General features: G+C 40.0%; 23 protein-coding genes and 1 pseudogene across 28 annotated transcripts; 9 read left to right on the forward strand and 15 right to left on the reverse strand.

Annotated features, from left to right (window-relative positions):
* The first annotated feature begins 147,864 nt into the window (after positions 1-147,864).
* SLO2 (slowpoke 2) lies at positions 147,865-714,327 on the forward strand. The gene is made up of 29 exons (XM_065236869.1): positions 147,865-148,135; positions 565,773-565,852; positions 566,492-566,591; positions 575,674-575,872; positions 582,625-582,699; positions 583,235-583,318; positions 600,234-600,328; positions 601,236-601,419; positions 613,576-613,839; positions 613,910-614,088; positions 614,165-614,305; positions 614,429-614,578; positions 623,180-623,379; positions 624,252-624,524; positions 640,966-641,193; positions 641,257-641,410; positions 656,561-656,704; positions 671,332-671,437; positions 671,502-671,717; positions 671,787-671,950; positions 672,018-672,129; positions 672,208-672,393; positions 672,456-672,668; positions 682,339-682,518; positions 696,519-696,724; positions 696,797-696,972; positions 697,036-697,085; positions 697,173-697,358; positions 712,681-714,327. Exons 1-29 carry the CDS (start codon positions 147,891-147,893, stop codon positions 712,993-712,995), a joined length of 4,905 nt encoding a protein of 1,634 aa, XP_065092941.1. The 5' UTR covers positions 147,865-147,890; the 3' UTR covers positions 712,996-714,327.
* On the reverse strand, positions 433,692-455,323 carry LOC135713690 (uncharacterized). 2 transcript variants are annotated; one of them, XM_065236873.1, is made up of 2 exons: positions 455,275-455,323; positions 433,692-437,257 (listed from the first exon to the last, which is right to left on the reverse strand). In XM_065236873.1, the coding sequence occupies exon 2, from the start codon at positions 437,248-437,250 to the stop codon at positions 433,807-433,809; it is 3,444 nt and encodes a 1,147-aa protein (XP_065092945.1). In that variant the 5' UTR covers positions 437,251-437,257; positions 455,275-455,323; the 3' UTR covers positions 433,692-433,806. The 2 variants fall into 2 exon arrangements, with proteins under 2 accessions (XP_065092945.1, XP_065092944.1); XM_065236872.1 differs by lacking the exon at positions 455,275-455,323 and adding an exon at positions 437,939-438,459 and having other exon boundaries at positions 433,692-437,875.
* LOC135713689 (uncharacterized) lies at positions 451,740-456,103 on the reverse strand. Its single transcript, XM_065236871.1, has 2 exons — positions 455,935-456,103; positions 451,740-455,857 (listed from the first exon to the last, which is right to left on the reverse strand). The coding sequence occupies exon 2, from the start codon at positions 455,849-455,851 to the stop codon at positions 451,754-451,756; it is 4,098 nt and encodes a 1,365-aa protein (XP_065092943.1). The 5' UTR covers positions 455,852-455,857; positions 455,935-456,103; the 3' UTR covers positions 451,740-451,753.
* On the forward strand, positions 481,014-517,304 carry LOC135713786 (uncharacterized; annotated as a pseudogene).
* Positions 714,328-722,185: 7,858 nt separating the features above from the next.
* LOC135713796 (uncharacterized) lies at positions 722,186-722,578 on the reverse strand. The gene has a single exon (XM_065237028.1). The coding sequence runs from the start codon at positions 722,576-722,578 to the stop codon at positions 722,186-722,188; it is 393 nt and encodes a 130-aa protein (XP_065093100.1).
* Positions 722,579-730,181: 7,603 nt separating this feature from the next.
* LOC135713711 (M-phase inducer phosphatase-like) lies at positions 730,182-806,910 on the reverse strand. Of its 2 annotated transcripts, none has more exons than XM_065236919.1 (6): positions 806,851-806,910; positions 764,936-765,192; positions 750,104-750,236; positions 731,722-732,551; positions 731,394-731,666; positions 730,182-731,335 (listed from the first exon to the last, which is right to left on the reverse strand). In XM_065236919.1, the coding sequence occupies exons 2-6, from the start codon at positions 764,971-764,973 to the stop codon at positions 730,957-730,959; spliced, it is 1,653 nt and encodes a 550-aa protein (XP_065092991.1). In that variant the 5' UTR covers positions 764,974-765,192; positions 806,851-806,910; the 3' UTR covers positions 730,182-730,956. The 2 variants fall into 2 exon arrangements, with proteins under 2 accessions (XP_065092991.1, XP_065092992.1); XM_065236920.1 differs by having other exon boundaries at positions 806,847-806,867.
* Positions 806,911-848,267: 41,357 nt separating this feature from the next.
* Positions 848,268-849,482, reverse strand: LOC135713770 (Golgi-associated plant pathogenesis-related protein 1-like). Its single transcript, XM_065237004.1, has 2 exons — positions 849,378-849,482; positions 848,268-849,322 (listed from the first exon to the last, which is right to left on the reverse strand). Exons 1-2 carry the CDS (start codon positions 849,461-849,463, stop codon positions 848,884-848,886), a joined length of 525 nt encoding a protein of 174 aa, XP_065093076.1. The 5' UTR covers positions 849,464-849,482; the 3' UTR covers positions 848,268-848,883.
* Positions 849,483-874,239: 24,757 nt separating this feature from the next.
* LOC135713787 (uncharacterized) lies at positions 874,240-876,474 on the reverse strand. Its single transcript, XM_065237020.1, has 4 exons — positions 876,467-876,474; positions 875,345-875,456; positions 874,396-874,634; positions 874,240-874,334 (listed from the first exon to the last, which is right to left on the reverse strand). The coding sequence occupies exons 1-4, from the start codon at positions 876,472-876,474 to the stop codon at positions 874,253-874,255; spliced, it is 441 nt and encodes a 146-aa protein (XP_065093092.1). The 3' UTR covers positions 874,240-874,252.
* A 19,701-nt stretch (positions 876,475-896,175) lies between these two features.
* LOC135713744 (Golgi-associated plant pathogenesis-related protein 1-like) lies at positions 896,176-897,701 on the reverse strand. Its single transcript, XM_065236975.1, has 4 exons — positions 897,624-897,701; positions 897,325-897,565; positions 896,369-896,607; positions 896,176-896,306 (listed from the first exon to the last, which is right to left on the reverse strand). Exons 1-4 carry the CDS (start codon positions 897,674-897,676, stop codon positions 896,225-896,227), a joined length of 615 nt encoding a protein of 204 aa, XP_065093047.1. The 5' UTR covers positions 897,677-897,701; the 3' UTR covers positions 896,176-896,224.
* A 12,365-nt stretch (positions 897,702-910,066) lies between these two features.
* On the reverse strand, positions 910,067-911,154 carry LOC135713749 (uncharacterized). The gene is made up of 3 exons (XM_065236980.1): positions 910,809-911,154; positions 910,390-910,628; positions 910,067-910,335 (listed from the first exon to the last, which is right to left on the reverse strand). The coding sequence occupies exons 1-3, from the start codon at positions 910,947-910,949 to the stop codon at positions 910,254-910,256; spliced, it is 462 nt and encodes a 153-aa protein (XP_065093052.1). The 5' UTR covers positions 910,950-911,154; the 3' UTR covers positions 910,067-910,253.
* A 15,749-nt stretch (positions 911,155-926,903) lies between these two features.
* Positions 926,904-931,785, reverse strand: mus312 (mutagen-sensitive 312). Its single transcript, XM_065236827.1, has 5 exons — positions 931,679-931,785; positions 930,068-931,557; positions 927,438-928,951; positions 927,226-927,378; positions 926,904-927,156 (listed from the first exon to the last, which is right to left on the reverse strand). Exons 1-5 carry the CDS (start codon positions 931,783-931,785, stop codon positions 927,031-927,033), a joined length of 3,390 nt encoding a protein of 1,129 aa, XP_065092899.1. The 3' UTR covers positions 926,904-927,030.
* On the reverse strand, positions 931,598-932,290 carry LOC135713665 (uncharacterized). The gene is made up of 2 exons (XM_065236828.1): positions 932,036-932,290; positions 931,598-931,971 (listed from the first exon to the last, which is right to left on the reverse strand). Exons 1-2 carry the CDS (start codon positions 932,158-932,160, stop codon positions 931,788-931,790), a joined length of 309 nt encoding a protein of 102 aa, XP_065092900.1. The 5' UTR covers positions 932,161-932,290; the 3' UTR covers positions 931,598-931,787.
* An 8,692-nt stretch (positions 932,291-940,982) lies between these two features.
* On the forward strand, positions 940,983-961,423 carry LOC135713713 (putative glycerol kinase 5). Its single transcript, XM_065236921.1, has 7 exons — positions 940,983-941,420; positions 941,526-941,619; positions 959,734-959,902; positions 959,970-960,300; positions 960,357-960,449; positions 960,511-960,849; positions 960,906-961,423. Exons 1-7 carry the CDS (start codon positions 941,298-941,300, stop codon positions 961,371-961,373), a joined length of 1,617 nt encoding a protein of 538 aa, XP_065092993.1. The 5' UTR covers positions 940,983-941,297; the 3' UTR covers positions 961,374-961,423.
* A 274-nt stretch (positions 961,424-961,697) lies between these two features.
* On the forward strand, positions 961,698-963,538 carry LOC135713788 (putative glycerol kinase 5). The gene is made up of 5 exons (XM_065237021.1): positions 961,698-961,820; positions 961,879-961,972; positions 962,025-962,524; positions 962,597-962,689; positions 962,747-963,538. The coding sequence occupies exons 1-5, from the start codon at positions 961,698-961,700 to the stop codon at positions 963,536-963,538; spliced, it is 1,602 nt and encodes a 533-aa protein (XP_065093093.1).
* Positions 963,539-972,371: 8,833 nt separating this feature from the next.
* Positions 972,372-973,249, forward strand: RpL18 (ribosomal protein L18). The gene is made up of 2 exons (XM_065236981.1): positions 972,372-972,495; positions 972,660-973,249. The coding sequence occupies exon 2, from the start codon at positions 972,726-972,728 to the stop codon at positions 973,134-973,136; it is 411 nt and encodes a 136-aa protein (XP_065093053.1). The 5' UTR covers positions 972,372-972,495; positions 972,660-972,725; the 3' UTR covers positions 973,137-973,249.
* Positions 972,987-984,292, reverse strand: BHD (Birt-Hogg-Dube). Its single transcript, XM_065236942.1, has 4 exons — positions 984,161-984,292; positions 973,621-974,772; positions 973,449-973,551; positions 972,987-973,379 (listed from the first exon to the last, which is right to left on the reverse strand). The coding sequence occupies exons 1-4, from the start codon at positions 984,201-984,203 to the stop codon at positions 973,262-973,264; spliced, it is 1,416 nt and encodes a 471-aa protein (XP_065093014.1). The 5' UTR covers positions 984,204-984,292; the 3' UTR covers positions 972,987-973,261.
* Positions 984,293-984,544: 252 nt separating this feature from the next.
* Bulli (bulli) lies at positions 984,545-986,815 on the forward strand. The gene is made up of 4 exons (XM_065236830.1): positions 984,545-984,695; positions 984,770-985,643; positions 985,708-986,577; positions 986,638-986,815. The coding sequence occupies exons 1-4, from the start codon at positions 984,582-984,584 to the stop codon at positions 986,697-986,699; spliced, it is 1,920 nt and encodes a 639-aa protein (XP_065092902.1). The 5' UTR covers positions 984,545-984,581; the 3' UTR covers positions 986,700-986,815.
* A 59-nt stretch (positions 986,816-986,874) lies between these two features.
* Positions 986,875-987,957, reverse strand: LOC135713668 (adenosine 5'-monophosphoramidase HINT3). Its single transcript, XM_065236832.1, has 3 exons — positions 987,696-987,957; positions 987,443-987,639; positions 986,875-987,376 (listed from the first exon to the last, which is right to left on the reverse strand). Exons 1-3 carry the CDS (start codon positions 987,895-987,897, stop codon positions 987,317-987,319), a joined length of 459 nt encoding a protein of 152 aa, XP_065092904.1. The 5' UTR covers positions 987,898-987,957; the 3' UTR covers positions 986,875-987,316.
* Positions 987,958-1,003,033: 15,076 nt separating this feature from the next.
* LOC135713762 (uncharacterized) lies at positions 1,003,034-1,004,675 on the forward strand. The gene is made up of 2 exons (XM_065236995.1): positions 1,003,034-1,003,400; positions 1,003,465-1,004,675. The coding sequence occupies exons 1-2, from the start codon at positions 1,003,377-1,003,379 to the stop codon at positions 1,004,377-1,004,379; spliced, it is 939 nt and encodes a 312-aa protein (XP_065093067.1). The 5' UTR covers positions 1,003,034-1,003,376; the 3' UTR covers positions 1,004,380-1,004,675.
* A 1,525-nt stretch (positions 1,004,676-1,006,200) lies between these two features.
* Vps8 (vacuolar protein sorting 8) lies at positions 1,006,201-1,010,947 on the reverse strand. The gene is made up of 4 exons (XM_065236985.1): positions 1,010,660-1,010,947; positions 1,009,068-1,010,584; positions 1,007,530-1,009,006; positions 1,006,201-1,007,390 (listed from the first exon to the last, which is right to left on the reverse strand). The coding sequence occupies exons 1-4, from the start codon at positions 1,010,762-1,010,764 to the stop codon at positions 1,006,716-1,006,718; spliced, it is 3,774 nt and encodes a 1,257-aa protein (XP_065093057.1). The 5' UTR covers positions 1,010,765-1,010,947; the 3' UTR covers positions 1,006,201-1,006,715.
* Positions 1,010,948-1,018,386: 7,439 nt separating this feature from the next.
* Positions 1,018,387-1,018,936, forward strand: LOC135713756 (protein PBDC1). Its single transcript, XM_065236988.1, has one exon. The coding sequence runs from the start codon at positions 1,018,439-1,018,441 to the stop codon at positions 1,018,892-1,018,894; it is 456 nt and encodes a 151-aa protein (XP_065093060.1). The 5' UTR covers positions 1,018,387-1,018,438; the 3' UTR covers positions 1,018,895-1,018,936.
* Positions 1,018,937-1,019,016: 80 nt separating this feature from the next.
* ND-B18 (NADH dehydrogenase (ubiquinone) B18 subunit) lies at positions 1,019,017-1,020,818 on the reverse strand. Its single transcript, XM_065236989.1, has 4 exons — positions 1,020,800-1,020,818; positions 1,020,566-1,020,719; positions 1,020,118-1,020,286; positions 1,019,017-1,019,279 (listed from the first exon to the last, which is right to left on the reverse strand). The coding sequence occupies exons 2-4, from the start codon at positions 1,020,675-1,020,677 to the stop codon at positions 1,019,183-1,019,185; spliced, it is 378 nt and encodes a 125-aa protein (XP_065093061.1). The 5' UTR covers positions 1,020,678-1,020,719; positions 1,020,800-1,020,818; the 3' UTR covers positions 1,019,017-1,019,182.
* Positions 1,020,819-1,027,030: 6,212 nt separating this feature from the next.
* Positions 1,027,031-1,084,597, forward strand: LOC135713680 (uncharacterized). 4 transcript variants are annotated; one of them, XM_065236846.1, is made up of 7 exons: positions 1,027,031-1,027,322; positions 1,050,360-1,050,896; positions 1,050,975-1,055,408; positions 1,070,471-1,071,147; positions 1,071,207-1,071,333; positions 1,071,398-1,073,281; positions 1,081,248-1,084,597. In XM_065236846.1, the coding sequence occupies exons 2-7, from the start codon at positions 1,050,422-1,050,424 to the stop codon at positions 1,082,036-1,082,038; spliced, it is 8,388 nt and encodes a 2,795-aa protein (XP_065092918.1). In that variant the 5' UTR covers positions 1,027,031-1,027,322; positions 1,050,360-1,050,421; the 3' UTR covers positions 1,082,039-1,084,597. The 4 variants fall into 4 exon arrangements, with proteins under 4 accessions (XP_065092918.1, XP_065092917.1, XP_065092919.1 ...); XM_065236845.1 differs by having other exon boundaries at positions 1,050,360-1,055,408; XM_065236847.1 differs by having other exon boundaries at positions 1,050,360-1,055,408; positions 1,081,397-1,081,675.
* Positions 1,066,250-1,069,582, reverse strand: LOC135713701 (uncharacterized). The gene is made up of 2 exons (XM_065236897.1): positions 1,069,225-1,069,582; positions 1,066,250-1,069,170 (listed from the first exon to the last, which is right to left on the reverse strand). Exon 2 carries the CDS (start codon positions 1,069,156-1,069,158, stop codon positions 1,066,843-1,066,845), a length of 2,316 nt encoding a protein of 771 aa, XP_065092969.1. The 5' UTR covers positions 1,069,159-1,069,170; positions 1,069,225-1,069,582; the 3' UTR covers positions 1,066,250-1,066,842.
* Positions 1,084,598-1,095,277: the final 10,680 nt, after the last annotated feature.

The raw sequence follows: 1,095,277 nt of genomic DNA on the forward strand, positions 1-1,095,277 counted from the left end.
AAGTCACATGCTTACTCACGAGAAAGGCACTTGCCACCTTTAGGTGTATTAATTAGGATTTTTGCATTGCATTGGTCAGTGATCTCAAATTTTTTGAGCGGTAGACTGATAGCGTGATTTGCTAAATTGCTATCACATCAACACATTGTGAGCATGTTTTTCCTGGCGCTCATCGATAATGTTATCTCAATTGATTTACAATTACACCTATCTCCGCTTTAATCGGTGACTACTGCCACCGTTTGACAATGCTTTCCCCGTGCTCCTACGTCGTCAGCTTACACTAGGGTGAGTCATTTTAAGAAAAGCGATTTATCTCATATAGGCCACCCTCTAGTTCGATTCAATAACCCAAAATTTGAGTCTATGCAAAAAATGATAAATTTTGATGAAGCTTTACGGGTCGTGCCGCCAATGGATTAAAGTTTGTATGGAGATTTCGATTGAGTTTCACTAACATTGCTCTAACTTTGGTTGTAGTTGTCCAAACGATTAAAAATTTTGATATGTAATTGTATCTCTCTTGATAATGTTGTAAAACTGATCGTTACAACAACAGTTATGGTCATAGAAACAACTTATTAATTTTTTTAAACCATTTGCGCGACCTCTAAACCTTCCTCCATATGTGCCATTTTTTGCACTGGCTCATATTATGGGGCTACGAATCGACCTGGAGGGTGGCCTATATGAAAATTAACACTTCATTCAAAATGAAGCACCCTAGCACCCACCTTGCAGATGATGTTGACCTATACCGTCGAATACCTTTAGGCTGCTACAACGGTCTAGTCTAGTCGCGTTTCTCACGCGATTAGATAAGTAAGTCACGCGTGAGCTGTTGTGTCAAACGGTAGCCTTATTTTCCCCACTCAGGCCATCCCTTATCATGTAAGTAAGGAGTAAGGTACAGATACTCCGATTGTTGCTATCGGTGCATTAAGGCATCGTAAAGGTTGTCAACATTCACGATGAATTGATTCGATTGTTTCCTTGATGATCGTTTTACTGCCGGGGGTAACAAACAAATCAATGCGGTTTTAAAAAGTTAGTCAGTTCGTGTTTTCGGTGATTCGAGTTTGAAGCGGTTCACTCGCGTGTGATAAGTGCAATATTATTACGTGGACGAAGAACCTAGAACCTCTGGAAGAGGTAAGATGGTGCACGACCATCATGATCACGACAGGTAGGGCAATCGATATAACTATTTAGGCATGTCTATCAGCCAGAAATGTTAGACGAGATGCGAATTAGTCGATATCGAATAAACCAAGGACCAGCATCCCTCGCACTCGAAAAGATAGGATTTTGATTGCCGGTGGCCTGTGACGATATCGAATTGCTCCCTTTAATTAATTACGTTTCTCAGATCGAAACGACGACAATGTTAGGTTAGTGTGTTGGAGTGCCTGTGTGTTCGCCCTACGGAAAACCGGAACTCCTAGGATTCACTTGGTGGGTGCTCTATCTTGATGGGAAAAAGTCGGTTCTTGTAGACGAACGACGACGGTTGTCGGGTATCGCCGTTGTGTGTAACTCAATAACTTGTTATTATATGACAATGGGATTCAATTAGAGCGGTAGCGCAGGCTTGAATACGAATCTGATGTACTCTTCCTGACGAGCAGTGAGCATCAGTCGTCTGGGTTGCTCGGATGGGCTTTCTTGGGTGATAGTTGGCAGGAGCAGTATTATAGTAGGCTTTGAGTAGCATCTCGGAGAATAGTAATTATTTTATTCTCACAGTGTTTACTTGGTTGCATAATTTGATTTACTTCTTGCATATTATGAGCTGTGTATTTTTCAATTCATAATCTAATAGTTGTATCGTTTGTAAGCTCATTTCAATACCAACATTTCAAAAGAGTAAAACTGACTAAAGGGCGAACATGAAATTATTGCGACACCGAAAATGTCATGCCAATTTTCTTATAATGTTTAGAATCAAACCAAAATTTTAGGGTAGTTTTATACATATATTTACTTCAAAAATCAAAAGAAAAGTTAATCGATGGAGCCTTGAGTGTAAAATTGAACGCATTTTCGTTTGATGCCCTCCATCAAAGTCTTTACAGTGTCATCCGGTACCAGTTCCTCAGTTTTTTTTTCCATTTTCTTAACATGTCCTTCTCATCTTTGACTGTCTTCTTGCTCTTCCGAAGTTCCCGCTTCATTATGGCCCAGTACTGCTCCACCGGGCGCAGCTCCGGACAGTTTGGCGGATTCATGTCCTTTGGAACAAAATGGACAGAATTGGCCTCATACCACTCCAGGACACTTTTAGAATAGTGGCATGATGCCAAATCTGGCCAAAATAGCGGAGCTTCGTCGTGCTGCTGCAAGAACGGCAAAAGGCGCTTCTCGAAGCACTCAGATTTGTAGATCTCGCGATTTACTGTGCCCTTTGTCACGAAAGGCTCACTCCTCAGTCCGCAAGAGCAGATGGCCTGCCAAATGAGATATTTGGAGGCGAACTTCGACATTTTCTTCTTCTTAAATTTGTCGTCCACATCGAACTTGCTCTTGCTGGTGAAAAACTCCAACCCCGGAATTTGCTTAAAATCGGCTTTTATATACGTTTCGTCGTCCATCACACAGCAGCCATATTTTGTCAGCATCTTTTCGTAGAGCTTCCGTGCCCGAGTTTTAGCCGTCGATTGTTGCCGCTCATCGCGGTTTGGGAAGTTCTGTACCTTGTATGTATGTAGTCCAGCTCTCTTCTTTGCATTCTGGACGTAGCTCTGCGACATGCCGATCTTTTTAGCCAAATCACGGCTTGAGACGTTGGGATTTGCTTTAAACATCCGCTTCACCTTTCCCTCCGTCTTTTTGTTCTCCGGTCCCGGTTTTCTTCCAGCTCCTTCGCCGTGGTCCAACGTCAACCGCTCCTGGAACCGCTTCAACACTCTGGAGACGGTTGAATGGTGAATGTTCAACATTTTTCCCAACTGCCGGTGCGACAGGTCAGGAAATTTCAGGTGTTTGGAAAGAATTTGTTCTCTCAACTCGTGTTGGTTCACCTCCATTTACGTTGAATCGAAAAACACGACTTCGAGTTTGACAGCATGTACACAATACACATCAATGAGAAAGTGTGCAAAATTTGGTTGATTTTTACCCAATGGTAAAAAAGCTATGCCCTGTTGAATGTGTCGCAATAATTTCGTGTTCGCCCTTTATTGTAAATAAACTTTTATGGAGATGAACAGCAAGGGATCCAATGCTATGTAAAATTTCATAATATTCCGCATAAAACATGTTTTGTCACCCTAAGTTAACATCAACGAAACGGTGTTACTGATTTTTTGTAGTACACTATATTGCATCCAGGTTTACATTGTGGCCTAATTTTTGTTTTCCGTGTTTATTGTTGGTTTTCATGCGAATATTACAGTGTTTTTTGTATAACATAGTCACGTCGCCATAGCGTTTACAACGGCGAAGAAAATCTCCCAGAGTACTGCCTATACTCGCATATCAGTCCCATATGGATATTCGTCAATTTTAAGATAATAACGATATCCACTATCAATTGGCATCTACTTTCATATCATGTGACAAAACTACGGACTTTGATAATGAAAAATGTGAAAACAATTTCAAGTCAGTTTGTCCAATCAAGCAAAGTAATCGCATCCCATCCTGAAATTCAATCGTCCAGATGTCAAGTTACAGTTCTGTTTTTTGAATCGCCATATTTTTCACTGATATAACAAATCATGCAGGCTTCATTGCAACTGATTTTAACTTGAAAAATATATCAAGTAAATTACTTTGATTTTTCAAATATTTACAAGGGAAATGTACTTCGTAACTTTAACTGCCATTTTCTCAATGCCTACTTTTTTCCACATGGGACTGATATGGGATTATAGGCAGTGCACCTACGGATTTCACTACATGCTTTCATTTGGCAACCACCACTCGAATGTAGCACCCGAGTTACAAGGAGGGAACGTAATCGTCTGCCGTTCGTGTGACCCGGATGGCACGTGGAAAATTGAGATGGAATGTTGTTATAATTGCACAGCTGTTGATCATTTAAAGCAAATATAACCTGTATATGCTAATGATTAAAACAAATCATATATTGATATTAAGATCGGAACACGAGAAACTGATTATTTTATATGTTTTGTAAAAAAGCATACATTTTCAAGGAAGAATTAAAAACATATTGCCCACAACAAACCATGAAAACCAGACAACAAACAATGTTCTTTCAGCACAAAAACCTTTTTTTATCATTATATTTTTTCAAAAAGTATTTTTAATTACCTTTCATTTGTTATTTAAAACTTTAAAATCGGCCCAGTGATTCAAGAGTAATGATTTTTTGAAAAAAGTCATTTTTGAAAGAATCGATTTTTTTGGACCACCCTAACATGGAAATGGTCACCCTAATGACAAAATAAAAAAAAAAATACGGGTTTAATATTTTGTGATAAGAAACAAAACTGCAATTTTTTACGAAATCCTTAGGCTGTGTTCCATTTGGAAAATTTTCTCTTAAATTTGACACTTCGAAAATAAATTAAGATGTTCGAAAATCCCTCTGTTGTTGATCGGCCGATTTTCGAGAAAGCGTCTGTCAAAGTTGATACCTTGTCTGTCAGAAATAAGTCTGCTGGGATAGCAGGTTTATTTGAAAATTTTCCATCTGTGAAATTTTAGTAAAAATTCACCAAATGGAACACAGCCTTGGAACCACTAAGGCTGTAAACCATTTGCCGAGTTAAATTTAACTCGTGGTTAAAATTGACATTTCGAAAGTTATTTTCTATGTTCGAAAATCCCCGTGCTGTCGATCGACCGGTTTTCAACCCACGGTTGTCAAAATTTAACTTCTTGTCTGTCAGAAATAACCATGCTCGGATAGCAGGGTTCATCGATAACTTTCCATCTGTCAAATTTTAACCAAAAGTTAAAATAATCCACCAAATGGTTCAGAGCCTAAATCGTTTTGCTATGGAATGGTTATAATATATGACATGTAATTTTCTAACCAACCGTAGGATACGACAGCACGTTGTTACCTTTGTTGCAAACTTTAACGCGCCATCTAACGCCGGTCCAAGTATGCTCCTTAGATACCTCTCCTGTTGTTGTTGATGCTGCACTTTACCAGATCAGCAATCCCGCTTTAGGGGAATACACCATTTCCCTCGTGACACTATCCTACCCCGACGATGACGAAGGACGATGACAAGTCTGATGATGTTATAACCACAGACAAACAGACGGAAACACTTCATTCTGGATCATCGTTCACGCATTTAACGATTGATTTGAATATTATCATTTATACGAATTACTCACCGCAGCGCTGGCATCGGATCGCTTTGACGTTTCTATATATTCTGTTTACCTTGCATACAACATTATTAGAGACATAGCAAGCAAGCTTGTTTTCCGCGAGAAGTTCGAGAGATGGCGTTACTGAGTTCCTATTTTTCGAGGTACAGTGTTTTCAAGAAAACTTATTCAAAGTGATACATTCGTTTGTCTGTGTTACAACTCTGCAAATTCCGGTCGAGGGGATGATGTTTTCCACTCGCATAACCCCGGAAAGATCAAACACAATTCGGCACCGGCTCACCCCTTGCTCATTAGTCGAAATATACACGGTAAGAAAAAAGTATCCAACTTTTACCTACTTTTGACTAGTTTGTCTCCTTATCTCCTTCTGATGTTGTCAAAAACGGTGGAGCAAAAACATCCAACAGGGGTAGTAAAGTGCGGGAACCCAACGTTGAGTATAATAATATTTATCTACTTCTGGGTACAACTAACTTACTGTTGGGTACACAGCGAAAAAAAAATATTTTGATATCACATCAAAGTGGATGTACTTCAATCATAGAGGTAACTCTAAGACTAGTAGCATAGAGGTAACTCTAAGACTAGTAGGTCCCGAACAAACGAGCTCTACTTTTTGGCTCAGCTCTGGTACTATCTTCGGTCCCAAGCTAGTCGATTCACCCCTCGAAACATAGGAAAATCCAATAACCCCTCATTTTATCTGTCAAACTTTCATAGCGAATCAAAACAAACATTGTGTAGTACTAGAATTTTGACAAGAATGGGGTCCGTTAAGGTGATACTCTAAGGAAGCCTTATCGTGAAACTTTAAAGGCACAAATGTCAGCTTCCACCAAACATACAAATTTGAAATTGCTACTCCTTGTTTGCTGTGCTACTACAAACAGAGAGTAGCAATTTCAAATTTGTATGTTTTGTGGAAGCTGACATGTGTGCCTTTGAAGTTTCACGCTAAGGCTTCCTTAGAGAATCACCTTAATCGATTTGCTTGGGACCAATAGGCTAGTCAAGTAGTGAGCGAATTTAAAATCGTTAGTTTCGTATTGATTGTTGCTAGTAGGCCCCAAAGAAACGTGCTCAACTTTTTGGCTCAGCTCTGGTACTCTCTTCGGTCCCAAGCTAATCGATTCACCCCTCGAAACATAGGAAAATCCATGAACCCCTCATTTCATCTATCAAACTTTCATAGCGAATCAAAACAAACATTGTGTAGTACTAGAACCTTGACTAGAATGGGGTACGTTAATTGATTTGCTTCGGACCAATAAGCTAGTCAAGTAGTGAGCCAATTAAAAATCGTTAGTTTCGTATTGATTGTTGCTTCAATCGTGTCAAAAATATGGTTTAATCACAGACAAACAGACGTAACTCTTTGAAAAACTTGTTCTTGAAAACATAGTATCTCAAAACATATAACCTTAGTAACGACATCTCTCTGGCTTCTCGCGGAAAACAAGCTTTCTCGCTAACTCGTAAACAATATTGCATAAAAGTTCTATAGAATGTATAGAAACGTCAAAGTGATCTGATGCCAGCGCTGCGGCGAGTAGTTCGCGGAACTGATAATATTCAAATCAACCGTTAAATGCATGAACGAAGATACAGAATGAAGAGTTACGTCTGTTTGTCTGTGGTTTAATATTACTTGTAAAAAAGGACAAAATTATCATGTTGTTGAGTACTTGGCACTGATGAAGTCTGCAAGTAGTAGACGAAAAACGCGTATCTGTCAAAATATAAGCAATTATAACGGAATTTAAAGGAAGTAATCCAACACACTCAAAGCTCTTCATAAAGAGATTCCTTTAAGAGGTTCGATGAATTTAAAAAGATTTACAAAATTATCATTAATACAGTGCATGAACTGACTACTTTTACCATGGACCCAAAGGTCAGGACCAATAGCGTGGAAGGAATTTATCGAAAAATCATGGTTCTCGGTAATAGAATGGAAGTGCACGCAGTAGTAGGTTTTTTAGATTTGTGGGTAGTTATATTTTTGAGTTCATGGGGGAATGCTGTCAACAATGCTGTCGGTTTGTTTACCAACAATAGCTGACGTTTTGTTTTAACCTAACTTTTTTCCTAACCTGAACTTCAGAACTAGGATTAATGTCATGGTTGATGTTGATCAAAATGGAATCAGTTTTATCACTTAATTGTTGGGGGTCCAACTAGAAATCATGCAAGGCGGACCCAGGTACGATCCTTGTGTAGCGAGGACCGAATGGACCAGATCCCGCCAGTCAGATGATTGTCCGCGGGAAGATTGTTCAAAGGAGGATTGTCCGCATGAGGATTGTTTGAAGGAGAATTTTCTGCTACCGACGAGTCAAGGAGTACGTGGAGGAAGAAGATTATCCGGAACTCTGAAGCTCTTTATATGTTCCAGGGGGAACGATACATTCGGATGCATCCTGTATCCCCATCAAATTTATCCATAAAATTCTGCTTATATATCCAGCACATCAGTCAGAACTTTTTTTCTTCCGACATCCTTATTCGATTTTTTGTCTATTTTTCAGTATATCCTGAATATCTCTGTTGTTCCTTCTGTCTATTCCGAAAATTCTTCCAATTCCGCTCGCATGCCGTCACAGTGTTGCCATATCTTTTTTGAAGCAACATGCATCAGGATGAGTGTCGTTCCCCAACGTTTTCCTTGATCGTCATTGATTGTCTCTGAAGATCTTTCCTGGAACTATCTTCCTGCGGACAATCGTCCAGTGGACAATCTTCCTCTGATCAATCTTCCTGCGGACCAGTGTTGGAAAAGTTCGCGATATTTCACGAAGTTCACCAAGGGAAAAGTTCGCGACTCATAGGGAACTTTGATGAACTTTTCCATCACTGCTGCGGACAATTCTCTTCCTCCAAATAATCTTCGTGCGGACAATCCTCTTTCGAACAATCCTTCTGCGGACAACCCTCTTTCGAACAATCTTCCTGTGGACAATCCTCCTACGGACAATCCTCTTCCGAACTATCCTCCTCCAAACAATCTTCCTGTCGACAATCTTCCTGCGGACAATTCTTCTGCGGACAATCCTTCTTCGAACAATCCTCTTTCGAACAATCCTCCCGCGGACAATCCTCTTCCTCCGGATAATCTTTCTCCTCGACTCGTCGGTAGCGGACAATATTCCTGCGGACAATCCTGCTGATAATCCTCCTCCGAACAATCTTCCTGCGGACAATTCTCCTTCGTACAACCTTCTCCCGAGCAAACTTCCTGTGGACAATCCTCCTTTGAACAATCTTCCTGGGTACAATCGTTCTTCGAACAATCCTCCTGCGGACAATCCTCCTGGGGACAATCCAAATATATGATGTTCAAGGGCCCTGGAGCTAATGAACTATTAGATTAGATAATTAACTATTTCAACTAGTTCCGCTTTTTTTTTCGTTAGCATGCATGCCTCTCACGCCAAAGTCACGAGTTCAAATCTCAAAATGGCGAAACAAAAAGAAACGTGCTAAAGGATATGACACACCTCAATCTGACTGCCACGGCAGCGGGTACCGCGCTTTTTTTTGCTGGCGCTTTTGCTGGCAGTTGTGCTGTCTGTGTCACTTTTGACACCTGTTCTGGTACAAATTGCTGTCTTTTGCTCTAGTACCGGGTGCACCAGGTACACTAAAAAAACAGCTAGGTGAACCAAAAAAAAAAATCGCGTGAAGGAGGTCCTTACCCTTTGGGTCCATGACTTTTACTGTTTATTTTTTTGCTGTAAAGAAAGCGAGTGGAAAATTCCATACGAATTGCACACAAGTAAATGAAAACTACTTTGACCCGCTTTATCTGCGTTTGGCTTCCTGCACTATCAGCGAATCCAAACAAATAAAGCGACCAACGATACAAGCAAAACTGTTGCTACGATTACCATGACAAACTCGCTGTGTAACATAGCTCGATCGGAGTGGTAGAAGGATAATGATATATTGCTTGCCTGCTTTGTTGCAATATGCACGGATGAGAACATAGCTTGATCTGAATCGAGAAAAGACATAAAGCTGGGTTTAGACAGTGCAAGTCAATTGATCAAGTCAGTTGAATTCAACTGACTTGAACGCGAATTGAACGTGTAAACCATGCCATTCAACTGACTTGATCAACTCACTTGAATTGAAAAAAGTTGAACTAGGCTCAACTTTTCAAGCCAATTGAATTCAACCAGCTGGGTGGCATCCCTATCTTGTTTGCCTTGCCTTGAAAATAGCTAACATCGCTGCGGGCCCGCGAGTCGTGGGCCCCACTGACAGCTCATAATTTGTAAACAAATAGAAGTTTCATGCCAGAATTTCAAAAAAGGCGTGACTGATATTTTAGTTATTCTTAATATTTTTGCTTGTATTTTGTGAAAAATAAACTTAGAACTCATAAAACATTGTTTTCTGATTTTCTACCACGAAGTCAACCATATATATAGCATGAAAGGGAAAATAATTTCATTTGATAAAAACAAGACAATGCAGTCACGCCATTTTTGCAGTTCACACTTGAATTGTGACGTTTCAGATGTTGGTTTCAATAACATGGCGGCATATCACCCAGCTGAATTCAACTGACTGGATCAATTGACTTGCCCTGTCTAAACCCAGCTTAACAAAAAAAATACAATTAACACACGTGTATCATCTTCGGCTTTACTTCGTGACGCAGCTTGGCAACAATTTTCTCGTTTCCTTCTGAGTGAGCTGTGTCGCACGGGCTGCTTGTCATGAAAAAGAAGGAAGAAGATTATATCATTATGGCTTTCCACTTCTGCCATAGCGTTGTCATTCGGTTCGTTGATCGCTTGTCATTTTGTCTTTTGGAGATATTTTTGATTCCTTGTGCACTATAGATGAGTGAAAAGAAAATACTTTTGGTGACCTTTTTCTTATTGTGTAGGATAAATAAATGAACTAAAAATGTGTGGAAAGGTGAAAGCTAAACAAACCATGAATTGTTTACGGGACGTTGCGTTGGTAGGCAACTACCGGGGAGCAGCGTTGCCAGGTAATTTTTAAGAAAATCTAGGCCAGTCATATTGATGTACCAATATCCCGAAAAAATGATTCAGTATAATCCGCTGGAATTTATTCAAAGTACCAGAATCTTCTTCACACTTGGAAATAATTACCGACCTCGGTAATTTTTTACCGAACTTTCAACAGCTGAGCTTTCGGTTAAACTATGACCCTCTATTTAAAAGCTGTTTCACTAAATTTTAATTTCAAAACACTATCATTCTTGTTTAAATAATCTAGTCTCTTAATAGTGATGAAATTTTCCTTGTTTTGAAATCTTAACACGAACGAATTAAGTTTAAATATACACATCAGTTTAAAGCAAAAAAGATTTTAGCATTGCAAACACCATGAAAAGGTTTCGAAAAGTATTGATACAATGAGTGCCAAAGAATAATTTTACTATGTAACTCAAATTGAAGTATGAACGCATATTTTTTTGTTTTGAAGTCTCAGGATCTTGAAATGATTCTAAATTCCTGTGCCCCAGATCATGAAAATTTTTGTTAGTCTGAATTTCCTTGGAACTCTTCACAGGATATCTTCGACCTTATTTGAAGAGTTACTTTTGCATCATGCTAGAATTTCATCATACTTCTGTTCTAAATTCGCCTCCAATAAACGTGATAATCTTCCAAATTTTTCAATAACCCTCAGCAGATCACTCTTAGTACGCATTGAGAATCTCTTAGAAATCATTCTACAATTTCATAACTCCCTGAAACTGGATCTAATTCCATAGAACTTGTTTAATTTTGCCTCAATTTTTATCCATAAAATTCTCTTTCAATATTCTGGATAATTTCCTTGGTGCACCATTCAGACTTATCTGATAATTCACATAAGTAAGGTCAGAATTATCTTGTAATTCTCTTTAGTATTTCATAAGTACTCCATCAAAATGGCCTTGAAATTCTCCCAGAAATTGCTAGATGTTTGATCGCGCACAGGCGGGATCCCTACGTTGTGTTTTGTGATACGGATTGATTAAATATAAAGAACACCGATTGCTTTGCCGTCCTGCCATTATTGCGGAGGCATACGAGACACTGTTGTATTGTTTATTTGTATTGCTCGTTACAGCGGGTAGGGTAGTTATGCATATAAATGACGTGCTGTTCTCGCAGAATTTCTTTTGAATTTCTTCAAATTTCACTAGAATGAATATCCACAGAAACATTCGCCAGAATTTCTTTGAAATCATCCTCAAGATTCCTTTATGGATTCTATTTTGTTACCGGTTTGGTTCATGTACCCTGCTTATCCACATCGAGCGAGATAAATCAGGAGATAGCGAGAGCGAGGAATAGGGTATAGGTGTATTCATAATGAATTTGATCATGCTCATGGGAGCTAAGCTTAGTATCTCAATTTCTTGTATGCAATATTGTCTTGTTTTTTTTTAATGTAAATTTTATTATATAGGGAAAACCCACTCCCACAATACCTGACGTGGAAGAGGCTATCGTTGACATGGAGACCGCAATCACTCACACACTTCCTATTCAATTACACGAGACAATTCCGAAGTTTAGAAGTTTAGGCCTAGATTTAGTATTCAGCAGCAGGACAAATCAGCTAATGTCACTGTTAGGATCAACAAAAGATTCAATAATTGTCTTAGGGAAAGCCGGAGTCTACAAAATCTCTTGTCCAGATTGCGATAAAATCTACATTGTTCAGACGAAAAGTACTTTGGAAACAAGGTTTAAGGAACACATCGCAGAGGTAGAAAAGTCTAACAAAGAGATGGATAAAGGACTTCATTATGAATTTAAATCCAAGGTTGCAGACATTTTAAGCTATTTTATCGATCTATCATAAATTCCATTTCAGTGCTACAATTTTTTTGAAAAATTTCAAGAATGCCATTTTGAAAATTTTACTACTTGGATCCAAATTGGCCGAATTTTAGCAAAACTGTTGCCTTATAACAAACGATACAAACATTTCGTTATTTTGCCTGGAACTGCACAGGGCATGTGAAGACATTTCGTCCATCTCGATGAGGATTTTTTTTCAAAATACACCTAGCATTCCCGGTGGAAGCTAAGCAAACCATGAATGGTTCACGGGGCGTTGCGTTGGTTGGCAACTAACTACCGGAGAGCATCGTTCATCGCCTACCGTGTGAATTCGTTCGCCGTCGTCAACGGACGCCCAAGGTGTGGTGCGGGCTTGATGGTGATGAGGGCAAGGGTTCTGTGCTGGATACGGACAGAGCTTAATTTGTTTGCTTTTTCACCTTTCTCCTGACATCGTACGATGCCAACCGGATCGTAAAAAAAAAATATGGCAAATGTTTACCTGTGGATATTTGATTCGCATGTTTATCGGGGGATGGAAAATTCTCATTTTCCGACATCGCCTACTACCGTCGGGATCGGTTGTAAAGGTGCCGCAGTCGACGAAGGATTGCCTCTTTCGAAGCAGGCAACCGTAAATCCGTGCGTGCGTGCGTTCTGTCTTGTGTTTGCCGGAAAATCGATAGCGTTTGAGGTTAGGGAAGAGAATATGGTTTGCATAAAAGTATTAATCCGGCTGCCGTGGATAAAAGGGAAACTTTTGCGGTAGGCCCTAAATCAATTATGGCTTCGCATAATTTTTCTATTATTTTTATCACAGCACAATGCATGGGACTGAATCAACGAAGCCCGATTCGATTGGGCTGGATTCTTTTTGTTGCGTTTCGAACAATGGAGATACGGAGAAAGCAGAATCCCATCAAGTATTGGTTTTTGAATGTGATGAACTGTCTTCTATTATACAATGGCTCTGAATAGAGGCTTGGAATATCAATTTTAGTAGGCCCTAAATGGAATTATGAATTGAACCTGATAAGCAAAGGTTGGACTATTGCTATACATTTTTTTCGCATAAAAAATGCAAAGATCTAACAATGCATATTTGAAAATGAAAGATTGAGTTTATTTTCTGAAGCAAGACGGATGCTCTTGGTGTTAATGTTATCAACCTTTTGTGGGGAATGCGTGATCCATTAGGGTGCTTCATTTTGAAAAAAAGTAGTTGCTCGAGGCCACTCTTTAGTTTGAAATAGAACACCAAAATTGAGCCTGTTAATTGCAAAGATTTATGGAAGAATCGGCCAAGAATCACGTATATAAAGTATACCCAGTCAACATTTTGGTCCGTATAGTTCCGGATATACACAGTGATATACTAACCAAACAAATCGTATAAGATGCGCAGATTTGCTATATACGTTCCAAAGTGGAGGCCATATACATACATACTGGCTTTCCCATAACGATTTTGCCGATTTCAATATAACAGAAATACGATCATCCATATAAAAAAAAACAAAAAAAGCTATTCCTACAGCTAGTCTCCATACCTCTACCTTTGTATCCAGAAACCAGAAATAAATCCACTACACCCTATAAGAACTTGTAAGTACAGAGGATTATATCAATGATAAATTATACACTTTAAAAAACCTACTTGGACTTGGAAAGATTTCGATGTTGATGAAAAGAATCACATTATGTTAACGATTGGATCTTGAGTTGGTTTAGATTTCACGGCACCTTCCTCCACATGCTATGAGAATCATATCTATTACTATACAAATAGTCGCATATGTTGATGACCCGCAATAGAGCGGTATAACCATTTACGGTCTTTTGATTTGATCGTATTAGTTTTGCGTTAATTTCGACTTGAATTGCAACAAGATGGAATGCTCTTATAGTCTTATTGGTCTTATCTTGAAGCAAACTCAAATGCGATCTAGTGTGCACATTCTTATGCTATCTTTGATTATGTGGGAAAGCGATATGCGAGTTAATTGACATTTAATTTTCACCAATTTGATTAAACATAATTTACGATCTAATCTGTAATAACAATTTCAGTTTCAATAACCTTACAACTTCATCCGAGCTTATTTGTGATACGGTATGATACAAACATGAATCATCGCCAATAGGTTGAAAGTTTGCATTCTTTACGACTGAACCTAAACATTAAACGATGCATCTTATTCTTGTATGCAATGTTGACTTTATTGTTTATTGTTTATCAGTCAACAGGTAAAATGTTTACCCAATGACACCTGTAGCAATTATCAGTAGCAATTGACGATTCTATTTGTACGCTGGTATATGACTTCTGGTTTTCTGGGTACACAATTAGAGGTCGCCCAAATAGTTTGAAGTTTGTATGGGAATTATTATGGAAGCATTTTTAATTTCAATTATATCGCTCTACACGATAACCGCAAAATAAAAAATAATGACTACAAAAGAGTCGATACTGACTACAAAGTATGCATTTTCGAGGGAGACTAGGACTAACCATTTACAAGAAAATTTTACTAATTTAATGGGTAGCCCTAGTTTCCCTCGGAAATATTTACTTTGTAGTCATTATTGGGTATTTTTTGGTTACCGTGTAGCAGTTCATAATGCAACGTGTTTGGACGATTTTGGACATTCACCACGAGGATTCCAGTATATTGCGATGGAGATTCCAGACACTCCCGATGTGATTCTTGACATTCCCGACGACGATTTCAGTAGTTTCCAATGGAGATTCCAGATGTTTCCGATGTTTTTTAGCCGATTCCGGTGGGGACGTTCCCACCGGAAATACCATACACAGCTTACATACGTTTTTGGTGGGAATTCCAGACGTTAGCGGAAGGAATTCTAGCATTTTCAATAGGATATACATGCCATTCCAGACGATCCCGATGGAGATTCCAGACGTTCCCGCCTTGGATTCCAGACGTTCCTAATGTGTTTTCAGATTTGCCCGACGAAGATTCCAGCAGTTTTCTATAGATATTCCAGACGGTCTCGACGATGAGTCCAGCAGTTTCCGCTGGAGTTTTCAAGCTTTCTCGATGGATACTTCAGATGTTCTCGACGTGATTTAGGACATTCACGAAGAGGATTTCAGCAGTTTACAATGGAGGTTCCAGACTCCTTAACATTCCGAACACAATGCCTCCAGTAGAATGTGTAACGAAAAATTAGAAATGTTTGAAAAATCACTGCTCAGCAATTTATCGATGGATTGTCCGAAGGAAGGCGTGGTCAGAGATGTTATGCCTCAGAACATCTCGGTGGTGCCGACTGGGATTGAACCCAGCTGGGGTGATAGGTAATCACGCTTACCACTACACCACCGGCGCCGCTAGGTTCCAGACTCTCCTAAAGTGGTTTCGAACATTCCAGTAGTTTTCAAAGGATATTTCAGACGGTTGCACCGCAAGTATTGCAATATTATGTGCAAAATTATTATTTATTTTCATTTCACTATATGTTTTCTTGAGTAAAAGTAAATCGAAAGTGAATGGTTTTTAACAATAATAAATGGCAGCTCTTTACTGTTAATGCAGCGAAATTTCACTGATTCTTTCAGCAAGTCCAAGTGAAACCCTTTTTGCTGTATAAAGGGTGGATTGGTCAAAAATTGGTCGACTCACATTTGGCGAATTTTTTTTAATCGTGCATTTAAAAACCTGAACACCCCTCATTTTGTTGGTCTGTGCGTACGGAATGTTACCTGTATTCAAGGGGTATTCAACTGTGCACACCTAAATCGATACCGAGTGATTGAGCTGTCACGAAAGCTGTGCTATGCGCTATGCCGAACATGTCTATCAAGGTGTCAATCAAAGTGTGCCTATCAAGGTGTCATTATTCCATAAGTTTGGCAACCCCGAAAGCTATGACTTTTGTGATTGTGTTTACATTTTCAATTTCTTTGATGGATCATGGCAAGCAGTCAGCTTCCCATCGGAGGGGTGGAATAGGAAGTGAAAGCCATAAAACCAGTACAGTGTTCAAGCAAATTGAACCCGTCCACCGGATTCCGGATCGATAAAGTGCTGATTCCTTGCGGTGTAGCCCAATCAATGATGGATAAAATTGCCACTTGCTGCCTATCAAATTCTTCCCGATCCTAGGAGTAACATCTTCGAGCCAGTTTTAATAAACCCTTGAATCACCGCCGATCGCACTGAGGTCCTTTGAGGACGTCGTTCAACAGAAGGATGGTGACAGAGATGCATCTGCAAAATAACCGAATCTGGTGAAGGGGATGTGCTTGATGGTGGACTCGTGAAATAGAATAGAATGTAACTACATTTCTAACTACAATGATCCATTCCTATAAAGCTTATACTATTGCGCTAAGGCAATCTTACACCGGTCCAGGTCTGATGAAACTTGTGGGGTTAATACGTATTGACATCCCACAGCAGTACTGGCACTTCTTTCAAAATTATATGGACAACCCTATAGCGTCTTATGGTTATCCCATCGAAGTCCATACCAAGGTGACTACATATAGGCGTTCTAATGTGTCAAATTCATGATTCAGCCATGTTGGATTTTTGAATGGGACAGCGACCGAGTTTATTTATAATTTGCTCTAAAACCGCACTTTTCCCCCTCGCGACCTCCTCGCCTATATAGTGTATAGCTGTATCATCATTTATATACCCACCATGGTCCATACCAATTGAGGCTGCCAAGAATAACCGAGAGAATTCGAGATCAGATACCCACGATAATATATAACATTTATCCAAAAATAAGAAGCGTTTTCTGGAATAAAGCCTCCAATAGCTGAGCTTTGGCATTGGCGTAGCTAATGGGGGTGCTAGGGGGACCAGGCCCCCATCCAGAATTATCTAGGCTCCCTCCAGATAAATTGTCTAGCTACGCCAATGAGCTTTGGTACAAGCATGTGGGCGAGAATACGAGGGTTCATCGAGGTTCATCTTTGGCATCAGTGTTGGGAAAATATCAAAAAATCAAATCTCACCAAAGAACAAGATCACGCTTGATTTTCGTAGACAAAAATCAACCAGCAAACAATGTTATTGAACTTGAGTGTAGTGAAGCTCGAATAGAAGCTCAGTGGATGAATACACGAGCCGCTGGAATTGTTGCTGTGAATCGGATGAGAAGGACTGAGTTTTGCTAGATTTGAAGGGATTCACGGTTCAGAGACTACTTACAGATTTAACGATCCTCGAAACCGGATTATTAGCGGCGCCGGTGGTGTAGTGGTAAGCGTGATTGCCGCTCACCCCAGAAGGCCTGGGTTCAATCCCAGTCAGTGCCGCCGGGATTTTCTGAGGTATATACAATCTCTGATCACGGGAAGTAAAGCTGTTGGTCCCCGGTCTATGAGTTGTTAGGTCGTGGGGCTGCCCGGCTGGCGTCGGTAGCATCATAGAAGACCAGAAGGTCCCGAAGAAACGAGCTCAACTTTTTGGCTCAGCTCTGGTACTATCTTCGGTCCCAAGCTAATCAATGCACCCCTCGAAACATAGGAAAATCCACGAATCCCTCATTTTATCTGTCAAATTTTCATAGCGAATCAAAACCAACATAGTGTAAAGGGCGAACACGAAATTATTGCGACACCGAAAATGTCATGCCAATTTTCTCATAATGTTTAGAATCAAACCAAAATTTTAGGGTAGTTTTATACATATATTTACTTCAAAAATCAAAAGAAAAGTTAATCGATGGAGCCTTGAGTGTAAAATTGAACGCATTTTCGCTTGATGCCCTCCATCAAAGTCTTTACAGTGTCATCCGGTACCAGTTTCTCAGTTTTTTTTTCCACTTTCTTAACATGTCCTTCTCATCTTTGACTGTCTTCTTGCTCTTCCGAAGTTCCCGCTTCATTATGGCCCAGTACTGCTCCACCGGGCGCAGCTCCGGACAGTTTGGCGGATTCATGTCCTTTGGAACAAAATGGACAGAATTGGCCTCATACCACTCCAGGACACTTTTAGAATAGTGGCATGATGCCAAATCTGGCCAAAATAGCGGAGCTTCGTCGTGCTGCTGCAAGAACGGCAAAAGGCGCTTCTCGAGGCACTCAGATTTGTAGATCTCGCCATTTACTGTGCCCTTTGTCACGAAAGGCTCACTCCTCAGTCCGCAAGAGCAGATGGCCTGCCAAATGAGATATTTGGAGGCGAACTTCGAAATTTTCTTCTTCTTAAATTTGTCGTCCACATCGAACTTGCTCTTGCCGGTGAAAAACGCCAACCCCGGAATTTGCTTAAAATCGGCTTTTATATACGTTTCGTCGTCCATCACACAGCAGCCATATTTTGTCAGCATCTTCTCATAGAGCTTCCGTGCCCGAGTTTTAGCCGTCGATTGTTGCCGCTCATCGCGGTTTGGGAAGTTCTGTACCTTGTATGTATGTAGTCCAGCTCTCTTCTTTGCATTCTGGACGTAGCTCTGCGACATGCCGATCTTTTTAGCCAAATCACGGCTTGAGACGTTGGGATTTGCTTTAATCATCCGCTTCACCTTTCCCTCCGTCTTTTTGTTCTCCGGTCCCGGTTTTCTTCCAGCTCCTTTGCCGTGGTCCAACGTCAACCGCTCCTGGAACCGCTTCAACACTCTGGAGACGGTTGAATGGTGAATGTTCAACATTTTTCCCAACTGCCGGTGCGACAGGTCAGGAAATTCCAGGTGTTTGGAAAGAATTTGTTCTCTCAACTCGCGTTGGTTCACCTCCATTTTCGTTGAATCGAAAAACACGACTTCGAGTTTGACAGCATGTACACAATACACATCAATGAGAAAGTGTGCAAAATTTGGTTGATTTTTACCCAATGGTAAAAAAGTTAGGCCCTGTTGAATGTGTCGCAATAATTTCGTGTTCGCCCTTTAGTACTGGAATTTATACTAGAATGGGTTGCGTTAATCGATTTGCTTAGGACCAATAGGCTAGTCAAGTAGTGAGCCAATTTAAAATCGTTAGTTTCGAATTGATTATTGGTAGCATTGGTACTCAGTACGGAAAACAAGATCGACGGAAAACAAATCAAGAAAAAAAAAAAGAAACCGGTTTATTGTTCTTAAATTCTTTATTGAATCGTTGTTTTACAACTTTTATGTTTGACAACAAATTCTCTCACTAGCTTCACTTTTGAGTAAGCAAAGTATTCAGCCGAGCAGTCAACGTTAGCAACGATTGACTAAACGTCAACACTCAGCAGTGATGCCGTCGATGCACCACTTGAAACATTGGAAAATTATCGAACCCCTCATTTTATCTGTCAAACTTTCATGGCGAATCAATACAAACATAGTGTAGTACTAGAATTTATACTATAATGGGGTACGTTCATCGATGTACTTGGGACCGATAAGCTAGTCCAGTGTGAGCCAATTTAAAATCGTTAGTTTCCACTAGAAATACTCAGAGGGAGAGATGGGCGGAGAAAACAAAATACAATTCGGCAGCAGGGATTTGTATCTAAAGTATCTTGCAACCCTTGCTAAAACTTAGCATTTCACATGACTTTTACTTTTGATTCGATTTACGCGTAAATTAATAATTGATTGCATCGCAATAATTTGCTCATTTTTTGGTGCCATTAATTAACCAATTAAGATCATTTAATCAATAGAACTAGAATATTGCTTTTGATTCAAAAAATTAGTTGAATGTGAGAAGCACACGAAACATAAAGGTGATTGAATTTCTGTTCGATTGGAATACTCTCAAATTTAATCTAGTAAGAATAAAGGCCGGCGCACAATACATACGTTTTTGGGTTTTTTGACAGATAATGCATGGGCTAACTGTCAAAAAACCTGAAAACGTATCTATTGTGCGCCGGCCTTAAGAATTCCTCGGAAAAAAAATGTAATGGGAATGTTCGTTTGGCTCAGATTTAGACAGTTCATTTGGCTCAAAACATTCTCTCCGCTCATCTCTACTTCTAGTAATTTCTAGTTTCCACCGGCTGCTAGTAGGCTAATAAATTAGGATTGGGCGATCTTGGATCGATCTTTGAGAGACCTTTTTCATCTCGATTTTCGATTTTTAGGATCGATTTTTTCGACCTTTTCGATCTTTTAGATCTTTAAGGAAACAAATGAACGTCATTTTTTCAGTGCGAATCGAAAAATCGATTTGTGTTCACACCAAATCATTTGGAAAATTTATTGAACATAACCCAAGGCATAACCTAAAAATCTGCATCACCATTGTCGCTCCTAATGGTATATAAAATAGGTGACAACAAAGACGAGTAGTTCCATGTTACCATGCTAATATTCCATGATATGGGGTTATGTGGACGTCCCTTCTTGACTTTCCTGGGTATAGAATATGATTGTACTTGCCACACAATATACAAATTCATGCTTTGGTAATGCCATCGAAAGATCTCAATTAATAACTGTGGAAGTGCATTTAGATAGAGCACTAAGTTGAGAGCACGCAATAAGCTAATATGCGATAAGCAATAATAAGCTTGAAATGCGAATAAGAAGAAGATGTCGATGGTCCCTTCATTTGCTATTTCAACCAAACAAAATTCCCAATCCTTCCATTCCATAGTACTGCATGCGATGTGATGTTCAAAACATTACCCACAAAATTCCATCTTATTCCAATTTGTGTGCAATCCTGTGCCAACCACAGCTTAGTACCTATACAGTGTCCTCCCGTTAATCGGACACTCGATAATCCAACGATGCGATAAATAGTCTGACAAATGTCAGATCAAAAAGTAAAAACACGCATTTGAATTTATTGTGCTGTAAGCTTTCGGATTTAAGCTATGGGCAATGCTGCCGTTTTGTTTTAATTTGTTAGTATGAATTTATCCGATAATCCGACCTGGATTTTCTAGGATTAGTGGGGCGACACTGTGCATGCAATAATTTACGCATCAATGCTTATTGCTCCGTCGTCGTTCGTCGCTCGATGCTGCTACACAAAACAGGGGTATGCATCAATGAGCCTTCCCGCTGTGCTTTTATGTGCTATGGAAAACCAGATTTTCCATCGAATTAAAATAACCATTCAGACTTGTAGTGCTTTTGACAGAACACATGGTGAATATTTAGATGGTATGCGACTTTGACTTGGCTGGAGTCCTTCGATTCGGTTGCTATGCTATTTTGCAGAAAACAGCAGGCGGTGTGGGACATTCGATGGAATTCAGCTTGCTGCGTTCACGATGAACTGGTAATGTAGGTTGGTAAGTGCAAGTGCAACGATATTGATGACGTTGGTTGGTAGCGGTACGCCAACCATGGAGCATACCACTCCGGCAACGAAATGTCCTGGTTAATTTACTGCTATGTTAATGGACCATGGGTTCTAGTCCTCGTCGATGACTGCCAGGTAAGACGACGCGATGATGAGAAGGATTCCGAGCGATAAATATTCATTACGCTATAATGGCTGTTATCGACGTCGCTGCCGCAGCTGGGGTGAATATGAAATTGAATGAAAAGCGAATTACAGGACTAATTCGTCGGTGGTAGAATTTGTTCAAGGGAACAAATTCTCGTTAGGGTTTTAAGTAACGGTTGGTTTACTTTCACGAATTTGTTAGACTACTGCAAGGCCGATAACTGCTGGTGCTTCGTCACCATTTTCACCTGACAGACGAAAAGCGGTCGCAAACAGAAACCGAATCACGTAATGCGTTCGAGTTTACATGAATTCTGGCATCATCGGGGACGACGGCGGCTACAAGGACAAGGAGCGGCGTATCTCTAGTGAATAGCTATCTAGGCCACCGGTTATAACCTCTTCGGCTCGAGCTGTCTGCTTTTGTGTGCACATTTCGGGGAAATTTATCGCATCGTCGTTCGCTGAAAATATCCCACTTTCTTCCACTGCGAAAATGGTGTTCCTTTTCGCTTCTTAAAGCTACCCTAAAGCATATTTGGAGTGCACAGATTCGTTCCGAGAGGACCGTCCCAAAAACCAAAATTTCCTACCATTAAATCACTCACACCTACCCGTCGTAAAATCGGACGAACATTTCCGGATGGCACATCTAATTTGGAACCCGGGTTCCCTTTCGATGCGAAGGATAATAAATTTCCTGGCTTGATGTGCTGAACGAACCACCACCAGCTCAGTTGCTCAGAATGTTGGCAACAGATGAAAAAAAAAAAATGCAATGCAATGTAGAATGTAGAATGTAGGGACCAACCGAAGCACGGTGGGACCAATCCGTGGTAGCTGCCATCGTAGAACAATAGAAACAGGAATTGCACGGCCCGGTGAGTGCGCGTGTCAAAGCACATAAATGTCGAGGGTTTCCGTTTGACGGTGGCACTGAATTGTTGTAGCACTTCGTTTGTCACTTTTGTGTCGCAGGGTTGTCGGTGGGTGTGCTGTGCTTTTGTCTTTTACATGAATTCTACATTACAGGCTGGTATTTTACCGCCTATTAATATTATTATCAATAGGTTGTGGAGCCATGTTCATCCGGATGCAGAAGGTACGCATTTCAGAGCTTCGCTTCATCATCCAGTACATCAAAATTGGAAGGTTTCAATGCAGTTGTCATCCGTTTGCCCCTACTTATCTTTGTCTTATAGCGAATTCGCTTATTATTCAGTTCCAACCTGGATCGGGTATCAAGATTGGGTCTGTTTGTTTTCTGACAAACGTTAGTTTGTTCGTTTGTTTTTAAAACCTAGCTCAGGTTGAGGTTCGCACTGACAAAAAGTTCGGTTTCGCACTGAGTTGGAACTGGTTCCATCCTCGATAATAAACGAATTCGCTATTAGATGATCTACAGTTCCTGGAGGTGCGACACATCTAAATATCGATTTAAGATGGTCGGAAATCTCACGGTAGTGTGTCTACGAAAAATCGTTTTTCAGCTCTTGCATCTAAATCAAAATCAAAATCTTCATCAATCCTCCTTCTATCTACTAAGCATGCGAGCATCTCACAACAGCAAAGAAATTTTTTCCTGCATCTTAGATAGAGTCGCCTCCTTCGTATAGTTGTAGCAAATCTGCGCATATCATTTTGAACAGGGATGCCAGGTAACCTCATATAAGTTCAGGTAACTGCGTAGAGGTTCAGAAATCTTTCAATAAGTGCAATGATTTTTTTAGAAGTTCTGCCAAAATTCGCAGAAATTCAGTGAACTTTGTAGAACTTCGTCGAAGTTTGTAGATACTTAGCAAACATTAGGGCAATTCAATGAATTTTGTTGAAAATCAGAGAGCTTCATCGAAGTTCAGGGATTTGTCTCTAACGCCAGAGAGCTTAGTACAACTTCAAGGGCGTAGGGGTTCGAGAAACATCGTAGAATGGAATGGAACTTCGTAGAGCGGAATTTTCTGTTTTTGGTCTGATAAATTCTTTTCGAAAATTTTCTCAGCTACAATTTTGCACAAGATCGTTTTTAAGCTGTTTGTGAGCAACACTGTATTGTGCAGTGTGACATAGTAGCCATGATTTGTGTGCTCTATTTTATTCGCCAGAAACACCAATGTTGCCTGTTGAGCAGTTGATTGAGCATTAGACTTATGCAAAATTTGAAATTTTCGCTCCGCAGTGCTCAAACGGTTTCAAATCAGGTCCTGATTAGCCTCGCGAAATTGAAACTCATTTGGTAAGAAACTGACTTGGCAATTACTATGGGAAAACCAAACTTTTTGTTCATTGTCTTCTACCCATTTTCCATATTGCTTTTTCGAAAAGTTCTATAACTATTCTTATTGAAATTTTTCTAAGCTACAACTTTTTTCAGCCAAATGTCAAATTAAATAGTTATTAATTGTTTAAGAGATTGATAATCTTATGGCATGATCGAGCAGCTGTTCTGTTAGCAACACTGTATTCTGCAGTGTGACTTAGTAGCCATGATATTTGTGCACTATTCTTCTCACCAGAAACACCAATGTTGCCTGCTGAACAGTTGAATGAGCATAATGATAAGACATCAGTGACTTGAATCATTAATAACTTTTGTTCCTTACATTTGATTGAAAAGTGGATTTCAACAAAAGTGTAGCTGGGAAAATTTTCTACAATCACTGCTATCATTTTTAAAAGCATAGTGAACTGGTGAATTGTTAGATACATTTGAACAAAAACATAAGTTTTCCCATAGTAATTCCCATATAAACTTGAAATGGTTTGTGCGAAGTCAGTTTCTTACTAAAGTAGTTCAAATTTTGGGAGGCTAAGCAGGACCCAATTTGGAACCGTTTAAGCACTTTGGAGCGAAAATTTCAAATTTTGCATCAGTCTATTGAGCATAATCATATGACCAGCAATATGATTCAATAATAACTTTTGTTCCTTGCATTGAATTGAAAAGTGGTCTTAAGCAAAGTTGAAGCAGAGAAAATTTTCTCGATCTTGCATCCCGTAACGTACCAAGAAAAGGTGATCTACCCACGTTGCGGGGCATTACGGACTTTGTCAAGTCTTAAGAGTCGCCTCCATTGATCGATTCCCTGGATCACCACTAGATTCAGATATCAACTTCAGCTAACTCAAGCGGCTTCATGGGTTAACTTTGAAAAATATATTAGTGAATTCCGCAGGACCTATAAGTGATCGAGTCAATTAAGCACATCATTCGAGTAGTTTTACATAAAGTTTCTATCCACACGAACTTCACCATTTTGAGATTGTTTCTTCTAAAACTCCGGGGAAAGATAGCTCGCAACCCAAACCAAGAGACTTTACAGATTGACTCCAGCGGCCTTATGTGGTAAGTCTTTTGATTCAACTCCAAAGGCCTTACGGGTTAAGGCCAATGGCTTTGTTTGTCAACTTTGGATACCTAAAGGACCTTAAAGGATTTTTTGGGTTAACTTCAGTCTTCTCGCTCTGAATTTTTGAAGGACTTGTGGGTTAAACATAGAGGGCTCATGAGTTAAACATCAAAAGTCTTATGAATCATATTATTCTGCTTCAGTGGCATTGCTCTTAAATCTTAATTAAATAGTATTATTGATAAAAATGGAATTCTATCGGTGTCATCTTAATAACTAGAGGATCCTACACCTGCAGCGTATAAGGGAAAGCGCCGACAAATTCCACAACCCGAATTTTCGGAGGTAATAACTCCTTTCGACGAGAAAGAGGAAACTAATAATAATGTTGATAATATTTTATCAATCGACGTACTTTAAAAAAAAAAATTTCACACGACGAATGAGAACGACCCAAATTTGAGTTTAGTTCACTCATAATCGCCAAAAGTGCAGGAACTCAGCGATGAGTAAATTTGTCTCATGATTTCCTGTGGAAAACCTAAAAAATCTGCCGGAAAATGAGGAAATTGACGAAAATTTTATTCAGTCTCGGAGTAGTACCAATAAACTGAGTGAATCCAATCTTTTCTTTTCTCAAATTCGAGAATTATTCCCTGGAAAATCTTGGAAAAACCTGGGAAAACATGAGACAAATTTTACTCATCGCTGAATTCCTGCACTTTTGGCGATTATGAGTGAACTAAACTCAAATTTGGGTTGTTCTCATTCGCCGTGTGCACATTTACAGAATGCGCCTGAAATGTTGATCTACTGTCAAAATTTCAATCGCATTAAAAGCCCAGCTTAAATGAAGGGCATCTATCCTAATTTTTTATGCTCATCCTTTTCGGCAATTCTGGCAACTGAAACAAGCTGGGATGAAAGCGTATAAAATGAAGAAATCTTTGGAAATACCTTTTAATGTATTCAGAGACGATTATTATTCCAAAGTGCTGAACAAATTCTATCTGAACTTCCTCCTGAGGCTAAAGTTCACATCTATCGAGACTTTAATCAACGCCATGTTGATTTCATTCTGGACTCTGGAAATGAAAGTATTTTACTCCCAGTCGTTGGGGATAATGAAACATTGCAGTTCATTTTTGACAAAACTGTTAATTTAGGACTGAACGAAATTAATCACATTTTTTTTTCAATATCATTTATTTGTCAAGGCTCAATTGTGTTAGCTTTCCGGTGCCGTAATTCAATGTATATTAACAATATTTCTTATGACTAAAGTTAGAAGAACGGGGACCGAATACTCGCGGCTTACTTGAAGTTAAAGACAACCATTTTTAAACAGGTTGGACGTGGACTTAGAATAAGGTACATGGGGGAAATTAATCACATTAATCACCAACAGAATTGCTATTTGGACTTTTTACTAACGGATATTTATGATGATTTCTGTGTGACCGAATCATTAAATCCATTGTGGACAAATTAAGCGTTTCGGTCATCGATTTAAAAAAACCACCCAACAATGATAAATATGACATCTACGGATCTATGGGCATACGCTGAAATGAACCGAGTAAACAATCAACAACTGATAAGAAAAACTGCACGAATTTTAATCGAACAGCTTCGCTCCAATTAGAAGGTAAGTTCATTTGACAATGAAAGACGACATGAACACGAGGCAAGCCAAAACAAACAGCATGAAAACTGATCGAAAGTGGTTCTGTTGATGTTGAAGGGGATCTGCTCGAAGAGAAGACAGAATGACTTCCAATTGGGTTCTTTAATTTTGAAAAATATATCCGTTTTTATATATCATCTGAAAGAGCTTCGTTTTCTGAGCACAGCGATATTTTTTTTCGAACCCACACACTTTCATCTCGATATTTAAATCAAGATTTAAAGCAAAATAATAACTTCACCGTTCGACACTAAACTGACAAACTGACAGCTCGCTCCCATACAAAGTGACACCGAGGGGTGTGAATAGGGTGTTTTATGAAAATGTAATCGTACTTATTTAAAATAGTTCCAGTGTACCAAAATTTATGAAATTTTGGGTTTAGGTTCCATTTTTAATGCAGATTACGAATATGCATTTACTTCAATACCCTTAACGAACCCAATTGAAAGTGATGGTTGACAGCTTAGTCGACAATTTTCGATTGAAAATGACTTTGTTGGACCATGCTCTTAAGCGGGATTTTGGAGGACGACCACTATGAATATGATGGGGACCGTATAATGTCTTTAAATCCGTTTAATTCTGTAGAAAACCGTATAACCATAGAGGTAACTCTAAGACCAGAAGGTCGCGAAGAAACGAGCTCAACTTTTTGGCTCAGCTCTGGTACTATCTTCGGTCCAAAGCTAATCGATGCACCCCTCGAAACATAGGAAAATCCACTAACCCCTCATTTTATCTGTCAAACTTTCATAGCGAATCAAAACAAACATTGTGTAGTACTATAATTTTGACTAGAATGGGGTACGTTAATCGTTTGCTTGGGACCAATAGGCTAGTCAAGTAGTGAGCCAATTTAAAATCGTTAGTTTCGTATTGATTGTTGGTATAACTCCATGAAAAAGGAAAACTTCTGCAAGTATTTCCACAAAAAAACGATCACTTTCGTACACGCTATTTCAAAACTACCCTAATTTGGGTAGAATCCACTCAGATCGGTCTAGGTCTAGAGGCCGTAAATCGATGACCGACGCTATTTTGAAATCCAAGATGGCGGCATCCAATTTCAGAACAAATGGGAAATACTGACGCCGACCCTTCAATATGGGTATTTTTGAAATCGGAGTGACGACCGAGGTGACGTCTATAGATCTAAAATCGATATGGGACGCCATTTTAAAATCCAAGATGGCGGTTTTTAGCTTAATTTTTTTTTGTGAAGCACTGTCAAATACCCATTAATACAGGTATTTTTTGCATCGGGATGACGTATAGAGGCTGAAAATCGATATCCGACACCATTTTGACATCTAAGATGGCGGCTTCCGATTTCAGAAAAGTGAAAAATACTGTTAAATACCCATTAAAAAGATATTTTTGGAATCGGGGTGACGTCTAGAGAATGAAAATCGATATCCCATGCCATTTTGAAAACCATGATGGCGGCTTGCGGTTTAAGAAAAGGTTAGAAATTTTATCAAATACCCATGCATAGGGTTTTTTTAGAATCAGGGTAACGTCTAGAAGCCGGAAATCGATATCCGGTTTTAGGAAAAGTGTTAAATACCCTTAAATATGGATATTTTCAGAACGGGGATGACTCGTAGAAGAAACCGATGTTTGACTCCATTTGAAAATCTGGGATGGTGGCTTTGGTTCAGAAAAAGTGTGAAATCCTGTCGAATACCGATCAATGTGGGTATTTTTGGAATCGGGGTGACATCTAGAGGCCAGAAATCGATGTCCGACATTCGTCCCTAGGCCGTACGCAATGCTGTTGTTTTTGATATGGGCTGTTTCAATTTTAAACTAGAACAGAAATGTACCCCTCGCAATGCTGAGTTACAGTTTCATTATTTTGCACAAGATTTGCAACTGCTCGACTATTCTGGTTTATTTCTGAGCGGGTTTGAAACACGAATGGAACTCTGTTTCAAATTTCTTTGGATGAATAGATGTTCGTGAAGAATAAAAAAAAACATTGATAAACTTTTAGGCCACAGAGGCGAAAAATTTGGATCGCCAGCAAAGCGAAAGAGTGTATCATATTGATAATATAATATATTTGATTTCATAGTTGTTGAGAGGGTTTAAAAGAAATTTGGGAATTTTTCACAAGTTTTGGGAACTTATGAGAAGATTGGAGATGTTTCATAGAAGTTCGGAGAACTTCATAAAAATACGAAGAGCTTCTCAAAAAATCGGAAAACTTGATAGAGAACAGTAAGCTTTATAGAATTTGTGTTTTAAAAATGTTTCAGGGAGTATCATTGAAGTGAGAGGTAATTTCATAGAAGTGAGAGGTATTTCATAAAAGATCGGGGAACATCACAGAAGTTCTGGGAATTTCATAGTATATTATAGAACTTCATTGGAAATACATGGATCTTCACAGATTTTCATGAAATCGCTTGCGTCTCATATGGTCCCAGGCTGCTCAGAAGTTATTCCAACGATCTCCAGGTGTTCTAAGATCTCTATTGATCTCTAAGATTATTTTACGGATTTCTGTAAAATTTTACCGAAATCTCAACAGCTGAACGTTCGGTAAACTATTTTACAGTTTTCCTGTAATTATTTACAGATATCTGTGAAAAATTCACATATATTTGTGAAAAATTATAGGAAATCTGCGAAACTGTTTACCGAACGTTCAGCTGTTGAGATTTCGGTAAAATTTTACAGATTTCTGTAAAAATTTCTAAGTGTGTATGAAGTCCTCTTGATATTGTTTCAAGACTTCACGTAGATCAAGTATTATTCTAAAGAGCTTCAACTACCCAACAATTCAAATCACGTTTATTAGATATTCTCTCGTGATACCAAGTTGCTCAGAAATTATTCCGAAGACCATCAGGTGATCAGAGATTCCCATGATAACCTCTGGTTACTTTTTCAAGACTTCAGGTTGATATGGTATCATTCTTAAAATATCTAATTATCCAACAAAACAAAGCATATCTCTAGGGTATTCTCTTGTAATTCCAGGTGACTCAGAAAATATTCCAAAGACCTTCATGTGTTTTAAGATTTCCATGAAGTTCTCTGAATACTTTTTCAAGACTTCAGGGTGATCAGGTACTATTCTGCAACCAACTAACAATTGAAATTACATCTACCAGATATTCTCTCATGATACCAGGTTAATATTCCAAAGACCTTCAGGTGATCAGAGATCTCCAAAAACTTCTTATGATACGTTTGCTAGACTGTCCAACAATTTAAATCACGTCGCTCAGATATTCACCCACGTTACCAGGTTGCTCAGAAATTGTTTCAAATACCATCAGGTGATCGGCGATCTCCATAAAATAATCTCCATAAATAATCAACAATCCAAATCACATGCCTATGACATTTTCTCATACCTAATCGAAGATACTAAGCGACTCATAAACTACTCAAGATATTTTTTCAAGTCTTCAAGTTGTTCAGATACTATTCTAAAGATCCCAAATTGTCCAACAATTAAAATAATGTCGCTCAGATATTCTCTCAGGATCCAAGTGACTTCTAATTTTCAGATGATCGGAGATCTCCATAAACTTCTCTGAATAGTTTTTCAATACTCCTGGTTGATAAATTATTCTGACGATCTTCTACCAACCGGTGGAAACTAACGATTTTAAATTGGCTCACAATTGACTAGCCCATTGGTCCCAAGCAAATCGATTAACGTACCCCATAATAGTCGAAACTCTAGTACTACACTATGATTGTTTTGTTTTGTTTGTGCACAAACGAAGTGACAGACGGAGCGGCTCGAAAACTTTGGTGACTAACCTGCTATTGCAAATTTTCAGTGTACCACATGGCAACACCACTACTACTGGATTGTACCACATGGCAACCTTACTACTGGATTGTACTAGAATTTTCACCAAATGTATTAGAATGTTTTGGTTCTATCTCTTTCACTCTACTCAAAACGGAAATGCATAAAAAAATGACAAAATGATACACTCTTTGCACACTGTCAAAGAATCATTGTACACAAAATCAACTTTGTGCAAAACCAAAACAAAAATACTATCCCATCTGGTGGATGATGGCACAAGCTTCTAAGAAAATTCCATTACAGCGAACCACATTATTTTAATTGATTTCTTCGCCAGTTAGTCGTCTGTCACTTCGTTTGTGGTTTGTGCTTCTATGCTTCTATCACAAACGAAGTGACAGACGACTAACTGGCGAAGAAATCCATTAAAATAATGTGGTTCACTGTAATAGAATTTTCTTGAAAGCTTGTGCCATCATCCACCAAAAATGAAAAATTGAAATAGCAGGTTAGTCACCAAAGTTTTCGAGCCTGTCACTTCGTTTGTGCTTCGTTTGTGCTTCTACTGTCCAACAATTCAAATCACGTCTCTCAGATATTCTCTTATGATAGCAGGTAGCTCAGAAATTATTCCAAATTCCATCAGGTGATCATATATCTCCATCAAATCCTCGGGATATGTGTTCAAGCCTTCAGATTAAATATGTACCATTCTGAAGGTATCCAACAATTCATTATGTCTCTCAGATATTCTCTTCTGAAACCACGTGACTCAGAAATTATTCCAAAGACCATCAGGTAATCAGATAGGGGAAATGACGGCTTCGGCATGACAGACTATTTTCGGTAACCCAAATTGAAACACTATTTTCACTGGATTTTCTTATGAAAACACTTCGCTGAATGGATGCAAACGATTCTTTATGCTTTCAGCTTCAATTTGACTATATTTTTACCACTGGGAAAAAGCAATCTAGCAGGGTTTTCTTGAAATGAAACACACGCACTACAAATTGTAGCTGATTTCGAGTTGCCGATAATAGAACAGCAGATTTACATGCAGTTCAAATGAAACGGTTGCCGAACAAAAACTGGTTGCCGACAATACTCGCTCTCACTTGAGAAGTTTGGAGCTTTGTAAAAGCGTTTCAAAACAGTTTTTGACAATTCTTTCGACTGAAATTGTTAGAGCAGCTAGCAGCAAAAGATTGTAAACAAACCAATACTGCATATGTGTGCGTTCCATGGAGAAAAAGGCTATAGAAAGAAGGTCGCTGCTTAGGTTGCCGAGAATACGTAAATTCCCCTACTAAACTTCTTTGAATATTTTTTTCAATGCTTCAGGATGATCAAGCTTTATTCAAATTATATCTGTGTTCCATATGGTGAATTTTCACTTAAATTTGACACTTCGAACATAAATTATAATGTTCGAAAGTCCCTCTGTTGATGATCGATCGATTTTCGAAAAGGTGTTTGTCAAAATCGATTCCCGGTCTTTCAAAAATAAGTCTGGTAGAATAGCAGGTTTAAAGCCCGATTCAAAGTAAATTTGGACGCATTCAAGTGATCATAACTCAAGAATTAAACAACATACACGGTTGATCGAAACGTCAAACAAAAGGGTATTTATTCAGCTTTCAAACAATATATAACAAGTTATTACATTTCACCGTTTCGAACGAACTGTCGCACTTTACTTGTGATCGATGCCATCATGATCTGCACAGTCGCTAGTGACACTGTATCGGCGAACTTATTCCACTTTAAACGCATTTGTTGTGTGTTTGTCACTTGTTTACCGCATCCTCGAAGTTTTCGCTTGACAAGTGCCCAATATTTTTCGATCGGTCCGAACTCAGATCAATTCGGAGGATTAATCTCTTTGGCGACGAAATGAACATTGTTTGCAGCATACCATTCTAGTACCTCCTTAGAGTAGTGGCAACAATTAATACGAAACTAACGATTTTAAATTGGCTCACTACTTGACTAGCCTATTGGTCCCAAGCAAACGATTAACGTACCCCATTCTAGTCGAAATTCTAGTACTACGCAATGTTTATTTTGATTCGCTATGAAAGTTTGACAGATAAAATGAGGGGTTATTTGTTTTTCTTATGTTTCGAGGGGTGAATCGATTAGCTTGGGACCGAAGAGAGTACCAGAGCTGAGCCAAAAAGTTGAGCACGTTATTTCGGGACCTTCTAGTCTTAGAGTTACCTCTATGGTAGTGGCAGCTGGCTAGATCCGGCCAAAACATAACGTTGGTCTTGTGTTGCCGAACAAAGGGTCAAATCCGCTTTTTCAGACACTCTTAAACGTAAACCTTCGACGTCATTGTGTGAGATGTGATGAAAACCTTGGTTTTAAGGCCACAATTGCAGATTCCCTGCCAAATCATTAATTTCCGAGCAAACTTATCAGTAAAAACAAATTTATACCTGGAAGGGACATCCCCACGACCTGGTAAAATTTTCGTTCGGGGATTTGTTTATAATCCATTTTGACATATGTTTCGTCGTCCATTAAAATACAGCCATCAAATTACGTCAAAACTCGTTCGTATAGTAATCGTGCTCGCTTTTTGGCCACTAAATTTTGTTTCAGGGAGCGATTCGGATGTTTACTGGCACAAAAAGACTTATATCACAAACGAAGTGACAGACGACTAACTGGCGAAGAAATCCATTTAAATAATGTGGTTCACTGTAATAGAATTTTCTTGGAAGCTTGCGCCATCATCCACCAGATGGGTTAGTTTTTTTGTTTTGATTTGAACTAAGTTGATTTTGTGTACAATGATTCTTTGACAGTGTGCAAAGAGTGCGTATCATTTTGTCATTTTTTTATGCATTTCAGTTTTGAGTAGAGTGAAAGAGATAGAACCAAAACATTCTAGTACAGTTGGTGAAAATGCTAGTTCAATCTAGTAGTAGTGTTGCCATGTGGTACAATCCAGTAGTAGTGGTGTTGCCATGTGGTACACTGAAAAATTGCAATAGCAGGTTAGTCACCAAAGTTTTCGAGCCGCTCCGTCTGTCACTTCGTTTGTGCTTATATCCTTCTCTTGAAAAGATGTTACGCACGATGGAATAATTGGAATCGTATTTCTTTGCCAAATCGCGTTGCTTTGCACGTACCTCAACACCTTTCCCCTCAGCTCTTTGTCCCTAGTGCCACAGAGTATCCTTGTAATGTTTGATTACAAGATTCACCGTTGACTTTGGGATTTTAACACTTTTGCTATTTTTGAGGCAGACCACGAAGGGTTCTCTAGATGTTTGTGCACAATTAATTTTCTTTTCTCAAGTTCCTTAATCCTTAATTTCGGGATGCGTCGATCAATTGAGAAAAACTTTTCACCAATTTCTTCGTCAATGAAACATCAACAAATGCCTGTGAAACGTTTTTTGTTCCAACGACCCCAGATTTACTTTGAATCGAGCTTTATTTGAAAATTTTCCATCTGTTAAATTTGAGTGAAAATTCACCAAATGGAACAAAATCTTAGTTTTATTTGCCGAATATCGGTAACTCCGGCATCGCCAAGTAGCTCGACAATAAGGTTTACTGGGAAAAGGATGTTCGATTGCCGCGTATCTGAAAATGTTAGCAAGCAAATGTCATTCATTTGCTGATATCTCAGTAAGAGTTTTAGCCGAGAGCACTGAACGAAAACATCCGCAATACTTCGCCTGATTATTGTATTATTGATTATTAACGTGAAACAAAAATTGGAGTTCATTAAAACAACGCGCTTGTTTTTTTCAACATCAAACCGCACTCATACTTTCTGGCGCACCTTATCATATGTCTGTAGATTCGGTGGATTCACGAAACGATTAGTCTTTTGTATTACTCTTTCCCCCTGCATTTGTGCAGACGAAATTGCTGACCTGTGGGTTCAAGTACCGAGAAGTTCTACAACGATACAGTGAAATTCACTCTGTTTACCCACCCTTATCATCCAAAATGATGCCATTGTTCTTCACATGGTGAATTTAATTTTCACCAGCGAGTTATTTTTTTTTTTGTTTCAATGCATGTGCATTATTCTTCCGTTTAGACCTCGATCTGCAACCACAAATCAACGTGTAGCTACTCGTTCGCAATCTCTGGGGTTGGTCGTTGGCTATCCTGTTGGGTCATTCCTTTCAGCCTGGTCCACTGCACTGTGCTGTGATGAAATAAGCTACACATCCACGGCAAACTCATTTAATCGTAAAACAAACATCCACCATTGTGCTGCAGACCAGACCAGACGACTTGTTTGTGCCACCTACCTATAGCTAAACTTGTACCGAACGGAAACGATGCTGCGTTGCCTTGGCGGGTGGGCGCGCGCTGCGAGAAAGTGGTTATAAAATATGGATAATCTGGGATCACGGTCGTGGATTATTAAACGCGTAGTGGCTTGTGGCGTTATCACGTTCTACAGCGGAGAAAATACGACGTCCCCAGAAGGGATTCGCATTTTTGAGGGGGAAATTTCATAGTTGAGTGCTTTGTTTTGAAATGGAAAATAAGGTACCCTCATAGTATCTCATAGAGAAAATCGAGATAAAATTAGGTTTTTAATAAATTTATTGTTTCGTCCATCAGCATTCATGGAAGCTCACTAGTGGCGAACTTGCATGTGTTTGTCGAGTTGACCGCTCTGGATGAAGGTTCGGTTGCACATCTTGCACCGGTATGGTCGTTCGCCGGTGTGTGTTCTTTCGTGATATAACAACCCAGCGCTTTGAGAGAATCGTTTATCGCAAAAATGACAGTGATATGGCCGCTCACCCGTATGGATGCGTCGATGAACGACCAGAGCTGCCTTTTGTTTGAAAGCTTTATCACATCCGTCGCACGTGAACGGACGATATTCTTGATCATGTTTCACATCTTTACTCAACTTTTCCTGCCTTACGCTTTCGGAGTTTTGGGATTCAACCTGAAATGTAGCAACAGAATATTATGCCCAAATGAGTTTCAATAAAACCGATCAAGCACACCTACTTTAAGTTTAATTTTGCTCCGGCGCCGTCGACGTTTTATCCTCGTTGTCGCTTTTTCAAATTCATCCTCCTCCACGCATGGAACTGGTTCGTCTTCCGGTTCCACTAAATCAATTACCTGCGGATCCAACAGGTGCCCACATTCCGGTTCCACCGGTTCGTCATCGGTCTTAATTTGTTTATTTTTGAGGATGTAGTTCGATGTTAGGCAGCGAGAGCGAAATCTGGCAGCACAGGTCAGATCATGCAAACAGTTTCCGCAAATGTTCTTCGAGTAACCGTCGAGTTCTGTAATCTGAGAAAGAGCCCTGAGTCCAATGACAACTTCTACTCGGAAATCAGCTAACTCACCAAAATTCCACCGCAATTGGCAATCAGCTCGCATATCTTCATATTAAACTCTTCCAGCGTAGCAAAAACGTTAAACAAATTGAACGATTCTACCAAACAACAACGACACGACTCCATCGCTGCCACTTACTCACTGTTGTGTACAATAATAAATTTTGAGGAATTTGTGTTGTGAAACGCTGTTTGCGTTTGTCGTTTTTGTCGCTCTCTGACTCTGACTGACAGAAGAGCCCGAATAATTCGACAGTGAGCATTCATAAGGGCCAATACCGCATAATGTTTAAACGGAGAAAAACGAGTTTGCAATTTCGATGTTTTTTTTTCAATTAAATAAATTAGTTTAGCAATGATTTACATATTTCCATTGATGGTTTCTAAATGATGTGATTCAAGTAAGAAATCACTATTATGTAAATTAAAATTACGCCTTAATTTTTTGACAGCTCTATTTTGCCTCATTTTCGCCTGTTTGTTTTCATCCTGTTCTTGCTACACCCAAATGCTTCGCATATTTTCCTTGAAACTTTGTCGTACCGTAGTTTGCTCACCAAAAAGCATCTAAATTTTTGAAAAATCCATTCGCTTTGCATCTTTTTTTGCGTTTGTTAACCAAAGAATGAGTATGCCTTTAATTGGTTTTAGACATTGGTCCACCGTTCCTGGGAAATTAAAAGGAAAAAAAGGTGTGACATGTGCCGTTTCGTTTTTTGATTGAAACAAGTTTTTACCATTATAAAGTAGCATTTGCATCAACCTATAGACGAGTGCACGGATGGATTTGAGTTCACTCGCTCGACAAAAAGTGACACAACAGCGGGGCCCTGTTTACTAAAAATGAACACATAGGGCCCCGCTGTTGTGTCACTTTTTGTCGAGTGAGTGAACTCAAATCCATACACTGAGGCAAATAGACTTAAGAATTTCATAAGACTCGACTAATGAACGACAAATATGAATTTCATAAGCGCGACTTATGAAAGATTTTCGTCTAACATAAGATAGCTCTTATACGCCTTTAGCCATTCCATTTTCTCAAGCGTTGAAAGACGAGTGGTCAACACACGAGCTCCGTTATCTCAGCGTCCATGGTTCGGTTCCAGTTTGCTCGGATTTAATATTTTTTTGTCAACATTATTTTTCTTAAGGCAAATCAATGAAATTCATACTGATTTCTTGTGGCTAAAATTCATAAGTGTTTCTTATGGAATTCTTACGTTCTTTTGCCTGCGTGTACGTGCACTCCCCGCAGAAACAATAACCATAAGAAGCGCCTAACAACCAATTCGGGATGTCATCCCAACTTTATGAGGTATGGTCGTACCATCTATGATATCGTTAGTGTATGGTGTCCGTTTATTAGGGTCGTCTATATCGTGGTAGCAATAGTTCAATTTATTTACATTTGCGGCATTGGCCCTTATGAACGAATACTGGCGAATTCTTTTGAAGCATATGTGCGCACGGAAATTTTCAGATACTCATCAATGATTAAAACTTAACCACTTTTTGCCTCTCCGTTTTCTTCTGCCTTAAAGATTAACCCGCATAAACAATAACCTTTAGAAGAGCCTAACCACCAATTCGGGATATCATCTCAACTTTATGTGGTATGGTCGTACCATCTATGATATTGTTAGTGTATGGTACCCGTTTATTAGGGAAACCACTAGAGGGTAGAAAATCATGTTAGAAGCAGTAGGACAAGGGTAGATTAGAGTCGGTGTATACTGAGTCACGCCAAGAGTGAATCCAAGTCTACCTATTGAACTGTCAAACCGGCTACCTATCGTGGAAAGTAACCAAACATTACGATGCTATGAAAGGTCCACGAAAGGTATTGCAATAAAATATAATCGAAGAAATGATCAAAACCATGCGGTGAGCTTTAAATCGAGGGGCACGCAATACAAAGAACCGGTGCGTTGAAGTTAAAATACAATCAAAAGTACTTAAAGTAATTAATGCGTATTGAAGTAGTACTGACGGTAATTAAAACTATCTATCCGTAATTCATGTAATTAAAAGTATTGAAAATGTAATTAATGTACTTTAATTACGAAATTTCGACTGTAATTAATGGAGTTAAAAAGTACTAAATGTTCTACATTGTGTAATTAATGTAATTAAAGAAGTAGTTAATGGAATTAATTTAATTAGAGCCGTTGCCTGCGTTGAAGTTAAAGGTTATTGCGTGCCCCTAACTTTAAATAGTCATGGTATACGTTTGGTTATGATCATAAATGAAAATTTCTACTATTTTTATAAGATAATTTGATAAAATCACTAATATTATGATTTACTACAGCCGCTATTTTTTTTCTCGCTACTGTGTTACCTGACTTATAACGAATATACGTTGTATACGAGTACCCCGAATACAACGTATGACTCGTCTAATTTTGCATAGCATTTGCAATGTAAAATTAGACGAACTATACGTTGTATTCGGGGTACTCGTATACAACGTATATTCGTTATAAGTCAGGTAACACAGTAGAAGTCATTTGAAGTTGATGTAGAAGTCCTCTGTTGTCAAGTGAAAGGAAAGGAAATCTTGCGAAAACCGTGATGCGTGTTCAACTGTTTTTCTCTTGGCATGACTCATTATACACCGGCTATAGGGCAGATGATAGCAATAGATCAGTGCACGGTCCCTAACCTCACTTTGTGCTCCCTATCATTTTGCTTCTGAGTAAAAGAGATAGCAACGAATGGGAGCCAAAACAAACCACCCAAAACTGTCAAAACTTACGGGTGAGAGAAGAGTGCGGCAAATCTTCGTGAACTGATCAATACCTGGGACGGGACTTGTCAATCGGGTAGCGATTTCGAGTCAATTTGCTGTCAAATCCGAGCCAGTCTCTGATTGGTCGATTTGACAGTAGCAATAGTGGAATAAAAAGAACATAAGGTATCGCTTGGTGATGCCGGAATCAATGTTGACGTCAATGGCGTTGTTAATTGTTTATATTCTCGAGAGGAACGTTGAAAAATTGAGTGCACTGCGTGTCTTAAGCGATGGATATTGTTGTTTGCTTGTGGTTGTTTTTATTGTGTTGAGCAAAAATGGTAGACTGCGGTAGAAACTCCGAATAAAATCCAAATTAAAATAGAAACAATATTTAACATTCCTGGTCAACTCCGTTAAACACCACGCACAACTCAGTGCTAACAATTGAAAACGGCGCAAAAGCCATTTGTAAACAAATGGTTTGTGGGCCCTTTACTCGCTACCCGAAGGACGCCCACGCAAACCAACAGCATCGTCAGGTAGGGGAAAATTTCCCCTACCCGATGTTGCTGTTGTGTCGCGTGGGTGTACTTCAAGTAGTGAGTAAAGGGCCCACAAACCATTTGTTTACAAATGGCTTTTGTGCCGTTTTCAAATGTTAGCACTGAACTTTCCGAAGGACATTCTTCAAGAACATTAAGAAGAGTGAGAAGCTCGATTGTCAAGTCCCGTCCCGGAGCAATACATCCCGCATAAAGGACAACCATAACTTGATCTTACCAATGGTTAAAAATGTGTGTATATCCCTGCTAAACTTTAACTGAAATGGCTATGGAACTTTACATGAACGTTTGTATGATAAAGTTTTAACCTTATGTATTGTGGTTTTTTGGAAGTGAACCTTACAAATAATGAGTTGTTATAAGAAACATTACCATTCAAAATTCTTGTTTTGTCCAAACATTTTCGAAATAAGAATTTGGAATGGTAATGGTTCTTAACAGAGGGGTCAAAATGCGAACATCCAGATAATGTCAAAAAGCACAGTGAAGGATACATTTATTCATATAAACAGGCCGCCATTACCGAGCATGGAAAGCTGGATAGCAATTAATTGGGATTTTCGGGAAAAAACATAATGGATGAGATTTTTTTTTTAATGTCGTCTTGGCAATAATAGAGCACACACTATTTCAAAACTGCCCAAATTTGGGTAGAATTCACCCTGATTGGGCAAAACTGAACATACTCAAAAATGAGTAAACTGTGTTGGGAGTGACAAGGTGACAAATGAACAACGTCGATCGGATTCATGTCAATGTTGTTCATTTGTCAACTTGTCACTCCCAACACAGTTTACTCATTTTTGGGTAGGTTCAGTTTTGACCGATCTGGGTGGATTGTATCCAAATTTGGGTAGTTTTTAAATAGCGTCCAGGAATAGAACAAATTGATGGGAATGGATCAATCAGAGTTCTTCTACTTCTTTCCTTTATTTAACGTCGGTCTCTGTTCCGCAATCTAGTGCCAATCACCGACGGACATCGATTGCCATCCATTGACGGCAATCGAATGTGCAGGAAGGCAGCTTCCACACCTGCGTAGGATATCGCACCCATTCAAACACACATGGGCCGAGACCAACGGCTTTACTTCCCTTCCGAAGGAAGACGTGACCAGAGATTTTTATGCCTCAGAAAATTCCCACCGACCTTGGCTGTGATTGAACCCAGACCTATTGGGGTGAGAAAGCAGTCACGCTTACCACTACACCACCGGCGCCGGTTGATCAATCAGAGTTGATAGTTGAGCTTTTTGACGTTTAATCGGTGCACACTACTGTACCATTTAAAGCGAAAGTGTGCGAGCAAGAGAGAAACAGATTAGTGGGAAAACAAACTGTCCATTAATCCATGTGTGCTAGATAGAGAAAGATGATTAAACGTCAAAAAGGTCGATCGAAGAGTTACGCAGACTGAAACCAAAATCTACCTATCGAACTGTCAAACAATCTACCTATCGAGCATAGTGCACGATAAGGAAAAAGACCCAACGGCCAGTTCACTTTTACCTAGTTTTAACTAGTTTTTCTCCTTTTCTCCTTCTAATGTTGTCAAAAACGAGTAGCAAAACCACCCAACAGGGGTAGGAAAGTGTGGCAACCCAACGTTAAGTATAATCATATTTACCTACCTTTGGACACAACTTACTTTTGGGTAGAAAGCTAGTGGAAAATTCCATTTGAATTGCACACAAGTAAATAAAAACTACTTTAACCCGATTTACCTACTTTTGGGCTCCTGCACTATAGTGTTGAGATGAGTGAAAAGAACTTACTTTTGGGTACTTTTTTCTTACCGTGTAGACAAACTAACTCTGTTGCGTGGGAAGTATTGTTATCGAAACTAGAGGAAACTTTCACAACCCAGGTGAAGTCATCCGAAGTGTAAGCAAACAAAGGTTGCCAAAATAAAAAAAAGCTGCCTATTGATCGACATCAGTGGTGCAAAATTCTCGCATCACTTTTCAAATAGACCAATGTAACATATCCATTATATTGAGACAATCGAAGTTGAAGTTCGACAGATTCTTATTTATACTGTTTAGAAACTATTCCAAAAACGATGTATGCAATACTATTTTTAATGTAGTCAGTGAATAATAACGTTGAAAATTCAGTAGAAACGGTAAAACTCACAATTTACTTTGAATTTCATGCTACAAAACCACATAGGACAATTTGACTAGTCAAGTTGTACATTGGACATGTCAAGGCCGGTGCACAATGGATAAGTTTTCAGGTTTTCTGACAGTTAGCCCATGCATTATCTGTCAAAAAACCCGGAAACTTATATATTGTGCGCCAACCTTTACATTGGACGATTTTCCTCAAAGACATAAGCAATTTGTGTTACATTGGACGTTTTGTTCTATATGATAGTTGATTCCCTTTCACAGATTTCAGAGTAGAGTACCTAACTTTTGATTGGCCCCACCTTTAGAAAATGAGCACCAATCATGTTAGGCAGTCCGAATGACCGAAGTAACAATCATATACCCATCATTTCAAACTATACATTGGACAATATTTAACGTATGATTATCTTAACTAAATGAAAGTAAATTTGGATAGGTGTCTTTGTATCACATACAATGATAGAAGAGCAACATTTTGTATCGCTTAACTCGATTTGTTTACATATGTTACTTAAGACCTTTTGAAAAATGACGCGTGAATTCACTTTTCGTAACTCCGGAGAACTTTGAGATTTGGGCGTAATTGCATTTGTAAACAAACATGTCAATCGCTGATTTCTCGCTAATAGAAGAACAATATCGTGAACAAACTATACCAAATGATAGAGGAACCATTCATCTACCTCCTTGTATTGTATTTTTTTTTAGATTGAGCTTTAATTCGCGAAAAATCGTCAACTGAAGTGTTTATTTACAAACGCAATTACGCCCTAATCTCGAAGTTCTCCGTAACTCTTCTATTAGGTTCTGCAGCGTGACGTCACAAATGAACTCAGTGTTAATATGCTGAACCTTTTTGACAGTTCAGTGGTACTGTTTACAAGCACTTAGTCGTTTTTTCGAAAAAAAAAATTCTAAGATTTCCGAATTTTAACTTGAAAATTGTCGAGGAACAGCGCGTTGCAAGGATTTTGCTCGTGAACATTGAAGAAATGTGGTTTACATCTCACTGCAGTCTGAAAAAATATCGAGAAAATCCACCCAAGAAAAAATCGACTAAGTCCACGTAAACAGTACCACTAAACTGTCATCAGATTGAGGTTAACCCCGACGGTGCAAAACCTAATTATCAACTCTGGGATCAATGAGGTACAGAGAGAGGTGAAGCAGATCGTGAAATATTGTTGTATTAGTAAACCAAAAAATCAACGTAAACGCAAGTAGTGACGTCACTAATTGCTTGTATCGTACAGGGATTTTACTCACACAACTTAACCGATTGCTTCACCTCTGTAATCCAGCTCATTGCTTTGGGATCAGTGAATGCAATTGATCAGTTCACGAAGATTTGCCGCACTCTTCTCTCACCCGTAAGTTTTGACAGTTTTGGGTGGTTTGTTTTGGCTCCCATTCGTTGCTATCTCTTTTACTCAGAAGAAAAATGATAGGGAGCAAAAAGTGAGGTTAGGGACCGTGCACTGATCTATGCATGCGAGGGGTGTTAAACATTTTCACAGGGATACGATTCTGAACGCGAAGAGGATAAGTCTGTAGTGCGGTTTGAATTGACGTTGACGGCGACTCTGTAGCTCTTTACTCCAATGTTAAAATCCATAAGCAAACGTCAGACTGTGCGTGAAACATGGTGGTCCTTGTCCTATCCTTTCACGTCACGGAAAATTCCCATAAGAAACTATAAATCTTTGCTAGAAGAGACGATTTTTCGGCGGTGCCGTCAAACGCGTAACGAACGTAAACAAATTAACATTTTGATGATACCAAACAGAGACTGAATTGGGTAAAGAGGCGACATCTTATCCATTTGACAGGTCTTCTGCTCGATTGGAATAACTTTTGCTATGGCTTTGACAGATAATCGATTGTTCCAATTTTGACATTTCGTCTCTTTATAAATTTAGCCTCTTTACCAAACACTACTCTGCTTACTCTTCCTAATGACAAAATTTGAGCCCGCTCTTATATATTTTTTAAAAATTTGTATGGACCGTGGACATTTGCCAACTCCTCTCCCCCATAAACTATCCACCAGCAGGCATGGCAAATCATTTACATTCATTTAGTGCATTCATTTACATTCATTTACCTTTAACTTTTTCCATCAACAGAATTCCGTTAACTACAACTTTTGTCAATAACTCATATCTGTACCTCTTATGCATGACGAACTAGAGCGGGCAGAACTTGTTACTATTTTTCAGTGAATGTAATTTACATTCACTGAAAAACATAGGTAAGTTCTGTTCGCCCCTGTTCATCATGCATAAGATATACAGATTTGAGTTTTTGAAAAACGTTGTAGCTAATATCAAAACCTACAAAAGCTTCATACATCATTTCATGGAATTCTGTTGATGAAAAAAGTTAGAGGCAAATGAATGTAAATGAATGCAAATGATTTGCCATGCCTGTACCACGAGGATTGGACGAGTGCACCGATGGATTTGAGTTCACTCACTCGAGAAAAAGTGACACAAGCTGCGGGCAATGTTTACTAATCATGAACACTAAATGTTCATGAATAATGAATAATGAACATTTAGTGTTCATGATAAGTAAACATTGCCCGCAGCTTGTGTCACTTTTTCTCGAGTGAGTGAACTCAAATTCATCGGTGCACTCGTCCATATCAACAGCTCCTAACTAAGTAGCCCACACATGATGAACAACGATGTGGATGTGCCCATTTGGGATAATGTGGTTTCAAATCCCACCGGTTGCCGGCTTTTTTTCGCACAATATTTCTCATGTGACACTTCCATATCGTTGTTCATCATGTGTGGGCTAGTTATAATCCTCTCCCAAAAAACTAAACACAAATTGATTTCAAGTCGTTAACTTTAACCCGTACTCATTTCAATTCTTTTGTATCCATTTCAGGTGAGTGCATTGAAGGTTGATGGAAAATTTCCCGCTGAATTTCTCTAGAACTAAAGCAACCGGTAAGTCCGATGGTCGAATCAAACACACAAATGTTGATCATCGCAAATTTCAACCTTCTGTGCCGTTCCAAAACAAGCTTACTAACAGTGATGGCACGAGTCCTGGAGTTTAACATTTTTTCCTTAACATTTGATACTTTTTGCGATAACCATTGTGACGACACACAAAAACAAACTGGCAAGCGGCAAAAATGTCATGACATTTCTAAACTGTTTTCTGCCAGCGACAGAACATTTTCGCACAAAGAAGCAGACAAGACCGGCGGCGCGCGCGACATAAATTTATGTCGTGTAGAATTTTGCTGATTTCTGGCTAATTACTGCATTTATTTGATGTTTATTGCATGGAATTAAAAGATAAGAATGAAGACTGACCACTCATAAGCATTGATGTTAAAATTATGCGTAAATAAGGGAGTTGGTAATTTACTGTCACACGCAAGCCTGCAGCTAAAATTTCATTACAATAAACTGTTTGGAAAAATCAGGCTGCGAGATTTTATTTATTCTCTATCTCCGCTGTTCGCTTGGAATGTAGTTATAAACGGCCGCCCGTGTGCTGGCTGTTTTGTTTCGCTCTGGACGATGGTTTTTCAAAAAATGTACTGTTGCCACCTCTGCTTACTAAGCACATAATAATAATAAAAAAGCAAAGCGCAGGTTACCTACTTTTGCTCGCGTGCACAACACAATTCTGAGGTGCCTACGTAGACAACATTTTTATTGACTCGTAAAAATCTCCATCAATGGACCGGCATCCATGCCATCAGTTCTTCAGGGGGGTGAAATGCTCCATAAATGTTTCGATTCGGCAAAACATGGGAAAACTTTCCATCTTTTTTTTCTGTTTGCCTGAAGTGTGGATGCACAACTCCGACTAACAGACGAAACTGAGAATCTCTCATTCATTCATGCAACACGTTTTTGGAGTAATTCTTCAAAAAGGTTTTCTCTTCCCTGACACCCTATTTTATCTACCTTACTTACTACTATTCCAAGTGTTCCAGTGGAAAAAATGCGATTCAAAGTCACGTAGCACCACTTTATGTGTATCCTTCTGCGGAGCATTGTGGGCAAGATGTTTGCTTTGGGGGGCACTCCCGGGCCAAGTTTTTCCATTCGCTTTAATTTCCGACGCAAAACGGAAACGGTAGCGGGTGAAGGGGAACATTTCTAATTCAATCCACTTGTTGTCAGTGTTTGTGGCTGACTGCAATCGTCAGTTCAGTCACCAGAAGAGGAATACAAAAAAAAAAACATGAAACGAACAAACATTGCCGTTGTTTTTACGTAATACGACCTGGCCTGACCTGGCGATGACTGAAAGAGCATTGGAATGAGAGCTATAGGGGAAATGGCTCTAATGTTGGCCTATGGATTCTAAAAATTGGGCCCATTGATAACGATCTCCCGTTCTTGAATTTTCCTTAAGTTAGCACTGTTTGACAAAACGTCAAGTATTTTGAAAATTTTGACGAATATATTTGACCAGGTATTGCTGTGGCAAATATTTGGTTTGTATCTGTCATTCCATTTATTTGGCAATTCGTCAAAAAGTGTTATGAAATTTTTGATGTTTTGCCAACCAACATAAAAATAATCGTCGCTTGCTGTGATCGTACTTGACCCCCAGAATATATGATTTATGTGATGTGACACATCAATTCAAATGCCTTTTTGACTGAAAAAGCAAACGATGTCGAACGCAGATCCTTTTGGGAGTACATATGGACTTTTTTGTTTATGTCCCGGACAAGTCCCTTCAGTATCGATTCTGGATCAAGTTCAGTAGAGAAATAATTGAAGCGATGCAGCATATTATTTCCTACGGATTTTATATGAGAAATAGAATTGTACATTAGCATACTATACTTGATAGTAGCATGCGCATGATAGGCACTCGGCTACTACGGAGCAAGCTCGCTACTCTCTGTACATGGATCATGTATAATCCTCAATGACAAGTCATAAGAACTCCCATATCCTCCCTATTAATGTGTTTCGTGCCGAGAGAATCATTAGGGTGGGTCAACTGGTGCTGGTTGGGATCCCCAGCAACTGTACCAAATTTGAATGAATTCGCTTACGATCTGCATTTGCGGGAAAGATTAAAATTTGTATGGGAAAATGTACGGGAAACGGAACAAAACTATTCATTTGCATGACAAATTTAAAAAAATTGGTTAATTTTCACCAAACCTGGGACTTAGGTTGAGAAAATTATACAGAACAACTTCATCGGAGTTGCCGGCGCCGGTGGTGTAGTGGTAAGCGTGACTGCTTTCTCACCCCAATGGGTCTGGGTTCAATCCCAGCCGAGGTCGGTGGGATTTTTCTGAGGCATAAAAATCTCTGGTCACGTCTTCCTTCGGAAGGGAAGTAAAGCAGTTGGTCCCGGTCCATGTATGTTTGAATGGGTGCGATATCCTACGCAGGTTTGGAAGCTGTCTTCCTGCACATTCGATTGCCGTCAATGGATAGCAATCGATGTCCGTGGGTGATTGGTACTAGATTGCGGAACAGAGACCGACGTTAAATAAAGGAAAGAAGAACTTTATCGAAGACCGCTAATCAATTCAATTTCCATGCTATATACCTAGAAGCTCATATGGTCCCCAGTAGGTATGCGCGGAATACACGGGCAAAAAAAAATAACTTTTGGTTGGTAGGTTTGGTAAAACAATTTGACAAGCAATTGTTTTGGACCGTTTTCCATACATTTTCCGATAAAAAATATAAAGCTCTCCTGCAAATCCAGATCGTAACCTAATTCGTTCAAAATTGGAGACATCAATACGAATCGAATGAGCAGTGGGGAACAGAGGGTTGGTAAGTTGACCAACCCTATTCATCTGACAGTAATTGTCTTAATGAATAAAACTTAGATAATACACAAAATAGCAACAGATAAACAGATTACAAAAATAATCACAATCTTCTCAATCGGTTTCGAAATTGGTTCGATGTTTCTCCGAATTCAAATGCTTCTTCCACAGCGGAGAATGCCCGAATCATCGCATTGGCTCATGGTATCCACGGTCCAGATCTGATGGAATCTTGGTTGTAGTAAGGATGATTGCCGCAACATCCTTTGAGGAACACGGAAGTTTAATTGTGAAAGCAGTTGTGGACAGTCCACATCGCCCTTTAAAAGTTTCGCTACAAATAAGCCCAACAAACAATTCAAAGCCACAAATAAGCATACGCGGTGGGATGAACAACTCCCAGAAGAATTAAAAGTCTGGTGGCAACATTATCGCGAACAATTGCCGGCACTGCATCAGCTCAAGGTACCTCGACGCGTTATCGCGAGCAAACCGTATTCAGTTCATTGTTTTGCGACGCATCTGAACGTGGCTATGTGTGTTGCGTGTATATAGTTTCTACTAACGAAAAGGGTGATCGACTAAGCAACTTATTAATAATCTAGAATCAAATTAGTTGAAACCAGGGGTTTCAACGGGGCCCTGTGTGTTGTATTGTAGTGAGTAAGTTTCTTTAAACGTGAATTAGTTTGAAATATGAAGATTTGCTATAAAATTTATTCATTTAACTGAAATCGATACTGGCTTGAAGCCATAGAATTATATCGCATGTTATATCCTCTTTTTATCAGTATTGCAATTCGTATAAATAGTCCAAAGGGGTACAATAAAATGCTTTTTTAGTATTACAACTCTACACCAGTGTGCATCGACGTAGTTGAAAGAAGGTCTTCCATTTTCGCTCGGTCATTTTCTATTTGTTCGGTTGTTCGCTTTTCGAGGTCACTCGTTCTGTAAAAAGTTAAATACTAAACAGCCTGCCCGAAGCGCACCGAGTACATCGAGATCCGGAAGAAAGCATCGATGAGAAACCAGCCTGGCTGCAAGAAGGTGCCGGAAATTAATTACCAGAACTTCCCACAGAAACCTCGACGACCTATTACAGTGCTGCCACGGCTGCCACTTGATCCCTGCAAGCTCAGGCCAAGAGACGACCGCTGCTCCAAAGCCGCAGGATCTCTCCACAGCCCCTGGGCTAAACTGGCGTCAGGATGGACCGTCCCTACCGCAGCCAGAAATCAACGATGGTTCGTGGTTAACCGCAGCGGAACTAATGATCATCTTCCTCAAGAATCAAGAGTCAAGATGCACGACATTGCCAACACCATCAAGAACAAATCCGACCAGCTCCAAGCTGTGGCTACCTTCATACTAAGCTATGGACCGTGAAACCATCAAGATCGTCAACTGGAACGCTTGCTCGCTCAAGAGCAAGATCATCGAGCTCGTTGACTTCCTCAACAAACAAAACATTGACATTGCCGTTATCGCCGAAACCCACCTGAAACCGGAGGTAAACATCTACCTTCCTGACTTCCGGCTTCTAAGACATGATCGAACCAGCTCCGGGGGAGGAGGAGTGGCCATTGCTGTAAGGAGAAACATCTGCTGTCGGCTTCTGCCGAGCTTCCAGCTAAAGCTTTAGGGGTAGAAGTCTCCACTCCTGTCGGCCCTATCACCATCATTGCGACCTACTGCCCCAAGCAAGTCACCATCGGGGACGGGTCGGCAGCAGACCTGCGGAGGGACATCATCAAACTAACTCGACGGCGCGAAAAGTACATCATCGCTGGTGACCTGAACACCAAACACCAAGCTTGGGGCAACAGTCGACGCAACCAAAACGGCACCATCCTGAACGACGACCTGCAAGAGGCTCGGACTGTCCCACCCGGTTGAGCCGGTCTGGCGTTTACTCCACGATAGACATCTTCATCAGCAACATGGGAGACAACATCTCGCTACCTGTGACCCATCAGGAGCTGAGTTCGGACCACTATCCGGTGGTGGCCGAAGTAGGCTCATCCGTCAACCGAATCCAAGCTTCCCGACGCAACTACCATCGTGTCAGCTGGGAGCAGTTCCAACACTGTGTCGACTCCACTGTCGACTACGGTGTCCTTCCGGAGACGCCCGAAGACGTTGACCGGTGTCTGCGTTCCATCGAGAAGGGCCAGGGAACAACACGTGCCAGTATCCAGACAGGTGAGCAATACTCTGAACCTTGATAGAATTACCAAAGATCTCATCAGACTCCGTAGCTCCATCCGAAGGCAATACCAGCGTTCTGGTTTACGTGTCTTGAAGACCCATTGCAATTGTCTTACAAAAACCATCCAAGCCAGGATGATGGACCTCAGAAATCAAGATTTTGCTAACAAGATCCGCTCTCTCCCAGATTGTGCAAAGCCCTTCTGGAAACTAACGAAAATCCTTAAAAATAAGCCAAGACCCATTCCTCCACTGACCCCACTGCATCGTCCCGGCGACCTAGTGGTTCATCTGATAACTCCTGAAGAGAAGGCTGCCGCGATAGGTCAACACTTCGTCAGCTCCCATAATCACGAACAAAACATCGTCAGCCCTCATGAATCTGAGGTTGCTGAAAATGCAACCAATCTTCATCAGATTCCTAATATTTTTCCAGAGGAATCTGAGATTACGGCTGACGAACTGTTGGCCTTTATCAAATCATCTAAAAACATGAAGACCCCAGGTTTCGACAACATCCTGAATCTGGAACTCAAACACTTGAGTTCCAGATTCTACAACCATCTTCAGGGATCTGGCACGTTAGGTTAAGTTAGGTTAAGTAGGTATAATAACAAATTAATACATTCAAACAACATACTTCACAAGAAGAAAATTGAAAAAACATTACACAGTTAAAAACAACATGCACAACACAATATCAAAAAGTTCACCAAAGAGGAAGAGCCATTCTGGCTAACCTCTTGCCCTGTATTAGCAATAACAAATCAAAATAAAGAAGAATTTTACTACTACTTTTCTTCGTCATTTGCTTTCGAGCAACGGACTGATAAGCGTCGGACACGACGTATGAGTGGAACAGCACGCATCGCACCAATACGAAGACGACGACGACGATGAAAAGACCCACATCGACCGGAGGAAAGGCTTCACGCAATAGGCAGCATGACTAGGCCACCGTCATCCGGTCGGCATCGACTTGCACTGGTGTGGCCACCATTTAAAAAACAACCGGCTCTTTTCAGGTCTACCAATTCAAAAACGGAAAGAGTTAAGAACTAAATGATCAACATATTTGTTTTGTCCACTAGCGGTCCTACGTCAAGCTTCCGTTCGTGCCCCTAGGTACAGACCCTTATTCTTTTTTATTTTTATTATTTATATCGAGAACTTCATAGTATGGCTTCATGGTTTGATTTGGGATGTTTTGGGAATTTTGTATCGCACAGATGTTTAGACAAATTCGTAGAACAGGTTCAAAGTCTTTCCTGAAGTTTGTAAAAGGTCATTGATAAGATCGTGGTTGAATTGAGAGAAATTTAAAAAATTAATAATCGAACTTGAAAGCAGCTGATGGAACTTTGTAGAAGCTAAGAAACAAGGATTAAGGAACTTTGTAGATGTTCAAGGAACATTTGAGCAATTTTCCCGCCCCTCAGGTGCTATAAACAATACATACCATATTCACCGTTCTAATTTAATATTAAACGTATGGTCACAGACAAACAGACATAAAACTCACAATCAGGAATGTGCTTGCATTTGTCATGGTGGCGCCACTGAAGCGTTAAGCAAGTCAGCACATTTCCAATTTATCAGTGGTGCCAGTTCGTTTTCAGGTCAATTTAATAGATGTCAGCTCTTGAAATAAGGAGGCAACGCAACAAATCGCCTTTCATTGTTTCTTGGGAAAGCATCCCACATACTAATCTGACGAATACAGAAAAACAAGTTATTGATGAAGATGATGATGGTCCTACCGCTTACCCCTACAAATATTTGAGCTGGAAGATTTATCTTTAAGATAATTAAGTATAACATTTGACAAATCATTTTAATAAGTGTAATATTGTATCCACTTTTACAATCAATGAGTTCAATACATCATCATGAATAACATTTTTTTTTTTTGTTCATTAATTTATTTGATTAGGCTCAACCGAATTAACTTTACAGAGCCGAGGATTCTTGGACAATATACAATACATCTTAAAACTATAGTCAAAAGGTACAACACAATAAACACTTTATCTTCCGCTATCCAAAAAGCCTCCTCCATCAGAACTGGAGCCGCTTCCAGTAGTTTTATTGTATGGCAAATTATTGTACGCCAACGAGGGTCAGAGCGCGTCCATTGCAGCAATGGACGCAAAACGTGGTCAGCACTCACACACTCATCACGAAACGGTTGCTTTCCAAAGTCGACGACGCATCGACTGAAAGAACTGCTGATGAAGAACAATGAGGAGAACCACACAATGGTTGCTGCCGAGAAAACAGACGATCGCGTGGCACACATCGAGAGTGGCCTGCTTTTGTCGACAGCCGAGTGAACACTGATGAATAACATTGATTGATACATATTATATTTGTTTACTGTGTACATATTAAAGTGATGGGCGGTGGTAGGAAGGTGATACATTATCACGATTAAAAGCTTGTTTTCAGCAAAATAAAAATCACGCAAAACATACAAAACGAATCCCTAAACATAGACTGAGCTTCTGTCCTACCGATCATTTCGGCTAAATTCAATCCCTTCGTAGAACCGGCATCACTGACTTGCATTTGTTTTGTTTTTATTCAACACAGCTGACCCGTTGACAGACCGAGGGAAAAGCAACTAGTGAAAAAAAGTAGAAAGGTCTGTGCCTAGGGGCACGAACGGAAGCTTGACGTAGGACCGCTAGTGAACGGAATAAATGTGAAGAGCATTTAGTTCTTTTAATTGATCAATTATCTATTATCTCAACTCTTTCCGTTTTTGAATTGTAGGCGTACCAAATTTGTAGTAATCTTTTTCAAAGAGAAAGTTGATTAAGAGAATCAATCACAATCACTTGCACCCCTGCTTCCAAGTTTGGTTACAAGTTTACAACTCTGGAGAGCATTTTGTGTGGTCCTGAATATGGACAAACAAGCACAGATAAACTCTATTCCAACTCTTTACAGATGTACACGGCGAATGAGAACGACCCAAATTTGAGTTTAGTTCACTCATAATCGCCAAAAGTGCAGGAACTCAGCGATGAGTAAATTTGTCTCATGTCCAGCCGTGGCGATTCAAAGTTGATCAAGGTTGATCAAAATAATTTGTACCCCTGCTTCCAGTTTGTTTACATGAGCATTTTGTGTGGTCGTTGGTTCTGAATATGGACAAACAGGCAGATGAATTCTATTCCTACTCTTTACTGTAATACGCTTGGTGGCCCTGAAAAGAGCCGTTTTGTTGCCAAAGTTTGTGATGATTTAACCTCCGAAACCAAACAGAGTGCGTCTCTGTCACTTCAAAACGTAGATGACATCCATGGCCGCTTACGCTTGGCGTGTTTAGTGTAGGTGACAGCATCACGGATCTCATTTTTCAGGAACACCTTCAGCACACCTCGTAAATCAGACCGGAGATACGTCAGACACCGCCACGGCGAGCCAGACGACGGATGGTGGTTATCTCGAAGAATTTGCGTTTGGTTCTAAATACGGCGATGAGTGTGCAAAATATTACGCAATTCCATCCTCCCTATTCGCACGCACCCGCACACTCTCTGACGACTGTGCTGGGGAAGCAGCATATGCATGTAGGTAATTGGTGGATTTGTTAGTTAATTCGACGCTTTTGGACAATGCTGGACATTTACCAGCTTTTCAGTAGTTTCTTGTTAAAAATCAACATTCGGAAGCAATGTTATCGGTGCGTAGCCATATTTCTGATCGATTGGTGATAAAATTATTGAAATTGGACCAGGGGCAGCTGAGTTATTAACGTTAAAAATCTTTCTTAATTTGTTACATGTTCCATTTTCGGTTTTCACAAAGTGTGATCAAAGACGTAGCCCTACGTCAAAATTGCATGGACGAGCGATGCTTCCCTTAATATCTATGAACTTATAGCTGACATTTTGGCAACAACTGTAAAGTTCTGGCGATCTTCCTGAAGTTAATGGAACTGCCCTGAAAGGCGGTCCTGAAAAGAACCTTTTTGTCGTAATGGTTGAGTAATGCTGAGCTATTAGGCTGTTAAACACGGATGAGTCTGGTGAGCTGTATGTTGTTTGGAACGAGGGTGACGCGCTTGGCATAGATGGCCCACAGCGGCTCACGACGAGCAACTGAAACCGATAAGTAGCGGTGTGACTTCTTCCTCCTTCTTTCGTGAATGGACGCTCATGTGGGCTGCAGTTCGCTGCTTGCGGGCAGTCATTCGTTGTGTACTGGAGAAAAATGTCCAATGCCACGCGCTGAAAGCACTGCTGATGACAACCGACTTGACAACACCATACACGGTGATTTCGCTTATTCGTTCGGCGAGACCGGATGGAATTCAATTTTGAAATCTGTGTTAGGGAAACCGCTTTTTGCAGGCAATCGGTGATAATTTTGATCACCATTTCAATAGTTGAACACTTGTGTTCAAAATTGATAATGTGTTCATTTTGGCAGATTTGTAGAAAAATTTCCAATCGATTGGCTTGTTTAGAAATAAAATCCATTCGCTATTGACAGATTTAAAATGGTCCAAACCTGACCACTTTTCGTAACGCAGGCCTACGTGAGCCTACGTCAAAAAACATAAATAGCGAAGGCATATACTTTATACCGGTACTGGGTGTAAATTAATTGTTTAATTTTTACGTTCTCGCCTTTGCTAACCAACCGTTCCCGGCCGTAAACACGCACTTCTAGCGTAGACATAGCCTGTCGTCGTTTCCGGGTAGCTGGTTTTGCTTCTCAACTGACTGGGAAATCACCATGCTTCTATTTTCAACCACCGTCGCTTGAAGAACTCGTGTCACGCGATCCTTTCTTTGGCCTTGAAGTTGCTTTCCTCCCGAACTAGACACCTTGACAAACACAGCTGTTAAATGGTGCTGGCCAATAAATTCCTATCGACTGCCCCTTGCCTGCTTCCAGGCAACTTTGTAACGCCTCTCTCGTCGAAAGGATTGGCTGGCATTTCATTCCCACCCACTCCGGGTTATCTTCTTCCCTGATAAACAGCTACGTGAGTGTATTATTATTACAGTTTAATTATTCAGCCGCCGCTGATGGTTGGCAGAAAGGATTATCTTTCCTGTTTTCCACCTCGCTTTTCCGCCGGTGGCTTCTGGAATTAATTGAATAATTGATGGACTTTCTGACGGTATGCCATCGGTGGTGATCAGCGGAGCGTGGCGAGTTATCTGCATTCGTGACGAGGCCACCGATGATCGTTCGCAGCGAATTACGAATGACGTTGAAATGTGTTTCGGTTCACTTGACGGGAACACATCGCTGTGTGATAGATAAGTCAGCTGCAAACGGTCCCAGTTGGAATGTGAAAGGTATAATCAATAAGCTTGAATCGTTAAATTGTCACGCATCATCGGAAATTGGCGGGAGGTTTCTGTTGGAAGGGGTGGTAGTAGATGATGCTAGTGAACGCTGGGAGGCGCTGGCGTTATTCTGGTCCCGTTATCCTGAAAAAAAAATATTTTGCGAAAAAGGAGAAAGAGAGCTTTCGAGCATGAGAAGCTTTATAGTGAATCGTTGGCAAAAGCTTCGTCGCACTAGCAGATGAATTTCATTCACATTTTGGTGAGCGACTTCTTCAAATGTTGAAATTGCACATTTTTGCTGAAATTGTAAATCAGAAATCCGAAATCTGAAAAAAATAAGTCTTGCACTCCAAGACTGAGATTGCCGTTTAACTGAACCTAAATATTAAAAATTTTATGTTGCATTGAAATTCAAAATTCATTCTTTAAAATTAAAATTCAAAATTCAAACTATTTTTGAATTGAAAATTGAAAACCGTGAATCTGTTGAAACACACCAAGTTACATAATCATTTTTCGAATTTATCATCTGCCTTTGTCCGACGAACAAATGCAAATGTATCATTTTTCAATCTCGGAAGTGGTGTTTACTCAATATTTCGCATCCCCGTAATAACCATTCGCATTTGGTTATATACTTAGACAACCAAGCTATGATTGGTTTGATTGATGGAAAGCGTAAGATGTCTGGGAAGCGAAGACGACGACGACGACGACGACGCATTTATATGAGCTTTGGCAGGGTTTGATTTTGGCGGCACAGTGATTTATTATGCTACTGATGATATGAGCAAAGCTGGTCGACAGACTCAGTGTCTTGCTTTAGGCTTCTTCTGAGGACATCCGACAACGGCTAATGGTGAGTGTTTGGTTTGTTTGGGTTACGTTTTCTTTGTAGAGGAAATTCTGCGCGGAATTCCGGGAGGCTAGATATCCTGGATAAGGGAGCTCAAATTTGCAGAAGCACGTGACTGAAAGTTTCTCGCCACGTTTGGTGGGATGGAATGAAAGGTAGATGGTAGCAGAATGCAACAGCGTTTGTTTACAGCCATTTACGAGAGAATGTATGTGCGTAAGAGAGCAATGTTCCGTCGTTTCTCTGAGTTCCATTAGTTCATGCCGATCCTTGACTACATTTCGTTTTGGAAGGCAGTTGGGTGTCAGTTACTCTCTTAATTTATGCTAGAGATCTAAGCTGTCACAAAATGATTGTACAGTTAGTGAGAGCCACAATCATGAATCATAAATTATTCTTTTTAGAGAATGTAGAAATTTTAAGTTTTAAAAGTTAGAATAACCTATTTTCATCATGGCGCAATATCATCTGGAACCTACGATTGTTCTTAGCTTAGAGTTATTTACTAATCAAGCTAATAACTGGGAACTTTCTCGATTCCCAAGATTTTGTTTCAATTTCGCGGAAAACAATTTAAGAAGCATTTTTGGGGGAAAGTTACAATCCAGAGGAGGCGTATGAGATTTCTAACGAAAAAGTCAGAAGAAATTTCTAGGAAAATCAGAAGACATTTCTGTGCGAAGCCAAACAGCCATATAACGATTAAATAGAAACTTCCAATGAAAGGTTTAAGAAACTTACTGAAGAAGTTGCATGAACCTCAATAAAGTTACTAGATCTAGATAATTTTGAAAACTTTATGTCCATAAACGATCCTTTAGCATCTGAAAAATTGCGGGAAATTTTAAGAAATTCTGAGAATTTAATGGAAATTCCAAAAATTGAAGGGAAGTTCGGAAAACTGAAGTTCTCTAAATTTTCCTGAAATCTATTGAAAGCTACCGGAACTTACCAGAACGGATCCTTAAACTGTTCTGGACGTTTTTGAAGATCTCGAAAATACCCTGAAACCTTCAAGAACATCCAGAACAGTTTAAGGATCAGTTCTGGTAAGTTCCGATAGCTTTCAATGGATTTCAGGAAAATTTCGAGAACTTACTTACAGTTACTGAGAAATGAGTTTGAGGACAGTTCCATTAACTCCAAGAAAATTTCAGGAACCTCACTGGAGATGCCAAAACTTCAGTTGAATTTAAAGACCTTAAGAGAAGTTACGTAACTTCGGGCAGTTCTGAGAACTCAGTGCAGGTACATGATAAGGAAAATTTCAGGAAGTTCATCGATGTTTCGACAACTTCATGTAAATGTTGAATATTTAAGGGCAGTTCAGAAAAAAATAGCGAGAATCTCCATGAAGTTCAACAAAATAGAGAGATTCTTGAGAACATCAGGGAAGTTTAGGGAGCTTAAGAAAAATGTCCGAAACATCACTTAAATTCTGAGTAATTCAAGAAACTACAGAAAAAGTGGGGAAGTTTGAAGATCTTACAGGAAGTTTCATTAATTCCATGTCAACTGTTCTAGGCAGTTCAGAGATATCCAGAGTACTCTAGGATAGTAAAGAAAACTTTGGAGAAGTCTAGAGAACAGTAGGAAAACTATTAAAACTTTAATCTCTTTATCTTCGTTAAGAAGCTCCAGGAATTTCAGGGATGTCCTGAGATTTCTTTTTGAAAACTATAGGCATATTTTGGGAACTTTACAGTTGGCAAGTTTAAAGGTTTTTAAAACCAATCTCAGAGCAGAGCTTCAGTGTAGCTTCATGAACATCAGGGAAGACCCGACAACTTCAGGGCAGTTCCTTTAACTTTAAGGGAATTGCAGGAACTTTACAGAAGTTTGAAGAAACTCAGGGAATTTCCGGAACTTCAGCAAAGTTCTGAGGTTTTCAGGGAAATCTACATAATTTCAGAGAAGATTTTATAGCAGATTAATTATTCACAGGGATGATCCGAGTGTTTCTAGTTAGATCATAGAACCTCAGAAGCCTATCGCAGGAACTTCTTGAAAATTTACGGGACTTCAGAAAAGGTTAGATAGTTCAAAAGAAGTTCGATGAACTTCAACGAAGTATCGAAAACTTCAGGAAATTTTTGGGAACTCTTGAAATTCAGGTCTCTTTAGGTCAGTTCCAATTACTTCAAGTAAGCACCGAAAACTTCACTAAAGTCTAGATTTTCGTTAAAATTTAATAATCTGGAATAATTAGTCAATTTGTTCCAGTTTCCATTTTTTAAGTTTTTAATTTTTTATTATTATTGACATTTTACATACATGTATGCATTCGTGTCATATTCATGTATTCATCGTGATAATTCATTTTAAATTTACTTATCTTGACATCCTGTTGACGGGGCTCCTTCATCTCCGTGTTTGCTGTATCGGCTGCTTCGTCCTCTTATATCTTCTTTACTTCTTCTGCTATCTGATCTTTTGTTGATTTCTGGTATTCTTCTTCATTCACTCTTTAATCTATCTTCTCTTTTCTTCTCTCCATACTTCTATTTATTTTTATTATTTCTTCATTCTTCTTTATTTCCATTACCTTGTTTTTCTCTTCTGCATCCTCACAATTTTTCCCATTTTCCATGGGTGTCGTCTTCATCATTTCGTTATTTCCGCTTTATCTTCTTGATCTTTTACGCGTCTTCCGCCTTCATCTGATGCTTCGTTTCATAAAACCTCTTCTCTTCTTCTTCTTCTTCTTCTACTACTACTACTACTACTACTACTACTACTACTACTACTACTACTACTACTACTACTACTGGCTACTGGCTACTGGCTACTGGCTACTAGCTAGCTACTGGCTACTGGCTACTGGCTACTGGCTACTGGCTACTGGCTACTGGCTACTGGCTACTGGCTACTGGCTACTGGCTACTGGCTACTGGCTACTGGCTACTGGCTACTGGCTACTGGCTACTGGCTACTGGCTACTGGCTACTGGCTACTGGCTACTGGCTACTGGCTACTGGCTACTGGCTACTGGCTACTGGCTACTGGCTACTGGCTACTGGCTACTGGCTACTGGCTACTGGCTACTGGCTACTGGCTACTGGCTACTGGCTACTGGCTACTGGCTACTGGCTACTGGCTACTGGCTACTGGCTACTGGCTACTGGCTACTGGCTACTGGCTACTGGCTACTGGCTACTGGCTACTGGCTACTGGCTACTGGCTACTGGCTACTGGCTACTGGCTACTGGCTACTGGCTACTGGCTACTGGCTACTGGCTACTGGCTACTGGCTACTGGCTACTGGCTACTGGCTACTGGCTACTGGCTACTGGCTACTGGCTACTGGCTACTGGCTACTGGCTACTGGCTACTGGCTACTGGCTACTGGCTACTGGCTACTGGCTACTGGCTACTGGCTACTGTTACTGCTAAAGAAGCCTAAAGAAGTTCAGGCAAGTTTAGAGATCTTTAGGAAAAAAATCGGAAACATCGCAGAAGTGGAAAATTTCTCGACTTCCCTGGGTAGAGAGTGTGATTGTACTTGCCACACAATTTTACTAGTGCAAAAATGGTACAGGCATCGAAAGCTCTCAACTCATATTTGTGGAAGCGAATCTAGAACACTAAATTGAGAGCACGCTATAAGCTAATATACGATAAGCAATAAGCTTGAAATGCGAAGAAGAAGAAGAAGATGAAGTTCTGCAAGGTACCAAAAACATCAGGGAAGCTTGTAGAACTTCAGAGCAGTCTAGCTTTTCGAAAATTTTACGAACATGATTGAAGCTACGATTGTTACGACCTGAATTCCGGGAATTTCAGATAAGTCACACCAACAGACTACTGGAAAACCAGAGAGGGTCAGTGCAATATTTCAGGAACTTCAGAAATTTTCAAAAAATTGGGGGTTTCATGAACTTCAAAGAAGATGCAGGAACTTTCGGGTAGTTCTGATAATTTCAATGATATCTGGAAAATCAAAAGGAAGTTCTGCCAACTTCTCAGAAGTCCGGAAAATTGTGGGAACATAAAAAAATTCACAGAGATAACTTTATGGCCCCTGAAGATAGCCCCCGAAGACCGAAACGTCGAACATAAAACATTGTTGATCCATCGTTCATAGCAGACAAGATGCCATAGTTTTAATTAGCGGAATCTAAATTGGGTGTACATTCCGAAATTACAAATTTTCCATTAGTTTTATAATTTATTTGATCAGGCTCAATCAAATTAACTTTACAGAGCCGAGGATTCTTGTTCACTATACAAAACTCCGTAAAACTTTAGTCAAAAGGCACAACACAATAAACACTTTATCTTCCGCTATCCAATAAGTCTCCTACGTGAGAACGGGACCCGCTTGAAGTGATTTAATTGTATGGCAGTACATATTGCCAACGGGGAGCAGAATGCTTCCACGCAAAACGTGGTCATCACTCACACACTCATCACGAAACGGTTGCTTTCCAAAGTCGACGACGCATCGACCAAAAGAACTGCTGATGAAGAACAATGGGGAGGACCACACAATGGTTGCTGCCAAGTAAACAGACAATCGCGTGGCTCACATCGAGAGTGGCCGCCTGCTTTTGGTAACAGCCGAGTGAACACTCGAAATTACAATTGGGTTCTTTAATTTTGAAAATTACATCAGTTACTATACATACTCTTAAAGGGCTTCGTTTAATGCAAAATAATCACTTCACTGTTTAACACAAAACTAACAAACTGACAGCTCGGGCTCATACAAAGTACCACCAACCCGCGGAAACTAACGATTTTAAATTGGCTCACTACTTGACTAGCCTATTGGTTCCAAGCAAATCGATTAACGTTTCCCATTCTAGTCGAAATTCTAGTACTACACTATGTTTGTTTTGATTCGCTATGAAAGTTTGACAGATAAAATGAGGGGTTCGGGGATTTTCCTATGTTTCGGGGGGTCCATCGATTAGCTTGAGACCGTAGATGGTACCAGAGCTGAGCTCAACTTTTTGGCTCAGCTCTGGTACTATCTTCGGTCCAAAGCTAATCGATGCACCCCTCGAACCATAGGAAAATCCACGAACCTCTCTTTTAACCTGTCAAACTTTCATAGCGAATCAAAACAAATATAGTGTAGTACTAGAATTTCGACTAGAATGGGAAACGTTAATCGATTTGCTTGGGACCTATAGGCTAGTCAAGTAGTGAGCCAAATTAAAATCGTTAGTTTCCACCGGTTGGTACCACCTAGGGGCGCTAAGATTGTTGTTAATGTAATCACACTTATTTAAAATAGTTCCAGTGATCCAAAATTGGGTTCTTTAAGGTTATTGAGGTAAATGCATATTCGTAATTTGCATTAAAAATGGAACCCAAACCCAAAATTTTATCAATTTTGGTACACAGGAACTATTTTAAATAAGAACGATTACATTTGCAAAAATCACCTTATTAGCGCCCCTCGGTGTCACTTTGTATGGGAGCGAGCTGTCAGTTTGTCAGTTTAGTGTCAAACAGTAAAGTTATTATTTTGCTTTAAATATTGATTTAAAAATCAGGATGAAAGTGTGTGGGTTCGAAAAAAATATCGCTGTGCTCAGAAAACGAAGCTCTTTCAGATGATATATAAAAACCGATATATTTTTCGAAATTAAAGAACCCAATTGACGATATTTTGGATTCCGGTTTCATTTGTTATGCAGATTACGAATATGCACCATTACCTCAATACACCTAAAGAACCTAATTTTGGGCTCTCCTAAAGCGGAAAACATCAGTGGGTAACCAGCTCTAAACTTACCACGACAGCACTGGTTTTTATTATCATTCTAAGTAGTACTAGCAGTTGGGCCGAACGCCTTCGTTTTACTCGATATTAGCATGAATACATTGCAGAAGGTTATGAAATTTGAGCAAATGTTGCAGCTATTTTGAAAATATCTCAAATTGATAGACAGTGGCACTTTGCTGCTTGGTGCATACCGCCCTTATCAGTAACTCATCAAAAGCGTCCCAAATGAACCCCCTGCTTCGGTGGTCTGCCCTGTGAGATCCTTGCTCGAAGCATCCTGGCAGCAGCAGCGGAAGACTCCCAATGCTCTCCAGCTCTCGCTTTGTCCAGTTACCAGTTGTGTGTGTTGTTTGCTGTGATGGGTCTCCCCAGTTGCTACCACGTAGGCTAGTATCCACCCCCCCCCCCCCCCCCAGGCAGGGGTCTTCTGGTGCTGCTGCGCGGGCTTTGTAACGAAACCATCAGCAAGCATCTCCCGAAATCCACCGTCCGCAGTCCCGCAGTCAAGTCAGTCGGTTACGGTACGGCTTCGAGTTTGGCGGTGCGTTTCGTTAGGTGCGTGTGTTCTAGGGTTTTCCCCGGTTCGATTAAGGTTCTTTGGGTGAGGCGAATCTTGGAATTTGCCGGAATTTCAGTTGAGCAGTGAGTAAAAAAAAAATAGATCAGTGATTGTGTTCCGATTATCACTGCCACGATGATGAGCAAATAGGATTACGCCTTTCGCTGACGGAGGCAATTCCCAGGATACTACGTAAAGTCGTACACACACACATCGTGACGGGAATGTGATTTTGATGGTGAAGAAAGTGGGGGAGAAATTTATCGGAAAAATGGGTGGTGATGATGGAATGTGGCTAAAGTGAAAAAGTGGATAATTGAGAGTGATAGTGATGGCGATATTTCCGGGGTCAACGCTGGGTGAGTGAGCCGTTGAGTGATGGGGGTCGTGTCTCAGGTCGCAGTGGTGGGATGGCCGACGGTGATGGAGTGACGGTGCGTAGGGAAACAAAGACCCTGGGCAGCTGTCCGATGGCGAAGGAATAAATGTGCTAATCGGAGCGGAACTAGAGTGTGGATTGATTGACCTTCTGCTGCGGAAGTACGCAGCGTTTCATCGTGGGAGATTATCGAAGCTTGTAAGGCAAATTAGGTTTTCAGCAGAAGGTAACCAGCGGAGCGGAATTTCATACATATTCAAGCTAATGTCTACGAAATTAAAATTGCTTAAAAATTTAAGCCAGTGAAATCATCCGACAAAGTGTTTCAAATTGAATTAATCTGCAGTCCCAAAGCTTGCGGTGATTGCCGGTGGCTAACAATCCCACAAGCAAAAAATCGCTAATGTTTATATAACCAGTCGAGATGGCCCCGGGCGGAGGATGAGAATTTCTCATTTTCCTTTGGGTCTATCGAGAACGACGACGACGACGACGACAACGAGGATGACAAGGATAGGATATGACGATTGCCGCCAGCTGTTCTGTGTGCCAGCGGGTACCAGCAATGGCAGTGGCAGTGTCGAGAATTGGCATTCGCAAAAAGGTGGAAGAAGCTGAGGATGAGATTCCAAGTTTTTGCAATTTTTATGATTTGGTACTCGGCAGTCGGTATCAACCAAGGGCCGGTGGATGAAACAATAGATGGGATGAACGACACCGTGAGAGAAGAACGAACAGGACGACAACGGACGCCAGCCTGTGCATATATGCCTTCATTTGAATGGGGACGCAATTTTTTGTCTTTATTCGTCCTTGCTGCCTGGCCTGGCTATAGGATGACTGCGACGACTTTGTTTGTTTTGTCGATACTTGGAAGAAGTGGTACCATCAGTATAAGCAGCAGTGAAATATGCATGCGTGGGAGTGAGTGTGGTGAGACTGCAGCGTTGAGAAAAAATGCCCAAAGCTTTTCAAGATATGGGTTGGGAACTGTATCATTATTTAGTTATCTGTATGAATGAACTCTTTAAGTGGCAGCATTTGGGACGAACATTCATTTCTTACTTTATTTAACACATTAAACTCTATATAACCTGAAAACCCCTGATTAATCCACCTATCGGTGACAATTGCCTTTCTCATATAATATTACAAAGCCTTGTTTTATATTCTGGTCATGCGCATGTTTGTTAGACACTGGTTTCCTAGGAGCATCCAAAGCATAGCTGGGTCTTAGGCTGCCCATTTGACTCAGAGTAAGTCCAAATTAAGTAACTTGAGTTCTTTAATTTTGAAAATATTATCGGTTTCTGAGCACAATGATTTTCTTTTTCGAACACACACTTTCTTCTCGATTTTTTAATCGGTATTTAAAGCAAAATAATAACTTCACTGATTGACACAAAACTAACAAAACCCATCGAGGGGCGCTAAAAGGGTTTATTTTACACTTTATTTGTTCCAAATTCAAAATAAATTACATTTCATTTTAACCTAGGTGCTACAATTACTACAGTAACTTACCAGCCTTAATTGTTATAATATATATCTAAGTGTTTTACATTGTTCCTGCCTTGGCAATTCAGTATTTTAAACAGGTTTTTTTAAACCTGCATGTCAGTAGAACAATTGAAATCTTAAAACTAAATCTTATCTAAGTACAAAGGAAATTAATCGTTGCAATTGAGGATTGCAACGATTTTTGTCTGAAATTATTAATTATTTTGTTGGACATTTGTTCTAACGTCTCAACATTCGAAATTCTAAATACTTCGGTAGTACTGTACAAGGGAGGCAACTATAAAATCATCTTCAGAACTTTGTTCTGAATCCTTTGAAGTGCTTTTTTTCTAGTAGTGCAACAACTAGACCATATTGGGACAGTATAAAGCGTAGCCATTCTAAAAATTTGTTTAAATATTAAAAGTTTATTCGTCAGGCAAAGTTTAGATTTCCTGTTTGTAAGAGAATGCAAACATTTTATATATTTATTACATTTGGCTTGAATGCCCTCAATGTGATCTTTAAAAGTTAATTTTTGGTCAAGTACTAATTCAAGATATTTCACTTCTTTCTCCACCTGGCTGAGTTGGAACTCCTCTGCAGCGGCGCGTCCCCTTGGATGCTTGCCCTGCAAGAGGTCAACAACGTTACGGTGGACCAGATGAACAGAACACTAAACGGCCAATATACCTGGTCCATCAAAAAAGGATCCAACCTCCGGAGATGCGTTGCTACAGGAGTCCACAAGGAAATCCCTCACCGAATCGTTGATCTGGATACCGACCTCCCAATCGTCGGCATTCAGATCGAGAATCCAATTAGGATCTCCATCGCCTGTGGCTATCCGCCCTGCGGAAGGCTGCCCAGCCTGGACAACCAGGTTCGCAGAATACTTGATCAGCTACCGGAACCTAAGATGTTTATAGGGGACCTGAACGGCCACCACCCGGCCTGGGGTTGTCCTCGAGCGGACCCTAGAGGCGTCACCCTCTGCGATATTTTCGAGCAGGAAGATCTGGTCATTTTAAATGATGGCGGCCCAAAGTTTTTCAACGGTTGGCACACCACCGTCATTGACGTGTCCATAGCCAGCCGTTCTCTGACGGGCAAAGTGCTCTGGTCGATTAACCCGGATCTGTGGGGCAGCGACCACTTTCCGGTACAGATTCGATTATCCGCCGCATCGCCCCCAGAGAACACCTGAAGACCGCGGTGGCGCTACGGGGAAGCTGATTGGGAGGGTTTTCAGCACACGTACCGAGCCCTCGCGCAGAACCAGGAACCCACGAACATCTCAAGCTCCGTGATGCATCTATAAAGCCACTAGCACCAGTGTGTGTGTGTATGTGTATTCAATCTAACCCCCACTGGCCGGCAGTGTTATCATGGAAGAACTCTCTCTACAATGTCGCATTTATGGTCATTGTAGATAGCTTTAGTCCGGGAGTTAGAAGGTGATAGCCCTATTGCAGATCCAGCAACCCATTTCAGAATGTCTGGAGAGTCACGCCCATTCCGAGGTTACTTTCACTTACAATAAGCCCCGCATATATGCATCACCGTTATCAAATTCAGTGTTACATAATTCCCTGTCGTGTAGAGCCAAAACTACCATGAGCGGACATAATCACAAACACTGAATAGCAAGTGCACCAACAAATCAAATAAACGCAAGAAAATCATCTTAACAGTCGTATATTCTTGCTCCCATTTTCCTGCGCTTCTCCTACTCCTCCTTCTCTCAACTATGAGACTCTCAAAGGTCTCCCTTCTACCTTTCTTTTCTACTCTACTGCTGATAATTTACATAAAGGTTTCACTACTCACTGATGCGCCCATCATTGTTGTTCGGCTGCTGCTGCTTATGGGTGCACCGGTGCTATCGATGTCGTTCGGAGGCATGCATTCTGTCGTCGGACGTGGAGGCGCATCGCATACTTGTCCCTTCATGCGAACACGCAATAACCCGACCGAGCGGAGCGCCCGTCCGGTGATCTTCAACAACCCGGGCGTATGCGCTCGAGTTTTCCGCCTACTGCTTCTGCTGTCGTTGGTAGCCGTTTCGACGTCTGATCCTCACTCAGATAGCACAGCCGGATTGCCTACGCCTATACACCGCTGCCTGCTTCGGCCGTCGCTGACCGCTCCTTGAGCTACTCTGTCGACCGGCCCGTCACCGCCTGACTTGGATGTCGAACGTATGGCGTCTCTCTTCGATCGTCAACCAGGACACTCGTATCGATCCCGACTGGCCGAAAGGTTGACCCTCGACTCCTGTCCTTGCTCGTATGCACAATCGTTTCAGCTCCTCCTTCCGTCACTGGTGTGCCAGCTTGTTTAGTGGGTGGTCGTATCGGTCTGAAGGTTTCCCCGATCCTCTCCCGGTCGGCTAGCAACTGCCCGGATGTTGACCGTGTCCGCAGACGGTCTCGCTCTGCTTTTCGTCCCTCGCGTCGCACACCGGACACCGCCGCACTAAACGGAAAGATGAAAATCAAGAAGAATCTACATACACGCTTCCAGGTTCGAAAATACCTGGCATGTATTTAGTTTAATTTTGATATTTTTTTTTAATAATTGGAAAGCTCTCACCATATTCTGCTCTTCCGCCATCGTTGATTACTTCTTTTGGAATCCCTTTGACTTTTTCTCTAACGCTTCGTATTTCATTTCGTGCTTCACCGGCAATTTCCTTCCGTAAATCGTCCTTGGTTGGTTCTAATATGATTCCGCCTTTTTGATCGGTTTCATTGAATTGAATTGAATTGCCATGGTGATCTGGGACGAAGCTCACGTCCAAAGGCGCTGTTCCACCGAGCGCTCCGTGTGCGAAAAGAGAATGAAAGAAATACGAATGGGATCAGTTTCAAGAAGTGACAGTTTCATCAGATTCTCCAACTAACCATAGTCAAGCAAAGTAAGAATAGATAAGCTATATTGCGACTATATGGTTACTTGGGTACTCATATGGCCGTCAGAATGGTTCATCGGTTGCGAAGTGAAATATTTCTGAAAGTGATGCGTTATATTTCTCAATATTTTGATTTTATCCTATAACCTCCATGTTATATCACAGACAAGCAGACACAACACATTGAACATTTATCATTGTAAACCATACCGCCATCTGTCGTATATACTTTGATGAGCAATACACTCAACAGATGGTTGTAGTGTGTAAACGTCAAACGCTAGGGAATTGATTATGTGACCCACTAGTGGCGGTACTACTAACTAAGAAACATTTAAATTGACCGTTAAAAACGATTTTGATGAAGGTTTCATGAGTGTGAAAGAGAGGTTAGAGGGGTGACACCCAAGAGAATAATTAATACCATATACCTGATCATATACCGTATGCGTAATAATGTTTGCACCATTGAGCAATGTCAAATTTAAAAAATTCTCAAATATTTCGTTTTCGAGTTTTTTTATTTATTCAAAGGGGGGATGTTTCTCAGAGTCTTAAACTACGTTAATCATCGATCGAGTTTCCACTTGCTGCAAATACTGCCTCGACACGCTTCCGGAATGCACGACTGGTTCTAATAATGTAGTCTGGATCCATTTCTCTCCAGGTACGGGTCATTGTTTGTCTGAGGCTTGCTGTACTCGGGTGGCGTTTAGAACAGGCCTTGGCCTTCATGACGCGCCATATTGAATAATCCAGCGGATCAAGATCGCGGCTGGATGGCGGCCACATATCCTTCACCCAGAGGTGTGGCACGGAGCCCCATCTTGTTGAAATACAACATTTGGCTTCGAACCGTACTGTTCTTTGATCCACGGAAGAACATACTTACTTAAAATCCCAATGTAGACCTCCGTGTTGACCTTGTCGCCTTCTGGAATGAACACCGGGTCCATTTTTTTGCCATCGGAAGCCACCAATCCAAACACCATAACGCTAGCAGGATGCTTGGTCAGATACACGTTCTTGAGCTCGTCGGCCACGTCTTTTACCGGAAGAGAACTAATATACCGGTCGGTTCTGGAATTTGATACGGGATCGACGGTAAACATGCTCTTGCCGGTGAACAGGATTACCGAATTTTTTTCGCTTAAGGAAGCTCAAGATTTTCTTGAATCGTTCGACTCATAGCTCCCGGATGCGGTTGGTAATCATGTGAGTTTTTTTTCCGTGCCCTCGACTTCGCCCCTTAATCTTCCTTTACGATCTTCGGTGCCGTAAAGTCACTGATCCCGTGTTCCTTTTTTCTTATTGAACGCACTGGATTCACCCGAATCTTCCTTTTGATAGCAGCGGTAACCCTCGGAACCCGAGCTGACCTCGGACGACCTGTGGCCACCTTCGCGGATAGTTGTCCTTTCTTTTCTTTTCTTTTCTAGGCCGACTAAAACCCTTTTGACGGTGAAATGTCTTTTTGCGATATTTGCGCGTGGGAAAAATCACGAATACGCTGCCACTTCGTCATGGTGCAACTGTCAAACTAAGTAAATCATTTTCTTTCATAGACAGCCTACTACGGTATCTATGTCAATCATACAAGGTCTGGAACAACAGGCAGCTTGCTGGTGTTAGAAGCAAAAATGTTGTAAACATTGCTGAAAAAGCGAATGACGATGTCACGGCAGCACAACATTCCATACTGCGAATGGCAGCCGTGTCGTTGTTTCTGGTAAAAAGATAAACATTGCGATGAAATACGAACACCACTAAACATTTCCACATTTCACTAATACCAATAAGCCGGTTGGGCCAGACCTTGTATAATTGACATCGCTACGGTATGAGCTATAGGTTAAGTGCATGCAAAGAAAACCAAGGCATTCTATGCACATGTGAAACGGAAACCTTATTTGTACGATGGTGCAAATATTATCACGCATACATATCCGTAAAACAGCAGTTTCAAAAGGTTGCGGGTCAATTCATATAAAAAATTTGAGTACATTTGGTGAAGAGTTACAGTTTGCTACACCCCGTGTCACAATTAGCTGATTTCTTGTTTTGTATTCAAATAAATGATGTTTTGGCTTGGTAAACTATATGTTTTATTTATGTTTTATTAAGGAAACAGTAATTTATGGCAAGTACTCATGTGCATTAGACTGATGCAAAATTTGACTTTTTCGCTCCACAGTGCTTAAATGGTTTCAAATCGGGTCCTGATTAGCCTCCCCAAGTTACAACTCATTTGGTTAGAAACAGACTTCGCACAAGCCATTTGAAGTTTACATGTAAATTACTATGGGAAATCGCAACTTTTTGTTCATTGCCTTCTAGTCTTTTTTCCATATTGAGCTGCGAAAAAGTTCGATAGCCATTCTTATAGAAAATCTCAGCTACAACTTTGCTGAAGATCGTTTCTATGTAAAACGAGACAGGAAAAAGTTATTAATTATTTAAGAGATTGGTAAACTTATGACATGATCAAGCAGCTGCTCTGTAGACAACACTGTATTTTTCAGTGTGACATAGTAGCCATGATTTGTGTGTTCTATTCAACGCCCCAGAAACACCAATGTTGTCTACTGAGCAGTTGATTGAGCATGATCATAAGACATCAGCGCATTGAACCATTGATAACTTTCGATCCTTGCATTTAATCAAACAGTGGTCTTGAGCAAAGTTGTAGCTGGAAAAATTTCCTACAAGTACAGTTGAATGCTTTGGAAGCAGACCGATATGGTGAATTATTAGATAGACATGAACAAAAATCTTGGTTTTACCATAGTAATTCCCATACAAACTTCAAATGGTTTGTGCCATCTCAGTTTCTCCCCAAATGGGTTCAATTTTGAGAGGTTAGTCAGGATCCGATTTGGAATCGTTTAAGTATTGTGGAGCGAAAAAGTCAAATTTTGCATCAGTTTTGGGGTGACACCCAAAAAATCCGCCCCGGGTGTCACCAGGACACGCTACGCCACTGCCCCTCCCCCTTTAGAGCGTGACGTACTTAATGGACTATGATTGACACTAAAACCATTAATGCCATTACGCGGACTTCATCTTCACAGCGATGTTACCTGTGCCAAGTCACATGCAAATTTCAATGATATTAAAAACATTGTGAAACAAACCTATTGAAACTGCCTATTTAAATTCAGAATCATTAGTCTACACTGCTGGATTTGTTGCTTTGAATGTTTATTGCATATCAAGAACAACATGTGAAAAGGGCACAAAGGCTTTTTGTAAACAAACATTCTTATGCCCTTTTTTCGCCACCCATATGACATCAACGCAAACCATCAACATCGCCGGATAGGGGAAGGTTTCCCCTTCCCGATGATGTTGTTAGTTTGCGTGGGCGATTCTCGGTTGGCGAGAAGAGGGCCTACAAAGGTTTGGTTACAAAAAGCTTGTATGCCCTTTTCACATGTGGCTCTTGATATCGTCTACTGGTACTCATTACTGGTACCACATGCCGACATCGGTCCATAAGTTACTGATTCACGGACATTCAATAATTAACTAAGCATCAGTACCGATTGGCAAGCTTTCAGAGGAAGGTCAAGAAAGTATGAATAAGGAGCTTCGGAGAAAGCGCAATGACAATGCCTTGAAAGGATCACGAGAAACAACGCTACGCGATGTATTTTGCAGATTGTTGGTAGTCTTAGATCCGATTGTCACCAGTTTTCGGCATGAAACAGCTAAAGCGTCGAGGAATTTGCCTGAAGAGGTGAAGTCGTTATTTATTTTTGATGAGACAAATTATAGTAAGCCTGAATACGAGGCCAGCGATGAGAGCGATGACAGTTGAAAGACGATGAATGAAGTACATCAATATGGTTTGAGAGTAAATAAACGTATTTGAGGATAATAAACCTATATTTTTTTACTAAGATATATCTGGTTTATCTTGAGGTAATACAAAATTTTCATCAGCAAAATATTAGCTCTATGAAAAGTGCACTAACAAAAATCAAAACGAACTACCATGCGTCTCCATTGTTTTTTTTAAATCGTCTCAAAAGTTTTTTTTTTTGAAAAATCATAACTTGGGGCAAAAAGGGGCGAAACAAGATGTACATTTCCAAAAAGTGCAATAATTTTCCATCATTGTGCAACGGGAACTCAGCCGGACCGGACGAAATCGGCTACCCGCTGCTAAAGCACCTTCCACCCGAAGGCAAAACAAAACTTCTCGACCTTTACAACCAACTCTGGACCGCTGAAGAATACTCGGAAAACTGGAGAGAAAGCCTTGTTATACCGTTATCGAAAACCAATGTCGGGACCAAGGACATCAGTGGGTTCCGTCCTATTGCACATGGCAAAAGTCCTGGATCGGATGGTCAACAGGAGGCTGAAGCAATATCTTGAGGCCTAGGGGCTGCTTGACCATCGGCAGCATGCCTTCAGAGAAGGGTATGGCACCTCCACCTACTTCGCCACTCTTGGGGAAGTCCTGAAGGAGGCAAAGGACCAAGGTCATCACGCGGAGATCGTCTCGCTGGACATCTCCAAAGCGTTCAATCGAACATGGACACCAGCTGTATTGAGGCCTGAAAGTTCACATCCTTTACTTCGTTCGGAACTTTCTGACCGACCGATCTTTTCGGGTTTTGTTCGGAAACGAGCAATCCGGAAGTTTCAGTGAGGAAACCGGAGTGCCACAGGGTTAGGTGATCGCGGTCACCCTCTTCCTGGTGGCCATGAATGGGGTCTTTGACCAGCTACCTAAGAACGTTTACACCTTCGTTTACGCGGATGACGTCCTCATTGTAACGGTGGGTCCCACCCTGCAGAGGACGAACCTGGAGCGCAAGCGGCAGTCTTTGTTGGTTTCCAGCTTTCCGCCGGCAAGAGCGTGCGCTGCCATATATGTACCACCAGGCATAGCAACAACAGACAGCCCATCATGATTAAACAACAAGCAATACCGACCAAAAACACCGTGAGGGTCTTAGGAGGGCTCCTCGATTTTATCCTTTGAGCCGCACTTCCAACAAGTAAAGAAGGACTGTAGCAGTCGGTACAACCTGATTAAGACCATCTCCCGCCCCCACCGATCCAACAATCGCGAGATCCACTTCCGCGTAGCTCGAGCCATCATCCACAGTCGTCTACTGTACGGTGTAGAGATTACATGCCTTGCCTGCCAAGATAGCTGTCCAGATTCTGGAACCGGTGTACAACGGCTACGTTGGAACAGTCTCCGGTCTCCTGCCCTCTACCCCGGCTGACGCTGCATGCGTTGAAGCGGGTATCCTACCCAGTCTTGTAAGCGGTCACATTTTCTGTGATAATCAACTGCCTTTGCCTCCGACACTTGCAAAACAAGCTATCATAGTACACTACCAAACTCAAATGTCATATGACAGGCTCTGTCATACGACACTGTCGCCGAAGACCGTCACAAATGTTTGTATTTTAGTTTTTCTCATAATAAGAGCTGCTGATGTTGTGCTTGTGTGAATTCTGAAAACGCAAGCAATGATGGCCTAGGAATAACATTTCTGATCAGAAATGGTTTAATTTACACCAAACTGAGGAATTAGAACGAAATCACTCATGTCATATGATAGTTATTTGATAATTTTCTTTTTGCTCGAATGTTATTCTACCGGTTGTGTTGTGTGAGAAAGACGACGGTAGAACATGAGAGTATGAATAAAAACAGACTGTCGCGCATGACAACGAAGCGAGTGTCGTTTTCACCGCAGCTACTGCTACCAAAGCCGCTGCCTTTCTCGCTAAAACGTCGGGAAACAACAGGATCGTTCTCCTCGACGAGGCGAACCGACTCCTCCGCACGGCCGCCAACGTTGATCTCCCTCCAGTGGCCAGGGTCCACTGGCACGGAGACAAAAGATGGCAATCGCACAAGAACAAAATTGACAGTCGAATCAAGGACCGCTTCAGGGCAGGAGACAACTCGCTGGCTTTACGCCGGACAGTTGTCGCAACTCTCGGGGCGCACTACCAAGTTTATGAAGTTAGGTACACCGATGGCTCTCTCTTCAGGAGCGGAGTGGGAATGGGGGTCTCCGGAGATGGTCTGCTTGTGAGCAGATCGTTCCCGACCCAATGCTCGGTGTTCTCAGCTGAGGCAGCGGCCATTTTCCACGCCGTTAAGTTACCGGTCAATCGGCCGATATCAGTTAGTCGTAACTGACTCACACAGCGTGATATTGGCCCTAACAACAGAAACACCGAAGCATCCGTGGATCCAAGGGACGGTAAAGCACGCGCCGCCCAACACTGTATTCATGTGGGTACCCGATCACTGCGGGATCCAAGGGAACGTAATAGCCGACCACCTCGCCGGCCTAGGCCACACTGGACCCAGGTCCACCGGCAATGTACCGCTTCAAGATGTCAAAAAGTGGATCAAGCGGACGGTTCGGAGAGCCTGGGACACCGAGTGGAGGAACAACAGGACACACCACCTTCGGAAGATCAAGGCGACCACCGGAACCTGGAAGGATCGACCAAGCCTAAGAGAACAACGAGTGATGTCAAGGCTACGCACCGGGCACAGCAGAGTCTCCCACAACTTCGGAGGAACACCGTTCCGGAGGACCTGCGAAGTACCAGCCACCGTGGAACACATCCTCGTGAACTGCGCGGGGCTGGAGGCCCTTCGGGCTGTACCACAATATCTGAGTGTTCCTTGTTTGTATTTCCAGTTTGTTGGCCCTTTTGGCTGTTTTCTACACCTTTTCATTCTAGCAAGATAAATGTACCACAGCCAAGATTGGGAATCTCCTTCTGAGAACCCAATTTTTTCTTTCTCCTATGTTTATACTATCTTAAGAGATAGTACAGGGGTTGTGAGAAATATAGGGTACTAGCAAAATGTTGTCCAACTTTGGACTATTGTAACTTCGTTGAATATTGTTCGATTTTTTAATCTTCAAGAAGCATTCAATTGGAAAACTAATCAAATTTTATGGTGGGGCAATGGAAGTGACCATAATTACCGGATACCGGAGATATTCCGGGTTTCCTGAGGGCATGTCTAAATTGCTAAATTTGTGATGAGTTTTTCTCAGGGTGTCCGTTACTAATCTGTGTTTTTTGTTCATACGCCAAAAATAGAACCATTTTCAAAGCAAATGACGCACCAAGAGCTAAAATCGGCTAAGAATCAACCGAGATATAGCCATTTCCCTGGAATCGGTCCTGAGGGAGGGTTCAGAGTGCGGTCAGTTCTTTCATTCACTCAAAACATGCCATGTGACATCTCTTTCTTCATGGTTTTTTTTTACCAATAGGCTTTCTATAGACTTTTAATGGATCATTGACCACATTGGCCAATTCCGGAGCCACCGGAGCGCCCCCGGGGGAACCTGTCGTAGAGTACAATTTCATTTTTACACCAAAACATGCCATGCGACACCTCTTTCTTTATGGTTTTTCATCAGCAGGCTTTCTATAGACTTTGACTGGATCATTGACTACATTGGCTACTTCCGGAACCACCGGAGTGCCCTCGGGGGAACCTGTAGTAGGCGACAAATTCATTTTACAAAAATCATACCGTGTGACACCTCTTTCTTCATGGTTTTTCATCAGTAGGATTTCTAATGACTTTAAATGGATTATTGACCATATTGGCCACTTTCGGAACCACCGAAGTACCCCCGGGGAAACTGAAGTATGGTACAATTTCATTTTTACACCAAAACATGCCATGCGACACCTCTTCACTTTACTTAATATTCAAATTTTACTTTTGTCTTCGTTCATGTGACTATGCAGCGTATGAGTAGTAAGATCAGATTGAAAAAGAGAAGAAGACAAAGATGCATATTCATTCTTTGCGATTCGTTATGAAAACTGTAAACAATGAACATTGCGACCATGATAATCATAAAAGGTAGCCTTGATGTTGACTTGCATCTGTATAAGTATTTCGAAAATCAGCTGATAACCTGTTTTCCTGTTGTTGTGATCCATTCAAAGTCTGTAGAAAGCCTACTGATGAAAAACCACGAAGAAAGAGGTGTTGTACGGCATGTTTTGGTGTAAAAATGAAATTTTACCCTACTGCAGGTTCCCCGGGGGTACTTCGGTGGTTCCGGAAGTGGTCAATGTGGTCAATAATCCATTTAAAGTCTTTAGAAATCCTACTGATGAAAAACCATGAAGAAAGCGGTGTCACACGGTATTATTTTTGTAAAAATGAATTTGTCCCCTACTACAGGTTCCCCCGAGGGCACTCTGGTGGTTCCGGAAGTGGCCAATGTAGTCAATGATCCATTTAAAATCTATAGAACGCCTATTGGTAAAAAACCATGAAGAAAGAGATGTCACATGGCATGTTTTGAGTGAATGAAAGAACTGACCGCACTCAGAACCCTCCCTCAGGACCGATTCCAGGGAAATGGCCATATCTCGGTTGATTCTTAGCCGATTTTAGCTCTTGGTGCGTCATTTGCTTTGCAAATGGTTCTATTTTTGGTGTATGAACAAAAAACACAGATTAGTAACGGACACCCTGAGAAAAACGCATAACAAATTTAGCAATTTAGACATGCCCTCAGGAAACCCGAAATATCTCCGGTATCCAGAAGTCATGGTCATTTCCATTTCCACACCATAAAATTTGATTAGTTTTTCAGTTGAATGCTTCTTGAAGATTAAAAAATCGAACAATATTCAACGAACTTACAACAGTCCAAAGTTGGACAAAATTTTGCTAGTACCCTATATTTCTCACAACTCCTGTATATAGCAGATAGCATATGGCTAAAAATCTCTATAATAAAGAAAAAAAAAAGATATCAAACCGTCATTACCATTTTCACCCACTCGCCATCTGTGAGTCAATAGTCATTTTGATTCTCCAATAAGCTAAAAAATAAAAAAAATAAAAAAATATTGAAATGGGTATTTTTTGTCACATAAGTTTTGAACACTTTTTTTGGATATTTTACCCCAAATTACTTAAATTTTAGTAGCGTGTACATTTTTCCTAAAAAGGAATTATACTTTGTCTCAAGCTAACATTTTACATACGTCATTTTGAAGTTTTGTGCATGATTCAAATGACCGAATTTTGGCTCAAATGTGAAACATTAATCATAACAAACAACTATGCAAAGTTTAATGCAAATCGGAGAAGGTCGAACATGAAATAATTTAATTGTAGCTATTTAGCCTGGAAAAATTTGGAAAACTATGAAATAAGTTGACCTTCAATCTTAGTAACAATCAACGAGTCTATTCGTTTTTAGACGAACGACCCTGAACGACGATTGAACGAGTATCAACTGAAACTGGATCCTCCGACAGGTTGTCTGTCATCCATGACCGCTTGCTCTTGCTCTTTCAACTTTACGAAACCCTGATACCAGTGGACCAAATCGGTTCAACCCCCACACCGATGAATGATATCGTCCTAATTAACCCATTGTAGCCCCCTTCAATCCTCCGATACCACTACAGCACGGTTGCTGCTACTTGAACAGTTCTGATATTCCTTCGATTAACTAAACGACCATCATCATGATGGTAGCAGGTCAATTTCTGGGGTTAACCTTGTCTCGTCTTCAAATTTCCCGGAAGGATTGCCTGAATTAAAGTTGCTCAGATGATCACTGTTACGATAAATTACCGTTTTGCTGCCGCTACCCCATGGAGGGAATCCCGAAAAAGGATTCCTTTTAATTAGAACATGATAAGAGGGACGTCCTTTATGGTCCTCTAAAGTAAATCATAGAAACACAGCGCTGCTGGCAGTGAATTGAAATCCTATAGAACAGAAGGTTTTCTTAATTACGAAGTAATTTACATGGTTGAACACTTTTCTGCTTCTAATTGCACCGAGTTCCAGATTTGGCGCCTGTATCTGCGAGAAGAAAAAGGGGGAAAAGTTTTTAATGAGATTGACGGTTTGAGGTCGTTTCTCGGATGGAACTCCGCCGCCTTCACTGATAGTGGCGTACCAAGTGATACTTTTACACCGCATGTGATAATCTGGATGCCTCTCTGTGCTGTGAACGGAGACACTTCAAGTTTAAATTCAATTTGAGTTTGTTCCGATGGTTAGTTCCATGGTAATTTATTAGCTAGATTTAACTTTGGCACTTCAGGTTAATGGGAAGTCATTTTGATAAAATAATAATACTTTGAACGGGATTGCACCTATTTTAGCAGCAGTATACTGGTCACTGACCGAATCTTGATTCGTTATCGCTCGAAATGGTCAACCACAGCAAGGCAAAGTAGAAACAGTTCCCGAGCCTACTTGCCCGGGTTCTATTTATGTGACAACAATTGAATTCTATAGAGCAGTAGGCTTTTACGCAACAACATCGACAGAGATTCGATAGGCTTCTCGGAGTTGTCTCCACTGGTCGGTCGTAGGGGGTTAAAACGGGGGGCTCGTGGCAAATTTTTAATCAAATAAATTTTCATGATTGTTAATTGCTTCCTTGCGCCAACAAACGAAAATGAAAATGAACGGAAGAGACAGACATAGAGTTGAGCGCTACTTCGTCGTAATACCCCATTTCCGTTCTATCGATCAGAAAAGATCCATAATATCAAAGATTTCACCGTGCAAAAATTAATAATAGGTTTGTCCCGATGCGTTAGTTCATTAGCTACAACATAAATCCTATTAGAGCGCATTGTATGAATATTTACGCTCATTATTCTCAAAACAAAAGAAGCGCTCCAAGCGATGCACGTACGCCATGGATTACAACAGAAATTGAAAGGGCGATTACCGTGAGAGACCTAGCACACGCACTCTACACGCGAAATCCCAACAGGAGAAGGAACGACAATCAGTGGAACGACTTCGTACGAAAACGCAGTAAGGCAGCATTGTTGATCTCAGCAGCAAAGAAGCGATACGGGGAAACGCATTTTGCACACAACCTCCCTGCAAAAAAGCTTTGGAGCAACCTCCGGCGTGAGGGTGTGCATAACAACGCCAAGAAGAACGTTGCCGCTGAACATGCTGATCCTGATGAGATGAACCGTTTCTTCTGCGAGGGACATCGACTGCTTGTGACTGACAATAGAGCAGTAGTTGAACCGGCGCACCATACCGCTACGGACCGTGGTGGGATGCAGTTCGAATTCCGAACGACTACAGCCAACGAAGTGTCACGCAAGATTATGGAAGTTCAAACCAATGCTGCAGGTTCAGATGGAATCCCTATCTCATTCGTTAAGATGTTGGTCCAGTTTGTACTGCCTGTACTGGTTCAGCTGTACAATGCGGTGATTGATGCCAGATCGTTCCCTGCCGTCTGGAAAAAAGGTCTCATCACGCCCATACCAAAGGTAACAAATCCGACTGAACCTAAACACTTTCGGCCAATTAGTGTTCTCCCTGCCATCTCCAAGATTCTCGAGAAGATCCTGCTCGACCAAATTGTTGGGCACGTGGAAGCGGACGATCGCAGGTTGCTTGCATCGAACCAATCAGGATACAGAAAGGGCCATAGCACAACAACAGCTTTGGCAAAAGTCACGCACGATATTTATGACCATTTCGACAACGAGCAGTGTACAGTTATGGTCCTGGTTGACTTTTCGTTGGCCTTCAACTGTGTTGATCATCGCAAATTGCAGAGAAAACTTCGAGAGGAATTTTCTTTCACCGACAATGCATGCGACCTTATCTCTTCTTTCCTCGATCATCGCACCCAGGCGGTACGGATAGGAAATGTGATGTCCTCCCAGAGATCAGTGATAGATGGTACACCCCAGGGCTCGTGCTTGAGCGCTTTGCTATTTAGCCTCTACATCAATAGCCTTCCCCGTGTACTGAGATGCAGTTATCAGCTCTACGCTGATGACCTACAGATCTACATTTCTGGTGCCATCCAAAACGTAGACCAACTCGTCGAAGCCATAAACAACGATCTGGAAAGCATAGAGCGATGGGACAAGGCAGAACTCTCTTTTCCCCAACCCGAAGAAGACGCAAGCAATTATTTTTTGCAAAGAAGGAGCGGTAGCACCAACCACTAACATCGTTTTCTGCGGAGAACACATTATTTTGTCTGACAACGTAGTGAATCTTGGTCTAAGGATGGATCGCAACCTGAAGTGGAATGGACATGTGAACGACATAACGGCCAAAGTTTTTGGAACGTTGCGGACACTCCGAAGATTCGCTCCAGTTTTGTCAGTTCAAACCCGAATAAAGCTGGTGCAAGCAGTGGTCGTGCCGTTTTTCACCTACTGTGACGTCACTTACTATCCTGGACTGTCATCAGCGCTCCGTGATCAACTAAACCGTTGTTTCAAGGCAGCAGTTCGCTTTGTCTATGGCCTCAGACGCAGAGAATCCACTGCTGCTGTAAGGAACTCTATTTTGGGACACGACCTGGACACAAATTACCGGAATAGAATCAGCTGTTTTATTCGCCAAGGGTACGCAGGAACTTTCCCACCTTATCTGCAGCAACACCTGAGAAGAGGACAGCTTGAGCGGGCCCGCTGCTTTGCGATTCCCCATCACACCACATCGAAGAAGAAGAGTGTGATGATCGCAGGTGCAATCATCTGGAACCAGCTCCCTCTAGCAACACGACGACAGACAACGATCAGCGCATTCAAGACAGCGCTCTCAACAGGATCTCAAACCTAGTTTAAGAATTACATACCTACTAAGAAAGCTACTTCCACTAATGACTTATTGTTCTCCTTTAGTTAAAAATCAAATGTTGTGTTTTCCTTGACCTGAGCAATGGTGTAACCGACAGGCTAACGTTACGATAATAAATTACAATTACAATTTTTCTACGTTAAAAGTTATGTTTTTTAAATGGAATGTTTGATCAACATTTAAAAATCCGTGTAATTCTGCAATCTGTTTGCAACTTGAAAATCTGTGATCTGTGAATACAGATTGTTGGTTATAAAGATCCTGAAAAATCTGCTTGGCAACCCTGATTTCGACGTCTATTTATTGCAAATTTGATTTATTTCATTATCTCCCAATTTTTGAAAACTCCATAAGCTGGTCTTTACGAAAAATACCTCTGTTTTTTCTCATTACTCCGATATCGTAAAACCGTGCACCCCTCCTTTCCAGAGCTCTGCTGATGCCAGTGGTCGACTCTTTTCGAATCTTGTTCGCTGCTTTGGATAGGGGCCAGCAAAAAAAAAAGAAGGCCTCTTTGCGATCGGTTGTCCTCTTCTATCGAGCAAGGAAACGAAGCTTATAATAATTCTCTTCCACAAAAGATAAATTTGGCGATTTTTTCCCGTTGTTTGACCGTTCTTCATTCCGCTGTTGGCACCGGTCTAGGACAATTCACTTCTTGGCTACTGTTCGACATTTTCCAATATCCCCGCATGCGGATTTGTGGATTCTCAAGGATATGGCCGCAACGACCGGGCACGAGCCGGGAGTTGAAGGCTGGATGTTTCTGCGGCAGGGTTCTTGCGCTCGTGTGTACTTGTGTAGGTGTGTGTGTGATAGAGTCGTTGTGAACAAGATAAGACAAATGTTTTTTTTTTTCTAAAAGAGCCATGCAATCAGCAGTGTTTGAATTTTCATCCCAGCTTGTTCAGGATGTTGCCATTGTAATTGTTTCACGTGTACCAGCAGGTGTAGTCCATTAAAAGACCATCCCAAGTCATCAGTTATGCGACCTTCAAAGAATCACTGCTTTCGAGTTAGTTGAATGAGATTATTTTCTTTGTTCATTTCAAAGTTCAACGAAAACAAGGGTTGTTTACCCTTAACTGGACCTATTCAGAGATGATTTTCCCGAAATTGGTCTATAAAGGATGAAAATTTCAAAAATTTAATGTTAGTTAATAAATTTAACATAGGGTTAGTGACCCTAATTTCAGCCCAAATTTCTCTAATATTGGGCCTCGAAATAATTTTCAAAGGAAAGTATTTATTACCAATTTTTCACTAGTAAACTAAAATATTCATTTGAATTATCCAGGTGACACTTTGTTATAAGGAAAAATTTAGAACAGAAGATTATTTATTTTGTCCCCATGACCAATCTAGAGTAATTCACCTTAGTTATATTTTCCCATCCGCCCTCGACGCATTATGAAAAAAAAAAGTAAACTCAAAAAGCAACCAAGTTTGATCATAAAAACTAACAGTTAGGGAAAAAGTCGGTCCTTTTCACAAAGCGGGAAAAAAATGTCCGCTTACAACAAGTGCTCACGAGGCATACGGAGGGAGGTAGTCATTTGCATGCCGTGTGTCCTTTTTCGAGTGGACGAAGACAATAAAAACAAGCTTGCTATTTTTTCGCTGATGCTGCACTGGTGGGACGTTTTAGCATTGTTTCTACTTCGTGCCATCGACAAGCTTCGTGAGGCCATTGTTTCGATTTGGACAGTCCGTCCGTTCCGTTAATGACACTTTGTTTCTTGTGAATATGCTGAATGCTGTTTCCTTATTTTCAACCTTTTCAACTTCATCTACACTGAAAAAAGTTTTCATATAGTTTCCATTGGGAACGCAAATGATATTTTTCCAATTACAAAATTAATGATTTCTCGATGAACATTTCAAATAGCCCTATCTGCTTTGATCGATTCTCTTCATCGACTTTCTCTTTTCATAACAACTGCGATGCAAACAGATTTCGCGCTAATTTTACCATATGGTTTGATAAAAGAGGTTCTTATCTATCGTCCAAAACGTCAAATGCAACAGAGAAAGGTTTTACAGTTGAGTTATTGACGAAAGAGAAAGTCGATGAAGAGAATCGATCAATGCAGATAGGACCTTTTGAAATGTTTATCTAGATTTCTATCTGAAATTCACATAACATTCAAATGATTACATGAATTCTATGTGATAAATCACATAAACTTCATTCGACACATAAGGTTCATATGATTTCATGGTGCGATTCCCAATTATGAGATCACATGAAAGTTATATGAAATTCTAATAGATATTTTCCATCGGAAATGTGATTTATTTTTTGAGTATACTATTATATGTACAACTCCCTAACACTAGTCGGGGGAGTTAGTGAATGTGCCGTGGAGGTGGTGGCGGGTTCGATATCCCGATCCGACTTACACACTTATTAACGTATTCTCGTTAGTCTAAGCAGCATCTGTGCTTTTATTATGTAATCGACATACTTACCCAAAACTGTTTTAAAACATTTTTACAACGCTCCAAACTACCCCGGTGAGTGTGACAATTGTCGGCGATCTCTTTTTCTTCGGCAACCTTTCCATTTGAACGGCGTGTTAACCTGCTGTTCTATTATCGGCAGCTCGAAATCATTGCGTATGTTTTTGTTTTAATACTTTATTTAGGAGATTTTTAGCCACGGGATCCAGTGCGTATGTTTAATTTCAAGAAAAATATGGCAAAATTCGTTTGCTAAGTCGTAAAAATCTAATCCACTTGATGCTAAAAGTCTAAGGAAACGTTGGTTTGGTTTAAAATGCATGCGTAAACCGCACACGCCTTGGCGAAGTGGTTATCGATTAACGTAGTTAACGTTAAGTAGTTAACGATTTTCAGAGTTGGTTGGAAATGCTAACATGAAGCTTTAGTGTGATGATTTATTAGCTAGAGAATGATCTTTAGACATAACTTAAAAACACTTTGAATGTAACAACTCAAGGCGGGAGTAGCCGTCAACAATGCTGATGATGGCACAGCACGCAACAACCACCCTCCTGCCTTCTCTCTGAGATGACCAAGTTGGTCATGACGAGAGGAGCAATACAATAGTTGGGTAAAGAAGAATTGCATTATAACACACCATCGACTGGAAATGCTCTCGCAACGTGGGGCTATAGGTAGTGATGAAAACGTCGCTAGAACTATTCCACAGCCGCAGTCAGTTCATGAGCAAAAGAAGGACGCACATTTTTTGCCTGTAGACTTGGAGACATACTTCAAGTCTCCGCGTACATCGTACGGGTTAGGCAAAAGATGTGCGTCTAACTTTAAAAACTGTCGCATTAATGGCCCTTCGCTCATTTTCAACTTCTATTCAATTTTCATACTGCCGTACTCTAACGGAACTATCCACCTACTCTCTTCTAAAGATCATTCTCTAGCTAATAAATTATCACACTAAAGTTTCATGTTAGCATTTCCAACTAACTCTAATTTTATTTATTTTTTGCTCCGGTGGTGGTTCATCTTCTGCAATCCAAACTGTTTTCAGACAGCCAATGGAATTGGCAATTGATCGGATCGTCAAATGGTTGCAGGGCTTTAACCGAAAGGATACTCAGACGAATTCTTAGTAAGACAACAATAGACCAAGGTTGAATGGCAAACTAATACCCACTTTTCAATAAAGGAATCCAAAAGCTGTCTTTAAACTTTGTATAGTTGCGAAAAAGTCCATCCTCAGAATTCCTTGAGGTTCCTTTTGAAATTTTTAGAACTCTTTTAAAATTCTTCTCAGAAATCCTCTGGAGTTATTTTTAGAACTCTTCTTGACTTTTACTCAGAACACCTTGGAACTGAAATTCCCTTAGAGTTTCAGAAGAACTTCCTCAGTATTATCCAGAAGTTATTCCCGGAATGAGCTAGAACTTATCGGTACTCCCTTGAAATTTGCCTCAAAATCCCTTCGGAATTTCACTCTGAAATTAATTTTCTCGGTATTCTTTTCTTAATTATTTTGAAACTATCTGCAGGATTCACTAGAAATTATTCGTTGAATTTTCTTGTAATATTCCTAACAAATCCTTTGGAACTGTCCTCAGAATGCAATATCCTTGACGTTCTTCTCGGATATTTGTAGAACTCTTTTAAGAGCTATTTTGAAATTCTTATCAGAAGTCCACTGGAATTGTACTTAGTACTCTTCATGTTTTTTTTTTCTCAAAACACCTTGCAACTGAAATTCCTTTAGAGTTTCAGAAATTTTTCCCGTAATGAGCTAGAAACTATCCGCAGACATTTTGCTTAAAAACCCCTTTGGAATTTCTCAGTATTCTTTTCAAAATTATCTTGGAACTATCTGCAGGTGGCACTAGAAATTATCCGCAGAATTTTCTTTGAATTCTCTCCAGAAATATTTTGGAACTGTCCAAAAAATTCAATATCCTTGGGGTTCTTCTCGGAATATTTCTGGACTTTTTTTTTTCTCAAAACACCTTGGAACTGAAATTCCCCTAAAGTTTCAGAAGAATTTCCTCTGTATTCTCCAGAAATTTCCAGAATGAGCTTGAAATTATCCTCGGAATTCCCTTGAAATTTTCCTTAACATCCCTTCGGACTTTCATTCAAAATTTGATTCTCTCGGTATTATTTTCGAAATTATCTGCAGGATTCACTAGAAATTATTCGCAGAATTTTCATGAAATCAATCTCAATTTTTTTTTCTTTTGGAACTTTCCTCAGAGTTCAATACCCTTGAGGTTCTTATCGGAAGGCAAGTTTAAGTTGTCCATTCATTTACCAAAACGTTGTAGTTTTTCTACCAGAAATGTTCAATAAAGCTTGCCCCTCCATTCACCAGAACTGTGCAATTTTTACATCAGGAATTTTCAATTCAGTTTGCCCCTCCATGCAGCAGATTGTTGCAAATCTTACACCAGAAATTTTCAATACAAACTTGTCCCCAGGTAATTCTACACCAGAAAATTTCAATTGACCAGAACTATGCAAATTTTCCACCGTTAATGATCAATCAAAATTGCTTATCCAATCTTCTGATTGGTGCAGATTTCCTTTTTCCAATTTCTACCAGACATTTTCAATATAGCTTGCTTCTCTTATCATCAGAATGTTGCAGTTTTTCCATCAAATAAAGCTTGCCTCTATTTTCAGATTTTTCATCGCACATTTTCAGTAGAGCAGCTTCCCTCCAATCATCAGAATGGTGCAGATTTTCCACCAGAAATCATTATTGAAATTTGTTTCTCTATTCAGCAGAAGGATGCAAATTAAATACCAAAAATTTCCAGAAAAGCTTTCTCATCCGTTCACCAGAACGGTGCAGATTTTCCACCAGAAATTTTCAATATAGCTTAATTTTAAATAAAGCCTGTGCCTTTATTTACCTGACCAGTGCAAGTTTTCCTCCAGACATTTTCTGTTCATTTCATTTATCAGAGCGATTCAAATTTTGCATCATAAATTGTCAGTAAAGCATGCTCCTCCATTCACCACAACGGTGCACCAAAAATTGTCAGTGAAGTTTGTTTCACCATGCACCTTTGTGGTGCAATTTTCAGACTTTGCCTCTTCATGCACCAGAATGGTGCTAATTTTCCACCATAAATTGTCAATGAAGCTTGCCTCCTCCCCTTGGCTAGTTTTTAACCTGGACGTTGGTGGGTGGGTTTAGGTCCGGCATCGTTGGCACATGCCGTGACAGAATAGCGTCATGAGCATGCGATGAGGATTACTGAGCTTCCCCTCTCTGATGAACCATTTCATAAGAGAACCAAAGTTCTAGCCTGAAGTGATAGTATCACACTTGTTACTCCTTTATTTGAAAGCCGCGTTGTAGTACGCTTACGTATAGGCACTGACGTTGGGTGCGATGCTGGCGGGTTTTGCCACAAATCACTCTTATTTTATTTATTTGGGTTTGCAAGGGAATTATACTTTTGAAATATTTCAGAAAGTGCCCAACGGTGCTCCTTCTATTTCCGTGACAAGCTTTCATTGTTGTTTTCATTGAAGCATTACTCAGGGAACAATATTAAACACCACCATGGTATTGTAACTAATCTTATATATGCTTCATTTTGGTTTGGGATAAGTGTTTGAACTATGGCTCGGGATTTCCACTGTAGCGTGCTTCTATTGTGACATATCCATACGTAATTTTGTGGGACGACATAGTGAAAACGTGTGAGTGTAGTTGGAGCATATACCTTATATAATTTAAAAATCAGCTAGGAAACTAATTTCAAAGTGAAGCATTTTAGTCACTTGAAGGTGTCACCTGAGTCGATCTAAGATATAATAAATATAGATCAAAGTCAAAATTACTTGAAACACGTTAAATTTTAGATTACATAGCAGTACTTAATAAAGCATGAGTTATGATTGATTAGGTAAATGAGATTTCAATTATTTATTAAATTAGACTAATGAGGTATCATAATCATCAAACGAACTTAAATAAGAAAATTTAGACAGCCTAATAACATTAAGTAGATTAACAAAAGAGTTAGGATGCGGGGGGTCCGCTTAGGGAGGCAACTAGCCTTTTCATATATTGTCTGTTTATTTTGATGGTTGCTTTAAATATCAATTTGGTATATATGTGAAAGGATGAATCAGTGGGAGATGGATTTTCGGTTTCTTTACATTTTGCAACACAAATCTAGTACTATGTGTCATTTCCTCAAAACCCTCCAATAACCGACCTCTTCAATCCCTTCCTTTTCCCATGGCGTTCAAGTGGTCCGCATAGACTATTCAGCCATTACCCTTCCTTTATCCTCGGCTTTGGATTGACTTGCGCTCCCATTGCTCCACCAAACGCTGCAAAATGAAAATGAAAATGAAATAAATTGTCAATGAAGCTTGCATTCATCAGAACGATGCAAATTGTGCACCAGAAAAATCGCTTCCGGTGGTGCAGAAACTCAAAGGAAGGGGGAACTACGTGACCTGGACCTTTGCGATGCGGATGGTGATGATCCGCGAGAGAACTTGGCGCGCAGTAGATTCCCCGGAAGGTGTTCAAGTCGCCTTAGTATTGAACCGTACAACTACAGCCTTGTCCAGCGGGCCAAGACTGCGAAGGAGGCCTGGAACAGTCGGAAAACGGCGTTTCAAGACTGCGGACGATACCGGAAGATAAGCTTGCTGAGAAAGTTGACCAGGCTAGAGCTGGAAGATTGTTCGTCCGTCGAGGATTACGTCGACGAAATCATGTCCACGAGCCAGAAGCTGGGAGAAATTGGTTTCGTGTTGGATGATGAATGATTGTCGCTGATCCTGCTCATGGGCCTCCCAAAGAACTACGAGCCCATGATCATGGGACTGGATGCCCCAGGTATCAAGCTCACGGCGGATATGGTGAAATCGAAAATTCTTCAAGACGTCGCCATGGATACCAATGTCAAGTCAAGCGGTGCTGCCGGAGCGCTAGCCACTCGTGAATGAAAGTTCCAGCAGAAGAGAGTGCCATATATCCAGCCTCGGTGGTGGAATGTGCTACGGTGGACGTAACCGGTAATGGAACGCTGTACGCTGCTGTATCCTTGAAAGTTCTGCTCGCAGTTGACCCGATACACCAGCTTGTAGTCCTTTGTACCTTTCAGGTACCGTAGAATTCGTTAGGCTGCCGTCCAGTGGGCTGCTTCAGGTTCATGGCTGAAGCTGCTGACGACACTCCCCGCGTGGCTGATATCTGGCCGAGTGCACTGCACCACAAACTGCAAACCACCGACGAGTTCCTTGAACGGAGTGCTTCTCATCTTCTCTTTCTCATCCACAAATTCGGGTTGCATAACTTTCGTCAACTTTTGGTTCACGTCCAGGGGTGAGGGAGTTGGATCCCTCCATCCGGAATTGCTGCAGAAGTTTGTCAATGTAATGCTCCTGGTCTATGGCTACCATGCCATCGGATCGGTTGAGGTTGAGGTTCTTCATTTGGAACTCTGAACACAGTTGTTGCTTGACTTCGTCCACCAGGGCTTGATTGTTGGAAAACAGTAGAAAGTCGTCCACATAGACAGAAATGATGATCACCTTTCCGTCGTCGAACCGGAAGTACACGCAGGAGTCATAGTTAGATCGCTGGAACCCAATCGCTTTGAGTTTCCGATCCACCTTCTGGTTCCAATTACGGCTCACCTGCTTCAACCCGTACAGGGCCTTCTTGAGTCGGCACACCTTCGTCGGTGCCCGCGCGTCCCGGAAACCTTCCAGTTGTTCCATGTGGATCTCCTATCCATGAAGTTTATACTGCAAGAATGCAGTCACCGCATCCATTTGGCACACCAGAAGATCGTATTTGGCCACCATTGCCAAGAGCTAGCGCACGGTTGCATACCGTACCACCGGAGAATACGTTACGTCGTAATCCTCGCCTTTGACTTGTGAATAACCTTTAATCACCAGTCGGGACTTATGTCGTTCGATGGAGCCATTCGGACCCGTCTTCAGCGCATACACCCACTTATTTTTGAGTGCGCTCCGTCCCGCCGGTAGATCGACAAGGTCCCATGTGTCGTTATCGCACAACGACCGATGCTCGGCCTCCATTGCGCCGATCCAGTCATCGCGGTGCGGTTGTTCCAATGCCTGCTGAAGCGTCTCGGGTTCGCTAGCAATCTGTGGAGTAGAGGATGACGGAAACATACCATTGCTTATTGAATTATTGCTCCACATGCCTCTGACTGGGCCCTCCCAGTCACTATGCCCAGAATCGTGTTGCGGTCCAACATCTTCTTCCTTTTCGTGTGACGCGAGCGCAGTGATGAACGTCGCTGGCCTCACTTGGCCATGATGGTCCTGTGGAAGGGCAAGATTCCGGCAATTTGCCTGGTAGTTTGCGCTATCTCGCGCTTCGCCTCGTGGTAGGTTGAGAAACGTTCCGAGTTGATTGCGGAGGGAACGCACTGAACTGCTGCAATGCAGCTGCATCGGAATCGTCTTCTTCATCATTGTCGGAGGCCAAAACTGGAGATGGCGTCCTTTCAACGTCTTTCTCTTCATCTGCCTGCTCTGGTTCCCCGGTCCGCTCCTTCTCCCTCTCTTCGCTCAGGATGATCACATCACGATTCACGAATACTTTCCTCGTTGTTGTTTCGTACACTTGAAACGATTTGAAACGTGACGGATGCCGCATACCTCCAAGAACTGCGCGAATTTATTTCCGACATACTCGGTTCCGTTGTCGGTCCGCAAACGCTTGATAGATTTGCCTGTCTGCTTCTCGACAAACGCTTTGAATTCCACGAACGCATCAAATGCCTCAGCTTTGGATTTCAGGTAGTAAGTGTGTGTCATCCGGCTGGCGTCGTCTATGAAGGTAATGAAATATTTACTTCCTCCTATCGATGTCTTCTCTATTGGTCCGCATAGCTCCGAATGGACCAGCTCCAGCAATTCAGTGGATCGCCTACTCACCGACTTGAACGGTTGCTTGTGGTGTTTACCTTCAGCACACTCGATGCACGATGGTATGTCCTGACCACGGACTTCAATCCCAGCAACCATTGACGGCAAACGCTTCACACTGTCCAGATTCAGGTGGCCGAACCGTCTATTGCCACAGCTCTAGATTCTCCCCGGGTTTTGCCACGAATGCCCTGGCTGGCTGGAACTGCTTCAGCTTGTATAGCCCATCCACCTCCGTACCGTAAAAAGTTCCTCGAGAAATTTATCCGGTACCCTTTCTTGCAAATACGGCTCACCGAGAGCAGGTTGACCGCTAGGTCTGGAACGAATAGAACATCAGTGATATCTAAAGTACTGCACATACTTTTTACATCGGCATCCAGTTTGACGCTGCCGACAGGAACTTCGTTTGAATTGGCCACAAAAATGCTCTCCGAGACTTCTTTCTTGTTGATAAGCGCTTGCTCGGATTTACACATGTGCCGTCCTGCTCCTGAATCCAAAATCCAGTCTTCCGTCTCCAGCTTCGATTTCATGCACACCATCAAAGCCGTTTGCTTTCCATGGAATCCTTTCTGGGGCTTCGACTTCAGCTTCACCTGGCACTCGGACGCGTAGTGCCCAAGGTTGTCGCATTTGAAACATTTTACACCGGACTTATCCTTCTTCTTCTGGAACTTTCTTTCACGGGTGGCTAGCGCTCCGGCAGCACCGCTTGACTTGACTCTGCGGGGGTCGAATCTAGATAGAGCTAGAATAAGCTGGAAAGTTTCGGTTATTTGCTATTTTTCTATATTGAAAAAAGTTTGGTCGAACACCACCACTTGAATAAACACCGTTTGGTGACACCAGATTGAATTCAACTTTGAAATCTGTATTAGAGAAATCGCTTTTCGCAGACAATCGGTGATAATTTTAATTATCATAGCAACAGTTGAACATTCGTACAATTTTCAATGATGAAATCTAAATATCAGCAGATGCGGATATTTCTGATCGATGGGTGATAAAATTATTGAAATTGCCCCAGGGGCAGCTGAGTTATTAACGTGCTAAATCTTTCATAATTTCGTTACATGTTCCATTTTCGGTTTTCACAAAGTGTACCCCCATATCATAATCACAGACGTAGTCCTACGTCAAAATCAAGTTACAATATTCATGGAATTATCCAACCCTGAGAATTTTCTTAAGTTTGAGATCCTTAAAATTTTTATGAGATCCGGACAATATGTAATTTCATTACAAAAAGCTTGAACAAACGATGATTGCTTGTTCAAAATCAGTATGCTTTTAAGGCTCCCTTAAGCGTGGTTATGAAATAAATACAATTAAATTTAATGTTTCACCATTAAAATAACAACAAGCTTCGCCGTGATGGATTGTATTATTGGACGAAGTGAAAATGTATCCAACAGAAAAGTAAAAAAAAAACAAATAGTCTTGACGCCTTTTGATTGAATGGCAGTTTCAGATTTCCTATTTAACCGTAGTAACAACAATCAATACGAAACTAACGATTTTAAATTGGCTCACTACTTGACTAGCCTATTGGTCCCAAGCAAACGATTAACGTATCCCATTCTAGTCAAAATTCTAGTACTACGTAATATTTGTTTTGATTCGCTATGAAAGTTTGACAGATAAAATGAGGGGTTATTGGTTTTTCCTATGTTTCGAGGGGTGAATCGATTAGCTTGGGACCGAAGAGAGTACCAGAGCTGAGCCAAAAAGATGAGCACGTTATTTCGGGACTTTCTAGTCTTAGAGTTACCTCTATGGTAGTAACGTAGTTAACAAAACAAAAAACTTCCACAGGCCCCTCTAGGCTCCCTCCAGTAAATTTTTTAGCTACGCCAATGGTAATAAAAATCGCCTGAAATCATATGTAAATGCCAACAATATTTAAATTGTTTTCATTCAGCACTTGTTCCATGAGTAACAATGATCGGTAAACGTCAGTGTCATGAATAAATGCTGCACAGTAATCAATGTGAAGTGTACAACAATTGGATGGGGTGCAACAATTGGATACTTACCCTAATTGTGAATATTCTTATTCACATTATTGATATTCGTGCATTTGAGGACGTGGATTTATTGTGCTCGATAAAATTCCTTTCGTTGGAAATTCAGCAGAGAGATTGCTCACTAATTGCATTGTCACTGACAGGTGACATGGCATTTTTAAACATCAGTTTCATTTCGTGATTGTGACGAAAGCTGTTATGCCAATACCATCGTGTACGTTCGAGATTTTGCAGCAGTACAGTGCTCACATTCTACTTTACCATGTCAATGTGTTTCATTAGGCAATTGACGAAGGTTTAGTTAAATCCAAATTGTTTAGCGAGATTAACACAGCTGTCGTGCAAATGACAAACTCTTTTAGTAATTGATTGATTGCATAAAAAGATTTCCATCATCATCATGACCACTCACACCGCTCACACCTCAAGATGAAATTTTTTGATAGGATTCGCCACAGGCGAGTTGTGAAACGGTAAGCCGCAAGATATTAGGGTACTTACCAAAAGAAGGAAGAGATAAGAGCTGTACTTGTAAATGAGACAAGGGTGTATCAGCCACCAACGGCTGAGTTTAACGGATTCCTGCATTGAGTTAAGTTCAATATAGTTTTTGAATTCAAAGTCTTTAGAGAATCGACGAATCATCATAGTATGTCATTAGCTCCAGAAAAAAAAAAAACTACAAGGGACAGCCCTATGGGGTTGTACGCAATGATGACGTAGGACTGCGTGGTCTTATGTAATAAATCTTATTTGTTAACTGCAGCAGGAGCTTGTATTTTGTGTAGGAATAGAAATTTGAGCGGGGTTCTCTCTGTTTTTACTTTTTAGTATGACGCGTTTGACATAGATGGCCCACAACAACTCACGAAGAGCTACTGATTCCGATCAATAGCGGTTTGGCTTCTTCCTCTTTCTATGGATGCTCATGTGGGCTGCAGCTCGCTGTTTGCAGGTAGCTTTTCGTTGTGTACTGGAGAACACCACCACTCACCACGCGGTGATTGAATAAACACCGTTTGGTGAGACCGGATGTAATTCAACTTTGAAATCTGTGATTGGGAAATTGCTTTTCGCAGGCAATCGGTGATAATTTAAATTATCATAGCAACAGTTGCACATTCGTTAAATTTTCAGTGGAAAAATTTTGAAAAATGATAAAGTCTTAAATTTAACAGACGCGTAAAAATATTTCTGATCGATTGGTGATAAAATTATTGAAAATGATCCAGGGGCAGCTGAGTTATTAACATGCAAAATCTTTCATAATTTCGTTACATGTTCCATTTTCGGTTTTCACTATGTTTACCCCCATTAGCCCTACGTCAAAAAAGTTGTAACAGTGTAGACAAATACGGTCAGAATATATGCATCGAGGAACTCATGTTGGCATAGGGCATCCATGTTACCAGTTTTTGCCTGCACTCATTTAAATCACATAGGCCTGGTACAAAACAGGGGAAAATTTCAAGTAGCGCCATAACTGGTGCACTTCCCCTACTACGATTGTAGATCGACAGAAACATGTAGGTGTTCGACAGACGCGCGTACTTGACATTTAATGATTTCACATTTTTTTTCATGTTACACAGCGGGGAAACTGGTGTTTCCATTCTGCTACTGCAGAGCTGAATTTGCATATTTATTGCATGCATGCTTTTAAGCTGGGTTTAAACAGGGCAAGTCAATTGATCAAGTCAGTTGAATTCAACTGACTTGAACGCGAATTGAACGTGTAAACCATGCCATTCAACTGACTTGATCAACTCACTTGAATTGAAAAAAGTTGAACCAGGCTCAACTTTGCAAGCCAATTGAATTCAACTGAGTTGATCATTTGACTTGCCTAGTCTAAACCCAGCATTACGGTTTCTCGAAACTTCAGTCATTGAAGAGGGAATGGAGACTCAATGGTAGGTATAGTTCAACTGCAACGAAACATCCCACAGCAACCGGAACTGAAGTTGGCTTTCCTGTGTTTTTATTCCTATGCAATATAGGTGCTTTATCGCAACGAACTAAATTCAGTCTGAAATGAATCTCGGAAATCACATGGAAGCATCACGAGGTTTGTGTAAACTGCTTGTTTCTGATGCACCTGTAAAATTACACTTCCACGCGTTCGCAAGTTGTATTATTTACCTCAGCAACCCTGAACACATCACAGGTAGCCAACTTAGCCAACATATGAAAAATTGTAACATATATTTTTAAGATCTGTAACCAACCGTGCGTGCTTCTTGTGGTACGTGCACGAGGGAAGAATAAATCAAGAATAACATGTAAAAAGGGCGCTTTTCTCGCCATCCTACGCCCGCGCACGCACACCAACAACATCATCGTTGATGTTGTTTGTTTTCCGTGGGCGACCGTGGTGAGAAAATGGCCTACAATGGTTTGTTAACAAAAAACTTGTATGCCCTTTTCACATGTTGTTCTTGAAATGTGGTATATGAACTCAGTAGACTGGAATGGCAGCTTCCACTATGTGTCGCTTTTACTTCTCCACACGAATGAAAGTCAGATGAATGAAACCCTAAGAAGATTATCCCTCTCCTCACCCCCCCTCTAAAAAGTAATAACTTTCATCAATGCTTATCCTTTGAATTTTGTTTACATCATTCTTTTCCCCCGAAAAGTTTACCCAACACTTTTCAAAGTAATCAATTGCTGTTAAAGCCAACAAACTTGTTTTGAATTTGTGCTAATACTTTTGCAGTTCAACCCGTGTCGGCTCCAAAAAAAGCGACAGACAGACAAAGCTGAAACATGAGACGAATAAAAGTTATTTCCCCACACCAGAAAGAAGGATTTTCAGAAAGTTTCCCCCATACTGGGTGATTTCTTTCGAGACGCGATACATTTTCTTCCAGGGATCGAATCATTCCAATCAAACTTGCATACATTCCCCTTGTTGAATGCATTCAATTTCGAGCTAAACTAATCAACAAACTGTTTCGATGCTGTTTCATTCGAGGAAAAAAAAATAGTTCAATTTCCGACGGAACGGAAATGCCATCGACATTGTTACCACTCAGAGCTTTTCTTTTCCAGCGAACAGAACTGGAAAAGATCGCGAATGAAAACTTTTAGGTACACTCGAATTTGTGTTTTTTTTTTGTTCTCGCTTGGCACTTCTGTTTTTCCGTTCATCGGAAAAGTTTCCATTCATATTTCCTGTTGGAACTTCGTGAAAAATGTTCAATAGTAAGGCACGGCAGCAGTACTTAGCGTGCGGGGGTGGATACAACAGAAGATGAAGAAGAAAAACTGCCAAAGGACACGGTTTTATTGTGGAGAGTTGTTCCCTACTTTATTCAATACTGTTTTTCTTTTTTTTCGTTCTGCAGCATTTCGCACGCGAAGCAGTAGCTTGTGTTGAAAAATTGTAATTCCGAGAGAAAAGTTGAAAACCTTTTTTTTTGTGTGCTGGGACGTAGGCTACTTTGTTTCGGTGAGTTTATTTTTTTCTCGCCTGAGTTCATGGCCAATTGGAGAAGCTCTGGAAAGTGCTAATAGGGGTAATAATGATTCGTTTGTTTCATTAAATAATGGGCTCCATTGTGCGATAAATATTTCTGCTTTGGAGATCGCTGTCAACTTGGACATCTATCATTCTCGTATTTATATAATTTGATCACCCCCAGGGCTATCGTGAAAGATTTTCATCCTGAGCGACAAGAAGTTTACAGAAAATAAGTTTGGCAAGGGGTAATCAACTCTGCACACTGTGCTGAAACACATCACGGCACACTGATCGGCACGTTAGGACAGACTTTGACAAGTAAGACACAACATATAATATACAACGCCATCACTGTTTTTGCTGATGTTTTTCCAATCGTTGCTAAGGTTTCGTACTTTGTTGACACTCGTCTATCTTCACTTCAGGATGAAATTAACAAATCCATCGTACTAGACGATCAGATTCCGGATTAGACGACAAACATATACTTTGCTCGAATCTGCTCAGCAGTCAGTACTTCGTCCAATTCCCTGTAAGAGTCGTTAAAGTATGGTGATAAATACCAGCGATAAGATCATCACCTGCAACAGCAATAACTAGGTCACTCTCCAAGGGGTGGTCACTCTACACACTTATTTTCAGCAACTTTTTTCTCGGTGTGCCTCACGTGTGCCGCAGCTGTGCCAGCAGTGCCGAGAATATGTTTGGCAACCCTGTTAATTTAACAGTTTTGAAAAACAAAACATCAAGCAGTGGAACCTGTCGTGTCTTTTCGGATATTTCGCATCTCTGAAGTAAACAACAACTCATTGATCTTGCTTCACTAAAGCCAATCACAAGACTGTATTTTATTTTTATTTCTCTGTTTCTCTCCTGTTATACAATCGTTCTCATCCCACCTTCCTCTCCCTCTATTACTTCTTTGTCGACTTCTCACTCTCTCTACTTCTCTCCCTCTTATTATTCAGTTATTTCAAAACCCTTTTCAATCCCGTTATGATTTTTCAGAGTTTTTCTCAGTAACCCTCTCATCTTTCTTTACGAGCTTCTCGAATTCCATCATATTTTTCTTGCTATCCCTCTTGATCCCTACATCTTCCCCTGCCTCTACTCTTCATTCAAAAATATTGTACAAATACATGTCAGTTAGTTTTGCTGGTTTTTTTACCTTTCTTTTTGGTCGTACGATATCACTCCCTGCCGCTGAAATCGAGTCGCTCGATTGTATTCCCGAAGTACCTTCACTCCTGGCATTCGTCGTAGCATCCGTTACCCTGTGAAATAAAAGGACATAAATTAACATAATGTTTCAGCTTCCGCGGAAGGGATATTGTAACTAACGATGGGGATATGGTTAACGAAGCCGAGTCGCCCGATTGTGATCGCGAAGCACCTTCATTCTTGGCATTTGTCTTTGAAGACAATAGACCTCCGTCGTCCTGTGCGTTGTCGTTTCCTGCATTTATTTCCTCACTGCACTCTACTTCCAATTCAAGTGGGATCCTTTTAACGTCTTGTACGTTGCGAGAAAGTTGTACTCCATCATTACCTCGAACAACCACCTTTGCTCCTTGCCTTGTCAGCACCGTGTATTTCTCACTGGAAAATGATGGATCTGTTTTTGTAAGTTGAGCGATGGCAACAACGACTTTGTCACCCACGGCAATGTCACTTTCCTTGGCCCCTCTATGTTTATCAGCGTACTGCTTGCTCACCAGCTTAGAGTAGGTGTCGTTCTCCTGTAGGTCGTTCCTATCTATTACAGTTTCGGAGTCCCACAGACTGGGAAACGTGCCACGGTATCGCCAACCCACCAGCAGCTCAAATGGCGTGACTCCCAGTCGCGAATGTTGTTTTCGTGTGTTGTGTACGTGTATGTAATTCTCTAACGCTGCTTTCCAGCTTGTCTTTTCTGCCTTCGCTGCAGCCAGAGCTTTGATCACGCCCTGGTTCTGCCGTTCAACTGCACCGTTTGATTGAGCACTGAGTGGAATTGCCTTATGTACTCGCACTCCTTTTGCCTCCCAATAATCTATGAATTCCGTACTCTGAAACGGCGGGCCGTTGTCACTTTGGAGTACTAAGGGAAGTCCCCAAACTGCAAAAATCTTACACAGAACCACATTTGTGTTCCTGGCATCCGTGTGTTTCATCTTTACAACGTGTAGGTATCGCGAATATGTATCAACGCACATCAGCAGATGGCCTGAGCCACAACCTTGGATGAATAAGAAATCGATTTGGAGGATTTCCCAAGGCCCGTCTGGAAGTAGGCGGTTACTCAGTGGCACCGGCGGGTTTTTTCTCGAAATCGATAGACATGTTTCACATCTCATCACGTAATTCTCAGCCTCCTTCGCCATGTTGGGCCACCAGAAGAACTCGCGAAGGATTCGTTTAGTCGCTCCACATCCTAGGTGTCCCTGGTGAGCTGCTTCCAAAGCCCGTCCTCTTAGACTCGTTGGTAAAACAATAAGATGATCTTTGAAAACCAGAGGATCCATTCTTCTCAGATAGGTACTTAGATTGAGATTCGTAACGCCGGAGTCTTCGGGGCCAACTTCCCGACTCGATTCCCATTCTCACATCGCAAAGATCGTCGTCGGTCTCTGATGCTTTCTGTATCTCTGACCATGAAATGCTCATGTTCCCTGCATCCAAAGCATACAACAAGTGCTTATCATTGTCTTCGTCGAAGGGATCATCCACCTGCGATTTGTTGATAAGACGAGACAAAGCGTCGGCTACGTTGAGATGTCCTGGAATCCTTTCTATTCGAAATTGGTAGGGCAGGAGCCGTAGTGCCCAAGCCTCGGCACGGGTAATTGCTCTCCTACTCATTCTGTGCTGTCCACCAAAGATAAACTCGTTAGCCTCCGAATCAGTTCTTATTGTGAACTGTTTGCTGGTGAGATAGTACATAAAGCGTTCCACTTCCCATACGATTGCTACACAGCAAAAAAATAATTTTGATATCACGTCAAAGTGGATGCACTACAATCATGTCAAAAATATGGTGTAATATTACTTGCTAAAAAGGACAAAATTATCGTTAATACAATGCATGAACTGACATTACGCTGCTTTTACTGCATTTGTTTATTTATGTGGTCATAAAAATTACATGAAATTTTCGACATGATTGTAGTGCATCCACTTTGATGTGATATCAAAATTATTTTTTTGCTGTGTAGAGCTTCCCTCTGGGTCTGTGGATACCTTTGCTTGGCTACAGTAAGGGCTTTGGATGCGCACGCTATTATACGCGGATCTCCTGAGCGACTGAATTGGACGAGAATCGCACCTATACCAACCGATGATGCATCTACATAAAGCTCTGTTTCTTCTCGATGGTCGAAATATCCCAGCTTAACGACTGATGCCAACGCTTCTTTCTTTAGATACGTAAACTCTTCTTCTTCCTCTTGCGTCCAATAGAACACCTCAGATTTTGTAAGTGATCTTAGTTTTTCGGTCTTCTCTGCTCTGTTCACAATGAATCGCTCCGTGAAGTTGATCAGGCCTAGGAAGCTTTTTACTTCCGGTCTACGGAAACTTTCAATGGTCTTCCGTTTTTCATCGTCTATGCTCCACCCATTATTGGATAATCGAAATCCAATAAACTTCACGCACTGCTTCCCGAACACGCATTTCGCTGTATTTAGCACCACGTTATGTTCGCGCAATCTACTAAGGACGATTTCTAGGTTTTTGTCGTGTTCCGCTTTGTCTTTCCCGAATACCAGAATATCTTCCAAGTAATTGACCACTCCTGGACAGTCTGCAAGGACTACAGTCTGCAAGATCTCTTGGAAAATGTCAGGTGAATTGCACAATCCAAAGGGAAGCCGTTTAAATCGGTAAGTTGCATCTCCCGCAAAGAAGTTAGTTAAGTGTCTACAATCGTTGTGCAATTCCACGTGAAAAAACGCGCTTGATAAATCGATCGTGGAGAACCATGTAGCTCCATGTAAAACCGATACTATAGCCTCTAGAGTAGGCATTTTGAAAGGCGATCTTATAATACATTTATTTGGACCTCTCAAGTCGACAACTAATCTTATATCGCATTTTCCTTTTGGTACAACCAAGAGGGATGAACAGAAGGACTTGTCCATGTCGCTTGAAATTCTTTCGATTATGTCGGAGGTTAGCAGCTCGCTGAGTCTACGGCTGGTTTCCTCCTTGAACGCTGGAGGTATGTTGGTGTAGACGTGTCTTGACGGAGGCATACTCTTATCGTACGCCAGCAACACTGGAGGTACGTTGAATTTGGGAAACCGCTCCGGTGTGCTGATACCGCACATATCGCCTAGCAGCTTGAGAGATTTGCCTTCAAAAGCAGGTTCCTCAATTGGTACGTTTAAGCCCATCTTTAGCAGGCTGTATCTTAACGCTGTACTTCTGCCTAGAAGAGGTTTAGCGTCTTGGATAACATAAAATTTTTCCAATAGTCTTGGACGGTCTGGGGTGACGAATAACTCTGCAACAAATGTAGCAGATACCGGAATCGCAACCGGAGATGCATATGCTTTTAAAAGTCTATCCGTTCCTTTATTAAAACTGAATATAGGGCTCTTAAGTGGGTCGTTATTCATTAACTCTTCAAGAACCTCCATACCAACCGTATTCACATCAGCCCCAGAATCTATCATAAACGTTACCCGTACTCCAGCAACATGACCAATTATGTTACCAGCACTGTTGTCCAACTTGCGATGAAAGTTCATTGAATTCATCATGAGCACGTCACGCACCCCACTTTCTGCAATGCCGGCCAGAGAACACCTGTAAAAGCTGGGGCGCTGTCGATTGTAGGAAAGCAAACACCGGTGAAGATTCTACCTCCGAACATGGTCCGAGTGATCATCGAAGTGGTGGAATCAAACATGGTAAACGACCACTCATAAAACTACTACTGGACGCCGATCCCCTTACGACCTTCTGTGTGGCTCGGATTCCATAATCAATTCGTAACTCATAGATTTCGAAAAACTGCGTTCGGATCAGTTCTACAAGGATTATTGCAAACATCGCGATGTTAAAATGCTTACCGAACTGCTCCAATCGCTGGAAAACACCGGTCACTTTACGCTTCGCCGGGACTTCTTCTCCGCCAAGTCTATACATATTCAATTTCAAGCGCTGGGTTACCAGGGTCGTGTCCGAGAGCTAAATCTATCCTTCAACCAACCCACCGATGTCGACTTTCAGGAGCTCACCTTCAACCCCTGACCAATCAACAACACCTCCTTCGGCTGTGAATTCAGTTCCGTCAAGAATCTCCCCACCCCAAATCGATTTACCAACGTCTTCAACGCCTTCACTTCCTTGTTCAGGGTCTTGCTGTCCCCACTAAACAACTCACTAATCACATTCCGGATCGGTATTATAACCAGTAGAAGCCACATTCATGGTCATCTTTTCAATCAGCTTCCGGAACGATGCCATCCCCTTCGCAATTTCGATCAAAATGTTCTAAAACACCAAAGCCTTCCGCACCAGATCCTTGAACAGTTCGATCGTCTTGAGTGGGGGTTCTCCGACATCGAAGTCTTCCGGTAGCCACTCCAGCACCATCCGGAAGGATTCCAGATTACAGTTGTACTTGGCAACGTTAATCGCCTTGATGACCTCGCTCATCCCGCAAGCATACCGCGTTTACTTTTGACCGGTTTTTAGCTAGTGTTTTGAAAATATGTGCGCTGTGAGGAATCTATGGCCAAACTTCGCCGGAAATTCACGGTTGAAGCTATGAAACCGAAAATTGGATTGTGTCAACAACAATGATTACCATTTTGACACATGCACAGAGCAGGCGCAGATGTAGTACAGTGTTGCCAGTAACAGTAAATAACATGAAAATTTCTAAGTATGGGTGCCAATGAATCTGCCCAGGTGTGCCCATCTGTATTTTTGGCACACTGTGCGGAGTGACCAACCCCTTGTCACCCACTTTTGCAACCAACACTTGCTTGGCGGTTCCGGTAGCGACAATATTTGTAATCACGGTTCCAATGGGTCAATGCCATAGGGTAGCCAGATATATAGAGTCATACAAATCAAGCGAGCGATTTCCTGAACCACCGGTCGCGCACCCTATTAAATAATCAGGATTGTTCCAATAAATATTATGATACCCTATTGTGCATTCTTTGACAATTTATTAGAAAGGCTTCCTATAAAAAATAAGTTTTGGATTTCACTTAACAATAGGTTAGAGAACTATTTCGGCCTAATCGAACATTTTGGGCCTATCGAGCAGGAAGCTTCAAATATATCCATGATTTCAGGGTTAACAAGTCAATTATGCATTTGGTACGATACTTTGGTTAATGAGCTACCGAATGAAGTCAATGAGAACGCGTGATATGAAGGTTTGCACCAATTATTCCCAAAAAACAAAAGAAGCGCTCCGACCTAATCAATTTTTATCTTCATCCGATAGACCGAAGTGAATTCATTGGCGTTTTAATGGCGTTTCAATACGTTAGGCCGAGTTTAGAAGCCGTAGGCCGAGTTTGGCGTCAAGAAGCACTGTTAGACTTTTGACAATATCTCAACGATTGGCTTCTCTTTATCAAATCTTACGGTACGTACGAAAAGGTAAATAAATTTGGAATCCATCAGTAATAATAACATTCCGTTTGGTGCCAAACTGCGATAGATTAAGAAAGACTAAGTGCGGGTTGTGCTTAATAGGTCGGAAATGGTGTAGTTAACCCTATACACTTTAACCTCAACCCTTTCCTTTGGCATACAATAGAATCGCATTCAACACCTCGTAATTGTTCGCCTCGAGTGAAATTCCCACTAATCTCTAGCTAGACTTCCTTCGCTTGCAGCCGATCAATCAATTGCACCGCCCCCTTATAATCATCACATGAACGAAGAACCACGACCAGCTTGCCGGAATCCAACAGAAACTCGAACTATGTCATAATGTACTCGTGGTTGACGCGCGTTTCCGGATTTATGAGGATCCGACGAAGTTGGGCTTTGAAACCGGCTTCCATCAGGGCTGTAATCAGTGTTTTGTTGGTGTTAAATGGTCCGAATCTTAGAACAGATTTGGTTTACTTTGCCCAGTTTGCTTATTCGGGTGGAATTTCCGTACTGCAGCAGTGATTTTAGGTTGAATACGTCAATTCATTACGCTCCTTTTTCTTGCACAATCACAAACAAACAATCACAAAAGTCATTGAAACTTCAGGGTTGCCAACCTCATGGGATACTTGATTGGCACGCTTTGGCACAGCGTTTGGCACAGCTTTCGGTACCAGTAAAACATTCGGCACAGATTGAGGTGTGCAGAATAGATTACCCCCTAAAGTTTAATCAATGTGGTGTCTTGAGAGAAGTTTTTAGTTGAAAAAAGGCGCATCAGATCAATTCCCTATTATCAATTCTAGATAGAAACGGTAGAATCGGTCTGCGACAAAAAAAAAGCAGTGGAACCCGAAAAAAGACGGTGATCCAGAGGCACCTTGGTTAAACTGATTCGACCGGAGGATCCCCTCGTGAAAGCGATAAAGTTTCGCTGAGCGCTGCAGATAATCGGCAAAACAGCATCGAAACGCCTCTGCTGGTATTCGAAATCTTCAGCCACTGGGGGAAATGTACTGCAATCATTGGAACGCTCTCACGCTATCAGCCACGGGAGAAGCTGTTATTGATCATTTTAGCGATTGCCGGTGTTGGTATCGGCGGTGGTCCGGATGTGTGAACGCTGGCTCAATCATTGGGATGCGTGCTAAGGGGAAGTCAATGACGGGTCTTATCGGACATTCACGGTAATGGGTTAAAAAGATGTCGACAATGATTAAATCAAATTTTAACACATGTGTACATGCGTATATATATTACAGTGTTGCCAGTAATTTTTAATAACATTAATATTTCAAACCATGGGTGCCAAACAGTGCCAATGAGTGTGCCCAATTAGTGCTTTGGCATACTGAACGGAGTGACTTACCCCTTGGGCCACATGCAAGTTTGCGGTAGTGACATTTTTGGAACTCGAGGACCTTTGGAAGCCGATAGCAAATCCTGATGGAATTTTCCGCCAATAGACGTACGGAAGGATAGGTTCGGGCTAAAATAATCCTTCTACTTGATCCAATCAATTATGTCCACGTGAAGGGTGCAAAAACGGCACGTGAGTGTTGAGCGAAACTGGAAGAGGCGTTTAAAGATACCGGTCCAACCCGGCGAGTAGGACTCTTGTGGAAGCTAATCACAACCACGTTACCTGCGTGCGACAAAGTAAGTTACCCAGATCATTACAATCGCTCACCAGCTTCGTGACGTAGGATTTGAAATTACGGAAGAATGGGTTGGAACGTTGCTATTAGCAGGACTTCCGGAGGAGTACAAACCCATGATAATGGCATTGGAAAGCTCCGGAACTGCGATTACTGGAGACAGCATCATCACCAAATTACTACAAGAAGTGCAAGCGACAACCGCCAGAACAGCGTTTTTTGGGAAAAGGTTCCCTCAACCGAGGAAGAAGCAAAGCGTATATGTCAGCACAGCAGCCTAAAGGACCCAAATGTAAGTTTGGACATATCGCAAAAGATTGCCAAGTTAACCGAGGATAAGCGTTTAATGCCGTGTTGTCTACGAACCATGGTGCGGATAGAGATGCTTGGTATTTTATAGCAGCAAACAAAGTGGCGATGAATGCCGTTGTGAGTGGCCTGGTCAAGCTGGATGCTAAGAATACGTGTTCTTATATAAACATCTTATTTGTTAACTGCAGCAGGAGTTTGTGTTTTGTGTAGGAATAGGAATTTGAGCGGAGTTATCTCTGTTTATACTCTTTAGTATGACGCGCTTGACATAGATGGCGCACAGCGACTCACGAAGAACTACTGATTCCGATCAATAGCTGTGAGGCTTCTTCCTCCTTCTATGGATGCTCATGTGGGCTGCATCTCGCTGCTTGCAGGCAGCCTTTCGTTGTGTACTGGAGAACACCAGCACTCACCACGCGGTGATTGAATAAACACCGTTTGGTGAGACCGGATTGAATTCAACTTTGAAATCTGTGTTAGGGAAATCGCTTTTAGCAGGCAATCGGTAATAATTTAAATTATCATAGCAACAGTTGCACATTCGAGAAAATTTTCAATAGCGAGATTTCGAAAATTAATATAGTCTTATATTCTGCAGATGCGTAGAAATATTTCTGATCGATTGGTGATAAAATTATTAAAATTGGTCCAGGGGCAGCTGAGTTATTGACGTTCAAAATCTCTCATAATTTTGTTACATGTTCCATTTTCGGTTTTCACAAACTCCTCATATAGAAATCACAGACGTAGTCCTACGTCAAAATGAAATATATCCCAACAAAAGTCAGCAGCAACGTCACTGGCATGCACGTCAAGCGGTATTGCAATGTGGCACAGGAGAATGGGTCACCTGAACATATTGGCAGTTTAAAGCAACCGAAGGAAGGGTGGTCTGGCTTCTAGGATCCAATTCGGTTAAACGACGTGCGAAAACTGTGTCATATGTGCGAATCCCGTCTACCCTTTCCTAAGAAGGGGCATCGTGCTGGTCAAGCGCTGGAGGTCGTACATTCAGACATTTGCGGTCCAATGGTGGAGACGTCTTTGGGCGAAAGTCGGTACTATGTGTCCTTTACCGACGACGTGACGAGGCGAATTTCCGTTTATTTTTTGGAGAACAAAACCGAGGCTGAAGTACTGTGAGCATTCAACTACCACCAAAGTCTGGCGAAGTCTGAAGATTCTTCGAACGGATAATGGTAAAGAATATATTAACAAGCCTTTTCAAAACTGCTTGAAGGAATTGGGCATCTGGCACAGGAAGTCAACGGAATACACCCCAGAGCAGAACGGTTTAGCCGAGCGGGTAAACCGTACCATTGTCGAGCGAGCTCTATGGAATTCTGGGCTGAAGCGGTAGCAGCAGCAACATCCCAAGTGACAATTTAAGCTGAACATTAAGAACAGAAGCTGATTACTGGTTGATTTAAGGTGTACAAATCTGATTAACATCAGGCTGAATGTATAGCTGATTAGTAGTGCATGAAGCGAATTGTATCCCCATAATCCAACTTCAATAAGTTAGCTGATCCAACGATTGAACAAGGCTTATTTAAGCTTAAAACAACTCCACAAATCAGCAATGCGTTACACATATTTTGACAGCTTGATTTGTTAAATGTCGTCAGTGTCTGTGTCACTCGTTGCATTTCCGGCATTTTAGTTCTACTAAATTCAATCTTTCTAATAACAAGCAGTGGCAGCAGTAGAGACAAGGAAAAGGAGATTTTTAGGAATAGCTACAGGTAGATGTGGGCTGTGACGATGATCTCCTTAGTAAAGAATTTAAAAAAAAATGTGACGACGTCGGAAGTATACATTTGTAATCCTGTGTTTTGTCTGTTATATTGCAGTGAAGTTTCAGACTGCATTCCAAAAAAAAAACTCAATTATGGCACTAAAATAGCATCCAAATGGCCATCGTAATCAATCACGCACTTGTGTCCACATTGTGGTAACTGCACTTGAAAATGAGAGGAAATTTTCACTGTTATTCAACTTAAATTTGACGTGCTTCAAGTTAATGCTCATACCTTTTGCCACACATATGCTTAAATGGTCCAGTAGGTATTGTAGACGCTTGTGAATCAGCGACTGCCGGTTCGAATCCCGAAATGCAAAGGTAATATTTAGACTTATATTAACAATACAAATATGTACATCCAATAAGTCAGCAACAAGTTAAAGCAGTTTCATATAAATGCATAAGATATGAAGCGGTCTTCCAATATTATTTTTGAAATAAAACTAGAGGGCTGAACAAGGGTTAAAAAAGACTGTTATTTAATGCCTTAAAAAGCTTAAAATGTTTATTACTTTTTGGCTGATTAAAATCACCAGATTTAGATGTTTAAAAGCTGAACAAAGGTTAACATAGTCTATATACAGCAATTATTCAATCTAAGGCTGAATTAAAATCGATTAAACAACACTTTTTAAGCATCAAATTGTTACCTGTGATACTTGGTCAACCGTTCCCCCGCCAAAAGGCACAAGCAAACGCCGGAGGAGGGTTGGAAAGGTCTTGAACCGGATTTATCCCACATCCGTGTGTTTGGTACTAAGGTCATGGCACATATTCCCAAACAAAAACGGCGTAAATGGGATGCAAGTCAAGGGAATCGATTCTTGTGGCTTTCGATGAGGACACAAAGGCATACCGCGTTACGATACCCTCACTAGGAAGATTTACAAGAGCCGAGATGTTATCTTAATCAGCAAACTATCCCACGAACCGTCTGCCCCAGTATCAGTGGCAGCTAAGAAGCCAACGCAGTTGCGTACTTTCGTGAGCTTGGACTTCGAAGAAGCACCGGCTGATGTCATCGTAGTTGATTCATTCGCCGGATCATCAAGAGGAGCATCCGATTACCTACTTCTCGCAAGCCGAAACTAGCAAAGGCGATGTTTTAGACGATGTAGCTGACCATCAATGCGCTCCACCCGCGATAATCTTTACATCCACCCGAGTCACAGGTGTTGAGGTGCAGCTGCAGAGAGCGCGTGTTACCAGGCAAGTACAACGATTATTCTCTTCCGGGAAAAGGCCTATCTTCCTGTAAATTGACATCGAACCGGAACAGCATCAATCGCATCAGGGCCTGACGATGAGCAAATGTCTCGCTAGCAAGGGAGCAAGTGACCCCGCAAAGAGGCATTGCAATCCGAAGACACCAACCTCTGGAAAACTGCTATGATCGAAGAATATCAAGCGTTAGTGAGGAACAATACGTGGGACTTCGTCGATTTGCCACCCGGGGCACGAAACAGGTTACGCATCGTGCGCTGCTAACCGTTGCCGCGCGTAATGATTGGACTGTGAAGCATGGGGATGTCAAGACAGCGTACCTAAACGGAGAGCTGGATGAAGTCATCTATATGCGCCAACCAGAGGGTTTCTAGGCCGGAAACGAGGGCACCATATGTCGGTTGAGAAGAAGCCTATACAGTCAGCGCAGGTGTGGAATAAAAAGGAAGACTCAGTCTTTAAAGCAATGTAGTTTGTCCAGATCCATGCCTGCACATACGGAAGACAGGAGGAGCATTCACGTACATTCTGATTTACGTAGATGACATGATCATCGTAGCGCAGCCCGAGGAAGAAATCCGCTCCATTCTGGAGAACCTGCAGCAGCAGTTCGCAGTTACCAACCTGGGAGATCTACGCCATTTCTCCGGAATGAAAGTCGAACGTGGTCAACATGAGTTCAAATTGAACCAGCAGGCATACATGAACAAGCTAGTCAAAAGGTTCAGCTAAGAAAATGCCAAACCAGCGAAAGTTCCCATCGATCCATGCTATTTACAGCTGAAGGAGGAAGAGGAGCAAGACCAGCTTTCGAATAACAGCTTTAATCGGAGGCTTACTTTACGGGGCCTTCCCACACGTCCGAATATTGCAGTCCAAACCAACAAGACTGGAATGAAGCTAAGCGGGTGTTAGGATATCTGGCAACTAGCAGTCACCACAAGTTGGCCATTGGATCCAACAGCGATGGTTTATCTAAAGGGTGATACGGTCAAAATTTGGTCAAGGGAAAACGCGTGTAAATCGGTGAAATCGTTTATTTAAAAAATCAAATTAAATTTCTTTTTCAAGTTCAATTAGTATAAAATTCAGGAAAAATATTCAGTTAGGCTTCCGCTTTTCCAAATCCGAATTGCCGGGCCTTACGCTTGACCCCTGCCATCAGATTTTGTACAGCCATCTTGTCCACCTTCTTCGCCGCAGAAAGCCAGTTTGCCTTGAACTGCTGCTCGCCCTTAGCAGTTTTTTTGGTCTTCTTTAGGTTCCGCTTGACAATAGCCCAGTATTTCTCAATTGGGCGGAGCTCTGGCGTGTTGGGAGGGTTCTTGTCCTTGGAAACCACCTGCACGTTGTTGGCGGCGTACCACTCCATGGCCTTTTTACCGTAATGGCAAGATGCCAAATCCGGCCAAAACAGTACGGAACAACCGTGTTTCTTCAGGAAAGGCAGCAGACGTTTATTCAAACACTCTTTCACGTAAATTTCTTGGTTGACAGTCCCGGAAGCTATGAAAATGCTGCTTTTCAAGCCACAGGTACAGATTGCTTGCCAAACCAGATATTTCTTTGTGAACTTTGACAGTTTCATGTGCTTGAAAACATCTGCTACCTTTCCCCTTCCTTTTGCCGTATAAAACTCCTGTCCCGGAAGCTGCTTGTAGTCGGCTTTGACGTAGGTTTCGTCGTCCATTACCACGCAGTCAAACTTCGTCAGCATCGTCGTGTACAGCCTCCGGGATCGCGCTTTGGCCGTCGTATTTTGTTTATCATCGCGATTTGGAGTCACTACCCTCTTGTAAGTCGATAGTCCGGCTCGTTTTTTGGCTCGATGCACGGTTGTAGACGATACACCCAGCTTATTTGCGGCATCTCGGAGAGAGAGGTTAGGGTTTCGCTTGAAACTACCGGCAACTCTCTTTTTCGTCTCAGCGGCTTCCGGTTTTCGATTTCCCCCCGATCCAGACTTCCTGGCTGTCGACAAACGTTCCCCAAACACTTTAATTACATTTGTAACGGTTGATTTGGCAACTTTTAGCGATTTTGCCAACTTTACGTCCGAGTAGCTCGGATTTTCGCGATGCGCGAGCAAAATTTTGATACGCTGCTCTTCTTGCTTGGACGGCATTTTGGCAACTGAAGAGTGAATTCCAAAATCAAAATAGGAGCAACATTCTACACACACACACCTTCAAAATGAGGGGTGTTCAGGTTTTTTAAATGCAAAATTGAAAGAAATACGTCAAGTTGATATTGACCAAATTTTGACCGTATCACCCTTTATGTACGCCGACGCGGATTGGGCAGGAGACCAGCGAGACCGGAAATCTAATAGCGAATTCGTTTATTATTCAGTTCCAACCTGGATCGGGTATCAAGATTGGGTCTGCTTGTTTTCTGACAAACGTCAGTTTGCTCGTTTGTTTTTTAAACCTAGCTCAGGTTGAGGTTAACACCTACAAAAAGTTCGGTTTCGCACTGGGTTGGAACTGGTGTTAACCCCGATAATAAACTAATTCGCTATAAATATGGCCATTCAATCCTGTTTGGAGGAGGCATAAACTAATTATGTCAAAAGGGATCCACCTGGATAGCTTTGCCCTAGTCTCAAAGCTCTAGTATGCATGGGTGAAGCGCTAAGATCTTTGTCCATCAAAAGTAGATTCTTTCCCAGTGTGCAGCGCAGTCAAATAGCTTTGAATGTTCAACAGATTTCGAAGGATCTGGTAAAACATTTTATGGCCGTGATCGAGATTATGAAGGTTACGTTAGTGACCGTGTGCACGCAAACAAGAGGGTTGCCTTTGAGCTATTTTCGTTGGAGTATCGAGTGTACATTCCCAGTCGCGACGTCGAAATCGAGGGTATTGTCACTCGTGATGATTTCATAAAAGGTGGGGTTGGTGTCTTCAAAAACCGTTGCCTCCTGGAAATTGCAATACTAGACTGCAGTCAAATACATTCAATCCGTCGGAACGAAGAAGACCTACTCGCTGTCGAACTCGTTTCGTGTGACCTTCGCCGGGTCCTTATTGTATGGAAACTCCGCATGCTCTCGCTGACTGTTCAAGGTACAAACGGCAGTGAGAAAAACTCCAGTGGCCTTTGAAGGCTCGGCAATACTCAGTGTTTCTTCGCTGAAATCCTACGATCTATTCCACATATGGGCCTAAATTTGTTGACTTTCTTTAACATATAGTATCATTGTGCCTGCCACATAATATACACATACAGTGCTAGTATAGTCTTAGAAAGCTCTCAAATAGCATCTGTTAAAATGCTCAAACAATTTTAGTACAAACGCAAACTTTTAGTTGCCACGTAAAAGCCACGTAGAAGAAAATCATCATAAAATTAATAGTCCGTATAAAACTTCCAACCTGATAAACACAATCTATTCCAAGCACCAACTAGTTGAACAAAAGAGTGCATTAATTCCACAATATCCACTCCGACCCCTGTATCATGGCAACTTGCTGGTCATGAATAATTCATTCGCGGAAAACTTTGCCAAACCCGAGGGCTTCTAGATTCGAGCGCACGCAAACTACCCCCACAATTTGCTCCTCTTATGGGGTGTTTACACTTATGCCATTTCACTAGCGCTAATGAGCCAGCTGCTAGCAAAAACAGGGCATCAGCGTCTACCAGCATGAGATTTCAGGAGCAACTGAAATTCGTGCTAGTTGGCTAGTACACTAGCGCTAGCAAATCCGCACAGATGTAAACACCCCATTAGCAACCACACCACCGCAAACGCTTGCTTCGACTACAAAAAAAAAAACAAAATGGAATGGAAAATAAAAACCGGAGCTAGTTCTTCATTTGGTCAGACTTGAATCAATCATTGAAATGATTTTCAACCATTCATCATTTCGGGCGTTCTTTCGCCAGCACAGTGAATGAAGCCAGATTCCGCAATCAATTTCGACACTTGAAACTTGGAAGGTTTCAATGGCTGTCGAAGGAGCAAAACGGTAATCTTTTGATCAGATTTATCGAAACCTGCCCTGGACGGTTAAAATTTCCCCGAATCACGGATCGCTTGGAACTTTAAATTGAGTTTCGTTGTGTCGCTTTAGAATGCGTATACTGCGGCTGTCCCAAGTTTGATACCTGCAAGTTGTGCAACTTTGATGGAACTTCATTATACTTTTCGAATTCAATTATTCACAAGTCGAAATCCGTCGTCAAGATGACAGGATCAAGCTGCGTGGATGGAAGTTGGGTTGTATTTGTTTGCGAAACAATGCCATCGATCGGTGTGTCAAGCAAATTCAATTTCAGATATGTAAATCTACCTGTTACAGTGACGGTTAAAACCGGCCATCTCGATTCGGATGGCTACGTCCCCCAGATGCCAGGGGGCATCATTTTGCAACTCTCGTAGTAAATTTTCGGTTCCATCTCAGTAGGCAGGGCGGTTGGACTATCTATGATGGTGATGTTGATGATGATTGCTATGATGACGGCGAAATGTGTGAGGTTTCGATGACAATCTGGATTTTGGCAGCTTGTTTGGCTGCTTGGATGGGATTGAACGCCGGATTGAGGGAATAAATGCGAAGAAGAAGCGGAGAACGATGGCACTTTTGTTCATGCATATTTAATCGAAATCGTTTGCAAGCCCTAACGGCAAAAGTGACTGTTGTTCGAGGATTGCTATCTACCACACGGAAGTTGAGCTCGACAAATATCATCTTGCTGAAATGCTTTCGGATTTTCTGCCATCCTATTCGCCAAACTCAATTTCTGCAACTTGTTATCCGATGATTACAAGTGTGAATGATATGACTGTTATGTGCTGCTCATTCACTAGCTCTATGCCTTGCCTTAGAAGTACCTACATGCTACTTCAAAACTACCCACATTTGAGTAGGATCCAACCAGTCAAAACTTAAGCTGCCCAAAAATGGGTAAACTAAGCTGGGAATGACAAGTTGACAAACAAACAAATCCGATCGGATTCAGTTCGATGTTGTCCATTTGTCAAGTTGACATTCTCAGCTTAGCATACCTTTTTTGTGTAGGTTCAGTTTTGACCAATCTGGGTGGATCCTTCTCAAATATGGGTAGTTTTGAAACAACGTGTACTGAAACTAAAACGGCAATTTCACCATCAGCATTAACATTCCTCTTCAATCGTTTTCGCCGGTTCGTTGTCACTAGAAGAGGATCAGTGTCGTCGACGACGTCGTCGTTGTTCTTGGCTCTTGGCACAATGTCAAAGGAAGAACTTTGGCGCTCATTTTTGTGCAAATTTGGCTGAAAGCTCGAAGCTAGAATGCAGTTGAAATTCGGTTGGGTGTGTGTATGCGTGTTTTTAGCTCATCTTGCCAAACTAGTAGAGCAGTAAACCTTTTTCGCCATTAAGACGAGAAAACGTGCACAAGCACGTTACTTATGCAATACTAAAATGACTGCTTGTAAAGACAATCTGTGTGAGAAAATTTCCAAATGTACTACGACGCTATATGTAAGACTTTCAAATCACTGATGGAAAACGTTAGACGCGAGTTGCTACAGTGTTCTGACATGCCAAGCAAAACTCGTAGTAATGAAATTCAAATATTGATCCAAATCTACTGCAAGTTTCAATTCCAACCAGAACAATAAATAACACCGAAGTTGCTCGGAACGGCTCCAAAATGACTCGCACTGTGCTCCCCATAACCGATTACATATAGTGAGACGCAACAAGAAACTTCTAATTTATTGCACCAGCTCGTGACGATCCAATGTGAACAACTTCCCAAACTTTCCCACGTGACAAAGACCTTCGTCCCATCTCATTGGGAAAGACACTCACGTACGGTCTTTGTCCGGCAGCAGTGCAGCGATGCAACGCAGATCTCTCTTTCTCCCTCCATGCAGTCACAGCTGGCCGTGGGAAAATGGGATGGTGAAATTTATGGCCTGCTTCGATGAAGCTTCCAATGACTGCTTTTCCAACTTACTGCCAGCAGCGCTACCAGATAATCTTTTCAAGAATGGAAAATACTCTCATTTAAAGCACGTTTGGCTCAAACTTAAGAACGGTGTAAATTTTCAGGAAAATTGATGTTAAAAGGGGCTTCCGTCGGGGGAAAGAAATGCGGCAACAAAGGGACACAGGAAGAAGGAATGAATAAAATATTCACTTGTCGGAGGTTGCGGTGGATGTTTCTTTGCCGAGTGTCAACCCATTCATGACGTCGGGGCTGCAAGGGAGCGGCAGTGCAGCGACTGGAGCCGTTTTTGTTGTGTGATAAATAGGACGGGGAAAATGTCTGCTGCACATGATTTCTAGATTAATATTTGAAAAGGGCGTAACTTCAAAATGCAAGCAAACCATATTTTACCACATATAGAGAGAACAGTTCACAACCTACTCGATAAACACGCAAAAGTAAAAGAAAATATCACTTCAAATCATCAAAAACGTTTCTTCTTACATGGCGTATTTCCAACTTTCAACTCTATGATGCATCTGGTTGTTACGCCTTGCACCAGAACTACGAATTATATTGTTTTAATATGCCAAACGTACTGATTCTGTAGTATCTAGTCACGCCCGATTCATTTGAAATGCATCCGATTGATATTTCACGTGTAAACAACGATCAAAAAGAAGACCAAACAATTTCCGGGCGTAATTCCACTCTCACAACATTTGCGAACGAATAACCAAGGTGGAACAACAAAAGAAAAATCCCGAGGGTGTATTTCCACGGCGTTTCACCAGTGTTGGCAGTTCAAAGGATGGAAGACCCATGTAAGAAATTATCAGGACTTATGATGTTTTATTCTGAATTTCACGACAAAGAAAACTGTTTTTTTAGTTTTTAGTGATGCATGATGATAGATTACACTATTAACTATAAGTCAAGCTTATAAAATCATCCAGAAAATGGAAAGTCGTGAAATAGGATTAATTTTTAGGTCATCAAAATTCGGAAGCGATTTTCTCGATATGGTCATTTTGGAGCTACGCTCTTTTCAAATGTTAGTCTAGCTTTCATGCCATCATCGGTGGATATGGAAGTGAAATGCTTGGCTGCGTTCTTTTGGATTCCGGTAAAGGAATTTCTACTTTTTCACAAAGACGAGTTCAGACAATGGCATAGTCGTCTACCATAACGTATTTGATAGACGATAGTTTCGCGAACATCGGAGAGTTCTAGTGAATGCAACGAAAAATTGACTCCGTTGATTAGTACAAACATAAATGATCAATTTGTTGTTTTAGTGTTGGACAATCGAATGATCTTTTACCGTCTGCTACTCAAATTTCACAGACAACCCGATTGCTGGCATATCCATAGTTGTTTCTGTTAACATACAGTGTATCAAAATCATAATCGCATAAATGACCCATATCTGATCAGTTAACAGTTTTTATAAAACAAATATAATCATCCAATTCTATGATGTGGTCGTCGGATGTCTTCAAATAATTCTCGCGTCACCTTTAAAATAAATCAATCTACATTGATTGATTCTCTTCATCGACTCTCTCTTTCGTTAATAACTCGGCTGCATTCATATTTCAGGCTATTTTTTTCTACATAGGCTGTTGAAAGAAAGTATTATTAAGCATATTGGATGGTAAGAACAGCTGAACATGTTTTTGGAGCTGAGTTATTAACGAAAGAGAGAGTCGATGAAGATAATCGAACAATGTCTATTTGAAAGGTGATGCGAGAATTGTGCGTTATTAATCTAGCTTATTTTATGCAGTACAAAGTACAATCCCGTCAACAGCATTTAACCTACAAAATTAGGTTGTGAAGGTTTTGCACGAATCTCTCTGATTCGTAATCTAGGTCCAATCACCGCTTGTTCAAAAAGAGCCCTTATTGGGCTATTAACGGGCCTGGTGGTTACTTGGGATGTGTGTGTGCAAACTCACCAAACTGTGTGCCTTACACCCGAACGAAACTTCCATAACGGCTGGCAGCAGGCCTTTCGTGTCTGCCATCGGTGAAGAGTAAAAAGAGATAGCAAACTATACTTTCTCGTTCTAAGAAAACGATGTGCAACGGAATCATTTTTGCGTCGAGTCAACTCTCAGCTTGATTTTTGCACGTTGTGAATAGTCTCGCAATATCAAAGGAGCTTGTAAAAGCAATATCAAGCATGATATTTTGTTCCAATATCACGCGTGATATTGAGAGCGTATGAGAGCGGAAAAATATCATTTGATTGATGATTTTGCCAACACTGTGTGTGTTTTTTTCGACAAATTTTCTAAGACGTGGTTTTAGGCAAATGAAAGGTTTCATGGTCCCATATTTTGCTTTCAAATATCTTTAAAATCGGTCAACTGGTTCCGGAGATATGCATGGAACAACATCCGAGAAACACGTATTTAGGGAACTAAGTCATGTTTCTCGACAACCACTGAACCAAATAGGACACAACAACCAAATGAAAGGCGCTAAGATTTTATAGAATGCATTTGAATATTTTTGGAATAGGTCAGCTGGTTTTGAAGATGCAGTTCGAATGGGCCATCAGAAAAAATCCATTCTAAACCGAATGAAACCCATCATGTGACACCTCAAATTAAATGAGTACACTGAAACCTCCATTTACGAAGTCTTTTTTTACGCAGTATTCAATTTACGTCCCTCTTTTTACGAAGTCAATCCCAAATAACGAGGTTTCGTTTTACGAATTAAATCCCAAATAACGAGTTTTCTTTTTACGAAGTAAATTCCAAATAACGAGTTTTTTTTTGCGATTATGGGAATCTGGGAAAAACTATGAAATATCCCACAATATGGGTATCTTTGGAATCGGAGTGAGATGTAGGAACCGGAAACCCATGTCTGACGCCATTTTGAAATCCAAGATGGCGACACCCGGTTCATGAAAAACTGGAAGATACTTTCAATACCCCACAATATGGGTATTTTTGGAATCAGGGTGACGTGTAGGAACTGGAAATCTATGTTTGACGTCATCTTGAAATCCAAGATGGTGGCTTCCGGTTACAGAAAAACTTGGAAATTCTGCCAAATACCCCACAATATGGGTATTTTTGGAATCAGGGTGATGTGCAGGGACCAGAAATCGATATCTGACGCCATTTTGAAATCCAAGATGGTGGCTTCCGGTTACATAAAAACTTGGAAATTCTGTCATATACCCCACAATATGGGTATTTTTGGAATCAGGGTGACGTGTAGGGACCGGAAATCGATATCTGACGCCATTTTGAAATCCAAGATGGCAACTTCCGGTTACAGAAAAACTTGGAAATTCTGTCAAATAGCCCACAATATGTGTATTTTTGGAATCGGAGTGACGTATAGGGAACGGAAATCAATGTCTGACGCCATTTTGAAATCCAAGATGGCGACTTCCGGTTACATAAAAACTTGGAAATTCTGCCAAATACCCCACAATATGGGTATTTTTGAAATCGAAGTGACGTTTAGGGACCGGAAATTGATGTCTGACGCCATTTTGAAATCCAAGATGGTGGCTTCCGGTTACAGAAAAATTTGGAAATTCTGTCATATACCCCACAATATGTGTATTTTTGGAATTAGAGTGACGTGTAAGAACCGGAAATCGATGTCTGACGTCATTTCGAAATCCAAGATGGCGGATTCCGGTTACAGAAAAATTGGCAAATACCACCACGTCACCCCGATTCTTAAGATACCCGTATTGTAGGTTATTTAACATTATTTTTGTGTAACCGGAAGTCACCATATTGAATTTCAAAATGGCGTCATACATGGGTTTTCAGTCCTAATAAGTCACCCCGATTCCAAAAAACCCATATTTTGGGGTATTTGACAGTATTTTCCAGTGTTTCTGTAACCGGATGTACCATCTTGGATTTCAAAATGGCGTCAGATATGGATTCTCGGTTCTCTCAGGTTACTCCGATTCCAAAAATATCCATATTGTTGTGTATTTAACGGTATTTTTCTGTTTTCCTGTAACTGGAAGCCGCTATCTTGGATTAAAAAGAGGCGTCACACATCGATTTCCGGTCCCTATACGTCACTTCGATTCCAAAAATACCCATATTATGGGCTATTTGACAGAATTTCCAAGTTTTTCTGTAACCGGAAGTCACCATCTTGGATTTCGAAATGGCGTCAGACATCGATATCCGGTCCCTACAGGTCACTCCGATTCCAAAAATACACATATTGTGGGGTATATGACAGAATTTCCAAGTTTTTATGTAACCGGAAGCCACCATCTTGGATTTAAAAATGGCGTCAGACATCGATATCTGGTCCCTACACGTCATTCCGATTCCAAAAATACTCATATTGTGGGGTATTTGGCAGAATTTCCAAGTTTTTATGTAACCGGAAGCCACCATCTTGGATTTCAAAATGGCGTCAGACATCGATTTTCGGTCCCTACACGTCACTCCGATTCCAAAAATACTCATATTGTGTGGTATTTGACAATATTCTTTTTACGAAGTAAATCCCAAATAACGAGTTTTCTTTTTACGAAGTAAATCCCAAATAACGAGGTTTTTTTTACGCACTAATTCGATTTACGAACCCCCGGTTTGGTTCGTAATGGAGGTTCCAGTGTATTCAAAATCCAATTCAACGGTAATCATAAAGTGCCCGGGACCACACTGGTCACATCTGGTCATGTTTTAGGAGCCCCCGAAAAGTGGTCTGTTTCTGACTTGGGTTAAAATCCATCATGCAAGACCTTAAATCGAGACCAATAATCGAAAAGGCCTCAACTCCATTTTGTAAACAAACCATGTAAGGTCATTTTGTCGCGAACCGAAGTCTACCAAAGCAAACCAACAAAATGAACAGTTTAGGGGAAATTCTTCTGTACTTGATATAGGTTTGCGAATGTAGGTTTCGGTTCGCTAGAAAATGGGCTTACAAGGATTGTTTTTCAAAATGGAGTTGAAGCCTTTGTAATGGTTTGTCTTGAAATCACATTGTTGATGCTTGTATGATTGGGTAGGCGTAAGATTGGAGCGGTTATAATCAAATTAAAGGCCTAATTGACAGGCTCACCAGGTGAGTTCCTGTCCAAAAATACGCATGCTTGGTTGGAAGGTGCTGCTCTTGTCGACTTTTCAGAACGTTTCCATATTTGGATTTCTCCATCTTGACGCCATCGATTCAAGTTTAGCGGTTCCGTGACTCTTGGTGGATATACTTCTTCGTCCACGCCATGGCGAAGAAACTCAAGACCCTATTACGCAGTAGGGGTAACGTTGCTGACTTTGTGGTCCACTTGGAAAGCTTTCTGAACAACACCGAGGAGTTCAACGTGCAACAAGCCAAGATACGTCTGGAGAAACTTGAAGCGAAGTGGACTGAATTCGAGGAGCTTCAGCAGCTGAGGGCAGAATTCGAGGACAAGTACTTTGAGGTGCGACTTGCTCAAATCAATCTACCTGAGTGCAATGGTAATTTCCAAAACTGGCTTCCATTCCACGATACGTTTGTTGTCTTGATCGATTCCTCTACAGAGTTGAACAACATACAGAAGTTCCCCTACTTGCTACTAAGGGTGATGCTTTGAAGCTGATTGATTCCTATTCGATGAGCGAGGCTAACTATAGGGTTGCTTGGGATGGTTTGGTCTCACAGTTCTCCAACACCTACCTTCTCAAGAACTGGCATTTGAATGCGTTGTTTGAGTGTCCAAGAATGAAGAAGGAATTCTGGACCAACTAGAAGAGAATTCGAACGGTTGGAGAGCGATGTTAGTTCACTTAATGGTCTCGAAGCTGGACGAGGTGACTCAGCAAACTCGTGTTTTGGCTGCAGTTTCTGTGGATCAACACATCTTCGCTCCCATTGGTACATCGTCCAACAATAGTTTCAAATCTCGTCCATCGAAGGTTTCGATGGAATGCAGCGATAAACATTGGATTACTCGTTGCCTAACTTTCGCTAAGCTTCTAATTGACAAAAGGCTGCAGCTTACCAACTCCAAGCGGCTCTGCAGTAACTGTCTAGGAAGAAATCATTTGGCTCGAGATTGCCCCTCCGAATTTCGGTGCAAGACTTGCTCAAAGAAACATCATTCACTGCTCCACCCTGGTTTTCCTGGTTCTGGTTCTGCTCCTACCCCAGCAGGGAATGACAACGAGGATTCACCTGTTCCATCAACATCGGGTAGTGCTTCGAACTCTGGTGGTTTGGTTACTAGTTCGGCGGCATCAATTGCAATTAATCTGGCGATGGGACAGCCCAAATCGCAAACGGTTCTGCTGAACGTCAAGGATATTTGGGGAAGGATTCATCTCACAAGGGCACTTCTGGATTCTGGATCGCAAGCTAACTTTATGCCTGAAAATCTCTGCAAGCTATTCCGGCTACCAAGGCGACACAGGAAAGTGAAAATTTCTGGTATTGGACGATCACGTAGTCACATAGCTTATGAAGTTTCCGCTACAATCGCTTCTCGGGTGCAAGATTTCTCAATGGCTCTGGATTGTCTGGTTATGGAGCATGTTACCGACGATCAGCCTTCCGTTGACTCAGTGGCAACCTCCTGCTAACATGGCACTAGCTGGTTTTGGGTGATCAGTACTTTTACGACTTCCTCGTGGCCGGCTTCAAGTTCGCAAATTCGACAGTACGCTTCCAGTATTTTTCAGTACGATGTTCGGATGGGTAGCAACAGACGAAACGAAATCCATGGATGAAGCGATGAACATCACTTGCCATGTAGCGAAGGTGGATTCGTTAGACAATGCTATTGAGAAATTCTGGACAGTGGAGGAGCTCGAGACTAAAAAACCACGCTCGCAAGAAGAAGAGAACTGTGAAGCACACTTCAAGAATACTGTACCGCGTGACGCTACTGGCAGGTACATCGTGCGTTACCCTAAACGCATGGAATTTCACAGCATGGTTGGAGAATCGATGCAAGCGGCTTTACGGCGATTTCTTCAAACAGAAACACGGCTGAACATGGATGGGCAAATTTGGAGGAATTTTTATTACTTTCAATGGTCGGATTTCACCATAGGTGGATTAATTTAGGTTATTTGGAGCGACGGATGAGCCATACCTGGACCTTACCTATCGACCCATCAACTCATGAACCGGGAATCAACGGCTTTACTTCCCTTCGGAAGGAAGGCGTGATCAGAGATGTTCTGCCTCAGAACATCCCGACGGCGACGACTGGGATTGAAGCCAGGCCTACTGGGGTGAGAGGTAATCACGCTTACCACTACACCACCGGCGCCGCTAACGAAATAATTCTGTAGTGGATTTATCTTCATGATAACATACTTTCTCATGCTTGAATTTTATTGTTTTAAGGTTCTGGAGCATGGCTAATTTATTGTGCAGATTTTAAACTAAAGACTGGAACGCGCAAAAATTGGTCGACAAAAAAAATTGTTTCTTTCAGTAAAAATTCATATCACAAAAATCTTCTTATTTTTCTTTTGGAAGTTCAGTTCATATATTTAAAGAAAAAAATGTTCGTTTATTCTTTTGGTTTGCCAAATCCGAACTTTCGTGCCTTACGCTTAACCCCTTCCATTAAATTTTGCACAGTGGTCTCATCGACCTTATTCGCCGCCGAACGCCCGTTAGATTTAAACTGCTACTCGTTTTCCATGGATTTATTAGTTTTTTTGAGATTCCGTTTGACCAAGGCCCAATACCGTTCGATAGGGCGGAGTTCTGGGCTGTTGGGAGGGTTGTAGTCTTTGGGTACCACAACCACATTGTTCGCATCGTACCACTCGATTGCCTTTTTCCCATAGTGGCAGCTGGCCGTAGATCTCTTGATTGGGGTTCCTGTAGTAATGAAATTGCCACTTTTTAGACCACACGTGCATGTGGCCTGCCAGACGAGATATTTTTTTGGGAACTTTGATAGTTTGATGGTTTCGAAAATTTCAGCAACCTTCCCTTTAACCTGATGTGGTATAAAACTCCTGTCCCGGAAGCTGCACATCCAGCAATTTTGCCAACTTGGCGGAATGTCGGATTCTCTTGCTGCGCGAGCAAAATTTTGACACACTGCTCCTCTGGCTTAGACGTCATTTTGAAAACTGGAGAGCAAACGGTGAAAACTCATCATAGTATATAAACTTAACTTCCAAATACGCATTTCAGTTTTTTTTATGCATTTTTAACAGAAATACACCAATTTGAAGTTGCCAAATTTTTGCGCGTTCCAGACTTTAAGACTATTTTTGAACTCTTGGACATAATTAAATCAAACTAGGAGACATTTTCATGATTCTGGAAGGAAAATAAATATTCAAGAATAGATTCCAAGAACCCACATTTACAATATATCAAGGGTTTTTTTTTAAAGTTGCAAAGCTTATGACTTTTAATAGTATTTTAGGATTTCCAATGATCTCTAGGAATAATTTCAAGGGAATTCAGATGAAAATTTCGAAAGGTGATTTTTTTGGAAAGTGGAATGTGAGGATTCCTTTCAAATTAGTTCTGAGGAACTCTAGACTTCAGGTGAACCGTAAGGAGAATTGCATGGTAGTTTTAAGTAGATTTCCAAGGAAATCCTGAGCATGAGTAGGGCTCTAAGTAAATTTACTTGATAGTTTTGTGGAGTATTCATAGGCGATTCCAAGGATAATTCAAAGATAAGAACTTTTGACAAAACTGAGGAGTAATTTTGAAGAGTATTTTTACGTGATTTGTAAGGAGAACTAAAAGTGAATTCTAAGGAGAACTCCAAAGTACTTGTATTTCCATAAAAAGAAGGAGAAAGGGCATTTTGAAAATAATGAATATTCTGAGGATCTGATAGATATTCTGATTCGAGCAATATACACTTAGAAATAACTAATTTCAATTAATGGATGTCATGTTACATTAAGTGCTCCGAAGCTGAAAAGTTCGTGACTTGACGAAAAGTACGTTTGATTGAGCGCAATTTCGCGGCTTTTATGAATCAATTTCATTCCAAAACTAACGCTTGTATGTGTCAGTCTCAGATCGCCTAAATTAACATGACTATTTCTAAGTGTATATTTCTAAGAACATTTGATGAAAGATTCAAGGAAATTTTCAACGAAGTTTTGAGGTGCATTTCAAAAGAATAGTATGGTCATAATCTTTTAAGAACTCAAAAATGAGATTCTAGGAAATTATTCAGACCATTTAAAGGAATTCACGATTTGAAATAAAATGTTGCTACAGAAACGTAGAAATTTTCCGTTGAAGTCCTGAAAAAATCTGAAAAACTTTTATTTATTTATTTATTTATTTAGCAAAACTAGTTGACACGCTGCGAAGGGAATCTCTATCCATTAAAGTTTCAACGGAATGATTAAGCGAATTATAATGTCGAGGATAGTTTCTTGCAAAATACGAGGAAGATTCCAAGAGACTTCTAAGGAGAATATATAAGAACTTCTGGAAACAGTTCAAGGATATTTTTGAAAAGAAGTTCACTGAAATGATTAAACATTTCCAAGAAGATTTCAACCGAATTTAGGCAGAATACTGAAGGAACAGTGACGTGTGATCCTAGATAATCAACAGATTTCTGGGCATTATGAAATTACAAAACACATTAAGCTTCTTCGAAATATTGGTGCAGTCTGTGGGCAGAACTTTTTGTTCTCAGCGTTCTAACCCTTCGCTGTAATGTATCTGTACTACATTTTCTCCCAGTGTTCACTCGGCTGTCGACAAAAGCAGACCACTCTTAATGTGTGTCACGCGATCTACTGTTTTCTCGGCAGCAACCGTGGGGTCCTCCTCATTGTTCTTCATCAGCAGTTCTTTCAGTCGACTTTGGAAAGCAACCGTTGCGTGATGAATGTGTGAGTGCTGACCACGTTTTGCGTCCATTGCTGCAATGGAAGCGCTCTGACCCACATTGGCAATACTGCCATACAATGAAACCACTGGAAGCGGCTCCCGTTCTGATGGAGGAAGCTTTTTGTATAGCGGAAGATAAAGTGTTTATTGTTTTGTACCTTTTCAGTATAGTTTTAAGATGTATTGTATAGTGACCAAGAATCCTCGGCTCTGTAAAGTTAATTCGATTGAGCCTGATCAAATAAATTAATAAACAACTACATTTTCTCAGCTGCAACTTTGCTGAAGACCACATTTGGATTGACCGTCAGGATTATTTATTGTTAATTAATTAGGAAGATGATATTCTTCTGACATGCTCCATTAACTGCTCAGCAGGAAACATTGGTGTGCGAAGAATAGGGCAAAGAATCCAGGCTACTATGTCATAGGTGCAAGATGCAGTGTTGCCCTGAAAGCAGTAGATTAATCACATCAGAAAGTTATCGTTAGTTAATAACTAATTTCCTTGAAATCCAATCAAAAAGTGGTCTAGAGCGAAGTTGTAGCTGACAACATTTTACACATGGGCATATAGCAAGCTTTTCCGTAAATTATTATGGGGAAGTTCTAGGACGCTGAGAAAATAAAGTTAACTTTTCCCATAGTATTTCTCATGTAAACTTCAAAGGGCCAGTGCTGCATGAGTTTGCATTTCAAATGCTGGGAGAATGATAAGGACCTGATTTAGAATCATTTGAGTTGATTGAGCGCGAGGTGGAGCAAAATAGATATTTTGAACCATTCTAATGAGTGTATGTAAGAAAATTAGATTTCAATAGGTCTTTAGGGGGAATGACACGAAATTCATATTGTCATGGATACAAATAACTAAGTAGAATAAAATGGTAAATACCTCTGTTTTGCTCCAGTTGAAGTTGTTCGTTGTCAGTTAAACATCTTCCATGACATTTTTTTCAAATTCTATCTTATCTGGGAATTTACGATCTCACCTGCATCAAGATTGAAAATTTACCTCTCAGCGGCTGTTAACATACAACATCAATACAAAGAAAACTAGTCAATAGGCCACTCTGGGGGCGGTTGATAACATAAATTGCTGGTTTGATGTGATATAAACGTTTCTACTGTAAGAGTATCCCTTCCAGATCCATTAATCCAATATACCAGAAGACCCACCAAGAGCCATACAACCTAACCTCAATTCTGAATCACGTGCACTGCAACTGGAGCAGACGTAATTCGCATACTTACCCTTCTGTGCTGTTCCATCATCAAAGTCGAGCGACCATCTGGGCAGGAAACACGGAACCGGAAGGACAAATAACTCGGCACATAACCTATAATGGTGTACGTACGTAGAATGCAGTGTTGCTCATGTCCCCGTTTACTCCTCGGTCGTTGTCGTGTCGCGTCCGTTATGGGGCTAATACACACTGCAATCTTGTTTTACAACCGCTATGGTATTATCAACAACGTATGAATGTACCGTACGGTATATGGTAAAACCATAGCGGTTGTACAGCCAGATTGCACTGTGTATTGGCCCCATAACGAATGCCATTTTCATTTGATGCCGTAACTGATCCGGAAGTCTTATGGTGTGGTTAGATTGGGTTGGTTGACACGAGGATTAAATCCAAATGGGTAAATTCGGTTGATTCAGCAAACTCACCCGAAGAAAGTTATAATGACGGATTGCACCGAGTCGTTTAATACAACTCCATCTTGGGATTTACTACGTCTGCCAAATTACGCTCCGTGCGTTGGGGCCTCCCTTAGCTCAGTCAGTAAAGGTCGAACTATAAAGCAAGACCGTGCTGGAGGCGGCTGGGTTCGATTCCCGGTCCGGTCTAGGAGTTTTTCGGGTAGACGATAAACAACAAATCAGACCGATAAAGTCGTATAGGGGTGAACTGGGAGGGTGAACAGCCCATAATGTACCGCTGGGGTAAAATGCCCACTTGTAGAAAAACATCGATAGCTTTTCCTCAGATGCTTTCCCGGGTAACGGATTGAACTTGTTTTAATCTGGAGGATTCACAAATAATTCCTGATCATGAAATCTCATATTGACATACTGATTGTACACATTAAGCTTTTAACAGCATAGGGGAAATGGCTCTAATGTTGGCCTATGGATCTAAGATTGGGCCCATCGCTAAAAGTCTGCTATTTATCCATTTTATCTAGATGAACGCGTCATTAGGACGGTACTAATGGATATTTTTGGTCGCTATTGAACATTTAGTCGATTTCTGAATTTATGTATGGGCCCAAATTAGGGACATGTAGGCCGACATTACCTACATTTCCCCTATATGGCAAAACGAATTATCAGTAATTGAGTTCGGCTCATAACGAATTATCATGAGCCGAACTCAATTACTCAAAATCAATTGACGATTTTGCATAAACGGTGCGTTTTGCACCATCCTACCCTACATGTATGCTTTACGATCGCAGTAGGTCATTGTTCGGTGTGTCATTGCCATTCAGTGTGAAGGACATTTTATGGCTGCTTTGATCCCGCTGACGCGTGCAGCTGTCCTGGGAGATTTATTGTCTGGTTAAAGAGCGGGGAGGATGCGTATCATATACCTCAACGTGATGTTACACCACAGAACATAATACAGTCGCGCCACATTGTTTGTCAGTCAGTGGCATGTGTCAGAGTACAAACAAATTTTCGACAATCTCTCACGTGAGATGACTTTAAATTAGTTTCTCTATTTTGGCCCACGTTCTGCTGCTGCTGCTTGTGACAGTTCGAATCGGTACGATGATAATAAAAGATGGTGGGTGGGAAAAGGTGGAGAGGAAATGTCCCACGCATCAATCGGAAGGCTACTTTGGAAAGGTGTGCTATGTTTGGAATACAAACTCGCGTGGAAAGCTTATTTGGAGGGAGCATAGGGGTGGAAAATGATTGTTCGACAGGAAACGAAGAGAATGAAGTATCCGGAAAGATACTTTCCTGGAACGATGTCTTGTAAGAAATATACTTGTCCTCAGTCGGGTCGGATAAGCGGAACATCAGGTTGGATCTTTATCGTTCGGCTCCGTCAAATTCATAAAGATTTTGAAGCGACAAGTGCGCATTGGGATACTTGAAGATTTTCATCGTATTTTCGAATTATCTCATAAATTGTCCCCAAATTGGAGGTGTAAAATGTATCATTTTTCACCAGAATAAATTAATCAGCTGTAAATTTATAGTCCTCATTGTTCTCATCTTTCAGCTTGAATTTCAAAATTGTAATCAATTTATGTGCTCACCGCGGCAATAACCGAGTGGTAATGCGTGGGAACATAAAACCTCATTCCTTCCCACCATTGACTAACGCATCCAAATTGCGTGGCCTTTGTGACCTTGCACGATTAAGGAGGCTTTCCCGCCTAAATACATCATTCCATTTTCTCCAAGGAAACATCGTAACATTTTCGCCGTGTAACCAAATCTACTTCCAGACGCCAGCGAATATGAGATCGTGGGGAAAAGCTTTTACCGAGTATTTTTTTTTTATGACATCGGAGACTCGTTTACCCATCTAAACACAACACTGCCAATATTTTGCGACTATACAGCTCGGAAAGAACTTTTTGTTTTGGCTGAGGGGATAATTCTAGCACGTTCTAGTTGACGCATGTTTGCTTTGCGATGGGGAAATTCTGAGCACGAAGTAAATTTCAGCCAAGGTTGCTGTGGCTTTTCAACTCTAGTGCTATGGTTACATCAGGATCCAGGTTCATTGTTTTCAACTGATTCTCAAAGGATTGCACGGTTTTCCGTGATTATCATGTCCTTTGAACACATCGATTAATTCCAGTAGAATAAATCTCTCGTTGGAAATTGAATTAGCACAAGCTTGAAGAAGATAAACGAAACAATACGATTACCTTCTCTCCGTTCTCCGGTGGGCAAACATCCCGCGAAGCGAATTCGCTGAACGGAATTTAGTAAGGTAGGTACGGGGCGGTTAATCTTCTAGGCAAATAAATATAGGATAACAAAGCAGTCTGTTTTCTTAGGGAACGCAATTCCGCAGAGCAGCATCAGCCTACTTGATGCTCTGCTTCTGAGTTGTGGCAGCAAGGTTGTCGGTACCCGGTTTGGAGTGATGGTGAAATTTTCAACATTTATTTTCGGCAATTACGCTTTACTGCATAAAAGTTTTAATGTGAAATTGTGTTGGTAAATTAAGAATATTCAATTTTTTTTTTAATCATAAGAGTAATTCAGTTGCTATATATTTGACGTAGGATAACGTCTTTCGGCAACAAATTGGGGGTGCAATTTCGAAAAATCAAAATCGATCACGTTACGAAACGTGGTCAGGTTTTGACCACTTATAACTCTGTCAATAGTGGATGGATTATAATTCTAAACAAGCCAATCGATTGGAAATTTTTCTACAAATCTGCTGAAATAAACGCTTTATAAATTTTCAATAAGCCACTATTGTAAATTATACAAATGTCCAACTGTTGCAATGATGATCAAAATTATCACCGATTGCCTGCAAAAAACGCTTTCCCTAACACAGATTTCAAAATAGAATTCCATCCGGTCTCGCCGAACGGTGCTTATCCAATCACCGTACATTGTTCTCCAGTAGACAATGGAATACCCACCGCAAGCAGCGAGCTGCAGCACACATGAGCGTCCATTCACCTAAGAAGGAAGAAGAAGCCGCACCACTACTGATCGGATTCAGTAGCTCTTCGTGAGTCGCTGTGGGCCATCTATGCCAAGCGCGTCACCCTGGTTCCAAACAACATACTAATAGCAACAATCAATACGAAACTAACGATTTTAAATTGGCTCACTACTTGACTAGCCTATTGGTCCCAAGCAAATCGATTAACGTGCCCCATTCTAGTCGAAATTCTAGTACTACACTATGTTTGTTTTGATTCGCTATGAAAGTTTGACAGATAAAATGAGGGGTTCGTGGATTTTCCTATGTTTCGAGGGGTACATCGATTAGCTTGGGACCGAAGAGAGTACCAGAGCTGAGCCAAAAAGTTGAGCACGTTTCTTCGGGACCTTCTGGTCTTAGAGTTACCTCTATGCTAATAGCTCAGCATTGCTCAACCATCACGACAAAACGGTTCTTTTCAGGACCACCATAATTTTGTTGAAGAGTATTTTTTTGACATTTGTCAAGGTCATCAATCGGACGTCAGCTCCCATAAGTTTAAATCTAACTTACCATGTCTTTTTGGGGGTGCAATTTCAAAAACCAAAGTCGGTCGCGGCATGAAAGTGGTCTGATTTTGATCCAGAGATGATGGATTTTAATTCTTAATACGACATAATAGGACATTTTTCTACGAATGTGTTTAAATTGAGACTTTTCAATTTTCAAAAGGTCACTTTTGAAAATTGCACGAATGTGCAACTGTTGCTATGATAATTAAAATTATCACCAATTTCCTGTGTAAGGCGATTTCCCTAACGCAGATTTTAAAATTGAATTCCATCCGGTCTCGCCGAACGGTGCTAATTCAATCACCGTGTGTAGTGGTGTCCGGTCGGTGGTCATCAGCAGCAGCAGAAGCAGTGCTTTCGGCACGTGGCGTTTAAAATTTTCCTCCAGTACACAACGAAAGGCTCCCCGCTAGCACCTAGCTATCAAGGCTGCCCTCAAGAGCCCTCGATTCACCGAAGAAGGAGGAAGAAGCCGCACCGCTACTGATCGGATTCAGTTGCTCGTCGTCAGTGCAACCTCGTTCCAAACTACATACAGCTCGCCAGCCTCAACCAAGTTGAACACGCTAATAGCTCAGCATCACTCATCCATCACGACAAAACGGTCCTTATCAGGACCACCATAAATTATTATTGTTTAAGAGCTAATTTTCATTGAACGTTCGCTCACCTTGCTGCCAGCCACATGACCCCCAAAGCTCTTTTATAATGTACCCAATAACCAAACGTTTGTGGTCAAATGCGCAATGACCTTATAACACATGACCTTGTCAATTATGTTATGCGATTATGGGCAGTTAAGGGCAGTTACACGAATGTTCGGGCAATTATGAGAACTTCAGAGTAGTTAATGAAAAATCATGAAAACTGCGGAGGCTTCAGGGAAGTTCTGAGTGGTTCAGATAAATCTCGAGAATTTTAAGGATGTTACATAAAATTTAGAAAAAAAATAAAAAGAGATGAACTAGCCTCAGGCTAAAAATCTCTAAAATAAAGATTTAAAAAAAAAAAAAAAAAAGAAAAAAATAAATAGCGAGAACCTTCTAGAAGCTTCATGTATTTAAGATAGTCCAGAGAGTAGCAGAGAGGCTCAGAGAACTTAATTATAAAAAAAATCAGAAACGTCAAGCTTCGACAAATCAGGCAAGTACAAAGATCAATTTTTTTTTTTAGGAACTTCCAAAATGTTCCGAGCATTTTGGAGATGCTTCATGAGCAGACTGCGGGATGATAGCAGAAGTTATGATAACTTCTTTGACAATTCAAACACTTCAGAGCATTTTACAGAACTTCAAGGCAGTTCCATGAGCTTGGGGGCAGGAACTTTTAAAAGGCCAAAGAACTTCCAGAATATCTATAGAACTTAAAGGAAGTCGGGAACCTCGGAGAAGCTACGTATTGAGATTTTCAGATAAGCTCAGAAACCTTAAGGGCAGTCCCAATAGCTTCTGCAAACCCGAGTCTTTTGGAGAAGTTTATAGAGGTGTAAAAGATTGAAAATTTTTTCAGTCAGCTCCATGCAATTCAGGAAAATTTCAAGACGACTCTCTGAGTAAGGCCGTTCGCAATGCTGTTGTATTATATAAGGACTGTTTCAATTTGAAACTACAACAGAAACGCACCTCTCGCAATGCTGAGTTGCAGTTTCATTTTTCGAGCACTATTTTGCACCAGATTTGCAACTGCTCGACTATTTTGTTTTAATTCTGAGCGAGTTTGAAACATGAATGGAACTCTGTTTCAAATTTCTTTGGATGTGTTTAAAGATGTTTCGAAGAGCTTCACAAACAAAAAACGGAGAACTTCATAGAGAACAGTAAAGTTTATGGAACTTGATGATGACAAACATCTTTTAGAACTGTGCGTTGCGCTGATCGTGTTGCAGTTTTATTTTTGACAGTTTCAAATTATAGAATTGACGAGTAGTTTAAAACAATTTTGAAACTCAGCATTGCGAACGGCCTAAGATTCGTTTCCAGTGTTTGTTATGTAGCACTTACAAAGTGGCGTACACGCTATTTCTAAACATCCCAAATTTGAGTTGGATGTACTCATATCCGTCAAAAGTAGGGCTTCCCGAAATTGAGTAAGAAAAGTTGGCATTGTCAAGATGACAAATGAACAACATCGATCAGAATCAGGTCGATTCGTCATCTTGCCTGTCCCAACTTTGTTTAACTAATTTTGAGTAGCACTATTGATGACGGATATGAGTAGATCGTACTCAAATTTGGGTTGCTTAGATATAGCGTGTTCACATCTCACTGCGTCCTAGCAAGAAGTACGGTCGACTTGTTTCGCGCTCCGTTGTTTTGGAAGTTTTCTCGGTATTCGCTTGATATAAATTATCAGTTTTTTCTCACTAAGTGACTCCTGGCATAGTTCCCGGTAAATTGATCGAAAAGTGAGTTTTTTTTTAAGTAGAAAGTGTCATTTTCGGAACGATTAATCCGTGCTATTGGTAATTCACAAACCAATTTGGGCATCATCGTTGCGTGGTCACGCATACGCGCTCACGCATACCCGCTCACGTATCATCATCATCGAGTGTGAGCACCCGTTTCTACATCTACATCGTTCATCAATCATCGTGCGCCTGTGTGCGCTGAGTACCGAGCCTCGATCAAGTGCACCACAACGAAGGTCATCCACGCAGCGCGTCTCTTCCAGCCATCTGTGTAAACGCCTACACATATAACGCTCGGTGGTAGAAGTATAGAATTATCAGATAAGTTTTTGTTTTTTTTTTTTTGTTTCTTTTCCTCCTCCATTAGTTAAATTTTCATTTTGTATTTCTGTGTTTGTAGTGTTTTCTGTGTATTGTGTCTGTGCGTTCAGCACAACAACAAAATGGATGTTTTGTCAGAAGACGACATGGATGACCATTCATCTCAGAATAATGATGATGTCATCCCTGGTTCGTCGTCTCAGTCTGTCAATGGGCAGGATGAGAAAAGCACCAGATTGCGGGCCTACCCGAATGACTCGACTGGCCCATGGGTTGTCTATTTTCAGCCCAAAAACAAACCCTTGAATGTTGTTCAGATATCTGATGATCTGACAAAGCGATTCTCTGCCGTGACCGAAATAACGAAGGTTAGGCACAACAAACTTCGTGTGACCGTCGCTAACCTGAAACAGGCCAATGAAATTGCTGTTTCCCAGTTTTTCACACTGGAATATAGGGTGTACATTCCAGCTTCTGATGTGGAGATCGAAGGCGTGGTCACTGAGGCGAGCCTGAACCCCGAGATACTGGAGAAGCAAGCGGTTGGCCGATTCAAGAACCCCTTGCTTCCTCCGGTAAAGATACTGGCCGTTCATAGAATGAAGTCAGTATCGCTCAGCGAGGGTAAAAAGAGTTTTACCCCCACAGACTCGTTTCGGGTGACCTTTTCTGGATCTGCCCTTCCTCAATACATCGAGCTGGGAAAACTTCGTCTTCCTGTGCGGTTGTTTGTACCTCGGGTCATGAACTGCCAGAATTGTAAGCGGTTGGGACATACGGCCTCCCACTGCGGCAACAAGGCACGCTGCTCCACATGCGGGGAGAAGCATGAGGATGGCGCCTGCGCAGCTACTGCACCAAAATGCGTGTACTGCAATGGAACTCCTCCTCATGCTCTCTCGTCGTGCCCGGCGTACAAACAGCTCGGGGACAAAATGAAACGCTCCCTTAAGGAACGTTCCAGGCGGTCTTTTGCAGAAATGCTTAAGACAGCCAAGCCATCGACCAACGAAACAAATCCCTTCGCTCTTTTGTCAGATGACGAGTCTGGCTCTGACTTGGCTGAGGAGGGAGTTTCTTTCAGTTTTCCGGAAGGTTCTGCCCGGAAACGAAAACGCATCCGTTCGCGGAAAGTTGCAGATCAAGAACCCCAAATCAGCTTGCCCAAATCAAGGAGTGATGGAAAAAAGGAGACTTCTACTCCTCCTGGATTCCGCAGAACTGATTATACCCAGGATTTTCCACCTCTTCCGGGGACATCCAAAACCCCTGATGCCCCAATTTTAAGAACAGAAACCCCTTCTTCATCTGGGCTGTTCTCATTTGATGACATTGTGGACGGTGTTCTCAAATACCTCAACATTTCTGATCCTCTGAAAAGCATTGTCCTCACATTGCTTCCGACTGTGAAATCCTTCTTGAAGCAATTGACTTCAAAATGGCCCCTTCTTGCAGCTATCATCTCCTTCGATGGATAATTTTCCAAACGAGGTCGGGGATTTGATCACTGTTCTACAGTGGAATTGTCGAAGTCTTATTCCGAAATTAGATTCGTTCAAGTATTTAGTCCATAACAATAATTGCGATGCATTTGCCCTCTGTGAAACATGGCTCTCTTCAGAAATTGATCTCCCTTTTTTTGATTTTAACATTATTCGATTGGATCGTGAGGATTCACGTGGAGGAGGGGTACTTTTGGGGATCAAAAAGTGCCATTCCTTCTATAGAGTGAATCTTCCCGAATTCCCCGGTATTGAAGTTGTCGCATGTCAGGCTACCATTAAAGGAAAGAGCCTTTGTATTGCTTCTGTATATATTGCTCCTAGAGTCTCTGTTAATCGCAAACAACTTTTCGACATATGTGCGGTACTTCTCGCTCCATGGTTGATCATGGGAGATTTTAACTCCCACGGTACAGGCTGGGGGGAGCTGTACGATGATAACCGTTCTACTTTGATTTATGATCTCTGCGACAACTTCAACATGACAATCCTTAACAATGGAGAAGTAACACGTTTGGCTGGTCCATCCTCGAATGGTAGCAGATTAGACCTCACCTTTTGCTCCAATTCACTATCGTTGGATTGCACTTGGCATGTAATCCAGGATCCGCACGGTAGTGATCATCTGCCGATCAAAATTTCGATTGCCAGTGGGTTCAACTCGTCAGAATCCGTTAACGTCGCGTATGATCTAACCCGTAACATCGATTGGACTAAGTTCCAATCCGCGATAGACGATACAGTATCGTCAGTGGAAGAGCTTCCGCCGTTGGAGGAATATAATTTCCTCTCTAATCTCATCGTCGACAGCGCACTTCAAGCTCAAACACGACCGGTGCCGCGATCGTCTATTCGTAAGAAAACACCATCGCTCTGGTGGGATCAACAATGCACGGAGGTTTACCGTAAAAAGTCCGACGCGTTTAAACTTTTTCGGAAACGCGGAACACGCGAGCATTTCGACGCATACACATCTCTTGAACGCGAACTCAAGAGCCTCATCAAGGCCAAAAAACGGGGTTACTGGCGGCAGTTTGTAGACGGATTGTCGCGCGAAACGTCTATGAATACGCTTTGGAGTACGGCGCGAAGAATGCGTAACTGGTCTACTAACAACGAAAGCGAGGAATGCTCGGATCAATGGATTCTTAAATTCGCGCGAAAAGTGTGTCCGGATTCCGTGCCGTCGCAGTTGATTCCTCGCGAAACCGCGAATTCGGTAGACGAAATCAGTCAGCCTTTTTCAATGGTGGAACTTTCACTCGCTCTCCTTTCGTGTGGCAATTCTGCCCCGGGATCTGATAGAATCAAGTTCAACTTGCTGAAAAACCTCCCAGACGTCGCTAAGAGGCGCATGTTGAACTTGTACAATCAGTTCTTGGAGCTCAATATTGTTCCCGACGATTGGAGACGAGTAAGGGTGATAGCCATTAAAAAGCCTGATAAACCCGCGTCGGATCACAATTCGTATCGGCCCATCGCGATGCTGTCGTGTATTCGGAAATTGATGGAGAAAATGATCCTTTTTCGCCTCGACAAATGGGTTGAGACGAACCACCTTCTTTCAGATACTCAATTTGGTTTCCGTAGGGGTAAGGGAACGAACGACTGTCTCGCGTTGCTTTCCTCGGAAATTCAGTTGGCTTTTGCTAAGAAAGAGCAAATGGCTTCTGTGTTCTTGGATATCAAGGGGGCTTTTGATTCAGTATCCGTTGAAGTTCTTTCAGAGAAACTCCACGTTTGTGGATTGTCTCCATTAATTAATATTTTTTTGTACAATTTGCTGTCAGAAAAACATATGAGCTTTTCTCATGGAAACTCTACAGCTTTTCGATTTAGCTACATGGGTCTCCCCCAAGGCTCATGTTTAAGCCCCCTTTTGTACAATTTCTACGTTAGAGAAATTGATGTCTGTCTTAGTGACAATTGCACGTTGAGACAACTTGCAGATGACGGCGTAGTGTCTATCACAGGGCCAAAAGAGGTTGACCTGCAAGGACCCAAGGGCTATTCATCTAGGTATCGAATTCTCCACGGAGAAAACTGAGTTGGTCGTTTTTTCTAGGAAGCATAGCCCAGCACAACCGAAGCTTCAACTTTTGGGTAAACCGATCACTCATTCCATGTCTTTTAAATATCTCGGGGTCTGGTTCGATTCCAAATGCACCTGGAGATCCCACATTGAGTATCTGAGACGGAAATGCCAACTAAGGATCAATTTCCTTCGATCAATTACCGGAACGTGGTGGGGAGCCCATCCACAAGATCTTCTGACGTTGTACCGGACAATGATTTTATCGGTTTTAGAGTACGGTAGTTTTTGCTTCCAGTCGGCAGCTAAAACGCACATCATCAAGCTGGAACGGATCCAGTATCGTTGTCTTCGTATCGCGTTAGGATTCATGCACTCGACTCATACTATGAGTCTCGAAGTGCTGGCGGGCATGTTTTTTTTATCTAGTTCGTTTATTTGTAAGGCTCAATCGCGTTAGCTTTACGGAGCCGATAATTCATTGTTCTTTGTTTGTAACAAAATTCACTTAATTCTATGTCTAGTAGGAGTTGGGCCGATTACTCGCGGCTTACTCGAGGTTAGAAGGGTACATTTTCGAAGGATAGGATCAGGGGAGGAGCTTGGGGTAGGGTTTCGTTGTCTCATCAGAGCGTTGTCGCCAGTATGAACGGTAGTGCTGTTCTAGCTTCGTCCGGAGTTCGACCGGCTATGGTGGGTGACCAGTGGGCGACGATGAGACTCATCGAGACGGGGGGACAAGACAAACAAAAACTAATAAAGAGAGACAAAAGACAAAAAGAATTAAATTCCTATACTAGACATTTGAAGAAAAACATAAACGGACTGCATATAGCAGAGATCACGGGTTGCCAACACGTCTCTGATAGGAACATAGGGTTGTCTTCCTTGGGCCTCGAGGGTATTCAAAAGTCGCTCTCTGGCGGCGGCATTATCCGTACATTGCCAAACTGCGTGTTCGATGTCATCGTAACCGTTTCCACACCGACATATGTTGCTGTCCACGAGGTTTATTCTATTGAGATGCGCATCTAGCGAGTAGTGGTTGGACATAAGTCTACTCATCACGCGAATAAAGTCACGACTTAAGCCCAAGCCTTTAAACCACGCTCTCGAAGAAACATTAGGAGTAATTGAATGTAACCACCGTCCAAGATTTCCATTGTCCCAATCGGTTTGCCAACTCGAAAGGGTACTCTGACGCACTAAATGGTAAAATTCATCGTGTGAAATTTGCCTGTCATAAAATTCGCCTTCCTGCGCGCCCACCTTTGCGAGAGAGTCCGCCTTCTCATTGCCTGGGATTGAGCAATGTGAGGGGACCCATACAAAGGTAATCATATATGATCTTTCGACCAGCACACTCATCTGCTCCCTTACCTTTGAAAGGAAATAAGATGAGTGCCTACTTGGTTTCATCGACCGAATAGCCTCAATAGAACTGAGACTATCCGAGAAGATGAAGTAATGGTCTGCGGGCATGTTGGAAATCATCCCCAAAGCGAAGTTGATTGCTGCCAGCTCAGCAACATAAACGGAACAAGGTTCCTGAAGTTTGAGGAAGGCGCTAGAGTTTTCATTGAAGACACCGAAGCCAGTGGATCCATTGAGACGGGACCCGTCTGTAAAATATCTGTTTACGCAATTGACGTGTTGGTATTTTTCAGTAAAAATACGTGGGATAATAATAGTTCGAAGTTGATCTGGAATCCCGTGAATCACTTGTTTCATGGATAGATCATATTCAATTGAGGAACTGCGATTGGTGAAGTGAGCACGGTCTGGAGTATAACAAGGAAGACACATATCCGAGGATATGTAGTGGTGGTAGATTCTCATAAATCGAGATTGTGTGTTCAGCTCAAAAATTTCTTCAAAATTTGCAATTATAAGTGTGTTCGTCACTCCGCATTTGATTAGTATTCTGAGAGAGAGCTCCCAGAAACGGTTCTGGAGGGGTTTTACTCCTGCCAGAACCTCGAGACTCATGTTATGCGTTGAATGCATACAGCCAAGAGCAATACGCAGACAACGATATTGAATTCGTTCCAATTTTATAAGGTGGCATTTTCTTGCCGAGAGAAAGCAGAAAGAGCCGTACTCTAGAACAGAGAGAATTGTTGTTTTATAAAGCGTTATGAGGTCTCCCGGATGAGCACCCCACCATGTGCCGCAAATTGAACGGAGAAAGTTGATCCTCTGCTGACATTTTTGCTTCAAATACGTAATATGGGTATTCCAAGTGCACTTTGAATCAAACCAGACCCCAAGGTACTTGAAAGACAATGATTGAGTAATGTTTCTGCCCAAAAGATTAAGTTGCATTTGGGCTGGGTACCGCTTTCGAGTAAACACTACCAGTTCAGTTTTCTGCGGCGAGAATTCGATCCCTAGATTCCTAGCCCAAGAAGACAAGTTATCTAAGGAACTTTGCAATGGTCCTTGCAAGTCCATGGCATGTGGACCTCTTACGGAAACCACACCGTCATCTGCAAGTTGTCTTAGCGTGCATTGTTCTGCCAAACAGTTGTCGATATCTTTGACATAAAAGTTATAAAGAAGAGGGCTGAGACATGAGCCTTGGGGTAGGCCCATGTAGCTAATTCTGGAAGTTGTCAGTTGTCCAAGGGAAAAGTTCATTTGCTTTTCTGACAACAAATTGTACAAGAAATTATTTAAAATTCCAGAAAGTCCACATCTGTGCAGATTGTCTGACAGAATTTCAATGGAAACTGAATCAAAAGCCCCCTTAATGTCCAAGAATACTGAAGCCAATTGCTCCTTGTGTGCAAAGGCCAGTTGAATATCTGTGGAAAGCAGCGCTAGACAATCGTTTGTTCCTTTGCTCTTGCGGAACCCAAACTGTGTATTTGATAGCAAGTTATTTGATTCGACCCAGCGATCGAGTCTCCGAAGGATCATTTTCTCCAACAATTTCCTAATGCACGAAAGCATAGCAATCGGACGGTATGAGTTATGGTCAGACGCTAGTTTGCCAGGTTTTCGAATGGCTATTACTTTGACCTGTCTCCATTCAGGCGGTATAATGTTGTTTTCTAGTAAGGAATTGAATAAGTCTAGCAAGCGTCTTTTAGCGATATCTGGGAGATTTTTCAGAAGATTGAATTTAATCGCTTCCCGGTGAGGAGTTGTTCGATGAAAGAAGAGCCATAGAGAATTCCAGCATTGTGAATGGTCTATCCAGAGAGCTGCCGCTCGGAGACGCTTCTCGAAGAATGTGTTGTGCTGGAGCTGAGTCCGGACAGACCTTTTTAGCGAAATCGAATATCCATCGGTTGGAGTATTCTTCACTCTCATTAGAAGATGAGCGGTTACGCATGTTCCGAGCCACCCTCCACAAGGTGTTCATTGAGGTTTCTCGTGAGAGTCCCTCGACGAAATTGCGCCAATAACCGCGTTTCTTTTCTTTGACTAATTGTTTCAGCTTTGTCTCAAGCTTTGAATATTCCTCGAAATATGTGGAAGTTTTGTGTCTACGAAAAGCTTTGAAAGCATCAGATTTTTCTACATACAATTTTGTGCATTCTTCGTCCCATCCAGGTGTGGCTGGTCTCCTTTTGAAGGGCGCACTTGGAACTTTTCTTTTTTGTGCTTCCAGTGAACTTTTGTATATCAAATCGGCGAGGAATCGATATTCTTCCAATGGTGGAAGCGTATCTATTGATTCGACACCGATTGTCACCGCCGTTGCATATTTATGCCAATCTATGTTCCTTGTAAGATCAAATGGAACTCGAGATGGTTCTGCAGAGTGAGGGGCACACTTAATTGAAATGATGATTGGCAAATGATCGCTACCATGGGGATCATTGATAACCTTCCACAGACAATCCAGTGATAGCGATCTTGAACACAAAGATAAGTCGAGTCGGCTTTCTCGAGCCGGAGGTTTTGCTATACGTGTCGCTTCACCAGTGTTCAAAATAGTCAAGTTGAAATCGTCGCATAAATCGTAAAAAATAGCCGCTCTATTGTCATCATATAGATCGCCCCACCCAGTACCATGGGAGTTCATATCACCCAGAAATAATACTGGGGATGGAAGAATCGAAACTAGATTCCAGAGTTGACTACGGCTAACGGAGGTTCTTGGTGGAACGTATACTGAAGCTATGCAAAGATCTTTGTTCTTCACATTTATTTGGCAAGCAACGATTTCGACGCCGGATAGAGCAGGAAGGGAAATTTTGTAGAAAGGGTAGCACTTTTTGATCCCTAAAAGTACTCCTCCATAAGAATCGTCTCTATCCAGGCGTATAATGTTAAAATCGTGGAAGTTGAGTTCTTTATCGGAAGAAAGCCATGTTTCACAGAGAGCAAATATATCACAATCAGAATTGTGAAGTAAAAATTTGAACGAGTCTAGCTTAGGCACTAGACTACGGCAGTTCCACTGTAGCACAGTGATCATATCTTCAACCTCGTTCGACGAATTATCCATCGAAAGATATGATTGATGCAAGGAGGGGCCATGAAACAGTCAATTGCTTAAGATATGATTCTAGTGTTGGAAGCAAGGCAGAAACTAAGCTTCTAAGAGGGTCTTGTATGTTGAACATATTTAATATGAATTCCACAATGTCCGAAAAAGCTAGCAAACCTCGTTTGGACTTGGATTTCTTTTGAGAAGTTTGAGGAGCAGCTTTTTTGTTTTTCTTATCTTTGTTGGGTAATGGCGGAAAATCCTTACTGCAGCCAGGAAGTGGGGCAGTAGGAGCCTTCGATTTAATTTTTTCATCCCCATTACCCTGGGAATTTTGCAATCCTCTGGGAGTGACTTTAGTTTTCTTACGGCGCACTTTCGGGGAGGAGCATTTTCGTTTTGAGGATCCGTTCGTTTTCAAAGGTGCGTGTACCACCGTAGAGTCACCCTCATCGGATGAGTCAGAGTCCGATTCTTCAGCTGACAAAATCGAAAATTGATTTTCATCTTGGACGGCTGATGCAGCCTTCACCATTTGTGCATATGACTGCTTGGAGCGTCCAGAGATTGAACGCTGCACTTTATCGGAGTGCTGCTTGTACATCGGGCACTCCTGCAAGGGGTGAGGATTCTCGCCACAATAAGCGCATTTTACTGATTCTTTGTGGCAAGAATCCTCTTTGTGGTTTTCACCACATTTGCCACAACGAGTTTTGTTGCCGCAATGGCTGGCCGAGTGTCCCAGCCTTTTGCAGTTGGTACAATTATATACCCTCTGTACAAACAACCGCACCGGAAAAAAAGCACCATCAACTTTAACAAAGTTTGGGAGAACTGAACCAGCGAAAGTCACCCGAAACGAGTCTGAATGCTGATAAACTTTCTTGCCATCTTGCAAAGATACTGAATGCAGTTGCCTGACATCCAGTATCTGTACCTGCTCTCCGATTTTCGAGTTTTTGAAGCAACCCGATGCTCGTTTTAAGTCCTCGACACTCAGACTCGCGTCGGAGACCACACCTTCTATCTCCACATCTCGAGAAGGGATGTAGATGTTGTACTCGACACTAAACAGCTCGTGTTCAGCAATTTTATTTGCCACATCATACGTCGGTGCTTCTACACGCAGTTTATTGAATCTCTCTTTATGTACCAAGATTCCCGGATACTTACGCAGCAAATCTCTCGAAATGTCGAGAGTTTTCAAAGGTTTATTTTTGGGCCGAAAAAAGACAACCCATGGTCCTTTTGAAGACGGCTGGTAGTACCTGGTTCGCGCAACGTAGACATCCGAAGACGCCATAAGTGTTGCGCAAAAGCGGTGCACAACCGCTTAAAAAGGAAAAAAAAATATATAAAAAAAAACCTTCACCAATTAATCTACTTAACCACTAGTTGTTAATATTTTGTTGCCCAGTGTATGAACAACCAAAAAAAAAAAAAAACAATAAAAAAATTATCAAAAAAAAAACCCAAACAAAAAAAAACTTTTTATTAGTTGCAAGAAGTTGCACCACTATAGCCCTCACAACCCTATCAGGGGAGAGGGCAAAGCCACGCGCAAAATTGAATAACAAAAGCGCGGCAATGGGCTAGAGAAGACTATTGTATAGTATACTTAACACCGTTTGCTGCTTTGTTGTTGTTGCTTGCTGCTTTGGAGTGGTGATGAGATGATGACGGTGAGATGATAGTCCACCTATAGCGTCGCTAAAGGTGGCTACTTCCTCTGCTGACTGCGGTTGCCTTGGGCACTGAACTTCGTCCACGGTAGGAATAACGCGCGATATAAAAAACCACTATGGTGGGAAAAAAAACTCCACCGGCTACGAAACCAATACCCGCAACGGAGACACGAACAAACTACGTCCGGCTACTTCAAGCTATCGGCGAGGAATGCCTGGCGGGCATGTTGCCACTATCCGTCCGTTTTTCAGAGTTATCTCTGAGGCTCCTCACCCGTTGCGAAGTACACTGGTGATCGAAAATTTTGAGAAGCTTCTGGAGCTAAATCCTCAAACATGTTTTATGACTTTGTACTACCTATATTTAACACAGGATGTCAGCCCTTCAAGAAATATTCCCAATCGTGTAGTCTTCTCCGATTTCGGCAATTCAGTGAATTTTGATTTATCTATGACGCAGGAAATCCGCGGAATTCCAGAGCATCATCGTCCTATGATTGCTCCGTCATTATACGCTGCAAAGTTTGGCCATGTTGATTCTGCAAGAACGTTTTTCACAGATGGATCTCTAATAGAGGAGTCCGCTGGTTTTGGTGTATTTAATGAATTTCATAGCGCCTCTCGAAAACTTGAAGCTCCTTGTTCTGTGTATGTGGCTTAACTGGCTGCAATTCACTACACTTTGGAAACTATTGCTTCACTTCTTCCAGGCCACTACTTTATTTTTACGGATAGTCTCAGTTCTGTCGAGGCTATCCGTTCCATTAGGCCGGTAAAGCACTTCTCGTATTTTCTCTTGAAAATACGAGAACTGCTTAGTGCTTTATCCGTGCGCTCTTTCATCATCACCTTCGCGTGGGTCCCTTCGCATTGCTCAATTTTGGGCAATGAGAAGGCGGATTCACTTGCGAAGGTGGGCGCTATGGAAGGCGACATTTATGATCGACAGATCGCCTATAGTGAATTTTTCTCTATTTATCGTCAGCAGTCGCTCGTTAGCTGGCAACATCAATGGAGTGAAGGGAGCTTGGGACGATGGCTACATTCAATTATCCCTAAGGTGTCGAAGTTTGCATGGTTCAAAGGGTTGGACTTGAGTCGAGACTTCATACGCGTGATGTCTCGTCTCATGTCCAATCACTATTGTCTAAACGCTCACTTGTTCCGTGTGGGGTTGGGAGACAGCAATCTCTGTGAATGTGGACAAGGTTACCAAGACGCTGATCACATCCTTTGGTCTTGTGCGGAGTATCGTGGAGTCAGATCACATTTTTATGATTCCCTTCGGGCTCGAGGTAGACAACCTAATGTTCCAGTTCGGGATATTTTGGCTAGACGCGATCTGGAGTTTATGAAACTCATATATGTTTACTTTATGGATATTAACCTTAGATTGTAAGTTTGATTAACCTTGTGCTTAGTTTGTATTTTGTACGTGTGGGTTTTTTTTTCAATGTTTGTTTTCAAGATGAATAGAAATAATTTCATGCATTAGGATTAATTAAATAGTTGTATCGTAAACCACATTTCAAACCTCCTTCTTGCCTTTTTCCATGCAAAAAATTGTAAATCTCCACTAACCTCGAGACAACCGCGAGTACTCGGTCCAGTTCCTTTAACTTTAAATTTAAGACAGTAATAATGTATAACGCAAAGGATAACTCGGCTCTGTAAAGTTTATTCGATTGAGCCTGTACAAATAAAGTAATTATAAAAAAAAAGATATAGCGTGTTCAAAAAAATGGTTCAAAATAAAACATAGAGTATCAGAAAGTAAAGGGCGAACACGAAATTATTGCGACACATTCAACAGGGCATAACTTTTTTACCATTGGGTAAAAATCAACCAAATTTTGCACACTTTCTCATTGATGTGTATTGTGTACATGCTGTCAAACTCGAAGTCGTGTTTTTCGATTCAACGAAAATGGTGGTGAACCAACGCGAGTTGAGAGAACAAATTCTTTCCAAACACCTGGAATTTCCTGACCTGTCGCACCGGCAGTTGGGAAAAATGTTGAACATTCACCATTCAACCGTCTCCAGAGTGTTGAAGCGGTTCCAGGAGTGGTTGACGTTGGAACACGGCAAAGGAGCTGGAAGAAAACCGAGACCGGAGAACAAAAAGACGGAGGGAAAGGTGAAGCGGATGATTAAAGCAAATCCCAACGTCTCAAGCCGTGATTTGGCTAAAAAGATCGGCATGTCGCAGAGCTACGTCCAGAATGCAAAGAAGAGAGCTGGACTACATACATACAAGGTACAGAACTTCCCAAACAGCGATGAGCGGCAACAATCGACGGCTAAAACTCGGGCACGGAAGCTCTACGAGAAGATGCTGACAAAATATGGCTGCTGTGTGATGGACGACGAAACGTATATAAAAGCCGATTTTAAGCAAATTCCGGGGTTGGAGTTTTTCACCGGCAAGAGCAAGTTTGATGTGGACGACAAATTTAAGAAGAAGAAAATGTCGAAGTTCGCCTCCAAATATCTCATTTGGCAGGCCATCTGCTCTTGCGGACTGAGGAGTGAGCCTTTCGTGACAAAGGGCACAGTAAATGGCGAGATCTACAAATCTGAGTGCCTCGAGAAGCGCCTTTTGCCTTTTGCTCCGCTATTTTGGCCAGATTTGGCATCATGCCACTATTCTAAAAGTGTCCTGGAGTGGTATGAGGCCAATTCTGTCCATTTTGATCCAAAGGACATGAATCCGCCAAACTGTCCGGAGCTGCGCCCGGTGAAGCAGTACTGGGCTATAATGAAGCGGGAACTTCGGAAGAGCAAGAATACAGTCAAAGACGAGAAGGACATGTTAAGAAAATGGAAAAAAAAAAAAACTGAGAAACTGGTACTGGATGACACTGTAAAGACTTTGATGGAGGGCATCAAGCGAAAATGCGTTCAATTTTACACTCAAGGCTCCATCGATTAACTCGACAGTGAGCATGCATAAGGGCCTATACGCGATGATCGATTCTCTTCGTCGATTTTCTCTTTTGTTAAAAACTTGCTAGATTTAACGTTTCTCGGTGCGTTTGCTATTGCTTTTGATAGCCAATACAACCTGTTACTACTCTGCATTGAACAAATTCAAGAAAATTGTTTCGCCTAGCTGTAGCAATGCAAAGAGAAAATCGATTAAGAGAATCGATCATCGCGTATTCGCCCTTATGAATGCTCACTGTCGAACTTTTCTTTTGATTTTTGAAGTAAATATATGTATAAAACTACCCTAAAATTTTGGCTTGATTCTAAACATTATAAGAAAATTGGCATGACATTTTCGGTGTCGCAATAATTTCGTGTTCGCCCTTTATGACGTAATTTAATGTGATGTGCTATAATGATTATTTAGCCTAGTGTTTATTATTAATAAGAAAAGAATTTATACATATTAGCACAAGAAGCAACCATTACAATCTGTGAAAGTATTCTCTAAAGCATTTGCGGCTTTAAAATGTAAATTTTCTATTGGCTCTGTATTTTTTTCCATTGTAATCCTAAATGATTTAAACTTCACAGCATAGTAGTCGGAGCAAAAGTGCCTGAAGCAATTTACGACCGCCCTCAAGGGACAGTTACCAAAAACAGTCACGTGAAATTGCACCATCAATCGTCGATGCAGACGTGATCGAAAAGCTCCCCGTATGTCACCGGACTACATGGTGCTATGCCTTTCGCCATTCTAGTGTCACGAAAACAAAAAAAAAACATCACTTCCATTCGCTTTACTGGTGCATATGCCACCAGTGCACTCGTTTGGAATGCATAAATAAAACCAAACGTCACTTTGGTGTGGCAGCGGGAAGAAGACAGCCGACGGTTAATATTGCCACACATTTATTTCCAATAGCCGAAACCAAACAAACCGACCATGCATTGTGGGCACGCATATGTCCGATTAAACTTTTGCACCATTTTTGTGATCTAATTTATGCGATCCTCTGTCCGTAGCACTCCACGCATTGCAGCGGGGTCGAAATGTTACGACGCCCTCTTGAGGCTCGTAAATATCAGAACGAGTGTTTAACAAAAAAATAAGAACAATCTAACGCAATCCTACCCCTGATTCGGAAGATAAAATCAATAGCGCTTTCCGCAACGTTCAACGCTCAATGACCCATGGAAATGGGGTGGAAAAAGCAGGAGGTGGATGGCTTCCACTCCACTCATCACAACCGTTTCCGTCCGGATTGCCGAATAGGCGACCTTAATGGGTCTAAGTCTAAGGCATGGAGCAAATTTCTGCCTACTGAGTTTCGGTCATGATGACCTACTCGGCAAGGCAAGTGAAAAATGAGAAAACCCAGCTTGGGAAAAAATCTACACATCAGAAGCCAAACTTTGGCCGCTCATTTATAATTTACTGTTCTGCTGCCACTTTACTCTCTATCGTTGCTTGTTGGTCTGTACGCCGTCGTCGGTTTGTGGCAGGCAGTTATCGCGGAAAACAGTTGAAGCGTAAAGGCTGACTAACAGTAATTTGGTACGCACAAAAAGGCCTGTAATTCGTGATTCAATAAGTTTAAAAAGTCCATTAATGGTTGCTTTACAGTACTTTTATTAAAACTTCGAAGTTACAGCATTAGATGGTTACATTTCTCCAGTACGAACGAAATGTTGAACCTTCCTCTTGATGGAGCCCATTTCTTCCATTTCGCCAGCATTTGCTGGATGTCCTTGACTGGCCCGCCGCTTCGTCGAAGGCGCTGCTCTGAAATTGCCCAGTATTTTTCGATTGTTCGAAATTCCGGGCAATTCGGAGGATTCATTAGCTTGGGGACAACATCGATCTTGTTGGCAGCATACCACTCCAGAACCACTTTGGAGTAGTAGCAGCTGGCCAAATTGGGCCAAAAGATGACTTTGCCCCTATGCTTGCGGATGAACGGCAATACACGCTTTTTCAGGCCACAACTGCAAATCGCTTGCCAAGTCATGGCCATCTTCGTGAACTTGTCGGCAAACACGAACTTGAGTTTTCCCGGCACATCCCCACGTCCAGTCGCGATGTAAAACTTTTGACCGGTAAGCTGCTTAAAATCGAGTTTGACGTATGTTCCGTCATCGATCAAAGTGCAGCCCTTGTGTTTCGTCAAAACACGGTCGTACAAGAGGCTTGCACGGTTTTTGGCCACGGAATTCTGCTTCATGTGCCGGTTCGGATGTTTACCGGCTTTGTACGACTTGTATCCTTCCCTGGCAAGGATGTTCTGTACCGTTTGAAAGTTGGCGTTGTACCTTCTGGCCACATCTCGGATCGAAAGACCGGGGTTGACTTTAACGCACCTCAACACCTTGCTGCGCAGCTGACGATCCCTGATTCCAGTTTTTTCGTAGGTCCGCTGATTTCTTTCCACACTCGGGGTTCCCTTGTAGGTTTTGAGCACAGGTATTTTTCAATTTTTGTAGTACACGCCACTGGCTGTCAGGAACTCGATTAGTGCTGCCTCCCTGGCCGGTTCGTTGCATAACAGGTCCCGCACGCTACCTTCCAGGCCATAGAGTAGTCTGTTTACACGATAGTTAGCGCGTGTTCTACCGTCAGCTGGACGGAGCACGAATCGCAGTCAGAGTGGAAGTTGCCCGTGCTTGTTAGGTTATACGTTAGACCAGTGTAGTCTGTACAATGCCTGGAGAAAACTCTCTGATCTCGCCAGCTCTTGACATCGACCCATTTGCCTGTATCTCCTTTTATTTTCCTCAGGAAAGTCCGTGTTTCTTGGTTCCATTCAATCCATCACGCGTTCCTTACTGCTCCGTTGACCCAGTTTTTAATGTCTGGTGCTCATCTGTCTGATTCGAGCGGACTGCTCGATAATTTTGTCAGATGCAATGTTCGGATGCGTTCACACTTTTTCGAAATGATGATTAGATTTGACGTTTGATTTGTTGAACGTAATAGGTTCGTGGTTAATTTTCATTCGACTCATTCAGCAAAATAGCCGCAAGTGAAATGAAAATATTGATTTTGACGTAGGACTACGTCTGTGATTTCTATATGGGGGTACACTTTGTGAAATCTGAAAATGGAACATGTAACGAAAATATGAAAGATTTTGAACGTTAATAACTCAGCTGCCCCTGGACCAATTTCAATCATTTTATCACCAATCGATCAGAAATATTTCTACGCATCTGTTAAAACAAGGACGTTATCATTTTTCAAAATGTCACTATTAAAAATTGCACGAATGTGCAACTGTTGCTATGATAATTAAAATTATCACCGATTTCCTGCCTCCGATGCAGTTAGAATGGTGCTGGTCAGCTCTTCAACTTTGATTGTTTCCCTGTTTCTGAGCTTGTCGTTGATGGTCATATCATGTGAGGCCCAATACTAGTTAATACCACCAACGAGGACGACGGGATGTCTCCGGTGCGACCACGAAATGACCGGACCACTCCAGATTTTCCAGGTCTTTGCACACAATATTTTTTTTTCTTTCGAGTTCGATTTGACGTTATTTCTGAACGCGACCGACTACTTTGATCAAGCTTGCACCAGTTGTTCTCTATAGAAGTGTAAACAAACCACTAGAGGCGTGCCAATTTACTTTTAGTCAGCCTTTAATGTACCGCGTGATTTGTAACCGTTTCCGCGGAATATCGCAAGTGGATGTTTTTCTTTCTCAGTCAACTTTGTGTTTGGATTTTCAATTCTACGACCTAATGGGAAAGGTTGATTTTGGTTCTCATACAGTTGTGCAAGCTTTGTGCGGATTGACGTTAAATACCCAATTTTCTAAATTACTGGCGGAGACAAGAGTTGCTATCTCATTAATTCACAACGAAAGTTATCGAACTGTGTCAAGACTAATTAGCCTATTTAAGAAGTAACAGTAAATATTTCAGCGATTTTTTTTTTCTGAAAAATGAAGAAACGAAAGCATCGTTGGGGCTGATACTCTTGCTGGTTGAGAGCTGAGTTGTCGATTATAGGGAATTGGCAATGAAAATGGAAGTGTCCGGTACGTAGAAGCTAAGAAACAATAATTACCTACCCACATGAAATGATAGTTTACAAATCAAAGCAAATAAAAAGATTTGACAATAGATTTAGTGGTTGCCATGACAATGATAAACAAGCCTGTTGTATTTACGTGAAAACAAATTGACGAAATAGGGTGAATTGATAGTTCCGGAGTGATTTGAGATTTGGGCGTAATTGCTTTTGTAAACAAACACATCAATCACTGATTTCTCGTGAATAAAAACTCAGCTTCGAAAACTAACAACTTAATCATGTAGAAGAATGATTCCTCTGTCATTTGGAATAGTTTGTTCGCGAGATTGAGCTTTTATTCGCAAGAAAATAGCGATTGACTTGTTTGTTTACAAAAGCAATTACGCCCAAATCTCGAAGTTCTCCGGAGTTGAATATATACAAGACAAAAACCTCGATTTCATCACAACAACAACACACTTGTTAGTCATTGTCATGGCAACTACCTACGTTTGGACAACCAGATCCAAAGTTAGAGCGATTTAAGTGAAATCCAATAATTTCCCATAGTAATTTACCAAAACCACCAAACCATTTGCGTGACCTCTAAACCTTCTTCAATCTTTACTATGTTTTACACACACTCAAATTTAGGGGGTATGAATCAAACTTGAGGGTGGCCCATAAGAAATCTAACACTTCTTTGACGTAGAACTACGTCTTTCTACGACTTGGGTTCAGCAACTCATGGCAACATAGTTCAACTCTAATCGATTGCAAACAGTAGATATGTACCTCCCATTGAAAGCGCACTAAAAGGCAAGTCACGAAGAGTTTTCCCATCACGCTAAAAGTTAGTTGCTGTGATTGTTTCGGATCAATGCGCGCTGAATCATTAAACGATTTCGATGCGACCGGAGGAACTTATTCTGTCTCCAATTTCAGGGCGAATCGGATTACACTCTCCAGCTTTCCAAGCCGTGCTTGCTCAAGCATGGTCGAAGAAATTCGTCACGAAGAAAGAGGATAAGATTCCGTTAGCAGTAATCAAATTTCGATCACCCACCAACTGTTCAGAATCAAGACGGATGCGCCTTGATGGGTTTTGAACAATCAGCCATTTATAGCTTTGCTTTCTTATGATTTCGATTGTTCGTTGGAGCAGATTGACTGTGTTGCAAAAATGTCTTCAAATACCGCTCAAATCTTTATGTTCTTTTAAGTTGTGTCGTATTTGGTGACCTCCCAGCTGCTTGATTGGAATTTACTACCTCAGCTTCCAACTTCTGAACGCAATAAACTAAACATCTTACTTTACGGCATCAACGGATCGAACCGACTGGATATGTATGAAATTTCACCGCTCCGCAGGGACCGAACCTGCACCGCACGTTCAAGCGCTGCATATTGCTAGAGGTCTGGCGACAGGCAAGTAGCACCAGCAGCACTTGACGCCCGTAAAAATATGTTATTGATTGAGTTCAATTTGAATATTTCTATTCCCCTTCTTTCGCGCACGCACTCGACTCGACTCGAGCAGACCAACGGCGGTAGCCTGGAGGAGCCGGTTCAAGCAATCGCAAGGAAAATGTCATCTGCATCGTCGACGTCGACATTGCCGGTGCAGTTAGTTGAGGTGTTATGAAAGAAATTCACGATGTTGTTGCGCTGTAGCTTCACCACCGGTGGGGGTGGCAGAGTCCATCCCCGCTGCCGGTTCTGCTGCCACCAAAGTGGGAGCCTTGCAGTCATACAAGCTGGATTAACGTACATCGAAATCAAACGACAATCATTAGTGCTGCTTCGCCGGTTTGGGCTCGTGTCGTCGCCGAGCGTCTCTGATTGAAAGTGTGTGCTAATTGATTCAAACAGCCGTGTCGTGCTGTAAAGGGGGTGTGTAACCGTAGTGATTAATTGTAGTGAATTCAAGTGAGTAATCCGTTACGAATCAGGTTGGCACATTCATGGAAGAAAGTGTGGAAATTTGCGGTGCGATCGAAGAGAAGGAAGCGGTGGTGAGGGTGGTGGGCAAGTGGAAGGGTAAAATGAGTAAATTCCGCATCAGCTACAGCGCTCTGGGTATGTCTGAGGAAGCGTCAAATTCTTCGCCGTCTGGCAGTTGGAAAGCGTTACGTAATGTCAATTTCCCCCTAGAAACGTACGATGGGACGACACCGAGCGGTGGCGGAGGAGGTGGAGGCAACGGAGGAAGCAGCTGTGGTGGAGGAGCTAATGGGTCCCGAAGGGGGTCCAAGTTCTTCCAACGGCCCCGCTCGATGTCCGCCTGGAGTGACATCAGTCGCAGTAGCATGCGGTTGGATGAAAGGTAATTGAGTATTCTTTTTCATGAAATCTGACTCCATTTTTCACATGACTGCACTTTCGAACAAACACAGCAGCCCCTCCCACCTATTTCTGATACAAGCCACAGTCAACACAAAAGACATCATTATCGATAATTTATTCGCTGCCGGCGCCACACTTTTCTCCTGCGATCATTGTCGGCAGTCACGCTCCGTCGAACCAGATTTGAAACAGAAGAGGCGCCCTCACCGCATTGTTATACACTTCCTAGAAAACAATTCCGTCCGTTTGCCGAAATGAGGACCATGTTATTATAATATTTTAAATTGTTCAACCATCGTAGTTCGAGCGTGATGGTTCGTTGGTCGCTTCGGAGAATTTAAATTGCAAATCTGCATCAACTTGTGAACCGTTAATCTAACTTTTCTCAATTTTCTTTTGTTTTTCTCTCGTTACAGGTAAGTGTGATTTGCGATGGCTTCTATAGGGCAGGGAAAAATGCCGGTGAAGCTGCCAGGTAAGGTTCGCGCCAATATGGGGTGGGATCGGAGGGATTATTGGAAGCACGCTTCAATGGCAACGGACAGCCTGTATGGCTGGGGTGGAATATCAATCGGGGACGGCTCGCTTCGGGAAGGGCACAACAAATAGAAATACGGAGAATGGGGCTGCAAGAGTAAAGAGAAAAGAAAAACAATAACTGGTAGTAGGAAACAGTAGACATATGCCGGTGGTTTGGTGAATTTTAATGAAATTGGGTAGCAATGTTGGCACTTACCTTCCACAAATTTCACTCATGGTATTACAGTCAACTCTCCACAACTCGATCTCCACGAACTCGATATCGAGTTATAGAGCGATATGGTAAAAATGCATTTCATGACTACTGTGATAGCGATTTTGTATGGAATTGTTATTCTATAACTCGATGGTCCCTTCAATATCGAGTTGCAGAGTTCACTATATGTTGTTTGATAAGCTATACCAAAAATTGTACGTGCTTTGCTTAGTGCAAAGTTAGTTTGCGTGGATATTTAGACATTTGGGAGAAATTTATGTTCAAAGTCAAATGCATCTTTGATCTGATTTAGGGATTTACCACATTTCAAGACAACCTTAAACAGACGTTCAGTTTTGGTGTCGTAAGTGAAAAATTTATGTAAGATACTTGAGAAGCTGTTTGAATCCATCCAAGGTTTCAGCAAATACATGGCATTCACTCCAACGGCCAATTTGAAGTGAAAACTTAGATTTAATTAAGTCCAAAAGTTCCGTGTGAAGAGCATGGAAATCGGAAGTGGTTATCACAATAGGGGAGACCTTTTGCTTCTTGGCACTAAGGCGGGAATGTTTAATGGAATTTTTCCTGGATAATGGGTCATTCTCATCATCTGTGAGCATATCAAATTGATTGCCCAAATATATTTCATCAGAAGAGGGATCAAGAGATTGCACCTTTCTTATCCATTTAGGTGCTCTGACGACAACACAAAGTTTATCCAAATCGACTTCAAAGCAGATTACTATAAGAATCTGGAGAATCGAAGTGAAATTTTCCAATACGATATCCAAGCAGGATTACCTCGGGGAGGGTCCAAACATGGATCGAAGAGAAATAAGAGTAGACAAAGGTAGAAAATTGGCACGTAATATTTAGCGCTGAGAAGTGCTGATTAAATTTGTTGTAGCTTGAGGTAGCAGTAACACTTCAGCAAAAAGCAAATAGATCCGCACGGCAAGAGAGCACGATGCGGATTGGTTTTTAATGGTTAAGTACAAATTAATTGGCAGTAGGTTCAATATCAATATTTTTTTGAACCTACTACACACTAAGATTATTTCACCGAAATCGGTGAAATTTTATCGAAATCTCAACAGCTGAACGTTCGGTAGACAGTTCGGTGATTTTTCACAGATTTCCTGTAATTTATCACAGATATTCGGTGATAAAATTACAGGAAATCTGTGAAAAATCACCGAACTGTTTACCGAACGTTCAGCTGTTGAGATATCGGTAAAATTTCACAGATTTCGGTAAAATAATCTAAGTGTGTACCAACTAATTTGTTTTGAACAATTAGAAATGTAAGGCTGAAGTACACTATGTCCTTCCCTCCTAACCCCTATAGATCAAACATACCTGTTTGCTCATTACCTTTGGAACGTAAACTGCAAGGTTTATTCCAGAAGTTCACCAAAACCGACAATTTTTCTTCGTTTTTGGATTATTAGTTCCGATAAGATGCAAGGTCTACGATGTTATTGCTGTTATCAATGTCAATTTGCCGTGGTTAAAAAAATGAAGATTTGTCAGATTTTGTATGATTATAGAAGGAGTATGTTTCAGTGTGGAACTAAAAATTATAATTACTTGTCACGAGGAGAATCGTGCAGGGTGTCCATCCAACCGGAAAAACCGGGAAATCCGGGAAAAAACAGGGAATTCGGATTTACCAGGAAAAAATCGGGAAAACCCAAATTGCACCGGAAAAGATCATATATACTCATCCCAAGTAAAATTTTTGATGTTATATTAGTTTTGTAGGCCATTATTTGGTCTTCAAGAATCCTTTAAACTTTTAAACTTGTAATGTTACTTGGAATCAATCAACATTATAACACATACTAGAGGTGGGCAAAACAGCTCATCTGGCTGAGTGGATAAAACCCATCCAGCTCACTAAATGGAGTCGATTCTTTTGAACAGCTCTTCAGCTCACATTGAAATTATAGAAATTATGACACAAATTCAAAATCGGAAAATTAATTAGTGGTTTTAGTGCTAAAATCGTAAAAGTAGTCTTATTGGTCTTATTGGTTATCCGTACCTTACAACATGGCTTTACTTTTCAATGGAAAACGCTACTAACGCAACAACTGATCAACCATCGCGTAAACCAAAATGCGCGCAAAATGTGCCAACAACGTAGCAGTAAAACAAAAAAATGTTTGCGAGAGAGCTACACCTATGTCACACGCGATGATATGATTCACATCGTGGCACACGATGTTATGCCTTTTCTCAAGCTATGCAATCCAGTCTAAATTCAAATTTTATTTCTGATGTTAATTCTCTAGCAGAATTTCTCCCACTATTCTCGGCATCAGCTCCAGATCATCAGCTCAGATATGGATCCGGAGCTGAATCGTGAAGAATGGAGAGAGAAAAAAAGATCCGAAGAGCTGGACGGGTCCGAAAGTTGTCATCCTAAACAGCTCCCAGTGAATCATTCGAGTCGATGATTCGGATCCGGAGCTGAGCTGATAAGCTGGAGAGCTGCATTTCGCTTTTCGGTTATTTGCTTTTGTGCGGATCTTCCGCTCCCCCAGAGAATGATGGCAGGAGAGGTGAGAGCACATATGCTGGAGGAATAACATCAGCAATAAGAGCCGGGTACATAAATACATTGAATAATATCAGTAGAAAATTAAGATCGTGTAGCACATGAGCATATTTCTCTCTCTCCCAAACAGCCGCTTGGAAGTTTGCTTTTACCGTTGGTGCTGTCGATCAGTAGGCACATGTTGTATTACGCGGTAACTGTTCAATGCGTAAGTGGAGTAATGTGTTCTTTTTTAAAAGTTCCGCTATGAGTGATGGAATGTATGGTTAAGACTTGTGATATCAGTGAGCTGATGAGCTGCGGTTCCTAAAAAATGAACCGCGGGTTATCAGCTCACTTTAGAGAATCGGGTATATAGATCAGCTCGGGAGCGGATCGCCCATCTCTAACACATACATCATTCGATTCTCTTGCTTACAACTTTCATATTATTCTTTTCTATTACTCCTGCTCCTAGTTGTTCCTACTACGATAGCTAAATTTATAGAATTTCATATGGTGTCATATGGTGTCATTGCTTGAATTCTATTGCTACAGTTTTCCTAGTGAAGTAGTTCTAGTTTAAAGGCTGAGCGAGACATATCCTGTTACGAAGCTACTTCAAGATAGAGAAGCAGATTCATTCCGTCTTAAACTCCTTGCAAACTCCGATCATGCTAAGTAGAATGGCCAGAGTGCATTTATTTCAAGTCCGTTATCTTCAAGAAAAATTAAAAAATTGAAAAATCAGTTCTTTTCCAAGTCCATTAAATTATATTTTATACAAGTCCGGAATCAACAAATTTCCAAACCCAGATTTTAGATAAATTCTATGTTTAAAATCATGAAATCTTTTCTATATTTTAAAAATATTTAATTTTTCTCGGACTGTGAACTTACATTCTAACGCATCGTAAATTATTCTACGCTTTCTTAATTTGTTTTAATTAAAGATCGCGATCTACTAAAAACCGGCATTAAACAAAAAAATGTACAATATCTCTAAAATGTATACCAGAATCTTACAACTTTTTTGAAGATCGAGATTTTTCGAGAAAATTTTCCTCATTCCAGAATAATGATAATTATTGATACGCTCCAGAACACTTGTCTAGGTTCCAGATATATGAAAATTTGACTATGTTTGAAGTTTTACAGAAGTTTCTATATTCGAGATCTTTAAAATTGCTTGTCTTAGAATTGACGTGGAACATTTTTCTCTGTACTTCATTTTTTTTTTCAATTTCAAGATTTCTTTTCACATCCCGAAATTCCCGAAACCAATTCGCGATATGAATCTAAATTCAACTTATTCAACGGTTGGTTTCCAAGAAAATCGTGGCAGAAAAATGAGGACTGTGTGAGGAAATGGAAGTTACACAATTAACGTATTGATTAGCCAATTAATACTGATGTTACGAGAACAAATTCATAAGATCATTTAACCATTTGTTTTATTAAAAAAAAAAAAGCTTGCTCATGGTGGTTTGGGATGTTGGGATACCTTCAATAATTCCGTGCAGTTCGTCCTTGAGCGACCTTGCCAAAGTCACTGCATCGCTTGACCAGTCGTTGATGAACCGTTTTACTCCGCAGGAAAAGGCAGAACTATCCTGGACCTCTTATAGTCACTTCGTGGACACTCTTATTTCACAAGGTAACACACATTTTACATTAAAAGGCTACACTTTATTTAAATGAACTACAATTTCTATATTAGACTAATCAAAACATTCAACATTTATTTTTAACTTCAACGTGCGGAGGTTTGCCCTCCGATGACCGATCGCGAGCTGTGGTAGATGCAGACTCGTGCTCTCTGTATTGATCTTTGTTGATCTGATGGTCTTCTCTTCTTCGTCAGTGGTATGTGTTGATTGCAGCGAAATCCTTCCAACGAATGAGTTACCGGTATGGTTCTCGCCCGACTCCGACACTGCTCCTCAATCAAACAGTTCGATTGCGTGGTGTGGCTGCATCCGTATGGACCAATCTCGTCATTCACAGACAGGGAAATTATAATATTTCTCAAAGTGGATCACATTCAACGACAGATTAGATTCATATCTTTAATATCTTTCCGATCAATTATTGTAGATATATGCTTATTGTAGAGGAATTCTGCTGACAAAATTTTATCATTGTCTCTAAAGGGTTATTTTTGAACGTTTGTTTTGAAAAAAAAAAAACTTTAAGGGACATCCCTATGGGGTTGTACGCAATGGTGACGTAGGACTAGGTGGTATTATATAATAAATCTTATTTGTTAACTGCAGCAGGAGCTTGTGCTTTGTGGAGGAATAGGAATTTGAGCAGGGTTCTCTCTGTTTATACTATTTAGTATGACGCGCTTGGCATAGATGGCACACAGCGACTTACGAAGAGCTACTGCTTCCGATCAATAGCGGTGCGGCTTCTTCCTTCTTCTATGGATGCTCATGTGGGTTGTAGCTCGCTTCTTTTCAGGCAACCTTTCGTTGTGTACTGGAGAACAATGTTCAACGACACGCGCCGAAAGCACTGCTGCTGCTGATGCCGACGACCAGACACAACCACACACGGTGATTGAAACTGACTCCGATCAGCGGTTGTGGGCAGCCTTTCGTTGTGTACTGGAGAACACCACCACTCATCACGCGGTGATTGAATAAACACCGTTTGGTGAGACCGGATGGAATTCAGCTTTGAAATCTGTGTTACGGAAATCGATTCCGCAGGCAATCGGTGATAATTTTTATTATCATAGCAACAGTTGAACATTCGTGCAATTTTTAATAGTGACATTTTTAAAAATGATAAAATCATTATTTTAACAGATGCGTAGAAATATTTTTGATCGATTGGTGATAAAATGATTGAAATTGGTCCAGGGGCAGCTGAGTTATTAACGTTCAAAATCTTTCATATTTTCGTTACATGTTCCATTTTTGGTTTTCACAAAGTGCACCCCCCTACAGACGTAGTCCTACGTCAAAAAAGTGTATTCTCCAAAGTTGTTCCGTACATAATTTTGGAAGTAGAAAGTGAGCAAAAGGACAATTTTGAGGAAGGTACAAATCGGTGCTTGATCCGAAAAGTCATTTATGAAAATGTATTTCATGAGCAGTTTTAGTTATAAAGAGATAATGCTAAACATATAATTTTTATGGTGCACCACAAATCTGAAAAATTGCTCTAAAATTAGAATGTTACGATACAAAAAATGGTTCTCAAGCAAAGTTGTTATAAATTGACTTAGCTACAATTTAGCTGAGAAACATATGTCACCTTTTTCAAAAATAAAGAAAATTTGTTTTAAAATATCAGTCATTTTGAGGACCACTCGAATGGTAACAATTACCAAACGAAAGGATTTTTTGAGATTCCCTATTCCAATTCAGGAAAATTGCTCTAAATTGGTCAATTAAAGACATTCAAAATGTTTTTTTTTTCTGTAGCTGAGCTACAATTTTGCCGAAGAATGTATACTTTTATTTCTGAAAATAAAAAAAGCTAAATTGTTAAGGGGCCGCCCTTAGCTCAGTCGTTTAAAGCGCAGCTACAAAGCAAGATCATGCTGGAGGTGGCTGGGTTCGATTCCCGGTCCGGCTTAGGGCTTTTTCCGGTTGGAAAATTTATTGACAACCCTGGAGTATGATTGTTCTTGCCACTAATGCAAAAAAGGTACAGGCATCGAAAGCTCTCAATTAATAAGTGTGGAAGTGCATCTATAGAACATTAACTTGAGAGCACGCAATAAGCTAATATGTGATAAGCAGTAAGCTTGACATGCAAAGAAGAAGAAGACATTTTGAAGTGGAGCGAAAATGCTATACTTATAACAACATAAGACTTTTAGTGCGATAACTGATTAGCTAGAGAAAGTTCTGAAGAGGATAGATTGATTGTTCCGTTAGAGTACGGCAGTGTAAACATTGAACAGAAGTTTAAATTGAGCGAAAGGTCATTGATGCGACAATACTAATCAAATGCTCACTTCTTTGCCTAGCTCACTTGAAGGGTGAGGGGATTTTGAGAAATTTTCTCAAATCCATAGGCAAACGAGTACACGTTTGACTTGCTCCTGCGACTTTTTTTTAGTTTCCCATGAAATCGAACTAGCTTCCCTAGACTAGGGAAACGTGAATTTCTAGGAAATAAAAAGGAAATACTGACGATTTCGGGGAAGTTTCATGAACAGACTGCGGGATAATAAGGTATGGTCTGAGAACTTCCATAACATGTTGGACACTTCCAGAGAAGCTTCCAGAATTTCAAGGCGGTTCCATTAGCTTCAAAGAAACTGCAGAAACTTTTTGGAAGTTCTAAGAACTCCAGGAAAGTTAAGAAAACTTTAGATTAGTCCAAACAACTCGAGGAAAACAGTGGATACTTTATAGAAATTCCAACAGCCACAGACAAGCTAGGTCTAGGGATCTTTAGTGAAGCTCATATATATATATGAATTAAGGGCAGCCCCAATTACTTCAGGACAGCTTCATGAATTCCAGAAAAATTTCGAAAATCAATAAGAGTTCTGGGCATTTCAGGTAAGTTCAGAGAAATCCTGAGAATTATAGAAAACTTCAAACATAGGGGTAATGGCTCTAATGTTGACATAAGGATTGGGCCTGTTGAAGAATTAGTTGGATAGTGAACCCTATTAAAATTATTCAGCTAGAATAGATTTTTCTCTTTTTCTCCCATGCAACACTTTCGTTGCTTATCAACCTTATCAGTTAGAGTAGGGATCGCAGATGAGCCAAAAGGCCTATTGAAATCGTGTTCTTTCGGTTCTCTACACACTCTCTCTGATACTGATCGTATAGATATATAAGATAGCCAGAAATCAAACAAGTAAGTAAAAAATATAGCTTCAAATCGAACGCATCTACCGTGTTATTCTTACAAAATAACAGGCGAGCAATAAAAAGTCAAGTGACCGGTTTCAAACCCCCCAGTTTCACCGCGTAGTGTTAGTCGCAAATCCGAACAGGGCCCATCGCTGAAAATCTGCTATTTATCAATTTTATCTAGGTGAACGCGTCATTGCGACGGTACTTATGGATATTTTTAGTTGCTATTGAAAATTTAGTCGATTGCTGAATTTATGTATGGGCCCAAATTAGGGGCATTTAGGCCGACATTACATCCATTTCCCCTATTTGAGTATTTTACAGTCCAGACATTTTAAGGGAAAAATCTTCAGGTGAAGAACTGCGTGATTGCGTGAACTTTCCAGCAGCTTCAAGAAGACCAGAGACGATTAGAGAACCTCAGTAAAGTTCAACTTACTGAACTAGACACTCAGAGATTTTTCGAAATCTTAAACAAAGTTCTGAGATACTCAGGGAAGTCCAAAGAACTTTAGAAATGTTTTCATGCACTTTCATTATTATCAGGGATGTTTCAAGATCTTGAAGGAGATGAACCAGCGTCAGGCTGAAAATCTCCTTAATAAAGACAACCAACCAACCAACCATGTTGAAGGATGATGAGAGAACTTTATAGCAGTACCATTTATTGAATGCAGGTGCTTTAAAGAAGTTTTGAGTAATTATTAAAAATTCCAAAAATCTCAGGAATGTCACAACAGTTGAGGGAATTTCCTTGAATATCAGGAATATTTATAGCACGCTTTGAGAACTTCTTGAAAATTTTGGAAATATTATCATGGAAGAACGAAAACTTTTGGCAAGTGCAGAGTAGTTCAGGGAATTTTTGAGATTTTAAGGGATGTCCCATGCCGTTCAAGGAAGTTTAAAAAACTTTAGTAACTCCTTCCCATGGTAGCACAGGTGATCCACAACTTTTCAGTCCGTCTCATGTTTGTAATCTGCCATAAAATAGCCAGGACTTATTTAAGCTTCTCCGTGTGCTCATTATTCTCCTACATATGTATTCTTGGGAATTCAACTGAGCAACTATTGAAAAACAATTAAAATACGATTGATTATAAACAAAAACTTGGTTTTACGGATTCTATAATCTTAGGCTGTGTGGAACATCTTTTGCATTTCAATAAAACGAAAAACCAACCTTGGAAGGAAAGGGTTTAAATGCAGGTGCATCTGAATAGATCAAATAATTTCAGGGCAGATCAACTAACGTCAGGAAAATTGCGGTAACTTTTAAAAAGTTCTGAGAAATTCAGGAAACTCTTGAGAACTTTACTGAATTTCATAGATCTTTAGGGCCGTACCAAAAACATCAAAGATGCATCTGGAACATCTGAAAAGTCTATAGACTTTTAAGGATCTTGAATATTGTTAGGGTTCAGGTTCCAGAGGTTGGGATCTTCATAAGGACTAGTTTTAGTTTTAGATCGTAAAGCTTTTCGCACTCAACGAAAGACGGTACTACTTTACATCCCATGAAGAAGGTCAAGTCCAAGTGCTGAAACGTCGGACGTAAAACATCATAGCGTTTTGATCCACTGTTAAACTGAAAATTCAATTCCCGAAAAACATGTATTTATGTGTTTTGCTGATTGCAGACAAGTTTTACCCGTACTCTAGTTTAGTGTGTACTGCCCTTAATTGCAATTATGGGAGCTCTCTTAAAGGGCACATGAACTTGTGGTGGGTCGGCTCTAAATTTACTATGACAAAACTGATTGTAGGAAACCGAACAGTTGGAAGTTAAAAAGTTGGCTTTTGAGCAGTTGGAAGCAGGGTTGCTTCCACTCACTTGCTATTTATTAAACAATGGTTTTCTAAATTATGAGATCATTCGATGATATAATGATATGCTGTACTTGTAAGTAACAATAAAAGGGTGTAAAGGATGTGTTTGACTCAAAACACCTGTCAATTTCGCTTTCAGAGCGTCACAATCGGCCATCTTATGATTCGCGAGCGTTCACTCTGAGTGAGCGTTCAAGAATCGTTAAAACGCTTATTGTGACGCACTAAAAGCAATATTGACAGGTTCAATGTGTCAAACACATACTTCACGACCTCTTCTTGTAACTTACAAGTACTAATTATCATTATCACATCTAATGTTTTCATAATTCGGAAACACAATTTTTTATAGCAAGTGAGTGGAAGTTACCCTGGTTGGAAGTTATTCAGTTTTAAATTCAACCAGGGTTGCACTTGCTATAAAAAAATATTTTTCGGAATTATGCAATCATTAGATGTTATAAAGATATGTTGTACTTGTAAGTAACAAGAAGAGGGTGTAAAGTATGTGTTTGATTTATAAAACCTGCCAATTTCGCTTTCAGAGCGTCACAATCAGCGATCTTATGATTCGTGAGCGTTCACTTAGAGTGAGCGCTCACGAGTCGTAAAATCGCTGATTGTGACGCACTGAAAGCAATATTGACAGATTTTATGTGTCAAATATATACTTCATGACCTTTTCTTGTAACTTACAAGTACTAATTAGCATTATACTATTTCATGATTTCATAATTCCGAAAAACATTTTTTTATAGCAAGTGAGTGGAAGTAACCCTGAATTTAACAGATAGAATCGAAATGATGGCAAAAATTAAAAATTTGACTGCTTGAAATTAACCAATTGGAAATTGATCATTAAGAAATTAAATTGTTGGAATTTGAACGGATGGACATTGAACAGTTTGAAATTATACAGACGAAAATTGCTAATTTGGATATTGAATGGTTGGCAATTAAACACTTTGAAATAGGACAGTATGAAATTTTGCGGCATTTATCGGTTGAATATCGCAAAGTTGGAGATTCAACAGTTTTAAATGTAGTAGTTGGATATTGAACAATCGAAAAATGGGCATTTGGATATTGGACAGTTTGAAGTTAGATCATTTAGAAATTGAACAGTTCGAAGTTGGATTGTGTGAAATTACACAGTTGGAAATTGAACAGTTTGAAATTGATCAATTGGAATTTGAACAGTATGGAATTTTACAGTTCAAAATTGGTCGGATGAAAATCGCAAAGTTGGGAATTCAACAGTTTTAAATTTAGTAGTTGGATATTGAACAATTGGAAAATGGGCATTTGGAAATTGGACAATTGAATTCAGATCATTTGGAAATTGAACAGTTTGAAATTGAACAGTTAGAAATTGAAAAGTATGAAATTTCACAATTGAAAATTGAACACTTGGAAATTGATCAATTGGAATGTGAACTGTATGGAGTTTGGAAATTGGACAATTGAATTTAGATCATTTGGAAACTGAACAGTTTAAATTGGAAAGTATGAAATTTCACAGTTGAAAATTGAACAGTTGAAAATTGATCAATTGGAATTTGAACAGTATGGAATTTCACAGTTCAAAATTGGTCGGATGGAAATCGCAAATTTAGGAATTCAACAGGTTTAAATTAAGTAGTTGGAAATTGAACAATTGGAAAATGGGCATTTGGAAATTGGACAATTGAATTTAGATCATTTGGAAATTGAACAGTTTGAAATTGAAAAGTTTGAAATTGAACAGTTTGAAATTGAACAGTAAAGTATGAAGTTGCAGAATAGGAAATTGATCAATTGGAATTTGAACAGTATGGAATTTTACAGTTAAAAATCGGTCGGATGAAAATCGCAAAGTTGGGAATTCAACAGTTTTAAATTTAGTAGTTGGATATTGAACAATTGGAAAATGGGTATTTGGAAATTGGACAATTGCATTCAGATCATTTGGAAATTGGACAGTTGAATTCAGATCATTTGGAAATTGAACAGTTTGAAATTGAACAGTTAGAAATTGGAAAGTATGAAGTTGCACAGTTGAAAATTGAACAGTTTGAAATTGATCAATTGGAATTTGAACAGTATGAAATTTTACAGTTCAAAATTGGTCGGATGGAAATCGCAAAGTTGGGAATTCAACAGTTTTAAATTTAGTAGTTGGATAATGAACAATTGGAAAATGGACATTTGGAAATTGGACAATTGAATTTAGATCATTTGGAAATTGAACAGTTTGAAATTGGAAAGTACAAAATTGATCAATTGGAATTTGAACAGTATGAAATTTTACAGTTCGAAATTGAACGGTTGGAAATCGCAAAGTTGGGAATTCAACAGTTATAAATTTTGTAGTTGGATATTGAACAATGGAAAATGGGCATTTGAATATTGGACAATAGTAATTAGACCAGTTAAAAATTGAACAGTTTGAAATTGAAAAGTATGAAGTTGCACAATTGGAAATTGAACAGTTGGAAATTGATCATTTGGAATTTGAACAGTATGAAATGTTTGAATTTGGAAAGTATGAAATCGCAAATTTCGGATTTCAACAGTTTTTTATTTAGTAGTTGGAAATTGAACATTTGGAAAATGGGCATTTGGAAATTGGACATCTAAGAATTGAATAGTTGGCCATTGAACAGTGTGAAATTGGACAGTTGGTTCTTGCTAATTTTTATTCAAAATGGCGTCTTCATTTGTCAGCAAACTGTAGCACGTTAACGTCACTTTTGATCGAAATGACGTCGGTCACAAAGTCATAGAGAAAATTAAGTCTTTCAGAGAAAAATATAAACGTTTTTTTTTAGTAAAAATTTCAAAAAAAAAAAATTGATAAAAGATTTGAATGAAACATTGCTTACATGTTCGCTCATACTAATGGTTGCATTTTGCATCTGAATATATATATTTTTTTCTCACGAGCAACTTTTGAAAAGGGCGTATTAAAAAAGTTTTTTTTTCAAAAAAACCCAACATGAAAATGCTTGATCTGCTAAAAATGACATCTGAGAAGAAGCTGTAGGTAAATAAATGTTTTTTTTTTGAGAAAAAAATACACTGAAAGTGAAAACTCAGTAGAACCTATAGTAAAAAAAGCATAGTAAAAAACATAATACGTTGATTTTATCAAAACACTCCTCCTTCGAATTCTTGGAACTCGAAAATAACATTGTTATATTCCAGTTTCAAACAAATTTGTGTAAAAATTTCCCTAATTCAATGTATGGTAATGAGTGGTAAAAATAAATAAACACTGTTTCTTATCTCACCAATACCAATCTTTCATTTGCAAACATCAACTTGTTTCTCTTCCGCTGTGACTAGATAAAAACGGGCAAGTCTGACAGCCATAGACATAGGGGAAATGACGGCTTCGGCATGACAGACTATTTTCGGCAACCCAAATTGAAACACTATTTTCACTGGATTTTCTTACGAAAACACTTCGCTGAATGCATGCAAACGATTCTTTATGCTTTCAGCTTCAATTTGACTATATTTTTTACCACTGAGAAAAAGCAATCCAGCAGGGTTTTCGTGAAATGAAACACACGCACTACAAATTGTAGCTGATTTCGAGTTGCCGATAATAGAACAGCAGATTTACATGCAGTTCAAATGGAACGGTTGCCGAAGAAAAACTGGTTGTCGACAATACTCGCTCTCACTAGAGAAGATTGGAGCTTTGTAAAAGCGTTTCAAAACAGTTTTTGACAATTCTTTCGACTGAAATTGTTAGAGCAACTGGCAGCAAAAGATTGTAAACAAACCAATACTGCATATGTGTGCGTTCCATAGAGAAAAAGGCTATAGAAAGAAGGTCGCTGCTTAGGTTGCCGAGAATACGTAAATTCCCTTATATGAGAATACATTGTTTGCTGTTTAATATACAATCATGGAAATGCATTTGAGAATGGTCTAAAATGTTGAAAATTCTGGACTGGAACTGGCTGGACATAGGAAAATGTTTATACGGTAAAATTTATCAAAAATTATGCGTAGAATCCAAATAAATTATTATTTTACCAATAAATATCATTATATTTTGACAATCAATCAAATCGAAATTATTGAATTGAAGCAAGTTACACTCTTCACCAAATTTTAGGGCATCACTTCAGCTTTCTTTAATAAAAAAAAACTACCAGGGACAGCCTTATGGGGTTGTACGCAATGGTGACGTAAGACTACATGGTCTTATATAATAAATGTTATTTGTTAACTGCAGCAGGAGCTTGTATGTCATGTAGGAATAGGAATTTGAGCGGCTTTATCTCTGTTTATACTCTTTAGTATGACTATGATTGCCTTGAAAAGAACTCTTTGATATTAATTTTAGTTGGACAGTTGGGGGCAGCCTTGATAGCTAGCTGCTTGGCGGGGAGCCTTTCGTTGTGTACTGGAGAACACCATCACTTACCACGCGGTGATTGAATAAACACCGTTCGATGAGACTGGATGTAATTCAACTTTGAAATCTGTGTTAGGTAAAGTGCTTTTCGCAGGCTATCGGTGATAATTTTAATTATCATAACAACAGTTGCACGTTCGTTTATTTTTCAATCGTGACCTTTTGAAAAATGATTAAATTTTAATTTTATATGATTTGTAGAAATATTTCTGATCGATTGGTGATAAAATTATTGAAATTGGTCCAGGGGTAGCTGAGTTATTAACGTTCAAAATCTTTCATAATTTCGTTACATGTACCATTTTTGGGTTTTACCCCCATTTAGGTTTACCCATATTTAGAAATCAAGTCAAAATATAAAAATCGAGAGGGATTTTTTGAGAAAATCCTCGACTACGAATTTACTGAGCTCTTTCTTTCAGTGTATTTTTTTTTGTTTTCGAGGAACATTTAATTATCTTCAACTTTTTCTCAGATTTTCAAAAGTTATTCTGGAGAAAAAATAATTTAATGAAAATTGCTAAGATTTTGCATTTTGGGCTGGAAATGCTCTATACATTTTTTTAAAAACAGCTCATGAAAAATGCATGGCATATTTAAAACCATGGACAAAAATCGTTGAACAAAAACCTTTGGCCGTAGAACAGAAAAGTTATTACCTAGACCGAATTGCTGGCTGCGCCATAATTGGTACGATCCTTTAGTTCGAAAGCTACAACCTAAAGTCTTAAAGAGCGGAAAGTATCAATGTTTACACCTTTCTTTCTCAAACACATAAGAAGCACTCAAAGCAAACACATTTTTCCATTCCATGTTTGCCTTCATCCGTAGGAGGAAGAAAAAACAATGCCGTTTCAATGCGATAAGACGGAATTGAAACTCGTAGGACGAATCAAGAAGCAGTGACTCTTTATCAAATCTTACGGTGTATTAAAATCCGGTCGAATAAAAGAAGTATGGGTTGTTCTTAAAAGGCCCAAATTTAGATTCAAACCCTATAATCCATCTGCGAAATTTGTTCACCAAGCGATTAAATTTCACACCTGGCGATTAAATCACAATCAATTTATTCGACAAAACACGCAACCATTTTCGAAAGGTAAAACATGCAGCATGGTTTTCATGTACGCGTCAAATACATCATTCAGCACCCCACTTGTGGTCCGTGTGGTTGGTGCGCTCCGTACAACCTGTCTGCATCGCCCACAACCACACAACCACCACCGTTGGTACTGGCTTTACAAGCTGTCCGTTTAAATTGACCTCCTACTGGACCTACTACATAGCAAGTGGTAAACAAACATCACCTTCACTATCTAGCCATAAAGAACATGGGGCGCAATCTGAAAGAAGCTCGTTAAATCTCGTTTGCCAAACAGCTGGTACCATAGAGCTTTCGACTCTCGTGACCAGTTACTAACTGCGACCAGCCGGTCACGTGGTCTGGTCCCAACTATGTCCGTCGATCCGGTGGGAGATGGCCGAGACAATGAACTTTCTTGACGTGAGTGCGACGCAACGAATGAGTGATTTCAGGACCTGCGCAGCACCGCCAACCAACGGTGAGTGATGAGTGGCTGAGGGGTTGATCAAAGCTTTGTGGAAAAGTGAATTTTGAATCTGGATGAACGGTGATGAATTTATGGGCGATGGATGAGCTTCAGGAAGCTTGTGGAAATTATGGCCCATTCGAGTGGGATTCGAGGGTTAGTAAAATTTGTCTCTATCCTATCTGGAACTGACTAGTTCAGCTACCGACCACTTGAAAAGAAATTTTTTAATCGGGAATGGGTTTCTTCACTTGTTTGTCTGTTGATTTCTGTCTTGTTTGTCAGTCATGTTAATAATTCATGAATCACGTCAGCTGGGTATGTTCCTAGTGATAATTATGGTCTTCAATTTCCTCATTAATCAAACTTAAATCGGTTGTGAAGAAGTTGCGTTTTCATGGGTGGCAATCGGTTAAAGCACCTCAATAAAGCTAATTAAATCACTGCTAATGGCAAACCTAATGATGCAATATGCGATGATGGGATACTGCTAGTCCAGAGGGGTCAAGTTCAGGTACGTTACCTGGTGTGGAGCAAAATAAACAGCGGCAGAATTGGGAGAATAAATAAACATTAAGATCGTTGGGAAGGTTGATGGTCATCGTCTGTTAATTGGGTGTTTATTTTATTGCCCCCCGTTGGAGTGCTCGTGATGAATGCTGTAATTTGGTGAAAGTTATTTTTGTTTGGTTGTTCGATGAAAGCATGATTTTGCTTAGAGGTTGCGGATCAGCATTATTTAAAAATAGGAGGAAGAAGGATTTGTTAAAAAAGCGCAAGGCCAGGCAATGAAAATAGAAAAACAAGAACTTGCAGAGGAATGAACGGAGTGGAAGCATAGTTGAAACACCCGTCCTGAAAAATTCAGAAATGTTCAGAAAAGTTTTTATCGTCTCCCCAAAAATTTGTTCGCCTTAATGAATAGAAATTCCTATATTCATGCTCAATTCGAATTAATGACAGAATTCCTAATACAAACGTTTATTTTTTAGATGGGAATTTTGACATAATCCTAAAAAGTTGAACTTTGGTAGACTTTAAACTTGCATACATGTCAAATCTTAAATCGTTCACTAGAGGATTGGTTCAGAGATGGGACTTTATATTTTGTATATTCCATCTAAGATTGCTCTCGAACAGGATACTACCCTTAACCCTCCAGCGCCCATAGACACCTGTTTTGTTTTGCCGGTCCAAAATCCAATTGTTATTCAAATTTGATGAAACTAGTTGCATTTTCTTTCTGTAAAACCCTAACGGGAAAAACAAAAATGGGTTGATTATTGTTTCATATGTATTTTTTAAATAAATATATACGAAAAAATAGTAGATAATTACTTTTGATAATAACAGTGAAAACATCAAATATCCAAATATCATAGTGTATTCCAATATTCTGAATTTAAATCAAATAAACATACATGACTTTTGTACCATTGGTACAGGGTCACAATGGGGTGGCTATTTTCATGCCACCATGTTTTATCACCAAAAATCCATTTAAGTCACTATTTTTTAACATTTAGCTACTACAGTCACTTTTTTATGAGAATTTTTCTTGATCAAATCATATCAAATCACAGCGTGATTTAGTTAAAAACATGTGTTAGAAAGATTAATTAAAAATCAGCATATAAAGTCTTACCAAAATCTTGCAGGATAAAGAGAAGTACAACCTGCTTGGTTGGTGGTCTAACAGTATCTAACATTTATTTTCGGAGAGAATACAAATTAATAATAGCATGGCTTGCTTCAATGTTGTTCTTGTTTCTACTTCCAACACTCCTTCTCAAGGACGATGTTCTGCAAGCCAATCTCCTCCCGTATCTTCTGCAGCTTAATTCGGCCTAGTGGTTTTGTCAGCGCATCCGCTAACATCTCCTCTGATGGACAATACACGATGTTGAGGACTCCTGATCCGTACAAATCCCGGACAAAGTTATACCTGGTATCGATGTGCTTTGTTCGTCTTGTCACTCCTTCGGCACTCAGCATACTGATACAGCTTTGGTTGTCTTCGTAGACGGTCACGGGTTGCTGAATATCCTCGCCTAGTCTTCGCATTAACTTGAGCAGCCAGAGAAGCTCTTTGGTGGCCTCCGCAAGTGCGACATATTCCGCTTCGGTTGAAGACAAGATCACGCACTCCTGCTTGCAAGCTGTCCAGCTAATTACTCTTCTTGAAAAAACTCTCCAGTGACCTGTTCTTGAACTCACCACCATTGCACAATCTTCGGCGGTCGGCCAACCGCCGTCTTCACTTCCATCACAAAATCTCTCAGCTTCTCCTCAGCATCCGATTTCTCCCGCAGGAAAAACACATTTGTGTAGCGAGAATAATCGTCGGTGACGGTGAGATAGTACCGACATCCTCCTGGTGTGACATTCTTCATCGGACCACACACGTCCACGTGGATGAGGTCCAAAGGCTCTTTCGATCGTTTCTTAGACTTCTTCGGAAACGGAAGTCTTGCCAATTTTTCTTTTTGGCAGCACTCGCAAACAGATCGTATACCAGTCTTCGATTTTCATTCCGGTTACTAGCTCCTTTTTCACCAGCTCCTGGACAGCATCGTTATCTCGGTGACCCATCTTCCTGTGCCACACGTGTTGGTAGTTTTGCGTGTGCGATTTCACCCCGGTCTACAAAGCGTTGTGGGCGTTTTTATGACGTACACTGGACACAGTTGCCACTGCTGCAACTTGCGCTCCTTTCATGATTCTGCAGTTTTTGGTGTCGAAAATCACCTTTCCGCCTTTTGCTACCAGCTTGCGCACCGAGATCAGATTCGTCTCTAGATTCTGTACAAACAGGGTATCTGAAAGCGTAATTGTTCGTTTGTTATCTTCCACATCGCAGCAGTCCACTTCGCACGTTCCTTTGCCCTTCGCAGCTGTCATTGTCCCGTCGGCTAACGTGACGTTTTCCTTTACTGCTTCGTCCAGCTCAAGGAAGGATTTCCTCTCGGCGCACATGTGCGATGTCGCCCCAGAGTTAACGATCCAGTTTCCGGTTTCACCAGTCCCTTTCGCCGTGAAAGCATAGTTGTCATTTTTCGCTTCTCACACCGCCTTCGCTTTGGATGGAATCTTCCGGAGCTTCTGCTTTCTCCTTCTTGATCGCTTGCTAGCTTCCGACAGTCCCGCTGCTTATGACCCAGCTTCTGGCAATAATGACAGACGATTACCTTCTTACCAGATCCAGCCTTCAGAATGGTCTCCGCGTTGTAGCTACCATGTTTCGTCACTTCGTCGACCAGCTTGGTTTTCACGAGCTCCAGCATCAATTCATCGTCCGCCCGTCTCTCCAACGCAGTCGTCAGCGTGTTGAACGATTTTGGTAGACTACTGAGCGCAAACGCAACCTGCAGCTTTTCGTCCAGCTTCAATCCTGACACGGAAAGACGTTCGAAAATTTCCTCCATTTCGTTCACGTGCTTCTCCATGTCCTCGCTTTCACAGTACCGTTTGGAAATCAAGTTCCGCAGATACGATACCTTCGATGTCAACGTCGGCTTCTCGAAATGGTCCTTCAGCTTGTCCCACCGAGCCGTTTTCGTCTGCTTGATGAGACCATGCTGGATTGTCTCCATCAAAAGACCGATTGTCACTCGTGCACGCTGGTCCCCAGAGTTCCAGGCTTCGATAGGGGCCGCATTTCCCGGGTCACGTTCCGTCGCAGCTCGTGCTTCTGGTCTTGCCCCGGTGACGTATTTCCATAGATCTTCACAAATCAGTAGCAGTTCGGTGCTGAACTTCCAGCTGCTGTAATTCCGTTCAACTTCGGGACTTGAATTTTCTCCATTTTACCTGGCTTCAATGAAAATTTTCTTCCGTTGTTGATTCGTTTCTTGGCAACCCAAGCGCTGGACCCATAACCTCTTGGAGGTTAAAGAGAAGTACAACCTGCTTGGTTGGTGGTCTAACAGTAACTAACATTTATTTTCTGAGAGAATACAAATTAATAATAGCATGGCTTGCTTCAAGGTCGTGCTTGTTTCTACTTCAACACAAAATAGTTGCAAACAGACGGGAACGTGAATTGTTCAGTTTATGTTGCCGGAATCACTAATAGTTTTTTCAACTCCTTGATCTTGACATTATTTCTTTGGAATTTATATATAGAAGTTTTTCCAATATTTCCTTAGAATTTGTACTGTCCCTATAATACATTTAAGGTCATTGTGACTCATTCGGGGATGAGATGACACTTAGCGTGAGAGTTACTTTAAGGATCCCCCTTAGTAATTTTACGAAACTCTGGTATTTCTAGAAAGTTTCTCCATAGCAGATTCGGAATTCAGTGCAAGTCACTGACGAGGATCGATTGGTAGGATCGAAGTGTGGGAGCTGCCTCCCTGGCGTCGGTAGCATTGGTACTCAGTACGGAAAACAAGATCGACGGAAAACAAATCAAGGGAAAAAATTAATGATAAGCGTTTTAGTACAATAGTTGTATACCTTATAACATTTTTTCCTTTTAATTCTACTACTTTTGTAGCACTTTCTTTTTCACTAAATCAATATTCACTTTCATATTTACTTTCACTATCTCTTAAAAAACTATAATAGATATTACTTGCATAGTCATAGATGTCTATGGTTAGACATTGAAGAAGTTTGCAAGTAGGCCTTGTTGTCCTCTGCTGTCTGAAGAAGTCGTCTCCACTCTACTCGATCCATGGTCACACTTAGCCAGCCTCGTAATCTACGAAGGGTCCGCATGTCGTCTTCTACTTGGTCGATCCACTTTGCACGCTGCGCGCCTCTTTTTGTTCCTGTTGGGTCGCTTTCTAGAACCATTTTCACTGGGTCATCGTGCGGCATTTTTACGACGTGCCCAGCCCACCGTAGTCGCCCAATTATTGCAATGTGGACGATGGATGGTTCTCCCAGCAGCTGGTGCAATTCGTGGTTCATTCGCCTCCTCCACGTTCCGTCATCTATCCGGAGTCCAAAGTAGACACGATTCCCTGCCATAAAGGGTGTCCACGATGAAATTGCCACACTATGAAATTGCTCTAACTTTTTAACCGTTGGGTAGAATTTAATGAAAATTTGGGTGGATTTAGTTCATAGTGCGTTATTTACATCCTGCAAGTTTTAAAGTCCTGTGATCAAAACTCGCGGAAATGGAGTCGAAAGAACAGCTCGTGCGTGATAAAATCTTGCGCATTCATCACGAGAACAAGGATCTCTCGCATCGTTCCATCGCTAAAACGTTGGGAATCGCGAATTCCACGGTGTCGCGAGTGATTAAGCGGTTCGAGGAACGGTTGACCACCGATCGGAAGCCCAGAAGTGAAGGAAAAAGTATTCCATACAACACCAAAAATCACAACCGCGTAGTTGGGGCCTTCAACCGAAATCCGAACGCCTCCGTTAGGGATGTGGCTAAGAAGCTGCACCTAAGCCGAAGTTTTGTCCAGAAGGCCAAAACTAAGGCTGGGCTTCGAACGTTCAAGGTACAAAAGGCCCCTAATCACGACGAGAAGCAGAACAAGTCCGCCAAAACCCGTGCCAGGAAGTTGTACCTCAACATGCTGACGAAAGTTGAATGCTGCATCATGGACGACGAAACATATGTGAAGGCCGACTTCAAACAGATCCCCGGCAACCTGTTTTTCACGGCCAAGGATAAGTTCAGCGTTCCGGAGCATGTCCGCACTCAGAAGATGTCCAAATTTGCGAAGAAATTCCTGGTTTGGCAAGCCATCTGCACGTCCGGGAAGCGGAGTGCACCTTTCGTGACCCAGGACACGATGAACGGACAGGTGTACATAAAAGAGTGCCTCCAGAAGCGGCTGCTTCCTCTCCTGAAGGCCCACAACGTCCCAACAATCTTCTGGCCGGATTTGGCCTCATGCCACTACTCCAAGGACGTGCTGAAGTGGTATGCGGACAATAAGGTCAATTTCGTGCCGAAAATGTTCAACCCTCCCAACACTCCGGAGCTCCGCCCCATCGAGAAGTACTGGGCGATTATGAAACAGCACCTTCTTAAACGACCTAAGGTAGTGAAGACAGTCGAGGAACTGAAGAAAGTATGGGTTTACATGCAAAAAACGGTTGATTCACAGGTTGTGCAGAATCTTATGGCCGGGGTTAAGGCCAAGGTGCGGGCATTTGCGTATGGACTGTAAATAAAATACGAGTAAAATGGTAAAATGAAGTTTAATAGTTATTTCTCAATCCCTGAAAATTTGATGGCAATCGGATGAAAACTCGAATTTTGCGAATCAATTTTGTGTGTGGCAATTTCATCGTGGACACCCTTTAATGCGTCTTTGAATTTCTCTGCTGGTATCATTTTCGGCGGTCATAAGTGAGCCCAAATACACGAACTCATTGACCACCTCGATTTCGTCACCGTCAATCTGAACTTGGGGTGGGAGGCTAACATTGTCTTTCCTAGAACCTCTTCCTTTCATGTATTGTGTCTGTGATGCGTTGATGGCAAGTCCAATCCGCCTAGCTTCAGCCTTCAGTCTGATGTACGCTTCCGCCATCGTCTCAAAGTTCCGTGCCATGATGTTGATGTAATCGGCGAAGCCAAGAAGCTGGACTTCCTGAAGATCGTGCCACTCGTGTCTATCCCAGCTCTTCTGATCACAACTTCTAACGCGATGTTGAATAGCAGACACGGAAGTCCATCACCCTGCCGTAACCCCCTTCGAGATTCAAAGGGACTCGAGAGTGTCCCCGATACTCGAACAACGCACATCACTCGATCCATCGTTGCCTTGACCAATCGAGTCAGTTTATCCGGAAATCCGTACTCGTGCATAATCTGCCATAGCTGTCATTTTCCTATGTTATTTTTGAACTTCCATAAAATCAGCTGGACTTTATTTTTTTAAAAATAAATTATTTATAAAATGATATACAGTTGATGTCTTTATAAAAAAAAGTGTCTCATAACGCTTCAAATGTCTCTCGAAGATGAGTTTCATGAGAAATCTTAATTAAAAAAGTAACACACACAATATGTTTTGCATAGGGCCACCCTTAATGCATATAAAAAAGCAACGTTCTAATACTTTTTTTTTAATATTTAGACTTTTGGTGTCGTCGGTGACGATTTTGTGCTTTATGGGGTGCTTACATACACGCTGGTTCACTAGCTCTACCAGCTCAACCAACTAGAACGAATTTCAGTTTCTCCTATAATCTTATGCTGGCAGATGCTGAGGCCCTGCTTTTGGTACAGTATTTGACTTGCTCATACTGTCGACTGCTGTGGAATATTTCTAGCGACGCTTATCACTACCTAAACGTTACCGAAAACATTTCCAAGTGATAGTGTGTTATAATGCAACATTTTTTCAACCTCTTCAACCCAGCTATTATTTGCTTCTCTCATCACGAAACCTCCCTGAATCTTGAAGATGTTCCTAAAACCAGGTTCATACAATTTTCTAAGCATGAACCCTAAAACAATCCAAACCTCAGAATTTCCATTTTTTTTGTATCTCGCAAACGATTGGATCAACATTCTTCAATTTTTGATATGTTATGAAGGGAGGTCTAAGCTATAAAGAACATTAAATACTATAAAGCCATTATGGCTTTGGTACAGTCACTTTTAATTAATGGAAGCGCATGGCAGTTTAGAAGCACGTAGATGAACGTGGATTAAAATCTCCTTAATAAAGATTAAAAGAAAAGAGTTAAGAAGTACATACTTGAAACTCCATATGTTATAAAATGTTTTAACTTGATCCATGCTGGATCTTGGTCCAGCCACCACGGAGATCGTGAAAAACGCGTATTTGTATTGTTTTTGCATATATGAACTTATTAGAACTTCAATTTATTTATTTTTCCCCTTTAATAACCCTTTACATTTGAAAAGCCCTTTAATAACCCTTAACATTTGAAATCGGCTCAGTGTTTAAACAGTTTTGAATTTTCATGAAGGGTATATAGGAAAACAAAAATGATTTAATCGACCACCCCAAAATTGTCAGAACAGAGCAGTTCCAGGTCAAATAGCGACCTTTTCCGATTTGTATGAAAATTTGCATATTTGTTTGTTATGGGCAATCATTCACATTTTTTCTAAAATTCTACCATTTTGGATCCTATTTTTTTCCAAATTGTGTTTTGAAATTTTGCTGTATCAATAAACGCAATCGTCACTTCTGATCGCAATGACGTATGAGACAAATTTGTTGAGAAACATTATGTCTTGTTGGAAAAAATTGACACTGTTATTTTTGTAGAGCAGTTTTTAGTAAAAATTCAAAAAGTGTTAACAACTGAAATATCTCAAGATGTCCTTGTTAAATTTTTGTAAAAATGTTTTGAAAGTAAAGCTCAGGAAAAATGCAAATTTTTGAAACGGTTTAAAACGACCTGTGGAAATAAATTACATAAAGAAGTTTACTTTTGAAAAGTTAAACGATGTGACCAAAAGTTCTTGTTCTACAATTTTTCAATAGTTTTAAAAACTCCAAAAGTTTGCATTTTTATGAGCTTTTTAAAAAATTAGAAATATGAAAAATTTAACATCATTCTAGTTTCTAACACTTTTTTTCGATTCTTTCTAAAAATTACAAAACAAATTAACCGTGTATATTTTTCCCAAAATACATTTTTTTTTCCCTTCTACTTTGTCTCAGACGTCATTTCGATTGAGGTGACGTTAACGTGTTACTATATATTGTAATATTTCAGAGATGCCATTTTGAAAATAATGACAAGATCCTGGATGGCTGAATTCTAGCAAAAATTTGATTTATTGCCTATAACAAACAACTATGCAAAGTTTCCAGTAAATCGGAGAAGTTCGAGTTTTTCCGATTTGTTATTTGGCGAGGACCTGCTCAAAAAGAACAAGCACACACATTTTGAACATAGTCGAAGCACATTTAAAAATGAGTAATACCTTTTCACGTGGAACCGCTGTTATTTCAGAATTCCCTTTGAATTTCTTCTAAAAATTCACTTGCAGTTCTCCTCAGAACTCTCTTGGAGTTCCTTTGAAATTCTCCTGGAATTATCCTCAGATTTTATTGAAATCCTTCTTTTAGTATACCCCATAATTATTCTTAGAAAATACCCTTAGAATTATTCTCTGGATTATTTAGTAGAAAGAAACATCTTGAAATTATCCTCAGAATTCCCATGAAATTCTCATAAGAATTGTTTTGAAGTTCTCTTCAGAATTATCGTGAAATAATCCCCAGAATTCCCTTCCTAATTTTCTCAAAATTTCTTAGGAATTAACCTCGGTAATTCCTATGCATTTCCAATAAAGTTTCCTTTGCATTCCATTCATTCCATGGAATTCTACTCAGAACTACCTTTGTAGTCTCCTTAGGTTTCACTTGGAATCTGGAGTTGCTCAGAACTACCAGCTATCAAAGATTCAACTTGACGTTTTTCTCACGTTCTTTCCAGAACTCCCTTGGAATGAGTTCCTTAGAAATTCGTATCAAATTTCATGAGCCTTGAACGTTTGGTCTTTGATTGGTTGATTTTGTTTTCAAATCTGTGATCTTGGTAATAACTGAGGAAAGTAGTCCCAAAAGAATATTGAAATAATTACGTTGATACTAGCTTAAATACAGAATTTCATTTGAAGATTTGTAGATAAATTTGACGAATTTTCCTGAAAAATTTGGATCACCCAATGAACCACATAGCCAAATAATCCTTCCCGCCTTAAACGTGCCTCTGCAGAACTTACAAACACTGGTATACTGCCTTGAATCGCATATCAGTCCCATTTGACTTTTCGTCGATTTTGAGATACGTGCAACAATTTTTTCCTGCTTGGCTGTTAATATCTTTCAGCTTTTAAAATCGTCACCGTGCACAAAGCTGCTATAATATAAATTAAAGCAGCCTTTCTTGACAACAAATCTTCTTTTTTTCTCGATGTATGGACGATGTATAGCTTGTTTAGCACGTACTGGGATACAGTGAAAACGTTAGGGAAGAAATGCGCCTCCAACCACAGCTGTAAAGTCTGGGTATGTCACCGGTGGGCTTCTTCTCATGGCACCTTCAACTGCGGCGTGGAAGCTGACTGCTGCCATGAAGGTGTGTCCTGATTCAAAAAATTTAAGAACCAACTCCTTCATCTCAAAATTTTTGGAATTTATATGAGGGACGCACAATTGTCCAGCCACAAAACAAGCGTTTCCACACCGCTAAATCTGGTGATAATCCTATGAAAACACCCAGCTAGGTTGTTCGACCATCGGCCGCTCACAGCTTCATTCACACATGCCAGAACCCCAGAACAGGAATTGTCTGCGTGTACTTCCGGACAGGATTGAAGGTTTCATTAAAGGCTACTGTCTTCAATCCATCTAGACGAGGCAGCTGAATGACCTATTTAAAGGGGAAACAATGGTTAGCGTTAGTTCACAATCAAAACCACCTATAATTATTCATCAGAAATACCTTTTGCAAATCAACCGCCAGTACAACATGCCCAGATTTGACGCCATCAACATCCTCACGGTACTCCGCATGGGATGCTTTGGCTAGCTGAAGGTGATCACTGTAGTGCTTACATGTGGCACAAGAGTCGTTTGATGGTGGAGCCTCGGTCGTATGTCCGGAGATTTTCTGATGTTGAAGTGCCGAAACACATAGTAATTGTGTTTGCAGAGTAATTTTGGTGCATGGCCGTTTTGGTTAAGTCCGATGGCAAATACAGCCGATTTGGAGAATGAGCACGTCGATAATGTGACATAGTCGATTTGTATTTATCGATATGTGCTCTGACTGAATCACGCTTTCCAGTGCTGCGAACATATTTTCCTCGCTTGGGAGCCTTCGATAGAGCATCGTCGTCGTCGGTAGATAATATTTCTGCAATAAGGTAAAAACAAACAATAGGTTTAGCGTATTAGTTCTATGATCAAAGAAAACTTACCCGCAGTGTTCCCCGTAGCCCAACGTATTGCGGAAGAACTTTCTACACACGGTCGGCGATTCGTCACTTGCCACAAGTCGAATGTGAAAATCATACGAGTGACGCTTCCTGAGCTTATCGTCGGTAAAACGATGTCGGGAACGTCTTTCCATGGCTTTACGCTGGACTCTTGCTCGTATGAAACATTTTTGCTCCGAAGCATCTAGTGTCCAAAAAAATTGGTTGGTGTCGATCCTGTCATCTCCGTTTCTCCACCATATCGAGCTTCCGGATTTCTGTTTTTGGTCCTTTTTCTCGGAGCGTAACTTGAGTCCTCGATATCTCCGTCCATCTCAAAAAAATACCGTTATCATGGACGTACTTCGTTGAACACCGGTTTTTTGACACTGAATCGTTGCTGGGGATCTTTTTTTCCCTCTCCACCAATGGAGAAGATTCGAAAAAAGACCGTTGCAAAGTCTCATGCTCGTAACGCGAAAACCGCTCACTGTTCCTAACTTTAAGATCGAATCCTGGACACTCTTCTTCGGAACTTTCACCGTACCCGTAAGTTTTTATCATTTCCAAAGTAGACATTGTGTAAGAACCCAAAAATAATTTCTTTTACACATAGAAGAACGCGCAGATTTTATTTTCGACCGTATTAAGGCTCTGTACCATTTGGTGGATTTTTTTAACTTTTGGTTAAAATTTGACAGATGGAAAGTTATTGATTAACCCTACTATCCGAGCGTGGTTATTTCTGACAGACAAGAAGTTAAATTTTGACAACCGTGGCTGAGTTCTTCTCGAAAACCGGTCGATCGAAGGCACAGGGATTTTCGAACATACAAAATAACTTTCGAAATGTCACTTTTAACCACGAGTTAAATTTAACTCGGCAAATGGTTCACAGCCTGAAACAACGAACGCCGACAGCAAACTAAAAGCGTCAAGGCATGCTGGGACTGATATGCGGTTACTTTGTGACATGATAGACAAAGTAACCGCATGTCAGTCCCATCGATATTTTTTCTCTACAATGGATTAAATTTTAAATTTATTTCACGTAATAGTATTAAAAACATTACTTCTCATAGTATAACGTAATAACATAATACAACAAACATGCGAAACAGGCTGTGAAACGATTAAAATTATTTCACCTTTCATCGCTGTTTTCTCGGTTTGTTAGTTTTTCACATGGGACTGATATGCGATTCAAGGCAGTATAGTCATTGCTCAGTTGTATGTACCCAAAAACGCGAAATAAATTGTCAATGGTTATTTTGAGTATTAGTAAGTGATCCAAGATATCAAATTACATCTTCGATTCGATAATTAGTAAAGCTACAACTTCTCAAGTCAGTATAGATTTAAAGACTTTCAGGTCCGTAAAGTTTTTTTTAAAGTTTGGAGTCTTGCCAAATAAACAGATTGAAAATGTAAAAATCGTGAAAAGGTCAGAAACTTGCATATTTGCTAGAAAACCACATTTTTATGAGTATCCACTTTTCGTCTAGATTTTTTGGGAGGATTATTAAAAAAAACTGTTAGAAACCCTGTTAATGGTACCGTAAACTGGTGCAAGATTGATAGTTTTTTAAAGTATATTCAACATGTTTTTTACAGCAATGAATGTTTTTCAAATTTTATTCATTATTATTTGTAGTTATTTATTTGTGCTGAGGATCCTAGAGTTAATTCGTTAGTAATATGTTGAATGGAAATGAAAGCATTTGCTCTATGTTTACGTTTTGTGACCAAACATCAGTTTTTTGATTTGGGGTAACTTTGATAATGTTCGATGAATGTAGAAAAATAAATGTGTGAAACTCAGACAATTTAGTTATTGAAATATGAAACTTTTTTTTTCCCTTTGGTTTGTTTTCCGTCGATCTTGTTTTCCGTGCTGAGCACCAATGCTACCGACGCCAGGAAGGCAGCTCCCACATCTGGACCCTACCTATCGACCCATCAACTAATGAACCGGGGACCAACGGCTTTATTTCCCATCTGAGGCGTGATCAGAGATGTTATGCCTCAGAAAATCCCTGCGGTGCCGACTGGGATTGAACCCAGGCCTGCTGGGGTGAGAGGTAATCACGCTTACCACTACACCACCGTTGATATTTGGTTATCGTAAAATTGAAATTGGCGAATGTTTCAGCTCAATTGATCATAAGTTAACAAAGTTACATCATGTCAAAGTTGACCATTTTGTATGAAAATCTACATGCACTGCTATTTTATCGAACACAACTGTAGGATATCAACGGAAATACCCTACCCAGAATTTAAGGCCCTACCCATTTAAATCACACATATGTCAAAAAAGGAGCAAATTTTAAGTAGTACCATATCTGGTGCACTCCCCTTACATCCCTTTATAAATAGAATGAATCGAGGAAAGCTTAGTTCTTATTCATAGTTAAACGATTCCTTAGCCTGTAAGCTTCAATATGGTTACATTTTTACGACTAAGCAAGCCTGTTATGCCAGGTTTTCCTTCATATGAAACATACGCACTACAACGTACGGCTGAATTCGAGTCGCCTATAATTAGAGTTACCATATGGTATCCTAAAGGAGGACATGTCCTCCTTTTTCAATGTTTTTTTTTCTACATCCACCTTTTGCCCGAAAATGTGGTACCAAAAGCAAATCTACGGTCAAATTAAATCACTGTGTCAGGTTGAGGATAATTCTGCCCGAATCTGAAACAGATGACGAATGAGGATACTCTCTATCTAACCACCAGCATATAAAACTCAACAGCATATTCACTATCTTTCGGAGAGTGCATCGCTAAGAATTTGGATCACAGCTCTTTCTGCATGATGAGTTTGAGATTTTCGCTCCATAGTGTTCGGACGGTCCCGGTTCGGGTCCTGATTGGCCTCCTGGGGTTTAGACTCGTTGAGTGGGGGACTGGCTTGGCGCAGGCTGTTGGAGGATTGTATGGGGTATCCGGACTTCTTGTTCATTGCCTTCTGGCCTTTTCCGTGTTGCACTGTTCATAAGTTCTGTAACTGTTCTTGTGGAGAATTTTCTCAGCTACAACTTTGCAGAATATAGGGATTGATAGTCTTGTGGCATGGGGCTGCTGTTTTGTGGGCGACACTGTGTTCTGCGGTGTGACATAGTAGCCATGATTTTGTGCTCTATTCTACGCGCCTGAAACACCAGTGTTGCCTGCTGGACAGTTGATTGAGCATAATCATACCCTTATTTGCTTGGATCATTAATAGCTTTTGATGCTTACATTCTATCGAAAAGTGGTCTTACACAGAGTTGCAGCTTCAGGCTCAGTTGTCGTTTTTGAAGCAGAGCGATAGGGTGAATTGATGGATGGATATGAGCAGAATGTTTGGTTTTCCGTCTTGCTCTTAATAGTTTTGAAATCGTACCACCTACGATATTGTGCAACTTGTTCGATGCTAATGCTAATGTTAATGCTAATGCTCTGTTTGCCCGAGAATATCCTCCTTTTAAGTCCTTGCATGTTTCACAGTAACATATAAAATTGTTTTCAAAGAGCGTTGTTGTAGGGCTTGTTTGTTTAATTATGTCGCAACCTCGTCTTATCTAGCAAATGCCATTCGATAGTGGGACCAACAGTATACTACAGCTGTCAACAGGTCTACATTTAGGCTTTGGCATATTTGGTGAATTTACACTTAAATTTGGCAGATGGAAAATTTTCAAATAAACTTCCCATTCTAGCAGACTTATTTCTGACACACTGGGAACAATTTTAACAAACTTTTTCTCGAAAATTGGACGATCCACAACGGAGAGATTTTCGAACATTATAATTTATTTTCGAAGAGCAAAATTTAAGTGAAAATTCATCAAATGGAACACAGCCTGTAATCCAAGTGGGGAATTTTCAATTAATTTTGAAATTTCGGAAATATCTTCTACTAATTGATTGGTCAATTTTCGCTAGACCAGGGTTATTTGAAAATGTCCAATCTTTAAAATGTAAGTGAAAATTCACCAAATGGAACACAGCCAAAAAATTGAAACCAACATGTGTTCGTTTTGGTTTAAATTCCTATGCTGAATGCATGGTTAAATTAATAAGTAGCTTAGAAGTTCCATTTTCATGTTGGTTTCAATCAGGAATGACGTGTATCCTGATTTCTGTACATGATAAAAGTTGGGATGGTTTTGAGGCTGTAAAGCTGTAGTTTACATGCAAAACATATAGACTGGATCATTTCCAAGTATCAACAATGAATTATGAAGGCTAGTTTGATGCATATTTCAAAAGTATAACGAGAATATGAATTGAATTAATAAAGACTACTACCTATTCAATCTCAATTGAACCTCTGAAAATCATGAATTTTGTGATAGCGCACATATTATCAACCCGTTTGATAAAAACTCATTGTCATCTTGTAATGTTAAGAAAAGGAAACATTATCCTCCTTTATCTCCAAACCTCAAATGAAATGTCCTCCTTTTCAAGTTTTTGATATGGTAACCTTACCTATAATAGACCAGCTGGTTAATACGCTTTTCGAATGGAATGGTTGCTGAAGAAAAAGGGGCTGCTGAAAATAGACACACTCACCCGAGAAGTTTCAACCCGTTTTGGACAATTCTGTAGATTGGAATGGATATAGCAGCAGATAAATGTATACGTAAATTTCCCTATCTAATGAATCCCAGTATTTTGGAGGTAATTTAGTGAATTATTTAGTAAATTATTTATGAAGATATAATGCAGGGTTCATACCGGGCTGCTTAAATCCACTGGTCACCCTGATCTTGCATTTCTCAGTTTAGAGCATTTTAAAGAAACTATTTTATCCTTGATACGAGAATTAGCATAATGGATCTAAAATAGCAAACAGAACCCTAAAATCTATCGCGACCTTTCCAGCAAAATTGCCTTTCGCGGAAAACCGGAGATATTAACAATAATTTCACAACTTAAGTACGTCTTATAGTGAATCATTAAACGGCATTGTTGCTTCCCACATGGCATCCAACACAATGTAATATACCTCGGAAAATGATCCAATTTGACATGTTATGGCTTCCCGGAAATCCAGCACTGCACTTTGCCGTTTGTTGATGTTCCCGCATAAATTATCCAACGATGCTGTGCTGAGCCATCTGTTGCAGGTCCTGCAGTGCAGAGTGTGCGCTTTTCCTGATTAATTACACCGTTTTCGTAATGGTTGATAAATGAGTCCGGTAATTCGACGTGGAACAAAAGTCAACAGATTAAATTAAATGTTAATGCATCGCAAAACGGACATTTTACGATATCGATTTCCCTCTCATTGTCGCATACAAACGAATAATTATCCCTCGAAGATCCCGACGTACAGCACTGTTGTTGACTTCAAAGAATAAAACTTTGTATGCCCGGGATAAACAAATCCCGCATTCGAAAGTTAATTTTCCCACCTTCTGCGGAGCACGATGTCATTGCCTTCGCAACGAGTCCCGTATCACTTATGCAACATACACCTTTTTCTACCGGTAATTAGTATCATCCTCCCAGACGACGATCCAGATACCTAGCCTGCAGGCGTTCCACAGTGCTCCATTCAAGTTCTCAACCCCATCCTTGTTTATCCAACAGAAAGAACCAAGCTTGCCAAAGCTTAATTTTCAGTACAAACATACCTTGGTTGCCGCCTGCACGGCCGATTAGACCAACTCCAATTTGAGTTTCGTTGTCTCAAATTCGCATAGACGTTGGTTATTCGTAGATTGAGTACAAATTTTTACGATTTTCCTGGAAATTTTTTTTTTGAATATAGGCGAAATCGAGAGAGGCTTCACTGAGTCTATTTAATTGTATACTCCTAGACTGAGCAAAGTTTCGAGACAAAGTGAGGAACATTTTACTCAGTCTATGAATAATAGGGTGGGTCATCTTTTCTTTTAACAAAGAAGTCGACTGGCTTTGAGGTCGAAGTTGTTCTGTATAATTTTCTCAATCCAAGTCTCAGTTTTGCTAAATTGAGTGATTTTGAAATTTTTGACAATCAATTGAGCAGTGTCGAGCCGTTTCCCATACATTTTTTCCATATAAATTATAAAGCTGTCACGCAAATCCAGACCGTAACCAAATTCGTCCAAATTCGGCACAGTTGCTGGGGGCCTTAATTCGAATCAAACGAGGTATGGGGAGTAAGGGCTTGTTAAGTTGACCCACCCTGATGAGCAATCTACGTTTTTGCGATTTTGAGATAAAAACAACCCAGTTTTGAGCCGATCTCCTCGGCCGTGTAGCTGTGCGTTGTTGTTTGCTTTTCCGACCTCTTCCATAATTTACACTCAATTTTCCTCACCGGCACATATCGGGGTCATTAAAATTTTCCACATAACATAACAAAAACAGCACCACTTCGCTTGAACTGGCTCTGAAGCAGGTAGACAGCCTATAGCTGTCGTCGTCGCTCTGACCCCCCCCTCCCCCCTCCAACCGGTTGATTTGTGTATCACCACGTGGCAGAGAAAAATGGCAAGCTTCTGATTTCCTTCCAACGGCATCATCATCATCACCGCCATCATCGCTTCGGCTTTCGACAACACGACGACGCTCATATCGACGACGATGGTTGATCCTTTGTTATTGTTATTATTAATAACGAAGCCAATAGGGTTTAGAAATGCTTAGCTCTGCTCGATTTAACCTGGCGACGACTCGGGAGAAGGAGGATTCAATCAATCGCGTTCTCATTTCTGCGGGTTGTTTACTTTGGGTAATAACAGCGAAGAGACGTTCCGTTCGGTGTGTCTGGAAGATATTAGGTAGGTAGGTGTCGGGAGGTGATTACGCGAAAGGGATTTCTAGTTTATTATCGTTAGGATTAATTAGGCAGGGCAGATATTACGTTTTATGGTGCAGATACTCAGTTATTGAAAATTGAAATCATTGTTTGGTCTTGGAAGATTTTTGATTTAGAATTCTTCGATCAATGGATGGAGCAAATGACTTCCCAAACTGACTTTTGGTCTTGGATTTGGTAATTCATAAATTCCTTTATAAATTTATGATTATTTTTTTAGCAGTACAAATTGAATCAAATTTTCGCCGAAAAGTTTTACTGAGCCTACAAGGTCATCAAAATTGACGTTGGTAACATCCACAGACATGCTTGTCTTGCACAGTTTCACACACCAACTGCTCATAGCTTTTCACTCAGTTATTGAAAATTTATTTTCGTAAAAGTAATTGATAGATATGGATCATAGCTTACTACAGATATGCAAAGAGTAGGTAAATCTTAACATTTGAATCAACAACAATGAATTTTTACACATTAAGTCCGAGATGTGCAACGAGCATTTCTCACTTGATTTTTACAACACAAAAACAAATACAGTTTATTACTAGAACTAAAATCTACTTTTCCTTACGTACCTATTACAAGCTCAAACTTTATTCTTTTATGGAACTCAATATAGTTCCACCAGCATGGAGACAGGTTAAAGCGATAGCTATTCAAAAACCTGGGAAAGCAGTGTCTGATCTCTATTATCCCTATGTGATCCTATTAAGACTTGACAATTGGGTTGAATCAAACAACCTGCTTTTAAATACGCAGTTTGGTTTCCGAAAGAGTAAAGGAACAAACGATTGTCTAGCGTTGCTGTCATCTGATATTCAACTGGCCTTTGCGCACAAGCAGCAATTGGCTTCAGTCTTTTTTAATATTCATTCATATCGCATTTGATTCAGTTTCCATAGACATACTGTCAGACAGTCAGCACAGTAGTGGTTTTCCCGGTATTTTAAATAATTTCTTGTAAAATTTGCTGGCAGAAAAATCAAATGACCTTCAATCTAGGTCAACTGACAACTTCTAGAATTAGCTACACGGGCTTACCCAAAGGTTCATGTTTAAGTCCCTTACTTTATAATTTCTTGCAAAGACCATTGCAAAATTCCCTAGATAATCTGTCCTTTTGAGCCAGAAATTTGGGAATCGAGTTTTCACCGCAAAAAACTGAATTGGTAGTGTTTACAAGGAAGCGGTTTCCAGCCCAACTGCTTCTAAATCTTTTGGGCAGAGACATTTCCCAATTTTTGACCTTCAAATACCTTGGAGTCTGGTTGGATTCAAAATGCACTTGGGGTACCACATTACGTATTTGAAACAAAAGAGTGAACAAAGGATCAACTTTCTACGATCAATTTCCGGGACATGGTAGGGTGCTCACCCGGAAGACCTCATTAAACTATATAAACGACTATTCTTTCAGTTCTTGAGTATGGCTCTTTTTGCTTGCTCTCGGCAAAAAAAAAGCCACCTAATCAAATTGGAACGTATTCAATATCGTTGTTTACGTATTTCCCTTGGCTGTATGCATTTAACACACAATATGAGCCTAGAGGTTCTAGCGGCCGTAAAACCCCTGCAGAACCGTTTCTGGGAGCTCGCATTAAGAGTATTGATCAAATGCAGTGTAAGTAACATGCTTGTGATTGAAAACTTCGACGCAATGCTCGAATGGAGCACCCCCCTCGTGAACGTTTTACTACCGTATGCGTGATAATGTTTGCACCATTGAGCAATGTCAAAATAAAAAAAAAATCTCAAAAATTTCGTTTTCGAGTTTTTTTTATTTATTTAAAGGGGGATGTTTCTCAGAGTCTTAAACTATGTTAATCATCAATCGAGTTTTCACTTGCTGCAATTACGGCCTCCACACGCTTCCGGAATGTACGGCAGGTTCTAATAATGTAGCCTGGATCCATTTCTCTACAGGTACGGGTCAATGTTTGTCTGAGGCTTGCTGTACTCGGTTGGCGTTTAAAACGGGCTTGGCCTTCATGACGCGCCATATTGAGTAATCCAGCGGATTAAGATCGGGGCTGGATGGCGGCCACATATCCTTTGCCCAAAACGGAAGATGTTCCTGCAACTACTTCTGAGTGTGATTCGAGGTGTGCCATGGAGCCCCATCTTGTTGAAATACAACATTTGGCTTTGGACCGTACTGTTTTTTGATCCACGGAAGAACATACTTTTTTTTTTCCTCTGTTCGGGACCTAACACTACTGCGACCAGTAAATTGATCTATTGTAGTATATCCCGTGTCCTTAGTTTAGTGCATGTCGTATTACTCCATCACTATTGAGAAATGATGAAGTATTCGATTTTTTTACAGTTGCCACTCTTGCATCCGACTCTAATTGAAAGGTCCCGCTATTTATACCCTTCGTAGTGTTGAAACACCCTCCAAAGGCGCGCCCCTTTGTCTGTCAAAATTGGATTTCTTAGCAACAAAATTAAGGTATGACACCGATAATGACCATGCATCAGAACCCTAGTCTTAACCACTTCAAACTAGGGAACAACGATTAGAAGATTAGGAATCACATAGATGAAGACAACTAACTCATTTTTTCCTTGTTTCAAGATCATCCTCGGTAGACAAAGCCGAGTCTTGTCACTATCAACAAGGCATAAAAAGTAACAAGGACTAAGATGTGTTCCTTGAATTACTGAAAAATCCTGTTCCCTTAGTTTGAAGTAGTCAGGACTAGAAATCGGTGGTAGATCTTACATCCCGTAACGTACCACGAAAAGGTGATCTACCCACGTTACGGGGCAAGAACATACTTACTTAAAATCCCGATGGAATGGAATGAACACCGGGTCCATTTTTTTTTGCCATCGGAAGCCACCAATCCAAACACCATAACGCTAGCAGGATGCTTGGTCAGATACACGTTCTTGAGCTCGTCGGCTACGTCTTTTACCGGAAGAGAACTAATATACCGGTCGGTTCTGGAATTTGATACGGGATCGACGGTATACATGCACTCGTCGGTGAACAGGATTACCGGATTTTTTCGCTTAAGAAAGTTCAAGATTTTCTTGCATCATTCGACTCGTAGCTCCCAGATGCGGTTGGTAATCATGTGAGTTTTCTTCCGTGCCGCCATGGTAAAAACACTGAACCCTCTTGCACGGTCGCCCCAAAGAAAATTCCTGCGAGCGGGCAAGCGTGTTTTCGGAAATCGAAAACACTCGGCTGCGGTGTTTGCCGAAGTCAGAAACACTCGGCTTTGGTGCTTGCCGAAGATCCATACACCGGTGCAAACAATTATGCACGGGCACCGGTACCGGTGCCTTGTTCGCTGCGTTTGGTGTTTTCTATCGAGCACTGGTACGGAGCGTACAACTCAATGCTCTTGGTGGTTTGTAAAAGAGGCAGTACGCAGTGTAGTGTTGCGTTTAGACATGCCTGCCTCGAAGTCACTGATCCCGTGTTCCTTTGCCATTTTCCTTATTGAACGCACTGGATTAACCCGAATCTTCCTTTTGATAGCAGCGATAACCCTCGGAACCCGAGCTGACCTCGGACGACCTGTGGCCATCTTCGCGGTCTAAAACCCTTTTGACGGTCCACCGGGACACTCCCACGGCGACTGAAATATCTTTTTGCGACATTTGCGCGTGGGACAAATCACGAATACGCTGCCACTTCGTCATGGTGCAACTGTCAAACTAAGTAAATCATTTTCTTTTATACACAGCCTACTACGGTATGAGCTATAGGTTACGTGCATGCATAGAAAACCAAGGCATTGTATGCACAGGTGAAACGGGAACCTTATTTGTACGATGGTGCAATCATTATCACTACAGTTCCCCATAGACTATGATCTCTCAATGAAACAGGCTATTCAAGGAGTTCTAGATCAACTTCGAACTATCTCAATTCCCCGTATTTTTGCTGAAAAGCACCAACAAGTCAATTTGCAATAGAAAATTTTTCATTGATGTATCTCGCATTGATGGATCCACTGGCTTCGGTGTCTTCAATGAATACTCAACCGCCTTTCGGAAACTTCAGGAGCCTTGCGCCGTTTATGTTGCTGAGCTAGCAGCAATCAACTTCACAATGGGGATGATTTCCGTCATGCCCACAGACCATTACTTCATCTTCTCGGATAGTCTCAGTTCGATTGAGGCTATTCGGTCGATGAAACCAGGTAGGCACTCATCTTATTTTCTTTCAAAGGCAAGGGAGCATGAGTTTGCTGATCGAAAGATCATATAGGATCACCTTTGTATGGGTCCCCTCACATTGCCCAATCCCAGGCAATGAGAAGGCAGACTGCCTCGCAAAGGTGGGCGCACAACAAGGTGAGATTTATGTTAGAAGAATTTCACATGATGAATTTTGCCATTAGTACGTCAGAGTTCTCTTCTAAGTTGGCAAAACGATTAGACAAGTAATTCTCTTCGGCGGTGGTTACATTCCATTACCCCAAATGTTTCCTCGAGAGCATGGTTCAAAGGTCTGGATGTAAGTCGGGGATTCATTCGAGTGATGTCAAGACTTATGTCCAACCACTACTCGCTAGACGCACATCTCTACAGAATAAACCTCGTTGATAGCAATATATGTAGGTGCAGAATCGGTTATGATGACATCGATCATGCAGTTTGGCATTTTCCGGGTAATGACGCCTCCAGAGCATGACTATTGGATACCCTAGTGGCCCAAGGTAGACAACCCTTCCGGGAAGTAAGAGATGTATTGGGAACCCGTGATCTACATGCAGGCGATCTACGAATTCCTTTGTTTGTCTGATGTTAGAGTTTGATGTGACCATCCCCTTTCCACACATTTTCCAGCCATTGTGTACCTGTTTTATTAATCACCTGTTTCTGTGCTACTTGCCCCTGCCCAGCCAGCATTTGATCAACCGTTCGAGAGTAGTATCTGAAGGAGGCTTCAGAAACCTGTTTCCTACCTAGCTCCTTCCAATCGAAATTGTTACCCATTAGCCTCGAGCCTGTCACGAGTAATTGGTACCCAATACTAACCTAGATTACTGCTGTTTAAAATGTTAATTCAAACATTACTGATTTTGGCTCCGCAAAGTGTCACACACAACTGAGCCTAGTAAATAAACGAACTAGTTAAAAAAATCCTGACATCTTGAAAAATATCCAGAGGCTCTCATTAAGATCTTTGACATCCTGAAGGTCTTTGGAATTATTTCTGAGCAAACTTGTGCCATCAAAGAAAATCACCGGACAATTCTAGATTTTCAAAATAATGCCTGATCATAACAAAAATCTTGAAAAAATATTCAGAAGATTTCTTTAAGATCTTTAAGATCCTTGAAATAATTTCTGAGTAACCTGGTGTCAGGAAAGATATATATGAGAAACGTAACTTGAATTGTTGGACAGTTCTAGATTTTCGGAATAATACCTGGTCGTCCTGACGTCTTGGAAACATATGCTGAGAACTTCCTTGAGATCTTTGATATCCTGATCCAGTTGGGAATAATTTCTGACCAACCTAGTATCATGCCATAGTATCATTTAAAGACGTTATTAGAATGGTTGCACAGTTCAAGATCTTCATAATAAAAACTGATCATACTGACGTCTTGGAAACATGCAGAGGACTTATTTGAGACCTTTGATCACTCACGGCCTGAACATTCCTACGTTGTGTAATAACTGATGAAAATAAAGCACGACCGATTATCTGGCCATCCTGGTGCAAGCATAAGAACTATTGCACTTTATTGATAGTTAATAGGGATTCAATACAATACAGAAGATGGAACATTGTTTCCACTACCAGGAGCACCTCCCAAGTAACATTTTAAGTTTTATGAAGTAATACAAAACTTCTATAAAACAACATTCATAAAACCCTGGTCAAGGCTACTTTGCCATTGATGCATCCACGAAAACCTCATTAAGACTAGAATCTGTCTAGTTGGCCCATCCTGGAGAAGGTTCCGTAGGGTATATTTTCGAAGCTCTTCAAGATTGATTTACTGTATGACGAAAGTATTGAGAACCATTTGAATCCCGTATTTAAGCTACAATAAAAGCTATTTGACAACAATAAAACCCCTTTAAAGCCATTTTCGCTAGCCACTTCCTGAATCTACTAGAAAAATCATCAATCAAGATAGAAAAGGATTCATAAATACCATCCGATATTAACAAAATAATGGAAATATAATCTGATCATATAAAAATCCTATTCAATTTTCAAAATTATTAAAATTGTTCTCTTAAAGTGGCTACAACTACGTGCCATATTAAATCTTGTGTGAAATGTACTTGAAAACATCGAAAAAAATAAGTACGCCCTCAGAAAACGTCGATTTTGCTTATTATTTTTAATTGAGAAAAAAATGTATTTATTCTTCAGATTAATCATTAAGCTCAGCCGAAATATTGTTTTATGATTATCGTATTTCAAATATCTCCTCATTGCTAATTTGACCAAAATAAAGTTATATCCAAGGAAATACACATTGAAAACGAAGATTGTAAAAATCAAACAAAATAATTGGAATATGGCGGTGACTTAAAATTTGGTTTTCATGGGCCATTTGTGAAAAAGTTGTTTTACTTTAATGAAATCCCTAACAAATTGACAAGGTTTTGAAATGGCTTTTATGAAGAAAACTTTCTGACTGAATTGTAATAAGATTATATAAAGCCATTTTGCATGATCCCAACCCGTTCAGATTTATGGCAGCATTTATGGACGCAAAGTTACCTGCAAAAAGTTAAACGTCAAAGTTTGTTTATCTTTCGATAGTTGCGTTGTTCGATCACAACAGGTTTACTCCAGCGTTCTTCCAGGCGATTTTATCACGTTGGATTGGAAGCAGTTACTAAGGAAGTGTGCGGAACTGGTTTGCAGCATTTCGCAATATTTCACATATATAATGGAACAGCTGGATGCTCAACTGTTCCCGTAAAAGATCCCCTTCTTCAAACGATGCAGTTTGAATTAAGTACAATTGAATGAAATTTCGAACCTTTCGCTGAATAAAATTACTGCTATGAATCGGAAACCAGCCAATCTCTACTTACTGACAGTTTCAGTGGTTTGCTGTAAGTACAAATGCAAATTATTCTGTTCGTCCGATCTGGAGAATGCTGGTCTGTTTTTGAACTATTTCATAAAGAATCAACACCGGTTTAAATTTGATGCAAACGCCAGCAGCTCAGTCATTGCTTAAATTGACTTCCCTTGGATAGTTAACATCGCTTGAATTTTTCATCCTACTTCGTCTACTCTTCGAGATTTCCTTGTCATAAATTTTGCTTTTATTCACTATGAGAATCCAACTTTTAAGTTGAATTTGGAAACAGAGTAATTGGGGATTTTATGATACACTTTAACAAGTCTAAACATCAACAATATATGCTCGAATGGTTTTATGGTTGCTTTTATAATGATAGAACAACTTTATAGAGTATTTTATCGAAGCATTAATAAACAATTGCTAATGAAGTTTATGATTGATTTACAGAACAGTTTTATGGAGGGATTGAGAGCTGCTTTAAATATATTTTTAAAACAAGAAAGATTTTGACTTTCTCGACAGACTATAAAAGGTTTTCAAAACAGCAATAAGCTGAATTATAAGCCAGGACTGTTTTACACTTTGAAATGCTATATTTAAACTAAATGGATTGTTTATTTCCTTTACAAAACCATCATAAATCAGAGTGGATGCCAAGTAGCTGCTGAATTGTTACTTGGGCTGTTTGTTGTTGTTCACACTTAGTTGACGCGTGCACAAACAATCTTTGATATCCTCGCATTTCAAGCTTATTGCTTATTGCATATTGGCTTATTGCGTGCTGTCAACTTAGTGTTTTAAATGCACTTCCATAATTATTAATTGAGAGCTTTCGATGCCTGTACCATTTTTTCATTAGTATATTTCTGTGGTAAGTACAACCATACCGGGAATCGAACCCAGCAACCTCCAGCATGGTCTTGCTTTGTAGCCGCGCCTTTACCGACTGAGCTAAGTCAGGTGAATTCCAGCAATATACGTTCAGAATAAAATAAATTAGTCAAATTCACCGCCATGCTGCACACAATACATTAACTTTGCTTTTCGAATAATCTGTATAAATAGTGATTATTTGATGGATGGGGAAAAGTAAAATAAACTCCTTTAAACTTTGCACTCAGCTATGCAGTAGAATAACGGCTGAGTAGAAGCGTCTCTACCCAAGCAACATTTGCGGTTGTGTAATGGACGTAAATTCCATTCTAAGCCGTATAAACTTCTTGAAAACCATGGTAAAAACCAAAATTGTTACCCATGGGACCAAAAGTAGCTACCTTAGTTCGCTAGATTTGCATGTATAAAGGATAAATAAAAGTTGCCACATATCATATAACGTTTCCCTCCAGCTTGAGGCAGTGTAAATTAAATTGAAAAATCGTTTATGTGTTCCTAAAGTCAAGAGCTCAAGGCACCAATAGATCACGAAGTAACAAAGTGTGAACAATTAAATTGAATGATCCAGCCCTGCTGATTAAACTCCATCGAGTCGATGGGCAGACGGTCTTGAACCTGACGTTTGCCCTTTCTGCACCGTGGATGTGAGGCGTGTGCGTTGCGAAGGTTCAATGCAGTTATCTACGTTGCTTGTTCACCGGAATAATGCCATCTTGCCAACAAACAACCCCCCTTTGGGGGCGAATTCTTCATATTCGTCGTTACACGAGGAGGCCATATGGGCTGTATGTAGCATTGCCGTGCCGTGTGAACAAAGACATATTTTAATTAAATTTTCAACGGCTCATTAGTAGGCGGTGGGGGCGTCTGTCGGGCTTTTCCCGTCCCGTTCATTGCATGGCCTGGGTTGATGCAGCGCACCGTTATCAGCCTTTCTTCGCTTGCCTGACTGGGGTGCTACTATTACTCGATGATGTGATTAGTATGTGCCAGGTTGCGTCTATGTTTACTCAAACCGAACCGAGGAAAAGCAGAGTATGTACTGTGTGTATCGATTGCAGCCAATGTATCTAGTTGTGAAACAGGAAATTTGAAAAAAAATGTTGTGATAACCGAGACCCGATTAAAACTTTTCATTCATATGATTCAGGACTTTGAAGTAGAAGTCCATTTTGGATAACATTATGTTAAATTTTACTCGCATACGCTTACGACGCTTCGGAATGAAAATTTGCATTCAATTTTTAATTCTGCTTACCTTGCAAATTTATTGCCCTCCATTCTGTTTTTTTGCAGTCACACCTCGCTAATGGCATTTGAACTATGCAGCACTTTATCACATCTCTTAACCCGGTTTTAGTTCTACCCTTACTTGTTTGTATATAAATAAAGCTTCCCTACGAAGGTAAACAGCCATTCTACCGTTTTCTCCGAATGTTGATTCTCTCACCCCCTACACTTGAAAAAAAAAATGTAAAGCTTTTCCACCGACGGCTACTGCAACGCGGAATGGCCAACGACCCAGTCCAAAAGTTTTCCCATTCCGTATCGGTGAGTCAAGGTTGTTACTTCGGTTCTCTTGCTGCTTGAAGCTTTCGCTCCCGAAAAGCTTGTGGCCAAAAGATGCCTAATCAGTTATCTCGCTCTCCCCCTAACGTAGGCCATCTCTTTCGCCGTTACGTACACTTTCCCTCATCATCGTTTTACATCATCCATCTGATTGCCACCGATCGGCAATCGTGCGTGGGTGGGTGGATCAGCTGTGCGGCACGCGGACTCGCTCTCTCTCTCTTTTTCTCACTCAGTTTTCCATGATTTTTCCGGAGACGAGAGATTTTCGATTTTCCCGCCATCCATTCCGGTCCCGTTTTCTACGCCGCCAACAAATTCCAGAGCACATTCCCGAACACTTCCAGCTGTGCGGACCGACCGACCGATGTGGCCTAGCAGGATGCTCTCCGGATTCAGTTGTAATCTTCACGCGGTCGCGTATGCAAGTGTTGCCCCTGTATTGTGCTGTTTCAACCAGGATAAGTAGTAGGCGACGAAGACAACGGTTGCTACGATCCTTCCCGACTTCCCGCCACACAAAGAAGAAGAAGAAGAAGCGGAAAGTTCTCAACAGTTTCGGATTGTTCGTCGAGAAGAATTAGAAGATTGCGCGCACACGATCCCGATTTGGATAAACGACGCCGAGGCAAAAACCGGAAGTTACAACAACAGATTCTCAATAGTGTTTTCGGGAAATTTTCGGCAAATGTTAAAGCCGAACGTGTGCGGTTTTCTGTATGATAGTGGAAATTTAATGCTGTGTTAGTCTATAAGTAGATTAAGGTGTGACCAAAACTAGGATTAGAAGGTAGCCACAAATCTACCGATCTGTAAAACTTCAACGCAACCGTGCTTTGGAATGAAGCTTTAACCGTACCGGAGAAGATACCCGATTCAATGGATTAGGACTTACCCTCTCGCCGTAACGGATATAACCCGTCGTTACAAACCTTATGATAGACCAGGTGAATGATTTATGTTTGTAATTGCTTTAAATCTTGAGGAAACGATCGTCAATTCACACGAGAACTGCTGCCCTGAACGCTTTCTACGACTGTCAATTCGGCTGTGCGCACTGCGCCAGTGTTGCCAGTAATTGTTTGAACAACACCAGTCAACTGAAACTGCCTGGTACCTACCGCAGAATCGATACATTTCCATTCGAAATCCTATCCTCGATGTTCGCGCGGGGGAGGGCAGCGATAAACAAAAGGAAGCCGCCATGAATTAATTTGCCCGTGCCCTTAAACTATATTGGTTGGAATTGTATAACTAATGTGGTTGCTAGCCTCGAAGATGTATTTGTTTAACCACCCAAATCCGTCCCTCACCCCTCCCGCATGCCGCTGATTGTTAGAGGAATAATAATTCACTTGGACCTCGGCTTCTGAACGGATGCAGAGAGAGACAGAGATATTGTGTGAGAGTGGGAGGGGTGTTATCGGCCATTTGCCTATCGATGGGAACGGTGAATGAATACTGGGGACTATTTTTAGTCGTTTACCGGTTGTGTACAGGTGTTTTGTTTTCTGGCTGCCGATGGCTTTTGTGGTGTTTGATTTGAGTTCGGAAGAAGTGAGCTCGGTGAAATACGAGGCTGCGTTTCCGTTGGATGGTGATGGGCTGAAGGATGAAAGGGGCTCCAGTTGAGCGATTTTGTGGTGGATTTTCAGAGGGGGGAGGTAGCACTCGGACTTCGGAATTGATTGGAAGCATTTCTGAATCTAATCAAAATTATAACACAATGATAATGCAATACCTTATTGGTGTAACCCTGCATCAGATGATGAAATTTCTGTCAAAACGGAATTAAACAAATCATCGTAGCCACCCTTTGGATTATTGAAACAACAATACTTTAATTTTTAGAATCTCCACCTTGTAAATCATACCTGGATTCGGGGATTTAGATAAATTAGTCGAACATGAGCGCATGTTCATTTTTTTCGATACCTACCGATAGAAGCATCCCAAATAACATTGCAAGTTTTATAATGGTTTTACAAGTCTTAATCATAGTCTTCAGAATTCTCATAAAAATCAAATTGTTACTTGGGATATTTGGCTGAGAAATTTGTAGTCTATGATTTTTCGTTGAGAATTTCTCTTTCTTTGCAACATGAGCAGCTCTTTCGACGTTGGAACATTACCGGAAAATCAAGATTCTGCAATTAGAAAACCCAAATACTGACTATGAAAAAAAAGCATGCCTACTATAATTTTCATCAGAAGACGTGTCTAACTTAAAATTTGTCTTTGTTGATTTTTCATTGTTTGAAATATGAGCAGTTCTTTCGAGATTCAAAAATTGTCACTTCAATATATGTCTAGTTTAAGATATATCCTTAATTTAATCATGAGTAGTTATATCGGGGAATATTGCGTCAATGATTTATAAACTGTTCGATAAACGGTTCAGACCGTACATTGAAAGCCGAACATTTATTTCATTTTTGACCTAATGAATGCCGCTTGGCTAAATACTTGAGAAGAATTAATCCATTTTCTGACAAACTAGCATGCTTGGCATGCACAGTTGTACACACCAACTGATCATTTGTTAATAAATTTTCACTCAGTTGTTGAAATTTGTTTTTCTTTATAGTAATTGATAGATTAGGATCATTGTTTACTATGGATATGCAAAGAATAGGTAAATCTTAACATTTGAATCAACACCAATGATTTTTTACATTTAGAATCCGAGATGTGCAGTGAGCATTTCTCACTTCATGTTAACAACTCAGAAACAAATACTGAAAAATCTATAATTTTTTTAGTTTTCAAAACAAGGCTAAACTCTATTCTATCGACTGTTTCACAAAGAACTATGTTTGGTCAACTGTGTGCAAAGCTATTAGCAAATAAGCAGTTCTTGGCCAAAACTGTGTATGCCAAGCATGCAAACTAGATTCCTGAAATTGAGAAATGGATAAACTTTTATGGATTAGCTTAGTGGATTTATACAGTTGAAATATGTACAGTTGAAAATTGGACAATTGATAATTGTACGATTGGAAATTGGACAATTGAAAATTGGTCAATTGAAAATTGGACAGTTGAAAATTGGACAATAGAAAATTGGACAATTAAAAATTGGACAATTGAAAATTGGACAATTGAAATTTGGACAATTGAAAACTGGACAATTGAAAATTGGACAATTGAAAATTGAACTATTGAAAATTTTACTATTGAAAATTGAACAACTGAGTATTGGACAGTTGAAAATTGGACAATTGAAAATTGACCAATTGAAAACTAGGCAATTGGAAAACGGACAATTGAAAAATGGACAATTTAAAATTGGACTATTGAATATTGGACAGTTGAAAATTGAACATTTTATAATTGGACAGTTGAAAATTCAACAATTGATAATTGGACATTTGAAAATTAGATAATTTAAAATTGAACTATTGAAAATTCACCAACTGGAAATGGGTCAATTCAAAATTGGACAATTGAAAATTGGACGATTGAAAATTGGACAATTGAAAATTGGACAATTGTTAATTGTGCAGTTGAAACCTGGAGAATTTAAAATTGAAAATTGGACAATTGAAAATTGGACAATTGAAAATTGGACAATTGAAAATTGGACGATTGAAAATTGGACAACTGGGTATTGGACAATTGAAAATTGGACAGTTGAAAATTGGACAATTGCAAATTGAACAATTGAAAATAAGGCAATTGGAAAACGGACAATTGAAAAATGGACAATTTAAAATTTTACTATTGAATATTGGACAGTTGAAAATTGGACAATTGAAAATTGGACAATTGAAAATTGGACAATTGAAAATTGGACAATTGAAAATTGGACAATTGAAAATTGGACAATTGAAAATTGGACAATTGAAAATTGGACAGTTGAAAATTGGACAATTGAAAATTGGACAGTTGAAAATTGGACGATTGAAAATTGGACAATTGAAAAATGGACAATTGAAAATTGGACAATTGGAAAATAGACAATTGGAAAACAGATAATTGAAAAATGGACAATTTAAAATTGGATGATAGAATATTTAACAATTGAAAATTGAACAATTGAAAATTGGACAGTTGAAAATTGGACAATAGAAAATTGGACAGTTAAAAATTGGACAATTGAAAATTGGACAATTGAAATTTGGACAATTGAAAACTGGACAATTGAAAATTGGACAATTGAAAATTGAACTATTGAAAATTTTACTATTGAAAATTGAACAACTGAGTATTGGGCAGTTGAAAATTGGACAATTGAAAATTGACCAATTGAAAACTAGGCAATTGGAAAACGGACAATTGAAAAATGAACAATTTAAAATTGGACTATTGAATATTGGACAGTTGAAAATTGAACATTTTATAATTGGACAGTTGAAAATTCAACAATTGATAATTGGACATTTGAAAATTAGATAATTTAAAATTGGACTGTTGAAAATTCACCAACTGGAAATGGGTGAATTCAAAATTCGACAATTGAAAATTTGGACAATTGGAAGTTGGGCAATTGAAAATTGGACAATTGAAAATTAGACAATTGTAAATTGGACAATTGTAAATTGTGCAGTTGAAAACTGAACAATTGAAAATTGGGCAGTTGAAAATTGGACAATTGAAAATTGGACAATTGAAAATTGGACAATTGAAAATTGGACAATTGAAAATTGGACAATTGAAAATTGGACAATTGAAAATTGGACAATTGAAAATTGGACAATTGAAAATTGGACAATTGAAAATTGGACAATTGAAAATTGGACAATTGAAAATTGGACAATTGAAAATTGGACAATTGAAAATTGGACAATTGAAAATTGGACAGTTGAAAATTGGACAATTGAAAATTGGACAGTTGAAAATTGGACGATTGAAAATTGGACAATTGAAAAATGGACAATTGAAAATTGGACAATTGGAAAATAGACAATTGGAAAACAGATAATTGAAAAATGGACAATTTAAAATTGGATGATAGAATATTTAACAATTGAAAATTGAACAATTGAAAATTGGACAGTTGAAAATTGGACAATAGAAAATTGGACAATTAAAAATTGGACAATTGAAAATTGGACAATTGAAAATTGGACAATTGAAATTTGGACAATTGAAAACTGGACAATTGAAAATTGGACAATTGAAAATTGAACTATTGAAAATTTTACTATTGAAAATTGAACAACTGAGTATTGGACAGTTGAAAATTGGACAATTGAAAATTGACCAATTGAAAACTAGGCAATTGGAAAACGGACAATTGAAAAATGAACAATTTAAAATTGGACTATTGAATATTGGACAGTTGAAAATTGAACATTTTATAATTGGACAGTTGAAAATTCAACAATTGATAATTGGACATTTGAAAATTAGATAATTTAAAATTGGACTGTTGAAAATTCACCAACTGGAAATGGGTGAATTCAAAATTCGACAATTGAAAATTTGGACAATTGGAAGTTGGGCAATTGAAAATTGGACAATTGAAAATTAGACAATTGTAAATTGGACAATTGTAAATTGTGCAGTTGAAAACTGAACAATTGAAAATTGGGCAGTTGAAAATTGGACAATTGAAAATTGGACAATTGAAAATTGGACAATTGAAAATTGGACAATTGAAAATTGGACAATTGAAAATTGGACAATTGAAAATTGGACAATTGAAAATTGGACAATTGAAAATTGGACAATTGAAAATTGGACAATTGAAAATTGGACAATTGAAAATTGGACAATTGAAAATTGGACAATTGAAAATTGGACAATTGAAAATTGGACAATTGAAAATTGGACAGTTGAAAATTGGACAATTGAAAATTGGACAATTGAAAATTGGACAATTGAAAATTGGACAATTGAAAATTGGACAATTGAAAATTGGACAGTTGAAAATTGGACAATTGAAAATTGGACAGTTGAAAATTGGACGATTGAAAATTGGACAATTGAAAAATGGACAATTGAAAATTGGACAATTGGAAAATAGACAATTGGAAAACAGATAATTGAAAAATGGACAATTTAAAATTGGATGATAGAATATTTAACAATTGAAAATTGGACATGTGATAATTGGAAAATTTAAAATTTAACAATTGATGATTGGATTTTTGAAAATTAGATAATTTAAAATTGGACTATTGAAAATTGAACAACTGGAAATGGGACAGTTGGAAATGGGACTATTGAAAATTGGACTTCTGGAAATGGGACAGTTGAAAATTGGACTTCTGGAAATAGGACAGTTGAAAATTGGACAATTGACACTTGAACAATTCAAAAAATTTCAATTGAAAATTGGACAATTTAGAACTGAACAATTGAAATTTGGACAGAGATTTTCCGGCCAGGATGCAACGCTACATTGTGTTTTGGTTTATGCTTTTCTCTCTTTGTCTCAAGGCTGAAGGCAGTGGCCATCATTTAAAAGGCGTTGTTTTCGGGCAACGTACTATTGCAAGATCCCCGACTTTTCGCGATTCTGAAGTTTTGCAGTCACTCCGTAGTCTGAAGTTTTACGGTCCACGCCATCATTTGGGAAATTCCGAATTTAAGTAAAGTTCTGTTAGCTAAAGCCCGCATTTTGGCACACTTCAAACTTTCCGTTCCAACAGTATCATCTGATTTTCTTGAGAAGTCCACCGTCTTCTTCTTCTGGTAGCGGACATTATTTTCCATTTCACCAGGAAATTCCTTCTGACTTCCAACGGAAGACTCTTCTGAATTCTTCTGAAAACCTCTTCCGGTTTCTCCAGAAGTCCCTGTGACTACCGTGTGTCTTCTAACTTCCGAAAAACTCTTTCAACTATCTCTGGAAGCCTTGTTGTCTAAGCTATTGATTTGATAGCTACCCAGAAGAATTGGAACTTTTTCTGACTTTGCGGGAAAGTTTCTCTTAACCTCTCCTGAAGATTTCTTAAAACTTTCCCTGGAAGATTCATCCATCTTTCTCCAGAAGTATCTTCCAACAACCCCAATAAGTCCTACTGGCTTCCTCTGTATCCTTATAATTTCCGAGGGACTCTTCTGACCTCTCCTGGAACTTTCTTCTGACTCAAGTCCTTTTGACTTTCTTTGGAAGTGTCTTCCACCTCCCCGGGATTTTTTTTAATAGTTAATCCGAAAATTCCTTCCGACTTTACCTGGAAATTTCCGTCGCCTTAATCCGGAATTTAACATCCATACCTCTCACGCCAAAGTCACGAGTTCAAATCTCATCCCCGGACATGTCACGAATCACCCAAGAGTGTTCTAGTGGATATAATAATAAAATAAAATAAAAAACTTCTTCTGACTTTGTACGAAAGTTTATTCCAACTTTCTTAGGTAGTTTCATCGAATTATATTCGGAAATTTCTTCCAACGTTCCTAGAAGAATCTTCCGGCCTCTGGACTCTGGATTTTATTTAGGATAGATTTTAATTAGGATTGGTTTTAATTCTAATTTCCCCAAGTAAGTCAAACAAACAATTTCCTGGGTGCTGTGATCTAGTTAAAAAATATGCTTAGGACTGTAAAAAAAAAGTTTCTCGCGAAACGGGAAATGTGTATTTTGGAAAATTTCCCGGAAAGGTTTCCTGGGATTTCCCCGGGATTGGAAACACTAAACGGAAGTTTCCTTGATCCATATTTTAAAATTTTCGGAGAGATCATTTATTTTATTTTATTATATTATTATTTATTTTATTAATTAATTTATTCGATAAGGCTCAATCGAATTAACTTTACAGAGCCTAAGATTCTTGTTCAATATACAAAACATCGTAAAACTATAGTCAAAAGGTACAACACAATAAACACTTTACCTTCATCTATCGAAAAAGTCTCCTCCATCAGAACGGGACCCACTTCCAGTGATTTCATTGTATGGCAGTATTGCCAACGGGGGTCAGAGCACTTCCATTGCAGCAATGGAAGCAAAACGTGGTCATCACTCACACACTCATCACGAAACGGTTGCTTCGACAAAGTCGACGACGCATCGACCGAAAGAATTGCTGATGAAGAACAATGATAAGAACCACACAATGGTTGCTGCCGAGTAAACAGACGATCGCGTGGCACACATCGAGAGTGGTCTGCTTCTGTCAGCAGCCGAGTGAACACTCTTAGGAGAAATTAGAATTCAACAATTTTAAAGGTTTTTCCTTCTATTAAGTTTTATATGATTGCAGATGTTTCATTCTTTGTCGAAGTAATTTTTTGAAAAAAGTCAATAATCAGCTTAATGGCATTTGGACAAGTGACTCATTTGGCCAAACGGCATTCGGAAAAGTGAGCCGGATCCAAAAAGTAATGCTATTTCTTAAGAAATCTGGCCGAAATTTAACAACGATATGGCAGTATTACGACGATCAGATAATACCAGTTGAATACAACAACTTTGTAACATTAATGTGCAGTAAATTGAATGGATTTTTCAATAAACAGTCTTGCCGATCAATTCAAATTCACGGTTCGATCGATAAAAATGATCCATTGGCTTCTGAATTTGTAGTACAATGTCCCGATATCCCAGATGAACATTTACAAGGGGAACAGTTTAAAGAGACGTTAATAGACGGAAGCACGGAAGCCAGATGAACAGCCAATTTGGTTTGGTTATTCCTCCATTTAACAATAACTCAACGAGTTGTTTGAGATAATCAATATTCAAACAAAGAATTCACACAAGAAAGCTATAAAGCCCGGTTTACATGGTATTCCACGGTCCACGTTCAACTAACTGATCGTTTTCGCAGTTCGATTTAGTTAATCGCCGACTACAACCGTCTCAACCGGACTTACATCAGTTCTCCCAACTTAATCTGTGAGACCCAAGATCTATTCCATTTCGATATTTTACTGCAGCCCATCTGTTTGGGTTAATTTATTTATTTACGAACTTTACAACCAGCTTTCCTCCGCCGACCGGTACATAAACACACAACCGGATTCACGCCTCTTCCGTGCCAGATACAAATGATGCCCAATACTCGACCAACAATTGAAAAGGGCCTATCTGCTTTTGTAAACAAACTCTGTAAGCCCTTTCCTCGCAAACCGAAGGCCGCTCACGCAAATCATTTGCATCACTGTGTAGGGGAAAACCGATAGGCCCTTTTCAATTGATGGCCGAGAATAGTAAACAAACAGTTAAATCTGTTTTGAACCATTAATTGCATCGGCTGCGGTCGGTCCGGGATCCCTCGCAGGTACGGAAGAGTTACGTTTCGTTCGGGAGGCATATAAAATTTAAATTTATTTACCCCCGAAAATGCAAATAATAGGCAGGAGGAGGCATTCAATCCGCCTGCGTGCGTCTGTCGTCGTGGCGCTTGGCAATAAATTCACTGCAAAATCCTCACGTTCCCGAAAAGGGGAACCGGTGCGTTGTTAGTTCGGGGCATGGTTGTCGCCGTGCCAAACCATAATAATAACCTACAATAACACCCAAAGCGGCGGAGAAATTCTATCCCGTCAGGGCAAGGTCGTCTCATAATGTATGACGCTGTTGTTCGTACTGTTATTCTTGTTGTTGCTATTGGTGGTGAAAAATTTCAATTCAATCCCGCTCGACCGTCAGCGTGGACACGGAACTTCATAACTGGAAATAATCTAACAATTTCGGTCATAAAAGCACTGTGTGAATCTGAGTAAACAGTAGGCCCTTCATTTATGCGGTGGGTGGTGCCATCTACCCACTGCAGTTTCTCGACTGTCAGCGAATTTGATGGAGGACAACCGAGCAATTGCGGTGGTTGGATGGCCCACCCACCGCGCAATTCGGGGGATTGCTGTAATACCATATGTGAGAGAGAGGGAGAGAGAGTATAAGCTGGAAAGTTTTTCATTAAGTGTGCCCCCAAAAGCCCCGATCGTATAATTCACAGCCGGGAATCGTTGTTGCGGGTTCGGTCCGGGTGTAAGGAATAATGGGGTACTGGAGAATTCAATTTAATAAATTTTCAATTAGTTTTTTGTGTCGATTGGTCAGCCAAGTAACTTTTTTGAGTGCTTAGTAGATTATTTAGGGATAAAGCTTGCTTCAGATAGAATTGGAACAAAAACAATTGCCTGTATTTCAGTTATTTATTATTGAATTCAAGATCTTTTTTTATACAAATGTAGCGTTTTCTTCATACTTTTAAGAAAAAATACGGATAAAATTATTCGTCACGGTTTCGAAGGAATTCTCGAATTTTTCCTGTAACACGGCTCATTAGGCGGCGCACATCTTCCTCGTCCATCGTTTTAGCTATCTTATTCCACCAGATCCACCGTTCGTCTGATTGATGTCTTTGACAACCTTTCCCTTTGCCTTGAGTCTCCTCTTCATGATTGCCCAGTATTTCTCAATAGGGCGGAACTGGGGGCAATTGGGTGGGTTAAGGTTTTTCGGAACAAACTGGACCCCTTTCTCTGCATACCATACTTGAACGACTTTGCTGTAATGACAGCTTGCCAAATCTGGCCAAAACATTACGGGATGGTCGTGGGATCGAATGAAAGGCAAAATTCGTTTTTGGAGACACTCTTTTTGGTATAGTTCCGACGTCATTGTCTTATTTGTAACGAAAACTTTCGTTTTTTTGCCACAGCTGCAAATGCCCTGCCAAATCATAAATTTTCGTGCAAATTTGTCGGCAAAAACAAATTTAAATTTGGCTGGAACATCCCCCCGAGCCGTTGCCAAGTAAAATTTTTGATCTGGGATTTGCCCGAAGTCAGCCTTGACATAGGTTTCATCGTCCATCAGAAGACACCCGTCGAACTTGGTCAGCACCTGGTCGTATAACTTCCGCGCACGGATTTTGGCCACACTATTCTGTTTTATGGTCCGATTTGGCTGTTTGCTAGCTCGATACGACTTGATTCCTTCCCGGAGTCGAGTTCTCCTCACGGTACTATGGGCAGCACCGAAATTTCTGGCCAAATCACGGTCCGACAGATTGGGATTCCTCTTAATCGTCTTCAAAATCTTACCACGCAGTTTCCGGTCGACAGTTCCACTCCGACGATTGGCTTGAGGCTTCCGAATTGTCGTCAATGTTTCCTTATACCGTTTGATAACGCGCCATACGGTATTTCTGGGCAATTGCAGCTGTTTAGCTAGCCTAGATGCAGACCACAATGGATTTTCCAAATAACTGTGCACAATTTTTTCCCTTCTTTCGGCTTCCATGTTGATTGTTTACAAAGTACAGTCGATTTGCGGAATGTCAAAAATACATACGTGAAGCTGACAAAATTCCCGACACGTGGCGCCAAGAACTTCCAAATACGTCCACCAGGAGCACCACAATATGAGCAAAAGTTTGTTCCAATTCTAAATGAAGCAAGCTTTATTGTAATTGGATGGTCATACACTTCTTCTTCTTCTTCTTCTTCACATTTCAAGCTTATTACTTATCGCATATGTATTGCGTGCTCTCAACTTAGTGTTCTATAGATGCACTTCCTCAGTTATTAATTGGGAGCTTTCGATGCCTGCCCCATTTTTGCATTAGTATAATTGTGTGGCAAGTACTATCATACTCTATGCTCAGGGAAGTCGAGAAATTTTCCAATCCAAAAAATTCCTAGACCTGACCGGGAATCGAACCCAGCTCCCTCCAGCATGGTGTTGCTTTGTAGCTGCGCCTTTACCGACTGAGCAAAGGGATGGTCATACACACCAAATTGAAATCGCTGGAAATCAGCAAAATTTTGAAATGATTTAGAATGTTTCAAACATTGTTTTCTGAGTATAAATTACATGAAAAATCGTTTGAACAATACGTTCATAAATTTTACCAAAAATTTTTGTTCTACGATTTTTGTTCTACGATTTTTGTTATTTTATAAGTGTCCATTATTTTAAATGTTAAAACAAATGCATTTTTCATAAGCATTAAAAAACAATCAAAAATCGAACAAGTGTAATTTTATATGTATTAAAGATTTTTTTTATTTTCATTAGACATTAATAATGATCTTTTTTGGGATTTATTTTTCCTAAAAAAAATTCTCTACAACTTTGTCTCATACATCATTTTGATCAGAAGTGCCGTATCCGAGCCACTGCTGAGATTTGTCATTGTCAGTGACAGACTTTCGCGCGATATTAATCAAATTGTTTTTCACATAGTCACTGACAGACTTGATCCTCAAAAAAAAAAACCTTCGTCAAAATCTCATTAATTTTTTCGTCAATGACAAAGAAGTGTGATTTCGTGCATTCTGTCACATTATTGTTATCCTAGCAGTGCAGGACGTAGATGCTTGTTTACTTTAACGGCCCCATGTAATTGTGTTGTTCAAGTCATTTAATTTCGTTACAAATTCAGTTAATAAAAAATTCTACCCATGTTCGTCACTGACAGCATTGTCATTGACAATTGACATGATTTGCCTTGACTATGACTGTTAGGTCAAATGAGTGACCAATGTTGGATTGTCAATATCATCGAGTATTGTCGAAATTTTGCAGTCCTGATCCGAGCTACACTTTGATGAAATTTGTAAAAGAAGTCATTTTTATAATTTTACAAGATCCAAAATGGCTGAAATTTTGCAAAAATGTGCCCATAACAAACAATTATATTATATTTCATGCAAATCGGAGAAGGTTAAGTTTTTCCGTTTCGTCATATGATGTGGAACAATGGCCATTTGTGGATTCTATCAACCTTGTCCTAAAGTCGCTTTAACACTTTTTTTTGCTGACTTGTCATGGGAGACATCTGGACTGGCATTGATGAACTCATAAGCAGTTCCAATTAATTAATTTATCTTTATTAGGGAGGCTTTCAGCCGTGGGCTGGTTCGCCTCCAACGTAGCAGTTCCAAGTCAAATAGCTAGAAATTAACAAATGTTTCATTTTACCTCTCAAAATTCCATTAAACTTCGCAACGAACCATGTTTGTGCTGGAATTAAGCCAATTTTTCGAAATAACCTTTTCGATATTTTTCAATAAATCATAGTACGACCACGGCTCATGTAATCGAAATGACGTCTGAGATTAAGTTGTAGGAAACTAGTTGGTCTTTTCAGAAAAAAATAAACACGCTGAAAAGAATGACATGCTGTTTAAAACTTCAATATCAAGAAGTACATTTTTAAGACTTTCAAACTTATGTTTATGATAAGCTCTCAAATCGAAAATAAAATATCAGTCTTAGAAATGAACACAATGGACCTTTCAATGCTGGCCAAAATTGCAAAACATAATCTTTTAGCTAAATGTTTGAATTTTTTTTTTCACTCAAAATTTATGTGCAGTCCCACGCAGTCTTGTAAGTGGTTACGGTAATCGACACATTTTCTGTGATAATCGACTGCCTTCCCGCATAAACGTGAACCATAAATTGACCTTACCTAAAATGGTTAAAAATTGTTTATAATCCCTGCTAAACTTTAACTGAAATGGTTATGGAACTTTACATGAACGTTTAATGATAAAGTTTAAACCTTATGTATCATGGTTTTTTGGAACTGGACCTTACAAATTATGGGTTGTTAAGAACCATTACCGTTCCAAATTCTTGTTTTCTCCATACATTTTCGGAAAGAGAACTATATTAGAACCTTTTAACTTATGGTTTGAGAACTTTAGTGGTAATGGTTATGGTAGTCAGTAAGGTCCACGAATAGTTTTGTAACATCGATCAACTTTATGTGGAATATATCGCGAATTGGTTGCCTGTAATTTACTGATTACCAATTCACGATATATTCCACGTAAAGTTGAGCAATAATACAAAACCATTAATGGACCTTACTGACTACCATAACCATTACCGCTAAAGTTCTCAAACCATAAGTTAAAAGGTTCTTATATAGTTCTCTTTCTGAAAATGTATGGAGAAAACAAGAATTTGAAATGGTAATGGTTCTTAACAACCCATTATTTGTAAGGTCCAGTTCCAAAAAACTATAATACATAAGGTTGAAACTTTATCATTAAACGTTCATGTAAAGTTCCATAACCATTTCAGTTAAAGTTTAGCAGGGATTATAAACAATTTTTAACCATTTTAGGTAAGGTCAATTTATGGTTCGCGTTTATGCGGGTTTGCCTCCGACATTCTCAAAACAAGCTATCATAGTACAGTACCAAACCAAAATGTCATATGACAGGCTCTGTCATACGACACTGCCGCCGAAGACCGTCACAAATGTATGTATTTTAGTTTTTCTCATAATAAGAGCTGCTGATGTTGTGCTTTTGTGAATTCTGAAAATAGAAAGCTATGATGTCCTAGTAATAACATTTTTGGTCATAAATAGTTTAATTTACACCAAATTGAGAAATTAGAACGAAATCATACATGTCATATGATAGATATTTGATAATTTCCTTTTTGATCGAATGTTGTTCTACCGTTTGTGTTTTGTTAGAGAGACGACGGTCGAGCATGAGTATACGAATACAAACAAACTGTCGCGCACGACAACGAAGCGAGTATAGTAAAAAAACGTCTACTGTTTCAAATGAAGCCATTCCAAATGAAGAATCGATCAGATGCAACCTTCTCCGATTTGCATGAAAATTTACACAATTGTTAGTTATGGGCTGACATTCACAGTTTGCATCTTGCAAAAAATAATCAAGATGGCTTATTCTTTATTTTTCAACAAACCATAACTCGAAAACTTCAATTCCAATAGAAATTATGCTTGCGACAAAGTTGTAGGAACAACTTACACTTGGTACACGGCAGTAAAATTCAAGTAATTTTGGGCATAAAATCCAAAAAAGTTTTTAAAAGCAATTATTGACGGCCATACAAATTTAAAAAAAATGTTTATTTACAGTTGTCTACGCAGGGGGAGGGGGGCATGAATCCCAGAAAACTGTCTACGTAGTTAATTAACAGCCCCTTATGACTTGTTCAGACTAAAGATGAACGATCCGGTCCAGAGCTGTTCAAAAGGCTGCGAAAAAAATCACTAAAGTGAGTTGATGAACCACGGTTCTTTTTTTTAAGAATCGCAGCTCATCTCACATCACAAGTCTAAGCCATTGAATGCGTCGTCAACAGTGTGACTCTTCTTTTCAAAGAAATACTTATGACGCCGGTGCCGCTGAAGTATTTTGAAACGCCACCGCGTAAAGCTATATGCGAATAATTAGCAGTATTGGGAAAATATAAAAAAATCAAATCTCGCCAATGCCCAAGATCACGCTTGATTTTCGTAGACAAAAATCAACGAGCAAACAACTGCGGTTGATTTTGCAAGCTGTGATATTGCAGCTCGGAATATCAAGCTAACAAAACTCACCAGCTGCAAATCTCACCAAATTGTGGTGAGATTGAGTTTAATGATTTTTGCTTTCCCCGAACGCAACCGAAGCTTCCACAAAGCTGGTTTTAGACGATTCAAGTCAATTGATCAACTCACTTGAATTCAATTGACTTGAAAATTTGAGCTTGGTCCAACTTTTTTCAATACAAGTGAGTTGATCAAGTCAGTTGAATGGCATGGTTTACACGTTAAATTCGCGTTCAAGTCAGTTGAATTCAACTGACTTGATCAATTGACTTGCTCTATCTAAACCCACCTTAAAGCTGGGTTTAGACTAGGCAAGTAAAATGATCAACTCAGTTGAATTCAATTGGCTTGAAAAGTTTAGCCTGGTTCAACTTTTTTCAATTCAAGTGAGTTGATCAAGTCAGTTGAATGGCATGGTTTACACGCTCAATTCGCGTTCAAGTCAGTTGAATTCAACTGACTTGATCAACTGACTTGTCCTGTCTAAACCCAGCTTAACGGCTGTCAGCAGTCAGTTCGTGTCTGCCACAGGTGAAAAGTAAAATGAGATAGCAAACTATACTTTCTCTTTCTAAGAAAACGATGCGCAACGGAATCATTTTTGTGTCGAGTCAACTATCAGCTTGATTTTTGCACGTTGTGAATAGTCTCGCAATATCAAAGGAGCTTGTTAAATCAATTTCAAGCATGATATTTTGTTCCAATATCACGCGTGATATTGAGAGCATATGAGAGCGCATTGATGATTTTGCCAACACTGATAATTTGTATACGTAAACTTCCAAACAGCAAGTAAACAGAGAACGGTCGTGAAAACCTACAGGGGAGAGAGACCCTACTCTACCCTACAATCCATACGTAACATTTATTGCTGATATTCTTCCTCCAGGATATGTGCTCTCATCACTCATAATAATAATAATTTTGACAAGTTGCACAAATTCGTAGGAGGTACAAGTCCTAGACCATTGTATGAGAGTATTGCAAACTCCGTCCGTTGCCGTATTGATCGATGTAATGGGATTGATCTCGACCTCTTAGATGTAAGTAGCACTACCTATCTCCAACAATTGAGAACTGTCCTGGCCACGTCCTTGCAACAGCTGGAGATGGGAGGAAAACTGACCTAAGAGAGATGCAGAGAACTCTACGACTTCTCATAAGAGTCACAGGAGTTTGAAGGTTTGTTGTTACTGGGGAGCGTAAAGCCATAGTTTGAACTCCCGACCTTCTGCTCAGTAACCAGAAACGATGACAGCATATGTGCTCTCACATCTCATCCACACAAAAGCAAACAATCGATGAATCGCTGCTCCCCAGATCTAGCTCAGCAGCTCAGCTCTGGAGCCGAATCGTTGACCCGAATGATTTACTGGGAACGGGACAAAGCGACTTTTTCAACTCAGGGGACCCATCCATTGGATCTCTTTTTTCCCTAGATTCTTCGTACAATTCGACTCTAGATCTGAGCTGATGAGCTGGGAGTTCGAGCTGCAATTGATTTTTCGTACGGGTCATCGGCAGTTTGCTTTTGCGTGGATATTCACCTCCCCAGATGATGGTAAGAGCAAATCCGCTGGATGGAAACCGCTCTCTGTTTACATGCCCCTTGGAAGGTTTTCCTTTTCTTTGTTGTGTCCTGTTGGAGGGCTGAGACCGCTCAGGGTCCATCTCGCCCCTTTGGAAGTTAGTCGTTACAAATGATGTTATCGATCCGTAGGTACATTTCGTATTGCGCGCACATTTTGGTTTATGTGGTGGCTGTTCAAAGCGTCAGTGGCGTCATCTAATCTTATCTAATCTAACACCAACATTGCCAGTTCTTGAAAGCATCCTGAAAAATGATATATATACCTACATCATTTTTCTTGTCAATTTTATATATATTTCACATCGAAGATGCGTCACACATATCAAAACGGCCAGGCCTACTGTGCAGCATTTAAGGGGCAAGATGGTTCAGAAAACATCGGACCTGTTTAAATCGAATTGTAAATTTGAGTTACTCATATTTACTCAAAAACAAACAAAGTAGTCTATTATTTTTCATCAAATAATGTTCAAACAATCCCCGTCTGACAGAATGTTTTGATTTCCAGATTTAATTTTCATTCATTAAAAGATCCAAGTTAGATGGCTCTTGTCCAGGTCAGGGGATGTTTAGGTCTCTTTTGCTTTCTAGGATGGATGGCTAAAGTGTAATGTCTTTGAAGTTTTTGGTGATGTGGTGATGCTAGTGTTTCCATATCTCAGCCATTTATAATTACCCGGGAATCTTAAATAGCTGAAGACTCTTCCCGGGAATCGGGAAATATTTTCGGTAGTTATTTATTGAAACTTGAACTTCGTCAGGATTTCCTCCGGAAGATTTTTCCGACAATTTCTGGAAGTTTCTTCCAACTTTCCCTTGAAGATTTCGACCAGCTTCTTCGGAAGGATTCTTTTGATTTCTCTGGGAGGTTTTGTCTGACTTTGCACGAAAGTTTCTTCCAACATCTCCTGGACGTTTTTTAAAACTTGCCCTGGATGAATCTTCCACCTTATCCCGCAAATTTCGTCCATTGTTCAACGGAAGTTTCATCATCTTTTCATTCCAACAGTATCAAATTACAATCAGAAGTTCTAGATTACAATCAGATGTCCTACCGCTGGAAATGGACACTATTTCCCTTTTCATCCGGACTTCCCACGGAAAAGTTTTCTGAATTATTCTGAAAGTTTCATCCGGCTGCCTAAATTTGCATGGAAGTCTCTTCTAACTTCGCCCGGGAATTTCTCACAGATTGTGTCAGAAGCGTCTACCGGTTCCGTTTGGAAGATTCTTCACCAGGAAGCTTTTCCGACTTCGCCCTAAAGATTCGTCAAACTTTCTCCAGAAATTTCTATCAATTTTCCCCATAAGTTGTGCGGTCATTTTTAATATAAAATATGTTTAATATGGTTTTCGTACAAAAAAAAAACAAAAACTGCTTCTCGGGAAGTCAAACTAGTTTCCTGGGAATCGGGAAATGATAATTCTGGTAAATTGCCCGGGCAAGACTTGGGAAGTAAGAAGATTAATTTAGCTCATGAAAATTAATACTCAATCTCACAAATTTGGATTTTTTGGAATCCCCCCTGGACAGTCATGAATCCCGCTCAATATTGAGTAAAATTCTTCCTGTGATTGTCCGGAATCCTCGCTGGGATAGTTCATATTCCTTCTTTGGATTTTCCGAAGTTACCTTTGATATTGTTGGGAAACCGAACTGGGATTGTCTGAAATTCCCCCTAGGCTTGTTCGGAATCTCTACTGAGACTGTCATAAATCCCCTTTGCGTTTGACTGGACCCCTTCTAGGGATTGTACGAAATCCCCCTGTAATAGAACGTCATCGGCATGGCAGTAAAGCAAGACAGCTCTGACTGTTCCGTAAGGTCACCATAAAAATCTTCCATCGATTTTGAGGGGGCAGCTTGTAGTTCCTTTCGTATACGTGCAATTGCCCTTTCATTGCTGAAAGATCTTCTCAGTTAAGCATTGCAAGCGCACCGTTTAAAATTTTGTTGCTATGTGTATTTTATGTTGAGCGAGTTACTAAGAGTTACTCAAAATTAACTCCGATTTTACTCATGATCATAAGCTACGTTTCGATTTTGGTAATTATATGACTGGTTGGTCGTTGGATGCATCAAAGTTAGAAAGGTTAAGTGATGTTCCATTTTGTTCTGACGGTTGGGACATGAGCACTAACTCTTGTCCTAGACTTTTATGGCTTATGGCTATAGCGCCATTACTCGCTTTCTGAAAAGAGAAGAGGGAAAAGAAAAGGAGAAGGACAAAGGGAAAAGGATTATGTGAAATCTATGAACATAAACAATATTTTTGATTTGAAATATACAATATAGAAATGCATAACGGCGCGGTGGTCACTACCCGTGTCTTGTCACTATTATCAAGTCATAAAAAGTAACAAGGACTAAAATGTTATCCTTTAATAACTGGAAAATCCTGATTCCCTAATTTGAAGTTGTCACGACTAGGGTTCGGTGGTAGATCTTATACCAGTAACGCACCACAAAAAGGAGATCACCCAAGGGGTAGGTCACTCCGCACACTAATCTTGGGTCATCTTTGTTGTTAGTGTGCCTCAAGTGTGGCGGTTGTGCCGGTCATAGAGCAAGTGGCGATTGGTTGTAAAATACCCATCCCGGCAACCCGGTATTTCTGACACCTTGCATGTTTTGGTTTGAAATTGCAATGAAAAATCGGATTGAGGATGACGCGGGAAGTGGCGGTTGTGTGAAATTTTGGTGTTTTGTGTTCTCAAAATAATAAAACTCCTGCGTTTTACGATTTTATAATGTCCTCAAAGGCAGATCGGAAACCAAGCCTTTCGTGATGCGAAAGCAACGGTCTATCAGCGGCCGGAATGAGTTGGAACCGGTGGAGAATATTGTTGAAAACCGACTTTAGAGGATGATGAATAGACTTCTGTGGATGGATTATAAAATAAACTGCTCAAAAATACGGCTCACGAGCTGAATGGGTCAGATCTGCCTAGTAAGATGAGTCATTTGGCCCAGCAGTAATTCATTTGCAACATTTTGCAATTGATATCCAGTGCTGCGTGCTGTCAACAATGTCCATTGACGTAAGATATTTGTCTAGAACTGAATTTCATTTCCGACACTGATATTCGTAGAAATAATTGCCCTTTACTTTCGATAGCTAGTACAAGTGTTCACCTTAATGATTCCTTTTGTCCTAATTAACAGTAAGCAATACGTTTTTTGTCTTGATGTATGTACATACTTGGAAAAATCGTCATGAAAACCTCAAAACGTAGCAAAACATTGAGGTACATTTTTTGAAAATTTATTAAACATCCCCTTGGATCCCGCTGTGAATTGTATATGAAATAGTAGGGTATAAGTTGCTGAATGAAATGATGTTGTCATTACCTGCTAATACCTGCTAACCTGCAAGGTACACCCCCTTAAAGATAATGTAAAAAAAATTGTAAAAACTGGTGGTCTATCTGCAGAAATGTGCATTTTTTAAGCACTTACAACTTTGTACAATATTAGAAAAACGAGACAATTCTAAGAAAAAAGTTATGGTGAAAAAATGCTTTTTAAGGTGGTATTACCGTTTGTACTCCATTTTTACCCTATAACTTCGTCCACTTGAGAGATAGAAAGTTTAAACCTTGTACAAAGTTGCTTGAAAAGACTTTATCTACAATGTTTCCATAGGTGTTCATCAACTTTAACAAGACATAAAAAAGTTATTTTTTTTGAGTGTATACCCTCCTTAACCAAAAATTTTCACTACTCAAATAAAGTAGTTTCATCGCAAATAGCCATGTCCCACTTTTTATGATTTCATCCCACTGTGATACGGTACTATTCATATGAATGAAAAGGGAAAGGTTGAAAATCTTACTTTTATCGCAATAAATCACTTTTTTTGTATTAGGGCTGCATTGTTTTAATAGTACTGATGAGTTTTCTAAGGGTCGGTACTCGATTAGGTGGCGTATATAAGAACAATTTGCGGCAGAACATTGAATATCAGCGGTCCCTTTACGATATCAATGTCATTTGAGCACTGATATTGAGGCGAATGATATTGATATTCTAACTGTGTGAACTGATACTGACATCAGGTGGCTAGTGAAATTGAGTATTCTTAGGTATTGATTTTGTTATTTTGCAGCACTGTTGATATCCTCGGAAAACCTCAACATTGTAACATGTTGTAGTACTTCAACCTGAACACACTTTAAAACGAAAAGGAAGATCATTATTATTAGGAAATTCCTAGTTTTTTTTTAGTTTCAAACCGAAATTCTGTAAATGAAAATGTGAATATGTAAATGAAAATGCTCCGGTAGGCCAGTAGGATGCAATGAACACATCCCAGATAACCAGAATGCACGTATATTCAAAGTTGTTTCTGTGATTTACAAACATATAAACAGACAAACAAATTGTATAGAATGCAAAAAATGGCTTATACGTACAAAAGTGGATACCATATACGTGCAAATTTAACTTTCTTTTTAAACGAGTTGATTTGACATTATATACGATTTAATCTGTAATAACAAATTCAATTTGAAAATTCTTACGATGTAATCCGATTTAATTTGTGATACAGTACGATGGAAAAATGATTCACCGTATATAAGTCGAGAATTTACGATACTGTCTGTACATTGTTATACGACTTCTGGTTGTCTGGGATGTTCATGAACGTATTTTTGGGTTTGATCGAAAAAAGTGATTTTGAATTTTTGAATATTTATGACGTCCCCTTTCACCTTAACAATCCGAAAGAGAGAAGAATTAGTAATGTCTATTCAATTTCACTACCTGATTTGCTTATCCTTGAAAGATACGCGTATTTCGTCTACTCAACTATCGCAGTGTTGGAAAAATATAAAAAAATCAAATCTCACCAATGCCCAAGATCACAAAAATCAACGAACAAACATCCGCTGTTGAATTGCAAGCTGTGTTATCGCAGCTCGGAATATCAAGCTAACAAAACTCACCAACTGCAAATCTCACCAAACTGTGGTGAGATTGAATTTAATGATTTTTGCTTTACACCCGAATGCAACTGAAACTTCCATAACGGCTTGCAGCAGTCCCTTCGCGTCTGCCATCGGTGAAGATTAAAAAGAGATAGCAAACTATGCTTTCTCTTTCTAAGAAAACGATGTGCAAAGGAATCATTTTTGTGTCGAGTCAACTCTCAGCTTGATTTTTGCATGTTGTGAATAGTCTCGCAATATCAAAGGAGCTTGTAAAATCAATATCAAGCATGATATTTTGATCCAATATCACGCGTGATATTGAGAGCGTATGAGAGCGGAAAATTATTATTTGATTGATGATTTTGCCAACACTGGTTGAACGGTCCTCCGGAAGATCCGAAACATCCGTAAAAGTGATCAATCCATGAAACTGATGCTGTTTTTTTCGAAATCACTTGGAACTGTGATATAAGAATGAAGCTCAAAGTTATTCTGATAATTCTTAGATACTTGACCAACCAGCAGCCAATATTCCGGAAAGCTTCATGTTAGTCACTCTTTGAACTTTTCAAGAGAATATAAAAAAAATACCAAGATGATACGCTTTTGTCCGGTACTGTACATACCTTCCCTCCGCAGCACAATTTGTCCCTTACTTTTTGGCGATGATAAGTGCTGTCTTGAGGGGAATCCACATTTTTTCGCTGAAGAATTCATATCCAATCATGCACATACATTGTGCAAATCCATCTCTCAAACTTGGGATACATTTCACCCGCAAATCCCCACATTCCCCTGCTATGTTTGCGGCGGTACGGCCCTTGTGTCACACAGGTCAACCATGTCAACCGTCCGTTCATCTGGCACCGCATCCATCTACGGTGGAGAGCAAATCGATAAGACAACTTTTCGCAGTCTACTAGCGAGGTTCCATGGAAAGCTAAGTGAAATTGGTAACCGGGCGGTGACGGGTGGCTGGCGGTGGTGGTAGCAGCGATGATGGTGATGGATCTGCTTTTTGGGGATGGAATTTCATTTATTAATGCCAGCCGGATGAAAGGAACCATGAACGTGAAACGTTGGTTCGTGCTGAAATGTGTCATGCGATGTGTGCTTTCCCCATGATTGAGAGGTCACTTGTTGAGGGGCGAGGAAAGTGCGAGGGTTGCCTATGAATATTTGGTTAGGGAAGTTGGCTTGCTGCTGTCGATGTAGGTGGAGAAACCAATTTTGTGTTTGCTAGCTAATCATTAGAAGCTGAACTTGAATAATTTGAATAACACATTTAATGGCATCTGGACTGAGTTGAAACTGTTGCATATCCTCACTGAGCTCGAGTTTATCTTACGACCATGCCTATCCAACGGGAAGACTTTATCTTTGAACGCCTTTCAATCTGCCGCATTTCTCGTTAAATGTTTCCTTTGTGTGTCTGCGTCGTCATCGTCATTGTCGTCGCCATCAGGAACATTTGCAGTCGAACTAGGACAACTAGGACGGACAGCTCCTTGTGAATCCAAATCCTTCTATTAAAAGGCCTTTCTTTCTCCCGTTCGTCTTGGGGTGCTTAAAGTGATGACTATCTCGAGTCTTTGTGTTGGACATTCTCCATGTGTGTTGCAAGGCGAATCGACCCTGCTGTGTAGGAGTGGTATGGGAGGATGATTGACACCAGTCGATGCGGAAGAGCTTTGGGACACATGCAAACAACAAAAGTATTCCTCGTTTTATTGGTGGAACTGGTGGGTTGAGAGTTCTGCATAAAGAAATCTGATAAATTCTTTGCATGTTTAATGATTTTCCCTATCACCTCGCATTTTCAACAGCGCGAGTTTCAGGATCCGCAAGACATAACCAACTGAAATTTTAACACGCTTCATATTGAACGTGAGCAAGCATCGAGTAGCATTTTCCGCTTTTAAAGATCTTCGGACGTTGAGATTTGTGTTGAATGATTTACATTTCCCAAGGCAGGTAGGATGAGTAGAAGCTGTGGGTGGATGAAGGTGGATAAATCGAATGGAATAGGCGCCAGGTGGGGGCCAAGTTGGTGACCACTCAACCAGTTTAATGATGAAATTTGACGATCGTTTCCCAGGTTTTAATTATTCTGAATTAAATTTTACTTCATTGGATAGCTGTTGCTGCTGCTGTTGCTGAACCATCGATGCTGTGCTGCTACTACTATGAGTCTAATCGTTATGGTATTTTATCCGAACGGAAGAAGATGAAATCGTTAAAAATTAATCATTTCTGTGGTTTTGAGTCCATATTAAAAACTGTGGTTGACCTCGTGGTCGGGGTATTTTGTTTTTGGTTGATCATTGTTGCCAATTCATTTGCGAAGTTCGACTCACTTTTACACGTTTATTTTTACCGAAACGGACGCTGCAATAAATCGTCGAAAAACGAACAAGTTTATCCCCATCCATGACAAGATGTCCATTTCCGGCGAACACACAAACTAGATGTGCCATATTTTTCGAGTGCTGCAACTCAGCAGTGAGCGCAAAGCTTGTTAATTCTACGGGTCTGGAAGGATGGTGAGGGGGAAGGGGGTTGACGAATATACCCACCGGTGGAATTTTATATCCGCCGCAGCGCAGCAATTCTTGTTCTTTCACTTACCGACCAGGGCCCGATGATGCTTCTACTGCTGCATTGGAAGGTTTATGTTGATGTTGAGATAGTGATTCCATCCTGCCGCTTTATCTCCAAGATGGCATATAGGTGTACATACTCAGCTGTCGTCTGCAAAATGTGGTTACGGTTACACGATGTCACCGGGACCGAATGGAGTCACAAAAACACAAGACAATGTTGGTCAGTTTTAGTTGGAGCGTTTTTTTTTTAGAAGCTTAAATAATCATACATTCAACCGCCTTTCAAAATAATAACTAAATTTTTAAATTCAATGATATTTAATCCATAAGGGGCTGTTCATAAACTGCTGTCCATCGATGATTTTGAAGTTTGTATGGATCTTAGACATGCACCAACCCCCAACTGATGAATTGATCTGATGCGACCTTCTCTGATTTGCATAATTGTTTTTTGTGGTCGATCATTCACATTTACTTGCAAAAATTTGTAAATTTTGAATCTCGTAACAAAGTGCAAAATGACGTATTCAAAATATTTCTACAAATCATTACTAGAAAACATCACTTCTAATCAAAATAACGCCTAATACAAAGTTGTAGGACAAAATAATTGCTTTTCATAAAAAAAAAAAAAAATATCCACGGTAAAAATAATCAGCAGTTTTGGGTAAAAAATACCAAAAAAAATGCAACAATTAATTACCCTCTTCAATATGTGTTGATTATTTTTCATAAAAAAGTTTCTAGCTTTTGGTGAAATTTTAAAACTTTTTGTTTATACCAATTTTTGTAAAATTTTGCGCGCAAAACCATTTTCCAGACTTTCAAAATTGTTTCCTGTGTCCAACTTAAAATTTTCACAGAAGAAAGCAATTTTCATAAGCCTTCAAATGAAAAACTTTCAAAACATATTGAAAAGAGTCCATTTTTGCTGTTTAAGTTCTAAACACTTTTTTTTTTGATAAAAAAGTAGTACCTCAAACAAGGGGTAAGTCACTCTGCACACCAGTCTTGGGTCAACATTTTTCTCAGTGTTCCGCAGGTGTGCCGATTGTGCCGGTCATAGAGCAAGCTGTGATTTTTTTTTTGTTAAATACGAATATTATGGTATCTTTGGCAACCCGGTATTTCTGACACCTTGAATGTTTTGGTTTGCATTCGCAACGGCCCCGAAAATGTCGAATATCGTGCTCAGTAAGCATTCCTTCTACCGACGAATAAAACGTCTCTACGCCAACTGGAAGGAACCAGAGTTTTCCCATGATGATTCACTGCAGAAGGTAGATTGCATTCTGACGGCGGTCGGCGTAGACGAGAAAACCATCTACAGCAAATCAACCTCGCTGCAGACCTGGCTGCTGGGATACGAGCTGCTCGATACGATTACGGTGCTGCGCGAAAAGTTCATTTTTTTCTGACCAGCAAGAAGATCGACTTCTGGAAGCAGATCGAGAAGGACGGTGAGGAGGGCATTTCGTCGGTGAAGCTGTTGGTTCGAGATAAAAACAATAAAGACAAGGCTAATTTTGAAAAGCTGTTGGAGGCAATCAAGAAATCCAAGGATGGCAAAACGTTGGGCGTCTTCTCCAAGGACAACTTCCAGGGTGAATTTTGTGAACCGTGGTGGGCCTTCGTCAAGGGTAAAAGATTCGACATGGTGGACATCAGCATCCCAATCGGGTACATCATGTGCTCCAAGGAGGACTCCGAGGTTATCACCATCAAGAAGGCCAGCCTGGTGACGGTAGACGTATTCAGCAAGTATCTCAAGGATCACATCATTTAGATAATCGATGCTGATAAGAAACTAAAACATGCTATGCTGTCGGAGGGTGTCGAGCAGTCTCTCACGGACAAATGGTACGTCTCCGGTGTGGATATCAACTTGTTGGATATGTGCTACCCCCTACGAGGATCCAAGCTAAGACATTCGGTTTTGCCATCGGGTTGGAGTTCCGGGAGATTTCGAGTAAGTTGTAAGTTAATTAGGTTGAGTGGAAGCAAGTGATTGTGCCGTGAAAAGTAGTTCGGCCTTGTAACGACTCTACTTTTCAGCAGCAAATTACCAGTACTTGGTCAAATGTTCCTCTAGTATGTTCAATTAGAGTATGTTTCTAGAACACACAGTCAAATAGCACGTAATATTGTGAACAACTTCAATGACAGCTGTCCAGCAGTGCTCCCATTTTATTTAATTAAAAATCCAATGCCTTCGAGATTGTGCCGAAGCTGTGCCGAATCTACTTTTGGTACACTGTGCTGAGTGACTTACCTTGACCTCAAACTACTTGAAATTCTTTACCGTGTATATTTTTTTTTCTGCAAAGCAATTACTTTTATCTAAAAAAATTGTCGAAGACGTCACTTCGATTGGGGATGACATTTTCGAATTATAATTTGTTGAAAAATATCAAATACGCCATTTTGGTGTTTTTTTACGATATTGGCCGAATGGTAGCTCACAATTTTGTAAAGTTTCATGCAAATCGCAGCAAGTCGAATTTTTTTGTTATTGGTAATGAAATGCACATTACCACCAGCCATTCCATAGCAAAACGATATAGTGGTTCTCAGAATTTCGTTAAAAAACGGTACTTTTGTTCCTTATCGTAAAATATTTGACCCTTTTTTATTTTGTCCTTAGGGTGACCATTTTCATGTTAGGATGGTCCAAAAATCGTTTTTTTTTTCAAAAAATGTTCTTTTTCTTCTAAATATAATAATATTTAAAAAATGCGATTTTGTGTTGAAAACATTATTTTTTATGGGTTTCATGGTTTGTGGAGAGAGGGCGCAATTTTTATATTTTTTCTTGAAATTTTAGGCTTTTTTACGCATCATATGAAAAAATCAGTGTTTTTTTTCGTTTTTGAGGTATATTTTTGTTGTAGAAATTATCATGTTTTGGGTTTTCACTCAATACTCCTGCGTCCATTGATTTATAGTAACTGCAATATTTCGTTTGATATTTTGATCTTTGAAATCGGCCCAGTGGTTCAAAACATATAAATTTTTGAAAAAAGTCATTTTTGAACAAAGAAAATCGATTTTTGTGGGACCACCAACATGTAAATGGTCACCCTAATGACAAAACATAAAAATACGGGTCTAGTATTTCGCAATAAGGAACAAAACTACAAATTTTAACGAAATGTTGAGAACCTACTATATCGTTTTGCTATGGAATGGCTGCATTAGAAAGCATTCGAACTTCATCCGATAGGCCGAAGTGAATTCATTGGTGTTTCAATGCGTTAGGCCGAGTTTAGAATCCGTAGGCCGAGTTTGGCATCAAGAAGCAGTGTTAGACTTTTGACAATATCTCAACGATTGGCTTCTCTTTATCAAATCTTACGGTACGTACGGAAAGGTTAATAAATTTGGAAGCCATCAGTAATCATAACATTCCGTTTGGTGCTAAACTGCGCTAGATTTAAAAAAAAAATTAAGAGCGGGTTGTGCTTAATAGTCCGGAAATGGGGTAGTTAACCCTAATAACGCTATCCAATATCAATTGGCATCTTCTTTCATATTGCGTGGTAAAACTAGGGACTGAAATTGGAATCCGCAATACTGAAATCTTAAAGATTTTAGAATTATAAAAAAATTCAAGATACTGAGGTTTGGATGCATATTGAATCAAGGACCTTTCATTATTCGGAAGAAAATCCTAATTGTGATAAGAATTCCATACAAGAGTTTATGGTCTTCTGATGAGAATTTATATGGTATTCTTGAGGAAATATATTTTCAATTATTAGGACAAATAAAATGGATACTTTGCTGATACATAAAAGAATCGAACACTGAAGAGAACTCTAAAGTATTTATGGAGAGTAAACACATTTTTATGAGTTTTTCAATGCATTTCAGGAGGCAATTTTAAGAAGCATTCTATGGGAATTCTAAGGATTCTTAAGAAATTCTTAAGCAATTCTGAGGAGAGATTCAAGGGAACTCCGAGAAGAGTTCCAAGAGAACTTGGATCAGCATTCTAAGAAAATCCTGAAGAGAATGTCATGGATTTTTGTCATATTTTCAGAAATTATATTGTTTTGAAGTGAATGGCATGTCAACACTAAGGGACGTGCAAATTTCAATGGTGTATGTTCTTATACAGAACTATGGAGAATAATTTTAATGGCTTCCTATCAGAATTATAGAGAGTTTGAAGAGACTTTTAGGATCAATACGAAGAATTGGAAATTAATTCGTAGGGTCCAAAAATTCTTTTTATAATAATTCACAGGGTATAATCCCAGAATTAGCTTGAATTTTAGAGTATAAATATCAAGCAACTTTTCGTAAGCTTACCAAAAACCTTGTAATTACCTTGGAATCATTTTTAGTAAACATTTAAACTATCCTGATATCTCGATTTCCTCTCTCCTCAGAAATAGTTTGGAATTCTTCTCAGAAATTCTCTGGAATTTTCCTCATAAATCATTAGAAGTTCTATTCAACTTTTCTCCATTATTTTTGACGTATACCTGACAATACGATTCCTTAAGTATTTTTCTCGAAATTTCCCTGAAGTTCTGAACACCCTTTAAACTCTGTTTGTAATGCTCTTTGAATTTTCATCACTACTCTCGGAATGTTCATTAAAATCGAAGACATCATATCAAGAAGACTGGCAATTTTGCCAGAACCCATGCGACAGATACAATAGCGCTGCACTTGAGTGAAGGTGGAAGCAACGCATTGAAAAATGAACAAAGACACAAACATGCGGCAGATGACGCTACTGTACCTGTCTCATAGCGTTCGTATGAGAAAATGGAAGAGTTGCCAGTCTAATAGATTTGTTGTCTTCGTTAAAATTAACCTGCTATTCATTTTCCTCACGATCCCCATACAATTCTTTTCAGATATAGCTATCAATAATTCTACTTGAAGTTCTCCTCCCAGCTCTCTTGGAATTCTTCTAATAACCATTGTACTCAAAAAATGGAACACTTTCTTTCGTGTATAACTGTTTATTGCATGTGTAAAAATTGATGAAATTTTGAGTAACACTAATTTAGAGTGTAATGTTAACATGTGCAACATCTCGTCACAATCTGTCAAGTGGTTATCGAGATGGCTTCCAAGCAAGAAGTTCTTCGACACAAAAATGATGGGAGCGGTCGTGGAAAATCCAGGCCAGTCCCACAGGTGGATCGCGAAACAGTTTGGAATCGACAATTCAACCGTGTCCCGTGTGGTAAAATCGTTCAAGGAGACCCAGACGACCCAGCGGCGAGCTGGCAGCGGAAGAAAAGAAAAAAACGACCGACCGATCGTGAACGCAAGGAAGGTGAGGGATTACTTCAAGGGAAATCCGAACCTTTCGGTTCGGGACGTGGCCAAGAAGGTAAATTCTTCCGCCTCGTTCGTCCTGCAGACAACGAAGCGGGCCGGACTTCATGTCTTCAAGGTAAGGAAGGTGCCTAACCGAACCGATAAACAGAATACGTTGGCCAAATCCCGCGCCAGGAAGCTGTACCGGGAGTGTTTGGTAATGGACGACGAGATGTACATTAAAGCGGACGCCAAGCAGATCCCCGGCCTGGAGTTTTTCGTTGGCAAGTCCCACCTGGATGTTCCGGAGAAGTTCCGGAAGAAGAAGGTTGACAAATTTGCCAAGAAGTACTTAGTGTGGGTGCGGCAAATTCAGCACCATCAACGGTCAAATATATAAAGAAGAATGCCTCCAGAAGCGCCTGCTGTCCTTCTTTCGGTCCCACGAAGGTGACACTCTTTTTTGTCCGGATGTGGTATCGTGCCATTACGTGAAATCGGTGATGGAGTGGTACTAAGCCAACGATGTCCAGAATTTCACCCAATAGAAAAATTCTGAGTGATTATGAAGGGCAAGCTCCGGAAAACAGGGACGGTCTTCAACAACCACAAGGTTTTGAAGAAAGAGTGGATGAAAGTGTGTAAGAAAGATGGCTAGCGTTAAGTCCAAGGTGCCTAGAAGAGAAGGTTGAATTAATCAACTTTGCAAAAACATAGCTAATATGTGTTTATTTATTCCCTGAGAGTTTCAAAAATATCCGACTTAAAAGAAATTTTCGGTGACAATTTTTGTCTGTTGTATTTTTTTCGAGTACAGCCTTTAATAACCTAAGAATTCAATTCGGAGCTTTCTTTCTTCTTCCTCAGAAATCCGTTGAAATTTACGTAAGAATTCCGTAGAACTTCATCTCATAATTTTCTAGGAATTCTGGTCAGAACTTCTTCAAATTTAGAATCCTCCATAACAATTTAATTGTTTTTTAATTCTCTTCAAAATTCCATTGGTTGGAGCATGGTTAATCTTGCACTCGTAAGCTTTTTCATATGTGCACTCTCCGCCCAGTTTAAATCCATGCACCCCCTATCAAGATCGACATATCAATTCTCATGAGAATTTAGCAATAAGATGGTTGGCTGGTATCTTAAATACAAATGGCATAAAAGGGATTCTGAAGAATTTCTTAAGTATTTTTAATTTTTCATAAGTTCGCAGAACTCCTCTATGGTTTTCCGCAGATCTTGGAATTTCTTGAAAGCTCTCGATTTTTGTTTTGTTTTAAATTTTGAGAACTGCCTTAAAGTTTTCTTATCTCACTGAAGTTTCCTCAAATTCGGATATTTTCGAAACTGCCATAAAGTTGTCGGAACTTCCCCTTAAAATGTTTTCGTATTTTCCGGACGTTGGTGGATCTTCCTTGAAGATTCTGCAATTCGCCTGGAACTCTCAGAACTTTGCTAAAATTTCCGGAAATTTCCCGACTTTCCCAAAACTTTCAGAAGTCCTATAATTTCATTGGAGTTAATTGAACTGTCCCGAGGTTCTCTGATCTTCTCTGATATGCTTGACATTTCCCTAGGTTCTCGTAATTCTCCTGAAGACCTTCTCTTAATCTCCGGGAGAAATGGAAATGTTCGGAAAACTATAATCAGCCCTGAATCTCTCAAGACTTCTATGAACTTCCTGAAACATTTCTCAAGTTTTCTAAACTTCTTTGTAGTTTTCTAGACTTCCCCGAAATATTTCTGAAATTCTTGGAACTGTCCTGAATGCTTCGGAACATGCCCTTTTTTCTTATTGAGTATATTCATCACTGCCACCATTACTTTGATGTGTTGTGATATATTCGTATATATTCGTATACAGTATGCCGTATCACTATTTCGTGAAGCGACCGACATAGACATAGACCGACCAAAAGCATTTTCCCAGCCAGGTATTACATTTTGAATGAAATGTACTACTTGGCTGGGACCTGCTTTCCAAAAATCAAAGGGTTCTGCCAGCCCTTTATCCACAAAAATACGCCTTTTATTGAAGATTGCTGTGCAAGAGAATCTGTGCTCAGAATCTTCCTTCTCTATGCAACATAATCTACACATATCCTCTTGAAGTTTTCCTATTAAGTTTAAATTATATTTTCATGGACAATGTCCTTTTATCAAACCAGTATTTCTTTGATAATTTGAAGAATTCTGCTAGTCATTGAAATGTTTGGAATTATGAACCGTTTCGACTGCCCAATAATGGAAGTGTTGTTCCAATTATTCTCCACTTGCATTTTTTCCCATTTTAAGAGAGAAACTGTTCTGGTCCGATGAATTGTTGAGATGATGAGGCTAGCCTTACAGATCATTAAACTTCCTATTCCAGACGGTATTGGAACTGCCCTTAAGATCTCTGAACCTAGCTTCCCAGAGCTGCTTGAAACTTATTTTAAGTTTTTACAATTTTCCTCTGGTTCTCGGGACATCTCCAAAGTTGTCTTGACCACTTGGAAGTTCTCTGAATATCCTTGAAGCTATCAGAACTTTGTATAAGTTGGTGAATCTAATGGGACTGCCTTAAAGCTCTTGAAGCTTCCTAGAAGGGGCCTCCCTTAGCTGCAAAACAAGACCATGCTGGAGGTGGCTGGGTTCGATTCCCGGTTTGGTCTAGGAATTTTTCGGGTTGGAAAATTTATCGACTACCCTTGGGCGTAGAGTATAGTACTTGCCAGACAATCATACTAATGCAAAAATGGCACAGGCATCGAAAGCTCTCAATTAACAACTGTGGGTTCATCTAGAACACTAGGTTCAGAGCACGCAATAAGCTAATATGCGATAAACACTAGCCTTGAAATACAAAGAAGAAGAAGAAGAAGCTTCCTAGAAAAGCCCAAAACTTATAAAGAAGTTCAGGTAACTTTCCTTATGTTCTCGCAGTCTGTTCAAGAACTCCTTCAAAATTCCTTAAATGTTCGGGAAGTAATTAGCTCTGCTCCAAAGTTCTCTATTCTTTTCTGATATTAGAACTTTCCTGAAGTTCTCACTATTCTTCCGATGATGTTCGTGGAATAGCCCAGATATTTATGATTATGTTGTAAATATCTTTGATATCTCTTTCTGATTTTTTTTTTTGGTTCCCGGTGTTTTTCTGAAATTAATGAAACTGTCCTAAAGATCTTGGAATTTTCCCGACAGCAATTTTTTTGATTTTCTTGGAACCATGCTGATGTTCTCAGAATTGCCCAAAATGTTACGTAACATTCCTAAAGATGACTAAACTTCCTTGGGGTTTTGGAAACTTCTAACAGTTTCTGAAATTTTGATAAAGTCAATGGAACTGCCTTGATGAAAGTCTCTAATCTTCAGAAAAGTTCTAGATTTTTTTTTCTTAAATCTTTGGAGGAGCTCATTCTTTAAGGACATGCATCTGCCTCAAAGCTCTGGATGATCTTAAATTTCTTGAAACTTCTCTGATGTTTTAGGAACTACCTTGAAGTTCATGGAACTTTCCAGAATCACTCCAAACGTTCCCAATAATTGTCCTGAAGTTTATTGAAAGTTGTCAGCGTTTTTTTTTATGTCTTGGAATTTCTCTAAAGTTCCTGGTGGTCGTGGAACTACCCTGAAGCTTCTGAAGAGACTGTTGTTAAACTGTTTGTATTTCATAGGTGCCTACAACATCTCTACGATGAATGCAAAAGTTGTTTGAATTTCACATTTGCAGATGGATATTTTTTTTTTCTCTAAATTTGTAATATTTTGATTCTGGATGAAGACAGCATACTTCTCGTGATGTTTATGCAATGCAATTTTGCTCATATATGTGGATCTGTATAGACATTTTAAAATTCCCTTCTGCATTTTCATGCACAGTTTTGAATTTCAAGGCCCACTTAGTTTGGATTTTAAATAAACAGTATTTGGAGTTAGTTACTCATGGAGTACCTATTAGTAACCGCCATGACAGGTCTGGTATGCTGTGGAATATTTTAAATTCCACCGATTTACGAATATGTGTGAGTGTATTCCCTCTAACCTCCTGGCCGGCAATGTTATTATCGAAGAACTCTCTCTACAATGTCGCATTTATGGTCATTGTAGACAGCTTTAGCCCGGGAGTTAGAAAGTGATAGCTCTATCGCAGATCCAGCAACCCATTTCAGAATGTCTGGAGAGTCACGCCCATTCCGAGGTTACTTTCATTTACAATAAGCCCCTCATGTATGCATCGCCGTTATCAAATGGATATTGGTATTAAATACTCGCTTCCAGGTTCGAAAACATTCTTTACAAACCTGGCACGCATTTAGTTATTTTTTTTTTTAATTTTAAAATGTATTTGGACTGGTCTCACTATGTTAATTTGATCCTCCAATCCAAGCGTTCCGTAATTTTGATTTTCTCTAAGCTTTGCATCTCCTTTCGTGATGCACCTTTGTTGTAATACTTCCTTCAACGAACACAAATTTTCTTGCATTGCCATGGTCATCTGGGAGGAGGTTTGCATCTAGTGCTTTCCCCAGGAACAGTTCGCGGCAACCAACTGCCACCCGTCCAGTCTTGGGCGTATCCAGCGAGGCATCTTTTCTATTGCTCGCAATCTCCGACACCGGAGAGAGACCAGCAGCCGAGCACTTTTGCTAGCGAAAAACTTGCTGATTAACGGCAGCGTCGGCCACCGAATCACCACCAAAACTCGCGACGGACATATTATCAACACGTTCCCGGGCTAATTCACCAACCGGACCGATCTCTCAAAGAACTACACGCCAAAAATGTAGCATCCGAACTCGGAGAACCGGGCTCCCGGGAGGCAATGAAAACCGACACCGAACAATAGAACTGAAGCTGCGTCGTATATTTTGGTCACTCAAGGCAAACACAGGCAAAACACAATATGCTAAAATTAAATGATAACTTTATGAACACTTGAAACAAAATTTCAGCACACAAATTAACAAATTTAAAGCAAACAATTTAAATTAATTCGCTGACGAAAAATACGCAGCAGAAGAAAAACACGTCAGCTTTCAAGCGCGGCCTACTGCGATCTATCTTCAACCGATTTACGAATGTAAGCACCCAAACTACTTTTGGTGAAGATAAACGTGAGGTAGATTAAAGTTGTATAATGTGCCACTTTGAGCATGGCGTGTGAGGATAGCAAATCGCATAGCATAGCATATACCAGGTTGCACAATGTCGTAGGTGGTACGAGCTCCAAACTGTTGTTAAGAAGGAGACCCACCTTCATCCGTTGCTGTTAGATAGTAATTTGTGAATAATTACTACCTCTTAGATAAAGGATGTGTCTCCCTCCAACAGACCAGAGCTGTCCTGGCCACGTCCTTGGAGGATAGGGGAGGAATGTTCGTCCGACACTTACTTAAGAGAGATGCAGAGACCACTAGGACCCCTCATAAGTGTCACGGGAAGGGTGGATTTTTGTTAGTAGGGAGGGTAAATGCCATAGGATACGCCCAGCCGGCGTTGCTGACAATCGTTATATCAAGCATTTAATAAATAGAAGTTTTAAGTAGTTTATCTGTCCGTTGTTGCTGCCGATTACCTAAACATATTATTCAAAACAGTCTTCAGATTTTGGAATTAAGAAACGTGGCGTGTGAGGGTAACAAATGTAGAAATATGATTTGTTCCAGCTCAATTCAATAGAAAAAAAATGGAAAGTCAAATAAGTTGCTACCCAAAAGGCATAAATTCAGTAAACTCGGTGTCCAGTTGCTCGATATCAAGTACAGAACCATAGTAAAAATACATTTCATGGCTACTGCGATAGAGATTTTGTATGGGATTGTTATTCTATAACTCGTTGGTCGCTTCAATATCCAGTTATAGAGAGTTCGCAGATTTTACAGATCATTGACTTAGGCACATTCCCCCGAACACCATCTGTTATACCATTCCCTTTAAAAAAAAACAGAGGTTACGCTAATCCCCGATATAATTGAATCAAAGCATCGTAATTTTTTGGGCAGTTTCCTCGACTAACCACCATCCTGATAATCGCTGCCATTTGATCACGTATGTCTGGAACGAAATCAATTATTCTCACCTGCTTCAACCATGCTCCTCCATCGCATGCTTTCCGTGCAATCAGTTCACCAATGGAACGTGCCTACGCACTATTTTCTTACGTCAGGGAAAGGGGGAACCATCTATCTTCATTGACCAATCGCTTTTCCCCTGCACTCTGTGGTCCACGGAGGACAACGAAAAGGAACCCGTGTCCGTCCCAAATCCAACGCGTCTTTTTGTTATTGCTCGTCCATCCCATCCCGGAAAATGGGTCCATGGGGAGTCTGCAAAGCTGGCAAGATACCACATTTATTAACAGCTTAGTTGCGTTACTTTGTTCACCGTCGTCTTCGTGCTCGTCCTAGGGTGCCATGTCCGACGACTGTTGTTTTCTTTGATCCGCATGGCTTACTGTGAGCAGGTTTTTTCTTTCTTTTCATCGCTCATTGTTCAAGTGGAACTCCCGGAATGGCTATTCAGAAAAGAAACTTTCAAGTGGTCGCCATCAGCTTTGAATGTTGCCAATTGAGGTATTTACCAGACACCAAGTGGAAGCAAATTGCAATATCCGATGGTTTTTTTTTGTCTATTTGTTTGTGGAGCATTCGCTTTCCTGAATTCTTGAGAGGTAAGATTCAGGATGGGTTTCATTCGAGAACTAATTAATATGCTGTCAAAGATGAGCTGCAACCGCTGGGAAACTGGTGACTGATGACGACAACGACGACGACGACGACGACGGCGATAGGAGCAATTCTAAAATTACTTTTCTCCAGTTTCTCGTTCCTGTTGTTGCCAAGTTGACGATGGATGAGGGGAGAATCCTCTTCATTAGGACACGTCCTAGAGACAGAATTTGATTTTATTCAAGTCATTCGAAGAACATCATGGACCCGAGAGCTGAAAATTAACGATAAATAAATCAAGATAATTGGAGTTTTATTCTTTTTCAGCGAGGGGACGGGTGAACATTTTATCACTTTCTCCACCTGCCGGCAGTGGGCCAGATGAAATCAATCAAATTGAAACCTTCATCAGTACGTTGCTATAAATTGCAAACCTGGAGTGGGAGGGAAAAGTTTTGTAAGATTGAATGACAGGCAGGAAAAGGCGGTCGCCTATGAAAATCGAGTTCCTACAGCAAATGGACTGAGTGATGGGATTGTAGCAAGTGCGTTAGGCCCCTGGCGTTTCGACAAACAATCGACACAATAATCACTCACGTTGAACATGATGGGCGTTACTCGGGGGCGGTCATCGGCCTTGGTTGGGTGGAAGTTTCTGATTGAACAATAATGGATTGCAGTCGTTGTTTCTGGGGATGATCCTTTGATATGTATGGATTGGTTAAAGGCTTAGTCGCATGGGCTAAGACTGGGATGCTAGTCGTGATAAATCATGTTTGATATAATTTAAAATTGATCAATTTCAATGAGTCAAGCGAGAACTGGGAGTTGGAAAAATTGGTCAGTGTAAACTTTTCGGCACACGGCATCAGCTTCATTTTTCCTTTCGACCTTCTTTCTTTCGACCTTCTGTTTTTCAACCTTCTTTATTTCGACCTTCTGTTTTTCGACCTTCTGTCTGTTAGAATTTCTGTATTTAGACCTTCTTTATTTCAACCGTCTGTCTTTCGAACTTCTGTCTTTCGACCTTCTTTATTTCGACCTTCTGTTTTTCGATCATGTGTCCCTTAACCGTTCATACATTTTAAAAAGTAAATACACATAAAGAAAATCCTGAAAATTGAACTTCTACTCGGCTGAAGCAACGAAAATCTGATGGATGTACTCTTACGCGACCTCTTCTGCACATTTGCGAAAACAATTCCTGTGTGAAAATTTCGCCTCCAGAACCGGGGCAACTTTCCTACATCCGCCAAATCGAATATTCATCGCGCTGCTTCGCTCTTGCATGGGTCCTTAAAAAATGCACGCTTCTCCTGGGAATTCCCGGCAGTGGTTCACCATCTATCGTTCGAAAGCTCTCGTTTCTGCATCTTCTGGGCGCTGTTCGTGGGACGAAACACAAAATAAAAACATGGAAAGTTGCCTGGGTGGGTTCGGGCGATAAATTTGCACGCCCCGTTGGCACTATTATTGCTATGCGCGCCCACTGCGCCACCAGAGGGGAAGTAGTTTCTGCCGGAGTGGAGTGGGGGCAAATAATCCGCAGCTGACAAGCAGCTGTGGATTCTATCTGCGAAATTTTGCGCAATTCACTCGCTTGTTAGTGTTGAAGCCGTTTGGAAATACGAGACACGACACCCCATTTCGGATCGCTTCACGACGAGGAGGTATGTGCAGTGCATCTTCAGCGCCATGTAATGACGTAGGTACCGTAATCCGGTGGCAAATCGGTCTCTTAAGGGGAAGCTGACCGACAAAAAAAAACTGTGATTTCTGTATAAACCAAAAATGGAACATGAAACGAAATTATGAAAGATTTTGAACGTCGATAATTCATCTGCCCCTGGACCATTTTCAATAAATTTATCACCAATCGATCAGAAATATTTCCACGCATCGATTGTTGATTTTTAATAAGAAACTATTGAAAAAGTCAAGCATTCTTCAAAAGTGTTGAAATAACTAGAGTCATCAGAGAGTCGTTCGAAGTGGCATTTGCCTCCGATCTTCGTGCGTTTGAGAATAGGAAGGAAGCAATTGCGTAACATTTTGCACACCCAAGTGCAAGTGATTTTGATCGATTCTCTTCATCGACTTTCTGTTTCAACTGTTTCGACGACAAACATATTCATTGGTACATTCGAGTTCTGGATGATAGAACAGAATAGCAGAAATAGTGCGAAATAGGTTAGTGAAGCCATGGTCATCAAAAGAGGAAATCGATAAAGAGAATTGACTTTCACCCCTCTGCTTCTAAGTTCTTTAGTCGACGTCATACCAAAAAACTAGCATCTCAAAGCTTTTGGTACTTGGGTTACACTTGCTGGTTGCAATTCTGCTGTTCGACATTTTCGAAGGACCACCAAGTTTTTTCCAGCTATTCGATTAAATATTTATTGAATTTTCTATTATTCGAGCGCGTAACCGACATATCTTCTTATTTCTACTCGATTGATTTAGCGCAGTTCAGAAAATAGTAATAATTTATCTGCAGGTATAGAGAAGAACCATGACGTGAAACAGGATCATAAATTCGCCGAAAAAAGTGTTAAGAGTCTTCCTGCTAAAGGCTAAGATTTACCAACCAACTTGTTGAGAGAAAGAGTTTAACGAGAAAAACTTAAAAGGGGAGGAGCTTTAGCTGAGTGGACACCAGTGTTGCCAGTATTCCAGATTTATTTGGTTTTTGCAGATTTTCAGTCGTCTTTCCAGATAGACAGACCACGTATATTTCCCGATTTTTAAAATATGTTCCAGATTTTCCCAGATTTTTTAAATAAATTGCTTTAAAAATATCGCTGCAATTGATTTATCCTCGAATCAAAAAATAAAAAGTTAAACTTGCTACACTTTAATTATTAAAGGCCATCAACGTTGGAAACTATTGCAACATCGTACATGGAATTGTTACAACATGTTTGCATGTTAATGGCTTGTAGAATCATGAAAATTGAGACATTTTCTAAAGTTTATTGTCTGAAAAAAAGCCTCAATTTTTGAAAAATATCGGGCCAGGATTCTTTTTCTTTGGAATTCTTGTTTTAATTTTTGCTGTAATTTATTTTTATCAATATTTTAATATGGAGGAATTTTCATAATTATGAAATTTAGAGAAATTGAAAACTGTTCAGGATTGAAAACAATAAATTGTGCATTGAAAAATTAGCAAGGCTTTTGAATCAAGACAGGGCTTTTTTTATCTAGTTCGTTTATTTGAAAGGCTCAATCGCGTTAGCTTTACGGAGCCAATAATTCATTGTTCACTGTGTGTAACAAAATTCACTTAATTCTATGTCTAGTAGGAGTTGGGGCGATTACTCGCGGCTTACTCGAGGTTAGAAGGGTACATTTTCGAAGGATAGGATCAGGGGAGGAGCTTGGGGTAGGGTTTCGTTGTCTCATCAGAGCGTTGTCGCCAGTATGAACGGTAGTGCTGTTCTAGCTTCGTCCGGAGTTCAACCGGCTATGGTGGGTGACCAGTGGGCGACGATGAGACTCATCGAGACGGGGGGACAAGACAAACAAAAACTAATAAAGAGAGACAAAAGACAAAAGGAATTAAATTCTTATACTAGACATTTGAAGAAAAACATAAACGGACTGCATATAGCAGAGATCACGGGTTGCCAACACGTCTCTGATAGGAACATAGGGTTGTCTTCCTTGGGCCTCGAGGGTATTCAAAAGTCATACCAGGGCTTTGAAGTATGTTCTTGAGATTTTTGAGGATTTAATTTTAGAATTTTAAAGGCATTTGATAACCCTTTTTGATGTACCTGTGAATATTGACTTACCTTAGCAGTCTGAATTACTTTAGAATTCTGAATTGCCCTAGAATTTCATAATTTTAGGTATAGTGTGAATTCCTTGTGAAATCATATGAGGATTTCAAGTTTGAGTTTGAATAGAGTTCCGTAACTCTGATGACAATTGCTTGGTGATTTTGTGAAGAAATTAAATGTAATTCGGAAGAGAAATCATAGAAAATCATAGATACTTAAGGAAAGTTGATGACAAATTCAAGGGAGCATTTGTAAGGAAATCTGGGAGGAATACAATGAGTATGCTGATGCGAATCGTGAGAGTAATTTCAATTGAATGGTGCCCAAGGTTTCTAGGGAGATTCATTTTAATTAAATTTCAAGAAATAGTGTGACGGTCATTCTGAAGAGTGAAATTTTATAGAGAAAATTGAGACAAAATAATTCGAACTGTTGGGAATTATTACCAGTTTGAGGGAATTACGGAATTGTAGAGTGATATCTAAGATATTACAAGAGATAATGCGTACCAAGAGAGTTTTTCTGAGAACTCCTAGAATGTTGCTGAAAAAGTTTGAAGATTATCAAGTTTATTTTAGGGGAATCCAGAAAAGAAGTATGATGGAATTCTAGGATGATTCAAAGGGAACTCTGAAAAAAATACGAAGATATACTGTGAGAACTTCCAAGTAAATTCAGACTAACAAAAAATTTCATGATCTGAGATCCAAAAAAAATATAAATTCCAGAATTTAGAATCATTTCAAGATCCTGAGACTTCAAAAATGACGCTTCCAGACTTTCATTTGAGTTATATTCTAAAATTATTCTTTGGCATAAAATTATTCGTAATGTTCATGGGAATAGTGGAGTTACCCGTAGTTTAGGTAAAATGTGTGTGAATCACGATGTGAGGCTTTGGTTTTCACTTCAGCCAGGTGAATTATTCATATAAATAAAATTGCCTGCATGTCTACTAGGTTTTGTGTGTTGTATAATGTCAAAAATTAAATTGTAAGTCTGAACAACCTCAGGGTAACATTAGAATTATTTAGAACTAATAAAAATGTTCAGACATATTCTGGTGCTGCATCAAATAGTAAGGGCTGCATCGACTATTATTAAAAAAAAATCCACCTCATCAAAGCTGCTTAATTTTTTACTTCTCATACTTTAAAAAAAGTTACAGTTAAAAAATATTTTCTGCAGTATTTTACTCAAAATTGAACTAAATTTTTAAATTCTGTTTAATAGATATTTAATTTTGTTGGGAACATTGTGCCAATACTTTTCCTAACTCTTTGATGCTAACAAGTTATTTGCTTTAAATGATTTATTTAAACATGTAATTCATAAACATTCTGGTACTATCAATAAATTCCCGATATTTACGGGAGATTCGCACATCAATTTGATTTAAATAGCATCATGTTAAAAACAGGATTTTTTAGAGCATTCCAGATTTTTCCAGATTTTAAATTTGAATTGGTCCTGATTTTTCTGAAAATGACCTGGCAACACTGGTGGACACTGATATTCTCCGGCCTTCCAACCTGTCGCAGACACCAGTTCAACTCCTGTCCACAGTAGCAGACGGGCCCCGAGACTCTTGCGAGTGCCCAATCAATTGAACCGAAGAATATGGGATTGTCCTGTCCGATTTGCTGATCCAGGTGCCTATACGTTATCATCATCTTCCAAATACTTTAAGCCTGTACTACCATCGGCCTTTTTCAGAGCCACCAAGATTTTCCAAAACAGTTAAATTTCTGAACATGTTCCAACTGAAATTCATATCAAAAGGTTCTTTTCAGGGCAACCCCGCTCAAATTCCTCTTCCTACACAAAACACAAGCTCCTGCTGCAGTTAACAAATAACATTTATTAAATAAGACCACGTAGTCCTACGTCACCCTAGCGTACACCCCCTTAGGGTTGTCCGTTGTAGTTTTTTTCAAAAACCTAAAAAATATTTTTTCGAACATACCTGAAAAAAAAATTGAACTCTAAACAAAACTGAACGGTCGATTTTTGTAGTTTTCCGAGACCAACTTTTTGTCATGATGACATAGAAGAAAAAAAATTAACACGTAAATTTTCTTTGGAAAAGTAGAAAGAATCGGATTTTTTTTTTATATTTTTGATATCTTTTTCCAATATTTTTAGAAAAATCGAAACGTTTTTTTTTCGGTTTACAATTTGAAGTGTTAATATAGAAATAATGTTCTACAGTAAACGAAATTGATAAACTAATGGTATTCAAATCAGTAACTTTGAGTTCTCTATCGTTTTGCATGGTGACTTATCAAACCAAGTGTTTGGTTTATTTTTAGTACAGTTTTGATGACTCAAAATTACGATAAGGGGTGAAATTGATCACCCCTCAAATTACGTTCGAGTGAATTTCTAGTAAAAGTTCTTAATAAATTTTGGTTCCATGAATCCAAATCAGTTGCTTATATCATTGTGAGAAGTGTATTTTCAGCAGAAATTACAAAACATATTTCTTAAGAGGCAACTTACTGTCGGCTTCAGAAGGTGTCATCAATGATGATTATCAAAAAGTGCGATTGAGGTAGTGAAAATAGCCACCAGCAACTTCCGAAGCTTTTGCCAGCAAAAACACAAGACATAGGGGAGATGGATTTAATGTCGGTCCAAATGCCCCCAATTTGGGCCCATACATTGTAGCTGGCATAAAGTCGGCCAGCCGAAATCGGTCTACTAGGGTGTTCCGTAGATTGGTTGTTAAACAAATGGCTTAAGCGCCACCTGCATAGACGACCACTTGTCGTTTCGGATGCCCGGCAAACTCAAAACCCCAGGGCGAATTAAGTCCAACGCAAAGGATTGAAACGCGCTAGTAGACAGTAAGTGCTTGGGATTCAAAAGAAAACACTAAATCCAACCGAATGAAAACTAATCAGAAACCGTCTTCCTACCGGAGCGAATGCACTGGGCGACCTGTTCTCATCACAGGTCAAGCTCTTCCCCAAACACAAAATCTACACGCTTCAGGACAGAAATGGTGGACTGAGATTCCCAAGCAGTCCGACTTGGAGTAAAACCAAACAACGAACGAAACGTGAGAAGCTTCTTCAGACCAGTGCACTCATTAAACGGGAAATCCTAACCTAACAATCAACACAATTATTTAGCAGAATTAAAAAAAAACATGTATTTAGAAAATAACTAATGGAACGAGAAATTTTTTAACGTTAACATGTTTATGCAGGAACCCTCATTCTTCTCTTTACTCTCTCGCTGAGCAATTAATTACACTTAAAGACACTTCTCACATTTTAAATACCTCTACAAACACACCGCGAAACTATTCACAAAAAGTTCACAGTCCTGCCTCTTCCACGGGTTGGATTAAAGTGGACGAGAAAGAAGTTGGGATTCCTCAGATAGGCCGCTAAAACAAATTCTTGGCCTTCGTTCCGGAAAACGAAAAACGATCTTATCAAAAGGCGATCTCCGATTACCTTCCTATTCGATCAGATATACTATATCTTTTCCTCCCAAGGATCCCACATCTGTCTAGCTTATTCCAATCTTTAACTTAAAGTGTTTTTCTTATTATTAAATTTCCGACGTCAAGTAATCCTACTGGGAGATTATACTCAATCCCACGGATCAAATTTCATGACACCTCAAATGAGAAAACTTACGCGTCTAGTGAGCGGAAATGAGTGAAATTTACTCTTGATATGAGTTCACCAGTTGCATACTAGTGAATTGGGATAGTGCGTGTCGTTTTGAATAGTAACAGTGAACATTTGTAGCATTTGAACTTCATGCTACATTTAATTTAATATCTATTCAGAACAGTGTTGGCAAAATCAGAAATCAATTGATATTTTTCCGCTCTCATGTGCTCGCAATATCACGCGTGATATTGGAACAAAATATCATGATTGATATTGATTTTACAAGCTCCTTTGATATTGCGAGACTATTCCCAACGTGCAAAAATCAAGCTGAGAGCTGACTCGACACAAAAATGATTCCATTGCACATCGTTTTCTTAGAAAGAGAAAGCATAGTTTGCTATCTCTTTTTAATCTTCACCGATGGCAGACGCGAAGGGACTGCTGCAAGCTGTTATGGAAGTTTCGGTTGCATTCGGGTGTAAAGCAAACATCATTAAACTCAATCTCACCACAGTCTGGTGAGATTTGCAGTTGGTGAGTTTTGTTAGCTTGATATTCCGAGCTGCGATATCACAGCTTGCAAAATCAACCGCAGTTGTTGGTTGTTGATTTTTGTCTACGAAAATCAAGCGTGATCTTGGGCGTTGGTGAGATTTGATTTTTTTTATATTTTCCCAACACTGATTCAAAATACCGCTAGGTACAACATAAATTCAGCAATCGACTAAATTTTCAATAGCAGCCAAAACTATCCATAAGTACCGTCCCAATGACGTGTTCATCTAGATAAAATTGATAAATAGCAGATTTTTAGCGATGGGCCCAATCTTAGATCAGTTGGCCAACACTAGAGCCATTTCCACTACTCAACAATTCGTATTTCACACAGCTTGTTCCGATTAATTATCTTTATAACCTCAACTTTTAATTCAAGCAGTATCTAATTTCATTCGGTAGAAAACTACTTTAGAAAAACATAGCATTTGTTTCGGCTTAGCACAAAAATTCATCACAATAAAAAAATCCATGTACCAAATCTAGCACCACTTATTTAAATAACTTCCTGAAGGGATACCGGATGTTAAATGTTCTTTCTATATCAGCACATAAATCAACTTTCACAATCTTAACAGTTGTGCTCGATTTATTCCGAAAACAGTTACTTCTTTAAAAATCACTGTAAATTTTACGGAAAATCATTGATTTCTCAATGTTGAAACCACTTTACCGTAATTTATTAAGAAGTACAGATTCACCGACACATAGTTTTTTGAAAAATATCCCAATTTAAAGTTCATGAACAACAACCGTTGCAATCCTGTGACCATTTGTTTGAATGTTATTGAACGTCAGTTTAATAAAACTGAGATTTATGCATTAAAACGTCAAAGCAATCATTGGAGTCTCATGGTGAAATGCAGTAAAGATTTCTCTTGAAATCTATCACCGCAAATTCTCTACGTGACTGCTAAAAACGCAACCCATCATGATCGATTTGCCCCCGCATTACGGTACTATTAGTACGATGACCGATGGTCGCATTTCTATGAACAAACTAAACACGTGTCGCTCTTTATGTGCCGTGATTCCGAGTAGTAAACAAAATTAGCACAACTATAGGGAGTCGTTTCTGTTGTTGTCGAATGATACAGCTGATGCTGGTGCTTTCCACGATCACTTTGGAATCAAATTTCGAACGTTGGGAAATTCCGCCGGTCGACTGTTGCAGCGACCCAAAGTGAGTTGTTTACATTTATTCTATCATCGCACATTCGGCCAGGTCTATCCCCGAGCTCAATGGCGACACACGTGCGTGTAATATTACCAGCATCATGTTCTTACACTGTACTAGCACGGTACGATCCCGAGGGGGTTAACATTTCGTCGAAAACCACTTTCCGTGTACTCAACTTCATTTCCTTTTACCTAGCCAGCCATCAGCATCTCTAGCGCCATACATATTCATATATTTTTAACGCAGTAGCAGAACGTGCCGCGTGATGAAGGAGCAAAATAAACATTTTTCGCGTTCGTCTCTTCCCCGTGCAGCGGAGTTGGTTGAAAGAAAAAATGAGCCAAAAAGCATGTAATCTGGTGATGGAATGTTTTTCTACGCGGGATTCCGGTAGTATTTCAGGGAATTTTGCTAAAGCCAGGGCTGTGGAGTTGGATGAAAATCGATCGACTTCAGCTCCAACTCCTCTGATTTGAAATTAACGGACTCCGCCGACTACGATTCAAACAAAATTTACAATTAGGGGAAAGTTGGGCAGTTTGGCCACCTTAAGAAAATCATCACTAATGATACCAAATTCAGTGGAAAATTCGAATGATTATTAACCAAATTGATAGTTTCAATCCCTGCTTATATCATGAATTCAAATTGAAATTAATTTGATTCAAATTGAAAAAATGATTTTTATTTTTTTAGTATTTTATTTGAGTGATGAAAATGTTTGATTAAGGGGTGTATACTCTCAGATAAAAAAAAAATAACTTTTTTATGTCTTGTTAAAACTGATAAACATCTATGGAAACATTGTAGATTAAGTCATTTTAAGAAACTTTGTAGAACACGACAATTTTCTATCTGGATGAAATTATAGAGTGGAATTAGAGTACAAACGGTAGTACCCCCTTAAAACCCGGTTTTAACCATAACTTTTTTTTTTTAATTTTCAATTTTTTTTTCTATATTCTACAAAGTTGTTAGTGCACTGAAAATGCACATTTTTGCTGGAACAAAACAAATCGCTATCTCTTCGTTTAAAGGATTTACATCCGTATTTATAATTTTTAGCTCTATCTTTAAGGGGGTTTATCTTGCAGGCTAGCAAGTATTAGCAGCTAAACTGAAAGTAATTTCATTCAGAAACTTATACCCTACTATTGCATATGCAATGCATAGAGAGATCCAAGGAGATGTTTAATGGATTTTTTAATAAATCACCTCACTGTTTCGAAGTCTAGGTTCGCAAAACAAGGCTCCTGCAGGACATCCAGCGCTGTATCAAGCAGACCATCCAAGCGGAATGTTCATACGAAAAACCAAAGGCACAATCAAGGCATGGACTGACCTCAGGAACCTTGCGAGAGCAAAGAGTTTTATCAAGACTCCGGACCGGGCATTCAAAAATTTATAACAATTTCGGAGGGGCTCCCTTCCGAAAAATCTGCGTCATGTGCCAGCAACAGTGGAGCACATTCAGTGCAGATGCCCGGATTTCCAGATCCTGAAGGACTCTGCATCAGGGACCTGCTTTTTTGTATCCTAGTTGGTTTTTTTTTTTAGTATTTTACATCAGTGCGTCTTAGTTTGTAAAAAGTGAATGGCTGCCCTACGTAGAGCCAGGTTTCTAAATAAATAGCTTTGTATTCGGGGATCTCCTTGTGAGGCCTTCTATTTTATTTTGAGATGAGCTAGCTAGTGGCTAAGAATCTCCTTAATAAAGCTTTAAAAAAATCCAAGTGTGTACATTAGGGTGGTTTGCAGCTTCGACAAAGTTGTTAGATATAGTATTCTCAATCTAAGTCCGAGTTTTGGTGAACCTTGAGCAATATTTGGATTTTTGGTAAGCAAATGACTAGGATCGTTCCGCTTCCCATATATTTTCCCGTACAAAATTTAAATCGATATTATAACCAATTTCGTTCAAATTTTGCCCAGTTGGTGGGTACCTACATAAGCATTGAAAGGGCAGTGAAGAACCCACCCTAATGCTAATACTTAACCCGTAAAGTACCAGGACGAACAATTTTTTTTCAACAAACTCGTTCTCACCAATGCCTCATCCGATTTTCATAAACTTGGATTTTTATTCAAGGGGAATAGTTGAACTAACTTTTACCCAGGTACCACCCCCCTTAGAACCCTCTTCGTTCTTGGGAGATGTAAATATGTCTGTGCTTTTTGTACTTTTTTAACCAATTCAACCAAATGTTTCAAATTTTCACGCGAATCGGTTGTCTGGTGCACCAAATGATATCAGATAGATGAAATATGATTAGTAAGACTGAATGTAGATATTTCCATAACGTATGGCTACGATAACATTGGTTCCGGGCTCCCGGAAATCGGTTATGTACGACATAGTAATATCTCAGGCAAAAAATATCTTGTGGCATGTCAGATCATGTCAAATTTCTGGATTTCTACCTATGTAAATCAAGTGAATGAAAATAATTTGAGATGATTTTGACCAGTTTTGCATGGGTTCCGAAACGTGGATCTGTGAATTCCGGAGAACGGTTTGTTGGAATATAATTACATTGAGGTTATGATATCGTTTTATTCCAAAACGACAAGCTATGATCAATACAATCAGGTTGTAGTGTACAGTGGGGGAAATTCGTTTAAACGCAATGTCATTTTTGCGTTTATTTTCAACACAAAAGATCGAGACAAAAAATCAAATATAGTTTGTCATAGCCCATCAGAAGTCTCGTATTTGAGAACACAATTTGATTGGAAGTTCATAATGACTTTTGAAAAAATCCCAAAAAAGGTGATTTTGGGGGGGAAATTCGTTTAAACGCACTTTTAGTTTTATTAATCAAATCGAGTTCACAGTTCAAAAATCAACAATAAACAATAGTTAATACTTCGTTTGCTTTCCGTTTTTCTGAATAGTTTCGAAAATTCTGTTCGGCATTGATTTCACCAGCTTCTGCAGAGTTGTATCAGGTATCAAGCTCCAGGCTTCTCTTACGGCTGACTCAAGTTCACGAACTGTTTTAAACTGCCTTCCGCCTTTGTAAACCTGTCGTGCCAGGATGCCCCACAAGTTCTCGATAGGATTTAGATCCGGACTACGAGCTGGCCAATCCAAAAGACTGATGTCTCGTTCAGAAAACCATTTCAAAGATTGCTTGCTGACATGAATTGCTGCATTATCCTGTTGAAATACGAAATTTTCCGGCATAACGTCTTCAGTAAACGGGATCAAAACATCTTCCAGAAGCTCCAAGTACTTTCCCGAATTCATCCTGGTTGAAATGGTGGCAATAGGGGTCTTTCCATGGATCGAAAAAGCGGCCCAACACATTAGAGTACCACCTCCAAAGTTCCTGCTCAACTTAACCTGCGGAGATTTCCTCAAATCGTGCCAATAATATGCGGTGCAGTCTGGGCCGTCCAAATTGAATTTCTTCTCGTCAGAAAAAATAACATTGTCCCATTCCGTAGTCCAAGACATGTATTTTTTAGCGAAATTCAATCTGGCGCTAATGTGGGCCGGTTGAAGATTGGGTTTTTTTGCTTTTTTGGTGTACTTTAAGTGGCCACTTCCATGTAGAATCTGCCGTACACGCCTCTTAGAAATGGAAAGCCCCATTTCTTGCTTGATTTGCGCAGCAGAGAAGTTTCCAGAGTCTCCCATTTGTATGATTTGGTTTCGGACACGGTTGGTGATCTTCGAATTTCCCTTTGTTTTCTTTTTTACGCCTTTTTTCAGCAGGTTCCTGATTGCTGCTTCCGATCTGTGGATCACACGTGCAATTTTGCGATTGCTCTCACCGCGACTTTTGAGTTCTCGAACCAGTATTTGCTCCGACTGGCTTAAATACTTTCCTTTACCCATTTTGCCGAAAACAAGCAACAACTACCGCGCAACGCAAATTTAAACTCGTGTTAATGGCGAACGAGGGCTATACAGTGTAAATATGACAGATGCGCAAGATAACAGGAGCATAGGTACGCTCAATGCGGCTTTACGTTAGTGTGCGTTTAAACGAATTTCCCCCCCAAAATCACCTTTTTTGGGATTTTTTCAAAAGTCATTATGAACTTCCAATCAAATTGTGTTCTCAAATACGAGACTTCTGATGGGCTATGACAAACTATATTTGATTTTTTGTCTCGATCTTTTGTGTTGAAAATAAACGCAAAAATGACATTGCGTTTAAACGAATTTCCCCCACTGTATCTGATGACATATGGTCACATTGGCATCGGCTCTGGGAAATCCTTGGAATCCGGTTTTATACCCCACAGTAACATTCGCGGTATAATAATCATGTTGCATATTACAGGCCTCTTCATGAGGGAGGGCATGCCAACCAATAGAGGGGCATCTAATATTCTAAACGGTATCGATGAGTGAAATAATGGACGTCGTCAATTTTGAGCTAGATAGTATTTATCAAAGGAGGATTTTGCAGAGATTTTTAAGCACCTGAAGATTTTTTAAATAATTTATGAGCAACATGATATTATGAGAGAGTATATGACAGATGAGATGAACCTGAAGTTTTGAACAAATAACCAGAAGACACAATGGAGAGTTTTGATCACCTTAAGATCTTTTAAAAATTTTCTGTCAACATGGCATTATGAGTGAATACCTATGAAATATTATTTGGAATGATGATCTATTGGAGATCTTCAGGAAAATACCTTATTAGTCTGCAACAATTTCTTTATTCGTCGTCAATTTTGAGCAAGATTGTTTAGTTAAACTAGTAAATTCATAGTAATAAAACATTTGATTACTTTAAGAAAAATGCACAGAGAGAATGTCAATTTTGAATATTGCGTCCCTCCTTTGAGAGGATGGGAGGGGGAGAGGCATCAACTTAAGTCGATTTTCAATTTTTTCACTTGGCCACTTCGCAATTGTTCAGTTTTCAGTTGGTCCTTTTTTTAATAGGTAAATATTCAAATAAATAATTTAAGATTGGTCAATTCTCAATTAGTAAACTATGAGTTGATTATTTTTCAATTGGTTTATTATCAGATGGTCAATTTTAGATTGGTTAATACTCAAGGGGTCAATTTTAAATTGGTCACTTTTCCATTCTTTATGCTTCACTTTTCTAGTGGGCACTTTGCAATTCTTCAATATTCAGTTGGTCGAATTTCAATCAGGAACTATGACTATTCATTAGGTCAATTATTAGGTGACCGGCCCTCGACTTCGAGCAGTACTTTAAGGCGATCAACTTGATCTGCACCATCTCCCGCCTCCACCGGTCTATCAATCGCGACACTCGTTTCCGGGTTGCAAGTGCCGTCATCGATAGTCGCCTACTGTTAGGTCTTTAGATGACGTGCATCGCCACAGAAAAGCTCGTGCAGATACTAGCACCAACTTTCAACACCTACGTTCGGATTGTCTCCGGTCTTCTTCCATCAATGCCCGCCGATGCCGCATGCATCGAAGCGGGTATTCTGCCTTTTTTCTATCGTATAACCGCAGCAATTTCAACGACAACCGCTGCCTTTACAGCAATAACCTCCGGAAATGACAGGATCTTTCTCCTCAATGAGGGGAACGGAGTCCTTCGCATTACTGCCAATTTGGAGCTCCCCGCAGTGGCCAAGGTCCACTGGCACGGAGACACAAGTTGGCGCATACCTCCACCAAAAATCGAGAGTCGCATATAGAGCAGGTTCAAGGCTGGAGATAACTCTGCAGCGCTGGGGAGAACAGTAGCCGAACTGCCCACACGGACGGATCGCTTTCCCGAGCCAGGGTCGGATTGGAGTAGCCGGAATTTCAGCACTGAAGCGTAGCAGCCTGCCGCCACAATGCTCGGTTTTCTCCGCCGAAGCTGCCGTTACAACACCCTCGGATCGGCTCATACTGGTGCTATCCAATTCGTACAGCGTTATACAAGCCCTAACATCTGAGACCCCGACTCACCCCTGGAGACAGGGTATCGTTGAGGCGACACCCCCGAACACGGTGTTCACCTGGATCCCTGGGCACTGCGGTATCCCAGGAAATAGCGAAGCCGACAGCCTGGCAGGGTCTGAACCAGCTGGCCCCCGTTACATCGACGAAGTGCCACTACAGGACATAAAGCGATGGATAGTCAGCAAAATGTGGGAAGCCCGGGAAGCAGAGTGGTGCCAATCCCAATTCCTCTTCATCCGACTCAAAGGAACGACGAGCAAGTGGACGGATATGTCGAAACAACGGGACCCGAAGGTGGTTTCTCGTCTTAGGACAGGCCATACAAGGATCTCACATAGTTTTGGTGGGACGCAGTTCCACAGAATGTGCTACGTTTGCGGAACCACTACATCGGTGGAACACATCCTATGCCTGTGTCCACAATACCAACATCTACGGAAGCAGTACGTACTTCCCAACAGCATTAGGGACATACTGGGCGGCGAACCTTTCACTTTAGCGACAGTTATTTATTTCCTCAAGGACGCTGGGCTATACAACAACATTTAGATCCTTTTAACTTTCTTTTGGCTGACGGGAAATCTCTGCCGGACGGGGGATTACCCCTCCTACGGTGGAGCTCCGATCTCTTTCAGAACCCTACATAACTTTGATGTACCAGATTGCTTTTTTTTCGTTGCCTGTATTGTTAGGCTTTTACTGGTATCTGCTTCTATTTGAGTACATGTGAACCAACTCCGTAACTATTTTATAGAGATGAACTAGCGAACGGCTAAAAATCTCTCTAATTACTCAATTGTAAATTGGGTGATTTTAAATTGGTCCATTTTCAGACGATCATTTTTCGGCTAGTTAATATTGAAGGGGTAAATTTTCAATTGGTCACTTTTCAATTCGTCAAGTTTCAATTTTTCATTCGTCAATTTTCGCTTGGCAATTTTTCAATTGGTAATTTTACAATTTTAAAAATTTCAATGATATTTTTAATTCGTAAATATTTAATTAGTCAATGATCGATTAGTGAATTGTTAAATGGTGGATTTACAATTGGTTCGTTTTCAGATGATCAATTATCGATTCGTTAATATTCAAGGGGAAAATATTTCAATTGTTAATTATCAATTGGCCACTTTTAAACTCGTCAAGTATCAGTCGGATAATTTTCAATTGGTCAATTTCCACTAGGCCAATGTTCAATTTAGATGACACTTTTTAATTAGCTACTTTTCAATTCTTCTATTTTCTGTTGGTCGATTTTTAATCGCTGAATATTCAATTGGTCAATTCTGTATTAGTCAATTATCAATAGGTCAATTTTCAATTGATCCATTTTCAGATCGTAAGTTTTCGATTGGTTAATATTGAGACGATAAATTTTAAATTGGTCACTTTTCAATAACCACGTTTCTATTCTTCATGTTTCAGTTGTATTAGTGTTTGGATTCATTCGGTAAATATTCAATAGGTCAATTGTCAATTGGACAATTAGCAATTGGTCAATTTTCGCTTGATTAATATTCCAGGGGTCACATTTCAATTGGTCATTTTCCAGTTGGTCAATTTTCAATGTAACCTAAATTTTAATTCGTCATGTTTCAATTGGATTATTTTCCAATGGTAAATCTTACTTGGCCAATTTTCAACTGGCCTCTTTTCAATCCTTAAATTGTCAGTTGGTAAATTTTCAATTCGTAAACATTCAATTGGCCAATTTCTAATAGGTAAATTCTCAATTAGTCAATTATATATTGCTTGCTTTTTAATTGGTCAATTTTCAATTGGTCCATTTGCAGATGGTTAATTTTCGGTTGGTTCAATTTTGAATTGTTTCATTTTAACTTGGTCAATTTTAAATTTTCCGCTTTTCAACTGTTTAATTCTTCATGTTTCAGTTGTTCGATATTTTATCCGTAAATATTCAAATTGTCAATTTATAATTGGTCAAATAAAAATTGATTGATTTTCTATTGGTCAGTTTTCAATTGGTCCATTTTCATATGATACATTTTTGATTGGTCATTTTCCACTTGGTAAATTTTCAATTGATCACATTTCAATTAATCAATTTTAAATTCGACAATTTTGCATTGGTCACTTTTCAATTAACCACTGTTCAATTTTTCAAGTTTGAGCTGATCGATTTTTAATCGGTAGATATTCAATTGGTCAAATATCAATTGGTTTGTTTTTCTATTGGTCAATTTTCAATTGGTCCATTTCAGGTGTTCAATTTTTGATTGGTTAATGTTCAAGGGGTAATTTTTCAATTGGACACTCTTCAGTTCGTCAAGTGTCGTCAATTGGTTAATTTCAGCTAGGCCAATTTTCAATTTTCTGTTGGTCAACTTTCAAACGGTAAATATTCAATTGGCCGATTTCTTATTGGTCAAATCTAAATTAGTCAATTTACAATTGGTTCATTTTCAGATGATCACTTTTCGATTCGGTTATAGTAAAGGAATTAATTTTCAATTGGTCAGTTTCCTCTTTTCCAGTTTTCAGTTGGTTACTTTTTTATTCGCCATGTTTCAATTGGAAAATTTTAAGCTGGTCAATTTCCACTTGGCCAATTAACAACTGGACATTTTTTAATTATTAATCGTCGAATTGTCGAATTGAAAGGTAAATATTTTATTGGTTATTTTTCAATTGCTCAATTATGAATAAGTCAATTTTCAGTTGGTCAGTTTGGATCACTTTCCGATGGCCATTTTTCGATTGGCCATTTTGCAATTAGTTAATGGTATCGATTTTGTTTCTTTTTAGGAACCTATATATTGCCTTCCTTAATTTAAAGCTTTTGGCCAATACATTACTACACTTACTGAACGTTAATACTATTTAAAGGCATGGGAAATATAGCATTATTCAGCCCTTATTTTAAATTTGACAACCAGCCACAGCCCAGGGATTTTCACCGCGCTGACGGTTTGTAATTGAATTAAACGTGACCAATTTGTTGCCACCGCACCATAACATACATAAATTCACCGTTGTGCCATTTTTAACCCACACTAATTATCTCCGGCATGGTTCCAGGCAAAAATTTCAATTACAAGACTCGTCGTTCGGCCATTTGGCTGTCGCAATTTATAAAGTTTTTGCACCGTCAACAATGTGACATTCATTTATGCTCGGAGCTTTGGCCAGCTAAAAAATGGAACTACCAAATCCCCGTTGTATTTTTCCCTTAACTGATTGATTGACATTTGTTCGTCGATAGCTTTTCGCTTGAGCGTTTGGTCAAATTTGCGACGACCACATTGCAGTTTTAATCCGCTTGATGGACGACGTCCGGTGGTAAATTATACGCTTAATTTGTCGATTCTGCTGGCCACGGAACCTCACTCACATTATGGCCGCGGGTAATTAAGCGTTTGTTAAGCTTGGGATTGAGATTTTCTGCAAATATTTGCCGCATCGATGGGCGACCACCACTAAGGGCAGACTTTGCGGGAAACGCAATTCACCGAATGGAGATCGTATTAATCTGTGTTAAGCTGCTCGATGGAGAGGAGTTTTGGATGAATTACTTTGACTTTATACTTTTTCGCTGAAACTTACCGAATATGAAGGGGAGGAACTTTTCGTGAATAATTCTAAAATTAGTGCTGCCATCAACGCCTCATTTTTGGGAAGAGTTTTTAAAATTTGTTAAGCATAGATGGCAGGCAAATATTTACATCGGTAATACAAATTAGTCGAGGCTCTCGAGCGAAGTGAAATATACCGAATTGAACAAAATCAAGCAAATCACAATTATTTACACAGATACGCTATGTAGTAAAACTTCCCAGTGTACGAAACAATTACATGCTGTGACGATTATTGAACGTCCCACCACGGGTATATTTACTTATTGCTTTGCTCATTTTCATCAGCCTTTGACTTACACAATCGCTTCGTCTTCCCACTTGGGAAATTTCCCGACTGATAGGCGTCTGCAATGGACGGCGAACTCAACGAACCTGAACTCTTTTCATTGATGAATTCACTGCCTATAAAGATCCCATGGGCACTTTTTGGGTGTCCACTCATCAATCCATCCCTGTTCCGGATGGACGAAGTGTAAATTGTCAGAAACTTCACGCTAGATTAAAACTGTGTTGTGTTCGCACTGGGCTTGATTTTCATCTCCAGCCCCATAACCATCATCATCATCATCGTCGCCACAGTCGGGATGATAGTTTACCAACAGCAGCCTGTCAATTTCACAAGGCTCCCTGCCAGGATACTAGGGATTCAGAGCATGGGTATCGGTCACTCGTTGCGAAAAATAACGCAGATTGATGAAGAGGGATATTTGTTCCACTTTGGTGCCTAGATTGACTGACAAATTTCTAAATGATGGACCGTGGACCGGCCATGTACTCTGTTGTGGTTTGGACACCCACGAGTGCGAGTTGATTCAATTGAAGTCCGAAAATAGATATTGAATTCGATGGTTGGGAATCCAGTTGAGCTCGGAATTACTTCCGGTCGACCGATTTGGGAAGGGATGGTTGAACGAGCCCGATGAGAGATGACGATTCGAAACGCAATGGAATTAAACGTTCAAGGTTCAATCAGAAAATCTGAAAATCAGGAAATCAGGAAATCATAAAATTAGAAAATCAGACAAAAATTAATTTATAAAATCTAAAATTCTGAAAAGCAGAAAATCAGAAAATCGAAATTCAGACAATCAGAAAACCAGATAATCAGAAATTAAGAAATTCATAATATCAGAAAACCAGACAATTAGAAAATAAGAAAATCAGATCATCAGAAATTCAGAAAATCAGAAAATCACTAAATCAGCAAATATGAAAATCATTAAATTTAAAATTCTGAAAATCAGAAAATATGGAAGCCAGAAAATAAGAGCATCAAAATTCAGTGAATCAGAAAGCGAGATAATCAGAAATCTAGAAATTTATAAAATCAGAAAATCTGATAATCAGACAAACCGAAAGTCAAATAAAATCATAATATCAGAAGATAAGAAAATTTGAACGGTAGGAAATCAGAAATCGGAAAAGGTAAAAAAAAACATCAGAAATTCAAATATTCAGCAGATCAGAAATGAGAAAATCAGAATATCTAAAAATCAGAAAGTAACAAAATCAAAAAATCTAAAACTCACCAAATTTGATAATGAGGACGTAAATAAAATCTGAAAGACAGTGAAACAGTAATTCGGGAAAACAGAAAAAAGGAAACTTTGTCAATCAGGAGATCAGGAAATCAGAGAATCTAGATTTTGGATATAAGATAATCTGAAAATCAGGAAATTAGATAATCAATAAATCAATTAATCACATAAACACATAATCACATATCACATAATCACACAAATCAGACAGTCAGAAAATCTGTAAATCAGGAAATGAGCTAATCAGAAAATCATTAAAACCTGACAATCTGAAAATCTATTTGTCTGAAAATCAGAAAATCTGAAAATCTGATTGTCATAAAATGAGAAAATTTAAAAAAAATTATCAGATAATCAGAAAATCTTTGAATCAGAAAATCTGAAAACCTAAATATCAAAAAAAAATAGTTATTCAACAAACCACTAAATCTGAAAAAAAAACATTAAAAAAATAATAATTAATTAATAAAAATTATAAAACCATTAAATTTTAAAAACAGAAACAGAAAATTCAAAATTTAAAAAAATCAGAAGATTAGAAAATCATAACACCACAATTCTGGAAAATCAGATATTCAGAAAATTGGAAATTTTGAAAAATCAGAATCCCAGAAAATCAGTTAATCAGAAAGTAATAAAATCACAAAATCAGGAATTCAGAAAATAACATTATTAGTTAATCACAAAATCAGGAAATAGAATTACAGACAATTTGTAAATCAAATAATAAGTTTACCAATAAATTAATTAAATACACAATCACATAGAGGAAATGTCGGCTTCGGCAATATCTTAACCTATTATCGTCAGGGGGTAAAAAAAAATCCTAGAGCACTCAAATTTGGACAATAGATGCTCTGAAACACAATGTATCCACATGCCAGAATTCAACTCTCAAGGACGTTGTTTACCCCCCTGACGATGATAATAGAATAAGGTATTATTGAAGCCATCATTTACCCTAATCATCTAATCCGGAAATCAGACAATCTGAAAATCTGAAAATCCGGAAATGAGTTGATCTGAGAAGATCTTAAAATCTGATAATCTGAAAATCTGTACATTTGAAAATCAGAAAAGGAGAAATTCAAAAAAATCATAAAATCTAACAACAGTGAATCAGAAAATTTTAAATTAAAAAAAAATGTATCTTTATTAAGAAATCAAAAAAAAAAACCAGAAGACCTTTAAATCAGAAAAGCTTTAAATCAGATATGCTGAAAATTTTAAAATCCTATGATCTGAAAATCTGGAAATCATAAAAGAAGTAAAATTCAAAAATCTTAAAATCGGAAAATCCAAAATTCAGAATATCAAAAAATCAGAAGGTCAGAAAATCAGAAAATCAGGAAATTAGAAAATCAGAAAAACAATCGTTATATCGTTTTAAATTAATACAAAATTCAGAAAATTCAAGATTGAAAATTGAAGATTCAAAATTGAAGATTGAAAATTGAAGATGAAAATTGAAGATTCAAAATTGAAGATTGAAAACTGAATATTGAAAATTGAAGATTCAAAATTGAAGATTAAAAATTGAAGATTGGAAATTGAAGATTGAAAATTGAAGATTGAAAATTGAAGATTGAAAATTGAAGATTGAAAATTGAAGATTGAAAATTGAAGATTGAAAATTGAAGATTGAAAATTGAAGATTGAAAATTGAAGATTGAAAATTGAATATTGAAAATTGAAGATTGAAAATTGAAGATTGAAAATTGAAGATTGAAAATTGAAGGTTGGAAATTTAACATTGAAAATTTACCTGGACGAAGAAGTAGAAAATCAGAAAATCTAACAACATTCAACAAAATTCAGAATATCAAAAAATCAGAAGGTCAGAAAATCAGAAAATCAGGAAATTATAAAATCAGAAAATCAGGAAATCAGAAAATCAGATAAACAATCGTTATATCGTTTTAAGTTAATACAAAAAAAATCAGAAAATTCAAGATTGAACATTGAAGATTGAAAATTGAAGATTGAAAATTGAAAATTGAAAATTGAAGATTGAAAATTGAAGGTTGAAAATTTAACATTGAAAATTTACCTGGACGAAGAAGTAGAAAATCAGAAAATCTAAACACCAGAAAATCTGAACACCCGAACATTAGAATATCAGCAAATCCGATGATCAGATCATCAGAAAATTAGAAAATCAGAAAATCAAGAGAAGAATCGAATAATTTGAAAATAGTTTTATCAGAAGTTTAAAAAAATCAGAATAGCAGAAAATCTCAAAATAAGAATATTAGAAAATCATAAAATCAGAAAATAAGGAGGGTAAGAAAATCATATAAATACAAAAATAGGGTAGTTAGAAAATTAAAAAAAAATCAGAAAATCATAGAACGAGAAAATCTGCATACAAGAAAATAAGGAAATCAGAACATCAGAAAACATAAATAAGCAAATCAGATGATCAGAAAATCAGAAAATAATTAAATCAGGAAGAAAATTTAGAAAATCAGAAGGTAAGAAAATCAGAAAATTAGAAAATCAGAAAATTAAACATTCAGAAAATTGAAATATCAGGAAATCAGAACATCTTAATGTGAAAAAATTAGAAAATCTTCAAAAAATTTGAGAATGAGAAAATCAATAAAATCTGATAAACAATGAACCATCAGGAATCAGGAACATAGAAAATCCGGAAAAAAGTAAAGCAAAAATTCAGAAAATTAGTTCATCAATAAATTGATTAATTACATAATCAGATTGTCACACAATCATAAAATCTGTAAATGTGGAGATGAGATAATCAGAAAATGTGAAATTTTGAAAATCTATTAATCTGAAAATCAGAAAATCTGAAATTCTTATATCATAAAATGAAAAAAAAAAAAATAATAAAAAAAACCTGAAGATCTGAAAATCAATGAATCAGAAAATCTTAAAATCAAAAAGTTAGGTTATCACCAAATCATTAAATTTGGAAAAGAGATATCAAAAAATCAGAAAAACTTAAAAAATGGAATACCAAAAATCAGAAATTCTGAAAATTAGGAAATCAGAAAATCGGAAACTCATAAAATAAATACAAAAAAAATGGGACATCTAAAAATCGGAAAATCTGAAAATCTGATGATCTAAAAATCTGGAAATCAGAAACTGATGAAATCTTAAAATAAATTATCAGAAAATCAAAAATTCTGAAAATCTGAAAGTCAAAACATCTGAATATCTAAAAATTTCATAATCAGTTTTGATAATGAGGAAATCCTTAAATTTGGTAAACAGTGAATCAGAAAATCAGAAAGTCATGAAATCATAAAATCAAAAAAACTACATAATCAGGAAATCATAAAATCAGATTATTATTTATTCAGAAAATCAAAAAATTAAAAAAATTAACTTCAGGAAATATATTTTCAAATAATCTGAAAATCTGAAAATCAGTTAATCAGAAAATCTGAAAATCAAAAAATAGGTTATCAACAAACCATTAAATTTGAAAAACAGATATCAAAAAATCAGAAAAACTTAAAAAAATGAATACCAGAAAACCAGAAAATCTGAAATTTAGGAAATCAGAAAATCAGACAAACAGAAATTGTTTAAATCAGAAACTCATAAAATAAAAAATAAAAAACTTTGGAATTTAAAAATCGGAAAATCTGAAAATCTGATGATCTATAAATCTGAAAATCAGGAACTGGTGAAATCTTAAAATAAATTATCAGAAAATTAGAAAATCTGAAAATATGAAAGTCAAAACATCTGAATATCTAAAAATCTTATAATCGGTTTTGATAATGAGGAAATCCATTAAATTTGGTAAACAGTGAATCAGAAAATCAGAAATTCATAAAATCATTAAAGTACATAATCACATAATCAGAAAATCAGACTATCAGAAAATCGGAAAATCAGAAAGTCAGAAAATCAGAAAACCTTAAAAATCAGAAAATCTGAAAATCAGAATTCATAAATGAAGAAAAATTGGATAATCAGAATATCAGAAATTCAGAATGTCGGCAAATCAGGAAATCTAAAAATCAGAAAATCCATCGTTTCAAATAAATCCGAAATTCAAAAGCTTTTAGATTCAGAACTGAAGATTGAAAATTTGAGATTGATAATTTGTCTTAATCAACTTTCTTTTACATAAAATCCAATCAAATCGATTCGTTTGATACGGTTCGGAAACGGTTGCCAATTTCTGGATTACTCATGATATTTATCTATATTCCGGACACCAGTTCCGGTGCTTACCGGGTGTTATTTTATGAGTCATATTAACCCCAACACTTAACGAAGGTCAAGGTCAGATCATATAAAATAGAAAAAAGCATTGAAATATAATTCCCAGCCTTGAAAACCAACTCGATTGAAACAAACCTCGTTTGAAGATGCTCTGATTATCTATGACACGTGATCGCCACATGCCAGAGCGTGACACGAACGACCCGGCACTAATTCTATCTTTCCGGTCGTATTTACATACCATTCGACCCGTTCTCGGTAAACATTTCCACCCATCGCAGCCTCTGTGTCTGCGAGTAAGGCCGACAGCGTGGGACCATCACAGGAGCAAGGAAGCACTCATAGGCAGTCCTGCTTGTTTGTATTCGCCCACCTCATCATTAACTGCTTGTATGTTCCGATGTAGAGATGATATCGAGTGTGTAATTTCCAACTGATTTGTCCTTTGCTAGTCGCCGCCGCCGCCATCACCATTGCCGTCGTCTTTCGGTTCTGCACTTGGTCGGGGCGGGTGGATAATGATGTGGTTCATTAGTTTGATTTAGCTTGACGCCAGCTGTCCGAATCGGGGATGCGTGTAATGGACTGTGCTGCATGATGTGTGTGTGTGTGTTGGTGGATTTCTTGGAGAATGGGAGTTGGGCAGTTTGTATTGAGTAGCGACATCCAGAAGCGAGTGACTGTATAATCTGGTGAAACGATGGACTGCTAGGAATGTATCCACTTCATGTATGGATGTGAAATAATTAAGGCTATCTCTTCCTTCACTTTATGCTGAAAACGATACCACTCATAAGATTTGACTATTGCAAGCTGTGCTTTGTTATTTTGTTGTGATCATATGGGGGATGCTCAAGGAAAGTTTGTTCAAAACGCTGGTCGCTAAGATTAATAATTTGCTGCCCGTTTAAAACCATAACAAAGCTCTTTTAAAACCACGCATCTGTTCATTTTCATGAGTACTTCTGAGGATCTTCAAAGCCAATTTGAATTATAATTAAGAATTATTAGTCCACAGTAAATCCCTTAACAAGCATTTAGCATTTTCCCCTATGTTTAAGGCGATTAAACTCGCCTGAATGTAACGGATACCGAAAAACTTTTCCAATTTCAACAAATTTCACCACCAACTAATCAGACATGGATATACAGACCACACGAACAAACCAACTAGGAGGAAAGTAATGAAAACGAACCCATTTCATAAGCGGAAATGGATATGGCTAAATTTGTAGATGAATATTTATCGAATATCACCGGTACTCTATTTAGCACTGCTGGTGAAACCGAAAAACTCCCTGTGGCACCTGTACTTGAAGCCGAAAACAACCGACCGACCATTGAATGACCGACCACTCGAAATTGTATGCTTCTACCAGAACTTTGGCCAGATGGAAAGCGAGAAGCATCAGGCAAAGTTCAGAAAGTCGTTCTCCGTTAGAGGGAACGAGTGAAGGGATTAGTTTTCAATTTTCGTTATTAGAAACTTCTCCATAGCGTTGTTGTTGGCGCCCTCAGAGCGCTTGCTTGAGATGGTTTTGGTTTGCGATGGCCTCCAGCTCGATTTAGGTTACAATGTCTGCAAGACTGCAAGGTATGGTCGAAAGGCGGCTCGGTATATATGTATCAAATGATGGTGGCTTTCGTTTTGCGTCGAGTGAGAACCTGTTTGGAGAGGCAGGAAATTCCAGTTAGTTATATTTGTGAGGGGGTGCGTTTGTATGAAAGGAAATTGCCCAACTTTTTCAAGACTTCTATTCGGTAATGGACACAAGTTTGCTGTTGGCAGCAGGAATGGATCGATCTTTTGGGACTTTTTCATTACTGTTTATGCTTGCGTTAAATTCAATTGCATTTTCAGTTAACCGATCTTGAAATAAATAGTTTGGTGCTATTTGAGCTATTTAGAGCCACACTCTGTGTGCTCACTGATGGTGCACTAGAGAGGACATTATTCCTTTGCATTTGACGTGGCGGCTATCTTCATCTGCACGTTATCGAAAATCCTCGAAATCCTTATTTTACTTGTTTTTCGCTTAAATACTTATTTGGGTAAACTCGCTACCTAGGCAAACCCTTGTTTTTTTCTCTTCCTATCTCCTTCTCTTCCGTAATATTGTTTATTTATTTATTTCGTCAACCAACGCAGACTAGTACAACTAATACAGTTTTGTTTTCTTAAATATATATTTATATAAAAAAAGTAGTGTCAGCTTTCTTGTCTTTTCTTTTATGAGTTGTTATTTCTTATGGAATAAAAATATTGCTTTAGTTTATGCCGAGACATTGTAAAGTCAATGGTTTCGCAGTGTTTATTGTTAGAGGCCATCATGCGGTTTAATGCCCCATATTTTGCATAATTTGTGCGATGATGTTTTATGACAAATAAATTTCGATTTCGGAGTTGCCGAGTGGGTGCATGGAAATTTAATTTTGATAAAAGTTCTGTTGAGTCAATTCGCTGCGAAACGATATCATTTACAAATGAAACCATTGCATATTCACGACGCTCTTTTAATGTTTGTATCTTTATAAGCATGCAGCGTGCTTCATATGATGGAAGAGGAAATGAAGTCCAACCTAATTTACGAAGAGCGTATAATAGAAATTGTTTTTGTACTGATTCTAATCTTTCTTCGTGCGTGATTGAAAATGGAGACCATACAATGCTGCAATATTCCAGTATTGACCTCACATAGGCAATATATAGTGTTTTAATTGTGTAAGGGTCCTGAAAGTTATAGCAAAAGCGCTTGATAAAGCCTAGCATGTTATTTTCCCTGTGAATAATTGTATTGTAATGGTCTATGAAAGTTAGCTTAGAGTCTAAGATAATTCCTAAATCCCTAACTCTTTCACATTTGTCTACAGTTTGATTTCCTAATGCACTTGAAATGTTTGAAGTTGTTCTTTTTCTACTAAATGATATTAAGTTACATTTTTTTACATTCAATTCTAGTAGACTTTTTTTGCACCATATGTAGAATATGTGTATTTCATTTCGGAATATATTGATGTCTTCTTCATTTCTTATTTCCAAAAAGAGCTTCATGTCGTCGGCATAAATAAGCAATTTAAATTTTTTGAGAATGAAAGAAATGTCGTTTACGTATAGAATAAAAAGAAGAGGTCCCAAATGAGAGCCTTGGGGGACGCCTGAAGTGACTTGAATTGGGCTCGATTTCTTTCCGTTGAATTTAATTATTTGTTGGCGGTTAGTTAAATATGATTCAAGCCATTTCAGGAGCCCTGACTTAATTCCAATTTTTTGCAGTTTAAAGAGTAACATTGGTATGTCAATGCGGTTAAATGCCTTGCTAAAGTCTGTATAGAGAGCTTCTACGTGCTTTCCATTATCCATTGCATTCAATGAATAGTCTATAAATTCAAGTAAGTTGGTCGAGGTCGAACGACCCTCGAAAAAGCCGTGTTGCATGTCAGTAATTCTATTTTTGATTTGGAGAAATAATTTTTCGTTGATAATTGACTCGAAAAGCTTAGGAATGCAAGAGATAATGGCTATACCACGATAATTACGTACGTCAGATTTTCGACCAGATTTAAAGATAGGTACTAGAAATGAGCTTTTCCAAATTTTAGGGAAGGTTCCGGATTCCAGGGACATATTAAAAAGCCAAAACAATGGAGCAGTGAGTTCCATTGCTAGACATTTAATAAATACTGGAGGAATTCCGTCAGGTCCAGGACCTTTTGAGGCATCTAAATTTTATAAAGCCTGCAAAATGTCCTGCACTTGAAGTTGATTGAGGCCAATGTCCCTTGAAAATTCTGGATAAAATGCAAAGTAATCGCGGTCACGATCTTCTTCAGAAAATGTCGTATAAATTTCTTGAAAAAATTTTGCGAATAGATTACAGTTTTTTTCCGAACTATCACCGACATTTTCGTCTAGATGCATTATTGAAGGAAAATTGTCAGATTTTAATTTCGTTTTTACGTAATTAAAGAAGTTCTTCGGACAGGACTTTATTTCACGTTCAGTTTTTGCATTATATTCTTCAAATGCAGTACTGATAGCTAAGTTCAGTTGATCGCATAGATCCAAATAAATTAATAAATTATTACTACTATTGTGTTTTTTATAAATTTTATGTGCTTTTTGCTTCCGATTTTTCAAGTTTTTTATTTGTCTGTTAAACCAGACTGGATTTTCTGTGTTTCTGTTACGTCTTTTTTCTTCAAAGGTATTTCTTCCGAAATTATTTCTGTTAAAATTTTGTAGAACACGTCTATACCAATTTCGACATTTCCTACATTCCTTAAAATTAATTGCCAATTGACACTGAATAATTTAAATTTTATTTTTTCGTAGTCTGCTAATTTGTATTCAAAGACTTCTTCGTATTCGCAGTCGTTGGGTCTTTGGTTTTCATGCATAAATAAAGAATATTCGATTGCTGTGTGAAACGCTTCATTTTTCCACAGTGGATTTAATGATTCGGTCACACAGAAATCTTCATAAATATTCGTTAGTAAAAAGTCCAAATAGCAATTTTGTTGGTTTTTGATGTGGTTAATTTGGTGCAGTCCTAAATTAGCAGTTTTGTCAAAAATGAACTGCAATGTTTCATTATCACCAACGACTGGGAGTAAGATACATTCATTTTCAGAGTCCAGAATGAAGTCAGCATGGCGTTGATTAAAGTCTCCATAGATATGAACTTTAACCTCAGGAGGAAGGTCACATAGAATTTGTTCAGCACTTTGGAAGAAGGCTTCATAAGTGCTTTCATGAGCATGGTCTGGTGGAAAATACACTGAGGCGAACACGTGCGTTTCACCCGCTATGTGTGATTTCACCCAAATATGCTCAAATTCTGTAAATTTTGGTGTAAAGATAATTTCTGAGTTAAAATTGGCCGAAAGAGCTATAAGAACTCCACCACCTGACTTCTTCTGTGTTGCATGAAAATTTCTGTCGTCTCTGAATACATTAAAGGCATTTCCAAAGATTTCTTCACTTTTTACGCTTTCGTCCCAGCTTGTTTCAGTTGCCAGAATGACCGAAAAGGATAAGCATAATAAATGTTGATAAATTTCCTTCATTTTAGCTGGGCTTCCCGACCAGAACGGTATAACAAAATTATATCATGATTATATCAACTTCTGTTATACATAACAACCGTTGATATAATCTTGTTTTAAGAGCTCTGTGGTGAAATGAGGAATAAAAAATCATCATGGTATGTGATATAAAATTGTTACACAATTTGTTATAATAAAATTTAAAACAACATTTTAACTAAGTTTGTTAGCATTAGTAGCACGAAAAATGAATCGGTTTGTTTTATTTTAATTTTTTTTTTTTTTAAGTCTCGAGCCGGTTGTAGAATTTAATTTTTTTTAGGGCTACGGAAAAGTTTTTCACATGGAATTGGGCTAATAGGGTTAATGTCCCTAATGTCAGCCTAAGTGTCCCTAATATTGGGCCCATAAATAAATTTCGAAGGCAAGCATTTTTTTTTTTTTTTTGATAATGATAAACTAAAAATCAACCATATTCATATGTATTGTCATTGTTCTACGAAAAATTTAAGAACGATCCATAGATCCATAGGCAAAAGCTAGTGCTTTTTCTTCTTTTTTTACAGCATTCTCTTCTGATTGGGATGCTAAAATATAATAAATTATTACAGTCAACTCTCCCTTACTCGATCTCTCCTTAACTTGATTTTCCCTAACTCGGAAATCCAGGGGCCTCATTTCGCAAGTCGAATCAAACTACCTATTCCAAAGTAGCCTATATATATTGATTCCGTAATACCTGAAAATGTTACGTTGGTGATTAAGAATGCACAACTAGCATTACAAAATTGAAATTGTCACTGCAAGACGCTTCTGATCAAAAGGCTTACCTAGATTTTAACTATCTAGGAGCGATTGCGCAATAATAGTGTAAACCAATGATATATTCGCTCATGAACGGAATCCAAAAACATAAATTATCAGTTCAGTTGGGTTCTTCGAATTTTGGCGTGCACCTTTTCAAATAAATATTTTGCAATTTGTGAAAGACAATATGTTTTTGATGATAAACAAATTAAAATAATCAATGGAAAATTGCAACACTAACCGTCGAACGTTAGCAATCAAAACTAACCTAGAATATATCTTTAATTTGCAATGGTGTGGGAGACAGATCTCAACGCATACCCAAACAAAATGTGCAACTAACACTGTATTAGAATTCAAATAGTGCATATGCAATCAATTAATCGCTTTCGTCTTATTTTTGTTTTGTTACATATACTTAAATTAATTACTTTCATATAGCTAAGTTGCTACTTAATACTTAGCATAATGCTTATGCTACTTTATAATCAGAAAAAAAAAAATAAAATTTCTTATCAGTGAGTGCAATGTAAACGGCAATATTTGAGAATTATAACAAACTTTGTTACAAATATATTTAGCCGTTTACGTCAGTGCAGCAAGAGTGCAGAGAGTGAGGGTGTTGGGAACACACGATTTATTTTTAACTCAGTTGCCGGCGCCAGCGATCTAAGAAGGCTCTGGCTGGCATACACTAAAGGTTAGCTTGCATCTACTCCTTCGTCAACAGTTCATTTAGACTAGATAGTTAACGCATCAGATTTCCCACAAGCCAAGATTGTTAAGCGTCTGGGTTCGAATCCCTGAGGCAGCTATGTAGACGCTTTTTGTGTTTGTAAAGCAGGCTAAAAGGAGAGAGAGAGGAGAGCAGATGAGAGAGGGGAGAGCAGATGGTTTTTTAAATATTTTAACAACAATCTAAAAATAGAAAACACTCAAAAATTGTGTTACCCAAAAACCGTGTTAAAAAGTCCAGTTCATACCCTTTTTAGTTTTTACCCTAATGGGTTATTTTGTAACAAGGTTTGTTAAAAAAATATGATATAACCCTAACAATACTTGTTATATTCTTGATAGTACGTAGAAGATTTCTTGTTATATGTTTTGTTATTTTAACTACAAACGGTACATGTTTTATAACAGACCATGTTACGAATAATTTTATATCTCAGTAACACAGTGTGTATTATTTCTGATACTTCCTTCTGGTCGGGTTTTCATGCGATTGAAATTTTGACAATAAATCAAAATTTCAGTCGCATTCTGTCTGTGTGAAGAAATTGTAAGTATGGTCATTGTTATTATTAGTTACCTCAGTCTCATGCCGAGCATCGTTAATAGTTTCCCCTTTTTCGAAATTAATGAAATTTAGTCCGCTTTCTTTGGGTGGCCGAGAAAATTGTATTCGTGCAGCAGCCAAAAGTTCTTTATCCAAAGGTAATGCAGTGCTGTTGTAGAGATGGCTGCTTCGGGTCCTGTTGTTGTTGTTGTTGTTGTTGTTGTTGTTGTTGTTGTTGTTGTTGTTGTTGTTGTTGTTGTTGTTGTTGTTGTTGTTGTTGTTGTTGTTGTTGTTGTTGTTGTTGTTGTTGTTGTTGTTGTTGTTGTTGTTGTTGTTGTTGTTGTTGTTGTTGTTGTTGTTGTTGTTGTTGTTGTTGTTGTTGTTGTTGTTGTTGTTGTTGTTGTTGTTGTTGTTGTTGTTGTTGTTGTTGTTGTTGTTGTTGTTGTTGTTGTTGTTGTTGTTGTTGTTGTTGTTGTTGTTGTTGTTGTTGTTGTTGTTGTTGTTGTTGTTGTTGTTGTTGTTGTTGTTGTTGTTGTTGTTGTTGTTGTTGTTGTTGTTGTTGTTGTTGTTGTTGTTGTTGTTGTTGTTGTTGTTGTTGTTGTTGTTGTTGTTGTTGTTGTTGTTGTTGTTGTTGTTGTTGTTGTTGTTGTTGTTGTTGTTGTTGTTGTTGTTGTTGTTGTTGTTGTTGTTGTTGTTGTTGTTGTTGTTGTTGTTGTTGTTGTTGTTGTTGTTGTTGTTGTTGTTGTTGTTGTTGTTGTTGTTGTTGTTGTTGTTGTTGTTGTTGTTGTTGTTGTTGTTGTTGTTGTTGTTGTTGTTGTTGTTGTTGTTGTTGTTGTTGTTGTTGTTGTTGTTGTTGTTGTTGTTGTTGTTGTTGTTGTTGTTGTTGTTGTTGTTGTTGTTGTTGTTGTTGTTGTTGTTGTTGTTGTTGTTGTTGTTGTTGTTGTTGTTGTTGTTGTTGTTGTTGTTGTTGTTGTTGTTGTTGTTGTTGTTGTTGTTGTTGTTGTTGTTGTTGTTGTTGTTGTTGTTGTTGTTGTTGTTGTTGTTGTTGTTGTTGTTGTTGTTGTTGTTGTTGTTGTTGTTGTTGTTGTTGTTGTTGTTGTTGTTGTTGTTGTTGTTGTTGTTGTTGTTGTTGTTGTTGTTGTTGTTGTTGTTGTTGTTGTTGTTGTTGTTGTTGTTGTTGTTGTTGTTGTTGTTGTTGTTGTTGTTGTTGTTGTTGTTGTTGTTGTTGTTGTTGTTGTTGTTGTTGTTGTTGTTGTTGTTGTTGTTGTTGTTGTTGTTGTTGTTGTTGTTGTTGTTGTTGTTGTTGTTGTTGTTGTTGTTGTTGTTGTTGTTGTTGTTGTTGTTGTTGTTGTTGTTGTTGTTGTTGTTGTTGTTGTTGTTGTTGTTGTTGTTGTTGTTGTTGTTGTTGTTGTTGTTGTTGTTGTTGTTGTTGTTGTTGCAATTGCCAATAGTGTAGTTGTTACTGCCGCTGTTTTTGTTGGTATTGTTGTGGGGGTTGTTACCTGGTTTCTTTTCACGTTTTTTGCGCCTAAGTCTGGCTTTTTCCTCGTTTTTTTCCTGGAGACGGCGGGAATGTTGCTTGGCGTCATATTCTGTCCAGTCACGCTTCCATACTTTTTTTATTTCCCAAGATTCGCCAGCTGGGGGCTGGTTCGTCAATTGTGTAATTCTTGGAAATGATGACGGCTGGTGTTGAAAGAGATTTTGCCATTTCTTCTATGTGAGATTTTATTTCACATGCTAGAGTACTTTGGGAGTCCGCTAACTCATTCTTGAGTGTGGAAATTATTGCAGGTAGTTGGTTAATTGAGTGCGTTGTTGTTGTTGTTGTTATTGCCGCTACTGCTGCTGTTGCCGCTGATTTGGCTGCCGATTTTACAGCTGTGCAGGTGTCCGCCGAAGGTGTGTCCAGAGTTGATGAAATTGCATTTTTCATTTCAACAGCAATAAGTTTGTTGCTGCTGGTGACGGTCGACATGCTACGCTTAATATTGTCAAGCATTTCTTCAATGTGTTCAAGCACTGCGTCATGCGTCGCACTGAGGTTTTTGAAGTTAGTAAGCAATTTGTGATTTGCTTCCAAAGTATTGCCAATGTTTTCTTTGATGCCATTCAATGTTGTAGACAGTTCCTTAAGATTAAGTTCATTTATGAACTTATCCTGGCAGTCTTGGCACAAAGGCAGCATGAAGGTCCGAAGAATGTCTCCATGATTTCGCTGTGCACCAACACAACCTGCGTGAAAGGTCCGGTTGCAGGTGCCATGGCAGCTCCATAGAAAGCGATTGTCTTTTTGCACGCAATTCACTCTTATTCTCATATTAACTCACGCTGCATATAGCACTGCAAGGATGTTGATTGCGATAAACCAATATGTAAGCGTAAGTCCAAATGCGAGAACATCGCTATGCCACATATCTCAAGAACGACTGAAGATATCGTAAAATGGACAACATTCTCGGCCTTCAAGGTCACAAAATCACGTATTTACTTATAGAAGCATATGTTTTATTTGAAAAAGTTCTTCGTTTGACATTTTGGACTTAGACCCGTTGTGCCAACTTATATGTTACTTAAATAGTTCCAGCAATCGTTTTCCACATGGGAAAACATATCCTTGAGTGTTTTTTAATAAGCCAACCCCCTCCACCCCCCCCCCTAATGTCACATAAAGACCACATTGACCAACATCTGGAGTTTCCAGACACCCTCTGGAAAGTTGCTCGAAATTTGATTTAGTAAGAAGGGTCAGATCTCAACATGGTTCTTGAACACCCCTTAAGATTATGGTCGAACTAGATCGAACTCACCAAATCAATCCATGATCGATGTCCAATGGTGATTGGATTCATACAATATCTGTACAGGCGACATGATACAAACGCGTTACGCTTATCTTTACATTCGAAAGCTAGATGCTCGGTACAGTTCAGATCGCCTTCCACGCCAACAAGACAAATCACCCCTCACGCTACAACGATCAGATTCGAGTTCAACAAGTGCATGAAACTCATTAAAACTGACAGCTTTAAATTGCTCGCCATATTTCAAGAAAATAAACAACCACATTTCACGACTTCCCAGCTCATTAAAGTCAACAAAACACCACTAAACTTCATCATCATTGCCGGCTGTCGGCTGACAGCAAACGTGCCGCTGATGGTATCGTTCCATCAAATTATGTACAGGTTCTATCGTTCAACCGGTCTTGGTCGGTTTCTTTTCCTTGAAGGGAAAAAAAAGTGAGCAAATTTTCTCTCGTCCAGTTTCGACGGTAGAAGTCAACGCATGTTATCTCACGATCAGCAATTTGCTAACGAAGCTTACCTGGATTTCAAAGGCGAAAAAGGACGGCGACATTTGCACACGTGAACCTTTTTCACTCCCGTATTTCACAGTTTCGCAGAAAAATAAAACCCCTTGAAGCCATTTTAAAATAGGCGAAAGTGCAAATCAAATACAGATTCCCCGTAAGGAAGGTCGGTGGGTTGCGGTTTTCCTACTGCTGCTCCAAATGGAAGCAAATGAACCGGCAAAGGAGTGCCGCTCACTTACAGGCTTTCCGCTCTCGATAGACGTTTCAATTATTTACATTGCCTTTTAGTCCAGGGCGGAACTGCTTTCTTTTTTTTTGCGGTTGTTCCATTACCGTCATCCTTCAGGATGGGGGGGGGGGGCTCATTCGTATGCAAAGTTGAAACTTAAATTGATTCATTAGCATGAGGAGATCCTGCTTCGTTCCATGTAGGTATTAGTCACAGGTGGCAACGAGCAGCACGCACCGGTGCTAATAAAAATGCGGAACACATTATTTTCACTGTCGAACGATGATGAGGGATCTCTTTTTTTTTTAAAGAACCGGAGACAAGAATTCAAAACCCTTTCCGCTCATTCAAAGTCACCTAACCGGAATAATAAGCTATCGATCGCACTTTTTTCCATGATGAGAGATTCGTCAACGATGGCGACGACGAGGATGATGTCATTGATAATGAGGATATCTTCAAAAATTTGAACATGGTCGCAGTGCGGGAAAGAGAGAGCGAGAGAGTGAAAGCAAAAGCAACGGGTAGCTGCACCAGCACCTGAGCGCGCACCGGCAAGAGCAATCCTGGGAAGTACCAAAATAAATAAAACGGAAAATATCCGACAACGGCGGAAACATTGGATTATCCGCTTGTGCCACCGCACACGGATGTTGCCCTCGGAACTGAGGAAAGCTGGTTTCGTTGGTTTCATGCTGTGAGTGTTTTTTTTTTTTTGTTATTCCAACCATCGAGGGATGCGTCTTCCGGAAGAGCGACGATGGTAAATAAGATAAGTTTATTAAATTCTGTAACGCTGAATTCGGGGCGTGGGGGAGGTTTGTTTATCGGATGAATATGGCAAATGGAACGGGATCCGAACTGGAACATTTTAACTTTACACTGTCAAAATTGTATTACTTTTTACAAATTGGGATATTCTTTGAAGCCAGTGCTCAACTGAGGTTGAACCGTTGATGACTTTTCTTGGGGGATAGGTGGGAGATTTGATTTTTGTATTTATGATTTAGGTATGAAATGTTTTCAGTAGGTTCAATTTCTGGTTATATGCTACAATAATGTCTGGACAAATTTATTATTTAAACATATTTTTTGACGTAGGACTACGTCTTTGATTTCTTTATGGGGGTACACTTTGTGAAAACTGAAAATACAACATGTAACAAATTATGAAAGATTTTGAACGTTAATAACTCAGCTGCCCCTGAACCAATTTCAATAATTTTATCACCAATCGATCAAGGCTACGCTTACGCATCGATATCAATGCTTTGGACTGTTTATGTTCAACAAGAAACTATTGAAAAAGTATTAAATGTCAAGCATTGTCCAAAAGCGTCGAAATAATTAACAAATCCACCAATTACGTACATGCATATGCTGCTTCCCCAGCACAGTCGTCAGAGAGTAGTAAGTAGACGAAACATGTCGATATAGCATTACGACGAGGTTCTGTAGTTCAGTGGTTACCGTTTCTGCTTACTGAGCAGAAGGTAGGGAGTTCAATCCACCCCCCCCCCATTGCAATTTTTCACTTTGCCTTATTCTATCCCCACTAGATTTAAATAAAGAACAAATTCTGCTTTAACCGATCGCATCACTTACCACTGTGAATCCTAATCTAAAAATAACCTACCTCACTTACACTACTATCCTTCCCGAGATAGGCGTGGAGATGTAGAGGTATTCTCGGTCTCTAGTAACAACCGGACGTCGAACTAATCATCCTTCCCTCCCCAAAAGACCGGCGCTGTGAATTGATCTATAGAATGAATTAATGTGCTTGTACATTGAAGATGGAAAGCTTATCCCATGCACCCATCTATGTAGTTCTCTGTGCAAGTGGATTAGTTGTGATCATTCACGGAGGAGCAACTCGACGGCAAACACATTCATTGATACGTTTATTGTTGTGGATGATAGAAGAGCATAGCAGAAATAGTGCGAAATAGGAAGCTATGGTCATCACAAAAGAGGAAATCGAAAAAGCGAATTGGCTTTCACCCTTCTGCTTCTAAGCCCCTTACAGTCATCGTCATAGCATCGCATCGCTTTTGGTTCTAGGCAAAGAAAGGAAGCTCATCTCTGCTTCGAAAAGTGAAAAAAAATCAATGTACTTTAGAAAGCCACCTAGCGGTGGAAAGTACGCTTTTTACACGGAAAATATAGTTAGCATTATACCAGTTTTAATGACAGGTATAAGTACAGCTTGACTGCTTTAAACCGATTTTATAACAAATGAAATATTTTTCTACCAATACAATTCATTCGTATAGTAACGTATACGGCAAAGTAGAAAACCGAAAATTCCAACACGGGCCAATTAACCACTTCATTCGAGCAGTTAAAATGACGTTTACTACCACTTGAACTTCGTAATCTATATATATAAAAATGAATTTCTGTCTGTCTGTCTGTCTGTCTGTCTGTCTGTCTGTTAGTTTGAGTGGTGGTAGTAAGAAGATATTTCTAATTAATAATAATAAATTGAAAAGTTAGCAAACGTCTTATAAAATGCTCTACAACCTAGTCTACAACATTAACTGAAGGGTGATTTTTCACAGCGATGAATGTGCTTATATGTATATTAAAAAATATCAAACGTCATTTCGACGAAACTCTCAGTACTCCCACGTAAACTAACACCACTTCTCTGATGGTGGTGTTGGTTTGCGTGGAAGGAAGTGGTGAGCGTTTCACCGAATTTTTGTTTGAGTTTTAGTTTAAAAAAGCGGTTTCGTCGTTTTGATGGAAAAGCATTCTTTGTATTCGAATCAATTTGAAATTGCTTTCAGTGTAGAACTGGTTTGACTTTTAAATTTTAAATTGTTTCCTGTGTAAAAAACGGTCGCAAAACGGTAAGTAATCCGGTAATCCGTTTGCGCAGGCAACATATTCATATTGCTTAACTGTTTTCTAGCAACATTGAAAATCGTGAAAAATGGCTGAAAATGGCAGAGCAGAAATCAGCGAATTGAATTTGTTTGTCTGCTCGGATCATTTCGCCGACGTTGATTTTGTCAATGCATCGATGAAATCACATGGGTAAGTGAAAATAATATAAAGTGAAAATACCACGGATTAATCAAAAGAAATTGCACGCACTATCGGAAACAACTTGATATGCCATAGAGATTGCTGACGTTTATCGTACACACACTAGGTAGCGTATACGTATACGAGAAATGTTTTCATCGGGAAAAAATCTTTCAGAGCTAAAAATTTTCCCGATGAAAACAAATTACTAACACAATCATACTTTAGCAATCTCTATGTTGATTTATTAGTGATGACAGGTGGAATCTGGTATAATTTATTTTATTCAAGATAAATACAGATCGTTCCGTTTATTCCGATCAAAGTGAAATCAATGTATGCTGTGCAGTGTGTGTGTTGAACACGCAGTTGTTAAACAATAAACATTAAAAGTTTATCTCATCCTCAACTTTATAAGGCGGCGTCCATTTATAACATAACGCTAAAAATAAAAATATTCTACCTCCTCCTCCTAGAAAATTAACATCGCTCATAAGATTCTTCAGTGGTCTTATTGCACCTAACCCGCATAAACGCATTAATTTACAGGCAACCTATTCAACCACGTAAAGTTGACCGACAATACAAAACCATCCATGGACCTTACTGACTACCATAACCATTACCATTAAAATTCTCAAACCATAAGTAAAAAGGTTCTAATATAGTTTTCTTTCAGAAAATGTATGGAGAAAACAAGAATTTAGAATGGTAATGGTTCTTAACAACCCATTATTTGTAAGGTTCACTTCCAAAAAACCATAATACATAAGGTTAAAACTTTATCACACAAACGTTCATGTAAAGTTCCATAACCATTTCAGTTAAAGTTTAGCAGGGATTATAAACAACTTGTAACCATTTTCGGTAAGGTCAAGATATGGTTCGCGTAAAGCACCGATCTCAACTTCCGAAAAACATACATTGACGAGATTGTAACTCTATGTTTGCTAGGAATTGGTTAACTGAAAGTGTTGAAAGTTGTATGAGCGGAAGAGCTGACAAAATCGGGTCATTAATGTAATTTTTCACAAATTCTTGAGTGCAGAAAACTAACAAATAAATTTACATTCAACATATTGCATAATTCGATTTTGTCAGCTCTCGTTGTCTTCACAATTTTTTTATATCGTTGCAAAAACATTCACTGTTGTGATTGTTATTATATGTGGTAGATATGTAATACATTACATCTTTTAGAGCCTCCCTTAGATGTATTCATACTATTTCTGCTACATAGTTTGATAAAGGAGCTTATGGAGAATAGCAACCGCATCAAGTAAAATGTTTGCCACTGAATTATTAACGAAAGACGAAGTCGATGAAGAGAATAAATCAAAATCACTTGCACCCCGTTGCCTCTAATCCCCTCATTTGAGAGCAAGCGTAAACTTCTAGTTGGGGCATAATAGCCAAAGAAGAAAAAGAAGAAGATTACATTTTTTTCTTTAAACCATTTGGCACAAATAGCATGAAGCATGTTTGCAAAACTGTGGTTACTCAATTAGAATATCGAATGAATCCTGAAATTAATAGATAAATGCAGACAGGACCTCTTGAAATGTTAATCTAGATATGGCCAGCATATGCATAAATACAAAAACTTGTTTGTACAAATTTTTGTGAGCTTTAAAACAACAGTTCGTATTAAGCAGGATGAACTGTTACGCTAACGGTCATTTCAAAACGTAGTCAGAAATTATACCGTTTTATGTCAGATTAAGCTGGCATAAACGAACACGCTAAATATAAAATGATTGAAGGAAGAAAAAATCGATGTTGATTTTTCAATCGTCAGAGTAAACACTTTCTGAATCAGCGTTTGTATGAAGTTGCTATTCCTTTCTTTGTTCTAGGGCACTTGCTGGTTGCAATTTTTAGATCAGGATTCACTGTGATGCGATCAGTTGTAAGCAGCAGAAATTTCCTTCCCAACTCTCTTGTGGAATCTTTTAGTGGCTCTGAAAAGGGCCGGTTTTGATAGATTTCGACGGAAAAATTAAGAGCGTTCACCACAAATACGAAGAGCCAGCTGAATGTCCTTTGGCATAATTGTGGCACGCTTGGAGTGAATGGTGAACAGACCGACCAGATAGGTCGGTTTATTCCAGTTTAGTTAGTTTTAGTTTAAATGATCTTTATTTTAGTTTAACTTGGACGATTACCATATAAATTTTTACTAAGTGATTTAATTGCTTTCTTCATCTTTAGGTATGGGCAAAATTCAAAATTAGTTTTACAGAATTAGTCCTAGACTTAGTACACGGTCGACCACCTTGGTGGGATTGGTTTGTTTTGTTTTTAGAATTTGAAGAGAAACTACTTAATACTACTATTTACAGCTTAAAACTAACCTACTCTACTATATACACTTAACCTACTATGTACAAATTGCTTATTAAAGCATGTTCAGAAAGATTGCATTTTTGAATAAATTTAGTTGTCATATCATCAATTTTGGAATCTACTTTGGGAATTTCTGCCTCTTGATGGAGGTCTGCTATTCTTGTGTCGAATGGACGATCTAGGATCATCCTCAACACTCTATTCTGTGCAACCTGGATTTTGTTCCTGTGGGTCTGAGCGCACGATTCCCACACCGGGGCGGCATAGAAGATCGCGGGGGCTATGATCTGTTTGTAAACAGCCAGTTTGTTTTGCCTTGAGAGGCGGGATCTGCGGCAAATGAGCGGATACAAACACCTAACCAAGGCGGAGCACTTAACTAGGGTTTTCTCTATGTGCGAGCGGAACAGGAGCTTCTCATCGAACAACATCCCGAGATAAGTACCATCAGTGGACCACTCGACCCTTGTACCATCCATTATTACGGTACAGGAGGGAGACGGTTTAAGTTTTAATGATTGTCTGTGAAGGAACATGATCGCTTGGGTTTTCGAGGCGTTGATTTTGATTTTCCACGTGGTGGCATAATCAGTAAAGGTGTCAAGGCATCGTTGGAGCTTGTTCGTAATTTCACGAGGCATCCTACCCTTGACAGCTATCGCGGTGTCATCTGCAAACAGAAAGAACACGCAACCGTCTCCTAGAGGAGGGATGTCCGACGTGTAGATGCTGTAAAGCAGTGGTCCCAGCAGACTCCCTTGCGGAACACCTGCTGGGATCGGAAATTGTCCCGAAAGGGAACTATTCAACGACACCCTGAACGACCTTTGCTGGAGATAGTTACGGGTGATTTTCACAAGGTATGGTGGAAAGTTGGAGTTACAAAGCTTGTATATAAGTCCGTCGTGCCAGACATTGTCAAACGCCTTTTCGACGTCTAACAAGGCCATGGCTGTGGACTTGGATACAGCTTTGTTACTCCGGATGTTATTCATCACCCGCACTAGCTGATGATTGGTGGAATGCCCCTTACGGAACCCGAACTGTTCCGGAAGAAGAATGTCATGTTCCTCCACAAACTTGTTTAGTCGGCTGAGGATCAATTTTTCGAACAGCTTGCTCAGCGCTGAGAGCAGGCTAATCGGTCTGTAGCTTGACGGTAGTGAAGGGTCTTTCCCAGGTTTGCGGATCGGGATGATTTTTGCCACCTTCCAGATGCTTGGAAAGTAGTGCAGCTCCAAGCATCTGTTGAAGGTGGCAGCTAGCAGCGAGTGCACCCTCGGGCTGAGATTTTTCAACGCTAGGTTGAATATTCCGTCAAACCCGGGAGCCTTCATGTTCTTACTGTATTTCAGCGCTGAGCAAATTTGTTCCTCTGTAATCCGTTCTTCTGGAGGGACGGCACAAGGGGAGGCATCTAACGTCAGGACGCACTGCGCAACCTGGTTCTCGAGTGGACTTGGGATTTTAGAGCCAAGCAAATGCGACTGGGCAATGTGCTCCCCAATCGCATTGGCCTTCTCTTCGTTGGTGATAAGCCGTTCGTCATTGACTCTAAGTGGTGGAATGGGCTTGGGGTGAGACTTCAGCCCCTTGGCAACCTTCCAGAATGGTCTGGAACGGTCGTCCAGGTTCTGAACGAGCCGCCCGAAACTCTCGTTCCGGATTGAGACCATTCTGGAAGCGATCTGCCGATTCAGATCGACCATTTCGTATTTACGCTGCAGATCCCCAGTCCGCTGAAACTGGCGTCTACGAACATTTCTGAGCCGAATCAAGAGTTTGGTGTGGGAATCAATTGCTTGAAACTTACCCCTCACAGGAACTCGTCGAACGCACTCTTCGTCAGCCACGGATATGGCTTGATGGAGACCCTCCAGGGCCCGGTCGATGTCATCCACTGTGTCGAGCGGTGGGTTGTCGTCGATGTGGCGGTCGACCACGCGTCGAAACTGGACCCAGTTGACTCGATGGTAGTCCTTCCGCTGGCACGGTGCAGGGGCCACGTTGTAGCCCAGCTCGGTCAGCACCGGTTGGTGGTCCGAACTCAGGTCGTTGACGGCAACCGGCTTGGCTAATCTGGTGTTTGCCAAGAACAGGTCCAGCGTCGATGGGTTGCCCGTCGGTGATGTGAAGGTTGGTTCGTCCGGAAACCAGACGGAATAGAGACCATGCTGGGAATGGTCGAATAGCAGGCGGCCGTTCTGGTTCTGCTGGTAGTTCCGCCAGGCCTCGTGCCGGGCGTTCAGGTCCCCTCCGATTACGAAGCGGGCATTGGTGCGGGTTATGATGGCAAGGTCGTTCTTGAACTGCTGTGCTGTACCATTGCTAACGGTACATTGCCGGGGACAGTAGGCGGCGATGAACCGGATGTTTCCGGTCGATGTTTCCACCTCTACGCCGACGGCCTCGATGATGGAAGTGCGGTAGTGGGGTAGGGTGCAGTACTTGATGCCTTTCTTGATGATGACCGCGACACCGCCCCCCCTGGAGCTGGTGCGATCAAGCCGGACAATGCTGTGGTCGGGCAGCCAGAAGCTGTCACCGGTCTTGAGGTGAGTCTCGGTGAGAAGGCCCACGTCGATGTCGTGCTTGCGGAGGAAGTCTGCAAGCTCAATGTTTTTCGCCCCTACGGAGCGAGCGTTCCAGTTGGCGATCTTTATGGGTTCACGGTCCATAATTAGCGACGAAGGAGATGATAGCTTGGAGCTGTTGTGTTCTTGTTGCGCAGGTGCGCTTGATGATGATGGCCTGGGCCAACAGTGTGACGATCTCATCCGTTGACAGCGGAGAATCGTCTGTAGCTTCACCGGTTGTACCGGCCAATCCCGGAGCAGGGGGATCCGTCGATGGGCCGGAGGCTTGACTGGGTACTGCAGCGGCAGCCGACTGGGCAGCAGCCAACTGTTGGTTGAGCGGGAGCGGCGCCAACACTGGAATTGGCCGTGGTTGGACCGGTGATAACGGAGGAAAGTTCTGCGCGTTGTTTTCCGGGACCTTCTTGCGACCGGGCTGGTTGTTGGACGAGGCCTTCTTCCGGATCTCGGCGTATTCGGCCCGCTTCGGACAGGCCTTACTCGTGGCCTTGTGGGCAGCACCGCAGTTGGCGCATGTGGGAGCGGCTTCCTCGATGCTGTCGCAGTCGTCGATCTTGTGGTTTTTGCCGCATTTGATGCAGCGGCTGGCCATGCGGCAGTTCCTGGTGCCGTGCCCGAACAATAGGCAGTTCGAGCACTGAGTGACGCCACGGTGGGTTGGCTTATACCGCTCCCACTTCACTACGATGTGGAACAGTGTGCGTGTCGTATGGAGATCCTTCACGGTTGTGGAGTTCTTCTGCAGATGGACCAAGTAGAGCTGGTCACGATACTTGATGGCCTTGCTGCGGGTCATCTTGTGGATTTCGACCGGCTTGAGGCCGTTCGCCTTAATCTCGTCCATTAAGGTGGTGGTGTCCATGTCGTGGAGCCCGCGCAGCACCACTTTCAGCGGCTTGGTGGCCTCGACGTCGTGGGAGAAGTACTCCAGCTTCATCCTGTCCAAGAGGGCCTGGACTGCGTTGTAGTGATTTTCGGCCGAGACCATCAGTTTGTAGCTTAATGTAGAAATCCAGCTGCTCCCATAGCCCGGGAGGGAAGCCCTTCACATAGAAGGGTGGCAACTTAACTTTTTTAGGCACCGTCTCAGGGTCCGACTGCGGCTGGGCTCCGTTCTGCAGGGCGGAGAACGGATTGTTGCTCAGCAGCTTTTTTGCTGCCGATGCGGTGGCGCTGATGTCTTCAGGTCTGGGTCGTTTAGTTCCGGGAGGCCCCGGCTGCGGGTCCGCAACGCCTGTCGGGACGGGCAATGGGGTTTTCTTCTGCTTCTTCTGAGCTGGCTCGGTGGTCGCGCCGTCTCCTGGGAGAGTCTGTTTTCCCGATAAGCCGGCACTCGCGTTACCGCGCGATTTCTTACCCATGGCTGGGTCAGCGAGAGCGTCACTATACAACGCGGAGCTAATTCGACTTGCGAACGAACGAACGAAACTAGAGAGAATTCAAATCGACTGAACTGCTCAACAGTCTGGCAGCGAATGATGACGGTTTATTCCACTCATCGAGGGTATACTTATACCTGCGTCGAGTAGCATATTATTAATACAGGGAGGGTACAATACATACAGTGGGAACCAAATACTGAAAAGGGGAGGAGTTTCGCTTCTTATGCTACAGGCACAAAACGAGACACCACCGTCGAAACGACTATCAGTTATTCTCTACCGAAGCGAACAGCTAATCTATGGCACCGAAAACCAGTGGAAAGGCCGCCAAGAAGTCCGGAAAGGCGCAGAAAGTCATCGTCAAGTGAGAGAAGAAGAAGAGGAGACAGCGCAGGAAAGAAAGCTATGCCATCTAAATCTACAAGATGTTGAAGCTGGTCCACCCGGACACCGGAGTCTCGTCGAAGGCCATGAGCATCATGAACAGCTTCGTCAATGACATCTTCGAACGCATTGCTGCTGAGTCGTCCCGTCTGGCTCAATACAACAAACGCTCGACGATCACCTCCCGCGAAATCCAAACTGCTGTCCGTCTGCTGCTGCCGGGTGAGTTGGCCAAGCAGGCTGTCTCTGAAGGAACCAAGGCCGCCACCAAGTACACTAGCTCCAAGTAAATTCGTACCATCCAAACAATCAATCGGCCCTTTTCAGGGCCACAAATCGATTTCCAACGTGAAAGAGGTTTTGATGATTTATTGAACTTTTAAATGTTCGAGAGCAGCGTTAGCAAAGTTCGCGATAAGAAATCAGTTGATTTGCCTTATGAAAATAATGTTGACAAAAAGAATAAGAGGTTGCATCCATGACACGACCGTACGGTTTTGACGTAGGACGTCTGTGATTTCTATATGGGGGTACACATTGTGCAAACCGAATATGGAACATGAATTAATTGTGACACGCTTGGCATGGAGTGCGAACAGACCGACCAGATAGGCCTCGCTGAATTCCTGTAGGGCCATTAACGGCCGAGCTCTGGAAGCACAGATCGGTCTTGAAGTCCTGGGCGATTTCACGGACCAGACGCTTGAAAGGCAACGTGCAGTCAGTAGCTCGGTCGATTTCTGGTAACGACGGATCTCACGCAGAGCGGCAGTTCCTGGCTGGTAGCGATGAGACTTCTTCACTCCTCCATCTGTTTGAGAGGAGCCTTTCCTCCGGTGGACTTACGAGCGGTCTGCTTGATGCGGCCATTATACGATGTGGATACGTTGAACGCAATCTGTTGAATAACAATTTTAATTACCCAGCACAATCATGGGCATTGGCTCCAAGCAATATTTCATCAGATTCAAGACAAATCAGTACGATAGTAAATAGAACAGAACACATTACCATTTATTATATAAGACCACGTAGTTTTACGTCACCATTGCGTACAGCCCCATTGGGCTGTCCCTTGTAGTTTTTTTGACGTAGGACTACGCCTTTCTTTACTGTACTGGGGGTCACATGAGTAAATCGAAAATGAGACTTGTAACGCAAATGAGGGGTGTTTTCAAAGACAAAATTCTCAAAGCCTTTAATGGGAAATATGTCATGCAATATGTCATTCGACGGAGAACTTATCCAGTAGTTTTGTGCAGTATAGTTCAGCAATTAAGAAATTTAACGAACAAAATGGGAATATTTCGCTAACTAATCAGACGAGCGGACGGATCTGATGAATCTATATTCTCTCGCACAGACATCACTTTCCAGATGGTGTGCAAATTTGCCTTACACAGCGCTTTTTGGCAAGACGGTCGATCTCATTGGAGCTCGCTGAAAACTGGTTACGCAAGAATAATGGAAGCGAAAGAGCAGCCGAAATGTTCATCTACAAAAGAGTCTACCGAATCACATTCACTCTGTGCATTTTGTTCTACGGATTTATTTACTACGGATCTACGGATCGACCACACAATTCTACGGAATTTCTAGATTTTTAGAGATTTTTTTAAAGTGTCGAAGAAATTCTTCCTGTTCTAAAAATTATTGGGGCCCGCTCATCACTCAAAAAAATATCTAAACCTAACAGTAGTAGTTATAAAAAAAAAACAGTCGTTTTGAGTGATCTACAAAGGTGTGTGCATCACGCGTGCATTACGGATAGAGGACTTAATTTAACATTTGATAAAAAAAAATGGATCATTGAACCTTCCCAAGTAACAATTTAGCAGCCTTTTGGCTTTCACACTGATTTATTGTTGTTTTATAATGGCAATAAGGCCGGAACAAATCACAAGTTTTTTTTTGTCACTCGATGCTCGCACTAATCGAGTGGGGAGGGGGGGGGGGATAAAAAATAAACCAAAAAATAAAAAATAAAACATTTAAATTTCGTTTTACATTATATCTAAACCATATATTTCAAACGCTAACATTTTTTTCTTAGCCTTCGCTTTAGCCTTATACTTCTTTAAAGCCGTGATTTTTGACACTAATGCCACAAATGTTGACTTTATTATGTGTAACACTCGAGTTATCAACAAGACATTTCGCGCATAAGTTTTTGTATCCTTTAAAGGAAGAACATTGGTAATAATGTAGATGAATAGGATCAAAGCAATTGATTTTTGGGTATTGATAAATTCCGGATAAACCATCAAGCGGAATACCACAAACGTAACAGTTTTATGAAAAAAACGTTCTGTTTTCGATATTTCCTCCAGATCCAAAAATAACTCAGTTTTCTCAACAATTGTTCGTGCTTCAAAAAATCTAACTAGACGTATGGATTCAGGAAGGTCTATTCAACCAAATCCAAGCGTAATATTCAAAGAAAGGAGCCAAAATCCATCTTAGCTGAACAAAACAAACAAATTTTAACAAAAATATGTAGTTTTGTCAATTTAAACCTGGCTTTGTGTGTGCTTAAAAAAATATTCATCACATATGAAAAAAATCTATAAAATCTAAGCTAAAATTTCAAAGGACAGTATCAAAATCCTACTTAGCAGAAAAGGAAAACCAAAAAAAAATCTTTTCGAATTACAAACCCTGTTCAACCTTCACGTATGGATTCAGCAAGGTCCATTCTAAAAAATACAAGCCTGTTTTTCAAAGATATGAGCCGAAATTCAACTTGGCTGAACAAGAAACCCAAATTTCTATAAAAATACGTAGTTTTGAGAATTCAAACCCAGTTTTCTAAAAAATTGTGCATGCTTCAGAAAATTTACCATCACGTTTGGATTCAGCAAAGTCCATTCTATAAAATTCAAGTCAAAAAAATTGAACCGAAATCCAACCTGGCTTCAAAAAATCTACCATCACGTATGAACTCACAAAGGTCTATTCCATAACATCCAAGCCTGTTTTTTCAAAGGACGGAGCCAAAATCCAACTTGGCTGATCGAGAAACCCAAATTTCTATAAAAAAAAACGTACTTTTGTGGATATAAACCCTGTTTTCTCAACAATTGTGCTTGCTTTAAAAAAAAAATCTATCATGAGGTATGAACACACGAAGGTCCATTCTTTAAAATCTCACATCAAAGGATGTGAATCTCACAAGAACGAGGAAGGGATCTAAGGGAGCGGAATCTACGTTAAAAGTTAGGTAAATCACTTCAGGAAAGCTCAGACTAACATTCAATATAATTCAATCACTCATCAGAAAAGTTTGGACTCCCTAAGGAAGGTTTTGAACCACTTCTGAAAAGGTTGGACACCATTTGGAAAATTTAAGTTAAAAAATATTGTCGATTCACTTCGGAAAATTTTCTACACTTTCACTAAGCAAGATTGTGTCCTTGTCAAATGCCAAAGCAGTTAACAAAAATCTGGAGCTCACTTGGGAAAATATCAAACCCGTTCTGACTAGTTTGGTTTCAGTTCGATAAAAAAGTTGAATCAATGCAGGAAACCTTGGATTCATTTAGGAAAAGGATTAATCAGCTTATGTTGCCTCACTTCAGAAAATGCGAAACCAAATCATTAAAAATTGGCTTTGGATTATGTTGAATTACTTCAGGAAAGTTTTGACAAATTTAAAAAAAGATTGAATAACATAACAGAAAAGTTTAGACTCAGTTAGAAAAATATTGATGACTTATTCGAAAGTTTAAACTCACTTCAAAAAAGTTCAGACTCAGTTTTGAATCTGTTTTGAAAAGTGTCACCTCAGCTAGGAATTTCCTGAATCGTTTCTGATTTGGTCTCACCGCTAAAAATTTTAAACCAATTTTGAAAAGATTGGATTTAGCTCGGAAATTGTTGAATCACTGTAGAAAAGAAGTGAATCATTAAGTATCATTGCAGAAGGTTTGTAAGTTAAGAAATGTAGATCGAATGCAAAAAATCTGGCGACTACGGTGGGCTGGGCACATCGTAATATTGTCGGATAACGACCCACTGAAAATGGTTCTTTGTAGTGATCCGACTGGGACAAGACGAAGATGTGCGCAACGAACAAGAGGGATCGATCAGATTGAAGGTGGCTTACCTAGTGAGTTGCCAAACAAGATTAGGAATGATGTTCGATAAAATTCGTTTTCAGCAACTGAAACCGGCTGATCCGATCATGCCGTACTGGACAAGTACCAATTTATGTGAAAATTCCTTAAAAGAACAAGGTGATACAACAACAACAACAACATAATAAAATCTAGCAAAGCGAGTATCGATACCCAAATGAATTTGCGAAAAATAAATATACACTGAAAGTTTTATTTTATTACCCCCTTGGTGATATTCCAAAATTTTGAAGGGGGGGGGGGGGGGGTTGACAAAAGAAAAACTTGAAATTTGTTCCGGCCTAACAAACTTTTTAGTTGAAATACAGCATTTAAAAGTGCAACACATTCTTGGTCAGTATTTCAGCATTTTGTTGTTTTAAAAAAAACTTTTAAAGTCCGACGATAAAGTTAAAACCAGTCTGGTTTTAAAAATGAATTTAATTCAGCACTCTATCCCTGTATAAAACTGTTCAGTTAGTCAGTCATAAACCTGTTCAGTATTTTTTATTATTGATTCCACGACAAAATACTCCATAAAGGTGTTTTATAATTATAAAAGCAAGTAAAAAACCGTTCGGTTTCAAACGGGAACAAAAAGCCTTTATTGCTGCTTTTTGGCGTCCATAAAGTGTATCACAAATCTAATCTAATCTAAAACCAACACAGCTAGTTCATGAAAGCATCCTGGAAAAAGGGTAGATATACCTCCATCACTTTTTTTTCTATTTGGTATAGGGTAGAGCGCTACTTCGTCGTAATCGCCCATTTCCGTTCTATCGATCAGAAATGATCAATAATATCAATGATTTTACCGTGCACAAATCAACAATAGGTTTATACCGATGCGTTAGTTCATTAGCTACAACAATAATGCTATTAGAGCGCATTGTCTGAATATGTACGCTCATTGTTCTCAAAACAAAAGAAACGCTCCTAGCGAATTCCCCTTTTCTCCGTTAATCCGTAGGACGAACAAAATCTAGTGGCGTTTCAATGCGTTAGGACGGAATTGAAACTCGTAGGACAAATTTAGAATCAAGAAACACGTATTAGATTTTGATCAATATCTCAACAATTTGTTACTCTTTATCAAATCAAAAGATATGAATGGAAAGGTGAATACATTTAGAAGTCATCTTTGAAAGAAATATTCCATTTTTTGTTCAAAACCCGGTCAACGCGGGTTGTGCTTAGTAGGACGGAAATTAGATCAAAAGCCCTATGTTGCACATCATAGATGCGCAAAATATATCAAAACGGCCAAGCCTACTGTGCATTTGAGGGGCAAGATGATTTAGAAACATCGGGCCTGTTTAAATCCAAGATTTAAACACGATGCTTCAGAATCCAATAAATGGATTTAACGTGGACTTCTCGTACCGTACGTTCCGTTGTATTTTTTTTATTTATAAATCATTTGTCCTTGGGAGCATCTAGTCTAAAAAGGTTAAGTGATGTTGCATTTTCTTCTAGGGATCGTCCATTAATTATGTCACACTTTTAGGGGGAGGGGGGTTTAGGAAACTGTGACGAGCCTTACAAAAAACAATTAAGGTCCATATAAAAAATGTTTCAAAGGGGGGGAGGGAGGTGTTTTGAAAATGGGCCAAATTTGCGTGACATAATTAATGGACCTTCCCCTAGCGGTTGGGACCTGAGCACCAACTCTTGTCCTAGCCCTATATGACATATGGTTATAGCGCCATTACTCGCTTTCTGAAAAGAGAAGAAGGGAAGGGAAGGAGAGGAAAAGGAAATGTGGAATTTCTTTCCTTATTAGTATTGGTATCGTCATGTTTTATAAAAACCATATAAATCATTTTGCCTTGAATAATATTGAATAAGATTGTCTTATCATTTGTAATTCAAAAATTAATGTTATAATGATCAACATAGCTTTGGATTATTCAATATAAATCGGCAACACTGTCCTGCAACCGATGATCTTTCTAATCCGAAAGCTAAAAGTTACGAAAAAGCACTTAGGCCTTCATTAAGTTCCACTTTCACGCGACGTTCAATGTTTCGGTTTGCTCTTTACGCATTGTTCAGGCTATCATAACAAGCTATGATCGACGTGACGATTGCCTAAGCTCTGGTTAAACAAGTTATTAAAATGAAATCACGTTCCCGAAAGCAATGTATCTCAAACCGGATAATGCGTGCGCCCTATTGTTCTAAACATTCCGACGCGTTCCGCCCAATACCTATCAATTACGATTTTCTACAATAGTAGCCTGGGATAAATCCTAATGATTTGAAGAAACTTGGTTCTTTCGCCATGGCGCCTAAGCGCAAAAGAAACGGGCAATCGCTTGATCCCCCTTCTGATGAAATTCAATTGAGCAATCAATTTGATATGCTTACGGATGATGACAATGATCCATCATCCATGCAAAATTAAATTAAACGTTCCCGGCTTAAAGCCAAAAAAGCATTGTTGTAACCACTTCCAATTTCCATGCTCTTCGCAAGGAACTTTTGAACAACGTTCAAGTTAATTCAAAGTGTTTTTATGTTACTTTATACGTGAAGTTTACAATTTTCAGAGTTGGTTGGAAATGCTAACTAACGTGAAGATTTAGTGTGATATTTTATTAGCTAGAGAATGGTCTGAAAAGGGTAGGTCGATAGTTCCACTACAGTACGGCAGTATGAAAATTGAATAGAAGTTGAAAATGAGCGAAGGGTCATGATGCGACAGTACTAGTCAAACGCACACTTCTTTACCTAACTCGTACAATGTACGAGGAGATTTGAAGTATTTCTTCGAATCTACAGGTCGTCTACCCACTTCAGATAATTGTCTAGGTAATAAATTATCACACTAAAGCTTCATGTTAGATAGCATTTCCAACCAACTCTGTTCAATTTAAGTTTTCACTTCAAATTGGCCGTCGAGGTGAATGCCGTGAATCAGCTGAAACCTTGGACGGATTAAAACGTCTTCTGAAGTACCTTACTGAGAAGCAACACACCAATACTGAACGTTAGGCCGTCCCTTATTTTCTGAAATTCGACCAATTTGTAAATTCAACCTTTTAAAATGTTCGTTTTGGTTAGAAAACAAACATATTAAAATTTGAAGTTCGTACGCTAACGTTTAGAGGTCGCTCATCGGCTCTAAATGAATGGTAGTGTAGGAGACCCCCCATGCCACGGCAAGCACGCTTCCGTAGTGTATGCGTTATAGGTAAAAATACATCGTTTGTGGGTATTCCTCAAACAGATCATAGAACGTCAGATTGATCTCATTTGGTGTAAGCAACTTTTTCAAAACATAGTGTATATGCATAATAATTATTTTTGTGTAGTTTTTAAGCGATATGTTTTCCATTTGATGTGTTTTGGTTCAATATAGTCTTTGACTATATGTTTAGTATTACTTCTGCGTGAAGTCAACGATTTACATAGTTGAAAATGCTAATTTCGAATAACTGACTGAAATGGTAATTTTTATACGATAGATGAGGAGGAGATGAAAGTATAGAATTGATAGTTCCGTTTAGATTACAGCAGTGTGAAAATTGGATTTAGAAGAGTAGACAGCGAGCTAGGACAACTTTTAAGGAAGGTACAAATCGGTTTTATCATCTCTCTTTACCAAACTTCCCCCTTTGGAGAGGGATGGTGAGGGGTGTGTCCCCCCCCCCCCAACACCGGCTTAAAAGTTGTCCTAGCCCGCTATCTAATCTTCTATTTGCAATTTTAACACTGCCGTAATCTAAACGGAACTATCAATTCTATACTTTCATCTCCTCCTCATCTATCGTACAAAAATTATCACTTCAGTCAGTTATTCGAAATTAGCATCTTCAACTAAATCAATGTAGTCGTTATTTCAAAAGTGGATTAAAGCAAAGTAATGAAGGCAATCCAATTAATTTATTTTAATTATTACCAAAGTTTTGTAGTGTTGTCTTTTGTTTATTTGGAAGTTTCTTCGGCAAATCTTCCACATTTAACAGCAGATTCTGGAAGTCTTTTTCTTTTTTTTGTCACATTTCTGTTATAATCCTGCATCAATTTGATTGCTCTCTCTGCGTTGTCGTTTACCACTTGAAGCCGAGTAACGATTTCTTCTCCTTTTTGGTATTCCTTATTAGTACTCCATTCACTTACTGGTTCATCGAATAAGCTGATATCAATCCCCAATACTCTAAAAAATTCCACAGTATTGGTAGTTGCCAGCTGGTCCAGCGAAATTGTACTCAACTCAGTGAAAAGAATATTCCGTTTCCTTGTCGGATCATCATTGCCTTGCCTTGTTCGAATGGTTTGGACAAGCTTCTCTCGTTCTTTTGAAGATAAGCCAGTGTCAAACACAGAGAGACCAATTAGTTCTTCACTTAGATACCAGAAATGGTGGCCTGAAAATTTTCTGGCAGCATCTGGATTGAAACTTTGGAACTCCTTAAGATCCGCTATAAACTTGAGATCACTGCGAGGAGCAGATGCAGCGAAGGGTGCGGAAAACCACGCTTCCACATACACTCCAACTATGAAAGCGCATACTACAAGCAATCCGGCCGGGTCTTTGTGGAGATGAAACTGCGCCCTGAAGCGCGCAATATGCACAGGTCCCGGTGCACGGAAATAAATTCCTCTTGGAGGAACTTTGCCCAAAAAAATGATTTTAAGTTCCAGAAACTCGCGGTAATCATCCCTCGGCTGTCCAAGCTACGAAATATCATTGAATTAATAACATTTTCTTGTCATATGAGTTATACCACTCAATGTGTCCTATAAAGAAGCTCGTGCTGACTCCGCGGAAGAAGCTTCTGATCTCTTCGCAAAATTCTTCAAGGATGTTTTTTCGACTACCCCTCCCGCTCATTCTCCGGATGATCGTCGTGACTGGATGGGCAGCATTACAACTTGCATTTGCCGCAGTTGGATGTATCTGTTGAAGAGGTGATGAAAGTTCTTTCATCTGTAGATCCTTCTAAAGGCCCTGGTCCAGACTGTTTGCCGCCATCATTCATTAAGAAATTTTCTGCATCTCTCGCTTCATCTGTGTCGATTATCTTCAATCGTTCGCTAGTTAGTGGTGTTTTCCCCACAATGTGGGAGGTTGCGTCCATCACACCTATTCACAAAGCTGGAAACATCCACAACGTTGAAAATTATCGCGAAATTTCGATTCTAAGCTGCCTCCCAAAAGCTCTGGAGAAGATCGTTTATGAGGTCGTATATCAAGCGGTTAGGCCAATAATTACCGAACATCAGCACGGCTTCGTGAGGAAACGCTCTGCAACAACCAATTTAATGGTGTTTGTCAACTCGCTGATCAACTCCATTGAAAAACGACGACAAGTTGATGCGATCTACGTGGACTTCAGTAAGACGTTCGATAGGGTTCCATATGTGCTTGCAGTGGACAAAATGAGGTGTATGGGATTACCTAATTGGGCCACAAAGTGGCTACAGTCTAATATATGATTTTAACATTAGTAAGTCTACTTACAGACATAGAATTCGACACCTAGCCTATAAAATATCAGTACAACACTATGTTGAAGATTTAATTGAATAAATAAATAAATAAATAAATAAATAAATAAATAAATAAATAAATAAATAAATAAATAAATAAATAAATAAATAAATAAATAAATAAATAAATAAATAAATAAATAAATAAATAAATAAATAAATAAATAAATAAATAAATAAATAAATAAATAAATAAATAAATAAATAAAATACTCACAATTATGTTGTGTTCCGCGAGTTATGCGATTTCTCAAAAAATGTGGTAATTCGGATGTCAGCGGAACTTCGTATTTTTCCTTATCTATTGACTTCCAGTGGCTTTGAAATTGCTTGAATATAATAATGTCGGGTCCGCTTGTCGGCCCCATGATGGTATGGAAGACACTTTCTAGGGGCTAGCTAGGGTAGCCATAGAAGGTTCGCCTCAAGTTGGCGCTCTATCCACGAAGCTGCACCGTTCTTCCAGCCTTAACCGTGTTTGAAAATCATTAAGTAGCAAAAAAGGAAAGTAACGACTTAAGCAACTGACCTAGTGTGGAAATAAAGTTAAAAAGATACCATAAATACCTGTATTGACACTGGTGGTGTCAAAGGACATAGCTTTAATTCGATCAGTTAAGTTCCAAGCTTTAATCAATTCCATAACAGCTTCTCCGATGGCTTTTCCTGTTCCTCTTTCAACAAATGGAACGCCAAGAAGCTGTGTCGTGCTTTTTCCTGTCACAAGTACTGCTTAGCGATCGACCAGTTCCTTCCCTATCAAGGAACTCACCACTTTACCGTCCCAGTGAACTGTAAGGATTTCATCGGGACTGAAATTCTCCATCAATTTCAAGAACGATTCAGACCGGTATTTCTCACGCAATCGATGCATAGTGGAACGGTTGATGTTAGTACATATTCCCTAGATCAACCCCAAACGATTTTGCAGCTGCTACCAGAATAACTGTGGCAGAATCTGTGCTGACTTTTGCTGGGATAATTCTGGGGTTACAACATTTTGAGTTCCAGCGCTTGTCTGCATCGTCAGGCTCATCATCGGATAGGTCGAGTTCTACGAAGTCGGCTATAATGAAATAAATTTACTGCACTGTAATCAAGCATGTGCACTGAATTGCCACCTTCTTCTGCATTTTGGTAGCAAGAACCCCATCGATGCCAGCAATGAAACCTACCCGTCGTTGGCCATCTTTCTGATCCTTCAGAAATGCTATGTCTTCGAGAATCACCTGTCTTACGCCAGGATCCGTTTCTTGCTGGGCGCTTCGTTCCATTTCCGGTATTGCCATGCTCTTTGCAATTGTCAAACAAGTCGTCAAGCTTGGTTTTAAAATGGGATTCGCGTTTTATGTGTGCTTTGCTCTTTGCCCGTTTCATATTTTTGCAAATTGCAAACAACTCGGTATGCAGTGTTTCAATTTTCTTAATACAGTGAATTTCCTGAACTACCGATATTTTTGATTTCTGCCAGAAGCACAACACCTGTTTAGCGGTATTTCTAGCACTCAATCTGACCAATCTGAAGACCGCAAGCCTTGCGGATCGATGCTGGTAGTAAAAGGTAACTAGCACTTGCCGTATTTTCGAAGCATATTTCACATTTGATTTAATCTGTCACCTTAAAAAAAGCCCACAAAATGAGAACTGCTTGGATAATTTTGCAAATTCTTTCACATTATATAAGGACCTTTAAGCAGATTTTTGAAAGATTCATTTTTTGAACAATGATTTTGGCAAGATCTGATGATATTTATGTATCCCTTTTTATCTTGATTCATGCTTTATTTTCAGTGCGGTTAGCAAGCGTCAAAGGCAAATGGCACAAGCATTGATGCCAAATGGCTTTTATTGTAGTTTTAATAAGGCTTTCAAATGGTTTTCAATGCTTTCGCCGTATAACCTTTTTGCAGTAAATCAAAGTTCCTCGAAAATACCCTCCCCTTGGCTAGTTTTTTAACCTGGACGTTGATGGGCGGGCCTAACCTTATGCTTCATAGTGGAGCGTTGGAGACGGTTGGTTTAGGTCCGGCATCGTTGGCTCATGCCGTGACAAAATAGCGTCATGAGCATGTGATGAGGATTACTGAGCTTCCCCTCTCTGATGAACCATTGCATAAGAGAACCAAAGTTCTAGCCTGAAGTGATAATATCACACTTGTTACTCTTTTATTTGAAAGCCGCGTTGTAGTACGCTTACGTATAGCCACTGGCGTTGGGTGCGATACTGGCGGGTTTTGCCGCAAATCACTCTTATTTTATTTATTTTTACGCAGATAGATTTATTTGGGTTTGCTAGGGAATTATACTATTGAAATATTTCAGAAAGTGCCACCATTTTTGTACATGGTATTGCAACTAATCTTATATATGCTTCATTTTGATTTGGGATAAGTGTTCGGGATTTCCACTGTGGCGTGCTTCTATTGTGACATAACCATACGTATTTTTGTGGTGCGACATAGTAGAAACGTGTGAGCGTAGTTGAAGCATATACCCTATGTAATTTAAAAATCAGCTAGGAAACTAATTTGTGAAGCATTTTAGTCACTTGAAGGTGTCACCTGGGACGAACTAATATATATTAAATATAGGTCAAAGTCAAAAACAACTTGAAACACGTTAAATTTTAGATTGATTTTCGGTTTCTTTACATTTAGCATCACTATGTGTCATTTCCTCAAAACCCCCCAATAACCGGCCTCTTCAATCCCTTCCTTTTCCCATGGCGTTCAAGTGGTCCGCATAGACTATTCAACAGACTCTGCTGTTTTCGATCTTTTTAAACGACATCGCTCTGTTGTTACCATCTGGATGTCGTCTTTTCTACGCAGATGACGCCAAAATCTACAAAATTATCAAAAGCCTCTCGGACTGTTGGGATCTCCAGCATATGCTATGTATTTTCGCTGACTGGTGCACGAGAAATTTGATGGGCCTGAGCATCGAAAAATGCAACGTCATCTCCTATCACCGTAAAAACGAACCAATTATGTTTGACTATGTGCTCTTTGGACGTTGCATTGCCCGTGTAGAACAAATAAAGGATCTCGGTGTTACTCTGGACTGCGGACTCACCTTCAAAATCCATTATAACGACATCATTTCCCGAGCCAATCGCCAACTGGGTTTTATTTTCAAAATTGCCGATGAGTTCCGGGACCCGTTATGCCTCAGATCACTTTACTGCTCACTTGTGCGGTCTATATTAGAATCAAGTGCAGTTGTATGGTGCCCTTTCCAAGCCACTTGGATCGTTAGAATCGAATCTGTTCAACGAAAGTTTGTGAGATATGCTCTTCGTGTCTTGAACTGGCGTGACTCATCGAACCTGCCACCGTACGAGGAGCGTTGCCGTCTTCTGGGCATCGAACCGCTAGTGGTGCGACGGACGGTCGCTCAAGCTATGTTTGCTGGAAAACTTCTCACGGGTGACATCGACTGTCCAACGTTGCTGGCCCAGCTAAATATGTATGCACCTGAGAGACCTCTTCGTCAACGCGAATTTCTGTTTTTGGAGCCACGAGGCAGAAATTATACGCAGAATTAGCCAATTCGTGCAATCAGCCGACAATTTAACTACTTTTATTGCGAATTTGACTTTAACGTATCAGCAAATGTGTTTCGTCACCGGTTACTTGACCGTTTTCGTTTCGTTGACCATAACTATTTAGATTAAGTTTTATTCATTAAGACATTAATTGTCAGTTGAATTATTAAATATACAAATAAACAAATAATAAACAATTACCCGTCCTTTATCCTCGGCTTTGGATTGACTTGCGCTCCCATTGCCCCACCAAACGCTGCAAAATGAAAATGAAAATGAAATCAAAGTGCCTCGAAAATATGCCCTTCAAAACCTTCTTCGGGGTGGGCCAACTAGACAGATTCTAGTCTTAAAGAGGTTTTGGTGGATGTAATATAGGCATAGCTGTCTTGACCAGGGTTTTATGAATGTTGTTTTATAGTAGCCTTGTAGTATTTCATAAAACGTAAAATTTGGTAGATACCTTGAATTAGCAGTTAGTTTTCTGGCTAAATGTCGGAGATTCGTGAGCATTCCTGACGTTGCTGAAAATTACGATAGCATCAGATGGCGGGGTTTTTAGTGTATTAGAAGGAGGTTTTGTTGATTATTCATGAACTCTTGATTGCTGGAAATGCTTGTAAATATTTGAGGAGGACAAAAAGGTGAATAAAGAGGTGAACACGTAAGCTTTTTTACATTTACATCGCTGTGAAGCAACTGAGAAGTGTTGACGGAATTTATATCTGAAACTGCGACCAGTCCGTCTTTATTTGCTAATCTGGTTAAGATGTTATACGTCCAGGCCAAACCTTTGTAGGGGTAACCAATGGGACCATTATCATCAATTGAAAAATATCCTGGACATTTTCTTTGGTAATATTTTTAAATTATCTGTTTGCCCTTAAGAAACACTTTGCAGGCCACATGATAAGTTCTATTAATACTGTTAATAATATTAAATGTTACCCACTGGCGTGCACAGGGTGGGGCATGGTGGGGCAATTGCCCCTCCTTTTATAAATAAGATTTTTATTTTCATATTTACAAAATTATAATACAAAATAACTTGATTTCTTGATAACTTGATTTGAAGATAAAATAACTTCATTTCATAAATAAGGCCACTAAAATCCTTTTATTGCGTCAATTTCTTTGAGAACTTCAATTAAATTTTTGGGTTAAAAAATTTCACCCTAGTGGTGCATACAAAAAAAAATCTGGTGCAATTTTTTTTCAGGTTGAAAAAAATTCACCTTCCTGGTGGTAAATCGAACAAAAATCTTTTTATTGAATATTTCTGGTGTAAAAATATCATCGAGGTGGGGCATGGAGGGACTAATCAAAATGAATAACTCTGGTGTAAAAATTGAATCACGCTAAAAATCTGGAGGTGCACATTCAACTGAAAATATCTGGTGGAAAGTTCGCAACACTGTGGTGAATGTAGAAGCAAAGTTGATTAATTTTTCTGGTGCATAATTTCCATCGTTCTGATGAATGTAAGCTTCATTGAAAATTTAAGGTTGGAAAATTTGCAGCATTCTGGTACATGAAGAGACAAAGCCTGAGAATTGCACCACAAAGGTGCATGGTGAAACAAACTTCACTGACAATTGGTGCACCGTTCTGGTGAATGGAGGAGCATGCTTTATTGAAAATTTCTGGTGCAAAAATTGCATTGCTCTGATAAATGAAATGAACGGAATATTTCTGGTGGAAACTTGCACTGGTCTGTGACATGAAGGCACAAGCTTTATTTAAAATTAATCTATATTGAAAATTTCTGGTGGAAAATCTGCACCGTTGTGGTGAACGGATGGGCAAGCTTTTTGGAAATTTTTTGTCCTTAAATTTGCATCCTACTACTGAATAGAGAAACAAACTTTAATAATAATTTCTGGTGTAAAATTTGCACCGTTCTGATGATTGGAGGAAAGCTGCGTTACTGACATTTTATGATGAAAAGTCTGAAAATAGGGGCAAGCTTTATTTGGTGGAAAACCTGCAACATTCTAATGATACGAGAAGCAAGCTATATTGAAAATGTCTGGTGGAAAATGGAAAAAGGAAATCTGCACCAATCAGAAGATTGGAGAAGCAATTGTTATTGAACATTAACGATGGAAAATTTGCATCGTTCTGATCAATTGAAATGTTCTGGTGTAAAATTTACTGGGGGCAAGTTTGTATTGAAAATTTCTAATGTAAGATTTGCAACAATCTGCTACATGGAGAGGCAAGCTGAATTGAAAATTCCTGATGTAAAAAATGCACAGATCTGGTGAAAGGAGGGGTAAGCTTTATAGAACATTTCTGGTAAAAAAAACAACAACGAATGGGCGGACAACTTAAACATGACTTCCGAAAAGAACCTCAAGGGTTTTGAATTCTGAGGACAGTTCTAAAAGAAAAGATTTCTGTGGAAGATTCCATGAAAATTCTGCGAATAATTTCTAGTGAATCCTGCAGATAGTTCCAAGATAAGAATAACGAGAGGATCAAATTTTGAATGAAATTCCAAAGGGATGTAGAAAAATTTCAAGGGAATTCCGCGGATAATTTCAAGCGCATTTTGGGAAGAATTTCTGGAGAATGCAGAGGAAATTCTTCTGAAAGTTTAGAGGAATTTCAGTTCCAAATTGTTCTGAAAAAAAGTTCTAAAATATTCTGAGAAGACCCTCAAGGATATTGAATTGTTATAACAGTTCCAAAATAATTCTGGGGAGAATTCAAAGAAAATTCTGCGGACGATTTTTAGTGCATCTTGCAGATAGTTTCAAGATTATTTCGAAAAGAATACCGGGAAAATCAAATTTTGAGTAAAATTTCAAAGGGATTTTAGGCAAAATTTCAAGCAAATTCCGAGGATAATTTCTAGCTCATTCAGTTCCAAGGTGTTCTGAGAAAAAATCATGAAAAGTTCTAAATTTAATTCCAGTGGACTTCTGAGAAGAATTTCAAAAGAGCTCTTAGGAGAGTTCTAAAAAAATCCGAGAAGAGCCTCAAGGATACTGAATTGTGAAGACAGTTCCAAAAGAATTGGGGGGAGGGTATTCCAAGAAAATTCTTCGTATAATTTCTAGTGAATCCAAAGGGATTTTGAAGAAAACTTCAAGGGAGCACCGATAATTTCTAGCTCTAGCCGGGAATAATTTTGTTGAAGAAATTCTTCTGAAACTCTAAGGGTATTTCAGTTGCAAGGTGTTCTGAGTAAAAGTCAAGAAGAGTTCTAAACATAATTCCAGAGGACTTCTGAGAAGAATTTCAAAAGACCTCACAGAGTTCTAAAAATTTCGAAAAGAACCTCACGGAATTCTGAGGATGGACTTTTTCGCAACTATACAAAGTTTAAAGACAGCTTTTGGATTCCCTAATTGAAAAGTGGGTATTAGTTTCCCATTGAACCTTGGTCTATTGTTGTCTTACTAAATATTCGTCTAAAATTCTTCTCTGAGAATTTCAAGTCATTTGTTACCGTGGTTAGAAAGTTTGTCCTTTATATCATCTTTAAAACATGTTGAATGTTCTGCATAATTTTCTGTCACCCCGACTGGCGGTACTTTGGGACGGTTCATCATCGACATCGTCGATGGGATTGAATTGCCAATTTCCATTGGCTGTCGGAAAGCAGTAAATAAAATTAGCTTAATTAAAGAGTAGGGAAACAGTGGTGGGTGAACAGCACCATCTCCCACGCACTTTGGAGTACTCCACATCTCCAGATTAAATGCACCATAGAAAAAATTGCCCCTCCTTAACAAGGTTCCAGTGCACGCTAGTACCCCTTGGTTTAAAGTTCTCAGCTACATCGATTTTTTCCTGAGAATTCTCTTGAAATTTATCTCAGCCTTACCATATTTGATTCAAGTTATTCTCTGATTTTTTTTTAATTCTCCTCGATATTCCCTTGGAGTTTCCCTTGAAATTTCTTTGAAAATCCTAAGAATTTCCCCATAAGTTCACAGAAAAAAAAAACTGAATTTATCCACCTATCTGACCCAAAGTGGTTCTGGGTTCCTAATATGACCATTAGACTGATACAAAATTTGAAATTTTCGCTCCACAATGTTCAAACGGTTTCAAATCGGGTTCTGATAAGCCTCCGAAAGTTTAAACTCATTTGATAAGAAACTGACTTGGCACAAACCATTTGAAGTTTATATGGAAATTACTATGGGAAAACAAAACTTTTTGTTTATTGTCTTCTAGCCTTTTTACATAGTACTTTTAACAAATTTTATTGCTATTCTTATGGGAATTTTTATCAGCTACAACTTTGCAGAAAATCGTTTTTTAGCCAAACGTCAAATTAAATAGTTATTAATTGTTTAAGAGATTGATAATCTTATGGTAAGATTAAGCAACTGTATTGTGGGCAACACTGTATTCTGCAGTGTGACATAGTAGCCATGATTGTTGTCCTCTATTCTACGCGCTATAAACACCAATGTTGCCTGCTGAACAGTTGATTGAGCATAATCATAAGACATCAGTGACTTGAACCATTAATAATTTTTGTTCCTTACATTTGATCGAAAAGTGGTGTTGAACAAAGTTGTAGCTGAGAAAATTTTCAACAAGCGCTGCTATCATTTTCTAAAGTAGAGTGAACTGGTGAATTTTGAGATTGATATGAACCGAAATTATGGTTTCCCCATAGTAATTCCCATATAAACTTCAAATGGTTTGTGCCAAGTCAGTTTCTCACTAAATGAGTTCAAATTTTGGGAGGCTAATCAGGGCCCAATTTGGAACAGTTTGAGCACTGTGGAGCAAAAATTTCAAATTTTGCATCAGTCTAATGACCATCGATGACCTTGTCTTAGAGTTCTTATTAAATTTAATGTGTCGCATGATGTGCGTTGACTCTAGCTTGAAACCAATGTAGTCTGGGGCACTCAATATATCCCATTTCGATCAGGATCTTGGTTTTAAATTCTAATGTAACCGGATGTGACGCATGATGGGTTTTGGTTCTAGTCAGGAACTGGACATTTCTACATTGTATCCGGAACATGACCAGAAGTGGTCAATATGGTTCTAGGCACTCAATTTGGCTTAAGTCGGTCTACGTAGTGTATGAACAGTCCCTTAGTGTGCGACAGTAGATTCAAAATAGACGAACGGAGTTACACGAATCCGTGCTAAAACTTAAAGATCGCACGCTGCACAATAGACTGATCCAAAATTTGAAATTTTCGCTCCACAGTCCTCAAACGGTTTCAAATCATGTCCTGATTAGCCTCCCAAAATTTAAACTCATTTGGTAAGAAACTGATTTGACACAAATCATTCGTAGTTTATATGGAAATTACTATTAGAAAACCAAACTTTTTGTTAATTGTCTTCTACCCAATTTCCATATTGCTTTTTCGAAAAGTTCTATAACTATAATAAGGGGAATTTTGTAAGCTACAACTTACAGAATATCGTTTTTCAGCCATGTCAAAGTAAATAGTTATTAATTGTATAAGAGATTGATAATCTTATGGCATGATCAAGCAGCTGTTCTGTTAGCAACACTGCATTCTGCAGTGTGACATAGTAGCCATGATATTTGTGCTCTATTATTCTCACCAGAAACACCAATGTTGCCTGCTGAACAGTTGATTGAGCATAATCATAAGACATCAGTGACTTTAATCATTAATAACTTTTGTTCCGTGTATTTGATCGAAAAGTGGTTTTCAACAAAGTTGTAGCTGAGAATTTGCTACAATCAATACTATCATTTTTAAAAGCACAGTGATGTGGTGAATTGTTAGATAGATATGAACAAAAACATTAGTTTTCTCATAGTAATTCTCATATAAACTTGAAATGGTTTGTGCCAAGTCAGTAGTTCAAATTTTGGGAGGCTAAGCAGGACCCAATTTGTAACCGTTTGAGCACTGTGGAGCGAAAATTTCAAATTTTGCATTAGTCTACTGCACAACCAGATATAGGGGCTAATTACGGATGTCACTTCACGGTGAAAACTTGTCACTTGTCGTCACGGTGAAGTGATTCCCATTTGATTTGTACGGTAATCACGGCTCTTATTCTGAGTATCACTTGCTTATCACCGTGTAGTGACACCCGTTATGAGGCCCATAGTAAACCCACGAGCGTTTATCAATCTGCCATTCTAATATTTAGCAATCAATTCATTCAATCAGAATGTCCTTAATATAGAAGGAGTTTCAAATATTGAATTTGAATTAATTCGCTTAGCCTTTCTTTTGATCGGCTCATGGTTTACAAGAAATGTTGATGTCACATAACAATGCGTAACAAGATAATGCCTTTTTTTCAAAGTTCTCTTTCACCCCCTTTCAAAGCCCCTTTCAAATCTGAGATACGCTAATTGCCTTTGCTTCCGATACTTATCGATAATTGATATTCCGGTATTGTTATGCCAACGTGTAATCGGTAATTCCTGATTGCCGCCAACAACACCATCCCAACAGCCGAAATTCCATTATGTACCAAATTGGAATGAATTCAAATTCCGAACGCCATGTTTCATCATGGCATTACAACCGGAGCCCATTAGTGGAAGCATCCATTACTGAAGTATTAGACGGATGTGAATGTAAATGTCCATCCTCAACACCATACCATGTGAGGTGTGAATCCGTGCGAAACACAAATTGGCAGTTTTGCACGAAACTGCTGTGATTCAAGCTTCAAGCCGTGATTATTGAGTGCCGTTGTTCCACCAGAGCCAGACTGTGTAATTTAGCCGAAATTTCACAAAAGACCAAGAAAGGGTATTTGTTCGCTTTCAAGGTCAGTCTAGGGAAAATCCTCTGCACACAGAATTGATCTCATCCCATTGATGCCGTTGGGACAGATTCGAAACAATCAAACCGATTTGCTTGGACTGCAAAAAGCCACCTCGCCGGGTGGGCTAAAGAAGAACAAAAATCGATTTCTTTTATGGAATTTATTTTTAACCATTTTCTAGATTTTCCTTTCATCGGTAATGTGATAAAGTGGCACATACCAAGGACAGCCGCACACGTGCTCTGAGCGGGGAACCAGTAGTGGAAGCTGGCTGCTTGACATGGCATCTAAGCAAGCGAGCAGCAAGCAAGCAAACAAGCAAGCTCGGGAAGCAGGATGAATGACTTCAGTTGTCGTGGGAGGAGAAGGTGACTCTGAGAAGGAAAACGTGATTGTAAAATACACACACGCTGAACAGGACAGAACTGAACAGAAGAAAAAAAATGTGTTGGACTATATCCTTCTCGGGCTGGTCTACTGGGAAAGTGTTTCTGAAGTTCTGAAAGTTACAAGGTAATCAACAGCAGCATCTGAAACTCAGAAGGGGTTGGTCCTGGGCTTTCTGGATAAAGTTAATTATGTTCTCCTTGTTTGGGTGGGTTTGGTAATCTGATCTTCAAGTTAAAAGGTGTGCTACACTGACTTTAAGTTAAACGGGTTATGTAATTATCTGAAAGGTTGATAAAGTTGTTGTCACTCGATTCGATTAGTTTTGGGATATCAGTTTACAATGAAGACAGAATTGGATTGGAAACTACGCGGTATGAGATAGGGTAAATTCCATTCTTTTCTATACCTTTATTTATGATCTTAAATGAAGTCCAAAAATGAAACTCAATAACATTCTATGCGTTGGGTTGACAAAGTTCTACAAATCATTCTAGAGTTAATATATATAGAAGTATCGAATGCTATTGCAATAGGGTTCAAATGTACTTTTGTTCCACGTCCGCTCTGGCAACACTGATGTGAATCTTTTCCGTTTGGGTAAAGATCCAGATAATCTAGACTGCCAATTCCCAGCGAACTTTGGAGGAATACTTTTCTAAATTCAAAATGCCGTACCAAGGGATTTCCGAAGAATTTTCCAAGCGAGTTATAAAGAAAATTTAGGAGAGAAATTAAAACAAATTCTGCCGAGAATTATAAGAAATTTAAAGATAAATGTGTATTGAATTTCAAAAAATTTCTGATGATATCCAGAAATCAGTTCCAAAGAAATAATTCAGTAAATTCAAACATTGAAATTTTTACAGAAATTCAAGATCCAGGATTTACAAAAAAAATTAATATTCTAAGACTTTGATTGAGACCAAATTTCCTGATCCTGGAAAAATGTAACAGAACAGTTTGTGAGATCCTCCCTAATCCTCTATACGCCCATACGACTCATTTCTTTGGAATTCCTTGGACTTTTTCTCTAACGCTTCGTATTTCATTCCGTGCTTAACTGGCAATTTCCTTCCGTAGATCGTCCTTGGTTGGTTGGTTCTAATACGATTCCGCCTTTTTGGTCGGTTTGATGTCGACCATATGTTATTGTATTGTCATGGTGATCTGAGACGAGGTAGAGTCGGTGTATAATAAGCCACGCCAAGAGTGAAGCCAAGTCTACCTATTGAACTGTCAAACCGGCTACCTATCGTGGAAAGTAAATAAATATTACGATGCTATAAAAGGTCCACGAAAGGTATTACAATAAAATATAAAATAAAATTGTAGAAATGATCATAAACACGCAGTGAGCATTAAATTGTCATTGGGATACGATTGCTAATGATTAGTAATGAGAATTTCTACTATTGTTTGATAAGATAATTTGACAAAATCACTGATATAATGATTCACTACAGCCGCACTTTTTTGTTCTCACTAGAAGTTATTTGAAGTTGATGTAGAAGTCCTCTGTTGCCAAGTGAAAAGAAAGGGAATCCTTCGAAAACCGTGATGCGAGTTCAACTGTTTTTCTCTTGGCTTGACTCATTATACACCGACTCTAGGACGAGGCTCACGTCCAAAGTCGCTGGTCCACCGAGCGCTCCGTGTGCGAAAGGAGAATGAAAGAAATACGAAAGGGATCAGTTTCAAGAAGTGACAGTTTCATCAGATTCCCCAACTAACCATACTCACACTGAGGCAAAAGAACGTAAGAATTCCATAAGAACCACTTATGAATTTTAGCCTCAAGAAATCGGCATGAGTTTCATTGATTTGTCTTATGAAAAATAATATCGACAAAAAAATAATAAAACTGAGCAGACTGGATCCGAACCATGGACGTTGAGATTACGAGTCCTGTGTCTGGACCACTCGTCTGTCAACGCTTGGGAAAATGAAATGGCTAATGGCGTACAAGAGCTACCTCATGTAAGACGAACATTTTTCGTAAGTGGTGCTTATGAAATTCATATGTGTCGTTCATAATTCGAGCCTTATGAAATTCTTAAGTCTATTTGCCTCAGTGCAAGCAAAGTAAGAATATACAAGCTATATTGCGACTATATGGTTACTTGGGTACTCATATGGCCGTCAGAACGGTTCATCGGTTGCGAAGTGAAGTATTTCTGAAAGTGATGCGTTATATTTCTCAATGTTTTGATTTTATCCTAACGTTACCTCAATGTTATATCACAGACAACAAGACACAACACATTGAACATTTATTATTGTAAACCCTACCGCCATCTGTCGTATACACTATGATGGGCAATACACTCAACAGATGGTTGTAGTGTGTAAACGTCAAACGATAGGGAATTGATTATGTGCACCACAAGTGGCAGTACTACCAACTAAGAAACATTTAAATTGACCGTTAAAAACGATTTTGAAAAACGCTGCTTGTTTGTGATCATACCTTCACTATCGCAACTTCGGGTAATCTGCGAAAGTACTTACATTTTTCTCATGCACTTTTGATCTAACTGCAATTACTCTCTCATACTCGAAATGTGCCACGACCAAATTGGCACATCGACGCCCTATACGCTCTCTGACCGAAGCGCAGGGCCCTCTCAATATCACGCGTGATATTGGAGCAAAATATAATGCTTGATATTGATTTTACAAGCTCCTTTGCGAGACTATTCACAACGTGTAATGTTGAAGCCTCGATTGATGCAGAGAGTTGAATCGACGCAAAAATGATTCTCGTTTTCTTGGAAAGAGAAGGTATAATAATGCTATCTCATTTTTATCTTCACGGATGGCAGACACGACGCGACTGCTGCTAGGAAGTTTCGGTTGCGTTCGGGTGTAAAGCAAAAATCAAGAAACTCAATCTCACCACAGTTTGGAGAGATTTGCAGCTGGTGAGTTTTGTTAGCTTGATATTCCGAGCTGTGACATCACAGCTTGCAATTGTGCTGTTGTGTGCTTGTTGATTTTTGACGTAGAACTACGTCTTTGTCGACTATACTGGGGTGCAAATCAAAAAATATGTGTGGCGAAATAGTGGTAGGTTTTAAACGCTTTGTCATTTATAGATGAAATTAAAATCCATATACGCCAATCGATAGGATATTAATTAACGGATCTGCTGAAATAAATACTTTTTCAATTTTTAATCAAAAAACTTTTGAAAAACGCGTAAATTATAATTTTATCACTGTTTTCATGAAATAAACGTTTTCCCCAAACCCAGTCATCATAAACGAGTACCACTTGGTTGCACATCATTCTGCTTGAACCTGGAAAGATATAAGACAGCGCTGCTTTCCTGCCACCCAACAAACAATGTCTGCTGATTAAAGGCTGAATAAGCAATTTTTAAGGTGAAGAAGCATATTTTTGCCTGAATAAGCTCTTATTCTGCTTCAAATGTTTGTTGGGACTGCTGAATACCGCTTCGGATGTCGTGGCACTAGGTCCTGCAGCAAGCAGGACCAAGTCAGCGGTTCACATATATGCGGATAGTGTACTAGCACTGTGCGTAGCCAGCCAGCATTATGTAAGCAGGGCATCAGAGTCTCCCAGCATGTGCTAGTTGGCTAGTACACTAGCACTAGCTAATCCACACAGATTTAAAGATTCTCTAGAGGCAATTATCCCATACCACTTAAAATTTTTTTGTATGGTCAATTGTCTACGCAGGGGATCGATCACCTTGACAACCAGCGATGTCGAAGGAAAGACGGTAACTATTATGAACAACGGAAATTATGTGCACAAACTCCCCCCCCCCCCTCTCCTCCCCACATAATGGCAACCTGAAAAAAGATATGATCTTTGACCATCACCTTTTTTCGATAAATTAATTAACAATTAAATTGAATTAATTCCATCCGCTTGTCCAGAAAAAAAATTGTTCCCCCAGGTCATTTTGATGATATTCGGTTTGTGATTTATCAACAACCGACAAAACATTTTTTTACATTAAATTTATTTTTATTCAGTTGTTTTGTTGTACATTGTAAGTGATCAACATTAGTTATTCATTCTTTCCTAAAATTACTGAAAGCCATTGGCTAATTTTTGCTAATTGGTATTTATCAGTTTACAGTTCACACTGTAAACTGATAAATACCAATTAGTAAAAATTAGCCAAATGCTTTCAGTCATTTTAGGAAAGAAATGTTCTATTTTAAATTTTTAAATTTTAAATTTCCTATCTAACTACATTAAATCATAACTAAACCTACGATTTTCAAAATTATGGGTAAAGATTTCTAATTTTTTCGTACTCTGAATTTAGAGTCAACTAGTTTGGTGCCAACTGGCGAGCGCAGTTATTCTCTGGTCGATTTGATCGAGATTTGCCCGCCGATGAACGTCGGCTATCCGTGTGCGCGGAGGCAGATTCAGAATCATCTTCAGGAACTTGTTCAGCAGGACTTGGAACTTCTTCCGATGTGTTTTAGCGCAACCCTTCCATACCGGAGACCCATACTCCAGCATTGGCCGTACAATCTGCCTGTAGACAGCCACGGTGTTGACGGTGGATGCTTTCGAGCGACGGTTGATGATCGGATACAGACGTTTCAGCATGATGGTGCCTTTTTTGACTCGGTCGTCGACGAGCGACCGGAAGAGGAGCTTACTGTCGAGAATCAGGCAAAGGTAGCGTACCTCGGGTGACCACTCAGTTTCAGCATTCAGAACCTTTATCTTTGATGACGGTTTGAGCCGGTCGGTGTTGCTATGCGGAAACACAATGGTTTGCGTTTTGGCCGCGTTCACACATATCTTCCAGTCGGTGAGATATATGGTGTGGGCATTCAATCCGTTTTGGAGCTTCGATACGAGAGTGCGCATTACTCGTCCCTTGTAGCTGATTGCCGAATCGTCAGCAAACAGCGACAGTGTTCCACCTTGCGGCAGTGTCGGTATGTCCGATGTGTAGATTGTACAATATGGGTTCCAGGATGCTTCCTTGAGGGACTCCAGCGGGTACATCATACGGTTCCGAGAGAGCACTGCGAGGTAGTCCGAGATGATCTTCAACAGGTAGCTGGGGAAACGAAATTGCAGAAGCTTGTGCACCAAGCCGTCGTGCCACACGTTATCGAATGCCTTTTCGATGTCCAGTATCGCCATGACCGTTGTCTTCAAGACCAACTTCGCCTGATTGATGAGGTTTGAGACCCGCTTGAGTTGGTTCACTGTCGAGTGACCTCGTCGGAATCCAAATTGGTCGTCCAGTAGGATGTCATTCGTGTCGGTGTGCTCGAGGAGTCTGGCGTAAATGAGTTTTTCGAACAACTTGCTAAGCGAGGAAAGCAAACTGATCGGACGGTAGCTTGACGGGTTGGTAGGATCCTTTCCCGGCTTCGGTATCGGTACCACCTTGGACCGTTTCCAGGGAAGTGTCCGAGCTCCAGGTAGCGATTGAAGACGTTCACCAGAAGAGTATGCGCTTTCGGTGCCAAATTCTTCAGGACAATGTTGAAGAGTCCGTCGAAACCCGGTGCCTTCATGTTCTTCGTCGACTTGATGGTGTTCACCAGCTCATCAAGTGTGATTTTTCGGTCCACTGGAAGCTTGCTAGGCTCAGTAGCTAGCTGGTAGACACTCTCAAGCACCGGACCCTCCATCGGGATGACAATATCTCGACCCAGATTATGCTAAGCCATAAAATGTTGAGAAATGGAGATCGCCTTTTCGACGGCTGTTATGTGAACCTCATTATCAACTCTAAGAGGCGGCATGGGCTTTGGTTTGTTTTTAAGCACTTTTGTTAAACGCCAGAAGGGCCTAGAGTAATTTGGTAAATTACTAAGGCCTTTTGGCAATAATTTTGTTTAATTTGTTATATAAAACTTTCCTACTAACGTTTTGCGTTCATTGGAACTGCCTCCTAACACATATTATACGCTTGGTCTCATCATCAAGGTTGGTAAACTTACATGTCACCGGGGTTTTCGGGATGAACCGTTGTCCCGCTTCGCCTATGTCATCGGAGAGCGCTTGCAGCACGCCGTCGATTTCTTCCGTCGTCGTTAACGCCGGATTTTCGACCACTCGATCCTCTGGAGTTGAGGCCAGTTCACTCGATGATAATTTCGCCTACGATGCTGCTGACGTTGGTTGATGGTTTGATTTAAAAACACTGGAATAAGAGACCAGCGGAGACACTGTTATGATTCCAATCGAACTGTCAAAAGCGGTTCCAATCTGCAATGTTTACAAATGGTTTGCTTCAATTAGGGAGGAGTATTAAAATCGTTTAACAATCACTCATGAACTCGATCGTCGGTGCATTGGCGAAGTCACTCGCAAGCAGTTACAAATGCAAGTGATTCCAGGATTGCTGTGATGTTTATCTTGTTGCCAAATTCATGTTTTTTGTCTCCGCTGGTCTCTTATTCCAGTGTTTCTAGTTTGATTCCTCTCGAAAACCACCGGTAGGTGGTCGGATGACAGCTCGGTAATGGCACGGGGCTCAGAGCAACCGTCCGCCATGTTGGTGAGAATGATGTCGAGGGTGGATCCGACACCGGATGGTGAGTAGAAGGTAGGCGTGTCCGGATGGTGGACCATGTAGGGAGGGGAGGAAGTTTTGGTGCGCGTCCTTCGGTTGGAGGAAGCGGTGGAAAATCAATTTCCAGATCGATTCCGGGTAGTTGCTTCTTTTTGTGCTGTCTCGGCTGGCTTGCTTTCTTCCGCAGTGCGATGAATTCGGCCCGCTTGGGACACGATCGAATAGTCGATGTGTGGGCATTCCCGCAGTTGACACAGTTTGGCTGCTTGTCATTCATGTCCACGATACATTGGGCAGTGACATGTTGTTGGCCGCATTTGGAGCAACGCGATTTCATATGGAAGTTGCGCGCGCCATGTCCGAAATTCAAGCAGCTGGTACACTGCGTCACTTCACGGTGGACGGGCTTGTACCGCTCCCACTCGACGCCGACACTGAGCAGCGTTCGGATGCTTTGAAGCTGCCTCATGTTTGTGGATCCGCCAACTAAATGCACCAGGTACAGTTGGTCGCAATACTTGATCGCCTCGTTGTGGCGTTTGATCACGAAAACCTTCACCGGTTGAAGGTTGTTGCGTTTCAGCTCTTCTTCCACAACCGAAACATCCAGCTCGTGCAGTCCGCGTAGAATGACCTTGAAGGGCTTCGTCGACGGCACGTCGTTGGTAAAATATTCCACCTTCCAGAGTTGCAGTGTCTCCGCCACGGATTTATAATGTTCCGCCGAAGGGATGGTGATTTTCACGCCATCAGCGCAGAGACGGAATTCGGCCCGTAGCCCTTTACGATTGTCAAGCAGCTCGCGCGGCTGTCCCTTGACATAGAAAGGAGGCAACTTCTCCTTTTTCTCAACGCTTTCACGCCTTTCGCCATCATCCTGCTGGAGCAGCGAGAACTGGTTGATGGCTAGCACCCGCTTCGTATGTCTGGCATCGGCATTGTTATCCGCCGACCGCTTGCCGCCTTGCTTCTGGCTACCCCTTGAGCCCGGTTTACCCATGCTTGCGTTGAACGAAAAAACTTGTGAAAACACGTGAGAAAAGAATACTTGCGTTGGACCACACTGACTAAAACATATCTGGTACCTCTTTTTATGCAATTATAGATTAACATCCGAAGTCCATCCTTTCTCACATATTCTGCACAAAAGATACTTTCTGACCCGCCCCAATCATTAAAAAACGGCGGGAAAAACTGTCGTGGCGGTTGCACATCGTTCTTCTTGAATATGAAAATATGTAAGAGAGCGCTGCTGTCGTGCCTCTGCTCATAACCGCTTCGGACGGCGTGGCGCTTGCTCCTGCAGCAAGCAGGAGCAAGTCAGCGGATAAAGCAGAATCACGGCGTGATCACCTTGACAACCTTGAGGCTTGAGGTGGGATGAGACTTGGGTCCCGTATGACTAATCGAAACTGGGAAAAGTTATACATGAAACCCCCCGTGAAACGTATTTTTGCGAATTCAAGAACAACATGTGAAAAGGGCATACAAGCTTTTTGTAAACAAACCTTCTTATGCCCTTTTCTCGCCACCCATATGACACCAACGCAAACCATCAACATCACCAGATAAGGGAAGCTTTCCCCTTCCCGATGATGTTATTAGTTTGCGTGGGCGACCCTCGGTTGGCGAGAAGAGGGCCTACAAAAGTTTGTTTACAAAAAGCTTGTATGCCCTTTTCACATGTGGCTCTTGAATTGTTTTATCCCACAGCATGCGTGGCGTTTTTGTGTATTATACTGAGTTGTAAATCAACAAAAAATGTGTTACGAAATAGTGTCAGTTCCTATTGTAGTCGATGTCGAATTTAGTGCACATTGATCACAGCAAAATAGATCAACATTGATCAACCCTATGTAGTTATGTAGGAAAAGCTCTGTCAATTCCTAACCATTACATCTCATGCGTAAGATGAACGGTGTTTGATTATGCTAACATGAATTGTCGCGAGTTTTGAGCCATAAATCAAGCATGATCTTGGGCTTTGGTAAGATTTGATTTTTGATATTTTTCCAACACTGAACTCATGAACTCGTCTTTTGAATAATTCCTAAATAATCCTTATGAAGGCGATGAGGTTTTCACTATGATTCCAGATCATCCTGATATGATGAGAACATATCGGTAGACGTTCTTTGAAGTTTTGATATGTTTTTTCACATTCGTTAAATTCAAAGACACAAGCATAAGTGCTTAGCGGAGCCGATGATTCTTTTTATGCATCATTACAAAATTTTGTTAAATGTACGTTTTTAGGTATTCAAGTTTCATCGAGTTTAAAAATAAACATCTATAGCGTTATTATCTCCATTTCTCCTTTTTTAAGCATGGGATCTTTTATTACTTAAAGGGTGATACGGTCAAAATTTGGTCAAGGGAAAACGCGTGTAAATCGGTGAAATCGTTTATTTAAAAAATCAAATTAAATTTCTTTTTCAAGTTCAATTAGTATAAAATTCAGGAAAAATATTCAGTTAGGCTTCCGCTTTTCCAAATCCGAATTGCCGGGCCTTACGCTTGACCCCTGCCATCAGATTTTGTACAGCCACCTTGTCCACCTTCTTCGCCGCAGAAAGCCAGTTTGCCTTGAACTGCTGCTCGCCCTTAGCAGTTTTTTTTGGTCTTCTTTAGGTTCCGCTTGACAATAGCCCAGTATTTCTCAACTGGGCGGAGCTCTGGCGTGTTGGGAGGGTTCTTGTCCTTGGGAACCACCTGCACGTTGTTGGCGGCGTTTATTCAAACACTCTTTCACGTAAATTTCTTGGTTGACAGTCGCGGAAGCTATGAAAATGCTGCTTTTCAAGCCACAGGTACAGATGGCTTGCCAAACCAGATATTTCTTTGCGAACTTTGACAGTTTCATGTGCTTGAAAACATCTGCTACCTTTCCCCTTCCTTTTGCCGTATAAAACTCCTGTCCCGGAAGCTGCTTGTAGTCGGCTTTGACGTAGGTTTCGTCGTCCATTACCACGCAGTCAAACTTCGTCAGCATCGTCGTGTACAGCCTCCGGGATCGCGCTTTGGCCGTCGTATTTTGTTTATCATCGCGATTTGGAGTCACTACCTTCTTGTAAGTCGATAGTCTGGCTCGTTTTTTGGCTCGATGCACGGTTGTAGACGATACACCCAGCTTATTTGCAGCATCTCGGAGAGAGAGGTTAGGGTTTCGCTTGAAACTACCGGCAACTCTCTTTGTCGTCTCAGCGGCTTCCGGTTTTCGATTTCCCCCCGATCCAGACTTCCTGGCTGTCGACAAACGTTCCCCAAACACTTTAATTACATTTGTAACGGTTGATTTGGCAACTTTTAGCGATTTTGCCAACTTTGCGTGCGAGTAGCTCGGATTTTCGCGATGCGCGAGCAAAATTTTGATACGCTGCTCTTCTTGCTTGGACGGCATTTTGACAACTGAAGAGTAAATTCCAAAATCAAAATAGGAGCAACATTCTACACACACACACCTTCAAAATGAGGGGTGTTCAGGTTTTTTAAATGCAAAATTGAAAAAAATACGTCAAGTTGATATTGACCAAATTTTGACCGTATCACCCTTTACTACCAATGAAACAGCAATATCTTTTTGACTTGACTAAATGGTTCATTATGCGAAGTTTCATGGAATTCTGAAATCTCAAATATATTTAATTTTTTAACTATTCGGTCTGAAACTACTCATGAAGTTCATAATATAGAGGAAATGGATGTAATGTCGGCCTGAATTCCCCTAATTTGGGCCCATACATAAATTCAACAATCGACTAACTTTTCAATAGCGACCAAAAATATCCATTAGTACCGTCCCAATGACGCGTTCATCTAGATAAAACTGATAAATAGAAGATTTTTAGCGATGGGCCCAATCTTAGATCCATAGGCCAACATTAGAGCCATTTCCCAAATATTTTAAATTACAAATATTGTTCTAAAGTGTTTGTTCATAGAATCATAGGATCCCATTTTCCTTTCCCCTTTCCATTTCTTAAGTAAGAGTTAGTGGAGAGTCTCAACCGTCAGAGGAAAATGGAGCATCACATAAACTTTTCATAACCTCCATTCATTTGATTCTGACGCATTGTGTTAAAATTTTCGATTTAAAACAGGTCCGATGGTTTCGGAATCATCTTGCCCCTTAAATAACGCACAGTTGGCCTGGTCGTTTTGGTATGGTAAATCCATAATTTTCCAGGATGCTTGCAAAACTCTCAGTGTTGGTGCTGGATTATATTAGACACAACTTTCGATAAAATATCCTTTCAGTATGAGGATCCAAACTCCAGAATAATTTAATCGTAAAAAGTTCCAAAAAGTCTTAACAAAAATTGTGACTAAAACGATGTTCACCGAAAGTTATTTTACCGAATAGTTCTTGAACCCTCAATTATGGCTCTCTGTGATTCACCAACGGAATAATCTCAAAATTCACAACTGAAGAGGCAACTCACATGGAAAATCATTTCTTTGCATATATTTATGCAAAGAAATGATTTTCCATGTGAGTTACCACTTCAATAGTGAATTCTGAGATTATTCCGTTGGTGAATCACAGAGAATGCATATTATTCATACTAACATCAAGATGGGTTTCTAATGTTGGAACTTTACCGGAATGAAAGTTTCAAGACACATAATGTTCCCATTATCTGTGTTAATTAGATACCTCCTCTCCCTACCCCTTCCGTCAACCCAGTTCAATATTCACCGGGAACCTTCTTGCTTCTTTCGACGAATTACCTACCATCCCTTTGTTCGGCTCCCTGTATGCCATCTTGAACTACCTTTATCCACCGAAAATCCGCAAGACGATGGATAAGGTACCTACACCCAACCGGAAAATGTAAGATTCTATTACAGATTTGCATGAAAAGTATGCAGAATTTGCAGTTTTTTGCGACTTGCCCAGATTCTATAATGCGGTCGCCGGAAAGGTTTTTAACATTTTGTTTTAATTTTTTGTTGACTTATTTTTCAACCACAGTTTGCTTTTCCTAATGCTCGTGAAGGTGTTATTTAAAAAATTTCTCTATTTGTTGTATGAAACATACAAGAGCACGTAATAAATCCAAGATGGATGTAAGTGAAATTTGTTCTGCGTGTACCTTCTTCTGTGGGTGGTTTAAAATTTTAATCATCGCATGGACCCAAAATCCACGTGCCTAAATATGTACTAGCAGCAGCACGTAGGACAAGGAGAAGCAGCCTCAGCAAATCTTTCTCCTCGGAGCAATTCGTGTGAAACTGACTTCGTTCAGGCTCACTGGTGATGGTGGTGGGTTTTTCGTTGTAGGAACTGAGTTATTAAAGTCCTAATCCAAGGTGATGTATGAGTATTTTAAAGACTTGAGTTTACCTTTGACTTTTCGACTGAATTTTATCTGAACAGCAGTAGCAGCAGTAGCAACAGCAGCAGCAGCTCTCGAATGACGAGGGTATTCTGTCGTTTAGTATAGTTCTTATCTCCGTTCAACTCTCTGACACGAACCTGGTGCTTGTTGTTTATATTGCAGGACCAAGTCGCAGGACCAAAGGCAACCCAAGACAAGAGAATCCTTTTTAGAGTACATCGTTTTAACTGTAGAGAAAATACCTATCGAGCATAGCTCGTCTGTTTTGGCTGCTAAGTAGAAAAGCTTTAACTCCATATCCTGGTTGCTGGTGTGAAAGCTCCGCAGCCACCTCACCGTCTACTGTTTCCTGTTGTGTGAAAGAAAAAGAAAACAAAACTGTCATCGCTGTCATCGATCAACCAACTGTGTGGAGTGTCATCCTTCGTGTTTCATCCTTCAATCACACAAACAAAGCAGAAAAATCCGTTTCGCCTTCTTAGTGAGTAGTGAGCCTTCGTAGCCAAGTAAGATTTACGTCAACAAATCCCAAGCAACAGTCAACGGAAAGTCAATTATCGCAAGTTCGCTAGAACGGATAGAGAGTTTCATATATCTTAGTCGATCGTATATACTAGTGAGTAGAAGATTAGAAAAGATTACGTCCATTCCCTTCAAAGTTTTGTACGAGAAGAAAACAATGCCAATCGCTATCGAGTGTCGGTGTGCAGTATTGGAAAAGTTTGCGACATAAGTGAAAGTCCTTGCCACTGAGTGAGAGGAAAAGTTCGAAGCAAACGAAAGTTCACGACGAAAACCAGGAAAATCACAGGTAGATCACATGGATCGATGTCGGTTTGATGTTTGTGGGAACAACCACGCAAATGTGTGCCAATTTAGTGTCTCGTTCTATGTAGTACTGTCAACCTCTTTTTAAGGAGAAACGTGCTTTGAGAAACCTAACGTTTGATGGTGTTTTGTGTTTCCCGGTGTTGTGTGCTGCTATATTCGAACCAAATAACAACCAACCACGTGTGCTTCAGAACGTTAGAGCGGTTTCACAGAGACTAAACTCGTGAGTGTGATAAGAAGATCTTCCTTCACTGAATCCTTCCTAATAGAGCCAATGTATACTATCTCCTGCAAGTAACCTATCTGTGATTAGCGCCCTTACGATACAATTTCTACATACACACAAGCGCGATTGTACAGAGCTAAATGTAAATGTCTGTGTTCCTGTGTGCATATTATGGAATTAACTGAACCGCACCAATGTCCCTAGAACACGAATCACCAGTCGTAAGTGTTTGATCTTTTCCGCTTATGGTTTTGCTCTCGCTTCACCATTAGTTGCATGATGCACTTCTTAGATGCTTTAGGTATTAGTAGTAAACTCTTTCCGTTCAAACGTAGTGAAACATCAGTAACAGTTCGGTGAGTTGATCAAGGACAGGACTGAACAACGATTCAATAAAGATTGCCCGTATCAATTATATTATAAATACATGTAAGCAACATGGCTCAAGGTTTTTTTGTTTGGCGTAGACTACATCTAACGGGAAGGTACAGGGGGTAAATCGAAAATCTAAAATTGCGACCATCACGAAGAGGTGTTAGGTTTTGAACGCTTATAACTTTGTCATTTATAGATGCAATTTAAGCCCAACTACAATAATCGACAGAAAATAACTCTACAAATCTGCCGAAATAAATACTTTACCAATTTTCCATAAAAAAACGATAATGTTGTCACTGAATTCATAAAAAATAAGCGTTTTTCCTAACTCAGTCGTCATAATCAAGTACCACTTGGTTGCGCATAATTCTGCTTGAAGCGATAAGCGGTGACCGGATCGCTGAAAGTACGCCAGTGGTAAATGGTGGAATGATTCCCTCCCTCGGCCGTCGTTCAGAAAAACTTCCTCGCAGCGGACGGGCGTCACCTTGACAACCAATTCATCGGTTTCATGCAAGACTGTCACTAGTCGATATTTTTAATTTTTGAGATTTTGATAGCAAATAATCTGGAGTTTCATCCCACTAAAACCAAGCTTAAAATTCGTGGAAAATCGAAAGCTACAGGTAGATATGCCTTTGCTACTTTTCAAAAATGCCAAAAATAAAGTAGCATCAATGCACAGTGGTCCCGAATGCAGATTTAGGTGGAAGGATATGTTTTGAGCCTGAAATTGAAACTTTAGACTTAAAGTCTCCTCTACAAAGTTGTTCCTTATAGTAAGGGTCTTAATTTTTACGACAATGAACTCTATGGTGGTTCTTAATATCATTGAAATCAAAAATATAACTGTATTGTTTGAAGAAATTAAGTTATAGAATTTTCAACTCAAGAAAATAGCTCTAAATTGGTCAATTTAAGAGATTCAAAAAATTTTTTTTAACTAAGTTGCTTGAAATTAGCTTAGTTATAACTTTGCCGAAAAATGTAAACCTTAAAATCTTCATAACCACCCTAGATTTCATTGTCATAAAAATTGAGGCCCTAACTTAAAGGAACAACTTTGTAGAGGAGGCTTTTAGTTTAAAGTTTAAATTTCAGACTCAAAACATATCCTTCCACGTAAATCTGCATTCTGGACCACTGTGCAGTGGCACATTTTGATTTGTGCTTATGTTGCCACTATAAATATGCAATATGGTCACAACTTATAAAAAAAACCCAGATTTGCATGACAAATGGGCACACCTCAATTTAAAAAGCAGTAAATATAGTTGGACTGTTTATTTTTTGATCTGATTTTTGATAAAATGAATAAAACACACTTGATTCAGTCCAATGGAAATGAAAAAAAAAAAATCATAAAATTAAAACTTAAGACAAAAATGCAGGGGGTTAAGGTTTTTGGGCCGGACTAGATTTTTTGTTTCGAAGGAATTTCGAGAAGATTTTAGATTTTTAAAAGAATTTCAGGGATAGCACCAAGAAAGAACTCTTAGAGATTTTGGGCTTTCACTGCAAGTCACTTGTGTAAGTTCAGATTCAGAATAGAATTTTTAAGTAGCTCGGTGGAAAATCCCAGATCGATTTTGAAGTTCTCAGGATCCGTAAAAAAAATACCAAGGGCATTGAATTTTTAGGATACAATTCCAAAAGGATTATGGAAATGGTTTTTAGGAAATTCCAAGTGCATCACGCAACAAATTTCTAGAGCATTTTAAGGAAACTTTAAAACAAAATTTTAGAAGAATTTACAGGAAAACTCCAAGATAATTCTGAACCAAATTTCAAGAAAAATCTGAGGTGAATTAGTTGAGATATCTAAAGCGAATTCAAGGGAATTTAAAATAGAATTATGGAAGAAAACTTCGACGAGAATCTCAAACTTATTTTAGAAACCTGAAATAATCTATATGAAAGGAAATTATTCCAAAGGAAATGCTTTAGAATATTCTAATAAAATCCTAAAAAGAGTTTTGAATAAATTTTCAAGGTACTTAAGGTTAGGCTTTCTTCAGAACGCTAAAAAAAAAGCAGACACAAGTTTTCACCTATTTTATACAAAATTTCGTAATTGATGGTGATTATCTCGCGATCAGAAAATTTAAGCTTTGAATCCATCCAATTAATTCTCATCTACCGATGGAGTGAATTTTTTTCACTAAATATTGTTTTTTTTTAAAGATTTCGCGCGATTTGTAAAACACACATCCATCATTTTGCACAAGAAAATGGAGTGTTTCTGTGGTGAGAAAAAAAAGTGATTTCCCTATCACAGATTACAGATTTCAGTACCAAGTACTGACATTTTCAGACTGTACCTCTATTTAAGCTTTTAGATTAGCATTGTATGTCTCTTCTACTTGGAGACTCACCTCGATTAAAATTTGCCAGATTTTTTGCTGATGGGGGCGGGGAATAGCAAGCCGTTCTATAGCATAGTTCTGCATGTAGGAGGGACTATATATTCTACATTCAATACGTTTTCGGAACTCCCCGAAGAAGCAGATATCGATCCAGTTGAGAAACGGGAAAAAGTGCCTCGACGAAGGAACTCGCGTTGCTCAGGAATGAACTGGCAAAAAATCAAACACATCCGCTGTTCAAGCTGTGCAGCACGGGGAACACAATCTTGTGCTCGACGCTGGCGGACTACAACGCTGGTGGCACTTTTCTTCAGCTGAACCGGTTTGAGTTTTACACTCATGATGTTCCTGGAAGCAAACCACTAAAAATAGTGATGCGCGGTCTTCCAAATCTCCCTGTTGCGGAGATTAGAGCGAAATTGGAGCACCTTCATCTGCAACCAATCAACATTTTTCCCATTGCGAGACGTGATGAAACCAGTGCACTCCGGGACCAGTTGTAACAGGTACACTTCGATAAGGACTCCACAGGTAGATTCCTACGCTGTTCAACATCATGATTCAGTGGGAGTAGTGTCGCCCTCGGCACCGTGACGTGACACAGTGCACTAATTGTCTGGCATTTGGGCATGGTATGAAGAATTGTCACATGAAGCCTCGTTGTGGAAAATGTGCTGGGGCTCACAATACTACCGCCTGTAAGACGGGAGAAGAAAATGAACCTAAGTGCGTGAACTGTGATTCCAACCATCTGGGCCGCGATAGGAGATGTCCCAAGCTCCTATTGTCAACATGGACACGTTTCCAGAACTTCAGGCTCGTCGTATGGTTCTGAACCTAGCACCGCTTCCACTAAACCAGCGCCCCCCGTTTCGAATCCAACATCAGATCAAGCGGGTTCCAGCCACCATTCAGTTCAGCATCGCCTTACTACCAGTCTGCTGTGTCAGGTGAGCCAGAAGACAATTCTCCACTCACAAGCGACGAACTAGTGATCCTCGTGACTGAGGTGATCATAATCTTGCGCACCACCAAGACACTACCTGAGCAGCTTCGTGCAGTTATGTCCTCGTGTATGGACTGTGAAGCCATCAAAATAGTCAACTGGAACGCTTTCTCGCTCAAGAGTAAAATCATTGAGCTCGTTGATTTCCTCAATGGACATAGCATTGACATCGCCGTCATCACCAGCCGGATATAAATGTTCACCTGCCCGATTTTCGGCTCGTAAGGCTAGACCGGACCAGCTCTTGCGGAGGAGGAGTGGCTATCGCATTAAGGAGAAATATTGGCTGTCGACTGTTACCGAGTTTCCAGCTGAAGATGATCGAAGCGGTGGGTGTGGGTGGAAGTCTCCACTCCTGTCGGCCCTATTACCATCATTGCGGCCTACTGTCCCAAACAAGTCACCATGAGGGACGGGTCCGCAGCTGAATTGCGGAGATACATCATCAGGCTTGGTCGACGCCACCAAAACGGCACAATCCTGAACGACGACCTGCAATAGGCTCACTACACCATAATAGCGCCGGACTCTCCCACCCGCGCGGTCTGGCGTACACACCATCATCGACATCTTCGTAAGCAACATGGGAGACAACATCTCGCAACCTGTGACCCACCGGGAGCTGAGTTCGGACCACTATCCGGTGTTGGCCGATGTGGGCTCATCCTTCAACAGATTCCAAGCTTCCCGACGCAACTACCATCGCGTCAGCTGAGATCAGTTCCAACACTGTGTCGACTCCACTGTCGACTACGGGGTCCTTCCGGAGACGCCCGAAGGCGTTGACCGGTGTCTGCGTTCCATCGAGGAGGTGATATCCCAGGCTAGGGAACAACAAGTGACAGTATCCAGACCGGTGAGCAATACTCTGAACCTTGATAGAATTACCAAAAATCTCATTCGCCTCCGTAACTCCGTTCGAAGGTAATAACAGCGTTCTGGATTGCCTGTCTTGAAGACCCACTGTAATCACCTAACAATAACCATCAAAGCCAGGATGGTGGTCCTCAGGAATCAGAACTTTGCTAACAGGATCCGCTCTCCGCCAGATTGTGCAAAACCCTTTTGGAAACTAACCGAAATCCTTAAAAATAAGCCAAAACCCATTCCACCACTGACCCCACTCGATAGTCCCGGCGACCGAGTGGATCATCTGATAACTCCTGAAGAGAAGGCTGCCGTGATAGGTCAACACTTCGTCAGCTCCCATAATCTCGGACAAAACATCGTCAGCCCTCACGAAGCTGAGGTTACTGAAATCACAACTAACCTCCATCAGGCTCCTAATATTTTTCCCGAGGAATCCGAAATTACGGGTGACGAACTGTTGGCCTATATCAAACCATCTAAAAACATGAAGGCCCCAGGTTTCGACAACATCCTGAATCTGGAACTCAAACACTTCAGTTCCAGATTCTACAACCATCTGGCACTTATTTTTAATCTGTGCCTCCGACTTGGCTACTTCCCCTCGTGCTCCATCGTGCCTTCGTGCCCATCCCCTCGTGCTCCAAAGATCCATCCTCTCCTTCAAGTTACTGACCCATCAGCCTTCTCTCGGGGTTATTCAAACTGTTCGAAAGAGCAGTCTACCATCGACTTCTGGCATCGGCCGAGGAAAACAACATATTGCTCGAGGAGCAGTTTGGCTTCCGTAAAGGTCGCTCGACTGTTCACCAGCTCACTCGAGTAACAAATAAAGGGTGATACGGTCAAAATTTGGTCAATATCAACTTGACGTATTTCTTTCAATTTTGCATTTCAATAACCTGAACACCCCTCATTTTGAAGGTGTGTGTGTGTGTAGAATGTTGCTCCTATTTTGATTTTGTAATTCACTCTTCAGTTGTCAAAATGCCGTCCAAGCAAGAAGAGCAGCGTATCAAAATTTTGCTCGCGCATCGCGAAAATCCGAGCTACTCGCACGCAAAGTTGGCAAAATCGCTAAAAGTTGCCAAATCAACCGTTACAAATGTAATTAAAGTGTTTGGGGAACGTTTGTCGACAGCCAGGAAGTCTGGATCGGGGGGAAATCGAATACCGGAAGCCGCTGAGACGACAAAGAGAGTTGCCGGTAGTTTCAAGCGAAACCCTAACCTCTCTCTCCGAAATGCCGCAAATAAGCTGGGTGTATCGTCTACAACCGTGCATCGAGCCAAAAAACGAGCCGGACTATCGACTTACAAGAAGGTAGTGACTCCAAATCGCGATGATAAACAAAATACGACGGCCAAAGCGCGATCCCGGAGGCTGTACACGACGATGCTAACGAAGTTTGACTGCGTGGTAATGGACGACGAAACCTACGTCAAAGCCGACTACAAGCAGCTTCCGGGACAGGAGTTTTATACGGCAAAAGGAAGGGGAAAGGTAGCAGATGTTTTCAAGCACATGAAACTGTCAAAGTTCGCAAAGAAATATCTGGTTTGGCAAGCCATCTGTACCTGTGACTTGAAAAGCAGCATTTTCATAGCTTCCGGGACTGTAAACCAAGAAATTTACGTGAAAGAGTGTTTGAATAAACGTCTGCTGCCTTTCCTGAAGAAACACGGTTGTTCCGTACTGTTTTGGCCGGATTTGGCATCTTGCCATGGAGTGGTACGCCGTCAACAACGTGCAGGTGGTTCCCAAGGACAAGAACCCTCCCAACACGCCAGAGCTCCGCCCAATTGAGAAATACTGGGCTATTGTCAAGCGGAACCTAAAGAAGACCAAAAAAACTGCTAAGGGCGAGCAGCAGTTCAAGGCAAACTGGCTTTCTGCGGCGAAGAAGGTGGACAAGGTGGCTGTACAAAATCTGATGGCAGGGGCAATTCGGATTTGGAAAAGCGGAAGCCTAACTGAATATTTTTCCTGAATTTTATACTAATTGAACTTGAAAAAGAAATTTAATTTGATTTTTTAAATAAACGATTTCACCGATTTACACGCGTTTTCCCTTGACCAAATTTTGACCGTATCACCCTTTATTCTCAGACGGAACAAGTCTGTATCTAAAACATCTTCCATGGCATCGTTGGACGTTGAAAAAGCGTTCGACAATGTTTGGCATGATGGCCTGGTCTACAAATTGCAGCGATCCGGTCTTCCAATCTGCCTTGTGAAGATAATTAAAAATTACCTTTCGGACATGAAATTCAGAGTCTCTCTCAATGGCATCACATCGGATGCTTTCCACATTGGTGCGGGTGTCCCTCCGGGAAGCATCCTTGGCCCCATCTTATTCAACCTGTTCACCTCCGATATGCCGGCTCTCCCTGAAGGTGGATCGCTGTCTCTGTTCGCAGATGACACATCCATCATCTTTAAAGGTAGAGAGGCCTAAATTTCCTGTCAGAATACTTCAACAGCTGGAAGATCCGTATCAACGCGGCAAAGACCCAGGTCATCATCTTTCCTCCTTCCAAATCACCCAGACTTGTTCCGTCTGAGAAAATCTTGGCCTTACACTCGACAGCAAGCTGCTTTTCAGGGAACACATTGACAAAACAAAAACCAAATGTAACATCCTGATGAGATCCTTATATTCACTCATCAATAGGCGATCCACTCTATCCCTGAAAAACAAGCTTGCTGTTTATGAGCAAATAATCCGTCCTGTAATAGAATACGGGGTGCCTATCTGGGAGAGTAGCGCAAATTCCCATCACCTCAAATTACAAAGGATCCAAAACAAGTTTTTGAGAATGATCCTCAACAGTCCTCCACGAATGAGGAACTCTGAGGTCCATCGCTGGAGTTCTCGGAGAACAGCTACCATCCAAAGGTTCAGAGATTGCTGTAGGCAATCCGATTAGCTGATCATTAGAAATCTGGCACGTTAGGTTAAGCCTTAGATTAAGTAGGTAGGTTATCCAATTTTTAAATTCAATCAAAACACAGTCGAAAACGTAAATTTAAATTAGAATAGCAAATGAAACAAAGATGAAGAGCCAGGTAGGCTACTCAATTGAAATGTTAAATCAACAGAACTAAACATAATTTTACTACTACTATTGGAGAACATGGGCGTTACTCCCCTTCTTCCATTACTTCGCTGGCATATAAACCAAAATTTTGTTCAATATTGAAAGTACCGTCTTCTGAGAAGGAAAATACAACTGTCTGTTGGGTTATCATAAAATGCAACCTACACTCTCTTCTTTACTTCAGAGACCTAATTTAAAACTATTGATGGAGCCAGGACTGTCATCTTATCACTCAATGCGCGCAATGTACTGATTATCTGAAATAAACAAAGTGAGAATCAAGCAAACACACAGTTTGCTTGCCTTTCACCCTGCACAAGTGTAAAGCAGCGGAGAAGAGAAGACAGACACACACCCAGACATAACGAAAGCTCAATGTGTAGCCATCGCTCCGACGGCTCCGACGCAAAGAGCGCCACTCACTGTAAGGTTGTGTAAAGAACGTGGTAAGCAAAGTCTGCAAAGAATTCAAAGAAGGCATTAGCGCTTGTTGTATTATATTTGCTCCCTGCGCCGCACGGAGTGTACCGCTCATTGTGTGGATCGCTTTCTCACAGATTAGGTGGAAAAGAGTGTGCCAAGTAAATGGGAGAACCACACACTCTTTGTCGAGTGTTGTGAGATGCATGCACAAAGTTGCTTTGCTAACGCACTGAGGTGCTTTCCAGGCCTGGATGGAGCTATCAAAACATATTAACGTGTTTTTTGAAAAGTGTATTATCTTACAACATCCATGGTGAAGAGGTTTACTTGTTTTAGAGAAACATTTTTTATTTAATATTTATTGACATTGGACTCAAACGCTTAACGGTTAATGAATATATTTTCGATTCTCAGCTCTGCGAAAAGCAGATTGAGTGAAGCGTTGCTTATCTTGCAGCTGAGCAAGAATGTCGATCTCTGTGTATCAAGTGTATTTGGAAAAACAAACTTCAGTGACTTCTTAGAAATTCAAAGAGAATCTAAGAGTGAATTTCATGGAGTGTTCTGCAGAGAATTTCTGGACTGATAAAATTCTCAAGAGATTCCCAGAGAGAAATTCAAATTTACTCCCATCTGAAATCAGAAAAGAACTCTGTGGTCGGCAATAATTCCAAATGAATGCTTGACAACATTCAAATAAATTCCTGTGCATAGCTATGAGCGAGTTTTCATGAAGACTTTTAACGCAGAACCGAATTCAATATCCAGGAAAAATGCTGCTGTCTTACCAATGACCCATTTAACCTAGTGATTTCTCCGGCTCAATCGCATTCGGTTTTATGGATAATTTATATATATATTCCATAGCAATTCCATAGAAAAAAGTTATAGTGGGTCTCAGAATTTCATGAAAATTGATATAGTTCTTCCTTATCAAAAAATATTAGACTTGTATTTTTTTTTATTGCGCCATTAGGGTGACCATTTCCGTGTTAGGGTGGTCCAAAAAATCATTTTTTTTTTCAAAAATGTCTTTTTTCAAAAATTTATAACTTCTGAACCTCTTGACCGAAAAATTATGAAACACTCAGAGATATTTGATTTTGTAGGAAAAAATATGTTACAAATGCTTTTTCTTGATTTTCACTGCGAGGGTCTTCAACAACTTCTTATTTTAGTATTTTTAATTGAAAGATCATTTAATTTTACATAACATATCAAAAAATTAGCGATGTCGAAGAAGCAGTTTTGGAGATACAATTTTCTTAAAATAAAAAAAAATATTGTTCCGCAATATATGCACCACACGTGCATGGAAACGATGAAGACGCAAGGTAGTTCACAATGCGTCTCCATCGAGTCACAGCAGCTGTGACTAATGAAATCTATGAGTAACTTACAAGCTGGGTGCAACATTCAGTTCAAGCTGCGGGCCGTCCATAAACCACGTAGACCAAGTTTTAAACATTGCAGATCCTACCTTTCCCTTCGTATACTCAAATTTTAAAGCGTTTCGTTTCAATACTCCTCCCATAGGGCCTTTTCCATGACAAGTTGCGAAAAAATGCCACACGGCAGCAATGCCAATTTTTTTTTTGCATGTTGCATCAGTACCTAAGAGTCCAAGCTGTACCTCATAGGTATATCACTCGTTCGTAGGCAATGACTTTTACATAAGCTCCAGCCCAATAGGCTTCGCGGTGTTAGTGACATTTGGAAATGTTTGGTGGTGTTTGTATTTATTCGCAATATTCATCTATTTACCTGAAACAGCTGTTTGAAGTGACGTCATTGCTTACGAACAGGTGATTCACCCGTGCTGTATACATATATATATATATAAATAATCAGGATTTGTGACGCCATCTTCATTGATATGTTTATTCCGATAGAAGTTGATGACTTCTGGCAGCGTTTGTAATTCACTCAATGCCACTGTGCTTGCCGATAGATTTAGTTGCTACCTCCAATCCTTGACTGATCGCTTTTCCAGATTCACAGCAAGAAAGTTTTTGCGAAAGAAAGTGTGGCTAGACAATATCTCTTGAATCCTAATTCCAAGTATCTCAGTCAGCGTTTTGTCCAAGACCTCCTTCCTCACTCAGTAGTAAAATTTACGTTTATTTTCTGTTTTTTATGTTTCAACATTTGGTTTAACATTTCAATTGATTAACCTTTGGCTCTTCATCTTTGTTCTAGTTAATTTGTTATTCTAATGTGATGATTGCGTTTAGCACTAATTTACAGAATACCCTTTATGGGATTGTTTTAGTTACCTCCTTCCTCAGTCTCACTGAGAACTTCTTCAGCAAAGTTTTGCCAGTCATCCTATCAAACAACGCTCCATTACAGAACATAATCAATCATCATACTCTGTCATACGGTCTTGGTTTACTCTCATCGGTCCAGTTGCCCGCTTATCTTTTTTCCAGCCAATTATTGCCAATCGAACTAATGACTAATCCAAGCGGAAACTAATACCGCACGCTCATTGATAAGCCGGGTGCCATCTGGTGTCGTATCTAGTCACCCGTGTTTGTGGAGAGGTAAAATCGACTTCTGCCATCTGCAATCCCATTAGGGTGGTTCAAATTTTCAATTCTCGTTTACTCTTTCAAAGGGACGTATCAGCTTTCATAAACGTCCATTTTTCGAAACTCTTAGTACCCCCACGGAAACTAGCGCCACCTTCAGCTAGTTCCAACAAGACGTTTGAATATTGGTAAATTTAAACGGTTGAGAGGTTTTTTTAAACTTATTATTTTAAAAATCTTGGGGATTAAATGTAAGCTGTTGACTTTTCCGTGAGAGGTATGCAATATCAATCAGCCACTTGACTTTTCGTCGATCTTACAAGTTTCGCGATATCGATAAGAGGTGTAAATTAATTCGCTCGACGTCGGAATTCACGAAATTACTTTTACCATCCCTGTCAATCTTGATTCTCCAGGCCCGTCTCCCACGCATCCCTGATAAATTCAGCAAAGCTCCTTTTATGTTTCCAATCGTTTGTTCTTCCGAAGTCGATGGTAATTGAATTTCTGGTTCCATTTTCCCATCGATCTCCGAAAATTCAAGTCCTCTGTAACGGTGTTAAATTTACATACGCATCAATTATTACCTCGCATTCAGCTTTTCCCATCCATGGTGTTTTTTTTCTCTCGTTCCGCTTATGTTGACTTTGTTGCTCCGTACTTTATGTTAGGAGGTAATATTTTATGGTTTGTTCATTAATGATTAAAGGTACGTGCTGAATGGTAGGTACTTTGGCACGAAATTGCAGGCTGGTGATGCGGTGGAGTAGTAGTAAAATAACGGAAATGGACTGTCGAAAGCTTCGTTTTATGTTCCACACAAACACACACACACACACACACACAGCTGGTTAGCTCGGTACCCACATGCAGGTGGATGAATGGTTCATGTCGATGAAAGCCCGTTTCGTTTGGTTTGGCTTGGCAATCAAAATAAGTAATTTAAGGTAAGCGCATTCCTCTTTCAGTTGAAGGTTAATTCTTCCGACAAGTGGGAATGTTATGGTAATCTTAGCAAGTTAAGGTCTAGATATTTTTAGCATATGGGTTCTTGGCAGGTAAAATTTTCAACTGCTAAAGATTAAAGGGAGTAGATATAAATATTTCTATAATATGAAGACTGTTTCCACCCTTAGTTATTCTCATCGTAGGCAATTTAAATCTTTCAAAGCCAACATTTTCACGCAGAGTTTATTCCAAACACGGATAAAATTTCATCCATTCACCCCAATAGATATCCCAGATTGAAGATTTCTTACAAACTTCACCCGCTTAAACAAATCGCATCATATTGGCTATAGAGCAGTTCCACGCCAAATGACGAATCGGAAAAACTCGACCTTCTCTGCTTTGCATTAAACTTGGCAAAATTGTTTGTTATGGGCACTGATACACATTTTTGCTGAAATTCGGCCATTATGGATCTTGTAAAATTTTCACAATGGTGTCTTTTATTTTTTCAAAGAATTGTAGCATGAAATGATCATAATGACGTCGGAGACAAAGTTTCAGCGACAAATAATGTTTTTTTTGAGCCAAATTGTTCAGTTCACAGAACCGTTCCTTGTAGAACCATTCCGCATAAAGAACTAGTTCTTTGGAACCGTTCTTCGCTCTTACAGATTTTTTTCGTTATTTGTTTATTTGAAAAAAAAAAATAGAAATGGCAAAAATAAATTTCAATCAATTTAATAATGTCCAAGCAACTTTTTCTTAAAGGTTATGATTAAGGAATAATTTTCGAAACGTTCGTGGCCTTCAATCTGCTCCTCCTTTCGTTGCATATCTGTCCTGTTTAAGAAAAAAATGCTTTGAGAAACTGGTTCAACCGGACGCATGGAAGCAACACATGTAGCAGCATTTCCACCCTCACTTGATGCAATTTGCGCGTTGTTCTCTCGAGAAATATTCGATTAGAAGCTCTGTTCGGATGTTGTCTCGGAAACATCGTCTTGGTTACTGGTGCTGCATAGGAATCGAAGGGTGTTCCCGAAAAATAATAACAACAAAAATACATTAAAAAACAATGTAACAATAAGACGAAAATTATTGTCTTAACAATGATTTATATTGTTACGTCTACAATAAATTTACCTTGATTTATGTTGTACAAAACAATAAATTTCATGGTAAATGGAAAATTTACAATAAAAAAGGGGGGTTGTTAAGTATCTTAACAATGAAATTTTCGTGATTTTCCCATATAATTTTTTTTCAATAACATTATATATTATTGTTATTTTACTGTTGGTTGGCGAATTTATTGATTAAAAAAAATCACAGTGTACTTTAGAGTGTATGTGTTGGCTTGACAGATCTACTTTATCGACTTTAAAAATAAATCGAAAAAATAAAACATTGCCCCGGGAAGGGAAGGGGGTGGTATGTCTGTTACGGGTGGTCCTTTTTTTACTGGTTATGGATCGAGATTCGATCCGGAACTTGTGAGAAATGCAGGCCAACTCCCCTGCGCTCGATATCCCTAGGTCACGTCTCCTTGGTGGTTGAGCGTTGTTGATAAGTTAATGCATTCGACTGGAGAGAATCGCCCATGAAATATGCTTCCACCTGAGAGTTCTTTCCTGACATCTTCAAGTGGTGGAATTTTTTATTATTATTGTATGATTATTGACTGCACGGAAAAGGTCTCCATTAAGCTTTAGAGAGGGTCTAGGAAAAGATATGAGCGGACGCGGACTGCCTGGTTTTGAGCCAAACGAACTGTCAAAGCCAGAGCCATACGAGCAGCGCCTATCTTAATTACATTGGCAGTGTTGCTGACCCTCTCATAGTCTGCATGCTTCAATCAGATTTATTTTTATTGTTCGTGAAGTAACCCACAATGAAAATACACCAATATTTAATGTAACAACAATTTTTATTGTAATAGAGTTGTTCATTATTGTTCATGATCGAATCATGTTAACAATAAAATAAATGAAAAATACGATAAAAATCATTGTAACAACATTTTATTATGTACATTCATTGTACATCTAGGTAGCAGTTTTGCCGTTTTCGCAAGAGTACAACATTATAACAATCATTTTTATTGTCGACAATAAATATTAATGTTAGAGCATTGTTTCCACTGAAAATTTCACTGTATTTTTTTTTTCGGGTTTGCTTCTCAAATGCCGGTTTAAATTAGAACCGGAAAACATTGCTATTGCAGTATGGCAATAACTTTCCTTTACCATCATCCAACTTCACAAAATGGTACCAGATGCCACTGGTAGCTCTTCCTCGACCAGCCATTGCAGATCTAAATACAATTGATTTATAATATTTGAATTTATTGTATCCGAATTCGTCACTTACTATCCAAAAATGACGATAAAATTGAGCACGGAATACACGGTATAGGTATGACTAAAGGGTGATACGGTCAAAATTTGGTCAATATCAACTTGACGTATTTCTTTCAATTTTGCATTTAAAAAACCTGAACACCCCTCATTTTGAAGGTGTGTGTGTGTAGAATGTTGCTCCTATTTTGATTTTGGAATTCACTCTTCAGTTGTCAAAATGCCGTCCAAGCAAGAAGAGCAGCGTATCAAAATTTTGCTCGCGCATCGCGAAAATCCGAGCTACTCGCACGCAAAGTTGGCAAAATCGCTAAAAGTTGCCAAATCAACCGTTACAAATGTAATTAAAGTGTTTGGGGAACGTTTGTCGACAGCCAGGAAGTCTGGATCGGGGGGAAATCAAAAACCGAAAGCCGCTGAGACGACAAAGAGAGTTGCCGGTAGTTTCAAGCGAAACCCTAACCTCTCTCTCCGAGATGCCGCAAATAAGCTGGATGTATCGTCTACAACCGTGCATCGAGCCAAAAAACGAGCCGGACTATCGACTTACAAGAAGGTAGTGACTCCAAATCGCGATGATAAACAAAATACGACGGCCAAAGCGCGATCCCGGAGGCTGTACACGACGATGCTGACGAAGTTTGACTGCGTGGTAATGGACGACGAAACCTACGTCAAAGCCGACTACAAGCAGCTTCCGGGACAGGAGTTTTATACGGCAAAAGGAAGGGGAAAGGTAGCAGATGTTTTCAAGCACATGAAACTGTCAAAGTTCGCAAAGAAATATCTGGTTTGGCAAGCCATCTGTACCTGTGGCTTGAAAAGCAGCATTTTCATAGCTTCCGGGACTGTCAACCAAGAAATTTACGTGAAAGAGTGTTTGAATAAACGTCTGCTGCCTTTCCTGAAGAAACACGGTTGTTCCGTACTGTTTTGGCCGGATTTGGCATCTTGCCATTACGGTGAAAAGGCCATGGAGTGGTACGCCGCCAACAACGTGCAGGTGGTTCCCAAGGACAAGAACCCTCCCAACACGCCAGAGCTCCGCCCAATTGAGAAATACTGGGCTATTGTCAAGCGGAACCTAAAGAAGACCAAAAAAACTGCTAAGGGCGAGCAGCAGTTCAAGGCAAACTGGCTTTCTGCGGCGAAGAAGTCGGACAAGGTGGCTGTACAAAATCTGATGGCAGGGGTCAAGCGTAAGGCCCGGCAATTCGGATTTGGAAAAGCGGAAGCCTAACTGAATATTTTTCCTGAATTTTATACTAATTGAACTTGAAAAAGAAATTTAATTTGATTTTTTAAATAAACGATTTCACCGATTTACACGCGTTTTCCCTTGACCAAATTTTGACCGTATCACCCTTTATTAAGTGATTTTTAATTCACACTACGTGAGAAAGAAGAATTCTGTATGTCAGCGAATGGTGTTCTTTTACAATGAATGACGTTTATTCTCACAGCTTCTTACTTCTGTTGAGCAAATTAATCAATAATTATTGACAGTGCATAAGCGTTTCGAAATGACGGGGATGCTCTATCTCTTTTCTCCTATAGGAGATTCGTGCGTGAAACATGGCAGTTTATTCCTTACTCTGTTGCTCCACTGAAGAAAAAAATCCATGAGTAACTATCACTCTGTGCGTGAAGAACAAATCAAGCTAAAAATTGCATTAGGCCCTTAGTAACATTGACAGATTCTCTTTGTCGACTTTCTCTTTGCATCCCCACGGCCATGTAAAGACATTCCCAGGTATTTTCAGCACACAGACCGATAAAAGAAACTTATCGACACACACAATAAGAAACGGTTATGTGCTCAAGTTATTAACGAAAGAGAAAGCCGACGAAGACAATCGATTAATGTTACTTAAGACCTAATGCAATGTTCAGCTTGAAATGCCCTCAACGTTAATTGAAAAAATAGAGATAAATGTTTATCCATTCACAACTTCATTATCTGCCGATCGAACAACGGGAGAACTTATTGTCACACTAGACGAGTGCACGGATGGCTTTGAGTTCACTCTCTCGACAAAAAGTGACACAACAGCGGGCCCTGTTTACTAAAAATGAACACATGAATAATAGGGTTAACTACCCCATTTCCGGCCTATTAAGGACAACCCGCACTTAGTCTTTCTTAATATAGCGCAGTTTAGCACCAAACGGAATGTTATTATTACTGATGGCTTTCAAATTTATTTATCATTCCGTACGTACCGTAAGAGTTGATAAAAAGAAACCAATCGTTGAGATATTGTCAAAAGTCTAACACTGCTTCTTGACGCCAAAATCGGCCTACGGATTCTAAACTCGGCCTTACGCAATGAAACGCCATTGAAACGCCAATGAATTCACTTCGGCCTATCGGGTGAAGAAAAAACATGATTCGGTCCGAGCGCTTCTTTTGTTTTTGGGAGTAATGGGTGCAAACCTTTATATCACCCGTTCTCATTGACTTCGTTCGGTAGCTTTTTAACTAAAGTATCGTACCAAACGCATAATTGACTTGTTTACTCTGAAATCATGGACTTATTTGAAGTTTCCTGCTCGATAGGCCCAAAATGGGCGATTAGGCCGAAGTAGTTCTCTACCCTACATGGCGTTTAATCATCTTTCTCTATCTAGCACATATGGATGAATGGACGGTTTGTTTTCCCACTAATCTGCTTCCCTCTTGCTCGCACTCGTTCGCTTTAAATGGTACAGTAGTGTGCGCCGATTAAACGTCAAAAAGCTCTATAGACGAGTGCATGGATGGGTTTGAGTTCACTCACAATTCATTTTATTTTTCAAATTACGGGACGGGACGAATTTTCGCGCCAAAGTGATGTTTTACCTCCTCCCACATACACGCTTATAAGATAAATAAACATCGTTAGAGTAAACATAGTCGCTAGAACCGCTAGAACCGATGGAAACTATTTTCTATAATATATTATCTTTACTCCAACAGTGTCCGTCATTTACGTGCATGCGAAAACAAGACCAAACAAAACAATTCTTTCTCTCACTATCTTGCATGAAATCGAGAACATACCTGAGCTATTGTTCGTTCGGCATACATGTCGTTCTCAGTCTTTTCAGTTCATTCTTTCTCGTTCTTGCTCTACGTTCGTTCTTTTTCGTTCATACCGGGAGCACTCACCACTCAGAACGAACGAGAGCGACATACACTCTTATTGTGAACTACCACTCTAATTCAGAACTACCGTTCTTTAAAAAAAGAACAACCGTTCTTTCGCTCACTGCCGGGACCTATGTAGTTCTTCTGAACCGTTCGAGAACAAAGCGCCCATCTCTAAAGGTTTTTTTTTTTTTTTTTTTTTTACATGGAATTAATAAAAACATTTGTTTTGTATATTATTTCCCGGAAAACATCACTTTTCTCTATACCTTCGTCTCAGACGTCATTTTGATCAGAAGTACCGTTTCCGTGGTTTAGTCTTATAAAAATTTGTACTAGATCCATAATAACCCAATTTTAGCAAAAATGTGGATCATTGTCCATAACAAACAATGAAGTGCAGTTTCAAACAAAATCGGAGAAGGTCGAGTTTTTCCGATTTGTCATTTGGCGTGGAACTGCTCTTCTAAAGGAAAATAACAAAAATGCTTTGCATGCTATGATTTTCCAACTCTTGCTTCTGTTAGCCCGCCGTATCCAATCTCAAGGTGATAATCGGAATCGCATTCTTCTCCTGTCTAGTTTGTACCCCGCCCGTGTGCTTTGGAATGAGACGAGCACACCGGTGTAAAATTTATAGTGGAAAACAAGAGATGCAAACTCCGTCCGATATTGGATGATGCTCATGAGGATTCCGTAACAGGATATGGATTTGTTTGGTCCGAGGGAGATGATTCAAACGACTGACGAGAATCGAGCAGACTTGACCGTTGATTGAAAAGATTGTTCGTGAATTCATTAATTGGAAAATTTGGAAAACACCATTTTGGAAAAAAAATAAACTGGAGTCGAAACGGCCGAATTCCAGCAAAAACTTTAACTATTTACCATCTAGTGAACAATTATGCAAAGTGAGTTGAAAATGGGAAAAAGTATAAAATTAGTTTTTTTTTTATTTATATATTTATTTATTTATTTATTTATTCATCTGATTTTTTGTCGTCTTAATGAATGTGATGGGGAAAAGCCATAACTGCCCTAAAAATCCCATATCTGTTCACAATACAGTACTAACATGACAAAAGAAGCACATCCGTGAACATAACATGACTTCAAATATCAACTGTAGTTAAAACATAAAAACTCACTCGATCCATTAATGCAATTCAGTCAGTCAACGCTTAAATGTTGCCACAGTAGAGTTGAAGTCGAAGAGGATGTAGACTTCCTTGAACCTAGCCGACATGGAGCGGACAGGATCACGAAGGCTGTACAAGGAGTTCCGGTGCTCAAGCAGCAAAAAGTTTCGTTGGCAAAGCAATCGTTCAGGATCGTAAAGGTTAAGTTGACCTAGTATCTCCGGTGCGTCCGTTTCTCCTGTAAGAATTTTAGCAACAAACACTGCTTGGGCAACATTCCGTCTCTGCCCAAGCGTCTGCAGTCCCAATAATCTGAATCGATCTCCATATTATGGTAAGTTTGATGGATCTCGCACACACATTTTCTCTGAATTGCTTCGATCCTACCAGTCCAGGTTGACTGGTACGGGCACCATACTACAGAGTTGGATTCCAGAATCGATCGCACCAGAGCGCAGTATAGAGATCGAAGGCAGAGAGGATCGGTAAATTCGCAGGATATTTTGAACATAAATCCCAGCTGTCGGATGGCTCTACAGATAATATCGTTATGGTGCGATCGGAAGGTCAGCGCTTAATCTAGGATGACGCCAAGATCACGAACTTGAAGAACACGCTCAAGGGACTGACTAATTGAATAATCGTAGCTACTGGGGGTGCCAAGGGGGCCAGGCCCCTTCCAGAATTATCTAGGTCTCCCCCAGAACGTTTGGTACTTTTTTTTTATTCACCGATATTTTGTCAAGGTTGTCAAGTTCGATGTTACTACTCATTTTTAAAGTCCTTTTTGTTGACTACTTTCTTACGTTCTGGACTAGAAGAAGCAATTTTGATAAATTTTATTATTTCGATATTGAGTCGACGGCATAATAAGGCTTCACAAATTGGTAATGAGCCCAGGGATTTTTCTTTGACTTCTGGGAACTTCGTAAGATTTCAAGAACTTCTAAGAAGTTCAGGGAACATCGTAGAAATTGAGGAAACTTATTAAAAAATCTGGGAATTTCATAGAACTACAGAAAATTCGTAGAAACAAAAAACTTGGAAAAGTTCTGAAAACTGCGTAGAAGTGGAAGCTTTATTAAAGTTTGAGACGCTTCGAACTGCAAAGATGTTCAGATATCTTCGTAGAATTAAAAGAGATGGACAAAATATGGAATTTGAAATAAATTCAGGGAACCTCGTAGATGTTGAGGAAATTTAGTAAAACTTAAGAGAGTTTTCTAGATGTTCAGGAAACATTGCATAAGTCACAGGATATTCTTCCAGATAATATTAAAAAGATCTCCATATAGACAAAAATATTAGTTAAATTTTCTGGATTTTTTTTCCAAAACTTGAGGTTGATTAAGTTCTGAGGATCTCTAACTGTTTAAAAAATCAACGTTCTTTCAAGACTGTAGGAAGTACAGGAAGTACCGTGAACCGGGGGAAAATTGTTCACCGGGGTGAAATTGATTATAATGCTTACTTACTTACTTAACGATCCTGCGCACCACCAGGGGTGAAAGATTTCCATCCTGGGCGATTACTAGCTTTGGGTGCCCAAAGCCCAGGTCAAGGGACCTGTGCCCAAGTCAACGTTCTTAATTTTACTGTTTAGGCTCCGCCGCCACGAGCCTCTGGGTTTGCCTCTGCTGCGATGTCCTGCTCGATTCCAGTACAGTGCTTGCTAGCAGATTTCGTTTCCGCTCCGTCGTAGTGTGTGGCCGACCCACCTTCACTTCCGTTCACAAATTTCTGTCTCTATCGGCTTCTGATGGCACAAACGATGAAGCTCGGAATTTGAGATCCAATTGTGGGGCCACCAGGCACGAATTATGCACTGCAGGCATCGGTTGGTAAACACCTGCAGCTTCTAAGTGTTCTCCGCTGATACACACCATGTTTCACTGGCGTATAACAGCACAGACTTCACGTTCAAGTTGAAAATTCGGATTTTGGTGCGTCGACTGATCTGATTTGCTCTCCATACATTTCGAAAACTGGCAAAAGCAGCCCTCGCCTTTTTAATCCGTGCACCTATGTCGCTCTTGGTGCCGCCGTCCGACGCTATCTGGCTGCCAAGATATTGGAAGCTTTCGACTTTCTCCACTGCCTGCCCAGCTACCGTGAAATTGGAACGGTTTTCCGTGTTGACACCCAACGATTTGGTCTTGATGACGGTAATGGTTACACCTGCTTCAGAGGAGCGTTTCACAAGGTCGTCGAGCTTACTCTGCATGTCAGAGTGCCGTTGTGTCAATAACGCAACATCATCAGCCAAATTGAAGTCGTTGAAATGGTCCATGGAAATAGGCTGCCACAGCAACCCACGGTTCGGTACACGGTCAACGGCTCCAACCATGATCTCGTCGATTACGTAGCGGTGATAATATACATCCATGCCTCACACCCGCGATCAGACAAAGCTCCGTTGTGCAACACTCTGCATGATAAAGCCTCGAACTGCGCTGCGATGAGGTTGACGATCATATCAGGGACTCCCTTGCGTCTCAGAGCGCCCCGCAAGTTTTCGTGGTTTAGTCGGTCGAAAGCATGTTTTCGTAGTCAATAAATACCAAGTACAGGGACTCTTGGAACTCATTGAGCTGCTCCAAGATGATGCGGAGCGTGACAATATGGTCCACACAGGATATTCCAGCTGTCGTCGGAGAGTCGCGTCGATCTTCTCCTGTATCCGATTGAGGATAACTTTACGCAGAACTCTGAGAACCTTACACAGTAACATGATGCCTCGCCTCTGCTGATATGCGATCGACCCCCGGGGCTTTGTTGGACTTCATACTTCGGATGGCTGCTTCTATCTCCTGCAATGATGTAGATTCAGTGTTGACACGAGTAACGCGCCTCACCCTTGATGGTTGGTTGACCGTTGAAACTTCGAGAAGTTGTTCAAAGTGCTCAAAACAACGTTTCAACTGGTCAGTGGGGTCGGTGAGCAACTGTCCAGTCGCGTCTTTCACAGGAATCCTTGGGTTCATCCTTGCCCCGCTCAGGGGTCGTGAAACATCATAGAGGAGGCGGATATTGCCAGTTGCTGCGGCCAGGGAGTCCACCCACTCTCGCTGGTCCCGTATACAGGAGCGCTTAACTTCCCTCGCTAGAGCCGAATACCGCTGACGGGCCTCGTTCTTGGCTCCTCGGGTCCTTGCTCGCTCTATCGCGGCTGATCCACTCCTTCCTATGAGTGCGCAGCTCACTCAGGTTGCTCTCGCTTGTTTCAATAAAGACATTCTTGGTGCTCGTCCACCGTTCTTCTACGCTGCCACCTTCCGGAATATTAGCTGCGCGAACCTCGAGTTCTTCGACGAACGATCTCTTCACTGCTGGGTCTTCCAGTCGTCGTGTGTTGAATCGCCGCCCGAGTCTCTCCTCCCGCCGTTGAACCCGCGCAATGCGTAGGCGTATCTCACCGACCAGGAGATGTCAGCGCTGCGTTTATTCCGAACATCAAGAAGGCTCCGCCTCCATTTTCGGCTGATGCAGATGTGGTCGATTTGGTTTTCTGTTTATCCTTAACGGGAGACCCATGTGACTTTATGCACTGGGCGATGGGGGAAGAGCGAACCCGTGTTGTTGCCACAAAACTCTGCAAGCATCTCGCCGTTCTCGCTCATATCTCCGAGACCATGGCGTCCCATAATGCGCTCATAGTCCGAGCTGTCGGAGCCGATCTTCGCATTGAAGTCGCCTGTGTAGATCTTGATATCACCTCTTGGAGTCTTATCCACGACAGCATTCAGTTGATTGTACAAGTTCTCTTTGTCGTGCTATTCGGCAGCATCGGTTGGCGCATAACATTGGATTATGGTAAGGTTTCGGACCCGTGTTCTGAATCTGGCAACGATTATTCTCTCATTGATAGGTTCCGACTTGATGAGCGCAGCCAGTGCTTGGGCACTGAGCAGAAAGCCAACTCCACGATGTCGCGGAGCGTTTTCACTTCGCATACCAGAATGTAAAAGTACCTGTCCCGAAGGCAGCTTGTGTTCTCCAAAGTTCGGCCAATGGACTTCACAAAGTCCCAGGATTTCTAGTTTCATACGGCGGGCCTCACTGGCGAGTTGTGCCAGTTTACCCTGTTGGGCTAGCGTCAGTACATTCCATGTTCCAATGCTTGTCCGTTGTTTAGCGCTAAAAGTCGCTGCGTTGGTTTCTGTAACAATTTGAAGGTTTCGGAGACAGTAGGTGGTTGTCCTAAGGTCTCCTATCCACCGTGATGGGACTGCCATCTTGGGTATAGCTTTCGTATTCAGCCGCTGGATGCCAGTTAGACGCTGTTTCAAATATGATACTGTTTATTGTTTATCAGTCAACAGGTAAAATGTTTACCCCAATGACACCTGTTCTACAACTAAATACAAAACTAACGAATAACATAAATTAACATAAAACTTGTTTAAAACTACGCTTGTTTGTTTCTCGTGACACGTTGAAATCGTACACATAATAACACCGGTTGAATACACGGGACATGCTTCGCAAAGGTTCGTGAAAGCCATAATTAGTTCTTGCCGGAGGGATAGTGATAAACGAGTGCGACCGAAGATTGCGACGACGTGTGTTGATGTCCAAGAAACTAAGAAGCGTAGGACTGTCAATGTTGCCTTGCAGAAGATCCCCAACAAAGCACGCTTTTGCCACGTTGCGTCTTGCTTCTAGTAATTCCAGATTTATAAGTAGACAACGGCTTTCATAACTGGGCAGGTTGAATGGATCTCTCCACCTAAGATGACGTAGAGCGAACCGGACGAATTTTCGCTGAACAGCTTCGATGCGTTGAGTTTCATTCTGGTAATAAGGAGACCAGACGATAGACGAATACTCCAAGATAGGGCGCACAATTGAGCAATATAAAGCTTTTAGGCAGTAAACGTCCTTGAACTTTTTTGCAAAGCGAAATAAAAATCCTAGTTGCGATGAGGCTTTAGACACAACGTACGCGACGTGATCCTTGAAGGTTAATTTTGTATCAACCAGAATCCCTAGGTCCTTGACTGTCGAATCACGTTGTAGATTCACGCCTCCCAAAGCATAGATAAAATGGAAGAGTGATTGCTTGCGGCCAAATGAAATAACCGAACATTTGGACACGTTCAGCGACATTCGATTAATATGACACCATTCAGCGAAGGCTTCAAGTTGTACTCTTGCTAGTGGTGTTGCAAGTGTATCCGCGCAGCATTTGAGGACAAGCGATGGAATCCCATCCGGACCACATCCCGTGGAGGATTTTAAATCCTTTCCGGCTGATATAACCATATCGTTCGTGATCACGAACTGTAGCCCAGAGGCCGAAAGTTGAGGAACATTTCTGGTGGCGACGGCTACATCCTGCGGGTCGATGTATTCATTAGTGAAAACATTGCTGAATTGAGAACGGAACAGGTCGGCGATGTCAGTGGTGGAATCAGCTTCGAACAATCCGTTGGTCATCGTAGAGGGCAGTCCGGATTCCATCCGTTGGTCATGGACGTAACGCCAAAAACTTCTGGGATTTGTCTTAAAGCGCCTTTGCAAATGGTCCTGATATGCGTTGTACAAACGATTATTAAGTTGGTTGTATTCAGTGCTCGCCGCCATATATCTCATTCTCGTGCAGTCCGTGCGATACTTGCTATGTCGTCTGAGAGCTGCCCGCTTCACAGTCCTAAGATGCTTGAGGTCAGCATTTGACCAGGCTGGCTTAGCCGGTTCGTGTCTAGACTTCACGGGAACGAACTGATCGATGGCATACTACAGGATACCAGATATGGTCGACGCAGCGAGGTTGGCATCACAATTTTGAAGCACCTCGTCGAGGAACTCGTTCATGCTGTTGAAGTCAGCCTTTCTGAAATCATAGGCGATGCTTTCAGAGGTATCTTGGAAGCGTTGCTGTGGACTTATCTTGAATTCCATCAGTACAGGAGGATGATGCCTGCAGATTTTAACGAGCGGTGATGGAGCTTGCATAACTGTGCTGTGCTCGCAAAGTTCCTCACTGACGAAGCATAGATCAAGCGTACGATTGTTTTCATTTGCAATTCCACTCATTTGTCTGAGTCCAGCGGTGCTATACGCATCAAGCAGCTTCCGTGATGCCAAGCTAATCGAGGATCGTGATGTAATCGGGTACAGGGAACCATGTGGACTACGCTGCCAAGAGATCGAGCTCAAGTTGAAATCGCCTAGGATGATAACGTTGTCTCTTGGTCCTAACTGCGAAACCACCCAGTCGATATGCTTTTCGATCAAAGATTCATCGTTTACTCGATCAGGGGGAATATACACAACGCATAGGTAGAGTGTTGCATCGACATTGGCAATTGCGATTCATATTTGTTCAACCGCCGAGCCATCAGGAGGGTCGAGCGTACGGGATTTAAAACTCGAGCGAACAGCCAGCAAAACACCACCTCCAGTGGTTTTGTTGCTATTCGAAGGCGACCGGTCTTGTCGATAAACGGAATATGATTCGCCAAACAACTGATTCGTTGAGGTATGTCCATTGAGCCAAGTTTCGGACAGTGCGTAAACATCATAGGAACCGTCGCTGAAGGCCAATTGGTACTCGGCGAGAGAGCTGTTGATCCCACCAACATTTTGGTAGTACATCAGGACATTCGAAGAAGCAGGTGCAGCATTACTTGCTAGAGGCGCAGACCTAGGGATTGAATATTCGTCAGAGCGGGGATTGCCGTTACTAATAGGATACTTGCCATGATAGGCAGCTTGGAAGACCCCATCGCCAGCGCTAGACTCAGGGCCGGCCTGTTTGAGCCACCCCTAACATGGAGAACAGACGCTCGGGTTTTGTAAGCCACATCCTCCGAAAAGGATGCAGCTTACCCTTCCCTGTCAGCATGCGACCAAAGTTCCCACCGGGGTTGCTTACCCGATCTTCCCTAAGGTTACTCATACCCCAGCCGGCGCCGCGGGGAGGAAGGGATAGGAGTTACTGGGCAAGAGGCTAAGGACCACTTTCACTTGCGTGACGGGTCTATTTAATAACCTTCAAGTGCGCGAAGTACCGGTGGTACGCATTATCCCAGTCATTTGATTATAATGCGTTGCACTTTTAATTGTCACGTATAACATGGTCGGTGATTGATATCAAGAGAAATCTTGAAAGGATTTCATCATGAGACTACAATGATTGCCATGCAAAAAAAAAAATGGTAGCATAAATTTAAATTTTATAGAGCTGACGTTAAGTAGCATATCAGCATCCAAACAAACGGTCATAGGACTGCAACTATTGATGTCGTTACCATTCAAGTATCACGTTTTACTAAACTACGTGTCAGCGAATCCGAATTATTTAATAAATTGCGGTATAATGTTTCAAATATCAAGAAATCTAGGGTTTTTCGCAAAATTACCTGTGAATTTAAATGAAATTGCCTACATTCAGGCGCAACTGTGCATTTAAGACATATTTTTTAGCGTTTATGCTGAAAACACTTTTTACACGATGGTTTAAGCATCTGAATCGGATTCAGGGCATCCACATTTAATAAGAACAATTACTAGAAATGCACTAGGAAGCCATTGATCAATTTCACTCCATATCGATATTTTCTAATTTCAGATTTCAAAGGTTTCCTAAAAATTAACAAAACATCCATGGAGCCCTCATAGGTTCTGATTTAAATAATATTAGATTTGCAATTTAGTTTATTGGAGAAATTTACGGTATTCAAAAGTTTTCCAGCTAATTGAATCTGATGGAATCTAGATCTATGGACATTTTTGTACATTCAGATTTAGCACTCCAGCAGTGGAATTTCGGGCATAAATTTTAACGAAGAGATGGAAATTTCTACGTTTATCTAATATGTAGGGTATACGTCCCTAACCTCGGTCTAATATGCAGCCATCGATTACGTTTTTAATCATAACTCATCAATGAATTTACCTGCAAACGATATTCTACTGCTAAATGGTATGCTTAGATATGCTTATCATGTCGTTTGCTATCAGAAACCACGAAAAGTTGAAAAACTTACTTTTTTTAAGACAATAACTCACGAGGGAAATGTATGTAATATGGGTCTATTGTCCCCAAATTGGGTCTATTTATGGATGCAACTTCGTCCTATCTTGTTTGATCCTCAAAAAAACGCTCTTGGTAACGTTTTCTGATGTATTTTTTTTTATCACTATCACTGTTAACTTAATGCTCTTCATTCCTCAAAACATTTCTTAGAGAAAATTTTACGAAAACTACATTAAATCACTCAATTTAAAAATTAAAAATTAAAAATTTCGCTTATCGTCTTTTGACCGCAGAATATCTAAATCAGAACATTGTGATGTTCATTATACAGGTTTGGCAGAAAAAATCTCCCTTCCTGTTCGTTCCTTATCATCCAAATGCAAAACAACATTGTTGACGTTACTCTTATTGCTATATGCTGTCAAATGAATTTCATGGGCCATAGTTAGGAACATAGAAAAGAAATGTGTCCCTAAAGTTGGGTCCATGTTTTACTTGTGAAAACGTTGTTAAACAATTAAAATAAACATAAAATATTCAAACAGCAACTGTAAGTTTTACGTCTAGTGTGTATTATCAGGTAATTCCAATCAATAAATGCCATAATCAGGCCATTTGATGATCGTCAGTCAACCTTCCCATCTTAACCTTATAAGTCATGGCGGCTAAAAACTCCGAACATTGTGATATTCTCAACCAGTTTTATTACTTACGAGAGCTGAAAATGTATTGAAATGTTGTGATATAAATTGATTTGTGTGTGGTACACATTTATCAACCATCAGTGATCAATATTTTCCTTATTTTTTGTGTAATATTCCTTAATTAATTATTTATTTGCGTGATAGGCCGAATGAAAGGACTAGACCCACATTACATACCGTAACCCTATAAATTTCTTTCTTTTCGATGAAATTTATGCACAGAATTCAGCTGCAGGATAGATAGAATGCCTTAGAACATAAAAGAAAATCCATGCTTTTTGTGTGTATTTTTTTATTAAATAAATCAAGAACACTAAAAAAGCTCGTATAAATAATTAATTTATTCCAAATGGGTTTTACCAAACCATACTTCATTTAAAATTAAAAAAAGATGCCAATGCTTTTGTAAAAATAAATTCAATTATTATCTAGTTATAAACAGAGATACAATCATTCAAGTTTCGAGTTCATTCCTTTCGATTAGTATTAAAGTTAAATCTTGATTGACTCCGAATGTTAGTTAGCCCGATGCATCAAAAAAAAAAAATTCTGAATAAATTACTTATTACTTTTTTTTATCTTCAAATGTCAGAATCATGATAAATTATAACCAGACTTTTCAATATTTTGTTTTCGAAATTTTTAAATCTGAATCTTGAACATGTTTAAGTCCTGAATGTATGAAACTTATTCTTTGTTTAATTAACCATGTTTCGAATTAAATTCCTAGAATTTAATTTTGGTTCCTATGTCTGAGATTAAACTGTTGATGAAATATTCAGAATCTAAAAAAAAAAGATAATAACAAAGTTCATGGTATTACCTAAGAGAGAGAGAGAATTTTCTTCAGTTTGAGATGCTTTAATTGATGTCATCCGGACGCTATGTGATTTCATAACAAAAAGCATGAGCAAAGAATCATTGCTTGTTGAAATTCAGTAAGCTTTTAAGACTCCCCCAATCGAGGTCCCAATCATTGCTATGAAATAAATATAATCAAATTTATTGTTTCACCATTAAAATTAAAATAAGCCTCAATGTCATATTATAAGTCACAGAAAAACTGTTCATTAGTTGATGGATCGATAGGTAGGGTCCAGGTGTGGGAGCTACCTCCCTGGCTTCGGTAGAATTCGTACTAAGTACGGAAAACAAGATCGACGGAAAATAAATCAAGGAAAAAAAAACCTTTCTTCCGGCTCTTCGTTCTTCTGAGATTCCATGTTTTCAATTCTCCTCATATTCAATTAACATCACAAATCAACAAATTGCCATCACTTATTGGCTGACAGTTTCGATTGACACTATTACACACTATTCTTCCACGCCAAGGAAAATGACCACAATTGCCATCATTTATCTTCATTTACACCTGTCGGGTGGATTAAACTAGAGTCCCTTTCCTCCCACCCCCTTAAGCATCGTCACGACAAAGGGCTTGAAATGAGTTATAAAACAGTTTTTTTTTTTCAAACAGAGGGTGAGGAATAATTTATCACCATTCAGTTCGATCCTCGACCGAGCCTCCCCTTGTTTGTCGTTGGGTTCGAAAGGTTGGCTGTGAGCCAACATCTGTAGGAATTTGAAATTTAATGACGAGTCACCTGGTGCTGGCAGGTGCATGAATAATATCATGGGACTTTCCGTCGGTCGCATTTTGTGTCAAGTATTTGGCCGCTGGAGATCATTATTTTTTGTCCTCCAGTCGGAGGAGAGGATGTGACAATCGTTCAATCGAATGAAACAAATGAGTTTAAATTATCTAAATATTTTTCCATCTAGTCAGCAGGTTGGCAACAATCTAATTTTCCATCATTATGGAAACAATAAAAAGTTACCATCCCCCATTTCCATCTCCAGGAATAGAAAGTCGGGAACCACTTGAACTCGTTCAAGTGAAAGGTATCTAGGCTCCAACCCGTCCCCTCGCCCGAAATGAGTTGTGCAAGGGAAGCAGAAGAGTCGGAATCACGCACAAACTCACTTCATTAAGCTTTCAATTTGCTGGTCTTTATGCTAATTTCCAGCGATTGTTTGGAAGGCGACCTTTTTCCCTAGCCACGTGCAGCGAAACCTCAACAAACCTGGATGGATGTCTGCGTTGGTTCGGAAATAGATATTTTTAGTACCTACCGTTGAGAGCCACTCGACTTGCTTCCACCGAAGAGTCAGTTGAAGGAAGACGCGAAAGTGGTGTTCTTGTGATTTATGCAAATGACGTACACAGGGAGGAGCAGAGTGGTGTACTTTACGGTAGAAGGTCAGTCCTCCGTGGCCCAATTAATCGATCATATTTTTTTCTGGGTCACAGACCGGTACCAGACGTTTACTGAACCAATTTGTTCCGAAGAATATTTTTGGTGATTTGTCTTCGCTCTAATTTTGTTTGGGCGGCAATCGCAGCCACTGACTGACTGGATTCAGTGCTTATTGAGAAAGGTTTCAGGTGATGTAAATTTATAAGGAAGCTCATTAGCAAGTTTATTGCTTCCTCGGTGTTTTATGGCGCTCCATTGTTGGCCTGTGGATTACGCCTAGGCGAGGTGAAATATTGAGGAAAATTCATTAGCTTCGAACGTGACATGAATGATGATGGCTCGTTGATGTATCGTTGAATATTTATCTTTGAGGTTAGATTTCAGCGTGCATGAGTGTTATCGAACCGGGAATCGTGGGAGTTTCTATGCTAATAATAGGTTTAGCTGACGACCAGGCAATATAAGTCTTTTTAAGAATAGAATAATCTTATTTCAATCTATGATTCCCAACCACCATCTGCACAACGGTTGCAATCTTTGATGTCTTTGAAATTGGGGCGGTTCCTTTTTTGGTTACTCAATTTTCATTGTAAGTTTGATCGAGGTTTTAAAGTATTCTACAAGTCTAAATCATGGTCCATAAAACCAAAGTTGATACTTGGGAAGTGAGTTCTAAATATCAACTTTTCGGTTATTTAAAATCGATCGGCAAAAGTGATCGACAAAGTTGTAGCACAATTTATCTGAACCAACTTTGCTCAAAGAACCAACATCTACTTCATCTTTCTTACTCTAACGGTTCACGGTAGTGTTTGCACTACCGAAATTTCTGATTCCCGGGAACATAATTTTCGTTGCCCGGGATTCCCGAATTTTCCGGGAAATTTTATATTTATTCAATTCAAAGATTACATTAGATTTAGCTATTTTTCTCCGCTGAAATGCATTATTAGTTTGAAGTATTGCTACCCCGTAACGTGGGTAGATCACCTTTTCATGGTACGTTACGGGATGTAAGATCTACCACCGATTCCTAGTCCTGACTACTTCAAACTAGGGGAACAGGATTTTTCAGCAATCCAAGGAACACATCTTAGTCCTTGTTACTTTGTATGCCTTGTTCATAGTGTCAAGACTCGGCATTGTCCACGGAAGATGATCTTGAAACAAGGAAAAAATGAGTTAGTTGTCTTCATCTATGTGATTCCTAATCTTCTATTCGTTGTTCCCTAGTTTGAAGTGGTTAAGACTAGGGCTCTGATGCATGGTCATTTTCGGTGTCATTTCTTAATTTTGTTGCTAAGGAATCTAATTTTGACTGACAAAGGGGCGCGCCTTTGGAGGGTGTTTCAACACTCCGAAGGGTATAAATAGTGGGACCTTTCAATTAGAGTCGGATCCTTGCGATAAATGTGACAACTGTAAAAGAATCGAATACTTCATCATTCCACAATAGTGATTGAGTAATACGACGTGCACTAAACTAAGGACACGGGATATAATACAATAGATCAAATTACTGGTCGCAGTGGTGTTAGGTCCCGAACAGAGGAAAAAAAGAAGTGTTGCTTGTGATTCGTATTCCTGATTCTTACATATTACACCCTACATAAAATCAGTTTTAGCAACACCTTCAAGCCCAGTTTTGATCGTCTAGAATTGATCATCTAGAAAGTTGATCAATATCCCACTCTTTTCTGTTTGTATAAAAGTAGACTACTAGATCGGTGATCACCGAAGTCGGTTAAATTTTATCGAGCTTTTGGACTCAGACTTCGTCTCACGGGAAAATCTAAAATTGCGATCGTCACGAAAAGGTGTTAGGTTTTGAACGCTTATAACTTTGTCATTTATAGATTAAATTTAAATCCAAGCACACCAATCGATAGTAAATAACTCTTCAAATCTGCGTTTCCTGTTCCCTGTTTTCCCTAACTTAGTCGTCATAATCGAATACCACTTGGTTGCGCATCAATCTGCTTGAACCTAAAAAGTTATAAAACAGCGCTGCTGCTGCGCCTTCGCTCAATATTTCGCATCAGTGAGCGGATCGCTCAAGGTACCAGCAGCAAGCACGCCAGCGGTAAAGTTGAATTTTTCACTATCGCTCTCTCTTTGCCGTCTTACAGAAAACTTTCCTCACTGCGGACGGGCGTGATGAGTGATTCACCTTGGTAACCAGCGAAGGGATGGAAGAAGTCTCACCTCGGCGGCAACGAGCTGTTTTTGCATTAAGCTCAATTCGCACCTACCCGATATCATCCGATTTGACTGGCGATTTTCTGTACATCATCGGTTTTATGTGATACTCAGCGTTGCCAGATTTTTTTAAAGTTTATCGGTATCAAAGGTTTAAAAAAATCGGTATTTATCGGTTTTCACTATTTTAAACTATTTAATTTTAATTTGAAAGCGAAAATTTTAACTTTTGTGCTATGATCGGAAAATTCTGAAAGATAACTCCGGGAAATGTTTGAATTAACTTCTGAAGGAACATCCAGACAAAAGAAGCTCTTCTGGACACCATTTTTTAAGTAAAATCAGAGAAATATCCGGGAACGACCAAAACAAGAATTGAGAAACTTCTAGTGAATATTTAAAGAAACCATCGGAAAAAATCGTCACATCCAAAGGAAGCCAGGAAATTTTCGGAAAATGGAAGTAAATTCCAGAAGTAGCCAGTTCTAGGGGAAGCCAGAAGAAGTTTAGAAAAACCTTCCAATAAAAGTCGAAAACCTATTTCTTATATGGACACACACTCCTGAAGAAGACGAAAGAAACTTTCTGAAGACGCTGGCAGACACTTTGAAGAAACTTCTGAAGAAATTCGGAAGCCAGAGCGCCTACGGAACAGTCGAAAGGAACAAGGACATACTTCCGCAAGAAAGAGATTTCTGGGGGATGTTCTAATGATCCAGCAAATTTTCCTGATATTCATAAAACATCCCTGAAGACCCCGCAATGCCCCTGAAGTTTTCGGAACATTCCTGAAATGCACTTAGGAATATTCCTTAAAAGTTCTTGTAATTTTCTTGAAGTTAATGGGGCTGTTGTTATCTGATCATCCTCTAAGTCCTCGGAACTTCCCTGATTATAATGAGGCTACCTGAATTTATATAATCATCTTTGAAGCTTTCAAGGACATTCTTGAAGAACTGTCTTAAGTGCTCTCACAATTTTCTTGAATTTATTTTATCATCTCTGATCTTCCCAATTTTCAAAATTTCACTTCTTGGCACTGCCATTAGAAAGCACGTAATTTCCCATAAAATTTTCTCACAATGTTCTAATGTTCGTGTAACTTCCCTTACGTTTCCTAAATTGGTGGAACATTGCCTGAGCTTCTCGGAAATCTTTTAAAATATCATCATTTCCTTGAAATTCAACACTGAAACAGTTGAAACTTTCCTGAAAAACATTAAATTTTCCTGAAGTTCTTTGAACTTGTGAAGTTTCCAAAATATTTTTGATGTTTTCGTAAGTTCACTGGAGTTTGCTGGACTTTCCTGAAATTTTCGGGTTTTGAAAGAAGCTTCCAAGGGAAGTTGAAATAAGTTTTCGGGAGGAATTGAAAATTAAGTTATGGTATAAGGTGGAAGAAAATTCCAGGCGAAAGTTGGAAGAAGTAAAAAATGAACAAAAACTTTAGGAAGTTAAAAAATGTTTAAAAAGTATTTCGAGATTCTCTAAGAATAACCGGAAAGAGCCATCAACAGTTTCTCGATTCATGGGTAGCCAAAAACGGTAAAGAAATGGAAACATTAGTCAAAAGACTATCAAGCATATGACATTTTCAAAGATGATTTTTTTAAAGAATTTTGAGAGTTAAAAAATTTGAGTTATTCAAAAAGATACAAGTCTCTCACAGTAATTTTCTCCAAAATTCGAGCACGGGTAGGCAATAATAATTTTGATCATTTAAAAAAATCGGTATACAATTTCAAAAATCGGTATTCTGAGAAATCTTATCTGTATATCGGTATCTAGTTCGGAAATCGGTATATCTGGCAACGCTGCTTCCACTTACACAAAAAACATGTATTTTTGTTCCCTTGATAAAATATATTCCCCTTTCGATTGAGGGAATGCAGCGAGGTGGGAATTTACTTTTCCGCATCTGTCGCGAACAACGCGAACATTGTAGACCAATATACATTTCACCTGACGAAAAACCCACAAAAATTATATTGCGCCACACATCACACAACAGCAGTACATTCCGTTCTCTACCAACGATGTAGGTGTACAACAACATCCCGTGCGATCACTCTCGATCACACAAACATCACAGATCACAAATATAAATAAAACACGCATCCCGGCCAAGTAAGCCAGTTCAATCCAAACTATTGCAACCTCTACACGTCCAAATATACAGTCGGTCAATGCGACGCAGTGAAGTGTTATTCATTGTCTGCCACCGAAACAGTCTTTTTCAACAGCATCCATGTATACACTACGTACACCAGTATACTTGTCGAAGCACAGCTCCGCTGGCAATTTTTCCCCAACGACATGCTTCACTTTACCGTTTTTCCCCAGCGCCAGGTCAGGAACTTCTGGCGTAAATTCATAAACTCGTACATATTGAACATAATCCCCCGCATGTGACATGCGTACCTTGACTGCCTTTCCATTCACATACTGTAAAATTAAACTTCAATGTATGGAGCATCGATTCTTCGGGTTTAAACTTTATGAAATGGGATTTCTTTTCGGCTATTCTGTACGTCGCTTCCATTTGAACGGGATCCGGTGCTTTTACGAAATTTGCAATTTCGCCTATGGTGGGTTTCGCACTTCCATTCTCGAAGGAAATCTTGACGGGACTCATTTTCCGGTATTCCCAACTTCAACGCCACTCATAATTAAACTGATTGCAAAGAACAAAAGCTCTCCGAAAAATCACTTGAACGAGTAAACAAACTGTTGTTTTTGATTGACACCGAGAGATACAGCAAGATTTCTCAGAATTCCGATTTTTTTAAATGATCAAAATTATTATTGCCTACCCGTGCTCGAATTTTGGAGAAAATTACTGTGGTCCCCGGTTCATGAGTTGATGGGTCGATAGGTAGGGTTCAGGTGTGGGAGCTGCCTCCCTGGCGTCGGTAGCATTGGTGCTCAGCACGGAAAACAAGATCGACGGAAAACAAACCAAGGAAAAAACACGGACTCGTAATCTCACAACCACTCCTGAGCAGAGCTGGTAAATATCACGGTCGTCATATGAGAATGAGAAAACAAGTCCTCTCACTATCACGAGACGAAACGACCGATCATTAGCTTTCTTGTCATTTTCCAATGATCGAGCACTCATGAGAATAATTCTTATGCAGTTTTGACATCAACATTTATGACTGATTTAGATGAATTTATGCAAGTAACCATATGCTATCGGTAGAGTGAATATATTTTTAAGATTTCCTTGGTACAAATAAATTGAATAGCAATACATGAGCTAGTAATCACGATGATAACAGTACTGTCACGTTCTGTCATGACAAAAAAATCGATGAGATTTTGAAGAAAATCTCTGTCATTGTTTTCTTATCCGATGATAGTGACAGAAGTATCTCTGTAAATATCGCGTGAGATCTTTCATTGAAAATGACATTTGCTAGCTCTGCACCTGAGTAATATTGCGCTAAGTGGAGATAGTAGAAAGAGTTTCTTTCTCTATTAAGCACCATATATGCATTTAGATTAACATCCAAAGTCCCTTATGTTTTACATATTCTGCCAAGGGGTATTCAACTCTGCACACCCTACCCTGTGCCGCGAAATTTAGCTGTGCCGAAAGCTATGCCAAGCACTCTGCCAAACGTGCCGAATTAGGCCAAAGTGTACCAATCAAGGTGTCAATATCTCATGAGTTTGGCAACCCTGAAATTATAATGACTTTGTGACTGTGCTTTCATTTTCAATTTTTTTATTGTTTTCTGGAAAAGGAACTAGATGCCATCCAACCTATACGGTATTCCAGCAAATTCGATCCGTCCAAAATAAACGTGTACAGAAACGAAGTAGTAACCTGATTGATGGTGGACGAAATTTACTCCAGGTGTCTGTTAAATTTTCCCCAACCAAATAAAAACCAGAACTCGAAACACGGACGAAAGTTCAATCCCACTCTAAAAACAACATCCTCGAACCAGGTCATCTTATCGACTTAGAAGTACGTGACCACGAAGACATCACCCAAGCCTACATGTCACTGATTATGATATCTTCCGCAATGTACTACCAATGAAACCCAATGGCCAATGTACCACCGATGAAAACCATCAAATACGGGGGGGTCCAGATCAACCATACTTCGGAAATTATTACTTATCATTAGTCCAGTGATGGAAATCAAGCGAGCATGATCAGATTTCCAGTTTGTCGTAAACTGTACAGATCGTGATCTGTACAAACTACGACCAACGATTAGTCCTCTTCCACCTTGAAAATACGTTATTGCGTAGGCAACTCACAGATAACAAATACATTGTTATACTGAGTCAAGCTCAGAGATGTGAGTTACCCTTTTCGCTCATTATATCCACAAATCGCAACATGTGCTTATTTCACAAGACGAGAGTGAGTGTCTCTCAGAGCAATAGCGAATTTGCTTATTCCCAGGTTGGTACCAGTTCCAACCCAGTACAAACCCGAACTTTTTGTCAGCGCGAAAATCGACCCGTGCCAGGTTATAAAAACATACGATCAAATGCGAATTTTATCTCAGGGGTGCGTTTTGAACCATCCTACCGTAACTTTTAACTCACGAAGGCTGAAACGGGGCGATGTGCGGTTTCTATAGGTGAGGAGGATGCAAACAAGTCGACTCTTTCGTTCTCTCGGCTTCGAATGCTGCAACAGACGTGACGTAACGTCTGTTGCTGTATTAGAACGCGATGAGAATGAAATAGTCGACTAGTTTCCTTGCACCTCACCTGTAAATAGCGCACATTTGGCTCGGTAGTTGACCGGATAGTTCTGTCAACACGGTGAACTATTCCTTTCTTTTTCACTCCACCGTCTTTCCTAATTCACAGACTAAAAAAAGCAAAATAAAAATCACGATCATTATGGCAATGATCATGATCTGATCATGGTTGTTCATCAGTTGTACATAATCCGAACAACTTCTTGTACTCAGCTGTACGCATTGAGATCTTTAGTTTGTAGCGTGCACTCACAACAAGCCTTGCGTAGTATAAGTAATGCATCGTGAGTGCACATAGCAATGATGTTGTTATCGTCTTGCTCTCTTGAGATCTTGGTAGGAACTCACTGTTCGAAATGCTCTCTGCGTATTAGTGTTAAGAGTCAAAGTTCATCGTTAGCTTATGATGATGCCAAAAAATCTTGTAGCAGGTGTGTTGAATACGCTAGAAGCTAGAAATGATTGTTTGACATCACTGTTTGTGATCCAGATCCAGGTAAGCTTCGCATCTGCAGATCTACTGCATGCAGGACCCTGCTGGTTGTTGTTGCTCATCGGCTCGCCCATTGGCTCTTGCCGAACAGCAAGTTATTTAGTGTCGTCATGCAGGAACCTTTGACCTCATCGAAACCCTCTGACCTTACAACAACTGATCGGTAGCGCATCGGGGTCTCTTTAGACAAACTAGTTCAACAGAACGATGATGACAAAGATGCATCTGCAAAATGACCGAATCGTTGATGATGGGTATGTGCTTTATTTCGGACTCAAGGAATGGAATGTAATTGCATTGATCTGTTCCTAGTGATCCTGAGATTGATCCTACACTATTGCGCTAAGGGAACTATACATAGGTTCAGATCTGATGGAATGTTTGAGATTAACGTATCGACATCCCCCAGTAGTACAGGGACTTCTATGGACATCCCTATAAAGTCCTGTGGATTTCCCATCGATGTCCATACCCAATTCAAACCAATGACTGGTAAGAATATCTGAGTAAACAGCGGAAAGCGGGAAAATTTCCATCCTGGAAGACCCATGGCAAGACTAGCTGGGAGTTTCGCTATGAATCGGATGGGATTTGCTGGCTTTGAGAAGATTCATGGTGCATAAAATACTTACAGATTCTTCCTCTGGAATTTTTCAAAATATGGCAAGGCTCGATCCTCGAACCCATTGTTAAGCCTACTGGAGTAATCACAGTAGTCAATCTTAGCAACGATTGGCAAAACGTAAACATTCCACAGTGATGCCGTTTTATACTTTAATGTTTGTCAACGTGTGCCCTAGCGTGCCGAACAGTTTGCCATGCTGTGCTTCGGCACAGTGTGCAGAGCTGATTACCCCTTTTATTCTGCACAAAAATACATCCGAAGGCATCTCTATATATGCATTTCGATTAACATCCGAAGTCCCTCCTTTTAAGCATACTCAACACAACAAAAGGGGCTTAGGAAGTATAGTTTGTATCGAGTATGCTTAGAAGCAGGGATTTCGGATGTTAATCTAAATGCATAAATAAGGGTTCCAACATATTTTTGTTTGGTGCCTGGTACTTTTTACCGAAGTATGTGAGAGAGACATCACAAAACGTATGTTATCAAAATATATGGCATGTTGAGAGATGGAGCTCGTGAGAGAGAGAATTGTGTGAGAGACAAAGTAGCATACGTTTGTGGTAGTAAGATAGAAAGTATAGTATATGGGAATCATCTGTTTTATTGATTTTACAGTTAACAGGCAAGTAAATTTGAAAGTCAAAATTCTAAAGAAGATATAAATTTACTAGCTCTATGTACTTGATTACTGCTTGTATTTATTGGAAATTATTGATTTTCTGAAAATAATTTAAACAATGCCTATCAAGGAAACAGCGCCTTCTGTGGGAAAGTTTTATAAAGGAACCAGTTAATTGAAAGTTCAACATGAAAGTTTTTAAATTAATAAACCAATGAAAATTTAAAATTTATTGATCAGCTCAGTCGGTAAAGGCGCAGCTACAAAGCAAGACCATGCTGGACTGGGTTCGATTCCTGGTCCGGTCTAGGAATTTTTAGAGTTGAAAATTTCTCAAATTCCATACAATTATATATATATATATATTGCCATACAATTATACCAATGCAAAAATGGTACAGGCATCCAAAGCTCTCTATTACTGAGCTAAGGAAGGCCCTATGATGATACATTTCTCGATTAATTTTTCAAAAGGACGTATCAGTTTTTGTACACAATGCATTTGATCGTCGATTCGGCGTAACTGGTAGCTCGCCCACGCATGTTAACACTACCATCAGATAGGGGAAATTTTCCCCTTCCTGCTAGTGTTGTTAGTAAGCGTGTGCGAGCTACCAGTTACGCCAAATTGACGATCAAATGCATTGTTTACAAAAGCTGATACGTCCCTTTGAAAAAGTAAAACGCATTCAGTGCTTTTTCCTAACAACTGAAAAGCCGAATCAAAATTATCCACGAAAATTTCCTAGCAAATTTCCTAGCACATCTCGATCAAATTCCGAACAGATGCACATTCAATACGTCACATCACTGATAGACCCTTTGTCAGCCCACGTTGAGCGTCCTCCATAAGTCGATTGTTCCGATCGTCCTAGACAAATTCCGCTTTCCATCCCAACATGGACGGCATTCCAAAGCATCACAGCTGGCATCCAAACACCTATACCATCTCGTTTCCATAGCACCAAGTTGGCAGGCAATCCAACTGTACTATCTACGTGTGGAAACTGCTAGTGTGACACATAGGATGTTCCTAGCATAGTTGCAAGATTTTCGATTCCGCTCGAACCGGTTTGCTGGATCCAATGAAGGTGGCACTTGTTCGTGTCAGTGTCTATCTTTCCTGCTACATACACTGGAATGGAACGTCGAGAGTGACAAAAACAACGTGCTTCTCAGCAATGGCAGTTGCTCTTGAAAAGTATGACAATCGTACCCGCATGATTCATATGTTCCCTTACTATCCACACTCGACATTAATCAACTGAATATAGCACTCGGGTGCAGAAGAACAGAAGAAGTACAGTTTTGCTCAAAAAATTCGATTACTCATTCGATTGAGCTTTTCTTTGTCCTTCCGGATTGCAGATTCAATTTCTCCGCTCTTATCGTAACGTTTCCTGTGAAAACTCACCTGCTCAGGGAAAAAACATGTCACAAATAAACTCTCCGCAACTGCGCTGGTGACCGACATTGTGAGGTTTCATTTTCAATGGAATTTCGATTTGGCTTCATGTATATAGTGTGATTCACGAGAGGAATGGTGTGGGTGTGGCTCCCCAAAAATGTCCACTCTATTGGATGACTTTATATGTATGTTGCAGAATGCATTAGAAGTCATACAATCTGCAGTATAGAGACAGGTCTTGCTGATGCGGGTTTTTGGGTTGGAAATTCAGCAGGGAATGAATGGTCGAAGCATATTTTGAGGAAATACTTTAAATTTAAATTGGGATTCAAGCGTGGATTGTAGATAAGCCACAGACAAACATAGACATAGCGAAGGGAATATTCCTCGTAATCAAAGACCATTCATAAAGACACTATCGCCATTTGTTTGTTACACCAACTCTAGCTTTTGCATAGCTTTGGTGGCATGATTGCTCATTAACTAATGAAAATGTATTTTGGAAAAAAAATGGGAAGATCCCACCATTTTGATTTACTTCATCCTTAAATTCAAAGTAATCAACGAGAGCTACTCGCTTGCATAAATCAATTCATTTTCGTCCTTTACCCGGGTTAAAAAAAAGATAGTTGCAGTGCACTTGGCATCTGGCAGAGCTGCGAGGATTCGGTACTTCACCAACCGCCGAACTAATTAGTGTCAGTCGTCGAGTGGCGAAAAAACGTCACTTGGAAGGGTATTTATGTATTAATTAAAATTATCCTTCGAGTCAAGTGCAAAATGTTGCTGTGCCTTTCATCGGAAAAGCGGCTTCCCGAAATTTACATTTTCCATTCCCTGTCGTATAACCTTCCCGACAACGCAGAGGGCGAATTTTTGATGAAATGTATGTTTACCGATTGCAAACAGAGTCGGATTAGCTTTTGCTCTTAGAAGAGTCTGTTCACAAATTACGAAACGCAATTGGAAGGTAGAGGGCAGTGTAGAAAGAGTTGCAATTTGTTTGGTGAGGTGGTGTTCGGTAGAGATGAAGCGAAGGAAAAGGAAATCCCTGAAAATGTCAGTCTGAAAGTTGCGTATGTGTGGGAAGCATCATGATTAGTTGGATTTGATATACAGGCAGAGTATTTGAATTCGAAGAATGGGTGCAGTCTGGAACTTGGTACCAATATTTAAATGAAGAGTGCGATACGTGCCATGTTCCAACATTTTTTGTAAATCGTAGAACGTACGGATCTTGACCATTCCCTACACGTTTAGGGGGGTTCAATCAGAAGATCATTGAATTGTGAATTAATCTAAGAAAAATCTTCTTTCATTTTCGTATCTAGTTCCTACCAGTGTCATGCTCCATCTTTTTGCAGGATACAAAATTATAAAGATTTTGTTATTTTCAACTACAAACTGGAGCAGGTATTGGAACATAAAATTACTCGTTTAACGATCAGTAATTCAATGAATTAAAGCACGTTCATGTTGATTAATATTGCTTTTCGTTGCAAATTCAATTAATAAAAACACAGATGCATGTAAACTTCAATGCAAATGAAAAGACTATTAAATACTTTCAGGTACACTTAAATTTGTATTGCTGTATGGTTCAACGGCAAACATACTTTTGAACATAAAAACCAATAAATGATCCATAAAATATTGGAAAACGTTCCATAAAAAACATCCAAATGTTCCATAAAACGGAGAAAATCCTTAAAAAAGTGTGAATGATCCATAAAAAACATCAATATGATCCATATTTAATGTAAAATTTAGCAACAAAATTGTAAAAATGTACCGCTAAATTTCTAAGGAATGAGCATTGAAATTGTACGAATTACCCATAAACATATTGCAATTGATCCATAATACATTCAGCAGTGAACCTTAAACTAAAGAAAGTGATCCATAGAAAATCATGTTTGCGCACTTAAAAATATAGCCATGTTCGTATTAATGAAATCAACTTCCTCAGAGCAGTCTCGTTTTGGACAGTTTGAAGCTGAAATAGGTTTTATTAAACTAATATAAAATCAAAACCAATCTTAATGCTTATAAGGTGGCAAAAGGAACCAAGAAGTCTGTCTCAAATAAACCACCTAGCAGAAATAATAGAGTGAGGAGTGATGCTGCAACCGAATCTGGAAAATGAAGTACCAATGTGGTCAGCCTGGAAGAATCCCTAGACCAGTTGCTGCAGGAGAAAAGCGCAAATAAGAAAGCGCTGGAGGAAGAGAAACTCCTCCATGAAAAGCGATAGGAGGCTGAGTGGGAGATTTTCAAACCGAGAGTTATCTTCCGTCACTCTTTCAACAAAGATTTGGCTAGATTTAGCATTTAGGGATTCAATTATTATTTTAGTTAAGCACGCAAACGATGTAGAATGAGCTACTTACTAGTTACATAGGGTAAATCATGTATATAGCGTTTAGAAACAAATTGTAGGTTACCAGATTTTAGGATCAAATTGTAGTATCTAGATTAAGCAAATATAGGGTTATTAAATTCAATATTTGCACGAATTCCACCTCCAACTAACCTACTTCAGTAGCTACATAGAGGTAACTTTAAGACCAGAAGGTCCCGAAGAAATGTGCTCAACTTTTTGGCTAAGCTCTGGTACTATCTTCGGTCCCAAGCTTATCGATGCACCCATATAAAACACGAGAAAATCCACGAACCCCTCATTGTACCTGTCAAACTTTCATAGCGAATCAAAACAAACATTGTGTAGTACTAGAATTTTGACTAGAATGGGGTACGTTAATCGATTTGCTTGGGACCAATAGGCAAGTCAAGTAGTGAGCCAATTTGAAATCGTTAGTTTCGTATTGATTGTTGGTAGCTAGTTCACTACAAATAACTACACTTTAATTAAACGATAGGTATATTAACAAATTTAGCAAATTGAAATAATTTAGCTGTAAAACGTTTTTTAAATGGTTTGGAATTGTATCTTCCTTTCCTCTTTTTTTCTCGTTCATACTCCGACCTATCTAAGGTCGACCTATCTGACGTCTGTCATTTCTGACAGCGACCGTTACCGTAGCTCTCTGAATCCCCCACAGGGTTGTCACTGGACTTGGCGGTACAGGGTTATCCCGATATTCCGAACAGCCATCCATAAATTAGACGTATATTATTCACGTTTTGGACACTGTATTAAAAATTTTGATCCATAAACCATGAAAAATTGCTCCATTACTGCTTAACTACTTAGATTTACTGTCCTGCCGTGTTTTTAGGTAGATGTGCGGAGCGATGGTCAAGCGTCTAGAATTAGCTTCCAAAAGAAGCTTCTATAATAATCTTCTTAAAAAAAAATGTCAATTTTATGGATCATACCTAGGGTAGGTGTTCCAGTTGTTGGTAGACGTGCTTATTTTGGTGTGTTCCAATTATAGTCTATATCTCGGTCTATATACATATGTTTTTTTAATTTGATCAATAAACCTTGGAAAATTGCTACATTACTGCGTAGCTACTCAGATTTACTGTTCTGCCCGTGTTTTTTTTTGTCAGAAGAGCAGAACGATGGGCGAGCGTCTAGAATAAGCTTCTTAAAAAGTTTCTTAATGAAGCTTCCATAGGAAACGTCTTAAGAATATTATTATAGAATCTTCTTTTGAAAGCTAATTCTAGACGCTTGCCCGTCGCTTCGCACATCTACCTTAAATACACGGGCAGGACAGTAAATTTAAGTAGATAAGCAGTGGAGCAATTTTTCAAGGTTTATGGATCAAAATTTTAAAAATAGTGTCCTAAACATGAATAATATACGTCTAATTTATGGATCATGCCTATATTTTTAAGTGTGCAAACTTGATTTTTTATGGATCACTTTCTTTAGTTTAAGGTTCATTGCTGAATGTTTTATGGATCAATTGCAATATGTTTATGGGTAATTCGTACAATTCCAATGCTCATTATTTAGAAATTTAGTGGTACATTTTTACAGTTGTGTTGCTGAATTTCACATAAAATATTGATAATATTGATATTTTTTATGGATCATCCATACTTTTTTAGGGATTTTCTCCGATGTTTTATGGATCATTTGGATGTTTTTAATGGAACGTTTTTCAATATTTTATGGATCGTTTTATCAATTCTAAAGGTGCAAACTTAGGGCTGCCATGGTTCAACTATGCCAAGAAAAGAAATCAATCTGTCAAATGTTAATTTACAAAATAATTGCTGTGTTCCTTCAAACTCTGCAACTAGGGGAAACAGCCACAGAACAGAAGGGGAAGTGCATACAAATCGGTGAATCAAAAAGTGGTTCGTTTTTCTGCTCAACAAGCGATGTGTTGTGGTAGCGTTCCACGCGGGCTTTCTATGTGCACTCACACTATCATAGCATGCTGCCTATCTTAACTGCAGGCAGAAGATGCCTTCTACCGCTAGGTGCGCTAGTGTTCGCAAATGACAAGTGGAGCCACTTTCTGATTCGCAGTTCCACTCCTGTGGGAAACAGCCCTATTGTTGCGGTACGTTAGCAGCGTTAGAAGCCTATTGTTGTGTATGGAGGTCTCCACACACAACAATAGGCTTCTAACGCTGCTAACGTACCGCAACAATAGGGCTGTTTCCCCTCCCTCCTTTCTATCTATCTATCTAAATGCTCTATTTTATATAGAGGGATAGTATTATGCATGTCACATACTTGCCGTACCGATTTCTTACACCACCGTAACACCATTTCCAGGGTTCCAACAAATTGAATTGAGAAGCTGTTTTAGACTTCTTTAGCATTAGCATTAGCATCGATCGAGTTGCACAATATCGTAGGTGGTACGAATTCAAAACTATTAAGGTGATTCCTTGTAGAGTCCATAAATGGCCGCTACATAGGCTATGCATGCATTTCCACTTCGAATTTTCAATTACACAAATCTCAGAAATCAGTGCCCCATTTCACCTGAAATTTCTACTTCATGTATGCTGCAGTGCAGTATACGAGGAGTAGCAATTTGAATGTTGCACGTATCTTGAAGCTGATATTTGTGCACTTAAAGTTTCAAAGTGGTTACGAGAATAAGGATGTTACAGCGAATCACCTTAAGAGGAAGACGGATATCTATCACTGGACAGATAGTAAATTGGAAATAATTACTATCTTCCAGATAAAGACATATCCCTCTCCAACAGTTAAGGATTGTCCTGGCCACGTCCTTGCAACTGGTTGGGATAGAAAAGGCATGTTAGTCCAATATTTACTTAAGAGCAATGCAGAGAACTCTATGACCCCTTATAAATATCTCGCGAATTTAGGAATTATGTTAGTAGGAGAGGTAAGCCATAGGATACACCCAGACAGTGTTGCTGGAAAATGTAGATTTTTGTTTTATAAATAGTGAAATTGATGTCCGCAGCGTCTGCTGGAAGATAATATCAATACATACTATCAATGATAAACCCAAGTAAAATTTCAAGTTTTTTAGAGGTTTCATAGAATTCTACAAGTCTTAATCACGGTCTACAGAACGCCCATAAAACCAAAATTGTTACTTGGGAAAAAATCTTTTTCTCGCTTCGCTCTCCGCGTCAGCATGTCATCGGCATTAGGCATTTAAACCTACTTTCTCATCCTTTCTTACAAACCGAAAACCACCGACACCATCCAAAAACACCATCGTATAGGGGAATGCTGCCATTTTATTAAAAAAGTCAAACGCTGTCAAAATCTAAATCTGGGAATGTAAACTCGTAGGCATTTGATTGTTGTAAATAAAATGGGAGCACTGCTGGTCACGGAAGTTGTTTACAACATTACGTGCTGTTTGGCTGTATATTCAGGAACATCTTTTAATTAAATATAGGGTTACGGTATGTAATGTGGGTCTAGTCCTTTCATTCGGCCTATCACGCAAATAAATAATTAATTAAGGAATATTACACAAAAAATAAGGAAAATATTGATCACTGATGGTTGATAAATGTGTACCACACACAAATCAATTTATATCACAACATTTCAATACATTTTCAGCTCTCGTAAGTAATAAAACTGGTTGAGAATATCACAATGTTCGGAGTTTTTAGCCGCCATGACTTATAAGGTTAAGATGGGAAGGTTGACTGACGATCATCAAATGGCCTGATTATGGCATTTATTGATTGGAATTACCTGATAATACACACTAGACGTAAAACTTACAGTTGCTGTTTGAATATTTTATGTTTATTTTAATTGTTTAACAACGTTTTCACAAGTAAAACATGGACCCAACTTTAGGGACACATTTCTTTTCTATGTTCCTAACTATGGCCCATGAAATTCATTTGACAGCATATAGCAATAAGAGTAACGTCAACAATGTTGTTTTGCATTTGGATGATAAGGAACGAACAGGAAGGGAGATTTTTTCTGCCAAACCTGTATAATGAACATCACAATGTTCTGATTTAGATATTCTGCGGTCAAAAGACGATAAGCGAAATTTTTAATTTTTAATTTTTAAATTGAGTGATTTAATGTAGTTTTCGTAAAATTTTCTCTAAGAAATGTTTTGAGGAATGAAGAGCATTAAGTTAACAGTGATAGTGATAAAAAAAAATACATCAGAAAACGTTACCAAGAGCGATTTTTGGGGATCAAACAAGATAGGACGAAGTTGCATCCATAAATAGACCCAATTTGGGGACAATAGACCCATATTACATACATTTCCCTCGTGAGTTATTGTCTTAAAAAAAGTAAGTTTTTCAACTTTTCGTGGTTTCTGATAGCAAACGACATGATAAGCATATCTAAGCATACCATTTAGCAGTAGAATATCGTTTGCAGGTAAATTCATTGATGAGTTATGATTAAAAACGTAATCGATGGCTGCATATTAGACCGAGGTTAGGGACGTATACTCTACCAGAGGAACTCAGAACAGCAGTTCACTTCTCGGTTCACTTATAGATTTAAATCCAAAATGCCGCTAGACCGATTCATCCTTGCGATTTCAAACCAAAACATTCAAGGTGTCAGAAATACCGGGTTGCCGGGTTGGGTATTTTACAAACAATCGCAGCTTGCTCTATGACCGGCACAATCGGCTCACCTGCGGCACATTGAAAAAAAAAGATGACCCAAGATTGGTGTGCGGAGTGACGTACCCCTTGGGATTTCCCATAGTAATTTCCGATTGAATTTACTTAAACACAACATACATGATAAATTAAGAAAAATAATAAAATAATAGAGGATAACCGGGGCAATTGCTCCCGTAATCCCCCCCCCCTTATATCCGGCCCTGACTATACCAACAATCGATAAATATTTTATGATCCAAAAATCTTTCGCTGGGAGAAGTTGTTTTAGACTTCTTGAACATAAAATAATAAGATCTAGAGCTGTTCCACGCCAAATGACGGTTTGGAGAAACTCGACCTTTTCAAATTTGTATGAAACTTTGCATAATGTTTTTCTATGGGACTTGATTCACAATTTTGTTAAATTTCGGCCATTTTCAATCTTGTAAAATTTTCAAAATGGCGTCTTAGAATGTTTACAATAAATTGTAGCACGGCAAAGGCACTTCTGAGCGAAATGACGTGTGACACGAAGTTGTAGAGAAAAATAATATTTTCTGGGAAACATATGGAAAAAATGTTTTAGTAATTTCAAGCAAAAAAAGTGTTAAAAACATAAATAGGGGAAATGCAGGTAATGTCGGCCTAAGTGTCCCTAATTTGGGCCCATACATAAATTCAGCAATCGACTAAATTTTCAACATCAACCAAAAATATCCGTTAGTAACGTCGCAATAACGCTAGATAAAATTGATAAATAGCATATTTTTAGCGATGGGCTTAATCTTAGATCCATAGGCCAACATTAGATACATTTCCCCTATCACATAATATTCTCGTCTGATTATTGTTTTTTTTTTTTTTTTTTTTTAAAGAAAGCTCATGAAAATGAAAACGTTTGATATGTTTAGAATTCTGGATACTTAAAAATTGACAAAAAATCGTAAAACAAGAACTCTTGGTCCAATTTATGAACGTTTTGTTCAAACGTTTTATCTTATATTTTATACTTAAAAAGCAATTAATCATTTTTTGTAAAACAATAAACAAAATCAAAAAAAATTTACCAAACGATATTGTTTTGTATTTTTTGTCTTTTTTCAAGTGTCCATGGTTTCGAACACTCCAAAGCTAGCATTTTTAAAACCTTTCTTTTATTTTTTTGTTATTAAATCGGACAAGGACATCTTGAGACTTTTTTGAATGTTTACGAAATAAAAACATAACATATTTTCTCCAGAAAGACATTATTTGTCTCTACAACTTAGTGTTAGACGTCACCTCGATCATAAATTATGTTTCCGTGCTACAATTTTTTTTTTAATTTCAAGGAAGCCATTTTGAATATTTAACAAAATCCAAAATGGCCACTTTTTTTTCTTGGTTTGTTTTCCGTCGGTCTTGTTTTCCATACTGACTACCAATGTTACCGACGCCAGAGAAGCAGCTCCCACACCTGGACCAAACCTATCGACTCATCAACTCATGGACCGGGGACCAACGGCTTTCCCTTCCGAAGAAAAGTGTGATCAGAAATTTTATGCCTCAGAAAATTCTGACGGTGCCGACTGGTATTGAACCCAAGCCCTTTGGTATGAGAGGCAAACACGCTTAACTCTGCACCACCGGCACTGCTAAGGGCCGAATTTTAGCAAACATGTGAATTTTACGAGCATCCGCATTATGAAAATATCCATATTGTAGGGTTTTTAAAAGTTTTTCCAAAACCGGAAGTTGCGATCTTGGTTTGCAAAAAGACTTTAAACATTGATTTCCATATATTTATTTTATTTATTTATGATGCTATATCACGTGATATCGCTGACACGTAACACATTAGGTTTGATGTCGTTGAGCGGTGATTCATAAAACCGTGCTGGCTGTTGGAGATGATCGGGGCAGTAACTCTGCAGAGAGCTGTGAGGATCAGTTTCTCCAACATCTTACTGAGAGTGCAAAGTATGGATATAGGGGAAATGGCTCTAATGTTGGCCTATGGATCTAAGATTGGGCCGATCGCTAAAAATCTGCTATTTATCAATTTTATCTAGATCAACGCGTCATTGGGACGGTACTAATGAATATTTTTGGTCGCTATTGAAAATTTAGTCGATTTCTGAATTTATGTATGGGCCCAAATTAGGGACATTTAGGCTGACATTACATCCATTTCCCCTACTACGATAGTTGCTGACACATTTTTTATTTCCAGACTTGTGGATCGATACTATGGATGCCGTTTTCCATGCATTTGGGAACGTTCTGTCTTGGAGCGATCGGTTGAAAATAGCAGCGATGGGCGATGGGCGATGCAAGCGTAGCGGAACAGTTTTTCAACAACACAGGAGGCAGGCTGTCCGTTCCGGGTCCTTTCGTTGAATCGAGATTTTCGAGGGTTTTCTGAACATCGTCTGGAGAAAACTGGATGCATTGTAGATTTATGTTATGAGACGGAATCTGCTCGAAGCCTGCTTGACGTTGAACGGGTGATGCTTTACTAAATACGCTCTCGAAGAAATCAGCAAAGAGATTAGCTGTCTCCGAGCATGAGCGAGAAGTGATTCCTTCGAAGTTCACCGATCCAGGGATGCCGTAGTCAGCTTTGCGTTTCTCAATGAAATCCCAAAAGCGCGAAGGATTTTCCTTGACGGTTGTCGGTATTGTGTGTTGTAGAAAGGGTGGCTTTGTACTCCAACTCAAGCTCAACGAGTCTAGCTTTATCGGACTCATTTTCGTTTGGAAAAACCTGTTGTGCAGCTTACGAAGCTTGTTACGAAGCGTACGTAGCTCTGCAGTCCACCACGGTTTGTTGAAAGCAGAAATCGGTGCTTGTCTCTTTCGAGGTACATGATTATTTATAACTTCAGAGGGAGATTCGTAGAAAGCTGATAACATCTGGTCTACTGAAGCATAACTTGATAATTGTTCCCACTCAATATTCATAAAAATAGAATTCAACAAGTCAAAGTCGCATGCCAAATAGTCAAATTTGAAACATTTGTCCTGATCGTCAAGTACGGATGGTACAACGTCAAGTAGTCAGTCGTCAAGTAGTCAGTCGTCAAGTAGTAAGATGATTGGTGTGTGATGATTATCAACAGTTAACAGCGATGCAGGTGCGGCAATCAGGTCAAGATACTCCGGGAGATTGGTGAACGCCAGTCTTTCGTTCGTGTTGACAATGTTATTAATATGCCTCAAGCCATTGGAAAATATAGCTTCTGTAAAGTTTCTCTCAGTATCAGTCAAGGCGTTTGAAGGAATAAAGCCATTAATGTCCTCGTCAAGATGCCATCGCAGATTAGGAAGATTAAAATCACCAATCGATAGGATTATTTCAGTCTCCGATAAACGATCTGCCACTTGTTGAACGGCCCTTGTATGAGCAATATAGAGCTCGGCACCCGAGTTAGGTGGAAAATAGATAGCCACTACATAAAGCGAATGAGATTGCAATTTTATGCAAACTGCAATTTGCTCAAGATTTTCACAGTTAGCTATCGAAATAGATTCACACTAAAGGTTGTTTTTGGCTGCAATCAGTACTCCACCGCCCCGCAAATGAGGACTGGTTAACTCATTGCGATCACAGCGGAAGAAAACGTAATCCGATGAATTTTCACTGTTGTCAATATCAGCACGGAGCCATGACAAGTACTTCATAGTCACAGCTGGACAAAAGCAGACGGAGCTGAGCAATTTTTGTGCGCAAACCTCTGACATTCTGATAATACACAGATAACATGCGATCGGTGGTACGGTTTGCTGCGGAGGGCGCAACGGGACTCGGCGGCATGCTTGAAGAGATGATGTCAGGTGCCGCAGTTACTGTGAGAGATGATTCAGCAGCTTCGATAGCGCTAACATCCGAGTGAAACCCGTTTGAAGTAGGGTATGTGACCGTTTTTCAAAAACCGAAACTAACCATCTTGGATTTCAGAATGACTCCAATTATCGATTTTCGGTCTGAACACATCAGCCACATTATGAAAATGCCCGTACTGTAGGGTATTCTAGATTTTTTCTAGAAGCCGTGATCTTGGACTCCAAAATGACTTCAAACAACGATTTCCGGTCCCTACACAACGTCCCTTTTCCGAAAATACCCATATTCTTAGGTTTGTGACAGTTTTTCTAAAACCGGAAGTCACCATATTGGATTCCAAAAGGACTTAAATGATCGATTTCCGGTCTGTACACATCATCCACATTATGAAAATACCCATATTGTAGGGTATTTGATAGTTTTTCCAAACCCGGAAGACTACATCTTGGATTTTAAATGACTTCAAACATCGATTTCCGGTCACTTCCACTGTTCCGAAAATACCCATTTGTTCCAAAACCGGAAGCCTCCACCTTGAATTCCAAAATGACTTCAAACATCGATTTCCGGCCACTGCCACTGTTCCGAAAATACCCATATTTCGGGGTATGTGAGTTTTTAAAAAACCAGAAGTAACCATCTTCAATTTCAAAATGTTTACAATCATCGATTTCCGGTCTCTAAACATCGTGCCCGTCCTGGAAATATCCATGTTGTTGAGTACTGGAAAGTTTTTTTTTCATAAACCGGTATTCAACATCATGGATTTCAAAATGGTATCAAACATCAATTTCCGGCCTCTACACGTTGTCACCGTTCCGAAAATAGTTGGATAGCCAACTCAATCAGCGACGCCTGGGAGATTGAGTGGTAGCAGTCTCGATCGTAGGCAGATGGAAATACCCTTCTAGTCGGGAGCAGAAGATAACGTGGTGGTTACGGACGGGACGCACCAAGGTGTCCCAAAACTATGGACACCCTTCCGCAGGGAGTGCGCGACATTTGCGGCGTTCTCTTGACAGTGGAGCACTTCCTCAATTCAACAACCTTCGGCGCATATATGGAATTACGGGCAACATCCAGGATACTCCATCTGCCCTGATGGTCTTCTTGCGGGACGCCGGGCTCTACCACCAAATTTAGGGTACATCTCTGCTGGGTGGAGATTCTCCCCCTTTTCTTTCCCATATTTTAATGAGATGAACTAGCCAAGTGCATAAAACCTCAAAAATTAAGTTATTAGAAAAAACAAAAACGGATTGTATATAACTAATAAAAGATGGATTCTTCAGTGGTGTTGAGTACTTGGCACTGATGAAGTCTGCAAGTAGTAGACGAAATACACGTATCTGTCAAAAGATAAGCAATTATAACGGAATTTAAAGGAAATAAACCAACACACTCAAAGCTCTTCATAAAAGGATTCCGTTAAGAGGTTCGACAAATTTAAAAGAGTAATGTAATCATAACAAAAAGGAGATCTAAAGGATATTAAAAAGATAAAAATAAAGTTTTCTTGATAGCGAATCCATGTATGCGTTTTGATATTAGTAATTTCGTTAATAATAAACAAAATAAGTATTCAATATGTTATTATAACTACGGAAGGAAAACAAAAAATAAACTAAGTTAGTTATTATTTTGATATCATAATATCAAATTTAGTAATCAGAATGTTTTGAAATCCATTGGTTGATATGAAGATTCAAAATTAACGGTGCCGGTGGTGTAGTGGTAAGCGTGATTACCTCTCTCACCCCAGCAGGCTTGGGTTCAATCCCAGTCGGCGCCGCCGGGATGTTCTGAGGCATAACATCTCTGATCACGCCTTCCTTCGGATGGGAAGTAAAGCCGTTGGTCCCCGGTTCATGAGTTGATGGGTCGATAGGTAGGGTCCAGGTGTGGGAGCTGCCTTCCTGGCACGTCGGTAGCATTGGTGCTCAGCACGGAAAACAAGATCGACGGAAAAAACAAACCAAAGGAAAAAAAAAAAAAAAGATTCAAAATCAAAAAATGTTGTCAATAAAGTGCGAATGGTGCCATATTAAAGTACAGAACTGGAAATAAACATCTAGTGGTACAAATTACAAGAAAGTATATAATGAATCGCTTTTGTCTTTATAGACAAATAACAAAAGTTAAAATATGACGAACGATTCAAGTTTATTAGATCCAATCGCATAGAAATAGACGATGTAAAGTTTTTAAATTTAGAGTTTCGTTTTCATGACAAATTCTTGTGGAATTATATTCAATATAGGAATAGGACAAACGAATCATGTAAAAAATAGTCTACGATGACTCTTATAGGGGAATTTACGTATTCTTGGCAACCTAAGCAGCGATCATCTTTCTATAGCCTTTTTCTCTATGGAACGCACACATATGCAATATTGGTTTGTGTACAATCTTTTGCTGCCAGCTGCTCTAACAATTTCAGTCGAAATAATTGTGCCAAAACTGTTTTGAAACGCTTTTACAAAGCTCCAATCTTCTCTAATGAGAGCGACTATTGTGGGTAACATCTTTTTATTCGGCAACCTTTCTATTTGAGCTGCGTGTTAAACAGCTGTGCTTTCATCGGCAACTCGAAATCAGCAGCATTTTGTAGTGCGTGTGTTTTATTTCAAGAAAAGCCTGCTAGATTGCTTTTTCTTAGTGATTAAAATATAATCAAATTGAAGCTGAAAGCCTAAAGAATCGTTTGAATGCATTCAGTGAAGTGTTTTCGTAAGAAAATCCAGTGAAATTAGCGTTTCAATTTGGGTTGCCGAAAATAGTCTGTCTCGCCGAAGCCGTCATTTCCCCTATTATTATGAATGATAAACAAACAAAAGGGAACATAACGCATCGAACATATTTTAACAGACATGAATGACGATATTTATTTAGTTGGGAGAGAACTGATAGTTAATGAGATTTATGACAACATGTTTAAGTATGAGCTAAGAAATCAACTAAACCTACGAAAGTTAAATTACAATATTCGACTATAAGAACAGTACGAAATCAATTTAATATCGATTTAAATAAGTGTAGATTTCAGTGATGAATGTGGATGCTCTCTTTATACAATATATATTTTTTTTAGAAATATCAAAATAATATCAAAATATGAATTGAACCGAAATTTAAAAAAATAGCATATCGAAATATGTTATCAACATGAATTTAAAAACAAAATTTGACATCATTTTGATAGTATTATGATATTCGACTTTGCTCGGGAAGGAAATTACTTTCAAAATCACTGCGTTCTCCATAATTGTTTTTTTTTTTCATAGTTGAAACAGGGTTCCTTCCATTCATTTTGGCTAAAAAAATGTTTTATAAAATTATGGAATAATAAGATATTATAATAATATTTTGTTTGTGTAAGCAACAAGAAAAGATTGTGGAGTTTGTGTTTGACACATAATACCAGCGAATGTTGCTGCATGAGAGTCGCAATAAGCGATTTTGTCTTTTATCTCACCCACTCTTCACTCTTCACTCTTCGCGAAGAGGCGATCAGAAAAAAGCCTATTGTGGCTCTGTCAAAGCTAAATTTGCAGGTTTTATGTGTCAAACACAAACTTTAAAAATTTGTCTTGTTCCTTACACGTACAAAATACCATCATAATATCGTATTATTCCATAATTTCCTAAAACATTTTTTTAGTCAAAATGAATGGAAGGCACCCTGGTTGAAGATGCTAATTTCAAACACATCGTCGGTACTTGAGCGGTCGGAGATCACTCTTTTTGCCAATGGTGACGGGGGTGGGGGGACACCCATCATCATCCCTCTCCAAAGAGGGAGTTTGGTAAAGAGAGATGATAAAACCGATTTGTACCTTCCAAAAAGTTGTCCTAGCTCGCTTTCTACTCTCTATATGCAATTTTCACACTGCCGTACTCTAACGGAACTATCAACTCTATACTTTCATCTCCTCATCTATCGTATAAAAATTACAATTTTAGTCTGTTATTTGAAATTAGCATCTTCAATTATGTAAATCGTTGACTTCACGCAGAAGTAATACTAAACATATAGTCAAAGTATTTTTTTCAACTGAATCAAATTCGACCACTAAACAAACGCACCAGGTCGAGCCGCTTGCTTCAAAACATGTCAAAATATCAAAACATGAAAAATCTAAAAAAAGAATTTATAATAAAAAACCATTTTTAAGGGGGTATTACCATAGAGGTAACTCTAAGACAAGAAGGTCCCGAAATAACGTGCTCAACTTTTTGGCTCAGCTCTGGTACTCTCTTCGGTCCCAAGCTAATCGAATCACCCCTCGAAACATGGGAAAATCCACTAACCCCTCATTTTATCTGTCAAACTTTCATAGCGAATCAAAACAAACATTGTGTAGTAGTAGAATTTCGACTAGAATGGGGTACGTAAATCGTTTGCTTGGGACCAATAGACTAGTCAAGTAGTGAGCCAATTTAAAATCGTTAGTTTCGTATTGATTGTTGGTATTACCGTTTGTGCTCCATTTACACCCTATAACTTCGTCCACTTGAGGGATAGAAAATTGTCGGCTTCCACAAAGTTTCTTAAAATGACTTCATCTACAATGTTTTCATAGATGCTCATCAATTTTAACAAGACATAAAGAAGTTATTTGTTTTAGCTGAGTGTATACCCTCCTCAATCAAAATTGTTCAATACTCAAATAAAGTACTCACAAAATGAAGAAAAATTCTAGAAGACATCAAAATGCTACACTCAATAGTTGCGTCGCAAATGGTCATGTCCAATTTTTTTTTTTATTTCGTCCCACTGTGCGATTACATGGGGAATATACTTTCCTTATTCGGAGAAAAACATCAAAATAACTCTAATAAAAAAATCGTATTACAACCGACCTGTGCAAGGGGGGAGGGGGTTGTATAAAACTGCAAGTTTTTGCATCACGTAATTTGCGAACAAACCCAAAAGGGAAGCCCTTCATCCAGCACACACTGGGAGATTTGGCCTTTAATCAGCTTTATTGATAGACACTCTGATGGAACGCTTGCTGCAGCCAATCGGGATGGGCCCGGAAAGCTCTGACGAAATCCGATTGATGCCCGGATTCGCCTGTTTTGTTTCCTACCGGCTGTGCCTGTTACAGCGTAAAACGGGGAAAATCCATTCGGAAAGCCGTTTGGTTACCTCCGGACGGATTAGAAGTGTGGAAGCACTCTCTTGGAGCGGGAGGACGGGGAGCACCGAGCACACATTCGTACAAGCGTGACATTTTCAAAAGATGAAATATTCACTCGGGTGGTTCCCTCTAGGTGACGTCCTGTCGGGTGTACCGGCGAGGATGGGTCGGGTCGGGTCGGCCATCGTTAGCTATTTTTAGACGACGAACAAAACTCGCAAACTCAGCCCCGGGAATTCTGTCTTCAAAAATTTAACATTCCTAGAGGGAAACACGGTTGTAAGTTTTCCCAAGCCATGGGGGCTTCCCAAGAAACTTTTCTCCGATTGTTTAATGTAACAACCATGTTTACCTTGGTTCTCTGGAATTTGGAAAGGAATTTTGATTGCATTGCATTAGCGAATTTTTCACTGATATACGATCACCTCACTTCCAGCGAATACAAATTCAATCACGAGGAAATCCTTGTCACAAATCCGGAAACAAATCCTCCATTAGCCGCCTAAGCCCCGGAGCGCTCGTTCTCTTAGCAGTCCATTACCGTCGTTGGCACCTTATTATCTACTCGAGGCATTATTCCGTCGCCGACCTAAACCAGACGACGAATGATTGATATCCTTATCCTTTTTTCTCGGTGCGGTGTGTCAGAGTTGAGTAGACAGGGTGATGCCATCGATGAGATTTACCTCGCTCCCCTTGATAATGATGATTTATTTCCATTCCGCTTCTTCCCTTACGCTCCCACACTACCTCGCTTGATTGAATTCCGAATACGACCCATCGACGGATCAACCGAACCGTCCACCGGAGGGGGGGATTAATTCCATAATCAAGATGGCAGGAAGTGTGTGATGGCGACGGGATTCAATTGAATCGGGTCAACTAACAGAAGGATGACATTACCTTAATCTGAGCACGATGCCGCCAGATACCTGTGCTTTTCGTGCCACTAGGATTTGACTCAGTAATGGAGTTGAGCGATTCGTTGAGTGTTTGGCTCTGGTTCCGAGAACACACGGGCTGATAATTCGACGATGGGTTTTTGCGTTCGATTCTGGAATTGATTTTTTGAGCATTAAAAATGTGGTGAAAAATTTGTCATTAACTAAGACAGCTGGGATATCAACAACAGCATCTGCCACTGTTGATGACAATCTCGGCCGGTTTTTCATGCTTGCGTTATTTTCAACCTACTCAGGGAAACATTCAACACAACAACAACCGGACCCAAACCAGCCGTCTGATGCCGTCTGTAATTGTGTTTGCTTGACTAGGGAAATTTGCGACTGAGTTGGTCGTCAGGCTGACTGTTGGAGTGTTACATTTGCATAGGAAAAAAAATTCCGGCCAATTTTACATGCCCATACATATTTTGGATACTGGGAAGTTTTCCGGCTGTGCACCGTGAAAAGAGATCCACTGAACTGATAAAATCCCGAAATTGTTGTTTACGACCCTTGCCAAGGGGTGTTGTCTTCAATGATCCGAGCTACGTGATGGTGAAATGTTAATGCTCGCTGGTCCAGCGTGCTTAAATGGGATTAAATTATTCGTTACTGCTGTTTCAGCAGTTCGAAAGTCTTGGAATTTTGCTGACGACGACGACGACGGAGGAAAGGATCTCAGACCATGTCGGGTAAGCTGTAATTGTACCTGATTTACGCTGACCTTCTTCGTTGCTGTGTCGGATGATTTATTCAAATGCCTTCGACCGGGACTTTGCCTGGATTTTTCTGGGTTTTTGTTGTTGTTTTTTTATTAAGGAGGCTTTGATTTTTATGGGTGTTTATTCAACCTTCCAAGCCCACGGGGAAGTTTTCCTCGCAAATTGTCAGTTGCTTAATAAAATCTTATATTTTTTTAATTATGGCTTCTTTGGTATAATTAGGCTGAAATGATGTTATTTTGGAGAAAGCCTTCTGAGAAAAATCAACAACCTCTGTGCCTTGATTCAAATTGAGATTTGAGATGAGATTAAGGTGCTACAGTGCGTCAGACTTTTACGCTTTTTCTCTCCTCTTTTATATGTGTCAGTGAATGGATTATCATTGATGCTGTAGTGGTGTGAGTGTACATTAAGCATTACTGCATTTTTGTAAACATAGCGGCTAATTGATTTGATTAGGTGAAGCTCTCATACATTTTAGGAAGTTTTCACATCTCTGATCTGCCCATAATCTCAAGTCAGTCCCATCTGTAAAAAACTGGAAATGAGAAAACGGCGTTCAAAGATTTTTTAAGTTTTCTGATTTGACACTTACTTTGGAGGGATAAATTTAAAAATAAACGTACAATGTGATAGAATGCATTTATGCTTACCCAAAAATATTGGAAAAATATCGTGAAATTTTTAATTTATGTACAAAATCTGAGTGTGACTGACTTGCGATTACTTTTAACGTCAATGCGAAAAATAACTGCAAGTCAATCACAATTCCATGACGATGCTGCATTAGTTTAGCACAGTATTGAACAGTAGAAAGATACCATGGTTGAATGTTTCTGGATTTGTTCCGTTGGTTCCAGAGCAATGGCCGGAACATATTCCGGTGAGTATGGGCCATGCGATAAATCAATTCACATAAGAATTCAAAAATATGATCAATAAGAGTCATGGTGAGTGACCAGCACCAAGTTGGCTACATCCGGACATGTTCCGGGTATCCTCGAGGAAGTGGTAAATCCTTTTTAAATCAAAATCCATCAAGCGATACATGAGAATGCAAAGCCAAATCCGATGGCGATCAAACTGAGTTTCGTAAGAACTATATTGGCCACATCCGGACATGTTCCAGATACCCTAGGGGAAGTGGACAAAATATGTCTTGACACAAATCTCATGATGCGATGTGTTGTCTAACATTTCTAACATATTTTTTTTTTCTAAAGGGACTGACTTGCGGTTACTTTTCGCTGTCGGACAATTTGACTTGGCATTGTTTTTCATTTTTCTAGAACAAACCATCTTTTTTCAAAAGCAAACATATAAAGATAAACTGAATAATGATGCTAATTCAAAATTTATTAAAATGCAGATGGGACTGACTTGCGATTACCGGTAGTGATGTTTTCAGGACTACTGTAACAGTAATTAACCGATTTTTACAAGCCCTCCTCGCATCAGACTTTTATTTTCAATTATTTCACATAACCGTATTTCCGAACCGTTCTCATTCATGTTCAAGTTGGATGTTTAAGAAAAATCGCTTGGGTTTCGTAGCACATTTGAAAATAATTTCGAAAATGGGGCTGACAAAATCGGGTTTTATTGGAGCATCTAAAAAATACCTAATTTTTTTTCTGAAATTATTGGAACTGTAATAATTATCCTTGAAGTTCCCATAACTCTCGAAACTTCCCTGCAGCTTTCGGAACTTCTTTTAAAATGATCCCGCATTTTCCTGATGTTCAAAAAATATTCTTGAAGTTTTTGGATCTCCGCTAAAATTTTCTGGACTTCTATGAACTTCCCGATGGTCTGATGTTCTTTGGATGGTTTTTTTTTACGTGGGACTACGTCTTTGATTTCTATATGGGAGTACACTTTGTGAAAACCAAAAATAGAAGATGTAACAAAATTATGAAATATCTTGAACGTTAATAACTCAGCTGCCCCTGGACTAATTTCAATAATTTTATCACCAATCGATCATAAATATTCCTACGCATCTGTTTAATTTGAGACTTTATCATTTTTAATTGTCACTATTGAAAAATTCATGGATGTCTAACTGTTGACTTCAAAGTTGAATTCCATCCGGTCTCACCAAACGGTGTTTATTTATTCATCACGTGATGACTGGTGGTGTTCTCCGGTACACAACGAAAGGCTCCCCGCAAGCTGCTAGCGATCAAGGCTGACCACAACCGCTGATCGAATTCAGTTCCAATTATCGTGTGTGGTGATGACCGGTCGTTGGCATCAGCAGCAGCAGCAGTAGCAGTGCTTTCGGCACGTGGCGTTGAAGATTGTTCTCCAGTACACAATGAAAAGCTGCCTGCAAGCAGCGAGCTGCAGCCCACATGACTTCGTGAGTTTCTGTGGGCCATCTATGTCAAGCGCGTCATACTAAAGAGTATAAACAGAGAGAACCCCGCTCAAGTCCCTATTCGTGCACAAAACACAAGCTCCTGCTTCAGTTAACAAATAAGATTTATAATATAAGACCACGTAGTCCTACGTTGCCATTGCGTACAACCCCATAGGGCTGTCCCTTGTAGTTTTTAAATTTAAAGAAATTATGTATGTAGTTCTTAGATTTTCAATTAAGTCAAGTGCCCATAAACTATTGAAACTAGTTCTCCAACATCTTAGAACTAGAAATTTCCTGAAAGTGCCAAGCTTCTTTGAAGCTCGTGTAACTTTCCCCTTATCTTCCCCGCATTTATCTGAACTTCCCTGAAGTTTTCGGTGCTTCCATAAAGTTCCGTATTTTTGGCTTGGTTCAGTAAGGGTTATGGCGCATTCTGCCAGGTTGGTCGAGGCAGATTTCATGTGTGAGTAAGTGGCGAACATTGTTATGTGCAATTCACTTTAAAAGGTGCGTTTCATATTTCATCACATGTAGTTCTAAAGAGTCTGAACGAAATGTGGTGCTTGCAAAGACCACTTGAAGATACGATATGACGGAACATTGATACCAATTGTATAAAACAGTATTAAATTCTTCAAGAAATTAGTCAAGATAATTGTTAGTCAACAAATAAAGACCAACAAATGAAATGGCCTTAACTCCATTTTGTAAACAAACCTTGTAAGGCCATTTTCTCGCGAACCGAAGTCCGCAAAGGCAAACCAACATAATGAACAGGTAGGGATTACCCGATTGTGGTTTAAGTTTGCGAATTGTTGGTCTTGAAATGTAATGTTGCATTGAAATAGTTTAAGTCGTGTTAAATTTAAATGTTCCATCATTTCATATGCGTTGACCCATTATGAACGGTCATCCCGTTGTGATCATTGTTAATAATGTATATAGGGGAAATGAATGCAATGTTGGCCTAAATGCCCCTAATGTGGGCCCATACATAAATTCAGCAATCGACTAAATTTTCAATGGCGACTCATCTAGATAAAATTGATAACTAGCAGATTTTTAGCGATGGGGCCAATCTTAGATCCACAGGCCAACATAAGAGCCATTTCTCCTATCTGTATCTTTTCCGGTACCACGGAGTCAACAAAGTAAAAGTGAAAGAAGAGCAGCAAAATGGAGCATATGCGATACGACAATGGAGTGATGCTCGTTAAGAAAATAACCGGAGGCACTGTCTACTTCCCGCACTGGTGTTACGGTTTTGTAAGACGCAACTAGGAACTCAAGATCAACATACACAGATAATGGACTCCCTCTCGGTAACATCTCGTGGAAAAAGTGCGGCATCTTCTCCACAATCATTGGGGTATCCTTCTGTCGAACGACTCGTTTTTCGACCAATTGTATGATCATGTGTCTTGAAGGAGATTCTCTACCATCCCGTGGAGGCGTATAGGTGAATTTACCTATCGATCCACCAAAATATGTTTTTGGCCCTTCATACAGTGACATGTTGAACATGCTTGATCAAATCAAACAGTGAGAAGCACCCACTGCTATCGGACTTAGTTTCCGTGCTACAATGAGTGTAAAGGGTGATACGGTCAAAATTTGGTCAAGGGAAAACGCGTGTAAATCGGTGAAATCGTTTATTTAAAAAATCAAATTAAATTTCTTTTTCAAGTTCAATTAGTATAAAATTCAGGAAAAATATTCAGTTAGGTTTCCGCTTTTCCAAATCCGAATTGCCGGGCCTTACGCTTGACCCCTGCCATCAGATTTTGTACAGCCACCTTGTCCACCTTCTTCGCCGCAGAAAGCCAGTTTGCCTTGAACTGCTGCTCGCCCTTAGCAGTTTTTTTGGTCTTCTTTAGGTTCCGCTTGACAATAGCCCAGTATTTCTCAATTGGGCGGAGCTCTGGCGTGTTGGGAGGGTTCTTGTCCTTGGGAACCACCTGCACGTTGTTGGCGGCTTTCCACTCCATGGCCTTTTTACCGTAATGGCAAGATGCCAAATCCGGCCAAAACAGTACGGAACAACCGTGTTTCTTCAGGAAAGGCAGCAGACGTTTATTCAAACACTCTTTCACGTAAATTTCTTGGTTGACAGTCCTGGAAGCTATGAAAATGCTGCTTTTCAAGCCACAGGTACAGATGGCTTGCCAAACCAGATATTTCTTTGCGAACTTTGACAGTTTCATGTGCTTGAAAACATCTGCTACCTTTCCCCTTCCTTTTGCCGTATAAAACTCCGTAGGTTTCGTCGTCCATTACCACGCAGTCAAACTTCGTCAGCATCGTCGTGTACAGCCTCCGGGATCGCGCTTTGGCCGTCGAATTTCGTTTATCATCGCGATTTGGAGTCACTACCTTCTTGTAAGTCGATAGTCCGGCTCGTTTTTTGGCTCGATGCACGGTTGTAGACGATACACCCAGCTTATTTGCGGCATCTCGGAGAGAGAGGTTAGGGTTTCGCTTGAAACTACCGGCAACTCTCTTTGTCGTCTCAGCGGCTTCCGGTTTTCGATTTCCCCCCGATCCAAACTTCCTGGCTGTCGACAAACGTTCCCCAAACACTTTAATTACATTTGTAACGGTTGATTTGGCAATTTTTAGCGATTTTGCCAACTTTGCGTGCGAGTAGCTCGGATTTTCGCGATGCGCGAGCAAAATTTTGATACGCTGCTCTTCTTGCTTGGACGGCATTTTGACAACTGAAGAGTGAATTCCAAAATCAAAATAGGAGCAACATTCTACACACACACACCTTCAAAATGAGGGGTGTTCAGGTTTTTTAAATGCAAAATTGAAAGAAATACGTCAAGTTGATATTGACCAAATTTTGACCGTATCACCCTTTACATCATACATCATGAAATTGTCGGAACGTCCCACAATTCCTCCGAACATCTTAAAAGTTTCTATATTCTTCCTAAAGAGCCTCCCTTAGCTCAGTCGGTAAAGGCGCAGCTACAAAGCAAGACCATGCTGGAGGCGGCTGGGTTCGAATCCCGGTCCGGTCTAGGAATTTTTCGGGTAGGAAAATTTCTCGACTTCCCTGGGCATAGAGTAAGATTGTACTTGCCACACAATTATACTAATGCAAAATGATACCTGGCATCGAAACCTCTCAATTAATAACTGTGAAAGTGCATCTAGAACACTAAGTTGAGAGCACGCAATAAGCTAATATGCGATAAGCAATAAGCTTGAAATGCGAAAAAGAAGAAGAAGATTATTCCTGAAATTAATGGAACTGCGCTGAAGTTCTCTGATAATCATCAAAGTACTCGAAACTTCCCTGAATATAATAAATCTACCCTGGATACTATCTATTATTTTTTCCCTTGATTTGTTTCCCGTTGATCTTGTTTTCCGTACGAAGGCATGGTCAGAGATTTTATGCCTCTCTGAAAATTCCGGCGGCGCCGACTAGGATTGAACCCCGTCCTTTTGGAGTGAGAGGCAATCACGTTTACCACCCCACCACCGGCGCCGCTCCTGGACACTACCTAAAAATCTCTGATCTACTTTTAATCACTCTAGACGCAGAGCTTCATAGAAATTCTCGAAATTTTCTTAAAATTAATGAAACTGTCTTGATGTTTTCTGATCTTCCCAGAAGTCCCCGATTTTTTTTTTAAGTACTCGAATCGGCCATTAAAAACACAGAGCTTCCCTTAAAATGTTTTCACATTCGCCTGATGTTGATGTAACTTCCCTAACGTTGCCAAAATTTTCAATTTGCTGAAGTTTTCCTTTAAAGTTCCAGTTATCTAATTGAAATTAGCGAACTGCCATTAGGTTCTCCGATCTATCCTGATTGCCAGCTGAAAAAAAGTTAATTTTGTTATTTATTAATTAATTTATTTGCAATCGAATTAAATTTGCAGAGCCGAGGATTCTTGCTCACTATATAAATCATCGTTAAACTTTAGTCAAAAGGTACAACGCAATAAACAGTTGATCTTCCGCTATCCAATACGCCTTCTACATGAGAACGGGATCCGCTTGAAGTGATTTCATTGTATGACAGTATCGCCAACGGGGGCAGAGCGCTTCCATTGCAGCAATGGACGCAAAACGTATTCATCACTCACACACTCATCGCGAAAAGGTTGCTTTCCAAACGAAAGAATTGCTGACGAAGAACAACAAGGCAAACCACACAATAGTTGCTGCCGAGTAAACAGACGATCGTGTGACACACATGGCCTGCTTCTGTCGACAGCCGAGTGAACACTGATCCGAAATGCTTGGTACTGTCTCCAAATAAACTGATCTTTCCTGAAAACCTTCAATCATTCCTGAAATTATCTTTTGATAAGTTCTCTATGGTTCGCTGAAGTTTCCTGAAATTCGCGGAACTTGAAATTTAACAGAAGTTAATGGAGTTGTATTGAATTTATCGGAACTTACCTTTACCAGTCTGGCTTATCCCTGAATTATTGGAACCACCCTTAAGATAGCTGCTCTGAGATAGTATTTAAAAGATTAATCATTTTTACTAATCATATTTGTATGACTCCATGCGTGAAATTAACGATTTACATATTTGGAGATTAACTTCAAATATCAGTCTTAAAGTGGTCATTTTATACGATGGATGAGGAGTAGACTGATGCAAAATTTGAAATTTTCGCTCCACATTGTTCAACCGGTTTCAAATCGTGTTCTGATTAGCCTCCGAAAGTTTAAACTCATTTGATAAGAAACTGACTTGGCACAAACCATTTGAAGTTTATATGGAAATTACTATTGGAAAACAAAACTGTTTGTTCATTGTCTTCTAGTCTTTTTCCATATTGTACTTTTAACAAGTTCTATTGCTATTCTGATGGGAATTTTTATCAGCTACAACTTTGCAGCAAATCTATTTTTCTGCCAAACGTCAAATTAAATAGTTATTAATTGTTTAAGAGATTGATAATCTTATGGCAAGATTAAGCAACTGTATTGTGGACAACACTGTATTCTGCAGTGTGACATAGAAGTCATGATTTTTTCCTCTATTCTACGCGCCAGAAACACCAATGTTGACTGCTGAACAGTTGATGGAGCATAATCATAAGACATCAGTGACTTGAATGATTCATAACTTCTGTTTTTTACATTTGATAGAAAAGTGGGTTTCAACAAAGTTGTAGCTGAGAAAATTTTCAACAAGCTCAGTTATCATTTTCTAAAGTGTAGTGAACTGGTGAATTTGTAGAAAGATATGAACCGAAATTATGGTTTCCCCATAGTAATTTCCATATACACTTCAAATGGTTTGTGCCAAGTCAGGTTCTTACTAAACGAGTTCAAATTTCGGGAGGATAAACAGGACCTAATTTGGAACCGTTTGAGCACTGTGGATAGAAAATTTCAAATTTTGCATTAGTCTAATGAGGAGATGATAGTTCCATTAGAGTACGACAGTGTGAAAATATAGAGGGAGCAGATAGCGAGCAAAGGTCAATTTTGAGGAAGGCACGAATCGGGTTGATCATGTTCTGTATCAAATTCCCCTGTTGGAGAGGGATGCTGAGGGGTATCTCCTCCCACAACTTTTTTAACTAAGATTAATCAATTTTCCTCAAGTTCTCTCTTTTTTTGATTTCCCTGAACTTCTCTGGATATCTCAGAACTTCTTAAAAGATCATGCAGTTCTACCGTAGCTAATGGAACCGCCTTTTTTTTCCTTGATTTGTTTTCCGTTTATCTTGTTTTCCGTGCTAAGCACCAATGCTATCGACGCCAGGGAGGCAGCTCCCACACCTGGACCCTACCTATCGACCCATCAACTCATGAACCGGGTACCAACGGCCTTACCCTGACTCAAAACATCCCGGCGGCGCCGACTGGGATTGAACCCGAATACGATGCCTCCGAAAAACGTGAAATGGCAAGTTTGCAATGGCATAACTTAGCCATTTCTTGATAAATTTAAAAATTTGTGAAACTTCTAGAATTCCTAGGGTCTGTAGATTATTTTGATTGTAGAAAAATTTAAAATAGGGTCGTCTACTTTATTCAAAAGCCAAAAACAAGTGTTTACTTGTTTTTTTTTTAAGGAGTGTTTATGGGTTTTGCAAGTGGCCTAAGATCCATAAATTAGATTAATGGGCACAAATCTAGATAGAGCTGGAATTAGGGCTTAACAGCTTTTGTAAACAATGACTTCTATCGATGATTTCTAGGAATTCAAGGCACGTCCACGCAGACCAACCTAGCCATCGGATAGGGAAAGTCTTTCCCTACCCGTTGAGGATGTTAGCCTTGAATTTCTAGAAATCATCCAGAGAAGTCATTGTTTACAAAAGCTGTTAGGCCCTAATTCCAGCTTTATCTAGAAATGTTCATAAAAACAGTCATGGTTCCTATATATGGATCCTGGAGACAACGGTACGGTCCTCCGGAAGATTCGGAACATCCGTATAATTGGTCAATCCACAAAACTGATCCTAGAGCTCCACGTTTTTTTTTAAACATTAGGAACTGTGATATACGAAATAATTTGGGTTAATGACATAAACACGGACCCAGATGGCCATGAGAGCGTGCTCAGGACGATCCAAAACATCTGTAAAAGTGGTCAGTCCATGAAACTGATCCTAGAGCTCCGTGGTTTTTTTCGAAAACACTTGATATAAAAAATAATTTGGGGTCATGACATAAACATGGTCCCAGATGACTATGGGGCTGTCCTCCGGATAATCCAAAACATCCGTTAAAGTGGTCTATTCATGAAACTGATCCTAGAGCTCCGCGATTTTTTCGAAAACACTTGGAACTGTGATATAAGAAAGAATTTTGGGTTGTGACCTGGATGGCTATGGGATCATCCTCCGGAAGATCCGGAACATCCGTAAAAATGATTCATCCGTGAAACTGTATCTAGAGCTCCGCGGTTTTTTTTTTTTTTCGAAAACACTAGTAACTGTGATATAAGAAATAATTTAGGGTCGTGAAATAAACATGGTCGCGGATGGCCATGAGTGGTAAAAGTGGTTCATTCATGAAACTGATCCAAGAGCTTCGCAGTTCTTTCGAAAACACGTGGAACTGTAATATAAGAAAGAATTTGCGGTCGTGACATAAATATGGACTCAGTTGGCTATGTAACCGTCCTTCGGAAGATTCGGAGCATCGGTGAAATTGGTTCATCCCTGAAACTGCTGAGCGGTTTTCTTTTAATCTCTTGGAACTGTGATATAAGAAAAGGTCGAGACGTAAACATGGACCTGGATGGGCATGATACCGTCCTCTGGAAGATCTGGAACATCCTTAAAAGTGGTAAATTCATGAAACTAATGCTAGAGCTCCGCAGTTTATTTGAAAAATATTAGGAACTGTGTTATAAGAATGAATTAGGGGTCGTGACATAAACATGAACCTGGATGGCCATTGGACCGTCAGTCGGAAGATCCAGAACATCCGTAAAAGTGTTTCATGCATGAAACTGTGAAAAAACCGTGATTTTTTTTCGATAACTTCAGTTCGAAGTGTTTTCGAGAAAACCGCGAAGCTCTAGAACCAGAATAATCGATGCACGACTTTTACGGATCTTCCGGAAGACGGTTTCATGGTCATTCGGGTTCATGTTTATGTTACGGCTCCAAATTATTTCTTATAGCACAGTTCCACGTGTTTTCGAAAAACCGTGGAACTCATTGATCAGTTTTATGAATTGACCATATTGCAGATGTTCCACTTCCATACGACGATCCCATGTCTATGCAGGTACATGTTTATGCCATGACTCCAAATTCTTTCTTATATCACAGTTCCTAATCAGTTTCATTGGTTGACCTCTTTTACGGATGTTCCTACAAGAGAATGACCCCATGGCTATCTTGATCCATTTTTATGTCATGATCCCAAATTATTTCTTATATCACGGATCCCGATGCTTTCGAAAAAACCGCGGATTTCTAGGAAGAGAAATAACACCAAACGTCGAGATTTGGTGTTATCTCGAAAAAAATTTTTTTTTTTTCAAAAATCGACTTTCTGGGACTTAGAATTTTTTTCATGAGTTCTATATGGAATATAGAAGATTGATGAGTCGGCTTCTAAAACTGTTCACAATTGTCTCCAACCTGCTTATATATCGAATTAAACCACCATTTAGGATCTAATACGAAATAATTCACTAGGGTGGTCCAATTATTCTTCATTAGGGTGGTCCAAAAATTCAAAAATATATGAAAAACCACAACTTTTCATCAGAAATTCCTAAAATCAATTGTAAAAATATCTTGAATTGCGTTAATCTGATTTTTTTTTGGGAATCATAAGTTTTACACAAGAGGAACATTTGCCTGAAAAAATGAAAAAATACTTGTTTTATACTTTGCCGCGTTTGCGCCACCCCTAAAAATCATGTCATGTTGAGCTCAAATTTTTCAATGGGTCATTTTACGAGGCAATAAACATTTTGTACATGGTTTGTTAGCGAAATTAAAAATTACAATTTTCGCTGGCAGTCTAATGTTTATGTCATGACCCCTAATTAATTTATGTTTGACAGTCCCAAGTGTTTTCGAAAAAAACCGTGGAGCTCTAGGTTTTTTTTTTTTTTTTTTAATTCTTTATTAAGGAGATTTTTAGCCTATGGCTAGTTCATCTCCGAAGAAAGGAGAGGGCTCAGAGTGAGTAACCTCTAGATACATGGTATATTAACATTTAGTTAATAACTTTGGTTGCTGGCTCTTCAACTTTTATGAAAAAATAACAATATATAAAATAATGAAACAGAAGAACAACAGAAAACAAAATGATTTAAGACAAGCTACAAACGATTAATCCAAACAAAACAGAGCTCAGCTGGCATGGGTCCAATAGGGGAAATCCATCCAGTTGAGATGTCCCGACGGCCGAAAGAAATTCCTGCTATACCGAGTGGTAGATTTTGGCTTTTTTTAAGAAGGTTACTAGTGCTGCCGAGGCCGAAGTGTCATTCCCGAGCAGATCGCTGATGCTGGAAGTTAGGCAGAGTGACTCCCGAAGATTTTGAAATTCCGGGCAGCTGCACAGGATGTGTTCGACGGTGTAGGGTACCCCACAGATGATGCAGCTTCTGCGGAACGGCAGGCCACCATAGTTATAGTAGAGTTTAGTGTGCCCGGTTCGAAGCCGCGAAATCACGCGTTGATCCCTCAGGTTGTCCAGTTCTCTCCATGGTTCAGTTGACCCTTTTACTTTGCGGATAAAGGCAGTTCTGTTGCGGAACCACTCAGCTTCCCATGTCGCTCGAATGGTCCGCATGATCCAACGTCTGACGTCCTGTAGGGGTACCTTGTTGGTGAGTCTGGGACCCGATGTCCCGGCTCCGGCAAGGTGATCAGCAGACTCGTTACCTGGTACTCCGCAGTGTCCGGGAATCCATGTGTACACGGTGTTCGGTGGGGCGTACTTGATAATCGCCTGGATCCATGGGTGTTTTGGTGCTTCCGAGGTGATCGCTTGAACGACGCTGTGTGAGTCGGTTAATATAAGTATCGGTTTGTTGGCTGGCGTCGTAGCGGCACGGAAGATCGCTGCAGCCTCGGCCGAGAAAACCGAGCATTGTGGAGGAAGACTGCTGCTTTCAGCAATACCGTCTCCAAAAATCCCGATACCTACTCCGTTTATCGATCGGGAGCCGTCGGTGTACCGATGTACGTGGTCGGCATAGTTGGAACCAAGTAACTCGGCGACCGATCTGCGCAAAATGATGGATGCATCCCCTGCTTTGAAGCGGTTCTTGATCCGATTGTCCAATTGGATTCGTGAAGAGTGCCAACTTTTCTCTCCATGCCAATGGACTTTGGCCACTGGGGGGAGGTCGATGTCGGCGGCCGTGCGAGGACTCTGTTCCCCTCGTCGAGGAGAAAGATCCTATTGTTTCCGGAGGTCTTGGCGGAAAAGGCGGCGGCTTTTGTGGCAATATTTGCTTTTAAGCAGAACCGGAAAGGAAGAAGACCCGCTTCGATGCATGCGGCGTCTGCTGGAGTGGATGGCAGGAGACCAGATATGATGCGGATGTAGCTGTTGTAGACTAGTGCTAGGGTTCTAATCAGCTTCTCGGAAGCGATGCAAGTAATTTCCGTCCCGTAAAGCAACCTACTGTCGATGATGGCTCGCGCCACCCGGAACCAAACATCGCGGTTGTTGGATCGGTGTGGCCGAGAGATCGTTTTAACGAGGTTGAGTCTACTGCGGCAGTCCTTTTCGACCTGTTGGAAATGCTGGTCGAAGGAGAGCGTTCAGTCGATCAGTACGCCGAGGACGCGAACTGTTTTCCTGTTTGGAATGGCTTGCTCGTGGATCGTAATTGGGGTGCTATTGCCTCGGTGCTGAGACGGACATACGTGGTATCGGATGCTCTTCCTGGCGGATAGCTGGAAACCCATCTAGTCGGTCCATTTGACGACGGCAGAGACTGCCGCTTGCGCTTGCCGTAGGGTTCGGATCTGTGTAGGACCGGAGGCAACAATCAGCACATCATCAGCGTAAACAAATATATAAATGCGCCCAGGTAGCCGGTCAAATACCCCGTTCATTGCCACCAGAAACAACGTGACTGCGATAACGGAGCCTTGAGGGACTCCAGTCTCCTCACTGAAACTTTTCGACCGCGTGTTCCCCACCAATACACGAAATGACCGGTCGGTCAAGAAGTTTCGTATGAAATACATCATATGCCCCTTCAAGCCCCAGTTTGTTAGTTTTTTCAGGACGGCTGGCGTCCACGTCCGGTTGAAATCCTTGGAGATGTCCAAAGAGATTATTTCAACGTGGTGTTCCTGGTCGTAAGCTTCCTTGAGCACGTCCCCCAGAGTGGCAAAGTACGTGGACGTACCGAAACCTTGTCGAAAGGCATGTTGTCGGTGGTCGAGCAAGCTGTTGGTTTCAAGGAACATCTTGAGTCGACGGTTCACCATACGTTCGAATACCTTGGCCATGCAGGATGTGAGAGCGATCGGTCGGAACTTAGATGTGCCCTTGTCTTTTTCGTTTGCCTTCGGGATGGGCACGACGAGACTCTCCTTCCACAGCGTCGGGTAGGTATCAGAGACCCAGAGTTGGTTGAGCATCTCAAGCATGCAACACTTGCCCTCAAGGGGCAGCTTTTTTAAAAGTGGATACCCGAGATCGTCAGGTCCCGCAGATTTGCCGTTGCTGCGGCTTACTGCGTGCTGGAGTTCCTCCCAGGAGAAAGGCTCGTTGATCTCGAGGTTGTCCGTGTCAGGCGGGATGCTGAACTCAGCGACTGATGTATGTACGGGTAGGCTTTGCCAACCGCTGAAAGTGGCTATCGTAACCGGAGATGGCCGAAATTTCGGCGAAATACCCTCCGAGTTCTTCGGCGACGGCTGCCGGTTCGGAGATGGTAACTCCGTTAGCTTGTACATGTAATGGCGTCGAGTGCCGTTTACCGCTGAGAGCATTAACCCTGCTCCAGAGATCAGCAGAGGACTGGGAGGCGTTAATGCTTTCAAGGAAACCAGACCAACTGTTTAGCTTCGCACTTCTCACTTCTTTTCTACATTGAATATGCAGTGCACGGTACCGGGTTAGTAGCTCTTCCCTGTTTGGGTCATCTCTCGGGGTTCGCCTGAGTTTCCGTAGAGCTTTCCGGCGGGCTTTAACGGCTTTTTTGGTGTCTTCGCTCCACCAACGGAGGGCTTTTCGTCCAGGTAGGCTACTGGTCTTTGGTATGGTAGCGGATGCAGCATCTAACACCAACTTAGAAAAATCCGGGATGGTTAGCGGATTGCGTTCGAGGATCAGCGATAGAATTGTCCCCTGATACCCATCCCAGTCAGCCTCGTCGTACCGCCAGCGAGGCCTTATCGTGACTTCTGGGGCCGTGGCTGACGAAAGCTGCATTTGGATGGGGTAATGATCACTTCCGTACAAATCTGCATTGGTGCACCACGTGACTTTTCCTGCTATGGAACGGCTGATCGAAGAGACGTCGATAGCCGTGGCGTGACATCCGTTGAAGAATGTTGGGTTTCCATGGTTGAGCACCGCCATGTCTTCCTGATCGAGTAGGTCCATTAGGATGCTTCCTCTAGGATCGGGACGAGGACAGCCCCAAGTTGGATGATGCCCATTGAGGTCTCCGACAAACATCCTTGGTTCGGGTAGCTTGCTGAAAACGCCGGTGATTTTATTTCACAGATTTTGTAGCAACGTTCTCCCACATGGCAGGTATGCACAGGCAATCGCAATGTTTGCCGGCTTCTCCAATTGAACAGCAACTATGGGAAGATCAGTTCCCAGGTCAATCTCGTTAAAAGGTATGCTCCTTAGAACACCAATAGCTACGGAGTGGCGAAAATTGCTGCCTCTTTTGAGGGTCCAGGCGTATTTTCCGGTAAGGGAACGATCCATCTGGTCTACCGTCACCTTGTTAACTTCTTGGAGAGCTATCACCCAGGGTGGATTGCTGTGGCAAAGCATCTCCAAGTCGCCGAGGTGGTTCAGGAAACCGTTCACGTTCCACTTTAGGATAAAGTTGATGGGTACTGGCAGAGCAGGAACGGGGTGTCTGCTGGTGGTAACGTCCTCGGAGGGACAGCTCAAGTCTTCCAACTCGCTGATATCAAACAAGTGGGAGGCTTGCGTCTGACTAGAGTTGCTGCTTGACAGTTCGCTGTGTCCAGAATAAGACAGAGCCCCACCAGGGGCAGGTGGAGGGGATCCGCCCACCCAGGACAGGGATGTCCCAACGGCGGCGTGATCAAAGATGGTGTTTTGCGTGTGGACGATGCTGGTTGGCCTCGGTAAGTTGTCAGAATTCGGTGTTGGATGAGACGTTGCCCCACCAGGGACAGGTGGAGGTGTTCCACCCATCCAAGGCAGGGATGACCCAGCAACGGAGGAAGAAATGCAAACAGGTTGCGCAAAAGCAATGCTATTTGCGTTCGACATGTTGTTTGGCGGCTTGAATCCCTCGAAGTCCTTCGGGGAATGGGTATGGCATCCCTTGTCCGTCCCGATATTTAGGTGAATCTTCATTGGCTCGTTTTCCATATCCATAGGGGAATAGATGTTTCCACCCTTGTCCGTCCCTCTTCCAGGTAAACCCTGGTGCCGGGGGGTTACCGTCAGTTCCGGTGTGGGAAGGGCGTCCGCACCGACGGGGCCCCAGCTGCCGGGGATTATCACTGGGTTTTTCTTTGGGTTTTTCGTCGACGAGCCACGGGGGTTGTCCAGCAGTTCCGGTGTAGGAGTAACATCCGCACTGCAGGTGCCCCGTGGAATGGCTGTATATTAAAAAAATAATAATAATAATACGAATAACAGGCCTTCGGAGCTGATTTCTCATGGAGTAACCATGAGTAACCACCATGACAGGGCTGGCTCTAAATGAATCAATTTTCCATTGCATTTTTGCCTTCGTCGGTATGACAAAGTAAGTCCAATGAAGTTCCTATGTGTTTGTACAAAATTGAAACCCGTAGGCCAAATTTGGAATTAAGATGTGTTGTATTTTTTTTCAAAATATAAACAATTTGTGACTCTTAATTCAACCTAATACCCCGTTCACATTACAGCCTATATCACGTAATATAGGCTATCTTGCAATGAGCTCTCATACATAGGATTTCCAGTGAAAACTAGAGGTATGAGTGCTCATTGCAAGACAGCGTATATCACGTGACATACGCTGTAATGTGAACGGGGTATAACTCTACATATGGAAACGTAAGTAAAGTTAGAACCTGGGGGCAAGACAGCTGTACTGAGTTACTCACATTTACTCAAAAATTAACAAAGTAGTCTCGATTTTCTAATCAAAGAAAATATCGTCTGACAGCAAATTTGGTTTTCAACACGAGTTTCAAACGATCAACAGGAATTATATAATCGTTAGGTTTTGTTGTAATGATCCACAAGATTCCATATTTCACACAAATTAGACGCTCTTGATTGTGGTATATTATGTAGCTGCTCATTTCAGGCCAGTTTAGGTCAGCTCTGGCCAGCTTCGTGGAGTTTGTTAACATTAAAAATCATGCCTTGGCCAACAACTAAATACAGTGCCGTCACCATCTGTTTATTGCCTAAATTTTTGGCCCATTTTGTTTGGGTAATATTTCATTAAATATCCAGCGTCTAAATAGTTCCTAAAGCATAGTCGAGTAACATTATAAATCGAATAGAGAATTCAAAATCATATGTTGCCAAAAATGGGAAGGCACTGTATTCTGATGTTGTTGAAAAACATACAGGAATGTATTCTATTATATTTATATATTTGTATAAATTACGTTTTCACCGAGTTTCTGGATGTATAAAAAATATAAATTGCTACTAACATTGCTCTAACGTTACACACAGAATGCATTTATTGAATTATTTTAGCTTAATTCGAACATATCGAACACAGAAATTCCAATATATACCAATGCTGCTCTGCTGAGTCGTCCAGGTCCGAGGTCCACGATGGTGGTTCTTCGTCGTTTTTGTTATATGTAGTGCTACGTGTTATCGATGGTGGCGATCGTCGATGTTGAGCTTATCTTGCTGTTTGGCATAATCGCCATAAAAATCTTCCGTCAACTTTGAAGGGGCAGCAGTGGTATACGGAAGCGCATTTGCAATTAACCATTTAATACGAGCAGTTGAAAATGATGTTTCCTACCACTCGAACTTCGAAATAACACAATATTTTGAAGGGTTTTCTTCTAGAACCACGAGAAAAATAGCCAAAAGTAGTGCGCTTCATAGTAAAATAGAAATTTGTTGGTTCAATTTTGTGAAATCGCTGGTAGAAAGTCACGGTAAAACTGCTCGACAAAATGGTCCATTCCTTCGCCGAAATGTCTTCCCGGGTGAGCATTGCTAGCGCACCGTTTGCTGCTAGCCCCTCCAGCTTCAGAATGTTTTTAAAGTGGTGGAGAACATTTCCAACGTCTCGTTGGATTTTTTCCCAAAAGTATTCCTGCGTAAGAGGAACGACAAATTAATCTTCTGCACTTTTGGAATATAATTCGCATAAATTACAAGTTTCCTTTTTAAATTAATACTTACATCGAGGCTCATCGATCAAAGCTGGAAAACACGTCAACTTACTTTGCTTGACAGCATCAGTTTCAACATTGTTTTCAATATTACATTCAGGTTGCTATGTGTATAATATATTGATCAACGTGAGTTGCTCAGAGTTACTCAAAATTAACTCCGATTTTACTCGTGATCGAAAGCTGTCTTGCTCCCAGGTTAGAACTCATATGCAGTAGAAACGTTCCTTAGTAGGCCGCAAATTAGATGAAAACCCAATTGTTCGAAATGACGTTTATGACGTTAACGTCGGTAACACTCCCATTGATGGCGTTAACGTTGACATTACCAGCGCTAACACCATGCAAAATTTCTATTCTGGCACGTATTTGCATACACTCCCTCAGTTCCGTGATAAAAACTCAAAACCATTCATCAGATGGCACCGGGTGTTTGTGTCGAACGTCCTTCCCAGAATCGAACAAATCGACTGTCAGCCGGCAGAATTCACGCACCCTCCCGTTACGGGTTATAATTTTCCTGATCATAGTAATAGCAATGATTGGGGGTTGAAGCTTTCCGGCTGCTGTTGACTTTCATGAGACTGTCATAACAGAGCCTCCGGGGTCACCGGTTGTTTGTTAAAGCCGCTGATAATACGATAATCGGATTAAGGTTCGATTTGAATCTGCGCTAGAATTCGCCCAGTATCGAATCCAACTAAAATGCTAACCAGTTTGCGGAGGCGATGAGCAAAAGTTTCCCATTGAATAATTTATTCACATTTTGACCTGATACTTTCCTCTTCGCATTCCCGGCCAGGCATGGTCCCGTGGGAAAATGTAAAAGTTTTCTCCTTACCTGACCGCAAGCTCCCCTTTGCTGAATCAATTCCTTATCTTCGGTACTCCAGCTAATTTCCAGCGCGGCAGCAAGTGGACGGTGGCCGGCGGACCGAGCCTTTCGATTATATCAGTTAATTGATTTTCCCATCTTTGTTCCGTTTGGCTTGGTTTCTCCAATCAGACAATGCCCAATGGTTCAGCCTTGGAAAGTTGTATACGGCGGCGGACTTCGATATCCTGTGCTTTATGGTTAGATTCTTTTCTGCGCATTCCACACCACACACCTGGAGGCCTTTGTTGCGGGGAAAGTTGTTTCACCGTTGGACAATTGGATTTCTTGCGGCTTGTGTTTTTTTTTTCCATGAAACTAACACGGCGAATGAGAACGACCCAAATTTGAGTTTAGTTCACTCATAATCGCCTCATTTACAATTTGCCTCATGTTTTCCCAGGTTTTTCCAGGATTTTCCAGGGAAAAATTCCCGAATTTGAGAAAAGTAAAGATTGGATTCACTCAATCTATTGGTACTACTCCGAGACTGAATAAAATTTTCGTCAATTTCCTCATTTTCCGGCAGATTTTTTAGGTTTTCCACAGGAAACCAAGAGACAAATTTACTCATCGCTGAGTTCCTGCACTGTTGGCGATTATGAGTGAACTAAACTCAAATTTGGGTTGTTCTCATTCGCCGTGGCAACTTCAGAGGATGAGGCATGCACGGTCGATTTTCAGAATGAGTTGAATTTTTCCGGAAAAAAGCCCTGGAAACCTGGAAAAACTTCTCGAAGATGAATATGAAGTGAAATATCTAAACATATCCTGTAGAAGCCCGGAAAATTCAACACACTTTTGACGATAAATGTTGGGTCGGTCGGATCGATCGTGTGGTAACAAATAAAACTTTAAATTAGTTTTGTGCCATTATGAAGCACCACGACGGGGTGGTTTATTTGTTCGAGCAACTAGGACCGCGGGGTCTTAATGTGTAAACTTGGGTGCTGAAAATAAGCTCATTCATGGCTGATGAGATTTCATGTATTGTCATTACTGCGCGATGTCGCCGACGACGGCGATGTCAACGACGACGATGACGGCTATACTACATGTTATTCTGGGTGGTAATTGAATATTAAATCAGACAATCAGCTAGATATAATGGGAAGATAGACGCACGCTTTCATGTGTACCGCGTTTGCTGGCTCAGTCGAGAAGTCACTAAAATAAGCAGCCACGGGTATTAGTCCATATGATACAGTGAATGAGACAATTATTTATTGAGTGGTTGTTGACCTTAGAAATCGTGAATCATTTTGCCTTAGGTTTGTGTTTTAAGAAAAATACCAACTTCTGTTTTCATTATTTCAAAATGATAAATTGATTCTCTGTCAGTTCCTGCCTAGCCATCCATTTCAACTACGTCTTCCTCTCGTTTTGTTGCACTCTTATCAGCTTCCATATGGCATTCATTCATTCCACCATTTTACATTATAATTAATAAATAGTATTTTTAAACTATACCTACTCTTCCCAGTTCACTCTGATGATGGCACCTCGAGCTGAGTTGTAATAATAATCAATCAAACAAACAAGCGACACGCTTTTTGTTTTAAGGTGATGCCCTGAAGGATCGACATCTCATAATATATTTAAAAAAAAATGCCTGCCAAATACACTTTTCCTCAGGATACAGGAAGTGATGATGGTCGTTCGTGTTGATATTTTCCTGCCCAGCAGCGACCGTATCAACAATGGCAGCAGCAGAAGTTGTCAGATGCAATTTTCCTCCCCTCCAATTGAGCTTAACTACACACACACACACACACAAGCTCCACGTATCTGCCGCCCAGCCAGCAGAGCATGAACGATGAAATGGAGAGCGAAGGAGCGCACAAGATGTCTCAATAATTACGGCTTTCATTATGACAGCTTATTGATTATTGATTTTTAATTAGTCGCACTATGATACTGCCAATAGCACACCAGAGCAGCATCCCAGGGCTCGCAGGCCATCCGGGAAGGGGGAATTTCTGCTGCTAATAGGTGTTGGGCTTCGGTTTTAATGAAATTTCAGCACCGTTAGCCTAACCAGATGGCTACTCAGAGGTTGGTCCCAGTTGATATGAGTAGAATTTTCTGTTTGACTCCGGTCGAATTCTGCCTACAGGATGCTTTCGGTGCATCTGATGACCCACTTTTCAGCTTGTTTTTGAGCTCATTATTTTCCTCGCAGTAATGCGCTCCTCCGGGAAAATGCATTATTTCTCCGCAAGTTTTTTTTTTTTGCGAATCATGACCCGGAAATGGTAGAAAATTACTTTGTCAATGTAGGTATATTATGTAAACATCAAGATAAAAGCTTTCGCTCATGGCTGCTCCGCTGAACTTCAAGCTCAATAAAAGTGTCTTCCTTTTTGTGTGGCGCAAAAAAAAAAACACTGCCATCCTGCACTACATCACGTTCGATGAACGTGAAGGAAATGCATGTGCCTTCCAAGAAGATTGCCTCTGAAAGGATGTTCACAGCGATGTTGAATTCTTATCGTGCTGATTTTTTTGGGTCAAATTTGATCATAGAAATACTAAACTAAGGTTACTAAGAGAGTTTTGTCTGGATCTATATAAGTTCATAATTTGCAATTCACTTAACAACACCTACACTGCCTATAATCGCATATGTGAACCTTTACTAAATATGCTCCTTTGCATACTTAGTTTTTCCAAAATTTATCTAGACTAACATTTGAGAAGGGCCAAACTTTTTCTGCCGATTTTTTTCAAAAAATTATTATAGAAAAATGAAAACTCCTACAAAAATGTGTTGTATGGATGACATTTAGGAAATTGTCCAAGTTATCGAAAGAAAAAAATACCGGAAAAAATTTCATGTGAGACCTACACTGAAAAAAATCGATTTTTAAAATTTAAAGTCGATTAAAAAAAAAGTAAAGGGTTGTGTCCTAGACACGACCGCAGTATGACGTAGAACCACACAAAATTGATGTTTTTCATGCATTTTTGACTATTATACTTTATCTTAAAATTTTCAAGTATTTCAATGTTTTGGTTATGGTTGACTCAAAACAATTAACACATTTTTCTTGACAAATATCCATGTGAAATTCCACATGATTTGACCACACATAAACAGAATCCACTCAGAAGTACACATGAAATTTACACGCAAATGAATAGTATGTGTGGTCACGCATGGTTTTTATATGTACATTCAAGAGCAAATTTTCATTACGTCGAATGTAACAAAGGTAAATAAAGTCGAGCTATCAGTGTCAATCGATGCTCCTGCTATTACACTATATACTGTCCGAATACAGGATCACATCCCATTTTTAAATTTATTTACCAGTCGAATTGCTTTTTGACGTAATCACCTTCCGATCAAAATAGTTTTCGATGTTACTTAAGTCACCCGATTTCTATGGAGATGCCGTTTGCCTTAAGTAACAGCACTGAGAAACCCGTGAAAAGTGTACTTTCGTCGTTTCGCTTTCTCATTATTAAAGTGAATAAATCGAACTGTTTGTTGCTAAGATGATTTCGGTGGTCCTAAAATGATGAATGGGCTACACGTAAGGAGACGTAATTGATAATTCTCCCGAAAATCCTGGTAAATACACTTTGACTTAAGTAACAATAGGGGCCACCAAACGACGTATAATAACTTTTGACTTAAAAACCAGTATTTCCTAGCATGAAAGCTAGCGATTTGCCTTTGTATGATTAAAACCCGGCTAAATATGTTAAACATTGCTATCACTATGAGATTACTGAGACAAAACTTTATTTTTCTCGGATCGGTGCGAATGTTACTTACGACATAATGAAAATTTGCTCTTGATATATTAAGTATGTGGCCGTCACATAGATATTGATTTGTTAGGAGCGGTATTTGAGTGGTGGGGGGGGGGGGGGGTTAGGAAAGGTTGTTGATGAGTGGGGGAGGGGTTAGGAAAGGTTGTTGATGAGTGGTGGTGGGGGGTTAGGAGAGGTTGTTGAGGGAGGGGAGAGATTGTTGTGAAGGAGGGAGGGGGAGACATTGTTGTGAAAGGGGGAGGGGGTTTACATCATTATTGTGGTCACGCCGTGATCCACCTTAAGCCGCTGATTTGGTCCAGCTTATTGCAGGACCAAGCGCCACGCCGTCCGAAGCGACAATGAGCAAAAGCAGTAAAGGGTGATACGGTCAAAATTTGGTCAAGGGAAAACGCGTGTAAATCGGTGAAATCGTTTATTTAAAAAATCAAATTAAATTTCTTTTTCAAGTTCAATTAGTATAAAATTCAGGGAAAATATTCAGTTAGGCTTCCGCTTTTTCAAATCCGAATTGCCGGGCCTTACGCTTGATCCCTGCCATCAGATTTTGTACAGCCACCTTGTCCACCTTCTTCGCCGCAGAAAGCCAGTTTGCCTTGAACTGCTGCTCGCCCTTAGCAGTTTTTTTGGTCTTCTTTAGGTTCCGCTTGACAATAGCCCAGTATTTCTCAATTGGGCGGAGCTCTGGCGTGTTGGGAGGGTTCTTGTCCTTGGGAACCACCTGCACGTTGTTGGCGGCGTACCACTCCATGGCCTTTTTACCGTAATGGCAAGATGCCAAATCCGGCCAAAACAGTACGGAACAACCGTGTTTCTTCAGGAAAGGCAGCAGACGTTTATTCAAACACTCTTTCACGTAAATTTCTTGGTTGACAGTCCCGGAAGCTATGAAAATGCTGCTTTTCAAGCCACAGGTACAGATGGCTTGCCAAACCAGATATTTCTTTGCGAACTTTGACAGTTTCATGTGCTTGAAAACATCTGCTACCTTTCCCCTTCCTTTTGCCGTATAAAACTCCTGTCCCGGAAGCTGCTTGTAGTCGGCTTTGACGTAGGTTTCGTCGTCCATTACCACGCAGTCAAACTTCGTCAGCATCGTCGTGTACAGCCTCCGGGATCGCGCTTTGGACGTCGTATTTTGTTTATCATCGCGATGTGGAGTCACTACCTTCTTGTAAGTCGATAGTCCGGCTCGTTTTTTGGCTCGATGCACGGTTGTAGACGATACACCCAGCTTATTTGCGGCATCTCGTAGAGAGAGGTTAGGGTTTCGCTTGAAACTACCGGCAACTCTCTTTGTCGTCTCAGCGGCTTCCGGTTTTCGATTTCCCCCCGATCCAGACTTCCTGGCTGTCGACAAACGTTCCCCAAACACTTTAATTACATTTGTAACGGTTGATTTGGCAACTTTTAGCGATTTTGCCAACTTTGCGTGCGAGTAGCTCGGATTTTCGCGATGCGCGAGCAAAATTTTGATACGCTGCTCTTCTTGCTTGGACGGCATTTTGACAACTGAAGAGTGAATTCCAAAATCAAAATAGGAGCAACATTCTACACACACACACCTTCAAAATGAGGGGTGTTCAGGTTTTTTAAATGCAAAATTGAAAGAAATACGTCAAGTTGATATTGACCAAATTTTGACCGTATCACCCTTTAGTAGTAAAATTTACGTTTATTTTCTGGGTTTTATGTTTCAACATTTGATTTAACATTTCAATTGGTTAGCCTTTGGCTCTTCATCTTTGTTCTAGTTAATTGGTTATTCTAATGTGATGATTGCGTTTAGCGCTAATTTACAGGATACCCTTTGTGGGATTGTTTTGGTTTGAATTTAAAAAATTGATAACCTACCTACTTGAGCACCTAACTACTTATACCAGGTTGCCAAATCACGAATGATCTGGTGGTTTGATCGCAGACAGGCGACTCTGAACCTTTCCAGCGTGGAAGTCTTTCGCTCCTCGAGTGTTTGAAGACCGGCCAGGTGGTGAATCTCAGAATTACGAGTTCGCGGTGGACTGTTAAGGATCATTCTGAGGATCTTGTTTTGGATCCTCTGAAGCTTTAAGTGGTGGCACTTAGCACAACTCTCCCAGATTGGCATACCATACTCAATAGCCGGCAGAATGATTTGCTTGTGGACAGCAAGCTTGTTTTTGAGGGACAGGGTGGATTTCCTGTTTATCAGAGGGTAGAGCGACCTGATCAAGATGTTACACTTGGTGGATGTCTTGTCCACATGGGATCGGAATAGCAATTTGCTATCGAGGGTGAGACCAAGGTAGACTACTTCACTCGACCATTCAATGGGAGTGCTATCAAGATGGACCTTGTTGTTAGCAGGTGGAACAAGCCGAGGTGAATTCGAGTGTGGGAACAGAATGGTTTGTGTTTTAGCTGCATTGATACAAATCTTCCAGCTCTTAAAATAGTCGGACAAAACATCCAGGCCTGATTGTAGTTTACTCGCCAGAGCACGGATCACTCGACCCTTATAGATGATGGAGGTGTCATCTGCGAACATTGACAGGATACCACCACCCGGCAGGGGAGGAACGTCTGACGTGAAAATGTTGAATAGGATAGGCCCAAGCAGGCTACCTTGAGGGACCCCTGCATCAACGTTGAACGTATCAGAGGAGACATTGTTCAAGTAGACCTGGAATGATCTGCCCGACAAGTAGTTTTTGATGATCTTCACGAGGTAGTTCGGAAAGTTGTATCGATGCAGCTTGTACACTAGACCATCATGCCAGACATTGTCGAACGCCTTCTCGACGTCCAACAATGCCATGGCAGATGTATTGGAAACGGACTTGTTCCGCTTGATGATGTTAGTAACCCGTGCGAGTTGGTGGATAGTAGAGTGGCCTTTCCTAAACCCGAATTGCTCTTTGAGAAAGATGTTATTATCATTTGAAAACACCAGCAGACGGCTGAGTATCAATTTTTCGAATAGCTTCGAGATGGAGGACAAGAGGCTGATGGGGCGATAGCTTTTGGCACTGGTAGGGTCTTTGCCAGGTTTGTGAATTGGAATAACTTTTTCTAACTTCCAGCATGCAGGAAAGTAGCCAAGCATTAAACACTTGTTGAAGACCACTGCAAGGTGCTTGAAGAAGTCAACACTCAAGTTTTTCAGCTCGAGGTTGACCACTCCATCGACACCAGCGGCCTTCATGTTCTTTGTTGATTTAATCGCTGCTATCACCTCATCAGCCCATATTCTACTTTCGTCAGGGACAACTACGGGGGTGGCAGCGACACTAGCCATTGCCTGTGATACTGCAGGCTCGTGGGGACTCACCATGGCGTGGCCAAGGTTATGTGAATTTTCAAAGTGTTGTCCAAGAGCATTGGCCTTTTCGAATGGGGTTATTAGTAAAGATGGGTCCGAATTTTGGTTAGGAGAGGAAAGGGGAGGAATGGGCCTCGGCTTATTTTTCAAAATCTTTGCCATTTTCCAGAATGGCTTAGCACAATCTGGGAGAGAGCAAATCTTGTTTGCAAAATCGATATTTCTGAGATCCACCATCCTGGCTTGGATGATTTTGTTCAAACGGTTGCAATTGGTCTTCAGGTTAGGCAGCCCAGTACGCTGGTACTGCCTACGGATCGTGTTGCGGAGTCTAATGAGGTCTTTAGTAGGCCTGTCAAGGTTCAGAGTGTTACTCACCTGTCTGGATACTGGCACATGTAGCTCCCTGGCCCGGGAAATTGCTTGATCGATGGAGCGCAGACACCGGTCAACATCTTCGGACGATTCCGGTTGGACATCGTAGTCTACAGCGGTGTCGACGCAATGTTGGAACTGACCCCAGTCAACACGATGATAGTTGCGCCGGAAAGTTTCAAATCGATTTACGGAGGATCCCACCTCAGTCACCACCGGGTAGTGGTCCGAGCTGAGTTCCTGATAGGTGATAGGTTGAGCGATGTTGTTGCCCATGTTGCTGATGAAGATATCGATGGTAGCGTGAACACCGGACCGACTCAACCGGGTGGGAGTTTCCGGACTCAAGATGTTGTACTGCGCTTCCTGCAGGTCGTTGTTCAGGATGGTGCCGTTTTGATTGCGCCGATTGTTGCCCCAAGCTTGATGTTTGGCGTTCAGGTCGGCAGCGATGATAAAGTTTTCCCGTCGTCGTGTTAGCTTGATAATATCTCGTCGCAGATCTGCTGCCGATCCGTCCCTGATGTTGACTTGTTTGGGGCAGTAAGCCGCGACGATGGTGATGGGGCCGATAGGAGTAGAAACTTCCACCCCTACGGCTTCGATGATCTTCAGCTGAAAGCTGGGCATCAGTCGACAGCAGATGTTTCTCCTTATTGCAATAGCCACTCCTCCTCCTCCAGAGTTGGTTCGATCTAGCCTCACGAGCCGGAAATCGGGAAGGTAGACGTTTGTTTCAGGCTTCAGGTGGGTTTCAGTTATGATGGCAATGTTGATGTTTCGTTCATTGAGAAACTCAACAAACTCGATGTTTTTGCTCTTCAAGGAGCAAGCGTTCCAATTTACGATCTTGATGGCTTCACGGTCCATACTTAGTGACAAGGGACAGGGCAGCATGAAGCTGTTCAGATCGAGTCTTGCAGGTGCGCAAGATGATGATGACCTCGGCCACGAGCGTCACAAGTTCCTCCGAGGTGAACGGAGAATGGTCGACACCAGCGTATGATAAACCAGGGGCGGTGGAGGGACCTGGCATTGGCTGGGCAGCAGCAGCAGCGAGACGATGCTGGACTGTTCGATTGTTAGGAATACTCACATGCTTGACTTGTTGGTTGTTGAGCGGAAGTGGTTCTAAGTTCGGAACATGTCGACGGGGCTGGAGAGCTGGGTACTGGACTTCCGTGCGTGCAGGAGGCGAACGATGATTACGGAGGCGACCGGGCTGATTATTGATCGTAGCCTTCCGACGGATATTGATGAACTCCACTCGCTTGGGACATCTGCGATTGGAGGCTTGGTGGTTACCACCGCAGTTGACACACGTTGGCTCGATGTCATCATCTTGCTCACAGGACGCAGTCGAGTGAGTTCCAGCACACTTGCCGCAGATAGTCTTCATATGGCAGTTTTTGGTGCCATGGCCGTAGGAGAGGCAGTTCATACACTGCGTAACATCACGATGTTGGGATTTGTAATGCTCCCAACTGATGATGACCTGAAACAGGTCCCGGATTTTGGATCTCAGAGCCGCTAGACTGGTGGATCCCTTCGTGAAGTGCACCAGGAACAACTGGTCACGAAAGCTGGTGTTGTGGTTGGAACGCCGGTTTATTGGGAACACCGCCTCAGGTTTGAGCCCAAGCCGCTCCAGCTCGGATTTAACCACAGCCGCCTCGAACGACGGTAATCCACGCAATACCAGCTTCAGTGGCTTGCTCGATGGCAGATCGTGCGTGAAGAAGTCAACGTTGTTTTCCTTTAGGAAACATCCTGTTTGATTGTACTCCTCCAGGCTGGAGCACATGATTTTGGTGCCGATGCTGCAAAGCTTGAAGCGAGGCAGCAGCTTGTGTTTTGCCAGTTCGGCACGCAGCTTGGCAACATCCTTCTTCGGCGTGAAAAGCGGGGGAATCCGCTCTCTTGCAGCGATGGGAACGACGTCACCATCGCCATTTTCTTCGGGGAGCACCGCAAACTGGTTGGCTTGCAGTACCCGTTTTCCGGCGTCATCCTGCGACGCGCTGTGCTGGATTACCACCTTCTTTGAAGGGCCCGCTGCTGAATCATTGGTACGTTTACGCACCATTTGTTTCGTGTTGGCAAGTTGCAGTAAACTTGCCAGAACGCGCGAAGGTGGCGACGCTTCCACGGCGCAACGCGACAGCACAAACCGAATCGAAGCGAGAACTCGAGCGAAAAAGAAAACGAACTGAACAGCTCAACAGTCGAGCAAAGAGTCATGACAGCAGTGGAATGCGAGCAGCGCTGATTTATATCTTTTCAGGTTCAAGCAGAATGATGTGCAACCAAGTGGTATTCGTTTATGATGACTGGGTTTGGGAAAAAGGCTTATTTCATGAAATCAGTGATAAAATTATCATTTGTACATTTTCAAAAGTTAAATTACAGAAAATTGGAAAAATATTTATTTCAACAGGTTCGTAATGTAATATCCTATCGATTGGCGTATTTGGATTTTAATTTCATCTATAAATGACAAAGTTACAAGCGTTCAAAACCTAACACTCCTTCACCACACATATTTTTTGACTTGCACCCCAGTATAGTCGACAAAGACGTAGTTCTACGTCAAAATGGTCATTTTTTATTTGGATGAAACTTTGCCTCAAGATAGGTAATTATGTTAACTACCAACCGTCCATACATCGCGAGATGGGCACTTTCAAGGAAAAAAAGTTTTTCTTGTAAAAACTTTTTCATGTCTGAACTGATTTTTTTTTGTTTTGCCATTTTCACACAAAACTAAACAATAGTTTCATCGTCTGGGACATCTCCACACTTCTCACAAGCAGATCAAACTGGTCGCATAGGCACATACAGGGTAGAACGTACTGTGCTTTCTATAGCCTGAAAATAGATGTACCTCTCCCATCCTACCCCACTTCCACCGCAACAGAAGCAGCAGCAGCAATAGAACAGTTCGATAGTTGACCGCCGAACCAAACGGTCCATCGTCTACACAGACGGACTCTATGTAGACCGCGCGCGCTCGCTCGCCTCGTTGGCACCCACCCCTTGCCCACAGATCGGGAATGGGTGTAGTAAAATAGCAATTAATGATTATTGCACCCCAGGCCCTGAGTATCGGCCAGTTCTATCTCGGCGTCAACACAGACCTTAATTAAAACCTCATAATTTAAAATTTTGTTTAGTCTCAGAATCTTACAAGTTTTTCTTAGTCCAAGATCTTAAACATTTGTCTTCTAATAGTTCTAATTAACATTTTTTTCAAGTCCAAAATACCTAAAAATCATATTCTCACTTTCACACCTGAACACCTGCCTGTAAATATTTTGAATCTGAAAACGTTGTATAATTTGTAATTTTCCGCTAGCCGCATTATGGACGCATCAATGTTACTCCACTTACTCTTAGGAGGAACGTACTTAATGTAAATATTTCTAGAATCCATTCCTGCCACGAACCTACCGTATTGCACGTGGAAGAGAAACCCTACCCAGAGCGTAAACCTTCTCTGATGATGATGAAATGTGCACCACCACTCACCACACTAAAAAATCCACTGCCCAATGCCGTACCCCAAAGGCTAAATTCAGTAAGCCACTGACAAAACTTTCCCTCGGCACTAAATATTTGCACACTGCACTTTTTACCTAGCCACCTTCCCGGACACAACCTCCCGTACAGAAACTGATGAATGTTTGCACGTTGCTTCATTAAAACACTAGATGTTGAGTAGCTCCCGAGAAATTGTGTAATGCTTGCTTGCTAGAAGTCGTCATAACAACAACTCTTCAGATCGGAAACCCACCAACTGTCCAATTTCTGCTTCTCACTTCCCCCACCTTCCACAAAGACCAGCAGAATGTCGTTATTCTTCTTCCGGCTGCACAACCTCCAGCGCGAGGAGGCCAACAAGAAGCGCAAGAAGCAACAGCAGCAGCAACAGCAGCGGCAGCGGCAACGGCGCGGTGCCAAAGTCTTCCGCGGGGTGTCCTGCAATTCCGGTTTCAGCCATCTCACCCTGGGACCGTCGCGCCTCTTCGAGAAGACGCCGATGAGCCCGTCCGACAGCTTGGACGAGATCGCCCTGCAGATTCCAAGGTAATTTTGCTTTTGTTGTACTATGTAGCCGCCTTGCATCCGAAATGAAATTTTCCCATTAAAAAGTTAGTCCTGGTTTGTTCCGTTCGGGCCGTCTGATTTGGATTTGATTAGGTTCGTACCCACCTGCTCCTGATTTAATGGAGTTTGCGTTGGAAGGAATTTTAATAGAATGGGCTTTGAAGTGACTCGTTGATCGAGATTGTTCAACAGCAGCACTCGCATAGTTTCGACAATCGGATGGGAAACCGGTGCTGTTAGGGATTTCTGCGCCAGGTTCGAATGTGACTTGAAATAAAACGAAACCCCTTGCCACTGCTCTAGCAACGATCAACATTTGAGTTGAAAGCGAGCAAAGGTCAATTTTGAAGAAGGCACGAATCGGGACGATAATCTCCTTTACCAAACTCCCCTGTTGGAGAGGGATGGTGAGGGGTATCTGAAAATGGTGTTTCAATTAAAAAAAAAAAAGACTAAAGTAGCCAATCCAACTAGGGTAAGTGAGCCACTTTCTGCCCTAGTGGACCTCTAATTTTAAATTTCAAACCGTTCCATCCTTTTCAAAATTTATTTCGTTACAAGGTTAAACATAAATGTTGCTATACATCCATTCCATAGCAAATCGATATAATGATTCTCAGAATTTCGTAAAAATTGGTAGTTTTGTTCCTTATTGTAAAATATTAGAGCATTTTTTTGTCATTGGTGTGACCATTTCCATGTCAGGGTGGTTCAAAAATCCTTTTTTTTTTCAAAATTGTCTTATTTAAAAAATTCACAACTTTTGAACCACTTGGCCATGTTACAGTCGCTATAAATCAATGGTAGTCTAGTCGCATAGGAGTACTTAGCGAAAACACAAAACTTGCTAACTTTAAAAAAATATAACTCAAAAACGAAAAAAAAAACACGTAGCTGATTTTTTTATAGTTGAGTAAAAAAACCTATTTTTCAAGGAAAGATATAAAAACATATTGCGCCCTCTGTCTACAAACCATGCAAACCATAAAAAACAAATACAACTCGATATTGAAGGGACCATCAAGTAATAGAAATATCGAGTTATAGAACAACAATCCCATGGGAAATCACCATCACAGTAGCCATGACATTTATTTTTGTTACGGTTCTATAACTCGATATCGAGTTATTGGACGTCAAGTTGTGGAGAGTTAACTGTACAACCAAAGTTGTTCAAAATCGATTTTTTTCAAATTATTATAATATGTTTTCTAAAAAGTATTTTTAACTACCTTTCATTTGATATTTTGATGTTTGAAATCGGTCGAGTGGTTTAAAAGTTATGAATTTTTGAAAAAAGCCATTTTTAAATTAAAAACACGATTTTTTGGACCACCGGAAATGGTCACCGTAATGACAAAATAACAAAATATGGGTCTAATATTTTGCGATAAGGAACAAAACTTCAATTTTTTATTAAATTCCGAGAACCATTATATCGTTTTGCTATGCAATGGATGGATATAGGGTTAAAGTCTGGTCCAAACATAAATTTGGATTTGACTTCAAGGAATTACGTACAACTCAAAAAAAAATTCGTACGAGGTATTTCGCGGAAAATCGTACCACTTTGAGAAGTAGCGTAAAATATGAAATTAATAATAAGTACAGGGAATTTTGTAGAAGTTCTAAAATTAGATCAGCACACTTCTCAGATCTTCAGGGATCGTCGCTTCCAAAGGGAACTTCGTAGCAGCAATGCATCATGAATCAAGATTTATCGATTCACCTTGAAACAAGATTCATCATGAATCAAGATTCATCATGAATCAAGATTCATCATGAATCAAGATTCATCATGAATCAAGATTCATCATGAATCAAGATTCATCATGAATCAAGATTCATCATGAATCAAGATTCATCATGAATCAAGATTCATCATGAATCAAGATTCATCATGAATCAAGATTCATCATGAATCAAGATTCATCATGAATCAAGATTCATCATGAATCAAGATTCATCATGAATCAAGATTCATCATGAATCAAGATTCATCATGAATCAAGATTCATCATGAATCAAGATTCATCATGAATCAAGATTCATCATGAATCAAGATTCATCATGAATCAAGATTCATCATGAATCAAGATTTATCATGAATCAAGATTCATCGTGAACCAAGATTCATCATGAATCAAGATTTGTCTAGAATCAAGATTCCTCATGAATCAAGATTCATCATGAATCAAGATTTGACTAGAATCAAGATTCATCATGAATTAAGATTCATCATGAATCAAGATACATCATGAATCAAGATTCACCATGAATCAAGATTAATCATGAACCAAAATTCATCATGTATCAAGATTCATCATGAATCAAGAATCATCATGAATCAAGATGCATCATGAATCAAGATGCATCATGAATCAAGATTCATCATGAATCAAGATTAATCATGAACCAAGATTCATCATGCATCAAGATGCATCATGAATCAAGATGCATCATGAATCAAGATTCATCATGAATCAAGATTCATAATGAATCAAGATTGTTTAATCCTTATTCATGATGAATCCTTATTCATGATGAAACTTTATTCATGATTAATCTTAATTTATGCGTGCTCTCAAATTGGTGTTCTAGTTGTACTCCTGATCAAAGTAAAATAACAACCTGAAATCATCTTGAAAACAAAACTTGTTATTTCAGATATCATTTTGTTTTCAGTTGTTATCGCATAACTAATTTAGATTTCAACCTCGTCTAATTTTGTTATCAAACATTATCAGCATGGTATGAAATAAAAAGCATCGCCAGCTATATATCAGCGTAAGGCTTTAGTACCAAATCGATAAAATTATTTGAAATTTGTTGACAAAATTTACATGGATCACAGGATTTGTTATCAAGATGTTTTCAATGATAACTAAATCAGTTAATTTGTGACACCCAAGGAGTATTCTTTTGTAATATTTTTTGTTATGTTGGCTGTTTATTCAACCACATTTATAACATGTTCAGTTATCAATTCTTGATAACCGGTATCAGAACTTGTTTTCAATTTGGTATAATCGTTTGCTCGGGCTTCCATACCATATTTGCATTGTGTGGCAAGTACCATCATACCTATGTCCAGGGAAGTCGAGAAATTTTCCAACTCGAAAAATTCCTAGACCGATCCGGGAATTGAACCCAGCCACCTCCAGCATAGTCTTGCTTTGTAGCTGCGCCTTTGCCAACTGAGCTAAGGGAGGTAACGTTTTCATTCCAATTCTATGTTTTTAATGAATTCTGATTGTTTACGAATCTTTATTCTTGATGAATCCTAATTCTTACTTTCTCTGGATTGATGATGAACTATGATGGATGACGCATTTAGGTTGTTGGTGAAACTTTGGGCTTGATTCTTGATGAATCTTGATAGTTGATGATTCTTGATAGTTGATGAATCTTGTTTGATGATGAATCATGATGCTTAATGAATAGTGATTCGTCATGATTCATAGTTCTTGGTGTATTTTTTTCTTTCTTGATGAATCTTGATAAATGGTGCTGGTTGATAAATTCTTATTGAATTCTTGGTTCTAGATATATATTTATCGACGAATCTCAATAAACCTTGATTCTGGCTGAGTCTTTTGATTTTAAATTAATCGTTACCAAAGTTCTTGACGAATCTTAATTATCGACGAATTCGCTATAAGCTATAATTCTTTTGATGAAACACGCATCATTATGAATTTTGATTATCTATGACTTTTAACGAATAAAGATTCTTGATGAATCTTGATTCATGATGAATTTTGGATCTGACAAATCTTGATTTGTGTTGTCTCTTGATTCTTGATCAATCTTTGATTCTTCATGCTTAGTGTACATTGATTCATGACGAATCGTGATTATAGCCGCATCTTGATTCAAGACGAATCTTGATTCTAGAAAAATCTTAGTTCCAGACGAATCTTGATGCTAGAAGAATCTTAGTTCAAGACGAACCTTGATGCTAGAAGAATCTTGATTCATGATGAATTTTCATTCATGATGAATCTTCATTCATGATGAATCTTCATTCATTATGAATCTTCATTCATGATGAATCTTCATTCATGATGAATCTTCATTCATGATGAATCTTCATTCATGATGAATCTTCATTCATGATGAATCTTCATTCATGATGAATCTTCATTCATGATGAATCTTCATTCATGATGAATCTTCATTCATGATGAATCTTCATTCATGATGAATATTGATTCATGATGAATCTTCATTCATGATGAATCTTCATTCATGATGAATCTTCATTCATGATGAATCTTCATTCATGATGAATCTTCATTCATGATGAATCTTCATTCATGATGAATCTTGATTCATGATGAATCTTCATTCATGATGAATCTTCATTCATGATGAATCTTCATTCATGATGAATCTTCATTCATGATGAATCTTCATTCATGATGAATCTTCATTCATGATGAATCTTTATTCATGATGAATCTTCATTCATGATGAATCTTCATTCATGGTGAATCTTCATTCATGGATTCTAAACGAATCGTGATTGTAGACGAATCTTGATTCTAGACAAATTTTCATTCTTGGTGAACTGTGATTTTAAACTAATCGTGATTCAAGACAAATCTTGTTTCAAGCTGAATCTTGATTCTAGACGAATCTTGATTTAAGACGAATTTTCATTCTTGGTGAACTGTGATTCTAAAACAATCGTGATTCTAGAGGAATCTTGATTCTAGAGGAATCTTGATTCTAGAGGAATCTTGATTCTAGAGGAATCTTGATTCTAGAGGAATCTTGATTCTAGATGAATCTTGATTCTAGACGAATCCTGATTCAAGCCGAATTTTTATTCTAGACGAATTTCAATTCTTGGCGAACCGTGATTCTAAACTAATCGTGATTCAAAACCAATCTTGATTCCAGACATACCTTGTTTCAAGCTGAATCGTGATTCTAAGAGAATCTTGATTTTAGACGAATTTTCATTCTTGGTGAACTGTGATTCTAAAACAATCATGATTCAAGACCAATCTTGATTCGAGCCGAATTTTTATTGCAGACGAATTTTGATTCTAGACGAATTTTAATTCTTGGCGAACCGTGATTCTAGCTGAATCTTGATTCTAGACGAATCTTGATTCTGGACGAATCTTGATTCTGGACGAATCTTGATTCTAGACGAATCTTGATTTTGGACGATTCTTGATTCTGGACGAATCTTGATTCTAGACGAATATTAATTCAAGACAAATTTTGATTTTAGACGAATTTTAATTCTTAGCGAACTGTGATTCTAAAATTATCGTGATTCAAGACCAATCTTGATTCTTGACGAATCGTGATTCTATACCAATCTTGTTTCTAAAGCCGAATATTGATTCAAGACGAATTTTGATTTTAGACGAATCTTGATTCTAATCGAATCTTGATTCTTGACGAATCGTGATTCTAGACGAATCGTGATTCTTGACGAATCGTGATTCTAGACGAATCGTGATTCCAGACGAATCGTGATTCTAGACGAATCGTGATTCTAGACGAATCGTGATTCTAGACGAAATTCTTGTTGAGCAGGGAATCAACAATATATTTATGATGAAAAAATGACGTACGATAAACGAGCCAAATCAAAGTATGATTCACGAAAAAGTAATGAGAAATTTTGTGCTATGTAATTCCACTGTTATGATCATGTTTCGTTGCAGAGAGAGTTTGTCATAAAAATCGTCCAATGTGACATTGTCTATTTTGTTACTCATGCTTCGATTTTGGATTCTCTGTTTAGATGTGTTTATGTACTTTTGATGAATTTTGATGCTTGGTAACTTTTGGTTTTATTCTATTTCATCGTGATTTTTCTCTTCTTAAAATCCAAATGCCTTATTCCTTACATAGTACACTTTTTACTAAATTTCTCTGTTCTCTTTTTATATATTTTAGTCGCTTTCTTTAATCATGATTATGATTTTTTGTTTGTTTGTTCAAATTCTTTGCTATCTATTCTTCCGGTATATTTATTTACTTATAATTTATTGATTTTCTTCATGTTGGTAGCTTTATATTGAATTCATTATAACTTAGAAAGTATCCTTGGAGTTTGAATTACCCACTGTGGTGTTTCAATACCTCATAGGATGTCAAATTATATAATTGTCCAATTCGACCAAATTTGACCAACCAACCAAAAGGCCCAAATCAACAATCTTGCACCGGTAGCCACCGGTGTCCGGGCTTATGATGCGTTTTAATTATTGTCTGGGGCGGTCATTAAAGCAAACTCATTCCCTCTTCTGTGCTCATCGTTAAATCGCAATAAAAACGTCCCTGCCTTACTGCACTTGGTTTCATCTGCTCCTAATGATCAAGGAACTAAGCTTCATTTGCTGCTGTAGGCACTACCTACTAGTGAGCAGTGGAAATGGTCGCCTTACGTTGGGAGTTAGCAAACTTTTCCATCCGAATGGATGCAATTAAATAAGTTTTAATTGTTCCCATTAATAGCATCATCCATGGCCATGTGTGTCCAATGTGCATGTTGTTGCTAGGTATATCGCTTCAATCAACCATTACAACTCTTTCTCGGATCCTGTGAATGTCCTTTTCCTTTACAAAGTTTCACAAATCATATCAATTATCGTTTTCTCCTTCCATGCTTGGAATATGCTCCGGTTCTGTGTGATACTAATCCATACAGAGAGGCAAAGAATGTCGGACGAAACCAAATCTGCTCGATTTAATTGTTTAATATTTTACTTCAGTTCCCATGCATTCAAAGGGTGTGTGAGGAGCGTGTATGGGCGGCAATTCTCTATCTCAGTTTGCATCTTAATTGAGCATCGTTATCCTCGCCGGGACCAGCAGCAGCCGGGAGTGGTTTCGAAATACAATGAACGCTGGGAAGTTTCTGCTCGAGAGCGAAATTTCATCCCGTAATCGTCGCCGTCGTCATAGTCCGTGGGTGCGGTGGTGGGTCGATTCTAGCCAGCCAGTCAGCCATAGCTCCATAGGTGCATAGCTGGTCAGAAAATGCAATTATGTGTCCCTGCAGGATTCGGTTTTGGTGACCACGCACAGCAGATTCCCACACACTCAGAATGAACCGCTGTCGCAGTTTTTACTTTAACAATGCGTTTGTAATTTTTGTGATATGATTTTTAAACTTTCGAAAAATGATTTTTTCTGTTCTTTTCCATCACCGGTTTTTTAACTTTAATTTTGTTTCGCTTTTGCTTTTGTTTGTTCGAATTTTTTTATTTACTTTTGTGATCCTATTTTTTTTTCTTAATTTATCTATTCCCTTTATTTATTTTTTATATTGTTCATCATCTTTAGAGTTTTTACTGATGACTTTTGTTTTCTTTTTACTATTCTTTACTAACTTATTTTATATACTTGTTACTTCATTCCTAAATTCGTATATTGTTCTTCAATTTTTTTTTATGAAAATAGTAGATGTCAGATCAAGCACACCATTTTGAGTGCAATTCTGCTGCCCGGCTTTTCCACATCATTGCATCGCATTAAAGGTACAAAACTGTAGCTGTAATTGCTGTTTCCTGGCCTTGCTGGCTATTTAGCGCAGTCTTGCTGGCGTGACGAGCGTTGCTACAGATTTTGTGAGGTGCAGATTGCAATTATAAATTCATTATCAGGTTACGCACATCTCGGTGAAATTTCAGCGCAATGTTCTCTTTGGGTTGCGGTTGGATGGTGGCAAATGAAGCTGATAGTACGGTCTCCGATTAACGATGACCAAGGGTCAAAGGTGAAAGTAGTATCAGAAATCAAGAATCAGGAATCAGAATAAGGAAATCGGAAATGCATAGGTCAACTTCATCCAAATTTCGGGTTCCGAATACAAAATTATCCAATTTAAAAAGGGAGAAATGTTAATTGAAAATTGGATGATAACTGAACATTTGAAAAGTTATCAAATGAAAAATAAATGCAAACTGTACAAATCTCGACTTCCCTGGGTGTATAGGGTAAATGGATGTAATGTCGGCCAAAATGCCCCTAATTTGGGCCCATACAGCAATCGACTAAATTTTCAATAGCGACCAAAAATATCCATTAGTACTGTCCCAATGACGCGTTCATCTAGATAAAATGGATAAATAGCAGATTTTTAGCGATGGGCCCAAACTTAGATCCATAGGCCAACATTAGAGCCATTTCCTCTAGTATATGATTGTAGTACACAATTATACTAATGCAAAAATGGTACAGGCATCGAAAGCTCTCAATTAATCTCTGTGGAACTCCATATAAAATACTAGCACGCATTAAGGTAATATTATTTATTATTTAATCACCATCTTCGACTACGTCGTACAGACTCATTACTTAAAACCTAATTTAATCTAAACCCCTTATTCTAGCACTAAACACATGTTTGGTCAAAATAAAATCAAACTCGCTACAAACATCATTAAAGGAACGCAAACAAGAATTAAAACAATTATTGAATCCAAAGTTCGTTCTGTGAAATGGAATTGCAAGTAACGGGGAATTACGGAATCGTCGAGGAGGAGTATTCCATGGAATCAGTTCCAAAAGTTCAGGACAGTCCACGTTTCCTGTTATGAGGTCAAAGATAAACAGTCGTTGCAATTTGAGACGCCTGGCAGAGAGGGATTCCAAATCAATCAGCTTGCATCGGTCGGGATAACTTGGAAGATTGACTGGATCATTCCAGGGGAGCTGACGCAATGCAAACCTTATAAAACTTTTCTGAATCCTTTCAACCGCAAGGATATGCGTAACGTAAAATGGAGACCAAACCGGGGAAGCATATTCTAAAATGCTGCGAACCAGCGAGCAGAATAGCGTCTTGAGACAATAAACATCGGTGAAACCAGAAGCATGACGACGAATAAAACCAAGCACAGTATATGCTTTAGCAGTTACGATGTTTATGTGTTCGTTAAACCTTAGCTTCGAATCGATCGTAATGCCTAGATCACAGATTGAAATTGCACGTTCTAGAGAATCCAGCCCCATGTAATATTGATGGTGAACAACGTTGTTGCAGCGAGTGAAGGATATTATTTTGCACTTTTTGCTGTTTACGCGCATGCCGTTGTCACCGCACCAGACACCGACACAGTCAGTGGGAGAAACAATCACACGGAAAAATTTTAGATCATCGGCAAAAGAAAGTTTGGATGATGAGAGCACGTCACACAGGTCATTAACATAAATGATAAAAATAAGAGGACCGAGAACACTGCCTTGTGGCACGCCAGATGGTATGTTGAAAGTCCTGGAGCGTGCGGAATTCACCATCACGAAAGCATTGCGATTAGACAGGTATGAATAGAGCCATTCAGTGATCCATGTCGGAAATCCAATGTGGTTCATTTTGGCAGCGATGAGATTGTGCGGTACTGTATCAAACGCTTTCGCAAAATCAACATAAACCGAATCCACTTGTTGCTTCGATTCTAAGCTACGGGATATCGCTGATACATAACACATTAAGTTCGATGTTGTTGAACGATGCTTCATAAAGCCGTGCTGACTGTTGGAGATGATCGGTGCAGCAGCTCTGTACAAAACGGTGTGGATCAGTTTCTCAAATACCTTACTGAGACTACAAAGTATGGATACACCTCGATAATTGGTGACACACTTGTAGCTTCCGGATTTATGGATCGGTACTATGGACGCCATTTTCCATGCATTTGGGAACGTTCTGTCTTGGAGCGAACGGTTGAAAACAGCAGCGATGGGCGTCGCCAGCGTAGCGGCGCAGTTCTTCAAAAACACAGGAGGCAAGCTGTCTGTTCCGGGTCCTTTCTTGGAATCAAGCTCATCGAGAACTTTCTGTACTTCGTCTGGAGAAAACTGTATACACGGTAGATTAATGTTATGGGACGGTATCTGTTCAAAACAGTTTTGACGTTGCACGGGTGATGCTTTACTAAACACGCTCTCGAAGAAAGTAGCAAAAAGATTGGCTGCTTCTGAGCTTGACCGAGAAGTAGTTCCATCGAAGTTGACTGAGCCAGGGATTCCATTTCCAGCTTTCCGTTTCTTGATGAAGTCCCAGAAGCGTGAAGGATTTTGCTTGACGGTTGACTGAATACTGAGCAAATAGTTTTCATGTGTTGCAGAAAGAATGACTTTGTACTCCAACTCAAGCTCACGGAGTCTAGCTTTGTCAGACCCAGTTTTTGTAAGGAAATATCGGTTGCGCATCTTACGTACATTGTTACGAAGGTTACGTAGCTCAGGAGTCCACCACGGTTGGTTGAAAACAGATATCGATTTTTGTCTTTTTCGAGGTACATGACGGTTGATAACTTCTGAGAGAGATTCGTAAAAAGCTGATAGCATCTGATCTACCGTACCATTATTCGATAATCGTTCCCACTCAATATCCATAAAAATAGAGTTCAACAAGTCAAAGTCGCATGCCGAATAGTCAAATTTGAAACAATGATCATGATCGTCAAGTAGTGTTGGTGCGTCACTCTCGTCAAGTAGTAAAATAACTGGTGTGTGATGGTTATCTATAGGCAACAGCGGAGAAGATGGTGCAATCAGGTCAAGATATTCCGGTAGATTGGTAAAAACAAGGTCCAGCAGTCTGCCATTTGTGTTGACGAAACTATTAATCTGTCTCAACCCGTTGGCAAACATTGCTTCTGTAAAGTTCAACTCAGTATCAGTAGATACATTCGAAGGAATGAATCCATTAATGTCCTCGTCAAGATGCCATCGCAAATTAGGAAGGTTGAAATCGCCAACCGATAAGATTATGTCAGACTCCGATAGACGATCTGCAACAAGTTGCACTGCATTAGCATGAGCAGTATATAACTCGGTACTCGAATTAGGTGGGAGATAGATAGCAACTACGTAAAGCGAACGAAGTTGTGACTTTATGCAAACTGCGATTTGTTCTAGTTCATTACAGTTAGCCATCGAAACAGATTCACACTCCAGTGTGTTCTTAACCGCAATCAGCACTCCACCACCCCGCAAATGGCAACTGGTCAATTCATTGCGATCACAACGGAAAAAAAAACGTAATCAGACGAGATTTCACAGCTATCAATATCTGCACGGAGCCATGTTTCCGTAAAGACAAGTACGTCATAATCACAACTGGACAACAGCAAACGCAGCTGAGCAATTTTTGTGCGCAAACCCCTGACATTCTGGTAGTACACAGAAAACATGCGATCTGAAACACGCTTCGTTGCGATGGGCACTTCGAGATGCGACGCTAGATGGTATGTTGGCATGCTGGGTGAAACGACGCTTGTTGCAACAGCTTCGGTCAGAGATGTTTCAACAATTTCAATAGCTTCGGTTGGAGTGTGGCAGCTAGAAGCGATGGACATTACTGGAGGAGAAGTATTCCAAATGTGTGTATACTTGCCTGCGATGACGGTTTGGAAGACCCCTGCTCCATTCTCATACACAGGACCGGGATGTCTGCTGAACGCTGGCAGGAGTGGCTCGACTGTGATGAGGGGATCAGGGGCTTCCATGAGGCTTACAGGCGTGCATCCCGGAGCCGGAACGGTTGATCCAGATGATGAGAGACGAGCGGGAAGTGATTGACTGGAAGCGTCGAACGTATCAGGTACAACATTTTCATTAATGAATGCGTACTTGCCTGTAGTAGCGGATTGGAAGACCCCTTCTCCACACCCAAATACAGGACCAGGACGACTGCTGAACGTTGGCAGGAATGGCTCGACTGTGATGAGGGGATCAGGGGCTTCCGAAATGCTCAAGCTAGTGCGTCCCGGGACGAAGCAAATTAACTCAAGTCCATTACAGGAGTGGCTGGAGAAGAAGTTTGAACTGGCAGCAACGGTGTTATTGGTTTCCGGTACTTCAAAGGAACCCGAAATTTTTGGGATCCGTAATCTTCAAACTCCAGGAATAACACACCCTCAGGCCAAGTTTCTGGATCCAAAGCCTTAGATTTCAACGATGGATCAAGACCAACTTTGAAATGACACAAATGAAAGAGTTGTGATATCCTTGTCTTTTGGAATCAGTTTTATCACAGCAGGATCACTGTTGACATTGAGATTGGCTTTGACCATAGCCGATACAGCTTCAACTCCAACATCTGGTCTAATTCTGGAGAGATACAACCAGAATTTCTGATCCTCGTTCTTAAAGACAGGTACCGACACGACATTATCTAACGGCTGCTTACTACCTACACGACAGTTTTCCGTGGGTCGTGCTCCTGTGCTAATCTCGAGTGATCTTTTGTTGGGCCTTCGTTGTGTTACTGTGGGCCAATTGACAGCTGGAGAAAAACCAACATTAGGCTTCGAGTGTACCTGCTTGATCTCAGCACGCAGCTCCGTAATTGCAGTGGTGAGTGAGTTTAGTGGTGATGTCTGGTCAGCTTTAGCCGAAATAGAACGGAAGTGTGAATTTTCAAACAGCTCAGCACACTTGTCGCACATCCAAAAGAGATTTTTCTTGTTTGTCGTGAAGTAGGATTGCAGTGCACGTGTCACACCTGAACACGTATTCATGTGGAAGATTGCACCACAATAACCGCGACAAACAACATAATCGATGCCGGTGATAGCATCAAACATATGACAAATGGAAATTGGACAGTTTGAAATAAAAAGGGGAGAATGGTAACATTTAAATTGAAGATTAAAACAAAACAAAATTTCACAGTTATCAGATTAGCAAACGAAAATAGGACAAAATTAAATTGTCAAATGAAAATTAGTTTTACGGAAATTGGTCCAATAAAAATTGTACAAACGAAAATTTGACTAATGAAAACGACTTCAACCGCAAATAGGACGAAGGTTATTTGACAAATGTTAATTGAAAAATTGATAATTGGACATTTGAAAATTGGACAATTGAAAATTGGACAATTGGAAATTGGACAGTTGAAAATGGGACAATTGAAAATTGGACAATTGAAAATTGGACAATTGAAAATTGGACAATTGAAAATTTGACAGCTGAAAATTGGACAATTGAAAATTGGACAATTGAAAATTGGACAATTGAAAATTGGACAATTGAAAATTGTACAATTGAAAATTGTACAATTGAAAATTGGACAATTGAAAATTTGACAGCTGAAAATTGGACAATTGAAAATTGGACAATTGAAAATTGGACAATTGAAAATTGTACAATTGAAAATTGGACAATTGAAAATTGGACAATTGAAAATTGGACAATTGAAAATTGGACAATTGAAAATTGGACAATTGAAAATTGGACAATTGAAAATTGAACAATTGAAAATTGGACCATTGAAAATTGGACAATTGAAAATTGGACCATTGAAAATTGGACAATTGAAAATTGAACAATTGAAAATTGGACAGCTGAAAATTGGAAATTGAAAATTGGACAATTGAAAATTTGACAATTGAAAATTGGACAATTTAAAATTGGACAATTGAAAATTGGACAATTGAAAATTGGACAATTGAAAATTGGACAGTTGAAAATTGGACAGTTGAAAATGGGACAGTTGAAAATGGGACAATTGAAAATTGGACATTTGAAAATTGGACAATTGAAAATTGGACAATTGGAAATTGGACAGTTGAAAATGGGACAATTGAAAATTGGACAATTGAAAATTGGACAATTGAAAATTGGACAATTGAAAATTGGACAATTGAAAATTTGACAGCTGAAAATTGGACAATTGAAAATTGGACAATTGAAAATTGGACAATTGAAAATTGGACAATTGAAAATTGTACAATTGAAAATTTGACAGCTGAAAATTGGACAATTGAAAATTGGACAATTGAAAATTGGACAATTGAAAATTGTACAATTGAAAATTGGACAATTGAAAATTGGACAATTGAAAATTGGACAATTGAAAATTGGACAATTGAAAATTGGACAATTGAAAATTGGACAATTGAAAATTGGACAATTGAAAATTTGACAGCTGAAAATTGGAAATTGAAAATTGTACAATTGAAAATTGGACTATTGAAAATTGGACAATTAAAAATTGGACAATTGAAAATGGGACAATTGAAAATTGGACAATTGAAAACTGGACAATTGAAAATTGGACAATTGAAAATTGGACAATTGAAAATTGGACAATTGAAAAAGGAACAGTTGAAAATTAGACAATTGAAAATTGGACAGTTGAAATTTAGACAGTTGAAAATTGGACAGTTGAAAATTAGACAAATGAAAATTGAACAACTGAAATTGAACTTTTAAAAGTTAAACAAATGAAAATTGGAAAAAAATAAATTTTGGCATAGGTCAAATAAAAACCTATGTCTTTTACTAGCTGAACTAATGAAAATTGGACAAATTACAATTGGACATATTAAAATTGCCAAATACTGACTGAAATTTAACAAATAAAAAATGCAATTGAAAACTCGCCAAAGATAATTGAACTAACGTCAATTGGACCAATGAAAATTGGACATATGTGAGTTTGCCATATGAAACTGGGCACATTTAAATTTGACAGTTACAAGTTGAACTAATGAAAATTGGACATCGATAACAGGACAAATCACAATAGGACACATTTGAATTGGCAACTGACAAGGTAAATACACAAATGTTAATTGGAAAAATGAAAACTACCCATATGAATATCGGCCATATGAAAATTTATCAAACGAAAATTGGAAAAATTAAATTTGGATAAATGAAAACTGGGCCCATTTACATTGATCAAATTAATATTGGTCACATTTATTTTGAAAAAAATAAAATTTGACATTTACAAGCTGTTATAATGAAAATTGAACAAATGATAAATGAACTCATATAGGGGAAATGTATGTAATGTCGGCCTAAGTGTCCCTAATTTGGACCCATACATAAATTCAGCAATCGACTAAATTTTCAATAGCAACCAAAAATATCCATTAGTACCGTCTCAATGATGCGTTCATCTAGATACAATTGATAAATTGCAGATTTTTAGCGATAGGCCCAATCTTAGATCCATAGGCCAACATTAGAGCCATTTCCCCTATATTGAGAAATGAAAATGTGGCTAATCAAAATTGAACAATAAAAATGGCAAATGAAAATTGGCCAAAGATAATTGGACATTGTTAATTGGACTCGTGAAAATTTGACACATAAAAAAGTGGTCAAACGACCAACGAAACTGGCTCATTTAAATTGCACAAATGTTAACTGGACATTCACAACAGGAACTAATGAAAATTGAACAAGGAAAGTTGTCAATTGTCATTTATCCCATTTTTATTTACCCAATTCTCATTAGCCCAATTTTGAATGGTTCAATTTAAATGTGCCCAATTTTAATTTGTTCAAATTTCATTTGATCAATTTTCAATTGTCCATTTATCATTTGTTCTATTATCTTTGGTTAATTTTCATTAACGATTTTTGATTGTTAAATTTTCATTAGCCTATTTTCATTTGCCAATTCAAATGTGTCCAATTACACTAGTTTACAAAAAAAAAGTAAAAGAAAAATTACTTCAATGTTCGACCTATGATCTTTACGTAAAATCGTGAGCTGAATCTAAAAATGTAGTCAGTAGGATAGTTTTCCAGATACAGCTAAACAACGATATTTCACTTTAAAAAGGCTTGTATTCTAAAATACTAATATCTCCGGCTGCAAATAGAGCTTTATCACTTGTTTTTAACTTCAAATTAAAGTTGGGAAAATTTGCTTTTCATGAGCAATGCATCAATTTATTTAGTTAGATTGTAAACTAATAGTATGTTCAGCAAAATAGGGTTATCTTCCATTTAATTCCACTTAATTAATTTTGGTATCCATGTCATGGATACCAAAATTAATTAAGTGGAATTAAATGGAAGATAACCCTATTTTGCTGTTTTATTAAAGCATTCCGCTAACAACCCAATTTCATTACTTCAGTATGTTCAATTTTTTTAAATTTTTAAAATTAATTTAATTCGGCATATTTGTGTTTTAGCAAACAAAGTTTCATCTTTTAGCTGTATCTAGAAAACTATCCTACTGAGAGTTTTTTCTGACTACATTTATGGAATCAGCACACGATTTTACATGGAAAATGATCACCAGCGTAAAAAAATTCAAATATGCTGTAAACTAGTGTTATCATTTGTCCAATTTAAATTTTTCAAATTTGCATTTGCCCACTTTTCATTGTATAACTTTCTTTGTCCAATCTTCATTAGTTCCATTTGTAAATGTACAATTTTCATTTGTCCAATTAACATTAGGTTAATTATCTTTGGCCAATTTTCATTTGCCATTTATCATTGTGCAATTTTGATTAGCCTCATATTCGTTTGCCAAATTAAATGTGTCCAACTATCATTTGTTCAATTTAAATTTGTCCAATTTTTTTTTATTAGTTCAACTTGTAAATGCCCTATTTTCAAATACCAATGGAAATGCAAATTAGAAAAACGTTAACCGGAAAAATGAAAGTTGAACATATGAAAATTGGTCAAATGTAATTTGGCCAAACAACATTGGGCACATTTAAATTTGACTATTGAAAATTGGAATTTTGCAAGATGAACAAAAGAAAATTTTATTAAGAAAATTGGACGAATTTAAATTGCACAAATGATAATTAAACACATTTAAATTGGAAAATGAAAACGGGGCTAATAAGAATTGAACTAACGAAAATGGCAAATGCAAATTGACCAAAGATAAAAGAGCAAATGGACAGGGCCAATTGGTCAAACAAAAATTGTTCAAATGGAAATTGGACACATTCAATTTGGAGAAATGTAAATTGGCCATTTTCTATTGGAACTTATACGAACATTGGACAGGGCAAAATTGAAAAATAACAAATTGGCAAAAGAAAATGAGATAAACAAAAATTTATCAGACAAAAATGGCAAAATATAGTTGAAAAAATGAAAACTAGACAAATGAAAGTTGGCCATACGAAAATTGGTCAAACGAAAATTCATCAAATGGAAATTGGAGTCACATAGACGAAGAAAATCGGAAAAATTGAAATGGCAAATGAAAATGGGACTAATAACAATTGAACAGATAAAACCCAAATTGATCCACCGGGCAGGTGTATAGAACCTTTGTTACTCAGTATAATCTCGTTTTTGATATTATCCATAGATATATGTACGAGCCCTAATGGATATTTTTTATTGGTCTCAGTTTCTGCACTGCTCAATTGCTGCAAACAAAACAGCAATTGCTAGTTTGAATTTGAGACCAAAACATAAATCATAGCCTAATGACTTTTTACTTAATCTGCTTTATTGTGCTCTACATACTTTAAGCACAATCTTATTATATACAATCTTATTATATTGCAACAATATTTAACGAACCAATAAAGCTAAATAATCAATCAGCCCGATTCTCTTCATTGATTTTCTCTTTCGCGAATAACCCGACTGCAAATGAATTTCCCATTCAGTGTGTTGATTCAGGCGCAAGCTAACTATAGTCGCTATATTTATAGTCTGGCGGATAGAATTTCGATCTATCTCAAAGAGCGGAACCAATTCAATATATTGTAGACCAACAATTTAAATGGTACTATCAAGTTTTATAAACAAAACTTTGATTATGCTTTCATCATCGGATAGGGGAAATTTGAGTTAGTTTGCGTAGGCGAGGCTTAAGGGGGTATTCCCGATCTTTTTTTCACGTTTTTTTGTACTTTAGACTATATACTTTCATCCCCCCAAGCCGTTTTCCGATCAGCGAATTCGGTGTCCAGGCATAGCTGACTAATGGTAAGAACCCCCAAATGGTTTTAACTAAAGTCAAAACTTTAAACGCGTTTTTCTCGAAACCACATTTTTTTACCGGGCGAAGATTTTTCTCAGAAACTATAAGAGATATTGACTTGAATCTTTGCGCATTTTGTTCCTTATTAAATTCTTTGGAGCTTCTCCCACTTTCAGCCAAAAATATTAACATTTAACATTGTTTGAAGCACCTTAAAGCTGCAAAAAAGCGGGCTTAAAATCGCCTGTTTTTTCATATGGCCGCCATTTTGTTAATTTGCAAGATTTTTTGCTGCCAACGGGAGAAGCTCCAGAGAATCTTATGCAGATTATTAATTTCATCACGAAATCTGTTTCAGATGAAGCCGTTCCAGAGAAAAGTCTTCGCCCGTCCAGGCGTTTGCGGTGAACAGGGGTCTGTTTGCCGCCATTTTGTGACGTCAATAATGTCTTTTTTTATGTCGGAAAAAATTTATTTGTAAAATTTAATGTTCAATAAACAAGAATCCCAAAGAGTTAGGCGCATTACTATTCATTTTCCTTGAAAAAAAATTAATTGAAAAACAGGCCGAAAAAAGGCAAAAGATTGGGAATACCCCCTTAAGTCACGAGAAAACGGCTTCCGGAAATTTTGTTCGTAATAGCTGATGTGCCTTTTTCTGTTGTTGGTCGTGAATTGACAGCTTAATTGGTCAAACGACTATTTGACAGCTCAATTGGTTCCCGAGATTCTCTCCGCCAGGTTTTGAATATAGCGACTATACAGCTAACATCATCTTATGTTGAACTGTCCTGTGAGCTTAGCGAGAAATTCGTTTATGTTGCCGTGGTAAATCAACGAGAGAGGCCGAGGATAGGCCCTTTTCAAATGTTCCGCAAGAATACAGAATAAAATTCAAAAACATGTTGCACCATAGCCTGCGGCACCTTCAACAGCTACGCTAACGGGACTGATCGGTCAGAGTTTCCAATTTTGTTTCACGATGTAGCTGTTCCAATAGCGATTTTTAAAAATGAGTGTGATGTATAGACCAAGGTTTAAAGCGCCAGTTACCCCCCAGGAAAAACTTGCTGCACACGGCCAACGAGATCAACCCAAATTTGATTTTACGTTACTCATAAATCACAAAAAGTTTTTTTTTCCAGAATACCAGAAAATGATAACACTATAGATTAGATTTTCTCGGTCTATTGGTACTACTACTAGACTGTGTAAAATTTTCGTAAATTTTCCTTATTTTCCAGCAGATTATTGAGGTTTTTATTTAGGTTGATCTCATCGGTCGTGCACAAATTTAAAGAGACAACATCTGACTGGTCTTATAGAGCTTCTCGACGTCTAATCGGCGGACACTACTGTACAATTTAAATCCAACGAGTGCGAACAAGAGGAAAACACATTAGTGGGAAAATACACCGTCGATTCATACATGTGTGATAGATAGAGAAAGACGATTCAGCATCGAAAAGGTCTATTGGAATACGTAGGGTAGGATGGTTCAAAACGCACCCCTGGCGTGAAATGGCCCTGCGCTGTTTTTCATAGTTTTCCGATTGTCAATTCGTGAATTTAAAAATCAACATTGCTAGTTCAGTGCTTGAACTAACATTCTGGCACATGATATTTCCAGAATTAGTAATGGATAAGCAACGAAAAACTGCACGGGGCCATTTTAACCCAGGGGTGCATTATGGGCTATTCTCCCCTACATTCCACGATTTTGCGTCCGATTTCTTCTTCTGATCATAACGCCCAAACTAAACATAAAGCCTTCTTCTGACTTCTAAAAAAAAAAAAAAAACAGAGGTTAACCGACATGCACGTATCAACCATATTCTTGATTTATTATTGCAGGTATAATACGATGTCGTAATCATTCTGGCCTATATATCTCCGAAACCGGAAGTCAGATCGAGAAAAAATTCAATAGCGATCAATGGCGCAATGGGGCCTATCAAACGAGATATCAACCATATTGATCGCATGAGCCATCATGAAAAAAGCTTGCCTAGATGAAACGCGTCCACAGACGCACATACAGACATCAGCAAATTTCACCTTGCTGGGTCAATTTTGCATATTCAATTTAATTCTACGATGTCGTAATCAAACTGTCGAGCCAGATCGCGCCGAGTTCTATCGATTGAGAATGTTTTATACAGGTGAGATAGCTTGTGTGGATGGCTATCGGGCGCAGACGGCAGGACGTGTGAAAATCGATTCTAATACCTATGTTACGCTAGTAACAAAGGTAATATGGTTAATGAATAATGGACATTTGCAAGAAAATTGGGAATACACATGTAAATGACAATGACACATATAAATTGGTAAATGGAAATGGGTCTTATGAAAATTGAACAAATGAAAATTGGCCAAAGATAATTGGGCAAATGAAAATTGGACACATGAAAGTTGGCCATATGAAATTTGGTCATCCGACAATTTAACAAATGAAATGGATAATGAACTAATGAAAATTGTACATCAACAATTGGAGAAAGAAATTGGACATATTTAATTTGGCAAATGAAAATGGGACTTATAACAATTGAACAAATAAACATCTTCGTCTTCTTCTTCTTCACATTTCAAGCTTATTGCTTATCACATATTAGCTTATTGCGTGCTCTCAACTTAGTGTTCTTGATGCACTTTCACAGTTATTAGTTAATAGCTTTCGATGCCAGTACCATTTTTGCATTAGTATAATTGTGTGGCAAGTACAATCATACTCTATGCCCAGGGAAGTCGAGAAATAACAAATTAATAAGGTAAATGAAAATGGGCCAAAGATAATTGAACAAATATTATTTGGACCAATGACAATTGGTCATATGAAAGATGGCCATATGGAAATTGGTCAAACGAAAATTTGTCAAAAGTAATTTGAACAAAAAAAAAATGAGCATTTTAAAATTTGAAAAATGAAAAATGGATAAAAGACGATTGGACATATTTGAATTGGCAAACGAAAATTGGACTAATGAGATTTGAACAAATAAAAATGGAGAATGAAAATTAGCCAAAGATAATTGGAAAATAGCAATTGGGAACAAATAAAATTGGCCAAATACATTTGAACAAATGTTAGTTATACAAATGAATGTTGGCCATATGAAAATTGGGCAAGTGAAAAATGGACAGATGAAAATTGAACATGTTCAAGTTCAACTGGTCAAAGACAATTTAACAAATTAAAAACGGATAAACTACAATCAACAAATGAAAATGGGACTAAGGGATGGTCCATTAATTATGTCACGCAAATTTGGCCCATTTTCAACCCCCCTCCCCCTTTGTCACATTTTTTGTATGAACCTTAATTTGTTAAACCTCGTCACAGTTTTCAAAACCTCTCTCCCCCTCTAAATGTGCGACATAATTAATGGACGACCCCTAATGGAAATTTGGTGGATAACAATGGGACAAACAATCTTTGAACAAATGGAAATTCGGTTTTTAACAACTCTTTCAAATTGAACAAACAAAAATTGTTATTGAAAGAATAAAAAAATCAATGTCTCATTAGAACTCGAACGCTGCGGCTCATATCAGACCATCGATTTTCCCATATTTTAAGCATATGATCTTAAGCCGCCCATCACGCGACGGCATGCAGACTGTGTTCCCAACTGGGAAGCGTTCCGAAAAAAAAAATCCTCTATTACGTGCGAGACATACGCCCATCTGAAATTGGTTGATTGACAGCTACAACCAAACACGGCACGGCAAGGTCGTCTCACATTTACACCCTTCCTATTCAGCTTGGACCGTGCATGCCTGGTTCACACATCCACCCCCACTGGACGGAGCAGTAAATTGAGATCTTTATGGCTTAGGCGAGAGAGTCCACACGGTGCGATGTTGGGAAGCCATCCGGCTCGGCCTTCCTCGAATATGGGCGAAAAAAAAATAGAAAAGGGAAAGTGCCTCCACTCACACATCGAGAGGAGGACGTAGCGGCGACACATTTGTCCTTTCTCAAGTTAAATATTTACAAACTGGCAAACGAGTTTCCAAATAGATTGCCCCAACGCCCTCCCACCCATTACCATTACTATTCACTGGCACTCAAATTCCAAACAATCTTTTGTTCGTGGCTTGCTTCCAGCTATTCGACATTTGACCGCGTCAGACCCCATAACAATAGTCGTATTATTTTCGGTTTTATGAGGGAAATGTAAATAATAAACTGAACGCAAACGACTAGAACCTTGAGGTAATAATATTACCAGGAATTCATGTTTCCCTTTTTTTTGAGGACAGCGTCCAGCTCGACGGGTAACGGAGTGCTAGTATATAGTCATAACAGTAACGAGAATGACGATGATTACGGCCATGCTTGAAGACCACAGTTTTGGCACCGTTTATTTGAAACATTAATCACGACAGGATCTGCACGTCTGCCACTATTGGTACCGGCGCTGGTATGAGCGAGAAAGTGTATCTTAAATATTTAAACACAAGCTTGCTCATGGCTGACGACGACGATGACAACTGGACCATTTATGTGATGGCTGATTGAAGCTTCGGGTGAATTCACCATGTCTGGTAGCATCGGAATCGATTGAAGAGGACAGCTTGCATTTTACGAAGAGACATTGGAAAACTTCCAAGCAGGTTTCAACTCCTTGAAACTTTAATAGCTTGTTGGAATTAGTCAATTTTAAATTTCTTCAAATTTTGGAGTGCCTTTTTCCTTCTGCATTCTTTTGAGGTTTTCACGCTTCTGAAAGCGTTTTGATGGCTCTCAACGTAGTGTTCTAGATGTACTGCCACAGTTACTAATTGAGAGCTAGAACCAATGGACGAATTTTTGCAATTAGACTCTATGGGAAGTCGAGAAAATTCCCTCGACCGGACCGGGGAATCGAACTTTACTGACTAGGCTATCTGAGGCTTCCAGAGGGTCTGCACGTGTCCAAAACAAAGCATCACTTGCTCGCTTTGTACCACCTCTTTAAGTTTACAACTTTAACCCTTTGGCTCATTCGCACTTGACACTTTCCCCCCCTGCCAGTCGCAATTCAACACTGACGACACTGAGGTGCAGAGGATGGCCGGAAACGGCAACGGAAACGGAGGAAAACAACACTGTGTATAATTTACAAATAGACAAACAAAACAAAGCAAATTAAAACAAAACCCACCCGGCACCCGACAACGCAAGTACATGAAAGTGGAGGCAAGAAATAACAATCGGTTCACGCCCGGTTTGCTTTGAAGACGCAATGGACGGCGACGATCTGTTTCTTTACAGTGGTTGCCTCATGGTGTTGAATTTCGATTTTAAATTTTCAACAGAAATTAAAAAAAAAACAAAGAAGGCTCTGTGCCTAGGGGCGCGAACGGAAGCTTGACGTAGGACCGCTAGTGGACTTAACAATATGTTGAGCCTTTTGTTCTTTTAATTGATCGATAATCTATTATCTTAACTCTTTCCGTTTTGACGTAGGACAACGTCAAATAGGGGTACATTTTGTGAAAACCGAAAATGGAACATGTAACAACATCATGAAAGATTTTGAACGTTAATAACTCAGCTGCCCCTGGATCAACAGGGTGTCTACTACCTGGAAAAACCTGGAAAACCGGGAATTTACAGGGAATTTTATTTTTTCTGGAAAAACTTGGAATATTCAGGGAATTTTCCAATTATCACCCCATTCGTAATTCAAAAGAAGTTTTTCGTTCAGTTTCTCGAAAAGTTTCTTAAGGACACTGGATTTGACAAGCATCTGACATCTAAGACAACGTGTGCGCTTCGCTGATTTGTATGTGAAGGATCAAAATCGTCGTAAAAAGGAAACAGCCGAAAAAGAGAGACTGGCAAAAGGAAGCATACGAAGCATGTATTGTATAAGAATAAGCATGCCAGACAGCAGGTCTGAGAGCCTACATAGATTTTTTTTTTTGTGCTTCAGAGAAGGTCGGAGATCTACTGAGAAATTTGTTGAGCTTCAGGGTAGTTCGTAGATCTTGAGAACAGAACTACAAACAAATTAAAAGTAATTAACAGAAATTCATAAAAACAACACCACAAGAGAGGTCGTAGATCTTCAGATAAATGTTCAAAGAAATATTCAAAACTTCAAGCAAGCAAAAATAATTTCAAATCAATTTGTAAAACTATAAGCGAAATTTTGCAAATCTTCAGGGAAATTTACATAACTTCAGACAAGTCCAAGAATCTACAGTGAAATATAAAGTATTTCACAGAAGTTTGGAGATCCTCGAAACATTATTCAACATCAGAAAAGTTCGTAGATCTTCAGAACAAAGTTACAGAACTTTGAAAAAAATTGCAGGATTTCTGAAAAAAATCACAAGAATCTCAGAAATGTTAATGGCTCTTCAGTAAAAATTGCAGAACTTCAGGGATTTACACGATTTCAGGAAAATTTTTAGATCTTTAGAGAGACATTTAAAACTTCAAAGAAGCTCAAATATTTTCAGATAAATATTGACAACTTGAGGTAATCATCAACGAAATTTTCAAATCTTCAGGGTAACCCGAGAGGAATTTACAAAACATCAGAGAAGTTTGCAGATCTACTGAGAAATTTATTGATCCTCAAGTTTTTATTTGTAGATCTTGGGAATAGAGCTACGGAGCTTAAGACAACTTTACAGAACTTTAAAGATATTTGCAGGAATTTGACAGGAAGTTCCACAGTTTCATACAAATGTGAGATCTTCAGAAAAATTCGTTAAATGTCAGAAAAGCACCTCAATTCCAAAAACAAATCGCAGCGAAGTACAAATGTACAATATTTTGCAGAACTCCATGGAAGTCGGAAATAGATACACACCAAAAAATTCTGAATTTTACTGGCGATGTAAACATCCATGCATGCAAACATTCATACATTTAAACTTCCTTTTCACGTAAACTAGCAACTTGCAAGAAATGTTGCAAACAAAAGTGGACAGTTGCATGCAATCTATGGGATATTACATGACATGTCTCATAAATTTACACGATCTATAATCTAAACTTGTATGATATATGACGCTCCATTTATGTGCATCATAGTAACGGAATTTACACTACTTTTTTTTTAGCTGTGTAGATCTAAAGACCTTCAGAGAAGTCCATAGACCTTAAGAGAAGTCTGTAGAACGTCAGAAAGTTCGTACGTTTTTAGAAAAATTTGCAAAACTTCAGCAAAACTCACAGATCTTCGGGAAAGTTCGCCGATCTTTAGTTCAAGAATCCACAAAGAAATTTAAAGAACTTTAGAAAAGTTCGGAGATTTACTGTGAATTTTATTGAACTTCAGGGCAGTTCGTAGATCTTTAGTGCAGAAATACAGTACTTCAGAAAACTTTACAGAATTTGAAATAAATTTTAGGATCTTCAGAAAAGTTCAGAGGATAGATCGTAAATCTACTGAAAAATTAGCAGATGTTTAAATAAATTTTCAGAATTTTACTGCGGTTCTTGGATTTTCAAAGACATTTACAGAACTTCAGGTAAGTTCGCTGATCTTTAGAGATATTTGCACAGCTTCAGAAAAATTAGAAAAACTTCAGAATACTTCCTAAAACTTCCGGAAAGCTCAAAAATTTCTAGATAATCTTTTAATTCTTTAGAAAATTGTATAGATGTTCAGAGATATTTGCAGATATTCATTGAATCATGAAAATCTGCAGAGAAAATTACAGAACTGTCAAGAAGTTTGTAGATTATTAGAAATTTTGTGAACATCAGAGATAATTGTTGACCTTCAAGGATCTTAAATCTTCAGGGATTCAGGAACTTTGTAGATTTTTAGGAAAATTTGCAGAACTTCTGAAGAACACACAGAGCTTCAAATAAATCTGTAGAACTACCGAGAAATTTACAGATTGTCAGGAAAGATTGTTGATCTTTAAAGAAATTTTACCGGAGAACAGAAACAAAACTTCAGGGACGTCAGAAGGTTTGAAGACCTTGCAGAATTGAGTTGTTAACAGAAATTTTCAGAACTCAAGGAATCATGCATATCTAGTGAGAACTTTTCCCACTAGCTTGTCTAAAGTTGGTATCGACATCCTGGCGAAGTTTTGAAATCCATTTTCATCTTCATATTGCAGCGCTTGATGGACAAGATGAGCCAGATCCCTGCCGGTGTTCCTCCTGAGCAACTATTTCCTACTCCACAAAGTTCACCTTCTCTTCCTCATTTTATTTAAAATAATAAAAGCAAATACGTCTGCCGAAACTAGAGCAATTTTCCGGTAATTCATGATGGAAGTATTTTCTTTTGATTCCTGATACAGTTTTGTTTTGAAATCTAAATTGGCAGTTCTTTCGACATGTGCAAGCAGTGTGAACACCAGCAGATTTTTCACTATGGCGGCGGTCAAAGTCAGACCAAGAAATCAGATAGTCTAAACGGACCTTAAGGGGGGAAGTACAATTAGAAGGCCTAAAATGAGGCCTATCTTTGAGAGTGGATTGCGAGTAGGGAAATAAATGAATGTTAGCGATTCTTTATGTATGTTATTAAGGATTTAATGAAAATTAATTATCAGTGACATTTTTTTTTAAATTTTGCAATTTAGCCCAATTATTATAAATAATGTGAAGTCAATTTTTTAAAGCAGCACTTCGCGCCGTGCAGTCCCTACGTCCATGATCACGCCTGAAACAAAAAAAAAACAGGACATTAAATTTGAAGGTACAGCGCACAACATGAATTAATTCGTATGAAAAAATAATGTTTTTTTCACAAAAAAATTTAAAGTTGAAAAAAAAATTAAAAAACCCTATTTTTTTGACTTTGTTTATAAAAAAAAACATGTTATAACAAACAAATCTAAAAAAATCTTTCTATTCATGTTGTGGAGAATTTAATTATGAACATAAAACAGAAAACCGGAATCGATTTGAATGAAAACTCTGACCTGTACATTGCACGGCGATTTTGAAAACACTACTTTTCAGTAGAAGCATTTAAAGTTCAACTTTGACATGTTCAGCCATTTGACATGCACTCACTGAATTGCGTATAACTTTTCAAATAAGTTCCGGACGGCTTTATGCTTTTAAAGGCTCATTCCCAGATACATATAGAGTAAATTAAGCCAACAAAATTTTTTTCGAAAAAAAAATTCTAATTGTACTTTCCCCCTTAAGAGATTTTAGACATGTGAAACAATGATTTATTCTGTGTTGATCTTCCAAACAGAGTTGAACTCAAACATATTATCAAAATGATATGTTGTTTTTGAAAGCATATTGTTATCAAATTTTGATATATCGTTTTATCGAAATAGTATAGAAAGGTTTCTTACTTATATTAATATTCTTGAATTAAAAAAGTACTACACAAATACCAAAAAAGAATGTAATATTGATTGACGTAATGCGTGCTACTGTATGAATAACTAATGTGATTGCAAAAACCAAATACAATATTACACCCTTGGATATAATTTCTTTTCGCAAATTATGTGTAGAATAAATGCACCAATAGTGGAGGTACTTAAGTGCAATGTGTTCCTATGGTGGCTTATAGAGTCTCCCTAAGCCGCTATAGAAGTACATTACGTTAGTACAATGTACTTCTATAAGGAGACTCTATAAGCCACCATAGGAACACATTGGACTAAAGTATCTCCACTATTGGTGCATTTACTAAACATAAATTGTACAAATTAATATTAAACAACCTATGTGCATCTGTTCTGCTGAAATATCCAATAACTTTTTTGCTGTGCCGACTTATAAGTACCAACGACCAAGTTTGAACAATCGAAAATAACATGAATCAATAAGTACATAAAAGGGATTCTAGATGGATAAATAGACAAAATAATAATGTGTATAATTTGTATGCACCTGGATTTTTTTTTCATCCGACCTGGAAAATCCTGGAAAAGTCAGGGAATTTGATTCCTTGGATTGAGTAGACACCCTGATCAATTACAATAGTTTTATCACCAAACGATCAGAAATATTTCTAAACATCTGATACGTTATCATTTTTTTCAAAATGTCACTACAGAAAACTGCACGAATGTGCAACTGTTGCTATGATAATTACAATTATCAGCGATTGTCTGCGGAAAGCGATTTCCCTAATACCTTGTACAGGCATACAAAGTTCACTGTTGTACTACCATTGTACTGCTTTAATCTAGTACCACAAATTGTACTTTTTGAGGTACTAGATTAAAGGAGTACAACGGTACTAATTTGTATGTCTGTATGTGGTACAACACAGATTTCAAAGTTGAATTTCATCCGGTCTCCCCACGGTGTTTATTCTCCAGTACACAACGAAAGGCTTCCCGCATGCAGCTAGTTATCAAGGCTGGCCTCAACTACTGATCGGATTCAGTTCCAATCACCGTGTGTGGTGGTGTCCAGTCGTTGGCATCAGCAGCAGTGCTTTTGGCGCGTGGCATTGAACATTGTTCTCTAGTACACAACGAAAAGCTGCCTGCAAGCAGCGAGCTGCAGCCCACATGAGCATTAGACTGATGTAAAATTTGAAATTTTCGCTCCACAGTGTTCAAACGGTATCAAATCGGGCCCTGATAAGCCTCCGAAAGTTTAAACTCATTTGATAAGAAACTGACTTGGCACAAACCATTTTAAGTTTATATGGAAATTACTATGGGAAAACAAAACTTTTTGTTCATTGTCTTCTAGCTTTTTTACATATTGTACAGTTAACAAATTCTATTGCTATTCTTATGGGAATTTTTATCAGCTACAACTTTGCAGAAAATCGTTTTTCAGCCAAACGTCAAATTAAATAGTTATTAATTGTTTAAGAGATTGATAATCTTATGGCAAGATTAAGCAACTGTATTGTGGGAAACACTGTATTCTGCAGTGAGACATAGTAGCCATGATTTTTGTCTTCTATTCTACGCGCAATAAACATCAATGTTGCCTGCTAAACAGTTGATTGTCCATAATCATAAGACATCAGTGACTTGAATCATTAATATCTTTTGTTCCTTACATTTGATCGAAAAATGGTCTTCAACAAAGTTGTAGCTCAGCTATCATTTTCTAAAGTAGAGTGAACTGGTGAATTTTGAGTTAGATATGAACCGAAATTATGGTTTCTCCATAGTAATTTCCATATAAACTTCAAATGGTTTGTGCCAAGTCAGTTTCTCACTAAATGAGTTCCAATTTTAAGAGCCTAATCAGGGCCCAATTTGGAACCGTTTGAGCACTATGGAGCAAAATTTCAAATTTTGCATCAGTCTAATGAGCATACATAGAAGGAGGAAGAAGCCGCAACGCTTTTGATCGGAATCAGTAGCTCTTCGGGAGTCGCTGTGGGCCATCTATGCCAGTCGCATTACCCTCATTATAAACAACATACAGCTCACCAACCTCATCTTTGTTTAACACCGTAATAGCTCAGCATTACTCAACCATCACGACAAAACGATCTTTTTCAGGACCAGCATAAATTTGTGAAAAAGTATTTTTCGTTCATTTTTCAAGGTCATCAATCGAATGTCAGTTCCCATATCAAGATAGAGCTGGAAGTAGGGCGTAACAGCTTTTGTATGATGACTTGAATGTCAATGCTCGCCCACGCAAATCAACATCACCATCAGGTAGGGTAAGACTTTCCCTACCCAACGGTAATGTTGGTTTGCGTGGGAGTGCCTTAAATTCCTAAAAATCATCGAGAGAAGTCATTGTTTACAAAATCTGTTACGCCTGATTCCAGCTCTATCCAGATATGTTTAAATCTAGCATACCATGTATTTTAAGCACAGAGAACAGACATCCAAGTCAAATTCCTAAAGTGTGTAAGAAATTGAACTGCTATTTTGAATAGACATTTGAAACTAGCAATATCGTGGTGGCGCTTGTGTCGTTGCCCATCGACGTCGATGACCGGCATACGTCATCTTAACATAAATGTAAAAATTGTTGTGGTCAAAACATTGTCTTTTTAAAACCGATCATGGGCCGCAAGTGCGAGTTTCATTGGTGCACAAATAAACAAGGTGTTACCAAGCGAAAATCTTTTCACAATTTTCCTAATGATGCTAAATTGGGTTCTTTAAGGGTATTGAGGTAAATACATATTCGTAATCTGCATTAAAAATGGAACCCAAACCCAAAATTTTATCAATTTGGGTACACTGGAACTATTTTAAATAAGTACGATTACATTTGCAAAAATCACCTTATTAGCGCCCCTCGGTGTCACTTTGTACGGGAGCGAGCTGTCAGTTTGTTAGCGCTTGCAACGAAAAATTTACACTTCCCCTGGAGGCTTTTCGAATTCCTGGATGAACGGATGCAGGGTAAGCAGTGTTCAAATCTTACCACATTTTTCTGAATTTAAATGAGGGCTAATTAGAGTTCACACCCCCACTGAATCATTTGAAGATACGCCGCCAGTGAACTAAAAAAAAGTCAGTTTTGCTCCTGACTACTATGCCCAGTTAAAATTGGAACCATAAGAGCACCCGCACCAATGCGTTGCTAAAGCTATTTTAGCAACCTCCACCATAACGCAGTAACCGCACTGGGGGTTGCTATTCAAGTGCGGGAAATAACAATCTGCCTCTCGGTGAACAGCGGGTCGACAAATATAGCAGCGTTGCTATCTATGAAATGTTTGTTTTATTTTTCATATGAACATTGTGATATATGAATGAATTTGTATGTGGGACAAAATGTGGACCCAAGGGACAGCAAAGCATTCCTCTGGAAGAACCGGAACATGTGGAAAATTAGTAAAAAAGAAACTAGATTTTTTAATCAACTTGTTGTTATGCTGCATGAATGAATTTGGATTTGAAACCAGTATGGGCACTCTGGTGGCCATGGAACGGTCCTTCGAAAGATCCAGAACATCCGTAAAGGGGGCCGATTCATAGAAAAGATCCTAGAGCTCTGTATTTTTTAAATCATTTATTTTGATGCTACATTAATGAATTTGGTTCTGGAACCAGCATGCGACCTCTGCTGCCCACAATTCGGTCTTTCGGGAGGTCCGGACCAAGCGTAAAATTGATCAATTCATAAAAAAAAAAGATTCAAGAGCTTCACGATTCACTTATTCTGAAGGTACATGTATGAATAAGGATCTAGGACTAGCATATGTATTCAGGTAGCGGTGTGGTTCTTTGGAAGATTTTGAACATCCACAATTCGCGTAAAAATCCTTGTTTTATTTGGACTTCCGGTTTTGTATCTTTCCTGAAGTTCATTAATTTTTTTATAGTTCCGGAAATTTTAATCTTATTTATAAAAATTTCCTGAAGACCACGCATTGTTTCTGAAGCATCACAAAATTCATGAAATTCTTTAAATATCCCATAATTCCTTTGTATTCCTTGAAATATCCTGCGATTTTCCTTAAATAAATGAAACTGATATGAAGATCTCTAATCATCTACGAAGTTCCAAGAACTTCCCAAAATATAATGAAACAACCAAAAAATCTATATACTTCTCTGAAAGTCTCTAGACGTTCTTGAAGATTTCTGAACATAATCTAATCGTCGCTGAAGTTCCTGCATTTTTTTTGCAGTTCTTTAAACTGCATTGAACACCATGGAACTCCCTTAAAATGAACTCACATTTTCCTGATGCTCATGTAACATCTCTTATGTTTCTGAAATTTAAATAAAGGTCTTGGTACTTTGATGAAGTTTCTGAAATTCCCTGAGTTTCTTGGAACTTCTTAAACATTCTTCAATTTCCTTGAAATTAGTTGAACTCTCTAATAAAAATAACCATAAAAGAGAGCTTAACGACGTGTTCGGGGTATCATCCAAACCATTTGTGGGATAGTTTACCCATCCGGGATACAGTTCATTTATGGTATTTGTTTATTATGGCTCTTCTTAGTTTCTCTGATCAGTCCTTCTGCTCTCGAAGCATTCCTGAAGTACTCTCATTTCTATTGAAGTTCTTGGTATTAACCTGAACTAAATAGAACTTTCAAAAAAAATTCTCGAAGTTTTTCTGAAGTTTATGGAGTTGACCGGAATTTATCGGACCTTACCCATACAAATATTCGAACTTCCCTGAAAGTCTGGAATTTCTTGGATTTCACGAAGTTATGAAGTTATTGGAAGTGCCGTTAACATCTCTGAAATTCCCTAAAGCCATCTAGTCTAACTTCTTTGAGGTACTTGGAATTTCTTTAAAATGTCAATTTTCCTCAAGTTAACTCTCCACATCTCAGAAATTATTTTGACTTCTCTACAGTTCGCTGGATATCCCTGAATTTCTCAAATTTTTTTAAAAGTTCCTGCAGTTTCCTGAAGTTTTTGGAACCACTTTGAAAATTCTGAAATTTGCCTGAAGTTCACCAAAATTTCCAGAAGTTTTCGGAACTTCCCTTTCGTTCCCGCAGTTTGCCTATAAAACTTCCTGAAGTTCTCAGTACTTCTTTTCATTCCTCAGACTCTCCTGAAGATCTCTATTGTTTCCTGGAGCTTACGAAACTTTCCTTATGTTCTCCTGATGATGTTCCTGGAATTGTTCAGAACCAAAAGATCTTTAAACTTCCCTTTAAACATAGATCTTCTGTGTAGCTTTCTTAATGTTTTTAAGTTCATTCCCTGAAGTTTTTTTTTAAAGAAGTTTCGAAGACTTAAGGATACTTAAATTTTCGGAACTTCTTGATGGTTTCCTTTATTTTACCGAAATAAATGGAACTGTCATAAAGTTCTAGAAACGAACCTTAAGTTTTAGGAACGTCCCTCAAGTTCTCACAGTTTTCCTGATATTCATGGAACTGCCCTAACATTTTCAGAACATACCTAAAGTTCACGTACCTTTCTCTTAGGTCATTAGGCCTTAATTTTCCTGATTTTAATGGAACTGCCCTGAAGCTCTTGACCTTCGCTGAAGTAAATTATGCTGAAATCTATTAGATTTCCCTGGAGCTGTCGAAATTTACTCTTGAAGATCTTTTAACTTCCCCACATTTCTATCAATCAGAACTTAAATCTTGAAATCTTGAAGGTTTCAATTTTTTCTGATGTTAACAGATCTACCGTATTAAATTCGACCAACCGAGCTTTATACATTCACAAGCGAAAATATTTAGTAATCCAGATGGGCATCCGAAAATGTCTTTATGCATACAAAGATCGATACTTCGATCATTTCTACCAATTGACCATTTTTATGGCTGTTCCGGATCTACCAGAGGACAGTTTCGTGACCATCAGTGTGCATATGCTGGTCCGAGATTCAAATTCATTCATGTAGCATCACAACAAGTGATTTAAAAAAATCGCCGTTCTATTCGTATTTTCCGGAGGACCGTTTCTTGAGTACCTGGATCTGTAGTTGGATCTTTACCTTCAATGTTCAGTCTTCGTGGTTAGGTATATCAATATTGTCGAAAAAAAAACAATCACGAAACTCTGTGATCAATTTCAGTTCGAAGTTCGTTGGCAACTATCGGTGCGAAAGCCGAAAACGTAAATTTACAATCGTGATGGCAACGACCGGTGCGTAAATAAGTTGCTAACTAAAATAGCAATGGCTAAAGTTGTCAAACTAGCAGCCCGAATAGCAACGCAACGGTTGTATATCTACAGTAGAAATACTCAGAGGGAGAGATGGGCGGAGAGAATGTTTTGAGCCAAATGAACTGTCATAATCTGAGCCAATCGAACATTCCAATTAGATTTTTTTCTTATTCTTACTAGAATAAATTTGACAGTATTGCAATCGAACAGAAATCCAATCACCTTTATGTTTTGTCTGCTTCTCAAATTCAACTAGTTTTTGGAATCAAAAACAATATTCTAACTCTATTGATTAATTGATCTTCGCCGGTTAACGAATGGCACCAAGAAATGTGCAAAATATTGCGATGCAATCAATTATTAGTTTGCACCTAAATCGAATAAAAAATACAAGTCATTTGAAATTTTAGCTTCTAGCAAGGGTTGCAAGATAATTTAGGAACAAATCCCTGCTGCCGAATTGTATTTTGTTTTCTCCGCCTATCTCTCCCTCTGAGTATTTCTAATCTACAGGAAACTGTAAAAGAGCTAAGTTTTTTATTTGAAAATAATGAATCCTTTAAATTTGTCGAACCTCTTAACGGAATCCTTTTATGAAGTGGTGTTGAGTACTTGGCACTGATGAAGTCTGCAAGTAGTACACGAAATACGCGTATCTGTCAAAAGATAAGCAATTATAATGGAATTTAAAGGAAATAAACCAACCCACTCAAAGCTCTTCATGAAAATAATGGTTCCGCAGAGACTCGATTGATTTCAAGCTGAACAGGGCATTAGGTCCTAAGTAACATTTAAAGATTCTCTTCGTCGACTTTCTCTTTGTATCCCCACGGCCATCTTAAGACATTCCCAGGTATTTTCAGCACACATATCGATTAAAGCAGCTTGCATCTGACATCCAATACGACAAACACAACAATAAAGGGTTATGTGCTCATGTTATTAACGAAAGAGAAAGTCGACGAAGAGAATCGATCAATGTTACTTAGGAACTAATGCTATGTTCAGCTTGATTTCCGTTGTTTTGTCTTGTTTGTTTTGAACTGATTTGACCAGGGGTTTGACATATAGCTGAATACACGTACTCAACATCAAAACAACAAAACATATCATGGTACCGCTGACAACGTTGCAGATGAAACAAACTTAAGCGATATGACAGCCATATCCATCTCCTGGATTTGACAGTTCATTTTGATCCACGGTCAATACGATCAACCCAAATTTTATTTCAGTTAATTAATTAATCGCAAAAAGTGATAACTCGAGTCGCAACATTCCTTATGGCGGCGCTAGTGTTTCTAACGTATTTTAATTTAAATTCTTACACATAATTTTTCGAAAAATTTGTTTAAGCTTCGATGTCTCTTCTCTGTGTTTTAAGGCAACATTGGGGTGCGATTTCAAAAACCATAGTCGTTCGCGGTATGAAAGTGGTCTGAGATGATGGATTTTATTTCTTAATACACCAATGGAAAGGATTTTTTTCTACGAATCTGTTATAATTAAAACTTTATCATTTTTCAAAATATCACTATTGAAAATTGCACGGATGTGCAACTGTTGCTATGATTATTAAAATTATCACCGATGGCCAGTGAAAAGCGATTTCCCTAACACAGATTTCAAAGTTGAATTCCATCCAGTCTCACCAAACGGTGTTTATTAAAATTATTGATTAGCTTCTGGTACGTTTACGTATCATTTGTTTCGTGTTTGCAAGTTCCAGTAAACTTGTCAGAACGCGAGAAGGTGGCGACACTTCCACGGCGCAACGCGACAGCACAAAACGAAACAAAATTGAATCGAGAACTCGAGCGAAAATACGAACTGAACAGCTCAACAGTCGAGCAAAGAATGAGTTGAGGCCAGGGCTGGCAAATTCCATTTTCAATGAAAGATCTCACGCGATATCTACTGAGATACTTCTGTCTCTATCATCGGATGAGAAAACGATGACAGAGATTTTCTTCAAAGTCTCATCGATTTTTTTGTCATGACAGAACGTGACAGTGCTGTGATCATCGTGATTACTAGCTCATGTATTGCTATTAAAGTTACTTGTACCAAGGAAATCTTAAAAATATATTCACTCTACCGATTACATATGGTTACTTGATTAAATTCATCTAAATCAGTTAGAAATTAGACCTGTGCGCCGCCACGCCACGCCGCCGCCGCCGATGATTTTCATACGCCGCCGCCGCCGATGAAATTGAACCGGCGCGCCGCCGCAGTAAAATTGTTCACGCCGCCGAATAAATTTATGTCACGCCGATGATAAATCCGCAACACCTCTTCGGTAAAATGCATCTTGAATGCGTTTCAATTAGAACGTGTGTGCACGCTCGTTCATTACTACTCAAAATTTAGTGAAAACTCACTCAATTTCATTACAACTGGGTCTACTCTAAATTTAGTAACATAGCCAGAACTAAATTTTGAGTAAAATGGTGAGGTACTTGTTGATGAGTTATTTCTACTCATTTTCATAGAATCCAAAATATAGGGAAATGAGTCATAAATACACAAATGAGCAAATATTTCGTGTATTTTCGTTTTTTCTTTAGGATTAATAAACCAAAAACTGAAAAACAGTTAAATCAAGCATCAAATAAAACAAAATGCAAAACAATTACCATTTATTATGCGGTACGATTCTGCATCCACGGCGGCTGCAATTTGCATCATTTTTGAATGAATTCTTTCGAGATTTTCAAATTTTCTTCTACGACGAAAAGGAAAACTTTATATTTTTACATTCTCACAATCAGGGCTGAAAAATTTCATTACAGCTAAAATGCTACTTTTAGAAATTATGAAGCTATGGGATATTGAAATAATAATTTTTATATTTAAGATACAAGAAGAGGAGGTAAAGCTTGTGTAGGACACATAAAACCTGACAATATCACTTCCAGAGTGTCGCAATTAGCTATTAGTTATAACGAAGGGTATTCACTCATTGAAATATTTCATTACAGCTAAAATAGCTAATTGTGACCCTGTGAATGCAAAATTGACAGGTTTTATGTGTCCTTTACAAACTTTACCTTCTCTCCTTGGATCTTACTTTAAAAAATATTATTATTATTATATCTCATAGTTTCATAATTTTGAAGAGTGGCGTTTTAGCTGTAATGAGATTTTTCAAGCCTGCTCACAATTCCAGTTTGTTTCTTTTTGAGTCAACAAATGTGCTGAAATCATAAAATTGAGATCCGCAATGTTGCTCATATTCAGAAATCCCAACTACTCATGCTTTGACGTTTCAAAAGAAGTTATGAAAATGAAAATGTCTGACTCATGTTTGAGTAACCTCAAACAAGCCTGTATGAGGCAACTTTTTAGCGTCATTTATAACTAATTCGTTTATTATCAGTGCGAAACCGAACTTTTTGGCAGAGCGAACCTCAACCGGAGCTGCGTTTTAAAAACAAACGAGCAAACTGACGTTTGTCAGAAAACAAGCAGACCCAATTTTGATACCCGATCCAGATTGGAACTGAATAATAAACGAATTCGCTATTAGTTTTTTGACGTTTGTTCGCACTTGCTCTATCTAGCACACAGGGATGAATCACTATTTGTCCTGCTGCTCGTACTTGTTCGAGATTGCGTTTTGGTGCGCTGATCAAACGTCAAAAATCTCAGTTCACTGGTTTCGTCTCGATCTACAGGTGAGGCAGAAGGAAACTAGCCGACTCTTTCTTTCTCTCGATCCGACGAGAACACCGGATGAATGAAACAGTCGACTTACGTTTCCTTCTGCCTCACCTATAGATCCTGCGCATCGGTCTCGTCTTTACGCATTTGATTTTTGGAGGTTTTGTTTCCATTCACGACGACTTCAGCGATGTCGAATTTGAATTTAAATAAAATTCCCTTGAATTTTCTGTCGATTGATACCTACTTCGAGAGGAAAAAACCTTTAAAGTGAAACGTGGAAAGAGTGACGTGAAAATACATATATTGAAGGAGAAAGTGATCTGCTTGTTATGCATGTCAGAGGCTAAGAAGAGGCCGGGTGATACCGAGGTCCGGAATTGTAAGTCGAAATGGATAAAATAAACAGACACATCTTAACCGATATCGAAGAATCTGGAGATTGACTTGATATGGATGAGCAAAACCCGTTATCTAGTATGGATGAGGAGCTAAATGTTCAACTTCCGAGTTTGTGTGAAATGAATGTCAATGTTCCGTCAAGGACCTAAATAAGCCCCAACACTTATAACAATCAGCGTAACACGTTAGCATTACTTACGTAAGATGATGAAAAGTCTCGAACTAAATAGAGCTGGCGTGAATGCTTTATTGAACCGTCTCACGATCTCATATTCACAGCACATGAGTGGGCGCTAGTTGAATACTTTCGAAACTTTCTTGAGCCGTTTGAGGTGAGTTTTTTTTTAAGTCGTGGTTCTGAAACTATAATTGTAAACTTTTGTTGCTATATCTCTAGCAACTAAGCCTACTAATAAGTTCCATCTGACCGATTGATGACCATATAGAGTTTGAAAATTAATATCCAACCAGTGCATTGAAGATCAGATGTTTGTTTACTGATACACTAGACATTCGATAGCTGAGAAAATAATGTTTTATTTTCACCTAACGAACGGAATTCACTAATTGAAATGCATTTAAAAAGCATCAGTGTTCATCCAGTTAGCCTTGACATTTTGAAATTGCATCATTTTGGCAGAAAATGTACTTCAACTGAAAAATTGTCTCAGTTAGCGGACAAGTTAAAAACGTGCCAGTTTAAAGTCGATCACGTAGCGAACGTCTAGTGTGAAAAGTTTCATTTTAGTTCCAATGTGATTTTACTCTAGTCTGTTTCTAAAACATGGTGACATAATGGTGGTGAAAAGATTGTAATAAAATTCCGTTTTGGTTTACAGATTATAGTAACCCTGTTGTCTGCTGAAAAGAATCCAACAGTTAACATTGGCATGCTCCTGCGATCTGAGATTGAAGCTTGTATCACTGAAAAAAAATGAGGACTTGCTTGCCATGACACACATGAATCTGGGGATGAAGGAGCATCTGAATCAAAAGTTTCCTGTTAAGGACCTAATTTTGATTTCGACTTTACTTGACCCTCGATTTATGAACCTGAAATGCATTAAAAGTGCTTTGGATGAACGCTCGATTACCAATTTCTTGTACGTACGTACGTACTAAATATATGATATGAATTTATTGTACGGACATCATTAACAACGAATATTCAAATGGGTTTCTAATCGGTAACTACATCAGATGAATGCGATGAACTTCCTTCTAAATCATCTTCCTCGTTGCTCAGTCTTGCTATGAAGCACTCAAACGTTGAAGATAGTGTGACCTCTGTCATCGAGAAAGAGTGCACCGCATATTTGGCTACGTCATACCCGAACAACGTTGTAGATGGAGATATTCTCTGCTTTTGGAAAATTAGAAAGCTTGGCAGCCTTGGTTCGCAAGGTCTCGCGAAAGGTTTTGTGTGTGCACACCAAGTGAACGAGTTTTTAACATAGCTGTGCCGACCGTATCTGCACGTCGGTCAGGCATCCACCATAAGAATGTGGATAAAACATTCTTAATTCATGACAATTACAGCATTTGCAAAAATAGAATTATGCAATAATCACTGGCTTACTGACGAGGATCGGATTTACATAATGGTGAATAAGGGACTATTATTAACAACACGCTGAAATTTGACCTTTTTTTTAATCTCTAACAGGTCCAAGTTGTGCGGGATTCTACGTATATCCGAAAGACTTCCTCTTCAATTACATAATTATATCATGTAATATAGGCTGTCTTGCAATGAGCACTCATACATCTAGTTTTTACTGGAAATCCTATGTATGAGTGCTCATTGCAAGACAGCATATATTACATGATATAAGCCATAGTCTGTCCAGGGTATAATGCTCAATAAATGATAAAAGATTACTTTTCAATATTATCCACCTCTACATAACGTACTTTTCTTATACTTAATAAAAAGGTTGCTAACACTTTGATATACGACTCCACCCCCTGCAAATATAAATAAGCACTTTATTTACTTTTCTAAACAAGTTCTGAATGCACGGCCAATGAAAACGACTCAAAATTGAGTAATAGTTACTCATATTTGAGTTCAGGTTACTCAAATTCGCGAAAACGTAGCTCACCCAGAGAATGAGTCAATTTTTCGACGCTTTTTCGAGGAAAACTTCTCGAATATGAGGAAAACTGAATGTGGTTGTAGTCGTTCCACTAGTGCACTTCTAAACGTGTGTAAAATTTTCTTAAATTTTCCACATATTCAAGAAGTTTTTCCCGGGAAAGTGTCGCAAAATTTATTCACACTATGAGTGACCTACGTTTTAGCGATTTTGAGTAATCTGAACTCAAATGTGGGTAGCATTTTTTGTACATGTGGGATTAGTTTGAAAGGTATTTTTTTTTCTAAATCATTAAAAATGAACTCACGCCGACCCACGCCGCCACGCCGCCGCCGCCGAAAGCAAACGGCGTGACGCCGCCACGCCGCCGCCGCCGGCAGAAAATAACATATCACGCCGCCGCCGAAAATATTTTGATCGGCGCACAGTAGAAATGTTGATGTCAAAACTGCATTAGAATTATTCTCATGAGTGCTTGATCATTGGAAAACTAATAATCGGTCGTTTCGTCTCTTGATAGTGAGAGGACCTGTTTTCTCATTGTCACATGACGGCCGTGATATTTACCAGCTCTGGTTGAGGCACATTAGCAGCCCTGTTTTATAACTTTTCAGATTCAAGCAGCACGATGTGCAACCAAATGGTACTCGATTATCACGACTGGGCTTGGGGAGAACGTTTATTTCATGAAAACAGTGATAAAATTATCATTTTTTATTTGTACATTTTTAAAACAGTTTTTTTATGGAAAAAATAAATAAAAAGCGTATATTGAAACAGCTTACGAGAGTTATTTCCCATCGATTGGTGTGTTTGGATTTTAATTTCATCTATAAATGACAAAGTTATAAGCGTTTAAAACCTTACACATTTTCGTGACGATCACAATTTTAGATTTTCAATTTACCACTAGTGCCTTCCCGTAAGACGTAGTCCACGTCAAAATCGTATCAAAATATGTTATCAACATGATTTCAAAAACATTATTCGATATCATTTTGATAGTAATTTGATGTCCGACTTTGCTCAGGATACGTCGGCACTGTAAAGTTTATTCGATTGTGCCTAGTAAAATAAAGTAATTATAATAATAATAATAATAATAATAAACTGGTTGGTAAACTCTCGAAAAAAAAAATTCCGAGCTATGATTCTTCAAACATTACAAGTTTGCCGTTGAACATTTTACAGAAGGCATCGTGTTCGGAGTGTTAAGGAAATCAAACAATGTACTCATATCACTCGCCTAGTGATCAATTTAAATTAGTAGCACGTCATTACAAACCATGTGACCTGCACTGTTCTTCACTCTGCCACCATCGCTCGTCCGTGGGTTAATCGTAAATGCTGGATTGTGGGGACGCAGGGTGTGCTACAAACAAAGCACTTAAGAAAAAGTGCACACTTGCACAGAAAGTAACCCCCTTCAGCCTTCACACCACTACCAACCACCGTTCAGAACGACCAAACAGTGGAATGCTGATGGTGGTTGGCACGTCATTGCTTTTGTTTTATTTTATTTTCGTACGCTCCTTCGGTGACCGAATCTCCAAATGGAGCCGTAGAATTCTTGCCGATAGTCATCATTAAAATGTGCTTGCACCCGAGAGATGTCGGTTGGGAAATTGCAGCGCAAGCACGATCTCCACCCATCTCCCCCACCCTCTGATGGAAGCTTTCGTGTGGCAAAGCTTACTGTGAACAATGCGTTTGGGTGGGAGAGAGCGAAAGTTTGGGAGAGATTGCGGAGAGCGTGCTCTGAGAGAATCAGTTGGTCTTTTATAAAATGATATTCCAGAAGAATTATGTCCCGGGTGCGTGTCTTTGCTGGGGAACATTGGTAGCACGCTAAGAGCTTTTTTTTTCCAGCGAATGGGGACGAAAGTGTTGCTAGTATTAAGATGGGTTAGTTTATTCTAACGACTACAATTAACGGATTTCTCTGTTTTCATTTTCAGGTGAGCAATTGTTCCTAATTTGAGAGAAAAACAAACGTGATTTTCCGTAACGGGTAAGTCGTGCTGTTTTATTTCTTTGATTGTCTACTGATGGATCACGCTTAATTTTAAATTTTCATGCAAGTGACCAGATTTTCTGAACATTTCTTAAGAATTAATGTAACTCCTTAAATTTTGCTACAAACCTGTATAAGCTTTTCATAATTTTCAGTCTGTAATTTAAAATGTGCTTTAATATCAAGAATGCATAGAGCTTCTCTCAATTTTACCAACATGTCGTAGGTAATTTTATGGGACTTAAATATAGTGTTTTCCTTCAACATAATGATTTCATAGCTGCCACCACTGTAGCTCCGCTCGGCTTGTCTCCTGATAAGGTCCTCCTCCACGAAGTCACTCGAAAAGAAGGTCTGAATCACGTGAACTTCTCGTTCCACCGGCTCATGTATTCCGGATTCCTCTGAGGTTTCGATCGCCAGCACAGCTACCTCATCGGTTGAAATTTCGTGCTCAGTGAGGTTCTCCCCATTTGACGCCGTTTCGATGGCTGTCACAATCATTCGTTTGAGCTGCGATGTAAATTCAATCCGGAATTGCCGCATCCTCAGCTTGTTCTCGAAGAAAACCAACACCGAGCAGTTTCTTTCAATGGCCGCGGTGATGCCGCCCATGATGGCAATCAACCACTCCAGTTGTGATGAAACTAACAAGAAGTTCTTCTTGGAATTGAACCTTGTTGGACAGAGATCTCCTGGAAGGAGCTCTTCAAACACGTGCATTTTGCTGGCAATTTTCATCATTGAGCTCTGGTATCGGTCCAAGGGCTCGCTTCCAAAGCTCAAAATCAACGGAAAACTGTTCAAAAGGTTTGCGTAGGGGAATGATAGAACATTCAACGATAAGTATCCGTAATTTTTGTGACCTCCTTCAATCTGCTGAAAGTTTGGCTGTTTCTGGTTCAGATAAGATGCCACATTGGTGTAATCAGCGAATGCGTTATCTGTTGAAGGCTGTGCCGTTTTAGGTCCATCGCTTGTAAGTTGCGAACGGCTGTGAATCATGGATTCCAAATGCCATTTCAAAAGGGTTTTGTTATAGAAGCCTTTGACCTGCATTGATGGCCCTACAGGTATTTTATAATATGTTGATGCATCTCGAAATGCCCGTAGCTTACACATTTCCGGAAGATCAGACAGATCGATGAATTTTTCGATTCGCTCCAAACTTATTTCCACGTCAGAGTTGAATATTTTCTCTTGTAGCAAGCCAAGCCCAGGAATGGTGGGGATCACGAACCGCTCGAATGCCTGTCCCAGTTTATTTTCCAAGAGCAAAACATCAATGTCATCGATGAGAAGAATTGATTCGTTATTTTGTTGCGGTTGCTGGTCTGAAGAGTTACTGTCCGCAGTTCCAAGTCCGAGACATTGGTTCATATGGTTGGTGTATTTTTCGAACAGTGCCTTGGAACATTCCCTAGCCATATCGTCCACCGATCCAAATGTCACCATGGAATCAAGGGTGAAGTTTTTTAATAGCTCCAGTAAAGTTGTTGCATTTCTTCTGGCTAAATTACTGTTGAAACAAACGATTTGAACCTTGTTTTTGAATAGAACGAGCAATGCAGCGGTTAATCCTAGCACCAGCTCCTTACCTTCTCGGGTGGACGTAATCAGCAGTCTATGTTTAAGATCATTTAGATCCAGTGAGAAAAGACGCAGTACACTATAAATGTGCTTGTAGCAGGGTTTGACTAAAGTGCTCCCATTTTTGGAAACAATGAGCGACCACACTGCGCTCAAACCAGCAAGAATTTTCGGCAACATATCTCGTTTGAACTTTTCTGTCCAGCCAGTTACAGGCCGTGGCATAGGACGAATAACATGCGAAACTATGTAATTGATTCTCGCTTCCCGTGTCAGTTCGTTAGTTTGCGTTATGTGCCTGTCGAATTCAGCTATATAATTCTTAAGCGCAGTTTCTAAGCATGTAGCTTCAGGACCCCCAATTTCGGAAATAAGCTTTAACGTCTCTTCATCATCGATTGAATTAATATCGAAATCCTTCAATTTCGAGTCGCTCACCTGCAACAATCTATTGCCAAAATCTTCCAGCGATCTACTCTTCTCAATTGCTTGGGCAAATGGTTCACCCATCTTCGTTAGAAATTCCTCGAAGCACGAAAAGTCCGGTTGTCCTCTGAGGTAGAGTATGGCGCTTCTGATGGAGTTGATCGAATAGGTCATGGCATCCAGCTGATCCTCAACGGATAGGCGGTGTCCTTCCGTCCAGCTTTGTTTCGATGCGAGTTCGTCTACGTATTGCAGCAACACCTGCACCACTTCGAGTTGATAGTGCCGGGGAATTTCATCGCCATCATGCAATGCTCGATAAACCTTAACGAATCCTTCCATATCCGCAACTTTCAAGCACTCATGTTCAGTGTCTTTCCATCGGTTGTCTACCGGAGCGATGAATTGGCCACGCAGCAACAGAGTACGTTTGTCCGACGGAGGAAGCTGTATGAGCCATTCGAACGGAAGGTCACTTATATCATCCAGAAGATGCTTGAAAGCCTTGAAAAACGTAGACGATTTATCCGATGAAACGTTTTTATTCGCTGCTTGAAAGATGATTTGCCGAAGTATAGCCTCAAGTTGATCGCAATCGATTCCAAAATGTTTCCGTGGGAGCTTTGCCAAACAACAGCTGATCATTTCATTGCACTCCAGCAAAACCGGCTCCACAGTGGTCCGATCGTGCTGAGACGATTTCATGTCTGCCAGCGATCTCAACGAATCGTGCGTGATTCTCCGGAGGCATTCCAATGTTTCGCTTTGAAAGTCCTCAGATGCAATGAAGCTCACGTAGGATTTAAAGAAACTCGAAAGCAACTCCATTTTGTCGAAATCGGCATCCACCAGGTCCTTCATGTAGTCATCCAAAAGGCACAGCCATATGCGAACTGATTCGGTGATCACGTCCATGTTCTGGAACAGTTTGAACTCATACGGGAAGCGGCTTGTGCGGAAAGGTCCGCCCGGTTCGAAGTGGTTTGCCAGCCTAGCTAGCATTTGAAGTTGTTGTCTGAGACATTTGCTGTATGGAGTTGGGTACTCTTCCTGTAAGTTGGTCACCTCCCAACCAAGTGCCTCGCTGTAGATGATTGCATTGTCAGTTTTGGTGTGTGCTCCAAGCTGCTCAGCTACTTCCTGCAAACTTTTGCACACGTAAAGGAAGATAGGATTGGACAATGGGTCGAGATTATTGAGTTGCTCGTCATTGATTTCTTTAGCTTTCGTCAGCAATTTGGAGAAGATCATTGGCAAGGCAGCTTCAAATATGACCTGGTTGAGCGTGGTCAACTCGTTAAACAGATTCACGTCCTCGGTGGAAACGTACAGAATGTGGTCGTCAAGCAGCTGGTTTAGTTTATCGTTCATGGTTGATGGACAAATGGCTGTAAGTTGAGCTCTATGGACGTTCAGTGCTTCCTGAATGGCATCATTGATGAACTCGTCTGACAATGAGGAATCGTTCAAATGACCAAGAATTTCATTCCGTTGGATCAATTTGAGAGTCATTGTGACATAGTTGTCAAGTGCCGACATTGTTTCACTTGATAGACGTGAACAGTGCAGTGAATAATCATGTTTTTTCAACAGAACGCGCAACAGCATCACATCTCGTTTGTGATCGATATTTGCCCCTGATGCTAGTTTATCAAGATTCACCTTCAGAACACCCTCTGCCTTTTTGCATTCCTCCAGCAGTTCATCCAGCAATACTTTCCCTACCTTCAAGTGGTTCAGAAGCATCCGCACTGCCTCCTCGAAATCGACAGCCCCGTCCAGGTCAACCGTTCCATCCATACTAACCTTAGCAATGTACCGTCTGTGCGACATCAGAAGACAATCTTCCCCGTTCAGCTTCCACAATTCATCACCCAGGTAAAACTCTCCCGAATACGGAAGACCACCATCGTCCAAATCTCGTCGCTCAATGAATTGCCGCCCGTCGTGGTGAACGATTGTAGCCATTTTGGAATGGAGGCTCACTTTTTGGAAATCCACCGAACTCACATCACTTCCTGCGATGCTGCTTCTGCCACCGGAATAGATTGACCACTCCAAATCCCGGGTATGCGAATCTCCGCCTTCGGATAGTATTTCAATCGAACCAATTGACGCATCGTCTTTTGCCGTTTCGTTGTCGTTCATGGTGTTTTGATGAAAACTGAAATCGTAAGTAAATCATTTTAATCCACTGCTGAAGTGCACTGATGATTAATTGTATTACTAGAGAAACTTCTGTGACAGGTTTCAGATCACTTTGCAGCTTTGCACTGTTGAAAACCAATCGTAGCATACAGAATTACTTGGTCTTGATTAGAAATACTCAGAGGGAGAGATGGGCGGAGAGAATGTTTTGAGCCAAATGAACTGTCATAATCTGAGCCAATCGAACATTCCAATTAGAATTTTTCTTATTCTTACTAGAATAAATTTGAGAGTATTGCAATCGAACAGAAATCCAATCACCTTTATGTTTTGTCTGCTTCTCAAATTCAACTAGTTTTTGGAATCAAAAACAATATTCTAACTCTATTGATTAATTGATCTTCGCCGGTTAACGAATGGCACCAAGAAATGTGCAAAATATTGCGATGCAATCAATTATTATTTTGCACCTATATCGAATAAAAAATACAAGTCATTTGAAATTTTAGCTTCTAGCAAGGGTTGCAAGATAATTTAGGAACAAATCCCTGCTGCCGAATTGTATTTTGTTTTCTCCGCCTATCTCTCCCTCTGAGCATTTCTAGTCTTGATACACTGTTATTGGCGCTGATGGATCCGTCGAAAAATTTGCTCTTCCAGTAAATATACACAGAAATTCAAAACAACCCAAAATTAAGTTCTTTTCACTCATCTCCCATGTTCCGTACGATAAGCCAAATTTGGGTAAACCTAAGAGAAAAGATGACAATACGGGGGCGAAAATGAACCACTTTTCTGTCAAACGTGAACCAGCTCCTGATTGGCTGATTTCATGTGTGTAAGATAGAGATAGAGATAGATAAAGATAGGGATAGAGATAGAAATAAAAGAGGAAGAAGCCAATTGTCACCTCTTCCTCTTAGGGGTAAACCGGCTCAAAGCAGTTTGCATTTAAGCACGGCAAAAAAAAATTTAAGAGCAAATTTTCATTATGTCGTAAGTAACATTCAAACCGATCCGAGAAAAATAAAGTTTTGTTTTGATGACCGAAATTTTTTTCCTATTTCCAATTAAACACATATAATCTCATAGTGATAGCAATGTTTAACATATTTAGCCGGGTTTTTAATCATACAAAGGCAAATCGCTAGCTTTCATGCTAAGAAATACTGGTTTTTGAGTCAAAAGTTATTATACGTCGTTTGGTGGCCCCTATTGTTACTTAAGTCAAAGTGTATTTACCAGGATATTCGGGAGAATTATTAATTACGTCTCCTTACGTGCAGCCCATTCATCATTTTAGGACCACCGAAATCATCTTAGCAACAAACAGTTCGATTTATTCACTTTAATAATGAGAAAGCGAAACGATGAAAGTACACTTTTCACGGGTTTCTCAGTGCTGTTACTTAAGGCAAACGGCATCTCCATAGAAATCGGTGACTTAAGTAACATCGAAAACTATTTTGATCGGAAGGTGATTACGTCAAAAAGCAATTTGACTGGTACATAAATTTAAAAATGGGATGTGATCCTATATTCGGACAGTAGGGTTACGGTATGTAATGTGGGTCTAGTCCTTTCATTCGGCCTATCACGCAAATAAATAATTAATTAAGGAATATTACACAAAAAATAAGGAAAATATTGATCACTGATGGTTGATAAATGTGTACCACACACAAATCAATTTATATCACAACATTTCAATACATTTTCAGCTCTCGTAAGTAATAAAACTGGTTGAGAATATCACAATGTTCGGAGTTTTTAGCCGCCATGACTTATAAGGTTAAGATGGGAAGGTTGACTGACGATCATCAAATGGCCTGATTATGGCATTTATTGATTGGAATTACCTGATAATACACACTAGACGTAAAACTTACAGTTGCTGTTTGAATATTTTATGTTTATTTTAATTGTTTAACAACGTTTTCACAAGTAAAACATGGACCCAACTTTAGGGACACATTTCTTTTCTATGTTCCTAACTATGGCCCATGAAATTCATTTGACAGCATATAGCAATAAGAGTAACGTCAACAATGTTGTTTTGCATTTGGATGATAAGGAACGAACAGGAAGGGAGATTTTTTCTGCCAAACCTGTATAATGAACATCACAATGTTCTGATTTAGATATTCTGCGGTCAAAAGACGATAAGCGAAATTTTTAATTTTTAATTTTTAAATTGAGTGATTTAATGTAGTTTTCGTAAAATTTTCTCTAAGAAATGTTTTGAGGAATGAAGAGCATTAAGTTAACAGTGATAGTGATAAAAAAAAATACATCAGAAAACGTTACCAAGAGCGTTTTTTTGAGGATCAAACAAGATAGGACGAAGTTGCATCCATAAATAGACCCAATTTGGGGACAATAGACCCATATTACATACATTTCCCTCGTGAGTTATTGTCTTAAAAAAAGTAAGTTTTTCAACTTTTCGTGGTTTCTGATAGCAAACGACATGATAAGCATATCTAAGCATACCATTTAGCAGTAGAATATCGTTTGCAGGTAAATTCATTGATGAGTTATGATTAAAAACGTAATCGATGGCTGCATATTAGACCGAGGTTAGGGACGTATACCCTATATAGTGTAATAGCAGGAGCATCGATTGACACTGATAGCTCGACTTTGTTTACCTTTGTTACATTCGACGTAATGAAAATTTGCTCTTGAATTACCCATCGCTAAGTTATTTTCAATTTTTTTTCTACCCAAAATTAAGTTCAATTAACTCAAATTTGGGTATATCGCATTTTACTCAATTTTGGCTTCTCGTACGGAACTAGACGGTTGAGTCGAATCTTTCGTTCTATTTTTGACAACAATAGCGAGAGAAAATGAAACGGGCAGAGGTCAAATAACTCAAATTTGAGTTCAAAAAACCCAAGCGGTGGGTAGTTTTGTTTTTCTGTGTAAGACAGTTTCTTATGGGAATTTTCCGAATTTTCGGTGGAGTGAAAGCCATGTTTCACGCACAGTCTGACGTTTGCTTATGGATTTTCTCATAGGAGTAAAGAGCTACAGAGTCGCCGTCAACGCCAATTGTTTTGATTTTACGGGTCGTACACTCAAAGGATTTTCAAATCTAAATAGATTAAAAGTTACGCTAAATTGCAACTCTCCTGACCGACGCATAGCTTGATATAAAGAGAGAGAATGCTTCAAGAGTCAAACTTCGTCAGCATCGTCGTGTACAGCCTCCGGGATCGCGCTTTGGCCGTCGTATTTTGTTTATCATCGCGATTTGGAGTCATTACCTTCTTGTAAGTCGATAGTCCGGCTCGTTTTTTGGCTCGATGCACGGTTGTAGACGATACACCCAGCTTATTTGCGGCATCTCGGAGAGAGAGGTTAGGGTTTCGCTTGAAACTACCGGCAACTCTCTTTGTCGTCTCAGCGGCTTCCGGTTTTCGATTTCCCCCCGATCCAGACTTCCTGGCTGTCGACAAACGTTCCCCAAACACTTTAATTACATTTGTAACGGTTGATTTGGCAACTTTTAGCGATTTTGCCAACTTTGCGTGCGAGTAGCTCGGATTTTCGCGATGCGCGAGCAAAATTTTGATACGCTGCTCTTCTTGCTTGGACGGCATTTTGACAACTGAAGAGTGAATTCCAAAATCAAAATAGGAGCAACATTCTACACACACACCTTCAAAATGAGGGGTGTTCAGGTTTTTTAAATGCAAAATTGAAAAAAAAAAGGTCAAGTTGATATTTACCAAATTTTGACCGTATTACCCTTAAGTATAAAAATGGTTTATACGTGACATAGCATTAAATAGAAATATACCTGAAATGCATACGTACGATTTATTTAGAATGCTTTTATGGCTTCTTTTTTAGTGCGTGATCTTAATTTTTGTTTACATATGAAATAAAAGCTAGTCATGAAGAATAGTTTATTCATAACATAACAGTTTCTTTAGAGGAAACCAATAAACTAATCAATCGCAGCTCCCAGCACAGATTGACGAATCTACGGAAATTCCCCCACGGCCTGGCCTGAACGCAGCTTGAGATCCTCGTTGAGATCGATACCAAGGGAAGATGTAAAGGATCTGACGTTGCTGCTGCTAGTTGACTTGTTTTGTTTTTTTTCTCTAATTTCGGACGAGTTTGGCACTTGGTATATACACTGAATAAATTCTCCATCTTTATTCGGACTTAGCATACTTTTGAAAGCAAATTTTAATCGGAATAATGTTTATATATTGGCTAATCGTAGAATGCTTAAAATTTAATCTTGTTTCGTTTTGTAATATTTTTTAGTGTAAATAGAAATCCTCTCCTCTGAGCAGAGATGCCAGGCTTAAAAAAATGTCTGGCGAAAATCTGGCACAGCAAATTAACATAGGAAGCTGTCAGTTTTCTCAAAAAATCTGTCTGGCAGAGTAAAAATTTCTCTGGCTGTGCCAGATAAATGTGGCAACCTGGCAACGCTGCCTCTGAGGAAGAGATGTGTATAGTCGCTATATTCATAGTCTGGCGGATAGAATCTCGGGGAATGAGGTACAGAGAGAGGTGAAGCAGATCGTGAAATATTGTTGTATTAGTAAACCAAAAAATCAACGTAAATGCAAGTAGTGACGTCACTAATTGCTTGTATCGTACAGGGGTTTTACTCACACAACTTAACCGATTGCTTCACCTCGGTAATCCAGCTCATTGAATCTCGGGAACCAATTGAGCTGTCAAATAGCGAAATAAATCGAGCAAATCACGACAAACAACAGAAAAGAGCACATCATCAATATATTGCAAACAAGATTCGCCTACGCAAATTAATACCATCTTTGGGTTTGGGAAAGTTTCCCCTATGCGATGATGCTGGTAATTTGCGTTCTTTTGGCGTGGAAAGAATAATCAACGAATTGTTTATAAAATTGATAGTACCTTTTCAATTGCTGGTCTACAATATATTGAATTTGTTTCGCTTTTTGATAAATCGAAATTCTATCCGCCAAACTATGAATTTAGCGACTATACACGGTAAGAAAAAAGTTGGAGGGTTGTGTACAAGACACAACCGCATTGTTGACATAGGACTACGAAGTTTTTTACGGTTCGGACGTTTTCGAAGATGTCACGCAGCAAGAGAATGCATACGATGAGGGTTTCTCAGTTAATGAAAGTGAAACGGAAAAAATGTTCCGCAATTGTATCCTCCCTATTCGTACACACCGGAAGATCGAAGGCGAATGTCACTTCGACTTGTTTCATCTAGGAACCATTCTCTGATGACTGTGTTGGGGAAGCAGCACATGCATGTACGTAATTGGTGGATTTGTTAGTTATTTAGAAGCTTTTGGACAATGCTTGACATTTACCACTTTTTCAATAGTTTCAATTTAAAAATCAACAGTCAAGAGCATTGTTATCGATGCGTAGAAATGTTTCTGATCGATTGGTTATAAAATAATTGAATTTGGTCCAGGGGCAGCTAAGTTATTAACGTTCAAAATCTTTCATAATTTCATTTTTCGCTTTACATAAATTGTATCCCCATCTTCCCGAAAGACGTAGTCCTACGTTAAAAGTACCCAACGGAAAGTTCACTTTTGCCTACTTTTGACTAGTTTGTCTCCTTTTCTCCTTCTAATGTTGTCAAAAACGGAGCAGCAAAACCACCCAACAGGGGTAGTAAAGTGTGGGAATCCAACGTTGAGTATAATCATATTTACCTACTGTTGGGTACAACTAACTTACTTTTAGTTAAAAAGCCTGTGGAAAATTCCATACGAACTGCACACAAGTAAGTGAAAATTACTTTGACCCGCTTTACCTACATTTGGGTTCCTGCCGAGATGAGTGAAAAGACCTTAATTTTGGGTACTTTTTTATAACCATGTATAGAGATGAGCGGAGATAATGGGCCGTATGAATAAAAAGAGTTTACTTTACTTTCCCGTGCTATTCTTACGGGAAAAGTAAAGTAAACGTTTTTATTCATACGACCTAATGTTCTGTAGGATTGGGCGATCTTGGATCAATCTTTGGAAGATCGATCTTTTTCATCCCGATATCCGATTTTTCGGATCGATTTCCGCATGAACGCGAACCATAACTTAACCTTACCGAAAATGGTTAAACATTGTTTATAATCCTTGCTAAACTTTAACTGAAATGGTTATGGAACTTTAACTGAACGTTTGTGTGATAAAGTTTTAACCTTATGCATTATGGTTCTTTGGAAGTGAACCTTACAAATAATAGGTTGTAAAGAACCACCCAACTAACATTTTCTACTTTGCAAGCCAACTTTTGCAGCGTTGTGCTGTAAAAAAGCTGAAAAAAAGCTGCAGATACAGCTACAAGCAGAAGCTAGCAAAATTGTTTTGTAGAGCGTTTACTCAACTTTTTCACAACCATTATTCAATTTACCAATCTCACTGAATAACAACAGCCAATAAACGCTAATGTAACTTTTATACATATCCTAATCAACTTTCAACTTGTAGCTGCAAAACCAAGCTAATAAAGTGAATATATTACTCATTTGATGGCTTCTACACAACCAACCACTCCTGCTGAATAACATAAACATCAAAAGTGTTTTTTCAACAACTAAACAACCTGTACTCAGCTAATCAACTGTGTTAGCCCTACTTTGGACGCATTTTTACAGGCAGCTAGGTTTATTTTTAGACATGTGCACTTTTACAGCTTCTACCACAAACGAAGTGACAGACGACTAACTGGCGAAGAAATCAATTAAAATAATGTGGTTCGCTGTAATAGAATTTTCATAGAAGCTTGTGCCATCATCCACCAGATGGGATAGTATTTTTGTTTTGGTTTTGCACGAAGTTGATTTTGTGTACAATGATTCTTTGACAGTGTGCAAAGAGTGTATATCATTTTGTCATTTTTTTATGCATTCCAGTTTTGAGTAGAGTGAAAGAGATAGAACCAAAACATTCTAGTACATTTGGTGAAAATGCTAGTTCAATCCAGTAGTAGTGTTGCCATGTGGTGCAATTCAGTAGTAGTGGTGTTGCCTGAAAAATTGCAATAGCAGGTTAGTCACCAAAGTTTTCGAGCCGTTCCGTCTGTCACTTCGTTTGTGATGCTACATTTGATGAAATTATATAGTGGGGAGTGGGCATCTTCAGCGGTGGTCCAAGTCCTGGTTTTGGTCTATTTTTTAGAACAAACACAAAAACACTGCTGCACCGGTGTTCCAAATTTTGTTTTATACCGGATCTAATCTGCATAATTTTGAATCTGGTATATGATTTGATCTATTTTCGTCACAATTTGGAACAAGAAAAATACTGTTCCAAATCACTCTACACGCTCGTTCGAGCTAACTCAAAATTGAGTAAAAATTCACAAAAAAGCTTCTACTCAGTTGAATAAGATCTAGTTTTGCCAATATTAATTTTCTCTTGAGTTAATGTTACTCAAATTCATAAATCACGATTACGCATACTATGACGTTTCAAAGCATGATATGAAATTGAGTAACTTGTACTCAATTTTGAGTTAGCTCGAACGAGCGTGTGTTGGGTTTTTTGACAGACGATGGGAAATAAACCAAAACAAATAGATTCTTCAGTCAGGTGCTTGTTCGTGGCAGTCTTTCGTTTTCTGTCGGTGATTTATTCGATTAATGATAAATTTGTTTGCTTTCTGTTCAGTTGAAGGTAAGTTGTAATCAAATTGAGCATCCTGGAAGTTGAACAACAAAGAAATTTTTCCTGTAGAATGTCACAGCCACATCCCAAGCGAGGTAGCAACTGGTTGGAGGAGGAAGACGAACAGTTATGTCGATCGTGGCTAGCTATTTCGAAGGATGCTGTCAAAGGAACAGACCAGCATAGGGGAGATTTTTGGAAGGCCGTGAAAGACCACGCACAGTCCCAAATTCCGTCTTTCGCCAGTCTGATGGAATACGGCAGCGATTCAGGATGCTGAGCCACCATGTGGCTAAATTTGTAGGTTGCTTCGCGTTCGTAAACAGGCAGTGGAACAACCAACGACGACCGCTTTCAGGAGGCAAGGAAAATTTTTCTCAAAGAAATGAAACTGAAAACATTTAAAATTCAGCATTGCTACGAAATTTTGAAAAACGAGCCAAAGTTCAAGGAGCTTCAAGATTCCCGGATTTTAATGAAGCCAAAACGGAAAGCTAACGTCTCAGCAACCAGTGGTAAGTTTGAAATCTGGTAACTGTTATTAGTTTAGAAATCATGGACATTTTAATTGCCGAGAGCGATTCTGTATGCCAGCCCTCAACATCGAAAAACAGTTCAACTCCACGACCGGTTGGACAGAAAAGAGCTTAAATGCTGCAACAAATCAAAGACTCTAAAGCCAATGTTTCGTGGGATGAAGTACTGCAGGAAATGAAAAAGAAAAACGAAATTCTTGAATTTCAAACCAAGGAAATCCAACGTGTATCAGATATAAAAATAATCACGACACCACTGGAAGGACTAGACGAGATGTCCAAGAATCTTCTACAACGACTGAAGGAAGATTTGATGGTTAAATTCAAATTTTCCTTCTTTTCCTTGGTATTGTCCTTTGAGTGCCACTGGACAGTTTCTCCATTTCCAATGCATGCAATCCAAGGATCCTACCATGCCAGGGAAACCTCGTTCTGCATTTTCAAGCATCAGGCTTCTTACCTCTTCCGGTGTAGGTGTGCGCAAGTATTGTGGGCCGTATATCTTAATGACAGCTTCGCAAAAATGTCTCAGAGTTAGTAGGCTGGTTGATTCTCCAATTCTCAAGTTCTCATCAAACGAGCTTGCCGAAGCCCCGTAAGCCAGTATCCTTAAGGCAGCAGTACATTTTTGCAGTGGACTAAGGCCAATTTTTCCAGCTGCATCGCATCGCAGCTTGAAAAAGTCATCAGATGACTCCAAATCTCGCATAATTTTAAGAAACCTGGTCCTCGGTACGCGGAAACGTCGAAGAAAATGTTTTTCATCATAGGTCGGCGTTTCGCTGAAGTAGTCATCAAACAATTTCTGATGACCGGAACGGAAATTACGATCCACATTAGGGCGTCTTCCAGGACGCGAGCCTTTCCGTTTTAGGTTATGATTTTCTGCTGCCAAATCACAAGAAATATATGATTATTATTAGGTATGATTCAATCAATGAATTTGCGGCTCACCTTCAGCCAAACGAAAAAGCAAATATTCTTCATTATCTTCCGATAGCGAGACACTGCTGGCAGTAAAGATTACTTGGTCAAACCAATCCATCTTTTGAAAACAAATATTTGAATCCGGATTCAAAAACTCTGCCCCACTCGAAAATGGTTGAATGTTTGACAGTTAAGAAAAAAAAATACATCACCGTTGCATAAACATCAATGCTGATCTATTTTGGCTGGTTCTACCGAGGGGGACGACTCTATCTACGATGCAAAAAAGATTGTGTTTTGCTGTGGCTAGCTGCGCGCACGCTGAGTAGATAGAAAGAAGATTGATGACGATTCTGAAGATTTCCTGCAAAAAATTGATGAGCGATGCAAGTAGATGCGACAAATGAAAGAAGATTGTTCGAAGATTGATTCGCTAGTGTGAGATTTGTTGAGCATCTAAACTTGAGATTTAGATGTGTCGCCCCCCTCGGGTTCTACTTAGTTTTCACTGTTCCAAATCCAGTATAAAGTTGGTCCAAAAATAGACCACCGCTGAAGACTCCCTAAATGATATTACGTCATTTTTAGGTTTTTTATTTGTTATTGTGGCCAAAATCGAGACCCAAAGGTATTCGATTTTGGCAACACGATTTTTTTTAGATAATCATAAATGGCTTTTTTCCAAAAATTTTCAACACTCCACTTAGGATTGATTCTTATTGTTAAGCCATTTTAGCACTCAATTGTGACATGTCAAAAAAATCTCAACTTTGACAACATAGATGAAACAGACTTGTTGCCAAAATCGAGATCCATCTGTACTCTGAGAACTTTCAAAACAGAATTTCAAGATCTTCTTGGTGACCTGAAACCCTCAGAACGCTTTTAAACTCCAAGAAATTCTAGAGCTCTATAACTGCAAGAATTTTCAGAACTGCCAGGATCTGCTGGAGCTCCAATGAATCTTAGAAGTCTTTGGAATATTCTAGAAGTTATAATATGTACTGTAAGATCTTTCAAAATTTAAATCACTACATGACTTATAGCAGCGTTTCTCAATCTATGGGTCGCGACCCACTGGTGGGTCGTGGGCTGTGATTTGGTGGGTCACAGAAACTCAGGAAACTTGGTCTTGTGTTTTCGAAATTGAGTTAATAAGCTAGAAAAAATGGCTTAAATTTCAAACTATTTAAATAAGAGAATTTTGCGACTTTTGGGCTATTTTGGCATTTTTAAGATTGTTTTAAAACTATCGCCGAAACAAAAATATTTGAGGTAAATTTAAACGTAAACTCAGTTTGTTCTGGCCACAAACATAATTTAGGTTGATTTCAAACGTATTCCATGTTTGAAGTTATGTGAAATCAATGTTTAAAATAAAAATAATGTTACGTTTATTTCAAAAATATTCGTGTTGAAAATAAACGTATTTATTTTTGTTTGGTTTGACAGCTATACGAACAATAATAAGTATGTTTATTTTAAACATGCTTTTCATGTTTAAAATAAACATACATATTTTTAAATTATTTTAATAGTTGAGTGCAGGGTAAAGCAAAATAAAACGATTTGCAAAGAAATGAAAATAAAAAGATCTTCGGGCAGAGCATCTTAATTCCTGCTCTTTTTCGGGTGCGATTAAGGGTGACCTGTGGGTATTGGGGATGAGTGGACTCGTCGGGGTGGGTGTCAGTTCAGTGGAAGCGGTGCAAATTTGTGTTATTAACGTCGTTTTGATAACGGCGCCGGTGGTGTAGTGGTAAGCGTGATTACCTCTCACCCCAGCAGGCCTGGGTTCAATCCCAGTCGGCGCCGCCGGGATGTTCTGAGGCATAACATTTCTGATCACGCCTTCCTTCGGATGGGAAGTAAAGCCGTTGGTCCCCGGTTCATGAGTTGATGGGTCGATAGATAGGGTCCAGGTGTGGGAGCTGCCTTCCTGGCACGGCGGTAGCATTGGTGCTCAGCACGGAAAACAAGATCGACGGAAAAAACAAACCAAAGGAAAAAAAAAAAAAAACGTCGTTTTGCCGTTTCTGCCTCGGTTTCTGCCACTGTTCCTCATACCGGTTCATTTCTATGTTCGGTGTCGGAGGAGGATCCAGAATGGATTCGGAATGGATGATAGTTTTCTGTTGAGGTTGAACAAGGCTGGGGAAACTTTTGCCGAATGTAACAAGAAGGAAATAAAAACGCCTGACACGCTAAAAACCGTTTACCCAAATCCTATATTGTTGAAATAAACATGCGTTTGAATTTAATTCAAACATAAATATTTTCGTTTTAAACATGCTTTCAATTTACTTTGAATTATTCAGATGTTTAAAGAGTAAACATTTATATTTTTGCAAAATTTGTATCCGTGTTTTAGGGTCGTTTTGCAAATTTAAACCGAGAAAGTGTTTTTTCGAAAAATTTGATGTGTTAAAATCATTTTCGCGTTGACCATTTTGCTCAACATCAACAATGACATCAATCCTAGCTCTGAAGCAGTGCTGTAAATTCTCAAAATCATTTGAACATTTTTGATGAAAATGAGAAAAGTAGCTATTCGCTATCAAAGGGGACCTCCTCCGAATGGGTGATATCAGTTGCTTAGTCATTTGACGAAGGCATGGATCATTCTCATTTGAGAAACGCTATATATCATTCGATTGAGTGTAACCTACACACAAACGGAGCTCTGGTCGACATTCCGGCGAAAATGCTAAGCCAACCCGACACCAACCTGACTTCTATCAAACCCCAACCCGATGTTGACCCGACATTGACCCGACATTGACCCGACATAAACCCAAACTTGACCCGACATTAACACGACATTGGGTCGACATCGACCTTAAATTAGCCTTACATTGATCCGACATCGGGTCGACTTGTCTGTTCGGGATCATTTTCCTGGATTTTTTCCATACTCCACTGTCGTATATCAAATGATACTGAGTGACTCAATTGACAGTGATAATGAGCTTCGAATGAGAAAGGGGCTCTTCAAATTATGGTCATGTGAGAATTCGTTTACACAGAATTGATTGAATGGTTGTAGTGGTTCATCTTCAATCGAATGATATGAAAATTTACAGCACTGCTCTGAAGTTCAGGTTAGGAAAAAAGTTAGGTTAAAACAAAACGTCAGCTATTGTTGGTAAACAAACCGACAGCATTGTTGATAGCATTCCCCCATGCACTCAAAAATATAACTACCCATAAATCTAAAAACCCTACTACTGCGTGCACTTCCATTCTATTACCGAGAACCATGATTTTTCGATAAATTCCTTCCACGCTATTGGTCCTGACCTTTCGGTCCATGCTGGAAAGACTAGCTATTCTCTCAATAACTGGTGCAATGAGCAGCACACCAAGTATGGCACTAGATGCTCTGCTTTATCTGCTTCCGTCGCATCAATTTATTCAATTAGAAGCCGAAAGGAGTGCATTAAGGATCCAACGGTCACAGCACTTCCTTGAAGGTGCTCTTAGAGGACATATGAGCATCCTAAAATGTTCAATATTGATTCTCTTGTGATTCTCTTGTGAAACAAAATGTACAATGTAGCAGATCCGGATCGCGAATTGTGGGAAAATGGGGGACCAAACACTCGTCCAAGATCAATTGTCTTTTATACAGACGGCTCTAGATTGGATAATCGTGAAGGAGCAGGGTAACAGGTCTAGGAATAAATATCTCAATATCTATGGGCTACTGGCCTACCGTGTTCTAACCAGAAGTCCAAGCAATTCTTGAATGTTCAAAAATTTGCTTGCGTAGAAATTATAGACATCCGAATATCTGCATTATGTCTGATAGCCAAGCAGCACTGAATGCTTTGAAATCAACAGCATGTAATTCTAAACTTGTACGGGAATGTGCAATGTCACTAAAAAAATTGGCCTGCCACCAAGTGAACCTATTTTGGGTTTCTGGTCACTGCGGAATTCAAAGGAATGAGAAAGCCGACACACTAGCTAGACTTGGATCATCTCAACAATTCATAGGACCAGAACCATTCTGTGGATTTTCGCTTGCTGTTTTAGAATGGAGTTCAAGAAATGGGAAAAAATGAAAGTGGAGACCAATTGGAACAACACTCTCATTGCTAGGCAGTCGAAACGGTTTATTAATCCGAGCATTTCAATGACTAGCAAAATTCTTGAACTATCAAGGAAAGGTCTCAGTATGTACACTGGTTTAATAACAGGACACTGTCCATGTAAATGTCATTTTTTTCGTGATTTGTTTTTCATCGATCTTGTTTTCCGTGCTGATGTGCTCAAAAGGTTCCCGAGATTATATCCACCAGACTATGAATAAGGCGACCGTATGAGACACAGGTAGGGGAGGTGCTACTACTGTACCTTTCGACCAATTACAGTAATTGATGGTAAGCTCCCTTCTAGAGTTATGTACTTTAACTATTTTGTTTGTATTACTTCTGCGTGAAGTTAACGACTTACATAGTTGAAGATGCTAATTTCAAATAACAGACTACAGTGGTCATTCTTATACAATATATGTTTATCTTTAAAAAGCTCTTTTTCTTTATAGTTATGACCTTTAAGAAGAAGTTTCTTAGAACATATGGACTAAATTAGCACTATTTAGTAACAATAGGTTCAACCAAAATACATTACTCTATTTTAATTTCTTGAATTCAGTGGACACCATGGAATATAAAAAAAAAACTCATCTGTACGTATGTTCTTCTCTTATTTATTAAATCATCAAATAAAATATGTTAAAAGTGAAATATACTTTTGATTACAATTGGTTGTTTAAAATGACTCAATAAGCTGTTCGATAAGTTCATATTTTTCCATGTGGCAAGTCAAAGAATTATTTGCCAGTCCAAAAGGTCGATGTGCTCTCAATGTTACCAGCAAGTCATAAGACAATGTATCTTTTTCATTTTCTTCTGCAATCGATAAGTGCTTCCTCAACACAATCAGCTCATAGCTTCCGCAGCCATGGCTCCGCTCGGCTTGTCTCCTTATTAGATCTTCCTCCTTGCTGTCACACGACCAGAAGGTCTGAATAACGTGAACCTCTCGATCTTCTGCAATTGGTGGATCTGTTTCAATTGCCAGCACAGTTACCTCGTCGACTGCAATTTCGTCCGCGGAGAGATTCTCTCCATTCGACGCCGTTTTGATGGCTGTCACACTCAGATGCTTGAGATGCAATGCGAATTTACTTTGAAATGTCTGCATCTCCAGGGCACTTTTGAAGAAAACCAACACCGAGCAGTTTCTATCGATGGCCGCATTGATTGCTACCATTATAGAAATCATCCAATCCCATTCATAATTTGAATCAACACAAAGGAAGCCCTTCTTGGAATCAAATTGCGTCGAAATCGTGTCCAATGGGTTTCGTTTGGCAATTTTGTGATGGATTTTGTAGTGATCGCGAAGAGTAATTTCCTCGTAGCCATCTAGCGGAGCACTTGCGAAACCAAATACCAACGGAAAGCTCTTTAGCAGATGTTCATAAGGGAAGGGAATACATCCCATTGTCAGGTATCCATAATTTTTGTAGCCATTAACGGTCTGCTGAAAGTCTGATTTTTTCAATTTAAAGTAATTGAAGCATCTTGCCTGCTGATTTTTAACATCAAATTTATTTTTTACCATCATCACTCCACCGCTAGAAATTCGCAAATTGTTATCGTTGCTTTGTTTGTAACGAAAATATCTAAAATGATCGTTGAGAAGAGATTGGTTTGTGTGTTGTGTTCCATGAAATTGTTTGTCTTCATATACTGTATAAGTCTGAGGTCTAGCCAACCATGCTTGTAATTTGACGATTTCCGGATCTCTTGAACGCATTATGGACCTATATATTTGATCCTCTTCATAGCGGCCCAAGGAGATCCTCTCCTCTTGTATCAGCCCTAATCCAGGAATGGTTGGCATGACAAATCGCTCAAACACCTGTCCCAAAGTACTTCTTCGAAGGAGGATATCAATATCATCAATTAGGAGAACGGATCGTTTATCATCAGGTGCATATTTCGGCCGATTATTTCCATTCATTTCCATACCGAGACACTCGTGTATATACGCGGCAAACTTGTCGTAAACTTTTTTGGATCGGTCCCTCGCCATATCGTCCACAGATCCGAAGGAAATGTCGGAGTGGATCGAAAAGCTCTTGAACACTTCAATTAAATGGATCGATTTTCTCCTGGCTAAATTGCTGTTATAACAAGCAATCAGGACCTTGTGTCCGTACAGAGCCAATAAGGCAGCGGTCAGCCCAAGAACACATTCTTTCCCCTGTTGGGTTGATATGTAGAGCAATCTATACAAATCATCATGGTTCGGATTTCGATCACCGAAAAGGCTGAGAATACAACTTATCTGCAGAGTGGAAGGTTTCACCAACTTCTCCGAACTGCTGCCGTTTTTGGAAACAATGAGAGACCATACTGCGCTCAATCCGGCGAGTACTTCTGGCAACTCGTGTTTGAACTTCGCTGTCCAACTCGTTGCCAGCTGTGGCCTTATTTTAAGCATCACATCCGAAACAATTTGTTCGATTCTGTTTTCACGTGGCAATTGGACAGTTTCCGTTATGAGCTTGTCGAATTGAGCGGAATATTTTTCGAAACCATTTGTCAAAAGCCCCTTCGATGTGCTGCCTTCGAAAAGATCGATCAATGGCTCTTTGGGCGTTTCCCCATGAGGAGGATCTATTGCTGCCGAGTCGTTCGTCGGTGACATTGGAATGCGATAATCTTCCAGTCTTCTCTCCTCGATCGCATGGGAAAATGATTCTCCAATCTTTTGCAAAAACTCTTCGAAACAGGAGTAGTCCGACTGTCTATTGAGGTAGAGGAGGGGATTTCTGATGGAGTCGATCATATTGATCATAGCACGCAGTTGATGCTTATCCGAAGGTAGCTTTCCTTCATAGCAACTTTGCTCTGCAGCTATTTTATCCAGCAACACTTGGATCGCTTTGAGTTGATAGTGCTTGGGAATCTCTTCGCCGTTATGCAACAGTTTGTACATCTTAACAAAACCTTCCGGATCCACAACTTTCAGGCACTCATGTTCGGTGTCTTTCCAACGGTTGTCTACCGGAACGACGAATTGGCCTCGAAGCAACGAATTCCTGCTTTCCGACGGAACAAGCTGTAGGTACCATTCAAGCGGAAGATCACTTAGGTCTTTCAGAAGTTGCTTAAACAGAATAGAAAATTCAGTCGATTCCTGCGATGTAACATTCTTATTCATGGCTTGACCGACGATTCGCTGAAGTGTGGCTTGAATTTGATCGCAATCGTTACCAAAATGTTCGCACAGGAACTTATCCAAGCAGCTGCTAATCATATCGTTGTACTCCAGTAAAACCGAAGCTACAGTGGTCCGATCGTGCTGAGACGATTTCATGTCTGCCAGCGATCTCAACGAATCGTGCGTGATTCTCCGGAGGCATTCCAATGTTTCGCTTTGAAAATCCTCAGATGCAATGAAGCTCACGTAGGATTTGAAGAAACACGAAAGCATTTGCAGTTTGTCGACATCAGCTTGTACCAGGTCCTTCATGCAGTCGTCCAAGAGGCACATCCATACGCGAACTGGTTCAGGAATCGCGTCCATGTTCTGGAACAGTTTGAATTCATACGGGAAGCGGCTTGTGCGGAAAGGTCCACCCGGTTCGAAATGATTTGCGAGCGCGGCAAGAATGTGGAGTTGCTGTCTGAGACATTCATTGTATGAATTATGGGACTCTTCCTGTAGGTTGGTTACCTCCCATCCAAGTGCCTCGCTATAGATGATTGCATTGTCAGCTTTGGTGTGCGCTCCAAGCTGCTCAGCAACTTCCTGCAAGCTCTTGCACATGTACAGGAAGATACGATTGGACAGTGGTTCGAAATCAGCAAGCTGCTCGTCATTGATGTCTCGTATTCTTGTCAGAAATTTGGAGAAGATCATCGGCACGGCAGCTTCAAATAGGGCATGGTTGAGTGTCGTCATATCAGAAAACATATTCATATCATCCGTGGAAACGTACAGAATGTGATCATCAGGTAGCTCTTTGAGTTTATCCAACAAGTTTGATGGACAAATGACTGCTAGCCGAGCTCGGTGGATAGTCAATGCTTTATGGATTGCAACATTAATGAACTCGTCTGATAATGAGGGATCGTTGATATGGTTAAGAAATGCATTCCGTTGGAGCAATTTGAGAGTCATTGTCACATAGTTGTCCAACGCTGACATGGTTTCCATTGATAAACGTGAAATATTAATCAAATCATGCTTAAAATTCATGTTCAGTGAATTACCATGCTTCTGTAACAGAATGCGCACGAGCATCACATCCCGTTTATGGTCAATGTATTTTCCTGATTCACCGGCAGGTTTATCAAGAATCATTTCCAGAACGCTCTTTGCCTTGTTGCATTCCTCCAGCTGTTCGTCCAGTAAAACTTTCACCACCTTCAAGTGCTTCAGAAGCATCCGCACTGCCTCCTCGAAATCGACAGCCCCGTCCAGGTCAACCGTTCCATCCATACTAACCTTAGCAATGTACCGTCTGTGCGACATCAGAAGACAATCTTCCCCGTTCAGCTTCCACAATTCATCACCCAGGTAAAACTCTCCCGAATACGGAAGACCACCATCGTCCAAATCTCGTCGCTCAATGAATTGCCGCCCGTCGTGATGAACGATTGTAGCCATTTTGGAATGGAGGCTCACTTTTTGGAAATCCACCGAACTCACATCACTTCCTGCGATGCTGCTTCTGTCAGCGGAATAGATTGACCACTCCGAATTTCTGTCGTCGGATAGTACTTCAATCGATATTTTGTCTTTCGGCATATCATCATCCGGCTCATCGAGCTGAAAGATGCTGTTCATTGCTGTCTGTTGGAATATGGAGAATTTAAATCATTGTTTTGAACGCTGCTTGGCACAAATAGAAAATTATCCACAATACTCACTGTGTGCAGTTTTCACTGGTACTAAATGGAGATGCTATGAACGTTCACTAAGGACGATAGCAATCAACTGCTACAAAAACTAATTTCAAATCTCGTGATAGGTACCTATTTTAGTTTCGCGTTTTGGTTGTTACTTTTTTCTACCCCAGAGCGCCTTGATGTGTACAGCACTCCAGAACTGAGTGGTGCGGAGAAACACGAAATGGTTGTCAAAAAGAATCCAACTGGTGCTGTCAAAAAGAATCCAACGATCTAGAGCTGCTAAAAGTGGTACTTTTCTTATACAATCCTCTTTGGCAGAGAAAGTATTGTGGTCAATGTTGAAAATATTGTCATTTCGGCATTTTTTTACTAATATTCTTCAACAAAAAACTTGCTCAAATACTCGGATGTAAACAATGTAACGAACGAACGAACCTGCACGAACTGCTGAAGGAAGAATGCAAACAAACTTTATAAGAGTCATGTGGGTAGGTGCACTCCCAACACCATGTACACGTTATTTATGGAGCAAATTGTGAACTTTCGACAGCATGTATATGCAAATTGTGAGCAGTGCATTAGCAAAACAATTTGTGATATCGGAAAATTTTCAAGTTGTTTCCTACTGACTTGCAAAACAAAAACGGCTATGTTCGCAGTACCCAGCTCCAGAAGAATAATTCGACAGTGAGCATGCATTAGGGCGTAAACGCGATGATCGATTCTCTTCGTCGATTTGCTGTTTTGTTAATAACTCAATAGAAATAACGTTTCTCGGTGCTTTTCATAGCCGCTTAACTGTAGCAATGCAACGGCACCGGTGGTGTAGTCACTCAAAAAAAAAATAGCACATATCTAATGGATGAAAACCATGTGAATTTCTCATAGTTTCCATGTGATCACATAGCTAAAAATCCCACCATAAAATCAATATGAGAATATTATGAGGCCGATGAAATTCATATGAAAAATCATGTAAACCTAACGTGATCGCATAAATGATATGTGAAATACAGAATTCTCAGAATTCCATTTATTTTGTGTATGGATGAAAATCATTTCGACAGTGAGCATGCATAAGCGCGTAAACGCGATGATCGATTCTCTTCGTCGCTTTTCTCTTTTGTTAATAACTCGCTAGATTTTACAACATGCTAACATGCATTTTGCTAACATGAAGCTTTAGTGTGATGATTTATTAACTAGAGAATGATCTTTAGAAGAGGGTAGGTGGATAGTTCCGTTAGAGTACGGCAGTATGAAAAATTGAATAGAAGTTGAAAATGAGCGAAGGGCCATTAATGCGACAGTTTTTGAAGATAGACGCACATTTTTGCCTAACCCGTACGATGTACGCGGGGACTTGAAGTATGTCTCCAAGTCCACAGGCCATACTTCAAGTCCCCGCGTACATCGTACGGGTTAGGCAAAAATTAATTATTTAACATTAAGAAAAAAAAATATATTCTTCAGATCGATCATTATGCATAGCTGAGATTTTTGTTTCTCATGGTTTTTGCATTCTAAATATTTTCTCATTGTTAAATTATCTAAAATAAAGTTATATCCAAGGATATATAGATTGAACATTGAAGATTATAAAAACAGAAACAAAATAATTGTAATATGGCGGAGGCATAAAAGTTGATTTTCATGGGCAATTTGTGAAAAAGTCATTTTGCTTTCAAGAAATCCTTAACAAATTCATAAGGTTTTGAAATGGCTTTTATATAGAAAACTTGTAGACTGAATTGTGTTTATCTAAAGGCATTTTGCTTGATCCTAACCCGTTCAGATTTATGGCAGCATTTATGGCGGCAATGTTGCCAACAAAATGTTAAACGTCAAAGTTTGTTTATTTTTCGATAGTTGCGCTGTGCGATTCAGTGTTCGTCCAGGCGATTCTCTCCCGATGGCTTGGAAGCAGTTACACCATAGAGGTAACTCTAAGACCAGAAGGTCCCGAAGATACGTGCTCAACTTTTTGGCTCAGCTCTGGTACTATCTTCGGTCCCAAGCTAATCGATTCACCCCTCGAAACATAGGAAAATCCACTAACCCCTCATTTTATCTGTCAAACTTTCAAAGAAAATCAAAACAAACATAGTGTAGTACTAGAATTTCGACTCGAATGGGATACGTTAATCGTTTGCTTGGGACCAATAGGCTAGTCAAGTAGTGAGCCAATTTAAAATCGTTAGTTTCGTATTGATTGTTGGTTACACCGAAAGTGATCACAACATTTCGCATTTCGCACAGCTGTAACCTCGATCATTCCCGAAAAGATCCCCTTCTTCCGGATGGTTCTGAAAGTGCACCATCAACCACTTTCACCGAATAAAATCGCGCAGCTATATATCGGAAACCAACTAGTGTCCGCTAACTGACAGTTTCTATGGGCGGAAAGAGATTTCGGATCGGAAAAAAGTCCGGTTCGGTTTTAGAGTTTGACAAAAAAAAAACGCGTGTTTATTGTTCGGACTTGTTGATACAATAATCTATAAAAAGGAAGAGGAAGTAGTATCTGACAGTTAGGTTGTCAGCAGTGTTCACGCGCCGAGGGATAAGTCAGTTGTAAAAATTACCTACACTAAACGTAAATTGCACCCTCATTACCCCTACTCAATTTATGTCTAATAGATTCAGTTTTTCTCTTAGTCGACGAAACTGACCCACAGGTAGCCCTTGGTCATTATGTCGGCTTCCTGTTGCTCCGTTGACACGTACCGTAAGTCAATCTGCCCCTGCTGAACCAAATCGCAGACGAACTGATGTTTAACATCGATGTGCTTAAGCCGACTTCTAGCCTTCGGCTCACAAACAATCCTTATTGTGCTTTGGTTATCCTCATAGTATGGAACAGCAGTGGTTATGTTGTACCCCAGCTCCTCCATCAGCCGCTTAAGCCACAATCCTTCGCATACAGCTGCACACAAGGCAACCAGTTCTGCCTCAGTCGACGACAATGATACTGATTGCTGCTTTCGCGTGCCCCAAACAACCGTACACCCAAACACCTTAAGAACATATCCGGTAACTGATCGTCGATCTACTACGTTGCTTGCCCAGTCAGCATCGCAGAATACTGCAAGCACAGGCGCCGCATTATCAGCTTCAAACTTCAGCCCTATATCCAACGAGCCCTTAACATACCGCAGTATGCGTTTCAAATGAGCCCAATGCTCATCGGTTGGACAGCTTTGAAATTGGCTGCAATAATTGACTGCCGCTAACAGATCAGGCCGAGTGGTAAGTGTAACATACATTAAAGGGTGATACGGTCAAAATTTGGTCAATATCAACTTGACGTATTTCTTTCAATTTTGCATTTAAAAAACCTGAACACCCCTCATTTTGAAGGTGTGTGTGTGTTCACTCTTCAGTTGTCAAAATGCCGTCCAAGCAAGAAGAGCAGCGTATCAAAATTTTGCTCGCGCATCGCGAAAATCCGAGCTACTCGCACGCAAAGTTGGCAAAATCGCTAAAAGTTGCCAAATCAACCGTTACAAATGTAATTAAAGTGTTTGGGGAACGTTTGTCGACAGCCAGGAAGTCTGGATCGGGGGGAAATCGAAAACCGGAAGCCGCTGAGACGACAAAGAGAGTTGCCGGTAGTTTCAAGCGAAACCCTAACCTCTCTCTCCGAGATGCCGCAAATAAGCTGGGTGTATCGTCTAAAACCGTGCATCGAGCCAAAAAACGAGCCGGACTATCGACTTACAAGAAGGTAGTGACTCCAAATCGCGATGATAAACAAAATACGACGGCCAAAGCGCGATCCCGGAGGCTGTACACGACGATGCTGACGAAGTTTGACTGCGTGGTAATGGACGACGAAACCTACGTCAAAGCCGACTACAAGCAGCTTCCGGGACAGGAGTTTTATACGGCAAAAGGAAGGGGAAAGGTAGCAGATGTTTTCAAGCACATGAAACTGTCAAAGTTCGCAAAGAAATATCTGGTTTGGCAAGCCATCTGTACCTGTGGCTTGAAAAGCAGCATTTTTATAGCTTCCGGGACTGTCAACCAAGAAATTTACGTGAAAGAGTGTTTGAATAAACGTCTGCTGCCTTTCCTGAAGAAACACGGTTGTTCCGTACTGTTTTGGCCGGATTTGGCATCTTGCCATTACGGTAAAAAGGCCATGGAGTGGTACGCCGCCAACAACGTGCAGGTGGTTCCCAAGGACAAGAACCCTCCCAACACGCCAGAGCTCCGCCCAATTGAGAAATACTGGGCTATTGTCAAGCGGAACCTAAAGAAGACCAAAAAACTGCTAAGGGCGAGCAGCAGTTCAAGGCAAACTGGCTTTCTGCGGCGAAGAAGGTGGACAAGGTGGCTGTACAAAATCTGATGGCAGGGGTCAAGCGTAAGGCCCGGCAATTCGGATTTGGAAAAGCGGAAGCCTAACTGAATATTTTTCCTGAATTTTATACTAATTGAACTTGAAAAAGAAATTTAATTTGATTTTTTAAATAAACGATTTCACCGATTTACACGCGTTTTCCCTTGACCAAATTTTGACCGTATCACCCTTTAAACAGCCCACCAACTCGCGGTACGGCTTGGAAGTACGCTTCAATTCATCACCTTTCTGCAGTCGAAGACGGCACTCCATCGGAACAGAAATCGGTTTGCACTCAGACATTTTGAAGCTTGCTAACAGGGTCTCCAAATATCTGCGCTGGCTGATTCGCATGATTCTCTGATCGATGTCCCTCTCAATTTTCATTCCGAGAAAACAGGATACCTCCTTCGAATCCGTCATTTGAAACTCCTTCGACAAACAGCTCTTGATGACCTTGATCTGCTTCAAGTCGTGACCGATAATCAATATGTCGTCTACATATAATAGCAAAAACACCATCTTGCTACCTTGGCTTCTGTAGTAGAGACACGAATCATTCTTGCTATGCTGGAAACCGAGTTTGGTGATGAAACTGTCAAACTTGTCATTCCAGACCTTTGAGGCCTGTTTGAGGCCATAAAGTGTCTTCCTCAAACGGCATACTAATCCTCCTCCTACTTCGTAGCCTTCGGGTTGCGACATATAGATTTCCTCTGCAAGATCTCCATTGAGGAAAGCCGATTGAACATCCATTTGATGGATATGCATCCGTTCTTTGTTCGCCACAGCTAACAAGGCTCTCAGTGTGTCTACTCTAGCACCCGGGGAATAAGTTTCAGTGTAGTCGTAACCGAGACGTTGGCTGAAACCGCGTGCAACCAGACGCGCCTTATACTTGTCTGGCTCATCTCCATTCCCGGGTTTAATCCTAAACACCTCGTTCCGCCCCTTGGGAAGTTTTACTAGATCCCATGTGCTGTTTCGCTTCAGAGCATCCAGCTCCGCCTGGATGGCCACCTGCCATCTTGGCCAGTCATGCCTCTTCTTCAGCTCTGCTATGGTACTCGGCAAGTTGTCGACGTACTCCATTGCTCCAAAAGCGAATCCCGCGAACATACAGGAGGCTTCCTGTTCCGGATTGCAGTTGTTGGTTCACCACTTGCATCACCACCATCAATCCGAGTTGCTTCATCGTTGTCCTCTTCGCGCGTGGTGTCATCACAGCTATCGAAACCCTCTTCTTCGGAGCCATCTTCATGATCCGACTTGCTATGACCGCCACCTTCGCTCTGCAACTCCTCCTGGGAACTCTCATTCGTAATCGATTCACTCGATACACGAATCATCGTTGTTATCGATTTCTCCTTCTCGATCGACTCCGCTTTGGCATTCTCGTCAATGATAACATCGCGAACTGTGACAATCCGTCGTTGTTTGGCATTCCATACACGATACCCGTTTGCACCGTAGCCCACGAAGATTCCCTTCCAGCTTTTCTCGTCCAGCTTCGTACGGGTTTCCTTCGGAATGTGGCAATAAGCCGGAAAGCCGAAAACTTTCAATTTCGAAACGTCCGGTCGCTTACCATTCCACATCTCCGCTGGTGTCACTTTCTGCCCAATCGCACAAGCAGGGCTCCTGTTCGCTAGAAACGCCGCCGTTTCAATCGCTTCTCCCCATAACGTTTTGCTTATGCCGAGCCTTCTCCACGAGCGTTCGATTCATCCGTTCGCTCACTCCGTTTTGTTCGGGGGAGTAAGGAACTGTGAACTCCATTTTGATTCCCTGCTGCTGGCAGAACGAACGCATCTGTTTGCCAACATACTCCCCACCGTTGTCTGAACGCAGGCGGGAAATCTTGGAACCAAACTTGGCAGGTGCTTGCGCCTCGTAGTCCTTAAAGCAGCTGGCAACCTCGTCTTTTGACTTGATCAAATACACCACCGTGAACCTCGACCAATCGTCAATGAAAGTGACGAAGTATTTCTCCTCACTTCAACTTGCCGGTGTCACCGGTCCGCAAACGTCGGAGTGCACCAGCTTCAACACTCGACTCGATCGCCGGTCCTGCCGCAACGCAAAAGGATTTCGCGTCTGCTTCGCCGCTACGCATGGTTCACAGATCGCCAGATGTTTCTCACCCTGCACCGCTTCCATCCCGTCGACCATCTCCCCATTCAGCAGGCTGGTCAGATTTCGCTCTCCCAGGTGGCCGAAACGCCGATGCCAGAGTTCATTCGCCTTATTTATTTGACCAGAAAATAATAGGGAATCGCACATACCTTTTGGGGTGTAGAAGTTGAGCTCATATAACTTATCTCGCCGAGTTCCAGTGGCCACCACCACCGAGTCTCGCAGAATCTCGACATGACCACCTTCAAACACCCCCCGCATTCCAGCAGATTCCACTGATTGCTGATGGAGAACAGGTTGGCCCTTGCCTCGGGGATGTACACTACATCTGACACTTTCGCCTCGATGGATTTATCTTCTAGCACTGAAATCACTATTATATCGCCGGCCAGCTTTGCAGTCACCCATTCACCACTTTTGACCACAGCAATGTCCATTGGCTGCGCCATCGGAACCAGTTTAACAAACAGTCGTTTATCGTTGCATATATGCTCGGTTGCACCCGAGTCAATGTACCACCGAATTTTGCATCGTTCGCCCAAATTCGTTTCGCCATCGCTCAAGAAAATCACTCCATCTTTTCGCTCACTCGCGACGTGCGCAGACGATTTGGGGAACGGCTTCACTTCACTCTTGTTCTTCTTCTCAGGGCAGTCCATCAGTTTGTGCCCTTGCTTTTGACAACCGAAGCATTTAAAGATTTTCTTTTTCTTCACTAGCTTCTTGCCGGCACCATAAAACGCGGCCGACTCAGTTTTCACACTACTAGCATCCGACACTGAACTTCTTCTTTTAATCTCCTCATCGAAGAGCCTACACTTCACAAAATCCATGGTGAGTTGTTCTTCCGGCTGCGACTCGATAGATGTCACCACTGCATCGTATTCCGTCCCCAACGAGAGGAGCAACCGACACACCACATCAATATTGTCCATCAAACCACCGGCACCACGGAAAAATCGAATCAAGCGATCAAACTTCACAAAGTGTTCTTGCAGGCTGCCACCCGTGTACCGCAGCTCGTGTAGCTGCCGGTTCAAATGCAGCCGCTTTGCAACACTCTTGCGCTCAAATATTTTTACTAGCGAATCCCACATTTGCTTAGGAGTACCTCTCCCTTGCAAGTGTTCCAATTGATCATCATGGATCCGGGACACTATCATCGTTTTACACTTTTTATTTTTCTTCTGCCTCTCCTTGAGGGCTTTTTCCTTCTGCTGCACGACAGCTGCCGCGTCTCCGGCTTCGACTTTCAACCCCGGCACATCATCTATTTCGGTCTCGACACATTCCACTAGATCATGCTCATCCATTAGTGTGAGCATCCGAAATTTCCACGCCGGAAAGTTCGCTCCGTCAAACAGCGCGACGCGGTAGCACTCCTCTTTCTCGCGTTCCCCCATCACTAGATTATTTCACGACACTACGACCGCAATTCACTAGATTCGACCGCTACGCGTCCAAGAAACGATCCTGGGTAAATTGCACTCTCATTAGTTTCAGTGGTTTGCTGTCGGTACTGACGCAAGTTATCCCGATCTTTATCTATTCGCAAGGTCTGGAGAAGGCTGGTCTGTTTTGACAATGTTTTATGAATTTGAGGACCACTCTCTCTTCACTCTTCTCCACCAGATGCTCAGTCGTTGATGGTACCCGTTCCACCGGACGTGCTGGTTCTTCTAAAGAACTTAATTTTACTGAAATAGAGGGGGAGGTAGCTCATCGATTCTTCCGGTTCGCCTCCTAGCATCGTGCTATAAGGTACCAGGCGATAACCAGGGTAGTTGATCGATAGCTCGATGACGTCATTTCGTTGGCGTCTGCAATGTGAAATTCTCATAGCAGGCGTTGACGATGGGACGTTGTCGAGTTGTTGAATAGCAACTATCGTGGTAACTCACCGATTACCTGTCGATCTGCCAAATTTAGAAAGACGTCTGCATTGAATTGTCTCATATAATAATATTCCGCCCACTATATCACAAGAAATTGCGAGTAGCTGAGTGGAATGGAGATAAGTTAAGCATTGGGTACAGGACCAAGTCTCCCCTGGGTGGTGCCAAAAGATGAGCGCAATAGAATCATCAAGTTGCCATAAGGCACGGAATGAGACTATTGCATGGCTGGGTAGTCAAAGTCTTCCATTCGTTAGTCATTTCAGGTGGATTAGAACGAGGATACTGTGGCAGTGTGTTTCACATGACGTGTTCCGGAGTGTCTCGTGCCCTGTCTGGTTACTTCACATCCCATCGGAAAAACCTCTTTTGGATGTGCGATAAATGTGCGGAACTTTTTGAGAATTCGCACCTCCGATCCATCACCAATTTGGCAGTTGAAAAATCACCGCTGCTTTCTCTCACGGAAGCTATCACGAATTTGCAGACGGAAATTAAATAGTTGTCATCAAAGCCTGTCCCGTCAATTCTGCCACCTGCTGTCAACCGATGGCCAACACTTGAAGCAACTCGACCATCAAAACGATTTCGTGGATCCGACTCTGTGGTGCCTAAAACATCTGAGTGTCAGTCTGGTTCAAAACTGTTGGGTCAGAACGTCATCTCTGTACCTACATGTGAAAAACCGGCGGCAAAATTCTGGCTCTACTTATCCCATATCCAACGTGATGTGAGCAACGAAGCAATCTCTGAAATGGTGAAAGCCAACCTGAAACTCGAAAATGAACCTGATGTTGTGAAATTGGTCGCCAAAGGAACCGACACCAGTAACATGACCTTTATTTCATTCAAAGTCGGTTTAGACCCAGCTTTGAAGAAGAGAGCTTTGGATCCGTCATCTTGGCCCGAAGGAGTTCTATTCCGTGAATTCGAAGATCACTTGGCTCAAAAATTTCGGAGACCATCTGGTGTGAATCTAACACCCACGCCAGTGACACCGCAGACGACGTTTGCAGCAAATCAACCGATGGATGGACCCCGGGACGCGCAAAAATAAGCATTTTGGAAGCCTCTTATCCACTCAGCACAGTCGCGCCGATAAATGGTGAATGCAGTCGAAGTCGTCCCGGCCCTGTGTCTGATGTGCGAGAAGAGGTCTTCCAGCTTGCTTGTCTAGGCAAGTATCAACATAATTTTCATAATTTCCTGCCTGAGTACCTCCAGCCAACATGGACAACGCCTTGAACGTCCCCTACCTATGTCGGGACGCGCCGAAAATTCCTACACGCCGGCATCTCGTGACAACAGTTGTGGAATTGCTGGTGACAACGATGTTTGGCTTTACTTCCAAAACGTACGTGGTCTAAGAACCAAAATTGACGACCTGGTTGTAGCGGTATGTGATTGCAATTACGATGTCATCATATTGATAGAAACGGGCCTTGACGACAGCATCAACTCACTGCAACCTTTTGGTACTGACTTTAATGTATTTCGCTGCGATCGCAGTGCTCGTAATAGCCAGAAAGCGAAGTTTGGAGGAGTGCTTATTGCCGTGGCCAGCGTTTACAAGTCTGTTGAGATAAAGACTATTAATGGTAGTAACCTGGAACAAGTAAGTGTGTCTGCCTGTATTCGCGGAAAGCGGTTCGTGCTTTGCGCTGTATATATTCCTCCAGATCGTAGTCGGGACGTAGGTGTTATCGATGCCCATTTAGCTACTCTTCGTGAATTACGTGATGCAACTCCAGATGGTGACCTTTTGCTTGCTTGTGGTGACTACAATCAACCACACATAGCATGGGATTGTCTTGATGATGGAATCTTAAACCTTGATCCTTCCACGACGTCTGCTGCCAGTGCTGCTCTGATGGATGGAACGAGCTTCCTGAATATCCGGCAATACAACTCTATTCGCAATCACCTGGGGCGCATCCTAGATTTGGTTTTCTGTGATTCCGATTGCAACATTGTAGTTAACGAAGCGGTGTCCCCATTGCTGGCTATTGATTTGCATCATCCACCGATTTTATTCTCCTTACCAACTCAATCCGATTGTGTTGACCGTGTGGAATCCCTTGATGCTGGTGAACATACGCTCGACTACTCAAAAATCGACTTCGTCATGCTCAACGAGTTCCTGATGAGCTGTGATTGGAGCAGTATTCTGGCAACAAATGACGTCAACGATATGGCAGCACAATTTTGCAACATAATTTGCAATTGGCTCACCGATAACACTCCAAGACGAAAACCTCCTATATCTCTTGCTTGGAGTTCACCTCTCCTGCGGCTTTTGAAACGCGATAAAAATTCCTGGCAGCGTAAACTTCGCCGACATCGAACTTCTGAAACGAAACGCAACTTTCATCGCGCTTGCAACGCCTATCGTAAGCTTAATTCAACCCTATACAAGTCATATGTCTTGCGTGTCCAGACCAATTTACGTAGAAATCCCAAGAGCTTCTGGAAGTTTGTGAACTCCAAGCGAAAATCGTCGAATGTTCCTTCATCCGTATTTTTTGGCGATTTGGAGTCTACTTCTATGCTCGAATCGTGTGATCTATTTTCCCGCCACTTCAGTTCTGTTTTTTTCGGATTCAGCCGCCAACGCAGATGAAGTAGAAAGAGCGGCTTGCAATGTTCCTGAGGGTCTCATCGATTTGCGTACATTTGTGGTTAGCAATATGTATGTCGTTAAAGCTGTTAGGAAGTTGAAGAAATCTGTTTCACCGGGTCCTGATGGTGTACCTGCAATCATTTTTTGCCGCTGTGTTGCTGTTTTAGCTGATCCCCTAGCTCGCATCTTTACCGCTTCGTTGCACCAAGGAGTTTTCCCCGAAATATGGAGACATTCCTTTATGTTCCCTGTCCATAAACGTGACGTGACAAATTATCGTGGCACAACAAGTCTATCAGCAGCTTTAAAATTATTCGAGATCATTGTGAACGATGCTATCTTCTTTCATGTCAAGAGCTACATTTCAGCAACGCAACACGGATTTATGCCAGGACGCTCAGTTACATCAAATTTGCTGGAGTTCACCTTAACATGTATAAATCACTTGGAAAATAGGGCTCAAGTAGATACCGTTTATACCGATCTGAAAGCGGCATTCGATTGCATCGATCATGGTATTCTTCTTCGGAAAATGTCTCGCCTGGGAATTTCGGATGGTTTGGTTGATTGGCTGAAATCATATCTTTCCAACAGAACACTTCGTGTCAAGCTGGGTTCGTGCACTTCATCACCATTTGCTGCAACCTCCGGTGTTCCCCAGGGCAGCAATTTAGGACCATTGCTGTTCACAATCTTCTTCAACGATGTGACGCTCCTCTTGCCGAGTGGTTGTGTGCTTATATACGCCGATGATCTCAAACTATACATTGTTGTCAAGAACGTCCAGGGTTGCACGCTATGTCTGAAGGCACTTTTTTTGCAACATTCATGTACCTCAGTGTTTTCTTCACAGGATGTTAGTATTGATCCTAACAAACAAATCTGTGATAGTTTTAAAATATTTCATCTTGGGTTTTTTGAGAAAGAGTGTTGAAGGCGTATATGGACTATTGACGCTACCAAACTATTAATCAAGGAGATAGTAAGTATCCGAAATTGTTGTGTCCCGTACTCAGTAGGTGGCGAATGTGGCGTTTGCAGTCCTGAGAGGTGGTAAATTTGCTTGGATTTTTAAAAATAAATAAAGATGTTTGACTCAACGGCGAGATCGAAAATAGATTCTGGCAACCATGAAAAATTTGTTTGAAAATCGTTTAACCGATAATGGCCATAATATAGGAATGAAACCCACACGAGGTTAGAAACTCTTGCCCAGTAAGTTTAGGTAGCCCTCATCTTGAATTACTAAAGAATTGGTAGAGATTTTTGCAGTACCCTTATTTTGTCTAAGAAAACTTTCAGGAAGGTTCAACGACTTTCTAGGAAATTCCACGAACTATAGGGAACTGTGGTGAATTTTAGGAAAGTTCTGCAGTTTTAGCGACTTTCAGAGAAGCTCATTGAACTTCAGGGAGGGAAGTTCTACAAACTTCAGGAAAATTATGCCCTATTCAGGGACATTTTGTGAGCTTCAGGCGAGTTTAATGTCCTCCTGGTAAGTTCTACGAAGATAAGACAGTTTTGTGAACTATAGCAACATTATAAGAATTATAATGATGCTCTGCAAAAAGTTCTTTAAACGCCAGGAAATTTTTGCAAACTTCAGGATGATTTGTGAACCACAGGAAAAATCTACAAACATTAGGAAAGTACTGTGAACTTTAAGAAATATTTGAAACATCCAGATAAAAAAATGACAAACTCAGAGACGTTCTGCGAACTTCAAAGAAGTTCTAAGATCATCAGGAAAGTTTAAAGAATTTCATCGAAGTTCAACGAAGTTCAACGAAATCAAGAGAAAATTTCTAAACAGGGATTTGAATTTGAATTTAACTTCTATAAGCTAACTTATCAGGTCGTTGATGGAACAACTTCCACTCCATGTCTTAGAAAACAGGTATGATAGAGAGAATTTGTTGCGATATATCTTTCCCTTTTACGCTTCCCTTATGAAATGTGATCAACGGCATGAGCAGGGTGGAAGACGTAAAAAATGGGAGTTCGCCACCTAAAAAAAAATACCGTGATTACGGCTCACGCATGTTACACACTTTAAAAAATCTACACGCGCCGTTCATGTGTTTCGCATTTGAATTGGCGCAATGTGGCAAACACATTAATTTCAAATGTATAACTTATGAAATCAGCCATACCTTACCTATGCTTCATTCGCTGACAGCACACATGAATTTCATGTGATTTAAACGTCATTTATAATCATGAAATGTGCAAATGAATATGTTGTACAAGACATGCTAAATTTATGCGTGATGCACATGAATTTGATGAAAGACATTGTAGCAATCTAATAGTATAACTATTGGATTTAGATTTTATTTGTTGCTTTGAAAATGATAACGGAGTTTCATTTGAGCAAATCGTAGTCATGCATACTACATTCAAATATTATCGTACAAACAGAAAAAACATATTATCCAATACCTTTGAAACTCAAAACATAACTACGGTCTACTTAAAAAAACTAATTATTGAACGGGTTATTTATAATTTCATATTGTGGATACAGTAGATTAATCGTAGTCGATAGCTTAACCTATCAAATCAAATATCGCTGTCTCCGTAAGTAAAGTTGTACTTTTTTTTCCTGTATACATAGTAGTAGTATACGTATACACACGTATACAAAAGAAAAATAATCGGATGTCCAAAAGAATTCATTTTCGTTCTAGAATTAAAATCATATGATCAGTCCTATCCACTTTCAAACATTCAAAGCCACTCCAGTTTAGACTCTGTACTCTGTACAGTCAAATTTAAACTGCACTCTTAGAAAAAAAATCATGTCAATTTAGGTGCTCTGAGCAAAAATTTGAGCCATAGCAGCAAGGTTGCAAAGACTCATTTCAGCTAAAACAATGTTTTTCTAAATTATTAAATAATTAGATGCCATGATCAAATTTTGAATTGGTAGGATACAAGAAGAGGTTGCAAAGAATGTGTTTGACATATTAAACCTGTTTATTTCACTTCATGAGAGTCACAATCAGAGATTTTTCACAAACTCACTAACTCACTCACTCACTCACTCAGCGATCCGAAAATCGCTGATTGTGACTCATAGAAAGCAAAATTTACAGGTTTTATGTTTCCAACGCATACTTTGTAACCTCTTCTTGTAAGTTACAAGTAAAACATGCCATCATACCATCTTTTGGTTTTATTATTCCGAAAAACATTATTTTAGCTGAAATGAGTCTTTGCAACCTTGCATAGCAGACGCGAAATATAGCTCAATCAAACGTACTTTTCGTCGAGCAACAAACTTTTCAGTCTCGGAGCACTAAACATTACAAGACATGTTTGTTTACGTCTCTTCTTTTATGTCAAAGACGAATTCCGTCACGTGTAAAATTAGTTATATCTCAGTGTGTATAGTAGGGTGCTTCATTCTGAAAAAAGTGATGAATTTCTGATGGGCCACCCTCCAGTTCGATTCATAGCCCCAAAATATGAACCTGTGCAAAAATTGGTAAAGATTGATGAAGGTTTAGAGGTCGCGCCAATGATTTGAAATTTGTATGGGAATTACTATGGAAGAATTTAAAAAATCGCTTATATCGCTATAACTTTGCTTCTACTTGTCCAAATGTCGAAAAAATTTAGTATGTTATTGCTATGGCAATAAACAAAAAGCCTACAGTTGCTACGCTCAGTTTTGCAGCGTATCAAGAATTATAAAAATGTGAAAAAATGGCAAAATAGAATAGAGCAATGTAAACGAAAATCAATAATTTCCCATACTAATTCACCAAAATCTCCATACAAAATCCAAATCATTGGCGCGACCTCTAAACCTTCATCAATCTTTACCATTTTTTGCACAGGTTCATATTTTGGGGCTATGAATCGAACTGGAGGGTGGCCTATCAAAAATTCATCACTTTTTTCAAAATGAAACACCCTAGTGTATAGTAATCCCTTCATTTAAACATATAATTTCCCACAAACAATACTCATGGTTAACAATTTCGATGATTTTGTTAGGAAACCACTAACAAGTCTTCTCTCTTCGCTGTTGCCTTCCATGTTTGTTTTGACTCTTTAGGTACTCTTCTCAGTAAAATCCCATGCAATTCATTTGTCATACACTTTAAATACACTAGTAGGAAACAGTAGCGCAGAAATATATGGGGATCTCTTTGATTTCGATAAGTTAGCACATGTAATCAATGTAGTATTGATTTTATAAGCAACAAAAACATATTATTTTTGTAATTAAATCTCATGACATCCGTGTGAAAAGAACATGGTGACAAGTGATTAACGGTCTTCACATTCCAAAACACATAAATGGAACGCGTCATTTTTTTATTTTTTTTTTTTTTTTGAGTGCATTGCCGTTTACTGGTATAAACAATCAGATCGAGGTTTACAAATATCCAGAAGAAAGATGTTAACAATAAGTTCAAACCATTTTGACTGTCGAATTGTGTGGCTGTGTAGAAATTTGCAAATCATGTCTGACGCAGTTTTCTCCTGGAAAACGTCATAGGGTTAACTACTCCATTTCCGGCCTATTAAGCACAACCCGCGCTTAGTCTTTCTTAATCTAGCGCAGTTTAGCATTAAACAGAATGTTATTATAACTGATGGCTTCCAAATTTATTTACCTTTCCGTATGTACCGTAAGATTTAATAAAGAGAAACCAATCATTGAGATATTGGCACAAGTCTAACACTGCGTCTTGACGCCAAACTCGGCCTACGGATTCTAAACTCGGCCTAACGCATTGAAACGCCATTGAAACGCCAATAAATTCACTTTGGCCTATCGGATGAAGATAAAAATTGATTCGGTCGGAGCGCTTCTTTTGTTTTTGGGAATAATGGGTGCAAACATTTATATCACGCGTTCTCATTGACTTCGTTCCGTAGCTTATTAACTAAAGTATCGTACCAAACGCATAATTTACTGGTTAACTCTGAAATCATGGATTTATTTGAAGTTTTCTGCTCGATAGGCCCAAAATGGGCGATTAAGCCGAAGTAGTTCTCTACCCTACATGTAGTGAAAACCAGAAACTTCAGAATCTCTCCGAACCGGCTGACGAAATTAAGGATCACTTTGTTGCCAAAAGCATTAGAGCAGCGTTTCTCAATCTATGAGTCGCGACCCATCAGTGGATACAGGCTACCCTAAGATAGTTCGCATAAATTCATTTTTTTTTTAACTTGCATGTAGAATAAATCTGATTTTAAAACTATGCAGGGGTAATCAATTGAAAAGCCGTTTTGGTATTATACAGCCAATTTGGAAAGTCTAGGCCATTTTGACTTATTTGGACCATTTTTGGGTATTTTAGGACCATTTTAACGTGTCATGATTATTATAGGAGTTGTCATTTTTAGACTGTTGATAAGATTTGTAGACCAATAGACCAATAGACGTTTATGATGCAATTCTAGGACGTTTTAATCTTTTTTAGCAATTGTGATGCCTTGTTGGTGTTTTGACGTTTCAAAGCCATTATAGTGTTTTGATGCCTTTTTCGCGCTTTAAAGCTTTTATTTTTTGGCTTTTTTATAATCATGGCGTAGGTTTTGACTCGGTTTTTTTTAACATCGTTATGAGGTGGTTTACTAAATACATTAAAATTTCTTTAGCTCGATATTCAAGGGATCATCGAATTATAGAATAACAATCCCATACAACATCGCTATTACAGCAACCATGAAATTAATGTTTACTATTCTACTCAAAATCGAGCTAGTGGACATCGAGTTGTGGAGAGTTGACTGTAGTTTTAATAATAGTTTTTTATGCTACTCATGCGATTAGACAGCTCTTTCAGAGTCTTCAGATAATGGTTGAACGGTTTTATCGATTTACCATAAATTTGTCGATTCTAACCATTTTATCTTGTTATGCATGTTTGGGGTGTTTTGGCGTTTCAAGCCGTTAAAAAATCACGGATTTTCAACATCATTTTGGCCTAACAACATCTCCATCTAATATTGGTGGGTCGCAAGCTTATACAATTCCTTAAAGTGGGTCGCAATCGAAAAAGGTCAAGAATGATCCCAATAATGCTTCAAATGGGGTGACTGCCGCAAATGCGACTGAAATATAGTATTTTGTTTGACTACTTTAATCTCTTTTGAATCATTTTCAGCAGAATTTGTTTCGATACGTAACAGTTGGGTATAGTCAATAGTCCATATACGCCTTCATAAACGGCTAAGTGTACTTCAAAACACTTTTTCTCAAAAAACCCAAGATGAAATATTTTAAAACCTTCACAGATTTGATTGTTAGGATCAATACTAAATTCCTGTGAAGAAAAAACTTAGGTACATAAAAGTTGTAAAAAAAGTGCTTTTAGACATAGCGTGGGTTGCCGTCAGCTCCAAGCAATGTTAGACCAATTTGTTGATTGGTGCCGCTTAAACAAGCTTTCCGTCAGTATATCAAAATGTGTGGTCATGACATTTAATCGCACAAGAACGCCAATCGTATTCGATTACTCAATTGATGGATTTGTACTAGAAAGAGTAGAACAAGTAAGCGACCTAGGTGTAATGCTGGACCCTAAACTTGCGTTTGACTTACACCGTTCAATGGTAATCACTAAGGCTAATCGTCAGCTTGGTTTTATATCAAGAATCTCAAGAGATTTTTCGGATCCGTACTGTTTAAAAGCACTGTACTGTTCACTCGTTCGTCCGATTATCGAGACTGCATCTGTTGTTTGGACTCCCTACCAACTTTCCTGGAACATCAGAATAGAACGTATCCAAAAAACATTCATTCGTCGAGCATTAAGACAACTTCCTTGGAGAGATCAACTAAACTTACCTCCGTATGCTGAGAGATGTCGCCTGCTAAGCATGGACACGTTACAACGACGGCGACAAATTCAACAGGCAACATTCGTCGCGAAGTTATTAAGTGGTGAAATTGACTCTACCCACTTACTCTCTTGCTTGAACTTTCGTGCGCCAAGCAGATTTCTACGCTCAACGTTCCTATTGCGTCAAGACTCACACCGCTCTTCTTTTGGACAACATGAACCTGTTACGAGTATGATTCGCACGTTTTCTACAGTTGAAGAGTTGTTCGAGTTTGGGGAACCTGCTGCTCAATACCAGAGACGTATTATTAACTCCAGATACATTTAGTATTTGTTATGGCTTCTGGTTCATTAAGACTTATTGTCAGATGGATGTATTAAATAAAAATAAAATTAAATAAAATAAAAATAAAACAAGACAGTTTTTGACTTCTCGCCAGACTGTAAAAGGTTTTTAAAACAGCGAAAAGGTGAGCTACTAAGCAGGAACGTTTTACACTGTGAAATGCTGTTTTTAAACTAAATGGATTATTCCCGTCATAAATCAGAGTGGATGCCAAATGATTGCAGAATTGTTACTGGGGTTCTCATCACTGAACCACTACACTACAGTCACTAAACGTTGTATTTCTGTAATTTATTGGGTCTCTCGTCGATCGGCCCTCGCGAAAGCCAGCTTGGTGCTAGCCACCGAACGACAAAGTGAACCTTCGAAATCATAAGCTTCCAAGCTTCGGCATCACTGCATCGCTCTCTCAAAAACTTCACCCGACTCTCATCATCGCAAGCTTCATTCGCTATCGAAAGCAACAACCAGCTGCTACCACAGGCTAAAGCTTTGCTACCACCATAGACTGCCATCGAGAGAAAGCTTCGACCATTCCGAGAGCAAGACAGAGAAGAGCACACTCTCTTCGCTCCCGTCCCATGTGCTTCGGAACGGGAAGTGCTTAGAACTTCCTCCCCAAAAATGTAGTAAATGTGCCCCTCACTTCAGCCCTCGGAGAGCAACACCGGCCGTCTTTCCGACCGACCGACCGACCGACCGGCTGGGTGGATGGAAATCGCGCGCGCGTTCTATTTGGGGTGGCGAAGATCCTCAGTCAACTCGAAACCGTTACCGTGACAGGACCAAAAAATCCAATGGCTTCTCAAGACCCGCAAGATAGTGCCGTACAATGCGGCACGTAGACGCACACCGGACGGAACGGGACGCGTGATGTTGTTGGTGAAGCTTTCAACCCAATTAGAAAAAAAGTGCCCACGGTTTTGTGATTTGTACGTTCGTCGCTAAGTTTGTTGTAAATAGTTGAGTCGCGTAGTAACTACTGCAATACGCAATTGTGATCTCCGATGCAATGTCAAAGCAATAGTCGTTCCCAAGTGGATCCTTCTGCTTCACGTGCAACCGGGTTAGCATCGAATGTTCGCTCATTTGTAGAACAACACGTGTGGCAAGTTTTCCAAATGAATGAACGCATCTTTTCCGCAGATTGCCATATCAGGTGTTTGACGGCTAAGCAAAACTAGTATCGATCCGGTGGATAGTGGTGCGGTTCGGTGGTATCCTATTATAATTCCACTAATGATGCTGATACTACTGGCTGGTGGCGCTGATGACCGAAGCCGTGAGGAGCGTAACCGGTGAAGTGGTGTTGAAGTTGATCGAACAGGTGTGACGGCAAGGATGGGAATAAATGTGACCACCACACACGCTGCTGCTACTAATCGATTCCAGTGTACCATTTATTGGTTGGCTTTCCGGCTGAATTATCTGTGCCAGTCGGTGCCGGAGTGAAGTGAAGTGAAGTGAAGTGAAGTGAAGAGTAAAGTGCTGGCCCACTGTCGTTTCCGAAACCTCCGAAAAGGTGCGACAAGGTCCGGTTAGCCGTGGGTGATAACAGGAAAATAAAATTAAAAAAAAAGTAGTGAACACAGTGCTAGAGAAAGGGTGTGCTTGCTCGCTTTCGCAGGATTATGGCCGCAACCAGTCGCTACTCATCCTACAATTGCTTGACCTCATGGGATTCATACGACAAAATACCAAGGTGCGGTGTATGAGTGATGTAAATTCTGAGAATGAATGAAAGTAAAGATATCGAATGGGATTTCAAGGGAAATGGGTTGACAATAGCTATGTTCCTAATTCTGTTTCGAAAGGATAGCTAATTTGAAATGTTAATGGAAGGTTAGAGGTTGTAATTTAATACTAGAAAAAACATGTGTGCTGTTCCCTGGCGTTCTAATCCATGGGAAGTGGTAGGCTACCAATCGTCAGCAGCTTCAGCACCACCTTCAATTGTAGGGCTACTAAATCAGGACAGGTGTTTATTTCCCTAAACACTTCAACTCAAACTTAACCCCGAAAACCAATTAAAAAATTAGCCTTTACTAAAACATCATAGGTATTTGTTCAATAACTAAAAAACTGAAAATTCGAACACTTTTCTGTGGAGACGCTTGGTCCTTCGTGAAGATTGAAGCAAGTTAATTGTAAAATATAAATTCAATTTTTTTTTTTTTTTTTTTTAACTCTTTATTTGTTCCAAATTCAAAATAAATTACATTTCATTTAAACCTAGGTGCTCCAGTTACTGCAGTAACGTACCAGCCTTAATTGTTATGATATATATCTAAGTGTTTTTACATTGTTCTTGTCTTGGCAACTCAGTATTTTAAACAGGTTTTTTAAACCTGCATGTCAGTACCTATAACAATTGATATCTTAAAACTAAAAACTAAAACTAAATCTTATCTAAATATAAAGGGAATTAATCGTTGCAATTGAGGATTGCAACGATTTTTGCCTGAAATTATTAATTATTTGTTGGACATTTGTTCTAAAGTCTCAACATTCGAAATTCTATGTACTTCGGTTGTACTGTACCAGGGAGGCAACTTCAAAATCATTTTCAGAACTTTGTTCTGGATCCTTTGAAGTGCTTTTTTCCTGGTAGTGCAACAACTAGACCATATTGGCACAGCGTAAAGCATGGCCGGTCTAAAAACTTGTTTAAATATTAGAAGTTTATTCGTCAGGCAAAGTTTGGATTTCCTGTTTATAAGAGGATACAAACATTTTATATATTTGTTACATTTGGCTTGAATGCCCTCAATGTGATCTTTAAAAGTTAATTTTTGGTCAAGTATTAATCCAAGATATTTCACTTGGTTTGACCAGGAAATTGGAACTCCTTTCATAGTGACTATGTGACTACTACTAGATTTCAAAAACGAAGCTCTAGGCTTATGTGGAAATATTATAAGTTGAGTTTTGGAAGCGTTGGGAGAAATCTTCCATTTTTGTAAATAAGAAGAGAAAATATCTAAACTTTTCTGCAGTCTGCTGCAAATAACACGAAGACTTCTTCCTTTAGCGGAAATGCCTGTGTCATCAGCGAACAAAGATTTGTGGCAACCCTGAGGCAAATCAGGGAGGTCCGAAGTGAAAATGTTATACAATATAGGCCCAAGAATGCTACCCTGAGGAACTCCTGCCCTAACAGGTAGTCGATTAGATTTGGAATTTTGATAATTTACTTGAAGAGTTCTGTCAGTTAAATAATTTTTAACTAATTTCATAATATAAAGTGGAAAATTAAACTTTTTCAATTTAGCAATCAAACCTTCATGCCAAACACTGTCGAATGCTTTTTCTATGTCTAGAAGAGCAACTCCAGTTGAGTGGCCTTCAGATTTGTTTGAACGAATTAAATTGTTAACTCTTAAGAGTTGATGAGTAGTTGAATGCCCATGGCGAAATCCAAACTGCTCATCTGCAAAAATTGAGTTCGTATTGATGTGAAGCATCATTCTATTCAAAATTATCTTTTCAAAAAGTTTACTTATTGAAGAAAGCAAACCTATTGGACGGTAGCTAGAAGCTTCAGCTGGATTTTTATCCGGCTTCAAAATTGGAACAACTTTTGCATTTTTCCATTTATCAGGAAAGTATGCCAAATGGAAACATCTGTTAAATAATTTTACCAAGAAAGACAAGGTACTCTCTGGGAGTTTTTTGATGAGGATAAAGAAAATTCCATCGTCACCTGGAGCTTTCATATTTTGAAACTTTTTAGTTATAGACCTTACTTCGTCCAAATCAGTCCCCCAGGAATCATCAAAAATATTTTCCCAAGAGAAAATATTCAGAAAATCTCGAGCAACCTGATTCTCAATAGGACTAGTAAGACCCAAACTGAAATTATGGGAACTCTCGAATTGCTTAGCAAGTTTCTGAGCTTTTCCAAATTTGTGATCAAAATTTTACCACCTTCTTTAAGCGCTGGAATAGGCTTTTGAGGTTTTTTCAAAATTTTTGTGAGTTTCCAAAAGGGTTTGGAACTCGGGTCTAATTTAGAAATATTATTTTCAAAAGTTTTGTTCCTCAGGGCAGAGAATCGCTTTTTAATTTGTTTTTGCAAATCCCGCCAGATAACTTTCATGGCAGGATCGCGTGTTCTTTGATATTGTCTCCTACGGACATTTTTAAGACGGATCAAGAGCTGAAGATCATCGTCTATTATAATTGAATCGAATTTAACCTCGCATTTTGGTACTGAGGCAGCTCTTGCTTCAACTATAGAAGTAGTCAGAGATTCAAGAGCATAATTAATTTCATCTTTGGTTTGCAAAGGAATGTTTGGATCGAAGTTATATTCCATAAATGTTCGATACTGCTCCCAATCAGCTCTATGGTAATTGAAAATAGAGCTGTTGGGATTACAAATTATTTCTTGGGATATTTCAAAAGTTACTGGAAGGTGATCAGAACCGAAGTCAGCATGGGTAACCAATTGGCTACAAAGTTGACATGAATCAGTTAAGACCAAATCAATAGTGGAGGGATTTCTTGCAGAAGAAAAGCATGTTGGGCTGTTTGGATATTGAATAGTGTAATAACCTGCAGAACAATCATCAAACAGAATATTACCATTGAAATTGCTTTGAGCATTATTCCATGAGCGGTGTTTTGCATTAAAATCACCAATAATGAAGAATTTAGACCTATGACGGGTAAGTTTCTGGAGGTCACCCTTGAGAAAATTCTTTTGCTGGCCTACGCATTGGAATGGCAAATAGGCAGCTATAAACGTAAGTTGTCCAAATTTTGTTTCAACAGAAACCCCCAAAGTTTCAAAAACTTTGGTTTCAAATGAAGAAAGAATTTTATGTTTGATTCGTCTATGAATAATGATGGCAACGCCACCACAGGGTCCATCAAGACGATCATTTCTATAAATCAAGTAATTTGCGTCCTTCTTAACCTTATGGTCAGGTTTAAGGAACGTTTCAGTTATAACGGCAATATGCACGTTATGAACTCTTAAAAAATTAAATAGCTCGTCTTCATTATCTTTAAGAGATCGAGCATTCCAATTTAAAATGTTCAAAGCTTTAAAATCCATTACTGAATTTTAAAGTCATGACAATATTATTAGCAAATTTTACTCCAGTTTGAATAGCATCAAACATGGAGTTAGATTTAAGCATATCAGAAATCATGTCAATTAATGAATTCTGTAAAAATTCCATTTTGGGGGCAGTAATGCTTCCTAAGTCAAAATTGTCAAAATTTCCATTAGAACGTTGGTTAGTATTTTGATTTCTACCCGCTGCAATAGCAGCATAGGTAGCTCCATTAACTCGCTGAACATTGTTAGCAGCGAGGGGAGTAGGTACAGATGAAACATTTGAAGCAGGGGTGATATTTGTACCTACGGGTACGAATGTAGAATTTGTTCCTCGCTGACCGTTGTTAACAGCAGAGGAATTTGTACCTGGTCGGAAACGTGGAGCGTTTCCTACCTGACGTTTAGAACGAGATTGTAGGATCGCTTTGCGAGTCTTACATTCCCAAAAATTGGATTTGTGGTTTTCACCACAATTTGAACATTTAAATTTCTTAGGATCTTCCTTCACAGGACAGTCGTCCTTTGCGTGAGAGGAATCACCACAATTCATGCATTTAGCTGGCATGTAGCAATTTTTAGTTCCGTGACCCCATCCCTGGCACTTACGGCACTGAGTGAGGTTTTGGAAATTTCCTCCAGTCTTCCTGAAGTGTTCCCACTTCACTCGAACATGGAGCATAAGGCTAGCTTTTTCTAAGGCCTTAAGGTTGTTTAGTTCACTAGACTTGAAGTGAACTAAATAAAAATCATTAGAAATCCCGTTGCGCGAATCGCCAGGACGGGATTTCATTTTCATTTTGATTACTTGGAGTGGCACAACTCCAAGTAATTTTGCCAGTTCATCTTTGATCTGATCCAGGGATTCACCACTGGGCAGTCCTTTCATGACAACCTTGAACACACGTTCAGTTTTGGTGTCGCAAGTAAAAAATTTGTGCTTCTTCTCATTCAGATACTTGAGAAGACATTTAAATCCGTCCAAGGGTTCAGCCAATACACGGCATTCACCCCGACGTCCAATTTGTAGTGAAAACTTAACTTTCACGAAATTCAAAAGTTCCATGCGAAGAGCATGGAAATCGGAAGTGGTTATCACAATAGGGGGAATCTTTTCCTTCTTGGCATTAAGCCGGGAAAGTTTACTAGAATTTTTCTTGTATGATGGATCATTCTCATCATCCGTGAGCAAATCAAATTGAATACTTAAATTAATTTCATCAGAAGGGGGGTCAAGAGTTTGCCCCTTTCTTTTGCGTTTAGGCGCCATGTCGGCAGTAAATTTTTATCCAAATCGACTTCCAAGCAGATTACTATAAGAATCTGAAGGATCGAAGAGGAATTTTCCAAATCGATATCCAAGAAGGATTACCTCGGGTAGGGTCCAAACAAGGATCGAAGAGGAATAAGAGTTGAACAAGGTAGAAAATTTTTACAGGTTGAGCACTGAAAAGTGCTGTTTAAATTTGTTGTAGCTTTAGGTAGTAGTAACACTTCCTGCAGCAAAAAGCAAATAGATCCGCACGGCAAGAGAGCACGATGCGGACTGAAATATAAATTCAATTCAAAACACTATGACGAAGTGAATCATTTCTGAGCCATTTCCCAAATAATTTCCTGCATTAGAGTGAGATTAGATTAGACCCCTTTGTATAGCTCACTCTATTGAGTTCGCACCACTAAACCATAGTCGCGACTTTGACCTGCGATGCGAAGTTTTCTTGCGAACCAACTGTCAGTTTCACTGTCAGTGCAGATTGTCGGGTGAGAATCGAAAAACAACTAAACAATGTCAATGTTTGGTTCGGTTTGAACGCTTTTACGTTTGGATTGTTTAAATTTATAAATATTTGAGTTTCTGACCATTTCTTTACAAACATGAATAACGTAATCTCCTGCAACGTTCGTCGAAAGCATGCAGCATCGAACACAGTTTATCACGCGTTGTACGGATATTATTTCCTGGGAATATCGAGAAAGGACTTATCTGTTATTTATAGAAAGGCCCTATCTACTATCTGTGAGTGGATTGCAAAGTACGAGAAAAACGGATATTTCTCCCGGAAGCAACGTGCTCAAGTATATAAGAAGTTTGGATCAGGCATGCGACAGTGGATCATCGTTTTATACCGAAAAGATCCCGTGCTGTTTCTGGATGAAGCCAAGCAGAAGTTCCAACTCCACTTTCATCAGTCAATCAGTGTTTCATCTATCTGTATCATTTTACACGAAGCAGGGTTTTCATGGAAAACCATAGAGCGTCGAGCGATACAGATACGCGACGATGAAATCATCCGTTTTTTGTAAGGAAATGCTAGCTACCATTGGATGTCTACAATCTGGTGTTCTTAGATGAGGTCGCGTTCGATAACCGTGACATGCTAAGAAAGAAAGGGTACGGAGTCATCGGAAAAAAAGTAATTTATCGTGGAGAATTTTGTCGGAGACCAAGTGTATCTTTTCTTTGCTTTTTGGGGTTGAACGGTATAGTTGAAAGCTTTTGGACGGATGGGACCTTCAATAGGGCTAAATTTTTTGATTGCTGCAAAAAAATTGCCTTAAGCAATCGTCTAGTACAACAGTATCTAGGATTCTATTCTGTATGGATCATGGATCGAGCTAGAATCAATTATGATCCTAATATCTTCCTCCCTATTGCCCCTTTTTCAACCCTATAGAAATTGTTTTTGGTTTGATGAAAATGTACTTGACAAGATGCCATTGGGAAAATGGTCCAATTTTGAGTGACGTTTGTACAACCGTTAATCATTTTAAACGATTTCCAACCAAAAAGATTTTTGAGCATTGTGGATATTTTTCTGGAGGGCCTTCCTTCCTGAAAAAGGTCTAAGCCAAGACCCAAAGAGCATGGATTTCAATATTTGTCCGGTTTAACGATGTGCATTGGAATCGATTTATTATCAATGTATTTTATTCTCTTTGTACTTTCAAATGGCTGATGAAAATAAACAAGGTAAAAACATTTAATAAAACAAGTTCACAGGTTATTTCTGTCAGTGATGAAATCGAATTCTCATGCATGGTCTACGTCGTCACAATTCAGTTCGGCTGGTTCTGGTTGCAGAGCCGATTCCATAGCATCGAATAATCCAGATCCAGCTGCTCCTTTCATTCTCATTGCGCTCAACCTGTTGGAAACACCTTGGAGAATGTTTAGAGCAAGTGTAACGTCCCTTTCAAGTTCTGCTGTTTCCTTTGTCCACCCATCGTTCACTACGTTTGCCACGACCATTCCGCGGTGCATGGTTTGCAGTCTTGCTGGCTCTGAGACAGCGGCCCATCTGAAGTACTTTGTCAGCTCTAGTGGAGGGGAACTAGCTTGTTTGAGCTGGTCTTGTTCGTGTGCTGGAGCAGAATTTATTAAGTTTATTAAGTGTGGAATGTGCTCCTGAGCGATCTGGATTTTGAGGGGAAATCAGGGTACGTTGTAGCTTTTGATGCTGTGCATTTGTCTCCACGTTCAATGAGTATCCGTAGATGAAAATCTTTATAGTCCTTCCACGCCATGTTCGAAGCACCCGTGGGGTGATACTGGATACCGAGTACAACTTCTTCTTGGTTTGATCCTGTAGCATTATAAACTGGTCGATGTCTTCAAACCCAGATTGCTCTTTTTCGCTCCACACTGGTGTTTCGTCATTTAAGACAACTTTGCGATAGACCTGATGTTTTGCTGTGTTCCATATCCACCGAATTACCAACGATATCTTTGGTACAGATCTGTCCGGGGCGTAGCTGACTCCGAAATAATTTTCGACAATATGTGCCCTTCATGCAAACCACGTAGTCGGTTGGAACACCATCCTTTATGAATGATTCTTCATCGGTATCTTTGTCCGCTGTTTGGGCAGCTGCTGACGCTCCCGGGTGATTTCCATTCTCCTCGATTTGGCTTTGGTTCTGATAGAATTGGCTCTCTTCCAGCACTTCAGGATCAAGCGAAAGATTACCCAAAGGATCAGGGCAACATTCGTCCAAGTATTCCTCGTTTGTGTATGACCTAAAAAATGATTTTTTATTAGTCTTTATATATTTTAACACCAAAATTTCAATATTACCCATCCATTCTACAATCACAGCAACAACAACCAGTACAGCAAAGGACAAAATTTTTTTTTATCGCACAGGACGAAAACAAGCCCACGAAATGTAAATAAACTCAACAACGAATAAAAACAACACGGCAAAAGTAGACCACCCATTTTTGAGAACATTGCAGGAGTTTATTTTTTTTATTTTTTTGTATTATTACAAAAAAAAAACTCAAAAAGAATTAATTTGTTTGTTTTTTTAACATATAATGCCAGTTTTCCATCAGAACGATGAAAAAAGTAAAAAGTTACTTAAGAATAATTAATTAAAAATGCTTAACTTATAAACGGGTAATAAAATTGCCAAAATGATTAAATTATTTTTTGTGTTGAAAACAGCGCAAGAGGAATGTCATACAAAACCAGTTGCGCTCGCATTTTGATTTTTATCTCAATGGGCAATATTGTCCTTCTGGTATTTGAGAACAAATTGGATTCTTAGTTTTCTTTTGTTAAAACCGCTGAATCTTGATTATCTGAAAAAAAAAAGGTTTCCGATTTTCCCATATTGATCGAGTACCTTGCTCGAGCTTTTGAAGTGCCCCTGAATTTAGATAAGATTATAGTCTACTACATTAAACTTTTAGTACCGTAAAACGGGGTAACATTGATAATTTTTCAAAGTACATTCTAAATATTTTTTTCAGCAATGAATATTTTTGCAAATTTTATATTTTTGAAACAAGTACAAGAGTTAATTCGTTAGTAGGGTAATTGATTCTGGTTGGACCTATCCAAAAACTGATGACCTATTTTTTCAATCGCTAGTTTAGTCAATATTCGCTAATTTTTTTTTTTAAAGATCACTTTACTATCATAAAAAACTCTTTTTCTTAATTTTGCATGGATGTTTGTGATGAGTTTCAATGTGTTTTCAAAACAGTTCACTTTCCATGCATTAGCTCGTCATCATGCCTTACTTTCAAACATACAAAAAAGGAATATTTTTTACATTCATTTTTATTTTCATGCAGTGAAATACTGCTAAAGGGTGTCCACGATGAAATTGCCACACACAAAATTGATTCGCAAAATTCGAGTTTTCATTCGATTGCCATCAAATTTTCAGGGATTGAGAAATAACTATTAAACTTCATTTTACCATTTTACTCGTATTTTATTTACAGTCCATACGCTAATGCCCGCACCTTGGCCTTAACCCCGGCCATAAGATTCTGCACAACCTGTGAATCAACCGTTTTTTTGCATGTAAACCCATACTTTCTTCAGTTCCTCGACTGTCTTCACTACCTTAGGTCGTTTAAGAAGGTGCTGCTTCATAATCGCCCAGTACTTCTCGATGGGGCGGAGCTCCGGAGTATTGGGAGGGTTGAACATTTTCGGCACGAAATTGACCTTATTGTCCGCATACCACTTCAGCACGTCCTTGGAGTAGTGGCATGAGGCCAAATCCGGCCAGAAGATTGTTGGGACGTTGTGGGCCTTCAGGAGAGGAAGCAGCCGCTTCTGGAGGCACTCTTTTATGTACACCTGTCCGTTCATCGTGTCCTGGGTCACGAAAGGTGCACTCCGCTTCCCGCACGTGCAGATGGCTTGCCAAACCAGGAATTTCTTCGCAAATTTGGACATCTTCTGAGTGCGGACATGCTCCGGAACGCTGAACTTATCCTTGGCCGTGAAAAACAGGTTGCCGGGGATCTGTTTGAAGTCGGCCTTCACATATGTTTCGTCGTCCATGATGCAGCATTCAACTTTCGTCAGCATGTTGAGGTACAACTTCCTGGCACGGGTTTTGGCGGACTTGTTCTGCTTCTCGTCGCGATTAGGGGCCTTTTGTACCTTGAATGTTCGAAGCCCAGCCTTAGTTTTGGCCTTCTGGACAAAACTTCGGCTTAGGTGCAGCTTCTTAGCCATATCCCTAACGGAGGCGTTCGGATTTCGGTTGAAGGCCCCAACTACGCGGTTGTGATTTTTGGTGTTGTACGGAATACTTTTTCCTTCACTTCTGGGCTTCCGATCGGTGGTCAACCGTTCCTCGAACCGCTTAATCACTCGCGACACCGTGGAATTCGTGATTCCCAACGTTTTAGCGATGGAACGATGCGAGAGATCCATGTTCTCGTGATGAATGCGCAAGATTTTATCACGCACGAGCTGTTCTTTCGACTCCATTTCCGCGAGTTTTGATCACAGAACTTTAAAACTTGCAGGATGTAAATAATGCACTATGAACTAAATCCACCCAAATTTTCATTAAATTCTACCCAACGGTTAAAAAGTTAGAGCAATTTCATAGTGTGGCAATTTCATCGTGGACACCCTTTATAAGGTGTAAACAACACGTTAGTACGCCATTTATCCATTGGTTTCACTAAAATGTTTGAATAATTGACGAAATTCGAGTAGATAAATATGATCATGGTTGGACCTACGCATGATGATGGTTGGACCTATGTGTTTCCTAAGACGGCCGATAGGTGCGTTTCGGTTTGTCTACATCCTACGCGCAGCTGATTTGAAATTCGATTTCGTTTTGGCCGAGTGATCAGTTTCTTTGATTAAAAAAATGGCTAAAGAAAAGAGTTATACTATCGAAAATCCTCAAGAGGCTGTTCTTTTAGCAAGAAATAAATCACTTACCGCGTCTCAGGCACAGAAAAAAGATACAATATTCCGAAAACGACACTTCACGCAAAAATTAAGGGAAGCCACGGCAAGCAATATAGAAGGGAAATAGTGTTGAGTGTTGATTTGGAGAACCAGCTAGGGGATTGGGTTTGTATGTGCGCTGCTTCTGGCAGTCCCAAGACGACCAAACAGATCTTGGAAGCTGCTAAAGACCTTGCGTCACTAGTTGGGCGTAAATTTAAAGGAGGAATCCCATCGTCAGGTTGGCTGAAAGCGAAGACTACAAACCAAGAAGACTGGCAACTCTGCCAAAAATCAGGAGCAAAAGTGGAACCAGTGTATGATGGTGTGTGTTAATTCACAAGTGCATTCACACACATAGGTAGAAATAAATAGCTGTGAATTATTGGTTTTGTTATGATTGTCGAAAAAATTGAAACGTTTCTTTCTTTGCTTTACGAGTAAAATTCCAGCTGAAATTGATCAGATGCGTAAGTAAATTTGTTTTGAAAATTAAAACTATGGCAATGATGCCATTCAAAATTATGGAGGGACCTTCCGCGATCATTAATTTGCTATCTCATCTTCCACTTTACCTAAACCCTTTAGTGATGCATTTATGGGCATTCGTATGGTGCATTAGTAAATTGCATGCACGTTCCGCACGGATTTGGCACCTGGCACCCAGTGGGGGGTTTAAGTTGTGTCGCTCGGCAACTTGGCACGGTACTCGCTGACCATTTGAATGTCACTGGCCAACCTGATACTGTTATCATTCTATGGAAGGGGTCGGTCGATTCTAAGAATTCGTTAAGGATACAGATTATCACTATCAAGAGGTTTCATGTTCTGACAACATCTAAAATCGAAATATATTCTTTATCAATGCGTACCGTTTGGGATTGTAGTTCTTCAACCTTTCATTTTCAGTTTTCTCCAACATTAGATCATGCTACGCCTCCCGTTGGATCGTGATGTTGGTACCGGATATTTCTTCTTTTTGAATCCTTGAATTTTCAGCAGCTTCCGAATGACGGTAGTTACCTCAATAGTAATGGAAGCTGCCAATTCCTTATAATTGATTGCTTCCAACAGGCAAGATAAACAATATTTCGGTTCGTCGTTCACAAGTAAAAGTTAGTTTCACTAGGTATCGATCCGAATTTCAATCCTCTACTTGATCCACCATGACAAGTTTTTCGGTTTGGAGTTGGAAAACCACCGGTTTGCTGGGATTCCCATAACATTGTGTAGAGAAAAACAAAAAGAACAACGAGTACCGTGTTATGATTATTCGTTTCGGGGACATTAGGTCACACACACAGTCACTGTTTATGAACAGTCTCACTAACACTTCTGCTTCAAAGTTCCACCTTTGATTGACAGAGGCGCTGTTATCAGTGAAGTTTGGCATTTGTATGGGAGAAGGGAACAGTTGCCAGTCTTCTTGATTTGTAGTCACCACCGGTTTCCGAACTACCACGAAAGCGCCGAAAGAATCTGTTAATATGAATTTACATTAAGCACTTCTCATACACCTTCTGTGTGTGAATTAATTTGAAATAAAATGTTAACAAACTAAAAATTGCTAACTGAAACTTATTGCCAAAAAAAAACTCCTAGGAGAAAAAAACTATAAAACCGGAATTAAGTTCTGATATTCTGTCATTTTAAGCCCCTCAATTCCCCAGGGGCACCCAGAACATGCCCGGAAGTGGCCAATGTGGTTCAAGGCACTCAATTCTGTTATTGATCTTGTTATCGAATTTGGAAGTAATGTAAAGGGTCGCATGATAGGTTTAAATTAGATCAATGTTTCATATACCCTGGAACTTGTTCCGGCCATATCTTCGGAACCATTTGACCGATTCCAAAATTATTGGATTGCTTTCAATGGGACCACAATACCTATAGTTTGACGTTAAAAATTTTCCAAATCGGGTCAATGATTTCCGAAAAAATGAGCCATGATGAATAGTTAATGCGTGGAAAGTGAACTTTTTTAAAAACGAAGTTAAACTCAAATTTCTTGATTTTTTAAATAGCAAATTCATAAAAACTTTTTATACAGTTTTTTCATGATACCAAAAAGCTCTAAACAAAGTTTTTGAACAAATATGTGCTTAACTAGCATTTGCAAAAATAGGTCCAACCATCATAATTTTTTAGGTCCAACCAACATCATAATTCTTTGCTGAATAAAAACGTTTTATAAAATCATTTGTTCATAATATTTACCTTTTTATGTTATTATTAGGAACAAGAAAGGTAGATCTTTCCCCTAATCACGCATTTTTCATAATTATATGTTGAATTCATAAAAAAATACGACATGAAGGTTGACGTCGTGTGAAACCGGCCTAAATAGGTCCAGCCATAATCAGTTACCCTAATTTGCATTCGCACTATTTTTTTAGTTTTGTTACCGAACATCAGTATTTTGATTTGGGGTTACTTTGATAATGCTCGATGAATGTAGAAAAAAATGCGAGAAACTCAAACATTTTAGTTCTTCAAATATGAAACTTTGAATGAGTATATAATCAGAAAACATAAGATTACAACATTGAATTTTTGATGGCTATATCGGAAATTCATTTCATAAGTGATGGTTTGAGTGCTTTTTTAAACAGGCGAAAAATATGAAATTTGTTTTTTAATATGTTTGTAAAATATGTGACACATACTATAAAAAAAAACTATATACGGAAATACCCTAAGCTACAATATAGAAAAAGCGCAGCGAGTAAATTTAATCTTTATATTATACTATCAAAGATACCCCGTTTTACGGTATCGTAATCCAGGGGGAAATTGATCGACATTGACAAACTAATGGTATTAAAATCAGTAGCCATGAGTTCCCTATAATTCTGCATGATTTCTAATGTGCTTGTTTGTTGAGTATTTGGTTTATTTTTCGGACATTTTTTAAATCTTAAATTTAAAATAATAATCGATGTGAAGAGAAATTGATCAACCCCTTAAATGAGTGCCGGGTAAATTTCTTATTTAATTTAGGTTCACTTTATCCCAAAAAGATGCTAAAACCAATGGGCGAATTGAATTTCCAGCAGATATTGCAAAAAAGGTTTCTTAAAATTGCATAATTGCACCTATTTTTTGTACATAGATGTAAACATTATTCGCCCTGGAGATGGAAGGTGATAGCACTACTGTACATTCAAACGACCCAGTTCAAGGAAGTATGTTGATACATACTTATAGTAAGTTCCGCATGAACACATCGATACATCAATTCGATACATGTAATGCATTCACACTTCCATAATAAAAATACGTTTTTTTATTCTGGCGCTTATTTAGCATAAGCAATTTTTGATTAAATATGAGCTATAATAAAAATTTAAAATTTAAAACGATATCACCAGCTTTCTCTGTTTCTTCACTCTTCTGTCCAGTTTTCGTGCCTATTTTTGAACTCTTTGTCCTTCTCTGCATCGCTGCTAGCCTCCCGAAAGTCTTCCATGTTATTTCTGATGTGTTCCACTACATTTCGATGTCCATATACATAAATGATAATGTCCATATATATGAGCTCCACCTTATAAAATCGTAACACCAGTGCGGAAAATAGACAGTGTCCATCATAACGAGCATCACTCCATTGTCGTATCGAATGTGCCCCATTTTGCTGCTCTTCTTTCACTTTTACTTTGTTGACTCCATGGTACCGGAAAAGATATAGATATGTATGTACATTATTAGCATTGTTGTGATATAACCACAGTGGGATGGCCGTTCACAATAGTTAAACGGATGTGAAATGAGGGAACATTTAAATTTCACACGATTTAAAGTACTTCAATGCAACATTCAATTTTTTTGACTAATAATAAACACATTGAAAGTTATCCTATCTAATTTAAGGAAGCATTTACTTGTGTTCTATACAAATCGTATCAATGTTCCGTCATATCGTATCTTCAAGTGATCTTCACCAGCGCCACATTTCATTCAGGCTCTTTGGAACTACATGTGGTGAAATATGAAACGCACCTTTTAAAATGAATTGCACATAACAATGACCAATGCCATCACATGAAATCTGCCTCGGCCAACCTGGCAGAACGCGCCCTAACCCTCGCTGAACCAAAAGGCAGGGTTTATTAAAAATAGCATAGTTGTGCCTAAATGTAGGCAATTAATGTAAAAACTCCCAGACAACCATTACCACTTTAAAATTTTAGTTCGCATCGTGCTCTCTTGCCGTGGTGATCTATTTGCGTTTTACCAAAGAAAAGCTACAACAAAATAAAATGGCACTACTCAGTGCTAAATTGATTTATGAGCGTTTTAGTAGTGTTGACACCACTGGGAAGCTGTACTCGCGGCCGGCCTGCCGTGAAGTGAGATGTGAGAAGCGAGATGTATGCGTCACCGGTCTACAGCGGTAGAACCGTCGTTGATTGTTTACATCGATTCGTGGAGAAGTAGAAGGGAGGATACGAAAAAAAAAACAAACCCAAGAGATAGTGGAGGAGCTCAGTTTTGTTTAACAAAGTTGTAAAATCACAAATAAATTAAAGTTTAAATTAGTTTTCTGTGGAGGTGGTAGTTTCTTAGTTTAGTGCTAAATGTTCCGGTTGACTTTCTTAATCGGATGATTACCTGCCAGAAGCTGAAGATACTATCAGAATAGTTCCGTAAACAAGTTAAATTAATTGATTGATTGACTAGTGTTGGAACTGAAAACAGCAGCATAACCAGTGTCGTAGCACGAGGGATTAGAGGGGACTATTTGTTTTGAGCTGCTTGAAAAGTTGCTGCAAAAATTAAGTCAAATTCTATAATTGATCCGAACAAGTAGAATAATTGTATACCTTATTACGCTGTTTTGCCTTTTAATTCTACTACTATTGTATCACTTTCACTATTCACTATTCCATTTCACTATTCACTTTCACTATTCACTTTCACTATTCACTTTCACTATTCACTTTCACTGTTCACTTTCACTATTCACTTTCACTTGCGATGCAATAGTTGTAGAATTAAAAGGAAAAACAGCGTAATAACGTATGCTAAATATACCTGCATATTTTCACCGTTTTTTTTTTTACTCATATCCCTCTTCAGTCCTTGTTAGGACCCTACCCGAGGTAATCCTGCTTGGACATCGACTTGGAAAATTCCTCTTCGATCATACCGATGACTACAGTAATCTGCTTGGAAGTCAATTTGGAGAAACGATTTTCTGCCGCCATGGCGCTCAAACGCAGAGGAAAAGGGCAATCTCTTGATCCCCCTCGTGTTGAAATTCATTTTGAACAATAATCCATCTGCCAGGAAAAATTCCACTAAATATTTCCGGCTTAATGCCAAGAAGGAAAAAGTCTCCCCTATTGTGGTGACCACTTCTTATTTGCATGCTGTTTCCACGGAACTTTTGAAGTTCGTTAAATTAAAGTTTTCACTTCAAATTGGCCGTCGGGGTGCATTTCGTGTATTGGCTGAAACCTTGGATGGATTCAAACTTCTTCTCAAGTATCTTACCAAAAAGCAACACACATTTTTCACTTACGCCACCAAGGTTGTCTTGAAAGGTCTGCTCAGTGGTGAATCCCTGGATCAGATCAAGGATGATTTGACAAAATTACTTGGAGTTGTGCAAGTCCAAGTAATCAAAATGAAATTAAAATTCCGTCCTAACGACTCGTGCAACTGGATTTCTAGTGATTTTTATTAACATCCCTTCAGTCTGTCTAATGAACTAAACAACCTTAAGGCCTTAGAAAAATCTAGCCTTATGCTCCATGTCCGAGTGAAGTGGGAACACTTCAGAAAGACTGGAGGAAATTTCCAAAACCTCACTCAGTACCGTAAGGGCCAGTGATGGGGTAATGAAAAAAAAAACAATGCTGGTGTTGAGTACTTGGCACTGATGAAGTCTGCAAGTAGTAGACGAAATACGCGTATCTGTCAAAAGATAAGCAATTATAGCGGAATTAAAAGGAAATAAATCAACACACTCATAAAGCTCTTTTTATTCTAGAGGCTTATTCTAGAGGCTTATTTTAGAGGCTTATTCTAAAGGTTTATTTTAGAGGCTTATTCTAAAGGCTTATTCTAGAGGCTTATTCTAAAGGCTTATTCGAAAGGCTTATGCTAGCGGCTTATTCTAGAAAATTATTCTAGAGGCTTATTCTAGAAGCTTATTCAAGAGGCTTATTCTAGACGCTTATTCTTGAGGCTCAATCTAGAGGCTTATTTTAGAGGCTTATTCTAGAGGCTTATTCTAGAGGCTTATTCTGGAGGCTTATTTTAGTAGCTTATTATAAATACTTAATGTAGAGACCTAATCTAAAGCTTTATTCTAGAGATTGATTCTAGAGGCTTATTCTTGAGGCTTTTTCTAAAGGCTTATTATAGAGGCTTATACTACATGTTTCTTCTAGAGGCTTATTCGAAAGGCTTATTTTAGCGGCTTACTCTAGAGACTTATTCTAGAGACTTATTCTAGAGACTTATTATAGATGCTTATTGCAAAGGCTTATTCTAGAAACTGATTGTAGAGATTTATTCTAAAAGCTTATTCTAGAGGCTTATCCTAGATGTTTATTCTAGAGGCTTATCCTAGATACATTTTCTAGAGGCTTATTCTAGAGGCTTAATCTAGAGGCGTATTCTAGAGACTTAATCTAAAGGTTTATTCTAGAGTCTTATTCTAGAAACTTATTCTAGAAGCTTATTATAGAAGCTTATTTTAGAAGCTTATTCAAGAGGTTTATTTTAGGGGCTCAATCTTTATTTTAGGGGCTACAAAATGGTGAGTGACAATCTGGAAGGAGCGATATACCTAGCTCCGGTCCTCACAAGTTCCTACCTCACGCCTCCACGAGTCATATGATCACAAAAGACTGCCAGCTGAAACATGGACACAGCTGGTTGGCGTAGCCTGGGCAATGTTGTCAATCCGACAATAGCAGAGTGAGGAGGTGCGACGCGAACACTGGCGCGGTAACCATAGCACGGTGATAGAGGAAATGCTTCGCCAACCCGAGCGTCTGTTCACCATGGAGGTGCGGCTCAAACAGCGTCTGACTGGCATTCAGCGGCTGAATAAGAAATGCTCTTCCCCGGAAGCTACACCTAAGATGGCAGCCCCATCACGGCGGATAGGAGACCTTAGGCCAACCACCTACTGTCTCTGAAACCTTTACAATTGTTGCAGAAACCAACAGAGAAAGACATCGAACTGATATAACGGCAACGACTTTTAGCGCAAAACAACGGACACGAATTGGATCATGGAATGTATTGACGTTAGCCCAGCAGGGTAAACTGGCACAACTCGCCAACGAGGCGCGACGCATGAAGCTAGAAATCCTGGGACTGAGTGAAGTTCGTTGGCCAAACTTTGGAGAACACAAACTGCCGTCGGGACAGGTACTACTATACTTTGGTATTCGAGGTGAAAACGCTCCCCGCCATCGTGGAGTTGGTCTCCTACTTAGCGTCCAGGCAAGTGCTGCGCTCTTCAAGTGGGAGCCTGTTAATGAGAGGATAATCGTTGCCAGTTTTAGAACACGGGTTCGTAACCTTACCATAATCCAATGTTATGCGCCAACCGATGCTGCCGAGCTACAGGACAAGGAGAATTTTTACAGTCAACTGAATGCCGTCGTGGATAAGGTTCCAAAGGGTGACCACAAGATCTACACTGGCGACTTCAATGCGAAGATCGGCTCCGACAACACGGACTATGAGCGTGTCATGGGACGCCATGGTCTCGGAGAAATGAGCGAGAACGGTGAGCAGTTTGCAGAATTTTGTGGCAATAACGACATGGTGATCGGGGGTTCGCTCTTCCCCCATCGGCCAGTGCACAAAGTCATGTGGGTTTCCCGTGATGGACATACCGAAAATCAGATCAACCACATCTGCATCAGCCGAAAATGGAGACGGAGCCTTCTTGATGTCCGGAATAAACGCAGCGCCGACATCGCGTCTGACCATCACCTTCTAATCGGCGAAATCCGCCTACGCATGGCGCGGATCCAGCGACGGGAGGAGAGCCTCGGGCGGCGGTTCAACACACGCCGACTTGAAGATCCAGCGGTAAAAAGGTCTTTTGTTGAAGAACTTGAGACTCGAGCTGCGGACGTTCCAGAAGGTGGCAACGTAGAAGAACAATGGACGGCCATCAAAAATGCCTTTATAGAAACAAGCGAGAACAACTTGGGTGATCTGCGCACCCAGAGGAAAGAGTGGATCACAGATGAAACCTGGCGTAAGATTGAGGAGCGTAGAGAAGCAAAAGCCGCGATAGAGCGGGCGAGAACCAGAGGAGCCAAGAACGAAGCCCGTCAACGGTACTCGGCTCTAGAGAAGGAAGTCAAGCGCTCTTGCAGACGGGACAAGCGAGCGTGGGTGAACTCCCTGGCCGACGAAGGGGAGAATGCCGCAAACACTGGCGATATACGTCTCCTCTACGATATCTCACGACGCCTGAGTGGAGCAAGGATGAACCCGAGGATGCCAGTGAAGGACACGACTGGACAATTGCTTACCAACCCCACTGACCAGCTGAAACGCTGGTTTGAGTACTTCGAACAACTTCTTCAAGTTTCGACGGCCAACCAGCCATCAACATCTCGGTATGATCCGCCTAGGGTGCGGCGCATCACTCGCGTCAATTCCGAGGCCCCATCACTGCAGGAGATTGCAGCAGCTATCCGAAGCATGAAATCCAACAAGGCTCCAGGGGTCGATCGCATATCAGCAGAGATGCTCAAAGCTGACCCCATGCTATCCGCACAAATTTGGCATCAACTATTCTGTAATATCTGGGACACCGCGACTTCTCCGGCTGACTGGATGCAGGGCATCTTAGTGAAGGTCCCAAAGAAGGGGGATCTGACTGTGTGCGACAATTGGCGAGGCATCATGTTACTGTGTATTGTTCTCAAAGTTCTGTGCAAAGTTATCCTGAATCGGATACAGGAGAAGATCGATGCGACTCTCCGACGGCAGCAGGCAGGATTCCGTGCCGGAAGATCTTGTGTGGACCATATTGTCACGCTCCGCATCATCCTGGAGCAGGTCAATGAATTCCAAGAGTCTCTTTATTTGGTATTCATTGACTACGAAAAAGCTTTCGACCGTCTCAATCAAGAGAATCTGTGGGGCGCTCTGAGACGCAAGGGAGTCCCGGATATAATCGTCAACCTCATCGAAGCGCAGTATGAGGCTTTCACGTGCAGAGTTCTGCATAACGGAGCCTTATCCGACCCTATCCGGGTAGTCGCTGGTGTAAGACAAAGATGTATACTATCACCGCTACTATTTCTCATCGTAATCGACGAGATCATGGTAGGTGCAATTGACCGTGTACCGAACCGTGGGCTGCTTTGGCAGCCTATCACCATGGAGCATCTCAACGACTTCAATTTGGCTGATGATGTTGCTCTACTAGCACAACGGCGCTCTGATATGCAGAGTAAGCTCAATGACCTACCCGAACGCTCCTCTGCGGCGGGTCTCACCATCAACGTCAACAAGACCAAATCGTTGGATATCAACACGGGTAACCCTTCCAACTTTACGGTAGCGGGGCAAGCAGTGGAGAAGGTCGAAAGTTTTCAATATCTTGGCAGCCAAATAGCGTCGGACGGCAGGACCAAGAGCGACATAGGTGCACGAATCAAGAAGGCTAGGGCTGCCTTTGCGAGTTTACGAAACGTATGGAGATCCAACCAGATAATTCAACGCACCAAAATCCGAATTTTCAACTCGAACGTGAAATCTGTGTTGTTATACGCCAGCGAGACGTGGTGTGTATCAGCGGAGAACACTCAAAAGCTGCAGGTCTTCATCAACAGATGCCTGCGGTATATAATTCGTGCCTGGTGGCCTCACAACTGGATCTCGAATGCCGAGCTCCATTGTCGATGTCATCAGAACCGATAGCAACAGAAATTCGAGAGCGAAAGTGGAGGTGGGTCGGCCACATACTTCGACGGGGCGGAAACGAAATCTGCAAGCAAGCGCTGGATTGGAATCCAGCAGGACATCGCAGCAGAGGCAGACCCATGGGCTCATGGCGGCGGAGCCTCAATAAGGAAATTAAGCAAGTCGATAGAAATCTGACCTAGGCCCAGGTCAAGGCAAAAACGAGCAGCCGCCCAGGATGGAAGTCTTTCACGTTGGCCCTTTGCACCGCTAGTGGTGCACAGGACCCTTAAGTAAGTAAGTAAGTAATCTAGAGGGTTATTCCAGAGGCTTATGCCAGAAACTTATTCTAGAAGCTTATTCCAGAAACTTATTCTAGAAGCTTATTCAATGGGCTTATTTGAAAGGCTCAATTTAGAGGCTCTTTTTAAAGGATTATTCTAGTCGCTTTTTCTAGAGGCTTACGCTAGATGATTACTCAAGAGGTTTATTTTAAAGGCTTTTTCTTGAGGCTTATTCTAGAGGCTTGTTCAAGAGGCTTATTCAAGGGACTTGCCCGTTACTCCGCTCGTCTGACCAACAAAAACACACACATAACAGTAATCAGTAATGGAGGAATTTTCTAAGGCTTATGGATCAAAAAAAAAAGTGTTCAAAATCTAAAAAAATGTGTCCAATTTATAGATCATACCTTTATTTTTAGATGTGCAAACTTGATTGTGGTAAGCGTGATTACCTCTCACCCCAGCAGGCCTGGGTTCAATCCCAGTCGGCGCCGCCGGGAAGTTCTGAGGCATAACATCTCTGATCACGGCTTCCTTCGGAAGAGAAGTAAAGCCGTTGGTCCCCAGTTCTTGAGTTGATTGGTCGCCCCTCTGGCGTCGGTAGCATTGGTGCTCAGCACGGAAAACAATATCGACGGAAAAACAAATCAAGGAAAAAAAATATTGATATTGTTTATGGATAATTCTAGAGTAACATTTGAAATGTCCAAAACGTAAACAAACCAGAAAATGAATTTTAAATTTTTCCGCTACTATTCAATTCATATTTAAGACAATTGAAGTATTTTAGGCATTTATATTGTTCACAATAACAATAGTAACTGTATCTCAGTATACAACAGCCAAAATATACGAAAAGCTTTCAAAAATATATGAAAATCGATAACAATTTAATTTCATAAATTAATAAGCCTTTTTGTGCATCTTTCAATGGATAGGCCCTTTTTGTTAAGCCGTTGTGCTTGTCATCAGAAATGGTACGCCTAAGCCTTTTCGCAACGTCAAATAAATTCAAAACCAATCATCGGCTCTGCCTCAAGCAGTAGGGCCTAGCTTCGGTTTGAAATGTTTCAATCATCGGCCCTCCTACGTCACTAGGCTTATCAACGAAATGAAATAAATGAATGGTTGGCCGTTTTAGCGGGCCCTATTAATGAATCGAAAAATTTCGTTGATCGGCCGTTTCGAAAATTGAGTTATTTTTAATGATTTTTCTGGATTATGCGGAATTTACCTACACGATTAGTAGCTATCAAGCGGGGCTAAAGAATGGTATCAAAACTCGATATGGTTACGTTTTGGGCATAGGCCCATTTGAAATGTTACTCGAGAATTCACACACCAGATTCACCAGATTTTTATCGATCATTTGGGTGTTTTTTTAAGGATTTTTTTTTAATTTGTTATGGATCGTTTCATCAACTCCAAAGGTGCATACTCAGGACTGTTGTTTTTATTTTTATTATACTTTTGAAAATCACCCTGATGTTTTGTTTTTGTTTGAGCATGTTGAAAGCACAATGCTGTTCAATATGATAGCAGCGCAAGTCGATTTTCAAAATTATGTAACTTTTTTTGTCTTATGATCAATTGAGCTGAAACCTTAGTCACAGATATACCAATATGTTCAATTTTACGTTTACAAAATACCAAAATTTTGGAAGCACCTGCCGGACATTGAGATTCTAGGTAAAATTATTCGAAATAATAGCATTTTTCAAGAGGTACTCAACTCTGCACACTGTGCCAAAACACAGCACGGCACACTTTTCGGCACGATAGGGCACACTTTGACTAAAAGCACACAAACGATATAATATAAAATGACATCACTGTTGAGTGTTGACGTTTTGCCAATCGTTGCTAAGGTTGACTACTCGGTTGAATACTTTATTTACTCAAAAGTGAAGCTAGTGAGAGAATTTATTTTCATATATAAAACTAGTAAAACAACGATTCAATCAAGAATTTAAGAACGATAAACCGGTTTCGAGGATCGCTCCGAAAAAATCTGTGAGTATTCTCTGAACCGTGAATCTCTTTAAATCTAGCAAAACTTAGTCCGTTTCATCCAATTCACAGCAAAAATTCCAGTGGCTCGTGATTTCATCCAGAACAGCTTCTATTCGGGATTGACTTCAATCGGTGACATCGGTAATAAGCATATCCCCTTCACCAGATCCGGTAATTTTGCTGATGTATCTCTGTCATCATCCTTCTGCAGAACTAGCTCGTATCAAGGGACCTCAGAACGATGGGTGGTCTACCGCTCGGTCAACTGTAAGGCCTTGCTCATGACTGAAAATTTTATTTGAGGCTTTGTTAAAACTGGCCCGAGGATGTTGCTCCTAGGGTGGGATGGAATTCTCGCCCGCTCAAATTCTGAGTTACTTTAGTCGGGAATAATTTGACAGGGGGCAGGTGGCAATTTCATCCATCATCCATCCGGTTAATTTCATTTATCTTCGTTTTTATACATCTGCAAGGAATCAGCAGCAGGGACATCGAGCCGGAATCTGGTGAACGGGTTGAACACCATACAGGTTTGAAAGCTTCCAATTCCTCTTTCACCTCCCGATCCGCAAACGTACTAATGAGAATGAAGGGAAGCCGAACGCTTGCCTTGATACATCTCAAGACCAACAATTGAAAAGGCCTCAACTCCATTTTGTAAACAATTCTTGTAAGGAAATTTTCTCGCGAACCGAAGTCCGCAAAGACAAACCAACATAATGAACACGTAGGGGAAATTCTCATCTACCTGATTGTGGCTTAGGTTTGCGAATGTAGGTTTCGGTTCGCGAGAAAATTTCCTTGCAAGGTTTGTTTACAAAATGGAGTTAAGGCCATTTCAATTGTTGGTCTTGAATCTGATAAATTGAGAATGTAAACACAATAAAAAAGTCATAACTCTCGGGGTTGCCAAACTCATTGAATATTAACATATTTGATAGGCACACTTTGATTGAAACTACGTTCGGCATAGCGCTTGGCACAGCTTTCGAAACAGCGCAATCACTCGGAACGGATTAAGGTGTGCAGAGTTGAATACCCTTTGGAATTTTTAATAATTTGCATTTCAGCTCAATTTTGAGATTTTGAATTTTACATTTCTCAAAATTCAAACAATCCCCACCCAATTAACAAATGTACATACTAGTTAAAAATGTTTAAAATATTTACAGTAAACTAATCTTCAAATAAAAAAAAAATGCAATTATTTCGAACAATTTTACCTAGCATCTCACTTTCTGAGAGTTGCTTCAAAAAATTGGGTGTTTTTAATCGTAAAATTGAACATATTCGTAGTTTTGTTGCGAACGTTACAGCTCAATTAATCTTTAGACAACAAAGCTACGACATGTCAAAGTTGTCAATTTTGTATGAAAATCGGCATGCGCTGCTAATATTTTGAACAACACTGTACCTGCATTTGTCAGTCAAACAGTCCCATTTTTGGTTTATTTAAGACTAAAACAATATATATAGTGTCGAAATATGTCCAAAAAGATAAGAAGTGTCTATGTTGATCATGCCATCGTATTTCCGTGTAAGCCAGATGTTCTAGGACTTCCAAAACGATATTTCGATACTACAGATATTATCCCTGTCCTTGTTGATCTAGTAGAACAAATCATCTTACAGGATTTGGAGAACCTAGAACATCTGGTATTCATGGAAATAAATCGTGTATTATCTACATAGACACTGTGAATCTGTTTGGACTGATTTGGATACTACAGACATTATTCCAGTCATATTTGATCTAGTAGATCACATTATCTAAACTCCAGGATGATTTGGAAAACCTAGAATATCTGTAATACTTGGAATTAGGTTGTGCATGATCCACAGAGATACTATGACTCTATATGGACATATTTAGATACTACATACATTATTCCAGTTTTGGTTGATCTAGTAAAACAAATCAACTGATGTCCTGGACGATTTGGAGATAGCTCTCAATTAAAATGTGGAAGTGCTTCAAAGAACACCAAGTTGAGAGCAGGCAAAAAGGTAATATGCTACAAGCAATAAGCTGTAGTAAATGCCATGTAGTATTTATTAATGCATATTTAATCAATGAAAACAGTTTTTATTTGTCGCGAATTTCTTTTGAGAACTCGCGGATTTCGCGGATCCAATTTTGAAAATCTTGTAACAGCCCTGCAAATAACAGATCACACAGTACATAGAACGATGAAACTGGAACTTCACGTTTGTTACAGTGCTACAGTGATCGACATTTGTGATCTAGAGAACAGAAATGAGGCTATGTCAACAAAGGTCTACTACCGTATGCGTGATAATGTTTGCACCATTGAGCAATATAAACTATGTTAATCATCGATCGAGTTTCCACTTGCTGCAATTACGGCCTCCACACGCTTCCGGAATGCACGGCAGGTTCTAATAATGTAGCCTGGATCCATTTCTCTCCAGGTACGGGTCAATGTTTGTCTGAAGCTTGCTGTACTCGGGTGGCGTTTAAAACGGGCCTTGGCCTTCATGACGCGCCGTATTGAGTAATCCAGCGGATTAAGATCGGGGCTGGATGGCGGCCACATATCCTTCACCCAGAACGGAAGATGTTTCTGCAACCAGTTCTGAGTGCGGTTCGAGGTGTGGCACGGAGCCCCATCTTGTTGAAATACAACATTTTGCTTCGGACCGTACAGTTCTTTGATCCACGGAAGAACATACTTACTTAAAATCACGATGTAGACCTCCGTGTTTACCTTGTCGCCTTCTGGATTGAAAACCGGGTCCATTTTTTTGCCATCGGAAGCCACCAATCCAAACACCATAACGCTAGCAGGATGCTTGGTCAGATACACGTTCTTGTGCACGTCTTTTACCGGAAGAGAACTAATATACCGGTCGGTTCTGGAATTTGATACGAGATCGACGGTAAACATGCTCTCGTCGGTGAACAGGTTTACCGGATTTTTTCGCTTAAGGAAGTTCAAGATTTTCTTGCATCGTTCGACTCGTAGCTCTCGGATGCGGTTGGTAATCATGTGTGTTTTTTTTCCGTGCCCTCGACTTCGCCCCGCAATCTTCCTTTACGATCTTCCGTGCCGTAAAGTCACTGATCCCGTGTTCCTTTGGCATTTTCCTTATTGAACGCGCTGGATTCACTCGAATCTTCCTTTTGATAGCAGCGATAACCCTCGGAACCCGAGCTGACCTCAGACGACCAGTGGCCACCTTCGCGGATAGTTGACATTTGCGCGTGGGACAAATCACGAATACGCTGCCACTTCATCATGGCGTAACTGTCAAACTAAGTAAATCATTTTCTTTTATACACAGCCTACTACGGTATGAGCTAAAGGTTACGTGTATGCAAAGAAAACAAAGGCATTGTATGCACAGGTGAAACGGGAACCTTATTTGTGCGATGGTGCAAACATTATCACGCATACGGTAGTTCTAAAAAACAATTAAGGAGTTCTTGATTAATAAATCCTCGCTCAGCTTGGTCCGCTTGCTCATGCTTTACTAAAACCTGTCCACTCGAAATGCCATGAAACAATAACAACCTCCATAAACATACGATATGGGACCCGTGGGGATTGCCCCGCCGTTGTTCCCGGACGAAAGTGTCTTTTCTTGTATCTTGTCTTGTACTGCTAGCAGAACCAATCTCATTTTCGTTCGAACCATTCCACTTCAAGGCTTCAAGGACGCTCACACCTCCTTCAATTAACCGCAGCATGACACCACCAAGGCAGACCGGTTTCCAAAAACAACCCCCTCGAATCGATACGAATTTTGACCTCACGCTTTCCCTGAAAAGGGAACACCGATGGGACGAACTTCTGGTGTTGTGTCTGTGTCCTACTTCTTATCTCTCTCTTTCTCTCTCTAATAGCTCGATTAGGTCGATCCTTCATCAGTACATGGTACCAGTCTGGGACTACAGCGCAAACATCAATCAATTATTTATCGATAGTAATTTCCCGGGAAAACCGACGGCGACGACCGGCGTATCAGCGTGGAACATTTCCACCTGCTGCCCCCTTAACGATCCCCGCCTGCGTCACTCAAAGCTCCCCACGGTCACATATTGGCGCGGTGGATTCTTCTGACACCATCCGATATGGCTCAATTTAATGAACTATGCCACGAAACGAGACAATGAACATGATGTTAGGCGTGTATGCTTCGCGCTAACACGGCATTATTTTTCATTAATTGAATGGAAGTCTACGTTCATAGGCACGGTGGCAAACGGAGTAGTTGACTGAATTAGTTCGTTCATATTTAATGGTGGTTTAGAACAATAGCATTGTTTTCTTGAATTGGTTCCAGAATCGAGCACGTGTCCAAGTCAGCCCTATGACTTGGTGGGCTTGAGCCCGGGTCGTGCTGCCTACCGTCACGAAAAGGTGTTAGGTTTTGAACGCCTTTAACTTTGTCATTTATAGATTAAATTAAAATCCAAACACACCATCGATAGGAAATAAGTTTATGAATATGCTGAAATAAATACTTTTCCAATTTTACATTGTATCACTGTTTTCGTGAAATAAACGTTTTCCATAACCGAGCTGGCATAATCGAGTACCATTTAGTTGCGCATCGTTCTGATTGAACCTGTAAAGCTATTAAAGAGCACTGCTGTCGCACTACCGCTCATTTTCTTAGAGGACGTGGTGGTGACCGGATTGCTTAAGATACCAGCGGCAAGCGATAGCAGGTGAAATTTTTCACCCTCTCTGTGCCGTCGTGCAGAAAAACTTCCTCGCAGCGGACGGCGTAATGAATGGATCACACCAGCGGTGGGGTGAAAGGAGACTAACCTCTTCAACGAGCTCAATCTGCGCCTACTCGAAATCATCCGATCCAACTAACGATTTTCTCTATATACATATATCTCGCTCTCTCTTTGGAGAGTCGATCGGATGATATCGAGCAGGGATGAGATTTAAGTTAAGAACGATGTCGTGGTACCGAAGCTATAATGCAACGATCTCATCAGCATCGATTGATCCAGTAATCGTAACAGCAGTCCCATTAAGAATGGTAATAACTAACTCCGATCCCCTTCTCGTTAACACCATGCAAGTTAGCTACAGCGTGAAGATTCCATCACAGCACATCAAACATAGCGTGGTGAGCAATGCTCCAACCGTGGCCCCTCCAATAAAATCCACCGCTACAGTTTCCGATATAGAACACATCTCCCCGGTGGGACAACAACCGATTAATACCCAATTCCAGCTTCGACGGCAACGCTACCAACCATTACCGCCGCGGACTGTTCAGCCAGAGCAGCCGCTGTCATTTCCGAAGCCGAACAGGAGGCGGACGTTGAAGTAACTGCTACCAATGTTTCCGGTGAGTGCGATCATTGTTCGGACATCAAATCCATCAACGATCAACCGGTCGAAATCGAAGTGGAAACCGGTCAGGAAGACGAAGAACAAATCAAGCTGACAGAGTATCTCCGTTCACCTTCTCTTTGCATTTCCACGGCAATGTTAAGACCAAGTACATGATCGTCATGAGACGTGATCAAGTTCACAAGATCGCTACCAATCACTCGATATCGTCAGCGTTGTTCATAAAACAGATGGAGACGACAACAAATTCTACACCTGATGGGCCGCTATGGACTTAGCCAACGTGAAACCGAAGAATACACTATGTAGTGATGTTCTACTTTAAAGGAGACTGCCGTCGACTGCCGCAACAAAATCACGGTGGTGCCGGTGCCGGCAGAAGCACCAAAAGAGGAGAAATGGATGTCCACCGCCAGTAGAACTACACAGTAATAATTCAGAGCTCGGTTCGCAGTTTCATCCAGCGGCAGTTTGCCAAGCCATGGGAACGGGATTGCTTCGACGAGTATTGTAGTACGTGCGGGGTACGTAATTTGTCGGATTTTGAGCATTGTAAATTCAGAGAAAAACTTAGAATTTGGCGGCAGATTATCAGCTTCAATAGCATGCTCTGGCTGTCAGTTGCGTCGAATTATTTTCCCTGAAACGGCAATATTTGGTCAGGCAGATCGAGTTTTTCCACCATATCAAGCCGGACAAGCATTCGCCCTTGGTAAGTGTAAGGCAGCTAGGCAGCCATAGGTTCCGTTCACGTTCAAGTTGGTAAGGGTTGAACGAAGGTTATTAAGCTGAGATGATGCAGGATAATCAAATCAATCAATTTAAGTGTCTCCGAGTTTCGCTGAGTTATTGAGTTCTGTAAACATTAGAGATGGGCAAAACAGTTCAGTTCACAGAACCGTTCCTTGTAGAACCATTCCGCATAAAGAACTAGTTCTTTGGAACCGTTCTTCGCTCTTACAGATTTTTTTCATTATTTGTTTAGAAATGGCAAAAATAAATTTTAATCAATTTACTAATTTCCAAGCAACCTTTTCTTCTAAATAAAACAACCTATATTTTTGAAATCATATTTGAGTCTTTGGATTGTGTTCTATGATTTATATTCGGTGTTCGTTTTTACAGATATATAATTCCTTACTCTATAAGGAATAAGTGCACCGAAGACAACCAAACGATTTGACGTAAACATGCATTTTTATCACACTTTTTAATAAGTGAAAACGCGCACATTTGTCCAGTTAGGTGGGAAATGCGTAGCAAATGTTTATCCATTCATAACTTCATTATCTACCGAGCGAACAACGGGAGAACTTATTGTCACAATAGACGAGTGCATGGATGGGTTTGAGTTCACTCACTATCAGCGAATCCAGACACATAAAGCAACCAACGATACAGACAAAACGGCTGCTACGACTACCATGACAAACTCGCTCTGTAACATAGCTCGATCCGAGTGGTAGAAGGATAATGATATATTGCTTGCCTGCTTTGTTGTAATATACACGGATGAGGACATAGCTTGATATGAATCGAGAAAAGACATAACAAAAAAATTCCCATTAACACACGTGTATGATGTTCGGCTTTACTTCGTGAAGCAGCTTGCCAACAATTTGCTCGTTTCCTTCTACCACCCCGAGTGAGTTGTGTCGCACGGGCTGCTTGTCATCAAAAAGAAGGAAGAAGATTATATCATTGTTGCTTTGCACTTATGACATAGCGTTATTATTCGGTTCGTTGATCGCTTGTCATTTTGTCATTTGGAGATATTTTTGATTCCTTGCTCACTATTCATTTTATTTTTCAAATGACGGACGGGACGAATTTTTGTGCAGAAGTGATGTTTTACCTCCTTCCACACGCACGCTTATAAGATAAATAAACATCGTTAGAGTAAACATAGTCGCTAGAACCGATGGAAACTGTTTTCTATATCTTTACTCCAATAGTGTCCGTCATGCGAAACAAGACCAAACAAAACAATTCTTTCTCTCACTATCTTACATGGAACCGAAAACATACCTGAGCCTGAGCTATCGTTCGTTCGGCATACATGTCGTTCTCAGTCTTTTCAGTTCATTCTTTCTCGTTCTTGCTCTTCGTTCGTTCTTTCTCGTTCATACCGAGAGTACTCACCACTCAGAACGAACGAGAGCGACATACACTCTTATTGTGAACTACCACTCTAATTCAGAACTACCGTTCTTTAAAAAAAGAACTACCGTTCTTTCACTCACTGTCGGTACCTAGTTCTTCTGAACCGTTCGAGAACGAAGCGCCCATCTCTAGTAAACATGTTTTTCTTTTTATTATTGTTTTAATTGACAGCAGCTTTTCGGCTTCGCATGAAGGTACACCTTCAAATGTTGCTGTGATGCGAAAAGTGAGAAAGCAAATGACAGTGATCTTGCTCACTACGCAAAGTGAGTTACTCGAGATGGCTCAAAAGCAACTCAGACATTGCTCATGATTAGGAGCTGTCTTGCCCCTTGGTCAATCGTTAGTTTCATCGTTTATGGAATTCATCAATGCTGACGAAAACGATTCTGACGATTATTGTATTACTAAACTCATTGTTTACATAAATGTATGCAATTGACGTTCAATAAAAACCAAGTTCAGTAATCAGTCATTTGCCCATTTTCTTGTTTTCTTTCGAACCGTATTTTCTGTACAAAAAAATAAATTTACAAATTTCAGATTAAATCCCGATAAAATATTATTAAAAATGGGTAATTTTAACCCAGTTACCGTACACAATCAATTTTTGAAATGGGTAAAAAGCTCTTCACCCATTAGTGAGTAAAGATGTTTTACCCATTTTATGGGTTAACCTACTTTGCCTCAAAATGGGCACTTTTTCATTCATTAATGGGTACTTTCCAGTCAGCGTTGCCAGATATACCGATTTCCAGAAGTTTTTATTCATTTTTAAACTTCCTGAAGCTTCATCCAACTTTCCCTGGAATTTTCTTCCACCTTACCTTGGAAGCTTCTTCAGCCTTCGCTCGAATGATTCTTTCATCTTTTTCCGCCAGTTTTTTCAACTTTCCCGGAACTTCAAGGATGCTATCAGATTCTTATTGCGGATCCACACTAGCTACAGGAACATTTAAGAAGTTCTGAAACTTCAGAGAAGTATAGAATTTTGTATAAGTTTCGATAAATTTAAGACAGTTTCATTAGCTTCTGCTAAAATTCGAAACCCCGGAACTCCAGTGAACTTAAGGAGACATCATACATATTTTGGAAACTTCACAAGTCCAAAGAGTTTCAGGGAAATTTAATGGTTTTCAGGAACTTTAATGAAGCTCAGAGAACTTCAGGACGGATCAATTAATTTCAATGAAATTGCGGAAATTATAAAGTTCCGAGAAACTCAGACAATGTCCTGAGTTGAAATTTTCGCTCCACAGTGTTCACACAGTTTCAAATCGGGTCCTGATTAGCCTCCGAAAGTTTAAACTCATTTGATAAGAAACTGACTTGGCACAAACCATTTGAAGTTTATATGGAAATTACTATGGGAAAACATAACTTTTTGTTCATTGTCTTCTGGCCTTTTTACATATTGTACTGTTAACAAATTCTATTGCTATTCTTATGGGAATTTTTATCACCTACAACTTTGCGGAATATTGTTTTTCAGCCAAACATCAAATTAAATAGTTATTAATTGTTTAAGAGATTGATAATCTTATGGCATGATCAAGCAACTGTTTTGTGGGCAACACTGTATTCTGCAGTGTGACATAGTAGCCATGATTTTTGTCCTCTATTCTACGCGCTATAAACACCAATGTTGCCTGCTGAACAGTTGATTGAGCATAATCATAAGACATTAGTGACTCGAATCATTACTTTTGTTCCTTACATTTGATCGAAAAGTGGTCTTCAACAAAGTTGTAGCTGAGAAAATTTTCAACAAGCTCAGCTATCATTTTTTAAAGTAGAATGAACTGGTGAATTTTGAGATCGATATGAACCAAAATTATGGTTTCTCCATAGTAATTCCCATATGAACTTCAAATGGTTTGTGCCAAGTCAGTTTCTCACTAAATGAGTTCAAATTTTGGGAGGCTAATCAGGGCCCAATTTGGAACAGTTTGAGCACTATGGAGCGAAAATTTCAAATTTTGCATCAGTCTATTATGCATATTTAGGAAACGTAAGGGAAGTTACATGAACATTAGAACATTGCGAGAACATTTTATGGGAAGTTCTATGCTTTTTTAATGGCAGTGCCGATAACTTTTAAAAATTAAAAAAATCGGGAAGATCAAAGAACTTCAATGCTGACGGTACAATAAATTCAAGAAAATTGTGATTAGAGATTTCGTAATCTTCAATAAAGTACAGAGGCCTTCTAAGATGATTAGAGATGTTCCGGTAGTCTCATTATAATCAGAGAAGTTCAGAGCGCTTCAAGAATGACCAGAGAACTCCAAAACAGTCTTTAATTTCAGGAAAATTACAAGAACTTTTAAGGAATTTCGAGGAATTATGGAATATTTCTAAGTGCATTTTAGGAATGTTCCGAAACCTTTAGGTTAAATTCGGAGTCTTCAGGGATGTTTTTTTATGAATATCAGGAAAATTTTCTAGATCATTAGAAAATCCCCCAGGAATTTCTTCCGGAATTATGTCCTAATTTCTTCCGGAATTATGTCCTTGTTTCTTTCGAATGTTCCGTAGCGCTCTGGCTTCCGATTTTCTTCAAATGTTTCTTCCAATCTACCTTAGGAAGTTTCTGCCAGCGTCTCCAGGAAGTTTTTTTTCTTCTCCAGGAAGTTCAATTAATTCTCCCAGAAATTTCTTTCGTCTTTTTCTGGAAGTTTGACCATAAGCCAAAGGTTTTGTTGTTCGACTTCTATTATAAGGTTTTTCCGAGCTTCTTCTGGCTTTCCCTGGAAATTGCTACTTCTGAAAATTGACTTCCGATTTCCGAAAATTTCCTTGCTTCCTTTGGATGTGACATCCGATTTTTTCCCGATAGTTGATTTGTCTTGGAAGTTTCTCGGATGTTTTTCCTACTTTTCTTAGAACTTTCCTCGAACTTCATCCAGGAGAGCTTCTTTCTTCTTTCTCTGGATGTTTTTTCAGCTTCGTTCAGAAGCTAAGTCAAACATTCTCCGGAGTTTTCTTCCGGAATTTTCCGATCATAGTTCAAAAGTTAAAATTTTGCTTTGATTAACGGCTTTCGCAGTCTTAAAACACTGCAACGACTACGATGTAACCTGCCCGACATTTCGGCCATGGGTTGTGGCCTTTTTCAAGGGAAAATATTGTTTGCCGATATTGTCAATAGTTTAGTCGTTGTTGTGGCTGATTTTCCATGTTTTGGTTTCATTTAAAGATATTTAATTGAAAAAACTACTTGGTCACAATTTTGATCACCACTTGAGGGCAACGATAATTTAAAAAAAAATTAAAAAAAAAAATCAAAGAGTGTTTTAAGACTTAGAAAACCGACAATGCAATTCTCCTCTATTCCCAGTCATCACCATTGTTAAAATGTTGCTTTCAAAAACGGCAAAAATATAAAATTTATTAAATAGTAAATACCGATAAATACCGATCTTTTAATACCTTCGATACCCATAAGCTTTAAAATAATCTGGCAACGCTGTTTCCAGTTACAGTGTGCGGCACACTGACAAAAACGATGACCTAAGATTGGTGCGTGGAGTGACCTTCTCCTTCGGCATAACAGGATTGCTCAGGCGTAAAAATGTAATCAGATTGATGGTGAAAAACTAAGGAACCATTTGAATACATTTAGCGAAGTGTTTGATGGATGATGGTTGCCGAAAACAGTCAAGATTTATGAAGTTCAAAGACCCGTATTGAAGCAAAAGTTGGCGAATCGCGTATTCTAGTTCATAATTGTATTCTTTGTTGAATCTCTATAACTCCGTTGTGATCTTCCCCGAACTTCTGCTGATTCAAGTTCACTAGATTCATCACCCAACCACCAAATTCCACTACCATAATATTTTATCAAGTTCCGCTCGAATGATTCCTGCTTTTCACCCTGCAGCGAAATCACACATGTTCAATCTCACACATTCGCTCAGCGAAGCATCACCACCTCCATGCACCAGCCACATATGTGGGTACCGTACCGCACCAGCATCGTAGCAGAAACCTACGTAAAGTGGCGAACTTTTCCGCACTGCAGAGCACAGGAAGTGCAAAACCGAAACTATCGAAAATGTCTTTTGCGAGAAAAAGTTGTTATCGACTGTGATTTTTCTCCTCGGTTTTCGGTGCTGCTGGAACAGCCAAAGTGACACTTTGCTCTTTCGGGAGAAAAAAAAAAGTTCAAGGTTTTCCTCCGGTTCTGCGGACAAAGAATGAGTTAACGAGCGTCACCAACTGCCGACAACAAGTCGAAGTTAAAGTGAGTGTAAAAGCTTACAAGTTTATGCTTTCGCTTTGGCGGCGGCGTTTGTTGGGTGTCATCAAAATGATTTATTGATTGCAGGACGGTGGTGGTCTCGTCACTCTTTGGATGTGATTTATACGGAAAATTACTTGGATGTGACCATCCAAGTTGCACTATGGGCCAGACATTGAAATTTCGCGGCAAAAATCAAACACACTTTTTTAAACCAAGCTGCACGGTTCTACCAACAATCAATACGAAACTAACGATTTTAAATTGGCTCACCACTTTAGTAGCCTATTGGTCCCAAGCAAACGATTAACGTACCCTATTCTAGTTGAAATTCTATTACTACATTATGTTTGTTTTGATTCGCTATGAAAGTTTGACAGATAACATCAGGGGTGTGTGGATTCATGCAGAACATGCAGGGGTGAGTGAAATAGCTTGGGACTGCTTGGGACCGTTGTTCTGGTACTGAGTGAGCCAAAAATAATAATGATTTTCTTCGGGACCCAGTGGTCTTAGAGTTACCTCTATGGTTCTACCAACAATCAATACGAAACTAACGATTTTAAATTGGCTCACCACTTCAGTAGCCTATTGGTCCCAAGCAAACGATTAACGTACCCTATTCTAGTTGAAATTCTAGTACTACGCAATGTTTGTTTTGATTCGCTATGAAAGTTTGACAGATAAAATGAGGGGTTATTGGTTTTTCCTATGTTTCGAGGGGTGATTCGACAAGCTTGGGACCGAAGATAGTACCAGAGGTGAGCCAAAAAGTTGAACACGTTTCTTTGGGACCTACTTGTCTTAGAGTTACCTCTATGGTTCTACCACTCAATAATTGTACATCTTCTTCTTCTTCTTCGAATTTCAAGCTTATTGCGTATCGCATATTAGCTTATGGCGTGCTCTCTCAACTTAGTGTTCTTGATGCACTTCCACAGTTATTAATTAAGAGCTTTCGATGCCTGTACCATTTTTGAATTGATATGATTGTGTGGCAAGTCTAATCATACTTCTATGCCCAGGGAAGTCGAGAAATTTTCCAACCCGAAAAATTCCTAGACCGGACCGGGAATCGAACCCAGCAACCTCCAGCATGGTCTTGCTTTGTAGCTGCGCCTTTACCGACTGAGCTAAGGGAGGCCCCCCAATAATTGTACATAATGTTCCCGATATTATTTAAGGAATTATTTAAAATTTAAGCGTGGTTGTTGACGGTGTTAAATATTTGACAACAGCATGTGCAGAATAATGTTACACTAGCGTTAATTTAGAAGTGTTTCGTAATTTTCTCGAAAAAGTGTGGTTAAATCTAGTTTGAACCTTTGTAAAAAAGTTTTGTATTTCGTGCATTTACTTCAAGAAAAATATAACCTTACATGGTTATAATGCAAATAACGAGGCATCAATTTTCCTACATTTCACCACTGTCTCAACCTATTTAATTGTTCTCCTAATTCGCGTTGACGGCACCGTCGAAAAATTTTCTCTTCCAGCAAATATAGAAAGTTTATTATGAGAATTTTCGGTGGAGTGAATGAATAGTACAAAGTTCGCCATGTTTCACGCACAGTCTGACGTTTGCTTATGGATTTTCTCATTGACGAGTGCACGGATGGATTTGAGTTCACTCACTCGACAAAAAGTGACACAACAGCGGGGCCCTGTTTACTAAAAATGAACACATATGTGTTCATTTTTAGTAAACAGGGCCCCGCTGTTGTGTCACTTTTTGTCGAGTGAGTGAACTAAAATCCATCCGTGCACTCGTCAATAGGAGTAAAGAGCTACAGAGTCGCCGTCAACGCCAATAACTCGAAAACAGTAGGCTGTGGAACTTTGACAGCTCCAGAAGAGCTGTACACGGAAAAACGAAACAACTCAAAATTAAGTCATTTGTACTCATCTTGACAGCTAAGTGCAACCACTCAAAATTGAGTTCTTTGCAAAGTATCCAATTTTAAGTATTTTGCATAGACATCGTTTTGAGTCAAATTCAACTGTTTCATTAAGAGTGAATGTTTGGTAAAATCTACTCAAAACCGGGTTTTCATTTTTATAAATTATACTGCAAATTTGATTCTTGAAATATTTATTTTGATTTCTTAAAATGAGCATTATAATCAACAAATTTATTATTATTATTCGTATGAAACAGTTTAACAATTTTGAAACTAATCAAACAATATTATTCTTCATTACTATTAAATGCGGCCGTCCCGAACTTGGCGAAGAGTATTCAGTTTTTGAGTTCTTCTCAGACAAGCATTCCGGTTTGAAACGGAACGCAACGACGTCCAATCACAACCGGTCAGCTGAATCTGTTATCAGTCCAACCTGCAACTGAACTTTAAATGCTGGCTATTCGTCTCCATGGCCTCGTTGGCTTGCTCGGTCGTCTTCTTGATGTTTTAGATTCTTAAAAGTTTTTAATTGAAGACATTTACAGGGTGTTTATATATGCATTATATATAAACATAACGGGTAGTGAAATCATGTTGCTGGCCAACAGCGACAGAATTTCTGATGAAAATGGTACCTTTATTTTGGAAAACTGATGATCCCATATCCTTATGAGACAACCCAAAGGACGTTGGAATCGTATTGATTTCCATCTGTTGGTCCCCATGTGCAGATGTCCGTTTTTGGCTCTCAGGATGGTCCTCCGCAGCGGAAAACTTCTATTCCCGAAACTGCTTATCTGAATATCATAGTCCGTGTCGGATCATGCCTAAAATAAATGAAAAAAATGTTCAATGCCTTCAAGTTCTCATGGATGACGCAAACTTATCACATCGAATAGTCCGTTGGTTCCGAGGTTGGTCCAATTGGTTTTTGGTTAGTCATCACCTCAAGAATTCTGAGACCATCCAGTGTATGGGAAATTCACAAAACTGTTGCTTCCAACAAACGACAAAGCCAGAATAAAATAAATATGGCGCAGGCTACGATTTTTCATTCAAAATTAAGTGCAATCGCAACCAGGGGGACCCTATCCCTGTCAACCACATATAGATGCACCATAGCTCACATGATCTTGACATTTTTGGAAAATCTGACACTTTTGGACATACTGACAGCGGTAAAACTGACGAAGGCACGACAGAACAAGACAGCTTACTTTTTCACACTTGCATTGCAGTGCTGAATGCTAGAAAGAGTAGTCTGTTGCAGTAATCCTCCTTACCCACTATATTTATTCGCTGAAATTCGTGATTGTTGCCCCCGTGATCGCAACACTTGATTTTGGATACTTTCATAGAGCGGAAGACAAAACAACTCAAAATCTAGATACAATGTACTCAAAAATAAGAACTCTCTCAAGACTACTGGTTGAGTACAATTCACAAAAAGTAAGAGTTTTGGTTGTACTTCAGGATTAACTTAAAAGTACTCATCAATGAGAACAAATTTTCATCCAAAACTGTGGTGATAACGGAGTACTGATTTTTAAGTACTTTATATCTCGGTTTTGAGTTGTTTCGTCCTTTCGTGTATGTTTTATCGAGATAAACAACTTTTCCGAAGATATCACTCTCCACAATGTCATAGTTATAGGTTAGATTTTGGCGTGCGGATGAGTCTCGTACTTACTATCTGTTTTCAATATAATGAGAAACTTCTTCGAAGACATCACACGTCGGAAATTCTTCGTTCCAGATTTATTAGTCAAGTCGCCTAAATTGCATTCCTGGCCCGCACTATGCGTTGGTTGAGTAGATGTTGGTTCAACTTTCAAACGCTTACTAAGCAGTTCCACGCCATATGACGAATGCACTACTCGATTGTGCTATACGCAAGTAACACCTGTGCAACCCAACTACTCTCGCTTAGATATTTTTTTTTATCTTTGATTTGTTTTCCGACGATTTTGTTTTCCGTGCTACCGACGCCAGAGAGGCAGCTCCCACACCTGGACTCTACCTATCGACCCATCAGCCGTCATGAACCGGGACCAACGGCTTTACTTCCCTTCCGAAGGAAGGCGTGATCAGAGATGTTATGCCTCAGAACATCCCGGCGGCGCCGACTGGGATTGAACCCAGGCCTGCTGGGGTGTCAGGTAATCACGCTTACCACTATACCACCGGCGACGCGGTCTCACTTAGGTATGAAATCTCTCTCTCCTTTGTCTCTTTCTCTTTCCAAATATAAGAGACGCGCTTCCGTATTTGAGAGTAGCACAAGTGTCTTTTGCACTAAAGAGCCTGAATTTATAAAGAGACGACATGTCAAAATTGGAACAATCGACTATCTGTCAAAGTCATACGAAAAGTCGTTCCTGTCGAAGACCTGTCAAATGGATAAGATTTCGTCTCTTTATAAATTCAGGCTCTTTATTTTGCATCACTCTGAGTTTTAAGCCGATCCCTACACAGAAAAAAAATACCCTAAATTTAAGTTAATTTTATTTAATTTTGGGTAATTTTGAGTTTTGTATCCCACTCTCTCTTTTTGTTGTAGTCAAAAACGGAACGAGAGATTTGACTTTCTCGTGACTATCGTTCAATAATGCTAAATAAAGGCAAGTCAAATGATCAACTCAGTTGAATTCAATTGGCTTGCAAAGTTGAGCCTGGTTCAACTTTTTCAATTCAAGTGAGTTGATCAAGTCAGTTGAATGGCATGGTTTACACGTTCAATTAGCGTTCAAGTCAGTTGAATTCAACTGATTTGATCAATTGACTTGCCCTGTTTAAACCCAGCTTAAGCGATAGCAATAGTGTGTATATGAGATATTCTCAAATTTGAACTTAATTTTGGGTAGAAAATACTCACGAGTAAGTAATTATCTTTGCCGTAGTCAAATGTAAACTACTATAAGCGGTTTACTGAAAATTAGATTATTGAACGGAACATGGGAGATGAGTGAAAAGAACTTAATTTTGGGCAATTTTTCGGTTCCTTGTATTAAATCAAGGCTCGAAGGATTCGGAGTAGGCCCTGCTGAGGTCGGTTGGCTTTTTATGAACTGTCACGTTTTTTTTCTATTTTTCTGCGAGTGTGATTATTCGATATACAAGGCATTAATGATAGTGAATCAGGAATGGACTTATCGGACGATAAACTATTTTTGGTGTATGTATTTAGTCGTTTGTTGCTTGTTTGGAAGAGAAAGTGAAGTTTTTTTTTGTGTTGGTGGGAAGGGAGTGTTGCCGAGTTCGCCTATATAGCAGCCATCCTGCAAGATTCTCAAAGAAATATTAGAGCTACGTCTCTGCTATTCACTGCTTAAGCAGTTTACAAAACGAAGTAAATCCTCCATTGAACCCACGATGTCTTGATCACACTGAAGAGCAAGTTGGAGTGATGAACCTGTCAAGAGAGCACTCGATTCAGGACATTTCACTCAAGTTTTACCAGACAGCCAGACTCGATGTTGATTCTCATCAAGCAATCGATTTGAACTACTGCGCTGGAACATTGCTTGGCAGCTTGATACAGATTCACTTGGTATCTATTTATATTTCACTTCAGTTTATCGTTTACCAAAACGAACCCTGCTGCAAAGCCAACCCTCTTTCCCAAAATCTCAGGTATTCCTCGTGGAAGTGCAGAGGATTTCTCGGCTTCCATCAAAGCGAGTGTCACGTCAACACATTCCTACCCATTCCTTTCTTGACTTGCGTTAGGGCGCGGCCGGCGCTGGTATTGCCTAGTTTGAGATCACCAGTTTTTACACATTGAGGATGATTGCTGGTCCCAAGCATCGGGATTTTTCAGCAATCAAAGGATCTAATTTTAGTCCTTGTTACTTTTTATGACTTGATAATAGTGACAAGACACGGGTAGTGACGACCGCATCGTTCTGCATTTCTATATTGTAGGGGAAATGGCTCTAATGTTGGCCTATGGATCTAGGATTGGGACCATCGCTAAAAATCTGCTCAATTTTATCTGGATGAACGCGTCATTGGGAGGGTACAAATGGATATATTTGGCTGCTATTGCAAATTTAGTCGATTGCTGAATTTATGTATGGGCCCAAATTAGGGGCATTTAGGCTAACATTACCATTTCCCTATATTTCAAATCAAAACTATTGTTTATGTTCATAGATTTCACATATGTAATCCTTTTCCCTTTGTCCTTCTCCTTTCCCTTTTCTCTTTTCAGAAAGCGAGTAATGGCGGCATATAGCCATAAGTCATAAAAGGCTAGGACAAGAGTTAGTGCTCATGTCCCAACCGTTAGAATAAAATGGAGCATCACTTAACCTTTCTAGTTTTGATGCTTCCAACGACCAACCGGTCATATAATTACCAAAACCGGAACGTACGGTACGAGATGTCCACGTTTCATCCATTTATTGGATTCTGAAGCATCGTGTTTAAATCTTCGATTTAAACAGGCCCGATGTTTTCTGAATCATCTTGCCCCTTAAATGCTGCACAGTAGACCTTACCGTTTTGATATGTGTGACGCATCTTCGATGTGAAACATATATCAAATTCATAAGAAAAATTATGTAGGTATATATATCATTTTCCAGGATACTGTCAAGAACTGGCTGTGTTGGTGTTAGATTAGATTAGATTAGATCCCTAAGAAAAAAAAAATACATTCTATGGGATATAACCACGAAATTGAAGAAACGATGAGCATTTGTGAGTCATGTCGTGGCCTGATATCTGATAATAGAAGTCCAGTTATGAAAAATGCCTATCGGACGAACCGTCAACTAGTGGGCAGCAGCAAAGTGATGATCCAGATCCATCAACGAGTGGCCATCAATCCGTATTCCGTATTGGAGTCTGAAATTCATTTATTTTTCGCCATTTGGCCTGAAAATTCACATCTTACAATGCATTACACGTGGGGCAGGGATTGTCTTATAATCGCTCAAAACCCCTTTCATAATTTATGGATGATCCCATACACCCAGCGTGGTGACCATAGTTCCACTTACAAGTTTCCTTGAAGGAAAACAAATTTGAAGTTGTCGCATGACAGCGTCGCTTCTTGATGGCGAGATCCATTTCGTTGAAAGACTGGTGATTTGTTGACTCGCACTGTAATTAGACGTACCTACTGATTGCACCCGACGAAATCATACGGTCTCAACAGGACGTTCAACGTCATCGTTGTCGTCGTCTTCGTCGGTAACAGTGCCACGCTTCCTTTCGCCTGAGAAGAAGATGGATTTTAATGTGATTCATTTCGCGCCGGAAATGGAAATTTCGTTTCGTTTACGGCGGAGTGTGATACCTTGTGCTCGTTTGCAGTTTCCACCGGGTGGGCGAAGGAATGGTGGTGGAATGGCATTTTCGAGGTTCATTACGGAAATAAAGTGAAACTAATGCTCTTAGAGCAAGGTTTCGCGGGGGGCAATGGGAATTCTGAATATGAAGGTACTGAAGTCTGTAGAAGAATACATGTTATGCTAATTAATTGCGAACAGCGAAACGTAATCTTAATTGTAATTTTAATTTTGGGCCGAATTCTAATGAACAATTTTCATTTCTCTTTGCAGGTACACCAGGGAAAGACGCTATGGTGCTCAATGAAACACAATCAGAACGTTGGTATATTTTGTTAAGGCAGATGATATTTAACGGATAAGTGGAGTGGGGTACAAGGGCCATTCCTTGTTTTATCGTTGTTTAAGGATAACACAATTATGTTCTCATCGATTCTATTCCATAGAAAACCATATCCTAAGATTTTTCCAGCACTTCTATAAACCGAAATCTGATTAATTCTATCGGAATTGAATTCGGGTCTGCCAACGGTTTGGTAAAACCGTCGGCAGCTTGTTGCTTAGTGTTCACGTACTTCAGTTCAATCATACCGTTATCCAGCGAATCGTGCAGAAAATGATACCGTATATCGACGTGCTTCGTTCGTGGATTGTACGATCCGTTTTTGGCAACGCAGATCGCAGATTGATTGTCACACAGGACATTCATTTCTTGCTTGCCGAAAATCTGCATGGTCTGGGACATCGCCATATACTTGGCCTCGCACGATAATAATGCAACCGTTGGTTGACGTTTCACGTTCCAGGAATAGCCCGTTGTTGATTTCCTTGTGTCTGCGTGTGGGCAGCCAGCTAAATCCGGACTTCCATTCTTCGTGTAGCGTAATCGATGGCCAGCAGTCCCTCGCTGTTATCGGAAAACTCGTTTGACCGCTTACATCCTGGATTGCTACAGCATTCACTGCGTAGCTGATGTCGGGTCTTATAACCTGTCACAAATACATACATCAAACTTCCGATGGCTTCTTTGTAGGGTACATTCTTCATTCCTTCGTTTTTGGACACATTGAATGGTCCAACCTTAGGCTTGGCTCGAACGGCGTAGCCACGGCATAACAATTCGCCATTTGAAACTTCTCCAGCACCGCTTCGACATAAATTTCTTGATCTAGTGACAACTCACCTTTGACTCGATCTCTTCTAATTTGCAGACCCAAGCAATGCTTCGATTTTCATCTCAAATCGACTGCACATGAACTTCTTCGATGCCTTATTCAGCTTCTTGTCGTTGATGAATATAAGAAAATCGTCAACGTACACAGTCAAAAACGAACGTTCTAGTCCAAATTCTCGAACGGCATCATCCAACTGCTGGTTCCATACACGACTGGACTGTTTTAAGCCGTACAGTGCTTTCTTTAGTCTGCAAACCTTCGTCGAGCTCGAGCTCACGCTGAATCCTTCATGTTGATCAATATTGATAACCTCGTCACCCAGTGTGCTGGAAAGCGGATACAGCGTTGATCTCCAAATCATGCGCAGCTGCCATTGCCATCAGGCATGCTTGGCATGCACAGTTGTACACACCAACTACTCATTTGTTAATAACTTATCACTCAGTTGTTTAAATGTCTTTTTCTTGAAGTAATTGATAGATTAGGATCATAGTTTACTATAGAATTGCAAAGAGTATGTAATTCTTAACATTTGAAATAACACCAATGCATTTTTACACTTGAAGTCCGAGATGTGCAGCGAACGATTCTCACTTCATTTTTACAACGCAAAAACAAATACAGTTTATTACTAGAATTAAAGTTTAATAACAAGCTTAAACTCTCTTCTATTTACTGCTTCAAAAAGAACTATATTTCGTCAACTGTGTGCAAAACAAGGGGTAAGTCACTCAGCACAGTGTGCCGAAAGTAGATTCGGCACAGCTTGGGCACATCCATCGGCACAATCTCATAGGCATTTGATTGTTCATTAAAAAAACTGGGAACATTGCTGGACAGCTGTCATTGAAGCTGTTAACAACATTCCGTGCTGTTTGACTGTGTATTTCAGAAACATACTCTGATTGAATATATTAGAGGAACTCAGACCAGCAATTCACTTCTCGGTTCACATTTAAATTCGAAATTTAGGCTTCCGAGGGCTGTCGATTTTTATCGATGCCGGTCACAAGTCTTTCAGCTACTACGCAAATGGAGTGTACTACGATGCCGGCATACAAGAACAATTTGGATGGATTGGTGGATACGGAAAACTAAAAGGAAAATAATACTGGCTAATCAAAAACTCTTGGTTCAACTATTGGGAAACGATAGATATGCTTCGATGGCGGTGAAGGGTAACAACTGCGGCCTTACCACCGATGCTATTTATGTAAATTTCAAGTGAGATTTCTGTTTAGAATTAAGGAAAGAGTAGTTTTACCAAACTCACTTGAACCATACCGAACTACTTTTCACGGCACAATCACACGGAATTTGTATTGCTTCTACTCTACCTTATTACTTCCAATATTTAAACCGAATTTCACTGGTTGAAGTACTACGATCGAATTCTCACGGAACTCCAACCCGACGGCAAAACCGAATATCTTAGCTTGGGATCCTCCTTCTTGGCATAATCCATTCCGAGCGCTTCTTGCCCAGAATCATCACGTTCAGCAGTCGGTCTTGTAACGCGCACCCGGAGCACAGGTGATAGATCCGAAGAGCAGATAGTTCTTGTCGCTGAATGCAGTGAACTTCAAGCTGTAATTGCCAACCGACTGCATAATCGCCGGGATCCCTTGATCGCCATCAGCAGCTTTTCAAAATTGTCCTTGTCTTTGTCGTTCTTATCCCGAACCGACGGAATGCCCTCCTCACCGTCCTTCTCGATCTGCTTCAAGAAATTGATCTTCTTCTTGCTGGTCAGGAAAAAGTTGGACTTTTCGCACAGCACCGTAATCGATGGTCGAGGGGCTGTCAACTTGAGTTTTTTCGATTCATCTACCCGACTTGAAAAGGTGTATTTTGTATTTTTTCGAATTTATGCATTTTTAATTTTTGTGTATTTTTGTATTAAAGTGTATTAAATTCATTATGATATTTATTTTTCGTGTACAAAGTATTTTCGAGGTATTTTTGAGTGTTTTTATTAGGGTATTTTAAGTTCAGCGTGTACGCATTCACGTTTTTTTTTGCAAGGGGCAAGACAACTGTAAAGGGCGAACACGAAATTATTGCGACACATTCAACAGGGCATAACTTTTTTACCATTGGGTAAAAATCAACCAAATTTTGCACACTTTCTCATTGATGTGTATTGTGTACATGCTGTCAAACTCGAAGTCGTGTTTTTCGTTTCAACGAAAATGGAGGTGAACCAACGCGAGTTGAGAGAACAAATTCTTTCCAAACACCTGGAATTTCCTGACCTGTCGCACCGGCAGTTGGGAAAAATGTTGAACATTCACCATTCAACCGTCTCCAGAGTGTTGAAGCGGTTTCAGGAGCGGTTGACGTTGGACCACGGCAAAGGAGCTGGAAGAAAAACCGGGACCGGAGAACAAAAAGACGGAGGGAAAGGTGAAGCGGATGATTAAAGCAAATCCCAACGTCTCAAGCCGTGATTTGGCTAAAAAGATCGGCATGTCGCAGAGCTACGTCCAGAATGCAAAGAAGAGAGCTGGACTACATACATACAAGGTACAGAACTTCCCAAACCGCGATGAGCGGCAACAATCGACGGCTAAAACTCGGGCACGGAAGCTCTACGAGAAGATGCTGACAAAATATGGCTGCTGTGTGACGGACGACGAAACGTATATAAAAGCCGATTTTAAGCAAATTCCGGGGTTGGAGTTTTTCACCGGCAAGAGCAAGTTCGATGTGGAAGACAAATTTAAGAAGAAGAAAATGTCGAAGTTCGCCTCCAAATATTTCATTTGGTAGGCCATCTGCTCTTGCGGACTGAGGAGTGAGCCTTTCGTGACAAAGGGCACAGTAAATGGCGAGATCTACAAATCTGAGTGCCTCGAGAAGCGCCTTTTGCCGTTCTTGCAGCAGCACGACGAAGCTCCGCTATTTTGGCTATTTATTCTAAAAGTGTCCTGGAGTGGTATGAGACCAATTCTGTCCATTTTGTTCCAAAGGACATGAATCCGCCAAACTGTCCGGAGCTGCACCCGGTGGAGCAGTACTGGGCAATAATGAAGCGAGAACTTCGGAAGAGCAAGAAGACAGTCAAAGACGAGAAGCACATGTTAAGAAAATGGAAAAAAAAAAATGAGAAACTGGTACCGGATGACACTGTAAAGACTTTGATGGAGGGCATCAAGCGAAAATGCGTTCAATTTTACACTCAAGGCTCCATCGATTAACTTTTCTTTTGATTTTTGAAGTAAATATATGTATAAAACTACCCTAAAATTTTGGTTTGATTCTAAACATTATAAGAAAATTGGCATGACATTTTCGGTGTCGCACAGTGTTTACACAGAGTAAATATATTTGCAGCGAGTAAATGCGAGTTACTCATATTTACTCAAAAATAAATTAAGTAGCCTCACCTTTTTCATCAAATGAAGTTCTGGAAACAACCGCCGTCAGACAGAATGATTAGTTTCATGCTTTAAAAGATCCAAGTTAGATTGCCTTGTCCACTCCAGGGGTTAGCAAGGCCTCTTCTGATTTCTTGGGATCGATGGCTAAACTGTAATGTCTTTGGAGTTTTTTTTTGTGATGTGGGTGTGATTTCAAGCCAAGAATTTGGCTATTTCTGAGAGGATTCTTTCTAGCTCATGAAAATTAACACTCAGTCTCACAATATTGGTCAAAAAGGCTTCTCATTTTGCTGAATTACATGCCTGAAATGAGGAAACTCGACATAAATAATAATTATTAATGAATAGCCAAATACATATATACAAGCTTCCAGAACGGAAGAGGGATGTAAATCCTTTATAATATTGAGCTAGAAAAAGTCAGAATAATGGTCAACTGTCACCAGAAACTTCCATTGTTTTCCCTGATACCCCTGGAAAGACATCAATAGACACGGTTTGAAATAATGTTGTTGTGATGATCTACATTTAGCACAAAAGGAACATTGTGGAATGCAGTTTTTTATTTAGCTGATTTTCCCAGGTCAAAATAGGTTAACTCTAGCCAACTTCATAGTAGATTCTATTCTGAATCCCCCTTTGGAGTAACTGAAATGCTCCCTGTGATTGTCCGAAATCTGTTCTGGGATTGTCCGGAATCTCTCCTGGGATAGTTCATAATCCCTCTTTGGATTCCCAGAAATCCCCTTTCATATTGCTGGGAAGCCATACTGGGATTGTCTTGTTCGGAATACCTTCTGAGGCTGTCATAAATCCTCTTTGCGATTGATTGGAATCCTCCCAGGGATTGTATGGAATCCTCCCTAGGTTTTTTTTTTCCAGAATCCCCCCTGGGACTGTCATGAATCCTCCTTGGGCGTGTCCATCAGAATGCGGGCTATGCGGTTGCTAATGTTTGCAGTACTCGAACGTCATATGCATGGCAGTAAAGCAAAACATCTCTGGCTGTTCCGTATGGTCATCATGAAAATTTTCCCTCGATTTTGAGGAGGCAGCAGCTTGTAGTTGCTTTCGTACGCGTGCTTTACAAAAGTGCAATTGCCCTTCCATTATTGCCGAAATATCTTCTCGGTTAAGCATTGCAAGCGCAATACGTAAAATTGCTTCGCTTGACAGTATCGGTTTAGGCACAACAATTAGGTTGCTATGTGTATATGATTTTGAGCAACGCGAGTTACTCAGAGTTACTCAAAATTAGCTCCGATTTTACTCATGATCAAAAGCTGTCTCGCCCCAAGATTTTTTGTGTATTTTCCGAAGTGTGCATTTACAATTCAGCTGATTTATGAAGTTGATCGCCCCTTGTCGGTGGTTTTCTCGTCTACGCCGACCACCGTCAGAATGCAATTCACCTTCTGCAACGAATCATCATAGGAAAACTCTGGTGCCTTCCAGTTGGCGTAGAGGCGTTTTATTCGTCGACAGAAGGAATTCTTATCGAGCACGATATTCGACATTTTCGGGGCCGTTCAAAATCGATGCGGGGACACTTCCGATGCTCTCCGGCTTTTTTTCTTTGTTGTGCCCTGTTGGACTGCTGAGACCGCTCACGGTCCATCTCACCAGCATTTCTCCTTGGTTGTCGCTATTCAAGCTGTCAGAAATACCGGGTTGCCAAATGTACCATAATATTTGTATTTAAAAAAATGCAGCTTGCTCTATGACCGGCACTGCCGTGGCACAATCGGCACACCTGCGGCACACTGAGAAATATTCTGACCCAAGATTGGTGTGTGGAGTGACCTACCCCTTGATGCAAAGTTATTAGCAAATGAGCAGTTCGTGACCAAAACTATGTATGCCAAGCATGCCATCAGGTAACGAATCGTTAAATACCGCACCACTGGAGCGTAAACTTCCTCGAAATCGATTCCTGGTCTCTGCGAACATCCCTTCACAACTAAAAAATCGATCTCCTGCTGCATAGCTTCTATTCATTGATCTCGGTCCGATCGCTTTAGTACCTCACTGTACGAAGTTGGATCGTTCATCTCTTGGACTCGCTCAGCTCAGGGTGAGTATACGTGCTATATGAAACGAAATTACTATAATTGCCTGGACGGCGGCGCTCCAGACTACTGCTCTGGACTCATGCTCTGAATTAGCTAGTTTTACTGATTGTGGTGGGAGCACAATTCCGTCGTCATCGTCGGCGTCCTCAAACTCGTTGTCAGATGAACTGCTTGGTTCCACCAGAACGGTTGTTCCTCCCAAAATCGGCACATTATTCGTTACCTCTGACACGGCTGGAATGCATTCTGGTACCCTCGCTGGTACCTCTTTGATCGATTCAAAAAATTCGTTTTCCACGAAATCGGCTGGATCCTTCTGGGCTCTGAATTCGCTGCGTTCTTCGTTGACAATGATAACGTCACGACTAGTGTTGGTGTTGTCCCTCTCCAGATCGTATACCCGAAAACCTTGCGTATCTTCAGCGTAACTTATGAAAACACACTTGATTGATTTCACATCCAGCTTTTTACGCTTCTGCTTTGGTTGTATACTATTGCCGTTGCACGAAAAATCTTCAAATCTCGATTCCTTTTCAAAGGGACGTATCAGCTTTTGCAAACAATGCATTTGATCGTCGATTTGGCGTAACTGGTAGCTTGCACACGCTTACTAACTCCACTAGCAGGTAGGGAAAAATTTCCTCTATCTGATGGTACTGTTAGCATGCGTCGGCGACCTACCAGTTATGCCAAATCGACGGTCAAATGCATTGTTTACAAAAGCTGATACGTCCCTTTGAACAAGTAATCGAGAAATGTCCCAAGTACGGTTTCTTACCTGTCCATGCTTCTTCAGGTGTCACTGCACCCGTCAACGCTCGTGTGGAACTGCAATTGATTAGATTAGATTGATTAGACAGCTGTGTTAACCGCCTCGGCCCAAAACCATACTTGCCTTGAATCTTGAATTCACGTACTCACGACCGTTGTCTCTAGGCAAGATTTTCAATTTCTTACTCGTTTGACGTTCCGCCATAGCTTTGAACTCTTTATATGTCTCCAGCGCTTCATCTTTGTTGTTGCTCACCACTGTAGAACGCTCCTTCATCGTAGCTGCTCTTCGGTCCCTGTTTTGGCTTCACGTCCTGCAGGATCTACGACTTGACTGCGTCTGCTGACAAAGCGACGCTTCCATGTCCATCACCATGGGAGCATAATATTTTGGTAGTCCCATCAACAGTAACGATGCCAACCAATTGTCACTAACAACAAAGTTCATCTCCGCCAGTTTGTGGCTCGATGAAACCATGGCATCCACGTACGTTTCGGTTGTTTGGAAATTTTCCAATCGAATCGAAGAAAGCTGCTGCAGCAAACTGATCCGCTTGTAGATTCCATCATTTTGAAAAGCTTTCTTCAGCTTGTCCCAAGCTTCTTTAGCATCCTTTGCGGTCAGCACGAAGCTGTAGCTGGTCTTCTCCAAACGGAGACAGATGGTGGCCAGCGCCCTCAGCTTCGTGTCTTCATCCACGATCTCGCCTTTCAGCTTCTCTACCGCCAAGGCGACGTGGCTCCCACCGGTCCGTACGACCCAGCGATCCAAAGCTGTTGCGTTTGATCTCAGTCCTGTTCCGCTTCAAGCTCCAGACCTAATCAACTGAATGAAACGCCCAGAATTATCCGTGTTAACCAAGGGATATGTCACTCTGCACACCAATCTTGGGTCATCTTTTTTGTCAGTGTTCCGCAAGTGATTGGGCAGGTCATAGAGCTAGCTGCGATTGTATGTTAAATACCCATCCCAGCAACTCGGTATTTCTGACATTTTGAATGTTTTGGTTTGAAATCGCAAGCATAAATCGGATTGAGGATTACGCGAGAAGTGGCAGGTGCACGAAATTTTGGTATTTTGTGTTCATAGGATAATAAAAGTCCTGTGTTTTAGGATTTTATAATGCCCTCAAAGGCAGACCAGAAACCAAATATTATAAATTAACAATATGGTTCACTTCCAGAATTCCCATATATTTCTGAAAAGACGCATAAGTAATACCCTCTCCCGGTGAAAAAGGTGACTAAAAACATTCATGGCCTTATTATTTAAGCGTGTAACAATTCATACGTTTAGTAAAATAAAAGGTGTGGCAAACAGTATTAGCTTCCTCATGCATGTTACACGCCTACCCTGACGTCATGACATTGTACTACGTTCAAACTATAGTTGATATTAATAACGTAATAGCGTTATCAAAAGTGCCTAAATAACGTGATATCTGCTATAGTTTGAATGTACAATAAGCTTAGAGGTAATCCAAACACATAAAAGAAAATGCAGATTATATCTGCCATCCCACATTGGCAACTGACAGGAGGAAAACTTTCAACACGTTAATAATCGTTAACCCAATTTTGGGTAAAAGATTAACAAACACGGTATGAAAAAAACACTAAAATACACTTGAGTTTAAGAAAAGCTCAAAAACCAAAAAAATAAAAATGAATTCGATTTTAAGTTAAAAGTACTCAACCGTCATGTTTTCACCACTGGGAAATTTTAACTTATTTTTGGATGAAAATCATAGCAACCTACGTGCTTCATCGCTTTCGTTCGTGCTCCATTTTTTGCGTTGACGGCACCATCGAAAAATGGTCTCTGCTAGAATTGATTGGCAGTTTCTTATGGGATTTTTCAGTGAAGTGAAAGGATAGTACCATAGAGGTAAAACTAAGACCAGAAGGTCCCGAAAAAATGTGCTCAACTTTTTGGCTCAGTTCTTTGGTCCCAAGCTGCACCCCTCGAAACATAGGAAAATCCACGAACCCCTCATTTTATCTGTCAAACTTCAATACATAATCAAAACAAACATAGTGTAGTACTAGAATTTCGACTAGAATAGGGTACTTTAATCGATTTGCTTGCGACCAATAGGCTATACAAGTAGTGAATCAATTTAAAATCGTTAGTTTCCACCGGTTGATAGTACGAAGTCCGCCATGTTTCACGCACAGTCTGAAGTTTACTTTTCGATTTTAACATAGGAGTAAGGAGCTACAGAGTCGCTGTCAACGCCAATTGCATTTAATTGATGGTTAGCTAATTTTCACTCAATGGATTAATGATGAGGATTTCTCAAAATCTAGTTTTCATAATTTATTTAATTTTACCTAGCCTCATGGAAGCCACATGATGAGTGAAAGTGAACTCAATTTTTAACTAACTTTAAAGTACCCATTATTGGGTAAAAATATAAATTTTAAAGATAAGTGAATCACCATTAAATTAGCAATGTTTACCCATTAATGAGTATCTGTTACCCATTAATGGATAACAGTTACTCATTAATGAGTAAAAAAACTACTAATACTAGTTTAGTCACTTTTCTTCAAAATTAACCTTTTTTTTTTTACTTATAAATGGGTACTTTCAAATTAGCGTGTTGGGTACCTCGTTCTCCATACACGCTATTTCAAAACTACCCAAATTTGAGTAGAATCCACCCAGATCCGTCAAAACTGAACCTAGCCAAAAATGGGTAAACTATGTTGGGAGTGACAAGTTGACAAATGAACAACATTGACATCAATCCGATCGACGTTTTTCATTTGTCAACTTGTCACTCCCAACACAGCTTACCCATTTTTGGGTAGGTTCAGTTTTGACGGATGTGGGTAGATTCTACCCAAATTTGGCTAGTTTTTAAATAGCGTGTATAGCAACATGTGCAAAAGCATACAAGCCAAATGTATGCAATGTTGTCCGTCAGTTGTTCCCGAATTGCAACATGCCCACTCAAACTAACTAGGGGAAAAGTTGGCTTCGGTTTTGTTTTGATTCTGCTTTCCATTTTACATTGTTTCATTCCGCTTTATTATTTATTACGCAATTACAGCGGAAGCGGAACGGCAGCGCGAAAAGCGGAAAAGCCCAATCTGAGTAAGCCTACTTGTCGGATTGAAAACTATTCAGAACAAAATTGACTCCGGCTAGGCATCTTGATGTCATTTGTGACAACTGCCAAACTGCTCATAAAGACGATAATGAATAAAAACTGAAAATGTTCATGCATTTCCAAATGGTTTCCTACCACTCTCATATATTCGAAAGTGACTGGCCCTCTGGATGTGGATGATGTCAAAAACAACAAAACATGATTAATTGAGTACATGGGACTTTACTTACTTTTGGCTTCCCACATAGTACCTAGTTGGGTGAGATAAACTTTTTTTCCTTGATTTGTTTTCCGTACTGAATACCAATGTTACCGACGCCCGAGAAGCAGCTTCCACACCCACCCTTCGTGATCAGAGATTTTGTACCTTAGAAAATCCCGGCGGCGCTTGAGATATAAACTTAATTTTGACTATTTTTTTCTTACCGTGTGGTTAAATTTTGCTCAACAGTGAGTTGTTTTTGATAGCCTTGTTACGCTCAATTTACAGTGTACTAGTCACCTTTCGCGTCACTAGAGCCGCTAGTGTCGGGAAAAATCATGTCTTGGGGATAATAGAAGAGTGAATCATATTGTTAATTTATAATATTTGCAGAAACCTAGCCTTTTGTGATGTGAAAAGCAACAGTCTATCAGCGGCCGGAAAGAGTTGGAACCGATGGGAAACATTGTAGTAGACCGACTATAGAGGATGATGAATAGACTTCTGTAGTTTGTTTTATGTGAGTTGCAGCAATTGGGAGATTGCCGCAAAAGCTCAACGCAGATGTCGCCACTGCATGATGATGATAATGTTGACAGACTGCATATAAAATTCGTTTTTTTTAACTAGTTCGTTTATTTGGGAGGCTCAATCGCGTTAGCTTTACGGAGCCGATAGTTCATTGTTCTTTGTTTGTAACAAAATTCACTTAATTCTATGTCTAGTAGGAGTTGGGCTGAATACTCGCGGCTTACTCGAGGTTAGAGAGGTACATTGTCGAAGGATAGGATCAGGGGAGGAGTTTGGGGGTAAGGTTTCGTTGTCTCATCAGAGCGTTGTCGCCAGTATGAATGGTAGTGCGGTTCTAGTTTCGTCTGGAGTTCGACCGGCTATGGTGACCAGTGGGCGACGATGAGACTCATCGAGACGGGGGGACAAGACAAACAAAAACTATTAAAGAGAGACAAAAGACAAAGGAATTAAATTCTTATACTAGACATTTGAAGAAACACATAAACCGACTGCATATAGCAGATATCGCGAGTTCCCAACACGTCTCTGATAGGAACATAGGGTTGTCTTCCTTGGGCCTCGAGGGTATTCAAAAGTCGCTCTCTGGCGGCGTTATTATCCGTACATTGCCAAACTGCGTGTTCGATGTCATCGTAACCGTTTCCACACCGACAGATGTTGCTGTCTACGAGGTTTATTCTATTGAGATGAGCATCTAGCGAGTAGTGGTTGGACATAAGTCTACTCATCACGCGAATGAAGTCACGACTTAAGTCCAAGCCACGCTCTCGAAGAAACATTAGGAATAATTGAATGTAACCACCGTCCAAGATTTCCATTGTCCCAATCGGTTTGCCAACTCGAAAGGGTACTCTGACGCACTAAATGGTAAAATTCATCGTGTGAAATTTGCCTGTCATAAAATTCGCCTCCCTGCGCGCCCACCTTTGCGAGAGAGTCCGCCTTCTCAATGCCTGGGATTGAGCAATGTGATGGGACCCATACAAAGGTAATCATGTATGATCTTTCGACCAGTACACTCATCTGCTCCCTTACCTTTGAAAGGAAATAAGATGAGTGCCTACTTGGTTTCATCGACCGAATAGCCTCAATCGAACTGAGACTATCCGAGAAGATGAAGTCAAGAGCAAATTTTCATTATGTCGTAAGTAACATTCGCACCGATCCGAGAAAAATAAAGTTTTGTTTTGATGACCGAAATTTTTTTCCTATTTCCAATTAAACACATATAATATCATAGTGATAGCAATGTTTAACATATTTAGCCGGGTTTTAATCATACAAAGGCAAATCGCTAACTTTCATGCTAAGAAATACTGGTTTTTGAGTCAAAAGTTATTATACGTCGTTTGGTGGCCCCTATTGTTACTTAAGTCAAAGTGTATTTACCAGGATATTCGGGAGAATTATTAATTACGTCTCCTTACGTGCAGCCCATTCATCATTTTAGGACCACCGAAATCATCTTAGCAACAAACAGTTCGATTTATTTACTTTAATAATGAGAAAGCGAAACGACGAAAGTACACTTTTCACGGGTTTCTCAGTGCTGTTACTTAAGTCAAACGGCATCTCCATAGAAATTGGGTGACTTAAGTAACATCGAAAACTATTTTGATCGGAAGGTGATTACGTCAAAAAACAATTCGACTGGTAAATAAATTTAAAAATGGGATGTGATCCTATATTCGGACAGTATATAGTGTAATAGCAGGAGCATCGATTGACACTGATAGCTCGACTTTGTTTACCTTTGTTACATTCGACGTAATGAAAATTTGCTCTTGAAGTAATGGTCTGCGGGCATGTTGGAAATCATCCCCAATGCGAAGTTGATTGCTGCCAGCTCAGCAACAAAAACGGAACAAGGTTCCTGGAGTTTGTGGAAGGCGCTAGAGTTTTCATTGAAGACACCGAAGCCAGTGGATCCACTGAGACGAGACCCGTCTGTAAAATATCTTTTAACGCAATTGACGTGTTGGTACTTTTCAGTAAAAATACACGGGATAATAATAGGTCGAAGTTGATCGGGAATCCCATGAGTTGCTTGTTTCATGGTCAGATCATATTCAATTGAGGAACTGCGATTGGTGAAGTGAGCACGGTCTGGAGTATAACAAGGAAGACACATATCCGACGATATGTAGTGGTGGTAGATTCTCATAAATCGAGATTGTGTGTTCAGCCCAAGAATTTCTTCAAAATTTGCAATTATAAGTGTGTTCGTCACTCCGCATTTGATTAGTATTCTGAGAGAGAGCTCCCAGAAACGGTTCTGGAGGGGTGTTACTCCTGCCAGAACCTCGAGACTCATGTTATGCGTTGAGTGCATACAGCCAAGAGCAATACGCAGACAACGATATTGAATTCGTTCCAATTTTATTAGGTGACATTTTCTTGCCGAGAGAAAGCAGAAAGAGCCGTACTCTAGAACAGAGGGAATAGTTGTTTTATAAAGCGTTATGAGGTCTCCCGGATGAGAACCCCACCATGTGCCGCAAATTGAACGGAGAAAGTTGATCCTCTGCTGACATTTTTGCTTCAAATACGTAATATGGGCATTCCAAGTGCACTTTGAATCAAACCAGACCCCAAGGTACTTGAAAGACAATGATTGAGTAATGTTTCTGCCCAAAAGATTAAGATGCATTTGGGCTGGGTACCGCTTTCGAGTAAACACTACCAGTTCAGTTTTCTGCGGCGAGAATTCGATCCCTAGATTCCTAGCCCAAGAAGACAAGTTATCTAAGGAACTTTGCAATGGTCCTTGCAAGTCCACGGCATGTGGACCTCTTATGGAAACCACACCGTCATCTGCAAGTTGTCTTAGCGTGCATTGTTCTGCCAAACAGTTGTCGATATCTTTGACATAAAAGTTATAAAGAAGAGGGCTGAGACATGAGCCTTGGGGCAGGCCCATGTAGCTAATTCTGGAAGTTGTCAGTTGTCCAAGGGAAAAGTTCATTTGCTTTTCTGACAACAAATTGTACAAGAAATTATTTAAAATTCCGGAAAGTCCACATCTGTGCAGATTGTCTGACAGAATTTCAATGGAAACTGAATCAAAAGCCCCCTTAATGTCCAAGAATACTGAAGCCAATTGCTCCTTGTGCGCAAAGGCCAGTTGAATATCTGTGGAAAGCAGCGCTAGACAATCGTTTGTTCCTTTGCTCTTGCGGAACCCAAACTGTGTATTTGATAGCAAGTTATTTGATTCGACCCAGTGATCGAGTCTCCGAAGGATCATTTTCTCCAACAATTTCCTAATGCACGAAAGCATTATTATTATTTAGCTTTATTAAGGAGGCTTTCAGCCTTGGGCTGGTTCGCCTCCATGCACGAAAACATCGCAATCGGGCGGTATGAGTTATGGTCAGACGCTGGTTTGCCAGGTTTTCGAATGGCTATTACTTTGACCTGTCTCCATTCAGGCGGTATAATGTTGTTTTCTAGTAAGGAATTGAATAAGTCTAGCAAGCGTCTTTTAGCGATATCTGGGAGATTTTTCAGAAGATTGTATAAAATTCGTGAAAATTAGCATTAAATCATAATTTTCAACAAGCCTGCGTAAAATCATTCCAAAATAACGCTCGAATTGAAGAAGAAAACGTTTTTACGATCAGACTGATGTGCATCTTTGACTTTTCCAGGTGAACTTTCATAAGATATATTAATTTCATTTCACGGCTCCATCAATGCTCAATTACCCAAAATAAAGATGATTTGTCATCTTGATATCACTTTATAAACCATCGAGCACCATTTTATAGTATGGTGCGTGTTGAGTAAATCAAGTTCCGTTGCGTTTTCTGTCGAAAATTGTGAATATCAATATGTTTACCTAAAAAAGGCCAAAATGAACATCTATTGAATTCTCTATTTACCACCAGTATAATACAACCTTTCCTAAGTAAATTCACTTAATTTCCACTTTCATCTTAGTGAAAACCGCAACTAATGGGGTCTGATTAACTGCCTCTTTCTCTTGAGCCCACTCTAAAACCTACATTTCGTATTTAGATCCATAAGTGAACTGCTGGTCTGAGATCCTCTGGTATATTCAATAAGAGGATATTCCTGAATATACGGTCAAACAGCTCGTAATGTTGTGAATAACTTCAATGACAGTTGTCCAACAGTGCTCCCATTTTATTTACAACAATCTAATACCTAAGAGATTGTGCCGATATATGTGCCCAAGCTGTGCCGAATTTAATTTCGACAAAATGTGCTAAGTGACTTATCCCTTGGTGTTAACATACAACTATATATATATATGTATATATAGTGAAAGTGATGGCCACGCAAAAGAATTTGGAATAAAATTCCTCAATTTTGACCAGAAAATATTTTTTTTATAACCCTACAGAAGCTTCAAGGGTATAATCAAGCATAATCTTATGCTTGATGAATAATCAAACAAACATGTTTAAACTCGATTAAAATTCAAATGAAAACTAATTTTTTTCAGGCACTACTTTCTACTAATGGAGTAAGATGGTCAATCAAATAGAGCAAATAGATCACCAGTATGATCGATCGTAGGCATAAATAGCCTTTTTGTCAAAAACAAAACAACTTCCGTAGAGTCCCTATTGAGCATTTCCACGCCTATTAGCAAACCAGTTGGACATGACTCTCTTCGATTTGAATTAAAATTTGCACATATGCTCATACATGGTTGCTACCCAAGATAACATTTTCCTCTAATAATTTATAAGAGCTAATTTTTTATAAGGGCTTCTCGGATTCCAAAATGCCGTGAATCATCGATTTCCGGCCTCTTCACGAAGACACTAACTCCCTAAAATGAATAGGAACGGAGTCACAGTAAATTTCTACTAAATTGCCTTTTCGGACCTGACCACAGTGCAATGTCCACTACGTCAGCGAAGCAGATGATCTGCCTGAATATATTGCCCCAAATGTTAAAAATTCCAATAAGTTCCCAGATAGTTCTTTAATTTTTCTTTTCCTTAGCAAATTCTATTTCAACGGGACCCGGTTGAGCTAAGAAAAATTAAATCCTATGGGATGAACATGAAAATCTTGTTGAGGCTCTAAAATGCGTTTTATTTTTCATAGTTTAATGTAACAGCTATACATTAGTAGATAGGGGAAATGGCTCTAATGTTGGCCTATGGATCTAAGATTGGGCCCATCGTTAAGAATCTGCTATTTATCATTTTTATATAGATGAACGCGTCATTGGGACGGTTCGCTATTGATAATTTAGTCGATTGCTGAATTTATGTATGGGCCCAACTTAGGGACACTTAGGCCGACATTACATACATTTCCCCTAGTTTGCTTATTGTGAGACCATTGTTTCAGTCTTCCTTCTTGCCATAGGCCATTACTCGAACTTTTCTTCGTTAACGGGCGTCATCTTTTGCACGAGCATTTCCGCTTGAAATCCTTCAGGTTAATTGCATTTCCACCCCTTTTCTTCAATACGTGCTTCACAATTGACCAGTATGCCTCAATTGGCCTTAGTTCCGGATTCATCTTTTTTGGAACAACTGTGACGCCATTTTCGCTGTACCACTGTTTGATGGAATTTGAGTAGCTTGCCAAGCCCGGCCAGAATAGGCAATCGCTTTCGGCCCACAACTTTTTGGGGAATTTCGACTGGTTTTTTATTTTAAATTCTTCTTCGAGTCATCCGAAATCTGCAGATAGACCGGGATTTTCGATTCGAGCGTGCAGGATCGAATCGCGACGTGCTTGGTCCGGTGAAGCCATGATGTAAACAAATGAACCTATCCTGACAACAAACGCCTACTGTGATTCTATAAACTCTTAGTATGATTCAGTGAAATTTTGAATGTGTCCGGATTTATTCATGTTCAACCCATAGCGCTTGCATCGTTGAAAAATTTCCCGTCATCTATCACCAGTAAACACGCGGATCGCTGGGCAGATTTGTTCTGACGGATTGTCCTGCCTTTAAAGCTCTGCTCCGGGCTCCGGATAAATCGAGTTTGGTGGTTCTACCAGCGAACGACACAGGGAGTAATTGCACCGCCACAGCCATTCGCATTAACTGACCTTTAGTCACTACACGTGAGACACGTGTGATGGTACCGTTAGTAAATTGATGTGCGTGAATATTCATACACAGATACATACATACGGTATGTGGTAGATGTCATTTTAGCAGCAGCGTACGTGTGTGGAAAAAAAAATCCTAGCGTGACAAACTGCGATTGTTGTTTGTGACATGGATTAGGCAGGGCATATTTGTCTCCTCCCGGGGGGGGTGTTCCGGAGTGTTTCGGGCAGGTTCATACGTACGTGAGATGCATGCGTGGCGGCGAGGTTTAATCGCGTGACTCGTATGAGAGGGTTAGAGAGAGAGAGAGAGAGAGAGAGAGACAGACAGACTATTGTGTGCTTGACAGGTGTGTTACTTGCTCCACCATACCATATCGCACCACCCACAGGATAGGATTATTAAATGATAGTCTGATGCGACAGTTATGATGGTAATGTTTGTTAATGTGGGATTACGATGGTGGGGGAGGGAATTAATCAATAATAGCCTCAACTGGAACAACGGCTTCCTGGAAAACTATGCTACCTAGGGTTGATCGATGGTTCCAGGAGATATGAATGATTTCATAAACATGAACCGTCATGCAGTATCACCCGCCGTCGCCAACGTATGAATAAACGTGTTTTCACTGAATTGGAAAAGCGAAGATAATCTTATTCATATATCCGCGTCACGTTGCAAGTCACGATCCCGAAAATCCCTGATTAAATATTGAAACGTGGCTCCGTTGGTCGGTGCATCAAATCGGTGACGTCACTCCCGTTTGCTGATGATACAACGACGTCATTGCCACAAAGGATCAATTAAGCTTGGGAGGAACTGCTGCCGTCCTGCAAGGGATGCTGATTCGCGATGTGAACGCTTGCGATGACGGGAAATGACGTACTTTCAATTTCGAGGAAGGTTCTGCGCCAGGATTCAGTTCCCATAATTTTGTTTTTGTTCTGTTCAATTTATTTTCGTTACATGTGAGGAGCTAAAAATACGACACGTTCGCAGGACTATGTTCTGTGCTTTGCTGCAAGTGAGCCAAATTTCGCTCGTTCATGGCGTGCTATTTCTATAAATAGGAAAGCTTTTGAGGCTGTGCTGTAATCTTCTTTGGCGGAACAATTGAAATGGTTGAATGAAAACTGGTTCCTTCTTGGATTCCACAACAGTAATCCATCTCCGTTTGGTTCGCTGTCGTAGGCAATTTCGGTGCAAATGAACAGTTGGAGAAGAAAGGAAGCACATGGGACCCGTTTTGAAACAATTGCGGTTCACCTGTGAGCGTTGGAATCCAACAGATACAAACGGCTTGTACACGTTGACGTTCGAGAAATGTTCTGAGTTCCATTTTACAAATGCTAATTATAAACCCGTGTTTCAAACGGTATGACAATCTGGAAGGTTGGGAGTTTCCCTACATTCGTGATTAATAATGCACAATTTGCATCTGCAATGATGCAGAACGAGGACGCTCACGTTTTGCGTCACTATCATCGAGACAGGTAATCTGTCGGTAATTGAAATTGAAAATTTCATTCGCTGAGCATGGACGGTCGTGGTCAACATTGCAATCTGTCAAAATCACGATCGTTAAATAGCTGATGGAAATAACGCTTGGTGCAATCCTATCATGCTAGTTGGAGAGAGAAGTAAAAAGGCAACTGGTGAATGTCACTTTCGGTGGTGAGCATCACTGATCCTGCCATTGCCGAGATTCACGACATTCAACTGTGCTCGTTTTGCCAGTTTTGTTTGTAACTCACACAATTGCCGAGTAGAACTTGGCATTGGTGTTAATTTTGCCGTTTCGCTTTTTCTCATCATCTTACTGTGGAAGTCTTTACTTTTTCCGTTGTGCTTTTCATCGTCAACAGTGTGGGTTACGTTTTGCCTGTTATTTGAGACTATCACTGGCAGTGTCTGATTTTATTATTTACCATCAGCACTTTGGCCCAGTCTAGATGAATTGCGTTTGTTTTGAAAATTGTTGCATACTCGGAAGTTACCCTCAAAAGCAAAAACAAAAATCAATTTAATTTCGGACAACATTATTATTTCGAATATTGATGATCCCAGAACCTAAAATTTCGTTACTATCATCAATTCTGCATGAAGCAATAATTTTCCATCAATCTAAGTGTGAAAAGCAACAAAAAACGTTCTACAGTGTTATGTTTATGTAAAATGAAAATAATCTAAATCATCCTCAAAAAGATAAGAATGATAATTAATACTGACAACAACACAGGCAATAATGAACATCCATCCACGAAAGAACAAAGTCAATTGTTGAGTTCGAAACTCAGCGGCAGCGTTGCCAGATTGTTTTAAAACTTATCGGTATCAAAGGTATTAAAAAATCGGTATTTATCGGTATTTACTATTTATTTAATTTTATATTTTTGCCGTTTTTTAAAGGGAAAATTTTAACGATGGTTACGACTGGGATTTAAGGGAAATTGCTTTGTTTGACGACTTTATCAGTCTTAGAATATCATTAAATGACACCAAAATATGGAAAATCAGTCACAACAACGCCTTAATTATTGACAATAACGGCAACAATATTTTCCCTTGAAAAAAGTCACAATCTATGGCCGAAATGTCGGGCAGTTTACATGGTAGTCGTTGCAGTGAGAAAGCCGTTAATCAAAGCCAAATTGTAGCTATAATCTACGTAACTGTGATCGGAAAATTCCGGAAGAAAACTCCGAGAAATGTTTGAATAAGACGAAAGACGAAAGAAGCTCTTCTGGATTAAGTTGTAAGAAAAGTAGGAAAAACATCCGAGAAACTTCCAAGACAAGAATTGAAAAAAAATTAATAAACTATCGGGAAAAAAAATCGGATGTCACATCCAAAGGAAGCAAGAAAAGTTTCGGAAATCGGAAGTAAATTTCCAGAAGTAGCCATTTCCAGGAAGAGCCAGAAGAAGCTCGGAAAAACCTTCCAATAGAAGTCGAACAAAAAAAACCTTTGGCTTATGGTCAAACTTTCCGAAGAAGACGAAAGAAATTTCTGGGAGAATTAATTGAACTTCCTTGAGAAGACGAAATAAACTTCCTGGAGACGCTGGCAGAAACTTCCTAAGGTAGATTGGAAGAAACATCTGAAGAAAATCGGAAGCCAGAGCGCTTACGGAACAGTCGAAAGAAAAAAGGACATAATTCCGGAAGAAAGAGATTCCTGGGGAATGTTCTAATGATCCAGAAAATTTTCCTGATATTCAAAAAAAAACATCCCTGAAGACTCCGAATTTTACCTGAAGGTTTCGGAACATTCCTAAAATGCACTTAGAAATATTCCATAATTCCTTGAAATTCCTTAAAAGTTCTTATAATTTTCCTGAAATTAAAGGCTGTTTTGGAGTTCTCTGGTCATCCTTTAAGCGCACTGAACTTCTTTGATTATAATAAGACTACCGGAACATCTCTAATCATCTAAGAAGGCCTCTGTACTTTCTTGAAGATTACGAAATCTCTAATCACAATTTTCTTGAATTTATTGTAGCGTCAGCATTGAAGTTCTTTGATCTTCCCGATTTTTTTAATTTTAAAAAGTTATCGGCACTGCCATTAAAAAAGCATAGACCTTCCCATAAAATGTTCTCGCAATGTTCTAATGTTCATGTAACTTTCCTTACGTTTCCTAAATTTGCATGGACATTGGTGAAGTTTTCGGAAATTGCCTGAGTTTCTCGGAACTCCTTTGTAATTTCAGCAATTTCATTGAAATTAATTGATCTGTCCTGATGTTCTCTGAGCTTCACTAAAGTTCCTGAAAACCATTAAATTTCCCTGAAGTTCTTTGGACTTGTGATGTTTCCAAAATATTAATGATGTCTCTTTCAGTTCACTGGAGTTCGCTGGACTTTTCTGAAATTTCCGGGTTTTTCGAATTTTAACAGAAGTTAATGAAACTGTCTTTAATTTATCGAAACTTACGCAAAATTCTGGACTTTTCTGAAGTTTCAGAACTTCTTAAATGTGCCTACAGCTAGTGTGGATCCGCAATAAAAATCTAGTAGCATCTTTGAAGTTTCGAGAAAGTTGAAAAAAACTGGCGGAAGAAGATGAAAGAATCATTTGAGCGAAGGCTGAAGAAGCTTCCAGGGAAAGTTGGATGAAACTTCAGGAAGTTTAAAAATGAATAAAAACTTCTGGAAGTTAAATAATTTTTAATATATATTACTCGATTCCCTAGAAATTACCGGAAAGAGACATCGACTATTTCTCGATTGATGAGTAGCCAAAAACGGTGAGGAAATGCAAACATTAATCGAAAGAGGATCAAGCATAAGGCATCCTTAGAGATGATTGTTTAGAATTTTAAAGGCTAAAAAAATATGAGGTATTGAAAAAGATACAAGTCTCTCACAAAAAATTTCTCCGAAATTCGAGCACAGGCAGGCAATAATAATTTTGATTATTAAAAGCACAGGCAGGCAATAATAATTTTGATTATTTAAAAAAAAAACGGAATAAATCGGTATGCAATCTTAAAAATCGGTATTCTGAGAAACCTTCGCAAGTAACATTTCAAGTTTTATCGTGGTTTTAAAGTGTTCTACAAGTCTAAATCATGGTTTTCAGAACCCTCATAAAACCTAAATTGCTACTTATGTTATCAGTATATCGGTATCTAGTTTGGAAATCGGTATAAATACCGATAAATCGGTACATCTGGCAACGCTTCTCAGCGGTTGCCTTGATCAAGAGAATGTTGCCACGTCAAAAATCAAATTCATGTAGGTAATTGGTTTATGCTTCAAGGTTACCTCGGTTTTCAGCTAATTTGAGTGTAGAAGAAATTTTTATCAGCACTGAACACCACTGGTTACATTCACTTGTCATGGTTCTACCTTTCACAGCGTGACAAAAAAAAACCTGGCACCGATAGTTAGTTGATGCGTCGACGACTCTCGTGTGAGTGTCGTGATATTTTGCATAATCTACTTTTTGGTTTTATTACGTCGAAAACACAAAATAAAATCATTTTGCTTGCTGCGCCATCTCGTAGTCAATCTGGCGGCAATTCATCACTAGGCGACTAAGGCTATGAACCATTTGCCGAGTTAAATTTAATTCGTGGTTAAAAGTGACATTTCGAAAGTTATTTCTTATGTTCGAAAATTCCTGTGATACCGATCGATCGGTTTTCGAGCAGAACTCAGCCACGGTTGTCAAAATTTAACTTCTTGTCTGTCAGAAATAACTACGGTCGGATAGTAGGGTTAATCGATAACTTGCCAGCTGTCAAATTCTAACTTACTGCGCTTGCTTGCAGATTTCGTTTCCGCCCCGTCGAAGTGTGTGGCCAACCCACCTCCACTTTCGTTCTCGAATTTCTGTTGCTATCGGCTTCTGATGACATCGACGATGGAGCTCGGCATTCGAGATCCAGTTGTGAGGCCACCAGGCACGAATTATATACCGCAGGCATCGGTTGCAGCTTTTGAGTGTTCTCCGCTGATACACACCACGTCTCGCTGGCGTATAACAACACAGATTTCACGTTCGAGTTGAAAATTCGGATTTTGGTGCGTTGACTTATCTGGTTGGATCTCCATACTTTTCGTAAACTCGCAAAGGCAGCCCTAGCCTTCTTGATTCGTGGACCTATGTCGCTCTTGGTCCCGCCGTCCGACGCTATTTGGCTGCCAAGATATTGAAAACTTTCGACCTTCTCCACTGCTTGCCCCGCTACCGTAAAGTTGGAAGGCGCCGTTGTGCTAGTAGAGCAACATCTTCGAAGTCGTTGAGATACCAAATCGAAGTCGTTGAGATGCTCCATGGTGATAGGCTGCCAAAGCAGCCCACAGTTCGGTACACGGTCAATTGCACCTACCATGATCTCGTCGATTACGATGAGAAACAGGAGCGGTGATAGTATACATCCTTTTCTCACACCAGCGACTATCCGGATAAGGTCGGACAAGGCTCCGTTATGCAGAACTCTGCACGTGAAAGCCTCATTCTGCGCTTCGATGAGGTTGACGATTTTATCCGGGACTCCCTTGCGTCTCAGGGCGCCCCACAGATTCTCGTGATTGAGACGGTCGAAATCTTTTTCGTAGTCAATGAATACCAAATAAAGAGACTCTTGGAATTCATTGACCTGCTCCAGGATGATGCGGAGCGTGACAATATGGTCCACACAAGATCTTCCGGCACGGAATCCTGCCTGCTGCCGTCGGAGAGTCGCGTCGATCTTCTCCTGTATCCGATTCAGGATAACTTTGCACAGAACTTTGAGAACAATACACAGTAACATGATGCCTCGCCAATTGTCGCACACAGTCAGATCCCGCATCTTTGGGACCTTCACTAAGATGCCCTGCATCCAGTCGGCCGGAAAAGTCGCGGTGTCCCAGATATTACAGAATAGTTGATGCAACATTTGTGCGGATAGCATGGGGTCAGCTTTGAGCATCTCCGCTGATATGCGATCGACCGCTGGAGCCTTGTTGGATTTCATGCTTCGGATAGCTGCTTCAATCTCGATGCCTCGGAATTGACGCGAGTGATGCGCCGCACCCTAGGCGGATCATGCCGAGATGTTGATGGCTGGTTGGCCGTCGAAACTTGAAGAAGTTGTTCGAAGTGCTCAAACCACCGTTTCAGCTGATCAGTGGGGTCGGTAAGCAATTGTCCAGTCGTGTCCTTCACTGGCATCCTCGGGTTCATCCTTGCTCCACTCAGGCGTCGTGATATATCGTAGAGGAGACGTATATCGCCAGTGTTTGCCGCTTTCTCCCCTTTGTCGGCCAGGGAGTTCAACCACGCTCGCTTGTCCCGTCTGCAAGAGCGCTTGACTTCCTTATCTAGAGTCGAGAACCGTTGACGGGCTTCGTTCTCTATCGCGGCTTTTGCTTCTCTACGCTCCTCAATCTTTCGCCAGGTTTCATCTGTGATCCACTCTTTCCTCTGGGTGCGCAGCTCACCCAAGTTGCTCTCGTTTGTTTCTATAAAGGCATTCTTGATGGCCGTCCATTGTTCTTCTACGCTGCCACCTTCTGGAACGTCCGCAGTTCGAGTCTCAAGTTCTTCAACAAAAGACCTTTTTACCACTGGATCTTCAAGTCGGCGTGTGTTGAACCACCGCCCAAGTCTCTCCTCCTGTCGCTGGATCCGCGCCATGCGTAGGCGGATTTCACCGATTAGAAGGTGATGGTCAGACGCGATGTCGGCGCTGCGTTTATTCCGAACATCAAGAAGGCTCCGTCTCCATTTTCGGGTGATGCAGATGTGGTCGATCTGATTTTCGGTATGTCCATCACGGGAAACCCACGTGACGTTGTGCACTGGCCGATGGGGGAAGAGCGAGCGCCCGATCACCATGTCGTTATTGCCACAAAATTCTGCAAACAGCTCACCGTTCTCGCTCATTTCGCCGAGACCATGGCGTCCCATGACACGCTCATAGTCCGTGTTGTCGGAGCCGATCTTCGCATTGAAGTCGCCAGTGTAGATCTTGATGTCACCCTTTGGAACCTTATCCACGACGGCATTCAGTTGACTGTAAACATTCTCCTTGTCCTGTAGCTCGGCAGCATTGGTTGGCGCATAACATTGGATTATGGTAAGGTTACGAACCCGTGTTCTAAATCTGGCAACGATTATCCTCTCATTAACAGGCTCCCACTTGATGAGCGCAGCACTTGCCTGGACGCTAAGTAGGAAACCAACTCCACGATGGCGGGGAGCGTTTTCACCTCGAATACCAGAGTATAGTAGTACCTGTCCCGACGGCAGTTTGTGTTCTCCAAAGTTTGGCCAACGAACTTCACTCAGTCCCAGGATTTCTAGCTTCATGCGTCGCGCCTCGTTGGTGAGTTGTGCCTGTTTACCCTGCTGGGCTAACGTCAATACATTCCCTGATCCAATTCGTGTCCGTTGTTTTGCGCTAAAAGTCGTTGCCGTTATATCAGTTCGATGTCTTTCTCTGTTGGTTTCTGTAACAATTGTAAAGGTTTCAGAGAGAGTAGGTGGTTGGCCTACCCAGACAACCAGAAGTCGTAAAACAATGCACAGACAGTATCGTAAATTGCTACAGTTTAAGTCAAAATCGCATATTAGAATGGCATACTTCGCATTATGTTTAAGTTAAATCGTATAGAATGCAAATTTCCGACTTATATGCGATGACTCATTTTTCCGTCGTACTGTATCACAAATTTAATCGGATTACATCGTAATACTTTTCAAAATGGATTTGTTATTACAGATCAAATTGCATATGATGTTAAATCAACTCGTTTAAAATTAAACGAAAATATGCACGTATATGGCCTCCACTTTTGTACGTATAAGCCATTTCTTTGCATTCTATACGACTTGTTTGTTTGTATATATGTTTGTATATCACGAAAACAACTTTGAATATACGTGCATTCTGGTTGTCTGGGTAAGGTCTCCTATCCGCCGTGATGGGGCTGCCAGCTTAGGTGTAGCTTCCGGGGAAGAGCATTTCTTATTCAGCCGCTGGATGCAAGTCAGACGCTGTTTGAGCCGCACCTCCATGGTGAACAGACGCTCGGGTTGGCGAAGCATTTCCTCTATCACCGTGCTATGGTTACCGCGCCAGTGTTCGCGTCGCACCTCCTCACTCTGCTATTATCGGATTGACAACATTGCCCAGGCTACGCCAACCAGCTGTGTCCATGTTTCAGCTGGCAGTCTTTTGTGATCATATGACTCGTGGAGGCGTGAGGTAGGAACTTGTGAGGACCGGAGCTAGGTATATCGCTCCTTTCAGATTGTCACTCACCATTTTGTAGCCCGTCAAATTTTAACCAAAAGTAAAAAAAAATCTGCCAATTGGTTCAGAGCTTAAGTTGTCTCTGTTTTCAATGCTATCAAAGGAGGATTCAACGGCGGCTAAAATCACACCCGAAATCATTCTAGAACTTCGTAAATGAGCAACGCAGGGAAGTCAACTTACCCTCTTCCATAATTTTTAATGGTGTAACTGCTGGAAATCAATAAGGCATTTGCAACCTGTTCTCAGCCAAATTTGCTAATGTGTTTGAAGACGAGCAACTCTCCGCTAATCTCATTACTTCCGTGGCATGTAATGTTCCATTGGTCAACCCAACGCTCAGCGTTGTTGACGCCACTACAGATACGATTTTTAGAGCAGCATCTAAACTTAAGACTTCAGTAAAGTTATAACCGATGGTGTTCTGTCGATTATTCTTTAACAAAAACATCAACTGTCATTTAGATCCACTACGCCGCATATTCCAGCGGCATCTTTCTTGCTGGAAGAATGCGGATATGTTTCCTGTTCATATAAAAGGAAGCAGCGGCGCCGGTGGTGTAGTGGTAAGCGTGATTGCCTCTCATCCCAGCAGGCCTAGGTTCAATCTCAGTCGGTGCAGCCGGGATGTTCTGGGGCATAACATCTCTGATTACACATTCCTTCGGATGGGAAGTAAAGCCGTTGGTCCCCGGTTCATGAGTTGATGGGTCGATAGGTAGGGTCCAGGTTTTTGAGCTGCCTCCCTGGCGTCGGTAGCATTGGTGCACAGCACGTAAAACAAAATCGACGGAAACAAAATCAAAGGAAAATAAAATAAAAAGAGAAGCAAACGCGACGTAGTAAACAACTACCGGGGAATCACGTCGTTATAGTTATAGTTATAGTCCTTATCACGTCGTCATAGAGTCCCTTATTGCGCATTGCAAGCAATATCTAAGTATAGATCAACACGAATTCATAAATGGGCATTCCACAACTGCGAACCTGCTGTGTCTAACGTCTTACATCACAGACAATTTGATTGCTTGGACCCAAACGGACGTTACTTACTCAGATCTTCGATAAGCTGAACCACGAAATTGCGATCGCTTGATAGGCTAGGGATCGGTGGAAGCGGAGCGCCAACTGACAGTTACTTTGGGTACTTGTCGCTCAGCAAGCTTCTGCGCAAAGTCCGGTATACCTCAGGGTAGCCATTTGGGACCATTATTGGTATTTCTCACTCGCCGACTGCCGTTCTTTCCAAAATCAGATTGATATCTTTGCTGACTGGTGTTGTCTAAACCAACTGGTGGTCACCCCAGCTAAGTGTACAATCATTACTTTCTCTTAGCGGCGCCACTGGTGTAGTGGTAAGCGTGATTACCTCTCACCCCAGCAGGCCTGGGTTCAATCTGACATACTCACTAAGAACTTTACAGACATTTACTGCTTGAAATCGTTCTACTGCTCTCTCGTACGATCTACGTTGGAATACTGCTCTGCAGTCTGCAGCCCGAACTAAATTAATAGGACCGATCGAATTGAATCTGTGCAACGACGTGTCGTTGGCCCATAGACAAAAATCGATTTTCACTTCGTTTCATTTGGGTAAACTAACTATTGAGAAGTGTAAATGTAAACAAGTATTGGTTAGCTTTAGAAAGCATCACAATCAGGCATGGAAAATTATTTACATTTATTTGATGCATTCATTTACATTCATTTGCCTCTAACTTTATTCATCAACAGAATTTCGCAAAATGGTGTTTAGAGTTTTAGTAGGTTTTGTTATTAGCTACAACTTTTGCTCATAACTCAAATCTGTATCTCTTATACATCACGAATTAGAGCGGGCAGAACTTGATACTATTTCTCAGTAAATGTAAAATACATTCACTGAAAAACAGTATGTAGTGGCTTCTATTCGCTCTGGTTCGTCATGCATAATTGAAACGGACTTAAGTTGTTGACAAAAGTTGGAGTTAATAACAAAACCTACAAAAGCTCCATACATCATTTTGCAGAGTTCTGTTGATGAAAACAGTTAGGGGCAAATTAATGTAAATGAATGCACGAAATGAATGCAAATGATTTTCCATGCCTGATCACAACTACTACATATTACAGCCATGTGAACTGTCAGTGTTCAGAGAGGAAAATAAACCCGAATATCGTCTAGAAATTTCACTGTTTTTCAACATGCTTGGAAAAGTTTTCTACTGCGTAAAATCAATTCCAGTAAAATTGGCAATAACAGTCAAAGTCAGTAGAGTGTGTTTCAATTACTCATTGGATTAATTTTGGTCTCAGTTCGGATAAACGGGAACAAATAGCTTGTGTAGAATTTGATCTTCTTAAAAACACTATTCAAACTTTGATTAACGATTCAAAAAAAGTTCCATCGAGTTTCACCCAAACTTTTCATAGAATTGTTGGTAAAAATGTCCTTTACAAGACCATGTATGATTTAGTTGCAACTTTTCGCAACTCTACCAGGTTTTGAACCTTTTGTAGGACAACGCCAATTAATCATTTTGTACAACCATTTTCCACAGAGATGGCGCTGTTCCGCTGGTAGGAAGTGATAAAAATTCCCATATAGAAATTGAGAGAAGTGGTAATAATTCGCTTTCGGTGCATATTCAGGTCAAAAAAGAGAACGACAACCTAAAAAAAAATGAATCAGGGACTTTGTCGTTCAGTTTTTTCCCGGAAATTATTGTTAAACAAGCTACAATTAAATAAAAATGATTTTTCCCCCTTCAGTTTTACCTGATTTACTACCAGCTCCATATGAGACTGCCATCCCTATCGGCAACCGATATTGTGCGGATTTGATGGCTGTGTCGTCAGGTCGTGATAAGTCGAATGAGCCCCGAATTGAAGTGAAAGTGGAGAAAAACGAAGGAAGCAGTTTTCGAGTAATTCATTGCGTCAATTGAAACAAGTCTTTGCTTCAAATGAAATGAACTGAAGCACTTGACGAACGAAACAAGTGATAGTCCAGTCATGTTTGAAAATAGAAATGTTCATCGTGACTCGATAACAAGAAACACGATGACTTACACGAAAATGATATTCCTCGAGATGACGCGATTCTGCGGAGAAATCATTTTCTTTTCTTTGTTTCGAAAATGCAGAACCCTGGTTGTGAGTCTCGACAACAACGAATATGAGAGGATTTACTTCTACCTGTCGAAACGATTCAGGCTCACGTGCCTGGGGGATGTCACCAACTACCTCGGCATACAGGTGGAGCAAACGTGTTTCTTGTTGAACCAATCAGCTTACATCCGGAAGATTGCAGAAAGGTTTGACATAGGCCAAGCGAAGCCATCGAAAATACCCATGAATCCTGGGTATCCAAACGTGAAGCAAAAGGAGGAGGAGTGTCTGGTCGGTGCTTTGCTATACGTTGCGGTGTGCACCAGATCCGATATTGCGATTGCTGCGTCTATTCTGGGACGAAAGGTGAGCCATCCTACCGAAGCGGATTCGTCCTTGGCGAAGAGGACTTTATGGTACCTCAACGCAACAGCTGACTTGAAGCTTGAGCTTGGCGGAACCGGCGGTCTCGAAGGATTTGTGGATGCAGACTTTGCTGGTGACAAATCGGATCGAAAATCAAATTCCGGGTTCGTTTTTAAGCTCGGAGGTGGTCCAATCAGCTGGGCCGCTAGGAAACAGCAATGTCGTTTACAGAAGCTGAGTACGTTGCGCTATCCGAGTCTAGTCAGGAGCTACTCTGGCTGTTGATGCTAATGGAAGACATAGGCGAGGTCGTCGATGGGCAACCAGAGCTGCATCGCCATGCTGTCCTCCGAAGGAGGGAGCCGACGAACCAAACACATTAATACACTTTTCAACTTTGTGCGAGAGCTGATGTCGACTGGCGTGATGGAAGTCAGGTATTGTCCAACGGAATCAATGGTCGCAGACATACTCACAAAGCCTTTGGCGAGAGTTAAGCTGGAGAAGTTCCGTACCATGATCGGTCTGAAGTTCTTCGACGTTGAGGAGAAGTGAAGCGGTGCATTTAGCAACGTGAAGAGCTGTAGGGTAGAAATAATATAGGTCTAAGTTAGCCATGATTTATTTGAATAAAATTAGCTTAGGGAGCGCTATTTACGGCTTGCAGCGAGTGTTCAACCGAGTAGCGTCGATGTTCGATTTCCACTTGACACGCCGAAGATTCTCTGCCTTTTTTGCTGACCGAAGGCGCTTGACGCCCAACAGCTAAGTGTAAAATTTTAGACTTATACATTTTTAGTAACTTGACAATGCTTTCCTTGCTATTTTCGTTTGTAACTGAGAATATGTAGTCTGTATAATCTGTACTTTTTTACAACACATCATTGAGACTATTTCTAGTCTGTTGATGCAAACATAACAAATAAACAAATAAAACGTCATTTCCAATCGAAATGACGTCTGATACAACGTTGCAGGAAAAAAATTCCTACTCAAGAAAAAATATACAGTGCTCAAATTTTTTGAATATTTTTCAATGAAAAGCTAAATTTCGTTTTCTGTGCATTTTCGAACATTTTCTCAAACGTTTCAAGTCACAAATTTTTATCAACACCTTTTTTTTGTTGAACTTCAAAGGAAAACTAAACTCAAGTCAACCTCAACTCAGGTGAAAACGAGCAAAAGTGTGCACCTTATCAACACAAGCTAGCTATTATATTAGCTAGGATAATTTATTCAGTGCCTCGTTGAACTTTCGTCTCGCAAACAGGTTGTCTCGCAATAATACCCCTTCAACGTTTGTGTGTGCGTAATTCCATCATAAATCCCCGCTCCCATGCGAAACATATCAATATCAATTTAACCCTCCTCGTTCTTGTTTAAACATATACTCAAACTGACAAATTGGCACAACCACCTCCTCCCTGAAATGCTCCTTCCGGTTTTTTTTTCCAACCTCCGAATTCAGCAATCTGGGGTGACGTACGGGGTGACGTCTTTTGTGTTCTGCTTGTTTTCCTCCTCCAGCAGCAACCAAGCTCGAGCCGAAACTTTTCCCCCGAAAAATAAGGAAAAACCTTTCGCGTCGAGGAAAAAATAAATATAAACCACGAAATAACCTCCGCCCTCCCGTCAGCGTCCCCACCGATGTGGTGTGGTTCAGACTTTGAAAAGAACAAGAAAATCTTCTCATTGTGTGTCTCCATACGTTCTCATTTTCAACCCACCTCCCAAGTAAACATATGGCTAAGCCCCCAACCGCTGCTGAGACATTCTCTCAAACACAGCAAAGCAAAATTCTGCACTGCGTCGTTCGTGTCCCTATACCTAGCGCTCCTAAGGACTAATTTGAAAACTTTTCGCCAGAGCTTTTCCTCCCGAGGGGGTGAGAGCAAGTCGTGTGTGAGCATTGAGTTGTTTCGCGCAATCAAAAGACTGCAATTGCCTGGAGAATTTCCCCAGAGTCGCATGAAATCACTTTCTGGCTCGGTTGTGTTTGGTTTTTCACGCAGATCAACAACAATCCTAAAGCTTCAAACTTAATGGACCGATCATAAACAATGCCATCGGGTAGAGCTTCCGGTCCGACGGTGATGCAAGATTTCCCTTAGGTCATATAGGGGTGGTGGGGGTTAAATGGGCACCCTAAGGAGATTGATGTTGTTTAGGGTGAAACTAAGTGTATGCTGGGTAGTGCTGAAATTTGTCATTGTCATCACATAGTCACTGATAGACTTGAACCTAAAAAAACCTTTGTCGAAATCTCATTCATTTTTTCGTCAAAGGTAACAAAAAGTGTAATTTCGTTTATTCTGAGTCACATTATTGTTACCCAAGCAGTTCAGAACGTAGATGCTTCTGCACTTTAACGGTTCCACGTAATTGTTTTGCTCAAGTCATTTAATTTCGTTACAATTTGTGCTACTTGAGAATTGACATGGTTTGCCTTGACGATGAATGTTAGCTCAAATGAGTGACCAACATGCTATTTCAAAACTGCCCAAATTTTGGTACAATCCACCCAGATTGGTCAAAACTGAACCTACAAAAAAATGGGTGAACTATGTTGGAAGTGACAAGTTGGCAAATGAAGAACATCGACATGAATCCAATCGACGTTGTTCATATGTCAACTTGTCACTCCCAACACAGGTTACCCATTTTTGTGAAGGTTCAGTTTTGACCGATCTGGGTGGATTCTACCCAAATTTGGGTAGTTTTGAAATAGCGTTAAAACAGAATTTTGAATATCGCCGTGTATTGTCGAGATTTTGCAGCACTGATGCTGGGTATCTTATTATCTAGAGGAAATGGCTCTAATGTTGGCCTATGGATCTAAGCTTTATTTATTGGACCCATCGCTAAAAATCTGCTATTTATCAATTGAACGCGTCATTGAGACAGTACCAATGGATATTTTTGGTCGCTATTGGAAATTTAGTCGATTGCTTAATTTATGTATGGGCCCAAATTAGGAGCATTTAGACCGACATTACATCCATTTCCCCTACATAGAAATAGCGACCAAAATTATCCATTACTACCGTCCAATGACTCGTTCATCTAAATAAAATTGATAATTAGCAGATTTTAGCGATGGGCCCAATCTTAGATCCATAGGCCAACATTAGAGCCATTTCCTCTATTACTCATGAATATCGTAAAATTTCAACTATGCCCGAATGATCACGAACGATACGTAAAAAAAACTTAACTTAAAAATAACAATTCATATTATTGTCTCCCTTTCATCGGTCAGCATATTTTAAAAATAATCGCAATGCCCATTTTACCCCGATCTCCCATACTACTAAAAACATACACATTCTTGGCACGATTTGGCTTCATGCACACTCATCATGGTGGTGCGTGGAGACGAGTCTTTGACAGCTTCCATTTGTTGCGGACGGAGACCTAGGTGCCCCCTATTGGAAGAACGCCAACGTGACAAATGGACGTGAGCAGCAATTACCGAATCGGATGGGTAGCTCCCAAAGGGGGAAATAGTACAACCATGGCACAATCGTCAACATGAAAGGGTGACATGAAGGTGAAGATTGCTGCATGCCAGTCATCGCGTGAGTACATTCTGAATCTAAATCCTGTGCCTTAATTCTGATTAGATGGTTACATTTCTCCAGTTCGAATGAAATCTCGAACCTTCCTCTTAATGGAGCACATCAGCGCCCGCATAGTGGAAACGGACACATTGACATAGACTGCACCACCGCTTCGTCGAAGTCGCTTTTTTGATTGGTCGAAATTCCGGACAATTCGGAGCATTCAGCTCTCAGCTTGGGGACAAAATCGATATTGTTGGCAGCATACCACTCCAGAACACTTTGCCCCTATGCTTGCGGATGAACGGCAATACATGCTTTTTCAGGCATTCTTCGAAACTTGGGATGTCATCGTAGAGGAGCCACAACTGCAAATCGCTTGCCAAATCATGGTCTTCTTCGCGAACTTGCCGGCAAATACCAACTTGAATCTTCCCGGCACATCCCGACGTCCAGTCGCGATGTAAAACTTTTGACCGGGAAGCTGCTTAAAATCGAGTTTGACGTATGTTTCGGCATCGATCAAAGTGCAGCCGTCAAAACACGGTCGTACAAGAGCATTGCACGCTTTTTGGCCACAGAATTCTGCTTCATGTGCCGGTTCGGATGTTTACTGGCTTTGTACGACTTGTATCCTTCCCTGGCAATGATGTTCCGCACCGTTTGAAAGTTAGCGTTGTATCTTCTGGTCACATCTCGGATCGAAAGACCGGGGTTGACTTTAACGCACCTCAACACCATGCTGCGCAGCTGACGATCCCTGGTTCCAGTTTTTTTTTTCTAAGGAGCGCTTTTTCTTTTCCACACTCCTTGTAGGTTTTGAGCACTCGACAAACTGTTGTTTTCGGCATCTTCAACCAGCTTGGAACAGGACCACTCCGGATTTTCCAGGTGTTTGTGTGCAATATTTTTTCTTCTTTCGAGTTCCATTTGACGTTATTTCTGAACGCGATCGACTACTTTTATCAAACTTGCACAAGTTAAAGTGTAAACAAACCACTGTCAAAGATTTTCGATTCCCAACACTAGAGGCGTGCTAGCGGTGCGCGAGAGGCGTACCAATTTACTTTTAGTCAGCCATTAAAATCTCTAATCACGTCTTCCTTCGGAAGGGAGGTAAAGCCGTTGGTACCCAGTTCATGAGTTGATGGGTCATTAAGTAGGGTCCAGGTGTGGGAGTGTCCATATTGATATATTTGCATAAAACAACTACAATATTGCATCCATGAATATTAATTTGATTGCAGATTCAGTATAAACCGTATAAAGTAAAACTATACAACTGATTGAATGACCTTTGTGCAGCTGGTTTAGAAGTAGAGGAAATGGTGGTAAAATGCCCATAGTGTTCAAATTGCGTAAAAGCCCTTGAAAATCTTTTATTTTCAAAAATTTGTTTCCCAAAGATGTAGTGGCGGATTTAATTTTATTTTTTAACATAATTCCGGTGAAAGGTTCCTGTATAGGTTTAACCCCTCCCTCTTTGTTATATTTAAAAAGATGTGTTGGCACGGGGGTGTTTTTTCCAATCTTTATCATATATCTTACCTATGATTGCGACAACATATTGATTTTTTCGTGGATCTTCCCAAATGATAGAGAACAATCATAAGACCCCTTGCATACCTTGTAATCAGTTCCGACTGTTCCGGATTATGGTTCCCTATGGTCAAATTCATTATCTATCATAGCCATATCAAGCGACATAATCACATCTACTTGATGAAATATGAACAATGACACTCAAAACAACAACCACGGAGCCAGTTCTAGATATTCCGGATCATGGTTCTACATGGTCGAATTTCATATCTCTCAAAACCATATTAAGTAACATATCAAATCACATCTACTCGAAGAAATATGATCAATGGCATGCAAAACGACAACCGCAGTGCCATATGGTCACTGTATAATCGGTTCCGGCTGTTTCGGATTATGGCTCCACATGGTCAAATTTGATAACTCCTATTATAACCATGTCAAACGACATATCCAATCATATCTACTCGACGAAATATGACCAATGTAACTAATAACGACAAGCATAGAGCCATATGGCCACCTTAGAACCGGTCCCGGATATTCCTGAGTATGGTATGGTAAAATGTGATATATATGATAACCATATAAAGCGACAAATCCAATCACATCTATTCGACGAAATATGACCAACGGCATCTAGGTTTTGAACGCATTGCGCAATCTAACCTTCGAGTGGACTTTGGATAGTCGAGCCAAGCAAATGCGATGATGCGACATGCTCGCCGATCGCATTTGCTTGCTCCTGTGGGGTGATTAAAAGCCGATCGTTATCATATTCGTCTCTGAGTGGTGGAACGGGTTTGGGATGAGTTCTCAAGGCCTTTGGCTACCTTCCAGAATGGTCTAGAGCGGTCGTCCAGATTCTGGACAACACGCTCGAAACTTTCTTTACGGAGTGAGTCTGTTCAGGAAGCAATCTGCCTGTTCAAATCGGCCATTTCACGTTTCAGATCTCCAGTCGTCTGAAACTGGCGTCTACGAACATTTCTCAAGCGAATCAGTAATTGGGTGTGGGAATCAATAGCAACAAACTTACCCCTCAAAGCAACTTATCGAGCGGTGGATTTTCTTCGATGTTGCTGTCCGCCATTCGTCCGTACTGCACCGAGTTGACATGGTGGTAGTCTTTAGACAGCCAGCTTCTGCAGGAACCACATTGACACCGATTTCAGCCACCACCGGTTCGTGGTCGGAGCTGAGATCGTTGTGCGCCTCCGGCTTGGATAGTCCGATGTTTGACGGGAAAAAGGCCAGGGTGGAGGGATTTCCCGCCGGAGAGATGATAGTTGGTTCGTCCGGAAACTGCACAGTGTACAGTCCATGTTGTGCGTGGTCGAACAAAAGACATCCGTTCCGGTTACGCTGGTAGTTCCGCCAAGCTTCATGGCTGGTCGGCTAGTACGAGTGATGGCGGTCAGGTAGGTCTTGAATTTGCTTGCAAATCCGTTGTTGGCGGCACACTGCCCAGGGCAGTAAACAGCGATAAACCTGACGTTTCCAGTTGGTGATTCCACCTCCACACTAATGGCTTCGATGATAGAAGTGCGGATGTGGGACACGGTGTAGACTTTTATTTTCTTCCTGACGATGACTGCTACATCACCCCCTGGCGTTGGTGCGATCAAGCCGGATAATGTTGTGGTCAGGCAACCAGAAGCTGTCGCCGGACTTTAGCTGGGTCTTGCGGAGGAATTTGGCAAGCTCAATCTATTTTCCTCTTGCAGATCAAGCGTCCCAGGTAGCGATTGTTAGCGGTGGATGATGAACTTACCGAGCACTTGGATATGTTCGGGCTTATTGCGGCACTTACGTAGAACACCGGTCATGTTGACGAAAATTTCCATCAGTTCATCCGCTGAGAATCCAGGGGGGATGGAGAGCTTTGTCCAGCAGATCCAGACGTTTCTTGAGGGGGAGCGGATCGCACCCGCGAATTCGCTTGTCCGTGAAGAGGTGGAAAGTCCTCCCCCCTGAAAGCTGGGACCTTATCCTTCATTCGTCCTGGTTGATTGTTGGTGGACGCCTGTTTTCGGATGCGGTTGAAATCCTCGCGTTTAGGGCACTGCTTGTCGGATGCTTGGAGAGCACCACGTTGGCACATTTGGCACAATTGCCGCAGCGTGGCTTAATGTTGCAGTTTCGGGTGCCGTGTCCAAAGTTCAGACACCGCAGGCACTGAGTCACATCGCGATGGCCGCCGCGATATGGCTCCCAGCGTATGATGATGGATTAATGGAGCGAATGGCTTTCAGCGCGTTGAGTGTCACCGTTCCCTTCTGGAAGTGTACCAGGAAAAGGCTATCCGGATACGCCTTCACATTCTCGTCTCTTCTTGTCATCCGATAGACGGCACTTGGGGCCAGCTTGTACCGGTCCCTGATTTCAGCTTCGATAAACTTCGGCTCAATCGGCGACTTTGAACGGTTTCTCACCGGGAATGTCGTGGGTGAAAAATTCCATCTTGGAAGTCCTGAGGTGGGCGACGACCAAGTCATACTCCGCTTTCGTACGGAGCACCACCTTGGAGCCGACTCTGCCCAACTTGAATTCGGCTTTGACGCCCAGTGACGCCAGATCCGCGATGAGCTCGTTAAGATGGGCATTTTTCACTACCAACGGAGGTAGCTTCACTTTTGCCGCGCTCATTTCGGCAGCATTTTCGGTTTCGGCAGTGTCACCGAAATCTCGCCGTTCGTCGCAGTGACATCGTCGCGACCAATCGTGCCATCGGACTGGCCCCGATTCTTCTTCCTCTTCTTGCTGCGCTTTTCAGTCACAGCTGGCTGAGTTTTCCCATAGATGGGAAGAACAGCTAGCCTGTTGGATGTAGGTACACCCAAAGTTCCTTCACCGGGCTTCGCGAGCGATGCTTTCCCATTTTGGAGCACACACACACACAGACAAACACCACGAAAGAGAGAACGCTATACTATCGCAACGAACTTTCCGAACAACTCGAGAGCACGAGCTAAAACCGAACTGAACTGCTTGACGGTCAACCAGAGAATGTGATGAGCAGAGGCACGAAAGCTGTGACGACTGGGTTCGGGGAAACCGTTTATTTAATTAAAACAGTGATAAAATTATCATTTGTACATTTTTCAAAAGTTTTTTTTTTTATGGAAAATTGGAAAAAGTATTTAATTAAACAGATTTGTAAAGTAATGTCCTATCGATTGGCGTATTTGGACTTTAATTTCATCAATAAATGACAAAGTTACAAGCGTTCAAAACCTAACACTATTTCACCACGCATTTTTTTATTAGCACCCCAGTATAGTCGAAAAAGACGCAGTTCTACGCCAAAAATGTGTATCCAATAGATGCAATGGCCGATTAAATTGATTTTTAACATTATTCCGGTGAAAGGTTTTACACCTTTTTAGGTGTAACGTTCTGAGGAATGACAAAAAATGACGACAATTTCACAGAAGTTTCATAAACAAGCTGCGAAAACTTATTTACCTTAGTTTCGAAAACTTTTGGAAAATGTTGAGAACTTCAGGGAAGCATCAAGAGTTCTAGGGCGGTTCCATTAGCTTCAGGAAAACTGCAGGATTGTCTAAAAATTTCTGAGAACTTCAGAGATAACCAAAGAACTTCAGGGAAATCAGGAGAACTTCGGAGATGAGAAATCTTGAGAAAATTTTGTGAAAGTTTAAATAAGTTCCAAGTAGAGAGAAGCTACACACTACGAAAAAGTCATGTAAATTTCGGTGCCCTGATACCGCGGCCTTTTGACGTAAGAATCCGTTGAAAAAGACGAGAAAATCAATTTAATCAAACACACTTTTCGTCGAGTTGCTTATGGTTTAGTTTTAGGACACTTAATTTACATGACATGTTTGTTTACGTTCCATGATTTACGTCAAAGACTAATTACGTCACGTGTTAAAATAGTTATTTCTAAGTGTGTAGGTCTTGAAACCTAAAGGGATTTCCAGTGATCCAGAAACATTAGGAAAGTTCATACTTTCTGATAACTTAAAAGATCTGTAAGGGTAAGTTCAGATACATTCAATACAGTTCCATGAACTTCTGTAACATTTAGAAAGAAGTTCCGGAAATTTCAGGAAGGTTCAGGGAAGTCTAGATTAGGATGCCAATTACATCTTAGGGAAAAAAGATTCCATCGAATTTTTTAAACGTCCTATACACAAAATGTTCATTGCCTCAAAAAACAGACCCTATGCAAAATGTGGCCTCATTCGGTTATGATTTAGAGTTGCCGCAAGGCGGTCAAAGTTTGAACATTTTTCATCTGAAAAATATCTATTGAGCTCAAATTTAGCATAGGAGCGTTTTGCGAGGCAATGGCATTTTTTATATGGTCTGTTTCATAAAGAAATTAGTTACTTAGTTAGATACTCTAAATAGATTAAAAAATATCAGAATGACTACGAAAACTTTACAGTAGTCCAGAGGAATTCAGGGATTTTTAAAGGATTTCAGAACATTTTAATTTATTTCAGGACAGTACCAAGAATTTCTGGGGCTTCAAATAGCTTAGTCAATAATGGCAAGCTGGAGGCGGTGGGTTCGATTCTCGGTCTGATCGAGGAAATATTTCGGGTTGAAAATGTTCTTGACTTCCCTGGGCATAGAGTATCATTGTGTTTGCCACACAGTATGCAAATTCATGTATTGGCTGGCATAGAATATTCCCAATTAATATCTGTGGAAGTGCATCTGGAAACAAAGTGAGAGCCTGCATAACGCTAGCTACAGAAGCGTAAAAACCCCAGAGGAAGATGAACCAATAGCTTAAGTAGATTTGAGAGAACTTCAGGGAAGCTCCGAGAATATCAGGACAGATTTGCGAACCTTAGAGCATCAATGGTTATCAGTGAAGCTTCATTTAATTTAACGGAAAACTTTAGCAAATTTCCGAGATGCTCATGTACATTTTGGAAACCTTAGGAAAGTTACATGAACAAAAGGAAAATATCGGAACATTTCCTTGTTCTAAATGACAGATTCGAGAACTTAAAAATTAGAAGGGTCTGTGCCTAGGGGCACGAATGGAAGCTTGACGTAGGACCGCTAGTGGACGGAATAAATGTGAAGAGCATTTAGTTCTTTTAATTGATCAATTATCTATTATCTCAACTCTTTCCGTTTTTGAATTGTAGGCGTACCAAATTTGTAGTAATCTTTTTCAAAGAGAAAGTTGATTAAGAGAATCAATCAAAATCACTTGCACCCCTGCTTCCAAGTTTGGTTACAAGATTACAACTTTGGAGAGCATTTTGTGTGGTCGTTGGGGAGTTGTGGTTCTTCAGATAAATTCTATTCAAACTCTTTACTGATGTAAGCTGATGACCCTGAAAAGGGCCGTTTTATTGAAGAGGACATCCATGGCCACTTACGCTTGGCGTGTTTAGTGTAGGTGACAGCATCACGGACCTCATTTTCCAGGAACACCTTCAGTAGACACCACCACGGCGAGCCAGACGACCTATGGCGGTTATCTCGAAGAACTTTGCGATGACGCTTGGTGCCTCCTTTACCAGACCTTTTTCTCCTTTGCCACGACCAGTCAATTGTTGCTTGTTAGGTGTGAAGGAGTGGACTAGCCACCACCTTCCTACTGCTGCTATTGCTGTTCACCACGCCGTCGAAGCGAAAATGAGCTAATGCCATACAGCAGGGCTTTTTTATATCTTTTCAGGTTAAAGCAGAATGATGTGCAATCAAGTGGTATAAAAGCTACAAATACTCCTCCCATTATGAGTAGTTTGCTATCAAGCAGCGACACTGGCTCCTTTCCTTTTGCATACACGGCGAATGAGAACAACCCAAATTTTAGTTTAGTTCACTCATAATCGCCAAAAGTGCAGGAACTCAGCGATGAGTAAATTTGTCTCATGGTTTCCTGTGAAAAACCTAAAAAATCTGCCAGAAAATGAGGAAATTGACGAACATTTTATTCAGTCTCGGAGTAGTACCAATAGACTGAGTGAATCCAATCTTTACTTTTCTCAAATTCGGGAATTTTTCCCTGGAAATTCCTGGGAAATCATGAGGCAAATTTACTCATCGCTGAGATCCTGCACTTTATTTCTTATTTCTGAGATAACTAAACTCAAACTTGGATCGTTCTCGTTCGCCGTGATATCACCTTGAAAGATATCGGCGCCGGTGGTTAGCGTGATTACCTCTCACCCCAGCAGGCCTGGGTCCAATCTCAGTCGGTGCCACTGGCATGTTCTAAGGCATAACATCTCTGATCACGCCTTCCTTCGTGAAGTAAAGCCGTTGGTCCCCGGTTCATGAGTTGATGGGTCGATTGGTAGGGTCCAGGTGTGGGAGCTGCCTCCCTGGCGTCGGTAGCATTGGAGCTCAGTACGGAAAACAAATCAGTACGGAAAACAAATTCTCTTCATCGACACTCTCTTTTGTAAATAACTCGGCTTCACAAATGTTTTCTGCCGCCTTCGTCGAATTAGATGCTAGATTGTTGCTTCTTCCATCGAAAATATCCGGCCGTGGCGATTCAAAGTTGATCAAGGTTGATCAAAATAATGTGTACCCCTGCTTGCAGTTTGATTACATGAGCATTTTGTGTGATCGTTGGTTCTGAAAATGGACAAACAGGCAGATGAATTCTATTCCTACTCTTTACTGTAATAAGCTTGGTGGCCCTGAAAAGAGCCGTTTTGTTGCCAAAGTTGGTGATGATTTAACCTCCGAAACCAAACAGAGTGCGTCTCTGTAAATTCAAAACGTAGATGACATCCATGGCCGCTTACGCTTGGCGTGTGTTAGCTGACAGCATCACGGATCTCAATTTTCAGGAACACCTTCAGCACACGTCGTAAATCAGACCGGAGATACGTCAGACACCGCCACGGCGAGCCAGACGACGGATGGTAGTTATATCGAAGAATTTGCGTTTGGTTCTGAATATGGCGATGAGAGCGCAAAATATTACGCAATTCCATCCTCCCTATTCGCACGCACCCGAGGATCGGAGGCGAATGCCACTTCGACTTGTTTCGTCTACTAACTACTCTCTGATGACTGTGCTAGGGAAGCAGCATATGCATGTAGGTAATTGGTGGATCTGTTAGTTAATTCGACGCTTTTGGACAATGCTGGACATTTACCAGTTTTTCAATAGTTTCTTGTTGAAAATCAACATTCAAAAGAATTGTTATCGATACGTAGCCATATTTCTGATCGATTGGTGATAGAATTATTGAAATTGGACCAGGGGCAGCTGAGTTATTAACGTTCAAAATCTTTCTTAATTTGTTACATGTTCCATTTTCGGTTTTCACAAAGTGTACCCCCATATAGAAATCAAAGACGTAGTCCTACGTCAAAAATAATGCAGGGACTTCAGCGACATCAGAGGCAGTTTCATTAATTTCAAGATAATTGCGAGAATTTTTAAGAAGTTCTGAAATCTTCGAAAGAAAGTGTAGAGTGAGATCAAAAAAAAAATTGTTTTGTAGTTTTATTATATTCAGGGAAGCTCCGAATACTTCGAGGATGATCAGAGAACTTCAGAGTAGTCCCATGAACTTCAGGTCAATTGGAAAATAAACTTTAATAAAGTTCTGAGGAATTATGGAATATTCTAGGAACTTCAGCAGTGCTGCAAAAACTTCAGGGAGGTTACATGAATATCTGGAAAATTTTCGGATCATTAGTAAATTTATGGAACTTCAGGGAACCACCGGAAGCTGCAGGGAAGTCTATAGAAGATCGGGGAATTCGGGGAGCTTCAACAAAGTTTTCAAAATTTCAAGAAAATTAAGGGAACTTCGAGGAATATCTAGGAACTTCATGACAATTCAATTGACCTCAGAAGAATAGTGGGAACTTTTATAAAATATTTCAACACTTATGGAAAGTCTAGAGAACTTTAAGGAAGTTCAGAGATCTTTCGGGCAATGCGAATAACATCAGAAAACCATTTTTTCTTTATTATCGAGATTTTCAGCCGCAGGCTGGTTCATCTCCCATCAGAAAAACTCGTTAAACATAATAAAAGTCTAGCCTTTAGGGGAATGGGCAGTTCCATGAATTTCAACATTTTAAAAGAAGTTGAGTAAGCCTCAGGTCAGTTTCTATAGATGGGGAAGTGCAGGGAAGATGATTGCAGTTTCATTAAGGTGATTCGCTGTGACCTCCTTATTCTTGGAACCGCTTTGAAACTTTAAGTGCACAAATATCAGGTTCAACGACACGTGCAACGTTCAAATTGTTACTCCACGTTTGCTGCATTGTAGTATACATGAAGTAGTAATTTCAAATGAAATGAATCACTGATTTCCGAGGTTTGTGTAATTTAAAATTCGAGGTGGAAGTGCATGTATAGCCTACGTGGCGGCCATTTGTGGACTCTACAAGGAATCGCCTTAATGCATGAAAATATCGGGAAATTTTGAAATGCTTCCAAATCTTCAAGTAGTCTTCATGAAATCTTTCATATCACCACCGAACGTCGCAGGTTATCAATGAAGCTTAGGGATTATTAGGACTGATCTATTAAGCTCTGGGCAATACCAAGAGCTTCAGAAGAATTTAAAAATTCTAAGGAAGATTCGAGAACTTCAGGGAAGATCAATAATCTTAGGACAGTTCCATTAGCTTCAGGGAAATACAGAAACGTTGAAGAAGTTCCGAGAACTTCTGAGAAATTGTTTAAACTTCAGGAACATTCTACAATTCCAGGAAAATTGTGGGAGCATTAGGAAGTCCATAGAAGCTCAGGAAACTCTAAATATGTTAAGGGAACTTTCGTGAGCATCCGGATAGTTTCGAAAACTTAAAAGCAGTTCCATTAATTTCAGGAAAATTTTACGAACTTTTAGAAGTTCTGAGAACTTCAGAAAAGCATAGCGAACTTCAAGGAAATCAAAAGAATCTCGACGAAGTCCACAGAACTTCGAGAAAGTCCAGAGAAATTCACGAAAAATTCCGAGAACTTCTGGAAAATTGCTTGATCTTGATGGATTTTGCCTTACATCTAATATCTGACTGTAGCAAATAAGAGTCAAGTTTCAAGTCAGTTGGAGGTTCTTATACTCGCAAAAAAAAAATATAAAAAATACTCTAAATAAATGATTTGTGCTCATAAACTTTAGTTGCTGCTGGAGCATCAGGGTATCTGAAGACTGGATGCTTGGAACGCTTGACTCCATGCACGAAATAGCAAGTTGGGAGAGTTTATGCGGCTGCTCGTGTGTATACATATGAGGGTCTGTTTCTGAAAAGTCGTCTAACCCAATTTTCCTTTGACAATCACTTCAATCGTTTAAATTTTGAATTAAGTTGGATAAATTCTGATTAGGCATTAACACAAGACCATCATAGAAATAAACTGCAAAGCCAGCGATTCTTCTGCCTCAAACAACCACTCAGTCAGCAGCAGCAGCGTACAGGTCAAAGCTCACCCATGGGGAAAACAGCTTGCCACGCCTTGCCATCATCGCCGTAGTCATCGACCGTGCCAAACAGAGTGCAAACACATTCGCATATTTAATTTATCACCCCACTGACTGCAGGCTGGCCACCGGATGACTGGGCACTGTGCCCAGTTCTCCACGGACGACCTTCTCATAGTGCCTAGTTCTGCTGGAAAGTTTTCACCACGCCACACTATGTACAAAGCGAGCGGCAAGAACACGTTTCATGTTTGGGCTATAGTTTTCCGCAGGGTTCCGTTCGGACGGGATGCATTGGCCGTAAAAAAAAACGGACCTAAAGTTGAGATTGCTTGACCTTCATTGGATCCGTTGGTGCCCTTCGGGAGGATAAAGGGACACTCTATACACGGCCGATGAGATTGACTCAAGATTGAGCGGTTGTTCACTCAAAATCGCAAAAATGTACATGGGTACGGGAGATTCACTTCTGCTAAGAGGTAGTGAGAATTTATAAAAACTGCAATTACTCAGCGGTGAGCACCTGCAATTTTTTTTATTTTTTTATTTCTCATACAACTAAGTAGAAGTGATTGTAAATCTAAATCTGCTCAAATATGAGGGAAATGGGTGAAAATTTTACTCAGTCTAGGCTTATACTCGAATTTAAAAAAAATCGAGTCCATGCGTAACCTTGGTTTTTGCGAATTTGAGTGAACGAAACTCAAATTTGAGTTGGTCTAATCGTCCGTGTTCGCTTTCCCGTGTGCTCACATAAATTTCCGCTATCGTTATTGAAAATTAAAAACAATTAATTACTCACCACCTCTCTCTCTGGTGGTGGTGCTCTACGCCTGAATGTATGCAACCTTTGCTGTTGGACATGAATTCAGCATGAGAGCACAGAACACAGTCACAGCGTGGAAAATCATTTTCAAAGCTGTTCCGTATGTCCAGCTACCCTCAAGTCAACCGACTGATATAGTGGAATGAATAATAAATTTCATTTATGATTATGCCATGAATTTGCATCTCGACCAACGTGGCGCTAGAACTTGGATGGGGGGCGGGGGCGGAGAGATGAAGCGGATTACTTTGTCCTTCTTCCTTTTCTCAATTGTTCCTACTATCGCATCGCTCGATCCTAGCTAGCTTTGAGTGCAACAGCAGCCCATTCACTGTGTATACTTTGATCTAAATGTTAATTGAGAAGTGGGATTGAAATGCAGATTGGAACCGGTCGAAGGCGGCTGGCTGGGGTTGGTGGGGCGACAGCGATTTCTACTGATTGGAATCAAGCTTTGTCATTCGAGATTGTTCTGTGGCTGTCCGGTTTAGAATCGTGGTGACTTTGGACAGATTGATTTCCCTTTACTTAAACGAAGATCAAATTCTTTCGGACGAAGAATGCATACATTCAACTGATTAAAGTACGCGCTGCCATCATGGAAGAAAATTGAACGAACATTCTTGAACCTCCTGGATGCCTGTCACAGCCGAGCTGGTGTCACTCACGTCCGAAATGGGCTACCGTATCTGTTTCTGTTTCTCTATCACCCCCCTCCCCCTAAACCCCCTCAACCACGTTTTTCCGACTCGTTTGTTAGGGATCTGTCTATCCATCTGTCCTGCCGTCCTGCCTGGCTGCTGTCAGTGTCTCGAATAACAAATCATCTTTCCGGGTAGAATTTTCCACGCCGTTCACAATTCCAGGATTTTTTTCGCAAGCAACTTCGACAAAATCCTTCCATCAAAGAGCTAATAAACGTAAATCTCTTTCCCATCAGCAGGTGTTCACTCTGACATATCCTCGGACAAATCCCATTCACGTGTCGTTCGGTTGAGAATGAGAGGGGTGGAAAAAACCGGCTTTCGGAGGATCTGTTTTAAAGCGCAACAGTTTTCCCACTCTGCTCCACCGTGCATGATAAGCTCAGTCGTAATTTATCCAATTTACTATCCAGGGGGGAGAATCCTATTTGCTACCCGGTTCTATGCCATTCACTTGGGTCGATTTGCTTGGAACGATGAGCAAAATCAGAGGAGCCACAAAATTGAAATTCATTTTCCATGCTTGGTTTCGTTTTTTTGCTGTTGAAAGAGAATGCTGCTTTTTGAAGGATGTACGTCAGTAATGTGAAAAGAAAGAAATACGCTTTGAATGTGCAGGGAAAAAAAATTAGACCAAGTAGGCTTGGTGATGGTTGTGAAGGTTGTTCCAGAAGGAGACTACTGTTTGTGATTAGATCAATGTCGAGTTGGTATTTTTTTTTCCATTGTATTTATTTGGTCGCCTCAATATCTTTTGGAGCGAAACGGAGTCGAGGGACCAACATTTTTTTACAATCATGGAGTTCTTGATTTTTTTTAATATTAATTTTTTTGCAAAACTAAAGTCATTGACTTCTAAAACAATCAATATCTAATCTAAATATCTGGTCAGTAAAGGCATGGTATTACCAAGCCGGAGGCGGTGGGTTTGATTCCCGGTCTGGTCAAGGACATCTTTCGGGTTGGAAATTTTGACGACTTCCCTGGGCATAGAGTATCATTGTGCTTGCCACACAATGTACAAATTCATTCATTGGTATTGGCATCGAAAGCTCTCAATTAATAACTGTAGAAGTGCATTTAGAACGCTAAGTTGAGAGCACACAATAAGCTAATATGCGATAAGCAATATGTTTGAAATGCGATGAAGAAGAAGATTTCTCTGATTAGCAATCCCAATATAAACTTAGAAGGACTAGTGTGTATGGAGGTTGTATCAAATGGGCTTAAATTTTAGAACTGCTTGCTAGCATCATTGATCTAGACCCAGATCAAGTTTCTAATGGCTTTCTGATTCAAAATGAGGTATTAACGGGATTCTTTGTAGCGCCTTTTTTCTCATTACACTTTAAATACTGTTTCTTCGACTATTATGTCGTATTGAGATTGCTTGACTTTCATCGTATCGGTTGGTGCACTTGGGGTAGATAAAGGAAAACAATAGACACTTACCCGTGTACTCACACAAATATCCGTTATCGTTCCGTTAAAATCATTTAATTACTCACCACCGCTCTGCGCCTGAATGTATGCAACTTTGCTGTTGGACATAAATTGAGCATGAGAGCGCAAAACACAGTCAGTGTGGAAAATCATTTTCAAAACTGTTCCGTTTGTTCAGCTCCACGCCAAACGACGGATCGATATGATGCGACCTTCTCCGATTTGCATGTAATTTTGCATAATTGTTTGTTATGGTGTGAACTAATATTCGGTCATTTTGAAACGGCGTTATCAAAGACGGGCTCAGTGGCTTAGTGGTAACCGTTTCTGCTTACTGAGTAAAAGGTTGGGAGTTCAATCCCCTTCCTTGCATTTTTTTTTTCTCTATGCCTTCTTATATCCCCGCTGTCAGCAACGTTTACCGAACGTATACTGTGGCTTTACCATCCCCACTAACAAACCTCCAAACTCTTGTGACACTTATGAGAGGAGAGGTCGTAGAGTTCTCTGCAAGTGTCTTAAGTAAGTGTCAACATAACAATCCTTCCCATCCCCAGCAGATGTAAGGACGTGGCCAGGACAGTTTTCGATTGTTGGAGATAATGCTACTTCCATCTAAGAGGGCGAGATCAATCCCACATCTCGGTAAATATGGTAACGGACGGAGGTGGCAATACTCTCAAGCAATGGTCAAGGACTTGTGCCGCCTACGAATTTGTGTAACTTGCTCAGCAAAAATGCTGGACAATTTCTCCTATCCCAGGCTGTCTTTATGCTTCAAGACAAGGCTTCTTTTGAGATTCACCATAACCCACCCATCCCAAATAGGGATATTTCCAAATTCATGAAATGATATGAATAACCGTTCAATGATCCATATGAACCAACGAAACATATTTTATTATTAATTCAAATACCATAAACTTCCAATGCCATTGACCAAGCAACCTTCAGCACACGCGACCAAGAAAGAACGCACTGTTTTCCTCATCTTCACACCAGATTCGACGATGATTACTTCATAAACAAACTTTTTTACGCACTTCTCCGACATATATTTTTGACATAAAAAAAACACCCCGGTCAGTGCAGTCAACCGAAACCCGTTTGTTGACTGCCGTAGTCCAAGTAAACACCATCGCAATAAACAGAAAAATTTCTCGACCACCTCGGTACTCGTAATAAAAGTAACTTTATCGATTCGACCGGAAAACCCATCTCCATTTTCTTTCGGTATTTGTTTATGAACAAAGTCGAAAAAGGCCACCACCCGTTTCCGTTCGAGTTGATGAATATTGAAAAGGCTGCTACCGACCGGCGTAAAACTCTCCGGTTAATCAGTTTACTTCAGTCGAATGAAACGATACGGTTCCAACAATACAAATACAAAACGAGCACAATGGAAAATGAAGTGCAACATTTACATAATCCCACCGCGCTGCCGCTACTGGTTGGAATTGAGAAAACGAGAATAAAAATGCGCCACTTCCCTTAGCAAGACTGCATCGCCATGGTGCAACCGGATAGCATGTACAAATCCACTTCCGATCTCACTTAACCCACATTCTCTGGAACGGAATGGGATAGGGATTTGCTTTAGCCGAGCTTCCTTCTTTGTGCCCCCTTTGAAAAGAATCCGTTTTTATTTGCTTGAAATTTACCTAAATCTAGGCGAATGCGCGATAAAACCACCTTAAAACCATTAAAGAACCCTTTTTGATCACGTAAAAGCTGATTGATGACTAATTTTGGAACTCGTCCTTTCTTTCTCTTTCCAGAGTACGGGTAGAATATTATGTAAATGAAAATACATTCAAAGAAAGACTGCAACTATATTTTATAAAGAATCAAAGATCAAGTAAGTATGCTTCTAGTTCACTCCTTTTGAAAATGACCATTTCTGAACTACCCCTTTCAGTTGTTAGGAACGTCCTTCAATTTCCGATTTAAAAATAGAACTCTTCCTATTTTTACACCCCTATAAAATCGACTGACAATTGACTTATATTTGGGTCACCATCATCAATACTTAACTTCAATGTCAAATGCCATCCCCTTACACCTAGTAATCATACGAAATTACAGACTTCAAACGTTACCGGCTACAAGCAAAGTGACATGCAGAGCCCAACGGGAATGCAATTTGGAAAACAACCAACACAACGCAGTTGTTGTTGTTTGAAACGAAAACATAAAAGGACTCCCATCCACAAGCCCCTTTTTCCACGAATCGTCAGAAATATCCTCACGTTCGTTGCGTGATAATCGGCCGTTTGAAGGCGATTGCTTGTTCGGTTCAATTTTCCATTCAACATCGTTTGAGTATCGTGACCCGTTGGTACAAAAGCAACAGTACGGGGACGGGATCCACTGGGAGCTTAAAGCTGTTCCTACATTGAATGGGGTTGCAATTCAGAAATGTCATCAATTCTCATAATTTTTACACGGTTCCATTTGATGACTTCTTTGCCTTTCTTTTTCACGCTTCTACCAACAGGTTTAAGGATACGAATTGCTAATTTACTGTTTAAGTTACTAACTTGCATTTTGTACATAATACGAGTAGTGTCGGATCTAGATCCAACGTTTGCAACTTGGTAAGTGATGCGGCTTTTGTTGGATGTTTTGTAACGAGGTGAGCAGAAGATTGATTACTTTCGCGGCGACAACTGATTTTTTTTGCAATGGTTTGATTTTGTCCTTCTTTTGGATTTTATGAATTTATGATTTTAAAATTTTTATTTATGATGAACTGACTATTTGATTTCTTAATTTTTTAATTCTCTGATGTCGTAATTTTTTATTTACTGATTTATTTGATTTTCCGTTTTTCTGATTTTATGATTCTCGGCTTTTCCGATTTTCCGGATTTTCTAATATTCCATTTTTTTTATTCTATTTATTATATTCTGATTTTCTAATTCATGCTGATTTTCTGTTTTTTTTTTTATTTTATTGATCTTTTTGCTTTTTGGATTCTTTCTCGTTTTCTGAATTTTGCAGATTTTCTGAATCTTTGTGATTTTCTGATTTTCTTATTTTCTGATTATCTAATTTTCTGATTTTCTGACTTTCTGCTTTACTGATTATCTGATTTCATTAACCTCTGATGTCCTGATTTTTGATTAACTGATTTTTTGATTTAATGTTTTTCTGATTTTCTGATTCTCTGATTTTTTTGGTTTTCTGTTTTTCTGATTTTCCTTTTTCCTGTTTTTCTTATTTTCAGCATTTTAGATTTTCCGATTTATCGGTTTTTCTAATATTATTAATATTATATATTTTGGGTTTTCTAATTTTCGGATTTTCTTCTACTTGCTGATTTTCTGCTTTTTTCTTATTTCCTTATTTTATTCTGATTTTAGGATTCTTTCTGATTATCTGATTTTTTTTCAGACTTTCTAAATAGGTTTGATTTCCTGATTTTCTAATAATTTTCTGATTTTCTGATGTTTCGCGATCCTGATTTTCTAATTTTCTGATCTCCTTACTTCTTTGTTTTCTGATTTTCTGATTTTCAGATTTTCTTATTTTTATATTTTCTGATTTTCTGATCCTTTCTTATCTGATTTCCAAATTTCCTGATTTTAAAATCAAATCATATCAAAACTCATTTTCTAAACTTAATGATTTCCTAATTTGAATTTTTTGATTTTCCGATTTTCTGGCATTCTGATTTTATGGATATTTGCTTTTCTGTTTATCTAATCTGCTGATTTCCTGATTTCATGATTTTCTATGTTTTTGATTTTCTGCTTTTCAAATTGCCTGATTTAATGTTTTTGTGAGTTTTTGATTTGCTGATTTTCTGATTTTCCCATTTTCTGATTTCCAGAATTTCTGATTTTTTGATTTTTTTGATTCTCTAACTTTCTGATTTCCTCATTTCTTGCTGATTTGCGATCTTTTGATTTTCTTAAATTCACTATTTTATGATTTTATGATTTCCTGCTCGGATTGTCTGATTTTCTTATTTTCTGATTTTCTGATTCAAAAAATTTGTTTGTTGTTTTGTTTTATTTTCTTATTTTCCGATTTTCCGATTGTCCGATTTTCTTATTTTTTGAATTTCTGATTTTCAAATATCTCGTTTTCTGATTTTCTGATATTGTAATAATCAGATTTTTTGATTTATTTGATTTTTTTTATTCTTGTTGATTTTTTGCTTCTTTCTGATTTCCTTAATCTTTCTAATTTTAGGATTCGTTCTGATTTTCTGATTTTTTCAGATTTTCTGATTTTCTGATGTTTTGCTTCTCTGCTTTTCTGATTTTCTAAATTCCTGACTTCCTTGTGTTCTAATTTTCTAATCTTCTGATTTTCTGATTTCCCGATTTTCAATTTTTATATTTTCTGATTTCTCACTATTTCTTAAATGATTTTCTAATTTCCTGTTTTTTAAATCAAAGCACATAAAACCTCATTTTCTAAACTTTCTGATTTCCTTATTTGCAGATTTTTGGTATTTTTTGATTTTCCGATGTTCTGGTATTCTGATGTTATGAATATCTGATTTTCTGTTTATCTAACCTTCTGATTAGCCGATTCTATGATTTTCTGAGTTTCTGATGGTCTATTTTTATGATTTTCTGATTTTTTATCATGATGTCATTAACCTGTGATGTCCTGATTTTTGATTAACTGATTTTTTTGATTTCATGGTTTTCTGATTTTCCTTTTTCCTGTTTTTCTTATTTTCAGCATTTTAGATTTTCAGATTTAATGGTTTTTCTAATATTATTAATATAATATATTTTGGGTTTTCAAATTTTCGGATTTTCTTCTACATGCTGATTTTCTGCTGTTTTCTGATTTTCTTATTCTATTCTGATTTTAGGATGCTTTCTGATTCTCTGATTTTTTCAGACTTTCTAAATAGGTTTGATTTTCTGATTTTCTGAGTTTTTTATCTAATAATTTTCTGATTTTCTGATGTTTCGCTTTTCTGATTTTCTAATATTCTGATCTCGTTACTTCCTTGTTTTCTGATTTTCTGATTTTCAGATTTTCTAATTTTTATATTTTCTGATTTTCTGATCCTTTCTTATCTGATTTTCGAATTTCCTGATTTTAAAATCAAATCATATCAAAACTCATTTTCTAAACTTAATGATTTGCAGGTTTTCAGATTTTTTTCGATTTTCCGATTTTCTGGCATTCTGATTTTATGGATATTTTTTTTCTGTTTATCTGATCTTCTGATTTCCTGATTTTATGATTTTCTGAGTGTTTGATTTTCTGGTTTTCAAATTGCCTGATTTTCTGAAATTCTGATTTTCTGATTTTCTGATTTTCTGATTTTCTGATTTTCTGATTTTCTGATTTTCTGATTTTCTGATTTTCTGATTTTCTGATTTTCTGATTTTCTGATTTTCTGATTTTCTGATTTTCTGATTTTCTGATTTTCTGATTTTCTGATTTTCTGATTTTCTGATTTTCTGATTTTCTGATTTTCTGATTTTCTGATTTTCTGATTTTCTGATTTTCAGATTTTCTGATTTTCCGATTGTCTGATTTTCTTATTTTCTGATTTTCTGATTTTCTGATTTTCTGATTTTCTGATTTTCTGATTTTCTGATTTTCTGATTTTCTGATTTTCTGATTTTCTGATTTTCTGATTTTCTGATTTTCCGATTGTCTGATTTTCTTATTTTCTGATTTTCTGATTTTCTGATTTTCTGATTTTCTGATTTTCTGATTTTCTGATTTTCTGATTTTCTGATTAAAAAATTTTGTTTTTCATCTCTTCTTTTGATTTTCTGGTATTAAAAAATACTGATTTTCTGATTTTTTTGATATTCATATTTTCTAATTTTGTGATTTTATGATTTTTTGATTTCCTGCTTTTCTGATTTTTTAAGTAATTTTCGTATTTTCCGACTGTTTGATTTTCTTATTTTTTTAATTTTAGATTCAAAATTTTTCTGATTTTCAAATATCTCGTTTTCTGATTTTCTGATATTGTAATATTCAGATTTTCCGATTATTTTGATTTTCTTATTCTTGTTGATTTTCTGCTTCTTTTTGATTCCCTTAATCTTTCTAATTTTAGGATTCGTTCTAATTTTCTGATTTTTTTCAGATTTTCTGATTTTCTGATGTTTTGCTTCCCTGCTTTTCTGATTTTCTGAATTCCTGACTTCCTTATTTTCTAATTTTCTAATTTTCTGATATCCCGATTTTCGAATTTTTATTTTTTCTGATTTTCTCACTATTTCTTATATGATTTTCTAATTTCCTGTTTTTTAAATCAAATCACATCAAACCTCATTTCCAAAAGTTCCTGATTTCCTTATTCGCATATTTTTGGATATTTTTGATTTGCCGATTTTCTGGTATTCTGATTTTATGAATATCTGATTTTCTGTTTATCTGACCTTCTGATTAGCCGATTCGATTCTATGAATTTCTTGTCTATTGTCTATTTTTATAATTTTCTGTTTTTTTTTTAATTTTCTTATTTTCTGATTATCTGATTTTCTGATTTCCAGAGTTTCTGATTTTTTTAATTTTCTGATTTTCTGATCTTTTGATTATCTGATTTTCTGTTCTCTATGATTTTCTAAATTTCTTATTTTATGATTTTATGATATCCTGCTTTTCTGATTTTCAAACTATATCGGTTTTTTGATTGTCTGATTTTATGATCTTGAGATTTTTTTGATTTTCGATTTTCTGATTTCCCGATTGTCTTATTTTCTTATTTTCTGATTTTCAAATATCTCGCTATCAGATTTTCTGATTTTCTGATATTCTAATTTTCTGATTTTTTGGATTTTCTGATTTTCTGATTAAATGATTTTCTGATAGTTCAAATATCTGTCTATGTTTATCTAATATTTAATTTATCTAATATTTGTCTAGCCTTCTGATTTTCTGATTCTCCAATGTTCAATTTTCTGATTTTCTGAATTCCTGAATTTCGATTGTTTAATTTTCTGATTTTCTGATTTTCTTACTTTTTAATTTTCTGAAAATTATTTTTATATTTCTTTGTTAAAAAATCCTACAATCAGATAATTAGAAAATTCTTTCCGATTTTCTATCCATCTCATTTTCTGATTATCTGATTTTAAGATTTTTTTTTATTGTTTGAATTTCTAATTTACTAATAACTGAACCAAAAAACATGCAAATCTGGAAATCTGAAAATCTTAAAATCAAAAATCCTGTAATGAGAATTAAAAAAAAAGAAAACAGAAAATCATAGAATCCAGAAAATAAAAAAAAATCAGGAAGTTAGAAAGCCATAAAATCAGAAAATCAGAAAATCAGAATGCCAGAAAATCGAAAAACCTTAAACCAGATAGGGGAAATGAAGGTAATGTCGGCCTACATGTCCCTAATTTGGGCCCATACATAAATTCAGCAATCGACTAAATTTTCAATAGCGGCCAAAAATATCCATTAGTACCGTCATAATGACGCGTACATCTAGATAAAATTAATAAATAGCAGACTTTTAGCGATGGGCCCAATTTTAGATCCATAGGCCAACATGAGAGCCATTTCCACTAATCAAAATATCTGAAAGTCAGAAAATCAGCTAATCTGAAAATGAAAAAAATTAGAATAAGAGAAAATCTGAAAATCTGAAAATCAGCATTTCACATAACAGACAATTTAAAAAATTGAAAACCAGCAAATCCGAAAATCAGGAAAATTAAATAAACGGATTTTCCGGCCTTCTGATTGTCTGATTTTCTGATTTTTTGATTTTCTGATTTTCTGACTTGCTAATTTAATAATTTTCTGTTTTTCTGATTATTTGAATTTCTTAGTGTTTGATTTTCCGATTTTAAGATTCTCTGATTCTCTGATGTTCGTTGTTTTAATTTTTCTCATTGTATGATTTTCATATTTTCAAATTTTCTGGCTTTAATATTTTGGATTTTTTGGTTTTCATTTTCTAAGAAATGTAAACATTGAAACGTTAAAACCAGAAAATCTTAACATCTGAACGACAGAAAATCAGATAATCAAAATATCAGAAACCAAGAAAAATAGAAAACCACAAAATCAGAAAATCTGAGAAAGAAAAACAGAAAATCAAAGAATCCAAAATTCAAGAAAATAAGAAAAACATATTTGCTGATTTTCTAATTATTAGATTTGATTTCTGATTGTCCTGATTTTCTAATTATTTATTTCGCAGATTAGAGGCTATTCATAAACAACGTAGACAGTTTTTTTGGATTTTGACCCCCCCCCCCCTCCCCCTGTGTAGACAATTGTCCATACAACTTTTTTTAATACTCCACCCCCACCCTTAACTGACTACGTAGTTTATGAGCTGCCCCTTATTAGATTTCTATTTGGTACCGGAGATGAACCAGCCCAGGGCTGAAAATCTCCTTAATAAAGATTAAAAAAAAAACTAATGGTTTCATTTTCCGATTTTCTGATTTTATGATTCTCTGATTTTCATTGTTTAAATTTTCTCATTATATGATTTTCATATTGTCAGATTTTCAGGTTTTAGTATTTCCGGACTGATTTGAGATTTGGGCGTAATTGCTTTTGTAAACAAAGACGTCAATTGCCAATTTCTCTTGAAATAAAGCTCAATTTAATAAACAAACTAAACCAAATGATAGAGGAATCATTCCTCTACCTCATAGCGCTATGAGTTTTCGAGATTGAGCTTGTATTCGTGAGAAATCGGTGATTGACGTGTTTGTTTACAAATGCAATTACGCCCAAATCTCAAATTACTCCGAATTTTAATTTTCTTATTTTCTGATTTTCTGATTTTCTGTTTTTCTGATTTTCTGATTTTCTGATTTTCTGATTTTCTGATTTTCTGATTTTCTGATTTTCTGATTTTCTGATTTTCTGATTTTCTGATTTTCTGATTTTCTGATTTTCTGATTTTCTGATTTTCTGATTTTCTGATTTTCTGATTTTCTGATTTTCTGATTTTCTGATTTTCTGATTTTCTGATTTTTTGATTTTCTGATTTTCTGATTTTCTGATTTTCTGATTTTCTGATTTTCTGATTTTCTGATTTTCTGATTTTCTGATTTTTTGATTTTCTGATTTTCTGATTTTCTGATTTTCTGATTTTCAGATATTCAGATATTAAGATTTTCCATTTTCCAGATTTTCTGTTTTACTGGAATTTGAGATTTTGTGATTTTCTGATCATTTGATTTGGTTTCTGATATTCTGCTTAGATGATTTTTATAATTTTTTAATTTTCAGTTTTTTCTGTTTTTCTGATTGTCGATTTTCTGTTTTTATGATTGTCTGATTTTCAATTTATTCATTTTGTCATTATATAATTTGTATGTTCAGGTTTTCCGAATTTATTTCGGAATTATTTTGTGATTTGCTGAAATTTCTGATTTTCTGACTTTCTGTTTTTCTGATTTAATGATTATACGAAATTCTGATTTTCTGATTTTCTGTTTTTCTAGTCTTCCGATTTTTTTGATTGTTTTGCTTGTATAATTTTCTGAACATATGATCTTAAGATTTTTTTTTAATATTTTGATTATCTGACTTTCCCATTTTCTGTTTTTGGGTTTACTGATTAGCAAAAATCCGAAAAGTATACAATCTGAAAATCGAAAATGAGATATTAAGAAAACTAAAACAAAAATCTCATAATCTGAAAATTCTAAAATCGGATAAACTCAAAAATTGAAAATCCAAATTTAAAGATCAGAAAATAATAAGATGTTGAACTCTAAAAACCTGAGAATTGGATAATCTTATAATGAGACAATCAGAAAATTAGAAAACAATAAAATCTGATGAATATCTAATTTTCTGATAATTTGATTGTCAGATTTTCTTATTTTCAATTTTCTGATCTTATTACTTTATGGTTTTATAGTTGTTTTAATTTATAATTTTATAATTTTTTATTTTATGATTGTATGATTTTGTGATTTTATGATCATGTGATTTTATGTTTTTATGATTTAAGATTTTATGGTTTTAAGATTTAATTATTTTATAATTTTATGATATTATGATACTATGATTTTATGATTTAACGATTTTCTGACTTTATGATTTATGGATTTAATGATTTTCTCATTTCCAGATTTTTTAATATTTTGATTTTCTGATGCTCTGAAAGAAAAGAATCAACACATCAGAAAATAAAAAATAAATCAAATAAGTAAATCTGAATATAAGAAAATCAGGTTATCAGAACGTCAAAAATCTGTTTAAAAAAAAACATTTCCGTTTCTGCTTATTTTTTATTTGACTTTCTTATTTCCCTATTTTTAGATTATCTTAATGTTATTTTAAAATTTTCTTATTTATTTTGTTTTCATTGTTTTTCTAATTTCCTGATTTTTTTTTTTCTGTTATATTCAGTTATTGTTAAAACAGTTATATTCAGTTTCATTTTTCAATTTTTTTTTTAATTTTATAATTTTAGCAAAATTAGCAAATCAGAAAATCTGAAGATCGGAAAACAAATAGAAAAGAAAATAAGAAAATCAATAAAAAAAAATAGAAAATCAGGATATCAGATGATAGGAAAATCTAAAAATCAGAAAATCTAATAAATAGAAAATCAGGAAATTAGAAAAAAAAAAAAGAAAATCTAAAAATCAGAAAGTCAGAAAGCCAGAAAATCAGAAAATCAGAAAAATAATTAAACCAGATAATCTGAAAGCCTTAAAATCAGATAAACAGAAAGAAGCTCAGAAAATCAGAGAATCATAAAATTAAAAATTCAGGAAATCACAAATACAGAAAATCAGAATATCAGGAAAATTGATTTTCCGATCTTCTGATTATCTGATTTTTAGTCAGTCCAGATCTTATTTTAATTCTTGTTTTCATTATAAGATTTCTATATCTGCAGATTTTCAGATTGTTGATTTTCTGCTTTAAATAATTTCTGATTTTCTGATTATCAGATTTTCCAATTTTCTGATTCTGAGATTTTTAGATTTTGTGCTTTTCTGATTATCTGATTCACTCAGTGAAACTTCCGTACGTATATTTTCATCATGAAAATAACTATCTGCTTGACCCAATTAGAAATCCCAAATAGCTGCAAGTTAACTCAGCTGCTATCTGCAGCACTCCAAACTCTCGCAGTTGAAAACAGACATGTAAGCAGAAGAGTATACAAACCTTAAATTATTAACCATGCTTTCCCATCGGTGGCTTGGCTGGCTTTTGAAGCCTCTGTGACCCATCATGTCCTTCCGAAAAAAACCGAATGAATAATTGATCCAAGTTGGATGCATATTTTATCAACAGCCGACCTTCCCAATTACACTCAGGACATTCGTCGTCGTAGCCTTGATGACGTGAAGACATCGCTCGACCTCCTCTTGCTCTGCCGGATCAATTTCTGAGGCAAAGATGTTTCGATTTTCCGAGAACTTTTTAATCCTGACCCACGTGATGCATCCGTCGTCATCACCGTCGTGCTTCACAAAAGCATCTGCGAACGGAACGGAAGCACGAAATTGAAAGGAAACCGTGACCCATCTGTTTACCTCCTGCGCTCAAACGCGAGAGTAATCAATTTATGCTGCTCGGCTGATGGTTTCCATCGAATTAATATTTTATGCGATTCCATCCGCCGTCCCGACTTCCCATGGGCTGTGCCCATTCATTTCGACGAAAGTAAATTAATTATCCGCTTCGTTCTTTCACCTTTTTTTTTTTTATTTACTTTTGTATTTTCGATCGAATCAGCTACGGGTGCAAGGTTGCCAACAAGACGGAATTTCTGGACTCGGCCAAACTGACGGAGGAGGAGTTCCAGGAGAATCCGATCATCAACTGGGACGCGATCCTCTGGGTGAACCGCTCGACGGAGCTGTGGGCGGTGCAACTGGTGCTGGCCCTCATTTCACTCACAGAGTCGCTGCTGATTGCCTATCTCGGGTACAAGGTGAGCTTGCGTGTTCACACGTTACAAGGCGTACTTACGTACATACATACATACATACATACACACACCTACAGATGCATACACACTAGGGTTGTTCGAAATATTGATTCTGCTTCACCAAGCTCAATCGATTTAAATCAAGTCCTGATAATTCTCCCAAAATTTAAGCTCGTTTGGATGGTAACTGATTGTGACATGTGCGTACCACATGTCATTGCTATTTTTCTATCATGCACTTTTAGCAGACCACACTTGTGAGAATATGCTGCGTAGCTAAATCACACCCAGCATTGAACCTTCAGTTCAATGCTTGTTCAAACCTACTCAGCATTTATGACGACAAATAAAGGTGTCGTATGACAAACTCTTGATACATGCTGTTACCACTAGCGTGCACAGGAATCTTGTTATGGAGGGGCAATTTTTTTTCTATGGTGCATTTAATCTGGGGATGAGGGGTACTGTTCATCCACCACTGTTTCTCTACTGTTCAATTTAGCTAATTTTGTTTATTTTTTGCTCCGGTGGTGGTTCATCTTCTTCAATGCAAACTGCTTTCAGACAGTCAATGGAATTGACAATTTAATCCCATCATTATCAATATACCTAATGACAATCACCAACTGCTCGTGGTGGCCACAATCGCTCGTCTCATCTACAATTATTGCCACTGGTGTTCCTCGCAAGGTTTTCGCAATGTTCTGCAACACTACATTGTCCAACAAAGTAATCATGTCATTTTGAATACGGCTAATTTTGTACTGGCTGTTTTTTGGTGGTCTAGTTCTTCGTCGTTACCCTTCCTGGTTTTGAAATTTTTCCACGCTTCCATACTTCCAACATGGGTATCACTGCGATTTCCCATCAACTCGGTAACTTTCTTCCAATTTCTGAACCCTGTAGGAATCGTTGTAATAATGTTTTGCGTCATGCTCTTCTTTACAGGTTAAAAATATGAACCAAAGAAAACATATTCTTCAAGGTACTGGCATCATCTTTTATTCAGTTACCTTTCTGAAATTTTGTGTAGTACATTTTTGTGTATTTTGAAGACATCATTACAGTTATTTTTGACTGTTTCAAGGTTTTATAAGCCCTTATATGCTGTTGTAGTTACACTTTACTATTACCGTTGCGAGTACGTTGAACTTGGTCATTTTCAGCGAAAATTTTAGTTCTATTTTTTTCAAATTTTGACCTAAATTCCAAGGCTAAAAGGATCATTTAAAAGGTTTAAAAAATATGTAACAATTGGAACAAAAGCACAAAAAACTATTTTGACAAGCGAGTACAGGATTGGTAACGGAATTACGACTTGTGCGAAGGATTGAGCATGTAAACCCTGTCCCAAAGTACCGCCAGTCGGGGTGACACGAAATGATGCCAAATATTCAACATGTTTTAAAGATGATACAAAGGACAATCCCGAATTTATTGCAACGCACATAAACAGCTGTAACTTTTTAACCACGGTAACAAATGACTTGAAATTTTCAGAGAAGATTCTTAGACGAATTCTTAAAAAGACAACAATAGACCAAGGTTCAATGGCAAACTAATAACTGTCTTTAAATTTTATACAGCTGCAAAAAAGTCCATCTTCAGATTTCCTTGAGGGAATACTCCCCAGATATCCTTTGGAACTGTCCTTGAGGTTCTTCTTGGATTTTTTTTAAGCTCTCCTAAGAGCTCTTTTGAAATTCATTTCAGAAGTCCACTGGAATTATACTCAGAACTCTTCATGATTTTTTTTTCTCAGAACACCTTGGAACTGAAATTCTTTTAGAGTTTCAGAAATTTTTCCCGGAATGAGCTAGAAATTATCCTCGGAATTCGCTTGAAATTTTGCTTAAAATCCCTTTGGAATTTCACTTAAAATTTTATTTTCTCGGTATTCTTTTCGGAATTATCTTGGAACTATCTGCAGGATTCACTAGAAATTATTCGCAGAATTTTCTTGGAATACTTCCCAGAAGTTCTTTGGAACTGTCCTCAGAATTCAATATCCTTGAGGTTCTTTTCGAATTCTTTAGAACTCTCCTAAGAGCTCGTTTGAAATTCATTTCAGAAGTCCACTGAAATTTTACTTAGAACTCTTCATGATTTTTTCTCGCAACACCTTGGAACTGAAATTCTTTTTGAGTTTCAGAATTTTTCCCGGAATGATCTTGAAATTATCCTCGGAATTCGCTTGAAATTTTTCTTAAGATCCTTTTGGAATTTCACTTAAAATCTGATTTTCTCGGAATTCTTTTCGAAATTATCTTGAAACTATCTGCAGGATTTACTAGAAATTATTTGCAGAATTTTGCAATACTCCCCAGAAATCCTTTGGAACTGTCCTCAGAATTCAATATCCTTGAGGTTCTTTTCGGATTCTTTAGAACTCTCCTAAGTCTTCTTTTGAAATTCATTTCAGAAGTCCACTGAAATTATACTTAGAACTCTTCATGATTTTTTTTTTTCTCAGAACACTTTGGAACTGAAATTCCTTTAGAGTTTCAGAATTTTTTTCCGGAATAAACTAGAAATTATCCTCGGAATTCGTTTGAAATTTTACTTGAAATCCCTTTGGAATTTCACTTTAAATTTGATTTTCTCGGTATTCTTTTCGAAATTATCTTGGAACTATCTGCAGGATGCACTAGAAATTATCCACAGAATTTTCTTTGAAAACTCCCCAGAAATTCTTTGGAACTGTCCTCAGTATTCAATATCCTTGAGGTTCTTCTCGGATGTCTTTAGAACTCTCCTAAGAGCTCTTTTGAAATTCATTTCAGAAGTCCACTGAAATTATACTTAGAACTCTTCATGATTTTTTCTCGGAACACCTTGAAACTGAAATGCCTTTAGAGTTTCAGAATTTTTCCCGGAATGAGCTTGAAATTATCCTCGGAATTCGCTTGAAATTTTTCCTAAAATCCTTTTGGAATTTCATTTAAAATTTGATTTTCTTGGAATTCTTTTCGAAATTATCTTGAAACTATCTGCAGGATTCACTAGAAATTATTTGCAGAATTTTGCAATACTCCCCAGAAATCCTTTGGAACTGTCCTCAGAATTCAATATCCTTGAGGTTCTTTTCGGATTCTTTAGAACTCTCCTAAGTCTTCTTTTGAAATTCATTTCAGAAGTCCACTGAAACTATACTTAGAAATCTTCAAGATTTTTTTTTTCTTAGAACACTTTAGAACTGAAATTCCTTGAGTGTCAGAAATTTTTTTCCGGAATGAGCTAGAAATTATCATCGGAATTTGTTTGAAATTTTGCTTGAAATCCCTTTGGAATTTCACTCTAAATTTGATTTTCTCGGTATTATTTTCGAAATTATCTTGGAACTATCTGCATTGAATTCTCCCCAGAAATATTTTGGAACTCTCTTAAGAATTCAATATCGTAGAGGTTCTTCTCGGAATATCTTAGAACTTTTTTTTTTCTCAGAACACCTTTGAACTGAAATTTCCCTAATGTTTCAGAAGAATTTCCTCTGTATTCTCCAGAAATTCTTCCGAGAATGAGCTTGAAATTATCCTCGGAATTCCCTTGAAATTTTCCTCAACATCCCTTTGGCATTTACTTCAAAATTTGATTATATCGGTATTCTTTTCGAAATTACCTTGGAACTATCTGCAGGATTAACTAGAAATTATTCGCAGAATAATCATGGAATCATCCCCAGAAATCTTTTCTTTTGGAATAGTCCTCAGAATTCAATACCCTTGAGGTTCTTCTCCGAAGTAAAGTTAAAGTTGTCCGTCCATTCACCAAAACGTTGTATTTTTTTTCAACCAGAAATGTTCAATATAGCTTGCCCTTACATTCACCAGCACTGTGCATACATCAGGAATTTTCAATTTAGCTTGCCCTTCCATGCAGCAGATTGTTGCAAATCTAACACCAGAAATTTTCAATTATTAAATTTAAACGGTAATTTTAAACCAGAAAATTTCAACTGATCAGAATGGTGTAAATTTTCCACCGTCCATGTTCAATAAAAATTGCTTCTCCAATCTTCTGATTCGTGCCGATTTTTCATTTATTACCAGAGATTTTCAATATAACTGGCTTCTCCTGTCATCAGAATGTTGCAAGTTTTCCACCAAATAAAGCTTGCCCATATTTTCGGATTTTTCATCATAAATTTTCAGTAAAGCAGTTTCCCACCAACCATCAGAATGGTGCAAATTTTACACCAGAAATCATTATTAAATTTGTTTCTCTATTCAGCAGAAGGATGCAAATTTAAGACCAAAATTTTTCCGATAAGCTTGCCCATCCGTTCACCAGAACGGTGCAGATTTTCCACCAGAAATTTTCAATATAGCTTAATTTAAATAAAGCTTATACCTTCATTTACCAGACCAGTGGAATTTTTCCACCAGAAATTTTCTGTTCATTTCATTTATCAGAGCAATGAAAATTTTTCAATAAAGCATGGTCCTCCATTCACCAGAACGGTGCACCAAAAATTGTCAGTGAAGTTTGTTTCACTATGCACCTTTGTGGTGCAATTTTCTGGTGGCAATTCAAGCATGCACCAGAATGGTGAAGATTTTCCACCATAAATTTTTAATGAAGCTTGCATTCATCAGAACGATGCAAATTATGCACCAGAAAAATGAATAAACCTTGCTTATACATTCACCACAGTGTTGCGAGCTTTCCACCAGAAATTTAAAATTAAATGTGCACCTCCAAATTTTTAGCGTGATTCAATTTTTCCACCAGAGTTATTAAGTTTAATTTGTCCCTCCACCTTGTTGATAATTTTACACAAGAAAAAATCAATAAACAGCTTTTTCTTCGATTTACCACCACAAAGGTAAATTTTGTCAACCTTAAATTTACCCTCTTCTTTTAACCCTCCATGAACAACCCTGAAAAAAAAATACCATTGAATTTCATTGAAGTTTGTCCCCTCATGCACCTTTGTGGTGCAATTTTCAGGGACCATCTCAAAGGAATTGACGCAATAAAAGGTTTTCAGTGCCCTTGTATTATGAAATGAAGTTATTTTCAAGTATCAAGTATCAAGTTATCAAGAAAGCAAGTTATTTTATATTCTAATTTTGTAAATGTGAAAATAAAAATCTTATTTATAAAAGAGGGGGCAATTGCCCCACCTTGCCCACCCTGTGCACGCCAGTGGCTGTTACCATGTGTACAGTCATGGATTTCGGATACTATTCCTTTCCCTTTTTAGCATGGACACTGATCACCATCAGTGTCCGAGTAAATAGCATTATATACTCGGTGCATCAAGTGTCTCCAACTTAGACTCTATATGAAAAATAGGAAACAGAATAAATTAATTACATTTCAACCTTCAAACGTGACGTGTCGTGGTTAGTAAAAGATATCACGGTCATGAGTCCGGGACCAGGACCCAACACTGATACTGCACTGGACTTTTGAAGTTTATATGGCAATTACTATGGGAAAAGTGTACGTTTTGTTTGCATCGTTCTAGCTTTTTACCGTAATGTTATACGGAAAAGATTGCTATCCGTAAGAATGTGAAATTTTCCCAGCAACAACTTTGCTGTTGACCACATTTGTTATTGATTAGGAAGATGATGTTCTTCTGGCATGCTCCATCAACTGCTCAGCTGGCAACATTGGTGTATTTGGCGCGAAGAACAGTCAAAAATCCAGCCTACTATCTTATAACAACAACATGCAGTGGTGCCCATAAAGCAGTTGATTAATCATTTCAGAAAGTTATTGGCTTCGAAATCAATTAATAACTAATTACCTTGAAGTGTAACAAGAAAGTGGTCTTGAGCAAAGTTGTAGTTTATAAAATTTTATATAAGAGCAAACTTACCCGTAAATTATTATGACGAAGGGCTAGGACGTTGAGGACAAAAGGATCACTTTTCCTATAGTAATTTCCATATAAACTTCAAAAGATCAGTGCAGTATCAGTTCGCATTCAAATGAGCTCAAATTATGGGAGAATGATCAGGACCGGATTTGGAATCGATTGAACTTGGTGTTGAACCACCCTAATACATACATGAGCAGCAGCGTATAATTATAAGTCGCCAGCAGCATGGGATGGAAATGTTGTGTATACTTTACAATGGCAAGGCCTGGCAGCTATTGGAAAGTTGGAAAACATTTTAATTAATTTTGAAGCTGTCTGGTTGGATTTGGCTTTCTTTACTAATTGAACTCGATTCAGTTGCTGATTCGTGCAAAATTGAGGTCAATGCTACTGTCTGCAACAGCGGCGCCGGTGGTGTAGTGGTAAGCGTGATTACCTCTCACCCCAGCAGGCCTGGATTCAATGCCAATCGGCGCCGCTGGGATATTCTGAGGCATAACATCTCTGATCATGCCTTCCTTCGGAAGGGAAGAAAAGCCGTTGGTCCCCGGTTCATTAGTTGATGGGTCGATAGGTAGGGTCCAGGTGTGGGAGCTCGGTGCTGCGTCGGTAGCATTGGTGCTCAGCACGGAAAACAAGATCGACGGAAAACAAATCAAGGAAAAAAAAATAGTGTACGGAGCTCTTCGGAGTTGTCTTAGAAAACGTGTCCTTGACATATTTAAAAAGGCATTAGTTGTACAAACTTGAAATACCTTTCAGCAAACGCGTTGTAAGCCATTTAATCTCCCATACACAAGCTAACTAAAATCATTTTGAACACCAAAATTCCATTTAACTATTCAGTTTCATCCAGCGCTTCCATAATAGAAAAAAAAAAACCACATTCCTAAAGCTCGTTTTCACTTCTTTCTCGTTCCAGGGCAATATATGGCAGCAAATTTTATCATTTCATTTTATTTTGGAACTTGTTACAACAATACCATTTACAATTACGGTAAGCATCTGACTTTCATTCTTGTCTCTGTTGGAGTTCTTTGTCCGTCCATTTAATCCCTCCCCCTTCCTCTCCTCTTCCGATCTCGAGTCCCGTCTAGAGCGCCGAAAAACGACGTCGTTTGGTCGTTTGTCGCCGGTGCGAATGTTTATATTCATGAACAAACAAAGTGACATTCCGTCCCACCATGGCACCAAATCGGAAATCCCTTTCCAAATAAAATCCAAGAGCGTCCGGCGTGGAGAAAGTCCTCAGCACAAACACAAAGAGCAGCATGACTTGGCCTCGTAAATTCCCTCAGCCCAAGATTATTCGCTGCTATTTGACTCCTATTCCGAGCCCCAGACCATCATCGTCATCTGCCAGTCGTTCAGTCACCAACGAAAACAATGACTGGGAACTCGTCTACGATGGACGGCTTTCGGGCCTTTGTGGCACGCTGTTGATTGTTCAATTATGAATTACGAATTAATGAAGAGTTTTCTCTTTTCTTCCTCATTCTGGCTGCTGCATCGACATCGACGACAACCGACAGATTTTATGGCCTCCGTTCAGGAACTTGTTCATACCGGTTTTTCTCAACTGCTGGCTCGCTAAGCGTTCGTTGGAAAATATGTTTGTAAGTATAAAGTAACCCTATTACCCTGCAATGGTCAAGTGCGACACTTTCTACAGTCATCATCGTCGGCTGTCGGATGAGATCACCAAAATTACAGCTACCTACTGAAGAAAAGACCAGCTGACACAGTCAGACAGACGCTGCTTGTGTTCTAAGATTCGATGAGAAAATGCGAAAAGCACACAAACCAGTAATGGGTGCTCATATTTGTGGTGCCATTTTTCCTATAACGGTCCATTCGGTTTTATTCGATCGTTCGAAGTATGAGATTTTTATGGGACCGTGTGTCCTTCTTGGTTGTGTTTTTACGATTGTCCTTTTGTGGGTTTCTTTGTTCGGGATTGAGTCTCACGTGAGGCTGCAGTCAAATCATTCATTCACAATTGGCGGCGATTGGGTCCTAAATATTAATGCAACGATTTGAAGGGGTTTTATAGGGTTTGGGAATGGCATGGTGATGGAATGGAAGCCAGCTTGAGCGAATGCAGTATTGACAATGCTCTGCATAGATTTTCGCCCAGTCTCACCGGTAGCTTTGTGTGGGTGATTTTTTATGATTGGAATTTATCGTTTCAACGTATTCGTCTCTTAGCATAAGTCAGTGGCTCAATTTAATTACTACACTAAAAATCGTATGTCGTCTGAGGATACATATGTAATTAAGAGCATTCCCAGCAGTAAGTACATTATGTTTGGCTCGAGGTCATATGGAACGTTTTGTTTTTCTCTCTCTGTCTAATTGTTCCTTTTCTGCTTATCAGATATCAGCAACGTACTGGTAATCCGCTATCATCATCGAATCAGATACAGATTCAACTACTCACCCCCATCGTGATTTGATCATCTAGCAGTGGTGATAAAAATCATTTCATCTACACTCAACTTAGCTGAAAATGAAGACAACCTTGAAATATAGACCAACTACCTTCACGAATTAGAATTTTGACATAAAAGCATTCTCTTGATCAAGGCAACCGCTGAGTATTGAAGACAACATTTGTTTTTCTTCATTCGTGGCTGGATGTTCATTATTGTCAATATTAATAGGGTAGAGTCAATTATGCGTTTGGTACGATACTTTAGTTAATAAGTTAACGAACGAAGTCAATGAGAACGCGTGATATGAAGGTCTGCTCCCATTATTCCCAAAAACAAAAGAAGCGCTCCGACCGAATCAATTTCTATCTTCATCCGATAGGCCGAAGTGAATTTATTGGCATTTCAATGGCGTTTCAATTCGTTAGGCTGAGTTTAGGATCCGTAGGCCGAGTTTCGCGTCAAGAAGCAGTGTTAGACTTTTGACAATATCTCAACGAGTGGTTTCTCTTTATCAAATCTTACGGTACGTACGGAAGGGTAAATAAATTTGGAAGTCATCAAAAATAGTATCATTCCGTTTGGTGCTAAACTGCACTAGATTAAGAAAGAATAAGTGCGGGTTGTGCTTAATAGGCCGGAAATGGGATAGTTAACCCTATTTCTCGATTACTTTTTCAAAGGGACGTATCAGCTTTTGTAAAAAATGCATTTGATCGTCAATTTGGCGTAACTGATAACTCTCCCACGCATACTAACAGCACTATCTAGTTAGCATGCGTGGGCGAGCTACAAGCTACGCCAAATCGACTAACAAATGCATTGCTTACAAAATCTGATACGTCCCTTCGAAAAAGTAATCGAGATTGGTCTTCATCTTGGTGGGGATGATTTTGAGAATCAAATCAAGGGGTGGTCACTCTACACACTTATTTTGCGCCAACTTTTTCCTCAGTGTACCTCAGTGTGCCGCAGCTGGCACGGTAGCAGGCTTCCAGTGCGCGCGCTTCCGTATGCGAGACGCAACACGAATAGTCTCATAGTCATAGTAGTCTCATGCGCAAGAGATTTGTAGCACTCTGCTACTCTCTCTTCAGTTTTGTCGCATCTCACATTCTCATAATGTCTGTGAGTCGCACTGTTTTGTAAGCACAGCGTATTTCCGGATGTATGCGTTTCATGAGAACGAGCATCATGCGACGTCGCGTGAGGCGAAGCTCATGCGCTTTTCTCAATGAGACGTAGCTAAGCGACGTCTCAATACGACACGAAATAACAAACTCAACTGGAAGACCAACTCGTGTTCTTGATGTGGGAAAAGTGTTGATTTGTTTTGAAAACGATGGAAAGCGACCTAGCTACTACACTCTTATCGAACATGGAGAAGAGGTGTCAGATGGCTATGACCAACAAAGTTTTTCTAGCGGCAATTTTCGTTGACTAAAGGATTAACTTGAAAAATAGCCCAATCATAACGAACGAAGGAATAGATGTGGCTTTGGTAAGCGAAATGTACAATCAAGTTGTGGTTTATTTGCTCGTTAATATGCTTTTTTTCAATGTCACCGAGGGTCCACGGTACTAACATTAGGACTTTTTGGAAATCTGTTGTCGCAAATTGATTGCTTCAGTTCAGCATCATGGTGGCTGGTATGAACTATCCTGTGAGCTCTAACACATCTGAAGAATTCAGATGCTGCCGTAATAAGTTTTGTTGATTGACAGGTATTCAATACAATTCCTGAAGCAAGAAGCTTAGTAACAATCCGTAATACAGATATGACACAACTTTTTCTTAAATTTATTACATTAACCTTAATACAGCATTTCGTACCTACACACTTAAAAAAAATCATGTAAATTTAGGTGCTCTGAGACTGACATATACGAGCGTCATTTTTGACATAAAATTGAGTCGTAAAAGACGCAAAACTCAGTTCAATCAAACGTACTTTTCGTCGAGTATCGAACTTTTCAGTCTCGGAGCACTTAATTTTACATGACATGTTTGTTTACGTCTCATCCTTTATGTCAAAGATGGATTCCGTCACGTGTAAAATTAGGTATTTCTAAGTGTGTACGTACACTGTGGTGCAAAATTGATCGGACAAAGGTCGTTTTCATACAAATTAGCCAAGTTTAACATGTTGTAAATGTGTTCTGTTACGATCAATTGAGCTGAAATTTTGACCCAAAACTACAAATATGTTGAATTTCACGTGTAAGAAATACCAATTTTTTTGAAGCACCTGCTGGAAGGTGACATTAAAATTAAAATTTGTACATAGCTGATTGGACAAAGGTCAATGGAAAAGCAAGTTTTTAGTCAAAATTTCAGCTCAATTGATCATAACAGAACAAATTTACAACATGTTAAACTTGGTTAATTTTTAAGTGTAGACTTGTGTGTATGTTATGAGAAATCACCACCAATGTTTTTGCAGCAATGTCCCCTTTTGCGTTGAAAATAATCCCTTAAAATAGTGTTCACTCAAGCCAGACAAAATGCAAATATTAATCTTCAGAGTTCTATCATTACTAGCGTGTTGCGAACTGTAACATTTTTTTTTTGATTTCGAGAAAAACGAATTTAAAGTTGGCTGTTCAATATTGTGTCTTATGTTATGGGACTAATCCTTTGACCGTTTTCTCTTGCTACTCTAATTTTTCAAATCTGGCTGAAACAGTGAACTGAGGGAATTCTTGATCTTATGATATCATTAACTCATTTTTTGTTTTTATTTTGCTACTTAGTCCCTTTTGACTAAACGCCTACCATTTGATCTTGTAAAGTAAAATATAGTGCTGTTTTACATTCAAAATCGTCCATTTATATTTTTACTGGTCTGAGGAAAAGTATTCTGAGGGATTTGTTTTAGCGCGGCAGTCTAATTCGGTGCCAATGCGCAATAACTTGTTTATTTTTCCACCAAATGGACTGAAAGCTTCAAAGGGTTCCAAAAAATGTATTTTTGAAGATTTGTTGGACTTTAGAAGGACTTGTTGAAGGACACATAGTTCTAGAGATATTCCGGTATTATTTGGGGTGCTAACATGCTAACGGTATCCCAACTACCGTAAGGTTGCCATCCACCGCTCACGTAGTCTTCCTTTACCTTCATTTAGCATCCTTTCGACAAGCAATTGCGTCTTCCTAGGAGCATGAGTGGTGATCTTACGGTGATTCCAGTATATCTCTGGAACCATGTGTAGAGTCTTGAATCTATACTAGAAGATATTTCTGTAACCACCTAAAAACTTCACCCCATTTCAAAAGCCACGTATGTGAAAAGGGCACACAAGTCTTCTGTGAACAAACCCTTGCAGTCTCTTCTCTCGTCACCCGACAACATCACATACGATGGGACCGCGAGAGTCAAGGCATGCGAAACAGCGCACGGCGATGGCGCCCTGAGAGAGCGCATTGAGATGTTTCTATGAAACAGTCGCATGTGATTGAATACATGCGTCGCATTGAGAGAGCAATGCGATGAGACAAAAAAAATCGAAACGCTTGAATTTGTTGAGAGCTTGTAGCTTGTCGCGCGCATCGTTCTGGTCTCTCTTTTGTACAATTATTGTAGCACACCATGGATTTGAGATGCGACGCTCCATCTCACAGCTCGCTGTCGCATTTGTGTACGCGTGAGATTTCCGGAAGCCTGCACGGCAGTGCCGCAGAAGTAATTGAACTGACTTTTGTTTGCTTGTGAATAATGAATTGTTTGGTAACCCGGTATTTTGACAACTCTTGATTTTGTTTTGTTTTACGAAACCAGAGAACTCATTTGAAGACGACGATTTTGGACTTTGTGCTACACACTTAGAAATACCTAATTTTACACGTGACGGAATTCATCTTTGACGTAAATGATGAGATGTAAACAAACATGTACTGTAAAATTAAGTGCTCCGAGACTGAAAAGTTCGTTACTCGATTAAAAGAACGCTTGATTGAGCTGAATTTTGCATCGGATTTTTCGGATTGATTCTTTGTCCACGAAAAGATCGAAAAAATCGATCTTGTCCAAAGGGTACGACAGCTCCTAATCATGAGCAAATTTAGAGTTGCTTTTGAGGCACCTCGAGTAACTCACATTACTCGGTGAGCAAGATCACTGTCATTTGCATTCTCACTTTTCACATCACAGCAACATATGAAGGTGCGAAACCGAAAAGCTGCTGTCAAGCAAAACAACAATAAACAACCGGCTTGATGTGGTAGAAGAGCCACCGACAAACCGACATGAATGACCATAGCACAAACAATAAAATGTCTGACCAAAGCACACTACTGACATCTGGCTCCGTGTTCGCGGGAAATATTTAGCTAAGCCATGAACCCGCATGCAAAAGTTATGAATTGGTTCGTGTCTGATCTATTCTGGACAAATTATTTTTATCTAGATCAATAAATTCTATGGATTCGGATCACTACACATTTAAATCGCCTGTTTCCGATTTTCGGGCATAAGTAAGAAGTACGTGTCATGTCGGTTTGTCGGTGGAAGAACTCGATCCGCCTGACCAAATACTCCAGATCCGGCAAATTACTCTACGGAAGTACCCCGCCGTCCTACGATACTCGTCGAAGTGATGCCGTTCCCATCGCTCAACAACCTGCCGTTTTCTGCGATATACCACCGAGATTCTGCTGCGGCCGTCGAAGGAAGTCTTCGTTAAAATTGAACATAACTTCTTTAAAAAAAAATTTTCAACCGGATGGAAAAAAGTTGTTTTTTTTTTTTGTTTCGTTCTTCGCTTTTTCGTCAGCCAAGAACCCTTTCCTTCCACTCTTTCTGAACCATCTGCAGTAGCTTGGAGCGAGCGCAGAACATTTGTTCTTCGTCTTCCTCACCGGTTTTCACTTCGATTTCGTCGGGTAGATCGATGATGGGTTTGAAGTCCGGATGAGGATCGTACTCACCGGAAATATTGGGAGCTGTATCTTCATCGTCCTTCTCCTCTTTGACTTCAGCAGTGTCGACTGTGTTGATACTCTGGTTGAACATTCGGGAAAGCGGTTGGCAGCGTTTCCTTCGGTGCTGGAATTGCGAATCGGATGTTAATCAGTTTTTATCCAACAGTATGCCAGTGATTTCCCACAACGATTTCACGTTCTCCTTGGTGGACATTTGAAAACGATTCCTGTGGTTATTTTACGGCCGGTGGTAAGCGTGACTGCTTTCTAACACCCCAATGGGTCTGGGTTCAATCCCAGCCGAGGTGGGTGCGAATTTTCTAAGGCATAAAAATCTCTGGTCACGTCTTCCTTCGGAAGGGAAGTAAACCCGTTGGTCCCGGCCCATGTGTGTTGAATGGGTGCGATATCCTACGCAGGTGTGGAAGCTGCCTTCCTGCACATTCGATTGCCGTCAATCACATGTGCGTCAATGGATGGCAATCGATGGCCGTCGGTGATTTGCACTAGATTGCGGAACAGAGACCGACGTTAAATAAGGGAAAGAAGAAAAGAAGGTTATTTTACGAGAACAAATCGCATATGTCCATTCACCTACAGGTAATTCCCATTCATCGTTTTGAAACGGAGGAATACGAACAGAAATCACTTTCAAAACAATAACAGTAGCAACAGCAGCCAATTGGCGCAGAGAAGCAGATAAAAGTCAAAGCTAATTCGCCCCCTTTCCAAGCTTTTCCAGCATCGTTCAAGCCATTTTCTGAACAAAATCTGGAATTCACATCGTTTCAATAGCCAAACAATTCTTTTTTGTTTACAAACAAGACTTACGTCTAATATGTGAACGGGATAAACGGAGTAAGCCAAGGAGTAACCAGGCAAAAACATCGATGAACGTCGACTAAATTTCGAGGTGCAGTGAGTTACTCGCGAGTTATTCGCTGTAAAAAAGCGACTCAGAGTATAAAGCTGTCTCTCCCCTTGATCTCTTCTTTCGATCATTTCGATCTTCAAAAAAAAATTATGTTAAATTTTTTTAAGTGTATTTAGGTCGAAAAAAGAATTTACTCTCACCCCAGATTGCGTAGTAAATTTAACGAACATAACGTCATTATCAGGATAGCTCCCTACAATGACGTTACTATTTGCGTTTCCGATATTTACGAATACAGCAACATTTTAAGGTTTCCCCAATAAATTTGTTATGGTTATTTTGCTTAACGACGTGTTTGGGGTATCATCCAAACCATTTGTGGAATTGTTCAATTATGTTGGTTATCATTTGTTTATGGTATTTTTATTAGGGTTGCTCCTTACCGTAACGACAACATTTAATTGAATATTAAAAAGGAAAAAAATCTTATGATACCAACGTAAACAAGAGTATTAAAATAACATCAAAAGATCGATCTACCAAAGATCGATTCTTTGGTACCGATTTAATCAGTGGATCGATTCTAGAGCCAAACCAAGGGGTGGTCACTCTACACACTTACTTTGCGCCAACATTTTTCTCAGTGTATTTCAGTGTGCCGCAGCTGTATCAGCAGTGCCATGAAGTAGAAGAAGTAATTGCACTGACTTTTGTTTGCTTGTGAATAATGCCTTCTTTGGCAACCCGGTATTTAACAGCTCTTGTTTTTGTTTTGATTTTCAATGTTTTCAAAAACATCCATCTTTGGCGGAAGGCCGACCCCGCACAACGAACGTCAATCATTAGTCAACCAGTCCTTCTGGGAGCCAGCGGAGGATTTGCACCGAATTTGTCACCGCCCGAGTATCATCCGTCGGAGAACTGGAAACCAACACCGGCCGGAACACACGTCGGACTGATGAAGGACGCACCGCTGACCCGAAACGGACCAGTCAACTTTATTCAACCCGCACAGCAATAGGGCGCAGTGATGATGGTCTACGGACTCGATAACAACACAGCTAACACCGATAAGCAGTTCAATCTGTCCTTCCTGTATGGACATGTTGTCAGAATAAAGTTCCTGAAGACCAAAGAGGGTGCCGCCATGGTCTAGATGGGAACGCCATCGCTGTCGAACCAGTCGAACGTACACCCTGCCGCACAATTCGATCAGCTTCAAGGTCTACAACGCCTCCAAGAACAATCACTTCCCAGGCCAGCAAAAATCGCATTCTCCACTTCTTCAATACCCCACCCGTATGCCGTCCGAGGATCTGCTGCTGATTGCATTCACCATCAAGGACTGCCACCCGTCGCAAGTGCGAATTTTCCAGCTGATATCGGAAATTTCCTCCTCCGGATTGCTGGAGTTCCCAAGCGCAGCCCTGGCGGTGAACGCCATCATGAAGTGCTGGTGGTGTAGTAGCGGTGACAATGGATGTATTCGAGCAGTTCGAATGGTCAGATGGTATAGTTTTTGTTTGGTTGAAACTCAAGCACCGCTTGTCGTGACCGGCCCGAGATTTCCAGCGTCTGCCAGGGCTACACGAATTAGCGATTCAGCTCCCACGGCTGCGGCTGCTTCCTATGCTGCTTCTGCTTTAGTTGCTGCTGCTGCTGTTCCTTCTGTTGGTCTGTCTCCTCTAAAATTCATAAAAAAAAATGACGGACCAGCAGCAGATTTGGAAGCAGCCGCAGCCGTGAGAGCTGCATCGCTAGTTCGTTTAGCCGTGGCCGGAAACCTCGGTCAGGTCAAGATACCGCTGTCATCTGTTCTTCGTCTGGGAGGAAATGTGGATGCGACTGCCGTCACGGGTGTAACGATTTTGAGAGTCCATGGCGAGCCTTGGTGGAGATTCACGGTTGTTTTGAAAATAATTTGATTATATTATGGCAACATCAATAACACATTTTGACACATGCACACTGAAGCGCAGAAAAAGTTCAGTGTTGCCAGTAACTTTAAATATCATAAAAATTGTAACCATGGGTGCCAAACAGCGTCAATGACGACGCCCGGGGGTGCCCAAGTTTGATTTTGGCACACTGTATACACAGAAAAAAAAGTTGTTGAATATTACATCCAAACTGCTGCAACCAGGTCAATCCATCGGTTGTGTAATATTACGTTGTACGATGTACATCGATTTTGCGAACAAAATTACATCCATTGATGTAATATTGTATCTGCTTTTTGCTATTACATCATTATTTCGTACATCAGCTTGAATTACATTGATCGATATTACATTTTTTTTTGCTGTGTAGAGTGACCAACCCCTTGAGCCAAACATAAGATCGATCCGTCAAAGAAGATCGCCCAATCCATTGGCTCTACGGCGGTGGGGGAGACTTTGTGCGATGGATCGACGGAGAACGGGTTCATGATACGATCTGGGTATTCTTCTCGAATCTTCGAGATCAGTATCGAGGAAGGTATTTTTGCAACTGAATTCCGCCAACGTTACAAAAGATTTAAAATTTACCTGAGCCAGTTTCACCGTCGAGCGAGTGCGTAAGCAGAAAGCCCTGCAGGCAATCGCAACCCTCGGATTCCTTACGGACAACATCCAGCACAGAATCCACCAGTTTGGCACCCTTGATGTAGTGTCGTTTGACCCAGTTGTTACCAGCACCGGACTGTCCGAAAACGAACTTATTCGGTCGGAACAGCTGTCCTAATGGTTCCGCTCGGACCATATCCATAGTTCCCGGCTCAAGGTTGACCAGAACCACTTGTGGGACGTGCATTTCTCTCTCTTTACACGGGAATCTGAGTAACGAAATTAATAACGGAGCTGAAGCTGGTAATGTTGAGATTGATTGAGTGATCTTGCTTTGCTATGCAAGCGATTGCCTTGATTTTTTCATGTACCTACTTCTTCGGAAAAGCAATAGGATGTGCGCTGACTGTACTTTGTGGAATTTAATTCGATTTTGGAGAATCACTAAAGGGACTTGATGGAGATTCACGGTTGTGGTTTGTAAAAATTGAATTGTATTGTGGCAACATCAATAACAAATTTTGACACATGCACACTGCACAGGCGCAGAAAAAGTTCAGTGTTGCCAGTAACTTACATTGTGAAATTGTAACCATGCGTGCCAAACAGAGCCAATGACTACGCCCGGGTGTGACCAAGTTTGATTTTGGCACATTGTGTAGAGTGACCAACCCCTTGGATCAAATCCAAAATGATTATTTTCTTTTTACACAAATATAGCTCTAAAAAACGTGTCATGTTGGTATGTCTAGCAATGGGCGATCTTGGGTCGAAACACAAAAGATCGATTCTATTGATTTGATTGATCGATTTTTTGAATCGATCTCAATCACGACAAAAATCGACTGGATCGATTTTTGTTTCGATCCAAAAAGAAAATTTCAGTGCATTTGCATTTGCAATTTAATATTGATTTTTTGCCTTCACCTTTGCACATCACTTGCCTTGAATATGAATTCTGACAATCAACCAGGGTGACAGTTCAGTAGGCAAGAACGAGAAAGAGAAAGTATGGGGCTCCAGAGATGATTATAGATCTTTTTGACTGAACTAGGTGTTAATTTGCACGATCTTTCCTATGATCCGTTATATTTGAAACATTTCTGTGGCATTTTGAAAAATGAATCGATTCAAAATGATTGATTAAATCGGTAAATCGATTAAAAAAAAAAAAAAAAAGAATCGTTTCACTAACATCGATTATTGCCTCAAGATCGCCCAATGCTAGTTTTTACACACAATCAAAATGAATTTAATTATTTTGCAATCAGTAGGGTAGATGTACCAGTTATGGCTATACGTTCCTATTATGGTGTGTTCCAATTATGGCCTATGGAATTCCATATGCCATAACTGGAACACACCATAATAGGAACGTATGGTCATAACTGGTACACCTACCCTACAATTTTTTTCGGTTAATATCAACTTTTTGCTTTCCGATTTCCAACAGATAACGTTGTTTGATTAGACAAATTGATTTTTCAGTTAATTTTCGTAAATTGGTCTTCTTTAGGCATAATACACAAACTATGTCCTGATTTTCTTCGTGATTTCTTGGTTTCATTTTTGCACTTTTATAACCGAGTGCGTGTGTATCGGATTGGATACCACAAGCCGATCCCGATTAAACTATTCAAATTCAAAAACAAAAACAAATACGTTAAATTGAAACCAATAAGGCTCAACCGAATTAACTTTACAGAGCCGAGGATTCTTGTTCACTATACAATACATCTTAAAACTATAGTCAAAAGGTCAAGGGGTAGGTCACTCCGCACACCAATCTTCGGTCATCTTTTTTGTCAGTGTGCCGCAGGTGTGCCGATTATGCCGGTCATAGAGCAAGCTGCGATTGTTTGTAAAATACTCATCGCGGCAACCCGGTATTTCTGACACCTTGAATATTTTGGTTTGAAATCGCAAGGATAAATCGGATTGAGGATGACGCGGGAAGTGGCGGGTTTAGGTATTTTATGTTCATAGGATGAAAAAAGTCCTGTGTTTTAGGGTTTTATAATGCCCTCAAAGGCAGACCAGAAACCTTTTTGTGGAAAAACAATGGTCTATCAGCGGCTGGAAAGATATGGAACCGGTGGGGAACATTGATGAAGACCGACTTTAGAGGATGATGAATAGACTTCTATAGTTTGTTTTGTGTGAGTTGCATCATTATTTGAATTAAGGGTGCTGATGGGGTCTGAATAACTGTCTCTTTCTCTTGAGCCCACTCCAGAACCTACATTTCGTATTCAGATCTATAAGTCTATACAGAGCTGAAAAAGGGCCTATCTGCTTTGATGACTTTCTCTTTCGATAATAACTCAGCTGTAACAACATTCCTTGTTACATTTGATGATTTGGACGATAGATGAAACCCTCCTTTATCATGCTATGTGGCAAAATAGCAGATAGGTCCTTTTCCAGCTCTGTATAGAAGTGAACTGCTGGTCTGAGTTCCTCTGGTTTATTCAATAAGAGAATGTTTCTGAATATACAGTCAAACAGCACGTAATGTTGTGAACAACTTCAATGACAGTTATTCAGCAGGGCTCCCATTTAATTTACAACAACCTAATGACTACTAGATTGTGCCGAAGGTATCCCGAAGGTGTGCCGATGGATGTGCCCAAGCTGTATCGAATCTAATGTCGGCACAATGTGCTGAGGGACTTACCTCTTGCAAAAGGTACACAACAATAAACATTTTTTCTTCCGCTATCCAATAAGCCTCCTCCACCAGAACGGGAGCCGCTTCCAGTGGTTTCCATGTATGGCAGATTCGCCAACGGGGCGCCAAGAGCGCTCCCATTGCAGCAATGGACGCAAAACGTGGTCAGCACTCACACATTCATCACGAAACGGTTGCTTTCCAAAGTCAACGACGCATCGACTGAAAGAACTGCTGATGAAGAACAATGAGGAGAACCACACAATGGTTGCTGCCGAGAAAACAGACGATCGCGTGAAACACATTAAGAGTGGTCTGCATCTTTCGACAGCCGAGTGAACACTCTAAAGCAGGCTTGTTGCTATATGTAATTTAGCAACAGGCCGGCTTTGTTTCAATTTACTGTTAGTTATTTACTGAAAATAAAAGATAATTAATAATAATATTTTGTAATATTTCAGCAGGAAAAGTCAACCTACTGACACCGCCCCCTGATCTCCCCTGCTACTTATTTTTCTTCCCTGTTTCCCACGACTAACCCCCTCTTTTCTAGTCCCTTACCTGTCTAATTTTAGTCGATAAATGTGTAGATACTACAAACTTCATTAATTCATGGCTATGATTTGAAGAAAAAAAAAACAATTTTTAAAAGAAAGTTGCGACCGATTTTTATCATTCAAAATGTCAACAGAATAAAATTATATTGACTTGATACTTCTTGGCTTTTAACGCTTCTAATGTGTTCTGGCTCTCAACTTAGTCTTACTTAGCGTTAAGAGCTTCCTAATCCAGCCAATGCATTAATCTACACACTTAGAAATACCTAACACGTGACGGAATTCATCTTTGACATAGAGGATGAGACGTAAACAAATGTGTAATGTAAAATTAAGTGCTCCGATACTGAAAAGTTTGAAAGTACGTTTGATTGAGCTGAATTTCGCGTCTATTATCACTTAATTTTATGTCAAAATTGACGCTTGTATATGGGTCATTCCAACTCAAGTGGGTACACTACCTGTGGTCGATGTCACCGATTTTAGCCAAAATTGGCCAAAACGCTTATTTTGGCATTATGAACAAATGCCTTTTTTATTTGGTTCTATAAGTGCCCAGATCCTTCTGGGCTACAACCCAGGATTTTCGAGATTTTTAAAAATTTAAGCTTTCAGAAGACATTACTCCACAACCAAATAAGCTATTCGTGATCTTCGAACGTCAATTTGAAAGTTTTTTAATGTGGATTCTTATAGGTGTACCCACATTTTATTATTATTATTATTATTTATTATTATTATTTGATATAATTCATCTGACACTTTTTTGTCTTAATGAATAACATAATGTAGGGTTCATACAAATATACATAGATAAAATTACACAAATTTAGTCAAGTATTACGAAAATGGTCAGTAAACCGTCGTTGCAGCGTGGACACCGGTACGTTGAAGTCGAATAAATGAAAAAGCTATGAGAACTACACCTCCTCGATTTTTTTACTGTTGAGTGGTTGGCGGTCAGTTCTAAAGACAGAAAAATTATTCCCGAATAGCTGCGATGAAAAGATGCACTCGTCAAGCCACGTTTCCGTCAAAACAATGACATCGTATTCTTTTTCGCCAACAGCCAGGTAGAAGTCGTCAATTTTTGTCCTTAGTCCACGCACGTTCTGGTAGTAGATTCGCAAGTTTTGGTGGAGATAATCAGAGTGGCGAGTTGCTGAGCTGGAACATGCAGGCACATCAGGCAATGGAACAGTTCTATTAAACGCATACTTGCCAGTGTCAGGAGGTTGGAAGACCCCGTCACCACTCTCAACCACAGGGCCAGAACGACTGAGGCGACTGGAACTAGCAAGCACGACTGGGTCAAGAGGGCTAGGGGCTTCCATAACGCAATAGGCAGTGCGTTCTGGTATCGGTGATAGGCCATTAGAGATGTCATCGATGCATGGAGTAGAACATTCACTAGGTTCGCCGTGTCTGCATCCAATTTCGTCAGGCGAAGGCAAGATGCAGTGTTCTTGCAATCCTTCTGAAGTGGAAGGTTGGAAGACCCCGTCACCAAGCTCAACTGCAGGGCCAGAACGTCTACGATGGCAGCAACCAGCAAGCGCGACTGAGTCGAGTGGATCAGGGGCTTCCATTAGGCAACAGGCCGTGCATTCTGGTTTGGAGAGTTTATTCGTGTGATGATAAGCTTTGATGAAATGGGAGAGGCGAAATGCTGTGCTGGAACACGAAAAGTCATCAGGCAATGGAATGATTCTATCGAACACATACTTGCCTGAAAAAGGAGGTTGGAAGCCCCCATCACCATTTTCGACCGCAGGTCCAGAACGGCTAAGATGACAGGAACCAGCAAGCGCGACTGGGTTGATAGGCTTAGGGGCTTCCATAAGGTGACAGGCAGTGCGTTCAGGATTGACAGGAACATTGAGTACGACGACGTCCGATGTGAGCAGCTTGTAAGTATTGGTACAGGTGTGTGCAGCGATAACACGTTGCTTGTCAATCAAGTGTTTCCTGATGATCGCGAGCTCGAGTAGTTTTTTTCACGAGATTCGAAGGTTCGGATTTCGACTCCTTCTGGCCAGTACCATGTATCCTCAACGACGGTTTGAGCGTTCCTTGGTACAGTGGCTTTGAAGGACACAAATGTTAGGTCACGCTGATCCTTACCCCTGGGAATTAGCTTTACTACTTTCACCATGGAGGGGTCGACGTTGGTAATATCACAGATGTGATCCCGAATAGCTACTTCGGTTTGATCTGGTGCGCAAGATGTCACGTAGTATGCAACTTGGTGTTCGTCAATTTTCAGCTGAGGCTCTTTTCGAGCAACCTTGAGTGAATTGAAGCCGGTTGATACGGATAATGATCCAGGTTGCCCAGTGGTTTGTTGCTGAGGTGTAATTGAAGTGGAGTTCATCAGGTTTGTTGTTTGGGAGGATTAGCAGATGTAACTGGTCTCGATTCAGCAGTGGCGTTAGCAGTGGCACCGGTGTCGGTGGACTTCAGATTTGATTGTTGAGACGAGGTGCTTTTGGAATTTCCACATACGATTTGCACACGTTTGTTACCAACGATGAATTTGTCAGCTGGTTGATGAATGGTACTGTTAATATCATCGAGAACCTCGAAGAAAGAGGTATCATCGCATGATCTGGAACGATCGAGAGGATCAACCGAATCATCAAGTGTGAGTTGATCGATTGTCCTGTGAAAGGCGGCTTGATCCAACGAAAGGTTGGATGCTCTTTTCTTCTGGTCAAAAAGAATTCCGTTAATGGTTCGAAGATTCTCTCCATAGTTTCCCAGTCTTGTGTCCATCGAATCCATCCTGATGAGAAGCTCACGTAATGCCTTCATGATGATCTTGTCACGGTCATAAACAGCAGGCTCGAAGTTCAGTCGACAAGCCTGACAGAACCATAGGAGTCCCACTTGAGCAGACCATGACGCAAGATGACTTCTGTTCACTCCTACACAGCTTGGATGGTATCGCCGGTTGCATGATCCACTGCAAACTATCAACTTGCTTGAGCTTAACGTTTTGTTGCATACGTTGCAATTCTCCATGACTTGAAGCTATGTTTGTCTGGTGTATGGTGTATGATGTGTTACGCCTTTGGCTATTCTTCACGGGCTTCACGAGTCGATGTAGTGGTACGTGTGGGTATGAATACTGCTATGAAAACGATTGTCCGCTACTCTCGCGGGCAGATGGCACTTTTCTCGGAAAAATCGACGTGGAGGTTAGATGAATGGCGCGTCGGAGGAATCAAACAATACACAAAGAACACTTCACTACGTTGGCACATAAAAAAGCCCAAAATCACTTCCAATCAAAAATTCACGACGAAAACTTCAGCTTTTATACACAACTACGACACTCCGTGATTGAAATCGGCACAGACGGATAATTAATTTGGTAAACAAACACAATTAAACGTGAAAAACTACTTCGTCTACAATGATGCGTGGCTCATAGTATTGACAGCTGTTGTTTGTATCACAATTGTTTTTGTTATAGTAACTACAGTAAACAGGCTGCTTACCGGCAGGTATCCAAATTGTCAAAAAATGGCATATTTTCACCATGGGCGGGGTTTTTTATTTCTTAACATTTTGGGCTCAAATTTTCACCACACTTTGGAAAACTTTTCTACTTTATGTGTTTCCAAGGGCAAATGATTTGGACAAATAGTTTTTGAGATATGGCCAGATGAGTGAGAGGTAGTTTTGAGCTCTTCTGGTGAAAAATCAATGCTATTTAATATATTTTTATTTTTTCTTGAATTCCTTCACGCTGATGGCACAATCATATTTTTATGTTATTTTTCACATCTATACAGAGCTGGAAAAAGGGCCTATCTGCTTTGATCGATTCTCTTCATAGACTTTCTCTTTCGTAATAACTCAGCTGCAACAACATTCCCTGTTGTATTTGACGATATGAACGATAGATAAAAACCTCCTTTGTCAATCTATGTGGCAAAATTAGCACGAAAACTGTTTGCATAGCCGTGGTTATCCAGTGAGATTAAGAGAATCGGTCAAAGCAGATAGGCCCTTTTTCCGGCCCTGTATAGACATGTTCTGGGCAGGATTCTCATTATATGAAATCATAACTAGCTCATTTATTTACTTCTGTCCATAATTTAATTGTGGTCCTAAAAGTGGCAACATATTGTTCTAGATGCACTTCCACAGTTATTAATTGAGAGCTTTCGATGAATGAGTTAACTGTTAACGCTGGAATGACTTGAGCTGGAATGACCCATATGTCAGTCTCAGAGCACCTAAATTTTCATCAATGTATGTGTGAGCCGAAAAAAATTCCAACCGCAAATCGATCTCGGCTTGGTAATACCTTGGCTTAACCGGTTAGACCATCGGATCAAAGCTAAATGGAACCACATTCATACAATCTGCCAAACCCATTAAATCGAGGTTCGTCGCTTGTAAATTGAACTCTCCACCGGCAGCGCGCATTCAATCATGGAGGCGCTTGATCATTCACCGAAATCTGCGACCACGTTCAATCCACCGGCATCACCTTTTATCTTTTTTTTTTCTCTTCAGAATGACCTCCACCGAGCGATGCAAAAGTCACAATCAGCCCTTTCCCAGCAGCTGACAATCCTGTCGGCGACCTTGCTGTGCTTAGTTTTCACCAGGTAAGTGGCGCGAAACACGATACTCTTCCTTCTCAAGCAAAGTTTTCAACCGCGCTCGCAAAGTCTTTGTCATTATAAAAGTTTTTGTCTTTCCTGCCACCCGAAACTCGTTTCTCAAGGTTCCCTCAGAAGAACAAAACCGATATAAACAAAAAAACCAATCTACAAGCCCGGAAAAGAGGCATGTCAAAACGGTGCACTAACCGCAAAACGAACTCCGGATGCCACCGTCGCCTTCCCCGTCGTCACAGTCTCAAGCTCGCATCCGCTTGCCGCCGCGCTGTTTCCCGTTTCAATGACGAGACATGAAAGCAGCACTCGGCGGGTGTCTCCTGCTCTGTTTTTCTCCGCTAGAATTACCATAAACGGCACAAGCATAGACGGATGTTTAACATAAAAATCGATACTTCGGGCTACTGAAACCTGAAATCTCCTTTCTGACAGAGTTCGTGTAAATCACAACCTACTCATTTCCGCCACCGCCACCTGTGCCATGGCTTGCTACAATTTTCAGGAAAATTTATTTAAATTCCCCTCCACCCGCCTTCCTGAGCGCAACCGTTTATGCAAATATGGTTCCCCAACCTGTTGCATCCACTCCTGAGAGGGCGAACACGGTCCCGTTGCAAAAGTGAATAATGTAGCTGAACTTCTGCTATAGCTCTATATTGTTCACTGGTTCTTTTGTTCATCGCTCACAGCCTGCCCATTTACATATGTTCAACAACCAACCTGAGCGAGCTTGCTCAAAATGGGGCCATTTGGTTTTGCGGAACTCTATCAGTTTGCAGTCGATTTCATGTGCACTTTGCCGAGCGAGCGTGGTTGAATGAACTAATTACCATCCGGGTTTGTCACGTGATGATTGGCCTGAACATGTAACTAATTCAACCCTTCCGGATTTCAGCGTATGTGGGATTCAGCACTTCCAGCGGGCCGGTCATCGACATCTGAATCTGTTCCAGAGCACCTACTACGTGGTGGTAACCTTTTCGACCGTCGGCTACGGAGACTTTGTGCCGGACATTTGGCCCTCGCAGCTGTACATGGTCATCATGATCTGCGTGGCGCTGATTGTGCTGCCGACGCAGGTGAGTTGTGTTGTTCGGAATGTTTTCGGTTTTTATGCGTATCGCTGCATATCTTACGCTGGGTTACAAACTTGCTTTGGTGGTGGGTCTTGTTTTATCTTATCCTTCTTGCTCTTATTGTGCTTTCTGGGCGGATTACAATTGAAGACATATTTTTGAATGTTCAGTTTGTTTAGTTAAATGTAGACTGAAGTTATAACATATTTGAAAATGATTTAATAACCAAATTGCCAATGACTTGATATTCATTGAGTCAAATTAATTTTCCGAAAAACAAAACTCGATGTGTTGAATATAAATTGATTCATTAAGATTTTATGTGGTGAACATACACTCTTAGCTTTATCTACTGAAACTCGGCATGTTTTTCCTAAGATTTACACACATTTTACTGGGATCTTTATCAAAGTGTTGTTTGCGTGATGAAATTCAGTGAAACATTTTCTGAGTCTCAACTGTGCAAATCTTGGAAAAATTCAAATCTCAGCTGTAGGGTTATGGTAAGTTAAAGCAAATGCTCCCATGCATGATGCAATGCTATACTCGTTGAATGGGTATTCGATATTAATAGTCAGTATCCCTTGGTGCAAAATACGAGGCAATGCTATAACAGAGCACAGCACGCCTGTCCCGTTGCCGAGAAGCGTGCGTGTGCACAGCCTTGCCACAAACTTTGCACCCTTGGGGTTCTGACTTTTCTTAAAGAATACTTGAAAGCATGTGGCATCCCTAGATGAAGCGGTAATACATTAGGAGATATTCAATCTAATGGGTTGAGAGGAAGCTAACCGAAAACTTTTTTTTCTGCCACTATTTGATTTTTTTCTAAAAATGTTGGAAGCAGAAGGAAATATTGGCTTCGGCAATACCTTAACCTATTATCGTCAGGGGGTAAACAACGTCCTTGAGAGCTCAATTTTGGCATGTGGATACATTGTGTTTTAGAGCATCTATTGGCCAAAGTTGAGTGCTGTAGGACTTTGTATACCCCCTGACAATAATAGGTTAAGGTATTGCCGAAGCTGACATTTCCCCTATAAAAAAATTCAATAAAATCATTTGTTTTCCTTAGATTCCTAAAAAAAATAACATGAACAAATTTTCACTCTATCTCATCATCCAAAAAATGTACTCTAAAAAACAAAATTGTCGACTGCGGCTTTTTGAGTCGAAATTTGTGCCACAATGGCTCAGGAAAATGTTTTTACACGTAAATTTTCTTGACAAAAATAGGAAAACACTACTTTTGAAATTCTGGATATCTTTTTCCAATATTTTTAGAAACATCAAAACATATTCAATCAAAGTGTTTTATTACTTCATTCGTGAAGTTAACGCTTTTAAGAGTTGGGAGGAAACGTTATACACTGAAACCTCCGTTTACGAAGTCTTTTTTTACGCAGTATTCAATTTACGTCCCTCTTTTTACGAAGTAAATCCCAAATAACGAGGTTTTTTTTACGAAGTAAATCCCAAATAACGAGTTTTCTTTTTACGAAGTAAATTCCAAATACCTAACGAGTTTTTTTGTGATTTTGGGAAACTGGGATATACTGTGAAATACCCCACAATATGGGTATTGTTGGAATCGGAGTGACGTGTAGGGACCGGAAATCAATGTCTGACGCCATTTTGAAATCCAAGATGGCGGCTTCCGGTAGCATAAAAACATGGAAATTCTGTCATATACCCCACAATATGGGTATTTTTGGAATCGGAGTGACGTGTAGGGACCGGAAATCAATGTCTGACGCCATTTTGAAATCCAAGATGGCGGCTTCCGGTAGCATAAAAACATGGAAATTATGTCATAAACCCCACAATATGGGTATTTTTGGAATCGGAGTGACGTGTAGGGACCGGAAATCAATATCTGACGCCATTTTGAAATCCAATATGGCGGCTTCCGGTAACATAATAATTTTGAAATTCTGTCAAATACCCCTCAATATGGGTATTTTTGGAATCGGAGTGATGTGTAGGGACCGGAAATCAATGTCTGACGCCATTTTGAAATCCAAGATGGCGGCTTCCGGTTACAGAAAAACTTGGACATTCTGCCAAATACCCCACAATATGGGTATTTTTGGAATCGGAGTGACGTGTAGGGACCGGAAATCGATGTCTGACGCCATTTTGAAATCCAAGATGGTGGCTTCACTCCGATTCCAAAAATACCCATATTGTGGGGTTATTTAACATTATTTTTCTGTTTTTATGTAACCGGAAGCCGCCATCTTGGTTTTCAAAATGGCGTCAGACATCGATTTCCGGTCCCTACACATCACTCCGATTCCAAAAATACCCATATTGTGGGTTATTTGACAATATTTTGAAAAACCTCTTTTTACGAAGTAAATCCCAAATAACGAGTTTTCTTTTTACGAAGTAAATCCCAAATAACGAGGTTTTTTTTTACGCACTAATTCGATTTACGAACCCCCGTTTTGGTTCGTAAATGGAGGTTTCAGTGTACTAATATCAACATCAAGTTTTAGTGCGATAACTTATTGGCTAGATAATTTTTCCTCTTCAGAACATTCTCTAGCTAATAAATTATCGCACAAAAGCTTCATAGCATTTCCTCCCGAATCATCAAAATTCCATTATTTCTTTTGGGGCAGTAAGCTTCTCCCTTCGGCCGTACTTTACCAGTTTAGGTCATCTAAATTCTAAAGTATCCTGACGTCATTATGAATGATCATTAGGCCAAATGATTTCTAGCTTACCCAGAGTTAAATTAATTTTCGACGACCTTCCGTACACCGTTATATTTTTTGATTTTAAAACACTTCGATATTTTTTTTTCATACTATTCGGACTTAATAAACTTTTTGGTAGAATTCAAATAGCCATTTTTATTTTTTTTAAAAGAAAAAAAACTAATGCACCATTTCATGCATTATCAAAGATTACAATTTGTCAAGCAGTTAAAATACGATGTTTTCAAGTATTTTTACATGAGCAGTTCTTTCGAGTTTTACTGGTTTTGTGATTATTGGCATACTTTTTTTTTTTTGAAAATACATGGGAAACGAAACTATCCTATTCGTTTGCTTAACAAAAATCTAAACATTGAGCAAATTTCCCCATCGATTTGATCTTTGTACAAAAAGTTATAAATCTTTCACCTTATACCAAGTGTTCCACAAGTAACTACAAGCTCATATATACGCCTGTAGGTATGCACGAAGCAATAGGTCTATGCTCTCTTGTCGTGCGGATCTATTTGCTTTTTGCTGAAGGAAAAGCTACAACACATTTAAACAGCACAGCTCAGTGCTAAATATTACCCGGAAATGTTCTACCTTATTTGACTCTTATTCCTCTTCGATCCTTGTTTGGACCCTACCCGAGGTAATCCTGCTTGGACATCGACTTGGAAAATTCCTCTTCGATCCTTTAGATTATTATAATAATATGTATGGAAGTCGATTTGGAGAAACGGTTTTCTGCCGCCATGGTGCCTAAACACAAAAGAAAAAGGGCAATCTCTTGATCCCCCCTTTGATCAAATTCATTTGAGCAATCAATTTTAAATGCTCACGGATGATGAGAATGCTCCATCATCCAGGAAAAATTATAATGAACTTTCCCGGCTTGATGCCATGAATGAAAAGGTCCCCTCTTTTGTGGTAACCACTTCCGATTTCCATGCTCTTCGCAGGGAACTTTCAAACTTCATTAAATTCAATTTTTACCTCAAATTGGACGTCGGGCAGAATGCCGTACATTGGCTGATTCAAACGTCTTCTCCAGTAACTTGCTGTCACCTGTACGCCTGGCATGTGAAGGAAGATCTTAAGAAATTTCTATGTTCCAATTGTGGTGAAAACCATAAATTAAATTGTTGGGAATGTAAGACTCGCAAAGAGACGTTCCCGACCAGGTACAAATTTCCCGTAGGTACAAACAGCTCACTAGCTTCAAATTCTTCAAAGCTGCTAACAAAGTTCAGCAAGTAAATGGAGTTCGTAGAAATTGAAATAAAAATTGTAGCCAACATAATTCTAACGGGAATTTGGATTATTTTGACTTAGGTACAGAAATCATAAGTCAAAATGATTTCTGATATGCTGAAAACTAACTCCAAGTTTGATGCTATTCAAACTTGAACTAAATTTGCTAACCACATAGTCATGACACTTAAACTCAGTAATGAATTTTAAGTCATTAAATATTTTGAATTGGAATGCTCGACCTCTTTAAGATAATGAAGACGAGCTATTTTACTTTTTGAGCGTTCATAACGTACATATCGCCGTTATAACTGAAATGTTCCTTAAAACTGAACATAAGGGCGTAGATTGTTTCATTTTTCGAAATGATCGTCTCGATGGAGCCTGTGGTGGCGTTCATTTCATTCATTGTTCATAGACGTATCAAACATCAAATTCTTTCATCATTTGAAACCAAACTTTTTGAAAGAATTTTCTCAAGGGTGACCTTCTGGAACATACACGTCAGGAGTACAGCTTTGATCCAAAAATTCCTTTGCAAACCAAAGATGATGTTAATTATGCTCATGAATCTCTGACTACTTCTATAGTTGAAGCAATAGCTGTCGCAACACCAAAATGCGAGGTATTCGATGCAATTATAATAGACGACGATCTTCAGCTCTTGGTCCGTCTGAAAAATGTCCGTAGGCAGCATTATCAAAGAACATGCGATCCTGTCATAAAAGTTATCTGGCGGAATTTGCAAAACTAAATTAAAAAGTGATTCTCTGCGCTGAGGATTTTTTTTTTTAAATTAAGTGTCGAAAAATGTGTGCATGAGTTATGAATTTTCAAAGTACAGATGTCCGTGATAATGCGAAACCACCCCGAAATTTTGGACTTTTTTCTTTCATATAATCATGTACTCTATCTGTGGGATAGATTTCATAAAATTATGAGACCCTTTTGCCCCAACCTGTACTAAGATTAAGTAATGAAATGACAATAATGAAAGAGCCTAATTTTTGGATCTCATGAAAACTTGCGACGTCTTGGACAGCCAAAGTATTGGGCTGCAGATGGTAGTTTTACCACAGTTTCTTGTTAGTTTCGGCAACTCGTCACTGTTCATGGAAGTATCGCTCCCTCACATCAACAGACGGTTCCGCTAGTTTTCATTCTGATGACAACAAAAACAGAATCGTTGTATCGAAAAGTATGGGAGGTATTACCATGCTCGAAACAGGTTTCTAGAGTTTCACAGCAGCAAGGTATATTATGCCTAACGTTCATTATGTCTAAAGACTTTATGCAATACGTCCAATATGCCTAACTTCCGTATGCCTAACATCCGTATGCCTAACATCCGTATGCCTAACGTATTTATGCTAATGGAGTGAATTCCCCTTATTTATCCCCCTATCATTTTTTTTTTCAAACCATCAGATGTTCTTCGCAAGTGTTAAGAAATTCAAAATTCGGCCTTATGCCCAGCATATAGTGTATCGTAAAGTTGAGCGTACACCCTAGTGAACCATTTTTTGAAACATTCTGAATGGATATATTTTTTCAAGTCTTGGCTGGTGGTTAAATGTTTATTGATTTATCCTTTTAGTTTCGAACTTTATTGAAGTCACCTTCCTACAGGTTAGATTTATTTTAGTAAAAGACACGATTTTAAACTTTTTATCTAGTGGACGAATTTTAGTAAATCTAGTGGAGTATGAATGATCTTTATTATGATTAAAAATTAGCAAAATTTCAAAAAGTTTCGTTCATTATATTTCAAGATATTAAGGTTTTTCAAGGAGCTCTTAGCTCTTACTTTTAATAAACGCAACCAAATAAGCCCAACACTGTACCAATAATTGATAAATTTATGATGATTCAGCAGCCAGAAATTCAGAAAACGTATCTCTTTAAATTGTGTTTTTAAAGCTGTTTTTTTCTAAAATTTAAGGGCATTTGAACGCTCAATTTTGAGATATACTGTAAATTTTACTACTTTTGCCAAAATTTACATGAATTTTTTTTCCAACGGTTTACAAGAACTCTGATGCAATGTCTTAAAAATTAAATGGCTGTTACTTTTTGATACAATGTAGGCTGATCACTACGACGTTGGATGGAAACAGAAACACACTTGAATGCATGGTTGTGTGCAGCTATTGTTAACGCCATTTAAATAAAGAACAGATGCAGCGACCGCGATCAAACATGCAGTGTATACATTTTGAAGTCTAGAGAGAAGCATCCCGTGTCGCGGTTTATTAAAAAGTACCATGTGGAAAATATGCAGTATTTTTTCACTACGCAAGAAGGACGATAATTGTAATCGAGAGCTTATCGATATATACCCAAGGTTTCAATCCTGCGTTTGTTTCTCAACAGCGTCCAATTGGAAATTTCTGCTCAAATCCTTACACAAAGATCAACCTCAATTAAAAAACGGGGAAAAATTGATCGAAATAACAAAGGCAATGTAAAAAAATGACGCAATTCGTATGGCAAAGGTCCCAGCTATCTGTTGCAAAGTTATCAGAAATGGCTTGAACTATTTTTTTTAAGTAAAACAATGAGCACTATTCTCAAGCAAAAGTAATCGTATGGCTGTATTATACTTAGTTTTCTCTTCTAGCTCATTTCGAAAACTGTTTACTTTTGTTATGCATCTACACGCCATCTGGAATGACTTCTCAGCTGTCGTTTTTCTGCTGATGTTCAATTTCCGGTAATTATCGTCATCATTGAAGCCACAGCCGAGATTGAACAATAATAACCACATCTACCTACCTACCTTAACCAATTTTGCGCAGTGGCGATATCGTGACCAATGAGGTGCGATTATTGCTACCTACTATTGACCTTTGCTCACTTGCTACTCTCTATATACAATTTCACACTGCTGTACTCTAACGGAACTATCAGCTCTATACTTTCATCTCCTCATCTATCGTATAAAGATTACCACTTTAAGTCTGATATTTGACGTTAAGCATCTCCAACTATGTAAATCGTTAACTTTACGGAATACATACATGATTAGTTAAAGAACATCAGCTTGTTTAGAAACCCAACTGTAATTGTTTTACATGTAATTAAAATAAGGTGGCTCGGTGGCCTAGTGGTGACCAATTTTGCTTACTGAGCATAAGAGCAGTGTTTCAATCCACTAGCTATTTCATTTTACGGGAAGACGGGTAAGGCCTTAACCCTAGAAAATAATATTTTTAGCTAGGAATGACCAAGAAATTTCTCTTTTTGCTACGCTAAATTCGAATCAGTGATTCACTGTAGTTTTTAAAATTTATTGGATTTATAGTGCTGCATATAGTTCATCCGGTTGAGCCTGATCAAATAAAGCAATTAGCATGAAGCTCACGGATCTTCCATTATAATCGCTAATTTTCCAGGAACTTCTCTGGATTTAGCAGAGGTTTCGTTTTTTTTTCTGAAGCACCCATTTTCTAATGTTCCGGCAATTTTCATCATATTCGTAAAATTCTATGAAGACCCCCCACTGTTCCTGAATTATCGGAAAATTTTTGAAATTCTCGGAATATCCCTTAATTCCTTCCTTAAATTATGGAATAACAATGATTGCGATTTTTGCTGAACTCCAAAAAAATGTTCTATCATTTTACTGATGCTCATGTAAACTCCTTAACGTTTCTGAAATTTTAATGAAGCTCTTCGAACTTCGATTAATTTTCGAAAATAACCTGATTTTTCGGAACTTCTTAAACGTTTATTCAATTTAATTGAAATCATCGTCGACTTCTCTAAATACTATTGAAGTTTTTGGTACTGCCTTGAAGTAAAAGGAACTGTCCTAAAAACATTTAAACTTCTCTTAAATCCTCCGGACTTCTGTGAAGTTCCCGAAATATTTCTAATAGTTTTTTTGTTCTCTGGACTTCCCTTAAATTCCCGGGACTTCTTAAGGGATCTTGAATTATAAATAATTTATTAATTTATTTGATAAGGCTCAACCGAATTAACTTTACAGAGCCGAGGATTCTTGGTCACTATACAATACATCTTAAAACTATAGTCAAAAGGTACAACACAATAAACACTTTATCTTCCGCTATGCAAAATGCCTCCTCCATCAGAACTGGAGCCGCTTCAAGTGGTTTGATTGTATGACAGTTACGCCAACGAGGGTCAGAGCGCTTCCATTGCAGCAATGGACGCAAAACGTGGTCAGCACTCACACATTCATCACGAAACGGTTGCTTTCCAAAGTCGACGACGCATCGACCGAAAGAACTGCTGATGAAGAACAATGAGGAGGACCACACAATGGATGCTGCCGAAAAAACAGACGATCGCGTGGCAAACATCGAGAGTGGACTGCTTTTGTCGACAGCCGAGTGAACACTCTAGGGATCTTGAAGTTTTTCATGAAGCTCATGGATGTGTCCTGAATTGATCTGAAGTTAAACTTACTGATTTTAAAACATCCCTAAATGTCTGGAGCTTTCTGAAGTTCTCGGAACTTCCCTGAAGTTATCTAGATCAGTACTGCGTGCTGTCAACAATGTCAATTGACGCAAGATATTGGCCTAGCACTGGATTTTATTTCCGATACTAAGTAAGCATAATATCACTAGGGTAAAGTTGAAAATCCCACTTTTATCTCAATATATGAACTTTTTTCTATTACTCTTGATTTTTTTAAATATTACTGATGAGTTTTCTAAAGAGCGGTACTGGCTTATAAGCTGGCGTATATAAGTAAAATTTGCAGCTGAACTTCGGCTGTGGCTGAATATTAGTGGTCCCTTTACGAGGTCAATGTGATTTGCGCACTGACATTGAGGCGAATGATATTGATATTCTAACTGTGTGAACTGATACTGACATCCGGTGGCTAGTGAAATTCAGTGTTTTTGTAGGTAAGGATGTTGATATTTTGCAGCACTTCTCTTGGCACTCGGAACTTCTTTACAGTTTCCACAATATTCCTTAATGTATCTTTCTGAGGTTCTCTTGACGTTCTTCTAAATCCTTGAAGATCCAATAAAAAAATCTCAGAAGTTTTCGGACTTCTGAGTAATTAATTTATTAATTTATTAATTTATCAATAAATTTATTAATTTAGTATTTTTTGATTTATTTATTTGTTTGTTTATTTATTTATTTATTTATTTATTTATTGATTTATTCATTTATTTATTTATTTATTTATTTATTCACTTATTATTTTATTTATTTATGTATTTATTCATGTATTTTTTTTTTTATTTTTTTTTTATCTAGGGAATGCATGCCCTTATTTGGGCCCATACATAAATTAAGAAATCGACTAAATTTTCAATAGCAACCAAAAATATCCATTAGTAACGTCCCAATAACGCGTTCATCTAGATAAAATTGATAAATAGCAGATTTTTAGCGACGGGCCCAGTATTAGATCCATAGGCCAACATTAGAGACGTTTCTTCTATTTAATAATTTATTTATTGATTTCTGAATGAATAAATTAATGAATTAATTAATTTATTTATTTATTTATTTATTTATTTATTTATTTATTTATTTATTTATTTATTTATTTATTTATTTGTTTTTTAAATTATTTATTTATTTATTTATTTTTTTATTTATTTATTTATATATTTATTTATTTATTTATTTATTTATTTATTTATTTATTTATTTATTTATTTATTAATTAATTAATTTATTTATTAATTAATTAATTTATTTATTTATTTATGTACAGAAAATATAGTCGTGCGTTGGCGGGAGGATCTATTAAGGAAATGTATTCAAAGTTTGTAAAAACCAATCTTACTCCGGGGTGCATCTCACCTCATCTTATCCTATTAATTGTGATAAAACCATTTGGTGGTGTAGTGGTAAGCGTGATTCCCTCTCACCCAGGCATGGAAAATCATTTACATTCATTTCATGCAATCATTTACATTCATTTGCCTCTAACTTTTTTCATCAACAGTATTCCGCAAAATGATGTACAGAGCTTTTGTAGGTTTTATTATTAGCTACAACTTTTGTCCATTACTCAAATCTGTATCTCTTATGCATCACGAATTAGAACGGGCAGAAGTTGTTACTGTTTTTCAATGAATGTAAAATACATTCACTGAAAAGCAGTAGTGGCTTCTGTTCGCTCTGGTTCGTCATACATAAGAGATACGGATTTGAGTTGTTAACAAAAGTTGTAGTTAATAATAAAACCTACTAAAGTTCCATAGTCTATTTTGCGGAATTCTGTTGATGAAAAAAGTTAGGGGCAAATGAATGTAAATGAATACACGAAATGAATGCAAATGATTTTCCATGCCTGCTCTCACCCCAAAAAGGCCTGGATTCAATCCCAGTCGGTGCCGCCGGGATTTTCTGAGACATAAAATCTCTGATCACGCCTTCCTTCAGAAGGGAAGTAAATCCGTTGGTCCCCGGTCTATGAGTTGATGAGTCGATAGGTAGGGTCGAGGTGTGGATGCTGCCTTCCTGGCGTTGGTACCATTGGTGCTCAGAACGGAAAAAAAAAAATCAAGGAAAAAAAATCGACGGGAAACACATCTAGAGAAAAATAACCATTCGGTGCTTTTAAAATTTTCTTCAATTTTTTTTTTAAAGATTGCTTTAATTGCTTTTTGACAGTATATCATTGTAAAATTATCTGAACCAGCTTAAAAAATTAAAAAAAAAACTAACTAAAACCATTTCATCATGCACGTGACTAAAGAGTGTCATCCTTTTTCCAGCACCAGCAACTGAATAACTCAAATCTTCAAAAAGCAAGTTGCCCTCAAGTATTATTAATTCCTATAACATTTCAGTGTTGTTCAAGGTTAATATTTTCCAACATTTTGGGAGTTTAATGCTTTCCACCTCTACTGTTGTGATTATGCAGTTTTGAAACATTCCAGCTTGTATGTTACTTCTTTTTTTTTCTCGAACTTAAGCTTTCGATTATCACTCATGATTTTGATTTGATTTAAAAAAAAATCTCAACAGTTAACAATTCAAGCATGCAATTGATTATTTTACATTTTAATTGTTCAACCAACATTTTTTATACTGAAAATTTCGTGACATTTTTTTAACTTTGTCAGTTTAAATTATTTTAAATTTTTGTATGAAATAAACCAGAGTAAATTTTAAATTGTTCCAAATTGCTTTAATGCTTTTCAAAATACAATTTACCGAGTCAAGGAAAATACGCTTGGATAACTCAAATGAATTGAAAGTGTGTTTTTGTTTTCTTAAAATTATCATGTGGTGAAGTTTCCTATTTTTAAAGATTTTTCCAATAGATATATTTATTTGCAATAATAATTCATGAATCTAAAGAATTTGCATTTTCAAATACTATAAAAGTGTTGATTGATTACTAACATTGAATCCTACTAAAATGGCGCCACAAAAGCTAAACGAAATCATTTAACTGATGTTCTACCATCTTTAAGTGAATCACAAACTGTCCGCCCTCACCACCAATCACATGGAGACACATTGCTCGTGATGATTGCAAATGCTTGCATCCTTCATCCGAAATCTAATCCCCATTTGGCCATTGTCCCTGCAATCACTTTTCCATTATTCTATCCCATTTACCTCCTACCGAATGGAGAGCGAGACACCATGCCACTTCCAGTTCCAGCCAAAGCAGAGGTAGTGCTCATTTCATTTTTGGCACTAATGCAATAATTTCAAACTCACTTTGCATACACAACTGCACACGTACTCACACTGCGGCAGTAGTTTAGAATTATCTCTTCGGGGAGATAAATGCAAACAATAAATGAATGAATGGATAAGCGAACGAACGGATGCAGCCACATTGTCGTCACTCGGCGGTGTCCTGGCATATGGACGTGGCATATGTCGTTCCACTGTACTGGCAATTCATTTAGTGTGTTTGCCTTAAAAGATCGGAATGGTGTTCCATTATCAAATTTTGCTTCGACATTTTCCGAAAAATCTGGCGAGTCACATTATGCTTTTACGACTGCCCGGCCCCACCACCACCACCGACAGTTAAAAGTTTCCCTCGGTCTGGGTCCCTTGAACAAGGAAAAAGAACCATATGATGTGTACTGAATATAATTAAATATAAACTCCATGCACCGCTACCCCCCCTTGCATTCCTGCTCCACACATTATGATATGCAGCGTTCGTTCCCGCAGAGGATACAGAGAGAACGGTTCCATAACGATTTTCCCATTTCCCGTGCAGTTCGAGCAGCTAGCCTTCACGTGGATGGAACGGCAGAAGCTGGGTGGCAGCTACTCGTCCCACCGGGCCCAGAGCGAGAAGCACGTGGTCGTCTGCTCCACGACGCTGCACGCCGACACCATCATGGACTTCCTGAACGAGTTCTACGCCCATCCCCTGCTGCAGGATTACTACGTGGTACTGCTCAGCCCGATGGAACTAGACACGACGATGCGGATGATACTGCAGGTACCGATCTGGGCCCAGCGAGTCATCTACATTCAGGTGAGATTTGCAATCAAAGCGAATCACTCCGTTTGCGCTCATTGTCCGCTTCTTTTTTTTCTTTTTACAGGGATCCTGCCTGAAGGACGGCGATCTGGCACGGGCCCGGATGGCTGAGGCGGAGGCGTGCTTCATCCTGGCGGCACGCAACTATGCAGACAAGACGGCCGCCGACGAACACACGATACTGCGTTCCTGGGCGGTCAAGGATTTCGCCCCCAATGTGCCACAGTACGTGCAGATCTTCCGGTAGGCATTCCAACTTCCTTCATTTGGACCAATTAGGGCGGCAGTGATGATAACCTTGCTCCTGGATTTTTTGCAGGCCCGAGAACAAGCTGCATGTGAAGTTTGCCGAGCACGTCGTTTGCGAGGACGAGTTCAAATACGCGTTATTAGCGAACAACTGTACATGTCCGGGGGCGAGTACGCTGGTGACACTCCTGCTGCACACGTCGAGGGGCCAGTAAGTATCGCATCCATTCGCCGAGCGCAAGAGCGGTCTATTTCTGTAGCATTAAAGTGTGTGTGTGACAATTACGCGAATGACATTCTAACCATTTGTTGTTTTGCTTTGACAACTTCGCAGGGAAGGTCAACAGTCGGCGGAGGAGTGGCACCGGTTGTACGGCAAGTGCTCCGGGAATGAAATTTACCATATCGTGCTCGGTGATAGTCGGTTCTTCGGCGAGTACGAGGGAAAGAGCTTCACCTACGCTAGCTTTCATTCGCATAGGAAGTAAGTACGGGGGCTGAATCGGTTGGGGTTTTTCTTTATCAATGATTAGCAACCAAGTGCCAGGAGGAATGAGAATCAATTTGATTTTTTTATATTTGTATATTGCAGGGTTGTTACGTCAGATTGTTGAGGAAAAACGTCCACTTTAAGTTTTATTAGCAGTAACTCATAGTGTAGAAATTGAAGCATTTGATCAGTTTAGTATTCCGGGATATAATGTTGCTGGCGATGCTGCTATTTATGTTAATGAATCAGTTCAATTCAACCTTCGTACCAACGCAGTTATTGATGGCAACTGGTTCTTGGACATTAAAGTTGTGCGTGGCATGAAGATGCGTGATTATGGTGTATCATTCTCTCACGTGACCACAACATTCTATCTAGTCGAGATGTCAAGCTATGGCAAACAATTAGAAGCGAAATACCACCACCTTGTGAGGAAATCCTCAACTGAACTATTAATTATTCAATAGGTCTTGTCCATCTGAACAACTTTGCTCGAAAATAACAACTATCTATTTGGTCCGATTGTTTATATTGAAACAAATCTACGGCATCTAATCACTATGAATCTAATGCTAACCGTTACATCCTTAGACGAACTGAAATAAACCGTACAGGGTTGGTCTTTTATAACATCGCTATCGGCTCGTCGCTCTCTGTTCTCTCTCGATTTCCATAGCAAGCAAGCACGTAATTGGTTGATTACGGCAAAAAGTTAGATCAATTTTTAATATTTTACTTATGATAAAAAACTAGTCATCTATAAATGGCCAAGTTATAAACGTTTAAAACCTAACCCTATTTCGTCACACAATTATTTGATTTTCACCCCACTAATACGTATTCCTACGTCAAAAACATGGATCAAAATACCAAGATTAGTTTTTGTTTTTTTACATTGTTGCCTAATTTAAAATTAATTGACTTCTAAGCTGTAAACCTGATTATGATCACGTCCAATGCTTCAAAATTATCCGAAAAATATTAAGTAGAGTTTGAGGTTTTTAATTGCAAAGCACAATCAGACCACCCAATTGTTGCACACTTCACATTGTTTAGTGTGCAGCATTTATCCATGGCCATGACGTTTACCGATCATTGATCAATTGCTGAATGATTATGAATGATTATTTTGATATTCAGTATTAGAAATGTTGTTATTAAACTTTTTTTAAATATTGGTGGCATTGTACATATGATTTCATGTCAATTCTTAGTTTTTCAGGTAATTTAAACAAGTATACCGAAAACATGATTGTCGCTATTCCCAGCCACGCCCATCTTTACCGTGACCCTAGGAAGGAAATGTTAATGTAGTACTTACTGAACGAGAGGCCACCGACTTAGCGACACCCTCGTAAGTACTACGGAGTTGGAGAATTGGGTAGGATGTTAGGTCAGGATTTGCCTCAAGCTGGCGATACGACCAAATGCATATGATTGTTTTTTTGGGGGAACTTGAGAATAAACCCACGATCTTCTGCGCAGTAAGCAAACCCGTCAGCTGAAGCTAACTTACTTAATTACTTAAGGGTCCTGTGCACCACTAGCGGTGCAAAGGGCCAACGTGAAAGACTTCCATCCTGGGCGGCTGCTCGCTTTTGCCTTGACCTGGGCCCAGGTCAGATTCCTATCGACTTGCTTACGCCGCCATAAGCCCCTGGGTCTGCCTCTGCTACGATGTCCTGCCGGATTCCAATCCAGCGCTTGCTTGCAGATTTCGTTTCCGCCCCGTCGAAGTGTGTGGCCAACCCACCTCCACTTTCGCTCTCTGTTATATCCGAAACCAAGGCAAACAAGTAAAACAAGCTGTTGTTAAGAGCTACTATTTATTACGTCTATCTTGGTTGGTGGTCGGATAAGGAAACAGTCTCTAACTTATGACAGTCAGGCAAGGCCTACTACATCTCCCCCTTTTAGAAAATGTCATAGGAAGAGAGCCATCTTAATTCTTGATTTTCGTACAGAACGTCGAATAAAGTCTCCAACTGCTTCAAATGACACGGGCTTTTGTGCGGACTGAAGTTCTCCATCTTGAACAGCAGGTTCATGATCGATTGTCGAAAAAGGATTTTCGCCAGACGTACTTGCCACTTGACCATCAGCTTCGAGTGATACGGAACCAACAGGAATAGGGACATCGTGATTGAATGGCACTTCTGGATCCAACGGTACAGCTTCATCTTGAATTTCATCAAGCAGGATTTCCCATGTTAGTTGCTGCGTCGCTTGCTCTGAATCATCAGAAGTGTGACGAGGGCGCATTTGGTTTACATGTGACCTCACCAGCTTCGGTCTCCCGTTCATGTCCAGTGCAGCGATATATTTGTTCCGTTCGATGACTCGACCAGGAATCCAGGACTTGGCGTTTCTGCGATGCTGTTCAACGTAGACCAAGTCTACTTTTTCAAACTCGCGCTTGACTGCTCCATGCCGCCAATTGAACTGTTCGTTTTGTTTGTGGTTCTTGACAGCTTCAGTTACAGGAACAGGTTTCTTCAGTAGGTCCAAAGTGGTGCGCACTGGTCTTCCGAGGAATGCTGGAGACGTCGACTGCGGTGTGTTTCGGTTTGGGATTGAACGATACACCGAAAGGAATGTCTGCAGGTGCTCCAGTGTGGGTGATCCTTCCCCCTTGGCTAGCTTCTTGAGGCCACGCTTGAGTGAATCAACGAATCGCTCCGCTTGGCCGTTGGACTGCGGGTGGTAGGGAGCAGTGCGGAGATGGGTGATACCATTTGCACGGCAATACTGTTGAAACTGCTCGCTGGTGAATTGCGTTCCGTTGTCTGAGACCAATGTGTCTGGGTTGCCGTAACGAGAAAACGTTTCACGCAGCATATTCAGGGTTGCAGTTGTGGTAATGGATTGAGTGCGAAAAATTTCGGGCCACTTAGAGAAAGCATCTACCATGACGAAATAGTAGTATCCATGGATCGGACCAGCAAAATCGATATGGAAACGTTGCCATGGCTTGTCCGGGAGAGACCATGACTCCAAGGTTGCTTTTGTCGGGGACTTCGCTGCTTCAGCACATGCAGTGCACTGGCGGACAAATTGCTCCACATCGTCGTCAACGTTAGGCCAGTAGATGTAACTTCGGGCCAGAGACTTCATTCGGTCCATTCCTGGGTGTCCACGATGCAGTTGACGAACGATCCGCTTTCGAAACTTTGATGGGACGACGATTCGATCGCCGAACATAACGCAGTTGTCGACAACTTGAAGTCCATCTCGTCTGGCGAAGAACTTCTTGACATCAGGATCAGCAACTTGCTTCGCAATTGCTGGCCAACCTTCGTTAAGGAAATTCACCACTTGCTGAAGAACTGGATCCTTTCGTATCTCAGCCACAATCATCTGGTGCGTGACTGGAAGGTTGCTGATGGTGTCGTCGAGAATTGCTTCTTGTGGAAACGGGTGACAGCGAATATCAGGGCCAATGCTTCCTTCTCCACTTGTCCGTAGTTCATCTCTGCTGGGGTCAGTGAGCGCGAGGCGTGCGCAATTGCCTTCACTTCACCGGTCGGGAATCGATGCATGATGACAGCGCCAAGGCCATACTTCGATGCATCTGCTGCAACAACGATTTCCTTGGACGGGTCGTAGTGTGTAAGCAGCAGGTCGGAAAGTAGAATGGCCTTGAGCTGCTCGAAAGACTTCTGGCAATCCTTGGTCCAGTTCCAGCGTGCATCTTTCTTGAGGAGGCTGTCCAGAGGAGCCCTGAGTTGCTTCATCTGCTTAACGAATCTACCATAGTAGTTGACAGCACCGAGGTAGGAACGGAGTTGCTGGACATCCTTCGGAGACTGCATCTTGGAAATGGCTTCTGTTTTTGAAGGGTCAGGCCGAATACCGTCCTTATCCACGATCTGTCCGAGAAACTTGATCTGGGAGAGTGCGAAACGACGTTTTTCGAGGGGTAGGTGAAAGCCATACTCACGGATCTGCTCGAGAACAGCGTAGAGACTGCGATCGTGTTCCTGCTTGGTGCGACCAGCGATGAGGATGTCGTCCAAATACGGCTTGACTCCAGGGATGCCGGCCACCATGCTGTCGATGATGCGCTGGATGATGACTCCGGGGAGTAGTCGGTTATACTGGAACAGTCCACGATGCGTGTTGCGTCACGATGCAGGACGTGCGTCAGGCTTGAGGTACAACTTCACTTGCGCTTTTGTGCATCTACCCAGCGTGCTTCGAAAAACTTCCGGAAACTGTTGCTTGAGTTGATTGGTGAACTGATCAGAACGTTGGTGTACGACGTTGACCAAGCTGCTTATCGGCACAGACCACAAATCGAACAGATCCATAGTCTCGATTCCTAGAACGTTGAGTTCAGCGCTGCTTGAGATGAAAATGCGACCAGTCTTGGTAATATTCTTGATGGTGATCTCGGTCTGGAACTCAGCGAGAAGGTTGAGATTGCCACCAGAAGCTGTAACTGCAGATTCTTCCGTCGGTTGAGTGGGTGGCTGTCCGACGCTGATCCATGTTTCTTCTGAGATTATGGTGATGTCGGACGCCGAGTCGTGTTGAAGTTTGACTGCTACACCATTGAGCTCGACCGGGATGAACTTCCGCTTGCTTCCGATGTTGCGAACCGTGTAGATGCTTTTTGTCTTCACGTTCTCTTTGGATTTGGCCTGTTTGAACGGTTTCGACGGCGCATTCTTGTTGCTGTTGCAATAACCTTCCTTGTGTCCTTGTTGCTTGCATCTGGAACAGGTGTGCGAAGCGAACGGACACTCACGAACATAGTGCTGGTCGCCACACTTCCAACATGGCGTTTTCGGCACTTTTTGGTTCTTTTTTTAGGCAGACCGCAGACCGAGAAAAGAAAGGACAGGTTGCCACAGGTCGTCCGAGGGTTATCGCTGCTATCAAAAGGAAGATTCGGGTGAATCCAGTGCGTTCAATAAGGAAAATGGCAAAGTAACGCGGGATCAGTGACTTTACGGCACGGAAGATCGTAAAGGAAGATCGTAAAGGAAGATTGCGGGGTGAAGTCGAGGGCACGGAAAAAAACTCACATGATTACCAACCGCATCCGGGAGCTACAAGTCGAACGATGCAAGAAAATCTTGAACTTCCTTAAACGAAAAAATCCGGTAATCTTGTTCACCGACGAGAGCATGTTTACCGTCGATCCCGTATTAAATTCTAGAACTGACCGGTATATTAGTTCTCTTGCGGTAAAAGACGTGGCCAACGAGCACAAGAACGTGTATCTGACAAAGCATCCTGCTAGCGTTATGGTGTTTGCATTGGTGGCTTCCGATGGCAAAACAAAAATGGACCCGGTGTTCATTCCAGAAGGCGACAAGGTCAACACGGAGGTCTACATCGGGATTTTAAGTAAGTATGTTCTTCCGTGGATCAAAGAACAGTACGGTCCGAACCGCACTCAGAAGTGGTAGCAGGAACATCTGCCGTTCTGCGCGAAGGATATGTGGCCGCCATCCAGCCCCGATCTTAATCCGCTGGATTACTCAATATGGCGCGTTATGAAGGCCAAGGCCTGTTCTAAACGCCACCCTGGAGAGAAATGGATCCAGACTACATTATTAGAACCTGCCGTGCATTCCGGAAGCGTGTGGAGGCCGTAATTGCAGCAAGTGGAAACTCGATCGATGATTAACATAGTTTAAGACTCGGAGAAACTGAATAAATAAAAAACTCGAAAACGAAATCTCTGAGATTTTTTTTAAATTTTGACATTGCTCAATGGTGCAAACATTATCACGCATACGGTATTCTTTGTTGACTTGATGGTGTACATCAACTCATTCAGTGTGATTCTTCAGTCATCTGGAAGCCCGCTAGGCGCAGTTGCAAACTGAAAGATTCTCTCGAACACCGAAGCCTCGACCCAAATTATGCGAGGCCATAAAATGATGATAAATAGAGTTAGCCTTCTCGACGGCTGTAATATGAACCTCGTTAGCTCCTCTAAGCGGCGGAATGGGCTTCGGTTTGTTTGTTTAGCACTTTAGCTAGACACCAGAAAGGCCTTCATTAATGTTCTTTAATTTTGTTTAGAGGATTTTCCTATTAAGATTCTGTGTTCTTTGGAACTGCCGACTAGCACAGTTTCTAAGGGAAATAATACGCTTGGCCATTATCATTAAACGCTCATCATCAAGGTTGGTAGACTTACATGTCGTTAGGGTTGTCGGTATGAACCATTGATCCGCCCCACCACCTCGTCGATGTCTTCCGTCGTCGTTATCGCAGAATTTTCAATCACTCGATCCTCCACGTACCGCTGGATCTGGGAGCAAGTTGCTCGATGATAGTTTCGCCGTAAATGCTGCTGACGTTGGTTTGATCCAGCTCTAAAGTCACCGCTAGGTGATTGGATGACAGTTCGGTAATGGCACAAGTGTTGAGCAACCGTCCACCATATTGGTGAGAGCGATATCGAGGGTGGACCCGACACCAGCTGGTGAGCAGAAGGTAGGTGATTCTGGATGAAGCACCACATAGTGTCCTGCCTGTTGGTCTCCGGCCAGTACTACTCCGTTCTTGTAGTTTCTTGTATTTCCACACAGCGAGTGGCACGCATTGAGATCGCCGGCGAGGATAAATTTAGCCTTCCGACGAGTAAGCTTCTGGATGTCGTTCTTAAGATGTTCAGTTGAGCCGTCCGAATCCTTGCGCTGAGCCGAACAATAGAAGGCGTTGATTGTGATGGGACCATCGGGTGATGCAAGCTCGATACCTATGGCTTTCACAAATAAAAGGCGACAGTCTAGCAGCATCCTGTACACTAGTCCTTTCTTGATGGCAATGGCTACCCCAGCGCCCTTCTGGGCTCGAATCCGGTCGTGTCTAATAATTGTGCTATCTGACTTGTTTGCTGCCCACTGAATGGGCGTTCCAATTAAGGACGTTGAGAGTGATTGTTGAAATTCGTCATGAAGTGCATAATTTTCACCATCATTTTTTGCATTTCAGTGACAAGAGTTGCCAGTTGATTAATAACCATCTGTTGGAGAAGACAGCGGCTTATTATTAGGTTGGCTTTCCTAGAATTCTGGAGGATTGTTGTTGGATCTAGATTGCGACAAATTTCCGTTGTTTTGGGGAGGAACACGATGGACTAGTCGATGTGTGGGCATTCCCGCAGGTTGATTGTTTGTCCTTCATGTCCATGCTATACTGTGCAGTCACATGTTGTTCACCGCATTTGGCACAGCGGGATTTCATATGGCAATTGCGAGTGCCATGTCAAAAATTTTGGTAGCTGGTACACTGCGTCACGTCACATTGAACGCTCGCATTGCACGATGAAACTGTGAGTAATTCTGATGTTCTGAATATTTTTCATTTTCATATCATATCAAATCGTGATCATAGTCTTCGTGGCCGGAAGTACGTCAATTACCGAAGTGATTAACGACCTTTTCAAACGACAAATCTCATCAACTACGATCTCGAGCCGATTGAACACTGTATCTCTTTCTCGCTCGTACCATTTGATTAAACTGTCTCGCTTCAATCTATGTATTTCTGGTTCGATTGATTTTTTTACGAGAGAGAATGTTCGGATTCGAACCTCGGACTTTACGACGAGTCTCGCAAACCAGTGAACGTTTCCAGTGACGGATCAAATGAATTTTGGAAGACAGCTTGTATGCACGCGTTTTGTTTTTATGCGGATTTACAATTCGTTTCATTTGTAATGGTGATTTCAATTTAATTTAAGTGAACATGTAGTTATTATGTAATGAATATAAATAATAAATAAATAACGTGAACGATAATTATTAATGGAATTCAAAAATAGATGGAAAAACAGAATATAAATTCAAATAAATAAGCGGCAATCCTTAAATTAGTTAAATTATATTCACATAAAAGTGACCATGCTACACGTTTGATCTTGGAAACCTTCAAGGGTTGAAGGTTGTTGCGTTTTTGCTCCGCTTTCACGTCAGAAACATCAAGTTCGTGGAGCGTAGGAAGATCTTGAAGGGTTTCTGCGATGGAACGTCATGGGTGAAGTATTCCACCTTCCAGACTGGTAATGATCCGCCGAAGGAACGGTGATTTTTACCCCGTCTGCACAGAGTTGAAATTCCGCCCGTAGACCTTTACGGACATGTTCGTTAAGTTTGGTGATCAGCTTCACGTAGAATGGGGGTAGCTTCTCTTTTTTCTCAACTTCTTCACGGTCGCCCTCCCCATGGAGCAGTGAAAACTTCGTTTTTCGCCATCGATGTTGTTGAACGAGAATGCATAAGACAGACGCGCGAAAGGAAACTTGCGAACACACGAGAGAGAAAACTTACGTCAGACCACACCAAGGGCTGATCGTAGAATGAATTATTGAGATTTTTTAACTAACAAAGACAAAAATAACGCATTTCCCTAAATTAAGACGCCATTAGGGTGTCTAAAACATGATCATCCCCCTCGCCATAATACTATGCAATCCGGAGGCTTTGTTCAAAATTTGAACCAAATCGGTACCCATTTGAAGCTATTTTTCATAGTTGAATTTTAAAATGTATAATTAAACACCATTTTCAAAGTAATGCTTATGGTCATTCAGGTTGTCCTCATCATCATTCTCCTTCCATTTTTTTTCAGATACGGCGTTGCCTTAGTTGGTGTTAGACCGGCCGAGTTACCTGAGTTCTACGAGGAGACGATTCTGCTAAATCCGGGCCCTCGACATATCATGAAGAAGGACGACACCTGCTACTACATGAGCATCACGAAAGAGGAAAATTCCGCCTTCGTGGTCAATCAGAACCAAACCCAAAGCCCCGACCAGCCTCCGAAGGAGGGTAAGTCAGAACATGTACCTCCCGCACCTAGCATTGGTAGTCTGTAGTAAGTTGTATGTTTGAGTTGGTCCCCGGGTTTGCTCCACCATCGTGTTTCTCTAGAAAACACACTGTTGTTCGTTGGGAACGAAACAAAACACTAACCTAACCGCTAGAGATTGCCCCACAAACATATGTGCTCCGGTGTGTTTGTTCTGTCCCCTCCACAAAAACCGGATTGAACCACACAAAAGGAAAACTTGACACTGAACTCGGAAAACCATCACAAACATTCACACCCTGCCTCCAAATTCACCTCGTTCGGTTAGCGTCGTTCCTGTATCAAACCCCGTACCCCCTTCTCATAGAAAAGTTTCAACAACCTACCACTCATCATCGACCGAAAACAAAACACAACAAATCACAAAAGAGTACCCCCTTCGCCCATCCCCAAGTTCCCAGTTTTACAAGCTATTGCTTTCAATGTGAGTTTTTATACGGTTAGCAACACGAGCAGAATTTCTTTCAGTAATCGAGAGCCACAACTCAGTACAAACCACAACAACAACAAGTACATTCAAGATCGATATGCGATGTTCCACCCTGCTGGCTGCTTCCAGGCTGTGTAATCTGTACATATGATGTTGGAGCTGAAAATGGTGTTTTCTTTTTGCTTTCTGTGACATACTTCTCACCTTACCTAGGACCAAGATTTTTTTTTTTGGGAATCGATCGATTTCCTACCATCAAACTTTACTGCACATGGTCCTTCATGCACTTCTTTTTATAAAATCATATTTTAACCCTCCCCTCAAAAGCCAGTTCCTACTACACATAAGCCATATTCGAAAACAATCAACCGTATTACTTTTTTTCCGTTGATTTTAAAACAGTTCCGCCAATCAACAACAACAACAACAACAACAGCAACAACAGCAACAACAATCACCACCACAGTACGATCGCTAGTAACAATCCACCGCACATGGCCCCAGTGCCTTCGGTCTGTGTTCGTGTGCCTCATAGTCCGAGCTTGAACTCGGCCAACTCAGACAGTCCCGGGTCGCCGCGGTGCACTACTAGTAGCAAACCATTCTTTCCTTTCGCTGCCGCCAGCATCGTGCTGGACAGTAGCAGCTGCTACGACGTCACGACACTGGCCGTGCGTGAGTGTGACACCCGACAGAAGCTGCATGGTTTCGGAAAAAAAATATCCAATCTCTCTTAATCTCTTTCCTTCTCTCTATCCTGTTTTTTTTTTTTATTCCTCCGTTTTTTTTATGCTCTGTACTTAAAACCCTTATATTCTTTCGAAACTCGCTTGGGGATAATTTCAATCTCATCTTATTCATATCACCTGCACCTGCTGACCCTTCAAAATCAGCGACGAATTCCATAGGGGAAATCGGGGTAAGACGGACACTTTAAGGATTGTTATTGTTTACATTTGGCTTATAATATCAGTAATCTTTAAGTTAAACTCATGCTTATGGAAACTACATCCATATACCGATTTAATTTAAATCATATGATTTTGTTGACGTAGTACTACGTCTATGATTTTTATATGGGGGTACACTTTGTGAAAACCAAAAATGGAACATGCAACAAAATTATGAAAGATTTTGAACGTTAATAACTCAGCTGCCCTGAAACAATTCCAATAATTGTATCACCAATCGATCAGAAATATTCCTACGCATCTGCCAAATTTAAGACTTTATCATTTAAAAAAAAAATAACTATTGAAAATTGCACGAATGTACAACTGTGGCTATCATAATTAAAATTATCACCGATTGCATGCGAAAAGCGATTTTCCTAACACAGTTTTCAAAGTTGAATTCCTACCGGTCTCACCAAACGATGTTTATTCAATCACCGCGTGCTGAATGGTGGTGTTCTACAGTACACAACGAAAGGCTGAAGAAGCTGCACCGCCATTGATCGGAATCAGTAGCTCTTCGTGCTTGTTGGTATTGGTGCATTTTGAATTTCGGTGTGGCTCGAACGGGTGTGGAGTCAGTATCAACGGAAAAGCATTAACTTTCACCTTAATCACAAATTTTCATCATTTCTCAGAAAGCAGACACAACTCTAATAAGCACCGGACACAAGTTTCCAAAGAAATTGATCGTGCTTATTTTTTAAAGTTACTGCTATAAATGAGATCGATCAATTTTTTTCGTCTAAATTGCAAACAACTTATGGGGGAATATAGAAGGAAATTTAGGAGTAACTTGAACTTCCCTGAAATTTTCGAAACTTTCCAAAGGTTCCCACTATTTTCCTAAAATAAGAACGAAACAATCAATGTAGTTCTTAGTGTTTTTAATGAAGTTCTCGAAATGTTTCAGAAAGTAATGGAACTGGTCTTAAATTATCAAAACTAATCTTCAACATCTTAAACTTCCCCAAAATTCTAGATTATCCTGATGTTTAATGTGCTTCCCCGATGTTATTAGAACTGCACAAATGATCCCTGAACTTCGCTAAGTCTGAATTTCTCGATATTTTAATTTAAGTTTCCACAGTTTTCCGTAATTTTCCTGACGTTTTGAAAACTTTTTTGAAACTCTTGGAACTAACCCTAGAATCTCTTATTTTACCTAAACTTTTTCTGAATTTCATTGCAGTTCTTGGTACTTCTTTGAAGTTCTGGCAAGTTCATTGATATTTATTCCTCGGGAATCTGCGGAAATAATTTTGAAAATTTGGAAACACATGCAAAGTTTCAGCAATTTCCTTGAAATTAATTGAACTGCCCTGATGTTTTCAGAACGTCCCTGAAGCTCTCTCAAAGATTCTTAGTACACACTTTCAGCAATCTATTTTGCTGAGTCTCAACAAAATTGTTTGCTCAGTAAAATTTCCGAGCTGACGAAAAAAACTAAGTGTGTATGGTCCTGAAATGAATGGAACCGTCCTAATAACCTTCCCTGAAGTTCTCTGGACATCTGTGACGTTTCCGAAATATTACTGATGTTTTCTTAAGCTTCTGGAGTTCATTCCTGAAATTCCCGGAACTTCTTAAGGGGTCTACCGGATACCGATTTTTAGCATCTACGCGGCATCCCCGTTCCGAAAATACCCTATTGTAGGGTATTTGACACTTTTTCTGAAATCCGATGGCCACCAATTTGGATTCCAAAATAACGTCGAATATCGATTTTCGGCACTTTCACGTCGTCCCCGTTCCGAAAATACCCGTATTGTAGGATATTTGAGACTTTTCCTGACCCCGATGGCTGCCATCTTGGACTCCAGAATGGCCTTGTTAATTTAATTCCCGTTTAATATAAAATAATATATTATTACAACATATAATCCGGATGCCATCCCTATCGGCAACCGGATACTGTATTTTGATGCCTGCGTCGTCAGGTCGTGACAAGACGAATGAGCCCCGAATTGAAGTGAAAGTTGAAAAAAACGAAGGAAGCAGTTTTCTAGTCATTCATTGCGTCAATTGAAACAAGTCTTTGCTTCAAATGAAATGAACTGAAGCACTTGAAGAACGAAACAAGTGATAGTCCAGTCATGTTTGAAAAAAGGAATGTTCATCGTGACGCGATGGCAAGAAACACGATGGCTTACACGAAAATGATATTGCTCGAAATTAAGCGATTCTGCGGAGAGTTCATTTTCTTTTCTTTGTTTCGAAAATGCAGAACCCTGATTTCCAGACACAAAAGTAGGATATCTTGGAATGCAATAAATATCGTAAATTAAGAGTAGATGTAACAAAAATCCTATTATTTAATAGTTAAACTATCAACCAATCAACGGTCCGTCTTGCCCCGCATAACCCTACTGTATCCGCAAAATTATTGCTATCGGTAACCGGTATTGGAGCTGATAAACCGCTTTACCGTTATTGAAGATATCAACTCCAAAAATGTGCAATAAATCAAACATAAATTTTCCATCTCCGTACGCAAGGCGTTCGTAATTAGAAATAGAAATACTGAACTTCGTAAATGAGCAAATCCACACTAAATAGCTAAAATATAAACGAATGTCAGATTTAACCCTCTCTGAATTCCATGAAACTTCGCATAACTGTGCGCAAGGGGCAATCAACCAAGTTTGTGCTGGAATTCGGCCGTTTTGACTTTCACCTAATTTTTCAAAATGGCTTATTTGATATTTTTTTAATAAATCATTGCTCGAATATGGCTCATCTAACCGTAATGACGTCTGAGACAAAGTTGTAGGAAACTGACCGAATACACTCTTAAAAAATGACAAGATTTTGTCAAAAACTAAATCAAAAGCTGTTAAAAACTTCCACTTTTAAACTTATAGTTATTTGAAAGCCATTCGAAAATGCTAACATTTCTGATGTTGGACACAATGGCCACTTTAAAGTTGACTAAAATCGTAAAACACCAACTTTTAGTTAAATGGTTGAACTTTTTTCACGCGATATTTGTGTAATTTTTTAGTAAAAAAATTCCTGGGTTTAAAACAAAATCTGGATCTCAAAAATCAATTAAAATTATATGTGAGAAATAAAAGTTCATTTTTTTTTTACTAAAGTGTTGATGTTCTACGATTTTGGTCAACTTTATAGTGTCCATTGTGTCCAGTAAAAGAAAAGTTAGATTTCTTGATCAGTTTTTAAATAAACATAACCTGAAAAATTAAAAAAAAATTAACTTTTTTGCTATGGAAGGTTTTAACGGATTAATTGTTAATTTCTGGCGATTTTTTTTGATTTTTATTCAGTGTGTATTTTTTTCCGAAAGGCAATCCATTTTCCTACAACTTTGTTTCAGACATCATGTCGATAAGATAAGCCATTTTCGTGCTATGCTTTATTGTAAAATATCTAATACGCCATTTTGAAAAATTATGCGTGAGTCAAAATAGCCGGATTCCTGCACAAACTCGGTTCATTTCCCCTAGTGAGTAATTATGCGAAGTTTCATGGCATTCAGAGAGGGTGAAATGAAATCGTTCGATCACTAAGCATAGACTAACTCAACTACGACGCCAGAATGCAGTCCTTACGTCAAACTGCAAGTTGTGAATCTGTCATTTAAATTACCAGAAAAACATTTAAAAAAATCATAGTTCAATGCAGCATGGAAATCGTCTGGTGCAAAAAAAAAATCTCCCATTCGACAATCTATCCGCTTGGTCTTCATCGCTTCAGAGAACTTCTCAACAATCTAAGCAACCGGTATAGAGCCGTTAGTTCGAGATCTCTTGAGCGATCACACAAACAAGCACAGAAGCTTTGCCTGCCGGTCTGCGGTCCATCCACCGAACTCTCTGTCTGTCTGCCTGTCTTTCCCCGCTGATCCTGGGCTGTCCCCAATGCCGCCCATTCCGAAAGTAGTTCGATTTCCATTGTATCCGCATATTTGTTCTCCACTTCCGTATTGCATGTTTTTTTTTAGAAGATTAGATTGCTTAGAGCAGTGTGTGCCCCGTAGCGTGTAGTTGAATCAATTAGCTTTCCCTCACCGAATGTATTCGTTCACACAGTCACAGTCACAAACACACTCAATGCTCGTTTCCCACACAAAAACAGACACACAATGGCCAATGATTCTTGAATCCGGAAGCAACAAAAAGTCACCTCCATTCGTAGCCTGCAGCTGCACCATCCATCACTTCCCTCATAATCCCCCCCACAGCCCTCGGTAGAACAGTTACTGTTGTTACGGTAGAACAGATCCCTTGAATACATATCTCCATATAGGAAAATTGTTCGATTCCGATGCGGATGCGTGAGTGCCGGTGATTTCATGTACCATTTTTTTGTTTTGTTTTGTTTCAGTGTATTGTACAAACGAATTGTGTCAATTTTCAATTAAACGTGCATTCTCTCTGGTATTGTCTCGATTTCGATGTTGTTTTCGGGAATCGTACTAACTGACAAGCGATCATCGGCTAGTTACTGTCGGAAAAAGGCGAGGTGGAGGAGTGATGCACATGGGATAAAATCCAGATAAATAAAATTATAACAACAAGAGTAGATAGGTCGAGTGCAATCGTGTGGAAAATCAATCAATTCCAACTGCTCAACGGGCAAAACGGATGATGCGTAGGCGGACGAGATGCACACGACCGATTAAACCAACTCAAATTCGCAAAAAACGTATATTACTCATAGACTGAGTTAAATTTTCCTCGATTTTCCATATGGTGGAAACGAACCAGCCAATGGCTGTCAGTCTCTAATAAAGTAACCTACACACTAAGATTTTGTTTCTGTGTTCGGTAAATTTTACCGAAATCAGAACAGCTGAACGTTCGGTAAAACTTTGACCTTCATTTTAAGGGCTATTGAATTTGAAAATAATTTCAAAACATGTTCAACCGTGGAGATTTAGTTTCAAAGTATCTGAAAAGCAATTGAATTGAATTGCAAAAAAAAATACCGAACAGTTCAGCTGTTCAGATTTCGGTAAAAATTACCGAAGTCGGCGATAATTTCTAAGTGTGTAACCTAACCATCGATTTGCCTCGAGCCGATTTTTGAGTAAAAGCGAAGAAATGAGTTACCTACGATCAGTGATTTCCAAATTTCAAAATCGATTTAAATACCACTCTTAATCTAAAAAGGCTTTTAAGCATATTTTTCTTTTAGAGTTTATCTTCAAATAACATTCATATAGCTGTAAAATCCAAAAGAGAATTTGTGAGTCCACTTCCAATTGAAAACTAGCATATAATCTGTGTGTGTATAATTTTAACTCATTCGAATATGAAGGAATCACTCTACGTAGAGGTAAAACCAATGTAGTATAATCCTAATACATTAAATACTTAAGTTTTGCCTGCGTTTCCTTCCTAAACATAAAAGATTGTAATTAAAAAAGTAGAAGGGTCTGTGCCTAGGGGCACGAACGGAAGCTTGACGTAGGACCGCTAGTGGACGCAATCAATGTGAAAAGCATTTAGTTCTTTTAATTGATCAATTATCTATTATCTCAACTCTTTCCGTTTTTGAATTGTAGACGTATCAAATTTGTAGTAATCTTTTTCAAAGAGAAAGTTGATTAAGAGAATCAATCAAAATCACTTACACCCCTGCTTCCAAGTTTGGTTACAAGATTACAACTCTGGAGAGCATTTTGTGTGGTCGTTGGGGGCTTGTGGTTCTGAATATGGACAAACAAGCACAGATAAATTCTATTCCAACTCTTTACCGATGTAAGCTTGATGGCCCTGAAAAGGGCCGTTTTATTGAAGAGGACATCCATGGCCACTTACGCTTGGCGTGTTTAGTGTAGGTGACAGCATCACGGACCTCATTTTTCAGGAACACCGTAGATCAGAGCGGAGATACGTTTGACACCACCACAGCGAGCCAGACGACCGATGGCGGTTATCTCGAAGAACTTTGCTGTTCACCACGCCGTCCGAAGTGAAAATGAGCTAATGCCATACAACAGCGCTCTTTTATATCTTTTCATGTTAAAGCAGAATGATGTGCAACCAAGTGGTATAAAAGCTACAAAGACTCCTCCCATTATGAGTAGTTTGATATCAAGTAGCGACACTGGCTCTTTTCCTTTTGCGTACACGGCAAATGAGAACGGCCCAAATTTGAGGTTAGTTCACTTATAATCGCCAAAAGTGCAGGAACTCAGCGATGAGTAAATTTGTCTCATGGTTTCCTGTGGAAAACCTAAAAAATCTGCAAGAAAAAATGAGGAAATTGACGAAAATTTTATTCAGTCTCGGAGTAGTACCAATAGACTGAGTGAATCCAATCTTTACTTTTCTCAAATTCGGGAATTTTTCCCTAGAAAATCCTGGAAAAACCTGGGAAAACATGAGGCAAATTTACTCATCGCTGAGTTCCTGCACTTTATTTCTTATTTCTGAGATACCTAAACTCAAATTTGGGTCGATCTCATTCACCGTGATATCACCTTGAAAGATATCGGCGCCGGTGGTTAGCGTGATTACCTCTCACCCCAGCAGGCCCGAGAGCAGGCCTGGGTCCAATCTCAGTCGGCACCACCGTCATGTTCTAAGGCATAACATCTCTGCCAACCATGGCCGCTTACGCTTGGCGTGTTTAGTGTAGGTGACAGCATCACGGATCTCATTTTTCAGGAACACCTTCAGCACAGCTCGTAAATCAGACCGGAGATACGGCAGACACCGTCACGGCGAGCCAGACGAGGGATGGTGGTTATCTCGAAGAATTTGCGTTTGGTTCTGAATATGGCGATGAGTGTGCAAAATATTACGCAATTTCATCCTCCTTATTTGCACGCGCCCGAGGATCGGAGGCGAATGCCACTTCGACTTGTTTCGTCTACTTACTACTCTCTGACGACTGTGCTGGGGAAGCAGCATATGCATGTAGGTAATTGGTGGATTTGTTATTTAATTCGACACTTTTGGACAATGCTAGATATTTAGCAAGTTTTCCAATAGTTTCTTGTTGAAAATCAACATTCAAAAGCATTGTTATCGATGCGTAGTCATATTTCTGAACGATTGGTGATAAAATTATTGCAATTGGACCAGGGGCAGCTGAGTTATTAACGTTCAAAATCTTTCTTAATTTGTTACATGTTCCATGTTCGGTTTTCACAAAGTGTACCCCCATATAGAAATCAAAGACGTAGTCCTACGTCAAAATATTTATAATTAAGAGACGAATCAGCTACAGGCTGAAAGTCTCTATAATAAAGCAAAAAAAAAAAACAAAACAAAAATATTCATAATTATGCAGCAGTTTCAGACAAATGGCGAAACAAACTGAATTTTTAATCGATTTGTACACGGCGAATGAGAACGAACCAAATTTGAGTTTAGTTCACTCATAATCTCCAAAAGTGCAGGAACTCAGCGATGAGTAAAATTGGTCTCATGGTTTCCTGTGGAAAACCTAAAAAATCTGCCGGAAAATGAGGAAATTGACGAAAATTTTATTCAGTCTCAGAGTAGTACCAATAGACTGAGTGAATCCAATCTTTACTTTTCTCAAATTCGGGAATTTTTCCCTGGAAAATCCTGGAAAAATCTGGGAAAACATGAGACAAATTTTACTCATCGCTGAGTTCCTGCACTTTTGGCGATTATGAGTAAACTAAACTCAAATTTGGGTCTTTCTCATTCGTCGTGTATGAAAGTTTGCGTGGTTACCAAAAGAGAATGTCGATGAACACGCTAACTCGAAAGTACCCATTAATGGTTGAAAAAGACCCATTTTGAAGAAAAGTGGCTTAACTCATTAAATGAGTAAATTTTTTACCCATTAATGAGTATCTGTTACCCATTAATGAGTAATTGTTAATCATTAATGGGTAACAGATACTCATTAATGGGTAAAATTGTTTAATCATTAATGAGTTAAGCCACTTTTCTTCAAAATGGGTCTTTTTTTACTCATTAATGAGTACTTTCAAGTTAGCGTGAAGAGAATAGCTCAAAGCAGAGAGGACCTTTGGAAATGTTTATCTAGAGCTTTACTCGACCTGAGCGTCCTTCAGAACTTTAATTAAACATGGTTTCCTGGTACAATGTATCTGCTTTAACTACAACAAGAATGTTGTAGTTGGATGCATTTGTGCAGTACAAATAAGCGCACCGGTTGATGGATTTTCCGAATAGCGACGTAATCCGGTAGTACTGACCCGGTGAAGATCACACTAAACGAGTCCGAAAGCGTGTAGATCTTTTTCGTTCCCAAGACGGACACTGAATGCATTGGAATGCAGTCTAGAATTGTAATTTTTGGCAGGTTAGGGTTCTTAAAGACACCAACCCCGCCTTTGAGGAAATCATCGCGAGTTGTAGTCGCTGCGGTTACAACTCTCTCAATTCCAACACCGGGACTAGTGTACTCCATCGAAAAAAAAAACCTTAAAGGGCCAAAAACGGAGGGGCGGACCCGTTAGTAGACACACTTACGCGAAACCCGCGGAATTTATGAGAATCTCCTTTCAAAGACAAGATCCTGCAAGACACTGCAAAACGAGCCATCGTACGAGAGGATGTCCCAATGATTGGGAAAGAAGAGCCCACCCTCAATCCACGAAATGCTTACGATAGGAAGTTGACAATTCCACTCTCCCTGTCCAAATTGATTCAATCCGATGATGGTCCCTCCCAACCCCCGTTATGCAATAAGCTAAGTTAAATGAATACCAAGTGAGGAGTATGCAGCTGTTGATTGTTCGTGTCTTAAAGATTCTTACATGTGTGCTGAAAGCCATCGTAAAATGAAAATAAATCAAACCATTCGTTTTGTTTTTGGTCAATCCCATTTGATTGACCATGATTTAAAACAATTATTCTGATGTAATTTTTGTATATTAAAATTGACATAAATTTTAAAATACACTGACATGCACATTATGTTGGTACTGTTGACATTTGCGTTATCTCTATTATAAATTTTATCTTGGATTACATGTGATTTTCAATGCTGAATACTCCTCTAATCCAATTTATTTCATCTTATCACATTGATGTATATTATTGATTAGTAAGAAAAAAAAAACAATCTCACCAAATGTGTTCCTTTTGAAACAGACGACAATCTGGCACTACTGTAGATTTCATTTGTCATTCATTCGCCCGAGCGATTTGCTTTATTTTCACTAGGCACACTTTGATTCGAAGATATTCCATCGAAACCAAACCACTAACACTTTCACAGCTCTGCAGCTCCTTTTGCAAATTGCTTCCCCACTTCACACATATAGTAAAGTGTGGCCCATTGAGAACTGGAACATAAACAATTGCGTATATTTCGGATATCCGGAGTGATTTGAGATTTGGGCGTAATTGTATTTGTAAACAAACACGTCAATCACCGATTTATCACGATACTAGCTTATGGAGATATTCCATTCTGTAAAGCTCTGAAAACCTTTGTCTTCCTACCACAGCTAAAGATGCCCTGCAAGACCATGTATTTGCGTGCAAACTTATCCGCAAATACCAATTTTAAATTGGGCAGGAACATCTCCCCAAGCCGTAGTCAAGTAAAGTTTTTGTCTCGGTCAAGGGGTTGGTCACTCTACACAGTGTGCCAAAATCAAACTTGGGCACACCCGGGTACAGTCATTGGCGTTGTTTGGCACCCATGGTTACAATTTTTATGATCTTTAAAGTTACTGGCAACACTGAACTTTTTCTGCACTTGCGCAGTGTGCATGTGTTAAAATTTGTTATATTATTTTCGTGAATCTCTAAGTCTCGCCATGGATTCTCAAAATCGTTACACCCGTGACGGCAGTCTCATCCACATTTCCTCCCAGACGAAGATCAGCCAATAGCGGTATCTTGACCTGACTGAGGTTTCCGGCCATGGCTACACGAACTAGCGATGCAGCTCCCACGGCTGCGGCTGCTTCCAATGCTGCTGCTGGTCCGTCTTTTTTATTACGAAAATCTCAAATAGTTCAACAAATCATTTTTACTCTCCTGCCTTTTTGCACTTCCAACTAACAGCTTAATAATGAACGGGAGTTTTGTGCATTTGTGATCGATCACACTGTGGTTGCACTTGCGACGGGTAGCAGTCCTTGGTGGTGAATGCAGTCAGCAGCAGATCCTCGGACGGCATACGGGTGTGGCATTGAAAAAGTGGAGAATGCGATTTTCGCTGGCCTGGGAAGCGATTTTTCTTGGAGGCGCTGTAGACCTTGAAGCTGATCGAATTGTCCGGCAGGGTGTACGGGTTGGTGGACTCTGACAAGTAGTTCTGCTTGGAAAATTAGCTGGTCCGTTTCGGGTCAGCGGTGCGTCCTTCATCAGTCCGACGTGTGTTCCGGCCGGTGTTGGTTTCCAGTTTTCCGATGGATGATACTCGAGCGGTGAAAAATTCGGTGCAAATCCGTTTCCTCCGCCGGCTCCCAGAAGGGTTGGTTGACTAATGATTGACGTTCGTTGTGCGGAGTCGGCCTTTCGCCGAAGATGGAAGGATCGTGTAGCAACGGAGCTCGTCCGTTGCAGACATCCTTGGAGACGGATGCATCCAGTGTGTAGTCCCAACTGGAGTCCGTGTCGGTTTTGAAAACATTGAAAAACAAAACAACAACAAGAGCTGTTAAAATACCGGGTTGCCAAACAAGGCATTATTCACAAGCAATCAAAAGTCAGTTCAATGACTTCTTGGCACTGCCGGTACAGCTGCGGCACACTGAGGTACACTGAGAAAAAAAAACTGAGAAAAAAGTTGGCGCAAAACAAGTGTATAGAGTGACCACCCCTTGGCCCCGGTAGCTGTTTGAAATCGGCCTTCACGTAGCTTTCATCATCGATGAGGAGACAGCCCTTTAATTTGATCAATACCTGATCATACAGCTATCTTGCACGGATTCTGGCCACATTGTTCTGCTTTTGGTCCCTATTTGGTTGTCAGCAGACACGGTATGAATTGAAACCTTACCGGAGACGAATACGTTGCACGGTACTGCGTGTGGAGTCGAACTTTTTGGCACAATCGCAGTTGATGGTTGACAGTAACCGCCCGACACTTGCTTTGTGGCTTGCAATCCGTCGAAACAGTTTCTCTGTACTTTTTCAGTACCCAGCACACGGTATTTCTGGGAGAACCTAACACTTTTGAAAGCTTAGGTCCAGACCACGAAGGGTTTTCCAAATGACTGCGCACAAATATTTTCCTTCTATCTTCTTCCATGTTGAATTTCAATGAAGCACTTTCGAACTGCACTGCGAAAAAAAAATCAACTGATGTTGTTATTGTTATAGAGAACACATCGACGCCAAAAGCTTCAAATTCTGACCACTAGGGTTGCTGTGCTCTCGACGGGTCCTTCGCCACACAGCAAACATCATTCTTGTTTTCCCAGTAATGTCAAAAAATCGCTTCTAGCGATCAATGAATACGCACACACCTGTCTAAGCGGGTAAGAGAGGTGAAACAGTCGGAAGAAGTGTTAGTTTGTTTACTAAAATGAACTATGTCCATTTCGTTATGGCAATATTATGGCTCGAAAGAAATGCTCCTCGTGTTTATTAGCGAAATTCACATCAAATGTTGATTAATTGCGTAGGATCAGTTTGGCACGGCATTTGTGACCAGCAAACACCTTCCGGTCATATGAAACAGGTCAAAAACCGTCCAAATTCGCCCAAAAAAAAAATTTTGTTTTGAATTTCTGTATGGCAAAGAACTTACCAATACTGGGTGACCATGAGTTCCTGCCCACCTGCCATTTTCCATCTCGCACACCTGCTACAAGAATTTTGGGCATCATCATAAGCTAACGATGAACTCTGACTCTTAACACTAATACGCAGAGAGCATTTCGAACAGTGAGTTACCAAGATCTCAAGAGAGCAAGACGATAACAACATCATTGCTGTGTGCTCTCACGATACATTACTTATACTACGCAAGGCTTGTTGTGAGTGCACTCTACAAACTACAGCTGAGTACAAGAAGTTGTTCGGATTATGTACAACTGATGAACAACCGTGATCATATCATGATCATTGCCATAATGATCGTGATTTTTTTTCGACGTAGGACTACGTCTGTGATTTCTATATAGGGGTACACTTTGTGAAAACTGAAAATGGAACATGTAACACAATTATGAAAGATTTTGAACGTTAATAACTCAGCTGCCTCTGGACCAATTTCAATTATTTCTATCACCAATCGATCAGAAATATGTCGACGCATATGTTAAATTTAAGACTTTAGCGTTTTTTGAAACGGCCCATTTGAAAATTGCACGATTGTGCAACTGTAGCTATGATAATTAAAATTATCGCCGATTGCCTGCGAAAAGCGATTTCCCTATCACAGATTTCAAAGTTGAATTCCATCCGGTCTCACCAAACGATTTTTATTAAATCACCGCGTGGTGAATGGTGGTGTTCTCCAATACACAACGAAAGGCTCCCCACAAGCAGCTAGTTATCAAGGCTGACCTCGACCGCTGATCGGATTCAGTTCCAATCACCGTGAGTGGTGGTGTCCGGTCGTTGGCATCAGCAGCAGCAGCATACTAAAAAGTATGAACTGAGAGAACCCCGCTATAATTCCTAATCCTACACAAAATACAAGCTCCTGTTGCAGTTAACAAATAAGATTTATTATAGAAGACCACGTAGTCCTACGTCATCATTGCGTACAACCTAATAGAGCTGTCCCTTGAAGTTTTTGCTTTTTTTCAGTCTGTGAATTGGGAAAGACGCATTTGTTTGCGTTGGCGGCATTGGTCCTTTCGGTGGAGTGAAAAAGAAAAGAACAGTTCACCGTGTTGACATACCGAGTCAAATGTGCGCTATTTACAGGTGAGGTGCGTCGACTCTTTCATTTTCGTCAAGTTCTAATACAGCCACAGACGTTACGTCACGTCTGTTGCTGCATTCGAAACCAAGAGAACGAAAGAGTCGACTTGTTTGCATCCTCCTCCCCTATAGAAGCCGCACATCGCCCCTTTTCAGCCTTCGTGTTAAAAGTTAGGGTAGGGTGGTTCAAAACGCACCCCTGGGGTAAAATGGCCCTGTGCTGTTTATCATAGCTATCCGATTGTCGATTCGTGAATTTAACAATCATCATTGCTTGAACTAACATTCTGGCACATGATATTTCCAGAATAAGTAATGGACTGTTCTCCCCTACCGATGGTCAGCACCTATCTGCTGATGCTTGCTTATAGCGAATTTGTTTATTATACCGTTCCAACCTGGATTGGGTATCAAGTTAGGGTCGGCTTGTTTTCTAGCAAACGTCAGTTTGATCGTTTGTTTTTATAACCTGGCACGGGTCGACTTTCGCGCTGAAAAAAAGTTCGGGTTTGCACTGGGTTGGAACTGGTACCAACCTGGGAATAAACAAATTCGCTATTGCTCTGTAATAGTACGTTCAGACTACAGAGTTATAACAACAATCAATACGAAACCAACGATTTTAAATTGGCTCACTACTTGACTAGCCTATTGGTCCCAAGCAAACGATTAACGTATCTCATTCTAGTTGAAATTCTAGTACTACGCAATGTTTGTTTTGATTCGCTATGAAAGTTTGACAGATAAAATGAGGGGTTAGTGGATTTTCCTATGTTTCGAGGGGTGCATTGAATAGCTTAGGACCGAAGATAGTACCAGAGCTGAGCCAAAAACTTGAGCACTTTTCTTCGGGAGCTACTAGTCTTAGAGTTACCTCTATGGTTATAACATGTTTCTCGCTATCTTGATGGCGGTTTCTGTGTTGCAATTATTTGACAACCGTTATAACATATTATAACTCTCCAATCTGGACAGCGTTTAACCCCAAACTGCCAAAGAATGCTACTCACAGAGAGACACTCACTCTCGTATCGTGAAATAAGCACATGTTCCGATTTGTGGATATAATGAGCGAAAAGGGTAACTCTTTTCTCTGAGCTTGACGCAGTCTAACAATGTATTTGTTATCTGTGAGATGCCTACGCGATAACGTATTTTCAAGGTGGAAGAGGACTAATCGTTGGTCGCAGTTTGTACAGATCACGATCATATTGGAAATCGGATCATGCTTGCTTGATTTCCATCACTGGTTTTCACCCTTCTGCTCTTCCTTAATCTGTACTTTTTAGTGTGCAAACTTGATTTTCTATGGATCAATGTCATTAGTTTATGGTTCATTGTTGAACGTTTTATGGATCATTTGGGTGTTTTTAAGGAGCGTTTTTCATTGTTTATGGATCGTTTTCTGATTTCTAAAAGTGCATAATTAGGACAATACATTGTCCCATTCAAGCTTTAAAATTCTTCCGCTAATCCGTATCGTACCCAAATTCGTTCAAATTTGGCACAGTTGTTGAGGATCTCAATACAGATCTAAAGAGCAGTGGGGAGCAAAGAGGATGTAATCCATCATACAACTTGATCTATCCTAATGTCCACAATTCTTACACTCATCGACAAAATTGGTGAAAACAGCCAAATTGTATATAGCTAGGATTTCGAGATGTCAATCCTGTATTTATAAAAAGTTTAGCAGAACACTAGAGCCACCTAGTGAGGTATTAGCCTCTTGAGCAATTGACCACTTTGTCAAGCAGTTTTGGCGTGACTTTCTACCAGCGATTTCACAAAACTGGTCCAACTAATTTCTATTGACGTAGAACTACGTCTTTGTCGACTATACTGGGGTGCAAATCAAAAAATATGTGTGGTGAAGTAGTGTTAGGTTTTGAACGCTTGTAACTTTGTCATTTATAGATGAAATTAAAATCCAAATACGCCAATCGATAGGATATTACATTACGAACCTGCTGAAATAAATATTTGTCCAATTTTTCTGTAATAAAACTTTTGAAAAATGTACAAATGATAATGTTACCACTTTTTTCATAAAATAAGCGTTTTTCCAAACCCAGTCATCATAATCGAGTACCGCTTGGTTGCAAATCGTTCTGAAAAGATATAAAACAGCACTGCTGTCGCGCTTCTTCTCATTACCGCTTCGGACGGCGTGGCGCTTTGTCCTGCAGTAAGCAGGAGCAAGTCAGTGGTTAAAGGTGACTTGGGTCCCGTTCAACTAAGGGGCTGTTCATTAAGTACGAGGGGGGGGGAGGGGGAAGATTCCCAAAGAATTTTAAACGTAGTTAATGAACAACCCCTAATACGAAACGTGGAAACGTTATTAATGCATAACCGAAACATTGAACTACTTTAAAATTTAAGATAAAGTTATATAATCAAAAATGCTTGACATACATCAATTTTGCGTAGTTCTACGTCATACTTCGGTCGTGTCTTGGACACAACCCTTAATTTTTTTTTTATGAAACGCACAAATGTTGGCTACTTTTCTCGGGGTTCTGGAAGAAAAAATCTCAAAATAATGTTCCATTTCAAAGTTCGAGTGGTAGTAAACGTCATTTTATTTGCTCGAATGAAGTGGTTAATTATTGTATTATAAGTGTATTGTAACATTCAGCATCAACGTTTCTTAGGCTTTAGTCGATTGCGGCTCGATCCTGATTTCAAATAAACAGTACAGTACAGATGATCAACAAATTGCTGCTCGCTCAATCTAAAAACTGCACAATTTCCATGCAATTTCATCCAATCGTGAGCACTGTGTCAGTCCACTCCAGTTGACATCCGATTATGGCCCATTAATAAATGAGCAAGCAGCAAATATTTGCCTTTCCCGTACCTATCTCGTTAGTCTACCGAATGTTACGTCGAACACGTGAAATGTTTCAATAATTGATTAACTGAGCTGCTGAAACAAACATAAAACTTTTCCCGTCCGTGCCGGGCATGATTGGACATTTCATGTTCGTTATTAACGATTTTTCCCCATGCGATCCTTCATCATGCCATTATTAATCACCATGCTGCACTACCTTCCCCCAGCACCAATCCGACGGTGGCTTTAGCGGATGGCATTAATAATAAATTTAAAAATAATAAACACGAGCCACGCCTGTCAGCAGATTTTTAATCCGTATCACCAACCCCGCACCGTTCGTAGGTTTTGACCGTAAGCTTACGCAGAACTGCAAAACCAAAATGATAATTTATTGGAATCGATCAATTTTCAATCGGAAAATAATCTGAAAACAAAACATTTATTTATTCCCAATTACCTCGCCGTCTGTCTAACCGGTCGTGATTTTCAATTTCCCATCACCTGCTCCGCAGCCACCTACACCGAGAGTGCAGCCCACCCTGCCAGTACGACGGGTTCCAACGCCAATGCCATCACGGTGTCCGACTCGAAAACGAACCTCAAGGAGGTGTCCATTCCGACGACGGCCACCACCCAGTCCACGCTGGGACCACCGGCCATCACGACGGCCAACCACCTGGAGATCCCGAGCAACAACAATCCCAACCTGCTCAGCCCGGACATCCTGAACCAGCGGAGAGGTGAGTGATGTTTGGTTTTCTTTTGGAAAAAGCAACTGCTAACGAGGTGGTTTTGGTTGTCAGGGAGTCGGAGGCCTTCGATCCTACCGGTGCCGGATATGTTCACGTCGTCTTCGTTCAGCATATCCGGTGAGGACGGAATCGACGGGGAGGATAACGAAAGCGACGACGAGCTGGACGATGACGTTCCGTGGAGGTCGCCCTCGGAGAAGATCGCGTAAGTATGATGATTGGGAACGGGGGTTCGTTTTTGGTGCTTGGTATGTGGGTGGGTGGGGTTTGACACTTTGGTGAAGGGTTGCAAAGCGTTTCTCACGACAAGTACATCAAGGGCGCTGGTGATGGATTTGTACTACATCATTCCGGATTCAAACATACTAATTAATCAGGCATTTCTCATTGCACTTAGGTTCACATGTTGTAAATATGACGTCATTTGATTGATATTCCATATTGACATTCTTCTTTGTGTTTGTACACTAAAAACTAATCGACTAATCCACACAAATTGAGATGAGTTATACTTAAACGGTATAGAAAAGTTATGAATTCTTAGAGTAGAACCTTGTGTGTAAGTGCATAGAGTGTCTTCAGTGTTTAGCAAATAGATGTCCTTTTAGGAGTTTAGTTAATGAGATTCAGCTTGGACACTGCAAGACCAACCATTGGAAAGGCCTCAACTCCTTTTTGTAAACAAACCTTGTAAGGCCATTTTGTCGCGAACCGAAGCCCGCCATCGCAAACCAACAAAACGAACAGGTAGGGGAAATTCTGCTCTACCCGATTGTGGTTTACGCTTGCGAATGTAGGTTTCGGTTCGTGAGAAAATGGCCTTGGTTTGTTTTCAAAATTGAGTTGAGGCCTTTTCAATTGTTGGCCTTGACTGTACATCTACGAATATATTTGTATAGTTGGTTAGGAAACAGTTGAAACATTGCATTGTGTGAATACTCATCACACCATTATTCTGGGTAGAGTAAATTTCCGTGCGGCTCCATCGGTCTATAAATAAACCAAATGTATTTTAGTGTACTCATGTTCCATTCCATGTTTCCAACCGGTAATTGATTTTTCGACCTTCAGTTTCCCAATACTTCAAAAGCAGCTGTCGCATTATGGCATAAAAAAACAAGCGCGCACTCGGCATGTAATTAATATGAATGACAACATTCAGCTAAATGTCAAGTGGGGTTCGCCCGCCAGGATGGGAAAATATGTAATATAATAAAAGCCCCCCAGCAGCATATCAACAGTCAAAATTCCAGCTCCGTAGGAATTTCATCATCTTTGATTATGAGACCCGAAGAAGTGAACGGTAACTAAGTGGACAAGCGAAGGTACACTTGTTTAAGAGATCCCATGTCCGCTTAAAGTCATCTCGTAAGGGTGCATTTCACTTGACCTGTCCCTTCTTCTCAGGCAACGAAGTCAATAAATCATCCCTTTCTCGAAGGATTATTGCATCCGAGCTGGGTCATTCATTTCAATAATTCAATTATAATCCTGCTGCATGATTAGCCCTCCAATGAAGAGGAAGACTCGTACTACTAAGCCGCCCCAAAGCCCTGATAAATTATCACCATATGTGGTGCAGCACTCCGTTATCTTTCGATTGGATCCACTTGGACGGATCTCAAGAGATTCACTCTATAAATAAACTCTCACATACTGCCGCTGCTTCCCTCGACAGATCGCTTCTGAAAGTGCATATGTGAATGTGTGCCACACAAAGAGGAGCTCCGAGACGACTCAAACTTATCCTGACGACAATCAGCCCAACCAACCGCAGTCAGCCACTTCCGGACGTCACATGGCAGCCAGTTTTCCTCTGCCGATGACGGGTGAAAGTGCAATTCGTACGAACCGAACAACTCAAACTTGGCAGTAAAGTGCAATCCTGCTTGTAACCTCACTTTTCCCGTACCATGTGCTAGTGGCCTGTAGATACGGATGAGAGAGGGACCGTCGGTGGACTGATTGCCTTTTGTTTCATTTTATCAATTAAGTGGAATGCTCCTGATAATAGCAAACTATATCCGTCGTCATCGTCGTCGTCGTTCCGTCTGGGACCAGCCGTTGCCGATGATGTAGCATAAATAAACTGATGACGTAGACTTGTTTGGATGAGCGGAAGAGATTTGTCTTCTTCGGTATGCGAATGAAAATACATGCTCAGCTCACAGCTGTGTGGCGAAGTGCCAACATTCAAGGAGGGAAAATGGAAATATTCAACGAAAATTTCTAAATATTAACGTAAATTGACAGATGCGTAATTTTACACAAATGAGCCACTTTCCAAGATTTGGCTCAAGTTGTTCACGTCCATTCCATTCTGTCTGTTGGATCGGTATATTGATCCTGAACAAGTTGAGAACGATCACTGTTTAGAGGATTTAATAGAATGTCTTTTCTGGTGCACAAACGTAAGGCAATTGCATTGGTAGTCAAGGATTTATCAGCACACGGAACATGGAACGCTTAACTTTCTGCAAGGTGTCAAAGAAGTTATCCAGTACCATACCATCCAGCAGGTACTAATTTCTAACATTCATCATAAATCAACGATTGCATACTTTACGGCGTAAATCAAGCAATTGCGCTAAATAAACATTCAAATCAAATGCATGCAGTATGCAAATGTCTTCTAAAGATAGGGTAGCGTGCTACTTCGTCATAATCGGCTATTTCATTTGATTTGATTTTACCGTGCACAAATCAATAATAGGTTTGTTCAGATGCGTTAGTTCATTAGCTACAACATAAATCCTGTTAGAGTGCATTGTACACTTATTGTTCTCAAAACAAAAGAAGCGCTCGTAGCGAATCCCCCTTTTCCGTATGACGAAGAAAATCTAACGGCATTTCAATGCGTTAGGAAATTGAAACTCGTAGAACGATTTTAGAATCAAGTTTGCAAATGCTCATTACAGCTAAAATGGTATTTTTCGGATTTATGAAGCTATGAGATATTTCAATGATAATTATTATTTACAAAATGCAAGAAAAGAAGGTAAAGTGTGTGTCTGACACATAAAACCTGTCAATTTAGCTTTCAGAGGGTCACAATAGCGATTAGTTGTAACGATGAGCAACGCGATGAGCGAGCAATCAGCGATCATAAAATCGCTAGTTGTGAGCTTCTGAAAGCAAAATTGACAAATTTTAAATGTCATACCCAAACTTTACCACCTCTTCTTGCATCTTACAAATCAAAATTATCATTATAGTATCCCATAGTTTCATAATTACGAAAAATAGCATATAAGTTGTAATGAGCAATTGCAAGCCTGTTTAGAATCAAGAAGCAGTATTAGATTTTAAACAATATCTCAACAATGTGTAGCTCGGAGCGGCACCGGTGGTGTAGTGGTAAACGTGATTGCCTCTCACTCCAGCAGGCCTGGGTTCAATCCCAGTCGGCGCCGCCGGGATGTTCTGAGGCATAACATCTCTGATCACGCCTTCCTTTGGAAGGGAAGTAAAGCCGTTGGTCCCTGGTTCATGAGTTGATGGGTTGATAGGTAGGTGTGGGAGCTGCCTTCCTGGCGTCGGTAGCATTTGTGCTCAGCACGGAAAACAAGATCGACGTAAAGAAAATCAAGAAAAAAAAATTGTAACCCTCTATCAAATCCATGTCAACGGTGAATAAATGTTGAAGTCATCTTTGACTTGAGAGAAATATTCCATTTCTTGTTTAAACTCGTTCAGGAAAGAGAGGTACAGCGCAGGTTGTGCTTAGTAGGCATTGGCGTAACTAATGGGGGTGCCAGGGGAGCCAGGCCCCCTCCAGAATTATCTAGGCCCCCTCCAGAATTGTTGGTGTTTGTTTTTGACTATCCGGTATTTTGTCAAGCTTGTTAAGTTCAATGCTACTATTTAACAGTGATTAATAAAATTGGACCACCAACAAAGAATTTTTAAAGTCCATAATGTTGATTACTTTTGTTATATTCTGGACTAGAAGAAACAATTTTGAATTATATTATATCAAATCGATGGCAATAAGACGTCTTCAGGCTCTACAAATTGGCCATGAGCCCAGGATTTTTTCTTTAACTTGTAGAAACTTCGTAAAAGATCGTAGAAATTAAGTAAACTTGGTAGAAATTCTGGGAAATTCATAGACCTTCAAAAAAATTCGTAGAAAAAAGGAACTTGGAAAAGTTCTGAAAACTGCGTATAAGTAGAGAATTCATTTAAATTTGAGGACCTTCGTAGAAGTTGAAGGAAAATTATTTTATTTTAGGGAAGCTCATTATTGATCGGGAACCTCTACATAATTTCATAATTTTTTTTAGCCTCATGGATTTGGAATAGTTATGGAAATTCAACAGCAAACTTTGTAGAAGATTTTCGAATTTCGTAGCATTTTTGCGGCAATCTATTTTGCTGAATCGCAGTGAAAAATCTGCCGAGATTCAGTTAAAAAACGGAAATTTTGCCGAGATCTCGTCTAACAAACATAAATTTTGCTGAGATCTCAGTAAAAATAAATGCCGAGCCTGCTCGGTGGTGCCAATCTCGGCAAAAAAATCTAAGTGTGTAAGTGTAAGGAATTTTAAAAAAAGTTCAAGGATTTTGTTTAAGAGATCTAGAAATAGTTTAATAAATTTCTAAGAACTTCAGGGATCTTCGCTTCAGTTTAGGGAACTTCGTTGCAGTTCATTAGAGATCTTACTCCAAAAAAGCTCCATGAACTTCTTGGAGGTTTTGGGAACTTTGCTAAACTCAAGGAACTTTCTAGGTGTTCAAGAATATTGGTAGATGTCTTAGGTGTCTTTCCAGAAGTGCAAAGATGTTCAGAGATCTTTGAAGAATTTAAAGAAATGGAAAAAAAAATATGGAATTTGGAATAAATTCAGGGAGCTTCGAAGAAGTTGAGGAAATTTTATTAAACCTAAGTTTTGTAGATGTTCAGGAAACGTTGCATAGGCTCAGAATCTAGGTAAGTTTCCTAAGATCTTGAATTACGAATTTTGAAGACCAGGAGATTAAAAACTTGTCTAAGCCTATGATATGAGCATATGATGATATGATATGATGATGATATGCTTGACATTTCCCATTTTTTTAAATAATTTTTTGTTTAAAATCAACAGCATTGCTATCGATGCGAAGAAATATTTCTGATCGATTGGTGATAAAATTATTGAAATTGGTCCAGGAGCAGCTGAGTTATTAACGTTCAAAATCTTTCATCATTTCGTTACATGTTCCAATTTCAGTTTTCACAAAGTGTACCCCCACATAGAAATCACCCACACAGCCCTACGTCAAAAAATTGTGCATCTTGAACATTTTTCTACGCCCTAAATGTATTAAATTTATTCTGTGTGCACTTTACCTTGAAACAGCCAGCATTTTATAAAATTATAAAATTTAAATTCCTACAATTTAATTTCGGTTCCTATGTCTGAGATTTGACTGATGGTGATATATTCAAAATCAAAAAAAAAACATCTAGTTACAAAATGCATGAAATTACCTAGCCCTGAGAATTTTCTTAAGTTTGAGATGCTTACATTTACAAGATCCGGACTGTGATTTTATTACAAAAACATGAACAAACGATCATTGCTTGTTCAAAATCAGTAAGCGTTTAAGGATCTCCCAATCGAGGTCTCAATCGTTGTTATGGAATAAATATAATCAAAATTAATTGTTTCACCATTAAAATAATAGTAACCCTCAATGTCATATTATTGGTCACAGAAAAAAAAATGTACCCAAAAATAAGTTACCTTGGACGCAATTTGAGAGAGTTTTTAATAAACCGTAGTTTTGCAAAATTAAAAAGAGCAGCAGGCCCCCCTTCGGCCCCCTCTAGATAAATTGTCTAGCTACGCCAATGTTAGTAGGACGGAAATTAGATAAAAATAACTCTACTACTGAACACTCTGGATAAATCTTTTTAGTTGTGTTTGGCTCAGTATTTAAATCCAGCAAGTATTTGTGAAAGAATACTACAATTTCTTTGAAAATCTCCTCTCTGAAGTAAAAAAAAGAACTATCAGACAATTTTAAAACAATTAGCTATGATGTCTTAATGTTTAAATGCCCTTTTTTGATATTCTGGAATAGTCTCGGTGAAGAACTGGATTGGTATTGCGATTGGTTTTCCCACCATGCTTCGTAAATTATATTTAATATCATTAATGGTTGAAAGCTTTGATTAGAATGTTTATTTAGCACAATTGCTCGATTTTCGCCGTGAAGTGTGCAATAGTTGATTTATGGTGCATGCTGGATGGTATGGTACTGGATAACTTTATTGACATGTCGGCAAGTACGGTTAACTGTTATACCTCGTACAGACTATGGCTTATATGATGTAATATAGGCTGTCTTGCAATGAGCACTCATACATCACTGGAAATCCTATGTATGAGTGCTCATTGCAAGACAGCCTATATTACATGATATAAGCCATAGTCTGTCCGGGGTATTAATTAAAGACTATTGGCAAATTGTATCGGATCCTGCTGGAGCTTTAACCGCCCTCTCTTTTTCCTTTTTTACTTTTTGTTAGTATTCACGTACTCTCGGCAACCTAAGCAGAGATCATCTTTCTATAGTCTTTTTCTCTAATACCCCGTTCACATTACAGTGTATATCACGTGATATACGCTGTCTTGCAATGAGCACTCATACACTCATACTCATAATGTGAACGGGGTATAAGGAACGCACACATATGCAGTATTGGTTCGTTTACAATCTTTTGCCGCCAGCTGCTCTAACTGTTTCAGTTGAAAGAATTGTCAACAACTGTTTTGAAACGCTTTTACAAAGCTCCAATCTTCTCTAGTGAGAGCGACTATTGTGGGCAACATCTTTTTATTCGGCAACCTTTCTATTTGAGCTATAATAGTACAAATACAATGAAATATTCGAATCTTTTTTATGATCTCTGTCATCCAAATTGTTCTGAAGTATCGACCATTATCTGTAAACGGTCGACAGAGACTCAAAGGAGATGTTATCCATAGATACGTGATCAAAAAACCTGGCAGAGCTGAATCCAGTGTCTATTTTTATCATTTACCATCGCACGCAAGGAGAAGGAGCAGCGCTTCAACCCAGTACATTTGTTTTGAAAATCTTCGCTGTAACGTACGAGCGAAATGAACAAATGAGTTCATTATGCATCAGTGAATACGCGTTTGTTGATATTCACAAGTGCTTGATTATCCAACCCAAAATTGCCATAATCAGAAGCGATCCTCAAAAGCAAAATAATCAAATTCATTTTGGTCAAAATGATTATTTTGAATGTTGTCGACCTCATAGTCTTAAACCTCGATATTATCAGCAACACAATAAGTTGTACAGCGCTATATTTGTGTAAAATGAAAATAATAATGCAATTGCAGTTCGAGCATAAGGGTCTAACTGCAATGATCAATTATTTTCATCGATTTTCTCTTTAAATTATTACAGCTAAGGGAAGCACTTTTCTGAAATCTGTCCAATACAGTGCTATGGCAGGTTTTATTGGCTATCAAAAGCAACAACAAACGCACCGGGAAATGTTAATCCAAGCGAGTTATTAACAAAATAGAAAATCGACGAAGAGAATCGATCATCACGGTTAAGCCCCTATGCCTGCTCACTGTCGAATTGATCCTCAAAATCATTAAATCATTCCCACCAAAATGAAGACGAATATTAATATTGCCAATCACGATTTCGATTGATTTATCCAGCCACGAATGGACAAACATTAATCAAGACCAACAATTGAAAAGGGCCTCAAATGTAAACATTTAGAAAAATGGATATTAGATTGAACGTTATATTTTCAAATCCAATTTAAAAAAATGCATAAGTTTGTCTTATTTTAATAGTGTAAGGTGTTGAAATAAGATGGATTGAGCATTATTCTGCTAAAGTAATTGACTTTTTATTTTCAGCAAAAAAAAAGAAAAATTATAATCCGCCCCTGTTTAGATAGAAAACATCATGCGCCCTTTTTGTTATGCCTCTCAGATGTCAACGGCTTTACTTCCCTTCCGAAGGAAGACGTGACCAGCGATTTTTATGCCTCAGAAAAATCCCACCGACCTCGGCTGGGATTAAAGCCAGACCCATTGGGGTGAGAAAGTAGTCACACTTACCACTACACCACCGGCGCCGGCTTGTGATGAGGCTTTACCAAAAAATAACAAAAGCCCTTTTCTATACGGCTGATTGTTGATATCGTTTTCTGTTGAGGCCGCTTTTTTTTCCAATACAATCAATAAAATTTTGTTTTCGTTCGGAGAAGGAGAGACCTAAATTTGCTTTAAGGCAAGTATCGGTGTGATGTTTGTGACAAGACGTGTGGTTCTAGCTTACTGCTGGTGTGACACAAACGGGAGTGTACGGATGAGAAGAATGTCTACGTTTGCTAGAAACGTTTCAGCAGGGCTTGCAAGCTGTTAACGACGAACGGTGACATTAATGCGAGGATTGCCATAGGAGTTTCCAGGACAGTGTGACGCTAAGATAGCATCAAGAACGGTTCCATATGGGCTGGACTTCGGCGTTGAAGGTTGATCGCTGTTAATTTATTTATTTATTTAACCACCATCTTTGACATTTTAGCCATACAGACTGTTTAAAGTGACTTAATCCTATTCTTAAAAACTGGTCTACTTATATTAAAATCAAAAACATCACACACAGTCTGCAACATCTATCGAGATGATTGTTATAACCGTAAGCAGTACGATGTCCGGGAGTCCACAGAAAGAAATTGATGTTCCCGAGCAAACAACTGCAGTCAATATGATTACTAATCATGTCAAATATGAACTTCCTCTGGAGAAAGACTCGGCAATTTGTTAGTGTTTGCAGTCCAATAAGCGCACATCTATGCTCGTACGGAGGTAAGCTAGCTGGATTTGTCCATGGCAGACGTCGTAATGCAAACTTTATAAACTGTTTCTGGATTCTCTCGATGCGCAGTACATGAACAGCATGATATGGAGCCCAAATTTGTACTCCATATTCAAGAACACTGCGGACCATAGAGCAGTACAGCGCTTTCAGGGCGTACACGTCGTCGAATTGTGCAGTATTGCGGCGCAAAAATCCTAGCATGGAGTTGGCCTTTGCAACTGTCATGGATATGTGCTCGTTAAACCGTAGTTTGCTGTCCAAGATGAGCCCAAGATCCTTAATGGTATTAACCCTTTCCAGCGGCGATTGATTCATAGAGTAATCAAAAATGATCGGAGAGTGAGAGCGGGTAAGGGTAATCACTTTGCATTTGGCAGCATTGGCTTGCATTCCATTCATCTGACACCAGGATGGCAATCGCTCTATATCAGCTTGTAGTGCGCAACAATGCACGGTCGATTTTATCACACGGTACAGCATAAGATCATCCGCATATAGCAACTTACAGGAACTTAGCATATCACACACATCGTTAATAAACAAAACGAAAATGAGAGGTCCTAGGTGACTCCCTTGTGGAACCCCCGATGGTATATGGAATACCTCGGATCTGGAATTACGTACCTTAACGAAAGCCTTCCTGGATGATAAGTATGATTTCAACCAACAAACGATCCACGGTGGAAGACTAAGGCGGTTTAGCTTCATAATGGCTAGGTCGTGAGAGACTTTGTCAAAAGCCTTAGAGAAGTCGATGTAAATGGAGTCCACTTGCTGACGCTTCTCGATGCTACCTATAAGAGTGTTCGTGAAAGTCATCAAATTAGATACTGTCGAGCGCTTTTTCATGAATCCATGCTGAAACTCTGAGATTATGGGTTGAACAGCTGGATACAACTTCTCATGCATAAGACTTTCGAGAACTTTGGCCAAGCAGTTCAGGATCGAGATAGGTCGGTAATTTTCCACTTTGTGCATGTTACCGGACTTAAAGATTGGTGTAATTGAGGCGAGGCATCCGGAAAAACGCCATCCTTAAGCGATTGATTGAAAATAGACATAGCGGGAGTGGCCAACGATGCTGCACAGTTCTTGACAAAAGACGGTGGAATACGGTCTGGGCCTGGACCTTTCGATGGATCGACTGAGCAAAGGGCTTTGAGAATAGCGTCTTGACTGAAGATGAGCTGCTGCAGATGAATGTCGTATCTTGGTAGCTGATCAATGTATTGCTGCGGTGGAGGAGTTTGATCGGGTTCGAAAACACTTCGGAAAAAGTCAGCGAAAAGGTCAGCAGAAGCGGTGTCGGTGGTGGAGCTCCTACTACCGTAGGTGACGTCCACGGGAATACCAGTTGATCTTTTCCAAGAGTTGTAGACCAGAACGACGATGGATTTTGCTTGAAACTCCTCTGGAGGTTGTCGACGTACTCACGAAAGCGAGGTTCCTGCAAACTATTATACTCTGCTTCTACTAGCTGCACCGTATACTTGTTTGCTGCGGTCCGGGAACGAAAATAACGTTTTCGAGCTTTACACAGATTACGCAATTGCGGCTTCCACCAAGGTGGAGACGGTGGCATCAATGGTGGGTTGGTCAAGTATTTGTACCCAATCCAAGGCGGCAATCCTCGTGTTAACAACATCGAAATCACTATGTGCAAAATTATACTCACTGCGGGCTGCTGGATACGGGAGCGGATGATTTCTCGAACGGGAGTCAACTTTTAGAACCAACGGCTTGTGGTGACAATCAACTTTCATAATTGCAGAGGGTGGTTCAAACAGCTCGATGCAATCGGAGTCACTGACGAGAACCAGGTCAAGAAGCTTACCATTCGTGTTCACCAGATCGTTGATTTGCTTCAATCCAGCAGACAGTATGGACTCCACTAAAGGGTGATACGGTCAAAATTTGGTCAATATCAACTTGACGTATTTCTTTCAATTTTGCATTTAAAAAACCTGAACACCCCTCATTTTGAAGGTGTGTGTGTGTGTAGAATGTTGCTCCTATTTTGATTTTGGAATTCACTCTTCAGTTGTCAAAATGCCGTCCAAGCAAGAAGAGCAGCGTATCAAAATTTTGCTCGCGCATCGCGAAAATCCGAGCTACTCGCACGCAAAGTTGGCAAAATCGCTAAAAGTTGCCAAATCAACCGTTACAAATGTGATTAAAGTGTTTGGGGAACGTTTGTCGACAGCCAGGAAGTCTGGACCTGGGGAAATCGAAAACCGGAAGCCGCTGAGATGACAAAGAGAGTTGCCGGTAGTTTCAAGCGAAACCCTAACCTCTCTCTCCGAGATGCCGCAAATAAGCTGGGTGTATCGTCTACAACCGTGCATCGAGCCAAAAAACGAGCCGGACTATCGACTTACAAGAAGGTAGTGACTCCAAATCGCGATGATAAACAAAATACGACGGCCAAAGCGCGATCCCGGAGGCTGTACATGACGATGCTGACGAAGTTTGACTGCGTGGTAATGGACGACGAAACCTACGTCAAAGCCGACTACAAGCGGCTTCCGGGACAGGAGTTTTATACGGCAAAAGGAAGGGGAAAGGTAGCAGATGTTTTCAAGCACATGAAACTGTCAAAGTTCGCAAAGAAATATCTGGTTTGGCAAGCCATCTGTACCTGTGGCTTGAAAAGCAGCATTTTCATAGCTTCCGGGACTGTCAACCAAGAAATTTACGTGAAAGAGTGTTTGAATAAACGTCTGCTGCCTTTCCTGAAGAAACACGGTTGTTCCGTACTGTTTTGGCCGGATTTGGCATCTTGCCATTACGGTAAAAAGGCCATGGAGTGGTACGCCGCCAACAACGTGCAGGTGGTTCCCAAGGACAAGAACCCTCCCAACACGCCAGAGCTCCGCCCAATTGAGAAATACTGAGCTATTGTCAAGCGGAACCTAAAGAAGACCAAAAAACTGCTAAGGGCGAGCAGCAGTTCAAGGCAAACTGGCTTTCTGCGGCGAAGAAGGTGGACAAGGTGGCTGTACAAAATCTGATGGCAGGGGTCAAGCGTAAGGCCCGGCAATTCGGATTTAGAAAAGCGGAAGCCTAACTGAATATTTTTCCTGAATTTTATATTAATTGAACTTGAAAAAAGAAATTTAATTTGATTTTTTAAATAAACGATTTCACCGATTTACACGCGTTTTCCCTTGACCAAATTTTGACCGTATCACCCTTTACAGCGAGTTCCTGTTCTGATGAAGCATTGAGAGGCAGAAATTCTCTGACGTCCTCATCGAAGTCCCAAGCTAGATTTGGCAGATTGTAATCGCCCCAACTATGGTTGTATCGTGAGGGTTCGCCATACCAAGGAGCTGTTGTACGGACTCAGCGTGTTTGGTGTAAATGTCGGGCTGACTGTTTGGTCGAATATAGATGCAGCACAGGAAGATCGATTGATGTTGTAAATCGCACAGCCTTACACTACAGCTCGGATTTCACGGCAATTAAGACGCCACCGCCACGTCGCAGTGCGCTGGTGCGAGAATTTCGGTCACAGCGGTAGATTGTGTAGTTGCATGCGAGTTCAGCATTCGTAATGTCGGTATGAAGCCAGGTTTCAGTGAATACCACCATGTCGAAATCACAAGAAAGCAGCGAATAGAGTAGAGTGTTAGTTTTAGTCCTCAAGCCTCAGACGTTTTGATAATATACGGTCTAATCTGTGCGAATGTTGGCAGGGTCACAAGACTCTAGGTTAGGCGAGGTGCTTGGTTCAGCTGACTCTAGGCGTTGCTCATAGGACCAGAATCTATGTGCAGTACAGGTTTCCAAAAATTCTGCGTTCTCCTTTCATCTTCAACGAACTCCCGAAATTCGATACCTTTTGGCCAAGACGAAGGATCCATCGCTTTTGTCTTCATTTCGAGATTGACTCCAACCTTGAATGAAACGAAGGACAGTGCTGGCAATGATGGCACATCGGTTTTAACTTAGGATAATATATAGAAAAAAAATCGATTAAATTGGAAAAAATAAGTCAATTTTGACAAGACAAATGCAGTTTTATTGAACAAATCGAATGAAGTACACTATGGAACCTCCTCTTCATCAACTTCCTGAACATCCAGATTGCCTTTGAAATGGCATTCGTTGCCGGATTGCTTTTTTCTTCCTCGCTTGGTAGGCACTAAGTTCTTCAAAATCGTCTCATAGTACGCCTTGTTGTTTATGTACGGTTGAAGGTTCTTTAAATCCTCTAGTTTTGCTTGTAGAAGAGGCAACATTGTCGTAGTGATTGGAGTGAGGTGCTTACCATTTGATTGAACATTTTCATCAGGTGCATCTTCATTGAATCCAATTATGGATTCGTTGCGGTATGGTTCAAAATATTCGTAGATAGAGAAGTCATTTATCATGGTAGCATCTCCAACTTACTATTCTGATTCAGAGCTATCAGAAGAAACAGAGTCACAATTTGAATTATTCGCCTGTCCTGTGCTTTGCTTGATGCATATGATTTCACTGCGAGTTAGATTAACCCTAGGAGGACCACTTCCATGAGCTTCGCCGACCAGGCCACTTTCTGTAGCATCAGAAGTGACTGAGATTGCAGGAGTTCTCGTTTAATTTTTAATGACATCGACTCGTTTTTCCACATTAAACGAGGGTTGGACTAATTGTCTATAAGAGATGTTCAGAGGATCGCATCGACTGCCGAACTGATCCACATTGCACGATTTTGCAACTGCCTCTGTGTTCTCGGGGTCGAATTTGTTGTTCTGTACCACAAGGTCTGGTAAATTTATTTTTAAATTTATAAGGCAGCCACGAGGTGGCCTGATAGCGCTTTCAATTGCTTTTGTAACCACAAGATCCAACGGTTCAGAGGACACATCCAAGTCACCGTCTCTCAACGAAAAATTTAAAGGTGACTCATTGTTGGTCATGGTACGAGATAAATCCAGAGCCACTGACCATTGTGGATCCGGAAAAGTTTTCATTGGCGTTGAAGAACGAATGTTGGCAAAGGAAACGTTGAAGCTTTGAGATGAGAAACTGCGATGGGATACCTCTTCGTATCGCGCAACTGACATATTTGCAGCGTCAGGCGTCTCCAAGTGCTCCTCATGTTCTTCCTCATCTAGTTCTTTAGCTGCAGCTTGAAAATAAATTGAAGAATGTCAATAGTTAAGCACATGATACATTACTGACTATACTTACCTAGAATTAATTCGATTCCTCGGGTGAACTCTATTGTCAAATATCACCAAAGTTTTGACTACAAACGTTCAATTTAAATTCGAAGAATCGAGATTCGAATGCCTGTTTCAATGGCAACAGTGTCAAACAGATAAAAAAACAGGTTAATTTTACATTTAAAAAGGCCCTAGAAAAATAAATAAATCCGTTTCCTCATAAGGCCTTTTTCTACCAAGGCCTTATCATGATATATGAATATGGTTTTTTCAATCTAATTATTTTCATACGTGATTTTAATTTTGTAGCAAAAGCTATTCATGGTCCATCGAATAAAGCTATAAAACCGATTTGTTTACATTTCGATCTTAGGTCCTTTTCAATTGTTGTTCTCGAATTTACACCACCTTTATAGTGAAACCGAACAATACAACACAACTCCTGACTACCCGTGAATAAACAATAACGAAAAACCCAACCACGACAGCAGAGACCTGTAATTATTGTTGTTCTTGGATCACTTCGTTGCCATGGCGCCCGGGAGGTATTTGTTATTGCCGTCGTCCCTATTCAAATATGGTAGACCTGGTGCCGATGGTGTGATTCAACACCCATTTATCGAGAACACAAAGGAAAATTCAAAAAAGACTTCGATAATTAAAACGACGAACCCCCATATCTACTGCGAAAAAATATTGCATTAAAGCTATTGAGCTGCATAAATCTTTGCAAAAATTCTATTGGCTGCATATTATTAACTATATTTATTTTAATTCTATTTAACCATTTAACGTTTTGCACAACATTTTGCTACAATTTTCTATCCTAACTTCATAATAAAATCTCATATAGCACACTTTTTCAAGTCATTACAACCACCAACAAAAGGGAATTTGAAGTTTGTTTGACAGCACTATAGACATACAAATCGCTCCCAACACCATTTGTTAGTGGTTAATATTTTTTCACTTTCACCTCTCACCTTTTCCTCCCTGTATCAGTTAAGTGTGCAGTGCATTCACATTTTAGAATAACCGGTCGCTTACTAACGAAACTCGCTTCCTTCTAGGTCCCTATCGATTTAACGAATACTAACCTCCAATAGAATTGCGAAAAAAAAAGGCATTTCCTCCAATAAGTGCCCTCATCTCTAATGTAGAATTGTTCACACTCACCGATCATTTATTTTCTTAACGTATCTATATATTTCTTATACCCCTCAAAACCCACCCACACCCACCCGCTCCCCACGTTTGCTTTCCCCGTTTCGAATGTTTCATCCCACCAACCCTTCTCTTTCCCTCTCTATCTCTGGCACCTGCTGTAGCGTCGGAAGCGCCGATTTTTCCCTCCTTCAAACGTACTCCCTAGCTCTGAGCTCGTCCGGCGAATCGAAATGTTGTAGTTCGACATCCGATAGCAAAGATACGACGACCCACACTCCCCCTGCATGGCAAACCGATTGTTCCCGGTAAGTGTGCTCCTTTGGACCCGAGTTCCGTTTCGAACAGCGCCCTCCCCGTCCGTGCTTTAGAGCGTTGGAGCTTCGTTCGAGTTTACCTGTATCTGTTCTGTATGTACATTAGGATTGTTCGTTCATTACAGCTTCGTTCGTTTGTATGTTTGTTCGTTTGTTCCTGAAAGGTTAGAATGGAGAAAGAAATGCTTGAGCGAAGCAGCGAGAAGGAGCTTACAAGTAGTCGCTTTTCCTCTAGTTTTAGCTATAATCTTTGCGTGCTTTTAGTTTTAGTACTTTTCCTTCCAGAGCTATCCTCTCGCGTGTTGCAGTAAGAAGAAGGTTTACCTACCATCCGAAACGAAGAGGTTCGATGCTTGTTGGGTGGGTTTTTATATCTGTACATAAAGGGGATTTTTTAAGACCCAGTAGCTAATTAGCCTTTTTTCCTGGAGATGAAGGAATTTTCTAATTAATTTCTACATAAATCGAATAGCAATCATATTATTTATAAGTGATGATAGTAGCAATTATAAGAAGAAGCCTGTGTTCCGCGGTGCGCTTGAAAGAAAAAAGGTCGAATGAAATTCAAAAGGACAACAGGTTGAAGGACAGAACGACGAATGGAATGTTCAAAATCTTTTATCTGTCAATGAACTGATCGTGTTATAAAGTCATCTTGAGAAAATTGAGAAATAATTGTCCAGTTGGAGCAGGAATAGATTACTCAAAGTCTACGTTTGATCTACTTGCATTTACTCAGCATGTTGCTTTTTCTTTCCTATGGTTAACAAAAAGTTATTCGACCTTTTGTCCATTCGACCTTTTACTCATTCGATCTTTGGTTGAGTCAACCATGTATCCTTTTAAATGTAATTCTAACTCTTCTTCATTCGACCTATTGTGCCCCTAAATTCATCTTTTTATCCACAGAGTAACCGTACGTCATCTGAAAAAAATTGACAGATACCCGTTAGAACATGATAATTGGCAATGCACCCATGTACTGAATGGGAATTGTGGGTTCGAATCCCACCGGTGCCCTTACATTTTTTTGCAAATTTTCTCACACACACGCGTCTCTTACCGATGATATGTGCTTACCTCTCAGTATGTTTAAACTTTCTTACAAACAGTTGAAGGCAACTTTGGTTTCACTACTTTGATGAAGCTTTCAAGCATCCCTCGCAATGTTTTTAGGTACATTAGCTGCCATTTTTTAACCAAGGGCGCTAATGTTGTCTGAAAGTCATGTCTCTGAGAAAACGGAAAAGTAGATCATATTGTCAATACAATATATTGTGCGGTTAAAAAGATTAATTCGAATGAGGTTGATTCGACCGCCGAGTTCGACCTTACTGGACTGCACTGAAAAAAAAATTATTTATGATTTGTATTTAAAATTATAAATTCTAAATAAATTATAACTATAATTTTGAGTGATAAATTGTACGTATGAACTTATATATTAAATTTTATACTTTAAAAAGTTAAGCATTAAATCAATTTCCATTTAGCATGTGTTGAACGTTTAATATGAAACATTTTAAATTGAATTTTCAGTATGAAAATTTAACATTACCGATAAAATATTAAACGTTTCGTAGTTATTGAACATATTCAATTTAATATTTTGCATTTATCATGTAGCATTTTACATTCAAAATTTAACCTAAAATATTTTTTTAAAAAAGGCACATTTTACATCCATCATATAACGTTGGACATATGACATTTTCACTTAAAATTTAAAATTTATTATTCAAAATTCAACATTCAACAAGAAAATTTTTAAATTCAACATAAAAAGTTAAAATTATAAAGTTTAAAAATTTAAATTTCAAATGTAAAATTTACAATTGATCTTCAACATTTCAAAATTAAAATTATGCACTTAAAAATAAAAATTCAAAATTTAGGCATTTCAAATTAAACTTTATAACACTTAAAACATTAACGTTTTTTAATTTGAAATTTAAAATTTTATCTTTTTAATTTTAACATTTAAATTCAATATTTAACAATCTACATTTAACATTATTTCAAGGGGTTAGTCACTCTACACAGTGTGCCAAAATCAAACTTGGGCACACCCGGGCGTCGTCATTGACGCTTTTTGGCACCCATGGTTACAATTTTTATGATCTTTAAAGTTACTGGCAACACTGACCTTTTTTGAGCTTACGCAGTGTGCATGTGTCAAAATTTGTTATTGATGTTGCCATAATATAATCAAATTATTTTTAAAGCAACCGTGAATCTCCACCAAGTCTCGTCATGGATTCTCAAAATCGTTACACCCGTGACGGCAGTCGCATCCACATTTCCTCCCAGACGAAGAACAGCTGACAGCGATATCTTGACCTGACCGAGGTTTCCGGCCATGGCTACACGAACTAGCGATGCAGCTCCCACGGCTGCGGCTGCTTGCAATGCTGCTGCTGGTCCGTCTTTTTTTTATGAATTTTAGAGGAGACGGACCAGCAGAAGCAGCAGCAGCATTGGAAGCAGCCGCAGCCGTGGGAGCTGCATCGCTAATTCGTGTAGCCGTGGCCGACGCTGGAAATCTCGAGTCGGTCACGACAAGCAGTGCTTGAGTGTTAATCGGAAAGTCAACAACCAAACAAAAACCATACCATTCGAACTGCTCGAATACATCCATGGCGGTTACTGCTACACCAACCGTTTCATCGTCCAACATATAATGTTGGAGGACCATCTTGGAAAAACCGGCACCGGTCATCTTCTTGGAGGAGGAAAAGCACAGCTTCATAATAAACGGAAATTTTGTCCATTTGTGATCGATCGCGCTGTGGTTGTACTTCATGATGGCGTTCACCACCAGGGCTACGCTCGGGTACTCGACCAATCCGGAGGAGGAACTTTCCGATTTCAGCGGGAACATTCGCACTTGCGACGGGTGGCAGTCCTTGGTGGTGAATGCAATCAGCAGCAGATCCTCGGACGGCATACGGGTGGGGTATTGAATAAGTGGAGAATGCGATTTTTGCTGGCCTGGGAAGTGATTGTCCGGCAGGGTGTACGTTCGTCTGCGATGGCGTCTCCCATCTAGACGCCAGTCTTCAGAAACTTTATTCTGACATTTCCATACAGGCAGAACAATTTGGCTGTGTTGTTATCGAGTCCGTAGACCATCATCACTGCGCCCTGTTGCTGTGCAGGTTGAATGAAGTTGGCTGGTCCGTTTCGGGTCAGCGGTGCGTCCTTCATCAGTCCGACGTGTATTCCGGCCGGTGTTGGTTTCCAGTTTTCCGACTAATGATGCTTGGGCGGTTTCCTCCGCCGGCTCCCAAAAGGGCTGGTTGATTAATGATTAGGTACAATATGCTCGTTGTGAGGGGTCGGCCTTCCGCCGAAGATGCATGTTTTTGAAAACATTGAAAATCAAAACAAAAACAAGAGCTGTTCAAATACCGGGTTGCCAAGCAAGGCATTATTCACAAGCAAACAAAAGTCAGTTCAATGACTTCTTGGCACTGCCGATACAGTTGCGGCACACTTAGGCTGCGTTCCATTTGGTGAATTTTCACTTAAATTTGACAGATGGAAAATTTTCAAATAAACCTGCTATTGTACCAGACTTATTTCTGACAGACCAGGAATCAATTTTGACAAACACCTTCTCGAAAATAGGAAGATCAACAACAGAGGGATTTTCGAACATCTTAATTTATTTTCGAAGTGTCAAATTTAAGTGAAAATTCGCCAAATGGAACACAGCCTTAGGCTCTGAACCATTTGGTGGATTATTTTAACTTTTGGTTAAAATTTGACAGATGAAAAGTTATCGATTAACCCTGCTATCCGAGCGTGGTTACTTCTGACAGACAAGAAGTTAAATTTTGACGACCGTGGCTCGAAAACCGGTCGATCGACAGCACGGGGATTTTCGAACATAAGAAATAACTTTCGAAATGTCACTTTTAACCACGAGTTAAATTTAACTCGGCAAATGGTTCACAGCCTTAGAAAAATGTTGGCGCAAAATAAGTGTGTAGAGTGACCACCCCTTGCATTATTTATAGTTTAAGTTCGATTTTTCTTAGAGATTTGTTACTAATGATTTAATACTAATACAGTAGTTTGACAGCTGCGATTCTTACTTTTCTTTTTCCTTTTTTCTCCGCCAAATGAGAAGTTTTGTGTGTTCCAGCAATATCATTTGGTAATATTTTCATATAGATTACTGATTTCAAAGTACTTGAAAAAAGGTTAATATTGCCCCGCTAACGTGTATTACACATAGTTCCCCTGCCCACTAGAATGGGTATCCGGAATATCAGTATACACTGAAAAAAGTTTCCACATATTTCCCAACACCAAGGGGTAGGTTATTCCGCACACCAATCTTGGGTAATCTTTTTTGTTAGTGTACCGCAAGTGTGCCGCAGGTTTGCCGATTGTGCCGGTCATAAAGCAAGCTGCGATTGTTTGTAAAATACCCATTCCGGCAACCCGGTATTTCTGAATGTTTTGGTTTGAAATCGCAAGGATAAATCGGATCGATGATGACGCGGGAAGTGGCAATGTGTGAAATTATGGTGTTTTGTGTTCATAGGATAATAAAAGTCCTGTGTCTTAGGGTTTTATAATGCCCTCAAAGCCAGATCAGATACCTAGCGTTTCGTGGTTTTAAAGGCACTGATCTATCAGCGGCCGGAAAAAGTTGGAACCGGTGGGGAGCACTGTTGAGGACGGACTACAGAGGATGATGAATAGACTTCTTTAGTTTGTTTTATGTGATTTGCAGTTTTAAGGGTACTACAAGGGTTTGATTAACTGCCTCTTTCTCTTGAGCCCACTCTAGAACCTACATTTCGTATTTAGATCTATAAGTGAACTGCTGGTATGAGTTTCTCTGGTATATTTAATTAGAGGATGTTCCTGAAAATACAGTCAAACAGCACGTAATGTTTTGAACAACTTCAATGGCAGTTGTCCAGCAGTGCTCCCATTTTATTTACAACAATCCATTGCCTACGATATTGTGCCGAAAATGTGCCGATGGATGTGCCCAAGCTGTGCCGAATCTAATTTCGGCACAATATGCTGAGTGACTTACCCCTTGCCCAACACACATAATTTTTTTCCAATAACAAAATTAATGAATTTTATCTATGTTATATCACATTTTCTATGTGAGTAATCATATAAATTTCATATGATACCAGCACCGTACTCAGCTAGTGGCGACGGTGGCATTTGGCACCAAAAACATCATGAGGGGCTGAAATATTGATTGGATGTTACAAAACTTGAAATGCGAGTTGAGAGAACTTTCGGATAGTTCTGCAAACTCGCTGTGACTTAGCCTTACTTCTGATTAATATCATTTACACCTCGCAATTTCAGGAGCACAAATATCAGGCTTCATGATACAATACAGCAAGGAAATTTAAAGTCATAGAGCATGACGAACATATTTGGGCTCTTCAAGAAATCACCTTAAAGACGTTCTGCAAACTTCGACGCAGTTTTATGAACTTCAGAGAAGATTTTCAAAGTTTAAAATCTGCGAGCTTCAGGGATAAAGGGTGTCCACGATGAAATTGCCACACACAAAATTGATTCGCAAAATTCGAGTTTTCATCCGATTGCCATCAAATTTTCAGGGATTGAGAAATAACTATTAAACTTCATTTTACCATTTTACTCGTATTTTATTTACAGTCCATACGCAAATGCCCGCACCTTGGCTTTAACCCCGACCATAAGATTCTGCACAACCTGTGAATCAACCGTTTTTTGCATGTAAACCCATACTTTCTTCAGTTCCTCGACTGTCTTCACTACCTTAGGTCGTTTAAGAAGGTGCTGCTTCATAATCGCCTAGTACTTCTCGATGGGGCGGAGCTCCGGAGTGTTGGGAGGGTTGAACATTTTCGGCACGAAATTGACCTTATTGTTCGCATACCACTTCAGCACGTCCTTGGAGTAGTGGCATGAGGCCAAATCCGGCCAGAAGATTGTTGGGACGTTGTGGGCCTTCAGGAGAGGAAGCAGCCGCTTCTGGAGGCACTCTTTTATGTACACCTGTCCGTTCATCGTGTCCTGGGTCACGAAAGGTGCACTCCGCTTCCCGCACGTGCAGATGGCTTGCCAAACCAGGAATTTCTTCGCAAATTTGGACATATTCTGAGTGCGAACATGCTCCGGAACGCTGAACTTATCCTTGGCCGTGAAAAACAGGTTGCCGGGGATCTGTTTGAAGTCGGCCTTCACATATGTTTCGTCGTCCATAATGCAGCATTCAACTTTCGTCAGCATGATGAGGTACAACTTCCTGGCACGGGTTTTGGCGGACTTGTTCTGCTTCTTGTCGCGATTAGGGGCCTTTTGTACCTTGAACGTTCGAAGCCCAGCCTTAGTTTTGGCCTTCTGGACAAAACTTCGGCTTAGGTGCAGCTTCTTAGCCACATCCCTAACGGATTTCGGTTGAAGGCCCCAACTACGCGGTTGTGATTTTTGGTGTTGTACGGAATACTTTTTCCTTCACTTCTGGGCTTCCGATCAGTGGTCAACCGTTCCTCGAACCGCTTAATCACTCGCGACACCCGGGAATTCGCGATTCCGAACGTTTTAGCGATGGAACGATGCGAGAGATCCTTGTTCTCGTGATGAATGCGCAAGATTTTATCACGCACGAGCTGTTCTTTCGACTCCATTTCCGCGAGTTTTGATCACAGGACTTTAAAACTTGCAGGATGTAAATAATGCACTATGAACTAAATCCACCCAAATTTTCATTAAATTCTACCCAACGGTTAAAAAGTTAGAGCAATTTCATAGTGTGGCAATTTCATCGAGGACACCCTTTATTATACAAATACCCGGACAGTTCTACGAACTTTAGGACAACTCTACGAACTTCAATGAAGTTATGTGAACTCCTGGGTCGGTAACATTGGTACGGAAAACAGATCCCACCTATTCGACCTATTGTCCCCCTAAATCCAACTGTTTATCCACAGAGTAACCGTACGTCAACTGAAAAAAGCATGTTGATAAAATTTGTAGACACCCGTTGGAACTAAAGCCCTCAAGTCAAAGTATGGACGACTGTCACCACAAAACTGGAAAAAGCTGTTCTAATCGAGCAAAGCGGTGCATTTTAACGGTTCGATTGGAACAACTTTTGACAGACATCCATACTTTTACTGTAGGGTTTTAGTTGGAACAAGATAATATGTAATGTTGAAGACAACTTTGGTTTCACTGCTTTGATGAAGCTTTCAAGCATCGCTCGCAATGTTTTTGGATACATTAACTGCCATTTTGTGACGCAAGGGCGCTAGTGTTTTCTGAAAGTCATGTCTCTGGGAAAACGAAAGAGTGGACCATATTGTCAATACAATATAGTTGCGGCTGATCTATTGCGGTTAAAAAGAAAACTTCGAATGAGGTTGATTCGACCGCCGAGTTCAACCGTACTGGACTGCACTGAAAAAAAAAATATTTTAATTTAAGATTTGTATTTAAACTTATAAATTCTAAATAAATTAAAATTATATTGTGATAAGTTTAACGTATGTACTTTGATATTACATTTTATACTTTTTAAAGATTACCATATGATATTTTCACTTAAAATTTAAATTTTTTTATTCAACATTTATTATTTAATAAGAAAATTTAAAAATTTAACATAAAAAAGCCTTATTAATTAAAAAAATTAAATTTCAAATGTAAAATGTATCCTTATAACTTCAAAATTTAAATTATGCATTTAAAATTTAAGCATGTCAAATTAAAAATTTAACACTTAAAACATTTAAATTTTAAAATGTGAAATTTAAAATTAAACGTTTCAAATTTGATCTTTGATCTGATAGCTGCGATACTGACTCTTCTTCTTCTTTTTTACTCCGCCAAATGAGAAGTTGTCTGTGTACCAGCAATATCATTTGGTAATATTTTCATATAGATTACTGCTTTAAAAGATCTTGAAAAAAGATTGATATTACCCCGCTAACGCGTATTACACCCAGTTCTCCTGCCTTGAGATTGTGCTCACCAGAATGGGTATCCGAAATATAAGTATACACTGAAAAAAGTTTTCACATAGTTTCTGTTGGGAACACAAGGAATATCAAAATGAATGATTTCTATCTGAATATCACATAACATTTAAAAATCTATGTTAATAATCATATAGATTTCATTGGACACCAGCACCGTACTCAGCTAGTGGCGAAGGTGGCATTTGCCAGTAAAAAAAACCCGAGGAGCGGAAAAATTGCTTGAAATTCGAGCTGAGCGAATTTCAGCGAACTGCAGTGAACTTTCGGAAAGTTCTGCAAACTTTAAGGTGAATCGCTGTGGAAGCCTTTACATTTACCCCTCCCAATTTCAGGAGCATCAGCTTTCTCGATACATACAACAAGGATATTGGAACTTACCGTTTACTGCAGTGTGACAAACAAAGAATTCCAATATCATGAACAGTTTCGCAACAGCGTCCAACATTTGTGTTCTAAACAACTCGAAAGCAAATATCAGTCATCATGACGGCCATCTTTGGACTTTTAAAGGAATCACCGTAAAGACGTTCTGCAAACTAATATTTTTTATTACTTTATTATTGCGATTTTTAGAAATTGGCTAGTTCATCTCATATTTGAGAACTTCAGTGAAGATTTTCAAACTTTAAAATCTGCAAGCCTCAAGCCTTATACAAATATCCGTACAGTTTTACGAGTTTCAGGAAAACTACAATGAAGTTTTGTGAACTTCAAGGAGATTCTCAGAATTTAAGGGAGCTGTTTCAAACGTTGGGGATTTTCTGCTTTTTTTTCAGCAAGCTATTTGAACTTCAGCGAAATTTTAAACTTTAGTACAGTTCTGCAAGCTTTAGGGGCGGTCTGTGAAGTTCAGGGTATTTATTTTTTTCGAACTTCAAGGAAGTTCTTCTTGAGAGAACATCAGGAAAGCTCTACGAACTTCATTGAAGATCTTCGACTTTAGGAAAATAAAGTTCTGAAAATTCTTGCAAACACCATAGAAACAAAGAAGTTCAACAACATTCAGAGAAGTTCATTGAACTTAAGCAAAAAATTTAAAAACTTCAGCAAAATTTATTTTAAACCTTAAAGACGTGCTTCAAACTTCATAAAAGTTTTTCAAACTATAACGAAAGTACTGCAAACTTTAGGAAAATTCTGCCAATTTTTGGAATGTTTTGCGTGCTTCAGGAAAGTTCAATGCCCTCATGATAAGTTCTTAACACTTCAAGAAAGTTCTCTTCCTAGATAAATTTTGCTGCATGGTAAATCAACTGGCTCATATTTGAGTCCCGTTCTCTCAAATTCGGAAAAACGTAGGTCACTCATATATGAGTAAATGTCAGTTATATATGAGTAAATGTCACTCACCTATGCATTTCTTTAACGCCAGAAAAGTCTATAGAGGCTAGTGACTTTTAACGCATGCACAGCGGGTACATCGCCGAGTAAAGTTGTTAATTATTTTCCTCTGGCAAACCTAAAAAATGATTTTTTTTTCTTTATTTAGGAGATTTTTAGCCGTAGGCTAGTTCATCTCCGGTAAACTTGAAATTGAATGAAATTAAAATTGAAATTAGATCGGTCATAATTAGTTAATCAGCGATTTGTTATGTATTTTCCTCAGATTTCCACTAAAACGCTTTCACATATCGCCCCAACACAACCGGACGTTAAAATCTCTCCTGAAAATCATTGCAGCTTTGCCCAGGGCGAATGAGAACGCCCCAATTTGAGTTTAGCTTTCTCATAAATCACATAAAATGCAGGAATTCACCGATGAGCAAATTTGCCACAACTTTTGTGATTATGAGTGAACTTAACTCAAATTTGGGTTGTTTTCATTGGCCGTGTGCTATCCGCTAGAAAAATGTATTAACATTACGAAATATCTACGAATTTCAGGAAAAAAATTGTCAAATTGTGAGACGTTTTGCGAACTTCCAAGTAGTTCTAAGAACACTAGGATAGTTTGAAATACTTCCATTTGAATGAACTTCTATGAGCTGTCTTGTCGGGTCGTCGGTGGAGCAACTCTATGTCAGAGAAAAGAGGTACACACCAAATTTCTTGAATTGTGTTCGGTGCATTTTTTGCTGAACGTGTTTTGTAAAATAAGATTTTTACCGAGAGTTATCAAGTAGAAGTATGTGTTTCAACTCATGTTGGTATTAGTGATAATATTCGAGAGCAACAACTGCCCATGTGCAACACACAAACCCTAACTAGAGTCGATGTATACTAGACTGATGCAAAATTTGAAATTTTCGCTCCACAGTGCTCAAACGGTTCCAAATTGGGCCCTGATTAGCCTCCCGAAATTTGAAGTCATTTAGTGAGAAATTGACTTGGCACAAACCTTTTGTAGTTTATATGGGAATGACTATGGAGAAACCATAATTTCGGTTCATATGTATCTCAAAATTCACCAGTTCACTCTACTTTAGAAAAATGATAGCTGAACTTCTTGAATTCTTGAAATTTTCTCAGCTACAACTTTGTTAAAGACCACTTTTCGATCAAATATAAGGAACAAAAGTTGAGTGTTCACTCGGCTGTCGACAAAAGCAGGCCACTCTCGATGTGTGCTACGCGATCGTCTGTTTTCTCGGCAGCAACCATTGTGTTGTCCTCCTCATTGTTCTTCATCAGCAGTTCTTTCGGTCGATGCGTCGTCGACTTTGGAAAGCAACCGTTTCGTGATGAGTGTGTGAGTGCTGACCACGTTTTGCGTCCATTGTTGCAATGGACGCGCTCTGACCCTCGTTGGCGTACAACAATTTGCCATACAATGAAACTACTGGAAGCGGCTCCAGTTCTGATGGAAGAGGCTTTTTGGATAGCGGAAGATAAAGTGTTTATTGTGTTGTACCTTTTGACTATAATTTTAAGATGTATTGTAAAGTGACCAAGAATCCTCGGCTCTGTAAAGTTAATTCGGTTGAGCCTTATCAAATAAATTAATAAACAAAAAAAAAAAGGAACAAAAGTTATTAATGATTCAAGTCACTGATGTCTTATGATTATGCTCAATCAACTGTTCAGCAGGCAACATTGGTGTTTATGGCGCGTAGAATAGAGGACAAAAATCATGGCTACTATGCCACACTGCAGAATACAGTGTTGCCCACAATACAGTTGCTTAATCTTGCCATAATCATCAATCTCTTAAACAATTAATAACTATTGAATTTGACGTTTGGCTGACAAACGATTTTCTGCAAAGTTGTAGCTGATAAAAATTCCCATAAGAATAGCAATAGAATTTGTTAAAAGTACAATATGTAAAAAGGCTAGAAGACAATGAACAAAAAGTTTTGTTGTCCCATAGTAATTTCCATACAAACTTCAAATGGTTTGTGCCAAGTCAGTTTTTCACTAAATGAGTTCAAGTTTTGGGAGGCTAATGAGAGCCCAATTTGGAACCGTTTGAGCACTGTGGAGCGAAAATTTTAAATTTTGCATCAGTCTAGTGTATACCCAAGCAACGTTGAAAATACTTTTTAATGACTTACGTAAAGAATCAATAATACTTTAAAATACATCATTTAATACACTTATACAACCTAAAAAGCGCAAGACGCGGAGCTTATAAAACTAAATACTGGTCTTATAACATGTTTTGGAAACATCATATAAACCAGCGGCACTGGTGCTTGGCGTGATAGACTTATTATTTCCTAACTAGATCAACTCCGCGTGATGAGAGGTTTGTTATAAGTATCTATCATGTTCTTGCCAATGGCATGAAAATTATATTCTCGTTCAACACGCTTTCGATCCGTCATAATAATATATCATTCAATATTACATTTTTTTTTGCTGTGTATATGAGATTTACTCAAATTTGGGTTATTAGGCTTAACCCAGGAATTGAGGGGAAAATAATAATTTTTGGGTAGTTTTCCATCTTCGTGTACACAGACTCTGATCCTAACCTGGGTCTGGCGGACTCGTAATAGATTTCGAACCAATTTGAACTGTCAAAATCGAACCATTTTTTACTGTTCTTATAAGAGCTCATATGGAAGAAACAGATAGGGAGTATCGTAATCTGAGTAAAACGTAGTTGTTATTATTTTTGGAAACATATTCATAGTTTTGATGAACAAACGTATTGGTTTCCGGATCAATCTCGCAAAAAATCAACCACGCGCGGTGCAAGAAACGATCCTTCGGAAAGCGAAGTAAACTTCTCTTCACCGGTGCACTTGCAGTGTAGCTGCAAAACTTTGCGTAACCTCGCATTTTAACTGCTTAGGAACTTTTATGAAAACCAAATATTATTGATACAGTAGAAAACCGGAAAATTCGACACGCGCCAATCAATTTTACTCTCAATCTGTACATAAAAAATAACGTCATATTTGTACAATGATGCGCCATAATGCACACCATGTCCGACGCTTTGTTGTTGTACAGAACGAGAGTAAAATCGAAAGTCGGGTGTGGGGTTTTCCGGTGTCAAACGCGACCGACAATAACAACGAACTACAACAGACTACAATTACCAATCGATATTTCAAGAGAGTCAGTCTTGCTTTGTTTATCAATTTGACAACCGTTCGAACAGAGTAAAGGCCGGCGCACAATACACTCAAAAAATTCCACACGTCGTCATCATGTGTCTCACACTTAATTTTGCGCATATTGTGAAACACATCCATTTCATGTGTGAATCTTATGCTATGAACCATGCCTGAACACTATGGATTTGAATTGTGACACACTTGGATTCTATGTGCTTCATATGGTGATATCAATAGCTTTGCACACCATAGTTCAATATTCTACAATATTCTACTTTATCGAATTCTACTTTACCGACTCTAAAAATGAATCGACAAATATATAAACAAAACTGCCAGAGGCCAGAGCTTTCACATATATTTTTAATGGGTCTGATTTGGGATTCGATCATGGACTGTTGAGGTATGCTGCTGCCGGAGTCTTCGTTCGATCTCACTGTGCCACGGTTGTTCTCATATATGAGGCAGGTTGATAGGATAAAGTCACAACTCTTGTTATCGATGTTTACCTTTCTGAGCAAGCAATTCACATCGTATTGAAATGCAAAACACTTTAAATCCATCTGTTTTGAACAGTAGCGTGATTCAATGTTCAAATACACTTGAATAGATAGTGAAAGATTTTCAACATTTCAAAGTTTGGAACACTATAAATTAACGTGTATAACACATTGAACCAAGGTGAAATACACTTAAAGTAAATGTGATTGTGCATTTAGAAAATCAAGTGTTTAAACACTTCGATCAAACGTGTGAAATTTTTTGAGTGTAGATACGTTTTCGGGTTTTTTGACAGATAATGCATGGGCTAACTGTCAAAAAACCTGAAAACGTCTCTATTGTGCGCCGGCCTTAAAGCTTGCTGCAATGCGTCTTGGATAGTGTCTGAAACTGGTTGCGATTCGACTTCGCCAGACCCAGATCCTAACCACATCGATATCCTGTCAAAATGTAAGCAAACCCTATATTTTGCGGTGCTTATTTATTGTCGATTTAGGCAACAATCAATATGAAACTAACGATTTTAAATTGGCTCACCACTTTAGTAGCCTATTGGTCCCAAGCAAGCGATTAACGTACCCTATTCTAGTCGAAATTCTAGTACTACGCAATGTTTGTTTTGATTCGCTATGAAAGTTTGACAGATAAAATGAGGGGTTATTGGTTTTTCCTATGTTTCGAGGGGTGATTCGACAAGCTTGGGACCGAAGATAGTACCAGAGGTGAGCCAAAAAGTAGAGCACGTTTCTTCGGGACCTACTTGTCTTAGAGTTACCTCTATGATTTAGGGCTTATGTTTTCAGAGTTTAAAAGAGCTGAATAACCATAGGACTGCAACGCCTGTCATCTGCAAAAAACTCGAGTGAAGCCAAATTTATCTGGTGCTCTGGTGATAATTTGACAGCTCCTCCTTTTCCTCTATGATTAAGATTGGTACATGCCGCGCCGCATTGCGGAAAATAGATAGAGTTTTCCAGAAAACTTTATAGAAAAGCATGATTCACGCAAATTGTGCTCGTCAATTCGAAAACAACTAAGTTTTTTTTTTTTTAATTTTTTATTGCGGGAAAGTAAGAATGGGTTTGAAGGCATTACATTTGTTGCCACCTTGCCGTATTTAATGTTACATGGTTGGAGCTTAAATATGTCATGGATGTTTTTGGCAGTTTCAAGAACTGGATCGCGCGCAGGGGGTTGTGAATAACGCTTATTAAATCCATTTGAACGTGAGCCGCAAAGATCTCCGAAAAGTGTTGTTTACCCGTTGCTATTATCTAGACCTAGAACCGCAATGTGCAGTTGATAATTCACATCTATAGAGTAGACATGTTTGTTCCTGCTAAATATGTGTGTTGTTCGAGTTGAGTTCTACTAGAAGAGTTGACATAGGTGTAGCTGCTAGCCGAATCGCTTCGTGACCTACCTTTTAAAAGTCACTGCAAACATTCGGGGATTGTTTTTGAAGCAAATCAAAGTATAATTGGGTTATGCTAATTTCAAATTATTACGGTTGAATTCTGATCAAACGATCAGAATTCAACGAAAGTTTGAGGAATTTAGCTCTGAAAAGAATGAATCTCATTTTTCACAGAATCGTCAAAGGCTTCCCGCCCGTTTCACCGTTCATCGGAGTTAGTCCGACGCTCTGTTTCCTGTTGAAGGAAAAGAAACCCCTCTGTTGCTTACAACTTGCTCAAGTAAGTGCCCCCAAGCCTTGCATGCAGTCGTTCATTTTGATTGATTTCATGACTCTTTGTCAAGGTCTGCGAACACTGTAGCTATCGCAATGCCAAGGAGTACCAGTGGCAAAACAAAACAATCATCCTGGCCGCTGACTACGCCTCAAACGGTATCTACAACTTCATCATCCCGTTAAGGGCGCATTTCCGTTCGAAAACATCCCTCAATCCGATCATTCTGCTGCTGGAACGGCGACCGGACATTGCCTTCTTGGATGCCATCTCCTACTTTCCATTGGTAAGATAAGATTTGATCAAGCGGGCTTCGATTTTCACTTCCATGACAACGGTTTCATCTTTCCGACAGGTTTACTGGATGCTTGGATCTATCGATTGCTTGGATGATCTGCTGCGTGCTGGCATCACACTGGCCGAAAATGTGGTGGTGGTAAACAAAGAACTGTCAAATTCGGCCGAAGAAGACTCGCTATCGGATTGTAATACGATCGTTGCCGTGCAAACCATGTTCAAGTATGACTGGATAGGGTGGGGTTCTTAGGTCTTTTCCGGACTGATTTGTGGTGTATTTTCCGCTTAGATTCTTCCCAAGCATCCGTAGCATTACCGAACTGTCACAGAGTTCCAACATGAGGTTCATGCAATTCCGCGCTCACGATAAGTACGCACTGCACCTGAGCAAGATGGAAAAGGTAATTAGATCGCTAGATGCACAACTAACCGGTTCCGATCGAACCAACTCTGTTGACACTTTTGCTGATCTCCAACAGCGTGAGAAAGAGCGTGGTTCGCACATTTCGTACATGTTCCGATTGCCATTCGCCGCCGGCAACGTCTTCAGCGCGTCGATGTTGGACACCCTGCTGTATCAGGCCTTCGTAAAGGACTACGTCATCACATTCGTGAGGCTGTTGCTCGGAATTGACCAAGCGCCCGGCAGTGGGTTCCTGACTTCGGTTAGTCGGCGTTATTTGGGCGGAGGTTATGTTTAATTGAACTTTTGCTCTGATCTTTGCAGATGAAAATTACGAAAGATGACATGTGGATCCGCACCTACGGTCGACTGTATCAAAAGCTCTGCTCGACGACTTGTGAGATCCCGATAGGCATCTACCGAACGCAAGAAACTAGCGGTGCAGAAGCGTCACATGTGAGTAGCTCACCCATCGCCGAAAAATGGCGTCCGTTTGGATCTTTCGGCATTAAACATTGTGTGCGGTTGCGACCAACGGTGAGTCCCAGCATCGTCTTCCAGCAAAAGACATGATCAAAAGGCTGCCTACATTTACCACCTTTCGAGCCTTTTTCTTATTATACTCAAGTTTTTATTTTTAACTGCAGATTACAATACTTGCTCATTCTCTTCTCGGATCTCTTTCCATTTGGTTTTCGTTTTGTTTTCTCAAATCAGTTCGCAATTTTTTACCTCTATTCCTCTCAATCTCTCAGTCTCTATTTAAATCTTTCCTGCTCGATTTTCAATCCTATTAGTTTGTTTTGAATTCAGTTGAATCTTTTGGCTTTTTCGTTCCACTAATAAATGACTGCTCTGTCATAATGTACGCTTTCCATCATCCAAGCAAGCGCTCTCAAAAGTAAATACTCATGTTCAAAAAGCCAATCAAAGACGCAAATCGCAAATGCAAACAACGATCGAAAGTCACGCTCACATTCATATCAGCGCAAAAGTCACATACGCCCACACTGACGGAAATGGTCGGTTCATTCTAACAGTAAATTGTGTACATAATCGCAATCGAAACTCAACTCAACCGCTTCCGAACAAAATCGGCCAAATCAAAACCGGACAACTCTATCGCTTGCTAGATCCTGTCAGTTTTAGTCACTCTCTCCTTCTCTCTGTCATTACTAGTAGTGTCAGCGCATAGCGAAGCGGAATCCGTCTTGTTTTAGTATTATCAATTAACAGTAGAAGTCCCGTTTTGTGAATTGATTTGCTTGCTTCCACCAGTTCGACTTCCTTAAATGCTAGCCGATTACATTCGAAGTCTTCGTGTAACCATTGCTACTTCTACCGCTTCTTCCTATTCAACGGAATACTGCAAACAACGATCAGCGTAGAATAGAACCGGTTAGTGATAAGCTCTCTCGCTGTCAGATCATGCAACCGCCGAATCTCGCAGCTCTGGGTTGAAAAGTTGTTCGATCTTTTTTTTTGGTTCGATGAGTTTGTTATTATTGTCGTTATATCATAACACTGTTGAAAATTGGATAAATGTTCTGACAGTAAAATTCCTCAAATAATCAGTAACTTCACACTTCGAACAAGTCATGTAAATAGCGTGGACTCCCGGTAATCTGACCGTTTTTAAACTTAACACTAATCTGCACACCGTGCTAGCTAAAAATGGCTCTTCCGATTGTGCTATAATAGTCAAAATGATTAGTGCCTACCGCGCTGAACTGTCAGAGGAAACTATTGCGAGAGACATTTGTCTTTGAGAGCAGCTCAAAAAATTATTCACTTTTAAAATGTGTTATGCTCGGTACTCTTTCGACTGATGTTTCAACTTCCTTGTCGATTTTTGGCAACCCAGGAATCGAAAAACAGCTAATGATTCATTCCGGTAATTCCTGGAAATCAGGTTGGCCTATTCTGCGCGGCGTGTGAGGTGAGGTGACACGCTGTCACCTGTGAAGTGACAATTGTCACCTCGGGTGAGGTGACTCTCCGTGCAAATCAAATGAAGAGTCACCTTACCCGAGGTGACAATTGTCACTTCACTGTCACCTCACCTCACACGCCGCGCAGAATAGGCCTAAGGAAGAACTTTTATTCAGTAAACAAATAGGTCCATCAAAATGTTTATTTATTTACTTTCCAAAGTTTACTTAATCTTCCTTTGGAAGTTTCTTCCAAAAATCCCCTGGAATTGTCTTCTTCCTTACACCATAAGCTATTTTCCGATTTCTCCCGGAAAGCTCCCGACGACTGGTTTCGCTCGCAAGGTTCTTCTCAAGTTTTTTTTTTTTTGAGTTAGTCGGAACTGCTTCCAAAGTTTTATTGTGGTTCCAATAGCTTCAGGAGTACTCCATAAACTTTTAAGATCTGAAAGGGTAAGTTTAAAAGGTCTTTAAGGGAATGTTCCGATGTAAGAAATACAGTTTCATTAACTTCTGTTAATAGAACCCGGAATTTCGGGAAAGTCCAGAGAACTCCAGTGAACCTAAGGAAACTTCAGAAATATTTTCGAAACTTCACAAGTCCAAAGAACTCCAGGGAATTTAATGGTTTTCAGGACAGTTCAATTCATTTCAAGAGAATTGTGATAACTTTCGGGAAGCTCTGAGAACATCAGAACCGAACAATTGATTTCAAGCAGATTACTGAATGTTCCGAGAATCTTCAACAAAGTTCCAAGAGGTTTATCAAAATTTTGGAGTAATGCTCCGAAAACTTCAGGGTTATCTGAATTGCTGTATCATTAGAACATGTAAGGAACATCTGGGAGTGTCCCAGAAAATCTCCCAGATATCTCTTTCGTCCGAATTATTTCCCCAGAGAACTTGAAGTTTCTTTCAACTGTTCCGTAAGCCCTCTGACTTTCGACTTTCTCCAGAAGTCAAAGTTCTACGGGATGTGTATATCGAATTTTCCCAGAAGTTTCTATCGCCATCCCGTAGGTATTTTCCGAGCTTTTTCTGGCGTCCCCTGGAAATAGCCACTCCTGGAATTAGTTTCCGATTTCCGATATTCTGGCTTCCTCTGGCCACTTGTTGAATGCGTCGACGACAATCAAATAGTAGTTTCCGTCGAACGGTCCAGCATAGTACGCATGTATCCGCTGCCACGGTTTATCAGGTGCAGGCAAGGATTCCAGGTTAGTTTTGCTGTTGGTCTTGACTGCTGCTTTCGAGCATTCTACACATGATCGGACAAGTTGACTGATATGCTCATCGATCCCGGGTCAGTAGACGTAGTTGTGTGCTATGAAACGGATCCATTCTACTCAAGGATGTCCTTTGTGGAGAAGACGTACAACTCGATCTCGAAATTTCGTTGGGATCACCAATCTTTCTCCTTAGGTGAGACAATTGGAAACAACTGGTAGACTGTCCCGACCTTGGTAAAACTGTTGTAGCAGTGGATCGTTTATTTCGGACTGATTAGACGGCCAAGTTGCCCAAACGAGCTGCTTGACTTGCTTCAGTACTGCATCCAACTCTGTTACAGCTTGAACCATCCAAAATTTGACTGGTAGGGCTTCGACTGACTGCTTGACGATGTCTTCCATGGAGGCTTTCAGCTCAACTGATGCGATGACAAACTCTTCGTTCGGACGGACGTGGGTTGATCAGGTGGGATCAGTAGTGTATACAGCAATGCCTTTTCTCGAACCAAATATTTCTAACAAAGGCTTGTTTCCAGAACGACCTGTCGTCCGAAAATCATCCGATGGAACCGTGTTACGGCGAAGATCAAAACGAGTCCCTCTTTCTCGATTTGGCTGTAGTTTTCGGCTGCTGCGAGGCTTCTTGACGCATACGAGATCGGTTTCACAGATCCATCTGGTAATCTGTGGGCAATGCGAGCACCAATTCCGTAACTTGACGCATCCACCGACACTATGATTTTCGGCCCGTACTTTTCGTAATAGTTGACGGCTCCTAGGTATGAACGAAGTGATGATACATCTCGAGGCGGTGGTATGCTGACGATGGCTGCTGCCTTGTCCAGGTTGGGTCTAATACCATCGTCGTCCAAAACTTTTCCCAGGTATATCACTTGCTTCATGCTGAAACTGCATATCTCAATCCGGACGGTTAATCCGTGTTCCTCCAGACGGTGAAACACTTACCTCAGGTCGACTAATACGTCATCTAAATAACGACAGGCTCCTTTGACGTCACTCACCATTGCGTCCATGATCTGCTGTAAATGCACCCGGAGCTGATTTAATGACAGGTGTGAGGCGAGTTTACCGAAAAAGACCTTCGTGGGTGTTAACTGTTAGAAGAGGCTGATCTTGGCGGTCCACTTCCACTGGAAGGTAAGCTATGACTGAAGACCGTGCTGCCGGGCATCTTAGTAAAGATATCTTCTGGCAAGGGAAGCGGACACTGATTTTACTCCGCACGGTAGGTGCTGCCCAATCTGAATGATCAACTGGATTGAGGATTCCCAAATTCTGCTGCCGTTGAAGTTCGTCTTCCACCGCACCTTGAACGCTGTATGCAACTGGACGTTTCGATCGGTAGACTGGTTTTGGGTTTCATTGGAGTGTCAGCTGGTCCACAGCGTTGCAGTGGCTGTTCAGTACCGAGATGTTGGCTGGTAACCTTGTTGCAAAAGGAACTGATAGGAATGTCCCAAAACTCGAAAAGCTCAATCCAGTCGGAGCCTAGAATGTTCAAATCAAGATTAAGTGAAGCAACATGGCACAAACCTTGTTTTGTAATGCCGCCAATGTTTACATTACACCAAAATTCCAGGACCAGAAAATGATCCAAATGTCTGACGCTGATTCGATCTTGAGCTTGAGCTTGAGCTTGAGCTTGATTGACCGCCCACGGTTCCTACTCTGTTACTACCAGATCAGCTGTAATTACACAGAGAACCAATAGACGATGCTTGGGACTAGCAATCATCCTCAATGTGAAAAAACTGGTGATCTTAAATTAGGCAATACCAGCGCCGGCCGCGCCCGAACACAGGTCAAGAAAGGAATGGGAAGGATTGTGTTGACATGACACTCACTTTGATGGAAGCCGAGAACACCTCTGCACCTCCACGAGGAATCACTGGGATGTTGGATAAGAGGGTTGGGTTTGCAGCAGGGTTCGTTTTGGTAAACGATAAGTTGAATTGATGTCCTAACGATCATATAACGTGAAGGAGCTTGGGACTAAACCCACGGTCTTCTGCTCAGTAAGCAAAAACGTTTGCCACTAGGCAGACGAGCACCTTTTTAATCACCGAGTTGCTGTTATTACCATGTAGTCATATTAGCAAATAAAACGATTGACGAATCTTGAATGTGGATGGGCCTGAGATTAGACTCATGATGTTCTGCTTAGTAAGCAAAAACGGTTGCTCTAAGGCAACCGAGCCCCTCATATCACATAATACCGTTGCTCAAATTTTTGTATCCATTCAAAACCGGAACTAACGACAACAACGAGTTTCGCAAAATACACGATACACAAGCGATTTTACCATAAATCTCTTTGATATGTAAGGACCTAGGACCGCGTTTTTCTGCTCAGTAAGCAGGCCACTGTAACCGACGATCTTTCAAATCCGAAAACTAAAAACTACGAAAAAGTACTTAGGCCTTCATTAAGTTCCACTTTCACGCGACGTTCAATGACAGGGTCCTATCCAGGATTACATCTGAAAAATCCAAATCTGGCCAACGCCCACCTAAACCTGTTCTAATCCACCTGAAATGACTAACGAATGGAAGACTTTGACTACCCAGCCATGCAATAGTCTCATTCCGTGCCTTATGGCAACTTGATGATTCTATTGCGCTCATCTTTTGGCACCACCCAGGGGAGACTTGGTCCTGTACCCAATGCTTAACTTATCTCCATTCCACTCGGCTACTCGCAATTTCTTGTGATATAGTGGGCGGAATATTATTATATGAGACAATTCAATGCAGACGTCTTTCCAAATTTGGCAGATCGACAGGTAATCGGTGAGTTACCACGATAGTTGCTATTCAACAACTCGACAACGTCCCATCGTCAACGCCTGCTATGAGAATTTCCCATTGCAGACGCCAACGAAATGACGTCATCGAGCTATCGATCAACTACCCTGGTTATCGCCTGGTACCTTATAGCACGATGCTAGGAGGCGAACCGGAAGAATCGATGAGCTACCTCTCCCCCCAAATATCTGACGCTTATTCGATCTGCAATCGAACTGGAACCTTGTTGATCTCAATCTCGCAATGCTTCATCCTTTAGCTGATGTTCTTCACTGACACGATCTTCACATCCTTGCTGCCCTTAGTATCGTAATTATTTTTCTTCTTCTCACCGCTGCCGCTGCTTCTACTAGACGAAAAACAAGCATAATATCCTTCCTTATGGCGAAAGTATCATATCAAGAAGACTGGCAACTTTGCCAGAATCCAAGCGACAGATACAGTAGCGCTGCGCTTGAGTGAAGGTACAAACCTTTCTTCTGAGGATGTAATCTTTGCTATACAATTCATTCGAAGCATTTTCCTTTGATCGCTAGATGACGCGATTGTACTTGTCTCATAGCGGTCGTATGAGAAATTAGAAGAGTTGCCAGTCTTCTTGATATGTTGTCTTCGCTTATGGCCTTTCTTCTTACATTCCCGACACTGATGTTCGAGGAAAAAGCAATCCACCGAAAAGTGCATGTCCTCACAAGACTAACATGAAGTGTTGGGTTGATTGCTGTTGGGTTTTGCCCCGGTGCCTTGCTTATGTTTAGACTTGAAAGGGTGCTCCTGATGGACTGCGTGAACAGCACTGAATGATTGCTGCTTCTCTACTAGACTCGAGACCAAACTGTTATCCTGTTTCAGGTTCGGCAAACTCTTGCAATCTTCAACCACTTTCTCCAGAGTCTCGTTCAGTTTAGTGATTAACCTCATGCGGTTGTCGGAATCACGTGATGACTTTAATCCGCACGCAAAGATGAGACATTTGAACCCGGGACGGGATTTGACAATCGAGCTTCTCACTCTTCTTGATGTTTTTGAATAATGCCCTTCGGAAAATTGGGCGTGGTGTTTGACGGAGTTGTCCAATGATGTCAGGAATGTATTTTTTTTTTCTTTTTTCATTTGGATTTTATTTGGAGTTTCTACTGCAGTTTAGCAGCTTGTACATCAGTTTTGCTCAACACCATGAACAAACAACAATATCCATCGCTTAAAAAACGCAGTGCACTCAATTTGACAACTTTCCTTTCGCAAATATAAACAATTAACAACGGCATCACTGCCAGCCAAATTGTTGCGATCCTCTGTCCTTTTTATTCCACGATTGTACTGTCAAATCGACCAATCAGAAACTGGCTCGGATTTGACAGCAAATGGGCTCGAAATCGCTACCCGATTGTCAAGTCCCGTCCCAGATTTGAACTGCTTCGCCGAAAACTTTCGTAGCTTGAAGTCCACACACGCCTTATTCACTTTACACGAATACGACACAAGATCATCCGAATCGTCCTTTGACGTCTGGAAACACAAATACCAGCGGTGAAAAACAGAAACTGGTGATCCGAAAATCGTTTTCAGCTTCGCTATTGTTTCACTGAATGATAGCTCCTTTGACGGTTTAGGTAAGATGAAACTGGTAAAGCGTTCGTGTAGTTGTGGATTCAATTTCCTCATCAGTAACCGGACTTTCACGGCATCGTCCAGATTTCCAGCATCCTTGTCGAACAAGTCCGCGTACCTCGCGTACCACGCATCAAAGGTAGAGCCCTGTTCCGGATCATAGACACCGAGAGCGAATCCAAAAACAGTTTCGTACCTTGGCAAGTTTTGAATGGCCTGCTGGATCGCTGTAACTTGCTGCGTGAGCTGCGTCATCAGCTGTTGCTGCTGCTGGAGGATCTGCATAAGCATCTGGTTGGTATTTAGTTGCTGTGCTGTTCCTTCTCCTGCTTGCTGACCATTTTGATGTGGCATGACGTTAACCTCGAAACTTCGCATGCGGAAATCGACCGACGGAAAACTAACTTTTACGGACTATTTCACGAAACCGGCACCGAGAATACTCGTCGCCACTTTGTTTTAATTAATTACATGTCAATACACTTTAAAGTTGTATTCAAATACTAAAATACAAAATTTGTTAACGGCGTGGTTTCAAGTGCCTTAAGACTGGTGACGGACTGATCCTGTCGGGTGACAGATCTCATTCTTCCTTATCTACACTGTAAAAAGTTTTCAGTTAGTTTCTATTAGGAACGCACCTAGTATTTTTCCAAAAACAAAAACAATGATTTTTACCTGAATATCACATAGCATTAGAAATTCTATATGAGAAATCATATAGATTTCATTGGACACATAACGTTCATTTGATTTAGTGGTGCAATTTCCAATTATGGGATCACATGAAAGTTATGTGAAATTCACATGGATGTTTTCCACTGGTTATGTGATTTATTTTATGAGTGTAGCTCGACTAGACGTCGATCGATTTGATAGGGTATGGCAATTAGATGAGTTGGTTCGTAGGGTGGTCCTCCCAACTGTGGTGAATGCCGATAAATAACGATTTTTATAACATTTAATACCGATAAGCTTGAAAACAATCTGGCAACGCTGGACTACACTCAACATTGAGTTTGTCTGATCGTCCGTAAAGGGATGTAACATATCACATCAAGTTCGGACTCCGAGATTGGGTCCTAAGAGTTTCTTGGGAGTTTGGGGACCAAATCGGGCACTCTGGATAGTCTGGGTTTTTTTTTTTTTTTAATATTCGACAGTGTTTTTTTTTTCTTTCTGAAGCTCAATTATAAACAATTAAAACGAACAACTTTTCGACCCAGAAGGCAAGCAAAAGATTCTCTCGACTATGCGATGCTAGAGCCCCTTGTCCGCAATCCAATGAAAGCCTTTCTCCTTCAATTAGACGCTTTTTTCCCAACCTCAACCTCAGTCACAAACTTCCCTGCTCTGTCCACCACCCCCCCCCCCCTTCCGTGCTCCTGTGTATCGTCTGTCGTTTCCTCTAGTAGTGGTACAATTTCTGTTTTTCTAGCTAAAACCAAAACTTTCCCTTCAGTTCTTGCCGTTCATGTATCGATCGGTTCAAATCTCAGTTTTACGTTCCTTGGTTCTTTAACTACGGTAAATCATCAATGAATGCTTCGACGCCGGTCGGACGTAATCATTTTTTAAATATTACAAAACAGGCTCATCACGGACGAATTATTTGATCGCACACGCACACAGTGAGTCCTTTTAGTTCAATTAGATTTTTTTTTCTTTGTGAATCTCAACGATAACTTAACTAAAAAACCGTTTAGAATCCCCTTAAACACATACTGATCTGTAACTCGTACATACAAAGCTTGGTGAAAAGTTTGTTCCCTAGTTTTCCCGTTCAATGCTAGCCGTAGATTGTCTTCACCCAGACCTCTTTCTCCAGCCCCCCTTCCCAACAATGTGTTCGAAAAGATGAACCGTATCTGTTTGTCTTTAGCCTTTAAACCAATCTCCCACCAGTTTCGTGGTTCAGGTAAAGCTGCAACTACTTCTTTTTTTGTTTTGCATGACCTTGTTAACTTTGTTATCATCTCCCTCCCCCTCAATGAAGTGTTTCTTTGTGATAACCCGTTTCAACATCAGGCCAGAGAAGGTACAAGCTTTAGCAACATGTAACTCTAACAAAAGGTTTCATTCATTATCATGAAATTTAATTTAGAAACGGAATTCCGTTGCTTTAGCTTAGTGATTATCGCTCATAGTTTTAAGTTGAACTTTTGTTCCAGTGCACGGGTCAGTTTGAGTTTCGAATTATTCCGACATCCACCACGATCACAGTAGGCGTCAATTACATTTTCATTGCTTCCTAGATCCAAATCAATCACGAGAACAACAATCAACCCACTCTTCTGTTGTTTGTTTTGGTTTTTGTTTTTGGTTTCGTTTCCTCATTCGTTACACACTGAAACAAGTTTACATGTTGATATATCTTCTGTACGAAAACTAATATCTAATTCATCTTAACATTATTGGAATCGCTCGCTTGATCTCGCATGTCCGTTTGTTCGTTACTAAAAATTAACAATACCAACCCAAAACCTGTAAAACACATCCAACCAACCAACCAACCAACCAATCAACCAAAAAAAAACATGAATCGACTAAACAACCGACACCACTCCATCATCATCATCATCCGCGAATCGGCCAATCGGTGTAAATCAGTACGAAGAGGAAGTGGTGACGACGACGGCAACCGCCAGCAGCACTTCGGCCTCCGGCGTACCGATCAAGGGCGTCGCGGAAGCGAACCTCCGTGGCGTCACCTACCGGCCGCCACCAACGACGTCGATGCGCAAGTCGTCGTCCTGTCTCGGGGGATGTACCGCCCGCCGGGGATCGAGCGTAAGTGTGCCACCTATCTTCGTTCTATGGTATCTCCCGATTTTGTTCTTCCTTTGCAAAAGAAAACACCTCACCTTCCTCACCAATAATTCCATAATCACATTAGATACAACATCCACCCCCACCCCACCCACAGCTGCCGCGATCACCAAATTGATTTTTTCAGGATCGTTTTGAACCGTAGTGTGGGTTTCGATCCAGTAGGCCTATTGGATCGCTCAACAATTCTTTCGTGTTTCCCCAGAGAACTTTCTCTCATTGTGTTCATACTTACACTTGATCATAACAAGGCTGTGAATTTTCACTTAAATTTGACTGATGGAAAATTTGCTATTCAAGCGGAATTATTTCTGACAGACTAGATGTCAATTTTGCAAGCACCTTCTCGAAAATCGGCCGATCAACAACATTTTAATTTATTTTCGAAGTGTAAAATTTAAGTGGAAATTCAAGTAACGGAACACAGCCTAAATACATAAAACAGACACTGCAGACCAAACAATAACACATCGGATACAAGGTGTGTATAGATAGGTGTTACAATGTGTCAAATTCGTGTGATTCAGCCTTATTCAGTTTGATTGAAAACTGCAGTCGACTGAGTTTGTTTACAAACAAATTTGGACAATGAACGATATCCGCGACAAACTCGGATTTGTCAATTCATTTTGGACGGAGTATCTTTGATAATGCGGGTAACTTTGATAATTTATTCTCTGCGCTTTTTTGTCAAATTGGAAACATTGGTACCACATTGTAGCTTAGGGTGGACAGGTTGATATCATATATTTGACGTAGGATTACGTGATCGGTATCAATATTCGGCGACTGTGTTAGGGAACCCACTTTTTGCAGGCAAGCGGTGATAATTTTGATCACCATTGCAACAGTTGGACATTTGTGTAATTTTCAATTTTGAAAATTGATAAAGTTTTCATTTCAGCAGATTCGCAGAAAAATTTCCAATCGATTGGCTTGTTGAAATACGTAATTCTATGTCAAAATATCATGAGAAGTTATTGGAGACATATGAGCACCTGATGGCTTTGCAATAATTTCTGAGACACAAAGAGAATCTCTAATATTTTGCATGATTGAAAATGGCCGAACTTTAGTTCAAATGTGAATTACTGGCCATAATAAACAAATACGCAAATTTTCATGCAAATCGGAGAAGCTCGCGTCAGATCGTTATTTGTCGTGCAACTGCTCCCTTTTGAAACGTTATTTCTATAAAAAAAAAACTACAAAGGACAGCCCTATGGGGTTGTACGCAATGGTGACGTAGGACTACGTGGTCTTATATAATAAATCTTATTTGGTAACTGCTGCAGGAGCTTTTGTTTTGTGTAGGAACAGGAATTTGAGCGGGGTTCTTTCTGTTTATACTCTTTAGTATGGCGCGCTACTGTGTTAGGGAAATCGCTTTTCGCAGGCAATCGGCAATCTTAATTACCATTGCAACAGTTGCACATTCGTGCAATTTTAAATAGCGACAAAAAATACTTGAAAAATGATAAAGTCTTAAATTAAACATATGCGTAGAAATATTTCTGATCAATTGATGATAAAATTATTGAAATTGGTCCAGGGGCAGCTGAGTTATTAACGTTCAAAATATTTCATAATTTTGTTACACGTTCTAATTTAGGTTTTCACGAAGTGTACCCCCATATATAAATCACAAACGTAGTCCTACGTAAAAAAAAACTTTCCAGTTCTTACGAACAAAATTATTAACTGTACTTTCATCCCGCGTTCTCCATTCCCATATACTGTGAAAGAGCTGAATCGTACCTGTATATACACACCTTGATTTGAACATAATTATCGCTCAACTTGTCAAATAGGTTAATCTTCGTTGATCGATTCTCTTCATCAACTTTCTCTTTCGTAAATAACTGGATTATAAAATCGTTTTCTACCGTGTCTATGCTTCTTTCGTCGAACGGTGTGTCGAAAATATCCGGAAATATCTTTACACGGCCTTGCCGATCAAAACAGACAGCCGATGAAAGGAATCGATCATCATTCGAGCAGTTTAAAAAGACGTTTCTACCAAACGAACTTTGCCGTGGCACAATATTTTGTAAAAATGTGTTATAGAACATCGAGAAAATTGTTTCTCATTTAAAATAAGCTAGAAAAATCAGGAGTTTGTTGGTCCATTTTTCTTAAAATCACTGGCAGAAGGTTGTCTCTAAACTGCTCGGCAATATGATCAATGGACCACAGCAAATTTTTTCAAAAATCGGCCATCAAATTACTATTTTTTATGAAACGCACAAATTTCGGTTACTTTCCTCGTGGTTCTAGAAGAAAAAAATCTCAAAATAATGTTATACAGTAATGACCCGATTTTGTCAGCCCCCTTTTTTAATTTTTTTTTTTTAATGTTCTACGAATTCCATGCGCATTTCCAGAGGTCCTATTGCATTCAAGCATACCTTGAACATCCATCTTGAAGATGAATGAGAAAGATGTGGAATTCCGACTATGTAAAATTATTTAACGAGACAACTCTGATGCGAGGAAGGGCTGGCAAAATCGGGTCATTTCTGTATTTCGAAATTTGAGTGTTAGTAAACGTCATTTAAACTGCTCGAATGAAGTGGTTAATTGAAATTGGTCTATTTGAAAAATTGAGCGAGAATTTAACCAACTGTCTTTCATAATGATTGGCTGCAAATGGACTTTACTCGCAATTACTTAAGGATCAATTTACAGTACTGGTCAAAATAAAGTACGCACTTCTGATAATGACAAGTTTTCTTGTTTTTGTCAATATTTATTATATACAGTTTTTTGAAGTGTTCGAACGAAGTAAGCATTAAAGATTTACTTTCGGAATATGCTATGTTCCGGGCCATGAGAGTGGTAAACTATTTATTTGATAACAACATTTATTGGGAAACCGTCCATTTCTGAGTGGACAAAATAAAGTACGCATTACAATAAATTCTGCATTTTCAATGCTTGTTCTTAAAATTAATACTAAGTATGACCACAAACGAAATGACAGACGACTAACTGGCGAAGAAATCAATTAAAATAATGTAGTTCACTGTAATAGAATTTTCTTAGAAGCTTGTGCCAGCAGCCACCAGATGGGCTAGTATTTTTGTTTTGATTTGAAGAAAGTTGATTTTGTGTGCAATGATTTTTGACAGTGTGCAAAAAGTGTATAATTTTGTCATTTTTTATACATTTCAGTTTTGAGTAGAGTGAAAGCGATAGAATCAAAACATTCTAGTACACATGGTGAAAATGCTAGTACAATCCAGTAGTAGCATAGAGGTAACTCTAAGACTAGAAGGTCCCGAAGAAACGTGCTCAACTTTTTGGCTCAGCTCTGGTACTCTCTTCGGTCCCAAGCTAATCGATTCACCCCTCGAAACATAGGAAAAACCAATAACCCCTCATTTTATCTGTCAAACTCTCATAGCGAATCAAAACAAACATTGCGTAGTACTAGAATTTCGACTAGAATGGGATACGTTACTCGTTTGCTTGGGACCAATAGGCTAGTCAAGTAGTGAGCCAATTTAAAATCGTTAGTTTCGTATTGATTGTTGGTAGTAGTGTTGCCATGTGGTACACTGAAAAATTGCAATTCGAGCTGCTCCGTCTGTCACTTCGTTTGACCATAGAGGTAACTAAGACTAGAAGGTCCCGAAGAAACGTGCTCAACTTTTTGACTCAGCTCTGGTACTATCTTCGGTCCCAAGCTAATCGATGCACCCCTCGAAACATAGGAAAATCCACGAACCCCTTATTTTATCTGTCAAAAAATCATACCGAATCAAAACAAACATAGTGTAGTACTAGAATTTCGACTAGGATGGGGTACGTTAATTGATTTACTTGGGACCAATAGGCTAGTCAAGTAGTGAGCCAATTTAAAATCGTTAGTTTCCACCGGTTGGTATGACCAACTTTAGCTTCAATGACGGCTTGCAAGCGTCTTGGCATACTTTCAACAAGGTTTTTGATGTGCTGAGGGTTGATTTCCATCCAGGGCTTCAAACAGTTTGTCACGGTTTGTCACATCTTCTGAGGTCAACATTCTGATCCAAGTTTTCAATGGGATTCAAGTAAGGGCTCTGGGCCGACCATGCCAATAGTTTGATACGTGAAGCATGGAAGTAGGCAGAGGTTTTGTGAGCGGTATGCTTGGGGTTGTTGGCTTGCTGAAAAGTAAACTTTTTATCTCTAAGCCAACTTTACGGGATGACTCCTTTAGATTTCTTTTCAAAATGCTGATGTAGGAGTCTGCCGTCATTATTCCATCTAATTCAACCAGATTTCCCACTCCAGTCCACGCAAAGCATCCCCACACCATAATATCAACAATCAATACGAAACTAACGATTTTAAATTGGCTCACCACTTTAGTAGCCTAGTGGTCCCAAGCAAACGATTAACGTACCCTATTCTAGTCGAAATTCTAGTACTACGCAATGTTTGTTTTGATTCGCTATGAAAGTTTGACAGATAAAATGAGGGGTTATTGGTTTTTCCTATGTTTCGAGGGGTGAATCGATTAGCTTGGGACCGAAGAGAGTACCAGAGCTGAGCCAAAAAGTTGAGCACGTTATTTCGGGACCTTCTAGTCTTAGAGTTACCTCTATGATAATATCATAGAGGTAACAGAAGGTCCCGAAGAAACGTGCTCAAATTTTTGGCTCAGCTCTGGTTCTCTCTTCGGCCCTAAGCTAATCGATGCACCCCTCGAAACATAGTAAAATCCACGAACCCCTCAATGTACTTTCATAGCGAATCAAAACAAACATAGTGTAGTACTAGAATTTCAACTAGAATGGGGTACGTTAATTGATTTGCTTGGGACCAATAGGCTAGTCAAGTAGTGAGCCAATCGGTTGATAATATTGCCACCTTCGTGCTGCCTTTTGTACGTTTTTGTCTGCAAGCCTCTCTCCTGGTTTTGTCCAAACTAGTGCACGCTGTTCGTGCCCAAAGAGCTCAAACTTGCTCTCATCACTCTAGAGAACCTTATTCCAAAACTCCAATGACTTGTCGACATATTTCCGGGCAAAGTTAAGACGCTTGATCCTACAAAAATTACAATCATTCTTAAATGAATATTGAATAGGAAGTAAACAAACCTGTTCACTTTTCGATTCAATGGTCGTCTTTGGGCCACTTTTAAAACCTTTTTTCCTGCAGCCTTCTACGGACAGTTCGTTCGGAGATGTTAAATTGGTGTTTTCTCGAATAACAAACGAATTAATAGTCGCTTCCCGATAAATTCGGCGATCATCGTTGACTGTAAAGGTTGATTCAAAGTAAATTGGTACGCACAAAAAGACCTGTAGTTCGTGATTCAATAAGTTTAAAAAGCATTTGATGAAGCCCATCAGCGCTCGCTCAGTGGAAACGGACACGGAATCAGCGCATTTATTTCATTTTGCCCGCATTTGCTGGATGTCCTTGACTGCCCCGCCACTTCGTCGAAGTCGTTGCTTTGAAATTGCACAGTATTTTTCGATTGGTCGAAATTCCGAGCAATTCGGAGGATTCATTAGCTTGGGGACAAAATGGATCTTGTTGGCAGCATACCACTCCAGATCCACCTTGGAGTAGTGGCAGCTGGCCAAATAGGGCCAAAAGATGACTTTGCCCCTATGCTTGCGGATGAACGGCAATACATGCTTTTTCAGACATTCTTCGATGTAAACTTGGGATGTCATCGTAGAGGATGTGACGAATGGTTCCGTTTTCAAGCCACAACTGCAAATCGCTTGCTCAATCATGACCTTATTCGCGAACTTGAATCTTCCCGGCACATCTCCACGCCCAGTCGCGATGTAAAATTTTTGACCGGGAAGCTGCTTAAAACCGTGTTTGACGTATGTTCCGTCATCGATCAATTAACCTTAAACCTAAAACCTTATGTTTCGTCATAACACGGTCGTACAAGAGGCTTGCACGCTTTTTGGCAACGGATTTCTGCTTCATGTGCCGGTGCGGATATTTACTGGCTTTGTACGACTTTTATCCTTCCCTGGCAATGATGTTCCGCACCGTTTGAAAGTTGGCATTGTACCTTCTGGCCACATCTCGGATCGAAAGACCGGGGTTGGTTTTAACGCACCTCAACAGCTTGCTGCGCAGCTGACGATCCCTGGTTCCAGTTTTTTTTTTCGTAGGTCTCCTGATTCCTTTCCACACTCAGGGTTTCCTTACAGGTTTTGAGCACTCGACAAACTGTGGTTTTCGGCATGTTCAGCACTTTAGCCAGCTTGGAACCGGACCACAATATTTTTTCTTCTTTCGAGTTCCATTTGACGTAATTTCTGAACGCAATCGAGTACTGTGATGAACCTTGCACGGTAAGAAAAAAGTATACAACGGCCAGTTCACTTTTACCTACTTTTAACTAGTTTGTCTCCTTTTCTCCTTCTAATGTTGTCAAAAACGGAGGAGCAAAACCACCCAACTAGGGTAGTAAAGTGTGGGAACCCAACGTTGAGTATAGTCATATTTACCTACTGTTGGGTACAACTAACTTACTTTTGGTTAAAAGGCCAGTGGAAAATTCCATACGAACTGCACACAAGTAAATGAAAATTACTTTAACCCGCTTTACCTACTTTTGGGTTCCTGCACTATAGTGCCGAGATGAGTGCAAAGAACTTAATTTTGGGTAATTTTTTTCTAGCCATGTCTACCATTTGTTCTCTATAGAAGTGTAAACAAACCACTGTCAAAGATTTTCGATTCTCAACACTAGAGGCGTGCTAGTAGCGCGCGAGGGGAGGGGAGGCGTACAGTTTCATTTTATCTAATTGAACCGCGCACAGGTTATGACAAATCAATAACAGATTGCATGTTTTGACGATTCTAAGTCGTAAATAAGATTCCAAGACCAATTTACAACAAGGGTGCTACTAGGGACGCACACTGAGCTAAATAGTCGTGTTATTGTTGGAGCGTACTTTATTTTGTCCAGGTAAAAAAATAGATTTCATCAATTATGCAATAGTACGAAATAAATATGCATTCAAAGGATGGGACGGTATAAGATCTGTTAAATATACTAAAAATACAACAATTTTACTACAAATTTCAAATGCAAATACTAAATGTTGCAAGACAATGGGTGTGTACTTTATTCTGACCAGTACTGTACTTTGGTGCGTTTTCTAAACATTCAATCCCAGTTGATTTTTTCATTCATCGAAATCCATCGAAATAAATTGCACTTTAAGGTGGGAAATAATTAATTAAAAAAAATCGAAAGCAGTTTTTTCGTTCAAAAGCAATACTACGTTCATGAAAATCTGTTGATTGCATTCTACTTGCTTACTGGAATACAGTGAATACATTTTCTCTGACAGAATTTCGGTTTTAAACGAAAAGACTGCTATTGAATTTCAATAAAAATATGGCGTCCCCTTTCTCCTTAACTCTCCGTAACTCGCGCCAACTTTTGTAACAAGAGTTCTCACGCGTTGTACTTTGTACAACAGTGTGAGTTATCCATTGCCATTTTGCAGCCAAGCTACCAATCGATATGAAACCAACGGGTATTCCTTAAAAAACTTGTTTTTAACTAAACAAGCTAAACTTTTATCACCCAAAAAATGCGGATAATAGAGAAAATGTGAATGGAAACCGCGTAAACGGTGTCCGTACTACGAGGGATTTGACTTAATTGGTTACAACATGGAACATCTCGAGATCCTGACCAGATAGAAAGTTACGGTCGTCGACAAAGTGGTTGATGAGATCAAAGCCTATTTCTTGGTGCACAATAGTTCAAAATTTTCTCAATACGCGGAGCTAGTATACACGTGAAATTCTCATATAAAATATCTCGAGATCCTGACCAGATAGAAAGTTACTGTTTTCGGCAAACTTGTTCAGGGAGTCAAGACTTTTTGGCTGGTGGACAGTAGCTCGAGTTTCTGAACAGGTAAAAAATTATTGTCTTCGAAAATGAGGTCAATGTCTATTGCTTGGTGCACAATAGTTCAGAATTTTCACACTACGTGGCTTAATATACACGCGAAATTCTCGCATGTAAAATATCTCGAGATTCTGATCAGATAGATTTCGCTAGTGGACAATTTTCTCACTACGTAGCTCTAGAATACACGTGAAATTCTCGCATGTGGTTTGTTTCGAGATCCTGACTAGATAGAAAGTTACTGTCTTCGACAAAATTGTTCAGGAGGTCAAAGCCTATTGTTTGGTGTACAATAGTTGAGAATTTCCTAAGCGGTGCTAGTATACACGTGAAATTTTCACATGTGAAATATCACGAGATTCTGACCAAATAGAATGTTTCTGTCTCCGGCAAAGTTGTTCAGGGAGCCAAGGCTTTTTGGCTGGTGGACTGAAATTTAATTATTTTTTTTTCACGTCATTGCGCTTGTATACACGTGCAATTCTCGCATTAGATATATTTCGAGACCTGCTAAACTGTCATTGGCAAATTTGTTCAGGAGATCAAAACTTTTTCGTTGGTCAACAGTACAGAATTTTCTCACTACGTGGCGCTAGGATATACGTGAAATATTCACATATATAATATCTCGAGATCCTGAACAGCTAGAAATTTACTGTATTTGGCAAAGCTGTAAAGGAGATAAAGATCTATTGGCTAATGAACAGTAGTTCAGAAATTTCTCAAAACTTGGGGGGCAATTCTCGTTGATATGCGATATATCATAAAATAAAAATACAATTGGACTGGATTTCTTTTACTGGTAAAGATTTTCATGCATATTTTTGGAAACATAAATTGGTGTGAGTATTCCACTTAACGGCGCCGGTGGTGTAGTGGTAAGCGTGATTACCTCTCACCCCAGCAGGCCTGGGTTCAATCCCAGTCGGCGCCGCCGGGATGTTCTGAGACATAACATCTCTGATCACGCCTTCCTTCGGATGGGAAGTAAAGCCGTTGGTCCCCGGTTCATGAGTTGATGGGTCGATAGGTAGGGTCCAGGTGTGGGAGCTGCCTTCCTGGCACGTCGGTAGCATTGGTGCTCAGCACGGAAAACAAGATCGACGGAAAAAAACAAACCAAAGGAAAAAAAAATGAGTATTCCACTTGTATAATACCTCTGATAAATTAGTGGTAACACGTATCTCAGATGGAAAAAATTATCTTAAAAGATCAATATCGCTGAAACTTCCACCAAATGAATGTTTAGATCTCCCTTTCACTTTAGGCTAATTTCAAAATTTCTTATCGAGGGGTCTAGAACAAAAAAATCTCTGTATTTACGTGTGCACGGACAACGAGACTAACTCAGAGAGTGAGGCAGTTTTGCTCAGTTGAATGGAGAAATTTATAAAACCGTACACTTCCGATCATAAGTTTAAGGACACCCCCTAAAAACGTCCAATTTTCGTACTTTTTAGAACATTTGAAAGATTTTGAATGGAAATACGAAGAGGAAAATTGCTCAATATCATTTTAAATTGTGTATGCCAAAGCTTCACACAAAGTTACACTATTTTTCAAAGTTTACTCTGAAGAATCATAATTGATTTTCTCAGAATTGACTTGAAAAAAAAAATTAAATTAAAATTTGCATGTTCACCATCTAAACAACTTTGCCGAAGACAGTAATTTTCTAGCAGTTCGGAATCTCCAGCTGTAGCTTATATGAGGATTGCACGTGTATACTAGCGCAGCGCAGTGAGAAAATTCTGAACTACTGTTCACCAGCTAAAAGACCTTGACCTCCTGAACCACTTTGCCGAAGACAGTAATTATCTATTTGGTGAGGATGTCGAGATATTTTATACGTGAAAATTTCCCTATTATCCACATTTTAGTTGTTTACTGTAATCAATGTTTAGCTTGTTTGGATCAAAACAAGTTTTTTGAGGGATACTCGTTGGTTTCAGATCGATTGGTAACTGAGCAACAAAATGGCAATGGAAAACTCATGTGTGTTGTACAAAGTACAACAGCGCGAGTAACGGAGGGTTAATGGGGTGTTTATATCTGTGCGGATTTACTCATGCTAGTGTACTCGCCAACTAGCACGAATTTCAGTTGCTCCTGAAATTTCATGCTGGTAGACGCTGATGCCCTGTTTACATTATGCTAGTGAGCTTTTTTTTTTGCTAGCAGCTAGCTCATTAGCGCTAATGAAATAGCATAAGTGTAAACACCCCATGAGGCACAAACGCAATGCAAGGGGGTATGGAACGAGGATGCAGCGGAAAAATTCGATCTGATAACGCCTATGAGCATTTCCAGGTCAAATAGCAAAAAACAATTAATTTCAGACTCGACATTCTTCGATTTGTAAGAAATTTTGCGAAATCTAGACGAACATTTCAAGAGGTCCTATCTGCAATGATCGATTCTCTTCATCGCCTTTCTCTTTCGTTAATAACTCAGCTGGATGCTAGATAAGAACCTTCTTTATCAAAAGAGACAAAAACAGCACGAAATCTGTTTGCATAGCCGTTGTTATCAAAAGAGAAAGTCGAAGAAGGGAATCGATCAAAGTAGATAGGACATTTTAAAATGTTTATCCAGAAATTGTTTGTTTTTGTCAATCATTAACATTTGAGCTAAACCACAGCCATTTTGGAATCCGCTGAAAAGTTCAAAATGGCTTATTTGATATTTTTCAACAAACCATAACTCGAAAACGTCAGCTGTAATCAAAATGACGTCTGAGACAAACTAGTAGGAAATAAAACCCAAGCACAGTTTATGGAACCTTTATATGACTGGTTTTGGTTGTAAATCAGTTTACTCTACATAATTCTATGAATTTGTGTTACTGGGGTAATTCCGTTCAGAAAAATGTACACGGTAAAATTTAATTAGTAATTTTGGATAAAACATCCAGAATGTGCTTAAAACTTATATAACAAAAAAAAACCCCTTTTCAATATTCTTTGATTATTTTTCATCAAAAGGCTTATGCAAAATGTAATATTCTGTAAAATTTTCAAATTAACAAAAACCATAGGGTAACTACTTTTGTTCAAATGTTTATATTAACTTTTTTTTTGTGAAATGTTGCACAGGAAATCATTGAGACTTTTGAAATCGTTGACCGTTCAAAAACTTTCAAAAAAGAGTATAAACAAAATGTTCAAAAATATCGATTAGAAGTGTCGTTGAAAAATACAAAATACGCCATTTTGAAGCCTTTTTTGCGGAATTCAAAATGGCCTATTTTTGAGCTCAAATGTGAATGATTAACCAAAACAAACAATAATGCACAGTTCCTTGCAAATCGGATAAGGTCACGACAGATCGATTCGTCTAATTTCTCATACAACTTAATTAAACTGAGTCTCTCTCTCTCTCTTTGAGTTAGTCTCATCGGCCGTGCAGTGCAAATATATTGGTATGTCCATGTAACAGGCTAGCCACATCAGGTATACAAAGGTGGGCCTACGCTACACCGAGGCAAAAGAACTTAAGAATTTCATAAGAACCACTTATAAATTTTAGCCACAAGAAATCGATATGAATTTCATAGATTTGCCTTATGAAAAATAATGTCGATAAAAAATAATTAAACGTATCAGACTGGAACGGAACCATGGACGTTGAGATTACGGGTCCTGTGTCTATAAACCACTCGTTTATCAACGCTTGTGAAAATGGAATGACTAAAAGCGTGTAAGAGCTACCTTATGTTAGTCGAAAATCTTTCATAAGTCATGCTTATGAAATGCATATATGTCGTTCATAAGTCGAGCCTTATGAAATTCTTAAGTCCATTTGCCTCAGTACGTGATGAGCTATGCATTGTGACCCAAGTAACCATTAAGCCCGCTAATTGTCCGCTAATCGCCCTTTTTGCAATGTAATGTTAAAATATAGCTTACGAACTTTATAATAGCCGTAAATCAACCTTATGCTATGTTCCAACTGAACCAGGCATTGTATTGTATAACGGGAAATAAACAAACTTGATGGTTACTTGGATACTTACCAACAGGGATGGATCGCTCTTTTGGGACTTCTTCATTACCTTTTAATATAGAATGCTCACGTTAAATTCAACTGAATTTTCAGTTAACCCTTCATAAAATAGATAGTTAAGTGCTAGTAATCTCCCCATCAAAATTCAAAATTTGTGCACCGTAGAGATACATTCTGTGTTTTCACTGCAGGTGCACGTGTGAGCGCGGTTTAGTGCACCTTCAGTAAAAAAAAAAACAGAGTGCGCGGTGCGGAAATATGCATTTTAATAAGTAGATTAATAGCATTAAACTATCTGTTTGTTTACTGAATGTTACTGATTATCTGAAAATTCAACTATATTTTACGTTATTGATTCCATTATAAAAAGTAATTAAAAAGCCCTGAAAGAGTGGCCCATCACTGCTTACCGCAATATTGAGCCTTGTTGTCATTAGTGACAGCTGTTAAACAGCTGCCGCTGCCGTTTCGCTTCCATCCAGACCATCCACATTGCGTTTGGGGCTTTATCAATGCTTTCATAACGGTGGGAAACCCATAATCGGTCTCTTTTTCCGCATAGGTTTTCAAAATTTGTCCAACCAGGGTCTTCTTCCCATATTGTCCTTAAATTAGGAGTCCTCTTTCAACTCAGAACTTTCGTCCAGTTTTTGCTTGCTCGCTAGTACCTTCCCGCATGACCTGCACTAACTTCTACAAGTCTAATGGTTTTATGTCCAAAACAAAATTGTCAAATACCCACACCACCTCGCAAAACAGTATACACCATTACCTCAAACACACACACACACACACACTCGCACTCAATCCAAGCCAAGCAACTCTACCACAAGATACCAAGAGACAATCCCAAAAACTAACAAACAAAATCCAAACTCAGAGATCTTTCAAACCATTTCGAGGGTAAGTACCACGTCAACCTCACCGTATTGTTGCTCGCTAGCTCTTCTGCTATCGTAGACATAGGCACTATAGCAGTAACCATAGTGCGTGCGAGACATTCAGCCACTCTATCTCGCTCCCTCTGTCTATCTCTATTCGACTAGCTCTCTTTGTATTCGCCTCTTTGAGAGAGGTGGCGCAATCCCATTTTTCAGCGGTTATACTCCAACGACCATACTGCGACCATTCCGAAACGAAAAAGCCAAAATAGAAACTACAGTTGCTACACTTTCGTACAGGCCCTGCTAGGTAGATTAGCTAAGCGACGCGGAAAGCGTCAGCCATGCCTTCGCTCTAGTCATGTAGTCTTAGTGTCATGTTGCATCTGTTGCGTTTTTAATTGCTCCTAGCTTGGAGGTGGGCATGATTAACATTTACGCTTCAACAAATGAGTCAAGATTTTCGCAGAAAATTAGAATAGAATTCAAAATTGTAGATCAACACACTGACCACGAACAGAACACCTTCTAACCTCAGAACACTGACACCAACCAATGCAAAATGTCCGTTTGCCGATGAATGTTTGGCTTTTGCAAGCTCCCACTAGTCGGGACACGACGCCGACACACACGCCCACACTGAACAAAACTAGCACCGTGCAATTGGCTATAGTCCCGTTTGATTGCCGCACGCACCGTTATATTGCATCCTTGTTTTGTGAACGTTTTGTGTGACTTGCAACCTCACGTGGTTAAAAAAAAAATGGAATTTCTGTGTGAGCTGTACAGCCAGTAACCACTTTTAAGAGTATATAATTCAACCGCTCTCACCATTACTGTCTGGCGCACCATTTTCCCATGTAAATGTGGATTTTTCAATGGTTCCAAACGTCCTCCTCACCGCCGCAGAGATGCGCCCATTCCCTGCCGCAAGTGGGACAAATCAAAACCGTACTAATGGATTACATTTCTTTTTTCTCTTCTCTCTTTCTCTCCTTCTGCTGTGTGCGTCACTTAATCTATTGTCATCTATCCAACTGTCAAAAACTGTACATTCTTTGGATGTATGTTTGTGTGTGTTTGTCTGTTGCGCTTGTTCTTTTCCCCGATTCCCAAATGGACTGTTTCTATGTTGTCGATGTGAATATTGTGCGTAAAATGGTGAAAATTTTGCCGCACAGTACTCAATCAATATGGCCGACGAAGCGCGTGACAATCATAGGCAGCAAATCGAACGGGCGGAGATAGCCAATCTGGTCCGAAGTCGCATGGAGTCGCTCAACCTGCCCAGCATAGACTATGATGACGTGAGCGAGAAGCGAAACCACCTGTCGTACGTGATCATCAATCCATCCTGCGACTTGAAGCTGGAAGAGGGGGACATCATGTGAGTAGCCTTTGTTTTGTTTCATTGTAGCGTGATGTGATAACATATGTCTCGTTTTTTTTTCTTTCGTAGTTATCTCGTCCGACCCTCGCCATTCTCCGCCCAGAAAACGTTCGAGCGGCACAACTCGCGCCGCAAGTCCAACATATCATTCTGCTCCAATATCAATCTGGCAGCGGCGGCGGCCGGTTCCCGGCGGGGATCGGGCATCGGACTGAACACCATAGGTGGCCCTCAGCCGATGTCAGGTTACGTAACGACACGTGCTCCCCCGCTGGTCACAACAAAATCGAATTCTTTGTCTCTTCCAGATAGTCCTAATGCAATGGGACAGATGAGGGGACGAAGCAATTCCCTCAGGGTAAGCACGCCTAGACGCAGTAGAACGACCGCTTTGGATGTGACGCTAGCAAAAGCCGCTCAATCCATTCAGTTTCTGTCTCCACAGATCGACAGTGACATTCTGCTGCGGCGGTCCAACTCCCTGCGGCAGGGTCTCCCGAACATCGGCAGCAGCGGTCGGCGGAAATCGTCGCTGGAGGAGATCGGCATAAGCCACTTTGCGACGCTGATGCAGGCGGCGAACCACAGCAACCCGATCAAGATAGCGCTCAACGGAAGTATAGGACTGGAGGTAGCATGCCATGGCTGGCTTTTGTGTTGCTTTTCTTGATGTTTCTGTGACGTCGCTTGCTTGTGTCGTGTGCCGAGAGCAGGAAGCAACGGCGGCTTTAATAAGCAATAAGAATAATTGAAAAATTGAAAATTGAACATTGACCAGTTCCAAAATGGAAGATTTAAAAGTGCCCAAGTACAATCTTAAAAACGATCAATGCTGTCATGGTAAATTTAGAACTGGTTACTCACTGATTAACTGCATGTTTACGCAATTAAATACCCTCAAATTAAAACTGGGTTCGGGTAGAACTTGTCTGCAATCAGCTCACCAGAAAAAACTTACAGAGCACCATTCATAAATGCCATCAATTCGTTTAATAAGCTATCGATATCTGAGTCCCTCGCCTTGATAAGCCAAACCCCCGATCATTGTTTTTTTCCAGCATGCTTGATTCACTGTCTTCGTTGACAAATAAGACTCTCGAAGCGATTATAAGAGACCTCTTCGCGCATTACAGAGGAACAGGAAAATTTGAGCGAGAAAATGAATATCCAACATAGCATGCCAGAAGTTCTGGGAACTGCTCTGAAGTTCACGTAATTTACCTAAACATTCGTGAATTTATCTGACCATTCTCAAAGTTCTCTGGACTTCCCTGAAGTTCAGTTTACTGCTCTAAAGTCCGCAGAACTTCTCAAAGTTCACACTACTTTCATGGTGTTAATAGAACTGCCTTGAAGTTCATTCAAAGTGTTCGAAAATACCCTGATGCTCACGAAACATCCCATAAAATCTTTGAAAGGCTTGTTTGAGACAAAATCTAGACACATAAGTTTGGGAATAAAACAATTTTTCGGTCAGTTTAATCCAGGATATATTATTTTATTTATTTATTTATTTATTTGTGCATCGTTAATCATTGAAAAATAACTCAAAGGCTGATTAAAAATAAATTGGTACGCACAAAAAGACCTGTGGTTCAATAAGTTTAAAATGACCATTAATGATTTTACAGTACTTTTATTAAAACTTCAAAATTCCAGCTGGTTACATTTCTTTAGTGCGAATGAAATCTCGAGCCTTCCTCTTGATGAAGCCCATCAGCGCCCGCACAGTGTAAACGGACACGGAATCAGCGCATTTCTTTCATTTTGCCCGCATTTGCTGGATGTCCTTGACTGCCCCGCCGCTTCGTCGAGGTCGCTGCTTTGAAATTACCCAGTATTTTTCGAATGGCCGAAATTCCGGGCAATTTGGTGGATTCATTAGCTTGGGCACAAAATGGATCTTGTTGGCAGCATACCACTCCAGAACCACCATGGAGTAATGGCAGCTGGCCAAATCGGGCCAAAAGATGACTTTGCCCCTATGCTTGCGAATGAACGACAATACACGCTTTTTCAGGCATTCTTCGATGTAAACTTGGGATGTCATCTTCGAGGATGTGACGAATGGTTCCGTTTTCAGGCCACAACTGCAAATTGCAGTCGGCAAACACGAACTTGAATCTTCCCGGCACATCTCCACGTCCAGTCGCGATGTAATACTTTTGACCGAAAAGCTGCTTAAAATCGACTTTGCGCAGCTGACGATCCCTGGTTCCAGTTTTTTTTTTTTTTCGTAGGTCCGCTGATTCCTTTCCACACTCAGGGTTTCTTTGTAGGTTTTGAGTACTCGGCAAACTGTTGTTTTCGGCATCTTCAGGACTTTAGCCTGCTTGAAACCGGATTTTCCAGGTGTTTGTGCACAATATTTTTTCTTCTTTCAAGTTCCATTTGACGTTATTTCTGAACGCGACCCACTACTTTGATCAAACTTGCACCAGTTGTTCTCTTTAGAAGTGTAAACAAACCACTGTCAAAGATTTTCGATTCTCAACACTAGAGGCATGCTAGCGGTGTGCCAGGGGCGTACCAATTTACTTTTAGTCAGTCTTTATCATAACTTAAAAATTGACGAACTTTTGAGTTTACTCCAGTCATGCGAGTCAGTGCAAATTTTTCTGCAACAGATTTTGCTACTTTTGTCCAAGATTTTCGAAATTTACTTGTTGCTTGCACTGCACACTGGGCCAGGAACCGAAATTAGCAAGATAAAACCTCTAGCGCATTGGGTTTGCATTATATTGAAATGGTGTCTTTGGCAAAGTTTCTTGGTTTAACATGCGCCTTCATCTGGCAATGGAAATTAGTTCCAATTTTATCCGCATAGATGGTGCTGCGATACTAACTTTCTTATCTCACATGCTAGAGGTTTTGTGTCTTCGGCAAAGTTGTAGAACATTGAAAAATATAAAAAATGCCGAAGAATTCAAAGCTCTAGGTCTTCAAACAACAAAGATATAGTGAATATTGTAAAATTTAACTGAAATTTACATTTTTTGTACTATTTTCAATACAAACGACAAATCCTTTATTTTTAACGCAGTGTATCGTTTAAGTCGAATACTTTGCAAGTTTCAAGGAAGAGTTCTCAATGTTTTGGGTCGATACAAGTGAAATGTTAGCCAAAATAGTGAAAATTACCATGATTTTCATAATCTGGTTTCTCGAAAAGTAGCAAGTTTTAGCAAAAAGTCATTTACTTTCTGAAATGTACCATTTATCATCAATCAAAGGTAAAAGTTTGCCGGACATATAATTTTATATATTTGAGATATCTGAGTTCATAGACTACAATGTTTATTTAAGCAGCGTACGCCAACGCACGGCATGCTGGCTGCAAGCGATGGAAACGATGGAATATGTCTCTTATGCTTCGCTAGCTGCACGTTGGGGAACGTTTTACTAATGTATGCACAAAGCTTCTTCATGTATACTCTCAAACATGTGTGCTTGTGTGATGAGATATCTAGATTCAAAGTATTTTTTTTTAACTCTAACAACTACCTGTTATCTTGCATTGTCGATTATTGCAACAGCATTTGCACGGGTCCTGGAAATTGCTTTTTCTTGGTCTGAGGAAACTGTTTCTGCACTGTCATCACCGGGTCAGAGGTCAGCAAAAGTCGATGGAATACGTCCTCGATTTTTGCAAGACGACTGAATTGTCGAGAATGGTACTCCCGATATTTTCTGATGGATTTGTTTCGGCGCTCTTGCGCCTCTTCGGATAATAAACCAACCGGAATATCACAATGGCTTATGATTGTCGGGCCATGCACCAAGACCCTGTGTACCGTAGGTGGCAAAGTGTAAAAACTATAATAATGGACAAGCTTCTAGTCTCTTCTGCGTAGGTTTCGAATGCCTTTACGTCGATTTCAAGCTTGCTAGATAGCGCACACAGAATTGTAACAAATCAACGAAGGATATCCTTCTCAATTCGGTAATTCTTGCCGTTATTTCTGGATTCTGAAATAATCTTCTGGCGGTGTTGCCATCATCTTATCTTTCATCTCTGGTTGCCATCATTACTATTACCTGATGAAATGAAAATGTATTCCTAATGTAAGGTAACAAGACGATAAAATGAAATTACCTCCAGATGGTAACGGTACACTTACTCTCAGTCCTATTTTCTTGAACTCTTCTTTTATTGTAAGATCATTTTCGCACAAAAAAAAATCGCAAAGCATCGTCAGCTGTAAATCGTTCCTTTCTCTGGTTTGGCACTTGATTGGGCTTTTAACCTTGTTCTTTGGTTATCTTCACAAGAAGATTTTTTTGGTCTTCCTCCTACATTTTTCTTTTGGCTATCGTCCTGAGCTTTGAAGTGGGAATCCAGTCATTTTGTATATTTTAGGAAAAACAAACGCTTGTTGCGGCAGGACTTGGCATAACGTGAATCAAAGTCTGCTTTTAGAAATCTAAGCGATTTGTGAAAGGACTGTTCAAAGGCTTCACTTTCGGGATAAATAATTTTCTTTTTCACATGCGATGCCAGATCAACGAGCGATATTTTTTTGAAAAATAATGTTACGATTTCCCGAACACTCACGCTGTATACTTTTATTTTCAATATGAAATAAATACCTTCTGAACAATTTAAAATAACCTACCTTCTGCCATAATTATCAGTTATATACTTCAAAATAACACAAACTATAATCCACCGGAAGAGTCAACATTACTTCGAAATAACAGAGCTTCCGTTTTCGTACATACTTACATTTTCAGTTAGTCAATCAGTAAGTAGTACATGTGTATTCTCATTTCAACATTAGATCAGTGCACGAAGATTTGCTTGCACTCTTCTCTCATCCGTAAATGTTGACAGTTTTAGGTGGTTTGTTTTGGCTTCCATTCGTTGCCATCTCTTTTACTCAGAGACAAAATTTTTGTTACTAAAAAGTGAGGTTAGGGACCGTGCACTGCTCTATCAACTATCATCATCGACTTTTGTCACACGCACACATGTTCTAGAATGAACATGAACATGAAGAAACTTTGTGCATACATTAGTACCTACAGCGTTCGCCAACGTGCAGCTAGCGAAGCATAAGAGACATATTCTATCGTTTCCATCGCATGCAGCCAGCAAGCCGTGCGTTGGCGAACGCTGCTTAAATAAACATTGTAGTCTATGAATTCAGATATCTCAAATATATAAAATTATATGTCCGGCAAACTTTCACCTTTGATTGATAATAAATGGTACATTTCAGAAAGTAAATGACTTTTTGCTAAAACTTGCTACTTTTCGAGAAACCAGATTATGAAAATCATGTCTTGTCTTGTTTTGTCTTGCTAATTACGGTTCCTGGCCCAGTGTGCACTGGGAGGGCTCTCTCTTCACGAGAGCCCAATATCGCTCGATAGGACGTAACTCCGGGCAGTTAGGTGGATTCGCCGCCTTCGGTACAACCTGGACTCCATTCGCTTAATTCTGTGAAATATTGAATTTCGTCAAATATTCAGGAGCACGTGTTTTGGCCGTCCCATTCTGCTTATCATTGCGGTTCGGCACAGTTTTCACCTTGAATGACATTATTCCTTGTCGATGCATCGAAGTATGCACGAAAGTTGGCGACATTTTTATTTTACGAGCAACAGAACGTATCAAAAGATCTGGTCTCCTCCGCAATATTTGTTTCACCTTCACGTCCTTCCGGTGGTTCCTCAAATCCGTTTTTGATCAACTTACAGTCTTCCTAGCTGTTGTTAAACGAGTAACGAACGATTTTAAAATGCTGTGATTATTGCGTGCAGGAAAACCAAGCTTTTTGGCAAGTTTTCTGATCGAGAGATCCGGATTTTAATAGCGGCCGCACACAATTGCTTTTCGAACTTACTCTTCTTTCGATGCCATTTTCGACTAAGCTATTCTAATGTAAACAAAGGTTGTAATTTCAGAAAGAACAGACATACGTCAACCACTCTGAGAAATATTTCACTCGTTGATGAGGTATTTCAGGATATGTATGTATGTAGGGTGTCCAGATTTTTTCATGCTTTACTTCCCTGATTTTTTCTGGACTTCCCCAAAGATCCCCCCATTTTTTTAGAAGTTCCCGAAACTTTTCTGGAATTCTAGAGAGTTCCAAAAGTTTTAGAAAGTTTCGCAGAAGCTCTAGAAACTTCTTCGACATTTTGTTAAATCCCTTATGTTACTCATGAGGTCCTTCATCTCATCACCAATCGTATAGAATGACCACTTTAAATCTGATATTTGCCGTTAAGCATCTCGAACTATGCAAATCGTTAACTTCACGCATGATTAGTTGATAATAGTTTTTGACTCGACCTTCTCCGATTTGCACGTAACTTTGCACAATTGTTTGTTATGGGCAATCATTCACAGTTTTTGCTAAAACTCGGCCGTTTTGGATTTTGTTATTTTTTTTTAATAGCTTATTTAACGTAAACGTCACTTCTGACTAAAATGAGCAAAGGATGGTAGAGATTTCTTAGATTGATATTTCTGCGACCAGCTATGAACTCAAAGGAAACCTCAGCGTGAACCTGTAAATGCAAAAATGTGATGTTTTCTGAACTTGAGGGGAGTTTCGCATTCTTCTGAAAATTTCTGTTAACTTTTAATAAGTTCCCTGAACTTCCATGTTTAGTCCATAGCTTATGCAAACTTTCATTAATTTCTAGGAAGTTTACTGAATTTCTACCAAGATTGCTAAAGTTGTACTTACATAGTGCTGTAGTTGAAGGTAGTAGCGGGTAGTCGACGACTAGCTAGCTTTTATCAGAAACCAAAATTTCTTTATTTGTTCAACTGGTGCGCCCTTATAATACTTCTACGACTATCCAGCTCAAATTTTACGACGACAGCACTGCTTGTACGAATTTCTTTTAACTTATTCAATGTTCGCTGAACAACTACAAAGTTGCCTTCACTTCTAGCTCCCTGAATTTGCTCCAAGATGCAAAAGTTTCAATTATATTGAGAACTATTTCTAGTTTCTTAAACATCCAGGATGTTAATTGAACTTTTTTCAAAGTAAGTTGTCTGATATACTGTTATGATGTTCCATAAACTTCCTTTACTTATACATAATTAACTGAGCTTCAACCGAGCTTACTGAACTTCTAAGAAGTTCCTGCCTAGGTTCCTGCTTTTAACGAATTGCTACGTAATTCGCTGAGCTTCTACAATTAATCCGCTGAACTGCTAGTATAAAGTTAGCTGCATTTCTACGAAGCTTCCTGAGTTTCTACGGAATTCCATGAACTATTCCAATTCCATTAAATTTCAACCAAGTATCGTGAAGATGGTCCCGAAATTTTTTGAAGTTTCCTAAAATTTGACAAAATTCCCTTCACTTCTATGAAGTTCCTCAAACTTGTACAAATTTCTCGCTTCTACAAAGTTTTTTTTTTTTTAATTCTTCCCAAGTTTTCATTTGATTCCCTCGAAATTCTACAAAGTATCCTGTATTACTACGGTGATCCCTGAATATCCCTGAAGTAAAAGAGAAATCCTTGAATTTCAAGGAACTTCCCAGAATTTCATAGAAATTCGCTAAATGGCTACAATTTCTCCAAATTGGCACAACTTGTACAAAACTCTTAGAACTTCTATATTAGAAAGGGCTGAAGTTCGACCAAGTTTTCTGAACACCTACTAAATTCGTTGAGCTTCTACAAAGTTCAATGGGCTTCCTAAAGTTCAACAAAGTTTCCGACCCCAGCTTTCAAAATTGAAAAGTAGTGTTCGCGATCTCGTTGAAGAAGATTTAGTTTAAATGCACCTGGCGTCCCTGCCCGCTCTCAACTTCCAGAGAAAACTATCCAGCTTTGCATGCTCGGTAATGGCGGCCTGTTTGTATGCATAAATGTATCCTTCACTGTGCTTTTTGACACTAACTGGATGGCGTATGTTGTTCCATTTTCTTCTGTTCCTGGGAGAAGGAAAGGTAGGGGTCAAAAACTGAACCTACAGATAGAGTCAAAAAGCACAGTGAAGGATACAATTATTCATACAAACAGGCCGCCATTACCGAGCATAGAAAGCTGGATATTGAGAAACTTTTATTTTTTTGAATATGTCAAATTAAAAAAAAAATTTGATGCTTGATTCTCTTTCGACTAGTGCCTCCATTTCCTAACCTTTCTTTGCTACCCAAAAATCGAGGAACAGTGGTTGGATCTTCCCGGAGATTCCTGGGAATCGGGAAATACTTTTATCTCTTATTACCAAAAAATTCCATCAGCATGTAAATTTTTTAACTTTAAGTTTATTTCATCATATATTGGAATTTTCTTCCAAATAACCCTTAAAGTTATTTTCCGATTCCTTCCGAAAACTTATTTCGACATCCCGCGGAAGCTTCATCTGGCTTCGCTCGATAGATTCTTCTGTCCTCTCCTGCCAGTTTTTTTTTTTCTTCCAACTTCTCCCGGAACATTGTGCTGACCTTTCCTAGAAGATTCTAATGATTTCGACCGGAATTTTCGACATCCCCCAGAAATCTCTTTCTTCCGGAATGCTTTTCCCAACGTCTCCCAGCAGTTTATATCCAGTTGTTCCACCGGGTGAAACCATCGACAAACCGGCATGAAACTTAAAATTAACTCTTGATCGAGAATCCATAACGGCGGAATCAAATGTGCAGCGATCCCATCTGTCAAAACCATAGAAATTTATTATCTAGATAAAAATAATTTGCCCGGAATAGATGTGTTCATGGCTAGGATACACATTTTTCGCGAACAGTGGCAGTGTCAGCGGCAGATGTCAGTTTTGTGCTTTGATCAGAAATTTGATGATACTTTGTATGGTAATTCATGCCGGTTTTTCGGTGGTGAAACTACCTCAGCAAGCTTCTTTAAACCTCTACCGGAAGTATCTATCGAATTCTCCCAGAAATTGCTTTCGTCTACCTCTGGCAGTTTCTTCATGAGCTTCTTCCGGAGGATTTTTCCGACTTCTATTGGAATATTTTTCCAAGCTTCTTCTAGCTTCCCCTGGCAATGACCACTCCTGGAATTTTCTTCCGATTTCCGAAAACTTTCTGGTTTCGTCTGGGTCAGTCATTCGATGTTTTCCAAAAGTTTCTTCAAATTTTCCCACAGAAGTTTCTCAATATTTTTCTTGGAAGTTCCCCAACTTTTTCCGACTTTTCTTAGAACTTTCTTCAGATTTTCTCCAGAAGAGCTTCTTTCATCTTTTTCTTGAAGTTTTTTTTTTGTTTCCTTCAGAAGTTAATTCAAACATTCCACGGAAATTTCTTCCAGCTTTCCTGGAAAGGTCGTCCTTAGTCCAAAAGTTTAAATTGTTGCCTTTGAAAACGACAAAAACATAAAATTAATAGTAAGTACCGATAAATAGCGATTTTTTTTTAATTTTTGGTACCGATAAGCTTGAAAACAATCTGGCAACGCTGCTCGATATGTCTTAACCTATTATCACATAACAGAAGTGGAACTTCGGGTCAGAAATTGGTTCTACCTTTCATTGTCGAACACTACAGGGTGAGGAATAATTATCCGTGTTTAATGATTTAGTCGTAACTTTATTACTTGTGTATTGAATTACAGCATATTTATGAGAAATGTACACCAACATAGTTTATGATATTCACAACAATTTCTCAAAATGTGCTCCTTTGACTCGTTCACATGCCTTCAACCTCTTAGGGAAATTATCGACGATGGACATAAGTTCCTCCACAGATAAATTGCATCCCAGACTTTTGTCAAACTTGCTTTCAGATGATCTAAAGATATGTGTGACTTAGTACAGGCTCTGGACTCAAGAATAGACCAGACGGAATAGTCAATTGGATTTAAATCAGGAGAGTTTGAAGGCTATTCATCTTTTGTCAAATATCTAGGAAAAAGTTTGCTACAAAGCTCCAGCGTCTTTTTCGCTCCATGCGATGGTGCCCAATCCTGTTGAAATGTCCAATCGTTGTTACCGAAATGCGTACGTGCTCAAGGTGCAACCAACCGGTGAACACTCGTGTTTATTTCAGTTACCGTGGGACGTAATTTGTGATTAGCCCCGGTCCCTTTCAAATTGTATCATTATTTATGTACGGTCCTTATATTTGAAATGACGTTTCACATTCATCTAGTGATGGCCGATTTTCATTCGAATAATCGTTTAATCGATTAACGAACCGAAAAGTAAACTATTTGTAATCGATTAGATCATGCCGATATAAGCATTAACATCTCCACAGGATCATCACTGATCGTTTCAAACATGTGCTGCACTCTCATTGGTGAAAAAATGGCAGCACAGCGAACAAAAAATAATCGATTAGTTGTTAATCGAGTTATTAAAAAATGGGACATATGTGATTTTGGTGTGATTGTTTTGATAAAAATGAGTGCAAAATTTCATCTCTTCCGAGGGGGCAGCAAAACCACAAAACCACATTTGGATGAAAGGGACCGTGAAAGAGGACACTAAAATAGGAAGTTTTTCTTCCGACAGTTTCATCTTAGTATTCATCTTTGGTGCAACTGTGTCCGTCAGCAGCTTCTGGTAGACTATTTCTGGTATGTTATATTGGTACCGATTCCTTTTCATCCTGTCATTTAGGTAATGGTTCTTCGAAAATTTGTAAGAATGCAAACCTTAATGCTTGCGTAGAATATTTCGTACTGATTTTGGGTCGCTTTTCAATGATTCCGCCATTTTCCGGATAGACCGTCTAGAATATCGATTAATCCTAAGATGAAGTATGTTCCGGTTCTGAGAGGTCCTTGCACTTCTTTTTCTGCCTCTTCCTGAACGGTCCTCAAAATTTCCGAGTTCATGGTACCGTTTTATAGCATCCCGAACTGTTTGCGAAGGCATTTGCAATGTTTTTGCAATACGTGCCGGACGAATTTCTTGTTTATAAAGCTTAATTACCGCACTTCGTAGTGGACTCTCTTCATTACGGCAATGCACGTGAACCGATTCAAACGAAACTACAAGCGTTTGTTTATTATGTATCATGGTCTCAATTAATTATATGATTTGAGTTGTAGCTATACTGAAGATCCGAAAGATGTCACCCCAGTGGTAGGAAAATCATTTTTGCAGTATGGAGAATATCAGAAAATCCACGATTTGTGACTAAACATGCTTTCACAGAAGGAAACAAATAAACCTTATCACCATAGTAATGTACTCGTGCAATTTTTGTGCATCTAAAACTGCCCATAAAGATGATAATGAATAAAAACTGAAAATTGTCATGCATTTCCAAATGGTTTCCTACCATTCCCATACATTCGAAAGTGAATGACCCTCTGGATGTGGATGATGTCAAAAATAACAAAACATGATTAATTGGCAGAGGTGTGCTCATTTCATCATCTGTCAAATTCGAGCTATACACTGAGAAAAAAATACGGATAATTTTTCCTCACCCTGTAGTGCAGCTAGCGGTTTAAGGTGATACGGCACGTCATGCAACAATGGCTGTCCCCACAATCATTAAATAAACGTGTTTTGGTATGCGTACGAAAGAAATCTTCCTACAAAATAGTAAATTACTAATTACATACCTTAAAAAATTGGCCAAAATTGTATGAATAAGATCTGGATACATAGTTGTACACTTTCTCACCAAAATATTGCCAATTTATTCACACATTCGTAATATTTACATTAAAAAGTACGATCAGTCGATTTTGTTCTACTCTGGGCATGTAATTAAAATAACTGTTTTCACTAGCTTTCACTTCCCAGAACCACACTAAAAACAATTACGACACGTGCTTCTACAAGCACTTTCAAGTTAATTCACTTTTAAAGATGATATTTGCTTAAACAATATCATTTGCATCGCTAAAAACGCGAGCCGCGAATAATTTCGTAAGCTGAAACTGTTTTGTTTACCTTTTTTCTACACACCACATTACGAAGGTGTGTGTACGAATCCATCTATCATCGTATCCAGTGTTGTCAATTTAATTGAAACAAAGTGTTTAAAAACAATGTTTTTATTGCTTTTGAAGGTTCTTCAACTGTGTTCAATTTAGAAACCATCACTAATACAAATTAAAAACAGTTTCTTATTTTGATTTTCCTGAAAAGTAAATAAACATACAAATCTTCTATAGAAAACATATTTGTCATTTTGGTTGCACTGGTCGAAGCCATCAGCTGATATTAAAAAGGCGGGAAAAGAATGATGTAAAAACATAAACATACACGATAACAAAAAACGTATCTAGCGGCCAGTTCACATTTACCTACTTTCGACTTTGAGTATAATCACGATCATATTCACCTACTTTTGGGTGTAACTGACTTAATTTTGGGTAGAAAGCGAATTTTCAATTCCATAAGATTTAAACACAAGTGAATGAAAACTACTTTGACTCACTTTACCTTCTTTTGGCTTCCTGCAATAAAGAGTCGAGATGTGTGAAAATAACTTACTTTTGGGTACTTTTTTCTTACCATGTATCTGGAGGTTTGAGTGCTGGAATCATTTTTGGACCGGTCGTGTGTAACCAAAGTGAACAAAGTGTGGCTTTGAATTAATCAACTACTATCATTACTTGACTTGGTTGGCCTTGGTGGCTAGGCGTATGATATTTTTCTGTATAGAAAGGGATGTCCTTGGGAGGTGGTAGATCGTTAATTTTGGCAAATTGAATAGAAATGTAGTAATGGTGTCAATTGTGGATGATAAATAGACATTCGACCTATTAATAACGAACTCTAGCAGCTATGTTTACGGTAGTTGTGACAGTGCATGATGTACACTCACACCCCTACAGCATCAATGATAATCATTTCACTGACACATAGAAACGAGAGAAAAAAAAGCAAACTCTGATGGATGAATCTACGCGAAACTGCACCAGTGCATGCGACACCTAGGTTTGAAATCCAAAACCACAAAAGTGATGATGTACTAAAAAATATTCCATACGATTTGACAGCTAGCAAAACGTCATTATCAGTTTCACATCATTTCCATCTGCTGGCCGACCGTAACGTAGATTCATCAATAAACCGAGGATAATACCGATTGTAGCTTACCACCATTAGAGTGTTATCACATAACATATGTGGAACTCGATCATAAAAAATCGACCCCATTTCAGTGATTTCGAATGGTATAGAAGAACATCTATCTGTCAAATTGATTATACCAGCTGTAAAATAAGTAAAGGGGTAGTCAATTTTATTAAAATAATTCTATCGTGGTTTATAATGATGTGTCCTCTTAGTACTTCTGAACTCATCTCTTCATATTTCCATTACAATATACTTTCTTTATTTATAATAATACAGCTAGCTTTAACAAATTCATCATCTTGCTTCACACAGGAAAATATTAACGTTTGCATTAAAAAAGTAGACATTATTTACAGCCCTATTTTGATATCAAAACGTATTGTTTTTCTGAAATGGCCAAAAAAGCACAAACGAAGTGACAGACGACTAACTGGCGAAGAAATCCATTTAAATAATGTGGTTCACTGTAATAGAATTTTCTTGGAAGCTTGTGCCATCATCCACCAGATGGGTTAGTTTTTTTGTTTTGCTTTGAACAAAGTTGATTTTGTGTACAATGATTCTTTGACAGTGTGCAAAGAGTGCGTATCATTTTGTCATTTTTTTATGCATTTCAGTTTTGAGTAGAGTGAAAGAGATAGAACCAAAACATTCTAGTACATTTGGTGAAAATGCTAGTTCAATCTAGTAGTAGTGTTGCCATGTGGTACAATCCAGTAGTAGTGGTGTTGCCATGTGGTACACTGAAAAATTGCAATAGCAGGTTAGTCACCAAAGTTTTCGAGCCGCTCCGTCTGTCACTTCGTTTGTGCAAAAAAGTCTGGAACCTCCACGTGTTCATTTCTTCTAAATCTAAATTTGCGCCTAAGGCAAATTTTGAATAAAAATGTACGTACCATCTTTTCTTTGGACATTTTTTTGTAACCAATTGCATCAATTTTTGATTTCATAAGGTTTCGTTTGAGAAAAAATACAACTGTGCAAATTTGGAGTTAAATGCATACATTTTTAAGTCCAGAGAGTAGCAGCAAAATCTTCGAATTGTTAGCATTACATTGCATTCAATTAGCATAATATCCAGAATCAATCCAATACAATTCAACCAGGTTGAAGAGACGTAGAAATATTGCATTTGTTAAAAACGTAAATTACTGTTTAACAACGCGCTTGATTGACTTCTGATCGACTAGAAAATACTAGTGAAAATATCCTTTGAAACCCCTGTCGCTAGTCGAAAAAAGAATGGCCGCATTATCAAATAAGCTGTAAACAGCAAACTCTATCAACCATTTAAACAGCGGATGAAAAAAGAGACGATAAATTCTCTGGGCCTCACCTCTTAACACTCATTGCGCATTATCTTGACAATTGACAATTCGCCTTTTAGTTCACTCTGTAACTCCTTACTCCTATGGTAAAATCCGTAAAATCCCATAAGCAAACATCAGTCTGGCCATGAAACATGGTGAACATTTCTTTACCCTTTCACTCCTATGAAAATCCCTTAAGATACTGTCAATCTTTCCGTGAAAAGACGGCGGTTTGCTCGTACCATGGTGGAATGAAGAAATAAGACAAAGTCCACTAGATTTCATGCACAGATTGTCAGATGCTTATGAGATTTTACCATAGGGGTAAAGAGTTGCAGAGTCGCCGCTTACTGAGCATGCAACCTTATATCTGCTTTTCTTTCACAAGGGCCAATGTCGCAAACGTAAACAATTACTTTCTCGGAGAATTTCTCGAGAATGAAAACTCACTCAAGTAAACCACCAAGATGATTGTGTAGAGCGAGACTCCTCTTATCCGATAAAATTGGTGGCTCACATTGATTGACTTTGAACTACGAGAAATTCACGAAAGAAGCCACGGTTTACGTTTTCGACATTGGATTTTATGAACGCTGAGTGTCGATATCACGAAAATTTTGTTTTGACAGATCGATGTCCAACTATGCCAGTTATACCATAGAGGTAACTCTAAGACAAGTAGGTCCCGAAGAAACGTGCTCAACTTTTTGGCTCAGCTCTGATACTATATTCGGTCCCAAGCTAATCGATTCACCCCTCGAAACATAGGAAAATCCACTAACCCCTCATTTTATCTGTCAAACTTTCATAGCGAATCAAAACAAACATTGTGTAGTACTAGAATTTTGACTAGAATGGGATACGTTAATCGTTTGCTTGGGACCAATAGGCTAGTCAAGTAGTGAGCCAATTTAAAATCGTTAGTTTCGTATTGATTGTTGGTTATAGCACTGAGGCAACACAAAAAAGGGGTCAACTTTTAGTCATCTATTTTGCATGAAGTTCCACATATGTTATGTGGTGTTAATGTTTTGAAAAAAAAGGGTTCTGAAACATGATGCAACTTCATGTTAAAAATAGAGATTTTTTTCCATAATATTCTTCTTCTTCTTCCTCGCATTTCAAGCTTATTGCGTATCGCATATTAGCTTATTACGTGCTCTCAACTTAATGTTCTAGATGCACTGCCAAAGTTGTTAATTGAGAGCTTTCGATGCCTGTACCATTTTTGCATTAGTATAATTGTGTGGCAAGTACAATCATACTCTATTGCCCAGGGAAGTCGAGAAATTTTCCAACCCAAAAAATTCCTAGACCGAACCGGGAATCGAACCCAGCAACCTCCAGCATGGTCTTGCTTTGTAGCTGTGCCTTTACCGACTAAGAGAGGCCCCTATCCACGATCTACATTGCCCAATTCCATCTTGACCAATCGAAAACTGCCCTAAAGTTAATCATTTCAAAAGTAACCAATTCTAAATTTACCAATTGATTTTCGACCAGTTAAAAGTTGACCATTTCAAGATTGATCCATTCGAAATTAAACGAACTCCGAAAGGTTACTGAGGACTGGCAAGCATCATAGGCTTTCTTTGTCGTGTGTGTGACGTCCACATTAAAAAATAATTCTAACCACACTTCATTTGCTTGATCCCCAGGTGACACCACCGGAGGAACCCCTACCGGTCATTGGCGTCCCGGTGCCAACGGGCAGCGGCGGAGGCGTGAATCCCTCGACCCTGGGTGCATCCGGAACTATGTGTGGCTCGACGCTCGGACTCAGCTCCATGCAGGACTCGTTGAATGGCAGTGGCCACGGTGGAGGAGGAGGAGGAGGTGGTGGCAACGGAAGCAACATGGGTGGATCGTCCTCCAATCTATCCAGCATGCAGAACGAATCCTCGGGCAGTGGCGGCCAGCAGCAGCAACAACAACAGCAGCAGCCTCACCATCTGCATGGGACGATAGTATGATATAACTTAATGTGGGGCCGTAGGCTCCGCTCAGCGGTGCGCAACAACAAGTGGATATAGAAGTAGCCTCACACCCGTAGCAGCAGCAGATTCTAAGCAGGCACCAGGTCACTCGCGCTGCCCCGGAAAGCGGACTGTGAATCACCCTCAAATCCAAGAAGGCATCTCTCCAAGCATTGCGAGAAAGAAAAAAAAAGAAAAAGTGACAGCACCCACGAAAGTAGACCAAGCAGAAGCGAAAATCGACGCAAGACGGTTTGAAATGGTGACATTCAATGAATGTGATTAATAGGTGATAACAAAGCATTAAATTGAAGGCACATCCCTAGGGAACAATCAACCCACTCTGAACGAAGAAACCAAACAAATCTCACTATTGTTCTTGATCGCAGAGGACGTGAAGGAATGTACATATTGCAACCAAGGCAAACCCAACCAAAACATGTCGGAACAATTAACACACAATTTGCCACAGAAGCGAGTGCGCGAGCCGGGAGTGTGATCAAGCATGGACATCCACGGAAGTTTTCCGGTGTCAGTGATAAAGTATGTAGCAGCACAACGGATGACAAACCTTAGGACCTAGGCACAAGAGAGGAGGGAAGGGGTTGAGCGATGGCTGACGGGGCACGTAGGAACCATGGGGTATTCTACAGCTGGGGTTACCATGTGGTATCCTAAAGGAGGACATGTCCTCCTTTTTCAATAATTTTTCTACATCCTCCTTTTGCCCGAAAATGTCCTCCTTTTTAATCCTTGCATTTTTTTTTTCATTAAAATACTCATAAAATTGTTTTCAAATAGCGTTGTTTGCAGAGATTATTTGTTTAATTATGTCACAACCGCATCTTATCTAGCAAATGCCATTCGATGGTGGGACTATACTACAGCTGTCGCACATATTATTAAAACGTTTGATAAAAACTCAAGTTTTTGAAATGGTAACCCTATCTACAGCTGTCAAATCATCAGTAGGCGCTACCTGAACAAAGCTGGAGATCAAATTGAAATCAAAATTTGCTGTTATGATGTAATTTATTTTGAATACTCCAGTCAATCTCATTCTGGTTGATTTAACGGATACAGCAAAAATGAGAGCGAATGTTTACACTGTTGAATCAAACGGAAAACTAATCCTGCTTTCAATTAAATCAATTGGATTACTGATTTGGCATTCATAATATTTAACTGAATACGGGCCTGGCGTAAATGGTTAGAATCCATGCTTCTCACGCTGAAAGGCTTGAGCTCAAATCTCACCCGGACATGTCTTGAATTACCTAAAATGTGTTAAACAAAACAAATCAACAATAATTGTTAGTTCAACGACCGGTGAACTTAAATTAAATTTTCAACAAAACGTCAACAGTAGAACTTGAAGTTAAGTTGCTTTTATTAAAAAAAACTCTTGACTGCATTCTAAAAGAACAATGTGTTATCAGACTTATGTTGCGACAATTGAAAGCAAAATGAGTTTTCATAATGCTAAGAACTGCAAAATTTAATAATGCTTTCATTTTGTTGGCCGACTTTGTTTAGGTAGTCTGCCATTTATCTTCTAATTGCTTGCTTTAACTTGTGACCTCAACTAGATAGAAAGATGCGGTCTTTGACAATGAAGTTCAGATGAATGCAATTCACTAACTAAGCACTATGACTTAGCACTATGACTTCTCTAGATAGAGCTGAAATTAGGACGTAACAGCTTTTGTAAACAATGACTTCTCTCGACGATTTCTAGAAATACAAGGCACGCCCACGCAAGCCAACATAACCGTCGGATAGGGGATGTCTTCCCCTACCTGATGGTGATGTTGATTCACGTTGGCTAGCCTAGACTTTCTAGAAATCATTCAAAGAAGTCGTTGTTTACAAAAGCTGTTACACCCTAATTCCAGCTCTATCTAGATCTTAACTTGACTTTAACTTGACAGCATTACTAGATAGAAGTTTGCTGTCTTACATATGACTGTCGTTTCAAATTTGTTTATACTAATCGGAATTATCTTAAAAACCTACATAGGTTGTTTTAAAATAATTTCCTTATAATCTTAGAATTTCCTTCCTTTTTCATAACACTCTAGAAATAATCTTCTTCTACTTTTTCGCATTTCAAACTTACTGCATATCGCATATTATTAATTGAGAGCTTTCGATGCCTGTGCCACTTTGTATTTCGTTTATTGAGTGCCAAGTACAATCATACTCTATGATTAGGGACGTCGAGACATTTTCCGACCCGAAAAATTCCTAGGCTGAACCGGGAATCGAACCCAGCCACCTCCAGCATGGTCTTGCTTTGTAGTGGCGCCTTTTCCGACTAAACTAAGGGAGGACCCGTGGTAATTATATACAAATTCTTGGACTTCACCTTCGAAACCTGCTCAAAATTCTTATGAATATTCATAGGAATTATTTAAGATTCCGGTTCGGAAATTCTTTGAAATACTTCTCGGAATTCCAAAGTAACCCTAGGGGCACGCAATAACTTTTAACTCCAACGCAGGCAACGACTGTAATTGAATTAATTCCATTAACTACTGTTTTAATTACATTAATTACACAATATAGAACATCAACTACTTTTTAACTCCATTAATTACAGGTGAAATTTCGTAATTTATGTACATTAATTACATTTTCAATACTTTTAATTACATTAATTACGGATAGATAATTTTAATAACCGTCAGTACTACTTCAAAACACATTAATTACTTTAAGTACTTTTGATTGCATTTTAACTTCAACGCACCGGTTCTTTGTATTGCGTGCCCCTCGAAGTAACCCTCCTTTGCGTTCTATTGAAATTTCAAAGGCATAGTGTTAACGTGTTTCCTTGTGGAATCCTTTTTCTTAGGGGTCATCCGTAAATTATGTAAGGGAGTCTCAACACTTCTTACGATTTCTTAAGTTGAGGGGGTGGGGTTTTTCTTACATATAGGGTGTCCCAGAAAGTATAAGCACAGCAAGGGATAGGTCACTCCGCACACCAATCTTGGGTTATCTTTTTTGTCAGTGTGCCACAGGTGTGCCGATTGTGCCGGTCATAGAGCAAGCTGCGATTTTTTGTAAAATACCCATCCTGGCAACCCGGTATTTCTGATATCTTGAATGTTTTGGTTTGAAATCGCAAGCATAAATCAGATTGAGGAGCTGTGCCGAAATTCTCCTTGAAGCACAGTTTATTATTGTAATAAAACTTAAGTAAAACACAAATTGCGCATTATATTTGAATTGTAGTCGTTTATTTAAGATTCAAGGGATATGATTCAAAAATTAACGAAGTTAAAACATAGTTTTTTGGTATTTGTATGTATGTATGTGTACAATCCAACTTCCACTGTCCGGCAGTGTTTTTATGGAAGAAAAATGTTTGCAATATAATCTATTATTATCTTATACTGATCCCATTGCAAACAATTTTAGCCCGGAAGTTGAAAGGTGATAGCTCTGTTGAGATTCAGTAACCCATTTCAGAATGCCTGGTCACTCACGTCCATTCCGATGTTACTTTCACTGACAACAAACCCCGCATACACATAGTACCGATATAAAATGTATATTGGTACTGCGTGTACACTTCCATCATCATAGCAATTCCTGCTTTGTAGATGGCACGCCATTTCATATTTGTATATCTAGTTGAAATCAGTTAGATCTCACCGCTTATTTATTGTGTCCTTGCTGCTGAATCTTTGTCATCTCGATTCTGTAGTGGAATACTCTTGTTTTTCGTATCGCTTCTTGAATCCCCATATTCGGTTTCAGTCTATTAAAATTGTTTCAAAAATTGTATAGAAATCCAAATGAAAAAGTCTCTCCACCAGTTGCTCAATATTATCCAAAGCCGTCACCAAACTTCCTTCTCTCATTCTTTGCGAGTATGCGCTATTTTCACTCTTCTCTAAAATTTCTTAAGGCACTTCACCCACGTTTTTCAAGCACTCTAGAGGTACCCGTTTTGCCCGCGAATCGGTTCCGGAAGATTCCCTCAGAGAAATAACGCTTTCCTCTCGACAAACACAAGCAGCATGCTTTAAACATTAATTTTTCGGAACGGGTTCCCCTCGACAAGGACACATTTCAGAAGATTTTTGTCTGAATCACGAACACTTAAAAACACTTTTGAAATCATCACTCGCGTTTGGAAATTTGCATAAAATCTTAAAACTTCATTGGAAAAAATACAGATGCAAAAACAAAACACGTCAACTTTCCACCGCGGCCTACCACGATCCTCAAAAGAAAAACATAGTTATTCGGTAGGTATTTGCTTCAAAGTTTCGAACTTTGCTGCATCCTTTAGGGTTTGTACAGACTCCTCAGATACCGTGGTGGCCGTTTTGTCCAAATTTGTTGGAAGTGTTTGTTTTTTTTTCAGAGAGCTTCCCCTTCATCAGAGCCCAATATCTCTCGATTAGACGTAACTTCGGACAATTTGGTGGATTTGCGGTTTTTGGTACAATATTCAATTAATTCACCCAAAATTCCTCGCATTTCGTAAGCGTATATTTTCTAAAATACCCGCAAAATGATGCTTCGAACTCCCGTAGAATTTCTTTTTCGAATTCCCTTGGCATGCCCCATGAATTTTCTTCAGTATTCTTTTGGGATTCGCCTCAGAACTACCATAGAATTAATTTGATGGCCTAATTGTAATTTTCTTAGAAATATCTTTATGTTCCACTACGAATCAGGAGGTTATTAGAGCTACCTTGGTAGCAATCCTTATTATTTTCTTGAAGCTCTTCTTATGCCTACATGTGAATATTCATCAGAATTCCTTGAGATATATTTCATTAATGTGCGTTTGAAAATTCTGTAGAAATTTAAATTCTGCAAGTTAAAGATTAAAAAAAAATCAATATTGTTTGTTTTGAAATCTATGATCGTGAAAAATTTTCAAAATCCAGTCCCTGAATCTTCTTTTCATGATCTTTAAAAATTATACAAACTTAGATTCCTCCTATTCAAGGCCCTGGCTCGAAAAATGTTCGTACTTTTAGGGTTATGAAATGTGATCAACATCCTGAATATTAGGGGAGGGAATCTAAGAGGGGGAGGATTCGCCACTCTTTGTCACATCTGCGCCTCACATCCGGCTCACCAAGTTAAAAAGTGGCGGTGAAAACATTTTCCAAAAACCATCTGGCATCCCTGTGTTGAACAAATAATCCCAAGGTACTAAATTGAGCTCCTTCAGAGTGCTGGACATGCCCGAATGCCCGTCTCCACACATGCAGCCCCTCCCTTCCCGATGTAAGTAAATGTACATAACCGACCGATAGCCATCAGCGTCAAACGTAATTGTAGATATACCAATCAGCTTTTGAGAACCAAGCCCTTTCCAAATTCTACCAGTTTATCAAACCAAGTGCAAACGACACAAAACCTAACAAGTGGTCCAAAGTAGTATTTCGTTTCATAAATGCATTACGATAATAATATTCGTCATTGAGAAAAAAAATCAGTTAAAGCCATACAGCAGGCCGTTTTCATGACACTGAAAGTTTTGTTCCGTCAACCAAAAAAAAACCGAAGGTGGCTTTGCTGGTGGAGAAAAAAGATTAAGAGTAAATAGAATCACGCAAAGCGTAGGATGTTAAACTATTTTTCAGAAGTTTTATTGCTACCAGATGTTGATCGAATACGAAAAGTCAGACTGTTTGTTATTCATTTATTTTATTAAATTGTTGCTTCCCAAGCACCTTAGATGAAGAAATGGAAAAGTGCATTCGTCTGTTTAATTACTCTCGACTAAGGAGTTCTCCAATTTTATACGAAAGACATGTTCCGCTCCAGCATGGTATAAGAGAAAAACAAAACATTGTAAATAGTGTAAGATTTTGTACTTAGCTTCACAGCATTCAAAGTATCAATCGAATTTCTTTCTAGTTTTTAGTATTTTGTATCAATATCAATTTAGAATCGTTGTAGAGACTATGCAAACAAACACACACACACACACTTACACACACAAACTCAAATGAAACGCTTTGGTATACTGTAAACGCTTTACATTAAAATTAATAGAAATAAGGGCCCGTCCATAAACAACGCTGACAGTTCATCAGTTCATGGAGCGAGAGGTCTAAATTTGTCTCGCAAAAAAAAAACCGTCTCCATGGTTTATGGACAGCTCCCCAAACAACACCGATCCGGAAGGAGATAAGTAAATATATCACGTTGTTACGACAGCAGACGGATCAGAAGTTACTTAACTAATAGGTAAATGAATTTAATACAAAATCAGAACCCCCCCCCCCCCTTCCCACTAGCTCACACCCCCCAAGAGATACACTCTTTTCCACTTTGGTAGACATTAGTAGACAACTTAGCAACTAGTAAGCCAGTGGCATTTAGGAAACATAACTGTTGAAGCATAAGCAAAACTCGAAGGAAACAAAGAAACTATAAAAGGCCTTAGAAATGACATAAATAAAAGTAAACAAACAAACTCAACAGGAAGTGGAAATAACACACACACACACTAATCTTTGGGGAGACGAAAGAGCAACAGTAAGCCTGTTTTGTAAACTTTTTTATCGATAGAATCAAACACGAATCATGAACGATTTTTTCCCCTCAAGCGCTCAGTAGTTACTTATCTCAAAAATACAATGATGCATGGATTAGCAAAATAGGAGTTCCCGATACCTAACCCGAACCCTTCGATTAGTTTGAATAATCAACTGCACACGCCAGCATCCAAACTGACACGTTTAGAGCAAAAATAGTCGACTTAACTCACACTCACACATCCACTGAATTGTATGACTAAAGACGTATGTGCGCATGAACCACTCACCAGGAGCATTTAAGAGCAAAAAAAAACATTACCGGAAGTACCGCGGCGCAGAACTTCGGTATTGACACCACAAACTGAGGAGGGTAGTTTTTATTTCGAGATTTGAATAAACTGAGAAATCATGTTGTTTCTGGATTCTTATGATCAGTTGCGCGGTTGATGGTTTTTTTCCGTGCTAAAATATCACTATCCTTCCCGAATGGATTTTGGCAGATTTTTTTTAAACAGATGTCGCTAATAAAAGTAGCTCTATGCAGAAAACCGGAACATGTTGATTTTAACGAAATAAGGGCCTTTTCTGAAAAATTGGGTCTATTTTTCACACAACAATAACCAATCTCCATAACTTTTCCGAAGGGACGTATCAGCTTTTGTAAAACAATGCATTTGATCGTCGATAACATTTAAAAAGGTCCTATCTGCATTGATCGATTCTCTTTATCGACTTTCTCTTTCGTCAATAACTCAGCTGCAAAACCGTTCCCTGTTGCATTTGACGTTTTGGACGATAGATAAGAACCACTGTTATCAAACTATGTGGTAGAATTAGCGCGAAATCTGTTTGCATAGCAGTGGTTATGAAAAGAGAAAGTCGATGAAGAGAATCGATTAAAGCAGATAGGACCATTTGAAATGTTCATCGAGATTTGGCGTAACAGGTAGCTCGCCCACGCATACTAACACTACAATCAGATAGAGAACATTTCCCCCATCTAATGGTAGCATTAGTATGCGTGGGCGAGCTACCAGTAACGCAAAATTGACGATCAAATGCATTGTTTACAAAAGCTGATACGTCCCTTAGAAAAACTAATCGAGAAATATTGTTTCTGTTTTCGTTTCGAAAAACTTTATATTTTTTGAACATGTTAAAATGTCCATACATTATTTTCCGGTTCACTTTTCTCCTTGAGGAAAGTGGCGCCATGCTGTCAGTAGTTGTGAAATCAAAACTGACAGCATACGTTGTGTTTTTTAAGAACTTACGCGTTTCTTGAGGACGATACGGCTGCTCCATTACTTCATCTTCTCGGGTAGTCTCAGTGCGATTCGGCTATTAGGTCGTTGAAACCCGATAAACCTGGTTGAAGGAAATAGCAAAACCAGAGCAAAATAATATCAAATTTTACTATCAATATCGGTACGTTATCGGTAAGATGTGTGCTACAACAAGTTAATGGCTCCGACATAATCTGCGTGACTGCTCTGTTGACAAGCATTCCAAGTACCCTCCTCTCGACACATTTCAACAACGACATTCTCCACGTTAAGGACGGGAATCTCGAACCTTGGACAGTCGAAGACCACATGCTCCGGCGTTTCATCGACGTTGCCACACTCCGGACAGAGGGGTGACGCTGCGTGTCCGAACCGATGCTGGTATTTCCTGAAGCAGCCGTGGCCAAACAGAAACTATGTTAGGTAGAACTTGACTTCTCCGTGTTTTCTGTTCACCCAGGTCGAAAGAATCGGTATTAGCATAGAGGTAACTCTAAGATTAGTAGGTCCCGAAGAGACGTGCTCAACTTTTTGGCTCAGCTCCACTACTATTTTCGGTCCCAAGCTAATCGATACACCCCTCCAAACATAGGAAAATCCACAAGCCCCTCATTTTATCTGTCAAACTTCCATTGAGTTCTCCAAGCAGGATCTCACGAACACTACACTAATAACATAACTTTACACAAACTAGCGCATACTGTCATGTGCACGGTAAGAATCAAACATCCATTTATGAGTAAAAGTGAACCCATTGTCAATAAAAGCGGCACCACTAATTAATGAGTAATTCATTATGCCAATTACGTAGTAACTGTTAGCTACTGTTAGCAGAAACTCATTGTTGTTAAAATAATTTACTCATTAATGAGTAAAGCCACCTTTATCAAAAATGGGTTAACCTTTACTCAAAAAAGGGTACTTGACTGTTACCGTGCAAGCGTAGGGTTTGTTTTCGTTTTGTTGTTTATTTTTACTTTAGAATGACAGTTCTTACAGCAAACAAAAAAATTCTCACAGCTAACAAAAAATTTCATCTCACTAACACACGTAAATCGCACCAATACGAATCGGCCTGGAGAGGACTATAGCGAATCAAAACAAACACTGTGTAGTGAGCCAATATAAAATCCTTAGTTTCCACCGGTTGGTGTTAGTCGATGTGTCCATCTACCGTTCTCCATCGTGTTCCACTCCTGTTTCCACATAGACAATGACTCCACTCTCACAACTTTCCGTACTCTTCCGGCTTCTCTCCACCTCCTGATGAATGTGGGCGTCTTAGTGGAATACCTGTATAATGAGAGAGAAAAGGATTAGTAATTTCCATTTAATTCCACTACCTTATTTGCTTATCCTTGACAGATACACGTATTTCGTCTACAATGTGCAGACTTCTTCAGTGTCCTGTACTAATACTTCTCTCCACCTGTAGCACTCGCTGTCCTCTTCCAGGGTGATGCCGATAGGGATCATTCCGGCGATAACACATACTGCTTCCGACGAGATGGTTCTGTACGCACTCACGACTCGCATGGCCATGAGCCGGAACGTACTGCTGTGTTTCCTTTGGATCTGGTTCGTTTCCAGCGCTGCAGCCCATGCTGGACCTCCATACCTCAGTAACGACGACACACTGGCCAGAAGACGCCTCTTGCTACTGCTGGGACCAGCGTTGTTAGGCATGATCCTAGCTATCGCGTTGATGGCCTTCGAAGCCTTCTCACAAGCATGTTCGATGTGGCTGTTGACGTTTAGCTGGTCATCGATCATCACTCCCAGGTATTTTAACACACGCTTCGAGGCAACGGTGATTTCTGCCCGCTGTACCGCCTTACAGTTACACTTCCGTCTTGTGGTGGGCTATCTGCAGCTTCGCTCCTTGCATCCAGTTACCAAGCATGTCGATCGCCTCTGTTGACAACATTTCCACCTCATCCAGCGTCTCGCCTGTTACCGTCAAGACGACGTCGTTCACAATGCCAACGATCTCAACTCCTTTGGGCAGCTTCAGCGTTAGCACGCCGTTGTACATCCCGTTCCGAGCGTTGGATCAAGGATGGAGCCTAGTGGAACTCCTGCTGTGATCCTAATCGATCTCTGTCTCATATCTGTCTCGTAGACCAGAACCTGGCTCTGGAAATAACTCCTGATGATCCTGCCTATGTAATCAGGGACCCTCATTCAATGCAGCGCTTCGGCGATGGCCTCCCAGCTGGCGCTGTTATCACGGCGCAATTACGATCTCCTTTCCGCTTCTGTTTGGACGCCTTCTTGGCTCTCTCGATCACTGTCCGAATTGCATCCACCGTCGATCTCCCTTTCCGGAATCCGAACTGCCTCTCCGACAATCCGTGCTCACTCTCCGTGCATTTCGTCAGCCTGTTAAGGATGATCCTCTCCAAGAGCTTTCCGAGTGTATCCAGCACTCCAGCAGGAATATAGGCCTATACTATGCAGGTTCCCCCGGCGGTTTTTCTGGTTTCGGCAGCAACACTAGCTTCTGTCTCTTTCATCTGTCAGGGACGTGACCCTCGTCCAGGCATTTCTGCAGCACCATCCTTAACATGTCCGGGGATGCCTGGGTTGCCGCTTTCAACGCTACGTTGGGGTTCCCATCCGGACCGGGAGCTTTCTTCACCTTCAATCCTTTCGCCACTGCTACGAGTTCCTCTTTGGTGACTTCGATGTTATCTCCTTTTCCTTCTCCGTACGGTGAGGTGGCCAGGTCGTTGGGTCGTGCTTCGGGAAAAGTCCTTCCACGATGACTTTCAGCTTTTCTGGGCACAATTCAGCGGACATCGTTGGACTTCCGATCTTCGCCATCACGACTCGGTATGCGTCGCCCCAGGGGTTGGCATCAGTGTCGTTTATCTTTCTTTTTAGTGCAGCCGTGGCAGTTCGGAACACCACCCTGCGCTCCTTTCTGTCTGCTTCAGTTCTTGCTCTCTGAACGCACCTTCTGGCTAGAAGACAACTAGCACGGAGGGTGCTAATTTCCTCGTTCCACCAGTAAGCTGGACGCCGCCTGTTCGTTGGCTCCAGTTTTCTCGGCATAGTTGTGTCACATGCCCTTGCTAATGATTCGGTCAACTCGTTCGCGCTTAGGCCCTGCTTAGGGACGCTGCTGTCTACCCTTAGGGTTGATGCATATATTATGTCACGCTCTAAGGGGGAGGGGGGGTCTAAGATTTTGTGACAAGCAATGCATTAGGTATAGGAAAAACGTCACGATAGGGGGGGAGGGGGTAATTTTTTGCTCGATTTAGCGTGACATAATTAATGTATGGGCCCTTAGAGCTTCGATGAAGAGATTCTCATTGAATACTTTCGTCTTCCACTACCGCTAGCTTAATTTCGTCCTCCGCATTTCCAACGGCGTCCGTGCGCCGATACTGTACCGGATCGCCTGATGGCTGCTATGGGTGTACTCTTCACACACTCTCCAGTTCATATTTGCCATTAGCGACGCACTGCAGAAAGTGACGTCGATAATGGATTCCCTACCATATTTGCAGAAGGTGCTGATGGTTCCTAAGTTGGCCAGACTGACGTTCAACTCTGCCAGAGCTTCCAGCAGACTGTGCCCTCTTGCATTGGAACATCTGCTTCCCCACTCCACTGCCCAAGCATTGAAGTCTCCTCCGATGACTACCGGTCGTCGTCCGATCAGCTCTTCGGTAAATCCATCCAGCATCTCATGGAACTTCTTCATCGTCCATCTGGGGGGTGCGCAACAACTACATATGAAGATTCCATTGCTGCCCATAACTTGTATATACTATTGCTATATACCAGCCATCCCAGCTCTATCCGCCACCCAATTACCGTTATCGGGAGGGACTCAATACGGTTCCGCAATAACTGCAACGTCGCACTTTGTTTCTGTTGTCGACTGCCACAACAGTTGCTGTGCAATGTCGTAATGATTGAGGTTTTTTTGGGTTACCTTCATTACTGTTGGCCTGCCATCGCCTTTTTGTATGCTAGGCATTTGAAGCCTACCGTCGTATGATCGTTTCCGGCCGTTTGCATGCCGCCGTTCGCATGCCACCGTACATCTTCCTCATCCGGATTGACATCGGGACGTCTCCCAGAGGGCAATGCACTCTCAACGCACTTCTCAGCTCCTCTTCTGTAGTGATTTCGTGCAGATCCCTGCACTCGACCACTGTCTCCTGGGATAAAGCTCTTACGCTCGCCCCTTCGCCAAGAGATTTTTCGTTGAAGGCTGAGCTCTTGATCGTAGGATCCTTCTTCAGCTCAAAAAGCATCTTGCCTTTCTGGGTGCGCCTGGGTTTCACCACGTTCTCTCCTAATTGCTTCAACTCCGGATCCTCTCAAAACTTCCGGAGGAGTGCTGCATACGACGTTTTGAATTTTGCTTCGACGATCAGAGCATCCCGACGAGTCCTGGGTATATCCTTCTTCTGTTCTGCTTTCTTTTTCACTTCTCTTTCCTTCCGTTTTTTCCACTTCTCCTTCGGCTTCTCGACGGTATGCCATCCTTCCTTCTTGTTGTCGTCCTTGTCCTCTTCCTCTCCTGGCGTTTCCCTTTTCCTCTTCTCCGAGCGTGTATTTCGAGGTCCCTTCGGCGTCTCCTGTGCTGCTTTCTCCTTGGCCTCGATCAGTGCCCTTTCGGCAGTCACAGATCTCGTCCTCAGCGCATCCTGTTCACGCTCGGCAGCAATCATGGCGGATTTGATGCCCGTCACCATTTCCTTGATTGCCTTGTGGACGTTGCTCTTATCCTTGACGAAGTCATGGAGTTCATTGATCCTCCTCCTGGCCGCCATCAATTTGGTCTTCCCAAGCTGCAATCCTTCTTGGGGTGTGCTACTGCTGGATTTCGGTGTGAACATCTGGCTTAGCACAAGACCTAGCTCTCCTTGGTGTCTTTGCTGCTCACCTTGGGGCTTACTGCTGCTGCTGGAACTCGCTGTGGCCTCCAGGTTCAACACTGGTGATCTCTGCAATATCCCGCTCCTTGCGAACACGTTCGCTCCTCCGTTTTCACTGTCTGGCGTCTCGCCGTCGTCCTTAGGATGTATGTATGTATGAATGTATGCATGTATGTATGTATGTATGTATGCACACTCCAACTCCCACTATCCGGCAGTATTGTTATGGAAGAAAAATGTCTGCAATATAATAGATTACTACCTTATACTGATCCCATCGTAAAATTTTTTAGCCCGGAAGTTGAAAGGTGATAGCTCTGTTCAATGACCTATTTCAGAATGTTTGGTCACTCACGTCCACTTTCAGTTGCAACAAGCCCCGCATACCTACCTGAGTACCTGATGGGCGACAACTCGTTGAATACAAATCTGCGCCGAACGAAGTAACCGTCTCCATTGGTCTCGGACCTGAGCCAATCGCTTCCAGTCGCCTTGCACGTTCAAGGACCTAATGTCCTCATCAACTGCACAAAGCCAACGCATGCGTGGCCTACCCCGAAGCCGACGTCCTCTTCCGGGTTCCCTGCTGAATATTGATTTCGCTTGACGCTCTTCCGGCATTCGTGCCACATTCCCAACCAACTGTAGCCTGCCGTGTTTTATAAGCTTCACAATATCCATGCCGTTATATTCTTGGTACAACTCGTGATTCATGCGACGCCGCCAGATGAGACACCGAAGGCTCTCCGATTGGCCTCTTTCAATGCCCACGATTCGTGGCCATAAAGGGCTACCGGCAGAATCAACGTCTTGTACAGCGCGAATTTCGTTTTCGTACGCAAGCTGCGGGACTTCAGCTGGCTACGCAATCCGTAGAAAGCCCTGTTCGCGGCTGCAATACGCCTTTTCACCTCGCGGGTAACATCATTATCGCACGTCACTAAAGTACCAAGATAAACAAATTCGTCCACAACTTCAAATTTTTCGCCATCTAGCACCACTTCACTACCAAAACCACTATTGCTCCCACGCTTTCTACCGGCGACCATGTACTTCGTTTTGGTAAAATTTATCGTGAGACCAATCCTCGCTGTCTCCCTCTTAAAAGGCGCGAACGCCTCTTCCACTTCTCTACGGTCGATTCCGATGATGTCGATGTCGTCCGCAAAACCAAGGAGCATGTGCGACTTTGTGATGATGATACCGTTCCTCTGCACGCCAGCTCTCCTAATCGCTCCTTCGAGGGCGATGTTGAATAGCAAGTGTAGCATTCCTGCTACGCATCAGTCATAGGATTTTTCCAAATCAATTATTAGGCGTGATTACCCCCGCCTCCTGAATTAGCAATTTCGCACAATCTGCTTACAAGATGTGTACGCTCATTATCACGGTCATAAAACAGTAACGTTGGTTATTTTTGAATTTGATGCGCTTGCGACCTTTACCTGCAGACGCTGAATTATTATTGTTTATTACACATAGCGAGACCGTTAAGCATGTCTCATGGTTATGCCGAATTGCAACCTTTGCAAGGGCGTCACCCGAGCTATGTTTATGTTGTCTCAGTCGGGTTATTCCAAATATTGTCAATAAACTGTCTGTGCGAGGTAGCATGAATCTAGGTAACTCTAGTCGTAGGAAATATAAATGTAAGCTGAAGAGAAAATAAACGAATCTTTCCTAATCTAGACACGGGAGAGTGTGGACTTAATTTTGATGACAAGTCCGTAGTGAAGCATCAACGGGAGAGATGCTATTCAAGTTCGAAAGAGAATCTCCCTGCTTCAACCCATCTAAGGTCACGAACGAGGCCGAAATCTCGTCTGCAACCCGTACACATGATTTCGAACCATCCAGCGTGGCACGAATCAGCCTAATTAGTTTCGTCGGAAAACCGTTTTCTTGCATTATCTGCCATAGCTCGTTTCTCTTTACTGAATCGTACGCTGCCTTGAAATCTATGAACAGATGATGAGTCTGCAAAGTTGTATTCCAGGAACTTCTCAAGGGTTTGACGCAGGGTAAACATTTGATCCGTCGTTGATCGACCCTCACGAAAACCAGCCTGGTATTCGCCGACGAAGGATTCCTCAAGCGGTCTCAATCTGTTGAACAGAACACGTGATAATATTTTGTACGCCGAATTCAGAAGCGTGATTCCTCTGTAATTGGTGCACTCCAGTTTGTGTCCCTTTTTGTAGAGAGGACAAACGAGACCATCCAACCAACTAGCGGGCAATTCTTCCTCCTCCCATATCTTGAGCAGTATACGGTGGATCATCTGGTGCAGCTGCTCACTTCCGTGTTTGAGAAGTTCGGCCGGGAGCTCGTCCTTCCCCGCAGCCTTACTGTTTTTCAGCTCTCGTATCGCCTTTTTCACCTCTTCTAGCGTTGGTGGTTCCACAGCTTGACCATCGTCGTCGATGTGTGTTCTGTTTGTAGATGCTCTCTCGTTCTCTCCGTTCAGCAACGTCTCGAAGTACTCCTTCCTCCTGGCAGCCACCATCGTTTTATCTGTCAGCAGATTACCTTCACGGTCATAGCACATGGCGGGAGACGGTGCTCTCTTACTCCTCACGCCATTGACAGTGGCGTAAAACCTTCGCATATCATTCTGCTCCATACTTTCTTGCGCCTCAGCAATAACGCGTTCCTCGTACTGCCTTTTTTTTCCTGCGATGGGTTCGTTTCTCGGCTGACCTTGCTACTATGTACCGCTCTCTGTTCTGACGGGTACCAGACACCAACATCCGGCTTCTGGCGACGTTCTTCTCCTATGTCACTCGCTGACACTCCTCGTCAAACCACAAGCCCCGCATACGCATATTAAATAGTGACTTTTTAGTGACTGACTTGAAAAAAAGTTATCTACTTAGCCTCTAAAAAGTGACCTGTTACGAGCCCTGTGAAAATAATGACTTCTTTCGATGATTTCTAGGGTTTCAAGGCACGCCCACGCAAACCAACATAACCATCTGGTAGGCGAATTCTTCACTTTCTAGAAATCATCGAGACAAGTCATTGTATCCCATAGCTGTAACGCACTAATTCCAGCTCAATCTAGAATTGATGAATTAATTATTATCGGATCGGAGAGATATGCGAGATCAATTATGGAAGGGACAAGAGCAAATATCGCTCGCGTCTTTATTGCTCAACATGATACATGGTCGAATCGATGATTTGGATCTATTTTGTCTCGTGACAATTTGTACTGCAGTCGAATCGAGATCGATTAAAATTCATGAAACCATGAGTGAACAAGGTTTTCACGCTGCTCTCCGCTAGGTTACGATATAGCTCGTCGGTTGATTTACTCAAGTGCTTGCTCTGAACGTGTGATGTCGCGACATGGAGAACAACATGTCAACACGGCGAAGCAAATACAAATATTTGATTTCTTGATAGTAGTTTTCGGCAGTGGTATTTACTTAGACCAAACAGTTGGACGTCGTTATTAGTCACAGTCAGACGTGTAAAAATAGCTACATGGCTCGGGTTGGTTATCAACAATACACGGCTGATACTTGCAAGAGAATCTTCTTAGATATCTTCATCGCCTCAATGCTATGACCATATGCGACAAATATTTACTTTACACGCGTGTGGCTTCTTAATTAGGTTTACACGCAAGGTTAGGTTTAATCTTTAGTAGCTAATGATGTGAGATTTGAATGATTGCTCTCCAGAGATTCTTCAAACCATCCCTCCATCATCGATCGTCGTAAAATGATCATTATTATAATCACGTTGACGAGAGATCAACGTGTTACACTGATCGATTGCATTCGATCGATGCCATAAGATGCCGGCAACAAACAATTTAAATAAACAACAATTACTCGTTCAACGGTTGGGTTCAACCTGACTGCGGTACACGTGATCGTAATATGTAATCGAGCCGTGTGTCTCGGTGGAAATCCGAGCAAGTGGCAACGGGAATACACTAATAACACTGCAACCTGAGGAATCATATACAACTCGTTGAAACTTTCCTTTGACAATTTTTGATAGGGTGTAACGTAAGATTCTTGTAGATTTGTCACGTTGTAACTCTATATAAATATGCATCCTGAATCCTGAATCTTATCCGCAAAACATTCAAAATCAAATGCTGAACATGAAATTATTACTTAATTGTTCGGATATTGGAGTTTAACGGTGGATCAAAACACTACGATGTTTTATGAAAGATGGTTCGGTCTTAGGACTTGGCCTTCTTCAGGGGATTTCCAGCCTGTCAACATTATCATCATCCTGCAGAGTCGACATCTGCGCTAAGCTTGTACTGAAATCTCCCAATTTGCTCAGGGAGGCTCAATGGATGAGATTTGATAATGATGTTCCGAACGCTGGTCCTGACACGCACTGTATAACTTCTTCATCACGGAGATTGTTAAAGCCGATGAAGATATAATGTCTGTTTCAGGAATGTGATAAAGTCTACGCCGTTGAAAACTAAATAACCACAACGCAATTGAATCATAGGTACGTTTTAATTAATTTTAATCTTGCATGGACTCGTGATGACACAAATTGTATGGCGAATCGAATGTTTATCGTATATCGATCTGTTATAATTACTATATGAATCTAAGCCGGTAACCGTAGTCAAAATTTTTGAATCAACGCTTTCAAATATACGCGTGTGTGTGTGTGTGTGTGGTTAAGTATAATGTTCAACTAGATCAAATCGATCGAATACCTTACTTTAATGCTGCAACCCTAATACGTGCAAAGCGATTATCTGATTGTGATCGAATTGTCAGTATTTATGCTGAAATCTTAAGCCGACGAAAATGTGCTTTGCTGCCTATGCAACTTTTAACCCTTTTATAGCAAACTTGCAAAGTTCTGTTCTATCGAAACGGTATAAAAAGCCCTTTAGTAGTAAAAATATGCTTTTCGCCCCCCATCTGGACCGTCGGTTGGCCATTGCGCATGTGCCGACTTGGATACAATATTCGAGATGTAAACATCTATGTACAAACAACAAACACAAATCTTTCGAGGAGCATCTTCTGTGATCGAAGGCATCTTTTTCTCAGGTTACTTGGATTATTTTTGTTTGTTCGAGTGTTGATTAAGTAGGTATGTAGTAGGCTTTGCGTAGGTTATGTACAATGTAGTTTTTAGGAAGGATTCAAATTTGATGTTTCCCATTTCTTAAGGCTTAAGTCGTTACCTGACAGTTACGTGAGTGTGTGTGTATGTGCTTTAAAATTTTGGACTTGAAAGAATATTAAAATTCTAAACGCTTCTCTTTTGTACGTTTGCCTTAAACTGACCGAGCACATTACCCCTCGGATAGTACGTGCACACCACAATTACCTTGCCGCTCCGTGTTTGACCGATGCCTACCCCGAGCTCTTTGGTACCCTTCCAGACCATCTGGGTGAACTGACCACCCTTGATCACTCCACGGGGTTCCTGATTGAAGGCGTACTGCTTCACTTCCTCGTACCAGGACCGGCAGACGTCTTTGGCATTGGGCTTGGCGTGCCTATCGGAGGACCACAGACAGTACAAATTTTCACCATATTTAGAGTTCTGCCGGTAGGTAAACCGGTCATCCCGTCCAAGGATCTCGGCCCACTGTTGGGCATCCCGGACTAGTTCCTTGTGTAGACTAAAATATGGAGACCTTGAAATTAAGTTCAACGATTTGAAATCAAATGTATGCTTACACTAGATCGGGAGCACCGTGGCGACGACGGTGTTCATTGTGGTGACGTAGCATCGCCTGCGAAAACTCATCAAACTGATCCGGGTCGTTTTCGTCCACTATGCGAACGTGTTTTTCAACCTTCGGGGTAGCACTTTTGCTATTCTCACTAGCCAGCTTGTCCACAATTATCTTTGGTATCTCGAATCCCCCCGGTGGGGGAACGTTCTTTGCAAAACTGCCTATGTAATTGCCAGGAGGATCGTAGTTTGCCACGACAAACACCTGACCGGATCTAGAATGCAAAATCCCGTTACTAGAAATTCTATAACATACACCCTTAATCTCACCTATTCCGCGCAACTCCAATGCCCAACTCCCGACTGTCCTTCCATACGACCTGCGTAAAATGGCCAGTCTTGAGAGTGGCCGGTTCCTTCCCGTACGCATGAACCGATTCCTCACTGTACCAATTCTCCACCGGCTCCCGTCCGGTTATCACTACAGTTGCGTTTGGCGAACTCCACGAACAGAAAATGTTCTCCCCGTACTGAGAATTGCTGCGATGAACCAAAACTCCCCTCGCTGCAATCACTTTGGCCCACTCCTCCGCATACCTGCAGAGCCGCTTGTTCAGCTTGAACGGTAAGACTCCGTGCTTGGTTCGGTACTCATTGTGTGCCTTCAGGCATTCCTGCTCAAAGTCGTTGAACATCGACCTGCGGAGTGAATTCTGCGACGCCGATAGGGACGGAGATTTGTGCCGAAGATTGCCAATCGAAGGACTCTTGGAACATCTAGTTGGCTTTGGAGTCGACGAAACGAACACGTTGCTGTTATTGTTGTTGTTGTTGTTGTTGTAGTTACTCCTATCCAACGATTTGTGGCGTGTCTGCTGTTCCTTGATAACCGAGGACTGACTCGTTACCATGGTAGTGCAGTTGTTGTTCCGATCGCTCTTCGTCGCAGTATGCTGTTCCAGCTCGGTCGTCGTGGTCAAAACCGTTCGTAACGGGCTGATCGATAACTGGGGCGATCCCATCAGCTTGCTGGTCGAGAGCGATTTGGTCATGTCGTTACCACTAAGGTCGAACTTCTCCTTGAAGACCACCGTGCGGTTCGGTTTGTGCCCGTTGAAAGTCTGGATCGTTTCCATCGAGATGACCTCGCATAGGGGATCCTGGCGGGGAGAGAAGGAAGATTTTTCATTAAAGATCTATTCGTTATTACTCGTGCACAGTTGACTGAACGAAATCTCAATCTCCTGGAGCTGTGAAAATGTCAAGTCCAGAAACTGATTTCCTGAATTCTCGGAATACCAGCGGTTTTAGAAACATCCGAAACTGAAGGAGCTCTTGCATCTCATGAAGTACTAACATATTTCCCATCTAGGGGAAATGTCTCTAATGTTGGCCTATGGATATAAGGTTGGTCGCTAAAAATCTGCTATTTATCAATTTTATCCAGATGAACGCGTTATTGGGACGTTACTAATGGATATTTTTGGATGCTATTGAAAATTTAGTCGATTGCTGAATTTATGTATGGGCCCAAATTAGGGACACTTAGGCCGACATTACCCTGCATTTCCCCTATTTGTTAAATTTCAGATGGTACTGGCTGTATTATCGCTGTTTCGAGAGTTATGAAAATTTCAAAAAAACCTCTCGGAGTCTTCCAGGAATCTCGGTATTTTTTTTCCTATCAGTTCTGAGAGGTGTAGGTGACTTTTGAAGTCACAATACTTCTGGAACGGCGAAAACATTGTGATTTTCGGAATTTTTAAAATTCTCGTTATTCGGTAACAACCAGCCCTCTGAGGACTGTTAAAACTTCAATAATTGTCGTAGCTACACAGCTACAGACACCATCGGAATTCCGGGAACGTTAGAAAACTTCAGTGCTTCGGGAAGGATTACATTTCTGGGCAACTTCAGAGACTCTGGAAATTATTAACACGTTCTTGCGTCATATAACCATAGAAATTCCGGATATTCTTGAACGCCAGGAGCAGGGCGTCACAATATCAGCTTCAATCGACCAAATCGATGCGACGAAGAGACTGCTGGCTTTCTTTTTCTGTTAAAGGCCTGTATAGAGATCGAAGCGAAGCGAAAATCTCATACAAAATACTACATTTTTCACCTGCGTGAAAAACGCAATTGGCAAATATTTCGCTTCGCTTTGAACTGTAAACAGATACGATCCAGCGAAATCTTATTTTGTGGATCGTATCTTTTTCGCTTACGTTCATTTTTTTTCGCGCATGCAGCGCTAGCGAAAAGAGCAGCAGGTAAGCGAAAAGTTGACGTTTCGAGAAAGAGCGTATCTGTCAGATTTTCACTTCACCGGAGGTGTAAACTGACCGATTTCGTTTCACACTGCGAAAAAAGGAAACTGGAAAATGTTCCACAAAAATTTTTTCGCAACCTTTTTCGCAGCGAAATTTTATGATTTTTCGCGTGCTTCAATTTTCGTTTCGCTTCGATCTGTATACTAGGCTTAAGTCGAACAGCTTCGCAGCATTCTAGAACCTCAGTCGGCGTGCACAAACAAATGTTCAATCGCTTGTCTCTCTTTCTCCCATCGCTCCATTGGTCTTCCTTTCAAGCTTCGGTGAAACGGATGAGCGAAAGAGCGCTCGATTTTGATAGTTGTTTTCTCTTTCATGAAACACATCAACTGACGTTTCATGACGTAGGTATATGACGGAAAATGAATATTTATATAAAAAAAAATGATCGAAAACGGGACATAACGCATTTTAAACAAATTGAAAGAGCGGTGATAAGTGAACCCTACACGATTGCTTTTATTGACAATAATCGTATTGTCAATACATTCTATATTGACGTCAATACATCGATATTGACAATATTTCTGAATTCACATCATCAATATTATTGTCAATAATTCCCCTTCGCGTCAATATATTGATGCGTGTGGGGTTTGCTATAGAGTGTTCGTGAAAGGGGATTGAAAGCCATTATGAGGTTTTGTTTCTACTAGAAAATCGACGTTAGTTACATTGAAAGCGATGAGCAAAGCAACGACGAGAAGTTCCACAGCCAACCTTTCCTTCTAAGCGTCCTGCTTTTTTATTTTCGTTTCTTGCTAATAGTCTAGCTAGGCGTTATAGAAATGAAGCGTCGAACACGTATGTATGAGAGAAAGAAAACACGAGTTCATTTTAGAGCTTCGAAAATGTAGAGCCCTGGCCAGGAGTTTCTGAAACCCTTTGCAGCCTTTAGAATTCGCGGGAACTTAAAGAGCATGCGGGCGTTTGGGAAGTTGCTAAATTTCCATGACAAACATGAACTGTAGAACTGCATTCTTGATCCGTCGGAAACTTCCAGAGCTGTTCCGGAACTTCAACTTCTACAAGGCTCGGGAACATTCAGAACATACTAGATTGCCAATCCTTCGGGTACTCCGAGAACTACAAAACACTCTTAGTCACTGAAGTTCTGAAGCATTAAACAAATTAACGGAAACTCCTGAAGCTTCTGGAGTACTGCAGTTTCGAATGTTTTTGACAATCTCACATCCATTTTCTAATGTGTCGATGGTTTCTGAATATTCAAATCAAGCTGAACATTGCATTAGGTCCTAAGTAACATATACAAATTCTCTTCATCGACTTTCTTTTAGCATCCCCACGGCCATGTAAAGACATTCACAGGTATTTTCAGCACAAAGATCGATAAAATAAGCTTTTATCTAGCATCTAATATGTCAAATACATCAAAAAACGGGTATGTGATCAAGTTATTAGCGAAAGAGTCGAAGAAGAGAATCGATCAATGTTACTTAGGAGCTAATGCAATGTTCAGAATTCCGAAATTTCCCGGAGTCGATCAGTGGATTATCAGTGCTATAGTTTTGAGTAATTTTGGATCTCACGTTGTTCCCGGAGCGCTGTAAGTACTCGAAATGTCTGCAGTTGCTGAAGTTTCAGGAGTTATTAACTGAGTTTGGCTATCTTTTCGCTGTTTTAAGTCCTAGAAGTTCCAATAGTTTTGAAGCTTACCGGAAGTTCCAGAAGTTGCTGTTCTTTTGATAGCTCTTTCTTAGAGCACTAAAGTTTCCGAAATTCCAGGAGCTCTGTAAGTACTCGAATTTCTGCATTTGCTGGAGTTTCTAGAGTTGTTAACGATCTCCGGAATTCTAAAACCTCACAAAGTACATATTTCCCACTAGAATTCAGATGGTACCAGCTGTATTATCGCTGTTTCGAGAGTTATGAAAGTTTCAAAACATCTTGGAGTCCTGATGAATGTGGGCGTCTTAGTGGAATACCTGTTTAATGAGAGAGAGAAGGATTAGTAGTTTCCATTTAATTCCACTACCTTATTTGCTTATCCTTGACAGATACGCGTATTTCGTCTACAATGTGCAGACTTCTTCAGTGTCTTGTACTCGTCGAGTATTAGTACAAGACACTGAAGAAGTCTGCACATTGTAGACGAAATACGCGTATCTGTCAAGGATAAGCAAATAAGGTAGTGGAATTAAATGGAAATTACTAATCCTTCTCTCTCTCATTATATCTTGGAGTCTCCCAGGAATCTCAGTATTTAGTCCTATCAGTCCTGAGAATTCTAGTTGTCTTTGGAAGTCACGATAGGCCTGAAACTGCGGGAACATTCGATGCTTCAGTAATTTTTAGAAGCTCTTCAAATTATAGTTGCTCCATGATTTTTATACGTTGAGAGCTGGTAGAACCATAGAGGTAACTCTAAGACCACTGGGTCCCGAAGAAAATCATTATTATTTTTGGCTCACTCAGTACCAGAACAACGGTCCCAAGCAGTCCCAAGCTATTTCACTCACCCCTGCATGTTCTGCATGAATCCACACACCCCTGATGTTATCTGTCAAACTTTCATAGCGAATCAAAACAAACATAGTGTAGTAATAGAATTTCAACTAGAATAGGGTACGTTAATCGTTTGCTTGGGACCAATAGGCTACTAAAGTGGTGAGCCAATTTAAAATCGTTAGTTTCGTATTGATTGTTGGTAGAACTCCAATAGTTTTTGGAACTGTAAGAATGCACTCCGGGAACTTCAGGAAATGTCGATGGTTTGGACAGTATTTCTGAATCTCTAACATTTCTAAAACTCCTGGGAACTTGAAAATAGTTGAATACTAGAAACTTTTAAAACATCCACGACTTGAAGAACTATGTTACTTCAGGAACAAATGTTCCTCACTAACTTTCAGAACTCCAGAAACTTCTTGATGGGGAATTTAAATAACTTCCGATACTCTTGAAACTTACCAAACCTCCACAACCACATGAACTGTAAGACACCAGAGCAATTCCAGGCAATTTGCATATTTTTTTTAAATTATGGTCAATGATTCACATTTCAGCTAAATTCGGCCATTTTGGATCGTGAAAAAATCTGATGACGTCTGTCGCGTTTTTCAATAAACTGTTTGAAAGTAATTCCTGCAGAATGGGACACACTGTATCCGGGGGATCTCCAGATTTCACTTGCCGTCTCACGTCCCATACAATACTTGGCTTGGGTTCATGCCACCTTCGGTTGGTGAAAAGCGTCCTCTCAGCAATGTTCGGGAGTCGTGGATCAATCATCAAAGGACGGTCACTTGCTCGTTGTACAACAGGAAGGTTGACATTTCTGTGCTCCTTCTCCAGCATACGAATGGCAGCACGAACTAAAGCCTCAAGAACCAGGAGGCCAAACATTCCAATCAACCGGTGGAAACTAACGATTTTATATTGGCTCACTACTTGACTAGCCTATTGGTCTCAAGTACATCTATAAGCGTACCCCATTCTAGTCAAAATTCTAGTACTGCACTATGTTTGTTTTGATTCGCTATGAAATTTTGACAGATAAAATGAGGGGTTCGTAGATTTTACTATGTTTCGAGGGGTGCATGGATTAGCTTGGAACTGAAGATAGTACCAGAGCTGAGCCAAAAAGTTGAGCACGTTTCTTCGGGACCTTCTGGTCTTAGAGTTACCTCTATGGCAATAGGCCTTCCGTCACAGTGTAGTGTGTTCGAAATTTTTCACGACCGAAAGAACTACAGGAAGCCCGAAACATTGAGAACTGCAACCACTGTGAAAATTCTAAAAACTTCTTCACAATCTTGGATTCCAAATCCTGGAAATCTTCAAATTCGGAAAAGTTTGATTATCTTCGGATAAGATTGTCAGAGACCGTGACTGTTTGAAATTTTTTCAAGTTTAAAATGATTAAAGGCATTTCATGGATTCATGTACGGTAAATGTCAGCTTCGGCACCCATTAACTGTTTCTGGTAATCAAAATTTAAACGTTAATTTTCCCTTCAAAACTACTTCCTGAGCAAGCGAGTTACATCAGATTTTTGACGTAGGACTACGTCTGTGATTTCTATATGGGGGTACACTTTGTGAAAACCGAAAATAGAACATGTAACAAAATTATGAAAGATTTTGAACGTTAATAACTCAGCTGCCAATTTCAATAATTTTATCGCCAATCGATCAGAAATATTTCAACGCATAATAAAAAATATAAGACTTTATCATTTTCAAAATGTCACTATTGAAAATTGCACGAATGTGCAACTGTTGTTATGGTAATTAAAATTATCACGGAATGCATACGAAAAGAGATTTCCCTAACACAGAATTCAAAGTTTAATTCCATCCGGTCTCACCAAACGGTGTTTATTCATTCACCGCGTGGTGAGTGGTAGTGTTCTTCAGTACGCAACGAAAGGCTCCCCGTAAGCAGCTAGCTATCAAGGCTGGCCTCAATCGCTGATCGGATTCAGTTCCAATCACCGTGTCCGGTGGTGGTGTCCGGTCGTCGGCATCAGCAGGAGCAGCAGTCCTTCCGGCGCGTGGTGTTGAACATTGTTCTCCAGTACACAACGAAAGGCTGCCTGCAAGCAGCGAGTTGCAGCCCACATGGGCATCCATAAAAGGAGAAAGAAGCCGCACCGCTCCAAATCGCAGTTCAGTCGATTTGAATTCTCTCTAGTTTCGTTCGTTCGTTCGCAAGTCAAATTAGCTCCGCGTTGTGTAGTGACGCTCTCGCTGACCCAGCCATGGGTAAGAAATCGCGCGGTAACGCGAGTGCCGGTTTACCGGGAAAACAGACTCTCCCAGGAGACGGCGCGACCACCGAGCCAGCCCAGAAGAAGCAGAAGAAAACCCCATTGCCCATCCCGACAGGCGTTGCGGACCCGCAGCCGGGGCCTCCCGGAACTAAACGACCCAGACCTGAAGACAGCAGCGCCACCGCATCAGCAGCAAAAAAGCTGCTGAGCAACAATCCGTTCTCGGCCCTGCAGAACGGAGCCCAGCCGCAGTCGGACCCTGAGACGGTGCCGAAAAAAGTTAAGTTGCCACCCTTCTATGTGAAGGGCTTCCCTCCCGGGCTATGGGAGCAGCTGGATTTCTACATTAAGCAGGGCCTTCGCTGCACCATTCAACGGTGCACGGAAGGCTACAAACTGATGGTCCCGGCCGAAAAACACTTCAACGCAGTTCAGGCCCTCTTGGACAGGATGAAGCTGGAGTACTTCTCCCACGACATCGAGGCCACCAAGCCGCTGAAAGTGGTGCTGCGCGGGCTCCACGACATGGACACCACCACCTTAATGGACGAGATTAAGGCGAACGGCCTCAAGCCGGTCGAAGTCCACAAGATGACCCGCAGCAAGGCCATCAAGTATCGTGACCAGCTCTACCTGGTCCATCTGGAGAAGAACTCCACAACCGTGAAGGATCTCCAGACGACACGCACACTGTTCCACATCGTAGTGAAGTGGGAGCGGTATAAACCCACCCACCGTGGCGTCACTCAGTGCTCGAACTGCCTATTGTTCGGGCACGGCACCAGGAATTGCCGCATGGCCAGCCGCTGCATCAAATGCGGCAAAAACCACAAGATCGACAACTGCGACAGCATCGAGGAAGCCACTCCCACATGCGCCAACTGCGGTGCCGCCCACAAGGCCACGAGTAAGGCCTGTCCGAAGCGGGCCGAATACGCCGAGATCCGGAAGAAGGCCTCGTCCAACAACCAGCCCGGTCGCAAGAAGGTTCCAGAAAACAACGCGCAGAACTTTCCTCCGTTATCACCGGTCCAATCACGGCCAATTCCAGTGTTGCCGCCGCTCCCGCTCAACCAACAGTTGGCTGCCGCTGCAGTACCCGGTCAAGCCTCCGGGCCATCGACGGATCCCCCTGCTCCGGGATTGGCCGGTACAACCGGCGAAGCTACAGACGATTCTCCGCTGTCAACGGATGAGATCGTCACACTGTTGGCCCAGGCCATCATCATCAAGCGCACCTGCGCAACAAGAACACAACAGCTCCAAGCTATCATCTCCTTCGTCGCTAATTATGGACCGTGAACCCATAAAGATCGCCAACTGGAACGCTCGCTCCGTAGGGGCGAAAAACATTGAGCTTGCAGACTTCCTCCGCAAGCACGACATCGACGTGGGCCTTCTCACCGAGACCCACCTCAAGACCGGTGACAGCTTCTGGCTGCCCGACCACAGCATTGTCCGGCTTGATCGCACCAGCTCCAGGGGGGGCGGTGTCGCGGTCATCATCAAGAAAGGCATCAAGTACTGCACCCTACCCCACTACCGCACTTCCATCATCGAGGCCGTCGGCGTTGAGGTGGAAACATCGACCGGAAACGTCCGGTTCATCGTTGTCTACTGCCCCCGGCAATGTACCGTTAGCAATGGTACAGCACAGCAGTTCAAGAACGACCTTGCCATCATAACCCGCACCAATGCCCGCTTCGTAATCGGAGGGGACCTGAACGCCCGGCACGAGGCCTGGCGGAACTACCAGCAGAACCAAAACGGCCGCCTGCTATTCGACCATTCCCAGCATGGTCTCTATTCCGTCTGGTTTCCGGACGAACCAACCTTCACATCACCGGCGGGCAACCCATCGACGCTGGACCTGTTCTTGGCAAACACCAGATTAGCCAAGCCGGTTGCCGTCAACGACCTGAGTTCGGACCACCAACCGGTGCTGACCGAGCTGGGCTACAACGTGGCCCCTGCACCGTGCCAGCGGAAGGACTACCATCGAGTCAACTGGGTCCAGTTTCGACGCGTGGTCGACCGCCACATCGACGACAACCCACCACTCGACACAGTGGAGGACATCGACCGGGCCCTGGAGGGTCTCCATCAAGCCATATCCGTGGCTGACGAAGAGTGCGTTCGACGAGTTCCTGTGAGGGGTAAGTTTCAAGCAATTGATTCCCACACCAAACTCTTGATTCGGCTCAGAAATGTTCGTAGACGCCAGTTTCAGCGGACTGGGGATCTGCAGCGTAAATACGAAATGGTCGATCTGAATCGGCAGATCGCTTCCAGAATGGTCTCAATCCGGAACGAGAGTTTCGGGCGGCTCGTTCAGAACCTGGACGACCGTCCCAGACCATTCTGGAAGGTTGCCAAGGTGCTGAAGTCTCACCCCAAGCCCATTCCACCACTTAGAGTCAATGACGAACGGCTTATCACCAACGAAGAGAAGGCCAATGCAATTGGGGAGCACATTGCCCAATCGCATTTGCTTGGCTCTACAATCCCAAGTCCACTCGAGAACCAGGTTGTGCAGTGCGTCCAGACGTTAGATACCTCCCCTTGTGCCGTCCCTCCAGAAGAACGGATTACAGAGGAACAAATTTGCTCAGCGCTGAAATATAGTAAAAACATGAAGGCTCCCGGGTTTGACGGAATATTCAACCTAGCGTTGAAAAATCTCAGCCCGAGGGTCCACTCGCTGCTGGCTGCCATCCTCAACAGATGCTTGGAGCTGCACTACTTTCCAAGCATCTGGAAGGTGGCAAAAATCATCCCGATCCGCAAACCTGGGAAAGACCCTTCACTACCGTCAAGCTACAGACCGATTAGCCTGCTCTCAGCGCTGAGCAAGCTGTTCGAAAAATTGATCCTCAGCCGACTAAACAAGTTTGTGGAGGAACATGACATTCTTCTTCCGGAACAGTTCGGGTTCCGCAAGGGGCATTCCACCAATCATCAGCTAGTGCGGGTGATGAATAACATCCGAAGTAACAAAGCTGTATCCAAGTCCACAGCCATGGCCTTGTTAGACGTCGAAAAGGCGTTTGACAATGTCTGGCACGACGGACTTATATACAAGCTTTGTAACTCCAACTTTCCACCATACCTTGTGAAAATCACCCGTAACTATCTCCAGCAAAGGTCGTTCAGGGTGTCGTTGAATAGTTCCCTTTCGGGACAATTTCCGATCCCAGCAGGTGTTCCGCAAGGGAGTCTGCTGGGACCACTGCTTTACAGCATCTACACGTCGGACATCCCTCCTCTAGGAGACGGTTGCGTGTTCTTTCTGTTTGCAGATGACACCGCGATAGCCGTCAAGGGTAGGATGCCTCGTGAAATTACGAACAAGCTCCAACGATGCCTTGACACCTTTACTGATTATGCCACCACGTGGAAAATCAAAATCAACGCCTCGAAAACCCAAGCGATCATGTTCCTTCACAGACAATCATTAAAACTTAAACCGTCTCCCTCCTGTACCGTAATAATGGATGGTACAAGGGTCGAGTGGTCCACTGATGTTACTTATCTCGGGATGTTGTTCGATGAGAAGCTCCTGTTCCGCTCGCACATAGAGAAAACCCTAGTTAAGTGCTCCGCCTTGGTTAGGTGCTTGTATCCGCTCATTTGCCGCAGATCCCGCCTCTCAAGGCAAAACAAACTGGCTGTTTACAAACAGATCATAGCCCCCGCGATCTTCTATGCCGCCCCGGTGTGGGAATCGTGCGCTCAGACCCACAGGAACAAAATCCAGGTTGCACAGAATAGAGTGTTGAGGATGATCCTAGATCGTCCATTCGACACAAGAATAGCAGACCTCCATCAAGAGGCAGAAATTCCCAAAGTAGATTCCAAAATTGATGATATGACAACTAAATTTATTCAAAAATGCAATCTTTCTGAACATGCTTTAATAAGCAATTTGTACATAGTAGGTTAAGTGTATATAGTAGAGTAGGTTAGTTTTAAGCTGTAAATAGTAGTATTAAGTAGTTTCTCTTCAAATTCTAAAAACAAAACAAACCAATCCCACCAAGGTGGTCGACCGTGTACTAAGTCTAGGACTAATTCTGTAAAACAAATTTTGAATTTTGCCCATACCTAAAGATGAAGAAAGCAATTAAATCACTTAGTAAAAATTTATATGGTAATCGTCCAAGTTAAACTAAAATAAAGATCATTTAAACTAACACCGCTCCAAATCAGTAGCTCTTCGTGAGTCGCTGTGGGCCATCTATACCAAGCGCGTCACCCTCATTCCAATCAACATGCACTGTGTGTCGACTACATGGAAAAACCTGCAAAATCAGGGAATATCAGGGATCAAGGAATATCATTCCTTATTGTGTTCTTAACAGCTTGATTAGCTCAGAGAACTAACTAAATGAGAATTTAGGATAATGGTCTTGTTTGGGAGTTTTTTTTTATTGCTTGGAGTAGCACTTTTATGATTGAATAATAATTCAAAGATACGTAGACAAGCATTGCTTTGACAGCATAGAGTGGCTGTATTAAGTATTCTAGGTCTTCATTGTAAATCTGTTTAGCTAGTAAAATTAGCTTCATAGTAAAGTTTTAGTATGGTAATGTTGCTGCTATTGCAATTTAGATGGAATTAACTTACAGAATTTTGGAGATGAAAGCGTTGTTTTTACTTTTGGTTAAGCATATTATCCGGAATAATTTTCTTAAAGAGCTGGGTCTCAAAATGTGCTCAAGGTAAATCAAATATAATGGGATTACAAACAAGTTTTTCATATGTGAAATGCAGAGTGACCAGTGAACTGGGAAAACCGGAAAAAGCTGGAATTTGAAGTCACCGGGAAAATCCCATGAATTTAGTTGACACATCTGGAAAAATATACCTCGCCCTCTCTTCGAAAACAATAAGATTTTAAGACCCTTGGACTGGTCTAGATTTTCAGGATAACTACAGTTACTCTGAAGAAATATTAAGAGAATTTTAGAATGTTTTCCAAAGCAAATTTGAGCAGATTTTAGAATGAATTCTAGAGATAACATCAAGGTATTTCAGAGAATATTTTCTAGGGAGCTTTAGGAAAACCTCTAGGAGAGTTTTTACTAGATCTAGAGTGAAGAGGATTCCAGACAATTCCAAAATAATTATGCATAGATCTATAGGGATAGTCCGAGTATAATTCCAAGCGCATTTCGAAATGAATTTCTAGAGAATGTTAATGAGAATTCCATGCAATTTCAAAAGAATTTAGAGGAGAATTCCAAGATAATTCTGAGCAAAATTTGAAGACAATTCTCGGCGGGAGAATTTTCCCTGCCAGATGGTGTTGGCAGGGAAGGAGAATTACAAGTTTTGCTCACAAAAGCTAATAGGCCCTTTTCAATTGTTGGTCTGAGGTGCATTCTACGGAGAATTTCATGTAAATTTAAAAAATTCAAGCTTCAATGAATTCTTAGAAAGAGTTAACAATTCGAAGAAAGGATGAATTTTAAGAATTTTCGGGAGTGTTCTACAGAAAATTTCTGTACTATTATAAAAACAATTTCAAGGGATTTCCAGAGAGAATATCACATATATTTAACGAGAATTCTGGATAGATCAATGTGAAAGGAAATTAATCTGAAGGAACGGCTTGAGAATAATCAAATAAAATCCTGTAAAGTTTTGGGCGAAATTTTCATACATAAATTATGAAGACTTCGAACCTGTCGCAGATCCAAATTCAAGATCCAGCAAAGGTGCTGCTGTCTTAGAAATTACCCATTCATCCTTCGGCTTTATCCCCTTCTAGTTTTGTGCTTAATTAAAATACCTAAACCGCGATAATTTCCCAAACTTAGAGAACCCCGCTCAAATGCCTATTCCTACACAAAACACAAGCTCCTGCTGCAGTTAACAAATAAGATTTATTATATAAGTCCACGTAGTCCTACGTCCCATTGCGTACAACCTCATAGAGCTGTACCTTGTAGTTTTTTCTTTAAATAAAACAAACGCACTGAAAATGCGGCTGATTTCGAGATGCCGATAATAGAACAGCTTATTTGAACGCAGTTCAAATGGGAAGGTCGCCGAAGAAACAGAGGCTGCCGACAAAAGTCCGACTCTCCTGAAAAGTTTGGAGCGATGTAAATAGGCTTTCAAACACTTTTGGACAATTCTGTCGATTTAAATGGATAGAGAAGCAAGCAGCAGATAAATGTAAACAAACAAATACGTCATATGTGTGCGTGACAATGATGAAATGCTAATAGACGCGTGAACGCTGCTTAGATTTACGACAATACGTAAACTCCCCTAAGTATTATCCTTCTCACACAGAGATAATGGAACATTTTCAAAGTTCCATTGTGTTTAAAATTGCTCCTATCAATACATCGTTGACTTTTCATAAGTAAGCCGTGGACTAAAACAATCTTTGGAAGATGTCCAAACTTTTACAAGGGGGCTTTAATTATATCCCATCATGCTCATTCAGTCGCGTGGCTTGCTTCCCAAACTTACTCTCGGCTTGGCAGGCTTTGATTGCATGACATCAATAAAGGCTCATTTCAGGAACCCATTCAGAGAAGCGTTGCTTACGCGTTCCTCTCTATGCGGAAACAAAGAGTTTTACGGTGCAAAACTTTCCTAGCTGCTCCGCCAGACTTCCGGTGGCCTTCGGTGGCGGAATACTTGGCAGACCAGGGTAAGTTTATAATGATAATGGGGGGTGAGAAGTTTCTGTGTTTTGTTTTGTGTTGCGATGTCTTTGGTGAAACGGAATCGCACCCATGTCTAAACGAACATGTCAAAATGTCTTATCTGCTTTAGTCGATTTTCTTCATCAAATTTCTTTTTCGTTAATAACCCAACTGCAAAAACATTCCCTGTTGTATTTGACGTTCTGGATGCTAGATGAGAACCTCCTAATCAAACTATTAGTCAAAAATATTTGTTGTATAGCCGTGGTTAGCGAAAGAAATTAAGAGAATCGATCAAAGCATATAGGACCTTTTCAAACGTTCATCTAGATGTGTCATGCATGGAGGTGAGTATACAACAACCTCGCGTGAAGTTCATGATTGCACTTGTGAAGGGAAGTGATATAAGAGCATCGATTTTCCTATATATTTTGGATAGTTTGAATGAGTTTTGACAACGCACGTATCGAGGAACAAATTTCTCTACAGACTTAGAAAATAATACCGAACTCGGTTTAATTTTCTACCGAACCTCTTCGGTTACCAACGGGAAACCGAATAAATTAATTAAAAACCATCGTTTATCGAAGCAGACCCGAATTTCGGTAAAAGAGTATAAATGTGACAGATAGAAATGAAGACTGAACTGAAAAGTACGGTAAAGTATCGACATTTACGAATTCGCTACGTGAAAACCGAGAAACTCGGTAAACTGAACCGAATATTCGCTAAAACGTGTTAAACGTCAAACGTTCCACTTGCGCTCAACTTCGCGACGAAAATTTTAACAGCAAACTCCGTTCTCTAAGCTGAGTCTAAAATTAGTCAGCCATTTTTTCTCACGTTTGCTCATCGGACGTGTGCAAAACTTTAGTAAAAATGGAAAAAGCTCTGGAGCAGCTGTAATAGGAGGATGCACGTTTGATTGAAGTCTTTTGTAAGTATTTGAAACTAACTGTATGATTTTATTTGCAGGCATCTTGTGCTGTAGTTTGTTTCTACTGCCGTGAAAATGCACAAGGTTATGTCTCTGGCTTGCAAAGGCATTTTAAAAACGATTTGAATAAGAATTACTTCAAAGTCAGTGATAGTTTTTTTGACTGTACTTTTCCACGCTGTAACTCGCGTTACGGAAGTTTTCATTCACCAAAGCAAATTAAATAAATATATTTTATACATTTCTTTGACAAAACTGGTTTGTTTTTAATCAAATTGTAAGGCATGATTTGAAGTGAAAACCGAGTGATGCCAAAGAGAACCGAATTCTGTTATTACAACAGGTGGGTCGGTTTGTTTGACAGCGTTAGGAAATTGCGATTTGCGGTTAGGGGCTGTTCATAAACTACGTAGACAGTTTTTTGGGATTCTTGACCCCCCCCCCTCCCCCTGCGTAGACAATTGTCCTTACAAAATTTTTTAAATTTGTATGGGCTGTGGATAATTGTCAAACCCCCCCCCCCCCCCCTAAACTGTCTACGTAGTTTATGAACAGCCCCTTATTTCTGCTTGAATTTATTTTTCGTCAACCGAGATTTTCGGTAACTTCGACATATATTGGGAACAATAAGAACTAACGACAGCTAGGTTATTACTCTTAGAATCGAACAGACTACCGAGCGTTCAGCAGATAAAAACTCGGTTGAAATGAAACCGAATTCCGTAATATTTTTAAAATGTGTATATGGATAGATCTGTAATCGATTATCTTGAGACGCGTTTCCAATTAGTTTATCAAGGATGCCGATACCTTAGCTCAGTCGGTAAAGGCGCAGCTACAAAGCAAGACCATGCTGGAGGTGGCTGGGTTCGATTCCCGGTCCGGTCTAGGAATTTTTCAGGTTGGACAATATTTCGACTTCCCTGGGCATAGAGTAAAAATCTCTCAATTAACAACTGTGGAAATGCATCTAGAACACTAATGCTCTGAACCATTTGGTGGATTTTTTATAAACTTTTGGTTAAAATTTGACAGATGGAAAGTTATCGAATAACCCTGCTATCCGAGCGTGGTTATTTCTGACAAACAAGAAGTTAAATTTTGACAACCGTGACTGAGTTCTTCTCGAAAACCGGTCGATCGACACCACAGGGATCTTCGAACATAGAGAATAACTTTCGAAATGTCACTTTTAACCAGAGATGCCAGATCTACGGAAATCTCCGTAGATCTACGGATTTTACAATTTTTTGCGGAAATACGGATCCGTAGGCAAAATCTACGGAATTCGGTACAGTTTCTACGGATTTTTTCTTCAGTGTCCGTCTCCCTTCAGAATCGGATTTTACAATCTAGAGTATGATCTGATTCAGAAGGGAAAGAAGCATAAAGTAAAATAAACCCCTGCAACTAGTCATCCGTATTCTTGCTCACTTATCCGCTTTTTGATAGAATAATTGGCGTTGACGGCGACTCTGTAGCTCTTCCCTCCTATGAAATATCCCGTAAGCAAACGTCAGACTGTGCGTGAAACATGGCATCTCTTCACTCCGCCGAAAGTTCCCATAATATACAGTCAATCTTTGCTTGAAGAGAAATGTTTTCGACGGTACCGTGTGAAGGCGAATAAAAGTCGTGTCGAGACCAGTCTTGTAAGCGGTCACCGCAGTCGACACATTTTCTGTGATAATCGACTGCCTTTGCTTCCGACACTTGCAAAACAAGCTTTCAAATTACAGTACAAAACTAAAATGTCATACGACAGGCTCTGTCATACGACATTGTCGCCGAAGGCCGTCACGAATGTATGTATTTTAGTTTTTCTCATAATAAGAGCTGCTAATGTTGTGCTTGTGTGCATTCTGAAAATAGCAAGCAACGATGTCCTAGTTATTATGGTCAGATCAGAAATGGTTTAATTTACACCAAATTGAGGAATTAGAACGAAATCACATATATGTCATATGATAGTTATTTGATAATTTTCTTTTTGCTCGAATGTTGTTCAACCGTTTGCGTTATGTCAGCTCGATGACGATCAGGCCTTCAACGTGTTCATCAAAAAGCACGTAATCCATAAGTCGTCGTACTTGTCCGGCTTTATAAAGGAAACTACGGTTAAAGTGTGGCTTTCTTATTAGATTACGAAAACCACTGTACCACCGCTACGGGATCACAACTGATCAGATCGCCAAAGATGGTCTTGAAACCCCTGCAGTGGATCCTCAAATTGAGCTGGAAACCATTGCCGTGGATAATGAGACAAAATTGCTGCTTGGGCAACAGGAAACGCTCCTTTGGAATGAGGACAAATGCCTGGAGATCGCTCCCGCGCAAAAGAGGGTTTCTCTGTCATTAATATATGTGTATTAATATATGTTAATACGATGTTTCTCACACTCAGCGCAAATGAGATGAAGTGGCCCCATTTGTTGAATCTCCTACATCGATTGTCAGAAGGACACAATGGCAATGACTTAACAGATCCAATCCAGGAATTGACTGCACTACAAAGAGCAACTCTGGTCAAAGATGATCCAGTCACGTGCTGTGTGTACTTCATCAAGCTGGTTGACACGATTGAATTTCAGCACCGTGAAAGTCCTCACGCGCACATCTTGCTATGGCTTAACAAGGATCCCCGGGAAGCAATCAGTGAAAGTATGCCAAAAACTACAGGTGCAACAGTATCATGGTATTCATGCCTGTACTACCATCGGCCCTTTTTAGGGCCTCCAAGATTTTCCAAAAGAGTTAAATTTCTGAGAATGTCCCATCTAAAATTTGTATCAAAAGCTTCTTTTCAGGGCAATTATAGTCATACTAAAGAGTATAAACAGAGAGAACCCCGCTCAAATTCCTATTCCTACACAAAACACAAGTCCAGCTGCAGTTAACAAATAACATTTATTATATAAGACCACGTTGTCCAACGTCACCATTGCGTACAACCCCAGAGGGCTGTCCCTATTAGTTTTTCAAAAGTTCTTTCATTGATTTATCATATAACGTAAAATAACACCTTAGAACTTTAAAAAAATATCACCTTCGACTAAAAAAAATCCGTAGAAATCCGTAGATTTGAATAAGTCTACGGAATTGCATCGACAAAAATCTGGCATCTCTGCTTTTAACCAATAGTTAAATTGAACTCGGCAAATGGTCCACAGCCTAAGTGAGAGCACGCAATTAGCTAAATATGCGATAAGCAATAAGCTTGAAATGCGAATAAGAAGAAGAAGCTCATTCCCGGGTCATACCGAGGGATTGAGTTCACATATAAATCTTAATTAAGTTGTGTTATAAAAAAATATTACCTACTAAATAAATCTTCTCTCACTTTTTGCGTCTAAATCTACTTACATCGCGTTCCATCTTTTTTGCAGAAAATATTCATCAATTTTCTTTGGGGCTGTTCATAAACTGCGTAGACAGTTTTTTTTTGGATTATAGACCCCCCCTCCCCCTGCGTAGACAATTGTCCATACAATTTTTTTTAAATTTGTATGGGCCGTGGATAATTGTCACCCCCCCCCCCCCCTAAACGGTCTACGTAGTTTATGGACAGCCCCTTTCTCACCACGCGCGTATCACACGACAGCAAAGTAAAATCTTCTCAGAATCGTAGATAGAATCGACTTTCTTGGGTCATACAATGCTCCGCACCGAACACTCAAAACTGTCTTTTAATTTTGTCGAATCTCTTAACGGAATTCCGCTATGAAGAGCTTTTTGAGTGTGTTGATTTATTTCCGTTTTAATTCCGTTATAATTGCTTATCTTTTGACTGACACGCTTATTTTGTCTACTACTTACAGACTTCAATAGTGCCAAGTACTCAGTGGTGTTGAGTACTTGGCACTGATGAAGTCTGCAAGTAGTAAACGAAATACGCGTATCTGTAAAAAGATAAGCAATTACAACGGAATTAAAAGGAAATAAATCAACACACTTAAAAAGCTCTTCATACTCAAGACTAGTTTTACTCAAATTGAACCTTCAATATCAAACAAAAACAAACATTTGGAAAATGTGACTCACCTTTTGACCACCCTTATGATTGATGACCCGTTGATCGGTTTTGCGAACCATTACCACACGGGACAGCGAACCGCAGTCGTGGGACGATCCGGCCGTCGCCAGCTGCGTAATGTCGTTCATGGGCCTCGTTGGTCTGAAAAGTTAGTTGGAGAAAAACGAACGTCACAAATTGGATACAGCACAGTTTTTCATACAGCTAAATTTCGCCAAAAAAAACCCCACCCCTTGACTATCACCCACCCGTCAAACACAGAAAAGAATCTGAATCGCACCGCTAGGTCACGTTTCTGTCCAAAACGATCCGGTAGACTGATGTGATGAAAGCAGTGCCGCGAGCACGAGCCTTAAAATGGCAAATGGATGATGGTGATGATGATGATGACGGAACAGTTGTTCTCCACCATCAAAGCAAGCCTACGGCGGGGTGCTCCCTAGCCGTTCGTCACCGACGGCGATGACGTTGACAACAGGTGAAACCAAGCAAACGTTGGCAGGATCATCCATCCCTCATCTGCATTGCGCTTGTTCATAATTTTCCAATTCAGGAATATGATGGTATATGGTTAAGGCTGTGTTCCGTTTCGTTAATTTTCACTTAAATTCAAATGAACCTGCTATAGTACCAGACTTATTTCTGTCAGACCACACACTTAGATTTTTTCGCCGAGATGGGCACCACCGAGCAGCTCGGCAGTTTATTTTGCTGGATCTAAGTGAAAAACTTGCCGAGATTCAGCTAACAAACGGGAATTTTGCCAAGATCTCAACTAACAAACATATTTTTTTACTGTATTCCTAGCAAAATAAAATGCCGAGCTGCTCGGTGGTGCCCATCTCGGCAAAAAATCTAAGTGTGCAGGAATCGATTTTGATAAAGATCTTCTCGAAGATCGGACGATTAACAACAAAAGAATTTTTGAAAATTATAACTTATTTCCGAAGCGTTCACAGCCTGAAGCGCTGTCCAGACTGAGCAGTTATAACATGTTATAACGGTTGTCAAATAATTGCAACACAGAAACCACCATCAAGATAGCGCTATAACATGTTATAACTCTATAGTCTGAATTAAAGAGCCTGAATTTATAAAGAGACGACATGTCAAAATTGGAACAATCGATTGTCTGTCAAAGTCATAGGAAAAGTCACTCCAATCGAGCAGAAGACCTGTCAAATGGATAAAATGTCACCTCTTTATAAATTTAGGCTCTTTAGTCTGAACGTACTATAAGCATAAGGGTAACTCTAAGACCAGAAGGTCCCGAAGAAACGAGCTCAACTTTTTGGCTCAGCTCTGGTACTCTCTTCGGTCCCAAGCTAATCGATTCACCCCTCGAAACATAGGAAAAACCAATAACCCCTCATTTTATCTGTCAAACTTTCATAGCGAATCAAAACAAACATTGCGTAGTACTAGAATTTCGACTAGAATGGGAAACGTTAATCGTTTGCTTGGGACCAATAGGCTAGTCAGCAGCGTTGCCAGATATACCGATTTATCGGTATTTATACCGATTTCCGAACTGGATACCGATATACAGATAAGATTCCTCAGAATACCGATTTTTTAAATTGTATACCGATTTATACCGATTTTTTAAAAAATCAAAATTATTATTGCCTACCCGTGCTTGAATTTCAGAGAAAATTACTGTGAGAGATTTGTATCTTTTGGAATAACCTAAAATTTTGGAGCCCTCAAAATTCTTAAAAAAAATATCTTTGAAAATGTCATATGCTTGATACTATTTTGACTAATGTTTCCATTTCTTCACCGTTTCTGACTACCCATGAATCGAGAAACTGTCGATGGCTCTTTCTGGTAATTCTTAGAGAATCGCGAAATACTTTTTAAACATTATTTAGCTTCCTAAAGTTTTTGTTCATTCTTTACTTCCTGAATTTTCTTCCACACATCAAAACCTTATTTTCGATTCCTCCTGAAAACTTATTTCAACTTCCCTTGGAAGCTTCTTCAGCCATCGCTTCCGTCTTCTACCACCAGTTTTTTTAACCTCCCCTGAACTTCAGGGATGGTTCCAGATGTTTATTGCGGATTCACACTAGCTGCAGGAACAGAAGTTCTGAAACTACAGAACAGTTTAGACTTTTGAGTAAGTTCCGATAAATTAAAGATTGTTCCATTAACTTCTGTTCAAATTCCAAAACCCGAAAATTTCAGGAAAGTCCAGCGAACTCCAGTGAACTTACGAAAACATCAGAAATATTTTGTAAACTTCACTAGTTCAAACTTCAGAGAAATTTAATGGTTTTCAAGAAACTTAAATTTGTTTCGGAGAATTGAGAGAACTTTAGGGAAGCTACGTGAACATCAGGACAGATCAATTCATTTCAAGGAAATGCTGATATTTTAAAGGATTTCCGAGAAACTCAGGTAATTTTCCACAAATTTAGGAAACGTAGAACATTGTGAGAATATTTTATGGGAAATTCTATGCTTTTTATTGACAGTGCCAAGAATTAAAATTTTTAAAATCGAGAAGATCAGAGATAATGATACAATAAATTCAAGAAAATTGTGAGAGCACCTAAGGCATTTCGTAATCTTCAAGAAAGTCCAGATACCTTCAAAGATGGTTATAGATATTCAGGTAGCCTCATTAGAATCAGGGAAGTTCCGAGTGCTTGGAGGATGATCAGAGAACTCTAAACAGCCCCATTAACTTCATGAAAATTACAAGAGCTTTTAAGGAATTCCGTGGAGCTATAGAATATTCCTAAGTGCATTTCAGGAATGTTCCGAAAACTTCAGGAGCATTGTGGGGTCTTCAGGGATGCTTTATGAATATCAGGAAAATTTGCTGGATCATTAGAACATCCCCCAAAAATCTCTTTCTTCCGGAATTATGTCATTGTTTCTTTCGACAGTTCCGTAGGCAGTCTGGCTTCCGAATTTCTCCAGAAGTTTCTTGCAATATACCTTAAGAAGTGTCTGCCAGCGTCTTCAGGAAGTTTCTTCCGTCTTCTTCTGGAAGGTTGTCCATAAGCCATAGATTTTCGACTTTTATTGGAAGGGTTTTCCGAACTTCTTCTGGCTTCCCCTAGAACTGGCTACTTCTGAAATTTACTTCTATTTTTCGAAACTTTTCTGGCTTCCTTTGGATGTAACACACTATTTTTTTTTTTCGATGGTTTCTTTGAATATTATTATGTGTTCTTATGTATACACATACAATTCATGTGTAACCACACATACTATTCATTTGACTCATAAATTTCATGCGTATTTCTGAGTGGATTCTGTTAATGCGTGGACACATGAAAATCATGTGGAATTTTATTGGAAATTCGCCAATAAAAATGTGTCGAATTTATCAGTGTAGAAGTTTCTCAATTCTTGTCTTGGTAGTTCCCAAATGTTTCTCCGACTTTTCTTAGAACTTTCCTCAAATTTCGACCAGAAGAGCTTCTTTCTTCTTTCTCTGGATGGTCCCTTCAGAAGCTAATTCAAACATTCCCCGGAGTTTTCTTTCAGAATTTTCCGATCATAGTTCAAAAGTTAAAATTTTAGCTTTAAAAAACAGCTTAAATATAAAATAAATTAAAATAGTAAATACCGATAAATACCGATTTTTTAAAACCTTTGACACCGATAAACTTTAAAACAATCTGGCAACGCTGTAGTCAAGTAGTGAGCCAATTTAAAATCGTTAGTTTCGTATTGATTGTTGCTATAAGGCTGTGCTCCATTTGGTGAACTCTCACTTAAAATTGACATTTCAAAAATAAATTATAGTGTTCGAAAATCCCTCTGTTGTTGATCGTGTGATTTTCGAGAAGGTGTTTGTCAAAATTTATTCCTGGTCTGTCAGAAATAAGTCTGGTTCAATTGCAATTTCGATCTGTAAAATTTAAGTGAAAATTACAGTAATGACCCGATTGTCTCATCCCCTACATCTATTGTCTAACTGTCAAATTTACGTCAACGCAATGCAAACGGATCTAATGTGGGTGGCCCTTAAGACCAGAAGGTCACAAAGAAACGTGCTCAACTTTTTGGCTCATCTCTGATACTCTCTGCGGTCCCAAGCTAACCGATGCACCCCTCGAAACATAGAAAAATCCACTAACCCCTCATTTTATCTGTCAATCTTTTATTGCGAATCAAAACAAACATAGTGTAGTTCTAGAACTTCCACTAAAATGGGGTACGCTTGTAGATGTACTTGGGACCAATAGGCTAGTCAAGTAGTGAGTAACTCTTAAATCGTTAGTTTCCAACCGGTGGTAGTACGCTGAACATATGACGGTAGTGTGTAAACGTCAAACGCAACGAAAATGACTATGCGTGCCGCAGTGCTACAATCATGTCTGTAAGTATTGCCAATCCAGAGAAAAATTTGCATTTGGCGTCTAAATTATCAGTTTTAATAGCATGCTGTGGTTATCAGTTGCTTAGTATTTTTTCCCTGAAATGGCGAAATAAAAAAAAAACAAATGGCTATTCAACAGCAAACTTTCTTTTCTCTAATCTACAATAGAATTTAACAGCTCCCTTTTGCGAGCTGTCGGTCGAACCAGTCTAGGCAACATACCCGCAAAACACGAAGCATTGTTTGTTTTTGCACAGCCTGCTACTTTATGCCTTCCACCGCACATAAATACATAAACTGTGATGGATTGACCCGAAGGAAGACCGCTTGCTTAAGCCTCCATTCATGTGTTTGTTGTTTGACAGTTTTGCCTGTCATCAAACATGTCAACGTTTTCTTCGACTTCTTAATGTTGTGCTGAGTTGTGACATCTTTTAAAGAAGAAAAGAAGTGAACATGACTGCCAAATTGATGGAGTTGATTTATCAATCCATTATTTTTATTGACTGTCTATACACATTAAATTAAATGGGTTACAGTAATTGAACTACATTACATCCGCGTCATTCGGACATTGCAGGACTGTTACGTGTGTTGACCAATCAATCATTGATGTTTTTTGTTGTTATATGTTTGCTGATAAATTTCGGTAAAACACATTCTATCAACGACAGCTGTAGGAATCGACAGAGTAAAACGGACACCCTTTAAATTATTGAATCAATCAACTCTTGAAAAAAAAATAATGATGCAGAGTTCTTTGCTATAGTATACAGTCGACTTTTGCTCGTTGGGCTTAACCCCACTTAGTGGAAGACTTTCGTTAGTTAGGCTGAGCTGTCAAGCTGAAAATTGGTTGAGGGATACACCGATAGTTTATTATCATCGACTACGGATTAAAGTTATCAGTCAAATTCGAAAAAATATGCTTTTATTTTTAAAACCGAATCAAATCGGCGAATGCGAACCGAACACATGTTGAATCTTGACCAGGAAAGGTCAAATGGGTGTAAGCCCATTTGCTTGATTACAAATCTCCATGGTAGGCCACGTGCAATCGGATATCCCACACTAACGATAGGTACCACCACACCCATCATTATCGATCATAAATCTGTACTCGTATAAGTAATGTAATTGCTTTGCCAATGCATAATTTCACATCCAAGGAGGCAGAGAGCAGTTCTTATGTTACCCATAGCGCAGTAGACAGTGACTATAGCAACAAGGCAGGCGGGGCTCGACGGGAGGCACACAGCAGTCCGTAATTATGTGCTTAGCAAGTGCGTTTGCGGGTAAACCAGTTGTCAGCTGTTCTGTGATCTGGGCTGAAGTGTTAACATGTGGTTGTGATTTTCCTTTCACTACCGCTTCCCCCTTCTACGGTCGACAACGGTCTCTCGGTCGATGTAGTGCAAAATAAATAATTAACCTCAATTGATGAATTAATTATTATCGGCTCGGAGAGATATGAGAGATCAATTATGGAAGGGACAAGAGCAAATACCGCTCGCGTCTGTATTGCTCAACTTGATACATGGTCGAATCGATGATTTAGATCTGTTCCACGCTAATGTAAATGATAATCGTATTGTCAATATATTCTTTATTGACATTAATACATCGATATTGACAATATTTCTGTATTCACATCATCAATATTATTGTCAATAATGACCTTTCGCGTTAATATTTTGATACGTGTGGGGTTCGCTTTACATTGCATTAGTCGTGAAATATCACGACAACATCAGCACGATTTGGAGATTCTAGAACATTTTAATGGATTGTAAATTATACGCCAAAACTCTATAGGACATGTTTCGTTGCTAACGAAATTGTCCCAATCGTGGTTGATATAGCAGATCATTTGATCTGAATTCCAATAATTCCAATTATTTAGAGAACCTAGAACATTGTATAAACATTAAAATAGATCGTAAATGATTTCTAAAATCTTTTTGAATCTGTTCGGAGGTGTTACATTGCTAGGGACTATGTTTTAGTCGTGGTTGATATAAGGCCTTATTACGAGTGTCACTTCACGGTGAAAACGAAGTGAAGTGATCACTTGTCATCACGGTGAAGTGATTGCCGTGTAAAACAAATGGGAATCACTTCACCGTGAGTGATAAGTTGTGTGAAGTGACATCGTTAATAAGGGCCATAGTAGATCATTTGATGTTAACTTCAGCATGATCTGGTGAATCTTAGAACATCTAACTTACGTAAAATATGATTGCAAATTATGCTGATATGTAACATACATACAGACATACATAAATCATTTAATCTGAAAAAAAGTATTGTTTGCCTTTTACGTTCCTTTTAATTCTAATTTAATTGTATCACTTTCACTTTCACTAATACACTTTCACTATTTACCTTCGCCAAAATTGTAGGCTGTAACTAGTTCTAAAAGGCTGCCTTACATTACTTTTTAGTGAAATGTGAAACAAAAATGATAGAATGAAAAAAAAACAAGAATTTTTAGGTACACCCTATTTAAAAATCGACGAATTGCTCTACCACTGTCAGACGAAGAATTGGATAGATTGCGCCTTCAGAAAAGTTACAGCCAGAATCAATACACAGGGCTGATAGTGGATAGAGCCCAAGTAAGTAGTGACATTAGTGACCAAAATAGTTTAAACAAGTGACTGAATAGTGAGTTAAGATTATCCAAAAAGTGACCAAAAATGGCAAAAAGTGACTGACGAACGGTCGATAACATATCTAAGACTTGGGAACAAGTTAAAAATTCCATACTTCTGATTGTTTCAAGATTTCGGGCATGGAAAAAAAGTTTAAAGTATCTGGATCTAAGACTCTCATAATCGAACTAGGATTTCAAACTAAGGATCAGTGATGGAATTCTCACCAAAATATTATTTTCGCTTGCGATACGTTTTCTCTTGGGAACTTTCCCTCCCTAGTTTCACACTCCAATATTTCCTGAGCGAACTTTCTGGGATGAGAGAATGAGATATCGCGAACTTTTTTAACTCGAATCACCAACGCGAGGATACGAAAAATATCAGATCATTTTTTCTCTCTATCTCTTTACACCACATTCGTTCTTGAAAATTGCACTGCACATTTCACAAGGGAAAGATTATAGACAGAAAGCTATCCCGAGTAAATCAATACAATCTCTTAAGCCTGATAAGTCTGGTAGCTGGCTGTATACTGGCGCCTGTTGTTTAAAGTAATAGTTATCAGGATGATGTGAACAGTTTTGTGCAGCTGATTGATTGGTGAATTGGTTTCTGGCAAAAACAAAAATGATTGAATCAACACAAGTGTCAAAGCGACATTAACGAGGAACGGGGAGGGTAGAATAAGATTTTGTGACTAGCAATTTTTATATTAAAACCGTTATTCAGGAGGGGGGGGGGGTGCGGAAGGAGGAGCGCCTAATGTATCATCAGTTTCGCAAAATACAGTTAATGCATGGCTCCTCTCATCACTAGTGTTCGTAATATCGTTCCTGTAAGCTCTTATGCAATAATTATATGCAGGGGGGGGATGTTTGGGAATATAGGTGGTGGTGAACTTTTTCACTGTGCTATTACTGTCCTCTCCCATGACTGGGCATCCTTGTAAAACAATGTAAAACTAGAAAGGGTCTAGACCCTCCCTATGTATAACCATAAGGCATGCGGGACTGCTGCACTGCTGAACTTCAAAACGCTTTATTTGCTGACCAAGGATCTGACAAAAACATCTTTTTAGTGTGCATTTTAGGATGATAAAAAATTTAAACAGGTTATTCCAAGGGGTAGGTCACTCAGCACATTGTGTCGAAATTAGATTCGGCAAAATTTGGGCACATTCATCGGCACACTTTCGACACACTTTCGGCAAACCTTCGGCACAATCTCGTAGGCATTAGGTTGTTGTAAATAAAATGGGAGCACTGCTGGATAACTGTCATTGAAGTTATTTACAATATTACGTGCTGTTTGAATCTATATTCAAGAACATCCTCTAATTGAATATGCCAGAAGAACTCAGACCAGCAGTTCACTTATAGATCTAAATAAGAAACGTATGTTCTAAAGTGGGCTCAAAATGAAAATTTCTCTCGCTCTACGCTTTCATGAACTTTTTATCATCTCTCGTTCGCGAACTGTTTGTGAGAAGTTCCTTTGGGATTTATCTCTGCAATGAGCTGTGATAGAACTTTTTTTGAAAATGATTTTTCCAACACTGCTAAGGATTGAGAAAGAGATCACAGAAAAAAATATAATTTTAATATACACACTTAGAAATTACTCACGTGTTAAGTGACGGAATGCATCTTTGCCATAAAGAATGAGACGGAAAAAACATCGAACAACGTTTTATTTTGCTGAATTTCTCTTCTATTATGACTCAATTTTTTGTCAAAATTTCCGCTTGTATATGTCAGTCTCAGAGCACCTAAATTTAAATAAATCTTTCTTAGTGTGTAGGTACTTGACATAACTTATTTTCAATATAAAATTTCAATTTGGTGTTTTAGCGAAATTCATAAGATTATATACTAAGAAAAAATGAAAGGTTCTATATAAGAATTTTATATCCAGAATTGACATGGCCAAATTTTCAATAATTTCGCGCGTATAAAATATTTGATACTCTAGAATTTAGGGAAATATTTCAAGGTCTGACATGAACTTAAAAAAAAATAGGCCTAGAAAAAAAAGATATAATTCTACACCTATAAAATTTTCAAGAACCCAGACGCAAACAAAAATGTAAGATTTTGAGTCATAAAAGTTCTTTAGATCCCGGAGCAATCACCAATCAGTGCTGAAAATGAAGACAACCCTAATAGATAGACCAACTGCACACTTAAAAATAACTAATTTTACACGTGACGGAATCCGTCTTTGACATAAAAGATGAGACGTAAACAAACATCTCATGTAATATTAAGTGCTCCAAGACTGAAAAGTTCGTTGCTCGACGAAAAGTACGTTTGATGGTGCTATATTTCGCATCTGTTATGACTCAAATTTATGTCAAAAATGACGCTCGTATATGTCACTCTCAGAGCACCTAAATTTACATGCTTTTTTCTAAGTGTGACCTGCATGAATTTGAATTTTGACATAACAACCAGCGTTGCCAGATATACCGGTTTATCGGTATTTGTACCGATTTTCGAACTTGATATCGATAAGGCTCCACAGAATACCAATTTTGAGATTTTATACCGAGTTATAGCGATTTTTAAACAATCAAAATAATTATTGCCTGCCTGCGCAAATATGCGAGGGGTGCGACACATCTAAATCTAGATTTTAAATGGTCGAAAAATCTCACACTAGCGAATCAATTTTCGAAAAATATTTTTTCATCTCTTGCATCTAAACCCATATACTCGCATCGCTCTACACCTTTTTGCAGGAAATCTTCAAAATCATAATCAATCGTGTTTATATCTATTAAGCGCAAGTGCATTTCACAACAGCAAAGCAAACATTTTCCTGCATCTTAGATAGAGTCGCCCTCCTCGTAAATATGTCAGAATTGTGAGCGACTTTTATCTTTTTGAATATGTTAATTCATTAATCTCTAAAAAGTTCTTGTGCTTGATACTCTTTCAACTAGTGTTTCCATTTCCTCATATACAAATAAATCGAAAGTTTAACATAGCAACCGTCACGAAAAGATGTTAAATTTTGAACGGTTATAACATTGTCATTTATAGATTAAATTAAAATCAAAATACGCCAATCGATAGGAAATAACTCTACAAATTTTCTAAAATTACTGCTTTACTATTAGCCATTAAAAATTTTTGAAAATGTACAAATAAAAAGTGAAAATTTTATTACTGTTTTCATGATATAAACGTTTTATCTGACGGATCAAGGTACTAGCAGCAAGCAGTAGCGGTAAAAGTTGAAATTTTCCCTATCTTTGCCGTCATGCAAATTATTCTCGCATCGAACGGTGGCCTTGTTTAGCGCAATTGGATTGGTGTGTGTGAGAGAGAGAGACATAGATACTTGGTGTCTCTATCTCACACCAGTGCAAATCTCGGCTCGGTCACATCCCGGAGGAACGCAGAAGAGGATGGAGTCTTTCCCCTTCAACGAATCATGGAACAGTGTCATCGTGCAGAAATATAACAAAGAAATATCATTAATTGTTTCTATCTAAGTGATAGATAGCAAAGCCGGTTTCAAATGGACCCTAGCTATTATTTTTTTTTTTGCTTTATTTAGGAGATTTTTAGTCGTAGGCAAGTGTTTAACTCCGTACCTAAAATTAAAAAAAAAGTCACTTTGTTCAATTAAAAGTCACTAAAGTCACTAATTTACCTTTCTCCCGTTTTCAAATTTTATTTGTTTGTATTGCGCTTAATCAACTGTAAAGTCTATTTTTTTTTTTGTTTTCTGGAGTCACTTGCCACCATCCTTGTTTTGGTGTTAACTCAGCTACACAGAGTGATTTTTTGGGCGCAGAAATTTCGATCTAGAGGAGGTTGTCTAATAATCCTCTAATGCATAAGGAAATTTTTGGACGCCCATCTAGACTGCTATGCACAATGAACTGTCGGCTCCGTAAAGCTAACGCGATTGAGCCTTCCAAATAAATGACCCTGATAGATTCCAATGCACACATATAATCAAAATATCGGTGCAAAAATACAACATGAGAAATATTCTGTCTTCATCCAAAATCAATCATCGCCCGTAAATGTGGAATGGAACTATTACCAATTCATAATTAAACGTTTGAAACAAAAATACGTCTTCAAATGTGTTATGAAAAGCGTTCTGTGCCCGGCAAATATAAATTTGTGTGGACCCATCAGAAGTGAAATTCAGTGCTAGGGGTAAGTCACTCAGCACAGTGTACGGAAAATAGATTTGGCACACCTTCGGCACAATCTCGTAGGCATTGGATTGTTCATTAAATACAATGGAAGCAGGGTTGCTTCCACTCACTTGCTATAAAAAAATGATTTCCTGAATTTTGAAATCATTAGATGTTATAATGTGATTTTGTACTTGGTAGATACAAGAAGAGTTTGAAAGGCAAGTGTTTGACTCATAAAACCTGTCAATTTCGCTACCAGAGTGTTACAATCAGCGATCTTATGATTCGTGAGCGTTCACTCAGAGTGAGCGCTCGCGAGTCGGCAAATTGCTGATTGTGACTATCTTAAAGCGAACTTGACAGGTTTCATGTGTCAAAAACTTGCCTTTCAACCTCTTCTTGTATCTAACAAGTACAAAATATGATTATAACAGCTAATGATTTCAAAATTCAGAAAATCATGTTTTTATAGCAAGTGAGTGGAAGCAAGCCTGAATGGAAGCATTGCTGAACAGGTGTCATTGAAGTTGTTCACAACAATACGTGCTGTTTGACTGTATATTTCAGTAAATATACCAGAGGAACCAGCAATTCAGCGAGGACTCAAGAGTAAGAGGTAGTTGATCAGAATCTAATAGTACTCGTAATTCAAATAATGGTGCAACTTACACAAAACAAACTACAGAAGTCATACTCATCGTCCTCTATATTCAGTCTCCAAGATTGTTCCACACCGCTTTCAGCCCATTGCTTTTCACATCTCGAAAGGCTGGGAATCTGGTCTGCCATTGAGGACATAACAAAACCCTAATGCATACGAATTTTGTTATCTTATGAACGGCGGTTGCTCCTTCCAAATATTTTTCGATGTTATTTTCTTTGCATTCTTCCTTTTTTTTTCTTTGTTATGTCCTGTCCTCACGGTCCATCTCGCCACCATTCCTCCTTAGTTGTCGCTAGATCGATGTGTTTCTTGTGATTGCAAACCAAACATTCAAGCTGTCAGAAATACCTGGTTGCCGAATATATTGCCGTTTCAGGGAAAATAATTCAACGCAACTGACAGCCATAGCATGCTAAGAAAGCTGACAATCTGGCGCCAAATGCTAATTTTTCTCTGAATTGGCAATATCATAATATTCGTATTTAAAAAAAAAATCACAGCTTGCTCTATGACCGGCACTGCCGGCATAATCGGTACACCTGCGGCACACTGAGAAAAAAATGACCCAAGATTGGTGTGTGGAGTGACCTACCCCTTGTGCTAGAACAAATATTACGTCAATTGATACTGGTGACAGCACGCAGCGCTGATAAAGGTTCAATAAATTTTACATTTTCCGATCGATTTTTCTTATTTCATAGCTGGAACTTCTGGATGAGTACAAAAATATGGGTTTTGAGAACCTCGTGCATGGCAATTGCTCCTCTTCATAAGTTGTTTTTGTTTTTATTAAAGAGGCTTGTCTTAATATAAACAAGTTCCCCTCCTAAATTTCGCATTGAAGAATGAAGGGATGATTATTACATAAAGTGTCTATTAACAGAAAAAATTAAATCATTTTTTTAAAACTAAAACAAAAAAAAAACAAAATTAGTGACCATCTGTACAAACAAAAAACTGACTTTAGTAACTTTTAATTGGACAAAGTGACTTTTAAGTGACCGGCTTGAGAAAAATGACCAAGTTACTTGCTACCAGCTCTGATAATATGGGTCTGACTAAGTGAAATTAGTTTGTTCTTAGAAGAAAATTAATCAGATATTGAGAACACAATTTAAAGGTTATTTTGGAACGTTACGTTGCTCTACCTAACCTAATTAATTGATGTTTGTAAATCGTGAAACACATTGGGCGTTAATGGGATAAGCACATGGACGCCTGTGAACTTCTGCTCTATCTGCTTTTGGAAGATGACTTCTTTAATTATGCCAATTTTTCTCATTTTAGTTATCACTCTATTATTTTAACAGGCTAAAAATCTCAATAATAAAGGAAAAATAGAAACTCTATCTAGAAAAATATTAATTTACTATTGTTAATTCCTGGTTATCACGACAACAAAATGCACTATGTCATCGTTACGTAAATCTAATAAATAACAATCGCTAGTTTTTCGCGCAATCCCCAAGCTCCAGAACGAATCGTTCGAATAACTCACCCGCAACCTAACCTATTCCCCCGTGTTGCACCCAAGCTAGATAGATATACCTCCACTATCATCACCCCATGTTTGTGATAGATTGTTGTGTCAGTCGGTTGTTGGTCGGCCCTGCACCCAAACGATCGCTATCTGATAAATGAAGCGCTTCGACGACGATGTGGTATTTATAAGCAAACAGATTCATGCCATCCAGAGGAGCACCGATTAGAGTCGCACAGAACATCCAGCCGTCGGTTCGTTCCGGAGGGAAAAAAGTTAGTGAAAAACCGCACTCCGAGCTCTCTGCGAGCATGATCCAGTAGGCTGTGCTGCCGAGAGGGCAATTCATCACCTCAATTAAACCTGCGCGCCTACTGCGTTCTAGCCTCTAACTAGGCGACACGACGACGGAGCGGAGAGATCATCCCATTCGCCACTGTAAAGGGGATTGGCTACCACCACCGCAATAGCCTGAGCGATGATATTGTTGTTTGACGGTTTGACGAGCACAATTGGCGATCAATTATCTTTGATTAATAAATCGATCGATTGATTGCTGCAATGGAGGAGCGTCAATTTTAGGTGCTATGTTTTTGAACTGTTGCAGTAACCATTCTGAGGAAAAATTGATAGATTCTACAGAGAAAATAAACTACTGATTTGGGAATAAATTAAGTTTAATGGCACTGTGTCATGCAAAGTAGTTTCAACAGTACATGTTTTATGTCACAATTTCATCAGCATTGCCCGCAAATGGAATAAAATATAACGAGCTCGTAAAACTACCGCCATTAAACCAAATTTCTCCCCTCTCCATACAGCTAACCATGAATGCAATTTACCACTGTTTCACTGCTTTTTATCTTCTTCTTCGTGCATGCAGTCGGACGTCAGACCGCGAACTTATGCGGGAACGTGAATGTCAAGGTCAATGGCGGGATTTGTTTTCATTGTTCAGTGTCACAATCGAAATAAAAAGCGAGGCAAAACAACGAATTTTGTTCGTTGTTCCCAAATCAAAGTTGTTTTATACACAATGCTGATGAGATGGTGAAATAAAAAAACCGCCATAAACAACAAGAGGCTCAACGGCTTGTCATTACCTGGTTTGGAATGGTTTTCAACGAGCTTGAATGTGTCTATCGGATTATATTCTCACCGGGAGGAAATGGTGATTTACATGCTCTGTTGCTAAGTATATACCTGCTGAATCGTTTTGGGTAATTTGCGTGCTTCCGGTCATCTCCGACCTTGAACGGGTTGCGCTAGCCGGAACCAGACCGGAAGTTTTCCCTGCTACTGCCATTAGAACAACTAACACGCCATAAGCCGTTCGTTTCGGTTGGGAAAATCGCTCCTAAAAACACGTGGCCTACTGAGAACAAACAATCAAAAGTAGAAATGCGAACGTGCTCCATTCCCAGCAAAATCTAGTAAACAGATCAATCCATTACAGCTATTTGTGACCAACCGCGTTACCGTGTTTGCTGTGTCACTATTAATGTAAATTTCCCATACAAATAACAATTATTTACCTGCATCTGGATGCCATTTTTAGGCAGCACACTTCCATCGTTGACTTCCTTCTAATGGAAAAAACCGAAAACGCCTGCTTGGATCACTAACTGAACAAGAACTCAAAATCCACACAAATTCACTATTCAATCACTTTCTATTTTGTCTATTTTCCTTGTCCTCTCCTCGCCGGTAGTGCCAGTGACACAATTTCGAGTCCATTATTTCACCTGCCAAAGTTTGCGGAAGGCGGCTCGCCACCTACGAAAATCGTGTTCTGTTTTGACAATTAGCTACCGCTGCCGAATGTCGGTAGTCAAAACAGAGTAGGTACGCCATGTGCGAAAACGACCGACTGACGGACGACGCTGGGGATGGGATCCATCGGCTTCCCTAATTCAATGCACGTGCTCGTATATGTTCGGAGTCTTCAACTGATGGACTGAAGCTGCCGGGGTGGAGCTAACTAATCACCCATTCACGGTGCGATTTCGGCTAACGCAATTGCCATTGCACTCCCCGGTAGAAGCGCGGTGTAATCCACTGAACCCGGATTCCCAAATTATTGGTTCGGTGGCGGAATTTATGGTGGCAGATCGTTTTGTTTATTACAGTGAAATGTTGGATCATGGATGGGAGCCAGTTTATGTGCGATAAAGGTTATTCATCTGGGTATTTGTAAAGGGCTGTTCATAAACTACGTAGGGGGAGGGGGGCTGGTGAGTGGCTATGGTTCATAGAAATTTCCAAAAAATGGTATGGACGATTGTCAAAACCTTGCAAAAAAGGTCTACGTAGTTTATGAACAGCCCCTAAGAGTATCCACAATGGATGAACTGATTTTATGATCATCGTTTACTCTAGAGGTGGGATTTTCAAATCGCATTTTTTTTTTCAAATGTGAACATTATTAAATATTTTCCCGCACAAACAGAACAAACCTCGATATCAAGTTTAACCACAATGTCAGATTTATGATTCATTCAAATTAATGATTTTTAAGTGACAACTTGGATCAGAGTTCAGTAAACTCATTTCATTTTGAAGTCGGCTATAATTGTGTGTGCATAATCTTAAGATAAATTGGAGTTACAGCATAACTTACATAAAATCTTCCAAACATTAAATAAAAACGCGAAGAGAAATAAAATAGCTGGCCACACGTTGTCGATGTTTTTCTCAGAAGAACTGGCAATCCTTAACCTTGTTGACGTTTTGCATTATTCGTTGCTTTTATCCGACACTGTTGTTGCCAGCGTTGCCAGTATTCCAGATTTATCAGGATTTTCCAGATTTTCGGTCATATACACAGACAGATCACGTATATTTCCAGTTTTTTAAAATATGTTCCAGATTTTTCAAACATGTTGCTTTAAAAATATCGTTGCAATTGATAGCAATCAAAAAATAAAAACTGCATCTTTAATTAATAAAGGCCATCAACGTTGGAAATTATTTCAACATAGTACATGGAATTGCTACATGTTTGCATGTTAATGGGTTGCAGAATCATGAAAATGGATCCATTTTCTAAAGATTATTCGCTGAAAAAAATCTTCAAACTTTTAAAAATAGTGTTTGTTTAATTGAAATTTTTGATTATTTTCTATATAAAAAAATGAAATTTTCAATATGGAGGAATTTTCATAATTTTTTAATTTAGAGAAATTGAAAACTGTTCAGGATTGAAAACAATAAATTCAACCTTGGAAAATTTGCAAGGCTTTTGAATCTAGACAACCATCACGACTTTGAAGTCATTGGCGTAGCTAGACAATTTATCTTGAGGGGGCCTAGTTAATTCTGGAGGGGGTCCAGATAACATAAATCTGCAGAGGGCCTAGATCATTCAGGAGGGTCTGGCCCCCCTGGCATCCCCATTAGCTACACCAATGTTTTAGGTATGTTTGTGAGATTTTTGAGGATAATTTATAGGGAAAATTTGAAAGGCATCTGACAATTTTTAGCATTTTTTTAAGTACCTGTGAATATTGAGTTACAGCAATCTAAATTTCTTTAGAATTCTGAATTGCCCTAGAATTTCAGAATTTTAAGGTGATGTTGAAAATTGTTTAGAGTGAAGTTTGAGGCAAATTCTTTGCGAAACCAAAGGATAATTTCAAGTTAATTCTGAGTAGAGTTCCATCCATCTTTGTAAGCTTCGTGGTCGTGCGGTGTCACCCGTCTTTCAAGCGTATTGTGAGTGCCACGACGTGAGGGTTCGATTCTCGCTCCAGCCAGTTGAATTTATCACAACCTGAAGATTTCCCTACTGGCCTAGTGTAAAGTTTTAAGTCTGTGCTACCTCTGGTTGAAGACAGTGTCAGTTGTCTTTTAAAAACTCTGATGACAATTGCATGGAGATATTGTGAAGCATGGAAATAGAGTTCGGAAGAGAAATCAAAGAAAGTTTTTATTAAGAAACTTAAGGAGTATGCTGATACGAATCGTGAGAATAATTTCAATGGAATTCTGTTCAAAAGAACATCTGGCAATTTCTGGGAGACTTTCCATGCCATTTTGGCAAAGTATTTGAGTACTTAGCAAATACCAAAAAGGATTTCAAAAACAATTCTGACCTTATCTAGAAAGCAGCTCAAAGGGAATTATCGGATAAGTCTGAAAATAGTGTGACGGTCATTCTGAAAAGTATGCCAAGGTAATTATTAAGAATATTCTAATAGAATTTCATAGAGAAAGATGAAAACAAAATTATGCCAATTCTTGGAAATTATTGCTAGCTTGGGGGAGTTGTGGAACCGGAGGGTGATTTATAAAAGATAACAAGAGAACTCTACTAAAAACGTTTGGATATTATTAAGATTATTTTAGGGGAATCCAGAAAAGAAATATGATGGAATTCTAGGATGATTCAAATGATACTCTGAAAAGGACGAAGATATCCTGTAAAGAGTTCCATGTAAATTCAGACTAACAAAAAGTTTTATGATCAGGGACCCAAGAAATATATAAATTCCGCTTTCAGACTTTCATTTTAGTCATACACAGCAAAAAAAAAGTAGTGTAAATTTCCGTTACTATGATGCACATAAATGGAGCGTCATATATCACACAAGTTTAGATTATAGATCGTGTAAATTTATGAGACATGTCATGCAATATTCCATATATTGTATGAAACTGTCCACTTTTGTTTGCAACATTTCTTGCAAGCTGCTAGTTTACGTGAAAAGGAAGTTTACATGTATGAATGTTTGCATGCATGGATGTTTACATCGCCAGTAAAATTCAGAATTTTTTGGTGTGTATAATAAAATGATTCGTAATGGCAATGCAAACAGTTGAGTTACCTGTAGTTTAAGTAAACTACATATGTGTTAATACCACGATGTTAGGCTTTGATTTTTACGCCAGCCTGGTGAATTTTACTTTAAAATAAAATTGCCTACTGCCTACTATGATGTCAAGAATTACATTGTAAGTCTGGTCAACCTCAGGGCAATATTAGAATTATTTTGAACTATTAAAATCTTTAAGACATATTATGGTACTGCATCAAAAAGTAAGGACTACATTGACTAGTAGCGAAGACAACAAATCAAGAAGACTGGCAACTTTGCCAGAATCCAAGCGACAGATACAATGGCGTTGCGCTTGAGTGAAGGTGGAAGCAACGCATAGAAAAATGAGCAAATACACAAACCCTTCTTCTAAGGATGTAATCTTTGCTATCAAATTCGTTCGAAGCATTTACCTTTGAGCGGCAGATGACGCGATTGTACCTGTCTCATAGCGTTAGTATGAGAAAATGGAAGAGTTGCCAGTCTTCTTGATTTGTTGTCTTCGCTAGTAGTTAAAAAAATCCATCCCATCAAAGTTGCTTGATTCTTTGCTTTTCATTCTTTTTTTTAAGTAACAGTTTAAAAAGTAATTCTAAAAATATTTTCTGCAGTATTTTACCAACGATTTAACTTAATTTTTGAAATGCTGCCTAATGGATACTCAAACTTTTTGGGCACACTGTGTCAATACTTTTCTTAACGTTTGGACGATTTAAACAACGCTAACGAGTTATTTAATTTATATAATTTATTTAAACATGTAATTCATAAACATTCTGGTACTTTGAATAAATTCCAGACGATCATACTGACCGATTTTTACGGGAGATTGGCACTTCACTTGTTCATTGAAAATAGGACAATAGGTTACCTCGGTCTAATATGAAGCCTTCAATTGCATTATATGTCATTTCTAATCAAATAATTGAGCTACAAACTATATTTCACTGTCATGTTGCACATGTTGCAAGTTTAGATATCCTTATTATTCGAATATTAATTAGGCACGACAGAAATTTACAACTACGCACCAATTACGAATTACGTTTTACTGCAATTGAAAACTCAGCTAAGTTATGAAAACTAAGCTACTATCATCACTGAGCCTGTTGGTTTTTGCCTGTATTATGTGTATTATGGAAAAGTGTGGATCATTCAAATGAGTTAGAAATGCTTGATGATAGATAATAACAGTAACTGTATTTTTTGGTATTGAATGTTTGGCTACGGCTCTCAAGTGACAAGCATGTTAAGTGAGTCTGCTGTAGTACTCAAATTACAATCTTCATTCCTTTATTTAACGCCGGTCTCTGTTCCGCAATCTAGTGCCAATCACCGACGGACATCGATTGCCATCCATTGACGCGTAGGATATCGCACCCATTCAACACACATGGGCCGGGACCAACGGCTTTACTTCCCTTCCGAAGGAAGACGTGACCAGAGATTTTTATTCCTCAGAAAAATCCCACCGACCTCGGCTGGGATTGAACCCAGACCCATTGGGGTGAGAAAGTAGTCACGCTTACCACCACACCACCGGCGCGGGCTCTCAAATTACAACCCTGTTTATTAATTCACAAAAATTAGACACCATACGAGAATGAAAAATGTAAACAATGGAGCCAATCATTCTTGCAAATCAAAACAAATTACACTTCGCTTCAAGTATCATCCCCAGATGATTCCCAATGAGACGTTCGTACTCACAGCGACAGCGAGGTGGTAAGATAATATTGAACAACCGCTCGAAAGTGCTACTTCTTAATTCATCAGCACATGCTGGTGCGGTCACGTATGACGCCACAAAATCCAACGCCAGTTTAAAGCAAATTTGAAATCAATCGATGCAATCTCTTTTCTAAAGTACCCATCCTAGGGTAATTACTCGGCGCATCCTGAATTAATCATTCCACCATTTGCTCCGTTACAGTCAATCGCCTCCTCTGACAAACGAGCCGGCTTTGTACCTACAATCTTATGTTTACATACATTGAATCATTCATGCTATCCTCCCCCTCCAGATCCCCCTATCTATCTATCTCTCTCTCTCTCTCTCTGTTTCTGTTTGAGTTAGTTCCATCTCTTGAATGTTCAAGTGTCGCTTCCCCGACTTTCCTCGAGGCAAGAAGGCAATGATTCTACACTGCTTCTGCCGATGACGCGACGCTGAGTCGAATAACGAAACAAACTGATTTTGCGAGATGATGGCCCTCGCTGTCGTGAGATAGCCACCACGATCTGGGAGACGTGTTTAAACAATTAGCAGATTGTTTATTTGAACTTCACGTTTCAGGTCTAGAGGTAGGTGCATATATATAGTAGTAAGATTTCAATTTCTAACCACTTTTAACCTTATTTTTAATTTGATTACACTGGAGTCGCTTTTTACGCGGTTTTTTTTTACACAGTTTTTTTTTACGCGGTTTTTTTTTACACGGATTTAGGAATTTACGCGGTTTTTTTTTACGCGGATTCCGGAATTTACGCGGTTTTTTTTTACGCGGATTTTGGTTTTTTTTACGCGGATTTCAGAATTTACGCGGTATATCGCTTTTTACGCGGTTTTTTTCTTACACGGTCTTTTTTTACTCGGTTTTTTTTACGCGGATTTTGGAATTTACGCGGTTTTTTTTACGCGGATTCCGGAATTTACGCGGTTTTTTTTACGCGGTTTTTTTTTACGCGGGACGTATCACCCGCGTAAAAAGCGACTCCAGTGTACTGTTTTTAGGGCAGGGTCACAACAGCCTAAAGTTGCAACAGAGCAAGGTCAGAAAATGTGTGCTGTGGTGTAGCATCATATAAAATGCTCAACAGTACTGTACACGCTATTTCCCAACTACCCAAAATTGGGTAGAATCCACCCAGATCTGTCAAAACTGAATCTACCAAAAAATGGGTAAACTATGTTCGGATTCACAAGTTCGACATGAATTCGATCGACTTTGTTCATTTGTCAACTTATCACTCCGAACATAGTTTACCCATTTTTGGGTAGGTTCAGTTTTTACCGATCTGGGTGGATTCTACCCAAATTTGGGTGGTTTTGAAATAGCGTGTATGCAAGATTTAAGGAAACTTCGAATGGACACTTGATTTACCAGAGACGATGTTAAATAAGAGACGCGCGAAGACTGAAGCCAAAAGTGTCAATCGAACCGTCAAACGCGGTTCCAATCGAGCAATGTAAACAAACACGAGCGCTTCACGAAGAAAAGCATGGGAAGTATTGAGATTGGTTGAATTAAATTGTTGAGGTTGGTTGTCTTTATTAAGGAGATCTTCAACCAGACGCTGGTTAACTGTTGATATTTAAATAATTATAATTAAGTTTGCGTATGAAAAGTGAAACTGGACAGGGAATATTATAGTTATTCACTAGCTGTATTCTCGTTATGTTCTCACACAATATTTGCTCCAGCACAACAAAATACATCTACACAGACTGTGTAACAAAAATCAAGGCGTTTCCGGTGTAATTTTTTAAGATAGTGAAATTTGTGATAGACTTCAAAAAAGAGATTTCACTCATACATGATAGGAAGCTACAATCACAGATTGAATAATTTTGTGCAACGCTCTGTAGAGTATACCCTCCAATGTGGTATATTTGTTTTCACTCAGAGTTGTCAAAAATTGAGTCTTCAAATACTTCCATTGAATAGCGATACTACCGATACGGTTAAAGAAGTATTCATTTTACCGGGATGCTGAAGCAGACGACAGTCACTCAAATTAAAAATCACTTGAAGTATACACAAAATTGCGGGTTGCCAAACCTTGCAGAACGAGAAATTAGTTGGCCGTGCAACCAGATTTACTTTTATTCTCTCCGCGCGTCTCTTATATAACATCGTCTCTGTGATTTACTGATTCAGTACACGTTAAGAGCCAACTACCCAAATTTAGGTAATCGATTCTCCGAAGTTTTATTGCGCCAGAACTACATTTTTTTTTGTTGGTCAAACTTATTAAGAAAAAATTATCAAATTTACTTATATTTTACAAAGATTTTCAGTCGAAAAATTTAACACATTTTAATTGGCAAATTTCCACTCATAAGCAGTACTCATGAACCGAATGTGTCAAGTGAATGGTATGTGTGGTCACCCATGGCTTTCATGTGTACACACATAGGAAGTATGTTTGCCCAACACTTCTTCTTCTTCCTCTTCCTCTTATGATTCTTCTTCTTCTTATTCTTCTTCTTCTTCTTCTTCTTATTCCTCCTCCTCCTATTTCAAACTTATTGCTTATCGCATATTATCTTATTGCGTGCTCTCAACTTAGTGTTCTAGAAGCACTTCCACAGTTATTCATTGAGAGCTTTCGATGCCTATACAACTTTTGCATTTGTTTAATTGTGTGGCAATCCATAACATTCTTGGACCGGACTTGGATTCGAACCCAGCCACCTCCACCATGGTCTTGCTTTGTAACTGCGCCTTTACCGACTGAGTTAAGGGAGGCTCCAACACATGTCCGACACATAGATGTCATTTGTTGATCACATTGCAAAAAATCATGTTTAGGTCCCTTAATAACGGCATGATGATTTTGTCTAGTGTATACATGTCATCTGGCTAACCTAAAAAATGTATGAAATTAGATCTGTAAAAGTGAGTTTGACAGCGATTTGTTATGTATTTTCCTAGGATTTTTTCTAACACGCTCTCATATATCGCACCAATACAACCGGACGTGAAAATCTCAATTGGCAACCTGTTTCGATTCGGCAGTCTTTCCTCATTGAGTCTCCTTACGAGAATAAACTCACGTGCAAACATGGCAAACAAAATTCACGCTTGAGATTCTCATGCATATTTATGCACCCACTCACAACGTTGAAAAATCATCCCAACTTTAAACTCATATAAACCACTCAAACGTCAATTGATACCATGATTATGCATGTTTATTAGTTCTCCAACCCCTGATGTACAAACAATAGTAATAATAATAAATAACACCAAAATATAAATTAATTAATTTTTGAAACTGAAAACTCATCGGTGATTTTTGCGACGTTGAATTTTGCAAGACAAAACTCATATCCGCATAAGTTCATGCATGAGTTTTGAGTTTTTGAGTTTTCCGGACACTGCTTGTAAGACAGCTTTTCTATTATCAGCAATTCAAAACCAGCAGCATAGTGTGTGAGAAATTACTATGCATTTTGAGCAAAGATAATAGTTTTGTATAGTGCATAGAGTCATAGTAAATTTGTTAACATTCATAGTCAACTATACTGAATTCATAGTAGATTTAACGGTAATAAGCGTGGTTATATTGAAAATAAGTGTTTTCTGCAAAATAGTATGGTCCTTGTTTCAGTGTACAGAACGAGAGTAAAATCCAGCTTTTAATCAAGAGTAACATTGGAGTTAATTTTGAGTAACTCTGAGTAACTCGAGTTGCTTATTATTGAATGCACGGTAACACAGCAACCTGTTTTTGTACGTGTTTGTTTCCCAAATGTCACCGCCAGATGTTTGACGAAGCAAACATTCCAGAAGTCTCAAACCCACCATCATGCATTGACGTATCATACTGGATCACTATCCTTAAATCCCATTATCTTCGTACCTTTTCTGCTAAACCTTACTAAGCAGTTTTCACCTGAATTGAATGCAGACAATGAGCACCATCAACATGGAGAAGCTTGCATTTGTAATAAAAATCCAAGTGTTTGAACGTCTCTGAGAAGAGGAAATTAAATTATCATAATATCATTAACAGAATAATATAAAAAAAAAACTTTGTTTTATTTTAGGAGCATTACCCTGATTATAATTTTTTTACATAGGTTCAGCCTTTCCACTGAAAATCGATTAAAAAATGTTGTAGGCAACCCGTTACTTCTTTAGTATAACATCATGTGGCATCATTACGACTATAGCTTAGTGGTACTAAGAAAATAACTTTTGTATTTATTTAGGAATGCCTGATTCATATGGTTCTCTGGAATATTAATTAAAAGAAATTCCCAAGGGGTAAGTCACTCAACACATTGTGCCGAAATTAGATTCGGCACAGCTTAGGCACATCCATCGGCATGCCTTCGGCACAATCTCGTATACATTGGATTATTGTAAAGAAAATGGGAGCACTGCTGGACAACTGTCATTGAAGTTGTTCACAACATTACGTGCTGTTTGATTGTATAATCAGGAACATCCTCTAATTGAATCCTCAATCCGATTTATCCTTGCGATTTCAAACCAAAACATTCAAGGTGTTAGAAATACCGGGTTGCCGGGATGGATATTTTACAAACAATCGCAGCTTGCTCTATGACCGGCACAATCGGCACATCTGCGGCAAACTGACAAACAAAGATGACCCAAGATTGGTGTGCGGAGTGACCTTGGAAATTCCAGTTGTCAGTTTGTCTCAGAATCGATGGAAAAGAAGCGTTTCATCGTCTAGTCATATTTGTTTGTTCAAAACCCTTTATCCTCGGTCAATTCAAATAAAGCTCGTAACCTTCTTGAATTTCCTTCTTCATAAATTCGATCTATGTAATTTGAATTATTGTAGTATACAGTTACAATTGTAGACCCCAAATTTTCTTAAAACGTCCACACCTTTCTGGATGTTTCGACAACGAGTTCACTGCTGATGGCATCTTCTGTGGAGCTATATATCTATCTAGCTAGTTTTCTATTTTATTGTCCACCCTTACCTAAAGGCTTCCGCTTGACTCTACAATTATCCAAGTTAATCATCTAACCTGAGCTAAAATATCCCGTAGCGACCTTAACACGGTTTCGCAAAACTTTAGACGGATTTGTGGATTAATTCACACAACCTGAACATACAATTTTTTCAAGATTTACACACTAAGATTTTGTTTTCGTGTTCGGTAAATTTTACCGAAATCAGAACAGCTGAACGTTCGGTAAAACTTCATTGATTTTGAAAATAATTTCAAAACATGTTCAACCTTGTTTAAATGATCAAATCTTGTCATTTTAGTGGAGATTTAGTTTCAAAGTAGCTGTTCAGATTTCAGTAAAAATTACCGAAATCGGCGATAATTTCTAAGTGTGTAGCATATCAGGCTAATGTGCTGTAAATTAATTAAATTTGCCTGGTCAATATTTGTATAAATATATTAAAATATTACGAAAAACGATCACTCTGACAGTTGATGTTTATTCAAACAGTTTTTATTCGTATTTGTTGATGAATGTGCGACTACTTTGATCAACATTGAGTAATCATAAGGTACTCAAATTTACTCGCTGCAAAAATATTAACTTGCCCCTTGGTAAAATCGAATGTCGCGTGTGGGGTTTTCCGGTGTCCAACTGGACAGACAATAAGAAGCTGATAAAATGTTTGCGTTTGCTCATTCGAAAAAGGGGAATCAGATTGGTTCAGATGCATTTGGGAAAACTCAGTGAAATTGACGAATTTGTTTCTGTTGTTGAAAACAGTCGATTGCCGTTATTCGTCATGGACCCCAATATTCCAAGATTGGGCTTTTGACCAATCGTTAATAAACTATACCCAAATTTGTGTTTAACAGTCTCAACGTGTATGGCTTATTGCAGCAGAGAGGTCACGTGATCTCATAAAATAATCATTAAAGCATGAGATTGAAATTTACTTTCGCTCCCACCTGTTTGCGAAACGAGGCACGTGGGGGTGAATGAGTCCTTCAGGTGCAGATGGTGATGGTACAGCCTCAGTAATGCCATGACATAATGGACGCGAGGGATGCCGTGTAACATTCCATCCTATAGGCACCTACAGTGAATTCAAATGATGAAGAGCGGCATCAGAGGGGAACTGAATACGAAATGCGGTTACATTGTAGCGCTGTTTGCGTTCGTTACATGGGGGAAAATCTGCTGCAGCAGACTGCGTCCGACTGTGCAAACGAGAAAATTGTTTACATGTTTCCAATAGAGATAGAGCGAGGTTTTTTTTTTTTGAAAGCTTTGGTGTATTCAAAGCAAGTTCAAGGACAAGGTACTGAATTGGGTTTCGTTGTAGGGTTTACCAGCTTCATTATGAAAAATTTAAATTGAGCGCAGCATAACATCTCTGTTGCAATTTGGAGACAAGAAGGTTCACTTGCTTTGGTTTAGAGTAGAAAGCTTGTTAGACTGTATCTGTTCTTCATGGTACGGCATAGTACTGCTACGAGTGTGGCTCTAAGCACCAGCTTGTGACGAAGTTGGAAAAGTGGGATGAAGGGCGTAAAAATTGAGAAATGTTTTTCCTACAATCCAAATATGGTTGACTAGAATTAAAAGTATGTCACGCCGTCAATATCTTTTTAAAACATAAAATTGTCTTTACAAGAAATGATTTCGACGTCCACAAGGTCTAAAAAAATGTCAAAGTCACCTTAATATCGTCAAAATGAACTTCAAGTCGTTAAAACATGCTCATGTCGTCAAAATTGGGTTCTTTAGAGTATTGAGGTAAATCTGCATCTCAAATGGAAACGAATTTAAAAATTTCATAAATTTTGATACACTGGAACTACTTTAATTAGTTTGAGTGCTAATTTTTACAGAATTTGAAAGAATGTTCCAAGGCAATACCATAAAGGTAACTCTAAGACCAGAAGGTCCCGAAGAAGCTCAACTTTTTGGCTCAGCTCTGGTAATCTTTTCGAAAACGCAGTAGGCTCTGCTCGCGAACGGTAGTTTTTTTTTCGCTGGCGCTAATTTCATCTGTTTTCCGCATATTTTTTAATTGTCAAAAAAATATTAGTTTTCGCGTGTGGATAAGTGTAAATTAAGATCTATCACGTTTTAAGAAGCTTTTTAGTTATGTTGTAATTAACATGAAAACTCTGGGATAAGAATTTGCTTCGAGTAGTTGTGTTGCTGTGGTGTCGCATTGGTCGGTTTTTCTTTTCGCTTCTTTTTGGTGCTTTGCCTCCCTTCCAAGAAGAATTTTACCGGTTTTTTTTTTTCTTTTCTTGGTGCTGGTGTTCTGCCTTCCGGAGGATGCACGCGAATGAGGTGTCAAATGATGTGATTCAAAATGTTGTGTTCGGTTGTAAAAACAACGCGGAAGATTTTTTTCGATTACCGCGAGTGAACAAACTAGGTGTTTTTTCGGAGGCAGAATTTGGTGAGATCCAACTGATTATAAATCAAACATAAATGCATATTTCCATATATTACATTACGAAACATTAATTTTCAAAATCTGCAAGTGTGTTTGCAACACTATTATTCATGTGATAACGGTAGTGTTTACATGCGGCGCTTATTGTATGTGAAAGTAATCACGGAATGGACGTGAATTACTCGGCATTCTGAAATGGGTTGCTGAATCTGCAGTAGAGCTATCGCTTTCTAACTCTCGGACTAAACTTTCTTTAAATTATTTCATCAAGGATCCAGCGGCGTCGCGTGCCTTATTATAGTTTACCACCACATATTAGCTACATGAATTCGAAGAATATATTCTCCATTACTATATTAATCACTACCTAACGTAACATTTGAAGGGCCTATCATCGTGTGTAAACAAAACTTGTATGGCCCTTTACGCGCTAACCGAAGTAGGAGGAATTTCAAAACTTAACTAATTCTCATTTTTATTACAAGGCTAACTCGACGTAGATGTCAAAACGTTGAGCGAAAATTAATGATTACTGGCAACCATAACATCCACATTTGTTTACAAACAGAATTCAGATCAAGTCAAATGATCAATTCAGTTGAATTCAATTGGCTTGAAAAGTTGAGCCTGCTTCTACTTTTTTCAGTTCAAGTGAGTTGATCAACACAGTTGAATGGCATGGTTTACACGTTCAATTCGCGTTCAAGTCAGTGAATTCAACTGACTCGATCAATTGACTTGCCCTGTCTAAACCCAGCTTTACTCTCTTTGCCTACAATCATATATCCAAGTGCACAGCGAGAAATGCACGCTTTAGGCACCCATACATCACAAATGTTCTTCTAATTTAAACTCACACATTCAAACCGGTCTGCAAGTAGAATACACGTCCAAAGCGTACCAGACTGCTGTTTCCGTGTTGCTCCCGTTTTATGCGTGACTGCTGAAAGTTTCAATTACACCTAGTGGTGCAAACCGCCATGTATTGTGGGAAATTTGTGGTATGTTTCAAGAGGTCTCCTTGGCTTACATCAGGCATTTGACCATTCACAAACTTGCCACCCACCACCCAAAAAACCTCGCTTTAAGCACTATTTAACGAGTTTTGTCATGGTAGTGATATCGACATGCTTAGAAATCAATGCATATCCTTTTTGAAGCAAATCAATGTTGAAGATTTAATTGAGCCACACTATAAAATAGTGTATTCATGGTCACTTGTGGTCTGGCGTAAAGAAGTACAGCTATAATGTGACCATCAAATCTATAAAAATCTAAGCACATTTTTTTTTTAATTATTTACACCTGTGTCGTGCACAGGTTGCACATGTGGACGCGACGCCACTGCAAGGTTGGTTGTAAGCAAATTTCTTCCATAATACGACTGCCGAACAGTGGGGGTTAGATTGAATACACACACACATACTGGAAATATTTTAATTAGTGTGATTACATTAGCAAAAATCACAATCTCAGCGCCCCTCGGTGGTAGTTTGTTTGAGAGCGAGTTGTCAATTTGTTAGTTTAGTGTCAAACAGTGCAGTTTTTATGTTGCTTTAAATCTTGGTTTAAAAATCGAGATGAAAGTCTATGGGATCGTAAAAAAATATCGTTGTGTTCAGAAAACAAAGCTCTTCCACATGATGTACAAAACCAATATTTTTGTGATGTACAAAACCAATATTTTTGTTTTCAAAAAAATATTGAACCCCATTGAAGTTAATGCATATTCGTAATCTGTATTAAAATGGAACCGAAATACAAAATTTCAATTCACTGGAGCTATTTTAAATAAGTACGACTGCTTTAGAAAAAAATCACCATCTTTGCACCCCCCGGTGAGACTTTGAATGGAAGCGAGCAGTTAATTTGTTACTTCAGTTTCAAACAGTTAAGAAGTTATTTTGATTTGAATCTTGATTAAAAATCGAGATGGAAGTCTATGGGTTCGAAAAAAAATATTACTGTGTTCACAAGTATCTGGATCCAAAAACAGTGGTTAGACAACTATTCCACCGATAACTGCACGATTGAATTGTAGTTTGGGATTTCCCTTAGGGTACCCTATTAAATTTAAAAGAGAATTATCAACCAAAGGCTGAAAGTCTCTATAATAGAGGAAAACTCAATTGAATTCAACATCTAGCCTAGATTTTACCAAAACTGCTTCCACGCTGTTCAACACTAAACCTTCAACACGTCACCCTTTAATTGATTAGTCGAATGAATGTTATGCCTTGCAGTGTTGGGAAAATATCAAAAAATCAAATCTCACCAATCCTTAATATCACGCTTGATTCTCGAAGACAAAAATCAACAAGAAAGCAACTGCGGATGAATTTACAAGCTGTGATATCGTCACCGACAAACCGACATGAAACTTAAACTTAACTCTTGATCGAGAATCCATAACGGCCTATTTAAATGTGAAGCGATCCCATCTGTCAAAACCATAGAAATGTTTTATCTAGATAAAAATAATTTATCCGAAATAGATTAGACACGAACGAACTCATAAATTTTGTACGCATGTTCGTGGCTAGGATAAATATGTTCCGCGAACACGGCGGCAGATGTCAGCTTTGTGCTTTGATCAGAAATTTCTTTGTAATTTGTATGATCATTCATGTCGGCTTGTCGGTGATATCGTAGCTAACAATTCTCTCCAACAAAATTCTACGGTTTGGTGGTGAGTTTGAGTTTCATTCGCTTTACATCTGAACGCGACCCAAAACTACCGTCACTGCTGGCAGCAGTAGCAGTTTTCTAATAAAACGATGTGGACTGGAATCATAGTCAACTCTTAGCTTGATTTTTACATGTTGTAAATAGTCTCGCAATATCAAAGGAGCTTGTAAAATCAATATCAAGCATGATATTTTGTTCCAATATCACGTGTGATATTGAGAGCGTATGAGAGCGTATGAGCAATATCATTTGATTGATGATTTTGCCAACACTGATGCCTTGTTACCCCGGCTTAAATAATAAGGGGAATATTGAATGGGGCATTTCCACAACAAATTAATTCTCGAAAGCATTACCACTGTGGGATACATAAAAAGAAATCCTGAGTGGCAGTTGTTCTCAATACTGGCCTCACTGATTTTTCATTTTTTTTTTTTTTCCCTTTTGGTTTTGTTTTTTCCGTCGATCTTGCTTTCCGTGCTGAGCACCAATGCTACCGACGTGCCAGGAAGGCAGCTCCCACACCTGGACCCTACCTATCGACCCATCAACTCATGAACCGGGGACCAACGACTTTACTTCCCATCCGAAGGAAGGCGTGATCAGAGATGTTATGCCTCAGAACATCCCGGCGGCGCCGACTGGGATTTTTCATGAAGCAATAAATTTTATCTTAAAAATGGCCAATATATAGTTTCTACATATCAATCACTGAATTCCACTGCAAAAGATTTATCCGGCCATCAACTGTCAATTACGAAGAAAATTGTCGACAGCCTCCATTTGCTGTGATGCTGCTATAAAAGCAATCGATTAATGTCATATAGGCAAGAGGTTGGTCAGTCGGCACAGTATGCCGAAAAAAGAATCACCACAATATGGGCACTAATTGACAATCATGGTCAGAAATGTATATGACATTTAAACAAAACTAGCAACACTGCTATATTACTATCATTGTTTACATTCTGGTTAACTTGTAGAATCAAAACCTTGAGACACAGAATTGGATTCGTTCAGAAATATTTTCGCATTTAAGCCAAGATCAAGGCCAAGATATAAACAGTATTCTTCGTTTTTTAATCGTACAAAGAATATGATTATATATTTACTGGAAAATAAAATTAACGAGGTGGAAAAACCGAGGGTTGGGAGTGGGAAGGAGGTATGGGAGTGGTTAGTCAAAACCTGAGTCGTGAAGCATAGTGTTCCAGATAGAAAGGGATTACTCTGGTTTGTGGCTGATTCCATTGTTTGTCGAGGCAGGGATAGCAGGTATCTACACGATGATGATCGCAGATCACAATGCTGGAGCAAGGCGTTCCGCAAAGATACTTCCGGAGTAAACATTTAATTTGATTTGGTAGGGGTACAATCCGATCAATCGATCACTTTTCCCGGGGTCATCTTTTTCTATGGATTTTGCACAAACGAAATTTACGACTGTGGGAGCCGTTCAAACTTCCCACACAATCGCTTTGCATCGTTCTCTAGGCATTTACATGAACTCGAAACCAACTATGTGGTAGTGTCCAATCATTTTACGATCTCGCGGTCTACTTTCCCCGGCTCCCTGGCAGCAGTATCTCTTGTCGAGTTTTTCACGTTGTTATTCTTCATGCTACTATTTTCCTCCGCAGTCCTTCCATAAATTCCACTAGCAAGCAAAGTTTCGTAGCAATTCCAGTCTCTAGCTGCTTCGAGCCTGTTTCAAAACATTCGAACTGTCAGAAATACCGGGTTGCCAAGCATACCCAAATATTCACTATTCACCAAAAAATACAGTCGGCTCAATGACCGGCTGTGGCACACTTGGGACTTGGGACACACTGCGAATAAAATGCCACCTATTAAGTGTGTGGAGTGACTTACCCATTGCATATAGGGGTGATTCAAATTGTATGGCACAACAGCGAAAAGGCTGGATATCGCCAATAAGGTTTTAAAAACGGAAAAATAGCTCCAAAAAATTACATTACTCGACTATTTTTTCGAAGGGACGTATCAGCTTTTGTAAACAATGCATTTGTTCGTCGATTTGGCGTAACTGGTAGCTCGCCCACGCATTCTAACAGTAACATTAGATAGGGGAAACTTTTCCCTACCTGATAGTGGTGTTAGTATGCGTGAGTGAGCTACCAATTACACCAAATCGACGATCAAATGCATTGTTTACAAAAGCTGATGAGTCCCTTCGAAAAAGTAGTCGAGATTAAAATGTCGCTCATACAAAAAATGAGCGCTAGAGTGCTTTGTTTACCTCCCTGACGATCATAGGCAAAGCTATTGTCGAAGCCGACAAACACTATACTTATAAATTGCTCTTTCTTCAAATTTTCAATTATAGGGGAGTCTTGGAGGCGAACCAGCCCCAGGCTGAAAGCCTCCCTAATAAAGTTAAATCAATCAATGAATTATAGGGGAAATGGATGTAATGTTGGCCTAAATGCTTCTAATTTGGGCCCATGCATAAACTCAGCAATCGACTAAATTTTCAATAGCGACCAAAAATATCCATTAGTACCGTCCCAGATAAAATTGTTTCTAGATAAAATTGATAAATAGCATATTTCTAGCGATGGGCCCAATCTTAGATCCATAGGCCAACATTAGAGCGATTTCCCCTATTTAGTTTAATTTAGATATTTAATTTACAAAGAATAATTGGCCCGGTCTCACCATGTTCCTCTGGTCTGCTGCCGTTGCTTTATTATTTTGAAATCCCTTTGACTTTTTCTCTAACGCTTCGTATTTTATTTCGTGTTTCACATGACGCGTGCATCTAGATAAAATTGATAACTAGCATCACTGCATTATGACTTATTATGACGCATTGTTTCCTGAATTTATATTTCCATATAATAAAGATCATAAGTTTGTTCTGTGCAATCTTATTAATACGAATTTAAAATGCATAATCGACCAAGGGGTGTTCACTATACACATTCATTTTGTGCCATCAGTGCCGAGAGTTCCAGTCATCAGACTGGCTTTGTTTGCTTGTGAATAATATCATTCTCGGCAACCCGGTTAATGTCAGAGGTCAAATGTTTTGTTTTTAAGGAGAAGGAGCAACACAACAAGCAGTGGAATCCGAGCCAAGGCGATGATCCAGAAGCACCCCATTTGTACAAACTGATACTGGACAAACTGGCACGACCGAAGGATCTCCTCGAAAAGGCGATCGAGTTCCGCCGACCGCTGCAGATGTTTGACAAAGTCTTCGGCGAAAGTAATATCGGAATGCATCGGATTGTTTTTTAAATGCACAGCTGCTGGGGCAAGCTGCTGATATTGAAATCGCTGGAACTATTCCAGGGATCAAAATCGGCTGCGGAGAATAACGATGGATACCTGGCAGTGAACCCGTACAAAGCAAACGGGACGATAAGAATCGGAACGAAATGGTTAAGTTGCTTACGTTAACGGATTTGAAAACGGTCACCCTGGAGAATGCGACGAGAGTGTTTCGCTTTTTCAGCGGTGTTATCATGCAGCGGGTGGATGCATTTAGAATGCACAGAGAAATGCTATTCCCGCTGACGGTTGTGTTCATCGATGTCGCCTCTCAGCATCGGTGCCACCGGAACGATCGGAAGTCGCAATTCTTTAGCCATAGTCAAATAAAAGCTAGCAAAAACTAGCAAAGCCGATTTCAAACTGTTCAATCCGAGGCACCTATTGGTAAAGGGTCGATTCTCTTTCTTTCTTACGATACCTCCCACACAAATCTACAGGCAATTTCGCAAATTTCGTCATATCGCAACAGGTACTCGGCCGGTACGTTGTAAAATGTGGATGCAACGATGTTGCGTGGAATTAATTACTTTTCGTGCATTTGGACGCGCGGTGCTGGCAAATTCAATCTCGGTTGGGGGAATTTATGGCAGGTCATGGGCGAAAATTCGCCGTTGCGATTACCCGAATCCAAAAATTGGAATGCATCATCAAACATTATTTGACATTTCAGACATGCGCTGCCCAGGCGCAGAGATAGTCCAGTGTTGCCACCAAGCTTGCAAATGCTCATTACAGCTAAAATGCTATTTTTCGGATTTATGAAGCTATGAAATATTTTAATGGTAATTCTTATTGACAAGATGCAAGAAGAGAAGGTAAAGTATTTGTATGATACATAAAACATGTTAATTTAGCTTTCAGAGGGTCACAATATCGATTAACTGTAACGATGAGCAACGCGATGAGCGAGCAATCAGAGATCATAAAATCGCTAATTGTGACCTTCTGAAAGCAAAATTGATAAATTGTGTATGTCATACACAAACTTTACCACCCATTCTTGCTTCTTACAAATAAAAATTATCATTATAGTATCTCATAGTTTCATAATTTCAAAAATTAGCATTTTAGCTGTAATCATCAATTGCAAACCTGGTTGCCTGTAACCTCAAAGATCATGAAAATGTCTAATCATGGGTGCCAAACAGTGCCAATGGGTGAGCTAAGGTGTGCCCAACTTTGTTTTTGCGGAGTGACCAACTCCTTGTAATCGACTTATTTGTAATCCATCCGGTGTTTTATGAAGGAAAACACATCATTTTCTATCGAGATAGCGCAAGTAAGTGCAGATGCAACCCTACGTTGAAAGTTAGCGCTAGGATTGTATTTAATTATCTTATGAATAGTTGAGCGAACCGAGGTGGACTTTTTTATTGCGACATGATTTAGTTTTGAAAAATCGTTATTTTTTAGTCTTTTCTCGATTTGTAATGTAGATTACACCAATAAAAGCTTAGATTTCAAGATTTAAATTGGTATGTTTCAATAGTTTTACACTACTGAACATCATATGGGAAACATAAGATGAAAAATACGCTCGATTTCTATGATTTCCGGCTTTTGGTAGCATGTATCTTCCGTTAGCTAATATATTGAGTTGAATTAAATCCAGATTTTCTTAACTAAAGTATGTACTTTCAATTGGAATATCAATATGTGAAATTAAAAATAGTCAATTTTTCGATTGATGGCCACCCTTCGCCCCACAGCGCATCGGTTGTTAGTTTAATGGCAAATCGTGAAGTTATTATTTTGCATTAAATATTGATTCAAAAATCTAGATGCCATTCTATGGAATCGAAAAAAAAATATCATTATGCTCAGAGAACGAAGCTCTTTCAGAAAATGTATAATAACCGGTATATTATATTCGAAATTAAAGAACTCAATTGTTATAAATGTCACATTAATCATTATTTTCAGTATTGCCCTGTTCTCACCTAGCCTTAAGCTAGGTCACGAAAGCGGGGTGGAGAACATCAAACTGTATAATTTTCTACCGAATTGAGAGAATAATTATCTAAACAGCAAACAGCTTTGCGCAGCGACAACATTCATTCAAACTAATAATTACCGGCAGTCACATCACTCGGTGGGAGACGTTTGCGATGTTATCAGTCTGCTGCGGAGCTGCGCCTAATTGAGCTATACTGCGTCTACGCTCTGTCGTATCGTGCTCGATCATCATGTAAACAAACACTCTTAGGTACATACGCAGAGACAGGTTGGATAGCAGCCGATCGGATGATGAATCAAAATTGTATTTTTTTTGTTATTATTCAGAATGGAACGTAGCAGGCCATGTCTGTTTTATTTTCGGCACATTTGAATAATCTTCTCATTACAGAATCACACACATTCGGCAAAATAGGCAAATTTGCCACACCTCTCGATGGAAATACGCTTTCGGAGAGTTTTGGCTGATTAAAAATACATAAATCCGTAATAGGTATAGCTTTTCCATCATCATCTCAGTCCAATAAAGCAAATTGATGTTTGATGATGATGATGACACATCAGTAGGAAATTCGAACTGCGGTTCGCCTAATGAGATTTGACCGTCCATCATCGGGTCAAGCCAACGCAAAAGCTGACGGAATAATGGATATAAAAATTCTAGCTCGTAAAATTTCACCCGGGTCAAACCGGCTAGAAGATTCTCACTGTCCGGAAATTAATCGATCGATGGTCTTTTTAAAACATTTGCTATTCTCATTCTTTGCTGGAATGACTTTGCATCATCGTTTGAATCCATTCAATGGTTTGTAAAAAAATTAAATCCAAGCTGGCTTTGACGGATGCATGTCAGTTTTTTAAATGTTAATATTAAGCTTAAATTGTCGGGTCAACTGTTGGTAATAATGCTAATGAAGTTTCTCAAGAAGTGATTTCGCAAACAAAGTGACAAACGGAGCGGCTCGAAAACTTTGATGACGAATCTGCTTTTGCAATTTTTCAGTGTACCACATGGCAACACTAAACACTAATCCAATGTACTAAGGCTCTGGTGGTTTTTTTTTACTTTTGATTAAAATTTGACAGATGAAAAGTTATCGATTAACCCTGCTATCCAAGCGTGATTATTTCTGATGGACAAGAAGTTAAATTTTGACAACCGTGGCTGAGTTCTTCTCTAAAACCGGTCGATCGGCAGCTCAGGGATTTTCAAACATAGAGAATAATTCCAAATGTCACTTTTAACCATGAGATAAATTTAACTCGGCAAATGGTTCACAGCCCTATTTAGCATTTTCTTCAAATGAATAAGAATATTTTGGATCAATCTCTTTCACTCTAGTCAAAACTGAAATGCATCAAAAAAAAATTACAAAATGATATACTCTTCGCACACAAAACATCAAATCAAAACAAAAATACTAGCGCATAAGGCGGCTGATGGCACAGCAGAGTTTCGACTATCTGTAAAAACCTGGAAAATCAGGGAATATCAGGGAATTCATTTTTGGACCTGGAAAATCAGGGGATCTCAGGAAATTTCACTCAAATTCAGGGAAATACTACAGGGTGGCAATGTGCAAATGATACACTCATTTGAACGCCCCTCGTTGTAATTGCTGCTACACCACGGGACAACCAACCGGTGGAAACTAACGATTTTATATTGGCTCACTACTTGACTAGCCTATTTGTCCCAAGCAAATCTATTAACGTACCCCATTTTAGTCGAAATTCTAGTACTGCACTATGTTTGTTTTGATTCGCTATGAAATTTTGACAGATAAAGTGAGGGGTTCGTAGATTTTCCTATGTTTCGAGGGGTGCATCGATTAGCTTGGAACTGAAGATAGTACCAGAGCTGAGCCAAAAAGTTAAGCACGTTTCTTTGGGACCTTCTGGTCTTAGAGTTACCTCTATAGGACAACCCTGTGCATATTTTGAAACTGTGACGGGTTGACGTTTCATGAGTAACAGTAAAGTTTTTGGACGTGTTTTATTTGCCAGAAATTGCATCTTCATGGATTTTCAAACATTCAAATCAAGGTTGCAAAGACTCATTTCAGCTAAAACAATGTTTTTCTAAATTATGAAATAATTAGATGCCATGATCAAATTTTGAATTGGTAGGATACAAGAAGAGGTTGCAAAGAATGTGTTTGACATATTAAACCTGTTTATTTCTCTTCATGAGCGTCACAATCAGCGATTTTTCACAAACTCACTCACTCACTCACTCACTCACTCAGCGATCAGCAAATCGCTGATTGTGACTCATAGAAAGCAAAATTTACAGGTTTTATGTTTCCAACGCATACTTTGTAACCTCTTCTTGTAAGTTACAAGTAAAACATGCCATCATACCATCTTTTGGTTTTATTATTCCGAAAAACATTATTTTAGCTGAAATGAGTCTTTGTAACCTTGATTCAAATCAAGTAGAAGTTGTCCCATTTAAACTTGAGCAGATTATTCATCTACAGGACTATCAAACATTTCCAGGATACCAGTACGGTTGTTCCCAAGAAGAAACCTGGTAAAAACGGGATTTACGAACTCCAGCAGCAATAAAGACAGTAAAGGAACGATTACGGATAAATCCAGCTCGTTCGACAAGGCAAAAGGCATGTGAAATGAACATGAGTCGCACGACAATGCAAAATATTAATGTTGCAAATACTCATTTCAGCTAAAATATTTTTTTTTTTAATTATGAAATAATTAGATGCTATGATCATATTTTGAATTGGTAAGATACAAGAAGAGGTTGCAAAGAATGTGTTTGGCATATCAAACCTGTCTATTTCACTTCATGAGAGTCACAATCAGCGATTTTTCACACACACACTCACTCACTCACTCACTCACTCAGCGATCAGCAAATCGCTGATTGTGACTCATAGAAAGCAAAATTTACAGGCTTTATGTTTTAAACGCATACTTTGTAACCTCTTCTTGTAAGTTACAAGTAAAACATGTCATCATGCCATCATGTTCTATTATTCCGAAAAACATTATTTTAGCTGAAATGAGTATTTACAACCTTACAAAATATCATTAAAAAGATTCAAAAGCTGCAGATTCAAGAGCTTTTAAGAAGCAGAAAATTCAGAGATTCACCCTAGGATTAACCCTTAAAATATTGCCGATAGAGTTGCCAGATCTCGCTTACTTCTTCAGACCAGTCTTGTAAGCGTCGACACATTTTCTGTGATAATCGACTGCCTTTGCCTTCGACACTTGCAAAACAAGCTATCAAATTACAGTACCAAACTGAAATGTCATATGACAGGCTCTGTCATACGACACTGTCGCCGAAGACCGCCACGAATTTATGTATTTTAGTTTTTTTCTCATAATAAAAGCTGCTGATGTTGTGCTTGTGTGAATTCTGAAAATAGCAAGCAACGATGTCCTAGTAATAGCATTTCTGATCCGAAATGGTTTGATTAACTCTTAATTGAGGAATTAGAACGAAATCACACATGTCATATGATAGTTATTTGATAATTTTCTATTTGCTCGAATGTTGTTCTACCGTTTGCGTAGTATAAGAGAGAAGACGGTAGAACATGAAGGCCCACGCACATTAGATCCGGATCGGACGCGTTGCGGCAAAGTGACAGCTAAATCTATTGTCTCACTGTCAAATTTACGTCAACGCAACGCAAACGGATTTTATGTGGGTGGCCCTTGAGAGTACGAATACAGACTGTCGCGCACGACAACGAAGCGAGTGTAGTAAAAAACGTCAACAGTTTCAACCTCTGCTTCAGACGTACACTGCTCATAACTTTTTTTTTTTCAGACGTAAAGTTGTTTACTTTGGAGGCAAATTTAAATAAGCAAAATGATGGCGTCTACGAAGCTAACCTTCGCGTGAAAATAAATAAAGAGTACTACTTGCAACATGTTATGAAAGATCATTTACTTCCTTGTGCCAACACAGCAAAAAAAAATTTGATATCACATCAAAGTGGATGCACTACAATCATGTCGAAAATTTCATGTAATTTTTATGACCACATAAATAAACAAATGCAGTAAAAGTAGCGTAATGTCAGTTCATGCATTGTATTAATGATAATTTTGTCCTTTTTAGCAAGTAATATTACACCATATTTTCGACATGATTGTAGTGCATCCACTTTGACGTGATATCAAAATTATTTTTTTGCTGTGAAGATGCTTTTTTTTTCAAGGGAAAGTTATTGTTTTAAGCAGGACTCAGCTCCAGCACACAAGGCACTGATTGTTCAGGAGCGGTGTAGGCAAAATTTACCATGATTTATCAGTTCATCTGAGTGGCTCGCATTGTTTCCTGATCAGAATCCTTTGAATTTTGGTATCTGGGGGTACATGCTAGGAAAGTTGGGGAACGTGCAGCATTTATGTCTGGACTCATTTAAAAAACGTTTGGTCAAGATTTGAGATGATATGCCGAACTGAGTAGTGCATGCGGCTTGCCATAATTCTGAAAAGCGTCTACGAGCCGTAATCAAACACAAGGGCGAAAACTTTTAACTGAACTAAATACGATGTAACTTTGTTTCTTTGTTATATTGTTTAATTTGAAATAAAAGAGAAATGGTATCTGGTTTGTGTTTTATATCAGAAAAGTAGAAAAGTTCATGTAAATTTAGGTGCTCTGAAAGTGACATATACGAGCGTCAATTTTGATATAAATTGGAGTCATAACAGACGCGAAATATAGCTCAATCAAACGTATTTTTCGTCGAGCAACGAACTTTTCAGTCTCGGAGCACTTAATATTACATGACATGTTTGTTTACGTCTCATCTTTTATGTCAAAGACGGATTCTGTCACGTGTAAAATTAGCTATTTCTAAGTGTGTATGTATGTCTCCAAGTCTACAGGCAAAAAATGTGCGTCCCTCTTTTGCTCATGAACTGACTGCGGCTGTGGAATAGTTCTAGCGACGTTTTCATCACTACCTATAGCCCCACGTTGCGAGAGCATTTCCAGTCGATGGTGTGTTATAATGCAATTCTTCTTTACCCACCTATTGTGTTGCTCCTCTCGTCATGACCAACGTGATCATCTCAGAGAGAAAGCAGTAGGGTGGTTGTTGCGTGCTTTACCTTCATCAGCATTGTTGACGGCTACTCCCGCCTTGAGTTGTTACATTCAAAGTGTTTTTATGTTACTTCATACGCGAAGTTAGCGATTTTCAGAGTTGGTTGGAAATGCTAACATGAAGCTAACTAACGGAACTATCCACCTACTCTCTTCTAAAAAGATCATTCTCTAGCTAATAACCCAGGTAACAATTTATTGCTTAACAAGTGTTGTTTAATCGATTTTAATTCAGTCTAAGATTGTATAATTGCTGTAAATAGACCACGTTAACCTTTGTTCAGCTTTTAAACATCTAAATCTGGTGATTTTATTCAGCCAAAAGCTTAACAGTAATATACAATTTAAGCTTTTTAAGGCATTAAATACAAGTCTTTTCAAACCCTTGTTCAGCCTTCTAGTTTTATTTCAAAAATAATAATGGAAAACCGCTTCAAATCTCATGCATTTATATGGCACTGCTTCATCTTTTTTTTTTTGCTGACTTATTGGACTTACATATTTATATTGTTAATATATGTCTAAAAATTACCTTTGCGTTTCGGGATTCGAACCGGCAGTCGCTAATTCACAGGCGTAAACCATACCTACTGGACCATTTAAGCATATGTGTGACAAAAGGTATGATCATTAACCTGAAGCACGTCAAATTTAAGTTGAATAACAGCAACCGGAAGAGTATTATACAGTAATGCAGAATTGTAAGCAACAACTGGTGACTGTAAAACATTCCTCTCATTTTCAAGTGCAGCTAACACAATGTAGACACAAGTGCGTGATTCATGTCGGTGGTCATTTGGATGTTATTCTAAGGCTATAATTGAGTAATATTTTTTTTGAAATGCGGTCTGAAACTTTAGTGCAACAGACAAAACACAGGAATACAAATGTTAATACCTCCGACGTCATCGCAGTCCACATCTACCTGGAGCTATTCCTAAAAATCTCCTTTTCCTTGTCTCTACTGCTGCCACTGCTTGTAATTAGAACGATAGGCAGTGAATTTAGAAGAACTAAATTGCCGGAAATGCAACGAGTGACACAGAAACTGACGACATTCAACAAATCAAGCTATTAAAATATGTAAAACGCATTGCTGATTTGTGGAGTTGTGTTAAGCTTAAGTAAGGCTTGTTGAATCTTTAGATCAGCTAATTTATTGAGGTTGGATTATGGGGATACAATTCGCTTCATGCACTACTAATCAACTATGTAATCACCTAATGGTAATCAGCTTTGTACACCTTAAATCAACCAATAATCAGCTTCTGTTCTTACTGTTCAGCTTGAATTGTTACTTGGGAAATTATCACACTAAAGCTTCATGTTAGCATTTCCAACCAACTCTGAAAATCGCTAACTTCGCGTATGAAGTAACATAAAAACACTTTGAACTTATTAATAAATAAGATTGACTTCACTAGTTTCAAACAACTTAATTACTCGGTGTAGTTTGAGGATGATTGTTCATTGCAAATTTTAAACAGATCTGCGAACTTGTGGTTGTTCAATGCTTGATGTATTATTTTTGCAAGTTGAGCAAATATTACTCACATATAAGAGCTTTTCGATAATTTTGAGCCTTTTATAAATTCAGCTCTCACTGGGTGTTGTCACATTCCTGAGTTGAACTTAGTTAAAAATCCATTCCCTTAGACGCTAATTCTGACAAAAGTTAACCTTCGAGTAGATTGGTGCGTCTAATCGATCCAGCTGTGTCCAACAAAAATCAATCCCTTGAGCGCATTGGAGCGCCTTTAAGCAAATTCAAGAATGGTAAAGAGTTAAGCTGGGTTTAGACAAGGCAAGTTATTGATCAACTAAGTTAAATTCATCTTGAAAATTTAAGCCTTGTTAATTTTTTTTTTAAATTCGGGTGAGTTGATCAAGTTAGTGGAATGGCATGCTTCACACGTTCAATCCACATTCCAGTCAGTTGAATTCTACTGAGTTGATCAATTAACTTGCCTTGTCTAAGCCCAGCTTTATAAGCAGTTGTTGATGTTTTTCTGAATACTTCTAGTCATTGTTCCTATTCTGCACTTTTATGATTGAATAACGATTCAAATATACGTAGGCGAGCATTGCGTTGACAGCATAGAGTGGTTTTTATTGAGTATTCTAGGTCTTCAATGTAAACCTGGTTCGCTTCACAGTGAAATTTTCGTATTGTAATGTTGCTTATTGCAATTTAGATGGAATTAACGCTGTTTTTACGATTTTAGCTTTTAGTTAAGCGCATTATCCGGAATAATTATCTTGCGGAGCTGGGTCTCCAAATGTGCTCAAGGCAAATAAATTAATGGGATTAAAAACAAGTGTTTCATAAGTAAAATCCAGGGTGACCAGTGAACCACGAAAATAAAAAAAAACTGGAAATTTGAAGCCACCGGAAAAAAAAACCAGAAAATCCCGTAGATGACAAATCTTCGAAAACAATAAGATTTCAAGACCCTTGAACTGGACTAGATTTTCAGGATGCAGTCTTTTTGAAGAACTTTTTAAGGAACTTAAAAAAAAATCCCAAAACAAATTTAAGCTGATTTTAGAATGAATTCTATAGATAAAACCAAGGTATTTCAAAGAATATTTTCTTGAACTCCCAAGAGTGAAAAGGATTCCAGGATTTGTGAAAAATACCAAGGGAAGCGAATTTAGAGGGTACAATTCCAAAATAATTCTGTGAAGATTATTAGGAAATTTAGAGAATAATTCCAAGCGCAATTTGCATTTAATTTCTAGAGAACTTTAATGAGAATTCCATGCAATTTTCAGTAGCATTTAGAGGGTAAGATAATTCTAAGAACAAATTGAAGACAATTCTTGGCAAAAGAATTTCCTCTGTCCGATGGTGTTGACAGGGAAGGGGGATTGCTCATAAAAGTAAATGGTCCCTTTTCAATTGTTGGTCGAGAATCTGAGGTGAGAACCTATTCGCATCTATTTGATTTTGTAACTACATTTCGTCAATTCGAATTAATTGCAACACAAGGAATTCGAAGGAAATTAAACTGCATTGGTGTAGCTAATGGGGGTGCCAAGGGGGCCAGGCCCCCTCCTGAATGTTCTAGGCCCCCCAGATTTTTTTGTGTTTTTGACTCACCAAAATACTGTCAAGTTCGATGTTACTATTTAACAGCGATTAATAAAATTGGACGACAAACAACGATTTTTTTAAAGTCCTTTATGTTGACTGCTTTTCTCATGTTCTGTACTAGAAGAAGCTTTTTTGATTCAATTTGAAATTCTATTGAATCGACATTTAATCGATAGCATAGTAAGACATCTTCAGGCTCTACAAATCGGCCCAGGGGTTTTTCCTTAACTCCTGGGAACTTCGTAAAACTTCAAGGACTTCGGATAAATTCTGGGAGCTTCGTTCGTGGAACATCGCAGAAAATCAACAAAAAGCGTAAAAGTGCTGCAAACTGTATAGAAGTGTAGCAAACTTTGTAGAAGTTTTGTGAATTTCGTAGAATTTTGAGGAGCTACTTAAAACTTCATACAAGGGATTTTGAAAAAGTTCAGGGAATTTTGTAGAAGATCTAAAAATAGTTGTATAAACTTCTAAGAAATTCAGATATCCTCGGTTTAGTTTAGGGAACGTTTTTGTCAGGAGTTTTTGGGAACTTCGTTAAATTTCAAGAAACTTTCCAGATGTCCAAGAGTATTTGAAGATTATAGGTGTTTTTTTTCCAGAAGAGCAAAGATGTTCAGAGATCTTCGTAGAATTAAGAGGGTTTGAAAATTACGTAAAACTTAAGGGAGTTTTGTAGATGTTCAGGAAACGTTGATAGGTTTCATACATCCTTGATAGACAGCTGGAAATATTCAAAAGATCTCCATGTAGACGAAGATATTAGTAAGTTTCTCTGGATATTTGTTCCAAGTTGATCAAGTTCTGAGGATCTCCAACTGTTTAAAAATTCAATGTTCTTTCAAGACAGTAGGTTGTTCACGAAGTATTCAAAAGTTTTCCAGCTAATTGGAATCTTGAATGATGAATCTTATGGACATGTTTTTACATTCCTTATAGGGAAGACCCGTGCCTTGGTGATTTAGCTATATTGTCAAGAATTAGCACTCCAGGAGCTAAATTTCGGGCATACATTTCAACGAAGAAATGGAAATTTCTATATATACCTAATATTTATAAATACCTTTCTTTTTGATGAAATTTATGCCCGGAACTCAGCTGCAGGATAGTTTGAATGCCTTAGCATATAAAAATCCCTTTTAGGTGTGTATTTCTTGATTAAATCAGGATAATGAGAACACGCTTTGGTACCGATTGAGCATTGTGGAGCGAAAATTTCCAATTCTGCATCTAGACTGATGGACATATATGTATCTTGAACATTTTCAAAGTCTTAAATGTATGAAGTTTATTCAGTGTACACTTTAACTTGTTTCAAATTCAAACTACTTGAATTTAATTTGTATTCCTATGTCTGAGATTTAACTGATGATGAAATATTCAAAATCTTAAAAAAAAACTAGTTACAAAATTCATGACATTACCTAACTTTGAGAATTTTCTTAAGTTAGAGATGCTTAAATTTATGACACCTGGATGCTATGTGATTTCATTACAAAAAGCATAAACAAACGATCGTTGCTTGTTAGAAATCATTATGTTTTTAAGGCTCCCACAATCGAGGTGTTTTTATGAAATACATATAAACAAATTTATTGTTTCGCCATTAAAATAATAGTAAGCCTCAAAGTCATATTATTGGTCACAAAAAATGACCCAAAAACAAGATGCATTGATGCATTTTGGTTGATTAGCATATTCGCGAGTCTTTATGTAACCGTAGTTTAGCAAAATAAAAAAAATGTGACCCCTAGGCCCCCTTCAGATAAATTTTCTAGCTACGCCAATGTTAAACTGGTTTCCTCTATTTTTTCGCCTTAAAAACATTTAAACAATGATTAATTATGCTGTCAAATAGAACCGGCATAGAAATTGGCAACCATTAGTTAGAGATAGACAGCGTCTAGGACCCTCTCCAGTTAAAATTATTGCTATCCTACCGTTTGCAGTCAGCGATTTCCGGATACAATTGCTCCTTGGAGAATTCCCTGTCAACCTGCAGTAATAACGAATCTTTGTTTTTCTCATTTCCATTCTCCACTTCATCAGGAAGCAGTTAAAATTATGCCGCCCACAAATGTTCCCAAAGGGACTTAGGTGCAAGATCTGATATGACTTCCCATTCCAATCCTAACCGAGCGACCGACCACATGGAGTCATATAATGATGCTGGGTTGATGATGACTGTTTCTTTCAGCTCGTGCTCGGTTTGAGCTTTGCGATGTGCAGTTTTTTATTCTGCCCCTGTTATTTTTCCCCAGCATACTAGGGTGGATCAAAATTTCGTTTTTGCTCAATCGATTCAAAGTCAGGTCGTGATAATTCTTCTAAAGTATGAGCTCATTTGGATGTAAAAACATACTGCACTGGCTCTGTGAATTTTATGAGAGATTAATCGATTACGAAAATGATGTTCTTCTGACATGCTCCATCAACTGCTCGGCTGGCAACATTGATGTATTTGGCGCGAAGAATAAGGCATACAATCCAGGCTACTATGTCATAAGTGCAAAATGCAGTGTTGCCCTGAAAGCAGTCGATTAATCGTATCGGAAAATTATCGGCTTCGAAATCAATTAATACCTTGAAGTCTAATCAAAAAGTGTATATCGGGAAAATTGTAGCTGATAAGATTTCACATAAGATCAGATAGCAAGCTTCACTTTTCCCACAGCGATTGCCATATAAACTTCAAAGGGCCAGTGCAATATAAGTTCACATCTAAATAAGCTCAAATCTTGAGAGAAGTGTCAGCACCTGATTTGGAATCGATCGTGGAGCAAAACTTGAAATTTTGAACCACCCTAATACATATCTCCTCAAGCAGTCTGGAACGTGCCAAAAGTGTCACCGCAGGGCAGAACTATAAATCGACCGTTGACGACAGTTTTGCGGTGGAAAAAAGTTCATTTTCAGCAATTGCTTCCTCGGGTTCATATTTTACCATTATTTATCGGAAGGAAAACGCTGGAAATATGATAATCATGAAACTTTGCAACTTAAGGAGATTGCTTATTTTTTTTCTCAAAAGGCGAATGAACCTTCCGTTTGGTTTTCACATGATTTTGAAAGGAAAATTTATTTTTCTACTACATCCATTTTAAGAATGCTAGAAACAAAACTGCCTCCGCTTGAACGCCCAATCGTCACTTTATAAATCCATTATATCCACGAAAAAAATTCTCCATCTCGTTATCGACTAATTCATCGCTCTTATAAGCCAATTGGCGTCTGTTCGCGTGTCTGCTACCATTTCGAATAAAAGACCGAAACCTCGGATAGAAAACTCTCATCGACAAAGAATTCGCCACTCAGAAAGAACGCACTGGCGACGATGAGAAGCAGAAAGAAATCTAACAAATTAGAATTAATAACTCAAATAATGACGGTCCAAACATGCCACTGCATTCCGCTGACCAAAAATAGTCAAATATTGTGACCTTGACTGTGACACCCGTGTGCCCGGACGAGTTTTAGTGCTACTATCGTTTTACACAACAAATTATAATCATCATCGTCATCCAGGGGACAGACGGGTTAATCCTATTCAATACCAACCATTCGGATGCATTGCCCCATTACATTATAATAACGGTTGCGTGTTTCGCTGATGGTGTGACGACGACGACGACGACGACGACGACATGATGAATCTGATCACTTGACAGACGAGTCGGATTTCTTAAATTCCCACAAGCGCCGGCACCAACTAGCCGGCAGCTGGTTGCGGAGAGAAATGCAAACCCAGGCTCGACACGCTGCTGTCGGGGTTTAAGAATATTAGGTCTGTTCCCGTACTTGCTTTTTTGCTTTTGCTGCAGGTTGTTGCAGCTTTCTGTAAGTTGCTATAAGAAAATAATATGGTGCAGCAAATACGGGAACATACTTTTGCTTTATGCTGTACAGAAGCTTACAGAAAAGCAAGTATGGGAACAGACCTATCGTATGGATATGCCCCGTAATGTGGGTAGATCACCTTTTCGTGGTACGTTACGGGATGTAAGATCTACCACCGATTCCTAGTCCTGACTACTTCAAACTAGGGGAACAGGATTTTTCAGTAATCCAAGGAACACATCTTAGTCCTTGCTACTTTTAAGGCCTTGTTGATAGTGACATGACTCGGCTTTGTCTAACGAGGATGATCTCGAAAGAAGGAAAAAAATGAGTTAGTTGTCTTCATCTATGTGATTCCTAATCTCCTACTCGTTGTTCCCTAGTTTGAAGTGGTTAAGACTAGGGTTCTGATGCATGGTCATTATCGGTGTCATACCTTAATTTTGTTGCTAAGGAATCCAATTTTGATTGACAAAGGGGCGCGCCTTTGGAGGGTGTTTCAACACTCCGAAGGGTATAAATAGCGGGACCTTTCAATTAGAGTCGGATCCTTGCGATAAATGCAAGAGTGACAACTGTAAAAAAATCGAATACTTCATCATTTCTCAATAGTGATGGAGTAATACGACATGCACTAAACTAAGGACACGGGATATACTACAATAGATCAATTTACTGGTCGCAGTACCCGAGCAAAGTTAGAGATAAAATTGAAATCAGAATTTGCTGTCATGATGTAACTTATTTTGAATACTCCATTTGATCTCATTTTGGTTGACTTAACGGTTAACACAGCAAAAATGAGAGCAAAATTTTACACTGTTGAATCAAACGGAAAACTAATTCTGCTTTCAATGAAATCAATTTGATTACTGATTTTGAATTCATAATGTTTGACTTAATACGGGCCTGTCGTAAATGGTTAGCATCCATGCTTCTCACGCTGAAAGATTTGAGCTCAAATGTCACCTCGGGCTAGTCACGAATGACCTAAAATGTATTAAACAAAACAAATAAACAATATTCGTTAGTTCAACGACAGATGAACTTAAATCAAATTTTAAACAAGAAATTAACAGCAGAACTTCAAGTTAAGTTGCTTTTATTTAAAAAGTCTTGACTGCATAATGAAAGCACAATATGATATCAGACTTCTGTCGCGACAATTGAAATCAAAATGAGTTTTCATAATGATAGGAACTGCAAACTTTAATATCGATTTGCTTTAATTTTGTTAACCGACTTTGCTCGGGTAGTGTTAGGTTCCGAACAGAGGAAAAAAAAACGTATGGATATCACAGATCAAAAGATCAAGTTGCTCCTGAGATATAACGAAAATATATACCGCCAAACAATACTCACATAATACACAAAAAATGTCTGATAACCAGAGTAATAAAAATATCCCAAAATGACAACTGATCAACGAGCCAAACGATAACGCTGTGTCACAAACGGCAAACAATAATGTCATAGTTCTCTTGCACTTTTTTTTCATGAAAAACTGCCTCTGCAATCTTGATCGGAACGGTAAAGTTTGGTTCACTTAGAATCCGGACACTTTATTTATGCTATAGCAGCGTCTCTAGTGGTCGGATTTGGAATGTTTTAAAAGCGATTTGTTTTGAAAGTACACGTGTTTTAGTGGTGAAAGTTTCGTTTCGATACGCGCCGTATTAAAAAAGTTGTACTAGATAGAAGACGAGAAAAGAAAATTGATCCTGCACACCCACGTCGAGAACCCGCCATGGTCAATTCTTCCAGGGTTCATAATTGGATCACAACTCCGAATTCATTCTGATAAGCCATCTATGAGTGGTTTCGAAAAAAACCACGGAACTTTAGGATCAGTTTTTTTTTTTTTTGAATTTACCACTTTTACGGATATTCCGAATCTTTCGGAGGATCATACTATGGTCTCCAGTGTCCATATTCTAGTCATAACTTCGAATTCATTCTGATAAGACGTCTAGGAGTGATTTCAAAAAATTCGCTGAGCTCTAGGATCAAATTCATGAATTGACAAATTTTACGGATGTTCCGGATCTTCCGGTGGACCATACCGTAGTCTCAAGTGTTCATATTCCAGTCACAACTTCGAATTCAGTCTGATAAGACGTCTAGGAGTGGTTTCGAAAAATCCGCTGAGCTATAGGATCAGTTTCATGAATTCACCACTTTTACGGATATTCTGGATCTCCCGGAGGACCATACCATGGTCTCCAGTGTCCATATTCCTGTCACAACTTCGAATTCAGTCTAATAAGACGTCTAGGAGTGGTTTCGAAAAATCCGCTGAGCTATAGGATCAGATTCATAAATTGACCACTTTTACAGATATTGCGGATCTTCCGGTGGACCATCCCGTGGTCCTCTGGGTCCATATTCAGGTCACAACTCCAAATTACTTCTGATAAAACGTCTATGAGCGGGTTAAAAAAAACCGCGGAGCTCTAGGATTTTCCGGGTCTTCCAGAGGATCAGACTCGTGACTTTCCGGATGCTAAATGTTCCCAAAAGGTGTAAAATTTTCAGTTTAATAACTTTTCAGAAGACACCAGGAAGTTATCTCTTCAAATTACCCTACTCCCCAATTAGCTCTAATCCCATATGCTACGTGTATTCGTTAATGCCGGTTCCTATAGTGCGGTTAATAGGGAATCTTGACTGTACCGCGAAAAAGTTGAAAATTTTGCGATTTCAGGCAGGTTTCCGGACAAAAGTTTTATCTGGCCATAGCACGGGATGATGTCCCCAGCAAATTCAAGTATGTTTTCACCGATAAACTCGCCCGAAAACTGATGAGCTGGCAAGGAATTTGCAGCTGTGGACTCAAAACCACGCTTTCCATGACCAACAAAACAATGAACTCGAAGCTATATAAGAGTGCCTGGAGAAATGTATACTACCTTTCATTGAGACTCACAAAGGTCCAGTGAAGTTCTGGTGATACCGTGACAATAAGGGGGATCTCGTCGACAAAGATATCAATCCACCCAAATGACCGCAATTCCGCCCAATCGAAAAGTCAATTTTCAAGCGGAAGTTAAAGAAAACTGGAAAGACGACTCAGGACGCTTTTCAGATGCTCAATGGTCTAAAAAAGCCAAAATGTGCGTTTTTTAGTTTATGCAAAAAAGGTCCATTCAAGCTATCTAGTGTCTTGGGAGAAGTTTGTGAAATTAAAAAGCACCTAGCCATTTCATGATTAACCTACCTAGCAGGGAGATAAAAAAAATTCATTTTTTGTTTGTCGAGATAGCAAATTGGTATTTTCAGCAAAGTTTCAGACAATATTAAATCAAACATTTTTGTTGAAAACGTCAACCCGCTATCTCTTATGTTTACCGAGATATGTAATTTTTTTGGTAAGAGCCTTCAGGAAATCAATGTTTTGAAAATAACTTTTCAGGAAGATTTTTTTTGACATTAGTATGTTGTACACAAATGTTTGATTTTTAAAAAATACGCCATTTTGTCTTTTTATGAAGCAAGTTCCTATCTTCAATATATCTTAAGATATTCAAGGTTTCGACCCAAAATTGGCACTTTTTCCAGCACCAACAGTTCGAAGTTGGGGAAAATTGGGCAAACCAGGCTAATTAAGTACATTTGAAAGTATACTTAAAAAGCTGTCCAATGCTTACCAAATCATTAGTCTTCTTTAGTATTCTCTGCCGATCTGATTATTACCAAACTATAGTAAACCGTGTACAGATAATCGTTTTCTTGCATTTATACATTAACCAGCTCCTTCATACGTCATTTACTCTTGGTGTAAAATCGAAGTAGGCGTGCAAAAAAAGGGCATGCGTTGCAAAGCAGCGTGCGGTAAAGCCGAGGGTAAAAGTTTTGCTTCCATATTCTAATTTGTAGTGACCGGTTGACTGGACAAGGGGATTCGTGGTGTTGATTTTAGTGATCGGTTGACTGAATGAACAGTGATTCCTGTTTCTTGTGGCAGGTGAGTCCCGGTGTCTATTACAGTGACCAAAAATTGACTGAACTATGATTGGTCTCTGTTCCCCCCGGCAGGAGATTCACAGTGTCGGTAGTAGTGACCGATTGATTGAACGGTCCTTGTTCTTCCCGGAATGTGATTCTCGGTGTTTGTTGTAGTAACCGGTTGACTGAACGAACAGATTACCCGTGGTTTTATTTGCCTGTAACGGTGCATAAAATACTTATCCATGGCTCGACGATCAAACAATCTTTTCTTGTGCCAATTGGGCAGCTATCTGACGAGGCCCAGGAGTCAAGAAATAAAGACATAAGGCGCTTTCGGATGGACCATACACGGAAAATCTCCCGAACAGCAACAAACATCGACCTTCTGAATCGTCTGCTTGAATCATCTGACCCGTTAATTTCAACAATAAGACCACTTCCTAAACAAGCAAAACTGCGTTCATCTGAAGGTGCTGAAACTCTTTTAGTTCCATCTACCGATGCATCGATGGTGAAAGTGAAGTAAGCGACAGTTTTGAAAGTGACGAAAAAATGGGTAGCAATGAATATTTTTTTAAATATTGTATGAAATGGTTGATGAAATATAGCTATATTGAGATATAGGTAGTAAACATTTGAGGTAGTAATGTTTTTTTTTAAGTTCATCATGCGTATTTCCGTTACATGTAAGAAAGAACAACAGTGACACAATTATACGGGAAGTCGTGACCCTATAGTTTGGTAATAAGCAGATCGGCAGAGAATACTAAAGAAGACTAATGATTTGGTATGCATTGGACAGCATTTTAAGTAAACTTTCAAATGTAATTAGCCTGGTTCGTCCAGTTTTACCGAACTTCGAACTGTTGGCGTTGGAAATAGTACTAATTTTGGGTTAAAACCTTGAATATCTTAAGAAATATTGAAGATAGGAACTTGCTTTTCAAGACAGAATGGCGTATTTAAAAAAAAAAAAAACAAACATTTGTGTAGAAAATACTAATGTCAAAAAAAATATTTACAAAGCATTGATTTTCTGCGGGCTCTAACCAAAAAAAACTACAATAGACAGCCCAATGGCGTTGTACGAATAGTTGACGTAGGACTACGCTCACATATGTTAACTATTTTGATCGAACGTTATTTAAAATTCCGATATTATTATGAAACCCGTTGATTTCTTCCGAAGTGTAATCATTGATAAGTGTAAATTTTCCGTTTATTACTAATAAGATTCATTTTCAGTTCATGTGTAATTATTCTTGTGTTAGAAAATATTTCAAACTAACTCTTTCTTTCAAAATTGTGGTCGCCCTGAAAAGGGCCGTTTCGATGGTTTGTGGCTCTGAAAAGAGCTGGTTTGATGTGGAAATAGTTCAAGATCTCCGTAATGACTATAGCAACCATTATACAATATTTTAACGATCATTTGGCCATGATCGACATAGTAACTTGAGCATTGTGTGTCCGGTGTATGAGCTCTTATTATGATATACGATTGAATTCACGACTCCAAAACACTGTAAAATTACATTAACGGCTCCATGTAATTGTGTTGCTCAAGTCTTTTAATTTTGTTACAAATTTAGGTAATATAAAAATCTACACATGTTCGTCACTGACAGCAAACCATGTCAGCCTTGACTATGACTGCTAGCTCAAATGAGTGACCAAAGCAGAATTGTCAAAATTACCGAGTATTGTCGAGATTTGCAGCACTGGTGGTATCTTCTATCCAACACAATGTCTCGACTGTCCTCCATCCAACTGAGCTGATTTTATTGTATGTGATTGGGTCAACCATAAACTTGTCACCTTCAAAAAATCAGCCCAATTGGCTAGAAAACAGCAGAGAAATTTCGGTAGATGGACGGCACCTCTCACCGGGCTTTTCGGGGGATTCTTATAATGGTTCATTATTGTGCGCGATCATCATACATCTCTATAAATTCAATCAGGCAGATCGACTTTTCGTTCGGCTTCGGCTTGTTTCATTCTTCTGAGGATGTTCTTCGGCATGACGATGACGCGCTTGATGAAGATGGCCCACAGTGGATTTTCTGACGATGAGCAACTGTACCCGAACAGTGGCGGTATGGCTTCTTCACTACTTTTCTGGTTAGATCAGGCAGCCTTGTTAGGAAGCTGCTTGCGGGAAGTTTGTCAAGCGGTTCACATGTCGTGTGTTGGGCGATCGATATGAACACGTCCGAAGTTCCAAAGGAAATTCGGCTTCGGCTTGTTTATTTTGGGACCAACTATGTGATGGCTGTGTTAGGAAAGACACCTTGTGGTCTAAGCATATTTATGGGAAATTTTGATGCTGCCCATTTTAGGTTAATTTCTTAGCCTTTTAACTATGTTCATTATTTGTACTATATGTCACAAAATTGCTGAATGAAGCCTCCGTCGAATGGCATATTGCATGACATATTTCACATTAATGTTTTGGAGAAATATGCGTTCACATTCTTTCATAATTTCGTTACATGTTCCATTTTCAGTGTCCACAAAGTGTACCCCCATATAGAAATCACAGACGTAGTCCTACGTCAAAATTACATTTATCTGTAAACGTAAGAGATAGTGGGTTGACGTTTTGAGCAAAAATGTTTGATTTAATATTGTATAAAACTTTGCTGAAGACACCATTTTGTTATCTCGACAAACATTTTTTGTTTGTGAAACTTTTCATCTCTCTCCTAAGTAGATTAATTATTGAATGACTAAGCCCATAATAAGGGGCTTTTAAAGTACACATACTTCTCCGGACCGTTTTTTCATAAACTAAAAGACACACGTTTTGGCACTTTTAGACCTCTGTGAGATGGCTCGATGTTGGAAAAAAAATGGCCGCTGGGGTTGACCAGTTTAGTGTGCGGCAGATGATGGCGGGAATTCCAAAGAAAGTCTGTAATTTTATTTTTAAATCACTGATAAATTCTATCAGAAAAAGAATTCCAGTTAGGTACGCTAGTCTTGACTTTTCAGAAAGTGTTCCAAAAATGTCCAAGAATATTTTCTGAAAGATATCGATGTAATATAATTTTTGAAAATAATATTAATTTTTATTTAAATCACTGGTAAGTTCTAACAGAAAGTATATTTCATTAACGCTGGTCATGACTGATCAGAAAGTGTTCAAGGGATATCTTATGGTGGAGTTTACCAAACAGCACCATGCGTCTCCATAATTATTTACGATTTTGATCGTTTTTGATCGCATTTAGTATATTTTTAAGGGATTCAAATAAAAAAACTGATTTTGGTCCTCAAATTGGCTAGAATGCAACTATATGCTAGAATGCACAGTATAAAGTTTTTTAAATAAAATATGGCTAAAATTTTTCGAGGAATCCAATTCCGTGGTCAAAATTCATATATTAAATTTCGGATTAAAAAGTTTAGTAGAGGGTTATTATGTAATCATTAGATGTTATAAAGCTAATTAGTACTTGTAAGTTACAAGAAGAGATTGTAAAGTATGTGTCAAATACATACCTAGTCTTTTAGTTTACAAGTACAAAATAGCATATGTCCAATGATTCCATAATTTCAAAAATCATGTTTAAGCATTAAAGCGAAAATAAGATGTACATTAAAAATAAATTACAGATTCGCAAAGTACGTATTTGGTATATCACTTTTCCGTAGAAATCTGGTCGATCCACGGGGTCTTTCCCGAAATCGTATGTCGTATGGGTTTTCCGGGAAGCTTTGAGGTACGTCCAAAATCCTTGAAGGTACGCTATGGTACGCTATTGGTACATTCCAAAACACGTATCAACTTTGAAATTCGTTAAGTTTGTCCCGCTGGATAGATTGACGTATGTTCTAGACTAGAAGAAACCATGTCGAGAATTTATATTATATCGACATTTAACCGACGTCTTCAGGCTCAACAAATTGACCAAGGGTTCGGGATTTTTCTTAAGCCTCAGGGAACTTCGTAAAACTTCAAGGACTTCTAAGAAAATCAACGAAAATCGTAAAAATTAACGAAAGTAGAAATTCTGGGAATTTCATAAAATTTCAGAAAAATTAGTAGAAACACAGGGAGCTTCGGAAAAGTTCAGAAAACTGCGTAGAAGTGGGAACTCTATTTAAGCGTTGGGATCTGCGTAAAAGTTAAATAATATTTAAATTCAAAGAACCTCATTATTGTTCGGCGATCTTCATATAATTACAGGACACCTTTTTGAAGCCTCATGAGCCTGGAATAGTTCAGGAAATTACGTACAAGTTCAAGAAATTTTACACGTGGAACTTCGCGGAAAATCAACGAGAATCGTAAAAGTGCAGAAAACGTTGTAGAAGTTTTGCGAATTTCGTAGCATTTTGAGGAGCTGCATTAAACTTCAGGGAATTTTGTAGAAGGTCTAAAAATAGTTCAGCAAATTTCTAAGTTGTTTTTCGTACTGAGAACCAATGCTACCGACACCTGGGAGGCAGCTACCACACCTGGACCCTACCTTTCGACCCATCAACTCATGGACCGGGGAGCAACGGATTTACTTTCGTGATCAGAGATTTTATGCCTCAGAAAATCTCGGCGGCGCCGACTGGGATTGAACCCAGGTCCTTTGGGGTGAGTCGGTAATAATTTCTTAGTGTGTACCTAACATGAAAAAGATATAAACTTTCAAACCTCAATTCTCAAAGCCACAAAGGACTCCGAACTTCCCATAGAATTTCCTGACTAACACTTGTTTACTCGTCCCATCAACATGATTTATAAACAAACCTTTCCAACACTGTAATAAACCAATCCTACCATCCTTATATCCATACCATCCGCCAAGAGTCATCAAATCAAGATGATCCAAATCCCAAAACAAACATAAATAACATGAACACAATACCCAGCAGTCACTCGTTCGTCGTCGATGGTCATTGGATATGGCTATCTCCGGACACTTCATCTTCTCCGCTTCGCTCAATCCAATATTCATGCCCAAAATTCCGGAGAATTCCATCATCTTAGCACTCCACAAAACACCAAACGGTGATGCTTTTCTCATTATCACCAATATCTTCGCCCCACCATCTTCGTCACTGCGCTACTTGAAACGGACAAAACAGTCCAATACGGGGTTACATCCTCTTATCAGAAGCTTATTTGCCCAGCTTATTATCAGTGTTTAATTAGCCCCGTTTTTCCTCTCTGCCACTGATTCACCAAACATTTTAGCAAAACATCTTCTTCTCACGTGTCAGGTGCAACACAGACGCATATTAACTCCATCTCCCTACTTAGGCGTATGAACTACAATGATGTTGACTAATCTCGCACACCACATCCGTTTCACGTTCACAATTGCCGCGATAAAATTCCTAAAGTCGAAAACAGCACACCTCCACTTCCTCACTAGCTGATTATTCCCTGTTTATTTTGCGTCGATTTCCCAATGAGCCCATAAAAGTGATAAAATGCTTCCACCGACTCTTGCCAAAAACAAATTTCACACACGACAGACGCCCGCGGAATTCGCTCTGTACACAAACACTGGCTGCGGGGGAAACATATCTACCCTCTTTCAATTGCTTGCATTGGAAGCCTTCTCGAGGAGTGGAAAAAAAATAAACAACACACTGAATGGGAAGACCAACCAAGATAAAACCCCTCTTCACCAAACTGATACAAACGAACTTTTGCCACCCTTAACTGGCAAATGCTCGACGAGCACTGAATCCAGAAGTATTTTGTTGGCAGCGTATTCTATCTATTCTATCTAGCCAGCCCTTGTCGACAGTCGACACTCACTTCGCTGCTCTCTATCCAGATTCACGCTCCCCAATCACCCAATCGCCGCAGTAGTGGAGTGGGCTGGCTGGATCTAGATGGATGGATCACCGACAAACAGACGAAGCGCTGTAAACTAATTTTCCCTAAAGGTTTCGTTCGGAACTCACCAATGTCGAACTATTCTCAAACATTGTTGCATACAAGTCCTATAGAATGTAAATGTCAAAGTGATCTGATGGGGGGGGGGATTTGCGGAAGTAATCATATTTTAAATTGTAAGTTAAATGTGCGCACGACGATTGAGGAGAAAGAGCTACGTCTGTTTGTCTGTGGATGGATGTTGGAACTGATGCAAAACTCTCATGCTCTCTGTTCACTCTGTTTTTTTTTTTGGTTTTTGCGCGCGCTCTACCCGCCCGCAGATGCAACGTGTTTGTTATCAACGGAAAACGATAATCGCCAATCATTGGCGACGGGTGAGTGCCTCTCTCCGAGTAAGTAGTGTTACTCGCCGTCGCGAGCCCAAGAGAGTTGAGTGGTAAGGATATAGCATAAGTTTCAGTTGAGAAAGAGATGAAGAGCTGGGTCCGGGCTGGAAGTGATATTCTGCGTCGGTCGATCGAGCGGAGGAAAAGGAAATGCGGTTTGTTGATGTTTGCGAGGGGTCTTTCTATGAGTAGCGCTTCTAACCCACTGAAGTTATAGGGTTTTAAACCGCTTAAAGGAAAATTATGTGCAATTCAGCACTGGAACTTTAATTCACTGGTTTGTGATCTTTGAATATTTCCATCCTGATTTCTACAATTGTTAATTGAGAGCTTTCTAATGTTAAGACTGATTCCCTTTACACATGGTCATATTTTACAACTACAACTTCATATTTTCGACACTTGAGATAGAGCTGCAATAAGGGCCTAACAGCTTTTGTAAGCAATGAGATGCCTACCCGATGGTTGGTTTGCGTGGGCGGTGGACTGATGAAAAATTTGAAATTTCCGTAAGCACTGCTCAAACGGTTCCAACTCGGGTCCTGATTAACCTCCCAAAATTTAAACTCATTTCATTGGAAACCAACTTGGCACAAACCATTTGAAGTTTATATGGAAATGACTATAGAAAAACTTGTTGTTCATTGTATTCTTGCCTTTTTCAATATTGCATTGTTAAAAAGTTCTATAGCTAGAAACACCAAAGTTGCCTGCTGAACAGTTGATTGAGCATAATCATAAGGCATTACTGACTTGAATCATTAATAACTTTTGTTCCTTACATTTAATCGAAAAGTGGTCTTGAACAATTTGGTAACTGAGAAAATTTCTTTCAAGGACACCTATCATTTTTAAAATCTGAGTGATGTGGTGAATTTTGAGATAGATATGAACTATCTTCCTAGGTTTTACCATAGTTATGACAAGTCAGTTTCTTGGAGTTCAAGTTTTTTTGGGAGGTTAATCAGGACCCAATTTGGAACCGTTTGAGCACCGTGGAGCAAAAATTTCAAAATTTGCATCAGTCTAGTGGGCATGTTTTGAATTCTTAGAAATTATAGAGAGAAGTCATTGTTTACAAAAGCTGTTGGGCCCTGCTTTTAGCTCTATCTAGAATTATATCTTGAAGTACCTGTACACCAGGGATGCCAGATTTGAACAGATTTGAAATTATTGTGGTAGACGGAAATATCTCAGTCATACAAAATTATGATCTTTATAACAAAAATTGATATGCATTAGTACGATACAAGAGGTAAAATATCAAGGAAAAATATCTTAAAATTGTTACTTCCATACAATCAAATCAATAACAAAGTACTTAAGTTTATGTTTTTGTTTGGTATGCAAATATCAGGATTTGTTTTCAAATTAGTATTCGCTATGCTATTTTTTGGTATTACTTCTTGGTATTGTACCTCTTATGCAATGCTTATCCATATTAACATTGATATCAATAGTAATTCTACGCGGGTATTTTGTTCTCGTAGACATTTTGAAGATATTTCATGTTATGTGCAGGTGTTTGAAGATATGTAAAAATTGAAGGCTTCAGAAGGTTAACCGGACATTCGAAAAAAATACTCTGACTTCATATTTTTAAGCCACTTCTTGATTTAATGCTGATTGCGACTAATGTTACCAAAATTGATTAACAACGCTAACGCTAACGCTAATTGCGACTAATGTTACCAAAATCAGTTATTTTTTACAGAATAATACTTGATCGATCTGATAAGCAGAAGACCTTTTGAATACTTTCTGATCAACCAGCCATCTTGGAGGAATATCTGGGCACCGTCATTTGAGCTTCTGAACAGTTGGAGATCTTCAGAATAATACACGATCAACCTGAATTATTGAAAAAAATATCCAGCGGACATTACTGATATCTTCAACCAGTTGGAGATATTCAGAATAGTGAACAACCTGAAACCTTTAAAAAATCCAGAAATCTACGATCGAATACCTCCTGGACAGTATCTGAGAAAGTCATTTGAATTTTTGAACAGTTGGAGATCTTCAGAACAAACTTCAGCTACCTGAGGTCTTGAAATAGCACATAAGACAACAATTGTAAAACGGTCTACACTGATTGACGACAAATAAATAAATAAATAAATAAAAAAATCGTTGAAAATATATTCAGGGAACATTATTGAAACCTTTATTCAACTGAAGATTTTTTAATACTTCCTGCCCAATATTGGGAGGATAACCTGAATACATGACGGGAAAATATCTGAAAAACGTCATTTAGATTTTTTGAACAGTTGACAATCTTCAGAACAATACTTGATCAATCTAAATCAATGAAATCTTGAATAAAATATACAGACTGAACTGAAATCTTCTATCAACTGGAGATATTTTAAATAACTGAGAGATGACATTTGATGTTTTGGTCAGTTTCAGGTCTTCAGAAAAATAATACAGTCTTGAAACATATCCTGAGGACTTCATTGATATCTTATCAAAAAAGTTCTGTCAAATTCTACGGTAATTCCTTAGCTTCTACGAAGATTCCTAAACTTCCACAAAGTTTCTTGAACAGAAACTCAAACGAAGCTCCCTAAACTTCTTTCCAATCCATTAAGTTTGCCGGCAGTGTTCAGCGGCCCTAGAAATTCTCCTAAACTTGTGAAGAGTTCCGGAAAAATGCTTCTAGAAAATGCTGTCAACTTCAATGAAACTCCCTGAGCTTTTAAGATTTTCCATATCTTATAAAAAAAATAGTATATATAATGTATAGAAAGCTTCTTCTAAGTTCCCTGAACTTGTACCAAACTCCACAAGTATAGATTCTGCTAAGAGCTTCAAACATCAATCAAATTCATAATTATTAATTCTACTAAGATCTTAAAACATCAATGAACCTTTGAACTAATGAAAAGGTTCTTGACCTTTTCTACGAATATTTCTGATCATCTGGGCAGTAACCTGGTTTTCAATACTTCCAGGTAGTGATCTTCCGGATTTTTTAAATGTGATAAGTTTAGCTGCAAATCAGTTCAGATATGTGGAAAATTGTATCCTAGTGTAAATTTTCAAAAGGAGCCACAAAATATGCGTCAATTTGAGTTGTAAAAATCGTCATTTTAATGTAAATAAGCTAGCCTTGCGCACTCTATACTGATTGTGCATCAAAAGAGCCTATAGTAAGGTAAAAATCTAGCTAATTATTAATAAACAAAAAGTAAATTTGTGTATTTTCTGGATAAAGCGCAGAGCAAGTGACGATTTTAAATAGGGCTGAATTTAGTTTTGCCCTTTAAAAATTTTGTGAATACAAAATAAAATTTGCATCAGCCTAAACTGATTGATGTGAGATGCTTTAAAACCCTAGTTTTAAACGGGATGTAAACTAGTCCTAGCTCCTCAAATTGGCTTATAAAACAAAAAACATTCTTCAGCAAATAAATCCCAATTTCAATGGCACAAAAAGTTCACCACTCTTTTAAAATTACGATCCGCAAACAAATCACTTCATAATGAGTAGGAGAGGAACAGCGACACATTTTTCGGTTTTTTTGCCTTGAATTTAATAAGTAAAATTACTACTAAAATGATAACATTTCCAGGCCAAATAGAAAAAAATCTAATTTCAAACTCGACATCCTTCGATTTGAATGAAAGTTTATATAATTATGATCAATCATTCAAATTTGAGTTAGAATTCGGCCATTTTGAATCTCACAAAAAAAAACTTCAAAATGATGTAGTCGTTATGCCCAACAAACATTGAAAACAGAATAAGAGCTAATTCAGGCAAGAATATGCTTATTCTGCTAAAAATATCTTATTCAGCCTTTAATCAGCTCAAATTGTTTGTTTGGTGATTTCAACAAATCAACAAATCAGTGCTTGCAGGTCATCCTCGAGCATCGTCCATGTCTCATACCCGTAGAGGACTACCGGTCTTATCAGCGTCTTATACATAGAACGCTTAGTGCGGAGTTGAAGTTTACCCGACCTTAGGGTCTTGTGGAGTCCGTAGTAGGCACGACTTCCGGCAATAATGCGTCTCCGAGTTTCTCTACTGCAGTTGTTATTTGATGTCACCAATGATCCGAGGTAAACAAATTCATCCACCACCTCGAACTCATCGCCTCCAATTAACAATTTGGGTTTTATGAAGGTTCTGTAGACCATGATTTGGACTTGTAGAATGCTTTAAAATCTTGAAAAAACTTACAATGTTACTTGGGCCGTCTATTGTGAGTGCCAATGCGAGTCCTATCATGCTCGGTTGCTCCAGCTAACAGACACTTTGTCTTCGACGTATTCACCTTTAATCCAACCTTTTCTGCTTCACGTTTCAGCCTGATATACTGGTCCGCCAAAGACTGAAATATTCTTCCGACAATGTCCACGTCGTCAGTGAAGCAGATGAACTGGCTGGACTTATCGAAGATCGTGCTCCGCATGTTAAACCTCGCACGTTTCATAACACCTTCTAGCGCAATGCTAAACAGGAGACAGGAAAGGCCATCGCGTGTTTCAAACGGGTTGGATAACGCACCCGATATCTTCACGCAGCACTGTACACCATTAGACTGATGCAAAATTTGACATTTTCGCTCCACAGTGCTCAAGCGGTTCCACATCGCGTCTAGATTAACCTCCCAAGGTTTGATAATTTGATGATTTGGTAAGAAACTGACTGGGCACAAACCATTTGAAGTTTATATGGGAATTACTATGGGGAAACCAAACTTTTTCTTCGTAGTCTTCTATCCTTTTTCCATATTGCACCGTTAAAAATTTCTATAGCTATTATTATGAAAAAATTTCTCAGCTACAACTTTTCGCAATATTATTTTCAGCCAAGCATCAAATTGAATAGTTATTAATTTTTGAAGAGATTGATAATCTTATGGCATGATTTGTGGGCAACACTGTATGCTGCAGTGTGACATAGTAGCCATGATGTTTTAGTTCTATTCTACACGCCAGAAACAACAATGTTGCCTGCTGAGCAGTTGATTGAGCATAACCATAAGACAATAGTGACTTGAATCATTAATAACTTTTGATCCTTACATTTTATCGAAAAATGGTCTTCAACAAAGTTTTAGTTGTGAAAATTCACTACAGCTATAATTTTTTTACAGCAGAGTAATAGGGTTAATTATTAGATGGATATGAATACAAAATTTGGTTTTCCCATAGTAATTTCCATACGAATCAGGAACCAAATTGGAACCGTTTGAACACTGTGGAGCGAAAATTTCAAATTTTGCATCAGTCTAGTACACCATCCATCGTAGCCTTAATAAGTCTCGTCAGTTTTCCGGGAAAACCGTTGTCATCCATAATATTCCATAGCTATTCACGGTCAATATTATCGTAAGCGGCTTTAAAATCGAGGAATATGTCGTGTGTAGGAACTTGATATTCGTGACATTTTTGGAGGATCTGCCGCAACATGAAGATTTGGTCTGTTGTCGATCGCCCGTCCACAAAACCGGCTTGATAACTTCTCACAAATCTGCTTGCTATCGGCAATAGACGGCGGAAAATGGCGTTGAGAATGGTGATCGCTCGGTAGTCTCACATTTTAACTTGTCACCCTTCTTGCATATTGGGCATATTACTCCCTCTTTCCACTCCTCCGGTAGCTGTTCTGTATCCCAGATCCTAACTATCAGGCGGTGCAGACAAGTTGCCAACTTTTCCGGGCCCATTTTGATAAGTTCCGTACTTCGTCCGCCGCACCTCCTGTCCGATGAAGCCGTTCCTCCTGCTGTCTTGGCTCTGTGCCATTAAGGTGTTCAGGTGCTACTTCCACCTTTCGATCAACTCACGGTCGTCCGTCAAGATACTTCCATCTTTATCCCGACGCATTTCGGCTCACGGCACAAATCCTTTGCGGGATCCTTTGAGTTTCTTGTAGAACTTGCGGGTCTGTTGTGAACGATACAGCAGTTCAATTTCTTCGCAGCAGGCGCCGGTGGTGTAGTGGTAAGCGTGACTGCTTTCTAACACCCCAATGGGTCTGAGTTCAATCCCAGCCGAGGTCGGTGGGATTTTTCTGAGGCATAAAAATTTCTAGTCACGTCTTCCTTCGGAAGGGAAGTAAAGCCGTTGGTCCCGGCCCATGTGTGTTGTGAATGGGTGCGATATCCTACGCAGGTGTGGAAGCTGCCTTCCTGCACATTCGATTGCCGTCAATGGATGGCAATCGATGTCCGTCGGTGATCGGCACTAGATTACGGAACAGAGACCGACGTTAAATAAACGAAAGAAGAATTTCTTCGCACTCTTCCTCTTCCAGGCGATGCTTCTTATCCCGGAAAAGGGGAGTTTGCTGTCTTCACTTCTGTTTATATCATCATCAACACCCGCGCTGCATTATTCTCGTCTAAAATCGCCTGACATTCCTCGTCAAACCAATCGTTTCGTCGATTCCGTTCCAAAAACCCAATGACACCTTCTGCTGCTGTTAATGGCTGCTTTGACACTATCCCAACAGTCCTCAAGAGGAGTTTAGGTCAACTCTTTTCTCAGCAGCGGCAGCCCTGCTTCAAAGTTTTGCGCGTAGTCAGTTGTGACTTCGGGTAACTTAAGTCCTTCGGTACCGAATGTTGTTGATAACGGAAAGTCTTTGAGTCTTTGATGCACTTTTACTATTACAAGGTAGTGGTCCGAATCGATGTTTGCTCTGCGATAGGTCCTGACGTCGATGATATCCGAGAAGTGTCTTGCATCAATCAAAACGTGGTCGATTTGTGATTCTGTCTGTAGTGGTGATCTTCAGGCGGCAAAATCTATGAGTCTGAGGCCGTAGTCGTTCGTAAACTGGTGAGCACTGAACTTTCCGATAACCGGTCTAAATTCCTCCTCCTGGCCAACCTGAGCGTTTAGATATCTGATAACGATTTTGACGTCATTGTTTCACAGAAGATATAATGTTTCACAAGCTTTTTAATTAAAAATATTCAAAAAATATTGTATAGGTACATTTTTTTGTAATTTGAGATTTCAACACTTTTTGATACCTTTAAAAACGTCACGTAACTATTTTTCGACTATTCTCTAACCAAACGAACTGATTTGACTTGTTTAAAGTTGACTTTAACCATATGCATAAATCAACTCAACTGATTAAAGGTTAACCTAAAATAGCGAAGTGTGGACGGAACTTTCTTCTATTCAGAAACTCCGGTTAAAAAGAGGCAATTTTCAGTAATTCCGTTTTTACTGAACTTCGTTCATTAAAATTACTAAGATACTCAGCTATCGACATATAACACCTTCTAGCGCATTTGTATATTTTAGCCGAAAGCTTTCAAAAAAGTACTGACGTATCGTCACACTAAAGCAACCGAGTACTCAGCATCTGGTATAATTACTGAAACGATCGTGCTAAGCTGTTCTAAACTCGTGAAAAAATTACCGAGTTCGGTGAATAGTTAGAGTGTAGGATTTTCGATAAAATAATACATAAATTGAAGATCAGAAGTTAATTTCGGTGTGTTTACATATTATTGAATAAGGTAAGATCAATTTTCTGGGAAGTTAAGATAAACCAATCGAATTCAATTGTGTTCCAATTAACTTTTTTTTTTGTAGATCTGCACTATGTTGGTGGCGGTAGATCTTTTATTAATAGCGCCATCAAACAAAATCGAATGCACGACGATCTTGACCTAGATTTTTTTTACGGCTATAGAATTCCAACTAAAACAAAACAGTCTGACTCACTGCTGTTATAGCTTATTTAGAACAGAACAACAACAAACAAATTTATGGCGGTTGATGTCAAGCAATGGAAAATCAAATTGGATACATACACGGCGAATGACCCAAATTTGAGCTTAGTTCACCCATAATCGTCAAAAGTGGAGGTACCTCAAAAATTTGCCGGAAAATTAAGAAAATTGACGAAAACTTTACTCATTCTAGGAGTAGTACCAATAGACTGAGTCAATCCAATCTTTACTTTTCTCATATTCGGAAAGTTGTTTCCTGGACAAACCTGGAAAAACATGAGGCAAATTTACTCATCGCCGAGTTCCTGCACTATATATGAGTTACGAGTTAACTCAAATTTGGGGCGTTCTCATTCGCCGTGTAGCTGATTTTCAGCAGAACGTGATAGCTGCTTGAATTTAATATTATTCTTAAAGAGGTTTTAGCTTTTTTAGCTTAAACCACTAATAGACTACAATAAAACCAAAAATGTTACTTGTGATTTGAACTAGTGACTTTGTCGTGATTGATATGGATGTTAACCACTACGCCAGGACCGTTCCTAGGGTTTGGCAGTTTGGCGATTAACTTTTCTTCCATATCGTTTTCATTTTTGTTTTTCTGGCACACTGCCCACTTAAAAAAAATCATGCAAATTTAGGTGCTCTGAGAGTGACAAATACGCGCATCAATTTTTACGTAAATTTGAGCCATAAAAGACGCGAAATATAGCTCAATCAAACGTACTTTTCGTCAAGCAACGAACTTTTCAGTCTCGGAACACTTAACACGTAAACAAACATGTCATGTAATATGTTTACGTCTCATCTTTAATGCCAAAGATATTTCTAAGTGTGTGGTCATTCACTTCAATCAGCCAAGAGCTAATCTTAAACACTCAGAAATGAGTTACAATCAATTGATAATGAATATTTACTCGAGCATTCTTCTCATCAATTGAATATCCCCTCGAAACGAGCCGACCTTAACCTCGACTACACTAACACATTGAACTCCTTGTGTTTATACCGCATCCGTTCATGTATTCCTCCTCCTCCGGAGAAAATTCTCTACACTCATTTCGGGGAACTCATTTCTCAGCCAACTTTCCAAATCGCTCTCTCCGCGCTGCCGAGCGTCATTTTTTACAATTTATAACCCCCGCAATCTTCTGGTAGTACTATAGTACTCGCTTCGGTTGGCATCCAGCGCCCGCATATGAATGGGCTCCAAAACAGAACCATCTCCTCGACGACACCCAAGTCCAAGCACCCGTCTCCCCTCGAAATGATGTGAAAATACAATCCATTCTCTTTCGAGGTCAACCCCGTAATAAAACTTGAAAAACAACCATCACGATGTGCAATCGCATCGAACTGCAGGAGACGCCAAGAAATAGCTATTCTTCAAGATTCTTAACAGATATTGAGGGGGTAGTTTGTTCAGATCTGGCGTAAAAGTGGGGTAATGAAAATAAAAGTGCATGCAGAGTAAAATTTCCGCAACCCGGATGGATGCACATTTCTTGGCACAGGATATCGATTTTCATCCCATTTGCCGGTAACAGTTGCAAACAATGGTGAGCGTTGCAGTCTGATGTAATGCCACTGCATTTATAACTTCTGATGACATTTAATCTCCACCCATATCGTCCATATGAACGCCGATCGCTACGTAATCGAGGGGCACAAAATGTGAACTCATTGAAGCAAATCTCCCCTTTCGAGAGGCTGGAAAACAGGTTGCTACGATTCTGTTGTTTCGCGACGACGACGATGACGACGACGACGGCCATCGAAGAAAGCTTGAGCGAAAAAGCCAATATAGAATGCCAAAACCCGGATCAAGTGTTTTATTTACACTCCATCGGATGGGATTAACCGGCTCTTGAAGCTTATAAATCGCTTCAATATGGACGATAAGAATCGGTTTTTGCTTGATTGGAGAATTTCCGATTCAAATTATAAAACAAAAATGAAAATGAACGACGCAGGGGAAATGGCTTCAAGGTTGGGCCCATCGATAAAAAATTTCTGAACTTCAATTATTTTATTGGACAATGCAAATGGATGTTTTTTATACTTTTAAAAAATTGATCAAAAAACTGCTTTCCTTTGTGGACCTAACATTTGGGACTTTTAGGCCAACATTAGGCACGTTGACCCTATACCACGGTTGGCTCAGAGGCTCCATGGCGAATTTTACACATCACGTAGTAGGGCGCAATACGCATCCGCCGCATTTCAGCCGGTTTTGGCTCCTTTTCACCAGCCGTTCTACTTTTTTATGTATCTACGGATATCCTCGTTGTCCTTTCGCAAGTACATAGACTCATCCTTATCGGCATCCCCAACGCTTCCGGAAGCATCCCCTTTTCATGGGTTGCTGCCACTCGCATCGCTAAAAAAAAATGTTTTTCGATATTTTGAAATAATTAGACGTTACAATGATATTGTATACTAAGTTACAAGAATAGGTTGTAAAGTATGTGTTTGACACATAAAACCTGTCCATTTCGGTTTCAACAAGTCACAATTAACGATTGAATTATTCGTTAGCGTTCACTCAGAGTGAGTGCTCACGAATCGAGAGAAAGGGGACGTCATTCATTTTTGGAACTTCAAAAGCATTTTTTTCGTTTAAATCCGAAATTCTGTCAATGCATTCACTGTGTTCTGGTTGGCAAGTAGAATGCAATGAACACATTTTCTTGAATTTAATTTTGCTTTTGAACGAAATTGTGACTCTCTGAACACGAAATAGACAGGTTTTATGTGTCAAACACAAACTCTCCTTGAAATATACAATTACAAAATATCATCATACGGCTAATGATTTCAAAATTCCGACAAACATTTTTTTTTGTAGCGATGTGATTGGAAGCAACCCTGCTTTTCTTTCGCAAATTAAATATCCGATGATTTCGGTGGCAAGCAAGTGAGTCGAACTCAAAACTTGGCTCAGCACAACGCTTCCTTGCATCCACGCGACGCTAGCCTTGCTACCGACAAACTCTCCCTATTTCGTATGCTAGCGTGGTTCTCCCCTTTGGCAGCCGCTCCTCCACAAAAGCATAAACTTTATGGCTTGCGGAAATTTTCGGTGAATTTCATTTCGCTATGATTCGTGTGTGGCAGCAGCTTTCTTCCGGTGTTTTTGGTTGTTTTGCACCCCTGTATATCTGTGTGTATAAGTATGTTATCAACTTTAATTTTGTTCAATGTCGCGGTTATACTAAAAACAGCCAAGCTTAGTTTGATCAATTAAAGTACACGTGTGATAGTATTTGTTGAAAATAAAAATAAACTTGAATATGCTTGTAGGTGAATTGATCTCGTCTGTTTCATATTGCACTTCGCTCCGTAAATTCTCATTCTTGCTTGCCTGAGCCCAGTGGTTGGGTAGGTCTGATGTTGAGTTATCATACACATATTTTGTGGTAATCCTGCCTTCTGCTTTGTGGAAACGTCCTGTTTTGCTTTTGGTCAGGCTTTCAGAATGCAACACGGAAAATTTAGCGGAGAAATACCGCGCTTGGTTTATTATTATAGAACGATTTTATTGGCAGCGACGCTTCTAACTTTGAAAAACATACTTAATTTGGTTGTTTAGGGGTATTGAGGTCAGAGCTGGTAAATATCACGGCCGTCATGTGACGATGAGAAAACAGTTTCTCTCACTATCGCGAGACGAAACTACCAATCATTAGCTTTCTTGTCATTTTTCAATGATCAAGCACTCATGAGAATAATTCTTATGCGGTTTTGACATTTACATTTCTCACTAATTTAGATGAATTTAAGCAAACTACCGTATGTAATCGGTAGAGTGGATATATTATTAAGATTTCCTCGGTACAAGTAACTTTAATAGTATTACATGAGCTAGTAATTACGATGATCACAACACTGTCACGTTCTGTCATGACGAAAAATTCGATGATATTGAAAGAAGTATCTCTGTAAATATCGCGTGAGATCTTTCATTGAAAATGACATTTACCAGCCCTGATTGAGGTAAATACATATCCGTAATCTGCAATGAAAACGAAACCGAAATCACATGGGAGATTTTCGGGACCAGTAGCGATGCAGAGAAGGACAACGAATTCACATATAGGCACAAAAATTGGACAGAAGAATGAAGAAACAGCGAAAGCTAGTGAGATCTTTTAAAATTTAAATTTTTTATAACTGCTCATATTTATACAAACATTGCTTATACAAAATACGCGCCAGATCCTTTTTCAACAACTAAACAACCTGTACTCAGCTAATGAACTGTGCTAGCGCTACTTTGGAAGCATTTTTAAAGTCATCTAGGTTTATTTTTAGACTTGTGAAGTTGTTCAGCTTTTAATCCGCTCTTTTACAAAGCTGAACTAACTAGTCGAGAAAAGCGATTCATGTGCACTATTATAAAGCCTCTACTCAACGATCTTGTTGTAGAAGGTCATGTAGATTTGTTTACGTCAGTTCAAAGTGTTGGCGTAGCGAAGTTGGTAGTGTCAAGGTTTGCCAATGCGGTCGTCTTAAGTTCGAGTCCAGGTTCCGGACAGAGTAGTAATTTGATGGTGTTGCTTGTAACTAATTTCTAGTTATATGATTCACTGCTAAATAAATTTAATAAATTCTTCCATCAAAAAAGACAACAATATTTAACCCGGCTTCAAGATGAAGCTGTGTAGTGATTACTTAATAATCGAGAAATGATTGAATAAGAAGAGAAATAGTGAGCTTCAAACTGTTGTTAAGAAGGAGACGACACACCTTCATCCGTTGCTGTTAGATAGTAATTTGTGATTAATTACTACCTCTTAGATAAAGGATGTGTCTCCCTCCAACAGACCAGAGCTGTCCTGGCCACGTCCTTGCATCTGGTGGGGAAAGGGGAGGAATGTTAGTCCGACACTCACTAAAGAGAGGTGCAGAGAACTCTACGACCCCTCATAAGAGGAAGGGTGGATTTTTGTTAGTAAGAATGGTAAGCCATAGGATACGCCCAGCCAGCGTTGCTGGCCATCGTTATATCAAGCATTTAATAAATAGAAGCTGTGCTACTGGTGAATCTGTATTTCCAAGCCTAGGCCACTTCACTGTGCCTGTCCCGGTGGAAAAGTTTTGGATTTACCTATCTCGGATTTCTCGTGATGTTACTCCTGAGCAAATTGGTGAGCTGGCCAAAAAATCGTTTGTCAACCGACGATGTTGAAGTTATCCGACTGGTTTCAAAGAACAAAGACGTCAGCACCATGTCTTTAATTTCTTTCAAAGTCGGTGTCTCAGCAGATTTGACGTCGAAAGCACTTTCGTCCTCTATATGGCCCAAAGGGATGCTATTTCGTAGATTCGTGGACAATCGCAGAGTCGAAAATTTTTGGAAGCCTCAAGGATTGTTACAAACAATTGAACATACCGCAAACAACTCCAAAGTCCACCAATTCCAGTCATCAATCATCTATCACGGAGTGATATTGCCGGGTCAGGAACTTGAACCCCAACACCGCATTTTTATCAACCGATTACCGGGACGCTCACTTGCCACTAGCATTTTGGAAGCCCCTGATCACCTCATCACACCTCACCTGTAGTCGTCCCGGTCCTGTGTTTGAGTCCGGAAACGGGGTCTTTCAGAATCTAACCGCAGGCAAGTATGATAGCTTTCTGAATAATTCCGTCCCTGAAACGATTATCACATCTAGTCGAACTTCAACAATGAACTCCTTCGTGATTGACCCAAATTGGACACCGGGACGCACGCCTGCCATATGTGTTATGGAAGCCCCTTACTCATCCATCACAGTCGAGTTATTCCTGCCAGCGACCTCCAGCCGTCCCTGTCCTGTGTTTGAATTTGAAGAAGGGGTCTTCCAAAATCCTATCTCAGGCAAGTACGACATTATTTTGAACAATCCACTTCCTGAAATGTATTATACCTACAGCTGATCATTTCCGATAAAAGCACAACCTGCTTTATTCAACTCGACACTCGGACGCACACTTGCAACTAGTCTTGTGGAAGCCCCTGATCCTATCATCGCAGTCGAGCCTATGCTGCCAGCGTTCAACAGTCGTACCAGCCCTGCGTTTGAGTTAGGAGAGGGAGTCTTCCAAACACCAACTGTAGGCAAGTACAATCAGCAAGCAACAACTGCTCTGTCTGAAAAATTCTTGGTTTCCAGAGTGCCATTGTATATGTCTGCTCCTCGACAATTGTGGTCTGAAGATGACATTAACAGTATACCAGCCCCACCATACCAGAAGCCGAGACGCTCCACAGAAAATTTACACCATTATGATGAATCAACTTCTGTTTGTTTACTGGGACGCACTGCCGTTGGCATCATGGAAGCCTCCGAGCCCCCCGCCACAGTTGAGCCATTTCCGCCAGCAACCTGCAGCCGTCCCGGCCCTATGTGCGGGCTTGGTGAAGGGGTTTTCCAACCACTCGTTTACGGCAAGTATAAACTCCATATGAATTCAACTGTTGATCCGCCACTTGGTTTCAGTTCATCTTCGCTTATGGCCACCACTTCGAGCCTTTCTACGCCAGATGATCTTTCGCTGTCTGATAGTTCACCGTTCTCTCGTTCGGATCCTGGTCAAGTTACCATTGGCACGGGTCGCACCGAACCCTCTAGCGGTTTACGAGTCTACTATCAGAACACCAGGAGGCTCATGGCTAAATTGGACGATCTTTATCTGGCTGCGCTTGTCGGGGAATATGACGTTTATGTATTCACGGAAACTTGGCTCGATGGGAGGATCAATTCAGTGCAACTGTTTGGTGACTCTTTTACTGTCTACAGATTAGACCGTAATTCAAAAAAAAAATTCAATTGCCAGCAATGATTATCGCCACTACAACAAGCTTCTTTACAAGAGGTATGTAATTCGTACTCAACATAATCTGCAATGCCACCCCAAGGGATTCTGGTCGTTTGTGAATACGAAGAGGAAGGAAACTGGACTACCGTCAAAAAATGTTTCTCGGCAATGACGTAGCATTGACAACTGAGGACAAATGCAGCCTATTTGCTAGGCACTTCTTAAGCGTCTTCTCGAATGACTCCCCATCGCAAGCAGAAATTGAGCGAGCCGTCCGTGATGTGCCAACCGACGTCGTAAACATGGATGTTTTTGCCGTAGATGTACAAATGGTTCTCTCTGTGATGAGTAAAACCAAATCATCATTTTCACCAGGTCCGAGTGTTATTCCATCTGCAGTCCTAAAAAATGCTCCGATATCTTAGCTGCTACGTTGTCCTTGCTCTTCAACCTGTCAGTTCGTCAACAGAAATTTCCCGCACTATGGAAACGGTCTACTATGTTCCCTGTTTTCAAGAAAGGAGACAAACGCAATGTGGAAACTACCGTGGGATTACCTCGCTTGGGGTTGAATCTAAGTTGTTTGAGTCGCTGATAAATGAGAGATTGTTTGCTTCCTGCAAGCATTACATAAGTACATGTCAACATGGTTTCTTTCCTGGCCGCTCCGTGGAAACTAATCTCGTCAGCTTCACGTCGTTCTGTATGGAAAATGTATGCAAGAAACTTCAAGTGGATGCCATCTACACTGATCTTAAAGCTGCGTTTGATAGAGTTGTGCACGACGTTCTGCTAGCAAAGCTTAAAAAAATTGGATGTTCTGTTTCCTTCTGCAGCTGGCTTAGATCGTACCTCGTGCAACGTGAAGTTACTGTATGCATCGGAAACTACTCATCGTACTGTTTCTCGAACAGATCAGGAGTTCCACAGGGTAGCACATTGGGACCACTGCTCTTCTCTTTATTTGTGAACGATGTAATGTTTATTCTACTACGTGGAGGTAAATTGTTTTTTTTTGCCAATGACTTGAAGATTTATCTAGTCGTTCGAGGCTATGCCGACTGTTTAGAACTACAAAACCTTCTTGAAATCTTTGATGATTGGTGTGAACGTAATTTTATGGTCCTGTGCGTCTCAAAGTGCTGCGTAATTAATTTCCTCCGTCGAACTAGGACTGCCGTTTTGTTTGATTATAACGTTGCTGGGACTGCAGTTCAACGTGTCGATCACATTAAAGACCTTGGTGTCATGTTGGATGAAAAGCTCACATAAACTCGCCACTTCTCAACCACGATCGACAAAGCTTACCGTCAGCTTGGATTCATGTTCAAGATATTTAAGGAATTTCGTGATCCTCTGTGTTTTAAAGCCCTTTACTGTTCATTGGTACGCTCACTACTGGAACTCGCGTGTGTTGTCTGGAATCCCTACCAAGCAGTATGGAGTGGACAATTCGAAGCTGTTCAACGCAAATTCGTCAGCTACGCATTGTGCTATCTTCCATGGAGTGACCCGCTGAATTTACCACCGTATGCTGACCGCTGTCGTTTACTGGGTTTGGATACTCTTGCTAAGCGACGAAACATATCGCAGGTCGTCTTCGTTGCTAAAGTTTTGCTCGCAGAATATGATGTTCCTGAGTTACTGGCCAAAATTAATCTGTATGCTCCTGCCCGAACACTTCGTCCGAGAACCTTGCTACATGAAGTAGTACATGCAACCAACTATGCTGCAAACAGTTCCTTTGTCGCCATGATTCATCAATTCAACGAAGCCTCTGACCTATTTGACTTTGACATCAATGCCTCCAGGTTTCGTCATCGTTTGCTGTCGGCCAATTTTTAATTTTTAATGAGTGACTACATTTAGATTTAAGTGTTTCATTGAGACTATCAAGTCAGATGAACTATAATAATAATAATAATAATAATAATAATAATAATAATAATAATAATAATAATAATAATAATAATAATAATAATAAACATAATAATAATAGGGGAATTTACTATTCTCGTCAATCTAAGCAGCGTCCGAACTTCTATTAGCGATTTCTCAGCGTCACACACATACATGACAGGTTTGTTTGTTGACATTTATCTGCTGCTTGCTGTTCTACCAATTCCAATCGACAGAATTGATCAAAACGGGTTGAACATGTTTTTACAACGCTCCAAACTTCTCAGGTGAGAGTGACTATTGTCGGCAGTCTCTTTTTCTTCGGCACCCTTTCCATTTGAACTGCGTGTTTACCAGCTGTTCTATTATCGACTCGAAATCAGCCGTATTTTGTAGTATGTATATTTCATTTAAAGAAAAATATGGTATAACAGGAATTCACAGTCGTAAAAATGTAATCAGATTTAAGCTGAAAAGGTAAGGAATCGGCTTAATACATTCAGCGAAGAGTTTTGATGGGAAAATAAAGGGTTGTACGGTCAAAATTTGGTCAATATCAACTTGACGTATTTCTTTCAATTTTGCATTTAAAAAACCTGAACACCCCTCATTTTGAAGGTGTGTGTGTGTAGAATGATGCTCCTATTTTGATTTTGGAATTCACTCTTCAGTTGTCAAAATGCCGTCCAAGCAAGAAGAGCAGCGTATCAAAATTTTGCTCGCGCATCGCGAAAATCCGAGCTACTCGCACGCAAAGTTGGCAAAATCGCTAAAAGTTGCCAAATCAACCGTTACAAATGTAATTAAAGTGTTTGGGGAACGTTTGTCGACAGCCAGGAAGTCTGGATCGGGGGGAAATCGAAAACCGGAAGCCGCTGAGACGACAAAGAGAGTTGCCGGTAGTTTCAAGCGAAACCCTAACCTCTCTCTCCGAGATGCCGCAAATAAGCTGGGTGTATCGTCTACAACCGTGCATCGAGCCAAAAAACGAGCCGGACTATCGACTTACAAGAAGGTAGTGACTCCAAATCGCGATGATAAACAAAATACGACGGCCAAAGCGCGATCCCAGAGGCTGTACACGACGATGCTGACGAAGTTTGACTGCGTGGTAATGGACGACGAAACCTACGTCAAAGCCGACTACAAGCAGCTTCCGGGACAGGAGTTTTATACGGCAAAAGGAAGGGGAAAGGTAGCAGATGTTTTCAAGCACATGAAACTGTCAAAGTTCGCAAAGAAATATCTGGTTTGGCAAGCCATCTGTACCTGTGGCTTGAAAAGCAGCATTTTCATAGCTTCCGGGACTGTCAACCAAGAAATTTACACTCTGTTTGAATAAACGTCTGCTGCCTTTCCTGAAGAAACACGGTTGTTCCGTACTGTTTTGGCCGGATTTGGCATCTTGCCATTACGGTAAAAAGGCCATGGAGTGGTACGCCGCCAACAACGTGCAGGTGGTTCCCAAGGACAAGAACCCTCCCAACACGCCAGAGCTCCGCCCAATCGAGAAATACTGGGCTATTGTCAAGCGGAACCTAAAGAAGACCAAAAAAACTGCTAAGGGCGAGCAGCAGTTCAAGGCAAACTGGCTTTCTGCGGCGAAGAAGGTGGACAAGGTGGCTGTACAAAATCTGATGGCAGGGGTCAAGCGTAAGGCCCGGCAATTCGGATTTGGAAAAGCGGAAGCCTAACTGAATATTTTTCCTGAATTTTATACTAATTGAACTTGAAAAAGAAATTTAATTTGATTTTTTAAATAAACGATTTCACCGATTTACACGCGTTTTCCCATGACCAAATTTTGACCGTATCACCCTTTACAGTGAAATAAACGTTTCAATTTCGGTTGCCGAAAACAGTCAATGGGTGCCGAAGCCATAATTTACCCTAAATAATAAATAAATAAAACAGTCTCAGGTTTTGGAATTAAGAAACGTTATCAGCTCGATCCTGTTACTCCTTTACGCCTGAAAATGTTTGTTGATCCTAAACATATGCACAATTCATTCTGATGTGTAAAAGGTTATTAATAGTATATGGAATCGTAGATTAGAATGAAGATTCGCCCTTGGCCTAACTCCCACTTTCTGGCAGTGGTATTATGGAGAAAGTCTGCCTGCAATCATTTCTTGGACCCGGAAGCTAGAAGGTGACAGCTCTACCGTAGCTACAATAGCCCATTTCAAGAACGCAAGCATTCCAAAGCTAGTTTCACACATGATAAGCCTCGCTCCAATACATTAGCGATGCAAATATACACCATTAATAATGTACTGAAACTTTCAATCAAGCAGTAGTACAATACTTGATTGACACGTATTTATTAAATTTTGAAATAATCGTCTTGAATTAGATGGATATTTCCTATCGAGGACAGAGGAACGAAAAGGTAAATAAACTTAGGTGAGCGTAGCTACGCGTAGGTTAGAACAGTCGGCACCACATGCAACGGATAGGAATTTGTAAATTTTCACTTAATGCACTTTTCAACATCACTTCTCCCCCTTCGTGTATGCTTTACTATCTACAGTTCCCCCATTGACTATGATCTCTCCATGAAACAGGCTATTCGAGGAGTTCCAGATCAACTTCGACCTACCTCAATTTCCTGTATTTTTTTACTGAAAAGTACCAACCAGTCAATTTGCAATAGAAGATTTTTCACTGATGGATCACGCATTGATGGATCCACTGGCTTCGGTGTCTTCAATGAATACTCAACCGCCTTTCGGAAACTTCAGGAACCTTGTTCTGCTTATGTTACTGAGCTAGCAGCACTCATCTTATTTCCTTTCAAAGGTAAGGGAGCAGATGAGTTTGCTGATCGAAAAATATAACTCGATGAACATTTCAAATGGTCCTATCTGCTTTGATCGATTCTCTTCACCGACCTTCTCTTTTCATAACCACTGCTATGCAAGCAGATTTCGCACTAATTCTACCACATAGTTTGATAAAGGAGGTTCTTATCTAGAGTCCAGAACGTCAAATACAACAGGCAAAGGTTTTGCAGCTGAGTTATTGACGAAAGAGAAAGTCTTTGAAGAGAATCGATCAATGCAGATAGGACCTTTTGAAATGTTTATCTAGATATGATTACCTTTGTATGGGTCCCCTCACATTGCTCAATCCCAGGCAATGAGAAGGCAGACTGTATCGCAAAGGTGGCGCACAACAAGGCGAGATTTATGATAGAAGAATTTCACATGGTGTATTTTTCCCATACGTCAGAGTTCTCTTTTAAGTTGGAAAAACGATGGCCCGAAACCCATGTGGCCCGAGGTAGACAACCCTTCCGTGAAGTAAGAGATGTATTGGGAACCCGTGATCTTCCCTACATGCAGGCGATCTACGAATTTCTTTGCTTGTCTGATGTTAGAGTTTGATGTGACCATCCCCTCCTTTCCAAACAATTTCCAGCCATTGTGTAACAGTCTTATTATCCTCCTTTTTCTGTGCTACTTTTCCCCTGCCCAGCCAGGATTTGGTCAACCGCCCGACAGTAGTATCTGAAGGAGGCTTCAGAAACCAGTTTCCTACCTAGCTCCTTCCAATCGAAATTGTTACCCATTAACCTCGAGCCCGCCACGAGTAATTGGTACCCAATACTAACCTAGAACTACTGCTGTTTAAAAGGTTAATTCAAGCATTACTGATTTTGGGCTCCACAAAGTATCACACACGACTGAGCCTAGTAAATAAACGAACTAGTTAAAAAACATCACTTCTGTACTTTCAATTAACACTTTTTAAAAATGAAATTGTAAATTTATAACATTTCCACTAGAACGAAAACGACGCAGCAAAACAAAAACACGTCATTTTCGCAGCGCGGCCTACTTCGATTCAGGTTGAATAAGAAGAGAAATGGATGCAAATTTGTCTTTGAATTAGTAATTGAATTAAACTTGAACAGTACGAAATATATCTAACTTTTCCGGAAGTCTATATAACTCAAAATTTTTACAATCGTGGAAAATATAAGAAAATTTAAACTGGGCATTGAATGAATTAATCATAATTTAAAACAAAATTTTCCATTTTGTACCGGAAATTTCAAGAACGCCAACAAACGATAAACGATTTTCCGTGTTATGTTCTTCTTCTTTTTGGCTTTATACGTCCATAATGAAACTTTACACTGGCTCTCAACGTTCACAGCAAGCACTTGCACAGTTGTTAAACTGAGAGCATACTGTACCATTGTTGCATTAGTATGATTGTGTGACAACTGCCCAGGCAGGTCGAGAAATTTTCCAACCCCAAAAATTCCTATCCGAGACCGGGAATCGAGCATGATCTTGCTTTATAGATGCGCCTTTTCCGACTGAGCTAAGGGAGGCCCGTATTATGTAAGCTGTGTAAATAGTAGCACAGCGTATAGTAACAGCTACACTATTCCCCTATCGAAAGCCCATGTGAATGTAAATATGCGCAGCCTTTTCTATAGAGTTTGGGAAAGCCAAGCGATTCGCAGTAACCTATAGGGGAGAGACAATAGCGTCGAAACATAAATCTAACCGATGACATGTCGCAAGTTTTATTTTGCTAGCTCGAATAGTGGTGTTTCCCTCGTTCAACACAGCAGTTGATATAGGTCTAGACAGCGGTAAGAATGGAATAAATAATGAGGGAATCTTTTGGCAAGCATAATATTGTTGATCTCTTACAATTGTAATGCAGAAATCTGTATCAGAAGTACCATATAATACTGTGTCTTCTTTATCTAGGCTTTTTACGCTTCCGCAGAGTGCGTTTTGCCGGGTGTTCTAGATACACTTCCACAGTTATTACTTGAGAGCTTTCTATGCCATGAAGTGTGCGGAAAGTACAATCATGCCCAGGGAATTCGAGAAAATTTCCAAACCGAAAGATTTCCTAGACCAAACCAAGAATCGAACCAGCCATCTCCGGCTTGACAATATCGTACCTTTACCGACTAGGTTATCCTGCACGAGCCTCTAATTGCCGCTGCTCAACATGCATGTAGAATATTCCACGCGGTCGTGATTTACTCATTGACTGCTCTCGCCGTGCCAACCAGCAGCCTTCTGTTCTAACCATAGCGCACATCGCGCCGCATCGTAAAATAGCGACAACTACCTGCTACTTAAATTGCCGCGACTCCCACACTCGTTTGAGCAACGCCCGGTCTATTATCTCTATTTATCATCTCGCGCAAAACAATTCCCCCTTGTCAAAACACGAAGCATCCCAATTGCAGCTTAAGTGGCGCTATGTCGAGGTCAATTAACTTCCACCTATAGAGCGACACACGTCACTGACTGGCCGGAACACGCACCACTGCAGGTCAAAGTGCACTAGCGTGACAAAAAAAAAAGAGGGGTATTCCGATTACTTCCGCTTACACATAGGAACTTCGATTCGCAGTTGAGGGTCAACGAACGACCCGCACACCTCAGTAGAACCAGAGTCCATTGTTCTAGTGCCTTAGCAGCGCGCGCCCCGAAGAACTTCCACTTGTGACGTGACGCCCGCTCCAGATGGGTGGCCATTATGCAATTATTTATCGATTTTTCAATGCCATTCAATTATTTATACATTATGCGAAACACAATGCATGCAACAACAACAATAACAACGGCGTTGCGGTTTGAGGTGTATCGTGTTACGGTTCAATGGCAGTATTCAGAACAACCGCCAATGAAATGTATAGAATTCAATCGATTTTATTCGAGAGCGCAGTTAATTCGAGTTTTATGAGTTTTCGATTGACACTTTAGTTTGGATCACGGTTAAAGTGGAGCTGCCTCGTCGAATTGCATACATCGATGTATTGAAAGGAATTGAGTGGGTTGTGAACATCGACAATGTGGCGCCGAAATAAAAATAAAAAAAAACAGTTTGGAGATTCTAATGGTGGTAAGCTCTAACCGCTATTATCCTCGGATCAAATCCCGATCAAGAATATCAAGCTGCTTTGATGTCGACATCAGAGTTAATCAACGCACCGCTAAGCAAACATTTGGAAGAACATCCAAACAGGGTGTCGTAAAAAGTCTAGCACCCACTTGTTTGTTGTTGGAAATGGCCTAAGCATGCTGGATTCGAACGTTGGGCCACGTAGTAGACTTCGCACGGAATACTGCCGAATTTATGATGATCGGCTTGGACGGCGGTGGACTGCCGGCGAACTGACTAGACTGCTATTTCTAAACTGTCTCCAGAGAGAGAGAGACTGTCCACCAAATGAGCAGCTAGATAGGGAACCTAAACGGTATCGAATGGGGACTAACCATAGGGATCCCCAATAAGAGTGTAGAGATTATAGGTACTTGTTCTGAATAGACTTCAGAACACAACTCGTTTATTTCGTAATTGGGTTGTTTAGGGGTATTGAGGTAAATACATATTCGTTATCTGCATTAAAAATGGAACCGAAATCCAAAATTTCATCAATTTTGGTACACTGGAACTATTTTAAATAAGTACGATTACATTAGCAAAAATCACCAACTTAGCGCCCCTTGGTGGGACTTTGTATGGGAGCGAGCTGTCAACGAATTGATTTAGTGTCAACGATCAAAAATTTAAATATTGATTTAAGAATCCAGATGAATGTCTACAGGATCGATAAAAATATCGTTGTGCTCAGAAAACAAAGCTCTATCAGATGATGTATAAAAATTGGTATATTTTTCGAAGTTAAACAATCTAATTGCAGTGGGTTTTTATAGCCCAAAAATCTACACAATGTTGAACTCTACAGTTTGTTACAAATGCTATTGCTTCTTTACTTTGGTTAGAAAGAGAAAACTGGAGTAAGAACGTTATTCCATAATATTGCAGATTTTGCAAATAGCCCCGCGATGCATTGGTTCCAACCGTTGCACTGTATCGCGGGAGCCCCGGTCCCGATGCACAATTATATGCATAGCGACCAGCATATAAAATGCTTAGGTGTCAATATGAATTTTTGATTGAACTATAGACTGGGATGATTACTACTATAATACTATGACAAGGGTCGGATCTAAAAGTTAAGCTGAGCTTAACGCCATAAGAATAGTAGATTGATGTATGTGCATTAGGGTGGGTCAACTTTAGAACCCCTACAGCTTTTTCGATTCATATTGAAGTCCCTTAAAATTGTGCCAAATTTGAACGTATTTGGTTACGATCTGTATTTGCGGAAGAACTTTATAGTTTGCATGGGAAAATGTATGAGAAACGGTCCGAAACTGTTCAATTGCTTGTTAAAAATTCAATAATCGGTCGATTTCTACAACTTCATCGAATACCGTAAATCTATTCGACATCTGTGCAAATAGGTTTATAAAAACCCATGTAACCAACTTCAAATTGAAAGAAAGGCGGTCAAATAATATTTCACCCCAGTGCACCATTCGGCATGGTTGGCATGCACAGTTCTACACACCAACTGCTCATTAGTTAATAGTTGTTCACTCAGTTGTTGAAATTTGTTTTTCTTTAAAGAAATTGATTGACTCGGATCATATGTTACTATAGATATGCGAAGAGTAGGTAAATCTTATCAATTGAATCAACATCAATGATTTTTTACACTTAAAGTCCGAGATGTGCAGCGAGCATTTCTCACTTCATTTTTACAATGCAAAAATAAATACAGTTTATTACTAGAATTCAATTCACCCTTTTTTACATATCTATAACAAACTTAAACTCTATTCTATCTATTGCTCCAAAAAGAACTATGTTTCGACAACTGTGTGCAAAGTTATTAGCAAATGAGCAGTTCGTTACCAAAACTGTGTATGCCAAGCATGCCATTCGAGATGAGTGCGAGGTTAACCTGACCCATACATGGAGCAACGGAAGAGCACCTACACATCGCCGGACAGGAGAGGATCACCGATCATCGATCACCAGCGTTAGGAGAAACGGGATCCTCTCGCTCTGAGTCATCCCAGCATCTGAAGGCAACTGAAAGTAATTAATTAGGTCATTTTCAGTGCCGTTTAGACCTCCAAGTAAGATGGTTAGGCTGCCGTGCAGTATTTGATCAATTTAATGTAAATATATGTTATTAATATATTTGTTCATTCATCGTGGATATATGTGTGCCTACATGTCTAAGAACAAAATGATCGGTTCTGAATTTCAGCATCAACACTGCAGGAGTGCAGTATTTCCCCTACATAACCCGTTCCCAACAACACACCATTGTGTTGGAGGAGTGGAGCACAACCTAAATTATAAAGTCCACGAAGGACCAACTCCCCAAGAACTGCTCAGCACCCAATTTGAAACCGTTTGATCACTGTGGAGCGAAAATTTCAAATTTTACATAAGTCTAATGTGAATCTTATGTGAACTTAAATTATGGGAAGTAAATTACGGTCCAAGATAAACGTTACTATACACCGTATCCGTTTGACTTAAGCATGTTTAGTATGTACGAAATAACGGCTAAATGGCAATTGCACAATGGTACCAAATCCGTATTTAGAAAGACAAAAATGTTTGTACTTAAACCGTTAGTTTTAAGGAAAGCTTTTATATATTATTGGGCCATTTTTTTTAAATTATGTTAAATTAGGGGGCTCCCTATGGTTAGGGAGTTCAAAATAACAACTTTTTTTTATTCGAGATAGATCAAAGCAATGTTGTACCAAGTAGATGAACAATTAATTTGAAGCAACTTTGGCTACAAAATGGTGAGTGACAATCTGGAAGGAGCGATATACCTAGCTCCGGTCCTCACAAGTTCCTACCTCACGCCTCCACGAGTCATATGATCACAAAAGACTGCCAGCTGAAACATGGACACTGCTGGTTAGCGTAGCCTGGGCAATGTTGTCAATCCGACAATAGCAGAGTGAGGAGGTGCGACGCGAACACTGGCGCGGTAACCATAGCACGGTGATAGAGGAAATGCTTCGCCATCCCGAGCGTCAGTTCACCATGGAGGTGCGGCTCAAACAGAGTCTGACTGGCATCCAGCGGCTGAATAAGAAATGCTCTTCCCCGGACGCTACACCTAAGATGGCAGCCCCATCACGGCGGATAGGAGACCTTAGGCCAACCACCTACTGTCTCTGAAACCTTTACAATTGTTACAGAAACCAACAGAGAAAGACATCGAACTGATTTAACGGCAACGACTTTTAGCGCAAAACAACGGACACGAATTGGATCATGGAATGTAAAGGGTGATACGGTCAAAATTTGGTCAATATCAACTTGACGTATTTCTTTTAATTTTGCATTTAAAAAACCTGAACACCCCTCATTTTGAAGGTGTGTGTGTGTAGAATGTTGCTCCTATTTTGATTTTGGAATTCACTCTTCAGTTGTCAAAATGCCGTCCAAGCAAGAAGAGCAGCGTATCAAAATTTTGCTCGCGCATCGCGAAAATCCGAGCTACTCGCACGCAAAGTTGGCAAAATCGCTAAAAGTTGCCAAATCAACCGTTACAAATGTAATTAAAGTGTTTGGGGAACGTTTGTCGACAGCCAGGAAGTCTGGATCGGGGGGAAATCGAAAACCGGAAGCCGCTGAGACGACAAAGAGAGTTGCCGGTAGTTTCAAGCGAAACCCTAACCTCTCTCTCCGAGATGCCGCAAATAAGCTGGGTGTATCGTCTACAACCGTGCATCGAGCCAAAAAACGAGCCGGACTATCGACTTACAAGAAGGTAGTGACTCCAAATCGCGATGATAAACAAAATACGACGGCCAAAGCGCGATCCCGGAGGCTGTACACGACGATGCTGACGAAGTTTGACTGCGTGGTAATGGACGACGAAACCTACGTCAAAGCCGACTACAAGCAGCTTCCGGGACAGGAGTTTTATACGGCAAAAGGAAGGGGAAAGGTAGCAGATGTTTTCAAGCACATGAAACTGTCAAAGTTCGCAAAGAAATATCTGGTTTGGCAAGCCATCTGTACCTGTGGCTTGAAAAGCAGCATTTTCATAGCTTCCGGGACTGTCAACCAAGAAATTTACGTGAAAGAGTGTTTGAATAAACGTCTGCTGCCTTTCCTGAAGAAACACGGTTGTTCCGTACTGTTTTGGCCGGATTTGGCATCTTGCCATTACGGTAAAAAGGCCATGGAGTGGTATGCCGCCAACAACGTGCAGGTGGTTCCCAAGGACAAGAACCCTCCCAACACGCCAGAGCTCCGCCCAATTGAGAAATACTGGGCTATTGTCAAGCGGAACCTAAAGAAGACCAAAAAAACTGCTAAGGGCGAGCAGCAGTTCAAGGCAAACTGGCTTTCTGCGGCGAAGAAGGTGGACAAGGTGGCTGTACAAAATCTGATGGCAGGGGTCAAGCGTAAGGCCCGGCAATTCGGATTTGGAAAAGCGGAAGCCTAACTGAATATTTTTCCTGAATTTTATACTAATTGAACTTGAAAAAGAAATTTAATTTGATTTTTTAAATAAACGATTTCACCGATTTACACGCGTTTTCCCTTGACCAATTTTGACCGTATCACCCTTTATTGACGTTAACCCAGCAGGGTAAACTGGCACAACTTGCCGACGAGGCACGACGCATGAAGCTAGAAATCCTGGGACTGAGTGAAGTTCGTTGGCCAAACTTTGGAGAACACAAACTGCCGTCGGGACAGGTTCTACTATACTCTGGTATTCGAGGTGAAAACGCTCCCCGCCATCGTGGAGTTGGTCTCCTACTTAGCGTCCAGGCAAGTGCTGCGCTCATCAAGTGGGAGCCTGTTAATGAGAGGATAATCGTTGCCAGATTTAGAACACGGCTCGCTCTTCCCCCATCGGCCAGTGCACAAAGTCACGTGGGTTTCCCGTGATGGACATACCGAAAATCAGATCGGCCACATCTGCATTATAGTCGCTAAATTCATAGTCTGGCGGATAGAATTTCGATCTATCATAAAGCGGAACCAATTCAATATATTTTAGACCAACAATTGAAAAGGTACTATGAAGTTTTATAAACAAAACGTTGATTATTTTTTCCTCGCCAATCGAAAGCAAATTACCGGCATCATCGGGTAGGGGAAACTTTCGCCAATTCAAAGATGGTGCTAGTTTGCGTAGGCCAGCCTTGAGTCACGAGAAAAGGGTTTCCGAAGTTTTGTTGTGCTCTTTTCTGTTGTTGGTTGTGATTGGCTCGATTGGTTCCGCTATTTGACAGCTCAATTGGTTCCCGAGATTCTATCCGCCAGACTATGAAAATAGCGACTATTATCTGCATCAGCCGAAAATGGAGACGGAGCCTTCTTGATGTCCGGAATAAACGCAGCGCCGACATCGCGTCTGACCATCACCTTCTAATCGGCGAAATCCGCCTACGCATGGCGCGGATCCAGCGACGGGAGGAGAGACTCGGGTGGCGGTTCAACACACGCCAACTTGAAGATCCAGCGGTAAAAAGGTCTTTCGTTGAAGAACTTGAGACTCGAGCTGCGGACGTTCCAGAAGGTGGCAGCGTAGAAGAACTATGGACGGCCATCAAGAATGCCTTTATAGAAACAAGCGAGAACAACTTGGGTGAGCTGTGCACCCAGAGGAAAGAGTGGATCACAGATGAAACCTGGCGGAAGATTGAGGAGCGTAGAGAAGCAAAAGCCGCGATAGAGCGGGCGAGAACCAGAGGAGCCAAGAACGAAGCCCGTCAAAGGTACTCGACTCTAGAGAAAGAAGTCAAGCGCTCTTGCAGACGGGACAAGCGAGCGTGGGTGAACTCCCTGGCCGACGAAGGGGAGAAAGCCGCAAACACTGGCGATATACGCCTCCTCTACGATATCCCACGACGCCTGAGTGGAGCAAGGATGAACCCGAGGATGCCAGTGAAGGACACGACTGGACAATTACTTACCGACCCCACTGACCAGCTGAAACGCTGGTTCTACAGTCAAATATACATGGAACAATATTTTACGATTTTTTATCCAAAACATCGAGAAAAACAAATAAAAAAAAATAGTTTTATGCTGTTTTAAAAATAGCTTTTCCAGGTCAAATAAAAAACAATTAAATTTCAGGCTTTACTTGAGAAATTGTGTCATTATTTGTTAAGGTCATTTTAGCTGAATTTCAGCGATTTTGAATCCAGCAAAAAAAAAGCGTATCTGATATTTTTCAACAAATCATAACTTGAAAACTTCACTTCCAATCAAAATTGTATCTTGAACAAAATTGTAGCAAAGAATAATTCATTATCAGAACACTTAAGTTGGACACATTTTTTGATTCTTTGTTAAAACAATGTTTTGCGATATTTTCTTTAGTATTATTTGTGTTTTGAAGCCACTATGCATGTATCATGTGCGTAGGAAAAATAAATGATAATATTTTCGTTTTCTTGGGACCTCCCTTAGCTCAGTCGGTAAAGGCGCAGTTACAAATCAAGACCATGAGTCCGGTCTAGGATTTGTCCAGATTGGAAAATTTCTCGACTTCCCTGGGCATATAGTATGATTGTACTTGTCACACAATTATACTAATGCAAAAATGGTACAGGCATCGAAAGTTTTAAAGAGTCCTTATATAATTTCCAAGAATACATATTAACGCAATTATTTTATTATCTAAGCTAATCTAATCTAACACCAACACAGCCTGTTCATGAAAGCATCTTGGAAAATGATACACACTTAGAAAAATTGATGTAAATTTAGGTGCTCTGAGACTGTCAATTTTGACTTAAAATTGTGCCATAATAGACGTGAAATTCAGCTCAATCAAACGTACTTTCGAACTTTTCAGTCTCGGAGCACTTAATTTTATATGACATGTTTGTTTAGGTCTCATCCTTTATGTCAAAGATGGATTCAGTCCCGTGTAAGATTAGGTATTTCTAAGTGTGTAGATATACCTCCATCAAGACACCCATACCTGTGCAGCATTTAAGGGACAAGGTGATTCAGAAACATCAGGCCTGTTTAAATCAAATAATCCAAATAAATCGATGAAACGTAGACATCTCGTACCGTACGATCTGTTGTATTGTTATGTATAAATGATTCGTCGATGAGAGGATCTAGTCTAAAAAGCTTACGTGATGCTCCATTTTCGCTAGTGGTGGGAGATGAGCACTAACTCTTTTCCTAGCCATATGGCTTATGATTTTATTTACACCGGGGCAAGTTGAAACGGTATGTGTCGATACACATACCGTTTAAACTTCCCTAAGCGGAAGTGAATATTCACTGTAAAAACTTGCTTCCTTCTGGATGAAATATCTTCTATAAGTATGTATGTTCAACTTCAACGGAGACTTCCTTCGACCACCGCAGAATAATTTCGCTGTAGTATCGCAGGAAGCGGACCATATCACGATCATTCAGCAAGCACAGCAGTAGCACCAGAAGTGGGAGGACCCTCAGCAGAACGGCACCATGGTAATTCAGTGCTTGATTCGCAGTTTCATCTTGCAGCAGGTTGTCGAGCGATGGGAACGGTACCGCTTCGACGAGCATCAGAGGACGTGCCGTATAATTTGCCGGATCTGGAGTATTTGGTCAGGCGGATCGAGTTCTTCTATCACATCAAGCCGGATGTTTCCTTTTTTTTGTTATTTTGCTTCAGCCCGTGAGAGATTTCTTCATTTTCGATTATCAATACTGTTCTAACACAACAACACAGCATATTTTTTTAACTGGCAACGAATGAATAACCAACTAACGAATAACTTAAAAAGCAATTGTGAACAACTTGATTCGAATGGAAACCAGCCTTCTGTTTGATCATTTCGCATTTTCCACAATTTATTCTCCAAAACACACAACAGTAGGTGTGGGAAAACTGGCAGATCGTTTTTCGAGCGGCCTGAATGAGTTGATTTGTTGACAACAGTCCAATAAATCATCATAAATGCTATTGACATTGGCAATGACACACCGCGTTGACAAACATTCGATTAGAATCAATTTAGACGACACTTAATACCTCTTTATATTTTATCTTCATTTCATGTAATACCACCCCCCCCCCTCCTCCGCTTTCCCACGAAGAGTTCTCGTCGGCACAGAAAAAAAGCAACACCACGATAAAGATAAGATTTTCATTGCTTCCAATCACTGAAAATGTCAATAATGAGCGATCGCCCAACAAACAAACAAATCACAAACCCATCGATATGATAGGGCCACACATGTACCATTATCGGATACCTACTCACTTCATTGGACTTTACTGAGGCTTAGAAAGCAACGACAGGCTTTTCGTCAATATTTGTCGATTGTTAGGCTTGCGTCACGATTACACACTTCGTTCTAATCTAAATTGCACTGATTTGAAACACAAACTATGTCTTATCGGTACAGTTGAAAACCAGAATAATCCACTAGCGACAATCGATTTTACTCTCGTTTTGCACGTTGACCATAGTGTCGGAAGTAGTGCGCACTATAGCGCATCATTGTGCGATCACAGCGCACTACTTCCGACACTATGTATAATGTAAAGAACGAGAGTAAAATCTATTTTCGCTAGTGGATTTTTTTTTCACTTTTCAGCTGTAACGACAATATTTACAATACCTCAACCACACACACACCGATTCGTCGCCGCTAAGGTTCACCGCATAACTGTGCCGGAATGTCGGCATTCGTTGGCATTAAACCGTCAGCGAAACGAAATAGCCTCATGGAACGCACCGATTATGATTATGAATCATCATTGATACGGTGCGTATCTAAGTGATAACGAATGCCAATCTTTCCCCGACGCAACGCAAATATCGGCCGCCTACTGCGACCCACCCAATATTTATGCATATAGAAAAACCGTTTGTGCGACATCTGTTCGATGGTCAGTGTCGGAATCCAATTGACAAGCATTTCTCCCGCGTGTGGTGTCGTTTTGTGCAAGCTACAAGCAATTGTGTGCAAAATTAATATAAATTTATGGTTTCACTCCGCACACTCCTCAACACTTTTTGTGGAAAACAGTTGGATCGGGGCAAGGTAATTGTCAATTTGTCGTTCCTCTGCTGGAGCTCGATTGAGTATTGTTTGGCGCAGGAATGATCCGCAAATGGACAGTGGCCGCGTGCACAATATGGAAGTCAGTCGTCGCTTGACGCTTGTAATTATATAAATGCGTGGGCAAAAAAGTCCAGGAAGTGCAACCGACCACGAAACAGCTAGATTTCTGGTGTTTGACTGCCCTACATGTGTAGTTATGTAGGGTGGCCATTTGTTGTGGAGTTCAGTCGGGTGAAACTGTATAGATATATAGTTTTGGATCTGGGCTACTACGATGGGTGGGTTTAAGATGTAATTGCGTCAAGATATATTTATCTGCATAGTAGGATAAGCATGCCCGTTTTGGCACCAGTGCTCCAATTTTAGGTCCCAGGATCTAAATCTAATTTGAAATATGTTTTCATGATTTTATTTACATCGACTGAGGGAAAAACATAGGTTCTAACAAAAGAGGGTCTAAAATAAGTGGGAAGTGGACTGACCGCCAAACTAACAGTCCAAGGCAGAGCAAATCGAGCAGCACCTATCTTGATTGCTTGCATTGGCAGTGTTACTAGAAACCACTTTGGCATATGTTGCCAGGCTAGAATGATTTTAATTCGCTTTTCTCTTATCCAGTGAGGGTGAGGGTTCAGTCAGTCCGCTACTATCTAGACCCTAACAAGATCTAACCTTGTAACCTCTTGTAACGAAATACATTTCGTGAAGAATGAAAATGTTTGAAATTTGGCGAACCACTAGGGCCCAAAACTGACGCACTTACCCTATATGAATAAAAACAAACTATGTGATGAGTGTGCACTTTTTCCACTTGATCGCTATCAATTGAACGAGCCTTTTTTGAAGTAAAAAAAAAATATATAAGCACCTCCAGTAACTGTTTTTCTGTAATGGAAGTATCCATCGTAATTAAGTAATTGTCACTCTTGTTTGGTGGAAGTCATCAACACATGTAGAATGGCTGCGTTCTTATAAACATGGAAATTGTCCGTAAAAGGGCTGGAAAACCCGAAAATCAGATAATTTTATTTAGTAAAATAAGAAGAATTGAAGATGACGAAGGCATAAGAGCCTCGATACTTTCATATAAAATTCGAAGAAAAACAATAGAGATACATCATTAATCTTGACGGCAAGATTTGAGACTACTGTTTTATTACAAGTACCGTAAACCGGGGGCAAATTGTTCTTCACGATTTTCAGTAATATGTGAATATTTTCATTGTTTGTAGTTTTATTTTAGTTCCTTTATTTTTTAAGCCTGTACTGGAGCCAAGGAGTAGGTCACTCCGCACTCCAATCTTGGGTCATCTTTTTTGTCAGTGTGCCGCTGGTGTGCCGATTGTGCCAGTCATAGAGCAAGCTGCGATTGTTTGTAAAAGATCCATCCTGGCAACGCGGTATTTCTGACACCTTGAATGTTTTGGTTTGGAATCACAAGGATAAATTGGACTGAGGATAACGCGGGAAGTGGCGGGTGTGCAAAATTTTGGCGTTTTGTTTTCATAGGACAGTAAAATTCCTGTGTTTTAGTGTTTTATAATGCCCTGAAAGGTAGAGGGGGAGGTAGCTCATCGATTCTTCCGGTTCGCCTCCTAGCATCGTGCTATAAGGTACCAGGCGATAACCTGGGTAGCTCGATGACGTCATTTCGTTGGCGTCTGCAATGGGAAATTCTCATAGCATGCGTTGACGATGGGACGTTGTCGAGTTGTTGAATAGCAACTATCCTGGTAACTCACCGATTACCTGTCGATCTGCCAAATTTGGAAAGACGTCTGCATTGAATTGTCTCATATAATAATATTCCGCCCACTATATCACAAGAAATTGCGAGTAGCTGAGTGGAATGGAGATAAGTTAAGCATTGGGTACAGGACCAAGTCTCCCCTGGGTGGTGCCAGAAGATGAGCGCAATAGAATCATCAAGTTGCCATAAGGCACGGAATGAGACTATTGCATGGCTGGTTAGTCAAAGTCTTTCATTCGTTAGTCATTTCAGGTGGATTAGAACAGGTTTAGGATTAAGGTGGACGTTGGCCAGATTTGGATTTTTCAGATATAATTTTAAATAGGACCTAGATTATTTAATACACTAGTAACCTCAACTTCTCTCACAATGTTTCATTGTGACTAATCAACACTCAATGGGTAAAATATCAAATTTGCGGTAAATTTGAAAAAAAAGGTAACTTGGCGTGTAGAGCGCACTGCCCACTGGACGATTCTGAAGCCTGACCAAGTGAGTGGGTTACGGGTTTATTTGATTGTACGTCATTTCCAAGTTATATATAGATACATTCATACCATTGGCTTTTTGTATTTGAGATAAGACAGAGACAGGATGCGGAGGGCCTGCTTAGAGGGAGCGTAACCCATGTTATGGCTTCCATTTATTAAATAGTTCAGATAGGCTGGAAATGATAGGTTCATGGTGAGAAAATGTACCATATGGTGCCCGTTCACTGATCAAAATTAGATTCAAATCGTCAGGCCCTGGCCTGGAATAAGGGGATTGACGATGATTTATCAAGTTTCATTTTGCATTTGCATATAATTGTAAGTTTAGGTTTGCCTTTGTAATTGTAAGATAGATAGTTTGCCTCAATTGAAACATTGAGTTGTATAAACTTGACGAATCATACCTCTAAAATAGTAGTAGTTACAGTGCCGCATTATCTAACAACCACTGCCTGCAACTAATGTTGAGGGGTCGGCAGGGCTGATTACGGATCAAAACTAACATAACTCTAACACTGAAATGATCCCGAAACTAACGCTCATTCATTGCACTTTGAGTCATAAAGTAGTTTTATTTATTTCCCTACTAATCTGTCTACACACTTAGTTTTTTCTACCGAGCTCGGCTGTGCGGGTCTCGGCGGGAAGGGGGTTTCGCTGAGATCTCGGCGGGAGTGACATTTGATTGCTGAGTCTCGGATAATGCCTTTTCTAATAATCTGCCTACGTTTCTTTTCTTTGTTATCTACTTTATTCCCTTTTTATTTTTCTGCTCTTCTTTCCTCTTCTCTTCTTTTGTTTTGTTTGTTTACATATAACTAATACTAATACCTCCTTGTTTTCTCTCTAATTTGTCTACTATGTCCCACCATCACGATGAGAGATGAGCTACCGTACATGGTACACGCTCATATACACTCCCAAAATAGTATGCCGCAAGTAAGTATATCACAGAGGCAACTAAAGAACCAGAAATGCCGATAACGCTGAAGATAATGAGGTGGTTTATATGACTATATAGTATTATTTATTTATACTAACCTAAACACAACGTGGGGTGACCCAAATCCAAACGATCACTAACCAAAATAATAGACTTATCTTTTTCAGGAGGTGTAATTTCGTTTAGTTCTGTTTCTCTCTTTTCAGCAAAACAACTACAAAAAAACCTCTATAACTCTTCTTCATTCTTTTAATCTCCTACTATCCCCTATAAATGTATAGGAAACTAGTGGGACTGTCTGTGCAAACAGAAACAGACCTGCTAGTGGAAGAAGGTCGTTATAACTCGCTTAACTCGTACTCGCACTCGCTTAACGGCAGATTGGTTTACAGTGGTCGACCAGGGTGTGTGCTGATAAATTATCAAATTACAATTACATCATTATTTCATACATCAGCTTGAATTGCGTTGATCGATGTTACATTTTTTTTTTTGCTGTGCGCTACACCAGCCAGCAAAGTTCAACAATCCATCGTTGCTTATGCCTTTGTTGTCGTTTGGAACCAGTTTTGCGAGGTAGGCGACGATTGTGCGTATTTCTCGCGTAACTTTTGAAAAGGGCCTATTTATAGCCTGAACAATACGTAAAGAGCAAATTGAAACATTGAACGTCGCGTGAAAGTGGAACTTAATGAAGGCCTAAGTACTTTTTCGTAGTTTTTAGTTTTCGGATTTGAGAGATCGTCGGTTACAGTGGCCTGCTTACTGAGCAGGAAAACGCGGTCCCAGGTCCTTACATATCAAAGAGATCTATGGTAAAATCGCTTGTGTATCGTGTATTTTGCGAAACTCGTTGTTGTCGTTAGTTTCGGGTTGGAATGGATACAAAAATTTGAGTAACGGTATTATGTGATATGAGGGGCTCGGTGGCCTTAGAGCAACCGTTTTTGCTTACTGAGCAGAACATCATGAGTCTAATCTCAGGCCCATCCACATTCAAGATTCGTCAATCGTTTTATTTGTTAATATGACTACATGGTAATAATAGCAACTCGGTGATTAAAAAGGTGCTCGTCTGCCTAGTGGCAAACGTTTTTGCTTACTGAGCAGAAGACCGTGGGTTTAGCCCCAAGCTCCTTCGCGTTATATGATCGTTAGGACATCAATTCAGCTTATCGTTTACCAAAACGAACCCTGCTGCAAACCCAACCCTCTTATCCAACATCCCAGTGATTCCTCGTGGAAGTGCAGAGGTGTTCTCGGCTTCCATCAAAACGAGTGTCATGTCAACACAATCCTTCCCATTCCTTTCTTGACCTGTGTTCGGGCGCGGCCGGCGCTGGTATTGCCTAATTTAAGATCACCAGTTTTTACACATTGAGGATGATTGCTAGTCCCAAGCATTATCTATTGGTTCTCTGTGTAATTACAGCTGATCTGGCAATAACAGAGTAGCAACCGTGGGCGGTCAATCAAGCTCAAGCTCAAGCTCAAGCTTTATAATGCCCTGAAAGGTAGACCAGAAACCTAGTCTTTCGTGATGTGAAAAGCAACGGTCTATCAGTGGCCGGAAAGAGTTGGAACCGGTGGGGAACATTGTTGGAGACCGACTATAGAGGATGATGAATATGATTTCTGTAATTTGTGTTGTGTGAGTTGCAGCATTATTTGAATTAAGGGTACTAATGGGGTCTGATCAACTGCCTCTTTTCTTGAGCCCTCTCTAGAACCTACATTTCGTATTTAGGTCTATAAAAGAACCGAGAATTGAACTGCTGGTCTGAGTTCCTCTTCTTCTTCTTCTTCTTCGCATTTCAAGCTTATTGCATATCGCATATTAGCTTATTGCGTGCTCTCAACTTAGTGTTCTAGATGCACTTCCACAGTTATTAATTGAGAGCTTTCGATGCCTGTACAATTTTTGCATTGGTATAATTGTGTGGCAAGTCCAATCATACTTCTATGCCCAGGGAAGTCGAGAAATTTTCCAACCCGAAAAATTCCTAAACCGAACCGGGAATCGAACCCAGCCACCTCCAGCATGGTCTTGCTTTGTAGCTGCGCCTTTACCGGCTGAGCTAAGGGAGGTCTGAGTTCCTCTGGTATATTCAATTAGAAGATGTTCCTGAATATACAATCAAACGGCACTTAATGTTGTGAAAAACTTCAGTGACAGTTGTCCTGGGGTGCTCTCATTTTATTTACAACAATCCGATGCCTATGAGATTGTGCCGAAGGTAGGTCGAAGGTGTGCCGATGAATGTGCCCAAGCTGTGCCGAATCTAATTTTGGTACAATGTGCTGAGTGACTTACCCCTTGACTGGAGCACAGGCAACAAAACTTAGCAGATTGATTTGTTAAATTATTTACGAAAGTTCTAGTTTGAATAAATGTTGTTCAAAAATTTGAAAATACTGCTTTGGGGTTTAAGTTAATCATGAGTTTATTGATTGAATTTTAATACTTGTTCCAGTAGTTGTTGAAGTTATTCTATTATCACTTTGACTTACAGTATATCTGCAGAATGTGAGTTTATGTGATTACATATAATTGATGTGTTTGTTGTTTGTTGTTTGTTGTTTGTGATTAAATATAATTCATATGTTTGTTATTTATTATCAACAAGAGAGGGTCTAGCATAAGACAGGATTGGACTGGCTGCTTTTGAACCAAACAAACTGTCAAAGCCAGAGTCAATCGAGCAGCGCCTATCTTGATTACATTAGCAGTGTTGCTAGAAACCTAGGGGTGAGACAGCTTTTGATAATGAGTAATATTGGAGTAAATTTTGAGTAACTCTGAGTAACTAGAGTTGCTCAATATTCAATGCACGGTGACATAGCAACCTGTTAGTTTTGACTGCATTCCACGATTGTCAAGCAAAGACGTTTGACGAGGAAAATCTACGTTCATCATTTAACAACATTACATACCGGATTGCCATCCACAAAATCCGTGTTGCAGCCTGCAAAATCTGTGTATGCTTATCATTGATTTACGATGATAATAAAGGGATTTTCAAGTGAATATGGAGTTGACATAATTTAATGTATTGATGATGCACATTTTGGCAGAGGTTTCAAAGACTACGGCTTTATGATTCCAGGACTGTATTGCTCACGAATGAAAACTGAAGTTTTTGATGGTAGTTTTTCTCTTCCTTTGCATCGCGTTTCACTTGCGACTTTGGAGAGGAATAATCTGAGGAGTTACAATTTTCACAAAGTTTAAACCGAGATTATTGGAAAGATCATTGACAAGTCAAATATAAAAATTTACTGCTCTATCAGAACAATTCAAACTAGAATTCACAACTCGTGTTAACTTATTTATATAAGATGCTGAAATTAAATCATACATTCTAAGATTCTAATCTTCATCGATGTTGCTTGATTGGTCAAATCTAGAACAGACTTAAAACTAAAAATAGGTCTAAAGGGTGATACGGTCAAAATTTGGTCAAGGGAAAACGCGTGTAAATCGGTGAAATCGTTTATTTAAAAATTCAAATTAAATTTCTTTTTCAAGTTCAATTAGTATAAAATTCAGGAAAAATATTCAGTTAGGCTTCCGCTTTTCCAAATCCGAATTGCCGGGCCTTACGCTTGACCCCTGCCATCAGATTTTGTACAGCCACCTTGTCCACCTTCTTCGCCGCAGAAAGCCAGTTTGCCTTGAACTGCTGCTCGCCCTTAGCAGTTTTTTTGGTCTTCTTTAGGTTCCGCTTGACAATAGCCCAGTATTTCTCAATTGGGCGGAGCTCTGGCGTGTTGGGAGGGTTCTTGTCATTGGAAACCACCTGCACGTTGTTGGCGGCGTACCACTCCATGGCCTTTTTACCGTAATGGCAAGATGCCAAATCCGGCCAAAACAGTACGGAACAACCGTGTTTCTTCAGGAAAGGCAGCAGACGTTTATTCAAACACTCTTTCACGTAAATTTCTTGGTTGACAGTCCCGGAAGCTATGAAAATGCTGCTTTTCAAGCCACAGGTACAGATGGCTTGCCAAACCAGATATTTCTTTGCGAACTTTGACAGTTTCATGTGCTTGAAAACATCTGCTACCTTTCCCCTTCCTTTTGCCGTATAAAACTCCTGTCCCGGAAGCTGCTTGTAGTCGGCTTTGACGTAGGTTTCGTCGTCCATTACCACGCAGTCAAACTTCGTCAGCATCGTCGTGTACAGCCTCCGGGATCGCGCTTTGGCCGTCGTATTTTGTTTATCATCGCGATTTGGAGTCACTACCTTCTTGTAAGTCGATAGTCCGGCTCGTTTTTTGGCTCGATGCACGGTTGTAGACGATACACCCAGCTTATTTGCGGCATCTCGGAGAGAGAGGTTAGGGTTTCGCTTGAAACTACCGGCAACTTTCTTTGTCGTCTCAGCGGCTTCCGGTTTTCGATTTCCCCCCGATCCAGACTTCCTGGCTGACGACAAACGTTCCCCAAACACTTTAATTACATTTGTAACGGTTGATTTGGCAACTTTTAGCGATTTTGCCAACTTTGCGTGCGAGTAGCTCGGATTTTAGCGATGCGCGAGCAAAATTTTGATACGCTGCTCTTCTTGCTTGGACGGCATTTTGACAACTGAAGAGTGAATTCCAAAATCAAAATAGGAGCAACATTCTACACACACACACCTTCAAAATGAGGGGTGTTCAGGTTTTTTAAATGCAAAATTGAAAGAAATACGTCAAGTTGATATTGACCAAATTTTGACCGTATCACCCTTTAATCAGCACTTTCCAATGCATGATCATTATAAGAGTCAATGCCAAAACTGCTAATAGAATGCTAAATTAACCATCGAAAGAACACACCCTTGGCAATTCGTAATAAAGCACGTCAAATAACGGGTTCATTTCTCCGGATCATTTCGGAAATATCTTTTCCTGATTTGTCAACTTTATTGCCCACGATAGTAGAGACCACGCATACAAGAGTAATTCATACTGAAAAGAAGAGCACACGGATTAATGAGTATTTGATGCAAGAATACAAAAAATAAAATACGGATAGGATTATTCTGACACTCTGATAGATAATGTATGTTTATACTGATTTAATTTTTAATTTCTTGTCGAATGTGAGACTACTTTGATCACTTTTGAGTAAATATGAGTTACTCAAATTTGCTCACTGTGAAAATATTAACTCTGAGTACAGCCGTCTTGCCCCTAGCTAGAAACCATCTAGCATAGGTTGCCAAAGCAGTTTGTTTTGCATCCGCTCCTCTCTTATACTAGACCCTCTCTATTATCAACTTTAAATGAAGAAGCTCAGATTAAGGATCAATGATTTTAAAACAAACTTATTGAGCAATAATGGTAAAACTTGCGTTGCGTTCCAAGAAAGCGAACTTATTTACAGCAGTTTGTTCCATCACCCCAGTGATCAGTTTACCCCCGATTTACGGTACTCAACATCAGTAAGGATAACGAGAAAATTGTTTTTTTTTTGCGATATTAAAACGATCAAATGCTCCTTAAACCTAAGAGAAATGCTCTTTTACTGCTCAGCCAATCATATTTACTGTCCTGCCCGTCGTTTTTAGTCAGAGGAGTGGAGCGACGGGCAAGCGTCTGGAATAAGCTTCTAAAAGAAGATTCTAATGAAAAAGCTTCTAAAAGAAGAACCTTAACCTTAACCCGTTAACGCCCAAGTAGTTTATGACCTCCGGACAATGCGTGATTTTTCCAGGAGTAATCCAAGGATTATTCTCACATTCTTGTAATATTGAAAACATAATTTACGTTCCCCATTTTTGTTAAGAAATGATAAAAGAAAAAAATGCTGATACATAAATAGATCACTGGACGTTAATAATCTTCTCCAAACGATGCTTGTTTTGGAAAGTCACTCTAGATGCTACCCGGGTAAGGATAGATATCATCTAGATAACAAGTCTAGTTATTCCAGTTATCATTTTGTTTTCAGTTGTTATCGCTAACGAATTTAGTTGTCAATCGTAACTATTTTTGTAATTAGTTATTATCATGAAAGAAAGCATTATTTGTTTACGAACAATGCCTGGCTAGTTCAAAACACTAAATATTTTCCGCATGGTTAAAAAATGTGCTTTACATCGCTTATCATATTCCAGTTGTCAGTTAAATATGCTATAGTATCAAATCGATGTCATAATTTGAAGTAGGTTGGAAAAAAATGCATAGATCAAAGGATTTTAATCAAGATGTTACGAATGATAACAGTTTATTTATTAGTTATTTTGTGATATTCAACGAGCATTTATTGTATTAATTTGTGCTTGGCTGTTTATTCAACTACAATGATAACAGTTATCAGTTTAGTATAAAACTTTACTGGCTTCGCTCCCCTGACTAAAAAACGGGAAAAACAATAAATCTGAGTAGCTAAGCGTCTTAATTATTATTTACTGGTTGTCATATGTCAAATTATGTGCTATTAATAATGAAAACTGGATGAATTCTCAAAAAACTGGATGCTTAGAAGTGTTTGTCTGGATGCGTCCAAAAAACTAGAATGTTGGCATCACTGCTCAGCTGGATTAACACGATTTTATACAGCTCGGTCTAGCAATGTGAATTTTTTGTCTAAACATTTTTATGCACTATAGTAATGGTAATGTGACGTAACATTTGCTGTTGTATTGAAATGAAGGGATGGGTTAAATTTTACTCACCATACCAGTTGATATTTATAAAACATGGATAGTTTTGGCGCAGCAACATGCACTGCCAATGAATTTTACCAATACATTTAGAAAATGATGTATGTAGAAGATTTCAAACGGAAGAAGAATACAAATGTAGTGACCCTTTGTGGAACCTTAACTAGCTGCACATGTTTTTCGACACTATCTTAACATCCATCCATTAGTCAACTACTGCCCATCCTCACTTGGCCGAAACATTCTCAGCGTATCGGTTCTTGAAATTTCCCGGCGGATCGTAGTTGCATACCACGTACACTGCCTTACTGCTGTTGATGGCCTTACCCACACCCAGCCGCTTGGACTCCTTCCAAACGAGCTGCGTAAAATGCCCCACCTTGGAGAACTTCACTCCCGGATCAGGCTGTCCAAAGGTGTGATCCTTAATTTCCTTGTACCAACTCTGCACGGCATCCCCGGCTGTGACATCCGTCTTGCCGTACATGGCATACAAATTTTCCCCATACTTCTGATCGGTTCGATGCTGAAGGGTATTCCTTCTGGCAAGATTGTCCGCCCATTCCTGAGCGTATCGACACATGGATCCGTCCAGCTCCAACGGGGCTGCCGAGTGCTGGGCTCTCAACCGGTTGTGTTCGGCGAGAACTTCCTGATTGAATTGACTAAAATTGAGGATTGGTTATAAATTTCACGGTTCATAGACTGGCTTTGACGTACCTTGTCATGGCTTTTCCGCAAGGAATACTGCGATGTGGTTTCACCGCTGGTTGAACTGCAACTACACTGGCACCATGGCGACCCATTTACATTTAAATGCGAGAAAATGTCCCAACCCAACGAACGGGTGTGTTCTTTCTAAAGGCGATCCAAAGTTCCAAGCCAGTGATAACAGAGCGGAAGATGCGTCACGGTTCATATTTATGCCTATGCCTAACCTATGACAATTCGCTATCTTTTCACTGACATCACACCAAGCGAGGAAGCAATCATTGCTCTTCTAATTGGGGATGTTTCGCTTGGTTCCAACTTTTATTACATAGAATTGATAAGGCGACGCTTAATTGGCTGCAAACACCTTCACAGAAGTAATGAGTGATATCTTAAACAAGCTCACTTTAAAGGGGGGAAATGACACTGAGTCTCCTTTGAATGCTCAAGTGAAAGCATCCTCTCGAATAAAATCTTGATTAATTCCGTTTCTACTTATTAATACGAAGGACAACCACCCTCATATTTCGTACAATGATTCCCAAAGAAACCGTCTTGTTGGATTCGTTACTTGAATGGAGACGCACGGCTTACGATAGAGCAGAATATTGCCACGGTTTTCGTCGTGTTTGCCGATTCAACTTGTGCTATGTCGATTTCAGAGTCATAGCAATTAATCATATAGTCGAGCAGTTTTGGGACGACCTTCTAAGTACCAGAAATTTCTACGGAATGAGACAACAGTGTGCTGAATTTTCAATCCCTGCAAAAATATGAAGAAGATCTGATTTCCTTCAAATGGAAACCCTAAAATAACTGTAAGGAATTAGGGGCGTCCTTTTTCGCATTACATTTCGCAGTTTCTCAAGGTTATATCAAACATATAATTAACAATTCAAGCTAATTTTTTTTTATAATGTCATAATGATAATAAAACATATTTAATATTATATTAAACTGTGTAACCGTCCGTAGAATTTTCTAAGTCAGACGTTGCAAACACAGTGGCTTATGCGCCACTCTCGATAACGAGAGGTCACTGGTCGTTTCTCTTCAGTTTGCCCGACTAAGCCCGTTTAAGCATGAGCGACGTTCTCAAAGGGAAATTTCCGAACGGTACTGGATTATGAACGCAGCCAAACTGTAACGAATAATTCGACCGATCAAGATGACGGAATTCTTTCCGAATGAAGCATTGTGAATGTGTGCTAAGTGAACTCTGCACACTTATAGCGAATTCGTTTATTATTCAGTTCCAACCTGGATCGGGTATCAAGATTGGGTCTGCTTGTTTTCTGACAAACGTCAGTTTGGTCGTTTGTTTTTAAAACCTAGCTCAGGTTGAGGTTAACACTGACAAAAAGTTCGGTTTCGCACTGGGTTGGAACTGGTGTTAACCCCGATAATAAACGAATTCGCTATTAGAAATACCTAATCTTACACGTGACGGAATCCATCTTTGACATAAAGGATGAGACGTAAACAAACATGTCATGTAATATTAAGTGCTCTGAGACTGAAAAGTTCGAAAGTACGTTAGATTGACCTGAATTTTGCGTCTACACTGAAACAAATCGACATGTACCGTTTATTGGATCCATCTTATAACATAGCAATGTCAGCAGATTTATTCATTCTATGTGATGATTGATAGATTCCATTGGATTATCACTTAAAAACTATGACTGCGATATGGAATGATTTCTATCGTAATTTCACATACTTAGTACTTGATAATACTTTGTATACCATGTATATCTCATTGTAATAGCTTGCTTTGATTTTTGACGTTTAAAGATTGTGAACAGATCTATCCCAATCATTAAATAGTCATATAGAAATGCCTTTTAAGAAATCCAACAGCAAGCATTTGGTTTTGCATGTTTTTTCTGGGATGAATATCGCTCCCAATAAAATACATCCTACATGATTGTTATTTATAAATTATTGAAACAATTTTCAACGACTTTAACGTACACTCATTAAAATGATTAGTTGAACTAAATACTACATGATACTACTAACAACAATGATACTGTATTGAATAATCTTTGTTTGTTATTGTTTCATATGATAATTGGTTCCAGAAAAGAATGTATTGAGATTGAAAAAAAAATGATTCTACTGTAATATTTACTTTGCTATGATTCTAATTGTAAGCCTTCTACACGGCTAATTCAGATTCCAGCCCTAAGTAGTATTCGAACTTCATGAGCCAGTTCTATCAAATCATATAATTTAGTCGTTGATTTATTGCACACAGGTGCATTAAGAAAGATTTGAACAAACCACACCACCGAAACGGAACATAAATTTGTCAGTGCTATTTGTCTTCACTCTAGCAAAACGAGCATAAAGTTGCACTACATTCCATGTCGGGAGAGCTGTTCTTACTTCATGCTATTTGAACGAGCTCATTCTTGAAGTCAGCCGTGGCCCAGTGGAATCGAGCACAGACACCGAAAGCATCACACCTCAACAGATCTTGATCGAATCCCAAATCAGCTACAATAACAAAAAGGCACAACTGTGAAAGCTCCCACTGCCTGATGTTTATTTTTCGAATTTATTTTTAGAAATCGATTAAATATATGTGTCAAAAGAAGAAGTAAATTTCATGTTATTTTCACATAAACTTTACTTCGATTGATTTATGACACATATATTATATTGTGGTGAAAAGTATAGCTTATGCTTATGGGTTTCAAATCCATTTCAGTTAATTATTATAATTTGATCGATTTTCATTTATCATATGACGATCATATAAAAGTTACCAAATTATCAGCATTGTAAATGTATCAGATATTCATATAGAATTTACCTGACACATTTTCAATCATATCATTTTCAATGGATTATCTTATAGCGCAAATTTATTAGACTTCCACATAACAGGAATATGTCAAATTCGTTCAGTGTATTATGACTCAATTTTATGTCAAAATTGACGCTCGTATATGTCAGTCTCAGAGCACCTAAATTTACATGAATTTTTCTAAGTGTGTGGATCAAAGCAAGGTGAAACGTAACGCAAGAGTATACCTGGGTGGACTGTAATTACCACTGGGCTACGGTTTTGGAAAATAAAGATAAAAATAACGGATAGTTTGAATTCATTTATGTATTATTCTTTTTTCGTAAATTCACTGGATGTGAGTGTAAGTGTTGTAGTGTGTGTGTACATGGCCATAATTCACATACCTGCGCAGGATTTTATGTTGCTGCGATCACTGCAGTCGAGGGGTACACGAACAGCGTGCGATGTTTCGCGGTCACTGCGATGTAAAGGCAGTTTTCACCAACCGGCGTCTGCGAGTAGTGCGCCCGTGCAAAGTGGCCGAATTAAAGATGCGGGAAAGGGCGTCGACTGGGGTTCCGAAACTCTACCAGATCGTCTCTAAGAGGGAGCCAACGTGTCTCACCGGATGGCCTTCGCATACTCTGTTTCTGCACATCTATGACACAAATGTCATTCCCATATACTGTGCGTGAAGCCGAAAAATCTTGGTTCTCTGGTTCGATTTTACGTCAACATTTGACAGCTGCTGCAAATATTCGCAAATAAGCTCTGTTCATGCGTGATACGTTGTTAGGGAAGTTTTCCGCGATTGGCGGGAAGGATTTTGTTTAATATTTGTTGTGCCATAGGCGCTGTTTACTGTGTTTAACAGGAATTGTCGTTGCCTAAAAATGAAGTGCATTGTAATTGGATTTGATAACAGCATTACTACACCATTAAAAACTTTCAACGCGATATAATCATGCGGTACACATGAATTTAGCTTAAGAACGTGTTTTCAACACTAACACCACCATCATCGGTGACGGCTTCAGCAAGTACTAGTCTTGCCAGGGATGTGTGTTTCTGCTACACAGCCACCACGGGACGAAATGAAACAGCCTCCTCGAGAGTCGCACAGCAGGTCGGATAGGCCACTTTTCCCGTTTAGCTACCTATGTAAGGCGGTCCTGCACATGCACTTCGCGGGTCGTGACGTGACGCAAGATGGCCGTCTAATTTTTGAGAAGGGCTTTAAGCCCGTATAAAAAGCGTCCGTTGGACGCTGTGGTCCAACAAGAATACCGAATTAGATTTTAATTACAAAAATGAATTCATTTAAAATTACCTTGAGGTTTTCTATGAAACCGCACAAGAGCGGAGTTTTCGCATCTTGTGGTATTACCAATCAAGAACTATATCTATAAACGAGGAAAAAAATACCACTTGTTAAAACACATCACCTTGCTTTTAATCCATTACTTTATGCACTTCTATTTAACTGTTAAAGGTATACCTATCATTACATTTGAAAGCCCTCTAACATTTCAATACAATACCAGAGAGTATCATCGAATTATTTCATTAATTCAAATTTGCATTGGAAACGATTCTTCAAATTTTTAAAATTGACATAAATTATAGCAATTTCAAAAATATATATTGTCATTTTATTTTTGCATTGGAAAAGTGACCTTTCATTTGAAAACTGATCTAAACAAGTGATTTTAAGTGTTTACTGCAGATAATGAAGAAAAATACTCGGAGAAAAAAAATGATATTCAACGGGAAACGTTACAACTGAAAAAGGTACATCAAAATACAAGTAAATTTAGGTTTCAAACATAGGTAGTGATAAACGTCGCTAGAACTATTCGTCAGCCGAAAACAGTATATGAGCAACGCGCACTCTTTCGCCTGTGAATTTGAGGAAAAACCTCAATTCCCCTCATCCATTAATGAATGAGCTAGGGAGCGTTTGACTAGTACTGTCGCATTAATGGCCCTTCGCTAAACTTCAACTTCTATTCAATTTTTACACTGCCAATCTATTCTCTTCAGAACTTTATCTAGGGGGTGATGCATATATGATGACACGCTTCAAGGGGGAGGGGAGTGTTAGATTTTGTGACAATCAATTGACTTCTTGCCGCAAGATATCACTTATAAACCTTGCTAGTGTATTGTTAATTGGATAGGTATTAAACAATTAACTTTAATTGCTATTTTCAGTCAGAAGATGATTTTTCCACTGTTTCCAACGTCCCGGTATTGATTTGCCTGGGAGTGTTCATGGCCGACTCAGCAGACTTTTCCGTCTGTTTGGGATCAATGTTGCATCTGCATTCGAGGTTTGGTTCGGTTCGTTTACTGCATTCGGTTTAGAACCACTGCAACAGGACAAGCAGTTCCATTCCTTTGTTATCGGAGCAGTCTATGGTGTGGAAAGCATGAGTACTACATGCGAAAAGTTTTAAGTTTCCCTCGATTGAGCCTCTCTGCCCATAAATGAGAAATTGGCTAATAAGCCATTTTTGTCAAAATCGAGAAAATGGTGTTAGTTGATATGTGGCACTTTTGTCAAGGTCCCCACTGTATACAATTTTGAAAAACGACTTGAAAAACTAGATGGCTAATGTGCAATATAATTGAGAAATTGTCTAATGTGCATGATCAGTCTGAAACCGAGCGCAGCAACCAGTGTGTTTTTAATAGGGAATTTTTTTTAACATCAAGTAAGATGGTTTTATAGTCAAGTGGTCACAGGCATCAAGTTGAAAATCGGAGGATTCAGGATTCAAAACTTGTTTTATGTTAAACTTTTATAATTTTTTTTTAAATAAATGTTAAAGATTCAGAAATTTTTCGGTTTTACAGCTTATCGCAAGACTCATTAATTAAATATATTATGGAAAGAATGTTTTTATTTATTTATAACAGTTTATTGATGTATAATAAATGGAAAGATCAAGGGAAATGAAAATGGTAAATGTTACAATATAATCACACATTATTATTATGCTCCTTCATTGGTATTATGATTCTTCATCCGATATGTCATCGTGGGTTGGAAGGTTATACCAGTACATTTTTTTGTCGGGAGGCAACAACGGTAGAATTTTTTGTATTATTCCTTGCTTACGTGTAAGTTCGACTCCTTTTGGTAACATCCAGAAATGCATCGTAGATGAAATGTCGAAATCAGCTGATTGAACTTTCCTGATTTGTTCTCTGGTGAAGAAGTTGCACGATTTTGTTGCTCCAGAAAATTCATTGGCGTACGTAAAATTATACGATCCTCTTGAAAATATGATAAGCTTCACCTCATTAAGTTTCGGTCGAGGTCTCAGCTTGGTTGCCGGTTTGCATGTCATATCACAGGTAAAAAAAATCAAATGCCTGCATTTTCACTGCAACGGAATTTTCTTGAGCAGTGTTGACACAAGTATAAAAAACTTCAAATGTATGAACTTCCCCTTTATCAGCTGATTTCATTCGTTTTTCAACAGCATGATGGAACGAATCAGCGGACATAAAGGTGTGTCCCGGTTCAAATTACTTAAATTCAATAACGTTAGTCTCAAGCAACGTTGAATTTACAAGAACGATCATAAATAAGAACAGATTCCAGTTCTTATTCTGACTACTACAATTATCTAGCCAAAGCACAATATGCTTAGCGCTCCGCTCAATTTGCAGATATTTTAGAAAGCAGCTCGTGATGTCTGATGCCTTTCTTCCGCTAATGGATTCATCCCAAACGAAACCATAAACTAAACCATGCTTTGCTCCTCCAACTGGAGCAAACGTTTGGTGCAAAATTTTTATTCGCTTCGTGAATATGACGGTTTTATAAGAGTCCATCCTTGGTATTTGAACCACCTGTAATAAACATCAATACTCAATAATTATTCATGTGTTGTTATTGAATGCAAAAAAATACCTTTTGCAGATCAACGGACATAATTATTGCTTTCTTATTGGTTTTATCCTTTTGATATTCTTCGCGAGATGTGCGTGCTCGTAGATTATGATCGTGCCACATTTTGCAGGCTTCACAAAGATCAATTGCTGGTTCGTTTGTTGGTGAATCATGATTATGGCCAGCCTCAGCTACATGCTGATTGTGAATTTCACATAAAGGGTGATACGGTCAAAATTTGGTCAAGGGAAAACGCGTGTAAATCGGTGAAATCGTTTATTTAAAAAATCAAATTAAATTTCTTTTTCAAGTTCAATTAGTATAAAATTCAGGAAAAATATTCAGTTAGGCTTCCGCTTTTCCAAATCCGAATTGCCGGGCCTTACGCTTGACCCCTGCCATCAGATTTTGTACAGCCACCTTGTCCACCTTCTTCGCCGCAGAAAGCCAGTTTGCCTTGAACTGCTGCTCGCCCTTAGCAGTTTTTTTGGTCTTCTTTAGGTTCCGCTTGACAATAGCCCAGTATTTCTCAATTGGGCGGAGCTCTGGCGTGTTGGGAGGGTTCTTGTCCTTGGGAACCACCTGCACGTTGTTGGCGGCGTACCAATCCATGGCCTTTTTACCGTAATGGCAAGATGCCAAATCCGGCCAAAACAGTACGGAACAACCGTGTTTCTTCAGGAAAGGCAGCAGACGTTTATTCAAACACTCTTTCACGTAAATTTCTTAGTTGACAGTCCCGGAAGCTATGAAAATGCTGCTTTTCAAGCCACAGGTACAGATGGCTTGACAAACCAGATATTTCTTTGCGAACTTTGACAGTTTCATGTGCTTGAAAACATCTGCTACCTTTCCCCTTCCTTTTGCCGTATAAAACTCCTGTCCCGGAAGCTGCTTGTAGTCGGCTTTGACGTAGGTTTCGTCGTCCATTACCACGCAGTCAAACTTCGTCAGCATCGTCGTGTACAGCCTCCGGGATCGCGCTTTGGCCGTCGTATTTTGTTTATCATCGCGATTTGGAGTCACTACCTTCTTGTAAGTCGATAGTCCGGCTCGTTTTTTGGCTCGATGCAGGGTTGTAGACGATACACCCAGCTTATTTGCGGCATCTCGGAGAGAGAGGTTAGGGTTTCGCTTGAAACTACCGGCAACTCTCTTTGTCGTCTCAGCGGCTTCCGGTTTTCGATTTCCCCCCGATCCAGACTTCCTGGCTGTCGACAAACGTTCCCCAAACACTTTAATTACATTTGTAACGGTTGATTTGGCAACTTTTAGCGATTTTGCCAACTTTGCGTGCGAGTAGCTCGGATTTTCGCGATGCGCGAGCAAAATTTTGATACGCTGCTCTTCTTGCTTGGACGGCATTTTGACAACTGAAGAGTGAATTTCAAAATCAAAATAGGAGCAACATTCTACACACACACACCTTCAAAATGAGGGGTGTTCAGGTTTTTTAAATGCAAAATTGAAAGAAATACGTCAAGTTGATATTGACCAAATTTTGACCGTATCACCCTTTACTTCGCATTCTTCTAGTCCAAGCTTGGTGAATTTGATGTTCATAGCTCGAAGTATGCTGTAGTAAAAAATATAATTTTTTAAATGTCCACAGATTTATACAAGAAAACATACCCGCAGTAATATTGGTATGAACACTTCGTATTTTCATCGGTCTGCTTTGCAATATATGCATCAAACAAGCGTCTGGCTGAAAGGTCCGAAGGCAAGTATTTAACATTTGGAGCATGGATCCGTCGATAGTGAGATATCGTAGGATTATGTAATAGTATGTCTTCCGTGACCATCTTTTTCAGATCTCTGCTCTTTAATTTTTGAAGCATACCCCTCTTATCAATATTCCAGTCACGCGATGCTTATTAGTATTACTGAAATTTACAATTGATGTACTACAAACAAATACTACGCCTATTAAGAACAGAATTCATACCTGCAAGATTTTTCATACCCAATTGTGTTCAGAAAAAATGTTGCACAAACGTTCTGCGAACTGAAAAATGATATTTATATGTAAAACATTTCCGATGCACAACGGCACGTATGCGTCTACGTTTAACTTCGATCTGCAGAACGTTTTCCCGGACAAAACCTTTTTGATCGGCAGGCGTCTTGTTCCAATACGACTCATTGATGCGTAGCCGCATTTCTCTATCTATTTTAGATTCACAATCCAGAGGACATGCTGCACAATTTCCAGGCACCACTGTGTGTTTTATTCGCTTAATCGTTTTAGTCTCCAGAGCTACTGCTTCTCGCTTTGTGGGTTTACGACGCGGAATACTGTCATCTGGCTCCTGCTCACTTTCACTAGTGGTTCCGTATTGTTGTAGATAATTTAAAGCCATATCTAGCAGGAATTCACACCACAATAAACGAGAACGTATGCACGTTAGCCAAAACAAATGACTGTTTGGCGAATTTCCCTGAGATTGTAATTGAAAAAATGGCTACTATGATTAAAAATCAGCCTTTATAGAAAATGGCTATTAGTTTCGTTGTTTTTATTCAACGGCATGTTTCCGACATAGGCAAATACTGTTATGTATATTTTAAAAGACAATTTTATCTAGTAAAACTTATTCAACCAACAAAAATGTTAAAATTGCATTTTTCTCGATTTCGTGCTTCAGGCACATTAGCCAATTTCTCATTTATGGGCAGCTCTTTTTCTATGGTAGCGAGGGTACAATTTTTGAACAGCTTCTTTTTTTTACCGGAACATGTTTTGTTCATTAATTTTCAATAATAAAAGCACATTTCATTGACATAACTGGTTTTATTTTTATGAAAATTCAAAATTTAAAGCAGGGTTTGAAGTGAAAACCGAGCGCTGCCCAAAAGAACCGAATTCCGTAAATACAACAGGTTTGTCGGTTTGTTTGACAGCGTTCGGTAATTCTTGAGTAAACCGATGTTCGGTTATTTCAGCTTAAATTTATTTTTTGCCAACCGAGATTTGCGGTAACTTTGACAGATTTTGGGTAAACGAAGAACTAACGACAGCTCGGTTATTCTTCTTTGAACCGAACAGACTACCGAGTTTTCAGCAGATAAAAACTCGGTTGAAATCAAAACGAGTTCGGTAAAGACCAAAGCATAATTAAACGAACTGATAACACTCACCACACCAAACCCTGACTGACTTATTGAGCTATCTGACAATCCTTTGAAAGAGTGACGTTCATACACAGACAAACAGACATAACACATTGAATGTTTCTCATTGTAAAACATCGTCGCTAAAACATTACCGCCATCTGTTGAGTACACTGCGGTGGGTAGTACACTGAACAGATGGCGGTAGTGTGTAAATATCAAACGCAAGGGAATTGACTATGCGCGCCACAGGTGGCGGTACTACCAACTACGATACTTTTAAATTGACCGTTAAATGCTTGTTCGATGAACAACTTGCTAGTGTTATGTCTGTTTGTCTGTGGTTCATATATGACATTTGGAACCTGAGTGTCGACTGAGTGACTAGATGACGTCAAGACTGAGTGTGACTCAGACAACAAGTAATGATTGTTGTTGTTTTGATGATCGTGAGCTTCGTTTTTGTGTTAACAAATCTGGAGAATTTGAAGATTTGGACGTATTTACTTTTGTAACAAAACACGCCAATCACCAATTTCTCGCTAATAAAATCTCAACCTCGAAAGTATTCATCACAATCAGGTCGAGGAATGATTCCTATAACATTTGGTATTGTCTCCTTGCGAGATCGAGCTTTTATTTGCGAGAAATCGGTGATTCGCGTGTTTGGTTACAAAATCAAATACGCCCAAATCACAAAATTCTCCAGATTTATGGACCCAAAAATGAACAAGGCTTCAAAATTATCCAGATAGGGATAATATACAATGATAGATTGGATGATGGATAATGGATAGGGATAATTTTGATGCCTTATACCCCGGACAGACTATGACTTATATCATGTAATATAGGCTGTCTTGCAATGAGCACTCATACATCTAGTTTTCACTGGAAATCCTATGTATGAGTGCTCATTGCAAGACAGTCTATATTACATGATATAAGCCATAGTCTGTCCAGGGTATTAGCTGATCAAAGTCTCCCCTGCGATCAAAAGCACCCCGTTGAACGGTAACTTTCTCTAACAACCGTTGAAAAAGTAGAATCATTCAGGTGATATTAATCAATGAAATATATTTTTCTTCAGTTTCTTCGTGGGAAGGGCACAAAAACTGTGCGCTAGAACCGGAGGCTACACGGCGAATAAGAACGACTCAAATTTGAGTTTAGTTCACTCATAATCGCCAAAAGTGCAGGAACTCAGTGATGAGTTAATTTGCCTCATGTTTTTCCAGGATTTTCCTGGGAAAAATTCCCGAATTTGAGAAAAGTAAAGATTGGATTCACTCAGTCTATTGGCAAGGTTGCAAAGACTCATTCCAGCTAAAACAATGTTTTTCTAAATTATCAAATCAAATTCAAATTTTCATGATCAAATTTTGAATTGGTAGGATACAAGAAGAGGTTGCAAAGAATGTGTTTGACATATTAAACCTGTTTATTTCACTTCATGAGAGTCACAATCAGCGATTTTTCACAAACTCACTCACTCACTCACTCACTCACTCACTCAGCGATCAGCAAATCGCTGATTGTGACTCATAGAAAGCAAAATTTACAGGTTTTATGTTTCCAACGCATACTTTGTAACCTCTTCTTGTAAGTTACAAGTAAAACATGCTATCATATCATCTCTTGGTTTTATTATTCCGAAAAACATTATTTTAGCTGAAATGAGTCTTTGCAATCTTGTCTATTGGTACTACTCCAAGACTGAATAAAATTTTCGTCAATTTCCTCATTTTCCGGCAGATTTTTTAGGTTTTCCACAGGAAACCATGAGACAAATTTTACTCATCGCTGAGTTCCTGCACTTTTGGCGATTATGAGTGAACTAAACTCAAATTTGAGTCGTTCTTATTCGCCGTGTACTATACTGTTTGATAGAAAAATTGCTGCTGAGATGACACTCACTATGAAGAAGAGTGTAAACAGTACGACTGATTGAGTGGAGCAGTGAGTGGCCATTGTCATTGTCAACTGTCAAAAGCAACTGGTACGTTGCTTGAGTGAGCGTCCGATTCGAGAGTGATAAAATAAAAAAGGGTGACTATGATCAGTCATTTCGTGACTTCTACAGTGACAGTTTTCAAGTTAATGAAAGAAAAATGTTGAGTACTCAAAATGAAGGTCAATTTTAATGGAAAATTAGCGAAAAAAGTTTGAATACCACTCATATTTTGGACACTCTGTTGGCTAACCTGAGCGGCCGTTTTGTTCCACCATCTCTTCATCTCTGTCGCATCCCGAGTCACCTTTCCACTCTTCTTCAACTTCTGTTTAACAACTGCCCAATATTTCTTAATTGGGTGGAATTGAGGGCAGTTGGGTGGATTGATGTCCTTTTCGAGGAAATCTACCTCGTTGTCTCCGCTGTAATGGCAGCTTGCGAAATCAGGCCAAAACTTTATAGGTTCATTGTGAGCCTTAAAGGACGGAAGAATTCGTTTTTTCAGGCACTCCTGCTTGTACATTTTGGAATCCATAGTCTTGTTTGTTACGAAAACCTGGGAAACCAGATGCATTTTTATTTATTTATTTATCTCTATTTAGGAGATTTTCAGCCGCAGGCTGGTTCATCTCCGGAAGAAACCAGATGCAAATACCTGGCCAGATCATAAGCTTTCTTGCAAATTTATCGGCAAAAACGAATTTGAACTTGCTAGGAACATCACCTCGACCAGTGGTTTTATAGAAGTTTTGTCCGGGAAGCTGCCCATAATGTATCTTCACGTACGTTTCGTCGTCAATGAGGATGCATCCCTCGTACTTTGTAAGAACCTCATTGTACAACTTCCGGGCACGTCTTTTGGTCGCTAGATTCTTCTTCAGTGTTAAGTCTCGAGATCCGAGATCTTGAAGACTATTTTTAGTCTTAGGCACTCAGGCTGGCCACTGGATTTAATCATTTAAATTCCCATTTTTTCCCAGTTGTCAAACATAGTTTTCCGGGATTGATTGAAACTCCATAATATCATGAAAATTCTCAAGTAAAATTACAAGTATTATCACGGTTATACAAGAGCAAGGTTTACAAGAGCATGATAAAACCAAAACTGTTGCTTGGTTCATAGATTATTATTTTGGATAACTTTTGACTCTTAAGAATGCAGTTTGTAGATGCGAGATCAAAATTGAAATACGGGAATTCATAAGAGTATTTCTGGGAAATTCCTAGGAGAATATCTTTTTTGAGAATAATTTCAACGGACTTTTTAGAAGAAATACAAAAGAATTCTGATGATAATTTTGTGGGAATCTTAGCGCAAGCGGACACAAGTTACCACTAACCGCACTACCGGACAAAATACCTGTCCTGAGAGTCACGTGTTATCGATGAAAAATGATAACACAAACCACGGACTACGTTCTACATGCGTCTTTTATTGACAGCGATCAGTGGACTAGTCAATCAACAAGACATAACAAAACACACCAGCAACTTATGCTTTGTCATTGTCTCTCTCTCACTCTCTTGGTCACTCACGCACACTCGCACGGCAGCTATCATTCTAGTTATCGGGGGCTACCATAGACACTCACTACTTACTTCCAACAAATTTAAAATGAATTTTTGAAGGATGCTTTGGGAATGCTAAGCTGAATTTCATGAAAAAAAATCCTGACGAGAATTCCATGATAATTCTGTTAAGATTTGAAAATGAACTTTCCAAGAGAGTTATGGAGAAAAAAAAATAGGCGCTTTCACATGGGAATTACTGAGGATACTAAGATAATTGATGAATCTACGTTACGGTCGGCCAGCAGATGAAAATGATGTGAAAATGATAATGACGTTTTGCTAGCTGTCAAATCGTATGGAATATTTTTTAGTACATCATCACTTTTGTGGTTTTTGATTTCAAACCTAGATGTCGCATGCTCTGGTGCAGTTTCGCGTAGATTCATCAATCGTAATCGATGCCTTTTCTGAAATCAATATTTGGCACAGGTGCTGGGTCAATGTTTTACGCAACCCCCACCAAATGTTTTTACTGTTTTCGCTTCGATATTTTTAGGAAAAATAATCAAATCATCATACATTATTTTTCTGGTTAATTTTTTGTCCAATTTGTGCTGTTAGTAGTTATGAGATCACAACTGACATCATGCAATGATCCATTAAAAATTCATTGACTTTATCCATTCAGCTCTGCGCTTCTCCTACCGAATTTCGGGGAGAGAACTAACAGGACATTTGAATAGTCCGTTAAAAGACAATACTGCAATCCACTAAAAATTCTACAAAATTGCGAAAGTTTTACGTTCGTGAAATTGAGCTTCGTTCAAGTTTGCGCCTTGGATCATGTTTAACTCCTATCTGAGGAATTTTACAGCTCTAATTGTTCGCTTGGAATGGATTTGTGGAAGAAGAAAGAATGATCAGAGTTCCTATAGGACTATAGTGACTTTCCTGGTATTGCTAAAATTGCAATCAAAATCACAGGTAGTTTTGTTGGTTTCGCAGTGTGTGAGTGTGACTCAGTGGTAACGAAAACATTTTTCGACCTTGAACCCAAGCTAATCGCGTTTAGCATAACTAAATAGCAAATCAATGTTGGAAATGGTTTTTCGATGTGTCGATCATTATTTATTACACTATCCGAAAATATTACAAATCCGGATATCCGGATATCTGGCCATTTTTTATCCGGATATCGGGTTGATCCGGATTTTGGATACTATTGCCACTATGCTGGTATTGGATTATTCTCAATTCTGGCAGAGTGAAAATGCGATTTTATTCTAGTCGCATAATTATTCTCCAACATTGAAAATATATTTTATAGACGCCTCTTTCAGCCTGACAAATCTGGTTTTGAAGGTATCCACATACTTGTTTCACCCTCTGTGCATGAAGCAGCAAGTTTATTCCGCCGAAATGTATGCAACCGACTAGTCATGCAGCACACTACATCAGCAGCTCTCAAACTGTTTTCGTTCGCGAACCCCCCCCTGACGATTTGTATCGATGTCCTTTCGGATAAACTCCACGATAGTGGACTTTCACCAATTATGAACAACTATTTGAGCAACTTGTTGTCTGACAAATATATGACCTTTTCTCATGGAAACTCGACAACTTCACGAAATAGTTACATGGGTCTCACCCAGGGCTCATGTTTAAAGGCATTGATGGTTGTCTTGATGAAAATTGCTCGCTAAGGCAGTTTGCAGATGACGGCGTTGTGTCCGTTATAGGGGCAAGTGCACCGAACCTGCAAGGACCATTGCAAGATACCTTAGACAATTTGTCTACTTGGGCTATGAAGCTGGGTATCGAATTCTCTCCGGAGAAAACTGAGTTGGTTGTTTTTTTCTAGGAATCATCATCCTGCACAGTTACAGCTTCAGCTAATGGGTAAAACAATAACTCAAAGTATTTCTTTTAAGTATTTAAGTGTCTGGTTCGATTCCAAATGCGCATGGGGAAAACATATTGCGTATCTGATGCGGAAGATCTGATCAAGTTGTATCGAACTTCCAATCCGCAGCAAAAGCACACATCCTTCAGCTGCAACGGATCCAATACCGTTGCCTTCGTATTCGACTCATACGGTGAGTCTCGTGGTACTCTCAGGTGTCCTTCCCCTAACAGATCGTTTCGCTAAGCTGTTTTTCCGGTTTCTCATCCGTTGTGAAGTAATGAATCCATCGGTGATAGAAAACTTTGAGAAGCTGCTCGACTGAAATCCTCAAACAAGATTCATGAGTATGTACTATGAGTACATGACGCTGGAGGTTGGTCCTTCTTCATTAATCTCCAATCGTGATTACTTTCAAGCCTTCTACAGTTTCTCTGTAAATTTTGATCTGATCATGATGCAAAAAATTCATGGAATACCAGATCACCCTCGGTCGATGGTTGTTTCCTCAATTTTTGCAATCAAATACCACCATGTAAGTAACGATAAAGAAAAATTCACATATGGGTCTGCCATAAATGCTTCCACTGGATTTAGTGTATTTATTCATTGGAGGCTATTCGTTCAATGAGGCCGATGAAGCACTCCTCGTATTTCCTGGCTGAAATATGATCTAAGCTGAGTGCTTTATCCAACTGCTCCTATACTATTACCTTAGTTTGGGTCACATCTCATTGCTCAATTCCGGGTAATTTGAAAGCGGACTCGTTGGCTAAGGTGGGCGCAATGGAAGGCGATATTTTTGAACGACAAATTGCCTTCAACTAATTTTTCTCCATTGCTCGTCAGCAAGTCCTCATCATTTAGCAACAAAAATGGAATGATGGTGATTTGGGAAGATGGTTACATTATATTCTCACGCAGGTGTCGAACAAACCATAGTTCAATTTTGTGATCCAAACAATTAATATCGTCTCCGCAAAGCTACAGCAAATGAGCCTGAAAAAAATAACGCATTATAAAAAAATAAAAAAATAAAACCCCTGACGCATTTAATAAACAATTGTACCCCTGCATTTCTTTTTTTCATTTGTAGTGTTTTAGGGTTAACTACCCCATTTCCGGCCTATTAAGCACAACCCGCACTTAGTCTTTCTTAATCTAGCGCAGTTTAGCACCAAACGGAATGTTATTATTACTGATGGTTTCCAAATTTACCTTTCCGTATGTACCGTAAGATTTGATAAAGAGAAACCGATCGTTTAGATATTGTCAAAAGTCTAACACTGCTTCTTAACACCAAACTCGGCCTACGGATTCTAAACTCGGCCTAACGCATTGAAACGCCATTAAAACGCCATTGAATTCACTTCGGTCGGAGCGCTTCTTTTGTTTTTAAGAATAATGGGTCCAAACCTTTACATCACGCGTTCTCATTGACTTCGTTCCGTAGCTTATTAACTAAAGTATCGTACCAAACGTATAATTGACTTGTTAACTCTGAAATAATGGATTTATTTGAAGTTTTCTGCGCGATAGGCCCAAAATGGGTGATTAGGCCGAAGTAGTTCTCTACCCTATATGCAGTGTTTAATAGACCTGATACCGCTGGCTTTGTTCGGCGGCGGTGGCGGTGGCGGCATTGGCATGCATCGGCGTCTCACCGATTTTTGACGTAGGACTACGTCTGTGGTTTCTATATGGGAGTACACTTTGTGAAAACTGAAAATGGTACATGTAACAAAATTATGAAAGATTTTGAACGTTAATAACTCAGCTGCCCCTGGACCAATTTCAATAATTTTATAACCAATCAATGAGAAATATTCCTACGCTTCTGTCAAATTTTAGACTTTGTCATTTTTCAAAATATCACAATTGAAAAATGCACGAACATGCTACTGTTGCTATACAGGCTCTAAAGTTTACCCAATATTGGTGTTTTAAGGAGGGCCTAAACATTAATCCGTCAAAAGTAGTAATCGTTTCTTGTACTAGAAAGAGGAAGTTCAACCTAAAGGAGTTTAAGCTTGGTGGAGAACAGATCCATCTTAGTGAACAGGTCAAATACCTAGGAGTTACATTGGATGTCAAGTTGAATTGGAATGCTCAGATTGATTCTGTGATCAACAAAGCAACCAGTGCCCTGTGGTTATGCTCCAAAACTGTTGGTAGAAAATGGGGTTTGAAACCAACAATAACAATGTGGATTTACACATCAGTAATCCGTCCAAAAGTAACTTATGCATCGTTAGTGTGGTGACCAAGGCTGCAAAATCTCGACAATACACGGTGATATTGACAATTCTGCTTTGGTCACTCATTTGAGCTAACAGTCATAGTCAAGGCAAATCATGTCAATTGTCAATGAGAATGCTGTCAGTGACGAACATGTGTAGATTTTTATATTAACTAAATTTGTAATGAAGTTAAATGACTTGAGCAACACAATTACATGGGGCCGTTAATGTGAACAAGCATCTATGTCCTGAACTACTTGGATAACAATAATGTGACACAGAATGAACGAAAATAAACTTTTTGTTACCAGGTGAATCTCTGTCATTAACGAAAAAATGAATGAGATTTTGACGAAGTTTTTTTTTTTGAGGATCAAGTCTGTCAGTGACTTTATGACGAACAATTTTGTCAATATCGCTTGAAAGTCTGTCAATGACAATAACAAATCTCAGCACTGGTGGTGGCCAAAAACGAAAGAGGCTGCCGCACAGAGGAAGCTGACAAAACTACAACGTCTAGCATGTATTGCTATAACGGGTGCGATGCGCAGCACCCCATCAAAAGCGTTAGATGCAATTCTCAATCTACTGCCCTTGCCCGAATACGTGCAAATAGAAACCAGAGGACAATTCTCGCGTCACTTTTCAAATAGAATAATGGAACATATCCACAATTTTGAGAAAAACGAAGTTGAAGTTCGACAGATTATTATTTTAACTGTTTAGAAACAACACATTTTGCAATACTATTTTTAATGTAGTCAGTGAATAATTCCGTTGAAAATTCAGTAGAAACGGTAAAATCGAAATTTGGATTTGAATTTCAAGCTACAATATAGCAAAAACCACAAAGGACGTTTTGACAAGTCAAGTTGTACATCGGACATGTTACATTGGACGATTTTTCTCAATGACATAATCAATTATTAGACAATTTGTTCTACATGAAACTAGATTCCCTTTCACAGATGTCATAGTAGAGTACCTAACTTTAGATTGGCCCCGCCTTTAGAAAATGAGCACCAATATTTAAAATTTGAAATTCAATCTTTTCAAAACTGTCAAATTCGTGTTAGGTCCTTCTGACATGTGACTCTATACATAGACTTCTCTGCACCGTTAGTATTAGTGAGAAGTTTTACTAATACATGTGTTTAACTGGTTGAAAAAAAAACAAGACAGCTGGTTTCTTGGCTCAGCTCTGGTACTCTCTTCCGTCCCAAGCTAATCGATGCACCCCTCAAAACATAGGAAAATCCACGAACCCCTCATTTTATCTGTCAAACTTTCATAGCAAATCAAAACATACATAGTGTAGTGTAGTAGGCATAGATTTAAGAATGTAATGATAGTAGGCCAAGCCAGGATACTGATAATAAAACGTCATTCATATTCAACTACTCATCGGAACAAGATGTTTTATTTGGAGCTGTTACATTGGCGACGAGTGGTGAAACGTTACCCGCACGTGTTTAAAGACAATTTGAAGTTCATCAAATAAGACGAGGGCGAAGGTTAAAGCAGCAAGGCATCACAAGTCGATTGGACGGAAATTTTCTTCAAGTTGTGAAAATTGTTTGAAACGTCAACATGTCCATGGTAACGAATATTTTTTTTTTTTCTTAGTAACAGTTGTTTGAGTTCCACTAGTATAACTTGTACATTCATTTTGGAAAATGTGAAGTTTTAAATCTTTCAATGTTGAAAACAGAACCTAAATGAAGGGAATTTTGGAAAAATATCCAGGCCATTTAGGTAGATAAATGTAAGGAATAATAATTCCAGGCCATTTGTCTGAAAGTCTACTGAGGTGAGGCAATTGAAGTGTCTCTAAATGAAGGGAATACAAGTTACAGGCCATTTAGAGAGTCAAATGAAGGAAACAAAGATTCCAGGCCATTTGACTGATCCCATATAAGGGAAAAGCGAAGGGAACTTCGGGTTCCAGTCCGCTATGTAAATTTATTTTAAAATTAAATTATAATTCTTATATTAATTGAAAATAGATAAAGCTAGTGAAAAGTCAATCAATGAAATCGTGTTTGGTTTAATGCGAACAAATATTCAGAAAATTTTAATTACAGCTGAATTTCAATATACTGCCATTCCACGAGTCTGGCGACGGTCCTACATCTGTGCGATGGGAAGAATGGAAAGGACAATTTTTATCATACCTTGCGCTAAAAGGTGTTAATGACCACGATGAGCTATACAATGCGTTGATGTGTTTCGGTGGACCGGACGTTCGGAAAATTGCGAAAAATCTGGAGGTATCTGGAAGCATTTTGGATAATCGTTACCGGGCGGCAATGGAGATATTGGATAATTATTTCTCACCTCGGATGTCACTCCGATACGAGAGATACAAGTTCCGTCAGCTCAAGTTTAATCCCAAGGAAAAATTGGATAAATTTGTTCTACGCCTCAAAACTCAAGCAACAGCATGTAACTTCGAAGATCAAGTCAATGAAATGATAATGGATCAAATAGTGGTATGCGACCGAAAACGATGATAAACTAAGGGCCAAATATTTAGAAGCTGATGTTACTCTTGAAGAAATGTTGAAAATTGGGCGAACTCATGAATCAGTTTCCGCACAAGTGCAAGAATTTCGTTCAAGGTCCTGTCAGCTTTCGGATTTCAACGATTTGAATGCGGTTTCTAAATCAAGCAACACTTCAATGGACAACAAAGGCACGTGTACCCGGTGTTTGGGAACTCATATTTCTGGTGACCAGCAATGCCCTGCTCGGGTATCTCGATGCAACAATTGTGGGAAAATTGGCCATTTTGCACGTTGCTGTTGGAAGCCGCGTAAAAATTTTCATCCGTATGGCCAACGAGAAAATCGGAAAGGTGATGTTAAGAATCTCGAATCGCCAACAAATCGTTTTCAGGGTAAAAATTCGAACAGAAAGCACAAATTCGTAAGAGAAGTGGATAATTTTACTAACACAGTAGAGATTCGCGAATTGTTTCATCTGGACGGTAAACGCACAGTGATAGCTGCAGTTGGTGGTGTAAATCTTCGGTTTGTGGTAGATACTGGTGCTGATGAAGACGTCCTTAGTACAATGGATTGGAAGACTCTGAAGAAGGTGGGATTTAAGGCATTCGACGTACGAAAGGGCAGCAGTAAAATTTTTCGAGGATATCGATCCAACCGTCCGTTGACAGTGCTTGGAGAAATCGATGTGGAAATCGTCATTGGAGACCGGACCTGCAACACAACGTTCTTTGTAATCGAAAATGGGAAGTGTTCCTTGCTGTCTGGAAATTCAGCAGAAAAATTAGAAGTGGTGAAGTTTCTTAATGTTACAAGCAGCAGTGCCATGCCCTGTATCAAAGGTGAGAATTAATAGCAGTTATAATTTTGCTTACAGTTATAATATAATATAAATTAAATAGACATGACAGTATCTGTGAAAATCGATAAATCAGTCCCTCCGGTTTGGCAAGCTTTCCGGCGCATACCAATTCCCCTAGAAAAATTAACGCTTCTAAAGTTAAAGGAATTAGAGGAACAGGATATAATTGAGAGAGTTAATGAAGCATCGGAATGGGTTTCTCCAATGCTCATTAAAAGGAAAAGTGCTAATGAGGTCAGGACTATAATTGATTTACGAGAGGCGAACAAAGCCATTGTTAGAGAAGTCCATCCTTTACCAACCATGGAACAGATGATTTGTCAGTTAAAAGGCAGCAAATATTTCACCAAGGTTGATATAAAACAAGCATTTCACCAGTTGATGCTGCATGAAGAGTGCCGCTATATAACTACCTTCATTTCTCCGCTAGGTTTAATGCGATACAAACGACTGGTATTTGGATTATCAGCTGCTCCTGAACTATTTCAAAAATGCATGGAAACAATATTAGTGGATTTGCCATGGTTGATCGTTTTCATTGACGACATTTTAATACACGCACCTGATCAAGAATCTCTCAAAATTAGGACAAATTTAGTGAGGAAACGTTTAACGGAAAGAAATTTGTTTCTGAATGATGCTAAAACTATTGAATGCGTGGAGGAAATAAATTTTCTTGGTTTTCATCTATCGGCAAACGGAGCGAGGGTGTCTAGAGAAAAGTTAGAAGATACAAACCAATTTCGTCAACCACGTTCAGCAGAAGAAATACGGAGTTTTTTGAGATTAGTTACATTCGTCAACCGGTACATTCCTCATTTATCCACCACCGCAAGTTCCCTCTATAATTTGACTAAGAAAGGAGTAATTTTTAATTGGACCTCAACTCACCAAACAGCATTTGATAACCTAAAATCATCATTAGCAAGAAACGAGACTTTGGCATACTTTGATCCCGATCTAGAAACATTTATAGTAGCAGATGCAAGCCCAGTCGGCCTCGGTGCTGTATTGTACCAGAAAACTAAGGAAGGATCTCTAAAGATAATCAGTTACGCATCCAAAACTTTATCAGATGTGGAAAAACGGTACGCTCAAACCGAGCGTGAGGCTCTAGCACTTGTATGGGCACCTGAAAAGTTTCATTATTACCTTTATGGGAAATTTTTCTGGCTTATTATGGATCACAAACCATTGGTAACCATATTTGGAGATAGGGCCAAGCCGTGTGCGCGCATAGAAAGATGGAAGCTTCGTCTTATGTCATATGACTACAAAGTAATATATCAGCCAGGGAAAACAAATATTGCAGATCCATTTTCACGGTTATGCCAAGAAATGAACCTTTGTAATCAAAGCTACGACGAGGAAAGTGAGAGAATCATCCGTTTGGTATCTTCCGATGCTTGTCCAGTGGCTTTACTTTTGGAAGATATTATTGATGCTACAAACCAAGATATTGAACTGGCAGACCTCATGCGATGGATGTCTTACCCTCTTACAAGGTGGCCTAAAACCTTATCAAGCTATAAAAAAATTGCGCATGATCTTTCTACAGATGGCAAATTCATAATAAAGAATAATAGAATAATAATACCGAGATCACTGCAAAGGAAAGTCCTGCAACTTGCTCACGAACCACATTTAGGATGCGAAGCAATGAAAAAACGTTTGAGGCAAAAAGTTTGGTGGAATGGCGTGGACAGAATGGTTCAGGAGTACGTGAAAGACTGCACAGGATGTATACTGGTATCGGAGGCAAATGTTGAACCAATGACAAGGACAGTTTTGCCAGAAGGTCCTTGGCGTAAATTGGCATTGGATTTCACTGAAGTAGCAAATGGAGTCCATCTATTAGTTGTTGTTGACTACTTTTCAAGGTATCCTGAAATTGACGTTATGACTTCAACTACGGCAAAGGCTACAATATTCAAGTTAAGAACTATGTTTTCAAGATTCGGATATCCTGAGGAAATTGTATGTGATAACGGTCCTCCTTTTGCATCAGTTGAATTTATGCAATTTTTCAAGACGAGCGGAGTTAAAATCATGCACTCAGTTCCATACGCACCGTTCCAAAATGGTTTGGTAGAACGACATAATAGAACATTACTAAAAACAATCAAAATAAGCATAGTAATGAAGAGGGATGGGAAAAATGATCTTCAGGATTTCCTACTAGCATATGGTAATACACCCCATTCAATAACAAATGTAACTCCAGCAAAACTAATGCTAGGAAGAAATTTGAAGGATAAAATCCCTATGTTTGTTCAAGCTGATTGTTTGAAGGTTTACAACAATGCAAGGTATTATGACAAAACGAAGAAAGAAAAGGGAAAAGAATATGGAGACACAAAAAGGCGGGCAAAAGAATCAAGAATAGACTTTGGAGATCATGTGGTAGTGAAGAATCTGGTGAAACGCTGCAAATTGGATACCACTTTCAATCCACAACCTCATGTGGTCGTGAAGAAAAATGGAACAAGACTCACTCTGAAGAATTTGTCCACGGGAATCGAATTTGACCGTCACGTGAATCATGCAAAACTTTTGATTTCTAGTAACCCATTCAACGTCGGAAGTACAGCTTTAGATGAAGTTCTCGCCAATTCTGAGGATGTTCCGGTTAATGAAATGGAGGAAGAAGCAACAGTAGAACCGGTGGAAATTCGAAGAAAAAGACAGAAACGCAAACCTGAATATTTAAATGATTATGAAGTTTATAAGATTATTAAACAATGATAATAAAAATAATAATAATAAAATTTAAAAAAAATAAAAGAAAGGAGAGATGTAGTAGGCATAGATTTAAGAATGTAATGATAGTAGGCCAAGCCAGGATACTGATAATAAAACGTCATTCATATTCAACTACTCATCGGAACAAGACGTTTTGTTTGGAGCTGTTACATGTAGTACTAGAGTTTCGACTAGAATGGGGTACGTTAATCGATTTGCTTGTGCCCAATAGGCTAGTCAATTAGTGAGCCAATTTAAAATCGTTAGTTTCCACTGGTTGGTATTAGTGAGATCTTGCGGCCCTTCAAAGTATATTAAAACACAAGTATAATATTCGCTACAATGTTGACGTAGTGGTACGAACAATGCAAAAAGCAAAAAATTGTTCTGAACAATTCACCGAAATTTATCAGATTCAAGCAGTTTTGTTGAATAATTCGTTAAAAAATAAATTAATGTGGAAAAGTTTTTAGATGCATGTACTCAGCTATCTTTGAATGTTAATCTAACATGGAATTTAGATTCTAAAATAATTCATATTTGAATTATATTTTTGCGTTTATATGTGTCGGTAGTTAAAACACCGACAAACCGACATGAATGATCATACAAAGTATCATCAAATTTATGATCAAAGCACAAAACTGACATCTGCCGCCGTGTTCGCGAAAATTGTGTATCCTAGCCACGAACCCGCATACAAACTGAATAAATTGGTTCGTGTCTAAGCTATTCCGGGCAAATTTTTTTTAATCTAGATTACAAATTTCTATGGTTTTGACAGATGGGATCGCTGCACATTTGAATCCGCCGTTATGGATTCTCGATCAAGAGTTAAGTTTAAGTTTCATGTCGGTTTGTCGGTGGTTAAAATGCTCAAAACATGAAAGTTATTAAATTTAGTTGTTAGTGGAATATTTAAAAGAGCAAAAAAGGTTGTTATTTTCGATTTGATTCCACTTAGCATTTTGTATCCATGACAGATACGAAAACCTTTTTTTTTTACGGAGAAGAATAAGAGTCAAACATGATTGAAAATTTGTTAGTAATATGTATCACTGAGAAGTGCTGTTTAAATTTGTTTTAGCTTTAAGGTAGCAGTAAGAAGCCAATAGATCCGTACGGCAAAAGAGTATAATGCGAACTGGGGAGGCAACTCAAAGTCGTCACGAGTGAGTTCTCGTTTTATTATGCAGGTATAGGTATTTCGGTGTTTTTGAAGATTTAAAAACATATGATTCCATTTTGATAACTATATTATTATAGAAATTAATAAATTTCAAAGTCGACAATATTTAAAATAATTATACTAAAAATAACCATGTCACAAACTGTCATGTGAACAATTAGCTGCGAGTAACATTAGCCGGGTATTGTCCACCGTAGTTTCCTGGGGGACTGTAGTTGCATACGACGTACACATTAGTCCTGAAAATTGAACACATAAACCAATGAACTTCACGTATGGGTCAAAATTTCCGCAACTCACCCATTCTTAGCGATTCCCACTCCCAGCTTTGTTGAACGCTTCCAAACCACCTGAGTGAAATGGCCCACCTGACTGAAGTTGGTGGGATTGGCCTGTCCAAAACGGTAGTTCTTGATTTCATTGTACCATAATCGGACCACCTCTACTCCTGAGATATTCGTTCTGCCGAAGGAAGCGTAAATATTCTCACCGTAACGATTGTTCGGCCGATGTTGCATGCAATTCCGACTGGCTATGTTCTAATAGATAAAAAAAAGACGAGACAAAAATTAGGGGAAGGGGAAGTGGTATGTGTCATCCCTGTTTTCCCTTTACCACCAATGCGATGAGTAATACCACAGACAAACAGACGTATATCTTTCTCCACAATCGTCGTACACGCATTTAACGTGCAATTTGACAGCGCTGGCATCGGATCACTTTGACGTTTCTATACACTCTATCGAACTTGTATGCAACAGTGTTTGATACTTGGCCAGGAAGCTTTTTTCCTCGAATAGCTCGCGAGATGTCATTAGTGAGTTCCGTGACGAGATAATTACTTCTTCACATATTAGCTTATTGCGTGCTCTCAACTTAGTGTTATATATGCACTTCCATAGTTATTAGTTGAGAGTTTTCGGTACCTGTACCATTCTCGCATTAGTATAATTGTGTGATTGTGTGGCAAGTACAATCATACTCTATGCCCAGGGAAGCCGAGGAAATTTCAACCCGAAAAATTCCTAGACTGGACCGGGAATTGAACCCAGCCATCTCCAGCATGGTTTTGCTTTGTAGCTGCGCCTTTGCCAACTGAGCTAAGGGAGGTCCCGACGATATATTTAAGTTACGCCTGTTTGTCTGTTGATAATACTGTAAATTAGGTATGAACGATGTATTCACCAGCGTCTAGAAAACGCCGAAGTAATACACCACAATGGAGAATATGATGTTATAGGACACTTACATTGGCCCATTCCTGTGCGCACTTGCTGAGGGTTGAATCGAGCGTAAGCGGGGCGGCCGAATGCTTGGCACGAAGTTGATTATGTTCGGCCAAAACTTGCTGATTGAATTTACTAAAATTTAGAATTGTTTATAAATTTCACGATCCATAGACTAGATTTGACGTACCTTATTTTATTTTTTTATTTTTTTTTTATTTTTTTTTAACTACCTAACCAGCCTTAATTGTTATCATATATATCTAAGTGTTTTTACATTGTTCCTGCCTTGGCAATTCAGTATTTTAAACCGGTTTTTTTAAACCTGCATGTCAGTATGATAATTGACATCTTAAAACTAAAACTAAATCTTATCTAAGTTTAAAGGGAATTTTTGTCTGAAATTATTAATTATTTTGTTGGACATTTGTTCTAAAGTCTCAACATTCGAAATTCTATGTACTTCGGTAGTACTATACCAGGGAGGCAACATCAAAATCATCTTCAGAACTTTGTGCGGAATCCTTTGAAGTGCTTTTTTCCTGGTAGTGCAACAACTAGACCATATTGGCACAGCGTAAAGCATGGCCGGTCTAAAAACTTGTTTAAATATTAGAAGTTTATTCGTCACGCAAAGTATGGATTTCCTGTTTATAAGAGGATACAAACATTTTATATATTTGTTACATTTGGCTTGAATGCCTTCAATGTGATCTTTAAAAGTTAATTTTTGGTCAAGTACTAATCCAAAATATTTCACTTGGTTTGACCAGGAAATTGGAACTCCGTTCATAGTGACTATGTGACTACTACTAGGGTTCAAAAACGAAGCTCTAGGCTTATGTGGAAATATTATAAGTTGAGTTTTGGAAGCGTTGGGAGAAATCTTCCATTTTTGTAAATAAGAAATGAAAATATCTACAGTCTGCTGCAAATAGCACGAAGACTTCTTCCTTTAGCAGAAATGTCTGTTACATCGGCGAACAAAGATTTGTGGCAACCCTGAGGCAAATCAGGGAGGTCCGAATTGAAAATGTTATACAAAATAGGCCCAAGAATGCTATCCTGACGAACTCCTACTCTAACAGGTAGTCGTTCAGATTTGGAATTCTGTCAGTTAAATAATTTTGAACTATTTGACGTACCTTGTCATGGCTTTTCCGTATGGTATAGCGCGAATGGTTTCAATGCTGGTGGAACTACAACTGTACTGGCACCAAAGCGACCCATTTATATTTATATGCGAAAAATATTCCCAATCCACTGATAGCAGCTCCAAGATTTATTGGATAGAAGTGATAAGGTGACGCTTTATCGGCTGCAAACACCTTCACAGACATGCCTTATTTGTTATCATATGATATCTTAAACCAGAGTCAAATTGTTCCCACAGCCAGTGAACTAGTAGTTTTACATTCATTACTGACTATATTTGAGTAATATTATATGAATAACATTTCTTCGCTTTATTTAGTACATTTTGGTATTTATAAGTTATACCAAGCACTTGTTTAAACATTTCTCAGGTTTTATAATTGTTTTTGTCTTACAGAAGCTGCGTTATCGACATTACATTTTTCACTTCTGAATGAAAGTCATCCGATGCTTACGCAAAAAATGTGGTTGCCGTTTACTCTGACGAAAAATAAATCACAAACAGTGCTGATTGTTCGCTACATTTTCTCTTGGCGGGACTCTTATTATAAAATCGACTCTGTCTTGAACAAGCTATCATTAACGATGAGCCATTTTTGAATACTCAAATGAAAGCATCCTCTCCAATAAAATCTTGACCACGCTCCAAGTTTTAAAAACCTTGTTTCCTGAACATCTTTACCGAAGGAAGCAACATACTATTTGTTTCGGATCTTAAGTAAATTTTCATGGCTTTATTCGCGTAGACATATGACAAAGTCTATGTTCTAACCCTGCATGGAAATAAGATTAGTATAACATGGAAAAAAATGAAACACAAGATAGGGCCAATTAGGGAACCACGAAAACGTGCCTTCTAACCATTATGGCGTCTGACACAAAGTTTTTGGGAAAAATTAAATCTTTCTAGGAAAAATAAAGGTAATTTTTTATAAAACTTTGAGATTTTTTTTTAATTGATAAAAATTAAGCAGGGGAAATGCAGGTAATGTCGGCCTAAGAGTCCCTAATTCGGGCCCATACATAAATTCCACAATCGACTAAATTTTCAATAGCAACCAAAAATATCCATTAGTAACGTCTCAATAACGCGTTCATCTAGATAAAATTGATAAATAGCAGATTTTTAGCGATGGGCCCAATCTTAAATCCATAGGCCAACATTAGAGACATGTCCCCTATTTGAAAAATATTTGTTCAATATATTTGATTTAAAAAAGCTTTAAACTACAAACTTATGGAGTATTAGAAACATTGAACACTAAAAAATTTTCAAAAATCATAGAATCAACACCTTTCCGTAAATTTTTGGAATTTTTTGATTGGACGCTATTTTTTATATATTTTTACATAGAAAACCATATTTGTGTAGTTGATGATGCTAATTTCAAATAATTTGGAGTGCATTATATATGTTATTGATATAATTCCATGATGTGGATGGATGTTGTGAAAAAGTTCTCTTGAGCTTCACGGACTCATTGAACCTGTGAGCAAATGCAACGTGGGACGGAGGGAGGGTGGTAGATCAACTTGTGGAAGCCAATTTAAGCACACGTTTGATTTCATCCACAAATGGCATCTATTATGGCTTTTTTACAAGGCAAAACAGTCATGACAACGGCCATTTGTGGATTGTATCAAGCTTGTCCTTCGAGGGACTAAATTCGTCTAATACTATAAATTTTTCAAGCTTAAGGTTATTCAAATGAGGTCTCTTGACAGATCTTGATACACTTCAGTATCAGGTGTAAAAAGAGATGTATGTCACTGTCTAGAGCCTATAGTGGGTTGAAGAATTGACGCGTTTTCTATTGAATAAGCAGATAAGGGCCGCCTGGGCTTATAATAAACGATAATGAATCAATATTTACCACGAATCGCAAAGCTAATCTCCCGCATTCCATTACTAGGTATTTATTATCTTTCCAGGAAATCTGCAAATAATTAGCTCCATTCGTCGAGTAGTAGTAGTAAAATGTTCGTTTATTTCTGTTGTTTATGATTTATACATTGATTTTACAGATTAATTGATTAGCCTATCTGGCTCGTCACCTTTGTTCATTGGATATTTGGATAATTGGATAGTTTACTATTTGCGTATTTCATCTAGTTAGCAGAATACCCCTTGGGGAGTGTGTTTTGTATTAATTGAAAAATTTGATAACCTACCTAACTACGACTCTAACTTAACCTAACGTGCCAGATCACGTATGATCTGATGATCTGATCTCAGACAGGTGTCTCTGAACCTTTCCATGGAGACCGTTCGTCGCTCTTCGAGATGCTGAAGGCCAGCCAGGCGGTGGACCTCAGAATTGCGGGTCCGTGGAGGACTGTTTAGGATCATCCTAAGGATCTTGTTCTGGATCCTTTGGAGTTTGAGATGATGGCACATAGCACAACTCTCCCAGATTGGCGTTCCGTACTCAATGGTGGGGAGGATGATTTGCTTGTGGATGGCAAGCTTGTTTTTAAGGGAAAGGGTGGACTTCCTGTTGATAAGTGGGTAGAGCGACCTAATCAAGATGTTGCACTTGGTGGGTGTTTTGTCCACATGGGACCGGAATAGCAACTTGCTGTCAAGGGTGAGACCAAGGTAGACGACTTCACTCGACCATTCAATGGTAGTGTTATCAAGGTGGACTTTTGAGTTAGAAGATGGAACAAGCCGGGGTGAATTGGAGTGTGGAAACAGGATGGTCTGTGTTTTAGCTGCATTGATACAAATCTTCCAGCTTTTAAAATAGTCGGACAGAACATCCAGGCCTGATTGGAGTTTTCTCGTCAGAGCACGGATCACTCGACCCTTATAGATGATGGCAGTGTCATTCGCAAACATTGACAACATACCACCACCCGGAAGGGGAGGAACATCTGACGTGAAGATCTTAAAGAGGATAGGACCAAGGAGGCTACCCTGGGGAATTCCATCATCAGCGTTGAACGTATCAGAGGAGACATTGTTCAAGTAGACCTGGAATGATCTGCCCGACAAGTAGTTTTTGATGATCTTCACGAGGAAGATCGGGAAGTTGTATCGATGCAGCTTGTACACTAGGCCATCATGCCAGACATTGTCGAACGCCTTCTCGACGTCCAACAATGCCATGGCAGATGTATTGGAAACGGACTTGTTCCGCTTGATGATGTTACTAACCCGTGCGAGTTGGTGGATGGTAGACTGGCCTTTCCTAAATCCGAATTGTTCTTTGAGAAAGATGTTATTATCATTTGAAAACACCAGCAGACGGCTGAGTATCAGTTTTTCGAATAGCTTCGAGATGGATGACAAGAGGCTGATGGGGCAATAGCTTTTGGCACTGGTAGGGTCTTTGCCAGGTTTGTGAATTGGAATAACTTTGGCTAACTTCCAGCATGCAGGGAAGTAGCCAAGCATTAAACACTTGTTGAAGACCACCGCAAGGTGCTTGAAGAAGTCAAAACTCAAGTTTTTCAGCTCGAGGTTGACCACTCCATCGACACCAGCGGCCTTCATGTTCTTTGTTGATTTAATCGCTGCTATCACCTCATCAGCCGATATTGTACTTTCGTCAGGGACAACTACGGGGGTGGCAGCGACTCTAGACATTGCCTGTGATACTGCAGGCTCGTGGGGACTCACCATGGCGTGGCCAAGGTTATGTGAATTTACAAAGTGTTGTCCAAGAGCATTGGCCTTTTCAAATGGGGTTATTAGTAAAGATGGGTCCGAATTTTGGTTAGGAGAGGAAAGGGGAGGAATGGGCCTCGGCTTATTTTTCAAAATCTTCGCCATTTTTCAGAATGGCTTAGCACAATCTGGGAGAGAGCGAATCTTGTTTGCAAAATCGATATTTCTGAGATCCACCATCCTGGCTTGGATGATTTTGTTCAAACGGTTGCAATTGGTCTTCAGGTTAGGCAGCCCAGTACGCTGGTACTGCCTACGAATCGTGTTGCGGAGTTTAATGAGGTCTTTAGTAGGCCTGTCAAGGTTCAGAGTATTACTCACCTGTCTGGATACTGGCACATGTAGCTCCCTGGCCCGGGAAATTGCTTGATCGATGGAGCGCAGACACCGGTCAACATCTTCGGACGATTCCGGTTGGACATCGTAGTCTACAGCGGTGTCGACGCAATGTTGGAACTGACCCCAGTCAAGACGATGATAGTTGCGCCGGAAAGCTTCAAATCGATTTACGGAGGATCCCACCTCAGTCACCACCGGGTAGTGGTCCGAGCTGAGTTCCTGATAGGTGATAGGTTGAGCGATGTTGTTGCCCATGTTTCTGATGAAGATATCGATGGTAGCGTGAACACCGGACCGACTCAACCGGGTGGGAGTTTCCGGACTCAAGATGTTGTACTGCGCTTCCTGCAGGTCGTTATTCAGGATGGTGCCGTTTTGATTGCGCCGATTGTTGCCCCAAGCTTGATGTTTGGCGTTCAGGTCGCCAGCGATGATAAAGTTTTCCCGTCGTCGTGTTAGCTTGATAATATCTCGTCGCAGATCTGCTGCCGATCCGTCCCTGATGTTGACTTGTTTGGGGCAGTAAGCCGCGACGATAGTGATGGGGCCGATAGGAGTAGAAACTTCCACCCCTACGGCTTCGATGATCTTCAGCCGAAAGCTGGGCATCAGTCGACAGCAGATGTTTCTCCTTAGTGCAATAGCCACTCCTCCTCTTCCAGAGTTGGTTCGATCTAGCCTCACGAGCCGGAAATCGGGAAGGTAGACGTTTGTTTCAGGCTTCAGGTGGGTTTCAGTTATGATGGCAATGTCGATGTTTCGTTCATTGAGAAACTCAACAAACTCGATGTTTTTGCTCTTCAAGGAGCAAGCGTTCCAATTTACGATCTTGATGGCTTCACGGTCCATACTTAGTGACAAGGGACAGGGCAGATGTAGCTGTTCAGATCGAGTCTTGCAGGTGCGCAAGATGATGATGACCTCGGCCACGAGCGTCACAAGTTCCTCCGAGGTGAACGGAGAATCGTCGACAGGCTCACCTGAGACAGCACCAGCGTATGATAAACCAGGGGCGGTGGAGGGACCTGGCATTGGCTGGGCAGCAGCAGCAGCGAGACGATGCTGGACTGTTCGATTGTTAGGAATACTCACATGCTTGACTTGTTGGTTGTTGAGCGGAAGTGGGACTAAGTTCGGAACATGTCGACGGGGCTGGAGAGCTGGGTACTGGACTTCCGTGCGTGCAGGAGGCGAACGATGATTACGGAGGCGACCGGGCTGATTATTGATCGTAGCCTTCCGACGGATATTGATGAACTCCACTCGCTTGGGACATCCGCGATTGGAGGCTTGGTGGTTTCCACCGCAGTTGACACACGTTGGCTCGATGTCATCATCTTGCTCACAGGACGCAGTCGAGTGAGTTCCAGCACACTTGCCGCAGATAGTCTTCATATGGCAGTTTTTGGTGCCATGGCTGTAGGAGAGGCAGTTCATACACTGCGTAACATCACGATGTTGGGATTTGTAATGCTCCCAACTGATGATGACCTGAAACAGGTCCCGGATTTTGGATCTCAGAGCCGCTAGACTGGTGGATCCCTTCGTGAAGTGCACCAGGAACAACTGGTCACGAAAGCTGGTGTTGTGGTTGGAACGCCGGTTTATTGGGAACACCGCCTCATGTTTGAGCCCAAGCCGCTCCAGCTCGGATTTAACCACAGCCGCCTCGAACGACGGTAATCCACGCAATACCAGCTTCAGTGGCTTGCTCGATGGCAGATCGTGCGTGAAGAAGTCAACGTTGTTTTCCTTTAGGAAACATCCTGTTTGATTGTACTCCTCCAAGCTGGAGCACATGATTTTGGTGCCGATGCTGCAAAGCTTGAAGCGAGGCAGCAGCTTGTGTTTTGCCAGTTCGGCACGCAGCTTGGCAACATCCTTCTCCGGCGTGAAAAGCTGGGGAATCCGCTCTCTTGCAGCGATGGGAACGACGTCATCATCGCCATTTTCTGGTTGGCTTGCAGTACCCGTTTTCCGGCGTCATCCTGCTGTGCTAGATTACCACCTTCTTTGAAGGGCCCGCTGCTGAATCATTGGTACGTTTACGCACCATTTGTTTCGTGTTGGCAAGTTGCAGTAAACTTGACAGAACGCGCGAAGGTGGTGACGCTTCCACGGCGCAACGCGACAGCACAAACCGAATCGAAGCGAGAACTCGAGCGAAAAAGAAAACGAACTGACCAGCTCAACAGTCGAGCAAAGAGTGAGGGAGGCCATTCGTCGAAGAGAAGCAGCTTATTATATAGCTGCCCAACTAGGATTGGGCGATCTTGGATCGATCTTTTTCATACCGATTTCCGATTTTTTGGATCGATTCTTTGTCCACGAAAAGATCGAAAAAATCGATCTCTTCTTTCTATCTTTCGATCTTAAAAAAATAGGTGTAAAATTTTGTAATTGTATTTACATCGAAAAAAGTAGATGTGTCTGTGCCTAGGGTCACGAACGGAAGGTTGACGTAGGACCGCTAGTGGACGGAACAAATAGCTTGATCATTTAATTCTTAACTCTTTCCGTTTTTGAATTGGTTGCCCTGAAAAGGGCCGATTGTTTTTCAAATGATGGCCACACCAGTGCTAGTCGATGCCGACCGGATGACGGCGGCCTAGTCATGCTGCCTATTGCGGGAAACCTTTCCTCCGGTCAATGTGGGTGCTTTCGTCGTCGTCTCAGTGATGTCATATGTACAGATTTATCTCTAAAGATACAGATTTTTCTCAACATTTTGATACCGATATCTGTATATATAGATTACAGATTTTTTAAATATACAGATTTTTCAGATTTTTCAAATAAGTGGAATATATGTTTAACTCTTGATTATATTTACTAATATCCATAAATAATCCTTTCTTCCTTTTGAGTAGGTACGAGCACCTAGCTCAATGTCAGAAATAAAGAATATTGTATGCAATTCTACTAAACATCCAAATAAAAGTTATGAGTTGTGACAAAATAAAATAAAGTTGATGTAACATTTGAACAAGATTGCAAATAAAGAAATACAGATGAAACCATCCCAAAGTTTATCACAAAAAATATTGAGTACACTTAGGTATATAGGTTCGAGCAACAGCTAGCGAATTCAATATCCTTTTAATCTGCCACATGATTAGATAAAGTTGAAATTTGGTTTGAATAGAAGAATTTGAGAAAATGGTATGGTATTTTTAGACTTTTATAAAAGATACTAATCAATTAAAAAAATCAAGATTCTTAAATAGACCAATTCTTTAGAAAGCAAACTTAAGTCATTCTCCAAGATGCTAAACTATAAACAAACTATTTCTGAACTTCAATGAACTCAAAGTATATTTACGACGATTCGCAATAAGATCAACCTATAGAATTTATATACATTATTTTACAGATTTTTGTCAGTCAGAAAAAGATTAAAAAGATTTTTACGGTGAAAATACAGATTGAATTTGGAAATAATGTGGCAACACTCCGCCGTTTTCGTATTGGTCCGAATCGTGCTGTTCGACTCATACGTCGTGTTCGACCCCAAGCAACACACTTGTTCTATAACAGTTGATATAACCTTTATATGACTGATTTTGGTTGTATAGCAGTTTACTCAACATAATCTTATGACTTTGTGTTGCTTGGGACGCTTATCCTTCCGTTGCTCGAAAGCAAATGACGAAGAAAACTATTTGGCAAGCGTTTTTTATTATCGCTGCTCTTCTTCTGCCTTCCTTTCATTGGTAAAATGGTGAGCGATCAACCGAGTATTGAGCTCGGAGTTCGATTTGCGCTCTATCGTTATGTCCGTGTTTGGGACTTTTCGTTACATGTCTGAATTTTGATTTTTTTTTAATGTGACCCCCAGTATAGAAATTAAAGACGTAGTTCTACGTCAAAACGATTTACTCTCACCCCAGACTGCGTGGTAAATTTAACGAACATAACGTCAACATCAGCATCGTTCCCTACAATGACGTCACTATTTGTATTTCCGATATTTACGAATACAGCAACATTTGAAGGTTTTCGCTACCTCCCTCCTGTGCTCATTGCTCATTACCGTCACGACACCATTTCTATACAGAGCTGGAGAAAGGGCCTATCTGCTTTGATCGATTCTCTTCATCGACTTTCTCTTTCTTTAATAACTCAGCTGCAGCATTTTACGGTTAGGTGTCTACGAATAATACCTCTATGATATAAATGATTGGCCCTTCGCTCATTTTCAACTTCTATTCAATTTTCATACTGCCATACTCTAACGGAACTATCCACCTACCCTCTTCTAAAGATCATTTTCTAGCTAATAAATTATCACACTAAAGCTTCATGTTAGCATTTCCAAACAACTCTAATCTAATCTTACATTTTCGGTATTCTTCTTCTTTTTATTTCCTGATCTTCGGTTAACCCAGGAAGGACGAGTCCAGAATAATCTAAAGGTAAGTACAAATCAATATAGGTCCATTTTAGGTTAACAATTGAATGACAATCGGGTAAGTATAAATGTTGAGGTAACATACCTCGTGATCATTAATTTTCCACTCACTACGTGGCACTATTATATTATAGGACTTCTAATAATTGGCGATCTATATAAATAAAACTATTAAGAATCAATTACTAATAACTAATAAACTCATTTAAACCTACGGATTATCGTTATATTCAATTCACTTAAGTCAATTTACAACGAACTTATGCAGAAGGGCAAAACAATTCAAAGCTGCTCACTATTCGATGTATAATATGTATTGTTTACTATCTCTGTCATTCCGTTCACTTTATCCGGGATTGGCGTTTCGCTCGCGAGGGTTCGGTCAGTTGGTTCACCAACAACTCGCCGCAACGAGGGGTATCGGCGACACTACTTGACTAGCCTATTGGTCCCAATTAAATCGATTAACGTACTCCATTCTACACGAAACGAAAATCAATTATTTTAATCATGTGTTTTACTTATACATTATTGCCAAAACATCAGCCTTATACGTTCCATAAGACGAACCGCATGGGTCCTATAAGAATGCATAAAAGGTATGTGTGACCGCTTATACACTTCATTTGACACATGATCGTCATTAACTTTTTGCAAGGCGTCTGCTTATTAGTTGACTTATACATTTTATGAATAGTCAGCAATAGATATTTGCCAAAAGATATAAGAAGATTTCTATCCGTGTAGTCGAAATTCTAGAATTACACTATGTTTGTTTTGATTTGCCAAGAAAGATTGACAGATACAATGAGGAATTCGTGGATTTTCCTATGTTTCGAGGGGTGCATCGATTAGCTTGGGACCGAAGAGAGTACCAAAGCTGAGCCAAAAAGTTGAGCACGTTTCTTTGGGACTTTCTTTTAAGTTGACGTATTGAGTGAAGTTTCTAGGTTTAGTTAAAACCGAGGTTAAAACTACAATTTAGTGGATGAAAATAGTTCAACTTTTGATCGCAAAGATGGCGCAGCGATGCAAACTTTTTTTTTATTTTGCAAGGTAGAGAAAATCACTGTCTGGCCAAAAGGGACCTCTAGCTACTAATTTCAACCACTCGCTCTCATCCAGATCTTTTTTTTTTAACCTTTGCTATCCAATTCTATAGAAGCATTTACCTTTGAGCGGCAGATGACGCGATATGTTGTCTTCGATTTTATGCATGCGGTTAAAATGCAATGTCCTTTATATAAGGTCCGGGCCAACAGGCTCATTGGTGTTAGTGAAATTTGCAAATGTTTAGTTGTGTTCGTATTTCATTGCAATGTTTATCTTTTACACGAAGCAGCTGTTGGCAGTGACGTAAATCTCACTGTTCGCAGTACGGAATGTTATGGCAGAGTGACGTCGTCATTCGCTTGCTCAGCAATGTTCACAGCATTTTAGTTTCTAACACCAGCAAGCCACCGACAAACCGACATGAATGATCATACAAAGTATCATCAAATTTATGATCAAAGCACAAAACTGACATCTGCCGCCGTGTTCGCGAAAATTGTGTATCTTAGCCACGAACCCGCATACAAACTGAATAAATTGGTTCGTGTCTAATCTATTCCGGGCAAACTTATTTTTATCTAGATAACAAATTTCTATGGTTTTGAGAGATGGGATCGCTGCACATTTGAATCCACCGTTATGGATTCTCGATCAAGAGTTTAGTTTAAGTGCCTGTTGGCTCGGACCTTATATAAATGTCATTGGTTAAAATGAACATGTAATGCACCGTTCGAAAAATTCATGTAAATTTCTGCGAGATATAGCGCACATAAAATTAACGCTAGATTTGGCATAGTTTTACGCGATATTTCGTGTAAATTTAAGCGTAATATCGCATAAATTAGTAATATTGTATACAAGTTTGTAAACGATTTCACTGTTTATGCCAAGTATAGCTCAAAATTAAACGAAGAGAGATGTTACGCGTATCTGGAGTTTATGAAACTCATATATGTTTACTTTAAGGATATTAACCTTAGATTGTAAGTTTGATTAACCTTGTGTTTAGTTTGTATTTTGTACGTGTGGGGTTTTTTTTTTCAATGTTTGTTTTCAAGATGAATAGAAATAATTTCATGCTTTAGGATTAATTAAATAGTTGTATCGTAAACCACATTTCAAACCTCCTTCTTCCCTTTTCCCATCCAAAAAATTGTAAATCTCCACTAACCTCGAGACAACCGCGAGTACTCGGTCCAGTTCCTTTAACTTTAAATTTAAGACAGTAATAATGTATAACGCAAAGGATAACTCGGCTCTGTAAAGTTAATTCGATTGAGCCTGTACAAATAAAGTAATTATAAAAAAAAAGATGTTACGCGATAGTTAAAATTCAGAATTTTTTTCTGTGTGGGGGTCAAATGAACATAAAAGAGGGGAAAAAATTAAACAGATACTGCGGGTAAAATGAACAAGTTATTGTGGTAAAAAAAAGTATACAGGGGGAGGGGTAATTTAAAGCAGTACTGGGGGTAAAATGAACAATGTCCACGCTGTTCATTTTAAGCCATTCGCCTTGACACCAGTCCCGAAGTGACGTTTCTTCACACACATTTTGACAGTTCCTTATGGGGTTTTGCGTTGGAGTGAGAGAATAAGAAAAAGTCCGCCATGTTTCACACATAGACTGACAGATACATATGAGATTTCCCCATAGGAGTAAAGAGTTACAGAGCTCTCGTCAACGCCAATAGCAACGACGGTTTGTTGATGTTTGGAACCAAATTCACATATGGAAAATCAGTGAGCGTACACAGGTGAGGCCCAATTGATCGTCTCTTTCGTTCTTGGACTGTTTAAATGAATGACGGAGTTGGACGATACACTCGTATAACCATTTAACAAACGGGAGAATGAAAGAGATGGCAAATTCACTGCGCGTTACCCATTTATATATCGTAGATGGATGATCAGTACGCAGATTTCACAGCACATACCGCCCCTGAGTTGACAGCCAAAAACTCAGTGCGAAAGACGTGATACTCTTCTTTCTTCTTTTCCTTTATTTAACGTCGGTCTCTGTTCCGCAATCTAGTGCCAATCACCAACGGACATCGATTGCCATCCATTGACGGTGTTAACAGTCACAATGGGTGCCAATCGCGAAAACACTTTGGTGGTAGACTTCAGCGGGTTACCAAAACGGTCGGACGTATCTGCCGTGCAAAAGTTTATGTACGGTGAACTAAAACTGGATCTAGCCGATGTTACTAACATCCCATTCCACAATGTGCGCAACCTTGTTTTTGTCGAAATGGTTGATATCAGTACGGCGAAACGGTATCAAAACAGTCATCATCTCCAGCGTGGAATGAAGATCGACAAACAGGAATTTAAAATGTATACGTGGATGATGAAACAGTTAATGTACGCATTCATGATGTTCCCCCACGGTGCTGAAGGATCACTTACAGCAGTACCGTGCTCTACATTAGCCGAGAAATGTGGAAAAACTACTTCACCGGTGTGTCCAACGGAGCTAATGCGGTTAACAAAACCTATACCATCTTAACAAACAATTGACGGCGAAACAACTCTGATTACTCATCGTAACCAGATAAAGACCTGTAGGTTCTGCGGGCGCAAAGCTCATAAAAATTCGACCACAACCAAAGACAGGGACGACAATACAGACTCTGCACCATTTGCAGCAACGGACTTCCCCACTCTCGGTGATGACCAACAAAAACAACAACAGCAGCAACGCCAGCAAAATGTTACAGTGTATCAAAACGCACAACAAACACAAAGCAATGATGGAAACAATAACAGAGTAGACTCCGATACGGACAAGGCTTTGACTAACAACAGCAAGCGAAGGCTGTCAACAAAACGTGACGAAAACGGATTGAAACGGAAGACTGTTTACCAGGGTTACCAGAAACAGACGTGAATGACTAATAAACAGTTGAATGGTCGTTAATAAAACAAAAAATAATTATTATTGAAAATACTTAGCAATACGTCCCGATAAAACCGATTTGTACTTTCCTAAAAGTTGTCCTAGCTCGCTTTTTACTCTCTATATGCAATTTTCACACTGCCGTACTCTAAAAGGAACTATCAATTCTATACTTTCATCTCCTCATCTATCGTAAAAAAACTACAACTTTAGTCTGTTATTTGAAATTAGCATCTTCAACTATGTAAATCGTAGACTTCACGCAGAAGTAATACTAAAAATATAGTCAAAGCACGATATAATTTATTAGATTTTGAAATTTCACCTCGAAAAAGTTTATGCAAGCTCCCTATCAGTCCACGATGATTCGGGTGGTTGTAGATTTGGAACTGAATTCACCTTTATTTGCCGGGATTACGCTACCTGGTTAACTTACACCACGCTCATCTACTGCTTCAGTTGTCACCGATAGCTTATTGGCTGTTACATCCAGAGTAATCGACTCTGGTTACATCTACTTCTTCTAATGGTTAGGCATGCCAAAAGCTCCATCAAGAGTCATCAATAATCAGCTTATTCAGCGCTCCAGCATATTTTGATGATGATATATTTTGCTCTCATGGAGCTATACTTGATGCTCAAGCTGGGCCCTTGCCAACCCGCATCGCTGAGAGGGATACGGAGCTCGTTCTCGGGTGTACGCCTACCGAGCAGAAATTTTAACTTCGTGATGCGCTCGCGCAAAGCAGTAAACTTGGAGCTTCGTGATGTATTCGTAGAGAGCTTGGCTCTTGATGGCTTTTCCCAGTGCGCATGAATGAGTGATTTTGTGTTGTATTCGAGGAAAGAAGCGCACAACCAAGACATTAAAAAAAATGGAACGTACCTATGCATATATTCCGTAGCTCCAAAGTGGCAATTGTATTCGTATGGTAACTATGTATATTATCGGTAAACGCCCCTATTTTAGGCAAATCATAATAGCTCTCGTGTTTGTAAACTGAACCACGATTTCGCCATTTCAACTGTCACGTCATCGTATAGCGGGTCATCTCTTGTGTTGAAAACTAAAATCGCAATTGAGATTCAAGAGATATTGAGATATGCCGGGAATACATACATAGAATCGGAGATAGAAACTTCTACGCCTTTCTATCATGTATGAGGAGTTGCACATTGCAAATTCAATGCTATGCTGAAATTTTACGTAGAGTAAATGCATTTTTACCCAGCTGATTATTTAAAATGTTAATCGATGAACTAGTGATAATTATACTACCTCACGCGTTCATTGAATAACGTTTCAATTAATATTGATTTAAATTTCTTTTAAAATTGAAGTGGTGTTTTGTTTTAATTTTTTTCTCACAAGATTTACACTTTAATTCACCATCTACTGAATCTCCTAACTTGTTGAAGAACAGAGCCGTACCAAAATTTGAATTGCGTTTCTGCGACATCAACAACGACATGCGACAACGCTACACCAATAATTGAAATATGCGGAACAACCAAACGTAAACAATTGTTTTTAACACAAATTCCTCGAAAATCAAAGCACATCATGCATCTGATAGAGCAAACTTCCTTTATCGAATGTCAATTTTAGTTTACGTGGTAGTGATTTGATTCTCGAGAATTATTTGTTTAAAACCATTGCTTTCGTTGGGTTGTTCAGCCTATTTCAATTGTGTTGGTCCAGAAAGATTTCCGAGCTACTGTGTGTGCAGCGAGAGTAGCGAATTGAATGAATGAACATGTTAAAAGGCAACAGGAGAATACGTAACAGAGATGCCAGATCTACGGAAATCTCCGTAGATCTACAGATTTTGCAAATTTTTGCGGAAATACGGATCCGTAGGTAAAATCTACGGAATTTGGTACAGTTTCTATGGATTTTTTCTTCGGTGAACGTCTCCCTTCAGAATCTCAATCAACACATTTTCTGTGATAATCGACTGATTCCGATATTTGCAAAACAATTACAGTACCAAACTAAAATGTCATACGACAGGCTCTGTCATACGACACTGTCGCTGAAGGCCGTCACAAATGTATGTATTTTAGTTTTTAATATACTAAGAGCTACTGATGTTGTGCTTGTGCAAATTCTGAAAATTACAAGCAACGATGTCCTAGTTATAACATTTCTGATCAGAAATGGTTTAATTTACACCAATTGAGGAATTACAACGAAATCACATATGTCATATGATAGTTATTTGATAATTTTCTTTTTGCTCGAATGTTGTTCTACCGTTTGCATTGTGTAAGAGAGACGACGCTATCTTCCCCATCAGCTCGATGATGATCAGGCCGTCATCAAAAAGCACGCAATCCATAAGTCGTCGTACTTGTCTGACTTTATAAAGAAAACTACGGTTAAAGCGTGGCTTTCTTATTAGATTACGACACCACTGTACCGCCGCTACGGGATCATAATTGATCAGATCGCCACAGATGGTCTTGAAACCCCTGCAGTGGCTCCTCAAATTGAGCTGGAAACCTTTGCCGTGGATAATGAGACAGAATGGCTGCTTGGGCAACAGGAAACGCTCCTATGGAATGAGATGCCTGGAGATCGCTCCCGCGTAAAACAGGGTTCCTCTGTCATTAATATATGATGAGCACGGCAAAGAGATAGCTTTTCCTGCCATATGTTTCGGACATCTACGGAAGTTCAAGCCAGGGGTTCAGGTGACATATTTCATGATGGCATCCAGTGAAACTCGTCGTCAAGACAGCCGTTTGGCCAAACCACAACATTTGTTGTATATGACAATGAAAGTTCTTCGCCTTAGAGTTTCCGAAGGCTTGCAATGCACTTTTAAGTGCACGGGGACTGCAAACAATACAGGCATCAACCTTAAGGACCGCCTTATTCATGGAGCAGTGCATTGAGCGAAAGCTATCCTTCCTCAATGCCGAATTCAATACAGTATTGTCAACAAAGGAAGAGAAATCTGTTCACCATGATGTGACAATTGGGAAAGCCTACAATGTTCCTCACACTCAGTGCAAATGAGATGAAGTAGCCCCATTTGTTGAATCTCCTACATCGATTGTCAGAAGGACACAATGGCAATGACTTAACAAATCCTATCCAGGAATTGACTGCACCAGTCCAGTGATAATCCAGTCACGGGCTGTGTGTACTTCAACAAGCTGGTTGACACGATTGCATTTCAGCACCGTGGAAGTCCTCACGCGCACATCTTGCTATGGCTGAACAAGGATCCCCGGGAAGCAATCAGTGAAAGTACGTCAAAAACGTCAGGTGCAACAGTATCATGGTATTCATGTCTGTACTACCATCGGCCCTTTTCAGGGCCACCAAGATTTTCCAAAAGTGATAAATTTCTGATCATGTCCCAACTAAAATTCATATCAAAAGCTTCTTTTCAGGGAAATCATGGTCATACTAAAGAGTATAAACAGAGAGAACCCCGATCAAATTCCCATTTCGACACAAAACACAAGTCCTGCTGCAGTTACAGGAAGTATACACCACATTTTCTGAAAAAGACCGCGACCGCGACTTCTTTGCATTCATTCCCGTATTCTTGAAGAATCTTTCAGAACAACTTACCCTTCCTTTAGAACGCCTTTTCAATATGTCTCTGAAAAATGGGTAATTCCCTGAAATTTGGAAACCGTCTCATTTGGTGCCTATTTTCAAATCAGGCAAGAAATCTGACATCCGTAATTATCGTGGAATTGCCATTATCTCTTGCATCCCAAGACTTTTTGAATCAATCGTAAACGACAAAATTTTAGAGCAAGTAAAAAATCAAATTACAAAAAAACAGCACGGCTTTTTTAAAGGTCGTTCAGCTACCTCTAATCTTCTTGAATTTGTAACCTTCATTCTTAACGCAATTGACAATCACAAGCACGTGGAAGCTCTTTATACTGACTTCAGTAAAGCATTTGACCGAATCGACATACCATTATTACTCTTTAAACTGCAAAAAATAGGAATGGAATCTAGGCTTCTGAATTGGCTCCAATCATACTTAACGCAACGCAAACAAATAGTTCGTTTTCAGAATAAACTTTCAGAACCTATTTCGGTCACCTCTGGGGTGCCCCAGGGCTCTCATTTAGGCTCAATTCTTTTTATTTTGTGCGTAAACGACATTTCCTACATACTTAAAAAAATAAAAATTCTTATATATGCAGACAAAATGAAGCTCTTCATGGAAATAAGTAATTCTAGCGACACAGAAGAATTCCAGAATGAAATCAACTTATTCAACACTTGGTGTTGTGAAAGTCTACTCCAACTCAATGTAAAAAAATGCAACGCAATTGTATTTAGCAGAAAAGTAGAAACACCTCTTTTTGAAATATTTTTAGGCAACCAAAAAGTAGAAAAATGTAAATTTGTAAGGGACCTAGGTGTGATCCTAGACTCCAAACTCACTTTTGTAGAACATTATAATACAATTATAATGAAAGCTTATAGTATGTTGGGCTTCATTAAGAGGTTCAGCTATAATTTTCAAAACCCATACACTATCAAATTATTATATATTACATACGTAAGACCTATTCTGGAATACTGTAACCTGGTATGGAATCCGTAAAAACAATTCCTTTTATATGCCCTTCGGAAATTGAATTGGACCGCATTTCCTCTTCCATCATATGAAGCACGCTGTATGCTCATCAACTTACAAACACTCAAAGAACGCCGCGAATTTGCAATGCTTTTCTTCATCAATGACATTATTTCACATCGCATAGAATCATCAGAAATACTTTCACAATTAAACTTCTACACACCCTGTCGGCATCTAAGAACACGAAAATTATTCTCAGAAAAATCACACAGAACAATTTACGCAAAAAAATGGCCCCTTCAATCGAATGATGCGACAGTATAATCTACACTGTGAAGTCATTAGCATCACTATGTCAAAAGAAGAAATTAAAGCCCAACTAAAACATTATAGAAATAATGCATAGTAGGGTAAATGTTGGCTTCGGCACCCATTGACTGTTTTCGGCAACCAAAATTTAAACGATAATTCCACTATGTTTTCCCATCAACACACTTCTCTGAATGTATTCAAACGATTCTTTAGTCTTTCAGCTTCAATCTGATTATATTTGTACGACCGAGCAATTTATTATGCCAGATTTTTCTTCAAATGAAGTATACGCACTACAAAATGGGGCTGATTTCGAGTTGCCGATAATAGAACAGCTGGTTAACACGCAGTTCTAATGGGAAGGTTGCCGAAGAAAAAGAGGCTGCCGACAATAGTCACACTCACCTGAGAAAAATTTCTGTCGATTGGAATGGATAGAGAAGCAAGCAGCAGATGAATGTTAACAAACAGACACGTGATATATGTGCGTAACGCTGACAAAATGCTAATAGAAGTGCGGACGCTGCTTAGATTGACGAGAATACGTAAATTCCCCTATGTAAGTAAAACATTGTAACGATTGTATGTAGTCTACTTTGCTTGACGAAATAAATAAATAAATAAAAAATAATATTTATTATGTACGACCACGTAATCCAACGTCACCATTGCGTACAACCCCAAAGGGCTGTCCCTAGTAGTTTTTTTTTCAAAAGTTCTTTCAATTTATCATTTAACGTAAAATTTCACTTAAGAACTAAAAAAAAATGGGGCCTTCGGCTAAAAAAATCCGTAGAAATCCGTAGATTTGAATAAGTCTACGGAATTGCAAAGAAACAAATCTGGCATCTCTGAACGAAAACACCACCAAGGGATAATCCATAAACGTAGTAATTAGTACTTTTACTCGTTTTTCCCTCGTACATTCTAAGTCAGAAATATAATTTCGTATATCCACTCATAAAGCACTTAGCGGAAAAAAAACGATCAAAGATTTTTGTGACTGAGTTTGAGTAACACAAAAAGTGGTCCCCAAGTTTAAAAAAAACATCAATCTCTTAAAATGTTACGTTCTCTGGGAATGGTCCTGTAGTCCATTGAATGTATTGTTGTGTTGTTGTGTATCATAATATTGAATGGAAGAACCGTGCATCAATCAAAGGCCGTGCGTGCTCTCTCCGAAAGCATAACGAAGCTCACCGTTTCACCGAGTCCATCCCGAAGTTCAAAATGTTGTTTGGTGAGCAGAGCCGATGTAAATCATTCCTCACCCAAGAACGACCCCGCATCACTCATAGTGATGCGTGTTTGTGGAAGTCCAGCTTGAGCATCAATCTGAGCTCGAGCTCTTTTGCGCTCTTTGGATTTGACATCATTGCTCTTTATATGTGAGGGATGAAATAGCTCACGATAAATGAGCATCTATACGGCATAATCTGAGTTTGAGAAGTTTAGGCAAGCCTGTGCTTAGGTTTCATCGGTTATCATCAAAATTTGAAATTCAATCTTTTCGAAACGGTCAAATTTAAGTTAGGCCCTTCGGACATGTAACTCAAGATATGTGTATGTGTCTCCAGTGTGCTACATTGGCTCCCTTGAAAGTATTTTAAAGCACAGATATAATATTCACTACAATGTTGACGTAGTGGTAAGAAAATGTTAAATACAAAGAATAGTTCTGAACATTTCGCCGAAATGTATCAGATTCAAGCAGTTTTGTTGAATAATTATTTAAAATGAAATTAATGTGCAGAAGTTTTAACACGGTATTCAACTATCCTTGCATGTTAATCTAACATGGAATTTAGTTTCTACAATAATTGACCACTTTGTCAAGCAGTTTTGGCGTGACTTTCTACCAGCTATTTCACAAAACTGGACCAACTTATTTCTATTTTTTTATGAAACGCACAAATGTTGGCTACTTTTCTCGAGGTTCTACAAGAAAAAATCTCAACATAATGTTTTATTTCAAAGTTCGAGTGGTACTAAACGTCATTTTAGCTGCTCGAATGAAGTGGTTAATTCATATTTGAGTAGTTTTGCGTTTCTATGTGACGATAGTCAAAATGCTCAAAACATGAAAGTTATTCAATTGGGTTGTTAGAGCAAAAAAGGTTTTTGATTGTCCATTTAATTCCACTTAGCATTTTGTATCCATGACCGATGAGGAATAAGAGTCAAACAAAGTGGAAAACTTCTAAGTAAGCACTGAGAAGTGTTGTTTAAATTTGTTGTAGCCTTAGGTAGCAGTAACACTTCCTTCAGCAACAAGCAAATAGATCCGCACGCCGTGCACGCAGAGACCACGATGCGGACTGGGGAGGCAACGACTTTAATCGCTTGTTACAGAGGGTGAGTTCTTGTTTTATTATGCAGGTATAGGTATGTCGGTGTTTTGGAAGATTTTTAAAACATATAATTTTGTTTCGTTTACTATATTGAAAATCTACAGTTTAAAACTAACCATTTCACAAACTGTCAAGTGAACAATTAGCTGCGAGTAACATTAGCCGGGTATTGTCCACTGAAGTTTCCTGGGGGACCGTAGTTGCACACGACGTACACATTAGTCCTGAAAATTGAACACATAAACCAATGAACTTCAACGTATGGGTCAAAATTTCCGCAACTCACCCATTCTTAGCGATTCCCACTCCCAGCTTTGTTGAACTCTTCCAAACCACCTGAGTGAAATGGCCCACCTGACTGAAGTTGCTGGGATTGGCCTGTCCAAAACGGTAGTCCTTGATTTCATTGTACCATGATCGGACCACCTCTTCTCCTGAAACATTCGTTCTGCCGAAGGAAGCGTAAATATTCTCACCGTAACGATTGTTTGGCCGATGTTGCATGCAATTCCGGCTGGCTATGTTCTAATAGATAAAAATCACGAGATAAAAATACTCAGCGGAGACATCTGTGCAAAATATTTGGTATGTGCCTTCCCTGTTTTCCCTTTACCGCCAATGTGATGAGTAATACCACAGACAAACAGACGTAACACTTTCTCCTCAATCGTCGTACACGCATTTAACGTGCAAGTGGAATATTATTAGTTGCACGAAATCACCACCACATCGCTGGCATCGGATCACTTTGACGCTTCTATACATTCTAGAACCGGAAAGAAGGAAGCTTTTTTCATCGAGTTCCATGACGATATGATTTCTTCTTCACTTCTTAGCTTATTGCGTGCTCTCAACTTAGTGTTATAATATATGCACTTCCATAGTTATTAGTTGAGAGTTTTCGGTACCTGTACCATTCTCGCATTAGTATAATTGTGTGGCAAGTACAATCATACTCTATGTCCAGGGAAGCCGAGGAAATTTTCAACCCGAAAAATTCCTAGACTGGACCGGGAATTGAACCCAGCCATCTCCAGCATGGTTTTGCTTTGTAGCTGCGCCATTGCCAACTGAGCTAAGGTAGGCCCCGACGATATATTTAAGGAGAATTTATTTAAAAAGTTACGTCTGTTTGTCTGTTGATAATACTGTAAATTAGGTATGAACGATCTATTCATCAACATCTAGCAGACGCCAAAGTAATACATCACAACGGAGAATCGTGTGTGATTGGTCACTTACATTGGCCCATTCCTGTGCGCAGCTGCTGAGGGTTGAATCGAGCGTTAACGGGGCGGCCGAGTGCTTGGCACGTAGTTGATTATGTTCGGCCAAAACGGCAGCATCGAAGGACGACGAACTGGCTCCACCGCCACTACCACTGCTTGGATAGGTCACTACCGGTGTCAACGAAGGTATGGCCATCATTTGTTGTACCGATCCGGATCCAGAAAAATGTTTCGTGACAGTTACGATGCGATTGCTGAAAGAGCCTTCAATGATCATATGTGATATAATTTTGAACCACTTTTACGACCTACCCGCCACCAGAACATCCCGAGTGCTGGATGTAGGTTACTTTCCTGGATGACATTGTTCACACTAATTGGATGTCGCCGCCAACTGTTTTATTAAATTGATTAAGCGAAATAAGCTAAGCAACCGGGTACGATAAATGTGCGATTGATAGCGAAACGCAGTAGGCCCTTCTCGTCCGTCGACCGTCGAACGAAGACTGATGTAGACAGACATACGTGAAGAGAGTTTTATTTTGCCATGCAAAGCGTGATTGTCCTCTACTATGGGTTACATTTCTCACATGTTCTACGCTGAATAAACTGATAAGAGCTAAACTCAATCGTTACCATAAAACGAATTTCCTTTTCCAGGAATTGTTTCGGTTGTGGATGAGTCAAATTTCTTAGAATGCGATTGAATTGACTGGACCTCCTAAAATGCCTCAACCTAGACCTCAACTCTTTCTTAGTTTTTATTCTTTGAAAATCATATGCCGTACCACCTAATTCGATCATTCGAATTCGGGACATCGTTGTTGTCTATAGCAACCGCGTACGCGCTCGGAATATTGTTGTGTTTTGGTGGTATTTCGCGATCGATTGTTTCGAAAATGCCACCCACAGCTAGTGGCTAGTGTTAACTAGTGACAAACATACAAGTCCGATCATTATCGGTCAAAATTAGAGTGAAATAAGTGATAAAAACAAACGACGGTTGTGTAGTGTGGCCTTTTGAGATTTCTTTGCTGTGTGACCCGAGTGGCAAGAGGTGTGATTTTTTCGGTTTTTGGTGAAAAGATTTTCACTGAAAAGGGAAGTGACTAGAGTCACTTTTTTGGTGATTTCGCTTTGTAGGCGTGACATTGAAGGAGTGTAAGGTAGGAAAATCTTTTGTTTTTCTTTATTTTACCGTCTCTGGGGTAAACAACGGGTGACCGTTGTTACTTTTTACCTTTTTTTCCAACGTGCGTCGTGTGTAAGCGCGAGAAAGTGGTAGAGTAGGGTAAGGCGGTAATGACGGCCGCTAGTAGCGGCGACCTGAAGGGTCAAGGGAGAAATGGCTAAGATTAGGAAATTTGACGTGTGAATTTGGTGCACTGCCATACCTTCTATTAACCAGTAAGGATGCAGAAAACCCATTAAAGTCGGATCGTTTCATTGTTGGAAAGTCGGTAGAAGATGCTGCAGGAGTGTCAAGGAACTCGATACACGCTCAGAGGTAGGAATCAAGTCCAGGTCAATAAGCTGCTTAAGTTGCTTACTCTTTTGGATGGTACTGAGGTCGTCGTTCAGCTGCTTCCCAACTTGAATGTGAGCCGTTGCGTTATTTCGTGCTTTGAGGCGATCCGCATGGAGGAGAAGGACGTCCTACTTGGTCTCATTAGCCAGGGGGTCATCCGAGTTCAGCGAATCACTCGCAAAGAGCACGGTAAACCAGTCAACACGTCAGCCCTGATCCTTACGTTTAACAGGAGCAACCGCTACCCGTCCGTACTACCCTAATCCTCTCTTGTGCTATGGTTGTGTCCGATACGGTCATTCCCGTGTCCGATGTCCAGGTTCGAAACGCTGTCTTAACTGTTCTGCCGATCATGAACTGGCGGAGGATGAACAGTGTACAGCAGCTGCCCACTGCATCAATTGCAAACAAGCGAGTCGAAACAGGGACAGGAAGTTACGCCGCAGCTGCAGCCCAGCAGACTGCCAACCGGAAAAAAAATTGGAGGAACTGGAGAAGAAAATGGAGGAGAAAGACGCCCAAATTGCTCAACTTCTTGAAGTGATGAAGAAGAAGGACGAAAAGATCGACAAATTAATGGGACACATCAAACTGATTCGAACACCGCAAGTTCAACAGCCGAGTAAACCGATCCATCCTTCCGAAAGTCAATCGAGCCAATCCGGAGAATCGCAGATAGCCGCACCGTCGATGCATCTCAGAAGTAGATCGCCAGCGACAACGGATTCTAGGCACAACAGGAAGAAGAAAAGGCACGACTCTAACCTCACCCGGCCGACAAAGCCCACCACTGAAGAAGCCCGTTGAAAAAACACTGACATCCGGCCAGGAAACGATAAGCGTCGACGAGGATGAGATCAAAGAGACGCTCCCTAGCCAGCATCTTCGATAAGATTCATTCCTCCAAACGTTTACCGACCAGCAATACATAACGGGCAACGACAACGATCGACTTGAAGGGAGGGAAAGTGTAGTACCCCCTTCACTCTCACAGAAGAGAGCGCAGCAGGCTGGAGGATCCATCCGGGACGTCTTACCCCAACCCGTTGATGGAGAATCCCCCTCTGCGGTCGATTATGAAACATTAGAGTCACATACCACTTACCTACCTACCATAATACCACCTCGATATTGACCGCTTACACCCAATACACCCAATGAAATCAACCGTCGGCATGTAGTGCCAATCGAAAATCCACCGTCAGCCAACACTAGCCAACACTAGCCACCACAACATTGTGAGTGCCACCGGCGCTATCATTCCTAATAACCGGTTCGGGAATTTTCCCACCGGTGAAGTTCGTCGTCAACAGCAAAGTCGAGATGCATCTCCGCCGTCATCATTAGGGGCTGTTCATAAACTACGTAGACAGTTTTTTTTTTTGGATTCTTGACCCGCCCCCCTCCCCCTGCGTAGACAATTGTCTATACAAAAATTATAAAATTTGTATGGGCCGTGGATAATTGTCAACCACTCCTCCCCCCCTCCCCCCTCAACTGTCTACGTAGTTGACAGTGCAACAGACAGTATTCCAAAATCGGTGTGTGGAAGGAGAGCGTGAAGTAACCTCCCCTCCCCTTCCCAGGAGGGAAGTGGATGTCCGGGGGGACGAGAGTGGGACCAGTCACGAGTGTCTTGCATCCTCTGTTTCCTCCTGGAATCCGGCCGATATGTCAGGTCCAACGCGCAAACCGTCAGCATCATCTTCGTCATCAGCAACAGTCAGCAGTAGTCATCCTACGAAATCTGTTGCCCTTCAGTGGAACATACGTAGTCTACGTGCCAACATCAGCGAGCTCAAACTGCTCATCAGCCAGCATGAACCGTCCGTTATAGCGCTGCAGGAGACGAAAGTGGATAATCGTGAGGTCGCGCCAGACTTTGCCGGTAAGAACTACGCCCTGCTTCTTCAAACCGGTAGTCGTCGATACTGGCAGCAAGGAGTGACGCCAATGACGGTAGTGTCGATCTACATCGCTCCGAATTCCCAGCAACAGTTCCAAACACAACTAAATGATTTATTGGAGCGTCTGCCTGCGCCAATGTTGGTACTTGGCGACTTCAATGCGCACCATCCCGCCTGGGGTTCTACGACATCGAATGCGCTTGGCCACTATATCGCTGAAAAGACACTAACGGAGCAGCTGATAATCCTGAATGACGGGTCACACACGCGGGTGGATCCAGCAAATGGTTCAACTTCTACCATAGATCTCTCGATCTGTTCGGAGGTGCTGGCTCCCAGATTTATCTGGCGAACACTTCCGGATACCCACAGCAGCGACCACTTTTCAATCATCGTATCTTCGAAGCGGAGAAGATGGCTCTACGACCAAGCTGATTGGACATCGTTCGAACAACTGACTTCCAGCAGCATCAAACCGGATGACGAGATTGGGGTTGATGAGTTCGTCAATCGGATATTATCAGCAGCAACCGCTAGCATTCCTCGAACATCAGGACGAATTGGTTCCAAATCGGTACCGTGGTGGTGCCCGGAAGTGAAAACGGCGATTAAGCGGCGTCGAAAACTTCTGAGAGCACTGAAGCGCAGCAGAACAGCAGGATCGGACACAGCGGATGTTTTGAAGCAGTTCCAGGAAGCGAAGGTAGCGCCTAAGAAGGTAGTGAAGGAAGCTAAGGAATATTCGTGGGAGGACTTTGTCCGAAAAATATCACCTGGCAGCACAACGGCAGACATGTGGCGGACGATGAACACCCTGAGAGGCAAACGACAATACAGCAAGGCGGTTATCAAGCAACCCGATGGCTACACGGAGAAGGCAGAAGAAATAGCAGAAGAACTGGCCGGGCACTACTGTGAGAGATCGGCGACCACAAGCTACTAAACTGTTTCAAACAGCGAAGGAAGGAGCGGAACGGGATCACGTGGATTTTCTTCCGGACACCGACGACATATATAAAGCGGACTTTACCCTGAATAAGCTTCTGTGGGCACTCGACAAAGGACGTAGTGTCTCTACAGGTCCTGACTCGGTAGGGTATCCAACGTCTGCTTGTATCCGTAAAAAATGGCGCTGTTGCAGCTTCTAAACAGAGTCTGGCGTAGTGGCGTTTACCCTATCAGCTGGTGAACCGGAATAATAGTGCCGATTGCGAAGCCAAACTGTTCTGAATCTAGAGCGTGAGTTGGAGTCGAATGGACGACTGGACAAGAGGCAGCACGCCTTCAGAGTTGGGAGAGGTGTCGATACATACTTGGCGGAGTTGGATAGGTCATTGCCAAATCGGGACGAACACTGCTTGATTGCATCGCTTGATCTGTCGAAAGCGTACGACACCACTTGGCGGTACGGTATCTTGCGCACTCTGCGTAAGTGGCAGATGGGTGGGCTTATGTTTAACGTACTGAACAGTTTCCTCACCAACAGATCTTTCCGGGTGAACGTGGAAGAACATTTATCGGGTGAAATGCCATTGAAGAACGGAGTCCACCAAGGGTCAGTGTTGTCTGTAACGTTATTCCTTATAGCGATGCAGCCGATTTTCAGAGTGGTGCCGCATACTGTTGCCTTGCTTCTCTATGCGGACGATATTTTGCTGGTGGTACGGAGGAGTAAGGAGCGTCCTCTGTATAGAGATCTACAGGCTGCAGTGAAAGCTGTCGACAAATGGGCGAAAAGCGTCGGCTTCACAATTTCCGCGACAAAATCAAGAATTTTCTACGGCAGTCCCAACGCCCGTCGAGAACCCAGCAACGATGTATTCATCGACCGTACAGCTGTACCGAGGACGAATCAACTGAAAGTTGTTGACGTCAACCTTGACCGGTCGCTGTTCTTCAAATACCATTGCAAGATAGTCAAAACCACGTGCAACTCTAGGCTGCCGATCTTGAAGATGATCGGGGCTAAACTTCCGCGAGGGCAACGCGATTCTCTGTTGTGTATCGGATCAGTTTCAGCAATCGTCACGTCGCGACTTATCTACGGTATCGGGCTCGTCAGTAGACCGAAGGATTCGGAGGTGCAGACTCTTACACCCATCTACAACCGGATGGTCCGGTTCGCCTCAGGGGCGTACGTCCGATTCCAGTCCGATTCCAGCGATTATGGCTGAAGCAGACACTTTGCCGTTCGATTCAATGGTTATGCAAGCCATAATTCGTGCTGCAATTCGTTTAATGGAGACGAATTCCAGAAATATCGATCTTCCAGTTGTGGAACGAGCGTCCGATCGCCTGGCGACGATTGATGTAGAGCTTCCAAACATCGCTGTACGGACACGTCTCGCCAACCGAGAGTGGTATGAACCCAAGCCGCATATTGTTTGGGATGTGAAAGGGCAGGTGAAAGCTTGGGTTCCCCCGAATACAGTGCGTCCCATCGTGCAGGAGTTTGACCGTGCTTTGGCTATTTATACGGATGGTTCTAAATGCGAGAACATAGTTGGAGCAGGTGTATTTAGTAGCAGCATTCGGTAAGCAATAGGTCTTCCGTCACAATGTAGCGTGTTTTCGGCGGAGGCCTTTGAGGTCATCGCTACAAGAGCATCAACCGAATGTGTTATCATTCTGTCTGATTCGGCCAGTTGTCTTTCGACCATAGAGAGTGGAAGATCGTAGCATCCGTGGATCCAGGAAATCGAGCGCTTATTACGTGGACGGCCGATCCACCTTTGTTGGATCCCTGGTAATGCCGGAATTCGCGGTAACGAAGCAGCAGACCGTCTAGCCAGTGAAGCACGAAACAGTCCACCAATCAACGTCGTCGTACCAAGGATTGATTCCATCAAGAACATGAACCAAGTCTTTGGTCAGCTATGGGAAGCACGTTGGGCACAATTGACAGGGAGGTCAAAAGGGAAACGAAGAAGTGGATCGATCAGTACAGCTCTGCCGATCAACGCATACTCACTCGTCTGCGCATTGGTCATACTAGGGTTACGAATGAATTTTTTCTGAAGAAAACAGCTCCACCAGCATGTGAATGCTGTGGGACCGTTGTTGACGTTCGTCACATTATTCTGCACTGCAGGAAATTTGAAGCGGCTCGGACGAAATAGGGTATCGATTCCACAAGCCTTTTTACGGCGTTACGCAACGACGAGGATTCTGAGAAGCGGTTGCTGAAGTTTCTGCATAAAATCAAACTTTATCGGAAGCTTTGAAGGGCGAAGATAGAATGGAAAGGAAAGTGTAGAATGTAGGAAGAAAACGGAGCGGAGGATGAAGAAAAAGCAAGTGATGCAGAAGAAAAAACGAAGTCTGAATGATAGAAGATGTCGGACAGGAAATGGAAGAAAGCTACCGATGAATATTGGAAGCAAATGAGTTCATGAAGAAGATGCTGAATGGAAATCGAAGAAGATGGAGTGAAAAAGGATGAAGATGAAGCGGAAAACGAAAGTACAACAGAAGATATGGATGAGTATGAAGATGCAGAAGAATGAAGATAAAGATGAAGCGCAAGGAAGGAACGGAGAAATCGAAAAATGAAGATGGTGAATATATAAATAGAAGAAGTAAAGAAGAAATGTATGGAGAAGAAGCTTAAAACATGAGATAAGCATGCAGACGATGAACCAGGAAACGAGCAAACGATAAGAAAGCTAAGTGAATTTTGAATTCACATCACTCTCAACACACCCACACACTGTTTACACAAAAACCAATTCAACTGACATGAATGCATCCGCAGGATGTAAAATGTCACTAATAAAGAACAACAACAACAACAACCTAATTCGATATTGACTATCTTATCGCATTTTAAATCACAGCCAGTTATGATTCATCTTTGATCGCCCAAACACTGCCGAAACGTGTTATCTGTTGTCTTAAAAGATAAACACAGCCGGAGGTACGTTAGTGCAATGTGTTCCTATAGTGGCTTATGGAGTCTAAGTTGTAATACAAATATAGCTACAATAGAAATTGCCGCTATCAGGTAGGGAAACATTTCCCCTATTTGATAGTGGGCGGAATGCCCGTTTCGCCGAATTGGGGATCGGATGCATTGTTTGCGGGAGCGGATGCGTCCCTTCGGAGGAGTAATAGAGATTTATCGGTGCAGTCGTCTATGGACGATGGAAATTTGACAGGTTCATTAATAATGAACATTTCAAGCGTAACTATTCAACTCGACGTATCTGATTTTGTAAACAATCACTTCAATCGACGATTTGTGGCAACTGCTAGCTCACTCAAATAAACTAACAACACCAGCTAGTAGGGGAAAGATTTCCCTACCTGATGATGGTAGCAGATACGTCGAGTTGAATACACTGGAGTCGCTTTTTACGCGGTTTTTTTTTACACGGTTTTTTTTTACGCGGTTTTTTTTTACGCGGATTTCGGAATTTACGCGGTTTTTTTTTACGCGGATTCCGGAATTTACGCGGTTTTTTTTTACGCGGATTTTGGTTTTTTTTTACGCGGATTTCAGAATTTACGCGGTATATCGCTTTTTACGCGGTTTTTTCTTACACGGTTTTTTTTTTACTCGGTTTTTTTTTACGCGGATTTCGGAATTTACGCGGTTTTTTTTTTACGCGGATTCCGGAATTTACGCGGTTTTTTTTTACGCGGTTTTTTTTTACGCGGGACATATCACCCGCGTAAAAAGCGACTCCAGTGTAGTTCATTTTTAGTGAACACTGCCCAGCTCTCCTGTAAAATTTTCGTCAGTGCATAAACTCAAATTCATCGGTGCACTCGTCCATATCTGAGAATAAATTCTCGTGTCATATTTCAAATAGTTCAATCTACATTGATTGTTTTTCTTCATTGACTCTCTTTTTCGTTAATAACTTGACTGTATTCCTATTTCGGGCTAATTTTTCTACATATTCTGTTAAAAGAAAGTATTATTAAGCATATTTGACAATAAGAACAACTCTTAGAGCCAAGTTATCAACAAAAGAGAGAGTCGATGAAGAGAATCGATCAATAGACGAGTGCACGGATGGATTTGAGTTCACTCACTCTAGTGAAAGTGGCACAAGCCACACAAAATTAGATTTAAGCCATATAGTTGTAAAATACAGAATTTCTATTGCAGCTATATTTGTATTAAAACTTAGACTCCATAAGCCACTATAGGAACACATTGTACTAACGTACCTCCTCTATAGGTCGTTTACCCAAACACGTCTCCGGCTGTGTTTATCTTTTAAGACACCAGATAACACGTTTCGGCAGCGTTTCGGCGATCAAAGATGAATCATAACTGGCTGTGATTTGAAATGGGATAAGATAGTCAATATTGAATTAGGTGGTACGGCATATGATTTTCAAAGACTCAAACTAAGAAAGAGTTGAGGCCTAGGTTGAGGCATTTTAGGAGGTCCTGTCAATATGTATTCGATCGCATAATGGAACTGTTATTGTCTGTGGTACCATTTAAATTTCTACGAAATTTTACTCATCCACAACTGAAACGATTCCTGGAAAAAGGAAATTCGTTTTATGGTAACGATTGAGTTTTGCTCAATCTTGAGCTCTTATCAGTTTATTCAGCGTAGAACATGTGAGAAATGTGACCCATAGTAGAGGACAATCACGCTTTGCATGGCAAAACAAAACTCTCTTCACGTATGTCTGTCTACATCAGTCTTCGTTCGACGGTCGACGAGAAGGGCCCACTGCGTTTCGCTATCAATCGTACCCGGTTGCTTAGCTTATTTCGCTTAAGGCCCAAGCGCAATGACAGCGGAAGCGGAACGGCTACGGCAGCGGAAAAGCCCGATCTGAGTAAGCCAACTTGTCGGATTGAAAACTTGTTGGAACCAAATCGACTTCGGTTAGGCACCTTGATGTCATTTGTGACAACTGTCAAACTTTCCGTTTCCGTTCCGCTTCCGTGCACATTGCGTTTGGGCCTTTAATCAATTTAATAAAACAGTTGGCGGCGACATCCAATTAGTGTGAACAATGTCGTGCAGGAAAGCGCTCGGGATGTTCTGGTGGCGGGTAGGTCGTAAAAGTGGTTCGTATCGTATCGCATATGATCATTGAAGGCTCTTTTAGCAATCGCATCGTAACTGTCACGAAACATTTTTCTGTATGGTCAATGTAAATGACCAATCACACACGATTCTCCGTTGTGATGTATTACTTTGGCGTTTGCTAGATGTTGATGAATATATCGTTCATACCTAATTTACAGTATTATCAACAGACAAACAGACGTAACTTTTTAAATAAATTCTCCTTAAATATATCGTCGGGACCTCCCTTAGCTCAGTTGGCAAAGGCGCAGCTACAAAGCAAAACCATGCTGAAGATGGCTGGGTTCAATTCCCGGTCCAGTCTAGGAATTTTTTGTGTTGAAAATATCCTCGACTTCCCTGGGCATAGAGTATGATTGTACTTGCCACACAATTATGCTAATGCGAGAATGGTACAGGCACCGAAAGCTCTCAGCTAATAACTATGAAAGTACATCTATAACACTAAGTTGAGAGCACGCAATAACCTAATATTTGAAGAAGTAATCATATCGTCACGGAACTCACTAACGAGATCTTGCGAGCTCGAAAAAAGCTTCATCCCTTCCGGTTCTAGAATGTATAGAAACGTCAAAGTGATCCGATGCCAGCGCTGTGGTGGTAAATTCGTGCAACTAATAATATTCCAATAGACTTCTCTGATGTTTGTGAAATGCACAAGTATTAGTGCAGAACTCGGGGTAAATTATAAGTATTAGTGCAAGAAACCTTTGAATTTACCCAAAGTACTGCACTAATACTTGTGCAATTCACAAACGTCAGAACGAATATCTCAGGAGAAAAGGTGGTCCGATCTAGAGTCGGTGTATAATGAGTCACGCCAAGAGAAAAACAGTTGAACTCGCAACACGGTTTTCGAAAGACTTCTACAACAACTTCAAATGACTTCTAGCGAGAGAAAAAATATTGCAGCTGTAGTAAATCATTATATCAGTGATTTTGTCAAATTATCTTAACAAAAAATAGTAGAAATTCTCATTACAAATCATTACCGAGCGTATCCCATGACAATTTAACGCTCACTGCGTGTTTATGCTCATTTCTTCGATTATATTTTATTGCAATACCTAGCCGGTTTGACAGTTCAATAGGTAGACTTGGCTTCACTCTTGGCGTGACTCATACACCGACTCTAGTCCGATCGTGGTACAATGAAATCAAGGACTACCGTTTTGGACAGGCCAATCCCAGCAACTTCAGTCAGGTGGGCCATTTCACTCAGGTGGTTTGGAAGAGTTCAACAAAGCTGGGAGTGGGAATCGCTAAGAATGGGTGAGTTGCGGAAATTTTGACCCATACGTTGAAGTTCATTGGTTTATGTGTACAATTTTCAGAACTAATGTGTACGTCGTGTGCAACTACGGTCCCCCAGGAAACGTCAGTGGACAATACCCGGCTAATGTTACTCGCAGCTAACTGTTCACTTGACAGTTTGTGACATGGTTAGTTTTAAACCGTAGATTTTCAATACAGTCGTCAATGGACGAGTGCACCGATGAATTTGAATTCATGCACTGACAAAAATTTGACAGAAGAGCGGGGTAATGTTTACTAAAAATGAACACTAAATGTTCATTATTCATGAACATTGCCCCGCGCTTTTGTCAAATTTCTATCAGTGCATGAACTCAAATCCATCGAGGCAGTCTAGAAATACTCAGAGGGAGAGATAGGCGGAGAAAACAAAATACAATTTGGCAGCAAGGATTTGTACCTAAATTATCTTGCAACCCTTGCTAGAAGCCAGCATTTCACATGACTTTTATTTTTGATTCGATTTACGTGCAAAATAATAATTAATTGCATCGCAATATTTTGCACATTTCTTGGTGCCATTAATTAACCAACTAAGATCAATTAATCAATAGAGTTAGAATATTGTTTTCGATTCCAAAAACTAGTTGAATTTGAGAAGCACACGAAACATAAAGGTGATTGAATTTCTGTTCGATTGCAATACTCTTAAATTTAATGTAATAATAATGAGAAATCCTCGGACAAAATCTAATAGGAATGTTCGATTGGCTCAGATTTTGGCTCAAAACATTCTCTCCGCCCATCTCTCCCTCTGAGTATTTCTAGCACAGTCGTCTATTAGGTACTGCAACGTGACGTCACAAATGAACACAAATGGCTACTACAGTATTTTACATATGATCGTCCATACACGGAGAAAAAATACTACCCAAAATTTGAGTTCTTTTTACTTAATATTGACTTCAGCCTCTCACTTGCACTCGTTATTGTTGTCAAAAAAGGAACAAGAGATTCGACCCAACGATATAGTTCAGCCCAATAAGTTACTCTTGAGTAAAATGCATATTCTCAAATTTACGTGAATTAAACTTAATTTTGGGTAGAATATACTTAAGAGTAGGTATTTTTTTTTGCTGATGTTAAATGGAAACTACTATATGCGATTTACTCAAATTTGGGTTATTGGGCTGAACCCCGGAATTGAGGGAAAAGTACTTAATTTTGAGTAGTTTTTCATCTCCGTGTATACAGTAGCGCCCAAAGCATGCTGTGGTGGGTTTAAAACTTGAGCATCTTGATCACTTTCAATTGGCGTTGACGGCGACTCTGGTAGCGTTTTACTCCTACGGTCAAATCCATAAGCAAACGTCAGACTGTGCGTGAAATATCTCGGCTATCGTACACTTATAAAATTCCACACATTTTTATTGACGAATTTCCATGTGAAATTTCACATGATTTTCATGTGACCACACATAAACAGAATCCACCCAGAAGCACACATGAAATTTATGAGTCAAATTAATAGTATGTGTGGTTACACATGGCTTTTATGTGTACACATATTAAGTATGTGTCCGACACATAGATATCATTTGTTGATCACATTGCAAAAATTGATGTGTGGGACACATAAAAACAATCTTTGAAATTTTACCAGTGTACTATCCTTTCACTCCACTGAAAAGTTCCATACGAAACTTTCAATATTTGGTAGAAGAGGCGACTTTTTGACGGTGCCGTCAACGCCAATGTCTCCAGGTTTGTTTTTGATTTTCATGATCACGGGATCCAACCAGTTTGTACCATAGGCAGCTTTTTACCAACCGTCGGTCGCTGGAGACAACCCGTTGTAGCTGTTTTGACTGCCGTATCGACAAGACCCTCTCGACCGGCCATGGTGTGGAAGAAGAAGAGCACCTTTCTTTTCCTTTATTTAACGTCGGTCTCTGTTCCACAATCTAGTGCCATTCAGCGACGGACATCGATTTCCATCCATTGACGGCAAGCGAATATGCAGGAAGGCAGCTTCCACACCTGCGTAGGATATCGTACCCATTCAACACACATGGTGTTCGGAGTACCTCGCGTATAAATTTGTATGTTCTATACCTATATATGTTCCTATATATATACATATAACATATATTAAAAATAACCATCCTTGTAACTGTTAAATGAACAACTAGCTGCAAGCAACATTAGCCAGGTACTGTCCGCCGTAGTTTCCTGGAGGATCGTAGTTGCATACGACGTACAAATTTTTCCTGAAAATAACCCACATAAAACAAAACGTCTGAACGAAAATGTACACAACTCACCCATTCCTAGCGATGCCCACTCCCAGCTGTGTTGAACTCTTCCACACCACCTGAGTGAAATGGCCCACCTGACAGAAGTTGCAAGGATTGGCCTGTTCAAAACGGTAGTCCTTGATTTCGTTGTACCATGCTCGGACCACCTCTTCTCCTGAGACATCAATTTTGCCGCAGCAAGCGTAAATATTTTCACCGTAACGATTGTTCGGCCGATGTTGCATACAATTCCGACTGGCTATGTGCTGAGAAAAAAATATATCACAAGACAGGAATTACTCATCAACGGCATCGATACAAGTATTTCGACACAGAAGTGCCATCCTTATCTTCGTTTCACATCAAAGCCGTGCATGAAGTAGACATTCTTCAACGTCAGGTGTTCAGTTACCAAAAAAGAGAATCTATTGTGATAGGTTACTTACATTGGCCCATTCCTGCGCGCATTGACTAATGGTTGAATTGAGCGTTAGCGGGTCGGCCGAGTGCTGGGCACGTAGTCGATTGTGTTCGACCAACACGGCAGCATCGAAGGACAACAAACTGTTTTCACATGGATGTACCATGTTAAACAATTTTATCAATAACTGTCTGTTTTTGCTGCTGGGGAACCTGCACCCATCCGGATCCGGGAGATTGTGGCGTAATAGTTACGATGCGCTGACTGAAAGAGCATTCAACAGTCAAAGGGGAAATGGTTCATCTATAAAAATCTCCCGTTTTTTAATTTTTCTTAGAACATTGCGTCGCCTGCAGCTGAGTTCCGGGGATACGTTGAATCAAATCTGTTCGATGAAATGCATGCCCATAATTCAGCTGCTAGACAATACAAATGGATATTTTTGGTTGGTAATGAAAAACTGGCAAAAAATGCTTTACTTCGAAATGTATGTATGGGCCCAACATTGTGGACAAATAAGCCGAAATTACGAACATTAACCCTATGTAAGATAATTTTAATTCACTTTTACGACCTACCTAATTGGTCGTCTCAGTAGACTGTTGTTGCAAATGTTGTTATTATTATGATTGAATTGATTGCGTTTAATGAACCAAGCAACCGGACAATGCAATGCGCGAGCTGCGAACTGTGCGATTGACAGCGAAACGCAGTAAGTCGGCACGGCGACCGTCGAACGAAGACTGAAGTGGTCAGGCATACGTGAAGAGATATTTTATTTTACCGTCCAGAGCGAAAGTGTCTTCTACTGGGTTGAAAAAGCATAATTTGATTTGATAAGACCCAATAAGACTGGTAAAAATCACTCCATATTTACAGGGGGAAATGAGCACCAGGATGGTTTATAAAAATAAACATCAATCGGTAGGCTCTTAGAACGGATCGCAAAGATAACCGATTCAACGAAGAATCGTAATAAAATCACCTAGCTGCCACAGAACAGAAATGGATCATAAAATCTAGAAAATGAGGCATTTTCATTGGCGAGCACTAACGCACCTAGCGGTAGAAAATACCGCTTTTCCCAAGGGGTGTTCAAAACTCTGCACATCTCAATCTGTGCCGAATACTTTATCTGTGCCAAAAACTGTGCCAAGCGTTGTGCCTAACGTGCCGGAGTGTGGGAATAAAGGTTTCAATCTCAGTATTACATGAGTTTGGCAACCCTGCAGTTTTGACTTTTGAGACCGTTTATTTACAACTTTCATGGACGGTTCATTGAAAAACGAAGAAAAATATTCGATCACAGCAGAAAATACAGCAAAGATTACGAGGTCAATTACCACCACGCAAGCATCATCACAAGCATAGATTCTGATTTTTGATTAATCTCGGAAAAGGCAGAAGCAGAAAAATTATCATTCGGCTCCGGTAAAAAAACACGAATGAAGATGCCACTTATTTCGAGTGTACCCCATTAGGCATAAATACGTTAGGCATACGGACGTTTGGCATACGGACGATAGGCATAATGGACGTTAGGCATAAAGTCATTAGGCATAATATACGTTAGGCATAATGGACGTTAGGCATAAAATACCTTGCTGCTGTGCAACTCTAGAAACCTGTTTCGAGCATGATAAACAATGCTTAAATTAGGCTAAGCGTTGAATAAAAACTGATACATGTTAAACAAACATAGTTTATTTAATAAGCACAGTTTGGAATCCATTATTTATCATATAGTAAGTGACGTAGCTACATATTTACTTAGATCCAAGATTAGTAGCGATAGCGGTTAGGTAATCTGGCAATGAAAACTCAGTATAGTTTTGAACTATATCTTGAAATCAATCGCATCTAGAAATAAATAAATCACACATTTGTTGTAATATATTCTTACACACATATTGCAATTGTCAAAGAAGAACAGGTTTTCCTCAAAGAACAGCTCATGAAATAAAGAATGGTGAATTCTGTGATTTTTCATTCAATAACAAAAAACCAGCTAAGGTTGAGTAAAATATGATGCCGAAGAACAGCTCATGAAATGAAGAATGGTGAATTTTGTGGTTTTTCATTCAATAACAAAAATCATACCTGCTGCTTCCAGGATTTCCTGCCATACTTTTCGATACAACGATTCTGTTTTTGTTGTCATCAGAATGAAAACTAGCGAAACCGTCTGCTGATATGAGGGAGCGATACTTCCATGAACAGTGACGAGCTGCCGAAACAAACAAGGAACTGTGGCAAACGTGCCATCTGCAATCCATTACTTTGCCTGTCGCAAGTTTTCATGAGTTCCAAAAATTAAGGCTCTTTTATTTTCACCGAAGTCAGCAATCAATAGACGGTCCCCATTATCATCCTTCTGGAATTCATCGGGTAGATTATGCCTAGCGTCCATTATGCCTAACGTCCTTTATGCTCAACGTCCATTATGCCTATCGCACATTATGCCTAACGTCCGTATGCCTAACGTCCGTATGCCTAACGACCGTATGCCTAACGTCGTGTACCCACTTATTTCAAGATTTTTAGGCTATTAATACGGCCTTCAGAACTGAACTAAACCAAGCTAGAGAGTGCGAACCCAAATCAAGTCATTTAAGAAAAAAAATCAACACTGGGAGGACACCTTTTTATACTATTAATATGCTAAAAACTGTAAATATTAGAAACATAACAATACGTGTGGGATGCATGCGTTACATAGTACAGTGTAAATCGAACAGGCATATCACTTCCCCCTACAGGAACTCGAGCTCGGGGCTGCTTAGCATTCAAAGCATCGATGAACCGACATGCCACAAGAGCATTTCGTTTGTCCACAATTCGAATTGTCAAACGACCGATTCAAACTTTCAAACGGGCGATCAGATTTGTCAAACGAGGTGAGACGCAAACCAAGGCAATATAAATTATACGTGGGCTCGTGTCCTTGCTTATGTATGACGTGATCGGATCAGTAGATGTCGGTAGTGTTTAACGTATTTTAAATATGGTGTCTCGGGCACGAATTTGAAAGTAGTTTGTGTGAGCTGGCTCGTCGGTTCGTCGGTGTTCAAAGTCCCATACAGTTCATGGAGAGGATCCACACCTTCAGCTGCTGATCGATGTAATTAGTGGTCAGCCATACGTCGCATATCCTGAGCAATTTTACCTATCAAGTCTTCTCGTTAGGTGTTTCAGGGACTGCAGGCAAAATTTCATACTCTAGCTCCAACTGTTTCCAAAAAGTGCGCCTAAAAGTATAGTTTGTATATTATATTTCGTATATTTTTTTTTAAATTTAGAAGCACTTTTGACCTCATCCCATGCTTCTTTCAATTTAGATTCTAATAAAAATCACTGTCTCCAGTATTGACTAGAGATGGGCAAAATAGATCACTAAGGTAAACGGGACAGAACCGGTTCATCCATATAGATGATCCGGATCTTTACAATGGTTCATCAGATCACGTAACCATCGTTAAATTTGGACTTCTGTAAAGGATTTTTCTTTACAAAATTTGCCACAAAACATTTGCATGTTGCAATGCAAATGTTGTTGCGGATGTAAATGTTCATGCAAATGGAAATATTATTTACAGATTCGGTATTCCTGATCTGACTGCGTAGAATTAATTGAATGATTATTCATTCTAAATCCTTACTATTTCCGAACTGATAACAGAGCGAAAGGCATATGATCCGATTCCTATAAACAATTAGCTGTAGATTATTCACTCTCACTCTCACTCTCACTAGTATTGACCTGTATTGACGGATTTTTTTTTCACTTGGAAGTAAACAAACCTTAGCAAGTTGCCGTTTTATATAATATTGTTCGTGACATATCAACGTGTTCCTTAACGTGCCGAACAGTATACCATGCTGTGTTTCGGCACAGTGTGCATAGTTGATTACCCCTTGGCTTTTGCCTAATGTCCTCTAAGTATGGACGTCTGTCAAAATTTGTTCCAATCGAACCGTCAAAATGCACTGCTTTGTTCGATTAGAACAACTTCTTTCAGTTTTGTGGTGCACTCAACAAGAATACTTAACTAAGATTGAATAACATTTAATCAACTTTATTCATAAATATATAAAAAGTCTTAATATCAGATCTTGACAGTCACTGTTATTTGCAGGATGTTTTCCGATTAAGCGTGGCAAAAAGACGTACAATCACACCAACAACCACCAGCTGGGCAGCGCGCGAACGAAGAATCGAGATTGCCGGAACGGAAGCATCCTCGGTTAAATGAACCGCAATGCTGGGAACCATCGACTGGAAGACGCAATCATCGACAGGCAGGCAAATGGGATCAAGCCAAAGGATCAGCAACCTCCGTTGAAATAACTTTGCCTAACAAACACTGACTGTGCAGTAGAAGAAGGCCATTAATTTCGGTGAGGTTCAGTTTTCGGAAGACAGGGCTGGACGAGAGAAAAGTCATCTCGGAGTAAGTCGGACTTAGGTACTCTAGTTGTGGAAATATATACTACATATTAGCTTTTGCAATTTTCAGTTCACCTCAACAGCTCCCATCTCGATATCGCCGGGTAAAGCAGGTGCATAAGAACGCCTATCAATGGTTGTTGGGTTCTGCCCTGACCGGCGATTTGCGACCTCTGTGCACCTGAACTCCGATTCTTACCTCCACGCGGTGCCCGGTGGGGTTGCTGACGGTGATATTTGCCGTCAGTAATGCGAACAAGAACGGGGGATCATCGTTGTCACCAATGCACTATTGTCAATAAATTGGTAGTGCCCGTGATGATGATGACAGAGCAAAAAAGGTTATAGCCAACTCTAAGTAGCCTGTGATTATCGCTACCTGGGGATGCTAACCGGCTGGGTCTGGTTACGACTTGGCCGTCCTGAATGAACTTTTTCCACCTCCTCAAGGTGGTTCGTTTAAAAGGACGTTAATAAATGGAAGCACAGCATCTCGATATCAATCGACGTTTGACGACGCCAATCCCGCTGACATCACCCCTCGGAAAACAGTTCCCTCTTGCGTGAGGAAGTCCGGTGAAAAAGATCACGTCGGATTCCATGACAACGCTGCAAATGTATACCAAAACGAAAAGAAAGAAATCGCCTGCCTGATCCAGGAATGCAGAAAACGGAACATGGACTGTGTGTGGTACCGTATGCGTGATAATGTTTGCACCATTAAGCAATGTCAAAATTAAAAAACCCGAATTTATCCACCTATGGTGTGATCAGACCCTTCTTACTTATTCAAGTTTATTTATTTTATTGTCATTATCAGGGGGTACCCGGAATATATCCGGGTGTAGTCTATTTGGTGAGGCTACCAATCACCTTATCATCGTATTTTTATGTGATTTAAAGGGTTTTAATTCAATTCATATTCAAGCAACTTCCCCGGGGTACCCGGAACATGTCCAAGTGTGTCCAATGTGGTCTGTAACACTTAACACGACTTGCATTGATCTTATTTTTGAATTCTGTAGTAATTTGATGTGTCGCATGATGGTTTTGATACGTTTTCCGTTAAATCCAGCGTGAAGGCCCATATTCACCGGATCTTATTCCGGCCATATCTCCGGAACCGGTTCACTGATTCCAAAACCGTTCAATAGCGTTCAATGGGACCCCAAGACCTATCATTTGGCGCCTAGTTTGTCCAAATCGGTTGAGCGGTTGCTGAGAAACGTGAGCGCATTCATTTCGTTACATACACACACACACACACACACACACACACACACAGACATGTTCCGATCTCGTCGAGCTGAGTCGAATGGTATATGAAACTCGGTCCTCCGGGCCACGGATCGATAGTCGGTTTTTCAAGTGATATCTATACCCTTCTTTGTAAGAAGGGTAAAAAAATTCTCAAAAATTTCGTTTTCGAGTTTTTTTTTATTTATTCAAAGGGGGGATGTTTCTCAGAGTCTTAAACTATGTTAATCATCGATCGAGTTTCCACTTGCTGCAATTACGGCCTTCACACGCTTTCGGAATGCACGGCAGGTTCTAATAATGTAGTCTGGATCCATTTCTCTCCAGGTACGGGTCAATGTTTGTCTGAAACTTGCTGTACTCGGGTGGCGTTTAGAACAGGCCTTGGCCTTCATGACGCGCCATATTGAGTAATCCACCGGATTAAGATCAGGGCTAGATGGCGGCCACATATCCTTCGCCCAGAACGCAAGATGTTCCTGCAACCACATCTGAGTGCGGTTCGAGGTGTGGCACGGAGCCCCATCTTGTTGAAATACAACATTTGACTTCGGACCGTACTGTTCTTTGATCCACGGAAGAACATACTCACTTAAAATCCCGATGTAGATGTCCGTTTTGACCTTGTCGCCTTCTGGAATGAACACCGGGTCCTTTTTTTTGCCATCGGAAGCCACCAATACAAACACCATAACGCTAGCAGGATGCTTGATCAGATACACGTTCTTGTGCTCGTCGGCCACGTCTTTTACCGGAAGAGAACTAATATACCGGTCGGTTCTGGAATTTGATACGAAATCGACGGTAAACATGCTCTCGTCGGTGAACAAGATTACCGGATTTTTTCGCTTAAGGAAGTTCAAGATTTTCTTGCATCGTTCGACTCGTAGCTCCCGGATGCGGTTGGTAATTATGTGAGTTTTTTTTTCCGTGCCCTCGACTTCGCCCCGCAATCTTCCGTGCCGTAAAGTCACTGATCCCGTGTTCCTTTGCCATTTTCCTTATTTAACTGGATTGAACACTGGATTCACCCGAGTCTTCCTTTTGATAGCAGCGATAACCCTCGGACCAGTGCCTGTGGTGAGCACACAGGACGGGGCTCCATCAATTTCCTCGGCTCCTTGTGCACTAACTAAGCTAGTTCCAAATCACCCTCCTCTAATTGTCACTGTTGAGGACCAACTCGTGCGTGATTTCAACGACTATCCTGCTACGGTTTCTTATGACTTCCGTAAAGCTGACCACCGTAGCATCATAGATGTATTGTCTAGCATGGTATGGGAGAACATCCTTGATTCAGATGACGTTGAGGCTGCAGCGCAAACCTTTTCACATGTCTTGGCATATGTCATTGACAGACACGTCCCGAAAAGAACTCACCACAAAGTGTCTCACCCTCCCTGGCAGACGAGAGAGCTACGTAGGTTGAAGTCAATCAAGAGAGCAGCATTACGAAGATTTACGAAGTATCGCACGCTTCCTCTGAAACTACATTATGTGAGGCTGAATCACATGTCAGTCGTGAATGCTTTTCAAGTTTCCAACGAGGCATCTAGCGCAAAATTAAGCTACTCCCGAAATCCTTTTGGAACTACGTGAACGAGCAACGCAGGGAATCCGGCTTCCCATCTTCTATGGAATTCAACGGAGAAGTTGCTACCACCGTTCAGGATATATGCCACCTTTTTTCCTAACTGACGACCATTAACCTGGCTGCCAGGAACGTTGCAGTAAATGATCAAACGCTGGGTGCAATTGATGTTAATGCAGAGATGATTTCTAAGGCCGCGACTCTGCTCAAGTCATGCTTCAATCCTGGACCTGATGGAGTTCCATCTGTATTTTTGAAGAGACATATTGCTAGCTTGTCAATTCCGCTTCTTCGTCTGTTCCGAATGTCTGTATCTAGTGGCATATTTCCATCTTGCTGGAAATTTGCGCGCATGTTTCCCGCCCAGTTATCGAGGAATTACATCGTTAAGTGCCGTTTCGAAGCTATTCGAGCTAGTGATTATGGAACCGTTGCTGTCCCATTGCAAGCAGTATTTGAGTGCTGATCAACATGGGTTTACTGCCGGTCGCTCTACAACCACCAATCTGCTGTGTCTCACATCGTATATAACCGAAAGCATGTCGGATCGGGTTCAAACGGACGTTATTTGTTCAGACCTATCCGCAGCATTCGACAAGTTGAACCATGCTATTGCGATTGCTAAACTCGGCAGGCTCGGTGTATGCGGTAATCTTCTGAGTTGGTTTCGATCATATCTTACCGGTCGGCAACTAAAGGTTGCCATAGGAGATTGTAGATCAGCTAGCTTCTTCGCTAGCTCATATCATATGCAGATGACCTCAAAATCTTCCTACGAATCTGCTCCATTGCTGACTGTCACTTTCTTCAACGTCAACTGAATGTATTCGCTAGTTGGTGCAGGTTAAACAGAATGGTAGTGAACCCAGCCAAATGCTCCGCTATTACGTTCTCACGAAAACAACAACCGATAATATTTAGCTATGACCTGCTTGGCTCGACAATCGAACGCGTGAATCAGGTGAAAGACTTGGGTGTGATCTTGGATTCGCAGCTTTCATTCAAGTAACACATTGCATATGATGTTGATAAGGCGTCAAGAACTTTAGGGTTCATTTTTAGGATAGCTAAAAACCACTGGCGTGCACAGGGTGGGGCAAGGTGGGGCAATTGCCCCTGCTTATATAAATAAGATGTTTATTACCACATTTCCAAATTACGATATAAAATAACTTGTTTTCGTGATAACATGATTTGAAGGTAAAATAACTTCATTTCATACTATAAGGGCACTGTACACCTTTTATTGCGTCAATTCCTTTGAGATGGTGTCTGAAAATTGCACCACAAAGGTGCATGAAGAGACAAACTTCAATGAAATTTTTTGGTCAAAAAATTGTACCACAGTGGTGCATACAAAAAAATTCTGTTGTAATTTTTTTTTTTTTCAAGGTGGTTCATGGAGGGATAAAAGAAGAGGGTTAATTTAAGGTTGTAAAAATTCATCTTCGTGGTGGTAAATCGAAGAGAAAGCTTTTTATTGAATATCTGGTGTAAAACATATCATCAATCATGGAGGGACTAATCAAAATGAATAACCCTGGTGGAAAATTTGAATCACGCTAAAAATTTGAAGGTGCACATTTAACTGAATATTTCTTGTGAAACGTTCGCAATACTGTGGTGAATGTAGAAGCAAGGTTTATTTATTTTTCTGGTGCATAATTTGCATCGTTCTGATGAATGCAAGCTTCATTGAAAATTTATGGCTGAGAATTGCACCACAAAATGGTAAAACAAACTTCACTGACAATTGTTGGTACACCATTCTGGTGAATGGAGGAGAATGCTTTATTGAAAATTTCTGGTGAAAAATTTGTATCGCTCGATAAATGAAATTAACAGAAAATTTGCTCCATTTTTATGATTGGAGGGAAGCTGCTTTACTGAAAATTTATGCTGAAAAATCTGAAAATAGAGGCAAGTTTTATTTGTTGGAAAACCTGCAACATATGATAGGAGAAGCAAGCTATATTGAAAATGTCTGGTGGAAAATGGAAAAAAGGAAATCTGCACTAATCAGAAGATTGGAGAAGCAATTTTTATTGAACATTAACGTTGAATTATTTGCATCGTTCTGGTCAATTGAAATTTCCTGGTGTAAAATTTTCTGGTGTACAATTTTCTAGGGGCAAGTTTGTATTGAAAATTTCTGGTGTAAGATTCAATCTGCTGCATGAAGGGGCTAGCTGAATTGAAAATTCCTGATGTAAAAATTGCACAGTTCTGGTGAATGGAGAGGCAAGCTTTATTGAATATTTCTGGTAGAAAAACTATAATGTTTTGGTGAATGGACGGACAACTTAAACTTGACTTCCGAGAAGAACCTCAAGGGTATTGAATTCTGAAGAGAATGCTAAAAGAAAAGATTTCTGGGGATGATTCCATGAAAATTCTGCGAATAATTTCTAGTGAATCCTGCAGATAGTTCGAAAATAATATCGAGAGAATCAAATTTTGAATGAAATTCCAAAGGGATATTGGGGAAAATTTCTAGGAAATTCCAGAGATAATTTCAAGTTCATTTTGGGAAGAATTTCTGGAGAATACAGAGGAAATTCTTCTGAAACATTAGGGAAATTTCATTTCCAAGGTGTTCTGAGAAAAAAAAAAGTTCTAGAATATTCCGAGAAGAACCTCAAGGATATTGAATTCTTAGGACAGTTCCAAAATATTTCTGGAGAGATTTCAAATAAAATTCTGCGGATAATTTCTAGTGCATCCTGCAGATAGTTCCAAGATAATTTCGAAAAGAATACCGAGAAAATCAAATTTTGAGTGAACGTCCAAAGGGATTTTAAGCAAAATTTCAAGTTAATTCCGAGGATAATTTCTAGCTCATTCCGGGAATAATTTCTGAAACTCTAAAGGAATTTCAGTTCCAAGGTGTTCTGAGAAAAAATTCATGAAGAGTTGTAAATATAATTCCAGTGGACTTCTAAGAAGAATTTCAAAAAAGCTCTTCGGAGAGTTCTAAAAAATCCGAGAAGACCCTCAAGGATATTGAATTCTGAGGACTGTTCCAAAATATTTCTGGGGAGTATTCCAAGAAATGTCTGCGAATAATTTCTAGTGAATCCTGCAGATAGTTCCAGAAAATTAAATTTTGAGTGAAATTTCAAAGGGATTTTGAGGAAAGTTTCAAGGGAGTACCAATAATTTCTAGCTCATTCCGGGAATAATTTCTAGATAATACTGAGGAAATTCTTCTAAAACTTTAAGGGAATTTAAGTTCCAATGTGTTCTGAGTAAAAGTCAAGAAGTATTCTCAAAATAATTCCAGAGGACTTCTGAGAAGAATTTCAAAAGAGCTCATAGAGTTCTAAAAATTTCTAAAAGAACCTAAGGAATTCTGAGGATGGACTTTTTAGCAACTGTACAAAGTTTGGATTCCCTAATTGAAAATTAGGTATAAGTTTGCCATTGAACCTTGGCCGATTGTTGTCTTACTAAGAATTTGTCTAAGGATCTTCTCTGAAAATTTCAAGTCATTTGTTACCGTGGTTGACATCAGCGTTGCCAGACATACCGATTTATCGGTATTTATACCGATTTCCAAACTAGATACCGATATACAGATAAGGTTCCTCAGAATACCGATTTTTTATATTTTATACCGATTTATACCGTTTTTTTAATAACCAAAATTATTATTGCTTGCCCGCGCTCGAATTTCGGAGAAAATTTTTGTGAGAGACTTGTATCTTTTGAAATACCGTAAAACGGGGTAACATTGATAGTTTTTTCTAAGTATATTCTAAATAATTTTTACGGCAATGAATGTTTTTCAAATTTTATATTTTTAAATCAATTACTGAGGATCCAAGAGTTAATTCGTTAGAAATATGTTGAACGAAAATAAAAGCATTTGCACTATTTTTTTAGTTTTGTGACCGAACTTCAGTATTTTGATTTGGGGTTACTTTGATAATTCTCGATGAATGTAGAAAAAAATGAGTGAAACTCTAACAATGTAGTTCTTTATATATGAAACTTGGAATGAGTATATAATCAGAAAACATCATAAGCAATAAGATTAAAACATTTAATTTGTGATGGCTGTATCGGAAATCTATTTCATAAGTGATGGTTTGAGTGCTTTTTCAAAAAGGCGAAAAACACGAAAATTGTTTTTTAATATTTTTGTAAAATATGTAGCACATACTATACAAAAACTATATACGATTTCAACGGAAATACCCTACGCTATAATATGGAACCAATGTTTCTAGGTTGGAAAAAGCACAGCGAGTAAATTTATTCTTTATATTATACAATCAAAGTTACCCGCATTATCAAAGATACCCCGTTTTACGGTACCTTCAAAATTCGAAACAATTATCTTTAAAGATGCCTTATGCTTGATACTCTTCGACTAATGTTTGCATTTCCTAACCGTTTTTGGCTACCCATCAATCGAGAAATAGTCGATGGCTCTTTCCGGTAATTCCTAGGCAATCGAGAAACATTTTTTAAACATTATTACACTTCCGGAAGTTTTTATTAATTCTTAAACTTCCTGAAGTTTTGTCCAACTATCCTTGGAATATTCTTACACCATACCTTGGAAGCTTCATCAGCCTTTGCTCGAATGATTCTTTCATCTTCTCCTGGAGCTTCAAGGATGCTATCAGATTTTTATTGCGGATCCACACTAGCTGCAAGCACATTTAAGAAGTTCTGAAACTTCTGTAAATTATAGACAAAGTTTCATAACCTTCTGTTAAAATTCAAAAACCCGGAAATTTCAGAAAAGTCCAGAGAATTCCAGTGAACTTAAGGTAACATCATAAATATTTTGGAAACTTCACAAGTCCAAAGAACTTCAGGGAAATTTAATGGTTTTCAGGAAATTTAGTGAAGCTCAGGACAGATCAATTAATTTCAATGAGTTCCGAAAAACTCAGGTAATTTTCGAAACTTCAGCAATGTTCATGCAAATTTAGGAAACATTTAGTTACATGAAAATTAGATCATTGTGAGAACATTTTATGGGAAGAGCTTTTTAATGGCAGTGTCGATAACTTTTAAAAATTAAAAAAAAATCGGGAAGATCAGAGAACTTCAATGATGTTACAATAAATTCAAGAAAATTGTGAGAGCACTTATGAGATTTCGTAATCTTCAAGAAAGTCCAAAGACCTTCTTAGGTTATTAGAGATATTCCGGTAGTCTTATTATAATCAGGGAAATTCCGTGCGCTTCGAGGATGCCCAGAGAACTCCAAAACAGCTCCTAATTTCAGGAAAATTACAAAAACTTTTAAGGAATTTTGAGGAGTTATGGAATATTCCATTCCTGTATTTCAGGAATGTCCAAAAAACATCAGGAAAATTTCGGAGTTTCAGGGATATTTTTTTTAATATCAGGAAAATTTTCTGGATCATTAGAAGGAATCTTTCATTCGGAATTATGTCATTGTTTTTTTCAACTGTTCGGTAAGCGCTCTGGCTTCCGACTTTCTTCAGATGTTTCTTTCAATCTACCTTAGGAAGTTTCTGCCAGCGTCTCCAGGAAGTTTCTTCCGTCTTCTCCAGGAAGTTCAATTAATTCTCCCAGAAATTTCTTTCGTCTTCTTCTGGAAGTTTGACCATAAGCCAAAGATTTTTTTGTTCGACTTCTATTATAAGGTTTTTCTGAGCTTCTTCTGGCTTTCCCTGAAAATGGCTACTTCTGGAAATTTACTTCCGGTTTCCGAAACTTTTCTGGCTTCCTATGGATGTAACATCCGATTATTTTCCGATAATTTATTTAAATTTTCGCCACAAGTTTCTCAATTCGTGTCTTGAAAGTTTCCCGGAGGTTTTTCCAGCTTTCTCGAACTTCATCCAGGAAAGCTTCTTTCGTCTTTCTCTGGATGTTTTTTCAGCTCCATTCAGAAGCTAATTCAAACATTCCCCGGAGTTCTCTTCCGGAATTTTCCGATCATAGTTCAAAAGCTAAACTTTTGCTTTGATTAACGGCTTTCTCAGTCTTAAAACACTGCAACGACTACAATGTAATCTGCCCGACATTTCGGCCATAGGTTGTGGCTTTTTCATGGGAGAATATTGTTTGTAGTTATTGTCAATAGTTTAGTCGTTGTTGTTGCTGATTTTCTATATTTTCGTTCATTTAATGATATTTAATTGAAAAAAAAACACTACTTGGTCACAATTTTTAACACTACTTGAGGACAACGATAATTTTAAAAATTAAATTAAAAAAAAATAAAGTGTGTTTTAAAGCTGAGAAAGCCACCAAATAAAGCAACTCCCCTCAAATCCCAGTCGTCACCATCGTTAAAATTTTCGCTTTCAAAAACGGCAATAATATAAAACTAAATAAATAGTAAATACCGATAAATACCGACTTTTTAATACCTTTGACACCGATAAGCTTTAAAACAATCTGGCAACGCTGGTTGACATGCTCAATCCTTCGCACAAGTCGTCATTCCGTTAACAATCCTGTACTCGTTTATCAAAATAGTTTTGTGCGCCTTTGGTCCAATCGCTATGTATTGTTTAAACCTTTTAATGATTCTATTAGCCTTGGCATTAAGATCAAAATTTGAAAAAAATTAAAACTGCAATTTTCGCTGAAAATCTAGATAGAGCTGGAATTAGGGCGTAACAGCCTTTGTAAACAATGACTTCTCTCGATGATTTCTACGAATTCAAGGCACGCCTACATAAAGCAACATATCCATCGAGTAGGGGAAGTCTTCCCCTAATCGCTGGGGATGTCGATTTGCCAGGGCGAGCAATGACTTTCGAGAAATCATCGAGAGAAGTCAATGTTTACAAAAGCTGCTTCGCCCTAAATCCAGCTCTGTCTAGAAATGACCAAGTTCAACGTACTCGCAACGGTAACAGTAAAGTGACTATAACAACATATAAGGGCTTACAAAAATACTTACTTGAAATAGTCAAAAATTGTAACGATGCCTTCAAAATATACAAAAACGTACTGCACAAAATTTCAGAAAGGTAACTGAATAAAAGATGATACCAGTGCCTTGAAGAATATATTTTCTTTGGTTTGTATTTTTAACCTGTAAAGAAGAGCATGACGCAAAACATTATTACAACGATTCCTACAGGGTTCAGAAATTTGGAAGAAATTGACCGAGTTGCTGGGCAAACACAATCGCAGTGATACCCATGTTGGTAGTATGGAAGCGTGGAAGAATTTCAAAACCAGGAAGGCTATCGACGAAGAACTGGACCACCAAAAAACAGCTATGATTGCTGCTAGTAAGGCAAAGCGGCTACAAAATCGCTATATAATGGAACATTTAATCGATTTTGTGCGCATACTTTGCAAAGGTAGCCGACCACTTCGTGGACATTCCGAAGGAGCGGAAAGTGTGCCACCCAGTTGGTGGCTAACTACGATCCTGCGCTGGAAAAACACTTGGCGGAAGGTGCGAAAAATTGCCAGTATACAAGTAACCGTATTCAAAATGACATGATTACATCGTTGCACAATGTAATGTAAAGAAGATGAACCAAAAGTGAGAGGAGGACAGCACCATCTACCACGTACTTTGGAGTACTCCCCATCCCAAGATTAAATGCACCATAGAAAAAAATTGCCCCTCCTTAACAAGATTCCTATGCACGCTAATGCTAAAAACTTCACTGATATGTCTTCACTGTCTAAAATCTCTCTATTGTTCGCTTGTTCGATCGACGCATGAGTATTGTTCAGTGGTTTGGAACCCAAACTACAACAACGGTGCCTAGAGAATTGAATCTGTTCAACGTCGCTTTCTTCGCTTTGCGTTGCGTAGATTGCCTTGGAATGATCCGTTTCGATTACCCAGTTACGAAAGCCGTTGTCAACTTATCGACCTAGAACTTCTCCGGGCTAGAAGAGACACAAGCAGAGCCCTAACCGTGGCCGATATCCTGCAAGGAAGGACAGATTGCGTGGCTATCCTGAGGCAAACTGACCTGAATGTTCAACCCCGACCGCTTCGTTATAACCTTATGTTAAGACTGCCTCTACGTCGTACAAATTATGGAGCACACGGTGCGATTTGCAGACTGTAGAGAACATTCAACAGAGTTGCAGTTTTCGACTTTCATCTCTCCCGTGATGCGCTTCGTCGAAAGTTTTCTTCTGTTTTCCGGGAGTAACTGACTATAAGATATATATTTTTTGATGTTATGACCATGCTTGAATTTATTTTTTTACCATATATGATAAGGTTAACATCATTGGGGCTTCATCCAGCCTGTTGATGTAAAACAACAATAAAAACAAACAAGGAACAGTAATCCATGAAATTATCAAAACAGCCTGTCCAATTTCATTGCATATGATTTTCTTATCGTCCTCAATGTTTATATTTGAATTTTGCACCACCACCACACCACAGACAAACAGACGTAACTCTTTCAGTGTTTCTTAGAAACATTGCACCTCAAAAAATAGGACCTCAGTAACGACATCTCGCGAGCTTTTCGCGAAAACAAGCTAACCAGCTAAATTGCAAACAATGTTGCATGCAAGGTAAACAGAATACATATAGAAACATCAAAGTGACCCGATGCCACCCTAATAAAAATTGTATGGTTAATTTGCTTAACGACGTGTTCTGGGTATCATCCAAACCATTTGTGGAATAGTTCAATGACTTGGGTTATCGTTCGTTTATGGTTATTTTTTATTAGGGCAGCGCTGCGGTGAGTAAGTCGCGGAAATGATAATATTCAAATCAATCGCTAAACGTGTGAACGATGATTCAGAATGAAGAGTTACGTCTGTTTGTCTGTTTGTCTACAATGTCCACACATTGCACATTGTAGCACCTCAGGCCGGTGATAACAGATAGAATATTAATAACTTCACAACATGGGGGATTTTCTCACGATTAATTAATCAGTTCCATGGAAGAAAACCACTTTTGTTTTATTGAAAATACCTACTATCAACTCCACTGTCATTTGTATTAAAAGGCATTCATGACTTACCCGCCGTCTTGCGTGCAGTCTGAGTTTGGCCGATAGTTCCTTTCTTCGTTCGACTGCCACTTCCCTGGGCCGTGCGAAACGTAATGCATCGTTTGTCCAAAAATGCAATCAGATCCTGTTGGAGTTTTTAAAAAAATGGATCATTCGTCACACATTCAACTGCTCACATCGTCATCACACTTACATTGCTTTCATACCGAAGTCCAATCTCTTTCAGGTGTCCGTAGACCTCGTCCAAGTCGATTGGCTGATAGCGAAGCATCTGCCGGCGGAGGCGCGGATCGGCACTGACCATATTGTGGAAGGCAATATGCAACGGGACGGCGCACCAGAATGTCTGTGGATGGAAAGCGATTTAGCAATTATTGTAAGTGATGGTCTATGGAATTGCTTTACCTTCTTTCTGGGCTTCGAAGGCAGTATGAATTCTTCATCTTCCATTTCCGGAACGAAGTAGGGTTGGCTTGGCAATGGAGTGACACCCTCAGAGACATTGGAATCTCCGCATGGTTCCGGTTCTTCCACCTCGACAATATCTACCATCGGATGCAGCTGGTTGTAGATGTGCGTCAACATTTTCACCGCTTTCGGTCGACTCAGTTGCTTCAGGCCGAACTTGAACAGCTCGCGGTGCAACAATGGCGACGCCATTCCGTCGAAGTCCGGCCGCGGGCTCACGCTGTCCAACCGAATCTCAATACCAGCCGATGGAGGCGCAGGATCTTGGGCGAGCTCTTTGAACTTGTCGTCGAAACAGTCTTTCCGTTTTGCCATTGGCAATTTTCCAGGCGACTTGCGCTTGCCCGGGCCTACCAGTACGGAATCGGACCTCGTCCTTCTGATCGGACTACCACGTGCTTGCAGTTGATGTCGTTGCTGGAACTGGGTGCAAGTTTGCTTCGCTTGACTTAGTATCTGCTCGATTTCCAAATCTAACTGCTCCGATGGAATCGGAGTCGGTTTCTCCTCCGACTCATTTTGCACGTCGTCCCCGTCCAGTTGATTATCGGGAAAGTCTGGAACTTCGTAGTTTTGCATATAGTCATCCAAACCGATTTCGTTCGCTTCATCACAGGTCGACTGTTTGCTTAGCGTGGGAGGAAGGTTGAACTTCTTAACGAGACCATCCAGAAATGCCATCGTATTATCGGCTCGGTTGGACTCGTTCGGAACATCTGCTGGGCCAGATCCGAAATTTTCCAGCTGCTCGTTCGAAACGTTCGCCTCGGAGCTCAGTCTTTTGAAGTCTTCTACGTTAAAGTACACTTTTGTGTTTTCGAGATCTTCCTCGGTCTTGGCCAAATCTGATGGGTTGAGCGGTTCCGGATCAACAACCAAAGCTTCTTCAGGGACAGGCACCGAGGCAGACATAGGAGACACATTGAAGACGACAGAGTAATCCTGACGGATGGAATAGTTTACTTCGTCGTCGGATATGACCAGCACATCTTCGGGATCATCACCAGTGTCAGCGGAAATGAGAGATGTCCCGCTGCGATCGGACGACTGATTCTCAATCGATTCCTCCGCAGGCACTTCCGGTTCAGAAAACGCTTTCTTCACCTCATCACAATCGTTATCCAGCTCGATGGTTTCCACTTCGCTCAACGGAATTCGATTTAGTTTGCCCTTGATCGCCAGTGCGTGAAAGGAAAGATCTTTACCCGGCGTTGGAAATAGCTGATCGTCGAAACGTTGCTCTTTCTCTTTGATGCCGCTGCCGATCGCGCTGGAGGAAGTTCTCTTGCACGCTGTCGGGGCGTTTTGATTGCTCTTGTCCGTGTCATCTTCGGTGGAACTGGGCGATAACACGACCACCAGCGGATCCATAACGATGGAACTTTGGTGGGACTCGGAACACGGCCGTTCGCTAGGGTTGTTTTCTCCCGGTAAAGAAGAAGACATCTTCGCTGACGATGAAACAATAGAAGCGAGAAAAAGAGCATAGGACACAATGGAGTTATGGTTTGGTCACGTGGCAGTGGCGATGGGAAATTACACAATGTGTCATAACCTTTGGAAAGCGTTAACTAATCTTCCACAGATTGCATACATTTTGGGGTATCAAAACAGTGATTAGTGCCTAAATGATGCCAGTCAGTTGACCGCAGCACCGACAAATCGTCATGAATGGATACACGGCCGTTGAATCCAACTCAAATTTAAGTAAAAACGCAGGTCACTCGAACACAACCTGGTCTGGTGTATAGACCAGGTGACTTGAACAGGGAGGAACAGTTGCATTCGACTCAATTTTGCAAAAAGAGCTGTTCCAGGCTAAATAGCAAAATATAATGTTTGACTCGACCTTCACCGATTTGCATGAAACTTTGCATAATTCAAGCTGAACAATGAATGAGTTAAATCGTTTCCGATTTTCCGCATATTCGAGCAGATTTATGAGAAAAACTGATTAAAATTTTACTCATTCACAGAGTAACTTTACTTTTTGCTAATTTGAGTCGTATTTGAGTCGAATTCGACTCAAATACACTAAACAATAGCAAACTGAAACAGACTGTTTGAAAAATTTAAAAATCAAGCTTACGGTGGCCAAATGCTGACCACTATCTAAAATTGGTCAGCCCACAATTTATTTTTAATAATTGTAAAAAAGGACTTCAGACAGTTGCAATTTTGGCAATCATCCACGGCCCATAAAAAATTTAAAAAATTGTTTATGGGCAATTGACTACGCAGGGGGAGGGTGGCCCCATATGTTTCACATCGGATTAGCGTAAGAAAATGATAAATATGCTATATGTTTTTTTAGTTCCACAGTTTGTCTACACATTTGCTAAACTTGCCCCATCATCATATTATCATAGAATATGAATATATTCTAACACCATGAAATAAATTACGACCCGAGCTTACATAATATGTAGTTCCATATTTGTACTATATTAATTCAACAGTTCAAATAATCATTCCATTCAAATTCAGCAATTTCAGATAACAATCAATCTACAATAAGATATTGAAATCGACAAAGGAAACGCCACAAAGAATTTAATGATAATTACCTTCCTCGCTGGAGTAGACCTCGTAGTCGAAAATTGGATCCGAATCCTCGAAAATGTTCTCGGAACTGGCTGCGCGGACAATGCCCTTCGATTGTTCCGTTTCCTTTTCCGCTTCATCTCCCACCATTTCCTCCTGGGCAGTCAGGAACACTACATCGTCTTCGCCTTCATCCTGAGCCGTCTCCTGCACTTCCACCAGCTCTTGCACCGACTGTTCCCCACCACTATCGGAAGCAAACAAATCCGGCGAAACCGATCTTCGACCCTTTTCGGAGTCCCTCGCATTTTCCGTTCTCTTAAGGGCCCTCACATGAATCGGAGCTTGATTGTTGTACTTTTGGCGATACTCTTCCGGGACGCTGTTCATATCTAACTTTGAATCCTCCGGATCTTCAAGCAACTCTTCACACTTTTCAACCACCGGTGACGGTCGCCATTCATCCTCATCGTCGTCTTCTTTCGCTAATCGCCTTTCAGGCGTTCGCTCCCGACCCGGAATCATGCTCCAGCTCTTCAACAGGTACCCCGCCCTCACCGCACTCATTTCGACCAGCGCTTCAACGTAGTAATCGGATAGGATTTCCGCACTGTTCGCGGGATTTTGACTCATCCAAAACACGGTGCTTCCATGCGTCCGCTCGTTCAGAACAACGTCACTACAGTCAGGAAACTGTTGGTCTAAATCTTCTTGCAGCAGTCGCTTTGCTTGTCTTCCCATGAAATCCACCACATCTTCCGGGTCCCGGCGGATCAACATCGTCGGCCGTTTGTGTTTGATCCTTTTCACATTCTTCGGTACGTTGCCAAATATCACATTCAAATCGTAGTCGGTGTAACTGTTCTTGCACTTAAACCCGTACTGTTCCAGGGTGTTCCGGATGCCCTGAATCCGTCGCTCCTCTGATGATAGAGAATTCGCACTGGAAGAAGCTTTCGGTTCTTCTTCTGTTTGTTCTTGGGATTCCTTCGAATCCGTTTGAGAATCGCCCTGATCGACCAGCGATCGAGACATGGCTAGGGCAATTTGAAACTGCTCGGGATCCAGCCTATCCATCAGAGTGTGCTCCAACATGAGGTTCTTGAGCAGCTCTTCATCGTTGTCCTTGTACTTTTGGAAAACCTTTCTGATGTCGCTTTGATTCTTGGGCTTCCGTGGAGCTCGTGGTTTCCGGGGGGCTTTGGCCTTTCGCTGTACCTTTGTCTTTGCTTTCGGAGGAGCGCCCTTCTTGACTTCGGACTCGAAGTCATCCTCGGAGATTTTGAAAAAGTTGCTAACGACTCCACCACCTTCCGGTGGTTTCTTCGGGAATTTGGGTAACTTTGACTTCTCTGGCATTTGGAGGCCTTCGAGGCCATCGAGTCGGGTTCGTTTTACGATGGGTTCATCTGGCTCTTTCGCTGATGGTCCTGCATCATCCGAGTCGGATAGATGAATTATTTCCTGTTCCATTCGCTCGATCGCTTCGCTTGGGGGAGTCTTCGGATGTTTCCTAGAAATAAAGTACAAAATTACACTTTGTAGTCGATCTATTTTTATTCCCGGCTTTGGTCTAACAATAAACTATAAATTATATCAACAGGATTAACAGATGAAGTAACCAAGCAAATTACCCTTCATTCTTCTCCAAGTCCGGTTGACTTCTGCTGCCAGAAGGTGACGGCTTGAATAGCCTTAACTTAGCGTACTTAATCTTAGTTCTACCACTGCCGCTTGCCATCTTCACTTCTGCTTCCGATCGGATTCCTGCTCCTCGAGCAACTGTCTGATGGAATCGCCTCGCCGGGGAGCAAGCAAACTGAACCGCATCAAATTCCTCCGATCAACCTCTTCGTCCGTTTTCTCGAAGAAGTCCCTTCGCATTCGCTCTTTCAGCTCGTCCCCTCCGAGGTATCTGAAAATGGAACTGGAGAAATCAAAATTCTTGCATTAATCAACCACCATCAACTTGCATAAGAAAATCAACTTACTAGTAAACAGCAAACGAGGTAGTCCCAATGGCCAGAACTGCCCAGGCGAACTTGTTACGAGTTTTGTTGATGACCGTGCCCTGAGTTCGTCGTGGTTTCCACCTAGTCGTATCGACTCCACCCATTACAAAAACAAATTTTCTGTACTCGCCCCTCTGCTGCTATCCGTCCGGAAACACTTTCCAACAATTTCACACAGATAACGACACAAAAGTGCAAACTTTTCCAACGAAAATCACAGAAAATCTACCGCGGAACACGAAATTACGTGAGCATTGCGCCGAACCGCTTACGATCAAAACAAACAGCTGTCACAATGATTTACCGGTAGACCCGATAGTTTGACTCTGTTGCCCGCCATACTCGCTCGAACGGCGACGCGCCAAAGGAAAATCCCGCCTGTGCGAGCGCGGGCTCCTTGATGCGTGCCACGTGGTTGCTTGCGTAGCGGTAGTTTTATTCGCGCGCTCCCATCACAGACATGCGCACTGAACAGGTCGTCCAAAGTGTCAAGTAGTGTCACCCGCGTTGCATTATTATTTTTATTTTTCCGGGAAAATTAATATAAAAGTAGTAGATAACCAGGTTGATAAAGACAATATTTATCATGAATAAGTGCAGCTGACCGAAGGCAGAGATGCGGATGCGATTGAAAAGTTCAACGAGCTTTACCAACGCCTCAACATCGGAAGGTAAATATGAAGCTGCAATGAAGTACATATGCGGGAAAAAATGTTCAGCCTGACAGCTCGTGTTTTTGTTTGCCATGGAAATATTGTACCTATAAGACGGTCAAGCGAACCGTTTCTTAAGTTCGAGCTCATTTTCCTCTAGACCACAATCACTGATCACACAAATGCAAATGATTATTCAACGGAACGAGTAAACCAAGACTAATAGTTGTAAATTGCATTGTGTGATGGAACCTAAAATCAAAACAATGCTGGAGTGCTTTTTGAATACGTCGTATGTAGCAAACGTAAACAAAGTGACATTTTAATGCTACCAGACACTACTCTGCATTTCTGTTTAATTTTTTCAAAAAACTCTCATTGGCCGTGCATGGTTACTCAAAGAGTAACCAGCTTCAAAAATTGATTATTATTATTCTTATTCTTTAATCAAACGTATCGATCTAAAACTACTCACCAAAATGTACAAGAGAATCTTTGAACGTGGATGGGCGATTACCTACTATCCGCTCATATGAGCAAAATTGCGCTGCAAACATACAAAATGAGAAATTGCCTGTTTTCATACAGATTCAATTTGCACCTTTAAATGTGGAATGAAAATATTCCAAACTCAGAAACCAAGGTTTGACAAAAAATCTGCTTACGAAAGTGCCTTAAAATATGTGAGCGCTCAAATATAAAATTCTACGCGCTCAACAGGTACAATTAGTTTGGTTTTATTTAGGCCGTCTTATCAACAATCAATACGAAACTAACGATTTTAAATTGGCTCACTACTTGACTAGCCTATTGGTCCCAAGAAAATCGAGTAACGTACCCCATTCTAATAGAAATTCTAGTACTACACTATGTTTGTTTTGAATAGCTATGAAAGTTTGACGTTCCATAGAGCATGAATTTTCAACAGTAGAAAAACAATAAAGTTAATGGTAAATGACTCAAGTTTATTCGGGAAAAAGTGATTTTCTGTACGGTTAAGATACATAACAACCCCCTTGTTCTATTGTAGATTTCCACATTTACCATATATTCTATTGTGGAAACTATAAATTCTATGGTTATGTTATCGTTGTTGACAATACAATTTATTTTAAGTACAATAAATTATATTGTATGGTTACAATACATTTCATTGTACCTGTATCGTTCTTTTTTTTACGGGTACACTGCTTGAGGCATGATGATTTGCTTTGAATTTATTTGACGTTGCGAAAAGGCTTAGCAAAGGGCGTACCATTTCTGATGACAAGCACAACGGCTTAACAAAAAGGGTCAATCTATACGCCTTTTTAATGCACCACCAACGTAGAGTGCACCACGCGAGTTCGAGAAGAAACGTCAACCAAACCGTTTGTTTACATTACAATAATTATTTTCCCCAACGCAAATAACAGCATTTTTCATTCAAAATCTTGCCAATTTCCATCGGTAATTGTCTTATTGTACGATTTTCCACAAATCTGAACTTATTTGCACCTTAACTATTCACACACAAGAAATCCAGAAGATCATAACCACTAAGGCACTTTTCTAATTTTCCATTTTTTTCAACAAAAATATTCCTGAACACCAGCAGGATCTTTTCAAAAACGTTACAGAATTAAAATTTTCAACTGTAGATTAATTTTTGCAGCATCTCAGATGAATCAATTTATCAGGAAAAGTAAAAAAGTGTTCCGCTTCCTATGTCTCAAGGCAAAAATTTATGCTCACAACACTCTTTTTGACGTTCTCCTATTCACCACCAGAGGTTGAATCGATCGTTTAGTTTCTATTAAAAAGGCCTATAGTGGCGGAAAAATTTAAAATTCATTATTCTGGTTTGTTTACGATTTGGACATAGGCCCATTTCAAATGTTACTCTAGATTTGACAGTTAATTTGGATGCCGGGTAATAAGATCAACATAAATTTTAGTTCAGTTTACTCATTAATCGCAAAAAGTGATAACTCATGTCGCAACATTCCGTATGGCGGCGCTAGTGTTTCTAACGTATTTTAATTTGAATTCTTACACATAACATTTCGAAAAATGTGTTTAAGCTTGGACAGTCACCTCCCCTGGGGATTTGTTCATAACAATAACCAGTCAAGACGGTAAGCTCCTCCTCAGATTAACTTTTAATTTCGACTCTGTTTAGATGATCTGCCAAATGTCAGCTTAGAGTCGTGTTCATTAACTGTCGACTTCAAAGCAGCTGCATATTCTTGATCGGGATTTAATCCAAGGATAATACCGATTGGAGCTTACCACCATCAGTGGTTGGTTGGTTGGTTGTCTTTATTAAGGGGATTTTCAGCCAGACGCTGGTTTATCTGCAACACCAGTGTTCTTACATACATAATTCTATTTATGTGTAGTTGAAAAAAACAGCGTTTTTGCACCGTTGCCAGGTTACCAGATTTATCTGGCGCTTCTAAACAGATTTTTTGATAAATCTGGCGGGTTCCCTGTGCTAATTTGCTGTGCCGGATGTTTGCCAGGCTATTTTTCGGATTTTGCCAAATATTTTTCAAAATAAACCTGGCATCCCTGGGTGTACGAATGCAAAGATACTTGCAACTGTGACGTTCAGTTTGACAGCTCTTTACTGGGTGCCCAGCAAACCATTTATGTTAGCTGAATTTTTCGGAAAAACAATATCGTTTACTGATTTTCAGTAAGCAATGGATTGCTGATTATGATCCAGCAATCCGTTTTACTAATATTGAACACTTAAACTTGGTGTGTAAATTAACCGTGATAGCACTGGATGTTAGTAGTGTTATTTGAGCATGATAACTTCTATAATCATTCATGTTGCATTGTCGGTGGTATAGCCAACCGGTCAACACTCGTGTTTATTTCAGTTACCGTGCGGACGTAATTTGTTATTAGCCCCGGTCCCTTTCAAACTGTATCATTATTTATGTACGGTCTTTATATTTGAAATGACGTTTCACATTCATCGATTAATCGATTAACGACCCGAAAAGTAAAATATTTGCAATCGGTTATATCGACAGTGAGCATGCATAAGGGCGAATACGCGATGATCGATTCTCTTCATCGATTTTCTCTTTGCATTGATACAGCTAAGCGAAACAATTTTCTAGAATTTGTTCAATGCAGAGTAGTAACAGGTTGTATTGGCTATCGAAAGCAACAGCAAACGCACCGAGAAACGGTAAATCTAGCGAGTTATTAACAACAAAGAAAATCGACGAAGAGAATCGATCATCGCGTATAGGCCCTTATGCATGCTCACTGTCGATATCATGAAGATATAAGCATTAACTTCTTCAGAGGATCATCACCGATCGTTTCAAACGTGTGCTGCACTCTCATTGGTGGAAAAATGACAGCACAGAATGGATGGATGAAAGGGACCGTGAAAGAGAACACTAAAATAGAAAGTTTTTCTTCCGACAGTTTCATCTTAGTATTCTTCTTTGGTATAGCCATAGAGGTAACTCTAAGACCAGAAGGTCCCGAATAAACGTGCTCAACTTTTTGGCTCAGCTCGGGTACTATCTTCGGTCCCAAGCTAATCGATGTACCCCTCGAGACATAGGAAAATCAACGAACCCCTCATTTTATCTGTCAAACTTTCATAGGGGTTAATGGATTTTCCTATGTTTCGAGGGGTGAATCGATTAGCTTGGAAATCCGACAACTTTTTGGCTCAGCTCTGGTACTCTCTTCGGTCCCAAGCTAATCGATTCACCCCTCGAAACATAGGAAAAACCAATAACCCCTCATTTTATCTGTCAAACTTTCATAGCGAATCAAAACAAACATTGCGTAGTACTAGAATTTCGACTAGAATAGGGTACGTTAATCGTTTGCTTTGGACCAATAGGCTACTAAAGTGGTGAGCCAATTTAAAATCGTTAGTTTCGTATTGATTGTTGTTATAACTCTGTAGTCTGAACAAGGCATTACTCAAAAGTGGTACATCGCAATCTTCTATGTTGAAAACTCATTGATTTCAAGAGAATTTCAAAACAATGTTATACCATAGAGGTAACTCTAAGACCACTGGGTCCCGAAGAAAATCATTATTATTTTTGGCTCACTTAGTACCAGAACAACGGTCCCAAGCAGTCCCAAGCTATTTCACTCACCCCTGCATGTTCTGCATGAATCCACACACCCCTGATGTTATCTGTCAAACTTTCATAGCAAATCAAAACAAACATAGTGTAGTAATAGAATTTCAACTAGAATGGGGTACGCCATAGAAGCAACAATCAATACGAAACTAACGATTTTAAATTGGCTCACCACTTTAGTAACCTATTGGTCCCAAGCAAACGATTAACGTACCCTATTCTAGTTGAAATTCTATTACTACACTATGTTTGTTTTGATTCGCTATGAAAGTTTGACAGATAACATCAGGGGTGTGTGGATTCATGCAGAACATGCAGGGGTGAGTGAAATAGCTTGGGACTGCTTGGTACCGTTGTTCTGGTACTGAGTGAGCCAAAAATAATAATGATTTTCTTCGGGACCCAGTGGTCTTAGAGTTACCTCTATGATAGAAGTACTTGGGACCAATAGGCTACTCAAGCAGTGAATCAATTTAAAATCGTTTGTTTCCACCCCCTGGTTATACCCTTCTTACAAAGAAGGGTATACACACTTAGATTTTTTTGCCGAGATGGGCACCACCGAGCAGCTCGGCATTTTATTTTGCTGGAAATTCAGCAAAAAATATGTTTGTTAGCTGAGATCTCGGCAAAATTCCCGTTTGTTAGCTGAATCTCGGCAAGTTTTTCACAGAGATCCAGTAAAATAAAATGCCGAGCTGCTCGGTGGTGCCCATCTCGGCGAAAAAATCGAAGTGTGTAGATATCACTTGAAAAACCGAGTATCGATCCGAGGCCCGGAGGGCCGAGTGTCATATACCATTCGACTCAGCTCGACGAGATCGGAACATGTCTGTGTGTGTGTGTGTGTGTGTGTGTGTGTGTGTGTGTGTGTGTGTGTGTGTGTGTGTGTGTGTGTGTGTGTGTGTGTGTGTGTGTGTGTGTGTGTGTGTGTGTGTGTGTGTGTGTGTGTGTGTGTGTGTGTGTGTGTGTGTGTGTGTGTGTGTGTGTGTGTGTGTGTGTGTGTGTGTGTGTGTGTGTGTGTGTGTGTGTGTGTGTGTGTGTGTGTGTGTGTGTGTGTGTGTGTGTGTGTGTGTGTTTTTTTTTTTTTTTTTTTTTTTCTTTTTTTTTTTTTTTTTTTTTTTTTTTTTTGGCAAGGAGGAAACCTTCAAAAAGGCCATCGTGCCACCGCTTGACGACTGGGCGCACAGTCGCGGTGACACGGTGTGTGGGATTCTTACCGCACTAAAACCTCCTTAGACGCCTTGCCCTTTTCCCCCGGAACCACTTGTCGTATTACTTCGGAGGGGGCCGTGCATTACGCACCTCACTTTACCTCAGCTAATTGGCGCTTCCAGTTCGCTGATCGTCTCTCCAATTTGTGAGCCATTTATCTCCCAGCGTCACGTTCTACTCGGTTAAACCCTGGTGGTGGATACCGCCTACTCTGACGGAGAGTTCTCCCGGCTTCGGCTTTCAGTTCGCACTTGTGTGAGCACAATACTACTTTCTAGTTGGTCTTCCCGCCATTTTCGCTGCAGCGCTGACATGATCTGCGTTACTGCTCTGCTGACGGCGTTAAAGGTGCCCACTTCTCGACACATTTCTTCGACGACATTCTCCGTGCTAAGGGCGAGCATATCCTCTCGCACATCATCAAATCTAGGACATTCGAAGACCACGTGCTCTGGTGATTCTTCCACATTCCCACACTCCGGACAGAAGGGTGACGTTGTGTGTCCGAACCGATGCAGGTACTTCCTGAAGCAGCCATGACCAGACAGGAACTGCGTCAAGTGGAAGTTGACTTCTCCATGCTTCCTGTTCACCCAGGTCGAAAGAGTCGGTATTAGCCTGTGTGTCCATCTACCGTTCTCTGCTGCATCCCACTCCTGCTGCCACTTAGCCATCGACTCCGTTCTCACCATTTTTCGTACTCCTCTGGTTTCTCTCGTCATATAGCACTGTGTGTGTGTGTGTGTGTGTGTGTGTGTGTGTGTGTGTGTGTGTGTGTGTGTGTGTGTGTGTGTGTGTGTGTGTGTGTGTGTGTGTGTGTTTGTACGTGTGTATGTGTGTATGTGTGTGTGTGTATGTAACGAAATGAATGCGCTCACGTTTCTCAGCAACCGCTCAACCGATTTGGACAAACTCGGCGCCAAATGATAGGTCTTGGGGTCCCATTGAACGCTATTGAACGGTTTTGGAATCGGTGAACCGGTTCCGGAGATATGGCCGGAATAAGATCCGGTGAATATGGGCCTTCACGCTGGATTTAACGGAAAACGTATCAAAACCATCATGCGACACATCAAATTACTAGAGAATTCAAAAATAAGATCAATGCAAGTCGTGTTAAGTGTTCCAGACCACATTGGACACACTTGGACATGTTCCGGGTACCCCGGGGAAGTTGCTTGAATATGAATTGAATTAAAACCCATTAAATCACATTAAAATACGATGATATTTAAGGTGATTGGTAGCCTCACCAAATAGACTACACCCGGATATATTCCGGGTACCCCCAGGCAGTGGCGTAGCGTCACTGGATGACACGGGGGTGGGGGGCTTGATCACTGATAATGACAATAAAATAAATAAACTTGAATAAGTAAGAAGGGTCTGATCACACCATAGGTGGATAAATTCGGGTTTTTTTTGCCGATAGTTTATACTATCGGTGTTCCTTTCCATCAAAATCTTCAACATATATAAATATCGGCTTTCGTCAGTGACGCACTAAAACCGGTGAGACCAAATTGTTTATAGAAAATCATCAACAACAAAACTGGTCTTAAAACGACCGTGCATCAAATTCCACCCCAATTCCTGCTCGTGAAGAAGAATTTTATGATAATTTAACGATCATTTTTTTTTCTTCGTTGACTCCACATCCGCTGGGGTGACATCGTCAGATGGCTACTAAGCCAAGCGTGCGGTACTCATACTACTCTCCGATCTCCGTTTAGCATTAACGGGAAGCTTTCCGTCCAAACAAAAACACGTTTTTTCTATACTAAAAATATTGGAAAAAGATATCAAATATAAAAACAAGATGTTCTTTTCTTCAATATTAAAGAAAATTTAAGGGTAAAAATATTTATTCTGGCACAAAGTTGGACTCAAAAAACCGAACAAAAGCGACCTGTCGGTAGTGGTCGAAGTTATAAAAAAAAAACCAAGAAAATCAGGGTTTTCCTGCGATTCTTAGGAAAACGGTGCAAATTAACATTATTTCTTTTTCATGGTTTCTTGGTATTTTATGTCCAAGAAAAAATGTTTTTTACAAGTATATTTTCTTAAGAATCACAGGAAAAATATGATTTTCTTGGATTTTTTATATAATTTTCTGCTATATTTATAAGAACTCAAAACGTAAATTTTTCGCCGGCAGCGGTAAGCTTCCCGTTAAATGCACTAGTATCATAGGCTACGATTGTGTACGATGAATCACTAGCCAGAACAACACGATAAAAACAAAACCAAAGCTTCTCCACATGTACTGTTTCAGTCAGAGGACTGGCATCCCTATATCAATCCTATACTTTAACAGTAGGCAACATCGCTGGCCTTATTTAAATACGGCTCGCATGACGTTTGGATGGTAGCAAAGGATGAAAAATCATGTTAGAAGCATAAGGACAAGGGCAGATGATAGCATCAAAAACATTGCCGCCAGTCAGTCCCCTGGTTTCTGTGTGGTTACAGAAATTTAAAATCCATGCTCCCAACAGAGTAGCGTGTAGTAGGTATACCCTCGGACCAACACAAGCGACTTTCGATGTTTCAATGAAGTTGCTAGGTTTCCATTATCAGTTGTGCATGTGTGCTTAAGTTTATCACTTCGCTCTATACACTACACACTTGATCTGCGAAAGTGATTGTCTGTTATTACTCTCTTATTATCATCGTTTGTTTTACCTATAACCTAGGGTTTGCAACAAATAGCTCAATTGTAATCAATCAAGCTAAACTGCTACCGTCGCGTAATGCATGGATGAACCTACACACAACACATACCCGCATGGTCCATTTTTACACCCCACAACGTGAATGTAATATAGATTGTGGAATAAATAATCAACGATAGCGCACTCTGTTGTCGTCCGTTTTGGGATACCCCAAGCAGCGCGCCGATCGAACCTCGCGGTCAGTGGAACGACGTCACTTGAGCCAATCGGGTGTTACTTTGCCATTTCGCGCTATCCTCTGCCAAACACGCTTGCTGGGATACGCCGGCTTCGCGACGCGGATAGTTTTTGCAGTTCTTTTTTTTTTTGCGCTTTGAATTTCTCGATCGTCTTCATAACGTATGGAGTGATCGCGATTTTTTTTTTGCGTATTCTTTGGCTCCGTTCGGCTTTCAAGTGAACCATCAGTAGCAGTTACATATATCTAATTGAGTTTTCAAATCTTTCCCTGTCGGTTCTGTGAACGTAAAACTCAACGAAACGAAACAACAAATAATAATAACAACAACCAATTACACCACAAATGGAATCAGCCGAGCGGTACATTGCATCGCTGGACATTGGTACAACGACGATAAGATGCTTTATCTACGCGGCGAATCGCGATATCGGCAAGCTGGAGGTCGTAGGAAGTGCCTTCGAGCAAGTAAGTTGAAGTGCAATAAAAACATCAAATGTGACAGCTTTTAAGTCTCGAAAAATTCTCAACATTTGTTTTTTTTTTATTTGTCGCGTTTGACCGTTACAACAGGTTGAGCTTGTGTATCCAGCGCCGGGACAAGTGGAGATTGTTCCGGATCAACTGTGGAATAGTGTGATCAACACGATCAAGAATGCAATGGAAAGTGAGTATATAAGTAGGCGTGTGCATGGCATATTAATAATGATTGCAAGTAGGTACATATGCATTGCGACATGTGATATATTTCGAGCGCACTATAGGGTGTGGTTGTGCCGAATTGTTGCTAACGATGTAACTGAATTCGGCTGTGACGGCTAAGCATTTGAGATCCACGATTAAAGTGACAAACTTATCTTATCGACCATATCATCAAATTTACGCTAGGAAAACGTCGTCAAGTAAGATTGCGAGGTCTCAATAACATCCGTGTAATACAGAATAAGTTGCACTCCCGTTGTGCAACGAAGAACCATGCGATCGTGTGAAAGAAAAACCGGATTGCTTTCCTTGTGGAAAAACCTGTATTCTCACGAAGCAAATGGAAGGAGCGTCTTCGCATCATTTCGGGTTGTGGTTTGATTTGTGAAATAATGATGCAGCCCCACCGAACATGACGGAGATTTTTTTTTAATTATCCGGCACAGTTTGCCGATCATTCTCAGAATGTTATGAAATTTTGCCCACAGCTAGATTTTATGACTAAACGAACGAAAAAAAAAAATCAAACAAATCAAGGTGGGTAAGTTTTCTGCAAAATTTAATTTGAAGTTTTCGGAATTTCACGGACATTACTTACTTTGAAAATTCATAGCTCATGAACCAAGCACCGTAGAAAGAACGTTGTGTAGTGACATTATATGGAAATTCGGAGCAATCTATTAAAAAATATACTCTGAGAATATTCTTCCACGAACATTTTCACGGGGGTCAGTGGTTTAAAAGTCTATTCACTCGATTATCCGGAGTCTTGATAAAAATTTCACTACGGATAATCGACGCACCCGGATAATCAAGCCATTTTTTTTCTTTGCCACATATCAAGGACAGTTTGAAAGATGATGAAAATTAATTGTTGTTGGTTTATGCGTCAAATCGAACGTTTTAAAATGATTTTATTCCTTTTTCCTGATGATGGTCACATATAGCAATAACTAGAAAACAACTTTCGAACTGATGTTTGGCGACCAATTTTCATCTCACTTTCTTCAACAATGCCTGAAGCCACCCACATTGCACACTGGGCCAGAAATGCAATCTAGCGGATCAAAATTAATAACTCCAAAACGAAGCATTTCCGCGACTTGGTGTCTTCGAAAATGTTTCTCCTCATAATAAGGACCATCTATTGACATAAACAAATACAGTAATGCCCCGTTTTTGTCAGCCCCCTGATGAATTTAGGGCTGACAAAAACGGGACACTGACAAAATCGGGACATTTTTTTTCGCTTAATTTTTTTAACATAATATCTTTAAATGCTGTTTGATAATGCAAGATTTATATTTTAGGAATCATTAAATATATGCCAGCCCATTTAGGGGGCGGGGGGAGCTGGAATTTCAAACTTTTCGTAAGTGTCATATAAGGAAAGACATTCTTACATTGATGGTGTGGGGGGGGGGGGCTTAATGGACTTAGGTAAGAATTGAATGGCCACTCAATGCATTTGTGGTTAAGCATTTTCTGTAAGAACAACAATAATAATACATAGTGCATAATAAAAAACTTGCATATGGATCCCATATTAAAATTCTCTGAATGAAATTTGTAGAGATTTTCACACACACACACACGCACACAGACACACACACACACACACACACACACACACACACACACACACACACACACACACACACACACACACACACACACACAGTCGTGCTATTCTGCTCCCAAGAAGGGTGACACCTTCTTGAAATGGCGAGTGGGCTAATAGCATAGAGGTAACTCTAAGACCACTGGGTCCCGAAGAAAATCATTATTATTTTTGGCGCGCTCAGTACCAGAACAACGGTCCCAAGCAGTCCCAAGCTATTTCACTCACCCCTGCATGTTCTGCATGAATCCACACACCCCTGATGTTATCTGTCAAACTTTCATAGCGAATCAAAACAAACATAGTGTAGTAATAGAATTTCAACTAGAATAGGGTACGTTAATCGTTTGCTTGGGATCAATAGGCTACTAAAGTGGTGAGCCAATTTAAAATCGTTAGTTTCGTATTGATTGTTGCTAATAGTGCGGCTGCCCCTGTCCCGGTAAAACCTTGGCAGGCCTCCAGATACGTTCAAAACTCGTCACCAATAGGCTCAGATGTAACATTACTGACTTACGCCGATCTGGCTCTGAACACGGCCCCCATGAAGGACCGCGTCAACCCTAGCATGGCTTCCCTGCTTGCATAGATAACCATGGGATCATCGGAGGGGGGGACCCATCAGAATGGAAAAAATCGGAGAAAAAACAAAAAAAAATATGAAGGACGACGGCAAGACGCCAGACAGTGAAAACGGAGGAGCGAACGTGTTCGCAAGAAGCGGAAAGCTGCAGAGATCACAAGCGTCAAACCAGGTGACCACAGCGAGTTCCAGTAGTAGCATACCCCAAGTGGAACAGCATGGACCCCAAAGAGAGCAGCTAGGTGCGGTGCCATGCCAAATATTCACACCGAAATCCAGCAGTGGCAAACAGCAAGAATTGCAGCTTGGGAGAACCAAAATGACGGAGGTTAGGAGGAAGATCGATGAACTCTATGTGTTCGTGAAGGATAAGAACAACATACACAAGGAGGTCAAGCTACTAGCGACGGTCATCAAATCCGGCATAGCTGTGGCAGATCGGGAACTGCAAGAATGGAGAAGAAGAGCTGAAGTGGCCGAAAAGGCTCTGCTTGAGGCCAAGGAGAATGCAATGCTGGCTGAAGCGCAGGAGACGCTGAAGGGACCAACGAACCCACGTCCGGAGAAAAGAGATAGGGAAACGCCAGGAGACGAAGAGAACCCCAAAAAACCCAAGGACGACGAATACGGGGACAAGGAGCAAGAAGATGGAGAAGACAGTGATTGGCGTAAAGTCGAAAACCAGAAGCAGAAGAGGAAAAAACTGAAGGAAGAGGAACAAAGGAAGAAGAAACAGAAGAAGAAGGAGGAGAAGGAAAAGAATAATGAAGAGGAAGATAAGAAGAAGAAGACGGAAGAGATGAAGAAGGAAGTCAAGAAGAAGAAAAACCCCAGGCATCGTAGGGAGAGAAGTAAGGGCGACGCTCTGGTTATCGAGGCGAAAGACAAAACGACATATGCAGTACTCCTCCGGGAAGTGAGAGAGGATCCGGAGTTGAAGCAACTAGGCGAGAACGTGGTGAAAATCAGGCGCACCCAGAAAGGCGAGATGCTCTTCGAGCTGAAGAAGGACTCGTCAGTGAGGAGTTCAGCCTTCAAGGAACTCGTCGAAAAATCTCTTGGCGAGGACGCGAACGTAAAAGCCTTATCGCAGGAGTCAGTGGTCGAGTGCAAGGATCTGGATGAGATCACAACGGAAGACGAGGTACGATGTTCGCTGAAGGTGCAATGCAATCTGGGAGATGTGCCTATGACAATCCGGTTGAGGAAGGCGTACGGTGGTACACAAACGGCGTCGATACGACTTGCGACGGACGCAGTTAACGAGTTGCTGAAGACAGGACGAGTCAAGGTTGGGTGGTCAGTATGCCCCCTGAAAGCTATCCCTCGGGTTCCCAAGCAAATGGAGAGATACTTTAAGTGCATGAACTTTGGTCACCAGGCGAGAAACTGCAAAGGCCCTGATAGATCGGAGCTGTGCAGGAAATGCGGAGAGAAGGGGCACGTTGCTAAACACTGTATGAAGCAACCGAGGTGCATGCTCTGCAGAAAGGAGGACGGAAACGGTCATATGACGGGAAGTTTCAGGTGCCCAGCTTACAAAAAGGTGATAGCGGGCCAATAGTAATGGAGATAACCCAAATAAATCTCAATCATTGTGACACAGCACAGCAACTGTTGTGGCAGCCGACAACGGAAACAAAGTGCGATGTTGCAATGATTGCGGAGCCGTATGGAGTCCCTCCCGATAACGATAACTGGGTGGCCGATAGAGCAGGGAAGGCGGCAATACAAGTTATGAGCAGGTATCCCATACAAGAAGTGGAGATGAGGTCTTACGAAGGTTTTGTGGTCGCCAAAATTAATGCAACCTTCGTATGTAGTTGCTATGCACCCCCGAGATGGAAAATGGAGCAGTTTTCACCAGATGCTAGATGGACTCACCGGGGAGCTCACCGGACGGAGACCAATCGTCATTGAAGAAGATTTCAATGCTTGGGCAGTGAAGAACGCATTCAACAGCGCCAGCTGGGAGGCCATCGCCGAAGCACTGCATGGAATGAGGGTTCCTGATTACCTGTGTACCATTATAAGGAGTTACTTCCAGAACCGGGTTCTAGTCTACGAGACGGACATGGGAGAGAAATCAATCCAGATCACGGCGGGTGTGCCACACGGCTCCATCCTTGGCCCAACGCTCTGGAACGCGATGTACAACGGCGTGCTAACGCTGAAGCTGCCCAAAGGAGTCGAGATCGTAGGATTTGCGGACGACGTCGTGTTGGCGGTAGTAGGTGAGACGTTGGAAGAGGTGGAAATGCTGGCAACCGAGGCGATCGACACGGTTTCCAACTGGATGCAAGGAGCGAAGCTGCAGATAGCCCACCACAAAACGGAAGTGCTATTGGTCAATAACTGTAAAGCTGTTCAGCGAGCAGAAATTAACGTCGGGGAGAACGCCATAGCATCAAAACGCGTGCTGAAGTATCTTGGAGTGATACTCGAGCAAGCTAAGACAAGCTAAGCTTCAATAACGACGAAGTCAACTTCCACTTGACGCAGTTCCTGTCTGGTCATGGTTGCTTCAGGAAGTACCTGCATCGCTTTGGACACACAACGTCGCCCCTCTGTCCGGAGTGTGGAAACGTGGACGAAACGCCGGAGCACGTGGTTTTCGACTGCCCAACATTTGAGACAGTGCGAGTGGAGATGCCGGCCCTTAGCGCGAGAAATGTCGTCAGTGAAATGTGCCGGGATGAGAGGACGTGGAGCGTCGTCAGCAGGGCAGTGACGCAAATTTTGTCGGAGCTGCAGCGAAAAAGGAGAGATGATCAGCGAGTTAGCAACGCCGGCTAGCTGAGCTAAAGAGAAGTGCTTAAGCACAGCCCCTGATGCGATTGAATAAACACCGTTTGGTGAGACCGGATGGAATTGAACTTTGAAATCTGTGTTAGGGAAATCGCTTTTCGCAGGCAATCGGTGATAATTTTAATTATCATAACAACAGTTGCACATTCGTGCAATTTTAACAGTGACATTTTGAAAAATGATAAAGTCTTAAATTTATCAGATGCGTAGGAATATATCAAATCAATTGGGAATAAAATTATAGAAATTGGTCCAGGGGCAGCTGAGTTATTAACGTTCAAAATCTTTCATAATTTTGTTGCATGTTCTATTTTTGGTTTTCACAAAGTGTACCCCCATATAGAAATCACAGACGTAGTCCTACGTCAAAAATATGGGCGGATTTGGACAGTTTTTGACCTGTTTCATGCGACCGGAATGCCGGAATGGTAAATGCCGTGCCAAACTGATTTCCTACGCAATTAATCAATCTTTGATGTGAATTTCGCTAATTAACACGATGAGCATTTCTTATAGCAAAACTTGTCATAACTAAATGGGCATAGTTCATTTTAGTAAACAAACTAACACTTCTTCCTTGTGTGTCACCTTTGTATTAAGCGCCTAGGAGGCGTCTCATATTCTAGGTGGTATCGGTGAGTGCAGTTATAAGCGCCGTAAGTAAGGTAGTATTGATTTTTTTTTTTTTTTTATTATAGTCACTTTAACGCTCTTGGGTCATTCGTGACTTGTCCGGGGGTGAGATTTGAACTCGTGACTTTGGCGTGAGAGGTATGGTTGCTAACCACTACGCCGGGGTCGCCCCCCGGTAGTATTGATTAAAAGTGGATACTGCGCTTGTTGATATCAAGGGGAGAATAGCTAACACCATGATCAGTAGACTGATGCAAAATTTGAAATTTTCGTTCCACAGTGCTTAAACGGTTCCAAATTGGGTCCTGCTTGGCCTCCCAAAATTTGAACTACTTGGCACGAACCATTTCAAGTTTATATGGGAATTACTATAGGGAAACATATGTTTTTGTTCATATATATCTAACAATTCACCACATCACTATGCTTTTAAAAATGATAGTAGTGATTGTAGCAATTTTCTCAGCTACAACTTTGTTGAAAACCACTTTTCAATTAAATGTAAGGAACAAAAGTTATTAATGATTCAAGTTACTGATGTCTTATGATTATGCTCATTCAACTGTTCAACAGGCAACATTGGTGTTTCTGGTGCGAAGAATAGAGCACAAATATCATGGCTTCTATGTCAAACTGCAGAATACAGTGTTGCCCACAGAACAGCTGCTTGATCATGCCATAAGATTATCAATCTCTTAAACAATTAATAACAATTTAATTTGACATTTGGCTGAAAAACAATATTGCACAAAGTTGTAGCTTAGAAAATTTCCCGTAAGAATAGTTATAGAAATTTTTGAAAAAGCAATATGGAAAATGGGTAGAAGACATTGAACAAAAAGTTTTGATTTCCTATTGTAATTTTCATACAAACTTCGAATAGTTTGTGCCAAGTCAGTTTCTTACCAAATGAGTTTAAATTTTGTGAAGCTAATCAGGACCTGATCTGAAACCGTTTGAGCACCATGGAGTGAAAATTTTAAATTTTGCATCAGTCTAATGATCAGGTAGGGTAGAGAACTACTTCGGCCTAATCGCTCATTTTGGGCCTAACGGACAGAAAACTTCAAATAAATCCATGATTTCAGAGTTAACAAGTCAATTATGCGTTTGGTACGATACTTTAGTTAATAAGCTACGGAACGAAGGCAATGAGAACACGTGATATGAAGGTTTGCACCCATTATTCCCAAAAACAAAAGAAGCGCTCCGACCGAATCAATTTTTATCTTCATCCGATAGGTCGAAGTGAATTCAGTGGCGTTTCAATAGCGTTTCAATGCGTTAGGCCGAGTTTAGAATTCGTAGGACAAGTATGGCGTCAAGAAGCAGTGTTAGACTTTTGACAATATCTCAACGATTGGTTTCTCTTCATCAAATCTTAAGGTACATACGGAAAGGTAAATAAATTTGGAAGCCACCAGTAATTATTACATTTCGTTTGGTGCTAAACTGCGCTAGATTAAGAAAGAAGAAGTGCGGGTTGTGCTTAATAGGCCGGAAATGGGGTAGTAAACCCTATCATTCTGAAGATCTTCAACTGCACAACAATTCAAATCATATCTCCCAGATATTCTCTCAAGATACCAGGTTGCTAAGAAAGTATTTCAAAAACCTCGAGGTGATCGTAGGTCTGCAAAAAATCCTCGAGAAATTTGTTTTAGGCTTAAGCTTGATCATATATGATTCTGAAGATCCCCAACTGCCCAACAATTCAAATTACATCTTCCAGCTATTCTCTCAAATACCAAATTGCTCAGACATTATTCCAAAAACGTCTAACAAATCTTCAATATATCTATTATAGACTTAACCGTGATCAGATATCATTCTGAAAATCTTCAACTATCCAACAATTCAAATCTCATATCCCAAATATTATCTCACTCATCATACCAGGTTGCTCAGAAATTATTGCAAGAACCTCGAAGTGATCAAAGATCATCAATCTCCCATGCATTTATCAAGATACCATGTTGCTCAGAAATTATTCAAAAGACCTCCATAGATCACCAAAATTTCCTCAAGATATTTGTTTTAGACTACAGCTTGATTAGGTATCATACTAAAGATCTTCAATTGTCCAGCAATTTAAATCACATCTCCAAGATATTCTCAAAGATTCCAGGTTGCTCAGAAATTATTTAAAATATCACCAAGTGATAAGAGATCATCTTGAAAACCTCAGAATGTTTTTTCAAGATTTCAGATTGATCAGGTATCATTCTAAAGCTATCCAAGAATTTCATAATTCATAAAGTCCTTCGTGTGGTTTAAGATTTGGAGTCGTCTGGATATTTTATGGAGTCGTCTGGATATTTATTTTTTTCAAGACTTCTGGTTGACTGCGATCTCAAAAACATCTCTCGGATCTCTCATGATGCATGGTAGCTCAGAAAACATTCCAAAGTCCATCAGGTGATCATATTTTTTTTCTATGCTTCTGGTTGATCAAGTTCTGAAAATCTTCAAGTATGCAACAAATCAAATCAAATTTTCAACTATGCAGTGATTCACCTGGTATGGTCCATCCCAGCGCAGGATGGTACGATACGCTCACATCAGGATGCCTTCGTCATCTTACCTTGCTATATAACTTTTTTTATATCTCCACCTAGCACAAATTGGCTCAAATCGATTAAAACGCATCAATGGTTGTTGCATTTACCCTCTGCTTCATGTTCTTTCTTACTCAAATCCAATACTACAGAAAAATCATTATGGCTCCGGATAATTGAACCCTCGGATAATCGAACCACCGGAGCCTGACCTGCAATTAATAGCACGTGGATTAAGAGGGATGACGTCTTGAGCAAATTTGATGGGCATGACTTGCATCATCTTTCGAAGAAATTAGTTTTGTGATTAATCCCGTGAGATGCATTTTTTTTTTTTCACAATGTCAACTTTGTCAAAGACATCATATCGACAGTGAGCATGCATAAGGGCGTATACGCGATGATCGATTCTCTTAATCGATTTTCTCTTTGAATTGCTACAGCTACACTCAAAAATATTAGTTACTAAAGGATAATTTAAATTTAATCATTTTATAATTAAGACATGTTTATGCATTGTTCAGATTAAAATATGATTTAAAAAATATACTATGTTCGAATAACGGCGTTGAATTCGTTCAGTATATTTCAAATAACATCTAAAAATTGAGTAGCAGACGTAATATCTATCGCAATAGCACGCATAGCCGTTACAGTTAATTCCATTTTCGTTCCTCGTACATGTGTTCGTCTAGTGGATCGGTCATTGAAACGCTGAACATTATTGCTGATTGCATCTGAAACTGGACTGTCCCAAAAATGCAAAAAGTGTGATAAAAGTGCACGTTTCCGTCAAATCGTTTTGATGTCTTCGGAGTACTTATTGCTTGCATCATAAGGAATAAGTGCACCGAAGACACCAAGACGATTAGACGTAAACTTGCAGTTTTATCACACTTTTTAATAAGTGAAAATGCGCTTATTAGTCCAATTTGGTGTGAAACGCGCAATACCAACTATAAATTGCACTTCTAGCACAAACGAAGTGACAGACGACTAACTGGCGAAGAAATCCATTTAAATAATGTGGTTCACTGTAATAGAATTTTCTTGGAAGCTTGTGCCATCATCCACCAGATGGGCTAGTTTTTTTGTTTTGATTTGAACAGAGTTGATTTTGTGTACAATGATTCTTTGACAGTGTGCAAAGAGTGCGTATCATTTTGTCATTTTTTTTATGCATTTCAGTTTTGAGTAGAGTGAAAGAGATAGAACCAAAACATTCTAGTACATTTGGTGAAAATGCTAGTTCAATCCAGTAGTAGCATAGAGGTAACTCTAAGACCACTGGGTCCCGAAGAAAATCATTATTATTATTTTTGGCTCACTCAGTACCAGAACAACGGTCCCAAGCAGTCCCAAGCTATTTCACTCACCCCTGGATGTTCTGCATGAATCCACACACCCCTGATGTTATCTGTCAAACTTTCATAGCGAATCAAAACAAACATAGTGTAGTAATAGAATTTCAACTAGAATAGGGTGCGTTAATCGTTTGCTTGGGACCAATAGGCTACTAAAGTGATGAGCCAATTTAAAATCGTTAGTTTCGTATTGATTGTTGGTAGTAGTGTTGCCATGTGGTACAATCCAGTAGTAGTGGTGTTGCCATGTGGTACACTGAAAAATTGCAATAGCAGGTTAGTCACCAAAGTTTTCGAGCCGCTCCGTCTGTCACTTCGTTTGTGCTTCTAGTCACAGTCAAGAAACGATGAGGACCCGATAGTAATAGTTAAATATTCTTAAGGAGCTGTGAGTCGGGTTGGAAAAGATCGAGGAACTAGCTTCAAAGGAGAAATCAATATTTTCTGCAAGGATTTGATAAAACTGCACATTAGGGTGTTTCATTTTGAAAAAAGTGATGAATTTTTGATAGGCCACCCTCCAGTTCGATTCATAGCCCCAAAATATGAACCTGTGCAAAAAATGGTAAAGATTGATGAAGGTTTAGAGGTCGCGCCAATGATTTGGATTTTGTATGGAGATTTTGGTGAATTAGTATGGGAAATTATTGATTTTCGTTTACATTGCTCTAACTTTGGTTGTAGTTGTCCAAACGTTGAAAAAAAAAAATATGTGGTTGTCATGACAATGATCAACAAGCCTGTTGTTGTTGCGATGAAATTGGCGTTGTTGCCTTGTACATATTCATCTGTCAATTTACCCTATTTTGCCATTTTTTCACATTTTTATAATTCTTGATACGCTGCAAAACTGAGCGTAGCAACTGTAGGCTTTTTGTTTATTGCCATATCAATAACATACTAAATTTTTTCGACATTTGGACAAGTAGAAGCAAAGTTATAGCGATATAAGCGATTTTTTAAATTCTTCCATAGTAATTCCCATACAAATTTCAAATCATTGGCGCGACCTCTAAACCTTCATCAATCTTTACCAATTTTAGCACAGGTTCATATTTTGGGGCTATGAATCGAACTGGAGGGTGGCCCATCAGAAATTCATCACTTTTTTCAGAATGAAGCACCCTACTGCACATCTATGATAATCAGTTCCGCCGAATTGTGTTCGACGCTAAAACTGAACGCCTTCCGATGGGAAATAACGAACAACTTTTAGCATTTAATTCATAAGGATTAGACAAGATTTCCGACATGCAACTGAAACTTTTACGAGTCAGTAGCTGAGCTTCATTGGATGGATGACAACAATGAAACAGACGGATTACGTTATCAGGTAGGCCAAATATCTCCAGTATTTGAGAACACTTTGTTTATTTTTTGTTTTCAAAACCAACTTTTTACTTGATAGAAATAAAAAACGCATCCACACCAATAAACAGCTTGCATACATCCTATCATTATCACGACTTTAAACATTGCAATGTATAAACCATTTTTATACTAAGTTCGTATTCTTTCGTTTTATACCGACCTATGCGTCGGTCGGGAGAGTTGCGATTTAGTGTAGCTTTTATACTAGTAAGATTTGAATATTTTCTGAGTTTAAGTGAAACAATTCGACAGTGAGCATGCATAAGGGCGAATACGCGATGATCGATTCTCTTCATCGATTTTCTCTTTGCATTGCTACAGCTAAGCGAAACAATTTTCTAGAATTTGTTCAATGCAGATTAGTAACAGGTTATATTGGCTATCAGAAGCAACAGCAAACGCACCGAGAAACGTTAGATCTAGCGAGTTATTAACGAAAGAGAAAATCGACGAAGAGAATCGATCATCGCGTATAGGCCCTTATGCATGCTCACTGTCGAATTTTCTAGAATTTGTTCAATGCAGAGTTGTAACAGGTTGTATTGGCTATCAAACGCACCGAGAAACATTAATTATAGCGAGTTATTAACAAAAGAGAAAATCGACGAAGAGAATCGATCATCGCGTTTACGCCCTTATGCATGCTCACTGTCGATATATACTGCACCTGAGTTAAGTGGACCCTACACGATTGCATTTATCGACAATAATCGTATTGACGTCAATAAATCGGTATTGACAATATTTCTGTATCCACTTCATCAATATTATTGTCAATAGTTCCCCTTAGTGTCAATATATTGATACGTGTGGGGTTCGCTTTGAAGATTATTTTTAAAAAAATGATCTAAAGACACAATTTTGATAGCAAATGTTGCTAGGTCTTTACATGTTCTACAAAGTTGTTTGCAGAATAAAAATACACAAATTTTTTGAAGGTATTATTATGAATTATTGGTAGATTTTCCACTTGGTTCATCATATTCTCGACGGGCCCGAGATGTTTTTAAGACAGGTGAGCAGGAATTCACGGTCTCCCAGTGTTGGTGAGTTCTTTGCCGTTAATGTTCACGAAAAGTTCACTATTTTGCCATAAAGAAATTCAAAACAAAAAATTTTATCTGCGGATTTGGACTGTTTTTGATCTTTTTTTTTTAAACTCTTTATTTGTTCCAAATTCAAAATAAATTACATTTCATTTTTAACCTAGGTGCTCCAGTTACTACAGTAACTTACCAGCCTTAATTGTTATGATATATGTTCTAAGTGTTTTTACATTGTTCCTGTCTTGGCAATTCAGCATTTTAAACAGGTTTTTTTTTAAACCTGCATGTCAGTATAACAATTGATATCTTAAAACTTAACACTAAAACTAAATCTTATCTAAGTATAAAGGGAATTAATCGTTGCAATTGAGGATTGTAACGATTTTTGTCGGAAATTATTAATTATTTTGTTGGACATTTGTGCTAAAGTCTCAACATTCGAAATTCTATGTACTTCGGTTGTACTGTACCAGGGAGGCAACTTCAAAATCATCTTCAGAACTTTGTTCTGAATCCTTTGAAGTGCTTTTTTCCTGGTAGTGCAACAACAAGACCATATTGGCACAGCGTAAAGCATGGCCGGTCTAAAAACTTGTTTAAATATTAGAAGTTTATTCGTCAGGCAAAGTTTGGATTTTCTGTTTATAAGAGGATACAAACATTTTATATATTTGTTACATTTGGCTTGAATGCCCTCAATGTGATCTTTAAAAGTTAATTTTTGGTCAAGAACTAATCCAAGATATTTCACTTGGTTTGACCAGGAAATTGGAACTCCGTTCATAGTGACTATGTGACTACTACTAGGTTTCAAAAAAGAAGCTCTAGGCTTATGGGGAAATATTATAACTTGAGTTTTGGAAGCGTTGGGAGAAATCTTCCATTTTTGTAAATAAGAAGAGAAAATATCTAAACTTTTCTGCAGTCTGCTGCAAATAACACGAAGACTTCTTCCTTTAGCGGAAATGCCTGTGTCATCAGCGAACAAAGATTTGTGGCAACCCTGAGGCAAATCAGGGAGGTCCGAAGTGAAAATGTTATACAATATAGGCCCAAGAATGCTACCCTGAGGAACTCCTGCTCTAACAGGTAGTCGATTAGATTTGGAATTTTGATAATTTACCTGCAGAGTTCTGTCAGTTAAATAATTTTGAACTAATTTCATAATGTAAAGTGGAAAATTAAACTTTTTCAATTTAGCAATCAAACCTTCATGCCAAACACTGTCGAATGCTTTTTCTATCCTGATGAATGTGGGCGTCTTAGTGGAATACCTGTATAATGAGAGAGAGAAGGATTAGTATTTTCCATTTAATTCCACTACTTTATTTGCTTATCCTTGACAGATACGCGTATTTCGTCTACAATGTGCAGACTTCTTCAGTGTCTTGTACTAATACTCGACAGTCGAGTATTAGTACAAGACACTGAAGAAGTCTGCACATTGTAGACGAAATACGCGTATCTGTCAAGGATAAGCAAATAAAGTAGTGGCTTTTTCTATGTCTAGAAGAGCAACTCCAGTTGAGTGGCCTTCAGATTTGTTTGAACGAATTAAATTGGTAACTCTTAAGAGTTGATGAGTAGTTGAATGCCCATGGCGAAATCCAAACTGCTCATCTGCAAAAATTGAGTTCGTATTGATGTGAAGCATCATTCTGTTCAAAATTATCTTTTCAAAAAGTTTACTTATTGAAGAAAGCAAACTTATTGGACGGTAGCTAGAAGCTTCAGCTGGATTTTTATCCGGCTTCAAAATTGGAACAACTTTTGCATTTTTCCATTTATCAGGAAACTATGCCAAATGGAAACATCTGTTAAATAATTTTACCAAGAAAGACAAGGTACCCTCTGGGAGTTTTTTGATGAGGATATAGAAAATTCCATCATCACCTGGAGCTTTCATATTTTGAAACTTTTTAGTTATAGACCTTACTTCGTCCAAATCAGGCCCCCAGGAATTATCAAAAATATTTTCCCGAGAGAAAATATTCTGATAATTCCGAGCAACCTGATTCTCAATAGGACTAGTAAGACCCAAACTGAAATTATGGGAACTCTCGAATTGCTTAGCAAGTTTCTGAGCTTTTTCCAAGTTTGTGATCAAAATTTTACCACCTTCTTTAAGCGCTGGAATAGGCTTTTGAGGTTTTTTCAAAATTTTTGTGAGTTTCCAAAAGGGTTTGGAACTCGGGTCTAATTTAGAAACATTATTTTCAAAAGTTTTGTTCCTCAGGGCAGAGAATCGTTTTTTAATTTGTTTTTGCAAATCCCGCCAGATAACTTTCATAGCAGGATCGCGTGTTCTTTGATATTGTCTCCTACGGACATTTTTAAGACGGATCAAGAGCTGAAGATCGTCGTCTATTATAATTGAATCGAATTTAACCTCGCATTTTGGTACTAAGACAGCTCTTGATTCAACTATAGAAGTAGTCAGAGATTCAAGAGCATAATTAATTTCATCTTTGGTTTGCAAAGGAATGTTTGGATCGAAGTTATATTCCATAAATGTTCGATATTGCTCCCAATCAGCCGTATGGTAATTGAAAGTAGAGCTGTTGGGATTAGAAATTATTTCTTGAGATATTTCAAAAGTTACTGGAAGGTGATCAGAACCGAAGTCAGCATGGGTAACCAATTGGCTACAAAGATGACATGAATCAGTTAAGACCAAATCAATAGTTGAGGGATTTCTTGCAGAAGAAAAGCATGTTGGGCTGTTTGGATATTGAATAGTGTAATAACCTGCAGAACAATCATCAAACAGAATATTACCATTGGAATTGCTTTGAGCATTATTCCATGAGTGGTGTTTTGCATTTAAATCACCAATAATGAAGAATTTAGACCTATGACGGGTAAGTTTCTGGAGGTCACCCTTGAGAAAATTCTTTTGCTGGCCTACGCATTGGAATGGCAAATAGGCAGCTATAAACGTAAGTTGTCCAAATTTTGTTTCAACAAAAACTCCCAAAGTTTCAAAAACTTTGGTTTCAAATGATGAAAGAATTTTATGTTTGATTCGTCTATGAATAATGATGGCAACGCCACCACAGGGTCCATCAAGACGATCATTTCTATAAATCAAGTAATTTGCGTCCTTCTTAACCTTATGGTCAGGTTTAAGGAACGTTTCAGTTATAACGGCAATATGCACGTTATGAACTCTCAAAAAGTTAAATAGCTCGTCTTCATAATCTTTAAGAGATCAAGCATTCCAATTTAAAATGTTTAAAGCTTTAAAATCCATTACTGAATCTTAAAGTCATGACAATATTATTAGCAAATTTTACTCCAGTTTGAATAGCATCAAACATGGAGTTAGATTTAAGCATATCAGAAATCATGTCAATTAATTATTTCTGTAAAAATTCCATTTTAGGGGCAGTAATGCTTCCTAAGTCAAAATTGTCAAAATTTCCGTTAGAACGTTGGTTAGTATTTTGATTTCTACCCGTTGCAATAGCAGCATAGGTAGCTCCATAACTCGCTGAACATTGTTAGCAGCGAGGGGAGTAGGTGCAGATGAAAAATTTGAAGCAGGGGTGATATTTGTACCTACGGGTACGAATGTAGAATTTGTTCCTCGCTGACCGTTGTTAACAGCAGAGGAATTTGTACCTGGTCGGAAACGTGGAGCGTTTCCTACCTGACTGTTAGAACGAGATTGTAGGATCGCTTTGCGAGTCTTACATTCCCAAAAATTGGATTTGTGGTTTTCACCACAATTTGAACATTTAAATTTCTTAGGATCTTCCTTCACAGGACAGTCGTCCTTTGCGTGAGAGGAATCGCCACAATTCATGCATTTAGCTGGCATGTAGCAATTTTTAGTTCCGTGACCCCATCCCTGGCACTTACGGCACTGAGTGAGGTTTTGGAAATTTCCTCCAGTCTTCCTGAAGTGTTCCCACTTCACTCGGACATGGAGCATAAGGCTAGCTTTTTCTAAGGCCTTAAGGTTGTTTAGTTCACTAGACTTGAAGTGAAATAAATAAAAATCATTAGAAATCCCGTTGCGTGAATCGCCAGGACGGGATTTCATTTTCATTTTGATTACTTGGAGTGGCACAACTCCAAGTAATTTTGCCAGTTCATCTTTGATCTGATCCAGGGATTCACCACTGGGCAGTCCTTTCATGACAACCTTGAACACACGTTCAGTTTTGGTGTCCTAAGTAAAAAAATTGTGCTTCTTCTCAGTAAGATACTTGAGAAGACATTTAAATCCGTCCAAGGTTTCATCCAATACACGGCATTCACCCCGACGTCCAATTTGTAGTGAAAACTTAACTTTCACGAAATTCAAAAGTTCCATGCGAAGAGCATGGAAATCGGAAGTGGTGGTTATCACAATAGGGGGAATCTTTTCCTTCTTGGCATTAAGCCGGGAAAGTTTACTAGAATTTTTCTTGGATGATGGATCATTCTCATCATCCGTGAGCAAATCAAATTGATTACTCAAATTAATTTCATCAGAAGGGGGGTCAAGTGTTTGCCCCTTTCTTTTGCGTTTAGGCGCCATGGCGGCAGTAAATTTTTATCCAAATCGACTTCCAAGCAGATTACTATAAGAATCTGAAGGATCGAAGAGGAATTTTCCAAATCGATATCCAAGAAGGATTACCTCGGGTAGGGTCCAAACAAGGATCGAAGAGGAATAAGAGTTGAACAAGGTAGAAATTTTTTACAGGTGGAGCACTGAAAAGTGCTGTTTAAATTTGTTGTAGCTTTAGGTAGTAGTAACACTTCCTTAAGAAAAAAGCAAATAGATCCGCACGGCAAGAGAGCACGATGCAGACTGGACTGTTTTTGACCTGTTTCGTACGACCGGAAGGTGTATGCTGGTCACAAATGCCGTGCCAAACTGATTTCCTACGCAATTGGCGTTGACGGCGACTCTGTAGCTCTTTACTCCTATGAGAAAATCCATAAGCAAACGTCAGACTGTGCGTGAAACATGGCGGACTTTGTACTATCCTTTCACTCCACCGAAAATTTCCATAAGAAACTGTCTATATTTGCTGAAAGAGCAAATTTTTCGACGGTGCCGTCAACGCCAATTAATCAACCTTTGATGTGAATTTCGCTAATAAACACGAGGAGCATTTCTTATAGCAAACTTGCCATAACAAAATGGGCATGGTTCATTTAAGTAAACAAACTAACACTTCTTCCGACTGTGGTACCTCTCTTACTTGCCTGGCGACGGGCCTATATCTTTCTTAGGTGCAGGAAGGTGCAGATGTGGTTACACTGAAACAAGGATCATAGTTGGAAATACTATTTTGCAGAAAACACTTATTATCAATATAACCACGCTTATTACCGTTAAATCTACTATGAATTCAGTATAGTTGACTACGAATGTAAAACAATTTACTATGATCCTGGCGAAACTACTATGCTTGCTCAAAATGCATAGTAATTTTGATAGAAATAATAGTAAAATTAAATGAAATTGTTTTCTGCACAAATCTATTGGTGAGGGTATTTAATTTAAACCAGCAATATAGTATTTTTGCCAATGGATTTTGTATCAGTGTAGCTGCATCTGAAAGCATATCAAACGAGCTTTCAAATTGTGGTAAGTTTGTCTGTTCTCAACCGTCTGCTGAAGAGATGTCCTCATAACAATAATTCCTTTCAGTAATCAAGTTTTATATTTTATAGAGTAAAGACATGAACATTTAATGTTCATGTCTTTACTCTATAAAATATAAAACTTGATTACTGAAAGGAATTATTGTTCCTAGTAAATTTACGTTCTGGTTTGCACAACATAGTGCATCAAAACACACATTCTTTCAAAATATAGATGGAAATATAGATGTAAATATAGATGTATCTACGGAAGCATTACAAACGTCACACACTATCCCAGTCACGATTATTTGCTGCAAGCAAACATCATTCAATTTGTTTGGAATTCCAGTAGGTGTGAAAATCGCTTGATAGGCTGTGAATTTAAGTCACCGTCAATAAAGCTATAGCGAGATCTATGAGTATCCACCCAAATATCACTCAATTGTTGCTACTGTAGTTTAATTCACACTTCAATCAACTTTGATCATGTAACTGAAAATTTCCAGACGCAAAGCTCACGGCACAACAGATCGCCTGCCTGAGCATATCCACCCAGCGGAACACGTTCACCTGTTGGAACAAGCTGACCGGCCATGCGTACCACAACTTCATCACGTGGAAGGACCTCCGAGCGGACAAACTCGTTCAACAGTGGAACAACAGCTTCAAATTGAGGTTTCTTTCTTTTATATAAAAAAAAAACAACGTTTTGACTTCACCACAACAAAATCAACTCTTTCAGAGTTCTCAAAGCAGGCGCCCGCTTTCTGCACTTCTTCACACGCAGCAAGCGCTTCCTGGCGGGCAGCGTGATCAAAATGATGAACCCCCAGGTGACGCTTAGACTGGCATGGGTCCTGCAGAACAATGGCGACCTTCAACGGGATGTCAAAGAGGGCCAAGTGCTATATGGAACGATCGACTCTTGGCTGCTTTACCGGTTGCGGCAAGGGCTGGACCAATCGCGTGTGGTGGAACATATCGGCGATGTGACCAATTGTACCTCGACGGGATTCTACGACCCGTTCGGGCAGGAATGGGCCACATGGGCGCTGAGTTTCTTCAATATCAAGGTTTGATGGGTTGGACGATTTCAATGCTCATAATGATTTTAATTTTCCTATTCTAGAAAGATCTTCTGCCGAAGGTTGTGGACAATTCATACGACTTTGGGTATGTGGATGAATCACTATTTGGCAGTGCAATACAAATTGGTACATCGGTATGATCAATCTAGTACTTCCAATATTGGCAATATTGTTCACATCCTGATTTTTAACCAGATTTCAGATCAATCCGCTTCATTGTGGGGTACTTGCTGTTTTGAGAAGGGTGAAGTCAAGGTTACCATGGGAACGGGAGCATTCTTGAACGTCAACACCGGATCAACGTGTTTAGCTTCAGTTCATGGGCTGTATCCGTTGGTAGGATACAAAACGAATTCAATTAACAGCACCGAGTTGGTTTACCTGATGGAGGGAGCATCCAATGACAATGGCTCGATCATCGAGTGGGCCATGAGTATAGGGCTTTTCACGGATCCACGTGACAGCTCAGACATGGCACTCTCCGTTCCCGATTCGGACGGAGTTTCCTTCATTCCGGCATTCAGTGGACTGGGAGTATGCGATCTAGTACTACACTTTCAAGGAACATTCCTAAATGTTTTGATTTTCAGCCACCGATACGTAACGACACAGCTGGCACTGGGTTCATAGGCATCAAAGCGTCAACGCGGAAGGAACACCTGGTACGAGCAATTCTCGAAAGTCTTGCATATCGAATCGCGCTACTGTACGTGTGTGCACTAACCGAAACGCGATACACATTCACTCGGATCAAGGTCGACGGAGGAGTCTCTCGGAACGATTTCATCTGCCAAACGTTGGCCGATCTCACCGGACTGCCCGTCGAACGAGGTGAAGTGACGGACTCGACTGCACTGGGAGCGATGTTTCTCGCCGGATTGAACGTAGGCATTTGGCGCAGCAAACAGGAACTGATCGATATCAGAAAGATCGATCGAATCTTTGAACCGATTGCATCCAACAAGAGCAAATGCTTCAAAAGCATGCGATCGTGGGAACGTGCCGTCGAAAGATTCAAGCGATGGTACATTGATGAAGAACTGAACAGTCTGAACTAACGATGTGATATTGTTACTTTTGCAATAAACTGTTTTTGACCAAAACCCAACGGATTGTTTCGTCCTTTCGTTTCGTATATTTACTGACGCTTTTTCATGAATTGCCCCATGTTTCATTTGAACGACCGAACGCATTCTCACGCACCGTTGATTCGTCAATAATGCATTAGTTGAGTTCGCGCGCGCTCCAAGAGGATGAGAACAATTTTACGACACTGCCAGCGATGGTCAGTCTTTGACTTGCAATCGTCGTAGCTGGTGGCTTAAGTTCTTTTCCTTGCCAAGTGTGCAATCAATAGCAGATTTTTTCGCAAAGGAAGCATAATGGGCACCGCGGTCCGGTATGTCGCAGCATTGAACGTCGATGCGAAACTGGTCAAGTGCTTCGTCTACGCATTGTTTCGTGATTCGTCCCGACTAGAAGTCGTGGGGTCGGCATACGATCACGTAAGCATGATCTTTTTGAGATAAAATGTATGAAATTATCTATTGATTGTGATCCTAGATTACATTTGTTTACCCTGCGATCGGACGGGTGGAAATCGATCATGGGAAGCTATGGGACAGTGTCGTCCATACGATCAAGACTGCGATTGAAGGTAAGAAACTTGATATTTTAGTAGATCTATTTCGTGACCGATCATTTCTCAGAGGCCAATCTGACGGCCGGCCAGATTGCGTACCTCGCCTTGACCGCCCACCGAGGTTCGTTCACTTGTTGGAATCGATCGACCGGAATGGTGTATCATAATTTCATCACTGCGCAAGACTTGCGTGCCGATCAAATGGTCAAAGAGTGCAACGACGAGTTCATGTTCAAGGCTTTCAAGGCCAGTGCCGGATTATTGCACTACGTTACCCGAAGCCAGCGATACCTCAGCCAGAGGGTGTTTGATGTCACGAATTCACACGTGACCATGCGATTGGCGTGGATGCTGGAGAACTGCCAAGGAATTCAGCATGATCTGGAAGCAGGAAATGTATTGTATGGAACTATCGATGCGTGGCTGCTGTATCGTTTTAGGAAAGGTTCCGATCCAAAGCACGAGGTCGAACACATTACCGATGTAACGAGCTGTGCAGCGACTGGATTCTACGATCCTTTCACTCACGAATGGACTGAGTGGGCACCCATGATGTACCCCATTAAGGTAACTCCAAATCCAATAAGATTTCAAAAGTGTAATTAAAAACGTTCTAATTCAATTGTTTAACTATTCCAGAGAGACATGCTGCCGAAGGTAGTGGACAACTCGTACGACTTTGGATCAATCGACGCATCGCTTTTTGGGAGCGCCATCAAAATTGGCACCTCGGTAACCTGCCCAAATAGCCCATAATCATCCAAATTTCTAACCAAAACCCATCCACAGATGTCCGACACCTCTGCAGCCCTCTGGGGAACGGGTTCCTTTGAGCGCACTGACCTCTACATCAAAATGGACACCTCCGCAGTACTCGACATCATAACGGGTCGCACTTGTCTGGCATCTGAGTACGGATTGATTCCCACGGTTGGTTACAAATGTACCCACCCAATCTCCGGTCACGAAGAACTGTCCTACGTTCTGGAGAAAACCTGCACCGATTGTACCACCGTAATTGATTGGGGTATCAAAATCGGCCTGTTCACCGACCCGAACGACGCTTCCGCAATGGCTTCCTCCGTCCCTGACTCGAATGGAGTATTCTACATACCAGCCTTCAGCGTTTTCGGTGTACGGGACATCACCGCCGGATCCAGCTTCATCGGTATGAAAAAAACCACTCGCAAAGAGCATTTGGTTAGGGCACTGCTGGAGAGCCTTGTCTACCGCATCTCCCTGCTATACATCAGTGCTCATAAGGAAATTTTAAACCAAGGATTGGACGATTTCAAAAAAATTAAAGTAGACGGAACAGTCTCTCGGAACGACTTCATCTGCCAAACCTTGGCCGACATATCCGGACTTCCGGTGGAGCGTGGTGAAGCAGTGGATTCATCGGCCCTCGGAGCTGTTCTTCTGGCGGGGATCAACGAGGGTTTGCTGAGAAACAAGCCCGAAGCCATGCGTGTGCGAAAAGTGGACAAAGTTTTTGCGCCCAATCCGAACTACAAACTGAAGATGCTCAGGAACATGCGATGCTGGGAGAACATCGTGGAAAAGTTTAAAGAAAATGAGTAGGATGTGTGGCAAAAAAATTATAATATTTATCTTATGTAAATAATATGTATCAAATGGTATTAAAATAATGTTTAACCCACATTCATACACCCGTCAGCCCATCAAACGGGCCAACTGAAAACCGATGGAATGTTTTGGATGGCTGCAGATTAGTGATGCGATGGCAATTTAAGGTATTAAGTCGTTTGTTGCAGTGCCGCAAATTAGGCGTTTGCAATTTCATTCACGAAGTTGCAAAAGTGTCCGAGATTTGTGCTCATCTAGAGAATTTGAAGTGATAGTGCCAGTCAGCCACCAAGACAGCAATTTTTGTACTCTGTTTCGTATCACCTAAAGAGGCTAAACCCAATTCAGTCTCTTTAGTATCACCTAAAGGGGGCATACTTTTTTTTTCCTCAACTAGGTTCTTTAGGGGTGTTGAGGTAATTGGATATTCATTGAAAATACATCCGAAATCCAATATATCTAGATAGAGCTGGAATTAGGGCGTAACAGCTTTTGTAAACAATGACTTCTATCGATGATTTCTAGGAACTCAAGGCACGCCCACGCAAATCAACATAACCATCGGATAGGGGAAGTTTTTCCCTACCTGATGAGGATGTTGGTTTGCGTGGGCGAGTCTTGAATTTCTAGAAATCGTCGATAGAAGTAATTGTTTACAAAAGCTGTTAGGCCCTAATTCCAGCTCTATCTAGATATCATCGAGTGCACTGGTGAATTCGAGTTCATCTACTGAAAAAAAAATGACAGGAGAGCGGGGCCTTGTTTACTATAAATGAACTTTTGCTTTGCCGGCTGGATTGAAAGTTAGTTCTGATCCCGTGTTGCGTATCCGTATCGTAGGTAATATCCGGCAATATCAACTGCTCCCGCGTTCCGTGCTTTCCGTATCTGATTGGAATACATTCTTCGTTTCATTCGTGTCCGTTTCAAGTGCTCTGTGTGCTCCGTCCTAGCTGCATTACGTACTGCGTGTCCGTTTCATCTGCTCTGCGTGATAAATGATTTCGAGTTCTGATGCCAATTAACTGCTCCCCGTACCGTAGTGTAACGGATAACATTGTTAAGGTATGGAATAGTATTTATTGTATTTCATTAGGTCAAAGGATTGTTTTTGATTTTTTAGATGCTTTCGGTTAGCGATCTTTGTCCTACCGGAAGAAAACTTTCAGCTTACGCTCAAAAGTTGCGACGGGAGCATCCGGTTGTGAAGATACATAGAGAAAATTCGTTTGATAAATTATCGTGATCCGTATACAGAACATCACCTTTGACATCACCTTACCGCATCAAATTTGCCAATAAATATTACCACTGGTCACGTGGTAGATTATTTATTGAACTACCGTTCTCCGTATATTGGACAGCCAATTAGAAACAGTCGTAGCCTCGAAGGCTACACCCAACCGAGGGATGTAAGATTCGCTTACAATTATGTGGGATTCATCATCAGAGGATGTTAGTGGAGACCGCATGAACCGAGGATGCGATATACCTAGCTGCGGTCCAATGCAAGAAAATTGGAGACCGAAAAATGTAGAGTGTATTAGCAACAATCAATACGAAACTAACGATTTTAATTGGCTCACTACTTGACTAGCCCATTGGTCCCAAGCAAACGATTAACGTATCCCATTCTAGTCAAAGTTCTAGTACTACACAATGTTTGTTTTGATTCGCTACGAAAGTTTGACAGATAAAATGAGGGGTTTCGGTCCCAAGCTTGTCGAATCACCCCTCGAAACATAGGAAAAACCAATAACCCCTCATTTTATCTGTCAAACTTTCATAGCGAATCAAAACAAACATTGCGTAGTACTAGAATTTCGACTAGAATAGGGTACGTTAATCGTTTGCTTGGGACCAATAGGCTACTAAAGTGGTGAGCCAATTTAAAATCGTTAGTTTCGTATTGATTGTTGGTATTAGTGAGGTAAATTAGTTATGTCGAAAAAAATAGGAATCCGATTGCTGACTGGACTCGAACCAAGAACGCTTCGATTATCAGACCTGTGCTTCCTCCACTGCTCTCTCCATGCTCCTGAATATGGATAGCCTAAAAGCAAACATGAAGCGCTCATTTTCTCGCATACTTGACTTCGTATGCTTTTTCTGCTGGAGAGATTCTAGGCAAGTGTGTGTGTCATTCTACATTGTTCTACAATGTGCGTCGTTCTACAAGCTTACTGGTATAGTCGAAAGCGTAGATAGAACACGAAATGAAAAAGACAAAAAAAACCATTAACTCGCCTATAAGGTCAACTTCTAACATTCGCTGCGATGTTCATGTACAGAGGATTATAGGAAACGGAACTAACATTCATTGTAATAGATTTTTGGTTTGCGTGTACAAAAAGTTCGAAGACGGCTTAGTCCATTCCGTTGTCGGGAAATATTTGAATGGGCACTTCGTTGTCGTTGCGAAGGTAAGTTGGACCCTCGGTAATCTGACCACTTTTAATCTGAACACTTTTTAAATTGAACCCCGCTAAGCTGCACGCCGTGTAAATTAAAAATTGCTCAAATATCATTCATACCCCGTTCACATTACAGCCTATATCACGTAATATAGGCTGTCTTGCAATGAGCACTCATACATCTAGTTTTCACTGGAAATCCTTGCAAGACAGCGTATATCACGTGATATACGCTGTAATGTGAACGGGTTATCAGTATAGACTTTGGGTAAATTCAAAGGTTTTCTTGCACTAATACTAATAATTTATTTAAGTTCTGCACTAATACTTATGCATCGAGTTGTGCATTTCACAAATGTCACGGAAGGCTATTAGGTTTTGCACCGTCGGGGTTAACCTCAATCTGATGGCAGTTCAGTGGTACTGTTTACGTGGACTTAGTCGATTTTTTCTTGGGAAGATTTTCTGGATCATTTTTCAGATTGCAGTGAGCTGTAAACCACACTTTTGCAATGTCCACGAGCAACATCCTTTCACCACGCATTTCCTCAACAATTTTCAAGTTAAAATTCGGAAATTTTAAAATATATTTTTTCGAAAAAACGACTAAGTGCTTGTAAACAGTACCACTGAACTGTCAAAAAGGTTCAGCCGTTTAACACTGAGGTCATTTGTGACGTCACGCTGCAGAACCTAATTAGGTTTTGCACCGTCGGGGTTAACCTCAATCTGATGACAGTTCAGTGGTACTGTTTACGTGGACTTAGTCGATTTTTTCTTGGGTGGATTTTCTCAATAATTTTTCGGACTGCAGTGAGATGTAAACCTCACTTCTGCAATGTCCATGAGCAACATCCTTTCTACGCGCTGTTCCTCGACAATTTTCAAGTTGAAATTCGGAAATTTTTGAATATTTTTTATTGAAAAAACGACTAAGTGCTTGTAAACAGTACCACTGAACTGTCAAAAAGGTTCAGCCGGCTAACACTGAGTTCATTTATGACGTCACGCTGCAGTACCTAATATAGACGAGTGCACGGATGGATTTGAGTTCACTCGCTTGACAAAAAGTGACACAACAGTGGGGCCCTGTTTACTAAAAATGAACACATGAATAATACTCGCGTAACATTTGAAGCGGGCCTATCAACTTTTGTACACAAAACTTGTTAAGTCCTTTTCGCGCGAACCGAATACGCCCACGCAAACTAACAACACCATCGGGTAGGAGAAATTCTCCCCTTCCCGATAGTGCTCTTGGTTTACGTAAGCATACTTCGGTTCTCGTGAAAAGGACCTTGCAAGTTGTTTAGAAAAATTGATAATCCATTTTCAAATGTTATGCGAGCATTATTCTGCACATAAAAGCATAACTGTCCCATATGAATAGGAAATCAAGCAAAGATGGGACAATTATGCGAGTATCGGCAGTATTCACAACAATCAATACGAAACTAACGATTTTAAATTGGCTCACCACTTTAGTAGCCTATTGGTCCCAAGCAAACGATTAACGTACCCTATTCTAGTCGAAATTCTAGTACTACGCAATGTTTGTTTTGATTCGCTATGAAAGTTTGACAGATAAAATGAGGGGTTATTGGTTTTTCCTATGTTTCGAGGGGTGAATCGATTAGCTTGGGACCGAAGAGAGTACTAGAGCTGAGCCAAAAAGTCGAGCTCGTTTCTTCGGGACTTTCTGGTCTTATAGCGAATTCGTTTATTATTCAGTTCCAACCTGGATCGGGTATCAGGATTGGGTCTGCTTGTTTTCTGACAAACGTCAGTTTGCTCGTTTGTTTTTAAAACCTAGCTCAGGTTGAGGTTCGCACTGACAAAAAGTTCGGTTTCGCACTGGGTTGGAACTGGTTCCAACCCCGATAATAAACGAATTCGCTATTAGAGTTACCTCTATGGTATTCATGTGTTCATTTTTAGTAAACAGGGCCCCACTGTTGTGTCACTTTTTGTCGAGTGAGTGAAATCAAATCCATCCGTGCACTCGTCTATTAGGTTTTGCACCGTCGGGGTTAACCTCAATCTGATGACAGTTCAGTGGTACTGTTTACGTGGACTTAGTCGATTTTTTCTTGGGTAGATTTTCTGGATAATTTTTCAGATTGCAGTGCGATGTAAACCACACTTTTGCAATGTCCACGCGCCACATTCTTTCACCACGCATTTCCTCGACAGTTTTCAAGTTAAAATTCGGAAATTTTTAAATATATTTTTTTCGAAAAAACGACTAAGTGCTTGTAAACAGTACCACTGAAATGTCAAAAAGGTTCAGCCGATTAACACTGAGTTCATTTGTGACGTCACGCTGCAGTACCTAATTAGGTTTTGCACCGTCGGGGTTATGCCTTGTTCAGACTGGAGAGTTATAACATGTTATAACGGTTGTCAAATAATTGCAACACAGAAACCACCATCAAGATAGCGCTATAACATGTTATAACTCTGTAGTCTGAACGTACTATTAACAATAGCAAGTTATAACATATTATAGTGCTATCTTGATGGTGGTTTCTGTGTTGCAATTATTTGACAACCGTTATAACATGTTATAACCAACAATCAATACGAAACTAACGATTTTAAATTGGCTCACCACTTTAGTAGCCTATTGGTCCCAAGCAAACGATTAACGTACCCTATTCTAGTTGAAATTCTATTACTACACTATGTTTGTTTTGATTCGCTATGAAAGTTTGACAGATAACATCAGGGGTGTGTGGATTCATGCAGAACATGCAGGGGTGAGTGAAATAGCTTGGGACTGCTTGGGACCGTTGTTCTGGTACTGAGTGAGCCAAAAATAATAATGATTTTCTTCGGGACCCAGTAGTCTTAGAGTTACCTCTATGTTATAACTGCTCAGTCTGGATAGCGTTTAAAACGCTGTACAGACTGGAGAGTTATAACATGTTATAACGGTTGTCAAATAATTGCAACACAGAAACCACCATCAAGATAGCGCTATAACATGTTATAACTCTGTAGTCTGAACGTACTATAATAGTACGTTCAGACTACAGAGTTATAACATGCTATAGCGCTATCTTGATGGTGGTTTCTGTGTTGCAATTATTTGACAACCTTTATAACATGTTATAACTCTCCAGCGCTGTACAGACTGGAGAATTATAACATGTTATAACGGTTGTCAAATAATTGCAACACAGAAACCACCATCAAGATAGCGCTATAACATGTTATAACCATAGAGGTAATGCCATAGAGGTAACTCTAAGACCACTGGGTCCCGAAGAAAATCATTATTATTTTTGGCTCACTCAGTACCAGAACAACGGTCCCAAGCAGTCCCAAGCTATTTCACTCACCCCTGCATGTTCTGCATGAATCCACACACCCCTGATGTTATCTGTCAAACTTTCATAGCGAATCAAAACAAACATAGTGTAGTAATAGAATTTCAACTAGAATAGGGTACGTTAATCGTTTGCTTGGGACCAATAGGCTACTAAAGTGGTGAGCCAATTTAAAATCGTTAGTTTCGTATTGATTGTTGGTAATAGTACGTTCAGACTACAGAGTTATAACAACAATCAATACGAAACTAACGATTTTAAATTGGCTCACCACTTTAGTAGCCTATTGGTCCCAAGCAAACGATTAACGTACCCTATTCTAGTTTAAATTCTATTACTACACTATGTTTGTTTTGATTCGCTATGAAAGTTTGACAGATAACATCAGGGGTGTGTGGATTCATGCAGAACATGCAGGGGTGAGTGAAATAGCTTGGGACTGCTTGGGACCGTTGTTCTGGTACTGAGTGAGCCAAAAATAATAATGATTTTCTTCGGGACCCAGTGGTCTTAGAGTTACCTCTATGGTTATAACATGTTATAGCGCTATCTTGATGGTGGTTTCTGTGTTGCAATTATTTGACAACCGTTATAACATGTTATAACTCTCCAGTCTGAACAAGGCATAATGCCTTGTTCAGACTACAGAGTTATAACAACAATCAATACGAAACTAACGATTTTAAATTGGCTCACCACTTTAGTAGCCTATTGGTCCCAAGCAAACGATTAACGTACCCTATTCTAGTTGAAATTCTATTACTACACTATGTTTGTTTTGATTCGCTATGAAAGTTTGACAGATAACATCAGGGGTGTGTGGATTCATGCAGAACATGCAGGGGTGAGTGAAATAGCTTGGGACTGCTTGGGACCGTTGTTCTGGTACTGAGTGAGCCAAAAATAATAATGATTTTCTTCGGGACCCAGTGGTCTTAGAGTTACCTCTATGGTTATAACATGTTATAGCGCTATCTTGATCGTATTTTCTGTGTTGCAGTTATTTGACAACCGTTACCTGGAGAGTTATACCAGTCTGTACAGTGTTTTAGAGTTACCTCTATGTTATAACCATCCAGTCTGGACAGCGTTTAACATATTAGCAGCTCACCCTCATACAAAGTCCCACAGAGGGGCGCTGACATGGTGATTTTTTCTAATGTAATCGCACTTATTTAAAATAGTTCCAGCGTACCAAAATTTATTAAATTAATGGTTTGTAGCATCGATCAACTTTATGGGGAGTATACCTGGTTCTAATTTATCAAAATAGATTAAATTTCGGATTTCGGTTCCATTTTTAATGCAGATTACGAATATGTATTTATCGCGTATTTTCCAAAAACCCAATAGACTTCTCTGACGTTTGTGAATTGCACCAGTATTTATTAGTGCAGAACTTTGGGTAAAATCAAAAATTCAAACGTCAAAAGTTTCCCTAATTAACAAATACCATAAACGAACAATAACCCAAATAATCGAACTTTTCCATAAATGGTTTGGATGATACCCCAAACACGTCGTTAAGCAAAATAACCATAACAAATTTATTAGGGTTGGCTTGTGTCGTTTGACCAGTAAACGGTCAAATTTGATCGTTTATACGTCAAACGACATAACCCAAACATCAAATCGAATGTTCCCTACCAGAAACTCAGCCAGAGCGCTCGTGGCGGCCATGAGCGCTCATAAAATCACAAACGAAGTGACAGACGGAGCGGCTCGAAAACTTTGGTGACTAACCTGCTATTGCAATTTTTCAGTGTACCACATGGCAACACCACTACTACTGGATTGAACCACATGGCAACACAACTACTGGATTGAACTAGCATTTTCACCAAATGCACTAGAATGTTTTGGTTCTATCTCTTTCACTCTACTCAAAACTGAAATGCATAAAAAAAATGACAAAATCAGTGCTAACATTTGAAAACGGCACAAAAGCCATTTGTAAACAAATGGTTTGTGGGCCCTTTACTCACTACTTGAAGTACACCCACGTGACACAACAGCAACATCGGGTAGGGGAAATTTTCCCCTTCCTGACGATGCTGTTGGTTTGCGTGGGCGTTCTTCGGGTAGCGAGTAAAGGGCCCACAAACCATTTGTTTACAAATGGCTTTTGTGCCGTTTTCAAATGTTAGCACTGAAATGATACGCACTCTTTGCACACTGTCAAAGAATCATTGACACAAAATCAACTTTGTGCAAAACCAAAACAAAAATACTATCCCATCTGGTGGATGATGGCACAAGCTTCTAAGAAAATTCTATTACAGCGAACCACATTATTTTAATTGATTTTTTTGCCAGTAAGTCGTCTGTCACTTCGTTTGTGATAAAATGCTGGATTGACTATTTCCAGAACAACATGTGAAAAGGGCATACAAGCTTTTTGTAAACAAACCTTCTTATGCCCTTTTCTCGCCACCCATATGACACCAACGCAAACCTTTAACATCACCGGGTAGGGGACACTTTCCCCTTCCCGATGATATTGCTGGTTTGCGTGGGCAACCCTCGGTTGGTGAGAAAAGGGCCTACAAAGGTTTGTTTACAAAAAGCTTGTATGCCCTTTTCACATGTTGTTCTGGATTTTAGTATTTTATTTACAGTGTGTAAGTCCGAACCCCGCCATAAACAATCCCGCCTTCCAATCTACACCCGCCACCGTGGAATCCACCGTCTGCTCAAGGTGGGCATTGATACGCCGGCTGGAAACGTCAACAACTCTTCTTTGACAGCTGAACGTCCAAGTTGCGGTTGGTAGCTCTGGTTCTTTCTTTTTCCGGTCTTGAAGATGGTAAGAGTCGTTCTGTTTGCGAATTTCTTCACGGCGATTTTTAGCTCGAAATATGGTAAAAATACGTGAAGTTTTTGTTTCGTAATGAAAAAGCCATCGGTTCGACGGCGGTGCAAGTGGAGGATTAGCGAGAAAAGTGATTTTCCGGCGTAAAAGTGGGAAACTAGCGGCGCAAAGTGTCGATTGCATGTGGCTATCTCCGGTTTTGCGTTCGGTTCATCTCGTCATAGCTTGTCACTGTTGGGCCGATGGATGTTGATTTTAGTGCTGATACTAATGGATGATTTATTTTGGTGCTTTCTCCCTCCATAGGGTATTGATATCAATCATAAGTGGGACCGTAAGGTTCGCCGCACCCAACCTAAGTCGTTGGATGTGTACCTGCGGCTGCTGGTTAAGGTGAGTTCAAAATATCGATTGAAATAGTGCATTGTTTACGTGATGGCGATCGGAGGTTATGGCATGCTCGATGGGTACCTGTCAACCTGAAACTCTGTTAACAGGAAGTTCCGATGGTAAACATGTTGCTGATGGAGGATTTTCTCTTCTTTTTTTTGTTATAGCTCTATCGCTTCCTTTACCGCAGAACGCACAAGAAGTTCAACAAGATCATTCTGCGTCGTCTGTTCATGAGCAGAACCAACCAGCCCCCAATTTCGCTGTCTCGGGTGGCCAAGTTGCTGAAGCTGCGCGGTAAGGATGATTCGATTGCCGTTGTTGTCGGAACCGTGACCAACGATGATCGCAAGCTGTACGTTCCGAAGATGAGCGTCTGTGCTCTGCGTGTGACGGATGCGGCCCGTGAACGTATCCTGAAGTGGGGAGGTAAGATCTACACCTTCGATCAGCTGGCGCTGATTGCCCCTACCGGAAAGAACACCGTGTTGATGCAAGGAGAACGCACAGCCCGCGAAGCATTCACCCACTTTGGACGTGCTCCCGGTGTGCCACACTCCAACACTCGGCCCTATGTCCAGTCGAAGGGACGCAAGTACGAGAAGGCTCGTGGTCGCCGCAGCAGCTGTGGCTTCAAGAACTAAGAGAGGAGGAAGGGAAATTCACATTGTCGGTTCGAAAGGAAACACAACAACTTTCCTTCTATTATTTGTGTATTTAAGTGAAAATATAAGAAAAATGATTCCATGAAATCGAAGCTCGCAGTGTGTCATAAGTGACTGTGCCAGTAGTTGATCAGCACCTGGTCCTGCTGTTGGATGCCCATGATTTTCTTCACTTTGGCGACGTCCTGGTTGGAGCTCATCTTCCGGATGCAGACCACCTTGCTGGAAGTGTGAAAGAAAGCCATGTTTGGAGTGAGTTGGTTCAAGTGATTGCAGTTCAGGGGAACTTACTTCTTCCATTCTTCAATCAACGCTCGAAGGTGCTTGTCCAAAACCAAATCGGTGAACAGTTCCTCGTCTACAGCTTTCAAGATTTTCTGAAGCAGCGTTGGCACTGGAGGTGGAAAATACAGGTAACTTATATTTGTTTAGTACTTTTAGTTTTAGCCACCAGGATACTTACATTTCGAGGGTAAATCGCCATCCCACACGCAAACTGCAACCGTATCCTGATCTCGATCGTCCAGTATATCGATTCTCATGATTCCAGCTGATGGATTCGGGGCCACTGCTTCTTGGCACAGATTGATTATCCTACATTCATTGGCAGCCTTGTACGAGTCGGCTTGCGTCCGTACCAACTTGTGCAATTGATCCGGTAGCAGCTTCTTTAGATTCCTCACCAAGCAAGCGCCCTTCACGTACGGTCCTCGAATGACAATCTGAATCCCGGTCAGCACGCAGAAGCAAACCGATGCAAATTCTCCCTTCAATATCTGCCGAAACATTTTTAGCGAATACTTAGCCTTGGATCGTTCGTCAATCCTATCGCTCTCGTCTTCGGTTTTCCCATAACCCATCCGGCGCAGCAGATATCCCTCCTTGTCGGTTTGCACCATCGTAAAGCCTTCCTCCGTATCTCGTCCCAACCAAGCCGGTACCGATGGACTCCCCAGTGTGATGCTCTCCGTCAAATATCGCGCTCCTGCCCACAAGACAAACGTAAAATGCGCATGTAAGTACGCAAATATTGACTCCTTTCCCGTCAGTTCTACCAACGATCTCGTCTTGGAAGGATTGCTCGCATAGCCCTGGGTGATCCTCTGCGCTCGCTGCGAGCCTTGTGCTCTCAGATCTTCATCATGAACTAGATTCGCATAGCCTTCCAACTCTTTGGAAATCTTTCCCAAACAGTCCGCCAGGAACGGTTGAATATTCAACAGGAACATCTTGTCCTTCATCAGAATCACGATCGAAAACAGCTTACTGAATCCGCGAGCTTCGGAATCCATCAGATGAAACGTGTGACTCAGCACGTGACCCCGGTGGGCATCACCAAAGAACACCAATCCCCCTCCACTCGCTGCGGTGGAGCTGACCTCGCTGCTGATGCTCCGGAAGGCCGCCTTCTTGACCAGTTCGATCGTCTCGTTGATGACCGGGATCTGACTGCTGACGAAGTGGGCATTGCTGTCCGGATCCTTGCTGACCAGCCCGATGCTGTTGCCGATCGAGTTGCACGCGGCACACCCCTTCCGATCCGTATCGAAATGGATGTCCAACTGCTGGATGTTGGTCTCCCGGAGGGTTTGCGTGCAAAACAGAGGGCCGGGTCCTGTGTGTGGAGTGGGTGCGAGTTTTAGATAATGTGCTTGGTTGTGGTTTTATGAGAATGTTAATGATGCCGAAACTCCTGTCTAATGAATTCAATTTGGGGGGACATTTGGATCCGGGCATATTATGAGTAGGGTAAACGCTCCTATAGTTGCGGTACGTTAGAAGCGTTAGGTTCCTATAGTTGTGTATGGAGACTCCGTACACAACTATAGGAACCTAACGCTTCTAACGTACCGCAACTATAGGAGCGTTTCCCCTAGTTGAAAATAAGCGTTAAGCAATGCAACTTCATGAGCAATTAATTGACAATTCGCAGGGTAAGTAGGAGTGGGAATTTACGAACTTTAATTTAAGGAACTCATAGTGTTTAAATACAATTTTGAAAAAGTCGTAGATTCAATTATAACGACAATTTTTCGATTTATAAAAAAAACAGATATTTCAAAATAAAAAAAAAAGTGAGTTGTGTACAAAACACGACCGCATGGTTGACGTAGACTAGGGGAAACGCTCCTATAGTTGCGGTACGTTAGAAGCGTTAGGTTCCTATAGTTGTGTACGGAGTCTCCATACACAACTATAGGAACCTAACGCTTCTAACGTACCGCAACTATAGGAGCGTTTACCCTACGTTAAGTTGTGTAGGGAAATTCTCGTGCATTTTTCTAGATATTGATATGATTTCGGTCCAATGTACATATTTTGGATTTCCTTCTTAGTAAAACTTAGTTAAATTCAGGACCTCATAAAAATGCGAATACATCTTCTATTACATTTGGTTCCTAAATTACAATCAGATATGAAGGTAGGGCTTTCTTCAGGTGATTCATTGAAATGTCCAACAATAACCGTCATGATGGCTGATATTCCCTATCACTTCAAGATTTCTAGAGCACAATTCTTGGACGGACATCACTCATGAAATTGGAACTCCGTACACAACAAAGGTGAAATTCCAGTTTCTTTGTTATAATTGTTTCCCTTAGCTGTAGGAATTGAAAGAGAAAATCGACGAATCGATCATGGTAAAGGTAAAGCTTGTTTACAAGGGTGAGTTTTTATTCACGAGAAATCGGCAGTTGATGCTTGAAGTCATTACTTACAAGAACTGGACAGCCCTAAGGAAATATTGACGGCGCCTTAGCAAAAAAAGTTCCTCGCCTAGGACGAAAAGCCCAAGGGGTGAATTCCAAAAGTAAGTTTTCCATTAAACGTTTAAGGTGATTTCTTGTTGAGTCCACAAATGACCACTACATAGGCTATACATGCACTTCCACTTCAAATTTTCAATTACACAAATCTCGGAAATCGGTGCTCAATTTCACCTGAAATTGCTACTTCATGTATGCTGCAGTGCAGCAAACGTAGAGTAACAATTTGAATGTTGCACGTGTTGTAGAAGCTAATATTTGTGCACTTAATGTTTCGAAGTGGTTCCGAGAATAAGGATGTCACAGCGAATCACCTTAAAGTTGAATAAAACAAACTGTGTGTGAGATATTAACGAGATTTATGTTTCGATGGAAAGGCCTATCAATACCATTATGTATAGAATATGACATCGTTCAAATGGCTTCGCTTGGTGGCGTGTATCCGAGAGGTCCAATTTTCCATAATGGGTTGAGTAATGTTGGCTTTGAGTGAAAACAACAAATAATCAAGAAGACTGGCAACTTTGCCAGAATCCAAGCGACAGATACAGTAGCGCCAACAATCAATACGAAACGATTTTAAATTGGCTCACTACTTGACTAGCCTATTGGTCCCAAGCAAACGATTAACGTTCCCCATTCTAGTCGAAATTCTAGTACTACGCAATGTTTGTTTTGATTGACTATGAAAGTTTGACAGATAAAATGAGGGGTTTTTCCTATGTTTCAAGGGGTGAATCGATTAGCTTGGGACCGAAGAGAGTACCAGAGCTGAGCCAAAAAGTTGAGCACATTATTTCGGGACCTTCTAGTCTTAGAGTTACCTCTATGGTAGCGCTGCGCTTGAGTGAAGGTGGAAGGAACGCATAGAAAAATTAGCAAATACACAAACCTTTCTTCTGAGGATGTAATCTTTGCTATCTAATTCGTTCGAATCATTTACCTTTGAGTGGCAGATGACGCGATTGTACCTGTCTCATAGCGTTCGTATGAGAAAATGAAAAAGTTGCCAGTCTTCTTGATATGAAGTCTTCGCTTTGAGGGCATCGGTGGATTGCGGCTTATTGGCATAGACCTGCGACTTAACATAAACCCACAAGAAAAAGTCTACTGCAGTGTTAAATCACACGATCTTGGTGGCTAGTTGACATCGCCTCCGAGCGAAATAACCATGCCCGGAAATCGCTCATGCAGAATATAGATTGTTTCGTGCGCTATTTGGCACGTTACACCATCCTGTTGAAACCACATATCGTTCACATCCATATCGTCCACTTTAGGCCAGAAGAAGTCGGTAATCATCGACCTGTAGCGCTCTCCGTTGGCGGTGATGGCCTCGCCAGCGTCGTTTTCGAAGATCAAGACGAAACTAACGATTTTAAATTGGCTCACTACTTGATTAGCCTATTCTGCCATTATACGCATAAGAGTCCCACGGTGCATAAGGATTGCATAGAACATGGGACAGTTATGCGTAGAACGGCAGTATTGGTCCCAAGCAAATCGACTAACGTACCCCATTCTAGTATAAATTCCAGTACTACAGTATGTTTGTTTTGATTCGCTATGAAAGTTTGACAGATAAAATGAGGGGTTAGTGAATTTTCCTATGTTTCGAGGGGTGAATCGATTAGCTTGGGACCGAAGATAGTACCAGAGCTGATCCAAAACGTTTAGCTAGTTTCTCCGGGACCTTCTGGTCTTAGCAGTGGCGTCGCCTTAACCTCAATCTACCTGTGCACCAACTCTCAAAACATAAACAAATATCAAAATATTGCTTGCAATGGATAGATATCGAGTTAATTAGAAGATTAAGTGTATTTTTCAACCGATTCGAGTGTGAATATGGCATTAAATCTGTTTTTGAAAGTTGGTGCACAGGTAAAAAGTGAGGTTACGCGACGCCACTGGGTCTTAGAGTTACCTCTATGATGATGGCCTCGCCAGCGTCGTTTTCGAAGAAGTACAGACCGATGACGAATCCGGCTCATAAGGCACACCAAACAATGACTTTCTGGGGATGCATTGCACCTTGGTGCACATCGTGTGGATTGGGCTTGTCCCAAATTCGACAATTCTGCTTGTTCACATACCCGTTCATCCAGAAATGGACCTCGTTTCTTAAGGAGAATTTTTCGGGCAATATCGGGGTCTGTTTCCAACTGCTCCAAAACCCTATCAGCGAACAAACGGCGCTGTCTATGATCGTTAAGATTGAGCTCCTCCGTTAAGTTGAAGCCTGCGAGAGGCCCAGTTCATCGACTGCCGCGGGTTCTCCTGCACACATTCGCGTACAGCGGCGATATTCTCGGCAGACCTTGCGTTCCGTTGACATACGGATGCTGGTTGAGCGTGCACCGAACCAGTTTCCTCGAATTTGTTCACCACATTGCGAATAGGTCTCTCGGTAGGACCACAGACAAACAGGCGTAACTCTTCATTGTGTATCTTCGTTCATGCATTTAACGGTTGATTTGAATATTATCAGTTCCGCGAACTACTCGCCGCAGCGCTGGCATCGGATCACTTTGACGTTTCTTTACATTCTATAGCACTTTTATGCAATATTGTTTACGAGTTAGCGAGCATGGTTATGGTAGTCAGTAAGGTCCACGAATGGTTTTGTAACATCGATCAACTTTATGTGGAATATATCGCGAATTGGTTGCCTGTAATTTACTGATTACCAATTCACGATATATTCCACGTAAAGTTGAGCGATAATACAAAACCATTAATGGACCTTACTGACTACCATAACCATTATCATTAATGTTCTCAAATCATAAGTAAAAACGTTCTTATATAGTTCTCTTTCTGAAAATGTATGGAGAAAACAAGAATTTGGAATGGTAATGGTTCTTAACAACCCATTATTTGTAAGGTCCAGTTCCAAAAAACCATAATACATAAGGTTAAAACTTTATCATTAAACGTTCATGTAAAGTTCCATAACCATTTCAGTTAAAGTTTAGCAGGGATTATAAACAATTTTTAACCATTTTAGGTAAGGTCAATTTATGGTTCGCGTTTATGCGGGCAGAGAGATGTCGTTACTGAGGTTATATGTTTTGAGATACTATGTGTTCAAGAACAAGTTTTTTAAAGAGTTACGTCTGTTTGTCTGTGCTAGTAGTAAAATACGCTCTTAAAAACGTCTCGCGGCAAACAAAAGTTTGAACACATTTTCATGGATAGACGAGCGTTATACGTAATCTTTAGCCATAAGCCTTAGTATACAGTATATAGTATACAGATGCGAAACGAAATTTGAAGCACGCGAAAACTAATGAAATTTTGCTAGCGAAAAAGGTTGTGGAAACGTGTTTGTGGAACATTTTCCAGTTTCCTTTTTTCGCAGTTTACAGTTCATGTGAAACGAAATCGATCAGTTTACACCTCCGGTGAAGTGAAAATTTGACAGATATGCTCTTTCACAAAACGTCAACTTTTCGCGAGCGCGGCATGCGTGAAAAAAGTAAACGTAAGCGAAAAAGATGCGATCCACAAAATTCGTTTTCGCTGGATCGTATATGTTTACAGTTCAAAGCGAAGCGAAATATTTGCCAATTGCGTTTTTCACGCAGGTGAAAAATGTAGTATTTTGTTTGAGATTTTCGCTTCGCTTCGATCTCTGTACAGGCCTATACATACGAAGTACATTGTGATCATAACCAAGTGTGCTCGTAATAGCTACGTTACATTTACATATTTTAAGATATTTTAACCAAATTTATGTTTTGGCCCAATGTTACCCCAAATAAGGTTTCACATTTTTCTATTTTTTATTTAACTTTATTAAAATGCGATATCAATTTTTAATGAACCATTTCCATGACAGCCGTAAATATATTATTGATGAATATATTCACATGCTTATAATAGAGACGGTGTATAATGAGTCACGCCAAGAGTGAAGCCAAGTCTACCTATCGAACTGTCAAACCAGCTACACAGCAAAAAAAGTTGTTGAATATTACATCGAAACTGATGCAACCAGGTCAATCCATCGGTTGTGTAATATCACATTGTACGATGTACATCGATTTTGCGAACAAAATTACATCCATTGATGTAATATTGTATCTGCTTTTTGCTATTACATCATTATTTCATACATCAGCTTGAATTACGTTGATCGATATTACATTTTTTTTTGCTGTGTACCTATCGTGCAAAGTAAACCGAAGTAAACAAACATTACGATGCTATGAAAGGTCCACGAAAGGTATTGCAATAAAATATAAAATATAATCGAAGAAATGATAATAAACACGCAGCGAGCATTCAATTGTCGTGGGATACGTTTGGTAATGATCAGTAATGAGAATTTCTATTATTTTTTGTTAAGATAATTTGACAAAATCACTGATAGTGCCAACATTTCAAAGGGGCGTAATTGCTTTTGTAAACAATGGCTTTAGCCGTCGATTTCTCGCAAATAAAAGCTCATTCATGAAAATTAACTACACCAACAGGTATAGGAATGTTTCCTCTACCAGCTATCATTTGTTAATTTTGAAACTCAACCACTTCCTTAAGTTCTTGAATCAATTCAATAGGAAAATCTTGCAGCATAACTAAATCAAAAATTTTTAGCAGGCTGCAAAAATGTATCCATACTGGATCGCCTATCGGAATGAGTTTACCAATGAACAACGGTAAAAAACGCATCAGTGTTATTACTTCACTTGCAGTCATTCGAATCTTTTGTTTAATGAGATTTGTATCTTTTATATCATCCGGAATGTTAGATGAATTCAAGTGGCCATAAACAAAAAGATTTTTCCGGCAATTTAAATCATCTAATGTGAAGTATTTTTGTTTGTATACAAAATAGTTCAAGCAATGCGATAAACCATAAAGACATATCCCTTCAGGTACGTCGTGCATTACATCAAAGTACACATTTAAAGCCACGTGGAATGATGGAATGCGATTTAGGATGCACCTGTCTTTTACACCTGTTTTAGACATATCATTCACTTGCACATGCTCTTCATACATCTCTTCAGATCTAAGAGAATCTACATATTCTTTGCTGTCGATTTCTCTCTCACTCCTAGTTCTGGTACACATACGACAGTAATAATTGGCAGTAGGTGACTCAACTAGATTTAGTATCTCACTCAATCCTAGATTATCACCAGTTATGAAACCTAGCTTGAAATAAGCAGTTATCTCGTTTCCTTTGTATCGGACGGTAAGTCCAGTGTTTTCTAATTCACTTAATGTTTCAACTAGTTTAAGCAGCGTCCGTTCATTGCCAAAATGTTTCCTATCTCCAGACATAACATAACCAGTCGTTAGAATATTAACAAGTCGTGACAGAATATATGGTGGTAAACAAGGTATGTAATGATAAATTCCACATATTTTAGTGTTACTGGCATGAGGAGAAACTGTGTCGCTTGTAGTAAAATCGTCAAAAAATATATTGATTGGAACGATCAACTTACTTTCTAGTCCTTGTATTTTCTTCTGCCAAATGGTGCCATCTACTAAAGACCTGATTACTCCATCATCAGATGATTTTAGACATCCAATCAATAGATCGATTACATTTTCCGATTCTAAGTATTTGCGTAGTTGGAACTTTATAGGCATTAAAACACCCTTTACATCATCTTCGACCATTTCTAAGTTTTGATGTATTACAGCTGGCTTCAGTTCGTTACTTATACTAAAATACACCGGTTCTTCGTACAAGCCTATTTCTTTGAGGTCTCGTATAAATTTGTACTCGGTCTGTGAATTGTTGATCACTGAAAATACAGATTTTAATACGGTACTACCAGAACGTGAAATTAAACCGACATCAGTCATTACTCCTACAATTTCATTAATGGGATTCAATACATTTCTTCGTACATCATCTTGAAACTGAACACTATGGATTTGAATTGTGACACACTTGGATTCTATGTGCCTCATATGGTTATATCAATAGCTTTGCACTTCATAGTTCAATATTCTACAATATCTTACTTTATCGACTTCTACTTTACCGATTCTAAAAATGAATCGGCAAATATATAAACAAAACTGCCAGAGGCCAGAGCATTCACAGCTGCTTCGTTCGATCCAAGGTTCGATCTCACTGTGCCACGGTTGTCCTCATATATGAGGCGGGTTTATAGGATAAAGTCACAACTCTTGTTTTCGATGTTTACCTTTCTGAGCAAACAATTCACATCGTATTGAAATGCAAAACACTTGAAATCCATCTGTTTTGAACAGTAGCGTGTTTCAATGTGCAATACGCCTTTTTAATAGAAACTTAGCGATCAATTCAACCTCTGGTAATGAATAGGAGAACGTCGAAAAGAGTGTTGTGAGCAGAATTTGTTTTCGTGAGACATAGGAAGTGGAACACTTTTTAACTTTCCTTCATAAATATATTTATCCTTGATGCTCCAAAATTTGATCTAGAGTCGAAAAATTTAATTCTGTATCGTTTTTTCAAGGATCCTGCTGGTGTTTAGGAATATTTTTGTCGAGAAAAATGTAAATTAGAATAGTGCCTCATAACCACGATCTTCCGGATTTCTAGTGTGTGAATAGTTGAAGCACAAATCAGTTCAGATCGGTGTAAGACAATTACCGATGGAAATTGGCAAGATGTTCAATGACAAATGCTTTAATTTGCGTTGTGAAAAATCCTCATTTTGATGTAAACAAACGGTTTGGTTGACGTTGCCTCTTGAACTCGTCTGGCGCTCTCTAATTGGTGGTGCATTAAAAAAGCCTATTGGGCTCTTTAATTTTGAAAAATATATCGGTTTTTATATATCATCTGAAAGAGCTTCGTTTTCTGAGCACAGCGATATTTTTTTCGAACCCACACACTTTCATTTCGATTTTTAAATCAAGATTTAAATCAAAATAATAACTTCATTGTTTGACACTATACTGACAAACTGACAGCTCACTCCCATACAAAGTGACACCGAGGGGCGCTAATAAGGTGATTTTTGCAAATGTAATCGTACTTATTTAAAATAGTTCCAGTGTACCGAAATTGATGAAATTTTGGTTTGGGTTCCATTTTTATTGCAGATTACGAATATGCATTTACCTCAATACCTTAAAGAACCCAATACACTTGAATAGATAGTGAAAGATTTTCAACATTTCAAAGTTTGAAACACTATAAATTAACGTGTATAACTCATTGAACCACGGTGAAATACACTTAAAGTAAATGTGATTCTGCATTTAAAAAATCAAGTGTTTAAACTTTTCGATCAAACGTGTGAAATTTTTTGAGTGTAGCTTATAATTCTAGATAGAGCTGGAATTAGGACGTAACAACTTTTGCAAACAATTGGCGTTGACGGCACCGTCGAAAAATTTGCTATTCCAGCAAATTTAGATAGTTTCTTATGGGAATTTTCGGTGGAGTGAAAGGATAGTACAAAGTCCGCCATGTTTCACGCACAGTCTGACGTTTGCTTATGGATTTTCTCATAGGAGTAAAGAGCTACAGAGTCGCCGTCAACGCCAATGACTTCTACCGATGATTTCTATGAATTCAAGGCACGCTCACGCAGACCAACCTAACCATGGGATAAGGGAAGTCTTTCCCTACCCGATGAGGATGTTGGTTTGCGTGGGTAAGCCTTGAATTTCTAGAAATCATCAAGAGGACTCTTTATCACAAAAGCTGTTAGGCCCTAAATCCAGCTCTATCTAGAATTGTTTTCCTTGCCAAAATGTAAATGTTGGAAGGGAGGGAACGATTTTTTTTTTATTTTGGTACGGTACTTAATAAACCGAAATTTGTTAATGTGATTCCCTGTAGCGTCCTTTCTCGTGTTACACTTCGCAATTTCACATGTAAAAATTTTGATCGAATCGGAGCAGGAGTCGGTTATTTTAGATCCGACTCTACTGCTTTGGATTCCTGAATACGGGATTTGTAAAACCCGAATTTTGTTTTTCAAATAACGTTAACCAGAAGAAATTTGAAATGCAGTTGCAGCCTTGTTAAAGGTTACTCTTAAATATGGTAAATGAATGGAAAATTAAAAAAAAAATCGGCAAACAAAACTTAGAATGATATGTGAAAGTTGTGAGGCACTATTTAAAGAATATGGGTGCGGCACTCGTACAAAAGTTTTTTTTTTGTTCATTTCCACATTCTAAAATTATATTTTAGTTCAAACCAATTCAGCACTGTGAAGGCTTCGTATAATATTTACTAAATATGGCAAACATTTCGGCGATACCTACCATGAGCTTCGCAGAAATGGCACAATGCTATGATGGCATTCATATTCGACGTACACACCAGTATTATCACCAAACTAAATGCAAACTATAATTAAGGTTTGAAAAATACTTTGAAACTCAATAGAATAAGCCAAAATAAATTGAAATCATTGTGATAAAACCAAAAATTAATCGATACAGAAAGCGTAAATCAACACAAACAGCTGATGTGTTTACTTTTTAAACTATACTGTCGTCATTCGTCACGTTCTTCGAGCGAGCAAGACGGTCGTTCGTTGTTCCTGTCACTTATTCGCGGTTTCCCTTTTCGTTCTGTCATCCGCGCTGATATGATTCACACAGAAATTTTTGTTTTGATAACGCGCAGTAACACTCCTGAATTCGACCAAAATATGTGCATCTAAAAAAATCGCCAGAAAATATGGATAAAACTACGGACTTCCAGCACTACTACCTGGAACTGTCGCCGGATCCGGTTCGGTTCGATGCCGTGAGCCAGCTGACGAATGTTTTCTTCGACGATGCCAAACAGCAGGTGAGTGAGCCAATGAAAGTTCCATTACATCAATCGACAACTGAAAAAACATCATCGTTTGGACTGTTCCGAAGGTATTCGCGGTCCGTTCCGGCGGAGCCACGGGAATCGTGGTCAAGAGTGCCAACGATTCGCAGAGCATATCCTTTTGTATGGAAGATCGGGGTACCATTCGATCGATCAAGTTTGCACCCGACAACCAAGTTCTGGCCGTCCAGCGGAATGAGACTGCAGTGGAATTTGTCCCCTTTAATTCCAGCAACCAACCAGTCGTGGCAGACATGCTGGTCCATCAGGGGAAGAATATCATCTACGGATTCGTGTGGGTTCATGACCGACAGGTAGCGCTAATCTCGAACGGTGGAGTGGAGATTTTCCAACTGAACTTCGAGAAGCGAACATTGAAGTCGGTCAAATCGCTGAACACAACGGTCAATTGGTTCAGCTTCTGTCCCACTTCTAACTTTGCTCTGCTGTCGTCGAATATGGGTTCGATCTTGACACCGGTTCTGTTAAAACCTTCGACCATAACGAAACTTCCCCGGCTGGAGTTAGGAACGGGGCAAGGCTGTTCCGGACGGGATGTCACGTTGGCCCAACTGTACGGCACGAATGCCATCATGATCCTGAAGCAGCTGCAGAACCGTCAATTCGAGGTGGTAATTTACCTTCTCAACGGTCCGGGGTTGGCACCGAGAAAGTCTCACATCCTTCGGCTGGGTCAAAACGGTCGTTTTGCCATGAATATCGTCGACGATGTGGTGGTGGTGCACCATCAAGCCACAGCCACCTCGATGCTATTTGATATTGCACTCGGAGGTGGCGAAACGGATGCTAATTCCGGCGCTCTTATCCATCAGCCGATCATTCCGGCTAAGGCGATTAAGCCGTTTGCGTTGGAGGTACCGAGCATTTCCCTCGATGGGAAGACGGTAAATTGCGATCTTTGTGAGTGTTACCTAATTGATTGAGCAATAGGTGGTCTCGTTGTAAAACTCTAATCTACTTTCAGATTCACAGCACTGGGTCCTGTTTCAGCCGAACATCGTAATCGACGCCAAGTTGGGATGCCTTTGGTCCGTACTGCTGAAGCTCAACTCGCTGTGCACGCTCATCACAGATCGCATCCGGTTGGTGGAATTCCTGCTGCAACGAACCGATGGGAAGCCCGTTCTGCTGAACGTTCTCAAAGAGATGATGAGTACGAACTACAGTGGAACCATGCTGCCGGTGATCGAAAGCGTCTTCAACAAGCTCAATTCGCTCTACAAGACCGTGCTGGACAGTGAACTGCAGAGTCAGATGGCGCTGATGTCCCTTTCGAGCAAGTCCCAGTCGCAAAAACACACGGTCCCTCCGCGAGTCCTGATCGATCAAGCCGACATGTATACGGCCGTATTTTCCTCCATCACTGAAGCTGAGCAGCTGGGCAAGATCTTGCTTCTGTATCTACATTCCTTGGCCCGCTACGGTATCGCTCCTAGCCACGAGCTGAGCAAACAGATCGTCATTGATTTGGTCAAGAACAAGCAATTTGACACCCTCCAGAACCTGCTCAAGTATTCCGCTCTGAGTGAATCGAAACCACTGGCGTGCTTTCTGCTCTCGCTGTCCAATTCGGATCCGTCGATCTCGCAGATGGCCCTGGATATGCTGGCCCGGTTGAATGCCAACGAGATCATACTGGAGGTTCTGCTGGAGAAAGGACAGGTCATCGAGGCGCTGAGGATTGCCAAGCAGATGCCCGGTGCGGATTCGCTGCCAGCCAGGAAGTACCTGGAGGCTGCCTTCAAAGTCCGGGACCCGTTGGTATTCCACTCGGTGTACAACTTTTTCCAAGCGAAGAACATCAGAGTGCGGGGGTCGCCGGATTTTCTGAAACGTAAGGCTTGAGGGGAACTGCTTGCGAGAGACGAGTACAATTTTTGTTTATTATTTGCAGATGAGCAATGCGGGGAGTATATGCAACACTACCAGACGTTGATTAGCACGCAATGTCTGTAGAGGCGGTTTGTACAGGTAAGAATTCCTTATTGGCTAAGCCTTGCGATATCTTCTATATTATATTATATGCAAAAGTTGTGATTTGTGTAGATTTAGTAAACTGCATACTTTAGTTATGTCTACTATTAACATCAAGAAAGATTCTTTAGCTTCGAAACTACCTTATATTTAATTGAAATCATCAATACCGTAAAATGGGACAAATTGGTGGCAACTGATTGAAACTGTCTCGACCCTTATCAAATATCAAACGTAAATTTTAAACTACATGCAAATGGGTAGCTGAAAAATGTATTAAGTTTAATTTCAAACAGGTCAAGGGAAAGCTTCTTAAAATTCCGACACTCTCATTTTCAAATTAGGTATGCCAATTATGGAAAGACTGAAATGGAATCCTACAGGCTCTGCATTTACTCAACACAAAAGAAAATATGTGTTCACGATGGTCTTAAAAATAACCACTTTCTATGTGAATCGTAGAGATCCATCGTACCTACTAGTACTACTGTCCCCTGGGAGATGTGATAACAAATGAATAATAGCATATCATTGCTGGATTAAAGCTTCTCAAGCTAATAACATAGCAACAATAACAACAAAGCGTCCCGACGGAACAATCACTGAGCCGTTGTTTCGTCCTGCGAAACCGATGGAATTCGATCCATAACTGCTTCAGTCTGGAAAAAAAAACATAATCTCTCGTTAGCCAAAAAGCAAGTGCGAGCATATTAAGCAACTCGAACCGTATTGAACCACATCGTATTGGGCTTGAAGATCATTCTCGAAATGAATCCCATACTGCCAACCGGAGCGATACCGTGCATATGCAGGTGCTTGACCGTCGTGAACGGTGGAATGTGGAAGCCGAAGATTGCCTGGGACAGATCGATCTGGTACTGGCCGGTCAGAACATTTCCCAACTCAACTCGCATTTCCTCCACTGTAAAGGGGTAAGTTTTTACTCAACTGGAAACTGATGGGACAGGGACGACTTACAGAGAGGTCGCTCGGCAGCCGTCAACGACCGGGTGTCATCCACATGGTACTTGGGTATGGCCAGCAGATGGTGGTCCGCTGCCGGACGGATGTCTTTGAAAATGCAAATCCGTTCATTTTCGTACACTATCGAAGTGCTCGGATCTTTACCGGTGGCGATCTTGCAAAAGATACATCGTTCCAACACTTGGGTTGATGTCATCGCGGGGTAAATTTGTTCTAACTACCTATTAATGTGCAAATAGTTGCTGTGGGGTTGAACAGGGCAATCACAGATTAATTTTGATGATAACGATAGCATTTGACATTCTGGGAGGTTTGAACTTTATACATTTACCTATATTGGAAAATCTGCTGAAATTGTTGCATAGCGGTCAACTTGTTGCAAAGCGGTCAACTTGTGTGCAACATGGAATGTGATGATAGACAAACCGACATGAAACTCGAAAATCTATCAAAACTCGATTCAACACCATATTTTTTATCTAGATAAAAATAGTTTGTCCAGAATCTGGTGGGCGTTGGCCAGATTTGGATTTTTCAGATATAATCCTAAATAGGACCTAGACTATTTAATACTCTAGTAACCTCAAGTCCGTGCTCGGTCACAATGTTTCATTGTCATTAATCAACACCCAAATGGGTAAAATATCAAATTTGGGGCGAATTTGAAAGAAAGGGAACTTGGAGTGTAGAGCGCACTGTCCCCTGGACGATTCTGAAGCCTGGTCAAGTGAGTGGGGTATGGGTTTATTTGATTGAACGTCATTTCCAATTTATATATTGATACATTCAAACCATTGGCATTTGGCATTTCAGATAAGACAGAGATAGGATGCGGAGGGCCCGCTTAGGGGGAACGTAACCCATGCTTTTATTAAATAGTTCAGATAAGCTAGAAATGACAGGTTTATAGGGAGAGAATGTGATTGTACGACTTTTCCCCGAAAACCAGTCCCCCGAAAACACTTTCCCCGAAAGTTATTGCCCCGAATGTAACTTTTCCCCGAAATACAATTCCCCGAATGGCACAGTTCCCAGAAAATAATTTCCCCGAATGTACCATATCCAGAGTGGCCAGATTATTTTTTTTCATTATCAAAACTTTTATCGGTAGTTATCGGTAGGTCGACTTAAGAAGACTTTCCCGATACTTGAAACTTTTGTGAGCGGACGGGGATGACTCTGTGATCCAGAACAATACACTGTCCTTGAGTTCTTTTGCTTTAAACGTTTCAAAATCAATTTTTCTATTTATAATAGTACGTTCAGACTACAGAGTTATAACATGTTATAGCGCTATCTTGATGGTGGTTTCTGTGTTGGAATTAGTTGACAACCGTTATAACATGTTATAACTCTCCAGTCTGGACAGCGTTTAATCTAAAAATCTGTGATTCTCGGTAGGAAAAGTGAAAAATCGGTAGTTTTGAACCTTTCGTCTGTGAATCGGTAGGCACCCCGAAAATCGGTAGGACTACCGATAAATCGGTAGGTCTGGCCACCCTGACCATATCCCCGAATCTGCGCATCTTCGCTGGTTAACTACTTTCGAACAATACCACAATAAACATATTAATGTGCATCGAATAAAGACAATAGTTTGACTTTCGTTAAAACAAAATGTAAAGGTCAAGCTCCTGAAATCGGTGTAATCCTATTTCAGCAGCTTTTGACCTTTCCATGTAGTTTTAACGAAAGTCAATTTTTTGTCTTTATTCAACACATATTGATTTCTTCGTGCTCCATACAATTTTAGATTCACCCTATGGCATGGGGACGCATGATATCTTTTCTTTGTTTGTATGGAGTTTTTTTTTTAACGGTCGTACCTATCAAACAAACACACACATTGTATGCAATTAGCTCCATGGATCATACCATATTATACGTCAAAGAATGAACTATGATTCAAAGAAGGAAAATTTCTTGCGACTAGCAAAATTTTCCCTTCTTTGTATCACAGCTCGTTCTTTAACGTTTTGAAGAATAAATATCTTACTAATTTATCAAAGCGATATCTCATTGTAATAAAATTGAAGAACGAGCCGTGATACAAAGAAAGGAAAATGATATCTCTTTGATAAAACCAATTAGATACCCTAATAAAAAATTACCATAAACGAACGATAACCCAAATGTGTGAACTATTCCACAAATGGTTTGGATGATACCCAGAACACGTCGTTAAGCAAATTAACCATAACATTTTTATTAGGGTAGATATTATGCGATACGTTAAGAAACGAGCTGTGCTACAAAGAAGGAACATTTCTTGAAACAAACAACGATTTTCTTCTTTGTATAAGGGGTGATGTAAAAATTATGTCACGCCCTAAGGAGGGACGTGTAGAAATCTGTGATTGATTAATTTTGCCTCAATTTCGCGTGACATAATTAATGTATGGCCCCTAACGGCTCGTTTTTTTAATTTGATTACGATTAGATATCAGTTTTATAAATTAGTAAGATATTTATTCTTCAAAACGTTAAAGAACGAGCTGTGATACAAAGAAGGGAAAATTTTGTTTGTTGCAAGAATTTTTCCTTCTTTTTATCTTAGTTGATTATTTGACGTATAACTGGGTATGTTCCATGGAGCTAATTGCATACAATGTATGTGTGTGTGTGTGTTGGATAGGTACGAACGTTAAAAAACTCCATACTAATAAATAAAAGATACCATGCGTCCCCATGCAATACATGCTATAGGCCGAATCCAAAATTGTATGGAGCAAGAAGAAAACACTGTGAAAACACCATACACCGATTTCAGAATATTCGGTAAAAAATTACAGGAAATCTGTGAAAAATCACCGAACTGTTTACCGAACGTTCAGCTGTTGAGATTGCTGTTGAGATAGTGTGTGACCTTTACATGTAGTTTTAACGAAAGTCAAACTACCCGACCAACCGTTCGTGAAACTTCTTCAAAGTGCTTTATACAGAAATAAAGATTTATGTCGGCAATCCTTTACTTTAAATTTTCTATGATTTCGATGTACACATTTAAAAATCTTTATTGCTCGATACTTACATTTAAGATTATTTCTTCATCGGTCATATGATAGTAATCTATAAAGGTGCCATACTAAATTTCTTTTAATTTCGATATCTCACATGGACTTTAGTATTCTTTACAAATATTCATCAATAAATATTTAAATACTGATATCATCGTAACTTTGAACTTTGACAAAGAACAACAAAGATTGCCATCGATGCACATTTATAATCTTCTTGTTATCGATTTGCATCGCTGGTTAAAGAGAGTTCGAGACACACCAGGTGACAGATAGCAATGTTTATATTATTTATCGACATATTCGGCATTTCATCGGAAGAAGCAATCTGCTGGTAAATGAACGAGAAGACCGATGGCCGTGACGCAGCAAATGTTTACCATTGTAGTTCTTCACGTTTTATATTTAATAACCCGTGATAGCATGCGTGGTGGGATTCTCGGCATTTGGAACCCAATGAGGAAAATTAATACCTTTTTGAACTCTATTACACCTACATGGCTGACTGGTTGATGGTTATGACAAAACAATATTGAATTCATGTATGAAAAGATTTACAGAAATTTCAATACACCACATACTAGAGTGTGTTTGCCTGTCGTTGATAAGCTCATCAACAGCAGCCGTGGACCCGAGGATTAGCAACCAACAACGAAATCAGTACACCCCAGATGGCCTGGGATCGAAACTAGAAATCATGCAGATAAAAAATCACAAATAAAATCAGCAGTTGTGTATCGATATTTTGATTTTACAACAGAAATCGATATTTTGATCTGGCAACACAATCGATATTTTAACATTGGTAACGATTGGTAGCAATATTTTGAGACAGATCTTTATAAACGATTCACGATTAGACTTTTAGCATCTTTACAATTATTCATGAAATGGTGACGATCGCTATCGATTTTTCTTATGAATGGCTTTGAAGATCGATGTATAGAAAATTAAAGAAAATTAACAAAATGGTTGGTTGGGTTTTGTCTTAAGCGAACCCCACACGGTAAGAAATATTGTCAATACTTAAAAGTATTGACAATAATATGGATGATGTGAATACAGATATATTGTCAATACCGATGTATTGACGTCAATATAAAATGCATTGACAATACGATTATTGTCAATACAAACAGTCGTGTAGAGTCCACTTTAATTCGACACACATTGATATGTGTAGTGTGGTATTGTTCGATACAAGTAGTTAACCAGCGAAAGATTTGATGAAACTGACACAATTTTCCCTTCTTTATAACAAAGCTCAGTCTTTATGCTCATTACAATCAGATATCAATTTGATAAACCGCCAAATGTCATAACAAGTCATAACCACAAACTTTATCTAGGGTGTTGAACGACTTTGTTCTGTTTATCAATATTCAGCAAAGATATTTTTCTCAATTTCATATAGATAAGTTGTAACAAACCCAAGGATCATATTTAAATAGATCGCACAGTGTAAATTGTATCTTTCGGGGAAATAGTTTTCGGGAAAACGTTCCTTTCGGGGAATCGTATTTCGGGGATAAAACTTTCGAGGAAAGTGTTTTCGGGGAACTGGTTTTCGGGGAAAAGTCGTACAATCGAGAATGTACCATATTGGGAAAGCATAATGTTCATACTTGAAGGGTTCGCTTGCTGAGCTGTTCGGTTGTAGTTTGACCTTCCTTCAAAACTAATTTGGCTCTAGAACTTGTTCTGCATTATTCACATGTTTCAATTATTGAAAAAAAAACTCGATATAAAATAGCTTAGATAGAAATGTCAAAATCTTACCGAGTAGTTGCTTTTCTGATTTCGGTACAGTTTGTTGAGATTGTTGTTTATTGAAAAATTCAACTGACAATTATTGTCTAAATAAATAAAACTTAAACTAAATAGTTACGATCAACGGTACGGAAAAGGCCAAGTAGCCGATGACAAAACACGTCAGCTGATACATTGAAGTCGAACATATAAAAAAAGTTGTTGAATTGCCGGCTGATTGCTCGAATTGGCTCGTGTTGTGTATAATTCCGGCTCCGTGGTTCCAAAAACAGAAAGTCGCGTTGACGCAGAGACCTCTCAGGGGCATACATATTTAGCTGTGACAGCAGTGTTGGACAGTCAATGTCGCCCGTAAACAGCTTTCCAGCGAACATAGCTTGAGCGACCGTCCGTTTCACCTCTAATGGCTCGATTCCCAGGAGACGGCAACGCTCCTCGTACGGTGGCAAGTTCGTTGGGTCACGCCAGTTGAGGAAACGAAGAGCATATCAAGAGCAAATTTCCATTACGTCGAAAGTAACAAAGGTAAACAAAGTCGAGCTATCAGTGTCAATCGATGCTCCTGCTATTACACTATATTCTGTCCGAATATAGGATCACATCCCATTTTTAAATTTATTTACCAGTCAAATTGCTTTTTGACGTAACCTTCCGATCAAAATAGTTTTCGATGTTACTTAAGTCACCCGATTTCTATGGAGATGCCGTTTGACTTAAGTAACAGCGCTGAGAAACCCGTGAAAAGTGTACGTTCGTCGTTTCGCTTTCTCATTATTAAAGTGAATAAATCGAACTGTTTGTTGCTAAGATGATTTCGGTGGTCCTAAAATGATGAATGGGCTGCACGTAAGGAGACGTAATCAGACATGGAAAATCATTTACATTCATTTCATGCATTCATTTACATTCATTTGCCTCTAACTTTTTTCATCAACAGCATTCCGCAAAATGTTGTTTGGAGCTTTAGTTGGTTTTGTTATTAGCTACAACTTTTGCTCATAACTCAAATCTGTATCTCTTATGCCTCACGAATTAGAGCGGGCAGAACTTGTTACTGTTTTTCAGTGAATGTAAAATACATTCACTGAAAATCAGTAGTGGCTTCTGTTCGCTTCTGCATAAAAGATACGGACTTAAGTTGTTGACAAAAGTTGTAGGTAATAGCAAAACCTACAAAAGTTCCATACATCATTTTGAGGATTTTAATTGATGAAAAAAGTTAGAGGCAAATGAATGTTAATGAATGCACGAAATGAATGCAAATGATTTTCCATGCCTGGACGTAATTGATAATTCTCCCGAATATCCTGGTAAATACACTTTGACTTAAGTAACAATGGGGGCCACCAAACGACGTATAATAGCTTTTGACTTAAAAACCAGTATTTTTAACATGAAAGCTAGCGAATTGCATTTGTATGATTAGAACCCTGCTATATATGTTAAACATTGCTATCACTATGAAATTAAACGAGTTTAATTGAAAATAGGAATAACTTTTCGGTCATCAAAACAAAACTTTATTTTTCTCGGATTGGTGCGAATGTTACTTACGACATAATGAAAATTTGCTCTTGATATCTCACAAACTTGCGTTGAACGGATTCAATTCTAGTGATCCAGCTAGCATGGAAAGGGCACCAAATAACTGAACTTGACTCCAATAAGGATCGCACAAGCGAGCAGTAAAGTGATCTTAGGCATAGCGGGTCACGAAACTCGTCGGCAATTTTGAAAATAAAGCCCAATTGTCGATTAGCTCTGGAGATGATGTCATTGCAGTGGATTCTGAAAGTGAGTCTGCAGTCCAAGGTAAAGCCGAGATCCTCCTACACGAGCAAGACAGCGTCCGTAGAGAACATAGTCAAACATGATTGGTTCGATTTTTCGGTGATAGGAAATAATGTTACATTTTTCTATGCTTAAACGCTGTCCAGACTGGAGAGTTATAACATGTTATAACGGTTGTCAACTAATTGCAACACAGAAACCACCATCAAGATAGCGCTATAACATGTTATAACTCTGTAGTCTGAACGTACTATTAAACGCTGTCCAGACTGGAGAGTTATAACATGTTATAACGGTTGTCAAATAATTGCAACACAGAAACCACCATCAAGATAGCGCTATAACATGTTATAACTCTGTAGTCTGAACGTACTATTATAGTACGTTCAGACTACAGAGTTATAACATGTTATAGTGCTATCTTGATGGTGGTTTCTGTGTTGCAATTATTTGACAACCGTTATAACATGTTATAACTGCTCAGTCTGGACAGCGTTTTAGACTCATCAAATTTCTTGAGCACCAGTCAGCAAAAATACCTAACATATTCTGGAGATCCCAGCAGTCCGAGAGGCTTTTAATAATCGGGTATCGTTTCAGAGCATGGATTCCCATTTTGAAATAACTCAGATTAGCACATAGTAATAGTTTTATTGCTAGGGAACTTTCTTTTGGGATCGTCTTTTCTTCATACAATTCTCATTATTCATACTATATTAATCATGAACAGTCTTAAAAATGTGATATGTTTGAGCCCAGTTGTAGATTTGTTTGTTATTAATATCTTTTGAATTGCGCTCGCGAGAGGTTTAATGTAGGGGGAGGATGCTCATTGAAGCTTCCGGCTCGCTAAAACAATGAGGCTTAAAGCAACGGAATCACCAAGTGGCACGGAAGGACTATGTTGCATGACTTTGCAATTGGGGAAGCGGGAGGAGTGGGGGGGGGGGGGGTGCTATGTCATTTGTTTTTGTATAATTTCAGGTGTTAATTACGGTTCAACCAATTATGGAACGGTCAATGTTAAGTGCCAGGTATCGGTATACCGTACGGATCAGCCATAGCGATGGACCTAGGGAGGCAACTGATATTTTCGTTCTTTATGTTCTTTTTTTTCAGCAAATTGTTATCTCTTACTCTTTCCCTCTCCATCTCAAGCGAGTCAGCCGTCAAAGCTACTTGCATTATCTGCGAGGGATTCAAAGGAAATTCCAGTCGCACCCGAAGTCTTTCTGGAAGTACGTGAAGGAGCAGCGCAGAGAGTCCGGTCTACCATCATCCATAATATTGAACGGCGAAGTCGCTTCCACTCCCCAGGAAGTCTGCCGCCTGTTCTCCAACAAGTTTGCAAGTGTCTTCTCTGACGAGAGCTTAACCAACGAATACGTGACTCTAGCAGCAAGCAAGTTCCACCTTCCGGTCAAGCTCTGGGTGGAATTGTTGTCAACACTGAAGTGATAACGACTGCCGCACCAAAACTAAAGCCTTCTATCAACCCTGGACCGGATGGTGTCCCTTCCGTCTTTCTGAAGAAGCATATCGCTAACTTACTGTCACCGCTACAACATCTGTTCCTATTGCCCATATCGTGTGGCATTTTTCCATCGAACTGGAAATTTGCGCATACGTTCCCCGTGTATAAAAAGGGTAGTAAACGGAACGTGGATAATTATCGGGGAATTACATCGTTGTGCGCAATTTCGAAGTTATTCGAGTTAATCATCATAGAGCCTCTGCTCTCCCATTGCAAGCAGTATCTAAGTGAAGATCAACATGGCTTCACCTCTGGTCGATCTACTACCACGAATCTACTGTGTCTGACATCGTACATCACGCAAAGTATGGTTGAAAGGTCACAAACAGCCGTCATCTACACTGACTTGTCTGCTGCCTTCGATAAGATAAATCACGCCATCGCGATCGCCAAATTGGATAGACTTGGGATTAGCGGAAATCTCTTGAGATGGTTTTGCTCATATCTCGCCGAACGTCAGTTGGTGGTAGCCTATGGTGACTGCCAGTCCGACAGCTACGTCAGGAATACCTCAAGGAAGTCATCTGGGACCGTTGATTTTCTTACTCTACTTCAATGACGTGAATTTAGTTATCGAAAGTCCACGACTATCGTATACAGACGATCTCAAAATCTACTTACGGATCTGCTCGATCGATGATTGTCAATTCCTCCAACGTCAGTTTGAAGCGTTTGCCAGCTGGTGCCATTTGAACCGAATGACAGTAAATCCTGCGAAGTGTTCAGTCGTCACTTTTACCCGAAAGAAAGAACCAGTTATCTTTCACTATGCTCTCCGGGACACCATTATTGAACGTGTGAGCCATGTAAAAGATCTAGGTGTCATCCTGGACTCTCAACTTACATATAAGCAACACATCTCGTACGTCGTCGACATGTCGTCAAAGACATTGGGCTTTATCCATTGCCTCAAGTCACTGTATTGTTCCCTGGTACGTTCCATTCTAGAGTATTGTTCTGTGGTTTGGAGTCCGAACTACAACAATGGTACTGAGAGAGTCGAGTCCGTTAAACGCCGCTTTCTGCGATACGCGTTGAGAATGTTACCTTGGAGAGACCCGTTTCATTTGCCCAGCTATGAAAGTCGCTGCCAGCTGATCGACTTGGAGCCTCTTCGCACCAGGAGAGATACTTCAACAGCCCTGCTTGTCGCGGACACGTTGCATGGCAGAATTGATTGCATGGCAATCTTGGAGCAAGTAAACATTAACGTCCAACCCCGAATGCTTCGTAACAATGTCCCACCACAGTGTACTAATTGATGTATCTACGCAAAACTGCACCAGTGCATGCGACACCTAGGTTTGAAATCCAAAACCACAAAAGTGATGATGTACTAAAAAATATTCCATACGATTTGACAGCTAGCAAAACGTCATTATCATTTTCACATCATTTCCATCTACTGGCCGACCGTAACGTAGATTCATCAATAGATAGTGGTAATGTTTTAGCGACAATGTTTTACAGTGAGAAATATTCGCTGCCTCTGGATAGTGGGTTTGACGGTGGTTCAGCAAGAATAATATGTAATTCATATACAAATATTGTGAAATATGTTTTTAATCCTTTTAAGATTCTTGGTGGGTCACACCTCCGACCTGGTTGCAGCAACAGTGTCGCATGAACTAACAACAACTGCCTGCCTCTGAGGTCGGGTGTCTATACTAACATCACTCTAACACTAACAAGACCCCGAAGCTAACGACTATCCACACCTGTTAGTGGTGCCTCATTTAATGTGTCATCACTGTCACCCTTAGTTATAGCGTTGTTATGATATACTTCGTAGATTGGATACTAGCGACACTCACGTCTCTTCTGAAATTCTCAGTTAGACTACTTTCAGGAATAATGCTGAGGAGTAAACATTGGTTCCAATCTAAACAAGAGTAACAGAAGCATGACTGTCGCTATTCCCGGCCACGCCCATCTTTACCATAACTAGGGATAGGGAAGGAAATGTTGATGTAGTACTTACTTAACGAGAGGCCACCGACTTAGCGACACCCTCATAAGTGCTACGGAGTTGGAGGGTTGGGTAGGGTATTCGGTTAGGATTCACCTCAAGTTGGCGATGCAACCAAAAGGATGTATTGTTTATATTGGCTATCGAAAGAACATATTAATTTTGTTTAGTGATAATGAATTTTAAGAGTCATGACGGAGAGCTTGGGATTAAACCCATGATTTTCTGCTCAGTAAGCAAAAACGATCCCTCCAGGGTCATCGAGCATCTCAGAACCATAACGCTTCGCAACAATACAGGACTACGTTTTCGCTTGATATGCAAATAGTTTCCGAGGTTAATGTTCAATATCAAATATACAAATGATGGTGGCGTTTTATTGTGCTGTGGAAGAGCTTGGGGTTAAATCCATGATTTTCTGCTCAGTAAGCAAAATCGATCCCTCGAGGGTCATCGAGTATCTTATAATCCACAGCGCTTCGCGTCAAAGTACGAATATATGGATGAACTATCTATTATTGAATAACTATTATTTACCATAATTACATAAAATAAATAATATATATACTACAAACAAAACGTGACTGCTAAAATCTCAAAAAGATACCAGGAAGCCACCAGGAAGCTCAAAACCATTAGACGTTATAATGATACTCTGCACATGGACACAAGAAGAGGCCAAAAAGCAAGCGTCCGACACACAAAACCCGTCAAATCCACTTGCAGTCACAATCAACGATTCTACGAATCGCGAGCGCTCACGAATCATAAAACCGCTGACTGCGACACTCTGAAAGCGAAATTGACAGGCTCTATGCGTCAAACACCCTCCCTCCAATCTCCTTCCGCATCCAACAGCACAAATCTCCATTACAACATCTAACGAATTCAAAACTCCGAAATTCACTCATCTATAGCAAGTGAGTGGAAGCAACACTGCATGCAACCATTCTTCATGATACACTTTTTCTGCCTATCTTTCTATTAGGCCTGTGCAGGGTTACTTCCACTCACTTGCTATAAAAAATTGTTTTTCGTAATTATGAAATCATTAGATATTATAATGATAGTTAGTAGTTGTAAGTCACAAGATAAGGTTGTAAACTAGGTGTTTGACACATAAAACCTGTCAATTTAACTTTCAGTGCGTCACAACCAGCGAATTTATGACTCGTGAGCGTTCACTCTGAGTGAGCGCTCACGAATCGTAAAATCGCTGATTGTGACGCACTGAAAGCAATAATGACAGGTTTTATGTGTCAAACACCTAGTTTACAACCTTATCTTGTGACTTACAACTACTAACTATTATTGTAATATCTAATGATTTCATAATTCCGAAAAACAATTTTTTATAGCAAGTGAGTGGAAGCAAGCCTGGGCCTGTGGACATGCGTTATAGCTTCGAAACTTCTAACCAAACTGGGTAAATTTTCAGATCACAAAAAAAAAACTAGAAAAAAACCTTCAAAGGTAATTACAAGTAAAATAAATATTGATTATTTTACGCAAAAGCGAGCAAATAATATTAAATCTCTTGTATCATATGCTAATGCTAATTGACTGTAGCAAAAATAATATGCTTAAATAAAATAAAATATCAATAAAATTATATGCAAAATTTACTAGAAGATCATTACTTTATTGGTGAGTAGTTTCTAATAAGCCCTCCCAGTTCCTCTGTATACAGAACAAATCTGATACTATAATCAGAATTGCTCAGTCTGCATGAAGCAGCCGATTTCATCAAGGAAGTTCTATTAACAACCAAGAATTAATCGTTTGAGGCATACTGAAGCATTAAGAAGGTGATATGTGTCACTATAGGAAATCATCATCGTTGCAAATATAAAGAAATTAAACATAACCCTTTGCTTCAGTACCGTCAACCTCCATGTCCATGGGAAGGGCATCACCCTTAGTTATTTTTACACTAACAAGTCAATACTTTTTACCACTTGTTGCAACGTTGCAAGTAATACTAGCCCTGTTATACTTTAATATCTTTTAGTCTAATAGATTCTTCTTCCACATCCGATCCCATTTCACCACTCGTACACAGCAAAAAAAAATGTAAAATTGATCAACGTAATTCAAGCTGATGTATGATATATTGATGTAATAGTAAAAAGCAGATACAATATTACATCAATAGATGTAATTTTGTTCACAAAATCGATGTACATCGTACAATGTGATATTACACAACCGATGGATTGACCTGGTTGCAGCAGTTTCGATGTAATATTCAACAACTTTTTTTGCTGTGTAGCTAATTTTGTTAGATTGTCTTGATCTCTTCTAGTCTAATAAATTCCTTTTCCACATTCTGTCTCATCCTCTCTCTAATTGCGCACAACAATAAACAAGTAAACAGACACAATAAGTGGGTTACAAAACATCTCGATAGAGCTGGAATTAGGGCCTAACAACTTTTGTGAACGGTGACTTCTATCGATGATTTCTGTAAATTCGGGGCTCGCCCACGCGGACCAGCATCCTCATCGAGTAGAAGAAGACTTCCCCTACCCGATGGTTATGTTGGTTTGCGTGGGCGTGCCTTGAATTCCTGGAAAGCATCGAGGGGACGTCATTGTTTGCAAAGGCTGTTACGCCCTAATTCCAGCTATATCTAGGCATGTCCACTAATAGTATCTAACCTTAACCTTAACTTTCTTTCTTTCCATAACACAATGAACGAGTGAGACATACGGAAATGCAACAAACGTGTCAAATTAACTGCATTGGTAACGAAAACACAGAGGAGCGTACACCTGATGTCACACACTAAGGTGATGGTAATAAGGTCGGTGATAATATGACATTTCTCGCGTCACTTTTCAAATAGACCAATGTAACAAATGTAAACAAATCGAGTTAAGCGATACAAACTATTGCCCTTCTGTCATTGTATGTGATACAAAAACATCCATCCAAATTTACTTTCATTTATTTAAGATAATCATTGATCAAAAATTGTCCAATGTACAGTTTGAAATGATGGGTACATGATTGTTACTTCGGTCATTCGGACTGCCTAACATGATTGGTGCTCATTTTCCAAAGGCGGGGCCAATCTAAAGTTAGGTACTATACTTTGAAATCTGTGAAAGGGAATCTAGTATCATGTAGACAAAACGTCCAATGTAGCACTCATTGATTATGTCATTGAGAAAAATCATCCAATGTAACATGTCCGATGTACAACTCGACTTGTCAAAACGTCCTATGTGATTTTTTCTATGTTGTAGCATGAAATTCAAAGTAAAATTGTGATTTTACTGTTTCTTCTGAATTTTCAACGTTATTATATGCTGACTACATTAAAAATAGTAATGCAAAATGTATAATCGAAGTTGAAGTTCGACAGATTATTATGTTAACTGTTTAATTAACATAATAATCTGTCGAACTTCAACTTCGATTTTCTCAAAATGGTGGATATGTTACATTGGTCTATTTGAAAAGTGACGCGAGATTTACACAAAAGCGGAGATCAAATCAGATTGGTCAACGTACCAAAATTCGAAACTTCGATTAAAACGTGGAATCTCGGCAGCACCAGTGGAGAACACTCAAAAGCTGCAGGTCTCACCAACCGCTGCCTGCGGTATATAACTTGTGGCTGGTGGCCTCAAAAATGGATCTCAGATGTCAATGTCATCAGAAGCCGATAGCAATAGAAACGAAGTCTGCAGGCAAGCGTTTGATTATGAATTAAATCCGCCAGAACATCGCAGCAAAGGCAAATACTAAGGCGGCGGAGCGTCAACAAGTAAATTAAGCAAGCCGATAGGAATTTGACCTGGGCCCAGGTCAAGCAGCTGCCCAGAATGGAAGTCTTTCACGTTGGCCCTGTGCATCTCTGGAGGTTCCCAGGTGTCTGAGTACGACGACGATGGACGTTGCCCCTTGGAACGGAAATGAAAGCGAACAAACCTGATGTTGCACAACAAGCTGGTGTGTTTTTTTGGTTCTTTTTATTTTTTTTTTTCAGCAAAACAACAAAATCCTATATCTCTCTTCTTTATTCTTTTAATCTCTTACTATCCCCTAATTGGGCGCTAGTGGGACCAAAAAGCCTGCTAGTGAAAGGAAAGTCGTTATGCTATACGGTCTAGCATAGGCCACGACTAAATTTCCGTAGGTTCATGCCTGGCTTAAGTGCACATTGGTAGGTAGCAGCCAGCCAGGGTGTGAACTGAGCAATAACAATAACAATGTTTTACAGTGAGAAATCGAGTATATTCAATGTGTTATGTCTGTTTGTCTGTGCCGAGAGTGTGATAAATTACTAATTTCATCATCTTTTCTGGGGAATGCTTTTGTGGCGAATGTTATAGAATCGTGTTAAGGTGCTGTTCATTAACTGCGTGTTGTGACCGAGCACGATTTTAAATATACGTGCACAATATAGTAGTAGCACAAATAATATTTTTTTTTCCATTCAAACAGACCAGTCATTTTGAAATCACTATAGGGTTTTTGATCTAATTTCCGTCCTACTAAGCACAACCCGCGCTTTACCTCTCTTTTCTGAACGAATTTAAACAAAAAATGGAATATTTCTGTCAAAGATGACTTGCAAATTTATTCACCTTTCCATACGTACCGTTGGATTTGATAAAGAGTCACACATTGATGAGATATTCACCCCTATTCTGTATTTCGTTTCGAACGAAATTCTCATACAAAAAAATATTTTTTGTATGAGAATTTCGTTCGAAACGAAATACAGAATAGGGGTGATTGTCTAAAATCTAACACTGCTTCTTGATTCTAAATTCGTTCTACGAGTTTCAATTCCGTCTTAACGCATTGAAACGCCATTAGATTTTCTTCGTCCTACGGATCAACGCAGAAAAAGGGGATTCGCTAGGAGCGCTTCTTTTGTTTTGAGAACAATGAGCGTAAATATTCATACAATGCGCTCTAACAAGGTTTATGTTGTAGCTAATGAACTAGCGCATCGGAACAAACCTATTATTGATTTGTGCACGGTGAAATCATTGATATTATTGATCTTTTCTGATCGATAGAACGGAAATGGGCGATTACGACGAAGTAGCGCTCTACCCTATTGTTACGACTTCCATCCAAATCGCGCAACTTGTGCGAAAATAGGGTTTACAAATTCATCCATATCTTGCATGTAGCTTTTTTCGCTCATAAAATGTCAACTGGGTTTGTCAAAAAATTAATCAAAACACCTATATAAACATTATTCACATTATATGTGATAGTCCTGTGTGAGTATGCCTAATTATTGACTGCAAGCGAGAAAACTAAAGAATTTTGTTCTTTTTCCGAGTGAAATCCACAACAAAAAATGTTTTAAAATCAAAATATCACCACCAGTGCAGTCAAAGTTACATGTTTTTTACGAAGAAAAAAGGACAATCGAAACGCCTTCCGGAGCTAGCTTATAAGTTACACATCCAATTAACGCTACGACCATCTCGGACAGAGGCTATCTATATGAGTAATTAGGGGTAATTGAACCGTATAATTTTGTCTCCAGAATGAAACGTAGCAGGAAATAAGATTGGAAAATTTGCCTAGTGAATTCAATCGATTCCAGTGAACGGTGAATCATGTCGGATCTCAAACTAGATGCGGTTAGTATACCAGAAAGATGTTCTGTTTTACAGATGAATTTCAAACCAACCCTTTCCTTTCCAGCCAGTGGAAGATGACATGGCCACTAGAGTTTTCTGGGAGATCCTTTCTCCCTTGGGCTACATTCCTCAACCGGTGAAGGAAGCCCTGAAGGGCACGGGCTTCGACAACCTCCTGTCGCTGTCGGCGATGCGAGAATCCGATCTGGACGAGATTACCACCCAGTATAAATTGCCGATGGGCCACCGGCGACTGATACGGGTCCTTTCGGAACGGATCAACCAGTTGGGAATCGATGACCTGACGGCGAAGCTTCTGCGAAAACTGGACCGCCAGGCGACTACCGTGGTCAAGGTGTCCAAACCAACACCTCCGAATCCAACGAGCAGCGATTCCCGGGACGAGACCCCTTCCTCTCGAATCGTTCCACCACCGGAATCGCTGATCGAAATGTACCGTACTAAGCTTCAGCAGAACATCCTCTCCTGGTTGACCACGCACGGTGAAGTCGCCTTGAAGGAAATCGAACTGCAGGACATCAACATCAACGTTTCGATGCAGGAGGGCAAACTGCAGGGGTCGGTCATTTGTCCGTTCTGTCGGATGGAGATCAAAATCTACATCCGGGCACCGGATGCGGACAGCAGCGGGGCCATTGCCAACTCGAACTACATCAAACACTACAACCGGATGCACCGGAAGACTCCGCTGCCTCCCAAGTCTCCGGCCGCCGGAACTTGGAGTTCATCGTTCGGAACGCCACCGCCCGGGACTATGATGACACTGGAGCAGCACCAGCAAGCGCTGGTTCAGTTGCACGCGGAACAGCAAGCTGCCGCTTATGCGGCCGTAACGGCTGCGGCCAACGGCAACGCCAGTGGGAATGGTGCCGGAGGTGGGTCCAACGGGCAGCTCCCCAATCCAGCGGCGGTATACGAACTGCTGTTCAAGCAGGAATCGAACAGCTGGGACGATTAATTTAGGACGCGTGAACGGTTAACGGCTCCGGAAGATTATATATGTAACCTAGGATCGGATTTTTGGCGACCTCGCTAGATGAAATTCTTTTTATATTGATCCAGCAGTTTGCGTTCATGTTTTAAGTGATAGGTATGTGTATGTAGTGTTTTTGACTTTTTTTTTTTACCTTCTAAGGAAGTATACTTTTTTGTGATTTTTTGTTCGGATTGCTTTGAAATATGTTAGCCGATTGCAATAAGTACATAAGTGCGCATAATATTTGATTTCGGGTAAAAGAAATCTTTGATATTCCAACGTATACTGAATAAATGTAACTGTATCTAGTGAACGCGCATTTTTCTTCTTTCCCGACATTCCAATTTGATTGCCTCTCAATTTTGATTTTGGGACAGAAATACATTCGTCGTTCGTCTGGCTTACAAATGAAGCACATGTTTTTAATACCACCATAACAAGTTTTTTTTTTTTTTTCTTTATTAAAGAGATTTTTAGCCATAGGCTAGTTCATCTCTTCACCATAACAAGTTTGTTCCGTTCTGAATGCGGAATTCTTAAGGAAACCGTGGCGAATCTCAGGTATCTAGGTACAGGTATACTTTCCCTGAAAAGATTGCAGATTTCCCAAAGTAGCTTAAAGAATCTTCTACACGGCCAATCAGAACGACTCAGCAAGTGAATTCAATTGACTCGGAGCATTTTCATTCCATACGAAATTTTCTCATATTTGGGAAAACCTGCAGGAATTCATAGCTAATGAGTAATCATGAGCCGACCAGCTACATTCAAATTCTTGCCCATCTACTGATCCGATCGCGTCATATCATGAGCAAGGACACGAACACACGTAGAATTTATATTGGCTTGGTTTGCGTCTCACCTCGTTTGAAAGATCTGATCGTCCGTTTTAAAGATCGAATCGCTCGTTTGACAAATCGAATTGTGGACAAACGAAATGCTCCTGTGGCATGTCGGTTCGTAGGTGGAGTAACTGCAGTGAAGTAATTGAAATTGGGTTGTTAGCGGAATGCTTAAACAAAACAGCAAAAAAGGTTATCTTCCATTTAATTCCACTTAATTAATTTTGGTATCCATGACAGATACGTATTTCGACTACAATGTGCAGTCTTCATCAGTGTCATTCCCACTAAAGAACTTATCAAAATCTAGCCCCTTTAAGTACTCATCCCCTACACGGTAACCGCAAAATACCCAATAATAACTACAAAGTAAGCATTTTCGAGGGAGACTGGGACCCATTTATGAGTATTTGTTATTCAAAAATGAATACTTACTACTTGTTTTTGTAGTTGTGCTGTAGTGGTAAGGGTGACTGCTTTCTCACCCCCGACCAGCCAAGGTCGGTGAGATTTTTCTGAGGCATAAAAATCTTTGGTCACGTCTTCCTTCGGAAGGCAAGTAAAACCGTTGGTCCCGGCCGATGTGTGATTGGCACTACATTGCGGAACAGAGACCAACGTTAAATAAATGAATGAAGAAGAAGAAGAATCTAGGTTCGTCGGTGGTAATATGTAGAGTCATTTCTACTCTTGAATATGAGTGACTGCTCTTTCTGGGCATCGCTTGATTTCTCTTCACTTCTCTTTGGCCTCCTCCGGAGTCGACTCGTCCATTTGGTGCTCCTGAAGGATCTTATGCGACCCATAGATTAGAAAACGTATGCCTCGATATGGATCAACTTCCTCGCCAGAAGTTTAAGAGCGACTTCCCATCCACTGCTTTAAGGAAATGTCATCTAATGTTTAAAATGCCCTCCAAACATTTCTCTAATGTGACGAAAACATTTATTATTTTGCCTATTCCGGTTTACAAAACACGACACGGGTTTTCTTTCCCTAAACTGCAATTTGGACTAACATTGTTCAATATATTATCGGTTACTCTAATATTCATTAGTCGACTGGATATAGTTCTCATTAGCTTACTGAATGTTAGAAGTTTTCGTTATTAAATTCACCTAAATAGGATGCGTAGAATTCATAAATAATCATGATAGTTTTAAATAAACCTAGATAATTTTCCACTTACAAAGTAGGATAGATATTGCTAAATAATCTTTGCTCAGTATTTGCTTTCATATCTTGATTGGCAACAGAAATGCTAAACGTTGGTTAAAATCAGCGAAATCATCGTTTCACAGCTAGTTAGTAATAGCAGAATGTAATACAGTAGTCTTTAAAAACTTACCCCGTCCGTCCGCGGCCTGGCGCTCGTCAGGGTCAAGAAGATGGCAAATGCTGCTTGATTAGGAGTAGGAAATAATCCACATCGAAGAAACAGCAAAGCAGAATATTTAAGAGATCATTTCAAGAGCACTACAGTCCGATCCTCGGGGGAGCACTCAGTTTCAGTGCACTGGGATCGGTCGTTCCAGCTTCTCTGTGCACGTCGACCGAGCTCAGATCCGCACGACACTCGGAAGTCCTGACCGATTCCCGTTCACTGATGACTACGTCGCACCGAGGGCATCTCAATTTGGTCACGCTGTTAGCCTCGGTTGATGGAGAATCCGTTGCTACGGTGCAGTATCGACTGGCGCAATCTTTATGCAGTGCATGACCACAGTTGCCAAAGACCACGACCGCATCCTTGGCAGCGTTGTAAAGTTTACAACGACAGATGGTGCACTTGATGGATTTCACGCAGAGTCCTTTCCGAGCAAAGCGACGTTCCCTGGCGAGAATGGCGTGCAGGTCCCGTCCCAGAATGCGGGAGGTGGTTTCCAGCAGTACAGTTTCGTAGGCCGAATTCGAGAGCATACCGATGAGGACGTGTTTGATGTCGCCAAAGTTGCCGGTTTTCGTACCGGAAGTCAACACCAGCTGGACCAGTTTTGCCAGGTCGACAAACTCGCTCGCCGCGTGCAGAATGTTTTTCGTGATCTGCGTTAGATCGGTCCGGGAGAGGACGATCTTCAACAGGGAGAACCACAGTTCTTGGCGTTCGGCTTCCGACAGGACGGAGGAGGCACGGGAGCATAAGCCGGAAACCTGGAAATGGGAGGATAGTTTATATGGTTTACCAATTTACATTGCCCCATCTGTTTTCCCATAGCACCCGAAATATGTTGGAATGCAGTTACAAAATTCAAGTAAAATGGGAGCTTCTGGGATATGACACCGCACTCACCTGCAAGGCACACATCTCCGCGGTGCTCTCCGGAGCGTCTCTGAGCGCTTCCACCGCCACGGCATACGCAGACTGGTAATCACCCTGCTTTTCGTACAGATAGATCAGTGCCGTATTCATCCCATGGCCCTTGATTGTGCCAACGGCGAAATCCAACCGATAGGAGTCGTTCGATTTCAGAAACTCAATCACCTCCTCCGGTTGGTAGTGACACAGCAGCTCCAGATACTTTTCGCAGTCACGTGTTTCCAGCTGCACTCCCTGCTTGATAAGCTGTCGCAGGAAGTGAAACAGCCTTTCAGGAGAATCTTCCAGCAATTGCAGGAGTTGATTCAAATGCCGCATAAAATGATCCGTTGCGACCCGCGTCGTTTGCTCGCAATTGATGTCCAAAATCTGTTGGAAATTTTTGATAAACAGCGGCAGCACTTTTCTCCGTCCGTCCTCGCTGTACTGACTAATGTAGTGGAACAGCTCGGCGTGCCGGAACTCGTCAAGCAGATAGCAGTCGAAAATTTCCTCATACCGTTCGAGCTGTTCCAGGATGTATTCCGTGACTCGATAGCACCGACCCTGGCGGGAAACTTCCAGCAGTTCCTCGTTCGAAATGTGACTAAGGCAGTTGGAACGGAGCAGTTCCAGCCAGGTCTGTTCCTGTTCGGAATGCTCTCTCCTGGTCATTCGACCAACGGCAATTTCCTCACTTTGTCTGGCCAGGTAGGTGATTACTTTTTCCAGCAGGAGGTCATTCTCCGGAAGTTGGCGGGAGGCAATCTGCTGGGCGATGAAGTTTAACAAGCATCCGATCTGAGACCAACTGGCATGCTCCGGGGTGAGTATTTCCAGCAGAATGTTGATTATCCGCTGACGCTGGGACAATCCCAGTTCTCCGTTAAATTCCTTCTCCTGGAACGCGAGGGAAATCACATTCAGCGTTTCACGTGTATCGAACTCGAGAAGCGTTCTCAGATATGGGTAGGGAAGTTCGCCTTCGGGAGCATTTTTCGAATGAATCACGGTCAGACAGCGCAGCACTTCATGCTTCACCGTGGCAATCATCTCCGGTGCAATGTCCCCAGTGGGATAGCCCCGACCGGCGAGGCAACTGGACACGTACACCAGCAGGCAATTGCCCAGATGGGGATCATCACGTTCGTGAATGATCGGAATCAAATCCGTCAGTGAGACCGCGTAATCTGACAGTGCTTTGGTATTGAGATACATCTGCGCTCGATAGAGCTTCTCCTTGCGGCAGATGGTGAGGACCTGGTGCAGATCCAAGCACTGCCAATCCAGCTTGAGGATGAGATTTTCCAACCGGTTGATGTCCCGTTTTTGCAGAAAATAATCACAAAGAACCTGTGCCACCGAGGGGGCAATCGAACTCAAATCGTCGCTTTCGATGTGCCGCGCAATGATGGTCATGTAGTGGTCCGTGGTGGGAAGGCGATCGTATAGCTCTTGCCAAAGGAGGTTCCTGAAACCAAGGTGGACAATGAGAATTGTTATTCTTCAAGAACATACGCTCAGATACTTACTTCTCATTGATCTCGATCAGACAAGCCACCATCGCTTCGAGGCACAGTTCCGGCGTCTTCCTTGTTGCATTTAAATATTCGTCAAACATCCGCAGGATTCGCTCCTTGGCCACCGCAAGCCGACGATGGCGACCTGCCGCAGCCCGGTAACCGTCCACAGCCAGTTCGATGGCTTCTTCCCAGCGCTGCATCGACGTCAGATAGGAAATCCGATCGCTCCAAGCCCTTGCACTTACCCCGTGCAGACTCTTGCCGGCAAGTAGATAGAGCTGGCTGCCCTGCGAGATAACTGTATTATAACAAGCCGATCCGCCAGCCAGCGCAAGAGCCGGTGACACGTTTCCCCCGGTGGCTAATCCCTTGAACTGGGCGGAATTGTACATCAGCCCAACGTTGGACAGATCGATCGATTCCAATTCCTTATTGGTACGAACATCAGACAGATGAAGCATTTCCATGGTGTCCAGACAGGCGATCGTCTTGGGCCCAAGCCAGTGCAAAGCCAGCAAATTATATCCCAGATGGATGTGTCGCAGGAAGATGAGTGAAATTCGTCCATTACAGTAGCTGATTTGATGGAAATATAAATCAGCTCCGCGAGCTGCTGCCAAAACCGGATCAATGGTTCGCGAAGAGTCAGCAGCTTGTATCAGCACCATTTGCCACGCGAGCAGTGGTAAACAATCCGGATATCCAGCCATTGGATGAAATTTGATCACCTTCAGTCTGGGACGGATCATCACGACGAAAAATTTGCTCAGCGTCGCCAATGCTACCAGAGTATAGTTTTTCAACGGGTGTTCCTCGTCCCCCAGTAAAAGTGGTTCCACCGTGCAAACCTCCCCGCGAGCTCCACTGAACAAGCAACGAGAATCACAGCCACGAATTCCAAGCCGTCTCGTAAAGCTCAGACTCCACACCGATCCACCGGAATCCGAACAAAGCGCCAACGCCGGCTTGTTCGTCCATTTTAGGTGCAACACCCCCGTATTCGGTGTTATCACCTCATTCAACGTCCGAATCACGTCTCCCGTAAGAGTATCAATCATCAGTATACCCCCTCTGGCAAAACCAGCCAGCAATCTTGTGTTATCCTCATTGAATGCCAATGCCGAAACCGCTCCTTGCGAGACTCCATCCTGACAGCACCACTTTAAAGTTTGGGAACAATCGAACGCCAAAATGTGCCCATGCGATGTCCCTACGGCAATCATCTGCGAAATCGTGCATGACGTGGCCAGCCCAGCATCGACGCGCTCCACCGCGGATGTAACCTGTGCCGTAACTCCTTGTAACACCACATGCCTCAGAATCGACTCCATTCGCATGTAATCCTCGGCCATCGAAGGGGTCGGTGTTGATCCCAAATCTCCACCGCGCCCATTCGTCGTTGCACCATCAACGACCGTCCTACCGAGCGCCGAAACGCTTTCCAGGTCACTATCGATTTCGCTGAGAACACTCTCCAGCGTTGGGAGCTGATCCACAGCAGGAATGGAATACTCTTCATCGTCCAGCTGAATTCAACGAAAGAAGAAAAACACCCATCTCATAACGACTAATCTCTTATCAGTTGCTGCTTTGTTACCCACCTCTTCGATATCCAGCTGCAGTGATTCGGCCAGCAGACTGTCGTTCGATGATCCATGATCAGACTCGAGCAGGGAGTGTAGCGACGGGGCTTTCAAGTTGTTCATGATAGATGTTGACGGAAGATGCTTCTTTGTTTAGCGGATCGCCTAAAGCCAGAATGCCATGGCCTCGATTCGTTGATTAAATGTATCTCCGAGAAAGACAGAAGGAATATTAAATAACTGCGGTTCGGTTTCGTCACCACCCGTAAGAGAACACACGTATTTTGATTGAATTTTTGCGATTATCGTTCTCCTCCCGTTTTTTCAGCTTCTGACGTTTTGCTTTTGCTTCCTTCGCAAAATGACACTTCGAAGTGGTTTACACGGAAAGAAATTTGCAACGCGCGCGGGTGTGCCTACAACACCAACATGTCAAAAGGGCGAAACCTAAAAATGACCTCTAAAATTTATCCAATCCCTGGTTTTACAACATACCCCATAAAACATTTGACAGCTGGGAAATTTTACGGTAGACCGACGAAATCGGGTGCCGACAAAATCAACCGATTAATATACCGACGAAACCCGACTTTATCGGGAGCAGACGAAAACAGTCAATGAATGTACCAACTAAATCGGGTGCCGTTTGAATCGTACTATGCGTTGTCTGATTTAATCGAATGTCATTAGTCGATGATTTTTTCAATGATTTCTGTCGGTACATCAGTCTATCAGCTAAGTCGGTTTTCGTCGGGAGTCGATTATGTCGGATTAAAATTGGTATATTTAATCAGCTCGAACCCTTGTGTTGATAATGGAAGTTTACTAGTCGCGGTCAGTTTGTTTATTTACAAAGTGTTTAGAGTTTTCTCGCTAAAAGAACGTGTTTTTGTGTTGATTTTTACCGTAAGTAGTGAAACTGTTGTAATTTCACGATGGCTAGTAGATGGAGTATTTGGAGAACAAAGCGGAAAACCGCAAAATATAAGAAATATGATGAAATTTACCGGCGACATTTGATGGACAGTGAAGGGGAAAATGCAAATGAAGCTGCTGATCATGCGGCAGACGACACGGATGATGTCCACCTGGAAAACCATTTCACCTCAGACGAAGAAGGCGATTGTGTCCATCCCGTGGATGGAAGTGATGATCATCAAGAAGATGATAATAGTCCTCCGGAGAAGCCAATCTACACGGAAGCTGTTGCAGATATAGGTTTAAGTGAACGTATAGCAAAAGACGGTGCAAACCTCCCTGTAAAATATAGGCTTGCTCATTTTGTGTCCAAGTATCGGTTAGGGGTTGAGGCAACTAAATCACTACTGGAAATTCTGCGGGATGAAGGTCTTGATGTACCGCGTTCACGTTTGACTCTTTTAGAAACACCCAGATACAGCATTATTCCCAAAAAAGTGACCCCCGGTGAATACATACATTTCGGAATTCAAAATGCTTTAACTAACCTAGCTGGTGATCCAATAGTTACTGCAATGCAAGAGATTGAGCTTGACGTAAATATCGATGGACTTCCCGTAGCTAAAAACGGTCGATGCCTTTGGCCAATTCTAGCTGCTTTTCCAAATGTACAAGAAATTTCTCCATTCGTAATTGGATGTTACTCAGGATTAAAAGAGCCATCGAGCGCGGATGAATTCCTTCAGGATTTTGTTACTGAAGTCAACGATCTAATGAAAAATGGAGCAGAGCTGAAGCGTGAATCTGATATGATTAAGTTGAAGTTTAGTATTCGGTTGTTTATTTGTGATCGTCCAGCAACTTGCAAAATAAGTGGTGCTGTGTCTCACGTTAGTAAACATGGATGCCCAAATTGCACACAGATTGGCAAACGTGTTAGCAGAGTGACCGTTTATTCCCCGGAAGAATGCACCGCCAGAACTGATCAATCTTTCCGCAGAAGAATCGATCCAGAACATCATCGTACTCAATCTACATTTGGTGTAGAACGAATCATCGGACTAGATATGATCCTACAGTTAGCGATTGATGCAATACATGTCATTTAGGTGTTACAAAGAAAATACTTGAGATTATGCTAGGAAATCTAAAGAAAGCTGGATATTCAGGTCGAAAATTACGTAAGGCTGATAGGGAACGATCAGGTGCTTTTTACATTCTTAAAAATATTTTCAGGATATTAATTATAAGTTCATTTCCAGGTATTTTCTACTCCGATCTGGCTAGAAGTGTTACAAGAGAATTAATAATATACTGTAAGTATAAATTGCGATTATACTATCTGTAAGGAAAATACAAACAAACCTATTTAATAGCTCTTGATCAACTGATTTCATCGGATTCCATAGGTATTTTGATTTCTTTCTATACTGATTAATCGATAGATTTAGTGGTTCAAAATCAACCGATTTCGTCGACTTTCATTCGTTGTTCGTTTTTGTATGTCGATTAATAAAGCTATTTAATAGCTCTGCGTCGGACGATTTCTTTGAGATTTACTTATTCTCTGATTCTTCGTGTCTACCAATCAGATTATTTAGTAGCAACAAATCAGCCGATGTTGTCTGTTTCAGTTTATTTTTAAGCTTTATTTGCCTACTAATCAGTCGATTTAGTAGTCCTTTATCATTCGATTTGATAGGTTTTTGTCGATTTTTACCATAAATTTTATCCATCGATTATTCACCCTACCAAATCGCTTTCAATCTATCGACTTGGTGAGCCAATTTAGTATACTGTAAAATCAGTCAACCCCTGTGTTAAGCTCCTATAAGCGTCGGTGCAACAATCGACCGATTCGTCGGAAATAAAATCGGTCGATCATGCCGACGAAACCCGACGAAGTTGAGGGAAAAATCGGTGGGATGTTTTATCGGGTAGGCTCACTCTGGTAACTCACTCTGCCACCTTGTGTTTAACACTCCAAAAACACAGTTCGACACACTCCAAACACACTTCCACCAGAATTTTCTATTAATTCTGGCACCACTTCCATGACTATCTATATTCGATCAAGTATTCGATTGTTATGTTTATAAACAGTAGCTTTGCATCTACGACAATCGTAGGTGTATTTTCTATTGTATTGTATTGACGGGTAATTTAACATTTGTTATATTTCTAGAATGTTGAATTACCTTGGAGCTTCCCTAATAAAACTTGACACATGATTTCAAACTTGAATTTGTCAATTTGACAAATCCAAGTTTAAATCGGTCACCCTGGCGCTGCAATCGCACCAGTGATGAACTTGAGATCATCTGTCAAATTGTATGTATTTTCATGTTTGTGATAAGAAAACTATTTTTTACGTTTTATTGTAACTGTTTTATTCAATAACACATAGCAAATATAAACAGAACAGTAGTGCCGATAAAAATCGTAAGTAAATCCTAATTTATTAATGCAAAATTATTGAGATTTCTTCAAAATTAAAAATATGTTGCTCTATAGCTGAACCCACTGCGAAACCATTCGGAGGAAATCATGCCTAGTTTGGTAGATTCAGATGAACGGGACAACAATTGCAGTACCAAAAATGCCAAAAGTGCCTGTGTCGAAGACGGCATTGTATAGCTTAACCGAACGGAAACCCTCTGGTAAGTAAAATGAGATATTAAAGTGCTAAATAATTGAAATAAAAAAAAATCGTTGAACAAACCAAAAAACGCGGCGCCAGTGGTGTAGTGGTAAGCGTGATTACCTTTCACCCCAGAAGGCCTGGGTTCAGTCCCAGTCGGGATGTTCTGAGGCATACTAGGCCTATTCTTAAGTGACAATTGTCACCTCGCGTGAGGTGACTCTCCATTTGATTTGCACGGAGACTCACCTCACCCGAGGTGACAATTGTCACTTTACCATCACTTCACTGTGTCCTCATCTCACACGCCGCGCAGAATAGGCCTAAACATCTCTGATCACGCCACAAAGTTGTAGCTGACAAAATTTTCTATAAGTGCAAATAACAAATATGTCCTCAAACCGCCATGCAGGATGTTTAGAATGATACCAACGAAAAACTTGATTTTCCCATAGTAATTCCCATATGAATTTCAAAAGGTTTGTGCGAAGTCAGGTTGTAACCAAATGGGCTCAAATTTTGGCAAGATGATTAGGACCCAATATGGGATCGTTTAAGACTTGTGGAGCAAAAACTTCAAAATTTGCATCAGTCTAATAACCATGTCCATAACCTAAGCATATTTTTTCAATTTTATTTGAAAACTATTAATTTTTATTTTAAGATCGACAGATAACAATGGACGATCAAATGTAAAATACTGTGGTAGCCACCGCATAGTTCTGTCAAAACATCAGCATTTTCATTGATCCATTGGTGACAATAGGGGGATTGCCGTAAAAGCTCGACGCAGATGTCGCCACTGCATGATGATGATAATGTTGACAGACTGCATATAAAATTCGTGGAAATTAGCATTAAATCCCTGATTAAGGTTCAACAAACCATCATTGTTTTTTCAATCATCATCAAAAAATCAAAAGCAGTTTTTTCGTTAAAATTCAAAATTCTGCCAACGAAAATGTCATCATTGCATTCTACTGGCTTACCGGAACACAGTGATGACATTTTCATTGGCAGAATTTTGAATTTGAACGAAAAAACTGCTTTTGATGATTGAAAATTTAATGATGGTTTGTTGAATCTTAAATCATAATTTTCATCAATCCTGCTTAAAATCCTTCCTATATAACATTCGAATTGAAGAAGAAAATGTTATCACGATTAGACTGATGTGCATCTTTGACTTTTCCAGATGAACTTTCATAAGATATATTCATTTCATTTCACAGCTCCATCAATGCTGCATCGTACATATGATGTGAACAGAAGTAAATTGCTCAATTACTCAAAATAGAGACGATTTGTCATCTTGTTATCACTTTATCAACCATCGAGCACCATTTTATAGTATAGTGCGTGTTGAGTAAATCAAGTTCCGTTGCGTTTTCCGTCAAAAATTATGAGTATCAATATGTTTACCTACACACTTAGAAAATAGTACCGAACTCGGTTCAATTTCAACCGAGTTTTTATCTGCTGAACGCTCGGTAGTCTGTTCGGTTCAAAAAGAAACAACCGAGTGTTCGTTAAAGTTTCTTTTCCCACAACCTGTCAAACTAACCGAAAAAACTCGGTTGACAAAAAGTCAATTCAAGCAGGAATAACCGAACATCGGTTTACCCAAGTATTACCGAATGCTGTCAAACAAACCGACTCACCGGTTGCAATCACGGAATTCGGTTCTTTTTGACAGCGCTCAAATCCAAAAACTTACGATGTTTCGAATCAGAAATAAAACTAGTTTTTTTTTTTAATGAGGTGCATGATTTATATTATATTTGTCAGATGTTGTTTTAATGCATAAATATGCTTTGTATGTACTAACTATTGACAACAAACTTGAGACGAACCGGAAAATTATGGCTCACCTGTGCGGGGGGAAAGAGAGGGTTAACCCCCTTGAGGGAAACAAAAAACTTCTCACACGTCGTGATAATGCCTCCTACATGGAATTCAATCAAACATGCAGTTCCTCCAGAAGTTTTTCCATTTTCAAATCGATTCACCGTGTGACACTAACGAAAAAACACGTCTTGCGAAAAAAAACACAACGCGCACCCGCGAGAAAAAATGGCTGACGATATTTGGTTTAGCTGAAAACCGAATTTCGGCTAAAATTTCCGTCGTGAAGTTGAACCGAAGTTGTGAGTTTGACGTTTGAGAAAGTTTAGCGAATATTCGGTTCAGTTTACCGAGTTTTCTCGGTTTTCAAGTACCGAACTGGTAAATATCGCTACTTTACCGTACTTTTCGGTTCAGTCTTCATTCCTATCTGTCAAATTTAACCGAAATTTGGGTTTGACTCGGAAAATACGCCTAAAAACATATTTTTACACGAATTCTTCGGTTCGTTGTTGGTAACCGATGTAGTTCGGTAGAAAATTAAACCGACTTTGGTATTATTTTCTAAGTGTGTAAAAAAGGGCAAAATGAACATTTATTGAATATTGGCGTCCTATACAACCATTTCTCCATTATCACCAGCATGATACAATCTTTCCTAAGTAAATTAACTTAATTTTCACTTTCATCTTAGTGGAAATCGCACATATTCACCATTTTCCAAAAAATGTAGCTGCACAGGAGGGGTGCAACTTGTTATGCATAATTTTCCATGAAAACATCTCCGATCCATACCGAAATAGTAACAGTTAGTTTGCAAACACGTTTCCTTACACGATTCAAGCAAAAGTTTCCACTGGAAATTATTAGTTTTTCTTTATGTACCGATTTGCCCCAAAAATCGTCTGTCTTACTTGGAGAATTTGGAAGCTATCCTCCTTCTAGTAGTTCTCATTTCGTAATGTAGGTGGCGAAAGCTTGGAAATGTTTCACTGCAAGACGTCAATTGATGAATCTACGCGAAACTGCACCAATGCATGCGACCCCTAGATTTGGATTCAAAAACTATAAAAGTGATGATGTACTAAAAAATATTCCATACGATTTGACAGCCCGCATATACGCGAACCATAAATTGACCTTACCGAAAATGGTTAAAAATTGTTTATAATCCCTGCAAAACTTCAACTGAAATGGTTATGGAACTTTACATGAACGTTTAATGATAAAGTTTTAACCTTATGTATTATGGTTTTTTGGAAGCGGACCTTACAAATAATGAGTTGTTAAGAACCATTACCATTCAAAATTTTTGTTTTCTCCATATATTTTCGGGAGGAGGACTATATTAGAACCTTTTAACTTATGGTTTGAGAACATTAATGGTTATGGTTATGGTAGTCAGTAAGGTCCATGAATTGTTTTGTAACATCGATCAACTTTATGTGGAATATATCGCGAATTGGTTCCCTAATAAAAATTGTATGGTTAATTTGCTCAACGACGTGTTCTGGGTATCATCGAAACCATTTGTGGAATAGTTCAATGATTTGGGTTATCGTTCGTTTATGGTTATTTTTTATTAGGGTTGCCTGTAAATTACTGATTACCAATTCACGATATATTCCACGTAAAGTTGAGCGATAATACAAAACCATTAATGGACCTTACTGAATATCATAACCATAACTATTAATGTTCTCAAACCATAAGTAAAAACGTTCTAATATAGTTTTCTTTTCGAAAATGTATGGAGAAAACAAAAATTTTGAATGGTAATGGTTCTTAACAACCCATTATTTGTGAGGTCCGCTTTCAAAAAACAATAATACATAAGGTTAACACTTTATCACACAAACGTTCATGTAAAGTTCCATAACCATTTCAGTTAAAGTTTAGGAGGGATTATAAAAAAAATTATAATTATTATCGGTAAGGTCAAGTTATGGTTCGCGTTTATGCGGGAGGTAGCAAAACGTCATTAGGTCGTATGAATAAAAGCGTTTACTTTACTTTTCCCGTAAGAAAAGCACGGGAAAGTAAAGTAAACTCTGTTTATTCATACGGCCCATTATCATTTTCACATCATTTACATCTGCCGGTCGACCGTAACGTAGATTCATCAATACCTTTCCTGCTCGAGTACGAGCTTACATTTCATTTTCGCTGGGATAAAGTTAAGTTTCCTATCCCTCGCAAGCTTTTTGTTTTGGCAGTACCAAGCCAAAAAATAAACATTTAACTCGTGCTTCGTTGAAGCAAGGTTTGGTTTTTAATTTTCCACTAACTTTTTCTAAATTTACTAACTTTTCTTTATTAAAATCAAATTATGTCCTGTCAGCAAGCAAGCAGCTTTAGATAACGAAGTTAAGCAATTCACCAAATAAGCAGTAATGGATGTACTAGCCCGACCGGCAGAGGAATTCGTCAACGATGGCATGGTGGAGGAGCTGTGGGCCATGAAAGCCGTCGAACATGCCGAGGTGCACTTCAATCTGCTGTGCAGCGTCGATACCCGCCAGTTGCACCTAACACCGTACGATAACGAGATTTACGAAGAATTCAGGAAGCACTTTCCGGACATGAATGTGGCCGTCATCAACGAGAATGAGCTGAAAAGCGTCGATGAGAAAGCCAAGTGGCGCACGTACATGGAAAAGTTCAACCGACTGGAAGATTACAGCTATGGAACGCTGCTGCGGGCGAACGCCACCGATGAATTCCACCCGGAGAATGCCATCCTGGTGGTGAGAATTCAATTTTGGGCAATCGAAATAGCACGGAACAGGGAGGGACACAACGATTGCATCCGGAAGAAGTTCAAGGGCCGCAGTAAAAAGGAGGAATAAAGACGAGCCGAGCGAAATGTGTAGCGTATATATTTGATACATGGAGCGAGTTTTTACACTGGATGGCCTTCGGATATGATGACGGACCTAGAAACCAGGCGCCAGGTAATTGATTATTCCTAAAAACCAATCTCTTCGTTTTTATTGGCTTCGGTAGAATGAATCGGTTGAAGAATAGGAAAATTGGTTGCACATTTGCTGTTACTAAATTTATATTAACAAGATTGATAAGGACATACTCCGATGGCGGGGGCGGTGACTTGCCTCGCGAAATTGTAGCTGCTACATTCAAGCGTTCAGTTCCTGGGCTTGCTTCTTTTCGATTCTCTGTTTTCTCAGAAGCAATCGCTTCTCGCGCTCGTATTCCTTCATCCGGTAGATGTAACTGCAAGTGCGAGGTAGATTTTTTAGCATAAGCATTTAGGAATATTTGCGGTTGGTATTTAGGAGCTCAGATGAATTAAATATTTACACATAGCGAATGTCCACGGTCCATATCAATTTAAAAAAGAAATCATGGGTCTAGCGGAAAATTCAAGACATTTTGTGGCACAGAAGAATATGTCATCCTGCTGAGCATCGGTGGTCTGAAGGATGGTCAGCGAAATGGCGTGGAGGAAATGCCACGAATAAGTCCGTCTACCTTTTTCAAGGAAAAGGGCGTCATGCAGGTAAAGCGCTGGAGGTAGTACGTTCAAAAAATTGCCGCCCCAATGGAGGAAACTTCCTTGGACGGTACTGTATCTTTTGCCAACGACAAGACGAGGCGAATTTATTCCTTGGTAACAAAATCAAAGGCTGAAGAACTGCGAGAATTCAATCAATTTCATAGTGCGACGGAGCGACAGACTGGGTGCAAACTGGAACATCTTCAACGGCTGTTTTCAAAATCGCTTGAAGGAGTTGGGTATCTGGTAACTTGTAATCACTTGGGACATCTATTTTTCCAAGCGGAATCTACCGAAGGGATATTGTTGGCCTCTCCTTTTCAGTACAGCGAAACGATCGGTCAACTGTCAGTAAGTATTCTAGAATGGTTCAAAGTTCAGGCTGGAACAACAGCAAACGCATCAATGTCCTTCGAGGAGCTTATGTATCGCTCGCTATGGCCCCCGTGCTTGCACAGAGTAGATACAATTTGCAGAAGTCATTAAACTACTACATATTCTTATCAATATCCCAACCTAAAAATCCTACTAAAATCAATGGGAACCGATACTCACTCCTCATATTGACAGTTGAGATAGTCGTGCTTCTCGTGGGCACACTTGTACGCCCATGGCCACACGTCCGCTCGGCAGGCACGATGGGCGATTAGCTTATGGGCACAGTAGTCCCGATCGGCCAGCGGCAGCTTGGCTGCTTCCATTTCCTGCTCGGTTGCGATCATCACTAAAACGAATAAAAAGCATCTTCAGTTTCGCAAAATCCATTTGTTTTGATTCACGGCTATTCGTCATGTCTGTTTGGGGCTGAATGATCGTTCGTCCCGTCAATCGACTGCTCTAACCTTTTTTGTTATGTAATTTTCAACGTAAACATTCACGAAATTATCTACCAATTCTTGCAAGTACAGCTACATTTCCATTGTACCCTCCACCTAATCCAAACTACGTTCCATTTCTTGCTAGAATAAAACCACTTGCACCCGGTTAGACCACGAAAACTTACCTCTTTCCTTCCGGCCATTCGGGAAACCCATATTCGCATCGAAGGAAGGGCTTGCAAGGGGTTTCGGAGTTCCCTCCGGATTGGTCACGTAGAGCGATAGGTAGTTGCCCATTTTTAATCTTTCAACCTTCCCCACGAATCGGAACAACTACAGCTGTAAATAAACGTCGACAAACCAGTTAATTCCAGCGATAAAAGGAAATTTTCAGCATTTGCCACAGCTTTGCTACTTACATCAAAACTTCCGACTCTTCCAGGCTAGCTAGTGCCGTTCAGTTCGTTTTCTTTTTTGCACTTTGGGGGCACTGATGACAGCTGAGAAAAAAGAATGAAACGGTAAAAGGAAATGTCAGAACTGTGCCCCACCGAAATAAATATTTCTAGATAGAGCTGGAATAAGGGCGAATGTCGTAAATGTAAACAAACATGCACTGAAACAAGGACCATAGTTAGGAATACTATTTTGCAGAAAACACTTATTATCAATATAACCACGCTTATTACTGTTAAATCTACTATGAATTCAGTTTAGTTTACCATGAATGTTAACAAATTTACTATGATTCTAGCAAAACTACTATGCTTGCTCAAAATGCATAGTAATTTTGATAGAAATAATAGTAAAATTAAATGAAATTGTTTTCTGCAAAAATCTATTGGTGAGGGTATTTAATTTAAACCAGCAATATAGTATTTTTGCCAATGGATTTTGTTTCAGAGTGAGGCTATGTTCCATTTCAGCGGAAACATGTCAGAAGGGTCTAGCTCGAAACGTAAACAATGACTTGGATCGTCGGTGTTGCGAACGCGACATCGTAATTATTATAAATTCCCTAATCGAAAGGAGGGCTTCCTCTGCCAGGTCATTCACCTTATGAGAGTGGCAAGGGAAAGCGAAAGTATTTCGGTAGGAAATGATTATCGTTTCAGTTGAAACCCGGAAAATCCCACTCGCACCAATTGAATTTACTCTCGTTCTGTACGTTAAACATAACGTCGAACATAGTACCAACAATCAATACGAAACTAACGATTTTAAATTGGCTCACCACTTTAGTAGCCTATTGGCATAGAGGTAACTCTAAGACCACTGGGTCCCGAAGAAAATCATTATTATTTTTGGCTCACTCAGTACCAGAACAACGGTCCCAAGCAGTCCCAAGCTATTTCACTCACCCCTGCATGTTCTGCATGAATCCACACACCCCTGATGTTATCTGTCAAACTTTCATAGCGAATTAAAACAAACATAGTGTAGTAATAGAATTTCAACTAGAATAGGGTACGTTAATCGTTTGCTTGGGACCAATAGGCTACTAAAGTGGTGAGCCAATTTAAAATCGTTAGTTTCGTATTGATTGTTGGTATTACGTTCATAAGGAACTCCACGCGGAACTCATTTCATCCGAAACCTTTTCGGTCTGGCCATAACCCAAGTTGGTAATTTTTAGTGAAAAAGTTAACTCCGGGAGCGTCATACTGCTACCCCTAAGACTGGCATGTAGCGCCGGATAGCTATTTCCCAGAACCCAATCTTGAGTTAAGCAGAATAACTTTGGATCACTGGTCTACAGAGTTAGTAATCCAACCTTAAAATTGAATCCGGAAACGTCATACTGCCACCCCTAGCTGGCATGTAGCACCGGATTCTTTTTAGGTGGAACCTCACTTAAGTAGAACTTATACCCGGTTGTGGCAAATAGCCAGCAATCTGGTTCAAAGGTCCAAAGTTAATCAATCACTTCGCTATATTCCAAGAAGGAAAAAAGTAAGTAATCGCATCGGACTTGGCAAACGTTTGTATCGCACATATTTAAAAACGATCCTCGCAACGGGAACCAAAAACCCAATCGCTAGCGCAAAACCCTACCATTCCCACCTCCCATCCCGATCCTGAACCCTCCGCGAACAACAGTCGGTTTCTTACGAATGACAACACACCCACTCTAACTTAATCATCTGACAGAAAAATATTTGCTCTATAAGCTGGTGTAGTCAGATTCCGTGGGTATGTAGTCATTCAAGAGAAATCGACGTTCAAAGTCATTGTTTACGTTTCGAGTTATACCATAGAGGTAACTCTAAGACAAGTAGGTCCCGAAGAAACGTGCTCAACTTTTTGGCTCACCTCTGGTACTATCTTCGGTCCCAAGCTTGTCGAATCACCCCTCGAAACATAGGAAAAACCAATAACCCCTCATTTTATCTGTCAAAATTTCATAGCGAATCAAAACAAACATTGCGTAGTACTAGAATTTCGACTAGAATAGGGTACGTTAATCGTTTGCTTGGGACCAATAGGCTACTAAAGTGGTGAGCCAATTTAAAATCGTTAGTTTCGTATTGATTGTTGGTTATACTCTTCTGACATGTTTCCCCTGATTTAGTGAATTTTCACTTAAAATTTTAATTAAATTAAATCAAATACAAATGTATCTCAAATAGGAGAAATTAATGTTGGCCCAGGGGGTAAGTCACTCTGCCACCTTGTGTCCGTGCTTATTGTGTTTCTTCGGTGTTTTTGGGTGTCAGAAGGTGTTTCAGCGTGTCAACATAGTTGTCAAAACGTTGAGTGAAAAATAAAGTTTTCTGGCAACCACTACATCTATCACAGCTGATTCCAATGCGATGTGTTTGCTGTTGATTGGAGAAAGGATAACAATAAACAATAAATTTTCAGACTCCTCCTGCCGAACGTGCTGCGATACGGATGAACGTGGACCAAGCCAGAGAACAACACACACTGGATTTGCACGCGGGAATACCGTGGTAAACGGAACAGCTGACTGGGTTTGGACGGGACAAAAACGTATACTTCAAAATATTGGAAGAAGGTAGGATAGGAGCGTCTCGAGAAGGGTAGTGAATGTTACTGAGATTTTCTTTTTTTAGAACACAGACGCCGCTTTATTATCGCGTGCAAAAGGCAGCATTCGAGGGTTTGAATCGTTTAGTGGTTTGTTAAACGAACGGAGTGGCATCGACGGAGGGGAGAATTGCCTTCATGACTACTAACTACCTGGCGACGTTAGATCCTGCTTTGATATGACCGGGCCGTCAAAGAATGCATCGGATATTGCAGCCGACAACCCATTACCGGCGGAATGGGTCGGAACGAGTGGTGACCTCCTCGTGAGAATACATGGAGCAAGGATCGATGCGAATATGATCGGGAGGATTCCAACTATGCCACCCACGAAGCACGCATTTGGTCGTTTGATGTCTTAATATACTTAGTGAACGAGAACCGGTGCATATTTCATAGTAGTTCACGAATACGGGAATGGATTTTTTTTCAAGTAGCGCTAGTTCTGGCATACACACACAATATACATAACCAGCTTTTTCTTCGTAACTGTCTTGATAGCCATATATGAACTTGTTGAGTGGCATAACGGGAAGAACAAAGCATATTCTGAATAATCCGATGAAATAGCCCACATCTGCTCAGCAACCATTCGATCAACTTTCATTATCGTGCCCCCTAGACTCGTCCTGCAAAAATTAACCGCCGGCTGTAGGCCGGATCTCTCTGATTTGGTAGTGCGTATATGGAATGACTACCAAATTAGAAAGGAATATCTTTCTACAGCCATCGGTCAATCATTGACTGGATGATTATTATGCGCTCATTTCTTCATATAGTTACGGATAATTTAGCTCATTAGAGGCTGAAATGGTCTGCTTTTATAATGTTGAGCTTGACGTTGAATCATCATCCCCAATTGTGGGAGTCATCATTGCAGCAATAGAGACCCTAAAGGTGATGTAAGGCATTTCGAGTATCCATATCGGAAAAACGGAACATTTCACTTTAAAAGCATTTTTGTGTTTAGGCTACCAAGTGCTTTAAAAAATAACTATTGCATCAGTGTGGATGAGTGATGAGATCTTGAAAACAATCAAAATAAATTATAAATTGTCCACACGCCTAGGCAGACCTGATTACTTACAAATGTCCTTTGGGCAAGTTCCACTAAAGTGTGTCAACTGGATAATGGTAGCCCCATCTTCGTGCGCTTCCACGGGGGACAGTTTCATCAGCGACACGCCACCTCCACCGGAATTCTGCGATGCACCACCCAATGGAACATTCGTCAAAAATATAGCACGTGCCATTTGACCACAGTGCTCCTTTCGCTTCTCTTCCCTCGAGCCTTCCTTTACTCCGAAAATCTCCTTCTCAACGTACCCCTGCCCTATGACCAACCCATTGGCCTCTATCATCTGTTTGCCGAACTTTAACCATTGATGGCCCCTTTCATCTCGCTTTAAATTAATACTCTCGATCGGCTTACCCAGACAATAAATCCCTCCGAAAACGGCGCACAGCCGGCAGAAACACTGCGGAATCTCCCCGCATCCGTACATCGGAAACAGAAACGGGCTGTTTCCGTATCGATCCAAACTAAGCAGAAACTTCTTCACCCCTTCCAACCCGTCCCGGCAGCTAGTGTGGTCATTCCCCATGGCGATTGTGTACAACAAGTAATGGATCAAATTCGAGGTCAACTTTTGTTTCTTCAAATACTCCAGGAACGTCTTTCCCTCGACTTCCGCTGCCTGATGCTCGCTCCCTTCTCCTTCCCCTTCCCAACTTGCACAACTCTGCAGAAACTTCATCAACAGTCGCTTGTCCACCACATTCACGTCCCGACTTGTAAACACATCCGACCTCGAACACGGAACCGTCATAATCCTCCCGTTCCAGATCGTCGCAACTCGGTCCACAGCTCGAAATTCCGCATACCGACCCTGATACCGACAGATGTTCGACGAAATCAGGAGTCCGTGTCCCGATCAGATTTCTGTGGAATCCTACCGATTGCTGGAGGGTGATCTCTACTTAAGAAAAATGCACAAAAACTAAAAAGAGCATCATACGAATGTAAACATTCATGGCTCTAGGCAGGGCTGCCAAAAAAGATTGAAAAATTGTTCTCATGGTGATTAATGGGTGTTTGAGTGTGTCGAAGAGTGTTTTTGATGTGTTTAGCACAAGGTGGCAGAGTGACTTACCCCCTGTGTTGGCCTAAATACTATAGATTCCATAGATAAGCGGAGGCACAAAAAGTTGTTTTGGCAACCATGAAAAATAAATGATCTTACTGCACGAAACGAAAATCAATTATTTTATTCATGTGTTTGACTTATACATTTTTGCCAAAATTTCAGTCTTATACATTTCATAAGACAAACCACATAGGTCCTATAAGAATACATAAAAGGTATGTGTGACCGCTTATACATTTCATTTGACACATGATCTTCATTAACTTTTTGCAAGGCGTCTGTTTATTAGTTGACTTATACATTTTATGAATAATCAGCAATAGAAATTTGCCAAAAGTTATAAGGAGATTTCTATCCGTGTGGCATTTGTGAAAAAAGTTCATGCCATCATAGAGCTCCTCGCCAGGGTGGCCAGACCTACCGATTTATCGGTAGTCCTACCGATTTTTGGGATGCCTACCGATTCACATACGAAAGGTTCAAAACTACCGATTTTTTACTTTTCCTACCGAGAATCACAGATTAGGTGAATTTTTACTTAAACTTTATACTTCGAAAATAAATTACAGTGTTCGAAAATCTATGTTGATTGTCCGATTTTTGAGAAGGTGTTTGTCAAGATTGATTCCTGATCGATCATAAATAAGTCTGTTGGAATAGCAGATTTATTTGAATTTTTTACATCTGTCAAATTTAAGTGAAAATTCACCATTGGAACACAACCTTAGTAATCTTGAAAATTGTTCAAAACCTATGTTTTGTTTTCTGTGTAGTCAGTCAGTTTGATCAAACGCGATATGTTTTGCAACTCCAATCCAACGTATGAAAAAGCACCCAAAAGTAAAGTCCTTTTCACTCATCTCGGCACTATGGTGCAGTAACAAAAATAATCTGGCTACCCTGTATACCAAGCACTTGTTTGAACATTTTTCAGGTTCTATAATTGTTTTTGACTCCCACAAGCTCCGTTATCGACATGCATTTTTTCACTTCTGAATGAAAGTCATCCGATGCTAACGCAAAAAAATCTGGTTGCCGTTTATTCTGATGAAAAATAAATCACAAACAGTGCTGCTTGTTCGCAACATTTTCTCTTGGCGGGACTCTTATTATAACATCGACTCTGGAGTTTCCGAGTGAAGGATATTTTCCAAACATTAAAATTTCCATGCATAGTTCTTAGCAAATTTTGCTGCAATTCATCAATCATGACCACCCCTAATTGAAGGTGACATTCCTTCCCCCATACGTGGACTGTCATCGCGTGCGTAATTTCTGACAGCTAAGTTTTCGAAACAAAAAAAAAATGTTTTCATTTTTGATCTGCAAGTGTGTTGGTGGAAGCCGACGGAGGAGCGCAAAAAGCAACAACAACAACAACAACAACAGCGGCACCAGTTTTCATCAGTATTTTCAGCAGCAGTTCAGTGTGTTCTTCGCGTTCGGCTGACTGACTGTTTTGTGTGTGGTGCGGTGAGAAAACTGAAAAGAGAAGAAGCACAGGCAGCCAGCAGCCAGCTCAAGCAAAAAGCAGAGAAAAAAAAAGAGACTAGCAGCAGTGTATTAATGGAAACGCCGTTCTTTTTAATGGCTGCCTGAAAATTTGGACTGAAATCGGTGTGAAAAAGTGGTTAAATCAGTGCTGAATCATGTTCTAGACAGTGAAAAACGTGCGAAATAGTGAGTCAGTGAAGTGTACGATCGAATCCAGGTGTTTTCCGACCCCTAGGTGGTCTGTTTCGAGGTAAAAGGATCGATTTTCGGTTTTGCTTGTATTTTTTTTCATTTCTTCATTCACGGTCGATTGGATATTATGTTCTGCGAAAAAATGCTACACACCAGAGTGTGCGAAGAAAGTAATGTCAGAAAAGAATGATAGGCTACCCGGATTTGCGGGTGTGTGGACGGAATTTTTTGCTGATATCGGCACTTCCTGGGAATCGGAGACCCTGGATAGCCAAGATGGCAACTGTGTGCCATCAAAATGGGGAGTTGGCTCGATTTTCTACTGGGGCCATGGCGCTACCGTACAGAGAGTTCCTCCCCGCGCCGGGGCACACACAGCCACCCGATGTACCAACCAAACCAGTGCAGAAGGGGGGAGCAACATAAGGGCTCTGGACTCTGGAGCTGACCTAGCCAGAAGAGGAGCATCAATGTGTGTTCGTTCTTTCCATTTCTGCGCTTTTTTTTCGAAAAAAAAAATACACAACGAATCAATATTCACTTTGTCGCTGTTGGCTGTTGAATATTTAATTCAAAATTTGCTCATTCAGAATGAGACTCCGCTGCAGCAGGAGCGGACAATAGGGTCAAATGTAGAGAGCCAGGCACTTGCAAAAGGCGAAAATGCCTAGTTGATGCAATGTTTGTTTTGTAATCGTCTTCTCTTTCGTTCAATTCAATATTCTGAAACAATCGTCATGTTCATAATGATGGAAAAGAAATGTTGGATAAAACTGACTGCTATCGATGCACTTGATATGCACTGGAGGAGCAGTTGTATAGCTCTAGAGCTAGGTATGCCGAGAGAAAGTCCCCCGAGCGGAGCAAATCATTCTGCTTGGTTTGCATTATGTGCTGCACCAGCACAGCACAGCAGCACATTCAATGTTTCACCTTTATTTGTTTAGTATTATTCCACTTTTGGATGTGCACTGGTAGTGGTGCAATTGCTAGCTATTGCCCCGTTCCGTTTTTATTCTTTTTGCGTTCAGCTTCTATGCATTTTCTTACTGGTAAATATCTTTGGCGTAACGCCGTAAATTATTATAGTTACCTTTGTCTTGAGAATTTCGATTGTGTAAGTTATTTTTGGTAGTGTTTGTTAATTTTTTTAGTTTGTAAATTCTAGCTACGGTCAACATGCATGCTTAGATAGATTACATGCAATTAACACTTGATAACAAAACCACTCAAGGACAATGTAGAAAGGATACATTGCAAATTGTTAAAACTGATTTAAAAAAATACCTAAAGTGTATTCTCAGCCCTGATGATAGTATTGATTGGTCAAACGTTAGTGTTAGTCCGGATAGTGTTTTATGAGATTAAATTAAATTTACGGTTGATGTCCCAAATGACGGTCTAAGTAAGTATCATCCTTAACACCTACGTGCCTGACTTATTACGACCTCAAAAGTTAAATTGCTACCATGTCATCACTGCCTATAATCGCATATCAGTCCCATATGGATTTTCGCCAATTTTAAGAAAATAACGCTATCGACTACCAATTGGCATCTTCATATTACGTGTTAAAACTACGGACTTTAATCACGAAATATGTGAAAACAACATCAAGTCAGTTTGTCCCATCAAGCAAAGTAATCGCATATCAGTCCCATCCGGAAATTAAATTGTCCAGAGGCTAAGTTACAGTTCTACATGCAAGCTGCATTGCTACTGATTTTAACTTGATACAATTATCGATTAATTTACTATGATTTTTAAAATATTTACATGGAAATTGCACTTCTTAACTTCAACTGCCATTTTCTCAATACCTACTTTTTCCATATGAGACTGATATGGGATTATAGGCAGTTCAGTTCTCAAACAGATTTTGATGACACAACCTTCAATCGATCAGCATTTGGTTCTAGTTTTAAGATGTGTTAAGATTGAGTAAGTACCGAAAATGGGTAACATACCCAACTACATTTTAAAATATGTCAACATTTACCAAATGTATGCCCAAATTCTACACATATACAAACTAGAACCAATTTATGAACTATTTAAAGTTGTTTCATCAAAATGTGTTGAGAACTGACAACATGGCATCAATATAAAATGTCTTAACATATAAATTATAAAAGAAAGTAAATATAAACATTGATATTTTTTTAAATAAGTTCCCTGAATTAAACAAAAAGATTGCTGCATTATTAAAACGGGAAAAGGACTCTCCCTAACTCGATATTTAAGGGACCATCGGGATATAGAGTTGCGGATTTAAAATTTGTATGGACAAAGAGATCGAAGTAGCCTGTATTTCCGTCGACTTAGGGAAAGATCGAGTAAGGGAGAGTTGACTGTAAATCTTCCAAAATTATTCGAAAGCACTTTGATAAAAGTTATGTCTATTTCTGTTAAAAAGAGCCGAAAGTTGTGAACATTTCCTTCGACCTTGCGCCAGATTTTCGTTCAATTATGTGGGAAGTTGTGATTCCCTGGGCATTGACATAACCTTGAGGATTGCTTAACTGCAACCAGGTCCCAGGGCTTGCCTGTATCTTTACATTTTGAATGATGCACACTAGTGATGCCAGTTGTGATGTAGCAGACCAAAAGTTTGTTGGAATTTAACTACTAGGCAAAATTAAATAATTGTGTAGTTTAGAATTATGTTTTTAACTATGAATTGATTTTCTAAATAATTGAGTCTAATGGCTGCAACAATTAAAAAAGATTTTTTATTTATTTGGTTCAAACTTTTGGAATGCGACATCACACAGGTACAACGTTTGAATTAGGCTTGTTCGAGTGCAGATTTTCTTTTCTTTAGATCAAGGCGATACAATTTTTGAAGAAGAGTACGCTATTAACTATCTACACGCTGGATCAACATATAGCCATGATAGAGGGATAGAACATCATTTAATTTTCATAAAAACAAAAGCATCAAAACAGCTTATCAGAGAAAGTCCTACAGTATGAGATCCCGGAGAAGAAGAAAATTTGAAGTCCATGCTTCACATGAAAAACCAGCGCAAGGTAGGATGTAGAAAGAAGTGGTAGATCGGCGGATTATTGAGAAGAGGTGGCTAATAACAGAAGGGAGTTGAAAACAGCCACGACAAGATTGTTCACTGAAATTGTGGAATCAGAATACGAAGACTCGGAAGATACTCTCAGCGATTTAAATAGCGATGATCAACTGAACATCCTGGATTTCAAAGGTTTCTCTGACGACGTGGATGATGCTTTTCCAAGATTCGTCTAATCAGCATCATAATAATATACCATCACACTATTGCCAAAATCTTTTCATCAATATCGATCATTATTAACGGGTACATATTAATTTTATTCAATTAGTATATTATACTGTCATTACTGTTCATGCTATCATTGCAACTATTCATTCAGGCATATTACTATTCAGCATGGAGAATGTATGGGAGCCGTTCTAGGGGTTGTTTGGGGCATGTGGTTATACGTTACAATTTGACGTGATCATCATGTTCCACTCACGTTTTGGAATGTGGCCATGAGACTTGAGATTTGGCCTTCATAAGACACCCTTCTGTATCGCAAAATCATTGCTTAATTTCGATAAAAGCTGTGGATTCCGTTAAATGTTGACCAATTGTTGATAAGTTCGGCACTCCACTGCAAACTGTGAGCAATTTTGGATTTTTTTAAATCAATCTTATTATAGTAATGACCAATTTTTTGGTAAGAAAACATGATCAATGTATTTGAAAATTATGATCGGTGCTTCAAATTGAAACCAAATTCAGCTGAAATTGGAGAAAAATAGATGCCAAGTTTCAAATAACAGTGGTCATTTTATACGATTGCTGAGAAGATGAAAGTACAGAGCTGATAGTTCCGTTAGAGTACGGCAGTGTGAAAATTGTATATAGAGAGTAGAAAGCGAGCAAGGACAACTTTGAGGAAGGTACGAATCGGGTTGATCATCTCTCTTTACCAAACTCCCCAGTTGGAGCGAGATGGTGAGGGGTATCCTTTTATAATGAAATTGAAATCTAGAAATTGCAGTATTAAATTCAAATTGCATATGCAATTGGAATCTGATAAATGCGTGGCGATGATAAGATCAAGCTCGTTTCACGGCAATGGGACAGGCGTGCTGTGACACAGTAGTATCGACACGCATTTTGCAGGATTGGTATTATGACAATTAACATAACTTTATGTCAAAGTTAACCTAACTGATGTTGATGACTTGTAGCAAATTAGTAAGTTTCAGAACAATAGAAAAACGGCGCCGGTGGTGTAGTGGTAAGCGTGATTACCTCTCACCCCAGCAGACCTGGGTTCAATCCCAGTCGGCGCCGTCGGGATGTTCTGAGGCATAACATCTCTGATCACGCCTTCCTTCGGATGGGAAGTAAAGCCGTTGGTCCCCGGTTCATGAGTTGATGGGTCGATAGGTAGGGTCCAGGTGTGGGAGAGCTGCCTTCCTGGCACGTGGTAGCATTGGTGCTCAGCACGGAAAACAAGATCGACGGAAAAAAACAAAACCAAAGGAAAAAAAAAAAGAACAATAGAACCATTTCAAAGTTGCCGTCGTTATTAATGATGCCAATCGTTGCCTACTTGGTTGAATACTTTGTTAACCCCGGTTTCGATGATCGTTCGACAAAATCTATAAGTATTTACTGAACCGTGAATCCCTTCAAATCTAGAAAAACTCAGTCCGTCTCATCCGATTCACAGCAAAAATTCCAGCGGCTCGTGTTTTCATGCTAAACAGCTTCTATTTTGACTTCACTTCGATCAAGTTCTATCAAGTGGCCGGTTGAGAGTGTGTTGTCAATACGGCAGTCAAGACGGCTGAAACGGGTTACCTCCAGCGACAATTGGTCAAAAGTCTGGAAGATCTGGTCATCCAATACGACGGTACAGTTCGGAATGCGATCGGCGAAGTCGTTTAGTCTGTCTATGGTGCAGACTGGTTGTATCCCATAATCATGAAAATCAAAATCAATGCACGTTCGCAGTACATATCAAAGCAAATCAAAATTAAGCCGGCTGCGGAGGGAATTTTGAAGAAGTCTTTGTGGGTAATGCTATGAAACTTAGAAGCTGCTCAAACTGGGGCTTACCGACCGATACGTTTGCGATTGAGAATGGATCATAGTGAAAAATGCCCGCCAGTTGCCTTTGATGATAAATTTGGAAGGCCGCCCAAACAACACCCAGGCTTTGTTCCAGAAAACGCTTCTTATTTTTGGATTAAATATTATATACTATCGTGGGTATCCGATCTCGAAGCGTACAACGAAGGATCAGATCAAGATTTTCTGCGAGAGTTGAGGTACATTTACAAGTTTGTTATGCAGAATAATCAATAAATTAAAAAAGCTTATCATAGGAGGGTGGCCTGATTCGAATACCGGTCTTGCCGAGAATCATCACGAGTGGAAATTTTAACATTTTCACCTGCGTTTTCTCTCAGTTATTCTCGTCAGTCTCAATAGGTATGGACTTCAATGGGATAACCACAGGACTTTATAGGGATGTCCATATAATTTTGAAAGAAGTCCCAGTACTGTTGTGGGATGTCAATACGTATTAACCCCACATATTCCATCAGACCTGGACTGGTGTACGATTTCCTTGGCGCAATAGCAAAATCTTATTAGAACGGATCATTGCAGTAAGAAATGCAATTACATTCTATTCTATTCCACCAGATCCGGTTATTTTGCAGATGCATCGCTGTCACTATCCTTCTGTAGAACGAGCTGATATCAAGGGACCTCAGTGCGATGGGTGGCCTACCGATCGGTCAACTGTAAGGCCTTGGTCATTACTGAGAAAAAAAAGTTGAGTCTTTATTAAAAACTGACTCGAGGATGTTGCTCCTAGGATTGGGAAGAATTTGATAGGTAGCAGGCGCGCTACGCCTTCGTTTCTGTACATCTGCCAAGAATCAGCACTTCATCGGTCCGGAATATGGTGGATGGGTCCAATTTGCTTGAACACTGCACAGGTTTTATGGCTTTCACTTCCCGAAGGGAAGCTGATTGCTTGCCATGATCCATAAGAGAAATTGAGAATGTAAACACAATCACAAAAGTCGTAGCTTTCGGGGTTGCCAAACTCATGGATTATTGACACCTTGATAGACATGTTCGGCACAGCTCAATCACTCGGTACCGATTTTGGTGTGCAGAGTTGAATACCCATTGATTTTAGCTGATTCTTATCCAGGGTGTCTACTAATTTTGTTAACTAAAACTTCCTGAGTTGTCCGGGTTTTTCCAGAAATTTTCGTTGTTTTCTATTTTTTTTATTGTGATTTTGCGAGACAGAAGGGGGTCGTAGGAATGTCAAATCTCAAGTCTCAAGAAAGTTGTTTTCTAATTGCACTAAAACATTTGGTAAAACAACTTTATTTCCATAAACGTGCTCAAGACATGACAGCCTTTCCAATCAATACCATTAAACGTTGAAGTTTAAAATTTACTTAAATCTAAGATCTCACAAAACATCAAAGCCTTAAAGCTTCGATTGAAGTCCAAGATCTAGAAACTTTTCAAAGTTCCAAAACCTCAGAATTTGAAGAATGAAGTCTCAGTCATTTGATTAATTCCATGTTAAGGAAACTACTTTTTCCTATCACGGAAAAGCCTCGTTTTCTGATGACAAAATTACGCATTTTCGTGCACAAAACGCACGGATTTTTTGTTTATTCTTTAGCTAACAAAAAAAGCAAAAATTTGTTGGAGGAACTTCTTGCTAAAATTTTCCAATCGCGAGATATTTGCGATCAATCATGTAAATTCGAGAATTTTTTTGCTTTTTTATAGCGTCCTGAACAAAACCTTACTTTAATTTGAAGTGTTTCAGTTGACAAGGTCATGTGATATTCGATCATTGCGAGAATTTTTATGTACCACTTCAACACTGTTACGCATTTGACCACAAACGTTTGGTGGTCCTAAAAAGAACCGTTTTGTCGTGATGGTTGAGTAATGCTGAGCTTCTAAGGTGTTCAACACAAATCAGGCTGGCGAGCTGTATGTTATTTGGAACGAGGGTGACGCGCTTAGCATAGATAGCCCACAGCAGCTCACGACGAGGAATTGAATCCGATCAGTAGCGGTGTGGCTTCTTCCTCCTTCTTTGCTGAATCAAGGGCTCTTGAGGGCAGCCTTTCGTTGTGTACTGGAGAAAAATGTACAATGCAACGAGCCGAAAGCACTACTACTGCTGCTGCTGCTGCTTCACCACATAAGGTTATTGAATAAACACCGGTCGGCGAGAACCGATGGAATTCGATTTTGAAATCTGTGTTAGGGAAAGCGCTTTCGGCAGGAAATCGGTGATATTTTTTTTTATTATTTTTTTTTATTATAGTCACTTTAACGTTCTTGGGTCATTTGTGACTTGTCCGGGGGTGAGATTTGAACTCGTGACTTTGGCGTGAGAGGTATGGATGCTAACCACTACGCTGGGGTTGCCCCCCGGTGATAATTTTTATCACCATTGCAACAGTTGGACATTTGTGTAATTTTTAATAGTGACCTATTAAAAATTGATAAGACTTTTTTTTGTATTATAGCCACTTTAACGCTCTTGGGTCATTCGTGACTTGTCTGGGGTGAGATTTGAACTCGTGACTTTGGCGTGAGAGGTAAGGATTTTAACCGCTACACCGGGATCGCCCCCAATAAAAGACTTAATTTCAACAGATTCGCAAAAAAAAAAATTCTATCGATTGGCGTATTAAGAACTGAAATCCATCATTTTTGAATCAAAATCAGACCACTTTCATACTATGACCGACTTTTGGTTTTTGAAAATGCATCCCCAATGTTGCCTTAAAAATACATGGTATGTTAGATTTAAACTTATGGGAACTGACAAATGTCCAGAAAATACTCTTTAACAAATGTATGGTGGTCCTGAAAAGGACCGTTTTGTCGTGATGGTTGAGTAATGCTGAGCTATTAGGGTGCTCAACACAGATGAGGCTGGCGAGCTGTATGTTGTTTGGAACGAGTGTGAGGCGCTTGGCATAGATGACCCACAGCGGCTCTCGAAGAGCGATCAGTAGCGGTGTGATTTCTTCAGTGGGCTGCAGCTCGCTGCTTGCGGGCAATCTATAGTTGTGTACTGGAGAACAATGTTCAACGCCACGCGCCAAAAGCACTGCTGTTGCTGCTGATGACGACCGACCGGACACCACCACACATGGTGATGCACCGGTCGGTGAGACCGGATGGAATTCGATTTTGAATTCTGGGTTAGGGAAAGCGCTTTTTGCAGGCAATCAGTGATAATTTTGATCACCATTGCAACAGTTGAACATTTGTGTAATTTTCAATAGCTAATCTATTATTAAAAGTTGATAGTGTTCATTTTAGCAGATATGTACAAACATTTCCAATCGATTGGCTTGTTTAGAATTAAAATCCATCCGTTATTGACATAGTTATAAGCCAAGTTTTTTTTCTACCCAATACGTTGCCGAAAGAAGTATCCCACGTAAAACAATCGTATCTAATATAGTAAGCATTGACTGAAAGTCGAGTCTTAAAAGTCTCAAAAAAAGTCTAACCTTTCTTAACCTAATCTTAGTAATTTTGTCATTCAACAAAATGTCAGTTCGAGTTTTAAAAAATTTCGTAGATCTCATTGTTTTCGAGAAGAATTTGCAAGCTCAATCTGTCAATTCGACCTAGTGTTCTTTTAATAACTTATGTGTAACTGAGGCTGTGTTCCATTTGGTGAATTTTCACTTAAATTTTACACTTCAAAAATAAATTATAATGTTCAAAAATCCCTCTGCTGCTGATCGTCGGATTTTCGAGAAGGTGTTTGTCAAAATTGATTCCTGGTCTGTCAGTAATAAGTCTGGTACAATAGCAGGTTTATTTGAAAAATTTCCATCTTTAAAATTTAAGTGAAAATTCGCCAAATGGAACACAGCCTTCGATGCATTTAAAAATTCTGAGACTTTTAAGAATATTTCGGACTTTATAAAATAATATTCAAATTTTGTACTTCATAAAATAAGCCTAATTAGGGGAAATGGCTCTAATGTTGGCCTATGGATCTAAGGTTGGGTCCATCGCTAAAAATCTGCTATTTATCAATTTTATCAAAATGAACGCGTTATTGGGACGGTACTAGTAGATATTTTGGTCGCTATTGAAAATTTAGTCGATTGCTGAATTTATGTATGGGCCCAAATTAGGGGCATTTAGGATATTTTCCCTATTTGACAATTTGTAGTGATCTTGAAATCTAATAAATTCTCAAATTCTTAAAATTTATTTTGTGTTCAACAGAGATGTGGGGTGGAAGGGTTTTCTCCGGTTTTCGGCATATAAAATAAGATGCCGTAATAATTTGTTTAAGTGACCTCAATTACTGAAATAAATTATGCCGGCAGGGTGTCCATTCAGCCGGGAAATCCGGGAAAACACCGTTGATTTGGAGTTGCCGTGGAAAAAAACCGGAAAACCTCAAATCGGTACTTGAGCGTGTCGGTGATCATCTATTTTTGCCTGTGGTGGCGGGGGGATATAACCCTCACCATCCCTCTCCAACGGGGGAGTTTGGTAAAGAAAGATGATCAAACCGATTTGTACCTTCATTCATAAAAGTTGTCCTAGCTCGCTTTCTACTCTCTTTATATACAATTTCACACTGCCGTACTCTAACGGAACTATCAATTCTATACTTTCATCTCCTCATCTATCGTATAAAAAATTACCACTCTATTCTGTTATTTGAAATTAGCATCTTCAACTATGTAAATCGTTGACTTCACACAGAAGTAATATAAAACAAATAGTTAAAGAACAATTTTGGTTTTATCATACTCTTGTAGGCCATAATTTGGAATTGAAGAATCATTTAAACCTTTATAAAACTTGCAATGTTACTTGGAATCAATCAATTTTAATTTAAATAAAGAATTATATCCTTTTGTTTACACATCTGTTTCCAACACTATGTTAAAGTATCGAAAATCCCCAAAATTACAAAATCTCTATTCTTTTCTTTCACTCGCAATCTGTTCGCGCACGGTGCAAACGGTGATTTGTTGTTGGCCGTTGTTCCTGCCACCATAGCTTACAGAGTATTTTTTTTTAGAATTTCTGTTGGTGTCATTTGAAGGAAAATGTTTGAGCGAGACATATCTTGTTACGAAGCTACTTAAATATAAGAAGCAGATTCATGCCAATAAATAAATGTCCGATCTCAAACTCCTTGCATGCTCCATCATGCTTGGCATGCAAATGTTTGACACCGGACACAATCAACGAACTGAGGTGATTGGTCCAGAGATAAATTAGAAATAATTTCTGCACTTTGTGCTAACCAGCACCACCATATTAGTTAGGACATCGTAGAATACCTTGGTTAGTCTGTAAAACATAAAGATCTGACTCCATACCTCTGACGTCAAAGACAAAGTACTTAATTATCTTACAGATAATTCGTCCAGCTCAAACTTTTCAAGGGGTAATCATCATTAACATGAGTTCAAATTTAAGTCACAAATGATCCAAGAGTGTTAAAGTGACTATTTTAAAAAGAATCAAGATCTGAACTCCAGGCCATTTTGGAAAACCAAATAATCCATATCAATGATGGTATGGGGCTTCACGAAGGTTTACCATAGACTGATAAATTAAGAATTAAGTCGAATCATCGTATGCCTTGTTGAGTCTGCAGAACTTCACGAACAGATATCCGGGATGATTTTGATAATCGAACTATGTTATTTTTAAACACAATACTTAATACGCATATATAAATCTGGTAAAAAATCCGACATTCGAAATTATCGTGGGATTGCTATCATTTCGTGCATTCCAAAACTCTTCGAATCATTTATAAATAAAAACGTTTTTGGAAAATAAAACAAAGAATAACTAGTGCACAACATGGCTTTTTTAAAGGCCGTTCAACCCGAGGAAGACGACTCTATCTACGATGCAGGAAAGATTGTGTTTTGCTGTGGCTAGCTGCGTGTACGCTGAGTAGATAGAAAGAAGATTGACGATGATTCTGAAGATTTCCTGCAAGAAGGTGATGCAAGTAGATGCGAGAAATGAAAGAAGATTTTTCGAAGATTGATTCGCTAGTTGGAGATTTGTTAAGTATCTAAACTTGAGATTTAGATGTGTTTTAGTGATTGGTTCAACCACTAAAACTTTTAGGAATTTGTGGACTTCGTATTAAATACAATGGACAGAGGTAACCAAGTAGAAGCTCTATATACGGACTTCAGCAAAGCGTTTGACAGAATTGATATCCCAATGCTGATTTTTAAATTAGAAAAAAAAAGAAATTGAGATGAAGCTCATCACCTGGATTAAGTCATATTTAGTTAATCGCCAGCAAATTGTAAGATTCAACGAGAAAACATCTAAGTCACGTCAGGGGTTCCCCAGGACTCGCACATAGGTCCCCTTTTTTTATTTTGTACATTAATGACGTCTCTCTTATTTTAATAAATATCAGTGTACTTATGTACGCTGATGACATAAAGCTATTTTTAGAAATAGGATGCGATAACGATATGAATGTGTTTCAGAATGAAATACATGTTTTTTTACAGATGGTGTAGTAAAAGTTTATTGACACTAAATATTAAAAAAAATGTAATCTTATAACGTACAGTAGAAAACTAAACAAACAAAATCTTTGTATTACATTAGGTAATGAAAATGTTCAAAAATGTGAAAATGTGTAAGAGATTTAGGTGTTATTCTAGATTCTAAATTGACATTTGTGGACCATTATAGCACAATAATACATAGAGCAGGCAATATACTTAATTTTATAAAACGTTTCAATCTCCACTTTAAAGATTCTTATACAATAAAATCAGTTTACGTTGCTTATGTGAGGTCAATATTAGAATATTGTAACGTTGTTTGGTCACCTTATATGAAAAAGCACGAAGAACGAATAGCGTCAATCCAAAAGCAGTTTTTATTATATGCACTACGTAAGTTAGGTTGGACGGCTTTTCCTCTCCCGTCATATGAAGCACGTTGCTTGTTGATCAGCATTCAAACATTGAAAGAACGTCGGGATTACGCATGGATTTCTTTATTAAACAACATCATTTCGCAACGCATTGACTCAGCTGATCTATTGTCAAGGTTAAATTTGTATGCACCTTCCCGACAATTACACAATCGACACTTCTTCGCAGTAGATCGCAATCGGACCAATTACTCTTAATTTGGACCGGTAAATCAGATGATGATAAACAGGTCATTGTGAAATGATTGACCTAAATATGTCCTCAACAGAATTAAAAATATATTTCAGAACCCTGCGAAGTCTTAGAACATAAGTCCTAATGTTCATATGTAGTCTACAATTTGATTGATTAACGAATAAATAAATAAATAAATTTACATGAAACCGGACAAAATATGTTGGGGGCATCCGGAGAAAACCAGGAATTTAATTTCTCAAATTCAGTTGAACTCCGTGGAGACGAATTTTATAAATGGCATTCAATTCGGGTGTTAATGGGTTAATTCTCGATGAACATTTCAAATGGTCCTATCTGCTTTGATCGATTATCTTCATCGACTTTCTCTTTCCATAACCACTGCTATGCAAACAGATTTCGCGCTAATTCTATCACATAGTTTGATAAAGGAGGTTCTTATCTAGCGTCCAAAACGTCAAATACAACAGGGAAAGGTTTTGCACCTGAGTTATTGACGAAAGACAAAGTCGATAAAGCAATTCGCTCAATGCAGATAGGACCTTTTGAAATGTTTATCTGAATTGTTTTTTATCAAACGTGGATTGTAAATCGTTCCAGTTATTCCTTTAATATTAAATATTTGACTAAATTCATCACTGCGTGATAATATTCTGGATCCCCCGCTATCTGGTGGCCCGCATTTCCCTCCACCTTTGTCAACATATCACGAATGATAATACAATTTACCCGAAAAAAATGGCAGTGCCAAGCATTATTTCAGTCTGCTTATTCACCTCATAATCTCCTCGCTCCCCATCCCCTCCCCCGGCAATCCGTATTTGATTCCCTCAGTTAGCATTTTATGTATTAAATATGCAAACACTTATCATCATCGGCATCATCACCACCACCACAGCCATCACCATCATTAGCAACAACAACAGCAAAGCCAAAGTTCTCTCATCGAGCTGTACATATACCAATGCTGACTGCCGTGGCTGGGAGCTGAAAACAGGACAATCAGTCCGTTGCCAGTTCCCATTGGATGGTTGGTGGGTGTTGAATTGCTTTCACCTCCTGTCTCATTCCAACGACGCATTCGGATATCCAACCCCCCCCCCCACCTGAGGTCCCAGGAAAATTCCAAAACCCCCATGCCCCGCCTCCTCTCACTCGGTTTAATTTTATTGCATCCCCACAAACCGTTTCCAAAATTGCATCAAAATCCCCCCGCGTGCACCACCCAGCTCTCGTCAGCAGCATTCGGTGCTTGGTGTTGTCCTTTTTTTTCGTCCCTGTCGAAGGGTGAGGCGGAGGCTGGTTTATAAAGACACAGCAACAACTGTACTGCTGATAACATTTTATTCCATCCATTGCCAAATGTGTGGAAATGCGCATGGATGAAATATTTCACATATATGTGTGCCTTATTGCCTGTGCAGATGATGTTCATTGTGCACCGGAAGCACGTCACTCAGTGGGGTACATAAGTCCCTTGGCGTCGCTAGAATCTGGCAGGGGGTGTTACAAAGACAATTAATTTTTCAAATAGTTCGTCGATTTTTTGTTTGTAGTCAACTCTGTGTGGTTCTCAATATGGTAGGTACTATAGTCGCTATAGTTATAGTCTGGCAGATAGAATTTTGATCTAGTGGAACCAATTTAATATATTGTAGAACAACATTATACTTTTATAAACAAAACTTTGATAGTTCTTTCCTCGAAAACTGGTCACAAAATAATGGCAAAATCAGATAGGGGAAACTTTTCACAACCCGGTGATGGTGTTGATTTGCGTAGACAGTGGCGTCGCGTCAACATGTGCAACCTGTGCACGACACAGGTGTAAATAATTTAAAAACATGCGTTTAGATTTTTATAGATTTTATGGCCACATTATGGCTGTACTTCTTTACTCCAGACCACATGTGACCATGCATACACTATTTTATAGTGGATTTCAATTAAATTTTCGACCATGGATTGCTTCAAAAGTGATTAAATTCAGTTCGAATGGTCTGCCTAATCCCTAATGCATTGATTTCTAAGCATGTCGATAAGACTACCATGACAAAACTCGTCAAATAGTGCACCTAAAAGCGATCTTTTTTGGGTGGCGGGTTGCAAGTTTGTGAATGGTCCAATGCCTGATGTAAGCCAAGCAGACCTTCTATCACCTCTTGAAACATACCACAAATTTTCCACGATACATGGCGGTTTGCACCACTAGTTGTAATAGAAATTTTCAGCAGTCACGCGTCAAACGGGAGCAACACGGAAACAGTAGTCTGGTACGCTTTGGACGTGTGATGGATTTGTGATGTATGGGTGCCTAAAGTGTGCAATTCTCGCAGTGCACTTGGATATCTGATTGCAGGCAAAGAGAGTAATGGAGAAAGAGAGCGCAAAAGCTCGCTTTCACTCTATTTACAGTTGTAAATCTCTCAATTCTAGATAGAGCTGGAATTAGGGCTTAACAGCTTTTGTAAACAATGACTTCTATCGACGATTTCTAGGAACTCAAGGCACGCCCACGCAAACCAACATAACCGTCGGGTAGGGGAAGTCTTCTTCTACCCGATGGTGTTGTTGATTTTCGTTGGCGAGCCTTAACTTTCTAGAAATCATCGAAAGAAGTTATTGTTTACAAAAGCTGTTACGCCCCAATTCCAGCTCGCCTGTCAAAATTTATGAGCTTCCCCTGGCTAATTCTGATAGTGTTGTTTTGATGACTAAAGAGTTGATTAATTCAAGTTTACTACCCAAGGGACTACATCAATTTTCTCTAGATTTTGACACTGTTTTGTATCAAACAATGATTTGGAAGTGTTTGACGGATATTATTCATTACACTTCAGTCGAAAGAGTTAACCTTGTGATAAAAACGAGAATTAGTTAGGTTTTGCAATTCCTCCTTCTTCGGTTAGAGCGAAAAGGGCCATACAAGTTTTGTTTACACAAGATGCTACACAGCAAAAAAAGTTGTTGAATATTACATCGAAACTGCTGCAACCAGGTCAATCCATCGGTTGTGTAATATAACGTTGTACGATGTACATCGATTTTGCGAACAAAATTACATCCATTGATGTAATATTGTATCTGCGTTTTGCTATTACATCATTATTTCATACATCAGCTTGAATTACGTTGATCGATATTACATTTTTTTTTGCTGTGTAGGCCCTTCAAATGTTACGTTAGGTAGTGATTAATATAGTAATTGAGAATATGTCCCTCGAATTCATGGTGGTGGTAAACTATAGCGAACAAAGCTAAAGGGTGTCCACGATGAAATTGCCACACTATGAAATTGCTCTAACTTTTTAACCGTTGGGTAGAATTTAATGAAAATTTGGGTGGATTTAGTTCATAGTGCATTATTTACATCCTGCAAGTTTTAAAGTCCTGTGATCAAAACTCGCGGAAATGGAGTCGAAAGAACACCTCGTGCGTGATAAAATCTTGCGCATTCATCACGAGAACAAGGATCTCTCGCATCGTTCCATCGCTAAAACGTTGGGAATCGTGAATTCCACGGTGTCGCGAGTGATTAAGCGGTTTGAGGAACGGTTGACCACCGATCGGAAGCCCAGAAGTGAAGGAAAAAGTATTCCGTACAACACCAAAAATCACAACCGCGTAGTTGGGGCCTTCAACCGAAATCCGCACGCCTCCGTTAGGGATGTGGCTAAAAAGCTGCACCTAAGCCGAAGTTTTGTCCAGAAGGCCAAAACTAAGGCTGGGCTTCAAACGTTCAAGGTACAAAAGGCCCCTAATCGCGACGAGAAGCAGAACAAGTCCGCCAAAACCCGTGCCAGGAAGTTGTACCTCAACATGCTGACGAAAGTTGAATGCTGCATCATGGACGACGAAACATATGTGAAGGCCGACTTCAAACAGATCCCCGGCAACCTGTCTTTCACGGCCAAGGATAAGTTCAGCGTTCCGGAGCATGTCCGCACTCAGAAGATGTCCAAATTTGCGAAGAAATTCCTGATTTGGCAAGCCATCTGCACGTGCGGGAAGCGGAGTGCACCTTTCGTGACCCAGGACACGATGAACGGACAGGTGTACATAAAAGAGTGCCTCCAGAAGCGGCTGCTTCCTCTCCTGAAGACCCACAACGTCCCAACAATCTTCTGGCCGGATTTGGCCTCATGCCACTACTCCAAGGACGTGCTGAAGTGGTATGCGGACAATAAGGTCAATTTCGTGCCGAAAATGTTCAACCCTCCCAACACTCCGGAGCTCCGCCCCATCGAGAAGTACTGGGCGATTATGAAGCAGCACCTTCTTAAACGACCTAAGGTAGTGAAGACAGTCGAGGAACTGAAGAAAGTATGGGTTTACATGCAAAAAACGGTTGATTCACAGGTTGTGCAGAATCTTATGGCCGGGGTTAAGGCCAAGGTGCGGGTATTTGCGTATGGACTGTAAATAAAATACGAGTAAAATGGTAAAATGAAGTTTAATAGTTATTTCTCAATCCCTGAAAATTTGATGGCAATCGGATGAAAACTCGAATTTTGCGAATCAATTTTGTGTGTGGCAATTTCATCGTGGACACCCTTTAGGTGCACAGGTAAACAAATGAGGCACGCGACGCCTCTGTGCGTAGACGAGCCTTGAGTCACGAGAAAATGGTTTCCGAAGTTTTGTTCCCAAAGCTAATGTGCTCTTTTCTGTTGTTGGTCGTGATCAGGGGGTAAGTCAGTCTGCCACCTTGCGACTGTGCTGATAGTGTTTCTTGTGTGTTTTTGGGTGTTTCAGGGTGTTTCTGTGTCGAACGAGCTGTCAAAACGTTAAGCGGCACCATACAATGTTTACTGGCAACCATGATTTCCACAACGCTGAAAATGACAGATCCCTCTGCGATCGTATAGTTGTTTATTGGCGTTGACGGGGACTCTGTAGCTCTTTACTCCTATGGTAAAATCCAATAAGCAAACGTCAGACTGTGCGAGATACATGGTGGACTGTGTACTTTCCTTTCACTGCAACGAAAATTCCCATAAGAAACTGTCAATCTTAGCAAGAAGAGACGATGTTTTGACGGTGTCATCATCGCCAATTATACGGAACAAATCTTTGGAGAAAACGGGTTCAACGGCAACTGGGGAGCGGTTCTTTATAGATCATAACAATCAAAAAAAACTACATTTGAAGACCCACGGTCTGGTGCACTGAAGGGTAGAAAAGCTGTCTACGGAGTTCCACGAGGCTACGAACGGTTCTTCTGATGGAAGCTCAGTCAATTCCAGCACTTCACGTGACCCGAAAAACTTTGTTTGAAGACTCCTACCACCAACTCAGGCACCTACCAGCTTACGAACAACGGCGAAGGCTGTACATTATCTTGCGAGGGGAAGAAGGTCCGGATTACGGTGGCGTTTCTCGAGAATGGTTCGCATTAGGTCCTCAATCCAATGTACTGTCTGATAGAGTATGCCAACAAAAACAGATACAGTCTACAAATCAATCCTGCCAGCTACATTAATCCAGATCACTTGCATTATTTTTTTAATTTGAACGCTAGCTGATATCCTGGCTCATATAAATAAACCAATCGCTCTAAATATTTTCAAATTTGACAGGTTAGATAGGTTTGTTTACTCATTAAAGAGGTTCAGAACAATAAAAAACATCATACTGTCAAAGGTGAATGATAAAATCAGATCATGGATCGGTCTATTATAAACAACCCATGATGTAAACATTCTTGGAAGTGGTGCCAGAATTGATGAAAAATTTATCTTTTATCGGGTGACAGCCTGCATGACAAGGTGTTTGGAGTGTGTCACAGTGTGTTTTTGTGGGTTTTAACATAAGGTGGCAGAGTGATATGCTCGATTGGTTCCGCTATTTGAAAGCTCAATTGGTTCCCGAGATTCTATCCGTCAGACTATAAATATAGTGACTATAGTAGGTACTACATATTTTTCTCTTCGGATAACCAGAATGCATATACAGTTGGTTCTCTATACCCATCAAGTAGAACTATCCACCTACCCTCTTCTAAAACCATTCTCTAGCTAATAATATATCACACTAAAGCTTCATGTTAGATAACATTTCCAACCAACTCAGCAAGTAAATGTTACTGGATTTTGTAGTATTTTCAGGTACAGGTCTTAGATTTTGTTTTATCTCTAAAATGGATACCTAATTATTAACGATCGAGATTTTAAATCCTAGACGTATTAAATTATTTTTATGTCCGTTATAATTTCATCTAGGAAATTTTTCCTCGTGCCATAATGAGACTTTTCTTAAACTGCGATCTAGAAAAGTTATCTAGATCTCAGAATTATGATTTTTTTCTATGTTACAGAAGATGTGTTACAGAAGACTCTATTCTTGGGAGGAATGGAGCAAAGTAAAAAGACGACCAGTCCGTTATAGCGAATACAAAGAGCAGAAGATTATTTTTATTACAACCAGTGGCGTCGCCCTAACCTCAATCTACCTGTTCAACAACTTTCAAAACTTAAACAAATGAAAACATATTACCCATCAGTGAAACTAGAAAACCCTGTGCCTTTTGAAACTGAGTTGAATGTAAACATGATCATAATAAAGTTTTCAACATTGTTGAACATATAAAAAGTGAGGTTACGTGACGTCACTGATTATAACATTCATGGCTACCTTAGTTCTATGTATATTTAATTCTAGACTGCAGTTCTTCGCGTTACTAAACGCATCGCTTCATATATATATTTTTTTTTTCTAAATCCGTGACTGAACATTTTTCTCTGTGGCTCAATTAGGGTTGCAAGTACCGGTATTTCGGTATCGAGTGATTCAGTACCGGTAAAATACCGGTACCAAGGGATCTTAAGAAAATAAATGGAAATCGAGTTTGGGATGTTTCCTTGGTCACTACTTCTAATCTTTTTTTCAAGAATAACCTAGAAGCAGTCTTGTAAGCGGTCACGGTAGTCGACACATTTTCTGTGAGAATCGACTGCCTTTGCCTCCGACACTTGCAAAACAAGCTATCATAGTACAGTACCAATCTAAAATGTCAAATGACAGGCTCTGTCATACGACATTGTCGCCGAAGACCGTCACGAAGGTATGTATTTTAGTTTTTTCTCATAATAAGGGCCGCTGATGTTATGCTTGTGTGAATTCTGAAAATAGCAAGCAATGATGTCCTAGGAATAACATTTCTGATCAGAAATGGCTTAATTTACACCAAATTGGGGAATTAGAACGAAGTCACTCATGTCATATGATAGTTATTTGATAATTTTCTTTTTGCTTGAATGTTATTCTACCGGTTGTGTTGTGTGAGAGAGACGACAGTAGAGCATGAGTGTACGAATACAAACAGACTGTCGCGCACGACAACGAAGCGAGTGTAGTAAAAAAAAGTTAACTGTTTTAAACCCTGCCTAGAAGTGCTAAAGCGGCTATAGTAATGAAATAATTGATTTATTCAATCTCACGAATATCCTATTATCTTGAGTATTATTATGATTATTCAATTCCAAAATGCGAAGTACGTACATTCAACGTATCACCTCCCATGCGAGAGCTAATTGTTGTCTCTAAATTTCCAGACACATACACATGATTCTTCTGAAGTATGGTGAACCCTAGGACCGGGACAACTTTGGTCTATATATCATAACATGTTTTGATATTTATCCTTACTTAGAATAGCCTTAAAAATAAACATATTGGAAGAACAAACATTTTTCAGCTCAAAATGATCTGTGTTTACATGTATTGATTTTTGAAAATAATTTAATATTTCAGAAGATATTATGAAATATTTAAATATATTTGGAGTTATATCTAAAGCCTGTACTCGAAAAAAAAAAAATGCACCAGACAAAAGTGTTCGCCAAAAATTTATTTTAAGTCGGATTTTCTTGAAACTTTCAGGGAATGAACTAATACATATGGATTATGTTTCGGCATAATTACTTTATTTCCTTTCTCTTCAACTCCAGCTCGTTCTTAAACACCTTGGACGATTTTCGAACAAAATCTTTCCACCGGACGAATCTCTGGTGAATTTGGGGGGTTGGCGGTTTTTGGTACAAAAACAACGTTATTGTCTCTGTACCAATCCAACGTCGATCGCGCGTAATGGCATGATGCCAGGTCCAGCCAAAATAATGTCTCACCTCCGTGGGACCGCAGGAAGGGCAACAGACGCTTCTGGAGGCACTCGGTGCGGTAAATTTCACTGTTGATGGTACCCATTGTGATGTACGGTTTACTCAGTTTACCGAATTGGCATATGGCCTGCCAGAGCAAGTATTTCTTCTTCCTTATGTCTTCCGGAACATCAAACCGTGATTTGGCAACGTAGAACTCCAGCCCCGGTATCTGCTTTGCGCTGCCTTGATGTGGGTTTCGTCATCCATAACCACACACATCGGTTTCGTTAACCACTCTCGATACAGCTTCCTTGCGCGGGATTTGGCCGCCGTGTTTTGTTGATCACGCCCGTTCGGTGCCTTCCGGACCTTGAATACACGACGCCCAGCTCGTTTCATGGTTTTCTGAACGAACCAGGCGGAACACTTTGCCTTCAGAGCAGCGTCGCGAATCGAAAGGTTAGGATTACGCTTGAAATAATCCAACACCTTCCGGGCCTTCACAGGGTCAGCTGTGTTCGATTTTCTTCCATATCCAGCCTACACTCCTTAAACGATTTTACCACCTGAGACACAGTTGTATGGGTGATTCCCAGTTGTCTTCCGATCCATCTCATGGTCGCAGTCGGATTTTCCATGACGGCGCGCAAAATTCTCCGGCGATTTTCTTCTTGTTTCGATGACATCTCAATAACCACTGAACCGATTGTTATGAAATTTTGCACATGTAAACAATTCACTCCAAACTAGTTATACCCACGGATAAAAAAGTTACACACGGATAAAAATGTTGCATTTTTTTCGAGTACAAGCCTTAAGTTGTCTTGTGCAAACCGTAATGAATGGTTTAAAAAGCATTGTGAAATACTTTCTTTTCAATTCTCCTGCTCAAAGTATTCAAAGCTTGTTGGTTCATGATGTTTATCAAAATATTTCAAACTTGGTTTTTCACGACGATTTATAAAATATTTAGAAATTATTACTCGTTTACAGTGCTACTAAAAATGCTTTAAAATTATAATAAAGATCGAATATTGAAATTTGCTTTATCATTTTTCAAATGACCAGTACCAAAAATATCGGTATTTTCTCATACCAGTACCGGTATTTCGGTATTGGTAATATTCTAAAACAGCATTTTTTCTACACTTGCTACACTTAGGGAATATTGAATAGTATTGTTTATAAAAAGTCGTTTTACCGTTCAATTATGACAAGGGGCTGTCCATATACATCGTGGACAGTTTATGAGGAGGGGGGGGGGGGGGGTCAGCTAATGTCCACGGTTCATACACATTTTCAGAAAATTATATGGATGATGAAACATGCTCACATGAAATATGGACAGCTTCCAAGTTGAAAACATCCTGTACACATTAATCTAAATTATAGATCTTAAGCCACTTGCAAAACTCATAAGCACACATTTCAAAAAACGTGTAACGACTCTTTTTGCTTTTAAAAATGTAGACAACCCTATTTCCAATCTTTCTAAAATTAAAATAATATGCAGACCCCATGAATTGTAGAGGTACCACAATTGGGTTCTTTAGGTGTATTGAGGTAATTGCATATTCGTAATCTGCGAGGGGGACGACTCTATCTACGATGCAGGAAATATTGTGTTCTGCTGTGGCTAGCTGCGCGTACGCTGAGTAGATAGAAAGAAGATTTATCACGATTTTGAAGATTTCCTGCAAAAAGATGATGCGCGATGCAAGTAGATGCGAGAAATGAAAGAAGATTTATCTAAGATTTATTCGCTAGTGTGAGATTTATTGAGCATCTAAAATTGAGATTTAGATGTGTCGCCCCCCTCGGTAATCTGCATCACAAATAGAACCGAAATCCAAAATTTCATCGATTTTGGAGCACTGGAACTATTTTAAATAAAAAAAATCACCATCTTGGCGCCCCTCGACGGTACTTTGTATGGGAGTGAGCTGTCAATTTGTTAGTTTTGTGTCAAACAGTTTTGTGATTATTTTGCTTTAAATTTTGATTTAAAAATCGAGATGGATGTAAATGGGATAAAAAAATATCGTTGTTCTCAGAAAACGAAGCTTTTTACCCACCGTATTCTGAGTGTTAAGAACCGCGAAACTTTTGAGATTTGCACCGGGAAAACACCGGGAATTTTAAAATGAAAACTCACTGGCCACCTTGTCAAAAGCTCGCATTATTCTATTCCTTTTCACACAAAATAACGCGAGCTTTTTGCAATCTAAAATGATGAATCGAAAAAAGCTACTTTTGAATTTTTCGAAATTGCATCAAAGTAAATTGCGCCTTAAGGTGATACTCTAAGGAAGCCTTAGCGTGAAACATAAAAGGCACAAATGTCAGCTTCCACAAAACATACAAATTTAAAATTGCTACTCTCTGTTTGTAGTAGCACAGCAAACAAGGAGTAGCAATTTCAAATTTGTATGTTTTGTGGAAGCTGACATTTGTGCCTTTAAAATTTCACGCTAAGGCTACCTTAGAGTATCACCTTAAATCCCGTAGTAATTTACGATTCTCATATTTCGGTACCGTTTCCATCGAGCTCTCTGATTAACGCCCGAAAGTATGCAATGCCACGCCACTATCGGCAAAAAACGCCCCCTTGCACTATCTACTGCTTACGTCCTTGTGTACACATAGATACATGAGAAGGATGGGGAAAAGTATATCCCAGTCAAATTAAATCCGGAGCCAAAATTACCACAGCGTTTTCAGTTGAAACACAATTTTAATCGTGTTTTCTCTTTCGTTCTATTTGCAGATTTTCAACCTACCGTCTAGGATGTATTCTGCAGTACAATAGTCAGCAGCTGCATTCCAACAATGGAAGGTGCCAATGGCAATCATCCGCCACCCATCCCCGGGGCTGGTGATATAAAACCGGATGGCAATGGCGGAGTTGGGCCTCCTTCGGCCTCCCCAGGGATGCCTCCGATGCATCCATCCGGTTATCAACACTACGGTTACGGTGCACCGCCACCGCCAGCGATGATGGACCACCACGGCAAGGATCCATACTACCATCATGCCGCGGCAGCCCGGCACTACGATCCGTATTCCATGCATGGTCCATACCACTCATATCAACATCCCTACCACCATCAGGCTCCCTATGGGAGTCACTCGTACCACCATCAAGCACCATCAGGTTACCCCCATACTGCGGGGATGATGCCACCCGGAGGTCCACCAGCTTCCTCCTATCCGGGATTTCCCGGCCACAGCCAAAACACAACGATTCCTATCCCAGCAGTTCCTCCGGCAATAGCTGCTCAAAAGTCGCCGGAGAAACCGCCAGGTACTAGCAAACCGGAACCGATCACACCGATTCGGGACGACAAAAACATGCTCATCGGTCCTACGATTTCATCCGCAGGACATGACGTCACCGACAGTGTCGCGTCCGGAATTCCTCCCAAGCGCAAGATCGAAATTCTGGACAATGTATTGATCAAAAAGTCCAAGCAGGAACTGGAGGCAGAAAAGCGTGAAACCTATCCGCTTCCGGTGACAGAAACGGCCACCGGGCCGGTTCAACCAACACCATTGCCAGCGCCGCCAACACCATCACCACCTCCGCCACCGCCGGCACCACCCAGTGTTAATACCGACTCCAGTAAATCGTCCTTTCAAATTTCTAACATTTTGGAAGATAAACCGAAAGTGGAACCACCCCCATCGGTTGAGGAACCAACTCCCGAAGCGGAAACTGTCCCGGTCGAACAGCAGGACTCGGCTTCTCCACCCGAGGAGAAGCAACCATCCGAGGAGAGCAAGGAAGAACCGATAATCGAAAAGGAAGCGGATAAAAATGATCCACTAGCGCTTCCGCCGAACACGGAAGAAGACGAACCAGCCACATCGACAACTCCACCATTGCCGCCACTACCGCCGTCGCCACGGTCTCCGCCGCCACCACCACCACCACCACCACAACAGCAAATGGATTTTGACATTTCCGAGAAGCTGAAGGAAATGGGCGAGATCAGCGTCAAACCGGTGTCCAAATCGGACGCATCGAACGCTAGTAAGGCGAAAGAGCTGGAATGTACGGAGGAGATTTCGCTGGAAATCACCAAGAAGGACGCCGCGATGAGGAAGGTCACCAATATGCGGAAGAACATCAAAGAGGTGATGGATGATAATCAGCTGGATGCGTCGACACTGGCTGCCCAGCGGCAGGAGTTGGAACGTTTAGCTAGGGTACAAGAACAGCAGCGGATCATACGGGAGGTTCAGCGGCAGCTGGCATTGGAACGGCAGACGAACAAGACGGAGCAGAAAGTGATGCAGTTTCTGCAGGGCCATGCTTCAATTCTGAAGACGCAGCAACCGGGAACATCGACGCCGGTGAAGGTGGGTTACGTAAAGAATCCGTTCGAAACGAGAGGACGCCCGCCGAAGGCCCGTCCGATACAGGCCAATTTGACTCCTTCGGTGAGTATTGCACCGGTAAAGGCTTCGGGAGCGACAGCAGTCGGAGCATCATCTGCATCACTAGCAGGTCTTATGCCGTCGATCCCGATGAGGCCGTTCGATGATGTGATGGATAGCGACGAGGATCTAGATGATGAGGATGATGAGGATGAGGACAGCGAAGCGGAGTTCATACCGACTCCGGAGAAGAAAGAAGTGGTCACGATTGATAGCTCCTCGGACGATGATTGCATTGTGCTGTCCGATGACGACGAAGAACCGGAGGATGACTCGGACGATGATCCGCAAAACAGTGGAATGCACGTGAACGATACCTACAACGTTCCGGATGATAAGGGACGCGTAATAATCAACGTCGGTCACACCGAAAGCGAAGAGGACATATTTCTGGCACCGCAGATTTCCCGAATCATCAAACCGCATCAGATCGGGGGTGTGCGATTCTTGTTTGATAACATAATCGAGTCGATTGAGCGGTACGACACGAGCACAGGATTCGGCTGCATCTTGGCCCACTCGATGGGCTTAGGGAAGACACTGCAGCTGGTTTGCTTCTGTGATATATTTTTAAGGCATACCAGCTCGAAGACGGTGCTGATTATAATGCCAATCAATACGCTGCAGAACTGGTTGAACGAGTTCAACACCTGGCTGCCGGCGGACCCGGAAAATACCCCTTTGAAAAATCACGGCGAAGTGCGCCCTAGGAACTTTAAGATCTTCATACTGAACGATAGCCACAAGACGCTCAAGTCAAGGGCGAAGGTCGTCTTGGAGTGGGCTAAGATCGGGGGAGTTTTGCTGATTGGCTACGAGATGTATCGGCTGTTGAGTCAGAAGAAGATGACAAAAAAGAAAAAGAAAAAGAAGAACGAACCGGCTGTCGTAGAGCAGGAGAAAGAGTCTACGGAAGATCAGAAGAATATGTTCGATGAAATCCATGAAGCGTTGGTCAAACCTGGTCCGGATCTGGTGGTTTGCGATGAAGGCCATAGGATTAAGAATTCCCATGCGGGTATTTCGGTTGCTCTGAAGCAAATCAAGTCCAAACGGAGAGTAGTTCTAACCGGATATCCGTTGCAGAACAATCTACTGGAGTACTGGTGCATGGTGGATTTTGTCCGACCCAATTACCTGGGAACGAAGACCGAGTTTAGCAACATGTTTGAACGACCCATCCAAAACGGTCAGTGTATAGACTCTACCCCGCAGGATATAAAGCTGATGCGTTACAGAGCTCACGTTCTGCACTCTTTACTGCTGGGTTTCGTTCAGAGACGGTCCCACGCAGTTCTACAAACATCGCTACCACAGAAAGAAGAATTCGTACTCCTAATACGCATGACGGAATTCCAACGAAAGTTGTACACGGTTTTTATGAACGAAGTTGTCCGGACCAAGGCCGTTCCAAATCCTTTGAAGGCGTTCGCCGTTTGCTGCAAAATTTGGAACCATCCGGATGTGTTGTACAATTTCCTGAAGCAAAGCGAGCGTGACTTGGATCTGGAAATCGAAGAAGCTGAACCGGCTCCAATAATCAAAACTGAAAACCCGTTAGTGTCTCCTCCACCAGAGCTACCAGCACCACCTCCGCCTCCTCCTCCTCCTCCTGTTCCTGCTCCTACTCCTACTCCTACTCCTCCAGTGGAAGAAAAAAAGGTGGAAAAGGAAAAGAAGAAACCTGGTAAGAAGCCCGCTGCTCCCAAGCCTCCCAAACCGCTGGCTCTTAAGAAGGATGGAACTCCTCGCAAGCCAAGGACAACCAAGAAGCAACAGCAGGCTCTCAAGAGTCAACAAGCTGTCGGTAAGGATGGAAAAATGGTTCCCGCTGCTACCGTTAGTCCAAGCACATTGAACAAGGATCCAGCCCCAGCGGAAATCCCGCCACAAATTCCTGCTGTAATCCCCGTTGATCCAACAGTCGTCAAACAAGAGTATCCTACAGACGATAGCTATTCTCAGCAGGTACCACCGGCTCCTCAACAACAGCAACAACAACAGGGGGTATATCCGGGATATCAAAGCCAAGGCTACCAGCAACAAGCACCCCCTCCAGGGGCCCCTTACAATTACAACCAGGGTAGTTATAATCAGGAACCGAACGGCTACAACAACTACAACAACCAGTATGGATCTAATGACCCGTACAACAACGGCAACTACGGTAACAACTACTACGGGCGTAACGACTACAACTACAACCAAGGCTACGGTTACGGATATGACCAAAACTATCAAAATAACTACGGAAACGGTAACAACTATCAGAACAACTACTGGGGCAACAACAACTACTATCAACAACAACAACAACAACAACAACAGCAGCAGCAGCAACAACCCCAACAGCAACAACCACCACCATCGCAGAACAACTCCTACAACAATGGCTATTATGGCAATAGCAACCAGTACGGCGGCTATCCAGATCAGCAGCAACAACAGCAGTACAACAATCAGTACGAGCAAAAGTGGGATCCGAATCAGACTACGGCACCACCTCCACCAGTCGTTGATCCGACCCAAGCTGCCGTCGGCTATCCGACTAACAGTACACAAGATCCGATGACGGCAGCAGCACCGCCACAACCGATGGATCCAGCAATCACGCAGCAGCAAGCGAATGCCCAGTATGCGGATCAACCGTCGCTAGAAGACCTGAAGGATCCAGTCAAACCGTTGGTGCTGGAGGTGAAAGAGGAAAAGCCCTCGGAAATTGTCGACATGGACACCAAGATCATCACTAAGGTCGAGGAAGATGTAAAACCCCCACCGATGGTAGAGATAAAACAGGAAATCAAAAGCGAAGTGAAGGATGAAGTGGAAGAAATGAAAGGGATTGTAGAAAATGGAGAAGAGAAGGCAGTTGAGGTGAAGGTGGAAGTGAAAGAAGAAACTAAACAGGAAGAGGTTGTGAAGATGGAACCATCAGACGAAGAAGTGAAAAAGGAAATTGAAGAAAAAGTGCTGGTTGAGAAGAAGGAAGAAGGCGAAGAAAAGAAACCCAGTAAAGTGAAGCAAGAAATCGACGAGGACAAGCTTAAAGAAGAACTGCTCAAGATTGAGGATGAGTTGAAGGCGAAGGAACCGAAGGAAGTTACTGGTGGTGCTAAGGATGGTAAGACCAAGGATAAGGACGAAATTCCGTACGAGTGGGCATTCGAGCTGATGAAGGGATACGTCCCGGATCTGCTGGAGAGCTCGTCGAAGATGGAGATCTTTTTCTACATCCTCGAGGAGAGCATCAAGCTGGGCGATCGGATGTTGGTGTTCAGCCAGAGCCTGCTGACGCTTAATTTGATCGAGCGGTTCCTGCAGCGCAGCAAGATTCCCGGAACGGAGAACAAGTGGGCGAAGAATACGAGCTACTATCGTGAGTATTGGATGATATCTTATGACTATTTGTGGTTGTTGGTGGTAATGGTCAATAATTAGCTGCACGAGTTTGAAAAGACGATGGATGCCTTAACAAGTCTAGCATCTAGTCATTGTTGATTAAGCAATGTACTGTCAACTTCGGAACTTTTACCATCCCGTTTAAAAGGGTGACTTCATCAACCAACTTGATCGGGAGACGAACTACATTCAGTCAAATCAGAGCCTTAGTGGAAGAACGAATACCTGATGGCTAAGAAGATGAGCTTGGATAGGAAGAGTTTTTGTGGAAATTGCTTGCCAGATCATCAGTTTCCGGGTGTCTTTATCGGCGTACAACTTTGTTAATACTGCACGTATCGAGACGAAACTTTCCCCACTGAATTCAAAACAAATCGATGACAAAACATACCAAATTCGACCATTCGAGCACGGCTATAGAATAAATAAAGTATCCGGAATCTGAGTGAATCAGACTTTATCAGCGAAAACTTGACCTCTGGACGATCGTATTTCAGGATAAGACTGATATGCGATTACTTTGCTTAATGGGACAAGCTGACTTGATGTTGTTTTCAAATTTTTCATTATCAAAGTCCGTAGTTTTATCACGCAATATGAAAACAGATGTCAATTGATATTGGATAACGTTGTTATCTTCAAATTGACGATAATCCATATGGGACTGATATGCGATTACATGCAGCATACTCGCCGGAATATGTTGAGGCCATTGCTCCGGAACCAACGGAACGATGTCAAAAACATTCAATAACGTTCAATGGGACCATGGTATCTTTCTACTGTTCCACACTGTGCTAAACTAGTGGAGCATCGTCATGACATTGTGACTGACTTGCGGTTATTTTTCTCATTGACGTTAAATGTAATCGCAAGCAGTGATGGCATAATCATTAGCAAATTGATAAAGGGTGTCCCACTTCAAATTGCATCACCCGAAAAGCAACGTCCCGAATTGATTTTGCGCAAGCACCTGGAAAATCCTCAACTTTCTCATCGGGACATCGGAAAACAACTCGGAATCGTGCAGTAAACGTTCAGTCGTGTGATTAAACGTTACTACGAAACTGTGAGCATCGAACGGAAGGAGAAATGCGATCAGAATGGATGTTCTATTAGTGATCAGGATCAGAAGCGGGTCGTGAAAGTGATTAAGCGGAATCCCAATGCTTCGGTCAGGGATGTGGCCAAAAAGTTGAATCTGTCCAAGTCTTTCGTTCAGAAAGCCAAGTACGGGAGGGACTGCATACGTACAAAGTGCAGAAGGCTCCAAATCGTGACGAACGGCAAAATACGGTGTGAAAGTCATGGGCCCGGAAACTGTACACCCAGATGCTGACGAAACCTCATTGTATCATCATGAATGATGAGACTTACGCCAAGGCGGACTATCGGCAGCTTCCGGGGCTACTGTTTTTCACCACCCAGCACAAGTTTGATGTTCCGGAGGAAGTAAGGAAGCAGAAACTTTCAAAGTTTGTTAAGAAATACATGATTTGGCAAGCGATCTGCTCATGTGGCAAACGGCGTGCGCCGTTCGTGACTACCGTCCCTGTAAACGGGGAGATCTACCTCAAGGAGTGTCTACAGAAGCGTCTGCTTCCTCTGTTGAAGCAACACGAGGGCCCTACGATCCTCTGGCCGGATCTAGCTTTGTGCCACTATTCAAATGTTGTCCTGGAGTGATACGAAGCCAAAGGGGTCACTTTCGTACCCAAGGACATGAACCCCCCAACAGTGTCTGTTTTTATCATTTACCATCACACGCAAGGAGTAGTGCTTCAACCCAGTTTCGATGAATTGCGTTTGTTTTGAACATCTTCGTAGTTACGAAACGAGCGAAATGAACAAATGAGTTTATTATACATCAACGAATACGCGTTTGTTGATATTCACCAGTGCTCGATTATCAAACCCAAAATTGTCAAAATCAGAAGTGATCCTCAAAAGCAAAATAATCAACGACATTTTGGGCAAAATGATTATTTTGAATATTGTTGACCACACTGCCTTAAACATCGATATTATCATCAGTTCAGCTTGAGGCAATAATTTGTCGTCGACTTATGTCTAAAAACCACGTTCTTCAGCGCTATATTTGTTTAAAATGAAAATAATCATTTTGCATTTGATCCTCAATATCATCCCGACCAAGATGAAGACGAATATCAATATTTACAACAACAGAGGCGATAATGAGAATCCAGCCACGAATGAAGAAAAACAAATGTTATTTTTGATACTCAGAGGTTGCCTAGATCAAGGGAATTTGTTTATATCAAAATTCAAATTCATGCAGATAGTTGGTCTATCTGTTAAGGTTTTCTTCATATTCAGCTAAATTGAGTGTAGAAGAAAGGATTTTTATCAGCACTGCCCCCCAACGCACCGGAACTAAGGTCCATAGAAAAATACTGGGCTATTATGACGCAGGCACTACGGAAGCATCCCAAGGAGGTCAAATCTGAAGAAGACATGAAGAAAAAGTGGGTTTCCGTACAGAAGAAGCTGCAGCCAGATGTTGTACAGAACCTAATGAGTGGAGTTAAGCGTAAAGTGCGAGCGTACGGTTATGGTATTGAAGATAAATGAAAAAATATGCCAAAAGCTTACTAATGGGTTATATTTTATTGTCTGAAAGTTTGAAAATGATCGGTCAACTAAGTAATTTTCTACAGCGTTTTTTCCGTGATGCAATTTGATGTAGGACACCCTTTATTTTTCCGCTCTCATACGCTCTCAATATCAAGCGTGTGATATTGGATTGACTTTACAAGCTCCTTTCATATTGCGAGACTATTCACAACGTGTAATGTTCAAGGTGAGAGTTGAATCGACACAAACATGATTCCGTTGCGCCTCGTTTTCTTAGAAAGAGAAGGTATAATAATGCTATCCGTTTTTTTTCTTCTCCGATGGCAGACACGAAGCGACTGCCAGCCGTTATGGAAGTTTCGGTAGCGTTCGGGTGTAAAGCAAAAATCATGAAATTCAATCTTACCTGTAAGTAGTTTGGAGAGATTTGCAGCTGGTGAGTTTTGTTAGCATGATATTCCGAGCTGCGATTTCACAGCTTGTAAAATCAACCGCAGTTGTTTGCTTGTTGATTTTTTTCTACGAAAATCAAGCGTGATGCACAATGGTGAGATTTGATTTTTTGATATTTTCCCAACACTGATCGCAAGTCAGTCCCACTCAGATTTTGGTAATAAAATAAAAATTTCACAATATCGTATCCAATATTTTTTAATAAACATAGATGCATTCTATCACATCGCACGTTTATTTTAAAAATTAAGCCTCCAAAATAAGTGTAAAATTAGAAAATTTTTAAAATCTTTGAACGCCGTTTTCTCATTTCCAGTTTTTTACAGATAGGACTGACTTGCGGTTATGAGCAGACTAGGTCTAAGTTAATATAATTGTTAAGTAAACTTTTTTTCTCAGAAGCAGGGGTTGAAACTGTTGACGTTTTTTACTACACTCGCATCGTTGTCGTGCGCGACAGTCTGTTTTTATTCCTTCACTCATGCTCTACCGTCGTCTCTCTCACACAACACAACCGGTAGAATAACATTCGAGAGAAAAGAAAATTATCAAATAACTATCATATGACATGAGTAATTTCGTTCTAATTCCTCAATTTGGTGTAAATTAAACCATTTCTGATCAGAAATGTTATTCCTAGGACATCATTGCTTGCTATTTTCAGAATTCACACAACCACAACATCAGCAGCTCTTATTATGAGAAAAACTAAAATACATACATTCGTGACGTTCTTCGGCGACAGTGTCATATGACAGAGCCTGTCGTATGACATTTGAGTTTGGTACTGTACTATGATAGCTTGTTTTCCAAGTGTCGGAGGCAAAAGCAGTCGATTATCACAGAAAATGTGTCGACTACCGTGACCGCTTACAAGACTGCTCAGAAGTCTAATCGATTTACAGTCTTTGACAAAGTTATTCTGCATAGTATTCCCAGTCTATTTCCGATATTTGGTGAAATTTTTGCAATACTTGAATTTTTGGCATGAAAATGGATAGGTTCGTTTCGTGTCAAATCCAGATCAATACACATCGGAAGAGCAGTGCGGAACAGGGGGTTGTGATCCACCATATAAACTAGACCCAGTCTATTGTTCAAGCTTTTTTTCTCCCTCTGTTCGGGTCATAATCACTGCGATCAAAACATTTATCTTTTGTGATATGTCCGTGTCCTTTGGTTAGTGCATGAACACGTAATGAGGTTTTCGTTTTCGATACAGTTAATTCATACATACTTGTTCTTCTCACAGGAAGCCTAATTCAATAGTGATGTTTCGCAATATTCGAAGCGTTCAAGGACCTTTCCAAAGACGCGCCCACTCATCAATCAAAATAGGTCTTACATGAATCGTCATTCAATTGTGATGTTCGGCATCATTTGAAAAATTCGGAGATTTCTTCAGATATGCACAATCAAAATAGGTTTTGTAATTGTAATTGTAATTGTTCAGTGTACAGACTGTGCCAACCGCTAAGTTGACCTATCTAGGGTCTTACCCCCCAACCCTTTCCGTAACGTGGGTACGTTACTGGATGTAAGATCTACCACCGATTCCTAGTCCTGACTACTTCAAGCTAGGGGAACAGGATTTCTCAGTAATCCAAGGAACACATCTTAGTCCTTGTTACTTTTTATGCCTTGTTGATAGTGACAAGACTCGACTTTGTCCACCGAGGATGATCTTGAAACAAGGAAAAAATGAGTTGATTAGTCTTCATCTAGGGGAAAAGTTGGCTTCGGCAATACCTTAAACTATTATCGTCAGGGGGTAAACAAAGTCCTAGAGCACTCAAATTTGGCCAATTGTTGCTCTGAAACACAATGTATCCACATGCCAAAATTGAGCTCTCAAGGACGTTGTTTACCCCCCTGACGATAATAGGTTAAGGTATTGCCGAAACCAACTTTTCCCCTATGTGATTCCTAATCTTCTATTCGTTGTTCCCTAGTTTGAAGTGGTTAAGACCAAGGTTGCAAAGACTCATTTCAGCTAAAATAATGTTTTTCGGAATAATAAAACCAAAAGATGGTATGATGGCATGTTTTACTTGTAACATACAAGAAGAGGTTACAAAGTATGCGTTGGAAACATAAAACCTGTAAATTTTGCTTTCTATGAGTCACAATCAGCGATTTGCTGATCGCTGAGTGAGTGAGTGAGTGAGTGAGTGAGTTTGTGAAAAATCGCTGATTGTGACTCTCATGAAGTGAAATAAACAGGTTTAATATGTCAAACACATTCTTTGCAACCTCTTCTTGTATCCTACCAATTCAAAATTTGATCATGGCATCTAATTATTTCATAATTTAGAAAAACATTGTTTTAGCTGAAATGAGTCTTTGCAACCTTGGTTGTGATGCATGGTCATTATCGGTGCCATTCCTTAATTTTGTTGCTAAGGAATCCCATTTTGACTGACAAAGGGGCGCGCCTTTGGAGGGTGTTTCAACACTCCGAAGGGTATAAATAGCGGGACCTTTCAATTAGAGTCGGATCCTTGCGATAAATGCGAGAATGACAACTGTAAAAAAATCGAATGCTTCATCATTTCTCAATAGTGATGCAGTAATACGACATGCACTAAACTAAGGACACGGGATATACTACAATAGATCAATTTACTGGTCGCAGTGGTGTAAGGTCCCGAACAGAGAAAAAAAACCCTAGCCTATACACCTAGGCCCTTATTACGAGTATCACTTCACGGTGAAAACGAAGTGAAGTGACCACTTGTCTCTCACGGTGAAGTGTTTGCCTACTGTCCTTCCCGTTGCACTCGTCTGCTCGTGCGATACTCTAGGTCTAGACACACATGGGTGGTCGTATCCGGGTCCTTCCCTGGGTAGGCTCGTGTCCGTCCAGGATGGGGGCCAAGAACCTTTGAATCCGGATAGTTTGCAGTTGTGACAAGCTTTGCTTCACTTCGACCCACTCTAACTCAACTGCTTTCGGTAGAGCATCATCCCAGTTGATGTCGTACAGCCACAATTGTTGATACAAAATCTTGATTTTCACTATCACAGGCGCCAACCAGCCAAAAGGATCAAACAATCTTGACGCATCCGAAATCATCTGACGTTTGGTGTTAACGCTATCAGCCGAAAAGTTAACCTTGAATCCAAACTGGTCTTCGCTCGGGTACCAGTAGATTCCCAACGCTTTAACTACATCAGCATCATCCGAAAGTTTCACTGGAACTGATTCTGACACTTCATTCTCCAACAGTTTGGGGCAGCTCGATGTCCACTTCCTAAGCTCGAAACCAGACTTCGATAGAATTTCGATGATCTGTTCCTTGATGCACATAGTCTCCTCTTCATTATCTGCTCCCGACAGTGCGTCATCCACATAGAAGTCATGAATGATTCGCTTTACTGCTTCCGGATGCGTAGTTTCATATCCTATGGTAGATTCTCTCATCGCTTGAATTGCAAGGTATGGTGCGGTTTTCGTACCGTACGTCACCGTAGAAAGACGATAGTGTTCCACTGGTTTCTCCGAGTCCTCACGCCATACGATACGCAGAAAATCACGGTCTTCTTCATGCATTACCACTTGGCGGTACATTTTAGCTACGTCCGCACGAAACGCCACCTTGTACGAGCGAAACCGCAAATGCACTGATAGTAAATCCTCGTTGATGTTGGGCCCCGCCAACAACCGATCGTTAAGCGATATTCCAGTAGAAGTGGCACAAGAAGCATCAAAAACGACGCGAAGTCTTGTTGTGCTGCTGTCCACTCTGATCACCGCGTGATGCGGTAAATAGTAGTGCTCGGAACAATTTTTTACCACTTGATTTGCCGGAACTGGTTCCATATGGCCAAGCTCCAAATACTCGCGCATGAAGCTGGCATATTCCTTCCGGAATTCCGGGTTTGAAGCAAATCGCTTCTCCATAGCAAAGAGCCTCTTCATCGCAGCTGATAGGGACTCTCCGAGGGCGGGCTTCGAATCGTCAAAAGGCAGTTTTACGATGAAGCGCCCTGAACTATCGCGTTGGGTGGTCGAATTGAAATGATCAATGACCTTCTTTTCAGAGGGAGTGAACTGAGGTGGCTTGTTTATCTCCTCGTACTCCCAAAACTGCTGCAGCGTTCGATTTAGATCCATCTCCGTATGCAAACTTACAATGACATGATTCCCTTGCATGGTCTCTGCTTCGTCGTATCGTCCCGCTGCGATCCATCCGAAAACAGTACGCTGGGCCACCGTTTGGCCGCTGTTGTCCTTGACTTGGCCTCCCTCCAAGAGAGCAAGAAAGACATCTGATCCAAGAATCACATCAATTTGTCCAGGTTTGTTGAAGGTAGGATCTGCCATTTCCCTGACGTTTTCCAAAAGCTTCAGGTTTCCGATGTTGAACCTTTGCGATGGAAGAGACGACGTCAACTTGCCAAGGACGTAGGCACTTGTAGAGATCACAATGACTTCGTTGAATCGAGATGCAAGAAGCAGCGTGACGATTCCGCGAGTGGTACCTGCAGCTTGCTGTCCGATACCAGTAACCACTAGCTTCCCATTACGCCTGACGAGTCCTAGCTTCCGTACGCAATCCTCCGTGACCATCGATGCCTGTGCACCAGAATCAATAAGTACCCTAGCACGAGCAAGCGTACCATCTTCCTTTCGCACCTGCACTACAGCTGTTGGAAACACCGGAATCGATGGTTGCTTCTCAACTGCTGCCATGAGCGACGAAATCGCCTGTTCCTCACCGTCAGTTGGTGGATCTTTGGTTGGGTTGCTTGCTGTCGTTAGTGTTTCCTTCACCTTGCTCGCCTTTGGGCACAGCAACGTATGGTGCCGCTGTATGGCACACTGATTTCGAGGGACACGATTTCGCTGGATGTGAAGCCCGTAAGCAGTTGAAACACAGCTTGGCCTGTTGTACCAACTCTCTTCTTTCCTGCAGTTCCATCTTCTTGAATTCTTCACAAACGAACGTAGCGTGTTCTCTTGAACACTTGGCGCACTTTTGGTAGATTGTAGTTGTCACTAATGTCTTCAATTTTTTCTCACTCACTTCCATTTTCACTTGTTCTTTTTTGTTCACCTCCGCTTTCTTCGAGAATGCTGAGCAGGTTTCCAGCATCTCACACCGCTTCTTCACAAACGTCATAAGCTCCTCAAACGTTGGATGCTCGTTGTCAACAGCTTTCTCCGACCAGGCAGCGCGGGTATCTTTGTCCAGCTTTTCTAGCATCAAGTAAATCAGCCACGGATCGCGGCCTTGGTGTTCCTCTCCTAACGCATCCAACTGTTGGACAACCTCATCCAGTGTCATCACGAGTTTGTTTAGTGATTGCAGCGAAGCTTGTGTCACGACTTGCTGGTCCATGAACTCCCGTACCAACGCAAACACAGTGTAACGCTTCTTGTCGTAGTGACTAAGGAGCGTCTCCCACGCATTAGTATAGTTGGCACTAGAGATGGTGAATTTGTTGACTAATTTCTTCGCATCTCCTTCCAGGTAGGAGAAAAGATACTGCATCTTCAAGGAATCCGTGAGATCGTTCCTTGTTGCGGTCTCAATTGAAAGGTGGAATGTTTATTGCTGGCAACTTCACGTTGAGTTGGTTTGAACCATTCGACACCTGACCGCCTCTCGACATCTCACCATCGTTGAATTGTTCACCACGCTGTACCGGTTCCGCTACACGCTAACTTGAAAGTACTCATTAATGAGTAAAAAAAGACCCATTTTGAAGAAAAGTGGCTTAACTCATTAATGATTAAACAATTTTACCCATTAATGAGTATCTGTTACCCATTAATGATTAACAATTACTCATTAATGGGTAACAGATACTCATTAATGGGTAAAAAATTTACTCATTTAATGAGTTAAGCCACTTTTCTTCAAAATGGGTCTTTTTCAACCATTAATGGGTACTTTCAAGTTAGCGTGTAGGCTGTTGGTGTTTTTGAAAATCGCCGACTGGTTGATCAACATTTGCCGCTGCGTCTCCATAAGCAGCTTCACCCTAACCAGTCTGTAGAATCGGCTACCGTTTGTTGACTCGCTGTCGTTTCGACATCCTCGACCAAATCCTCGAGAATATTTCTCGCCTTGTAGTAGGCTCCAAAAAACTCCTCCCGCACGTCAAACACTGAAGCAATTACTGTAGGATTCTCCAATTGTTCTTCGATTTCATCTTGAGTAGCACGGAAACTATCCGCTAGTTGCTTGAGCTGGTCCAGTCGATCCATAACCTCGCTCCGTGATGGATTCCGATGATGGAGGTCTTTCACGACCGAAAGCTCTGCTTTCACCCGAGCAATCAAAGCACTTCTTTTGCTGATCAATTTCTCCATAGTCCAAAATTCCGGTTCTCGAAGGACCAAATGTTTTCGGAATTAACGGACTGTATTAAAAACAAATTATTTGGATGGAAAAATACCATTTTTATTCTTCGAAAAAGAACAACTTGCTTTTTCTAATTTGTCTTTCTTCTTATGCACGCACTTGTCTACTCTATTTCGCTTACTCGTTCTTCTACGGATGGTGACATGAACAGCTGAACTACTCGGTAAGATTTTGGCATTTCTATTTAATTGTTTTAAACTACTTTATATCGAGCTCTTTTCTAGAATTGCAACATGTTATTAATGCAGAACAAGTTTGAAATTGTTCTAGAGCCAAATTGGTTTTGAAAGGAAGGTCAAACTACCACCGAACAGCTCAACCGCTCTGAACCCTTCAAGTGTTAACATTATGCTTTCTCTAAGCGGTCTCTCGGCGTTCCGCCTCTGTTAACCAAAAAAAAAAACCTATATCTGATTCAGAGAGTATACACGCGCGTTCAATTTTACTCAGAAGTGAGTAAAAATCCACTCACTTTCGTTAAAAGTGGAACTACTCTAAAGTGAGTAAACCCATAGTTACTCACTTTTGAGTATTTGAGGTGTATCGGTAGCTCGGTTTAGTCGAAAGCCATTTGCCATGTTCATTCGCTCCAACCTTCTCATCGGATGTGGAAAATCCCGAGCCACCATCAACTATAAATTCCAGGTTATGTCACGGCTCGGGATTTTGTTCGGCTGCCAGAGTTGTTAATCGTAGGCTTCTGGAGTTCTTGAATTAGAGTTTCAGCTTAATTTTAAAGTAATTGGATTCACAAGTGCACTTTTAACTATACATTTCAAAATACAATGTAAAAAGGACGCAAAGGACGAAAGTGAAGAGTTTGCAAGCCTGACAAAACACGGTGAGTAAAATTAGTGTGAGATTACTCAAACGTGGGTAAGAATTAATGTACGACAAACAGAGTAGAAGTTACTCGCTTTTCTTATTTAATGTTACTCAGTTTTTGACATTTAGCATGAACTTACGAAACTGAGTAGAAGTTACTCTATTTTTAGTGAAATAGAACGTGAGTGTATGGAAAATCCTGGGAAAACATAAGACAAATTTACTCATCGCTGAGTTCCTGCACTTTTGGCGATTATGAGTGAACTAAACTCAAATTTCGGTCGTTCTCATTCGCCGTGTATAGAGTATAAAATAAAATATCCACCTGCACTGTATTGTCCATTCAGACATCATTAGACCCTAACCAACTTACTTGGCCAGACTTCAGCATCAACCGGTGGACAGTGCACTCTACACTTCAAGTTCCCTTTGTTTCATATTCATCTCAAATTTCACACTTTACCCATTGAGTGTTGATTAATCACAATACAAATTGTGACCGAGTTACTAGAGGTTACTAGACAATTAAATAATCATAATCTAGGTCCTTTTAAGGATCATGTATGAACAATCCAAATTTGGCTAATGTCCACTATCAAAATAGGTCTTCTTAGTGAGAAAACAAGTGATGACACTCACATTTGACCATGCATTGGAACCCTGGTCCGAACCTTTCTTGTATCCAATTCAAAACCGAGGTTCATAACCATTAACAAGAACAAGAAGAGTTTCGGCCCAGAGTTCGATGTGGTAGATCTTACATCATCTTGTTCATGCTTACGTTAGTTATTTGCGATCCCTTTTTTCCCATGTACAAAAACGATAGAAAATTTCTAACACCCCATCCAGGAATCGTGAACCATCAAATAATAGCCATAATAACTATAAATAGTTCAGTATACTTTATTGATTGATTTTTCTCCTATCATATTTTCATCTAAAAGATTATAAATAATATTTTTAGGATGCTCCATGGTCAAGTTTCTAGCGACAACGAACTGGCCTCCGGAAAATTTGATTCAATAAATAAAAGTTCGAAATTTACGGTGTTCCAGTAAAATCATGTAGCGTGACCAAAATTAAAATAAAAAAAAGTTGAGAAAGCGCACCTAACGATGAAAAAAAAAACATCAACGGAATTAATAGAATCCGGAATACATTATTTTAAAAAAATCTCGAATTCGTTTTCACTTTAGAACCCGACGAGTTAAAAAAGAAAAAAAAGTAACAAAATAATACAATTGCAATTGCAAATAAAACTTTTTTCTTCAGTCCAATTTTGCTCGTATCATGTTTACGATTGTCATTCCGTTGTTGCTCCGATGGCAGCAACCGGTGGAGGAAATCCTCCCAACCAGTCGCATCCCTGGTGGCTCCGAAATAGGACCTTACTCCATCCTGGTAGAAATCTTCAAAGTTCTGGTAGTTTGCCTGAATCTTGAAATGATGCTGCGTCAGTCGAACGTTGCTGATCAGCAGATTCGTAGCGTTGTATTGATCCTTTTCCGTGAGATGCTTCCCTCCGTGCCAGTTTGTCTTGTTAACCATATGATCCATCTCTTTAAATAGCGCTTTCAGCACTAACAGTTGGTAATGTTCCGGGATGCAATGTGTGCCGTGTAAAGCGCTATATAGTGTCACAAATTTGCTGCAGTCGATGACCTGGTAGCATTTCTGATAAGCGCTGTTGAACTTGCTATCAACAGGTGCGATGACCTTTCTCTTCACATACAAGTCCCTTGCGTCCGATGGGAGCATCCAAATTAACCACTTTACTTGGAAGGATTTCAGGTCATCCAGCATTGTGCAAAAATTCGCTGCGAAGCTAGCGAGGTCACACGATCGTAGCGTTTTGCTCATCATGCTTCGAACAATCTGATGAAGCAATTCTCGGATCCGATTCACTTGATGTGAGATGTTTTTTTCTGACGGCAATTGCTTCGAAATAGTGGCTATCATTTCGTCACATTGCAAAATGATGTCATCCACGCTTTTCTGCTGATTGTCGGACGATCTAATCTGCGTCAGGGACCGTAAGGCGTTGTGAGTAACCATGCGGAGACTTTCCAAGGTTTGGTTTTCAAAATCCGTTGACGATACGAAGCTGACGTAGGATTTGAACAAACTAGAAAACAGGTGCATTTTTTCAATATCCGTCTTGAAAACGTTCTCGATGGCATCGTCCAACAGACAAAGCCAAATGTGCACCTCATCTGGCATGGAGTTAAGATTCTGGAAAACTTTGAACTCGTACGGAAAACTCTTTTTAGCCGTTACTTTTCCTGGTTCAAAGTGATTTGCAAGCCTCACGAGCATTTGGAGTTGTTGCATGAGAGTCTTTTCCAGTGGAGATCGGATGGAGTCTTTGCATAGAGTGGTCGTCCGCCATTCATTCTTCTTGTAGACAATAACTTCCGTTCGTAGGGCAGCTTTGAATTCTTCGGCTACTTCCAAAAGGCTCATACAGATGAAGAAATAAAGGCGATTAGTCAAGGGAACGAGTTCTCCAAGGTGATCTTCGTCGATTTGGGCTATCCTTGTTAGGAATCTTGAGATGACCTCTGGCAGAACAGGCCCAAACACAGTCTTGTCCAGCCCGTTGTCCAAATCGGCAAAGAGCTTCAGATCGGTTGCGGTTACGTACAGAATGTGAATGTCGTCCAGCTTGTGGAGTTTATCCTTCATTACGTATGGGCACCTGGTCAGTAACTGCGCTCTGTGCGTGTCAATTCCACTTTTGATGGCACCTTTCATGAAATCGAGTTGCTCCGTAGAACTAGCTAAACCCTCCAGAAACCTGTTCCGTGCAATTACTATGCTCGTGTTTGATAAGTATTCGATCAACGCGTGTTTCATCTTACTGGAAATGTAACAGTTGCTCTCCACGTCAAGCTTGAAGTTCTCACACAGCGGTGTCTCACAGTCTCGCATCATTTTCCACAGTTGGAACAAGTCTTCTGCGTGGTTCGGATCCGTCGTTGATCCACTGCTTACCTCTTTCAAAAGCATCCAAAGATCATTTTCAGCTTTCTTACATTCCAGCAACTGCTCGTCTTGGAACACTTTCACTACCTTCAAATGCTTTAGCAGTATTGTCTTCGCCTTGGCAAATTCAATCACGCCATCCAGTTCGGCTATCGGTTCCACGCTGACCTTGGCTAGGTAGTGGTTTCCCGATGTTAGCAGGCAGCCTTCGCTTTTCAGCTTCCATACTTCTTCTCCGCCAAAACGAAACCTTGCGGAATACGGCAAGCCTGATGTAAGCCGTTCGTGACATTGGATAAATTGCCACCCATCTTCATCTTCAATCCTACCACCTAATGCGTGATGTTGGGCAGCAGCTTCCAGATTATTCTTACCGCTGGCATAGAGCGACCACTCGAGTTCGCTGATTCGCATTTCCTCACCTTCGGACAGTGTCTCGATTGAAGCGTCGTCCTCCCTTTGTTTGTCTAATCTTGGTGCGTCATTGTCGTCCATCTTGCAAGCGAACTGCAAACAGGCGATTAATTAACTTAATTTACAGCTGAAGGGGCTATAGTTTACCTTTTTATCGTAGGACGTTTTTTTTTAAATTGTCAAATAGAATTCACCAAGAATTCAAAATTTGGCTGACACTTCAATTCCACTAATTTCTACACTAGCTTGAATAAAACAAATTACATTAACTTTGTACCAAGGCAGCTTTCTACCTATGCATGGGCTCATATTTTCACTAGGAAATGGATGATGAAATAGCAAACTGAACGCTGCCTGCTGCATCTTTTGTAAATATTGATAAAGGTATTCTTGCCACTACTACTAGCTCATCACGATCATATTCAGGGTCGTCAGAACTTCAACACAACTGATTTGGCTGTGTAGACGTTTAGTATTCCATGAAGTGAAAAAGTACAGAATGCATTTACTAGTTAACCAGCATGTCAGTTTCTCATACGTACACGGTAAGAAAAAAGAACCCAAAAGCAAGTTCTTTTCACTCATCTCAGCACTATGCAGGAAGCTAAAAGTAGGTAAAGCGGGTCAAAGTAGTTTTCATTTACTTGTGTGCAATTCGCATTGCAATTTTCCGCTCGCTTTCTACCCAAAAGTAAGTTAGTTGTACCCAAAAGTAGATAAATATGAGTATACTCAACGTTGGGTTCCCACACTTTACTACCCCTATTGGGTGGTTTTGTTCCTACGTGTTTGACAACATTAGAAGGGAAAAAAAGGAGACAAACAAGTCAAAAGTAGGTAAAAGTGAACTGGCCGCTGGGCACTTTTTCTTACCGTGTAGGAAGCTATTTGTTTCATAGTTTTGACAAACAAAGCGATAAGAAAATGTCTGTTGCTGCATGTGTCTATTCTCATGAATATTGCGAGGGAGTGTGCCTATTTTATTCAATTTGACCTGGGTTGTGCTGCATAACCCAAAATATGCAGTGCCCCGGATGTCACTCCCCGGAACGCCACAACCCCGAATAAGATTCTGATTTCTTTTCAAATGTGCTTATTTCACATTCGGAGAAGCGACATTCAGGGTGATGTAGCAAAACCCTGTGATGAATGTATGTTTTGCCTTATCACTCAATAGGCAGTGGGAATCCTCCCGGATGTCATATTTACACCGCATATTTACTTTTAATCTTTTAATGAAAGCCTTTAATAAATCGATAGAACTGATAAATATAATTTGAAACGTGACCATTACCTACCACAGCCTTTACCGCAACATAATACTCGATAAAACTCGAGATAACAAATAAATAAGGTAGATTCTATAATTCCCTCCCCCCCCCCCCATCCGCAGGCTTGGACGGCTCGACAACGGCTCAGGAGCGCGAGAAGCTAATCAACGAGTTCAACTCGAACCCGAACATCCACCTGTTTCTGGTGTCGACCCGCGCTGGTTCGCTGGGTATCAATCTGGTCGGTGCAAATCGGGTGGTCGTTTTCGACGCCAGCTGGAATCCCTGCCACGACACGCAGGCCGTCTGTCGGGTCTATCGATACGGGCAGAAGAAGCCGTGCTTCGTCTATCGGCTGGTGGTCGATAACTGTTTGGAGAAGAAGATCTACGATCGACAGATCAACAAGCAGGGCATGAGCGATCGCATCGTGGACGAGTGCAACCCGGATGCGCATTTGTCGATGAAGGAAGTGACCAGCTTGTGCTACGATGATGGGGAGGACGGGGAGGTTAAGGATTTTAGCGACGATAAGGATAAATTCATCGATGTGGTTATGCAGCATCTATTGGAGCTTTACTCGAAGAAGCTTACAAAATCACCGTTTGCACATGAAAGTTTGCTGATCGATCGGAAGGAGAAGAAACTTTCGTCGGCTGAGAAGAGACAAGCTCAGCGCGGATACGAACTGGAGAAGCAAGCGGCTACAAAGCCGAGCTATTCGTACACATCGATGGGCACGACGTACAGGGCGATTAGGACTCCGGATGGATCGATCATTCATCGACCTGTCGCTTCGGTAGGTTACCGATTGGTTTGTTTGGTGGAATTTCTGTTTTGAATTTGATGTTATTCTAGGTTCGACCTATGCAGGCCGGTGATGCTGGTAAGAATTCGATTGGAGGCAATAGACCTACCAGGTGGATACCGGCCGAAGTTTGGCAGCGACAGGGAATGACAGCGCAGGAGATGACTCTTCCTATCGGTAAGTTAGCGTTGAAGTATGTCGGTTAAATATCTTGTAATTAACATTTACGTTCTTTTGACAGATGTGGTCATTCCGACTAGTTCCGCGGACAAATCCAACATCGTCCTGAAGGCAGGTCAGAAGGTGATGGTACTGAAATCACCTAAAGGAATCTACATGCAACTGGAAACGGGCAAGATCATTGCCATCCGGACTGCTTTCAAGGTCGGTCAAAGTAAGGATGCTGCAGCTGCTGGCAAGGGTGCTAACATTCCGGTTTCTGCAACGGCAGCCGGACGTAGGGCGAGTGTTACGTCGACTGCTACGAAGGCTTCTACCGGTACTTCGAAGGATGAAGGCAATTCCCTGAGCATACCGTCCAATTCGGACGATGAGGATAAGTCGGATTCCAGCATAGTTCCACTTGATCCGGATGATAAAGAGCCCATGACCGTGGACGACTATCCTGAGAAGGGGGAAATTTTAGATTGCGATATGAAGAGCGATGAACTGGAAGAGGGCGAGATAAGAGATGGTTTAGTGGGTGGTAAGGGAGGTACTGTTTCCCTGTTGAATATCCCTGCATTCACGAATGCTTCGTCGGGACCTTCCAAAGATAAAGCTACAAAATTCCCTATGATCCAGTCGGCATACTCTATGGCACCGCAAGCACAAGAAGGTCGTACTAATGTTCCTAAACAAACTAAGCAGCGGCAACAGCAAACGCCACCTGCTACGGTAACAATAGACGATGAAATTCCACCCTTGCGGGAGAAGGTCGTGTACAAACCGAATCTCGTTGAGAGGAAATCCAAAGTTCCTCCTTCTTCACTTAAGAACTACAGGCACAAAGCCGGCAAAGCTCCAGAACCTGCTACTGTGACGACTCCTACCAAGTCGATTCCGGAAGAGCAAGCACCCAATAGTGCACCTGTTGTTTCAATGAAATCTCAAAGTCCAGGCAATGTTCCTGCGCCGCAAGTACCATTATCACCAGCAAGTCAAGATCAAGCACAACCCTTCCCAGCAATGAGTGGTCGTCAAATGCCTCCAAATCCGCAACAATCACCCCAGCAAATCGTAACATCTCCTCAGCAACAACAGTTTCACCAATCATCCGGCTATCCTCCTCAGCCGCATCAACAATCGCCCTTTGGTGTGCCAAATCCGAACACTGCCACCGGCAAGAGTCCCATCCTGCATCAACCGCAACATATGCATTCGTCTACCTATGGACCACACAAACACCAACAACCGACACAACCATCCACGTGGAACCCCTACACCAGCAGCAATCCATCTTCAACATTCTACGGTCAACAGTCGCATGTTCCTCCTCCCCCACCACCTTCCCAGTACGAATCCAGTCTCAATTTTCTGGAGAAAACCACCTCTGCCCTCATCAACAACCAAAACCAGAGCGAATTCCAAACCTCCCTCAGCAACATTACCCGCTCTCCGACGCCCACCGACAACTTCATGGAGTTTCAACCGAAGCCGACCGCTTCCGGGAAGAAATCCGCCTCCAAAAAGCCGCCTAAACAGCCGAAGAACGACTACAACGCGGCCAAGAAGGCGCTCAACAAACGCAACAATCCCTCGCCCTACCTTCCTGTGTCGTGCTCCTCAGCATCGTCATCCCCTTCCCCATCCCCTGCGGTCATGAACCACAATCAAAATAGTAACAGCAGCTCCCTCAGTGGAACGCCTACTCCAGTTCCACAAGCACAGCAGCTTAACGCCGGTTCGGGTTCCCACGCGGGAAACGCTGGCTATTACGATCAGTATTCACAACAACAACAACAACAACAACTACCAATGCATCAACCAGTGCCACCGACCATGATGGCTTCCGCAGGTCCGACACCAGCACCAGCTGCAGCCGGATCGGCGATGTACGATGGTGTGGCGATGGGACAGCAACCGTACGGCGGATTGCCGGCACCGGTTTCGTCGGCCTACGGTGGTGAGTAGGATCGATTTTTGTTCTATTATTGATTGCTTTTTCTGGGTTGATTTGCGTCGATACTTGCATAGTGCTTGGTTGCCTGAAAATTAACAGTACCTTCTACTTTCACTGTCTAGAAACTTCTTTAAACAGGGTGTCGACTACCTGGAATAATCTGGAAAATCATGGAATCGCTGGGAATTCCACATTAAATCATTAAATCATTAAAATCAGGGAAATATTTCTCAATTCTTATTCATGATTGCATTACAATCTATAATGATATAACCAATCGTGTAGGAAAGTGAAACAATGATTTTTTTAAAGATGGCTAAGACTTGAACAATTTAAATCTAGAGAAAGGTTCTTTGGACTAGAAAAAAGTTTTAGAAATCCAAGACATGAACTATTTCTTCAAGGTTCTGGGACGTATTTCAGTTTAAAGGTTTCGTACTTCTTTTTTGCAACTGTCTCCACAGACGGTGCATCTCACTAGGGTTCGTACTTAAGAAAATTTTGAAGTTTGTCTAGGTTTAAATACTATGATTTTAGATCGATTGAGTTTTGACGACTTCCGGGATTATTATTATTTTTATTATTCTAAACCACAAAGATTTGCAAGGTTTCGTACTCATGAAATTTATTTTATAATTTTGAGGGATCTCAGTCTTTAAAAAACAATGCTGCGGGTCATTTAAAATGTATCGGATCTTGAACTTGGAAGCATTAATCATGGAAAAAAATCTTGGAATATGGAAACAAAATTCAAGGCCCAGTGTAAAACAAACTTTCACATCGAGATCCCGGATTCAAAAACAAAATCACGGGCTTTGACATATTAATAAGATTTCAGACATAGCAACATCTCGCACTTGGAGCCATTTCAAAGATTTTCGAACATGGTAAAAATTCAATACACTGGAGTCGCTTTTACGCGGTTTTTTTTTTACACGGTTTTTTTTTACGCGGATTTCGGAATTTACGCGGTTTTTTTTTACGCGGATTCCGGAATTTACGCGATTTTTTTTTACGCGGATTTTGGTTTTTTTTTACGCGGATTTCAGAATTGACGCGATATATCGCTTTTTACGCAGTTTTTTCTTACACGGTCTTTTTTTACGCGGTTTTTTTTTACGCGGATTTCGGAATTTACGCGGTTTTTTTTACGCGGATTCCGGAATTTACGCGGTTTTTTTTACGCGGTTTTTTTTTACGCGGGACGTATCACCCGCGTAAAAAGCGACTCCAGTGTATCTCAAATTAAAAAGAATGTTCAATTTCTTCGAAAAAATATCATGATTCTAAAAAATATCATGATTCTAGAGGCTCTAGCCTAACAAAGATTCTAAAGATTCTAAACGAAGACATTTATAATGTGACTAATGATTTTCTTTGAGTTTTGAAAACAATACTTAAAAAATAATAAATTGAGATGCAGGATTTGGAAAAAATCCGGGTATAGAAAAATTAAGAATTAGAAATGAACAGCTTCCAAAACCCAACCCAAAATATGAACATCAAATTATATCGCGAAAATCGCGAAGAGACTGATGGGCTATGACAAAATTTGCGGAATTAATTTTCATGGCGCGAATTTATTTAATGAAATTGAAGTAACATTTTAGCTGGGGGATTTGAGGGGGATAAAGGCGGCAATAACATAAATAACTGAAGATTTTTAATTTTTTTTTCAAAGTTTACAAGCGATACTCCATTAGCTCCCAAGCAAGTCCTTGCTGGAGGCGGCTGGGTTCAATTCCCGTCCGGCCTATTATTTTTTTGGGTTGGAGAATTTCTCGATTTTCTTGAGCATATGATGGTACAGGAATAGAAAGCTCTCAATTAAATTGTGGAAGTGCTTAAAAGGACACTAAGTTAAGAGCAGGCAAACAACTGATATGCCATAAGCAATAAGCTTGAAATACCATGTGCTAGTAATACAAATTGTATTTTTAAGCAATGAAAACAGTTTTTTATTTGTTGTGGATTAGTATTTGAAGTCGCAGATTTCTTTTCAGAAATCGTGGATTTTGCATGTATTTTAAGACAGTCAAAAACCTGTTAGCTTTATTTTTTCTAAGCGGAAGGTGATTGTACGACTTTTCTCCGAAAAATGTACACTGAAAAATGTTTTAATTAGTTTCTATTAGGAACGCACATAATATTTTTCCTTTAACAAAAAATAATGATTTTTATCTGAATATCACATAGCATAAGAAATTCTATATAGATTTCATTGGACCCATAGCGTTTATGTGATTTGGTGGTGCAATTTCCAATTATGGGATCACATGAAAGTAATGTGAAATTCACATGGATATTTTCCACTGGTTATGTGATATATTTTATGAGTGTACGTTTTTCCCCATAAAAATTGGAATGCCCTTCTGGCATACCTGTCGTTTGAAATAATGGACATTTGGCATAAACGTGAAAAACATTCTTTTATAACCTCTGTAGTACTTCGGACCCGTATTAGAATAAATTACGATAATTAGACTTATCAAACTTCAGCTTTATTAATAATCTTCAGACCGACGTGTACTCTCTCTTTGATAGCCATTCACTCTCTGTCTTCCTTACCTCCTGTCTCTACCATCCACCGTTACCATAACGAGGGGCTAGCAGATTCACTCCGCTACCACAACCTCTATCGATCTTAACTGCTTTTTATCTTGATCAGTTCTTCAAAAATTAGAGGTGAATCAATCAATATCAGTAATCTTTTAAAGTGATCCTCAGAAAACCCTTTGAAGTCTGTTTATACCTCACAATCTCCATACAATTCTCCTCAGAATAACATAGAAATTGTCCTCCCAACTTATCAGGACTTAATCTCAGAATTAATGTGGGAGTCTTGTCAGAGCTCCGTTGAATCTTTCTACGATTATTAGAACCCTGAACATTTTCCCAAGCCTTCTAAATTTTCCAGGATCTATATATTTTTTAAAACCTTGGATCTCCGAATTTTTTTTTTAAATGTCGCATTTTGAGTATATTTCTCAGTCCAATATTGTTGGAAAAAAATCCAACCCTGTTTTTTTCTTCTAAATCTAGGATATATTTTTATAAGTCACCAACCTCGAAAAATTGTCATATTCTAAGCAGTGATGGGCAAGCAAAGCCGCACCTTGTTCACCGTTCTGGTTTTCGAGTACCGTGTTTCGTGTTCACAAGGATGATATTCTGAATTCAGATCCGGTGCTATTGTAGTGTATGTGCGTGGTGCGCATTATTCTGAATTGCCAGTCATGGCAGTTAAATAAACAGAATTTGTATTTGATGTGTAAATTTCAGGGCTGGTAGCAGGTCACTTTTTAGTGACTTGGTCACTATTTTCAAGCCAGTCACCAAAAAGTCTCTTTTTTCATCAAAAGGTCACTAAAGTCACTATTCCTTAAAATTTAGTCACTAAAGTCACTTTTTTACTACCGATGTTGAGAGTAAAAAAAAATACTTCAAAAACTCACATCAAATCACAGATTGATTTGGTAAAAAAAGTGTGTTAGAAAGATTCATTAAAAATGCGTGTAAATTCTGACGGACTGTTAACTGTAATATTGATTTTGATGCAATCACTAATATTTTTATTTGTTTGATCTCGAATTGGTTATAGACCTTTCACAAATTGTAAGAGGTTTCGCAGGTTGCAATTTTCTCAATTTGGTTGTGTTAAAGATCTCGAATTTTTAGGTCCAAAAAAAAAATGGTCCAAAACCAAGGGGTAGGTCACTCCGCACACCAATCCTGGGTCATCTTTTTTGTCAGTGTGCCACAGGTGTGCCGATTGTGCCGGTCGTAGAGCAAGCTTCGATTGTTTGTAAAATACCCATCCCGGCAACCCGGCATTTCTGACACCTTGAATGTTTTGTTTGAAATCGCAGGGATAAATCGGATTGAGGATGACGCGGGAAGTGGCGGGTGTGCGAAATTTTGGTGTTTTGTGTTCATAGGATAATAAAAGTTCTGTGTTTTAGGGTTTTATAATGCCCTCAAAGGCAGAACAGAAACCTAGCCTTTCGTGATGTGAAAAGCAACGGTCTATTAGCGGCCGGAAAGAGTTGGAACCGGTGGGGAACATGGTTCAAGATCGACTATAGAGGATGATGAATAGACTTCCGTAGTTTGTTTGGTGTGAGTTGCAGCATTATTTGAATTAAGGGTATTAATGAGGTCTGATTAACTGCCTCTGTCTCTTGCGCCCACTCTAGAACCTACATTTCGTATTTAGATCTATATTTTAACTGCTGGTCTGAGTTCCTCTGGTATATTCAATTACATAATGTTGTGAACAACTTCAATGACAGTTGTCTAGCAGTGATCCCATTTTATTCAAAATGATCCAATGCCTACGAAATTGTGCCGAAGATGTGCCGATGGATGTGCTCAAGCTGTGCCGAATCTAATTTCGGCGCAATGTGCTGAGTGACTTACCCCTTTGTCCAAAACTCTAAAATGCATCCCTAAATCCCTAATTTTTCACGATCGAGATTTTTAGACCTAGACGCATTCAAATTTTGTTTTATGTCCGTGATTTTTCCATCTGGGATAACTTTCTTCGTTCCACAGAAATGAGAGGTTTTTGAAGACTGCGATCTAGAAAATTTGTCTATGTCCCACAGTTATTAATTTGCGTCCTTGTGTTACAGAAGATTCTCTTCTTGGAAGGAATGGAGACGACCAGTTCGTTATAGCGGCTACAAATAGAACGTTTTCTTAAATTAAAAAAACTAATCGCTTATCGCATCGCTTCATCAATATCCTAGATATTTAAAATTGACTGTCTTAATAAAATTCTCAAAATTTGTCTAAATCTTTGAATTTGAACATTTTTCTCTGTGCCTCAATTTTGCGATCTAATCAACAATGTGTGCTTTCGATCCTAATATCAACTTAGTAAATAGTTTGTTTAAAAAATGTTTATTCAATTCATATTTATTTTTTGAGGATAATGGGATCCATAAACCGTTTGTTTTAGTTTTTAGAAACAGGAAAAATGCGGGTTTGTGAGTTTATAAAATTTCTCTGAGTGGCAATCGAAATCAATGGAAGATTGAAACCATATCTTTCTGACCAATAAATGTCACTATTGGTCACTTTTTTATTGTTTAAAAGTCACTATTTGGTCACTATATTCGTTATTTTAGTCACTAAAGTCACTACTATTAAATCACATACTCACTACCAGCCCTGAAATTTATGCAATGTCAAGTCGAAATGGCGGTTTTTGAATACACAAAAACTGGTAATTCAAATGAAGTATTATAAAATGTGGGTGTATCCAGAATCGGAGTGGCGTAAAGAGACTGGAAATGATGACCAACTCCAACTTGAAATTCAACATGGCGGCTTCCGGTTATGAAAAAACTCGTAAATACAGTCAAAAACCCTTCAATATGGGTATTTTTGGAATCGGGGTGACGACTAGAAACCGCAAATCGATGTCTGACGCCAGCTTGAAATTCAAGATGGTAGCTTCCGGTTTCTATAACTGGGCAATACTGTCAAATACCCTTCAATATGGGAATTTTTGGAATCGGGATGACGTCTAGAGACCGGAAATAGATTATATATACCGGATATAGCAAAACTGGAAATACTGTCAAGTACCTTTTCAATATGGGTATTTTTGGAATTGTGATGGCGTCAGGCATCGATTTACTGTCTCTAGACGGCACCCCGATTCCGAAAATACCAATATTTGAAGGGTGTTTGACTGTATTTCTTAGTTTTCCTGCAACCAAAAGTCGCCATCTTGGATTTTAAGATGGCGTCAGACATCGATTTCCAGTCTCTATACATCATCGCGAGTTACGAGTTTTTTAATAACTGGAAGCCGCCATATTGGATTTCAAGATGGCATCGGTCATCGATTTCCGAACTCTAGGCTTCATCCCGATTCCAAAACACCTATATTAACGGGTATTTGTCAGACTTCAAAATGAATTCCCTTTCCTTCAATATTGTCAATCAACATATGTGACAAGGTTTTAAGAACAACTGTCGCTTTGCATAAATATTTTACTCGTCGGTTTGGGAGCAGTGCTATTTAGTTCTTAGCTGGTCTCATAGCCTAGTCAGTAAAGGCAAGGTATTACCAAGCCGGAGGCGGCGGGTTCGATTCCCGGTCCGGTCGAGGGAATCTTTCGGGTTGGAAATTTTCTCGACTTCCCTGGGCATAGAGTATTATTGTGCTTGCCATACAATATACAAATTCATGCATTGGTATTGGCATCGAAAACTATCAATTGTTAAATGTGGAAGTGCATTGACACTAAGTTGAGATCACGCAATAAGCTAATATGCACTAAGCAATAAGCTTGAAATGCGAATAAGAAGAAGAAGAAGAATCTATTTAATTCTCGCCAATGGCCTGAACCAAGAACGGTTTACCCGGTTTTGGTTCCATAGAATTGAACCATGCACGTGGTTCAGATCTGGTGAACCAAAACAAAAATTCTAGCACTTTTTGTCGGTTTTGATTTAGAACACAGGGTACACGAAAACTCAACCGAACCAGGGTACACGCTTACATAAACAAAGGAGTATTTTTCAAACTCGAACCAGCACACGCTGCGCACCGGTTGGTTCAGTTTCCCATCACTGATTCTTAGAGTCTAAACAAATCAAGCTGAACATTGCATTAGGTCCTAAGTAACATTGGTCGATTCTCTTCATCGACTTTCTCTTTCGTTAATAACTTGGGTATAGAACCATTTCTTGTCTTGTGTCATGTCATGTCATGAAGATAGATAATAGCTTCTTTCATCGATCTGTGAGCTGAAAATAGCAGGGAATGTCTTAACATGGCCGTGAGGATGCAAAGAGAAATTCGACGAAGACAATGTGTCAATGTTACTTAGCACCTAATGCAATGTTCAGCTTGAAATGTCAAAAACTCAGAATCTTTGAAATCTTCCTATAATTTTTTTTAGGATTTCTGTTAGTTCAGTTTACGATGCGTTAAAACATTTTCTTGCTCCGAGATCTTTGTATCAAGTTCAAGGTTTCTAAAACAATTTCTGAATTTAATCTCTCCCTCTAAAACTCGGTATAATGACCCATTCTGTTCAATAGCGTTCGGCAAAGCGACCTTAAAAAAAAACATTGATTCTGGTACTTTGTAAATTTTGCCGCTTTAAAATCATAAGAGGACTCGAGTCTAAAAAAGTTATTAAAATTGATTCTAATTAAGTACCTCGAAAATAACGTTTTATTGCAATCAATACTGTATATTCGTTTGTTTGACTGAACATCAACAACAGGAAAAATTTTGAGATTCGAATCTGGAAAACCGATAAAAATTCGGTATTTAAAAATGAAAATTCACTGGCCACCCTGTTATTGTTTCACCAACTCTTTTCAGCACCAATTAATCTAAATCATTCACTCAAACGGTGTATTGGGCAGTCAGGGGAGGGTTGAGTTATAGAACCGATCAGTTCAAGTTGAAAGAGAGAATCGTCCCTATTTGGATGCCAGCAATAACCATTCGTAATAAGTCAAGATTTCCATGAAAAGCCAAAAGTTGCCAAACTGCTCGTAGCCTAATATGCACATTTTTCGTAAGACTTTCCGAATATGTTTTAGCCTAAAACACCGAGTCGTGTACCGCTGCAGAAAGCCACCGGGGTTTGTCCTCCGTGGTCTCTGCTGAATATGGTTTAAGCTTGTTTTTTCTGGCATCCTTTCTACATGGCCCGCCTACTGTAGTTTGCCTTTTGCAATATAGAAGTTCTAGCATAAAGTATGTTCGTGTTTTCTATTCTTTGTTATGTGGATGTGATGGTAATTGACGTAGTTCATTAGTATTAATTTCAGTTTCAAATAACATCTTTGGTTTTAGAAATTATGGTTTCCACTAACTTATGCCTAATGCTAACCGCTTCAATAGCATGACATCTTTTGACCATGGGTGTAGTCGCGTTCAATGGTCTGCAGGGTATCAAAACCATTCAAATGTCCTGTCTTTGTGTGTGTCCAGGTTCATCGTACGCATCTAGTAACAGCACAAATACATCTGTGAATCGTTCCAACTACTACCAATCGCCACCGGCATCGGTATCAACGGCTACCACCGTCATGTCCTCGTCAACGGTTCCAACCGATTCATCTAGCTATTACCATCAACAGCAATCTACAGCGACGCCGCAGGTGACATCCCAGCATCACCAGGTAAGAAGCCATTCCCGTGGATCTTCGTCTCACAGCTACGTTCCTCCGCCACAACCAGCGGTATCAGCAACAACACATACGCAAAACCAGCACCATCAGCATCCGTCGCAGTCGCAAAATTACCAAACTACAACTCCGACGGTTGGTGCTAATGCAGCGGATACGGTTCCCAGCTACCAACAGCAGCCAGCTTCGGCTGGTCCTCCCACTTTCACTCCTTACTCCTCCTACACCAGTACGGCCCCGAGCGGTACACCCACCACTACCCAGGCGGTAAGTTCCAATGGGTCAGCTTTCCATCGCCCGGAAAGTGCTGCTCCCGTGGCCAATGCCAGCGGCACCCCAGCAGCCAATAATTTTGAAACCCCGCCGACCTACATCCCCGAAAACGGCACCAATCCCTATCAGTATCCCTACCAAGCGCAGGGTTATCAAGCCCAAGGCTACTATCCACCTCCGTCATATCCCTACTATCCAGCGACGGGTGCTCCCTATTCGCCCGGCGACTCCCAGTACCACTCGTACCCTCCGCCGCCGCCACCTTCCAACTACAACTATCCCCCGTATCCTAGTCAACCCGGTGTCGGACAGTGGCAGTAGGAATTGTGCGATAGCTAAAAGAAAAAAAAAACGCAGAATCTACAGGAATATCTGCTCTCTGCACGGCTGATAGTTCTCATTTTATTTTTGAGAAAATCTTTCAACTTCTTCCTGTTCCTTTTATGATCAAAGTGAAATGAAATGTTTACTGAGTAAAACATTAACCCAGAATGCATATAGATACAGCTGAATGTGTAAGATGCTCTCTATTTTTTTTATAATTGAAACTTTCCAAGTGAATTAGGTTTTATTTTTCGTAGAAATTTATTTCTAATTTTTTTTATGAATAAACCACACGTTCCTAAACTGAATTAAAATGCAAACTGAAACATAACGGAAGAAAATTTCGAAACTAGCTTCAAAGTAGCGGCGCGTAGCGATTGGTAATAGAAATATCACTGACTAAACCACTGCATTGCATTGATCGGAGGACATCAACTACTAACTACTACAGTAGTAGCCTACAAACAAGATTGAGCATTTTACCTTAAACAGTAATTCTACCAGTAGTGAACTTAAGAGAAAAAACAAGAAATACGGTTACTGAATGAATTATTTGCTAGGGGGTGTCATTCGAATTGGTGATTTGGAATGCTTGACCGGATTTCGGAGTACTTCTTAGGTTATGAATCATTATTTGGGGGGAGACTGGTCAGAGTTGGATCGTTATTCGCCGTCGGCGAACCCCTTGTACGATACCGTCAGTTACACTGAGAGAAGTTTTCATTTTGTTTCGATTTGAATTGATTATATTTATCTTTTCTGGTCATGAAACTAATGATATTTATCTGCTTTTTACAGATCATGCATGTGAATGTTCATGATAATAATTTTTTTGGATATATATTTGGTCTGATTTTGTCATACAAATCCAGAAGAACACGTACTTGTAGAGGGTTAATCTGCGAATTGAGTGTCGTGAGAAGGCTAATATCATTCGAACGGTCACTCGTTTAGGCTAACCCCCCAGTAAATGGTGATGGATCGAAGAGTGAATTCTTGAAGCTAATGGTTGAATTCCTTATAAGTTCTGAAAAACTATCTTTTTTTTCAAATTTCATCCGCGTTCACATTCCAATTTGGTCAAGCAATGTCAAAACTAATTTTGCATTTCTTCATTCGTAAAAAAAAACTTAGTCATTCGAAATTCAATCAATCAATCAGACTTATGTTGTCAAATCAGTTGATTGTGGCTTCAAATAAGTAGATAAATATGAGAAAAATCCACGAGAAAGTCGTCCTATCTCGAAACAGTGCAATCTATTTTTGTTGATTTTCAGTTGTCTGTATGTGAGTTTTATTTACCGCTGTTTATAGATTTTTTTTTATAAAAAGATGTTTATATAAAAATGCCAACTTAGGTCTTGTGCTGGAAGGTATTTAGCACAATAAATGATTTAACAAATAAAGTATATAGAAAGTTGACAAAATCGCTAATAATCGACTGCTTGGAGAAAGTAAATTATACAAGACAAATATTACAATTTACGAAAATGCTTCAAAGTAGTGCAACTGAAAAAAAAATCCTACTCCTTTTCGATCAAGAAAACCGATATAGCCAAACAGCAGTGAGTGTTCTATCCAACCACATTTTACCTATATCCTTGCATGAACAACAGTGTAAAAAAAAACAGCAGTGTTTAGCATTTCTTGACTTACGATTATTTATTACCAACCAACTCTCCGACGTTTGAACTGCTATCCAGCCAGGAAGCAACGCATTTAAACTATCAAGTCGTTTTTAAGCAACATAGAAAAAAAACTAACCTAGAAATATTGCTGAATGTGAAAAAACACAAGCAAGCAAGCAAAGATAAACGTTATCGTCGTTTAGAATCAAATTTCAACTATCAATTAGTATTACATCTACCAAACAGACAAAACAATACACATACAAACACACACACACATAAACACACTACTCCAGTTTAGCATATTTAGCATATTTAATAGTAGCAACAACGATCGGTCCCTGCACCCTCCTCTTTCAGGGGCGGTTTGGGGATTTCCGGTAGGATATATGAATTCATTCAAAGTGTTAGGGTATCGTCTCTCGGTTTTTTCGAAGCTTGTACAAAATGATTTCTTTTTTTTTTGTCCACGGAAGAAACGTCGTCGCATTCTGTTCAGAAATCGGTTAGGATTGTCCCGTTTACTCGCGATCGTTTCGTTTGTAGAAAATTTGTTCCAGGTACCGTGTAGTTTTTGTATGATAAATGGAAAATCAAATCAGAAGATGAGTCAAATGTTTCTTCCTTTTACTTAATTGGATCGTTTCGCCCCTCCACCCACGCAAGTCTAAGCTAGTAGAGTAGGTATGTATTTAATGTTGAGTAACTACTGTAGGGAAGCGAACTGTAAACGAGTTGTGTTTTATGGAGAGGGAAAAACGCGTGGAGGGGGTAGAGCCTAGACTCTGCTCCCGAAGGAATGTCCGTGTGTCATGTGGGTCTAGCAAGTGGTATGATTATTTTAATCATTAACTGATATCGACTATGATAATATTAACACGATACTAGAGTAATGTATGAATCGTAATACAAAGTATTTGAAAAATTATGTTTGTTTTTCATTTGGCATTGATGACCATCCTTGTTCCACGAAAAATTTCTCACTTTGCGGTTTATTAAAACAGATTCTTTCATGATGAAAAATAAAACAGTATTGCATGGGATGTACTTCTAGGCAACTCCTATCCATTCCATTCCATGGAATGTAAATCCCAAGCACTGTATTTCCACTCAAAGATATCAACAAAGCCACATGGAGATCACCTGTCTAGCACGCAGAACACCAACTTGATCACGTTCTTATCGTCGGGTAATTCGTGCCAGTAGCGCAAGGAGAGCAGGAAGCAAGGAATGCCGTCCGGTCGAACAGATATGTCGTTTTCGTTTTTGCGGTGTAGCTACACCGGTGCTACACTGCCGAACACCGAAAAAATTAGTGGTGTAGCTATCGGTTGCACCTTTGTTTACAAACAAATGATGATGAACTGTCAATGACTCGCACTTATTGCTGCTTACACTACACCGGTGTAGTGTAGTAAAAACGAAAACGACAATAGTGATTATTTCAGTTTCCTTATTGCCCTAGCAACCTCATTTGCATCGATGTGAAAATTGTCAAAATTCAAGACATCCTCGAATTGCCTGTTCAGCTTGAGCAGGCTGTGCAGCGAAATATTCAACGACCAAAATTGCTTCGGTCCAGTGCAATACGTCAAGTGATTCGGGATCACTACTTAAGTGATATTGATGTTCGCGAGTGGTATAAAGGGTGATACGGTCAAAATTTGGTCAAGGGAAAACGCGTGTAAATCGGTGAAATCGTTTATTTAAAAAATCAAATTAAATTTCTTTTTCAAGTTCAATTAGTATAAAATTCAGGAAAAATATTCAGTTAGGCTTCCGCTTTTCCAAATCCGAATTGCCGGGCCTTACGCTTGACCCCTGCCATCAGATTTTGTACAGCCACCTTGTCCACCTTCTTCGCCGCAGAAAGCCAGTTTGCCTTGAACTGCTGCTCGCCCTTAGCAGTTTTTTTGGTCTTCTTTAGGTTCCGCTTGACAATAGCCCAGTATTTCTCAATTGGGCGGAGCTCTGGCGTGTTGGGAGGGTTCTTGTCCTTGGGAACCACCTGCACGTTGTTGGCGGCGTACCACTCCATGGCCTTTTTACCGTAATGGCAAGATGCCAAATCCGGCCAAAACAGTACGGAACAACCGTGTTTCTTCAGGAAAGGCAGCAGACGTTTATTCAAACACTCTTTCACGTAAATTTCTTGGTTGACAGTCCCGGAAGCTATGAAAATGCTGCTTTTCAAGCCACAGGTACAGATGGCTTGCCAAACCAGATATTTCTTTGCGAACTTTGACAGTTTCATGTGCTTGAAAACATCTGCTACCTTTCCGCTTCCTTTTGCCGTATAAAACTCCTGTCCCGGAAGCTGCTTGTAGTCGGCTTTGACGTAGGTTTCGTCGTCCATTACCACGCAGTCAAACTTCGTCAGCATCGTCGTGTACAGCCTCCGGGATCGCGCTTTGGCCGTCGTACTTTGTTTATCATCGCGATTTGGAGTCACTTCCTTCTTGTAAGTCGATAGTCCGGCTCGTTTTTTGGCTCGATGCACGGTTGTAGACGATACACCCAGCTTATTTGCGGCATCTCGGAGAGAGAGGTTAGCGTTTCGCTTGAAACTACCGGCATCTCTCTTTGTCGTCTCAGCGGCTTTCGGTTTTCGATTTCCCCCCGATCCAGATTTCCTGGCTGTCGACAAACGTTCCCCAAACACTTTAATTACATTTGTAACGGTTGATTTGGCAACTTTTAGCGATTTTGCCAACTTTGCGTGCGAGAAGCTCGGATTTTCGCGATGCGCGAGCAAAATTTTGATACGCTGCTCTTCTTGCTTGGACGGCATTTTGACAACTGAAGAGTGAATTCCAAAATCAAAATAGGAGCAACATTCTACACACACACACCTTCAAAATGAGGGGTGTTCAGGTTTTTTAAATACAAAATTGAAAGAAATACGTCAAGTTGATATTGACCAAATTTTGACCGTATCACCCTTTAATCCGTCCTCAATATGTGCCGTCAAGTGTCGGTAAAAAATAGTAGAAAAGTGGTGATGCATAAATCCAAGTTTATCTGTTCTAAGAGTACGAGAACAAATTTAAAGTGCCCTTGTGAAGTTTGTGAGGCTGCCCGGATAAAGTATGGTAAAAATGTACTGGGAATAGTTCCTAGAAACGTGAAGCAAGGTAATTCGGTGCATGCGATTTTTGTAATGAGCGTTTAAGAAACCGGGAATGATTATGGTTTCTGAATGTTCTGTTTGCTCGATAGAACTGCAACTTGAGGTGCAACGAAGTGAAGTAATGTAATTGGGTTGTTAGCGGAATGCTTAAGTAGGACAGCAAAAAAGGTTATTTCTAGACTAACATTTGAAAAGGGCGTAACTTCAAATCACCATATCGAGAAAATTACTTCCGAATTTTGATGACATAAAAATTAATCCTATTCAGGGTGTCGACTACCTGGAAAGTCAGGGAATGTCAAGGAATTCTTTTTATGATCTGGAAAGTCAGGGAATGTCAGGGAATTTTCGTGTAGGTCAGGGAAAAAAATATATTTTTGATTTATTCTAGCCAATTAAACGCTGAAATTGAAACGAACCAAAATAGCCGAATTGAGTATTTTGGGTGAAATCACAAATTTTGTGTTGTTTCATTTGGCTGTTTTCTCTTTCGTTTCGTTCAGAAAAATAATCAGGCCTTCCTGTTTTTGTAAGTGTACACACCAAATTTAAACTACAAATAGATAAAATTATGTAGGTAAGGTTTAATCAGCAAAATGCTGCCAAATGTCAAAATTGTTAATTGCTGAAAGATCAGTAAAGAAATATTGCTAATTTTCAGTAAAAGGTGGTCATTTTGACAGAAGTTGGAATTGCTGAAAAAAATCAGCAGCATTATTTTGCTGGAACGGTTGCTGATCTTTCATCAAGTCTAAAATCAGCAAAATTTTGCTGATGTTCAGCGATTTAAATTTGATGTGTAGTTGGTCCTTTACTAATTTGCCAGGAGTATGCTGTGGTTGTCAAATCCAATATATAACCTTATATAACGCGTCTACCTCACATTGATTTTAGTACTTTGCTTTTTGGTACCCACTTTCTAGTTCGTTTACCCAAAAACTGATGCAATCGGGCAAAGAGCTCGTTGACATGACTGTTATATAAAGAATGCTTTTCGACAGTCAAATCGCTGCTAAGGTTCAGCTAGGACGTGACCTGGCTATGTTTGGCATTGCTCCGTACTATAAAGCAGAGCTGAAAAACACTGCAAAAGCTTTTGTTGTTGTATGGTTTGGCGAATCCCTAAATAAAACAACAACAAAAAAACAAATAATGGATTTGAATGCCCGATTCTGGGATGATTCGAAAAACGAGGTGGCAACTCGTTACATGATGTCAAAGTTTTTGGGAAGATCCCAGGCATCAGATCTACTCGCTGCGTTTATGGAACCCCTTGCCGGTATCTCTTCGAACAAGTTGCTGCAAGTAACAATCAATACGAAACTATCGATTTTAAATTGACTAGCCTATTGGTCCCAAGCAAGTCGATTAACGTACCCCATTACTTTCGAAATTCTAGTACTACACTATGTTTGTTTTGATTCGCTATGAAAGTTTGACAGATAAAATGAGGGGCTCGTAGATTTTCCTATGTTTCGAGGGGTGCATCGATTAGCTTGGGACCGAAGAGAGTACCAGAGCTGAGCCAAAAAGTTGAGCGCGTTTCTTCTGGACCTTCTGGTCTTAGAGTTACCTCAATGCTGCAAGTGTCCATGGATGAGCCCAAGAAGGTGGCGAGAAGCTGATAGATCTGGGAAGCTGTGGGCTGCATATTTTGCATAATGCATTCAAGGATAGTGTTCGCAGTATCAGTTGGAATGTTGTCAAATATTTGCGAGGTATATACAATATATTCAAAGATGTACCAGCAAGACGAGCATTAATCACGATGTTTTCTGGATCTACCATATTTCCGTTAAAGTTTTGCGGTCACCAATGGTTGGAAAATAGTGGTGCTGTTCAGAGGGCAATCGAAATTACTCTGCAAATACGAAAATTTATTCAAGGCGTCCAGAAAGAAAAAGTCGAACCAACGTCAGCTTCCTACCAAGATGTTAAAAACTGTTTGAATGACTCGCTGCTGATGGCTAATAGTACTGACTACAGATTTATAACATGTTATAGCGCTATCTTGATGGTGGTTTCTGTGTTGCAATTATTTGACAACCGTTATAACATGTTATAACTCTGTAGTTTGAACGTGGTATTAAACTAGCTTTCTTCAAATCAGTTGCTGTCGAAGTTGAGCCATTTCTATGCGAATTTCAGACGGACAACTCTATGGTGCCTTTTTTGTACAACGCGATGTCTCAAATGGTTAGAGGCATTATGGAAAGGTTCATTAATATTGATCATCTGAACAATATTGCACAGGTAAATGCACATTCGATCAATATGATCGCAAAAAGGAACGACTACACGTTTTTTGGCACAGGTTACTGGTCGTATTCAGAACTATTGTTGGTTGTGAAAATGATTTGCTGCTTATCGCATGGCAACGCCAATGCAGAGAGAGGTTTTTCGGCAAATGCAGCACATCCTTTTGAAAACATGAGGGAAGAGTCAAGGCCCAAGCACAATGACAGCGGAACGGCAGTGGTAGCGGAAAAGCCCGATCTGAGTAAACCTACTTGTCGGATTGAAAACTAGTTAGAATCAAATCGACTGCGGTTAGGCATCTTGATGTCATTTGTGACAATTGTCATACTTGCCGTTTCCGTTCCGCTTTCGCCCACATTGCGTTTGGGCCTTCAGTCGTAGCGCGACGTCAGATCTATGATGGTGTTACTCATGCAGGCGGGTTGGAAAACTTACAAATTTTGGGAGTTGGTTGGAAATGCTATCTAATATGAAGCTTTAGTGCGATAATTTATTAGCTAGAGAATGATCTTAGAAGAGGGTGGGCAGATAGTTCCGTTAGAGTACGGAAGTATGAAAATTGAATAGAAGTTGAAAATGAGCGAAGGACCATTAATGCGACAGTACGAAGTCAAACGCACACCTTTTGCCTAATCCGTACGATGTACGCGTAGATTTGAAGCAGGGTAAATGACGGCTTCGGCAATACCTTAACCTATTATCTCCAGGAGGGTAAACAACGACCTTGATAGCCCAATTTTGGCATGTGGATACATTGTGTTTCAGAGCATCTATTAGTCAAATTTGAGTGCTCTAGGACTTTGTTTTCCACTTTTCCCCCTGACGATAATAGGTTAAGGTATTGCCGTAGCCAATATTTCCCCTATGTCTTCAAATCTACAGAATGATCTTTTTCAGCGAGTTTGAAATTCGCATTCGCTTTCCATCTAGACAAGGATCGTCGTATGAAAGAAGTTCTCGATTCCGACAAAGCGAAATTGTTGAAACGCCAGAGAGAAGCAAAAGCGAAACATCTCGAGAATAAGTGAAGAAAGTTATTGGAAGATACTCAAAAAGAAACCGCGAGTTTGCAGGAGAAAATTGTTCTGCTCAAATGATAGACATTTTTATAAGTAATCCGAACATAAACACATATTTAACTTGTAATTTCTCGTTGAACTCACTGAGAGAATAAAATGTTAATGACAATTAAACTTAAATTATTTTGCCATGTCTGCGGTTGTCATATGGTGTTCCAGAGAGTACGAAAACTTACTGACTTATGTATGACGAATCTGTCATGGATACCAAAATTAATACCAGTACCAGTTCGGTTGCCAAAGCAAGAATAATCACTGCTTAGTTATTTTACAATAATTTATATGTTAAGAGAAAGGATCGTCTACGGGTTGATTTTTATTTGGCTGAACACAAATTGAAAGCTTGGTGACATTGTTAAATATTCCTATTATTACTTAGTAATGAATAGTGAGCCTAGTTGTGAGCAGTAGTCATTCATTATTGTATTATTATATGTATTTATAGCCCTAGGCCTATTCACATCCTTCGTAGGTAGTCGGTCATATGTTCTGTAAAAATTCTATTGGTATCAAGTTGTACGTGCCATGCGTATGCTATTATTGATATTTTCGAAAACTTACCCTGCTTCTCATTTTAAACTAACCTTAATTTAGACTACGGTATAATAAAGCACATCACGTTGTAGCTTCTTAGTTTAAAATAATGGCGTTTTTTTTTCTGAAAACCGACTGGAAAGTCAGGGAAAGTCAGGGATTTTTTTTTTCGACTTTGAGTCGGCACCCTGCTATTTCACGACATTCCATTTTCTGGATGATTTTATTAGCTTGACATATAGTTAATAGTGTAGTCTATAATCATGCATCACTAAAAACTCGAAAAAAAGTTTTTTATGTCGTGATATTGAGTAGAAACATAATACGCCTTGATAATTTCAAACATGTTGTTACTCCCCGGATTTTCCACCCTTTGAACTGCCAACACTCGGGATTTTTTGTTTGCTGTTCCGCCTTGGTTCTTCGTTCGCAAATTTTGTGAGAGTGGAATTACGCTCGGAAATTTTTTGGTCTTCTTTTTGTTCGTTCTTTACACGTGAAATATCAATCGGATGCATTTCAAATGAATCGGACGTGACCAGTCTTGTAAGCGGTTACGGTAGTCGACACATTTTCTGTGATAATCGACTGCTTTTGCCTCCGACACTTGCAAAAAAAAGCTATCATAGTACAGTACCAAACTAAAATGTCATATGACGGGCTCTGTCATACGACACTGTCGCCGAAGACTATTACGAGTGTATGCATTTTTGTTTTTCTCATAATAAGAGCTGCTGAATTATGAAAATAGCAAGCAATGATGTCTTAATAATAACATTTCTGATCAGAAATGGTTTAATTTACACCAAATTGAGGAATAAGAACGAAATCACACATGTCATATGATAGTTATTTGATAATTTTCTATTTGCTACCTTTCTATTCTACCGTTTGTGTTGTTTGAGAGAGACGACGGTAGAGCATGAGTATACGAATATAAACAGACTGTCGCGCATGTTTCGACCCCTGGACGTGACTAGATACTACAGAATCAGTAAGTTTGGCATATTAAAACAATATAATTCGTTGTTCTGGTGCAAGGCGTAACAACCAGATGCATCATAGAGTTGAAAATTGGAAATACGGTAAAAGGAAACGTTTTTGATGATTTGAAATGATATTTTCTTCTGCTTTTTTGTGTTTATCGAGTAGGGAAGAGCGCTACTTCGTCGTAATCGCCCATTTCCGTTCTACCGAGCAGAAATAATCAATAATATCAATGATTTCACCATGCACTAACCATTAATACGTTTGATCCGATCCGTTAGTTCATAAGCCACAACATGAAGCCTATTACAGCGCATTTTGTATGAATATTTACACTCATTGTTCTCAAAACAAAAGAAGCGCTCCTAGTGAATCCACTTTTTCTACCATCATCCGTAGGACGAAGAAAATCTAATGGCGTTTCAATGCGTTAAGACGGAATTGAAACTCGTAGGACGAATTTAGAATGAAGAAGCAGTGTTAGATTTTTAATAATATCTCAACATTAATTGACTCTTTATCAAATCCAACGGTACGTATGGAAAGGTGAATAAATTTTAGCAGTTATATTTGATGAAAACATTCCATGTTTTGTTCAAAACCTTTCAAAAAAGAGAGGTAAAGGCGGTATGTGCTTAGTAGCACAGAAATTAGATCAAAAACCCTACTTTGTGGCAAAATATGATTTATTTACATTTTGACACTTCCGCCCCTTTTAAATTTTAGTCTAGATCTTCCATTAAATTCCACTTAATTAATTTTGGTATCCATGACAGATACGTCAATTTCATTACTTTGGGAATTTTTCCTTATTAGAGAGTTGTATAGATTTTTCTCCTTTACTTTACTTAAATCTTTGGTATTTTTTTTTATATAGGTAGGTTCCATTTCTAAACACTGTAGTTTCATTTTTATACCTGTGATCTTGACATTTTTACCTATGGGATGAGTACTTAAGGGGGGAATACACTTTGATTTTTCAAAAAAATGCATTTTTTTTTTGGCTTAGAATGTTCCTTGGGATGTATACTTTAATTAAGAATAGACTCCAAGTCCGCCAGAATATTCCTTACCGCTTTACGAAGTGATTTCCTTAAACATGTACCAACGCACTGAGAGAGCATTTTTATCTTTAAACGCGTTTATCTCGAAACGGGGTTTTTCAAACTGGCTTGCGAAATAACTCTAACCAGTTATCATCAAATTTGGATATCGCCTAGGTTTTCTTGTTCAGAATTAAATTCTGCTTAGAAATACGTATCCACATTTTCGATTTAGTCAAAAACGGATTTTTAATCCGCGATTTTGTAAGCATTTTTAGGGTGAAAAAATTGACTTTTTTTTCCTAAGGCCACAACTTTTGAAAAAATTAATTAAAACAAAAATCGGAATACGTATTTCCAACCCAAATTTCATTACTAATCATGATTTTTGTTCGATTTATGTTCCAGGATCACATGGAAAGGAGTATTTTCCAACGCCGTTGTCCGACTTCCGTGCGAGGACGCCCGCGCGACCTGGTGCACCGGCCACGGGGAGACGCCAATCGAGTTCAAAAAAATGCAAATTGTAGTTCGAAGGATGACTAATAAATGGGTTATAACATATTTGCCCTCCCTGAGTGTTTTATTGCTTAAAAAAATTAACGAAAATGCCTTACTTTTTGGACGTTCAAAGTGTACTACCCCCTTCAGGGGGTTAGGTTTTTGATAAGTCTTTAGTGCGAATGAGACTGATGAAGACTGCACATTGTAGTCGAAATACGTATCTGTCAAGGATACCAAAATTAATTAAGTGGAATTAAATGAAAGATCTAGACAGTGCCAACATGTAAACAAACCATATTTTACCACATATACAGAGAACAGTTAAAAAACTACCCAATAAACACGAAAAAGCAGAAGAAAATATCATTTCAAATCATCAAAAACGTTTCCTTTTACATGGCATATCAGTGTTCACTCGGCTGTCGACAAAAGCAGGCCACTCTCGATGTGTGTTACGCGATCGTCTGTTTTCTCGACAGCAACCATTGTGTGGTCCTCCTCATTGTTCTTCATCAGCAGTTCTTTCGGTCGATGCGTCGTCGACTTTGGAAAGCAACCGTTTCGTGATGAGTGTGAGTGCTGACCACGTTTTGTGTCCATTGCTGCAATGGACGCGCTCTGACCCTCGTTGGCATACTACAATTTGCCATACAATGAAACTACTGGAAGCGGCTCCAGTTCTGATGGAGGAGGCTTTTTGGATAGCGGAAGATAAAGTGTTTATTGTGTTGTACCTTTTGACTATAGTTTTAAGATGTATTGTACAGTGACCAAGAATCCTCGGCTCTGTAAAGTTAATTCGGTTGAGCCTTATCAAATAAATTAATAAACAAAAAAACATGGCATATTTCCAATTTTCAACTCAATGATGCATGTGGTTGTTACACCTTAACATTTGAAAAGGGTCTATCCTCGTTGATCGATTCTCTTCATCGACTTTTTTTGGTGTACCACGGCAACATAAACGAATTTCTCGCTAAGCTCGCAGAACAGTTCGACAGAAGATGATGTTAGCTTGCGCCTGTAACAACACACTGGATGAGAAATTCATTGCAGTCGGGTTATTCGCGATGGAGAGAATCGATTAACAATGATAGGCCCTTTTCTCGTGTTGCGCGAGAATTGACCAATTACCCTAGTGTGAAACGCTAAAACAGTCTACGACTGAGAAATATGATATTTCTGTGGTGTTAACACGTACATAGGTATCAACAATTATTGATATTAAACGGTCAAATTATTGCTGCACACGCTATTCGGAAAGGTCAACGCTTGATGACGGCTTAAGCATTTCTTTGTATTCACAGTAAAAAAAATAATTTTAATATCACATCAAAGTGGATGCACTTCAATCGTGTCGAAAATATGGTGTCATATTGCTTGCCAAAAAGGACAAAATTATCATTAATACAGTGCATCTGATATTACGCTGCTTTTACTGCATTTGTTTATTTTTGTGACCATAAAAATTACATTAGATTTTCGATTTCCTCTTGGATGTAATATTAAAATTCAATTTTTTGCTATGGGGTATAGGCATCAGTTTTTGTTTTACGTTCGCTAACTAGGTAGGATGTGTTTAAATGACACATAGGAAAGCTAGATTCAGCTGAAATCAAATTAAGCATAGCTCGAGATAAGATCCTATAGGGACCATGCATAAATGGCCTATTATATTCTTGGCCAATTTTACACATCCCTCTCCCGTCGTAGCTAAATCTTATGCGCCACATACACACTGCAGTCTGCTTTGTGCAACCAGGCTGAGCTGTATCGTTTGTGGAGTGGTTGTAAGACAAAATTAACAGTTCGTCAACCGGTTGAAGAAAAATCAAAGCGTTTTGATTTAAGATGGGTGGAGTTGAAGTCTGTCAAACTCGTTACAGTTCTAATTTTCGTCATACAAAGCACAACTCGCTCTTTAATAATAATAATTGAATATTTCTATCAAAGTTGACTTCTTAATTAATGTACCCTTCCCAAGGGGTGGTCACTCTACACACTTATTTTGCGCCAACATTTTTGTCAGTGTGCCTCACTGTGCCGCAGTTGTACCGGCAGTGCCAAGAAGT

Source organism: Ochlerotatus camptorhynchus, unplaced genomic scaffold (genome assembly GCF_037179485.1).
Source record: "Ochlerotatus camptorhynchus isolate MF236.1 unplaced genomic scaffold, CSIRO-AGI_Acam_v1.1 ptg000577l, whole genome shotgun sequence".
NCBI classification, from domain to species: Eukaryota; Metazoa; Arthropoda; class Insecta; order Diptera; family Culicidae; genus Ochlerotatus; species Ochlerotatus camptorhynchus.

Coding starts and splice junctions, on each gene's coding strand:
- SLO2 (XM_065236869.1), top strand. CDS start 147,891: ATGTCTGAGGAAGCGTCAAATTCTTCGCCGTCTGGCAGTTGGAAAGCG. Junction 565,853..566,491: donor TATAAAGAATCAAAGATCAA/GTAAGTATGCTT, acceptor TTCTACCAACAG/GTTTAAGGATACGAATTGCT. Junction 624,525..640,965: donor CGTCACGACACTGGCCGTGC/GTGAGTGTGACA, acceptor CCTGCTCCGCAG/CCACCTACACCGAGAGTGCA.
- LOC135713690 (XM_065236872.1), bottom strand. CDS start 437,859: ATGAACGACAACGAAACGGCAAAAGACGATGCGTCAATTGGTTCGATT.
- LOC135713689 (XM_065236871.1), bottom strand. CDS start 455,851: ATGAACAGCATCTTTCAGCTCGATGAGCCGGATGATGATATGCCGAAA.
- LOC135713796 (XM_065237028.1), bottom strand. CDS start 722,578: ATGATCGATGACCAGCTAAACGTCAACAGCCACATCGAACATGCTTGT.
- LOC135713711 (XM_065236919.1), bottom strand. CDS start 764,973: ATGGAAGTGTGCTGCCTAAAAATGGCATCCAGATGCAG. Junction 750,237..764,935: donor AAAATGGCATCCAGATGCAG/GTAAATAATTGT, acceptor CTAACTTTTCAG/ACCAACGAGGCCCATGAACG. Junction 731,667..731,721: donor ATTGGAGTTGCGCGGAATAG/GTGAGATTAAGG, acceptor TTTGCATTCTAG/ATCCGGTCAGGTGTTTGTCG.
- LOC135713770 (XM_065237004.1), bottom strand. CDS start 849,463: ATGGGTCGCCATGGTGCCAGTGTAGTTGCAGTTCAACCAGCGGTGAAA. Junction 849,323..849,377: donor TGCGGAAAAGCCATGACAAG/GTACGTCAAAGC, acceptor CCTCAATTTTAG/TCAATTCAATCAGGAAGTTC.
- LOC135713787 (XM_065237020.1), bottom strand. Junction 874,635..875,344: donor GCGCACAGGAATGGGCCAAT/GTAAGTGTCCTA, acceptor TTTATCTATTAG/AACATAGCCAGTCGGAATTG. Junction 874,335..874,395: donor GTGGGAATCGCTAAGAATGG/GTGAGTTGCGGA, acceptor TTCAATTTTCAG/GACTAATGTGTACGTCGTAT.
- LOC135713744 (XM_065236975.1), bottom strand. CDS start 897,676: ATGTCATCCAGGAAAGTAACCTACATCCAGCACTCGGGATGTTCTGGT. Junction 897,566..897,623: donor TCGGGATGTTCTGGTGGCGG/GTAGGTCGTAAA, acceptor AGGCTCTTTCAG/CAATCGCATCGTAACTGTCA. Junction 896,307..896,368: donor GTGGGAATCGCTAAGAATGG/GTGAGTTGCGGA, acceptor TTCAATTTTCAG/GACTAATGTGTACGTCGTGT.
- LOC135713749 (XM_065236980.1), bottom strand. CDS start 910,949: ATGGTACATCCATGTGAAAACAGTTTGTTGTCCTTCGATGCTGCCGTG. Junction 910,629..910,808: donor GCGCGCAGGAATGGGCCAAT/GTAAGTAACCTA, acceptor TTTTTTTCTCAG/CACATAGCCAGTCGGAATTG. Junction 910,336..910,389: donor GTGGGCATCGCTAGGAATGG/GTGAGTTGTGTA, acceptor GGTTATTTTCAG/GAAAAATTTGTACGTCGTAT.
- mus312 (XM_065236827.1), bottom strand. CDS start 931,785: ATGGCAAGCGGCAGTGGTAGAACTAAGATTAAGTACGCTAAGTTAAGG. Junction 931,558..931,678: donor GACTTGGAGAAGAATGAAGG/GTAATTTGCTTG, acceptor CTTTATTTCTAG/GAAACATCCGAAGACTCCCC. Junction 927,157..927,225: donor GACTTCGGTATGAAAGCAAT/GTAAGTGTGATG, acceptor AAACTCCAACAG/GATCTGATTGCATTTTTGGA.
- LOC135713665 (XM_065236828.1), bottom strand. CDS start 932,160: ATGGGTGGAGTCGATACGACTAGGTGGAAACCACGACGAACTCAGGGC. Junction 931,972..932,035: donor ACCTCGTTTGCTGTTTACTA/GTAAGTTGATTT, acceptor TGATTTCTCCAG/TTCCATTTTCAGATACCTCG.
- LOC135713713 (XM_065236921.1), top strand. CDS start 941,298: ATGGAATCAGCCGAGCGGTACATTGCATCGCTGGACATTGGTACAACG. Junction 941,620..959,733: donor GATCAAGAATGCAATGGAAA/GTGAGTATATAA, acceptor GAAAATTTCCAG/ACGCAAAGCTCACGGCACAA. Junction 960,850..960,905: donor CGGCATTCAGTGGACTGGGA/GTATGCGATCTA, acceptor TTTGATTTTCAG/CCACCGATACGTAACGACAC.
- LOC135713788 (XM_065237021.1), top strand. CDS start 961,698: ATGGGCACCGCGGTCCGGTATGTCGCAGCATTGAACGTCGATGCGAAA. Junction 961,973..962,024: donor GATCAAGACTGCGATTGAAG/GTAAGAAACTTG, acceptor ATCATTTCTCAG/AGGCCAATCTGACGGCCGGC. Junction 962,690..962,746: donor CCATCAAAATTGGCACCTCG/GTAACCTGCCCA, acceptor ACCCATCCACAG/ATGTCCGACACCTCTGCAGC.
- RpL18 (XM_065236981.1), top strand. CDS start 972,726: ATGAGCAGAACCAACCAGCCCCCAATTTCGCTGTCTCGGGTGGCCAAG.
- BHD (XM_065236942.1), bottom strand. CDS start 984,203: ATGAATGCCATCATAGCATTGTGCCATTTCTGCGAAGCTCATG. Junction 974,773..984,160: donor CCATTTCTGCGAAGCTCATG/GTAGGTATCGCC, acceptor CTCCACACACAG/GACCCGGCCCTCTGTTTTGC. Junction 973,380..973,448: donor TTGATTGAAGAATGGAAGAA/GTAAGTTCCCCT, acceptor TCACACTTCCAG/CAAGGTGGTCTGCATCCGGA.
- Bulli (XM_065236830.1), top strand. CDS start 984,582: ATGGATAAAACTACGGACTTCCAGCACTACTACCTGGAACTGTCGCCG. Junction 984,696..984,769: donor TCGACGATGCCAAACAGCAG/GTGAGTGAGCCA, acceptor ACTGTTCCGAAG/GTATTCGCGGTCCGTTCCGG. Junction 985,644..985,707: donor GACGGTAAATTGCGATCTTT/GTGAGTGTTACC, acceptor ATCTACTTTCAG/ATTCACAGCACTGGGTCCTG.
- LOC135713668 (XM_065236832.1), bottom strand. CDS start 987,897: ATGACATCAACCCAAGTGTTGGAACGATGTATCTTTTGCAAGATCGCC. Junction 987,640..987,695: donor GGCTGCCGAGCGACCTCTCT/GTAAGTCGTCCC, acceptor ACCCCTTTACAG/TGGAGGAAATGCGAGTTGAG. Junction 987,377..987,442: donor ATACGATGTGGTTCAATACG/GTTCGAGTTGCT, acceptor TTTTTTTTCCAG/ACTGAAGCAGTTATGGATCG.
- LOC135713762 (XM_065236995.1), top strand. CDS start 1,003,377: ATGTCGGATCTCAAACTAGATGCG. Junction 1,003,401..1,003,464: donor CGGATCTCAAACTAGATGCG/GTTAGTATACCA, acceptor TTTCCTTTCCAG/CCAGTGGAAGATGACATGGC.
- Vps8 (XM_065236985.1), bottom strand. CDS start 1,010,764: ATGAACAACTTGAAAGCCCCGTCGCTACACTCCCTGCTCGAGTCTGAT. Junction 1,010,585..1,010,659: donor TGCAGCTGGATATCGAAGAG/GTGGGTAACAAA, acceptor CGTTGAATTCAG/CTGGACGATGAAGAGTATTC. Junction 1,007,391..1,007,529: donor CGGAGATGTGTGCCTTGCAG/GTGAGTGCGGTG, acceptor TCCCATTTCCAG/GTTTCCGGCTTATGCTCCCG.
- LOC135713756 (XM_065236988.1), top strand. CDS start 1,018,439: ATGGATGTACTAGCCCGACCGGCAGAGGAATTCGTCAACGATGGCATG.
- ND-B18 (XM_065236989.1), bottom strand. CDS start 1,020,677: ATGGGCAACTACCTATCGCTCTACGTGACCAATCCGGAGGGAACTCCG. Junction 1,020,287..1,020,565: donor GAATGGCCGGAAGGAAAGAG/GTAAGTTTTCGT, acceptor TATTCGTTTTAG/TGATGATCGCAACCGAGCAG. Junction 1,019,280..1,020,117: donor CTCAACTGTCAATATGAGGA/GTGAGTATCGGT, acceptor TCGCACTTGCAG/TTACATCTACCGGATGAAGG.
- LOC135713680 (XM_065236845.1), top strand. CDS start 1,050,422: ATGGAAGGTGCCAATGGCAATCATCCGCCACCCATCCCCGGGGCTGGT. Junction 1,055,409..1,070,470: donor GAAGAATACGAGCTACTATC/GTGAGTATTGGA, acceptor CCCCATCCGCAG/GCTTGGACGGCTCGACAACG. Junction 1,071,334..1,071,397: donor GGAGATGACTCTTCCTATCG/GTAAGTTAGCGT, acceptor TTCTTTTGACAG/ATGTGGTCATTCCGACTAGT.
- LOC135713701 (XM_065236897.1), bottom strand. CDS start 1,069,158: ATGGACGACAATGACGCACCAAGATTAGACAAACAAAGGGAGGACGAC.